The following is a 1,130,467-nucleotide window of genomic DNA, read 5'->3' as shown; positions in this document are numbered from 1 at the left end:
GGGACTCAGGTGTATGGGGCAGGTAGGGAGAATAACAGGAATATTAAAATGTCTCTCTGGGGGCTTCCCTGGTGACGCAGTGGTTGAGAGTCCGCCTGCTGATGCAGGGGACGCGGGTTTGTGCCCCGGTCCGGGAGGATCCCACATGCCGCGGAGCGGCTGGGCCCGTGAGCCATGGCTGCTGAGCCTGCGTGTCCGGAGCCCGTGCTCCACAACGGGAGAGGCCACGGCAGTGAGAGGCTCGTGTACCGCTAAAAAAAAAAAGAAAAAAAAAAAGAAAAAAAATGTCTCTCTGGACCACCCAGTAGCCCCAGGGGAAGCTTGTTGACCTGGCTGGGGAACTGCACTCCACTCTCCGTCTATGGGGGAACTCTGTGGGGTCGTCTCTGGAAAAAACTGGGCATAATACCCATATCACAGCTCTCAAAGCAGAAAAGGACATGGGGATCCACCTAGTTCCACTCCATGTCCACTGTCACTGGTACCCGATGCCCCAAACTCCTCTACAGCTTCCCCAGCAAGTGTTCTCACAGTGTCTGCTTGCACGTCCCCAGCCACAGGGCACTCACTACTCCTGAAGAGGGAAAAACCTGGACCCTCTGCTATTTCATGCAGGTATCTCTCCCCACTGGACCATGCGGTCAAAGCTCAGATCCCATCTTGGGGATGGTCTTGGTCCAGGGTACTGGTCTGTCCCTCAGTCAGGGGATATGGAGGTGTGGAGGGCCAGAATCTTTTGCCAGGTCCTTGCTTAGGAATCTAGTATACAGGTACAGCCAGAGGCCAGGCAGAGCGGACTGTACAACCTGCCAACCTGATGGGCAAGGTGCTTATAGATGCAAGAGCTTTTTGAGGGTGGTGACAACATCTCTCTTGTTCACCATTCCTATCATGTGGCTGTTGCCCAGTAAAGGATAGGAATCAAGCTGTATTCATCTTTGTGACCAGCACAGTGCCTGAGCTTGTCTGTCAAATGAATGGAGGGATGAGTTCTCCTCCTTGGGTAAGTTACTTCACTTCTCTGAGATTCATTTTCCTTATGCTTCAAATAAACATCATAATCCTTGTCTCACCTAGCTCCTGAGGACTGTCGTTGGGAGGGGGAATGCAAAGTCAGTTGGCATACTTTGGAAAGGATCTGAGAAATCATTGGTATTATCTGTCCTTTTATCCACCTTTTATTTCCTTCTATTTGCAGAGGAATGTCGACCTCTCCTAACTGGTCCTCCTTTCTCTGGCTCCACACCTCTCCTCAGCAGGACCTCCCTCCCGCAACTTTCTTGCACCTGAAGCTTACAGGGATCCCCCAGCCATGAACAAAAGACTCCCGTCTCAAGGGCCCTCTTCAACCATTCTTGACCCCATAGTCTGGCTTCAGCTGCCCTTGCCCCACCTCATTTCTGGAAGTATCTAGTTTCCCACTGGGCCCTGGAAGGTATCCCTAAAGCTATTCTTGTGAGCCTCAACAAAGATCACTTCTTGGCAGCTACCACAGTGGTTGATAGGACAGGAATTGGGATTTGTCACCAAGAAGGCTAAAGCTATAAGCAGCCTGGAACTGGAAAGAAGAGTGTGTCAGCTCAGAGAGCAGACAAAAATAATCCTAGCTATCGCTGAAATAAACTTCTCAAGGAGAACAAAAGCGACCCCCTTGGAGAGAGAATTTAGCACAAGATGAACTTTAAGAGTGCATCTCAACAGTCTCCCTGCCTCTGTGCTGGGCTACCTTGTAACCATCTCAGACTAAGGAGACTCTCTGCACCGTTTAAAACTTGGCAGTTTAAAATAAATTGGAAACAACCTAAACAGCCAACAATGGGAGTTGTTTAAATTAATACAGCTCACCCACAGGATGGAACACTGGATGTTATTTTTTTGGAAGCTCCTTAATGGCATAGTATATATAATATATAATATAATATCATAATATATGAAAGCCTGAAAAGAAATACACTAAAATATGTACACTGATTTCCCAGGATGGTGGAGTTAAATATGATTTTTATTTTCTTCCCTGTACTGTCAGTACTTAATAAATTTTATCCATTAAATATATGTAATATTGAAGTACTGATCCAGGCTACAACATGAATGTACCTTGAAGACAACATTTGGGGGAGTGGCTTCCCACAAACTACAAAGTAAATACTCAGCAAATCTCTATTGGGTACCTAGGACCGAAATAAATGATGAGTCCAGTGCCCCTGATGGATCTTGGGAGGGGAGGTGGAAAGCTTATTTGGTAGAGGAATGAGACTAGTCCCAGCTCTGCCTTGATCTCCCTGAGTTACCTCAGGGGCATAGTACTTGAAAACCCCAAATTCTCAGAACTGAAATGGGCTCCTAAATACCCTCTAGTCCAAAGAGCGTGGATAGGTGGCACATGTGCTATGCCTCCTCTCTCCCTCATCCATGGCAGATATCACTGGTCCAATCATGGAACTCTTTCTCCCTTAGTACAGATGTCCTTAAAATCTGCCTCCAGACAGTGTTTCAGGTAGCCAGTGCCTATTGTGCAAATTTTTATCCCTAATCTATAAAGAAGATGTGAGATATATATATATATATATATATATATATATATATATATGCAGTGGAATACTATTCAGCCATAAAAAAGAATGAAATCTTGCCATCTGCAACAACATGGATGGACTTGGAGGGTATTATGCTAAGTGAAATAAGTCAGACAGAGAAAGACAAATACTGTATGATATCACGTACATGTGGAATCTAAAAAATACAACAAACTCTTGAATATAACAAAAAAGAAGCAGGCTCACAGACATAAAGAACGAACTAGTGGTTACCAGTGCGTGGGGAGGGGCAATGTACGGGTAGGGGATTAAGAGGTACAAACTATTAGGTACAAAACAAGCTATAAGGATATATTGTACAACATGGGGAATATAGCCAATATTTTATAACTATAAAGGGTATATTATTAATTATTAATATTAATTAATTATTCATATATTTTATAACTTTAAAATTGTGAATCACTACATTGTACACCTATAAATTATATAATATTGTACTGCAAGTCTACTTCAATAAAAAACCTTTTATCTCCAATCTGATCTAATCCCCTCATTTTATAGTTAAGGAGAAAAGTTTCTCAAAGCCACAGAATGAGTAAGTAGCCACACCAGGACTTGCACCTGGGACCCCTGCATCCCTGACCAGTGTGTGTTCTACTTACCATCTCCCTCTCATAGTACTTCTCTATACAACTGGGGTTGGGAGGCAAATAAAATAATTTATCTGAAAGTACTTTCTAAACTGTTAAATGTAATACATATATGTGGGAGAAGGATGACTGTTATTATAGAAATTTGGTGACTTATCAGTCCATATATATGGACTGTATATATATCAGTGTATGTATGTATATATATCAGTGCCCAGGCTGTGTAAAGCTTTCTGGAGGATGAGAAATACACAGAAGAACACATGATTCTAGGAGAGAAGCTAGTGAGCAGAGGTGGCCAGTGAGAACAGATTCCAGACATACAAATAAGCACCAGGCACAGGTCCAGTATCTGAAATAAATCAGGTGGTATGTGAGGATTTGCTGTTTCTCTGCTTTGTTTCTTCTTTGCTTTCTGTCTCAGCTTTCCATGGTCATGACTGCCGTAGGCTGGGGCCATTCTGGAGTTCTGGAAGTATCTGCTACAGGAAATATACACATAAATTATTACAATTTGAAAGTTGGAGTAATTTGTATATACTTGCAGAAAGATGAATACACAGCCACCAGACTTGTGGCTCCCACTCTGGACCAGCCCCATTTCTTCTGGGCAGGATGCACCACTCCTTTATAAATTGTTTTGAAACGTCTTTATGGTTTGTGAATATTTGTCTGCATAGGGAGCTTTGGTAATATCGTGGTGGTGTCCTCTCAGAAGTGTTTGGTAAGTGGCTGAATCCCAGGGTGTGCTTCGAAGGCACGTGCACCCTTTAGGGCAAGGCTCACCAGACACAGTGGGCACCACCACCCATGGTGAGCAGAGGGTGTCTCTTCTAGACCAAGACTCTGAAAGGTGGGAGGGCCTGGACCCTTCTGCCATAATAGAACAATTTCTCCCACAATGCACTGGGACCTGATCCCCTGGGTGGGAGCTTGAGCCTCAAGCTGTTTCCTGTTTTCTACCTTCCCTTCCTTTTCAAAGGCCTTGGCATTCTCGTCTGCAACATGGGGATACTGACACTGCCCCATAGGGTAGCTGTCAAGGTCCAAAGGAGAAGGTATCTAGAGCACAGTGTACAGGGCTGCCTGTGGAGGGGCCGCAGTAATTGACCACTTCCTTTCCTTTCTCCAGGGACAGAGCCACTCAAGGGCCTTTGCTTCCCTAAACTGCAGCCTCACTCTCTGAGAGAGCCAGCCAATGGACGTGAGGAAACCAGCAAGTTACGGTCAGGTCTTAGTCAAGAGATTTTACTTCCACTGCCAGAGGCTTTTTTTTTTTCTCTTCAGAGTTTTTATTAAGAATGAATGTTGAATTTTTTCAAAGGCTTTTTCAGAACTATTAATGTATTAATATAGTAGTTTATATTAATAGATTTTCTACTATTGAATCATCCTTACATTTCTTCATAAACCCTCCTTGGTCATGATGTTTTCTTTTCTTTTTTTTTTTTTTTTGTGGTACGCGGGCCTCTCACTGTTGTGGCCTCTCTCTTTGCGGAGCACAGGCTCCGGACGTGCAGGCTCAGCGGCCATGGCTCACGGGCCCAACCACTCCGCGGCATGTGGGATTCTCCCGGACCGGGGCACGAACTCGTGTCCCCTGCATCGACAGGCGGACTCTCAACTACTGTGCCACCAGGGAAGCCCCGGTCATGATGTTTTCTTAATGTGCTGTTGAAGTCTGTTCACTTAAGTTTTAGTTCAGAATTTTTTGCATCAATATTCATAAGTGATATTCATCTGAAATTTCCTCCTTTTAAAACGATCTTTATCATATTATAGTATATATCATATCATATTTAGATGTTAGTGTTACACTCACTTTGTAAAAAGAATGTGGAAGTTTTCCTTCATTTTCTCTGAAGCAATTTACATAGCACTAAGGCTATCTGGTCTCTTTTGCAGGATTTCCCTATGATATCATCTGGGTCTACTGACTTTTGTGGGATCTAATAATTTCCTTTAATTCTATTACAACTGCTCTGCTTATGCTTTCTATCAACACTTGGGCCCATTTTGGTAAATTGTATTTTCCTATGAAATGATGCATTTCATCTAGGTTTTCTAATTTATGTACATATAGTTATACAAAGTAGTCTTTTATTACTTTTTAAAATTTGCTGTGTATTAATAGTTATTTCTTTCCTGTCATTTCATTTGTGCTTTTTCCCTTTTTAAAATTAAATTTGTTAGTGGTTCATCTCTTTTGTTGATTGTTTTCAAAAAACAAAGATTTTGATTAAATTATTTAATCTCCTGTTTTTCTATTTTCTGCAGAGGCTTTGCTTTTATCCACTGCCCCACTCAATCTCTCCAGCTGCCTTTGAGGCAGATGTTATCATTAGCTCCATATTAGGAATGAGGAAGCTGAGGTAGCTCAGCAAGGTGAAGTGACTTGCCCAAGGTCACAGCTTTCACAGACAACTCTGTCTGTCTTGGAAGGCCAAGCTTGCTTGGTTCATGATGCCACATGAGAGTCACAAGAGAGTTCCTGCTCACTGAACTGCTATGTTCACAGTAGCATGAATGGGGGTGATCAGGAAAGCCTCCCAGTGAGGCCCTGGGTCCCATAGAATTCCCATAGAGTTAAGTAAAACAAGGGAAAGGAAGCAAAAAGGCAGTCCAAATATACGTGGCATGATGGGTTGAACACTGAGTAAAGCATCAGTCATGGACGGAGGCTACAACTTTTGTCCCTACAGCTGTGTAATCGTAGGTGGTTTACCTTACTTCTCTTCATCTCAGTTTCCTCATCTACTAAATGGGTCTGTTATAAAACCTTTGTATAGGGCTGTTATGAGAATTTGATGAGCTAATACATGTAGAGCTCTTAAAATAATATCCGGGTGATAGTAGACATCTCAATAAATAGCAATTAGCACTATTACTTAATAGAAGAGGGAAGATCAAGTGAGGGAGGTAGACTGGGGCCAGGTTATAGACCATCATGGAGGCCCACAGTCTAAATTTGGACTTTCTCTATTAAATAATGGGGAACGATTGATGGTTCTTGAGTCAAGGAGTGTCATGAACCAGAGCTGTGTTCTAGGATGACCAGAATAGCAGAGTCACTGTACAGACTCTCCTAGAGAGGACTGAAAATTACGACATTTTCCTGATGTCCAGAAGAGATGGGAGAAATTAGTACTTTGGGGATTTGGTGGGGAGGAAGCAGGAGTAGCTTGAGTACCTGAAACCTTTGCTCTGGGATTTGGTCTCATGGGAATGAGACAGCCTGTGGGTGGAGGTGTCTCTGCTCTCTGTGCCCTAACCCTACCACTCCCTCCCTGACTATCAGACACTCAGGTAGCCTCATCCCTAGGAGACTGGCTGTTGGAAATGTCATGATGTTTGGGTGCAGGGAGTAGTGAGCAAAGACTTAGTCCCCCTAGCTTAGGCCACCAGCATTCCTTACCTGGTTAGTGATACTGGACTCTGTGTGTCTATCATTTGCCAGTTTACACTCAGATATTGCCTCTGCTCCTCCCCCCACTCTGTTCTGTGTTGGGTTTGGCCAATGGGAGGCACTGGTGGGAGACTAGGGGACAAGACTATTTGGGTCTTTCTCCGCCTCTGTTTCTGCCTGGGGTGGTGGCTCTGGCAGTAGCTGTGTCTCTCCTCTGTGCTCCATCTCTCACCAGACAACTCTCTGTGCTTCTAGCTTCCATTGGATTGGCCCAGTTTCCAGGTTCAAGTAACCCCCCTTTTCCCATTGTTCCCCCAGCCTAGGGGTGATAGCTGTCTCCTGCTGCTGCTAAACTGTGGGCTGCCTCACTCTCTCTTGTTTGGCTTCTCAGCTTTTCTGTCCTCTATGTAACCCAGGGTCCATGTTAAATTCCCTCTGTTTGGAAGACACAGAGTGGGTTCTGTTTTCTTAACTGGACTCTGCCCAATATACCTTCCCTATTGGTCTCTCTGAGTTGGCTCTTGCCTTCTTCCAAACCATCCTTTCCACAGAAGCCAGAATGATCTTTCTAAAATGCAAATCAAACCATGCACTCCCATGTACAGAACCTTCCAGTGGCTTCCTGTTGCCCTTAGATTCAACTCCATTCTCTGCCACGGCTTTCATCAGCTCTACCTGTCACATGTCCTCTGCTAGCCGTCTCTTCTGCTTTCACTATGCTCTAACCACATCGGGCTTCTAAAACACTCCAAATGTTTCCAGCCTCAGGGCCTTTGCCCATGCTGTTTCCACTGCCGGAAACAGCCTTCTCCTCCAAACCCACCCACCCCACTTTTACCTAATTAATTCCTGTTCATTCTTCAGATCTCAGTTTGTAACATTTTTCCGGTAAGCCTCCCTGGCCCTCCAAGATAGGTTTGTTCTCCCTATGCATGCTTTCATTATGCCCCATCATTTCCCATTATAGAGCTCACCACAGATAACTGTAATTAACCATTTGACAGATTTACAGCCTGTCTCATCCTCTACTGTAAACTTCATAAGGGGGAGGGGCCACATTTCTTTTGTTCATCACTATATCCCCTGTGCCTAGCGCATAAGAGACACTCAAAAATATTTGTTTGGATGAAAAAAATGACCGTCCATCTCCGACTTTCCTAATGAGGTCAGGATGGCAGCGCCAGCTAGGCCTTTTTCAGCTTTTTGATTTTGCCCTGCCTGCTGAGGCCTGGGGCAGACAGGGTGGATGCCTGGCACCTGACAGCAGGAAAGTCCTCTGATCCTTCTTTCTCCCTCTCAGCAGTAACTGTTTAATGACTCTCTGGGAGAGAAAGAAGCTGGCAGGGTCCCGAGGCTCAGCTGACACTGTGGGACCCTAGACAGGCCTGGCTTCTTAAGTTCCTCTCCCAGTCTGGAGAGGCAGCTGAGAGCACCTGACAAAGGAAGGAAGCTTTTTTTTTTTTTTTTTTTTTTTTTGCGGTACACGGGCCTCTCACCGCTGCGGCGTCTCCCGTTGCAGAGCACAGGCTCCGGACGCGCAGGCTCAGCAGCCCTGGCTCACGGGCCCAGCCGCTCTGCAGCATGTGGGATCTTCCCGGACCGGGGCACGAACCCACGTCCCCTGCAGCGGCAGGAGGACTCTCAACCACTGCGCCACCAGGGAAGCCCAGGAAGAAAGCTTTAAGAGCAATTCAGACAGGGCTTCTGAGTGTATGTGTGTGTGTGATTGTGAGTATGTGTGTACAAGCTCCTGTATGTCTCTGTGTGAGTCCTTGTGTCTCTGAGAGGGGCTGAGGTGTGTTGGCAGCTGTATGTGAAGGTCAGTGCATGGGGGGAGCAAGACCTCATGTGTACGTGTGTGTATGTGTGTGACAGTATGTGAGTGAGGGCATGTGTGACTGTGTGAGAGCAAGGAGGATGGGAGGGAGGGAGGGAGGCGGGAAGATGGGTGAGAGGCTGGTCTGTTTGCTATCCCAGAGAGTTTGAGTTATGGAAGGTTGTTCACCAACAAGAGGGGTGCTTCTGCCAGAAGAAGGTGTGCTGCAGGGGGGAAGGAGAGGAGAAGAAATATGTTGACTTCTCTCTACTCCCCTGGTTGCGGCAAAAATAGAAATGAGACTTTTCTGATAAACAAGGAAAATAAGGAAATAATAAACAGCCTGGGGAAAACGCATAAACAGGCCTTAAAGAGTTAAGCAATCTTGGTTATTCTTTAGCTGTTTCTACTAACAAACACTTGTAGCTAGACTTGTCCTACACAAAGCTAATTACTCTCTGACTCCATATGAGTTACACTCTGCACCTGGCATTCTTCTCCCGCTACCTCCCTTGTAGCACTCTTCATTTCAGAAAGGTCACAGGCCAAAAACTTCAGGGACACCAGACCTGGTTGCTGAGCCGCCTGACAGCAGCTTTGGCCGTGAATTTACAGAAGAAAAGGAAAAAAATGCAAGACCTTCATTACTCTGAGCCTTATTACCTACCTCAGACCATGAGCCCTGGCTGTATAAACCTTTCCCTATTCCTCAGGGAAGGTGGGCACAGTCCTTGAGGTGCTAGCCTGCTGTGTTCCCTCTTTGCCTGGCAAAGAATAAAGCTACTCTCTCTTTCCTCCAAACTCTGTCTCTGTGCTTCTTTTCGACATCAGTGCACAGAGAGCCAAGATTTTGGCATCACCCTCCCATCCCCTGCAGGTGCCTCCCATTGACTGAACCCAACAAGAGCCCAGAGGGCCAGGCAGATAGGCAATGTAGTCCCTAAGGGTCACCTACCCCCTGCTTCCAGGGGGAAATACCAGGGGAAAGAATATAGCTGGGGGAGGGGGTGAGGAGCCAAATGGAGTTAATCAAAAAAGGCTTGCTGGAGGAAGTGAATTTTGAGGGAGAGGATAGGGAGCCAGCCCCTGAGAGCCTAGCAGTTGAGTTCAGATTGAGTGGAGTGAACAGGAAGTGTCAGGTTTGGGCCACTAGCCTAGTTCTGGGCAGGGTTGCGTAGAGGTCAATAAATGACACCATGCAGTCATATATTTTGGGGGAAGTTCTGGTCACTGTGCAGAGTGGGAGATGTCAGGGAATGCAGGCAGAGCTGTGCAATGGGGTGGGGCAGCTCCCTCCAAGAGGGAGTCATCAGAGCAGGCCATCTGGGTGGGCACTGCTGGGCTGCACAGGGATTGCTCTCTCTCTGAATAAGAGCATCCTCCAGAGGTCTTAGAAAACCCTGGAATGCCAGCCAGAGAGAGCAGTACACGGTGGGAGATGTGTATGGAGATGTGGATGGAGCAAGTACATTCAGTTTCTCTTTGCTGCCCCGACACTGAAGTCACTTTAGGAATAAGACAGACTGGGACCTGGGACCCTTTACTGGAGTGCTTGCATCTGGGTAAATATCTCCTTGAGCAACAGAATATAAAGAAACTATAAGGGACTAAAGATAACCGCATGCAAGCACAGTTGGGGGAAATTATGAACAACAAGATACAAAAAGGCCAAAACCCAACTGCCACTTCTGAGGTGCTGGGAGCCAAGCAGGCTACTGAGTGTGATCCCTGCACAAAGCACCACCAAGGGGGTGAGCAGACCACCTAAGCCACCCCTCCACCCTGGCCCACTGATTCGCCCCACCTTCATGCCATTTAAGTAACCAGCTCGCCCCGCACCCCCCAGGGAGCAAGCAAGGGCACCTGTTACTTGTTCTTGCTCCTTCGTGCTGTAGCACAAGTCCCAATAAAGCCTTGCCTGAATTTCTTGTCTGGCCTCTTATCAACTTCAAACACTGAAACAGTCACCCATGAGAGGGTGTGGGAGCTTGTGCCTGGAGGAGATGGCCTGCTGCTAGTGAGTCCACACAGAATCGGGAGTCAGGGAGCCTGCCTTCTGGGACTGGTTTCGCCACTGACTCTGATCTTGAAATAAGTACATCTGGCCTTTGAACCTCAGTTTCTCCACGTATAACAGTGAAAGCTGCTCACTGTTATACCTTAACGGGTTTTATAAGGAGGAAAGGGTGAATGGATGAGGAAGTATTTTTAAAACAATGAATCACCAGGTAAACCGGAAGTATGGTGAGAAACAGTAATCATGCTGACAGGAGGCCCTGGGGTCTCTCTGAGCAGGGGAACATACATATTTGTTCACTGGATGAATGAATGTCTCTGTATAGACACACATTTCTGTGTGTACCGAAACCTGAAGTATTCATAAGCTTGAACGCTCTATGGGGTTGGGGGGGACATTTTGATCTAGAACGTATATACACTCTTGGGTGGAAATCTCTGTGAGAGCTGCAGTGTCTGGGGAGGGAGCAGCCTGGAGGAAAGAGACTCAGCCTGCTCAGAGCCAGCCCCGGATGCACACACTGTATTCAGTCTTATTGAAAACCTCACTGGAAAAAGCCAAGTGGCAGGCAGGGTGCCACAGCCAATTCCATCCTGCCTTAGCAGCTCTTCTTCCAGTTTGCCTTTGAGCTTCTCTGGGAAATGCATTGCCTTACTACGATTTGAGGCCCTGCCTGGGTTTGAGGAAGAGGGCTCAGATGTGAAAGTGAGTGAGATATCATGTTATAATCAAAAGACCACTGGACTGGGAGGCAGAAATTCCTTTCCACTCCTGTTGTGCCATGTGACCTGGGCTAAGTTCCTTGCCCTACGTGGGCCCCTGTCTGAGAAGGTAGGAGAGTTTCTAAAGACCAAGTGAGCTGAGAGCAGCTGAGACTATCGCACAGAGAGGCCGAAGAAACCAGAATGTCGGAGTTTGGAGCAGAGAAAGGTTTATTGCAGTGTCATGCAAGGAGACGGGTGGCCCATGCCCCCAAACCCCCGAACTCTCCGAAGGGTTTCAGCAAAGCATTTTTAAGGCAAGGTGAGGGAGGGGTGTGGTTGGTTGCTGCAAACTTCTTGGTATAGGAATCCTTTGTTTTTGCAGCTGTCCATGTAGGTTACGTCAGGTCAGGATGTTCCTGCAAACCTCCAACAAGACAAATGTTATTCTCTGCTCTGCAACTTTTAATCTCTATATGAATGGAAAAGTGTTATACCCTTAAAGGTCAGAGCCTTGAGAATGGGCTATCCTGTACATTTCAGGCTATAGGAAACATTCGTAACTGGAGGCAAAAGCAATAGAATACAAAGGTTAAAGTAAAATAAGCAGATCTAATATGGAGTCAGATTTATTCTTCCCTATTACAAGACCAGATAGGGAAGGGCCTGGAATTCCTGCCTGAGAAGTGAGGCAGGTGAAGGTGAAGGGGAGCCCTAGATGCATTTGTCGAGGCGGGGGGGTGGGTAGTACCTGCTGCACTTAGGAAGATGTGAGCTTCCACATGGCCCCTACTTCTGCCTGAGTCTTTGTCTGCTGGAGATGTGGAAAGGGAGTTACTGTCAGACTGTGGGCTCTGTGAGAGCCCGAGAGCTCCAGGGGAAGGCGCCCAGAGCAAATCCCCATCAGACTCCCACACTAGCCTTTAATTCACTTCGGGATGCCATCCGAGTCACTGACTGCTCCAAAAATTGGGCTTTCCAGCTGGATGTTCAGACTATGGCTGTACACAGGCAGGCTTCCCTGCTGCCCTCCTCTTCCACCATCTAAGCAAGTAGCCAGAGATGCTCCAGTGCTCTCTCCACTTCAACACACTGCCTCCCCAGAGAGGCCTGCTCCTCTCACCCCTCAGTGTCCTCTCCCCCTCCACTAGGGGCCTTATCAGCCACATGTGGTCTCTAGGCCATACAATTTGAGGCTGAAAAGTGGTTCACAGATCATCTAGGATAGTGGTCCTCAGTCCTGCTTGCACATTGGAATCATCTGCAAAACTTAAAAGGAATAACGATGCCTGGGTTCCACATCCAGAGGCTCTGATGTCATTGGTTTGGGGTGTGACCTGGGCATCCAGTGAGGCTGATGTGTAGCCAGGGCTGAGAACCACTGATCCAGGGTTTCCTAAACAGCCCTGATGATAAGAATCACCTGGGGTACTTGTTAAACATCCACATTCTCTCACTTTGTCACTGCTTACCCTTCCCCCTCCCCATATCCTCAAGTCCATTCTCTAGTAGGTCTGTGTCTTTATTCCCGTCTGACAAAGTGAGAGAGTGGCATGGACATATATACACTACCAAACGTAAGGTAGATAGCTAGTGGAAAGCAGCCGCATAGCACAGGGAGATCAGCTAGGTGCTTTGTGACCACCTAGAGGGGTGGGATAGGGAGGGTGGGACGGAGGGAGACACAAGAGGGAAGAGATATGGGAACATATGTATATGTATAGCTGATTCACTTTGTTATAAAGCAGAAACTAACACACCAGTGTAAAGCAATTATACTCCAATAAAGATGTTAAAAAACAAAAACAAAAACAAAAAAAATCCACATTTATGGGCTCTACCTCAGAATCTAGATGGGCCTCTTTCTGACTGGATGTAGGATTAGGGTTCACAGCATCCAGGTAACTCCCTCTTGCTCCTTCTCTTCTCCCCCTCCCCCAGAGATGAGCCTCACAGAAAGCTCTGTGTGCAGGTTGTGGGTGAAGAGTTGGTGCGGGGGCATCTCACAGAACCATTTGCCTTGGACTGTTTTATGGTAGAATGCTTATTGAGCAAGAAGCAGATCCTCAAAGCCTTAACAACCATTAAGTATAGATGAGTCCTCAGTCCTGGGGGATGCCCCCTTCCACTTTTTTAACAGCTGCAAATCCCAGGATGACCTGGGCAAAAAAAAAAAAAAAAAAAAAGGAGAAGGGAGTTGGAATGGAGCTCCCAATAAATCTAGCTTTCCCCTCCTACCTTGGAAGAGACAGTGCTGGGCAGATAAGCAGGAGATTGGGTGTACGGGGTGGGGGGGGAGAGAAGCTAGGAAGAGGGAGCTGGAAAAGAAGGGGTAGGCACAAGGTGCAGGGTGGGCACTGGAGTGCGTCCCCATGGGGCAGGCATTGGAGACACAGAGCCAGAGGCACAAATGCCAGTGCCTGAACCTGTAACGTATCCCTTTAATATCCAATGCCACAGAGAAATGCAGAGTAGCAATTTTAGGGCTAGCCATAGTACATTATCAAAAAATATTTGTTCAGTAAATGAATATGCCAAGCTTTAGGGTGCTGAGGACACATCTCAGGGGCAGCTGTTGAAAGGCAGGCTGGCTGAGCTGGGCAGACACTCCTGCTTCACCAGAGCCTATCTGCTTTGATGTGTTTCATTTTTTTTTCTGAGTTAGATTGCATTGAACCATAGGATATTTTCTGAGTGTAGAAACCACAGATGTGTTCTGATGTTTTCATATTACAGATAAGAGGAAATTGAAACTTAGGAGACAGAAGGGACTTGACTTGGTCACACACAGTCAGTGAGAGAACAGGTGCTGGGGCCATGGCTGTGTGAGGTCTAGATTTCAGGCTCCCTAAAGCTGTCTGAGGGTGATCTTCACCAGCTCAAGCCTCCCTCACCCAAACCTCTGTTCCTCCATCTTCAGTCTACTTAGATAGCCTGGGGACTGGGAAGAAAACATAAGGGAAGGAAAAGAAGGAGGGAAGGAAAGGAAGGAGGGAAGGAGGAGGAAGAGAAGGAAGAAAGGAAGGGTTCCCTGCACTGTGTTTTCTGAAAGAAGGGGAATTTGGGACCAGAGAGTATTAGAAATCAGGGTTGCCTTGAAGAACAGCATAGCTCTTGGAGGAACTTCCAGAGAAATGCTGTTCTTCAAGGCTGGACTAGAGAGTGAAACAAGGTGAGACTGAGAAAAAAAGAATCAAACTTAATCCTGAAGGGTCCCAGGCTGAACTCCATAATGGCTCAGGGCACTTGGCAGTGCCTCTGCTGTGATGTGCGAGAGTCAGGAGGTTTGGGCATCTGTGGACAAATAAGTCCATGTGTAGACAGATAAATTGGACTTCATCAAAATTAAACACCTCTGCGCATCAAAGAACATTAACAGGTAAATGAACAGATATCTTACAGAGTGAGAGAAATAGTTGCAAATTATATATCTGATAAGGATTTAGTATTCAGAATAGAACACTTACAACTCAATGACAAAAAGTCAAATAACCCAATTCAAAAATGGGCAAAGGGGCTTACCTGGTGGCCCAGTGGTTGAGAGTCCGCCTGCCGATGCAGGGGACAAGGGTTCGTGCCCCGGTCCGGGAAGATCCCACATGCCGCGGAGCGGCTAGGCCCGTGAGCCATGGCCGCTGAGCCTGCGTGTCCGGAGCCTGTGCTCCACAACGGTAGAGGCCACAACAGTGAGAGGCCTGCGTACTGCAAAAAAAAAAAAAAAAAAAGGGCAAAGGACTGGAACAGACAAACGGCAAATAAGCACAGGAAAAGATGTTCAACACCACTGATCACTAAGGAAATGTAAATCAAAACCACAGTGAGATACAACTTCACACCCACTAGGATGGCTATATTTTTTTTTTAAAGAGGAAAACAACATGTGTTGACAAGCATGTGGAGAAATAGTAATCCTTGTACACCATTGGTGGGAATGTAAAATGGTGCAGCCTCTATGGAAAACACTTTTTTGCTTCCTCAAAAAGTTAAACATAGCATTAACATATGACTCAACAATTCCACTCCTAGATATATACCCTGAAGAATTAAAACTGGTAAACACTTATTCACAAATGTTCATGGCAGCACTATTTACAACAGTCAAAAGGTGGAAACAACCCAAATGTCTATTAACAAATAAAAGAATAAACAAATTGTGGTTTATCCATACAATTAATTAGTATTCAGCCATAAAAAGGGAATGAAGTGCTGAGCTATCTATCTATCTATCTATCTATCTATCTATCTATTTATCTATCTAGGAAACTTGGATGAACCTTGAAAACATAAGCTGAGTGAAAGAAGCCAGACGAAAATTCACATAATTTATGATTCCTTTTATATGAAACATCCAGAATAGGCAAATCCATAGAGACAGAAAAGAGATTAGCAGTCACCAGGGGATGGAGGGAGGGGTGACTCAGTAGTGACTGTTTAATTGATATGGGATGTTCTTCTGGGGTGATAAAATTTTGAAATGCAAGAGAGGTAGTGGTTGCACAACACTGTGAATGCACAAAATGACAAAGTTGTACATTTCAAATGGTTAATTGTATATTATGTGAATTTCACCTCAATTAAAAAATCATGAGAGATCACAGCTGCCCCCTGTGAATAGGTGACATGCCATCTAAGCAGTCAATTCCTCAGATCTAGTATTGTGTGGCCTTCTGAAGCCTGAGCAGCACGTTTTCTTTTTTTTTAACATCTTTATTGGAATATAATTGCTTTACAATGGTGTGTTAGTTTCTGCTTTATAACATAGTGAATCAGCTATACATTTACATATATCCCCATATCTCCTGCCTCTTGCATATCCCTCCCACCCTCCCTATCCCATGCCTCTAGGTGGTCACAAAGCACCCAGCTGAGTATGGAGTTGAGGACATAGGGAGGGGGAAGGGTAATCTGGGATGAAGTGAGAGAGTAGCATGGACATATATACTACCAAACATAAAATAGATAACTAGCCGAAGCAGCCGCATAGCACAGGGAGATCAGCTCGGTGCATTTAGCAACACATTTTCTACACACTCCAAGCTTAGCTTGATAAGCAATAGCAGCTATAAGAGGCAAATAGTGTTCCATAGTTAACCAATCTGTTTATATCCAATTCGAAGTATGAAAACTAGGGTCACCCATGCCTTTCTCTTTGTTGTTGGAACCCCAATTTTGTTCACGACACTCAACCTCCTCTGCATGGTCATGTGCTTCAAGAGTTGGGTTCTGATTGGTCTAAACCTATCATAGAGGCTTCAACCCCTGGTCTATGATTGACTTAGCCATGGGCATGTGACACAGTTCAGACTAATGAGGTACTTGGGGAAGCCTAGTGGGGGCCCTTCTGGGGTTTTCTTGCTTTATAACAGAGCTACCTGGGAAGAGATGATGTCTCCTGTCTTCTGTGGGTTGCGGTTCTACTGGAAAGGATATCCAGAGCAGTGGCAGCCATCTTACAACAAGACTCAGGATGAAGCTACCATACGGATCAGAGAGGGGCCAAAGAGAACCACAGGGAGGTGAATCCTGAAATCATCTTGATACACAACCTCATCCTCTGTAGTAGACTGAATAATGGCCACCCACAGCTATCAAGTCCTAATCCCTAGACAAAGGATCTTTGCAGATGTAATTAAGTAAAGGATCTTGAGATGAGGAGATTACCCTGGATTATCCAGGTAGGCTCTAAATGCAATCATATGTATTCTCATAAGAGAAAGGCATAGGGAGTTTTGAGAGATACACAGAGGAGAAGGCAATGTGGAGACAGAGGCAGAGATTGGACTGATGAGGTTATAGGCCAAGGAATGGCAACATTTGCCTGGAAGTCGCTAGAAGCTAGGAGAGAGGCATGGAACAATTCACCCCTGGAGCCTCAGGAGGGAATGTGGCACTGCCAACACTTTGATTCCAGACTTCTGTCTTCCAGAGAATAAATTTCTGTTGGTTTAAGCAACCCAGTTTGTGGTAATTTATTATGGCAGCCCTAAGAAACTAATATCCACCCCCACCCACCCACCCCGTACACTCTTTACTTCCCTTGGGCTGATTCTCTACTGACTCATCCCAGCCTCAGTAGAGGTGGCCTCCCAGTCAGCCCTGTCCCCTGGGCCAATTTCCCTGTGGTTGCCTCCCCCAGCTCCTGTACTTCATGGTAAGCTGGACTGTGCCAACCAGGACTGGTGCAGAGGATAGTGGTGAATCCTTCCTGCCCATTCCCCCACCCTTAGCCAACCCACCCAACCTAGGAGCCCCTGGTGACTCCACCATTTTATGTATGTACACACACTTAAGCTCCTGGCCTTCCATGGCCTCCCATTAGCTTCCTGGCACCTGACCCATGGACTATCTCCTTATTTGTTCAAAAAGTTCTGCTCCTCCATTTTCTCCCTCTCCCCACCTTTTGCCTCCCCAGAAACACACCTCACCAAATCCCAAGAACTGATTCTGTCCACCGATTAGAAAGGACTAGACACAAGAAGTGGGTTCTGGGGGTGGGTGGAGGGAATAGGAGTAGTATGCCTTCACCAACCAAATCTACCACCTCCCTTCTCTGGATCCCTGACTCTTCATCAGTCACATGACAACTTTGGAATCAGGCAGATGTGGGGTTTAAATCCCACTTCCCCCATTTAACAGCTGTGTAATCTTTGGCCAGTTCCCTTATCCCTCAGTGTCTCAGTTTCTTCATCTAAAAATGCGGATAGCAATATTGTTAAAAGATCTTTTATCTGGAGTGGCTGATCCTTCCTTTGCTGCATTAACAATATTTCTAGAGTTGAGAATGTTTACTCCAGAACAGAACAATGTTTTTTTAAAGAGACATGAAAAAATGTATTTATATATGCATAATTTTTGTTAACTGTGAAAACACATAAAGAACTTTTCACTGTCACTACTAAATATGCATTACCCGTGAGACTGCCATTGTGGTATCACTGAGCTTGGGTGCCATCCACACTATTCTGCCTGCATTACTTGAACTGGGCCACCGTGATTTTAACCAACATTACACACCATCATCGTGTAATGAATTACAGTGCTCAATAAATCATCATTGGATTATTGTGATGGTGTTGTTTCTTAAGAAAAATCGATATCCATTAAAAACATCCCCTTATAACAAGTCTTTTGCTATTGGGTTTAGGTTCCAAATTGGTGACCTTCTACTGGGCTCCCTTCCTTCTAGGATGGTATCAAGGTAGAACATTCAAGTTCTTGTCCATAAAGTCCCCAGTCAAGCACCAGGTCCACGGAGCCCCTTGGCACATGTGAACCTTACACTGAGGAAGAAGGGAAGACCTGCCTGGGGCTGCCCATTCCCCTCACCCTCAGCTCTCCTCTTTCCTGTCTCCTCCCCAGTGAACAGCAGTGGCTGGTTCCACCCTTCAGGCTCAATCCAGAAAGTGAAGTAAGTATGAAAGTGGGTTATAGAGGGCCAGCCATGCAATGAGGAACTCCCAACAGGAAGGGGGCCATAGGCTCACCTTCACCCTTTCCCTGAACGTGATAGTTAATCTTATGTGTCAACTTGACTGGGCCACAGGGTGCCCAGATATTTGGTGAAACATTATTGTGGGTCTGTCTGTAAGGGTGTCTTTGGACGAGATTAACTTCTGAATCTGTAGACTGAGTAAAGCAGATTGCCCTCCCTAATGTGGATGGGCCTCATCCAATCACCTGAAGGCCTGAATAGACCAAAAAGGCTGCCACACCCCCTCCCCTGCCCTGGGAGTAAGAGGGAACTCCTGCTCAAAAGCTTGAGCTGGGACATCAGTCTGTTTTGGCCTTCAGACTTGAACTGGAACATTGGCTCTTCTTGAGTTTCAAGCCTGCCAGCTTTCAGAGTGGCACTTATATCATCAGCTCTCCTGGTTCTCAGGCCTTTGGACTCAGACTAGAACTACCCATTGGCTCTCCTGGGTCCCCATCTTGCTGATGGCAGATCTTGGGACTTCTCAGCCTTCGAAATTGTGTGAGCTAATTCTTTATGATAAATCTATCTATCTATCCATCTATCTATCTATCTATCTACCTATCTATCTATCTATCTACCTATTCTATTGGTTCTGTTTCTCCAGAGAACCCTTACTAATATACCAAGTCCCCCATTTCCTCTAAGACATAGACTTCCTTCCACCTTGCCAGTCCTAGGATTTAGGATCGGGAGATCTGGGTTCAGATTCTGACTGTACCACTATTCTGCTGTAGTTACTGGGACAATTCATTTGCTGTCCATTGCTGGCCTCAGTAGATTGGTCTGTAAAAATGGGAATAATAATACCTGCCCTGCCACCTTGGTGGGCTATTGATTCAGCCAGCCATAAGACAATGGCGGATCCACAATAATTGGTCTCATGGAGCCATCTTCCAGGGACTTGGGCCCAGATCTTTCCAAGCTCCAGCTACTAGGACATGATTCTGCACTGGGTTTGCCTAACAGGCAGCTCTGACCCTGTTCTCCAAATCAATTCATCATCATATCTCTCTCTCTCTCTCTCTCTCTCTCTCTCTCTCTCTCTCTCTCCCCCTCCTTCCCTTCCCTACCCCCACCTCTTCAGAGATTTGCTCAGCCCTGTCACTCTGAGTGGGCCAGGTGGTCCAGCCTTTTGACTCACAAACCTGTGAATGAAGAGTATTTCCAGGCAGCCTATTTGCATTAGCCCTCTCTGTAAGATTGTTCTTTGCTTCTAATTGCCAAGAATCCTTCCTGGCTGTTTCTTATTAAAGAGACATTATTTGTTTAACACCCAGAAGGATCTGGGTCCGGGGAGCCCTGAAGGTGTTTCTAACACTTTGTGCTTCTCCTCTTTCTCTCCATCTCTCTCCCCTTTTCTCCTTTTCCTGGGTCCTCTCTTCTGTTCCTTGTAAAAACCATCCTTGGCATCTGTAAAAAAAAATGGCCCAGTGTTGGCAGTGGAGGGAGACTCATCTTGGGGACCTCACACTAATTACTGCTACCTCTACTCTCTCTGGACTCCATACACACACTGGTGAGACCCAGTTAATGCTTTGGCCTGTGGGGGGACCTACAGGCCAAAGCATCAACTAGCATTTTTTAAAAATTAATTAATTAATTTATTATTTATTTTTGGCTGTGTTGGGTCTTCGTTGCTGCGTGCGTGCTTTCTCTAGTTACGGTGAGCGGGCTTCAGTAGTTGTGGTACACAGGCTTAGTTGCTCTGTGGCATGTGGGATCTTCCTGGACCAGGGATCAAACCCATGTCTCCTGCATTGGCAGGCAGATTTTTTTAATTTATTTATTTTTGGTTGCGTTAGGTCTTTGTGGCTGTGCACGGGCTTTCTCTAGCTGTGGCGAGCGGGGGCTACTCTTTGTTTTGGTGCGTGGACTTCCCATTGCCGTGGCTTCTCTTGTTGGGAGCATGGTCTCTAGGCACATGGACCTCAGTAGTTGTGGCTTGCAGACTCAGTAGTTGTGGCACACGGGCTCTAGAGAACAGGCTCAGTAGTTGTGGTGCATGGGCTTAGTTGATCCGCGGCATGTGGGATCTTCCCGGACCAGGGCTCGAACCCATGTCCCCTGCATTGGCAGGCAGATTCTTAACCACTGCGCCACCAGGGAAGCCCCTGTATTTCCCTTCATTCTCTGCTCTCAGTGTAGAATGTATAGCTAAGGCTTTCCTACAAGTGCATGGATAATAGCAGAGAAATGACATAAAACTGCATTATCTGGCTTACAAAAGAAGCTATCCCTGAGGCCCATGCCAGTCCCATTTCAGCTCCTAGCCTGCCTCCACAACATAGGTGCCGCCCAAATGCCCATGGATCTGATAGAGCTAAAGAGAACACATTCTAGGAGAGAACACATCCACATATGGAGTACCTGAATGCAACACAGTAACCCACGATTCATACATTTAGCACACATTTGGCAGACAGAGGAGCTGTCCTTACATTTCTATCCTTTTTCTCTCTCCTTTATCCCTCTCCTCACTGCCACCTTTTCCCCCAGTATTTACCTTGTTTCTCGCATCTCACCCACAAGAGCAAGATCATTTCTGCTTCTGCCTTCTGATGGCCTTCCCAGTATTGGGGTGGGAAAGCCTTCCCAAATGTCTTCTCCTGCCCTCAATGGGTGGCCCAGTTCAGGTGGTTGGCTTGCACCCCTTTCTCCAGGGTCACAGATCTGCCCTGTTCAGCTGATATTCCCAGTCATTTGCTCAAAAGCATGTGCTGAGCCCCCATCAGCCCAGGTCTATGCTAAGTGCTGGGGACTTGAGGAACTGAGTCCCAGTCCCTGCCTTTCAACAATCCATAGTTGAGAAGACAGGCACACAAACAGTCAATGAAAATGCAGTGTCGTCAGTGTCATGTGAAGGAAGCACAGGGGCATCTACCCCAGAATGGGATTGGGAGGAAGACAAAAGAAGGCTTACAGGAGGAAATGAATTCTGACTTGAGGTATGAATAAGGAATAAGAGTTAATCAGGAAAAAAGGAAGAAGAAGGGCTTTCCAGGCAGAAGGACCTGCATGTTCAGAGCCAAGGTAGAGAATGAAAGCATGACATATTCCAGGAACTGCAAGAGGTCTAATGTGGCCGGAGCAAAGAACATAAAGGAGGGTAGTGATGGAGGAATACTCACGTGTGCAGGAGGCAGTTCTGAAATCTGAGATTTTATCCTGAAGGCTTGAGGGATCCACTGAAGGGCCAACTTCATGGACCCTTGACTTTGGTCCCAAGGCAGAGAGGGTGAGTGACCCGACTGGCCCTGTGCCCTTGAGAGTTACACACCCAGCTCACATGGCAGAATGGCCATGAGATGAAACACCAGGGCTCTGGAACCAGACTGCCTGGATTGGAAAACCTGCTCTGCCACTTAATACATAAGTGACTTTGGAAAAGTTCTTAAATCTCTGTAGACCTCAGTTCGTTCATCTATAACATGGGGATAATTATAGTACCAACCTCAGAGGACAGTTGTGAGGATGAAATGAAATAATACATGTAAAGCACCTATGAAGTACTTGATACATAGTAGCTATGATTTTTGATTTATTACACACATATATATATATATACTCTCACTATATGCCAGGCACTGTTTTAATTATTAACTAAATATTAACTCTGTTAACCCTCAAAACAACTCTATGATGGCTGGCTAAAATGAACTACAAAAGCCTCTGGGAAAATAAGAGGGACAAGGCCAGCAGTTGGCCTGAAACTGAACAGATTTCCCATGAGGATGGGAAGTCAGGAGCAGTGCGACGGTCCCCTGAGGACAGAAGGTTCTGGCTAGACTGGTGTGACACGTGTGTGTGTGTGTGTGTGTGTGTGTGTGTGTGTGTGTGTTTGGGGAATGGGGCTGTCGTGAGAGACAGTGTTCTGTACCAGGCCAATCCCCTTCAGCCCCAGAGACAGCTTGGCCCGCAAGTAAGAGAACAGCTGTGGAGCTGTGGAAGGGTCTCACGTGAAGAATTTTAAGCTCTGGAAAGAAGAGGTCCCTTCCCTATATAACCTGGCTGGACTTGGCCCAAGTGATGTGTGAAAGCTTACCACTAGCCCTGTCCCCTGTCAAATGTGGTCTGTTTAGAAGGCCTAACCTGGGAGCTGTCTGGACCAACACCTCGTTTCATCCTGGAGAGCAGTGCCCCCCTGTCTCCTTCTCCACAGCCCTCGGCTGGCCCCCTCCCTTCCCTCTCGCAAATAGGCTGCCTCCTTCCCTTACAGGGCAAGTGGCTGAAGACAAGGACATTGCCAGGGCCCTGCAGAGCAGCATCCAACTTAAGCCCAGTCACCTCTGTTAGGGGGGCCGACCACGTGTGTGATTTACCCGCGGGTTAGGGCTACAGGGTGGTCTGTGTCTGCACCCAGGTCTCCTGCCCTCCTTCAGCCCCACAAGCTCCCAGACAAGCAGTTCAGCCAGTACCCACGTTCTGAAGGGCTGTAAGTGCCTGCCTGCCTCTGCCCTTGCCCTGTGACTGGTGGACTGGTGTGCCCACCATACAATCTGATGCCAGCAGAGGCACACCAGGACACACCACAAACCAGAGTTGCATAACCCAGTAAATGAGGAAGGGAAAGGATGTATGTTAGAGACTCCTGTGTGTTTGTGCAGGGATGTGTGTCTGAGTGTGTGCACCTGTGTATTTGTGTCTGGAGCTGTTTTTCTGAGCCACTGTGTGGACACATGCTTGTGTTGCCCTGTGCTTCCATGCATAACCATAATCAGCACATATTTTATTTATTTTTTCTTAAGTATAGTTGAATCACACTGTTGTGCTAGTTTCAGTGTACAGCAAAGTGATTCATATATATATATATATTCCTTTTCAGATTCTTTTCCATTATAGGTTGTTACAAGGTATTGAGTATAGTTCTCTGTGCTATACAGTAGGACCTTGTTGTTTATCTATTTTATATATAGTCGTGTGTATCTGTTAATTCCAAACTCCTAGTTTATCTCTCCCCCCTTTCCACTTTGGTAACCATAAGATTATTTTCTATGTGTGTGAATCTGTTTCTGTACTGCAAATAAGTTCATTTGTATCATTTTTTAATTTTTATTTATTTATTTATTTATTTTTACATCTTTATTGGAGTATAATTGCTTCACAATGGTGTGTTAGCTTCTGCTTTATAACAAAGTGAATCAGCTATACATATACATATATCTCCATATCCCCTCCCTTTTGTGTCTCCCTCCCACCCTCCCTATCCCACCACTCTAGGTGGTCACAGAGCACCAAGCTGATCTCTCTGTGCTATGTGCTTGCTTCCCACTAGCTATCTATTTTACATGTGGTAGTATACATAAGTCCGTGCCACTCTCTCACTTTGTCCCAGCTTACACTTCCCCCTCCCCATGTCCTCAAGTCCATTCCCTATATCTGTGTCTTTATTCTTGTCCTGCCCCTAGGTTCTTCATAACCATTTTTTTTTTAGATTCCAAATATATGTGTTAGCATACGGTAGTTGGTTTACTCTTTCTGACTTACTTCACTCTGTATGACAGACGCTAGGTCCATCACCTCACTACAAATAACTCAATTTCATTTCTTTTTAAGGCTGATTAATATCCCATTGTATATATGTGCCACATCTTATTTATCCATTCATCTGTCAATGGACATTTAGGTTGCTTCCGTGTCCTGACTATTGTAAATAGAGCTGCAATGAACATTGCGGTACATGACTCTTTTTTTTTAATTTTTAAATTTAATTTTATTTATGTTTTTATACAGCAGGCTCTTATTAGTCATCAATTTTTTTTTTATCACCTCACATACTTAACGTGTTTGTGTGTGTGTGTGTGTGTGTGTGTGTGTGTGCATGCTAAGAACACTTAAGATCTACTCTCAGGGACTTTCAAGTATACAATACTTGAAATAATACATTTTTCTTAAACATTTTTCAGAGTAACTAAATATTTAAATTAATATTAAATTGGACTGTATTCTTTCTGCAAGGAGTATAATTTATTAATAGAACTTGTAAATGTTTGAATCACTTATTTTATTATCTTTGCTATTTTCTTTGGTGACAAATGAAGTTTGTATTATTGTTTAGAGCCTCAGAGTGATTCAATCCAAGGATAAAGTATATAAATTAAAATGTTTCTTATTCTGTGACATGGAGTTATTAGGTGTTATGCTTCAGTGTGTTGACCTTTTGTTTATAAGCTAATTTTTGAAGCATTATTCTTTTTTTTTTTTTGCGGTACGCGGGCCTCTCACTGGCAGGCAGACTCTCAACCACTGCGTCACCAGGGAAGCCCTGAAGCATTATTCTTTTTTTTTTTTATTAGTTTCTGCTTTATAACAAAGTGAATCAGTCATACATATACATCTGTTCCCACATCCCTTCCCTCATGCATCTCCCTGCCTCCCACCCTCCCCATCCCACCCCTCCAGGCGGTCACAAAGCACCGAGCTGATCTCCCTGTGCTCTGCGGTTGCTTCCCGCTATCTATCTACCTTTGAAGACTTTTAGACTGTGCCTCCTCCAGGAAGCCTACCCTGGCTTTCCCCACCCACTCCACATCCTCACTCTCCAGGCTGTGCTTATCTCTGGCTTGTGAATTACTGCCATGTATTGAAACAATTTCCATATTTGCCTCCTTCATGGGATTTTGAGTTCCTTGTAGGCAGAGTCTGGGCTTTATTCAACTCTGGGCCCAGAGCCCAGCACAGGGCCTGCCAGTTCTCAGTGAATGCTGGATGGAGAGATGGGACAGAAAGAGTGAGAGAGAAAGAAGGAAAAAGAGAGCTTAAGAAGAGTAGAAAGAGGGAATGAGAGAGCAAAAGCAAGTATATGAAAGCTTTTGTCAGGAAGCACTCAGAATGCCCCAGGTTCTATGTGCCAAGCTAATGGACTTGAAACAAAAGAACAGTACATTATATAAGATGCTCTATGCAGCTTTACTAGAAATGGCTGATTGCTCTTGGCTTATTGGTATCCAATGAGGCTGCAGCCCACACAAACCTTTCCACTCAAGCCAGCCCTCACAGGCCCTTCAGCACACCCACTGCCCAGGTAAGCCTCAAGCTCAGCCCTGCCCTTGTCCCTGAGTCTGCTCTGGCCTTTGGGGCCTCTTTGGCTCTCCCTCCCTGGTTCTTTCAGGACCTTTCCCTGGAGTGGTTGTGAGTGGTTTCTTTCCTTCTGGATGTGGGAGCAAGATGGAGGGGAGATAAGAAAAGGCTCAGCGAGTGTTGGGAAAGGCAGTATCCTGCAGCGGTCCACCTCCCACCCCTGCTGGGCCTTGGACCTGGAATACTGTGCTGGGCTTACGGCCTTGTGAGGGACTCTCTCTCTGTTCTGGGCTTGATGTAGATTCCTTTGTTCTGCTTAAGCTCCCACGTCAGTGGTCCTCAGGCACGCCCTCAGCTTTCTGTATTTCAGACCCTGGAGAGGGAGAGGGAAAGGATGTTGTCCTTCTGCTACAGCACGAAGTGGGGCGCCTGCAGTCACACGGCATGAGTTGGCTGCAGAACAGAACTTCCGGCCCTGGGGGACCCACACTCTGCAAGTGCCTGGATCTTGTGCAGTGTCTTTCTCCTCTGTTGCTGTAAGTAAAACCTGGTGTGCCTGTCCTCTGTTCTCAGCAACCTGGAATCACGCACTGGTCTCTTCCCCAAGTGGCACTTATTTGCCTTTTAACCTTGGCCACTCAGCCTGAGCACCCTGCGAACAATGACACAGTGAGACTCTTTCACACATTAGTTGGTGGTTTTCGCCATTTGTATGTGGACGAACCAGGACAACGCAAGGCTGAAGGCCTGGGAAGCCCCCACTCAGAAGGAGATGTCACCTCAGCTGTCCACAAAATTCTTGGCTACGTTGACAGGGCAAATCTGTGACACTTTCCTGGAGGCTGTCTAGGATGAGGGCTGCAGTCTGGGGGAAAGCTGGCAGGTGACGATGCCTCCGACTGCACCCCACCTGAGAGCTGGGTCTCCTGCCTGGGCAGCGCCGGCCTGCTGCACCCCCTTGCTGAGGCTTACCTCCTCGCAGGAGGCTGGTTGGCAGTAAGCTCACGCAGCTGCTCCTGGACACTGTCTTGGGGCTGAGATCCTTGTACGTTCTGTAAGTTCTTGATCCTATCCACCCTTCTCCCCACAATTGCTCCAGCCAGGGAACAAAGAATCTGGTGTGTGTGTGTGTGTGTGTGTGTGTGTGTGCGTGCGTGACTTTGTGTGTGCCCACATGAGTATGTGTGTGCAACGCACATGTCCTTGGACATGTGTGTGTATGCACAGGCCTACCTGCACCCAGGAGAGGGCCAGGGGCTTCTTCCCAGGGAACAGCAGCCCAGAAGCCCCCAAGTCTACCCCTTGGGACTGGTGGAGGGTGTGGAACACGTACCCTGGTTCAGCTTCCTAGACCCTGTGGGCTTGGAGGAAGAGCCGGGTGTGGGGGTCTTGCTCAGGGTCACATAGTTCAGAGCAACAGAGCTAAGACCCCCCTATGGCTCCTGTTTCATGGAACAGTGGTTTTTTCTAATACCCCAGAGCAGAGAGAAGCATCTTCATCCTGCCTCTCCCTGGAGCACTGATGAAGCCCACAGGAGCCAGTGGACAGTGAGGCTTGGTTGGATGTAAAGGGCCATGTGGCTGTGAGCGGTGACTCTGAGGCACTGTGTCTCCCTGGGTGTCTGGCAGAGTGTTGAGCCCCAGGAGGGCACTCAGTCCTGACTACTTGCTTGCCACCTTCTAGGCACCTGCTCGACAGGTCTCTCCCTACATACTGTCCCTTCTCTCTTCACCCAGCTGTCCAAGCTTCACTGTCTGGGAGGGCGGCTCCTTCAGAGCTCTGAGAGCAGGGCTGCATGGTACACAGTCGGTTCCCTATAGCCCTTCTTTTCTTCTCCCTTCACCTTCTCACTCTTGATCTCCTGGCTTTACAGACTTTGGTCACACTGGCCTTGGCCAGTTAACCCCAATCACAGCTGGAAGGCTTTGGGTTAGACCAGGGGTTTTCAACCCTGGCACCACTGATGTTTCGGGTGGGGAAATTCTTTGTTGTGGAGCCCGTCCCGTGTCCTAAGCAGCAGCACCCATGGCCTCTCTGTGCCATTCTGTGTGCCACTAGCACACGCCTCCCTTCTGCCCCCTAGTTGTGACCACCGAAAACACTTCCAGATATTGTCAAATGTCCCCTGAGAGGCAAGATTGCCTTCTGTTGAGAAGCACTGGGTTAGACTGAAGGCAGCTACTGTGGTTCTGCCTCCCTTTCCTGGGAAGGCCACCATGTGGGTGGTGGGCTAGTCCAGCTGCACAGCTCCCAGTACCTCTCTGAGGCCCTTTCCCTGCCACGTTCCTTGCCTGGTTGGCACTAAATCCCATAACTCCAGGGCCAACATTTGGTGGCTAGGCCTGGGCACTCCCATCCATACAAGTCCTGAGGACTCAGAGGTGGCCTGGGGTGAGAGCTGGTAGGGAGGGAAGGGGGCAGAGGCTGGCGGAGGACACTGAGATTCGCCAGTATATCAGTAGCAAAATTGTATGTGTTTGTAATGCCAAGCCCTAGGCCAATGCACCACTTACTTTTTGTACCCCAGCTGGGTCTTTTTAAGACTTTGCCTATCCTGCTAGGTGCTCACACCACTGCCGAGCCCGACAGCTCCTGGCTTTCTCCTCTCGAGGCTCTTTGCCATCACTGTGGGCAAGACCAGCGCCTCTGGGTGTGTCCCTGGGCTCCACCCTCCAACTCCTCTGCTGTCAGGGACCTGGAATGTGACAACATCAGTGGCCCGAGCAACTCCATTCTCAGCCTCCCTGCCCTTACCGCCCACCCTGCTTTACTATCCCTTGGGCACGTTTGTCCTTCCAGGGAATCTTGGAGGGACCTTGGCAAGTCAGAGCTCTGGGATGTTTTGGCCGAAGGGCCCTTGGAGAACTGAAGCCCAAATCCCTTACTGTGCAGATCGAAACACTGAGGCCAAGAGAAGGGGAGGGACCGTGACTCAGTGGTTGTGCTTTGTCGAGAACTGATGTCTCTTGGCTCCCTGGCCATGACTTTAACCTTCTCTTTCCAGGAGTCTTAGAAACAGCTTTCTCCCTGGGTTTTCTGCCTCCAGACCCTCCCCCTTCTCCCCTCCCCACCACCACGCTGCCAGGTTTATCTTCCTTAGGCACAGCTTTCGTCAGACTCCTCTCCTACTCAAAAACCTTCAGTGGCTCCTAGGGAGTTCAAAGCAAATCTGCCTTTGGGCATGTAGGGGCAAGTCTCTGCTCCAGACCCATCCCCTCCTCTCTCCCTGCCCCCACTGTGTTCTCCTGCGAACCCAGTTCCTCAAGTTCCTCAGGTTCAACCCAGTTCCTCAAGTTCACCTCACGTGCTTTCCTGACTCCAACCCTAGCTCACACTCTTCCCTCCTCCATGGTACCTCCTCCCATCCTGCTGATATTGTCCCCACCTTTGCAGCTGTATCCACTCTTCTAGCTTCTTCCAAATGCTACCTTGAAATGAGGCCCCCTCTGCACTATCCCATTAGGATGAAGCCTTGCCCTCCTCTAAACACTGCCACTTGGCGCATCTCCTGTGTTTCCTTTCATGTTCTAGTCCTGTCTGAGTCTGTTTTCCTGGCCTGTATCATGGGTCTCTAAGCTCTCAGCACATGGGCCTGCTGTGAGATTCAGACCAAAGCAGCCTGGGTAGCATGAAACTGTTTGACCACGGTCTCCATCATCCTTCCTCATCTCACAGTCCCCAGCGGCCCAAGGCCTCAGCTGATGAGGTGCCTAACTCAGTGATGCTGCAGCTCTGTACACTGCACCACAGCCCCCATCTCGTGGGGGGACAAGAGCATGCACATATTTCCAAGGGGCTGGGCCTCTCAGACCTGGACAGAGTACGATGTATGTAAACGGTGAAATACACAGCTGGGGACAGACCTGGCCTGAGACGGGGAAGACGGTGAGAGGAATCTGGTGCTTGGGACTCAGGCCCATTTCTTCTCCTTCCACCTGTAACTGGGAGCTGGTCTCCGAAGGAGGAACAGGGGGAATGCTGTGTGTACCCTGCTGTTTGAGACAATTTAAGTCCTTGCATGTCCTCCCCAAAGTCTGATTCAATCTCCAAGCCTCAGGGGAATCATTTTAGACAGCCCCTCCTTCCAGGCAAGATGCTGCCAGGTAAGTGGTGCTTTAGTGATCCACAGAATGAGGAAGTGCTTCCCAACATCCAACCCCAATCTCTCCAGCCACTCTCTAGACCTACTTCCTCTCTTTCCTTCTGGACATGGAAACTTCTAACCATCCCTCTGGGTGAAGAACAGTCTCTGGCATTTGAGGTTCCTTCTTTGACTGGGCTCCGTCTTCAGCCCTCTCGCTCTGCCGGGATTATCCCACTGCGTCAACGCCCACTGCCCTGCCCAACCCCAGTTCCTCTTTGGTCTTTAGAGTCTGAAAAAACAAGGTTCAAATCCAGGGTCCCTCATTGGCTAGCCCTGTGACCTCACGGAGGTCCCTTCACCTCTCTGGGTTTCAGTTGTCCTCATCTGTAAAATGGGGCTATTCATCACAGGAGTGTTGTGAAAAGTGAATGAGCAAATACACTTAAAGTACTCAACCCAGTGCCTGTCATAATCAAAGCACACTAAGCACTAGAGGAGGAGAGACATGTAAAGTATGTAAGCGGTGCTTGGCGTATAGTAAACATCAGCTACTAGTATGCGGATACCCACCCCAGAGTATCTTGGAAGCAAATCAAGTGTACTTTATGGGAAACAGTGCAGATAAAAGGCTCTCCTGCCTCACTCACCCCCACCTCTCTGCCACCACCTAACTGACTGAGCTCTTCTCACCCACCCAACAATGAATCACACAGGCCCAATTTGTTCAAATCTAACTCCACCACTAACAGAGAATCCCTAGTTGGGTATAATGTTGGGCAAGTGCCCTCCTTCACCTCTCTAAGCCTCAGTTTCTGCACCTCAAAAGTGGGGATAAAAGTGTACCTACCTTCAGGGTTTTGTGAACATGTAATGAGAAAACAGGTAGGCGAGCTGTATCGACCACACTGAAGAGGGAGGGGTTGGGTTTCAATTCTGTAGTTCCCCCTCCTCGCCCTGGGCCCTGCCTCCCTTCTCAGCACCTTGCCCCTCCCCCACCCCCCATCTTCCTCTCCCCTCATCTCTGCTTCCCTTCCTCATAAAGCTGTCACAGGCCAAGACATGGCCATTTCCTCTGCCTACATAAGCAGTGCTTGTTTATGCTGGTGTTTTTCTGTGACCTCTACAACATGTCCCACTCCAGGGACAAGCTGGAGCCACTGGTTCAGCTGACCCCCCCCGGGGGGCTGGTTGGAAGGAGGCCAGCCTCAGGGTGGGCCCAGCCCTTCCCCGGCCCCTCAGAGGAGAGGAAGCTGGGAACCACGGGCTTTGCCTCCCAGTCAGGAGCCTGGGGCGATAAATCGCTCTCATTTGCCAGCAAGAAGTTGGTCCAAGGCCATAGGAGCCAGTTAGAGGCCCTGACAGGAATGTGATTGCCTCTCTGGACTAGGAAGCATAGCTGGGGTGGAGCTGGGAAATGAGAAGGGGTGTCCACAGTCACTCGTGTTCAATGCGCCCAAGGTGAATTGTAGAGACGGACACCCAGCTGCCCAGGCCTCAGGACCTCTCTCCCCCTGAGCAGAGTTGTTTTTACTCATTTATAGCTTCTGTGCTGCCCTCTGCCAGGGCCAGCTTATTGTTAGTTGTGTAGGTCCAGCATCTAGGGCCCAAGACAATGTTTTAATTTTAAGTTATTTTAACATCGGAAGAAATAAATGAATATAATAACAGTGAATATATAATGATTAGTTCAGCCCAGAGAATATTTGAGTTTATACCAATGTAGTTGTAAAATATATATTAAAATATTGTTCAGGAAGGAAGTGCCCACGAAGGCCAAAGTAGGCAGGGCCATGAAAGCTCACATGCGGCCCTGGTCTCTGCTCAATCACAGACCTACCCCGTTGGCTTGAGACACCATCTGCCTGTCTAGAGGCCGTGGCAGCCCAAGGCCACCCTAGGGCCCTTCCCGGGCAGGGCAGGAATCCTAGGGACAGGGCAGACCAACCCCCAGCAGGCTGCGGGGGTGGCCTGGGGCAGAGAAAGGCAGCGGCCATGACCAGTGTGCATCCCTGAAGCCCCGCCCCTCTGCCCTGCGTCCTGGCCTCAGCTTTCCCCAAGTGCTTTTCCTCCCTTGTTCAACAGCTCACACGTTCCACTCCCGGTTCCCTCCCTACTGTTCTGACAGACACACTGACGCTACCAGCAAGAGGTGGGAGCATCCTCTCCCTTCACTCTGGATGGCTGGAGGAAGAAGACAAGCTTGGGAATCTGGGCGGAAGTTCTAGCTCCACTGCTTGCTTGCTGTGGACCCCAGGGCAAGTTTCCTTGCCTCTCAGACTCTCAGATCTCCATCCAGGGAAAGGGGATGCTAACACCGCACAGGGGACTTTTGAGGTTAAAGGATATCCTGCGTGGGAAATACATGGCACAGGGCCTGGTATAGAGTCAGCGCTCAGTATCCACGTGCTCACTCCTCAGTGGCAGAAGTTTGATGCCATCCTCACTCACTCTTTCCCAGGTTTCTTTAAGCTCCAGGGACCCTTTCCATCCTCACAGCCCCCATCTCATGCTCTCTCATGTCTTCCTGCTTCTACACACAGATACTTAACTGCATTCAGCACACACTCCCTGAGCTCCCTGACACTGGCTCTTCTAGACCAGATCCGGTGCTGGCCACTGGGGCTACAGAGATGCCTCTCACCTAGTCCCTGTCCTGGATGTCGTGACCTAGATGAGGAGATGAGCTTGCACATTTGATGTTAGTTTTATGTGACAAAATTCCACTCAAAAAGTACTTCATGAGCTCAGGGGCAGGTTGGTTGGGAGAGGCTGGCTGAGCCTGGAAGGGGGCAAACCTAGTTGGTGGGGGAGATTGTAGCGCAAGGGCTTGGAGAAAAGGAGGTTACACAATAAACAGTGGTAACATGCTCCCTTTCTGCCTGGGACTGTACTGGGCACTGTGCTTGGTATGTGGGTTCCTCGCAACACCCTAGAGAGGTAGGCATTCCTGTACCCATTTTATAGATGAGAAAACTGAGGCTCAGAAAGTCAAGTTCACACTGCCAAGAAGTGGCAGAACCAGGACTTGAACCCACTTCTGTGTCTCCAGATGCCTTCCCTGGGCCTCCCTTCCTCCTCGAGCTGGGCACTATGAAGGACTCAGTGGTGAGCCCCACCAGGATCCTGATCCCAGGTGCTCCCAAACTACTGGGGATACTGGCAATGTGACTGGTGCCCAAAACACCCTAAGAGGAGGCATCAGCAAGATGGAGGTCTTTTAGATGCAAAGGGCAATGACAACTCAGAGGAGGGATAGAACAAACCTTGCTGGAAGTTTTGGGAATGACTTCATGGTGGAGACATATTGGAATTGAGTATTATTGCCAGACTGGTGAGGTTGGACGGTGATAGCACTTTGCAATAATCAACCTACCTTGCTAAGTAATTCACACGCCTCTCCGAACCTCATTTTAGTTATGTATGGGGAAACTGGGGCCCTGAAAGTTTAAATAACTTGCCCACAGCCCCACAGCTAACAACTGCCAGAGCTGAGACTTGAACCTGGGTCCTCTGAGTCCAAGACAGTCCTACTTCCACTCCTGGCAAAGGGAACTAAGGGAGCATGCCTGGAACACAGCTGGAGAACAGAGGGTAAGGGGGAAGAAACTTGGTGGACAGGTCAAGGCTGCATTGTGGGGGGAGGGGAAGTGGAGGCATTGACAGTTTTTGAGTCAGAAAGACAGGGTGACACTTGACTTTAGAAAGATTGACCTGGTACTGGGTATAGGTGGAAGAGGGTGGGAGAGGAGAGACAAGAGATGAGGGCCTCTCCCGAATATCCAGGTGGAAAGGAATGCAATGTGAACTGGGCTCCTGCAGACATTGGGGCAGGGGCTGGAAGGGGGGACACCGTGCAAGGAGACTCAAGAAGACGTGGCTACTTCCTCATTAGGCCCACGTAATCTGGCCCTACCACTCTGACCCCATCTTCTCCCACGCTCCCCTGCTACCTGCACCCTAGCCACTCTGACCTGGGAATGCCAACTTTGTCTCCACCTTAAGGTCATTATACTTGCTCAGTATTTCTTCTGCCCAGAACTCTTTACCTTAGATCTTTGCATAGCCCATTCATTTTCCCCAGGTCTTGGCTTCCAGGTAACCTGCTTAGAAAGGCTGTCTGTGACCACCCTATTGGAGTAAGTGCTCAGTCACTACTACCTCAGCCTGCTTTATTGCCTTCATCATCACCCTTATAATAGCTGAAGTTAGCTTGTGTGTTTATCATCCACCTCCCTCCACTCACCCATCTACTAGAATGTGCACTAAAGGCAGGTGAGAATCTTATCAGTCTTGTTCACTGATGTATTCTCTGTGCCTCAGCAGAGTCTGGCATAAAACAGACATTCCACAACTACTGGTTGAGTAGCAGAATGGGTGAGAATTTGAATGGATGGATGGATGGATGGATGCATTGGTTGAGAAAGAAGGAGGGATCATGGCTGATTTGGGGATCTGAGCTGTGCAGCCAGGAAGATAACATGTACCACGAACTGAGACAGAGCAGGCAGCAGGGAGAAGACTGTGTGTGGGAAGATGGTGAGTTTGGCTTGGGCCTGTTAAGTTGGATATTCAGGTGGGGCCTCCAGGTGCAAAGGTCCATTCATGCAGTGATAAATACTGGCCAGAGCCAAAGGAAGTGATGGGGATCTTGGTAGTGATGGGGCGGGGGACGGCATCTGCACAGAGGTATAAACTGAAACAATGGATGTCAGCGAGGTCCCTAATGAGCAAGGTGAGGCAGAGAGGACGGGATAAGAAAGGAAGGCTTCAAGACTAAAGATAAGGCCATGGGGCCAAATTCTCAAGGAGGAAGTACATTGAAAACCAATCAGTAGTTAGGATGTAAAGAGGCCACTAGGATATTTAGAGGCTGGTGAAGAGGTAGGTGTGTCCAGAATGGCGAAAGCCGAAGTTGTGGCGGTCTGGGAGCCAAAAGGGTAGGTAGGACCTTGGTGCAAATCAGCAAATGATATGCATATGCACCCCACTCCCACCCACCTAAGTCCAAGCCTTCCACGGAGTCTGGCAGGGAGGCGGCAGGGCAGGGGAGACAACCATTTATTCATGTCCGCCATGTCCTAGGCACTGTGTAGCCATATTCACAAGCACTGGCTCATTTAACCCTGATGACACCCTTGCAAGGTACAAACAATCACTAGCTTTATCTTCTGTGAGGCAAACCAAATCAGAAATGTTACATGTGCCACTTAAGGTCACAGAGCCAGATGATGATATAGCTAGTTCTGAGCCTGGGTTTGTCTACCATCTACCCTCAGCCACTCTGGCAACAGGGCTCTGGAGACTAGAAAATAACAGATTGATGCTCTCGTGGACAGATTGTTCAGTTCCCATGTGGGATTCACCCACAGCCTGGTTTCACTGGGTCAGGGGAAGCATAAGAGTAGAACGTACAGGCAATGGGGTTGGGAATTTGAGGGTGAGAATTCTCTGGCACCAGGGAAAGGCCAACTCAAGGTGGATCAAGGTGTAAGACTGAGGGTTAGAAATGGCCATGGGTGGTGCCTGCCATGTGTGGGAGTGAGCTGCCTGGGCGGCCTCATCACCATGATACCCACTCCGATGTCTATAAGCCATGGCAGTCCATTCACAGACTGCATGGTGGGCCAGGCAGAGATGCCAGGATGGAGGAATGGAAGCCTCTGCTTTATGCAGGGAGGTAACACTGCATAAAGGCCCAGAGAAGCTCCCCTGCTTGGTACGACCTCTCCTAAAATGCCAAACATAGAGGAGCCACACTGGGCAACTGGTCCAGGGCCTCAGAGTCCAGAGCTGAAACACGGGGAATTCTCTGGCCCTTCCAAGAACCTCCTCCATAACTCTTTTCTGTCTCCTGGCATTTTCATGCCACCCATGAACAGCATGCTCAACCGTATCTTCTGTACCATCACCACGGCCTCCTTCCATGGCCAGGTGGGGCAGTACCTGTGCCAGAAGCTCCCCTGGCTGCCTGCCTTGAAAAGTACTGGCTCGAGCTTCACGCCGGTGTCCCCTAACACTAGAGCTGCTTGAGTGATCTCCCATCCTACATCACACGCGGGGTGCCTTCATTGTTTTCCCAAACTCAAGGGGCTGACAGGTTCTCTGCTCCACCTCACTCCCTTCCAGGTTTAGCCAAGACCCCCAGGCAGCAGCAGTGAGGAAAGGCCAAAGGCATGTAGGTACAGCTGAACCCAGAAGAAGAGATTGGAAGAAGGTGACAGAGAAATGGGACTTGACAGACACCGAGTGTAAGTGCTGAACACTTACTGAGCCAGACTTGTGATGAGGTGATCACTGGACTGCTTGGCCCAAGAGGAAGCTGAGGTTCAGAGAAAGAGAAGGAACAGGACTTGTTTACCCCAGGCTACTCAACAGCACTCAAAGGATGCAAACAGATTGATTGCAAAGCCTGTACTCTCTCTCTAGCTGCCCCTCGGAGCTTGGGGATTTTATGGCTACAGCAATGTGGCAAAGCAAGCAGGAAGTCTGTATGAGGGGCCTCTCTTTGCCGGCCACTGGAGCCAGACCAGGGGCTGCCTTGAGGCACTGAGACCTGTAACAGGCTGGCTTATGGGTAGAACAGGGTCCCCAAGCCTCTTGAGACTGGGTCTCCACTCTTCATCCTTCAGCTTGAGCCATGTGCAGCAGGGGAAGAAAGGACAGCATAGCAAAGGCATCCCTCCATAGGGCTATCGTCAGGACGCATGAGGTCATGTTGGGGGCTGCTCAGATAAGGGGACCTGGTCAGGTCAGGGAATAGGGTTTGCGGCTTCTGCCCAAGCCCTGGCTTCTCAGAATCCTGCCTCTCCCAGCCCCAATCATCTCCCGCAGAGAAAGGCTGAGGCCCTTCCCCATTTCTCCTGCGGCCTCCCTCAAGTCCTACGTTGGTAACACTCACAACCTCTGACCCTAACACCGAAACTGCATTGTAATTTGCCCCTTGTCCCTGGCCCATCGTCTCAGCAAAGACAACCACACAGACACAGCGCATCTGTAGGAATGCTTTATTGTTCCACTGGGGGGGTCACATGGACCATGCTCTCCACCTCCCCTGTCTCATCTTAAGGGCCCTTCCCGCCAAGGCTTTCCAGACCCCTGCCCCCACCCAACAGATTATGGTACACTCATAGAATACGTGTGTGTGTGTGTGTGTGTGTGTGTGTGCGTGTGTGTATATATAGATGTGTGTGTGTGTGTGTATATGTATCTATATATACACAAATACATTTTTTATATTCTGACTGTACAGTATTTACAGGTACAAATAAAATAGATAGATAGGTTTAAACATTACAACTGACTGGCTGGAACCCATCCCACTCCAGTTTATTCAGCCAAAAATGATAATAAAGCACCAGCTGGCGTTTGGCATTTGACTCTGCACGTGAGCCAAGATGGTTGGTGGGTGGGAGAGGTCAGGTGCGGATCAAGCCCCAGCAGGCTGAGATGACATTATGCACTTCCATCTGCCTGGCTGGCTGCTTGAACCAGGGGCCAGGTCTCTGCTGGAGGAAGGGACTGTCATATCAGCCTGCTACCGCAGGCAGGAAGAGCAGGAAAAGCGACGCGGACACAGATAGTGTCTCCTCACCACCATCTGCTTTTGCTCCGCCCGTGTGGTGGGAGCGAGGCTGTTTACCCTCTAGACATGGCAGCGCGTGGCCAATGGCTACACAGGACCCCAGGGAGTGGCAGATCAAGTATGGGGCCCGAGTCAGGGGAGATTGGTTCATTGGTCTCTTGAGATCTGAGAAAGGAAGGTTCCCCCCACTCTCACATCCCAAGCTATCCCAAATCGTCATGTCACCTACTGGGACCCATCAGTGCCCCCTCTTTAAATCAGCCTCATAAAAATCAGCATCATATTTACACAGATCAACCAGCTCATGGGGGCTGGGGCTGCCCTGTGCTCTGCCCTGTGCCTATCCACTCCAGTCCGAATTCTCTGCAAAAACCAGTTTAGGAACAATGTTGGGCCCAAAGGCACTACCAGAACCTCCTGTCCAAACTCAAAGGGACCCTAGCACCAAACAGGATGGCTTGGCCTCTCAGAATGGCAGAGAGTTAGGAGCACACACTACTCTCTGCCTTCTCACCCCGCAGGCGGAGGAGCTGGGAAGGCTTCAGACTGACTGGTGGCTCCTTGGACTTGAAGGACAGTAGCCGTCTTCCTGCTCCAAAAATGACTCCTCTCTCTCGGGAGGGCAGAGCACAGGTTTGGGGGTGGAGGTGGAGTGGAGACAGGACACTGAAATTCTCTTTTCCTTCCCTGTACACATGGAGGAGCTTCAGGAAGTAAGGGCGACCGCGTGGCCTTGCCTCTACCCTTGGAAGCAGCATCCATCCGGGGGCGGCTCTGCTCTCATTCCCCCTCACTGCGTTGGTGCCAGGGGGCCTGAGTGGTGCCACTCTGGGACAAGGCCAAGGCTCACAACTTTGTCTCAGGGCCAGCTGCCTGCAGGGTCGGGAAGGAGTCCCGGATCTTTGCCACCTCCATGGCACACAGGTGCCCGAAGACTTTGTTGTACCAGTCAGGAGAACGGCCCCTGGGAAAGTAGAAGCAGGAAGCCATGAGCCATGGGTTCTTCCCTGGAGCCCTTGCCAGGGACAAGGAAGACAGGACTTGCTCCCCAGGATCAGGGGCATGGGGTAGAGGTGGGGGGTGGGGCGCAGGGCTGAGGTGGCCTGGTACCTGAGGTCAGCGCGGCAGACGTGAGTGAGCCGGGAGCGGCCCAGGCCGCAAGGTTCCATGAGGTACTGGGAAGTGAGCATCAGGGCCCGCACCCCCGACTCCGGCACGGGTTGCTCAGGATCCAGGGACTGAGAGACGAGGAGGCAACCCCCACGGGGCAGGTCAGAGCGCCACATCCTGTGGGGAAGTGACACACACATTCAGCTTCCTGGCGCCGGTTCCCACCCCACCTCCCCAGTCCCCCAAGTACAGCAGGGTGACAGCTCAAGCCCCTCACCGGAGCACCACAAAGTCGCGGCAGGGATGGGGTGCCATGCTGTCGGTGACGTAGTGGTACAGCTCCACACCCGGCGTCAGGGCTTCCAACACCTGGGCCCGCAGAAGGTCCTCGTCCCAGAGGGCCCTCTCCCGCAGGACACGGTGTAGCACCACGGCCGGAGGGGCAGCCACTTCTGTGGATGCCTTCCACACACACAGCGGGTGCCCGTCCGGTGCCTGCGAGCCACAGGAGTGGGGATGGGGGAAGCTGTCAGGGCTGGAGAACTCCCAATCCACCCCTGGGCCCCGGCCTGCCCTCACTCCAGCCCCCAACAAGGGAAGGCGGCAGGACTACTCCGTTAACTCCGGCCAGATCCAGACAGGCCAGCCCTGTGCTCCCTGTCCTCTTTCTCCTTTCCAGATTTCTGCTCCTCCGCCTGCTCAAGAGCACAAAGAGATGACAGGACACACATTCTCTGAGGCCTACTAGGCTCTACCAAGCAATGGGCACAGCGCTTGGGATTTCTGGAACTGAATATGGGGGTCATCCTCAAGGAACTCCCCATCTAGTGTGGGAAGCGGAACACGTGCGTGGCAACAAAAGCTGCCACTTCCTGAGCCTTTTGCATGTGCCAGGCCCTGTGCAAGCTTCTCACCCTGACCCTGTAAGGAAGCTTTTACTATGACCGGTTTATCCGTGGCAAACCTTGGGCTTGTAGTGTTACTTGTAATCAGAATCCGAGAAAGAACATGGCTAGTGCCAAGAGAAGGACACAGAGAAGTCACCTCCAGCCTGGGCTATGACCGGAGGCTCTGAATGGAAGAGGGGCATATCAAGCTGGGGCTGAAAATGGCTGCGGAAACATAATGCCTGGGGCAGGTCCAGGCAGGAGGACAGCAGAGGCAGAAGCACAAAGGTGGAAACGTGAGGGGCTCAGCGTGACTGCAGTGCAGGTAGGGATGGCAGGTGAGGCTCTAAAAGTAGTGACATGTCTGGAGTGGGCTTTTGGGAGGATAATTCCGGCAGGTGTTCCCTGAGAGAGGGCCCTGCTCTCATTTGCTTCTCACTTCCTTAAGGTCCTCGCTCTGCTGGCTGACATTCTCCAAGTATCAGGCGGAAGCACAGCGAGACAGGCGGGGGCAGCTCCTTCCTTGAGGATCCCTGCACACAGCCTGCACTCTGCCCTCTCCCGGCCCCATGGTCACCCTGGGCAGTGTGGTCCTCACCTTCTTGCAAGCCAGCTCCGTGTGCTGGGGCCCTGGCACACTCATCCAGCCCTTGAAGCGCTCAGCGGCATCGCGCAGCAGCTCCTGGATGCTCTCTTCCATGTAGAGGCTCAGGCTCATGCCAGAAGCTCGGGCCTGCCGCAGCTCAGCCAGGGCTGGGCCCGGAGGGCTGAGCTCAGCTGCACTGTAGGAGCCACACAGTTGTAGCACCATGTCCTGGGGCACCTGGGAGAGCACACACACACCAGGCTGGGGGCCATGGGAAGCAGCAGAGTCAGGGACGCCCAGTCCCAGAGCCTACGAGGTCTGCCAGGTTCATTTTAAGGGAGCGGAGAGACCTGGCTACTGCAGTGTGGTAGATGAAAAACTTTGTAGGGAAGAGCTGAAAGTAGGACATTGAAGCATTATGTGTCAAGATGCGCCCTATCCCTGACTTAGGGCACAAAGGTCCGGCATGTTGGTTCTGCCGGGTCTGGGAAGTAGGCACCATGGCCTAGAGTGACTCACCTGGAAAAGTTTCTTGCAGTCACTGATCATGTGTGATAGGCCCTGGGTGGCAGCCATGTTCTCACTCAAGTCCTTAGGGCCTGGCCGGCCAACCAGGCTGCGTTTGCTCTTGATCCTGGAGGGGAGGGCCAGGAAGAGAGGATGGCACGAGGGCACAAGGCAAGCTCCCCAGAAGCCTGTTTGCCAGTCCTGAACACAAAACAACCTGCTGCCCTTTTGAAGACCCTGCTTCACAGCATCCAACCAGCCCAGGGCCCCTGAGGAGTCAGGCTGGCCCCTTGTGGTGATGCCTGGGAACTGCAGTGCCAATCGTCCAGGACCAAAAAGCCAATGGGGTCCAAACCCTTCCTGCTTGGCCCTGCCATGCCTTGCCCTGTTTCACCTGGGGGAGGGGTTATCCTTCTTGGAGACGTTGAGGTGGAAGATGGAAGGTGCCAGGCACACAGCCAGGTTACCAGCTGTCATCTGGTTTTCCTCAGCAGAGGCAATGTCGCTTAGGAAATAGAGCAGGGTCTGTAGCACCTCTCGGTTCTCATCGGGGAGCAGCAAGGTGGCGGCTTGCGCGGCTGCCAACCATTGATCCTTGGGGAGGACTGTGAGGAAGGCAGACAGAAGGGCTTCCTTATTCCCCAAGAGCCTCTGGCAGCAAGCTTCCTGCTTCCAGGAATGCAGAAGGCACAGTGGTCCCAAGGGGAAGTTGGTGAGGGGGAAGGTGGACTCTGGGAGGTCTCTGGGTGCTAGATCAAGCCTGGCTGTAATGTGAAGCATGAGCTTGGGGAAGTCCCTGCCATTCCTCAGGGCCTCAGTCCATATAATGGGTTTGGGGAATGGAATGTGGTCTCTCCAACTCGGCATAGTAAATCTTCCACTGAGCTCATGGGTGCAGCTACACTTGCCTGCACAAGGTTTATCCTCCACAAGCCCTAGGATTCAGGGAGGCCAAGAACCTGGCAGGTTACTGAGGACAGGTGCAGGCGACTCACGCTGGTAGATCTGTAGGAAAGTGGTAGTGAGCTTGCTGGTGAAGATTGGCTCAGGCAGGTCCCGGAAATACTGCTTCAGCAGGTCAGCCACATCATAGGCAGACTGGCCCTCGTAGCAGACGTTGTCGGGGGAGGTCTCATTCATTTGACGCAGGTTCTGGATCCTGGACTTCACCCCGGATTTGCGGAAGATGCCCACCTGGCCCATGCAGGGGAGGGAGAGAGGGAGACATGCAGGGGTGGGAGGGAGACTGTGAGGCCAGCCCTAGACCGTGTGTTAGGAGTGTAGGCCACCCCAGAGACATCCAAGCCTGGCAAGCTTCCTGCTGGGCAGGGTAGGAGAGAAATGGCAAAACCAAAGAGAAGGGTTTTTATAGCCTTGGGGCCAAGGAGAAAGATGGCTTTAGTGGAGATGAGTAGGAAAACGAGGACCTAGGCTAACGCAGGCTCCTGGAAGGTGGGGGCTAATGCGCCTGGGCCAGAAAAAAGCTGGCACAGAGCCGGGCAGAAGGGAGCTTTGGGTCCATCCTTGTCGGGGCTTCCTGAGGATAGGAAAAGTTTCTGGTGGGCTAGCCCAACCCAGGGGGAAGGCCAGAGAAGCTCCCCTCTCTAATCCCTCAGCCTTGGACTTCCTTCCCATCACCATCTCTCTTTGTGCTCCCCAGAAGGCCTCACCTGGTCCAGGCACTGGCTACGCAGGTAGCGCATGGCTTGCTGAATGCTCTGGGGTAATGGCTGGCCTGTGCGCTGCACATGGATGAGGGGCGGCACCCCAAACACATGCTGACCCCGGTAGTCCGGTGTCTTGTTCCTCTTCATGAACTTGGGCACTGACCTGTTTGGGGGAGGGACAAAAGATCAGGAACAAGGATGGGGTAGGCCCAGACACAGCTTGGAGACTCTGTCTGCAGTCTTGGGGGACTCAGGTGTGGGTGAGCAGGGTAAGAAACATGCCATCTCCCCAGAGGCAACATTCATTGAGCACCTGCTCTGGGCCCAGTCCTAGGGAGTCCCAGAGGAACACAGGGAGCTCTCAGTCTGGTCAAGGAGATGACTGCATGGACAGGCAGTGACAATACATGTGGCCAGGAGTGGGCCAAGAACTTAGGGGAAGACCCATGAGGGAGGGGAACTGTGTGTACCTAGGGGGTCAGGGAAGGCTTCAGAGAGAAGGTGGAAATTCAGCTGGCTCTTAAGGAATGGGTAGGCCTTGTCCAAGAGGATAAATGCGAAAAAGACATTCCAGGCAGAGAGAACAGCATGGGCAAAGGCAAAGAGGCAGGAACAAGAGCATGGTGCATTCAGAGAAGGGCGAGTAGTCTGCTGGCCTGTCTGGTGGTGTTGCTTGGGTACGGCAGACCAAAGAGCCTGACAGAGGGGGCGGGGTTGGAACGTGAAAGGATCATGATGGGAAGGAAACTGGACCATATTCTCTGGCAATGGGAGGCCACAGGAAGGTATCTGTCAGGAGAGTGACCACCAAAGATGCATATTAGGACAATCTCCCTGGTGGCAGCATGGAAATTGGGATGGAGGAGGTATAGCTGGGGGGCCTGGGGTCCCAACCCCCACCCCACCCCTCCTCATTCATGGCACACACTGAGGTGAATCCCATGTGCATCTCCCAGAGACATACATTTGTCACCCAGAGCCACGCTGACCTCTCCAGCCTCCTGGCGCATCCCACCACTCCATTGGCCTAGGGGCTCCACCTGCCTGCACCCACCTACTGAGGGTGACCCTCCCAGGGCCCTGGAGTGGGGGCAGAGAGGGATCCAGGACTTGGATGAGCAGCTTGGCGCCCACCATGGCCCAGGACTCACCAGACCCAGCCCTGTTTGTGGGGGACAGTGTACTTCTCCATGAAGGAGGTGAGCCGCAGCAGTGAGCCCTTGTGCAAGAGGTGGATCTGGCTGGCAAACTGCCGGTTGATCTCCAGCGACTCCGAGTTGAGGCTGGGCCGGTGGGAGTTCTGGAAGCTGTGCCAACGGAGCTTCCTGGTGAGGGGTGAGGGGGTAGAGAAGGCCAGAGGAGCAGGTTTCAGTAAACCTTAGTAAAATTGTGTTCTTCTGGTCTTCTTATTTTCCCCCAAAAGAAAAAATATACAAGGAGAAGGGACCACGGTCAGCATTGATGCTGGGCCCCAGGGTGGAGAAAGCTTAGTCTTGGTTTCCAGGGCTGCACAGCAGCCAGATGCTGTCAGGAAGGGTGGCACAGAGCTCAGGCCCATCTAGTGCCAGCAAACAGTATCAGTCCCCCTTCCTTTCAAGACTGCAGTGGAGGGGCTGCTCTGAGAAGCCCAGAATAGTGAAGCTGGGGATCAGAGACCATCTCCCGTGATGCCCTGGCTTTACACATGGGGCAACTGAGACCCAAAAGGAGCCACAGTTTGCGCAAGGCCATAGCAGAGGCAGGTCCTGAACCTCACATTCCAGATTCCTGATCCCATTACTCTTTCTATTTCTCTTCTGGGACTGGATGCCAGCTGGCAATCACTCAGCCCCTAAGAACTTGCCCCTGCGCCTTGTGATGAAGAAACTGGCTTGGGGGAGTGAGGAGGGAAAGAGGAAGGGAAGAGAGAAACGGGGTAGGGGAAGAGATGAAGGGAGGGAGAGGAACAGGGAGATGGGGGAAAGAGACAGAGGGGGACAACAGAAGCCCTGCCCCACCCCTACCCTGAACTCCCACCTGCAGGGTCTGGTAAGTGAGGCCCCAACACCTGAATCTCGTCGTTCACGGGGTGCTGATGCCTGGAGTCCAGCCGGGGACCCTGTGGCCTCAGTCTCGTTTGTGGAGTTCCCGCTGCTGTCCAGCTCACTGGAGGAGGCCACAGTGTCAGAAATGGAGTGTCCTTCTTCCACAGACAGACTGGAGGCAGAGGTGGGTTCCCCGCCTGAATTTGCCTCCTGCTCATGATCCTGGGCCAAGCCGGGGGCCCCAGCCTCTGCCAGTGCCAGGAGCTCAGCCTCAGCTGGGGCCTGAGCCTGAGCCGGGACTCCTGGCTGGACATCCGCCTGGCCCAGGGCTGAGGACTCCCTGAGGGCTGGAGCCTCTCCCTGGGCCCGAGCCTCATCGGTCTGGCCTTCCACTCCACTGGTGGCTATTTCTACTGATGAAGCGGCTTCCTCCTCTTCTTCCTCTTCCTTATCTCCAGGCCCCAGGTCTGGGTATATGGCCTGAGACCAGAGCTCCACCCGCTGCTGCAGCCCCCACACGTGCTGGAGGATGTCATCCAGGTGAGTGTAGCTGTCCCCACCCTCCTCCTCCTCTTCAGCCTTGGCACCAGCCAGGACAGGCTCAGCTGGGTACAGCTCAGGCATGTTGTCATAGGTGCTGGCGTGGCTGCCCGTGGAGCCACAGGAGCCCCGGCGCCCTTCATAGCCCCAGCAGCTACCTGGCTGTCGATCGGCCAGGTGGTGTCCATCCTCAGGGCACAGGCTCTCAATGGACAGGGAGCGAGGGAATGTGCCTGGTTTGTGGTCCCTGGGCACGTGCACCAGGCAGTCACCCCAGTGTGCCCGCTGAGGATGCTGGAATGTGGCCACAGGCCAGGCCTCCCAGGCCCTCTGGGTCTCAGTGCCACTGCCACTGGCTGAGGTGGCTGCCCGGTTCTTGGCCCTGTAGAGGAAGCCACGGCGACTTCGGAAAGAGGCGGCTTTGGTGGCCTTCTCCAAGGTGGCTGAGCTACGCTCTGGCTCTACTTGCCGGCTGCCACCCTTTTCCTTCCGCCTCAGAGACTCAAGGTGCTTGAGGAAGCTCCGGGAACGGTGCTTCTTGGCTTTGTCCTGTGGAGTCTTCTGGTCCTGAGTGGGGCTGAGGAAGGGCCGGCCACTTGGGCTGGGAGCACAGCCTAGCAAGGGCAGGTCCACTGGCTCAGGTGGTAGGCTCACAGTGATGGCTGGCAGGGAGGTGGCACTAAGCTCAGTGAGGACGCTCTCACAGCTGGAGGTCACTGGCAGGCCAGGGCTCGGTGGGGCCAGCAGGTCAGAGGAGCCCACATGAGACCAGCGCTTACTCTCTCGCTGGAAGGCCCAGTGGTTGCTGATGGTACAATGCTCTTCCTCCTCTGAGTCTTCATTCTGGGAAGGGTGCCACAGGGTGGGGTCAGAGGTGTCCAGCCCATGAGCCCTTGCTTGGGCTCCACTCTCTGCCTCCAAACTCTTGGGGGACTTTGGGGCAAAGGGCCCTGCTCTCTGGCTGAGAACACATCCTAGGAGGGGAGAACTGGCTCTGGGATTGCCAGAAGAAGCTAGGAGTCATGGAGGAAGCCCAGATGGAGGGTAGTGGTCATCTGATCAATCAAATTCCTCCCCATTTTACAGATAGGGAAACCCAAACAAATGAGAAGCCACTTGCCCAAGGTCATACAATGTCTGCAGTAAGTTGGTGACAGAGCCAGGGTTATAATATAATTATTATATTATATTATATTATAATATTATTATTATAAATTATATTATTATATTATAATATAATCCAAGCATCTAGACCTCCTGTTCTCAGCAGCCTCCCAGTGAATCTGTAGCCTATACTCTTAGATTAGAATCCCAGAATGGCAGAGCTAGAAAGGATATTTTAGATTTTCTAATTTGCAAAGTGGGGAAACTGAGGACCAGAGAGGGGAAGAGGCTTGTCCAAGGTCACTGAAAAGTCAGTGCAAAGCTGGGACCAGCCGCCAGGTGTCTCCTGCTTCCCGGGCCAGTGCTCTGGCAACTTGGAGATGGCAGGACTCTGGTAGAAAAAGCTCCAGAGAAAAGCCACAAAGCCTGACCCCAGGGAAAGATGGGTTCATCCGGCCCACATTCCAGGGCTACATGCAGACCGAGAGCCCTCTCCATTTCTACAATCCCAGATTGGCGGAGCCAGAAAGGCCTTTGGAGGCTATTAATGCCACCCCCAATTCACTGCAGAGATGGAGAAAATGAGGCTCAGTGGGGTAAGACCCTGTGGGGTGAGGTTGGGATCCTGACTTCTAAGACCAATACAGGCCATGATTTTCCATCACATTACTCTGTCTCTGCTCCCTAGTCAAGGAATTTTTGCCATCACAGAGCAGTGTAGGCAGATGGATTTCCCTGAGGGACGGCCATCACTAGGTCAGGTTATTAGTAAGTCCAGGAGGGAGGGGTGGGCTGAGGGGGGTGGGTAAGGCTGCGGGCCAAGGTGCTTGTTCTCATACCCCAACTTTGAGACCAGGCTCACCAAAACCCAACAGCCTCATACAGCCCCCTACACCCCACTCTCAGGCTGGAGCAAGGCACCGCTCCAGACAGCCCAGACTCACAGGACACTGGAGCTAGTTTCATAAGTGGTTTTTGTTTGACCTGGATTCCCCATGGTACCTCAAGACCACAGAGCCTACTCCTGTCCTGACTCACCTGCTTGCATTGAAAATGAACCTCCAGTTTCATCGAGGCACAACTGTTCAAGGTCATCAGCCTCCTGCAAGGAAACAAAGCAGGGTTCACTCAAGGGTCCCAAGCCCCAGAGCCTGCAGGGCATAGCCTGCCAAGACACTCCCAAGATGCCACCCACTGCTTTGCGTGCCCAAGACATCAAAACTTCTCCCAAGTCCCCGTGTTCATGAAGGTTTCAGTGCCAGACATGATGCTGTGGAGATTATGGGCTCTGCCCTCTTGGAACATACAGATGTGGAAAAACCCACTACAGAGATGGGACATGTTCAGAAACAGAGTAGAAAGAAGGCACAGCAGGCACACAGGGGGTGGGACAAGGAACTTCCATGAAGGCAGGGGAATGCAGTCAGGGAAGACTTGCTGGAGAACAGAAATAGGATTCAGAGGGAGAGAGAAACAGGGACTCATACACCAGGCTTCGATAAGAGCCTGTGACAATGTAGAGAGGGAAGCGGTCAATAAACAGACCAGTGTGTATGTGAGGGGAGGGCTGAGGCTGATAAGGTCAGTCAAAGCCAGGTTGCACAAGGCCTCAGGTGTCATGCTAAGAAAGCTCTGGACTCCTCCCTGCGGACAGCGAGACATTTGAAGCAGAGGAGCACCCACTGGGAAGCTGACTCTGGTGTCTATAGGGACGTTGGATCAGAGCAAGGAGGGGAATGCAGAGCTGGAAGGCAGGAAGGCCAGTTAGGAGGATGAATCCAAGAAGTCGTGGTTTGGCCTCAAACAAGTAGACAGGGGACAAATCAGAGGAACGTTTGGAGGCTCTAACTGAAGGGAAAAAAGAATCAAGGCTAGACCCTGGCTTTCTAGTGCCTGGGTGGGTGAGGATGTCACAGACACAGCAGACAGAGTGAACAGCGCTGACTGCAGCAGATGAGCTTTGTTAATAGTCCTTTTTCCCATGAGGAAGCCCCAAGCCAGGCCCTTGACCTCCCAGGTGTGGCCCTCAGCACCCCTACCTGCACAAGGCCCCCAAAGAGTCCTCGTCCAGAAAACCGTGGTCCTTCTTCACAGAGCCAATATCCACAGGAAACGAACCTTCTGTATGCCAGAGAAAAGCCAAGATGAGTCGAGGGTGGCAGGTTAGAAACTCAGTGCCAGCGACCCTTGAGCGAGAAGAAGGGGGCCCAGGAAGTGGGGAGGCAGGCAGGCGAGAGCTGAGCAGGAGAAAGGCTGCAGCAAAGGAGGGGCCCAGGGAGCTCATGGTTGGCCGTTGGGGGAAGGTCAAGGAAAGGATAGGAGGGTCAACCTGGACAAGAGGACCCATCAGTCAGTTTTGGCAGGTCCATGGGGGAAGGCAGGCTCGAGGCCCTGAGTGGCTGCCAAGAGCCCATGTGAGCTCCTCCAGTCCCCTCTGCATCTTGGGCTGCTCAGACAGGGAACCTCTTCCCTGACCCAAGGTGAACCGGGGAGACCAGGGAGAGAGAAAGGACAGTGTGCATGTGCAGCCAAACAACAACTCGCTTCGCCTACTTCTCAGAGCAAGGGCACCCACTCCCTGGGGTCTGGGAAGAGGAAGGGAAAGAGGAAGGAGTGGGGGAAGAGGAAGGAGCATCCCCGAATCCCACACCTCTCTGCCTTACTGGTAAAACAAGCCCATGGACTCATTTACTATTATTAATTGAGCATCGACTTTGTGCCAGGCACTGGGGACACAACAGTGAATGAGACTAAAATGATCCAAGCCTACATGGAGTTTACGTTGTCACAGGGGCAACAGACAGTGAACAATATGTGAGGGAAACAAACTATGCAGTTATAAATGCTAGCAAAGACATGAGCCAGGGTGACGGGGTAAAGAGAGGCCTTGCTAAGGTGGTGACTTCTGAGCTGAGACCTGAAGAGCGAGAAGGGGCCAGCCGTGCAAAGAGCCTGGGAGAAAGTCCCAGGCAGGACCCAAGCTAAGCCTCCAAGGAGGGCTAGAGCCTGGTGTGAGCAAGTGGTAGAAAGGAGCCCAGAGAGCAGAGAGCAAAGCAGAGAGAAGTATGTGGAAGCTGGGTGATGCAGTCTCGTCGGCGGGAACAAAGTGCTGATGCTCACTTCATTCTGGGTGTGCTATGAAGCCAGCAGAGGAGTAACACAGAGCAGAGTAACGGAGTAATGTGGTCAGGCCTGCACTCCCAGGGTCCCTCCAGCTGCTGTGCATTCAGAGTTGAGGACGGAGCTCAGAAAGGAGGCTGCAGCACTAGGCCAGGCGAGCGGGTCACACCGATGTGGCAATGAAGGTGGTAGGAAGTGGATGGATTCAAGATATATTCTGGAGGGAGAAGGGACTTGCTGGAGGGTTAGATATGCGGACAAAGGAAAAGAGGAATGGGGGATGATGCCTGGATGTGGGGCTTAAGTGGTGGTGGTGCCATCAGGTGGTGCCATCTGAGACGTCTGTCAGACAGCTAAGCAGAGATACTGAATTCGGAGTTGAAGAGATGAATCTGGAGCTTGGGACTGAGGTCTGGACAGAGAGGCACTGGGGAGTCATCAGAATATACATGGTACTTGGACAAGGTTCTCCTGGGAGAGAAACGTCGAGCGAGAAGAGGGGCCAGGATGGAGCCCTGGGACACCCTAACAACTAGGAGCAGCTAGAGGAAGCCGAGTCAGCTAAGGAGACTGAGAGAGGCAGCCAGAGAGACAGCCAGGAGAAGAGGACATTCTAGGAGCTGAAGTGAGTGGCCAACTGTGTTGAATGCTATTGAGAGACTAAGTCAGGGCTGAGAAGTGACCGCTGAATTTGACCACATGGAGATCTCTGGTGAGCTTGACAAGGGCTGTTTTGTTGGCGAGGTAGGGATGAAGCCAGCGTACAGTGGGGGTGTGGGAAGAAGAGGGGAACTGAAAACAGCAAGTATGAACAACTCTAGAGAAAAACAGAAAAATGAAGGAAAGCAAAGAAATAAGGCCATGGGGAGGGAAGGTGAAAGCAGGGCTGCCAGGGTGCACCCTCCATGTTGCATCTATGTAAATAGGGTTCTCAGAAAGAGTACAAAGCAGATGTGGTGGTACAAAGCAGTGGCCCGGCTTGAGACAGATACTTTAACACATGGGTGACTGCAGAGCTTGTGAGAGCTGATGAGCATGCAGGAGAGAGGACAGGATGGTGTAGGAGAGAGGACAGGATGGTGTAGGAGAGAGGACAGGATGGTGCAGGAGAGAGGACAGGATGGTGCAGGAGGGAGGACAGGATGGTGCAGGAGGGAGGACAGGATGGTGCAGGAGAGGGGACAGGATGGTGCAGGAGGGAGGACAGGATGGCGCAGGAGGGAGGACAGGATGGTGTAGGAGAGGGGACAGGATGGTGCAGGAGGGAGGACAGGATGGTGCAGGAGGGAGGACAGGATGGCGCAGGAGAGAGGACGGGATGGCGCAGGAGGGAGGACAGGATGGCGCAGGAGAGGGGACAGGATGATGCAGGAGAGAGGACAGGATGGTGCAGGAGAGGGGACAGGATGGTGCAGGAGAGGGGACAGGATGGTGCAGGAGGGAGGACAGGATGGTGCAGGAGGGAGGACAGGATGGCGCAGGAGGGAGGACAGGATGGTGCAGGAGAGGGGACAGGATGATGCAGGAGAGAGGACAGGATGGCGCAGGAGGGAGGACAGGATGGCGCAGGAGGGAGGACAGGATGGTGCAGGAGAGGGGACAGGATGGTGTAGGAGAGAGGACAGGATGGCGCAGGAGGGAGGACAGGATGGCGCAGGAGGGAGGACAGGATGGCGCAGGAGGGAGGACAGGATGGTGCAGGAGGGAGGACAGGATGGTGTAGGAGAGAGGACAGGATGGCGCAGGAGGGAGGACAGGATGGCGCAGGAGGGAGGACAGGATGGTGCAGGAGGGAGGACAGGATGGCGCAGGAGGGAGGACAGGATGGTGCAGGAGGGAGGACAGGATGGCGCAGGAGAGAGGACAGGATGGCGCAGGAGGGAGGACAGGATGGCGCAGGAGAGAGGACAGGATGGTGCAGGAGGGAGGACAGGATGGCGCAGGAGAGGGGACAGGATGGTGTAGGAGAGAGGACAGGATGGCGCAGGAGGGAGGACAGGATGGCGCAGGAGGGAGGACAGGATGGCGCAGGAGGGAGGACAGGATGGTGCAGGAGGGAGGACAGGATGGTGTAGGAGAGAGGACAGGATGGTGCAGGAGGGAGGACAGGATGGCGCAGGAGGGAGGACAGGATGGTGCAGGAGGGAGGACAGGATGGCGCAGGAGAGAGGACAGGATGGTGCAGGAGGGAGGACAGGATGGCGCAGGAGAGAGGACAGGATGGTGCAGGAGGGAGGACAGGATGGCGCAGGAGAGAGGACAGGATGGTGCAGGAGGGAGGACAGGATGGCGCAGGAGAGAGGTTGTAACTACGGGAGCAGGGCCAGGGTACGCAGCTTTTTGTGTGGTTGAAGAAAAGATCTGAGGGACCCCATTTTCCAGCTGAAAAATGGAGGGATAAGGCAAGTTTGGGGGTGGGGGAGGGGGAGCCCCTGAGTGGCCTTACCTTCAAAAAGCTGAGCATACTGAGGGAATCCTGTCGCTCGGAGCCACCTGCATGCGTTTTTGGCCTCAGCTTCTAAAACAGGTGAGGGGGAGAGAGACAGAGAAAGGAGATCAGGGGGCGCTGGCGCCAAGCCACCCTGGTGTGCGCCCCTGCACCTCCAGTAGGGAGGTACCTATAGCTCTGGTGACCTAGAAATGACAACAAAGGCACAGCCGGGCTGGCACATTCACTCCATGTCACAGCTAGGACTTCCCCTCTGCTCCCCAAACCCTACTCCCGGGATGTGCTGGGACACCTCTCTTATGCTTCATTACCTGCCTGTCCCAATCCCTGTCCCACTCTCCCACCCCTGCCCAAGAACAGGACCACCAGCAGCAGCAACTCCCAGGAACATCTGGGGTCAAGGAATACTGCCAGGGGAAGAAACCACTGCTGTGTCTTCACCTCCCACCACCCCCGGGGAGCTACCCACTTCCATGACCCAGGTAGACCATCCTAGTACAGCTAGCGATACACAGTGTTCAACAGCTATTATTCTCTTTCCTATCATCATACCTAACATTCCCCAGCATTCTGATAAGCAAATCTCATTTAACACACACCATAAGCTGTGCAGATTTTAATATGCCCATTTTACATATCTCCAAACAGGCTCAGAAAGGAAGGGCTCGTCTACAAGTCTCGCACTTGACAAAGCAGAGTGCAGGGGCTGGAGTCCAAGCTCAGCCTGACTCCTGCTCAGGGTTCTCACCCCTTCTAACATGGCAGCTTCCCCAGTGCGTTCCCTCCCCCACCATTCACCAAGTCCCAGCCCTCCCTCCCCACGGGGCCTCCCAGGACTGTTCCGGCACTCTCCCGTGGCTTGGCCTCTTTGTGGCACAACTCAATGCTGCTTGCCAAGCTGACAGTGCTGGCCTATGGGAGTCTTGGAGGGCAATGGCTGGGTTAGCTCTCCACCTCTGCTCTGACAGTGCCTGGCACAGAGTTGGGCACCCCTGCCAGCCTCAGTGGAGACTTGCAGCTGGACTGAAGCCACAAAGGAGGTCCTCCTGGCCATGGTAGGCTGAGTACCTGCAGCAGAGCCCTGGGACTGCCCAGTTCCCTATGCAGGTGGTGCCAGGAAGCAGTGGGGCTGGGAACATGGGACCTGGCATTGTGGTTGGGGGCACAGAGAGGCTGCTGGCTCAGCTGAGCTTCTCTGCCCACGGAGTCCTGCCCCCAACATTTCTTCTCCTTCCTTAGTGCCTGTGAACAGGAGACTCCAAGGAGACTGGGCGGGGGGCGGTTCTCCAAGACAGGAAGAGATCTCTCCCCAGTGTTCTCCCACAAGGAAACCCAAGATGAGATTCTGGTAGCCAGGAATCATAAGTTAAAGGAGAAAAATGTATTTCAGAGATGCTAGGTGGGTAGACAAGGGAGGGAACAGTGTGGGAAGGTGGAAGTCGGTCAGAAGAAATAACAGGCTCCTCAAGGGTCGCACACTAATGAGGATTCGATGGGGAGAAGAGAAGGCTCTGAAGCTTCTGGAGCCCCTGAGGGCTTTGGGGGCAAACGGGTGGGGCGGGGATGAACACCTGTGCATTTCTGAAAGCATGTGCGTTGGTCGCTGCTGTCCCAGCATCTGTCTCTGCATGTAACTGTAGCCAAGTTTGCTCATGTCCATGATCCACATAGATCAGCATGGGACCATGAACCTGTGCACACTCCCCCACAGGCCCCTCGGTCTGTGCATGCACCTGCACCTGCATCTGTGTGCACATGTGTGTGTTTTATGTCACTACAACCTTCTAACCTACGATAGAAGTCTAGGAATCACCAGGACCTCTGAGAGGTACTGCAAAGTGTTTGTTCCCGCAGAGCCCAGCTAGCAATACCTCAGCCCCTCTGGCAGGGGGCAACGCAAGCCCAGGAAATGATCCAGGTCTCTAGGCCAGTGATGATCTCGGGATGTGGTCAAAGTAGCCCAAAGGGACTTCACACCAGCCCAGGCAGCATTTGAGGGACATGGTTTTGCTGCTAGGACAGTTGAGCCGGCTGCCACAGCCACTTCCCCGTCTCCTGCTCCTACCATGCCCCCGGGAAAAGGCCCATCCCTGTCCTCAGAGCCCCTCCAGGCAACCAGCTCTGCTTTCCTGTCATTAGGACAAAGGGGAGGTGCCAAAGGAAGGACCAGGTCCGAGTTTCCAGGAAGGCAGGCACAGAAGGAGACAGTGACCTCTAAAGGGCCACAGGTCTAGAATGGCCACCCAAGGCAGAGGAGCCAGTCCCCAGGAACAGGTCTGCATGTCAAGAACACACCCTTGAAGACCACTGCAGCCCTCGGTCACTCGTGGCTAGAGGCAGAACAAGGAGGAGGAGGGGGAGGAGAGAGGAATCTGACAGCCCTTCCTGAGCCTGGAGGCGGCGGAAGAGTGCAGTGATGAAGTCCTGATCTTACACATCTGTGCCTCCTGCCTGAGTCACAAGTCCCATGGGAGAGGGGCAGGCTGCCCGCTCCCCTAATGCTCGGCAGCGGCCCTGGCCAGGGTTGGCGGGAAGGGGACCAGCTCACTCAGGTGGGCGCCCAGTTTTTTCATTCCTATGTAGAGGCCCCTAGCCCCTGCTATTCAAAGCGTGATCCCTAGACCAGCAGCAGTGGTATCACCTGGGAGCTTGTTAGAAAGGCAGAATCCCAGGCCTACTGAATCAGAATCTACATTTAACTAGGTCCTCGGATGATCTGCATGCACGTTAAAGTTTGAGAAGCGCTGGCATACATCACCTAGCTCAGGGCTTTTCACCCTTGGATGCACGTTAGAGTCAGCTAGGAAGCTTTGTAAAAATACCAATCCCCTGGGGCCCCATCCCCGGAGGCCCTTTAATTGATCTGTGGCGAGACTCTCCAAATCAGTATTTTGTAAAAGATACAGTATGGACTGGAAAGGGCCCAAGGGACTTTACCAAGTCACAGAGTTAAGTGTCACAACTGAGACTGTGACCCTGATCTTTTAATTCCATGTCCAGTGCTCTTTCCACTGGATTATGGCACCTTCCTTCAGATGCCAGATAAACAAAGGGCTTAGACTCAAAGGAAGCAACTCCAGGCCCCCAAGCTTTTTTCTGTCCCTTCTGGTCTAGTGGAGTTACAAGTCTGAGTTCCAATCCTGGTTAGTCACTAGCTCTCTGACTAGCCAGTCACTAGCTCTCTGATTTTGGGCAAGTTGTTTAACCTCTCTATGACTCAGTATTCTCCTCTGTAAAATGAGAATAATAGAATCCACTTCTAATAGCTACTGAGAACATTAAATAAAATACCAGAGTAAAAGCACCTGGCACATTGTACCAAGCATTCATCAGAGAGTTCCTTCCCCACACTGACTGAAGGGTCCCAAGGAAAAAGAGAAAATGGGAGAAAGAGACTCAGCTAGTGTTCTCTTCTGGGTCTGGAAAGTGGCTGCATCTATATCTCTGTCAGAATTGGAGCCAGATGGCTCAAGGAAGTGAGATTAAGAGGCAGAAGTTTCAAAGAGGCCACAATAGCTCCAAAAGACAAAGGAGCCAAGGAGTTAGAAGCAGGGCTCCGAATGAATCCCCAGCAGCCCTCCGTGGCAGGAATCTGGAGAATGTAATGGGTTATTACCCAACAGGATGTCAGGGACATTGGTTCCTGACAATACACCACCTCGTGGAAGGCTGAGAGGCCCTGAGGCTCCCTCCCAGATGGAGCAGTCAAGGACATAGGTCTTGGTGATTAAGGGCTGAGCTAAGGTGCTTTGCTTTGTCCCTCCCGCCCATCCCAGCCTGCCCAGGCTGGGGCCAGGAGTGACCACCTACGCCCAGGAGAGTCAATCCACCTGGGGCTGGGGCCCAGGCAGCCCAGACTGAGGATTGCCTTATGTGCCTGGCGGGAAGAGTGACACTGGGCAGGCTGAGGCGAGTGATGGAGGAATGTCTGTGGCCCCTGGTCCTGCCTCTGTGTCCGGATGTGCAGATTCCAGCCGTTTCAACCACTATGTCCTGCAGGCCATGTGCTGGCCAAGGCTAGGGTGATATGCCAGGACAGGTCAGGGACAGCACTCAGCTGGATTCCACAGAGATTTAACCCCAGACTCTCTCCCTGCGGAGGAGCCCAACTGATCCCCTTAAGGGTTGGGGGAGACAACATACTAGAAAGCTCCAGAGTCAAATCAGGCCTCAGGGCCACACCCACAGGTCTCCCAGAGGGAGTGACAAAGAAGGAATAGCCAAGCAGCAGCGGATTGTCTCGGGGGTCAATGACAATATCTACACCTACACTTCCACAGGCCACGTCCAGGGATCCTCTTAGCATGGCACATTTTTCTATGCAAAGATGGATAGAATGAGGAGAAATGCAGGGCTTCTGGTTTTGAGAAATGCTACATGAATGAGGGAAGAGTTTATGCACCCAGGAAAAGGGCAGCAATGTTTTCCACTGAGGAAATACAATAAGGCCCAAAGATGATAACTGAGTTGGAGAAAAAGCTTTTTCCAATCATGCTGACTCCCCCACTTGCTGCCTAAGTCATCTTAGGCAACTTGCTTTACTCTCTAAGCTTTGGTTTCCAAATCTATAAAATGGGGACTAACAGCTTTCCTGCCTACCTCTGAGGTTACTGTGTGCATCTGGTTGGCTTCTGTCTGGTTTTGAAAGCAGCTCTATGAAAGTTATCATCAGAGAGGGCTGTTTTGTTAAGAAGACTTGAAATTTGTATTCACAGTCTTTAAAGTTCAGTTCAGATTGTGTCCTAGGTGTAAAGTGAGAAAGTAAGTGAGCTAGAAGGAGAATAAAAGGTGAGCTAGAAGGAGAATAAAAGGCAATCGGCAACAAAGCTGCCAGAGCTCAGGCCTCAGCCAGCCACTCTCTTCCCTCACCAATCCCCCCCACTTCTCTTCACACCACTATTGGGGAACTCAAGCCCTTTACACCTTTTGGTCACTCAGTGGGCTGTGAGACAGCTGCTGCCCAAGGCCCGGTTCAGCCTGCTCCCTCTCAACTCAAAGTCCAGCCCAGGCCTAGGGACCAGGCAAGATCCAGGGCCCAGGACAAGCAATGGGCAGATGTCACAGAGGCCCAGATCAAAGTGTCCTTGTTACGGCTGGAGCAGTCACCTGTCGACTCAGGCTACACATTATAATCTGGGGAGCTTTAAAATGCCAGTGCCTGGGCCCCAATTAAATCATGACCAATTAAATTAGACTCTCTAGGGATAGAGTTAGTTTTTATGTTTTTGAGAGCTCTCCAGGTGATTCGAAAGCACAGCCAGGATCAAGAACCGCTGCCCTAAACAGACATGACCAGCTAAAAAGCCACAGCGTAGGTCTTTAAGAAGATTCTAGCTGGAGGCTATACTCAGGCCCGTTCTCATCACTGGCCTGTGTTCTCTCTGGGCCCAATGAACAGTGATCTGAATGCATGTGGTAGGACAGGAGAGGGCACATCTGTGGGTGTTTGTGAAGGTAATTTATTCAAAGCTGACTTACTCCATGAGGCAGCTTTCAACAAACGTGGTTTCCTTTCCCTTACTTAGTTGCCTATTTGGAAAGGTGTCTCCCCTGTGGCCCTCACTGCAGGATGGGTGTCTCCAGCGTGATCTCTCTCACCTTCAGTGAACCCAGAAGGTAGAGCCAGTGTTCAGAGGGGTAAAGAAAGACCTGGGAGGCAGCTGTCTATGTGACAACCCAAGTTCCGAAGGTGGGCTCTGTGAAGCCAAGCTGGTAGCCAAAGTAGGCAGAGGGGCCGCCTACCACTCCACGTCCTGCTGCTGCACCTGGGAAATGCCAGGTTCTGGCAAACAGCTTCTCAGATCATTTCTCTTGGTTGATGCGAGTCTCAGTTACTCTGCCCACCCCCATTCTTAGAGAGGGACCCTGCTTGAGAAGGAGATGTTGGCCTTCCAGCAGAGGGCTCATATCTCAGTTGGCCCCAAGTGCTCACGACCAGCTCCTTCCACCCTCCCGTAAGGTTACACTAAGGGGCCTTGGCCACGAGAAGAGTGCCCACCCAGCCCCGAGGTGGTGCTTCATTTGAATTTGCACAAAGGGGTCCTCGAGTTTGGTAGTGACCCTGGCATAGGTGCTGCAACAGGTGACCACCTGGCTATGCCACCTCTCTCTGGGGGACTGAAGGAGAGGGGTCTTCACAAGGGCCGGTATGAAGAGCTGTCATGCCACGACTGCCAAGCCTTCCCCTCCTGACCTTGAAGCGGACATTCAGGGGGGTCTACCATGCACTGTCCGCTGGGAGGTCAGGTGCACCCATCATCTCTCCTGCTCCTGCTGCTCTTAGCTGGAATCACAACTTTAACTAGATTGTTCCAGGGGAGGGAGGGAGAGGGAGGAAGGGAGACTGAGACCAAAATAGCTCTCATCCCACATTCCAACCCTCGCAGGAGGGGAGCCGCAGCAAGGGCTGCCGAAGTCAAGCGGCCGAGCTTGACAGTGCTGGACACTGACCAGCCTCTGGCTTGTTAGGTCAGAACTCGGGTCCCCTGCTGCACCTGTTCGGATGCAATCCTTGGTCTCTCATCTGGAGCTACGGCGGGATGCCAAGGCCCTGGGCCCATGTGAGCAGCACTTTTGGAGCCTCCCCATCACAAGTGGGGCACCACCGAGGCAAATGGCCCAGGATAATACAGTACTGTGGGACTGGGTGGCAACAAAATGAAGACATCGAATCATCTTGCTAGCCAGTAGCAGGTTCACACATGCGGCCCTCCCTCCTTAACACTCCATATCCATGTCATGGCCACAGGGCCACGGGGATTCTCAACCAGAGACAATTTTACCCTCCCCCCGGCCCCAGGAGACCTTTGGCAATGTCAGGAGACATTTTTGGGCATCACAACTGGGGGAGGATGCTGCTAGTATCTGCCAAGGAGAAGCCAGGGATGCTGCTAAACATCCTACAGTGCAAAGGACACCTCCCACAATAAAAGAAAGGCTGACTCCAGATCTGAAGTGCGAGACCAGGAGGGGCACTTTCCTTCCACCTTACCTGGGGACCTCAGGTACCTCCAGGCATCCCCAGCCCACCTTGGGGATGTCCTGAGGAGTGAGGTGAAGAATGGATACAGTGTTCACTGGAGGTCCCTTGTCTTTGGACACTGTGGACCCCTTGCAGGGTCAGCTAAGGGGAGGTGACAGTTCTCGTTTTTGGAGTTTTTATAAATATGGAAGTGATACAACGAACCCTCCACTGTGTTCCCACACACAAACACAAACTGTGGCCTGAGCTCTAGTATGCAGCTGTAAATGGAGGAGGGTCATAAGGGCCCTGTGGCTAACCTAGACCTCTGGCTTGCTGGGGCTGCTTGACAATTTGGGTCCAGGGTTGGCCCAGCCTGTGGTCTCCTAGGCAAGCACTTGATGTAGCAGAGCCAAAGCAGGCAGCTGACATTCCTGCTTGGCCCAGGGCTTCCTTGTGAAAGCGAAGGTCAAAGCTGTCACGTGCTCTGCCGCAGCGGCTCCATTAGCTTTCTTGCCCTCAGGGGATCCTGTCCCAGGTGCTCTGACAAGGTCATGGTGACAAGGAAAGACAGGTGTTTTAATAATCCACGTGCTACTCCATCACTTCCAGTCTGGAGCCTGGAGGCAAGAGATGCCAGCCTAACCGGTCTGGGGCAGATGGAACCGCTCTCCACTGTGGTATGGGTGGAAAGAATATTGGATTGAAGGTCAGGAGAACAACATTCTGGCCTTAGTTAGCTCCACTAGGAACTTGTCGGGTGACCTTGGGCAAGCCAGTACCTCTGTCTAAGTTGCAGTTTCCCCATCTTCTAATGGCCACTCACCAAAATCTAGAACCAGAACAGAAGTATGTGTAATTGGCAGTGGCTGGTTCAGTAGAGAGGGGAGCCTCTCCTGCACGTTCTCTTCTGGGAGACTCAAGAGAGGACCCTCTGTAGGGACCAAGAACAAACCCATCTTTCCCTCCCAATCCAGCTCTCCTGATTTCCTGCCTCCAAAGGCACCAAACATTGAGGCTTAAACCTCCAGTCAGCCTGGTCTGTCCTCTCTCCGCTCGTGTATTTAGCCACCAACTCCTATCAATTTTTCCATCCAATGGTCACAGTTTCCCATGCCCAACCATGCCCTAAGTTCCCAGCCTCCAGGCTTTCCTTTCAACAGGTCGTCCTGCCAGCTTCTTCTCCCAAGAGCCCAGCTCTGACCTGGCAACTCTCCTACTCTGCAACCTAATGGGCTCCCCACTGCCCACTGCCCACTGCCCAGGGCAGACGTCAGACTGTTTTCCACCTCCACACTTGAGACCCAGCCTGGCTCGAAGCTGCAAATTCCTATTACTCATCAAGACGGAGGTCAAACACCACCTCCCATGAAGCCTTCGTTCCCTGACCTCTCACCAACCCCCTAGCACCCAATGGCTTAGTTAAATTAAGTGGCCCCCAGAGCATTTCCCGTACCTTATTGGCAGCACATAACTCTGTCTCCCCCATTCAACTGGAGCTCCACCGCACTGGGGTCCTTTGGGTCTCATTATCCCCACTGCTGTGTGGTATGGGCTACTGAATATTCTTGCAACACCTAGATAAGAAGTTCTGCTTCCCAACTCAACAGGGTGCAGACCTCTGACTGCACCCCCTCCTCTGGTATCCCCATAGTGAGGACACAGAACTGAACACACACCTGCGACCCAGCAGACTGGCTGACTGGCAACCCACCTTGCCCCAGGGCAGAAGCCACATAGCCAGGAACCAAGACCCAGAGATATGAGAAGGGAAAATGAACTCTGCCTGAGGGTGGAGGCATTCTGGCCTCAAGGAGCACTTAGTTCTCCCATCCCAAGCTCCCGTGAGGGCATCCAAGCTCACTTGAGAGAAGGGCTATGTGCTTCCCTCTCCTGGCCTGCAAAGTCTTGGCACTCGCCCGTTTTGACCCTGGGACACCACATCGACATCCCACCCCCACTTCCTAGTCCTACTTCCCTTTCCTTTTGCTGAGGCCAAATATAAACTCCTGTGCAGGAAATGCCTTGGAGGAGCCTGGCCCCACCCTGAGATCCAGAGAAAATTGTCTCTGACAGAAAGGAAATGGGCTTGAGAGAAGTAGCCTCCTCAGGTGGGGCCTGCTCTCCCTCTGGAAGCCAGCAGACACAAGCCCGCCCCAGAGCCCCGCAGCAGCCAAAGGGAGGGCCAGGATGAGGGGCCCAAAGGAGAGGGTCGGGGCAGGGGTGATGACAGGCATGCTCAGGCCATGGTGGGGTGAAGGGAAGGAGAACCCAAAACAGTGGTCTAATGGCTGTGTTAAGACCTCAGAGCATAGAGGTTCTGGGGTACAGTGAGTGGGAAGAATAACAGGCTAACGATCTGAAGACTTGGCTTTTAGTCCTGGCTCTGCTACTTCTCAGCTGTGGCTGTGATCATTATTGATAACAATATTTATGATACTAAATGTAATTATTAAGAATAATTCATAATAGACACTAATATTTACTGAGTACTTACTATGTGCCAGACCCTGGGCTAAGGACCTTACACAGATCGTACTGTATCAGACAACTTCTCTATGCCTCAGTCTCCTCATCTGTCAAATAGCGTTACGATCATAGTACCGACAACATTTGCAAGTATAAAATGAGATAATAATAATAACAGCCAAAGGGTACAAGCCATGATTATGTCCCAGGCATTACTTTAGGTACTTTTTAGATGATTTATGTTGCTGAATCTTCACAACAACCCTGTGAGGTAAATGCTCTGACAATATCTCTATTTGACTAATGAGAAAACTGAGGCCCATAGCTAGCTATCAGGTAATTTGCCCAAGATCAGCAGTGAAGAAGTGGTGGGCCAAGATGCACATCTAGGCAGCCTGGCTCCAGAGTCAGAGCCACTAAGTTAGAATCCTCCTCATTAAATAGGAGAAATCGCCTAGGCTATAGACACAAAAAACATATACCAGGGTTTTTGCAGTATGAACCCTTAACCTGAAGTAAGTTCAGAGTAGTGGAGAAAGCACCTAATCATCCCATATCTCTTTGGTCTCCACAACAGCCCTGTCCAAAGCAGGCCTGCCGCACAAATGGAGAAACTAAGGCTATGGAAAGGCCAAGTGGCTGCTACTGGACTACAGATGGAGCCAGGAGCCTGCCTCAATACCCACCGCCCTCCTGTTGATCTGTTCCCATGTCAGCCTCCCCAGGCTCTCCCCTCCAAATCCACTCCCCCTTGGTTGTGTACTTATTCAACCACCATTACCTGAGCACCTACTCCACACCAGGCCCTATGGTAGGCACCAAGGTCTGAAAACTGAACAAATGTTGAACTCTCCTGGAATATTTGGCCAGAGCTGCTACCACGCCCATCCTTCTCAGGGAGGCAGAGGCTAAGATGGAATGTCCTTGAAGCACCCCCTGGAGCTTGTTTGGAGGCAAGTAACAGAGAATGAGCTCGAAAGCAATGGAGCTGGCAACTGGTACAGCCTGAGGGAAGGACGCCTGCAGCACCCAAGATCCCTGAGGTGGGAACATTGTGGAGGAGGACTAGAGTTTCCAGACAAAAGCCCACCACATACATACCCAATTTTAGCATGGGCCACACCAGCTGGAGGGCTCACAAAAGTGAATCCAGACAGCCTCCCACCTGCCCCTAACCTTCTAAATAATGCGACCTGGTTGTGGAGATAGCTCATTCAAATGTCTCTTCTCCCCTGATGCCACCCAGCAGCCTGCTCTCCACCCTCAGTGCTGGAAAGTGCTAACCAGGCAGGCCTGCTGCTGACATCAGAACAACCGCCAAATCCCTCCTGCACACACTCCCCCACCCCAGTGCAGCTCTGCTTTAGAGCAGGGATACCCAGCCCTCAGTGCTTTCTCTGCTCTCCATCTGTCCATCTCGGGGGTCTGGGAGCAGGCAAGGACCTGGGGACTGTCACTGCACAGCAGTGACTGATTGCTGGTGGGTGCGGGGAGCAGTCAGGGGTAGAAGGGAGACCCAAGCTTCAGGTCTTGCCTCCCAGCCAGGCATCAGGGAAAGGGAAGGGGGAAGCATGACACAGTCACTAAGGGGGTGGGTGGTGGCCTCAGACTGCCTGTGTCCCGATCCCAGCTCCATCATTCCCGAGCTGCTGGAGTGACCTTGAGGAAGTTCTTCTTTTAACCTCTCCTCGCCTCGGTTTCTTCATACATAAAATGGGGATGACGACAGCAGTACCTACTTTGCTGAATTGTCATGGGAGCTAAGTAAATTCAAATGTGTGAAAAATTGAGAAGAGTTCACTATTATTCCTGGTGTTATCAGCATTACTACAGCCTCTTGCAGTGTCATAAATGCCACTAAGGAGGCCAGAGGAAGGGAACCCTGTAGGCGGGCATGGCCAGGAAGAGCTTTTCGGGAGGAGGTGGAATCTGAAGTGACAGAAAAGTCCAGACCTATGCGCAGGAGGTGGCAGATTTGTGCACAGCATGTCCCCAGGTCAGTGAGAAACAGCAAAGTGACAAGGTGGCAGAAAGTACTACTAAACAACAATAACAGTGAGAGTACTGTTTATATTATTGGATTTAATATTCAGCAACCCGTGAGGTAAGTACATATCTCCATTTTATAGCTGACAAAATGGAGGCTCACAGAGATTACGTAATTTGCCCAAAGTCACCCAGTGCTGCATTATACCAGAGTCCCCACTCTTCACCATGACACTCTCCCGCCCCAGGCTCCGTGTGTACACTTCGGGGGGTGTTTTGCTTCGGCTCCACGCTGGCCGCTTTCCCACATGCCCCTCTTTGTTGTTCCCATTTAGAAGGCCCTACTCAGGTGAGGGCGGCTCAGACCAGATGTTTGGGGCTTCCCAAGCTCGCTGCCCCTGTCCCTCCTGACTTGACTTCAGCCTGGAGCAGAAAGGCTGGCTGCAAGTGCCTATCATCTCACACCTCAGACAGGCCTGCCTTTGGCCAGCCCAGATAAAGGACAGGAAATCCTCGGGCACCTCCCCTGGAGGTCACTCCCTCTACCATGGGAACAGAGTTGCAGCTTGGGCAGAGGTTCCTCTGTGGTGGGGAAGCTGCCAAGTCAGCCCCAGCTGCCCTAGCTGCCGAGTGTGGTTTGGGGGAAACAGGGAGGGCTGAGCGTCAGAGACCTGGGTTCCAAATCCTCCCTCCCTGGAGACTGTGCCCTTCCTCTCTCTGGGCCTCAGGTGGGGATCAGCCAGGATCACACTGGGGGGATCACACTGTCTATCTGACTGGGCTCCTCTGAGAACAGAATGGGATCGTGGAAGTGAAAGTGCCTTGGAAACTTTAAAGAAATGGGAGGACACGTCAATGTCATCATCATCAACTGCTAGAGGCGTGGCTGAGTTGGTGTTTCTCCCCGTCTGATTCACCCTTCTAGGCCCCACTGTGGGCATGGCTCGGACTCATTTCCAGCTTCGACGCTCCTTAAAATATCCCCTTCCTCCACCCCCCGACCAGCTCAAGAGGCAAAAGCAAGTCACAGGAAAGCGGGCTATAGGGGCACCCCCCACACAGTACAATGCAGTCAGCCCATCCCAGTGAGCACCTCCTCCCCTCAGGCCTGCCCTCCGCTGTGGGAGCACTGAGAAGAAGGCCCTACCCTCCCAGGGCACCACAGTCATGGGAGCTGGCTGGACCGGAATGACCAACAAATCAGAGAGAACCGTATAAGGTGTTTGGACCCAGGACTCCTGGGGTTCAGAATCTACCTGAGATTCTGGAGTCAACCAGGAAAAGTTAATGGAGAAGTCTTCTGGAAAAGTTCAGGCTACAGAAAAGCAGAGGAGAGTGAGGGACTTCCAGAGCCCCATTTCGTGCCCCAGAGCCACAAAGGGTAGCATGTGCAAAGGACAGTAATGGGGCTGGGAAGGGGACTGGTCCCAGGTCCCCTGAGGGGCACTTGGAGGAGCTGAGGCTGTTTGGCCTGGGGAAAACACAGGGGGACTTGGGCTCTGTCCTCAGACATCTACAGATCAGAGAGAACAGATAGGGTCTAAGTGGTCCCAGGGGGCAGAGCTGGGACTCAGGGGTAAAAGCCATAGGGAGACAGAGATCAGCTCAACATCAGAAAAACCTTTTGGAGATGACATGGATGTAAGCAACCACCTTGAAACATTGCACTCCCAGTTATTGAAGATGGGTGACAGGAGCTGCACAAGTACTTGGAGGGGGAAGACCCGAGCTTCAGAAAGAGAGTCAGACCCACTGCCCTCTGAAGGTTCTTCTTCCCCAAGCTCTGTCTGCTTCCTACCTCTGGGGTATTGTGGGAGAAGCATAAAGGTGACTGGAGCTGGCTAGGCCCTCGGCTGATTCCCACAGAGACCTGGGATCTCAGGAGCACCTTGGGCTGGTACTACCCAGGGGGAGCAGGTCACTCATTAACTTGTGGCTGAATGGGTCAGAGGGTGGCCACCTGAGACAGATGGAAACATGAGGAGGGGTGAGAGAGCAAACTGCACAAAAGCCCACGCTCAAGGAAAACCCAAGCTCTGGCAGTTCAAGGCCCGGCCAGCCCTAATTGACCAGTGACTGGCCCTGGCAGAATTTGAAGCCGGCTCACCTTTGCCTTGTGGATAAGAAAATGCTCTTGACTGGAAACGCATACGCTCATGGCCAAAAGGAAGCCTGGGAGACCACTGAGTCCATGCCATGGGCCCTGCATTTTAAAGACCTAGGTCCAGAGAAAGCAAATGTCTTCTCTGAAGTCACTCATGGAGAGGTGCTGTAGAGAGACACAACCAGAAGCCAGGTTTCCTGACCCTATCGTAGGCCCACAGGGTTCACTAAATGTTGGTTCCTTCTCGTCTCCCTGAAACTGCAGAAAGCTTCTTGTGGTCTAGAGCTTTCTAAATTGGACCTGGGTCCTAGCTTGACCATTCCCAACTCCCACTGCTTGTCAAGATACAGGTTCTCTGAGGAAGGTCTCCTCCTCCACTATGGAGGTCTCAGGCCTCATGTCCCAACCTGGTGTGAAGGGACCTACAGCGGACTGAAAACAAACACACACAGCTCCACCCCACCCCCAGTAATGGCAAACCCTTTGGGTGGGCATTTCTTGCTCGTTTAGACTTTCAGATTGAGATCAGGGAGTCAGCTGCTCCTGGAAACACCCCAACCCCCTTATGACTCTGATGCCTAAAAAAACCCAAAAAAACTCCTACCCCACTGTCCATCTGAATCCCTATTAACTCAACTCCCTGCCCCTCTCTATAATACCACCCAAGTTGCATATGTGTCCTTCAAGCAATGTGAATGACTACTTCTGTTTGCCCAAGTGAAAACAGAGGAGCAGAAGTTTAATTGGCCCCAGAAGTTCCCATGACTGAATGTTCATTAATGTCCCCTTGGGGGAAGGTAAGGGCTCAGAAATGGGGTTCCTTTAAGGCCTGGGGTGGACAAAGAGTTAGTTAATGGCCATCCCTAGAGGTGACTTTCCAAAGAGGTTATTATGTGGCTCAATCATTAACCAAGCAGTGGCAGGACCCCAGGCTTGTTGGAAAGGAGCCACTCCTTTCCCAAGGACAGCCCAAGAGCAGGAGGCTCTGGGGCAGCGAGGCCTGGATGAGGGAAGCGCTCTCTCAGCTCCACACAGGGGTGGAGGAAGGCTGGCCCGGATATGGAGGAAGTCAGCACACCCTTACTGGAGTGGGAGGGAAAAGCGAGACAGTGAGGGTTTTTATCATGAATGAGAGAGGAAGCTCCAAGCTGGGTCATGGTGATTAGATGACAAGCTGGGAAAGACGCTCATCCTGAATGCATCCTGTTTTGCTCTGAAATGGAACTGGCCTCAGGGGCCAGGGGCAGGGGAGGGGCCAGGAGGCAAGCAGCCTCCCAGGAATTCTCCCAGGCCTGCCGACCTCAAGATCCTGGGTGGCCCTGGAACTGGGGAGGCCAGAAAGAGAGTCAGAACTCTCATTTACCACTAGAGAACCAAAGCATGCATGTACTTTCCACAAGAAGCCTCCACAAGTCGGCCTTGGGAGCCCGAGCCCCAGAACCAGAGCTTCAGAGATGGCAGCAGGCACTGTAAAACAAGGGGATAGGGCTCCATAATCCCTCCAGCTCAGACCTTTCCTGGGCCTCTCTTTCAAGGTTCAGCTCAAATGTCACTGCCTCTGTCAGTCACCTTCCCCTCAGTCAAAAGCCACTGCTCCCTGGTCAGGCCTCCCAGGGCAAAATATCCTCCTCAACAACTGGAAATATGAACACTGTTAGGATATTTGATGATATTAAGGGACTGTTTTAAAGTGTCATAGTGGTGCAGTGTCTATCATTTAAGTCCCTATCACTCATATATATATATATATATATATATATATATATATATATATATATGATTATTTATAGATAAATCAAAAGGTGTCTCGGATTCATGTCAAAATAACAAGAAAGAGAATGAAGTAGATGGAGGCATATACAGGGAAGGATTGGCCATGGGCTAACGGCTGTTGAAGTTGGGTGACGAGCACATGGGACCTTATTACATTAATCACCTCTACTTTTATGTATGTTCGAAATTCTTCATAATTATTTTTTAAAGCCCTCACCAAGGTAAAGACTTAGTGTGTCGTGTACCATTCAGGCCACTAACCCCCATCTACTAGATGGTAGGTTCCCTGAAGTTGGGGGTTACACTTTGTGTCCTCCACAAGACCTAGTACCAAGAACTTAATGACCAATAATTTATATAGCACTTGGTAGTTCACCAAGCACTTAGCCATGGATCCTCTTGTTTAATCCAGTAAAGTGGAAAAAACGGGGAAAAACTAAGAGTCTGAGAGACTCAGTGGAGCAGCAGAGCCTGGATTTAAACCTCCATGAGTCCTGCTCCCAGTCCCCAGTTCTTGGCCTCGCACCATGCTGGACTCCTGAGGAACTTAACCTCCAGTTCTGCAGTCCCTGAGAGGTTGCAGGTAAATAGGAACAGCAACAGTGGGCATGCAAGTTCCCAAGGTGGCAGTCTGGGCAAGAGGAGACTCAACACACAAACACAGCACTTCAGACTGGTGACAAGGGCCCAGACTGGTGCCTCTTGTCCACTGATTCAAATTTACTAGCACCCACTCCCCCTTAATATACACACATAAACCAAGGCCCCGGGCCACAGATGAATAAAGCTGTAATAAACCCTTAACACCAATAACTGTGTTTCCAGCCCTGTGCTCAACTCCTCTGTTTAGGGTTGCAGGGTGGGGGAGTTCACACATCCCATCCTAGAGCCCTTGCATCTTTCAGATCCCCTATATTTACTTTATCTGATAACAGCCTCCCAAAGGCCCAGGGCCATGACACTCGATCTTACCAAACTGGGAGTCCAAGAAAAACATTCTCCTTATCCTATTCAAGCCAGAGGCAACTCCTCCTTCCAGTGAGAGACCCCATGCCCCACCTTCCCCAAGAAGGTGGAGGCACAGCCTGCCTTTGTTAAACCTGTCATCTGTTGAACCTGAACTTTCCAAGGCTGGAACAGGGAGCTCCAGAAGTCTCCGGGCAGAAAAGCACTGACCGCTGCCACAGCAGCCACATTAGAGACTCGATCCTCTCCTCCCTTCGGGACTTTCTTGCTTTTGTGTTGCTGCTGTTACCCCTATACCCGGCTCAAGGGGTCCTCTGCTGCCTCTCCAATCTATAGCCCTAAGAATGGAATTTTTAAACCTCAAGAAGACACAGAGAGTGTCAAAGTTTGGACTTCTCTGTTCCACTTCCTTCACTCCTCTGTTCAAACTCAGGAAGTGTTGTCTTCTGTCTTCCCCACAAGACTCATGCCACCTGCCCCCCCCACCAGGACTCACACAGGGTACACAGCCCTTTAGTGCAACTTCAGCCTCTTCTTGCCCTAAACACCTTCGGATATCATCTCCCTCTCCTCTCCAGATCAGGGAGAGGAGCTGCAGATGCACAGAGAGGTTTAGCATACTTCTCCAAGAACTGCTTACGGAGTGGAGAAAAGGCAAGCAAATAGGGGCAACCAGACTCTATCCATGTGGTGTTTTCTAACTACAGAGGTCCAGGGAGTAGAAATTCCAAATCCCAAATGCAGAACATAGTTGGACAAAGGCCAAATCCTGGAAATGAGGACCAGCCCAGAATGTCCAGCGATATGGTAGCTGTAGCTTTAGGGTGAAAGAATCCCCCACCCCTAAAACCATCATTCCCATCACATTCTTTCGGTTCACTCCATCAACCACTCAGAAACCACCTGCAGTCACCACCTTCTCTACGCCCTTGGGCTGCCTGCCCTCTCATTCCCCCGACAAGAACTGTCTCTCTTCTACTCCAGGAGGATGAAAGTGAAGGGAAAATTCAGAGAGCAGTAAGACAGACGGTGGGTGGGGACATCAACCCCTAGAGTGGGGGCGGGAACAGGTCCACAGTAGGAGTCAGGCTTTGAAAATAGCCCTGGGTGTGATTCATCACCGTCTCCTTCGGGGTCGGCAGACGTGGGTGCTCTGAGTGAGATGGAGACAAGCCAAGGCCCTCCAGCCCAACCTCTGGGGCCCAGGGCTCTGTATTGGCCCCACCACTCCCCACCAGTCCGGCTGCTGTCCTGCTTGCCCTCCCCAACACCACTAGTTTTCCAGCTGGCTTAGCTGCATAATCACCACAAGGCTCTCCATCTGCAAAGCTCCTGTCGCCCCAGGCATCTCAGAAACAACCCTTTACCTGCCAGTTTAAGAGCCTGGACAAGTCACCAGATGTCAGGGTGGAAGAGACTGGCCCTTTAGACACCGAAATCCAGCCCACCACCCAAGGTGCAGTTGAAAACACTGTGGCCCACAGAAGTAGCATGACTCGCCTAAGGTCACATGAATTAGTGGCTGAGCCTTGGTTCCCTGAGTCGTAACTCAGTACTTTAAAGAGTTTGGGAGAAGAGAAATGGAGGAGAGAACCTCAGACTATCTAATTGGGAAATCCCAAAAACTTCCACTAAAAGGCCTTTGCTCAGAGGTTCTCTAATCGAAACCCATTTTGGACTTCATGGGGAAACTGAGCCCTGGAAGAAGCGACTTATCCAAAGGTTTTCGCTTGATCCCCGCTGTCACCTCAATACCAGGAAAGTGCGGGCGTTTCTCAGAAGGAAGGCAGTGGCCGAGGGGAAAGCCCATGCCGCTCAACCAGGGGCTTCCTGGAAGTGCGCTCAAAGCAGAGGAAGGAGGAGAGGAGAGGAAAAGCGGCGTGACCCGACCGCAAAGCCCAAGCCCCGCCACGCCGCCCAGTTCCAGCCTGTCTCCGAAGCCCCTGAACTACGGCTCCGGGCTCCAGTCAGGCCCGGGGGTAATGGGCGGACAGCCGCCTTCCACCACCCCACTCCCGAGGCTTCCTAGGGAGAAGCGCGGCTGGCGGGCTCTGGGGGTCTCCCAATTTCGGCGACACCGGCCTCAAATCCTGGGGACGCAAATGGCTCGGCTCGCTCCCTCCGCGTCTCCCGTGGACGCCGCGCAGCCGAACCGCTAAGAGCGGGGGCCGGAGCGCGCCGGAGAGGCGAGGCGAGGAGAGGCGAGGGAGCCCCGGCCCCCCGCTGGCCCCGACCTCCCCCGGCCGTCGCCCCAACTCCCACCTGGAGGCCGCGTCCGTCGCTTTGGGTTCGAGACCCCGACGCAGCTGCCAGCGGGCGGGAGGCACGCGCGGAGCCTGGGGTTGGGCGGGGGTAACGGTGCCAGCCAGAGGAGCAGCTGCCGGCTGCTTAGCTGTTGTCAACCCGCGGCCACTCTCTGCGCAGGTGGGGAGGGACCAGCGGCGAGTCGGGTGGTGGGGACGGGGACGCCCCGCCCACCTACAGGACCTTCGACCAATGAGGGCGCAGTCCGGCCCACCGAACTCCCCAGAAAGCGGCCCAAATTGTGGTGGGAGGGGCTCTGCCTTCGAGTTCTTCCAATCCCCGCGCTGCTGCCACTTCCTCCGGTCACACCAATGCTGGGGGGGGGGGGGGGGAGCTGGGACAAGGCACAAGCCCAGGGCCAGCAACTAAGGGTGAAGGAACCGGGTGGCCGGGCACGCAGACTAATATCTATTGAGCTCTGTAAGTGACTGGCACCGTGGAGGGGAATTTAAATACTTACGCCGTGTGCACAGGAAGGTTCAGTGGCTTGCTGAGGATAATTTACAGGGAGTTCAGAAGACACAACTTTGGTGAGATCTCCGATTAGTTGGGGCAACCAAGAGAACATTAGATATTTGAGAAGGAAGTTGCCATTCCCACCTTGTTCAGGCCTCAGCATTCTGCAACTCCCCCACTCTCTGCCCCGTGTCCAGACTCTACCTCTGCAGAGAAATGCACGGAAAACTTGGGTCATTTGCATTAATCATAGTAGGAGAGGGCTCCCAAGAGTTGTGACAGCAAGTACCACCAGAAAGCCTGTTTAAATTCAGTAAGAAACCGAGTGTTAAGATTTGATTTCTCTCTTGCCTTTCCTCACAAGGGTCCAACACAAGTTCACACTTTGATTTCATTGTTGACTTGGGGACTCCTATTAGCCAGGGATGGAAATACCCAAGACCCCATGCCATCCAATCACCATCCTCCACATTTACAAATGCAGAAACTAAGAAGAGATGACTCACTCAACTTTTCCCAGCAAATCCATGGCAGTAACAATACATGCACACCAGTTTTCTAACAGATGGGAGAAATGAAGCTGAGATTCCTAGAAAGCAGGGACTGCATCCAACTTGTTGCCTAGAATACCCAACACTGAGGAGAGCAAAAATTAATGTTTCTTAGGACTGCAACTTTCTTAAGGTCGTCCGAGGCAATGGCAGAGCCAGACCTAGCCCCAGGTGACACCTCTTGTCTGGCCTTCAGTACATTAGGCCAAATTGGAATTCTTCCACCTTCCTTCCCTGCCATCCCTGATGAGAATCAGAGGAGAAATGGTGAAGCAAGGCTACCTCCTGTGTATACACCTCTTTTCCTCTCAATGGCATGACCGCACACAGCTGGCACTTTGCTCCAGATGAGCCATGTCCCCTTGGGTCTTGGATGTGGATGAGGCCTGTATGCCAGAACTCACTCCTGGAAACAAAATCCTACCCAGAGTCAGAAACTTTTATGATGGGTGAGAAGAAACCTTTATGATGGGTCACTCAAGATGACCTTCCTGAGACTGGGTTGCTATATTTGTAAGTATCCCTAAGGCTCTGAGTTGGAGCCAAACTTATCTTGCTTCTGGAAAAGGCTAGAAGAATATAAGAGTGTGGGTCCTGCAATGATCCTAGAGCTTCCCTAAGGGCAGGAAACCATGTCAGAGCAGATTCCATCCACCGCATGACACCACGCAGAGTGCCTACAGTAGCTTCCCAATAATGTTTGCTAATGGGTGAATGAATGTTAAAAGATACTCAAGGGACAGCCACAAATAAATACAATCAAACGAATGATGAGCAAAAAACCCAATTTATCTTTTGGTATATACATTTAACTGAATCAGATATGATGGGTTCTGAGATACCCAATTCTTTTAAAAAAAAAAGGCAATCAAACCTGAAAACTGCAAAAGGGAAAACTACAGGAAGTACAAAAACTACAAAGAGTACAAAAACTACAAAAGGAGCAATTGCTATAAATAATGAGAACAAGAGCTTCACAGTGCCTGGCATAGACTAGGCACTCAATAAAAACATCTGGGGCTTCCCTGGTGGCGCAGTGGTTGAGAGTCCACCTGCCGATGCAGGGGACACGGGTTCGTGCCCCGGTCCGGGAAGATCCCACATGCCGCAGAGCGGCTGGGCCTGTGAGCCATGGCCACTGGCCTGCGCATCCGGAGCCTATGCTCCGCAACGGGAGAGGCTACAACAGTGAGAGGCCCGCGTACGGCAAAAAAAAAAAAAAAAAAATCTGGTAATGAGTGAACACAGTAGTCAGCGAAAGCTACAATCCTAATATTTGCCACGCACATTGTGACATTCTGAAATGGCCCAAGCAATGTCTAGGCTATTTCTCTGGGTGTTTTTTGATCTTTCCCATATCCCATGAGCTTCAGAAAAGCAAGGAGAGCTCAGCCTAGTCAGAAAAACAAAGATAGTTGATCTCCTTCAACCACCAGCAGCCCTTGTTCCCCAAGCCCCCCACCCCCAACCTAAGCCAGAGTCTTGCATAGAACAGATATTCGGTAATGGTGCCTGGAAGATGAGAACATGGTACCTTTTCACAGGTTCCTTTCTGGGCTGCATCTTGAATGACTCTAGAGATAACTGGAGCCTCCAGGTCTTTGCCATCCCTTTTTCCATAAACCCCCCTATTTCCTGTGTGTCCTATAGTGCTGCTGCTGCCCTGGATGTCAGCTCAACCATCAGGCAGAGAAATGTAGTCTTCATGGGGGTAGGCTGAGGGCAGGTGAAAAAGCCTCAGGGTGAGTGCGTGTGTTTCGATGCCTGAGGCACGGGCGCTTCCCTCATTCTACCACTACCACAGCCCAACTGTGTCATACAAAAGGCAGTACAATGGATTCTGGAGCCAGACAACCTGGGTGCAAAGTGCAACTCTGCTATTTACTAGCTGTGTGACCTTGGGCAAATTACTTTCCAACTTTCTGTGCCTCAGTCTCCTCATCTGTAAAGTGTGGACGATCATAATAGTCCTGACCTTATTCTGCTGCTAAGCAGATCCACTGGACTAAGTGACACTTAGAACGGTGGCTGGCACCTAGACAGTGCTTCTAAGTGTTAGATATGCTGACAGAGGCACTGAGCAATGGTAGAGTGAGCCCTGGATCAGGAAGTAGGAGAGTTTGGTGCTAGTCCCAGTTCCACAGCTTTCTGGCTGTGTCACCAAGGGAAAGTCATTGTGCCACTCCAACCATCAGTTTCTTCATCTGTAAAATGAGGGGAGAGTACAATCCCTAGTGGGCAAAGTTGAGACAATGGATGTGAGGCTGTACTGTAAAGGGTGACAGGTGACAGGATGGCACTGAAGGTGTTGCAGAGCTAAGCTTTTTGCCAGGGCAACTCAGCTCCTTCCTTCTAGGCAGTGGCAGAGCGAAACTCTATATGTCCTTACCCTGAGCCTCACTCTGAGACACTTGCATCCCAATAGGCACCTATCTGAGGACTTAAAACAGTCCCTACACCCCTCCCTGCCCAGGATGGGGGTTCCTCAGGCTGTTGCAGGTAGACCCATAGCCCCACTCCAGAATGGCCCAGGGTAACATCAGGTAGGAACCCAACAGACTCTTCCACTACTCTTTTCCATGCAGCTAAGGGAGCAGCAGCAAATAATTCCAGGGAACTCAACTGGGAAGAAAAAAAGAGGAGTAGGAGCTGCGAGGGGAAAATCAATTACACTCTGACGAGCCCTGCCCAGCACAAGACCATGGGTGCCCTGACACACGCACTCACACTTGCACACATATTCCTGCAGACCTCATGGAAAGCCCACCCATCAGGCCTGGGAGGGTAAAGGACCGCTCCCTGGTGGTTTAGGGCCCCCACCCAGCCTCATGAAAAGGGGCTATTGATCAGGCTGCCCCAACGTGGGATTGTGACAGGTTGTAAAAAAAAAATTCCTGAGGAGCTGTGGCCATGTCAGGGGGGTGTGCACTAAGGGGGCAGCTGGAGTAGGGCCAGATGTGGGGAGGGGAAAATGTAGTGGTGGGAGGGGCTTGCAAAGGTAAGGGGCACACAGACACCTCACTGAGCACTGCCAAGTGGGGGTGGGGGACAGAGAGCTATGTCCTGGGAGGAGCACAAAGACCCCCTGTCAGCTCACAACCCAGGGGACTGCCATGGCTGTGCTCACCCCACACCCCAGAGCGCTCTGCAGCGGGGAGCTCTGTGTTGGGCTGGGAGCCCTGGGCTGGTTGTGAGGGGAGCTGGAGCACTGGCCAAGCCAGGCACAGGCCAGGGGAGTTTCAAGGGTCACTTTTGCCCTTTCTGGGCTCTCCCTCCTTGAGCTAGGACATAGAGGCACTCATTCCCTCCCACCTGCCTTCTGCAGTCATCAAGAGGAGAGTGTTGGGGCAGCTCATGACTGCCTCCAGACATTTGGACTAGGCAGCTGGAGGCAGAAAACCCAGGCCTACACAGTCCCTGTCCGGGGCTCTTCCTCAGACATCCAAGAGCCTGTCTTCCTGTTCCTAACAAACACCAGATACAGTGTCAGCTTGATGGCATCCTGCAGCATCCACACAACACACCCAGCGATGGGCCCCTTTCACACCCAGGATAAGACCCCTGCCTGGCTTGACTGGCCTATCTCAAAGGAGCTAGAGGTTTTCTGCTGCAAGCAGATGGTGCACCACCCCACAGTACTCTCCCCACCCCCCACCCCATTCCCTTGGGGAAGTCGGCCTGCCTTGGGCCAAATGAAATAGGTGGGGTCACACTGGGCACGGACACCCGGAGCAGGATATCCACCCCCAGCCCCCACACCCCACGCCATTCCTGTCCTTCAGAGGAAGGTCACAGTGTGCTGAAGGGAAATGAGCAAAGGCAAGCCCACTTCCAGCTCGAGCCCCTCACCTTGCCTCGCACCCTCCCCATGCACACATACAAGCAGCTGAGGTCAGAGGAAAGTCCCTCTAACCTCCCCAACAGCTCCCTCTGCGTGATCTAGTTTCAGCCCTCAACTCGCTCCTTCCTGTCTAGGCTCAGTTTCCTCATCTGGAAAAACAGGGCTGGGTCCGGGTTTCTACGGTCCCTTCTTTCCAGATTATTCTCTGCTCCTGTGAGCTTCTCTGTGTGTCCCCAAGGGGTGGGGCTCCCAGAAACCCTACATGCATGGGGCTTCTGCAAAGGAAGGGGTGGTGGGGTGTGAGGGTCCTCTGAGGATGGGGGTTAGCAGACAGCCAGGTGAGAAAGAGCAGAAGAAAGTGCAGTAAAGGAAGGGGTAGGGCTGAGGTGAGATGCAGAGAAAGCGAGGGGGCTGGGGCCAAGCTGGTCCAGATGGCTGGAGACCCGACCTCTGCCTCCAGTGCTGTCCTCAGCTCACCCTGCAGCAGTAGACTCCCAGAGCCCCTGAACAGAGCTCAGGATCCTGCCCCCTTGCCTGGGACCCTTCCACATGTCCCTCCCAGGAAGCAGCTCCCAAGACAAGCTCTGGGAAGGTGAGGAGGAGATGAAGGAGGAGGAAAGAGGGGGCTCTTCCTTCCCACCCACAGGCTCCACCACCAGCCCACCACAGCCTGACCTCATGCTGCAGCCCACAAAGTTGGAGGGCTGCTGGGGGGAGGGGGAGGATGGGGGCGGAGAGTAGCTTTTACAGGTTCTGCCCACAGCCTGGCCCAGACCAACCCTGTGATTGTGGGTCTCTGGGGTTTGGCAATCTCAGTTCAGACAGACAGTGCCTGTCCCCTGGCCACCCATCCACCCTGCCTCCCTCCCCTGAAGGATAGCCCTTAGAGGCCCCAGGATGACATCAGAGAGGGCATGGGATGTGTGATGTGGCTCCAGGGCCACTCAGCAAAGGGTGTGGGTTCTCCTTGGCCTTGGAGTCCCTGTCTCATCTCAGTGGGCCCTTTGGCAAGCACAGCTCTCCCCCTCCTCAATATCCCTACACACACACACACACACACACACACACACACACACACACACACACAAATAAAAGTTCTGATCTGACCCTGAGCCAGCACCAGGGCTCCCCTACGCATACACATCAACCTGTCAGTCAACAAGGACATCCAGGCACTGACAGGGGCTTGCGTGGGGAACAGGGTAGATAGGCCCAACAAGGGTCCTTACCTTCCTGGAACTCCCATGCCAGTGCAGGAGGCAATAGCAGCCCCGGATGGAGAATGCGCAACCCAGGCAGGTGGGCAGCCAGGTTAGGTCCCAGAGGACAAGGAGACAGGAGAGGACAGTAAGGCTCCCAGGTTGCATATCTGATGTCTCTGGATCAACTGATCCCCGAGAAACACCAGGAAAGCAGCTTCTGGTTCCCACTCTCACGAAGGCTCCTGGATCAGGGGCCAGGACACTGCAACTCTGGCTTCTACCCTGCTTCTACCACAGAGACGCTGTGTGACTGGACTGAGAGTCTTGCCCTCTCTGGGCTTCAGTGTCCACATATATACAGTCAGAGGGTATGATCTGAGATCTCCACAGCCCCCATCCTTCAATGCATTCAAGTTCCATGACAAATCTAAACCTGGTTTGCTATTCCCTATATGCCTTTTGAGTGGGAGCAAGGGGGAAATTACCAGGGAAAAGGAACAGGCAGAGCCTGGGAGGTTTTCTTTTCCGTGCTCAAAGAAACATATATTTTTTCCATTTTAAAAAAAGACAAAGTGCCAGGCACTCTTGGAGGCCTGTTGGAGTGTTAACAGGACCTGGGATGGAGCTCTTAGGCTTTACCAGCTGACTAAAAATGTGCTGCCAGGGTGGTTGGGCTGTGTCACACAACTAGGGGACAAAGTGGGGCAGGAAGGGGCCCTTGGGATGACGGGGAGTGTAGGGAGCTACCGGCTAGGTAGTAAGACACGGAGACAAAACGTGGGATAGAAGGATGGACAGATATTCGAACGAAGAGGTAAAAATACAGACCGAGGGTCAGACATATAGTGGAACAGGAAAACATAGAGGAGGGTGCAAGCGCCACGCCAGAGGCAGCGACAAAGAAAGTGCTGGAGGAATAAGGGGCCAGGAACATACTGTTTATTAAAACTGCCTACTATGTGTTAATAATCACAGTAGCCTGTTCTTTCTGAGAGGAGGATGCCCACACAGGGAGAGAGGTGGGTAGGGACGAAGCCGGTCAGACCATAGGGATCAAAGGATGGTGCACCCAGGGACTGAGAGAGCTGGCTAAGAATTAGAAGCAAGCAGGCTGCGGGGGTGGAACGTCTGAAAAAGGGGGCTGCCAGCCAGGGGCGGGGTTTAAACAAACGGACAGATGAAATCCATGAAAACGGGACTGGAACAACAGACGAGGCGGCGAGGGGCCCGGGAGTGTGGAGCCGGCGGGTGGCAGCGCGGGGACGCCGGGCTCAGTGCAGCCGAGCCCCGACCTCCCGCAGGGTCCGCCCGGCTCTGATCACCTGGTTTCCAGCTCGGCGGGTCCCAGCGGGTGTCCCTCACACCCCGCGGCATCCACGTCCGGAGCTTCGGGAGCCGCAAGGCCTGTCCCCAGCCCTGCGCCTGGGCCATGAGTCCGCGGCGGCTCCGGCGCGCCTCGGGTGGAGGCCCCAGGACTGAGCCCTCGGCCGGGCAGCGCCGAGGAAGGGAGGGAGGGGCCGAGCTAGCCCCGCCCCCCAGGGGCGACTAGAAAGTTCCCCGCCCCCACCTTGAGCAGAAACTCCCCCTTCTCTGTCCTACACCAGCCTCAAGTCATTTAGCTCCACTAGTCGGCCTCCCCATCGCCATCGGGCCTCCTCTCTGGGGTTGGGGTGCCCCTCCGGCCTTCTCCACCCGGGCCCCCTATTTGAGAGGTGTCTCACGACCCATACCACTTCTCCCGCTCCAGTTCGAGATAGTGAGGGTCTTTTTAGTCACCAGGTCAGCCTCTCCACCTCCTTTCTACTCGACATCTCACCAACCACGTGACATGACGGAAGACCTTGTGCAACATCCAGATGGAGAAGGCAACAATGGCTCCTGCCTTCTTGGCTGGCTGACTCACTCCTGGGCCTCCTCCACCCCATAGTTCTCATTACCCCCCAACCCTGTTTTTTGTCTGTCTGACAACAGCAACGGACCCTGGGTTCCAACAAGGACCCCTTGAAACCGTTCTAGTGCCAAGAATATCCTGGACCTTATGAGCAGAAGCATTCCTTAAAGACTTTCTTGTGTTACAAACCCCAAACTGAGGCCCAAGAATACAAATGACTTGGCCATCATCTAAGCAGGGGACAATTATCTCTCTGTTGCAGGACAGTTATGAGGATGTAAAGGGGCTGATCATGGTACCTGGCACAGAGTACAGTCTCCATAAAGAAAGGTTTGCTTTTATTCTCAAAGAGATCAGCACTGGGCATCCACCACCAAAAAAAGCCTGGACCCAGGACCCTAAATTGCATAACCCATTTCCTTACCCCTAACCTCCATCTATGCAAGCAAACTTACATTACCTAACTTGGGAATGGTGGGGAGTCCTATCCCGCTTTGCTGACAATGGAGGGAAGGCAGTAAGATGCCAGCTCTCAGAACTGGCCATTTCCATTCCACCTGTGGTGGTGGCTAGTAAGGGGGTGGAGAGTCTAACAGTGGCTCTACACTAACCGCAGCATAACCTGGGCCATTTTCCTCTCTGAGCCTCAATTTCCTCATCTGCAACATGAGGATAATAATCCCGTGACATATGAGAATAAGGATAAGGGGTTACACAGGTGAAGTTCACAGCCCCTCCCTCTACTGTCTCCTTCTCTTGTGCCACAAGACAAGGGCTTAGCAAACCCATATGTGAGGGACAGGCTGGGAAAAGGAAGAGAGGTTTGTGAATTGATTTGTTCTTATTTGTCTGAAATTTGCACCCATTTTTTATAGACTCAGTGGCAGAGCTGGAAGGGAATGCGAGATTAACATGTTGATGATCTCCATGTCATTTGCCCTTTCCCAAGGCAGTGCTGGCACACAGTAGGTGTTTACAAAATATTTATTGAATGAATGTATTCTTTACATGGGGAAGAGAACTTGCCCAAGGTCCCACAGTGAATTCATTTCAGAATCGAGACAGATCTCCTGTCTACTCCTTCCACTAGGCCATTCTGTCTCATGGAGTTCTTTTTGTTTTTCTCTCATATGATCACAAATCAGTGGGGAGCCCATTCCTCTCTCCTAGCACCCTCTGGCCTATCAGGAGTCCCCATTCTGGATTAGCTCAGCCAGGATAAACAGCCATCAGGAGGCCCCTCTCGGTGCCCAACTTAGTGCTGCCAAGCCTTTGACTTTTGAGTTTCCAGCAGCCACTACACAGCGCCTGCCATGGGGCCAAGTTCCCTTCTGAGGAAACGGAGGCCCTGGTCGGCTCCTTCCAAGCACAGGAGTTTCCCTTTTGCTTTCTGGTGGGGCGGGAGTGCAGGATACAGCCCCTTGCAGCAGCAGCCTAGAAGGAAGGGTGGCAGCAGCCATTTCCTACCCTGCTGAGGCATCTTCCTCCCTGGCCAGTCCCTCCCCTATTTCCTGAATTCCGCTTCTTGGGCTCCAGCCAGAACAGTAATATGAAAAGGCTCCAAAGTTTAACTTGAATGATAGGACCTGGGAACTGGGAAGGACCCCAGAGGTCATTTATTCCCACCTCCTCCCCACTGCAGTAATGCCCTCTGTTAGTAAAGAGGAGGGGGCATCTGACTTAATCTCTTACAGCTTCAACTTCATGCCTCATCACATGGACAGGATGGCACCCACCTGGCAATGTTGTTGTGGGAGGAAATGTGAGAATGGATTTAATAAAAGCTAATGTGTATTGAGCACTGACTATATGCCTGCCGTTGTTCTAAGTGCTTTTTGCATACTAATCTATTTAATTCTTACTACAACCAGATAAAGCAGGTAATCATCATTATCACCATCACACCCATTTTACAGATGAAGAAACTGAGGACGACAAAGATAATGTAACTTGCTAAGTTCGCACAGCTAATAAGTGGCGATGGCAGAATCTGAACCCCAAACCTCAGTTTTCACCCATATGATGCAGTGATCCTCCTTACCCCAGAGAATGATGCATCATAAAGGTCCCGTGAGCTCACATGTGTTTGTGTGGCTGGAACTTTTGTACCCCAGGACCCTTAAGGCTTAGGGGGAAGAATGTGTAGAAACCCTGGGGGCTGAAGATGTAACCTGAAGCTTTATCTCCAAGCAGGGAATGTCTTTAAAATCCCAGCTCTTAAACATCTACTTGAATTTTCCAGTTAACTCCAGTGTACATCCATATTGTTTTCATGTAAAAATGGGTGTTTTTCTCCTTTAAGCCTTTAAGGAAAGTTGACACTCCAGGAAGATGAGCCCCATTGGTCCTGTGCATCCATATGCCTCTAGGGCACTGCCTTTGACCCCAGGGGTGCCAGACACCTGACACATGGTAGGCCCTCAGTCACTGAGAATAGCTAACAACATTTATGAGGCACTTGTTATGTGAGTCAAAGTTCTAAGCACTTTCCACGTACGACTGTGCTTTAATCATCGTGACAACTCTGTGAGGAGGTCAAGTTATTATCGTTGCCCTCATTTTTGGCGGGAAAACTGCAGCACAGAGAGATTAAGTAATTTGCCCGAGGCAGCACAGTTGGGAAGTGACCACTGGGCTTGAAACCCAGACAAGCCTGTCACCTTTGGCTAGTAATCACTATACATACTGCCTCTCCAGCCACAACAGAGCTTCTCACCCACACATCTCCACAGCTTCAAACCAGGAAAATTCAGTTGATTCTTAGCAGAAGCAGACCTTATTCCAATGAGGTGAGCAGCTCCTTGAGGGCAAAGATGTAGGGTCTCTCCCCCCAACTCAGCCTTCCTTAGATCGATGCTAAGCCAGGAGCTGGGCTGTGCAAAGGGCTGGCTCTCTATTCATGTGTGGCAGCTGACTTCTTCTTGGCTGGTGGCAGTCTCTTGGACCCAGCACCTGTTGGGCTGGTGAAAGAGCACTAGCATTTCACACAGGAGTCCTCTGCCACCCTCCATAGCAAAAATCCAACTTCAGAAAGGGCTGCCCGTCATCCACAGGGACAAGTTCACACTTCTAAGGTTGACATTCATAGTTCCACACAAGCTCACCCAGCCAAAGCAGCTGGCCTTCCCAGAACACACTAAACATCATTAGCCCTCCCAATGTGTTACATGTGCTCTTCTCTCTCACACACACAAAGAAAGCTTATCCTTATTTCCTTGACTCATTTCACAAACGCTTACGTGGTGCTTTCAATGTACCTGGCACTATTCTAAGCTCTATGCACATTTTAACTCATGGACTCATCACAGAAACCATCTAGGTACTATTATTATCCCATTTTACAGATGAGGAAACTGAGGTACAAAGAGATTAAGGTATTTGCCCTATCTCCTGCACCTGGCAAAGTCCCACAGATCCTTGTAGCCACTCCTATGAATAGCATAAGCCGTTCCCTTTCCAATTGCTCCCTCAGCTCAGTTTCATCAGCAATAATTCTATATTGAGTTGAGTTATCTGTATGTCTTCCTGTCCAATAAGAGTTTGGAAAAAAAAAAAGAGTTTGGATCCTCTGAGACTAGGGACTGTGTTTTATTATTTATGGCATACCCATTGATCAGGAAGGAGCTTGGCACAGAGTTGGCACTTAGGGAATATTTGTTCAAGGACTGAATGAATGACCCAGAAGCAGCCTTGCCCAAACTCAATGGTGGCAGAAAGATTTGGGGTCTTCTTTCCCCAACATCACTGGGGTAGAGGAACGTCAGGATGGCTCAGTGACCAAGCATGAAATGCAACCACACTTGGTGAGAGGGGAAGAGAGAGAAGGCCCGTCCACCCTTTCGTGCCCTTTGTGTGGTTGACTCAAACCTGGCACCCTGACCACAAAGCCATTTGGGCTGATGGGGCATCTACATCTAGCAAGCCACGGAAGCTGGCAGCTCTGGGGTCTGCTCCAGAGAACTGACCTCACTGGCTTCTGTGTTTCCCTCCCAAGGGCCCCATGACTCTGTGCAATTCAGAGGTTCATATGGAAAAGAGCAAAGCATTTAAATGTCACCCCAGGGAGTTGGGGTTTTCTGCTTTGGGTCTCAAACATTATGCTTCACCCAATTGGCTCTATCCTTCCCATGCTGGTCAAATGCACTCTGTGGACAACTAGAGGGCAGTTTGGGCACAACTCTGGCCTCAAGTCCTGGTTCTACCATTCAGTAGCTGTGTAACCTTTGGCAAGTTATTGAACCTCAGTTTCTTCACCTAGAAAATGGAAATATATATTTTTTCTGCCCCACAAACCTCGAGATAATGTATCTGAGAGCACTTTTTAAGTGGAAAGTGATCAGATGTAGAGAGAATAGCGGTGGAGTGCTGCTTGGAGCAGTGTTCTGCAGCTTTCCAACTGAAGGCAGAAAGGTGAAGGATGGAGCCTCAGTCTTTCCCGTCTCCACCTGGCTGTGTCTGACTACGGCCCAATCATTAGCCTTTTCTGGGCCTTAGTAAAATGGGAAGGATCATTCCTAGGTCCTTGCAGCCAAGTCTTAGAAGAGTTACTGGATAGGCAGCAACAGTGTATATGTTCTACAGATTTTATCAGCTCCAGAGAAGGGGCCCTTAAGAACTGCAACTCTCAAAGCAGCCTGGGGTTTGAACTCCAGCTTCGACACTTACTAGAAGACACATATCACTTTTCTGGGCCTCAGTTTCCTCACTATTAAAGGGAGAAGGTAACACCTACTTCCCGAAACTGTCATGTGACCCAAATGAGAAATCACTGATAAGATGCACTTGTCAGTGGCAAACTCACCCCTTAGCCTTTCGCCCGCCTGGCTACTTCCTTCCTGTCCTTGTGTCATGCAGGCTGCTCAATTTAATGTCTACTAATTCTTTTTGCCTTTATCTGGGAAGTAGTTACAGCACCCACCCACAGCTGCCCCTACTCCCACTCCTGGGCCTTAGCACACACCCTTCACCCTGATGGAACTTGCAGAAAGGCTTCCTCCTCTCCCCATCACCTGGCAAGGTGCAGCACCACCCAACAGGAACATGGACTCTGCAGCCCGGCTCAGGGATCCAGGGCTCGGTCCATTTGAGCAGCTGGCCTGGCCATGAACAAAAGCAGCTTTTGTGTCAGAGAAGGAGTTTGCAATCTGGCAGCGGTGGTGGGCTGGGTCAGTCATCTGCCTCCTGCATCATCACCCTTGTGTGACTTGCCACAAGGGCTGGCAAGCCATGGCAGTGAACAGGCTTTGTCTGCATCTGTCACTTGGTGTGTTCCTTTGGGATTCCAGGCCACTGTGTGACAGAGTGCCCAAGTGGCTGGGGCCTCCACAGAAGCCCAGCCTGGAGTTGATGGGCCCTCAGAGAGCATCTGTTCCACCCCCTCATTATACAGATGGAGATCCTGAGGCCTGTGCAGGGAGGGGCAAGCAACTCAGGGCCCTGCACCCAGGTTTTGCCCTTCAGTATTTGCCCCTGCCTTGCCCTGCCCTGCAGATTCAGTCATCTTCCAGAGGTCTTACGGGTCTAACTGGCTCAAACTATCAGGTCAGAAGGGATTCCAGAGAAGTCCCACCGTTCTCTAGGAGGAACATTTCTCCTCTGTGTGGTATCCTCAGGTAACCCATGCCAAAGTCTGAAAACAAAAGCTGGCCATGCACAGGTTCTTAGATAAACAGTGGTGAGTCTTGAACAGAGGGGGGCGTCCACACACAGAGCAGTGAAAGGGATGGTGAGCCAGGCTGTCCCTCTGTACTTCCTTGACAACAATGCATTGGAAGCCAGGCTGCTGTCCTGGAACCCTGAAGGAGAAGGAGCCTTGTGAACATGTTCTCTCCCACCAAGTGTTCAGTCAGAAGGCCTGAATGGCAGGATTTAGCCCCACATCAGCTGCATCCCCCAGACTGGAGAGCTCAGGGACAGGGACCATGTCCCTTGTCAAAACAGAATCCCAAACCCTGTGTAGTGAGAGGCTCCATGAGGACAGGGCCTTGTCTTGTTGTCTTGAAGTCTGGGGTGGCCCCAGCCTGATAGGAGGGTCCAGAGGGGCTCTTCACACCCAGGGCCCAGGGGCAGGGCCTCTGGGTCAGGGTCCCCTCCCCTCCTGCTCACCCCTCCTTTCCTGGCTCTTCTCCGCCCAAGCCTGGATGTTCTATGTTCTAGTTTAACCAAGGAGGCTGTTCTCTTTGACCAAGTTATTGTCCTCCATGCCTGGTGGTGCCACCCATGCTCCCTTCTGCCTTTGACTTGCTGTATAACATTTGGGTATGTTACTTGCCCTTTCAAGTCTAATGATATCTTCATCTGAGCATAAAAAGTTAGATGGACTAGGTGAGCAGGCTTGCAAGTTGTGCCTCACAGTGGAGCACAATTTGGAGGAGCCTCAAGGCCTACCATGGGGATGTTGGGGGAGCGGAGAACAAGGGAAGGCTGAACCTGGAGGCTCAGGTTCCCATCCCTACCCGACCTTGCTTCAATCAGCGCCATACTGCTCTTTATCTGTTTTATACATTGAGCTTCCACACAGGATTCGGTCTGGGGGGGACAAGTCTGCGTCTAAGAAAAAGCAAATGGACTAGACATGTCCTTACACCTGGGCCTCAGTTCCCTTCTGAGTGATCATTACAGGCATAATACAAGTCAAACCTTTATAGCAGTGCCCAGCACGTAATGATGATGACAATAATAGCTACCATTTATTGAGCACTGTATGCTGGACATCGCTTAAAGGCTGTACCAGGGTCAACTCATTTGCTCCTTCCAAATCTTCTCAAGAAGGCACAATTGATATCTTCATTTTACACATAGGACACTGAGGCACAGAGAAGTTAAGCAACTTGTCCAAGATCACACAGCTAATGGGGGGGTACAACTGGGATTCAAATACAGGCATTTTGGCTCTAGTGCCCTCCTTCTTGATCGGTCCAACTATTGGTTCTCCATACATATTTAGTTATTTTTGTTATTCTTATGGTTATTTCCATTGGTATGTTCTCTTACCCTTCATCTGAAAGTTGCGCTGAGTTCACCTCTCAATGTGACTGTGCACCTAAAACCAGACCGTGGCTGTAGAGTGGGTGCATTCCTGTTCTGGCAGCCAGCCAGGCCAGGCTTCAGGGTGCTCTTGCCTCAAATCTGCAGAGATAAAGCCTATGGTCTGGGGCCACTTCCCCAAACAGTGGGCAGTGGGAAAAGACTGAGTTTGCTAAGAAAATAATGGACTTGAGGATATGGGGAGGGGGAAGGGTAAGCTGTGACAAAGTGAGAGAGTGGCACGGACATATATACACTACCAAACGTAAAATAGATAGCTAGTGGGAAGCAGCCGCATAGCACAGGGAGATCAACTTGGTGCTTTGCGACCACCTAGAGGGGTGGGATAGGGAGGGTGGGAGGGAGGGAGACGCAAGAGGGAAGAGATATGGGAACATATGTATACGTATAACTGATTCACTTTGTTATAAAGCAGAAACTAACACGCCATTGTAAAGCAATTATACTCCAATAAAGATGTTAAAAAAAAAAAGAAAAGAAGAACTGGCTCACATGCTCAGAGCCTAGAAGAAGCCAGGGAGCAGACGGGTGGGAACCTGTAAGGTGGCTGGATGTCCCACAGGTGACAAGGCTCTGCTGACTTGCTCAGTTCAGCCCTTACTGACCCATCACTCTAAATGTCCTCCATTCACCCAGGTCAGCCTTCCTTCTTATATTTCTTCTCCTTTTCTGGCCCCCTCTGTTTTTCTCTTCCTCTCCCCTCCCTCTCCTTGCTCAGCAAGGCTCATAATAACTTGCTAAACCACAACCCTCATATTTCTTATGTTTCCACTTCCCAGGGAAATTTCTCAGCTGGTCCTGACTGATTCTCCTAATTGATCCTCCCACACTGGCCACATTCATCTCTTCTCGGGCCCCACCCATCTTCCCCAGGCTGGATCCCCTAACTTGAACCCTTCAGCCCAAAGCCTTGCTCCTTCTCCCTACCTTTACTTGGCTGTCAGAGCCACTAACTCCCTGGGTGAGTCCCTTCCCTTTCCTGGGTCTCAGTTTGTCCATCTGTTAAAGGTTGAAGGGGAGCAGTGATTGGACTAAATGATATCCGAGGAGTTTTCTAGCTTTAATTTCCAACCATTTTATATCTGGTCCATTTAGAAAATTGAATCTTCTTGGCCACTTTCCTCTCTCTCTCTCCGTCTCTCTCTCTCTCTCTCTCTCTCTCTCTCTCTCTCTCTCTCTCTCTCTCATTTATATCTATGTATATGCACACACACACACACACACAGAAATGTGTGTGTGTGTGTGTGTTCTGAGAACTCTGAAAACACTACTTAGGGCCAGAATCTGAGGAACTGGGAGCTGAGGGAGGTAGTGGGTGGGAACAGGAGTTGCTGAATTTTCAAAGTAGAGCAGCATTTTAAAAGCCAAATGACTTTAGAAAAATGGTCCTCTCGGTTGAGGTTGAGTTTGGCTCCAGAGGAAGCTCAGGGAACTATGTGCCCAGAACCAGGGCAGGAGCAAAGCACTGACTCCGCTGGGTGTGGTACACCCCCTGGGCTTGAGCTCCATGCCTGCCCCCCACCCCGCCTGACAGTCACCTCTTGCCTGTTCCAGAAAAATTGTCAGAACTAGGGGCAATGGGGACTCAGCCCCAGATGGGCCAAGGTTTCTGTTCTCAAGGTGCTTACAGTCCAATTGCAAAGACAAGCATGGAGATAAATAGAGCATCCCTTAGAGCTTCCAAAATGCTTTCATTTCTTTTGTCTCATTTGGTCCTTACAACAGCCCTGTGAGATAGCAAGAGAGGAACTGTTATCCCATTTTACAGAGCAGAGGACTGAGAGTCAAAGAGAAGACAGAATTCACCCTAGCTGATCTGACCGGCAAGTGGAGAGCTGAGACACAAACCCAGGTGTTTAATTTCTAGAGCCAGTCCTCCCTCCAAAGCATCATGCTCTCGCGCATTGTCAATAGCTTTGACAACAGAAGCTTTCTGGAAACTACCGGAAAAACTTCCTAAAGATGGCTAATTCTTAAAAGTGGGAGTGAGGAGTTATAGGACTTTGGCTCTCCATTTTATATCCAGCTATTCAGGTTAAAGTCTTTCTTCAGAGAATGTAGTTTATTTCTAATCCTTATGTGAGGGAAATAGCTCCAACACAGGCAGAACAGGACCCGTGCTCTAAGACAGATAAACAGTATGCAGAGGATTTGAAGGGGGGAGGGGACACTATTTGAACTGACTGTCAAAGAATGGCAAAGGTCTGAACAGATTGAGATGGGGGTGAGGAGTCTCAGAATCCCAGGGACCACAGCAGCTCTCCAGCCCAGCAGCTGTTGCTGACTTCTGCGACAGCAGCCCTGCCTAGAAGGAAATTTTCCCTGAACAATTAGGTGTATAGAGTGGGCAGGATTTCCTGTTTTCTTTCCTTTCTTCATTTTATATTGTGAGGTACCTGGCCCTGAGTCCCAGCCTTGGGAAACACCTGCTTCACCCACCCGCCCCTCACCTGGAACATGATCACAAATTGCCCTGGAGATGGGCCAGTCCAGCCAGACCCAGGCAGAAGGAGCCATAGGGACCAGGAGGCTTACAAACAGAAGGGGTCCCAGCCAGGCCTCCCCACACTGCCCTTCACTAAATTCCAGGATTCAGTATCAAACTATCAGATGATAAGATAGATCACATTTTTGGAAAAACAAGGTCAAACAGCTTTCCGATTAAGGGCCATACAGCCATAGCGTGTAGGGGATGGAAGGGCCTTAGAGGTCACTCTATCCAATCCCCTCATTTTAATGATGGGGAAGTTGGGACCAGAAGGAGAAGACCCTTGCCCAAGGTCACAGAGCTGCTAGCCACCAAACCATCGTGCCTGATTGTAACTTTGGCCCAGCTGACGTGTGACCCTTGCAGTGAGCCAGGCCTCCACAGGGCTCATTGGCAGATATGAGAAAGCAAGCACATCTGGTCTTTGGAGACTGGAGGTATACAGAGGCACATCTGATACGTCCATCACTCTGCCCGAAGCTGCCTATACACACTGTCTCCCTGGAGTGGGGGTGGGACTCCAGTGCCATTCAACCTGGGCCCTCTCCATCAGAGAGGCCTAGGGGTTCATTCTTGAGGCCTCAGCTCCTGCCTTCTTAATCTCAAGTCATACTTCTGGACTGGAGAAAACATCTCTCCCTTCCCCCACTCTCCTGTTTGGTCTGGTCATGATGGTCACTTTTATAATCATTTAATAACTATTATTTGTGTATTGCCGGAGAGCTTATAGAGCTATCTCACTCCCACTATCACAGTTAGTTCCCACAACAAGCCAGGAATTGGGTGTTTGGATCTTTATTTTCAAACTGAGAAAACTGAGGCTCAGAGAGGTGATCACACAGCTGATAAGTGACAGAGTCAGAATTCAGACCCAGAGCTGTCTGAGTTCTTCAGAAACTGAGCCCTTTTCATCAGCCTAAGGCCACCTTTTTCACTGGTTTCTTGGGGAGGATGGATAGGCTGATTGAAGGATGGAGCAAACAGTTCTTGAGCAGTCTCTCTGTTGCTGACCATGTATTAGGCAGGCGGATACAGAGAGGAATGAGACAAAGTTTCTGCCCTCAAGGAGCCTACAAGTTCAGTGAGTGCTTCTCAAACTTTTGCACCAGAGTACCCCCAGATGACTGAACAGAATGAACTCATTCCCCACACAGCCCCAAGGAGCCAGGGAGCCCATGTAGCCAGCCATAAGTGAGAAATTTCTTGGAAGTCTCCACTTTTATCTTACAAATTCATGTGAATTTTGCATGCTATTCCGTTACATATATTTATGTTTGTTTTAATTTAAAAATGATGTTTTTCCCCCAGATCTTTTAGGGAGAATGAGCTATTCCATACGGATGCTCTTGGAAACATCTGGGAAGAGGTTCTGCTTACCTCTGGCCCAAAGGGACACAGAGACCCCTTTGAGAAGCAAGAGACAGTAGCACGTTTTCGTGTGGTGAAGGTTAAGATTTTGGTGAAGAGGCTATATGTGTGTGTGTGCATGCATTCACACATGTGATACATATAGAAGCTCTGTAGAAGCTTCAGAGGTGGCCAGAACTGTTTCTTTTTCAGGACCATGTTTCTTTGGCACCCAGATGATCCACACTTCTACCCTGTCAACTAGCCATGTTTCTCAGCCCAGAAACCAGAACTGGAAAGGACACTAGGTGTTCTGGAAGGTTTTTTTTTTTTTTCAAAAGACCTTTTGCTTTGGCCATTTTGGTAACTGTGGTTGGGAAACAAGATGGCACCCACCTCCCAGCAACAGAGAGCCGAGAGGGGAGAAAGTCAGGCAAATTTACAGCAGTTCATGTGGGACAATGAAGTAATTATCCTGTGAAAGATATTTAGGGACTGGCAAAGTGCTTCCCTGCTTTTGCTGGTTTTCTCAAGACAAAAAGCATGTGCTTTGCAAAGTCTGAATGCTGTTCTGCCATTTGCATGTTCTGTTAATGAATTAATGAATTCATTACTCATTCTGGGGTTTTTTTGCTTGGTTTTAAAGGAAGGTTCTAAGTGCCAGCCTACTTTGATGATCCTCAGGGAAACAAGAAAAGGTGCTTGGACCTTCTCTTGGGCCATAGGTTAAAGGGAACAGGGCATCTCTGGGGGCCAAATGTGCTGATAACAGCAGTGAGATCAAAGTATGATCAAAGCACCAAGTGGTGGATGCGGGGGGGTGGGGGGGGTGGCGGGGAGCATTGGAGATTCTGAAACAACTGCCCCGCCCCTCCTTAAGGGTCTCCTTTGGCCGTTTTCTTTTTCCAAACCTTAAAAGGTTTTGTGTTTTGTTTTTAATAAAGAGGCCATTCCCTTCCCCTGTGGAATGTATTCCCTGAAATATCCTGCTCTAGGGGCACATGGACACAGAGTTGGAAGCCTCTGTTCTCAGGAGCCCTACTTCCTATGTTTTCATTTTTCTTCTTGAAACGTAAACCAAATCAACTCTTCCTGTTTCTGGTTTGGGGATGTGGAGGGTCACACAGCAGGGACCCTCTAGCAAACAGGTCAGAAGGGACCTCTGAAAGCTGCCCCTTGGCTGCCCTGCCATGGGAGGAGGGCTATAGGAATGGAATTTAGTCCCATGGAAAGAAGAGGAGAACAGCATCCAGGCTGTGATGAGGAAACAGCTCTGCTTCGGATGCCAGTTTGCTCTCCTTTCCCTTTGTCCTTACCCCAGGCTGATGAAAGCCTGGACACCACAGAGCTTTCACCAGCTGAGATGCTGATCTTCAGCACTTGGGTACTGTCAATTGGGAGTAAGTTTAGGGAAGAGTCATCAGGACTGTGAGAAATTAGGAGTGGGAGCTGTTCATTCTGTGGAAAGACAGATTCTGGGAGGACATTATACATGAGTGGGGACTTGGGTTCTGGTCTCAGTTTTACTGCTCAGTGCTGTCTGCTGTTTTGCAGGTCACCTACCTTCTCTGAGCTTCAGGTTCACCAGCTGCAATGGGAGCATTGGACTGTATGAGCTACAAGGTTCCTTCCATCTCAGACTTTGGGTAATTCTAAATGCCATCAGATTGGTCATCGGGGAAGAAGGAACAGAACAACTTCATGAGACTCCAATGGGTGAAAACAAGACCACTGGGTGGAAGTTGTGAGGCAGATTCTGGCTGCATATAAAGAAGAACTTTCAACTGAGTACAGGATGAAAAGGGATGCTTGGTGATACCTGGAGAGTTTGGTCTGAGCCTGACTGGGCACATAGCAGGAATGGTATAAAGGGAGCCTGTTAGCAGGTGAGCACTGGACTAGAGCACTGGTCTCCAATATCCACTTTTATGTGGCCAACTTCAGTCTCCAAATGAAACCTTTATGGAACTTCCAAGAGGTGAAATAGATTTGGTTGAGTGAAGCAACCCCCCCCCCAAACCTGTCCTCTCCTCACATCTCCCAGTGAATCTCTGGGGACTCTAGAGTTCCTCGGGACTCAGTTTGTAAGCCATTGATTAATATGAATATGGTCCTTAAGTGTCCTTCTTGCCTTGAGATGTAGGCAACCTCCAAGTTTCAAGGGTTTGGTGGAAACGTGTTTTACATGGATCTGTACCATTGGCTGCAACTGTTAAGCCCCTCAAAGCCCTGTCTCAAGACAATTTGTCATCTGGAGCCAGTGGGGGCTCTGTGTTCATCTGTAATAGCTAGTTCAGAGCTGAAATGATAGGGAAGAAAGTCTGCTGAGAAAGAAGTCACTAGTCTAATTACCAGAAGTTCCTTTGCTATGCCATCAAGAATAAAAGACAGTCCTTAGCAGATTCGTTGTTTATGTGAGGCCCTGTACTTAGTTCTGGAAACACAGAGGTCAGTCAGATATAGTTATTGTACACGAAGAGCTCATGGTCCATGGGAGATACAGGAAAGAAAAGAAGCAAATGCAGAACTGCATGATGTGTTATAATAGAAATATGGACAAGATGGGTTTGTCCAGAGGACCAGAAGATGGCTTGACAAGCCAAGTGGGGGGACTGGCAAAGACACATACAGTGGAGAGTGCAATATGAGAGTTCATTGTACGCATAGGAAATTCTGAGTTGTCCCATGGGGCTCAGAAATGTGGGGATGTTGTGTGAGATGAAGTAAGAAAGATAGCTTATTAACTTGTGAAGAACCTTGATTGCCAACGCAAAAAATCTGGACTTTGACAAAAGGTAGGGAACAAGCAAAGGTTTTTGAGCATGACCAAATTTTTCTTTTAAAGAGAGAACTCTGGCAGCAGTATGGGAGGTGGACTGGAAGGGAAAGCATGCTGTCAGGGAGACCAGTTAGGAACTGTAGCAACCATCCATGTCCGAGATACTAAGGGCCGAGATGCAGGGCTATGGCAGTGTGGGTGGAAAAGAAGGGGCAGATTTGAGAAACATTACAGAGAAGTTTCATGGGCATGATTTGGTGACTGCATGGTAGCGAATGAGATAGGGAGGAGCCCAAGCAATTTCCATGATTCTTGCTTGAGTGACGGGGTGGATGATGGTACATTAAGCAAGCAAGAGAATCCTAGAGAAGGAGAAGGTTTCCAGGAGAATGATGAAGAACTGTGCTCTTTAGTGGTGAGTTTGAAGGATTCATGTGACCTTCTGGTGGAAGCATCCAATAACACTTTCCAGACCTGTCATTCCATCTGCAACTCCCATTCCCTGCCCAGCCCCTGGGTAGCTATCCCGTGCCACGCAGCCCTTGCTCTGATCTTCTGGATTGACCCAGGCTGTGAAAATGGCCAACTAAGCTGTGCCTCAGGACATTTTCTTGGCTCGTATCAGTAAGCCTCGGCTTGGCTTTCTGTTTTGTACTCCTGACAGCAAGCATCGGGGACCTGGACTTCCCAGCCCATTTTGACCCCAAAGGAAGCTGTTACTCTCCTCCATGGGTCTGGAAATCCTTCCCCTATCCCAAAGAACATCTTGAAACTGCCCTTTTCACTGACCCTATCCCTGCCTCTCCCTCCTTTCAGCCTGACTCTGGCAGGGACAGGGGGTGGAGGATGACACAGAGTAGAGTGCAAAGGACCTTGGGACCATCTAGTTCAACCTTCTCATTTTTCATACAAGGAAACTGAGGTCCAGGCAGGGGAGGCAACTAACTCAAGGTCACAGAAGGAGTTAATGTCAGACTTGGGATTAGATCTTAGAATTTTCAACTCACAGTCCAGTGTTTTCTACCTTGGCTGAATTCACTGCAGACCATGGTTGAAAGATTTCCTGTCTCAAATGATAATCAATTCCAGATACCCCCTAAGTCAGTTTTTATACTATTCCAAGTTGCTGGGTAAAATATCTGTCAAATGCTAGATAAGCTATGCCCTGCAAATGTTCTTCATAAAATGGCAAATGTTAAATGGCCAGATCTGTCAAGAATTAGTTACAGTAATGATTTGGTCATTTTCAAAAGAGAGGAAGTTAATTGAATTATTAATATTCTGATGATTTTCATAGACCCAGTGTTTTGGCCTGTTCTCCTCTTGGGCCTTAGAAGTGATGTCTAAGAGCAACTTAAATAAATGCATTTAAATAAATGTATTCATTTCTATTTTTTCCCTTTTAAATTAGCCTCTCTGCCCTCTCAGAACTGGAGGGAGGGGTCTGGGCAGCTGATGGACAAAGTCTGGTGCTGAGTCCAAGCCTGCAGCCAGGCTGGAGCCAGTTGGGTTGGGGAGCCAGGGCTCTTGTTACAGGCCAACTATTACCCCACAGGTCGCCTCAGCCACTTCAACAAAAGAGCTTGAAGAGAAGCCCTGAATGGCTCCAGGCAACAAGAGGAGCCTTGTGCACTGGGAGCAAGGGGCCTCAGGGAGGATTTGGTGCAAGGGCAACGGGAGGGAAGGTCAGCAGGCTTCTCACCTCTGTGGACTGCTGGGAAGGGGAGCTAATGAGTTAAACAGAAGTGTAGGGTCTGCAAGTCAAGAAGTCGTTGAATTTCAGAGCAGCAAGATACCTTAGAGGTCATTTAGACCAAACTCTTCATACTATAGTTGGGAACACGAAGGCCCAGAGAGGGGAAGGGGCAGGCCCAAAGTCACACAGCTGGTCAGGGGCAGAGCCAAAACTGGAACCTAGAACTTCTAGTGTTCTACTCAGGTGTTCTCACTTCAGTACCTGTGAGGCAGTTCAGAATTGTGGATTTTGTTTGGAGGGAAGGGGCTCCTTTTAGGTTCCAGAACCTGTTTCCATCTCAGGAGCAATTCATCCCTAAGCAACACAACATAAGGAGTATGGAGTGTTGCAGGGAGCCCGGGAGCACCTAGTGAGTCTTGGAGTGAGCTCCAAAGGTCTAAAGGCCTTCTTGACCTGCCGGTTTGTGTTACCACTACCTCCGTGGTTTCCAATGCTGGGTATATATGCATGGGATGGTTTGGAGTGATACATTGATGTTTTGAATTGTGATAGATATATGTTGAATTCAATATGCATTAGGAAAGCTGTAACTAGTACCTCAACCCCTCATTTCATAGATATTTACGGCTTAAAGTGAGGTTATTGTTTAAAATCGGGTTGAGTTAAAGAAACATAATAAGTACATAATGGCACAGGACGAAATAAGGACAAAAATTGTGAAGCTGGTCCACCAATAAGTGAAATTTGGGAAACATTGTGCTAGTGGATTCTTGGGCCATGATAGCAGGACCACCAAAGTTTATTCAGGCTATCCTCCTGGGCCCGGGCAGCATTACATATGTTGAAGCCAGTTGGACGTTCCTAATGTTCTCCTGTGCAGATGGTGCCAAAGGTTTGCTCTGTCAGTGAAACCACTAGGATAAAAGCAGTAGCGTGGCAGAGAACCCTTTGATTGATTCATCTTAATAGGAAGAAGATTACATATGCAAAGCATAGTCAATTATCAGCTTTGAGTCAGTGTATTGGCTTTTCTCCTTCTCTAAAATGTCCCTGGTCTGTCCTCCCCTCCACCACTTCTGCTCTACTCTGGTGGAACTTGTAAGAATGGCATATGAGAACACAACAGGCTCAATGGACAGATAGAACACTGAGAGTTAGAAAGGGGAAGGTTCTTAAGATCATTCAACCATGAGTCATACAGTCAAGACTGGATCCCAGATCTCTTGATCCCCAAACAAATGCTTATCCCACCACTGTTCCACATTTCCTGCCCCGCAATTCCTTCTCCATTGCCCTTTCTACACACTCCCTCAACCCTACTCCCAGCCCAAATCAGGCATCTACAGCCTCCACTGAAGTCTTGGCTAGTGCAGCTCACTTCCTTTAGACCTTCAAAATTCATCAAGGGCCCAAGAAGCTGGTAACATTGGTCACATCCAAGAGGATTGCTGGCTGGTGGAGAGACAGAAGTGGGGAGATTTTTATTTTCATACCTCTTGAATTTTAAAACAGGTGAAGTCATTACCTAGTCCAAAAAATCAATAACTAAACAAACCAAGAGTTCTCTCCCTCCTTGAGCTGTATCTCAAAAATAATCACATTTGCTCAGCACTTTGATGTGTTTTTTTGTTTGTTTTTTTTTTTTTTGCGGTACGCTGGCCTCTCACTGCCGCGGCCCCTCCCGTTGTGGAGCACAGGCTCTGGACGCGCAGGCTCAGCGGCCATGGCTCACTGACCCAGCCGCTCAGCAGCATGTGGGATCCTCCCGAACCGGGACACGAACCCGTGTCCCCTGCATCGGCAGGCAGACTCTCAACCACTGCGCCACCAGAGAAACCCGCACTTTGATGTTTTAATGCACTACCTCTTGAGATCCATGCAAGACCCCCATGCAATAAGCTCCATTTTACAGATGTGGACACTGGTCCAGAGAGAGGAAGTTTCATGCCTGGGTCCACGCAGTGAACTGGTTATGAAATTTGGTATACAATCCAGGTCCTTTGATTTTCAGTGCTTCACTGCTTCCACTGCCATATCCACATAAACTCTTAATTTGTGCCAGATTGTCTTTGGATCAGCCTGAGACAATGTGTTCACACTTGCCCTTAAGTAGACATTTTCAAACTTTAACCTAAAGAAGTAGCACAAAAATTAGTCCCAGCTCAGTTCTGCAGGTGGCAATCTCTTCTGCCTGACCCTGCCCTCTAAAAGACACTCCTCTTTCCTCTAGAAGCCACAGACCACTCAGCCACCTGGTGCCCACCCTCCCGAGATTCAGCACTGGCAACTCAGCCTGGCACAGACATTCTAATGAGGCAACTTGGCAGCTGCTGAGAGTGCTTTTTTCTGGGGGGGGGGTCACTATTTCAGGGCCTGAGGGTTTCTTTTTAGCCTTTGCAGCTGGTGTCTCTGAAATGGAGAAGTTCGTCCTTCCCCCAGTATGGGCAGCCCAGAGATCTTGTGCCCCCAGAAGTCTCTATTGCAAAGCAGGAACTGTGCTCAGCAAGAAGCCCTGGAATGGTGATAGGGGAGGCTTGGGAGGGGGTGCGGCACAGAGAAACAGCTGTATGCTGTATGCTGATCAAAGCAGTGTTCCTGCTCCAAAATAGGTCCCCTCTCATCTGCTGTCATGGCAATGTAAATAAACACCTCGCCCTGCTGGCTCTTCTTCTTTTTGAGCAGCCACCACCCAAGAACTCAGGGTCCTAGGTGGAAAAGTCCTTGAGAGGTAACCAGATACCCTCTCTGCCTCCTGGTAAGACTGTGTCCAAACCAGCTCCAACAACTTGGGGAGGTGATCAGGAGCGAGGGCTCGGGTTGTCTCTTCCAACATCTTCCCAAGATGCCTCGCACAGGCGCTTAGCATACCGCTTCTTAATTGGTGTCTTTCTGTTTCCATGACCCCCCAGCCCTAATTGCTGTCTAGCAGCCATGCTCATTCGGGCTGGAGCCAGGAGGATGACCTAGATGACCTCAGCAGAGCCTGGTTGATGCCAGGAGTCCAGGCTCTGGCAGCAAATTCATTCCTGGCCAATATCCTTCTTTCTCTTCCTCCCCAAAGAAGTCATCCCCCTCTAGACAACTGTGCCCTCTTCAATGGAAGTGAGTTGCTCCAGAATGCCACCCGCTTGTCCACACCCAAGTAGGACACCAGAGGCAGAAGGCAGATAAGCAGTCAGCCCCAAAGAAACTTGTTAGAGAGGAAAGGGAAGGATTTTTCTCCCTCAAGCCTATATATATATATATATATATATATATATATATATATATATATATATATATATATCCCTTCAGTCCTAACTAACCCTCTTGGTAGACTTCCACACAAGGTAAGCATTGGAAATATCACACACTGAACTCCAAATGCCAAGTCTCTTTCCTTCACCCTCATCTTACCTGTTCCCTTTCCCAACATATCTCCCACCCTCATATACTTCCCAGTAGAAAGAAGGCATCTGAGAACAAGGGAAGCATATGGGTGGCTGCCACTTGATGGTAGCTCTGTAGGGAGATCCTCCCCTGGCTCCCTGACTGGAAAAAACCTGAGAAATACAGAAGTTCTGCACACCCACTCACTTCCAAAAGACCAGGCTGAGGAGCCCAGGAAATGACCACTGGAGGGAGACAGAGAACATCTCCAGCTTCAGCATCTAGGATATCGGCTCCACGGCCCAGGGACCCGATCAGCTAGTCTGTGAGGACCACTGAGAAGCTCAGTGCCATTGCATGCCACTTCTGAGCCCTACCTCATGCACTTACCGGCATTCTTCTTCCCCTGCAGCAATGGGAAGCACTGTAAAGGAAACAGAGAAGAAATTAAGGCATTGCAGAGCCCCACACAATATCAGAACTGGAAGGAATCTTTGAAGTCAGCAAGTTCAATCTACCCATTTTACAGGAAGACACACGGAGGCCCACAGAAAAGGAAGATGAAGTACAAGTAGGGAGCAAAGTGGAGCTTAGAAGCCCAGACTCCTGACTGCCCACTCCATACTACTTTCTCCCACTCCACTGGCTGACACCTCTGGTTCATGTCACTTTCATGGAATAAGGGCACCCACAAGTCAGGAGATCAGAGGCGGTCTGTGCAGGTCACAGTACTGTTCCACGGCCTGAACAATAAAAATTATCAAAGAATCAGTCAGCATTTGCTTGGAACATGCCATCCCTGGTATAGCATCAACCAGGTTAGAAGCAATGTATGTTGGTGGGAAAAGCAGTAAGTGGAACTGGAAAGCTGAAGTTCAGGGCCACCTTCCCCTATTTATTGGTTATATAACATTGGACATCACCCATAACCTCTTGAAACTCAGTTTCTGCATCCATAAGCCTAAGATAGTAATAATCCCAACGTCACAGATTTTGTGAGGAATTGATATACACAAAAGCATTTTTAAATGATAAAGAATATTATAAATTAATTCATTCAACAAATATTTATAGAGCACCGATGCCCTACAAGGCACTATGATAGGATGCTAAGGATATAGCATAGATTTAGACAGATAAGGTCCCTGTCCTCATGGAGCAGGGACAAACAATAAATAGGTAAACAAATAAATCAATAAGGAAATCACAGACATCACTAAGAACCAAGAAGGAGAACCTTTAAAAAACATGATGAAGTAGAGAATGATAAGGTAGACAGAATAGGTGGGGATTGCTTTAGAAAAGGTGACCAGAGAGCATCTCTCAGGGGAGCTGAACTTTGAGCAAGGCCTGGATGACAAGAAGGAGCCAGCGATGTGACAATCTGGGTGCAGAACATTCCAAACAGAGGTTGAGAGAGTCAAGGGCCAAATTATGCAGGATTTTGAAGGCCAGGGTGAGGATTTTGGCTTCGATTCAAACGATGGTAGGTAGCCATTGGAAGGCATAAAACAGGAGAATGGTAAGATCTGACTTCCATCATAGAGAGATCACTCTGGCTGCTGTGTGGAGAATGGATTTTGGAGCTACAGAGGAAGCAGGGAGGTCTCTTAGAAGGCTTTTGCAGTAGTGCAGGTAAGCAATGTTGGTGGCTTGGGCTAAAATGATAGTGGTATAGATGTGAATTCAATAGTTAAGGAAAGAAAGAAGGGTTCCTCTTAGAGGTAGAAGGTTTTCTTGCCTATTCTCCTGGCTTCATGCAGCTAGTCTCTAAGCCAACCAAAATATTATAAGGAAAGGAGTTGCCATAGTACTTTTTTTTTTTTTTTTTTGCAGTACGCGGGCCTCTCACTGTTGTGGCCTCTCCCGCTGCAGAGCACAGGCTCAGGACACACAGGCTCAGCGGCCATGGCCCACAGGCCCAGCCGCTCTACGGCATGTGGGATTCTCCCAGACCGGGGCACGAACCCGTGTCCGCTTCATCGGCAGGCGGACTCTCAACCACTGCGCCACCAGGGAAGCTTGCCATAGTACTTTTTATCTGTCTTATCCCTGCACAATGATAGCCACACCAGGTGCAGACACTTGACTACAATGATTTCTAGTCCCAGGGGATTAATATCAGCTCTAGATCACGTGAAATGACCAAAAGTCAGATCCACCCTTGTAGACCACAAGACAAAATCTGGTGAATCTCCAACCCACAATTGGCCACAAGAGAGTGTAGGGGTAGGAGGTGTCCCCCCTGACTGTTCATTGGAAAAGTCCTCAAGGGATGTTAGTGTGAGGGAGATGGACAGTTCTAGAACGAGATAGGTGTGAAGAGAGGAGAAAGACCAATCAAGAAAGAAAGATATCAAATTCTCCTACAAAGCTCCAAAGTGGACCCATGATTAAGCAAGTCAATATAATTCTCAGTGGTGGACAAAAGGGGAGTTAAAAAAAAAAGGCTGAGGGGGTGGGAGGGAAGGTGGAAGCAGGGCCTTGTGAGGTCCTAAATGTGACCCTTCTGGAAAATTAGGAGATGAACTGATGGGTAGGGCACACAGTTACTCTGTAATCCTGTTCTATTCTTATTAAATTCCCTCGTCTCCCACCCTACCCCCTAAGGCACCATAGGTTTAAGAGAATTAAAGATGTTCAGGAGCTAATTAAGCTTTAAATTTACACAGGGATTTACAGGTTACAAATAAGTAAATGTGTTTGACTATCACAAACATGGTAGGTTTTCTTATACTCATGTGACACATAAAGAACATGAGGCCCAGAGAAGAGAAATGACTTTCCCAAGGCCACACAGCTAGTAAATGACAGAACCAAGTTTACAGTTTAGGCTTATGGGGCTCCCAGTTTTATTGCATCCTATTCTTTTTTACTCTGGGTCCAGGATAACCTGGCCTAGACCAGGACCATGAAACCCACTCGGCTTTGGGCCCCGATCCTGGCGCTATTTTGGTAGCTGAGAGGCTTACAGGGGAAACTGAGGTATGAACTTTTACATCAGATAACTTTGCTACAGGGCGAAGGTTCTTTTTGTTTCTGGGTTGTAGAACATATTCTTTTCACGTGGAGATTCTGGACAGAGGAGCCAGGAGTCCAGCAGTTGCAGAAATAGGCACGCTGGAACAAGGCCGGGATTGGTGGTGACAGTCTTCCCATCCAGTGGGTCATGCATTCATTCATCCTTTCATTTACTATGAGCCTCTAAGGGCCAGGCCCTTTGATAGGTACCCAGGGGTTCAGATAAATTAAACATGTTCCCAGCCCTTGAGGAATTCACAGCCAGGTGGGGACAAGGGGGTAGGCCACAAGTACAAATCATCACGATTCCATGTAAGTACTGGAAAAAAGCATGGCCGGAAGAGCAGAGAAAAAGTCAAAGAGGTGTGGAAGCGTGAGGTTTAAGGAACTGTGTATAGTCTGGCTGGAGAGCAGAGTGCCAGACAGAGAGTAAGAACTATGTGTGGAGCAGCGGTTGGGGCCAGATCATGAAGAACCTTGTAGGTCAATGTGATAGAACTTGAACTTTATCCAGAGCCCAGTGGGGAGCTCTTGAAGGGGCCTAATCAGGGGAGTAACAGAGTCAGGTTTATGTTTCAGAATGTTACTCTATCTGCTGAGTGAGGAATTCATTGGGAATGGGGGTGGGGAAGGTTGGGCAAAACTTGACACGGGGAGGCTGGAGCAGATAGGGTCCGTGGCCTTTGGGATAGAAAGGAGGGGACCAGTATATGAACTGTCTATATAATAAAACCACAGTAAATGACAGGATGTGGGAGGTGAAGAGAGGAGTCAAGGATGAGTCCAAGCAAGGTTTCTGGCCTGGGCAACCAGGTGGAGGGAGGTGCTATTAACTGAGGTCAGGAACAGAGGAAAAGGCCTGGTTGGGGGTAAGTGGGAGGGGAATCTTCCTTTTGTAATAAATCTCGCTCTGAATCTCTTGGATTTGAAGCCTGTGTGCAGCATCTGCTCAGAACTATGCAGTAGGCCCTGCGGTGGACCTGCAGATACAAACTTGCACAGAAGCAGATATGGACCTTACGCTTGAGGTGCTTGCCATCTAGTGGGAGACAGAGTGGCTAGACAGAAAGAGACAGATCCAGAGTTTTTGACAGAAAAAGGGAATCCTGTTGAAAGAGTGAGAAAGAGAGAGCCAGAGCCCAAAGGGGGATGGAAACAGGAAGTTGGTTGCTGGGTGAGAAGTTGCGGGATCTGAGAGGGGTGGTTGGAGTAGCAAAGGCTACTGACAGGCTTTGTCCAGACCTGAGGAGTCCTCAGCATCATTGGCAGGTTTGGAGCTTGCTCTCCCAGCATCCTCTATGCCCAGCCCTTAGCCTGCTATCTGAGCACAGGCTGGTGGCGACTTTTCGTCCTTTCCTTACCTGGCTTCCCTGTTCCCCCCCACCCCCTGGCCAGCCCTGTGCCACAGGCCCCAGCCTGGGGCTGGTCATGAGAGCACGTTCTTGACATTCCAGCCTCCCCCGGTCCTCTCAGCTGGGCCACACAGAGCCCTATTCACAGCCTGACCCCTCCCTCCCTCCTGAGTGGGCTCTCACTGCCCTCAGGCCCAGCCTGTGTGTTGCCAACACAGACTATGGCCACTGTGAGAAGCAGACTCCTCTGATCCCTTGGGAGCTGATTCCTCTGTCTCTTGGGGTCTCTCCAACGGGAGAAGGTGCAGTGGCTTTGGCTACTTGTATGTGCATGAGAGTACATGTATATTCTATGCACTCAGCCAACTTCCTCTAGGCTGGGCCTAAAATAGAGGCTGTATTGGACTGGACACAGGGGTGGATAAGACACAGGCTGGGTCCTTAAAGGAGCTCACAGTCCAGCTTGAAGGTAGCTGGGTACATGGACTGCAGTGTGCGTGCTGGGGCTGGATTGAGCCTCAATTGGAGCATTAGTGTCATGCTGTCACTTTTAAACCCCATTCCAGTGGCCTGGGAACATGTGCTCATGTTCAGGGTGTGACATCTGCTGCGAGTGAGGTGCTGCAGCCCTGAGGGATGCCAATCTCTCCCCTGGGAAGGACAGGGGAGACATGGTTTAAAGTGGGACTGAGTGACAGCAGGCATTCTGGGCCTGACCACATGCCTTTGACCAGTTCTTTGCTGGGCCTCAGACTTGTTGCCTATAATAAGTGGGCCCCTGACCATTCTTATCCTTTCATTACAAGGAAGAGGGTGAGGGACAATCCCAGCTGGGAAAAGACACTGGAAGAAATGACTTCGAGAAGGCCTTTGTAGAACTCAATCTGGGACAGCACTTTGAGGAATCCCCAGAGGGGATTTTTTTCCCTTCTCTGAGGGTGCGAGCTGTCCCAGACTAGCTTGGAATGTGTGAGCCTCTCAGAAGTCCTGACTCTCCTTTCCCACCCACCAGAACTACCATGGTCTAAGACCCAACTCACCTCACCCTCAAGAGGGGATCCAACCTGTAGCCTTAGGAATGCTGATCTGTATATCATTTTATAACTCACCCTGTGACAGATAGCCTGCTGCCTTGGGCTCTTTTTGCCTTGATTCCTTCCTGCCAGTCCTGGTGGGGTGTCCTTTGCTCCTTCCCCACTCCCCACTCCTCACCTGGCCTGCAGGGCCACTCCAGGCCTGGCTCCTTGCCTTTGGGCCTCTTTCCCCCCAGCCTTCTCCAGCCTCGTGCCCTACTGCCCTCCCCTCCTCCACAGCAGGCGGAGAGCTGGGCCAGAGAAGAGAGAGAGTGCAGCTGCAACCCCCAGGGGTTCTCTGGATAATCTCAGGAATGTCACATCCCAAAGACTTAACTTTCCCACCAGCCAACAGGGACCCTCCTTCCTGCCCAGAGCTTGGGAGTTCTTCTAGGAGAGGGGCCTTAGATGGGGTGAGTTCAGGAAGGGACTGGAGGGAGGAGACGCAACGGTTCCAGGGTGGAATGGGGCCTCTCTTCCAGACTCTGAACTAGTTTGGCCCAGGGTGGGAGTAGGGGTGGGGATAGGAGGAGTGAGGGGAATGGCTTAAACAACTCACTTTCAAAGCCTCAGGGTAGTAACATCAGTGTTTCCTACTGTCTTTATCTCCACAGGATGCCCCCAAATCTAGGCTCTCCTCAGGCAGGTAGAATTTCTCCCTATTCTATGGATGAGGAAACTGAGGGCCCAAGCTATGAGTCCAGAATCACCTAGAGCAACCTATAGACTATCTTCAAATTTAACTCACATTTTCTGAGTACCTACTATGCGGCAGGCACTTTCACATATGGCATCCTTGCAATCCATTTTGAAGTGGAGACTATTATCCCCATGTTGTAGATGAGGAAACTTGAGATTCAGAGAGGGAAAGAAGAGGCCGAAGCTGGGCTTGTGGGTCAGCATTCCATTTCCGGCAGCTACTACATTGTATCATTATACCGCATTCTTCTCTCAACTCTCAGGGGGACCCAAGCCAGAGTAGCTGGAAAGGCCAGGGAATGTCCTCAACCCATGCTCATTTACAGGGCCTCAAGCCCTCTTCCCCAAATGCAGAACTTCCTTTCCTCTGTCCCTTGGCAGCTGAAGCCTTGGAGCTGCTGGTCTAGCTGGACTCCAAGGTCCCCAGCGGCAGCAGCAGCTCAGGGGTGGGCCAAAGGGATGCAGTCAAGGAGCTCCACTCCCCAACCCCACTGTGAAACCTCTGACCCCACATCCCAGCACAGGCTGCCTGAGCTGCTGCTCCCTGTTATTGTTACTAGTGATTTGGAAATGCAGGCCAGGCCCTGGCTCCCAGAGCTTCCCAGGCCTCCAGCTCTTCTCCAGGCCTAGGAGCTGCTGGGAGGACCAGCCTCCAGGGCAGGTTCATTTCTCTGAACCTGGTCTCAGCTCCACTCCCCAGGGACCTTGAGTAGAAATCACTGACATTTGGGAGCAGTTCTTTTTTCCACTTGGCTTAAAGGTTCAGAGAAGAAACGCACAACTTAAAAGTTGAGAATTACGTTTTATTTGGCAGTCTTTCTGAGGACTTCAAGCCCGGAAGACAGCCTCTCAGACAGTTTTGAAGGACTGTTCTGAAGAGGTAAGGGAGGACCCTGGATATATGGGGGTTTTGCAACAAAGACCAGGTAGTTGGAACATCAAAGAATTACCGTTAATTAAAGAAAACCAGACATCTCAAGTTAATACATTTAGCACTTTTCTATGTATGGGAAGAGGCAAGAGTCTTGCTTTTTTTTTTTTCAGTCAACACTATCAAATATAATTAGAGTACCGGAGCTGGAAGGACTTTCAGAGATAAATCAATCTAACCCCCTCATTTTATAGGTGGAAAAAACTGAGGCAGAGATTACATAAACATAGTGGATAGAACATGGGTTTTGGACTGCAATTACCTGCATTTAAAAGCCCAAGTTTATCACATAATAGCCGTGTGACCTTGGATAACTTTCCTAAAATTTCTGTGCTTCAGTAAAATGAGGATGATGAGAATAATAGTACTCACCTTGCAGAGTGATTGTGATGGTGAAATGAGTTAATATATGTCAAGGGCTTGGAACAGTGTCTACCACATACTATGTGCTGTATAAATGTAGCTAATATCAGTTCTAACTTTCCATAAGGCTTTGGGCAGGGAATAAAAACCCTGGCACTGCCAATCTGCAGGCTTTTCCGCTTCTTCTGCCTCCACCAGCCATATCATCAGGCCTGTCCTCTACCCCCAGCAGCCCCCACTCATACTCCTTTTGGTACCAAAGGAGCTGAAGGCAAAGTAAGAATTTGTGTCCAACACATGTGTCAGAGTCAAAGCCTTGCTTCCTACTCCCCATTTTACCTTGCCAGTGCCCATTGCCACCTCTCCCACTCCCCAGAACAAATGTTGTCCAATCTCAGATGGCTCTTGAGCAAACCTCACCAATTGTGCTGAGATGAGGCAACTGGAGGAGAGGGGGCAAGGATTAGGAGCCAAGATCAGGCAAATTCTGGAGGTCCTCACCCCCATCCCCAGGCTGGGCCCACTTTCAAGATTGTTCCAGCTGTGCTGTTGCAGGAAGTACCCTGCACTCCAGTTTAGCCATCCTTTTGTCTTGAGGACTAGGTGTTTTTGCGCACACAGGACGGGGTGCTTGAGAGTGTGTCCTTGGGTGAACTCAGGAGAGCCCTTGTGCACATCTGCAATCATATGCCTGGCTGTGTGAGCACATGACTGGGGAAAAGCATGGTGTTGCTTGTTGGACCATAACTGGCTGGCCAACCTTGACAAAGCTTCCTAGTTTACAACGGAATTTTCTATCTGTGATTTGCTTTGTCTCCCATAGAAGCAGTTGGGTGAGACAGGGTTATTACCACATGCCTTTATGTGCATGTGTGTGGCATGTCCCGCTGGTATTGCTGTTATATTCTACCAGAGACGAGCTGTGTTTGGAATTTGCCACAGAGCACTAGGGAGACTACAGTCTACTACACAGACCGTGTGTGGATCCAGCTGTGTCCTGACACCGTGTGTGACCTTGGGCACATCTCTTCCCCTCTTTGAGCCTCAGTTTCCTCATCGGTAGTTTGGAGGGAGGAAAAGGGATGGAGGAACAGATGACCTCTATGGACCTTGCCATGTCTGATATTGTGTGACTATCTACCTCTGTTATAAGGGGAAAGAACTGAGGGCCAGCAGGGAATATTGTCCCTCTCAAAGTCACCTAGAGGTCATGGCTGAGATGGAGCTCCAGCTGGATTCTCTACCTGCCAAGCCAGTACCCTCCAGGACTTGATATGCCCACCTGATACAAAAAGAATAACATGAGAGAGTATCCATGTTCTAGGCACTCGTTATGTGCATCACACCGTGCTAGTTGCTGGAATGGGGCAAAAGGACACATCAGAGAAATGGTCCCGTGTGTACGCGTGTGAGTGTGAGTCTGGGGGGACTCGCATGCATACGTGGTGCTCTGCTGAGAAGTCATGGATACCTTCTCAACCCTCATTGGTATCCAGGGAAGATACATCAGACACGGATGGAACTATTTACACTGGGTTCATCTCACATCCAAACGCCTTGCCCCTTGGCTACCCCTAACCCCAGTGCAGCTCAAAGCAGTTCCGGGCCTTGGCCTGAACTCTTGCCACCTTCCCAGTATCACTGAGGTGTCACCCTTCAGCTCCCAAACAAGTTGTTTCTGGGCCTAGAGTCAGACAGGGCCAGAGGAGAGGGCTGAGGGGAGTTGTGGCAAAGGAGAAGACAAAACCTGAGACCTTAACCCTGGAGTTGCCAAGCATGGAATAATCTTGTTCTTTGCTTTGACGCCCCCGGTGTACAGTTCTGAAATCTCTTTCCAACAAGTCATGTGTGTTGACCACCTACTCCATGCCAGGCACTTTAAAGACACAACCTCCCTGAATCCTCATAGCATCTCTGTGAGGCAGGCCCGAATAGTGTCATTTTGCAGGCAAGGAAGCTAAGGCTCAGAGAGAACTTGCTCAAAAGCACACAGCTAGTACGTGTGCTTGTGTGTATGGGGTGGGGGGCTGGGATTCTAAGTTTCTCTGCTTCCTCCCTCCTCAAACCTCCTCAGCTGATGGAGAGCTCCATGTGGTGCAGGATGCTGGGGGCTCGGTTCCCCTATTAGGACCACAAGGAGGTCGAATGAGACGTCTGAGATGGCTCTTTCAGCTATAGCAGGCTTGGCCACAGCCTTGTCCCTCTCTGCAGGCAGCTCTTGCATTTGACACAGCTCCCCTCCCGCACAGCCATGCAATTGCTCAGGAGGGGAGCTGGCTCAGAGAGGGAGGGTGGCTCAGAGCAGCCCATGACCGTGAGGCCTCAAAGCAGCAGCGTTGGAAAAAGAGACCCAAAACTCAAGGTGTGCGTTGGTCTGGCAGGCTGCCTCTTACCCCTGAGATCTAACCATGTGTTGATTAGCATCTGCCACAACACTGTGTGTGCACATGTGCCTTTCCACCGTGTGCATGATTCTGTATGCCTCCATAATTGTGTGTGTGCCTGCAAGCTCGTGCATGGAGGGGTATGTATTTGTGTGCATGCGTGCCTACCTCTGTATGTGCATGTGGGCACGTATGTGAGTCTACATGCTTGTGGATATGTAATATCTGTGTGTGCATATGTGATTGTGTGTGTGTTTGTCTCTATGTGCATGTGTGTGTGCACACGCTTGAATGGCGTGTCTATGTGTGTGTAGCTGAGAGTGTGCAGAAATGCATGTGTAGGCTCCATCTTTGTGGACATGCACATGAGTGAATGTGTGCATGTGTGCTAGTGTCTGGGACCTGAGATAGAGGGCCCTGACTTTCTCTTGGGGCTGCTTGGCCCCAACAATTTCTAAGAGGCTGACATGGGTTGGGAACATTTTCTGGGAGTCTGACAGATAGGAGTAATGAGAGCAAAGGGATTTAAATCCATGCCAAGCACCCAGAATGGTTCTCCAGAGAGTGGACAATGGTGCCAGTCTTGCATCCAACCTCACGGGTACTTTCACTTCCCACTTGTCCTGTTCTTATCACTAGACCCATCTCTCATCATCCCCCCCACCCATCCCCCATCATCCCCTCCCCACCCATCCCCACTGCCATCACAGCCACCTTCCTGGCCTTCGCATCACTATTGGGGCCCCTCCACACCATTTCCGTCCAAGGCTGCTGGAGTGCTTTTCTTAAAACTGTCCACTTAATTATATCCTTACTTTACTGAAATCCCCCCATCCCCTAAAACAGCAGTCCCCAGACTTTGGAATTTCATGAACGAGGAAGAGAATTTTTAAATAAATGAGGAGGGGAACAGTCAGAGTGTTGCAAACTTTTTTATTTTGCTGAGGACAGGTATTCTAAAAATCTCACACTCCTGTTTCATAAAAGAAAGATCATTTGAACCCCACCCCTGTAAGAAGGTCATAATAATTTCTAAATAAAAAATAGTCCTTTGAGTTGAATTAATTTAGATTTCTGAAAACTGCACTGCATCAGCCCCATTCTTCTCCCGTTTTACCACAGATGAGTGAAAAGCTCATTTGGAACCCTCACTAGGAGAGGACCATGAACCCACAGATCAATTCCAAACTGTATGGGAGGCAGCCCCTGGTTCCCTCTCTCTAGCGCCTCTCCCCTCGAACCCGGCACTTAAGGCACATGATGAAACCAGCCCCTCCCCCAACCCAGAACTTGACTGCCTCCAGACTCTTGCTTATGAAGTTCCCTCTGCCAGGCATGCCTGGAATGCCCTTCCCCCCTTTTTGGACTGACAAACTTTTCTCTTCCTTCAAGCTTCAAGCTCAGCCCAAATGTGACCTCCTGTGAAACCTTTCCAAGTCCCTCCAAGGATCCCAGCTTGACTTTCATCGTGTCTTCTATACAGTCAGGCTAGTTGTTTAAAAGTCTCCCTACTGAGTTCAGCTGTGGGAAGCCATATACTGTCAAGAAGAGTACGGACTTACTTAGGAGTTCAGATCCCAACTCTGCCAATCATATCTGAGTGACCTTGTAAATATTTCTTAATCATTCACAGTGTCCATTCCCCATCTACAAAAGCAGAAAAACAATGGCTTGTGGTGAAAATCACCACCACAGTTTACGAACTGAAAGTGCCTATGCCTGATACGTACCAGATACTAAATAAATATCAGCTCCCTGTTTTTTTAGAGCAGAAATCATGCCCTCCACCTCCTCATGGGTGCTGCTGTGCTCATATATTCCCCGTGTCCAGGATATAGCAGGCACTCAACAAACATTTATTGGCCGACTAACTGTCTACCACAGTGTCTGTCATATGGTAGGTGCCTGATAAAGATTTGTCATTTTCTTACCTCCTTTCTGAGGACAGAAGCCATGTCCCTTTTGTTTTTTTGTGTAACTCCTATGGTGCCTAGCACAGAGTAGGTACTTAATATATGTTGAAGGAAATTAGTAACAATAATCATAATAATAGTTACCATTACTCATATGGTATGGATGCCACATGCCAGGCATTACGCTAGGAACTTTACACATATTACCTCTTATATTTGAATACATTTAATATGTAAACAATAACACCAACCTCACCGCCCTATAAGGTTGGTGTCTCTATTGTCTTTATTTTAAAGCTGAGGAAACAGAGGCTCAGAGAGGTTAAGAATCTTGCCTTTGTGACAAGGCCAGGGAAGCAACAGAGGTAGGTGTTAGAAGAAGAGCCAGCTAGCTGACTTATTTTCGTGTGAAAGCAGCAGAAGATCACAGAGCTGGTGACAAAGGCAAGACTTGAACCCAAGCCTTTCTAGCTCCAAGGTAGTCTCAGAAGCCCATCTGCCTTCCAGCCAGCACACAGTGGTCCCCAGCTGCCTCCTTCAAACCAGAGCAGCGGGCTGGGCTGGGGCTGGGTAGCCTCTTACCTTCACTTTCCTGAAGCAAGCCCAAAACACGTCCAACAGAGGCATGGTGGGGTGAGGGGGAGCTGGCAGGGCCCAGCAGAGCTCTGCTGGGCACAGGCCTCTCCCTCTCTGGGGACCAGGCTACCCGGGACCAGGGGCTCGGCAAGAGCCAGCCCTAGCCCTGAGCTCCATCAGCCAGCTCAGCTCTGAGCCGGAGGAGGCGGAGAACAGCGGCCTGAGCTCAGATCGCCTGCACTCCAGGCGCCTCCTGGAGGGCCCGAGGGAGGGAGGAAGAGAGGCTGAGGAGGAGGGACCAGGAGGCGGGTCACTGATTCAAACTCGGCACCGTTAACCAGTTGGCTGGGACTGGACAGCAATGCCAGTTGAAATTCCCCGAACGTTACAGTTCCCAAGCTTGGAGCGTCCAGCCCACTGTGGCTCACCCGCCGGTCCTGCCACCTGCACGCTGCCTCCTGCGAATGACACACCAGCCCTTCCTGGGGGCCTCTGGGTAGAACCCAGACTGCACAGTGGCATCGGAAAGAGTGCCAAGGAAAAGGACCCAGGGAGGAGAGCCCTCACCCTGGGCAGGACCCAGGCTGGTGTGGAGACAATCATAGAAGGGGAAAGTCTGTGGCCTTAGGAAACCTTCTCTGACAGGAGGCTCTGGGCCCTGGGTCCCAGGGTCATTCTCCCACCCTGCTCTAATGTCATGAATCATGAGTCACTCTGGCACTTTGGGGAGGCCCCCTCCTTTCTGGGCCTCAGTTTTCCCAGCTGTACAATGAGAGGCAGGCTCACAGGTTGCTAAGTGTCAAGTTTGTTGTATGGCTCCTGTTTGGAGTTAGGTACAGGGCAAGTCTGGAAGCAAATCCCTTCTGGACAGTTACTGCTCCTCTCAGAACTACTGTGCTGCCCCTGGGCATCCACAGGAAGTCAGGGAATGCCCCAAAGAGAATCCCAGACCTCAAAGGTCATTTCCTCCATCCCCCTGCCTCAGGGCAACACAGCTCTCTCCCAGATCAGATAGCCTGGCTATATGTCCTTTTCTGAACGTCTTCTAAGGCGATGATGTCTTCCCTTCTTTATCTACTCCCATGCTCAGAACTCTCCATATCCAGTTTAGCCTGGACTCTGATCTTAAACCCTCTGGATGCACTGAAGTCAGCTCTTTGAGTGGAAACAGAGTTAGCACCAGGCACTTCTAGAGGCTTTCTGGGCAGGAAGCCATTAAGAAGCAGTGGTCCCCCCTGCCCCCAAGCCTCAGCAGGCAAGGTGCCATGGCTGGTGGCCAGAAGGCTCTCAGGGACCCCATGGCAAAGGGCCGGGCTTGGGTCTCTTGGGGCACATGTCATCACAGTCCCAGAATAACTTACTCCCTCTGGCCTCACTTCCCTTTCTAAGACTCTAGCTGGTCAGGCAAAGGGCCAAATCCTGGGGCCCTAGAAGATCTTAAGCCTACTTTAAGCAAGCCTCTGCCTATGTTTGAGGACTTTCCTCATCTGTGGTTTGGTCCAAAGGTTTGTCTTGAGGGTCTGTAAGGATCCCTCCACCTCTGCTTACAACTTACTCTGTGGCCCTGCCTCATTTGTACCCTGGGGAGGTTGTGATAACGAATCTCTCACCTTCTCTCTAGCCTCTGGGCTGTCTCAGATGTTTGTTCTTTTGGGCCCTGTCAGAATGATAGTCAGTCAGAGGCAAGTCAAGTGGGTCCTTCCCACCTACCTCCAACTGCACACACGCTTATGAGGGGAAGCACCCTGCCTGGGGCAGGCGAGTAACACAAGGACCAAGAGTGGAGCGGTGTTCCCTCTTTGGAAGCGTATCTCCTCTTCCCCCACAGCCAGATGTGTGAGGATGGAGAGCCATGGAGGCTGCATGGCAGGAGCCCAGGCCTCCTAGAATGACCCCCTTCTTTAGATTCAGGCCCCTGGGGGGGCGGTGCACCAGCTGTGCCTTTGGACATTCATTCAGGAGGCAATAATGCACAGCATACTGACCCGAGAGACCAGGAGACTTCGGTTTCAGTTCTGGGCCTCTCACACCAGTTTAGCCTTGAGGATATTAGCATGCATTGGTTAAGCCCACAAACTGTGGGGGTGGAGTGCCTGGATTCAAATCCAAGTTCTGTTACTGGGTGACCTTGGGCTGCCTTAGTTTCCCGACCTGTAAAATGGGGGATAATAATAGTACCTACCTGGTTGAGAGGTTTAAATTAAATGAGTTAGAGCATCTAGTATAGTGCCTGGCATACAGTAAGTTCTCAAGAAATGTTATTTTGTATTATTGAAGAAACTGAGGCTTTGGAACCAGACAGACTTCGATTTGAATGCTGGTTCTGCTACCTTCTAGCAGTGTGCCCTCAGGAAAGCCACCTCATTTCTGTTTCCTCTGTTTCCTCATCTGTAAATTGTGGGTCCCCCTTTTCCTCACCACAGAGGCCAGACACAAAAGACTGGGAATTCCCTATCCATTCCTCTCCCAGAGACAGAATACTACCATTTTAAATGAGGAGTTCTGGCAGATGAAAGGCAGCTAATCATCTCTTTGCTACAAAATGCCCCTTGCCTTGGCAGGAATTTCCTCCTGCCCAAGGGAGAGGCCCAGAGATGGTTGGGAAATGGGATGGAGACTAGGGCTCTGTGTGTCACAGGACCATTAACGGAAGCAGCCAGAGACTGAGGCAGGCCTGAATATGATCTCCAGAAAAGACATTAAATGCCCCTTGGAGAAGTGAAATTCCTGCTGTTAGAAAGTCTGGTCTCCCAGTCACCACCAGGGCTTCGAGTGGGAAATACACACTTCCCAGCTCAGGAACACAGTGTCCCTGCCCACTGCCACGGTGGCTCTGCCCATAAGTAGGTCAGCTCGGCACCTCCTAGCTCCTGTGGCCCCTACCCCAGCCAGCTTGATAGGCTGAGAGTCAGAGGCAGGGCAGGGGACACGAAATTCCCCAAGGACCAAGCTCTGCTACATTTCCTAGCCAGGCCCAGCAGACCTCACCTTGGGCCAACCCACTCCACCTCTCTGGAGAGGTCTTGGGTTTCATTTCTAAGTGTGATGGCCGCTCAAGGCCACCACTGGCTTGGCAGGGCCTCACAGGAAGCAGTAGCAACCCAGGGCTGAATCCCATGAGCATCTGATTATCAGCAGGGTTGTTGGTCATTATCAGCCCAGCACATGAGCAATTTCCTACATGAAGTAGTAGCTCCAAATGCTCTGACAAAAGGGCTGCTGTCTTGGCCCTCACAGGTCAGAGAGAACCTGGCAGGGCTAAGCACAGGGTGGGAAAGTTGGCCAGCAAGGGAGGGGAGGGAAAGGGAGAAGGAGTCACAAATGGGGGTAAGGGGACTGAGAAACAGGGCAGGAGAAAGAAGAAAACTGGCTTGGAACGAGTTGTGGGCCAATGACACAGTGGAGACCTCCTAGGGCCCCAGGATGGCCCATAGACATGACTCAGGGAGACCCTGTGTTAGTGGCAGTGAATGCTTTAGAACTTCTTTGCCAGGCTTGGTGGGTGAATGAAATTCTTTGTCATGGGATAATGGCTTCAGCAAACCTGGATTCCCTGAGAGATGGCAGGACCTGGGCAGGCACTACAGGGTAAGCCTTGCTACACTTGAAGGGAGGCAGGCAGAACGGGCTCTCTGGGGAGCTGAGGCAACAACCAGGAGTGGGGACTCTCAGGGAGGCAGTGGAGGTCTTCAGTCTCATACACTGTCTTGGGGGAGAGCATGGCAACTGACAAGGAGTCCACGGGCAGGTAATGCGAAGTACTCTAGGGGGCGACTGAAGATGTGGCAGCTGGAGTGGGGGGGTCTGTCTGCAGTGGCAGGATTCCAGCAGGGGAAAAAGGGCCAGACTCTAGTCTGTGAGGGGACCAGTAAAGGCAAAGCAGGGCTCAGCTCTCACGTCACCAAGGATGGAACCAGGGATCAAAGTGGGGACTTGGTCACTGTTACTAGTCAGAGCCCTGTGACTTGAACCAGGATGCAGGGCCAGGGCCAGGCCACAGCAAGGCTCTGATGTTGACTCCAGCAGGTGCGCCTGGGGCTGCCCAGTGCCTGGATGAATGCCAGAGATGGGGCTCGGCCTACAGCTGGGATCAAAAGGTCTCAGCTATGCAGGAAGGAGATCAGTAGTGGCCGGGTCCTGGGCAACATTAGATAATAGACCCCACAGCACCAAGTCTAGCCCAGAAGTAACTGTCTCCTTGAGCTTGACACCACTCAGCTTGTGCAGCTTGACCCAGAGTCTGCCACAGTGGCCAAAAGGTCTCCCAAGAGTCCCAGGCTCAGGGAAAGCAAGAAGCTGTGGTCTTCTTGGTAATTTGGTGAACTCTGAGACCTCGGACAAGCCAATGCTGGGCTTCTGGGCCTTCATTTCCCCATCTACCATGCATCCTTAGGGCTGGAGGAAGAAAAATACATGGAAGGAGAAGAAACCAAAATAAGAGTAATAATAATGATGATGAGGATGATGAAATAAAATAAATAAAAATAGAACAATAAGAAGAAAATATAATGACGAGTTCTAACAAAATAACCACAATCGTAGCTAACAATGCATTAAGCACTTACTTTGTGCCAGACACCCCTCCAAAAAAGCTGGCCCCACCTTTCATGGATTGCTTCATTAATCCTCACAGAACTCCTGAGTGGTAGGTAGAAATGAGGAAACAGAGGCAGTTCAGTGACGTTTGCCTGAGGCCGTATGGTTGGCAAGTGGTGGAGCCAGCTTTTTAATCCTGGCAGGTTGGCACCTGAACCTGCATAAGTAACTCTTATGCTCAGCGGTCTCCCACAGGGAGGCTCATGGGGAGAATAATAATAATTAAAAAAACCCAGCTCCTCCCTCTAGCCCAGCAGCAGTTAGTAGGTGTGTCTCCACCAGTGGGCATGGCTTGGTTGTCATCCATGTTTATTTGTCAACAATAAACAAGTAAACATGTAATAAAAATAAAATAAAATGCCAGGTAGTGAGAGGGGCTATAAAAATACAACAGGGGAAGAAGATGAAAAATGATAGGGCTGGGAGGGTGGAGAGGTGGTTGTTTTCACTAGGGTGGTCAGGAAAGCAGAGGAGATGTGGGGATAATGGCCCCTTTAAGGGCTGTTGTTGAGGCTCAAAATATAAAGTGGTTAATGACTGTGGAAGCACTTTGGAAATTGTAAAACTGCCCAAAGGGGAGGAGTGGTTCCTACTTATCCTTATGCCAGGAGGGTCTGTTCTTTGCCTTTTACTTTTTGTCTTAACAGAGACTCCTTTCTTTCTCCCAGCTCCTGTCTCAGGAATGTTTCCCTTCCCCTTGCCAGTCCTTTGATGGTTCCTTCCCAGATGCCTCAGAAGGTCTCTTTTATAAGAAGGATGCTTCCCAAGGAAGGAGGCAGAGCAGATGGCAGGGACCTGGGGTGTGCTGCCCGTGCACAGGGGAAGTGGCACTCCAGAGCTTCCATCCGGCAGGGTCAGAGAGTCAGGGTGGGAGCAGGGAGGACAGCAGGGGAAGGACCCTCCCTAGATAGCCAGTGTGACTCCCGGGAGTAGAGTAGAAGAGCTTGAAGGCAGGTATGCGGTGGGCTTGTCCTTCCCATGGGCAATGGGAGTCCCCTCGCTAGCCATTAGGAACAGAAGCTCAAGTTTGCCTGTCTTTCCTCTCCCTGCTCCCATCACCCTGGGCTCTGGACTCATGAACAGTAGTGCTGACCCCTGGTGGCAAGGCCAAGCAATGGGTAGAGAGACTAGTTTTCTCCTAAGTTCCTGGAACTCACTAGCAGTGAGCTCCTCAGCTTACAGATGGGGGTGAATCCGTACCCCATTCAGAACGTCAGGCAGTCAGCAATTTTTTGCGCATCAGCCACCGTGGGTGTACCCAAGATGAATTAGACACAATCCTGCACTCAAAGAGCTTGCAATCTAGTCTCGGGAACAGAACAGACATTTCTATTGGAGGGGAAGGATCCCTAGGCTGAGAGGCGATGCAGGTACCTTGTAGTCCTAGTGCAGTCCCCAAAGCTGAGTAATCCTGGGCAAACCTCTGCATCACTCCATGCCTTGGTTTCCGCTTCTGAAAATCTGGATGACAATCTGTCTTGCTAGGATTATTTTTAAGATTAAATGATAGGATGGATGTCAAGGTACTGGGGATCTCTAAAGTGCCATGCAAATTGAAGGGGGTATTTATCCTGGTCTGAACAGCTAAGCTGGCTGTAGCTGAGGTTAACTGAGACAAGGAGAGTGTTGTGCTTTTCAACTCATTTACACTTTTTGAAAAAATTAAAATGGAACTCTTTATGAAAGCAGCTTGGCTTTCACAGCAACCTCTACTAAGTTAAACATTTAAATCAAATGCACAACTCACACATGGTTTTTAAATACACAAACAGATACAATTCTGTACTTTTCTCACTGGTCTTCAGCTGTTCTTAATCATGAGAATTAAAGTTAATGCATGTGAAATGTTCTTTGTAAATTGGAAAATGTGATGGAAATGTGCTATTACTATCAAGTGTAGGCTCTGTTACATCTCCTAGACTCCTCTAATTTGAAATTAGGCATTCCAGTAGGGCTTAATTGTCTGGCAGCTCAGGTCATTTTGGCATCAAAGGTGAGCGCATCTTGTCATAGTGTTAGGATGGGATGGGTTCCTTGGACCCCAAGCTGCTACCAAGCTGCAGTTGATTGGGTCGTAGTGGGGAGGGGGAGTGACTGCTTCCCCACAGACAGAGAGGCCCTCAGGAGGAGAAGGATTTTGATCTGGTAGCGTAAAGAATATAAGACATTCAATTCCCTCCTTGGCATTTGGAGTATAAAGACCAGAGAGTACATGACCAGCAGGCTTTAGAGACAACACACAGCTTCCTGTGTCTATGTCTGTGCACAGACTTGTCTCTGTTGGGAAAGGACTGGGGAGAAGTGGAAGGAGACAGGTGAAATCTCAGGAGCTCCAAGGCTTCAGGAACTCCTCACTAATCTCTCCTGCTCAATTGTTCTCTCTGCTTGCAACTTCCCCACTTCTTCTGAGAAATTCTTCACCCTCCATTTTTTTAATGAAATCTGCCTAATTCCAAATTAGAGGATTCTAGAGGGAAATGTAACGGAGCCTACATTTGATAGTAATAACACATTTCTGTCATGTTTTCCAATTTACAAAGAACATTTCACACTCATTAACTTGTTTAATCTTCATGATTAAGAATAGCTGAAGGCCAGTGAGAAAAGAATAGAATTGTATCTGTTCATTTAAAAAGTGTGTGTGAGTTTTGCGTTCTTAGATACCTGGTACTACCACTGCCTCTCAAAACATACTTTCTGACCATAGCTTATCAATCCAGAGACAGGTCTAGGGATGGTTAGCTGACCTAAGCCTGGACCATCTAATTCTACCCTTTAACTTTTGTAACTGGAGCTTGGGAAAGGGATTCAATCACTCTCAGGTTATGTGAGGCACAGAGGCCATGTTATCACGTGAAGAGGGCCAGTCTTGTCTTGTGTAGGAGAGACTGAAGATGGCATGCAGATAGAAGCTGATAAGTGAGATACAGCTAGATTCAGGTCCTGGCAGTGTTCAAGGGCTCGGATCCAGTGGTTTCTGAGGCCCAGCTCTATCCCTGTCTCTCGAGTTTGGTTGTTCAGCCCTACATTACACTTTTTTGGCCTAAAGTTACTTTGAATTGAATTGGTCAATTTCTAACAAAATTCTCTGTCCTTGGTTTTTCATCCTCAAATCTTTTATAGGCAGCACTGTCAAAGAGCCCTGAGAGAGAAGCCAAGGCAACTCACTTTTTGGTCATTTTCTTATTTGACATGTTTGCTACATTTGACTATTGATTACTTCCTCTCTCTTGAAACACTTCTTATGTTGAAGACTCTTCATTTACCTTAATCTCTTCTTCTGTCTCTGGTTCAGCCCTTCCCCATCTCCTTCAGGGAGACATCTTGCTCTGCCTATTCCACAACCACTGCTTTTCTCTAAAGTTCTATCCTAAGTTCACTCTACTCTCCCTAGATGACCTCACTCATTTTCAAGACATCAACCACAATTTATGTGCTGATGACTCCCAACCTTTGTTTTCAGGCCCGATCTCTCCTTCAGCTTCAGACCCATGTATACAGTTGTCTACTCAACACTTCTTCCTGAATGTGTCACAGGCACCTCAAATGCAACACATCCAACATTGAACTCCTCATTTTGTATTTTCATTTATTCCTCACCTTAATGAATAGCACCCACACACAAAAACCTGGGAATCCTCCAAGCTTCCTCTAATATCCAATCACCATGTTCCATTGTTCCATCAGTTCCACCTGCTCTCTCAGTTTTTCAGTTGTCTTCCTTTACTTAGTGTTAAAGGTGAGGGAGTTATCTGTAGCAAATTAGAATTAGAAATGGTCCCCAAAATGCCTCTTCTTACTGACAAAATTGTAACACTTTGTAATTAGCTATCTGAGTTATTATCATGATTGTTCTACCAAACATACCACACATAACTAATTCTAGAATCTTCTCAGCCTCTCAATCCCTACCATCCTTGGGCTGGATCAGGCCTCAGCCTCTACCTGGGGTGGGCGGAAGGGTTCAAAGTGCTCTGATACGGCAGCATATCAGGCCACCATGAGGGGGAGGGAAAGTGTCAGAAGATAGGGCTCTAGACCCCACTCCTGCATCAACAGTGATGATCAATTAGTTGATTCCTTGATTTATATACTGGGATCCAGGAAAATTTCATGGAATAAAGGGTTCCTACTGCCCAAGAAAAGAGAGAGAGAGAAAGAAGAAAGGAAGGAAGGGAGGGAGAAGAAAGAAAAATGAAAACCATTGAACTAAATATTGTAACAGCTTCCTAACTGGTCTCTCCACCTCCAGTCTCTACCTTTCCAATCTGCTTTCCAATGTTGCTTATAAATTTTTGTTTATGCAATAATGTTTTTAAACATTTTAAAAAGATAAATACTACAGAATATGGCTCAGCACCATTGACATTTTGGACTGGATTCTTCTTTGCTGTGGAAGCTGTCCCATGCCTTGTAAGTTGTTTAGCAACATCTCTGTCTCTGTCTGTTAATTGCCAGTAGCACTCTCCCAGTTGCGACAACTAAAAAAAAAAATCTGGAAACATTAGCAAATATCCCCTGGGGTGCACAATCTCCACCTGTTGAGGACCACTGCTAAAGAGTAAAAAGTGCATGTCCCCCTTCACCTCCTCCAATCCTACTCTCCTCCTCAGAGATGATTCTTAGTATCAGTTGACATCTGTCATTCTAGAACTTTTATATATGCAGTTGACCCTTGAACAACAGGGTTTGAACTGCACAGGTCCACTTATTCACAGATATTTTTCAATAGTAAATATTACAGTACTACATGATCCACAGTTGGTTGAACCATTGGAACAGCATATATGGAGGAACTGTGTATACTGAAGAATCACAAATATGGAGGACCAACTATAAATTATACTCAGAGTTTCAACTGCATGAGGGTCGGTGCCCCTGACCCCAGCTCCCACGTTGTTCAAACTGTTACCGAACAAATCTTGGGTCTGCTCGCCTGCACCCAGTAAAGCCAATCTACTGATACCAGGTTGTGGTGAAGGAAAGTGCAGCATTTATTGCAAGGCACCAAGCAAGGAGTCCAGGCAGCTAGTGCTCAAAAGACCTGAACTCTCCGATGGCCTTCAGGGAAAGGTTTTTCAAGACAGGGTGAGAGAGGGAGATTGGGGGGTGCATGGTCAGCTCATGGACCTTCTTCTGATTGGTTGGTGGTGAGGTAATTGGGAGTCAACATCATCAACCTTCTGGTTCCATTCGGTCTGGGGTCTACATGTTGGTGGGCAGCATACAGTTAACTTCTTCTACTTGTTGGGGTTTTCAGTATCTATAAAATAGTTCATAGGATATGGCTAAGAATATTATCTATCGTCTTTGAGGAGTAACTAAAGGTCCTTGACTTTGTTTAATGGCTAAACTATTATTATTTTGTCTTGCTTGACTGTTTTCCTTTCTGCATTTTTTCACTTCTCTGATTAAATTTATTCTTTGGAACTTGGGGAAGGCCTAGGTGGCTAAACTTTTTCTACAAACAAGAGGCAGGCAGAGGGTATTTGGGGGGTGGTTTGTTGTCCTGGGAAGGCCCCATAAGGTCCTGCTCAGTTACAAAAGGTCAACTGTACTTGCATACATATATATAAACATAGCAATGTGATCTTTCAAAAATGCAGATTTGATTATATTAGTTCTCTGATCCAGTTTCTCCCAAATAGTTTGTAGAAGAAAATGTAAAATTCTTAGCCAGACATATAAGAATTTCAGAACCTGGTTTCTTCAGGTTCTTTTCCTGTCACCTCTCCCTGTGGAAGAGCCTCCCACTATAAATTCTGAAAACTCCATATACTCACCTTCCCCGCCTCCCTTGCATTTAGGGCATGGGCAGGGGACTGGAAGGGGTGTCTGATGGGTAGCTTCAGGGAAAAGTTTTCCTGCCTACTAAAAGGACACAAATGGAATGAAGTGGTCCTCCTGTTCTTCACTGGATGTAGCTATGCCTGCATGTGACAGAATAACCATCTTGCAATCCAGAAGAGAGATATTGTTGACAAAGCAAGGATGATAGAGAAGAAGGATAAGAAAGCCTCTGGGTCCTTGATGACAACATTGAACCACTGAACTTACCTGGGAACCACCTTTGGACTTTTTGTCATGTGAGATAATAAACCAACTATTGTTCATGTGTTCATGATACTTTTAGTTGGATATTCACTTACAATGGAAAGCATCCTAACTAATACACACCATACTCAACAATTTATAGTTGCCAGGACACACTAGTATGTGCCTTTGTGCTTGCTGGTTCCTCTGCCTGGAATGCATTCTCCTGTATGTGCATGACAAATACTCACATACCAAATCCCATCTTAAGTGTCACCTTCTTCACTATGAAGCCTTTCTAACCAGCCAACTATACCCTGAAGTGGTGAACATCCTTCCTTCATGAATCTATTTAACCTTGCTCATATTTTATTATAAAATGTATCACACTGAATTGCAATTTATTTATGTCTCTCTCCCATTAGACTGAGATCCTTGAGGGATGAGATTATATCTGATTCCTTTCTAAATAAATGTGCTCATCACAAGACTAGGCATAGAGCAAGGGACTTAGTAAATGTTTACTTAGTAGATACATGGTTAGATGAATTAGTGAATGAATGAAGAAACAAATGAACTAACCAGGGAGGGGGGAATGGGGGATGGTAAGTAGTCCATTTCTCTGAATTCCTTGCATCAGCCCATGCTGGTTGGGACCCTCAAAAATCAGGAGAGTGGAGGGGTCTATGGATAGGAGAGGTTCTCACAGGACCTCTGTCCATTCATTCTGCAGCTCTGCCACCACTTCCCTGACCAGAGTAGGTCCCTATCCCTTTTATCCTCACTACCAGGCTCTGACTTTGAATTGAAGTAGAGGGGCATAGCAGTCAGACCCTTGTTCCAGAAGAAGTAATCATCTCAAGGCACATGATTCCAACGAGGTCATCTAGCCACTTGTTCCTCAAAGTGCCCAGGAGTGTGTCAGAAATGCAGAGTCTCAGTCTCCACCCTTGACATTTGAATCAGAATCTGCATTTTAACAAGGTCCCCAAGTGATTCTTATGCACACTTAAGTTTGAGGAACATGGCAGTCCATCTCTCCACGGAAGGAACATGGCATTTGCTCAAATGCAAGCAAGTAGAACTTCTCGTATTCACCAAGAGCTCTGTGGAAAGCCATTCCATAACTTGTCTTCATCACAATCTTAAGATGTGTTTTCAACTTCTCTGTTCAAGGTGTTCTTCATAGCCCATCTACCGCCATGGTTTGCCATGCTCCAACCTGGCACTGTTAGGAACCGCCTGATAACTGCAGAGCCCAAAGGAGCACACATGCCTAGCAATCGCTCTTTACATGTATCTGAACAAGCTGCCCTGGAAAGGAGTGAGCACTGGCTGAGGCATGACTCTCCAGGTCCAGGGAAGGAGAGTCTTCTAGGTTTTTCTAAGACGACTGGCCTTCTAGAAATCCTGGGTAATAATACTAATAACCATCAGATAGTGATACTCTAAATATTCCACAACTGCTGGGGCACAAGCTCTGACCAATCAGAATGGACCCCGTACCAGTGTGAACCCACTGAATATCAGACTTGACCATGAGTGATATTTGTGGAGTAGTGAACACTGTCCTAACCCCTTTCACATATCTTCTGTTGCTTGATCTTTACAACATCCCACAAGGCAGAAGATATCCATGTTTTCTGACAAGTAAAGTAAGGCTCAGAAAGGTTATGCGACTTGCTTAAAATCACAACAGCTGAAAAATGGTGGAGCCAGAATTTGAATCCTTCTGTCTGCCCCTCAATTCTTTCTTTCCCCCACCATGCCATAATTCTTCCTCCCTTCCTTGCCTGCACACATATACCTCATTCTCCTAAGGTACTTGCTCAGTTTCAAGGACAGGGCATTCACATGGTGCCTAATTGGGGGAGCTGGAGAAGGGGACAGGTGGGGCAGAAATATCTCCTCATATCACATACCAAATGGAAGAATTGGAAGAGGCCACCTATTCTGTAACAAAGAGACTATACTCTCGAGAGGGAAGAGGCTGAGCATGGTCCGTAGAACCAGAAAGGACTTAAATTGCTTCTAGTGAGTCTCACCAGTGGTTTTACATCTGCGGAGCATTGAAGACTGGGCTGACTTTTGAGAGAATTGAAATTGCTTCATTCTGTGATCCTAAATTTTATATTCACTGTATTCCCTAAAGTATACCTTAATAAATATTTTATGACCAGAAATTTTTAAAAAATCATTTAGTTTAACATCTTTTCCTGTCACTCCTATTTTATAAATAAGAAAACAGTGACCCAGAGAGAGCTGTCCTGGCTGACAGCGCAGGTTAATGGCAGAGCTAGGGCTTAAATCCAGGTCTCCTTATGGATTCGAGTCACGGCTCGTTCTATAATTCCATTCTGATCTCCTAGACATTCACTTCGCATAACAAAACAGGAGACTCCATTTATGCCATAAGAAGCACTTTTAAAAGGAGTCTTGTTCATTGCTCAGCGTTAATTGGAAAGGAATATTGCTGAAAAGGTCCCGGTAGGAGAATAAAAAGAAAGAGAAACACACTTCACAAAGCCTTCCACTTTCTAACCTTTTGGAATTTTAAATCCATTTGTGCCTGCCTCATTTTTATTCCTCATCTGGAATTTTCCAAAAGGGCATTTCACATTGCAGTCAATTATGTTACTTTTAATGCCACCTTGTATAACAATCAGACCATTCCATTTTCCTTACCCGTGGAGAAATGCTGACTTTTGGACAGTTTGCAGCTTTCTTCCTTGAATTGGTTTCCATTCCACCTTTTCTACCCTCCTTTCCTCCCTAGCATGTAAGAGCCAAGACCCAGGGCTGATCAAGGGAAGAGAGAGGAAAGGAGGAGAGATACAGACCCACAGCCCCAGCCTGGAGCCTTTTCATAGACCCAAGCCCCCTAAAATATGCCATAGGATAAGAATTCTCATATGGAGAGAGCAGCAGGGGCTCACAGGCATCTCCAGAAAACCGTACAGTATCAATCTCCCTCTGGCTCTGGAGCCTGGAATCAGGTTCGTATGGCCTTGGACATAATACCTGAGCTCTTCCACTCACATTCAACTCTCTAAACTTCCATTTCATCATGTATAAAATAAGAGTAAAAATGTGCATGGGGTTGCCATGTTGAGACATGGAAATGGCACATGTGAAAAGTATGTGGTGAATAGTATAAAGGAGTCACACTTCTATGAGATGTGTCACATCTCTTGGTGTATATGTGTGTCTGCTGGCAGGGAAGGGGTATGGAACTGGGTCAAGTTTAAGTGAATCTCTTAGCCCTGTTCCAGGCTGACATACAAAATGAGCAGTACCCTGAAACCTCACCTTACTGGGCTCGCTGCTGCCCCTAGGGGACCACTCCTAGTCCTCTGAACCAGCCCTCCTGGGGGGTACATTTATATTTGGAGGGATGGAGGAGGGAGGGGAAGTCTGGCTAAGAATCCCAGGACCCATTCTGAAACAAACACATACTGGAGAAATGGAGAGAGGCTTTCCCTTCGCTAGGTTGAGGGCAAATGACTTGTGTGAACTTTATTAGATCTCTCTGCAGGCTTCTTGTTCCAGGAATTCCCTACCACCATTCTCCTTTACCCCAGTTAGGCAGGAAGGAAACAGTACACCAGACAACTATATAGAACAAAGGAGAAATGATCTAAATATTATCAACATGTCCATGTAAAAGTTAAACTACAGATGGCAAAGTTGGGAAGAAATCTGAAGGAAAAGGTAAGGGAGGATCTTTTTTTTAAAACATCTTTATTGGAGTATAATTGCTTTACAGTGGTGTGTTAGTTTCTGCTTTATAACAAAGTGAATCAGTTATACATATGCATATGTCCCCATATCTCTTCCCTCTTGCATCTCCCTCCCTCCCACCCTCCTGATCCCACCCTTCTAGATGGTCACAAAGCACCGAGCTGATCTCCCTGTGCTATGCGGCTGCTTCCCACTATCTATCTATTTTACGTTTAGTAGTGTGTATATGTCCATGCCACTCTCTCACTTTGTCCCAGCTTACCCTTCCCCCTCCCCGTGTCCTCAAGTCCATTCTCTAGTAGGTCTGCATCTTTATTCCCGTCTTGCCCTTAGGTTCTTCTGACAATTTTCTTTTCTTTTCTTTTCTTTTTTTTTTAGATTCCATATATATGTGTTAGCATACAGTGTTTATTTTTCTCTTTCCGACTTACTTCACTCTGTATGACAGTCTCTAGGTCCATCCACCTCGCTACAAATAACTAAGTTTCGTTCCTTTTTATGTCTGAGTAACATTCCATGGTATATATATACCACATCTTCTTTATCCATTCATCTGTGAATGGACACTTAGGTTGCTTCCGTGTCCTGGCTATTGTCAATAGAGCTGCAATGAACATTTTGGTACATGACCCTTTTCGAATTATGATTTTCTCAGAGTATATGCCCAGTAGTGGGATTGCTGGGTCGTATGGTAGTTCTATTTTTAGTTTTTTAAGGAACCTCCATCCACACTGTTCTGCATAGTGGCTGTATCAATTTACACTCACACCAACAGTGCAAGAGGGTACCCTTTTCTCCACACCCTCTCCAGCATTTATTGTTTGTAGATTTTTTTGATGATGGACATTCTGAGTGGTGTGAGATGATATCTCATTGTAGTTTTGAGTTGAATTTCTCTAATGATTAATGATGTTGAGCATTCCTTCATGGGTATATTGGCCAATCTGTATATCTTCTTTGGAGAAATGTCTAATCAGGTCTTCTGCCCATATTTGGATTGGCTTCTATGTTTTTTTGAAATTGAGCTGCATGTGTTGCTTGTATGTTTTGGAGATTAATCCTTTGTCAGTTTCTTCCTTGGCAAATATTTTCTCCCATTCTGAGCGTTATCTTCTCGTCTTCTTTATGGTTTCCTTTGCTGTGCAAAAGCTTTTAAGTTTCCTTAAGTCCCATTCATTTATTTTTGTTTTTATTTCCATTTCTCTAGGAGGTGGGTCAAAAAGGATCTTGCTGTGATTTATGTCATAGAGTGTTCTGCCTATGTTTTCCTCTAAGAGTTTGATGGTGTCTGGCCTTACATTTAGGTCTTTAATCCATTTTGAGTTTATTTTTGTGTATGGTGTTAGGGAGTGTGCTAATTTCATTCTTTCACATGTAGCTATCCAGTTTTTCCAGCACCACTTATTGAAGAGGCTGTCTTTTCTCCACTGCATATTCTTGACTCCTTTATCAAAGATAAGGTGACCATATGTGTGTGGGTTTATCTCTGGGCTTTCTATCCTCTTTCATTGATCTATATTTCTGTTTTTGTGCCAGTACCATATTGTCTTGATTACTGCAGCTTTGTAGTATAGTCTGAAGTCAGGGAGCCTGATTCCTCCAGCTCTGTTTTTCCTTCTCAGCATTGCTTTGGCTATTCGGGGTCTTTTGGGTTTCGATACAAATTGTAAAATTTTTTGTTCTAGTTCTGTGAAAAATGCCAGTGGTAGTTTGATAGGGGTTGCACTGAATCTGTAGATAGCTTTGGGTAGTAGAGTCATTTTCACAATGTTGATTCTTCCACTCCAAGAACATGGTATATCTCTCCATCTATTTGTATCATCTTTAATTTCTTTCATCTTTGTCATAATTTTCTGCATACAGGTCTTTTGTCTCCTCATGTAGGTTTATTCCTAGATATATTATTCTTTTTGTTACAATGGTAAGTGGGAGTGTTTTCTTCATTTCACTTTCAGATTTTACATCATTAGTGTTTAGGAATGCAAGAGATTTCTGTGCATTAATTTTGTATCCTTCTACTTTACCAAATTCATTGATTAGCTCTAGTAGATTTCTGGTAGCATCTTTAGGATTCTCTATGTATAGTATCATGTCATCTGCAAACAGTGACAGGTTTATTTCTCCTTTTCCAATTTGGATTCCTTTTATTTCCTTTTCTTCTCTGATTGCTGTGGCTAAGACTTCCAAATCTATGTTGAGTAATAGTGGTGAATGTGGGCAACCTTGTCTTGTTCCTGATCTTAGTGGAAATGGTTTCAGTTTTTCACCATTGAGGAGGATGTTGGCTGTGGGTTTGTCATATGTGGCCTCTACTATGTTGAGGAAAGTTCCCTCTATGCCTAATTTCTGGAGGGATTTTATCATAAATGGGTGACAAATTTTGTGTAAAAGTTTCTCTACATCTATTGAGATGATCAAATGGTTTTTCACCTTCTATTTGTTAATATGGTGTATCACGTTGATTGGTTTGAATATATTGATGAATCCTTGCATTCCTGGGATAAACCACACTTGATCATAGTGTATGATCATTTTAATGTTTCTGTTTGCTAGAATTTTGTTGATGATTTTTGCATCTAAGTTAATCAGTGATATTGGCCTGTAGTTTTCTTTCTTTGTGACATCTTTGTCTGGTGTTGGTATCAGAATGATGGTGGCCTTGTAGAATGAGATTGGGAGTGTTCCTCCGTCTTCTATATTTTGGAAGAGTTTGAGAAGGGTAGGTGTTAGCTCTTCTCTAAATGTTTGATAGAATTTGTCTGTGAAGCCATGTGGTCCTGGGCTTTTGTTTGTTGGAAGATTTCTAATCACAGTTTCAATTTCAGTGCTTGTGATTGTCTGTTCATATTTTCTATTTCTTCCTGGTTCAGTCACAGAAGGTTGTGAATTTCTAAGAATTTGTCCATTTCTTCTAGGTTGTCCATTTTATTGGCATAGCGTTGCTTGTAATAATCTCTCAAGATCCTTTGTACTTCTGCAGTGTCAGTTTTTACTTCTCCTTTTTCATTCTGAATTCTATTGATATGTCTTCTCCCTTTTTTTCTTGATAAGTCTGGCTAACGGTTTTTCAATTTTGTTTATCTTCTCAAAGAACCAGATTTTAGTTTTATTGATCTCTGCTATAATTTCCTTTGTTACTTTTTCATTTATTTCTGACCTGATCTTTGTGATTTCTTTCCTTCTGCTAACTATGGGGTTTTTTTTCTTGTTGCTCTATTTGATTTAGGTGAAAGGTAAGGTTGTTTATTTGAGGTGTTTCTTGTTTCTTAAGGTAGGATTTTATTGCTATAAACTTCCCTCTTAGAACTGCTTTTGCTGCATCCCATAGGTTTTGAGTTGTTGTGTTTTCATTGTCATTTGCTTCTAGGTATTTTTTGATTTCCTCTTTGATTTCTTCAGTGATCTTTTTGTTATTAAGTAATTTGTTGTTTTGCCTCCATGTGTTTGTATATCTTACAGATTTTTTTTCCTGTAATTGATACCTAGTCTCATGGTGTTGTGGTCGGAAAAGGTACTTGATACAATTTCAATTTTCTTAAATTTACCAAGGTTTGATTTGTGACCCAAGATATGATTTATCCTGGTGAATATTCCATGAGCACTTGAGAAGACTGTGTATTCTGTTGTTTTGGGGTGGAATGTCCCATAAATATCAATTAAGTCCATCATGTTTAATGTATCATTTAAAGCTTGTGTTTCCTTTTTTATTTTCATTTTGGAGGATTTGTCCTTTGGTGAAAGTGGGGTGTCAAAGTCTCCTGCTATGATTGTGTTACTGTCGATTTCCCCTTTTATGGTTGTTGGTATTTGCCTTATGTATTGAGGTACTCCTATGTTGGGTGCATAAATATTTACAATTGTTATATCTTCTGCTTGGATTGATCCCTTGATCATCATGTAGTGTCCTTCTATGTCTCTTGTAATACTCTTTGTTTTAAGGTCTATTTTGTCTGATATGAGAATTGTTACCCCAGCTTTCTTTGACTTCCATTTGCATGGAATATCTTTTTCCATCCCCTCACTTTCAGTCTGTATATGTTCCTAGGTCTGAAGTGGGTCTCTTGTAGACAGCATATATACGGGTCTTGTTTTAGTATCCATTCAGCCAGTCTATGTCTTCTGGTGGGAGCAATTAATCAATTTACATTTAAGGTAATTATCGATATGTATGTTCCTGTTCCCATTTTCTTAATTGTTTTGGGTTTGTTATACTACGTCTTTTCCTTCTCTTGTGTTTCCTGCCTAGAGAAGTTCCTTTAGCATTTGTTGTAAAGCTGGTTTGGTGGTGCTGCATTCTCTTAATTTTTGCTTGTCTGTAAAGCTTTTAATTTCTCCATCAAATCTGAACGAGATCCCTGCTGGGTAGAGTAATCTTGGTTGTAGGCTTTTCTCTTTCCTCACTTTTAATATGTCCTGCCAATCCCTTCTGGCTGGCAGAGTTTCTGCTGATAGATCAGCTGTTAATCTTATGGGGATTCCCTTATGTGTTACTTGTTGTTTTTCCCTTGCTCCTTTTAATATTTGCTCTTTGTATTTAATTTTTGATAGTTTAATATGTGTCCTGGCATCTTTCTCCTTAGATTTATCCTGTATGGGGCTCTCTGTGCTCCCTGGACTTGATTAACTATTTCCTTTACCATATTATGGAAGTTTTCAACTATAATCCCTTCAAATATTTTCTCATTCCCTTTCTTTATGTCTTCTTCTTCTGGGACCCCTAAAAGTTGAAACTTGCTGTGTTATTGTTGTCCCTGATGTCTCTCAGACTGTCCTCAATTCTTTTCATTCTTTTTTCTTTAATCTACTCTGCAATCGTTTTTTCACTATTTTATCTTCCAGGTCACTTATCCGTTCCTCTGCCTCATTCTGCTATTGATCCTTTCTAGAGAATTTTTAATTTCATTTATTGTGTTATCCGTCTCTGTTTGTTTGCTCTTTACTTCTTCTAGGTCCTTGTTAAATGTTTCTTGTATTTTCTCCATTCTATTTCCAAGATTTTGGATCATCTTTACTATCATTATTCTGAATTCTTTTTCAGGAAGACTGCCTATTTCCTCTTCATTTGTTATGTCTGGAGGGTTTTTTCCTTGCTTCTTCATCTGCTGTGTGTTTCTCTGTCTTCTCATTTTGCTTAACTTACTGTGTTTGGGGTCTCCTTTTTGTAGGCTGCAGGTTCATTGTTTCCATTGTTTTTGGTGTCTGTCCCCAGTGGCTAAGGTTGGTTCAGTGGATTGTGTAGGCTTCCTGGTGGAGGGGACTGGTGCCTGTGTTCTTGTGGATGAGGCTGTATCTTGTCTTTCTAGTGGGCAGGTCCATGCCTGGTGGTGTGTTTTGGGGTGTCTGTGGCCTTATTATGATTTTAGGCAGCCTCTCTGCTAATGGATGGGGTTGTGTTCCTGTCTTGCTAGTTGTTTGGCATAGTGTTTCCTGCTGTCCTGCACTATAGCTTGCTGGTCATTGAGTGGAGCTGGGTCTTGGCATTGAGATCGAGATCTCTGGGAGATTTTCACCGTTTCATATTACGTGGAGCTTGGAGGTCTCTTGTGGATCAGTGTTCTGAACTTGCCTCTCCCACCTCAGTGGCACAGCCCTGATGCGTGGCTGGAGCATCAAGAGCCTGTCCTCCACACGGCTCAGAATAAAAGGGAGAAAAGAAACAGGGGACTTCCGGGGAAGATGGCCGAAGAGTAAGATGCAGAGATCACCTTCCTCCCCACAGATACACCGGAAAATCATCTACACGTGTAACAACTCCTACAGAACACCTACTGAATGCTGGCAGAAGACCTCAGATCCCCCAAAAGGCAAGAAACTCCCCACGTACCTGGGCAGGGCAAAAGGAAAATGAATAAACAGAGACAAAAGGATAGGGATGGGACCTGCACCAGTGGGAGGGGGCCATGAAGGAGGAAAGGTTTCCACACACTAGGAGCCCATTCGCGGGTGGAGACTTCAGGTGGTGGAGGGAAAAAGCTTCGGAGTAGCGGAGGAGAGCACAGCAATAGGGGTGCAGAGGGCAAAGCAGAGAGATTCCTGCACAGAGAATCGGTGCCAACCGGCACTCACCAGCCCGAGAGGCTTGTCTGCTCGCCCGCCAGGGTGGGCGGGGCTGGAGGTGAGGCTTGGGCTTCGGTTGGAGTGCAGGGAGAGGACTGGGGTTGGCAGCGTGAAAACAGCCTGAAGGGGTCAGTGCACCACGGCTAGCCAGGAGGGAGTCTGGGAAAAAGTCTGGACCTGCTGAAGAGGCAAGAGACTTTTTCTTCCCTCTTTATTTCCTAGTGCGCAAGGAGAGGGGATTAAGAGCACTGATTAAAGGAGCACCAGAGACAGGAGCGAGCCTCGGCTAAAAGCGCAGACCCCAGAGACGGGCGTGGGATGCTAGGGATGCTGCTGCCGCCAACAAAAGGCCAGTGTGCCAGCGCAGGTCACTGTCCACACCCTCCTTCCAGGGAACCTGTGCAGCCCGCCACTGCCGGGGTCCCGGGATCCAGGGACGGCTTCCCCAGGAGAGCGCATGGCACGCCTCGGGCTGGTGCAACGCCACGCTGGCCTCTGCCGCCACAGGCTTGCCCCGCACTCCGTACTCCTCCCTCCCCCCAGCCTGAGTGAGCCAGCGTCCCCTAAGCAGCTGCTCCTTTAACCCTGTCTTGTCTGAGCGAAGAACAGACGCCCTCCGGCGACCTACATGGAGAGGCGGGGCCAAATCCAAAGCTGAGACTCGGAAGCTGTGAGAACAAAGAAGAGAAAGAGAAATCTCTCCCAGCAGCCTCAGAAGCAGTGAATTAAAGCTCCACAATCAACTTGATGTACCCTGCATCTGTGGAATACATGAATAGACAATGAATCGTCCCAAGTTGAGGAGCCGTGTGGATGAAAGTTTCTTGGTACTGCAGCCAGGAGTCAGTGTTGTGGCTCTGAGGTGGGAGAGCCAACTTCAGGACACTGGTCCACAAGACACCCCCCAGTTCCACATAATATCAAATGGCGAAAATCTCCCAGAGATCTCCATCTCAACACCAGCACCCAGGTTCACTCAACGACCAGCAAGCTACAGTGCTGGATACCCTATGCCAAACAACTAGCAAGACAGGAAGACAATGCCACCCATTAGCAGAGAGGCTGCCTAAAATCATAAAAAGTCCACAGATACCCCAAAACACACCACCAGATGTGGACCCGCCCACCAGAAAGACAAGATCCAGCCACATCCACCAGAACACAGGCACTAGTCCCTTCCACCAGGAAGCCTACACAACGCACTGAACCAATCTTAGCCACTGGGGATAGACACCAAAAACACTGGGAGCTACGAACCTGCAGCCTGCAAAAAGGAAACCCCAAACACACTAAGATAAGCAAAATGAAAAGACAGAAAAACACACAGCAGGTGAAGGAGCAAGATAAAAACCTACCAGACCTAACAAATGAAGAGGAAATAGGCAGTCTACCTGAAAAAGAATTCAGAATAATGATAGTAAAGATGATCCAAAATCTTGGAACTAGAATAGACAAAATGCAAGAAACAGTTAACAAGGAACTAGAAGAACTAAATATGAAACAAGCAACAATGAATAACACAATAAATGGAATTAAAAATACTCTAGATGGGATCAATAGCAGAATAACTGAGGTAGAAGAACAGATAAGTGACGTGGAAGATAAAATAGTGGAAATAACTACAGCAGAGCAGAAGAAAGAAAAAAGAATGAAAAGAACTGAAGGCAGTCTTAGAGACATCTGGGACAATATTAAATGCACCAACATTCGAATTATAGGGGTTCCAGAAGAAGAAGAGAAAAAGAAAGGGACTGAGAAAATATTTGAAGAGATTATAGTTGCAAACTTCCCTAATATGGGAAAGGAAATAGTCAACTCCAGGAGGCACAGAGTCCCATACAGGATAAATTCAAGGAGAAATACCCCAAGACACATATTAATCAAACTGTCAAAAATTAAATACAAAGAAAACGTATTAAAAGCAGCAAGGGTAAAACAACAAATAACACACAAGGGAATCCCCATAAGGTTAACAGCTGAACTTTCAGCAGAAACTCTGCAAGCCAGAAGGGAGTGGCAGAACATATTTAAAGTGATGAAGGAGAAAAACCTGCAACCAAGATTACTCTACCCAGCAAGGAACTCATTCAGATTTGATGGAGAAATTAAAACGTTTACAGACAAGCAAAAGCGGAGAGAGTTCAGCACCACCAAACCAGCTTTACAACAAATGCTAAAGGAAATTCTCTAGGCAAGAAACACAACAGAAGGAAAAGACCTACAATAACGAACCCAAAACAATTAAGAAAATGGGAATAGGACCATACACATCGATAATTACCTTAAATGTAAATGGACTAAATGCTCCCACCAAAAGACACAGATTGTCTGAATGTATACAAAAACAAGACCCATATATATGCTGTCTACAAGAGACCCACTTCACACCTAGAGACACATACAGACTGAAAGTAAGGGGATGGAGAAAGATATTCCATGCAGATGGAAACCAAAAGAAAGGTGGAGTAGCAATTCTCATATCAGAAAAAATAGACTTTAAAATAAACACTACTAGAAGAGACAAAGAAGGACACGACATAATGGTCAAGGGATCAAACCTAGAAGAAGATATGACAATTCTAAATATTTATGCACCCAACATAGGAGCACATCAATACATAAGGCAAATACTAACAGCCATAAAAGGGGAAATCAACAGTAACACATTCATAGTAGGGGACTTTAACACCCCACTTTCACCAATGGACAGATCATCCAAAATGAAAATAAATAAGGAAACACAAGCTTTAAAGGATACATTAAACAAGATGGACTTAATTGATATCCATAGGACATTCCATCCAAAAACAACAAAATAAACAGTTTTCTCAAGTGCTCATGGAACATTCTCCAGGGTAGATCATATCTTGGGTCACAAATCATGCCTTGGTAAATTTAAGAAAATTGAAATCGTGTAAAGTGTCTTTTCCGACCACAACGCTATGAGACTAGATATCAATTACAGGAAAAGATCTGTAAAAAATACAAACACATGGAGGCTATGCAATACACTAATTAATAACGAAGTGATCACTGAAGAAATCAAAGAGGAAATTAAAAAAATACCTAGAAACAAATGATAATGGAGACATGATGACCCAAAATCTATGGGATGCAGCAAAAGCAGTTGTAAGAGGGAAGTTTAAAGCAATGCAATCCCACCTTAAGAAAGAGGAAACATCGCGAATAAACAAACTAATCTTGCACCTAAATCAATTAGAGAAAGAAGAACAAAACACCCCAAAGTTAGCAGAAGGAAAGAAATCATAAAAATCAGATCAGAAATAAATGAAAAAGAAATGAAGGAAACGATAGCAAAGATCAATAAAACTAAAACCTGGTTCTTTGAGAAGATAAACAAAATTGATAAACCATTAGCCAGACTCATCAAGAAAAAAAGGGAGAAGACTCAAATCAATAGAATTAGAAATGAAAAAGGAGAAGTAACAACAGACACTGCAGAAATACAAAGGATCATGAGAGATTACTACAAGCAAATCTATGCCAATAAAATGGACAACCTGGAAGAAATGGACAAATTCTTAGAAATGCACAACCTGCCAAGACTGAATTAGGAAGAAATAGAAAATATGAACAGACCAATCACAAGCACTGAAATTGAAACTGTGATTAAAAATCTTCCAACAAACAAAAGCCCAGGACCAGATGGCTTCACAGGCAAATTCTATCAAACATTTAGAGAAGAGCTAACACCTATCTTTCTCAAAATCGTCCAAAATATAGCAGAGGGAGGAACACTCCCAAACTCAATCTGTGAGGCCACCATCACCTTGATACCAAAACCAGAGAAGGATGTCACAAAGAAAGAGAACTACAGACTAATATCACTAATGAACATAGATGCAAAAATCCTCAACAAAATACTAGCAAACAGAATGCAACAGCACATGAAAAGGATCATACACCATGATCAAGTGGGGTTTATTTCAGGAATGCAAGGATTCTTCAATACATGCAAATCAATCAACATGATACACCATGTTAACAAATTGAAGTAGAAAAATCATATGATCATCTCAATAGATGCAGAGAAAGCTTTCGACAAAATTCAATACCCATTTATGATAAAAACCCTGCAGAAAGTAGGTGTAGAGGGAACTTTCCTCAACCCAATAAAGGCCATATATGAGAAACCCACAGGCAACATCATCCTCAGTGGTGAAAAACTGAAACCATTTCCACTAAGATCAGGAACAAGACAAGGTTGCCCACTCTCACCACTCTTATATGACATAGTTTTGGAAGTTTTATCCACAGCAATCAGAGAACAAAAGGAAATAAAAGGAATGCAAATTGGAAAAGAAGAAATAAAGCTGTCACTGTTTGCAGATGACATGATACTATACATAGGGAATCCCAAAAATGCTACCAGAAAACTCCTAGAGCTAATCAATGAATTTGGTAAAGTAGAAGGATACAAAATTAATGCACAGAAATCTCTGGCATTCCTATATACTAATGATGAAAAATCTGAAAGTGAAATCAAGAAAACACTCCCATTTACCATTGCAACAAAAAGAATAAAATATCTAGGAATAAACCTACCTAAGGAGACAAAAGACCTTTATGCAGAAAATTATAAGACACTGATGAAAGAAATTAAAGATGATACAAATAGATGTTCTTGGATTGGAAGAATCAACATTGTGAAAATGACTCTACTACCCAAAGCAATCTACAGATTCAATGCAATCCCTATCAAACTACCACTGGCATTTTTCACAAAACTAGAACAAAAAATTTCACAATTTGTATGGAAACACAGAAGACCCCGAATAGCCAATGGAATCTTGAGAACAAAAAATGGAATCATGGGAAAACTGGGAAAACTGGACAGCTACATGGAAAAGAATGAAATTAGAACACTTCCTAACACCATAAACAAAAATAAACTCAAAATGGATTAAAGACCTAAATATAAGACCAAATACTATAAAACTCTTAGAGGAAAACATAGGAAAAACACTCTTTCACGTAAATCACAGCAAGATATTTTTTGACCCACCTCCTAGAGTAATGGGAATGAAAACAAAAATAAACAAATGGGACCTGATGAAACTTTTACTCGGCAAAGGAAACTATAAACAAAATGATAAGACAACCCTCAGAATGGGAGAAAATATTTGCAAAGTAATCAATGGACAAAGAATTAATCTGCAAAATATATAAACAGCTCATGCAGCTCAATATTAACAAGAGAAACAACAGAATCAAAAAATGGGCAAAAGACCTAAATAGACATTTCTCCAAAGAAGACATACAGATGGCCAAGAGGAACATGAAAAGCTGCTCAATATCACTAATTATTAGAGGAATGCAAATCAAAACTACAATGAGGTATCACCCCACATTGGTTAGAATGAGCATCATCAGAAAATCTACGAACAGCAAATGCTGGAAAGGGTGTGGAGAAAAGGGAACCCTCTTGCACATTGGTGAGAACATAAATTGATACAGCCACTATGGAGAACAGCACGGAGGTTCCTTAAAAAACTACAAATAGAACTACCATACGACCCAGCACTCCCACTACTGGGCATATACCCTGAGAAAACCATAATTCAAAAAGAGTCATGTACGAATATGTTCATTGCAGCTGTATTTACAATAGCCAGGACATGGAAGCAACCTAAGTGTCCATCAACAGATGAATGGATAAAGAAGATGTGGCACATATATACAATGGAATATTACTCAGCCATAAAAAGAAATGAAATTGAGTTATTTGTAGTGAGGTGGATGGACCTAGAGTCTGTCATACAGAGTGAAGTAAGTCTGAAAGAGAAAAACAAATACTGTATGCTAACACATATATATGGAATCTGAGGGAAAAAAAGGTAATGAAGAACCTAGGGGTAAGACGGGAATAAAGACACATACCTACTGGAGAATGGACTTGAGGATACGGGGAGGGGGAAGTGTAAGCTGTGACAAAGTGAGAGAGTGGCATGGACATATATACACTACCAAACGTAAAATAGATAGCTAGTGGGAAGCAGCCACATAGCACAGGGAGATCAGCTCGGTGCTTTGTGACCACCTAGAGGGTTGTGATAGGGAGGGTGGGAGGGAGGGAGATGCAAGAGGGAAGAGATATGGGAGCATATGTATATGTATAACTGATTCACTTTGTTATAAAGCAGAAACTAACACACCACTGTAAAGCAATTATACTCCAATAAAGATGTTTAAAAAAAAACATTAATCTTTGAAAAAAAAAAAGATGTGGTCCATATATACAATGGAATATTACTCAGCCATAAAAAGGAATTAAATTGGGTCATTTGTAGAGGCTTGGATGGACCTAGAGAGTGTCATACAAAGTGAAGGAAGTCAGAAAGAGAAAAACAAATATCATATATTAATGCATACATGTGGAATCTAGAAAAACAGTACAGATGAACCAGTTTGCTAGGCAGCAACAGAGACATAGATGTAGAGAAAAAACGTATGGACACTGAGGGGGGAAAGGGGGAGAGGGATGAATTGGGAGATTGGGATTGACATATATACATTAATGTGTATAAAATAAATAACTAATGAGATCCTGCTGTATAGCACACAGAGAACTCAACTTCACTGTACAGTAGAAACTAGAACAACATTGTAAAACAACTATACCCCAATTTAAAAAAATAAAAATAAAAAAATAAATAAGTAATATAAAAAATAATACTAAGCCCTAACATATCACTAATTACATTGAATATAACTGCTGTAAACACCCCAAGTAAAAGACAGAGATTAGCAGAGTGAATTATACATGATTCAACATTATGGTGCGGGCTTCCCTTGTGGCACAGTGGTTGAGAATCTGCCTGCTAATGAAAGGGATACGGGTTCGAGCCCTGGTCTGGGAGGATCCCACATGCCGTGGCGCAGCTAGGCCCGTGAGCCACAACTGCTGAGCCTGCGCATCTGGAGACTGTGCTGCGCAACAGGAGAGGCCGTGATAGTGAGAGGCCCGCGCACCGCGATGAAGAGTGGCCCCCGCTTGTGTGAGGGAAAACCCTCACACAGAAACGAAGACCCAACACAGCAAAGATAAATAAATAAATAAATAAATAAATAAATAAATAAATAAATAAATAAAAAGCCAAGCATTTGAAGCCCTTTAAAAAAAATTAAAAAAAAAACATTATGGTGCCTACAATTAACTCACTTCAGGTACAATCCATAGGTATGTTGAATGTGAATTGATGGGAAAAGATATACTATGGAAACAATTGAAAGGAAACAGGAGTGACTATATTAATTAAAGATAAATTAAGGACCTACTATATAGCACAAGGAGCTATACTCAATATTTTGTCATAACCTGTAAGGGAAAAGAATCTGTAAAAGAATATATATATGTATATGTATAACTGAATCACTGTTCTGTACACCTGAAATGAATACAGCATTGTAAATCAACTCTACTTCAATAAAAAAAAAGATAAAGTAGACTTGAGCACAATAAAATTACTCGAGATAGAGAGCAACATTACATATGATGAAAGGGTTGATTCACTAAGAAGATATAACAATCCTAAATGTGTATGCACCAAACCACAGAGCTGAAAAACATTTAAAACATTCAAAGTAAAAAAGTCATTAACAGACTGATGAAAGGAAAATCTCCACTCACTTGGAAACTGAAAAGCACACTTCTAAATAGTCAATAGGTTAAAGAGTACATCTCAAAGGAAATAAATATACTTTGAACCGAATAAAAATGAAAATACAACACTAAAGTTTGTGGGACCCAACTAAGTCAGTCTTGGAAAATTCATAACACTTAATATTTATATTAGAAAAGAGGAAATGTCTCAAATAAATCTACACTAATTTACACTACTCCCTCAAGAAATTAGAAGTTTTAATTCCAAAGCAGAGCAAAGTAAGGAAATAATAAAGAGTATAAATCAATGAAAGTGAAAACAGAAAAACAATAGAGAAAATTAATAAAACCAAGAGCTGATTTTTTAAAATGTCCAATAAAATTACCAATCTTTTGGCAAGACTGACAAAGAAAAAAGAAAGAGAAAACGAATTACCAGTATCAGGAATGAAACAGAGGGTATTACTACAAACCCTGTGGACATCAAAAGGATTATAAAAGAATACTACAAACAACTCTACACATATCAATTTGACAACTTAGGTGAAATTGACCACATCCTTGGAAAAGAAATTACTCCAACTCACCTAATATGAAACAGATAATTTGAATCACTCTATAACTATTAAAGTAACTGAATTCATAATTTTAAAATTCCCCCAAATAAAATATTCAAGCCCAGATTGTTTAACTTGACAAGTATACCAAGCATTTAAAGAATTAACAATTCTACACAACATCTTCCAGTAAATAGAAAACAGTTCTTAACTCATTTTATGAGGGCAGTATTACCCTGAATACAAAACCAGACAAAGTACAAAAAAGGAAAACTATTGACCAATATTTCTCATAAATACAGACACAAAAATCCTTAATAACATATTAGCAAATAGAATTCAGCGATATATAAAAGAGATTATGCACCATGACTATGTGAGGTTTAATTAAGGACCACAGGGATACAAGACTGGTTCAATATTTGAAAATCAAATAATTTAATTCACCTCTTGAACAGGCTAAAGAAGAAAAATCACAGGATCACAACAGTTGATGCATAAAAATCATTTAACAAAATTCAACATCTATTCATGATTTTTTTTAAAAAAAGCTCTCAGAAAAATAGGAATAGAGGGCAACTTCCTCAATTTGATACAGATCATCTACAAAAAACCTATAGCTAACATTATACTCAATGATGAGAGCCTAAATGTTATCCCTCTGAGACCAGGAAAACTCTTACCACTTATTCAACATAGTTTTAGAAGTCCTAGCTAAGGCAAGAAAGAAATAAAAGGCATATGGATTACAAAGGAGAAATTAAACTGCCCCTATTTTCAGATGGCATGATTGTCTACACAGAAAATCCCAAGGTATCTAAAAAATATTCCTAGAACTAATAAGTGAGTTCAGCATGGTCATAGGACATAAGATAAACATAAAAATCAGTTATGCATATATATACTAGCAATGAACATGTGGAATCCAAAACTGAAAAATACAACACCATTTACAATTACTCAAATATGAAATACATAAGTGTAAATCCAACAATGCATGCCTTTTGTATAAGGCTTTTTTTCCCATTCATCATATTTTACAGATTTATCCATGCTGTTACATGTATAATTTTATTCCGTTTTGTTGCTGAGTAGTGTGTTATTGTATATCACAGTTTGTTAATCAGTTCTCATGTTACGGACATCTGGATTATTTCAAGATTGGAGCTATATGAATAAAGCTGATGTGAGTATTCATGTTCATGTCATTGTGTGGATATATGTTTAAATTCTTCTTGAGTACATACTTAGGCATGAAATTGCTGTGTCATAAGGAATGCATCTGTTTAACTCTAAAAGAACTGCCAAACTGTGTTTAAAGTGGTTGTATCATTTTCACTACCCATTTATGAGATTTAAAGTTGCTCTGCATCCTTCAAAAGATTTGGTATTGCAGTGTTTTTAATATTAACTATTCTGGAGGGTATGTAAAGGTATCTCATTGGGGTTTTTTAACTGAGATATAATTGACATAATATAAAATTCACAATTTTAAAGTTTGTACTTCAGTAATTTTTAGTATATTCATTATGTGCAACTACCATCACCACCATATATACACGGAACATTTCTTTTACCCCATACGTATTAGCAACTAGTCCCAATTCCCCCTCCCTACATCCCTTGGAAACCATTAATCTATGCTCTGTCTCTATGGATTTGCCTATTCTGAAAACTTCATATGAATGGATCACATAATATGTGGCCTTTTTATCTGGCTTCATTTACTTGGCAAAATGTTTTCAAGGTTCATCCATGTTGTAGCATGTAACAATACTTCATTTCTTTTTATGGATGAATAACATTCCATTATATGGATTTACCACATTTTGTTTATTCATTCATCAGTTCATGGACTTTACAATTGTTTCCACTTTTTGGCAGTTATGAATATTGCTGTTATGAACATTTGAGTAAGTTTTTTGTTTGAACATATGTTTTAAATTCTCTTCATATATATCTAGGCATGGAATTGTTGGGTCATGATGTAATTCTGTGTTTAATTTTTGAGGAATTGTCAAACTGTTTTACACAGTGACTACACTATTTTACATTCTTTCCAGCAATGTATGAGGGCTCCAGTTTCTCAACATCTTTTCCAATGCTTGTTATTGTCTTTATTTTTGATAATAGCTATCCTAATAGATGTGAAGTGATATCTCATTGTGGTTTTTATTTGCTTTTCCCTAATGGCTAATGATGTCAAGCATTTTTTTAATGTGCTTACTGGTCACTTACATATCTTCTTTGGAGAAATATCTATTCAAATCCTTTACTCATTTTTATATTGGGTTATTTGTCTTCTTGTTTATTGTTGAGTTGTAAGTTTTCTTTATATTTTTTGGTCACTTGATACTGATATATAATTTGCAAGTATTTTCTCCCATTCTGTGGGTTGTCTTTTCACTTCCTTGATAGTTTGCTTTGGCACACAAGTTTTTAATATTGATGAAGTCTAATTTATCTATTTTTTCTTTGATTGCTTTTACTTTTGGAGGCATATCTAAGAAACAGTTGCCTAACTCAAATTCACTCAGATTTGTACCTATGTTTTTTTTTCTAAGAGTTTTATAAGCTTTAAATATTACATTTAGGTCTTTGATACATCATGGGTTAAATTTTGTATAGGGCATGAAGTAGGGATCCAAATTCATTCTTTTAAATCTGGATATCCATTTGTGTCAGCATCATTTGTTGAAAATACTATTCTTTCCCATTGATTGATCTTGGCACTCATAAAACATCAAAATTTATATATTAAAGACCTAAGCCCCAGTACCTCAGAATGTGACTGCATTTGGGTTTTTAAAGAAGTAATTATGTTAAAATGAGGTCTTAGTGTGGGCCTTAATCCAATATGACTGGTGTCCTTATAAGAAGAGATTTGGATACAGACATACACAGAGAGAAGACCATGTGATGACATAAGTTGGAGGTGGCCATCTACAAGCCAAGGAGAACAGCCTCAGAAGAAGTCAATCCTGACAACACCTTTATTTCAGACTCCAAGCATCCAGAATCATGAGAAAATAAACTTTAGTTGTTCAATCCATGCTTTCTCTGGTACTTTATTATGACAAACTAATACAAGTATAAATATATAGATTTATTTATGGACTTTCAACTCTATTCCATCAGTCTATATATTTTTCCTTATTCCCATACCACACTGTCTTTGCTTACTACAACTGTGTAATAAGTTTTGAATTTGGCAAGTCAGAGTCCCCCAACTTTGTCCTTCGTTTTCAAGATTGTTTGTCGATTTGGAATCCTTTGCTATTCCATAAAAATTTTAGTTTTTACAATATTCTATTATATGTATATACAACATTTTCTCTATCTATTCATTTGTCAATGGAGACTTAGGTTGGTTCCACCCTTTAGCTATTGTGAATAATGCTTCAATGAACATGGAAGAACATATATATCTACAAGATCTTGTTTTCATGTCTTTTGGACAAATACCCAGAAGTAGGATTGCTGGATCATATGCTAGTTCTATTTTTATTTTCTTGAGAAACCTCCAGACTGTTTTTCATAGCAGCTGCACCATTCTACATCCTCACCAACCAATTTCTCCATGTCCTCACCAACACTCATTGTTTTCTGTTTCTGTTTTTTTTTTAATATAATGGCCATCCTAACAAGTGTGAGGTGATATCTTGTGGTTTTAATTTGCATTTCCCTGAGGATTATTGATATTGAACATTTTTTCGTATAACTGTTGGCCATTTGTATATTTTCTTTGGAGAAATGTTTATTTAAGACCTTTGGCCACTTTTTAATTGGGTTATTTGTTTCTCTACTATTGAGTTGTAGGAGTTCTTTATGTATTTCAGATACTAACCCCCCGTCAGATATATAATTTGCAAATATTTTCTCTCATTTCATGGATTGCCACTCTGTTGATTATTTTCTTTGCTGTGCAGAAGCTTTTTAGTTTCATGCAATTCACCTGTCTTATTTTTGCTTTTGTTGCCTGTGCTTTTGATGTCATATCCAATAAAGAATTGCTAAGACCAATGCTATAGAGCTTTTCCCCTTTGTTTCAGAATTTTACAGTTTCAGGACTTATGTTTAAGTCTTTAACCCATTTTGAGATGTGTCTTAGTGCATTTGGGCTGCTATACCAAAATACTACAGGCTGGGTGGCTTATAAGCAACAGAAATTTATTTCTCACAGTTTTAGAGACTAGAAGTCCAAGATCATGGTGCCAGCATGGTGGGATGAGGGCTTCTTCTGGGTTGCAGACTTCTTGTTGTATCCTTACATGGTGGAAGAGGGCAAGGAAGCCCTCTCAGGCCTCTTCTGTAAGGACATTAATCTTATTCCTGAGGACTCCACACTCATGACCTGAGCACTTCCCAAGGTCCAGCTTCCTAATACCATCACACTGGCTATTAGAATTTCAACATATGAATTTTGAGGGGAAACATTCAGTCCATAACATTCTGTCCCTGTTCCCCATCCCCAAAATTCATGTCCTTATCACATGCCATCAATTCAAAAGTCTAAATCCAAAGTCTCATCTAAAGCATCTAAATGAGATATGGGTGAGATTCAAGGTAAAATTCATTCTGGGGGAAATTCCTATTCAGCTGTGAACCTATGAAATCAAACAAGTTATGTGTTTCCAAAATACAATGATGAGACAAGCATATGATAAACATTTCCATTCTAAAAGGGAGACACAGGAAAGAAGAAAAGGGAAACAGGTTCAAAGCAAGTCCAAAACCGTAAGGACCACTCAGGCAAATGTACCTTTTAGATACACTTGAGCAGTGGTCCTCCACAGTTTTTAGCAGCCCTGCCCCTACAACTTTGCTGGGCACAGTTCGCTCTGCAGCTCTAATGGGTTGGAATCACATGCCTGCCACTCTCCCATGCTAGAATCACACACACACACAGGTCACCTACCAGTCTGCAGTTGCAGGGATAGCCTAGCCCTAGAGTTCCATTAGGAATTGCCTTAGCAGAGTATGTTTGCAGTAGCCCTCTGACTGGGTCATGCACCTGTGGCTCCAGATGGCTCCATCCTTCAAAATCTAGGTGGAGGTAGCCACGATCCAATAGCTTATGCACTCTGTGCACTGGCAGAGATAGCACCGCATCTATGCAGCCAAGTTATACCATCTACCTCCAAAGGGGCAGATGATTTTAGGACAGGAATGGGAGGAGCAGAGTCATGAAATCATTCTTCCCTGCAGGCCCTTTCACTATAGGCCTATGATGGGAGAGGCAGCACCAGTGGCCTCTGAAATGCCTTTGGGGTTATTTTTCTCCTGTCTTAGACAACAGTAGATCCTAATTTCTGTTTAGATGTCTGACTAATCTCCCCATTTTCTTGATGAATAGCACCTTGCTTGCATTGATATGCTGATGCGTACTAATCTTATCAAATTTGGCCACAACCTTTGTGTTCTCTCTTGACAAGCTTTCTAATTCCTTTCAACATGAATAGGGAGATCAGTTTGGGAAGAACCATCATCTTAATAATATTGAGTCTTCCAATCTGAAAATGTGTTATATATCTCCATTTATTCAGGTCTTCTTTAAGTTTTCTTAGCCATGCCTTGTAGTTTTCAGTGTAGAGATCTTGTATGTCTCTCGTTAAATTTATTCCTAAGGATTTTATGTTTTTGATACTATTGTATACAAAATGGTTTTGTATTTAATTTTCAAATTTTATACAAGTAGTATCTAAAAACACATTTGATGTTCTTACATTAACCTTGTATCCTCCAAACTTGCTAAATTCGCTTAATAAGTCTAGTAGTTCTTCTGTGGATTCCTTAGGATTTTCCATGGAAACAATTATGTAATCTGCAGATTAAAACAGCTTAATTTCTTTCTTTATAATCTTTGTTCCCTTTATTTTTCCTGCACTATTGCACTATCTAGGATCTCTAGTGAAATTTTTAAAGGTAGTGGTAGAGTGGCATTGTTGCTTTGTTCCCAGTACTAGAGGGAAGCATTGACTAGTTTTGTTTTCCCTATTAAGCTTTTTGTTTTCACTACTGTCATGTTCATTGTAGATTTTTCATAAATGCCCTTTACCAGCTTGAGGAAGTTCCTTCTATTGGTAGTTTGCAAGAGATTTTTATCATTGGTGGATAGTGAATTCTGTAAAACGTTTTATCTACATTTATTGAAATGCTCATGTGCTTTTTCTCCTCTATTCTGTTAATATGGTGAATAAGATTGGTTGATTTTCTAATGTTCAGCCAATTTTGTATTACTGTGATAAACTCTACTTTGTCACAATGCAAATCCTTCTAATTTATTGCTGAATTTGATTTGCTAGTACCGTTTTTTTCAAATGACCAAAACTTTTATGTTAACAGTACACTGAAAAGTTTACATTTACTTCCATATGTTTTGTGAGGAAAATCTCTACTTCTATTTCTATATAGGTGATCCAAAGAAAACTTACAATTTTGTTAGGTAAAGATGTTTCTAACTTCAAGCTGTATAACAGTTCTAGGAATCTAGAGAGAAAAAGAAATTTAAGTAACCTGAGAAACGATCTTTGTGAAAGTGCTGGACCCATTGCTTCAACTTTAAACCATCTTTCACCATTATTCACACACTGCCTACAAAGATGAGTCAAATATCAAATGACCTAATTCCTCCCCCCACTACTCCCCAGTCACAACTTTAGAAATCACTGTGGAAATTTAATCTTTAAAATGTAATAAATAAGCCTCAACAGTGTTTTTCTTTCTCCTCTTCCCTTTGAAAGTATCGAGAAACCTCGTGTTATTATAGACCAAACTCTACTGCCAGCAGTGGATGCCAAGGAGTCACAGAAGCAATGCAGAGGTTTAAGATATTCTTGGGCAAAGTGGTTACTTCTTTCCTTTCAGTTCGTCTTTTACCTTCCATAGGACAAGTTCCATGCAGGCAGTTGCATTTTCACTTGAATTGTGACCATCATCCTGAATGATTCTCTGCAGGTAGTCAGCCACTAGACTCTTAAGGGATATTTTGTGAGGTAAACCTAGCCAATGAGAAAACAACTGTTTTGTCCACAACTGAAGTATGAATTAACTTAAGTGCATAGAGACTATGTTCAAAGCTATGTCCAATTAGTACAGTGTCAGCACTGAACAGGTTCAACAAGATGGCTTGCACATCATGGATTGAGGGTTTTGTGTTCTTCAAGTCATCTTCAACCACACCAGAAAACCTAGTGTTACAGTCAATGACTTCATCTGGTTTCACAAATGTATCATAGACCACCTGGAGGCTGGGATCAACCACTGTCACTCGAGTAAGTTCCAAACCTTTGAATGCATAGCACATCTCATAATTCACAGCAAATACACTGTGATACCTGTTGGGGTGTGGGAACTTAACAAAAGTGTTCACAAAGTCCTCTAGGTTTTCTTTTTGATTATGAACGTGAAGCTTGGCAACCTTACACCTGGGGGATCCAAGGACACCTTCAAAACAGCTGTACTGCCTTTCTAATCCACCAAGAACTTTATGACTCAACACTTGGCCAAAGTGGTAATGACATTCTTCTACCCTGCTGTGTTTGCCTGCGGAAGTCATGACATAGATCTTCCCACATCGACAGCACGTTCATACTAATCTTAGAAGGATCATTTACAAGAATTTTTTGTCATGCCTGTGTTTAAAAGAACATTTCCTGGTTTGTCAGGGTTGGGCTGGGGGTAGTTATTTTCATGTAACTGTTCTTCAGTTACAAGGTAGTCTTTAAGATGTCTGTAGAGAATAATTCCTGTGAGCACATTTTTCTTTTCATTCTTTTTCAATCCAGTTGTCTTTTTGTCGTTACTGCTTCCAGACACATCTTGGCCTCTCAGCTTCTTAAGAATATTTATTGCTATGTTCACATATATATTTTGACTGCCACAGTGTTCGTAAGTGGCCTTCTCTTCTATTTTAGCCTTGTTAAAAGCCTCATCCTCCGTTTTATAAAGTCTCAAATACTTCTCAAAAAAGGAGGTGGACAGAGCATTATCTTACTTTGTCAGGTACTTTGGACAAGGATTCTGATGTTCCTGAAGCCTGCTTTGGATGAGCCACCTTATATTTCAACATCTTTACAGGAAAAGAAGCAATACTTTTCACAGGAAAGTGTGATCTATTTGGCTTTGCAGTTGGATTTTCCTTTGAAGAACTATATCCACATGAAGGCTGTTTGATGTACATGAATTTTCTCCTGAGGCTTTCCTTTGGGTCTGTGAGGCTGGACATGCAAATGTACATTTTTTCTGTCCTGAAGTGGCAGCAACAAAATCCTGCTCACCTTTAATGGCAGCCATTATCTGCACTGACTGTTGCTGGGCTTGAAGGATTCCAGTGTGACTAATTAGTAGTGGGACTGGTCCCCTGAATGGGCTAGTGATATCTTTACTGATTGGAACATTAAACTTGGCAGTGTGTGCCATTCTCCTTTTTGGTTCAGAAATTTTCTGGTAATAGAGCATATCTAATTCTATTTCCTTTCCTGAAACCTACTTAGCAGTCTCTCCCTTATGAGCTTTGCTTCGTATGAACTCACTGAAAATTCGAAGACATTCCTTCATAGTGTCATCAGAATCAGAGGGAGTGTCATTTTCAGTACATTCTATTTCAAAATCAAATTAAACTAATATGCTGCCTTCAAAAGTAGTGAAGCCCTTACTATCGTCTTGTATTCTCAAAACTTTGCCTTTCACATGGTTAGCTTGGTGAATATCACCATTCAGTTTCTTTCTGAGTATCAATTGCTTTTACACATCTTGTGCTCTTTGGATAACTTTCATTATGACTTTCCTTCTGTATTTCTTTGTCATTAAGAGGTGCATAAGATAGACTTTCTTCTGAAATACAGACATACTTTTTCTCACTACTGAAGCTTCCCATCTTAGAAATATGGTTTTTAACAGCACACAAGTTTTTGTTACTTTTAATACCCACCTTTAATACCTTAATCATTCTTTGGGGAGCAGGCTATTTTCAGGAAAACCTTGTCTCACATTTGTGTCACCCAAGGAGGACACAGGGCTTTGCAATAACTCTTCAAGTGCTAAAGTAAACCTGGAGAGCCTCTTCTGCTTTTCTTCAACTTCAGTCTTGACTGACTCCATTACTTTGTTGAGACTTTCCAATTCTTCCATAGTTCTGCCCATGAATTCAACATGGCTCCTCTGCACCCCAAGCACCTCCAAGCTGCTGCAGCTACCTGCCTCACTCAGTTCCCACCACATTTCCCAGTGTCTGAACTGGCAGTACAAATGCTAGCACCAATGCCCGGGACTGTCAAAAGGACATGGAAAATGGCAAAACTAACACTTGGAGGGTAACATGGGCCATTGCTCAAGGCCACCTCCTCTGGCTCCGAAACTGTGCACACTGCTGGCAAAACCAGGTGAAGGTGAACACCTGCCCTGCTGATTTGCTAGTACTTTAAGTATTTTTGCATCTATGATCATGAGTGAGATTCGCATCTAATTTTCTTGCAATACTTTTACCTGATTTTCGTATTAGGGTTATGCAATCTCATAAAACAATTAAATAGTTGTTCCTCCCTCCCTTATTCTCTGAAAGAGTTTGTGTAATATTGGTGTTATTTCTTTCTGAAATGTTTGATAAAATTCAAAATCACCTAGACTTGTAGTTTGCTTTCTGATATAAATGTTGATCTTTTTTTCATTCAATTTATTCTGAATTGGCAATAACTTTCAACTTAAATATTCATGTCTTTCTTCATTTCTGAGAAATTCTCTTCTTTTTAAAGTTATTGCATCACATCCATTTTATCTGTCTTCATTTTTAGGAATCACTATTTTAAAAAGTTTGAACCCATAGGAGCACCTCAATACATAAGGCAACTGCTAACAGCTATAAAAGAGGAAATTGACAGTAATACAATAATAGTGGGGGACTTTAACAACTCATTTACACCAATGGACAGATCATCCAAACAGAAAATTAATAAGGAAACACGAGCTTTAAATGATACAATAGACCAGATAGATTTAATTGATATTTATAGGACATTCCATCCAAAAACAGCAGATTACAATTTCTTCTCAAGTGTGCATGGAACATTCTCCAAGATAGATAACACCTTGGGTCACAAATCAAGCCTCAGTAAATTTAAGAAAATTGAAAACATCAAGAATCTTTTCTGACCACAACGCTATGAGATTAGAAATCAATTACAGGGGGAAAAAAACACACACACACACAAACACATAGATGCTAAATAATACTTTACTAAATAACCAAGAGATCACTGAAGAAACCAAAGAGAAAATCAAAAACTACCTGGAGACAAATGACAATGAAAACACGATGATCCAAAACCTGTGAGATGGAGGAAAAGCAGTTCTAAGAGGGAAGTATACAGCAATAAAAGCCTACCTCGGGCTTCCCTGGTGGCGTAGTGGTTGAGAGTCCGCCTGCCAATGCAGGGGACACGAGTTCGTGCCCCAGTCTGGGAAGATCCCACATGCCGCGGAGTCATGGCCGCTTAGCCTGAGCGTCTGAAGCCTGTGCTCCACAACGGGAGAGGCCACAACAGTGAGAGGCCCGCTTACCGCAAAAAAAAAAAAAAAAAAAAAAAAAGCCTACCTCAAGAAACAAGAAAAAACTCAAATAAACAATCTAACCTAACACCTAAAGGAACTAGAGGAAGAAGAACAAACAAAACCCAAAGTTAGTAGAAGGAAAGAAATCATAAAGATCAGAGTAGAAATAAATGAAATAGAAACAAAGAAAATAATAGCAAAGATCAATAAAATTAAAAGCTGTTTCTTTGAGAAGATAAACAAAATTGATAAACCATTAGCCAGACTCGTCAAGAAAAAGAGAGAGAGGACCCAAATCAATAAAATTAGAAATGAAAAAGGAGAAGTTACAACAGACACTGCAGAGATACAAAGCATCCTAAGAGACTACTACAAGCAACTCTATGCCAATAAAATGGACAACCTGGAAGAAATGGAAAAGTTCTTAGAAAGGTATGACCTCCCAAGTTTGAACCAGGAAGAAATAGAAAATATGAACAGACCAATAACAAGTACTGAAATTGAAACTGTGATTAAAAATCTTCCAACAGGGCTTCCCTGGTAGCACAGTGGTTGAGAGTCCGCCTGCCGATGCAGGGGACCTGGGTTCATGCCCCGGTCTGGGAAGATCCCACATGCTGTGGAGTGGCTGGGCCCATGAGCCATGGCCGCTGAACCTGCACATCCAGAGCCTGTGCTACGCAACGGGAGAGGCCACAACAGTGAGAGGCCCGAGTACCGCAAAAAAAATAAAAACAAAAATAAAAAATCTTCCAACAAACAAAAGTCCAGGACCACATGGCTTCACCAGTCAATTCAATCAAACATTTAGAGAAGAGCTAACACCAATCCTTCTCAAACTCTTCAAAAAAAATTGCAAGGGAAGGAAAACTCTCAAATTCATTCTATCAGGTCACAATCACCCTGATACCAAAACCAGACAAAGATACTACAAAAAAAGAAAATTACAGGCAGATATCACTGATGAATATAGATGCAAAAATATACAACAAAATACTAGCAAACAGAATCCAACAACACATTAAAAGGATCATACACCATGATCAAGTGGGATTTATCCCAGGGATGCAAGGATTCTTCAATATACGCAAATCAATCAATGTGATACACCGCATTAACAAACTGAAGAATAAAACCCATATGACCATCTCAATAGATGAAGAAAAAGCTTTTGAAAAATTCAACACCGATTTATAATAAAAAATTCTCCAGAAAGTGGGGATAGAGGGAACCTACCTCAACATAATAAAGGCCATATATGACAAACCCACACCAAACATCATTCTCAGTGATGAAAAACTGAAAGCATTTCCTCTAAGACCAAAAAGAAGACAAGGATGTCCACTCTCACCACTCTTATTCAACATACATTTGGAAGTCCTAGCCATGACAATCAGAGAAGAAAAAGAAAGAAAAGGGGGGAGGAGCTTCAAGATGGCACAAGAATAAGACGCGGAGATCAGCTTCCTCTCCACAAATACATCAGAAATACATCTACATGTGGAACAGCTCCTACAGAACACCTACTGAACACTGGCAGAAGACCTCAGACCTCCCAAAAGGCAAGAAATTCCACAGGTACTCCCCACGTCGGACAAAACAAAAAAAGAAAGACCAGAGACAAAAGAATAGGGATGGGGCCTTCCCCTCTGGGAGGGAGCTGTGAAGGAGGGAAGGTTTCCACACACTAGGAACCCCTTCGTGGGCGGAGACTGTCGGGGGCAGAGGGGGGGGAGCTTCAGGGCCACAGAGGACAGCGCAGCAACAGGGGTGCAGAGGGCAAAGCAGAGAGACTGCCGCACAGATGATCAGAGTCAACCAGCACTCACTAGCCCGAGAGGCTTCTCTGCTCACCCGCTGGGGCGGGCAGGGGATGGGAGCTGAGGCTCCAGCTTCGGAGGTCGGATCCCAAGGACAGGACTGGCATTGCCTGCGTGAACACAGCCTGAAGTGGGCTAGTGCGTCACAAATAGCAAGGAGAGAGTCCGGGCAAAAGTCTGCAGGTGCCAAAGAGGCAAGAGACTTTTTCTTTCCTCTTTGTTTCCTGGTGCCTGAGGAGAGATTAACAGAGCCATTTTAAGGAGTTCCAGAGACAGGCGCTAGCCGCGGATATTAGTGTGGGCCCCAGAGATGGGCATGAGATGCTAAGGCTGCTGCTGCAGCCACCAAGAAGCCTGCGTGCAAGCACAGGTCATTATCCACACCTCCTTTCCCGGAAGCCTGTGAATCCCGCCACTGCCAGTGTCCCGTGATCCAGGGACAACTTCCCTGGGAAAACACACAGTGTGCCTCAGGCTGGTGTAATGTTATGGTGGCCTCTGCGGCCGCAGTCTCGCCCCGCACTCTGCACCCCTCCCTCCCCCCGGCCTGAGAGAGCAAGAGCCCCCAAATCAGCTGCTCCTTTAACCTTGTCCTGTCTGAGCGAAGAACAGACGCCCTCAGGCGACCTACACACAGAGGTGGGTCCAAATCCAAAGCTAAAACCCAAAGAAGACAAAGGGAAATTTCTCCCAGCAGCCTCAGGAGCGGTGGATTAAATCTCCACTATCAACTTGATGTACCCTGCATCTGTGGAATACCTGAATAGACAACAAATCATCCCAAATTCAGGAGGTGGATTTTGGGAGCAGACATATATATATATATTTTTTTCCCCTTTTCTCTTTTTGTGAATGTGTATGTGTATGCTTCTGTGTTTGATATTGTCTGTATAGCTTTGCTTTTACCATTTGTCCTAGGGTTCTGTCTGTCCGTTTTCTTTTGTTGTTGTTTTTTTACTTTTTAAAAATCTTTTCTTAATTATTTTTTATTTTAATAAATTTATTTTATTTTACTTTATTTTATTTTATTTTTTCTTCATTCTTTCTTTCGTTTTTTTCTCCCTTTTATTCAGAGCCGTGAGGATGAAGGTCTCTTAGTCCTCCAGCCAGGCTTCAGGGCTGTGCCTCTGAGGTGGGAGAGCCAACTTCAGGACACTGGTCCACAAGGGAACTCCCAGCTCCACATAATATCAAATGGCAAAAATCTCCCAGAGATCTCCATCTCAACACCAACACCCAGCTACACTCAACGAGCAGCAAGCTACAGTGCTGGACACCCTATGCCAAACAACTAGCAAGACTGGAACACAACCCCATCCATTAGCAGGGAGGCTGCCTAAATCATAATAGGGCCACAGCCACCCCAAAACACACCACCAGACATGGATCTACCCATCAGCAAGACAAGATCCAGCCTCATCCAACAGAACACAGGCACTAGACCCTTCCACCAGGAAGGCTACACAACCCACTGAACCAAACGTAGCCAGTGGGGACAGACACCAAAAACAACAGCAACTAAGAACCTGAAGCCTGCGAAAAGGAGACCCCAAACACAGTAAGATAAGCAAAATGAAAAGACAGAAAAACACACAGAAGGTGAAGGAGCAAGGCAAAGACCAACCAGACCTAACAGATGAAAAGGAAATAGTCAGTGTACCTGGAAAAGAACTCAGAATAATGATAGTAAAGCTGATCCAAAATCTTGGAAATAGAATAGAGAAAATACAAGAAACGATCAACAAGGATCTGGAACAGCTAAAGACCAAACAAACAGTGATGAACAACACAATAAATGAAATAAAAAATTCTCTAGGAGGGATCAATAGCAGAATAACTGAGGCAGAAGAATGGATAAGTGACATGGAAGATAAAATAGTGGAAATAACTACTGCAAAGCAGAATAAAGAAAAAAGAATGAAAAGAATTGAGGACAGTCTCAAAGATCCCTGGGACAACATTAAATACAACAACATTCGAATTATAAGGGTCCCAGAAGAAGAAGAGAAAAAGAAAGGGACTGAAAAAATATTTGAAGAGTTTATAGTTGAAAACTTCCCTAATATGGGAAAGGAAATAATTAATCAAGTCCAGGAACCACAGAGAGTCCCATACAGGATAAATCCAAGGAGAAATATGCCAAGACACATATTAATCAAACTATCTATCAAAAATTAAATACAAAGAAAAAATATTAAAAACAGCAAGGGAAAAACAACAAAAAACACACAAGGGACTCCCCATGAGGTTAACAGCTGATCTTTCAGCAGAAACTCTGCAAGCCAGAAGGGAGTGGAAGGACATATTGAAGGTGATGAAGGAGAAAAACCTAAAACCAAGATTACTCTACTGAGCAAGAATATCATTCAGCTTTGAAAGAGAAATTAAAACCTTTACAGACAAGCAAAAGCTAAGAGAATTCAGCACCAAAAAAGCAACTTTACAACAAATGCTAAAGAAACTTCTTGAGGCAGGAAACACAAGAGAAAGAAAAGACCTACAATAACAACCCAAAACAATTAAGAAAATGGTAATAGGGACATACATATCGATAATTACATCAAATGTAAATGCATTAAATGCTCCAACCAAAAGACATAGACTGGCTGAATGGATACAAAAACAAGACCCATATATATGCTGTCTACAAGAGACCCATTTCAGACCTAGGGACACATATAGACTGAAAGTGAGGGGATGGAAAAAGATATTCCATGCAAATGGAAATCAAAAGAAAGCTGGAGTAGGAATTCTCATATAAGACAAAATTGACTTTAAATTAAGACTATTAGAAGAGACAAGGACACTACATAATGATAAAGGGATCAATCCAAGAAGATATAAAAATCGTAAATATTTATGCACCCAACATAGGATTACCTCAATACACAAGGCAATTACTAACAGCCATAAAAGGGGAAATTGACAGTAACACAATAATACTAGGGGACTATAAAACCCTACTTGCACCAATGGACAGATCATGAAAAATGAAAATAAATAAGGAAACACAAGCTTTAAATTATACATTAGACAAGATGGACTTAATTGATATTTATAGGAAATTCCATCCAAAAACAACAGAATACAGATTCTTCTCAAGTGCTCATGGAACATTCTCCAGGATAGATCACATCTTGGGTCACAAATCGTGCCTTGGTAAATTTAAGAATTTGAAATAGTATCAAGTAGGATTTCTGACCAAAACGCATGTAGAATAGATATCAATTACAGGAAAAAAAAACCTTAAAACATACAAACACATGGAGGCTAAACAATACATTACTTAATAACCAAGAGATTACTGATGAAAACAAAGACAAAATCAAAAAATACCTAGAAACAAATGACAAAGAAAACACGATGCTTCACAACATACAGCATGCAGCAAAAGCAGTTCTAAGATGGAAGTTTATAGCAATACAAGCCTACATTAAGAAACAAGAAACATCTCAAATAAACAACCTAACTTTGCACCTAAGGCAAGTAGAGAAAGAAGAATAAGAACAACAACAAAAAAAACCCCCAAAGTTAGCAGAAGGAAAGAAATCAAAAAGATCAGATCAGGAATAAATGAAAAAGAAGTGAAGGAAATGATAGCAAAGATCAATAAAACTTAAAGCTGGTTCTTTGAGAAGATAAACAAAATTGATAAACCCTTAGCCAGACTCATCAAGAAAAAAGGGAGAAGACTCAAATCAATAGAGTTAGAAATGAAAAATGAGAAGTAACTGACACTGCAGAAATACAAAGGATCATGAGAGATTACCACAAAAAAATCTACACCAAAAAAATGGATAACCTGGAAGAAATGGACAAATCTTACAAAAGCACAACCTTCTGAGACTGAACCAGGAAGAAATAGAAAATATGAACAGACAAATCACGAGCACTGAAATTGAAACTGTGATTAAAAATCTTTCAACAAACAAAAGCCCAGGACCAAATGGCTTCACAGGCTAATTCTATCAAACATTTAGAGAAGAGCTAACACCCATCCTTCTCAAACTCTTCCAAAATATAGCAGAGGGAGGAACACTGTCAAATTCATTCTATGAGGCCACAATCACCCTGATACCAAAACCAGACAAAGATGTCACAAAGAAAGAAAACTACAGGTCAATATCACTGATGAACATAGGTGCAAAAATCCTCAACAAAACACTAGCAAACAGAATCTAACAGCACATTAAAAGGATCATACAAGGGCTTCCCTGGTGGCGCAGTGGTTGAGAGTCTGCCTGCAAATGCAGGGGACACGGGTTCGTGCCCTGGTCCGGGAAGATCCCACATGCCGTGGAGTGGCTGGGCCGGTGAGCCATGACCGCTGGGACTGCGCGTCTGGAGCCTGTGCTCCACAACGGGAGAGGCCACAACAGTGAGAGGCCCACGTACCGCAAAAAAAAAAAAAAAAAAAAAAAAAAAAGGATCATACAACATGATCAAGTGGCGTTTATCCCTAGAATGCAAGGATTCTTTAATATATGCAAATCAATCAATGTAATACACCATATTAAAAATTAAAGGAGAAAAAGCATATGATCATCTCAATAAATGCAGAGAAAGCTTTTGACAAAATTCAACACCAACTTATGAAAAAAAGCATCCAGAAAGTAGGCATAGAGGTAATTTTCCTCAATGTAATAAAGGCCATATATGACAAACCTACAGACAACATCGTCCTCAATGGTGAAAAACTGAAACCATTCCCACTAAGATCAGGAAAAAGACAAGGTTGCCCACTCTCACCACTCTTATTCAACATAGTTTTTGAAGATTTAGCCACAGCAATCAGAGAAGAAAATGAAATAAAAGGAATACAGACTGGAAAAAGAGAAGTACAGCTGTCACTGTTTGCAGATGACATGATTCGATACATAGAGAATCCTAAATATGCTACAAAAAAACGACTAGAGCTAATCAAGGAATTTGGTAAAGTAGCAGGATACAAAATTAATGCACAGAAATCTTTAGCATTCCTACACACTAATGATGAAAAACCTGAAAGAGAAATTAAGAAAACACTCCCATTTATCATTGCAACAAAAAGAATAAAATATCTAGGAATAAACCTACCTAAGAGGACAAAAGACCAGTATGCGGAAAATTATAACACTAATGAAAGAAATTAAAGATGATACAAACAAATGGAGAGATATACCCTATTCTTGGATTGGAAGAATCAATTTTGTGAAAGTGACTCTACTACCCAAAGCAATCTACAGATTCAACGGAATCCCTATCAAACTACCACTGGAATTTTTAATAGAATTAGAACAAAATATTTCACAATTTGTATGGAAACAAAAAAGACCCCGAATAGACAAAGCAATCTTGAGAAAGAAAAATGGAGCTGGAGTAATCAGGCCCCCTGACCTCAGATTATACTACAAAGCTACAGTAGTCAAGACAGTATGGCAATGGCACAAAAACAAAAATATAGATCAATGGAACAGGATTGAAAGCTCAGAGATAAACCCACACACATATGGTCCCCTTATCTTTGATAAAGGAGCCAAGAATATACAGTGGTGATAAAGCAGCCTCTCCAATAAGTGGTGCTGGGAAAACTGGACAGGTACATGTAAAAGTACTGGACAGGTACATGTAAAAGTATGAAATTAGAACACTCCCTAACACCATGCTCAAAAATAAACTCAAAATGGATTAAAGACACAAATGTAAGGCCAGACACTATCAACCTCTTAGAGCAAAACACAGGCAGAACACTCTATGACATAAATCACAGCAAGATCCTCTTTGACCCACCTCCTAGAGAAATGGAAAAAAACAAAAATAAACAAATAGGACGTAATGAAACTTAAAAGCTTTTGACAGCAAGGGAAACCATAAACAAGACCAAAAGACAACCCTCAGAATGGGAAAAAATATTTGCAAATGAAGCAACTGACAATGTAATAATCTCCAAAATTTACAAGCAGCTCATGCAGCTCAATATGAAACAAAAAGAAACAACCCAATCCAAATATGGGCAGAAGACCTACATAGACATTTCTCCAAAGAAGATATACAGATTCCCAAGAAACACATGAAAGAATACTCAACATCATTAATCATTAGAGAAATGCAAATCAAAGCTACAATTAGATTGCATCTCACACCGCTCAGAATGGACATCATCCAAAATTCTACAAACAATCAATGCTGGAGAGGGTACGGAGAAGATGGAACCCTCTTGCACTGTTGGTGGTAATGTAAATTGATACAGCCACTATGGAGAACAGTATGGAGGTTCCTTAAAAAACTACAAAGAGAACTACAATACAACCCAGGAATCCCACTACTGGGCATATACCCTGAGAAAACCATAATTCAAAAAGAGTCATGTACCAAAATATTCACTGCAGCTCTATTTTCAATAGCCAGGACATGGAAGCAACCTAAGTGTCCATCAACAGATGAATGGATAAAGAAGATGTGGCTCATATACACAATGAATATTACTCAGCCGTAAAATGAAACAAAACTGAGTTATATGTAGTGAGGTGGATCGATCTAGAGTGTCATACCGTGTGAAGTAAGTCAGAAAGAGAAAAACAAATACCATATGCTAACACATATATATGGAATCTAAACCAAAAAAAAATGGTCATGAATAACCTAGAGGCAAGATGGGAATAAAGGCACAGACCTACTGGAGAATGGACTTGAGGATATGGGGAGGGGGAAGGGTAAGCTGTGACAAAGTGAGAGAGTGGCATGGACATATATACACTACCAAATGTAAAATAGATAGCTAGTGGGAAGCAGCCACATAGCACAGGGAGATCAGCTCCGTGCTTTGTGACCATCTACAGGGGTGGGATAGGGAGAGTGGGAGGGAGGGAGACACAAGAGGGAAGAGATATGGGAACATATGTATATGTATAAGTGAATCACTTTGTTATAAAGCAGAAACTAACACACCATTGTAAAGCCATTATATTCCAATAAATATGTTTTTTAAAAAAGGAAAAGAAACAAAAGGAACCCAAATTGCAAAATAAGAAGTTAAACTGTCACTGTTTGTAGATGATATATATTGATATATGTTGATATATGTTGATAATCCTAAAGATGCCACGAGAAAGCTAGTAGAGCTAATCAGTGAATTTGGTAAAGTTGCAGGATACAAAATTAATGCACAGAAATCTCTTGCATTCCTATACACTAATGATGAAAAATCTGAAAGAGAAATTAAGGAAACACTCCCATTTACCATTGCAACACAAAGAATAAAATAGCTAGGAATAAACCTACCTAGGGAGACAAAAAACCTGTATGCAGAAAACTATGAGACACAGATGAAAGAAATTAAAGATGATAAAAACAGTTGGAGCGATATACCATGTTCTTGGATTGGAAGAATCAATTTTGTGAAAATGACTATACTACCCAAAGCAATCTACAGATTCAATGCAATACTTATCAAATTACCAATGGCATTTTTTACATTAGTAGAACAAAAAATCTTAAAATTTGTATGGAGACACAAAAGACCCCGAATAGCCAAAGCAGTCTTGAGGGAAAAAAATGGAGCTGGAGGAATCAGGCTCCCTGACCTCAGACTATACTACAAAGCTACAGTAATCAAGACAGTATGGTACTGGCCCAGAAACAGAAATATAAATCAATGGAACAAGATAGAAAGCCCAGAGATAAACCCACGCACTTATGGTCAAATAATCTATGACAAAGGAGGCAAGGATATACAATGGAGAAAAGACACTCTCTTCAATAACTGGTGCTGGGAAATCTGGACAGCTCCCTGGAAAAGAATGAAATTAGAACACCATACACAAAAATAACTAAAAATTTATTTGAGACCTAAATGTAAGACTGGACACTATAATACTCTTAGAGGAAAACATAGGAAGAACACTCTTTGACATAAAGCACAGGAAGATCTTTTTTGATCCACCTCCTAGAGTAATGCAAATAGAAACAAAAATAAACAAATGGGACCTAATGAAACTTAAAACCTTTTGCAAAGCAAAGGAAGCTACAAAGAACACAAAACGGCAGCCCTCAGAATGGGAGAAAATATTTGCAAACAAATGAACGGACACAGGATTAATCTCCAAAATATATATACAGCTCATGCAGCTCAATATTAAGAAAACAAACAACCCAATCAAAAATTGGCAGAAGGGCTTCCCTGGTGGCGCAGTGGTTGAGAGTCCGCCTGCCGATGCAGGGGACACGGGTTCGTGCCCCAGTCTGGGAAGATCCCACATGCCACGGAGCTGCTGGGCCCGTGAGCCATGGCCGCTGAGCCTGAGCGTCCGGAGCCTGTGCTCCGCAACGGGAGAGGCCACAACAGTGAGAGGCCCACATACTGCAAAAAAAAAAAAAAAAAAAAAAATTGGCAGAAGACCTATGTAGACATTTCTCCAAAGAAGACATACAGATGGCCAAGAAGCACATGAAAAGCTGCTCAACATCACTAATTATTACAGAAATGCAAATCAAAACTACGATGAGGTATCACTTCACACCTGTTAGAATGGGCATCATCAGAAATATCTACAAAGAGCAAATGCTAGAGAGGGTGTGGAGAAAAGGGAATCCTCTTGCACTGTTGATGTGAATGTAAATTGATACAGCCACTATGAAGAACAGTATGGAGGGTCCTTAAAAACTAAAAATAGAACTACCCTATGACTCAGCAATCCCACTACTGGGCATATACCCAGAGAAAACCATAATTCAAAAAGACACATGCACCGCAATGTTCATTGCAGCACTATTTACAATAGCCAGTTCATGGAAGCAACCTAAATGCCTATTGACAGACCAATGGATAAAGAAGATGTGGTACATATATACAATGGAATACTACTCAGACATAAAATGGAATGAAATTGGGTCATTTGTAGAGACGTGGATGGATCTAGAGACTGTCATACAGAGTGAAGTAAGTCAGAAACAGGTAAACAAATATTGTATATATATATATATATATATATATATATATATATATATATTTGGCGGTACACGGGCTTCTCACTGTTGTGGCCTCTCCCGTTGTGGAGCACAGGCTCTGGACGCACAGGCTCAGCAGCCATGGCTCACGGGCCCAGCCACTCCACGGCATGTGTGATCTTCCCAGACCGGGCCACGAACCCGTGTCCCCTGCATCGGCAGGCGGGCTCTCAACCACTGCACCACCAGGGAAGCCCCAAATATTGTATATTAATGCATATATGTGGAACCTAGAAAAATGGTACAGATGAACCGCTTTTCAGGGCAGAAATAGAGACATAGATGTAGAGAACAAACATATGGACACGAAGGTGGGAAAGTGGTGGGGCAGGCGGTGTGATAAACTGGGAGATTGGGATTGACATATATACACTAATATGTATAAAATGGTTAGCTAATAAGAACCTGCTGCATAAGAAAATGAATAAAATAAAATTTAAAAATTAAAAAAAATTAAAAAGTTTGAATCTACTGGATTGATTCTCCATGTCCTAATTTTTTCTCCTATTTTTTAGCTTTTTGTGGTTTTGCTCTGTGTTCCTTATGCTTTAAATTTATAATATAAATAATAAATATTTATATAATTATTTTTTAATGTCCAAGAAGTCTGTCTCATCCATATTTGCTCTTTTGTTGTGTCAGCTTGTTCTCGCTTTATCAAGTTAATATACTCCTGAATCTATGAGTGTACAAATTAGAAGGTTATAAATGTTATGTTCCCTGAATGCTCATTCCCCCCCCCTCACTCCCCCCCCATTTGTTCTTTTTTCTCATTTGAGAACTTCTATTTTGTGTTGATTTTTTTCCTTAACTATCAGGTAATCCTTGGTTGTCCATTCATATTTCTGACTGAAGATCTAAGGTGATTAAAATAGAGAGCAGAGGTCTTCCCTGGTGGCGCAGTGGTTGGGAGTCCACCTGCTGATGCAGGGGACACGGGTTCGTGCCCCGGTCTGGGAGGATCCCACATGCCGTGGAGCAGCTGGGCCCGTGGGCTATGGCCGCTGGGCCTGTGCGTCTGGATCCTGTGCTCCACAGCAGGAGAGCCACAACAGTGAGAGGCCCGTGTACCGCAAAAAAAAAAAAAAAAGAAAACACACACACACACACACACACACACAAAGAAAAAGCGAGCAGAGTTAACTAGGTTACAATCCTCCAAACACCTCTCTTGAATGGGAGAGAAATCTAAGTTCTATGTATATGTGTGAGGTTTCACCTTTTGCAGGTAAAGAGCAAGCAGACACATTGGAGTCTTTCTAGGTGCCAACATAAGGAAGTCTTTATTCCGGTGCTCTAGTTTCCACAGTAGAATCCCTAGCTCCATTTAAAGGGTAAATTTCTTTTTTTTTTTTTTTGGCTCTAATTATTTAGCCACCCATTCCAATGAACATGTATTCACTTTCTTAGATCCTTTTTTAAAAATTAAAGTATAGATGATTTATATATTTTATTAGTTTCAGATATATAATACAACAGATTCAATATTTTTAAAGATTATACTCCATTTAAAGTTATTATAAAATATTGGCTATACAATATATTCTTGTAGTTTATTTATTTTATACATAGTAGTTTGTACCTCTCAATCCCCTACTCATATCTGGTCTTTCCCCTCAACCTCTTCCCACTGATACCCGCTAGTTTGTTCTCTATAACTGTGAGTCAATTTCTGCTTTGTTACATTTATTCATTTACTATAATTTTTAGATTTCACATATAATTGATACCAAACATTATTTGTCTTTCTCTGTCTGAATTATTTCACTAAGCATAATACCCTCCAGATTCATCCATGTTGCTGCAAGTGGTTAAATGTCATTCATTTTTATGGCTGAGTAATATTCCATTGTATATATATTTCTTCTTTATGCATTCATCTGTTTGATGGACACTTAGGTTATTTCCATATCTTGACTATCGTAAGTAATATTGTTATGAACTTTGGGGTACAGGTAGCTTTTCAAATTAGTGTTTTCATTTTCTCTGGATATATACCCAGGAGCGGAATTGCTGGATCATATGGTAGTTCTATTACTAATTTTTGAGGAACCCACATACTGCTTACCTTAATGGCTGCTTATTAAGTATATCATGCCAGTCCTTTTTGGCCAGCAAAGTTTCTGCAGAAAAATCACCTGATTGCTTTATGGGGATTCCTTTGTTTGTGACTCTTTGTTTTTCTCTTACTGCCTTTAAAATTCTCTTTAACTTTTGCCATTTTAATTATGATATATCTTGGTATGGATCTCTTTTGGTTTATCTTGTTTGGCATTCTGTACCTGGAAATCTGTTTCCTTCTTTAGCTTCAGGAAGTTTTCAGTCACAATTTAATCAAATATTCTTTGGTCTCTTTCTCTCTCTTCTTCTTCTTCTTCCAGGACCCTTATAGTATGAATGTTGGTATGCCTGATGTTGTCCTAGAAGTTCCTTAAAGTATCCTTATTTTTTAAAATTTGTTTTTCTTTTTCCTGTTCTGATAGGGTGATTCCCATTATTCTATCTTTCAGATCACTTCTTCATTCCTCTCTTTCACCTAGTCTGCTGTTAATTCCTTCCAAGTGTATTTCTCATTTTTTGTATTCTTCAGTTCAGAGCAGTTCTTTTTTAAACATTCTAGTTCCTTGTTAAAACTCTTATTGTGTCTTTTTTAACATCTTTATTGGAGTATAATTGCTTTACAATGGTGTGTTAGTTTCTGCTTTATAATAAAGTGAATCAGATATACATATACATATGTTCCCATATCTCTTCCCTCTTGCATCTCCCTCACTCCCACCCTCCCTATCACAACCCTCTAGATGGTCACAAAGCACCAAGCTGATCTCTGTGAGCTATGTGGCTGCTTCCCACTAGCTACCTATTTTATATATGGTAGTGTATATATGTCCATGCCACTCTCTCACTTTGTCACAGCTTACCCTACACCATGCCCATATCCTCAAGTCCATTCTCTAGTAGGTCTGTGTCTTTATTCCCGTCTTGACCCTAGGTTCTTCATGAACTTTTTTTTCTTAGACTCCATATATATGTGCTAGCATACGGAATTTCTTTTTCTCTTCCTGACTTACTTCACTCTGTATGACAGACCCTAGGTCGATCCACCTCACTACAAATAACTCAATGTCATTTCTTTTTATGGCTGAGTAATATTCCATTGTATATATGTGCCATATCTTCTTTATCTATTCATCTGTTGCTGGACACTTAGGTTGCTTCCATGTTCTGGCTATTGTAAATAGAGCTGCAATGAACATTTTTGTCCATGACTCTTTTTGAATTATGGTTTTCTCAGGGTATATGCCAAGTACTGGGATTGCTGGGTCATATGGTAGTTCTATTTTTAGTCTTTTAAGGAACTTCCATACTGTTCTCTATAGTGGCTGTATCAATTTACATTCCCACCAACAGTGCAAGAGTGTTCCCTTTTCTGCACACCCTCTCCAACATTTATGGTTTGTAGATTTTTTGATGATGGCCATTCTGACTGTTGTGAGATATCTCATTGTAGGTTTTTTTTGTTTTTAACTTAACATCTTTATTGGAGTATAATTGCTTTACAATGGTGTCTTAGTTCCTGCTTTATAACAAAGTGAATCAGTTATACATATACATATGTTCCCATATAACTTCTCTCTTACACTTCCCTCCCTACCACCCTCCCAGTCCCACCCCTCTAGGTGGTCAAAAACCACATAGCTGATCTCCCTGTGCTATGCGGCTGCTTCCCACTAGCTATCTATTTTACGTTTGGGAGTGTATATATGTCCATAACACTCTCTCACTTTGTCACAGCTTACCCTTCCCCCTCCCCATATCCTCAAGTACATTCTCCAGTAGGTCTGCGTCTTTTTTCCCGTCTTACCCTTAGGTTCTTCAAGACCTTTTTTTTTTTTCTTAGATTCCATATATATGTGTTAGCATACGGTATTTGTTTTTCTCTTTCTGACTTACTTCACTCTGTATGACAGACTCTAGGTCCATCCCCCTCATTACAAATAATTCAATTTCATTTCTTTTTATGGCTGAGTAATATTCCATTGTATATATGTGCCACATCTTCTTTATCCATTCATCTGTTGATGGACACTTAGGTTGCTTCCATGTCCTGGCTATTGTAAATAGAGCTGCAATGAACATTTTGGTACATGACACTTTTTGAATTATGGTTTTCTCAGGGTATATGCCCAGTAGTGGGATTGCTGGGTCATATGGTAGTTCTATTTTTAGTTTTTTAAGGAAACTCCAGACTGTTCTCCATAGTGGCTGTATCAATTTACATTCCCACCAACAGTGAAAGAGTGTTCCCTTTTCTCCACACCCTCTCCAGTATTTATTGTTTCTAGATTTTTTGATGATGGACATTCTGACCGGTGTGAGATGATATCTCATAGTAGATTTGATTTGCATTTCTCTAATGATTAATGATATTGAGCATTCTTTCATGTGTTTGTCGGCAACCTGTATGTCTTCTTTGGATAAATGTCTGTGTAGGTCTTCTTCACATTTTTGGATTGGCTTGTTTGTTTTATTGATATTGAGCTGCATGTGCTGCTTGTACATTTTGGAGATTAATCCTTTGTCAGTTGCTCCATTTCCAAATATTTTCTCCCATTCTGAGCATTGACTTTGGTCTTCTTTATGGTTTCCTTTGCTGTACAAAAGCTTTTAAATTTCATTAGGTCCAATTGTGTATCGTTGTTTTATTTACAGTTCTCTAGGAGGTGGGTCAAAAAGGATCTTGCTGTCATTTATGTCATAGAGTGTTCTGCCTATGTTTTCCTCTAAGAGTTTGATAGTGTCTGGTCTTACATTTAGGTCTTTAATCGATTTTGAGTTTATTTTTTTGTATGGTGTGTTCTAATTTCATACTTTTACATGTACCTGTCCAGTTTTCCCAACACCACTTATTGAAGAGGCTGTTTTTACTCCACTGTATATTCTTGCCTCCTCTATCAAAGATAAGGTGACCATATGTGCATGGGTTTATCTCTGGGCTTTCTATCCTGTTCCACTGATCTACATTTTTGTTTTTGTGCCAGTACCACACTCTCTTGATTACTGTAGCTTTGTAGTATAGTCTGAAGGCAGGGAGCCTGAATCCTCAAGCTCCGTTTTCTTTCTCAAGATTGCTTTGGCTATTCAGGGTCTTTTTCGTTTCCACACAAATTGTGAAATTTTTTGTTCTAGTTCTGTGAAAAATGCCAGTGGTAGTTTGATAGGGATTGCATTGAATCTGTAGATTGCTTTGGGTAGTAGAGTCATTTTCACAATGTTGATTCTTCCAATCCAGGAACATGGTATATCTCTCCATCTATTTGTATCATCTTTAATTTATTTCATCAGTGTCTTATAATTTTCTGCATGCAGGTCTTTTGTCTCCCTAGGTAGGTTTATTCCTAGACATTTCATTCTTTACATTGCAATGGTAAATGAGAGTGTTTTCTTAATTTCACTTTTAGATTTTTCATCATTAGTGTATAGTAATGCTAAAGATTTCTGTGCGTTAAATTTGTGTCCTGCTACTATACAAAATATATTGATTAGCTCCAGGAGTTTTCTGGTACCATCTTTAGGATTCTCTATGTATAGTATCATGTCATCTGCAAACAGTGACAGCTTTACTTCTTCATTTCCCATTTGGATTCTTTTTATTTCTTTTTCTTCTCTGACTGCTGTAGCTGAAACTTCGAAAATATATTGAATAATATGGGTGAGAGTGGGCAACCTTGTCTTATTCCTGATCTTAGTGGAAATGGTTTCAGTTTGTCACCATTGAGGAAGATGTTTGCTGTGGGTTTGTCATATATGGCCTTTATTGTGTTGAGCAATGTTCCCTCTATGCCTACTTTCTGCAGGGTTTTTATCATAAATGGGTGTTGAATTTTGTCAAAAGCTTTCTCTGCATCTATTGAGATGATCATATGGTTTTTCCCCTTCAATTTTTTAATATGGGTATCACACTGATTGATGTGTGTATACTGAAGAATCCTTGCATTCCTGGAATAAACCCCACTTGATCATGGTGTATGATCCTTTTAATGTGCTGTTGGATTCTGTTTGCTAGTATTTTGTTGAGGATTATTGCACCTATGTTCATCAGTGATATTGTTCAGTAGGTTTCTTTCTTTGTGACATATTTCTCCAGTTTTGGTATCAGGGTGATGGTGGCCTCATAGAATTAGTTTGGGAGTGTTCTGCCCTCTGCTATATTTTGGAAGTGTTTGAGGAGGATAGGTGTTAGCTCTTCTCTAAATGTTTGATAGAATTCACCTGTGAAGCCATCTGTCCCTGGGCTTTTGTTTGTTGGAAGATTTTTAATCACAGTTTCAATTTCAGTGCTTGTGATTGTTCTGTTCATATTTTCTATTTCTTCATGGTTCAGTCTTGGAAGGTTGTGCATTTCTAAGAATTTGTCCATTTCTTCCAGGTTGTCCATTTATTGGCATAGAGTTGCTTGTAGTAATCTCTCATGATCTTTTGTATTTCTGCAGTGTCAGTTGTTACTTCTCTTTTTTCATTTCTAATTCTATTGATTTCAGTCTTCTCCCTATTTTTCTTGATGAGTCTAGCTAATGGTTTATCAACTTTGTCTATCTTCTCAAAGAACCAGCTTTTAGTTTTATTGATCTTTGCTATTGTTTCCTTCATTTCTTTTTCATTTATTTCTGATCTGATCTTTATGATTACTTTCCTTCTGCTTATTTTGGGGTTTTTTTGTTCTTCTTTCTCTAATTGCTTTAGGTGCAAGATTAGGTTGTTTATTTGAAATGTTTCCTGTTTCTTAAGGTAAGATTCTATTGCTATAATCTTCCCTCTTGGAACTACTTCTGCTGTCTCCCATAGGTTTGGGGTCATTGTGCCTCCATTGTCATTTGTGTCTAGGTATTTTGTGATTTCCTCTTTGACTTGTTCAGTGATCACTTCGTTATTAAGTAGTGTATTGTTTAGCCTCCATGTGTTTGTATTTTTTACAGATTTTTTCCTGTAATTGATATCTAGTCTCATAGTGTTGTGGTCGGAAAAGATAACTGATACGATTTCAATTTTCTTAAATTTATTAAGGCTTGATTTGTGACACAAGCTATAACCTATCCTGGAGAATGTTCCATGAGCACTTGAGAAAAATGTGTATTCTGTTGTTTTTTGATGGCATGTCCTATAAATATCAATTAAGTCCATTTGGTTTAATGTATCATTTAAAGCTTGTGTTTCTTTATTTATTTTCATTTTGGATGATCTGTCCATTGGTGAAAGTGTGGTGTTAAAGTCCCCTACTATGATTGTGTTACTGTCAATTTCCCCTTTTATGGCTGTTAGTATTTGCCTTATGTATTGAGGTGCTCCTATGTTGGGTGCATAAATATTTACAATTGTTATATCTTCTGCTTGGATTGATCCCTTGATCATTATGTAGTGTCCTTCTTTGTCTCTTCCTATAGTCTTTATTTTAAAATCCATTTTGTCTGATATGAGAATTTTTACTCCAGGTTCTTCTGATTTCCATTTGCATGGAATATCTTTTTCCTACCCCTCACTTTCAGTGTGTGTGTGTCCCTAGGTCTGAAGTGGGTCTCTCGTAGACAGCATATATATGGGTCTTGTTTTTTTATCCATTCAGCAAGCCTGTGTCTTTTGGTGGGAGCATTTAATCCATTTACATTTAAGGTAATTATTGATATGTATGTTCCTATTTCCATTTTCTTAATTGCTTTGGATTTGTTATTGTACGTCTTTTTCTTGTCTTGTGTTTCTTTCCTACTGAAGTTCCTTTAGCATTTGTTGTAAAGCTGGTTTGGTGGTGCTGAACCCTCTCAGCTTTTGCTTGTCCGTAAATGTTTTAATTTCTCCATCAAATCTGAATGAAATCCCTGCTGGGTAATCTTGGTTGTAGGTTTTTCTCCTTCATCACTTTAAATATGTCCTGCCAGTCCCTTCTGGCTTGCAGAGTTTCTGCAGAAAGATCACCTGTTAACCTTATGGGGATTCCCCTGTGTGTTATTTGTTGTTTTTCCCTTGCTGCTTTTAATATGTTTTCTTTGTATTTAATTTTTCATAGTTTGATTAATATCCATCTTGGCGTGTTTATCCATGGATTTATCCTGTATGGGACTCTCTGTGCTTCCTGTATTTGATTAACTATTTCATTTCCCATATTAGGGAAGTTTTCAACTATAATCTCTTCAAATATTTTCTCAGTCCCTTTCTTTTTCTCTTTTTCTTCTGGAACCCCTATAATTCGAATGTTGGTGCCTTTACTGTTGTCCCAGAGGTCTCTGTGACTGCCTTCAGCTCTTTCCATTCTTTTTTCTTTATTCTGCTCTGCTGTAGTTATTTCCACTATTTTATCTTCCATGTCACTTATCCATTCTTCTGCCTCAGTTATTCTACTATTGATCCCTTCTAGAGTATTTTTAATTTCACTTATTGTGTTCTTCATCATTGCTTGTTTCCTCTTTAGTTCTTCTAGATCCTTGTTAAATGTTTCTTGCATTTTCTCAATTTTATTTCCAAGATTTTGTATCATCTTTACTATCATTATTCTGAATTCTCTTTCAGGTAGACTGCCTAGTTCCTCCTCATTTGTTTGGTCTGGTGGGTTTTTACCTTGCTCCTTCATCTGCTGTGTGTTTTTCTGTCTTTTCATTTTGCTTATCTTACTGTGTTTGGGGTCTCCTTTTCGCAGGCTGCAGGTTCATAGTTCCCATTGTTTTTGGTGTCTTTCCCCAGTGGCTAAGGTTGGTTCAGTGGGTTGTGTAGGTTTCCTGGTCGAGGGAACTAGTTCCTGTGTTCTGTTGGATGAGGTTGGAACTTGTTTTTCTGGTGGGCAGGTCCACGTCTTGTGATGTGGTTTGGGGTGTCTGTGGCCTTATTATGATTTTAGGCAGCCTCTCTGCTAATGGATGTGGCTGTGTTCGTGTCTTGCTAGTTTTTTGGCATAGGGTGTCCAGCACTGTAGCTTGCTTGTCGTTGAGTGAAGCTGGGCGTTGGTGTTGAGATGGTGATCTCTGTGAGGTTTTCGCCATTTGATATTATGTGGAGCTGGGAGGTCCCTTGTGGATCAGTGTCCTGAAGTTGGCTCTTCCATCTTAGTGGCACAGACCTGAAGCCTGGCTGGAGCACCGAGAGCCTGTCCTCCACATGGCTCACAATAAAAGGGAGAAAAAATAGAAAGACATAAGGAAAGAAAGAAAGGGGATAACATAAAATAAAGTATGATAAAATAAAATAAAGTTATTAAAATGAAAAATAATTATTTAGAAAACAATTTTTAATGTAAAAAAAAAAAACGGGGGGGGGGGCTTCCCTGGTGGCGCAGTGGTTGAGAGTCCGCCTGCCGATGAGGGGGATATGAGTTCATGCCCCGGTCTGGGAAGATCCCACATGCCGCGGAGCAGCTATGCCCGTGAGCCATGGCTGCTGAGCCTGCGCGTCCGGAGCCTGTACTCCACAACGGGAGAGGCCACAACAGTGAGAGGCCCGTGTACCGAAAAAAAAACCAAAAAAACAAACAAACAAAAAAAACAACAACAAAAAAAACGGGTGGACAGAACCCTAGGACAAATGGTGAAAGCAAAGCTATACAGACAAAATCTCCCACAAAAGCATACACATACACACTCACAAAAAGAGGAAAAAATAATCTATCTTTCTCCCAATGTCCACCTCCTCAATTTGGTATGATTTGTTGTCTATACAGGTATTCCACATATGCAGGATACATCAAGTTGATTATCGAGCTTTAATCGCTTCTTCTGAGACTGCTGGGAGTAATTTCCCCTTCTCTTCTTTGCTCGCACTGTTCCTGGGGTTCAGATTTGTACTTGGCCCTGCTTCTGCCTGTATGTCACCTGTTCTTTGCTCAGACAGGACGGGGTTAAAGGGGCCGCTGATTCGGGGGCTCTGACTCACTCAGGCCGTGGGGAGGGAGGGGTACGGATGCGGGGTGAGCCTGCGGCGGCAAAGCCTGGCATGAGGTCGCACCAGCCTGATGCGCGCCGTGTGTTCTCCCGGGGAAGTTGTCCCTGGATCATGTGACCCTGGCAGTGGCAGGCTGCACAGGCTCCTGGGAGGTGAGGTGGGAATAGTGACCTGTTCTCGCACACAGGCTTCTTGGTGGCTGCAACAGCAGCCTTAGGGTCTTATGCCCGTCTCTGGGATCCACACCGATCGCCGTGGCTCGCGCCTGCCTCTGGAGTTCCTTTAAGCAGCGCTCTTAATCCCTTCTCCTCATGCACCAGGAAACAAAGAGGCAAGAAAAAGTCTCTTGGGCTTCCCTGGTGCACAGTGGTTGAGAGTCCACCTGCCGATGCAGGGGACACGGGTTCGTGCCCCGGTCTGGGAGGATTCCACATGCCGTGGAGCAGCTGGGCCCGTGAGCCATGGCTGCTGAGCCTGCATGTCCAGAGCCTGTGCTCCACAAACGGGAGAGGCCACAACAGTGAGAGGCCCATGTACCACAAAAAAAAAAAAAAGAAAGAAAAAGTCTCTTGTCTCTTCGGCAGCTGCAGACTGTTCCGGGACTCCCTCCCGGCTAGCTGTGGTGCACTAACCCCTTCAGGCTGTGATCACGCCACCAACCCCAGTCCTCTCCCTGGGATCTAAGCTCCGAAGCCTGAGCCTCAGCTCTCAGTCCCCGCCCGTCACCGCGGGTGAGCAGAAAAGCCTCTCGGGCTGGTGAGTGGTGGTCGGCGCCGATCTTCTGTGTGGGAATCTCTCCGCTTTGCCCTCAACACCCCTGTTGCTGCACTGTCCTCTGTGGCTCTGAAGCTTCCCCCCTCTGCCACCTGCAGTCTCCACCTGCAAAGGAGCTTCTAGTGTGTGGAAACCTTCCCTACTTCACAGCTCCCTCCCACTGGTGCAGGTCCCGTCCCTATTCTTTTGGTTCTGTTTATTCTTTTTTCTTTTGCCCTACCCAGGTACATGGGGAGTTTCTTGCCTGTTGGGAGGTCTGAGGGCTTCTGCCAGCATTCAGTGGGTGTTCTATAGGAGCAGCTCCACATATAGATGTATTTCTGATGTATCTGTGGGGAAGAAGGTGATCTCCACGTCCTACTCTTCCGCCATCTTCTCCTGTCTCTTTGCCACATTTTATTAGGCAAAATGAACCATGAGGCCCACCTAGAAACAGAGTTTCTGCCTTCTACTAAGAGGAACTCCAGAGATGTAATGAGAGACCAGGGGAAGATGGCGGAAGAGTAAGACGCGGAGATCACCTTCCTCCCCACAGATACACCAGAAATACATCTACACATGTAACAACGCCTACAGAACGCCTACTGAACGCTGGCAGAAGACCTCAGACCTCCCAAAAGGCAAGAAATTCCTCACGTACCTGGGTAGGGCAAAAGAAAAAAGAATAAACAGAGGGCTTCCCCGGTGGTGCAGTGGTTGAGAATCTGCCTGCTAATAAAGGGGACATGGGTTCAAACCCTGTCTGGGAGGACCCCAAATGCCGTGGAGCAACTAGGCCTGTGAGCCACAACTACTGAGCCTGCACATCTGAAACCTGTGCTCCACAACAACAGAGGCCGTGATAGTGAGAAGCCCGTGCACCGCGATGAAGAGAAAAGAGAAAAGAGAAAGCCGTCAAACAGAAACGAAGACCCAAGACAGCAAAAATAAATAAATTAATTAATAAACTCCTACCCCCAACATCTTAAAAAAAAAAAAGAATAAACAGAGACAAAAGGATAGGGATGGGACCTGCACCAGTGGGAGGGAGCTGTGAAGGAGGAAAGGTTTCCATGTACTAGGAAGCCCCTTCACAGGCGGAGACTGTGGGTGGCAGAGCGGGAAAGATTTGGAGCCACGGAGGAGAGCACAGCCACAGGGGTGCAGAGGGCAAGGTGGAGATATTACCACACAGAGGATTGGTGCCGACCAGCACTCACCAGCGCGAGAGGCTTGTCTGCTCAACCACCGGGGCGGGCGGGGCTGGGAGCTGAGGCTCGGGCTTTGGTTGGAGCACAGGGAGAGGGCTGGGGTTGGCGGCGTGAACACAGACTGAAGGGGGTTAGTTCGTCACAGCTAGCCGGGAGGGAATCCGGGAAAAGTCTGGACCTGCCGAAGAGGCAAGAGACTTTTTCTTCCCTCTGTTTCCTGGTGCACGAGGAGAGGGGATTAAGAGAGCAGCTTAAAGGAGCTCCAGAGACGGGCGCGAGCCATGGCTAACAGCACAGACCCCAGAGACGGGCATAAGATGCTAAGGCTGCTGCTGCTGCTACCAAGAAGCCTACGTGCGAGCGCAGGTCACTATCCACATCCCCCTTCCAGGGAGCCTGTGCAGCCCACCACTGCCAGGGTCCCGGGATCCAGGGACAACTTCTGTGGAAGAACACACGGTGCACCTCAGGCTGGTACGTCATGTTGGCCTCTGCCGCCGCAGGCTCGCACCGCACTCTGTACACCTCCCTCCCCCCGGCCTGAGTGAGCCAGAGTCCCTGAAGAGGCTGCTCCTTTAACCCCGTCCTGTCTGAGTGAAAAACAGATGCCCTCTGGCGATCTACACGCAGAGGCGGGGCCAAATCCAAAGCTGAGCCCCGGGAGCTGTGGGAACAAAGAAGAGAAAGGGAAGCCTCTCCCAGCAGCCTCAGAAGCAGTGGATTAAAGCTCCACAATCAACTTGATGTACCCTGCATCTGTGGAATACATGAATAGACAACAAATCATCCCAAATTGAGGAGGTGGACTTTGAGAGCAAGATTTATGATTTTTTTCCCCTTTTCCTCTTTTTGGGAGTGTGTATGTGTATGCTTCTGTGTGAGATTTTCAGTGTATAGCTTTGCTTCCACCATTTGTCCTAGGGTTCTATCCATCTGTTTTTTTATCATTATTTTTTATCTTAATAACTTTATTATATTTTATCTTACTTTATTTTATTTTACTTTAACTTCTTTGTTTCTTTTTTCCTTCCTTCCTTCCTTCCATCCATCGTTCCTTCCTCCCTCCCTCCCTCCTTCCTTTCTTTCTTTCTATTTTTCTGTCTTTCTACTTCTACTAATTCTTTCTTTCTACTTTTTCTCCCTTTTATTCTGAGCCACGTGGATGAAAGGCTCTTGCTGCTGCAGCCAGGAGTCAGTGCTGTGCCTCTGAGGTGGGAGAGCCAACTTCAGGACACTGGTCCACAAGAGACCTCCCAGCCCCATGTAATATCAAACGGTGAAAATCTCACAGAGATCTCCATCTCAACACCAACACCCAGGTTCACTCAACCACCAGTAAGCTACAGTGCTGGACACCCTATGCTTAACAACTACCAAGACAGGAACACAACCTCACCCATTAGGAGAGAGGCTGCCTAAAATCTTAATAAGTCCACAGACACCCCAAAACACACCACGAGACGTGAACCTGCCAACCAGAAAGAAAAGATCCAGCCTCATCCACCAGAACACAGGTACTAGTCCCCTCCACAAGGAAGCCTACACAAACCACTGAACCAACCTTAGCCACTGGGGACAGACACCAAAAACAACGGGAACTACAGACCTGCAGCCTGAAAAAATGAAACACCAAACACAGTAAGATAAGCAAAATGAGAAGACATAAAAACACACAGCAGATGAAGGAGCAAGATAAAAAACCCATCAGACCTAACAAATGAAGAGGAAATAGGCAGTCTACCTGAAAGAGAATTCAGAATAATGATAGTAAAGATGATCGAAAATCTTGGAAATAGAACAGAGAAAATGCAAAAAACATTTAAGAAGGACCTAGAAGAACTAAAGATGAAACAAGTAACGATGAATGACACAATAAATGAAATTAAAAATACTCTAAAAGGGATCAATAGCAGAATAACTGAGGCAGAAGAAGGGATAAGTGACCTGGAAGATAAAATAGTGGAAATAACTACAGCAGAGCAGAATAAATAAAAAAGAATGAAAAGAGCTGAGGACAGTCTCAGAGACCTCCAGGACAATATTAAGTGCACCAACATTCGAATTATAGGGGTTCCAGAAGAAAAAGAGGAAAACAAAGGGACTGAGAAAATATTTGAAGAGATTATAGTTGAAAACTTCCCTAATATGGGAAAGGAAATAGTTAATCAAGCCCAGGAAGCACACAGAGTGCCATACAGGATAAATCCAAGGAGAAACATGCAAAAACACATATTAATCAAACTATCAAAAACTAAATACAAAGAAAACATATTAAAAGCAGCAAGGGAAAAACAACAAATAACACACAAGGGAATCCCCATTAGTTTAATAGCTGATCTTTCAGCAGAAACTCTGTAAGCCAGAAGGGACTGGCAGGACATATTTAAAGTGATGAGGAGAAAAACTACAACCAAGATTACTCTACCCAGCAAGGATCTCATTCAATTTTGATGGTGAAATTAAAATCTTTATAGAAAAGCAAAAGCTGAGAGAGTTCAGCACCACCAAACCAGCTTTGCAACAAATGCTAAAGGAACTTCTCTAGGCAAGAAACACAAGAGAAGGAAAAGACCTATAATAACAAACCTAAAACAATTAGGAAAAAGGGAAGAGGAACATACATATCGATAATTACCTTAAACGTCATGCAATAAATGCTCCCACCAAAAGACACAGACTGGCTGAATGGATACAAAAACAAGACCCATATATATGCTGTCTACAAGAGACCCACTTCAGACCTAGAGACACATACAGACTGAAAGTGAGGGGATGCAAAAAGATATTCCATGCAAATAGCAAACAAAAGAAAGCTGGAGTAGCAATTCTCATATCACAAGAAATAGCCTTTAAAATAAAGACTATTAGAACAGACAAAGAAGGACCCTACAAAATGATCAAGGGATCGATCCAAGAAGATATAACAATTGTAAATATTTATGCACCCAACATAGGAGCACCTCAACACATAAGGCAAATGCTAACAGCCATAAAAGGGGAAATCGACGGTAACACATACATACTAGGGGACTTTAACAGCCCACTTTCACAAATGGACAGATCATCCAAAAGGAAAATAGATAAGGAAACACAAGCTTTAAATGATGCATTAAACCAGATGGACTAAATTGATATTTATAGGACATTCCAACCAAAAAAAACAGAATACACATTTTACTCAAGTGCTCAGGGAACATTCTCCATGACAGATCATATCTTGGGTCACAAATAAAGCCTTGGTAAATTTAAGAGAATTGAAATTATATTAAGTATCTTTTCCAACAACAACACTATGAGACTAGATATCAATTACAGGAAAATATCTGTAAAAAATACAAACACATGGAGGCTAAACTATACACTACTTAATAACGAACTGATCACTGAAGAAATCAAAGAGGAAATCAAAAACAACCTAGAAACAAATGACAAGGGAGACACAAAGACCCAAAACCTATGAGATGCAGCAAAAGCAGTTCTAAGAGGGAAGTTTATAGCAATAGAATCCTACCTTAAGAAACAGGAAGCATCTCGAATAAACAACCTAAACTTGCACCTAAGGCAATTAGAGAAAGAAGAACATAAAAAAACCCCAAAATTAGCAGAAGGAACGAAATCATAAAGATCAGATTAGAAATAAATGAAAAAGAAATGAAGGAAATGATAGCAAAGATTAATAAAACTAAAACCTGGTTCTTTGAGAAGATAAACAAAATTGACAAACCATTAGCCAGACTCATCAAGAAAAAAAGGGACAAGACTCAAATCAATAGAATTAGAAATGAAAAAGGAGAAGTAGCAACTGACACTGCAGAAATACAAAAGATCATGAGAGATTACTACAAGCAACTCTATGCCAATAAAATGGACAACCTGGCGGAGATCACCTTCCTCCCCACGGATACACCAGAAATACAGCTACACGTGGAACAACTCCTACAGAACACCTACTGAACGCTGGCAGAAGACCCCAGACCTCCCAAAAGGCAAGAAACTCCCCACATACCTGGGTAGGGCAAAGAGGAGAGATTCCCGCACAGAGGATCGGTGCCGAGCAGCACTCACCAGCCCGAGAGGCTTGTCTGCTTGCCCGCCGGGGCGGGCGGCGCTGGAAGCTGAGGCTCGGGCTTCGCTCAGAGCGCAGGGAGAGGACTGGGGCTGGCGGCGAGAACTCAGCCTGAAGGGGGCTAGTGTGCCACAGCTGGCCGGGAGGGAGTCCAGGGGGGCTCTGGAGCTGCCGAAGAGGCAAGAGACTTTTTCTTCCCTCTTGGTTTCCTGGTGTGCGGGGAGAGGGGATTGAGAGCGCTGCTTGGGGGAGCTCCACAGACGGGCGCGAGTCGTGGCTGAAAGCGCGGAGCCCAGTGACGGGCGTGGGACGCTGGGGCTGCTGCTGCCGCCACCAGGGGGCCTGTGTGCGAGCGCAGGTCACTGTCCACACCGCCCTTCCGGGAGCCTGTGCAGCCCGCCACTGCCGGGGTCCCGGGATCCAGGGGCGGCTTCCCTGGGAGAATGCACGGCGCGCCTCGGGCTGGTGCAACATCACGCCGGACTCTGCCGCTGCAGGCTCGCCCCGCACTCCATGCCCCTCCCTCCCGCCCGGCGTGAGTGAGCCAGAGTCCCCTGAGAGGCTGCTCCTTTAACCCTGTCCTGTCTGAGCGAAGAACAGATGCCCTCCGGCGACCTACACGCAGAGGCGGGGCCAAATCCAAAGCTGAGACCCAGGAGCTGTGAGAACAAAGAAGAGAAAGGGAAACCTCTCCCAGCAGCCTCAGAAGCAGCGGATTAAAGCTCCACAATCAACTTGATGTACCCTGCATCTGTGGAATACATGAATAGACAACAAATCATCCCAAATTGAGGAGCCAGGAGTCAGTGCTGTGCCTCTGAGGTGGGAGAGCCAACTTCCGGACACTGGTCCACAAGAGACCTCCCAGTTCCACATAATATCAAACGGCGAAAATCTTCCAGAGATCTCCATCTCAACACCAGCACCCAGCTTCACTCAACGACCAGCAAGCTACAGTGCTGAACACCGTATGCCAAACAAATAGCAAGACAGGAACACAACGCCACCCATTAGCAGAGAGGTGGCCTAAAATCATAAAAAGTCTGCAGACACCCCAAAACACACCAACAGACGTGGACCTGCCCACCAGAAAGACAAGATCCAGCCTCATCCACCAGAACACAGGCACTAGTCCCCTCCACCAGGAAGCCTACACAACCCACTAAACCAACCTTAGCCACTGGGGACAGACACCAAAAACAACGGGAACTACGAACCTGCAGCCTGCAAAAAGGAGACCCCAAACACAGTAACATAAGCAAAATGAGAAGGCAGAAAAACACACAGCAGGAGAAGGAGCAAGATAAAAACCCACCAGACCTAACAAATGAAGAGGTAATAGGCAGTCTACGTGAAAAAGAATTCAGAATAATGATGGTAAAGATGATCCAAGATTCTATTTCCAAGATCCAAAATCTTGGAAATAGAATAGACAAAATGCAAGAAACAGTTAACAAGGACCTAGAAGAAATAAAGATGAATCAAGCATTGATTAAAAACACAATAAGTGAAATAAATAATACTCTAGATGGGATCAATAGCAGAATAACTGAGGCAGAAGAACGGATAAGTGAGGTGGAAGATAAAATAGTGGAAATAACTGCTGCAGAGCAAACTAAAGAAAAAAGAATGAAAAGAACAGAGGACAGTCTCAGAGACCTCTGGGACAACATTAAACGCACCAACATTCGAATTATAGGGGTTCCAGAAGAAGAAGAGAAAAAGAAAGGGACTGAGAAAATATTTGAAGAGATTATAGTTGAAAACTTCCCTAATATGGGAAAGCAAATAGTTAATCAAGTCCAGGAGGCACAGAGAGTCCCATACGGAATAAATCCAAGGAGAAATACCCCAAGACACATATTAATCAAACTGTCAAAAATTAAACACAAAGAAATCATATTAAAAGCAGCAAGGCAAAAACAACAAATAACACACAAGGGAATCCCCATCAGGATAACAGCTGATCTCTCAGCAGAAACTCTACAAGCCAGAAGGGAGTGGCAGGACATAATTAAAGTGATGAAGGAGAAAAACCCGCAACCAAGATTACTCTACCCAGAAAGGATCTCATTCAGATTTGATGGAGAAATTAAAACGTTTACAGACAAGCAAAAGCGGAGAGAGTTCAGCACCACCAAACCAGTTTTACAACAAATGCTAAAGGAACTTCTCTAGGCAAGAAACACAACAGAAGGACTATACCTACAATAACGAACCCAAAACAATTAAGAAAATGGGAATAGGAACATACATATCGATAATTACCTTAAATGTAAATGGAATAATTGCTCCCACCAAAAGACACAGATTGGCTGAATGGATACAAAAACAAGACCCATATATATACTGTCTACAAGAGACCCACTTCAGACCTAGAGACACATACAGACTGAAAGTAAGGGGATGGAAAAAGATATTCCATGCAAATGGAAACCAAAAGAAAGCTGGAGTAGCAATTCTCATATCAGACAAAATAAACTTTAAAATAAAGACTACTAGAAGAGACAAAGAAGGACACTACATAATGATCAAGGGATCGATCCAAGCAGAAGATATAACAACTGTAAATATTTATGCACCTAACATAGGAGCACATCAATACATAAGGCAAATACTAACAGCCATAAAAGGAGAAATCGACAGTAACACAATCATAGTAGGGGACTTTAACACTCCACTTTCACCAATGGACAGATCATCCAAAATGAATATAAATAAGGAAACACAAGCTTTAAATGATACATTAAACAAGATGGACTTAATTGATATTTATAGGACATTCCATCCAAAAACAACAGAATACACATTTTTTTCAAGTGCTCATGGAACATTCTCCAGGATAGATCATATCTTGGGTCACAAATCAAGCCTTGGTAAATTTAAGAAAATTGAAATTGTATCAAGTATCTTTTCCGACCACAATGCTATGAGACTAGATATCAATTACAGGAAAAGAGCTGTAAAAAATACAAACACATGGAGGCTAAACAATACACTACTTAATAACGAAGTGATCACTGAAGAAATCAAAGAGGAAATTAAAAAATACCTAGAAACAAATGACAATGGAGACATGATGACCCAAAACCTATGGGATGCAGCAAAAGCAGTTCTAAGAGGGAAGTTTATAGCAATACAATCCCACCTTAAGAAACAGGAAACATCTCGAATAAACAACCTAACCTTGCACCTAAAGCAATTAGAGAAAGAAGAACAAAAACATCCCAAAGTTAGCAGAAGGAAAGAAATCATAAAAATCAGATCAGAAATAAATGAAAAAGAAATGAAGGAAATGATAGCAAAGATCAATAAAACTAAAAGCTGGTTCTTTGAGAAGATAAACAAAATTGATAAACCATTAGCCAGACTCATCAAGAAAAAAAGGGAGAAGACTCAAATCAATAGAATTAGAAATGAAAAAGAAGTAACAACTGACACTGCAGAAATACAAAAGATCATGAGAGATTACTACAAGCAACTCTATGCCAATAAAATGGACAACCTGGAAGAAATGGACAAATTCTTAGAAGTGCACAACCTGCCAAGACTGAATTAGGAAGAAATAGAAAATATGAACCGACCAATCACAAGCACTGAAATTGAAACTGTGATAAAAAATCTTCCAACAAACAAAAGCCCAGGACCAGATGGCTTCACAGGCGAATTCTATCAAGCATTTAGAGAAGAGATAACACCTATCCTTCTCAAACTCTTCCAAAATATAGCAGAGGGAGGAACACTCCCAAACTCATTCTACGAGGACACCATCACCTTGATACCAAAACCAGACAAGGATGTCACAAAGAAAGAAAACTACAGGCCAATATCACTGATGAACATAGATGCAAAAATCCTCAACAAGATATTAGCAAACAGAATCCAACAGCACATTAAAAGGATCATACACCATGATCAAGTGGGGTTTATTCCAGGAATGCAAGGATTCTTCAATATACGCAAATCAATCAACGTGATACACCATATTAACAAATTGAAGGAGAAAAACCATATGATCATCTCAATAGATGCAGAGAAAGCTTTCGACAAAATTCAACACCCATTTATGATAAAAACCCTGCAGAAAGTAGGCATAGAGGGAACTTTCCTCAACATAATAAAGGCCATATATGACAAACCCACAGCCAGCATCGTCCTCAATGGTGAAAAACTGAAACCGTTTCCACTAAGATCAGGAACAAGACAAGGTTGCCCACTCTCACCACTCTTATTCAACCTAGTTTTGGAAGTTTTAGCCACAGCAGTCAGAGAAGAAAAGGAAATAAAAGGAATCCAAATTGGAAAAGAAGAAGTAAAGCTGTCACTGTTTGCAGATGACATGATACTATACATAGAGAATCCTAAAGATGCCACCAGAAAACTACTAGAGCTAATCAATGAATTTGGTAAAGTTGCAGGATACAAAATTAATGCACAGAAATCTGGCATTCCTATATACTAATGATGACAACGCTGAAAGTGAAATCAAGAAAACACTGCCATTTACCATTGCAACAAATAGAATAAAATATCTAGGAATAAACCTACCTAAGGAGACAAAAGACCTGTATGCAGAAAATTATAAGACACTGATGAAAGAAATTAAAGATGATACAAATAGATGGAGAGATGTACCATGTTCTTGGATTGGAAGAATCAACATTGTGAAAATGACTCTACTACCCAAAGCAATCTACAGATTCAATGCAATCCCTATCAAACTACCACTGGCATTTTTCACAGAACTAGAACAAAAAATTTCACAATTTGTATGGAAACACAAAAGACCCCGAATAGCCAAAGCAATCTTGAGAAAGAAAAACGGAGCTGGAGGAATCAGGCTCCCTGACTTCAGACCATATTACAAAGCTACAGTAATCAAGACAGTATGGTACTGGCACAAAAACAGAAAGATAGATCAATGGAACAGGATAGAAAGCCCAGAGATAAACCCACGCACATATGGTCACCTTATCTTTGATAAAGGAGGCAGGAATGTACAGTGGAGAAAGGACAGTCTCTTCAATAAGTGGTGCTGGGAAAACTGGATAGGGACATGTAAAAGTATGAGATTAGATGACTCCCTAACACCATACACAAAAATAAGCTCAAAATGGATTAAAAACCTAAATGTAAGGCCAGACACTATCAAACTCTTAGAGGAAAACATAGGCAGAACACTCTATGACATAAATCACAGCAAGATCCTTTTTGACCCACCTCCTAGAGAAATGGAAATAAAGACAAAAATAAACACATGGGACCTAATGAAACTTAAAAGCTTTTGCACAGCAAAGGAAACCAAAAACAAGACCAAAAGACAACCCTCAGAATGGGATAAACTCTTTGCAAATGAAGCAACAGACAAAGGATTAATCTCCAAAATTTATAAGCAGCTCATGCAGCTCAATAACAAAAAAACAAACAACCCAATCTAAAAATGGGCAGAAGACCTAAATAGACATTTCTCCACAGAAGATATACAGACTGCCAACAAACACATGAAAGGATGCTCAATATCTTTACTCATTAGAGAAATGCAAATCAAAACTACAATGAGATATCATCTCACACCAGTCAGAATGGCCATCATCAAAAAATCTAGAAACAATAAATGCTGGAGAGGGTGTGGAGAAAAGGGAACACTCTTGCACTGCTGGTGGGAATGTGAATTGGTACAGCCACTATGGAGAACAGTATGGAGGTTCCTTAAAAAACTACAAATAGAACTACCATATGACCCAGCAATCCCACTACTGGGCATATACCCTGAGAAAACCATAATTCAAAAAGAGACATGTACCAAAATGTTCATAGCAGCCCTATTTACAATAGCCCGGAGATGGAAACAACCTAAGTGTCCATCATCAGATGAATGGGTAAAGAAGATGTGGCACATATATACAATGGAATATTACTCAGCCATAAATAGAAACGAAATTGAGCTATTTGTAATGAGGTGGATGGACCTAGAGCCTGTCATACAGAGTGAAGTAAGTCAGAAAGAGAAAGACAAATACCGTATGCTGACACATATATATGGAATTTAAGAAAAAAAATGTCATGAAGAACATAGGGGTAAGACAGGAATAAAGACACAGACCTACTAGAGAATGGACTTGAGGATATGGGGAGGGGGAAGGGTAAGCTGTGAGAAAGCAAGAGAGAGACATGGACATATATACACTACCAAACGTAAGGTAGATAGCTAGTGGGAAGCAGCCGCATAGCACAGGGAGATGAGCTCGGTGCTTTGTGACCGCCTGGAGGGGTGGGATAGGGAGGGTGGGAGGGAGACGCAAAAGGGAGGGGATATGGGAACATATGTATATGTATAACTGATTAAATTTGTTGTAAAGCAAATAAATAAATAAATAAATAAAAATCTAAAATAAAATAATAATAAAAAAAACATAAAATGGACCACCTGGAAGAAATGGACAAACTATTAGAACTGCACAATCTGCCAATATTGAACGAGGAAGAAATAGAAAATATGGACAGAACAATCACAATCACTGAAATTGAAACTGTAATTAAAAATCTTCCAACAAACAAAAGCCCAGGACCAGATGGCTTCACAGGCGAATTCTATCAAACATTTAGAGGAGAGCTAATACCTATGCTTCTCAAAATCTTCCAAAATATAGCAGAGAGAGGAACACTCCCAAACTCATTCTACCAGGCCACCATCACCCTGATACCAAAACCAGTCAAGGATGTCACAACGGAAGAAAACTAGAGGACAATATCACTGATGAACATACATGCAAAAATCCTCAACAAAATACCAGCAAACAGAATCCAACAGCACATTAAAAGGATCGTACACCATGATCAAGTGGGGTTTACCTCAGGAATGGAAGTATTCTTCAATATACACAAATCAAACAATGTGATACACCATATTAACAAATTGAAGGAGAAAAAACATATGGTCATCTCAGTAGATGCAGAGAAAGCTTTTGACAAAATTCAACACCCATTTATGATAAAAACCCTCCAGAAAGTAGGCACAGAGGGAACTTTCCTCAACATAATAAAGGCCATATATGACAAACCTACAGCCAACTTCGTTCTCAAGGGTGAAACATTGAAAGCATTTCCACTAAGATCAGAAACAAGACAAGTTTGCCCACTCTCACCACTCTTACTCAACATAATTTTGGAAGTTTTAGCCACAGCAATCAGAGAAGAAAAGGAAATAAAAGGAATCCAAATTGGAAAAGGAGAAATAAACCTGTCACTGTTTGCAGATGACATGATACTATACATAGATTATCCTAAAGATGCTACCAGAAAACTACTAGAGATAATCAATGAATTTGGTAAAGTAGCAGGTTATGAAATTAATGCATAGAAATCTCTGGCATTCCTGTACACTAATGATGACAACTCTGAAAGTGAAATCAAGAAAACACTGCCATTTACCATTGCAACAAAAAGAATAATATATCTAGGAATAAACCTACCTAAGGAGACAAAAGACCTCTAAGCAGAAAATTATAAGACACGGATGAAAGAAATTAAAAATGATAAAAATTGATGGAGAGATATACCATGTTCTTGGATTGGAAGAATCAACATTGTGAAAATGACTCTACTACCCAAAGCAATCTACAGATTCAATGCAATCCCTATCAAACTACCACTGGCATTTTTCACAGAACTAGAACAAAAAAGTTCAAAATTTCTATGGAAACACAAAAGACCCCGAATAGCCAAAGCAATCTTGAGAAAGAAATACGGAGCTGGAGGAATCAAGCTCCCTGACTTCAGACTATACTACAAAGCTACAGTAATCAAGACAGTATGGTACTGGCACAAAAACAGAAAGATAGAACAATGGAACAGGATAGAAATTCCAGAGATAAACCCACGAACATATGGTCATGTTATCTTTGATAAAGGAGGCAGGAATGTACAGTGGAGAAAGGCTTATCTGTGATAAAGGAGGCAGGAATGTACAGTGGAGAAAGGACAGCCTCTTCAATAAGTGGTGCTGGAATAACTGGACAGATACATGTAAACGTATGAGTTTAGATCATCCCTAACACCATACACAAAAATAAGCTCAAAATGGATTAAAGACCTACATGTAAGGCCAGAAATTATCAAACTCTTAGAGGAAAACATAGGCAGAACACTCTATGACATAAATCACAGCAAGATCCTTTTTGACCCACCTCCTAGAGAAATGGAAATAAAAACAAAGATAAACAAATGGGACCTAATGAAACTTCAAAGCTTTTGCACAGCTAAGAAAACCATAAAGAAGACCAAAGGACAACCCTCAGAATGGGAGAAAATATTTGCAAATGAAGCAACAGACAAAGGATTAATCTCCAAAATTTATAAGCAGCTCATGCAGCTCAATAGCAAAAAAACAAACAACCCAATCCAAAAATGGGCAGAAGACTTAAATAGGCATTTCTCCAAAGAAGATATACAGACTGCCAACAAACACATGAAAGAATGCTCAACATCATTAATCATTAGAGAAATGCAAATCAAAACTCCAATGAGATATCATCTCACACCAGTCAGAATGGCCATCATCAAGAAATCTAGAAACAATAAATGCTGGAGAGGGTGTGGAGAAAAGGGAACACTCTTGCACTGCTGGTGGGAATGTGAATTGGTACAGCCACTATGGAGAACAGTATGGAGGTTCCTTATAAAGCTACAAATAGAAGTGTCATATGACCCAGCAATCCCACTACTGTGCATATACCCTGATAAAACTATAATTCAAAAAGAGTCATGTACCAAAATGTTCATTGCAGTTCTATTTACAATAGCCAGGAGATGGAAACAACCTAAGTGTCCATCATCGGATGAATGGATAATGAAGATATGGCAAATATATACAATGGAATATTACTCAGCCATAAAAAGAAATGAAATCGAGCTATTTGTAATGACGTGGTTGGACCTAGAGTCTGTCATACATAGTGAAGTAAGTCAGAAAGAGTAAGACAAATACCGTATACTCACACATATATATGGCATTTAAGAAAAAAAAATGTCATGGAGATCCTAGGGGTAAGATAGGAATAAAGACGTAGACCTACTAGAGAATGGACTTGAGGATATGGGGAGGGGAAGGGTAAGCTGTGACAAAGTAAGAGAATGGCATGGGCATATATACACTACCAAACATAAAATAGTTAGCTAGGTTGAAGCAGCCGCATAGCACAGGGAGATCAGGACGGTGCTTTGTGACCACCTGGAGGGGTGGGATAGGGAGAGTGGGAGGGAGGGAGATGCAAGGGAGAAGAGATATGGGAACATATGTATATGTATACCTGATTCACTTTGTTATAAAGCAGAAACTAACACTCTATTTTAAAGCAATTATACTCCAATAAAGATGTAAAAAAAATTGTTTTTAATAAAAGATAAAAAAAGAACCACAATGTATTTCAACTCTTCTGTGTGTCAGGGGAGTAGGGAATATGGTATCTCCATGTAGATTGTAAACTGAGAGTGGAAATAGGTAGTCTCCAGCACAAAGCTGAAAACGCAGTTTCCCACCATACTCTTAAGCTGCCTGATTCACCTGGCTTAATTCCATCTGTGTGGGTAGACATATTTTTAATTGGACAAAAAACTGATATAGGAGACTATGGAGTCATAGAACCTGAGTTTCAATCCTGGTTGAACTACTATGTCACTTTGAGCAATTTTTTTAACCTCCCTGAGTCTCAGGTTACTTGACTGTGAGATAAGGATAATACCACCAACCTTAAAAAGCTGCTCTGATTAGGGATACTGTTACCGCAGGCAGGTAGCTAGATATGAGCAGAGAAATGGGGGCAGTGGCCAGGTGGCAGGAAGTCACACATCTTTTTAACAGCGAGCGTCCATGGGCAGACAAAGAAAAGCAGGAACCTCCAGACTGACAGGAAACCACACCTTTTAGGTGATAAGTGTCCTGGAAGCAGACAAAGAAAGTTGGGGAAAGACAGGAATCTCCTGTGTCTGAATGTGGCCTGTTGCTCTTTATGCTCTCATTACAATAAAATAAGCCTTACAGGGCTTCCCTGGTGGCGCAGTGGTTGAGAGTCCGCCTGCCGATGCAGGGGAAACGGGTTCGTGCCCCGGTCTGGGAAGATCCCACATGCCGCGGAGCGGCTGGGCCCGTGAGCCATGGCCGCTGGGCCTGTGCGTCCGGAGCCTGTGCTCCGCAATGGGAGAGGCCACAACAGTGAGAGGCCCACATACCACAAAAAAAAAAAAAAAAAAAAAAAAAAAAAAAAAAAAAAATAAGCCTTACAGGTAAGAAGTACCCATCATACATTGACACCATGATACTTCTGACCTAAGCTAAATAAGGACAAAAATCCCTCCTACCCTCGGGAAGATGAAGCTGGGACGAAAATCAGGGAATACGACCCCCAAACCCCTCCTTCCCCCGTGAATATTCTGCCCCTTCATTTGTATGCCCCTCATAACCAGCTCACCAGAGAAACCCAGGACAGCAGCTTCTCACCTGTGTGCCCTCTCTCCCTCTGAGAGCATATTCTTGCTTAAATAAATTCTCACTTTACTTTCTTAACCTTCCTGCTTCATCTCCAAATTCTTTCACAACGAGGCAAGAACCTTAAATTCACCAGGAATATATTAGCGAGCCAGCCAGGAGAATTTGGTAAGCCTTGGCCTCTTTCCTCCCTTGTGCTTGAGAGGCATTAACTTACTTCCCACCATTACTCTCCCACTCTCTCCTACTCGCTCCCTTACTCTCTTTCCCTTTTGCTTTCTTACTCTCTGTTGCCTTTTCAGACTTAGCCTCTTGTCTCCCTTGGGCTTGAAAGACACTGCCTTACTTCCCCTGTTACTCTCAAGAGGGAGAGGCATGGCCTTACCTCCAGGCATCTCCATCTCTCTTCCCCTCTCTGTCTCTCTCCGTCTCTTTCTTATAGTTTGTCTCATTTTCAGACCTATTGCTGCAAAAATGTGGGTGCAAGACGAGTAGTTAAAAGCCATCAGGGTGCTCGCTATGAAAAAGAAATCTCCTGTGAGAGGAAAAGTGGGTCGTGGAACAGACTAGAGAGATGCTACGTCTGCCTGCGCACCTCAAGGCAATTTCCACGCAATGATTTCAGGCACACAGTTAAAAGCATAACACCACCTCCTCTTCGCTGCTACCCTCATAGGCTTGGTCCACCTATGCCTATCCATCCTTGTCTCAACTCTGCATCCGTACTTCACTCTTACTTTCCACTCTTATCTCATGCCTTATTCGGCTGGAAATGGGGAAAAAGAAATCTGCCAGGCATTTTCCAACCTTGCTGCTAGGTCTTCCACTTCTTACTGTTACATATGCGCAGGGCATGTCAGGGAAAGTTTCCAGCCATCCTCACAGGCAGCTAGGGACCTGAACCATAGGATCTTTGCCCTCTGGGTTTGCCTTATCCACCATTTAATTAACTGCCAACAGACCCAATTGTGTAAAAATATGAAATACAGCCTTACTTAGAGTTTGTACCATGGTTATGGTGGCTGCACTCTCTTTGGGAGCTCCCTCACATTGTAGGTGGTCTGTGCACATACCCCCGGGTGTTAGGAGGGGCATGGTCCTGTGTCATGTGGTTGGGACTCATGGTGGTGGGACCATTGTTCACCATCCGCCTCCTGGTGTTTGACCAGCCCCCTCCAGGGTCTGCCCTGACCCCACTCCCATCCTGCCCTGTTAGGGAAGGGCAGGCAACTCAAACTGGGTGGGTCATGCATGTGGCCGTGCCCTGGGGACACATGCCCGAGCAATGACCTCCATTTGCTGTGCATGCCTCCGCCAGGGTCACGCAATTGGGAGTGTCCTTCCAGAGTCGCGGGGCCCTCCATCCCCCTAACTACAGTCATGGTGCCTCCACCTCAGCTGCCATATCCACCCCTGCACCCAGCCCCACTGCCCACTGGCCGGAGCATGTGTGGGAAGGGGTGAGGGTGAGAATGGCACCAAGGCCCCAGGGGTGCCACCCACAAAAAGGAAGGGTAAAGAGAGGTTTTTATTTTTTTTCTTTTTCACAAACCATCTCCCTTAATGGCCAGTGCCTGTTTTCTGAAACTTACCACCTTTTTAGAGAAAAAGGCTGGGACTTAGATAGGTCCTAGAACCATGAGGATGTCCGTTCCAGGGGAACATATCCAGGAACACAGGGGTTAATCTATAGAGAAACCTTCAGGAAGGTCACTCATCCTGGATACCACGGATGCCAGGATAGGACACAGGCCCCACAACGCTGGAGCCAACAGGACTGCCACATGGGGGAGTAGCTAACCCCCATTGTGGATAAAGTCGACAGGGCTAGGTGGACAGGGATGCCTGGAACCAGTCCTGTCTTCGAGAGCCCCCACAGGGCCTCCTAATGCTAGTGCTCCTCTCTGTTACAGGAGCATCCTCTCCCTGAAGGAATGATGGGAAACACCTCCTCCATCCCCAAGGACTCACCCATTGGGTACCTTTTGAGTCACTGGGACAAGTTTTCTCTAGATTCTTTAAAACGAAAAATGCTCATTTTCTTTTGTAACGAAGCCTGGCCCCAGGATAAACTTGAGGACAATGAGGCCTGGACAGAAAATGGGAGCCTCAACTATAGTTAGACATCTTTTGCAAAAGGCAGGGGAAATGGACAGAAGTTCCTTATGTACAGGCTTTTATGGTCCTAAGAGAAAACTTGGAGCTACGCAAGTCCTATGTTAGGGAAACTTGCTGGCTGGGACCCATTCGGGCTGCACAGAAGCCCCTCTCTAGTGCCACCCCTGAAAGAACAGGAGCCCCAGACAGAAGACACAAGCCCCAACACTCTTCCACCATCTTCAGCCTCTCCCCCGCCCTATAAGCCTCTTTACCCTTCCTTACCAGAAATGCAGCCAGAGCCTCTTTGCCCCCTTCAGGAAGTAGTAGGTGGGCCTTAGGGAATTACCAGAGTCCACACCCCTTTTTCCTTGTCTGACAATGCTGCACCTGCTTAGGCAGATTCTCGGAGGACCCTAGCCAGTTCACCAAAGAATTCTAGGTACCGACTCTTTCCTTTGACCTTACCTGGAAGGATGTAAATATTGTCATTTCTCACTGCTGCGCCAGTGAGGAAAAGCCCCATATTTGAGCACAGGCTCAAACATATGCTGATGGATTACATGTTGCCCAAACACATTGATACCTTGTGGGCCTGACAGAAGTGCCTCTAATGGATCCCAATTAGGACTATCAACCAGGCCAGCCTGGTATCACTAGTAAGGATCACATTATCCTTTGCCTCATTGAATGGATAAAACGATGCATGATTAAACCTGTTAAATATGATAAGGTTAAAGAGATCACCCAAGGCCTAGATGAGAAGCCAGCCCTATTTCAGGCCTGATTGGTAGATGCCCTCAGAAAATATATGAAAATAGACCCAAATACTTTCAAGGGACATATTGTATTTGCAACCCACTGTATTAGCCAATCAGCCCCTGACATTCATTGGAAGCTTCAAAAGCATGCCAAGGGGCCCCAAACCCCTCTCAACCTTCTCACTGACACAGCCTTCAGTGTTTTTAACAATAGATACCAGGCTGAGGAGGAAAAGAAGGAACAGCATGACTTAAGGAAGGAACGAGGGTAAGCCAGGCTCTTGGCAGCTGTCATGACAAGACCTAACCCACCTCCTCGTCACTCCAAAAGTACTCCCACACCTCCACCAGGGAAGGGAGCCTGTTTCAGCTGTGGGAGTCCCAACCACTGGAGCAAGGAATACTCAGGAAACAGGTCCCAGCCTACACCCAAAACACCATGCCCACTCTGCAAGAAGATGGGCCACTGGAAGAAGTAATGCCCCCAGCTCTGAAGGGAGCAAGGAAATTCCCCTATGCCAGTCATGGCAGTGGCTGACTGAAAGGACCCCGGGCGTCCCAAGGCTCCTGAGAAGACAGTTATCATCACACGGGAGGAACCGCAGGTGACCACTGACATGGCAGGTAAGCTTGTCTAATTTCTAGTGGACACGGGAGCCACTTACTCTGTCCTGACTTCTCATGCTGGGCCCCTTGCCCCTGAAACCTGCTCTATTGTCGGGGTCAAAGGAAAGCCGAAATACAAACATTTCACCACCTCTCTAACTTGCACCTGGGGAAAGACTCGTATGACTCACAAGTTTCTTGTCATGCCTGAATGCCCCAGCCCATTATTCGAAAGGGATTTTCTCTCAGTCTTGGGGGCAACTCTTACTCTCCCTGAAGACCAAAGCCAAGGAGTGTTTTTGGCTGAACTATGTATTATATAAGACATGGACAGTCCAACCCAAAATATTCCCCCAGAAATTGAAAAACTTATAGATCCGCAGGTCTGGGGTCAAGGAATCCCAGGGAAGGCAAAGTTTGTCACTCTTATAAAATCACCTTAAAGGAAACTAACAACTTCCCTTCCAGGTGCCAATATCCCATAAAACCAGAGGCTCGATAAAGTCTCCAACCCCTAATCTCAAAATTCATTTAAATAAGCGCTTTTGGTGCCATGACAATCTCCCTGTAATACTCCAATCCTACCTGTCCTCAAACCAAGTGTGGAATATTGAATGGTCCAAGATCTTCAAATCATAAATAAAGCTGTAATTCTCCTTCATCCAATTGTTCCCAATCCTTACAATCTTTACACAAACCTTACTCAGATTCCTGAGGACACAGCCTGGTTTACAGTCCTTGATCTTAAAGATGATTTCTTCTGTATAAGTGTTCACTTTGATTCTCAATTTTTTTTTGCTTTTGAATGGACTGACCCAGACACTAATGAAACCAAATAATATACCTGGGCTGTCCTTCCTCAGGCATTCCGGGACAGCCCACACCTGTTTGGCAATGCCCTAGCTAAGGAACTAAGGGAACTAAAATTAGAGATGGGCATTATTACAATATGTAGATGACTTCCTTATCTGAAGCCCCTCAAAGGAAGCCTCAGACCAAAACACTGTACAGATCCTTAACTTCCTGGGCTCAAGGGGATAGAAAGTATCCCCATGGAAAGCCCAAATTTCCTCCCAGCGAGTCACTTATGTGGGACACGTTCTAAGCCCAGGGAAGTGCAACCTTGCAACTCAGCATAAGCAAGCAATCCTCCATTTACAACCAACACGTACAAAGAAACAGCTCAGAACCTTCTTAGGAATGGCTGGGTTTTGCAGGATTTGGATCACCGCATTTGGTCTCATGGCAAAACCATTGTATGAGGCTTTGAAGGGACCAGACATGGAACCTCTAGGTTGGACAGGAAATTTACAAAGAGCATGTGATCAGATTAAGACTGCTCTGACTAGCACCCCAGCCGTAGGGATCCCAGGTCTTAACAAGCCCTTTACTCTATTCACCTCAGGAAAACAGGGAATAGCCCTGGGAGTTCTCATCCAAAAAGTAGGGCCAATTCCATGGCCACTGGCATGTCTCTCAAAGCAACTGGACTCAGTGGCCTCAGGATGGCCAGACTGTCTGAGAGCTGTGGCAGCCACAGCCCTGCTAGTTGAAGAGGCCACAAAACTCATCATGGGTCAACGCCTGGAAATATTAACCCCACACCAGGTACAGGTGTTATTAGAAATTAAGGGACATCAATGGCTGACTGGAGGCCACCTCACAAAATATCAGGCCCTCCTTCTCAACTCTCCTGAAGTAACCGTTAAAGTATGTCAAACCTTAAATCCAGCCACCCTTATGCCAATAGAAAACCCAGAGGTATTAGCTCATTCTTGTACTGAGACTATCGAACAGGTATACTCTTAGCAGACCTGACCTTAGGGACCAGCCCCTCGAGGAAGCTGATGCTGTCCGGTTTACAGACAGAAGTAGTTACATCCATGACGGCAACCGGAAAGCAGGGTATGCCATAGTAGATTTACATGGGATCATAGAGGCTGGTGCCCTGCCTCCCCAGACCTTGGCACTAAAAGCTGAGCTTATAGCCCTAGCTCGAGTTTTAAGGCTAGGAAAAGACAAGAGGATCAATATCTATATGTATTCTAAGTATGCATTTTTGGTGTTACATGCACATGCTGCCATTTGGAAACATAGGGGACTCATGACAGCACAGGGCTCCCCAATCCAGCACTGCCAGGAGATCTTAGAACTCCTAGAGACAGTACAAGACCCTAAGGACGTGGCAGTTATCCACTGTAAGGAACATCAGAAGGGGAATGTGGACATAGTAAAAGGAAATAACCTGGCCAACAAAACAGCAAAGAGTGCAGCTCTTAAAACCCCTTCAACTCAGGCTGCCTTTCTTCCCCAGGTACCAACCCCCAGCCTGCTTTCGCCACCCCAGTATACAAACAAAGAAGTAAAGTGGGCTAAAACTAAGGGATACCGAAAGGGCCCCACTGGATGGTGGATTAAAGAACAAACAGTAACACTGCCCAGAGCATTACAATGGAAAAGTTTAAAATCACTCCATGACTCTTCTCATCTGGGGAGAGATGCTTTGACTAGCCTGGTGGAAAAAGTTTTTTCTGGCATAGGCCTTTCTCAAACTATCTTAGAAGTCACAAATGCTTGTAATATATGCTACCATAACAACCCAAGGGAAAAACTTAGGCCCCCACCCCTCCTTCAGCCCATCCAAAAAAGAGGAACTTGTCCGGGAGAAGACTGGCAAAAAGGCTTTACCCAGATACCATCCTCCCAGGGACATAAATACCTCCTGGTTTTTATAGACACTTTCACCAGGTGGGGAGAAACCTTTCCAACAAGGACTGAGAGAGCTCAGGAAGTAATAAAGGCATTATTAAAAGAAATAAACCCTCAGTTTGGGCTTCCATGGTCTTACAAAGTGATAATGGCCCCTCTTTTGTGGCTAAGATAACACGACAAATCTCTACTGCCCTAGGCATTTGTTACCATCTCCACGCTGCCCAGAGGCCTCAATCATCAGGAAAAGTAGAAAGGGCAAAGCAAACTTTAAAAAGAATTCTGGCTAAGCTTTGTCAAGAGACATCAGAACCTTGGACAAAGCTTTTACCCATAGCCCTCCTGAGAATCAGGGTGGCACCTAAAACAGGAATAAAGCTCAGCCCCTTTGAAATGACTTATGGCAGGCCCTTTTTATCCTTTGATATTCTGGTGGACACCGAAAACAGTGAGCTTATTAAGTACCTAATTAATCTGGGACTAGTCCAAAAGGCAATTGCAGAATATGGAAATCAGGTTTTGCTGGCCTCCAGCCAGAAAACGGGCCCCATTCAGGTTCGGCCAGGAGATGTGTCCTCTGAAAACACGGAGGGAAGGGTCCCCCTCTGATCAATTACTGCCTAAGTGGAAGGGGCCTTACCAGGTCCTTCTCAGCACTACTACTTCAGTAAAACTACAGGGGATCACTAGTTGGGTAAACCTTTCTAGAATTAAACCTACCCCATCCCCCTGAGTCTTCACAGGGCACAGAGGACCTTGGACAGCCAGAAGAGTCTTACCACTCAGGGTGCTTGGGGGCCAGCTCACCTGCCAGTAGACCAGACCTCAGCGGCTGCAACCAAGACCCTTTTGTCCCTGGTCTCCTCCTGATGCGGACGACTGGCCAGAGTGCCCCGACTGGGTAAGGAACAAGAGACTTCATTGACCTCTTTCCCATTCCCTCTCTCTTTCCTCTTTTCAACCCCTCCTGTCTTACCTTTTTTTCTTCTGTCCTAGTCCTGGACACAGGAGTCTGGTTGAAGGGCCTCAGCCTGATCTGAGGGTCAGAGCCTGATCACCTCCAGTGAGCAGAGAATTCTAATTCTGCTCTGGTATCTGGTATCTGGTTTCTGGTTTCTGGTAGGGCCGAGTTCCCATCCTCCCTTCCTGGAAGCCCAGGAAAATGTCCCCGTAGTGCCTGGGCATCTGCAGGTGGCAGGAGACGTCCGTAAGGCCACCCCTTTTGTTCCTCTCCTCCTTCCCCTCTTCTTTCAACCTGGCCTCGTTTCCTCCCTTTGAAAGCTTTGAAGACCTGAGATATTTCTGTTTACTCTGTTAGTACTCAGATCTGAAGTTTTGTGTCTCTGTAGGAGGTTTTCTGAGAAACTGCAATCTGGTATTTAAGGGAGTGCCTGATTAGGACAGCCAGGGCTGTGTGTGTTTTATACTTTGTGTTCTGTGTTGTGATTTGTGGTGGCCATTCTGCCTTGTGAAATGGGAAATTCTGGTTCTGTTAAGCTATGAGATCTCTGGTTGTGTTTGTATGTCTGTGTGCATTATATATATGTCCTTACCTTATGGTAAGGTATTATCAAATACCTTTGATAATACCTTTAGGATGGTATTATCAAAATTTGTCAGTGAGCTCTACTTAATTGGCTTAGAGGAAGTTAAGTGCTTATATAAATTCTGAAAAAAATAGAATATAACTGGCCAGAATTAATTTCAGGTTCACGTGAACTGGAAAATATTCAGCAATAAATTAATACCTGGTATTAATGTTTAAGTTTGTTGATCTAATTAATATAGACATGTCTTTATAGAGTCATCAACATTAACTGTAATACCTTTATTGTGCCTAGGTTTAATATAAGCTAAATAAAATCTTGTTATATCTGTTATAAACTTGTCAGCAAGGAAAGTAACTCAATGTGAAGAAACGTCTAAGGAAAGAAAATGCAAATGAGAGAAGAGCTTTGGGTGAACTTTTTAGGAATAATTATGTTTTAGGAATTGTCTATCTAAAATTAATCTCTCCAGATATTTGACAATTTGAAAGTTAGAATTGTGCTAAAAGAAGTTAAGTGATGGAAGGTTTGTGGAAAGTGGACCCCAAGAAAAGAGTTTTGTGCATGGTCAGAACTGGATAAGTTTAGAATAAATTTAATTGAGTAAATGAATTTTAAAAGTAAACTGGTACAAAACTTGAATTTGGGGCTTCCCTGGTGGCGCAGTGGTTGAGAATCTGAGAATCTGCCTGCCAATGCAGGGGACACGGGTTCGAGCCCTGGTCTGGGAAGATCCCACATGCCACGGAGCAACTGGGCCCGTGAGCCACAATTACTGAGCCTGCGTGTCTGGAGCCTGTGCTCGGCAACTAGAGAGGCCGCGATAGTGAGAGGCCCACGCACCGCGATGAAGAGTGGCCCCCGCTTGCCACAACTAGAGAAAGCCCTCGCACAGAAACGAAGACCCAACACAGCCATAAATAAATAAATAAATAAATTTAAATCATACGGGCTTCTAAAAAGACCTCTGCTTAAAAAAAAAAACAAACCTGAATTTGGCTTTTCTTTCTATTAAGAGGACAAGTTTTCTTAAAATGTTGAACTGCCTTTGATAACAGATTTTAAGTTTCTTTAAAGTAATCTGTTCTGCATTTGCCTTTGAAATCTCTTATTGTTACTTTGGCTAAGTAGAATAAATATTGTTTCACAGTGACCTATGATCCTATCAGACTGAGTGTTCTAAACCCTTTTGATATTTTTCTGACAAATTTCCCAAATATCAAATTTTAATTACAGTTCCTTTGACCTCCAGCTAACTTTGAGATGCTTTAGAAGGCCCATGAGGCATCTCAGAGAGAAATATTTAATTAGTATGTTAAATTACATGCAGAGCATTATTACATGAGTGATAATAAACCTTTTAAAAATATTATATGGTAAATGTTACTAATATAGTCTAGAAATTATACGGAGTTCCTAAAAATCTGATATGTCCTGGTAAAATGTTATTAGTCATAATTCTAGTTATTATCTGAAAGTGTTGTATGTCACAGCAGTAACCAAGTTACTTTGTCAATTGCATTGTAATCAGATTTAAACGTGCCTTCTTAAGTGTTTTGTCATTGTAGACAGTTATGGTTTCACTCTGATGCCTTTGTAAAAATGCTTCCTCTTCAAGAAGATTTATAGAAAGGACTTTTGGATAAATACAAGTTTCTGACTTTCAGACCATAATGCTGAATTGGGTAAGAAATTAAAGAATCTTAATGAAAAACCTGATGGCTTCATAAAAAGTTAACAAGAGGATTAGTTACTGAGTGAACTGGTGAATATGGTTATAACTTTTATGGTTTCTATCTGAAACATTACTAGCTTTATAACCTGTGTTTTCCAGATATAAAGAATCCCTTCCCCTCAAACTAGTTATGACTTACAGCAATTTGGTAAATTACACCTTTATAAGCAGAACTGAAATATTTCTCTTTTCTCTCTACCTGACCCCTCCAGAGATTGGAAACTCTTAGATTCCCAGCTGCTTTACCAGATAAATTAGGAAGGCCCCCTCCTAACAGGTGCAGGAATCTGAAGGTATTTTGTGGACCTCAAAAAAGGGAGGAAATCACTTAAATCTGTAAGGCAGAATCTGTGACAAGCCCTTGGCATGGCTTTCCTGGTCCAGGGAAGCCTTTTATGAATTAATCAGACTTACTTTGCAGACAAATTAATCTTGATTTGACTATATTTAATATAATGAGGGTAATTTTATTTTATTTTTTATTTTTAAATTTAACTTTATTTATTTTTTATACAGCAGATTCTTATTAGTCATCAATTTTACACACATCAGTGTATACATGTCAATCCCAATCGCCCAGTTCAGCACACCACCATCCCCACCCCCCCGTGGCTTTCCCCCCTTGGTGTCCATACATTTGTTCTCTACATTTGTGTCAATGACGGTAATTTTAGAAAGAAAGAGATGTTTCAGTGGACATCAAAATCTAATTTTGTCTGTATTCACTAAGATTCACTTCTCAGATAGTTCCTTGCTGTTATATTATATCGTTGTAAAGTTTAATTGAACTATTAAAAGGACACTCTAAGTTTGTTTCTGAAGCTTATCTCAGTAACCTATCTTTCAATAAAAATCAAATGTCCCATGACCTGCAACCAGGAGAATGTGCATACTGGAAAAGACATAAGTTAAAGGACTATCTCCAACCTGGACGGAAGGACCCTTATCAGGTACTCTTAACTAGCTCATGCACAGTGAAACTGAAGGGAATTGACTCTTGCATTAATTTCCACTCACAAAGGGCCCCTGCACTGGACTAGCCTACGGAGAGTGCGGCTGACCTCAAAATCACCTTAAAACAATGCTCAAACAAAGGAGAAACTACACTCATACCAGGATGAGAAGAAGACAACAGCAGAAGTAGACAGGTTGCCCAAGATCTTGGACCTGACTCATATGATCATTTATAATGTTTTCTTGACTTCTTGGACCCTTGCATATGAATCAAATGTTTTCCCATCATGGGCAGGATCCTTTGCTTGCTTTAAAAAATCAATCCAATTGTTGGGTTTGTGGCCAATTACCTGTGCCTAGTACTTCTGTGTTACCTTGGATTTCTCCACTTGAAGGCTCTAATTGGTTGGTTCTTAGAAAATTTATTCTAGAAGAAAGAAATTATAGTCCTGTTTAGGCCACTAGTGATATTACTAGGTGGGATCCCCTCACCTAGCCAATTAATAATACCTGCTCCAACTCTGGCCATAAATATGAATTTTCCTCATTACTCAGGCTCAATCAGAGCAACAACCAAAATTTCAGCCAAGGAATAATACCTCCCACAATTATAGCATGGATTTATGTAGTTAACACCAGGTTATCGTAATTTAAGTTTAAAGGCTCCTCTATATTGGGGACAATTAAATCCATACTAGGGATAACCAGCCTAGTAACACTAGGAAACTGGGCTGGGTGCCTTATGGACAATGCCAATACATAATTTCCCCTAAAGATAAGGATCGGTACAGAACAGAGTAAGTCAGACGACCTGGGATATACTGGGTTGCACCTAATGTAAGTTCTCGACTTATATTGTTACTTATGACCTTACTAATCTGCTAGCTATATTGTGTTTTATATTGCCTGTTTTACAAAATTGTTGCTTCTTACATTACCAAATGTGTGACTGAGCCTCTGATAAAATGATGATATATAGTTTCATGTAAGATCAATGATGGTAATGATGTAAATCTAGATATGGGAAGAAGCAACAACAGCGAATATTTTCCTGGACCATAAGAGACTAGTAAGACAGGTGGTCCAGAGACTTTTGGCTACTGTGAATAAGGCTTAGTCTAGTAATAGCGCATTGAGTGACCCAGCAGTGAAGTCTTCGCCAGACCTGGGAATGAGCATTCCTGGCACCATGGGATGAAATGGTCATGAAATGCCCCCCAAACCATGGTCATATTTATGACCCTGAAGGGGCTCTGCCAACTGAAAATTGACACTTGCCATCTGCTTCTGCAAGGATTAGGTCAATGGGCACAGCAGCCACTGACCTTCAACACCCCCTGAAAGGAGCTCAGGGTGGAGATCAGGAATGAGGCACTCTGTGCTCTGGGAAAAACTGGCAGAACAGGTCTTCAGATAGTTAGATATTTTCAGGAGAAGCTTTTATGACCCCAAGTTATTGCATCTTCTCATATCTAAAAAAGCACTAAAATCATTAACGGTGACATCTGCTTTGGCCATTAAGGAGAGAAATGCAACTGAAAGTCAAAATGGAGTAGCTGTGGTTCAGACATCCAAGGAAATAACTAGGTGACACTATGGGTGTGATTTCAGACAAGTCAAGTCCTTGTATTGCTAAGAACTTGAGTTTTCTGAGCTGTGTCAGACTTGGATGCCACCAGCCAATCTCAAAACAATGTCTGCTGGCAGTTGGTAACTGCAACCTTACTTTAAAGGTGTCCTCTTGTAACTATTACATTTTTAGACAATGAAATTGCTTTAGATCATATATTAACAAAAAGAAGAAACATGTATGATGACCAATAGCACCTGTTATCTATGTGTAAATACCACATTAAAAGTTAAAACCTACTTAGATAAAACTAGGCAACTGGTCACCTGGCTACAAGGCTCCCCAAAGCACCAGGTCCAGACTGGGTTTCAGGCTTATTCTCCTGAAAAGAAATGAGATTTATTTTGTCTATTAAAATTCCAGTTGTCACTCCTCCAACTACTTTTAATTTGGTCTGTTAACCAAAAGGGCAGACCAAGTGACCGAGATTTTAATCATACGAGACTAAGATCCAGGACTTGGAACTCAGAAATATTTCCAATTCAGTGTCTATTCTCCAAACTGAGGCAGCACTATGCCCCATTTTAACAGGAAGATGCCAGAGCCGTCGTTGCCCAGTTCCCTGAATTAAAACCGAGCAGGACTTTGTGGGGCTCCAGAGTACAAACCCTTTCTGTGTCCCCTGTTTCCTGTTTGTAGGATATAGACTTCATTCAGCCTCCTAGACCTTCCCTGAGTTCCAAAAGGCAGATTCAAACAGTTTCTAATCAGGGAAGGGAAGGGATGCAGAAACGGGAGGAGCAGTCAAATGGTGGTACAGCCTTGGGGCAGGGTCCTGGTTCCTCCTCAAGGAATATGCATAACAATACCTTTGAGTTCTTCTGCAGAACTGGGGCCCCCACTCAAGTGGAGGATGGTAACTTCAGGCTGAGGACAAGATTCCTGGAGCACCACCCTGTTACCATGACACAAACCAATCAGAAGAAAGTCACACACCCTGCAGTCCACATCCCAAATTTTGCCTTCCTTTTCTGGGCCTGGTGATGACCATCCTGTTAGGCCTCTTGTTTGGCCCCTGTCTCTTTCAACTGCTTACAAGATTCATCTCCAACAGGGTCCAACAGTTTCAAGCTAAATTGTTACTACAAGGGTGAATGCCGGTTTCCCTGGTTTTGGGCACAGAATACCTCGATTTAGATCAGGTGGAGAGAGACTTCTACTCTACTAGGCAGGACTATGCCCACTCTCAGCAGGAAGTAGTTACAGAAGAAACAGACCTCCACCCCGATTCCCAAGAAGTATCTTGAGTATGAAGTCTCAGGCGGGAATTGTTAGAGGAAACACTGACTGAAACTGCCCACCCTGACCAGCACTACAATAACCATTTGCATGAGTTATTTTATGACAGGAGGTCCTGGTAAGGAACATGGAACTAACAAGCCACCACCAATAGGAAGAATTCGGGAAACGTCAAAAGGAGACACCAGTCCATATGTCCTACCAACCTCCCAGAATCCTCCTCACTGGAATTCAGCTTGGCTGACTGATGTGTGTGCCACCAGGAAGGACCCTGAGTCAGAAAGATTGGCCAGAGACAACCTGAAAACTAACCCCACCATCATAAAACCTGAGACTGTGAACCACATGGAAGAGCAGTCCTCCTGGGTTCCCTTGCCTTCCTGGTCTCCACCCAAGTGCCCTTTCCCAATAAAGTCTCCTGCTTTTTCAGCACAGTGTCTCCTTGGACAATTCACTTCGGAGTGTTAGACGAGCCCACTCTCAGGCCCTGGAAGGGGTCCCCCTTCCTGCAACAAGTCCAGATGGATGATCAAGCCTCTTTAGGACCTGAAGCTTTTATTCAAAAAGGACAAAGAAACATCACAGATCCAAGAATGCAACAACTCCAGCTTCAGATGATGCTACACCAGGGATTTCAACCCATCCCACCTGACAAAGGGGACCATCAACACCTGCTGGACAAGGTTGTTGCTTCCTTCTACTCCCCACTCTCCACCTCTGTCAACAACCCCAAGACCCCTATGTCTGACAGAGAGTAAGGAGATCTGGACCCACAGGTAGGGACAACACCCAAGCTCAGCTTGAAGCAGTTACATAAGATGGACCGTTGGTTCCTCTGCCTCTTAAAAGATTTTAAGGTTCCCAGACTCCTTGAGAGGGGAATGTTACAGCAGGCAGTAGCTAGATATGAGCAGAGAAATGGAGACAGGGGCCTGATGGCAGGAAATCACACATCTTGTAAACAGTGAGGGTCCATGGGCAGACATCACAAGAATATACAATGGCAAAAAGACAGCCTCTTCAATAACTGGTGCTGGGAAAACTGGACAGCTACATGGACAAGAATGAAATTAGAATACTCCCTAACATCATACACAAAAATAAACTCAAAATGGATTAAAGACCTAAATGTAAGGCCAGACACTATCAAACTCTTAGAGGAAAACATAGGCAGAACACTCTATGACATAAATCACAGCAAGATCCTTTTTGACCCATCTCCTAGAGAAATGGAAATAAAAATAAAATTAAACAAATGGGACCTAATGAAACTTAAAAGCTTTTGCACAGCAAAGGAAACCATAAACAAGACGAAAAGACAACCCTCAGAATGGAAGAAAATATTTGCAAATGAAGCAACTGACAAAGGATTAAACTCCAACATCTACAAGCAGCTCATGCAGCTCAATATGAAGAAAACAAACAACCCAATCCAAAAATGGGCAAAGACCTACATAGACATTTCTCCAAAGAAGATATACAGATTGCCAACAAACACATGAAAGAATGCTCAACATCACTAATCATTAGATAAATGCAAATCAAAACTACAATGAGGTATCACCTCACACCACTCAGAATGGCTACCATCAAAATATCTACAAACAAATGCTGGAGGGGGTGTGGAGAAAAGGGAACCCTCTTGCACTGTTGGTGGGAATGTGAATTGATACAGCCACTATGGAGAACAGTATGGAGTTTCCTTAAAAAACTAAAAATAGAACTAGAACTACCATACGACCCAGCAATCCCACTACTGGGCATATACCCTGAGAAAACCATAATTCAAAAAGAGTCATGTACCACAATGTTCATTGCAGCTCTATTTACAATAGCCAGGACATGGAAGCAACCTAAGTGTTCATCCACAGATGAATGGATAAAGAAGATGTGGCACATATATACAATGGAATATTACTCAGCCATAAAAAGAAACGAAATTGAGTTATTTGTAGTGAGGTGGATGGACCTAGAGTCTGTCATAGAGTGAAGTACGTCAGAAAGAGAAAAACAAATACCGTATGCTAACACATATATATGGAATAAAAAAAAATAGTTCCAAAGAATCTAGGGGCAGGACAGGAATAAAGATGCAGACGTAGAGAATGGACTTGAGGACACGGGGAGGGGGAAGGGTAAGCTGGGACGAAGTGAGAGAGTGGCATGGACTTATAAATACTACCAAATGTAAAATAGCTAGCTAGTGGGAAGCAGCCACATAGCAGAGGGAGATCAGCTCGGTGCTTTGTGACCACCTAGAGGGGTGGGATAGGAAGGGTGGGAGGGAGGGAGACGCAAGAGGGAAGAGATATGGGGATATATGTATATGTATAGCTGATTCACTTTGTTGTACAGCAGAAACACACCAATGTGGAGCAATTATACTCCAATAAAGATGTTAAAAAAAAAAAAAAAAGCAGGAACCTCCAGACTGACAGGAAACCACACGTTTTGGGTGATAAGTGTCCTGGAAGCAGACAAAGAAAGTTGGGGAAAGACAGGAATCTCCTATGTCCGAATGTGACCTGTTGCTCATTATGCTCTCATTACAATAAAATTAGCCTTACAGATGAGAAGTACCCATCATGCACTGACACCATGATACTTCTGGTCTAAGCCAAATAAGAACAGAAATCCCTCCTACCCTCGGGAAGATGGAGCTGGGATGAAAATCAGGGAATACGACCCCCAAACCCCTCCTTCCCCCGTGAATATTCTGCCCCTTCATTTGTATGCCCCTCATAACCGGCTCGCCAGAGAAACCCAGGGCAGCAGCTCCTCACCTGTCTGTCTGCTCTCCCTCTGAGAGCGTATTCTTGCTTAAATAAATACTCACTTTACTTTCTTAACTCCCTGCTTGTCTCCGAATTCTTTCACGAGAAGGCAAGAACCTTAAATTCACAGGGAACAGTACTGTTTATAAAACGGCTATTATAGCATCTGGTAAATATTATTTGCTCAGTAAATGTGACTTCCTAACTTGCTACCTGTGCAATCCTACACAGCATTCAATATTTTCTGATGACAATATATCTGAAAACAGTATGCAGGAAATATCCCCATGCCTTTCAGCACAAGAACAGGCACATGCAAATTCTCCTTTTCCAGTGTTTTTTATTTGCACATTTAATATTCACAAATCATTTTACAGATTTATTCTTTTCACAGGTTCTTTATTTATAGGAAAGATCAGGATTAAAACAGAGCATCGAAGAGGACCAAGAAATTACCAGCAGAGATGGTGCAGAATACAAAGGCTCTAAAAGAGAACAGAGTGAACAAGAGCAGCATGTAGCCACTTCCTACCAGGCTGGAACACTGACTTCATTAAGGCAAAGCCTTTAGTTACTGTGTTATTTCTTCACCCCACCTAGTTTAACCCAAATAGAAAGGCATTCTATTTTCACACTACTGCTCTCTGAGGTCTTAGGAATACAGCTGGTACTACATGTGACCAGAGGCATCCCTTGACTATAAACACCTGAATAGGCGCGTTAAGTCTTGATGTGTTAACCATCCCTCTGGGAGAATTAAAACGAAAGAGGCAGAAGCTGCTTGATTCTTAAGACTGAGAAAAAGGGGAGGGGTGTATGTGTCTGGTAGTGGGAGGAGGGGAAAGAAAAGGGGCTCAAGGAGGAGTGAGGGCAGCAAACTTAACTTTTCCCAATGTATAACCGCTCTGTGTCTTTCTCAGATGCTACTAATATAGTATTCTAGTACTCAGAAAAAAACGAGTTATTGACCTCCAGTGAGCTGTACGTTGTAATGGCTAGTAACAGGGAACATAGCCTGGGGAGGAGGTGTATTCATTTCATGCATATAACAATGCAATTCAAAACTGTGTCCTACTATGATCTCAGCTAATGTGTTTTCCTATTTTAAATCAATTCACTGTGTAACCTTGGACAATTTACTTAACCTTTCTGTGCCTCAATTTTCTACCAGTGAAATGAGGATTGTACCACTTTATGTTGAAGATTGGAGGAGATGCATGAAAAGCACTTAAGAATAGTGCCTGGACAAATCCATAGAGACAGAAAGCAGACTGATGGTTGCCAGGGGCTGGGGAAAAGGGAAAAGGGGGATGACTGCTAATGGCTTTGGGGTTTCTTTGTGGAGTGATGGGAATGTTCTAAAATGAGACAGTGGTGATAGTTGCACAATTATGTGAATATACTGAAAAATCACTGAATTGTATATTACTTTAAAAGGGTGAATTTTATGGTAAAGTGTATCCCAATAAAGCTGTTACAAAAAATTCTTAAAAAAATAGAGTAGTGTCTGGCACACAGTAAGTGCCCAATAAATGTTAGCTATTATTTGTAGTAATATTATTGTCACATTATTATTTAGCCATCTTATGACTAAGTAAATCCCTAGAAATTCTTTATTTTTAATAAAAGCCCACGGAATCTAAAAAAGTATTTCTAATTTACATATATGCATTAACATCCACACATTTATTTCTATCCAAATTGTCTCAGAAATGAACAGTTCAATTAAGAAGCACAATTTCAGTATTTTACTCTGGAATAAAACAACTGCATGCAATGGATGTCTGATCATATCATGATAGGCTTTAGATAAATTCCAATGACTTGATGTTATACAAGAATTGGAAATGATGGGAGATTTTCATTTTCATCTCCAGGAATAAACAGGAAGTTCAAATACAGTACGTACTTAGATTATATAACGTACACAATTAAACCTTCAAATATAGGCTTGTTAGCCTTCTAATCATATTTTAGGGGACACTTTATAAAAAGACAAATACAGTAAACAGTAAAATGCTTACTACCCCCATGCCCTTTGACCCCCCCTCACCTTGCCCACAAGAAAATCCCCACAATGAAAAGATACAACTCAACTCATGTAATAAACCACTTAAGAGGCAAAAGACTTGACGATTAATGATTGACTTTTAAGACTACACTGCAAAAAGATGTCCACATCAATTGAGTATTTATAATCTGAACAATTAAATCCAGTCTTCACCTTTCCTATTGCTAAAGAATATGACAACGGAGTCTCAATCTCAGAAGCAGGAGCAGCAAGTGATAAGCCACGATGGCAGTAATGCACATCACATGCTTGAATTTCATCTAAAGCGTGAAACCTTCCAATTCCCGGAACAGGGTTTCCTTTGTTGGAGTCCCCTTCCCTTCTAGTCTTCCTTTCTAGAATTAGCCACGTGCCTCTGCAGCAAATCAGGGAAAGCTGTGTAGAGGGTTACAACTTCCAGATACTCAGGTCTTCTGTGACAGAAAGCTATGTACTTTTTTGCATATATTAAGAAAATATTTATGTATACCCTCAAATTGACCCCTCATTTTCAGAAAGATAATTAAATCTCCATTTTACCCACCTTCATTTAAATAAAATAAAACCATTCCCTAAGTAACCCAAAAGCAACAGATTAAAACACAGAACAAGTTGCCTTAACACCCAATATGTATAATACCCCCCTCACACACACATAAACCCCACCAAAGTTGTGGCCTTAGGAATTTCTGACCAAATATTTAGCCTGAGTAAAATTCAGTGAAGATTTAATTCCCTTTTGAGAAGCATGATGATTTCTTTAATTTTACATTATAATCATTGGGATAGATTACAAAACAACTTTGGAAGAGAGATGTTTTTAGTGGGAAGTTAGAAAATTTCAGACAATGGAAATGGATGATCATTTAGGACCAATTTTAAACTCAAAACCAGTTTCAAAGTATTTTCTTTATCAAGACTGAAACACTGGGGCCTCCCTGGTGGCGCAGTGGTTGAGAGTCCGCCTGCCGATGCAGGGGATACGGGTTCGTGCCCCGGTCCGGGAGGATCCCATATGCCGCGGAGCGGCTGGGCCCGTGAGCCATGGCCGCTGAGCCTGCGCGTCCGGAGCCTGTGCTCCGCAGTGGGAAAGGCCACAACAGTGAGAGGCCCGCATGCCACAAAAAAAAAAAAAAAAAAAAAAAGACTGAAACACTGGCTTTGTCCTAATAGGGTTTATTTTGAAATTTAAAAAGGAAATTGAAACAAATACAAATACATAACCAAAATATCTAGACAATGCTGGGACATAGGGGACCAATTTTGTAATGCTCTGTAATTGAATATCATTCCAAGTACTCATTTGTCCTAGTATTGTTCGTTTGGTTAATCTGGGGATAGAGAAAGTATATTTTAAAAATTATATATCTATGTGTAGGTCATCTTTAAATACCAGGGAATAAATATTTAAACTCCATGATAAAGAAAAAATGTGGAATAAGAAATTCCTATCTTTATAAGTAACTATATTTACAATGAATGTTTTCTGCCTGACTCCTAATCTTTGTCTATTAAGAGTTTTTCACCGTGCAACTTATAGAAGGCAGCACTTCATATCACCTTAAAAGAACCCTGATTAGCTCAGAATCAGCCTGTCCCAGACACTCTGCTCCCTGAAAATCCTTCATACTTGTGTGCATAAATAGATGAGAATACAAGTAGGTGCACATGTGCAAAAAAGTACTTCTCTAAAGGAGAGCTAATTGGCTTTACAAATAAAGTCTAAAACCAAGAAAATAAATTGCTATCCCCAACCCGAAAAACACACCTAATGAAAAAACTGCTAAGCCCACTATGAAAAGGCGGCAGCTGTAAACTCAACTCATCCTACCTCATGCTCTTAAGCATCTAGTTGTTCTGTGAAATCAGCCATTAGAACACTAAATCCCTCCATGTTTACATGGTTAAATGCAGCCTTTGATTTAGCTTTACTTTTTAGTTAGAGGCCAGACTACACAGAATAGCAAGAAATTCCTTACAGCTATGCTGTATCCAAACTGCCTCATTCTACCCTTAAGGGAAGGTGCCCACATGATAATATGCATTAGGGACCTACCAATCTAAATTTCTGAGGTCTTCTACTTGGGTAAGTTCAAGCATTGGTCCACTGAGAGCTTCAGTCAAAGGAAGATTACAAGTTGACTGCTAACACCTTAGCTTGCATATGCATAACTGGGGAGTAAGATTAAAAATTAAGAGTGTTCAGCCATAAAAAGAAACGAAATTGAGTTATTTGTAGTGAGGTGGATGGACCTAGAGTCTGTCATACAGAGTGAAGTAAGTCAGAAAGAGAAAAACAAATACTGTATGCTAACACATATATATGGAATCCAAGAAAAAAAAAAGGTCATGAAGAAACTAGGGGTAAGATGGGAATAAAGACACAGATCTACTATAGAATGGACTTGAGGATATGGGGAGGGGGAAGGGTAAGCTGTGACAAAGTGAGAGAGTGGCATGGACATATATACACTACCAAATGTAAAATAGATAGCTAGTGGGAAGCAGCCGCATAGCACAGGGAGATCAGCTCGGTGGTTTGTGACCACCTAGAGGGGTGGGATAGGGAGGGTGGGAGGGAGGGAGACGCAAGAGGGAAGAGATATGGGAACATATGTATATGTATAACTGATTCACTTTGTCATAAAGCAGAAACTAACACACCATTGTAAAGCAATTATACTCCAATAAAGATGTTTAAAAAATTAAGAGTCTCACTGAGCTGCTATTAAGCATGGCAGAAAGGTGACTATACAGAAAGACTAAAAAAGCCTATGTTTTAGATGTCCTTTGCTTTTTTTTAAGCAACAAGTGCAGAATTTGCTCTAATCAAAATCTGAATTTTGCTTAGATGTTTTCTCCTCCCACCTCTATGTACCCCTTTCCCAACCACTGTCATTGTCTTTTTAAGCTTAAGAGAAGTAAAATAGACTATCCCTTACTATTTATGAAAAGAGAGGCATATTCTAATAGTCATAAGGCAATATGTTTAAGAGCTGCACCTGAACTGGTATTCTCAAAACTGAAAATATAGTTGCCAACTCCATTCAACTTGCAGGATGTATCCATGTGCTTCCCGAGTCATTGGTTGTCACCCAAATGGACCACAGTGACCCCATCATGCCTTAAGGAGGCATTATACTGTGTGTACTATGCACACATATTTTAAAGAAATAACATTAAGAAGGAAAGGACGGCCTTTCAAACATCAGTTCCTTACATAAATGGTGACGGTGCTTTATGGTTCCCTTTTAATCTCCTCATATACCCAGTTACCAAATACCTCCAAAATTAGACAAAAGAGGGCCAAAGGCAAAACTCCACGGTGAATTGCATCTTTGAAATGAGCTTTGAATTCCCTGGTTTTCAATTTCCATTTCCTGATTTACTGAGGAGTGAAGGTGAGAATCATCCAACTGATGACAAAGTAAAACAAGAAAACAGGATAAACAGCAAGGGCTTTGCGGTTTGGAGGCTGGCTATCAGCAAGGAAAGCTGTAGAGGCTAAACAAAGCAAAACAAGACAACAAAAAGGAGTATTTAATACAATAAGACTGTCACAACTACTAACATTTACTAAACTTGAAGGGGCCTGGCATAGTCTGGGACACAGAATTATACACTATAAGTTCAGTTACATTTGTGATCCTCAGAGAAAAAGGCATTTGGCAGCATAGTTTTCCAGACAGCTGAGGGCTACCTGTTTCAAGTATGAAAGCTTTGAAAGGTTTCAACCATTTAAGATGGAAACCTTTCTAAAAGGGGTTTCTTACCCTTTTCTGAGAAGTTACTGAACTGTGCTAAATAGGCTTACAAAACTCCTATTGCAAATGGCCTCACACTGCTGTGCTTTTTGAGTACTTGTTCTTAATAAGTTATCAGCTCTTTTAGATGCCAATTCTCTTGTCCATCCAGGAAACATATACTCATCTTTTTACTCATCAATAATCACCCTTCAAGGAAATCTTTCCTGAACAACCATCTGGTATCCTGCCACCCCAGGTAGAACTGCCCACTTACCTCTTCTGTGTCCCCACTATACCCTGCATAGACTTCCATTGCCCACCTGGAAAATTTTATTGCCCTTAAGTGTTTACATGCCTAGGTTGTGAACTCAGAGGATAGAGACCATGCCTAGCACCATGCCTGACACACAGTATGTGCTTAATACCTATTTGCTGCATTACAGGAACTTCTCTCTCATCTAAGATTCTACTTGCTGAACCACTGTTGGCCTGGACACTTGATGACTAAGCTATTCAGAACTACATGTACGGTAAATTATCAGACTCTAAGTGAGGGAATGAGGGGCTCTTCCATGGGTAGTTAAAGCACCCAAGCTTAATACAATCCTTGGAATATCAATTCTGGCATTCTCAGACCTTACTTTTGGATTATTTCTTGGCTTTTAACCATGTTCCAGAGCAAAGAGATGTTATTGCACATAAAAATATTAGGCAGTCTGTCTATCCCATTAAAAAGAAGCTAGTGAACACTTCCAGTTTAAGGTGGAATTTTAAGAGAATTTTAGGAAAGTAAAAACAATGAGCAAATAGCATTCATTGCCACTGCTACAGGCGCTCACTAATCTTTAGCAGAATTTTCTGCTGAAGCAGACAAGTACTATGATACTTAACAACCTATACTGGGAGGTAGTATAGTACATTTCTAAACAGGTGTGTGATCTGGTTGGGTTTGAAACTTGATTCCCCTATTCACTAGTTATGTGTCCCAGGGCAAGTTGCTTAACCTCTCTGGGTCTGTTCCTCATCTATAAAAATGGGACCAATAATAACTGTTTTTATTTATTAGGGTTGTTGTGAGGGTTAAATGAGATAATATATGTGAAGTACTTAGGACAGTGCCTGGCCTACAGTAAGCAATTGGTAAATGCTGGCTATTATTATGATTCATTTGTCAGGAAAAGGCTCAAGTCATTTCTCAAGTCACCTATGCCTCCTATATGCCAGGACTAAGCTAGGTCTAGTGTAATCTCCTTTTTCAACCCTATCCATTATTTAAGGATTGAAAAAAAAAAAAAAAAAAAAGACGTGACTCTCCACATCTCGGAAGTCCAGATAGCCAACTCAGATAAGATGAACATTATCCCTACTGAGAGAAGACGGTTCTATGGATGACACTGGCAACCATATCACTCATATGTAACTTATAAGTTACACTGCTCCTCATCTGATCTTCATCTCTGACTCATGTTTTGGTCTGCTCTGTTACTGTAGAGATAAGTACGTTCTTACCTACTATAGACCAGGCAAACATCACGATCACCACAAAAAGCCGGACCATGAAGTTTATTGGTCCTGGCTCAGTCAAAAGTACCAGCCGGCAAACCAGCATTGCCACCGTCAGGGGAAGTATACAGTAACCCAGCACACAGAGGCTCTGAAAAAAAGATCTAAAAAACAACATACATCCATAAAGGTCATAAATATAGCTGATCTGTATCATGATACAGCTTATTACACAGATTTCTATGTATCATGGATCGTTACCTTCCTTCAGATACATAATACCTATACCCTAATGTTGATTTTATGAGGATAGGCCTCTGTATTAAACATGTGCTTTAGTTTTGCTCTACCCATACTCTCCTCCTCTCTGCTTAAACTCCTTAAGAGTCAGCCATCTAGGATCTAGGTGATCTGCTCTAATTCCTAGAGACCTCCTTCTCCCACTGAACCTCTAAGAATGGTGTTTCTTAATCTTTTCTGGTTTACAGACCTATTTCAGAATTTGTTGAAAACTATGGGCCATCTGTTCCCAAAGACAGACATAATCTTCTAACACAAAAAATTCTGCCTATGATTTCAGGGGCTGGAGCGAGAGCACTGAAGCTTATCAAAGGATCCCAGATAATTTAAGGTAATTTAATTCAACTAGGTTATCTCTGTTCAGTGGTTTTAAGAGAACTTTCTTTTTGGCTCTCATTTATTTTGATTTTTCTTTTTGAAAAATATATAACTAGCCAGACTTCCTTAAAAATCTAAGATACATAACCTGGCAAGGGAAAAAGGATGCATTTTAATAATACTCACATGTTTCCTCCAAGAAGTTTTGAGTTGAGGGTGATGGTAACTGCACCAAACCAGACAATGACAAACACTTCTGCAAACTGGGGCCCTCCATCTTTTTCGCTATCTACAGAGCCTCTCTGAAGCATTCTGTGACAAGGAAATGGCATGAGAATTGCTTAATCTTTTATTTAGAGCAACAAAGTTACGGCATGGGTTCTCAAACTTTGAATCAGGGAGCTGCCCTAAACCTCACCTGAAGATCTATACTATGTAGGCTGTACAAAAGGAAAATGCCTGAAGTATATGGCAAGGCTCCCTTATTTCAAATTCCAAATGCCTCAGGACTACAAGACGTGCTCCATTTGACCTCATGGGAATGCTTAAATGGATTACCGAAGACCTTTTTTGGTTAAGCAGAGGGTATAAACTGAAGGGCTAAATGTGGCTCACAGACATGAGGTTGTTGGTCCATACAATACTTAAAATGGTCTTAAATTCAAGTTGATGTTATTTTAAAATTGGGAGGTATTTCTGGATTTTCTTGAAAAATCATAAGAGTTTGTAACACTGGACCTGCATTCGTACATGGCAACAATCAGGTGCAGTTCACACAGCAGCAGATCCCTTCGCAAGGGCTTCTGGTAATCAATTCGCAATGCATGCATGTACACATTTGAATTTGTAATCCTTGGGTTAAGGTTCTAGTTCTGGCATTTAAAAATGGAAACAGTCTATAAACCTATTTAGTTGTTGATTTTTTAAAATCAAAACATACAGATTATCACGAAAAGGCTTTGCTTCGAAACTGAGTAACTGAACAGTCACTTATATCCTCTCTGAAAATTTTACAGATGTAAACTGTTTTGAATTTTGGACTCAGAACACTTGTACTCTGTGTCATTTTTTCCAGTAACAGAATAAGTAACATCAAACTCACAACCTCTTCTTATTACAAAGTATAGAGAAGTCACACAGTAAGTCTTGTCCTGCTATGCTATGTGCCAGTACAGGCTTTTGTATTCTATGGTTCTGCATACTCCATTCCAAGTCCTGACAATCCAGTGCAAAGAATGCTGGCCCTCATCACTTGTTGTCTGGAACTCCTATTGCTTCAGCATGGTATGACGGAAAGAACATTAACTGGCCTGGAAGGCAGGAGACTCAGATATTGATCCTAATTCTGTCACTAGATATGGAAACTGGAGCAGATCACTTGATGTCCTGGGACTCCAATTTTCTTCTCTGAAATAAGTGGGATTAAACTCTATAATCTCTAAGGTTAATCTTTCAAAACTAAAAAAGTATATGCTCAGAGCTTCTAATATAAACCCTTTCATCAAGGCACTGAATTGTTTCCCTTGATATGGTTATTAAAGGCATAAGATAGAGCACTCCACGGTTTTACCTAAATTACCATGTGCTTGACTTACATTTAAAAATGGGTAAAGAAGCCAGTAAGAAACTTGAATTTAAAATCATAAAAGGTTCGGCCTGGAAAGGACCCTCAACCATCTCCTTTTATAGATATGGAAAAGGAGACCCAGAGAGGTTAGGTGGGAAGAGATGCGTAATAATTGCAGAGGTAGAGGATGGGCAGTCAAGGAAACCTGAGGTTGAATTCCAGGTCTACCACTGAATATGTGACCTTGGTTCAGTCCTCAATCTCTTTGAACGTGAGCTTGTTTGTCAAGAGAGGAAAAATATTCATTTCTTGTTATGAGGATAAGAGAAGGTATTTAAAAGTTTTCTGTAAGCTGAGAAAAATCATTATACAAATTTCGGTTATTAGTGGCCGAAAGTCACTCTGCTGATAGCACAGTTAGGATGAGAACTCAGAACTGAATCCTAGTGCAGTATTTTTTCCACTCCACCTGTGGTTATATTCCCCTCTCCAGCAGAACTTTGCTTTCTTTCTGTCCTTTCCCTTTACATACAATGCATATGGAAAACGTAACACTTTGAAACATGATCTTGCTTTGAACTCTACCACTTCTACTCTAATGTATTCTCACTTATACTTTTAGTAAATTTTAAAAGAATTATGTTTGCAAATAAACAGTGCTTAAACCTACAGATACTTAATTAATTCGCTTAGCTTAATGAGGTACATGAGTGTGAATAAATGTTGAACAGAAATGGCTAAAACAGGATAAGAAGTCATTGGTAAATGAAGGTGGGCATAATTTTCACATCTTTAAAGTCCATCACTCTTTGAATTGATCTAGAAAACTACTTGACTTTTTAGATTTAAATACATAAGGAGTACAATATGTCACAGAAGTCCTAAACGAAATATTCAGTCAAAATCCCCTTCAATTTTGAAACTCCATGAAAAAAATCTAATCTATCTCAAATGACAAAGAAAGGAAATATAAGTACTTACAATGCAAGTGTCACACAAAGGATCAAAGGGCCCCATAAATCCCCTACAAGAAAAGACAGAAGACTGTTAACACACAACCATGTAGTGTTTTCTGTCTTTATTCCAATATGTACCTCTCCCACTCTTAGAATTCAGACATCAAGGCTCTCCCTGTCTGCCCAAGCCTTCCCACCTCTGCTATCCCTCTGCTGACCCTCCCTGCTCCCCAATTCTGAATGCCTTTCTTCATATATCCTTTAAATTTTGTTCACTTCACATCCCACAAATCAACCCTCTCCCCACCTACTAAGCCACATTCCAGCATGCTACAGTTAAAGACCAATGAGCAAGGAGTCAAAAGACTTAAGTGCCCTACCCTGCACCATCAAAAAGAAGACTAAAGCCAAGTCACTTTACCTATCTGAGACTACATTAGACAAGGAAAGTATAATCAGGTTCACCTCACAAATATGAAAAACAAAGCTGGGAAGAAGTGATGTTCCCAAGTTTCCAAAAATAATTAAGTGTGGGGGTGGGACCAGAACCTAGAACCAAAACCAGAATCTTCTGATTCCTACTACAAAGTCCTTTCCACTCTGCAATACTGTTTCCCTTTCATAATTACTACACTGAACTAGCAGAGAATTTCTGTTCTTATAGGTGAAAAAACAGCCCAACACTGGTAATTTCATAGGGTTAAATGTTAACAAACAACATGAAAACTTTTTGAAAACTATAAAGGCTCTGTCAACATTAGGTCTAATAACTGTGGTTCTCAATCAATAGCTGTTGGGTGATTAATAAACCAACAGTTCGGTAACATACAGCTTAAAGCACAATTATCTTCCTCAAGTAATATGAAAAAAGGTACATATACCACTTCTAACTTTAACCTCACTTGTACATAACTTTACTTGAAAGAAGTGTGCATATGGACATACTTACATCTTTTTCTTTAAATAAGTAATTTTGACACCACTGTGGAAAGTTTGTTAAAGATGTAAAAAAAGAAAAACCATAATCCTAACACTCTAATAAACTATTGTTTATTAAATAAGCAATAAATTGTTAAAATTTATCAACTGAAAAGCTGAATTCAAGTACAATTGACATTAATACGCTTTTTTTAATGCAGTGAAGACTGTTTTTAATTTGTAAAAGATTCATAACAGTATTTTATAACTATTCTTATTCTTGTGAAATACATAAAACACAAAATTTACCATTTTAGTCACTTTTAACTGTACAGGCACGGAGTATATTCATTGTTGTGCAAGCACCACACTATCCATCTCCAAAACTTTTTCATCTCCCAAACTGAAACTCCAACCCATTAAACAATAACTCCTCAATACTCCCTCAGTCCCTGACAACCATCATTTAACTTTCTGTCTCTATAAATCTGACTACTCTAGGTACCTAACATAAGTAGAATCATATATGTCCTTTTGTGTCTGGCTTATTTTACTTAGCATAATGTCTTCAAGGTTCATCCATGTTGTAGCATGTATCAAGAATTTCACTCCTTTTTAAGGATGAATAATAACCCATTAATATATGGCATATACCATGGTGTATATAACACACTTCGTTTACCCATCCATCCACTGATAGAGGTAAGAGTTGTTTTCACCTGCTGCTATGAACACGGGTGTGCAAATACCTGTTTGAGTCTGTGCTTTCAATTCTTTTGGGTATATACCCAGAAGGAGATGTGCTGAATCATGTGGTAGTTCTATACTATAAATTTTATATACTATAAAATTATGTGGTAATTTTTTGAGGAACCACCATGTTGTTTTCCACAGTGGCTGTACCATTTTACATTCCCACCAGCGATGCACAAGGGTTCCAATTTCTCCGCATCCTCACCAACACTTGTTATTTTCTCTTTCTTTGACAATAGCCATCCTAATGGATCTAAATTGGTATCTCATTGGATAAGACAGATTTTCTGAGGAAGAAACCTCAACCTCAGAAAAGTTAACTGTCTTATCCAAGATCACACACTATTCAAACACTGATTTGCCCATGCTCTTTCCACTATATACGAGCTGTAGCAACCATGTGTCAGCTTCAACCCACAATGTACTATGTTGAAAAAGATTCTGACACTGCATCCAATTGCCACACAGTGATGGCACATTTGCCACATATTTGACATCCTTATATTACAGCTGAAATGCTGCCAAAATAGAAGGTACACTCATGTACATCATTGTTACTACTCTCAAACAACAGATTCAATTTTTTTCTGACAAAGGGTACTAAGAAAAACCAAGAATGCTTGAAAAGAAAAGGTCTAACAATTTTAAGAATAAATTCTAAATAACAGCATAATTTTCTGCAAACACTGTTTCGGAGCTCCTAAAGAAAGCAGTCAACAGACTAAATGATCATTCTGAAAATAGAAATGTCAATAAAGTACTATTAATTTGTTAAACCTTTAATGGGTATTAGCTATTATTCTAATTTAACATTTACACATTTTGCCTTTCCCTTGGAAATCATTAGCTCTTTGGTTGAACAAAGTCCCTATGTCTTTGCCACTTCCAGAAATATTCTTTGCAGTGTCTATTATAGCAGGTGAGAATATACAGTCTATATTTATTGATGAGGACAATATATTCAGCAAAATCTTCCAATCTCTGAAATTCCATCCTAACTTTTTAACTTTTTTCGAAAACTTCATTTATATACTTTTCCATCCTGCAAAATGACATCAGTTTTATTACCACAGAGCCTTTGCCTTATAAAATACTTATGATAAGGTATGATGAGAAACAGCAAAGCCTCAAAATCCTTATATACTTACAATCTCTCAAAAGAGTATTGCTTTTCCTTGGGTACAAAACATGCATGAATTTTTTCCCAACAGCTTTTAGATCACGCATCTGAAAGACATAAACAACTTGTACTGTGAAGACCAAGGTTGCCAAGCAGCCCCCTCACTTAATTTGCTAAAATTTCTTTTATTTCATTCTCCTGGGAGCCCTTCATTGAATTTTGGAGCTATAACTCCACTTTAATTCCTTCACTATACAAACAAACCAGAGAGGTGGGGTTTTTCTATTAACTCCTTTTTCTATTAACTTTTCCTATTAACTCCTTAAGCCAACATCTAACTCTTTACCACATTCATCAGTTCTGTTCTGATTTTTTAAACTCCACAAAAGAGAAACATAGCCCTCCTGTTACTTAAAGAAACGAAAATAATAGCACTAATAAAATCTGCTCTGCAAAACACAGTACCTAACTTTCAGTTCATACATGATGAGGTCACAAGGGGTAATCAGCCTGCTCCCAAACTAACACATTCTTCACAATATGTAAAGTCAGTTAATTTTCAACATTCCCATACATTCTGGTAAATGAATCCTAGAAGCCAGATTTAAAAAAATCAAGACATTTAAAGAAGGGTACAGTCATATAAATATAACCTCTCAAAATATAGTTGAGGTAATTCTGTCCTAATTTTTTCAACCTAGAAATTTCTTCATGTCATTAATAGTTCTTTGTAAACATGACTTTTAATGATTGTTTACCATTCTACCACAAAGATGTAACATAATTTACTTAACCGATTACTCTTCTTTGCAACTTCCCCCATTATAAATATTGCTGTAACAAACATCTTTGTATAAACATTTTTCTGTATTTTTAAAAATACTTTTGTATTAAAAATTTTTTTTTCCTTATACTATACCTAGAGAAGCAGAATTATCACCTCAAAAAGATTGGACATTTTAAGTTCCTTAATATCCATTACAGCCAAAATGCTTTCCAAAAAGGCTGTACCAAAGTATTCTCTAGGGGAGAACCTTAAATTTCAATAAATAAAATACACTGAAAACCAGTGAACCAAACAAAAATATTACAAAGCGCTATTAGCTATTTAGCCCCATGACACTGAATAGAAGTTCTCTCAACTTGTCTAACTTACAATGGTATTCTGAACAGATTCATTCAATGTGGAGCTGTCAAATTCCCGAATGCGAGATCTCATGGGAATGGTGATTTCTCCTTCCACAGGGATGTCTTGTGAGATAGATATATCTGAAAGGCCTGCAAACTGAGAAGAGTTAGGGACAAAAATTTAAAGCCTGTAATAAACTGTAGGATTCCCCCAAAGACATCATCATTTCCCAGAGAGCAGGACCATGTCTTTTTGTAGGGTTTTATACAGTTTTTAAAATAAGGTGTTAGCTCACCAGACATCGAACAATGCAGTTAGCTAAAATTCTCAAATGCTTATTTCTTTTAACTTAAAGAAGGAGATGGCAAACAATGGAAAAAATTATAAAGTAAATGGCAGAGACTTTCTTGCCCTCAAATATTTGGTTTCTTTCAAGCAAGAAATCTTTTTTTATGTCTTTATCGGAGTATAACTGCTTTACAATGTTGTGTTAGTTTCTGCTGTACAGCAAAGTGAATCAGCTATATGTATACATATATCCTCATATCCCCTCCCTCTTAAGCCTCTCTCCCACCCTCCTATCCCACCCCTCTAGGTCATCACAAAGCATCAAGCTGATCTCCCTGTGCTATACAGCAGCATCCCACTAGCTATCTATTTTATATTTGGTAGTGTATATACGTCGATGTTACTCTTTCACTTTGTCCCAGATTCCCCATCCCCCACACCCGTGTCCTCAAGTCCATTCTCTATGTCTGTGTCTTTATTCCCACCCTGCCACTAGGTTCATCAGTACCATTTTTTTATATTCCATATATATGTTAGCATATGGTATTTGTTTTTCTCTTTCTTACTTCACTCTGTATGACAGACTCTAGGTCCATCCACCTCATTACAAATAACTCAATTTCACTCCTTTTTATGGCTGAGTAATATTCCATTGTATATATGTGTCACATCTCCTTTATCCATTCATCTGTCGATGGACATTTTGGTTCCTTCCATGTCCTGGCTACTGTAAGTAGTGCTGCAATGAACATTGGGGTGCATGTCTCTTTTTGAATTATGGTTTTCTCAGGGTATATGCCCAGTAGTGGGATTGCTGGGTCATATGGTAATTCTATTTTTAGTTTTTTAAGGAACCTCTATACTGTTTTCCACAGTGGCTGTATCAATTTACATTCCCACCAACAGTGCAGGAGGGTTCCCTTTTCTGCACACCCTCTCCAGCATTTATTGTTTCTAGATTTGTTGATAATGGTCATTCTGACCAGTATGAGGTGATACCTCACTGTGGTTTTGATTTGCATTTTTCTAATGATTAGTGATGTTGAGCATCTTTTCATGTGTTTGTTGGCAATCTATATGTCTTCTTTGGAAAAATGTCTATTTAGGTCTTCTGCCCATTTTTGGATTGGGTTATTTGTTTTTTTGATATTGAGCTACATGAGCTGTCAAGCATGAAATCTTAACAGGATATAAGCTAGTAAGATTGCAGAACTTTTAGTGACCTTTCAGTGATCACATCTTAGCACAGCCACAATTCTGTTGCACTTCTGCTCCTTAGTGGGCTCCAGTGGCCTCTGCTGGCTAAAAAGGAGCATTATGTGAAATCTAAAGGGAAACTGGGAAGAACATGGAAATAGCAAAACACATCATTATTTATACTCTTTTTACCAGATTACTGGCAACCACAGATCAAATAACATTTCCAAAGTGAACTGCAAGATTGCAAACTTTTAAACTCTTACGTTCATATGCCAAATTTGATTACTGTGACTGAAACTCTAGAATCTTCAAGTTCCTAAGAAAACAGAAGCAATCCCTTCTCATATGGTTTTTGGCCCAATGTTTAGTGGGCAATAGTTACAGGTAAATGAAATACAAGACAGTATACTAAAATTTTAGGAAGAATAAGGTTGTTCAAAGAAATTATGAAAAGCAGCTTGTCAATCACACTCTTAATAAGGAAATGCAAATTAAAGCTACTTGAAAATTCTTCACCTGTTAGACCGGCAAAAATCCAAGTCTGACAACACATTCTGCAAGTGAAGCTGAGGGGTAAAAGCACTCACACACTGCTGCTGGGGAGACAAAATGGTACTAGGCCCTATTGAAGAAGAATCTGGCAATATCTAGTAAATTTATATATGGATTGCTCACCACTTTTAGGAGTCTAAACTGGTAAAAATACAAAAAGACATATATACACACACACACACACACACAAAGGCTCTTCATTACAACACTACCTGTAAAAGCAAAAAACCTGAGAGTAGCCCAAATGCCCATCAGCAGAGAACCAGTTGAATAAAGCATGGTATGTCCACATAATGGAGTGCTATGCAGCTGTAAGAAGGAATGTGGATATCTCTAAAGAACTATTATGGAGTGTTAAATTAAAAAATAATGTGGAGCAAAGTGTGTATACATGCTACTATTTATCTGAGAAAAGAGGGGATACAAATATATATACATATCTGAATATCTTTTAAATGTAAGAAATAAGTCATGTAATGTGACCTGTCACATGTAATGTAAGAAATGTCATAGATTTTTTTTTAAAAGAGGCTTCCTAATTAGGAAAGGAGGGAATAAGGTGGAGGAAACAAGTAGAGAAGTTAGTCTTCTTGGAACACACATTGTTCTGTATATATAACTTGAAATCATATAAATACTTCACAGAATTATGAGACAAAATTAAAATTTAAAAGCAGTCCCAAAAACTGAAAGAAAAATGAAACAAATGAACCTACTGAATTAAATACACAACCACACAGAGAGCAACTATTTCAAGTGACTTTACAACACTGTAATTTGACTTCCAATTAGGATGTAGAAAGCTGGAATGAGCATCCCATCCACTAGAACAATGAGAAAAAGCTAGATTAACTACAAAATCATAACTTTCCTTGAACCCATCAGAGAGCTGAGGTTGTGGGGCAACCAAGTAGCATGAATGAAATCTAAGGAAAGACAGGCACTTACTTCCAAGAAGAGATGGGACATGAGCACTGGCTCATCTGTAGCGAAGCAAGAGAAGACAACAACACTGGGCATCACACAGATGGTTAAGAATTCAGCTAAAATTTAAAATGAATTGCTAAAGACCAAGTGTTGACTGGTGTGAGAGTACAGCGTCCCTGGAAGCATTAGACACAGGAGGCATTCACACCCACTTTCAGGCTCTTCTCCACAGACTTCCATTGGTCCAGGTGTGAGGGGAGTAGCTGCCTCTTCTGAGAAAAGCACAGAGACTGGCTCAGACCCTTCTCCCCTACAGAAAAAAGAGCCTTAAAGCTGCTGGGGGAAGATCAGCAAACTCTGTTGTCTCCAGAGCACAGGAGAAAACCCACTGTGGCTGGGGAAAGGGAAAAGACAAACCTCACTACTCCTGGAGGAGGGGTGGGAAATCATCCTGAGGCCAGACTATTAGAGTCTCCCTTCAGCTGGGGAAGACAGGATCACTGAGAAAGTCTCACCCAGGAAGACTCAGGGACACATGACCTACCTAAGGCAGAGGCTGGACCAAAACAACAAAGAATCTCCACCTCCCAGGTACCCACCACAAGGCTAGCAAGTATGCAGTAACAAGAAATAGCAGTCTAGTGCTAAGGAAGGGACTAGAGCTTGGAGAGAAACTCACTATTTTATGCAGGGGCAAAGGGAATGCAGAAAACTAAGCATAGAGGAGGAACATTAAGAAAAACATTGGGGCTTCCCTGGTGGCGCAGTGGTTGAGAGTCCGCCTGCCGATGCAGGGGACACGGGTTCGTGCCCCGGTCTGGGAAGATCCCACATGCTGCAGAGCGGCTAGGCCCGTGAGCCATGGCCGCTGAGCCTGCGCGTCTGGAGCCTGTGCTCTGCAATGGGAGAGGCCACAACAGTGAGAGGCCCGCGTACCGCAAAAAAAAAAAAAAAAAAGAAAAGAAAAACACCGGGAAAACCTAGTGCCCACCCTAAGCACAAGGTAATAGGAGAGGAATTTGAAGCTGATGATGCATTGAAGGTTCCCATATCAAGTACAAAACCCAAATACAGTTCAACTTCTTACTATATTGACTTAACCTCCATAGTAACAACTTAGCAGAAAAGATGTGCCATTTCCAGGCAGTCTCTACTGTTATATATGATGGCCAGCGATCAATAAAAAAATTACCCCTTCCCCATAAACACACACATGCACACACACACACACACACACACATACACGGGGAAACAACCTTCTGTGAGAAGACAAAGCAATTAAACCAGACTCTGAGGTGACCCAGATGTTAGAATTTCAGAAGAAAAATTTACCATGAATACAATTAATACGTTAAAAAGGCTCTAGTAGAAAAGATATATGCATGAATGATGGTGAATTTCTGCCAAGAGATAGAAACTGTAAGAGTCAAATGGTAATGCTAGAAGTAAGTGAATATAGTAACAGATGAAGAATGCCTTTGACAGCCTTATCAGCAGACTCAACAGAGCCAAATAAAGAAATCAGTGATAGGTCAGTGAAAATTATCTAAACAAAAACAAAAAAAGAAGAGTTAGAAAACAAAAAAATTACACACATCAAATCATTGTATTGGGGCTTCCCTGGTGGCGCAGTGGTTGAGAGTCTGCCTGCCGATGCAGGGGACACGGGTTCGAGCCCTGGTCTGGGAAGATCCCACATGCTGCGGAGCAACTGGGCCCGTGAGCCACAACTACTGAGCCTGCGCATCTGGAGCCTGTGCCCCACAACAAGAGAGGCCACGACAGTGAGAGGCCCGCGCACCATGATGAAGAGTGGCCCCCGCTTGCCACAACTAGAGAAAGCCCTCGCACAGAAACGAAGACCCAACACAGCCAAATAAATAAATAAATAAAATTTTTAAGAATAAAAAATTTTTAAAAAGAGATAAATACCTAAAGACAAAAGCAAAAATCCACAAACCTAGACACATTCATACTACTGGAAACCAAAGATAAAGAGGAAAACCTTAAAGGCAGCCAGAGAAAAAAGACATTGCAATCAGAGGAAACAGGTAACAGACATCTCACCCAAAACTACACAAGGCAGAAGAAAATGGACACACCTTTAGAGTGCTGAACAAACAAAACTGTCAACCCAGAATTCTAAACCCAGCAAAAATAGCTACTAAAAATGAAGGCAAAACAATGACTTTTTTCAGATGAGCAAAAGCTGAAACATGCACTACAAGAAATGTTAAAGGATGATCTTCAGAAAGGAATATGATATCAGAAGGAGATTTGGATTTACACAAGGAAATGAAGATAACCAGAAGTGGTTTAAATGAAGGTAAATATAAAAAAATTTTTATTTTAAATTATTCTAAAAGGTGATTGCCTAAAGCAGAGGTCACCAAACTTCTTCTGTGAAGGACCCAAATAGTAAATATTTTAGGTTTTGAGAGACAAATGGTTTCTGTTGCAATTGCTCAACTCTGCCACTCTAGCATGAAAGCAATCAAAGACAATACATAAAAAATTATGTTTGGGGGGCTTCCCTGGTGGCACAGTGGTTGGGGTCCACCTGCCGATGCGGGCGGCACAGGTTCGTGCCCCAGTCCGGGAGGATCCCACGTGACGCGGAGTGGCTGGGCCTGCGCGTCCGGAGCCTGTGCTCCGTGGCAGGAGGGGCCACGGCAGTGGGAGGCCCGCATACCACAAAAAAAAATTATGTTTGGCTGTGTTCCAATGAAACCTTATTTTCAAAAATAGGTAGTGGGCCAGACTTTAAATTAAAAATATATAACATTTAGGAGATAACTGGAAATTTGAACACTGATAAGATATTTGATATTAGGGAATATTGATTTTTTAGATGTACTAATGATATTGTGGTTATGTTCTTTAAAAACAGAATCCTTATCTTTTAGAGATACATATCAAATATTTACTAATGTAATGATGCTGGGGATTTGCTTCAAAATAGTATAGAGGGGGCTTCCCAGGTGGCGCAGTGGTTGAGAGTCCTCCTGCCGATGCAGGGGACATGGGTTCGTGCCCCGGTCCGGGAAGATCCCACATGCCGCGGAGCGGCTGGGCCCGTGAGCCATGGCCACTGAGCCTGCGCGTCCGGAGCCTGTGCTCCGCAAAGGGAGAGGCCACAACAGTGAGAGGCCCGCGTACCACACACACACAAAAAAAATAGTATAGAGGAAAGTGGGTAGGGCTATAGAAGAAAGAAGATTGGCCATAAACTGGTAATTATTATTGAAGGTTGGGTACCTGAGGGTCCACTTTACCATTCTACTTTTGTGTATTTGAAATTTTTCTTAATAAAAAGTTAAAAAATGAACAAAAAATTCCTAATTTTAGGGACCATCTAAGTTCTTTTCCCTTTTTGCCTCCCCTCCCCAAGCCAAAATGAATCTAAATATAATCAAGCCTCTAGATCTTAAAGTTTACAGGAAATATGTGGACAGAGGCACATACTAAAAATACCACAAGGATACAATCAGCCAAATACAGAAAGTGGAGAATTCTACAAGAGAAATGACTGAATTTAAACAAATAAATTACATTAAAAAGAGGAGAACACATATATTAAAAGAGACTTATTGGGACTTTCCTGGGGGCTCAGTGGTTAAGAATCTGCCTGCCAACACAAGGGACACGGGTTTGAGCCCTGGTCTGGGAAGATCCCACATGCCACAGATCAACTAAGCCCATGCACCACAACTACTGAAGCCCACGTGCCTAGAGCCCATGCTCCACAACAAAAGAAGCCACCACAATAAGAAGCCTGCGTACTGCAACAAAGAGTAGCCCCTGCTCGCCGCAACTAAAGCCTGCACGCAGCAACAAAAACCCAACACAGCCAAAAATAAAATAAATTAAAACAAACAAACAAAGGAAAAGAAATGTTCCTTTACAAAAAAGAGAGACTTACTAACCAAATGCAATTTGTTGACCTTGTTTGGATCCTGATTTGGACAAATTGTAAAAACACATTTTTCTTTTAGAAAATTGGGAGGTGAACAGAGATTAGATGATATTAAGGAGTGATTATTATTATGTTATGTGTGATAACAACAAAAAAAGTCCTTACCTATTAGGGAAACATACTGAAGTATTATGGGTAAAGTGATACGTCTGGGATTTGCTTTAAAACACTCACAAAAGATCATGAAAGACAAGGAAAGACTGAAGAACGATTACAAACTGAAGGAAACTACGGAAAAATAACAGCTATATGCAATGTGAGATCCTGGATAAGATCCTGGAACAAAAAAGGACATCCGTGGAAATCCTGATAAAATTCAAATAAGATCTGTAGTTTAATAGTGTTGTACCAACGTTAACTTCCTGGTTCTGATCACTGTACTATGGTTATATACAATGTTAACACTAGAGGAAGCTGGGTGAGGGGTTTACAGGAACTCTCTGTACCATTTTTGCAACTTTTCTGTATGTCTAAAATTAGTTCAAAATAAAAAGGTTAAAATAATACTCCAGAAAAAAATATGGTGGGGAAATAAATGAAATAAGAAGAGCAGAATGTTGATAGGTATATGGGATTTGTTATACTACTCTTTATTTTATTTACATATTTGAAAGCTTCCGTAGTAAAATGGTAAAATATATCACTTCCTTGCTTCTGCCATTCCCTCAAACTACTCTCCTTCCTCTCCTTTTCTCTGATCAAACTGCTCTTCACTCTCCCACTCTCTTAATCCTTTGTAGTCTACACTAGTCTTCCCACAACTTTACTGACAGTGCTAATAGTGACCTCATAATCAAGAAATACAAGAATCTGGGGACTTCCCTGGCAGTCCAGTGGTTAAGACTCCGTGCTTCCAATGCAGGGGGTGCAGGTTCGATCCCTGGTGGGGGAACTAAGATCCCACATGCCACGGGGCATGGCCAAAAAACTAAAAATTAAATAAATGAAAGAAAACCTGCAAGCAAACAAAAGAAAAACAAAAGAAATACAAGAATCCTTCCTCAGTTTCACCCTTTGAATATCCATCGGCACTTAATGTGTAAACCAACCTGTTTTGAAGTCATTATTCTCCCTTTACTACTACAACACTGCCCTTTCAAGCTCCAGGATTGCTTGTTTTGAGCTTTCTTGCTGCCTGCTACTGCTAGGGTAGACAGGGCAGTGCAGAAGGAATGGGCTTTGAAGCCAAACAGGCCTTTGCCCTCCCTTGGAAACAACACTGCTACAAGAATTAGATAACACCTGCATGTCACCTAGCACATAGTCAATGCTCAACATGTGGTATCTGGAGAGCCTTGGTTAAGAGTGCAAGCTCCTGGAGGCAGGCAGCCTGAGTTCAAATCCTAGCTCCATCATTTACTACCTGTGTGACAATGAGCAGGTTCCTTTTCCTCTCTGTGCCCCAGTTTCCTCATCTGTAAAACTGAGATAATGGTACTATCATCACAGGGTTGTCCTGAGGAAGAAATATATTAATACAAGTAAACCACTTAGTAGCAGGCTCACAGAAGGGGAAAGATACATGTCAAGAGTTCAGGTTCAAGATTCCCAGGGAGTCAATTCAGGTTCTGTCAGTGCTGTAGAAAGTAGAACGTATTTGGCTAGCCTTTGTCATCTGTTCCTGGGAGGTAGCCTCTAAACTCCTGGGATTTCCTAAATGATAGTAATATTTTTGTTATTCATAGTGGGCCCTAATAGTTTAGCTAACAGGTGAGCCCTGGTAGACAGCTAGTTTATGTTAACGAGATGACAGCATGGTGGCTAACCACTGCTAAAATACCAAACACAAGATTAGAGGATTGGGCGGTTTGAGTCCTGTGATATAAACCTGGCCTCTTGGAAGCGGAGGAGGCAATGATCCAGTCAACCACACCTACATAATGAAACCTCAATAAAAACTCTAAATATGTGGGTGAGCTTCCCTGGTTGGCAATATTCTGCATATTGTCAACATCAATGTATCAGGAGGGTAACAGGGTCCTGTCCTGACTCCACAGAGAGAAGACAAGGACGCTTTGTGTTAGGGACCATCTCAGACCTCAACCTACACATCTCCCCCTTTTGTTGGTTTCTGTTGTATCTTTTTGCTATAATAAAAGTGTAATTTTAAGTACAGCATTGTCCTGAGTTCTGTGAGTCATTCTAGGGAATTACAGAGCCTGAGGGGATCACGGGAACTCCTGAATTTATAGCCAGTAGGTCAGAAGTGAGGGTGGTCCTGGTCCTGCAGCTGGTATCTGAAGTGAGGACATTCTTATGGAAGACTGTGCCCTTAACTGGGGAAGTCTGGCCTAACTCCAGCTACTTGGTTTCAGAAGTCACTGCAGTCACTAAAGTGCCATGTGATTCCCACTCATCCCCCATCCCAACCCTTCCTCAGTATCTCTTCTCCAGAGAATTAGTGACATTGCTCAGCGAACTGAGCCAGGATCTGTGGCTCTCTAGCCCCAGATATGAGACAATACCACCAGGACCTCAGCTAGTGGACCCTGCTCTCTGACTATCCCCTCAGTGGGGATGAAAGGTGACTTGGACCCCATGTCCCACCCCTTCCTCTGTGCAGGCAGCCTTGTGCACATACATACACATGTGTGCACATAAACACATGTGCACACTTTGCTGCCTGGCTTGGGCCAATGAGGGGAGGAGGTAGAGGCAGGGCCAAAAACACGCAGTAAAAGCAGGGACTGCAGCCTTAAGAAAGTGGCTGGGAGCAGATGGCTCATACTATTGACCAAAATCCTAAAGAGAGAAAGGAGTCAACAAGGTGGAGGGAGGGGTGGGGTGGATCAAGCAGGAAACAGTTCAGTCCAAGATGTGGGGGTGGGGGCTTAGTGGCATGGTCTCTAGCCAGCACCTTCCTCTGGGACCAGCTTCCTTCCAGACCCCAGGCTACAGTGATTATTATGGCTCTTTTTCCTGCTCCTTAAACAGGCAGGCAATAGACAGGCATTACCCAAGATTCTGTATTTTCAACTCTATGCAGATGACTCCTAAATCAACCTTCCTAGTCCTGACCTCTTGTGAGCCCTGAAGTCCATATTTCAGTGTCCAACTACCTGTTGGATATCTATTGGATGGCCTGCCAATATCTCAAACTAAACATTTCTAAAAGTGAATTAATCAACTTTTAGGGCCCTCATTCTCCTCTTCTGTATTTCTATTCAGGGTATCACTTCCTCCCATTTGTCTATAGCCTTGTTTTTCAAAATGTGATACTGGGAGGAGCAGCAGCAGCACCACCTGACAGCTTATTAGAAATGCAGAATCTTAGGCCTCATCCCAGACCTACTAAATCAGAATCTGCAATTTAACAAAATACCCCAGATGACTGCTATGCACGTTAAAGTTTGAAAAGCACTATGTAAGACACATTCTCCCTAGCACTGCAAACCCTCGAGGACTCCGCCTTACTCAAATCTTCACATCTGCCACTGCTGTAGTCCAGACAGTCATCAATTCTTCCTGGAACTACCGCAACAGTTGCACTGGTATCCTAGATTCCAGATACTCCCCATGATAACTCCTCTGTTATGTTGTCAAATTCATGATTTAAAACCCTTCCCTCCTCAAAAATTTCCAGTGGCTCCTTGTTGCCTATTAAACCTCCCGGCATAGTAGTCAATAAGAAGAAAGAACACTACATGATAATTATGTGCCAGGCACTCTACCAAGTGTTTTATGTGTTTTAACTCATTTAATCCACCAAACAACCCTGTAAGTATTACTTTATCTCCACTTTACAGACAGGGAAACTGAGGCATGGAGGCGTTTGGTAATTTCCCCAATATCCCGCAGTTATTAAATGACAGAGCATAGAACCAAACCTAGACAACTTGACCCCAAAGCACACATCCATAACCACTGTTCCATACTGCCTCCCTAATTTAGTAGCCTTATCTTTTAAGGTTTACCTCCTAATACTTCCCTGTGCTTCAGCCAAAGTAATCTCTCTGTTGTTCTGCAAATGCATTAGCACCTCCTAAACTCTGTACCTTCACCAATGAGAGGCTGTGTAGCGTTACTGGAAATAGTCTTGGTTTCAGAAGCAGACCTAAGTTCAATTTTCAGCCTAGCCACCCTAGGGAAATCATCAAATCTCTCTGAGTCTCATCTCCTCACCTGCAAGTAAAACATAGTTCAAAAATCACCTAACTGAAATAGTTGCTGTGAAGTTTAGAAAATATGCAGACGATGTTTAGTATAATCCTGGCACATAGCAGGTGGTCAATCACTGATAGCTCTTATGCTCACCTGCAATTCAAATCCTACCCATCCTCTGAAGCCCCCTCAAATATAACTTCTACCATGTAGCTTGCTTCATCACCCCAACTAGACATGACAGCATCTTCTTTTAAGTTTTGTTAATATTTTATGTGTAACTTTCTTATATGGTGTCTTATTTTAGCGTTATACATTTGTCTTATCCCTACAAATTAGACTGTAAGCACCATAAGGACAGGCCATTTGTATTTCCTAAAGCAACTAGCATAGTGTATTTACACACTGTGGGAGTTCAATAAACATTGTTGAATAGAAGTGGACTGGATACTGAGTAATGAGTAACCAGAACCACTAAAATTAATTGGAGGAAAGCTTCATAAAAGAGGAGTGGGTCAGTTTAGATGAAAGACAGGAACTAAAAACACCTAAGCACCTGTAACTACGTCATACCAGGCACTATGAATATATTAGTTCATTTAGTACTCTAATTCTGTGGTGACTTACTATCCTCATTTTCCAAATGAGGAAACGGGTTCAGAGTGACTTCCTCAAGGTCAGAAGTCTTCCATGAGAACTTGGACCTACTCACTCTCTTTCACCGTTGTATCTTCAGTGCCTAAGAGTGCCTGGAACACAGTGGATACTCAATAAATATCTGTCAAATGAATGAATTGATGAACAAACAGAGCTAGTAAGCAGAACCAAAACTAGAATCAGTTTCACCTGACTCCCAGGTCAGTCCTCTACTATGTTAAGTTGCCAATTTAAAACAGAGAAAAGGGATGTACCATTTATTGAGCAACTACTATATAACTAAACACTATTTGGTATATAACTAAACGTTGTTTGGGAGGAGGGATTGGGGGGCAGAATGTTGAGCTGACTACACTCAGTTATGGCACTGACTGTATTAGACACTTCACATTGTATTAGACACTTAACATAATTTGTCATTTCAACTTTGTAAAAACTCTTTGAGGCAGGTATTTTTATCTCCATTTTACAGATGACAAAACACTCTCCATGAAATGACTTGCCCAAATTCACACAAGCGGCAGAGTGGGTGATAACTTTACCTCCAAGTTAACTTTAACTCCAAAGCCTGTGTTCTTAAATACTTGTCCAGGCTTTGGAATTGTAGTATTTGCAGTAGAAATCCTATCCTCTGCAGAGACAGGAGCAAGAGAGCATCATGAAGAGGACTGCAAGGAGCTGCGACAGGGAGGGCAGGGATAAAACCAAGACTACTGGGGGTCACTGAGCAAATCAACAGTCAAGTTATAACGTCCCATGGGAAGTAATCTCTCATTAAATCCCAGAATGCTGCTACTCCAACAAGGGCTAGCGACAAGTCTCCATAAAATGAGGGGACAGCAGATGCAAAGATACTTAAATCGCCTAAAGCTCAGCATTTAACAAAATGCAGGGGACGAGGATGAAAAGGAAAGTGAATGAAAGTTTCACAAGAAGGCGTGGAAACAACGCGGGTGGGGGGAAGCGGTTAGCCCAAAGAACAGGTGCAGTGTTGGGACCTGTTCCGGCATCGGGTACAGAAAGGACCTGCCGTGAGGAAGGGATTCCGGCTCTTTCACGCCACGAGCCCGTCGCCCGACTTCCTTAAGGGGCATCTGCCTCACCCTCGGTCCCTTCTGTCACAGAACCCAAGCTCACCAGGGGCCTGGGCGTTGCTGTCCCTGGGTCTCCGGGAGACTCCGCCGCTTCCGCCATCCTGGCCCTCCTTCTCCCGGGTCGCTCCCACAGTCCTTTGCGGAACCTGAGACGTGGAGGCCGCGGCCCGTCAGCGCGTGTGCGCGTGGCGGCCGCGTCAGCGAAAAGCGCCTAGCAGCTGCTAGCGGCCCCGGCCCTCGGCCCTCCTCCCTCGTCCTCTGGGTGGTGGGCAGGGGTTAGCGTCGCCTCGCTTCCCTTCTTCCGGGCCACGGGTCTCGCTAGACACGCTCCCTTTTTAACACTCCACCCCGATTCTCAGCGCACTCCCGTCCGCCGCGGGGCCGCCGCTTCCTTCTCTCCCCCTCCCACCTCTTCGCGCCCCCCCCCCGCCCCCGCCCGCGTCTGCTTCCGGCTCTCTGGAGGAGGCTCGGTGTGCCGCCTCCCACACCAGCACTGCACCTTAGGGAAAAAGCCTGCCCCTCCCCCAGCGGCCGAGAGACTTTCTTTCCCAGTTGCTGAATAAAGGGATGAAGCCCACCTTAACAACTGTTCCCTCCACTGTCGCTCTCGCCTGGATGATTACCTGCGCTTCTCATTCCACTACTTAGCAGCTTCCCACTTACTGGACTGTTACAAGCTTTCATACTGTCTCCACACCGACCTCCAAAATTGCTTTTCTCCCTCACCCCCTTGGGGTCGGGGTGGGGGGGAACTTCTCTGTATACGTTGGCCAACATTTTAATCCCACCACAATTTACCACAGTTTACAAAGTTGCTAAGCGATTTAGGGCAAGTACTGAAGATGTTCAAGGCTGAAAGAGGGAGATTATTGTAAGAATAACTTTTTAAAGAAAACTCCTGCATGTCCCTATCTCGTTTTCCTGTCCTATCTCGGGACTTTCTCTGTGTTTCAGACTCCAGTTCACCTCACCTCAGGCTAAAATGAGCTCAGGCAATACATCCATTATTGATGCAAGCAATATGCAGGGTACTGAGTGCCCACTGGGGCAAGTAATTACCAGTTTTCCACTTTTAACAAACAGGGTAGGGGATGATGTGAACTAGCCTTATTTTTTTGGATGGGCAATCTAGGAAAGCACACAAGTAGTAAACTTAAGAAGAAAGAATGTGGCTGTAGTGTGAAAAAATTCCCAAACTAATGAGATGTGTGTGTGTGTGTGTTTGTTGTTCTGTTTTGTTTAAATATTCTTATAATTCTCCTTCTCAGACCAAGCACAGTTTCAGTACTTGTGCAAATACTGATGGGAATAATATTAACATTTAGGCCAGTAGATATGAAACATTTTTTAATGTTACAAGAGATTATTATGTATTGAATACAATTCCCCAGGCCCAGCCTCAGCTTCACACACCTGCTCCACCTCTCCCACTACCATTCCCACCCTCAGTGCCCCCCCTACCCCTGTCCTGACCTCAGCACTCATTATCAGATTACCAAATCCGTTCCGGCTTCCCTGAGGCCATTAATAACCTCTTCTATTTCCTTGTCAACCTCCAAAATTAGTTATCTCTCCCCAACTGAAAACCACAACTTATACCACCCAGCGTCATCTCTTGGCCTCTTTACCACTCATTTCAAGATGGCCTTGATGCTGGTTTCAGAGGAGGACAGGCCATAAAACAATTGTTGAGGCAGGCAGTATTTGGCCTACCTAGGCATTATTTCAGTCTAAAAATGCCAGTTTTCCTTATTTAACTAATAGGGTACAGGTTGAGTGTGAGTTAATATGTTATGAAGAGAAACTCAGGAAGGAAGGTTATAGAGGAAGGGATGGCATAGGGCTAAGCTCCTAAGATAGTAATTATTTTATGTTTTTAGTTGCAAGTATATCTCAGAAAATTGCCAAACTCACTCGTCATTCTTTAATACACTACAATCATTACCCTCTGTTAGACTATGAACATTTACCACACAGCATGACTCACGGGACTTGCCCAAAATTGCTTAGAAAGTTTGTAAGTGTTAGAAGAGGGATTAACATTTAGACCAATAGGTATGAAGAACTTTGTTAGTTGTTCTAAATTACAAGACAATATAACGTACAACTCTGAAAACAACTGGAAAATATTGAGGAAACAGGCAGTTTCCTGGAGAAATGGTCAAAATTAACTCAAAAAGAAGCAGGGTATTTCGTTAGGACAAAATTTTGGAAGAAAACAATATATAAAAAGCAAGGTGCAGAGCAGTTTATATCGTATGCTACCATCTATGTAAAAGATGCTCAACATCACTAATTATTAGAGAAATGCAAATCAGAACTACAATGAGGTATCACCTCACACCAGTCAGAATAGTCATCATCAAAAAATCTACAAACAATAAATGCTGGAGAATTCTTTAATTTCTTAACCAGTTCACTGGTATGAGCTGAAAGTTACCAGAAACCTGTATGTGTCAAAAGGTCCTTTCTATGAATCTTCTGGAAGATGAAGCATTTTTACAGAAGCACCAGAGTACAAAAATAACTGTTTATAAAAGACAAAAGACTTAAAAAGCAAGGTTAAAGACCTGTTTACAAAGCGATTGTCAAAGAAATTTGTTGTTTTAGTGGCATACAATATTAAAACAATAATTAGAATTATAACTGATGATATTACACGAGGACACATTTAAATTTTAGAAATTTCACGTAATTTCTAGAACATTTCTATTAATGACATTTATCTATACTATACAACCTAAGAAGGTTTATCACCACTCATTTAACAATGCTTCCCATGTAATTTAACATACCAAATAAGCCTAATTAGTTTAATGTCTTTCTTTGATAAGGAGAGAAAACAAATCTTGAGGTGCTCCGGAGGCATTCTGGAAAACCTCAATGTTATCTACAGGTCAAAAGAATTTCATTTAGAATTTGATTTGGGGGAAGTTTGTCAAATATATTAAAAAGGGTTTGAAACACTTGGTCAAATAGGATCATAGGTCACTATATGTAAGAGTACTTAGTTATCCACCCAAGCAAAGTGACAAAAGATTTCAAAGGCAAAATACAAAAAGTTACAACAGTTTACTTAAAAGGTAAAAAATCTTTACTATCTGTTATCAAGAGCATATCAATATCCCATTAAAACTTCATGCTCTTAACAGAGAGAAAACCAAATTCAGGTTTTGCACCATCTTACAATTTATTCTAATCTTAGCCAGTCTTGATCACATACAAAACTCTATTCTCAAGGTTTCTCTTCCACAAAACTTCTATAACTTACTTTTTTTTAACCTTTAGATTTTTGTCCTATGTTTTCCTTTTCTCTCTCTCTCTCTTTTATAAGATTTCATTTTACTTTAATTTTTTTATTTTAAAAAATTTATTGTATTCAAGTATAGTTGATTTACAGTGTTGTGTTAATTTCTGCTAAACAACAAAGTGATTCAGCTTTATGTATAGTCTTTTTCATATTCTTTTCCATTATGGTTTATCAGAGGATATTGCATATAGTTCCCTGCACTAGATAGTAGGACCTTGTTGTTTATCCATTCTATATATAATAGTTTGCATCTGCTAATAAAAATATAGAACACTTCACAAATTTGTGTGTCATTCTTGCACAGGAGTCATGCTAATCTTCTCTGTGTCGTTCCAATTTTAGTATATGTGTTGCAGAAGCCATCATTCTCTCTCTCTTTTAAAGCTATCTTTAGGAAAAAATTACTTTCTCTTCCCTGAACTAAGTGTGTATTTCCATTCGTTATACCTTCTTTCTCCTTGCATACAAAGATGTTTTCCTTATTAATTTTTAGTGGTTTTAATTACATATTTTAATTAGTTCTCAACTCTTAAAAGCCTTCAAAGCCAGCTCTTAAAAGCCTTCTTCTTCCTGAAATTTGCATTTTAAAAAGATGGCCTAGATAAGAGTTCCTCAAGAAGACTAGGTAGAACATTTACATGTCAAAGGCTCAGGGAGAGAAATGCAACTGCCTTCTAGGAGGACTTTTGTTCCCATAAGGCCAGAATTTTTTTTCAATACTTACAAGCCTCTTAAGATAAATAGGGGGAGGTTTCGGGGAGTGGAAAAAAAGATTGATGGGCTTTGAGTTGTTTCTGGAGCTACATCTCTGGTCCTGGAAAGAGTAGACTGCTGTTTTTAATTCCTCAAGGAATTGGGTAGCCACATAAATGATATCAAAGGATGGACATACTGATCCACCTATGTTGGAATGTTTTTCTTCCCTCTGGGTATATTTAGATTGGGGGAGAAAGCCAAAAAAATTCCTACCAGGTTCTGAATATCAGTTATGGTCACTTGTTTAGTCAGACCAATGGCCTCCCATCTTGGTAATCCATTTACAAAAACTTTTGAGGATCCTCTCTGGGTTCAAGAAATTCTTTAACTATGGCCCTCAGTTCAGCCTTTGACCTGAAGAGGATTGCCTACAGCCTCAAGTGGTCCCATTTCTAAAGGTAACTGTTTAATAGTCTCTTCAGAGTGGAAAAGCAATTCATACAGAGGATTACAAGAATGAGTACTCAAATAAAGCAAGATAGAGGGGAGCAGTAGGATCTATGTCAATCTTATAGTCTTTTGTTTTAGGTACCTTTTATATCTTTAATCTTTCATTAGCCTTCTACAACAAATCCGTCAATTAAGCTATTTTGGAAATTAGAAGACTTTGGTTGTTTTGCATACCAATTAAAATAGGTACAAGTGTTTAAGATGAATGCTTTCTAAAATTTTAACAATTTTGAAGTCTTTCCAATTCAGAGGGCTCATCATTTGTCTATTGATGAGTAGGATCTTAATAGTGACTCAAACCAATAAACCTTTTTATGGTTAAACCAAGTATGTAAAAGGCATCCTTCAAGAGAATGCAAAGGGTGCAGCCCTCACAAGATGCAGAAATTTCACTCCCAAGGACATTCTAAAGAAGTAGAGACCTTCATTGTACACATGGAAGCAACAAAGTTTGAGATGACCAAGGCCCCTTATGGACTGAGATCCCTTATGACAAACTCCCCTGAGAGCTGACACTCTCAGACAAAGAACACTCAGTTTATCTGACTGACTGCCAAATGTACGCCAGTATATGCACCTTCTGTATGGTGGAGACCAGAAAGAATATTCCCATTGATCAACAAGTCAAGTTCTCAGGATACCTAACAAGACTAAAGGAAACCCTAACCAGACCAAGGAAGACTGGTTTTCCTCCTTATGACCAAAGACACAAAAAACAGAAACAACAACAACAAAAATCAGTGACCATTTCTGGGTGGAAAAGGATTAACAAATCTAGAATACTCTTCCAAATTTCAAACCAAAAGTCACTGAGTCCAAGGAGCTAGCCCTACAGAAATTTATTCCCACTAATCTAATTTTAGAAAAGAGAAAAACTCTTACCACTCTAATTTCCAGCAGACCCTGCAGGCAGAGATCAAGGAAACTGACTGACATGGTAAGTATTCTTACCTTCTGAGAAGTTTCTCCAACTGCATGCACAGAAACCACTTTTGGAATGTCAAAAGAGGCCCATCTTGGCCATTTCAGGGCAAGAGTTCCTTTAATTCACAATTTAAAAAGACTTGCAAGTATAAGTTCCAAATATACATAAACTCAGCTGGGGTGCTAAGTCAGAAGTTTTCTGACTCCCCTCATTTCTCTGTTTGGGAAACTCTTCCCCAGTTTAAAGTTGGTTTGTTGGAATGAAATTGCTAGTGAAATTATGTGGTGGACCCATGTGCTGTTTGTGAGCTTAAGTCCTCTAGGTGTCACCCTAGAGTCATTTCAGCTCTTTTATGTGTCTCAGCTTCTCCCTCTGTCAATCTAAACTCACATGGGTGCTCAGAGTACTGCTTGGCCAACACTTATATTGTGTGTCCCTGGGCGAGCAAGTTTTTAATTAATGAGTGGATGTCCCTATTGGACCACTGCATGGTATGAGGACTTGCCTTCACCACTCCCATAAATTTCTCAGTTGTCTGAGAAAGCCATAACTGGCCAGGAGAAGTTGTGTCCTTTTTCTTTGGAGCAGAGAACTCTCATATGGTATCTTCACTGTTATTCTGACAAATTCTGTTAAGGTAGCCAAATTGAGAAAAGACATCAGGCCAGTCTCCTACCTAATCACCCAGTCCAAACCACTCAGTGTCTTTCAACTGAGCAAATCTTCCCAGTGTCTCTCACCTGGGAAAATCCTCCTCAGTGTCTCTCAACTGAGGAGTCAGGTACCTTTTTATCCACAGCCAAATAAAACTCAGGATTGTCAACCAATAATTGGAAGATCTGAGACCAAGAGACACTTACTCAAATTCATCTGGACTTGCTAATGAGGAAGATGGACACAGGACCAAGGCTCCAAGTCCTCACAGAGTTCAGGTGAAGGAGAGAAATCTGCTCTGGATCCCTTCATGTTTGCCAAAACTGTCAACAACAAAAAACCCCTGAACAATGTGAGAACGGTAAGTTTCAGTTTTATTTTGGGACTTACTGAGGACTATAGCCTGGGAGACAGCCTTCCAGATAGCTGTAAGGAACTGCTCCAAAGAGGTAGGGGAGGAACCAATATATATATGATGGGGGGGGGGGCACTGAGAAATACATGTAGTCAAGCATACATCTTGGTAAAGTGTTACTGCTAGTCAGGAGCATCAGACATCTCAGTTAATGATTTTAGTGCTTCTCTAACTATGGGAAGATGCAAGAATCTGGGGTCATTGAAATTCTTCCTTAGATATGCATTTAACTGTCTAGGGGCCCATTCAAAACAAGGAATGCTTCATCCTTAATTCCTTTCAGTGTGTGCTGTAGGTCAGCCACTGCAACAGCTAATGACTTGATCCTTGTAGAACTCGAATGGTGGGCAATATTTTTTTGTTTACAAAATAAGTATATTAATAAAGTGTGAATATAAGTGTACTTACTTAACATGATAAAGAAATCTGTATCAAACCAGAAGCCAACCTCACGCTATACCTGGCATTCCCATTAAACCCAAGAACAGGAGAAGAATGCTTATTATCACCATTATTCGACATTCTTTTGGAAGTGCTAGACAATGCAATTAAGCATTTCCTCCCTTTGGGGCTAAGGCCAGCCTTGCTCATTCTCTCTGAGGCCATTGGTCCCCCTGGATATCCTCACCCATTAACCCCATCTTAACCCTCTCTCTCTAATATACAAGCAACCTTCCAGCTGTATAAAATTCAGGCATGTTTCCCACTTTCAATATTTCCCTTTCTTGGCACTTGCCTCTCCCAAAGTATAGCATTTCTCTGTATAAACATTCCATCCTTCCTGATGTAAACATAGTTTCTCTCTTCTCATGTTGTAAAGAATTAGTGATAAACCCCTCCTTAACCTCTCTATTTACCTCTACCTCTTTACCTGTTGTTGCCCTGGCCCAGCCCATCCCTTATTCCATTCTCTAATCCTCTCCCACTTCCCTGAGGTTTTTATAACTTTTATCACTACACCAGTCTCCAAAATAAGTTATCTCTCTAACTCCTCCACCATGTACTTTATCCCTGGGTTTTCTCAGAGCTTCTGACAATGGGCTAGGGAGAGGTCAGGTTATAATGCAATTGTAGATTCAGTCAGTATTCAGCTTACCTGGAGGCCCTTTCAGGCTACACACACCTGTTCCCTGTTTAACAAACAGGGTAGAAGATTGGTATAAGACGAACTAGAGTGCTTTATATTTTTGGATAGGTGATCCTTAAAATCTCCAAACTTACTCTTAAGATAAAAAATGTGAAGACATGAGCAAACTTACAGAATAGTAATTGCCATGATATCTTTCTTCAGTTAGAAATATATCCAGCAACATTTATAAACGTGTATACCTACATTAATTATTCTGTTTGAAACCATGATATTTTCAGTAGAGCAGTTGATATTTGCTTCTTTAATCCATAAAATTACATTCAGACACTTAGTATGTGTCCTAATTGTAATTTTATAGCAAAAGATGTTATTTTCAATTTATTTTTTCATACTTGCACATTTGTACATATTATTCAATTTGACTAATACTTTCGCCAGCATTTTACTATGAATATGTTCAAATATATAAAAATGTTCAAAGCATAGTAGACTAAAGTGTGAGAAAATAGGGCAGTGAGCAACCATATACACACAACCTGGATTCTACAATTCACATTTTGCTGTTTCTGCTTTATCACATCTCTATCCATATGTCCATTCATGCATCATTTGTTTTGTTTTTTATATGTTTCAAAGTAAGTTTCAGATATTAGTATACTTCATGCCTAAACATTTCAGCTTACAGTTTTGAAAGGATAAGATAGATATTTCTGTACTGACATATAAAGATGTCCATGTTATAGTAAATGAAAAAAAGCAGATTATAAAAAACACCATTTATGTTAAATGTAAGTATTATGTAGACATAAGAATTTAATTGCCTAAACAATATACATTTACACCTTATTCCTTCTTATCAGGACCCCAGTTTTGTTCAGTGCGGCAATGTGCCCAGGCCCAAGTATTGCATTATAACTGATTCAAGTCAATCACGGCAATCTTATTTTCTAATTTTCCAGCTTCTTTCCTTACAGGGATGGCCATATGGCTAATGAGAACAAAAACGAAGTCATCCAGGGAGGCTTCTTGGAAAGTGTTTGCTTGATTAGATAAAAGAGACAAATTCAGCTTGCATGGCTTGCCCCTTCCCACCAATCTTCTTGCCTTGAATGTAGACATCATATGTGGAGGTGCAACAAACATCTTGCAACCATGAGAAGAGAAAGATGAGGACAAAAGCCCATGAACTAAGGATGGTCTTCTCATATTCTTTGTAATATTTTTAAAGCAATCATTCACATGTTTTATTGTAATATATGAACAAGAATATCTTCTTTAAAATGGGGATACAATATCAGCACTTACTTAATTCAAAGCAAATTTTGGAGGCTTAAATGAGGAAGTGTGTGAGAAAGTAGCAAAGTGTGAAAAATAAAGTTAAATACATCTTATTGGATTAGTAGTCTGTCTTATCCTGAGAAAGCAGAGCCTGAGACAAGGACTTTCATATACATGTTGATGATGGAAAGTGATCCCAGGCAACAGGAGTAGGATACTGGGAAGAATGAAGCAGAAATGGAAGGAAAGTTATTAGAAGGGTATGTTTTCAAGCTGCAAAACTGGGGGTAGATCCCACCGAGGAGCCACATAGAATGTACATGCAGAATCGTCCTTTGGAGGGACATGAGAGTGGAAAGTTTCTCTACCACTCCCATATCCCATTGGTCAAGGGTCACTACATGGAGTGCTCACCCCCTTGCACTTCCAAATTTATGCATGCTTCAAAATGGCAGAACAGATTCCTACAGGCCTATGACAGAAAGTGAGATATATCACAGTGTAGACAAGTGATGCCAGGTTCAACCTGCTTGAAGAATGTTAGGGTTGAGAGGATGTGAGGTGGGGCATGAAAGGTGTTTGATGCCCAGTTCACACACAAGATGATAGATATCTGGAAAATAGTGGTGGCAGTAACAGTGCCAAGGAAGAAATTTTGCTTTCATTTTTCTTTAGTTTTAATATTTTCATTTATACAAAGAGAGGCAACTTTGTGAAGTAAATAGGCACACAAACTCTGGAACCAGCATACCTGGGTATGAAATTCAGCTCCAACATTTACTTTTCACTTGACTTTTATCAAGTTACAAAACTTCTCTGTGCCTCTGTTTCATCATCTGTAAAGTGGATACAATAACACTAGTTACCTTATAGAGTTGTGAGGACTAAACAAGTTAAATGTTAGCTACTAATATTTATAATAGAAATACAGTTTTGTTATAAAGAATCAGAATATATAGATATATAGAACACAAAGTTCTCTCCTTTATCTGTTAGAACGCTTTTGTTTTCAAATAAAAGAAAATAAACCCACACTGCCAGTGAGGGGTTGGAGAGAAAGACCCATGAAAGGGATATTGAGATGGGAAGCTTTGGGCTCACACAGTTGGAAGGGGACATAAAGCTATTCTGTCAGCAAAGTAAGGTCAAGAGGTTAAGGGAAGCTGAGGAGTGAAATGGAACTCAGACAAATCAAGTGGTGAATGTTAGTATCTAGCTACCCAAGGGGAGATGTTCCTTACCTTACCTCCTTCTGTTATTACTTCTGCCTCTTTTTCTGGTGCTTCACTATCTTGCTTCTTAGCAGCAATACCTCCTCTTTTGTAACTAGGACAATAGAGAACGTAGGGCTACTGTGGAAGAATTTTTGGCTCAGTTGACAAAAAGAACTAAAAAAAGTAGGATGTCTAGTCAATGTTTGCTCTGAATAAGTTCATCTGAAAAATGCACTTTTGAAAAGAAAACAAAACCTAAGCAATTAGATTGCCCATTAAATTACAACAGAACAAAAAGAAATATGCATGTAGGACTATGCATTTCTTCCCACATTTCCCCAACATCTCTTTCTCAGAAAGGAAGATTGTGAATAAGGAAAGAAGGAGGAAGAAAAGAAAAGGATACACTGAGGAGTATGAAGCAGAACCTCTTCTCTTACTTTAAGTAAACCACAATATGAAAAACACCATATAGGAATCATTTTAAAGTAGTTTTCCTCTATAACAAGGTTGGGAAAAGAGAGTGGTGTTAGTGCACATAACAAAGGGGGACAGTGGCCACTGTTTTTCATAGACTTTGTTGTCCCTTAAGATGAATACATGATTCACTAATATCTGACCTATTGTATGTAAATTTAAAATATAGTTAATTCTTCACTTCTGCCCTCCAAATTATTTCCTACCTCTGTTTTTGTGTGAATTATTATAAAAGGTCACTTCCCCAATGTATATGAAATGAGCAAGAAATTAAAGCTAAGGGAGAAACAAGACCAGCTCATTTCTCCTATCCTTTGACCGTGTTGGGAACTACAAATCATTGATATATCAATATTTTACTGTCCTTCATCCAACTGATGTCCTCTCTTCCCTCCTTATTCAGTTTAAGTTCCATTGATAATTGCTACAGTCACTCCTTCGCAACACTCTCAAGTCCTTTGCCTCACTTCTGCTTTATGACACTTACTTGGCAAAAGTCCAATCCTGGTTAAACCCAACGCCTGCACAGTCAGCTAAATGTGACTGACACAAGCGTAACTATGTGGCCTGGTCTCACTTTAAATGGCTACAAAGCTTCAGGGACCCTTAAGGCTACCTGGTGATCACACATATTTCTTATGTCCATTCACCAACCCACTCGCCTAGATCATACTTTCTTTCTCCTTAAAACTTCAACAATTCGAGAAACAAGAAGAACTACAATCCTGCAGCCTGTGGAACAAAAACCACATTCACAGAAAGATAGACAACATGAAAAGGCAGAGGGCTATGTACTAGATGAAGGAACAAGATAAAACCCCAGAAAAACAACTAAATGAAGTGGAGATAGGAAACCTTCCAAAAAAAGAATTCAGAATAATGATAGTGAAGATGATCCAGGACCTCAGAAAAAGAATGTAGGCAAAGATCCGGAAGATGTAAGAAATGTTTAACAAAGACCTAGAAGAATTAAAGAACAAACACCTAGAAGAATTAAAGAACAAACAAACACAGATGAACAATAAAATTACTGAAATTAAAAACACACTAGATGGAATCAATATCAGAATAACGGAGGCAGAAGGATGGATAAGTGACCTGGAAGACAGACTGGTGGAATTCACTGCCATGGAACAGAATAAAGAAAAAAGAATGAAAAGAAATGAAGACAGCCTAAGAGACCTCTGGGACAACATCAAATGCAACAATATTTGTGTTATGAGGTCCCAGAAGGAGAAGAGAGAGAGAAAGCACCCGAGAAAATATTTGAAGAGATTATAGTTGAAAAAATCCCTAACATGGGAAAGGAACTAACCACCCAAGTCCAGGAAGCACAGAGAGTCCCAGGCAAGATAAAACCAAGGAGAAACACACTGAGACACATAGTAATCAAACTGACAAAAATTGAAGACAAAGAAAAATTATTAAAAGCAACAACGAAAAAACAACAAATAACATACAAGGGAACTCCTATAAGGCTAACAGCAGATTTCTCAGCAGAAATTCTACAGGCCAGAAGGGAGTGGCATGATATATTTAAAGTGATGCAAGGGAAGACCCTACAGCCAAGATTACTGTACCTGGCAAGGATATCATTCGGATTCCAGGGAGAAATCAAAAGCTTTACAGACAAGCAAAAGCTAAGAGAATTCAACAACACCAAATGAGCTCTACAACAAATGCTAAAGGAACTTCTCTAAGTGGAAAACATAAGAGGAGAAAAGGGCCTACAAAAACAAACACATAACAATTAAGAAAATGGTAATAGGAACATACATATTGATAACTACCTTAAACGTGAATGGATTAAATGCTACAATGAAAGACTCAGGCTCACTGAATGGATACAAAAACAAGACCCACAAATATGCTGTCTACAAGAGACTGACTTCAGACCTATGGACAAATACAGACTGAAAGTGAGGGGATGGAAAAAAATATTCCATGCAAACAGAAATCAAAAGAAAGCTGGAGTAGCAAATTCTCATATCAGATAACATAGACTTTAAAATAAAGAATGTTACAAGAGACAAGGACGGAACTACATAAATATCAAGGGATCAATCCAAGAAGAAGCTACAACAATTAGAAACATATAAGCACCTAACATACAAGCGCCTCAATATATAAGGCAACTGCTAACAGCTATAAAAGAGAAAACCAACAGTAACACAATATAAGCAGGGGACTGTAACACCTCACTTACACCAATGGACGGATCATCCATATAGAAAGTTAATAAGGAAACACAAGCTTTAAATGACACAATGGACCAGATAGATTTAATTGATATTTATAGGACATTCCATCCAAAAACAGCAGATTACATTTTCTTCTCAAGTGCACACGGAACATTCTCCAGGATAGATGATATCTTGGGTCACAAATCAAGCCACAGTAAATTTAAGAAAATTGAAATCATATCAAGCATCTTATCTGACCACAATGGTATGAGATTAGAAATCAATTATAGGGAAAAAACATAAAAAACACAAACACATGGAAGCTCAACAATACATTACTAAATAACCAAGAGATCACTGAAGAAATCAAAGAGGAAATAAAAAACTGCCTAGAAATAAATGACAATGAAAGCAAAATGACCCAAAACCTATGGGATGCAGCAAAGCCAGTTTTAAGAGGGAAGTTTAGAGCAACACAATCCTACCTTAAGAAACAAGAAACATCTCAAATAAACAACCTAACCTTACACCTAAAGCAATTAGAGAAAGAACAAAAAACCCCAAAGTTAGCAGAAGGAAAGAAATCATAAAGATCAGATCAGAAATAAATGAAAAAGAAATGAAGGAAACAATAGCAAAGATCAGTAAAACTAAAATCTGGTTCTTAGAGAAGATAAACAAAGTTGATAAACCATTAGCCAGACTCGTCAAGAAAACGAAGGAGAGGACTCAAATCAATAAAATTAGAAATGAAAAAGGAGAAGTTACAACAAACACTGCAGAAATACAAAGCATCCTAAGAGACTACTACAGGCAACTCTATGCCAATAAATTGGACAACCAGGAAGATATGCACAAATTCCTAGAAAGTTATAACCTTCCAAGACTGAACCGGGAAGAAAGAGAAAATATGAACAGGCCCATCACAAGTAATGAAATTGAAACTGTGATTAAAAATTTTCCAGCAGAGGGGGGAGCTTCAAGATGTTGGAAGAGTAAGACGTGGACATCACCTTCCTCCCCACAAATACATCAGAAATACATCTACACGTGGAACAACCCCTACAGAACACCTACTGAATGCTGGCAGAAGACTTCAGACCTCACAAAAGACAAGAAACTCCCCATGTACCTCGGTAGGGCAAAAGAAAAAAGAAAAAACAGAGACAAAAGAATAGGGACAGGACCTGCACCTCTGGGAGGGAGCTGTGAAGGAGGAAAAGTTTTCACACACTAGGATGCCCTTTGCAGGAAGAGACTGTGGGTGGCAGAGAGGAGAAGCTTCATAGCCACGGAGCAGAGTGCAGCAGCAGGGGTGCAGAGGGCAAAGGGGAGAGATTCCAGCACAGAGGATCAGAGCTGACCAGCACTCACCAGCCTGAGAGGCTTGTCTGCTCACCCACCAGGACGGGTGGTAGCTGGGAGCTGAGGCTCAGGCTTCAGAGGTCAGATCCCAGGGAAAGGACTGGGGTTGTCTGAGTGAACACAGCCTGAAGGGGCCTAGTACGCCACAGGTAACCAGGAGGGAGTCCAGGAAAATGTCTGGACCTGTCAAAGAGGCAAGAGACTTTTTCTTGCCTACTCATTTCATGGTACTCAAGGAGAGGGGATTAACAGTGCCACTTAAAGGAGCTTCAGAGATGGGCGTGAGTCACGGCTATCAGCGAGGACCCCAGAGACGGACGTGAGACACTAAGGCTGCTGCTGCAGCCACCAAGAAGCCGGTGAGCAAGCACAGGTCACTATCCACACCTCCCCTCCCAGGAGCCTGTGTGGCCCGCTGCTGCCAGGGTCCCGTGATCCAGGGACAACTTCCCGAGGAGAAAACGTGGCGCTCCTCAGGCTAGTGAAATGACACGCTGGCCTCTGCCTCTGCAGGCTCTCCCAGCACTCTGTACCCCTCCCTCCCCCCGGCTTGAGTGAGCCAGAGCCCTTGAATGAGCTGCTCCTTTAACCCTGTCCTGCCTGAGCGAAGAACAGACACCCTCAGGTGACCTACACACAGAGGTGGGGCCAAATCCAAAGCTGAACCACAGGAGCTGGGCAAACAAGGTAGAGAAAGGGAAATCTCTCCCAGGAGCCTCAGGAGCAGCAGATGAAATCTCCACAATCAACTTGATGTACCCTGCATCTCTGGAATACCTGAATAGACAATAAATCATCACAAATTGGGGAGGTGGACTTTGGGAGCAATGATATATATATTTTTTTCCCTTTTTCTCTTTTTGTGAGTGTGTATGTGTATGCTTCTGTGTGTGATTTTGTCTATATAGCTTTGCTTTTACCATTTGTCCTAGGTTTCTGTCTTTCCCTTTTTTTTTTTTGTAGTACAGTTTTTAGTGCTTGTTATCATTGGTGGATTTCTTTTTTGATTTGGTTGCTCTCTTCTTTCTTTTTTTATTACTTTTTAATTTTTTAAATAATTATTTTTACTTTAATAACCTTATTTAATTTTATTAAATTTTATTTTTTTAACTTTTTCTTTCATTCTTTATTTTTTCTCCCTTTTATTCAGAGCCGTGTGAATAACAGGCTCTTCATGCTTCACCCAGGGGTCAGGGCTGTGCCTCTGTGGTGGGAAAGCCAAGTTCAGGACATTGGTCCACCAGAGATCTCCCAGCTCTACATAATATCAAACAGCGAAAATCTCCCAGAGATCTCCATCTCAACCCCAAGACCCAGGTCCACTCAACAACCACCAGTGTACACTGCTGCACACCCTATGCCAAACAATGAGCAAGACAGGAATGCAACGCCACCAATTAGTACAGAGGCTGCCTAAAATCATAATAAGGCAACAGACACCAAAAACACACTACGAGACATGGACATGCCCAACAGAAAAAGATTCAGCCTCATCCACCAGAACACAGGCACTAGTCCCCTCCACCAGGAAGCCTACAGAACCCACTGAACCAACCAAAGCCAATTCAGGTACACACCAAAAATAACAGGAACTACGAACCTGCAGCCTGCGAAAAGGAGACCACCAAACACAGTAATTTAAGCAAAATGAGAAAAAAAAAAGTACACAGAAGATGAAGGAGCAAGGAAAAAACCTAGAAGACCAAAAAAATGAAGAGGAAATAGGCAGTCTACCTGAAAAAGAATTCAGAATAATGATAGTAAAGATGATCCAAAATCTTGGAAATAGAATGGAGAAAATACAAGAAACGTTTAACAAGGACCTAGAAGAACTAAAGAGCAAACAAACAATTATGAACAACACAATAAATGAAATTATAAATTCTCTAGAAGGGATCAATAGCAGAATACTGAGGCAAAAGAATGGATAAGTGACCTGGAAGATAAAATAGTGGAAATAACTACTGCAGAGCAGAATAAAGAAAAAGGAATGAAAAGAATTGAGCACAGTCTGAGAGACCTCTAGGACAATATTAAATGCACCAACATTCGAATTATAGTGGTCCCAGAAGAAGAAGAGAAAAAGAAATGGTCTGAGAAAATATTTGAAGAGATTATAGTTGAAAACTTCCCTAATATGGGAAAGGAAATAGTTAATCAACTCCAGGAAGCACAGAGATTCCCATACAGCATAAATCCAAGGAGAAACACACCAGGACACATATTAATCAAACTATCAAAAATTAAATACAAAGAAAAAATATTACAAGCAACAAGAGAAAAACAACAAATAACATGCAAGGGAATCCCCATAAGGTTAACAGCTGATCTTTCAGCAGAAACTCTACAAGCCAGAAAGGAGTGGCAGGACATATTTAAAGTGATGAGGGAGAAAAATCTACAACCAAGATTACTCTACCCAGCAAGGATCTCATTCAGATTTGACGGAGAAAGTAAAACATTAACAGACAAGCAAAAGTTAAGAGAATTCAGCACCACCAAACCAGCTTTACAACAAATGCTAAAGGAACTTCTCTAGGCAGGAAACACAAGAGAAGGAAAAGACCTACAATAACAAACCAAAAACAATTAAGAAAATGGTAATAGGAACATACATATCAATAATAACCTCAAATTTAAATGAATTAAATGCTCCAACCAAAAGACATAGACTGGCTGAACGGCTGCAAAAGCAAGATCCATATATATGCTGTCTACAAGAGACCTACTTCAGACCTAGGGATACATACAGACTGAAATTGAGGGGATGGAAAAAGATAGTCCATGCAAATGGAAATCAAAAGAAAGCTGGGGTAGCAATTCTCATATCAGACAAAATAGACTTCAAAACAAACACTATTACAAGAGAAAAAGAAGGACACTACATAATGATCAAGGGATAAATCCAAAAAGAAGATATAACAATTGCAAATATTTATGCACCCAACAAAGGAAGACCTCAATACATAAGGCAAATACTAAGAGCCATAAAGGGGGAAATCAACAGTAACACAATCGTATTAGGGGACTTTAACACCCCACTTTCACCAATGGACAGATCATCCAAAAGGAAAATAAATAAGGAAACACAAGCTTTAAATGATACATTAAACAATATAGACTTAATTGATATTTAAAAGACATTCCATCCAAAAACAACAAAATACACTTTATTCTCAACTGCTCATGAAACATTCTCCAGGATAGACCATACCTTGGGTCACAAATCAAGCCTTGGTAAATTTAAGAAAATTGAAATTGTGTCAAGTAACTTTTCTGACCACAACGCTCAGAGACTAGATATCAATTACAGGAAAAAATCTGTAAAAAATAAAAACACATGCAGGCTAAACAATACACTACTTAATAACTAAGAGATCACTGAAGAAATCAAAGAGGAAATAAAAAAATACCTAGAAACAAATGACAATGAAAACACAATGAACCGAAACCTATGGCATGCAGCAAAAGCAGTTCTAAGAGGGAAGTCTATAGCAATACAATTCTACCTTAAGAAACAAGAAACATCCCAAATAAACAACCTTATCTTACACCTAAAAGAATTAGAGAAAGAAGAACAAAATCTCCCCAAAGTTAGCAGAAGGAAAGAAATCATAAAGCTCAGATCAGAAATAAATGAAAAAGAAATCAAGAAAACGACAGCAAAGATCAATAAAACTACAAGCTGGTTCTTTGAGAAGATAAACAAAATTGATAAACCATTAGGCAGATTCATCAAGGATAAAAGGGAGAAGACTCAAATCAATACAATTAGAAATGCAAAAGAAGAAGTAATAACTGATATTACAGAAATAGAAAGTATCATGAGAGATTAGTACAAGCAGCTATATGCCAATAAAATGAACAACCTGGAAGAAAGGGACAAATTCTTAGAAAAGTATAACCTTCCATGACTGAACCAGGAAGAAATTGAAAATATAAACAGACCAATCACAAGTAATGAAATTTAAACTGTGATTAAAAATCTTCAAATAAACAGAAGCACAGGACCAGATGGCTTCACAGGAGAATTCTATCAAACATTTAGAGAAGAGTTAACACCTATCATTTTCAAAATCTTCCAAAATATAGCAGAGGGAGGAATGCTCCCATACTCATTCTACGAGGCCACCATTACCCTGATACCAACACCAGGCAAAGATGTCACAAAGAAAGAAAACTACAGTCCAATATCACTGATGAAGATAGATGCAAAAATCCTCAACAAAATACTAACAAACAGAATCCAGCAGCACATTAAAAGGATCATACACCATGATCAAGTGGGGTTTATCCCAGGAATGCAAGCATTCTTCAATATATGCAAATCAATCAATGTGACACACCATATTAACAGATTGAAGTAGAAAAAACATATGATCATTTCAATTGATGCCGAGAAAGCATTTTACAAAATTCAACACCCATTTATGATAAAAACCCTGCAGAAAGTAGGCATAGAGTTAACTTACCTCAGCATACTAAAGGCCATATATGACAATCCCAGCCAACATCGTCCTCAATGGTGAAAAACTGAAACCATTTCCACTAAGATCAGGAACAAGACAAGGTTGCCCACTCTCACCACTATTATTCAACATAGTTTTGGAAGTCTTAACCACAGCAATCAGAGAAGAAAAAGACATAAAAGGAATCCAAATCAGAAAACAAGAAGTAAAGCTGTCACTGTTTGCAGTTGACGTGATACTATACATAGAGAATCCTAAAGATGCTACCAGAAAACTTCTACAGCTAATCAATGAATTTGGTAAAGTAGCCAGATACAAAATTAATGCACAGAAATCTCTTGCATTCCTATACATTAATGATGAAAGTGAATTTAAGAAAACACTCCCATTTACCATTGCAACAAAAAGAATAAAATATCTGGAATAAACCTACCTAAGGAGACAAAAGACCTGTATGCAGAATATTATGACACCAATGAAAGAAATTCAAGATGATACAAATAGATGGAGAGATATACCATGTTCTTGGATTGGAAGAATCAAATTGTGAAAATGATTCTACTACCCAAAGCAATCTACAGATTCAATGCAGTCCGTATCAAATTACCAGTGGCATTTTAACAGAAGTAGAAGAAAAATCTTAAGATTTGTATGGAGAGACAAATGACCCTGAATAGCCAAAGCAGTCTTGAGGGAAGAAAAGAGATCTGAGGAATCAGAGTCCCTGACTTCAGACTATACTACAAAGCTACAGTAATCGAGACAGTATGGTACTGGCACAAAAACAGAAATATAGATCAATGGAAGAGGATAGAAAGCCCAGAGATAAACCCATGCACCTATGGTCAACTAATCTATGAAAAAGTAGGCAAGGATACACAATGGAGAAAAGACAGTGTCTTCAATAAGTGGTGCTGGGACAACTGGACAGCTACATGGAAAAGAATGAAATTAGAACACTCCCTAACACCTTACCCAGAAATAAGCTCAAAATGGACATGAGACCTAAATGTAAGACCGGACAGTTTAAAACTCTTAGAGGATAACATAGGAAGAACATTCTTTGTCATAAATCACAGCAAGATATTTTTTGAATCACCTCCTAGAGTAATGGAAATAAAAACAAAAATAAACAAATGGGACCTAATGGAACTTAAAAGCTTTTGCAAATGAAAGGAAACCTTAAACAAGACGAAAAGACAACCCTCAGAATGGGAGAAAATATTTGCAAATGAATCAATGGACAAAGGATGAATCTCCAAAATATTTAAACAGCTCATGCAGCTCAATATTAAAAAAACAAACAACCCAATCAAAAAATGGGCAGAGGACCTAAATAGGCTTTTATCCAAAGAAGACATATAGATGGCCAAGAAGCACATTAAAAGCTGCTCAACATCACTAATTACTAGAGAAATGCAAATCAAACCTCCAATGAGGTATCGCTTCACACCTGTTAGAATGGGCATCATCAGAAAATCTACAAACAACAAATGCTGGAGAGGGTGTGGAGAAAAGGAAACCCTCTTGCAATGTTGTTGGGAATATAAATTGATACAGCCACTATGGAGAACAGTATGGAGGTTCCTTAAAAAACTAAAAATACAATTACCATATGATCCAGTGATCCCACTACTGGCCATATACCCAGAGAAAACCATAATTCAAAAAGACACATGCACCCCAGTGTTCATTGCTGCACTATTTACAATATCCAGGTCATGGAAGCAATCTAAATGCCCATCTACAGACCAATGGATAAAGAAGTTTTGGTACATATATACAATGGAATATTACTCAGCCATAAAAAGAATGAAATTGGTTCGTTTGTAGAGGCGTGGATGGATCTAGAGACTGTCATACAGAGTGAAGTAAGTCAGAAAGAGAAAAATAAATGTCGTATATTAACGCATATATTTGGAAACAGAAAAATGTTACATATGAACCGGTTTGCAGGGCAGACATAGAGACACAGATGTAGAGAAAAAAAACATATGGACACAAAGGGGGGAAACCCCCAAAGGGGGTTGGTGTGGTGTGATGAACTGGGAGATTGGGATTGACATATATACACTAATGCGTATAAATTGCATAACTAATAAGAACTTGCTGTATAAAAAATAAATAAAATTTAAAAAAAGAAATTGGTATATACTGAGCTACTTAAATACGTTAAAGAAAAAAAGAAAAAGACATCAACATTTCTTCTTTCATCCTGAATTTCAGATGACATCTTTGCCTTCTATGTGACTGAGTACATAAAAGAAATCAAAACAGGGCTTCCGGCTTTCACTGCCATATCTACCCTCTTGTGAGCATCTGTAACCTCATTCTCTGCCTATGCTCCTCACAACTGTCTTTACTATCTAAGGAGAACCCCATCACCTGTGTACTAGATCCCGACCCCTATCTCAAGAAACGTCAGATTAAAAGGAAAAGTCTGGGCTTCCCTGGTGGTGCAGTGGTTGAGAGTCCGCCTGCCGATGCAGGGGACGCGGGTTCATGCCCTGGTCCAGGAAGATCCCACAGGCCGTGGAGTGGCGAGGCTCATGAGCCATGGCCGCTGAGTCTGCGTGTCCGGAGCCTGTGCTCCTCAATAGGAGAGGCCACAACAGTCAGAGGCCTGCGTACCACACACACACACACACACACACACACACACACACACACACACACACACAAAAAGGAAAAGTCCACCTAAATAAAATGACTTGATATTAAAATGGCTTAGCAGGTTAAAAATAACTAGCATCTGCATGAGTTCTACTATTTTACAAACCCATTTCACATACATTATTGCATTGGATCCTCACAAAAATTTTGTGAAGTAGGTTTTATTATTATCCCCATTTTATAAGAAAATGAGCCTCAAATGAGCTAAGTGACTTGCTCCAAATTGCCCAGAAATTTTGTTACTGGTAAAGCTGGGATTAAAATTTAGGCTAAGAGTAATAATGGAGAAAAAAGTTTTATTTTACATGATGGTACTATGTACGAATCTATGCAAACACGTTTGAAAACATCAAGGAGATGGACAAATTCTTAGGTAAATATAAATTATCAAAACTGATGCAGGAGTATTTAGAAAACCTCATTAGAACAGCTATATAAAAACACATTTTAAACTATCAGAGAAATTAGAGGTTAAGAAATGTTTTCTGTTAGAGAACAGATAGAAATATTTTAGACTTTGTGGGCCACATATTTTCTCTCTTGCATATTCTTTTTTGTTTTGTTGTGTTTTGGTTTGTTTTCCTTTTTGTACAGTCCTGTAAAAATGTAACTCAATTTCGTTTCTTTTTATGGCTGAGTAATATTCCATTGTATATATGTGCCACATCTTCTTTATCCATTCATCTGTTGATGGACACTTAGGCTGCTTCCATGTCCTGGCTATTGTAAATAGAGCTGCAATGAACATATTGGTACATGACTCTTTTTGAATTACAATTTTCTCAGGGTATATGCCCAGTAGTGGGATTTCTGGGTCGTATGGTAGTTCTATTTGTAGTTTTTTAAGGAACCTCCATACTGTTCTCCATAGTGGCTGTACCAATTCACATTCCCACCAGCAGTGCAAGATTGTTCCCTTTTCTCCACACCCTCTCCAGCATTTATTGTCTCTAGATTTTTTGATGATGGCCATTATGACCAGTGTGAGATGATATCTCATTGTAGTAGTGAGGTGGATGGACCTAGAGTCTGTCATACAGAGTGAAGTAAGTCAGAAAGAGAAAAACAAATATCGTATTCTAACACATATATATGGAATCTAAGAAAAAAAAGTCATGAAGAACCTAGGTGTAAGTCGGGAATAAAGACACAGACCTACTAGAGAATGAACTTGAGGATATGGGGAGGGGGAAGGGTAAGCTGTGACAAAGTGAGAGAGTGGCATGGACATATATACACTACCAAATGTAAAATAGATAGCTAGTGCGAAGCAGCCACATAGCACAGGGAGATCAGTTAGGTGGTTTGTGACCACCTAGAGGGATGGGATAGGGATGGTGGGAGGGAGGGAGATGCAAGAGGGAAGAGATGTGGGAACATATGTATATGTATAACTGATTCACTTTGTTATAAAGCAGAAACTAACACACCATTGTAAAGCAATTATACTCCAATAACGATGTTAAAAAAAGAAAAATGTAGTGTCTTAGTCCATTTGGACTGGTTTAACAAAATACAATAGACTGGGTATCTTATAAACAATAGAAATTTATTTCTCACAGTTCTGAAGTCTAGAAGTCCAAGATCTAGGCATCAACATGGTTGCATTCTCTGGTAAGAGCTTCTCTCTGGTTCAAAGCTTGTGCCTTCTCACTGTGTACTTCCATGTTGGAAGGGGCTGGAGAGCTCAGTGGAATCTCTTTTCTAAGAGCACTGATCCATACATGAGGGCTCTATCCTCATGAACTAATCACCTCCTAAAGGCTCCACCAACTAATACCATCACCTTTGGGATTAGGATTTCAACGTGTGAATTTGGGGGTGACACAAACATTCAGAACATAGCATGTATCAATAGAAAACTTTCTTAACTCAGGGTCAATACAGGGACAGGCTGCATTTCGCTTGCAGGATGTAGTTTGTCAGTCCCTGCTCTACATCTAGCTACCAGTTTACAAGAAATACAGAAGACAGAGGAACATGTTCAATGACACCATGGAGATGCAATCAGCAAAATCCACGCTGAGAGAAACTAAACTACAAACAACCATGTTTCTGGCATACCCTCTAAACGTCAACATTTCCTCTCCAGTCCTGACTTTGCAAATAAATTACAAGGGAGAAGTTTTCACAGTAAATTTCAAGGGCAAAAAATCAATTGCAGTGTATGAATTTTATTTGGATCCTCATCAAAAAAGGCAAACAGTTGAAAAAAATTTGAGACAATCTGGATAATTTGAATGATATTAAAGAAATGTTTAATGATATTAAAGATATTTAATGATATTAAATGATATTAAAGAATTGCTTTGCTTCATTTTGTTTTTGTTATGATAGTAACTTGTCTACATATATAAAAAATCCTGCTGGGATTTTGACTGGAATTGCAATTACTATAGATCAATTTGGGAAGGACTGACACTTTAATGATACTGCAGCTTCCAACACATGAATATAGAGTATATCTCTCTAGTTATTTACATCTTTGATTTCTTTCATCAGTGTTTCACAGTTTTCAGCAAAATGTATATAGTTTTTTTTAGATTTATACTTAAGCATTTTATTTTATTTCCAGTGCTATTGTACATAGTATTTTTAAAATTTCAAATTCCACCTGCTTGCTTTCAGTATATATATTGACCTTTTATCCTGCAATCTTGCTAAACTCATTTAATAGTTCTAGGAGCTTTTTTGTGGATTCATTGGGATTTCTGGGTGCACAAACATAGTATCTGTGAATGAAGACAATTTTATTTCTTCCTTTCCTGTCTAGATGCCTCATTTCTTTTTCTTGTCTTTTTGCACGTGATAGGACTTCCACTATGATGTTGAATAGGTGTGTGAGAGAGCACACCCTTGCTTTGTTCTTAACCTAGGTAAGTATGATGTTAGTTGTAGATTTTTCACTGATGCTCTTTATTAGGTTATGGAAGTTCCTGTCTATTTCTAGTTTGCTGAGAGTTTTTATCAGGAACAAATGTTGAATTTTGTTGAATATTTTTCTGCATCAATTGACATGATCATGTGGATTTTCTTATTTTTTATGTTAAAATGGTGAAATACACTGATTGATTTTCAAATGCTGAACCTATCTTGCTATCATAGGATGAACCCAATTGGTGGTATTGTACTACCCTTTTTATATATTGATGGATTTGGTTAGTTAATATTTTGCTGAGGATTTTCATATGTATGTTCAGAAGGATTTTGCTCTGTAGTTTTCTTTTAATATCTTTGTTTTCTTTTGGTATTAGAAGAATGCTGACCTCACAGAGTGAGGTAGGAAGTGTGCAGCCTCCTATTTTCTGAAAGGAAGTGCACAGAATTGGTATTATTTCTTCTTAAACATTTGGTAAAATTCACCAGTAATGCAATCTGAGGCTGGATTTTTCTTTTTTGGAAGGTTTTTTTTTAATACTGCAAATTCATTTTTTTACTATTTCTTCTAGAGTTATTTTTGACAATTTGTGTCTTCTAAGGAATTGGTCCATTTCATCTAAGTTGTTTAATTATGGACATAGAGTTGTTTGTAGTAATTCTTTACTATTCTCTTAATATCTGTGAAATCAGTACAGACCTCTTTAATTTCTGGTGTTGGTAATTTGTCTTCCTTTTTTTTTTCTTGGTCAGACTTGCTCAAGGTTTCTCAATTGTATTAATCTTTTTCAAAGAACCATTTATTTTCCTTTTTTTCTGTTTTCAATTTCATTCATTTCTTCTTTAATCTATATTATTTTCTTCCTTCTGTTTATTTTAGGTTCAGTTCTCTTCTGCTCTCTTTTTCTCTAATTTCTTAATTTGGAGACTTAATTTACCAATTTAAGATCTTCTTTTCTAACTTAAGAATTTAATGCTATAATGTTCTCTCAAAGCACTTTTATAGCTGTATCCTAAAAAATGTGGTATGTTTTATTTTCATTTTCATTTACTTCAAAATATTTAAAAATTTCCCTTGAGACTGTCTTTGATGCACCAGTGATTTAGAAGTACGTTTTTTTTTACCTCCTCCATGGATTTATTTATTTTTTTAAATTTTATAAATATATATAAATTTTTATTTTATTTATTTATTTATTTTACATCTTTATTGGAGTATAATTGCTTAAGAAGTATATTGTTTAATTTCCAAATATTTGGACACTTTTCAAGATGTAATTTTGTTATCAATTTTTAATTTAATACCATTGTGGCTTAAGAACTCATTTTGTATATTTGTATTATTTTAATTTATTAAGATTTGTTTTATGACTTAGAACATGGTATATGTTGGTGAATATTTCAAGTGGAAAGAATGTCTCTTCTGCTGTTATTGAGTAGAGAGTTCTATAAATATCAGTTAGGTCAAGTTGATTGATCATGTTGCATATGCCATCTATCTTCTTTACAGATATCATGTTTACTTGTTCTATCAATTACTAAGAAAGGAGTGTTGAAATATCCAACTATACTCATGAGTTTATCTATTGCTTCTTTCAGATCTGTTTTTGCCTAATATATTTTGAAGGTGCATACACATGTAGAATTTTATGTCTTCTTGGAGAACTGACCCTTTTATCATTATGTAATATCTCTCTTTATTTTTGATAATATTCCTTGGTCTGGAGTCTACTTTTTCTCAAGTTAATATAGGCACTCCAGCCTTCTTTTGCTTAGTGTTTGCATGGTATTTCATTTTCTATCTTTTTTACTTCTAACATAATAGATTTTTATATTTAAGGTAACTTTCTTAGAGACAGCATATAGTTGGATATTTTTATTTATGCTTTATTATCCATTTATGTTTAAAGTGATTATTGATATGGTTGAAGTTACATATACATCATCTTGCAATTTGTTTTATATTGGTTCCATATGATTTTTGTTTCCCTTTTCCTCTTTTCTCCAACTTCTTTCTGATTGAATTTTGTATTATTCCATGTTTTATCCTTTTTTGACTTACTAGCTATAACTCTTTGCTATGTTAGTTTAGTGGTTGCTACTGGGTTTGTATTAAACATCTGTAATATATCACAGTCTACCTACAAGTGATTTATACTGCTTTATTTACAGTATGAGAACCTTATAACAGCATTCTCCATTTTCTCACTCCCATTTGTCACCTTGTTTTCATATATTTTACATGTACATATGTAATAAACTCTGTCATACATTGTTGTTATATTTTCTTTAAACAGCTATCTTTAAAGATATGTAAATAATAGGAAAGAAAAGTTTTCATATTCACACATGTAGTTACTTTTTCTGGTGTTCTTCATTCCTTGGTGCAGATCAAAGTTTTCAACTGGTAAAATTTGTCTACCATTTTAAGGAATTTCTTTAATATTTCTTGTAATGTGGGTCTACCGATGATAAATTATTTCAGCTGTTTTTTGCCTGAATATATCATTATTAAAACTTCAAGAGGGTTTGAAACAGTCTACTGAGATATAAATCACATATCCTATAATTCACCCATTAAAAATATATAATTTATTGACTTTTAGTATATTCACAGAGTTATGCATTTATCACCACAATCAATTTTATAACACTTTGATGACCCCAAACATAAATTCTGCACCCTTTAGTTCATGGACATTGGGGTTGTTTTCTTTTTTTAGCTATTATGGATAATGCTGTTATGAACGTTTGCATACAAGTCGGAATGTAGACATGAGTTTTCATTTCTCTTGGATATATACATAAGAGTGGAATTGCTGGATCATATGAAAACTCTATGTATTAACTTTTGAGGAACTACCAGGCTATTTGCCAAAATGGCTGCACCATTTTGGCAAAAATTACCACCAAAAACTTATGAAGGTTTGAAATTTTCCACATCCTTGCAGACACTTCTTCAATTGTTCCTGTGTCTGTGGGTATATATGTATAGTTTTTATATTATATATAATAGCCATCCTAGTGGGTATGATCTGACACCTAATTTTGGATTTGATTTGTATTTCCTTAACAATTATTGATGTTGAAAATCTTTTCATTTCTCTCATTGGCCATTTACATATCTCCTTTGGAGAAATGTCTATTCAAATCCTTCATCCAGGAGGAGCTTCAAGATGGTGGAAGAGTAAGACACGGAGATCAGCTTCCTCCCAATAAATAGATCAGAAATACATCTACATGTGGAACAACTCCTACAAAACACCTACTGAACGCTGGCAGAAGACCTCAGACCTCCCAAAAGGCAAGAAACTACCCACGTACTTGGGTAGGGCAAAAAAGAAAAAGAAAAAACAGAGACAAAAGAATAGGGATGGAACCTCCACCAGTTGGAGGTAGTTGTGAAGGAGGAAAGGATTCCACACACTAGGAAGACCCTTCCTGGGCGGAGAGTGCAGGTGGCGGAGGAGGGAAGCTTCGTAGGCACGGATGAGAGCACAGCAACAGGGGTGCGGAGGGCAAAGCAGAGAGATTCCCACACAGAGGATTGGTGCCGACCAGCACTCACCAGCCCGAGAGGCTTGTGTGCTCATCTGCCGGGATGGGTCAGGGCTGGGAGCTGAGCCTTGAGCTTTGGTCAGATCCCAGGGAGAGGACTGGCGTTGGCTGCATGAACACAAACTGAAAGGGACTAGTGCACCACAGGTAGTGGAGAGGGAGTCCGGGAAAAAGTCTGGAGCTGCCGAAGAGACAAGAGACATTTTCTTGCCTCTTTGTTCGCTGGTGCGTGAGGAGAGGGGATTAAGACCATTGCTTAAAGGAGCTCCAGAGATGGGCGGGAGATGCGGCTATCAGTGTGGACACTAGAGACGGGCATGAGATGCTAAGGCTGCTGCTGCAGCAACCAAGAAGCCAGTGAGCAAGCACAGGTCACTATCCACACCTCCCCTCCTGGGAGCCTGTGCAGCCCGCCAATGCCAGGGTCCCCTGATCCAGGGAAACTTCCCCAGGAGAACGCACGGTGTGCCTCAGGCTGGTGCAGCATCACACTGGCCTCTACCGCTGTAGGCTCGCCCGGCATCCGTACCCATCTCTCCCCCCGACTTGAGTGAGCCAGAGTCCCCGAATCAGCTGCTCCTTTAACCCCGTCCTGTCTGAGAGAAGAACAGTTGCCCTCAGGCGACCTACACACAGAGGAGGGCAAAAATGCAAAGCTGAACCCCAGGAGCTGTGCAAACAAAGAAGAGAAAGGGAAATTTCTCCCAGCAGCCTCAGGAGCAGTGGATTAAATCTCCACAATCAACTTGGTGTACCCTTCATCTGTGGAATACCTGAATATACAAAGAATCATCCCAAATTGAGGAGGTAGACTTTGGGAGCAATAATATATATATATATTTTTTTTTTTTTTTTCCCTTTTTCTCATTTCGTGAGTGTGTATGTGTATGCTTCTGTGTGTGATTTTGTCTGTATAGCTTTGCTTTTACCATTTGTCCTTGGGTTCTGTCTGTCCATTTTTGTTTTGTTTGTTTTGTTTTCATTATTTAGACAAACATTTTTTCTTAATAATTATTATAATAATTAATTTTATTTTATTTTACATTATTTTATTTTATTTTATCTTCTTTCTTTCTTTCTTTCTTTCTTTCTTTATATTCACCCTTTTATTCTGAGCTGTGTGGAGGACAGGGTCTTGGTGCTCCAGCTAGGCATCAGGGCTGTGTCACTGAGGTGGGAGAGCCAAGTTCAGGACACTGGTCCACAAGAGACGTACCAGATACACGTAATATCAAACAGCGAAAATCCCCCATAGATCTCCATCTCAACGCCAAGACCCAGTTCCACTCAATGACCAGCAAGCTACAGTGCAGGACATCCTATGCCAAGCAATTAACAAGACAGGACCACAACCCCATCCATTAGGACAGAGGCTACCTAAAATCATAATAAGGGCACTGACACCCCAAAACACACCACCAGACGTGGATCTGCCCACCAGAAAGACAAGATCCAGCCTCATCCACCAGAACACAGGCACCAGTCCCCTCCACCAGGAAGCCAACACAACCCACTGAACCATCCTCAGCCACTGGGGACAGACACCAAAAACAAAGGTAACTAAGAACCTGAAGCCTGCGAAAAGGAGACCCCAAACACAGTAAGTTAAGCAAAATGAGAAGATGGGGAAACACACAGCAGATGAAGGAGCAAGGCAAACCCCAACAGACTTAACAAATGAAGAGGAAATAGACAGTCTATCTGAGAAAGAATTCAGAGTAATGATAATAAATATGATCCAAAATCTTGGAAATAGAGTGGAGAAAATTCAAGAAATGTTTAACAAGGACCTAGAAGAATGAAAGAGCAAACAAACAATGATGAACAACACAATAAATGAAATTAAAACATCTCTAGAAGGGATCAATAGCAGAATAACTGAGACAAAAGAACGGATAAGTGACCTGGAAGATAAAAAAGTGGAAATAACTACTGCAGAGCAGAATAAAGGAAAAAGAATGAGAAGACTTGAGGACAGTTTCAGAGACATCTCGGACAATATTAAATGCACCAACATTCAAATTATAGTGGTCCCAGAAGAAGAAGAGAAAAAGAAAGGGATTGAGAAATTATTTGAAGAGATTATAGTTGTAAAGTTCCCTAATATGGGAAAGGAAATAGTTAATCAAGTCCAGGAAGCACAGAAAGTCCCATACAGGATAAATCCAAGGAGAAACATGCCAAGAAACATATTTATCAAATTATCAAAAATTAAATAAATAGAACAATTAAAAGCAGCAAGGGAAAAACAACAAATAACACATAAGGGAATCCCCATAAGGTTAATACCTGATCTTTCAGCAGAAACTCTGCAAGCCAGAAAGGAGTGGCAGGACATATTTAAAGTGATGAAGGAGAAAAACCTACAACAAAGATTACTCTACCCAGCAAGGATCTCATTCAGATTTGACGGAGAAAGTAAAAGTTAAGAGAGTTCAGCACCACCAAACCAGCTTTACAACAAATGCTAAAGGAACTTCTCTAGACAGGAAACACAAGAGAAGGAAAAGACCTACAATAATAAACCCAACACAAGTAGGAAAATGGTAATAGGAACATACATATCGATAATTACCTTAACTGTAATTGGATTAAATGCTCCAACCAAAACACATAGACTGGCTGATTGGATACAAAAAGAAGACCCATATATATGCTGTCTACAAGAGACCCACGTCAGACCTAGGGACACATACAGACTGAAAGTAAGGGGATGGAAAAAGATATTCTACGCAAATGGAAATCAAAGAAAACTGGAGTAGCAATTCTCATCTCAGACAAAATAGACTTAAAAATAAAGACTATTACAAGAAACAAAGAAGGACACTACATAATGAACAAGGGATCGATCCAAGAAGAAGATATAACAATTGTAAATATTTATGCACCCAACATAGGAGCACCTCAATACATAAGGCAAATACTAACAGCCATAAAAGGGGAAATCGACAGTAACACAATCATAGTAGAGGATTTTAACACCCCAATTTCACCAAAGGACAGATCATTCAAAATGAAAATAAATAAGGAAACACAAGCTTTAAATGATACATAAAACAAGATGGACTTAATTGATATTTAAAGGACATTCCATCCAAAAAAAGCAGAATACACATTATTCGCAGATGTTCATGGAACATTCTCCAAGATCACTCATGCCTTGTGTCAAAAAACGAGCCTTGGTAAATTTAACAAAATTGAAATCATATCAAGTATCTTTTGCGACCACAACGCTATGAGACTAGATAGCAATTACAGGAAACAATCTGTAAGAAATACAAACACATGGAGGTTAAACAACACACTACTGGATAACCAATACATTGCTGAAGAAATCAAAGAGGAAATAATAAAATACCTAGAAACAAATGATAATGAAAACATAACAACTCAAAACGTATGGGATGCAGCAAGAGCAGTTCTAAGTGGGAAGTTTATAGCAATACAATACTACCTTAAGAAACAAGAAACATCTCAAATAAACAACTTAACCTTACACCTAAAGCAATTAAATACAGAAGAACAAAAAAAAAACCCCAAAGTTAGCAGAAGGAAAGAAATCATAAAGATCAGATCAGAAGCTCATGCAGCTCAATAACAAAAAAACAAACAACCCAATCCAAAAATGGGCAAAAGACCTAAATAGATATTTCTCCAAAGAAGATATACAGATTTCCAACAAACACATGAAAGAATGCTCAACATCATTAATCATTAGAGAAATGCAAATCAAAACTACAATGAGATACCATCCCACACCAGTCTGAATGGCCATAATTAAAAAATCTAGAAACAATAAATGCTAGAGAGGGTGTGGAGAAAAGGGAACACTCTTAAATTGCTGGTGGGAATGTGAATTGGTACAGGCACTACAGAGAACAGTATAGAGGTTCCTTAAAAAAACTACAAATAGAATTAGCATATGACCCAGCAATCCCACTACTGAGCATATACCCTGAGAAAACCATAATTCAAAAAGTGTCATGTACCACAATGTTCACTGCAGCTCTATTACAGTACCCAGGACATGGAAGCAACCTAGGTCTCCATCAACAGATAAACGGATAAAGAAGATGTGGCACATATATACAATGGAATATTACTCAGCCATAAAAAGAAACGAAACTGAGTTATTTGTACTGAGGTGGATGGACTTAGAGTCTGTCATACAGAATGAAGTAAGTGAGAAAGAGAAAGACAAATACCATATACTAACACATATATATGGAATATAAGAAAAAAAATGTCATGAAGAACATAGGGGTAAGACGGGAATAAAGACACAGACCTACCAGAGAATGGACTTGAGGATATAGGGAGGGGGAAGGGTAAGCTGTGACAAAGTGAGAGAGTGGCATGGACATATATACACTACGAAACGTAAAATAGATAGTGTGAAGCAGCTGCATAGCATAGGGATATCAGCTCGGTGCTTTGTGACCAACTGGATGGGTGGGATAGGGAGGGTGGGAGGGAGGGAGATGCAAGAGGGAGGAGATATGGGAACATATGTATATGTATAACTGATTCACTTTGTTATAAAGCAGAAACTAACACGCCATTGTGGAGCAATTATACTCCAATAAAGATGTAAAAAAATCTTCTTCTGAGTACTTTTATATGGCATATGTAAAATTGGAAAAAACATGTCTTAAGTGACGTGCTAAAGTGTTTTCTAATTATTATATTATTACTATTTAATTTTTCTATTCTTAATTTGAAGTATAATCTGAAATTAATGTCAATGACTGTTTAGGCTATAATATTATATAGTAATTTTTAAAGTTAAATTAGCACTGCCATTTAAATGTGACACAAATAGTTCTGCTACTTTCCTGGCCTGTTACCATAATTAAATGTATTGTGACACATAGAAGTGAGTTTAGGAGCTTATAAACAGTTGTCACTTACCACTGATAAATATTATACAGGATATAAGAATACTGACTGAATAAATTCTTTAGAGCATACACACACACAAAAAAAGAACAGATCAGAAATAAATGAAAGAGAACTGAAGGAAACGATACAAAAGGTCTGTAAAACTTAAAGCTGGTTCTTTGAGAAGATAAACAAAGTTGATAAACCATAAGCCAGACTTATCAAGAAAAAAGCGAGAAGATTCAAATCAATAGAACTAGAAATGAAAAAGGAGAAATAACAACTGCCACAGCAGAAATACAAAGGATCATGAGAGATTACTATAAGAAACTCTATGCCAATAAAATGGACAACCTGGAAGAAGTGGACAAATTCTTAGAAATGCACAACCTTCTGAGCCTGAACCAGGAAGAAATAGAAAATATGAACAGACCAATCACAAGCACTGAAATAAAACTGTGATTGTAAATCTTCCAACAAACAAACGCACCAGACCAGATGGCTTCAGAGGTGAATTCTGTCAAACATTTAGAGAAGAGCTAACACCTATCCTTCTCAAACTCTTCCAAGATATAGCAGAGGGAGGAATACTCCCAAACTCACTCTACGAGGCCACCATCACCCTAATACCAAAACCAGGCGAAAATGTCACAAGGAAAGAAAACTACAGGCCAATATCACTGATGAACATAGATGCAAAAATCCTCAACAAACAACTAGCAAACAGAATCCAACAGCACATTAAAAGGATCATACACTATGATCAAGTGGGGTTTATCCCAGGAATTCAAGGGTTCTTCAATATACACAAATCAATCAACGTGATACACCATATTAACAAATTGAAGGAGAAAAACCTTATGATCATCTCAATAGACACAGAGAAAGCTTTTGACAAAATTCATCACCCATTTATGATAAAAACCCTCCAGAAAGTAGGCATAGAGGGAACTTTCCTCAACATAATAAAGGCCATATATGCCAAACCCACAGCCAACATCGTCCTCAATGGTGAAAAATTGAAACCATTTCCACTAAGATCAGGAAAAATACAAGGTTGCCCATTCTCACCACTTTTATTTAACATAGTTTTGGAAGTTTTAGCCACAGCAATCAGAGAAGAAAAAGAAATAAAAGGAATGCAAATCAGAAAAGAAGTAAAGCTGTCACTGTTTGCAGATGACATGATACACTACATAGAGAATCCTAACGATGCTACCAGAAAACTATTAGAGCTAATCAATGAATTTGGTAAAGTAGCAGGACACAAAATTAATGCACAGAAATCTCTGGCATTCTTATACACTAATGATGAAAAATCTGAAAGTGAAATAAAGAAAACACTCTCATTTACCACTGCAACACAAAGAATAGAATATCTAGGAATAAACCTACCTAAGGAGAAAAAAGAACTGTTTGAAGAAAATTATAAGACACTGATGAAAGAAATTGAAGATGATACAAATAGATGGAGAGATATACCATGTTCTTGCATTGGAAGAATCAAATTGTGAAAATGACTCTACTACCCAAAGCAATCTACAGATTCAATGCAATCCCTATCAAATTACCACTGGCATTTTTCACAGAACTAAAACAAAATATTTCACAATTTGTACAGAGACACAAAAGACCATGAATAACTAAAGCAATCTTGAGAAAGAAAAACAGAGCTGGAGTTATCCGGCTCCCTGACTTCAGACTATATTACAAAGCTACCATAATCAAGAGAGTATGGTACTGGCACAAAAACAGAAATATAGATAAATGAAACAGGATAGAATACTATGAGGTAAACACATGCACATATGGTCACCTTACCTTTGATAAAGGAGGCAAGAATATACAGTGGAGAAAAGATAGTCTCTTCAGTAGGTGATGATGGGAAAACTGGACAGGTACATGTAAAAGAATGAAATTATTACAATCCTTAAAACTGTACACAAAGATAAACTCAAAATGGATTAAAGACCTCAATGTAAGGCCAGAAACTATCAAACTCTTAGAGGAAAACATAGGCAGAACACTCTATGGCATAAATCCCAGCAAGGTCCTTTTTGACCCACCTCCTAGAGAAATGGAAATAAAAACAAAAATAAACAAATGGGACCTGATGAAACTTCAAAGCCTTTGCACAGCAAAGGAAACCATAAACAAGACCAAAAGACAACCCTCAGAATGGGAGAAAATATTTGCAAATGAAGCAACTGACAAAGGATTAATCTCCAAAATTTATAAGCAGCCCATGCAGCTCATGCAGCTCAATATCAAAAAAACAAACAACCAATCCAAAAATGGGCAGAAGACCTAATTATACATTTCTCCAAAGAAGATATACAGATTGCCAAGAAACACATGAAAGAATGCTTGACGTCAATTATCATTAGAGAAATTCAAATCAAAACTATAATGAGATATCTTCTGACAATGGTCAGGATGGGCATCATCAAAAAATCTACAAACAGGGCTTCCCTGGTGGCACAGTGGTTGAGAGTCTGTCTGCCAGTGCAGGGGACATGGGTTCGTGCCCCAGTCTGGGAAGATCCCACATGCCGCGGAGCGGCTGGTCCTGTGAGCCATGGCCGCTGAACCTGCTCATCTGGAGGCTGTGCTCCACAATGGGAGAGGCCACAAGAGTGAGAGGCCAGTGTACTGCAAAAAAAATAAAAAATAAATAAAAATCTACAAACAATAAATGCTGGAGAGTGTGTGGAGAAAAGGGAACCTTCTTGCGCTGTTGGTGGGAATGTAAATTGATACAGCCACTATGGAGAACAGTCTGGAGGTTCCTTAAAAAACTAAAAATAGAACTACAATTGACCCAGCAATCCCACTAGTGGGCATATACCCTGAGAAAACCATAATTCAAAAATTCATGTACCTGGGCTTCCCTGGTGGTGCAGTGGTTGAGAGTCCGCCTGCCGATGCAGGGGACGCAGGTTCGTGCCCCAGTCCGGGAAGATCCCACATGCCGTGGAGCGGCTGGGCCCATGAGCCATGGCCGCTGAGCATGCGTGTCCGGAGCCTGTGCTCCGCAGCGGGAGAGGCCACAACAGTGAGAGGCCCGCGTACCGAAAAAAAAAATTGATGTACCAAAATGTTCATTGCAGCTCTATTTACAATAACCAGGATATGGAAGCAACCTAAGTGTCCATCAACAGATGAATGGATAAAGAAGATGTGTCACATATATACAATTGAATATTACTCAGCCATAAAAAGGGATGAAACTGAGTTATTTGTAGTGAGGTGGATGGACCTAAAGACTGTCATACTGCGTGAAGTAAGTCAGAAGGAGAAAAACAAATACCGTATGCTAACACATATATATGGAATCTAAAAAAATAATAAAAATGTGGTCAGGAGAACCTTGGGGCAAGATGGAAATAAAGTTGCAGACATACTAGAGAATGGACCTGAGGATACGGGGAGGGGGAAGTGTAAGCTGGGACAACGTGAGAGTGTGGCATGGGCATATATACACTACCAAACATAAAATAGCTAGCTAATGGGAAGCAGCTGCATAGCACAGGGAGATCAGCTTGGTGCTTTGTGACCACCTAGGTGGGTGGGATAGGGAGGGTGGGAGGGAGGGAGTTGTTTGCAAGAAGAGATATGGAGACGTATGTATATGTATAACTGATTCACTTTGTTATAAAGCAGAAACTAACACACCACTGTAAAGCAATTATACTCCAATAAAAATTTAAAAAAACCCCAAAACCAAATCCTTGGCCCATTTAAAAATAAGTTATTTGTAATTTTTATTGTTGAGTTGTGTTTTTTATATATATATATATTTTGTTGTTGTTGTTGTTTGTTTGTTTGTTTGTTTTTGGCTGCACTGCGTGGCATGCAGGATCTTAGTTCCCTGACCTGGGATCAAACCCATGCCCCCTGCATTGGCAGTGTGGAATCTTAACCACTGGACCACCAGTGAAATCCCCATATATTATTGATACATGTTCCCTATCAAAGGTATGATTTGCAAATATTTTCTCCTATTCTGTGGGTTGTCCTTTCACTTTCTTGATAATACTATTTGATGTACAAAATGTTTATATTTTGATAACATCTGATTTATATTTTATCTTTTTTTTGTTTGTGAATTTTGTGTCATAGCTAACCCAAAGTCAGGAAGATATGCTTTTATATTTACCTTTAACAATTTTATAGTTTTAGCTCTTACTTTTAGTACTATGATCTATTTTAAGTTAAATTCTCTGCATGATGTAGATATTTATTTTTCCACATTTAAATCTCATTTATCTAAACGATTTGTTAAGTTCTGCCTTTTCCCATTGAATCACCATGCACCTTAGTAAAAGACCATTGACCAAAGATGTATGGATCTATTTCTGTGCTCTCTATTTTGTTCTATTTATGTGTCTATTTTTTAATCAGTAGCAACTGTTTTTAGTACTGTATGTTTATATTTAATCTTGAAAACATTACAGGTAAGTCCACCAACTTTGTCCTTTTTAAAAATGTGTTTGGTTATTCTAAGTGTTTTGCATTTCCATATAAATTTTAGAATTGTGGTATGAATTTGTAAAAAATAAAAAGCCTGTGAAATTTTTGATTGGGATCTCACAAAATTTATAGATTAATTTGGGAAGACTTACCACCTTAACAATATTGAATCTTCTAATCCATGAATATCATATTTAGATCTTCTTTAATTTATCTTATCAATATTTTAAAGTTTCTACTGTACATATATTAGAAGTCTTTTATTAGATTTGTTCCTAGCCATTAAATATTTAATATATTTGCATTTTGATAAAAACTTTCACTTTCAATTTGTTATTATATAGAATACAATTAATTTTTTCTATTATTCTTGTATTCTATGACCTTACTAAATTCATTCATGTGAATTATTATTCTAATAGCTTTTAAATTTTTATTAGACTTTTTCCACTCTTGTGGGTATGTAGCAGTATCTCACTGAAGTTTTGATTTGCATTTTTGATAATTAATAATGCTGTGTACTTTTTAAATTTTACTTTCTTTTTATTTGGATATATTATGATTCATATTTATAATAAGCTTTTTTCTTCAGTTTTCTTTTCCAGTTTTATTGACATAAAATTGAGATACATCACTGTATAAGTGTAAGGTGTACAGCATAATAATTTGACTTACATATGCAGTGAAATAATTACCTCAATAAGTTTATTTAGCATCCATATTCCCATATAGATGCCAAAAAGAGGAAAAGAAAAAAAGTTCCCTTGTGATGAGAACTCAAAATTTACAGTTTAAACAACTTTCATATATATCATACAAAGCATTAGATATAATCATGGTTTTATACATTACATCCCATTCATAGATTTTTAAAAATTGAAGTATAATTGATATACAATGTTATATTAGTGTCATTTGTGTGACATAGTGATTGGACATTTATATGCATTATGAAATGATCACCAGGATAAGCCTAATTACCATCTGTCACCATTTAAAGTTATTATGATATTGTTGGCAATATTCCATATTCTGTATAGTATATTCCCATGACATTTATTTTATAACTGGAAGATTGTGCCTTTTAATCCCCTTCACCTACTTCTCCAATCCCCCAACTCCCCTCCTCTCTGGCACCCACCAGTTTGTTCCCTGTATCTATTAATCTGTTTCTTTTTACTTCTGTTTGTTCATTTGATTTCCTCCTCAGATTCCACATATAAGTGAAATCATATGGTATTTGTGTTTCTCTGTCTGACTTATTTCACTTAGCACATACCCTTAGGTCCATCCATGTTATTTCAAGTGGCAAGATTTCATTCATTTTTATGGCTGAGTAATATCCCATGAGTAATATATGTATATACATATCTTTATCCATTCTTGTATCAATGGACACTTTGGTTGTTTCCATATCTTGACTATTGTAAATAATGCTGCAGTGAACAAAGGGGCACATATATCTTTTTGAATTAGTGTTTTCATTTTCATTGGGTAAACACCAAGAAGTGGAACTGCTGGATCATACACTATTTCTATTTTTAATCATTTGAGGAACCTCCATAACGTTTTCCATAGTAACTGCACCAATTTACATTCCACCAAGAGTGAACATGAGTTCCTTTTTCCCCACAACCTTGCAAACATTTGCTATTTTTGTCTTATTGACGATAGTCATTCTGACAGGCTTGAGGAGATATCTCCTTGTGGTTTTGATTTGCATTTGTTTATTTTTGTATTAAAGTATAACTGATTTAAATATATTAATTTCAGGTGTACTGCATAGTGATTAAATATTTTTATAGATTATACTCCATTTAAAGCTATTACAAAATAATGGCTATATTTCCCTGTATTATACAATATATCCTTGTTGCTTATCTATTTTATACACCAGTTTCTACTTCTTAATCCCATACCCCTATCTTGCCCCTCTCTCCTTCCCTCTCCCCACTTGTATCCACTAGTTGTTTTTCTATATCCATGAGTCTGTTTCTGTTTTATTATGCACTTGTTCGTTTTATTTTTTAGATACCACATATAAGTGATAAAATACAGTATTTGTCTTCTTGTCTGATTGATTTCATTAAGTGTAATACTCTCTAGCTCCATCCACATTGTTGCAAATGGCAGAATTTTATTCTTTTTATGGCTGAATAATATTCCATTTTATATATAAAATATGCATATACATACACATATATATATAATACACATATATAGCAGCATTATTTACAATATCTCATTGTGTTTTGATTTGCATTTCTGTATTACTTAGCAATGTTGAGCATCTTTTCACGTGCCTGTTAGCCATCTGTCTTCTTTGGAAAATGTCTATTCAGGTATTCTGCTCATTTTTTAATCAGGTTGGTTTTTTTTCCCTGATATTTATTTATAAGAGCTTTTTATATATTTTTGATATTAACCCCTTATCAGTCATATCATTTGCAAATATTTTCTCTTATTCAATAGGTTGTCTTCTGATTTTGTCATTGGTTTCCTTTGTTGTGCAAAAGCTTCTAAGTTTAATTAGATCTCATTTGTTTATTTTTGCTTTTATTCCTTTTGCTTTAGGAGACAGATCCAAAAAATACATTGCTACAATTTATGTCAAAGAATGTTCTGCCTATGTTCTCTTCTAGGAGTTTTATGATTTCAGGCCTTACATTTAGGTCTTTAATTCGTTTTGGGGTTTTTTGTTTTTTTTTTTTTTTTTTTTTCGATACACGGGCCTCTCACTGTTGAGGCCTCTCCCGTTGCGGAGCACAGGCTCCGGATGCGCAGGCTCAGCGGCCATGGCTCACGGGCCCAGCCGCTCCGCGGCATGTGGGATCCTCCCAGACCGGAGCACGAACCCGCGTCCCCTGCATCGGCAGGCGGACTCTCAACCACTGCGCCACCAGGGAAGCCCATGGGGTTGTTTTTTTATATGGTGTGAGGAAATGTTCTAATCTCGTTCTTTTACATGTAGCTGTCCAGTTTTCACAGCACCACTTACAGAAGAGACAGTCTTTTTCCCATTGTATATTCTTGCCTCCTTTGTCATAGACTATTTGGAAGTGTTGGCTTATTTCTGGGCTCTCTATTCTATTCCCCTGATTTATTTGTCTGTTTTTGTGCCAGTACCATGCTGTTTTGATTACTGTAGCTTTATGTTACAGTCTGAAGTCAGGGAGGGTGATAATTTCAGCTATGCTCTTTTTGCTCAAGATTGCTTTGGCTATTTGGAGCCTTTTGAGATTTCATAAAAAGTTTAGAATTATTTGTTTTTGTTCTGTGAGGAATTTCATAGGTATTTTGATATGGAGTGCATTAAATCTGTAGATTGTTTTGGGTAGTATAGACATTTTAAAAATATTAGTTCTTCCACTCCAAGAACATGGGATATCTTTCCATTTCATCAATGTTTTATAGTTTTCGGAGTATAGATCTTTCACCTCCTTGGTTAAGTTTATTCTTAGGTATTTAATTCTTTATGATGTGTTTTCTTGCTTTTTCTTTCTGATATCTCATTGCTAATGTATAATAAAGCAACAGATTTCTGTATATAAATCTTGTATCCTGAAACTTTACTGAATTCATTTATTAGTTCTAACAGTTTTTGGTGGAGACTTTAGGGTTTTCTATATATGGTATCATGCCATCTGTGAATAGTGTTAGTTTTACTAATTCCCTTTCAATTTGGATGCTTTTTGTTTCTTTTTCTTCTCTGACACCTGTGGTTAGTACTTCCAATACTATGTTAGATAGAAGGGGTGAGAGTGGGCATCTGTGTCTTGTTTCTGATTCTAAAGGGAAAGTTTTCAGATTTTCACCATTAAGTATGATGTAAGCTGTGGGTGTGTCATAAATTACCTTTATTTAGGTTGAGATATGTTCCCCCTATACCATCTTTGTTGAGAGTTTTTCATGAATGGATGTGGAATTTCTCAGATGCTTTTTCTGCATCTGTTGAGATGATCATGTGATTTTTATCCTTCTTATTTTTAGTGTGCTGTATAACATTGATTGATTTGCAAATACTGAGTGATCCTAAAGTCCCTGGAATAAATCCCATTTGATCATGATGTATGATTCCTTTTACATATGGCTGGATTTTGTTTGCTAATATTTTGTTGAAGATATTTGCATCCATATTATCAAAGATACCGGTCTGTATTTTTTATTTTTGTAGTATCTTATTCTAGCTTTAATATCAGGGTAATTACAGACTCATAGAATGAATTGGAGAGTGTCCCATTTTCAGTTTTTTGGAATAGTTTGAGATTGCTGGGTATTATATTTTCTTTATATGTATGGTAGAATTTACCTGTGAGGACTTCTGGTCCTGGACTTTTGTTTACTTAGAGTTTTTTTTAATTAAAATTAAATTTCACTACTAGTGATCAGTCTGTTCAGATTGCCTGTTTTTTCATAATTCTGCCTTGGCAGGTTTTATGCTTCTAGAAATTTGTCTATTTCATATAAGTTGTCTAATTTGTTGGCATATAACTGTTCATAGTATTCTCTTATGACTTTCTTATCTGTGGTATCAGTTGTTATTTATCTCTTCTTTCATTTCTTATTTTGTTTATTTGGGTCCCATTTCACTTCTTCTTGATAAGCCTGGATAAAGTTTTATCAACTTTGTTTATTGTTTCAAAAAGCTGCTCTTGGTTTCATTAATTTTTGTATTGGGGTTATTTTTTTGGTCCCTATTTATTTCCTCTCTGATTATTTTTTACATCTTTTTTTTTTTTTTTTTTTGTGGTACGCGGGCCTCTCACTGTTGTGGCCTCTCCTGTTGCGGAGCACAGGCTCCGGACGCGCAGGCTCAGCGGCCATGGCTCACGGGCCCAGCCGCTCCGCGGCATATGGGATCCTCCCAGACCGGGGCACGAACCCATGTCCCCTGCATCGGCAGGCGGACTCTCAACCACTGCGCCACCAGGGAGGCCCTATTTTTTACATCTTTATTGGAGTATATTTGCTTTACAATGGTGTGTTAGTTTCTGCTTTGTAACTAACTGAATCAGTTATACATATACATATGTTCCCATATCTCTGCCCTCTGGCCTCTCCCTCCCTCCCACTATCCCTATCCCACCATTCTATGTGGTCACAAAACACCAAGCTGATCTGATCTCCCTGGGCTATGCAGCTGCTACCCACTAGCAATCTATTTTACGTTTGGTAGTGTATATATGTCCATACCACTTTCTCACTTTGTCAGAGCTTACGCTTCCCCCTCTCCATATCCTCAAGTCCATGCTCTAGTAGGTCTGTGTCTTTATTCCTGTTTTACGCCTAGGATCTTCATGATATTTTTTCCCTTAAATTCCATATATATGTGTTAGCATACAGTATTGGTCTTTCTGTTTCTGACTTACTTCAATCTGTATGACAGAATCTAGGTCTATCCACCTCATTACAAACATCACACTTTCGTTTCTTTTTATGGCTGAGTAATATTCCATTGTATATATGTGCCACATCTTCTTTACCCATTCATCAGATGATGGACACTTAGGTTGTTTCCATCTCTGGGCTATTGTAAATAGAGCTGCAATGAAAATGGTGGTACATGACTCTTTTTGAATTATGGTTTTCTCAGGGTATATGCCCAGTAGTGGGATTGCTGGGTCATATGGTAGTTCTATTTGTAGTTTTTTTTAAGGAACCTCCATACTGTTCTCCATAGTGGCTGTACCAATTCACATTGCCAACAGCAGTGCAAGAGTTTTCCCTTTTCTCCACACCATCTCGAGCATTTATTGTTTCTAGATTTTTTGAAGATGGCCATACTGACTGGTGTGAGATGATATCTCATTATAGTTTTGATTTGAATTTCTCTAAAGATTAATGATGTTGAGCATTCTTTCATGTGTTTGTTGGCAGTCTGTATATCTTCTTTGGAGAAATGTCTATTTAAGTCTTCTGCTAATTTTTGGATTGGGATGTTTGTTTTTTTTATTATAGAGCTGCAGGAGCTGCTTATAAATTTTGGAGATTAATCCTTTGTCAGTTGCTTCATTTGCAAATATTTTCTCCCATTCTGAGGGTTGTCTTTTGGTCTTGTTTATGGTTTCCTTTGCTGTGCAAAAGCTTTGAAGTTTCATCAGGTCCCATTTGTTTATTTTTGTTTTCATTTCCATTTCTCTAGGAGGTGGGTCCAAAAGGATCTTGCTGTGATTTATGTCATAGAGTGTTCTGCCTATGTTTTCCTCTAAGAGTTTGATAGTTTCTGGCCTTACATTGAGGTCTTTAATCCATTTTGAGCTTGTTTTTGTGTATGGTGTTAGGGAGTGATCTAATATTATACATTTACATGTACCTGTCCAGTTTTCCCAGCACCACTTATTGAAGAGGCTGTCCTTTCTTCACTGTACATTCCTGCCTCCTTTATCAAAGATAAGGTGAGCATATGTGCGTGGGTTTATCTCTGGGCTTTCTATCCTGTTCCATTGATCAATCTTTCTCTTTTTGTGCCAGTACCATACTGTCTTGATGACTGTAGCTTTGTAATATAGTCTGAAGTCAGGGAGCCTGATTCATCCTGATCCGTTTTTCGTTCTCAAGTTTGCTTTGGCTATTCTGGGTCTTTTGTGTTTCCATAGAAATTTTGAACTTTTTTGTTCTAGTTCTGTGAAAAATGCCAGTGGTAGTTTGATAGGGATTGCGTTGAATCTGTAGATTGCTTTGGGTAGTAGAGTCATTTTCACAATATTGATTCTTCCAATCCACGAACATGGTATATCTCTCCATCTGTTTGTATCATCTTTAATTTCTTTCATCAGTGTCTTATAATTTTCTGCATACAGGTCTTTTTTCTCCTTTGGTAGGTGTATTCCTAAATCTTTTATTCTTTTTGTTGCAATGGTAAATGGCAGTGTTTTCTTGAATTCACTTTCAGATTTTTAATCATTAGTTTACAGGCATGCCAGAGATTCCTGTGCATTAATTTTGTATCCTGCTACTTTACCAAATTCATTGATTAGCTCTAGTAGTTTTCTGGTAGCATCTTTAGGATTCTCTATGTATAGTATCATGTCATCTGCAAACAGTGACAGCTTTACTTCTTCTTTTCCAATTTGGATTCCTTTTATTTCCTTTTCTTCTGTGATTGCTGTGGCTAAAACTTCCAAAATTATGTTGAATAAGAGTGGTGGGAGTGGGCAGCTTTGTTTTCTTCCTGATATTAGTGGAAATGGTTTCAATTTTTCACGCTTGAGGACGATGTTGGCTGTGGTTTGTCATATATGGCCTTAATTATGTTGAGGAAAGTTCCCTCTATGCCTACTTTCTGCAGGGTTTTTATCATAAATTGGTGTTGAATTTTGTCAAAAGCTTTCTCTGCATCTATTGAGATAATCATATGGTTTTTCTCTTTCAATTTCTGAATACTGTGTATCACGTTGATTGATTTGTGTATATTGAAGAATCCTTGCATATCTGGAAATAACCTCACTTGGTCATGGTGTATGATCCTTTTAATGTGCTGTTGGATTCTGCTTGCTAGTATTTTGTTGAGGATTTTTGCATCTATGTTCATCAGTGATATTGGCCTGTAGTTTCCTTTCTTTGTGACATCCTTGTCTGGTGTTGGTATCAAGGTGATGGTGGACTTGTAGAATGAGTTTGGGAGTGTTCCTCCCTCTGCTATATTTTGGAAGATTTTAAGAAGGATAGGTGTTAGCTCTTCTCTAAATGTTTGATAGAATTTGCCTGTGAAGCCATCTGGTCCTGGGCTTTTGTTTGTTGGAAGATTTTTAATCACAGTTTCAATTTCAGTGCTTGTGATTGGTCTATTCATATTTTCTATTTCTTCCTGATTCAGTCTTGGCAGGTTGTGCATTTCTAAGAATTTGTCCATTTCTTCCAGGTTGTCCATTTTATTGGCATAGAGTTGCTGTAGTAATCTCTCATGATCTTTTGTATTTCTGCAGTGTCATTTGTTACTTCTACTTTTTCATTTCTAATTCTATCGATTTAAGTCTTCTCCCTTTTTTCTTGATAAGTGTGGCTAATGGTTTATCAATTTTGTTTATCTTCTCAAAAAGCAGCTTTTAGTTTTATTGATCTTTGTTATTGTTTCCTTCATTTCTTTTTCATTTTTTTCTCATCTGAGTTTTATGATTTCTTTCCTCCTTCCTACTTTGGGTTTTTTTTGTTCTTCTTTCTCTAATTGCTTTAGGTGCAAGGTCACGTTGTTTACTCAAGATGTTTCCTGTTCCTTAAGGTGGGATTGTATTGTTATAAACTTCCCTCTTAGAATTGCTTGTGCTGCATCCCATAAGTTTTGGATTGTCGTGTCTCCATTGTCATTTGTTTCTAGGTATTTTTTTGATTTCCTCTTTGATTTCTTCAGTGATCACTTCGTTATTAAGTAGTGTATTGTTTAGCCTTCATGTGTTTGTATTTTTTACAGATCTTTTCACGTAATTGATTTCTAGTGTAATAGCATTTTTGTTGCAAAAGATACTTGATACAACTTCAATTTTCTTAAATTTACCAAGGCTTGATTTCTGACCCAAGATATGATCTATCCTGGAGAATGTTCCATGAGCACTTGAGAAAAATGTGTATTCTGTTGTTTTTGGATGGAGTGTCCTATAAATACCAATTAAGTCCATCCTGTTTAATGTATCATGTAAAGCTGTGCTTCCTTCTTTATTTTCATTTTGGGTGATCTGTCCATTGGTAAATGTGGGGTGTTGAAGTCCCCTACTATGAGTGTGTTACTGTCGATTTCCCCTTTTATGGCTGTTAGCATTTGCCTTATGTATTGAGGTGCTCTTATGTTGGGTTCATAAATATTTAAAATTGTTATATCTTCTCCTTGGATAGATCCCTTGATCATTATGTAGTGTCCTTTGTCACTTCTAATAGTCTTTATTTTAAAGTCATTTTGTCTGATATGAGAATTGCTATTCCAAATTTCTTTTGATTTTCATTTGCATGGAGTATCTTTTTCCATCCCTTTAACTTTCAGTCTGTATGTGTCTCTAGGTCTGAAGTGGGTCTCTTGTAGACAGAATATATATGTGTCTTGTTTTTGTATCCGTTCAGCCAATCTGTGTCTTTTGGTGGGAGCATTAATCCATTTACATTTAAGGTAATTATCAATATGTATCTTCCTCTTCCCATTTTCTTAATTGTTTTGGGTTCGTTATTTTAGGTATTTTCCTTCTGTTGTGTTTCTTGCCTAGAGAAGTTTCTTTAGCATTTGTTGTAAAGCTGGTTTCGTGGTGCAGAACTCTCTCAGTTTTTGCTGCTCAGTAAAGATTTTCATTTCTCCATCAAATCTGAATGATATCCTTGCTGGGTAGAGTAATCTTGGTTGCAGTTTTTTCTCCTTCATCACTTGAAATATGTCCTGCCAGTCCCTTCTGGCTTACAGAGTTTCTGCTGAAAGATCAGCTGTTAACCTTATGGAGATTCCATTTTGTGTTATTTGTTGTTTTTCCCTTGCTGCTTTTAATATGTTTTCTTTGTGTTTAATTTTTGACAGTTTGATTAATATGTGTCTTGGCGTGTTTCTCCTTGGATTTATTCTGTATGGGACTCTCTGTGCCTCCTGGACTTGATTAACTATTTCCTTTCCCATATTAGGGAAGTTTTCAACTATAATCTCTTCAAATAATTTCTCAATCCCTTTCTTTTTCTCTTCTTCTTCTGGAACCCCTATAATTCAAATGTTGGTGCGTTTAATGTTGCCCCAGAGGTCTCTGAGAATGTCCTCAGTTCTTTTCATTCTTTTTTCTTTACTCTGCTCTGCAGCAGTTATTTCCACTATTTTATCTTCCAGGTCACTTATCCGTTCTTCTGCCTCAGTTATTCTGCTATTGATCCCATCTAGAGTATTTTTAATTTCATTTATTGTGTTGTTCATCTTTGCTTGATTCATCTTTTGTTCTTCTATGTCCTTGTTAACTGTTTCTTTCATTTTGTCTATTCTATTTCCAAGATTTTGGATCATCTTTATTATCATTTTTCTGAATTCTTTTTCAGGTAGACTGCCTATCTCGTCTTCATTTGTTAGGTCTGGTAGGTTTTTATCTTGCTCCTTCACCTGTTGTGTGCTCTTCTGTCTTCTCATTTTGCTTATCTTACTGTGTTTGGGGTCTTCTTTTTGCAGGCTGCAGGTTCGTAGTTCCCATTGTTTTTTGTGTCTGTCCCCAGTGGCTAAGGTTGGTTCAGTGGGTTGTGTAGGCTTCCTGGTGGAGAGGACTCTTGCCTGTGTTCTGGTGGATGAGACTCGATCTTTTCTTTCTGGTGGACAGGTCCACGTCTGGTGATGTGTTTTGGGGTGTCTTTGGCCTTATCATGATTTTAGGCAGCCTCTCTGCTAATGTGTGGGTTTGTTTTCCTGTCTTGCTAGTTGTTTGGCATAGGGTGTCCAGCAGTGTAGCTTGCTGGTCGTTGATTGTAGCTGGGTGCTGGTGTTGAGATGGAGATCTCTGGGAACTTTTCGCCATTTGGTATTATGGGGGGGTGGGAGGTCTCTTGTAGACCAGTGCCCTGAAGTTGGCTCTCCCACCTCAGAGGCACAGCACTGACTCCTGGCTACAGCACCAAAAGCCTTTCATCCACATGGCTCTGAATAAAAGGGAGAAAAAATAGAATGAAATAATTAGTAGAAGTAGAAAGAAAGAAAGCAAGAAAGAAGGAAAGAAAGAAAGGATGGAGGGAGGGAGGGAGGAAGGATGGAAGGTAGGAAAAAAAGAAAGAGATAAGATAAAGTAAAATAGAGTAAAGTATGATAAAATATAATAAAGTTATTAAAATAAAATATAATTATTAGAAAAAAGCAGACGGATAGAACTCTGGGACAGATGGTGGAAGCAAAGGTATACAGACAAAATCTCACACAGAAGCATACACATACACATTCACAAAAAGAGGAAAAGGGGAAAAAATCATAAATCTTGCTCTCAAAGTCCACCTCCTCAATTTGGGATGTTTCATTGTCTGTTCATGTATTCCACAGATGCAGCGTACATCAAATTGATTTTGGAGCTTTAAACCGCTGCTTCTGAGACTGCTGGGAGAGATCCCTTTCTCTTCTTTATTCTCACAGCTCCCGGGTCTCAGCTTTTGATTTGGCCCTGCCTCTGCATGTAGGTCGCCAGAGGGCGTCTGTTTTCGCTCAGACAGGACGGGGTTAAAGGAGCAGCTGCTTCGGGGAATCTGGCTCACTCAGGCCGGGGGGAGGGAGGGGTACGGAGTGAGGGGCGAGCCTGCGGCGGCAGAGGCCAGCATGACATTGCCCCAGCCCGAGGCGCACTGTGTGCTCTCTCGGGGAAGCTGTCCCTGGATCCCGGGACCCCGGCAGTGGCAGGCTGCACAGGCTCCCCGGAAAGGGGGCGTGGTCAGTGACCTGCGCTCGCACACAGTCCTCTTGGCGATGGCAGCAGCAGCCCCAGCGTCCCACGTCTGTCTCTGGGGTCCGTGCTTTAAGCCGCGGCTCGCGCCCGTCTCTGGAGCTCCTTTAAGCAGTGCTCTTAATCACTCTCCTTGTGCACCAGGAAACAAAGAGGGAAGAAAAAGTCTCTTGCCTCTTTGGCAGGTCTAGACTTTTTCCGGGACTCCCGCCTGGCCAGCCGTGGTGCACCAGCCCCCTTCAGGCTGTGTTCACGCCGCCAACCCCAGTCCTCTCCCTGTGATCCGACTGAAGCCATACCCTCAGCTCCCAGCCCCGCCCACCCCCACGGGTGAGCAGACAAGCCTCTCGGGCTGGTGAGTGCTGGTCGGCACCAATCCTCTCTGTTTGGGAATCTCTCCGCTTTGCCCCCCGCACCCCTGTTGCTGTGCTCTCCTCCGCTATTCTGAAGCTTTTCCCCTCCGCCACCCGCAGTCTCCGACCGCCAAGGGGCTTCCTAGTGTGTGGAAACCTTTCCTTCTTCACGGCTCCCTTCCACTGGTGCAGGTCACGTCCCTATCCTTTTGTCTCTGTTTATTCTTTTTTCTTTTGCCCTACCCAGGTATGTGGGGATTTCTTGCCTTTTGGGGGGTCTGAGGTCTTCTGCCAGTGTTCAGTAGGTGTTCTGTGGGAGTTGTTCCACGTGTAGATGAATTTCTGGTGTATCTGTGGGGAGGAAGGTGATCTCTGCGTCTTACTCTTCCGCCATCTTCCAGTCCCCCCCCCACCGCTGTGTGCTTTTTGATGTGCTTATCTCCCATTTCTATATCTGCATTTATAAGTTATCTGTTAAAATATTTTGTACATTTTAAGTTAAGTTTTTCCTTTATTATTGAGGTTATTACTCCTCATATATTCCAGGCATCATTACTTTGGAAGATATAGGTTTTGTATATATTTTTTCCCACTCTGTGGCTTGTTTTTTAATTTTCTAATATATTTTGATGACACTTCTGTATTCTCACTATGATGGCTCTTGTTAGGTATTTATTTACTTTCCCTATTTGGCATTTGTGAGGTCTCTTGAATCTGTTCATTGACATACTCATCAATTCTGGAAGATCTCAACTATTATGTCTTTATAGTCCCAGTCTCTCCGTGTCATCCCCATTTGTCGTCAAATTAAGCATAAGCTAATTTGACAACACTGAGTTCTCCATGTCTCTCACTTTCCCTTCTGCCTGATCTTTATGTACCACTTTCTTTTATTTTTATTTATTTATTTATTTATTTTATTTTTGGCTGTGTTGGGTCTTCATTGCTGTGCATAGGCTTTCTCTAGTTGCCGCAAGCGGGGGCTACTCTTCATTGCAGTGTGCAGGCTTCTCATTGTGGTGGCTTCTGTCATTGTGAAGCACGGCCTCTAGGTGCGCGGGCTTCAGTAGTTGCAGCACACGGGCTCAGTAGTTGTGGTTCACGGGCTCTAGAGCACAGGCTTAGTAGTTGTGGTGCATGGGCTTAGTTGGTCCACGGCATATGGGATCTTCCCGGACCAGGGATCGAACCTCTGTCCCCTGCAATGGCAGGCAGATTCTCAACGACTGTGCCACCAGGGAAGCCCTATGTGCCACTTTCTGTATAGTTTCTTCTAATTTGCTTCCAGATTACTGACTTTTTTTCTTAACTCCTTAATCCGTTATTAAACCTGTTCACTGAGTTATTTTTTCCCTTTCCCTTTTATTTTGTAACAATCTCAATCTTATATAAAAGTTGAAATTACTGTACAAAGCTGTTTTTTCTGACCTATTTGAGGTCAAGTTGCCAATAAGATGCTCAACCAGCTCTCAGTGTTTTAGTGTGTTTTCATAAAAACAAGGACATTCTCTTACACAACCATAGTATAACTATTAAAATGCAGAAATCATCATTGATACGTTACTACCATCTAATCCCCAGACACATTTCAAGTTTCTCCAGTTTCCTAATATTGTTCCTTAGGGCTAAATGATTCAGTGCAGAATCATGTGCTGCACTATTTGTTTCTCTTTTTTTTTTTTCAGTCTGGAACAGTTTCCCAGTCTCTCCTTGACTTTCATAAGCTTGATAAGTTTGAAGATTAATGAATGGTTATGGTATAGAATGTTCCCTGATTTGGGGTTTTCTATTTTTTTCATGATTAGATGTTTATTATGCATCTTTGGCAGTAATATCACAGAGATAATGTTATATTCTTATTCAGTCCTATCAGGGGTCACTTGATTTTGATTTGTTCCACTACTAATGATTAAAAAACTGAAAATAGAGTTACCATATGATCCAACAATCCCATTCCTGGGCATATATCCAGAAAAGATGAAAAATCTAATTCAAAAAGATTCATGCATCCCAATGTTTAGAGCAGCACTATTTACAGTAGCCAAGACATGGAAGCCACTTAAATGTCCATTGACAGATGAATGGATAAAGAAGATGTGGTATATATACACGGTGTAATACTACTCAGCCATAAAAAAGAATGAAATAATGCCATTTTCAGCAACATGGATGGACCTAGAGATTATCATACTAAGTGAAGTAAGCCAGACAAAGACAACTATCATATGATATCACTTATATGTGGAATCTAAAAAATGATACAAATGAACTTATTTACAAAACAGAAATAGACTCCCAGGTATAGAAAACAAATTTATGGTTACCAAAGGGGATAGCAGAAACGGGGGAGAGATAAATTAGGAGTTTGGGATTAGCATATACACACTACCATATATAAAATAGGTAAACAGTAAGAACCCACTGTATAGCACAGGGAGCTATGCTCAATATCTTGTAACAGCCTATAATGGAAAAGAATCTGAAAAATAATTTATATATATATGTATATATATATGTATAACTGAATCTCTGTTGTACACTTGAAAGTAAGACAACATTGTAAATTAACTATAATTTTAAAAAAAGATACCTTACAAAACTCTCCTGTATTTCTAATAACTGGTCAGTAGATACTTCTAAGTTTTTTTATAGAGACAAATCATCTGCAAATAATAACAGTTTTATGTATTCTTTTGTAATCCTTAGCAATTCATTGATTTTTCTTATCTTCTTTTGCTGGTTCGAACTATAAATAGGAAGTGGTGATTGTGGGCCTCATTGGCATTTTTCTAATTTTAGAGGCAATACTCCCAACATTTCTCCTTTTAAGACACTGTTTGTTGCATGATTTTTGTTGATTCCCTTTTTTCAAATTAGGAAAGTTCCCTTCTATTCCTGGTTTGCTAGAAGTTTTCAAGTAAAAATAATGTGCTGAATTTTTATCAAATACTCTTGTATTTATAATCTTATGACTTTTCTCATTTATTCTAACATGTAGTAAATGCCATTGAGAGATTTCTTATTATGAGTTTATCTTTGCATTGCTGGAATAAGCCCTGCTTGCCAATGGCATATTGTACTTTTAGACACTGTAAGATTTAGTTTTCTAAAATTTCGTTTAGACTTGATGTATCTATATTAATAAGTTAAATAGGCTTTTGCTTTTCCTTTCTTGTACTGTTCCATTGTGGTTGTGATATCAAAACTATTCTAGTCTCATAAAATGAGAAACTGGAAGATTTTGCATAAAATTGGAATGATATTTTCCTTAAATGTTAGGAAGAACTGTCCTATAAAACTACCTGGTTTTGTGTTTTCTTTGTGGGATGATTTTAAATTCCTGCTTCAAATTTTAAATAGTTTTATAGATCTAGTTGGAATTTCTGTTTTTTTCTAGAGTGAGTTCCATTAATTTCTAAAAAGTGTTCCATTTCATGTGAGTTTTCAAATTTATCTGTAGCTAATCCCCTTTCTCATTCATGTTATTATTTCTTCATGTCTCCTTTTTAATCTTTATTTTTTCAAAAAGTTTATATTCTTGGTTAGTTTGTTTAAAAAACAAAATTTGGATTTGTGTTTTTCTCTTTTATTACTTGTTTGCTGGCAGTTATTTAAAACATAAATTAGTCTAAAACTTTATTAAATGTATTATTAGAGTCATATGAGTTAACTCATTTAAACTATTAATATGTTAAATTATATAGACAGATTTCATGATATTGAATCATCCTTCTATTCCTGGGAAAACTCATAGTTGATCATAGTGAATGATTTTTAAAATATATACTCTGGTTGGTTAATTAATAATTTATTTAAAAATTTTGCATCTATACTCAGTGAATTGGGCTAACACTTTTTCTTACTTTGGCTATAGTTTTGGAATCTATAATATTAGTGTCTTATAAAATGAACTGGGCAGATTTTGCTCCTTTTTAGTGGAACAACTTGTATATAATAGGAATTTAGAGATCTACAAAGCTTGGTGGAACTTGCTTGTAAAACAATATGGACCTGGAGATTTATGAGAGGGAAAATTTTTACTACCACTTCAGTTTTGTATGTGTTAGTTATCTTTCTTTTTGTGCCTATTTTGGCATTTTATAGATTTCTATGCACTTATCTATTTCATTTGTGTTTTCAAATCTATTAGCATGTAATTGTTCACAGTACATTTTTATTGTTTTTAGTCTCTGTTGTATCTTATTTAATCTTCATTTTATTTACTTGAGCCTAATTCTTTAAAAAATTAGTTTTGCCAATTTCTGTCTTCTTTTTTAAGAACCAATTTTCATTTTGTAAATCTTATATGTTGTTTTTTTCTCTATTTCATTATTTTTATTCTTATTATTCTTTCTTTATATTTTCTTTCTGCACTTTTTTCCAGTTTGTGAGTTGAATGTTCAACTTTTTTTGTTTTTAACATTTCTTGTTTCCTGATCAAATAATTTAATACCATAAATTTTGACCTATATACCTATATAACATTTTCAGGTGTGGCCCCCAAATTTTGGCATGTACAGTTTTATTATCATTCTATTCTAGCATTTCTTAATTTTATTTGTTTCCTTTTTAAACAAAGGGGTTTTTTATTAATATGTAATTTTATTCCCAAATATATATGAAGCTATTTGCTATCTTTTAAAATTAATTTCTAATTTTAGTGCATGAATTTTCATAGCAGCATTACTCATAATAACCCCAAAGAGGAAACAATCCAAATGACCATTAACTGATGAATGGATAAACAAAATATGATATGTCTATACAATGGATTTTATTTGGCAGTAAAAAGGAATGAAGTACTGATTCATACTATAAAATAGATGAACCTTGAAAACACTATGCTATGTGAAAGAGGCCAGACAGAAAAGGTCACATATTATATGATTTTACTTATAGGCAATGTCCAGTATAGGCAAATCTATAGAGGCACAGTAGATTTATGGTTGACAGAAGCTGGGAGGTGGTAGGTTTAGAGGAAAATGGAGAATGACTGCTAATGAGTACAGGGTAATTTTTTTGAGGTGATGAAAATATTCTAAAAATTATTGTGGTGATAGTTGCTCAATTATGTGAATATACTAAAAAACATTGAATTTTACATTGTAAATGTATGGTATGTGAGCTATACATCAATAAAGTTGTTACATAAAAAAAAGCCTAGGGTTGTTGCAGCAAAGTATTGGTTAGACATGAGAATGACAGAAGTTTTCAGTTATCTCAAAATGGTTATTTAAAGATCCGAAGAATGCACTGTTTCATATTTGTTTAAAGTTAAATTGTTCCAATTTACTGCTTATTGATAAAAGCAGGATAAAAACATTAAATGTCAATGTTTTATATTTTTCTTAACGTTTTATTGATTTATTTTTGTTTTGCTAATATAGTTTAACAAGGCAGTTTTACATAAGCTCACATCAACGACAAAATGTAGTAAGAATTTTCTTAAACACATGGTGTAAAAATTTTTTTTTTTTAATTTTTAATTTTTTTTATTAGTTTCTGCTTTATAACAAAGTGAATCAGTCATACATATACATCTGTTCCCACATCCCTTCCCTCATGCATCTCCCTCCCTCCCACCCTCCCCATCCCACCCCTCCAGGTGTAAAATTTTATATTTGGTTCAACTTAAATAGTCTAATGCCTCTTCCTAAATTTCCTGATCAGCCAAACTCTCCCCACATCTTTGGGTTCAGTGAGTTTATTTTTAATGTTATTGCAGGCTACAGGAAAGCTTGGTTTTGCTTTACACACTCAAAATAAATAAATCAGGAATATGAAAATTATTGTTTGAGTAGGGCAAATAAGGTAGTTCATTGGGAATAAAACAGAAAAATTGTATTAAAACGAATGAGCAAGAGACCCAACTTTTTAATTTTTTTAGTTCCCTAGTGAATTAGATTAGTTTTTGTCAAACTACAGGTCATAAATAATTACTGGTTTGTTAAATTAAAAAATAAAGAGCAAAAATTGAGTGAAAAAGTTTTACTGCCAAGCAGGGAACCCAATTCAGTGTAGTCTAGGTAGGTTCTGGGATATGAGGCTGGGAATAGGAAGAATGGTATAAATCTTTTAAAGTCAAAAAATCATAGGTTGTATCTGTCCTATTTTAGGAAAGCAAAATCTCTGAGTGGTGTTGATTGGCTGGGAGTATCTGAGTTTGTGGGTTAGGTAAATACTGGGCTGGCTGGAGATGGTCTGTTTGTATAAGTAGGCCCCCATCTGGATTATGGTGCTTAATGGGGTCTGTGCCCATGTCCGCAGGACAAGTCGAGGTTTACTTTGGGATATGAAATCATTTTAGTGGGTAGTGATGAAAGATTTTTTAAAAAATGAAATAAAGTAGAATAGAAAATAGTAGAGCACAGTGTATGCAGTATTTTGTGAAACTTTTTAGTTATTTATAGGTATGTTCTGGTCTATGATGTACTGTATTTCTTACTATGTTCATGGTCTAAGAAGTTCTAATGGTACTGAATTAAATGATGCTTCTTGAGTTTTTGCTTTTGTTTTTTATCTTAATTTCGTTCTTAATAAGATATGCTCATAGTAACAATTCAAACTGTTCAGAAGGGTGTAAAATGAAAAGTCCCACCCCCCCAATCCCATTTCCACTTCCCCAAATCAAGACCATTAAAATTATTTGTGAATAAATACATATACAAATGTACCCATTGCCATTTTTATTGATACAATTTTTATATATTACAAATTATAATATATAATATAAAACACACAAAATGATCATACTCTAGATACTAATGTGAAACTAGTTTTCAATCAGTTTTATTCACTTACATACCTTGGACCATACTAATTCATTCTCTTTATGTGTGCATAATCTCCCACTGCATGGGTGTACATTATTTGTATATCCAGTTCCATAATGGTCATTTCAGGGATTTCCAGATTGTCTACTACAAAATAATGCTATAGTGAATATGCTTGTCCATATCTTTTCATGCTTCTGTGGTGAAATCTATAGCACAAATTCCTAAAAGTAGAACAGTTGGGTCAAGGGGAATATGCATTTAAAATTCTTGTAGATCTTTCCAAATTGCCTTCCAAAACGTTCATACCAGTTTCCATTCCCACAATCTGTCTACAAGAACGCCTGTTTCTCCTTGTCAACATGAGTGTTTAGCAAGATTTTAAAGTTTGTCCAATGTAATGAAAATGATATATCAGCACAGAGGCAGGCTAACATTAAGAGTGAGATGCTGGGGTCCCAGCAGCTAGGTTTGATTCCCAGCTCAACCACTTCCAAGCTGTGTGACTTTGGACAAATTACTTCATCTTTCTAAGCTTCAGTTTCCTCATCTGAAGAATGAGGAATGGCATTCCTGCCTCAAGGGATGATTGTAGTTAGAATGGTTAAGTAGGTGTCTTGGACACAGTATATGTTAATGTTTTCTCTACCTTTCAGTATTTAACATTAACTTAAAATTCAAAGTTGTTCTTCTTAAGACTAAGAAATAGAGTAACGTAGTAGCCTAATCAAGACTTTTGAAGGTTGAAATATGAATTCACCCACAATTCATTTTTAGTAATTTTCTGAAACCACTTTCCTTCCTGTGGTAATGTTGGTTTAACAGAGAGAAAATGAATGATTGGCATGTACTGGGTCCTTGCTGAGTATTGTCACCATACTGTTGCCTTCTTTAGACAACAACCTTGGTGTCCATTGTGTGCTGTGTCCATTTATAAAATTACTAACGCTAAATTACTCCTAATTTTGGAAAAAGAACAAATTTACATTGTTCTAGAGTACTTTATTAAAATATTTTATATCTTAATATTTTACTTTAAGTATGAATGCATATTCATTTGCAGTCAGTGACATGTTATTCTGAACATTTGTCTACTGCTTCTTTTATTGATGAAAAAAAGGAAGACATTTAAAGATTCAAAAGAATTGTGTGTTTTATCTCATGTTGTTTACTTAGAGAGAAACTAAAAGAACTTTGCTAGGCTCAATTGTCTGAAGGCTTCTTCATGGTTTATCACCCTCGAGACCTGAAACCTGTTGGAAAATATTTTGATTGTTTCATTTTTCTCAACTTATCATTCTAGCAATTCTGTTAAAAAGTATGTAACGTAATATGTGCTATGAGTAAAAATGACCACATATAAAATGTTACACACACAGAAAAAGTTACACAAATGCCACAATTATTTAATCACGTTAATTTAAGTATTAGCTTAGAATCAGATGTAAGATGAACTAGTATGGAAACCAAAAAGCCTAACTGTTGCCAAAATGAGGAGTGGAAACTTCTACTCATGTTATTAATCAAAATCATTGTTGCATGAGGACTCTCATTTCTCAACCAGTGTTTAATAGATAAAACCCTATATCAACGCATAAGACTGGATGACTGGGTTGTGGACTCCCTTCATCAGAATCATGTGTGATACTTGTTTAAAATTAAGATTTCCCAAGGACTCACCTAAGTTCCCCTTACCCACATTTTCTTATTCCTTATTATTTCTAGGCCTCAGTCCATATTACCTGGCCTCAGCCCATACCTGAATCCATATCATATCATCAGACTCACTGTGAGAGACGGGTGTAGGAGAATCTACATTTTCAACAAGCACCTTAGGTGATTCTTAGGCAAACCAAAATTCAAGGATCATTAGTAGAACATTATGATTTAGGTTCTACTATTCAGTAGGAGCTTCCAGGAATGGTTGGTAAGTTTCTGGCCCCTCAGAAGATCATACTACCTTCTAAGATGCTGGAAAATGGGATGTACAGCAGGCTGTACTGGGATGGCAGTATAAAAGTAAAAGTATAGAAGTTTCCGGGAGTATAAAATTATTCAGCCATGCTTTCACCATCCTTATAATGTAGCTAATTGGGAATCAAAATGGACACAGAAAATGGCCACAAGGAGAAAATCCCCAGGTTCTTACCAACAGACAGCTTTGACATGGACTTGCTAATATGAAAGTGTGATGAAAACAGTGAATCCTATGAATAAAACGTTTTGGTGGATAATCACATAGATTAAAATAGATTACATTATTAAAGCTAAAACTGATGAATTTTTTCCACCAAAAACATCATAAAGGGAGACCTGAATGGGGAGGATAAGTGGAGAGTTGCATGTACAGAAACTATGAAAAAGAATTTTCCCTTCCTTCAACCATTTGTCACTTATAGCTCCTAAAATCTTGGCTTAGGCTAAGGAAAGAAACTAGGCCAAGTCTAGTCAAAGCAGAGAAAGGGCCAGAGTCAAGACTGGGGCTGGGAATGGGGCCAATAATAGTACAGGATTTAGGCGAGGCTAGAACTAGGGGCAAGGCTAGCCATGTGGTGGGGTTGGGGGGAGCTGATTTGCACATTGTCTTATGTTCTATGCATTGCAAATCTGGAAATCCTAGAGGGTTGGACATATATAGCATGAGAGCCAGAAGTGACAGCTAGCTCTTCAGAGACGTTAAACATAATGCCCTTGTTAACATTAAACCTGGGATAACTTAAAATAATTTGCTGCAATTATCAATGACCCTGAACTACTTTTTCCGTATTGTGGTACTAAGTACATCCAGTCACATAAGCAGGAGGGAATAGACATTAGATATTGATGTATTAGACTGGAAGGCATTATAATGCAATGGCAAAAATGGCTTCAGATTCAGACCTGGATTTAAATCTCTGGGATATCATATATTTTCTGGGTGACCTTAGCCAAGCAGCTTACCTTCTCTGAGTTTCAGTTGCCTCGTCTGTAAAATGAAGGTGACAGTAGAACCTTCCTCACTGAGTTGTTATACAAAGTAAGCAAGATCATGTATGTAACATGCCTGATTTAAGAGAAATCATCCATCAATGCTGCCCCCTCTCCCTCCACTTCTCATCCTTATTTCCCCTCAGTCTCTCTTCTTGTTACTGACATAGGCCAATTAACTTCTGTATCTTCTCTAGTTTTTTGTAAAAGAAGGATTGTAACATCTTAGAACAAAAACCTTCAGGATTTGTTATAAGAAACACAGGGGTTATAATATATTACTTTGTGTCTTTAGGATAAAACTCTTTTTAAACACATCTCGTAAATTACTAAAGCCTAAAAAAACGCGATTTGGAAAATTACCTTTCTTTACAGGCTCCCAGACCCTTTTAAAAAGAACTCATTTTACTTTTTCATGTGTGGAGAAGAGCAAATGATTAATGAGCACTGTAAAGAAATGTTTTAATGAAGCTAGCTGTGGTCTCAGATGGGAGAGATGAAACAGAAACCAGCATATTAAGTTAATATTGGATAGTTATTTGGTTTTCTTGGGCAAGTACATTGCCTTTCCTAAAAATCTATAACATCTGGTTTCTTTACTTTCCCTCACTTCTGATTCCCTCTGGTCCTGATTCTAGCATGAAGGATGGACAGACAGACACATGAAGCTGATAAGCTCCTATCCTGGATGACCTGAGCTGAACACTGTTGAGACTTTCAGCTATCCTGCAACTCCACCTTGGAGTAACCCACTAAAATGATTAACTCCGGAATTTCAGGGTCTAGTTCTTAAACCCTGAGAGTCTTGGCCATGTTGCAAAGCTGCAGACCCCATGAGTGGCCTGAAAGTTGAGATAGCATGTTAACTATACAACAAACTAGACTAGAGTTTCTATGTGAGTTGAAATGTAAATTACTCTTGGGACTTTCCTGGTGGTGCAGTGGTTAAGAATCTGCCTGCCAATGCAGGGGACACGGGTTCGACCCCAGGTCGGGGAAGATCCCACATGTCACAGAGCCCATGCGCCACTACTCAGCCTGCGTTCTAGAGCCTGCAAGCCACAACTACTGAGCCCTCGTGCCACACCTACTGAAGCCCACGTGTCTAGAGTCCATGCTCCGCAACAAGAGAAGCCACCGCAATGAGAAGCCTGCACAGCGCAACAAAGCGTAGCCCCCGCTCGCCGCAAGTGGAGAAAGCCCACGTGCAGCAACAAAGACCCAACACAGCCAAAAATAAATAAATAAAAGCAATAAATTTATTTTAAAAAAAGTAAATTACTCTGAACATGGCTTTTTAGTTTCCTATGATGATAATGAACAGGGATCAAGTTCTGCTATCATATACATAGTAATGCTTTTCTAGGAATATCATTGCGAGTAATCTGACTCCTCCGTGCGTCTGGTGCTGTCCATCAGAACAAGCACAATGAAAAAGCATTAGATTCAACCAACATTTATTGAGGAGTTATTATGTGCCAGACACTTCCACATACATCATCTATGGTTAATCTTTAGAAAAAATTGTGAAGAAGACACTATCCAAGGAGAGTTTACATGACTTGCTCCAGGTCACAGAGCTTCTAAAGGGTGGAGTCAGACTCAACTTCAGGTCTGTATTACCTGTATTTCTTCAAACTCAGTATTCTTTCCACAGCATCACAGCTTAAATAGAATGATTCTTTACGGAAGAGATATTTGTCCTGAATTAAGACTGTGGAGGTGGTGTTACCTTGACATACAAGAAGCAAGGCAAATAGAATTTCTTCCCCCCACAAAATTTTAAAGTCCTTATTTTTAGAGTAGTTTTAGGGTTACAAAAATTGAGAGGGAGGTACAGAGATTTCCCATATACCTCTGCCTCCAACACATGCATAACTTCATCTCATTATCAAGATCCCCCACCAGAGTGGCACATTTGATGACCTACACTGAAACTACATCATAATCACTCAAAGTCCATAGTTTACATTAGGGTTCACTATTGGTGTTGTACATTCTATGGGTTGGACAAATGTATAATGAAATATATCCACCATTATAATATCATACAGAGCATTTTCACTGCCGTAAAAATCCTCTGGGACTCCACTTATTCATTTCTCTCTCCCCTCCCCACAACCCTGGCAACCACTGATCTTTTTTTTTTAAACGTCTTTATTGGAGTATAATTGCTTTACAATGGTATGTTAGTTTCTGCTTTATAACAAAGTGAATCAGCTATACATATACATATATCCCCATATCCCCTCCCTCTTGCATCTCCCTCCCTCCCACCCTCCCTATCCCACCCCTCTAGGTGGTCACAAAACACCAAGCTGATCTCCCTGTGCTATGCGGCTGCTTCCCACTAGCAATCTATTTTACATTTGGTAGTGTATATATGTCAGTGTTACTCTCTCACTTCGTCCCAACTTACACTTCCCCCTCCCCATGTCCTCAAGTCCATCCTCTACGTCTGCATCTTTATTCCTGTCCTGCCTGTAGGTTCTTCATAACCATTTTTTTTTTAGATTCCATATATATGTGTTAGCATCCAGTGTATGTTTTTCTCTTTCTGACTTACTTCACTCTGTATGACGGACTCTAGGTCCATCCACCTCACTACAAATAACTCAATTTCATTTCCTTTTATGGCTGAGTAATATTCCATTGTATATATATGCCACATCTTCTTTATCCATTTATCTGCTGATGGACACTTAAGTTGCTTCCATGTCCTGGCTATTGTACATAGAGCTGCAATGAACATTGGCAACCACTGATCATTTTACTGTGTCTGTAGTTTTGCCTTTTTCAGACTATCACATTGTTGGCATCACACAGTATGTAGTCTTTTCAGATTGGCTTCTTTCACTTAGTAATATGTGCATTTAAGTTTCCTCCATGTTTTTTCATGTCTTGATAGCTCATTTCTTTTTTAAAAAAATTTTATGGGAGTATAGTTGATTTACAGTGTTGTGTTAGTTTCTGCTGTACAGCAAAGTGAATCAGTTATACATATACATATATCCACTCGTTTTTAGATTCTTTTCCCATATAGGTCATTACAGAGTATTAAGTAGAGTTCCCTGTGCTATACAGTAGGTCCTTATTAGTTATCTATTTTATATAGAGTAGTGTGTATATGTCAATCCCAATATCCCAATTTAACCTTCCCCGCATTTCCCCCGTGGTAAGCATAAGTTTGTTTTCTACATCTGTGACTCTATTTCTGTTTTGGAAATAAGTTCATTTGTACCATTTTTTTTTTTTTAGATTCCACATATAAGCGGTATCATGATAGCTTATTTCTTTTTAGTGCTGAATGATATTCCATTCCATGGATGTACCACAGTTTATTTATCCATTCACCTACTGAAGGATATCTTGGTTCCTTCCAAGTTTTGGTAATTATGAATAAAGCTGAAAGAGAACCAGTTTCCAAATCATCAAATTCCTTTAGTACTATTTGCTAAAAATGATTTGCCTTTCCCACCTCTTTTTCCCAGTCTCTAAAAAGAAAAACATACTTTTCAAAGGTCAGGAATCCTACTGTGATGCTTTGACCCAGCCTGTAAAAATCCTTGGGTCTAAATAAAGCAACAATTTCAAATATTCATGTCCAGAAATATTCTTTAACTAAAGGCCCTCTAACCTACTTCTTCTTCATCCATTTCGCTAACAGATGTATTTCAAATAAAATTTTATGTTTTATGTTTAATAATAATCACAATGTATAATATCTTCATGCTATTTTTACCGATTATGTATGCATAATAATTGCAACTATAACTCAATCCAGAGGACTTTTTATACTTGGAGACTTATGGTCACGCGGAAATAAAAATAATTCAATTTCTATTTATGGACATATTTTGTTGCAGAGAAATTCAATATGGAGATCAATAGAGGACTTTCAAGTATAAAAATATTATAGACTATGATTCTGTAGGGAGAATGTAATGGATATTTGATTTAGAGATGAAGAAAGAAACAATGCATATTTTCTGAAGGTTAAAGAAAAGTTTACACTTTTGTGTTTAATGTTTGATGGTGGGCATCAAATTGCCTTGGTTTCTAGAATCCAATGAATATCTTTAAACATGTAATATAAGTTTTATTTTAAGTTGTCAATATGTATAGTATGCTAGAAATTATACCTCTTGCAACTGTTTAAACAAGATGAAAAAAATCTAGATGTCAACTTAACATGTGAGGGAGTACATAGCTTCTCAAAAAATTTTAGGAGTTATGTGAATAAAAATTTGAAGACCCCAGTCCTATCATGTTGTCAGGTGTTGGGTATAACGTGTGCAAATTATCTAGAATAACACTCAATTAATGCTGCTATTATCTGAAGGACTGAGTTCTAATTTTAATCCTCTTTCTTCCTTGGTATTTGGTCCAGGGCACATGTATTCTTCTGCATTTTAGTTTCATTGTCTAGATAAAGGATAACACGGATGACTGTAAAACACTTTGAGTATAGGGAGGTAGATGATACCTAACACCAATAATGTCAGTGATAATGTTCATGATGATGAAAATATAGGCATAGGCTGTATAAGTCAAGGCATATAGCAGGTGTTCAACAAATGTTTGTTGAATTAGTTAATGAATGCTATAGGGAACTTTCCTAGAACGAAAGACCATGTACCCATTCATTGGGCATCTTCCCTTAGTACCTGCATTGGTGTTTATAAAGAAAATGGACTTTTTCTCTTAAAGATAAAAGAGTAGGAAATAAAATCCTTTCCTGGTATGTGGCTACCTATTAATGCTCAGAGAGTGTTTCCTCATTGGACTCTTGACCATTACTGCGATATAGTGTAGTCTTTAAGAGCAGGGTTGGCTCAAGTTCAAACTAGCTGTGTATCCTCGGGCAAGTCACTTAACCTCTCTTCAACTCAGCTATCTCATCTTTAAATGGATATAATAATAATAATACTAACCTGATAAGATTGTTTTGAGGAATAGTGAGGTGGGTTATGGGATTATAGATTGTGTGGAAGGTAAAGAATGTTACTCCCATAGTTGTCCATGTCCTAATCCATAGAACCTGTGACTCTGTTATCTTACATGACAGAAGGACTTTGAAGATATAAGTTAAGGATCTTGAGATGGGGAAGAATATCCTGGGTTATTCGGTGGGTCCTTATGAGAGAAAGAGGGAGGCGGGAGAGTCAGTGTCAAAGTGATGCAGTGGGAGAGAGACTTGATAGGCCATTGCTGGCTTTGAAGATGGAGGAAGGGGGCTATGTGCCAGGGGATTTGGACAACTTCCTGAAGCTGGAAAAGGCAGGGAAATCGGTTTTCCCCTAGAGCTTCCAGAAAGGAACACAGCCCTTTTGACACCTTGATTTTGGCCTACAGAGGTCTATTTTTAATTTCTGACTTCCAGCACTGTAAGATAATACATTTGTGCTATTTCAAGTCATCAAGGTTATGGTAATTTGTTACAGCAGCAGTAGGATACTAACACAGGTGGGGTAGCCATTATTACTCTGTTTACATTCCCCTTCAGTTCTGGCTTTTCTTGGCTTTCTTCACAGGGCAATGTAATCTAAACACTTCTCCAAAATTAAAATGAATCTTTTTGCCCGTGTACACACTATTTTCCAGCCCCTAGCTACTCTTAATCTCAAGGCAGGCACCTGTAAAAGTAGCCCCAGTTCTACAATAGACAATGGAGAAGAGGTCTCTCAGGGAAGCTGCAAGACAATTTATAACATCCTTTTCATAGCTTTTTCACTTACATATGGAAAATCATGTGCTTTAATCAACAGCCGATGCGATGAGTTGGGTCACAAAACCACGCTTTGAGGTCCTATTCAGGGAAAAATGAACTCCTAGTTATGGCCTCCTTTTCTCTGGCAGGAGGTTCTGAGCTTAACATGGAGATCCAAGGGCAGGAGTCAACCAACCCTTCAGGTAGAAGGCCCATGGGAATTAGAGCTCTAGGACCCGTAGACATGGGAAAGGGAAGAGGAAAAGAAGTGGGTTGGTAAGAGGGAGTCTGGAAAGAGAGGAAGGAAAAACCACAAACAATCCAGCCAAACAATAAGAAGTGAGAGAGAGCCTCCCACAATCGATCCCTCCCGGGTTCTTGCTCGTTCCAGTTTTGGAAGTTTTCCAGGTAGACTCTAGTGCGGTGCACCTGCCCCTTGAGGCTGGGCCGGGACAGCTATTAGCTGGGGAGGGCTGGGATTGCCTTTCGGCGAGAGCCACCGCCCTGGCGGAGTGGTGGGGAGATCGCAGGGAGGAGTCACCGGGCGTGAAACGGAAAGACTACATCTCCCAGGCCGCCACGCTTTCCAGCTGGAGTCTAAGGCGCTGACTGCTCCCCAGTTTCCGTAGGGAAGCGTCGGGCTACTGCAGCTATTGTGCGTCGCGCTGTTGCCCTCCTCTTCCCGCTTGGGCGTCTTTGGAGGAAGGCTACGTTTCATTGCCGCCCCGGCTTAACCCTTCCGGAGCTTAACAGGACAGCAGGCCGGCTCCCTTGGACCAGGAAGAATTTTGGGAGACGGAGGACTCTGGTAACGAGACGCTAGGGTGCAAGTAAGATACAGCTGAAGGAACCCGAGTCCCCAGGCTCGGTACGAGGGCTTCACCGGGGCAGGGTGGAGGCGCTGGCTTTAAGAAGGGGGAGGGGACAGTGCAATTAGGGTTGCCCGCGGAGTTCGGCAAAGGAAATCTTCAGCAGGCTCCGCAGCTGGGAGCAAGGAGAGGCACCTCCCACCCCCGGCGCTCACCCCCGCCCACACCCTGGGCGGGCTAAAGTGTCACGTTTGCAATTGCTCAGGAAGGATCCGGCCAGTCTCCGGAGGAGAGCTGAGCTGCAGTTTCTGTCGCCTGTCAGGGGGACGATGACTAGGGGGCCAGCTGCTTGCTAGGCAGCACCCCGCCGGGATCCGACTGCGTTAGTTAGCTCTCCCAGTCACCTGAAGCAATCACCAGGCCCCTCGTTTCCGGTACAGACCAGCCAGCTGTCCCCAGGAATCTCATCTGAACAGGTACCTGTCCTCCAAAGGGAGGGAGGCTACAGCTTCCTGAGGGAGTCCTGCAGTCTGCGCACCTCATCTTCTCCCTGTACTGTGCCACTGATGCTCTTGGTCTTTGTGTCTTTCCTCTCTCCTTCCAATCCCCGCCATCAGAACCATGGGGCACCCCCCGCTGGAGTTCAGCGACTGCTACCTGGACAGCCCTGATTTCCGCGAGAGGCTCAAGTGTTATGAGCAGGAACTGGAGAGGACCAATAAATTCATCAAAGACGTGATCAAAGACGGCAACGCGCTTATCAGCGCAATGAGAAGTAAGTGGAAGGCTTCGATGAGCAGTTTCCTCGAGCCGGTGGCTCTGGCCTTTGAGCTCTTCCACACCACGGGGAAAGTGGGGATTTAGGGTGATTCCCAGCCCAGGTGTCTGAGGCGAATGGGTTTCCGGACACTTTGGAGTGGGGTCAGTAGAAGTGGAAGGTGGTGGCTGCAACTAGAATTGGGGCTTTTCCCTTTAGTGTCCTTGGCTTTATAAGACAGGATCTGTAGCTGTCCCAGGGACCGTCTTATTCTGCAACTATCCTTTCTTGTCAGACTGTTGTTCCGAAGGGACAGTCTGCTTGTACTGTCGGACATGTTTCTACCCATGTATGAGGCAAAGGGACATCCAAGCTGACTGAGGAACTGCCCTAGTACCTCCTAAAGAATTGGGAATTCAGGCCAGCAGCTTGAGTCAGGGTTTTGTTCCTTCCTGGCCTCTGGTTGCTATAGGTAAGTATGGGGGCAGTAAAAAAATTTCAGATGGCAAGTTATTTTCTAAGGAAAGCGCCTTTGCCCCAGTGATTTTTTCTTTAAGTTACTGAGTTATGGTTCTGGTCAAGGTCGGTGTAAGTTCAGAATTATTGAATGACCTCACATGCCACTGAATTCTCCTCAAGGGTGGAACAAAGACCTGCCTAGTCCCTGGCAGGAGGAACCCAGCCCCCTGGGAGCATAGTAGAGAGCTCAGGTTGGGAGTCATCTGGCTGAAGGAACCTCACCTAGCTTGGCTTTCCCAGTGGTCACGGTTAACAGCTGTGGGACCCTCCCCTGCTTCCCCACTGTGTATGGAGTTTTTATTTCTGCTAGTTGGCAGAAGGCTTGGAGTAGGAGAAAGAATAATAAACATCCCCAACAAGAGTGCAGGCAAACCAATCCATTGTGCCAAAGTATATACCCAGAAGAATGGAGGTTAGTGAATGGGTGGATATAATTCATTTTTTCTCTTCTTGGTTGAAAGATGATTATGAGAAATAAAGTCAAAGTCACTGGCAAATATATTCTGTATGCCTATAACTTTTTTCTGAGTGGATCTATCCCACAAATACTGTGTCTGGTGCAGCATGGGGACCTTAAGGCAAATGCAGCCAACCAAGAATAGGGAGAAAGGCTTGGGAGCCGCAGCGCAGGGGTATTTGTTGTGCAGCTCTCCTGATTTGCCCCTTGGAGTCTGTGCTTTCCCTGCATATGTTGTCTGCCCACTTTGGTCAGAATAGAAGTTTTCCAAGTTCCTGCTGGTTGTTTGGTTGAATTCGATCATATAATGGTTTGTCCTATTGCAGTCTGAACAAGAGTAAACTCTTGGCAGCACCTTAAAGATGGGGTATTTGAAATGCTGATCCTTAGAAACTTTAGGCCAGGCTTTGGGGTGTGTTGCCACTTAATAGAGTTCATTGAGAGGTTAAAGATATGCAGGTTGTGCCACAAAAGTAGTTAGAAAGGTGGGGGTTCCTGAAAGGAAAAGGGGGAATGTTTGGATTTTCTTTTTATTTACTTGTTTCAGTAAACTGCTTGGTGCAGTATTCATAGTCAAATGAAGCTCATCTAAGCCCCTGGAAGGGACTGGCTTTGTGAAGTGTAGGGTAAGCTGAAAGTGTTTGTGCTAAAAAATGAGCAGCTGAGGAGTATCAGAGAGATTAAGATTCTTAGGAGAAAATAAACAGTTCAATAAAATGTTTGAGGATGGGCAAAAGTTTTCTAAGCGAGGGGCAAGTTGCGGTTTTTATTCTTTCCTTTTCTGAGATTAAACGTGGTAAGAGTCAACAGTTATGCAGGCTTAAACCTTTGCATATGGGCAAAAGATCCAAGAGTTATTTTGGTTCAGGGGGCTTCTTGATATTTATGGTGGTTTTCCCTTTCTGAGTATACATAGAAAGCCAAAAATAGGACAGTTAGGAAATAAAACCCAGCAGCTAACCCACACTCCATTTCTTTCCTTTAAGTTGCATGATTCTAAAAATGTGATTAGCTAGAGGCAAAGGTGGGATGTTTCCCACTGTCTTGACCACAGTAATGTTTATACTCCCACTCTGTTTCCTCACACTGTGCTAGCTGGGCAACTTTTTGAGAGTAAGTGAGGTTGACGCAAAACAAAGGTATACTCTTGCTTTGTGTGGAGGAAAAAGGAAGACAGAACACTGGAAGTGGATTTAGAAGACCTGGGCTACAATCTTGGCTTCACTATTTTGGGATAAGAAGGCATAAATCATTTACTTCATATATAAAATGGGGGTAATTATACGCACCTCACAGAGTTGCTTTGAGGCTCAAAAGAGTTAATGGATTATGAAAGTATTTTGTAAATGGAAACAGCTAAATATTGTAAGTTGTTGATAATACATCTTCAGGTTAATAATATATCTGCTGGTGAATGTGTACTTTTTGGTAGATTTCTAAAGGAAAATACATAAGCAGAAGTAATTGGAAACATATTTTTTGCTGTCATCCTGTTGGAAAATGTCATTCCCGACATTGGTGTGTCTCAGCAATTAATTTTGTGTACATGTGTGTGGATTCATTTTGTCATTTGGAGTCTGGTATTAAAAGTAAAGAAGAATTATTGGCACCTTTTTATTTAACTTATTAAATTGACCATCAAATCAACTGGCTAGTGTTTCTAGGAACCAGTGAAACCTAGTGCATCATGCCACAAAAACCAGCTGCAGTTTTTGTTAAAGTTGTTAAGCTAGTTGGAACTTGATTTCGTGCTTGTGTCTGATTTTGTACAGAGCTCTAGATAAGGTTTTAGTCACAACTGTGTATGATGATTAATTTATAAATATAGGTCCTGTTTGGATATTTAGATTTTCTTAGATAGATCTGTGCTCAGAGGTAATTGATGTTATGAATGATATTCAATATGTCTTCCTTGGGAAAGTGATTCATTCCCTCCCCCCCTTAAATGTGATCTATTCATAATTGTTGGAGTACAAAATGGTGATTATAACTTAAGCCAGTGAAAAATAAAAACACTGGCACTCTGAAAGGCGAATATACTGCACACTTTTCTGTTTGTTCTTTGTTTTTATATAGGCAGCTTTGGTCCCTGGTGTTGTTTGAATATTTTCTACGCACTTAGGCTAGGTATTATTTAGAACAAGTGATATAGCCTCTGCTTATATCCCAATACAACATGATACACCTAATAAATGTTATCTAGTTCAGTGAACACATATCATTCATTCCATAAATACTTGTGCACATACTAAATTCAAGCCATTGTTCTCAGGGCTGTCACAGATGTGACAGAGTAAGTCACAGATGGGATCCTGCCCTCAAGGAGGTCCCAGACTAGTAGGGGAGGTAAGATATAAGTAGAGCTCACCATCATATAAGGGAGTAGGTATGGATCAGAGCCATAGAGTGAGACAGGTGGACACCGTGGTATGCGACATTAGAGGGAGAGGTCATTTCCCTATGGAAGGACAAGGAAAAGCAAAGGAGGAAGTAGCATTGTAACTGGACAGAATTAATAACACTTATCACTTGTTTAGTTGTTCCTATATGCCAGGAATTAAAATCTTGTAAGAGCCTTATGAGGCAAGGATTATTATTCCCACTTTATATATGAAAAAAACTGAAGTTCAGAGGCGTTAAGTAACTTTCTCAACTGATAAGGGCAAGAGTGAATTAGAGCCGAGACCTGACTCTAAAAGCCCTGCTTATTTTACTGCATTGCACTGTATTCAGGACAGGGCATTTCATGTAGTAGGAATGACATAGAGCATGTAAAAGGATAGCAAATAATTCAAGTCATCTGGGATATATGGTGCAGGAAGAGAAGTTTGGGAGATAAGGTTGGAATGGAAGGTTGAGATCTTGACTGTGCAGGACCTGTTAAGTACTTCAGACTTTTCTTTATAGGCAGGGAGTATTAAAAACATTTTTGATAGGAGAGAGACATGGTCTGAGCTGTGTTTTAGGAAGATTCATCTGAGAGTGATGTGTAAGATGTTCCAATTCTAAACAAATATTTGTGACTTTTTCGCAGTTTATTAGAAACTTTAAATTTTCTTTGATATAGCTCAGGGGTCAGCAGACCTCTTCTGTAAAGGGCAATATTTTAGGCTTTGAGGGCCATTCAGTCTCTGTGGCGATTACTTAACTGCCATTGTTGTGAGAAAGCAGCCACAGGTAATACGTACGTGAAATGAGAGTGGCTGTGTTCTAATAAAACTTTATTTATTGACATTGAAAAGTGAATTTCACATAATTTTCACGTCACAAAAATATTGTTCTTCCTTTGAATTTTTCAACTTTTTATAAATATAAAAACCATTCTCAGCTCATATGGGGCGGGGGCATACAGAAATGGCTGTGGGCTGGGTTTGATTCATTGGTTGTAGTTTGCAGACCTCTGATATGAGTAGTTAACCTAAATGGATTTTTTTATTGGTAAGGCAGTGAATATAGTTATTGCTAAAACATAATGCCGTATTTCACATTTTCCATCAACTAATTTTACTTTGGTGTGCTGCTACTTATGCCTGTTCTGGATTCAGTGTTTGCAGGCCCAAATGCAGTCAGTGGCCAAGGAGAAAACAGAAAAGCATGAAGCTATTGGAAGTGGGTTAATAGGACTGGAGTGATTGGGGTAAAATACAGCAGCCTCATCCCATGTAAAAAAAGCCTTTGCTTTCTTTAAAAATGTGATAGCTAAATGAAATATATTTACAGCCTGGATTCAATCAGGTTGCAACTCCTGAGCTAGATGATCTACTTCTAACAGTCTAGGAGTCTTGGATTCTAATGGGCTAGGAAAATGGAAGGTGATAGTCTCCAGACAGAGAGTTCTCTGGGGAAGCACACTAGACGCTGCAAATGAACAGAGGCAGAATGATGGTATAGTGGGAAAAAACCCTAGACATGATGGGTATGGTGATGGTTCTGCTACTAATGGGGTCTGTGACCTTGGTAAGTCATTTGCTGGGGCCCTTGGTGAGGGGCCCAAAGGTGAGGGTGGGTAGGGGATCTATAAGCCCACTTTCAGGTCTAACATTCCATGATTCTTTTTCATGCATATTGTAGTTTAACCATTTGGGAAAGGAATGAGTAACCTCATTATAGGATCTTAATTTATACCTACATAAATTTTTATATTATATTAGTATATTGACAGTATTAATTAATATAAAAATTTAAACAAAATTTTAAAATAGACTTTCAAAAACCAAGGATAACATACTTTATATGTATGTATGTTTATATGTATAAAACAGATGTCAGAAAAAAGGAATTTTATCATTAAGCCCACACATACACATGCACAACCACAAATACACAAGCTGTCTTGGACTAATGAAAACTTATGTCTTAAAAGAATGCAAAAATGTCACTTTCTTACATTCTATACTTTTAAAGACAAGAGTTTTAGATGTTTACATTAAGGTTACTTTTTAGGGTACCTTTTCATCTCTTGCTTTGGCAACCGGGGCACCTGTTTGGTAAGTAATTGCTTTCCTGAAAGGATGGGTCAATTCCATCTTTGAGGCAAATTTGATATTGAATATACTTAGTGGAGCCATCTCTAGCTTTGCACACAGGGAACCTGTGTACTAGTTCCAACTGCGCCACTTCCTAGCTGTATGACTCTGAGTAAGTCTTTAGTTTTGCAAACCTAAGTTTTCCCATTTCTAAAATTAGAAGTTTGGTCAGTGAGCTTTAGGGTTCCTCCTGGCTTTCTCATTCTGTTTTCTGGGCTGCCACTGTCTTGCACAAATAGTCAAGCAACCTAAATTGATTCCATCGTAAAGTTTGGAGTCAGTTCATCTTTACTCTGGGAGAGCAGGCAAAGGGAAAATCCAACTGATATGTCCAGTGTGAGTAGATGAGTTGAATCATGCTAGCCTATTTGATTATCTGCTTGGTGAATGCTTCTTGAGAGGTGCCAACCTAGTGCCCTTCAGTTCTGTCCTGAATAGCTCTATAGTGAGGGAGACCAAAGTTTTTAATCCCTTTGGACTGAATGTAGTGCTGTGGTGTGCAGGGAGGAGTTGGTGATGTAATATACATTCTCAGTCAGCAGATATCCTGTCATTATCCTGGTGATAGTTAATCAGTGACTTGGAGGACATGGAGTTGCAATCGGCTCTCTGTATCTGCAGGTTCTGCACCTCTGGATTTAACCAATGGGGGATCGAAAATTCCAGAAAGTTCCCAAAGCAAAACTTGATTTACCACATGCTAGCAACTGTTTACATAGCATTTACATTATATTAGGTATTATAAGTAATAGGAGGATGTGGGTAGGTTATATGCAAATACTACACCATTTTATATAAAGGACTTGAATATTTGTGGATTTTGGTATCCGCAGGGGTCTTGGAACTAATTCCCCACACATAATGAGGGAAGACTGTATTTTAGATATTCTGTAGAGTCGCTCAGATCAATGTAATGAGTATGTCATATGGTACTGCTGTTAGTAGATATGAAGCAGTGTCAAGTGGAATTTGGTGGAGGCAATATTACCATATTCATAGAAGGTCCTCAGAAGACCAGATTCCAGAGTAGCAGGACTGGAGTGCTGTGGGGACTAGGGTGGAAAATTGAACCAAGCCAGCCTTTCAGTGTGACCATTTACAAGAAGCTGGTAGGTTTTTTCTTTCTTTCTTTCTTTCTTTTTTTTTTTTTTATGGATGGTGAATGGTATAGGGGTAGGGTAGGGAAGATTATGGCTTGATCTTCTTATTAAGAAACGTTTTTCAGAGTTAAGAGTTATGAAGGAAAATTACTTTGCAGCTTCATTTTTTATAGCATCATTTTTTAAAAGCATAACCCAAAACTTCTGTTTAATCTGGCACCTGCTTCTCTAATCAGTAACTATAGAAATTTCCTAAAAGCCCACGATGATCTGGAAAGATACATGCTTTTCCAGGAGAGTATCTTGGAAATCTTGAGCTGATTTTTTTTCTAGTGAGGTGGAGGGCCCTCATGATACATTATTGGGCTTGTATCAAGTGCTAAAGCCTTACATGATATAAAAATAATTAATTTTAATTCAACAAGGATTTACGAAGCACCCACTATGTGTCAGACAACTGGGCAACTGGAGATATAATGGTGAATAAGGGTTATATGGGCTCTTCCCTCTTGGAGTGTACGTTAAACATCTGATTACCCACTTAAATAATTGAATTACAGTTGTGAGAAGAGCTATGAAGAAGTTCAGGATATGATATATATTCTATCACATGTTATAAAGTGGGTCTTTGTGGGGGAAAACTGAGCTAGACTGTGGGGATGCAACTGTCCATAGGAAAACAAAACAAAACAAAACTGAGAAGGAAGAGTTCCTAAGTCAAAGCTATCTGTTTTACTACTGTGGTAGTTAATGGCCCTGATAATGAGCAAGATTCTTTAAGTGAACGGAGAGTTTGTCAGAAATAGGGTGTAGTATATCTCCTGGGGTCTTTGGCTGTGCTGTGCAGCTTGCGGGATCTCAGTTCCCCAATCAGGGACTGAATCCAGGCCACAGCAGTGAAAGCCCAGAATCTAACCACTAGGCCACCAGGGAACTCCCCTCCTTCTTCTTTTATAAGTATATTAAAAATGTTTTTTGAGTAAGTAACACATGAACATGGTACAAAATTCAAAAGGTCCTCCTCCTGTGTCCCAGTTCCCCAGTTCTTCACACTAGAGGCAACAACTGGCAACTTTTTGCTTATCTTTTAAAAAGACTTTTCCTGGTGCTTTTTTCAGCTTCTGCTTCCACAGGAATGTGTTCATTGTGGGCAAATTCTCAGCCACACAGGGGAAATATTTCTTTAGGATAGTACTTGGAGCGAATGGTAAATTAAAGACCTCATAAAATCAGCTCCTCCATAAAAGCAAAAAGGACACTGGCAAAAATTGTCAAAATCAACTTTTTCAGAACTCTGTAAATTAACCAAAAGGCTTGCAACAATCTGAAGAATGTTTATTGATGGAAACATGTTGAACCTTTGTAACAGCAGGTTTTGTGGCATTTTAACTTACCCTGCCTCCCATTCCCTTCTCCAGAGCTTTGTGGTAACCTTGAAAACCCACAGCCCCATAACCATAGTAGCTGTGGAAACCAGTAGCCTTTAGCATCTAAGGGAGAAGAATGGGTTTGTAGCTCCTCAAACACTCAGACCTATAGTCTTGTCACTATCTAACCTGTCTCAAAGCTACCTAGAAAAGCCCCATTCACACAGCTTCTCATTACTTCATCTGATTTAGAGTTAGCCCAGTGGGAAAAGTTCTAGCCCCGAGGTGTTTAACATCACAGGTGGCTTAGACTAACTGGGACCAGTCAGGGCAAGCAAAAGCCTGGCCAAAAACATAAAAGGGGAATGAGATGTCTACTTGGGGCTTTGAAAAGCTCTGACATATTCCAGCAGATCTAGAAGGCCATGTGCACGCCCAGGGCTGTGCATGTGCCTAGAAAATACCTGAGAGGGCCCCAATTTCTCTCCGAAGGCTGAACTTGAGGCAGAGTTATAAACTGCTTAGCTGAGTGTTGAAGAAATGACCCAACATGCACACAGAACCCCTCAGAAAAAAGTGGAAGACTTAATGGTTCAAGACATTTAAGGAGATCTCTGAACGGTTACCAGCTGGCTACTAAACTAACCAAGCAGAGACTTTTGGGGCCACACACTACAAGGAATACAGACATTACAGAATTTGTCCAAGAAATATGATAAACAAACAAACAGCAACAGAACCAATGACAAAAACAACAATAACAATAGAATCTGGGAGAGTCTGATTTCCAGAAGTACAGTAGATATACTACATTACATTGTCTAAAATGTCCCATTTTCTACAAAAAATGATCAGATATGCAAAGAGACAGAAAAGTATGGTTCATACACAAGAAAAAAAGCTGTCAGTAGAAACTGTCCCTGATGGAGCCTAAATGTTGGAATTTAGACAAAAAATTAAATCAGCTAATATAAATATATTCAAAGAACTAAAGGAAACCATGTCTAAAGATTTAAAGGAAAGCCTGAGAACAATATTTCACCTAAAAGACAAGGAAAACCTGAGAACAATGTTTCACCAAAGAGACAATATAAAGAGATAAAAATTATAAAGAAGAGCCAGATAGAAATTCTAGAGTTGAAAAATAAAATAACTAAAATGAAAAATCCATTAGAGAGGTTCAACAGCAGATTTGAGCTAGCAGAAGAGTCATAGAACTTTAAGATAATCCAGTCTGGGATTATCCAATATAAGCAAAAGGAAGAAAAAAATGAAGAAAAATGAACAGAATCCCAGAAATTGTGTGAAACCATCAAGTGTATCAACATATGCGTAATGAGAGTCCCAGAAGGAGAAGAAAGATAGAAAAAAGCAGATAGAATATTTGAAGAAATAATGGCCAAAACTCCCCCAATTTGATGTGCAATACTAATCTCCAGATCCAAGAAGCTCAAAAAACTCCAAGTAGGATAAACTGAAGAAGATTCATACCTAGATACATTATAGTCAAACTGATGAAAACCAAAGACAAAGAGAGAATCTTGAAAGAAGGAAGAGAAAAACAACTCATCAGGTGAACAGAACCCTCAATAGGATTAAGAGCTGATTTCCCATAAGAAACCATGGAGACTGGGAGGCAGTGGACTGACATATTCAAAGTGCTGAAAGAAAAATAATGTCAATCAAGAATTCTTTATTCATCAAAACTATTCTTTTAAAACAAGGGAGGGACTTCCCTGGTGGTTCAGCGGTTAAGACTCCATGCTCCCAATGCAGGGGGACCGGGTTCAATCCCTGGTCAGGGAACTAGATCCTGCATGCCCACAGCTAAGAGCCTGCATGCTGCAACTAAAAGATCCTGCATGCTGCAACTAAAGATTCTGCATGCTGCAACTGAAGATCCCTCATGCTACAACTAAAAGTTCCTGCATACCACAACTGAAAAGATCCCACATGCTGCAACTAGAGATCCCACATGTCACAACTACAAAAGATCCCACATGCCACAATGAATATCCCGCATGCTGCAACTAAGACCTGGCACAGCCAAATAAGTAAATAAATAAATATTTTTAAAAAAGGGAGAATTAAGACATTCTCAGAATTAAAACAAAACAAAACTGAGAATTGGGGCTTCCCTGGTGGCGCAGTGGTTGAGAATCTGCCTACTAATGCACGGACACGGGTTCAAACCCTGGTCTGGGAGAATCCCACATGCTGCGGAGCAACTAGGCCCGTGAGCCACAACTACTGAGCCTGTGCTTCTGGAGACTGTGCTCCGCAACAAGAGAGGCCACAATAGTGAGAGGCCCACGCACCGTGATGAAGAGTGGCCCCTGCTTGCCACAACTAGAGAAAGCCCTCGCACAGAAACGAACACCCAACACAGCAAAAATAAATTAATTAATTAATAAACAAACAAACAAAAAACCCCAAAAAACCCCCTGAGAATTGGTCACTAGCAGAACTGCCTTACAGGAACTACTAATGAGAGTCCTTCAGGATGAAATGAAAGAACGATGTATGGTAATTTAAATCTGCACCAGTAAATGTAACTACATAGGTATATATGAAAGACACTGTAACTGTCTGTTTTTTAGTAACTCATTTCTTCTCTATTTGGTTTAAATGACAGCTGTGTTGTGTAATAGTTATAGAACTGTTGATCTTATGATATATAAAAATGCAATATGCATGCAATACAGTACAAAGGATGTGGAGGAAGCAATTATATTGTAACAATGTTTCTGTATGCTTTCTAAGTTAAGTTAAAATTAATCTGAACCATATTGTAATTTTAATCTTGAAGTCAGCCACTAAGAAAATAACTAAAAAATATATAGTGAAAGAAATAACATGAGAATCAAAATAGTACATTAGACAATATCTATTTAACACAAAAGGTAGTAATGGAAAAATAGAGGGAAATATGACAGCTAGAAAACAAAGTAAATGGCAGACATAAATCCTATCTTATCAGTAATAGTAAATGTAAATGGAATACACACTTCAGTAGAAAGGCAGAGATTGACAAAGTGTATAAATTGATCAAAAATGGATTAATTGATTGAAATATATGCTGTCTTTTAAGAGCCACATTTTGTGTTCAAACACACAAATAGGTTGAAAGTAAAAGGATGGAAAAATATACCAGGCAAATAGTAACCAAAGAGACTTAGGATGGCTATATAAACATCAGACAAAATATATTTTAAGATAAATTTTTTATGACATTCAAACAAAAACATTTTATAATGGTAAAACTGTCAATATATCAGCAAGATATCAAGTTATAAACATATGCACCTAACAACAGTGCCCCAAAATACATGAAGCAAAAGTGGACAGAATTGAAGGGAGATATAACAGATTGAAGGTAATATAACAGTAATAGTTGGAGACTTCAATACTGTACTTTCAATAATGGGTAGAACTACTAGACAGAGCTCAGTAAGTAAATAGAGGAATTGAACAACACTATAAACCAAGTAGATCTTCTACAGACATCTGTAGAACACTCTACACAACAGCAGAATACACATTCTTAAGTGCACATGGAACATTTTCCAAGACAGACCCTCTGATAGGCCACACAACTTGCCTGAATATATTTATTTATGCAAATTATATTCTGTAGCCACAGTGGGATGAAATTACAAATCAATAGCAGAAGGATATTTAGGCAGTTCATAAATATGTGGAAATTAAATATCACACTCCTAAGTAACCAGTGGGTCAAAGAAGAAATCACAAGGGAAATTAGAAAATACTTTGAAATGAATAAAAATGAAAACACAATGTGCCAAAACTGATGGGATGCAGCAAAAGCAGTGCTTAGGGGAAAATTTATAGCTTTAAACACCTACGTTAGAAAAGAAGATCATAATTCAATACGCTGACTATCCACATTAAGAAACTAGAAAAAGAACAAACGAATCCCAAAGCAAATAGAAGGAAAGAAATGATAAAGTTAGAGTAGAACTAAATGAAATAAAGAATAGGAAAATCTATTTTCTCTATTTAAAATAGAGAAAATTAAAAAAAAATCAAGATTTGGTTTTTAAAAATAACAACATTGAAAAACCATTAGCTAGACTGACAAAGACAAGAGAGAAAAGACTCAAAATATTAAATGTATGAATGAAGGAGGAGACACTACTACCAAACTTACAAAAATGAAAAATGAATAAATGGGAATACTGTGAAAACTGTATGCTGATAAATTATATAATTTAGATGAAATGGACAAATATCTAGGAAGACACAAACTACCAAAATTGACTCCACAATAAATGGAAAGTCTGTGTAGACCTATAACAAATAAAGGCATTGAATTAGTAATCAAAATACTACCTACAAAGAAAAGCCCAGGCCTAGATGGCTTCACTGGTGAATTCTTCCAACCTTTAAAGAAAAATTAATACCCATCCTTCTCAAACTTCCAAAAGTTAGAAGAGAACACTTCTTAACACATTTTCGGAGGCCAGTAGTATCCTGATACCAAAACCAAAGATATCACAAGTAAACTCTTGACTAAATTCCCTTAAGAATGTAGATGTAAAAATCCTCAACAAAATACTAGCAAAACCAAATCCAGCAACATATAAAAAGAGTTATACACCATAACCAAGTGGAATTTATTCCAGGAATGCAAAGTTAGTTTAACATCTAAAAATCTGTCAGTGTAATAGTATAATATACCAAATAACTAGAATAAGGGAAAAAATTATTATATCAATAGATGCAGATATTTTAAAAAGTCCACTACTTTATTGTGCTAAAAACACTAAAGGAACTAGGTATGTCAGGTTAGTGATTGTCTAAGGCTGGGGGAGAGGATCAGGGCATGTTGTGACTACTAATGGGCAAAGGATTTCTTTTTGGGGTTGTAAAATTTTTCTAAAATTAGATTGTGATGTTAGTTGCACAACTCTGTGAGTATACTAAAAACAACTTAATTGTACACTTTAATAAGTGAATTTTATGGTATGATTGTGCTTGGAGAAACAGAGGTGCTTGGTTTATGTACTGATACCTTCCTTTGGCTCTTCCTTATAGAACAACAGAACTGGGAAGTTGTTTAGAAAGCTTCACATCCACTCTGTTGGGTTTATATCCAGGGAAAGGAAGCCAAGAGAGAGAACTGACTCTTCCAGGGATCTAGAGCTAGAGCCTGAATTGGGACCAGAATCAGATTTTCTGTTTTCCCATTCCAAAGCTCTTTCTGCACTGTACTCTAAAGCAGGTACCTTGCATTAAAACCGTGTGGATGTTTTTTACTGGGGCTGGGGGTTCTTTTGTTTGAAGTGACCCAGTTGGCAGTGAAGAACTGTGCTAGTAGAAAGTTTCCTTTCATTCTCTTTCCTCCATTATCATGGCTGGGATCAGGTGGTTTCCATGTTGAGCAATCTAGCCCCATTTTAATTAGGGCCTGGTTATATTTTATTTTTGTCACAGAAGAATGACAGTATATTACATCTTGGTGGTGTGCCACCTGTCCTCTTTGTTTCCTGCTCCAAGAACCTACACCAGCTGGTTGGGCAGTTCCAGAGGCCTCCCCTCTTCTCTGCTCACCTGTTGACTTCTTACGGCAAATGCAGCTGCTTTTCACATAGCGGATAGTGTATATTGGGAAATATGTGGCGTTACTAAAGGGTGACAAAGTCCTCCCCCCATATTATTTTTATCCCTAGGCACCATGAAATTTCTCACTAGTGGCAAGCAGTAGGCCCAGCACTATAGTACCATATTAGGGACTTCAAGGCAGTTATTTGCAAGAGGTTTTCATTAAGGACTTCCCAGAAGCAGGAGGGCCACATTTCAGCTTCCAACTCTCCAGCGCCAGGCTCTTGTGGAAAAGCCTTTCCCTGTGATTGGAAAAGTATGTATTATGCATGTGGCAGTTGACAGATGGAGACTAATCCTGAATTCATCCATCCTGAATTCATTAGGTGGGGGGAGGAGGGTGGGTAACAAGCCAGCGAGGTGTTTTATAGCTGCCCCTTACAACTTTTGCTTAAAGCAGGAAAAAAAAAAACTGGAAAGAGAGTTCTGAAGAGACTGTCTCTGTCACCATTATCACCATGCTGAATTTCTCTTGTTCTTAACATGGGGAATATTGATATCTTTCCATATTTGGTTTATCTGGACTGATTTGTCTTCTAGAATCCAAGCCCAGTGTTTCAGGGTTTTTGGAAGGGGTACCAGTGTGCTAATTGGGTAACAGCTCAGCCAGGGAGTATATGGCTGCACCAGCAGAATGAAAGGGGAGGGAAAGCTGGGGTTTCTTGGCATTTTGTTTGTGTTTCCTTTGTGAAAAGCAGATGCAGTTTAACTGTTCCCTTTTCTTTTTGATTAATGGGCAGTATCTTGCTGGGAATGGACTCATAGAGTTCTAAGGGACTTAAGAGAACATTTTGTTTAACTCTTCCATATTTCAGATGAGGAAACAAACCTAAGAGGGGGTGTTCCTTGTCCAAGGTCACTGAGACAGTTAATCACAGAGTCAGTACGGGAACCCAGTAATCAGTCCCACTCTTGGGCTCTGTGCAATGTCACCGTGCCTTACGAAAACAGTCTCTACCCTTCACCAATCTCTTTTTGCTGACCCAGTGATTTTTTTCAGAATCACTTACAGCTTGTGAAAGAAAAGAATTGTTTTCTCTTCACTGCCTCTGGCCAAGAATGCACCTCCAGTGTTGGTCTGAAGGCAGCCAAGCGTTTCACAGACCTGCAGGAATGGAGTAGGGGAAGGTCAGGAAATCTAAGTCACTGCTGTACTTTTTCTGGTTGGCCTAGTAGGAACTTGATGAAATAGAACATCAAGAGACAGACCTTCTATAATAGAACACTTACCCCTAGATATGTGGAATTTAGAGAATGAAATTATGAATGAGGAAGAAACAACTCTAATACAAATTGAGTTGAGATTTAGGTTTGGTAATGTTTGTGCTGGGCAACAGCGAGGGTGGGATTTGTGAACGTGATCTCACTCAGGTTGACCAATTACCTGGATGTGGGCATAGATATAGATATGGGCATAAGCTAATATTTACAGAGCACTTTATAATATACAAGGCACTTTCACATACATTATATAACTTAATCTGGGAAGAAAACTGTTATCTCTATTTTATAGATGAGGAAACTAAGGCTTACAGAGTTTAAGAACTTTCATGCTACTAGTCAATAGTAGAGCTAGGACTTAGATTTTCTGAATATTTCCACTGTTCCCCTTTGATTTTATTTCCTTTAATGATGAAAGAGAATATAAGTGCTGTTCAGAGGAACAGGTAGTTCAGAAAGTAGAGTTAATGAAGAAGAGATATGGGGCCTTCTGTAGAGAAATGGGAACAGCCATTAGTATGCATCTCCACAGGAAGTGGACATTAGGAAAGGTGTGAAAGCTGGAGAACAGCAGTAGAGGAGTGGGTAGCTAACAGGACCGATACACCAGAGCTTGTGGTAGAGTTTCTGGCGTCATCAATCTTGGGCTATTCTGTGAGCTCCTGTGGAGAAGACTCTCTAGACCAAGGTAGAAGCCTTAAAAGCAGAATTTTCTGAAGCCAACGGAGGTGGTTAAAAGGAATTAGGGAAGCTTCATATTGTGATGAGGGAGAGGGTGACCCTAGGCCTTTTTAACTACATCTTTAGGATGGAAAATAAACCTAAAAATTGTAAATTAGTTAACAAGGAAGAAAAATAGGGGCATATTTTAATAGGCTGCTTGGTTTTTGATTCTGAAAGTTTCATAGGTGGTACAGACATTATTTAGCCCAAGTTATCCGTGAATGTTGAATTTTGGGGCTAATACACATCTTGTTTAAAACCAGTTTCATTCTTAGATGGAGTTATGTGTGTGAACTGATGCCATACATAATACTGCTTCATAAAAATAATGAAAGTATAACATCTTTCTTAGTATTTTTCAGTTCACCAAACAGTTTGACCTACGATCTCAATTTGTTCTTTAACAACAACCCTATGAGCCAATCAGGCAGGGTACTATTAGTGTTCCTCTTATGTAGGTGAAGTAACAAAGGGCAGATAATGGTTTCACAGTTTTACAGGTGAGGAAATTGAAAATCAGAAGTTAAGTGATTTGCTCAGAGTTACTCAGCAGTGTGTGGCAAATAGGGGTCAAAACCCAGATCTTCTGGCTCCTAAGGGCAGCAAATTTTCTACTGTATTCTGATGTATGCTCTGTTGAAGGGGGTCAGTGCTTATGCCTTGCAGGGTGAGTATGGGAAGTCTGGGCCTCTGGGCTTTCCTGTATGGTCCCTTCCTGTGGTAGTTACCTGATTCTTCCCAATGTCTGTCTCAGCTCTGACCTGGCTTTGCACTTAGCCCTCTTCTGCTCCTTGTGCCTTTCCTCCTAACACCATCTCCTATGCAGCTCACTCTCTGTAAAACCCTCAGTGTTGCCTGTTGCCATCTCCTTCTCCCTCCCTCTCAGAGACCTTGCCTTAATGTGCCTTGTTTTTTTGCGTGGTCACCTGTCCTTGCTCTGATGACTCACCTGCCATTCTCCAAATTGTGATTTAAATTCTTTTGGACTCCCTCATGCCGTGTGTTAGGCAGCCCCCATTCAAAAGAGCTCATAAATATTGGTGTGCCATGGCGATATTTAGGACCAATCCGTTTGCCTTTCTCTTACCCCTGTGCCTTTAATCAGCTTCTGCTCCCCTGCCAGTATGGAGATAATTGTCATGTTTCTTAGGCAGAGCCCATTATATAGATTTCCTTTACAGCAGGCAATTTTGCCCTAGTCCCTATCTGGCATTATTACCAAAGCTATTGCTGTTGTTTTGTCCGGTCTAACAAGTCCAGCAGGATCTGGCTGATTGAAGCCTTGAACCAACCACTGGGTAAGGAGGCACTTGCTTGGCAAGTCTCTCCAGAGAGAATTCTTTTCTTTTGGTAGTGGTCTCACCCTCAAGGAGTTAGTAGCCCCCTTCAGCACTGACTTTCCCAAAGTGTGGCCCTCCAGGAGCTTCTAGGTGTTCTGAAGGCTGCTGGCCAATTGTGGCTTTGATGTTTTTTATGGGATGCTGCCTGAGTTTCTGCACCAGGCAGGGATTAATAGCATGATGTTTAATAAAAACCATGTGTCATCCCACTGGCACACCAGAGAAGGTATCTCTGATCTCTCCACTGGATGAGTGAAGATTTTTATTTTCTAATGGTGACAAGTACAAGTAAGTAGAATGGATATTCACAGGTCTTGTTTACTTTGAAGTGTTTTGTAGCCTCTAATTTTGAGAATAACTGATTGAAGGAAACTTTCTAGCCTTGCACCTTTGCTCTTTGCTCCTTCTCAGGGGTCCTGGGCAGAAGGGCGAGGGCAAAAGGAATAGTAACTTGATTTCTCAAAGGGGTGTCCTTGCTTTATATGAACTAAAGCAGGGGTCAGCATACTAGGGCTCATGGGCCAAATCCTGCCCACCACCTGTTTCTGTAAGTAATGTCTGTTTTTGTAAATAACATTTTATTGGAACCTACCCACACCTACTTGTTTATATATTGTCTACAGCTGCTTTTGCCCTAAAATGGAGGAGTTGAGGGCGAGTATAGCCCTTAAATACTAAACTAGGCTGTTCATTAATTGGCTATTGTTGAGTACAGCAGGACATTGAGTTCCCTGAGTGTTCCTTGGACCTTCTTGTTGTCCAGCTTCAGCTGAGTGTGTGTAGAGAGGTATGCAAGGAAGTGGTTTTGGAAATAGCCTACTTCCTCATACATAATGAAGATTTTAGAATCCATATGGTGCTACTAGGTGTTTTCCTGTTTGAATGGGCAAAGTCTCCATTACCAGTGTTGCATCCCTAGTACGTACCCCAGGGCCTGACACAATCTCAGCTCTGGTATCAAGAAGCTATCATCCAGGGGTTGTGCTTTCCCCAGTGTCCAGTCAGAAACACACTGCTTTTCCAGTGTAGAAACAGTTTGCCCTTTTTGATTATCTTTTTATATTTGGTCATGAACCCCTGTTTCTTTCCCTATAATTATAGACAGTCATTGGGATTTTTTACAAAGCCCCTGAATAGTTTATAAGCATTTGTTGATTTTGAATTTTGAACTGGTATATTAAGCCCTAAGGTATATGGTACAACTAAGTAATACATGAGTAATGTATGGCTCTGTTGGAAGGGAAACCCATGATTTCTGATGTATTATTTATCATAAGAGATAAATAAGATAACAGGAATCTCTTTCTCTCTGCCAGATTTGGGAACTTCTGGTTCATTAAAGGGGCCAGACCAGCATTTCCCTTTATAGTTAACAATGATGTAATATACCAAGTGGTGAAGGCCACAGGACAGGAACCACAAAAGTCACAACAGGCCATGTTGTCTAGTCAGGCTTTCTCCAACTGGTCAGATATTTCACTGAGGTCTAAAGAAATGAAATGTTATGAACAGGAGTACCTCTCAGCTTTCCTGGTTCTTATTTATTCCTTGTGATTGATTGGTATGATTCTGGTATTTTACTATGATTATTTTGGTGTGACTTAAAAGGAATTTTTAAAACGTGGCAGTTGTTAGATGCAATTTCATGTTATTGGTGGTACTTTTACTAAAATGGATGAATTTGGCATCTAAAACCTAGTTTTATAGTTTTACAGGTTCTCCTATATAAGTAGGGCAAAGAGAATAAGAACTATAGTGTTAGAGGGGGTCTGGGAGTTCATGGAGTCAACTGCTTTGTTTTCCAGCCATCTAAACCAGCCAAGATAGGTAAGAACTAGAGGAAGAATGGTATTAGGTTGTTGCCTTGGGGATGTTTTTCATCATTAACGTCTGTCGTTTGGGAGCACTAGTAACTAGTTAGGGAAAATATAACATTTGGACCCCAGGGCTTTAATTAAGTCTCCTATTTTTTTTGTTTTCAGTCTAACCTACATGACACTTGGGACTAAGAGGTTAAAGATACAGTCTTGGTTGAAGCTATGTTACTGAGTTTAGGTTTCAGCATATTCTCTATCTAGGAAGGAGAGCTCATCAGCAAGGCAATATGGTGAGGTAGCACAGTGGTTGCTGCTGTGGGAATAAGTGTTGTCATTGGAGGAATACAGACCTGGTTTTGAATTCCATATCTGCCATTGCCTAGTTGGGTGACATTTGGCAAGCTACCAGCCTCTTAAAGTCTCAGTTTCCTCAACTATAATTGGAGACAATAATACCAACATTGGTCATTGAGTGTATTAATAAAATAACATATTTAAAAGTAACATGCCTTTAATAAGTCTCTGTTATCTAAGAGTTTTCTTAAAAAAACATATTTTTATTAAAGTATAGTTGATTTACAATATCATGTTAGTTTCAGGGGTAAAGCACAGCAATTTGGTTTTTTAAATATATATATATATATATATATATATACACACACACATACATACACACATGTACACACACGCACACATATATACATATATATATTCCTTTTCAGATTCTTTTCCCTTATAGGTTACTGCAAAATACTAAGTATCGTTCTCTGTGCTACACAGTTAAAAAAACATATTTATGGCAATACTTGTGCCATAAATAAATTTTATCAGTAGTAATCAGCAACTTGTTTGGAGTTTCAATGTGGGTGATTTCTTGAGAATTCAAGAATACGTTTTACAAAGAGAAGAGCAAAGAATGCATCAAAATTGCTTTCTGTTATACAGCTCTGCAGATACTCTAATGAGAGTAAAGTAGGGACTGATCAGAAAGCCTTCTAAGCTGGCTTATGAAAGCAATTTCACTCACAAAGAAAATATCGGTGTGCCTGGTCTTGGTCTCTTTTTCTATAATAACCTTTTGAGAAAGATTAGCATTGTTATTTGTTGTGTCCTTGAGTGTGATGTTGTATCTTTGCTTTGATTCTACTAGCACTGAGAAAGGGAATACTAGTTAGGTCTGGTCAAAGTGCCTAACACAGTGTCTGGCCCTCAGTATTCTCTAAGTATTTTATTTGAATTGAATAATGAGATCTTATTTTATAGCATATAAATAGAGACACAGAACAGTTAAGTGGCTTATCCAGGGATTAACCTTGTGGCCTTGTCCATATGGGACCTGGTCTCCTGCCTTGGGTTCTTAACACAAATCCTTCCCTTTCCCGCCTTTCTCTTGCTCCAAGCATATTGTGCAGTGTAATGTAAAGACTTCCTTCCCTCTTACCAGCTGGTGATATGCTTCTACCTAAATTAGGAGAGTGGGTTAAAAATGCAGTGAGAGTGCCATATGGCAATTCAAATATTTTATCTAGGATTTCAATAGTTGTTGAAATTACAACAAATAGGGAGGACTCTTTTTTTTGTCTGTTTCATCAGAGCTGAAGCTGAACAAAGGGGCTTGGGTTGGGGTGTGGGGAAGGATGGGTGGCCATGGCATAAATTTTATAGGCAGATGGTGTTGGCTTGGAAGAAAATCAAACTAACAGTGATGTGTGGGTGTGGGTATAGAGAGTATATCTCCTTCTACAGCCTGAATCTTTGAATCTGATTACATTCCCCAGGGACTTCACATTGATTAATAAAGTTCATTATTCTGATAGAGAAAGTCACGGGGCAAGGCTAATGTACATTAATGGAGCTGTGTGTAGAAATCTCTCCCTGAATATACAGACATCCTCTGTCTCTAGAAAGCTGGCCTCTGTTTGAACTTCTCACTATGCCCCAGTTGTTGCAGAAGTAATTTAGAAACCCCAGAAGAAATACGTAAACAAGGTCTATTACACACTGGGCTTAAACAAGTTGGAGAGGAATAATTTCACATTTAATGACAGGCTGTTTGGCTTGTTTGTCTTTCCTCTCCTTTTGCTTCCTGCCTGGCGTTGAGTCACTGCAACAGCTCTTTATGATTGTAGGGAGCCTTGGCCAAGGAGGGAATAGAGCCCAGGTATTTTGATTCCTGATCTGACATATGGACTACCTTTAGAATGCTTCTGGAACTTGTATAAATGAAGAAATGCTTTTAAGATTAATACTAGACAAAAAATAAACACTTCCACATGAAAAGCCAGCTTTAGTTGCGTAGTTGTTTTCTCCCCTTTTCAGGTCCCAAGTGCACAGCTGAGATGGGCTTATTATCTTTCTTTCTATGTACTGTTTTAGACAAGTTCTTCTCTGTTTATAAAATTTCCTTCTGATTATCAATATCCTTATGAGGTCAGGAAAGAGGTATGTTCAACAGAGTCTGAAAAATAATTTGAAAATTATTTTTAATTGTGGTAAAATATATATAACATAAAATTTACCATTGTAACCATTTTAAGGATACAGTTCAGTGGTATTAAATAAATTCACATTGTTGTGCAGCCATCACCACCATCCATCTCCAGAATTCTTTTCATCTTCCAAAACTGAAGGTCTATACCTATTAAATAGTAACTCCCATTCCTCATTGCCTCAGCCCCTGGCAACCACCATTCTACTTTCTGTCTCTATGAATTTGACTATTCCAGGTACTTCATATTATGGACTTACACAGTATTTGTCTTTTTGTGACTGGCTTATTTCACTTAGCACAATGTCTTTAAGGTTTTTCCATGTTGTAACATGGATAAGAATTCCCTTTCTTTTTTAATTGAAGTATAATTGAATTATAATATTATATTTGTTTCAGGTATATAGCACGGTGGTTCGATATTTTTACACATTACAAAATCATCACCACAGTAAGTCTAGTTGCCATCTGTGACCATAGAAAGTTATCACAATGTTATTGACTATATTCCCTATGCCATACATTAATTACATCTCTGTGACTTATTTATTTTATAAGTGGAAGTTCTGCTTCTTAATTTCCCTCACCTATTTCATTCATCCCCCCACCCCACTCTCCTCTGTCAACTACCAGTTTGTTCCATGTATCTATTAGCCTTTTGTTTTATTATATTTGTTCATTAGTTGTTTTATTTTATTTAGATTCCACATATAGGTGAAATCATATGGCATTTGTCTATCTCTGTCTAACTTATTCCACTTAGTATACTACCCTCTAGGTCCATCCATGTTTTTGCAGATGGCGAGATTTCATTCATTTTTATGAGTGAGTAATACTCCACTGTATATATATTACACATCTTTTTTATCCATTTGTCTGTTGATAGGCACTTGGTTGCTTCCACATCTTGGCTATTGTACATAATGCTGCGATAAACATAGGGGTGCATATAGCTTTTGAAATCAGTGTTCTGTTTTTTTTTTGGAAAAATACTGAGAAGTGGAATTTATGTATAGTATGGTAGTGCATTTTTAATTTTTCGAGGACCCTTCATATTATTTTCCACAGTGGCTGCACCAATTTACATTCCCACCAAAAGTGCATGGGGATTCCTTTTTCTCCACATCCTCTCCAACACTTATTTGTTGTCTTTTTGACAGTAGCCATTCTGACAGGTGTGAGGTGATATCTCATTGTGGTGTTGAATTGCATTTCTCTGATGATTAGTGATGTTGAGCATCTTTACATGCGTCTGTTGGCAATCTGTATGTCTTCTTTGGAAAAATGTCTTTTCAGATCCTCTGCCCACTTTTTAATTGTGTTGTTTGTAGTTTTGATGTTGAGTTGTATGACTTATTTATTTATTTTGGATATTAACCCCTATCAGGTATATTATTTTCAGATATCTTCTCTCATTCACTAGATGGCCTTTTCATTTTGTTGTTTCCTTCACTGTGCAAAAGCCTTTTAGTTCGATGTAGCCCCATGTGTTTATTTTTGTTTTTGTTGCCCTTGCTTGAGGAAACAGATCTAAAAAAATACTGCTAAGAATGATGTAACGAAGCTGCCCATGCTTTCTTCTAGTTTTATGGTCTCAGGTCTTAAGTTTTTAATCCATTTTGCGTTTATTTTTGTAAAGTTTTATTTTGTGTATGCTGTAAGACAGTGGTCCAGATTCATTCTTTTGCATGTAGCTGTCCATTTTTCCCAACACCATTTATTGAAGAGACTGCCTTTCACCATTGTATATTCTTGTCTCCTTTGTCATAGATTGACCATATGTGTGTGGGTGTAATTTTGGGCTCTCCATTCTGTCCCACTGGTCTATGTGTCTGTTTTTGTGCCAGTACCATAGTGTTTTCATTATTACAACTTTGTAGTACAGTTTGAAGTGATTCCTCCAGTTTGTTCTTCTTTCTCAAGATAACTTTGGCTATTCAAGTTTTCTTTTGTGGTTCCATACAAATTTTAGGATTATTTGTTCCAGTTCTTTGAAAAATGCGATTAGTATTTTGATAGGGATCACATTGAATCTGTAGATTGCTTTGGGTAGTATGGACATATTAACAATATTAATCCTTCCAGTCCATGTGCATGGGATATATTTCCATTTCTTTGTATCTTCTTTAATTTCTTTCATCAATGTCTTATAGTTTTCAGAGTACAGGACTTTTGCCTCCTTGGTTAAATTTTTTTTTCTTGAAGTATAGTTGATTTACAATGTTTCTTCAGGTGTACAGCAAGGTGATTCAGTTATACATTTAAGTATGTATTCGTTTTCAGATTCTTTTCCATTATAGGTTATTACAAGATATTTAATATAGTTCCCTCTTCTATACAGTAGGTCCTTGTTGTTTATACAAACTTATTCTTTTTATGTAAAGAATTAGAAACAGTAAAAAAGAATTGTGACATAATCTAATTTATATATTTCTGCTTTTTACTATTATTTAAATGTTTCCAAACATCACCTCCTTGGTTAAATTTATTCCTCGGTATTTTATTCTTTTTGATGCAATTGTAAATGGGATTGATTTCTTAATTTCTCTTTCTGATAATTTGTTATTAGTATATAGAAATTCAATAGATTTCTGTATATTAATTTTGTATGCTGCAGCTTTACCAAGTTCGTTGATGAGTTCTAGTAGTTTTTTTTGTGATATATTTAGGATTTTCTGTGTAAGGTATGGTGTCATCTGCAAACGGAGACAGTTTTACTTCTTCCTTTCCAGTTTGGATTCCTTTTCTTTTTCTTGTCTGACTGCTGTGTCTGATTGATAGGACTTCCAATACTACATTGAATAAAAGTGACAAGGGTGATCATCCTTGTCTTATTTTTGATTTTAGATGAAATACTTTCTTCAGCTTTTCACCACTGAGTATGATGTTTCCTGTAGGTTTGTCATATATGGCCTTTATTGTGTTGAGATATGTTTCTTCTATGCCAAATTTGTTAAGAGCATTTATCATGAAAGGGTATTAAATTTTGTCAAATGCTTTATTATGCATCTATCAATAGGATCATATGATTTTTATCCCTTATTCTATTAATGTGTTATATCAGGTTCATTGATTTGCAGGTGTTGCACCATCCTTACATCCCTGGAATAAATCCCACTTGATCATGGTGTGTGATCCTTTCAATATATTGTTGAATTCATTTTGCTAATATTTTGTTGAGGATTTTTGCATCTATGTTCATCAGGGATATTGGCCTGTAATTTTCTTGTAGTAATTGGCTTGTGGTGTCCTAGTCTGGTTTTGGTATCAGGGTAATGCTGGCCTCATAAAATGAGTTTGGAAGTGTTCCCTTCTCTTCAATATTTTGGAAGAGTTTGAGAAGGACTGGTATTGTCTCTTCTTTAGATGTTCGGTAGAATTTACCAGTGAAGCCATTTAGTCCTGCACTTTTGTTTCCTGGGAGGTTTTTGATTGCTGATTCAATCTCCTTACTAGTAATCAATCTATTTAGATTTTCTGCTTCTTCAAGATTCAGTCCTGGAAGGTCCTCTGTGTCTAGGAACTTAAGACACTTCTTTTGGGTTGTCCAATTTTTTGGCATATAATTGTTTATAGTAGCCTCTTATGATCTGTGTATGTCTGTGGTGTCAGTTTTAATGTCTCCGTTTTCATTTCTGATTTTATTTATTTGAGCCCTCTCATTTTTCTTGCTGAGTCTAGACAAAGTTTTGTCAATTTTGTTTATCTTTTCGGGTCTCAGTATCATAGATATTTCCTGTTGTCTTTTTAGTATGTATTTCATTTATTTCCACTCTGTTCTTTGTTATTTCCTTTCTTCTACTGACTTTGGGTTTTGCTTATTATTCTTTTCCTAATTCCCTGAGGTGTAAAGTTAGGCTGTTTAATTGAGATTTTTTCTTACTTCTTGAGGTAGGCATGTATCTCTATGAACTTCCTTCTTAGAACTGCTTTTGTTGTATCCCATAAAATTTCATATACTGTATTTCCATTTTCACTATTCTCAAGGTATTTTTTGATTTCCTTGTTGACACATTGGTTGTTTATTAGCATTTTGTTTAGCTCTGCATGTTTGTATTTTTTCCATTTCTCTTCTTTTAATTAATTTCTAGCTTCATACTGTTGTGGTTGGAAAGGATGCTTGGTAAGATTTTACTCTTCTAAAATTTTATTGAGACTTGTTTTGTGGCTTAGCATGTGATCTGTCTTGGAGGTGCATTTGAAAAGAATTTGTATTCTGCTGTTTTTGGATGGAATGTACTGTACACATCTCTTAAATCCATATGGTTAATGTGGTGTTTAAGGCCAATGTTTCCTTATAGATTTTCTTTTTTTCTTTTCTTTTTTTTTTTGTGGCTGGCTTTTGTCTCTCATTATTTTTACATCTTTATTGGAGTATAATTGCTTTACAATGGTGTGTTAGTTTCTGCTTTATAACAAAGTGAATAAGTTATACATATACATATGTTCCCATATCTCTTCCTTCTTGTGTCTCCCTCCCTCCCACCCTCCCTATCCCACCCCTCTAGGTGGTCACAAAGCACCGAGCTGATCTCCCTGTGCTATGCGCCTGCTTCCCACTAGCTATCTATTTTACATTTGGTAGTGTATATATGTCCATGCCACTCTCGCACTTTGTCATAGCTTACCCTGACCCCTCCCCATATCCTCAGGTCCATTCTCTAGTAGGTCTGTGTCTGTATTCCCATCTTACCCCTATGTTCTTCATGACATTTTTTTCTTAGACACCATATATATGTGATAGGATATGGTATTTGTCTTTCTATTTCTGACTTACTTCACTCGTATAACAGACTCTAGGTCCATCCACCTCATTACAAATAACTCAATTTCATTTCTTTTTATGGCTGAGTAATATTCCATTGTATATATGTGCCACATGTTCTTTATCCATTCATCCGATGATGGACACTTAGGTTGTTTCCATCTCCTGGCTATTGCAAATAGAGATGCAATGAACAATTTGGTACATGACTCTTTTTGAATTATGGTTTTCTCAGTGTATATGCCCAGTAGTGGAATTGCTGGGTCATATGGTTGTTCTATTTATAGTTTTTTAAGGAACCTACATATTGTTCTCCACAGTGGCTGTACCAATTCACATTCCCACCAGCAGTGCAAGAGTGTTCCCTTTTCTCCACACCCTCTCCAGCATTTATTGTTTCTAGATTTTTTGATAATGTCCATTCTGACTGGTGTGAGATGATATCTCATTGTAGTTTTGATTTGCATTTCTCTAATGATTAATGATGTTGAGCATTCTTTCATGTGTTTGTTGGCAATCTGCATATCTTCCTTGGAGAAATGTCTATTTAGGTCTTCTGCCCATTTTTGGATTGGGTTGTTTGCTTTTCTGTTATTGAGCTGCATGAGCTGCTTATAAATTTTGGAGATTAATCCTTTGTCAGTTGCTTCATTAGCAAAAATTTTCTCCCATTCTGAGGGTTGTCTTTTGTACTTGTTTATGGTTTCCTTTGCTGTGCAAAAGCTTTGAAGTTTCATTAGGTCACATTTGTTATTTTTGTTTTTATTTCCATTTATCTAGGAGGTGGGTCAAAAAGGATCTTTCTGTGATTTATGTCATAGAGTATTCTGCCTAAGTTTTCCTCTAAGAGTTTGATAGTTTCTGACCTTACATTTAGGTCTTTAATAAATTTTGAGCTTATTTTTGTGTATAGTGTTAAGGAGTGATATAATCTCATACTTTTACACATACCTGTCCAGCTTTCCCAGCACCACTTATTGAAGATGCTGTCCTTTCTCCACTGTACATTCCTGCCTCCTTTGTCAAAGATAAGGAGATGTGCGTGGGTTTATCTCTGGGCTTTCTATCCTGTTCCATTCATCTATATTCCTGTTTTTGTGCCAGTACCATACTCTCTTGATTACTGTAGCTTTCTAGTATAGTTTGAAGTCAGGGAGCCTTATTCCTCCAGCTCCGCTTTTCCTTCTCAAGATTGCTTTGGCTATTCGGGGTCTTTTGTGTTTCCGTACAAATTGTGAAATTTTTTGTTCTAGTTTTGTCAAAAATGCCAGTGGTAGTTTGATAGGGATTGCATTGAATCTGTAGATTGCTTTGAGTAGTAGAGTCATTTTCACCATGTGGATTCTTCCAATCCAAGAACATGGTATATCCCTCCATCTATTTGTATCATCTTTAATTTCTTTCATCAGTATCTTATAATTTTCTGCCTACAGGTCTTTTTTCTCCTCACGTAGGTTTATTCCTAGATATTTTATTCTTTTTGTTGCAATGGTAAATGGGAGTGTTTTCTTGATTTCACTTTCAGATTTTTCATCATTAGTGTATAGGAATGCCAGAGATTTCTGTGCATTAATTTTTTATCCTGCTACTTTACCAAATTCATTGATTAGCTCTAGTAGTTTTCTGGTAGCATCTTTAGGATTCTCTATGTATAGTATCATGTCATCTGCAAACAGTGACAGCTTTACTTCTTCTTTTCCTATTTGGATTCTTTTATTTCCTTTTCTTCTCTGATTGCTGGGGCTAAAACTTCCAAAACTATGTTGAATAAGAGAGGTGAGAGTGGGCAACCTTGTCTTGTTCCTGATCTTAGTGGAAATGCTTTCAGTTTTTCACCATTGAAGATGATGTTGGCTGTGGGTTTGTCATATATGGCCTTTATTATGTTGAGGAAAGTTCCCTCTATGCCTAATTTCTGCAGGGTTTTAATCATAAATGGTGTTGAATTTTGTCTAAAGCTTTCTCTGCATCTATTGATATTATCATATGGTTTTTCTCCTTCAGTTTGTTAATGTGGTGTATTACGTTGATTGATTTGCATATACTGAAGTATCCTTGCATTCCTGGAATAAACCCCACTTGAGCATGGTGTATTATCATTTTAATGTGCTGTTGGATTCTGTTTGCTAGTATTTTGTTGAGGATTTTTGCATGTATGTTCATCAGTGATATTGGCCTGTAGTTTTCTTTTTTTGTGACATCCTTGTCTGGTTTTGGTATCAAGGTGATGGCGGCCTCGTAGAATGAGTTTGGGAGTGTTCCTCCCTCTACTATATTTTGGAAGAGTTTGAGAAGGATAGGTGTTAACTCTTCTCTAAATGTTTGACAGAATTCACCTGTGAAGCCATCTGGTCCTGGGCTTTTGTTTGTTGGAAGATTTTTAATCACAGTTTCAATTTCAGTGCTTGTGATTGGTCTGTTCATATTTTCTATTTCTTCCTGATTCAGTGTTGGAAGTTTATGCATTTCTAAGAATTTGTCCATTTCTTCCACATTGTCCATTTTATTGGCATAGAGTTGCTTGTAGTAATCTCTCATGATCTTTTGTATTTCTGCAGTGTCAGTTGTTTCTTCTCCTCCTTCATTTATAATTCTATTGATTTGGGTCTTCTCCCTTTTTTTCTTGATGAGTCTGGCTAATGGTTTATCAATTTTGTTTATCTTCTCAGAGAACTGGCTTTTAGTTTTATTGATCTTTGCTGTTGTTTCCTTCATTTCTTTTTCATTTATTTCTGATCTGATCTTTATAATTTCTTTCCTTCTGCTATCTTTCGGGGGTTTCGTTCTTCTTTCTCTAATTGCTTTAGGTGCAAGTTTAGGTTGTTTAATCGAGATGTTTCCTGTTTCTTAAGGTAGGACTGTATTGCGATAAACTTCCCTCTTAGAACTGCTTTTGCTGCATCCTATAGGTTTGGGGTCATCGTGTCTCCCTTGTCCTTTGTTTGTATTTTTTTAAATTTCCTCTTTGATTTCTTCAGTGATCACTTCGGTATTAAGTAGTGTATTGTTTAGCCTCCAGGTGTTTGTATTTTTTTACAAATCTTTTCCTGTAATTGATATCTAGTCTCATAGCATTGTGGTCAGAGAAGATACTTGATACAAATTCAATTTTCTTAAATTTACCAAGGTTTGACTTGTGACCCAAGATATGATCTATCCTGGAGAATGTTCCATGAGCACTTGAGAAAAATGTGTATTCTGTTGTTTTTGGATGGAATGTACTATAAATATCAATGAAGTCCATCTTGTTTAATGTATCATTTAAAGCTTGTGTTTCCTTATTTATTTTCATTCTGGATGATCTGTCTATTGGTGAAAGTGGCGTGTTGAAGTTCCCTACTATGAATGTGTTACTGTCGATTTCCCCTTTTATGGCTGTTCGTATTTGCCTTATGTATTGAGGTGCTCCTATGTTTGGTGCATAAATATTTACTTTTGTTACATCTTCTTCTTAGATCAATCCCTTGATCATTATGTAGTGTTCTTCTTTGTCTCTTCTAATAATGTTTATTTTAAAGTCTATTTTGTCTGATATGAGAATTGCTACTCCAGCTTTCTTTTGGTTTGCACTTGCATGGAGTATCTTTTTGCATCCCCTTACTTTCAGTCTATATGTGCCTCTAGGTCTGAAGTGGGTTTCTTGTAGACAGCATATACATGGGTCTTGTTTTTGTATCTATTCAGCCAGTCTGTGTCTTTTGGTGGGAGCATTTGATCCATTTAAATTTAAGTTAGTTATTGATATGTATGTTCCTATTCCCATTTTCTTAATTGTTTTGGGTTTGTTATTGTAGGTCTTTTCCTTCTTTTGTGTTTCTTGCCTAGAGAAGTTCCTTTAGCATTTGTTGTAAAGCTGGTTTGCTGTTGCTGAACTCTCTCAGCTTTTGCTTGTCTGTAAAGGTTTTAATTTCTCCATCAAATCTGAATGAGATCCTTGCTGTGTAGAATAACCTTGTTTGTAGGTTTTTCTCCTTCATTACTTTAAATATGTCCTGCCACTCCCTCCTGGCTTGCAGAGTTTTTGCTGAATGATCAGCTGTGAACCTTATGGGGATTCCCTTGTGTGTTATTTGTTGTTTTTCCCTTGCTGCTTTTAATATGTTTTCTTTGTATTTAATTTTTGACAGTTTGATTAATATGTGTCTTGGCGTGTTTCTCCTTGGATTTGTCCTGTATGGGACTCTCTGTTCTTCCTGGACTCGATTAACTATTTCCTTTTCCATATTATGGAAGTTTTCAACTATAATCTCTTCAAATATTTTCTCAGTCCCTTTCTTTTTCTCTTCTTCTTCTGGAACCCCTATAATTCAAATGTTAGTGCATTTAATATTGTCCCAGTGGTCTCTGAGACTGTCCTCAGTTCTTTTCATTCTTTTCTCTTTATTCTGCTCTGCAGTAGTTATTTCCACTATTTTATCTTCCAGGTCACTTATCCGTTCTTCTGCCTCAGTTATTCTGCTATTGATCCCATCTAGAGTATTTTTAATTTCATTTATTGTGTTGTTCATCATTGCTTGTTTCATCTTTAGTTGTTCTAGGTCCTTGTTAAATGATTCTTGAATTTTCTCTATTATATTTCCAAGATTTTGGATCGTCTCTACTAACATTATTCTGAATTCTTTTCAGGTAGACTGCCTATTTCCTCTTCATTTGTTAGGTCTGGAGGGTTTTTATCTTGCTCCTTCATCTGCTGTGTGTTTTTCTGTCTTCTCATTTTGCTTATCGTCCTGTGTATGGTGTCTCCTTTTTGCAGGCTGCAGGTTTGTAGTTCCCATTGTTTTTGGTGTGTGTCCCCAGTGGCTAACTTTGGTTCAGAGGGTTGTGTAGGCTTCCTGATGGAGGTGACTAGTGCCCGTGTTCTGGTGGTTGAGCCTGTATCTTGACTTTCTAGTGGGCAGGTCCATGTCTGGTGTTGTGTTTTGGGGTGTCTGTGGCCTTATTATGATTTTAGGCAGCCTTTCTGCTAATGGGTGGTGTTGTGTTCCTGTCTTACTAGTTGTTTGGCATAGGGTGTCCAGCACTGTAGCTTGCTGGTCGTTGAGTGACGCTGGGTGCTGGTGTTGAGATGGAGGTCTTTGGGAGATTTTCGCTGTTTGATATTACATGGAGCTTGGAGGTCTCTTGTGGACAAGTGTCCTGAAGTTGGCTCTCCCAACCTCACAGGCACAGCACTGACTCCTGGCTGCAGCACCAGGAGCCTTTTATTCACACGGCTCAGAATAAAAGGAAGAAAATGTAGAAAGAAAGTAAGAAAGAGGATAAAATAAAATAAAATAAAGTAAGATAAAATAAAATAAAGTTCTTAAAGTAAAAAATAATTTTTAAGAAAAAAATTTTTTTAAGTAAAAAAAAGTAAAACAAAAAGAGAAAGAAACAAAGAGAAACTGGACAGATAGAACCCTAGGACCAATGATGAAAGGAAAGCTATACAGACAAAATCTCACACAGCAGCATACACATACACAGTAATAAAAAGAGTAAGAGGGGAAAAAATAATAAATCTTGCTCTCAACGTCCACCTCCTCTATTTGGGTGATTCGTTGTCTATTCATGTATTCCACCATTGCTGGTTACATCAAGTTGATTGTGGAGATTTAATCTGCTGCTTCTGAGGCTGCTGGGAGAGATTTCCCTTTCTCTTCTTTGTTCTCACAGCTCCCGGGGCTCAGCTTGGGATTTGGCCCCGCCTCTGCATGTAGGTCGCCGGAGGTCATCTGTTCTTCGCTCAGACAGGACGGGGTTAAAGGAGCAGGTGACTCGGGGGCTCTGGCTCACTGAAGCCGGGGCGCGGGTGGGGTGCGAATGCAGGGCGATTCTGAGGCGGTAGAGGCTGGCAGGATGTTGCACCAGCCTGAGGCGCGCTGTGCGTTCTCCCGGGGAAGTTGTCCCTGGATCCCCGGACCCTGACAGGGGCGGGCTGCACAGGCTCCCTGGAAGGGAGGTGTGGATAGTGATCTGTGCTCACACACAGGCCTCTTGGTGGTGGCAGTAGTAGCCCTAGCCTCTCATGTCCGTCCCTGGGGTCTGTGCTGTCAGCTGCGGCTCACGCCCGTCTCTGGAGCTCCTTCAAGCAGCGCTCTCAATCCCCTCTCCTCGCGCACCAGGAAACAAAGAGGGAAGAAAAAGTCTCTTGCCTCTTCGGCAGGTCCAGACGTTTCCCCGGACTTCCTCCCGGCTAGTCGTGGTGCACTAACCCCCTGCAGGCTGTGTTCACGCCGCCAAACCCAGTCCTCTCGCTGTCCTCTGCCCAAACCCCGAACCTCAGCTCCTAGCCCTGCCTGCCCCAGCGGGTGAGCAGACAATCCTCTCGGGCTGGTAAGTGTTGGTCGGCATCAATCCTCTGTGTGGGAATCTCTCCGCTTTGCCCTCCACACCCCTGTTGCTGTGCTCTCCTCTGCAGCACAGAAGCTTCACACCTCCGCCATCTGCAGGCTACGCCCGGAAAGGGGCTTCCTAGTGTGTGGATACTTTTCCTCCTTCACAGCTCCCTCCCACTGGTGCAGGTCCCGTCCCTATTCTTTTGTCTCTGTTTATTCTTTTTTCTTTTTCCCTACCCAGGTACATGAGAAGTTTCTTGCCTTTTGGGAGGTCTGAGGTCTTCTGCCAGCGTTCAGTAGGTGTTCTGTAGGAGTTGTTCCACGTGTAATGTATTTCTAGTGTTTCTCCAGTTTGCAGAAACTGGAACCTGGTGCACAGCTGATCGCGGTGCAAATGGTGCAGCTGCTGTAGAAAACAGTCTGGCAGTTTCTGCAACAATTATCACCTCACCATCCCATGGCCAATCTTGTTGCAACTATAGCCCCACCCACCATTATCTCCCTTATAGATTTTCTGACTGGATGATCTACCCATTGACGTTAGTGGGGTATTAAAGTCCCCTACTGTTATTGTGTTATTGTCTCTTTCTCCCTTTAGGTGTGTTAATATTTGTTTTATATATTTAGGTGCTCCTGTGTTGGGTGCATATATAATTACAATTGTTATATTTTCTTCTTGGATTGATGCTTTTATCATTATCTAATGTCCCTCCTTGTCTCTTTTATTTTTAAATTAATTAATTAATTAATTAATTTTTGGCTGTGTTGGGTCTTCGTTTCTTTGCGAGGGCTTTGTCTAGTTGCGGGAGCGGGGGCCAGTCTTCATTGCGGTGCTCGGGCCTCTCACTGTCGTGGCCTCTCTTGTTGCGGAGCACAGGCTCCAGATGCGCAGGCTCAGTAGTTGTTGCTCACGGGCCCAGTTTCTCCGTGGCATATGGGATCTTCCCAGACCAGGGCTCGAACCCATGTCCCCTGCATTGGCAGGCAGATTCTCAACCACTGTGCTACCAGGAAAGCCCTGCTCCTTGTCTCTTGTTACAGTCTTTGTTCTGAAGTCTATTTTGTCTGATATATGTATCGTGACCCCACCTTTCTTTTGGTTTCCATTTGCATGGAATATCTTTTTTCCATCCCTTTACTTCAGTCTGTGTGTGTCCTTACATCTGAAGTGAGTCTTTTGTAAGCAGCATATAGATGGGTCTTGTTTTTTGTATCTATTCAGCCACTCTGTCTCTTGATTAAAGGGTTTAGTTCATTTACACTTAAATTAATTATTGATCTGTATGTACTTATTACCATTTTGTGTAGTGTTTCCTGGCTATTTTGTAGTTCCTTTCTTTTATTTTGTTCTTTTCTTGCTCCCTTCCTTTGTGGTTTGATGACTTTCTTTAGTGGTATGCTTAGATTCCTTTCTCATTTTTTTTATATATATATACTATAGGTTTTTGCTTTGTGGTTATCAGGAAGCTTACATAGAACAATCTATTTTTATAACAGTCTGTCTTAAGTTTATAACATTAAGTTTGAACACATTCTAAAACTATGTGTTTACTCCTCTAACATTTTGTGATGTCAGAGTTTACATCTTTTTATCTTGTGTATCCTTTAACTATTTATTGTACTTATAGTTATTGATATTTTTACTACTTTTGCCCTTTAAGCTTCATACTGGCTTTATAAATGATTAATCCACTACCATGACCATGCTTATCTTTACCAGAGAGATTTATATTTTCATATATTTTCTTGTTAGTAATTAGCACCCTTTTTTTCCTCCTAAAGAAGTTCCTTTAAAATTTCCTGTAAGGCCAGTTTAGTGGTGATGAACTCCTTTAGCTTGCTACCAACATTTGACTATTGTGAATAACACTGCTATGAATATAGATATGCAGATATCTCTTAGAGACCCCACTTTCAGTTCTTTTGGTTATATACCCAAAAGTGGGATTTCAGTATTATATGGTAATTCTATTTTTATTTTTTTTGAGGAACCTGATAAATAACTTAAATTTTTTCTTCAGGATCCATAATATTTTCATGAACTGAGTCATAAAAGCATTAGTAACACTACTTTGATTCAGACCCATGATCTGTTCAGCCAGAGGTTTCTGGACATTGGACATTTGTTTTGGGCATTAAGAGATGGTTTATGGGAGGAATGACATCACCTCACAGTTGTTACATACTAAAAAAATCTAATTTCTCTATGTCTTTATCCCACATTAATTTTTTCTTATAATTGCATTCCACATAACTTGGAGTAAACAGTTCCCTAAGTCTACCACATGAATATATTGATATGACATTCTTTAATTAGTCCATAAATTGATTATTTGAAACTTCAAGAGGATACCTCCTTAACTTTTGGGTTTTTAGACCTGCTAAGACACAGGTATTAACATTTCCTTACCTTGTGTGACTCTAAAGATTTCAATTTTCAGCCATCAGCCCATATCTTTTCAGACAAAAGAATTGTAAGTTTTCTATTAGCACCTCATTTTAAAACATAATTAGTTGCTTGGCCAGTTTTGTCCTCTTTCTGGATCCTCTCCAGCTCTCATATGACATTCTGAACATTGTCCTTAGCATTCCAGCTCATTGCCAAAGCCTAGGGAGGAGATTTTGGTCTGTAAAGTTTATAATCCTCTGCCTGGTGATGATCACCATTTTGTTTGGCTTGTACTTTGGGGTAAAGTGTCCATACCTCCTCCCCTCCATGATTGTAGCTGACAAAATGTTCTTCAGAGATACTGCACTTACAGAGATGCTCCAGTGCATTTATAAGAATCAGCAGCATGAACACTGGCCTGGGATTCCTAGAACTGGGATTCAAGTCCCAAATCTTTGCTAACCAGATTTTAGGTACAGCTAATCTTTTAGAGCCTCAGTTTCCTTATATGTGGGACGGGATTTAGAACACTTGCACTGTTCACCCCTCAAGATTATTCTGAGAATCAAGTGAGATCATAGAAGATAAAGTATTTTCTTATTAAGTGCTGTATGCTTGTAGGAAATGTTGATTAATTGAGACTTAAATACTGTAGGGTGTATCAAATAATTTTGCTTTCCTGGCTTAATTTATTCTTATTTATAAGCCCATGGACCAGTTGCTAATTAGAATAACAAATTTATTATGCATAACACTGCTCATTGCCTCATTACAGTAATAGTACTATGCACCTGAAGGTCATTTTTCTAACCTCAACATCCAGAATATAACTGGGACTCTACAGAGGTTAGCCCAAAAAGGTCTCAAATAGCTAAAGTGGTTTTCAATTGGCACTCTACTCCATGGTAGAGGATGTGGTTTCCTACCCCTGAGAAATCTAGAAGCAGAAACCAGGGATGTGAAGGCAAACTGGGAGGAAGTCTAGAAATAGAACTTTGATATGAAAAATGATTGGCAATTGAAGTGAAGTTAGGGAGGAGACTGGAAATACCTGAAAAACAGATATAAAGTCTATGAAGCATTGTGCTTTGGGCCCATTTTGTTTAGGAGTCAGTAGTTCTACATACCTGAACATTCAACAAGTATATGACAACCTCAGATTAATTGATGGTGTCATTTGATGAAATTGAGTTATCCAAAAGTCATTTAAGAAAGTAGGAGAGTATTAAATGTTAGCTTTCCATTAAAGTGGTTAAACTAAAAAAAATTCTCAGTGCTTAAAAGGATAAGCTTTATTCAATTTGAAAATTAATTTTCTTTAATGGTTTATTATCTCATAATGCTGAATAAATAGGATATCACTGTACTAATATTTTATTAACCATTATATTATAAAAGTATTTTTATTTCTCACAGTTGGATAGTTTTGTATCATTTTACCTAATGTATAGGTAGAGGACATTGACAAGGTATTGTTATGCCAAATTTATAGCATCATTTATAGAGGAACACATGGTTCTTATCTCTAATGGTATGTTACCAAACTCTATAAATTGTATAGGGCTTTCCTACAGTCATAGTCTCATTTTACCTCCACAGCAATCCACTGAGGTACGTATTGTTACTCCCATTTTACAAATGGGAATACTGAGCCTTATAAGATCAAAGCAATCTGATCGTATAAGTGGTAAAGCACTGGATTTAAATCTTGTCTTTTGACTCTGTAGCATTTGTTTTCACCAGGTGTTCCCCATGTGTACCATCTTTATGCTTTGTATTTTAGAACACTTCTGGAAAGGAAGTAGGGCTTATAGGCATCATTACTCTCATTACTCTCAATCTGAGGAGATTGAATGGAAAGATGCCATGTGAATTGCCCAAGGGTCACATGATGGCTAGAATCCAGGTCTACTGATTTCTGGGCCATTAAGTAGTTAAAAAAATAGTTTATTTTGAATTATTTTCAAACTTACAGGGAAGTTTCAAAATAGGACAAGAACTTCAGTATATCATTCACTCAGATTCACTGATTGTTAACATGTTGCTAATTCTGTCTCTGTATATTTTCATATTATTATTTTTTCTGAACTATTTGAGAGTAAGTTGCATGCATCATGACCCTTTCCCTTGAACCCTTCAGCATGTATTTCCTAATAACAAGGACATTTATTACATACCCACAGTATACTTATTAAAATCAGGATATTTAACACTGATATAATACTGTTATCTAATCTAAAGTCCATACTCAAATTTCTCTTAATTGTCCTAATAATGTCCTTTATGGCTATTTGGTTTCTGGTCCAGGACCCAGTCCAGGATTATGAATTGCATTTATTTATCACTGGATTGTTATTCTTTATATAATATCTTGTTGCTTCCCTTAGCCCATCATGTCCTAAAAGTTTAGGAAAAATTTCTTGGGTGAAAGACGTACATAAAATGAATTAAAGGACAAAGATGGGAATGTGGACACTCTTTCCTTTGCACTCATGCACTCACCTCAGGTTGCTTGCATCCTCTGTGAAACCTCACCTACCATCTAGATCTGATGAAGATAGAGATCAGTTATTCTACAGCAGCCTCTGCTTTCAACAAGGTCGGGATTTGGGCCCCTCCCAGCTCTTCTGATGACATCTAGGAAATCCCAGGCATGTACAGTTGTGATCTCAGCTATAATATAGGAGTATGGCTGTGCCAAGATAGAGAAGAAAGAAAAGAATCTCAGAGACTGTAATGAGTGCGATAGGGGGATAGATGGTGGATAAGCAAATACTATTCATTTATGTACAACTTTATTATTTCAAAGTAAATAATATGTATTACTTTTATGATCATGTTTGCATCTCATACCAATTCTCTGAAATAGGTAGGGTTGTTATCATTAACCCTGTTGTACAGATAAAGAATCGAAATGACTTAAATATACACAGTTACTCAGTGGTGGAGCTGAAACTTAAATCCAGGTCTTCTGACTCTGCATTCAGTATCTCATTTCCTCATTATTAGTCCCCTGCTTGTGCCATCCCTCCAGTGCTCTTGAGATGTGATTATGGCACTCCCCTTTCAGAATTTTCCTTGATCCTACGTGGCACAGCTGTACCCTTTGCTCAAGAAGTGCCCCACCCGTCAGGCATTGTGGCTGGTACAGTTCCTGACTTTGTAGAGGTCAGAATGCTGCCTCAGTTGAGATTCATCACTGCTCCTTTGCCTTGCGCTCTTGAGCCTGGGATTGCGTACAGGGCATATATAAGGAAGCAGCCAATTGGCATAGCTTTTTCAGCAATAGGGAGTTTTCCTTTTTGAGAGTTGAAAGGCACAATTGGTCTTTGATTTAGATGCTGAGCACTGAGTCTCCCCTTAGATTTCTGCAGATTTAAAGCAGATATCATTTCAACATCAGTTCCTCCAAAAATATCTTATGTCTACATTCATGCAAAATGATTGCTGATCTGTAGGGAAGAGTGACAGTTTGAAAAAAAAAAGCAAATTATTTTTATATTTCAACTGTAATAATAACCACTATCCTTCTCTCTGAGAATGCTTCCTATGAGGAGTTGTGTCTCCCTGATTTGAGTATTTTAGATTTGGTTTTCATTTTATTTGGTGCCTTTTTCTCCTTCTATAAGGATCATCTCAGTAACCTATTGTGCTAAGGTTAAAGGCACTTGACACTGGTTCTGTATCTGGGCTCTGAGGCAGTGGTGTGAAAGCTTCTGAGATAAGACCTCTGAGTCATAGATTCCTGAATAAACTGTCCTACTGGAGTCCGCAAACTTGAAACATTTGGTGCTGTGCTCCTTTTCCTATTCAGCACACAGGAACAGTTGGCAGCTTGGATTGTATCTTAATTCTCTGTCCTAGACTTTGTTTTCTTCATCATCTTTCCACCTCGCCCACTTCATGCTGGCCTGTTCAAGTTCCATCTTCTAGGAAACAGTCATTTTTCTAGGCAGGCTATCAAAATGTTGAATCTTTAGAATTTTGTGGAAATCCTCCAATTTTATATTTTAATGAGTGAGTATGTGCTAGTGTATGTTTTTCTCAGGGAGCAAGTCTATAGTGTTCAATCAATTTCCAAAGTTTAAAAACTACTGGCCATATTCAGAAGGGAGTGGTATGATATATGTAAAGTGATGAGAGGAAAAAAACCTACAACCAAGAATATGTACCTGGCAAGGCTTACATTCACATTTGAAGGAGAGATCAAGAGTTTTACAGGCAAGCAAAAATTTTAAAAGGTCAGTACCACAAAACCAGCTTTATAAGAAATGTTAAAGAAATTTCTCTAAGCAGAAATGAACAGGCCACAATGAGAAATATGAAAATTATGAAAGGAAAAATCTTCTTGGTAAAGGCAAATATACAGTAAAGGTAGGACATCAACCACTTGTAAAGCTAGAAGGAAGGTTAAAAGACAAAAGTGGTAAAGTCATCTATATCCACAATAAGTAGTTAAGGGATTCATAAAACAAAAAGATGTGAAATATGATGTCAAAAACATTAAACATGGTTGGGGGGGGCAGTAAGAATGCAAGAATTGAATGGACATTATCCCATAGAAGACATACATATCGTCAACAAATACATGAAAATATGCTTAACATCACTAATTATCAGGGAAATGGAAATCAAAAGCACAATGAGATATCACCTCACACCTGTTAGAATGGCTATCATCAAAAAGAAAACAAAAATCAAATGTTGGCAAGGATGTGATTAAAAGAGAACCCTCATGATCATTTGGTGGGAATGTAAATTGTTACAGCAATTATAGAAAAGAATATGGAGATTCATCAGAAAATTGAAAATGAACTACCATACTATCCAGCAATTACACTTCTGAGTATTTTTCCCAAAGAAAACAAAAAACACTAATTGGAAAAGATATATGCACTCCTATTTTCCTTGCAGCATTATTTACAGTAGCCAAGATATGGAAGCAACATAAGTGCTCAGTGATAGACAGATGGATAGAAAAGATGTGATAGGGAATTCCCTGGTGGTCCAGTGGCTAGGAGTCCATGCTTTCACTGCTCAGGGCCTGGGTTCAATCCCTGGTTGGGGAACTAAGATCCCGCAAGATGCACGGTGTGGCCAAAAGCAAAGAAAAAAAAAAGGATTAAGAAAAAGAAGATGTGATAAATGTATACAATGGAGTGTTACTTAGCTATAAAAAACAATGAAATCTTGCTATTTTTGACAACATGGATGGACCTAGAGGGAATTATGCTTAATGAAATAAGTCAGACAGAGAAAGGCAAATACCATGTGATTTCACTTACATGTGAAATTTAAAAAAACAAAAGAGCTGAACAAGCATAACAAAACAGAAACAGAAAACAAACTGATGGTAGCCAGAGGGGAGCAGGATGGTAGAGGAGGTAAGTAGGCGAGGGAGGTTAAGAGGTACAAACTTTCTGTTACAAAATAAATGAGTCACAGGCGTGAAATGTACAACATAGGGACTATAGTCAATCATAATTGGAATATCTTTGTATGGTGACAGATGGTAACTAGACTTATCATGGTGATTATTTTGAAATGTATAGAAATATCAAATCACTATGTTGTGTAACAGGAACTAACATATTGTTGTAGGTCAATTATAGTTCAAAAACAAACAAACAAACTCATAGAAAAGAGATCAGATTTTTGACTACCAGGGGTGGGATGAGGGGGAGGGGGAATTAGATGAAGGTAGTCAAAAGGTACAAACTTCCAGTTAAAAGATTAGTAAGTACTAGGGATGTAATATACTGAATGAGAAATATAGTTAACATGGCTGTTTGTTATATATGAAAGTTAAGAGAGTAAATCCTAATAGTTATCGCAAGGAAAAATACTTTTTTCCATTTCTTTAATTTTCTATCTGTATGAGATGATCGATATTCATTAAACTTATTATGGTTATCATTTCATGATGTATATGTCAAATCATTACACTGTACCCCTTAAAATTATCCAGGGCTGAATATCAATTATACCTCAATAAAACTGGAAGAAAGAACCATAATACTAACCCCCACCCCCACACCACTGGCTATATGTGGAGCCTATCTTGGCCCTTTTCATTATGAAAATGTGTGGAATTATTTGCAAACTTGATCTTATAAGAACTCATCTGAATATCTTATCAGGGCTTATTTCTTTGGTCTCTAGTTCTTGATGTAGCACTATCTATAACTCTTATTGGGCTGTTTGAAGAGAACAGATCATGATGCCTGTCGACGTGAGGTATGCAACAGGATTTATTTATACCTGGGGTTTAACGTTCTGATTTATGCTGACATTTACTCATCATTTACTTTGAGTCAAAACCCAGCTATGCATTTTCCCCACATCCTGCTGACTTCCTTATTTTGGTTCATGGAATCCCCAATCCTGCGAGTTGGCCAGATTTGAAACTTTAGACAGCTGCTGTTTCTTTCTCCCATGAACCTCACATCCAATAAATGGCAAAGCCTGGGAGGTTTATTTTCAGCAGTGTCTTTTGCATTTATCTCCACCTTTCTCTTGCCTTCCCCCTCACACCACATTTCGAACCCCTTTTTCTTTTTGCCTGAGCAAAAACTGGTCCCCAGCTGTTTACCTCTTTTTCATTTAGTTCATCCTATAGCAGTTCCAGATGAATAATTTCAAACCAAAGCACACATCATGACATTTCCTGTGCAGATATGTTAAATGTCTTCTCATTCTGTGAACTTCTTTTTATTTTTTTATTTTTTTAGAAAAAAAGAATGTTCAGGGTTTTCCAGATTATGCACTCAACTGTCTTTTTCAGCCTCATCTGCTACTTCCATTTCTATCCTTTGCTTTCAAGCTAAATTGGACTCCTCCGTGTTCTACAAACCTGTGCTCAGCTGTGTTCCACTTCAGTCCTTTTTGCTCAGGCCATTTATTTTTCCTGGAATGCTGTTACCTCCATCCATCTCTGTTGTAATCCTTCTATCTTGCAAGGTCCATCTCAAATCTCACCTTTTTGTATTCCTCCCAGGTACTCCCAACTGGATGTGATTTTTTTCCTCATTTGAATTGACTATCTGTGTCACATGATGCTTGTGTGAGCCTTGATGTTAGGTATTTATATACTCATCTTCATTGCTACATTGGTTACTATCCTTGGAAGACAAGAGTCGTTTCTTAATAATCTTTGTATTACGGAACAATATGAGGCCTAGACCTTGCATATGTCCAGCTTTCAGAAATTATTTGTGCAACTGAGTAGAGTTTTCTTTATTGTTTCAATAGTCTATCTCGAGTCTTTGTAGACCAGTCCCCAATACCATCTTCCCAGTTAGAATTACTACTCCCCCCTTGATGGTCACTTATATGTTGTTTATACAGTCATCTATCTTGTTAGCCATATTTGTGAATATCTTCCCTACCTTCCTGGGGGTGGGTGGTTCTGACTAATTTTTGTATATCTCATGCCACTTAGCACAGTACCTGGCTCACAGAAAACATTCAGTGACTTAGTTGAATTGAGTAACTCAATACAATTTTCTTAAAGTTTCTATTTTGTTCTCATGTTTCTTTTCAACATAGGTATTCTTGTGACCAATGAATTTAGGTGAAACAGTTACCTATTGTAGTCTTGATGGTTTGTCCTTAGGTGGGAGCATCCCTGTGCAGACTGCATGTGCCCAGTGCCTTTGGTGGGAGAGCTGGATTTGATGTGGACATAAGTCATGTCTTTCTTCAGGGTGTGCTCGCAGCTATCACCTTTGTAGGGGATGGGGCTGAAGATGGAGGGGCTGTAGCTGGATCTAGGTGTGAGGTGGGACTTCCCCTCTTCTCAGTGGCCATCACCACCCTGTCAGGGTGTAATCTGATCCCAAGTTGCTGGAGCAGCAGTCCTGAGGGCCAGGGCCGAGCTGGCTTAGTTTCCTTTAAGTGTGTACTTTCCCCTCTCCCAGCACTGTGACCCTTGCCCCAGAGTGAGTAGTGCTGAAGCAAAGGTGGCCCATGTGGGCTCTCCACTCATATTGGCTGTAGACAGAGTTCCGAGCTGTCTCTGATGTGCTGCCTGTACAGGTGCCAGCAGTTGTTTCCCTCACTCTGTTCAGGTGCAGCCTTGTGTCCAAGTCACCTTTGTCCCTCACAGCCAATCAATCCCCCCAGCCTCTGCCATCCCTGCCATGTTTTGGAGCCGAACCACAAGGTAGGTGGGCCCCACGTGGACTCTCGGCATATAATGGGTCATGAACTGTGGTGACCGGCCACCATCAGTGTTCTGGGCTGTTGTTAGCTCTGCTTGAGTGTGTGCCAACAACGGCGGCTGCCTCCTCACCCAGATGCTGCCCCAGTACTGAGTCACTTCTGTGTTCCACAACTGAGATTTTTCCTTGGTCATTGCAGTCCTAGATCCAGTGCTGTGCTGTGTTGTTAAGTAAGCAGGACTGGGGTGTTTGCTGGGGTGTGCTCCGAGGCAGTCACAGGTACCCTGGCAGCCACTAGAGCAGTCTTCAATCTGCCCTTTCTTCCCTGCTTTCCCAGGGGGAAAGCTAGCACGTTTATGCTCCTCACAAGTGCAGTCCTGCCTTCCACAGCCCTTCTGGTAGTCCCGGTGGCCCTCCAACCAGCCAAGGGAGCTCATCTCCCCTGTGTGGGACCACAGGACCGGGGCACCCAATTTGTGGCTCGAACCAGTCACACTCCAGGGCATGTCTCTGCCCGTGTAATCTCCCTTTTCCTCTGAGTCCCTTTCAGACAGAGCACAGGTGTCAACTTGATCGCTTTTCTTCTCTTCCTACCCAATTATGTGTGGATTTTTCTTGCAGCCTTGGTTGTACAGGAGTCCTTCTGCCAATTTCCAGTTAGTTTTCAGTGAGAATTGTTCCACATGCAGATGTATTTTTTGATGTGTTTGTGGAAGGAGGTGAGTTCCATGTCTTCCTACTCTGCCATCTTGATCAATTTTCCCAAACGTTTATTTATTTATTTATTTTATCATGATGCATGTCCTTGGAGGTTTGGCTGGGCACTCTGCTTATCAGGGACTGAGACTGATGGAGCTCCATTTTTATACATGTTTTCATGATTACTGGGGCAGGGGAAAAAGAACATGAGGGTTTGCTTTGTGGCTCTTAAAGCTTCTACTAGAAATGACACATATCACTTCTCATATTTCATTGGCCAAAGTAAGTCACATGGCCATAGCTACCTTCATAGGAGGTGGGGAAGTGCAACCCTAGCAGATGCCTTGATGGAGGAATCAGCAATATTTGGTGACTAGCAGTAATATCTACCACATATGGTAATAACTTCATGAAAGGAATATCACGAAAACCTAATTCAGGATGCTTGGGAAAGGCAGGGGAGACAGATAAGAATTGTTTAGCCCAGTCAGAACTAAGTCCTTAAGAAGTACTTATCGAGCACCTTTTATATACTAGGCGCTGGATAGTGTGGTGAACAAGACTAACATGGTCTCTGCCTTCAGGGAATGTATATTCCAGAGGCAGGTAAACAACAAGTAAGCAAACAAATAAAATAATGGTAAGTTGTGGTAAAATTGTGAGGGGAATAAACAAAGCCTGAGAGAATAACAGAGGGAGGCTTTCTTTTCATAGTGTGGTCAGGGAAGGCATCTTAGAAGAGGTGATGTATTTTTTTAAAAATATATTTATTTATTTTAAAATTTTGTCTATTTTAACCTTTGTTTTTCTCTCTTTTTTAAACATCTTTATTGGAGTATAATTGCTTTACAATGTTGTGTTAGCTTCTGCTGTATAACAAAGTGAATCAGTTATACATATACATATATCCCCATATCTCCTCCCTCTTGCGTCTCCCTCCCTCCCACCCTCTCTATCCCACCCCTCTAGGTGGTCACAAAGCACCGAGCTGATCTCCCTGTGCTATGCGGCTGCTTCCCACTAGCTATCTATTTTACATTTGGTAGTGTATATATGTCCATGCCACTCTCTCACTTTGTCCCAGCTTATCCTTCCCCCTCCCTGCATCCTCAAGTCCATTCAGAAGAGGTGATGCTTACGTTGAGAAATGAATGATAAGAAGGCACCAACCACACAAAGATCTGGGCAGGGTATTAGGAAGAACATTCCAAACAGAGGGAACAGTGTATGCAGAGACTCTGAGGCTGCAAAGAGCTTGGGTTTTTTCCTCTTCAAGATACTAAAAGAAAAACAGTATGGTTGGAAGGGTAGGCCAGGTAGGGAGATACAGTATGATCCCATCAGAGGGTTTAAAGCAGGAATATTCAAGTGATGTGATATATATATATATGTGTGTGTGTGTATATATATATATATATATATATTTTTTTTTTTGCGGTACGCGGGCCTCTCACTGTTGTGGCCTCTCCCATTGTGGAGCACAGGCTCTGGACACACAGGCTCAGCGGCCATGGCTCACGGGCCCAGCCACTCCGCGGCATGTGGGTTCTTCCTGGACCGGGGCACGAACCCGTGTCCCTTGCCTCGGCAGGCAGACTCTCAACCACTGCACCACCAGGGAAGCCCGTGATTTATATTTTGAGCTTACTCTGGTTGTACTGTGGAGAGTAACTTCAGGATGGGCAAGAATGGATGAGGGGAGACTGATTATCAGGTGGTAGTTGCAGTAGTACGTATGAGAGATGATGATGTCTTAGATTAGGGTGGAAATGAAAAGTGTATTAGAGGTATATTTATGAGTTTAAATCAATGGGATTTGGTGATGGATTGGATATGGAAGGTGAGGGAGAGGGAGATATCATGGATGACTACCTGGTTTCTAGATGGATGGTGGGGCCATACTATGAGATGAGGGATTCCTGGAGAGGACCAGTTTTGTGGGGAAGATTGGACATTTGATTTTATATATATTGAGGAGTCTTCCCAAATCACAGTCTGAGGCAGCACACTGTCTCTTGGTTAGCACTGTAGCTCTCTGGTACTGCATAAACGTTACCCTCATTCAAGGCAGGGGTACCAGAGCAAGTTATGTCTTTACAAGCCTGGCAGCCCTATGTTCCTATGTGGTTTCTTCTCTACCATTAAATGCATCGTCACCACAGGAATGGAACACATAGGAAGAGTTGGAGAACATTTTTGTGGGTTTGAAAATTTCAAGTGAAAAATGTTTTGGCTTGAAGTATTTGGAAACCATTCCATAAGGTTATTATAGCTGCAGCTGACATCAATTAATGGAGCAGCAGATGAAAATCCAAAACATCTAAAGATTGTTCAAGCCCTGGGGCCCTGTTGAAGAGGGTGATCTTTAGGTGGACCTTTCTCCCATTGGATAGAGCATAAGTTGAGGAAAATGTATACACATGCAATCATGAGCAACTATAAAATTATCTCCTAAAAATAATAGCAAATAAAAGCTAATAAATGGAGATGGAGAGAAAAGGCAGGAGACAACATAAGATCAAAGTCAGCTCCAGTTTCTTTGCAGTACCTTGTGCCCCAATCTGGTAATTTTCGTGCACATGCTATAGTCTGGAAACAGCTGGCTTCTCAGTCTTTTTTCAGATGCCGCCCTCCCCCTGCAACCCCAAGCAAAATCATTGAATTATATTTTTGTTAATGTTACAGGATAGAAGGAGCCTGATCTGAGAAGAAGAAAAAAAAAAGTAGCAAGGAAGAACAATGTTGGATATACCAGTGCTAAAAGAAAGATGGTGGTGATAAAAAAAAAAGCCCTGGGAATTATGAAAGGGTTAACTAGTTAACCTAACATAGAAAAATAAAAAGCCAAAAGAAACAGGCTCTCAGGCTGTGTCGAGGCCACAGTGTGGAAATTCGTCAGGTTACCTGAAAATCTGCAGATTTGCAGTGAAATGTAATTGGCTTCACTGATAAAAAGGCCTGGGGCACTGGGGGAAGCCTATTTTGTAAACTTGTTGGGAATCCTTTAGCAAAAACCTGTGGTCCCTAGTTTACAGCCAATTAGAAGTTAGAAGAAAAAAACCCAAAAATGAAGGTTGTTAACCTTGCTATGATTTTGTCTAAATAGAACTTGCATTACAGGTAGAGAGAAGATTAAAGAAATCTGGGTGAACTGTGCTGGAGGCTGTTCCAACACAGCTTTTGCTAAGCAGTCTTGGTATTGTGCCCAAGGTGAGAGCTACTCACAATGGGAAGATAGTTTTCACTAGCCACACAGAGAAGATTAACCACAGGATCGAGTTATTTGCAATTTCCATGAGCCCTTCGGTCTAGAGACAGTTACTTGCTTCTGGGGGAAAGTTCCCCTGAGAAGGTGGTGAGTGATGGGTAACCTTCTAGTCAGTTACTATTGACCGGATGCTCAACCTGCAAGACAAGGGTGTTCATTAGTATTCAGAGTCAGGAACTCCCTAGCAGTCCCTCACACAAAGTCTCAAGCCCTAGATATGAGGAGAAGGCATGTGGATTTACCTAGCCTCCCCAGCCTTGATGCTTATTGGCTGTACAGGGAAGTCCTGCCTTATTCTGTCTCAGGGAGGAATGGCAGAGGGTCCTACCAGCCAACCTCCACCCTCAGTAATCTTTTGGTTTGAATCCTTGAAATGCCTTCAAAGAAGGACCCTAGACTCCTCAGGTATCCTGAAATCATCCTGAAATTGCCTTCATATAAAATAGTAACAATCAGAACATATAATGGAAGGAAAGACCCCATTTAATTAGCAACAGACAGGAGAAAATACCTAAGAATAAACTTAACAAACAATATACAAGTTCTACATGAAGGAAAAAAATATTAGTGAGGAACACCAAAGAAGACTTAGACTAATAGAAAGACACATCATATTCTTAAATGGAAAGATAATATAAAAATATCAATTCACTTAAGTAAATAGGATAAATTAAACTCAGTTAAAATAAAGATACATATTTCTGTTAATATGGTTGTAAAATTCATACGTAAAAACAAGCAAGCATGAAAACCTAGAGAAATTAGGAACAGGGGAGTAGTTAGGGGAAATTAGTTTTATCAGAGATTAAGAATAAAATGTCATTAACTGCAATAGTTAAAACAGTGTGGTACTGGTACATCTGATAAAGATGGCATTTCAGATTAGTGGGGAAAAAAATGAATTATTTAACAAAGGTTGTTGGGACACCTTGGTAGACATTTGGGAAGAAGAGTTATTTCCATACCTCATACTTAACACGCAAGTAAGTTACAGATAAATCAAATAATTAAATGTGAAATATAGTGCCATAAAACTATAAGGCTTCCCTGGTGGCGCAGTGGTTGAGAGTCCGCCTGCCGATGCAGGGGACACAGGTTCGTGCCCCGGTCTGGGAGAATCCCACATGCCGCGGAGCGGCTAGGCCCGTGAGCCATGGCCGCTGAGCCTGCGTGTCCGGAGCCTGTGCCCCACAACGGGAGAGGCTGCAAAAAAAAAAAAAAAAGGGGCTTCCCTGGTGGCGCAGTGGTTGAGAGTCCGCCTGCCGATGCAGGGGACACGGGTTCGTGCCCCAGTCTGGGAGGATCCCACATGCCGCGGAGCGGCTTGGCCCATGAGCCATGGCCATTGAGCCTGCGTGTCCGGAGCCTGTGCTCCGCAACGGGAGAGGCCACAACAGTGAGAGGCCCACATACCGCAAAAAAAAAAAAAAAAACAAAACTATAAAACATGGGAATGGTTAAAATTAATTTTAGAGTGGGGAAGGATTTTAAAAATATGTTATAAAATTAAGAAGCAATAAAAGGAAAAGATATCTCTGAGTGCATGAAACTCAAACTTCTGTATGGAAAAAGAGCATTATGAGTAAAGTCAAAATTGAAATGTCATTCATACGTTGCTGCAGTAGAAATTGGCACAACCTCTGGGCAGAGAGTTTGGCAGTTTAAGTCAAAATTTAAAATGCACATACCTTAACCCAGGAATTCTACTTATTTGATTTTATTCTATAGCTATACCCAATATATCCATACATGTGCAAAAAAATATATATGCAAAGATCATCTCCATTGCCACTGTAACAAATTACCACAAATTTAGTGGCCTAAAACAACACAGATTTATTCTCTCATAGTTCTGGAGGTCATACATCCAAAATTAGTTTCACTGGGCTAAAGTCAAGGCATGAGCAGGGCTGGAACTTTTTGGAGACTCTAAGGGGAGAGTCTGTTTCCTTGCCTTTTTCAGCTTCTAATGGATGCCTGTATTCCTTGGCTTGTGGGCCCTACCTCCATCTTTAAAGAGCATCACTCCATTCTCTACTTCTGTTGTCACATCGCTGCCTTCTCTCCCATTAACCCTCCTGCCTCCCTCTTAAAAAGATCCTTCTGATTATATCTGGGCTCATCAATCAGTGACAATCAGTGATAAATGCCCCGTCCCCAGATCATTGAATTAATCACATCTGCAAAGTCCCTTTTGGCATGTAAGTTAAGATATTAATAGGTTCTGGGGATTAGGACATGAACATCTTTGAGGGAACGTTATTCAACCTACCATAGACATGTTCTTGCATACCCTATCTCTAGAAGAAGAAGAAATTGCTAATGATAAATGCCTTTTGGAGAGAGAAACCTGGGGGCTGAGGGACAAGAGTGAGACAAAGACACTTTACTGCATACCCCTTGTACTTTTTGTGTTTATGTATTTGTATTCTCTATTTTTAAAAAAGTGACATATGCTCATTGTAGAAATTGCAAAAAAGAGAAAAGCATAAAATATTAATCATAATCCAACCATACAGGCTGAACAACTGTTAATATTTTTGGTATATTTGCTTCTATCATTTTTTTCTATTCATAATTATGTCTGTGGTAAACAGAATAAATGGCTTCCCAAAGATGTCCAAGCCTTAATCTCCAGAATCTGTGAATATGCTGCTACACATGGCAAAAAGGACTTTTGTGGTCGTAAGTAGGGATTGTGAGGTAGGGAGACACTCCTGGATTATCTGGGTGGGCTTAATGTAATCACAAGGATCCTTATAAGGGTGGGGGCAGGAGGGTAAGAGAGGGAGAGAAGGTGATGTGTAAAGGGAACCAGTGATCCAGTTATGCATCCAGGAGCCAAGGAATGTGCACAGCCTTTAGTAGATGAAAAATGGAAGGACTGGATTCTTGGACTTCTGACCTCTTGAAATGATAAGCATTTCCCCACATGCTTTAAAGTTTTTTGTGCACACTATAATGACTCCTTTAATGTTATTACTTATTTATTTATTAGCCTTCTTTTCTAGACTATAAGTTATACAAGGGCAAGGACCATTTATGTCTTTTCCCCCAGCTTTATTGAGATATTATTGACATATATGTATGTTTAAGGTGTACAACATGATGATTTGATACATGTATATATTGTGAAATGATTACCACAATAAGGTTAGTTAACACCTCCATCTTCTCAAATATTTTTTGTGTGTGTGGTGATAACATTTAAGATCTACTCTGCTCACAGCTTTCAAGTATATAATATAGTACTGTTAATTACAGTCACCAGGCTGTCCATTAGATCCCCAGTGTTTATTCATCTTATATCTGGAAGTTTGTAGTCTTTGACCAACATGTCCTCACTGCCCCCAACTCCTAACCCCTAGTGACCACCAATCTACTCTCTCATCCTTTTTTAAAGTGACACATCCAGCTGTATTAAGTCAGTAACAGGTGAATTCATATTCTGACACTTTTTTTATACCTAGTAGTTTGTACCTCTTAAACCCTTTCCCCTATTTTGTCCCTCCCCTCACACCTAAACCCACTGGTAACCATTAGTTTGTTCTCTATATTTGTGAGTCTGTTTCTGTTCTGTTGTATTCATTCGTTTTATTTTTTTATGTTCCACCTATAAGTGAAAACAAAGTGTTTGTCTTTCTCTGTCTGACTTACTTTGTTAAGCATAATACCGTGCAGGTCCATCAATGTTGTTGAAGATGGCAAAATTTTATTTTTTATGGCTGAGTACTATTCCACTGTGTGTGTGTGTGTGCATCACATCTTCCTTATTCATTCGACTGTTGATGGACACTTAGTTTGCTTCCATATCTTGGCTATTGTAAATAATGCTGCTATGAACACTGGGGTGCATATATCTTTTTAAATTTGTGTTTTCATTTTCTTTGGATATATACCCAGGAGTAGAATTGCTGGATCATATGGTACTTTTAGATTTTTGAGGAACCTCCATACTGTTTTCCACAGTTGCTGTACTAATTTACATTCCCACCAACAGTGTACTAGGGTTCCCTTTTCTCCACATCCTTGCCAACATTTATTGTTTGTTGTCTTTTTGATAATAGCCATTCTGACAGATGTGAGGTGATATCTCATTGTGGTATTGATTTGCATTTTCCTGATGATCAGTGATGTTGAGCATCTTTTCATGTGCTTGTTAGCCATCTGTATTTATTCTTCACAGAAATATCTATTCAGGTCCTCTGCCCATGTTTTAATTGTGTTGTTTGTTTTTTGATATTGAGTTGTACGAGTTCTTTATATATTTTGGATATTGACCACTTATTAGACATATCATTTGTAAATATTTTCTCCCATTCAGTAGGTTGTCTTTTCATTTGTTGATGGTTCCTTCACTATGCAAATGCTTTTAAGTTCATTAGGTTCTATTTACTTATGTTTGAATTGACTGAGGAGACAGATCCAAAAAAAATATTGCTAAGACTTAATGTCAAAGAGTGTGCTGCCTATGTTTTCTTCTATGAGTTTTATGGTTTCTGGTCTTACATTTAGGTCTTTAATCCATTTTCAATTTATTTTGTATATGGTGTGAGAAAATATTCTAATTTGATTCTTTTACATATAACTGTCCAGTTTTCTGAACAACATTTATTGAAGAAAATGCCTTTTCCCTATTGTATATTTTTGCCTCCTTTGTCATAGATTAATTGATCATATATATGTGGGTATATTTATGGGCTGCCTATTCTGTTCCATTGATCTTTTGTAGGTATTTTATTCTTTTGTTGTGATTTTAAATGGGATTGTTTTCTTGCTTTCTCTTTCTTATAGTTCATTATTAGTGTATAGGAAAACAACAGATTTATGTATATTAATCTTGTATCCCACAACTCTACTGAATTGGTTTATTAGTTCTAATAGTTTTTTTTGGTGGACACTTTAGGGTTATATATATATATATATATATATATATATAGTATCATGTCCTTTGCAAGTAGTGACAGTTTTACTTCTTCCTTTCCAATGTAGATGCCTTTTATTTCTTTTACTTGTCTGATTGCTGTGGCTAGGGCTTCCAATACTATATTGAATAGAAGTGGTGAAAGTGGGCATCCTTATCTTGTTCGTGATTTTAGAGGAAAAGCTTTCACCTTGTCACCATTGAATATGATGCTAGCTGTGGGTTTGTCATAAATGGTCTTCAGTATGTTGAGATATGTTCCCTCTTTTACCACTTTTGTTGAGAGTTTTTATCATGAATGGATGTTGAATTTTGTCATGTGCTTTTTCTGCATTTATTGAGATTATCATGTGATTTTTATCCTTCCTTTTGTTAATGTGGTGTATCACATTGATTGATTTGAGAATATTGAAATATCCTTGTGTCCCTGGAATAAATCCCACATGATCATGGTGTATGATCCTTTTTGTATATTGTTGAATTTGGTTTGCTAATATTTTGTGAAGATTTTTACTGCTATATTTATCAGAGATATTGGCCTTTAATTTTCTTTTCTGGTAATGTCTTTGTTTGGTTTTGGTGTCACGGTAATAGTGGCCTCATAAAATGAATTTAGGAGTGTTTCCTCTTCAATTTTTTTGCAATACTTTAAGAAGGAGAGGTATTATGTTTTCTTTATATGCTTGGTAGAATTCCCCTATGAAGACTTCTGGTCCTGGACTTTTGTTTTTGGGAATTTTTTTTCATTACTGATTCAATTTCAATCCTAGAAATTGGCCTGTTCAGTTATGTCTTTCTTTTTGATTCAGTTTTGGAGGATGGTATGTTTCTAGGAATTTATCCATATCTTGTAGGTTGTCCCATTTGTTGGCATATAACTTCATAGTATTCTCTTATGATTGTTTGTATTTCTGTGATATCTGTTGTAATTTCTCCTCTTCCATTTATTATTTTGTTTATTTGGTTTCTCTCTCTTTTTTTCTCAATGAGGCTAGTGAAAAGCTTATCAGTTTTTTTTTTAAAACCAGCTTTTAAAAAATATATATATTGAGGGACCAGCTTAGTAATATAACTGCTGACTCGAGAAAAATTGAACCTTCTTTAAAATATTTGATTAAATTGTACAAATGAGATTCCAACTTAATCAAATCCAATAAATACGTTCTTTTTTTATTTTTACAACTTTATTGGAGTTTAATTGCTTCACAATGGTATATTAGTTTCTGCTTTATAACAAAGTGAATATATATATACATATATATATACATATGTTCCCATATCCCTTCCCTCTTGCATCTCCCTCCCTCCCACCCTCCCTATCCCACCCCTCTATGTGGTCACAAAGCACCGAGCTGATCTCTCTGTGCTATACGGCTGCTTCCAACTAGCTATCTATTTGACGTTTGGTAGTGTATATATGTCCATGCCACTCTCTCACTTTGTCACAGCTTACCCTTCCCCCTCCCCATATCCTCAAGTCCATTCTCTAGTAGCTCTGCATCTTTTTTTTTTTTTTTTTTCCTGCGGTACGCGGGCCTCTCACTGTTGTGGCCTCTCCCGTTGCGGAGCACAGGCTCCGGATGCGCAGGCTCAGTGGCCATGGCTCACGGGCCCAGCTGCTCCGCGGCATATAGGATGCTCCCGGACCAGGGCACGAACCCGTATCCCCTGCATCGGCAGGCGGACTCTCAACCACTGCGCCACCAGGGAGGCCCAGCTCTGCGTCTTTATTCCTGTTTTACCCCTAGGTTCTTCATGACATTTTTTTTCCCTTAAATTCCTTATATATGTGATAGCATGTGGTATTTGTCTTTCTCTTTCTGACTTACTTCACTCTGTATGACAGACTCTAGGTCTATCCACCTCATTACAAATAGCTCAATTTCGTTTCTTTTTATGGCTGAGTAATATTCCATTGTATATATGTGCCACATCTTCTTTATCCATTCATCCAATGATGGACACTTAGGTTGTTTCCGTCTCCGGGCGATTGTAAATAGAGCTACAATGAACATTTTCATACATGACTATTTTTCAATTATGGTTTTCTCAGGGTATATGACCAGTAGTGGGATTGCTGGGTCATATGGTAGTTCTATTTATAGATTTTTAAGGAACCTCCATACTGTTCTCCATAGAGGCTATACCAATTCACATTCCCACCAGCAGTGCAAGAGTGTTCCCTTTTCTCCACACCCTCTCCAGCATTTATTGTTTCTAGATTTTTTGATGATGGCCATTCTGACTGGTGTGAGATGATATCTCATTATAGTTTTGATTTGCATTTCTCTAATGATTAATGATGTTGAGCAATTCTTTCATGTGTTTGTTGGCAGTCTGTATATCTTCTTTGGAGAAATGTCTATTTAGGTCTTCTGCCCATTTTTGGATTGGGTTGTTTGTTTTTTTGTTATTGAGCTGCATGAGCTGCTTATAAATTTTGGAGATTAATCCTTTGTCTGTTGCTTCATTTGCAAAGAGTTTATCCCATTCTGAGGGTTGTCTGTTGGTCTTCTTTATGGTTTCCTTTGCTGTGCAAAAGCTTTGAAGTTTCATTAGGTCCCATTTGTTTATTTTTGTTTTTATTTCCATTTCTCTAGGAGGTGGGTCCAAAAGGATCTTGCTGTGATTTATGTCATAGAGTGTTCTGCCTATGTTTCCCTCTAAGAGTTTGATAGTTTCTGGCCTTACATGTAGGTCTTTAATCCATTTTGAGCTTATTTTTGTGTATGGTGTTAGGGGGTGACCTAATCTCATACTTTTACACGTACCTGTCCAGTTTTCCCAGCACCACTTACTGAAGAGGCTGTCCTTTCTCCACTGTACATTCCTGCCTCCTTTATCAAAGATAAGGTGAGCATATGTGCGTGGGTTTATCTCTGGGCTTTCTATCCTGTTCCATTGATCTATCTTTCGCTTTTTGTGCCAGTAACATACTGTCTTGATTACTGTAGCTTTGTAGTATAGTCTGAAGTCAGGGAGCCTGATTCCTCCAGCTTCGTTTTCCGTTCTCAAGATTTCTTTAGCTATTTGGGGTCCTTTGTGTTTCCATACAAATTGTGAAATTTTTTGTTCTAGTTCTGTGAAAAATGCCAGTGGTAGTTTGATAGGGATTGCATTGAATCTGTAGATTGCCTTGGGTAGTAGAGTCATGTTCATAATATTGATTCTTCCAATCCAGGAACATGGTATATCTCTTCATCTATTTGTATCATCTTTAATTTCTTTCATCAGTGTCTTATAATTTTCTGCATGTAGGTCTTCTGTCTCCTTAGGTACGTTTATTCCTAGATATTTTATTCTTTTTGTTGTAGTGGTAAATGGGAGTGTTTTCTTGATTTCACTTTCAGATTTTTCATCATTAGTATACAGGAATGCCAGAGATTTCTGTGCATTAATTTTGTACCCTGCTACTTTACTAAATTCATTGATTAGCTCTAGTAGTTTTCTGGTAGCATCTTTAGGATTCTCTATGTATAGTATCATGTCATCTGCAAACAGTGACAGCTTTACTTCTTCTTTTCTGATGGATTCCTTTTATTTCCTTTTCTTCTCTGAATGCTGTGGCTAAAACTTCCAAAACTATGTTGAATAAGAGTGGTGAGAGTGGGCAGCCTAGTTTTGTTCCTGATCTTAGTGAAAATGGTTTCAGTTTTTTACCATTGAGGACAATATTTGCTGTGGGTTTGTCATATATGGCCTTTATTATGTTGAGGAAAGTTCCCTTTATGCCTACTTTCTGCATGGTTTTAATCATAAATGGGTCTTGAGTTTTGTTGAAAGCTTTCTCTGCATTTATTGAGATGATCATATGGTTTTTCTCCTTCAATTTGTTAACATGGTGTATCACGTTGATTGATTTGTGTATATTGAAGAATCCTTGCATTCCTGGAATAAACCCCACTTGATCATGGTGTATGATCCTTTTAATGTGCTGTTGGATTCTGTTTGCTAGTATTTTGTTGAGGATTTTTGCATGTATGTTCATCAGTGATACTGGCCTGTAGTTTTCTTTCTTTGTGACATCCTTGTCTGGTTTTGGTATCAAGGTGATGGTGATCTCGTAGAATGAGTTTGGGAGTGCTCCTCCCTCTGCTATATTTTGGAAGAGTTTGAGAAGGATAGGTGTTAGCTCTTCTCTAAGTGTTTGATAGAATTCACCTGTGAAGCCATCTGGTCCTGGGCTTTTGTTTGTTGGAAGATTTTTAATCACAGTTTCAATTTCAGTGCTTGTGATTGGTCTGTTCATATTTTCTATTTCTTCCTGATTCAGTCTTTGAAGGTTGTGCATTTCTAAGAATTTGTCCATTTCTTCCAAGTTGTCCATTTTATTGGCATAGAGTCGCCTGTAGTAATCTCTCATGATCCTTTGTATTTCTGCAGTGTCAGTTGTTACTTCTCCTTTTTCATTTCCGATTCTATTGATTCGAGTCTTCTCTCTTTTTTTCTCCATTACTCTGGCTAGGTGTTTTTCAATTTTGTTTATCTTCTGAAAGAACCAGCTTTTAATTTTATTGATTTTCCTATCATTGCCTTCATTTCTTTTTCATTTATTTCTGATCTGATTTTTATGATTTCTTTCCTTCTGCTAACTTTGGGGTTTTTTGTTCTTCTTTCTCTAATTGCTTTAGGTGCAAGGTCAGGTTGTTTACTCGAGATGTTTCCTGTTTCTTAAGGTGGGATTTTATTGCTATAAACTTCCCTTTTAGACCTGCTTTTGCTGCATCCCATAGGTTTTGGGTCGTCATGTCTCCATTGTCATTTGTTTCTAGGTATTTTTTTTTTTTATTTATGGCTGTGTTGGATCTTCATTTCTGTGCGAGGGCTTTCTCCAGTTGCGGCGAGTGGGGGCCACTCTTCACTGCGGTGCACGGGCCTCTCACCGTCGCGGCCTCTCCCGTTGCGGAGCACAGGCTCCAGGCATGCAGGCTCAGTAGTGTAGCTCACGGGTCTAGCCACTCCGCAGCATGTGGGATCTTCCCAGACCAGGGCTCGAACCCATGTGCCCTGCACTGGCAGGCAGACTGTCAACCACTGCGCCACCAGGGAAGCCCTCTAGGTATTTTTTTTAAATTTCCTCTTTGATTTCTTCAGTGATCACTTCGTTATTAAATAGTGTATTGTTTAGCCTCCATGTGTTTGTATTTTTTACAGATCTTTTCCTGTAATTGATATCTAGTCTCATAGCGTTGTTGTCGAAAAAGATACTTGATACAATTTCAATTCTCTTAAATTTACCAAGGCTTGATTTGTGACCCAAGATATGATCTATCCTGGAGAATGTTCCATGAGCACTTGAGAAAAGTGTGTATTCTGTTGTTTTTGGATGGAATGTACTATAAATATCAATGAAGTCCATCTTGTTTAATGTATCATTTAAAGCTTGTGTTTCCTTATTTATTTTCATTCTGGATGATCTGTCCTTTGGTGAAAGTGGGGTGTTGAAGTCCCCTACTATGAATGTGTTACTGTCGATTTCCCCTTTTATGGCTGTTAGTATTTGCCTTATGTATTGAGGTGCTCCTATGTTGGGTGCATAAATATTTATAATTGTTATATCTTCTTCTTGGATCAATCCCTTGATCATTATGTAGTGTCCTTCGTTGCCTCTTCTAATAGTCTTCATTTTAAAGTCTATTTTGTCTGATATGAGAATTGCTACTCTAGCTTTCTTCTGATTTCCATTTGCATGGAATATCTTTTTCCATCTCCTTACTTTCAGTCTATATGTGCCTCTAGGTCTGAAGTGGGTTTCTTGTAGACAGCATATATATGGGTCTTGTTTTTGTATCCATTCAGCCAATCTGTGTCTTTTGGTGGGAGTATTTAGTCCATTTACATTTAAGGTAATTATCGATATGTATGTTCCTATTCCCATTTTCTTAATTGCTTTGTGTTTGTTATTGTAGGTATTTTCCTTTTGTTGTGTTTCTTGACTAGAAAATTTCCTTTAGCATTTGTTGTAAAGCTGGTTTGATGTTGCTGAACTCTTTCAACTTTTGCTTGTCTGTAAAGGTTTTAATTTCTCCATCAAATCTGAATGAGATCCTTGCTGGGTAGAGTAATCTTGGTTGCAGGTTTTTCTCCTTCATCACTTTAGATATGTCCTTCCAATCCCTTCTGGCTTGAAGAGTTTCTGCTGAAAGATCACTTTTTAACCTTATGGGGATTCACTTTTGTGTTATTTGTTGTTTTTCCCTTGCTGCTTTTAATATGCTTTCTTTTTCTTTAATTTTTGACAGTTTGACTAATATGTGTCTTGGTGTATTTCTCCTTTGATTTCTTCTGTATTGGACTCTCTGTGCCTCCTGGACTTGATTCACTATTTCCTTTCCCATATTAGGGAAGTTTTCAACTATAATCTCTCCAAATATTTTCTCAGTCCCTTTCTTTTTCTCTTCTTCCTCTGGTACCCCTATAATTCGAATGTTGGAGCGTTTAATGTTGTCCCAGAAGTCTCTGAGACTGTCCTCAGTTCTTTTCATTCTTTTTTGTTTATTCTGCTCTGCAGCAGTTATTTCCACTATTTTACCTTCCACGTTACTTATCCGTTCTTCTGCCTCAGTTATTCTGCTATTGCTCCCATTTAGAGTATTTTTAATTTCATTTATTGTGTTGCTCATTGTTGCTTGATTCATCTTTAGTTCTTCTAGGTCCTTGTTTATTGTTTCTTGCATTTTGTCTATTCTATTTCCAAGATTTTGGATCATCTTTACTATCATTATTATGAATTCTTTTTCTGGTAGACTGCCTATTTCCTCTTCATTTGTTAGGTCTGGTGCATTTTTATCTTGCTCCTTCTCCTGCTTTGTGTTTTTCTGTCTTCTCATTTTGCTTATCTTACTGTGTTTGGGGTCTTCTTTTGGCAGGCTGCAGGTTCGTAGTTCCCGTTGTTTTTGGTGTGTGTCCCCAGTGGCTAAAGTTGGTTCAGTGGGTTGTGTAGGCTTCCTGGTGGAGGGGACTAGTACCTGTGTTCTGGTGGATGAGCCTGGATCTTGTGTCTCTGGTGTTCAGGTCCACGTCTGTTGTTGTGTTTTGGGGTGTCTGTGGCCTTATCATGATTTTAGGCAGCCTCTCTGCTAATTGGTGGAGTTGTGTCCCTGTCTTGCTTGTTATTTGGCATAGGGTGTCCAGCTCTGTCACTTGCTGGTCGTTGATTGAAGCTGGGTGCTGGTGTTGAGATGGAGATCTCTGGGAGATTTTTGCCATTTGATATTATGTGGAACTGGGAGGTCTCTTGTGAACCAGTGTCCTGAAGTTGGCTCTCCCACCTCAGAGGCACAGCACTGACTCCTGGCTGCAGCAGCAAAGCGTTTCATGCACATGGCTCAGAATAAAAGGGAGAAGAAGTAGAAAGAAATAATTAGTAGAAGTAGAATGCAAGAAAAAAAGAAAGAAAGAAAGAAAGAAAGAAAGAAAGAAAGAAAGCAGGAAAGAAAGCTTTATTTATTTATTTATTTTCTTTTTTTGTTCTTTTGGTCTCTTTTATTTATTTCCACTCTGTTGTTATTGCCTTTCTTCTGCTGACTTTGAGCTTTGTTCTTCTTTGTTAATTATTTTGGATGGTAGGTTAGGTTGTTTCATTGAGATAGGCATGTACTTATTGCTATTTTGTTACTTATTTTCTTGTTGTTTTTGTAGTTCTTCTTTGTTTTGTTCTTCTTCTTTTAGTGTCTATCCCTTGTGGCTTGATGATTTTCTTCTGTGTTATGTTTGTGTTCCTTCCTCTCTAGTTTTTGTGTATCTATTGTACATTTTTGATTTGTGGTTACCATGGGGTTTTAAACTGAAAATCCTTTAAGTTCAAGCACTTTCCAAAAGATCTACATTTTTTAGTCCTGCCCCACATTTTGTGTTTTTAATGCCATATTTTACATCCTCATGTCTATCCCTTAACTGTTTATTGTAGTTATAGTTGATTTTACAATTTTTGTGTTTTAACTTTGTACTAGCTTGTTTAAGTGATCGATCCACAGTTTTTACTATGTATTTGCCTTTACCTGTGGGTTTTTTCCTTTCTTATAATTTGTTTCTTGTAACCTTTTGTTTTTCACTTAAAGAAGACCCTTTAACACTTCTTGTGAGGTGATTTAGTGTTGATGAACTCTTTTGATTTTTGCTTGTCTGAGAAGCTCTTTATCTCTTTTTCAATTCTAAATCATAATCTTGCTGGGTAGATTATCCTAGGTTGTATGGTTTTTTTTTTTTCCATTTAGCACTTTAAATATATCATGCACTCCCTTATGGTCTGCAAAGTTTCTGCTGAAAATTCAGCTGATAGCCTTATGTGGGTTCCCTTGTATGTGACTTTCTGTTTTTTTCTTGCTGCCTTTAAAATTCTCTCTGTATCTTTATCTTTTGCCATTTAAATTATGATATGTCTTGGTGTGGGTCTCTTTGGGTTCATCTTGTTTTGGACTGTCTGTGCTTCCTGTACCTGGATATCTGTTTCCTTCTTCATGTTTGGGAAGTATCCAGCCTTAATTTCATTAAATACATTTTCTATCCCTTTCTCTCATCTTCTTTTGGGACTTCTATAATACGAATGTTTGTGTGCTTGATGTTGTCCCAGAGGTCCCTTAAACTATTCTTCTTCAAAAATTTATTTTTGTTTTGCTGTTTTGATTGGGTCATTTCAAATATTCTATCTTCCAGTTCACTTATGCATTCTTCACTATTACCTAATCTGCTGTTAATTCCTTCTTGTGAATTTTTTAATTCAGTTGTTGTATTCTTCAGCTCTGACTGGTTGTTTTTATATTTTCTAATGCTTTGTTAAAATTCTCACTGTGTTCATCTATTCTTTTCCTCAGTTCAGTTAGCATTCTTATTACTATTGCTTTGGACTCTTTATCAGGTAAATTATGTATCTGTTTCATTAGTTTTTTTTCAGGTATTTTCTTGTTCTTATGTCTGAAATTATTCCTCTGTCTTTTCATTTTGTTTAACTTTCTCTGTCTCCATGATGTTAGATGAAACAGTTACTTATCCTAGTCTTGAAAGGTGTTCTTTTGTGGGAGCATCCCTATGTAGTCTACATGTGCCCAGTGGCTTTGGTGGGAGAGCTGGATCTTAAGTGGGCACAGCTGCCTCTTTTCCTGGGGTGTGCTGGCAGCAGCTATGGCTGGAGTTGGAGCAGCCAGAGCCAGAGGCAGAGCCAGGTGTGAGTCAGAGCTTCTCTTATTCTCAATGGCCATTATTGCCATATTGGGGAAAGTGGCCGGACCTGAGAGGCTGGAACAGGAGCCCTGAGGGAGTTGGGTTTCTCCTGGGTGTGCTGGTAGTCTCTGCCTTGGTTGAGGTCCTGGTTGGGGCTTGAGGGCTTGGGGCTGCACTTTTGTGCTGGTTTCACTTTTTCTCTGGTGTGTGTGCCTTGGTTAGAGACTGAGTTGGTGCCAGAGGAGTTGGTGCCATACTAATGAGCTGGTTTCCCTCCTGCTGAAGATGGCGGTCTCTACCCTGGAGCTAGGTTTGTTTCTCTGTAATCTTGGTAGGGACACGTGCACTGGCAGTGGCTGCCTCTGCCTTGGTTAGAGGCAAGGCTGGGGTCTAAGCTGGCTGCATTCCCTTTAAGTGTGTGCACACTCATTCGCAAAGGCAGCCTCTGCCTTAGTTGGTAGCAACATCGGAGAAAGAGGGCTGGGACAGGATCCTAGTGTGGGCTGGGTGTGTGTAGTGGGACAGTCCTGACAAGCTGCCAGAGCCCCAGGCAGTTTTCAATCTGCTGCCTGTGTGTGCACGTTCTTCAAGAGTAGAGTCTTAGTTTCTTCCAGCCTTTTAGTAAGCCTCGCTGGTTTTCAAACCAGCTAAGGGGGCTCACCTTCCCAATGTTGTATCCCAGGGCTGCGGTGGCTAATATGTGGCCCAAACCCCTCACTTCCCAGGGAGGATCACAGAGCCTGTGATATCCCCTTCCTCTTCTGTGTCTTCCACCATGGGTGCATGTCCTGACCAGATCACTTTTCTTCCCTTTCTACCTGTATGGATCTTCCTTTACAGTCTTGGTTGTAGAAAAGTTGTTCTGCCAGTACCCAGGTCAATTTCACATGTAGTTGTATTTTGGATGTGTTTGTGAGGGGAGGTGAGCTCAGCCTCCTCCTGCTCAGCCATCTTGATCTCTCTCCCTTACTCTCTATTTCTGAGTTTGCCTTTTTTAGATTCAGCATATAAGTGAGAGTATATAGTATTTGTCTTACTCTTTCTGACTTATTTCACTTAGCATAATGCCTTCAAGGTCCATCAATATTGCTGTAAAATGCAGGATTTCATTCTTTTTAAATGGCTGATTAGTATTACATTATATTTATCCAGGCAACATTAGGTTGTTTCCATGTCTTGGCTATTGTGAATGAAATGAACATGGGGGTGCAGATATCTCTTGGAGATAGTGATTTCATTTCCTTTGGAAAAATACCCAGGAGTCGAATTGTATGGTAGTTCTATTTCTAATATTTTGAGGAATTAAATAATGTTTTCCTAGGTTGCAGCACTAATTTACATTCCCACAAACAGTGCACAGGGGTTCCCTTTTCTCTACATCCTCTCCAACACTTGTTGTATTTTGTCTTTTTTATAATGGCCATTCTAATAAGCATGAGGTAATATTTTATTGTGGTTTTGATTACATTCCATGATTAGAGATATTAAGCAGGTTTTTCATGAACATGTTGGGTATTTGTATGTCTTCTTTGGAAAAATATCTGTTCAGGTCCTTTGCTAATTTTTTTAATCAGGTAACATTTTTTGCCAATTGAGTTGTTTGAATTCATTATACATTTTGGATATTAACTTACCAGATGTATAGTTTGCAGATATTTTCTCCCATGCTATAGGTTGTCTCTTCACTCTTTTGATTGTTTCCCTTGCTTTTGCTTTGCAAAACTTTTTTAGTTTGATTCAAGTCACATTTGTCTAGTTTGCTTTTTTTGCTTTCAGTTTTATTGTCATATCAAAAAATGTTTTTAAGACCAATGTCAAGGAGGTTTTCCCCTCTGTTTACTTCTAGTAGTTTTACAGTTTCAAGTTTACATTCAAGTCTTTAAGCCATTTTGAGTTAATTTTTGTGAGTGGTATCAGATAGGGGCCTAATTTCATTCCTTTGCATGTATATGTTGTTTTCCCAACACCATTTATTGAAGAGACTATCCTTTCCCCATTGAGTATTCTTGGCTCCTTTGTCAAATATTAGTTGTCAAATATTAGTTGACCACATATATGCATGGGTTGTCAAATATTAGTTGACCACATATATGCATGGGTTTATTTCTGGGCTCTCAATTCTGTTCCATTGGTCTATGTGTCTGTTTTTATGCCAGTACCATTCTGTTCTGATTACTATATCTTTGTAATAAAGTTTGAAATCAGGTATTGTGATGTCTCTAGCTTTTTTCTTTTATCTCAGGTTGCTTTGGTTATGGGGGTCTTCTGTTGTTCCATATCCTAAAAAACAATTTTAGGATTGTTTTTTTCTATGACTCTGTTTATGACTTTATGTAGTATGGACATTTTAATAATACTAATTCTTCCAATCCATCAACAGGAGATATATTTCCATTTATTTGTGTTTGTCAGTTTTTTCATCAGTGTCTATAATTTTAGTGTAGAGGTCTTTCATCTTCTTGGGTAAATTTATTCCCAATTATTTCATTCCTTTTGATGCTATTGTAAATGGGATTGTTTTCTTTATTTCTTTTTCAGTAGTTCATTGTTAGTGTATAGAGATGTAACCTGACTTTTATGTAGTGGCGCACACAGCTGCCTTCTGTTTATGTCTTGATCAGCATTATAGTTCCACTGTCTTTTCCACAGTGGGCCCTTAATAGCTGTTCATTTAATAAGTCAATGAATTTGTCATATCTTAACATTATTTTAGATATTAAGATATTAGATATTTTTCCAATGTTTTGCTTTTTTTAAGTAGCTCTTGCCAAATACAGCTGATACTACTACTACTACTACTACTACTACTACTATTACTATTAATCTCTTAAGTGCTTTAATTATTTTATTTCAACTTAATCTTTACAGAACTTCATGGGGGTAGACGCTATTATTCTCTCCCTTGTCATGGGTCACATAGTTAGTAAGTGGCAGAAACCTAGTTCTGTCAGATTCCAGATCTAGCGCTATTGATTGCTCCATCCTACAGCCTGTACAAAAAATTGGATCATACTGTATATGCTCATTTTCATAACTTGCTTTTTTACTAAATTACACATCATAAATATCTCCCCATATCATTACAAAATTTTTACCATCATGTAAAAATGTTACTTAATATTCCATTGTATGTATCTACTATAGTTTATAGGTCCAAGATCTTATTACTAAATATTTTAGATTTTTCCATTGCAAATGTAATTACATTTGTTTCCAGTTTTAACACGGAAAATTTTTTTTTTTTTTTTTTTTTTTTTTTTTTTTTTTTGTTAAGAGTGTTATACGGATTGTTTTTTTTTTTTTTTTTTTTGCTTTATCACAAATTTAATCAGTTATATGTATACATATGTTCCCATATCCCCTCCCTTTTGCGTCTCCCTCCCACCCTCCCTATCCCACCCCTCCAGGCGGTCACAAAGCACCGAGCTGATCTCCCTGTGCTATGCGGCTGCTTCCCACTAGCTATCTACCTTACATTTGGTAGTGTATATATGTCCATGCCGCTCTTTCACTTTGTCACAGCTTACCCTTCCCCCTCCCCATATCCTCAAGTCCATTCTCTAGTAGGTCTGTGTCTTTATTCCTGTCTTACCCCTATGTTCTTCATGACCTTTTTTTTTCTTAAATTCCATATATATGTGTCAGCATACAGTATTTGTCTTTCTCTTTCTGACTTACTTCACTCTGTATGACAGACTCTAGGTCCATCCACCTCATTACAAATAGTTCAATTTCATTTCTTTTTATGGCTGAGTAATATTCCATTGTATGTATGTGCCACATCTTCTTTACCCATTCATCCGATGATGGACACTTAGGTTGTTTCCATCTCCGGGCTATTGTAAATAGGGCTGCTATGAACATTTTGGTACATGTCTCTTTTTGAATTATGGTTTTCTCAGGGTATATGCCCAGTAGTGGGATTGCAGGGTCATATGGTAGTTCTATTTGTAGTTTTTTAAGGAACCTCCATACCGTTCTCCATAGTGGCTGTACCAATTCACATTCCCACCAGCAGTGCAAGAGTGTTCCCTTTTTTCCACACCCTCTCCAGCATTTATTGTTTCTAGATTTTTTGATGATGGCCATTCTGACTGGTGTGAGATGATATCTCATTGTAGTTTTGATTTGCATTTCTCTAATTAGTAAAGATGTTGAGCATCCTTTCATGTGTTTGTTGGCAGTCTGTATATCTTCTGTGGAGAAATGTCTATTTAGGTCTTCTGCCCATTTTTGGATTGGGTTGTTTGTTTTTTTGTTATTGAGCTGCATGAGCTGCTTATAAATTTTGGAGATTAATCCTTTGTCAGTTGCTTCATTTGCAAATATTTTCTCCCATTCTGAGGGTTGTCTTTTGGTCTTGTTTATGGTTTCCTTTGCTGTGCAAAAGCTTTTAAGTTTCATTAGGTCCCATGTGTTTATTTTTGTCTTTATTTCCATTTCTCTAGGAGGTGGGTCAAAAAGGATCTTGCTGTGATTTATGTCATAGAGTGTTCTGCCTATGTTGTCCTCTAAGAGTTTGATAGTGTCTGGCCTTACATTTAGGTCTTTAATCCATTTTGAGCTTATTTTTGTGTATGGTGTTAGGGAGTGATCGAATCTCATACTTTTACATGTCCCTCTCCAGTTTTCCCAACACCACTTATTGAAGAGACTGTCCTTTCTCCACTGTACATTCCTGCCTCCTTTATCAAAGATAAGGTGACCATATGTCCGTGGGTTTATCTCTGGGCTTTCTATCCTGTTCCATTGATCTATCTTTCTGTTTCTGTGCCAGTACCATACTGTCTTGATTACTGCAGCTTTGTAGTATAGTCTGAAGTCAGGGAGCCTGATTCCTCCAGCTCCATTTTTCGTTCTCAAGATTGCTTTGGCTATTCGGGGTCTTTTGTGTTTCCATACAAATTGTGAAATTTTTTGTTCTAGTTCTGTGAAAAATGCCAGTGGTATTTTGATAGGGATTGCATTGAATCTGTAGATTGCTTTGGGTAGTAGAGTCATTTTCACAATGTTGATTCTTCCAATCCAAGAACATGGTACATCTCTCCATCTATTTGTATCATCTTTAATTTCTTTCATCAGTGTCTTATAATTTTCTGCATACAGGTCTTTTGTCTCCTTAGGTAGGTTTATTCCTAGATATTTTATTCTTTTTGTTGCAATGGTAAATGGGAGTGTTTCCTTGATTTCACTTTCAGATTTTTCATCATTAGTATATAGGAATGCCAGAGATTTCTGTGCATTAATTTTGTATCCTGCAACTTTACCAAATTCATTGATTAGCTCTAGTAGTTTTCTGGTAGCATCTTTAGGATTCTCTATGTATAGTATCATGTCATCTGCAAACAGTGACAGCTTTACTTCTTCTTTTCCAATTTGGATTCCTTTTATTTGCTTTTCTTCTCTGATTGCTGTGGCTAAAACTTCCAAAACTATGTTGAATAAGAGTGGTGAGAGTGGGCAACCTTGTCTTGTTCCTGATCTTAGTGGAAATGGTTTCAGTTTTTCACCATTGAGGACGATGCTGGCTGTGGGTTTGTCATATATGGCCTTTATTATGTTGAGGAAAGTTCCCTCTATGCCTACTTTCTGCAGGGTTTTTATCATGAATGGGTGTTGAATTTTGTCGAAAGCTTTCTCTGCATCTATTGAGATGATCATATGGTTTTTCTCCTTCAATTTGTTAATATGGTGTATCACGTTGATTGATTTGCGTATATTGAAGAATCCTTGCATTCCTGGGATAAACCCCACTTGATCATGGTGTATGATCCTTTTAATGTGCTGTTGGATTCTGTTTGCTAGTATTTTGTTGAGAATTTTTGCATCTATGTTCATCAGTGATATTGGCCTGTAGTTTTCTTTCTTTGTGACATCCTTGTCTGGTTTTGGTATCAAGGTGATGGTGGCCTCGTAGAATGAGTTTGGGAGTGTTCCTCCCTCTGCTATATTTTGGAAGAGTTTGAGAAGGATAGGCGTTAGCTCTTCTCTAAATGCTTGATAGAATTCGCCTGTGAAGCCATCTGGTCCTGGGCTTTTGTTTGTTGGAAGATTTTTTATCACAGTTTCAATTTCAGTGCTTGTGATTGGTCTGTTCATATGTTCTATTTCTTCCTGATTCAGTCTTGGCAGGTTGTGCATTTCTAAGAATTTGTCCATTTCTTCCAGGTTGTCCATTTTATTGGCATAGAGTTGCTTATAGTAATCTCTCACGATCTTTTGTATTTCTGCAGTGTCAGTTGTTACTTCTCCTTTTTCATTTCTAATTCTATTGATTTGAGTCTTCTCCCTTTTTTTCTTGATGAGTCTGGCTAATGGTTTATCAATTTTGTTTATCTTCTCAAAGAACCAGCTTTTAGTTTTATTGATCTTTGCTATTGTTTCCTTCATTTCTTTTTCATTTATTTCTGATCTGATTTTTATGATTTCTTTCCTTCTGCTAACTTTGGGATGTTTTTGTTCTTCTTTCTGTAATTGCTTTAGGTGCAAGGTTAGGTTGTTTAGTCGAGATATTTCCTGTTTCTTAAGGTGGGATTGTATTGCTATAAACTTCCCTCTTAGAACTGCTTTTGCTGCATCCCATAGGTTTTGGGTCGTCGTGTCTCCATTGTCATTTGTTTCTAGGTATTTTTTTATTTCCTCTTTGATTTCTTCAGTGATCACTTCGTTATTAAGTAATGTATTGTTTAGCCTCCATGTGTTTGTATTTTTTATAGCTCTTTTCCTGTAATTGATATCTAGTCTCATAGCATTGTGGTCGGAAAAGATACTTGATACAATTTCAATTTTCTTAAATTTACCAAGGCTTGATTTGTGACCCAAGATATGATCTATCCTGGAGAATGTTCCATGAGCACTTGAGAAAAATGTGTATTCTGTTGTTTTTGGATGGAATGTCCTATAAATATCAATTAAGTCCATCTTGTTTAATGTATCATTTAAAGCTTGTGTTTCCTTATTTATTTTCATTTTGGATGATCTGTCCATTGGTGAAAGTGGGGTGTTAAAGTCCCCTACTATGATTGTGTTACTGTCGATTTCTCCTTTTATGGCTGTTAGTGTTTGCCTTATGTATTGAGGTGCTCCTATGTTGGGTGCATAAATATTTACAATTGTTATATCTTCTTCTTGGATCGATCCCTTGATCATTATGTAGTGTCCTTCTTTGTCTCTTCTAGTAGTCTTTATTTTAAAGTCTATTTTGTCTGATATGAGAATTGCTACTCCAGCTTTCTTTTGGTTTCCATTTGCATGGAATATCTTTTTCCATCCCCTTACTTTCAGTCTGTATGTGTCTCTAGGTCTGAAGTGGGTCTCTTGTAGACAGCATATATATGGGTCTTGTTTTTGTATCCATTCAGCCAATCTGTGTCTTTTGGTGGGAGCGTTTAGTCCATTTACATTTAAGGTAATTATCGATATGTATGTTCCTATTCCCATTTTCTTAATTGTTTTGGGTTCGTTATTGTAGGTCTTTTCCTTCTGTTGTGTTTCTTGCCTAGAGAAGTTCCTTTAGCATTTGTTGTAAAGCTGGTTTGGTGGTGCTGAACTCTCTCAGCTTTTGCTTGTCTGTAAACGTTTTAATTTCTCCATCAAATCTGAATGAGATCCTTGCTGGGTAGAGTAATCTTGGTTGCAGGTTTCTCTCCTTCATCACTTTAATTATGTCCTGCCACTCCCTTCTGGCTTGTAGAGTTTCTGCTGAGAGATCAGCTGTTATCCTGATGGGGATTCCCTTGTGTGTTATTTGTTGTTTTTGCCTTGCTGCTTTTAATATGATTTCTTTGTGTTTAATTTTTGACAGTTTGATTAATATGTGTCTTGGCGTATTTCTCCTTGGATTTATTCTGTATGGGACTCTCTGTGCTTCTTGGACTTGATTAACTATTTCCTTTCCCATATTAGGGAAGTTTTCAACTATAATCTCTTCAAATATTTTCTCAGTCCCTTTCTTTTTCTCTTCTTCTTCTGGAACCCCTATAATTCGAATGTTGGTGCGTTTAATGTTGTCCCAGAGGTCTCTGATATTGTCCTCTGTTCTTTTCATTCTTTTCTCTTTATTTTGCTCTGCATTAGTTATTTCCACTATTTTATCTTCCACCTCACTTATCCGTTCTTCTGCCTCAGTTATTCTGCTATTGATCCCATCTAGAGTATTTTTCATTTCATTTATTGTGTTTTTAATCGATGCTTGATTCATCTTTAGTTCTACTAGGTCCTTGTTAACTGTTTCTTGCATTTTGTCTATTCTATTTCCAAGATTTTGGATCATCTTTACTATCATTATTCTGAATTCTTTTTCAGATAGACTGCCTATTACCTCTTCATTTGTTAGGTCTGGTGGGTTTTTATCTTGCTCCTTCTCCTGCTGTGTGTTTTTCTGTCTTCTCATTTTGCTTATGTTACTGTGTTTGGGGTCTCCTTTTTGCCGGCTGCAGGTTCGTAGTTCCTGTTGTTTTTGGTGTCTGTCCCCAGTGGCTAAGGTTGGTTTAGTGGGTTGTGTAGGTTTCCTGGTCGAGGGGACTAGTGCCTGTGTTCTGGTGGATGAGGCTGGATCTTGTCTTTCTGGTGGGCAGGTCCACGTCTGGTGGTGTGTTTTGGGGTGTCTGCAGACTTTTTATGATTTTAGGCCACCTCTCTGCTAATGGGTGGCGTTGTGTTCCTGTCTTGCTAGTTGTTTGGCATAGGGTGTCCAGCACTGTAGCTTGCTGGTCGTTGAGTGAAGCTGGGTGCTGGTGTTGAGATGGAGATCTCTGGAAGATTTTCGCCGTTTGATATTATGTGGAGCTGGGAGGTCTCTTGTGGACCAGTGTCCTGAAGTTGGCTCTCCCACCTCAGAGGCACAGTACTGACTCCTGGCTCCTCAATTTGGGATGATTTGTTGTCTATTCATGTATTCCACAGATGCAGGGTACATCAAGTTGATTGTGGAGCTTTAATCCGCTGCTTCTGAGGCTGCTGGGAGAGGTTTCCCTTTCTCTTCTTTGTTCTCACAGCTCCCGGGTCTCAGCTTTGGATTTGGCCCCGCCTCTGCGTGTAGGTCGCCGGAGGGCGTCTGTTCTTCGCTCAGACAGGAAAGGGTTAAAGGAGCAGCCTCTTCGGGAACTCTGGCTCACTCAGGCCGGGCGGGAGGGAGGGGCACGGAGTGCGGGGCGAGCCTGCAGCGGCAGAGGTCGGCGTGACGTTGCACCAGCCCGAGGCGCGCCGTGCGTTCTCCCAGGGAAGCCGCCCCTGGATCCCGGGACCCCGGCAGTGGCGGGCTGCTCAGGCTCCCGGAAGGGCGGTGTGGACAGTGACCTGCGCTCGCACACGGGCTTCTTGGCGGCGGCAGCAGCAGCCCCAGCGTCCCACGCCCGTCACTGGGCTCCGCGCTTTCAGTCGCGACTCGCGCCCGTCTGTGGAGCCCCTTTAAGCAGCGCTCTTAATCCCCTCTCCTCGCGCAGCAGGAAACCAAGAGGGAAGAACAAGTCTCTTGCCTCTTCGGCAGCTCCAGAGTTTTCCCGGACTCCCTCCCGGCTAGCTGTGGCACATTAGCCCCCTTCAGGCTGAGTTCTCGCCGCCAGCCCCAGTCCTCTCCCTGCGCTCTGACCGAAGCCCGAGCCTCAGCTTCCAGCGCCGCCCGCCCCGGCGGGCGAGCAGACAAGCCTCTCGGGCTGGTGAGTGCCGCTCGGCACCGATCCTCTGTGCGGGAATCTCTCCGCTTTGCCCTACCCAGGTATGTGGGGAGTTTCTTGCCTTTTGGGAGGTCTGGGGTCTTCTGCCAGCGTTCAGTATGTGTTCTGTAGGAGTTGTTCCACGTGTAGCTGTATTTCTGGTGTATCCGTGAGCGGAAAATTTTTAATATACACAAAAGTAGAGAAGATAACATAAAGAACACCTATGTACCCATCAATCAGCTTCAATGATTACTAACATATGGCCTATCCATTTTTTTTTTTTTTTTTTTTTTTGCGGTATGCGAGCCTCTCACTGTTGTGGCCTCTCCCATTGCAGAGCACAGGCTCCGGACGCGCAGGCCCAGCGGCCATGGCCCATGGGTCCAGCCGCTCTGCAGCATGTGGAATCCTCCAGGACCGGGGCACGAACCCGTGTCCCCTGCATCGGCAGGTGGACTCTCAACAGCTGCGCCCACCAGGGAAGCCCTGGCCTATCTATTTTATCTATAATCCTCACCCCGTACTTTCCCCCAGGCCTGGATTACTTTGAATCAGATTTGGAGACTGTCATTTCATCTGTAAATACTTTAGCATTAAACAGTTTTTTTTTTTTACTATACAATTATAGTGATAGTATCCTAGTAGCTTACTAATTTAAGTTACCCTAGAAATGAGTATTCAGAGACAACCTGGAAAATGAGTAGAGCTAATGATCTCACTTGGGTTGGGAAAAGCACAGCTGGATGTCCATCATCAGTGATCTGCAAATGAAAATTCTGTGTATTACAAGAGGGGAAAAAGTCCAGATCTACAGTTCTTAAACTTGGCTGAACATTGGAAATACCTGAGGTACTTTCAAGGTACTGATGACTGAGCCACTCCCAGAGATTCTGATGGAATTGGTCTAGGATGGGGACCTGGCACTGAGAATTTTTTCTAATTTTGGTAGAATATACATAACATAAAATGTATCATTTTAACCATATTTAAGTGTGCAATTCAGTGGCATTTAGTATATTCACAATGTCATGCAACCATCACCAACCCACATTTCCAGAACTTTTCATTATCTCAAACAGAAACTCTGTACCCATCAAATAATAACTCCTTGTTTCCCTGTCGCCTCAGCCCCTTGCAATCACCATTATTCTTTTTGTCTCTATGAATTTGCCTATTTTAGGTATCTAATATAAACTGGAATCATACAGTATTTGTCTGTTCGTGTTAGGCTTGTTTCACTTAGCATAATATTTTCAAGGTTCATTCACATTGTAGCATGCATCAGAATTTCATTCCTTTTTGAGGATGAGTAATATTTCATTTATGTATCACCACATTTTGTATATCTGTTCGTCTGTTGATGGACATTTAAATGTTTTCTGCATTTTAGTTATTGTGAATAATGCTTCTTTGAATATTGGTGTACAGTTATCTGCTTGAATTCCTGCTTTCAGTTCTTTTGAGTATGAACCCAGAGTGGAATTGCTGGATCATATGGTAATTCAATGTTTAGTTTTTTGAGGAACTGTCATCCTGTTTTCTATAATGACTGCACCATTTAATTTTCCCACCAGTAATACACAGAGTTCCAATTTCTCCACATCCCTGGCAATGCTTGTTCTTTTCTTTTCTTTTTTTGATAGTAGCCATCTTAATGGGTATGAGGTGGTATATCTGGTTTTGATTTGTATTTCCATAAATGGCTAGTGATGTTCAGAGTCTTTTCATTTAGTTATTAGCTATTTCCTATATCATTTTGAAGAAATATCTGTTCAAGTCCTGGACCCATTTATGAATTGGACTGTTATGTTTTTAAAAAAATTTATTGGAATATAGTTGGTTTACAATGTGTTAGTTTCAGGTGTACAACAAAGTGAATCAGTTATACATATACATATATCCACTCTTTTTTAAGATTATTTTCCCATATACACCATTACATAGTATTCAGTGGAGTTCCCTGTACTATACAGTAGGTTTTTATTAGTTATCTATTTTATATATAGCACTGTGTATATGTCAATCCCAGTCTCCCAATTTATCCCTTCCCTCCTTATCTCCTCATAACCATAAGTTTGTTTTCTACATCTGTGATGCTACTTCTGTTTTATAAAAAATGTTCATTTGTACCCTTTTTTTAGATTCCACATATAAGTGATAACACATGATATTTGTTGTTCTGTATCTGACTTACTTCACTCAGTATGACAATCTCTAGGTCCATCCATGTTGCTGCAAATGGCATTATTTTTTTCTTTTCCATGACTGAATAATATTCCATTGCATACATGTACCACATCTTCTTTATCCATTCCCCTGTTGATAGAGATTAAGGTTGCTTCCATGTCCTGGTTATTGTAAATAGTGCTGCAATGAACATTGGGGTGCATGTGTCTTTTTATGGTTTTCTCCAGGTATATGGCTAGAAGTGGGATTGCTAGGTCATATGATAGTTCTATTTTTAGTTTTTGAAGGAACCTCCATACTGTTTTCCATAGTGGCTGTATCAATTTACATTCCCACCAACAGTGTAAGAGAGTTCCGTTTTCTCTACACCCTCTCCAGCATTTATTGTTTGTTGACTTTTTGATGATGGCCATTCTGACTGGTGTGAGGTGATACCTCACTGTAGGTTTGATTTGCATTTCTCTAATAATTAGTGATGTTGAGCATCTTTTCTTGTGTTTGTTGGCCTTCTGTATGTCTTCTTTGGAGAAATGTCTATTTAGGTCTTCTGCCCATTTTTTGATTGGGTTGTTTGTTTTTCCGATATTGAGCTGCATAAGCTGCTTGTATATTTTGGAGATTAATCCTTTGTCAGTTGCTTCATTTGCAAATATTTTCCCCCATTCTGAGGGCTGTCTTTTCGTCTTGTTTATGGTTTCCTTTACTGTTCAGAAGCTTTTAAGTTTCAATAGGTCCCATTTATTTATTTTTGTTTTTATTTTCATTACTCTGGGAGTTGGGTAATAAAAGATCTTGCTGCAATTTATGTCAAAGAATGTTCTGCCTATGTTTTCCTCTAAGAGTTATACAGTGTCTGGCTTTACATTTAGGTCTTTAATCCATTTTGAGTTTATTTTTGTGTATGGTGTTAGGGAGTGTTGTAGTTTCATTCTGTTACATGTAGATATCCAGTTTTCCCAGCACCACTTATTGAAGAGGATGTCTTTTCTCCATTTTATATTCTTGCCTCCTTTGTCATAGATTAGGTGGCCATAGATGTGTGGGTTTATCTCTGGGCTTTCTATCCTGTTCCATTGACCTATAGTTCTGTTTTTGTGACAGTACCATACTGTCTTGATTACTGTAGCTTTGTAGTGTAGTCTTAAGTCAGGAGCCTGATTCCTCCAGCTCTGTTTTTCTTTCTCATGATTGCTTTGGCTCTCCTGGGTCTTTCATGTTTCCATAAAGTTGTAAACATTTTTTGTTCTAATTCTGTGAAAAACGTCATTGGTAATTTGATTTCACTGAATCTGTAGATTGCTTTGGGTAGTATAGTCATTTTCCAAGTATTGATTCTTCTAATCCAGGAACATGGTATGTTTCTCCATGTGTTTGGTCACCTTTGATTTCTTTCATCAGTGTTGTATAGTTTTCTGATTACAGGTCTTTTTCCTCCTTAGGTAGGTTTATTCCTAGGTATTTTATTCTTTTTGATGAGATGGTAAATGGGATCGTTTCCTTAATTTCTCATCTTTCGTTTTTAGTGTATAGTATGCAAGAGATTTCTGTGTATTAATTTTGTATCCTGCAACTTTACCAAATTCATTGATGAGCTCTAGTAGTTTTCTGGTAGCATCTTTATGATTTTGTATGTGTAGTATCATGTCATCTGCAAACAGTGACAATTTTTACTTCTTCTTTTCCAATTTGGATTTTTTTAAAATTTCTTTTTCTTCTCTGACTGCCATGGCTAGGACTTCCAAAACCATGTTGAATAATAGTGGTGAGAATGGACATCCTTGTCTTGTTCCTGATCTTAGAAGAAATGCTTTCAGATTTTCACCATTGAGAATGATGTTTGCTGTGGGTTTGTCATATATGACCTTTATTATGTTGAGGTAGGTTCCCTGTATGCCCACTTTCTGGAGAGTTTTTTTTATCATAAATCGGTGTTGAATTTTGTCAAAACCTTTTTCTCCATCTATTGAGATGATCATATGGTTTTTATTCTTCAATTTGTTAATATGGTTTATCACGTTGATTGATTTGCATAGTTGAAGAATCCTTGCATCCCTGGGATAAATTCCACTTGTGTTTTTGTTGTTGTTGTTGTTGTTTTTCTTCTTGTCATTAAATTGTAGGAGCTTTTAATATATTCTGGATATTAATCACTTATCACATAAATGATTTGCAAAAAGTTTCTTTCATTTTATGGGTTGCCTTTTCAATAACTTGATAGTGTCTTTTAATATACAAAAGTTTTAAAGTTTGATGAACTCCATTTTATCTATTTTTTCTTTTGTTGCCTGTACTTTCTGTGTCATATGCAGGAAATTGTTGCCAAATCTAGTGTCATAAAGATTTCCCCCTGTGTTTTCTTCTAAGAATTTTATGATTTAAGTTCTTACCTTTAGGTCTTTGATCCATTTTGATATAATTTTTGTATATAGTGTAAGGTAAGGATCTATCTTCATTCTTTTGTATGTGGATATCCAGTTTACCCAGCACCATATGTTGAAAAGACTGTTCTTTCCCCATTTAATGCTCTTGGCATTTATATCGAAAATCAGTTGACCATATATGCAAAGGTTTCTTTCTGGGATCTGTATTCTGTTCCATTGGCCTGTCCATATCTTTGTCCTTATGCATGTACCAGATGGTTTTGATTACTATACCTTTGTAGTACGTTTTGGAAACAGTAATTATGAGTCCTCCACATTTATTCTTCTCTTTCAAGGATTATTTGGCCATTTTGGGTTCCAAATTGAGGCCATTCAGATCTGTTATGGGGTTTTTATGTTTCCGCAAAAAAATACTATTGGGATTTTGATAGGGCTTGCCTTGAATCTGTAGATTGCTTTGGCTAGTATTGCTATCTTAGCAACACTACATCTTTCACCATAAGACTTATTGGTCTTCTTTAATCTCTTTCAACAAGGTTTTATAGTTTTCATTGTAGAAGTATTTTACCTCCTTGGTTAGGTTTATTCCTAAGTATTTGATTTTTTTGATGTTATTGTAAGTGGAATTGTTTTCTTAATTTCCTTTTCATGTTGTTCATCACTAGTATTTAGAAATGCAACTGATTTTTGCATGTAGATTTTGTATCCTGCAACTTTGATGAATTTGTTTATTAGGTCTAACATTTTCTTGCGTGGAATCTTAGGATTCTCTAGATATAAGATCATGCCATCTGTGAACAAAGATAATTTTAATTCTTCATTTTCCAATTTGGATGCTTTTAATTTCTTTTTATTCTCTAAATGCTCTGGCTAGAGCTTCCAGCATTACTTTGAATGGAAGTGGTGAAAGGAGACATCCTGGTCTTGTTCCTGATCTTAGAGGAAAAGCTTTCAGTGTTTCATGACTGAGTGTGACATTAGCTGTGGGCTTTTCATATATGCCCTTTATTGTGATGAGGAAGTTTTTATCTACTCCTAGTTCTTTGAGTATTTTTATTATGAAAGGGTGTTGAATTTTGTCAAACTTTTTGCATCAATTGAGATGATCATGTGTTTATTTCTTCATTCTGTTAATGTGGTGCATTGCACTGATTGATTTTTGTGTGTGTTTAGATATCCTTGCATTCCAGGAATAAAACTTATTTGATCATGGTGTATAATCCTTCTAATATGCTGTTGAATTTGGTTTGCTTGTGTTTTGTTGAGGAGTTTTGCATCAATATTCATAAAGGATATTGGCCTGTAGTTTTCTTGTAGTGCTTTTATCTGAGTTTGGTATCAGGTTAATGTTGGCCTCATAAAATCAGTTAGGAAGTGCTGTCTCCTTTTCTGTTTTTTGAAGAGCTTAAAACGGATTGGTCAATGAGCATTTTAAAAGCTCCCCATGTGATTCTAATAGGCAGCCAGGGTTGATAACCAGTGCTCAGCAGAGTGTGATCTCTGTTCCAGTTGCGTTGACATAACATGGGAGCTTATTAGAAATGTAGAATATTGGGCCCCACCCCACACCTACTGAGTCAGAATCAGCAATTTAAACAAAATCCCCAGGTGACTTCTATGCATATTAAAGTTTGGGATGCTGGTGTTTATTAGGATTGTGACAGGTGTCTCAGATTACCCGATAAGACTCATCGGGGGTAATTGTTTCCCAGGCCAAGATAAGATTCACTGAATCAGATTCTGGAGGGGAGGAGCCTGCAAAACTCTCTTTTAAAACATTTTAAAAAGCACTGCAGGCAATTCCTATTTTCTGTGAAATTTTGGAAAAACTGCCTAGGTGATGGAGCTTAGCAGTGCAGTGATTCTCAACCTTGGGCATTCTGGAGCAAAGGGACATAGTTGAGGGCAGGGTGGTGGGAGGTAGTTGGGGAGTGGTTGTAGTTCTTGATGGAGGAGATGGGAAGAGAGACATGCTTTTAACTCATACCCTTCTGTACAGGTTGAATATTTTTTCCCCCATGAACATGTATTGCTTTCAAAGTAAAAAAACAAAACAAAACTAAAAGATAGTTTTTTTGACCTATATTCTGAGAGGTTTAGATTCAATAGTTCTGGGGTGGAGCTAGAATTCTATGGTGTTTAAAAAAATCTCGCAACTGAATTGGTAGCAGTTTTCAATTGTTCTGCCTACCTCTAGTTTCTTCCCTACTTTAGTGCACTCTTGCCCCTGTTGCCTGGGTTATCTTCCTAAAAAACAAATCTGATCAGACCCTCAATAGATATTTCTTGAATGGATGAATCCCTTTTACTCTTTGCTTGTAATTGACTCCCCATTGTCTATAAGAATTAATACCAAACTTTTTAATAAGACATGTAAGACCCTTTATAATCTGACTGCAGCCCACATCTTCAAACTTCTTTTCCTATCATTTTCTCATCTCTTTCTATATATTTTCTATTCCACCTACCAAACTATTTACTGTTTCCTGAACATAGCTAGAATACTTGTGCCCCATATCCTTGCTTAAGACTCCATTCTTTGCCTGTGCTGTTCTCTTTTCCTGTCATGCCACATCACACATTTTCTCAGTCTGGAAAATGCACTCACTCTTCAAGTTACAGCTCAAGTTTATTCTCACCTGTGTAGCTTTCTGCATCTCACCCAAACACAGTCAGGAGACTACTCTATATTCTTCCAGTGCCTTCCAGTGATCTATCCTTTTTTTATTGCATTCACAGCATTGTATTGTAATTATTTAATGTCTATGTCCCTCCTATGAGCTCCTCCAGGTCATGGACCATGTCTTCTTTGTCTCCATCACACATAGCACGTAGAAGTTTTGTTTTTTTTTTTAACTGATTATCCAAAAAATTTTAAATGTACATATTTCAAATGACACAGTAGAGAAATATCTAAACAAGTATGACTAACAATGGTTCATTTTCCATAATACATAAAAAGCCTCTATAAATAAATAAGAAAAATAGTAACATCACAGTATATAAATAAATGAGCATATGATATGAGACAATTTTAAGAAGACTTATCCATGGCTTATAAACATGTAAACAAACTAACTTATTACTAATCAAAGAAAGATGAGTTAAAGTGAGATAACTTTTTACTTTATTAAATTAGCAAAGACTTTTTTTTTCTTGTGGAAAATATATTTTATTAAAGAAGTGTTTTTCCATTAAGTCTCAATATTTTTGGAAGGTAATATGTATTTATTAGGGACTATGAACTATAAGAATTCTGTGATATACTTGCTTTAAGAAAATCTTACTTTTTCTTATTTCAAAGTGAATACATGATTACTATAGGAAATTTACCAAATGCAGATAAATTAAAATTAAAAATTACCTGTAATCTTACTATTCTAAAATAATCACTGCTGATAATTTGTTTTTTAATAATAGTAAGTTATCATTTTACATTTTACTTTAGGAATAAGAAATAAAGTTTTCGTATATGCCTTACATCACGAAAGTGTTTTTTTTTTTTTTTTTTGACAGTGTGATAGTATAACATAAGATTTAAGAGAATGAGTTTAGAAGCAGTCCTTGGCTGAAATTCCAATCTGTCACTGTTTAAATGTATGGCTTTAGTTAATTCACTTAGCATCTCAGTGCTTCATTTTTCTCATATGTAGAAGGAAGATGATAATACTTCATTGGATTATTGTAAAGATCAAATGTGATCATATGTAGTAGAGTCACATATAATAGGAATTGAAGCACGTTAAAAGAGCATTATAAGAGCTAACTATTATCATATCATTTTTCGATCATGAAACCCTTCTTTTCACTATTTTCTTCTCTGTCCTGCTGCTTCTTTCTCCTACTTTTTTTTTTTTTACAACTTTATTGGAGTATAATTGCTTCACAATGGTGTGTTAGTTTCTGCTCTATAACAAAGTGAATCAGCTATACATATACATCTGTTCCCATATCCCTTCCCTCTTGTGTCTCCCTCCCTCCCTTCAACCCTCCCTCTCCCACCCCTCCAGGCCATCAAAGCACCGATCTGATCTCCCTGTGCTCTGCGGCTGCTTCCCACTAGCTATCTACCTTACGTTTCGTAGTGTATATATGTCCATGCCTCTCTCTCACTTTGTCACAGCTTACCCTTCCCCCTCCCCATATCCTCAAGTCCATTCTCTAGTAGGTCTGTGTCTCTATTCCTGTCTTACCCCTAGGTTCTTCATGACTTTTTTTTTCTTAAATTCCATATATATGTGCTAGCATATGGTATCTGTCCTCCTCTTTCTGACTCACTTCACTCTGCATGACAGACTCCAGGTCTATCCACCTCATTACAAATAGCTCAATTTCGCTTCCTTCCATGGCTGAGCAATATTCCACTGCACACATGCACCACATCCTCTCCATCCATTCATCCGACGATGGTTGTCTCCATCTCCGGGCCACCGTAAATAGAGCTGCAATGAACATCTTGGTACATGACTCTTCTTGAATTACGGTTCTCCCAGGGTACATGCCCAGTAGTGGGACCGCTGGGCCGCATGGCAGTTCCATTTGTAGTTCCGTAAGGAACCTCCATACTGTTCTCCACAGCAGCTGCACCAACTCGCATTCCCACTAGCAGTGCAAGAGTGTCCCCCCCTCTCCACTCCCTCTCCAGCATCCACTGTTCCCAGACCCTTTGATGATGTAGCACAGTTTTGTCAGATAACTGTTCACTGACAGTTTATAGAATAATCATTTATTCATTCATACTGAAAATATTTATTGAACATCTCCTGTATGCCAGGCACTGTTGTAGGTGTTGTAGATACAGTGGTGAAAGAGACAGACGAAGTCCTTTCTCTATGGAGCTTGAATTTTAAAGGGGAGAGACATAAAACACACTTGTAAAAAATTAAGATATTTTCTGATAGTTATTAGTTCTATGAAGAAAATACAACAGGATAATGGGATAGAGAATATGATATATTTTATATTTTTTAATGTTTTTTTTATTTTTACCAGTTTTTTTTTTTTCTTGCGGTATGCAGGCCTCTCACTGTTGTGGCCTCTCCCGTTGCGGAGCACAGGCTCCAGACGCGCAGGCTCAGCGGCCATGGCTCACGGGCCTAGCTGCTCTGCGGCATGTGGGATCTTTCCAGACCGGGGCACGAACCCGTGTCCCCTGTATCGGTAGGCGGACTCTCAACCACTGCGCCACCAGGGAAGCCCCTATATTTTATATTTTTAAAAGATAATTCTGGCTTCTGAGAGTTTAATGGATTATAGGAGTAAGAATGGAAGCAGGGAAATCAGTTCCAAGGCTATTGAAATAATCTGGACAGGAGGTGATGACGGCCTGGACTAAAATGCTGGTAGAGGTGGTGAGAAGCGCCTCGGGATTCAGGATGTACTTAGAAAGTGGAGCCATCATTGCTTATTACTTGCCAATGTATTAGGTCGGACGGTGGGGGGAAGGGGAGGGGGAGGGGAGGGGGAGGGGGAGGGGAGGGGGAGGGGGAGGGGAGGGGGAGGGGGAGGGGAGGGGGTGGGGAGGGGGTGGGGGAGGGGGAGGGGAATCAAGGATGTCATAAGTTTATTTGGCTTGAGCACCTGTATTGTGTGTGTGTGTGTGTGTGTGTGTGTGTGTGTGTGTTTGAGAGAGAAAGGGAGAGAGAGAAGAGATATTGAGAGTTCTGTTTCAAAATTTGAGATGGCTATTTGAAATGAATAAAACAATGTTACCTTTTGTCAGTCTAAAATTTCTGTCAGCTGTGTAGCATGAGCAAAACTTCATTCCCCTTTGCTTATTGTTCTCTGATTTGTGGGAGCAGAGGTGAGCGAAGTAAGCATATTGACAGTTAAAAATCAGTTTGCTGAGGCATGAAAGTTGCTAGAGTTTACCTAGGTTTTTCTTATATTGTACCCTTTGCAAATATTAAATGGAGACAAGATGTTGTTTGCCCCTCCCCTTCCTTATTCGGTTTACAAAATAACCTGACCCTCACAACTAGCCTTTAACAAAGGCTATGTATCAATAGGTCTGTGAAGGTTAATAACATGTGGATAGAATTAACTAGGATAGGTTAACTGGTGTGTGGCAAGGAAAATAGCTGAATTGTCAGAGTCAAATATGGGTATTATATAGTTCCCCCAGTATAGATGAGAATTTACTGGTAGCAAAATATTCTTAGAAGTTAGACACTGCTAACAGTAATGATGATTGTCCAGTATTGAGTTTGGCCTTATTTGAAACATTAGACCCTAGAGTTTGGATACCAGCCCAGTGAGGCCACTGGCAAAAACTACTAGCACAGACTCAGGAGTTTTAAATTTCTGGGACTCGAGGCTATATTCTAGGAGACTGCTGCCAAGGTGGGGCTGGCCACAGAGGTCTGATTTTTCTACCACAGAAAATAACTGCTTTTTGAAATACATCCTTAAAAGGAAAGGATGGATTTTTTCACTATAACCTCTTGGCTAGTTTCAGGAAGGGGTTAAATTTGGCTTAGATAAGTAATGGGTTTGGATGGAGTTATTACAATTTGTGTCCAGAAAAATCAGAAGACCTATTTTTTCTCAAAGCATCTTCTCAAAAGATTCTATTTAGCAGTTGGCCCTTCTTTTGGGGTGTGAGAGGCTTTGATGTTCTCTCTCTGGCTGCTGGTATTGTATCAGTGAGTTAATTGCCAGTTTACAACAGTTTGTAGTTAAGATCCTGGGATTAGAATTTTTATTCCAACTGATTTACTTTCAGATTGATAAGAATGAGACACAAAGAGTTCATTGTTTCTAATCCATAAGGCAGAGTACACTATGCAGATCTGTGGGAAGAATTTCAGAGCAGTCATTAAAAATAGTAAATTATATTAATAAGCAAAGCCTCTTCAACTCCACCCTCTTGACTCTTGGGATGAAGCTGATAAACAACCACTCACACTTTTTTTTTTGAAATTGGACTGAAACACATGGATCCAGCAGGATGAACATTTTGCTGTTCTATGAATACTTTTCCAAACTTCTCTTACTTGCCCCTAACTCAGACTCACTTGGATTTCAAATGTGAACAACAGTCTAATGGAATTCACTGTTTGTGTTTTTTTAAACAAATGGTTGTTAAGGAACATCTGGTTACAGTTAATAAAGTTCCTTGTGTATGTGTGTGTGTGTAATATGTCTCCAGTTGTAAGGTTCATTTCATTGCCAGACTCAGATCTTCTCATTGCACTGGGTTCTAGAAAAGGTTTTGTTAGTTACACATTTTAGAGCATGATGAAATGCAGAGTAAAATTTTCTTTTTCTTTTCTTCTTCTTTACCAAGCAAAAGATGACTGATGTTTCCCCATTCTTCAGACTTAATAGGACAATCAAAATGTAGTGGTATTCTTTGTTACCTTGGCCAATGGGACAAAGGATTTTAGGGGTTGATGAGATCTTAATTATTTTATCCAGTTATTTCTGGGAGGGGTGAGTAATATACTCTTGATATTTTGGACAGCATAGTTCTTCATTGTGTTTGTCTGTATTCTGTACATTGCCAGCTGTCTAGTATCCTAGCTTCCCCTCCCTCCCCTGCAAAAAATGCCAGTAGTGTTCTCTGAGTCATGATGCCAAACCAAATCACCTCCACACCTTTCCAGATACCCCCTGGGAGTAATGCTACCTTGAGATTGAGAACTACTGCTCTACTTTAAACCCCTCATATTTCAGAGGAGGAGACTGAGGACCAGAGAGACCTGCTTAAGGTATACAGCTATTGACAAAACTGGACTGAAACCCAGCTCCCCTGAATCCTCGCCTAGTGTCCTTTCTTGCAATATATTTTGAAGGGCTCATTTGAATACTTTCATGCTGATGCCTTTAGTGGTTTTAGGGAATTTTTGACTGGTGGTAAGGTATTCCTAGGCCTACATATTGTCAAAGGACAGTAGAATCTGGAGTTTAATTAAATAATAATATAGTCTAATTTTATTCATAAGAGAAATTTTGTACATGTCTGTTGTGTGACAGTTTGGAAAAATGGTACCTCTCATAAGTCTCTACTCTTGAAATAATATAAATGGGAAGGGATGGTGATATGAAGAAAATTCCTGAAGCATCTAGATGGTGATCTATTTTAAGTTAATATGCAATGAAATGCTTACAATCCATTTTCTCCTTTCCTCTCCATAGGCCCTTCCCAGTATTCACTAGGAATCACTAGCATTTTTTCTTCAGTTATTCCTCCCCCATAAGTTGTAGATGATGTACAGATTTCTCCTCATTTACTAGTTATTTAGTCCAGGTCAGAGTGTGGACTGATCAGGTGCCTGGCAAAGACTGTGGCTTCTGGGTCCTGGCTTTTTCACCAGTAAAACTGAGGCAAAAGGACGTCCCTGGTGGCTCAGTGGTTAAGAATCTGCCTGCCAATGCAAGGGACACAGGTTTGATCCCTGGCCTGGGAAGATCCCACATGCTGTGGAGCAACTAAGCCCAGCACCACAACTACTGAAGCCTGCATGCCCTAGAGCCTGCACTTTGCAACTACTGAGCCCGCATGCTGCAACTACTGAAGCCTGCACTCCTAGAGCCCATGCTCTGCAACAAGAAAGAAGCCACCACAGTGAGAGAGCCCATGCACCACAACGAAAATTAGCCCCCACTCGCCACAACTAGAGAAAGCCCACATGCAGCAACGAAAACCCAACACAGCCAAAAAACAAAACAAAGAAACAAAGGAAAAAAAACTGAGGCACAGAAGTAAACACAGAACAATCTTCTGTATCATGAGGTTTCTGCCTGAGATTATTAAATGTGTTTAGATCTCTCATGGAGGAGAGAAAGAATTGAAAGTACAAGTTGGAGCTTTCTGAGGATCCCTGGGGACTTATCCTCTTCTGGACAGCCTGCTGTTTTTCTGTTTCTTTTTTCCTTGTTTTCCATGTTGAGCTTCCCTTTGGAGGATTTTTCTCTAACACTTCCTGTTTAATTCATTTCTGATCATGCTGAAACTTTTCCTGAGTGGACTTAGGCAGTCTGTATTTGGTCTGAGATGAAAGGTGATCTGTGTTTCTCCCCCTTCATCTCTGATCCCATTCAGGAGCATTTTCAATGTAAGTTCCATACTTAGTATGATAACTCTCCCTCTTCCTAGGTGGGCCAAACACTACAACGATCTTGCCTGCCACGAGAAAGGAAAGTAAACCTCATGGATTCTATAGGCTTTGAGCAAATAGTGTTAATAACTTGATTTTGAGGAGAGACCTTTTTATGTTCTACCTTCTGTTCCATCCCATCAATAGCTCCAAGGCCTATTCTTTTTGGGGGGTTAATTTTGAAATAGCTTTATTTAGATATAATTCACATATCATATAATTCACCTACTTATCATGTACCATTCAGTGGCTTTTAGTATATTCATAGAGTTGTGCAACCATCACTAATCTTAAAATATTTTCACCTGTCCAAAAAGAAACTTTGTACGCATTACAAAGGCCTGCTTTTTAACCTAGGTGAGTGTCAATAGTAATAGCTAATATTTGGTGAGAGCTTATTCTGTGCACTGGGCTGAGTACGTGCATGTGTTATTTCATTTAATACTTGACACACAAAAGACCCTGAATAGCCAAAGCAATCTTGAGAACGAAAAACGGAGCTGGAGGAATCAGGCTCCCTGACTTCAGACTATACTACAAAGCTACAGTAATCAAGATAGTATGGTACTGGCACAAAAAGAGAAAGATAGATCAATGGAACAGGATAGAAAGCCCAGAGATAAACCCACACACATATGGTCAACTTATCTTTGATAAAGGAGGCAGGAATATGCAGTGGAGAAAGGACAGCCTCTTCAATAAGTGGTGCTGGGAAAACTGGACAGGGACATGTAAAAGTATGAGATTAGATCACTCCCTAACACCATACACAAAAATAAGCTCAAAATGGATTAAAGACCTAAATGTAAGGCCAGAAACTATCAAACTCTTAGAGGAAAACATAGGCAGAACACTCTGTGACATAAATCACAGCAAGATCCTTTTGAACCCACCTCCTAGAGAAATGGAAATAAAAACAAAAATAAACAAATGGGACCAAATGAAACTTCAAAGCTTTTGCATAGCAAAGGAAACCATAAACAAGACCAAAAGACAACCCTCAGAATGGGAGAAAATATTTGCTAATGAAGCAACTGACAAAGGATTAATCTCCAAAATTTATAAGGAGCTCATGCAGCTCAGTAGCAAAAAAAACCAAACAACCCAATCCAAAAATGGGCAGAACACCTAAATAGACATTTCTCCAAAGAAGATATACAGACTGCCAACAAACACATGAAAGAATGCTCAACATCATTAATCATTAGAGAAATGCAAATCAAAACTACAATGAGATATCATCTTACACCAGTCAGAGTGGCCATCATCAAAAAATCTAGAAACAATAAATGCTGGAGAGGGTGTGGAGAAAAGGGAACACTCTTGCACAGCTGGTAGGAATATGAATTGGTACAGCCACTATGGAGAACAGTATGGAGGTTCCTTAAAAAACTACAAATAGAACTACCATATGACCCAGCAATCCCACTACTGAGCATATACCCTGAGAAAACCATAATTCAAAAAGAGACATGTACCAAAATGTTCCTTGCAGCTCTATTCACAATAGCCCGGAGATGGAAACAACCTAAGTGTCCATCATCGGATGAATGGATAAAGAAGATGTGGCACATATATACAATGGAATATTACTCAGCCATAAAAAGAAATGAAATTGAGCTATTTGTAATGAGGTGGATAGACCTAGAGTCTGTCATACAGAGTGAAGTAAGTCAGAAAGAGAAAGACAAATACCGTATGCTAACATATATATATGGAATTTAAGAAAAAAAAATGTCATGAAGAACCTAGGGGTAAAACAGGAATAAAGACACAGACCTACTTGAGAATGGACTTGAGGATATGGGGAGGGGCAAGGGTAAGCTGTGAGAAAGCAAGAGAGAGACATGGACATATATACACTACCAAACGTAAGGTAGATAGATAGTGGGAAGCAGCCGCATAACACAGGGAGATCAGCTCGGTGCTTTGTGACCGTCTGGAGGGGTGGGATAGGGAGGGTGGGAGGGAGTGAGATGCAAGAGGGAAGGGATATGGGAACAGATGTATATGTATAACTGATTCACTTTGTTATAAAGCATAAACTAATAAAAAAATTAAAAAATAAAAGTTTATAAGGATTCAAACCCAGGCTATCTGACTCCATAGCTTTTTAAAAACATTAATTAATTAATTAATTAATTAATTAATGTCTGTGTTGTGTCTTCATTGCTGTGCGTGGGCTTTCTGGCGAGCAGGGGCTACTCCTTGTTGTGCTGCACGGGCTTCTCATTGTGGTGGGGGTCTAGGTGCGCAAGCTGCAGTAGTTGTGGCACATGAGCTTAGTTGCTCCACAGCATGTGGGATCATCGTGGACCAGGGCTCGAACCCATGTTCCTTGCATTGGTAGGCAGATTTTTAACCACTGCACCACCAGGGAAGTCCTGACTGCACAGCTTTTAACAGCTCATCACACTGTAACGTTTTGGTCATGTGATAGGACCAAGCACAGTTCTCCCTCCTTTTCATCAATATGAGCTATGATTTGAGATGTTCTGTCATAAACAGGTGAGTGATTCATTATTTATTTAGTAGGCACTGTGACAGAAGCAATGTGGCATGCAGAGAGGACTAAGAGATTGTGTCCTCTAGAAGCTTGACTGTTTTTATAACGTAGGGCCACACTTGAGAGATGCCATATATGCACCACAGATGGTCGATATTGTTAAGCTCAGTGGAAGGAGATATTAATGTGGACTGGAATGATTAAAGAAGACTTCCAGAAAGAAGTAGGTTCTAGCTGAATCTGGATGGGAATAAGATCAAAGGCATAGGGTTGGGAATGCCATGAAGCATGTTGGGAGGACCTTGAGATAGGTTGGAGATGGGGGAGGATGGGGAGACCATTGTAGAAGTCAGATTATGAAGGGCCTTGTATGTCAGGCAAAGAGTTAATCATTTATTTAACAGAGGTTTCTGAGCACTTATTACTTACCAAGCACTCATATAGACACTGAGGGTAGAGCAGTGAGCAAAAGACAAAAATCCCTGTCCTCAAAGAACTTGAACTCTATTTGGGGAAGTAGATGAAAAACGAGTCAGTTTTATGACCAGATGGTGTGATCAATCAAAGAAAGGGGGATAGGGAGTGTCAGGTATAGTGGACAGTGGCTTCAGATTTAAAGAGTTTGAACTTTTTCCTTTAGGTAGCAAGCAACCATTGACAAACTTCACACCTCATATTTTGGCATGGCGTTTATCCTTGGGATTGCCTAAGAGAAGAGTGCTTTAGAAGTGAGATGTGAGAGGCCTGGAGGCAGGTAGGAATGTCAAAGGCAAGTGGGAGCTAGGCCTGACTTCTCTGAGTCCAGCAGCTGTGGAATAGTGGAAAAAGCACTGGATTTAGATCCATATGGTTTATTTATTTATTCATTCATTCATTCATTTATTTATTTAACATCTTTATTAGGGTATAATTGCTTTACAATGGCGTGTTAGTTTCTGCTTTATAACAAAGTGAATCAGTTATAAATATGCATATATTCCCATATCTCTTCCCTCTTGCATCTCCCTCCCTCCCACCCTCCCTATCCCACCCATCCAGGTGGTCACAAAGCACCGAGCTGATCACCCTGTGCTATGTGGCTGCTTCCCACTAGCTATCTATTTTACGTTTGGTAGTGTATATATGTCCATGCCACTCTCTCACTTTGTCACAGCTTACCCTTCCCCCTCCCCATATCCTCAAGTCCATTCTCTAGTAGGTCTGTGTCTTTATTCCCTTCTTACCCCTGGGTTCTTCATGACTTTTTTTTTTCTTCTTAGATTCCTTATATATGTGTTAGCATACAGTGTTTATTTTTCTCTTTCTGACTTACTTCACTCTGTATGACAGACTCTAGGTCCATCCACCTCACCACAAATAACTCAATTTCATTTATTTTTATGGCTGAGTAATATTCCATTGTATATATGTGCCACATCTTCTTTATCCATTCATCCGATGATGGACACTTAGGTTGCTTCCATGTCCTGGCTATTGTAAATAGAGCTTCAATGATCATATTGGTACATGACTCTTCTTGAATTATAGTTTTCTCAGGGTATATGCCCAGTAGTGGGATTTCTGGGTTGTAGTTTTTTAAGGAACCTCCATACTGTTCTCCATAGTGGCTGTATCAATTTACATTCCCACCAGCAGTGCAAGAGTGTTCCCTTTTCTCCACACCCTCTCCAGCATTTATTGTTTCTAGATTTTTTGATGATGGCCATTCTGACCGGTGTGAGATGATACCTCATTGTAGTTTTGATTTGCATTTCTCTAATGCTCAATGATGTTGAGCATCCTTTCATGTATTTGTTGGCAGTCTGTATATCTTCTTTGTAGAAATGTCTATTTAGGTATTCTGCGCATTTTTGGATTGGGTTTTTTTTTTTTGTTATTGAGCTGCATGTGCTGCTTGTAAATTTTGGAGATTAATCCTTTGTCAGTTGCTTCATTAGCAAATATTTTCTCCCATTCTGAGGGTTGTCTTTTGGTCTTGTTTATGGTTTCCTTTGCTATGCAAAAGCTTTGAAGTTTCATTAAGTTCCATTTGTTTATTTTTGTTTTTATTTCCATTTCTCTAGGAGGTGGGTCAAAAAGGATCTTGCTGTGATTTATATCATAGAGTGTTCTGCCTATGTTTTCCTCTAAGAGTTCGATAGTTTCTGGCCTTATATTCCATATGGTTTAGACTCTGCTGGTAACCTTAGGTCACTTCACTTTTCTAAGCTTTTTTCCTCTTCGGTATTTTAGGGACAGAAATATCTAACTAACAAGAGTGTTATTAGGATTACTTGAGGTAATATGAATGAAAACTTTGTTAGTTGTATAATACTTTACATATGTGAAGAGTTACTATTATGGATAGTGCCTGTGAAAACTGCATTTCTGTTCTTTTCAGCCATTCCAGGATTCTGATAGCAATTTAATTTTTTGTGTCAACTAAATCATAAATTAGAATTTAAAATAACAAAGTACAGTTTGTGCCAGGCATTCTATAAGAGGTACTGTGCTAGACACTGGGAGTGCAGTGGTAATCACAACTGCGTTTACCCCAGAAAGTTTTCTTTCTGCTTTGTTCAAGACTGCCAGCATGAAAGAAGGGAAACTTGCTTGTGGAGGAGGTACTACATGTAGAACTGGCCACATTTCTCCTGCAACCTTGCCCTGTATAGCAACCAGCCCTCCCACCACACACTAAACTGTGTATCACTGAACCCTAATATCCCTTTCAGTCTCTGTCTCTCAGTATTTGTCTCTCTCTGTCTGTCTCACTCATTCATTTGCACATATATTTCCTTCTGCTTGAAGTGCCCTTCCATATTTTCCTGACAGACTCTAATTCCACATCCTCAACTCTTGTCTCTCCTCCTCTAGAAAGACTTCACTGATGTCTTTCTCACTGTCAGTTACTGCACTGAATTGTAGTTGTTCCATGTGAGTGTCCATTACCAGAATGATATCTTTGAAGCCAGGATTATGCTTTGTCTCTCTCTGGGTCGCTGGTGCTTAGTACTGGGAGTAACATTAAGGAAATGCTTACTGACTGAATCATAACTATATAGATACTTAAACCTGACCTAGGAAATCCTTCAAGAGGTCTGTGTTTTAAAAAACGTTTCCAAAGTGGTTGTATTATTTTATATTTCCACGAAAAATATATGGGAATTAGAGTTGCTCCACATCTTCAAATTTACACTTGTTATTATCAGTCTTTTTTATTTTAATTGAATACAATATTATATTAGTTTCAGATGTTCAACATAGAGATTTGATATTTATATAAATTACAAATTGATAACTACAAAAAGTCAACTAGCCATACACCATACAAATTATTCTAATATTAGTGACTGTATTCCCTATCCTGTACATTATGTTCCTGCAACTTATTTATTTTATAACTGGAAGTTTGTACCTGTTAATCCCCTTCACACACCCTCTTGCCCCCTTCCCCTCTGATGACCACCAATTTTTTCGCTGTATCAGTGTGTCTGCTTCTGTTTTTGTTTTGTTTTGCTTTTTAGATTGCACATGTAAGTGAAATCAAATGGTATTTGTGTATCTCTGCCTGACTTATTTTATTCACTTAGCATAATACCCTCTAGGTCGATCCATGTTGTTGCAAATGGCAATATTTCATTCTTTTTTCATGGCCGAGTAATATTCCATTGTATACATATACCGTATCTTCTTTATCCATGCATCTGTTGATGGACAGTTAGGTTGCTTCCATATCTTGGCAATTGTATTGGGTTGGCGAAAATGTTCGTTTGGGTTTCCTGTAAGATGGTATGAAAAACCCGAATGAACTTTTTGGCCAACCCAACAAATAATGCTACTATGAACATTGGGGTGCATATATCTTTTCCACATTTTTTTTACAACTTTATTGGAGAATAATTGCTTCACAATGCTCTATTAGTTTCTGCTTTATAACAAAGTGAATCAGTTATACATATACATCTGTTCCCATATCGCTTCCCTCTTTCGTCTCCCTCCCTCCCACCCTCCCTATCCCACCCCTCCAGTCGTTCACAAAGCACCGAGCTGATCTCCCACATTTTTCTTGATATGTACCTAGACGTGGAATTTCTGGGTCATATGGTAGTTCTATTTTTAGTTCTTTGGAGAACCTCCATACTGTTTTCTGTAGTGGCTGCACTAATTTACGTTCCTACCAACAGTGTACAAGGGTTCCCTTTTCTTTACATCCTTGCAAACATTTGTTTTTTGTAGACTGTTTGTCAGAATAGCCATTCTGACAGGGGTGAGGTGGTATCTCATTGTTGTTCTGATTTGCATTTCTCTAATAATTAGTGATGTTCAGCATCAATTAGTGATGAGCACCTTTTCATGTGCCTGTTAGCCATCTGTATGTCTTATTTGGAAAAATGTCTATTCAGGTCTTTTGTCCATTTTTTGATTGGGTTTTTTGTTTTGTTGATATTAAGTTGTATGAGCTGTTTATATATTTTAGATATTAACCCCTTTCTGGTTACATTATTTGTAAATATTTTCTCCCATTTAGTAGGTTGTCTTTTGAGGTTTATATATAGCAGTGTTTATACTTGTATATATGTATATATAATCATATGTACATACATGATTATTTTAAGTTGATGATCTCTTAAGTTCAAATGCATTTTAACAACCCTACATTTTTACTCTCCTCCCCTCAACAATTACTGACATCATATTTTATATCTTATTTTTTTTATCCCTTAACTCATATTGTAGATATAGATCATTTCACTACATTTGTCTTTTAACCTTCCTAGAACTTTATATGTGGCTGATGGAGATAGAGGGTATATTGCCAGTGCCAGTGCCAGGTGTGAGCCAGGGCTTCCCCTCTTCTCAGGGGCCATTGCTACCCTATAGGGGCAGAGTAAGGTCCTAAGTTGCTAGAGCAGAAGCCCTAAATGGTCTGGCCTGAGCTGGCTCAGCTCCCTTCAAGTGTATGCCCTTCCCCTTTCCAGCATTGGCACCCTTGCCCCAGATGGGAGCAGCAGTGGAGCAAGAGGGGCTGGTGTGGGTATTCACCATGGGTCAGGGCACATGCTGTGGCACTCTGGCCATCGTCAGAAATCTGTTCTGCCTCTGATGTCCTACGTGTGCAATAGCCAGTATTGCCCTCCTCCTCCCTGCTCAGATGTCACTTAGGGTTTAGCTTGGGTGATTTGCACTACTTTCTCTTCTAGATGGCTTATTTGCTTTCTGTATTATCTAATCTACCTTTGGTTCCCCTAGTTTATTTTTCTTTTTCAGTTATTGTATTCTTCAACTATGATTCTTTTTGACGTATTATAACTCATTTTTGAAGTTTTCACTGTGTTCATGCCTTCTCCTGAATTTGGTGAACATCTTTATGATCATTATGTTAAACTTTTTATCAGGTAGATTTATCTTCTTCAATTTGTTTAGGTCTTTTTCTGAGATTTTGTCTAGTTCTTTCGCTTGAAACATATTCCTCTGTCTCCTCATTTTCCTAATTCTCTGTGTTTATTTTTATGTACCTGGTAGGTCTGTTATATCTCTCGATCTTGTAGACGTGGCCTTATATAGGAGACGTCATGTGGGGCCCAGCAGCATACTTCCTTCTGGCCACCAGAGCCATAGCCCCTGTGTTGGCTGTGTGTGCCCTTCTGTTGTGGTGAGGCTGACTGCTGCAGGTATGCTGATAGGTGGGGCTGGCCTCTGGCCGAGGGTTGTGAGGCCTTCCTTTGCACAGTTGCTGCAGGCATGTTGGTGGGTGTTGCAGGCCCCTGGCATGACTGAATATGATGCGTGGTGGCACACAACTCTCATGGGTGTGCTGGTGGGTAAGGAAGGCCCCTAGTGCAGCTGGTTGCATGACCTGGTGGTGCATGAGTGACACAGGCATGCCATTTGGTGGGCTACACTTCTAGCGTATCTAGTTATGCAGCCTGGTGGTGCGTGCATGTTGTGGGTGTGCTCGGTAGGTGGAGCAAGCCCCCAGTACAGCTGATTGTGTGGCCTGTTTGCAACTACTTTTTGTGCACTGGTGGGCAGGGTAGACCCTTGGTGCTCCTGGTTGTGAGTCCCAGCAGTGTGTGATTGTTGCAGGCATGCTGGTGGGTGAGGCAGGCCCCCAGTTCTAATAGATTAGAGAGGATTCCTAAATAGTGCCCACCAGTGCCACTATGGTAGAATGAGATCAAAAAATGGCTGCTGCCAGCATCTTAGTCCCCAAGGATAGTAGCAGCTGCCTCTTGCCTCTTTGGGAGGCTCCCCCAAATCAGCAAGTTGTTCTGACCCAGGTGCCTTTCAAACTGCTGCCTCTGTGTTGGGAGTTGGAGCATGTGAGATTTTGGGTGGCCCTTTAAGAGTGGAGTCTCAGTTTTCCTACAGCTTTCCAGCTTTCCCAGACATAAGCACCACTGGTTTTCAAAGTGAGATGTTCTGGGAACTCATCTTCCCTGTACAGAACCTCTGGGCTAGGGAGCCCAATATGGGGCTCAGATCCCTCCCTCCTCAGAGAGGTCCTCCACAGTTTGTGATATCCCTCTCTCTCTTGGGTTGCTGCACCGAGATTGTGGATCCAGAGTAGACCACGTCTCCACCCCTCCTATTCATATTGTGTTTCCTTCTTTATAACTTTAGTTGGGGAAAATAGTTTCTCCTTGTGTTCAGGTCATTCTCACAGATAGTTTTTCTGTAAGTAGTTGTAATTTTGGTTCCCATGGGAGGGGGTGAGCTCAGCGTCTTCCTACTCTGCCATCTTGATCTCTTTCTCTATATTTATACGTCTTTAATGAATTTATACATAAATCAAAGGCTTAATAACTGAAACGCATATCAGAGAAATGCTGTAGAATATAGTATTAAGGCTATATAACAGTGATCAGAACATAATTCTAGAGCCAGACTACACTGTATCTCCTTCACCTGCTAGAGGTGGGACCTGGAAGCAAGTTCTTTCATCTCTCTCTGTCTCAATTTTCTCGTCTATAAAATGAAGATCATAATAGTCCCTACCTCACAGAGTTGTTCTGAGAATTACATGAATCATATATATATATATAAAATGCTTAAGACAGATCCTGGAACATAATAAGCACTCTGTAAACATTAGCTCTTTTTACCTGAATCAGATAATCAGGCATATCATGGATAAGGCAGTTTGGGATAAGGCCGATGATCTCTTTAATTTCAATATTACTGAAAGCAAACAATTCCTGAGTGCCTGCCATGTTCTAGGTACTAACGCAGAGTTGGATAAAACTTGCTGTGTGATGCCTTCAGGGGCCTTTCCTTCATGTTTTAAAAGATTTTCCTGGAGAAAGTCCTTGACATTTTAAGATTGTAGTCACACATCATATTAGCATCTCTACTAAGAGTTTCTTGTAAAAGTCTCAGTAGTTCACTCAGAAAAGAATTCCTGTTATCTTTGTGCATATAGCTACAAGCATATTTCTAGGTTTTCCTTAGACAGGTCTCAATTTCAAAACCTTTCACCCCAGACAGCCACTGATCTATTCTCTATCTCTAAATTAGAGAATATTATATAGATGGAATCATGCAGTATGTGACTTTTTGAGATTGGCTTTTTTTTCCACTTTTTTTTTAAATGCCCTTTCGATTGATCCAAGTGTAGCAATAGTTTATTCCTTTTTATTGCTGATTAGTGTTACCTTGTAAGGATGTACCAGTTCGTTTATTCATTCTCCAACTGAGGGATGTTTGGATTGTTTCTAATTTTTAGTGATTACAAATACAGCTGCTTTAATCGTTATAATACAAGTTTTCTTATGAACAGAAGTTTTCTTTTCTAGAGGATAAATGCCCAGGTAGGGACTGTGGGCTCATATATATACGTGTTCAATTTTGTAAGAAAATGCCTAGCCATTTTCCAGTGTGGCTGTTCCAATTTATATTCCCACTAGCAATGTATGATAATTCCAGTTTCTCTATATCCTTGCCAGAACTGGGTACTGTTAACTATATTTTATTGTAACCATGCTAATAAGTGTGTAGTGGTATCTCATCTGGACCTTAATTTGCTTTTCCTTAATGGCTAATGAGGTTGAACAACTTTTCATGTGTTTATTTTACATCTGTATATTTTCTTTGGTCAAGTATCTGATCAAATATTTTGCCCATTATCTATTGGGTTGTTTGTTTTCTTACTTTTTGGCTTAGTGAATCCTTTATGTATTCTGGATATGAGTCCTTTGTTGGATAGGTAATTTGCAAATATTTTCTTCCAGTCTGTAGCTTATCTTTTTAAAAATCCTCTTATTAGGGTCTTTGACAGAGCAAAAGTTTTTACTTTTATGTAGTCCAATTTATTTACTTTTTCTTTATGGATCATGCTTATGGAGTCATGTGTAAGAAGATGTCACATAACCCTATGTCACTAAGATGTTATCTTATGTTTTCTTGTAGAAGTTTTATAATTTTTTGGTTTTACATTTAGATCTATGATCTATTTTGAGTTTATTTTTGTATAAGGTGCAAGGTTTAACTTGAGCTTTTATTTTTATTTTTTTGGGTTTTTTTGACCTATGGGTGTCCAATTGCTCCACACCATTTTTTGAAAACCTCTGCAACTTCTTAACTGTGACATCTTGGGAAATGTCTTAACCTCTCATGGCCTCAATTTTCTTTTCTCAGAAATGGGGGTAATAATAGGTCCTACCTCCTAAGGTTGAAGTGAGGATTTTAGACTATATGTTTAACTGCCTAGTACACAGTAGATAGTAGTAGCCATTATTATTATTTATTTTATAGAGTTTCAAATTTTGAGATTTTACTTTATGATTTATAAAATTTGAGAACATATAATACATTATTACTTTTAATCCCTTCAAAGGATGTTAGGGTGCATGGGTCAATGCTGAGGTAGTGTTCTGGCAGATGAGTTCTATTGAGGTAATGACTGAAATCATTTATAGTCAGGAAGTGTTAGCAATTTCCAGTTGGGAGGGGAGCTGAGCCCAAGGCCAGTTCAATACTGTATAAGGCAAGAGTGTGTAGCAAAAAACAGGAAATGAAAAGTGAATTCAGATGTTGTGGAAGTCAGAGGAATTCAAGGAGTTCTTCCTGATTAAATAGGTAAGGGCAAAGGAGTTTTGGACCCCGAGTATGAACAAAGCAGGATATTGAGGTACCCTCTTGTGAAGTGCTTGCCTCCTAGCTTAGTTTAAATGTGTTGGCCTTGGTTTTTCATTTTAGGATGGTTTTCACTAGCTATGTAGGAAGCATTTTGCCCTCTGTTCTCAAAACGAATCTAGTCCAAGACTGCATTTTGCTGTGAGCACAGTTGTTTTGGTGCCAATAGCCTGGTGATGTGCCAGGTTCCCTTTGGGTAGCATTTCTAAAACATACTGCTCAGGAGAGCTGAAAAGGCTGAAGAACCCTCTCAGGAAGCTGATTGTGCCTGTGGTAGGTCTTGGTCTGGGAACCATTTCAAAAGCTGCATACCACTGCTACTTTCTTGATCCTTACTATGGTCTCTGGCACTCCATGCCATGTTGGCTCCCCAGGAGGTCTCCTTAGTCTCCCTGAGAAAGAGCTGGCAGCTTCAATGTTTGTTTGTGTGTGTATGTGTGTGTGTGTGTGTATTTTACTTCCTCTTTGATCAGTGTTATGAGATCCTTAGGTGAATTAATCTTTTGTGACAAGCATGTGCAAGATACCTTGAAAGAAAGTATGCTCTTAAATGGAAAAGTTGTAGTCACAACCAGTCTGACCAGAGATCCTTATCAGTCTGGTCAAGTGTAAAGTTTTACCGCTTTGAGTGGTGTCATTGGAAACTGACAGTGCTATTGAAATTACCTCTGAGCTGCAGGATATGACAAAACACATATGTTTTATTGCACAGTGCTGAAGACCAGCTTAATGTAATGGTTTATGTATGAATCTCCAAGATAATAATAGCACTTGACTTTAGCCCTTTGCAGTTTAGAAAGCCCTGTACTGTTCTTTATTTAATTTGATCCTTAAAACAAGTATGAGAGAGGGAGGACAGGGATTATTATTTATATTTTACAGGTACAGTGCTGTCAGTGTGTTCCAACTAGAGGGGCCTGGGATATCATCTATAGTTGTCAAGAGCATAGGCTCTCAGGCAGATTGCTTATTTAAAACATTTTAAAAATTTTGGTAAAATATATATATATAACATAAAATTTACAATTTTGAACATAAGTGTACAATTCAGTGACATTAATTACATTTGACATGTTGCATAACTATTACCACTATCTGTTTCCAAATTTTTTTCATCACCTCAGACAGAAACTCTGTAACCATTAAACAACTTCCCATTGCCCTGTCCCCTCAGCTCATAGTAACTTCTGATCCACTAACTATCTGTATGAATTTGCCTCTTCTATATATTTCATATAAGAGGAATCGTATACTATTTGTTTTTTTAATATATGGCTTATTTCACTTAGCATAATGTCTTCAGGGTTCATCCATTTTGTAGCACACTTCTTCTTATTGCCAAATAATGGATATTTTATACACACATACCCATGCACCACATATTGTTTATCTATTCATCCATTGATAGGCATTTAGGTTGTTCTACATATTGGCTTTTGTGAATAGTGCTGCTATAAACATTCCTGTACAAGTTTTTGTTTGAATATGTTTTCAGTCCTTTTGGGTATATACCTAGCAGTATATTTGCTGGGTCATATGGTAATTCTATGTTTATGGTTCCTTAGCAGCTGCAACATTTTACATTCCCACCAGCAATGTACAAGGTTTCCGACTTCTCAATATCCTCACCAACATTTATTATTCATTTATTTGATAATTACTGTAGTAGTTATGAAGGGGGTATATTATTATAGTTTTAATTCTCATTTCCCTAATGATTAAGGATGAGCAGCTTTTCATATGTTTATTGGTCATTTATATATCTTTTTTGGAGAAATGTCTATTCAAATCCTTTGCCCATTTTAAAATTGAGTTACCTAACTATTTGTTGTTGGGTTGTAGGAGTTCTTTACGTATTCTGGATATTGACCCTTACCAGAATCATGATTTCCAAATATTTTCTCACATTCTGTAGGTTTCCTTTGTACTTTTTTTCCACAAGAAAATCACATATTGTTTATTAATTTCCATTATTGATATAAAAGAAATGATTCATTGGCTTTTTTTGGCACTTTCTTGATGACGTTGTTTTGTTACTGAGTCCAAACACATTCTGCTCACTGCACAACAGGCCAATAAATTGGGAGATGAGGTGTTGTGGCAAGGAATAACAACTTTATTCAGAAAGCCAGCAGACTGAGAAGATGGCGGACTAATCTCCTAGGGAATCATCTTACCCAAGTCAGAATTTAGGCTTCTTTTATATACTAAAAGGGGAGGGGGTGTGGTTGGTTGTTGCAAACTCCTTGGTGTCAGAATCCGTTGTTCTTGCAGCTGTCCATATAGGTCAGCTCACGATGTTCCTGCAAACCTCCAACAAGACAAATGTTATTCTCTGTTCTGCAACTTTTTATCTCTATATTAATGGAAAAGTGTTACACCTCTAAAGGTCAGAGCCTTGAGAATGGACTATCCTGTATATTTCAGGCTATAGGCAACATTCTTAACTGGAAGCAAAAGCCATAGAATACAAAGGTTAAAGTAAAAGAAACAGATCCAATATGGAGTTCTTCCCTATTATACTTTGATGCATGAAAGTTTTAAATTTTGATGGAGTACAGTATATATATTTTTCTTTTTTGCTCATAATTTTGTTACCATATTATTCGTTTTTATGGATGAATAGATAGATCCATTGTAGATATATACCACATCTTCTTTATGCATTCATCCATCAAAGGACACTTAGATTTTTTCCACATATTGGCTATCATAAACAGTTTTGCAATGAACATGTGGTGCAGATATCTTTTGAATTAGTGTTTTCATTTTCTTCAGGTAAATACACAGAAGTGGAATTTGCTGGATCATATGGTAGTTCTATTCTTAATTTTTTAAGGAACCTCCATACTGTTTTCCCTAATGGCTGCACCAATGTACATTCCCAGCAACAGCATATAAGGGTTCCCTTTTTTTCACATTCTCACCAACACTTGTTATTTCTTATCTTTTTGATAATAGCCATTGTAACAGTGTGAGGTGATATCTCATTGTGGTTTTGATTTGTGTTTTTCTGATCATTAGTGTTGTTGAGTATCTTTCCATTTGCCTGTTAACCATCTGTATGTCTTTAGAAAAATGTTTACTCAGATCTTCTGACCACTTTTTAATCCGATTGTTTGTTTTGTTTTTTTGCTGTTGAGTTATATGAATTCTTTAGGTATTTTGGATATTAACCCCTTATCAGATATATGATTTGCAAATATTTTCTCTCAATCAGTAGGGTGCCTTTTCATTTTGTTGATGATTTTGTTTGCTGTGCAGAAGTTTTTAGTTTGATATAGTCCCACTTGTTTATTTTTCCTTTTGTTGTCTTTACTTTTAGTGTCAGATCCCAAAAATCATTTCCAAATCAAAGTCAAGGAACTTACTTCTAGGAATTTTATGGTTTCAGAGCTTACATTCAAATCTTTAATTCATTTTGAGTTAATTTTTGTGAATGGTGTAAGGTAGTGGTTCATTTTCCTTCCATCGCATGTGGTGGCACAGTTTTCCCAGCACCATTTATTGAAGAGACTGTCCTTTCCCCATTGTATATTCTGGGCTCCTTTGTCATAAATTAATTGGCCATAGATGTATGGGTGTATTTCTGGGTTCTCTATTCTGCTCCATTGATCTATGTGTCTGTTTTCATGCCAATATCATACTCTTTTGATTACCATTTACATGAATAACTTTTTTCCATTCTTTATTTCAATGGATCTATTTCTGTCTTTGGATTTAAAGGGAGTCTGTTATGGTTAGGATATAGCTGGATCCTGTTTTTCAATCCTTTCTATGAAGCTCTGCCTTTCTATTGGGGTGTTTAATCCATTTATACTTCAAAATTTTTTTTTTAATTTTTAAAAATTAAAAAAAGTTGTATTGGAGTATAGTTGATTTATGTTATGTTAGTTTCAGACGTACAGCAAAGTGAATCAGTTATACATATACATATATCCACTCTTTTTTAGATTATTTTCCCATATAGGCCACTACAGAGTATTGAGTAGATTTCCCTGGGCTATACATTAGGTCCTTATTAGTTATCTATTTTATATATAGTAGTGTGTATGTCAATCCCAATCTTCCAGTTTATTCCTCTCGCTTAATCCATTTACACTTGAGTAATTATTGATAGGTAAGGACTTACTTCTGCCATTTTGATATTTATTTTCTGTACGTCTTACACGTTTTTGTCCCTCATTGTCTCCATTACTGCCTTCTTTTGTGTTTAGTTGATTTTTTGTAGTGAACCATTTTTATTACTGTCTCATTTCCTTTTATGTATATTTTTTACATATTTTATTTGTGGATACCATGGGAATTACATTTAACATCCTTAATTTATAACAAACAAGCTTGAATTGATACCACCTTAGCTCCAGTAGCATACAAATTTCTGCTTTAAAGTTCTGTTCCTCCTCTGTGTATTGCTGTTGTTACAAATTACATCTGTATACACTGTGTATCCAATAACATAAATTTATAATTATTTTTATGCATTTGTCTTTTAAATTACATAGGTCATAAAAAGGTGGAGTTACAAATAAAAAATACCATAATTGTAGCTTTTACATTTTCATATAGTTACCTTTACAGGAGATCTTTATATCTTCAAATGATTTTGAGTTACTGTCTAGTGTCCTTTTATTTCATCCTAAAGCAGGTGTCCCTAACCCGTGGGCCATGGACCGGTACTGGTCTGTGGCCTCTTAGGAACTGGGCTGTGCAGCAAAAGGTGAGCAGCAGGCAAGCAAGCCGCTCCCCATCACTCCCCATCGCTCGCATTACTGCCTGAACCATCCCCCTGTCTCCCCCCTTCCTTGTCGGTGGAAAAATTGTCTTCCACGAAACCAGTCCCTGGTGCCAAAAAGGTTGGGGACTGCTGTCCTACAGAACTTCCTTTAACATTTCTTATAGAGGAGGTATAGTGGTGATGAACTCCCTCACCTTTTGTTTATCTGGGAATGTTTTATCTTCTCCATTAGTTTTGAAAGATAGCTTTGATGAATGTAGAATTCTTGGTTGACAGTTTTCTTTTTGTTTTAATACTTTGTGTCATCCCACTGTCTTCTGACCTCCCTGGTTTCTGATAGGAAATTGGTTGTTAATCATAACGAGGATCCCTTCTACATGACCAGTCAATTCTCTCTTGCTGCTATCAAGATTCTCTCTATATTTTTGGCTTTTGGAAGTTTGATTACAATGTACCTCACTGTGAATCTCTTTGAGTTTATCCTTCTTGGAGTTTGTTGAGCTTCTTGTCTGTACAAATTTATGTCTTTGATCAAATTTGCTGTGTTTTTGGCTATTATTTATTCAAATATTCTTTCTGTACTTTTCTCTCTTTACCTTCTGACAGTCCCATAATGTATATTCTCCTCTGCTTGAGCATGTCCCACACATCTCTTAGACTCTGTTCATGCTTTAATTTCTATATCTTTAATGTATTCTCATTTTGTTCATACATCATACTCCTGATTTTCCTTAGTTCTGTATGTTTTCCTTTAGCATATTTAAGACAGTTGTTGTTTTGAAGTCTCTGTCTGGTAAATCTAATATGTGGCTATCCTCAGGGACAATTTCTGTTGGTTAATTTTGTTCCTTTGAATGGGCAATACTTTTATGTTTCTTTGTGTTCCCTGAGATGTTTTTGTTATTGTTGTTGTTGTAAACTGAATGTTTGAATATTATAAGGCAGTATCTCTGGAAATAAGTTTCTCTCCCTTCCACAAAATTTTCTCTTTCCATTTTTATTACTACTTTGGCAAAGACTATATCCTTTGAACTTCTCCTGAGTGGTCACCAAAGTCTCTGTTTCTTAGCTTATGTTCAGCTAGCATTTTGATACAGATTTTCTTGTCTGCCAGGAGCTAAAAACAAATAAACAAACACCTCTCCAAGTTTTTCCAGATTGGTTCTGTGCCCGGACCATCCTTCAATGGTTAGGGAGGCTTCCCCTGAGACTAGGGATTGGTCCAAGGTGAAAGCTTAGGGTCTTCTCAGTTTTTTTCTGAGTATGCATCTTACCCTGGGCACGCATGTGGTTTCTTAAATTCCTCATATACACAATCACTTTTTTTTTTTTTTTTTTTTTTTGCGGTACGCGGGCCTCTCACTGTTGTGGCCTCTCCCGTTGCAGAGCACAGGCTCCGGACGCGCAGGCTCAGCGGCCATGGCTCACGGGCACAGCAGCTCCGCGGCATGTGGGATCTTCCCAGACCGGAGCACGAACCCACGTCCCCTGCATCGGCAGGCGGACTCTCAACGACTGCGCCACCAGGGAAGCCCACACAATCACTTTTAAATATCCTAATTTTCTTCTTTTTATACAGCAGGTTCTTATTAGTTATCTATTTTATACATATTAGTGTATATATGTCAATCCCAATCTCCCATTTCATCCCAACCCCCCCGCCCCCCCCCCCAGTTTTCCCCTTTGGTGTCCATAAGTTTGTCCTCTACATCTGTGTCTCTATTTCTCCCTTGCAAACTGGTTTATCTGTACCATTTTTCTAGATTCCACATATATGGAATCTCTCTTTCTGATCTTTCATTGTTAGCATGTAAGAATACAAGAGAGTTCTGTGTATTAATTTTGTATCCTGCAACTCTACCAAATTCACTGATGAGCTCTAGTAGTTTTCTGGTGGCATCTTTAGGATTTTCTATGTATAGTATCATGTCATCTGCAATCAATGACAGTTTCACTTCTTCTCTTCCAATTTGGATTCCTTTTATTTCTTTTTCTTTTCTGATAGCCATGGCTAGGACTTCTAAAACTATGTTGAATAAAAGTGGCAAGAGTGTACATCCTTGTCTTGTTTATGATCTTAGAGGAAATGCTTTCAGCTTTTCACCATTGACACCAGTGAGTATGATGTTAGCTGTACGTTTAGCCATATATGGCCTTTATTATGTTGAGGTAGCTTTCCTCTAAGCCCACTTTCTGGAGAGTTTTTATCATAAATGGGTGTTGACCTTTTTGTTTTACTGGAATATAGTTGCTTTACAATGATTTGTTAGTTTCTGCTGTACAGCAAAGTGAATCAGCCTCACATATACAGATATCCCCTCTTCCTTGGATTTCCTTCCCATTAAGGTCACCATAGAGGATTGAGTAGAGTTCCCTGTGCTATACAATCTGTTCTCATTAGTTACCTATTTTATACATAGTATCAATAGTGTATATATAACAATCCCAATCTACCAATCCATCTCACCCCTGGTAGCCTTCCCCCCTTGGTAGCCATATGTTTGTTCTCTATGTCTGTTTCTCTATTTCTGCTTTACAAATAAGTTCATCTATAGCATTTTTCTAGATTTCACAGATGTGCGTTAATATACGATATTTGTTTTTCTCTTTTGACTTCACTCTGTATGGCAGACTCTAGGTCCATCCATGACTCTACAAGTTAACCAATTTTGTTCCTTTTATTTTTATGTATTTATTTATTTTTATTGCAGTATGCAGGCCTCTCACTGCTGTGGCCTCTCCTGTTGTGGAGCACAGGCTCCGGACACGCAGGCTCAGCAGCCATGGCTCATGGGCCCAGCCGCTCCGCGGCATGTGGGCTCTTCCCGGACCGGGGCACGAACCCATGTCCCCTGCATTGGCAGGCGGACTCTCAAACACTGCGCCACCAGGGAAGCCCCCAATTTTGTTCCTTTTTATGACCAAGTAATATTCCATTGTATATATGTACCACATCTTCTTTATCCATTCTTCTTTTGATGGACAATTAGGTTGCTTCCATGTCCTAGCTATTGTAAATAGTGCTGCAATGAACATTGGGGTGCATCTATCTTTTTGAATTATGGTTTTCTCTGGGTACATGCCCAGAAGTGGCATTGCTGGGTCATATGGTAGGTCTATTTTAGTTTTTTAAGGAACTTCGATACTGTTCACCATAGTGGCTGTATCAGTTTACATACCCACCCACAGTGTAAGAGGTTTCCCTTTACTACACATCCTCTCCAGCATTTATTGTTTGTATATTTTTTGATGGTGGTCATTGTGACCAGTGTGAGGTGATACCTCATTGTAGTTTTGATTTGCATTTCTCTTATAATTAGTGATGTTGAGCATCTTTTCATGTGTTTGTTGGCCATCTGAATGTCTTTTCGGAGAAATGTTTATTTAGGTCTTCTGCCCATTGTTTGTTTTTCTAGTATTGAGCTGCATGAGCTGTTTGTATATATTGGAGATTAATCCCTTGTCAGTTGCTTCATTTGCAAATATTTTTTGCCATTCTGAGGGTTGTCTTTTCGTTTTGTTTATGGTTTCGTTTGCTGTGCAAACGCTTTTAAGTTTCATTAGGTCCCATTTGTTTATTTTTGTTTTTATTTTCATTACCCTAGGAGGTGGGTCAAAAAAGATCTTGCTGCGTGATTTATGTCAGAGTGTTCTGCCTATACTTTCCTCCAAGAGTTTTATAGTGTCTGACCTTACATTTAGGTCTTTAATGCATTTTGAGTTTATTTTTTGTGTATGGTGTTGTAGTTTCGTTTTTTTTACATGTAGCTTTTCAGTTTTTCCAGCACCACTTATTGAAGAGGCAGTCTTTTCTCCATTGTATATTCTTGCCTCCTTTGTCAAAGATTAAGAGAACCATAGGTGTGTGGGTTTATCTCTGGGCGTTCTATCATGTTCCATTGATCTATATTTCTGTTTTTGTGCCGGTACCATGCTGTCTTGATTACTGTAGCTTTGTAGTATAATGTGAAATGAGGGAGCCTGTTTTTCACAGCCTCATTTTTCTTTCTCAAGATAGCTTTGGCTCTTTGGGGTCTTTTACGTTTCCATGAAAATTGTAAAGTTTTTTGTTCTCATTTGATAGGGATTGCACTGAATCTGTAGATTGCTTTGGTAGTATAGCCATTTTTGCAATATTGATTCTCCCAATACAAGAACATGCTATGTCTCTCCAACTGTTGGTGTCATCTTTGATTTCTTTCATCAGTGTCCTATAGTTTTCTGAGTACAGGTCTTTTGTCTCCTTAGGTAGGTTTATTCCTAGGTATTTTATTCTTTTCGTTGCAATGGTGAATGGGATTGTTTCCTTAATTTCACTTTCTGATCTTTCGTTGTTAGTGTATAGGAATGCAAGAGATTTCTTTACATTAATTTTGTATCCTGCAACTTTATAAACTCATTGATTAGCTCTAGTATTTTTCTGTAGCATCTTTAGGATTTTCTATGTATAGTATAATGTCACCTACAAACAGTGACAGTTTTATTTTTTCTTTTCCAATTTGCATTCCTTTTATTTCTTTTCCTTCTCTCATTGCCGTGCCTAGGACTTCTTATACTATGTTGAATAATAGTGGCGAGAGTGGACAAGCTTGTCTTGTTCCTGATCTTAGAGGAAATGCTTTCAGTTTTTCACCATTAAGAGTGATGTTTGCTGTGGGTTTATCATATACGGCCTTTATAAATTTGAGGTAGGTTCCCTTCTATACCCACTTTCTGTACAGTTTTTATCTTACATAAGTGTTGAATTTTGTCCAAAGCTTTTTTTGCACCTATTGAGATGATTATATGGTTTTTATTCTTCTATTTGATGTATCACGTTGATTGATTTGTGTATACTGAAGAATCCTTGCATCCCTGGAATAAATCCTACTTGATCATGGTGTATGATCCTTTTAATGTGTTGTTGGATTCTGTTTCCTAGTATTTTGTCTAGGAGTTTTGCATCTATGTTCATCTGTGATACTGGTCTGTAATTTTGTTTTTTTATGATATCTTTGTCTGGTTTTTATATTAGGGTGATTTTGGCCTCGTAGAATGAGCTTGGGAGTGCTCCTTCCTTTGCAATTTTTTGGAAGAGTTTGTGAAGGGGGGGTGTTAGCTCTTCTGTAAATGTTTGATAGAATTCACCTGTGAAGCCATCTTGTCCTGGGCTTTTGTTTGTTAGAAGATTTTTAATCACAGTTTCTATTTTATTACTTTACTGGTCTGTTTATATTTTCTATTTCTTCCTGGTTCAATCTTGGAAGATTGTACCTTTCTAAGAATTTGTCCATTTCTTCCAGGTTGTCCATTTTATTGGCATATAGTTGCTTGTAGTAGTCTCTCATGATCCTTTGTTTTTCTGCTCTGTCAGTTTTTACTTCTCCTTTTTCATTTCGAATTTTATTGATTTGCATCTTTTCCCTTTTTTTTCTTGATGCATCTGGCTAAAGGCTTACCAATTTTGCTTATCTTCTTAAAGAATCAGATTTTAGTTTTATTGATCTTTGCTATTGTTTTCTTCATTTCTATTTCACTGATTTCTGCTCTGATCTTTATGATTTATTTCCTTCTACTAACATTGTGTTTTGTTTGTTCTTCTTTCTTTAGTTGCTTTAGGTGTAAGGTTAGTTTTTTTTATTTAAGATTTTTCTTGTTTCTTGACGTAGCATTGTATTGCTATAAAATTCCCTCTTAGAACTCTGCTTGCTGCTTCCCATAGGTTTTTGTCATCATGGTTTTGTTTCTAGGTATTTTTTTATTTGCTCTTTGATTTCTTCAGTGACCCATTGGTCATTTAATAACATATTGTTTAGCCTGCTTGTGTTTTTGTTTTTTACAGGTTTTTTTGTGTAATTGATTTCTAATCTCAAACCATCATGGTCAGAAAAGATGCTTGATATGATTTCAATTTTCTTAAGTTTATCGATGCTTAATTTGTGACCAAAGAGTCTTGTATCCTGGAGAATGTTCTCTGTGCACTTGAGAAGAAAGTTTTTTCTGCTCCTTTCAGATGGAATGCCCTATAAAGATCAATTAAGTCTATTTGGTCTAATGTGTCCTTTAAGGCTTGTTTTTCCTTATTGATTTTCTGTCTGGATGATCCATCCATTGGTGTACATGGAGTGTGTTAAAGTCCACCACTATTTTTGTGGTACTGTTGATTTCTGCTTTTGTGGCTGTTAGAATTTGCCTTATGTATTGAGGTGTTCCTGTATTGGGTGCATATATATTTACAACTGTAATATCATCTTCTTGGATTGATCCCTTGATCACTATGTAGTGACCTTCCTTGTTTCTTGTAACAGTCTATAGTCTATTTATCTGATATGAGTATTGCTACTCCAGCTTTCTTTTGATTTCCATTTGCATGGAATATCTTTTTCCATGGATTAATCTTTGGAGTGTTTAATCCATTTACATTTAATGTAATTATCAATATGTATGTGCGTATTGGCATTTTCTTAATTGTTTTGGGTTTGTTTTTGTAGGTCTTTTTTGTTCCCTTCCTCTTTTGTTCTCTTTTCTTGTGTTTTCCCCCTAGAGAAGTTCATTTAGCCTTTGTTTTAAAGATGGTTTGGTGGTGCCAAATTCTCTTAGCTTTATTGTCTGTAAAACTTTTGATTACTCTGTCAAATCTGAATAAAAGCCCTGCTGGATAGAGTATCCTTGGTTGTAGTTTTTTTCCCATTGATTACTTTAAATATATTCTGCCACTCCCTTTTGGCCTGCAGAGTTTCTGCTGAAAAACCAGCTGATAACCTTATGGGAATTCCCTTGTATGCTATCTTTTGCTCTTCCCATGCTGCTTTTAAATTCTTTTCTGTGTGTTTAATTTTTGTTACTTTGATTAATATGTGTTTTGGCATGTTCCTCCTTGGGTTTATACTGTATGGGATTCTCTGTACTTCCTGGACTTGCGTGACCATTTCCTTTCCCATGTTGGAGAAATTTTCCACTATAATCTCTTCAAATATTTTCTCAAACCCTTTCTTTTTCTGTTCTTCTTCTGTGACCCCTATAATTCGAATGTTGGTATGTTTAGTGTTGTCCCACAGGTTTCTGAGATTGTCTTCAATTCTATTCATTCTTTTATTCTTTATTCTGCTCCTCAGCAGTTATTTCCACCCTTTTGTCCTCCAGCTCACTTATTCGTTCTTCTGCTTCCATTATTCTGTTATTGATTCCTTGTACTGTATTTTTCATTTCAGTTACTGTCTTCTTCATCTTTGTTTGTTTGTTCTTTATTTCTTCTAGATCTTTGTTAAACATTTCTTGTATTTTTTCAATCCATGCTTCCAGTGTATTTCTGAGATTCTGGATTATCTTTACTGTCATTACTCTCAATTCCTTTTCATGTAGGTTGTCTATTTCCTCTTCATTTATTTGGTCTTGTAGGTTTTTACATTGTTTCTTCATCTGTGACATATTTTTTTGCCTTTTTTTTAATGAGTGGGATTGTGTTCCTGTTTTACTGGTTGTTTGTCCTGAGGCTGCCAACACTGGAGTTTGTAGGCTATTGGGCAGAGCTGGGTCTTGGTGCTGAGTTGAGGAACTCTGTGAGACCTCACTCTGATAATATTCCCTGGGGTCTGAGGTTCTCTGTTAGTCCAGTGGGTCAGACTCGGAGCTCCCACTGCAGGAGCTTCCCCCGACCCCAAGCTCACGAATCAGTATCCCACAAGCCGTGTGGGGCAGCAAGAAAAAAGAAAAGGGGAACAATAACAAAGTAAAAAAATAAAATTAGACTAGGAAACTAATGTATATGTTAGAATGAATGTAAAAATAAAAGTAAAGATCAATCAACAACCAGAAGGTACATCAGTACCACAATAGTAAAAAAGTGGAGGAGGGAAAAGAAGAAAAACAAAGACAGGGAGTGTAAGGCCTTGGCTGTGGAGAGCGGGGCCTAAGCAAGGGTGATGTTTGGGCAGAGGTGTAAGACGTGGAGATCACCTTCTACCAACAAATACATCAAAAATACATCTACGTGTGGAACAACTCCTACAAAACACCTACTGAACGCTAGAAGAAGACCTCAGACTTCCCAAAAGGCAAGAAAATACCCTCGTACCTGGGTAGGGCAAATGAAAAAAGAAAAAAACAGAGGCAAAAAATAGGGATGGGACCTGCACCTCTGGGAGGGAGCTGTGAAGGAGGAAAAGTTTCCACACATTAGGAAGCCCCTTCACTGGTGGAGACGGAGTGTGGGCAGGGGGAAGCTTTAGAGCCATGGGGGAGAGTGCAGCAAGAGGGGTTCAGAGGGCAAAGGGGAGAGAGATTCCCATATGGAAGATTGCCTCTGACCAGCACTCACCAGCCTGAGAGCCTTGTCTGCTCACCCACTGGGGCTGGTGGGGGCTGGGAGCTGAGGCTCGGGTGTCAGACGTCGGATCCCAGGAGAGGACTGGGGTTGGTTGCGTGAACACAGCCTGAAGGGGGCTAGTGCACCACAGCTAGCCGGGAGGGAGTCCGGGAAAATGTCTGGACCTGTGGAAGAGTAAGAGACCATTGTTTCAGGGTGCATGAGGAGATGGGATTCCTTCCCTGTCTGCCCACAAAAGGCAGAGCACTGCCTAAACGAGCTCCAGAGATGGGTGCAAGCCATGGCTATCAGCTTGGGCCCCAGAGATGGGCATGAAATGCTAACACTGCTGCTGCAGCCACCAAGAATCCTGTGTGCAAGCACAGGTCAGTATCCACACCCCCCTGGGAGCCTGTGCAACATGCCACTGCCAGGGTCTTGTGATCCAGGGACAAATTGCCCGGGAGGACACACGGTGCGACTCAGGCTGTTGCAACGTCATGCTGACCTCTGCCACTGCAGGTTCACCCTGCATGCCAATTATAACTATCGTTCCCCTCCCTCCGCCTGGCATGAGTGAGCCAGAACCCCCTAATCAGCTGCTCCTTTAACCCCATCCTGTCTGGGTGGGAACAGACGCCTGAGGGCAACCTACATGCAGAGGTGGGGCCAAAACCAAAGTTGAACCCCAGGAACTGTGTGAACAAAAAAGAGAAAAGGAAATTTCTCCATGCAGCCTCAGGAGCAGTGGATTACATCCCCACAGTCAACTTGATTTACCCTCCATTTGTGGAATACTTGAATGGACAATGAATCATCCCAAAATTGAGATGGGGGACTTGGGAGCAACTGTAGACATGGGATCTACTGTCTGCTACTGATTTGTTTCTGATTTTTATGTTTATCTTAGTATAGTTTTTAGCACTTGTTATAATTGGTGGACTTGTTTATTGGTTTGGTTGCTCTCTTCTTTTTTATTATTTAAAAAATCTTTTTTTCTTTATGTTTTCTCCCTTTTCTTCTGAGCCGTGTAGCGGACAGGGTCTTGGGGCTCCGGCCTGGTGTCAGGCCTGATCCTCTGAGGTGGGAGAACCAAGTTCAGACACTGGACCACCAGAGACCTTCTGGCCACACGTAATATTAATCAGCGAGAGCTCTCCCATAGATCTCTATCTCAGTGCTAAGACCCAGCGCCACCCAACGGCCAGCAAGCTCCAGTGATGGATGGCCCATGCAAATCAACTAGCAAGACAGGAGCACAACCCCACCAATTAGCAAAGAGGCTGCCTAAAATCATACTAAGTTCACAGACACCCCAAAACACGTTATCAGACGCATCCCAGACCACCAGAAAGACAAGTTCCATCCTACCAACCAGAACACAGGCAACAGTCCCCTCCACCAGGAAGCCTATGCAAGCCACTGAACTAACCCCACCCACTGGGGGCAGACACCAAAAACAACGGGAACTATGAACCTGCAGGTTGCAAAAAGGAGACCCCAAACACAGTAAGTTAAACCAAGTGAGAAAACAGAAATATGCAGCAGATAATGGAGCAAGGTAAAAACCCACCAGACCAAACAAATGAAGAGGAAATAGGTAGTCTACCTGAAAAAGAATTCTGAGTAATGATAGTAAAGAAGATCCCAAATCTTGGAAATAGAATGGAGAAAATTCAAGAAATGTTTAACAGGGAGTGAGAAGAATTAAAGAGCAAGCAAACAATGATGAACAACACAATAAAAGAAATTAAAAATTCTCTAGAAGGAATCGATAGCAGAATAACTGAGGCAGAAGAATGGGTAGGTGACCTGGAAGATAAAATAGTGGAAATAACTACAGCAGAGCAGAATAAAGAATAAAGAATGCAAAGAATTGAGTACAGTCTCAGAGACCTCTGGGACAACATTAAACACACGAACATTCGAATTATAGGGGTCCCAGAAGAAGAGGAGAAAAAGAAAGGGTCTGAGAAAATATTTGAAGAGATTATAGTTGAAAACTTGCTAACATGGGAAAGGAAATAATCAAGTCCAGGAAGTGCAGAGTGTCCCATACAGGATAAATCCAAGGAAAAACACGCCAAGACACATATTAATCAAACTATCAAAAATTAAATTAAAAAAATATTAAAAGCAGCAAGGGAAAAGCAACAAATAAAATACAAGGGGATCCCCATAAGGTTAACAGCTTATCTTTCAGCAGAAACTCAGCAAGGCAGAAGGAAGCGGCAGGATATATTTAAGGTGTTGAAAGGGAAAAACTTACAACCAAGATTACTCTACCCAGCAAGGATCTCATTCAGATTCCACAGAGAATTTAAAACCTTTACAGACAAGCAAAACTTGAGAATTCAGCAGCATGAAACCAGCTTTACAAGAAATGCTAAAGGAACTTCTCTAAGGAGGAAACACAAGAGAAGGAAAAGTCCTATAAAAACAAACCCAAAACAATTAAGAAAATGGTAATAGGAACATACATATTGATAATTAGCTTAAATGTAAATGGATTAATGCTCCAATCAAAAGACATAGACTGGCTGAATGGATACAAAAAGAAGACCCATATATATGCTGTCTAAAAGAGACCCACTTCAGACCTAGGGACACAAACAGACAAAGTGAGGGGACTGAAAAATATATTCCATGCAAATGGAATTCAAAATAAAGCTGGAGTAGCAATTCTCATATCAGACAAAATAGACTTTAAAATAAAAACTATTACAAGAGACAAAGAAGTACACTACATAATGATCAATGGATCAATCCCAGAAGATGTAACAATTGTAAATATTGATGCACCCAACATAGGAACGCCTCTATACATAAGGCAAATGATAAGAACCATAAAAGGAGAAATCGACAGTAACACAATAATAGTAGGGGACTTTAACACCGCATTTACACCAATTGACAGACCATCCAAAATGAAAATAAATAAGGAAACACAAGCTTTAAATGACACATTAAACAAGATGAACTTAATTGATACTTATAGGACATTGCATCCAAAAACAACAGAGTACACTTTCTTCTCAAGTGCTAATGGAACATTCTCCAGGATAGATCATATCTTGGGTCAGAAATCAAGCCTTGGTAAATGTAAGAAAATTGAAATGATAACAAGCATCTTTTCTTACCACAACACTATAAGACTAAATATCAATTACAGGAAAAAAACTGTAATAAATACAAACACGTGGAGGCTAAACAATACGCTACTAAATAACCAAGAGATCACGTTCACCACTATTATTCAACAGAGTTTTGGAAGTTTTAGCCACAGCAATCACAGATGAAACAGAAATAAAGGGAATCCAAATCAGAAAAGAAGTAAAGCTGTCCCTGTTTGCAGATGACATGATACTATACATAGAGAATCCTAAAGCTGCTACCAGAAAACTACTAGAGCTCATCAATGAATTTGGTAAAGTAGCAGGATACAAAATTAATGCACAGAAATCTCTTTCATTCCTATACACTAATGATGAAAAATATGAAAGAGAAATTAAGTAAACACCCCCATTTACCACTGCAACAAAAAGAATAAAATACCTAGGAATAAACCTACCTAAGGAGACAAAAACCTGTATGCCAAAAATTAAAAGACACTAATGAAAGAAATTAAAGATGATACAAACAGATGGAGAGATATATCATGTTCTTGGATTGGAAGAATCAGCATTGTGAGATTGACTATACTACCCAAAGCAATCTACAGGTTCAGTGCAATCCCTATCAAACTACCAATGGCGTTTTTCATAGAACTAGAACAAAAATTTTCACAGTTTGTATGGAAACACAAAAGACCCCGAATAGCCAAAGCAATCTTGAGAAAGAAAAACAGAGCTGGAGGAATCAGGCTCCCTGACTTCAGACAACACTTGGAAGCTACAGTAATCAAGACAGTATGGTACTGGCACAAAATCAGAAATATAGATCAATGGAACAGGATAAATAGCCCAGAGATAAACCCACACACATATGGTCACCTTATCTTTGATAAAGGAGGCAAGAATATGCAATGGAGAAAAGACAGCCTCTTCAATAAATGCTTCTGGGAAAACTCGACAGCTACATGCAAAAGAATGAAATTAGAACTCACTAACAGTGTATACAAAACGAAACTCAAAATGGATTAAAGACCTAAAAGTAAGTCCAGACACTATAAAACTCTTAGAGGAAAACATAGGCAGAACACTTTATGACATAAATCACAGCAAGATCCTTTTCTCTTCGAGAAATGGAAATAAAAACAAATGCGAGTTAATGAAACTTAAAAGCTTTTGCACAGCAAAGGAAATTATAAACAAGATGAAAACACAACCCTCAGAATGGGAGTAAATATTTGTAAATGAAACAACTGACAAAGGATTAATCTCCAAAATATATAAGCAGCTCATGCAGCTCAATATGAAAAAAACAAACAACCCAATCCAAAAATGGAAAGAAGACCTAAATAGACATTTCTCCAAAGAAGTTATACAGATGACCAACAAACACATGAAAGGATGCTCAGCATCACTAATCATTAGAGACATGCAAATCAAAAGTACAATGAGATATCATCCCACACCGGGCAGAATGGCCATCATTAAAAATCTAGAAACAATAAATGCTGGAGAGGGTGTGGAGAAAAGGGAACCCTCTTGCACTGTTGGTGGGAGTGTAAATTGATACATCCACTATGGAAAACAGTATGGCGGTTCCTTGAAAAACTAAAAATAAAACTACCATATGACCCAGAGATCCCACTACTGGGCATATACCCTGAGAAAACCATAATTCAAAAAGAGTCAAGTACCACGGTGTTCAATGCAGCACTATTTACAATATGCAGGACATTGAGGCAATGTAAGTGCCCATTGACAGATGAATGGATAAAAAAGATGTGGCACATATATACAATGGAATATTACTCAGCCATAAAAAGAAACAAAATTGAACTATTTGTAGTGAGGTGAATGGACCTAGAGTCTGTCATACAGAGTGAAGTAAGTCAGAAAGAGAAAAACAAATACCATATACTAACACATATATATGGAATCTAAAAAAAAATGGTTCTGAAGAATCTAAGGGCAGGGCAACAATAAAGACGCAGACATAGAGAATGGACTTGAGGACACGGGGAGGGGGGAGGGCAAGCTGGGATGTAGTGAGAGAGTAGCACTGACATATATACACTACCAGATGTAAAATAGATAGCTAGTGGGAAGCAGCTGCATCATAGAGGGAGATCAGCTCAGTGCTTTGTGACCACCTAGAGTGGTGGGATAGGGAGGGTGGGAGGGATACCCATGAGGGAGGGGATATGGATATATGTATACATATAGCTGATTCACTTTGTTATACAGCAGAAATTAACACAACATTGTTAAGCAATTATACTTCAATAAAGATGTTAGAAAAAAAGGGAAAAAAAGAAAAGGGAAAAAAAAGGGAAGAAAAAGTAGTTTCTTGTGTCCCATTTCTTCACCAGCATGTGGGTTTGTCAGTGTTTTTGGAGTTTAGATTTTTTAATGTGTGTGTAGTGGTGTCACATTATTGCTTTGATTTGTAATTCCCCAATGATACATATTGTCAAGCATCTTTTCATAAACTTTTTGCCATTTGTAGACCTTTTTTTATTTTAAAAAAATTATTTATTTATTTATGGGTGTGTTGGGTCTTCGTTGTTGCACTTGGGCTTGCTCTAGTTGCGGCGAGTGGGGGCTACTCTTTATTGCTGTGTGTAGGCTTCTCATTGCATTGGTTTCTCTTGTTTCAGAACATGGGCTCTAGGCACGCTGCTTCAGTAGTTGTGGCACGTGGGCTCAGTCACTGTTGCTCGCGGGGTCTAGAGCGCAGGCTTAGTAGTTGTGGCGCATGTCTTTAGTTACTTCATGGCATGTGGGATCTCTCCAGACCTGGGCTTGAACCCGTGTCATGTATTGGCAGGCGGATTCTTAACCAGTGCATCACCAGGGAAGTCCCTGTAGACCATTTTTGTGTAGTGTCTGTTCAGATCTTTTGTCCAGTTATATTTATTTATTTTTAAAATTTTAACTATTTTTAGAAGTTTTATTGGAGTATAGATGATTTACAATATTGTGTTAGTTTCAGGTGTAGTGCAAAGTGAATCAGTTATACACATACATATATCCACTCTATTTTAGATTCTTTTCCCATATAGGCCATTACAGAGTATTGAGTAGGGTTCCCTGTGCTATATAGTAGGTCCTTATTAGTTATTTATTTTATAAATAGCAGTGTGTATACGTCAATCCCCATCTCCCAATTTATTCCTCCCCTCCCCCTTTCCCCCTTGATAAACATAAGTTTGTTTTCTGCATGAGTGACTCATTTCTGTTTTGTAAATACGTTTATTTGTACCATTCTTTTTAAGATTCTACATGTAAGTGATATCATATGATGTTTGTCTTTCTGTGTCTGACTTACTTCACTCAGAATGACAATCTCTATGTCCATCCATGTTGCTGGAATGGCTTTATTTTGTTCTTTTTTTATGCCTGAGTAGTAATGTTCCATTGTATGTATGTACCACATCTTCTTTATCCATTTCTCTGTCGATGGACATTTAGATTGCCTCCACGTCCTGGCTGTTGTAAATAGTGCTGCAGTGAACATTAGGGGTGCACTCATCCTTTCAGTTTATGTTTTTTTGCCAAATATATGCCCATGAGTGGGATTGCTGGGTCCTATGGTAGGTCTTTACTTAGTTTTTTTAAGGAACTCCCATACTGTTCTCTGTAATGGTTGTACCAGTTTACATTCCCACCAACAGTGTAGGACTGTTCCCTTTTCTCCACACCCTCTCCAGCATTTAATGTTTGTTTTTGCCCATTTTAAAATTGGGTTGGTTGTTTTCTTATTATTGAGTTTTAAGGATCCTCTGTATATTTTGGGTGGCCCTCTGTTTTCAGATACGTGTTTTGTAAAGATTTTCTCCCAGTTTGTGGATTGTCTTTTCATATTCCTAATAATGTCCCTCACAGAGCAGATATTTTTGATTTTATTGAAGTCCAGTTATCAGTTGTTTCTTTCATAAATTATGTTTTTGCTGTTACATCTAAAAAGTCTTTGCCAAATCTTGGCTACTTAGATTTTCTTCTATGTTATCTTCTAGATTTTTCATAGTTTTGTGTTTTATATTTGTGTCTGTAATCCATTTTGAGTTAATTTTTGTGAAAGGTGTAAGGTCTGTTTCTAGATTCCTTTTTTTTTTTTTTTTGCATCTAGTTGTTTTTTTGCATCTAGTTGTTACAGCACCATTTTTTGAAAAGAGTGTCATTTCTTTACTGAATTTTACCTTGATCCTCTGTCAAAGATCAGTTGACTATGTTTATGTGGGTTTATTTCTGGGTTCTGTGTTCTGTGCCATTGATCTATTTGTCTGTTCTTTTGCCACTGCCACACTGTCTTGATACTGTAGTTTGTAGTCAGTAAGTTGGGTACTGTCAGTCCTTTCGCTTTGTTCCCCTTCCATATTGCATTGGCTATTCTGGGCCTTTTGCCTTTTCATATGAACTTTAGAATCACTTTTCATTAAATCTATAGATCAAGTTGGAAGAAGTGGAAAATGATAATATTGTCTTCTTATGCACATAGTGTCTCTTCATTTATTTAGGTCTTTGATTTCTTTCATTAGAATTTTATAATTTTACTGGTAAATCTTGTACATATTTTGTATATTTATGCCTAAATATTTCAGTTTTGGGATGCTAATGTAATGTTTTAAATTTCAAATTCAAATTATAAACTGCTGGCATATATAAAAATGGTTGACTTTTATTAACTTTGTATTCTTCAATCTTGCTATTATTGCTTATTAGTTCTAGGAGATTTTTCTTCATTCTTTGGGTTTTTCTACATAGATAATAATGTTATCTGCATACAAACATAGTTTTATTTCTTCCTTGCCAAACTGTATACCTTTTCTTTTCTTTTTTTTTTTTTTTTTTGTCTTATTCAACTAGGACTTCCAGTTGAAAAGTAGTGTTGAGAAGGGACATGCTTGCCTTGTTCTTGATCTTAGTGGAAAATGTTCTAGTTTCTCACCTTTAAGTATTATGTTAACTGTAGGTTTTTGTAGATGTTCTTTATCAACTTGACATTCTCAACTTGCTGAGAGTTTTTATTATGAATAGGTGTTGGATTTTGTCAAATGCTTCTTCTGCATTGATATGATCATATCCATTTTCTTTATTGATTTGGTAGATTATATTAATTTTCAAATGTTGAATCAGTCTTGCATACTATAATAAATCCCACTTGGTAGTGTATATAATTGTGTTTATACATTTTTGGACTCAATTTGATAATATTTTGTATCTACATTCATGAGAGATATTGTTTTATAGTTCTCCTTTCTTGTAATGCCTTTGTCTGGTTTTGGTATGAGAGTACGCTGGTCTCATAGAATGAATTAGGAAGTATTCCCTTTCCTTCTATTTTCTGGGAGAGATTATAGAGAATTTGTATCATTTCTTCCTTAAATGATTGGTAGAATTCTCCAATGTGTCTATCTCAGCCTGGTACTTTCCTTTCTGGAAGTTTATTATTTATTAATTAAATTGCTTTAATAGATATAGACCTATTTATATTATCTATTTCTTTCTGTGTGAGTTTTGACAGATTGTGTCTTTTGAGGAATTGGTACATTTCATCTAGGTTATCAGATTTGTGGTCATAGAGTTGTTTATAATATTCTTTTATTATCTTTTTAATATTCATGGGGTCAATAGTGATGGCCCCTCTTTCATTTCTGACATTAGTAATTTGTGTCTTATTACCTTTTTGCTTAGTTAATTGGCTAGAAGTTTATCAATTTCCTTGACCTTTTCAAAGAAACAGCTTTTGGCTTTTTAAAAATTTTTTTTTATTGACTTCTTTTTAAAAATTTCATTGATTTTTGCTCTAGTGGTATTTGTCCTTTTTCTAGTATTCTAAGGGGAAAGCTTATAGTGTTGATTTTAAATCATTTTTCTTTTCTAATATATTATGCATTCAGTTTTATAAATTTCCTTTTAAGTATTGCTTTGCTGCATCTCACACATTTTGAGAAATTCTATTTTCATTTTCATTTAGTTCAAAATATTTAAAGATTTCTCCTGAGACTTCTTTGACTTGTGTGTTATTTAGAAGTTTTTGTTTAATCTCCACATATTTTTAGGTCTTTTAGGTATGTCTACTTTTTAATTCTAGTTCAATTCCATTGTGGGTTGAGAGCATATTTTGTATAATTTCCATTATTTAAAATTTTTTAGTATATCTTATATGGCCCAGAATGTGGTCTATTTAGGTGAATGTTTCATGTGAGGTTTGAGAATAATGTGTGTCATGCTCTTATTGGATAAAGTAATTTATAGATGTCAATTCGATCCAGTTGGTTGATACTGCTGTTCATTTCAACTATATCCTTACAGATTTTCTTTTTGCTGGATATGTCAATTACTGATAGAGAGGTATTGAAGTCTCCAGTAGTAATAGAGGATTTGTCTATTTCTCCTTGCAGGTCTATTCATTTTTGCCTCCTGTATTTTGATGCTTTTTTGGTACATACACATTAAGGATTGTCATGTCTTCTTGGATAATTGACCACTCTGTCATTATGTAGTGCCCCTCTTTATCCCAGATAATTTTCCTTGCTTTCAAAGTCAGCTTTGTCTGAAATTAATATAGCCATTCTGCTTTCTATTGATTAGTGTTAGCATAGCATATCTTTCTCCAAACCTTTACTTTTAATCTATCTGTGTTTTTACATTTAAAGTGGCCTTCTTATAGACATGCACTGCGGTCTCGTTTTTTGTTTTTCTTTTTTTAATCCACTCTTACACTCTCTGTCTCACTCTCTCTCTCTCTCCTGTGCAGCCTTCTCTGTCTTTTAATTGGTGAATTTAGACCATTGATGTTCAATGTGATTATTTAGCTGGACTAATATCTACCATATTTGTTACTCCTTTCTGTTCTTTGCCCCTTATTCTTTATTTCATTTTTGTCTTATATTTTTTCTGCCTTCTCTGGTTATAATTGAGCATTTTGTATGATTCCATTTTCTCTTCTCTCTTACCATATAAATTATACTTACTTTAAAACTTTATTTCAGTGGTTTCCTTGGAGTTTGCAATATATATTTATAAATAATCCAAGTCTACTTTAAAATAACACTATAGTTTCATATACAGTGCAAGTATATTATAGCAGAGTATTCCTAATTAATCCCTCTGGTCACTTATGACATTGCTGTGATTAATTTCACTTATCCAATACAGTATAACCCCTTATACATTGTTCCAATTATTATTTTGAACAAACTGTTATGTTATATTAAGTAAGAATAAGAAAAATAAGTTTTTATTTTATCATCATTTATTTGTTCTCTAATGTTTTTCCTTTCTCTTTTTAGACCCATGTTTTTAACCTATATCATTTTTTTTCTCTCATTAGCTTCTTTTAACATTTCTTACAAAGCAGGTGTACTGGCAACAAATTCCCTCAATTTTTGTTTTTCTGAGTAAGTCTTTATTCCTCCTTTACTTTTGAAGTATAATTTCACAGGGTACAGAATTTTAGGTTGGTGGGGTCTTTTCCCCCTCAACACGGTAAATATTTCACTCTAGTCTCTTCCTGCTTGCATGATTTCTAAGGAGAATTTGGATGTAATATTTTTTCTTAAATTTTTATTGGTGTATAATTGATTTACAATATTGTGTTAGTTTCAGGTGTACAGCAAGGTGAATCAGTTATACATACACATATATCCATTGTTTTTTTAGATACTTTTCCCATATTGGCCATTACAGAGTACTGAGTAGAGTTCCCTGTGCTATACAGTAGGTTCTTATTAGTTATCTATTTTATACATAGTAGTATATATATATATCAATCCCAATCTCCCAGTTTATCCCCTCCCCATCCCCCAGTAACCGTAAGTTTGTTTTCTACAGCTGTAACTCTACTTCTGTTTTGTAAATAAGTTCTTTTGTACCATTTTTTTTAGATTCCACGTATAAGTGATATCATATGATATTCGTCTTTCTGTGTCTGACTTACTTCACTCAGTATGACAATCTCTAGGTCCATCCATATTGCTGTAAATGGCATTATTTTGTTCCTTTTTATGGCTGAAGTAATATACCATTGTATATATGTACCACATCTTCTTTATCCATTCCTCTGTTAATGGACATTTAGGTTGTTTCCATGTCCTGGTTATTGGAAATAGTGCTGCAGTGAACATTGGGGTGCATGAGTCTTTTTGAATTATGGTTTTCTCTGGCTATATGCCTAGGAGTGGGATTGCTGGGCTTGAATGTAATTCTTATCTTTGCTCTTCCATAAGTAAGATATTTTTATCCTCTGGCCCCTTCCTTCCTTCCTTCCTTCCTTCCTTCCTTCCTTCCTTCCTTCCTTTCTTCCTCCCTTCCTTCCTTTCCTTATTCCCTCCCTCCCTCCCTTCCTCTTTCTTTCTTTCCCTTTATTTTGACTTTCTGTAGTTAATATGATTTGTCTAGGTATGAAGTTTTTCTGTTTTTTTTTTTCATTCATCCTGCTTGGTATTCATTAAGCTTCCTGCTGGATCTGTGGTTTGATGTCTGACAGTAATTCTGGGAAATTATCAATTATTGCTTCAGATATTTTGTATGTTCCTTTCTCTCTTTATTCTCCTTATGATATTCTCATTATGCGTATGTCACACCATTTGTAATTGTCCTCAAATTCTTGGATTTTCTGTTTCATTTTTTTAAAATAAATTTTTATCTTTTCATTTCAGTTTTGGAAATTTCTGTTGACATATCTTCAGACTCACTGAAGATCTTTCCTTGGCCTATTCCAGTCTATTGAAGAGTCCATCAAAGGCATTCTTCATTTTTGTTTTTGATTTCTAGCATTCCCTTTTGATTCTTTCTGTGGTTTATATCTTTCTGTTTACATTATTCCTCCATTCTTGCATACTGTCCACTTTTTCCATTAGAACTCTTGTCATATAAATCATACTTGTTTTAAATTCCTGGTCTAATAATTCCAACATTTCTGCAATTTCTGAATCTGGTTCTGATGCTTGCTGTGTCTCTCAAAACTGTTTTTTGTTTGTTTGTTTGTTTTGTTTTTGTTTTCTTTTAGTATGGCTTGTAATTTTTTGTCGAAAGCCAGACATGATGTACTGTATAAAAAGAACTGAAGTAAATATACTTTTAGTGTGAGGCTTTATGTTTATTTGGCTAGGAGTTAGTTTGTATTACTGTTTGCTGTTGCTGTAGGTGTAAGAGGCTAAATTTCCTCTTGTGTCCTTGTTTTAGTCTCCTCTTTTGTCTTTGAGTTTCATTAGAGGCTTCTTCTTAAATAAAATTTTAAAGGTACAGTAATTTCAGTTGTATTTTCCTGGTATTATACATGAGCCCTATTGATGTGGTGGTAAGTGTTAGGGGGAGGGACAGCTGAGAAGCATTCAGTAGTCATATGATTAGGTCTTAGTGTTTTAGTGAGCCTGTGTCCCTGGGCTGTGACCTTTGCAAGTCCTTCTCAGTTCCCCTACCTTAGGTTAGACAGGAAAAGTAGTAGAGTCTGGAATTGAGTATTTCCATTCCCCCATGTGGAAGACTAAAGGCAGCTGGAGTGGGGAATTTTCTCCACATTGCTTGCTTAAGCTTCAGTAAATCCCTAGTCAATTAGGCTCTGATAAAATAGGTTTCTTTGAGTGCTGGTCTTGTGAAGAACACAGAATGCTCTGGATGTATTTCAAAATGGCTATTTTTCCCCTTCCCCCACCGGAATCATGAGGGGGTTTTTCTTTGGTGTTCATTGTGAGGACCTGACAGGGCCCCTGGTGGTAAAACTCACAAAACTGTTGGGGGGCTCTCTATGACTGCCCCTCAGGCCTTTTAAATCTCAAACTTGTCCACACTGATCTTCCAGAAACTCATCAATTATAATTTTAAGTTTTCTTACTCTTATACTGGCTCCAATGGGGGTTTGTGCTCCTGAGCTTCTGCACCAATAAGATGTGATTCTCTGTATTCACCTGTCTACCTCTCCAAATTTGGGGCAACAGTTTGCCCTGTAACCTCAATTTTCTAGTGAATCTAATAACTGTTGATTTCTGTTTGTTCAGCTTTTTTCTTGTTGTGAGAATTGTAGTGACGACTTCCAAGCTCCTCACATGTCTGACTGGAAACTAGGAAGTCCTCTCACATTGTCTTTTTTATAGCTTGAGACACTCATTTTAAGAGAGTTGAAATGATTTACTCGTGTCCCCCAAATAGTTTGTAAGTTACAAACACTTATTATATGCCAGGCACTGTTCTAAGCACTTTACACATATTAACTCATTTAATCCTCACCAAAAAACCTATAAGATTAGTGCTAACATGATGCTCATTTTGCAGAAGAGGAGGCTGAAGAATGGAGAAGTTAAGTAACTTGCCTAAGGCCACACAGCTATTACCTTTCAGAGAGGAGATTTGAATTTAGGCAGTCTGGCTCTTCTCCTCTTTTAGATGATTCCTAGAGGATGAGGTTAGATATGCCATTTCTTGAGCCTGTCTGTAAATTATTCCAGGAGGCTTATGCCTCAAGGGCATTTCCTTTCCAGTCATCTCTTATATTTCCCTTCTATTATCTCTTGTGCTTCCTCACAAAAGTAGAAAGCCACCCTGTTCCAAAAAAGCCATAAGACCTATGAGTGTGAGCGCCCTGGAGGCTTGCTTTTGTTGTAAAGCATCTACAAATCCATATGTACTCCAGACTGTATCTGCAGAACAATAGTGTGAGCACTATTTTAAAAGTTTATATAAATAATAAAATGACAATGTACTTGCATTTTCTTACTTGGCGGATATTATAAATTACAACTACAATCACATGAGAAGGTCCAAAATTTGGGGGGCATCAAATATGGTTTCTCATACTTAAAGGGGGAGTAACCGTTGCTGAGGAGAGGGTGAGTATGAGTGAAATAATAAAGCAGAGATAAGTAGAAAACAAAACCTTAGGTTAAAAAGGGAAACCCAAGCCCCACTGGCTCTTCCAGATGAGAAAATGGCTTCCAAATTGCAGACCAGGGCTGCCATTTGGGGGGAATAGGTGGTAATCAGAGCACTAACCCTGGGGTTTTTTTGCATCAGTATTCTTGGATTTGAATCACATTTCCACTACATAATAGTCGTATGATTTGGGACAGATTACTCAATCTGAGTCTCAGCTTCCTTGTCTGAAAAATTTAATTCTTAACCTACAAGTTAAATCACAAAATAGATAAGGCAGCAAATAAAGTGGCTTAGAACTCAGGTTTTGATAGCATGAAATTGGATGGACTGGGATTCAAATCCTGGCTCTGCCACTTACCATCTCTTTGACCTTGAGGAAGTTACCTCACCTCTCTGAGCCTCAGTTTCTTCAAATGGAAGTAACAGTGGCTCGTATCACAAGGTGGTTGTGAGGAGTAATGTAGGGAATCCCTGTAAGCCACTTAGCTTAGTGCTTGATGCATAATAAGTGCTCAGGAAAATGATGGCTCTAGTCTTGATGATTATTATATTATTAACATGGATAAAGCCTGCCTAACATGTATTTGTAATTCAGCAAATATTTGTTTAAAGTTGAGAAAAGATGGTTGTTTGTGGTTTTGTTGTAGGCCATTTATTTCGAAACTTATGTAACTCTATCATGACCTCCTTTGACTTTGGGCTACCTCTAGCATGGGTATTGGACTCCTTTTTGCTTTTACCTCTGGCCTGGGGTTTGATGGTGGAGACTATCACTTGTCTCCACTAAACCCCCTATAGCAAACCCTTTGTTTAGGGCCATACCCTGGAAGACATATCTTTTTCCCTTCAACTGATCTACCTGTCAAGGGAGACAGCTGTTTGAGTAAGCCTCCTAGAAGCAATAGTTCTTAATATTGGCTGTACATTGGAATCAGCAAGGGAATTAACAAATATTGATGCCTGGGCTCCACAACTAGAATTTCTGACTTAATTGGTCAGGGGTACAGCCCAGGCACTGGATATTTTAAAGCTCCCCAAGTGATTCTAATGTGCAGCCAGGGTTGAGAACCATTGCTCTAATGCATCCTTCTCCTCTGTTAAAACCTTCAGTGACTCCATTACTTACTCAATAAATGTGGACACCTGAGGCTGGTGTTCAAGCACCTCCATGAACTTGGCCTGTCCTGGTCAGCTTTTCTGAGCATTATTTTCCATTACTCCCCAACATTAGCCTGCTCTTGTTAATCTTGAAGACTCATTACTCCTTGAAAATTGTATTTTTCCACATCTATTCTTTGGCTAATATATTTCCTTCTGCTGAGGACACCCTCCCCATTATTCAGCTGTTTAAATTTTACGGATCTTTAAAGCCCAACTCAAAAGGCACCTCCTCCGTTAAGCCTCTTGTGATTACCCCAGTAGAAACAGTCCCCCCTTTCTCTGCCCGCATTTTGGCAGCATGCATGTTGCACTTACCCTATACTGCCTTGTATTTTAGAATAAATTTAATAGAAATTTGCAGTATAATGTACAATAAAATACAATACAATCTAGTTTATTTTATAAGACTTAGAGAGTATAGAATAATGGTAATATTAACAATAAGTCAATAAATATTAGTTGCTATTATTGCATTCTAGGTACTATATTAAGTATTTTCTATAATATTAATTTACTTAATCCTCAGAACAATTGTATGAGATAGGTATAATTATTCCCATTTTACAGATGAGGAAACTGAGGCAAAGAGAACTTAAAGAGCTTGCTTTGAAGTCAAAGTGCCGGTAGTGGGTAGAGCTGAAACCTAGACAAGCTATTTCTAGAGTCTATGCTATTAAGCTCTACACTATACTATCTGTTTAAAGAGAGCCTAAAGATGGTTTAATGGCAGTCCCCTAAGTGGTGAGTCTGTCTTTAGCATAAGGGGTAGAGTGGGATTTGCATCCAGGCAGTCTTACATACTATTGTATGTCTAGATCTACCCTGTGTATTATGGTAGCCACTGGCCACATGTGGTTGTTGGGCAGTTGAAATGAGGCTAGACTGAAATGATATGTGTTACAAGCATGAAATATACACTGGCTTTCAAACAATTAGTATGATAAAATTAAAATAGAATATCTCATTTTTATACCTATAGGTATAGAATATCACCTTCTTATATTGACTACATGTTGAAATAATATTTTGGATATATTGGGTTAAAGTAGAATGTATGAAAATTAATTTATCTGTTTACTTCACTTTTTTAGTGTGGTTACTAGAAAATTTAAAATTACGTATGTGGCTTGCATTTGTAGCACACATTATATTTATATTGGGCAGCATTGATCTAGAACGTGTGTTCATGAATGAGGTCATTTTAATCTTTAAGAAAGAATCATAAAGCAATAAGTCAGATGCTTTTATCCCCATTTAAAATTTTTTGTAGATTAGAAAACAGGCTTATAATGATTAAATGATTTGCCTAAGGTCATACATATGGAAGGTTCTGGTGATGGGACTTGAATGAAGGTCATCTTTCCAATCATGGGTACACTAAATGATGTTTGAATTTCATTTTATGTCATATTTCTTCATTTATGTAACTCTTTAGTGTATTATGGTATATATACATTTGGGTCTTGTGAACTTGATTCCTGATCACAATTTTAAATGGCTTTAAACCGTCTAACAAATTGCAGTTGTATGTGGTAGGCAGAGATGTTTTAACTTGCAGTGTTACTCATTCTTGTATCTCTACCATGTTATCAAACCAGATTTTGACTGAGAATGAGTTTTCCAGATCAATTTTTTGTTGTGTCCAAGAAAGCAATAAGGTATAGTATAAAATTGAATCCAGACCTTTGCTGTGTGTGAAATTTATTCCAGTGATGAGAACTCATGTCTGAGCCTCAGTTTCCTCATTTGTAAACAAGATAATATCAACTTTCACATAGATTGTTAGGATGATATGAGATGATGATATGAAGTACCCAGGACAGGACCTAATACATAATAGGAAATTAGTTAACAATAGTTCCTTTCCTCCCTTCAGACGGACCACTTCCAAACAGGAAGTTTTTTATGAGCTACCCAGGCCAAGTTCATTATTCCTTTCTAGGTACTACCATAAAACTTCTATCTTATAACCTTGATTTCATTCAGGATTGTGGTGGTCTCTGCTTTACTCCACTCTCTTTATTGTAAACTTCCCAGTGGCCAGAATCACATTTTATTCATCTTGTATCACTGCATCCCCTGGCCCAGGGTAGGTGCTCATGACCAGCCTAGAAGTTAGGAATGGAGCTTATGACCTGGTGGTTAGAATGGGGTTCTGGGGTTACTCTTAGTCTGCGTTGTTTATATCAATAATAGGTACCTGTTTGAAAATGAAAATGTTAAAATATTTATCATAAATAAAGTCTCAAAAAGATTATGAAACACTGAAAATGCAAGTATTATACATATATATGTAGGACTTTTCCTTCTGGAAAGATGGAGGTACATTTTTCCTTATTCTTCCTGCTAAGTATAACTAAGAACCCTTGGCATTATATATAAAACAAATCTAAGAAGACTGTGAAAAGTGGAGACAAGTAGACAGACTGACTAGGAGCCTTGACCTGAGGGACAACATGGTTGTGAGTTTCCTGGATATTCTCTGGGCACCATATATCCCAGTCTAGGAGCTGTAGAAACTGGCAACCTGATAATGCCAATGGGCACAAATAAAAAGAGCCCCAAGAAAATTCTGCTCTTTCTAGGGGAAGCCTATCCAGAGAGAAAACTTTTAGACAGTAACCATTCTACTCAGGTCAGACACCTCAGAAAAAAGCTAAGGCTCTACTTCCATCACTACCAACAAAGACCAAGTAGGGAATCTAGATCACCCTTGCCAGAATATAATGAACAAAGTACCCTACCTGCTTCTTCCAGCTACAGTGGTGTCAGTGGAGGCCTAGTGAAGCTCTGAGAAACCTGAACTCCCACCTGTATGTAGCAGTAAGAAAGAACCCTTCCTCTACGAGGTGTCAATGAAGGCTGACTAGGGATCCTTTATTTGCCCCCACACCTGGCAGTAATGGCACTTCCCTTCACCCATCAGACAAATGTCAGAAGAGTCCTGCTAAAACACAAAATTTAAATGAGATCAAGTGTCTCATAACAGAATACCCAAAATGTCCAGGATATAATAGATAATCATCTGTTATATGAAGAATCATTAAAATCTTGTTTTAGTTTGCTAGGATTGTCATAACAAAATACCACAGAATGGGTGGCTGAAACCATTAATTGATTTTCCCATCATTCTGGAGGCCAGAAGTCTAAGAGCAAGGTGTCAACAGGTTTAGTTTCTCCTGGAGCCTCTCTCCTTGGTTTGTAGGTAGCCACCTTCTTGCTGTGTCTTCATATGGCCTTTCCTCTGTGTACAGACATCTCTGGTGTCCTAATCTCCTGTTCTTATAAGGACACAAATCAAATTGGAATAGGTAACCTAATGGCCTCATTTTAACTTAATTACCTCTTTAAAGGCCTAACTCCAAATACATTCTGAGGTACTAGGGGTTAGGGCTTTAACATATGAATTTTGGGAGAACACAATTCAAAACAAATTACAACTTCCTAAATAAGAAAAGACAATAGATGACACCACTAAGATAAGATGTTAGAATTATCTGAGAAAGACTTTAAAGCATCCATCATAAAAATGCTTTAATAAGAGATTATGGGGTGGGATAGGGAGGGTGGGTGGGAGGGAGGGAGACGCAAGAGGGAAGGGATGTGGGAACAGATGTATATGTATGACTGATTCACTTTGTTATAAAGCAGAAACTAATTAAAAAAAATTAAAAAAAGAGATTATGAATATTCTTGAAACAAAGGAAAAATAGAAATTCTCAGTAAAAAATAGACAATATAATGAAAAATCAATGGAAATTTTAAAATTGAAAAATCAAATAGCTGATATTAAATACTCAATAGATAGAGCCAAAAACAGAATGAAGAAGACAGGGGAAAGAATCAGTGAATTTGAAAATAGGACAATAGAAATTAGCCAATGTGAATAACAGAGAGAAAAAAATAGACAAAAAAAAAAAAAGAACTGAGCTTAAGGGCCCTTTGTGATTATAACAAAATGTTTAATATTTGTGTCATTAGAGTGGAGGCGAAAAAGGACAGTGAGAGTGGGGCTGAAAAGTGGAATGTAAAACAGTAAAACCTGAACATAATCCTGACATTTGAATATTTGAGTTTCCAGCTGATAAATGTAGCTAAATCCCTCCCTCCCTCCCTTCCTTTCTTCCTTCCATTTAGCATAATGTTTTCAAGGTTCATCCATGTTATAGTGCCTATTCTTAGAAACTGTGTTTGGAAGCGAGACCTTGGTGTATTAGTCAGCGTTCTTCAGAGAAGTAGAACCAATAAGATGTGTATATGTATAGAAAGATATTTATTTTAAGGAATTGGCTCACACAATTGTGGAGGCTTGGCAAGTCCAAAATCTGGTGGGTGAGGCCAGCAGGCTGAAGACTTCAGGGAAGAGTCACATTTTCAAGTGCAAAGGCAATCTGCTGTAGAACCAGTATCATAGTCTGTTAAGGCTGCTATAACAAAAATACCATAAGCTTGGTAGCTTATAAACAACAGATATTTATTTCTCCCAGTTTTGGAAGCTGGGAAGACAAATATCATGGTGCTGGCAGATTCAGTGTCTGTTGAGGGCCTGATTTCTGGTTCTTAGATGTCACATGGCAGCAGGGGTTATGGGAGACCTCTAAGGCCTCTTTTATAAGGGCACTCAATAATCTCATTCATGAGGGTTCTGCCCTGATGATCTAAGCACCTCCCAAAGGCCCCACCTCCTAACATCATTACACTGGGCACTAGGTTTCAACATATGAATTTTGGAGGGACATAAACATTTGATCTATAGTAACCAGGAAGAGACAATGTTGAAAATAAAGTCTGAAGGCAGTCTACTGGAGAATTCCTTCTTGCTTAAGGTGGGATGGGAGGGTCAGCCTTTTGTTCTATTCAGGCCTTCAACCTATTGGATGACTCCCACCCTCATTATGGAGGGCAGTTTGCTTTACTTAGAGTCTACCAATTTAAATGTAAATCTCATCCAAAAACACTCTCACCAAAATATCTAGAAAAATATTTGACCAAATATCTGGGAACCATGGCCCAGCGAAGCTGACTTGTAAAATTATCCCTTACATTTTGTCAGTCTATTTTGATCTGGGAAATAAGGTAAACAAACCTAATATTGAGGGTTGTCTTCATTTGAAGCATATACAATTCAAAATTAGCACCATAAATTGCTGTCTTTTGAATCTTTTTCTGTAACCAACTACCCTGAGATAAGACACGACTTTTGAAATGACCCAGAAAGAAGAATATTGATCTTCACAGCAGCCTCAAAGCTCAGCTAAGAAAGGACTTCTTCCCCCATCTCTTTGAAATAGGAAAATATTTCATCTTGAAAACATCTGGGCCTTTCTTCCTGCCATTGATAGCCTACTTCCAAATAAAGCTGGAGAGGCAGAGATTAAGCCACAGTTACTAGCTGGAAACTCAAATTGTCAAGTGTCAGGACCATGTTCAGGTTTTATTGGTCTATGTTCCACAGCAGATATTAATCTTCCCCACTGGACAGATATAATATATTACGTACTTCTGTATTTTTATCCCTGCCTCTGTCTTATGCAGTTCCCTTTATTGGTTTCTTAAAAGGAATCAATTTTCTTGCAGGTTCTAGATGCAGTTACTAGGTTTTCTGACACAGCTAGAAAGATTTTCCTTTGTCTCTGCATTTCAAAAGGAAGCTCTTGCAGTTACACTCATGTAAAACGTGAAACTCTTCAGGGTCTAGAAATAAGGAGTTCTGTGGAGGTTGAATAAATATAGGCTGAATAATATGTAAGGAAACTAGTCTACTCCCTCAATTCTCCAGGCTGATGCTGCTGACTTATGAGTACACTCCTGGGCCCAACAGTGTGTGTGTGGAGAAAAGTTTTGGTTGTCCATGACATCCCCCAGTGATGTGCCTAGAATATGTGTGCCCGTGACATTTGAGAGAGTGCTTGGCTGAGAGGTAGGAAATATTAGGGATGAGGACAGCCTCAAGGTCACACATATGGTAAGAGGTATGGCCAGAATTTGAACCACGGAATCAGGGTTCTTTTTACCTCATCATGGCTTTTCTAACACTGCTCAACAATGCCTTGTCCAGAGACATTATTAATGGCTAAGATGGTTGCAGTGTTGTTTTGTCAAAATAGATATACTGAGTTTGCATAAATTATTGTGGATTCAAAATGTATATCTGTGAATCAGAAGCCTCATTCTTTGAAATAATGTACTTTCTCTTACTTTTTGAATTTGAACATCCATTTTGCTGATTCTTCATCACTGTAGTCTGGGATGTTGCCTTGATAGCATTGAAAGATCTGGCTGCCTATTTTGCTTCAGGGCTAACTTTTTACAAGATTATATTTTATGAAGAAAAAGAGACTTACTGCATACCTTGTGGTATAGCTGTTGAGTGCATTTTAAAACAATTATGGACCTTGCCTTGAAGATAATGTACAATGAAAATTATTAGAGTAGAATAGAATCTTACAAAGAATTTAGAGGGGGAATTATGAGTAATTATCATTTTGACCTCATTTTATGATGTTATGCTTTAATGTTCCCACAAAAGAGTGTAATTTGTTTTTAAGTAGGAAACAAAAACAACACACATTTACTTTTTACACTTTAAATGGGTAAATTTTATTGTATGTGAAGTATATCTCAATAAAGGTGTTTTAAAAAGGCTACACTTAATCTTCCTTTTATTCTGGTTTTTCTTTATGTGCCTTTCTAATGCCGAAACTTTTCTTTCCCCCTATCAACAATCTTCTCTGTCCTTATCTCAAAGCACTGAGAAGCTCCTCCTGCCCTTGGATGCTGCTCTTTCCTGTAACTAGTTTTAAAACATACTCTCTCTGTCTAATTTGTATTAAAACCCTAAGTCTGACGTTGAAAGGACTTCATGAAATATTTTATACTTCAGTTTCATTAAAACCCCCAGTGAACCCTAAGTTGCTTTCCATTTTAGGCCTTGTGTTTATTTTAATGACTGTTTTCACATAACTGGGGAAAGTGTCTAGGCCTCGTCCTCATCTTTCTGCTAGTAAATACTCATTATAATTGCAGCCCTGGTGATATTATTTCTTTACATAGAGGTTAAAGCTTATGAGAAATGCATGAATAGCAATTGAGTGGGCTCTACTGATAATCTAGTTTCTATCAAATGGTGATGTGGTTTGGAGAGGCCTTTTTTAAAATTTCATTTCTTTGATCATCTTCATTCAGTTTCCTTTATCAATGTTTTATAGTTTTCAGTGTATAGACCTTTCACTTCCTTGGTTAAATTTATTCCGAGGTATTTCTTTTTGACATGATTTTAAATGGGATTGTTTTTTTTTTTTTTTTTTTTTTTTTTTTTTTTTTTTTTTTGTGGTATGCGGGCCTCTCACTGCTGTGGCCTCTCCCGTTGCGGAGCACAGGCTCCGGATGCGCAGGCTCAGCAGCCATGGCTCACGGGCCCAGCCGCTCCGCGGCATATGGGATCCTCCCAGACCGGGGCACGAACCCGTATCCCCTGCATCGGCAGGCGGACTCTCAACCACTGCGCCACCAGGGAGGCCCGGGATTGTTTTTTGTTTCTGCCTTTTACTTTCTGATATTTCATTGCTACTGTAAAAAAATGCATGTTATTTCTGTATATTAATCTTGTATCCTGCTACCTTGCTGAATTCATTTATTAGTTCTAATAGTTTTTGTGTGGAGTCTATAGGATTCTCTATATAGAGTATTGTGCCATCTGCAAATAATGACAATTTTACCTCTTCCCTTCCAATTTGGATGCCTTTTATTTCTTCTTGTCTGATTGCTGTGGCTAGGACTTCCAATACTGTGTTGAAGGGAAGTGGTGAGAGTGGGTATCCTTCCTTTTCTTGTTCCTGAATTTAGTGGGAAGGCTTTCAGCTTTTCACCATTGAGTATTATGTTGGCTGTGGGTTTGTCATAAATGGTTTTTATTATGTTGAGATATATTCCCTCTATACCCACTTTAGTAAGAGTTTTTATCAGTAATGGATGTTGAATTTTGTCAAATGCTTTTTCTGTGCCTGTTGAGATGATCAAATGTTTTTTGTCTTTTCTTTTGTTAATGTGATGTATCACAATGATTGATTTGTGTATGTTGAACTGTCCTTACAACCCTGCAAGAAATCCAGCTTGATCATGGTGTATGATATTGTTGGATTTGGTTTGCTAATATTCTGTTGAGGATTTTTGCATCTATATTCATCAAAGACGTTGGCTTGTAATTTTCTTTTTTGTAGTGTCTTTGTCTGGTTTTGGTATCTGGATGATGGTGGCTTCATAGAATGAATTTGGGAGTGTTCCCTCCTCTTACATCTTTTGGAATAGCTTGAGAAAGATTGGTATAAGTTCTTTGTATGTTTGGTAGAATTCCCCCATGAAGCTGTCTGGTCCTGGATGTTTGTTTCCAGGGAGTGTTTTAAAAAAAATATTATTACAGATTCTATTTCACTTCTAATGATCAGTCTGTTCAAAATGTCTGTTTTTCTTGACTCCATTTGGGCAGACTGAATGTTTCTAGAAACTTGTCCATTTCTTCTAAGTTGTCCAATTTGTTGGCATATAACTACTCATATTATTTCTTATGATATTTTGTATTTCTGTAGGGATGGAATATTTTAAATTGGTGCTTTTTCATATTTTCTGGGACTATATACAGATAAATTGGAATTTTGCAATTCTATTTTGAGAGCATCCCTGAATGTACAGTCAGTGGTGAGAAAAGAGAAAATAATGCTACTTACTTCCTAGCCTCTATCTTCCCCCTCCTGTGACATATTCATGTGGTTGAAATCTGGTTGAGGGAACACGGAAAGAATCTCTGATAAATAAAGAAGTCAGAAAAATATAATATGTGGGCTAAGGAATATGAAAATATGGCAGAGGCAATCTTACACCTAGGTAACACTTGGCATGTTAATGGCTCTTCTACCATGAAAATATGATTTGGTTATTCTTTGGTTCATAAAAGCTTTTGTAGGTTGAAATTTAAATTTCTTTGTGTGGCATTCAAGGCTGTTCACAATTTTTCTTCTACTTATAACACTTCTGCAGTTTTATTACCAGTTACTCCTCCCCATACCCCCTACTTGTCAACTGTGTTAAGTTCTCAGAATATTTCTAATTTTTCCCCAGATTCATTGTCTCTTTATTTGCTATTTTCTCTGCCTGTAATTTTGTCCTCCCTTCTCACCTGGGTGAATATCTCTTTATCCTTGAAGTCACAGCCAAATATAAATCACTCTTTTGTGAAGTCTCTCCTGTGCCAAAACAGTTGCCCTCTTGTTTATCTTTGTAGCCCTATTACCTGTCACATTTCCTGACACAAAATAGATGCTGAGTAAATAAACATTTTGCATGAGGTATATTCTTTTTCCCACTATAATAATAATATTAATATATGCTCACTAAGAAAATTTGAAAAATACACAGGAGTATAAATAAAAAAGCAACAATCATGGACAGTCTTAGTAAAAACTACTTTTTTGACATTTTTTTCCAGTCTTTTTCTCTATGCAGATCATATATTTTGTAGACAGTTGGTGGTGATTATTTTGGTAAATGTTTAATAAACTGCTCCTTCTATTATTTCTTTTCAGTTTCATTATTCCCCTAATAGGTTTCTTGCTCTGGTCATGTTCATATAGCTACTTTTTCTTTCCTCTCTGTCTTCCACTTTCACATTTCCTAGTTCCCTCCTCAAGACTTAATTAGATGCTCTTCTTTCTGCCAGCTATGCCCTCTACCTTCACTAGCCTTATTTTTCTTTAAAACCAGTTATAAAACCAACACTCAGAATAAGTTCTGCATGATTGAATCCATCTGCTTCTCTACCTTGTTCTGATAGAGATTAAATTTGGATGTTTTAGCTGGAAAAAGTTTTGTGGAAAATAGTTCTCCCCTGACATTTTAGATAACTCATGTGCCTGGCACATAGTGATGCTCAGTGAATGTTAGTGCCCTCCCTAATCCTAGCCTTTTGTTCCTATTAAGGTCACACAGCTGGTAATTGGCAGCCTCAGGCCTAGATTCCAGGTCTACTGATTCCCAGGCCAACATGTATTTCTTGACAGGTTACTCTGTTAAAGTGTTGTTTGGTTGTTTAAGATCTCTTTTATCTCCAAAATTCACGTGCCTTTTCCCTCACCAACATTCCTTGCAAAATTAGTGTTCCCACATCTTAGCTTGACTGATCAACTGACTCAGTGTAGAATGGCTCCTTCTTTGGAACTTCCTCAGGCACATCCAGAGAACTTTTTAGCAGCGCTAGTAATAGAGTTCATAACTTTGGACTCCTAGATTTTGAATTTAGGCCATGAGGGCCAGCTGGTTGCTCTGAGGAACGTCCCTAATTTTCTCATAAGGAAATACACATTTGAATATGGAGGTGTTGAAGGTTTGATTATGACAGTGTTAATTTAGTGTTCACAGAATCTGCAGCCCCCTCGTTTACTGATAAAGGAAATGAGGTGCAAAGTTACTTAGCTATGAATGACAGAGACAGTACTAGGAGCTCAGGCCTCTTGCCATTTGTACTAAAAGACACTAGAGAGTATGTCTAGGTAGGAGCCAGGGGGTAGGTAAAAAAGATGGGCTTTGGATATGTGTCCTTCCTCTGACATATTATAGCAGCTATCATATTGACAAATGTGAAGTGGTCCACAATTCTATATTTGCTTCTTATACTCTGGTCCTATCTTGTGTATACATATGAGAAATTATTACAAGGTAAAGAAATTAGATTGTTTTCCCAGAAGAATTCTCTGGAGTGAAATTGAGATTACACTGCCAGATTTTTATAATGAACACAATTTGGAGTATAATGGTTTGAGGGCTTTATATTCCCCTTGTGAAATTAGTAACATTCTCAGCATACAGCACTTTGGGGAAAGCAGCTGGTGTTTGTGGAAAGAGATCTGGCCTGGTATTAGGTTTTAGAACTCATTAAGCCAGAACTCACTGTGGACTTTTCATAAGGTCCTTCCTCTTTTCTGGGCCTTGGTTTCCAATTGTGTACAATCAGAGATTACATTAGTTACTCTCATGGGTCTTCCTGTGCTGATATTCTAGGTTCTAAGGGCATTTTTAGCATTCTGCTGAAGCAGCCACTTCTCCCAGCCACCTGCTGCATTCCAGGAAAGGCCCCCAATTCTCTCCTTATTGCCTAACTTGATTGTTTCATGTTACAGACTATTGGATATGTTGTGCTTGTCATTTCTACAGATCTCTTTGTTTTCTCTTGAATTTCACAGTTGTTTCTTTGCTTGTTCATTTCTCTTAGGACTCTATTGTTCTCCTATTAATAGTGGTTTGTCTTCTTGGTCATCTCTCTCTTCAGCTCATCAGTTCTGAGAACTATGCCTTTCATTCAGTGCTCAGGGTACTCCATTCCTTTTTCGTTTCAGCTGGGATGGCTCCAGATATAACAATATGTGTGTTTCAAGGTCATGCAGTTTGCACCTCTGCTGATAATAGTCTCTGTGGTTTCTTTAAAAGGGTATTTATTTATTTACTATTAAAATACTAGTAATAACAGTGAAAACTATTTTTACCCATAAAATTAGCTTTTTAAATTTTTTATGTTCTTATCTAATTTTACTCATATGTGTTTTATTATTTGTTTTTGAATGCTTTTTTCCCCCAAATAAGGTAATGTAGCTACATAAAAATTCTTGGAATTAAGAAGAGGAAAAGAAATCACCTCAGAATGCCGCCACTCTAATTTAAACACTCTTAATACTATGGTATACCAAAAAAAAAAAAAAAGAAAAAAACCAATTAGATTAAAAAATGGGCAGAGGATCTGAAATAGACATTTTTCCAAAGAAGACATACAAATGGCCAACAGGTACATGAAAAGATGCACAACATCATTAATATTCAGAGAAATGCAATGCAAAACCACAATGAGATATCACCTCATGCCTCATAGAATAATCTTCATAGAAAAGACAAGAGATAAATGCTGCTGAGGGTGTGGAAAAAAGGGAACCCTTGTGTGCTGTTGGTGGGAATGTAAGTTGGTGCAGCCACTATGCAAAACATTATGGAGGCTTCTAAAAAATGAAAAGTAGAACTACCATAGGATCTGGAAATCCCACGTCTGAGTATTTATCCAAAGAAAACTAAATCATTATCTCAAAGAGATAGCTGCACCCTCCTGTTCATAACAGCATCATTTACAATAGCAAAGACATGGAAACAACCTAAGTATTCATTGGTGGAAGAATGGATAAAGAAGTTGGGGTGTGTGTGTGTGTGTGTGTGTGTATACACACACACACACACAAAACACATGCACACACACACACATATACACACAATAGAATATTATTCAGCCATAAAAAGAAGAAAATTCTGATAGAAATTGGCCAAAATGGTAGAGTAGAAAGACACTGAGCTCACCTCCTCTCATGGGCACACCAAAATCAGAACTATCTGCAGGACAATCATTGATGGAAAAGACCAAAAGCTACCAAAAAAGATCTTCTACAACTAAAGACATAAAGAAGGAAACACAGTGAGACAGGTAGGAGGGGCAGACTCATGAAATAGTCAAGTGCCATACACCCAGGCAGGTGACCCACAAACTGTAGAATAATTACATTGCAGAGGTTCTTCCAAAGAAGTGAAAGTTCTGAGCACCATGTTAGGCTCTCTAGCCCAGGGGTCCAGCACTGAAAATATGCGCCTCCAAAGCAACTGGATTTGAAGGCCAGCAGGACTTACTTTTGGGAGTCCCAGAAGGTTGAGGGAAATAGAGATTTCACTCTTAAAGGATGCACACAAAATTTCATACACTCTGTGACCCAGGGCAGAAACAGTAATTTTAGAGGAGACTGGTCCAGACCTACCTGCTGATCTTGGAGAATCTCCTGGAGAGGGAGGAGGCAAGCTCACCTTGGAAACAGACACTGGTGGCAGCCATTACTGGGAGCTCCTTCTACCATGTCGACACTGGTGCTACAAGCACAATTGTGGAATCCTCCCTCTAACTCATTAGTGCCAAGACCTGGCCCCATGCGACAGCATGTAGGCACGAGTGCTGGGATGCCTCAGGCCAAGAAAGTAAATGGCCAGGGACACAGCTCCACCCATCAGCAGACAGGCTGTCTTAAGACCTTCTGAGCCCACAGCCACCTATGGACTCAGTCCTGCCCATCAGAGGGTGCAGGATCCAGCTCCATCCACCAGTGAGCAGGCACGAGTCCCAGAATCCCCTGGGCCCTGACCCTGCCCTCCAGGGAGCCTGCTCAAGCCTCTGGACCAGCATCACCCACAAGGGAGCAGACACAAGACTGAAGAAAACCACAATCCTGCAGCCTGCCTGTCAGCAGGGCAGACCCTGCCCTGGGGCCAGCTGGGTCCTGGCCCTGCCCATTAGCAGGCCAATGCAAACTTCAGGACACACTGGACCCTGTACCACACTGTGTTGGCAGTCAGCCCCCCACAGCAACGATCCAGCTCTTGGACCCCTGGATTCTGCAACCAGACTCCAGGACGCAGCTCTGCTGCCAGTAGACTAGTACTAAACCCAAGACGTGGCTTCACCCACCAGTGGGCAGGCAACAGCCTTCGAGTCTTTGGGATCTTGACTCTGCTCACCCGTGAGCCAGCATAAGCCCTGGGGCCCCCTGGGGTTTGGCAATCACCTGCTTCATGGCCTGGTCCCATCAACCAGTGGCTGGCAGCCTCTGCACAAGGCAGGGCCTGGCAAACAACTGGACTGGGGGGCAAACAATGACCGGGGTCCAAACAAGCCTACCAGACTGCCCACATAGCCTGCCACAAGAGAAGGATACATGCAGCCCTCATAGGGGCAACCCCTACAGCATATAGCTCAGATGACGAGTGGAGAATGTGCTTCTGGGACGTATAGGATGTCTCCTACAAAAGGCCACTTCTCCAATGTGGATAATGTAATCAAACTACCAGATACATAAAAATAAAAACAGCACATTCGGCAAAATGAGGTGACAGAGGAATATGTTAAAAGGAAGGAACAAGATAAAACCCCAGAAGAAGAACTAAGTGACGTGGAGCTGGGCAATCTAACTGAGAAGGAGTTCAGGATAGTGATCATAAAGATGATCAAAGAACTTGGGAGAAGAATGTATGCACAGAGAAAGAAGTTAGAAGTTTTTAACAGTTAGAAAATATTAAAGAACGATGAAACACAGATGAAGAATACAATAACTGAAATGAAAAATACACTTGAAGTAATCACCAGTAGACTAAATGGTACAGAGGAATGGATCAGCGAACTAGAAGACAGAGTAATGGAAATCACTGATGCTGAACAGAAAAAAGAAAAAAAGAATGAAAAGAATTGAGGACAGTTTGTGACCTCTGTGACAGTATCAGGACTTATTTATATAAATAAAAGTAATCCAATAGAAATATTTTATAATAACTATAAATGGAGTAGAACCTTTAATATTGTGAATCACGATGTTATACACCTGTAAATTATACTGTACATCAACTATATCTCAATAAAATTTAAAAAAGAAGGAATTACTGCCATTTGCAACAACATGCATGGATCTTGAGGCCATTGTGCTTAATGAAATAAGTCAGACAGAGAAAGACAAATGCTGTATGATCTTGCTTACATATAGAATCTAAAAATCTGAACTCATTGGAATAGAGAATAGATTCGTGGTTGCCAGAGGTGAGGGTGAGGAGTGGGGAAATTGATGAAGATGGTCAAAAGGTACAAACAAATATATGGTGTGTTTCATTCTAGTTTTTTTAAAAAAATTATGTAGTCATTGTAGAAATAAAATTTTGAGATTTTTCATGAATTTCACATTTAAAAAATATATTTATTTTATTTATTTATTTTTGGCTGTGTTGGGTCTTTGTTGCTGTGCACGGACTTTCTCTAGTTGCTGCAAGCAGGGGCTATTCTCTGTTGCGGTGCACGGGCTTCTCATTGAGGTGGCTTCTCATTGCTGAGCATGGTCTCTAGGTGCACAGGCTCAGTAGTTGTGGCTTACGGGTTCTAGAGCGCAGGCTCAGTAGTTGTGGCACACGGACTTACTTGCTCCACGGCATGTGGGATCTTCCTGGACCAGGGCTCGAACCCATGTCCCCTGCATTGGCAGGTGGATTCTTAACCACTGTGCCACCAGGGAAGCCCCACGAATTTCACATTTCACATTTCACATTTTTAAGTAGATTTATAGAGTATTTGCAAAAATCGTACAAAGAATTCCTGTATAAACTTCTTACCCTTTACCTAAGTTCTTCAAGTGGTGACATTTCCCACACTTGTTAAAAATCATTCTCTCTCTCTTTTCTGAAACATTTGAGAGAAATTGCAGACATATTATGCCTCTTTACCTCTAAATACTTCAGTGTGCGTGTCCTAAAAACAATGACATTTTCCTATGTAACCACAGTATAATTATCAAAATCAGGAAATTATCATTGATACTATTATCTAATATACAGATTTTATTCGAGTTCCCCAATTTTGAGTTATTTAAAACAAATTATTCTCATTTTGAAAACACATTTCTACTGAGATTATTTCTGAATTAATCTGTGTTTTTGGACATTTAGATTGCTTTTCATTTTCTTTAGATGTTCAATAAACACTTTATTGAATAAAAAACATAAAATATGGGTATCATCTTTTCCGGAAACTTTGGGGATCCCAGCTCCACCAAAACATTAAGCCCCTAATAAATGACTCTCTAATGGACGGATTTCAGACACCATGATGGGAAAAGAGTTGTATTTCAGTGCCAGGAGGATTCCTGGCAGCTGCTATTTTTATTCCACTTAAGCCACCCTTGGTCACTGCCCAGCTGCCGGCAAAGAAGAGCTACCTCAGTCCATTCTGTCCAGAACCCTTCAATTCTATACACGTTTATTGAGTGCCACCTCCACGTAGACAATTCAGGGAAGGGTAAATTTTACATGGTTCTCTATGTTTGTAGGGTTAAATTCTTAGCCTGGCATTCAGGACCATTTATAATTTGGGCACAGTCTAAGCTCCTCCCCTGCCAGCTCTCCTTTTATTCCACATCCAGACACCGCCCACCACATCAAGCAATGGAACCCATTTTACAGAGATGCTGTGCAGTTTCACACCTCCATGTTACCCCTTGCCACCTGTGGGCAGCTTACTTAATCTTTAGCACCTACTGCAAATGCCTATTCATCAATTCATCCATTTATTTGCTCATTTAATAAACATTTCCTGAGCAAGTCATGGGTTGAGTGCTAGGGTCACTGAGAGGATCCAGAAAGGAACACTGTTCTGAAGATATTAGCAGTCTGGGAGGGGAGGAGGATGTGTCCACATAGATTGCATTGTACGGTACCAAGTGCTCAAAAGTCCTGGGGTGGGACCATAGATCCAGCCCATAGGGTCAGGGATGGCGTGCTGGACAAACTTGGAGTTATTTTGGATGAAAGGACCTGCCAGAAGGCTTTCTCTGGCCACCCTGGCTGAAACAGGTGCCCACCTCACTTTCTCTTGCTTGCCAGCCTCTATCGTTAGTTTTATTTTTTTACATCTTTATTGGAGTATAAATGCTTTACAATGGTGTGGTAGTTTCTGCTTTATAACAAAGTGAATCAGTTATACATATACATATGTTCCCATTTTTCTTCCCTCTTGCGTCTCCCTCCCTCCCACCCTCCCTATCACAACCCTCTAGATGGTCACATAGCACCAAGCTGATCTCCCTGTGCTATGTGGATGCTTCCCACTAGCTATCTATTTGACATTTGCTAGTGTATATATGTCCATGCCACTCTCTCACTTTGTCACAGCTTACAATTCCCCCTCCCCATATGCTCAAGTCCCTTCTCTAGAAGGTCGTTGTCTTTATTCCTGTCTTACACCTAGGTTCTTCATGACATTTTTTGTTTTTTTTTTTCTTAGATTCCATATATATGTGTTAGCATACGGTATTTGTCTCTCTCTTTCTGACTTACTTAACTCCGTATGACAGATTCTAGGTCCATCCACCTCACTACAAATAACTCAATTTCGTTTCTTTTTATGGCTGACTAATATTCCATTGTCTATATGTGCCACATCTTCTTTATCCATTCATCCAATGATGGACACTTAGGTTGCTTCCATCTCCTGGCTATGGTAAATACAGCTGCACTGAACATTTTGGTTCATGACTCTTTTTGAATTATGGTTTTCTCAGGGTATATGCCCAGTAGTGGGATTGCTGGGTCGTATGGCAGTTCTGTTTTTAGTTTTTTAAGGAACTTCCATACTGTTCTCCATAGTGGGTGTACCAATTCACATTCCCACCAGCAGTGCAAGAGTGTTCCCTTTTCTCCACACCCTCTCCAGCATTTATTGTTTCTAGATGTTTTGATGATGGCCATTCTGACCAGTGTGAAATGATATCTCATTGTAGTTTTGATTTCATTTTTCTAATGATTAATGATGTTGAGCATTCTTTCATGTGTTTGTTTCCAATCTTTATATCTTCTTTGGAGAAATGTCTATTGAGGTCTTCTGCCCATTTTTAGATTGAGTTGTTTGTTTTTTTGTTATTGAGCTGCATGAGCTGCTTGTAAATGTTGGGGATTAATCCTTTGTCAGTTGCTTCATTTGCAAACATTTTCTCCCATTCTGAGGGTTGTCTTTTTGTCTTGTTTATGGTTTCCTTTGCTGTGCAAAAGCTTTGAAGTTTCATTAGGTCCCATTTGTTTATTTTTGTTTTTATTTCCATTTCTCTAGGAGGTGGGTCAAAAAGGATCTTGCTGTGATTTATGTCACAGAGTGTTCTGCCTATGTTTTCCTCGAAGAGTCTGATAGTTTCTGGCCTTACATTTAGGTCTTTCATCCATTTTGAGCTTATTTTTGTGTATGGTGTTAGGCAGTGTTCTAATCTCATACTTTTACATGTCCCTGTCCAGTTTTCCCAGCACCACTTATTGAAGAGGCTGTCCTTTCTCCACTGTACATTCCTGCCTCCTTTATCAAAGATAAGGTGAGCATATGTGCGTGGGTTTATCTCTGAGCTTTCTATCCTGTTCCATTGATCTATATTTCTGCTTTTGTGCCAGTACCATACTGCCTTGATGACTGTAGCTTTGTAGTATAGTCTGCAGTCAGGGAGCCTGAATCCTCCAATTCCGTTTTTCGTTCTTAAGAGTGTTTTGGCTATTCGGGAACTTTGGTGTTTCCATACGAATTGTGAAATTTTGTGTTCTAGTTCTGTGAAAAATGCCAGTGGTAGTTTGATAGCGATTGCATTGAATCTGTAGATTGCTTTGGGCAGTAGAGTCATGTTCACAATGTTGATTCTTCCAATTCAAGAACATGGTATATCTCTGCATCTATTTGTATCATCTTTAATTTCTTTCATCAGTGTCTTATAATGTTCTGCATAGAGGTCTTTTGTCTCCTTAGGTAGGTTTATTCCTAGATATTTTATTCTTTTTGTTGCAGTGGTAAATGGGAGTGTATTCTTGATTTCACTTTCAGATTTTTCATCATTAGTGTATCGGAACGCCAGAGATTTCTGTGCATTAATTTTGTACCCTGCTACTTTACTAAATTCATTGATTAGCTCCAGTAGTTTTCTGGTAGCATCTTTAGGATTCCCTATGTATAGTATCATGTCATCTGCAAACAGTGACAGCTTTACTTCTTCTTTTCCAATTTGGATTCCTTTTATTTCCTTTTCTTCTGTGATAGCTGTGACTAAAGCTTCCAAAACTATGTTGAATAAGAGTGGTGAGAGTGGGCAACCTTGTCTTGTTCCTGATCTTAGTGGAAATGGTTTCAGTTTTTCACCATTGAGGACGATGTTGGCTGTGGGTTTGTCATATATGGCCTTTATTATGTTGAGGAAAGTTCCCTGTATGCCTACTTTCTGCAGGGTTTTTATCATAAATGGGTCTTGAGTTTTGTCGAAAGCTTTCTCTGCATCTATTGAGATTATCATGTGGTTTTTCTCCTTCAATTTGTTAATATGGTGTATCACATTGATTGCGTATATTGAAGAATCCTTGTCTTCCTGGAATAAACCCCACTTGATCATGGTGTATGATCGTTTTAATGTGCTGTTGGATTCTGTTTGCTAGTATTTTGTTGAGGATTTTTGCATCTATGTTCATCAGTGATATTGGCCTGTAGTTTTCTTTCTTTGCGACATCCTTGCCTGGTTTTGGTATCAAGGTGATGGTGGCCTCATAGAATGAGTTTGGGAGTGTTCCTTCCTCTGAAATTGTTTGGAAGAGTTTGAGAAGGATGGGTGTTAGCTCTTCTCTAAATGTTTGATCGAATTCGCCTGTGAAGCCATCTGGTCCTGGGCTTTTGTTTGTTGGAAGATTTTTAATCACAGTTTCAATTTCAGTGCTTGTGATTGGTCTATTCATATTTTCTATTTCTTCCTGATTCAGTCTTGGCAGGTTGTGCATTTCTAAGAATTTGTCCATTTCTTCCAGGTTGTCCATTTTATTGGCATAGAGTTGCTTGTAGTAATCTCTCATGATCTTTTGTATTTCTGCAGTGTCAGTTGTTACTTCTCCTTTTTCATTTCTAATTGTATTGATATGTCTTCTCCCTTTTTTTCTTGATGAGTCTGTCTAATGGTTTATCAACATTGTTTATCTTCTCAAAGAGCCAGCGTTTAGTTTTATTGATCTTTGCTCTCATTTCCGTCATTTTTTTTCATTTTTTTCTGATCTGATTTTTATGATTTCTTTCCTTCTGGTAACTACGGGGTTTTTTTTTGTTCTTCTTTCTCTAATTGCTTTAGCTGCAAGGTTAGGTTGTTTATTCGAGATGTTTCCTGTTTCTTAAGGTAGGATTGTATTGCTATAAACTTCCCTCTTAGAACTGCTTTTGCTGCATCCCATAGGTTTTGGGGTGTCATGTTTCCACTGTCATTTGTTTCTAGGTATTTTTTAATTTCCTCTTTGATTTCTTCAGTGATCACTTCGTTATTAAGTAGTTTACTGTTTAGCCTCCATGTGTTTTTATTTTTTACAGATCTTTTCCTGTAATTGATATCTAGTCTCACAGCATTGTGGTTGGAAAAGATACCTGATACAATTTCAATTTTCTTAAATTTCTCAAGGCTTGATTTGTGAGCCAAGATATGATGTATCCTGGAGAATGTTCCATGAGCACTTGAGAAAAATGTGTATTCTGTTGTTTTTGGACAGAATGTCCTATAAATATCAATTAAGTCCATCTTATTTAATGTATCATTTAAAGCTTGTGTTTCCTTATTTATTTTCATTTTGGTTGATCTGTCTATTGGTGAAAGTGGCGTGTTAAAGTCCCCTACTATGAATGTGTTACTGTCGGTTTCCCCTTTTATGGCTGTTCGTATTTGCCTTATGTATTGAGGTGCTCCTATGTTGGGTGCATAAATATTTACAATTGTTATATCTTCTTCTTGGATCGATCCCTTGATCATTATGTAGTGTCCTTCTTTGTCTCTTGTAATAGTCTTTATTTTAAAGTCTATTTTGTCTGGTATGAGAATTGCTACTCCACCTTTCTTTTGGTTTTCATTTGCATGGAATATCTTTTTCCATCCCCTCACTTTCAATCTGTATGTTTCCCTAGGTTTGAAGTGGGTCTCTTGTAGATAGCATATATATGGGTTTTATTTTTGTATCCATTCATCCAGTCTGTGTCTTTTGGTTGGAGCATTTAAACCATTTACATTTAATTATCAGTATGTATGTTCCTATTCCCATTTTCTTAATTATTTTGGGTTTGTTGTTGTAGGTGTTTCCCTTCTGTTGTTTTTCGTGTGTAGAGAAGTTCCTTTAGCATTTGTTGTAAAGCTGGTTTGGTAGTGCTGTACTCTCAGCTTTTTCTTGTCTGTAAAGGTTTTAATTTCTCCGTCAAATCTGAATGAGATCCTTGCTGGGTAGAGTAATCTTGGTTGTAGGTTTTTCTCCTTCATCACTTTAAATATGTCCTTCCAGTCCCTTCTGGCTTGAAGAGTTTCTGCTGAAAGATCAGCTGTAACCTTATGGGGATTCCCTTGTGTGTTATTTGTTGTTTTTCCCTTGCTGCTCTTAATATGTTTTCTTTGCATTTAATTTTTGACAGTTTGAGTAATATGTGTCTTGGCATGTTTCTCCTTGCATTTATCCTGTAAGGGACTCTCTGTGCTTCCTGGATTTGATTAACTATTTCCTTTCCCGTATTAGGGAATTTTTCAACTATAATTCCTTCAAATAATTTTTCAGTCCCTTCCTTTTTCTCTTCTTCTTCTGGGACTCCTATAATTCAAATGTTGGTGCATTTTATGTTGTCCCAGAAGTCTCTGTGACTGTACTCAGCTCTTTTCATTCTTTTTTCTTTATTCTGCTCTGCAGTAGTTATTTCCACTATTTTATCTTCCAGGTCCCTTATCTGTTCTTCTGCCTCAGTTATTCTCCTATTGATCCCTTGTAGGGTATTTTTAATTTCATTTATTGTGTTGTTCATCATTGCTTGTTTCATCTTTAGTTCTTCTAGGTCATTGTTAAATGTTTCTTGCATTTTCTCTATTTCCAAGATTTTGAATCATCTTTACTATCATTATTCTGAATTCTTTTTCAGGTAGACTGCCTAGTTCCTCTTCATTTGATAGATCTGGTGGGTTTTTTTTCTTGCTCCTTCATCTGCTGTGTATTTTTCTGTCTTCTCATTGTGCCTGTCTTACTGTGCTTGGGGTCTCCTTTTTGCAGGCTGCAGGTTTGTTGTTCCTGTTGTTTTTGGTGTCTGTCCCCAGTCGCTAAAGTTGGTTCAGTGGGTCGTGTAGGCTTCCTGGTGGAGGGGAGTAGTGCCTGTGTTCTGTTGGATGAGGCTGGATCTTGTCTTTCTGGTGGGCAGGTCCACATCTCGTGGTGTTTTTTTGGTGTGTCTGTGGCCTTATTATGATTTTAGGCAGCCTCTCTGCTAATGGGTGGGGTTGTGTTCCTGTCTTGCTAGTTGTTTGGCATAGGGTGTCCAGCACTTTAGCTTGCTGGTTGTTGAGTGGAGCTGAGTGTTGGTGTTGAGATGGAGATCTCTATGAGATTTTCGACATTTGATATTACGTGGAGCTGGGAGGTCTCTTGTGTACCAGTGCCCTGAAGTTGTCTCTCCCACCTCAGAGGCACAGCACTGACTCCTGGCTGCAGCACGAAGCGCCTTTAATACACACAGCTCAGAATAAGCAGGAGAAAAAGTAGAAAGAAAGAAAGAGGAGAAAAGAAAATAAAATTAAGTAAGGTAAAATAAAATAAAGTTATTATAATAAAAAGTAATTATTAAGAAAAAAATTTTAGGTAAAAAAAAAAATCGCATGGACAGAACCCTAGGACAAATGGTGGAAGCAAAGCTATACAGACAAAGTCTCACACAGAAGCATACACATACACACTCACAAAAGAAGAAAAGTGGAAAAAAATAATAAATCTTGCTCTCAATGTCTGCTTCCTCAGTTTGGGATGATTAGTTGTATATTCAGGTATTCCACAGAAGCAGGGTACATCAAGTTGATTTGGAGAATTAATCCGCTGGTTCTGAGGCTACTGGGAGAGATTTCCCTTTCTCTTCTTTGTTTGCACAGCTCCCGGGGCTCAGCTTTGGATTTGGCCTCGCCTCTGCGTGTAGGTCACTGGAGGGCGTCTGTTCTTCCCTTAGACAGGACAGGTTTAAAGGAGCAGCTGATTCAGGGGCTGTGGCTCACTCAGGCCGGGTGGAGGGAAGGGTACGGATGTGGGGCGAGACTTTGGCGGCAGCGGCCGGCGTGATGTTGCACCAGCCTGAGGCGCACCGTGCGTTCTCCTGGGGAAGTTGTCCCTGGATCCCGGGACCCTGGCAGTGGCAGGCTGCACAGGCTCCCAGGAGGGGCGTTGTGGATAGTGACCTGTGCTCGCACACAGGCTTCTTGGTGACAGCAGCAGCAGCCTTAGAGTCTCATGCCCGTCTCTGGGTCTGCGCTGTTAGCCGCGGCTCACGCCCGTCTCTGGCCTCCTTTAAGCAGCGCTCTTAATCCCTTTCCTCGCGCACCAGGAAACAAAGAGGGAAGAAAAAGTCTCTTGCCTCTTTGGCAGGTGCAGACTTTTCCCCGGGCTCCCTCCCGGCTTGCCGTGGTGCAGTAACCCCTTCAGGCTGTGTTCCCACCTCCAGTCCTCTTCCTGGGATCTGACCTCGGAAGCCGGAGCCTCAGCTCCCAGTCCTGCCTGCCCTGGCGGGTGAGCAGACAAGCCTCTCGGGCTGGTGAGTGCCGGTCGCACCGATCCTCTGTGCGGGAATCTCTCCGCTTTGCTCTCCGCACCCCTGTGGCTGTGCTCTCCTCCACGGCTCCAAAGCTTCCCCTTTCCCCACTCGCAGTCTCCGCCCGCGAAGAGGTTCCTACTGTGTGGAAACCTTTCCTCCTTCACAGCTCCCTCCCACTGGTGCAGGTCCCGTCCCTATTCTTTTGTGTCTGTTTATTCTTTTTTCTTTTGCCCTACCCAGGTATGTGGGGAGTTTCTTCCCTTTTGGGAGGTCTGAGGTCTTCTGCCAGCGTTCAGTGGGTGTTCTGTAGGAGCTGTTCCACGTGTATATGTGTTTCTGTTGTATCTGTGGGGAGGAAGGTGATCTCCGCGTCTTACTCTTCCGCCATCTTCCCCGTTACCTGCTTTTCATTTTTCATTTTGCTATTATGAGTAATGCTATGATCAATTTTGAATATATAGATTTATAATCTCCCTTCAAATTATTTCCTGAAGATGAAAATTGCCACTGAGTTTTATTGGGCCATAGGATATAGACATTTTGGAGGTATTTGCTAAGCAGAACTTCACTGTCTTGAGAGGAAATTTGCGTAGTGGTTGGATGCAGGAGTGTTGTAGTGTAATATACCAGGGTTAGAGTCCTGGCTGTACCACTTATTAGCTCTGGGGCCCATGTCAAATGTTTCCCTTTTCTGAGCCCTACTTTCTAAATATTGATATTTCATGAATGAATGTCATAGGTTATGATAATTCATAGTACCAGTGTTGATTTGAGTGTATATGCATTTTCCTGCAGTCTTGTAAGCAATGTATTTCCTTATTAAAAGACAAACTGCTATTTCAGTGTGTTCTTAACTAATCTATATTTTTTGTGCTTATTTATTATTTCTTATGTAAATTGTTCATACACTTTGCAGCTTTTTTAAAGTGTGCAGCTGAGGAAACAGCCATTGTTTGGTCAGCAAAAGGGGCTGGCTTTTCATAGAAGTTCTGTCCTTCCATTCTTAGACTGATTTTTAAACAGGTGCAGTGTCACATAAATTAGACTGCACATTTTACCTTTCTATAATTAAGGTTAACCTGGCCACAACTTTGGAGAGTCGTCACATTCCTATGCTCTTGCCTCGAGTTTCTCCACAATGATGAGCTGGCTATATCAGTGCTTTTTAAGCTTGAAGGCGTATACTAAACACCTGAGAGCTGTTAAAATGAAGACTGATTCAGTAGGTCTGGGGACCACATGTTGAGTGAGGATATAGATCACTCTTAAAGGTGAAAACGTGAGAAAGATCAACAGCTATAATAGGTTAAGGGTTAAGGGTTCTTTTTTTTGAGGATGAGAAATACTTAAGTATATTTATTGGTCTGAAGAGTTGATAACTATGCTGTTGGTCCTCGAGTTACAAGAGCTAAATGATGTGGCAAATAGTGCTTCCCTATATACAAAGCACTTTCATAGCCATTGTCTGAGTCAGTGTTTCATAACCTTTTCTTCATTATCATCCCCCTAAGGAGCCATGAATTTGTTTTAATATTACAGATTTATTGAGATAAATTCACATACCTTACAATTCACCTGTTTAAAGTGCACAATTCAGTGGGTCATAGTATATCTAGATTTGTGCAACTATCACCACAATCAATTTTAGAATAGTTTTATCTCCCTGAACAGAAACTTCATACTCATTAGCAGTCCCTCTCTTTCTCTTCAGCCCCCACAACCGTAGACCACCACTAATTTATTTTCTATCTCTGTAGATTTGCATATTCTGGATATTTCATATAAATGTAATCAAACGTTATGTAATCTTTGTAACTACCTTAATTTTTTTACTCCAACATTTAAAAATGTTTATATATTTACATTCATTTATTTCAAAAAGTTTTATTGTGGAAAAATTCAGACATATTCAAGTAGAGTTCACATATAGTGAACCCAATGTGCCCATCATCCATGTTCCATAAGTATCAACTCGTGGCCACTTTCGTTTGTTGTACACTCAATTTTCTCTTCCCAACTGGATTATTTTGAAGCAAGTTTCAAGACAACATATTATATTTTAGTATTTACCTCACAAAGTAAGGTTTTTTTAAAAAAATAACCAAAATCCCTTATCACACCTAAAATAATTAAAAATATTTCTTTAATATCATCAAATAAAGAGTAAATATCCACATTTCCTGATTGTCTTCTAAATTGTTTTTTTATAGTTAGCTTATCAAGACTCAAACAAGGCCCATACATTGCACTGAGTTGTTATGTCTCTTAATTATGTTTAAAAAATTTCCCCTTTTTTTCACTTACAGTTTACTTGTTGAAGAAATTGGTTGTTTGACCTCTAGCCTTTCTCATATTCTGATTCCATGGACTTTACTGATTCCATCACCATGCTGTTATTTAACATATTCCTCTAGGAATTCCTGTAGGCTTGCAGTTAGATCTAGATGTTTGATCAGATTTAGGTTCATATTTTTGGATGTATTCTGTTTTCTATTGCCTTACATCAGGAGGTACATAATATCTGGTTGCCCTTTTGTGTGTGTGTAATTTTAAGGTTGTATGTACAGGGGTTTTTCAGCTTGATACTTCCATTGTAAAATTTATTATCAGCTTGTCCCTCACCTAATGGTTTTAGCAGCCATTGCCTAGATCTGTTCTTTAATAATGGTTTGAAAAATGGTGATATTTTAATTGTCAGTCCCTCAATTTTTTTAGTTGGAATTTGTCTATAAAGAATAACTTGTTCTCATCACTATTTGGTTATCCTGAAATATATTTGTATTGAAAAGGCAGAAAAAGTGTTTCATTTTTTTCCCCTTTATTTACCAGTTTTCAGATAATGACTTGATTCTCTAGCATCCTGCAAAGGTGACCAATTAGGAGCATGGACATTATAGATCTCATTATAGAACTCACGGATTTTCGTATTTGATGAGTTTCAATTCATTGAGATTATTATACTTTAAAATGTTCAAATTGCCCTGCCTTTGGTTAGTGGGAACCCATTCAAGTTATTTCAACTTTGTTTTATAGAAGAACCAAATCTCAAAAAGTTGTAATTTAGTTAAAGAACTCTTTGGTGTACTTTGCCCTATCCTCCATTTTTAAATCTGAAAGTCTTTTTCACTTTTCCACCTTTAGGCCTTTGTTCACACTATTTTACCTATTAAAATCCAAGGCCTAATGAATGAGGTAATTACTGAATTTGGGGAAGTGAGGGCACATGGGGGTTTGTCATTCTATTCTATTCACCGTTTAATAGCTTTACTGATATATGTCACATACTATAAAACTCACCCATTGTGTATAATTCATTGTTTTTTAGTGTACTCCTGAGTGTATAACCAACTTTACAACATTTTCATCACCCCAAAATGAAGCCCCATACCATTTAGCATTCATCCCATGGCCCTAACCCTAGGTAACCACTAAGCTTAATTTCTGTCTCTAGATATTGGCCTATTCTGGATATTTCATATAAGTAGAATTATAAAATAAGTGACCTTTTGCCACTGAGTTCTTTCCTTTAGCCTAATGTTTTCAAGGTTCATCCATGCTTTAGCATGTATCAGTACTTCATTTCTTTATATTGGTGAATAATATTCCATAGTATGGATATACCACATTTTATTTATTCATTTGTTGATAGACATTTGGGGTGTTTCCATGTTTTACCTGTTATGGACAATGCTCCTATGAACATTCATGTACAAGTTTTTGAGTGACATACATTTTCATTTCTCATAGATACATATTTATATATACCTTACAGTAGAATTGTTGAGTCATATGGTAACACTATGTTTAACATTTTAAGGAACCGCTAGGCTGTTTTCCAAAGTGGCTGCATCATGTTATGCTCCTACCAACAGCATATGAAGGTTCCAGTTTCTCCACCAATGCATGTTATTATCTGTCTTTTCACTATAACCATACTAGTGGGTGTGAAGTGGTATCTCATTATGGTTTTGATTTACATTTCCCCATTGGTGTTTGATGTGAAGCATGTTTTCATTTTGTTATTGGTCATTTTAATATACTCTTTGGAGAAACGTTTATTTGGATCCTTTGTTCATTTGTAAATTATTTTCCTTTTTATTACAGAGTTAGATAAAAGTTCCCTATCAGATATAGGATTTGCAAATAAATATTCTTTTCCATTATGTAGGTTGTGTTTTTACCTGTTTTGATGGTGAGCTTTGAAGCACAAAGGTTTTTAATTTTGATGATTTCAGCTTATCTATTTTTTCTTTTTTTGCTTGTGCACTGAGTGTCATATCTAAGAATTCATTGCCTAATCCAAGGCCATGAAGATTTATGCATATGTTTTCTTCTAAGAGATTTGTAGTTTTACATCTTGCATTTGGGTCTGTGATCCATTTTGACTTAACTTTTGTGTATGCTGTGAAGTGGGGGTCCAACTTCATATTTTTGCAGGTGATATCCATTTGTGCCAGTAGTATTTGTTGAAGAGACTATTTTTTTCTGCATTGTGTTGTCTTGAGACCTTTGTTGAAAATCAGTTGACCACAAATGTGAGGGTTTACTTCTGGACTCTCAATTCTATTTTATTCATGTTTATGTCTGTCTTTATGGCAAGACCACACAGTCTTGATTACTGTAGCTTTGTATTAAGGTTTTAAACATAGTATGTGAATCCCCAAACTTTGTTTTTCAGTTTCAAGATTGTTTTGAATATTCTTGGTTTCTTGAATTTCCATATGAATTTTTGGATCAGCTTGTCAATTTCTGTAGGAAAGGAAATTTTGGTAGAGATTGCAATGAATGTGTAGAACAATGTAAATATTTCCATCTTAACAATATTAAGTTTTCTGAACATAAACATGGACTGTCTTTCTACTTATTTGGTTCCTCTTTAATTTCTTTCAACAATGTTTTGTAGTTTCCAGCGTATAAATTGCATGTTAATTTGTTAAATTTAGTTCTAAGTATTGTTTTTGAGGTTATTTGTGATATTGTGATTTATAAGGAATATATAATTAGTTGGTCATTCAGATAACCAAAATATATTTATCACATATATACTTGGTCTTCATGTGTGGTTCCTGGTTCACAGCTCCCCAAATCCTTCAAATTTCCTGAGTAATAAGAGCATTGGGAGCATCTTTTCTTATAGTTTGTCTCTTATTCACAGTTCCTGAAATGCATGTCTTGTTATTCATAACAAAACCCTTTCCACCCAGTTGTGGAACATAAACATAACTGGGTTTTGTTAATGAGGTGACTTTTGGAAAGCACCTGAGAATAAGGTCTGGTCTGGTTGCCAGGGGGACCTTCCATGATTAAAGCATTAGCACTTTCAATTTGATTTCTGGAGAGGGAAGAAGGGCTGGAGGTTGAATCAATCATAAATGGCCAATGATCTAATCTATTGTGCCTATGTAATGAAGCCTCCATAAAAACACAAAATGAGAGATTTTGAGAGCTTCCAGGTTAATGAACCAGAACACTTCCACATGGGGCACTTGTTGGGTCCCAACTTCCACCATGATAGAGGCTCCTTTGTTCAGGACCCCCCCCACCATGTATCTCTTCATCTGGCTATTGATTCATGTCCTTTAATATCCTCTGTAATAAACCAGTAGTCTAGTGAGTAAATGGGTTTCCTGATTTCTGTGAGCTCCTCTCGCAAATTAATCAAACTCAAGAAGGGGGTCATGGGAACATTTGATTTATAGCCAGTTGATCCAGAAGTACAGGTAACAACCTGGGCTTTGTGATTGGCATCCGAAGTGGAGAGTAGTCTTCTGGACTGAGCCCTTAGCCTGTGGAATATGATGCTATCTCCGTGTAGATAGTGTCATAATTAAATTCTTGTTGATGTGGGAAACCCCTCCAACACACACACACACACACACACACACACACTGAAGTTGGGTCCAGATTCCTTTACTATTGTAAATTAAACTGTTTTCTTAATTTCATTTTCGGATTGTCCATTGCTAGTGTATAGAAATACAATTTGTTTTTATATATTGATTTGAATATTGCAGCCTTGCTGAACTTGTTTATTCTATTTTTTTAAACTGGATTTCATTGAATTTTTTGTATACAAGATCATGTTGTCTGCAAATACAGATCATTTTAATCCTTCTTTTGCAATCTGGATGCCTTTTATTTCTTTTCTTTGCCAAAAATGCCCTGGCTAGAATCTACAGTTCAGTGTTGAATAGAACTGGTGAGAGTGGATATCCTTGTCTCATTCTTGAAATTAGGGGAAAGTATTTAGTCTTTCACTATTAGGTATGAAGTTAACTGTATGTTTTTCATAGATGCCCTTTATCAGGTTGAGGAAATTCCCTTTATTTGTAGTTTGTTGAATGGTTTAATAATGAAAGTTGTTGGAATTTGTTACTTACTTTATCTATATCTACTGAGATGATCATGTGATTTTTTCCCCCTTTATTCTATTGACATAATGTATTACAGTGATTTTCATATGTTGAACCAACCTTGCATTTCTGGGGTAAATCCCAATTAGTTATGATGTATAATATATTTTATACATTGCTGGAATCAGTTTGCTGTTTGTTGTTGTTACTGAGGGGTTTGGTTTTATATTTATAAAGGTTTTTTTGGTGGTTTTATATTTATAGAGGTTTCTATTCTGGTGATGACTTTGTTTTGTTTTTATGCCATGGTAATATTGGTATTAGAGAAAGAGTTGGAAAGTGTTCTCTTTTCTTCAATTTTTGGGAACAGTTTAGTTAAGAATTTTTATGAATTATTCTTTAAGTGTTTGGTAGAATTTACCAGTAAAGCCATCTGGATCTGGACTTTTCTCTATGGGAAATTTTAAAACTATAAATTTAATTTCTGAATATATCTGTTGTAGGTATATTCAGATTTTTAAATTTATTCTTGAGTTAGCTTTAACAGTATGTGATTTTCAATGAATTTGTGTATTTCATGTAAGTTATCTAATTTTTGGCATACAGTTGTTCATAGTACTCATTAATAATTATTTTTTATTTCCATAAGATTGTAGTAATGTTCTTTCTTTTGTTCTTATTTTGGTTATTTGAACTTCCTTTTTCCTTGGTTAGTCTAGTAAAAGTTTTGTCAATTTTGTTGATTTCTTCAGAAAACTAACTTTTGGTTTTGTTGTTTTTCTCTATTGTTTTCTAATTATTTCATTAATTTCTGCTCTATTATTTAATACTTATGTGCTTCTACTTGCTTTAGGTTTGTTTTGTTCTTCTTTTCCAGTATCTTAGGAGGGAAGGTTAGTTTAAAAATTTGAGATCTTTCTTCTTTTTTAATATAAGCATTTGTAGCTACACATTTTACTGTAAGCACTGCTTTAACTACATGTCCTAAGTTTTTGTATGTTGTGTCTTCATTCACAAAGTATTTTCATTTATCTCAAAGTACTTTCTAATTTCCGTTGTGATTTCTTATTTTACCCATTCACAGCTTAGTAGTGTGTTGTTTATTTTCCACATATTTTGTTAATTTCTCAACTTTATTTACATTATTAATTTCTAATATCATTCCATGTTGTCAAAGACATGTTGCCTATTATTTCAGTTCTTTCAAATTTACTAAGGATAGTTTTATTGACTGGCATATAGTTTATCTAGGGGAATATTGTATGTGCACTTGAGAAGAATGTGTATTCTATTGTCGTTGAATGGAGTATTCTATAGATGTTTGTTAGGTATAATTAGTTTGTGATATTGTCCAAGGCTTATATTTCCTAATTGATTTTCATTCTATTTCTAATCATTATTGAGAGTGAGTTATTGAATTCTCCAACTACTATTGTTGAATTGTTTACTTCTCCCTTCAATTTTGTCATTATTTGCTCCATGTATTTTGATGGCTCTATTGGTAGGTACATATAGGTTTATAATATTTATACCTTCATGATGGATTCCACCTTTTGTCATTTTATTTACTGATTTATTTATTTGGCTGTGCTGGGTCTTAGTTGTGGCACTCAGGAACTTCGTTGCGGCATGTGGGGTCTTTAGTTGCGGCATGTGGGATCTTTAGTTGCAGTATGCAGGATCTTTTATTTGTGGCATGGGACCTCTTAGTTGCAGCATGTGAACTGTTAGTTGTGTCATGCGGGATCTTTAGTTGCAGCATGCAAACTCTTAGTTGTGGCATGTGGGATCTAGTTCCCAGACCAGGGATCAAACCCAGGCCCCTGGAACTGGGAGCGTGGAGTCTTAGCCACTGGACCACCAGGGAGGTCCCAGACCTTTTATCATTATAAAATGTCCCTCTTTATTTCCAGTATCATTTTTTTTTGCTTTGAAATCTATTTTATCTGATGCTTATATAGCCACTAAGGTTTTCTCATATCTATTACATCTTTTTACTTTTAACTTACTTATACCTTTAATGTAATATGTGTCTCCTGTAAACAGCATACAGTTGGATTTTGAAAATAATATCCAGTTTGTCACTCACTATCTTTTTTTATTTTTTTAATTTTATATTTTTATTGACGTGTAGTTGATTTACAATGTTGTGCCAATATCTGCTGTACAGCACAGTGACTCAGTTACACACATATATTCTTTTTTTTTTTTTTACATCTTTATTGGAGTATAATTGCTTTACAATGGTGTGGTAGTTTCTGCTTTATAACAAAGTGCATCAGTTATACATATACATATATTATATATTCCCATATCTCCTCCCTCTTGCGTCTCCCTCCCTATCCCACCCATCCAGGTGGTCACAAAGCACCGAGCTGATCTCCCTGTGCTATGCGGCTGCTTCCCACTAGGTATCTATTTTACGTTTGGTAGTGTATATATGTCCATGTCACACTCTCACTTTGTCACAGCTTACACTTCCCCCTCCCCATATCCTCAAGTCCATTCTCTAGTAGCTCTGTGTCTTTATTTCAATCTTACCCCTAGGTTCTACATGACGTTTTAGTTTTTTTCTTAAATTCCATATATATGTGTTAGCATACGGTATTTATCTTTCTCTTTCTGACTGACTTCACTCTGTATGACAGACTCTAGGTCCATCCACCTCACTAAAATTAACTCAATTTCGTTTCTTTTTATGGCTGAGTAATATTCCATTGTATATATGTGCCACATCTTCTTTACCCATTCATCCGATGATGGACACTTAGGTTGTTTCCATCTCCTGGCTATTGTAAATAGAGCTGCAATGAACATTTTGGTACATGACTCTTTGAATTATGGTTTTCTCAGGGTATATGTCCAGTAGTGGGATTGCTGGGTCATATGGTAGTTCTATTTGTAGTTTATTAAGGAAGCTCCATACTGTTCTCCATAGTGGCTGTACCAATTCACATTCCCACCAACAGTGCAAGAGGGTTCCCTTTTCCCCACACCTTCTCCAGCATTTATTGTTTGTAGATTTTTGGATGATGGCGATTCTGACTGGAGTGAGATGATATCTCATTGTAGTTTTGATTTGCATTTCTCTAATGATTAATGATGTGGAGCATTCTTTCATGTGTTTGTTGGCAATCTGTATATCTTCTTTGGATAAAAGCCTAGTTAGGTCCTCTGCCCATTTTTGGATTGGGTTGTTTGTTTTTTGTTATTGAGCTGCAAGTGCTCCTTGTAAATTTTGGAGATTAATCCTTTGGCAGTTGCTTCATTTGCAAATATTTTCTCCCATTCTGAGGGTTTTCTTTTGGTCTTGCTTATGGTTTCCTTTGCTGTGCAAAATCTTTGAAGTTTCATTAGGTCCCATTTGTTTATTTTTGTTTTTATTTCCATTTCTCTAGGAGGTGGGTCAAAAAAGATCTTGCTGTGATTTATGTCATAGAATGTTCTGCTTACATTTTCCTCTAAGAGTTTGATAGTTTCTGGCCTTATATTTAGGTCTTTAATCCATTTTGAGCTTATTTTTGTGTATGGTGTTAGGGAGTGCTCTAATCTCATACTTTTACATGTACCTGTCCAGTTTTCCCCGCACCACTTATTGAAGAGGCGGTCCTTTCTCCATTGTACATTCCTGGCTCCTTTATCAAAGATAAGGTGACCATATGTGCGTGGGTTTATCTCTGGCCTTTCTATCCTGTTCCATTGATCTATCTTTCTCTTTTTGTGCCACTACCATACTGTCTTGATTACTGTAGCTTTGTAGTATAGTCTGAAGTCAGGGAGCCTGATTCCTCCAGCTCCGTTTTTCGTTTTCAAGATAGCTTTGGCTATTCGGGGTCTTTTGTGTTTCCATACAAATTGTGAAATTTTTTGTTCTAGTTCTGTGAAAAATGCCAGTGGTAGTTTGATAGGGATTGCATTGAATCTGTAGATTGCTCTGGCTAGTAGAGTCATTTTCACAACATTGATTCTTCCAATCCACGAACATGGTATATCTCCCCATCTTTTTGTATCATCTTTAATTTGTTTCATCAGTGTCTTATATTTTTCTGCATACAGGTCTTTTGGTGCAGGGACTTTCTAGTGTGTGGAAACCTTTCCTCCTTCACAGCTCCCTCCCACTGGTGCAGGTCCCATCCCTATCCTTATGTCTCTGTTTATTCTTTTTTCTTTTGCCCTACCCAGGTACGTGGGGAGTTTCTTGCCTTTTGGGAGGTCTGAGGTTTTCTGCCAGCGTTCAGTAGGTGTTCTGTAGGAGTTGTTGCATGTGTAGATGTATTTCTGGTGTATCTGTGGGGAGGAAGGTGATCTCTGCATCTTACTCTTTAGCCATCTTCCTGCTCTCTCCCACATATATTCTTTATTATATATCATTCACTATCATTTGATTCAGTTATTTCTTCATTTCATATTTTATGTTATTATTGATATAGTTGGATTTATATCTGCCATTTTACTTTTTTATATATCTCATGTGTTTTTTGTTCATATATTCCTCACTTACTGCTTTTTCTGTATTAAATGCTAGTATTGATATTATAGTTATTCATGTTATATTTGTATATTTAGAAAACTTAAAATACATTGTTATAATTACTTTTTTTGTTTGTTTTATACATCTTTATTGGAGTATAATTGCTTTACAATGGTGTGCTAGTTTCTGCTTTATATAATTGCTTCTAAGATTTAATTAATTTCTTTTAAAGAAGTTGAGAGAAGAAAGGAGAATAGGCATAAATTTATGGAGTTTGTTATATTAATCAATCACCTTGGGTGCAATTTCTGATTCTCTTCGTTTGTTTTTTTGGATTTAAGTTACCATTTTGTGTCACTTACTCTATTAAGGCTTTGCTTTCACCCTCCTTCTTTGTGATTTTATTCTAAAAGAGATGTTTCCTTATGTTATGTGTCCCAAAATGCAATTATATACATATAGTTTTATACTGTTTTGTTTTTATATCAGTCAAGAGAAGAAAGTAAAATAAATTATAAATGCATAATCATTTAAAATTACAGAATTACTATTGCAAGAGATCTCAGTTTTTCAAGTGAATTTGAATGACCTTTGATGGCCCATTGCCTTTTTTTAACTTTAATTTAAAAAATTCATCTAAAGATAAATATATATATATATATATATTTCTTCCAGTTTTATGAAGTGTAATGGACATACAGCACTCTATGTTTGTGGTGTACAGCATAATGATTTCACTTGCATACATCATGAAGTGATTATCACATATGTTTAGTGAATATTCATCATATCATATAGATGCAAAACTAAAGAAATAGAAAGAAAACTATTTTCTTTGTGATGAAAACTCTTAGGATTTCCTCTTTTAACAACTTTCATATATAACATACAGCAGTGTTAAATATATTTATCATGTTGTACATTACATCCCTAATGCTTATTTGTGTGTGTGTGTGTTTGTAATTAAAACTTTATTTGTAGAACAATCATGGTTTTATTTCAGTGACAGATCATGCAGCAAATAATATTGATTATAGACTAATACATAAAGTATCACTTTATGTATTAGGTATAAAGCATCTCCTTGGCATATTGTAGAAACTGGCCATGAATCACTTCCCATGAACATCAGAGATTAAGTCCACATTTATTTATTTTTTAATTAGTTGTTTAATTAGAGTATAGTTGATTTACAATGTTGTGTTACTTTCTGCTGTACAGCAAAGTGAATCAGTTATATATATACATATATACTCTTTTTCTGGATTCTTTTCCCATATAGGTCATTACAGAGTACTGAGTACAGTTCCCTGTGCTATACAGTAGGTCCTTATTAGTTATCTATTTTATATATAGTAGTGTGTGTACGTCAATCCCAATCTCCCACTTAACCCTCCCCCCCTTCCCCCGGTAACCATAAAATTGTTTTCTACAGCTTTAACTCTATTTCTGTTTTGTAAATAAGTTCATTTGTACCACTTTTTTTTTTAGATTCCACATATAAGTGATATTATGTGATATTTGTCCTTCTCTATCTGACTTACTTCACTTATTGTGACAATCTCTAGGTCCATCCATGTTGCTGCAAATGGCATTATTTCATTCTTTTTTATGGCTGAGTAATATTCCATTTGTGTGTGTGTATGCATATATGTATATATGTATATATATATATATATATATATATATATATATATATATATATATACACACACACACACACACCACATCTTCTTTATCTATTTCTCTGTTGATGGACATCTAGGTTGCTTCCAGGTCCTGGCTATTGTAAATAGTGCTGCAAGGGACACTGGGGTGCATGTATCTTTTCAAATTATGGTTTTCTTCAGGTATATGCCCAGGAGTGGGATTGCTGGATCATATGGTAGCCTTATTTTTAGCTTTTTAGGAACCTCCATGAAGTTCTCCATAGTAACTCTACCAATTTACATTTCTACCAGTGGTGTAGGAGTGGCAACCACCATTTTGTTCTCTGAGTCTATGACTGTTTCTGGTTTTTTTTATTTCATTTGTTTTGTTTTATAGATTCCACATATAAGTGAAATCATGCAGTATTTGTCTTTCTCTGACTTATTTCATTTAGCATAATACCTTCTAGGTGCATCCATGTTATTGCAAATTGCAAGATTTCATTATTTTTGTGGCTGAGCAATATTCCATTGGATATATATACCACATCTTCTTTATCCATTTATTTATTGATGGGCACTTAGGTTGCTTCTATGTCTGGGCTATATTAATACTGCAGTGAACATAGGGGTACATATATCTTTTTGAATTCGTGTTTTGTTTTCTCCAGATAAATACCCAGGAGTGGAAGTGGATCATATGGTAGTTTCATTTTTAATTTTTTGAGGAATGCCCATACTGTTTTCCATAATCACTGCACCAATTTACATTTCCACTGACAGTGCACAAGGGTTCCATTTTCTCCACATCATTGCCAGCATTTGTTGTCTTTTTGAAAATAGCCATTCTGACAGGTGTGAGGTGATATCTCAGTTTGGTTTTGAATTGAATTTCCCTGATGATAAGTTATGTTGAGCATCTTTTCATGTGCTTGTTGGCTATCTATATGTCTTCTTTGGAAAAAGAATGTCTACTCTTCTTCCCCTTTTTAAATTGTTTTTTTTTTTTTGATGTTGAGTTGTATGAGTTCTTTGTATATTTTGGATGTTAACCACCAAATTGGTGAGAATGGGCATCTCTGTCTTGTTCTCGATCTTAGAGGAAATCCTTTCAGCTTTTCACCATTCTCTGTGATGTTAACTGTGGGCATATCATATATGGCCTTTCTCATGTTGAGTTATGTTCCTTCTATACCCACTTTGTTGAGAGTTTTTATCATAAATCGATGTTGAACTTTGTCAAAATCTCTTTCTTTATCCTTTGAGATGACTATATGATTTTTATTCTTCAATTTGTTAACATAGTTATAAATCAAATCATAAGGGAAGAGAGTGAAAGAAGAAAGGAGCAAAAAAGTTCAAAAACAACTCAGAAACAATCCACAAAATGGCAATAAGAACATACTTATCAACAATAACTTTAAATGTAAATGGACTAAATACTCAAAAGATATAGAGTACCTGAATGGATATAAATAACAAGGCCCATATATATGGATACAGAAACGAGACCTGTATATATGCTGCCTAAAAGAGACTCGCTTCAGATCCAGCAACACACAGACCAAAAGTGAGGAGATAGAAAAAGAAATTCCATGCAACTAGAAAAGAAAAATAAAGCCGGAGTAGCAGTACTGCTATCAGAAAAAAAAATAGACTTTTAAAGAAAGAATGTAACAATAGCCAAATAAGGACATTACATAATAATCAAGGGATCAATCCACAAAAACGATTCAACAATTATAAATATATATGCACCCATCATAGGAGCACTTCAATACATAAACCAAATATTAACAGACATTAAGGGAGAAATTGATAGTAACACAATAATAATAGGAGATTTAAACACCCCACACATATAGATGTAGATATAGATATAGATATGCGTACAGATTGATATACCCCACTTACATCAATGGACAGGAAATCGAGACAGAAAATGAGCAGGGTGCTGATCTTTTAAATTCAAGTGCATATTAATAACCCTATATTTTTGTTCCACCACCCCATTTACTGTTTTTGACCTCATATTTTACATCTTCTTCTTTTTTTGCATATCCCTTATCCACTTATTGTGGATGTAGATTATTTTAATACTTTTGTCTTGGAACCCTCCTACTAAGCTTTATACATCCTTGATTTCCAACCTTTACTGTGTATTTGCCTTTACCAATGAGATTTTCCTTTCATAATTTTCATATTTCAAGTTGTAGCTTTTTGGTATTGCTTGTAGAAGTCCCTTTAACATTTGTTGTAAAGATGGTTTGGTGGTGCTGAAGTATTTTAGCTTTTGCTTGTCTGTAAAATTTTTTTATGTCTCCATCAAATCTGAATGAAAGCCTTGCTGGGTAGAGTGTTCTTTGTTGTAGATTTTCCTTTCATCCCTTTAAATGTATTGTGTTTCTTCCTTCTGGCCTGCGATATTCTGCTTAAAAGTCGGCTGATACCCTTATGGGAGTTCCCTTGTATGTAATGTGTTGCTTTTCCTTTGCTAATTTTAATATTTTCTCTTTAATTTTTGCAATTTTATTTAGAATGTGTTTTGATTAGGTCACCTTTGGGTTGATCCTGTTTTGGACTCTCTGTGATTCCTGGAACTTGATGTCTGTTTCCTTTCCCAGGTTTAGGAATTTTTCAGCTACTATGTCTTCAAATATGTTCTCTGCCCCCCTTCTCTTTCTGGGACCCATATAATGCAGACATTAGTAAACTTGATGTTGTCACAGAAGTCTCTAAAGTTGTCCTCATTTCTTTGCATTCTTTTTTCTTTTTCCTCTTCAGCTTCAGTGATTTCCACTACTTTGTCTTCCAGGTCACTGGTCAGTTCCTCTGTATCATTCAGTCTACTGTTTATTCTTTCTAGTGTATATTTTTAAAATTTCCATTGTTATATTCTTCATCTCTGTTTGGTTCCTCTTTATATTTTCTAGCTCTTTTTTAAAACTTCTAACTTTCCCTCTGTTCCTCCCATCTTCTCCTGAACTCTTTGGATATCTTTATGTTCATTACCTTAAACTCTTTATCAGGTAGTTTGCCTATCTCCACTTCACTTAGTTCTTCATCTGGGGTTTTATCTTGTTCCTTCCTTTTAACATATTCCTGCATCACCTCATTTTGCCAAACTTGCTGTTTTTATTTTTATGTATCTGATAGTTTGGTTATGTTTCTCAACCTTGGAGAAGTGGCCTTTTGTAGGACATGTCCTATGCATTCCAGCAGTGCATTTCCCACTTGTCACCTGAGCTGTATGCTGTAGCAGTGTCTCCTATGTAGGCTGTGTGGGTCCTTCTATTGTGGTGGACTGACTACTGTGGGTTGTCTATTAGATGTGGCTGGCCTCTGGTATAGTTGATGCCAGGCCCTGCCTTGTGCAGAGGCTGCTGGCCACTGGTTGGTGGGACAGGTCACAAGGTGGCTGGCTTTGGGGTCTTTGGTGGTCCCAGGGCTAGTCCTGGCACATTTTTGGGTGGAGTTGGGTTCTGGGATGGGTGGTTGTGGGTTTGGGGGCCCTGGAACTAGTGCCAGCCTGCTGGTGGGCAGGCTGATTTTTGATACTGCTGGTTGTGGAATTCAGTGTATCCCAAAACTCGTGGGTGATGTTGGATCCAGGGGCAGATGACTGAGGTTTGCAAGGTGTTTCACAGCTGGTGTTGGCCTGCTGGTGGGCAGTGCTGGTTTCTGGGACCACTGGCTGAGGGTCCCATGGTGTCCCAGAGCTGGTGTTTGCCTGCTGGTGAGTGGGGCCCGGGCTTGGTGAGTCCCTGGGCTGATGCCTGACTGGCGGTAGGTGAGACCACAGCTCAGTGGATCCTGGTGCTGATGCCCATCCAATGGTATGTGAAGCTAGTCCTGGGGCTAGTGCCAACCCACTCATGGGTGGAGTTGGGTCCTGGTGTCTCTGGTTGTAGGACCCTTGGTTTCCCGGAGTTGGTGTCAGTCTACTTGTGGGTGGGTCCATGTCCCAGTACCTGACTTCAGATCCTAGGTGGTTCCAGGGCTGTTGCTTGTGCACTGCTGTGTGGGGCTGGGTCCTGGACCCTCTGGTCAACAGGGCTGGCTCCTGGTATGACTGTGGGCTAAAAGGATCTTCAGGTTGGTGGACTGCTGGAGAGTTGTGCTGTGTCCCTGTCTGGATAGCTGCTTGGCCTCAGGTGGCCCACTACTCATGTTGACACACTAGTAGGCAGAGCCTTTTTCTTTTGCCAATAAGCTAGAGAAAGGATTTCAAAATAGTGATTGCCAGCACCAGTGTTCTCATGGTAGAATGAGCTCCCCAAAATGGCTGTCATCAGTGTCTCTGTTCCCAAGGTTAGCTCCAGTTTCCACCTGCTTATCCAGGAGGCTCTCCAAGATCAGCAGTTGGGTTTGACCCAGGCTTCTTTCACATTACTACTTTTACCCTGGGTCCCAGAGCATGTGAGATTTTGTGTGCACCCTTTAAGAGGGGAATCTCTATTTACTACAGTCCTCAGAATCTCCCAAAAATATGTCCTGCTGGCCTTCAAAGCAAAACATTCTGGACGTTTTAATCTCCCCTGCAGGACACCTGTGTTGGGGAACCTGACACGGGGTTTGGACCCCTAGCTCCTTGGGGAGAACATCTGTAATTTAGTTATCTCCCAATTGTTGGTAGCCTACCCAGGGATGTGGTTCTTGATCATACCCTGTCTCTGCCCCTCCTACCCATCTCCTTGTGGTTCTTTCTTTATATCTTTAGTTGCAGAAGATATTTTCTGCTAGTCTTCGGGTCGTTCTCATGGTTAGTTGCTCTGTAAATAATTGTAATTTTGGTGTGCCCATGGGAGGAGGCAACCTTAGGGTCTTCCTACTTCACCATCTTGGCCACACCTCTCCTATGGTCAATTGCTTTTAGCCTGAAGAAACCCTTTAGTATTTCTTGTAAGCTGTGTCTGCCAGCAAAGGATTCTCTCAGTAGAACTTAAGTGTCCTCCTATGCAATTGAAATCACAATCTCTGAGGGTAGAGCCAGGCAAAGGTGATTTTTAGAAAATTGTATCATGTTTTTCTAATAATAAACCAGGGGCCATAACAACTGGGCTAGATGATTTCTAGTTTTCCTTGTAGCTCTGACATTCTGTGATACTGTGGGCAAGAGAGATGTTTCCCATGAGATTCTTTACCCATGTTAGATCACATCTTCTTAACTTGTCAGTGCAGCATAGAACTGTAGTTTTCCAAGTGTGGTCCCTAGACCAGCACCGTTAGCATCACTTGGCAGTATGTTAGAAATGTGAATTCTCAGGTACCACCCCACATATACTGTATCAGAAACTGTTGGGGTGGGGCACAGTAGACTGTGTTTTAACAAGCTCCATCTTTCCAGTTGATTCTGATGCACTTTGAAGTTTGAGAACCACTGGCATAGGGAAAGAACACTGTGGGCTTTGAGGTCTGAGGACTTCCTGTGAGTCTTGTAGCTGTCACTGGGCAGCTCTGGGTGATGCTTGGCAGCTTACTTATCTCCTCTGAGCCTCCTTTACATTTTTTTTTAAGGAGAATAAGAATATTTCTATCTAATTCACACAGTTGTCATGATACTAATCAGAGAATTTATGTCAATGCTGAAGCCGAATCCGACCTCTGTTCCCCGAAACCAAATTAAATCTTGGAGGCAGAGTTTAGGGTGAAGTAGAAAAGAATAGCTTTATTGCTTTGCCAGGCAAATGGGGCCACAAGAGGCTAGTGCCCTCAAAACTGTGTGTCCCAACCTGGAGGAGGTAGTGAGAAGTTTTATAGTAAGGTTCAAAGAGGGTGTAATCAGCTTGTGGACATTCTTCAGACTGGTTGGTGGTGAGGTAAGTGGGAGCCAGCATCATCAACCTTCTGGTTCCAACCGGCCTGGAGTCTATATGCTTGTGGGCAGCATATAACCGTTAACTTCTTCCACCTGGTGGGAGTTTCAGTATCTGCAAAACAGCTCGTGTATCCTTTGATGGGGAACAAGGACCTTGCCCCAAGGCTGCACTATTGTTTCTCTTGACTGTTCCTCCCTTGTCTCCCCTCCCTTCCCTAATTAACAACTGTTGGTACTTGCTCTTTGGAACTCAGGGAAGGTTATGGAGGCTGAATGCAGCCTATTTCCTTAATCAAACAATGGGGGACACAGGAAGACTTTTGTACCCAGGAGCCCCGCAGAGTCCTGCTTGGTATCAATGCCCCTTTGTAAACTATTAAGCCTCTATGCATATGTAAGACATCGTTATGAACAAGAGAAAGTACAATTTATTGAGCATTTATTCTGAGCCAGGAACCCTGTACATGTTATCTCATTTAGTCCTTAACTGCTTTATAAGTAGTGATATAATTATTTAGCAATCCAATTTATTTATCAACTGCATTGGAATCCAAACATTGAAATCCAATATTCAAATCCAATTATATCAAAATCCAACTACACTGAAATCCATCTATATCAAAATCTAACTACATAAAAATTCAATTATATTAAAATCCAATAGGAGAGGTAGATGAGGAATGGTGTTTATTAAAATACTAAGAGTGTTTTGTTGTGTTCTCCCACCTCCTCACCAAGAAAAGCACAAAATCCTTTGTTTTAGCCTGTTCAAATTTAGCTCTGATAGTACAATAATTATTTTTGTGATTTGGGGGAAATCGTGCTTCCTTCCTGGACTTCAGTCTTTTCATTTTAAAACAAGTAGTTTTACCAAAAAATCTTTAAAATATCCTTTATAATTTCATCTGTTAGTTTAAGATGTGCTGTTAGGTGTGAAATTTAGTGATTATTAAAAGCTATAAGAACTGCTTTCCTAGTGAACTTTAAGAATTAGAGAAGCAAGTATCTTTCTGGAATGGATTAACTATCAGCATCAATGTCAGATTAAGACTTATTGGACTGGAGTAGAAAATGACAGTTGAATTAGAGAAAATTTCCCTGTTGATATTGGTCCTTAGGAGTATGATTGGAGGCTCTTAAAAGTCAGAGGAGGTGGTTAGTCTCAAATTAATGATACTTGTTTTCTTATACAGAGTTACTCACTGGGAATTTACTGTCAATGTGAAGGTGATCATTTTATATGTTTTGTCACAGCCCTTTCATATATAGGGTTGTGAGTGTGTGTACACGTGTGTGGTCGACTTAAAAATTTATTCACAACCTAAACGTTGGGAGTTATGTTTTATTTGGCAGGAATTTTTAGGACTTCAAGCCCGGGAGGTAGCATCTCAAGTAGCCCTGAGAGAACTGCTCCAAGGAGGTGAGGTGGGGAGCCAAGGTTATACAGAAGTTTTGCAACAAAGGGAAGGTAGTCTAAACATCAAAATATTACTTTTAAAGGAAAACCAGATATCTCACGTTAAGGAATTTACTACTTTATTATGTATAGGAAGATGCAGCAGTCTGGGCTCACTGAAATCATTCTTTTGATATGCGCCTCAGCTATCTGGGGCCAGTATCCCCTGTTTTCACATCCTGAGTTTCCTCAGGGCCTACTGTATGGAGTGGCTGCACTCTGCTGGCTGCTAGATGGCAGGTATTCTTTCCTTCCTTAGTTTCCTCAGGGATCACTGGCTCATGTTGCAGGGCTGCAGTCGCTGATGACTGTGACATCCTCTGTTTACTGATATGGCAGGAAATATTCCATTTCTCTGTGTGTACCCATGCATATATGCTTTGAGGTACCAGTCTTATTGGCTATATATTACTACAGTATATGTAGTACTTTATGCATTTCTTGGCTACCATTATATATATGTAATATAATTGTGATTTAACAGGAGTTAGAATGTGAACTTGAAGTTTTAGCATTTTGGTTCCTTTCTCTGTAAGTTTGAATGGACTAGCTGATGATGGAGTGGTCAGTCACTGAAGAATATTGTCTTCCTGTGTTAAAGAAACAAATTTGGCCCTAAGGGACATTTTCTATTGTTTCTGCATCCAGGCAGCAGAATCTGTTCACTTTACCGCCTATAGATCTGTATATAGGCATAGCAGCAGCCTATGTACTTATAATTTGAAGGGTTTAATCTATCTGCTTTTAAAAAAATTTTCTACAAGTGACCAATTAGAGTAGGAAAAATGATAGAGTGTTTATAAAGATTCCCTCTCTGTCCTTTTTGGCCCAGAGGTCTACTGCTTTGTTTTCTTAAAGGCCGAGTCTTTTGCAGAGGCTCTGCTGAGGAGAATTGGAGTTTTCCCTTGGGAATCAGAAAAGGGACCAGTACTCAATAAATCTGAAAAAAGGAAAGCTTTTCAAATGTTAATAAGTCTAAGCAGGATCGAGGAAGCTCTGCATTCTGGGGGCGGGGTGCAGATTAAATACACAGGCAATATAACCTTTCCCTGGCCTGTAGCCAGGTTCTTACTACTGTTGGTGATTACTGTAAGAAAGGATCACAAAGGTAGAATTCCCCCCGAGGCCATCAGTCTGAACTTGGAATTCAATGCAACTCCCTCAAGGTCCCAGTGAGTGAAAAAGCACGGACAACAACGGGCAATTATTTGGGTGCCAGGTTTTCACATTTTCTTTGGTTTTCTCTGTGTCCCTAACCTTGGCTGTTAGTGAGTGCTGAACGGCCAATTGCTGCCACAAATATTATGTAGGAAACTTGGGGGAAAAAAAATCTGCTTTGGAAAGAGCACAGGAGCCACAGGGAAATCCAAATTACTTATTTTTATTATTATTATCACTACTTCTATTAATGCAATTTTTTTTTTACTTTCACAGACTTTTATTTATTTATTTTTAACATCTTTATTGGAATATAATTGTTTATAATGGTGTGTTAGTTTCTGCTGTATAACAAAGTGAATCAGCTATACATATACATATATCCCCATATCTCCTCCCTCTTGCGTCTCCCTCCCACGTTCACTATTGCACCCCTCTGGGTAGTTACAAAGCACTGAGCTGATCTCCCTGTGCTAGGCAGCTGCTTCCCACTAGCTATCTATTTTACATTTGGTAGTATATATCAGTCCATGCCACTATGTCACTTCATCCCAGCTTACCCCTCCCACTCCCCGTGTCCTCAAGTCCATTTTCTACGTCTGAATCTTTATTCCTATCCTGCCTCTAGGTTCTTCAGAACCATTTTTTTTTGATTCCATATATATGTGTTAGCATACAGTATTTGTTTTTCTCTTTCTGACTTACTTCACTCTGTAAGAAAGACTCTAGGTCCATCCACCTCACTGCAAATGACTCAATTTCATTTCGTTTTATGGCTGAGTAATATTCTGTTGTATATATGTGCCACATCTTCTTTGTACATTCATCTGTCGACGGACACTTAGGTTGCTTCCATGTCCTGGCTAATGTAAATAGAGCTGCAGTGAACATTTTGGTACATGGCTCTTTTTGAATTCTGGTTTTCTCAGGGTATATGCCCAGTAGTGGGATTGCTGAGTTGTATGGTAGTTCTATTTTTAGGTATTTAAGGAACCTCTGTACTGTTCTCCATAGTGGCTCTATCAGTTTACATTCCCACCAACAGTGCAAGAGGATTCCCTTTTCTCCACACACTCTCCAGCATTTATTGTTTCTAGATTTTTTGATGATGGCCATTCTGACTGGTGTGAGGTAATACCTCATTGTAGTTTTGATTTGCATTTCTCTAATGATTAGTGATGTTGAGCAATTCTTTCATGTGTCAATCTGTATATCTTCTTTGGAGAAATGTCTATTTAGGTCTTCTGCCCATTTTTGTATAGGGTTGTTTGTTTTTTAGATATTGAGCTCTATCAGCTGCTTGTAAATTTTGGAGCTTAATCCTTTGTCAGTTGCTTTATTTGCAAATATTTTCTCCCATTCTGAGGGTTGTCTTTTCGTCTCGTTTATGGTATTCTTTGCTGTGCAAAAGCTTTTAAGTTTCATTAGGTCCCATTTGTTTATTTTTGTTTTTATTTCCATTTCTCTAGGAGGTGGGTCAAAAAGGATCTTGCTGTGATTTATGTTATAGAGGGTTCTGCCTATGTTTTTCACTAAGAGTTTGATAGTGTCTCACCTTACATTTAGGTCTTTAATCCATTTTGAGTTTATTTTTGTGTATGGTGTTAGGGAATGTTCTAATTTCATTCTTTTCCATGTAGCTGTCCAGTTTTCTCAGCACCACTTATTGAAGAGCCTGTCTTTTCTCCACTGTATATTCTTGCCTCCTTTATCAAAGAGAAGGTGACCATATGTGCATGGGTTTATCTCTGGGCTTTATATCCTGTTCCATTGATTTATATTTCTGTTTGTGTGCCAGTACCATAGTGTCTTGATTACTGTAGCTTTGTAGTATAGTCTTAAGGCAGGGAGGCTGATTCCTCCAGCTCCATTTTTCTTTCTGAACATTTCTTTGGCTATTCGGGATCTTTTGTGTTTCCATACAAATTGTGAAATTTTTGTTCTAGTTCTGTGAAAAATGCCAGTGGTAGTTTGATAGAGATTACATTGAATCTGTAGATTTCTTTGGGTAGTATATTCATTTTCACAATGTTGATTCTTCCAATCGAAGAACGTGGTATATCTCTCCATCTATTTGTATTATCTTTAATTTCTTTCATCAATGTCTTATGATTTTCTGCATACACGTCTTTTGTCTCCTTAGGTAGGTTTATTCCTAGATATTTTATTCTTTTTGTTGCAGTTGTAAATGGGAGTGTTTTCTTAATTTCACTTCCAGATTTTTCATCATTAGTGTATAGGAATGCAAGAGATTTCTGTGCATTAATTTTATTTTCTGCTAATTTAGCATATTCATTGATTATCTCTAGTAGTTTTCTAGTAGCATGTTTAGGATTCTTTATGTATACTGTCATGTCATCTGCAAAGAGTGACAGCTTTACTTCTTCTTTTCTGATTTGGATTCCTTTTGTTTCTTTTTCTTCTCTGATTGCTGTGGCTAAAATGTCCAAAACTATGTTGAATAATAGTGGTGAGAGTTGGCAGCCTTGTCTTGTTCCTGATCTTAGTGGGAATGTTTTCAGTTTTTCAACATTGAAGACAATGTTGGCTGTGGGTTTGTCATATATGGCCTTTATTATGTTGAGGAAAGTTCCCTTTATGCCTACATTCTGGATGCTTTTTATCATAAATCAGTGTTGAATTTTGTTGAAAGCTTTCTCTGCATCGATTGAGATGATCATATAGTTTATCTCCTTCAGTTTGTTAATATGGTGTATCACATTGATTGATTTGTGTATATTGAAGAATCCTTACATTCCTGGGATAAACCCCACTTGATCAGGGTGTATGATTCTTTTAATGTGCTGTTGGATTCTATTTGCTAGTGGATTTTTTTTTTTTTTTGCTGAGGATTTTTGCATCTATATTCATCTGTGATATTGGCCTGTAGTTTTCTTTCTTTGTTACATTTTCCTCTGGTTTTGGTATCAGCATGATGGTCGCCTCGTGCAATGAATTTGGGAGTGTTTCTCCCTCTGCTATATTTTGGAAGAGTTTGAGAAGGATAGGTGTTAGCTCTTCTCTAAATGTTTGATAAAATTCACCTGTGAAGACATCTGGTCCTGGGCTTTTGTTTGTTGAAAGATTTTTTTTTTTTTTTTTTTTTTTTTTTTGCGGTACGCGGGCCTATCACTCTTGTGGCTTCTCCCGTTGCAGAGCACAGGCTCCGGATGCACAGGCTCAGCGGCCATGGCTCACGGGCACAGCCGCTCTGTGGCATTTGGGATCTTCCTGGACCGGGGCATGAACCAGCGTCCCCTGCATCAGCAGGCGGACTCTCATCTACTGCACCACCAGGGAAGCCCTGTTGGAAGATTTTTTTAATCACAGTTTCAATTTCAGTGGTTGTGATTGGTCTGCTCATATTTTCTATTTCTTCCTGGTTCAGTCTCGTAGGGTTATGCATTTCTAAGAATTTGTCCATTTCTTTCAGATTGTCCATTTTATTGTCATAGTGGTGCTTGTAGTAATCTCTCATAATCCTTTGTATGTCTGCAGTGTCAGTTGTTACTTATCCTTTTTCATTTCTAATTCTATTGCTTTGAGTCTTCGCCCTTTTTTTCTTGATTAGTCTGGCTAATGGTTTATCTATTTTGTTTATCTTCTCAAACAGCCAGCTTTTAGTTCTATTGATAATGGCTACTGTTTCCTTCATTTCTTTTTCATTTATTTCTGATCTGATCTTTATGATATCTTTCCTTCTTCTAAAGTTGGGTTGTTTTTGTTTTTCTTTCTCTAATTGCTTTAGGTGTAAGTCTAGGTGGTTTATTTGAGGTGTTATTTGTTTCTTTACATAGGATTGTATTGCTATAAACTTCCCTCTTTGAACTGCTTTTGCTGCATCCCATAGGTTTTGGGTCATTGTGTTTTCATTGTCATTTCTTTCTAGGTATTTTTTGCTTTCCTCTTTGATTTCTTCAGTGATCTCTTCGTTATTAAGTAATGCATTTTTTAGCCTCCATGTGTTTGTATCATTTACAGTTTTTTTTTTTCCTGTAACTGATATCTAGTCCCATAGCATTGTGGTTGGAAAAGATACTTGATATAATTTCAATTTTCTTAAATTTACCAAGGCTTGATTTGTGACCCAAGATATGATCTATGCTGGAGAACGTTTCATGAGTACTTGAGAAGAAAGTGTATTCTGTTGTCTTTGGATGGAATATCCTATAAATATCAATTAAGTCCATGTTGTTTAATGTATCATGTAAAGCTTGTGTTTCCTTATTTATTTTCATTTTGGATGATCTGTCCATTGGTGAAAGTGGGGTGTTAAAGTCCCCTTCTATGATTTTGTTACTGTTGATTTCCCCTTTTATGCTGTTAGCGTTTGCCTTATGCATTGAGGTGCTCCTATGGTGGGTATATAAATATTTACAATTGTTATATCTTCTTCCTGGATTGATCCCTTGATCATTATGTAGTGTCCTTCTTTGTCTCTTGTAATAGTCTTTATTTTAAAGTCTATTTTGTCTGATATGAGAATTGCTACTCCAGCTTTCTTTTGGTTTCCATTTGCATGGAATATCTTTTTGTATCCCCTTACTTTCAGTCTATATGTGTCCCTTGGTCTGAAGTGGGTCTCTTGTAGACAGCATATATACAAGTGTTTTTTTTTTTTTTGTATCCATTCAGCCAGTCTATGACTTTTGGTTGGAATATTGAATCCATTTACATTTACAGTAATTATCAATATGTATGTTCCTATTCCCATTTTCTTAATTGTTTTGGATTTGTTATTGTAGGTCTTTTCCTTCCCTTGTGTTTTCTGCCTAGAGAAGTTCCTTTAGCATTTGTTGTAAGGCTGGTTTGGTGGTGCTGAATTCTCTTAGCTTTAGGTTGTCTGTAAAGGTTTTAACTTCTCTGTCGAATCTGAATGAGATCCTTGATGGGTAGAGTAATCTTGATTGTAGGTTTTCCCCTTTCATCACTTTAAGTATGTCCTACCACTCCCTTCTGGCTTGCAGAGTTTCTGCTGAAAGAACAGCTGTTAACCTTATGGGGATTCCCTTGTATGTTATTTGTTGTTTTTCCCTTGCTGCTTTTAATATTTTTTCTTTGTATTTATTTTTTGATAGTTTGATTAATATGTGTTTTGTTATTTTTCTCCTTGGATTTATCCTGTATGGGACTCTGCACTTCCTGGACTTGATTTAGTGTTTCCTTTCCGATATTAGGGAAGTTTTAAAGTATAATCTCTTCAAATATTTTCTCAGTCCCTTTCTTTTTCTCTTTTTCTTCTGGGACCCCTATAATTCCAATGTTGGTGTGTTTAATATTGTCACAGATGTCTCTGAGACTGTACTCAATTCTTTTCATTCTGTTTTCTTTATTCTGCTCTGCAGTAGTTATTTCCATTATTTTATCTTCCAGGTCACTTGTCCCTTCTTCTGCTTCAGTTATTCTGCTATTGATTCCTTCTAGAGAATTTTAAATTTCATTTATTGTGTTATTTATCATTGTTTGTTTTGTCTTGTTTTTTTCTATGTCCTTGTTAATCATTTCTTGTATTTTCTCCATTCTATTTACAGGATTTTGGAGCATCTTTACTATCATTTCTCTGAATTCTTTTTCAAGTAGACTGCGTATTTCCTCTTCATTTGTTTCGTCTTGTGGGTTTTTACCTTGCTTCTTCATCTGCTGTGTGTTTGTCTGTCTTCTCATTTGTTTTAGTTTACTGTGTTTTCATCTCCTTTTCGTAGGCTGCAGGTTCGTAGTTTCTGTTGTTTTTGGGGTCTGCCCCCAGTGGGTGAGTTTGTGTCAGTGGCTTGTGTAGGCTTCCTGGTGGAGGGGACTATTGTTTGTGTTCTGGTGGAAGAGGCTGGATCTTTCTGGTGCACAGGACCATGTATGGTGTTCTGTTTTGGGCTCTCTGTGACCTTGTTATGATTTTAGGCAGCCTCTCTGCTAGTGGGTGGGATTGTGTTCCTTTCTTGCTACTTGTTTGGCATACGGTGTCCAGCACTGCAGCTTGCTGGTCGTTGAGTGGAGGTGCTTCTTAGCATTGAGATGGAGATCTGTGGGAGAGCTTTCGCCATTTGATAGTACGTGGAGCTGGGAAGTCTCTGGTGGACCAATGTCCTGAACTCGGCTCTCCCACCTCAGAGGCACAGGCATGACCTGCGGCTGGGACACCAAACTCTGTCATCCATATGGCTGAGAAATAAAGGGAGAAAAAAAGAAAGAAAACACAATAAAATAAAGTTATTAAAGTAAAAAATAAAAAATATTTCTTAAAAATTAAAAAGTAAAAAAAAGGAAAAAAAAAGAAGAGAACAACCAAAGCAAAAAAAAAAAAAAAATCCACCAATGATAGCAAGCGCTAAAAACTACTTAAAAGAAAAAAAAAGCAAAATCAGACAGAACCATAGGACAAATGGTGAAAGCTAAGCTATACAGACAAAATCACACAAAGAAGCGTACCCGTATACACTCACAAAAAGAGAAGAAGGAAAAAAATATATATTTATCATTGCTCCCAACGTCCACTGCCTCTCTTTTGGGATGATTTTTTGTCTATTCAGGTATTCCATAGATGCAGCGTACATCAAGTTGGTTGTGGAGATTTAATCTGCTGTTCCTGAGGTTGCTGGGGAAAATTTCCCTTTCTCTTCTTTGTTCATACAGCTCCGGAGGTTTAGCTTTGGATTTGGACCCACCTGTACGTTTAGGTCGCCTGAGGGCATATATTCCCTGCCCAGACAGAACTGGGTTAAAGTAGCAAATGATTAAGGGACTCTGGCTCACTCAGGCACGGGTTGGGGTGGGGTACAGAATGTGGGGTGAGCCTGTGGTGGCAGAGGTTGGCGTGATGTTGCAACAGCCTGAGGCATGCCATGTGTTCTACCTGAGAAGTTGTCCCTGGATCATGGGACCCTGGCAGTGTTGGGCTGCACAGGCTTCCAGAAAGGGAGGTGTGGATAGTGACCTGTGATTGCACACAGGTTTCTTGGTGGCTGCAGCAGCAGCCTTAGCATTTCATGCCCGTCTCTGGTGTCTGCACTTGTACCCCCAGCTTGCACCCATATTTGGAGCTTGTTTAGGCTGTGCTCTGAATCCCCTCTCCCCCTGCACCCTGAAACAATGGTCTCTTGCCTCTCAGGCAGGTCCAGTCTTTTTCCCGAACTCCCTCCCGGCTATCTGTAGCGCACTTGCTCCCTTCAGGCTGTGTTCACACATGCAACCCCAGTCCTCTCCCTGGGATCTGACCTCCGAAGCCCGAGCCTGAACTCACATCCGCCATCACCCCTGGCAGGTCAGCAGACAATCCTCTGGGGCTGATGAGTTCTGGTCGGCCCCGATCCTTTGTGCAGGAATATCTCCGCTTTGCCCGCTGCACCCCTGTTGCTGCACTCTCCTTTGTGGCTCCGAAGCTTCCCCCCTGCCACCCCCATCTCCTCCAGTGAAGGGGCTTCCTAGTGTGTGGAAACTTTTCCTCCTTCACAGCTCCCTCCCAGTGGTGCAGGTCCCGTCCCTATCATTTTGTGTCTCTTTATTCTTTTTTCTTTTGCCCTCCCTGGGTACGTGGGGAGTTTCTTGTCTTTTCAGAAGCCTGAGGACTTCTGCCAGCGTTCAGTAAGTGTTCTGTAGGAGTTGGTCCACGTTTAGATGTATTTCTGATGTATTTGTGAGGAGGAAGTTGATTGCCACATCTTACTCTTCCGCCGTCTTGAACGTCTCTTATTAATGCAAATTTTAAAGTATGGTGGGTCATATAAAAATCATTGTTGGACCTACCTCTGAAGATGAACATTTTGTCATATTTGCTTCATTGCTCTTGTTCACTTAAAAAAAAAAAAGCACAACGTGAGAGTTACAAGTTAAGTTTTATTTGGGACAAAGTGAGGACTGCAGCCCAGCAGACAGCATTTCAGATAGCTCGGAGAAACTGCTCCAAGGAGGTGAGCGGCAGGTAGCCTGGTTATATAGAAGTTTTGTAACAAAGGGCAAGTAGTCTAAACATCAAAAGATTATTGTTAATTAAAGAAAACCAGGTATCTTAAGTTAAGGAATTTAGTGCTTTTTCTATGTATGGGAAGATGCAAGTGTCTGGGCTCACTGAAATCCTTCCTTTGATATGCACCTCAGCTATCTGGGTCCAGTATCCTGTGTTTTCACATCCTGAGTTTCCTCAAGGCTCACTGTAGGGAGTGGCTGCAGTCTGATGGCTGCCAAATGGCAGGTATTATTTTTGGCCGTGTGTTTTCTCAGGGCTTACCAGCTCACGTTGGAGGGGTGCAATCATTGATGACTGTGACATCCTTTGTTTAAATATTCCATTTATCAGTCCCTTCTCTTGGTTAGAATTTCAACCAATGTTTGGGAGATATTTCATGACCAAATTTTGTTCCATGGTACTGGGAGGCTCATCCTAGATCAGGTGAAAGTTCTTGTTGCTATCCCACACCAGGTGTTAATTTCTGGATTAGGCCCTGTTGACAATTAAAGATTCTCTGGATCCTCTGTCTTACTAGTCTACTATGATGCAGGAAATATTTTCCTTTGTTGCTTCTTCTCATATATAGAATCACAGTATTAAAATAATTTTATGAGTCACAAATGTGATCTATTTTCTCAAGATGTTTAGCCATCATCAAATTTGTTGGAGGCCTGGTTACACATTGAGTACTATAAGAGACAACCATCTTATAAAATAGACAGGATATAAGTAATGCAGTTAGTAATATTGACAAAGTCATAGTGCAGGAAGGAGACACAAATCATAACAATTTGGAAACAAAGAGCCAATTAAAACAATGATTAGGGGACTTCCCTGGTTGCACAGTGGTTAAGAATCCACCTGCCAATTCAGGGGACAGGGGTTCAATCCCTGGTCTGGTAAGATCCCAAATGCTGCAGAGCAACTAAGCCTGTGTGCCACAATTACTGAGCCTGTGCTCTAGAGCCCGTGAGACACAACTACTGAGCCCACATGCCACAACTAATGAAGCCCATGCATCTAGGGCTCACCTCCCACAGCTACTGAGCCCACATGCTGCAACTACTGAAGCCTGCACGCCTAGAGCCCATGCTCCACAACAAGAGAAGCCACCAGAATGAGAAGCGTGAACACCTCAATGAAGAGTAGCCCCCCACTTGCCGCACCCGTAGAAAGCCTGCATGCAGCAACGAAGACCCAACGCAGCCAAAAAAAAAAAAAAGAAAAAAAAACCCCGATTAGTTGTAATTCAGTTGCAATAAACCATCAAGTTCATGGGAGAGCCAGGTGGAGAAGCCAAATTCTGGCAGGGTCAGGTAGAGAGAAAAAGATAAATGTTTTATCTTTGTTTTACAAAGGTATACTTTATCAACTTGTAGGTTATAGCGTAAGATAAAAGGTTTTTCTGAAAAACAAAGATTAAAGCTAGTATATTTCCCAAAGTCATAAAGTTATAAATCATATTCATCAGTGCATTCAGTTCCATGTAATTGATTCCTATCGATCTGGATGAAGTATTCAGGTTTTCTGTCATTTGTTATACAGATCAGTGGTATTATCTAAATGCCATCAGAAACTTATGTTTGTTACAAAAAAGTTCTGTTTATGAGTCTTCTTGAAAATCTTCATTTTGTAAAAGCATCAGGACAAAACTTAAAATAGCAAGGTTTAAAGATTAGAATACAATGCAATTAGTAGGAAACTTGGATATTTCTGTGACATATAACATTTTAGAATAAATAGAATTATGACTGATAACATTATATCAGGGCATATCAGATGTTAGGAATTCCATATCAATTTTGGAATATCTATATTAATGACATTTATCCATACACTACAATCTAAGTTTCATCTCCAATCACTTGACACATTTTCTGAAGTAATTAAACATACCAAATAAACTTAATTTAACATTCCTCTTTAAGATGTCTCAGAGATATTCCTTCAGAGCAGCCCAGAGTCAGCTGGAGGCTAAGAGAGCTTTAGTTGGATTTTAATATTTGGTAAGTTTGTTAAAAAATATCAAGACGGTTTTAAAACACAACAGGTCACTCTGAAACAATACTTATTCATTTAACCGAAGTCTCAGGAACATTACTTAAGGGCATAGAAACTCACAAAATCTGTTATCAAAAAGGAGCACTCTAAGAAACTTTGTTCAAATCCCAGTCTTGTACCAGCTTACTTAACAACAAAATCTATTTACTTAGTTAACTTCAATCTAAATTTAGTTAATCCTGACCATGCATAAAACGTTTTTCCCCCTCATGGTTTCTTTCCACAATCTTTCATCACCTTCTGTATTCATATAAGCCTATCCCTTATTTTTCTATCCAAATAAACCAAGACATTCTTTCTTTTCCCTCAATAAAATGTAATTCTATTCCTCATACCTTCTTTACTAAAAACACACATTCTCTTTTCCTACGGTACACTGAATTGTTTCCATATTATTCCTATTAACTTTAATTACATGTTTAAATTAGAATCATCAACTCTTAAAAACCTTAATTTCTATTGAAAGTTAAGAAGTAAGCAACTGTGAACTGTCTTTTACATTAGTATTCTGTACATTGATGAACATAAATATCAGTGATAATTTCTAAAAACATTTGTTTCCTTATAGAGGCCATCTCAGCGTGGCACCAAACATTGTCATTAATAGTCCTAAATACCTTTAGTTTCTCTACTTAGTAATTGATGCCTCAGTATCTCATTTTTTGTGGAAATTATCTAGCTATTCAATAAACTTTCAGCACTTAAATTAGCACAACTCTAGAAGTTATCAGATATCTGAAGAGATAACTTTAAGTAGACATTTCTAAAATCTATTTTTAAAGAGTTTACGCAAAAGCTCTTATCTCACTTATATTCAGTCTCATCATATCAAGTTATTTTTCTTGCAACAGACATAAGATCTTATTTGACTTCTATTAAACCTAGGTACAATAAAGTATTATACTTAATATTTATGACTCTAACGGCATGTCTATATTAATTAGATCAACAAACAAACCTTAATACGGGATGTCAACTTAATATTGAATATGTCCCAGTTCACGTGAACCTGAAAGTCATTTCGGCTGGTTTCTTTATTTGTAAGTGCTTTGAAAAAAATATTAAATAGAGCTCTTATAAATTCAATTTTCATAATACTTTGCAGAAGTAGAGATATCTCATATGTATAACGTGTACACAGACATAAACAGGCAAAACTAGAGATCTCATGGTTTCATTAAAAAAAAACTTAGTTATGAATCAGGTATTACAATATAAACTTACTAGTTTACAAAGGACAGTTGGAACATATTAAAGTTGCTTGCTTAGATGACTAAGGCTTTACTATTTGTAAAGATTAGCTGAGGGAGCATTCCCAGTGGTTTGAATTTTAAAAGTGCCACTTTGCCATTGTTTTCCCCTTGGTTTCAGGGCTTGCCAGATTGACCTAATTAGGCTCAGTCTCAGGTCCTTGTGGCCTGTATTTACATTTCTGGTTTGTAGAGATTTGCAAGAGAAAGATGGTTGCTTTTAGTTTCCCAAAGTACACGTCTGTCACCCATAAGATACTAAAAGATTTTATCAGTGACAAGATTTCTAACTTATTTTATGAGTTCTATGTTGTAGAACTTTAGAGTTTAGTTTATCATGCCTTCAAAGGTTTGTATAAGGCATTCAGCAAAGACCTTCTTTCTGAGTTTACAAGTTAAACCCAGAGCAAAATCACTATTTTTATTTTTATTAGCTCTTTATTGTTAGTTCCCAGTTTTCCTTATTTGTATGGCTCAAGTAACCCTATTGATGTCTTTTAGTACGTTCCATTAATATTTCCTGAGGGGAAGATTTATATGCCTTGTCTTATAATTCCATGCAGGGGAAGTATTTCCCAGTGAAACATGCCTATCCCCCAATATAATTAACCAAAAAAGATGTATCCATCTTATATAAAGCTCATTTATGTGTAACAATTTTATATACTTTCATCTCATTTCCATCAACTTTATACCTTTAACTTTACTTTTCATTAGGGCCCAATCAACAAGCTTACAGGAGGAGTTCTAGAAGTTTTTCTTCTTTTTGTTCCCTGTTCATTTTATCTATTTTTATATAAAAGTCTTGTTACTGAGTCCTAGCTCACTTTGCTTGTTGGCCTGGCACAACAGGCCAATAAATCAGGAGATGAGGTGTTGAGGCAAGGAATAGTGACTTTATTTGGAAAGCTGGCAGACTGAGAATATGGCAGACTAGTGTACCCAAAAAACCATCTTATCAGGGTCTGGATGCCAGTTTCTTTTATAGAACAGAGAGGGAATGGAGGTGAGGGAGTAAAGTAAAAGGCCATTTATCTTGCAAGGTATCTCCTTGCTTGGTCTACACTGGTGAGGGGATATGGTAATTTCTTCTTTTCTGCAGCCATTCACAGGTGGGCAGGGTCAGAATGTCTCTCTGAGAGCTGAACAAAGGCCTTTTAGTTTAACAGGCAGAGGGGCAAGGTTCCCTGTGGCAGGCCATTATGTATGCTTATAGCTATAGACAGTGATTATAATACTAACAAAAGGAACAAAAAGCAAAGGTTAAAGTAAAAGAAACAGAACCAACATGGAGTCAGAATTTACTCTTCCCTGTTACAGGCTCTGGGATCCCCAGAGTGGGCTTGAGCCAATGAACTCAGACCCTTTGGCCTAATTGTTGTCCCAAATAATCGTTGGTCAGGTATCTTGGTGTAGAGAAAAATTTTTTTCTAGCCCCTTAAATATATTTTAAAACTGGGATAAATAGAGCAGACGTGTTTGGCTTTTAATGTTGGGGGCTAGTATGGGGTTCCTTTTGGCCCATTTAAGCTTAGGTAATGTAGTAATATCAAAACCTTGTGTTTTAATCACATAAATGTCCATTTTATTTATCCCATTTTAAATAACCATCTAAATATTTCTTTATTCATTTGAGATAATTCCTTTAAAATTTCTATCTTGTTGGAAATAGTATCTAGATTTTCCTTACAGGATTTTTCCTGTTAACATTAATTATTGTAATGCTTTTATTAGCATCTGTAAGACCCATTGAGGGAAAGCACAGACCACAAATGAAGCTTCCCAAACCAGTTTTTCTTACTTGTTTTAAACTAAAGAATTTCTTAGGTTAATCATTAGATATATTTCTTTTTTCCACCTTTAATTTGTTTTTTTTTTGTTTGTTTTCATAGGTACCAGTAAAACAGCTGTTTATAATGAGAGTGCTCTAGATTCACAAATTTGTTAGTTTCTCCAATTTTAAAAGGATCCATCATTTGGCCATTAATAAATTATATATATTTATACTGATTCAAACTATTAAGATGCAAGAGGCTTCCCCATAAGAGAGTGGGGGAGGATGTAACCTAAGTAAAATCTGCAGAGTTTACTCTCAAACAGTATGGCAGAGGTCAAGTTTTCAAAGCACATACATACACACACACACACACACACACAGGGAGGAAGATCAGGTAGAACATTTACATCTGAAATACACTAGGTCAAGATTTCCTTTAATTTTCAATTAAGTAAAAAGCAATTGATATAAAATTGAAAACCCAGGCTTATAGGTCTGGATGATTAACTCACATTTCTTAGCAAATTCCTGTGGATCCTGACTCAGATCGGGAAATTCTTTAGCCAAGGCTCTAGGTTCTGCTCGGGTCCATGGTGTGTACATAAGCACCGAGGATGGCTCACCTCTCCCTGTAATAGGTTTCTCCTTAAAGGGAGCTATAATCACTTCTGACTTTTTTATTTTCCTTTGTTGGGGAAGAGGGAGCAGCAGGAGGTGGAAGAGTTGGAAGAGAAAAAGAGATAGCATCTGGGCCAGGCAATTCTGATAGAAGAGGATACATGGGAGGAGCAGAGGGAGAGACAGAGTCAGAGACAGGGTGCTAGCAGCCTTTTTTAGTTCTGATATAGTTGCAAAAAGTTACTCTATCATTTCCTCTATTAGAAGCTTCTAGGTACCAATCAAAATAAGCATTCCATTCAGTCTGTTTGATCTTGTGGCAGGCTTTTTTAACTGTGTGCGTAAAAATAGCAATTTTGGAATATCAGAAGAACCCCAATTTGGCCATTTTAGGTTCAGACCTCCTTTAGTATAATCGCCCCCAATTAACTAGGTACTTGCAAGTATGAGCTCCGTACAGTGTTATACATGAATCTGTCTGGGGTGTTAGTCGGAGGTTGGTTTTCTGACGTCCCTCGTTTCTGTGTTTGAGAGATTCTATTTCCCATTTTAAGTTGAATTTGTCAGGGATAAAATTTACTAATGAAGTTGTGTGGTGGGCCAGTGTGCTGCTTTTGAGCTTGAGCCCTCTAGGTATCACCCTAGAGTCGTTTCAGTGCTCTTACGTGTCTCAGTATCTCCCTTCAGTGGTCTAAGACCACTGTGGGTACTCGGATTTCTGAATGGCCACTTCTTATCTGCAGCCCCTGGATGAGCAAGTGTTTTAATTAATGAGAGGGTTTCCCTATGGGACCACTGCATGGTATGAGGCCTCTGCCTCCACCACTCCCGTAAATTTCTCAGTCACCAGAGAAAGCCGTAACCGGCTGGGAGGAGTCTTGTCCCTTTTCTTTGGAGCATTGCTTTCGTGTTATATCTTCATTTTTATCTTGACAAATTCTATTAAGGCAGCTGAACTGAGGAAAAGTGTCAGATCAGCCTCTTACCTAACCACTCAGCCAAGACCACTCAGTCTCTTACAACTAAGCAAACCCTGGTATCTTTCAACCAGCACCCCCCTCCCCAGTATCTTTCACTTGGTGGGTATTCCCTGGTATCTTTCAGCTGCTTCCCACCCCAGCCCAGTATCTTTCAACTGGGCAGGGGTAGGTACCTGCTATATACCACCAAATAAAACTCAGGATCATCAACCAACATTGGAGATCTGAACACCAGGAGAGACGTACCCAAATTCGTCTGGACTCTCCGAGGAGCCCGACGGGTGCAAGGGGCCTCTGCTGGTACCAAGGCTTTGGTTCCTCATAGAGTTCAGGCAAAGGAGAGAAGTCCACTCTGGGTCCCTTCATGGTTGCCATAATTGTTGACAAAAAAATGCACGACGTGAGGGTTGAGAGTTAAGTTTTATTCGGGGCAAAATGAGGACTGCAGCCTGGGAGACAGCATTTCAGATAGCTCTGAGAAACTGCTCTGAGGAGGCTAGAGGGGGGAGCCAGATTATATAGAAGTTGTGCAACAAAGGGCGGGTAGACTAAACATCAAAATATTATTGTTAATTAAAGAAAACCAGATGTCTCAAGTTAAGGAATTTAGTGTTTTTTTCTATGTATGGGAAGGTGCAAGAGTCTGGGCTCACTGAAATCATTCCTTTGTTATGCACCTCAGCTGTCTGGGGCCAGTATCCTGTGTTTTCAGATCCTGAGTTTCCTCAAGGGTCACTTTAGAGAGTGGCTGCAGTCTTATGGCTGCTAGATGGCAGGTATTCTTTTTAGCTGTGAGTTTCCTCAGGGCTCACTGGCTCACGTTGGAGGGCTGCAATCGTTGATGACTGTGACATTCTTTGTTTACTGATATGGCAGGAAATATTCCATTTATCACTTTCTTTCTCTCAATAAAACATTACAGAGATAGTGAAATCTGCTTTTACTCCTCTCTCCGGTATTCAGTATTCAATAGAGGCAACCACAATCCTGAATTTGGTGTTTGTCCTTCTTGGTCATATTCTAGGATGGATATATATATATATATATATATATATATATATATATATATATATATTTCTAGGATACACATGCATACACATATATCTCCTAGAATTATTTTATATATATATAGATCTTTTTCACAAGAGGAATCATCAACATGTACCATTGAACTTACTTTTTTTTACTCAGCATTATTCCTCTTAGATATTTAGACATTTCCACATTGGTGTGTGTGTGTGTGTGTGTGTAGATATGTAATTCCTTCACTTTTAATACTGATTAGTACTTCTGTTATGAATATTGTTGGGGAAAATTAAAAATATAAAATTTCCTGCTAACCCAGGAAATCTTTTTCATATATGTAGAAAAGAAAGGAAACCATTTTATGATTAAATAAGCTTAAACCAAACTGGGATGTAAGTGAAAGGCAATCCACTGAGATTGCCAAGACAGAAAGAAATCTTACCCTATTATATAGCTAACCAGATATAATCCATTATGTAGATTTTCCAAGATAAACCATAAGTTGTCCTCAAGTAAAATGACTTGACAGCACTATTTGCTATACATAGTTCATCCAAAATGCACCTGGCAATTGAGGTGGCCATGAATTAGTTAATTGCCTTTGTCCAAAGGAAAAAATGATACTTTTGTTATCTCTATGACAAGCAGGCAATTAAGGCTTAGCTAGGGGCCTAGGTTAAACTTCCAGGGTAACAGGGAAATAGGACCTATTTTCCTGGATGTTAATATTTCAAAAAGATGGCTCCTGGGTTCTTAAGAGTAATATTCCTGGGTTGTAACATTGGCAAGAGGCTTATCTAGCTTTTACAAAGATTTGCATACATATCAAAGGGGTAGAAAGCAGCTTTACAATTACAAATTTTCTTAAGGAAATAACTAAGAAAAGGGAGAGAGGAAAAGGTCTTTCCCTTGTGGCAACCAGGAACCTTCAATCCTACAATATACCACATATTTATTAATTTTCTTATTAATGGGAATGTAGACTGTTTCTTATTTTTCATCATTGCCAATCAAGTGCCAATGAACATTCTCATATATGACTTCCTGGGAAATGTGTAAGAGTTTCTCAGGTAATGAGCATTTTTAAAATTGCCAGATAATTTCCAAGTTGTACTCCTAAATGGTTATGCTCCTTTGTACTTCCACCAACAAATATGAAATTCTCTGTTTATCCACATCATCATTAACACTTGATATTGTCGTACCTTAAAAATTTTGCCAATCTGATGAGTATGAAATGGAGTCTCATTATTGTTTAATTTTTATTTTCTTAAGAATTTTACAATATGTTTATTGGTTTTTCATATTTCCTCTTTTGTGAATTGCCTATTTTTGTATCATTTTCCCATTTTTCTTTTGGGTTGTTGGCCTTTATTATTGATTTATAAGTGTTATTTGTGTACTCCAGAAGTTAATCCTTTATTCATGAAACATGTTACAATTCATTTCTCCTTATTCCTAGCCTCCTTTGTTGCCAAAGATGACCACTTTGTTGACCTTCTTTTTCATTTTGTTTATGGTGTCTTTTGTCATACAGAAGTCTTAAACTGTTAAATATATGGTATTTTCTTTATTATTTGTTCTTTTTGTATATTACTTAAGAAATTTTTTCCTACACTGAAGTTAGAAAGATACTTTCTTGTTTTTTATATAAGTTTTAAAGTTTTGCTTTTCACGTTTAGGTCAGAATCCATCTAGTTTTATTTTTGTGCATGGTGTGAATAGGTATCTAAATTTTTATATGTATAGACAATTGTCCCAATATCTTTTATGTAATAATATATCCTTTTTGCACTGATTTGTAGTGTCTCCTCTGTAATATACTGTTTTTCCATATATATGTGGATCATTTTCTGGAATTTCTATTTCTATTCCATCTAGTTATTTTCCTCTCCTTGCACTTATATTATCTTAATTATTATAGCTTGTAATGAGTCAAGCCTCTTGATAGGGAGAGTGTGACAAACTTGTTCATAAATACTCTCCTAACTATTCTTGGATTGGGACTGCTCTTTTGAATGACTGAGTTTATCAAGTTCCATAAAAAATCTACTGATTAGAATTGCATCGAACTTATAGACTGACCTCTTATGATATCATGTTTTCCCATGTATGGAAATGGATAATTATTTCCTTAATCAGGGGCTATTTGTGTCTTTCAATATTGTTAAAAAATTTAACATAAAATTTATGCACATCTTTTCTTAGATGTATTTCAAGGTAGCTTATTCTTTTAGTTGCTACAATCAATCCCTTTAAACTATATTTTCTAATTGTTTATTTTTTACATATAGGAATTCTATTGATTTTTTGTGTTTATTTTTTAAATTTCTATTGAAGTATAGTTGATTTACAATATTATATTAGTTTCAGATATACAGCATTGTGATGCAGTATTTTTAGTTTATATGCCATTAAAAGTTATTATAAGTTAGTAGCTGTAATTCCCTGTGCTATACAATATACAGTATCCTGTTGTTTATTTTCTACATAGTAGTTTGTATCTCTTCATCACATACCTCTAACCAGCCCCTCCCCCTTCCCTCTTCCCACTGGTAACCACTAGTATGTTTTCTATAACTGAGTCTGTTTCTGTTTTACTATATATTCATTTGTATTATTATTTTTACATTACACATATAGTGATATCACAGAGTATTTGTCTTTTCTATCTGATTTATTTCACTAAGCATAATATTCCCTAGGTTCATCCACACTGCTGCAAATGGCAGAATTTCTTTTTTTTATGGTCGAGTAATATTCCATTGTACGTATGTATGTTCATATGTACCATGTCTTCTTGATCCATTTGTCTGTTGACGGACACTTGGGTGCTTCCGTGTCTTGGCTGTTGGTGCTATGAACATTGGGGTGCATGTATCTTTTTGAATTGGTGTTTTCATTTATTTCAGATATATACCCAGAAGTGGAATTGCTGAGTCTTATGGTACTTCTATTTTTAGTGTTTTGAGGAACCTCCATACTGTTTTCTATAGTGGTTACACCAAATTACATTCCCACCAACAGTATACAAGGGTTCCCTTTTCTCCACATCCTCTCCAACATTTGTTATTTGTATATGTTTTGATGATAGCCATTCTGATAGGCATGAGGTGATATCTCATTGTGGTTTTGATTTGCATTTCTCTAATAATTAGCGACGTTGAGCACCTTTTCATGTGCCTGTTAGCCATCTGTATTCCTTCTTTGAAAAAATGTCTATTCAGGTCTTCTGCCTGTTTTTAATTTGGTTGTTTGGGTTTTTTGGCTATTGAATTGTATGAAATGTTTATATATTTTAGATATTAACCCCTTGCCAGTCACATCATTTGCAAATATTTTCTTCGGTTCAGTAAGCAGTCTTTATTTTGTCAGTCATTTCCTTTGCTGTGCAAAAGCTTTGAATTTTAATTAGGTGCCATTTGTTTATTTTTGCTTTTATTTCTTTTGCCTTAGGAGACAGATCCAAAAAACATATCGCTACAATTTATGTCAAAGACTGTTCTGCTTATCTTCTCTTCAAGTAGTTTTATGGTTTCAGGTATTATATTTAGGCCTTTAATCCTTTTTGAGTGTATTTGTGTATATAGTGTGAGGAATGTTCTAATATTATTCCTTTATGTGGAGCTGTCCAGCACCACTTACTGAAGAGACTGTCTTTTCTCCATTGTATATTCTTGCCTACTTTGTTATAGATTAATTGACCATAGGTGCATGAGTTTATTTCTAGGCTCACTATTCTGTTCCATTGATCTATGTGTCTGTTTTTGTGCCAGCACCATGCTGCTTTGATTACTGTAGCTTTGTAATATAGTTTGAAGTCTGGGAGGTTTATATATGTAGCTTTGTTCTTTTTTTATGAAGATTGCTCTGTCAGTTGGGGTCTTTTGTGGTTCCATATGAATTTTAGGATTATTTGTTCTAGTTCTGTGAAAAATGTCATGGGTATTTTGAAAATGATTGCATTGACTCTGTAGATTGCATTGGGTAATATGGCCATTTTAACAATATCCTTCCAATCTAAGGGTACAAGACATCTTTCCATTCCTTTGTATGATCTTCAATTTCCTTTATCAATGTTTTATAGTTTTCAGATTATAAGTCTTTGTCTTCCCTGGTTAAGTTTATTTCTAAGTATTTTATTAGTTTTGATTCAATTTGTTTTTTCAGGTTTTCTTTCTGATAGTTCTTTATTAGGGTATAGAAAAGCAACACATTTCTGTATATTAAAATTGTATCTTGCAACTTTACTGAATTCATTTATTAGTTCTAGTAGTTTTTGGTAGAAGACTTTAGGATTTTCTGTATATAGTATCATGTCATCTGCAAATAGTGACAGTTGTACATCTTCCCTCCCAATCTGGATGACTTTTGTTTCTTTTAATTGTCTGATTGCTGTGGTTAAGATTTCCAATATTATGTTAAATAGAAGTGGCAAGAGTCAGCATCCTTCTTTTTTCCTGAATTTAGAGGAGCGGCTTTTCACTTTTCACCATTGAGTAAGATTTCAGCTGTGGGTTTGTCATGGCCTTTATTATGTTGAGATATTTTTTCCCCTATACTCACTGTGATAAGAGTTTTTTTAATCAGGAATGGATGTTGAATTTTGTCCAGTGCTTTTTCTGCTTCTGTTGAGATGATCAGGCAATTTTTATTCTTTCTTTTGTTTTTGCTTTTACTGATAATCATTTAAAAAATTTTATTCTCTCTGCCTGAAAGCCTTCCCTCTTACCTGTCAGTTATTCCAATGACTGTTTGCTAACCTCCTTCACAGCTTCTTTTCAAATGTCATTTTATCATTGATGTGTTTGCAGAACTCTCAGCTTAAAATAACAAACTGACTTATATGATGAAGTGTTCTCACAAGATGTCCGTTTTCCGTGGTTTTTTTTCTTTTTTTCTTTGTTTATTTTCTATATGGCAGGTTTTTGTTATCTATTTTATACAAATTAGTGTATATATGTCAGTCCCAATCTCCCAATTCATCCCACCACCACCACCCCCGCCACTTCCCCCCTTGGTGTCCATATGTTTGTTCTCTACATCTGGGTCTCTATGTCAACCTTGCAAACCAGTTCATCAGTACTATTTCTAGATTCCACATATATGTGTTAATGTACTATATTTGTTTTTCACTTTCTGACTTACTTCACTCTGTATGGCCGTCTCTAGATACATCCACGTCTCTTCAAATGATGCCATTTTGTTCCTTTCCATGGCTGAGTAATATTCCACTGTATATATGTACCACATCTTCTTGATCCATTCATCTGTCAGTGGGCATTTAGGTGTCTTCCATGAGCTGGCTATTGTAAATAGTGCTGCAATGAACATTGGGGTGCATATGTCTTTTTGAATTATGGTTTCTTCTGGGTATATGCCCAGTAGTGGGACTGCTGGCTCACATGGTAATACTATTTTTGTTTTATAAGGAACCTCCATACTGTTCTCCATAGTGGCTGTATCAATTTATATTCCCATGAATAGTGCAAGAGGGTTCCCTTTTCTCCACACCCTCTCCAGCATTTGTTGTTTGTAGATTTTCTGATGATGCCCATTCTAACTGGTGTGACATGATACTTCATTGTAGTTTTGATTTGCATTTCTCTAATAATTAGTGATGTTGAGCAGTTTTTCATGTGCCTCCTGGCCGTCTGTACGTCTTCTTTGGAGAAATGTCTATGTAGGTCTTCTGCCCATTTTTGAATTGGGTTGTTAGTTTTTTTTTTTTAATATTGAGCTGCATGTGCTGTTTATATATATTGGAGATTAATCCTTTGTCCATTCATTCGTTTGCAAATATTTTCTCCGATTCTGAGGGTTGTCTTTTCGTCTTGTTTATAGTTTCCTTTGCTGTGCAAAAGGTTTTAAGTTTCATTAGGTCTCATTTGTTTATTTTTGTTTTTATTTCCATTACTCTAGGAGGTGGGTCAAAAAAGATTTTGCTGTGATTTATGTCAAAGAGTTTGCTTCCTATGTTTTCCTCTAAGAGTTTTATAGTGTCCGGTCTTACATTTAGGTCTTTAATGCATTTTGAGTTTATTTCTGTGTATGGTGTTAGGGAGTTTTCTAATTTCATTCTTTTCCATATAGCTGTCCAGTTTTCCCAGCATCACTTATTGAAGAGACTGTCTTTTCTCCATTGTACATCCTTGCCTCCTTTGGCATAGATTAGTTGATCATAGGTGTGTGGGTTATCTCTGGGCTTTCTATCCTTTTCCATTGTTCTGTATTTCTGTTTTTTTGCCAGTACCATATTGTCTTGAATACTGTAGGTTTGTAGTATAGTCTGAAGTCAGGGAGCCTGATTTCTCCAGCTCTGTTGTTTTCCCTCAAGACTGCTTTGGCTCTTTGGGGTCTTTTGTGTCTCCATACAAATTTTAAGATTTTTGTTCTAGTTTTGTAAAAAGTGCCATTGGTAATTTGATAGGGATTGCATTCAATCTGTAGATTGCTTTAGGTAGTAAAATCATTTTCACAATATTGATTCTTCCAATCCAAGAACATGGTATATCTCTCCATCTGTTTGTATCATCTTTAGTTTCTTTCATCAGTGGCTTATAGTTTTCTTCATACAGGTCTTTTATCTCCCTAGGTAGGTTTATTCCTAGGTATTTTATTCTTTTTGTTGCAGTGGTAAATGGGAGTGTTTCCTTAATTTCTCTTTCAGATTTTTCATCATCAGTGTATAGGAATGCCAGAGATTTCTGTGCATTAATTTTGTATCCTGCAACTTTACCAAATTCATTGATTATCTCTAGTAGTTTACTGGTGGCATCTTTAGGATTCTCTATATATAGTATGTCATCTGCAACCACTGACAGTTTTACTTCTTTTCCAGTTTGTATTACATTTATTCCTTTTTCTTCTCTGGTTGCCATGTCTAGGACTTCCAAAACTGTGTTGAATAATAGAGGTGAGAGTGAGCATCATTGTCTTCTTCCTGATCTTAGAGGAAATGCTTTCAGTTTTTCACTGTTGAGAAAGATGTTTGCAATGGGTTTGTCATATAAGGCCTTTATTATGTTGAGGCTGTTTCCCTCTGTGCCCACGTTCTGGAAAGTTCTTGTCGTAAATTGATGTTGATTTTTGTCTAAAGATTTTTCTACATCTATTGTGATGATATTATGGATTTTATCCTTCAATTTGTTAATATTGTCTATCACATTGCTTGATTTGCATGTATTGAAGAATCCTTGCATACCTGAGTTAAATCCCACTTGATCATGGTGGATGATCCTTGTAACGTGTTGTTGGATTCTTTTTGCTAATATTTTGTTTAAGATTTTTGCATCTATATTCATCAGTGATACTGGTCTGAAATTTTCTTTTTTTGTAGTGTCTCTGTCTCGGTTTGCTATCAGGGTGATGGTGGGCTTATAGAATGAGTTTGGGAGTATTCCTTCCTCGACAATTGTTTGGACTTGTTTGAGGTGGTTGGGTGTTAGCTCTTCTGTATATGTTTGATAGAATTCACCTAAGAAGCCATCTGGTCCTGGACTTTTGTTTGTTGGAAGACTTTTAATCACAGTTTCAATTTCATTAATTGTGATTGGCCTGTTCATATTTTCTATTTTTTCCTGGTTCTGTCTTGGAAGGTTATACCTTTCTAAGAATTTGTCTGTTTCTTCCTGGTTGTCCATTTTATTGGCATAGAGTTGCTTGTAGTAGTGTCTTAACGATGGTTTGTATTTCTGTGGTGTCCATTGTAAATTCTCCTTTTTTATTTGTAATTATATTGATTTCACTCCTCTCCCTCTTTTTCTTGATTAGTATGGCTAAAGGTTTATCAATTTTGTTTATCTTCTGAAATTACCAGCTTTTAATTTTACTGATCTTTGCTAATGTTTTCTTTGTGTCTATTTCATTGATTTCTGCTCTGATCTTTATGATTTCTTTCCTTCTAATAACTTTGGGTTTTGTTTGTTCTTCTTTCTCTAGTTCCTTTAGGTGTAAGGTTAGATTGTTTATTTGACATTTTTCTTGTTTCTTGAGGTATGATTGTATTCCTATAAACTTCCCTTTTAGAACTGCTTTTGCTCCTGCCCTTGCATATTGGATCGTCTTGTTTTCATTGTAATTTGTCTCTAGGTATTTTTTGTTTCCCTCTTTGTTTTCTTGTTATCTCTTGGTTATTTATTGGTATTGTTTAGCCTCCATGTGTTTGTGTTTTTTTACGTTTTTTTCCCTGTAATTGATTTCTAATCTCACAGCATTGTGGTTGCAAAGGATGCTTGATATGATTTCAATTCTCTTAAATTTACCAAGGCTTGATTTGTGACCCAAGATGTGATCTATCTTCAGAATGTTCCTTGTGCACTTGAGAAGAACATGTAATCTGCTGTTTTTGGATGGAATGTCTTGTAAATATCAGTTACATCTATCTAGTCTATTGTTTTATTTAAAGCTTGTGTGTCCTTATTAATTTTTTGTCTGGATGATCTGTCCATTGGTGTAAGTGAGGTGTTAAAGTCCCCCACTATTATTGTGTTAGTATCAGTTTCCCTTTTTATAGCTGTTAGCAGTTGCCTTATGTATTGACGTGCTCCTATGTTGGGTTCATATGTTTATAATTGTGATATCTTCTTCTCTTCTTATATGCTGTCCACCCTTGTCTATTGTAACATTCTTTATAGTCTATTTTATCTGATGTGAGTATTGCTACTCCAGGTTTCTTTTGATTTACATTTGCATGGAATATCTTTTACTATCCCTTCACTTTCAGTCTGTATGTGTCCCTAGGGCTGAAGTGGGTCTCTTGTAGACAGCATATATATGGGTCTTGCTTTTGTATCCATTTAGCGAGCCTGTGTCCTTTGGTTGGAGCATTTAATACATTCAAATTTAAAGTAGTTATCCATACGTATGTTCCTATTGCCATTTTCTTAATTGTTATCCATTTGTTTTTGTAAGTGCTTTTCTTTTCTTGTGTTTCCCACTTAGAAAAGTTCCTTTAGCATTTGCTGTAGAGCTGGCTTGGTGGTGCTGAATTCTCTTGGCTTTTGCTTGTTTGTAAATCTTTTGATTTCTCCATCGAATCTGAATGAGATCCTTGCTGGGTAGAGTAATCTTGGTTGTAGGTTCTTCCCTTTCATCCCTTTAAATATGTCATGTCACTCCCTTCTGGCTTGTAGAGTTTCTTCTGATAAATCAACTGTTAACCTTATGAGAGTTCCCTTGTATGTTATTTGTCATTTTTCCCTTTTTGCTTCCAATAAGTTTTCTTTGTCTTTAATTTTTATCAAGTTGATTACTATGTGTCTTGCTGTGCTTCTCCTTGGGTTTATTCTGCCTGGGACTCTACACTTCCTGGACTTGGGTGGCTATTTCCTTTCCCATGTTAGGGAAGTTTTTGACTATAATCTCTTAAAATATTTTCTCAGGTCCTTTCTCCCTCTCTTCTCCTTCTGGGACCCCTATAGTGCGAATGTTGGTGTGTTTAATGTTGTCCCAGTGGTGTCTTAGGCTGTCTTCACTTCTTTTCGTTCTTTTTTTTTTTTTTTTTTAATTCTGTTCCACAGCAGTGAATTACATCATTCTGTCTTCCAGGTCACTTCTCCATCCTTCTACCTCAGTTATTCTGCTATGGATTCTTTCTAGTGTATTTTTCATTTCATTTATTTTATTGTTCACTCTGTTTATTTGTTCTTTATTTCTCCTAGGTGTCTGTTCTTTAATTCTTCTAGGTCTTTGTTAAACATTTCTTGCATGTTCTCGATCTTTGCCTCCATTCTTTTTCCGAGGTTCTGGATCATCTTCACTATCATTCTGAATTCTGTTTCTGGAACATTGCCTGTCTCCACTTCATTTAGTTGTTTTTCTGTGGTTTTACCATGTTCCTTTACCTGGTACATCACCCTCTGTGTTTTCACTTTGTCTGTCTCTCTGTGAATTTGGCTTTCGTTCCACAGGCTGCAGGATTGTAGTTCTTCTTGCTTCTGCTGTTTGCCTTCCGGTGGATGAGGCTCTCTTAGAGTCTTGTGCAAGCTTCCTGGTTGGAGGTACTGGTGGTGCGTAGAGCTGGGTGTTGCTCTTGTGGGCAGAGCTCAGTAAAACTTTAATCCACTTGTCTTCTGATGCATGGGGCTGGTTTTCCTCCCTGTTAGTTGTTTGGACTGAGTCGACCCAGCACTGGTATCTACAGGCTCTTTGGTGGGGCTGATGGTGCACTCCATGAGGCCTCACAGCAAGGAGTACTTCCCAGAACTTCTGCTGCCAGTGTCCTTGTCCCCTTGGTGAGCCACATCCGCCCCTGCCTCTGCAGGAGAGCATCCAACACCAGCAGGTAGGTGTAATTCTGTCTCCTATTGGGTCAGTGTTCCTTCACCCGGGTCGTAATGCACAGACAACTTTGTGTGTGCCCTCCAAGAGTGGAATCTCTGTTTCTCACTCCTGTTGAATTCCTGGAATCAAATTCCAGTAGCCTTCAAAGTCTGATTCTCTAGGAATTCCTCCTTCCATTGCTGGACCCCCAATTTTGGAATCCTGGTGTGGGGATCAGGACCTTCAGTCCAGTGGGTGGACATCTATGGTGTAAGTATTCTCCAGTTTGTAAGTCACCCGCCCATAATTTATGGGATTTGATTCTATTGTGATTTCACCCCTCCTACCAACTTATTATGGCATATCCTTTGTCTTTGATGTGGGGTATTTTTTTGGTGAGTTCCAGTGTCTTACTGTCAATGATTGTTCAGCAGTTATTTGTGATTCCAGTTCTTTAGCAAGAGAGAGTGGGCACACGTCCTTCTACTCCGCCATCTTGAACCAATCTCTTTATTCTTTCTTCTGTTAATGTGGCGTATCATGTGGATTGATTTGCAAATGTTGGACCATTCTTTCATTCTTTGAATAAATCCGACTTGATCATGGTGTATGATCCTTTTGATATATTGGTATCAGTTTTGTAATATTTTGTGCGGATTGTTATATCTATATTCATCAGAGATGTCGGCCTGTAATTTTCCTTTTTTGTACTGTCTTTGTCTGGTTTTGGTATCAAGGTGAAGGTGACCTCTTAGAATGAATTTGGGAGTGTTCCCTTCTCTTCAGTTTTTTGGGAATAATTTGAGAAGGGTAGGTATTTGTTTTTCTGTATATGTTTCATAGAATCCAACAGTGAAGCTGTCTGATCCTGGACCATTGTTTGATGGAAGTTTTTTATTACAAATTCAATTTCACTACTTATGATTGGTTTGTTCCAATTAGCTATTCCTCTTGACTCAGTCTTGGCAGGCTGTGTGTTTCTGGAAGTTTTTCCAGTTTTTCTAGATTTTCCAAATTGTTGATGTATAACTGTTTATAGTATTCTTTCATGATTTTTTGTATTTCTGTGATATCAGTTCTTACCTCTCCTCTTTCATTTCTCATTTTGTTTAACTGGGTCCTCTCTTTTCTTGTTTGTCAGTCTGGATAAAATTTTATCAGTTTTATTTTTCACAAAACCAGGTCTTGGTTTCATTGATCTTTTCTATTTTGTAATCTTTATTTTCTTTATTTACTCACTGATCTTTATTACTTCCTTTCTGCTAACTTTGGGCTTTGTATTTCTTCTTTTTCTGATTCCTTTAGGTGGTAGGTTATGTTGTTTATTGAAGATTCTCCTTGTTTCTTGAGGAAGGCCTCTTTCACTATGAACTTTCTTCTTAAAACTGCTTTTGCTACATCCTGTAGATTTTGGGTGTTGTGTTTCCATTTTCATTTGTCTTGAGATATGTTTTTCATTTCCTCTTTGATGTCTTCATTGACCCAGTCATCTTTTAGCATGTTTTTAGTCTCAACGTGTTTTTGCTTTTCCATTTTTCTTTCTGTAATTGATTTCTAGGTTTATACTGTTGTGGTTGGGAAAGATCTTTATATAATTCCTGTCCTCTTAAATTTGTTGGGAATTGCTTTGTGGCCTAGCATGTGATCTATCTTGTATGATGTTTCATGTGCAGTTGAAAACGATGTGTATTCTGCTGTGTTTGGATGTAATGGCCTGTAGAAATATTTTAAGTCCAACTGGTTGTTTGTGTCATTTAAAACCACAGACAGAGACCTGATGAACTGCCTGTGCAGGCTCCTGCATGTCCCTTCAGAAGAAGCCTCTGGTGCAACTCACTCCAGCCTAGGCAGTTGCTGCCTTGTTATGGAATTGCTCTGCAGTACAGACAGGACCCATGTCACCTCTCTGTGCTTGTTGGTGGGTGAGCTGTTGTGTAACCTCTGTCATAGATATTGGTTGCTTCTGAGGCACCGCTTGAATGAGCAATGACAATGGCTTTTGCTGACCTGTCCATGCTCCACCCTGGTTCCTAGCCACGTGTTTATCCCATGGTTGAGTCTTTTTCACAGTCATGGTCATCCCATCTCCAGTGTCATGCTGCGATGTGGAGTGACTGGGGCTTGTGCATTTGCTTGGATTGGGCTAGGGGGTGGCAAGGTTGTTGAAGGGAATCCAGGAGCCACCAGTGCAGAACTCTCTTTCCCCTGCCTCAGGGGTAGGCATTCATGTGCATACTCCTCATGAGCAGAGTCTGGGCTTCCAACAGCCCTTCTATTAATTTCAGCCGTTCTCCAGCCAACCAAGAGGGCTCATCACCCCCTGTGTAGGACCCCAGAATGAAGACATCCAATCTATGGCTCATACTGCTCATTCCCCAAGGTAGGTCTCTGCCTGTGTAAACTCGCTTTTCCTCTGAGTACCCTCCCAGGGGCACAGGACCCAACCTGATCTCTTCCTACCTGATGACATGTGTATCTTTCTTATAGTGTTTTTTGTACAGGAGTCCTTCTGCCAGTTTGCAGTTAGTTTTCAGTGAGAGTTGTTCTGCATGTAGATGTATTATTGATGTGTTCATTGGGGGGAGGTGAGCTCCATGTTCTCTTACTCCACCATCTTGATCATAACCCTGAATTCTATTGATTATCATATGTTGATCTTGTATGTCATAACCTTGATGAACTCTTATTAGTTCTATTTTATCTTTCTTTTTTTTTTTTTTTGGCCATACCACACAGCATGTTGGATCTTAGTTCCCTGACCAGGGATTGAACCCACACCCCCTGCATTGGAAGTGTGGAGTCGTAACCGCTGGACCACCAGGGAAGTCCCCATTATTAGTTCTAATGGTTTGCCTGTAGGTTTGCTTGAATTTTCTATGTAGGAAACCATGTCACCTACAAACATTCACAATTTTAAGACTTCCCTTCCAACCTTTATACTTCATTTTCCTTTTTCTTGTCTAACTGCAATGGCTAGGGTCACCATACAGTGTTTATTAGTAAGAGCTATGTGGCACCCTGTACTTGATCCACACTTATATGGTAATGCTTTTAAAATTTAACTGTTAGGTCTGGTGTTTAATGTATTTTGTAAATAGTGGTTTTAAGATTAAGGAAGTTCCTTTCTAGTCTGAGGCTGTGTTTTATTCCTTTTTGGTAATAATGATCATGAATGAGTGTTGCATGTTTATCAAATGCTTTTTTGTATCCTTGGTCTTTAAATGTGGTAAATTACACTAATAGATTTTATGTTTAATTATTCTTGAAATCTTAGAATAAACCCTACTTGAACATAATATATAGTGACTTTCTTTTTTTCTTTTTCTTTTACTTTTATTGAGATGTAATTGATATACAATACTGTATAAATTTAAGGTATACAGCGTAATTACTTGACATACATATATTGTGAAATGAATACAGCAATAAGTTTAGTTAATATCCATCACCTTCTATATGTATACCACAAGATGAGAAACATACTTTTTTGTGATGAGAGCTTTTATGATCTATTCTTTTAACAGTTCTCAGTTATACCATACAGCAGTGTTAGCTATAGTCATCATGTTGTACATTATATCCCCAGTACCTATTTATCTTATAACTGGAGGTTTGTATCTTTTGACCATGTTAATTCAGTTCTCCACCCCTTACCTTTGCCTTTGGTAACCACAATTTTAATCTCTTTTTCTACGAGTTTTTTTTTTATTCCACATATAAGTGAGACCATAAAGTATTTGTGTTTCTCTGTCTGACTTATTTCACTTTGTATAATGCCTGCAAGTTCCATCCATATTATCACAAATGGCGAGTTTTCCTTCTTGTAGTGACTTTCTTATACATTGCTTATTCACCCATATTTTGTTTTGTTTAGGATTTTTGCATCTATATCCATGAGTGAGATTATTCTATAGTTTTTCTTTCCCTGTACATTTTATCATTCACTCATTTGACAAGTATTTATTGAGTATATACTGTGTTCCATGTACTTTTCTAATAAATTGGTTATAGTTGTAAATAAAATATGTAAAAATCCTTGCTCTTTTGAAACTTGTAGTCTACTGGGAGGAGACAGACCATAAACAAAATAATTAATTAAATATATATTATGTTGCATGTTGGAAATAAGAAATAAGTAGGAAGGAGATAGGATGTGTATATGTGTGGGTATAGGAGATATGCAATCTTAGATAAGGATTTACAGAGAAGGCTTTCTGAGAAGGTGACATTTCAGTAAAGACATCTGGGGGAAAGAGAAGTTACAAGGGCCCTGAAGTGAGCATGTTTCTGGTGGATTCAAGTAACAGAAAGGAAGCCATTGTAACGAATTGGTTTTGCTATCAGGACAATAAATAATTGGATAGCTTTCCCTCTTTTAAAAAATGTGTTATTTTGAAATAATTATGGATTCACAGGAAATTGCAAAGATAGTACAGAAATATCTTTTGTACCTTTCATTGAGTTTATCCCAATGGTTACATCTTATATAATTATAGTACAGTAGCAAAATCTGAAAAATTATACTTGTACAATGTATATGTATAATTCTATGCATTTTATTACATGTAGATTTGTGTGACTATAACCTCAATCAAGATTTATAATTAGTCCATTACCACAAAGCTCTCTTTCATGCTACCCCTTTATATTCACACCCAATCACCTCCCTGCCAACATCTTTATCTCCTGGCACCCAAGAATAAATTCTTCATCTCTATATTTTTGTCATTTTGCAAATGCTACATGAGTGGAATCATACAGTATAAAATCTTTTGAGATTGGCTTTTTTTTTATACTCAGCACAGTTTTCTGAAAATGCTTCCTAGTTGTTGCATGTGTCAATACTTCATCTCTCTTTATTGCTGAGAAGTATTCCATGTTATGAATGTCCCACCTTTTGTTTAACCATTCATCTGATGAAAGATATTTGGGTTGTTTTCAGTTTTGGCTATAATAATGCTGCTATGAACATTGATGTAGAGAATTTTGGGCAGGTATGTGTTTTCATTTCTCTGGGGTAAATGTCCAGTAATGTAATTGCTGGGTTGTATGGTAAGTGTTTTTAAGAAACCATCAAAATATTTTCCAGAGTGGTATTAAAATTTTACATTTGAAAGAACAATGTATGTGACATTCAGTTTTTCTGCATCCTCACCAGCATTTGGTCTTGCCACTATTTTTTATTTTAGCCTTTCTGATAGGTACAGTGTTATCTCATTGTAGTCTTATTTTGCATTTCCCCAATAGCTAATGATGTTGAGAATCCTACCTTGTGCTGATTTGCCATCCGTATAGTCTTTTCAGTGAAACATCTCTTTATTTCTATTGGCCATTTTCTGATTGGACTGTTATATTTATATTTAATTTTCAATTTTGGCTATTCTTTATATATTCTAGATATGAGTCCTTTGTGAGATATGTGGTTTGTAAATATTTTCTCCCAGTCTATAGCTTATCTTTGCATCCTCTTAACAAGGACTTTTGCACAGCAAAATTTTAAAGTTTTGATGAAGTTAATTTTAAACATATTTTTCTTTTATAGATTGTGCTTTTGTTATCAAGCCTAAGAACTCATAAGCAAGGACTAGGACCTAAAAATTTTCTCCAAGCTTTTTTCTAAAAATTTTACTGTTTTAGGTCTAAGTCTGTGATCCATTTTGAGTTACTTTTTGTGTAAGGTATGAGGTCTGTGTTGAGGTTCATTTTTATGCATCATTTTCAATAGCTCCCGCACTATTTGTCCAGAAAGCTATCCTTCTTTCATTCAATTGCTTTTACACTTTGATAAAAATTAGGTGGACAATAACTTATATAGATACCTTACCCTCAAGCAGGTGAAGCAGAACTCACCTCTACTTAAATGTGGGCTGCACGTAGTGATTTTTTTCTAAAGATACAGTATGGAATGGAGGAAAGAAAGAGGAATTTTACAGTGAAGAATTCTGACAAACACTGCCTCATCCAGGTTATTGATGTCAACGTGAATGTTAACATCAGTGATAAGCATGTTGATAGTGTGTACCCATGATATGATGTGATGAGGGTGGCACTTTACTTCTATGTCTTCCTCCCAGAAGCCTAAAACCCTAGGCTAATCATTAGAAAAAACATCAGAAAATTCCAACTGGAGGATATGCTACAAAATAGCTGACTAGTACTTCTTAAAACTCTCAAGGTCATCAAAAAAAAAAAAATGGAAAGACTGAGAAACTGTCAGAGGACCCTAAGGAGATTTGACTACAAATGTTATGTGATAGCCTCTCTGGGATCTTGGAAAATAAAAAAGGACATTAGGTAAAAACTAAGGAAATCCGAATAAAATATGAACTTTAGTTAATAATCCTGTATGATTGTTGGCTCATTAATTGTAATACATGTACCATATAGTATACAATGTTAGTGATGGAGAATTGGGTGTAAATTATATGGGAACTCTGTAGTATCTTTGCAATTTTCTTTAAATCTAAAATTGTTCTAAAGAAATTTATTTTTAATAGTTAGACATATTTATTTGGGTATTTTTCTGGGTTATCTTTTATATGTCATTGATCTATGAATAATAACATACATTCTTTTTTTTTTTTTTTTTTTTTTTTTTTTTGCGGTACACGGGCCTCTCACTGTTATGGCCTCTCCTGTTGTGGAGCACAGGCTCTGGACGCGCAGGCTCAGCGGCCATGGCTCATGGGCCTAGCCGCTCCGCGGCATTTGAGATCTTCCCGGACCAGGCCACGAACCCATGTCCCCTGCGTCGGCAGGCGGACTCTTAACCACTGCACCACCAGGGAAGCCCAATAACATACATTCTTGATTACTGTTGCTATATAATAAATTCTAAAATCAGGCAAAGTGATTCCTTCCAGTTTATTGTTTTCCAAAATTATTTTAGCTATTTTATTCTCTTTGTCCTTCCATGTAAATTTTAGAATTATTTTATATATCTATTGAAAAATGTCTTGGTGGGAATTTTAATAGGAATTGCCTTAAACTTATATATCAACTTGGGGATAATTGACATCTTTACTATGTTGAGTCTTCCAATCCATAAACATGGTAAGTTCCTTCATTTATCAGATATTTGATTTCTTTCATCACCCTTTTGTTTTCAGCATACAAATCATGTATATGTTTTGTTAAACTTATACCTAAGTGTTTTCTTTTTGAGCAATTGTAAATAAAAATTATATTTTTAATTTCAGTATCTGCATATTCATTGCTAGTATATGGAAATACAATTGATTTCTGTATATTGATCTTGTATCGTGGAACCTTGCTGAATTCACTTAATAGTTCTAAGGGGGTTATTTTAGAGTACTTGCTGTTTTCTACATAGGCCTTCAGTTATCTGTCAATAGGAACAGTTTTGGTATGTTGTAATTTCATTTTCATTTGGTTAAATGCATTTTTTATTTCTTTTGAGATTTCCTCTTTGACCCATAAATTATGTCAGAGTGTGTTGTTTAGTTTCTAAGTGTTTAGAAAATTTTCTGATATCTTTCTACTATTAATTTCTAGTTTGAGTCTGTTGTGACTAGACAACATTCTGTATAGAATTACAAATCATTTAAATTTTCTGAAGTTGGTTTTATGGCCCAGAATATGGTTGTGATAGGCAGAATAATAACCCTCCAAACATGTCCATATCCTAATCCCTGAAATTTGTGAATATGTTATATTACATTGCCAAGGGGAGTTAGGTTGCAAATGGAGGTAAGATTGCTAATGGGATGACCTTGAGATGGGGGAGTATCCTGTATTATCCAGGTGCACCCAGTGTTTATATAAGCGTCTTTATAACTTGAAGAAGAAGCAGGAAAGAAAGAATTAGAGATATGGCAGTATCCAAAAGACCTGATGACTTGATGTGACATTGCTGACTTTGAAGGTGGAGAAATTGGGCCACAAGCTAAGGAATGTGGGTAGATGAAAAAGACAAGGAAAGAGATTCCCTCCTATAGTGTCCAGAAAGAATGCAGCCCTGCCAACACTTTGATTCTACCCTGGTGAGACCTGTTTTAATCTTTTGACCACCCATACTGTAAGATGATATATTTGTGTTGTTTTAGGCACCTAAATTTGTGGTAATTTTTTATGGCATCAAATAGAAAATGAATACAATGTTATAATATCAGTATATGTTTTATGGCTGTTTGAAAAGGATATGTGCTCTGCTGTTGGGAGAAGTGTTTAATACTGTTGATTAGATCCTGTAGGTTGATGGTATTGTTGAGTTCTTTTATATCTTTGCTGATTTTCTGTACAGTTCTATCAATTGTTGAGATAGGGGTGATTTATCTTTTTCTTCTTAAGGTTCTATCAGTTTTTGCTTCATGTATGTTGAACATCTTGTGCGTTCACATTTAGGAATTCTGTATCTTCTTGGTGGATTTCTTTATCATTATGTAATGTCCTTCTCTGTCCCTGGTTTTTGAAAGTTAATGTTTGCATAGTATATCTTTTTACATCCCTTTACTTTCAACCTACTTACATATTTCAAATGAACTTCTTATAGATATCATATTCTTGCATTGTTTTATTTTCTTATTATATTCTACCAGTTTCTGTCTTTTCATTGGAATATTTAGATCATTTACATTAAATACAATTGTTTATATGTTAGGGTGTAAATCTGTCATTTTATTCTTTGTTTTCTATTTGTTCTTTCTGTTTCTGTTTCTATATATTTTCTTTTTCCTGCAATTCTCTGGGTTACTTGAACTTACTTTAAAATTCCATTTTGATTTATTTGCAGTGTTTTTCAGTGTATCTCTTTTTAAAAATTTAATTGTGATATACTTCACATAACATAAAATTTACCACCTTATTTTAAGTTCAGTAGTGTTAAGTATATGCATATTGTTGTGTAACCAATCTTGATAACTATCATCTTGCAAAACCAAACTTTATACCCATTACCCAGCGACTCATTTCCCCCTCTCCCAGCCCCTGGCAGCTACTCTTCTACTTCTTGTTTCTGTGAGTTTGACTACTCTTGATACCTCATGTGAGTGAAATCAAATATTGTCTTTTTTGTGACTTATTTATTTTACTTAGCATAACGTCCTCAAAGTTCTTCCATGTTGTAGCATGTCAGAATTTCCTTCATATTTAAGGCTGACCACTATTCCATTGTACATATATGTACTACATTTTCTTTATCCATTAATCTGTTTATGGACACTTTGGTTGCTTCTACCTTTTTGCTATTATGAGTAATACTGCTATGAGCATGGATATATAGATATCTCTTTGAGACTCTGCTTGAGTGTATCTCTGTATAGATTTCCTAGTGGTTGCTCTTGGAATTATATTTGTAAATATATATTTCCATATATCCATATGTTTGTAAAATATTATGTATATATAACATATTTGTATATATACACTCATACTTTCTCACAATCTATAGGTGTCCACATTTTACCATTTCTAGTGAAGTGTAGAAACCTTACCACTTTTAGGTTCCTTTCCCTATCCCCATTTACAATATGATAATATGTACTAAATATACATTGAGATCTATACCAGGCAGTGTTATAATTTTTGCTTCAACTGTCAAAAATAATTTAGAAAACTTAAGAGGAGAGGTAAATTTACTGTATTTAACCATATTTTTGCCATTACCACTATTCTTTCCTTTTTCATGTTCAAAGATCTCTTCTTTTTGCATTTCCTTTCTGTTTAAAGAACTTCCTCTACCCATTCTTTTAGTATAGATCTGGTGACAAAATCTCTTAGTTTTATTTCATCTGCAAATGTCTTGATTTTGCAATGGATATAGACTTCTGGGTTTACAGTTCTTTTCTTTTGTGCTTGCAAAATGTTGTGCCACTTTCTTCTTGCCTTCAATTTTTGAATGAGAAAACTGCTGTCATTAGAGTTTTTTCCCTTCGTGCTTTTGAGATTTTTTCTTAGTCTTTTATTTTCAGTGGTTTGATTATGATGCGTCTTGACGTGTATTTGGGGGGGTTTATCTGGTTTGAGGTTCACTTCTTGAATCTGTAGGTTTTTGTTGCCAGATTTAAAAAAAATTCAGCTATTGTTTCTTTGAGTACTGTTTCATTGTTCTCCTCTTTCTCCTCTATTTTTAGGACTATAATGTCATGAATATGTGGTCTTTTGTTATAGTTTCACAGGTCTCTAAGTACCCACCCTTCCCAATTTTTCAGATTGAGTAAATTTTATTGTTCTATTTTCAAGTTCACTGATTCTTCCTTTGTCCTCTCTAGTTTGCTGTTGAGCCTATCCACTGAGTTTTTAAAATCTTAGTTATTGTATTTTCCACTTAATTATTTTAAAAATATCTTCTATTTCTTTTTTGGCACTTTCTATTTCTTTGCTGAGACTTTCTATTTTTTTTTTAATTTGTTTCAAACATGTTTGTGATTGTTTATTTTTATGATTGATGGTTTATAATCATTGTCGGATAATCCTAGCATCTGTATCATCTCTATGTCTATTGATTGTCTTTTCTCATATAGCTTGAAATCTTCTCAGTTTCTGATATTACAAGTTATTTTCAATTGAATTCTGGACATTTTGGATATTATGAGAATTTGAATCTTATTTAAATCTTGTGTTTTAGCACACCATCATGACACCACTCTTCTGGGTGACACACACTACCTCATTAATGCCAGATGGGGGCAGAAGTCCAGTTTTCCTACTCTTCAACTCTTGTGGCCCAGAGATACTATACTCCTTTCTGCTGGGGTGGGGGGATAGATATTCAGCTTCCCACTAGGCCTCCACTAGTACCATCTTTTCTGGGATGGGCAGGAGTGGCTCAGTACTGCTTCCCATGAGGTCAATTTACATTATGGGGACGGGATGGCCTTGTTATTCCTGGGTGAGTGTGGAAGTCCAGTCTTGGCTCTCCATTAGGTCTCCTCTCACACTACCCTAATGGGGAGGGTGATGGGTACAGTACTGCTGGGTGAGAGTGGATGTCCGAGCATATTTGTAGTCTACAGTGATAACATGTGGAGTAGGTGGCTTGTTACATCCCTGCAGGGATGAGAGTCCCACTTGGCCTTCTCTGACATTGCCATGATGATGTGATTGGGGTTGGAGTACTATGTTACAGGCTCTCAATTCAGCCTTTGTTGCTGTGGGGAGGGGGGCATGATGGTTTTCTGTGGTGTTTCCTGGTATAGACTGGTTATTGTCTAAAGGTTTTCTGTCTTGCTAGGCTGCTTCTTTTCTGTTCCTTGGTCTAGAGAGAGCAGATTTTTCATGGCCTGTATTTTGCTTGAGTCCCTTGACATTTCCAGATTGCTGGCTTCTTCAGCACCTAGGCTGGGATATATGAAGCCAAAATGTAACCCAGGGAACTCAACCCAGTGTCCTTTGTTGTAGTTGATAGAGTTTTCTTTTTTCTTTAAATTTAATTTATTTTTTTATACAGCAGGTTCTTATTAGTTTTCCATTTTATACATCTTAGTGTATATATGTCAATTCTAATATCCCAATTTATCACACCACCACCACCACCCCTGCCACTTTCCCCCCTTGGTGCCCATACATTTTTACTCTACATCTGTGTCTCTATTTCTGCCTTGCAAACCGGTTCATCTGTACCGTTTTTCTAGGTTCCACATATATGCGTTAATACGCGATATTTGTTTTTCTCTTTCTGACTCTCTTCACTCTTTATAACAGTCTCAGTTTTCTAATAGAGTTTCTATCAGGGTTTCTTGTTCTATCTTTTTTTTCCCTCTCTCTCTTTTAATATGTATTTTCCAGCTGTTTTTCTCTCTGTGTTATACTCTGGGTAATTTCCTCAGATCTGTTTTCTAATTTACTACTAGTAGGTTGCTAGCTTGTCTCTTTCAGTACTTTAAACCTAGTACTATTACTTTCTTCTCTTCTTTTCAGAGTCTTATGTTTGTTTCACATATAATATCCATGGTTTTTAACGTTACTTAGCAGGAGGAATAGGGAAAATTATGTCTTCTTTGTCATTCTAGAGACAAAAATCCTTTCCTCTTTTATTTTTTTAATTCTCTGAAACAACTTGTAAAACATTTAGATTATTTGATTCTTTTTGTGTGTGTGTCTGTGTGTGTGTGTGTGTGTGTGTGGTACGCGGGTCTCTCACTGTTGTGGCCTCTCCCGTTGTGGAGCACAGGCTCCGGACGTGCAGGCTCAGCAGCCATGGTGCACGGGCGCAGCCGCTCCACAGCATGTGGGATCTTCCCAGACCGGGGCACGAACCCGTGTCCCCTGCATCAGCAGGCGGACTCTCAACCACTGTGCCACCAGGGAAGCCCGATTATTTGATTTTTGAAGTCTTGTTAACATTCACCTGTAAAACTGCCTGAATTTTCTGTCTTTGTTACAGGAAAATGGTAAAGGTGCCAGTGGGTTGACTGTAGTTTATACTGAATATTTAACTATTTTAGTGTTTATTTGTCCTATTCAGATTTCCTGGTTTTTGTTGTTGTTGTTAGTTTACATAATGATGATGTTGAATTTTCCTGTCTGTGAAAATGATTTACCTCAATGTTTATTAAAGTGAAGCTTTTTTTGAAAATTATTTTAGAATTTGTAAATGTATTTACCCCACTTTTGTCTGACTTATTCCTAGTTACTTTACATTTTTACTGCAAATTGTCCTGGTGTAAATAATTCTGTAAACAATGTTTAAGTGATTGCCCATTTTACTATTTTGGAAAGTATTTTCATAACTTTTTATATAATTCTCTTATGCTTTTAAAAGCTCCCCTACATCTGTAGTTATATCCCCCTTTTATTCCTAATCTTGCTTATTTGTATTTTCTTGATCATTCTTGCTAGATGTTTGTATTTTTAGTCTTTTCAAAAACTAGTTTGTAATTTTGTTGGTCCTTCATATCTCTTTTCTTTTTCATTATTTTCTGCTTCTATACGTATTATTCCATTCCTTTTGCATTCTTTTGAAGACTAGTTTATTTTCCTAGTTTTTAAAATGGGATGCCAGTCTTTTCACTTATTTCTAATACATCCATTTAAGGTATAAATCTCTCATAAAAATCACTTCAGCTGCATACTGAAACTTTTGGTATGTAGTGTTTTCGTCCTTCATTGTATTTTGCAATTTTCATTATTTTATTTTATTTTTTAAAGATTTATTTATTATGTACTTATTTATTTTATTTATTTTTGGCTGTGTCAGGTCTTAGTTGCAGCATGCGGGATCTTTGTTGAGGCATGTGGGATCTTTTGTTGCCGCATGTGGGCTCTTCGTTGTGGTGCATGGGCTTCTCTCCAGTTGTGGAGTGTGGGTTTTCTCTTCTCTAATTGTGGCATGAAGGCTCCAGGGCACGTGGGCTCTGTATTTGTGGTGCAGGTTCCAGGGTGCATGAGCTCTGTAGTGTGTGGCATGCAGGCTCTAGTTGAGGCACGTGAGCTCAGTAATTGCGGTGTGTTGGCTTAGTTGCCCCATGGCATGTGGGATCTTAGTTCCCTGACCAGGGATCGAACCCACGTCCTCTGCATTGTAAGGTGGATTCTTTACCACTGGACCACCAGGGAAGTCCCTGTACTTTGCAGTTTTTAAAATGATTTCTTCTTTAATGTATACATTATTTAGAAGTTTATCTTTGTTATATTGTATCTTTTTGCTATCTTTATTATTGCTTTCTGAATTTGTTACTTTGTGGTCCCAAATTTGCATGGTAGTTTTGGGATCCTGCTGAGACTTTTCTGTGGTCTCTTATGTGGTCAGTTTTGGTTAATGTTACAAATTTATTTAAAAAATTAGAATGTTGGGCACAGATATATATATGTATATCACACCAAAACAATATATGTATTTACTATTTAGATTTTGCTTGTCATCGTGTTCAAATCTTTAAATATTCATACAAATAGTTTTTCTTTTTGATCTATCAGCACAGTTAAATTCTCACATTATGGTTAGGAATTTTTCAATTCTTTTCATTCTGTCAAATATCTATATGTATATGTATACATGAGGACATTTTATTAGGTATATATAGATTTTAGACATATATTCTTGGTTCACTATTCCTTTTACTGAGTAAAATCTAATTTTAGTCTTTTTAATATGTTTATTTGCTTTATTTTTGTCTGATTCTATATTGCTATTTAAGCTTTCTTTCGGTTGGTATTTTCCTGGTATATTTATTTTCTATTATACTATTTTCAACCATTTTTAGTGTTTATGTTTAGTTGTACTTCCTATAAACAGGATCTAGCCAGACTGTAACAAAAAATATTTCTATCTGTTTCATTACATGAGTGTACATTTATTGCACTTTTTATATAGTTAGATTTACTTTTGCCATTTTATTTTGTTTTTATCCTAATGACCATACTTTTTATTTCCTTTTCTGTGACTCCTGCTTCAATCTTGTTGTATCTTATTTTTTCCCACCAATTCCACTTGTTTCCTTTTAACAGATACACTTAAATATTTTATGACTAGACAAGGACCTTAGAACACCTTAAATTGAGCTACCATTTCCCGTCTTCTATTTCACTGATGACTGGTATTTTAGTTTCACTTTATCATTTACTCCCCCATTAGATACTATTAATAATTATTAGAGTTAATTTTGTTTACAGTTAGCATAACATCCTTGACTATTTTCTTGCCCTATTCTCTTTTTTATTGTGATAAAATATGTAAAATAAATTTTACCATTTTCATAATTTTTAGTGTACAATTCAGTGACATTGTGTACATTCATAATGTGGTGTAATGTTTACCACTATTCATTTACAGAACGTTTTCATCATACCAGTTGAAACTTTGTACCCATTATACAGTAACTCCTCATTGCCTTCTTCCTTCAATGACTGGTAGCCTATATTCTATGTTCTGTCTTTATGAATTTATCTATTCTAGATACCTCATATAAGTAGAATCATACAATATTTGTCCTTTGGTTTATTTCACTTAACATTGCATTTTCAAGATTTATCTATTTTGTAGCATGTATCAGTAGTTCATTGTGTGTTGTCAGGAATAATTATGTTACTAAAAATGCTTTTTTTCCCTTACATCAGTCAGGTGCAAACTTGGAATAAAACCAGGGAGAGTTGTATGAAAGTTAAAGAGATTTATTATCCTCACAGGACCTGGAATAGGGAGTACTGCCCTTCATGAAGGGGCCATGTGGGAGTAGCTTCAAGTGAATGGGGTCAACCAAGCAGATGGGGAGCTGAGAGAGAGAAGGGAGGAGAGGAGAAGCGAAGAAAAACTAAGAGAAAAGTGGCAAGTGACTTTATTGGGTTTAAGGTACAGTACACAGACAAAAGGCATGATGGGATTTCATTGATGTGACTGAACATTGCTAAGTCAAAATCAGGGGAGGGCAAAAAGGGAAACGTGTGGTGGGAACCAGCTTTATAACACTGGGCCACCTTGTTGCATGGTCAGAGGGCTCACAGTAGGTTTGTGGGGATGTTGAGGCAGCAGGAAAATATGAAGTTTTAAAAATTTATAATATGCATTCCTTTTTTTCCCAGTTTTATTGACATATAAGTGACATAACACAATATAAATTTAAGATGTACATCATAATGATTTGATATATGTATATATTACAAAGTGATTACCACAATAAGCTTTGTCAGCATCCATCACCTCACGTATTTAAAACTTTTTTTTCTTGTGATGAGAAATTTTAGCATCTACTCTCTTAGCAACTTTTGAATACACAGTATGGTATTGTTAACCATATTATGTTGTACATTACATCTTCAGAACTTAATTATCTTGTAACTGAAAGTTTGTCCTTTTTGACCACCTTCACCCAAATGATAGTTTCTAAATAACTTTTCCAACTAAAAAAATGTTTAAGACCAATTTAAGTATTTTTCCATCTCAGTTAGAATTATTGGCCAATCCTGTATCTTTTTTTTTTTAACATCTTTATTGGAGTATAATTGCTTTACAATGTTGTGTTAGTTTCTGCTGTATAACAAAGTGGATCAGCTATATGTATACATATATCCCCATATCCCCTCCCTCTTGCATCTCCCTCCCACCCTCCCTATCCTACCCCTCTAGGTGGTCACAAAGTAAATATTTTCTCCCATTCAGTAGGTTGTATTTTCGTTTTGCCAAAGGTTTCCTTTTCTGTGCAAAAGCTTTGAAGTTTAATTAGGTCCCATTTGTTTATTATTTCTTTTGTTTCTTTTGCCTTAGGAGACGGATCCAAGAAAATATTGTGGTGATTTATGTCAAAGAGTGTTCTGCCTATGTTCTCTTCTAGGAGTTTTATGGTTTCCATTCTTACACTTAGGTCTTTAAACCATTTTCAATTTATTTTTGTATATGGTGTGAGGGAATGTTCTAATCTCATTGTTTTACATGTGGCTGGCCAGTTTTCCCAGCACCACTTTTTGAAGAGACTGTCTTTTCTCCATTGTATATTCTTGCCTCTTTTGTTGTAGATTACTTGATCATACGTGTGTGGGTTTATTTCTGGGCTCTCTATTCTGTTCGATTGATCTATGTGTTTGTGTTTGTGCTAGCACCATGCTGTTTTGATTACTATAGCTTTTCAATATAGTCTGAACTCTTGGAGGTTTATATATCCAGTTTTGTTCTTTTTTTCTCAATATTGCTGTGTCACTTGGGGTCTTTTATGGTTCTCTATGAATTTTATGATTATTTGTTTTAGTTCTGTGAAAAATGTCATGAGTATTTTGATGAAGATTGCATTGAATCTGTAGATTGCTTTGGGTAATATGGCCATTTTAACAATATTCTTCCAATCCAAAGGTACAGAATATCTTTCCATTTCTTTGTATCATCTTCAATTTCCTTCATCAGTGTTTTATAGTTTTCAGAGAATTTGTCTCTCACCTCCTTGGTTAAGTTTATTCCTAGGTATTTTATTCTTTTTGATGAAATTTTAAGTGATATTTTCTTAACTCTCCCTTTCTGATACTGCATTATTAGTATATAAAAATAACAGTATTCTGTGTATTAATCTTGTATCCTGTAACTTTCCTGAATTTATTAGTTCTAATTTTTTGGAGTGGGCACTTTAGGGTTCTCTATATAAAGTATCATGTCCTCCTCAAATAGTGAGAATTGTAGCTCTTCCCTTCCAATTTGTATACCTTTTATTTCTTTTTCTTCTTTGATTGCTGTGGTTAGGACTTCCAGTTAAGAGAATTTTTCTTGATTTGGCCTTTGCTTGGTTGCAGTAAACATTTGTTTTCCAGAGCTCCTTCAAAGTTGGTTTAGACAGATTCTGGTTGTTTTTTGTTTGTTTGTTTTGATGTTTCTGTGGGGAACTAAGAGCTTGGAGCTTCCTAGGTTGCCATTTTACTGACCTCTACCCCCATGCCTTTTACTCCCTTCTTTTGTTATTCCTATTAGGGCCTCTTGTCCTTCTGTCTCTTTTATTTTCTTTTATATTTTCTCATTGTTTATTTCTCTACGCTCTTCTGGGTTGATATCCTCAGATCTGTTTTCCAATTCAGTACCAGTAGGTTGATTGCTCTTTTATCTCAGCATGTTAAAATTAATACTTCATTTTATTAACATTGGTTATTGCTGATGAGAAAATGTATGTCTGTTTATTGTCCCTTCTGAGATGATTGGATTTATTTCTTACTTCATCTCTGAATATCGTAAATATAACTATTAAAATACCTTTTCAGTTGCACTGTAATTCTCATTCTCAAAGAAAGGAATCCACTCATTTATTTTGGCTCTCATGTTACTTTCCTAGTATTATTTTTAATTTCTGACTATTAAGTTCTCCTGGGTAGGAGTTGTTTCTTTGAGAATTCCTCATGTACCCTGGGTTGTGGAGGCATCCTTAGGGGGCAGTTTTTCTTATACTTCCTCTTGGAGCTTGCTGCTGCTGGTTCAGGATCAGTTTTGAAGTTAATTTCTTTTAACCTATGTGTGCAGTACAATTTTGAACTTGAATCAACAAAAGCTTGTGGTTCTGGGTCACTGTTGATTTTAGCTCAGTGTGAGACTGAGACTGACTGTCTTCTATATTCCCTGCAGCATCCTAGGTCAGTGGGTTTCATGCAGGAACCTCATTCTAGCTCCCAACTCCAACAGAATGTTCCCCCTGCTTGTTGATAAAATCCCAACTCCTACATACAGTCACTTCATTTTATTCATGGTAATTACATTTTTAAAGTCATTAGAAACACTGAATTTGTGAATACTGAACCATTGCTCCTTGAGGGAATACAGAGGTTTCTTTAAGCTTCTTGTCACAACATATTCATCAACTGATCAATACATAACCTTGTTTTTTGTGTTTCTTTTTAAAGACATTGAACTCATGACCAATAGCACTATAATGCATGCCTACTCTAAGCTTATCTAATGTATGAAATTCCTCTGTAAGGCACAGGACAACCTTCTTATTTTTACAAACATGAGACAGCACTTAAGCAGTATGCTTAGGGGCAATATTAAACAGCTCAATCACCAACAAAAAGCACAAAAAATATGGAAATCATGACAATAAACAGACCACAAAAAGGACACTTGTTTACAGTATGAGAGTTGAAACAAGAAAGCAGTGTTGATTTTCATGACCTCTGCTGGGAAAATATATGTCAGTGAGTAGGCAAATTCGCAGATACAGAATCTGCAAATGATGAGAATCAACTGTATCTAGTTCTCATACCCTTCCGCTGGCTACTTGGTCTCAGCTACTGCTCTCTCCTCTGGTTTTGAATTTCCTCTTCTCCTCATTTCTGATACTTGAGAGTTCCCCCCCCCCAAATATTTATTTATATATATATTTATTTATTTTTGGCTGCATTGGGTCTTAGTTGCAGCACACGGGATCTTTCATTGCTTTGTGTGGGCTTCTCTCTAGTTGTGGTGCATGGGCTCCCTAGTTGTGGTGCACGGGCTCCAGAGCACGTGGGCTCTGTAGTTGTTGCATGAGGGCTTAGTTGCCCCGCGGCATGTGGGATCTTAGTTCCCTGACCGGGGATCGAATGCACGTCCCCTGCATTGGAAGGTGGATTCTTAACGACTGGACCACCAGGGAAGTCCAGAGAGTTTTGCTTCCTTTCTATGTCTGTTGGATATTTTAAAAGGCACACACACACACACACACACACACACACACACACGCACTTGTTGCATTTTACTTAACATTTCTATGTGTTTGGATTAGGAGGAGGGTTTATTGGTTGAATCAATCTGACTTATTGAGTGGGTGCTTTATTTAAAAGAGTCAAAGTCATACACTCAAGGCTGAGAGAGCTAGAAGAGACCTTAAAGATTTTCTTGCTGGAGAGTTCTTAAGTTGGACATCACAGCTTCTGGGAACTTGAGATTTTACAGATGTGTATATATATATACATTTTTCTGGGAAGAAAATCTGTATATTTTATCATACTCTCAACAAGTCTTTAAAATGCAAGAGCCACTGTTTGTCTAATTCTATTTTAATTTTTATAGGACATTTTCATTAGATGTTCATAGCAGTCTTATTAATAGGAACAATAGCCCAATTTTAAAATAAAAATAGTTGGCATTTATAAAGTGATCTCTAGTTTTTAAAGTATGACATCTTAATCTCCCCAATAACCCTCTGAGGTAGACGATATTATAATTTTACATATAAACTGAAGGCAATCATAGTAGCTGGTAAGTAGTAAGGATTCTTTTAAATCAAGGCCCAGAGAGGCGAAGTAACTTGCCCATACCCACAAAGCTGATAAGTTCCAGAGCCAAGACTTAAAACTGCAGCCCTACCAGGTGTTAATATGAGGATTCATTTAAGCTAATAAATTGTTAAGTGTAAAGGGATGCATATATTAAGGGAACAACTTTTTTTAAACTGAAAGCAGCAAAAACCATCAAGCCTGGCAATCCCTTGGGCATTCCACTGTTTAATATGCTTAAGAAGTAGAAATGCATCCATCAGATTTTGAGTCATAATGAAATTTGGCTACTTGAGTTTCATCCCAATTAAAATATGGGTGCAGTCTCTATTTCATTTATTTCTGCTCTGATTTTTTTCCTTGTACTAACTTTGTAATTTGTTCTTTTTTTCTAATTCCTTTAGGTGTAAGTTTAGGTTGTTTATTTGAGATTTTTCTTGTTTCCTGAGGTAAGCTTGTATTGCTATAAACTTCCCTCTAAGACCTGTTTTCTGCTACATCCCATAGATTTTGGATCGTTGTATTTTTTTGTTTTAATTTATAAATCTATTTTACCACTCCTTGGCTTTGATTGGAATTTTTAGTACATTCATGTTTAATTTAATATTAACAAGGTGGGATTTACATCTACCATTTTGCTATTTATTTTTGGTGTGCCTTGTATCTCTCTTATTCTTCTATTCTTCTACTATTGTCTTCTTTTGTGTAAAAAAGATTTTCTAGTAGACAATTTTAGTTTGCTATTTATTTTACTATATATTTTCAGCTGTTTACTTATTGGTTGTTCTGGGAAATACAATTGATATCTAACCTTAATAATGTAGGACAGATTAATACGAATTCTGTAATACATAAAAACTTTTCTCCAATATAGCTATGTTACCTCCCCTTTCTTTTGTGCTAGTATTTTCATACAAATTACACTTAATACATTATAATTTCATCAACATAGTTTTATAACTATTGCTATGCACAGTTTTCTCTTGACTCATACATAAAGAGAAAAGACTAACAAACAAAATACATTTACTCTATCTTCTATATTTGCATGTATTTCTTTTGCTGGTGGCATTCACTTCCTCATGTGGATCAAGTTACTGTTTACTGTCCTTCGATTTTCACCTGGAAGACTCCCTTTAGTATTTATCGTAATGCACTTTTGCTAACAACAGAGTCTTTCAGTTTCTGTTTATATGGGAATATCTTAATTTTTTCTTCATTTTTGAAGATTAATTTTGACAGATATAGAGTATTTTTGATACTTTTTATTCCCCCAGAACTTTGAATATGTCACTTCACTGTTTTTGGGCCTTTGTGCTTTCTGATGAAAAGTCAGCTGTTAATCTTATTGAGGCTCTCTCTTGTACATAATGAGTCAATTTTTCTTCTCTTTAAGCTTCTCTTTCTTTTTCTTTCAGTAGTTTGTGATGTTTGTAGGTGTGTGTGTGTTTCAGTTTGTCTTCCTTAAAGTGTGTTGAGCTTGTTGGGAGTACAGATTAATGTTTTTCATCAAATGTGGCAAATGTTATTTCTTTCCCTTTCTTTCTCTCCTCTTCTGGGATTCCCACTATGTGTGTAGTGTCACTCTTGTTGGTGTTCCACAGGTCTCTGAGGTTCTGTTTATGTTTCTCCATTCTCTTTTCTTTCTGTTTCATAGACTGGATTATCTCAATTGACCTGTCTTCAAGTTCACTGACTCTTCTGCATGCTGAAATTTAATCTTAAGCCATTGTAGTAAAATTTTTATTTACTTATTATTGTACTTTTTATATCTTTATTGGAGTATAATTGCTTTACAAAAATGTTGTGTTAGCTTCTGCTGTACAAAAAAGTGAATCAGCTATATGTATACATTTATTCCCATATGCCCTACCTCTTGCGTCTCCCTCCCACCCTCCCTATCCCACCACTCGAGGTTGTCAGAAAGCATCGAGCTGATCTCCCTGTGCTAAGCAGCAGCTTCCCACTAGCCATCCACTTTACGTTTGGTAGCGTATATATTATCAGTGCTACTCTCTCACTTTGTCCCAGCTTCCCCTTCCCCTGCGTGTCCGGAAGTCCGTTCTCTACATCTGCATCTTTCTTCCTGCCCCACCACTAGGTTCATCAGTACCAGTTTTTTAGATTCCATATATGTGCGTTAGTATACAGTATTTGTTTTTTCTTTCTGACTTACTTCACTCTGTATGACAGAGGCTAGGTCCATTCACCTCACTACAAATAACTCAATTACTTTGCTTTCTATGGCAGCATAATATTCCATTGTATATATATATACCACATCTTCTTTATCCATTCATCTGTCGATGGACATTTAGGTTGCTTCCATGTACTGGCTATTGTAAATAGTGCTGCAATGAACATTGTGGTATGTGACTCTTTTTGAATTATGGTTTTCTCAGGGTGTATGCCCAGTAGTGGGATTGCTGGGTCATATGGTAGTTCTATTTTTAGTTTTTTAAGGAACCTCCATAATGTTTTCCATGGTGGCTGTATCAATTTACATTCCTGCCAACAGTTCAAGGGGGTTCCCTTTTCTGCATACCCTCTCCAGCATTTATTGTTTGTAGATTTTTTGATGATGGCCATTCTGACTGGTGTGAGGTGATACCTCACTGTGGTTTTGATTTGCATTTCTTTAATGATTAGTGATGTTACGCATCTGTTCATGTGTTTTTTGGCAATCTGTATGTCTTCTTTGGAGAAATGTCTATTTAGGTCTTCCACCCATTTCTGGATTGGGTTGCTTATTTTTTCGATACTGAGCTGCATGAGCTGCTTGTATATTTTGGAGATTAATCCTTTGTCAGTTGCTTCATTTGCAAATATTTTCTCCCATTCTGAGGGTTGTCTTTTCATCTTGTTTATGGTTTTCTTTGCTGTGCAAAAATTTTAAGTTTCATTAGGTCCCATTTGTTTATTTTTGTTTTTACCTCCATTACTCTAGGAGGTTGGTCAAAAAGGGTCTTGCTGTGATTTATGTCATAGAGTGTTCTGCCTATGTTTTCCTCTAAGAGTTTTATAGTGTCTGGCCTTACATTTAAGTCTTTAATCCATTTTGAGTTTATTTTTGTGTATGGTGCTAGCAAGTGTTCTAATTTCATTCTTTTACATGGAGATGTCCAGTTTTCCCAGCAGCACTTATTGAAGAGGCTGTCTTTGCTCCATTGTATATTCTTGCCTCTTTGATCAAAACTAAGGAGACCATATGTGCGTGGGTTTCTCTCTGGGCTTTCTATCCTGTTCCATGCATCTATCTTTCTCTTTTTGTGCCAGTACCATACTGTCTTAATTACTGTAGCTTTGTAGTATAGTCTGAAGTCAGGGAGCCTGATTCTCCAGCTCCGTTTTCGTTTTCAAGATTGCTTTGGCTATTCGGGGTCTTTTGTGTTTCCATACAAATTGTGGATTTTTTTTGTTCTAGTTCTGTGAAAAAAGCCAGTGGTAGTTTGACAGGGATTGCATTGAATCTGTAGATTGCCTTGGGTTGTAGAGTCATTTTCACAATGTTGATTCTTCCAATCCAAGTACATGGTATATCTCTCCATCTATTTGTATCCTCTTTAATTTCTTTCATCAGTGTCTTATAATTTTCTGCATACAGGTCTTTTGTCTTCTTAGGTAGGTTTATTCCTAGATATTTTATTCTTTTTGTTGCAGTGGTAAATGGGAGTGTTTTCTCGATTTCACTTTCAGATATTTCATCATTAGTATATAGGAATGCCAGAGATTTCTGTGCATTATTTTTTTATCCTGCTACTTTACCAAATTCATTGATTAGCTCTAGTAGTTTTCTGGTGGCATCTTTAGGATTTTCTATATATAGTATCGTGTCATCTGCAAAGAGTGACAGTTTTACTTCTTTTCCAATTTGGATTCTTTTATTTCTTTTTCTTCTCTGATTGCTGTGGCTAAGACTTCCAAAATTGTGTTGAATAATATTGGTGAGAGTGTGCACCCTTGTCTTGTTCCTGATCTTAGAGGAAATGGTTTCAGTTTTTCAACATTGATAATAACGTTGGCTGTGGGTTTGTCATATATGGCCTTTATTATGTTGAGTTTGGTTCCCTCTATGCCCAGTTTCCTGAGAGTTTTTATCACAAATTGGTATTGAATTTTGTTGAAAGCTTTTTCTGCATCTATTGAGATTGTCATATGGTTTTTATGCTTTAGTTTGTTAATATGGTGTTTCACATTGATTGATTTGCATATATTGAAGAATCCTTGCATTCCGGGGGGAATCCCGTCTTGCTCATTTTATATGATCCTTTTAATGTGCTGTTGGATTCTGTTTGTTAGTATTTCGTTTGTGTGTTTATCAGTGATATTGGCCTGTAATTTTCTTTTTTCATGACGTGTTTGTCTGGTTTTGGTATCGGCATGATGGTGGCTTCATAGAATGAGTTTGGGAGTGGTCCTCCCTCTCCTGTATTTTGGAAGAGTTTAAGAAGGATGGGTATTAACTCTTCTTTAAATTTTTAATAGAATTTGTCTGTGCAGTCATCGGGTCCTGTGCTTTTGTTTGTTGGAAGATTTTTAATCACAGTTTCCATTTCAGTGCTTGTGAGTGGTCTGTTTATATTTTCTCTTTCTTCCTGATTCAGTCTGAGAAGGTTTTGCTTTTCTAAGAATTTGTCCATTTCTTCCAGGTTGTCCATTTTATTGGCACATAGTTGCTTGTAGTAATCTCTCATGATCCTTTGTATTTCTGTGGTGTCAGTTGTTACTTCTCCTTTTTAATTTCTAATTCTTTTGATTTGAGTCTTCTCCCGTTTTTCCCTGATGAGTGCAGCTAATGGTTTATCAATTTTGTTTATCTTCTCAAAGAACCAGCTTTTAGTTTTATTGGTCTTTGCTATTGATTCCTTGTACTTTTTAACTACAGAAGTTTTAATTGGCTCTTTTAAAAATATCTCCAGCCCTCTACTGTTATTGTTTATTTGGTGACACATCATTCTCATTCTCTTCTTTAGTTATTAGGCATGGTATAGTTTAATTCTTTGAACACATTTAAAATAGTTAATTCAAAAAATTTTTTTGAAGTCCTATGTCTGCGCTTCCTCCTTAATAGTTTCTATTGATAACCTTTTTTTTTTTTTTTCTTGAGTATGGGGCAGTATTCTCTGTGTGTCTTGTAATTTCTTGTTGGAAAGGGTACATTGTGACAACTCTGAAAACTAGATCCTGTCTCCCTCCCAGGGTGTTTTATAAGTAAGTCTTATTGTTCTTTCTTTTTTGACTTCCTGGACTATATCTGTCTTAAAGTCTGTGCTTTGTGTTGTGTGAAGCCACTGAAGTCTTTGATAGGTTAGCTTAGTATTCTGCTAATGATTGGACAGTGATTTTATTAAACAATTTTAACCAGTAAGTCTTCCAGCTTTTGCTGCAAGGCTTTGTGTGTGTTTTAAGGCCTGCCTTCAACATTTGGGCAATAAATTTACAACGTTGCCTTACCATTCTCTCCCTGCTTGTACAGGGCCTCAAATTCAGGCAGAAGAGAGAGATTAAGGCCTTTTAAAGTCTTCTGTGGGCAGACACACAACCCAGAGTGTGCATACATTTCTTTGCATTTAAGTGTCTTTCTAGATTTCTTGGAATAGTTTTCACCTTTGCAAAGACCCCTATGGGTATGTTTTTCTCTAATTTGTCATTCTTTTTTTTTTCTTAGCAGGTGTTTTGTTCAGCCAGTTTATAAGTCCAATTTGGACATCACTTCAGGTCACCACAGTCTTAAACAATTTCAGATGATTGTTTTTATAAATGCTCCAATGGCAGCATAGTTTACACAGAATGAACTTTGCATTAAGAGAAGCAAAGACAAACTCTAAGAATGGAGCTTTCTCCTGTCAGACTGGACAAATAGTAATCATTCTCTGAGAGTGGGGCCTTGTGAACCTCCAACCCGCTTCTGCCCTCTCCAGTGGCTGCTAAAGTGTTGGTTTTCATAGATACTCTAGTTGTGAGGCTGTTGGTTTTTAGTGTTCTTGCAGAGATTGCAGAGCTGGAGAGAAGGTGATTTGATTAGGATAACTTAATATATCACAAAATTCACTGTTTTTATAAAAAATTCACTCTTTTGTTTTGAATATACAGCCCTTAGATTGTTAAGCTTTAGTTAATTTAGATAGTACTTGTGATATATATATATATATATATATATATATATATATATATATGACAAAAAACTTGGATCCAGAATATATAAAGAAATTTTATAGCTCAATAATAAGAAAATAAACAACTCAATCATAAAACAAGCAAAAATTTGAACAGATCCTTTATAAGAAAAAATATTACAAATATCCAATAAGTACATGATAAGATACTCAGCAGCATTAGTCATCAGGAAATACCACTACACACCCATTAGAATGGCTAAAATTAAAATTAGGAAGTAAATAACCAGAGGCTGGAAAGTATGTGGATCAACTGAAATTCTCATACATTGTTGATAAGAATACAAAATGGTACAAGGGCTTTGGAAGACAGTTTAACCTTTTCATATATAGTTTAATATACATTTACCAACTAACCATAAAACACATTCATTGAGCTCCTAGGGTGCACTCCTTGGGAGAAGTGAAAACATATGTCTCAGAAATAATTTTACATGAGTGTTTATAGCAGTTTTTATTCATTATAGTGAAAAGCTAGAAACATCGCAAAAGTCCCTGAATAGGTGAATGAATGAATTATTGTATATTTACACAATAGGATACTGCTTAGCAACAAAAAGGATGAATTACTGATTCATGAATTACCAAGACATCCTTCAGACTTAAATAAGTTGGAAATAAAAGAGGATATTCCATATGATTCTGTAGAAAGCTATAGTGATAAAAAACCATATTGGGATCTATATAATATGAATTAGTTAACTAATCAATCCCGTTTATATTCTGCCTCATTCCCCGGAAGCTTCAATTGCCTAAAAGGCACTATCCAACTACATTCTAAAATGAGTTAGGAAACGATGAGGGAAAAACATCATAGAAGGCACACGAATAAATAAGAAGGTGATTGAGGGAGAACTGACAAAACAGCTTGAAAAATTATGAGATAGTGGCTTTGTGGGCAGGGGTGGGGCAGTATCAGGGAGGATATAAGGATGAATTTACATGGTTTGGAGTGGTGCAGTGAATTTTAGGATGATAAGGAAATAAATGTCCCATCCATGGTAAGCATTTCTAGGTTATCTGTTGATTCTTTGTAGTCAAGAAGTCACCCAACACATTTATCTAAAATATATGTCTTTCCTGGCATTTCCCTCAGTACAGAGGCCAAATAAATGAGACCTTCTTTCCATGAAGAGCTGTTAATTTGTGTTTGTATTTTCGTGCATGTAATTTGCTTCATGGTCTCATTTTTTGGGTTTGTTTATAAGGTGAGGATAGTAATACCTACCTTTAGATACTTTGGAAGAGTAAATGAAAAGTGTGCAAAGTCCTTCATAAACATTTTCAAGCTCTGTGCAGGTGTAAGGTAGTGTTTTGAAGTCCAAGAAATCTGGAGAAGAGTGTTGGTGCAAATAATGAGAAAGGGAATGAATATAACTCCTTTCTCACTCCATGCCTTTACTTACAAAATACTGTAAATGTTGAAAATCATAATATTTGTGGTTTCTAAAATGTTCATATAATTCTAACTGAGGAGTGATTTATAACTGTACCTTGCTCAGCTCAATTTACGAAATCCTGGTATTTGTGAAAGGACAGTACAGTGAATATTATATTTAATTTCCCTGAGTAAAATGGAGCACATGGGAAACTCTGGCCTTGCTTTTGTTTTTTGCTGCTGGCCAAAGAGGCCAGAGAAAAGTTTACCAGATATGGAACCAGTTCTGTGTTCTCTTTGCTGATGAAATGTGGAAGGCAGGGTGTGCATGCTCCTCTCACATTTATGTGGCCTGATTTGAAGTGGAAAATGTGATTCTAAAATGTGGAAATTTGAAAAGGAATGATAACCTGGTCTGCAGTCTCCAATCTCTGTAAAGTATTATTATTATTGTTATTGTTGTTATTATTATTGCCAATTATGTGTTCAGAGGGTCAAGGATCTAAATAGTAAAAATAAGTACTTCTGAAAATGGGACATAGACAAGAAGGTAATAAAATTCTTGGCATGTTTATCTGCTCCAGACAAATGCCTAAGCATGTTTTATTGTGTTTAACCATGATAGCCTAACCATGATAACTTTTCATTGAAAGTACTGTTGTTTGCATTGTATCCCTTTCTGTTAGGGTGAGAGCAGAAACTTTCAGTAGCTTGTATATCTGATATGAAGGTGGAGGATGATGAAACTAAGGAGTGAAAGAAGAAATAGGAAAAGGGGACCAAAAATTACCAAGAAGCTTGATCTTTCCTAGAATATGGTCTTAATGTGTTACTTTAGTTGGTGAGAGCAGTGCTCCTCAACCTCTAAAGAGCATATGAATCCCCTAGGGATTGTATAAAAATGCAGTTTCTGATTTTGTAGGTCTGGGGTGTGACCTGGGAATGTGTATTTCTATCAAGCTCCCAGGTGATGATGATACTGCTGGCCTGAGAACCACTCTTGGCGTAGCAAGATTGGAAGTTTGGCTGGATATACTGGTGAAAGTCATATTTTAAAAATTTCAATAAGGATAATTTGTCAAAAGGGTAGCTATTTGTGATTTAATTTTACATCATCATTAAACTTCTTTGTAATAAAATTCAAAATCATTGACCAAAAATAAAAACATCTGTCTGGCCATACCACCCTCAATTTTTCATCAATTATCTCCTTATTTTAGGTCCCTTAGTGAATACTCTGTGAGCAAGTTAAATTTGTCCCTCTGCCAGGTAGTATCTTAACCCAGGCTGCCATCTGGTTAATGTGTAAAATGTCCAGCTGTTACTACCTATGTTGTCATGGGAAATGCCCTAGAGACGCAGACAGACCACCGGGCTTCTAGTTCCAGCTCTTCCAGATAGCTCTGGAACCTGGAGCTATTTTTTTTAATTTGTACAATGATTGTGGATATTTGTTTGGTAGAGGTAAGAACGCATCTAGTCCAGTGTCCATAATAGGCACTCAATAAAGCTTAAGGAGACTCTCTTAGGAGTACAACTAAGTAGCTTTAGGTCTTACAGGCTTTGGGTAGAACAGGTCATATAGGACAGGGATTGAAGATAAAACATGTACCATGACTTAAACGAAGGACTTCACTAAGCTGCCCTACTTCATCTTTAATGTGTGGTTTTCGTTGCTCAAATTTTCTACTGAAGGTCTGGTTTTTGGTTTAATGGCTTGCAATGCAATTTGCTACCTGCTAGGAGCACTTCCCTTTGTTTTTCTCCTGTCTGCTCTAACAGAGATGAGGAAATCAGACAAAAGCCAGCAGTATTGACCATTTCTCCTGTTTCCCTTCCTTTACAGATTACTCCTCTGCTGTTCAGAAATTTTCCCAAACGTTGCAGTCCTTTCAGTTTGATTTCATTGGAGACACTCTGACTGATGACGAGATTAACATTGGTAAGTCTTCAGCTACATAGGGCCATGTGCCTTTCATATCAGGTCTGAGAAAAAGCAGCCTCCTTGTTCTGTGGGTATAGAAAACTTGGGCATCTTTATTCCCTGCTGTCCCCTGTTGTGCCAAGCTCCTGGGAGACTGCTTAAGAAACATAAAGAAACATTCCCTTATAGTCCCATTTCCTCCTCACACAAAAGCAATCAAAAGATATCCCTTAAACCTCCATTGAGGTCTTTGACTCAGTCTGCAGGGGAATTTTTCTTTAAAGAAGCTAACACACGAAAATAGATGTTTTTGTGAAGGATAAAGAGTGATTTTTGTTTGTTTGTTTGTTTTTTCACAAAATAATTTAGAGTAAGGTTCTTCTAAGGAACAAAATCCCCGAGAAAGTTTAAAATTAGCATTTATATATGTACAGCTTTTAAGGCAACAGGAGATTTGGCATCTCTCTTGGGAGCTGAACTTAACTCGCTCTGTGAGCTGCATGATGTTGGACAAGATATTTCCTCTCTCTGAGCCTTAGTCTTCTCCTCTGTAAAATGTGGTTAATATTTATCTCTCAAGGATGTTACAATTAGGAGATTGAACAGTGGAAGTAAGAACTTTGTGTTTGTTATGAAGTTAATTATGGCCCTGGGGCCAATCTTCTCTGCCACATTTTTTTGTAAATAAAGTTTTGTTGGAACACAGGCTTAACTGGAATACAGTTAAATATTGTCTGTGGGTGATTTTATAGTACAACGGCAGCATTGAGTAGTAGTGGCAGAGACTGCGTGACTTTCAAAGCCTCAAATATTTGCCCTCTGGCCACTGAAAAAAAAGTTTGGTAACCACTGAGTTAATTGTCGTGGTCCGAATGCGGGTTAGAAAAGAATTTCCAGACACAAGGCAGAATGTAAAGAAGGTAGAATTTATTAGAGGGAAAGGTCGCTCCCAGAACCGCAGGCCGACTTCCTAGTAGTCTGGGAGAGTCGAGCCTGAACATGTGCTATTGATCAGTTTTTATAGCCAGAAAACAAAGGAATAGTCCGAGGTGAAAATTTAGTTTACTTATTGGTCGAGGCACATATACCTTCCTTCTGTAGGGTGGGAGTGGGGCAGGGCATATGCCTTTCCTTATTTGGGACAGGTCCAGTTGCCCAGGTGGGCGTCGCCCAGGTGGGCTCAGGAATTTTGTAACCATCGTGACATGGTGGGGAGGGAGACTAAGAGTCGGGTAGGGGTTGTAATGCTGAAACTTTTTCAGGCAGTGTTGTCCTTTGTCCTTGAAGCACCATTGTCCTTGGAGTACCACATTCAAGAGTTAGTGTAAAGCATTTGCTAGATGAGAGCACAGAAATAGTGTGAACGATCTAATGTCACCAAAACAATTATATTTATGAGCCCAAGAACTAAAGTATAAAATGTATTATTATTATATTAAATGCTCTTTGCAGTAAATATGAATAATATATATAAGTATAAAGTTACCTTTAATCATAAGATATTTCAGCACAGAAGCAATGTATTGGATGTATTGGCATATTGTCTTTTAACTCTCTTTTGTACATGTATCTGTTTTGTGTATGTGTAATTTAGTTCATACTAAATACATAATTTTATCTAATTTTAACCTGACATTTCATCAAGTATTTTCTCATGTCATTTAAAAATTTTCATAAGCTTCATTGGATGGGGCAAGAACATTGTTTTGTTCATTACTATTTCCCTAGCATGTAGAGGAGTACCTAGCATATAGTAGATGCTCAATACATGTTTGTTGAATGAATGAGTAATGGATGCATTTGAGTTTCATTATTATAGGAGCTATACTTTATATACTCTTCAACTGTTGTTAGAAATTTAGCTTATTTCCAATTTTTCATGATCATAAATAATACTGCAATAAGTATTTTTATGAGGTTGATGACTAATGTTTTGGATAAATGTGGCAGTGTAACTAGTGAGGCAGACATTTGCATTTGGATTATTTCTTTATTCACTCCACTTCATTCTACTTCTGCAAATCTATCTTGGTCTAAGGACATGGCTTATTTAAAAGTTAATATTGTGAGAGTCAGATAGTCCAAGTTTGAACTCTAGCTTTGCAACTTATTAGCTGTGTAACCTTGGCAAGTGACTTCACCTCTCTGAGTGTTACATTTCTCATCTGTAATATGGGGATGAGGTGATCAATGCCACATGTGCACAGTGCTTAAATAAATGTTAGTTATTTAATCATTATTATTAATATAAGGTTTGGTTACTTTGTACCTTGCAATGGACTGAATGTTTTTGTGTCTTCCACAAATTCATATGTTGAAATTCTAACCTCCAATGTGACAGTATTAGGAGGTGGGGCCTTTGGGAGGTAATTAGGTCATGAAGGTGGAGCCCTCATGGATGGGATTAGTACCCTTATAAAAGAGACTCCAGAAAGCTCTCTCACCCTCTTTCCATCCTGTGAGGATACAGTGAGAAGTTGGCAGTCTGCAACCTGGGAGAGAGCTCTCAGGAGAACCTGACCTTGATCTCAGACTTCTAGCCTCCAGAACTGTGCAAAATAAATTTCTGTTATTTATAAGCCACACAGTCTATGGTATTTTGCTATAGCGTCCTGAACTCAGTTAAACACGAATTGGTACTGAGAAGTCTGGGGTGCTGCTATAACAGATACCTAAAAATGTGGAAGTGGCTTTGGAACTGGGTAATGGGCAGAAGCTGAAAGAATTTTGAGGTGCATGACAGAGAAAGCCTAGATTGCTGTGAATGGAATTTTAAAGGTGATTCTGGCGAGAGCTCTGAAAGAAGAAAGAGTGGTAGAGAAAGCTTCAGTCTTCTTGGACAATACCTAAGTAATCATGGACAGAATATTGGTAGAAATATAGATGGTAGAGTCCATTTTGAGGAGGTCTCAGACAGAGAGGAGGAACATGTTATGGGACAATGGAGAAAGGTGATCCTTGTTATAGAGAGGCAAATAATTAGGCTGCACTGTTTGTGTTCTAGTGTTTTTTGGAAGGTGAAACTTGCAAGCAATGAAATTGGATATTTGGCTAATGTGGTTTCTAAGCAAGTGTTAAAGGAGTGGCTTGGTTTACCCTGACTGCTTATACTAAAATGTCAGAGGAGAGAAATGAAGAGAAGGTGAAAGTTTTAAGCAAAAAGGAACCAGAACTTAAAGATTTATCCATATTACAAAAAATGAGAACGTGTATTTGGAAGAAAGCACTAAAGGTATGGTAGACGTACAATTTGATAAGGAGATTAATGTGGGTGTGAACCATGGATTTAATCAACCATCTCAACAAAACCTAGGAATAGAGATGGGATTATACCAGCAGAAACACTGCCAGCTAGGACTAAAGGAAACAGAAAACAAGACAAAATGAAGGAAAACTTATTAGATCCTATAGGACCAGACCATAGAGCAATGTGAACCTGCACTATTCTTCTTCAAAACAAGGGAAGAAGGACCCTGAAGGTGATTCAGAGGTCATCAGGGCTGCCACTCCCACCCCAGGCGTAGGGGTAGGGCCACTCTGCAGAATCCTAAGGATACACACAAACCTCTCTCCCCACGCCTCCTCCAGACAGAGAACCAAAATGTGTGGGGCCATTGCAGAGAGCCACAGTGTGGGCAGCCCTCCACCAAACTGTGGGGGTGATGTTGCTACTCCAGTGGGTCCAGAAGTCTAGACTGCTGCGCCAGTGGGTCTAGAAAGCAGAGCATCAGGCCAAAGAGCATTATTCTCAAGACTTAAGATCATATGGAACTTGCCTTGCTAGATTTTGGGCTTGCTTGGGACCTATCACTCCTTCCTTCTTTCTTTCTGGAGTGGGAATGTCTATCTTATGCATGTCCCATCATTGTATTTTGGAAGCACATAAGTTGTTTGTTTTCACAGGTTCACAGCTAGAGAGGAATTTTGCCTCAGTATAATCTGTACCTTGAGTCTCACCCATATTTGATTTAGATATTTAGATGAAATTTTGGACTCTAGACCTAAGAGTTGATACTGGAATGAGTTGACTTGTAGGGCTGTTGGGATGGAATTAATATATTTTACATGTGAGAAGGACATGAATTTTATGGAGCAGGGGATGGAATGCAACAGACTGAATGTTTGTATCTCCCCCAAATTCATGTTAAAAGCCTGTCCCCAAAGTGATGGTACCGGGAGGTGGAGCCTTTGGGAAGCGATTAGGTCATGAGGGTAGAACCCTCATGAATGGTTTTAGTGCCCTCATGAAAGGGACCCCAGAGAGCTCTCTAGCCCTCTTTCCATCATGTTAGGATACAGCAAGAAATCAGCAGTCTATAAGATGGAAGAGGGCACACTCCAGAACCCAACCATGCTGGCACTCTGATATTGGACTTCCAGCCTCCAGAACTGTGAGAAATTTCTATTGTTTATACACCATCCAATCTATGGTATTTTGTTATAGCATCCCAAACTAAACATATTTCTTTCTTAAAAATAACTACTACTTGCCTATCAATTGGTAACCTTGAAGATTGCAGATGCATGGTATGTGGAATTTCGTAAATATGTCTTTTTTCTACTAAAAAATGTCAGACTAGTCTTCCCTGGTGGTGCAGTTGTTGAGAGTCCTCCTGCCAATGCAGGGGACGCGGGTTCATGCCCCAGTCTGGGAAGATCCCACATGCCGCGGAGTGGCTAGGCCCGTGAGCCATGGCCGCTGAGCCTGCGTGTCCGGAGCCTGTGCTCCACAACGGGAGAGGCCACAACAGTGAGAGGCCCGCGTACTGCCAAAAAAAAAAAAAAAGAATGTCAGACTTTGAACAGGTGCCCATTTTCCCTAACGCCAACCAACAGATCTGAGATGTGTCCCATATCTTCTTTTATGTTGAACTTTGTGTTTCAACTCTCTCACCCCTCTGAAACCCACCATAATTGTCAACTACTACCAGCAGCATAAAAGAGTGTGTGAGCTTGAGCATAATGGCTTATAAACAAAAATAAAAATGACCCACCCGGGCTTCCCTGGTGGTGCAGTGGTTGAGAGTCCGCCTGCCGATGCAGGGGACACGGGTTCGTGCCCCGGTCTGGGAGGATCCCACATGCTGTGGAGCGGCTAGGCCCGTGAGCCATGGCCGCTGAGCCTGCGTGTCCGGAGCCTGTGCTCCACAACGGGAGAGGCCACAACAGTGAGAGGCCCGCATACCGCAAAAAAAAAAAAAAGACCCCCTGGTGCTGCCAGGTTCTTGTGGATGTCTGCTGGCTGTGACATATTTGCTTCTTAATGTATGCTTTACAGTAACCCTTTGACTCAGTTATCATTTGCCTGCCAATTCCAGAAACTCCTAGTTATCATCTGACCATTGCTTTTAGTGATGCTGACTCATGAACTGACGTTTATTGATGGGGACTGAAAAGAGATTTTGAGAATTTCAATGGCCTGTCATAGTCATTGGCTTTGTTGATTTTGTCATTTTGAAAGCTGAGACGTGTGGTATTAGTGAGGTGAACAACCGATGCTCCACCGGCTGAGACTGAAGCTCCTTAGAGGCTCTGAGAAGCAATCTTCGAGATCCTACTGGGAGGCTATTGTTGGGAAAGAACAGTTGCTTTGGAAGTGGAAAGAACAGAGTGTGCCATGCCCTCCAATTGCCAGCACTACTGGCCCTTCTGTTTCAGTGGAAAAACTGGTAAAGGTACAGTTAGGATGGAACTTTGGGCTGAACTTTTAGATTTCACATTACATGTGAAGAGGGCCTTGCAGTTCTCACCGTAATAGATTTTTCATGGTTGCTGCAAGAGGTAATCAGTAGCATTAACCCCATTGTAGATTCCAGTTGTGTAACAGAGATGGTAGTGACTCCTAGAGGATGTAAGGGAAAGCCTGAAGCTTCTTTGAAGTGTTCCTTCCCTTGATGGTCAGCTCTTGGACCTCACAGTCTGTGTACAACAGAGACAAGTGGGAGGAAGTATCTCACTGCCCTGACCATGACATTTGTCACTGCTTTAGAGTGTGACATCTATGCTTTCAATTAGCATTCCCTGGCCTTTTCTCTACCTCTATGGCCCAGTAACAAAATGAAATGCCAAGTATTTAGGTAGTGTTGTATCTCCTTCAGATTTGAGTTTTATTTATTGGCTATGAGATCTTGGCAAAATTACTTGAGCTTGTTGGGTCTCTGTTTTCCTCATTTGTAAAGTAGGCAGTATAACTTACTTCCCAGAATTGTGAGGAGTAAATCAGATAAATACATGTATCAGAGGGTGTATATAAATCATTTGTCTCAGTGCCTGGTGATCCTACTAGGAAGGTGGTAGAACCTAATTTTTGGAGAAAGCTGTTAGTTTGAAACTATATTTCCCACGTTAACTACAAGAGGAAAATGTAAAATGAGATGTCAGTGTTTACAGGGATCTAGTTCAGTTATTCCTAATATAGCTTTGTATCAGAATTACCTGGAGAGCTTGTTGATCCAGAGTCTCAGGACCCGTGTTAGGTGAAATGAATCAGTTTTCTTGTTTATGCCTGGAGAAAGAAAATGCAGTGTTTTTAAATCTCAGACTGCAAATCAAATTTCTAGTCTAGTCATCATAACATATTTGAAAAAACTCCTTTGTGGAACAAGCAGATTGATTTAAGGTCAAACTTGCAGGTAGAAAGTTCCATCAGCCAACCATTACTGCTTTATAGGAGCAGAGGACTCAGGTAAAATTCTACATTATCTATTCGCCCCAACCCCCAAACTTTTATTCAACATGAATATTATTCACTGCTGATAGCTCACAGGCAATCATAAACCTGATTGGGATGTAGCAGGGCTTAAGAAATAGTCGCTTGGGGACTTGTGTTGGTGTTTTTCTGACCACCTTTTGAGGTTGCAAAGGTCAGTTGTTTTAGGGTCCTGAAAATCAGACATCCTAAAAGAAGAGGTATACCCTAAATGAAAAAGAAAAATATTAATATAAAAGTTAAATTTTTTTAAAAAAATTATTTTTTATTGAAGTATAGTTGATTTACAATGTTGTGTTAGTTTCTGGTGTACAGCAAAGTGATTCAGTTATACACACACACACACACACACACACACACACATATTCTTTTACATATTATTCCATTACGGTTTGTTACAAGAAATTGAATATGGTTCCCTGTGCTATACAGTAGGACCTTGTTGTTTAACACAAAAGTTTGTATTAAAGAAAAGAGCCAGGATTTGAACCCTGAGGATCCAGTGATTTCTAAGGGGTTAGTGGTGGAAAATTTTTTTGATTACGTAGTGCCGCTCATTGGAGTTTCTTGAAGCTCTCAAGGTGGGATGTCAGTCCTCTTTGTGACATTGTCCACAGTCCTGGCAATCTTTCATATAAGGGCATATATGAATTGAGCATTTCACCCAACTTCCTTAGTCCAGACAGTGGTTTTCCAGGGAAAATTCTAGCCCAGTTCATGGTCTGCTGTGGTGGTGAGCACTTAGAGGTTTATATCAAGTCACCGGGTTTCAGTTCACAGGTCTTCTTCATGTCATGGGGAAAGGTTCAGTTACAAGGTGACCTGGAATCCTTATAGGGATCTGGATCATCAGGTCTTAGTTCTCCATGACTCCAGATCATATGGGAAGGGGAAAATTGGAATTGCTAGTTTGGAGGATTATAACTAAATATTGCAAAAAATAGAAGGGATTGAAAATTTACTAAATATTTACAAATTGGGAAAGGTGGCTGGATCCAGTTCAACTTACAGATAGATACCAAAACTTTTTTTGACAGAAGGGGAGGAATTCATTTAAATCTCAACCAGACAAGACAGGGTGTGCATGTTTATAAGTTACCCTCAATTAACAAGAGATGCAGAAGTTCAACTAGCTCAAAGACAAAGAACAGGGCAAAACTGATAATCCAAAAGGGTGTGCTATAGGCAATGCATCATTTTCCATTGAATCACAAAAATTCTCCCTTTTGATGAAAGTTAATCTCAAAGAAAAAATATTCTTGATTAAAAAAATAAGGCTGGTCTCATGAGATTTGGCCTAATTATTTGTACTCATAACAAGGATAATTATTTGCCATATGGGTCTATTTAAGTTTGCTTTGCTGGAAGTTTTCAAAAAGAATCTAAGATTGGACTTTTTTTTTTTTTTTTTTTTTTTTTTTTTTGCAGTACGCGGGCCTCTCACTGTTGTGGCCTCTCCCGTTGCGGAGCACAGGCTCCGGACGTGCAGGCTCAGCGGCCATGGCTCACGGGCCTAGCCGCTCCACAGCATGTGGGATCCTCCTGGACCGGGGCACGAACCCGTGTCCCCTGCATCGGCAGGCGGACTCTCAACCACTGTGCCACCAGGGAGGCCCTAAGATTGAACTTTTAAAAGCCTTTTGAGGCTAAGAAGCCAAGCCAAGAATTATCCACTGGATTTCACCTGAAGTACCTAAAAATTTGGGTGAATTCTTCTCTAGATGCCCAGCATATCCTAAAGTTTTTGGGTCTGCCAGGAAGAGACTTTCCTTACTCACCTATAAGGCCAAGAACTCTGTAAGCCAGGTGTCAGCCTGGTTTCTCCATGAGGGCTTTGTAAGCATTGTTGGCTCCATAAAGTCAACCTTGCTCCTTAAAAGTATCTGGTCATATCTGACTCAATGAGCATCATTTTCATATATGTCATTCCAGGTAAGGCCTTGGTTGCAAAAACCAGTGTTCCAACCCTTTCCTGATAATAAAGAGGACAGACTCTAATTAAACCTATGTAAATAATTATATTATTATGGAAATAAGAATAATATGAGTTTCTGAATCCTAGATGGGATTAGGCAGAGATAATGTCACTTACAAATGTCATTTACAAATGAATGTCATTTCATTTCAACTTACAAAAGCATAATCTTCTAAATTATGAGTTATAGATAACTTACAACGTAAGAGAAATGGGTTCCTTATATATTCAAAAAATAGAACACTATAACATCAGTAATATTCCAAACAAAACCCTTAATCATCCTTCATTAGTTCATTCAGTCCTAAGTAGTTCTTGTTTTACTAGACCTTGCATTAGCAAACTCATGAATTCATCTGATTCTCAGAGTTCTCAGAATCCTGACTTAATTCACTGGTATGATTTCAAAGGTCTTTAAAGGGTGCCATCAGAAACCTGTACACAAAAGGATCGGTACAGTCCTCTTCTCTGGGGTTCTGAGAAAGTCCTTCTTTGTTAACAATGAAGTACTCTGACCTATAGACAATTACAAGTGCTTTCAGGGATGCATTAGAATAAAACATTAAGTATCTATAGATGAGGAAGAAATTTACATAGCTGTGACTAACTTACTACTGGTCATTTTCAAAAGTGAAAGATATGATGAGAGTTCATTATAAGAATAATAATGCAACTGACAAGGGCATGTGGCTATTTCTGTGGTATGCAGGACAAGATAAAAATTAATGCAAAAAAAGGTATTGGACAAAATATTTGTAAATATAATGATGTCTATGTCCAAAGAAGAGTGGATATTACATCTAATTTATAAAAATGGTTGAATACAATCTTTTCAAAAAATCTTCAGATATACGGTAATTATACTGGCATAATATGCCAACCATATAGTTAGAATATACCAAGAATAAATTAAGAATATCATGAAATTAGAAACAATAATCTGGAGTAGTCCTAAACATCTCTATATTAATAAGATTCCAAAGGTAAGAGAAATGAGTGCCCAATTAAAACCACTGATTTGAAGATGCTGATTTCAAGTTAAAGAATTAATGTTATAATTAAGTTACCATTTAAAATAAATTGCAACTGATGACACTATACTGTTTTGTAATATCAGGCAAGGTAGCACCAGGACTCTGATAAATAGAAACATATCATGGACAATGAGGGCATTGACAATTTTCTAGGAGCTTCCTGTACAGCATATAATATCTGAAATATATGTATTAAAACATTTTACCTATACAGATTTAACCCAGGGAAGGCTAAGTATTTCTTTTGATTTGACAATGCTTTCTGTGCAACTCAAATGATAAAATCCAAAGTACCAAAACTGTGCACTAGCTAGTTTAAGGAGGTCATTCAGATTGTTACCATAGGGAAAACCTTCATTAATGAGGAATATTTTAAAGAAAAGGGAGGAAACTTGGGGGTATTATAGAGGCAGATAAACAAGGAAGTCATCTGTGAGTCTTATGGGAGTCATGAGGGAGGATGGAGATGGTCCTTTGTGGTTTAGTTGTTTTTTAGAACATGAAAGGGTGTTTCTTAATAGTCTCTGCTGTCCTGGAGCCCAGGGTTCAAAGTAAGTTCAACATTGCCAGTGATCTAGGATTCACAATGCAGGGCATAACCCAGAGTGCTTTCAAAGGGAAGTGCCAGCTCCCAGGGCCCTCTGAGTTCTTCCCATGGAGGTGTTGATTGAAAAGATGACACCCATGCAGAATGAGGAGACTGCAAGGCATGAGTGTCACCCTCTCAAATTCTCATGGACTTTTCATACCCTCCTGCCATGCTTCCCATCTAACTTATCTGTAGACTGCTGCTTAGGTGCCAGCTAGCATTGAGTAAGTGGTCTAAAACAATCCCAACACATTCCTGATTGTGGACTGCGAGATTAGATGAAGTGAATGTCAGTTTCCCAGGAACATCCTTCAAGAGGCTCAGGCTTCAGGCCTGCCTGCCATTCACTCCTGCCCCATCATAAAGGTCACATAGACTCTTGTAATTTCACACTCTGAGCTTTCCTCTCTACCTTGTCTTTGCCACTATCTTATATCCCTGGTAATGACCCTTCTAACGCCTTGGCTCACTGGTTCTCTATGGAGAGTTGATAGGAGTTAGGCACATGGTCTTTTAGGTGGCTGGATCTGGGTACAGATTTTGACCTATCCATTTGTTAGCTATGTGATCTTAGTTTTCATTTTAAAAAATAAATATCAAGTTTATTGGCATTTCTGCATTATAATAAAAATGTGGAAAAAGAGAAAACAGAATATTAAAAGTTTCATTTGCTGAGTACCTACTATGTTCAAAATGGTTTGCATGCATTATCTAATATTCAGAGCAATTCTTAAGAGGTTGACTGAGGCTAAGAAAGGTTAAGGGACTGTTTGCAGATGACATGATGCTATACATAGAAAGTTCTAAAGATGCCACCAGAAAACTAGTACAGCTCATCAGTGAATTCAGCAAAGTTGCAGGATACAAAATTAATATACAGAAATCTGTTACATATCAATACACTAACAATAAATTATCAGAAAGAGAAATGAAGGAAGCAATCCCATTTACCATTGCATCAGAAAGAATAAAATACCTAGGAATAAACCTGTCTAAGGAGATAAAAGACCTGTACTTGGAAGACTATAACACACTGATGAAAGAAATTGAAGATGGCACAAACAGTTGGAAGTATATGGACTAGAAGAATTAATACTGTCAAAATTCCTATACTACCTGAGACAATATACAGATTCAATGCCATTGCTATCAAAATACCAGGGACATTTTTCACAGAACTAGAACAAATAATTTTAAAATTTCTATGGAAACACAAATAGCCAAAGCAGTCTTGAGAAAGAACAGATCTGGAGGAATCATGCCTCCTGACTTAAGACTATACTACAAAAGTAAAGTCATTGGCACAGTATGGTACTGGCATAAAAACAGACAAAGAGATCAATGGAACAGTATAGAAAGCCCTGAAATAAAACCACGTACTTATGGTCAATGAATATATGACAAAGGAGACAAGAATATACAATGGAGAAAAGACAATCTCTTTAATAAGTTGTGCTGGGAAAACTGGACAGCTACATGTAAAAGAATGAAATTAGAACATTCTCATAAAACCATATACAAAAATAAACTGAAAATGGGTTAAAGGCCTAAACGTAGGACCGAAACCATAAAACTCCTAGAGGAAACCATAGGCAGACCACTCTTTGACATAAATCATAGCAATATTTTTCAGATCTATCAACTCCAGCAAAGGAAATAAAAGAAAAAAAAATGGTCCTTAATTAAACTTAAAAGCTTTTGCATAATAAAGGGAACCATTGACAACATGGAAAGTCAACCTACTGAATGGGATAATATATTTACAAATGATATGCCTGATTAGGGATTAATATCTAACATATATAAACGGCTCATACAACTCAACATAAAAAAATAAAATGGGCGGAAGAACTGAATAGATATTTTTCTGAAGAGGAAATGCAGATGGCCAAGAGGCACATGAAGCAATCTCAGCATCACTTACCTTCAGGGTAATGGAAATCAAAACCACAAAAAGATATCACCTCACACCTCTCAGAATGACTGTCATCCAAAAGAACACACATAACAAATGTTGGCAAGGATGTGGAGAAAAGAGAACCCTTGTACACTGTTGGTGGGAATGTAAATTGATGCACCACTCTGGAAAACATTATGGAGCTTTCTTTAAAAAAATGAAAAGTAGAACTGCCATATGACTCAGCAATTCCATTCATGGGTATATATCTGAATAAAAAGAAAACACTAATTTGAAAAAATACATGCACCGCAAAGTTCATAGCAGCATAATTTACAATTGCCAAGTTGTGGAAGCAACCTAAGTATCCATCAACAGATAAATGGGTAAAGAAGATGTGGGGTTTGTGTGTACACACACAGAAACACACACACACAAAATGGAATACTACTCAGACATAAAAAGAATGAAATTTTGCCATATGCAGCAACATGGATGGACCTGAGGATATTATGCTAAGTGAAATGAGTCAGAGAGAGAGAAACACTATGTGATATTACTTATATGTGGAATCTAAAAAATACAACAAATTAGTGAATATAACAAAAAAGAAGCAGACTCACAGATATTGAGAACAAATTAGTGGTTACCAGTGGGGAAATGGAAGGGGGGCAATATAAGTGTAGGAGATTAAGAGGTACATGTTATTAGGTATAAAATAAGCTACAAAGGTGTATTGTACAACACAGGGCATATTGCCAATATTTTATAATAACTATAAATGGTATATAACCATTAAAAACTGAATCACTGTATCCTACACCTGTAACTTATGTATTGTACATCAACTATACTTTAATTAAAAAAAAAAAGAAAAAGAAACTTGCACAGGATAATATAGCTAGTAATTAGCTTAAGTGGAATTTTAAATCAGTTTTTCTTGTATCTAAAGTTTATATGGAGAGGACTGGGGCTGGCGGCAGGAAGAGAGCCTGGAAGGGTTAGTGCACCACGGCTAGCCCGGAGGGAGTCCGTGGAAAGGGTCTGGAGCTGCCGAAGAGGCAAGAGGCTTTTTCTTACCTTTTGTTTCCTGGTGCGCGAGGAGAGGGCGTTAAGAGGGCTGCTTTGGGAAGCGCCGGAGACGGGCGCGAGCCGCGGCTAAAGGCGCGGACCCCGGAGACGGGCGTGGGACGCTGGGGCTGCTGCTGCTGCCGCCGCCGCAGGGCCTGTGTGCGAGCGCGGGTCACTGTCCGCCCCGCCTTCCAGGGGGCCTGTGCACCCCGCCACTGCCGGGGTCCCGGAACCCGGGGACGGCTTTCCCGGGAAAGCGCACAGAGCGCCTCGGCCTGGTGCAACGTCACGCCGGCCTCTGCCGCCGCAGGCCCGCCCCACACTGGGCGCCACTCCCTCCCCTCTGCCTGAGTGAGCCAGAGCCCCCGAATCAGCGGCTCCTTTAAACCCGTCCTGTCTGAGCGAAGAACGGACGCCCTCCGGCGACCTACGCGCAGAGGCGGGGCCAGGTCCAAGGCTGAGACCCGGGAGCTGTGAGAGCAGAGAAGAGACAGGGCAATCTCTCTGCGCAGCCTCGGAGGCAGCGGATTAAAGCTCCACGGTCCACTTGATGTGCCCTGCCTCTGTGGAGTGCATGAATGGACAGCGAATCATCCCAAATTGAGGAGGTGGACTTAGAGAGCAAGATTTCAGACTTCTCGCCCTTTTCCTCTTTTTACAATGAAGTATCCCAAACTGAGGAGGTGGACTTGGAGAGCAAGATTTTTGATTTTTCCCCCTGCTGTCTTTTTGTGAATGTGTATGTGTATTCTTCTGTGTAAGATTCTCTCTGTATAGCTTTGCTTCCACCATATGTCCCAGGGATCTATCTGTCCGTTTTTTTTTCAATAATTACTTTTTAATTTTAATAACGCTGCTATATTTCATAATTTATTCTATTTTACTTTACCTGCTCTTTCTTTTTTCCTACCTTCCCTTCCTCCCTCCGCCCCTCCTTTCCTTCTTTCCCTTTCTTTCCTTCCTCCCTCCCTCCCTCCCTTCTTCCTTTCACTCTTTCTTTTTCTTTCCTTCCTCCCTCCCTCCCTCCTGTGTTTCTTTCTTTCTTTCTTTCTTTCCTTCCATCCTCCCTCCCTCCCTTCTTCCATTCACTCTTCCTTTTTCTTTCATTCCTCCCTCTCTCCCTCCTTTCTTTCTTTCTTTCATTCTTTCCATCCTTCCTCCCTCCCTCCCTCCTTTCTCTCTTTCTTCCTTCCTTCCTTCATTCCTCCCTTTCTTTCCTTCTTCCTTTCTTTCACTCTCTCTTTCTTCTACTAATTCTTTCTTTCTACTTTTTCTCCCTTTTATTCTGAGCCGGGTAGATGAAAGGCTCTTGGTGCTGCAGCCAGGAGTCAGTGCTGTGCCTCTGAAGTGGGAGAGCCAACTTCAGTACACGGGTCCACAAGAGACCTCCCAGCTCCACATAATATCAAGCAGCGAAAATCTCCCAGAGATCTCCATCTCAACACCAGCACCCAGCTTCAGTCAACGACCAGCAAACTACAGTGGTGGTCACCCTATGCCAAGCAACTAGCAAGGCAGGAACACAACCCATCCCATTAACAGAGAGGCTGCCTAAAAACATAATAAGGCCACAGGCACCCCAAAACACACCACCAGACGTGGACCTGTCCACCAGAAAGACAAGATCGAGCCTCAACCACCAGAACACAGGCACTAGTCCTCCCCACCAGGAAGCCTACACAACCTACTGAAACAACCTTAGCAACTGGGGACAGACACCAAAAACAACAGGAACTACGAATCTGCAGCCTGCAAAAAGGAGACCCCAAACACAGTAACATAAGCAAAATGAGAAGACAGAAAAACACACAGCAGGTGAAGGAGCAAGATAAAAACCTACCAGACCTAACAAATGAAGAGGTAATAGGCAGTCTACCTGAAAAAGAATTCAGAATACTGATAGTAAAGCTGATCCAAGATTCTATTTCCAAGATCCAAAATCTTGGAAATAGAATAGACAAAATGCAAGAAACAGTTAACAAGGACCTAGAAGAACTAAAGATAAATCAAGCATCGATTAAAAACACAATAAATGAAATGAAAAATACTCTAGATGGGATCAATAGCAGAATAACTGAGGCAGAAGAACGGATAAGTGAGGTGGAAGATAAAATAGTGGAAATAACTGCTGCAGAGCAAAATAAAGAAAAAAGAATGAAAAGAACAGAGGACAGTCTCAGAGACCTCTGGGACAACATTAAACGCACCAACATTCGAATTATAGGGGTTCCAGAAGAAGAAGAGAAAAAGAAAGGCACTGAGAAAATATTTGAAGAGATTATAGTTGAAAACTTCCCTAATATGGGAAAGGAAATAGTTAATCAAGTCCAGGAGGCACAGAGAGTCCCATACAGAATAAATCCAAGGAGAGATACGCCAAGACACATATTAATCAAACTGTCAAAAATTAAACACAAAGAAATCATATTAAAAGCAGCAAGGCAAAAACAACAAATAACACACAAGGGAATCCCCATCAGGTTAACAGCTGATCTCTCAGCAGAAACTCTACAAGCCAGAAGGGAGTGGCAGGACATAATTAAAGTGATGAAGGAGAGAAACCTGCAACCAAGATTACTCTACCCAGCAAGGATCTCATTCAGATTTGATGGAGAAATTAAAACGTTTACAGACAAGCAAAAGCTGAGAGAGTTCAGCACCACCAAACCAGCTTTACAACAAATGCTAAAGGAACTTCTCTAGGCAAGAAACACAAGAGAAGGAATATACTTACAATAACGAACCCAAAGCAATTAAGGAAATGGGAATAGGAACATACATATCAATAATTACCTTAAATGTAAATGGACTAAATGCTCCCACCAAAAGACACAGATTGGCTGAATGGATACCAAAACAAGACCCATATATATGCTGTCTACAAGAGACCCACTTCAGACCTAGAGACACATACAGATTGAAAGTAAGGGGTTGGAAAAAGATATTCCATGCAAATGGAAATCAAAAGAAAGCTGGAGTAGCAATTCTTATATCAGACAAAATAGACTTTAAAATAAAGACTATTAGAAGAGACAAAGAAGGGCACTATATAATGATCAAGGGATCGATCCAGGAAGAAGATATAACAATTGTAAATATTTATGCACCCAACATAGGAGCACTTCAATACATAAGGCAAATACTAACAGCCATAAAAGGGGAAATCGACAGTAACACAATCATAGTAGGGGACTTTAACACCCCACTTTCACCAATGGACAGATCATCCAAAATGAAAATAAAAAAGGAAACACAAGCATTAAACGATACATTAAAGACGATGGACTTAATTGATATTTATAGGACATTCTATCCAAAAACAACAGAATACACATTTTTCTCAAGTGCTCATGGAACATTCCCCAGGATAGATCATATCTTGGGTCACAAATCAAGCCTTGGTAAATTTAAGAAAATTGAAAATGTATCAAGTATGTTTTCGGACAAAAGTGCTATGAGACTAGACATCAATTACAGGAAAAGATCTGTAAAAAATACAAACACACGGAGGCTAAACAATACACTACTCAATAACGAAGTGATCACTGAAGAAATCAAAGAGGAAATTAAAAAATACCTAGAAACAAATGACAATGGAGACACGACTACCCAAAACCTATGGGACGCAGCAAAAGCAGTTCTAAGGGGGAAGTTTCTAGCAATACAATCCCACCTTAAGAAACAGGAAACATCTCGAGCAAACAACCTGACCCTGCACCTAAAGCAATTAGAGAAAGAAGAACAAAAAACCCCCAAAGCTAGCAGAAGGAAAGAAATCATAAAGATCAGATCAGAAATAAATGAAAAAGAAATGAAGGAAACGATAGCAAAGATCAATAAAACTAAAAGCTGGTTCTTTGAGAAGATAAACAAAATAGACAAACTATTAGCCAGACTCATCAAGAAAAAAAGGGAGAAGACTCAAATCAATAGAATTAGAAATGAAAAAGGAGAAGTAACAACTGACACTGCAGAAATACAAAAGATCATGAGAGATTACCACAAGCAACTCTATGCCAATAAAATGGACAACCTGGAAGAAATGGACAAATTCTTAGAAATGCACAACCTGCCAAGACTGACTCAGGAAGAAATAGAAAATATGAATAGACCAATCACAAGCACTGAAATTGAAACTGTGATAAAAAATCTTCCAACTAACAAAAGCCCATGACCAGATGGCTTCACAGGCGAATTCTATCAAACATTTAGAGAAGAGCTAACACCCATCCTTCTGAAACTCTTCCAAACAATTTCAGAGGAAGGAACACTCCCAAACTCATTCTATTAGGCCACCATCACCTTGATACCAAAACCAGGCAAGGATGTCACAAAGAAAGAAAACTACAGGCCAATATCACTGATGAACATAGATGCAAAAATCCTCAACAAAATACTAGCAAACAGAATCCAACAGCACATTAAAAGGATCATACACCATGATCAAGTGGGGTTTATTCCAGGAATGCAAGGATTCTTCAATATACGCAAATCAATCAATGTGATACACCATATTAACAAGTTGAAGGAGAAAAACCATATGATCATCTCAATAGATGCAGAGAAAGCTTTCGACAAAATTCAACACCCATTTATGATAAAAACCCTGCAGAAAGTAGGCATAGAGGGAACTTTCTTCAACATAATAAAGGCCATATATGACAAACCCACAACGAACATTGTCCTCAATGGTGAAAAACTGAAACCATTTCCACTAAGATTAGGAACAAGACAAGGCTGCTCACTCTCACCACTCTTGTTCAACCTAGTTTTGGAAGTTTTAGCCACAACAATCAGAGAAGAAAAGGAAATAAAAGGAATCTAAATTGGAAAAGAAGAAGTAAAGCTGTCACTCTTTGCAGATGACATGATACTATACATAGAGAATCCTAAAGATGCTACCAGAAAACTACTAGAGCTAATCAATGAATTTGGTAAAGTAGCAGGATACAAAATTAATGCACAGAAATCTCTGGCATTCCTGTACACTAATGATGAAAAATCTGAAAATGAAATCAAGAAAACACTCCCATGTACCATTGCAACAAAAAGAATAAAATATCTAGGAATAAACCTACCTAAGGAGACAAAAGACCTGTATGCAGAAAATTATAAGACACTGATGAAAGAAATTAAAGATGATACAAATAGATGGAGAGATATAACATGCTCCTGGATTGGAAGAATCAATATTATGAAAATGACTCTACTACCCGAAGCAATCTACAGATTCAATGCAATCCCTATCAAACTACCACTGGCATTTTTCACAGAACTAGAACAAAAAATTTCAAAATTTGTTTGGAAAAACAAAAGACCCCGAATAGCCAAAGCAATCTTGAGAACGAAAAACGGAGCTGGAGGAATCAGGCTCCCTGACTTCAGACTATACTACAAAGCTACAGTAATCAAGACAGTGTTGTACTGACACAAAAACAGAAAGGTAGATCAATGGAACAGGACAGAAAACCCAGAGATAAACCCACGCACATATGGCCAACTTATCTTTGATAAAGGAGGCAGGAATGTACAGTGGAGAAAGGACAGTCTCTTCAATAAGTGGTGCTGGGAAACCTGGACAGGGACATGTAAAAGTATGAGATTAGATCATTCCCTAACACCATACACAAAAATAAGGTCAAAATGGATTAAAGACCTAAATGTAAGGCCAGAAACTATCAAACTCTTAGAGGAAAACATAGGCAGAACACTCTATGGCATAAATCACAGCAAGATCCTTTTGGACCCACCTCCTAGAAAAATGGAAATAAAAAGAAAGATAAACAAATGGGACCTAATGAAACTTCAAAGCTTTTGCACAACAACAGAAACCATAAAGAAGACCAAAAGACAACCCTCAGAATGGGAGAAAATATTTGCAAATGAAGCAACTGACAAAGAATTAATCTCCAAAATTTATAAACAGCTCATGCCGCTCAATAGCAAAAAAACAAGAACCCAATCCAAAAATGGGCAGAAGACTTAAATAGGCATTTCTCCACAGAAGATATACAGACTGCCAACAAACACATGAAAGAATGCTCAACATCATTAATCATTAGAGAAATGCAAATCAAAACTACAATGAGATATCATCTCACACCAGTCAGAATGGCCATCATCAAGAAATCTAGAAACAATAAATGCTGGAGAGGGTGTGGAGAAAAGGGAACACTCTTGCACTGCTGGTGGGAATGTGAATTTGTGCAGCCACTGTGGAGAACAGTATGGGGGTTCCTTAAAAAACTAAAAATAGAACTACCATATGACCCAGCAATCCCACTACTAGGCATATACCCTGAGAAAACCATAATTCAAAAAGGGACATGTACCAAAATGTTCATTGCAGCTCTATTCACAATAGCCTGGAGCTGGAAACAACCTAAGTGTCCATCGTTCGATGAATGGATAAAGAAGATGTGGCACATATATACAATGGAATATTACTCAGCCATAAAAAGAAAAGAAACTGAGCTATTTGTAATGAGGTGGATAGACCTAGAATCTGTCATACAGAGTGAAGTAAGTCAGAAAGAGAAAGACAAATACCGTATGCTAACACATATATATGGAATTAAAAAAAAAATGTCATGAAAGCCTAGGGGTAAAACGGGAATAAAGACACAGACCTACTTGAGAATGGACTTGAAGATATGGGGAGGGGGAAGGGTAAGCTGTGACAAAGCGAAAGAGAGGCATGGACATATATACACTACCAAACTTAAGGTAGATAGATAGTGGGAAGCAGCCGCAGAGCACAGGGAGATCAGCTCGGTGCTTTGTGACCGCCTGGAGGTGTGGGATGGGGAGGGTGGGAGGGAGGGAGATGCATGAGGCAAGGGATGTGGGAACAGATGTATATGTATGACTGATTTACTTTGTTATAAAGCAGAAACTAATAATAAATAAATAAATAACTAAATCACAAAGGAAATTAGAAAAAAAATAAAGTTTATTTGTATGTGTGTGTGTGTATATATATGTGTGTGTATATATATATATGTGTATATATATATGTGTATATATATATATGTATATATATATAAGCTTATGCTTTCCACTCAAAGAACCCCAATTGTGGTCTGAAGGAACAGCTGCGAGGCCTCTTCATATGGCTCCCTATGAGCAAGTGAAACTAGACTAAGACCAAAGGAATAAAAGGACATCAGAGTGTCCAGGCATCTGTGTGACCTGGTAGGACCCCTTGCCCAGGAGCTCCCTTGCCTTACTTATGCCTGAGAGGGGCTGGGTGCAGCACTTCTCCACACGTCTGCCCACAGAGCTGAGGTGTCAGCACAGCCATTTCACCGTGCTAGGAACTCTGGTCTAAAATGACAGGGGCAAGGCTTCTGCACACAGCACCCTATTGGCAAGTGAAACTAGACGAAACACAAAGAAGAGAGGCCTTGGAACTAATTGTCCTCACTCCTGTTTCCTGTGAAGAATCCCAGGATTTAACCAGCCCTCTGGTCAATTAAGCCTCTCCATGCAGAACAACTGAACAACTGCAGGAGAAACAGTTTATTTGGGCCATCTGGATGTTTCACCTGAAGAGCAGCCAGATCAAGTTGGCCAAGGTCCATCTGAGTATAACAAGGCAGCGGACTGGGCCAAGCAAATCCTTCAGTTCAATTTTGCCTTCTGCATTTGATTTGTTTCTGGTTTTATGTATTTGTAGTTTCGTTTTTAGTGTTTGTTTTCGTTTTTGGGTTTCTTTATTGGCTTGGTTGCTCTCTTCTTTGTTTCCTCTTTCGTTTCCTGCTGTAAGTGTGTGTATGTTTGTCTTGGGGTTTTGTCTCTCCGTTTATTTATATTTTTTCCTTTTATTCCACGCCGTGCAGCTTGCAGGGTCTTGGTGCCCTGGCCAGGGAAAAGGCTTGAGGCTCCGAGGTGGAAGAGCTGAGTCCAAGATGTTGGGCCACCAGAGAACTCCTGTCCCCATAGATATTAATCATTGAGAACTCTCCTAGAGATCTCTGTCTCAACAATAAGACCTGGCTCCACCAAAGGGCTGGAAAGGTCCAGTGCTGGACGCCTCATGCCAAACAAGTAGCAAGATAGGAACACAACGCCACCATTAGCAAACAGGCTACCTAAAGTCATACTAAGCTCACAGACATACCAAAATACACAAATGGATGTGGCCCTGCCCATCAGAAAGACAAGATCCAGCCTCATCCACCAGAACACAGGCACTAGTCCCCTCCACCAGGAAGCCTACACAAGCTTCTGGACCAACTTCACCCACTGGGGACAGTCAACAGAAGTAAGAGGAACTATGACCCTGCAGTCTGCGGAAAGGAGACACCAAACACAGTAAGCTAAACAAGATGAGAAGACAAAGAAATATGCAGCAGATGAAGGAGCAAGGTAAAAACCCACAAGACCAAACAAATGAATAGGAGATAGGCAGTCTACCTGAAAAAGAATTCAGAGTAATGACAGTAAAGATGATCCAAAATCTTGGAAATAGAATGGAGAAAATGCAAGAAACATTTAACAATTCCTAGAAGAAGTAAAGAGCAAACAAACAATGATGAACAACACAAGAAATGAAATTTAAAATTCTCTAGAAGGAATCAATAGCAGAATAATGGAGGCAGACGAATGGATAAATGAGCTGGAAGATAGAATGGTGAAAATAACTGCCACGGAGCAGAATAAAGGAAAAAGAATGGAAGGAATTGAGGACAGTCTCAACTGAGGACAACATTAAATGCAAGAACAATCGAATTATAGGGGTTTCAGAAGAAGAAAAGAAAAATAAAGGATCTGAGAAAATATTTGAAGAGCTTATACTAGAAAACATCACTAACATAGGAAAGGAAATAGTCAAGTCCAGGAAGTGCAGAGAGTCCCATACAGGACAAACCCAAGGAGAAATACACCGAGACACATATTAGTCAAACTATCAAAAATAAAATACAAAGAAAAAATATTAAAAGCAACAAAGGAAAAGCAAGAAATAACATACAAGAGAATCCCGATAAGGTTATCAGCTGATTTTTCAGCAGAAACTCTGCAGGTCAGAAGGGAGTGGTAGGACATATTTAACGTGATGAAAGGGAAAAACGTACAATCAAGATTACTCTACCCAGCAAGGATCTCATTCAGATTAGACAGAGAAATCAAACGCTTTTCAGACAAGGAAAGCTAAGAGAATTCAGCACCACCAAAACAGCTTTACAAGAAATGATAAAGGAACTTCTCTAGGCAGGAAACAAAAGAGAAGAAAAAGAGCCATAGAAACAAACCCACAACAATTAAGAAAATGGCAATAAGAACATACATATTGATAATTACCTTAAATGTGAATAGATTAAATGTTCCAACCAAAAGACACAGACTGGCTGAATACATGTAAAAACAAGACCTGTATATATGCTGTCTACAAGAGACCCACTTCAGGCCTAGGTACACATACAGACTGAAGGTGAGAGCATGGAAAAAGATATTCCATGCAAGTAGAAATCAAAAGAAAGCTGGAGTAGCAATACTCATATCAGACAAAATAGACTTTAAAATAAACACTATTACAAGAGACAAGGAAGGACACTACATAATGCTCAGGGGATCAATCCAAGAAGATATAACGGTTGTAAATATTTATGGAAGCAACACAGGAGCACCTCAATACATAAGGCAAATGCTAACAGCCATAAAAGAGGAAATCGACAGTAACACAATAATAGTAGGAGATTTAACACCCCACTTACCCCAGTGGACAGATCTTCCAAACAAAAAATAAATAAGGAAACACAAACCTTAAATGACACATTAGAACAAATAAACTTGATTGATATTAATAGGACATTCCATCCAAAAACAACAGAATACATTTTCTTCTCAAGTGCTCACGGAAATTCTCCAGGATAGATCACATCTTGGGTCCCAAATCAAGCCTCGGTAAATGTAAGAAAATTGAAATCGCATCAAGCAGCTTTTCCTACCACAATGCTATGAGACTAGATATCAATTACAGGACAAAAAATTGTAAAAAATACAAACCCATGGAGGCTAAACAAAATGCTACTAAATAACCAAGAGATCCCTGAAGAAATCCGAGAGGAAATCAAAAAATACCTAGAAACAAAAGACAATGAAAACACGCTGATCCAAAACCTCTGGGATGCAATCGTACCTCAAGAAACAAGAACAATCTCAAATAAACAACCTAAACTTACACCTAAAGCAATTAGAGAAAGAAGCACAAAAAACCCCCACAATGCTAGCTGAAGGAAAGTAATCATAAAGATTGGATAAGAAATATAATGAAAAACAAATGAAGGAAGCAAGAGCAAAGATCAATAAAACTAAAAGCTGGTTCTTTGAGAAGATAAACGAAATTGCAAAAGCATTATCCAGACTCATCAGGAAAAAAGGGAGAATGCTCAATTCAACAGAATTAGAAATGAACAAGGAGAAGTAACAACTGATGCCTCGAAATACAAAGAATCATGAGAGACTACTACAAGCAACTATGTGCCAATGAAATTGACAACATGGAAAAATTCTTAGAAAAGTACAACTTTCCTGTACTGAACCAGGAAGAAGTTGAAAATATGAACAGACAAATCACAAGCAGAAAAATTGAAACTGTGATTAAAAATCTTCCAGGAAACAAAAGCCCAGGGCCAGATGACTTCACAGGCAAATTCTATGAAGCATTTAGAGAAGAGTTAACACCTGTCCTTCTCAAACTCTTCCAAAATGTAGCTGAGGATGGAACACTTCCAAACTCATTCAACGAGGCCACCATCAGCCTGATATGAAAACTAGAGAAAGATGTCCCAAAAAAAGAAAATTAGAGGCCAAATATCACTGATGAATACAGATGCAAAAATCCTCAACAAAATACTAGCAAACAGAATCCAACAGCACATTAAAAGGATCTTACACCATGATCCAGTGGGATTTATCCTAAAGAATGCAAAGATTCTTCAGTATACACAAATCAATCAATGTGATACACCATATTAAAAAACTGAAGGATAGAAACCCTATGATAATCTCAATAGATGCAAAGAAAAGCTTTTGACATAATTCAACACCCATTTATGGTAAAAACCCTGCAGGAAGTAGGTATAGAGGGAACTTAACTCAACATAATAAAGGCCATATATGACAAACCCACAGCCAACATCATGCTCAATGGTGAAAAACTAAAACTATTTTCTCTAAGATCAGGAACAACAGTGGGTGCCCACACTCACCAATATTATTCAACATAGTTTTGGAACTTTTAGCCACAGCAACCAGAGAACAAAAAGAAATAAAAGGAATCCAAATTAGCAAAGAGGAAGTAAAACTGTCACTGTTTGTGGATGACATGATACTATACATAGAAAATCCTAAAGATGCCATCAGAAAACTATTAGAGCTAATCAATGAATTTGGTAGAGTAACAGGATATAAAATTAATGCACATAAATCTCTTGTATTCCTATACACTAATGATGAAAAATCTGAAAGAGAAATAAAGGAAATACTACCACTTACCACTGCAACAAAAATGATAAAATACCTAGTAATAAAACTACCTAAGGAGACCAAAGACCTGTATGCAGAAAACTATAAGACACCGATGAAAGAAATCAAAGACAATACAAATAGTTGGAGAGATATACCATGTTCTTGGATTGGAAGAATCAACATTGTGAAAATGTTTATACTACCCAAAACAATCTACAGATTCAGTGCAATCCCTATCAAAGTACTAATGGAAGTTGTCACAGAACTAGAACACAAAATTTTGCAATTTGTATGGTGACACAAAAGACCCCGAATAGCCAAAGCAAAGTTGAGGGAAAAAAACGGAGTTGGATGAGTCAGGCTCCATGACTTCAGACTATACTACAAAGCTACACTCAACAAGACAGTATGGTACTGGCACAAAAAAAGAAATATTGATCAGTTGAACAGGAGAGAAAGCCCACAGATAAACCCGTGCATATATGGTCACCTAATCTCTGACAAAGATGGCAAGAATACACAGTTGAGAAAAGACGACCTCTTCAATAAGTGGTGCTAGGAAAACTGGACAGCTACATGGAAAAGAATGAAATTAGAACACTTCCTAACACCATACACAAAAATAAACTCAAAACGGATTAAAGACTTACATGTAAGGCCAGACCCTATAAAACTCTCAGAGGAAGACAGAGGCTGAACATGCTGTGACATCCATGACACCAAGATTCTTTTTCACCCAGCTCCTAGATTAATGGAAATAGAAAGAAAAATAAACAAATGGGGCCTAATGAATCTTAAAAGTTTTTGCACAGCAAAGAAAACCATAAACAAGATGAAAAGACAATCCTCAGGGCTTCCCTGGTGGCGCAGTGGTTGAGAGTCCGCCTGCCGATGCAGGGGACGCGGGTTCGTGCCCCGATCCCGGAAGATCCCACATGCCACGGAGCGGCTGGGCCCGCGAGCCATGGCCGCGGAGCCTGTATGTCCGGAGCCTGTGCTCCGCAACGGGAGAGGCCACGGCAGTGAGAGGCCCGTGAACAGCAAAAAAAAAAAAAAAAAAAAAAGAAAAGACAATCCTCAGAATGGGAGAAAATATGTGCAAATGAAGCAACTGACAATGGATTAATATCCAAAATATACAAGCAGCTTATGCACCTCAATATCAAAAAAACAAACAACCCAATCCAAAAATGGGTGGAAGACCTCAATAAACATTTCTCCAAAGAAGATATACAGATTGCCAACGAACACATGAAAGGATGCTCAACGTCACTAATCATTAGATAAATGCAAAACAATACTAAAATGAGGTATCACCTCACCCTGGTCAGAATGGCCATCATCAAACAATCTGCAAACAGTAAATGCTGGATAGGGTATGGAGAATAGGGAACCCTCTTACACTGTTGGTGGGAATGTAAATTGATACAGCCCCTATGGAGAACAGTATGGAGGTTCCTCAAAAAACTAAAAATCGAGCTACCATATGACCCAACAATCCCACTAATGGGCATATACCCTGAGAAAACCATAATTCAAAAAGAGTCATGTACCAAAATGTTCATCGCAGCTCTGTTTATAATAGTCAGGACATGGAAGCAACCTAAGTGTCCATCAACTGATGAATGGGTAAAGAACATGTGGCACATATATACAATGTAATATTACTCATCCACAAAAAGAATTGAAATTGAGTTATTTGTAGTGAGGTGGATGGACCTAGAGACTATCACACAGAGTGAAGTAATTCATGAAGAGAAAAACAAATACCATATGCTAACACATATATATGGAATCTAAAAAAATAAAATGGTTCTGAAGAACCTAGGGGCAGGACAGGAATAAAGATGGAGACGTAGAGAATGGACTTGAGGATACAGTGAGGGGGAAGGGAAGCTGGGTCGAAGTATAGAGTGGCATGGACTAATATATACTACCAAATGTAAAATAGATAGCAGTGGGAAGCAGCTGCATAGCACAGGGAGATCAGTTCAGTGCTTCGTGACCACCTAGAGGGGTTGGAAAGGGAGGGTGGGAGGGAGTTGCAAGAAGAAGGGGACATGGGGATATATGTATACATATAGCTGATTCACTTTGTTGTAGAGCAGAAATTATGACAACATTGTAAAGCAATTACACTCCAATAAAGTTGTATTTAAAAAAAAGAAATAAAACAATAGGAGGTACCATACACACAGAAAAAATAACCTGAACTATTTTGATATATTTCCTTCCAGTGCTTTTTGGGGGGGCCTGAACATAGTTTTCTATACATATTTGTAGTTATGTATACTTTTTGTGTACATTTTTTATTCTACTTTTTCGTATAATTTTTCACCTTAGGCATTCTGCTTTGTTCATAAAAGTTTGTGTACTGCTCCTTTATTTTTACTTTTATTTTTTGCGGTACACGGGCCTCTCACTGTTGTGGCCTCTCCCGTTGCAGAGCACAGGCTCCGGACGCGCAGGCTCAGCAGCCATGGCTCACGGGCCCAGCCACTCCGCGGCATGTGGGATCCTCCCGGATCGGGGCACGAACCCATGTCCCCTGCATCGGCAGGCGGACTCTCAACCACTGCGCCACCAGGGAAGCCCTACTGCTCCTTTTTGACGGCTGTAATGAAATCCACTAAATTGGTGTACTTAAGCTTTCCCCAGTCATTGGACATTTTATTTTTTTTCAGTTATTCATTATCATTAATACTGTTGTATGCTTATTTTTGGGCATAAAGTTTTTCCCCTGTATCCAGGATTATTGTTCAGACATGGATTCCCAGAAGTGAATTTCCTGGCTAAAAGGAGATAAACAATAGTAAGTGTTTTGGTCAATATTGTTAGCCTTCATTGGAAATTTACAGCTCCTTTGGAAGACACTGTATTATTTGACCTTGCTGAACCTCAGTTTTCTCTTTAATAAAGTGGTAATGATAAACAATAGAAGACTTGAGGAGCATCTAGTGTAGTGCCTTTCCCTTCCTCTCCCCTTTCTTAAGTTTTTGCTCTTTTCTTCCTTGAAATTTTCTGAAGTTAGTTCATTCTTGCTGGGCTAACTTTTTAATGCTATAGGACTGCTAAACATTATTGAAGAGTATTGCATTCAGTTTTGTAAGCCATGCTTTTTAGTGCTGGTAGTGCAGGCAATGTTCTTGTTGATGGTCATGGTGATGACAGTGGTGGTTTTGCAGGCCTTCCTTCTCTAGCCAGGTTTCTTAGTTACCTTTCCTCTCATCTGAAGAGAGGGCAAGCGTTCAACTCCCCCTCCCTGCTCTTTATTCTCTCCCACAGCACTCTAATGGATAGTATGATCTTACTAAAGCTTTTGTTTTTATTCCATTGAATCTAGAGAGCCATTTGCAGGGCTGTCTCTCAGAAGGGGATGTAATAATCCATGAGTTCAGTTAAAAATATACCAGTAAGAGGTCTTACAGGACTCCATGACTCTAAGCTATAAGTAACTATGGTCCAAACTTCTTGATGTAGCCCTTGAAGCATTTCTCACCTCACTATATACATGAGCAAAGAAGAATGAATATGAGACCTTTCGGGTAAGGAAAACACTATTTGTGGTGCAATTAGATAGAGAAAAGTATATCACAGAGGTACTTTGGTTGTGATTGGAGACACATTGTTATCTTAAGGCAGTTAGAGCAAGTATTCATTTAAGGTTCCATTATGACTGTACAGCTAGTTGTGTGACCTTGGGCAAGTCAGTTCCCATCTCTCGACCCCAGTCTCCTTTCAAATAAAATGAGGTAGGTAGAAAAAGGTAGAGGATCTGTAAAAGTCTGAGCCATGTAGATAGTAGGGGACCAGAAGGCAGAAACTACCTTGACTTTGCAAATCCTTCTTGCCTGTTGTCATATACCTCAATGAGCTTTTAAAGTCTTCTGATCATCAATATTTGGCCTTATATTAAGGCCTTTTAGAAACCAGATATTGAACAGTGATATTTTCCTTGACTCAGTAACTTAATTGATTTAACAATTATTGAAGTTCTTGTTAATTGAAAGTAAGGATCAAAAAGCTCTGACCTCAGTGGAATTGGTTAAGACATGACCTCAGAAAAGCTGTTCCTACATAAAAGCGCTCAAAACACTGGCAAAAATTGCCCAAAACAACTTTTTAAGACCTCTAGAAATTAACAGAAATTTGCAACAATATAAGGTGTGTTTATTCAGGAAAAATGCTAGATAATTGAAAGAACAGTGAACTCTGTGATGTTTTTATTTCCTTTATTCCCACCCCCTCTCTCCAGCTCCACAGCACCCTTAAAACTAACAGCTGCATAGTCATGGAAGCTGTAAAACCCATCACTCTAGCAGCCATCGGAGAGCGCAGAATGGGTCTGAAGTTCCTCTAAAGCTGAAAAGTATGATTTTAGGTCTTCTCTTATTTGAATTAACTAAGAGATGACTAACTGCAAATAGATTTTTTTCAGGGCATTTTCAAAAACAATTAGTGATAATTGTTTAGCACCACAGTTGCCTCAGGCAGTAAAAAGAATAGTAGCAAACATGAAGCTGAAAAATAAACCTGTCCGGAAAAACTGGAGAATGAGATGTCCACAGAGAGCTTGGAAAGTTGCAACATATTTCTAGAAATATAGAAAGTCATGCACATGTGTAGGGCTTTGCTCATGTCCAAAGAGACTTGAGAAGGCTCTAATCTTTGACCTCTGGCTGACCTTGAAGCTCTGTACAAGCTGCAAGTTAAAACTAATGCAGAGGTATAAACCAACTGGGTAACTATTGAAGGTGTACAGCAACACACACACAGAGCCCTTCAACAAAGGCTAGGATCCTTATAGGTTTAAACCATTTAACTGAATCTCTGTCCAATCATTAGCTGACCACTAAGCCATCTGACTAGAGATTTCAGTGGCTTTACATGACAAAGAATACAGATTTTATAGAATAGTGCACAATGTCAGTAAATGAACAGCAACAACAAGAAAGGAGGGGGGTTTTGATTTCTAAAGTTGTCACATTGTATTATTTAAAATGCTAACTTTGAAAGAACAAAAACATGAGACATGCAAAGAAATAAATCATGACCTATCAACACAGAAAAAAATTAAATAGAGACTGTCCATGAGGAAACACATTCATTGGACTTCATAGAAAAATATTTTCTTTCTTTTTTATTTTCAATTTTTGAATTTTATTTTATTTATTTTTTTATACAGAAGGTTCTTATTAGTTATCCATTTTATACATTTTAGTGTATATATGGCAATCCCAATCTCCCACTTCATCACCACCCACCACTTTCCCCCCTTGGTGTCCATACGTTTGTTCTCTACATCTTTGTCTCTATTTCTGCCCTGCAAACTGGTTCATCTATACCATTTTTCTAGATTACACATATATGCGTTAATATATGATATTTGTTTTTCTCTTTCTGACTTACTTCACTCTGTATTACAGTCTCTAGATTCATCCACGTCTCTACAAATGACCAAATTTCGTTCTTTTTTATGGATGAGTAATATTCCATTGTATATATGTACCACAACTTCTTTATCCATTCATCTCTAGATGGACATTAAGGTTGCTTCCATGATCTGGCTATTGTAAATAGTGCTGCAATGAACATTGGTGTGCATGTCTCTTTTTGAATTATGGTTTTCTTAGGGTACATGCCCAGCAGTGGGATTGCTTAGTCATATGGTAATTCTATTTTTAGTTTTTTAAGGAACCTTCATACTGTTCTCCATAGTGGCTGTATCAATTTACATTCCCAGCAACAGTGCAAGAGGGTTCCCTTTTATCCACACCCTCTCCAGCATTTGATTTTTGTAGATTTTCTGATGATGCCCACTCTAACTGGTGTGAGGTGATACCTCATTGTAGTTCTGATTTGCATTTTTCTAATAATTAGTGATGTAGAGCAGCTTTTCATGTGCTTCTTGGCCATCTGTATGTCTTCCTTGGAGAAATGTCTATTTAGATCTTCTGCCCTTCTTTGGACTGGGTTGTTTGTTTTTTTAATATTGAGCTGCATGAGCTGTTTATATATTTTGGAGATTAATCCTCCGTCCGTTGATTCATTGGCAAGTATTTTCTCCCATTCTGACGATTGTCTTTTCTTCTTGTATGTAGTTTCCGCTGCTTTGCAAAAGATTTTAAGTTTCATTAGGTCCCATTTGTTTATTTTTGTTTTTATTTCCATTACTCTAGGAGGTGGATCAAAAAAGACCTTGTTGTGATTTATGTCAAAGAGTGTTCTTCCTATGTTTTCCTCGAAGAGCTTTATCCTGTCCAGTCTTACATTTAAGTCTCTAATCCATTTATTTTTGTGTATGGTTTTAGGGAGTGTTCTAATTTCATTCTTTTACACGTAGCTGTCCGGTTTTCCCAGTGCCACATATTGAAGAGACCCTCTTTTCTCCATTGTATATCCCTGCCTCCTTTGGTATAGATTAGTTTACTATAGGTGCATGGGTTTATCTTGGGACTTTCTATCCTGTTCCATTAATCTATATTTCTGCCAGTGCCATATTGCCTTGATTACTGTAGCTTTGAAGTATAGTCTGAATTCAGGGAGTCTGCTTCCTTCAGCTCCATTTTTTTTTCCCTCAAGACTGCTTTGGCTATTTGGGGTCTTTTGTGTCTCCATACAAATTTTAAGATATTTTGTTCTAGTTCAGCAAAAAATGCTGTTGGTAATTTGATAGGGATTGCATTGAATCTGTAGATTGCTTTGAGTAGTATATAATTTTCACAATATTGATACTTCCAAACCAAGAACATGGTATATCTCTCCAACTGTTTGTATCATCTGTAATTTCTTTCATCAGTGTCTTATCATTTTCTGCATACAGGTCTTTTGTCTCCCTGGGTAGGTTTATTCCTAGGTATTTTATTCTTTTTGTTGCAGTGGTAAATGGGAGTGTTTCTTTAATTTCTCTTTCAGATTTCTCATCATTGGTATGTAGGAATGCAAGGGATTTCTGTGCATTAATTTTGTATCCTTCAACTTTACCAAATTAATTGATTAGCTCTAGTAGTTTTCTGGTGGCATCTTTAGGATTCTCTATGTGTAGTATCATGTTATCTGCAAACAGTGACAGTTTTATTTCTTCTTTTCCAATTTATATTCCTTTTACTTCTTTTTCTTCTGATTGCCATGGCTAGGACTTCCAAAACTATGTTGAATAATGGTGCTGAGAGTGGACATCCTTGTGTTCTTCCTGATCATAGAGGAAATGCTTTCAGTTTTTCAGCACTGAGAATGATGTCTGCTGTGGGTTTGTCATATATGGCCTTTATTATGTTGAGGTAAGTTCCTTCTATGTGCACTTTCTGTGGAGTTTTTATCATAAATCGGTTTGAATATTGTCAGAAGCTTTTTCTGAAACTATTGAGATGATCATATGGTTTTTATTCTTCAGTTTGTTAATATGGTGTATCACACTGATTGATTTGCATATATTGAAGAATCCATGTATCGCTGGGATAAATCCCATTGGATCTTGGCAGATGATTCTTTTAATGTGTTGTTGGATTCTGTCTGCTAGTATTTTGTTGAGAATTTTTGCATCTATATTCATCAGTGATATTTGTCTGTAATTTTGTTTTTTTGTAATATCGTTGTCTGGTTTTGGTATCAGGGTGATGGTGGCCCCATAGAATGAGTTTGGGAGTGTCCCTTCCTCTGAAATTTTTTGGAAGCGTTTGAGAAGGATGGGTCTTAGCTCTTCTCTAAACATTTAGTAGAATTCACCTGAAAAGCCATCTGGTCCTGGACTTTTGTTTGTTGGAAGATTTTTAATCATAGTTTCAATTTCATTACTTTTGATTGGTCTGTTCATATTTTCTCTTTCTTCCTGGTTCAGTCTTGGAAGGTTATACCTTTCTAAGAATTTGTCTATTTCTTCCAGCTTGTCCATTTCTTTGACAGCTGCTTGTAGTATTCTCTTAGGATGCTCTGTATTCCTGTGCTGTCTGTTGCAACATCTCTTTTTTCATTTCTAATTTTATTATTTTGATCCTCTCCCTCATTTTCTTGATGAGTTTGGCCTATCATTTATCAATTTTGTTTATCTTCTCAAAGAAACAGCTTTTAGTTTTATTGATCTTTGCTATTGTTTTCTTTGTTTCTATTTCATTTATTTCTGCTCTGATCTTTAAGATTTCTTTCCTTCTGCTAACTTTGGGTTTTGTTCTTTCTTCTTTCTCTAGTTCCTTTAGGTGTATGGTTAGATTGTTTATTTGAGATTTTTTGTTTGTTTGTTTCTTGTGGTAGGCTTGTATTGCTATAAACTTCCCTCTTAGAATTGCTTTTGCTGCATTCCATAGGTTTTGGATCATCTTGTTTCATTGTCATTGGTCTCTAGGTATTTTTTGACTTTCCCTTTGATTTCCTCAGTGATCTCTTGTTTATTTAGTAACGTATTGTTTAGCCTCCTTGTGTCTGTGTTTTTTTCTGTTTTTTCCCCTGTAATTGATTTCTAACCTCATAGCATTGTGACCAGAAAAGACGCTTGATATGATTTCAGTTTTCTTAGATTTTCTGTGGCTTGATTTGTGACACAAGATGTGATCTATCCTGGAGAATGTTCCATGCACACTTGAGAAGAAACTGTAATCTGCTGTTTTCGGATGGAATGTCCTATAAATATCAAGTAAATCATCTCGTCTATTTTGTAATTTAAAGCTTGTGTTTCCTTATTAATTTTCTTTCTGGATGGTCTTTCCATTGGTGTACGTGAGGTGTTAAAGTCCCCTAGTATTCTTGTGTTACTCTAGATTTCCTCTCTCATAGCTGTTCGCATTTGCCTTATATATTGAGATGCTCCTATAGTGGGCCCATATATATTTATAATTGTTGTATCTTCTTCTTGGATTGATCCTTTGATCATTAAGTAGTGTCCTTGTCTCTTGTAACGTTCTTTATTTTAAAGTCTCTTTTATCTGGTATGGGTATTGCTACTCCAGCTTTCTTGTGACATTTATTTGCACAGAATATCTTTTTCCGTCCCCTCACTTTCAATCTGTATGTGTACCTAGGTCTGAACTGGGTGTCTTGTAGACAGGATATATATGGGTCTTGTTTTTGTATCCATTCAGTGAGCCTGTGTCTTTTGGTTGGAGCATTTAATCCATTCACGTTCAAGGCAGTTATTGACATGTATGTTCCTATTACCATTTTCTTAATTTTTTTTTGTAGGTCCTTTTCTTCTCTTGTGTTTCCCACTTAATGATGTTCCTTTAGCATTTGCTGTAGAGCTGTTTTGGTGGTGCTGTATTCTCTTAGCTTTTGCTTGTCTGTAAAGCTTTTGATTTCTCCATTGAACCTGAATGAGACCCTTGCCGGGTAGAGTAATCTTGGTTGTAGGTTCTTCCCTTTCATCACTTTAAATATGTCATGCCACTCCCTTCTGGCTTGTAGAGTTTCTGCTGAGAAATCAGCTCTTAACCTCATGGGAGTTCTGTTGTATGTTATTTGTCATTTTTCCCTTGCTGCTTTCAATAATTTTTCTTTGTCTTTATTTTTTTCCAATTTGATTCCTATGTGTCTCTGCGTGTTTCTCTTTGGGTTTTTCCTGTGTGGGACTCTCTGGCTTCTTGGACTTGGGTGGATATTTCCTTTCCCATATTAGGGAAGTTTTTGACTATAATCTCCTCAAATATTTTCTCTGGCACTTTCTCTCTCTCTTCTCCTTCTGGGACCGCTATAATGCGAATGTTGTTCCATTTAATGTTGTCCCAGAGGTCTCTTAGGCTGTCTTCATTTATTTTCATTCTTTTTTTCTTTTTTCTGTTCTGCAGCATTGAAATCTATCATTCTTTCTTCTAGGTCACTTATACATTCTTCTGCCTCAGTTATTCTCCTGTTGATTCCATCTAGTGTATTTTTCATTTCAGTTGTTGTATTTTTCATCTCTGTTTGTTTTTTCTTTAATTCTTCTAGGTGTTTGTTAAACATTTCTTGCATATTCTCGATCTTTTTCTGAGGTCCTGGATCACCTTCACTATCATTATTGTGAATTCTTTTTCTGGAAGGTTTCCTCTCTCCACTTCATTTAGTTGTTTTTCTGGGGTTTTATCTTGTTCCTTCATCTGGTACATAGCCCTCTGCCTTTCATCTTGTCTGTGTTTCTGTGAATGTGTTTTTTGTTCCATAGGCTGCAGGATTGTAGTTCTTCTTGTTTCTGCTGTCTGCCCTTTGTTGGTTGAGGCTATCTAAGAGGCTTATGCAAGTTTCCTGATGGGAGGGACTGGTGATGGGTATAACTGGCTGTTGCTTTGGTGGGCAGAGCTCAGTAAAACTTTAGTCCGCTTGTCTGCTGATGCATGGGGCTGTGTTCCCTCCCTGTTGGTTGTTTGGCTTGAGGCAACCCAACACTGGAGCCTACCTGGGCTCTTTGGTGGGTCTAATGGTGGACTCTGGGTGGGCTCACGCTAGTGAGTACTTCCCGGAACTTTTGCTGCCAGTGTCCTTGTCCTCATGGTGGGCCAAAGCCAGCCCCCACCTCTGTAGGAGACCCTCCAGCACACGTAGGTAGGTCTGGTTCAGTCTCCTATGGAGTCACTGCTCTTTCCCCTGCGTCCCGATGTGCACACTAGTTTGTGTTTGCCCTCCAAGAGTGGAGTCTTTCCCCCAGTCCTGTTTTAGTCCTGCCATCAAATCCTGCTAGCCTTCAGAGTCTCATTCTCTATGAATTCCTCTTCCCATTGCCGGACCCCCAGGTTGGGAAGCCTGACTTGGGGCTCAGAAACTTCACTCCATTGGGTGGACTTCTGTGTGATAAGTGTTCTCCAGTTTGTGAATCACCCACCCAGAAGTTATGGGATTTGATTTTATTGTGATTGCGCCCCTCGTAGCATCTCGTTGTGGCTTCTCCTTTGTCTTTGAATGTGGGCTATCTTTTTTGGTGAGTTCCAGTGTCTTCCTGTCAATGATTGTTCATCAGTTAGTTGTGATTCCGGTGCTGTCACAAGAGGGAGTGAGAGCACATCCTTCTACTCCGCCATGTTGATCCAATCTTGAAAAAGATTTTCAATTAGCTATTTCAAATATATAAATATATTTATATAAAATTTAAATTGTAATTTATTTAATTAGTAAAGAAGAACCACCACTGAAATATTATGTGGTTGAAAAGTACAGTAACTGAAATGAAAAATTCACTACAAGGTACAGGTAGAAAAGATAATTGGTGCACTTAAACACAGATGAATTGAGAATATTCATTCTGAGGTAAAGAAAAAAAATAATTAAGAAAATGAACAGAATTTCAGAGGTTATGGAATACCATTAAACATAACAGCACATATATAATTGGAGTACCAGAAGAAGCAGAGAGTGTGCAAGGGCACCAATGATTATTTGAAGAAGCAATGACCAAAAGCTTGCAAAATATAGTTCTAAAACATTAATATTCTCATCCAACAAGTTCACCAAACTCAAAGGTAGACAAACTCTAAGAGATACATGCTTAAAGCCGCCACAACCAAAATGTCAACAGACAGCAACAAAGAGAGAATCTTTTTAAAAAATTATTTATTTAAAGAAATTTTATTTTATATTGGATTATAATTGATTTACAATGTTGTGTTAGTTGCAGGTGTACAGCAAAGTGTGTCAGTTTTACATATACATATATCTATTCTTTTTCAAATTCTTTTCCCATATAGGTTATTATATAGTATTGGGTAGAGTTCCCTGTGCTATACAGTAGGTCCTTGTTGATTACCTATTTCATATAGAGTAGTGTGTATATGTTAATCCCAACCTCATAATTTATCCCTCCCCCCACCTTTCCCCTATGGTAAGCATAAGTTTGTATTCTACGTCTGTGACTCTGTTTGTGTTTTGTAAATAAGTTTATTTGTATCATTCTTTTAGATTCCATATTTAAGTGATATCATATGATATTTGTCTTTCTGTATCTGACTTACTTCACTTAGTATGATAATCCCTAGGTCCATCCATTTTGCTGCAAATGGCATTATTTCATTTTTATGGCTGAGTAATATTCCATTGTATATATGTACCACATCTTCTTTATCCATTCTTCTGTTTATGGACATTTAGGTTGCTTCCATGTCTTGGCTATTGTAAATAGTGCTGCAATGAATACTAGGGTGCATATACCTTACTGAAGTATGTTTTTCTCCAGATACATGCCCAGGAGTGGGATTGCTGGATTGTATAATAGTTCTATATTTAGTTTCTTTAAGGAACCACCGTACTGTCCTCCATAGTGCCTGTACATTACCATGAAGAGTGTAGGAGGGTTTCCTTTTCTCCACACTTTCTCCAGCATTTATTGTTTGGAGACTTTTTGACCAGTGTGAGGTGATACCTCATTACAGTTTTGATTTGCATTTCTCTAATAATTAGAGATGTTCAGCGTCTTTTCATGTTCTCTTTGGCCATATATATGTCTTCTTTGTAGAAATGTTTATTTAGACCTTCTGCCCATTTTTTGATTGGTTTGCTTGTTTTTTTGATATTGAGCTGCATGAGCTTTTTGTACATTTTGGACATCAATCCCTTGTCAGTTACATCATTTGGAAAACTTTTCTCCCATTCTGTGGGTTGTCTTTTCATTTTCTTTATTGTTTCTTTTTCTGTGCAACAGCTTTTGAGTTTAATTAGGTCCCATTTGTTTATTTTTTTGTATTGTGTTAGAGTGTTGTGATTTCATTCTTTTACATGTGGCTTTCAAGTTTTCCCAACACCTCTTATTGATGAGACTGTCATTTCTCCATTCTGTATTCTTGCCTCCTTTGTCATAGAGTAATCACCTCTAGGTGTGTGGTTTTATTTCTGGGCTTTCTATCTTGTTCCATTGATCTAGAAGTCTTTCTTTGTGCCAGTACCATCCTCTTTTGATTCTTTTAGCTGTATAGTGTAGTATGAAGTCAGGGAGCCTGGTTCCTCCAGCCTGGTTTTTGTTTCTCAAGATTGCTTTGGCTATTCAGGGTCTTTTGTGTTTCCATACAACCTTTAAGATTTTTTTTTTCTAGATCTTCAAAAAATGCCATTGGTAATTTGGTAGGGATTGCATTGAACCTGTAGATTACCTTGGGTAGTATAGTCATTTTGACCAAATAGATTCTTCCAGTCCAAGAACATGGTATATCTGTTCATCTGTTTGTGTCATGTTCAGTTTCTTTCATCACTGTCTTATAGTTTGTGGAGTGCAGGTCTTTTGCCTCCTTAGGTAGTTTTTTTCCTATGTCTTTCATTCTTTTTGATGCGATGGTAAATGGGCTTGTTTCCTTAATTTCTCTTTCTGATATTTTGTTGTTAGTGTATAGATATTCAACAGATTTCTGTGTATTAATTTTGTGTCCTGCCACTTTATTGAATTCATTATGAGCTCTAGTAGATTTCCGGTGGCATCTTTAGGATTTCCTGTGTATAGTATCATGTCATCTACAAACAGTGAGAGTTTAATTCTTCTTTTCCAATTTGGATCACATTTATTTCTTTTTCTTCTCTAATTGTTGTTCCTAGGACTTCCAAAACTATGTTGAATAAAATTGGAGAGAGTGGACATCCTTGTCTTGTTTTTGATCTTAGAGGAAATGCTTTCAGGTTTTCACCATTGAGTATGATGTTAGCTGTAGGTTTGTCATATATGGCCTTTATTATGTTGAGGTAAGTTCCCTCTATGCCCACTTTCTGGAGAGTTTTTATCATAAATGTGTGTTGAATTTTGTCAAAAAATTTTTTTGCATCTATGGAGAATATTATATGGTTGTTATTCTTTAATTGGTTAATGTGATGTATGACACTGATTGAATTTTGGGTTTTGAAAAATTTGTTTATCCCTGGGATAAACTCAAATTTATCATGTTGTATGATCCTTTCAATGTATTGTTGGATTTGGTTTGCTGGTAGTATGTTGGAGATTATTGCGTCTATATTTATCAGTGATATTGGCTTTTCATTTTCGTTTATCTGGTATATTTGTGTAGTTTTGGTATCAAGGTGATGGTGACCTCATAGAATGAATTTGGGAGTGTTCATTCCTCTGCAACTTTTTGGAATAGTTTCAGAAGGATAGGTATTAACTCTTCTCTAAATCTTTGATAGAATTCACCTGTGAAGCCATGTGTTCCTGGACTTCTGTTTGTTGGGAGTTTTTAAATCACAATTTACATTTCAGTATTTGTGATTGCTCTGTTCACATTTTCTACTTCTTCTTGGTTCAGTCTTGGAATGTTGTACCTTTCTAAAAACTTGTCCATTTCTTTTTGGTTGTCCATTTTAATGGCATATATTTGCTTGTAGTTGTCTCTTATGTTACTTTGCATTTATGTGGTTTCAGTTGTAACTATTTTTTCAATTCTACTTTTATTGATTTGAGTCCTCTCCCTGTTTTTCTTGATGAGTCTGGCTAAAGGTTTATCAATTTTGTTTATTTTTTCAAAGAATCAGCTTTTAGTTTCATTGATTGTTTCTGTTATTTTCTTCATCTCTAGTCTTCTCTGGTGTTTATGATTTCTTTCCTTCTAGTAACTTTGGCTATTTTTTTTTTCTTCTTTGGTTGCTTTAGGTGTAAATTTACCTTGTTTATTTGTGATGTTTTTTGTTTCTGTACGTAAGACACTATTGCTGTAAACTTCCCTCTTAGAACTGCTTTTACTGGTCCCATAGGTTTTGGATTGTTGTATTTTCATTGTCATTTGTTTCTAAGTATATTTTGATTTCCTCTTTGATTTCTTCAGTGATCCATTGGTTGTTAAGTAACATATATTTTAGCCTCCATATGTTTGTGTTTTTTACAGTTTTTTTGTTGTAGTTGATTTCTGATCTCATAACATTGTGATCTGAAAAGATGGTTGATATGATGTCAATTTTCTTAAATTTACTGAGGCTTGCTTTATGGCCCATCATGTGATGTATCCTGTAGAATGTTTCATGTGCACTTGTAGAGAATGTGCATTCTGCTGCTTTCAGATGGAATGCTCTATAAATATCAATTATGGTCTAATGTGGTTTAATGTGTTATTTAAGGCCTGTCTTTCCTTATTGATTTTTTGTCTGGATGATCTGTCCATTGGTGTAAGTGGGGTGTTAAGTTCCCACACAATTATTGTTTTACTGTCTATTTCTCCTTTTATGGCTGTTAGCACTTGCCTTATATACTGAGGTGCTCCTATGTTGACTGCATATATATTTATAATCTTTATATCTTCTTCTTCTTGGATCGATCCCTTGATCATTATGTAGTGCCCTTCTTTGTCTCTTTTAACAGTCTATATTTTAAAGCCTATAGAGATGAGTATTGCTCCTCCAGCTTTCTTTTGATTTATTTTTGCATGGAATACCTTTTTCCATCTGCTCACTTTCAGTATGTGCCCCTAGATCTTAAATGGGTGTCTTATAGACAGCATATATATGGGTATTGTTTTTGTATCCATTCAGTCAGTCTATGTCTTATGGTTAGAGCATTTAATCCATTTACATTTAAGTTAATTACTGTTATGTATGTTCTTATTGCCATTTTGTTAATTGTTTTGGATTTGTTTTTGTACGTTTTTTTCTTTCCTTCCTCTTTTTCTCTTCTCTTGTGATTTGATGACTATCTTTATTGTTGTGTTTGGATTGCTTTTTCTTTTTTGTGTGTATATCTATTATAGAATTTTGTTTTGTGGTTACCATTAGGTTTTGGTATTGCAGTCTATATATATATACTGGATTTTTTTATGTTGCTGGTCTCTTAATTTCAAATTCATTTCCAGTGTCCTGCATTTGTACTCTCCTCACGATCGCTGGTTTTGATATCTTATTTGTGTGTGGATGATTTCCTACCTTTACTGTATGTTTGCCTTTACCTGTAAGCTTTCCCATTAACAATTTTCTTCTTTCTAGTTTGGCCTTTTCTTTTCTGCCTCGAGAAGTTCCTTTAGCAATTGTTTTAAAGATGGTTTAATGGTGCTCAATTCTGTTAGCTTTTGCTTCTCTGTAAAGTTTTTGATTTCTCTGTCAAATCTGAATGAGAGCCTTCCATCCCTCCTGGCCTGCAAATTTCCTGCTAAAAATCAGCTCATAACCTTATGGGGAAATCCCTTGTATGTTATTTGTTGCCGTTCCCTTGTTTCTTTTAATATTTTCACATTTTCATTAAGTTTTATCAGTTTGATTCCTATGTGTCTCAGTATGTTCCTCCTTGGGTTTATCCTGCCTGGGACTCTCTGTGCTACCTGAACTTGGGTGACTATTCCCTTTCCCATGTTACTGACATTTTCAGCTATTACCTCTTCAATTATTTTCTCAGGCCTTTTCTCTCTCTCTTCTCCTTCTGGGACCCCTATAATGGTGGGGGAACTTGTGCCTGTCCACTGGTTGGTAGAGCTGGGTCTTGTCCCTTTGGTGAACAGGGCTATGTCATGGGGTGTGTTTAGATGTTGCTGTGGGCTCAGGAAGACCTAAAGCAGCCTGTCTACTGATGGGTGGGGCTGTGTTCCTACTCTGCTGGTTCTTTGGCCTGATGCGTCTCAGCACTGGAGCCTACAGCGTGTTTAGTAGGATCAGGTCTTGCTGACAAAATTCTGGCCTCCCCAGGAGAGCTCACTCCAATGATTACTCCCTGATACTTCTACCACCAGTGTCCTTTTCCCCCACAGTGATCCACAGCCACCCCCAAGCTCCCGAGGAAACCCACCAAGACCAGCTGGTAGATCTGCCCAAGCTCCTATGAAGTCACTGCTTTTTTCCTGGGTCCCTGTGCACACAAGACCTTGTGTGTGCCTTCCAAGGGTGGAGTTTCTGTTTCGCCCAGTCCTGTGGTGTTCCTGTGATTCAGCTCTACTGTCCTTCAAATAAATGCTCTGGTGGCTCTCTTCCTGATGCTTGACCCCCATAATGGGGAGACTGATGTGGGGCTCCAAACTCTCACTCCTGTGGGAGAAACTCTGCTATATAATTATTTTCCAGTTTGTCAGTTGTCCACCCAGTTGGTTTGGGATTTGATTGTATAGTGAGTGTGCCTCTTCTACCATCTCATGGTTCCTTCTTTGTCTTTATATGTAGAAGATCTTTTTTGGTAAGTTCCAGTCTTTTTCTCTTGTTGTTCAGCAGTTAGTTGTGATTTTGGTGTTTTCATCAGAGGAAATAAGCTCAAGTCCTTCCGCTCTGCCATCTTGTCTCCAACCTTTATATCTTTTATCATTTTAATGCTAGTCATTTTAAGAAGCATGAGTTGATATCTCATCATGGTTTTGATTTGCTTTTTCCTAATGATTAGTGATTCCAAGTATCTTTTCATATACCTGTTGGCTGTTTCAATATCTTCTTTGGGAAAATGTCTATTCAGTTCCTTTATCCATTGTTAATTGAATTATTTGTTTGTTTTTGCTATTGAGTTGATGAATTCTTTATATATCCTGGATGTTACTCCCTTATTAGATATAGGATTTGCAGATGTTACCTCCCATTCCACAGGTTGCCTTTTCATTTCATTAGTCATTTATTTTGTTGTGCAGAAGCTTTTTAGTTTGATGTAGTCTCACTTGTGAATTTTTTAATTTTGTTTTTTGTGTTTTAGGTGTCACATCCAAAAACTCATTGCCAAGACCAATGTTGAGAAGTTTTTCCCCTATATTTTCTTCTAGGAGATTTGTGGCTTCAGTCTCACATTTAGATCTTTAATCCATTACAGATTAATTTTTTTGAGTGGTGTAAGATAAGGTCTAGTTTCATTCTTTTACATGTGAATATCCAATTTTCCCATCGCCATTTATTGGAGAAACTGTCTTTTCTCCATTGAGTATTCTTGGGTCTCTTGTCCAGTATTGGCATGGGTTTATTTATGGGCTCTCAAATTTGTCCCATAGGTGTCTGTTTTTAATGCCGCTTTGTTTTTATTACTATAGATTTAAAATATAGTTTGAAATCAGGAAATGTGATGTCTTCAGCTTTGTTCCTCTTTCTCAGGATTACTTTGGCCATATGCAGTCTTTTGTGGTGCCACACAAATTTTAGAACTGATTTTTCTACTGCTGTTAAAAAAAATGCCAGTGGGATCTTGATAGGGATTACATTGAGTCTATAGATGTCTCTAGGTAGTATTGTAATTTTAACAATATTAATTTTTCCAATCCATGAACACAGGATGTCCTTCCATTTATTTGTGTCTTCTTTTTCTTTTGCAGTTTCTTTTAGTTTTCAGTGTAGAGATTTTTCACTTTCTTGGTTGAATTTATTCCTACCTATTTTATTGTTTTATATTAGTGTAAATGGGATCATTTTCTTTATTTATTTTTCAGATAACTCATTGTTAGTGTATAGAAATTCTTCTGAATTTTGTGTGTTGGTTTCTATCCAGTAACTTTACTGGATTTGTTGATTATATCTAACAGTTTTTTGGTGGAATCTTTAGGATTTTCTATATATAAAATCATGTCATCTGCAAATAAAGACAGTTTATCTTCCTCCTTTCCAATTCTGATGCCATTTATTTTTTTTTCCTTGCCTGATTGCTCTGGATAGGAATTTTAGTACTGTGTTTAATAGGAGTGGTGAGAGTGGGCACCCTTGTCTTCTTCCTCATCCTAGAAGAAAAGTTTCAGACTTTCACCATGGAGTATGATGTTAGCTGTGAGCATGCCATACATGGCCTTTATTATATTGAGGTATGTTCCTTCTGTACCTAATTTGTTGAGAATTTTTAATGACAAACAGATGTTGTACTTTGTCAAATGCTTTTTCTGTACCTATTGAGGTGAACATAATTTTTGTCTTTCATTCTATTAATGTGATGTATCAGTTTTATTGATATTCATATGTAAAACTACCCTGGCATCCCAGAGGTGAATCCCACTTGATCGTGGTGTATTGTCCATTTAATTTACTGCTGAATTCTGCTTACTAGTATTTTATTTTTTGAGAATTTTTGCATCTATATACATCAGGGATATTGGCCTGTAGTTTTCTGAGAGTTCTTTCATATCTGATATTTCATTTAATCCTTACAGCCACCCTTAGGAGTAGCTAGGATTTCTCTCATTTCATAGACAAGCAAAGGTTGGGGGAGAAGTAATGGATGCGCTTTGTAAAGAAAAATGGTGCAAGAATCCTGAGAACTGAGTTTGATTCCCTACTCCACACTACTCACCAACCTAGACAAATAACTCTCAATTTAGCCATTTAATGCCTCAATTTCCTCACCCATAAAATGAGGATATTACTAATTGTTACTTCAGAGTGGTTATGGATATAGAATGAAATAATTAGTTTCGAGCAGATTTTATAAAGTGTTAAGTTTCATTTTCCTTGTGTTAGAAGCACTGTGTTTGAATAAAATGCACATATGACTTACTAGCTCTGTGACCTTTGGCAAATTACTCAAATTCTCTGAGTCCCACTTTTCTTACCTAGAAATAATAATGCCTCTTTCACAGGGTTGTTTCATGATTAAATAAGATAATACATGCACAGCTCCAAGCACACAGAAAAGCCTTTTAAAAAATGTTAGTTTTGTTCCTTCTTGAATGTAAGGCAGACATACTCAACCCTGGCTATACGTTAGAATAATCTAGGGAACTTAAATAACAAGACTTCATCCCTCCTCATAACAATTAAACCCAGATTCACCTGCTAAGTGTCAAAAAGCCTAGTTGTTGTGACACAATACAATTGTTGAAGTGCACACCCAGAGGTTGAATTAGGAAATAAAGCTTAATTACCTGAGAGTGTGTTCTTATATTGAACAAAAAAAATGGTTGAACAAAGAAAATGACAATAACAAAACTATGTTTTTATAGTACAGAGAGCAGTAAACCCCAGCTAGTCTCTTGTTATTACTTTTTTAAATTTTAAATTTTTTAACTTTAAATATTTAAAAAATTATTGACTTTTGTCTTCTTCTTATTATGTTTCACTACCAGTTCCTTGACCCAGTTTTATCAGGATTTGGACAATAGGTCCAGAAACAAAAACAACAATCTAAATATATTTGTCCATAGTAACAGAGGGGACTCAGCTGGTCGTAAACAACTCTTCATGCAACAGCCACCGTTAGCAACCACCCTGCTCACACACCTCTAGTGACAATAGTGTTAACCAACTTGTCTAGGTGTGCCCAAGACTATCACAGTTATAAAACTGAACAACCCACATTCCAGAAAAACCTCCAGTACCTGTTTGCCCAGGACTGTTAGTCACGCTAAATGACAGGGGCACACTCTCTCCTGAGGCAGGCCATTTCTCACTTTCAGTATCCATTAAAACCTCTTCCTTTATATTAATCCTAGAATCATCTCCCTGCATTCTGGTTTTGTTTCTCCTTGGGTTCCTGAAGAGCTTTTGTGGGACTGTAGATACGAAAGGCATGTGGTATGTTAGAAAGAACAATAGATGGGCTAAGAGGTGAGGAGAATTCTCGTTTAGGGAAAAAGATAGAGAAATATAAGGAGTATGACTTTTAGAGAGAGAAAGACCCGGATTTTTAGCCTTATTCTATCATCTTCCTGCTATGTGATATTTGATGAGTGACTTGACCCCTTTGAACTTCAGTTGCCTAACTTGTCAGGTAGGCATGATGATAAACCTGAGAGTGTTGTTGTAAGGACTAAATCTTTAAGAAGGTAAATGTAGAGTGCCAACACATAGTAGATAATAAACGTTACTGCTTCTCCCCCATCGCAAATTTCTGCTTATCTAGTGTCAGTTCTGCCACTTATTGGAAAGGTGAGTGGACAAGTCACTTCTTCCTCCTTGGACTTCAATTTATACATATATAGATAAGCTAAATATTCTTTTGTATTCCTTCAAACTCTAATAACTACTATTTTGAAGTCCCAAACATTTTACCTCAAATAGGAACTATATTCTCAAATGGTATATGAATTAAAGAGAAGATATTGAAAGCCTAGAAAAACAAATGCATTCATATTAATATTGTAAATCAAAAATAGGTTTTTCTTCCTAAGAGAGCTAGACAACTAATCCAGCATTCCTAGTACCAAGGAAGCTAAGTTCACGATCAATGCAGGTCATCAGACAATGGCATTTCTTACTTCTGAGGATTAAGTTGCTGCACACACTCAGGAAAGTCACTGTTGCAAACATGGCAAATTAAAAGCTCAAACTCAGCATAAAGAAGAAAAATACCCAATCAGAAAGAGTAAATAGGAAAAGATGAAAATATTCACTGATCTCCTGTCTCCAAATACTTTATGGCTACAAAAGGAGTCAGAGATATATTTTTGTTATTCTGGCACTTTTCCGGGGAATATCAGTTTGCCTCTAAAGGAAATGTCACAAGTGCATATAATACTGGAACATTTAAAGGAAAAGTTTGACTCTGTGAAATGTAATTGTGTCAAGCCCTTGACTCAGGGTTTAATCCTCACAATAAATTTGTTAGGAACATGTAATTATCCCTAATTTGAATAGGAGAAAACTAAGGTTTAGAAGAGGCTAAGCAACGTGTTCAAGGTCACACAGAAAATAAATGGCAGAACTAGGTTTCAAATTCAGATCCATCTTGCTGCCAGAGCTAAGGTCTTGCCACTCTCACACTGCCCACACCTCCAGGTAGAGGTAACCAAAGAATAGGTTACTAAATAGCATCTGAATAGATGATCAAACAGAGATGGGAGGAGCTGCTACTACTGGAATCTAGGCTTTAAAAATGAATCAGGCTTCATTATTCATGAGGAAAAAAAATGAAAATTCAACAATACTAAGGATGCCTCTCAGTGAGCTTTGGCTAAATGATTACATTATTTTATAAATTGAGATATTATTTTCACTTAAAATGCACCATTTAAAAGTGTGCAACTCAGTGGCTTTTAGTATATTCACAGAGTTGTGTAAGCATTGCTGCAATACAATTCCAGATCATTTTCACACCCCCAAAAGAAACCACAAACCCATTAGCATCAATCCCCATTCCCATCATTCCCCTACATTCATTGAACCACTGATTTACTTCTTGTCTCTCTAGATTTGCCTAGTCTAGACATTTCATTTAAACAAAATCATACAATATGTGGCTTTTTGTGACTGGCTACTTTCACTGAGCATAAAGTTTTCAAAGTTATTCTATGTTGTATTGAGTATCAATCCTTTGTTTCTTTTCATTGCCTCACATTGTTCCATTGTATAGCTGTATCACAACTGTTTAACCATTCAGCAATTGAAGAACACTTTCATTTTTTCCATTTACTGGCTATTACGAATAACGCAGTCAACAACATTTGTATATAATTGTTTGTGTGGATATGTTTTCAGTTCTTTTAGCAATATACCTAGGCATGGAATTGCTGAATCATGTGGTAACTCTATGTTTAACATTTTTTTAATCTTATGCTAATTTATTGGGGTTTTTTTTAGCATTTGCCAAAGTCATCTTAAACTTATACAGTGTTATATGTTGATTATATCTCAGTACAACTGGAGGGAAAAAAATTGGGGTAGGAGCATTAGCAAAACAAAAACAAAAACAAAAGAAGAAAAAGGAAATAAATATTCAGCAGGTACTGAACTCCTTCTTCTGTTGTCCTTAGATTTGACACCTTCTTCTAGTGGCCATATCATCTTAGGGCACTAGTCTCTACCTCTTGTCCCATAGATTTCTGCCCACTTGCCTATCAAGTATCATGATTAATTTGGTTTATCTTTTATTGTGTCATTTCAGCCGAATCCTTCAAGGAATTTGCCGAATTGCTCAACGAAGTAGAAAACGAGAGGATGATGATGGTAGGTCATTAACACTGGGCCTAGAACCAAGATCATCTCTGATCTTGGGAAGTTTTCTTGTCCTCATTGGTTGGAGTGACACTATGTTGTTTCAGTTTCTGTCTCATCATTACCTGGGTACTATAAAGACAGGGAATCGATCTGGTTATTCTATCTCAAGTTCCCATCCTGAGAGTTTAGCATTAGGTAGAGGGAAATTAGTCTATTCATTTCAGTGAGATAAGATTTCAGAGGACATTAAATTCGACTGTTGAACATGTTGACAAAAATTGTGGTCTTTAGTGTTCTTAAGCAAATTATCTATTTATTTATGTGTTTATGTGCTTTTAGGAGTAATAATGTAGGCTTTATTTATATTTGACATATGATTGTTTTATTTAAATCTATGTGAAAAAATTTTTTCCTTACATTTAAAGTCTAATTTATTAATATTAATAGACTTTAATATTTAGAGCAGTTTTCGTTTTACAGAAAAGTTGAGTGGAATGTGCAGAGAGATTTCATATACAGTTGCCCTTTGAACGACACAGGTTTGATCTGTGTGTGTCCACTTATATGTGGGTGCTTTTCAATGAATACTACAGTACTACATGATCCGAGTTCAGTTGAATCTATTGTTGTGGAACCTCAGATACTGGAAGACTGACTGTAAAGTTATATGCAGACTTTTGACTGCACAGTGTGGGTGGGGGGTCAGTGCCCTTGGCCCTTGCACTGTTCAAGGGTAAACTGTACTCCCTTTCTTCCCCCCACCCCTCCCCATACAGTTTCCTCTATTATTATCTTGCATGTGTGGTACATTTGTTTCAGTTAATGAACCAACATCAACACAATATTATTAAGTCCATAGTTACATTAGGGTTCACTCTTTATTGAATATTTTATGGGTTTTGACAAATACTTAATGACATATATTCACCATCAAAGTTTCATCATAAAGAATATTTTCATTGCCCTAAAAATCCCCTGTGATTCCCCCTTCCTTCTCTGATATCCAAACCCCTGGCAAACACTGATCTTTTTACTGTGTTTTGCCTCTTCTAGAATATCATACAGTTGGAGTCATACAGTATATAGCCTTTTCAGATTGGCTCCTTTGACTTAGCAATATGCATTTAAAGTTCCTCTATATCTTTTCATGGCTTGATAGCTCATTTCTTTTTGTCATTGAATAACATATATGCATATATTATAATATATATTCCATCATATGGATGTGCCATGGTTTGTTCATCCCTCCACCCATTGAAGGATATCTTGGTTACTCCCAAGTTTTGGCAATTATGAAAAACCTACCATACACATTTGTGTGTAGATTTTTGTGTGGATGTAAATTTTCAACTCTTTTGATTAATTTCCAAGGAATCCAATTGCTAGATTGTGTGATATGTCTAGATTTGTAAGAAAATGCCAAACTGTCTTCCAAAGTGACTACCATTTTGCATTCTCACCAGCCTTGAATGAGAGTTATTGTTGCTCCACATGCTCACCAGCATTTGATGTTGGCTGTGTTTTGGATTTTACCCATTTTAATATGTGTGTGTAATGGTATATCTTTGCTGTTGTAATTTGTGTTTACCTGATGACATTTGATTTGGAACATCTTTCCATATGCTTATTTGCCACCTGTAGATCATCTTTGGTGAGGTGTCTGTTCAGGTCTTTTGCCTATTTTTTAATTGGTTTGTTTGTTTTCTTATTGTTCAGTTTTAAGATTTCTTTGTATATTTTGTATGCCAGTCCTTTATCAGAAACGTGCATTGCAAACAAATTTCCAGTCTGTGGCTTATCTTTTCATTTTCTTAACAATGTCTTTTGTGGAGCAGAAGTTTTAAATTTTAATGAAGTCCAGCTTATAAGTTCTTTCATAGATCATGCTTTTGGGGTTGTATCTAAAAAATCAGCACCAAACCAAAGGTCATTTAGATTTTCTCATATGTTATCTTCTAGGAGTTTTATAATTCTATGTTATACCTTTAGGTCTATGACCCCTTTTGAGCTAATTCTTGAGAAAGTGTAAGGATTGTCTCTAGATTCTTTATTTTTTTTTTCTTTTCTTTTCATGGGGATGTCTGGTTGTTTCATCACCATTTCTGAAAAGACTGTCCTTTTTCCATTGAATTACCTTTGCTTCTTTGGCAAAGACCAATGGACTATATTTGTGTGGATCTATATCTGGGCTCTCTATTCTGTTCCATTGATCTGTTTGTCTACTTGTTCAGCAATATCACAGAATTATTTTTTACAAAATTTAAAAAATTATTGAAGTATAGTTGATTTAAATATTGTGTTAGTTTCAGGTGTAACAGGAAAGTGATTCATATATATATATATATATATATATATTCAAATTATTTTCCATTATCAGGTATTACAAGATGTTGAATATAGTTCCCTGTGCTATACAGTAAATCCTTTCTGCTTATCTATTTTATGTATAGTAGCTTGTATCTGTTAATCCTATATTCCTAATTTATCCCTCCTCCCCTCCCATTCCCCTTTGGTAACTGTAAGTTTATTTTCTATGTCTGTGAGTCTGTTTCTGTTTTGTATATAGATTCATTTGTCTCATTTTTTAGCTTCCACATGTGAGTGATATCATAAGATATTTGTCTTTCTCTGTCTGACTTACTTCACTTAGTATGATAATCTGTAGGTCCATCCCTGTTGCTGCTAATGGCAATATTCCATTCTTTTTTATGGCTGAGTAATATTCCATTATGTGTATGTTTATATATAAATATATATGTGTGTGTGTATATATATTGATATATGTGTGTGTGTGTATATATATATCACACCTTCTTAAGCCAGTCATCTGTTGATGGGCACTTGGGTTGTTTCCATGTCTTGGCTATTGTAAATAGTGCTGCTCTGAACCTTGGGGTACATGTATCTTTTCAAATTAAAGTTTTAATTTTTTTCTGGATATATGTGCAGGAGTGTGATTGCTGGATCATATGGTAGCTCTATTTTTAGGTTTTTAAGGAGCCTCCATACTGTTTTCCATGGTGACTACACCAATTTACATTCCCACCAACAGTGTGTGAGGGTTCCCTTTTCTCCACATCCTCTCCAGCATTTATTATTTGTAGACTTTTTAATGATGGCCATTCTGACCAGTGTGAGGTGATACCCCATTGTGGTTTTGATTTGCATTTCTCTAATAATTTGTGATGTTGAGCATCTCTTCTTGTGACTGTTGGCCATCTGTATGTCTTTGGAGAAATGTCTATTTAGGTCTTTTGTTCAGTTTTTAATTTTTTTTTGGTATCAAGTTGTATGAGCTGTTTGTATGTTTTGGATGTTAACTCCTTGTCAGTCACATTGTTTGCAAATATTTTCTCCTATTCTGTAGGTTGTCTTTTCATTTTGCCAATGGTTTCCTTTGCTGTGCAAACACTTTTAAGTTTCATTAAATCCCATTTGTTTATTTTTGATTTTATTTCTTTTGCTTTGGGAGATTGATCTAAGAAAATATCACTATGATTCATGTCCGAGAATGTTTTGCCTATGTTCTCATCTGGAAATTTTATGTTGCCATGTCTTATATTTAGGTCTTTAAACCACTTTGTGTTTATTTTTGTATATGGTGTGAGGGAGTGCTCTAATTTAATTGACTTACATAGTTGTCCAGCTTTCCCAATACCACTTGTTGAAGAGAATGTATTTTCTCCATTGTATATTCTTGCATCCTTTGTCATAGATTAATTGACCATATATCTGTGGATTTATTTCTGGGCTCTCTGTTCTTTTCCATTGATCTATATATCTGCTTTTGTGCCAATACCATGCTGCTTTGATTACTGTAGGTTTGTAATGTTGTCTGAAGTCTGGATAGTTTATACCTCCAGCTTTGTTCTTTTTCCTCAGGATTGCTTCAGCAATTCTGGGTCTTTTGTGGGTCCATATAAATTTTAGGATTATTTGTTCTAGTTCTGTGAAAAATGTTATGGACCAATACCACACTATTTGATTACTGTAACTTTGTAGTAAGTCTTGAAGTAGGGTATGAACTTCAGAACCTGTCTATCAATATCCACAAAACAAATTGCTGGAATTTTGATTGGAATTGCATTGAATCTATAGATGGGACAAACTGACATCTTAAAAATATTAAGTCTTACTATTCATGAACATGGGTTATCTCCATTTATTTAGACCTTCTTTGATTTTTCTCATCAGAGTTTTATAGCTTCCTCATAATGATCTTATACATATTTTGTTAGATTTATTCCTAAGTATTTATATTTTTTTGTGAACTCTATTTTAACAGTTGAATAAATAATCTTTTTGTGTGGTCCCTAGACTTGTACCACAAGTGTCCCCTGGGAAATTGTTAAAAATGAAGGTCCTTGGCCACACACCAGAGCTAGCTGAGACTTAAATGTGGAAGTACCTATGTTGGTCAATATTTATTTTTATTAGGAGCATGTGGGTCAAGTGAAACAATGTTAAGGACAAGAAAATGGTCTATCTTCCCTTTCTCTCACTGGATGACTTTGTATTGGCAGCTCAGTTTTGTTAAACCCATTTATTCCAGTAGCAAGAGTTCTTTAATCTGTAATCACTCTTCCTTTTCAACAGGGTGGTACTGGCTTCTCAGAATACTGCTACCGTTTCATCTCAGCTCCTAGAGAGTTAGGATTGAAGGCAGGGCCCTTAAATCTGGGAAATTAGATCTTTAGGTGCTAATAGTGGCTGTGCCACTAACTTATTTGTGACTTCACACTAATCACTTTATTTCTTCTAGTCTCTCTTTCTTTCTATGTAGAATGAGAAAAAATTCCCACCTTCCAAGTTTGTTGTAAGTACTCCAAATGATAAAATGAATATGGTAGTGTTTTATAATAGCAAAAAGCACTGATTATATAAATGTTTCTAGTTATCTTTTGTCGCCCCCAACATTTGGCTTGTGGAAATTTGACTTGGGAATTTTCTTCTTTTAAGAGATTTGCTTATAATGATAAGTAAGAGAGGCCAATATGGGTAGTTTTCCCAGAGCCTGTTAGATGCCCCACTAGCTAATCCACACTCTAGTAAATATTTTCTTCTGTCATAAGAGTTTGTGGACTGCTACCAATGTTGATCTCAAAGGCATTCACCCCTATTTCATTCAGATACCACTAGAAATGTCAGCTGTACAACTCTTCAGCCTTAGTTGTTTCTTGATCTCTTTTATTTACCTGATTACAAAGCTCTAAAGTATTGAAGAAGGATTCACCTTTTGAGATGTTTTTCTCACCATAATTGCTGGCTGTTTTCCACAGGACTGACTCATTTTCTTTTGTCTTTAATTATGTTCTGCCCCTTTGTTCCCTCAGTTCTTCAGCCATGTCTTGAGTATTGGCTCCCCATTTCCCATTTAATTACAGGAATGCTGTGTAGGTTAGGCTCAATGAGCCTTTTACAACATGCCAGGAATCATTGCTTGACTGCACCTCTCTCATTTCCTGGAACTGTGGTAGAAGGACTCCTGTACCTCAATATGGTAGATGTTAAACAGCTTTTTATCATTTCTATAAAAAGAGGCCCAAAGAAGCTTTAGTAGAACATGAAGGAATTTCATAGCCCTAGCATGTGGCAACTGCAGATGTCTAGTCATTCTCGTAAATGAATTTTAAATTGTTGAAGAAACTATGGAGGGAATAAATGAAGAGGAGCATCCCCGCTTTTATTTCTTAAAAAATACAGTGGGGGAGATTGTAGTACCTCTGAAAGTGGCCTTTAAAAGTCTGGATAACAGACTTTCTGTATGATTAACGATAGGAGGCTTGCCTAGATGCCTTTCTAACTCTGAAGGGGACTCTGTTGGCAGTGGTAAGGTCTTTCTTTGAGGACTTCCAAGAATGACCTAAAACAGTGTATGCTCAATGCCTTCTTTTGGTAATTGGTTAACCATCAAAGATTCCTGAGCAATTCTTCACTACTAGATTGAATGCCATCTCTATTTTAGTAAGTGGCCTATCTAGTTTGGTTTTATTCAATCAGAACTAGATTTTAGATAAACTCACTAATGTGTTTAGAATGTCACTTATGCTGGGGCTTCTACGGTGATATAGTAGGCAGGAGCTTTTTTCCTAGAGAGCTCACAAAATGAATGCAGTGATCAGAAAGGGAATAAAGGCCAAGTTTACTTAAAAGGGCTTTTCTGAATAATTGTTAGATTTCTAAGGAGTTTAAAGGTAAAGCTGAATGGGAAAGAAAAAAGAACCAATCCTCAGTGCGACATTTTCCTACATTTCTAGCTCTATGTTCTGGCAGAAATTAGTATAATAACCAATGAATGTTAAAGAGAGGAAAATGTTCAGAGAATCTATTTGTGTTGTAGGAGACAGGGAGCAGTATTGCCAATGTGATTAAGGAAAACTGTCGACTCCAATTTAAGTGAACCATGTACTACTTTTCTAGACTGGGACAGGGCCAAACGTAAAAATAGTAGCCTTATGAACTCTGTGAGAAGTTAATGGCACACTTACTTATGCAAGAAAATCCCCCGTGGAACATGAAAAACTGGCACCTGTACCATTCTTGGGGTGTCTGCCTATGCAAGGGCTCAGCTGAATATCCATACAGAGGCTTGACACATATTACTCTCTTTAGAAGTGGCATGTTCACTTCTTATTCAAAGACAAACTTCCTCAATGTTTCCCAATTGGCTACTTTTGTGTTATCTTAGTGAAACTGGAAATAGTTTTTCTAATTATCTATTGCTACGTAACACCCTATTCCAAAACGTGGTGACTTAAACTATTTAATTTTATCTCATGATTTTGAGGGTCAGGAATTCATGCAGGGGTCAGCTCACAGATTCTTCTGCTGTATGTGGTGGTATTCACCTTGGAGGTGGGGTGATATGGAGGGTCCAAAATAGCTTCACTCACATATCTGGCACCTTAGTGAGATGACTGGAAGGCTGGGCTCAGTGGGTCTTTTGACAAGAATGTCTACATTTGGTCTCTCTAGCTTGGTAGTCCCAGGGTAGTCCAACTTTTTATATTGTGGCTCAGGGCTCATGGGGAGTGTTCCAAGGGAACCAGGTGGAAGTTACTGGCCTTTTATGACCTAGCCTGGGATGTCATGTAGTATCCCTTCTGCTCTACTGTGTTTGTTCAAAGCAGTAACAAGCCCACTCATATTCAAGGTAGAGGGGATGGAGACCTTCCTTCTCAATGTGAGGAGTATCATAGAATTTGTGGCCATGTTTTAAAACTTCCACAATAGTAATGAAGAAAAATTATTCCCTGTATGTAATCTATGACACCAATAACTTAGTTTATTGCCAGGTGGGTACACAAAGTTGATAGCACATAATTCACAATCCGTAGAAATGTAGAGTGTATTGGGCAAAGGAGACAGGCTGGTACTTTTAGTAAGAGAATTATTGTTTTCAATCAAGGATAGTCACAGGTGTCTATTTTTGATATCATGGATCTTTGATTGGATGAGAGTTTGCCCATTTAGTTGAACGTTGAATCATACCTGGATACAAAATAAGAGGCCCAAAGTGCCTGTAGGACTTGGATACAATATGTATTAATGCCTCAATTCGTGTTGCTTTTTGTTGGTAGTTTAAAAATTGCTTCTTACTCTGGAGAATACAGAACTGGTCAAAACCGGCTTTCTACTCTCTATTCTACTTTTTTTATAAAGACATATCTTGTCTTGCTGACACTTTGTCTCATGTGATAACGAAGCCAGTCCCTCATTTTCTTGTCTTGTAATGGATCAAAATTAAAGTACAGCTAATTTGCACCTCTGAAGAAACAAACCCCACTTGTTGCATTGGATAGATGAAATCTCCCAAGAGGTTTACGTGAAGACAAAGCTTTGTATGTCTCTACCTGCCCACTGTGCAAGGGATTCAATTTGGATCTGATGTTTTTATATTTATAACACCATATTAATGCCAATATTTTTAGTACCTGGACGGGCTGTTCCTGTCAGGTTCTGAACTTACAGTTAGGTTGTGAGAAGGCCTGGTCCGGTATTCTCTGTGATGCTGTAATACACTCCTAGTTCTGAGGGAAGTGTTCTGGTTTTATGACACACCAGAGCAGGGCTGGAAACAATTTATACTGGGAATTTTCCTGATGCTATTCCTGCTAACTCATTTGCCTCCCATGAAATGATTTGCACTTGGTGCAATTGGCCTTTTCATGTATTTTCCATTCCCTTTCTCTTCTCTTTTCCACATATACTTCAGGCTTCCTGTGTCTGTTTCTGGGCATGACCCTGGATATTTGTCGATTAAAAACTCAGATCAGACTACCAGTAAAGTTACAGAGAAATGCCCCTAATGTTCCTTCTTTCATTTCCTCTCACAGAATTTGATTTTTTTTAGGAGGAAAAGTTTATTTTTTCAAATTAAAACTTGATTCCACACCTCTCCAACTTTGGTATTAACATTATCTCTGATTTTCACAGATTTTGATTTCCAAGCACAGTTATATTAATTCCCAGATACATCATAAATATCGAAAGATTTGAAAGCATCAACTTAATCCCAATTTGCCATTCTATTTTTAATGAAAGAATAAAGTTTTGGTGAGTAGTTAAGGAAATGAATCCAAATGTCTAATTATACCAATAGCTCCAACTTAAAACAAATTAAACAAAAAGCTAGAACAGTGCTTTTAAAACTTGAGTGTACACACAAATTACCTAGGGCCCTTGTTAAAATAAGGATTCTTATTTAATAGATCTGGGGTGGAGGCTGAGATTCTGCATTTCTAACAAGATCCCAGGTGATGCTGCTGCTGCTGGGTAGTGGGCCATATTTTGAGTAGCAAGGACCCAGAAGATTTTTTGAAACCCTTGTTAATTTAAGCGAAATGTTCACTTTAACATTTCTTCATAAACCAGTTTGCCTAAAGCTAGGTCAGTTACTCAACTACTCCAGGGTTAGGGAGTAATTCCCTCATTAAATCCAAGATGTCATTGATTGTTAGATGAGTCATTATTTTATGTGCTGCTAAGAAGGGAAAACACCATGATGCATGGTGATTTCAGAAATGTTAAAATATGAATCTTAGAATTCAAGAAATCGGGTGGTTTCTGTGCCTTCTTCCCAGTTTCCACAATGAGTGATTACTCTGTGCTAGGTACTTTGTCTACAAGATAGGTGCTGTGATGATCCTATTTGACAAAGATTTGGAGTGGCAAATTACTTTAAGTGGCACAGCTGGAATTTGCACCCTGGTCTCTATGACAGGAGAACCCACACTCTCATCTTCTCCCCCACAGGAAGGGCTCTTGTCCTTGAGAAAAATGCTCCCCTGTGCTGTCTCCCATGGTATTCTCTTAAGGTAATCGTCAAAGCATTTGATTTTAAAAGACCAATATGGGAACAACAGTAAAAAAACCCAACAAACCAGCAAACTAGTGAACGTTTTGCAGGTTGGTGTATTACAAGGAAATACCCTAGTAACAATGAATGTTGAATCTGAACCTTACTAATCTCCAAGTTATTTTGCATGTTCTTTCTTTTTCTCTAGGTACACAATGCTAGTGATTTGCTGATCAAACCCCTGGAAAATTTCCGGAAGGAACAAATAGGCTTCACAAAGGTACATTTTCTCTACATGTATAAGATCTTTTTTAAGCAGTTGAGTAGTTGTTTGGGATACCACCCTTCACTCTTCAGGGGTGAGGAGGATTTGTCTCTATAGGAAAAGTCATTATCAAAAAAAGTGAGACAATCTGGATTTGGCTCCTGACTGTGCTTCCAAGTAGCTCTGTAACTGTGGACAAGACACTTCTTTTGGAGCTTCAGTTTCTCCATATGGAAAATGGGGAGCTTGATAAATAGCTATTATTTAAAGGTGACTTACCATGTGATAAGCCCCGGGCTAGGTCTTTTACATTCATTCTCTAATCACAGCAACCCTGTAAGGTTCTGGTATTATCCGCATTTTACAAATCACGCAACTGAGGTTTGAACAAGATAAATAACATGATCAAAGTTATAGCTATAGAGTTAGTAATTAACAGTTGACAAGATTTAAACCTGAGAATCTATTTAGCTTCAAATCCCACACTCTTTCCATTAAACTATACTGTCTAGATCTATGCTGTCCAATATGGTAGCCACAAGCTATATAAAGAAAATAAAATTAACAACTCAGTTTCTCCGTCATGCTAGTCGCATTTCAAGTGCTCAGTGAGTCACATGTGGCTAGTGGCTACTGTATTGGACAGGGCAGCATTGTACCAGATAATGTCAGATTCCCATGGATCTCTCTGATTCCCCAGTGTCTCATGAAGGGGTATGAATAATGGTCAAGTTTATTCTTTACAACTAGGTGTAGGCCTATCTTGTGAGCTCCAATATGTATGTAACATGTGACCAAGACAGCCTACCAGAACTAAATGTAGATTCTTGACCAAGCATCTGGCCCTTTTAGGACTAAGAGCACACTGCACAGTGGTTATCATATGGTATACTTTGACAAGCATTTTGGATGAGGCTATGAAAGTAGCAAGTTATGAGAAGAAAGAGCAGACTAGTGGATGTGCTTTCCATTGCCTGGTATCATCAGTCAGGTTGACATGGCATTATGTGAGTAACTGGCATTCAAGCAAAGTGAGTTCTTTGGATAGGCCAGCAATTCTGGATTCCACTCAGTTCATCATTGAATACGTAATTGGGAAAATGTATAATTGAAGGAAAAAAGAGCCTTTAAAATCACAAGTGTGGTATGAAAATAATTAGCTACTTGTTAAGTGACATGATAGTTGTTAACATAACACTGATTAAGGGGATGAAGGACAGATGATGGGAAAACCCACATCTGGTTTTCTTTCATTCCCAGTGAGAATAGGAAAAATGAAAGTAAGAATATGCTGCAGTGGTTGACTTCATGTCATCTAAGGGAAAGGAAAAAAAACTTATGTTATGTAATTCCTATGTCCCATGCCTGGGCTGGGGATTTTATGTATTCCGTCTTCCTTAATTCTTACAGTAAACCTGTGAGGTAGGATGACTATTATTCACTATCGCAATGAAGAAACTGAGCCTCAGAAAGGTGAAATTCCTATTAGTTTTTTTTTAAGTGGCTACATACAATATAATATTCCATTAAATAGCTGTGCCATAACCCATTTATGCATTTCTCAATTGTTGGTCATTTAGGTTTTTTCTATTTTTTTTTACTATCATAAAAAAAACATTGTAATGAACATCCTTTTACATACAGATTTCGAAACTTGTCTAATCATCTCCTTAAGATACATTCCTGAAGTGATATTGATAGATCATATGCATGTTTCTTTTTTTTTGTCGAAATGCACAGTTTAAAATTTTTTTTTATACAGCAGGTTCTTATTAGCTATTTCATACATGTTAGTATATGTATGTCAATCCCAATCTCCCAATTAATCCCTCTACATTCCCCCTTTGGTTTCCATACGTTTGTTCTCTACATCTGTGTCTCTATTTCTGCCTTGCAATGCGGTTAATCTGTACCATTTTTCTAGATTCCATATATATGTGTTAATGTACGATATTTTTTTCTCTTTCTGAATTACTTCACTCTGTATGACTCTAGCTCCATCCACGTTTCTACAAATGACCCAATTTCGTTCCTATTTGTGGCTAAGTAATATTCCATTGTATATATTTACCAAAACTTCTTTATACCTTCGTCTGTCAATGGGCATTTAGGTTGCTTCCATGACCTGTCTATTGTAAATAGTGCTGCAATGAACATTGGGGTGCATGTGTCTTTTTGAATTATGGTTTTCTTGGGGTATATGCCCAGTAGTGGAATTGCTGGGTCATATGGTAATTATATATTTAGTTTTATAAGGAACCTCCATACTGTTCTCCATAGGGGCTGTATCAATTTACTTTCCCACCAACAATGCAAGAGGGTTCCCTTTTCTTCACACCCTCTCCAGCATTCGTTGTTTATAGATTTTCTGATGATGCCCATTCTAAATGGTGTGAGGTGATACCTCATTGTACTTTTGATTTGCATTTCTCTAATAATTAGTGATGTTGAGCAGCTTTTCATGTGCCTCTTGGCCATCTGTATGTTTTCTTTGGACAAATGTCTATTTAGATCTTATATCCATTTTTTGATTGGGTTGTATGTTTCTTTAATATTGAGCTGCATGAGCTGCTTATATATTTTGGAGATTAATCATTTGTCTGTTGATTCGTTTGCAAATATTATCTCCCATTCTGAAGGTTATCTTTTTGCCTTGTTTATAGTTTCCTTTGCTGTGCAAAAGCTTTTAAGTTTCATTAGGTCCCATTTGTTTATATATGTTTTTATTTCCATTACTCCAGAAGGTGGGTCAAAAAAGATCTTGCTGTGATTTATGTCCAAGAGTGTTCTTCCTGTGTTTTCCTCTATGAGTTTTAAAGTGTCTGGTCTTATATTTAGGTCTTTAATTCATTTTGAGTTTATTTTTGTGTATGGTGTTAGGGGGTGTTCTAACTTAATCATTTTCCATGTAGCTGTCCATTTCCCCAGCACCACTTAGTGAAGACACTGTCTTTTCTCCATTGTATATACTTGCCTCCTTTGTCATAGATTAATTGACCGTAGGTTTGTGGGTTTATCTCTGGGCTTTCTATCTTGTTCCATTGATCTATATTTCTATGTTTGTGCCAGTACCATATTGTCTTGATTACTGTAGGTTTGTAGTATAGTCTGAAGTCAGGGAGCCTGATTCCTCCAGCTCCGTTTTTTTTTTCCCTAAAGATTGCTTTGGCTATTCATGGTCTTTTGTTTCTCCATATACATTGCAAGATTTTGTGTTCTAGTTCTGTAAAAAATGCCATTGGTAATTTGATAGGGATTGCATTGAATCTGGAGATTTCTTTGGGTAGTATAGTCATTTATCAATATTGATTCTTCCAATCCAAGAACATGGTATTTCTCTCCATCTGTTTGTGTCATCTTTGATTTCTTTCATCAGTATCATATAGTTTTCTGAGTACAGGTCTTTTACCTCTTTAGGTAGGTTTATTCCTAGGTATTTTACTCTTTTTGTTGCAGTGGTTAATGGGATTGTTTCCTTAATTTCTCTTTCTGACCTTTTGTTGTTAGTGTATAGGAATGCAAGATATTTCTGTGTATTAATTTTGTATCCTGCAACTTTACCAAATTCACTGATTAGCTCTAGTAGTTTTCTGGTGGCATCTTTAGGATTCTCTATGTATAGTGTCATGTCATCTGCAGTGACAGTTTTACTTCTTTTCCAATTTGGATTCCTTTTATTTATCTTTTTTCTCTAACTGCTGTGGCTAAGACTTCCAAAACTATGTTGAATAATAGTGGCAAGAGTGGATATCATTGTCTTGTTCCTGATCTTAGTGGAAACACCTTCAGTTTTTTACCGTTGAGAATGATACTTGCTGTGGGTTTGTCATATATGGCCTTTATTATGTTGAGGTAGGTTTCCTTTATGCCCACTTTCTGGAGAGCTTTTTCATAAATTGGTGTTGAATTTTTCAAAAGCTTTTTCTGCATCTATTGAGATTATCATATGGTTTTTATACTTCAATTGGTTATTATGGTGTATCACATTGATTAATTAGCATATACCAAAGAATCCTTGCATCCCTGGGATAAATCCCAATTAAAATTGATGTATGACTCTTTTGAAGTGTTGTTGGATTCTGTTTGCTAGTGTTTTGTTGAGGATTTTTGCATCTATATTCATCAGTAGTAATTTTCTTTTTTTGCTGTATCTCTGTCTGGTTTTGGTATTAGGTGGATGGTGGCCTCGTAGAATCAGTTTGGGAGTGTTCCTTCCTCTGAAATTTTTGGAAGACTTTGAGAAGGATGGGTGTTAGCTCTTCTCTAAATGTTTGATAGAATTCACCTGTGAAGCCATCTGGTTCTGAACTTTTGTTTGTTGGAAGAGTTTCAGTTTCATTACTTGTGATTGGTCTGTTCATAATTTCTATTTCTTCCTGATTCAGTCTCGGAAGGTTACATCTTTCTAAGAAATTTTACATTTCTTCCAGGTTGCCCATTTTATTGGAGTAGACTTGCTTGTAGTAGTCTCTTATGATGCTTTGTATTTCTATGATGTCTGTTGTAACTCCTACTTATTCATTTCTAATTTTATTGATTTGAGTCCTCTCCTTGTTTTTCTTGATGAGTCTGGCTAAAGGTTTATCAATTTTGTCTACCTTCTGAAATAACCAGCTTTTAGTTATATTGGTCTTTGCTATTGTTTTCTTTGTTTCTATTTCATTTGTTTCTGCTGTGATCTTTATGATTTCTTTCTTTCTATTAACTTTGGGTTTTGTTTGTTCTTCTTTCTCTAGTTCCTTTAGGTGTAAGCTTAGATTGTTTAAGATTTTTTTTGTTTGTTTCTTGAGGTAGGATTTTTTTGCTATCAACTTCCCTCTTAGAACTGCTTTTGCTACATCCCGTAGGTATTGGATCATTGTGTTTTCATTGTCCTTTGTCTCTAGGTATTTCTTCTTTGATTTCTTCAGTGATCTCTTGGTTATTTAGTAACATATTGTTTAGCCTCTATGTGTTTGTGTTTTTTACGTTTTTTTCCCTTGTGATTGATTTCTAACCTCATTGAGTTGTGGTCGGAAAAGATGCTTGATACAATTTCAATTTTCTTAAATTTACCAAGGCTTGATTAATGACCCAAGATGTGATCAATCCTGGATAATTTTCTGTGTGCACCTGAGAAGAAAGTGTAATCTGCTGTTTTCAGATGGAATGTCCTATAAGTGTCAATTAAATCATCTGGTCTATTTTGTAATTTAAAGCTTGTGTTTCCTTATTAATTTTCTTTCTGGATGATCTGTCCATTGGTGTAAGTGAGGTGTTAAAGTCCCCTAGTATTCTTGTGTTACTGTCGATTTCCTCTTTCATAGCTGTTAACATTTGCCTTACGTATTGAGGTGCTCCTACGTTGGGTGCATATATATTTATAATTGTTATATCTTCTTCTTGTATTGATCCCTTGATCATTATGTAGTGTCCTTCCTTGTCTCTTGTAACATTCTTTATTTTAAAGTCTCTTTTATCTGGTATGAGTGTTGCTATTCCAGCTTTCTTGTGATATCCATTTGCACAGAATATTTTTCCATCCCCTCACTTTTAGTCTGTATGTGTCCCTAGGTCTGAAATGGGTCTCTTGTAGACAGCATATATATGGGTCTTGTTTTTGTGTCCATTCAGCCTGTCTATGTTGGCACATTTGGTTGGCACATTTAATCCTCTTACATTTAAGGTAATTATCAATATGTATGTTCCTATTGCCATTTTGATAATTGTTCTGGGTTTGTTTTTGTAGGTCCTTTTCTTCTCTTGTGTTTCACTCTCAGAGAAGTTCCTGTAGCATTTGTTGTAGAGCTGGTTTGGTGGTTCTGAATTCTCTTAGCTTTTGTTTGTCTGTAAAGCTTTTGATTTCTCTGTCGAATCTGAATGAGATCCTTGCCAGGTAGAATAGTCTTAGCTGTAGGTTCTTCCCTTTCATCACTGTAAGTATATCATGCCATTCCCTTCTGGCTTTTAGAGTTTCTGCTGAGAAATGAACTCTTAACCTTATGGGAATTCCCTTGTATATTATTTGTCATTTTCTCCTTGTTGCTTTCAATAATTTTTCTTTGTCAAGTTTTGTCAATTTGATTAGTATGTTTCTTGGTGTGTTTCTCTTTGGGTTTTTCCTGCCTGGGGCTCTCTACATTTCCTGAACTTGGGTGGCTATTTCCTTTCCCATGTTAGGGAAGTTTTTGATTATAATGTCTTCAAATATTTTCTCAGGTCCTTTCTCCCTCTCTTCTCCTTCTGGGACCCCTATAATGTGAATGTTGGTGCACTTAATGTTGTCCCAGTGGTCTCTTAGGCTGTCTTCACTTATTTTCATTCTTTTTTCTTTATTCTGTTCCACGGCATGAATTCCACCATTCTGTCTTCCAGGTCACTTATCCATTCTTCTGCTTCCGTTATTCTGCTATGGATTCCTTCTAGTCTATTTTTCTTTTCAGTTATTATATTGTTCGTCTCTGTTTGTTTGTTCTTTACTTCTTCTAGGTCTTTTTTTAAACATTTCTTGCATCTTCTCGATCTTTGCCTCTATTCTATTTTCGAGGTCCTGGATCATGTTCACTATCATTATTCTGCATTCTTTTTCTGGAAGGTTGCCTATCTCCACTTCATTAAGCTGTTTTTCTGGGATTTTATCACGTTCCTTCATCTGGTACATAGCCCTCTGCCTTTTCATTTTGGCTATCTTTCTTTGAATGTGGTTTTCATTCCACAGGCTGCAGGATTGTAGTTCTTCTTGCCTCTGCTGTCTGCCCTCTGGTAGATGAGGCTATCTAAGAGGCTTGTGCGAGCTTCCTGATGGGAGAGACTGGTGGTGGGTAGAGCTGGGTGTTACTCTGGTGGGCAGAGCTCAGTAAAACTTTAATCTAGTTGTCTGCTGATGGGTGGGACCGGGTTCCCTCCCTGTTGGTTGTTTGGCCTGAGACAGCCCAGCACTGGAGGCTACAGGCTCCCTGTTGTGGCCATTGGCCAACTAGGTGAGGGCTCACACTAAGGAGCACCCCCAGAACCCCTGTTGCCAGTGTCCCATACCTGTGCTGAACCACAGCCATCCCCCACCTCTGCAGGAGAACCAACAACACTAGCAGGTTGTTCTGGTTCAGTCTCCCGCTTCTTCCCTCTGGGTCCTGATGCACACACTGCTTTGTGTGTGCCCTCCAAGAGTTGAGTCTCTGTTTCCCCCAGTCCTGTTGAAATCCTGCAATCAAATCCCAGTAGCCTTCAAAGTCTGATTCTCTGCTAATTCCTCCTCCCGTTGCCTGACCCCCAGGTTTGCAAGGCTGATGTGGGGCTCAGAACCTTCACTCCAGTGGGTGGACTTCTGTGGTTTAATTGTTTTCCGGTTTGTGAGTCACCCACCCAGTGGTTATGGGATTAGATTTTCTTGTGACTGTGCCCCTCCTACCATCTCATTGCAGCTTCTCCTTTGTCTTTGCATGTGGGGAATCTTTTTTGGTGGGTTCCAGTGTCTTCCTGTCAATGATTGTTCAGCAGTTAGTTGTGATTCCGGTGCTCTTCCAAGAGGGAGTGAGCGCTTGTCCTTTTACTCTGCCATCTTGAACAAATCCCATCTTCTTATCAGTCTTTTTTCCTACTTCTCTAACAGTGGGACGATCCTGCACACCTATAAGGAAGGTAAACAGCTCAGTGTGAGAGTAGTTTTCAAGAAACTGTCTAGAATTCTCCCAGTAGTTAAGTTTAAGGTGGTAGAAACAGCACTGAGCTAAGTACTAGAAACTGTAGCTTCCAGTCCACCCCTGTAGTTTATCAATTTATGGCCTCTTAGCTCCAACCCTCTTCAATACCTGTTCTGTCAAAATGGACAGAAATCCTTTAAGCATCTCTCCTTTACCGTAAGCAAGATATTAAGCATTCTCAGTAGAGGGTGCTGGGGGGATATTGAAGGAGGAGGGATTGTCCTGTAGTTTCTAGCTGCTGTGTAGGTGAGTTGGTAGAGAGGGAGTGAGATATCCAGTGGGGCTCTGATCCAGCCATACACCCACAATATAGGGTCCCTCAATGACCTTGAAACCTCCACCTGGCCTGCTGATAACCTTTCTGTAGGCCTTTCAATATATGTCTTTCCCTGAAGGCCTTTCCACTCATGCTATCCTCGAGCTTCCTTCTGTAGGACCCCCACATATCCTACCTGCTGACTGAAGGTTTATAACACAGGTGCTGCTCTCCACTTCCTCTGCCAGCCCGCATTACCACCTGCTTGTGCTCTGGAAGGTTCCTACTGGCCCTATGAAACTTTCCTGAAACCTAGAGTGTTCCCATCCTCTCTATCTGCTTCACTGGTTGCTGATTCTCTGCTGCCCACCTGCCCTCTGGACTTGCCTCCTGCTTACTTAGTGGCTGTGGACTACCAGACCAAAATAGCAAACTTCTCTGCTGTTCAGTGGCTTCAATTATACCTTTTCCAATGAGATCTGAACCCCTTCCAAATTTGTCCTTCTTTGAGTACCTTCCTTCAGCCTTAGGGTACCATATATAGTTTCCTTATATCTTATGGTTAGTTTATTTTAGTTTAATAAGTTTGTAGTTCAGTAATTCTTTATACTGGTTTCTACCTCTTGACTAGGCCTAGACTGATGCCCCAGACTGATACACTGCTGCTAGCTGGCTCTGTGATTTTATTGGTATGTGCTTTGTTAGGCCCTTACAAATATAATTATATGTTCTCATATGAAGCCCCGGACAACCCTGTAAAGTACAGGTTATTATCCCTTGTTTAGAGATGAGGAAACTAAGGTTCAGTGACCTGTGGCGTCTAAGGTCACTCGACAAGGAAGTGGCAGAGCTTGGATGTGAATTCAGTTCTCCTGGTTGTAAGTCTATGTCTCCTTTCAGTGTATGAGAGATAGCACTTCTCCCTGGGCCTCAGTTTTCTCATAGGTACAATAAGAACAATGGACAAATAACTCATAATCTAATATTCTGTTTGAGATTCTAAAGGTAATTAACTAAATGTGCATCTATTGAGATGTACAAATTAGTTAGTCAGAATTTGGTGTGCCATAAGCGTAAAATACGCAATTTTTAAAAATAAAATTTTATTGGAGTATAGTTAATTTACAATGCTGTGTTACTTTCTGCTATATAGTGAAATGAATCAGTTATACATATACATATATCCACTCTTCTTTAGATTCTTTTCCCATATAGCTCATTAGAGAGTACTGAGTAGAGTTTCCTGTGCTATACAGTACGTCCTTATTAGTTATCTATTTTATGTACACTAGTGTGCACATGTCAATCTCAATCTCCTAATTTGTTCCTCTCCCTCTTTCACTGGTGATAACCCTGTGACTGTTTTCTACATCTGTAACTCTAGTTCTGTTTTGTAAAAAAGTTCATTTGTACCATTTTTTTAATTCCACATATAAGAAATATCATGTATTTGTCCTTCTCTGTCTGACTTACTTCACTCAGTATGACAGTCTCTGGGTCCATCCATGTTGCTGCAAATGACTTTATTTATTTATTTGTTTGTTTGTTTGTTTGTTTGTTTCGGCTGAGTTATATTCCATACTATAAATGTACCACGTCTTCTTTATCCATTTCTCTGTCAATGGACATTTAGGTTGCTTCCGTGTCCTGGCTATTGTATATAGTGCTGCAGTGAACATCGGAGTGCATGCATCTTTTCGAATTATGGTTTTCTCCATGGATTTGCCTCGGAGTGGGATTGCTGGGTCATATGGTAGTTCTTATTTTCATTTTTTAAGGAACCTCCATAATGTTCACCATAGTGGCTGTACCAATTTACATCCCCGCCAACAGTGCAAGAGGGTTCCCTTTTCTCCACACCCTCTCCAGCATTTATTGTTAGTAGATGTTTTTGATGATGACCATTCTGACCATTGTGTGGTGATACCTCATTGTAGTTTTTATTTGCATTTCTCTAATGATTAGTGATGTTGAGCATTTTTCATATGCCTCTTGGCCATCTGTATGTCTTCTTTGGAGAAATGTCTAATTAGTTATCTGGCCCATTTTTTGATTTGTGTTATTGTTTTTTTTGATTTTGAGCTGCATGAGCTGTTTGTATAGTTTGGAGATTAATCCCTTCTCAGACGCTTCATTTGCAAATATTTTCTCCAATTCTGTGGGTTGTCTTTTCGTTTCATTCATGTTTTCCTATTCTGTGCAGAATCTTTTGATTTTAATTAGGTCCCATTTGTTTATTTTTGTTTTTAATTTCATTATTCTATGAGGTGGGTCAAAAGGTCTTGATGATTTATGTCATAGAGCAGGGGTCCCCAACCCCCAGGCCATGGACCAGAAACTAGGTCGAGTCCTAGGTATTTTATTCTTTTGGTTGCAATGGTAAATGGGATTGTTTCCTTAATTTATTTTTCTGATCTTTCCTTGTTAGTGTATAGGATTGCAAGAGATTTCTGTGTATTAATTTTGTATCCTGCAACTTTACTAAATTCATTGATGAGCTTTAGTAGTTTTCTGTTGGAATCTTTAGGATTTTCTATATATAGTATAATGTTATCTGCAAACAGTGACAGTTTTACTTCTTCTTTGTCAATTTGGATTCCTTTTATTTCCTTTTCTTCTCTGATTGCCATGGCTAGGGCTTCCAAAACTATGTTGAATAATAGTGGCGAAAGTGGGGACCCTTGTCTTGATCCTGATTTTAGAGGAAATACTTAGTTTTCACCACTGAGAATAATGTTTGCTGTGGGTTTGTCATATATAGCTTTTATTATGTTGGGGTTGGTTCCTTCTATGCGCACTTTCTGGAGAGTTTTTATCATAAATCGGTGTTGAATTCTGTCAACATCTTTTTCTGTATCTATTAACATGGTCATATGGTTTTTATTCTTTAATTTGTTAATATAGTATATCACATTGATTGATTTGCATATATTGAAGAATTCTTGCATCCCTGGGATAAGTCCCACTTGGTCATGATATATGATCCTTTCAATGTGTTGTTGATTCGATTTGCTAGTATTTTGGTGAGGATTTTTGGATCTATGTTCATCGGTGATACTGGCCCATAATATTCTTTTTGTGTGATATCTCTGTCTGGTTTTGGGATCAGGGTGATGGTGTCCTCGTAGCATGAGCTTGGGAGCCTTCCTTGCTCTGTTATTTTTTTGGAATAGTTTCAGAAGTATAGGTGTTAACTCTTCTCTAAATGTTTGATAGAATTCTCCTAGAGTCCATTTGGTCCTGGACTTCTGTTTGTTGGAAGTTTTAAAATCACAGTTTCAATTTCTGTACTTGTGACTTATCTGTTCATATTTTCTATTTCTTCCTGGTTCAGTCTCAGAAGGTTGTGTCTCTATAAGAGTGTGTTCATTTCTTCTAAGTTGTCCATTTTACTGGCATATATTTGCTTGTAGTTGTCTTTTAACATCCTTTGAATTTTTGTGGTGTCAGTTGTAACTTCTCCTTTTTCATTTCTATTTTTATTGATGTTAGTCCTCTCCCTTTTTTTCTTGATGAGTCTGGCTAAAGGTTTACCAATTTTTTTTTTTTATCTTCTCAGCGAACCAGATTTTAGTTTCATTGATCCTTGATATTGTTGTCTTTGTCTCTATTTTATTTATTTCTGCTCTGAGCTTTATGATTTATTTCCTTCTAATAACTTTTGGTTTTGTTTGTTCTTCTTTCTCCAGTTGCTTTAACTGTAAGGTCAGGATGTTTATTTGAGATTTTTCTTTTTTCCTGAGGTAAGATTTTATTGCTGTAAACTTCCCTCTAAGAACTGCTTTTGCTGTGTCTTATAGGTTTTGGATCATCATATTTTCATTGTCATTTGCCTCTAGGTATTTTTTGAGTTCCTCTTTCAGTTCTTCAGTGATCCATTGGTTGTTTAGTATCATATTTTTTAGACTCCATATGTTTTTTTATAGTTATTTTTTTCCTGTAATTGATTTCTAATCTCATAGTATTGTGTTTGGAATGCACTCGATTTTGAACATAGTATGAAAAATGTAAAATATCTCAATATTTTATATTGTTTACATGTTGAAATGAGACTATTTTCAAAATGGTGGGTTAAATAAAATATATTAATAAGTTTGCCACGGAGTGCAGTGTTGGGGCTGGCAATGCAGTTGGTAAAAGTATTTTCTGAGTTAGAAGCAATTGTAGAAAGTGACATTTTTTGAGTACACTGCAAGGGAACACCATATGAGACCAAGAGGGGGTCTGCCCCAGGGGAGAGAAACTGAGCTTCTTTTATGTTCCATTCTGGTCACCCTTAGGTTAATGTTTCCCCCATATGGTTGTTTGGGCTGCATGTGTTGTATCTCAATCTTCCTGGAATGCCAACTGCTTTTGACTGCTGGTAATTTCACTTTGGGGGAGGGTGCTATTTTCTTATCTTGAAAGGACCTCCCCAGCCTAAGATGGGTGTTCTATTCTTAAGCTCCACAAGTTAATTTCACCTGTTTTTCCTTTTTTAATGTGACTACTAGAAATCTTAAAATTTATAGATGTGGTTTACATTTTATTTCTATTTGATAGCACTGAACTAATCAAAGTAGCTACCTTTGGTAGAGAGCTCTTGCTGTTGCAGAGGCTCTCTGTGTCTAACAGGAACCAGAGGCAGCATTTGAAGAAAATTATATATACATAGATATAGAATTAATTAAATTATTTAACATATATAAAGTTCTTAGAACAGCAGCTGGCAATAATAAGTGTTTCCTGTGGTCGTCACTGTCCTCTTCCTCCTCCTCATCATCATTGTAATTACTGCCCGCAAAACAGGGAGAATAGAATAGTCCCCACGAAATTATCCCATTGATGATGGATTTACTCTGATTTCAAAAATTCAGAAAAGAAATTTATGAATGAGGCAGAAAAAGAGAGGTAGGGGCAATGACTGTTGCCCAGGTGACTACTGGTATATGGAGAGATTTCATGTCACTAAGTGTTTAGATCTCTGTCTGGCTCCACAGGATGTGGTAGTTGTCTTTTTGTCATAGAAACAAACAAACAAAAAAGATGTAGAAAAGAGTTCTGGGAAGTAAGAAGGGACACATTCTGAGTATCCTGTTGTTCAAATGGGATTATCCTCTTCAAATTACACTGATGCTACAAACTCTTGAAATAATAAATGTCTTATGTGTAATTTGTGGAAAAGTGATGGGGCAAGCATGACGGGGAGTGACTTTTGATACTCAATAATCTCCTGTTGCTCCTGTATGGACAGATGTTGAGCTGCTGTTCAGGGATGGTTTTGGTGGCTTATGCAAGTTGCCCCGTTTGCAGAGTTCATTTACAGGCCAGTCACATCTGTTGTTAGTTCAACTTGGGTGATTAGGCCCCAGTTGACAGGCTCTTTCAATAATATGAATCTTAGAAGTCTATTTTGTAGCTGAGTCATTTCGTAAAGACAACAGTTCCCATCAGATTAGCCAATCTGTGATAACTTGGGCTCTAGCTTCTGTTATACAATAGCTTATAAGTGGCTGTCAGATGGTTCACTTTCCTAGCATAGAATCATGGGCCAGGTGACGTCACAGGTATCATCTGTATTGGAGGGTTTTTCCCAGGGGGAAACTTTTGATTGGGGCTCCTAATTCTCTACTTCAGGCACATCAGTTTTCTTTGGATCTATTTTATATAGGGGATTTTTGGGGATAATATTTCTTTTTAAACAGGACAGTATTAGTTAAAAAGTTAGTAAACCATTTCTTTATGCTAAATCTGGATAGATCTCACTTTTCCAGTTAAATACGATTTGTCTTTCAACTTCTGTGTGGTAGTTTGGGTACTTATGCAGTTAGGTGGGCATTTATTTTCTTCTAATTTTAATGTGTAATCTACAGTTTATCAGGCTACTATTTTACAGTGCTTAGCTTTTGAAAACGTAGTGTTTGTTTTTTGTGTTCTGAAGATTGAAATTATATACAGCGTGTACACACATATATAATTTAAAGTGAATAGTATTGTCGACTGAAAAAATGCACTACCTAAAAGTTGAGAATTATGGTTTTTTTTGATGAACTTTCTAAGGACTCAAGCCCGGGAGGCAACCTCTCAGACAGTTCCGAGGGACTGCTGTGAAGAGGTGAGGGATGAGCCAAGATATACAGGGGTTTTTGCAAGAAAAATCAGGTAGTTGGAACCTCAACAGATTACTGTTAATTAAAGAAAACTAGACATCTCAAGTTAATGAATTTAGTACATGAATTTTCTGTGTATGGGAAGATGCAAGAGCCTGGGCTCATTGAAATCATTCCTTTGACATGCATCTTAACTATCCAGGGCCAGTATCCTGTTTTTCTCCATCCTGAAACCCCTCAAGGTACACTGTTGCGGGTGGATGCAGTGGCTGATGGCTGATGGCTTAATGGCAGGCATCCTGCCTGTTTCCATCCTGAGTTCCTTCAGGGCTCAACTTTGGGGTTGGCTGTAGTGGCTGATGGCTTGACAGCTGCAAAGTCCATTTTTATCTTATTTTAAGATTCCACATATACAGTGATATCATATGGTATTTGTCTTTGTCTCACTTACTTCAATTAGTATAATAATCTCTGGGTACATCCATGTTGTTGCAAATGGCATTATTTCATTCTTTTTAATGGCCAAATAATACTACAGTGTGTGTGTGTGTGTGTGTGTGTGTGTGTGTGTGTGTATGTGTACTGCATCTTCTTTATCTCTTCATCTGTTGGTGGACAATTAGGTTGTTTCCATGTCTTGGCTATTATAAATAGTGCTGCTATGAACTTAGGAGTGCATGTATCTTTTCAAATTATAGTTTTGTCCAGATATATGCCCAGGAGTGGTATTGCTGGCTAAAATGGCAACTATATTTTAAGTTTTCTGAGTACCCTCCATACCGTTCACCATAGTGGCTACACGAATTTACATTCCCACCAACAGTGTAGGAGGGTTCCCTTTTCTCTACAGTCTCTCCAGCAGTTGTTATTTGTAGACTTTTTAATTATGGCCATTCTAACCAGGGTGAGGTGGTACCAAATTGTAGTTTTGTCTTGCATTTCTCAGAGGCATCTATTTTTAACCAGTTTTATTTGTATTCTTTAGTGGTTATTTTCCTATTTAAAAATATACTTGTATTGCTATTTCTTGATTTATCCAATTTAGAAATTACTTCTTCATGCTATGAATACAAGACAGCATTGTTCACACCTCTCTTTCCCTCCCTTTATAATTGTTGGAATAATTAAATCCTTTTACTTCTTCTATTGCTTAACTCTGTTACTTTATTATTTTTCTAGCATATTTATTGGAGTATAATTGCTTTACAATGTTGTGTTAGTATCTGTTGTATAACAAAGTGAATCAGCTATATGTATACATATATCCCCATATCCCCACCCTCTTGCATCTCCATCCCACCCTCCCTATCCCTCCCCTCTACGTGGTCAAAAAGCACTGACTGATCTCCCCTGTGATGCAGCTGTTTCCAACTAGCTATCTATTTTACATTTGGTAGCGTATGTATGTCAGTGCTACTCTCTCACTTCCTCCCAGCTTATCCTTCCCACTCCCTGTGTTCTCAAGTCCAATCTCTATGGCTACATCTTTCTTCCTGCCCCTAGGTTCATCAGAAATTTTTTTTTTAGATTCCATATATATGTGATATCATATGGTATTTGTTTTTCCCTTTCTCACTTCTCTATGTATGTCAGACTCTAGGTCCATGCACCTCATGAAAAATACCTCAATTTTGTTTCTTTTTATGGCTAATATCCAATTGTATATATGTGCCACATCTTTATCCATTCATATGTGGATATTCCCTTAGGTTGCTTCCATGTCCTGGCCATTGTAAATAGTGCTGCAATGAACATTCTGGTACATGACTCTTTTTGAATTATGGTTTTCTCAGGGTATATGCCCAGTAGTGGAATTGCTGTCATATGATAGTTTGATTTTTAGTTTTTTAAGGAATTTCCATACTATTCTCCATAGTGTCTGTATCCATTTACATTCCCACCAACAGTGCAAGAGGCTTCCCTTTTCTCCACACCCTCTCCAGCATTTATTGTTTGTAGATTTTTTGATGATGGCCATTCTGACTGGTGTGAGGTGATACCTCATTGTAGTTTGTGTGTGTGTGTGTGTGTGTGTGTGTTACACGGGCCTCTCACTATTGTGGGCTCTCCCATTGTGGAGCAACAGGCTCCAGATGCACAGGCTCAGCGGCCATGGCTCACGGGCACAGCCACTCCGTGGCATGTGGGATCTTCCTGGATCGGGGCACGAATCCATATCCCCTGCATCGGCAGGTGGACTCTCAACCACTGCGCCACCAGGGAAGCCCCCTCATTGTAGTTTTGATTTGAATTTCTCTAATGATTAGTGATGTTGAGCATCCTTTTATTTGTTTGTTGGCAATCTGTTTATCTTCTTTGGAGAAATGTCAATTTAGATCCTCTACCCATTTTTGGATTGGATTGTTTGTTTTTATGATATTGAGCTGAATGAGCTGCTTGTATATTTTGGAGATTAATACTCTGTCAGTTGCTTCGTTTGCAAATATTTTCTCCCATTCTGAAGGTTGTCTTTTCGTCTTGTTTATGGTTTCCTTTGCTGTGCAAAAGCTTTTAAGTTTCATTTGGTCCCATTTGTTTATTTTTGTTTTTATTTCCATTTCTCTAGGAGGTGATTCAAAAAGGATCTTGCTGTGATTTATGTCAAAGTGTGTTCTTATGTTTTCCTCTAAGAGTTTGGTAGTGTCTGGACTTACATTTAGGTCTTTAATCCATTTTGAGTTTGTTTTTGTATATGGTGTTAGAAAGTGTTCTAATTTCATTCTTTTCCATGTAACTGTCCAGTTTTGCCAGCACCACTAATTGAAGAGACTATCTTTTCTCTACTGTATATTCTTGCCCCCTTTATCAAAGATAAGGTGAATATATGTGTGTGGGTTTATCTCTGGGCTTTCTATACTGTTCCATTTATCTATACTTCTGTTTTTGTGCCAGTACCGTACTGCCTTGATGACTGTAGCTTTGTAGTATAGTCTGAAGTCTGGAAGCCTGATTCCTCTAGCTCCATTTTTTTCCCTCAAGATTGCTTTCGCTATTCGGGGATTTGTGTTTCCATACAAACTGTGAAAATTTTTGTTCTATTTCTGTGAAAAATGCCCTTGGTAGTTTGATAAGGTTTTCATTGAATCTGTAGATTGCTTTGGGTTATATAGTCATCATTACAGGGTTGATTCTTCCAATCCATTTACACTGTATGTCTCTCCATCACTTTGTATTATCTTTCATTTCTTTCATCAGTGTCTTATAGTTTTCTGCATACAGGTCTTTTGTCTCCTTGGGTAGGTTTATTCCTAGGTTTTTTATTGTTTTTGTTGCAGTGGTAAATGGGAGTGTTTCCATAATTTCTCTTAAAGATTTTTCATCATTAGTTTATAGGAATGCAAAAGATTTTTGTGCATTAATTTTGTTTCCTGCTACTTTACCAAATGCATTGATTAGCTCTAGTAGTTTTCTGGTAGCATCTTTAGGATTCTGTATGTATTGTATCATGTCATCTGCAAACAGTGAGCACTTTACTTCTTTTCCAATTTGGATTCCTTTTATTTGTTTTCCTACTCTGACCGCTGTGGCTAAAACTTCCAAAACTACATTGAATAATAGTGGTGATATTGGGCATCCTTGTCTTGTTTCTGATTTTAGAGGAAATGGTTTCAGTTTTTCACCATTGAGAATGATGTTGCCTGCGGGTATGTCATATATGGAGTTTATTATATTGAAGTAAGTTCCCTCTATGCTGACTTCCTGGAGAGTTTTTTATCATAAATTGGTGTTGAATTTTGTCGAAAGCTTTTTCTGCATCTGTTGAGATGATCATATGGATTGTATCCTTCAGGTTGTTAATATGGTGTATCACATTGATTGATTTGCGTATATTGAAGAATCCTTGCATTGCTGGGGCAAACCCCATTTGATCATGGTGTACGATCCTTTTAATGAGCTGTTGGCTTCTGTTTGCTAGTATGTTGTTGAGGAATTTTGCATTTATGTTCCTCAGTGATATTGGTCTGTCGTTTTTTGTTTTTTTGTGTGACATCTTTGTCTGGTTTTAGTATTAGGGTGATAGTGACCTTGTAGAATGAATTTGTGAGTGTTCTTCCCTCTTTTATATTTTGGAAGAGTTTGAGAAGGTTAGGTATTATCTCTTCTCTGAATGTTTGATGGAATTCGCCTGTGAAGCCATCTGGTCCTGGGCTGTTGTTTGTTGGAAGATTTTTAATCATACTTTCGATTTCAGTGCTTGTAATTGATCTGTTTATGTTTTCTATGTCTTCCTGGTTCAGTTTCGGATGATTGTTCTTTTCTAAGAATTTGTCCATTTCTTCCAGATTGTCCATTTTATTTTCATATTGTTGCTTGTAGTAATCTTTTATGATTTTTTGTATTTTTGCAGTGTCAGTTGTTAATTCCCCTTTTTCATTTTAATTGTATCAATTTGAGTCTCGTGTCTTTTTTTCTTGATGAGTCTGGCTAATGTTTTATCTATTTTGTTTATCTTCTCAAAGAACCAGCTTTTAGTTTTATTGATCTTTGCTACTGTTTCCTTCACTTCTGTTTCATTTATTTTTGAGCTGATCTTTATGATTTCTTTATGTCTGATGACTTTGGGTATTTTTTGTTCTTCTTTCTCTAATTGCTTTAGGTGTAAGATTAGGTTGTTTATTTGCTATTTTTCTTGTTTCTTCTCGTAGGTTGCATTGCTGTAAACGTCCCTCTTAGAATTGCTTTTGGTGCATCCCATAGGTTTAAGGTCATCCTGTTTTCATTGTCACTTATTTCTATGTATTTTTTGATTTCCTCTTTGATTTCTTCAGTGATCTCTTGGTTATTTAGTAGCGTATTGTCTAGCCTCCATGTGTTTGTATTGTTTACAGTTTTTCCTGTAATTGATATCTAGTCTCATAGTTTTATGGTCAGAAAAGATACTTGATATGATTTCAATTTTCTTAAATTTACCAGGGCTTGATTTGTGACCCAGGATATGATCTATCCTGGAGAATGTTCCATGAGCACTTGAGAATAAAGTGTATTCTGTTGTTTTTGGATGGAATGTCATATAAATATCAATTCAGTCCATCTTGTTTAATGTATCATTTAAAGATTGAGTTTCCTTGTTTATTTTCATTTTGGATGATCTGTCTATTGGTGTAAGTGAGGCATTAACGTCCCCTACTGGTATTGTGTTACTGTCTGTTTCCCCTTTTATGGCTGTTAGCATTTGCGTTATGTATGGAGGTGCTCATATGTTGGGTGCATAAATATTTACAATTGTTTTATCTTCTTCTTGGATTGATCCCTTGATCATTATGTAGTGTCCTTCCTTGTCTTTGGTCATAGTCTTTATTTTAAAGTCTATTTTGTTTCATATGAGAATTGCTACTCCAGCTTTATTTTGATTTCCATTAACATGGAATATCTTTTTCCATCCCCTCACTTTCAGACAGTATATGTCCCTAGGTCTGAAGTGGGTCTCTTGTAGACAGCATATATATGGGTCTTGTTTTTGTATCCATTCATCCAGTGTATGTCTTTTGGTTGCATCATTTAATCCATTTACATTCAAGGTAATTATCAATATGTATATTCCTATTACCATTTTCTTAATTGTTTTGGGTTTCTTTTTGTAGGTCTTTTCCTTCTCTTATTTTTCCTGCCTAGAGAATTTCTTTAGCCTTTGTTGTATAGCTGCTTTGGTGATGCTGAATTTTCTTAACTTTTTCTTGTCTGTAAAGGTTTTAATTTCTCCATCAAATCTGCATGAGATCCTTGCTGCATAGATTAATCTTGGTTGTATGCTTTTCCCTATCACCAGTTTAAATATGTCCTGCCTCCCCCTTCTGGCTTTCAGAGTTTTTGCTGAAGGATCAGCTGTTAACCTTACGGGGATTACCTTGTATGTTATTTGTAACATTTTCCTTGCTGCTTTTAATATTTGTTCATTGTATTTAAATTTTGACAGTTTGATTAATGTGTCGTGATGTGTTTCTCTTTTGATTTATCCTGTACGGGGCTCTCTGTGCTTCCTGGACTTTATTGACTATTTCCTTTCCCATATTACGGAAGTTTTCAATGATAATCTCTTTAAATATTTTCTCAGACCCTCTCTTTTTCTCTTCTTTTTCTTGGACCCCTATAATTCAAATTTTGGTGCATTTTATGTTGTCCCAGAGGTCACTGAGACTGTCCTCAATTCCTTTCATTCTTAATTTTTTATTCTGCTCTGTGGTCGTTAGTTCCACTATTTAATCTTCCAGGTCACTTATCCATTCTCCTGCCTCAGTTATTCTATTGATTTCTTCTAGAGCATTTTAAATTTTATTTGTTGTGTTGTTCATCATGGTTTATTTGCTCTTTAGTTCTTCTCTTTCCTTGTTAAGCATTTCTTGTATTTTCTCCATTCTATTTCCAAGATTTTGGATCATGTTTACTATCGTTACTCTGAATTTTTTTAAAGTAGACTGCCATTTCCTTTATGTTTGTTTGTTCTAGTGGGTTTTTATGTAGCTCCTTCATCTGCTGAATATTTTCCTGTCATCTCATTTTGCTTAACCTACTGTGTTTGGGATCTCGTTTTTTCAGGCTGCACGTTCATAATTCCCATTGTTTCTGGTGTCTGCCCCTAATGGGTGAAGTTGTTTCAGTGGCTTGTGTCAGCTTCCTGGTGGAGGGGCATGGTGCCAGTATTCTGGTTGGTGCGTCGGGATCTTGATTTTCTGGTGGGCATTGCCGTGTCTGGTGTTGTGTTTTGGTGTGTCTGTGAACTTAGTATGATTTTAGACAGCCTCTCTGCTAATGAATGGGGTTGTGTTCCTTTCTTGCTAGTTGTTTGGCATGGGGCGTCCAGCACTGGAGCTTTCTGGCCGTTGGGTGGAGCTGGCTCTTACTGTTGAGATGGAGATCTCTGGGAGAACTCTTGCCAATTGATATTACATGGGGCTTGGAGGTCTCTGGTGGTCCAACACCCTTAACTCGGCTCTCCCACCTCAGGGGCTCAGGCCTGATACCAGACCAGAGCCCCAAGACCCAGTCAGCCAGATGGCCCAGAATAAAAGGGAGAAAAAAAGAAAGAAAAAGGATAATAATAAAATAAAATAAAATGAAATTATTTAAAAAATTAAAAATTTTTAAAATAAAAAATTGAAAAAGTAATGAAAACAAAAGAGCAACCAAACCAATAAACAAATCCACCATTTATAACAAGCACTGAAAAGTATACTATGATAAACATAAAAATCAGAAACAAGTCAGTCGCAGCTAGCACACCCCAAGTCTACAGTTGCTCCCAAAATCCACTGCCTCAATCTTGGGTTGATTCATTCTCTATTCAGGTATTCCGCAGATGCAGGGTACCTCAAGTTGATTGTAGGGATTTAATCTGCTGCTTCTGAGGCTGCACAGAGAAATTTTCCATTCTCTTCCTTGTATAGCTCCTGGGGTTCAGCTTTTGTTTTGGCTCCACCTCTGCATGTACGTTGCCCTCAGGCTTCTGTTCCTACCCAGACAGGTTGGGGTTAAAGCAGTGGCTGATTAGGGGGCGCTAGCTTACTCATGCCATGGGGAAGGAGGGGTTCGGTACTTATAATTGGAACACAGGGCAAGCCTTCAGTTGCAGAGGCCGGCATGACATTGCAACAGCCTGAGACACACCATGTGTTCTTCCAGGGAAGTTTTACCTGGATCATGAGACCCTGGTAGTGGCAGGCTGCACAGGTTCCCAGGGGGCTCGGGTGTTTGGATAGTGACCTGTGCTTGCACACAGGATTCTTGGTGGCTGCAGCAGCAACGTTAGTGTTTCATGCCCATCTCTGCCATCCGAGCTGTTAGCCTGGCTCGTGCCTTTCTCTCGAGCTCATTTTGGTGGTGCTCTGCCTTCTGTGGGCAGACATGGAAGGAATCACCTCTCCTCAAGCACCCTGAAACAATGGTCTCTTGCCTCTTAGGCAGGTCCAGATTTTTTCCCAGACTCTGTCCCAGTTACTTGTGATATACTAGCCCCCTTCAGGCTGTGTTCACACAGCTAACCCCTGTCCTCTCCCTGGGATCTGACCTCTGAAGCCCAAGCCTCAGCTCCCAGCCCCCACCCAACCCGGTGGGTGAGCAGACAAGTGTCTCAGGCTGGTGAGTGCTGGTTGGCACTGATCCTTTGTGCGGGAATCTCTCCACTTTGCCCTTTGCACCCCTGTTGCTGTGCTCTCCTCGGTGGCTCCAAAGCTTACCCCATCCTGTCCCCGCCAGTGAAGGGGCTTCCTAATGTGTGGAAACTTTTTCTCCTTCACAGCTCCATTCCAGAAGTGCAGGTCCCATCCCTCTTCTTTTGTCTCTTTTTTTTTTTCTTTTTTTCTTTTGCCCTACCCAGGTATGTCAGGATTCTCTTGCCTTTTGGGAAGTCTGAGGTCTTCTGCTAGTGTTCAGTAGGTGTTCTGTAGGAGTTGTTCCCCATGTAGATGTTTTTTTGATGTATTTATGGGGAGGAAGTTGATTTCCACGTCTTACTCCTCCACCATCTTGAAGGTCCCCTGTTACTTTAAAAAACGTACTTAAACCCCTATTTCCTACTCATTAACTTCTCTTTTGTGTGTGTATCAATATTTATTATTTAAAAAATTATTTATTTTTTAAATTTATTTTTGGCTCTGTTGGGTCTTCGTTGCTGTGCTTGAGCTTTCTCTAGTTCTGGTGAGTGGGGGCTACTCCTCATTGCCGTGCATGGGCTTCTCACGGCAATGGCTTCTCTTGTTGCAGAGCACAGGTTCTAGGCATGCAGGCTTCGGTAGCTGTGACATGTGGGCTCAGTAGTTGTGGCTCACAGGCTGTAGAGCACAAACTCAGGAGTTGTGGAGCACGGGCTTCATTGCGCCTCAGCATGTGGGGTCTTTCGAGACCAGGGCTAGAACCCATGTCCCCTGCATTGGCAGGTGGATTCCTAACCAGTGTGCCATCAGGGAAGCCCAAGATTTATTACTTTTTAGTACCTTTTTTCTTCCAGTTTTACTGAGATATAATTGACATACAGCACTGTATAAGGTGTACAGCATGATTTGACTTAAATCATGAAATGTGTTTCACAAGTTTAGTGAATATCAATCATTTCATATAGATACAAAATTTAAAAAAATAGAAAAATTTGTTTTCCTTGTGAGGAGAACTCTTAGGATTTACTCTCAACAATTTTCATGTATAACATACAGTAGTGTTAATTATATTTATCATGTAGTACATTACATCCCTACTACTTATTTATCTTATAACTGGAAGCTTGTAAATTTTGACTGCCTTCATCCTCCCGACCCCCCACCCACAGACTCTGGTAGCCACAAACCTGATATATTTTTCCATGAGTTTGTTTGTTTATTGGTTAGTTTGTTTTTGAAATATAATTGACCTACACCATTGTCTTAGTTTGTGCTGGGTATTGCTTTGATTTTTCTGTATGTTTCAAAATAATCACCATGTTAAGTCTAGTTGTCATCTGTCACCATACAATGATATTATGTAGTTACTGGCTATATTCCCCATACTGTACATTTCATGCCCATGACTCATTCATTTTGTAACTGGAAGTTTGTATCTGTTAATCTACCTCACCTATTTCTTTCCTCCTCCCACTTCCCTTCCCTCTAGCAACCATCTGTTATGTTCTCCAGATCTATAACTCTTAATTTCTGTTTTCTTATGTTTGTTCACTTGTTTTGATTTTTTAGATTCCACATATAAGTAAAATCATACAGAATTTGTCTTTCTTGGTCTGACTTATTTCACTTATCATAATACCTTCTAGGTCCAACCATGTTGTCATAAATAGCAAGAATTCATGCCTTTTTTTAACTAAGTAATATTTCATTGTGTGTATATACCACATCTTGTTTATCTATTTATCTGTTGATGGACACTTAGGTTGCTTTCATATCTAGGCTATTGTAAATAATACTGCAAGGAAAATAGTGGTGCATATATCTTTTCTAATTAGTGTTTTCACATCCTTCAGATGGATACCCAGGAATGGAATTGCTGGATCATATTGGAAACTCTATTTTTAAATATTTGAGTTATGTCCACTCTGTTTTCCATGGTTGCTGGACCAATTTACATTCCTACCAACAGTGCATGAAGGTTTCCTTTTTTCCATGTCCTCACCAACACTTGTTATTTATTGCCTAGAACTCGTCAATTAATTTGGTAAAGTTGCAGGATACAAAAAATAATGTACAGAAATCTGTTGCATTTCTATACATTAACAATGAACTATCAGAAAGAGAAATAAAGGAAATAATCTTATTTATAATCACATCAGAAAGAATAAAATACCTAGGAATAAATCTAACTGAGGAGGTAAAAGACCTGTCCCATGAAAACTATAAGAAGCTGATGAAAGAAATCGAAGATGATGGCAACAGAGGGAAAGATGTACTATGTTCTTGGGTGGGAAGAATTAATATTGTTAAAATGTCCATACTATCCAAACCAATCTACAGATTCAGTGCAACCCCTATCAAAATACCAATGGTATTTTTCACAGAACTAGCACAAATAATTCTAAAATTTGTTTGGAACCACATAAGACCTCTATAGCCAAAGTAATACTTAGAAAGAAGAATAAAGCTGGAGACATCAGACTTCATGTTTTCACACTATACTACAAAGCTATGGAAGTCAAAACAGTATGGTACAGGCACTAAAACAGACACAGATCAATGGAACAGAATAGAGAGCTCAGAAATGAGCTCACACTTATATGGTCAATTAATCTATGACAAAGGAGGCAAGAATATAAAATGGGAATAGACAGCATCTTTAGTAAATGGTGTTGGGAAAACTGGGCAGCTACATGCAAAAGAATCAAACTGGAGTACTCTCTCACACCATGCAGAGAAATAAATTCAAAATGGATTAAAGACTTAAATGTCACACCTGCAACTATAAAAGTTCTAGAAGAAAACATAGGCTGTAAGCTCTTTGACATCAGTCTTAGTAATATTTTTTTGCATATGTCTCCTTAGGCAAGGGAAACAAAAGCAAAAAATAAACAAATGGGACTACATCAATTTTAAAAAAAACACTATCCATCAGGGAAATGCAAATCAAACGACAATGAGATATCACCTCACACCTGTCAGAATGGCTATCATCAAAAAGACTACAATTAACAAGTCTTGCCAAGGATGTTCCATCAACTTTTGACTTGTGGCTTTGTAAGATGAAGATATTAGCACTTCTGTCTTCCTTTAATACCTTTTAACCCTCAACTTCTGTCAGCCACACCTTCGCTTTTCACTTGGGGTTGATAACATTATTATTTTAGTCTGAACTTTAATTAAATCTTGTTGGTGGTTATTATTAGGCTCATTTTATAGTGGCAAAAGCAAGTAGTAAATCCAAGATTTGAACGCAAGTTTCTTGCCTCTGAGTCCGTGAAGTTTGAAATTTCTTGTATTGGGTTAATGTCAGTATTAATTTCTCGTGGCTGAGACAGATCAAGGATGATCCCCTTCTTTACCTTTTTCTCCTAATTTCTTGTCTACTAGGCTCAGAGTTCTTTGTCCACCTTCTCTAGTCTCCTGTTTCATTAACTCCTTCTATCCTTCTCACCTCTCAAAAGTTCCAGCACATGCAAAGTTTGTGAGTCCTCACCCATGACTATATTTTAGCTCTTACTTGATTGGCAGAATTCTTCCCACCACTATTCCCCTTCTCACCACCATGCAACTTACCCCTGCCCCTCTGCCCCAAGGTCAAGAGAGGACAAACAAGGCTCAGTCCAGCTCTTTTCATAATGGGTCTTTCATCCCACACTGTAGAATGCTGGGCTGTTGATTGGAGAGGACAAAATAAAGACTCAGTCATCATCCATAGTCACGTGACAGGGAGAGTATTTTTACCCTTTGATTCATATCTTTTTGGGTCATGTTAGAGTTCCCCACAGTATGATATTTTCAGTTCTCTTTCAAGGATGCCTTTGCCAGAGAAGAACCACCACTGAATGGAGCCTTTGTGTACACTGTGGTGGGACCAGAGCCAAACTGTCTAAGATATCTGAGTCTGCATTTAACCCATTTTGGGGGGAGTTGGAGCTGGTGTCGAAGCTATGATATAGTGTATTCTCACCCAACAGACAGTAGGCAAGAAAGCATCGACAGCAAGACATCGGGTTTTCAGTCTTGTTGCTGTTTCTTCTCCACGAACAGAGATCAAAGAAAGAACTTTAGGAAAAGGGCCTGGGGCTTCCCTGGTGGTGCAGTGGTTGTGAGTCCACCTGCCAATGCAGGGGACACGGGTTCATGCCCCGGTCCGGGAAGATCCCACATGCTGTGGAGTGGCTGGGCCCGTGAGCCATGGCCGCTGAGCCTGTGTGTCTGGAGCCTGTGCTCTGCAGCGCGAGAGGTCACAACAGTGAGAGGCCTGCGTACTGAAAAAAAGAAAAAAAAAAAAAGGAAAAGGGCCTATTCTGGAGGTAGATGGGGTTGAACAAATGCAGAAGATGGAGGAAGGCACAAAGCTGATATTCTGGGTGTATGAAGACAAGGATATTAGTGTGTCCTGAATTCCAAAGGTCAGTCTCCTGGAAGAGAGGGGAAGAAAGCAGCAGCAAATCACCATCAACAGCTGCAAATAAATTGAATTTTAGATGGCCCCTAGTCCAGTTTGGGTCTCAATGGCCACAAGAATTCATTATCTGGAAGAATCTAGTAGTCACGGTGCCTAAGAGCTAAGCTTTCTAAGAGTAATCCATACGTGATTTTTGAGCCATAATTGAATATTTTACAAGGCTTATCATAATAATTACCACCTACTTGCTACTTGCTATATGTTATCTCAGTTAAGCATTATTATCCACATCCTATAGATGAGAAAGTAAAAACATAATAGTCAAATAGCTTTTCCGAGGACACACAGATATTAACAGAAGCAAGCTTCAACCAGATTTGTGTTGCTCCAGAAACTATATTCTTTCCACTATACTGCACTCTGAACCCAGCTTTGTGGGACTGCTATGGATGGATTAAAAACATGATCAATAAAGTCTTTCAATAATTGAATGGGTGATGAAATTCATATTACTTTAGCCATGAGAATGAATGAACTAGAGTTGTTGTACACCACAATGGAAGAACCAACAAATACAAGGTTGCGAGGGAGAAAAGTCAGTCACAAAAGATTACTTGCTGCATGAGCCCATTTCTGTACAGTTCAAAAACAGAGAAAACTAATTGATAGTGTTGGAAGCCAGGATAAGTGTTCCCTCAGAGTGGGATATTAGTGGCAAAAATAGGCACAAGGGGGCCTTTACCAGTGTTGGTAATGTTTTCTTGATCTGACTGCTGATTACACAGCTGTGTTCAGTTGGTGAACATTTTTATTGAGATTTGTGCAGAGTATTTTTTCAGAGTCTATGTTATATTTTTTTAATTCAAAAACATTTAAAATATCAATATTTCCTGTAGCACGTTTTCCACTGAAATTCTGCTGTGTATGTATTGGGCTGGCCAAAAGGTTCCTTCAGTTTTTAACGTAAAAATTAAACACATAGTTTTCATTTTCACCAAGAACTTTATTGAACAACGTATTCACCCTTTTGTTCCACTACCTTCTGCCATTGTTCAGGCAGCTTCATAGTTTCATCTTCCCAAAACTTTTAATCTTTTTGAGCAAAGAACTCTTCTAGGTGCCTTTTACAGTCTTCAAGGGAACTGAAATTTTTTCCATTAAGAGAAGTTTGTAAAGACTGAAATAAATGGAAATCCAAAGGTGCAATATTTGTTGAGTACAGCAGATGAATCAGAACTTCCCAGCCAAGCTGTAACAGTTTTTGCCTGGTCATCAGAGAAACATGGGGTCTTGCATTATCCTGATGGGAGATTATGCATATTCTGTTGACTAATACCGGATGCTTTTCGTCGAGTGCTGCTTTCAGTTGGTCTAACTGGGAGCAGTACTTGTTGGAATGAAGTGTTTGGTTTTCCGGATAAAGCTCATATAATAGAGGACTCCCTTCCAATCCCACCATATACACAACATCACCTTCTTTGGATGAAGACCAGCCTTTGGTGTGGTTGGTGGTGGTTCATTTCGCTTGCCCCATGATCTCTTCTGTTCCACATTATTGTACAGTATCATTTTTCATTGCCCATCACAATTTGTTTTAAAAAAGGAACATTTTCTTTACGTTTAAGTGGAGAATCGCATGAGGAAATAGGGTCAAGAAGGTTTTTTTCACTTAACTTTTGTGGAACCCAAACACCAAAGCGACTCACATAACCAAGCTGGTGCAAATGATTTTCAGCGCTTGATTTGGATATTTTAAATATGTCAGCTATCTCCTGTGTGGTATAACATTGATTGTTCTCAATTAATGTCTTGATTTGATCGCTATCAAGTTCAAGTGGTCTACCCGACTGTGGAGCATCATCCAGCGAGAAGTCTCCAGCATGAACCTTCACAAACCACTTTTGACATGTTCGATCAGTCACAGCACCTTCCTGTTACACTGAACAAATATTTCTTTACGTTTCAGTTGTGTTTTTACCTTTCTTGAAATAATAAAGCATAATATGCCAAAAATGTTGCTTTATTCTTCCATTTTCAGTATTAAAATGGCTACACAAAAATTCACCAATTTTGATAAGTTTTATTTTAAAATGCATGCTAATATGACAGCTGTCACAGTACAGTTTAACAAAATTGTTTTGAATGAAGTCAAAGACAACTAAGCATTGCTAGAGCCAGCTTTCGGTAAAATCCAAATGAACTTTTTGGCCCACCTAATATATACACGGAGGCAGTAGTTGAGATAAGCTGTGTGGGTTTATCTTCCTAATTATCTTTACATATGGACCTTTCTACCCTATTATGACTTTCCCTCCCTTTTCTCACATATGTGAATTTCCCTAAGCAACACATAGTATTATTTTATATAGTATAGCGGTTTAACTGTGGACTGTGGAGCTAAACTATCTGGGTTTGCATCCCAGCTCTTCAAATTACTAGCTCTTGAGCTTATGGAAGTCAGTTAACTTCTCTGGGCCTTAATTTCCTTAACCATATGGGATAAGTAATAGTACCTACCTTATAGAATTTCCCTCTGGGCAGAGATTGAAAGCCAGTGACCCCATGTGTCTTGGTTGTCTGGGAAGTTGCTGAACTGTGCCATCTCCTTTTTCCTAATTTTTCCTTAACTTAAAGATGGTACTGAATCTGAATTTTGTATGTACTGTTGAAGGTTAATCTTACAGTATAGTTTTGAGTTTTCTAATTTGTTATGTTTATTATTTCTTCTCTGAAGCCACAGAAAGAAATTATTAAATCTTGCTGTTGCCCTTGTGGAGAAGGGCCTGAGTATATTGCTAAATGCCAGAGTCACATGTCCTGTGGACAGAGTACTCCAGTTCAATTCTGTTGAACTTAGCTGTCCAGTTTTCTCAGTACTATTTATTGAAGAGGCTGTCTTATCCCCGTTGTATATTCTTCTTCCTTTGTTGTAGATTAATTGCCCATATTATTGTGGTGTCATTTCTGGACTCTCTGTTGCATTCCGTTGATCCAACGTATCTGGTGTTTTTTTTTTTTTTTCTTCCAAGTGGGTGGAGGAGGTTATATAACGTAACATCCACTTCCAAGTGGGAGGAGGAGAAGGTCAACAACTGCCAGCTCCACAGCTGGTCTTGCCAGCCCAACTAGTCCCAGCCTTATTTGGCCAGAAGAGCCTCCTCAGCATGGAGAGGGGAGATTGGCTGAACCAGAATCAATGTCTTAAACCTGGCAATTTATGTTAACATCCTCTAGCTAGGAAAGAAGATTATTTTGTGTTGATTATGTACCCTGCAACTTTGCTGAATACAGTTACTAGCTGTTGTAGCTTTCCAGTGGATTCCTTAGGATTTTGTATATATAGGATCATGTTATCTATGAATAGAGATGGTTTTATTTCTTCCTTTCCAATATGGATGCATTTTACTTCCTTTCCAATATGGATGCATTTTATTTCCTTTCCTTGCCTAATTGCCCTGGCTAGAACTTCCAGTACAATGTTGAATAACAGTGGTGAAACCAGGCATCCTTGTCTTGTTCCTGACCTTAGGGGGAAAGCTTTCTGCCTGTTGCCATTTAGTATAATGCAATATAAATGCCCTTTATTAGGTTAAGGAATTTCCCTTCTATTCCTAGGTTTCAGTTTTTTTTTTTTTTTTTTTTTTTTGGCGGTATGCGGGCCTCTCACTGTTGTGGCCTCTCCCGTTGTGGAGCACAGGCTCCAGATGCACAGACTCAGCAGCCATGGCTCACGGGCCTAGCCACTCCATGGCATGTGGGATCTTCCCAGACCGGGGCACAAACCCATGTCCTGTGCATCGGCTGGCAGACTCTCAACCACTGCGCCACCAGGGATGCCCCAGAGTGTTTTTATCTTGAAAGGATTTTGAATTTTGTCAGATGACTTTTCCACATCAATTGAAATGATCATGTGTTTTGTTTTTCCCTTTCATTCTCTTAATGTGGTGTATTACATTGATTTTCTTATGTTGAACCACCCTTGCAGTCCTGGGGAGAAACCCACTTGGTCATGGTGTATAATCCTTTAAGTATTCTCTTAGCTTCAGTTTGTTAGTATATCGTTGAGGGGTTTTACATCTATATTCATAACTGATATTGGTGTATAATTTTATTTTCTTGGGATGTCTTTATCTGACTTTGGTATCAGGGTAATGTTGGCCTCAGAGAATGAAGTAGAATTCACCAGTGAAGGCGTGGACACTTTTTTTGTTCAGCGCTTTGTGATTGCTGATTCAATCTTTCTACTTCTTATAGGTGTGTTACAATTTTCTATTGCTTCTTGAGGCAGTTTAGGTAATTTGAGTGTTTCCTGCAATTTGTTCATTTCATGTAGGTTGTCTAATTTGTTGGCATATAATTTTTCAACATATTCTCATAATCCTTTTTATTTCTGTAAGGTTGGTAGTAATGTCCCCAGTTTCATTTGTAAATTTAATTTGTCTCTTCTCTATTTCTTTTTCAGTTTGTTTAAAGGTTTGTCAATTTTTTTTCCAAGGCACCGACATTTTGTTTTTTTGGTTCTCTCTATTGTTCTTCTTATTATTTCATTCTCTTTGCTCTAAGTGTTATTCCTACATTCTGCTAGCTTTAGGCTTAATTTGCTCTTCTTCTTCTAATTCTTTGAGGTGTATATGAAAGTTTTTTTTTTTTGGAGTAGGAAGATGTGTTAAATATATATATTAGGACTTCAAGGTATTTTAAATATACAACATGTTTTAACATTTATGTGGTTATGGGGTTTTTTTCCTATAGTTTTATAGTATTATTGAGATATAATTGACACATAGACTATAAGTTGAGGTATAGAACATAATGATTTGACTTACATACATCAGGAGATGATTATCACAATAAGTTTAGTGAACACCTATCATCTCATGCATATCCAAAATTATAGAAATAGAAAAAAAAATTTTTGATGAAAACTCGTAGGATTTTCTCTCAACAAATTTCAGGTAAACCATAGAGTAGTGTTAATTATATTTAATGTGTTGTACATTATGTTTCTCATATATATTTATCTTATAACTGCAACTTTCTATCATTTGACTACCTGCATTCAGTTCCCCCTCCCCTCACCCCATGTCTCCAGTAACCACAAATCAGATATCTTTTCCTATCACTTTGCTTGTGATGTATAATTGACCTACAACACTATGTTAGTTCCTAGTGAACAACATAGTGATTCCACATTTCTATAAAGTTCAAAATTATCACCACTATAAGTCTAGTTATGATATATCACCATACAAATACATTACATACAGAGAAAGCTTTTGACAAAATTCAGCATCCATTTATGATAAAAACTCTGCAGAAAGTAAGCATGGAGGGCCATTCCTCAACATATTAAAGGCCATATATGACAAACCCACAGCCAACATCGTCCTCAATGGTGAAAAACTGAAACCATTTCCACTAAGATCAGGAACAAGACAAGGTTGCCCAAACTCACCACTATTATTCAACATAGTTTTGGAAGTTTTAGCCAAAGCAATCAGAGAAGAAAAAGAAGTAGAAGAAATCCAAATCGGAAAAGAAGAAGTAAAGCTGTCACTGTTTGCAGATGACATGATACTATACATAGAGAATCCTAAAGATGCTACCAAAAAACTACTAGAGCTAATTAATGAATTTGGTAAAGTAGCAGGATATAAAATTAATGCACAGAAATCTCTAGATTCCTATACACTAATGATGAAAAATATGAAACTGAAATTAAGAAAACACTCCCATTTACCATTGCAACATAAAGAATAAAATATCTAGGAATAAACCTACCTAAGGAGACAAAAGACCTGTATGCAGAAAATTATAAGACACTGATGAAATAAATTAAAGATGTTATAAATAGATGGAGAGATATACCATGTTCATTGATTGGAAGAATCAACATTGTGAAAATGACTCTACTACCGAAAGCAATTTATAGATTCAATGAAATCTCTATCAAACTGCCACTGTCATATTTCACAGAACTAGAACAAAAAGTTTCACAATTTGTATGGAAACACAAAATACCCTGAATAGACAAAGCAATCTTGAGAGAGAAAAAATGGAGCTGGAGGAATCAGGCTCCCTAACTTCAGAATACACTACAAAGCTACAGTAAACAAGACAGTATGCTACTGGCACAATAACAGATATATAGATCAATGGAACAGGATAGAAAGCCCAGAGGTAAACCCATGCACATATAGTCACTTTATTTTTCATAAAGGAGGCAAGAATATACAGTGGAGAAAACACAGCCTCTTCAATAAGTGGTGCTGGGAAAACTGGACAGGTACATGTAAAAGTATGAAATAAGAACACTCCCTAACACCATACACAAAAATAAACTCAAAATGGATTAAAGACCTAAATGTAAGGCCAGACACTATCAAACTCTTAGTGGAAAACATAGGCAGAACCCTCTATGACATAAATCACAACAAGATCCTTTTTGACCACCTCCTAGAGAAATGGAAATAAAAACAAAAATAAACAAATGGGACCTAATGAAACTTAAAAGCTTTTGCACAGCAAAGGAAACCATAAACAAGAGCAAAAGACAACCCTCAGAATGGGAGAAAATATTTGCAAATGAAGTAACTGACAAAGGATTAATCTCCAAAATATACAAGCAGCTCATGCAGCTCAAAATCAAAAAGACAAACAACCCAATCCAAAAACAGGCAGAAGACCTAAATAGACATTTCTCCAAAGAAGATATACAGACTGCCAACAAACACATGAAAGAATGTTCACCATCACTAATCATTAGAGAAATGCAAATCAAAACTACAATGAGATATCTCATACCGGTTAGAATGGCCATCATCAAAAAATCTACAAACGATAAATGCTGGAGAGGGTGTGGAAAAAAGGGAACACTCTTGCACTGTTGGTGGGATTGTAAATTGATACAGCCACTATGGAGAACAGTATGGAGGTTCCTTAAAAAACTAAAAATAGAACTACCATATGGCCCAGCAATTCCACTACTGGGCATATACCCTGAGAAAACCGTAATTCAGAAAGAGTCATGTACCAAAATATTTATTGCTGCTCTATTTACAATAGCCAGGATGTGGAAGCAACCTAAATGTCCATCAACAGATGAATGGATAAAGAAGATGTGGCACATATATACAATGGAATATTTCTCAGCCCTAAAAAGAAACGAAATTGAGTTATTTGTAGTGAGGTTGATCGACCTAGAGTCTCTCATACAGAGTGAAGTAAGTCAGAAAGAGAAAAACAATTACCGTATGCTAACACATATATATGGAATCTAAGAAAAAAAATGTCATGAAGAACCTAGGGGCAAGACGGGAATAAAGACACAGACCTACTAGGTAATGGACTTGAGAATATGGGGAGGGGGATGGGTACGCTGTGAGAAAGTGCGAGAGTGGCATGGACATATATACACTACCAGACGTAAAATAGATAGCTAGTGGGAAACAGCCGCAGAGCACAGGGAGATCAGCTCGGTGTTTTGTGACCACATAGAGGGGTGGGATAGGGAGGGTTAGAGGGAGGGAGACGTAACAGGGAAGAGATATGGAAACATATGTATATGTATAACTGATTCACTTTGTTATAAAGCAGAAACGAACACACCATTGTAATGCAACTATACTCCAATAAAGATGTTAAGAAATTAGAAAAAATAAATAAATAAAAAAAGACATTACATTGTTACTGACTGTACTCCTCACATTGTTTTTTTTATGCCTGTGACTCATTTATTTTGCAAGGACGTTTGTGCCTGTTAATTTCATCATGTATTACTTTCCACACTCCACTCCCCTACTCTCTGGCAACCACCTGTTTGTTCTCTGAATCAATGACTCTCTTTCTGTTTAGTTATGTTTGTTCATTTGTTTTGTTATATAGATTCCACATGTAAGCCTAATCATAGAGTGTTTGCCTTTGTAGTATTTCACTTAGCATAATACCCTCTAGGTCCATCCATGTTTTCACAAATGGCAAAATTTCATTTTGTTTTATGGCTGAGGAATAGTCTATCGTGTGTGTATATATATACAACATCTTCTTTATCCATTCATCTATTTCTAGGCACTTATGTTGTTTTCATATATCGGGTTTTGTAAATAGTGCTGCTGTGAACATAGGGGTGCATATATATCTTTTCTAACCAGTGTTTTTGTTTTCTTCTGACAAATACCCAGGAGTGGAATTGCTGGATCTATGGAAGCTCTATGCTTAAATTTTTGAGGAATGTCCATACTGTTTTCCATAGTTGCTGCACCAATGTACATTCCCACCAAAAGTGTACAAGGGTTCACTTTCCTCCACATCCTTACAAACACTTGTTATTTGTTGTCTTTTTGATAATAGCCATTCTGACATGTGTGAGGCAATATTTCGTTACAGTTTTGATTCGAATTTTCCTGATGTTTAGTGATGTTGAGCATCTTTTTTGTGCCTGTAGGCCATCTGTATGTCTTCTTTTTTTTTTAAGTCTTTATTAAAGCTTTTACGATATTGCTTCTGTTTTATATTTTGATTTTTTTGTCTGCAAGGCGTGTGGGATCGTAACTCCCTGACCAGGGATCAAACCCTCACCTCCTGCATTGGAAGGCGAAATCGTAACTACTGGACTGCCAGGGAAGTCCCTGTATGTCTTCTTTGGAAGAATGTCTTTTCAGACCCCCAGGCCATTTTTCAATTGTATTGTTTGGTTTTTTGATGTTCAGTTGTATGAGCTCTTTGTATATTTAGGATATTAACCATTTATTGGATATATTGTTTGCAAATATCTTTTCCCATGGAAGCAGGTAGCTTTTCATTTTGTTGATAGTTTCCTTTGCTGTGCAAAACCTGTTTAGTTTGATGTAGTTCCGTTTGGCTATTTTTGTTTTTGTCTCCCTTACCTGAGGAAACATCCAAAAAATATTACTAAGACCAATGTCAAAGAACTTACTGTCTATGTCTTCTAGAAGTTGTATGGTTGCAGGTCCGACATTTAAGTTTTTAATCCATTTTGAATTTACTTTTGTGCATATTGTGAGAGAGCACTCCAGTTCGATTCTGTTGAACTTAGCTGTCCAGTTTTACCAGCACCATTTATTGAAGAGGCTGTCTTATCCCCGTTGTATATTCTTGCCTCCTTTGTTGTAGGTTAATTGCCCATATAATTGTGGTTTCATTTCTGGACTGTCTGTTCAATTCCATTGATCTTACATTACTGCTGTTTTTTTCTTTTGTTTGTTTGTTTGTTTGTTTCCATTACCATACTGTTTTCATCACTGTAGCTTGGTACAGGATAGTTTGAAATCAGGGAGCATTAAACCTTCAGTTTTTTCCTTCTTTCTTAAGATTGGCTTGGCTTTTTGGGGTAATTTTTGTTTCCATAGAAATTTGCAAATAATTTGTTCTAATTCTGTGAAAAATGCCATTGATATGTTAATAGTGATTGCATTGACTCTATAGATTGTCTTAGGTAGTATGTTCATTTTAACAGTATTAATTCTTCCACTCCATGAACACAGTATATCTTTCCATCTTTTAGCTCCTTAGATTTATTCCTATGTATTTTTTTCTCTTTGATGCAATTTTAAATGGGATTGTTTTCTTAATTTCTCTTTCTGATAGTTTTTAGTGTATAGAAATGCAACAGGTTTCTGTGTATGAATTTTGTATCCTAAAACTTCACCAAATTCATTGATGAGTTCTAATAGTTTTTTGGTGACATTTTTATGATTTCTGTGTATAGTATCATGTCATTTGCAAACAATGACAGTTTTACTAATTTATTTCTTTCCACTTTGGAGTCCTTTTATTTCTTTTTCTGGTCTGATTGTGGTGGCTAGGACTTCCAATATTGTGTTGAATAAAAGTGGCGAGTGTGGGCATTCTTGTCTTATTCCTGATATAGTGTTGTCCTCTTGGTAGATGGGGCCAGTTCCCAGGGCAGCTGGCTGAGGGGCCCAAAGAATCTCAGAGCTGGTGTTGCCCTAATGCTGTGTGGGCCTGGGTCCCAAGGCGACCTGGGGCTGGTGATGCCTATTGGTGGGTTATCTGGGTCCTGACGTCACAGGCTCTGTATCTGGGATGGTCCTGGTGCTGGTGTCTGCCTCCTGTTGTATGGGGCTGGTTACCCACTTAGTGGTGGGCAGTGCTCAGTGTTGGGGACTTTGTCTGTATGGCATGGGTATCCTGGAGTTGGTATTTCTGCTCGCTCATTGGTGGGGGCAGCTCTCAGGGGGTTCTGTCAATGGTGCCTGCCCACTGGTGGGTGAAACTGGCCCAGGTGCTAGTGCCAGCACACTGGTATGTGGGGCCATGTCCTGGGCCGTCTGGTGGGCAGGGCTGGGTTCTAGAGTGTCTGTGAGCTCAGGGATTCTGTGGCAGCCAGCCTGCTGGTGGGTCAGTGCTGTTTTCCCACACTGCTAGTTGCTTGGCCCGAGCCATCTCAGTACTGGAGCCTAAAGGCTGATGGGCAGGTTTGTTTCCTGGTGCTAATAAGCTAGATGGAGGATTCCAAAGTGGTGCTTGCCAATACCATTTTCCTTATGGTACAACAAGCTCCCTAAAATGGTTGCCACCAGTGTATGTGTCCTCAGGATAAAGTCCAATTGCCTCCTACCTTTCTGGGAGGCATTCTCAGATTAGAATGTGGGGCTGACCCAGGCTCCTTTCAAATTGTTGCTTCTGCCTGGGTCTCCGAGCATGTGAGATACTGTTTGCCCTTTAAGAGTGGAGTCTTTATTTCCCCTAGCCCTCTGGCTCTCCCAAAAGTAAACCCCACTGGCCTTCAAAGCCAAACATTTTGAGGACTTGTCCTTCCAGTACAGGACCCCCAGGCTGGGGAACCCAGTCTGGGGCTTGGACTCCTCACTCCTTGGGGATAACCTTTGCAATTTTAATTATCTTCCTGTCTGTGGGTCACCAGGAGTATGGGTCTTGACTACTGCATCTCTTCCCTCCACCCCTCCTACCTGTCTCATTGTGGTTGCTTCTTTATATCTTTAGTTGTAGAAAATTTAAATGCTAGTCTTCAAGTCTTTCTCATCAATAGTTGCTCTGTGAATGGTTGTAATTTTGCTGTGCCCATGCGAACAGGTGAGCTCAGGGTCTCTTACTTCACATTCTTGGCCATATCTTTGACAGCTACTGATTTTACATCTTTCTTCTTTTTTAATATATGCATTTACAGCTTAAGTTTCACTCTGAACATGGCCTTTGTTGCATCCCATAAGTTTCTGTATGTTGCATTTTCATTTTTATTTATCTCTAAGTATTTTCTAATTCCCCTTGTGATTCCTTTTTTGTCCCATTGATTGTTTAAGAGAGTGTTAATTTCCACATATTTTTGAATTTTACAGTTTTCCCTTCTGTTACTGATTTTGAGCTTCATTCCATTGTGGTTCTTTATTTAGACTTATTTTGTGTCCTAACATATTGTCTATCCTGGAAAATGTTCTGTGTATACTTGAGAAGAATGTGTTTTCTGCTGTTGCTATGTAGGGTGTTTTATATATGTCTGTTAGATGTAGATGGTTTATAATGTTGTTCAAGTCTTTTGCTTCCTTATTGATCTTCTGTCTAGATGATTTATCCATTATTGAAAGTGGGTATTCAAATCTTCAGCTACTATTGTAGAATTGTGTATTTCTTCCTTCATTTCTGTCAATATTTGCTTTATACACTTGAGGGGTCTTTTCTTTGGTGCATATTTCTTAGTAATTTTTATATCTTTATGAATGCCCATTTTATTAATATATAATGTCCTTATTTGTCTTATAACACTTTTTGACTTAAAGTTTATTTTACCTGGCATTTTACCCAGTAAAGTCACCTCAGCTCTTTTTTGGTTTCTATTTGCATGGAGTATCTTTTTCCATTTGTTCACTTCCAACCTATTTGTGTCTTTGTAGCTGAAGTAGAGTCTCTCGTAGACAGCATATAGTGGATCATGTTTTTCAAGGTAATTCAGCCAATCCATACCTTTTGATTGGATATTTTAGTCAGTTTACATTTAAAGTAATTAATGACATGTAAGGACTTACTTCTGTCATTTTGCTATTTTTTTGTGTCTTATGTCTTTTGTTCCTTATTGCCTCATTACTATATTATTTTGTCTTTATTTGAATTTTGCAGTGAACCATTTTGATTATCTTGTCATTCCCTTTTGTGTTTATACAGGCATATCTCAGAGATATTGCAGGTTCAATTCCAGACCACCACAATAAAGTGAATATCACAATAAAATGAGTCATACAAATTTTTGGTTTTCCAGTTCGTATTAAAGTTATGTTTACATTATACTGTAGTCTATTATGTGTACAATAGCATTATGTCTAAAAATCAATGTACACACTTTAAATTAAAAATACTTTATTACTAAAAAATGCTAATCATCATCTTGAGCCTTCTGCAAGCCATAATTTTTTTTGCAATAATAGCATCAATGATCACTGACCACAGATCACTATAACAAATATAATATAGTGAAAAAGTTTGAAATACAGTGAGAATTACCAGTGTGACACAGAGACACTTAAGAGAGCAAATGCTGCTGGAAAAATGGCACTGATAGACTTCTTCAATGCAGGGTTGCCACAAGCCTTCAATTTGTAAAAAAAAAAAAAAAAAAAAAGCAATATCTGTGAAGAGCAATAAAGCAAAGTGCCATAAAATGAGGTATACTTGTATTTTAGATATTTTATTGTTGTTACCATGGGGATTACTTTTAACATAGTAAATTTATAACAGTTGAGCTTGAATTTTTACCCACTTAACTTCAGTAGCATACAAATACTTTGCCCCTTCTATTTGTATTGTCATTTTTAAAAATTACATTTTTTACATTGTGTGTCCAGTAACATAGATTTATAATTACTTTATGCATTTGTCTTTTAAGTGATATAGTAAATGAATAATTGGAGTTACAAAATGAAAACGCAATAATCCTTGCTTTTATATGCATACATAGTTACTTTTACTGGATAATTTTGTATTTTCATATGGCTTAAAATTATTGTCTAGTGCCCTTCCATTTCAACTTGAATGGCTCCCATTATTATTTCTTGTAAAGTAGTTCTACTGATAATGAATTTTCTCAGCTTTTGTTTGATTGGGAATGTTTTAATTTTCCATAGTTTTCAAAGGGGATTTTTGCCCTATATCGAATTCTTGGTTGACAGCTTTTTGTTTTGTTTTGTTGTCAGCACTTTAGTATGTCATTCCTCTGCTTTCTGGCCTCCATAGTTTCTGATGAGAAATTGGCTGTTAATCTTATTGAGGATTTTTTTAACATGACCAATTGCTTCCTTCTTGCTGCTTTCAAGAATGTCTCTCTGTTTTTGACTTTTGAAAAAATTTTTAAAGTGTGTCTCAGTGTATATATCTTTGAATTTATCCTATTGGAGTTTGTTGAGATTCCTGGATGCATAGATTCGTGTATTTCATCAAATTTGGGAAGTTTTTTTGCCCTGAATTCTACATTAAGTGAAACAGAAATGGGTGCTTTCATTAGTCCTTCAGGTAGTCCCCAAAGAGTTTAGAATAGACATACATAATTATTTGTGAATGAGGTCTGCTCTGCTCCTTCCCTAACCAAGGACCAGGGTCCACCATTGGCAATGTGGTCTGCCATCTTCAAGATGGCCATCAAGCTAACTAGCTGCTGTGTGGACAATGTATAGTAGGAGGGCTAAAGTGCTATCAGCTATCCCATTTAGGAAGCTACTGCAGTAATATAGGTGAAAGATGATGGCAGTCTTGGCTTGAGTGGTAGCAGTAGAGATGGTGATAGTCGTGCCTTTCTATCACTGTAGATGGGAAGTGAATCTATAATGCCTACAATAACTTAGTGATTTAGAAGTCTACCTGCTCAATTCCACCCGCTTTCCTTCAAAACTTTTAGTATGAAGCAACTATTCCTTGCTATACTGAAAAAAGTAACTATTGCTAGAATTTTTATATCATATAATCAAATTCCAATGTTGAGAGGTATAGGCACAAAATATTTTAAAAATTATTTCTCTATTTCCTTTTAAAGAAATTTCTGGTTTTTAATGAAATTATATGTACTCACTATTTTTTTTAAAAAAGCATATAATATACTAGAAAATATAAATCAGGGAAAAACCTTTTACCTGAAATCCTATTACCAAGAGCTAAACAGGTTGACATTTTGCTGAACCTCCGTTTAGGCCTGCTGCCCCAACCCCCTTTCTTTCAGTGGCCACTCCTCAGTTGCCTTTGCTTGTTTCTACTGTCTACCTGATAAATAAATGTCAACATAAAGTATATATGAATGCCCATACATACAAATGCTGGCATATTTGCATAATTATGTATAATTTTACATAAATAAGATCATAAGCCATGCTGCTTTGTAACTTTTTATTCTACTTACCAATCTCATGGACATCAGTGTATGTTAATAAATATAGATAACTTATAATTTTTAATTGCTCATGTTATTCTATTATATAAATAAAATATAATTTAGAAACAAGCTGTTTTCAGGTTTTGTTTTATTTTTCTTATTAATAATGCAATAACAGACATCCTCATGATAAATTAAATTAATGAAATAGATAAGACAGCAACTGCATTGGAAAATTTTACATGTGCCTCTCAGAAATCATTTGTAATAGAGAAAAATAAACAACAATACCAATGTCTTAATAATACAGTAATGTTGAGATATTGGATATACATAGAGGATAAACAGAAGATACATATTCTTCTTGAGTATACAGGGAACATTTACAAAAATAGAGTACAAATTAGGCTATAAAGGAATCCTCTAAAATTCCAAAGGATCAATATTATATAAACTGTGTTCTCCGACCATGACAATAAAACTGAAAAATAATAATAAATATTAAAACATTCCATGTTTTCGAACTATAACATCATGTTAAAATTCTTTGAGTTTAAAAAAAAATACATTCGAGGATGGAATAATGAAGTCACTATACATCAACATTTGTGGAACACACTTTATTTATTGCTTCAAATCTATTGGCCATCAAAGACAGAAAACAAACGTGATGAGGATTTAATTCAAGAAATTGGAAAGAGCAGAGCATACCCAATGTAACAAGACAGGCTCTTAACATATAAGAATTAAGGGTGGAAAATAAATAAATTAAAGGATAACTGTAACAACAATAAAAATGGTAGAGAATATTAACAAAACCAAAACATGAAAGACTGAAAAGGTTAACAAGATAAACCACTGGTAGGACTGATGCAGGAAAGAGAAGATGCAAAGAAGCAAAATACAGAATATAGAATAAAATAAATGTAATGTTACAGACACAACAGAGATTTTTTTTAAAGACAAAAGAATTATAAACAGCTATATGCTAATACATTTGAAGAACTAAATTCCTAGAAAAAACAAAAGACCAAAAATGGCATAAGAAAAAAAGATACTCAGTAGACTAATACATTTTATTTTACTTTATATTTATTTTATTATTTTTTTATTTTACTTTTATTGGAGTGTAGTTGCTTTACCTGGTTGTATCCGTTTCTGCCGTACAGCAAAGTGAGTCAGCAATATGTATACACAGATCCCTGTTTTTTGGATTTCCTTCCGATTTGGTCCACACCGAGTAGAGTTCCCTGTGCTATACAGTAGGTTCACAATAGTTATCTATTTTATACATAGTACTGTATATATGTCAATCCCAATTTCCCAATTCATCACACCTATCTTTTCCACCTTGGTATCGATACCTTTGTTCTCTACATCGGTGTCTCTATTTCTGCTTTGAAAATAAGATCATCTTTATTATTTATCTAGATTCCAGATATATGCATTAATATATGATGTTTGTTTTTCTATTTCTGAATTACCTCACTCTGTATGGTAGTCTCTAGGTCCATGCACATCTCCCACAATTTGGTTCCTTTTTATGGCTGAGTAATAGTCCATTGTATATATGTACCACATCTTCTTTATCCATTCTTCTGTTGATGGATATTTAGGTTTCTTCCATGTCCTGGCTATTGTAAATAGTGCTGCAATGAACATTGGGGTGTATGTGTCTTTTAGAATTATGTTTTTCTCAGGGTTTATGCCCAGTAGTAGGATTGCTTCATCATATGGTAGCTATATTTTTAGTTTTTTGAGGAACATCCATACTGTTCTCCATACGGGCTGTATAAATTTACATTCCCACCAGCAGTGTAAGAGGGTTCCATTTTCTGCACACCCTCTCCAGCATTTAATGTTTGTAGATTTTTTGATGATGGCCATTCTGACTAGTGTGAGGTGATGCTTCATTATAGTTTTGATTTGCATTTCTCTAATGATGAATGCTGTTGAGCATTCTTTCATGTGTTTGTTGGCAGTCTGTATATCTTCTTTGGAGAAATGTCTATTTACGTCTTCTGCCCATTTTTTGATTGTGTTATTTGCTTTTTTGATATTGTGCTGCATAAGCTGCTTGCATATTTTGGAGATTAATCCCTTGTCAGACGCTTCATTTAGAAATATTTGCTCCCATTCTGTGGTTTGTCTTTTTGTCTTGTTTGTGGTTTCCTTTGCTGTGCAAAAGCTTTTAAGTTTCAGTAGGTCCCAGTTGTTTATTTTTGTTTTTATTTTCATTACTCTAGGAGGTGTGTCAAAATAAAGGTTGATGTGATCTACATCAAAGGGTATTTTTCCTATGTTTTCCTCTAAGAGTTTTATAGTGTCTGATCTTACATTATGGTCTTTAATCCATTTTGAGTTTATATTTATGTATGGTGTTAGGGAGTGTTCTAATTTCATTCTTTTATATGTAGCTGTCTAGTTTTCCTAGCACCACTTATTGAAGTGACTGTCTTTTCTCCATTGTATATCCTTGCCTCATTTGTCATAGATTAGGTGACCATAGGTGTGTGAGTTTACATGTGGGCTTTCTCTCCTCTACCATTGATCTATATTTCTGTTTTTGTGCCAGTACCATACTTTCTTGATTACTGTAACTTTATCCTATAGTCTGAAGTCAGGGAGCCTGATTCCTCCAACTCTGTTTTTCTTTCTCAAGATTGCTTTGGCTATTTAGGGTCTTTTGTGTTTCCATGCAAATCGTAAATATTTTTTTTTTCTAATTCTATGAAAAATGCCGTTGGTAATTTGATAGGTATTGCATTGAATCTGTAGATTACTTTGGGTAGTATAGTCATTTTCACAATACTGATTCTTCCAACGAAGAACATGGTATATCTCTCCATCTTTCTGTGTTATTGTTAATTCCTTTCATCAGTATTTTATAGTTTTCTGAGTACCGGTCTTTTCCTACTTAGGTAGGTTTACTCGTAGGTATTTTATTCCTTTAGTTGCTCTGGTAAATGAGATTGTCTCCTTAATTTCTCTTTCTGATCTTTTGTTGTTAGTATATAGGAATGCAAGAGATTTCTGTGCATTAAATTTGTATCCTTCAACTTTACCAAACTCATTGATTAGCTTGAGTAGTTTCTGGTGGCATCTTTTGGATTTTCTATGTATAGTATCATGTCATCTACAAACAGTGACAGTTTTACTTTCTTTCCGATTTGGATTCCTTTTATTTCTTTTTCTTCTCTGATTGCCATGGCCAGGACTTCCAAAACTATGTTGAGTTACTAGTGGTGAGATTGGACATCCTTGTCTTGTTCATGATCTTAATGGAAATGGTTTCAGTTTTTCACCACTGAGAATGATGTTTGCTGTGGGTTTGTCATATATGGCCTTTATGTTGAGGTAGGTTCCCTCTATGACCACTTTCTGGATAGTCTTTATCATAAATGGATGTTGAATTTTGTCAAAAGCTTTTTCTGTATCTAGTGAGATGTTAATATGGTTTTTATTCTTCAATTTGTTAATATGGTGTATCACATTGGTTGATTTGCATATATTGAAGAAACCTTGCATCCGTCTGGTAAGTCCCACTTAATCATGGTGTATGATCCTTTTAATGTGTTGTGGGATTCTGTTTGCTAGTATCTAGTTGAGGATTTTTGTGTCTATGATCATGAGTGATATTGGTGTGTAATTTTTTGAGTGTGTGACATCTTTGGTTTTGGTATCAGGGTGACGGTGCCCTCATAGAATGTGTTTGGGAGTGTTCCTCCCTCTGCAACTGTTTGGAACAGTTTGAGAAGTATAGGTGTTAACTCTTCTCTTAATGGTTGATAAAATTTGCCCGTGAAGCCATCTGGTCCTGGACTTTTATTTGTTGGAAGATTTATTTTTTTGTTTTGGTTTGTCATGTGTGCCATTTATTTGAACATTCAGAGCAGCTCCTGCTTGTCTGTGAGTTGATGGAGGGGACATGGAAACACTGGGGTGTCAGTATTTTCTGGCTCATTCATGGCTTCATTTGACAATGCTGGTTGCATGCCCACCACCTCACAAGGCAGGCATGACACTGGGTGATAGTTGTGCCATCAGACTTGCTCACCGTTTGGTCCATGCATGTAGCCATGCCTGCCACTGTGGCAAGTGTTACCTGTTTTTGAGGACCTTCTCTCCTTCCAGAATATTTTGGGCGATTAATGCCCTGTAATCTTCTTCAGAACATTCAGCCTTGCAGGTCTGTCTTCCTGGCTGTATGATCCCCATTGTGGGCCTGGAGCATGGCAGAGAGCAAGAGCAGCATGAGGAGCATGCTGCAATGCATGGTCATCTTCCCCGCTGGGCCACGCCCTGGAGGCCACTCCCCACTGCTGCTCCCATCATGCTGGTCTGATCACCGCTGCTGCTGCCACTCGAGCAGGGCCTGCACCTCCAGCCAGGCTGTGCCACCGTGAATGCCACGTATCTCCGGAAGTGAGGCCAAGTCCGGCCAGGAGCATGCTCCCTCAGGCTGGTGAGTCCACCAGTCTCGAAGCTGCCCACGCCTCTCTGTTGGAAGATTTTTAATTAGAGTTTCAATTTCAATTCTCATGATTGGTCTGTATATTTTCTATTTCTTCATGGTTCAGTCTTGGAAGGTTGTACATTTTAAAGAATTTGTCTGTTTCTTCCAGGTTGTCCATTTTATTGGCATATAGTTACGTGTGGTAGTCTTTTATGATCCTTTGAATTTTTGTGGTGTCAGTTGTAACTTCTCCTTTTTCATTTCTAACTTTATTGATTTCAGTCCTCTCCCTTTTTTTCTTGATGTGTCGGGCTGAAGTTTTATCATTTTTTTTGTCTTCTCAAAAACAGCTTTTAGTTTCATTGGTCTTTGCTGTTGTTTTCTTCATTTCTATTTCATTTATTTCTACTCTGATTTTTATGATTTCCTTCCTTCTACTTACTTTGGTTTTCTGGGTTTTTTTGTCCTTCTTCTTTCTCTGTTTGCTTTAGGTGTAAGGTTAGGTTGTTTGTTTGAGTTCTTTCTTGTTTCTTGAAGTAGGATTGTATTGCTATAAACTTTCCTCTTAGAATACATTTTGCTGCATCCCATAGGTTTTGGGTCCTCGTGTTTTCATGCTGATTTCCACTTTATGGCTGTTAGCACTTGCCTCATGTATTGAGGTGCTCCTATATTGCGTGCATAGAAATTTATAATTATTATATCTTCTTCTTTGATTGATCCCTTAATCATTATTCAGTGTCCTTCCTTGTCTCTTGTAACATTCTTTATTTAAAAGTCTGTTTTATCTGATATGAGTATTGCTCCTCCAGCTTTCTTTTGATTTCCATTTGCTTGGAACATCTTTTTTCTTCCCCTCACTTTCAGTCTGTATGTGTCCCTAGGTCTGAAGTGGGTATCTCGTAGACAGCATATATACAGATCTTGTTTTTGTATTCATTTAGCCATTCTGTGTCTTTTGGTTGGAGCATTTGATCCATTTACATTCAAGGTAATTATCAATATGTGTGTTCGTATTGCCATTTTCTTAATTGTTTTGGGTTTGTTTTCATGGGTCTTTTTCTTCTCTTGTGTTTCTCACCAAGAGAAGTTCCTTTAGCATTAGTTGTAAAGCTGTTTTTGTGGTGCTGAATTCTCTTAGCTTTTGCTTGTCTGTAAAGCTTTTGATTTCGCCTTCAAATCTGAATGACACCCTTGCTGGGTAGAGAAATCTTAATTATAGTTTTTTTCCCTTTCATCACGTTAAATATATCCTGCCACTGCCTTATGGGCTGAAGAGTTTCTGCTGAAAAATCAGCTGATAACTTTATGGGGATTCCCTTGTATGTTATTTGTTGCTTTTCCCTTCCTGCTTTTAATTTTTTTTGTATTTAATTTTTGATAGTTTGATTAATATGTGCCTTCCTGTGTTTCTCTTTGGGTTTATCTATGAGGGGCACTCTGCACTTCCTGGAGTTGTGTGGCTATTTTCTTTCCAATGTTAGGGACGTTTTCAACTATAATCTCTTCAAATATTTGTTGGTGCCGATAGATTTGCTTAAAACAGGGTTGCAACAAAACTTCAATTTGTAAAAAACATAATATCTGTGAAGCACAATAAAGCAAAGCACAGTAAAACAAGGTATGCCCATAGCGGAGAATCCTAAATACTGAAAAATTGGCAGCAATGGAAACCTCTGGAAATGTGAGTAGGGGTAGGACTAAGGAAAAAAAAAGTGTAAATATTCCACTTTTCCTTAAAAATGCATCAGTGAAATGAAGCCCACAGGTAACAATCCCCATATATGCAACTTGAACTTACATTTAACTGTCTAGCTCCACACTCTTCAGTCATCATGGGAAGTCCCTCACAGTCAAGCAAATTCCTGAACATGAAAGAAAGAGGCTAAAAGAAATCCAAGGCAAGTAGAAGGCAACAGCGGGAGAGAAATACTTAAAATCTATATCTTTGCTCAAAATATATAACCTTATAAGTCACACAGAGAAAGACAAATATCATGATACTGCTTATATGCAGAATCTTAAAAAAAAATGAACTTAACGTAAACAGCAGAAACAGACTGACAGAGTTAGAAGACGAACTTAGGTTACCAAAGTCGAAAGGTGGAGTAGGATAAATTAGGAGTTTGGGATTGACATATACACAGTACTGTATTTAAAATAGGTAATCAATAAGAACCTACTGGGTAGTGCAGGGAACTCTGCTCAATAATCTACAACAATCTAAATAGGAAAATAATGTGGAAGAGAATAGATACATATATATGTATAACGAATCAATTCACTGTGCACTTGAAGCTAACTCAATGGGGAGCTTCAAGATGGCGGAAGAGTAAGACATGGAGATCACCTTCCTCCCCACAGATACATCAGAAATACATCTATATGTGGAACAACTGCTACAAAACACCTACTGAACTCTGGCAGAAGAACTCAGACCTCCCAAAACGCAAGAAACTCCCCAAGTACCTGGGTAGGGCAAAAGAAAAAAGAGAAAACAGAGACAAAAGAACAGGGATGGGACATGCACCAGTGGGAGAGAGCTGTGAAGGAGGAAATGTTTCCACACACTAGGAAGCCCCTTCACTGGCAGAGACTGTGTGTGGCGGAGGGGGGAAGCTTTGGAGCCGCGGAGGAGAGCACAGCAACAGGGGTGCAGTGGGCAAAGTGGAGAGTTCCCTCACAGAGGATCAGTGCTGGCCAGGATTCATCAGCCCGAGAAGCTTGTCTGCTCACCTGTGAGGTGTGTGGGGCTGGGAGGTGAAGCTCTGGCTTCGGAGCTTGGATCCCAGGGAGAGGACTGGGGTTGGCTGCGTGAGCACAGCCTGAAGGGGGCTAGTGCACCACAGCTAGCTGGGAGTGTGTCTGGGAGAAGGTCTGGAGCTGCCAAAGAGGCAAGAGACTTTTTCTTACCTCTTTGTTTCACAGTGCGCAAGGAGAGGGGATTAAGATTGCCCCCTAAACAAGCTCCAGAGATGGGAGTGAGCTGTGGCTATCAGGGCGGACACCAGAGGTGGGGGCATGAGATGCTAAGGCTGCTGCTGCAGCCACCAAGAAGCCTGTGTGCAAGCACAGGTCACTATCCACCCCTACTCAACTGGGAGACTCTGCAGCCCACCACTACCAGGGTTCTGTGATCCAGGGACAACTTTCCAGGGAGAGCACACGGTGTGCCTCAGACTGGTAGAACATCACATCGGCCTCTGCTGCTGCAGGCTCACCCCACATTCCGTGCACATCCCTCCCCCTTCCTGAGTGAGCAAGAGCCCCCTAATCAGCTGCTACTTTAACCCCCTCCTGTCTGAGCGAAGGACAGACGCCCTCAGATGACCTACTTGCAGAGGCGGCGTCAAATCCAAAGCTGAACCCCAGGAGCTCTGTGAACAAAGAAGAGAAAGAGAGATCTTTCCCAACAGCCTCAGGAGCAGCGGATTAAATCTCCACAGTCAACTTGATGTACCTTCATCTGTGGAATATGTGAATAGACAAGGAATCATCCCAAATTGAGGCAGTGGACTTCGGGAGCAATGAAATATATATATATATATATTTCTTTTCCCCTTTTGCTTTTTTTGTGAGTGTGTGTGTATACTTCTGTGTGAGATTTTGTCTGTATAATTTTGCGTTTACCATTTGTCCTAGGGTTCTGCCTGTTCATTTTTGTTTGTTTTTTAGTATAGTTTTTAGGGTTTCTTATCATTGGTGGATTTGTTGTTGGTTTTGTTGCTCTCTTTCTTTCTTTTCTTATTGCATAATTTTTTTTGGTTTTAATAATTATTTTTTTATTTTAATAAGTTTATTTTCTTTTCCTTCCTCCCTTCCTCCCTTCCATCCTTCCTTCCTTCCTTTCTTTCTTTTCTTTCTTTTCTCCCTTTTCTTCCTTTTATTCTGAGCCATGTAGATGATAGGGCCTTGGTGCTCTGGCCAGGCATCAGACCTGTGCCTCTGAGGTGGGAGAGATGAGCTCAGGACTTTGGTCCACCAGGGAGCTCCCAGCTCCACATAATATCAAATGGGAAAAATCTCCTGGAGCTCTCCATCTCAACACCAAGGCCCAGCTCTACTCAATGACCAGCAAGCTACAGTGAAGGACACACTATGCCAAACAACTAGCAAGAGAGGAACACAATGCCAGCCATTAGCAGAGAGACTGCCTTAAATCATAGTAAGGACAGAGACACCCAAAAACACACCACCAGACACAGACCTGCCCACTAGAAAGACAAGATCTAGCCTCATCCACCATATCACAAGCATTAGTCCCCTCCACCAGGACGCCTAGGCAACACACTGAAGCAACCTTAGCCACTGGGGACAGACAATGAAAACAATGGAAAGTACGATCCTGAATCCAGTGAAAAGGAGACCCCAAACACAGTGAGTTAAGCAAAATGAGAAGAAAGAGAAACACACCAGAAGAAGGAGCAAGGTAAAAATCCCATCAGACCATACAGATCAAGAGGATATAGGCAGTCTACCTGAAAAAGAATTCAGAGTAATGATAGTAAAGGAGATACACAATCTTGGAAATAGCATGAAGAAAATTCAAGAAACATTTAACAACGGCCTAGAAGAATTAAGAACAAACAAACAATGATGAGCAACACAAGAAATGACAATAAACATTCTCTGGAGGGAATCAATAGCAGAATTACTGAGGCAGAAGAATGGATAAGTGACCTGGAAGATTAAATAGTGAAAATGACTACTGCAGAGCAGAATAAAGAAAAAAGAATGAAAAGAACAGAGGACAGTGTCAGAGATATCTGGGACAACATTAAATGCACCAGCATTTGAATTATAGGGGTCCCAGAAGAAGAAGTGAAAAAGAAAGGGTCTGAGACAATATTTGAAGAGATTATACTTCAAAACTTGCCCAATATGGGAATGGAAATATTCAATCAAGTCCAGGAAGTGCAGAGAGTCCCATACAGGATAAATCCAAGGGGAAACACACCAAGACACACATTACTCAAATTATCAAAAATTAAATATAAAGAAGATAAACAAAATTGATAAAGCATTAGCCAAACTCTTCAAGAAAAAAAGGGAGAAGACACAAATCAATAGAATTAGAAATAAAAAAGGAGAAATAACAACTTACACTGCAGAAATACAAAAGATCATGAGAGATTACTACAAGCAACTCTATGCCAATAAAATGGACAACCTGGAAGAAATGGACAAATTCTTAGAAATACACAACCTGCCAAGACTGAATCAGGAAGAAATAGAAAATATGAACAGACCAATCACAAGCACTGAAATTGAAACTGTGATTAAAATTTTTCTAAGAAACAAAAGCCTGGGACCAGATGGCTTCACGGGCGAATTCTATCAAACATTTAGAGAAGAGCTAACACCTATCCTTCTCAAACTCTTCCGAAATATAGCAGGGGGAGGAACACTCCCAAACTCATTCCACGAGACCACCATCACATTGATACCAAAACCAGACAGGGATGTCACAAAGAAAGAAAACTACAGGCCCATATCACTAATGAACATAGATGCAAAAATCCTCAACAAAATACTAAGAAACAGAGTCCAACAGCACATTAAAAGGATCATACACTATAATCAAGTGGGGTTTATCTCAGGAATGCAAGGATTGTTCACTATATGCAAATCAATCAACGTGATACACCATATTAACAAATTGAAGGGGAAAATCCATATGATCATCCCAGTAGATGCAGAGAAAGCTTTTGACAAAACTCAACACCCATTTATGATAAACACCCTACAGAAAGTAGGCATAGATGGAAGTTTACTGAACATAATAAAGGCCATATATGATAAACCCACAGCCAACATCGTTGTCAGTGGTGAAAAATTGAAATCATTTCCATTATGATCAGGAAGAAGACAAGGCTGCCTACTCTCACCACTATTATTCAACGAAGTTTTAGCCAAAACAATCAGAGAAGAAAAAGAAATAAAAGGAATCCAAATCAGAAAAGAAGAAGTAAAGCCGTCACTGGTTGCAGATGACATGATTCTATGCATAGAGAACGCTAAAACTTCCAGAAAACTACTAGAATTAATCAATGAATTTGGTAAAGTAGCAGGATATGAAATTAATGCACAGAAATCTCTTGCATTCCTATACACCAATGATGAAAAATATGAAAGTGAAATTAAGAAAACACTCCCATTTACCATTGCAACAAAAAGAATAAATTATCGAGGAATAAACCTACCTAAGGAGATCAAAGACCTGTATGCAGAAAATTATAAGACACTGATGAAAGAAATTAAAGATGATACAAATAGATGGAGAGATATACCATGTTCTTTGATTGGAAGAACCAACATTGTGAAAATGACTCTACTACCGAAAGCAATTTATAGATTCGATGAAATCTCTATCAAACTGCCGGTGTCATATTTCACAGAACTAGAACAAAGAATTTCACAACTTGTATGGAAACACAAAATACCCCAAATAGCCTAACCAATCTTGAGAAAGAAAAACGGAGCTGGAAGAATCAGGCTCCCTGACTTCAGACTATATTATAAAGCTTAAGTAATTAAGACAGTATGGTACTGGCACAAGAACAGAAATATAGATCAATGGAACAGGAAAGAAAGCCCATAGATAAACCCATGCACCTATGGTCACCTTATCTTTGCTAAAGGAGCCAAGAATATAGAGTGAAGAAAAGACAGCCTCTTCAATAAGTCGTGCTGGGAAAACTGGACAGCTACATGTAAAAGAATGAAATTAGAACACTCCCTAACACCATACAGAAAAATATACTCAAAATGGATTAAAGCCCTAAATATAAGGCCAGACACTGTCAAACTCTTAGAGGAAAACATAGACAGAACCCTCTGTGACATACAGCACAGCAAGATCCTTTTTGCACCACCTCCTAGAGAAATCGAAGTAAAAACAAAAATAAAGAAATGGGACCTAATGAAAGTTAAAAGCTTTTGCACAGCAAAGGAAACCATAAAGAAGGCAAAAAGACAACCCTCAGAATGGGAGAAAATATTTGCAAATGAATCAACAGAAAAGGATTAGTATACAGAATACACAAACCGCTCATGCAGCTCAATTAAAAAAAAAAACCCACCAAATCCAAAAATTGGCAGAAGTCCTAAATAGACATTTCTTCAAAGAAGATATACAGATTGCCAATACACAGATGAAAGAATGCTCAACATCACTAATCATTAGAGAAATGTAAATCAAAACTACAATGAGGTATCACCTCACAACTGTGAGAATGGTCATTATCAAAAAATATACAAGCAATAAATCCTGGAGAGGGTGTGGAGAAAAGGGAACCGTCTTGCACTGTTGGTTGGAATGTAAATTGATACAGCCAGTATGGAGAACAGTATGGATGTTCCTTAAAAAACTAAAAGTAGAACTACCATACGAGCCAGTATTCCCACTACTGGGCATATACCCTAAGAAAACCATAATACAAGAAGAGTCATGTACCACAATGTTCATTTTAGCTCTATTTACAATATCCCGGACATGGAAGCAACCAAGTGTCCATTGACAGATGAGTGGATAAAGAAGTGGCACATATATACAATGGAATATTACTCAGCCATAAAAAAAACTGAATTATTTGTATTGAGGTGGATGGAACTAGAGTCTGTCATACAGAGTGAAGTAAGTTAGAAAGAGAAAAACAAATACTGTATGCTAATATATATATGGAGTCTAAAAAAAATAAAAAGAGAAAATCGTCATGAAGAACCAGGGGCAGCACAGGAATAAAGATGCAGACCTACTAGAGAACTGACTTGAGGACACGGGGAGGGGAAGGGTAAGCTGGGACAATGTGAGAGAGTGGCATGGACATATATAGACTACCAAATATAAAACTGACAACTAGTGGGAAGCGGCCACATAGCAGAGGGAGATGAGCTCGGTGCTTTGTGACCACCTAGTGAGGTGGGATAGGCAGTGTGGGAGGGAGGGAGATGGAAGAAGGAAGATTTATGTGGATATATTTATATGTATAGCTGTGTTACCCTCTTATAATGCAGAAACTAACACACCATTGTAGAGCAATTATACTCCAATAAACGTGTTTAGAAAAGAAAGAAAAAAGAAACTAACACAACATTGTTAATCAACTATATTTCAATGTAAAATAAATAAAATATATAAATTCAATATTTAATATTTTAATATGTCCAAGTAGATGACTGCATCTTAATCAAGAACTTCATGTGTGCAACAGAATGAGTAAGAAAGTTTAGAAATTAAAAAAAAATGATAGCAAAAGTGAATAACTGAGTAGAAAGTTTGGAAGGTAAGGTTAATAAAAAAATTTTAAAGTAGGACAAAAAGTGGAAGATATTGAGGATTAAGAAGAAAATAGAAAAGTAAAAGTCCTGTCTTAGGAGTTCAAAATAAAAGGAAGTGTTTAAAGATAAAATAGTGGGGAGGAAGTTATACATGAAACGACTGAACTGTTTCAGTTCTAAGAACTGAAAGAGCTGAATCCGAGGATTGAAAGGGTCCTGCAAGTACCCTCCAAGATGGATGGAGATAGACTTTACTTAAGGACATCTTCAGGAAATCTGACATCATCAAAATGTCTGGAACCAAGACTCAATCCTGCCAATCTATCATTCTATATTTGCCAAAATACCAATCAAATAGGAGGATAAAGAAATTTTTGGATATTGAATGTCTCAAAAACTGACATATATACCCTTTTCTAGAAAGCTACAGGTGAATGGGTTCATCATAAAAAGTGAGCAATGAAAGAAAAATGAAAACAGGAAATACTGGGGGAAAAGTATACCAACATATTAGAGTTTCAAATGGAATACCCCAGGATGAATGTGGAAGGATGTCCCAAGCTCAAAACCAGGAACTATGAATAAAAGTCAAAAATTTCAGGTTAGAGCTACCAGAAGGTTCCAGGTGGTATTGAAATGAAATGATATGAATGGACATTTTGAGAGGAGATATAGAGAACTGGAGTAGAGTTAGAGATTTAGTTCTAAGTGCATTGAAAATTACCAACCAAATAAAGCAAAACAGAAAGGGTAATAGGCACCTTTATGTTTTATAAAAATTGTACAAGAAAGTAAGATTACTCGTATTCCGTTATATGTATCGTTATAAATAGTATTTAGATAGTCATAATAATGAATATGAATACTTAATATGAATCAAACCAAGATTATAATAAGAGTATATTGGAAGTATGAGGAAGTATTTTTGGGTAGGGGAGCAAAGGTGGTGGTGGTGATAATGAGATGGTGAGAGGTAAGGGAACTAAATTCTCATCTCCTTTACTGATAAATATGCTAATAGATAATGCATAAAACTTAAAAATTAGTAACAGCAATATAAACATTTATTTTGAGATATTAGAAATTTGGATGGAACTTCTAGAATAATTGGCTTAAAGAGATGAAAGTTGTTGCTTTTGGGAAAGAGGAAATAGGAGAAAGAGGACCGGGGATCTCTACTTGTCTTAACTTACTACATTGGACTAGATGATTATTTGAATAACAAAAGAGTTTTAAAAAATGTCTTAACCTTGAATGCTACTTATGTGGTCATGTGAGCATTATGCATGTAATGATGCAATCAAATTCCCAGGCTCTGTTTCCTCTCTTCTGTCTGTGATTCTGTATACATTTCTATTCAATATTAGAATTTAAGAAATTACACCTAGCATTCAGAGTTGATATGAATATTTCAATTAAATAACATATATTGAAGAGCATCACATGCTGTTTGGCAAATATGTCTTTTCAACATAGTAGTTCTTTCCCTTATTCATAAGTCCAGAACTGTCTTAATGCAGCATTTTTACCTGAGTATAGAAGTGATTCTTGATTAGAGCCTTTGTTACATTTGGCACTTGCAGTCAAATTGACCCTGAAATGCAACTTCTTTATTTAATTGAAGTATATTTGAATTACAATATTATATGTTACAGGTGTACAATATAGTTATTCACAGTTTTTAATGGTTATGCCTCATTTATAGTTATTATAAAAATTGGTTATATTTCCAGTGTTGTACAATATATCTGAGTAACTTATATATAATAGTTTGTACTTCTTAACCTCATACCCCTATATTACCCCTTCCCCTCCCCTCTCACCACTGCTAATCACTAGTTTGTTCTCTGTATCTGTGAGTCTATTTCCTATTTGTTATATTCACTACTTTGTTTTATTTTTTACATTCCATGTATAAGGAGTATCATACAGTATTTGTCGTTCTCTGGCTGAAGAGGTAATACTATCTCTATTTGCAGATTACTTTATCTTGTATATAGGAAATCCTAAGGAATACAAAGACATACATGCACATGTGCACACACACATAGTTAGAACTAAAAAAGGAGTACAACAAGGTTGCATGATACACGATCAATATACAAAAGTACATTGTATTTCTATACACTATTAATTAAAAAATTGAAAACTAAGAAAACAAACCCATTTACAGTAGTATCAAAAAGAGTAAAGTACTGAGGCATAAATTGAACAAAATAAGTTCAAGACTTGTATACTAAAAAGTACAAAATATCATTGGAAGAAATTAAGGAGGACCTCAATAAATAGAAAGAAGCTCCATGTTCATGAATCGGAAGGCAATATTGTTAAGATGGTAATACAAAATATATATACATTCAGTGCAAATGTCTAGTAAAATATCAGCTGACCATTTTGTACAAACTGATATGGTGACCTTAAAATCCGAATAGAAAGAAGCAAATGGAAAAAGAAATTTTGAAAAAGATTCACAATTTTTAATTTTAAAACTTACCACAAACCTATAGTAATCAACACAGTGTGGTGCTGACATAATGGTAGGCTTATAGATCAATAGAATAGAACTGAGAGTCCAGAAATAACTGTATATTTTTATGGCTAATTGATATTTTACGAGGATGCCAAAACAATTGAATGGGAAAGAATGTTTTTTTAAACAAATGATGCTAAGTCTACTGGATATTGACATGCAAAAGAATGAAGATGGGGCCCTAGATCATACTATGTTAAAAAAAATTAGAACTGAAAATTGGATTAGCTCTTCAAGATGGCGGAAGAGTAAGACGTGGAGATCACCTTCCTCCCCACAGATACATCAGAAATACATCTACATGTGGAACTGCTCCTACAGAATACCTACTGAATGCTGGCAGAAGACCTCAGATCTCCCAAAAGGCAAGAAACTCCCCACGTACCTGGGTAGGGCAAAATAAAAAATTAAAAACAGTGAGAAAGAATAGGGATGGGACCTGCACCAGTGGGAGGGAGCTGTGAAGGAGGAAAGGTTTCTACACACTAGGAAGCCCCTTCGTGGGTGGAGACTGCAGGTGGCGAAGGGGGGAAGTTTTGGAGCCACAGAGAAGAGCCAGCAATAGGGGTGCAGAGGGCAAAGCAGAGAGATTCCCACACAGAGGATCGGTGCTGACCAGCACTCACCAGCCCGAGAGGCTTGTCTGCTCCCCTGCCGGGGTGGGTGGGGGCTGGGAGCTGAGGCTCGGGCTTCGGTCAGATCCCAGGGAGAGGACTGGGGTTGGCTGCGTGAACACAGCCTGAAGGGGGCTAGTGCACCACGGCTAGATGAGAGGGAGTCCGGGAAAAAGTCCAGAGCTGCCGAAGAGGCAAGACACTTTTTGTTGCCTCTTTGTTTCCTGGTGTGTGAGGAGAGGGGATTAAGAGAGCTGCTTAAAGGATCTCGAGAAATGGGCGCGAGTCGTGGCTATCAGCGCAGACCCCAGAGATGGGCATGAGACGCTAAGGCTGCTGCTGCAGCCACCAAGAAACCTGTGAGCAAACACAGGTCACAATCCACACTGCCCCATCTGGGAGCCTGTGCAGCCCACCACTGCCAGGGTCCCGTGATCCACGGACAACTTCCCCAGGAGAATGCATGGCACACCTTAGGTTGGGGCAACGTCACGCTGCCCTTTGCCGCTGCAGGCTTTCCCTGCATCAGTACCCCTCCCTCCCCCCTGCCAGAGTGAGCCAGAGCCCCCGAATCAGCTGCTCCTTTAACCTTGTCCTGTCTGAGCGAAGAACAGACGCCCTCAGGCGACCTACACACAGAGGCGTGTCCAAATCCAAAGCTGAAACCTGGGAGCTGTGAGAACAAAGAAGAGAATGGGAAATTTCTCCCAGCAGCCTCAGGAGCAGTGGATTAAATCTCCACAATCAACTTGATGCACTCAGCATCTGTGGAATAACTGAATAGACAATGAATCATCCCAAATAGAGGAGGTGGACATTGGGAGCAAAGATATATTCTTTTTTCCACTTTTTCTCTTTTTGTGAGTGCGTATGTGTATGCTTCTGTGTGTGATTTTGTCTGCATGGCTTTGCTTTCACCATTTGTCCTAGGGTTCTGTCAATCCGTTTTTTTTTTTTTTTTTTTACTTTAAAAAATTTTCTTATTTTTTTATTTTAATAACTTTATTTTACTTTATTATATTTTATCATCTTCCTTCCTTCCTCCCTTCCTTCCTTCCTTCCTTTCTTTCTTTCTTTCTTTCTTTCTTTCTTTCTTTCTTTCTTTCTTTCTTTCTTTCTTTCTTCTCCCTTTTATTCTCAGCTGTGTGGATGAAAGGCTGTTGGTGCTCCAGCCAGGAGTCAGTGCTGTGCCTCTGAGGTGGGAGAACCAACTTCAGGACACTGGTCCACAAGAGACCTCCCAGCTCCACATAACATCAAATGGCAAAAATCTCCCAGAGATCTCCATCTCAACACCAAGACCCAGCTTCACTCAATGACCAGCAAGCTACAGGGCTGGACAGGCTATGCCAAACAACTACCAAGACAGGAACACAACCCTACCCATTAGCAGAGAGGCGGCCTAAAATCTTAATAAGTCCCCAGACACCCCAAAACACACAACCAGACGTGGACCTGCCCACCAGAAAGACAAGATCCAGCCTCATCCACCAGAACACAGGCACTAGTCCCCTCTACAATGAAGCCTACACAACCCACTGAGCCAACCTTAACCACTGGGGACAGACACCAAAAACAACGGGAACTACAGACCTGCAGCCTGAAAAAAGGAGACCCCAAACACAGTAAGATAAGCACAATGAAAAGACAGAAAAACACACAGCAGGTGAAGGAGCAAGATAAAAACGCACCAGACCTAACAAACGAAGAGCAAATAGGCAGTCTACCTGAAAAAGAATTCAGAATAATGATAGTAAAGATGATCCAAAATCTTGGAAATAGAATATAGAAAATACAAGAAATGTTTACCAAGGACCTAGAAGAACTAAAGAGAAAACAATGATGAACAACACAAGAAATGACATTAAAAATTCTCTAGAGGGAATCAACAGCAGAATAACTGAGGCAAAAGAACAGATAAGTGACCTGGAAGATAAAATAGTGGAAATAATTACTTCAGAGCAGAATAAAGAAAAAAAATAATAAAAAGAACTGAGGACAGTCTAAGATATGACTGGGACAACATTAAACGCTCCAACATTCGAATTATACGGATCCCAGAAGAACAAGAGAAAAAGAAAGGGACTGAGGAAATATTAGAAGAGATTATAGTTGAAAACTTTCCTAGTATGGGAAAGGAAATAGTTAATCAAGTCCAGGAAACACAGAGAGTCCCATACAGGATAAATCCAAGGAGAAACGTACCAAGACACATATTAATCAAACTATCAAAGATTAAATACAAAGAAAATATTTTAAAAGCAGCAAGGAAAAAACAACAAATAAAACACAAGGGAATCCCCATACGGTTAACAGCTGAACTTTCAGCAGAAACTATGCAAGTGAGAAGGGAGTGGCAGGACATATTTAAAGTGATGAAGGAGAAAAACCTACAACCTACATTACTCTACGCAGCAAGTATCTCATTCAGATTTGATGGAGAAATGAAAAGCTTTACAGACAAGCAAAAGCTGAGAGAGTTCAGCACCACCAAACCAGCTTTACAACAAATGCTAAAGGAACTTCTCTCGGCAGGAAACAGAAGAGAAGTAAAAGACCTACGATAATAAAACCCAAGGAATTAAGAAAATGGGAAAAGGAACATACATATCGATAATTACCTTAAATGTAAATGGATTAAATGCTCCCACCAAAAGTCACAGACTCGCTGAATGCATACAAATACAAGACCCGAATATATGCTGTCTACAGGAGACCCACTTCATACCTAGAGAAACATACAGACTGAAAGTGAGGGGATAGAAAATGATACTCCATGGAAATGGAAATCAAATGAAAGCTGAAGTAGCAATTCACATATCAGACAATATAGACTTTAAAGACTATTACAAGAGACAAAGAATGACTATGCATAATGATCAAGGGATCGATTCAAGAAGAAGATATAACAATTGTAAATATTTATGAAGCCAACATAGGAACCCCTCAATACATAAGGAAAATACTAACAGCCATAAAAGGGGAGATGGAGAGTAACACAATCATAGTAGGGGACTTTAACACCCCACTTTCCCCAATGGACAGATCATCCAAAATGAAAACAAATAAGTAAACACAAGCTTTAAATGATATATTAAACAAGATGGACTTAATTGATATTTATAGGACATTCCATCCAAAACAACAGAATACACATTGTTCTCAAGTGCTCATGGAACTCTCTCCAGGATAGATCATATCTTGGGTCACAAATCAAGCCTTGGTAAATTTAAGAAAATTGAAATTGTATCAAGTATCTTTTCCGACCACAACAATATGACACTAGATATCAATTACAGGAAAAGACCTGGAAAAAATACAAACACATGGAGACTAAACAATACACTACTTAATGACCAAGTGATCACTGAAGAAATCCAAGAGGAAATCAAAAATTTCCTAGGAACAAATGACAATGGAGACACGGCGACCGAAAACCTATTGGATGCTGCATAAGCAGTTCTAAGAGGGAAGTTTACAGCAATACAATCCTACCTTAAGAAACAAGGAACATCTCAAATAAACAACCTAAACTTGCACCTAAAGTAATTAGAGAAAGAAGAACAAAGAAACCCGAAAGTTAGCAAAAGGAAAGAAATCATAAATATCAGATTAGAAGTAAATGAAAAAGAAATGAAGGAAATGATAGCAAAGATCAATAAAACTAAATGCTGGTTCTTAGAGAAGATAAACAAAATTGATAAACCATTTGCCAGACTCATGAAGAAAAAAAAGGGAGAAGACTTAGATCAATAGAATTAGAAATGAAAAAGGAGAAGTAATAACTGACACTTCAGAAATACAAATGTCTTGAGAGATTACTACAAGCAACTCTATGCCAATAAAATGGACAACCTGGAAGAAATGGAGAAATTCTTAGAAAGGCACAACCTGCCGAGGCTGAACCAGGAAGAAATAGAAAACACAAACAGACCAATCTCAAGCACTGATATTGAAAGTGTGATTAAAAGTCTTCCAACAAACAAAAACCCAGGACCAGATGGCTTCACAGGTGTATTCTATCAAACATTTAGAGAAAAGCTAACACCCATCCTTCTCAAACTCTTCCAAAATATAGGAGAGGGAGGAACACTCCCAAGCACATTCCACGAGGCCACCATCAGCCTGATACCAAAACCAGAAAAATATGTCACAAAGAAAGAAAACTACAGGCCAATATCACTGACGAACATAGTTGCAAAAAATCCTCAACAAAATACTAGCAAACAGAATCCAACAGCACATTAAAAGGATCATACACCATGATCAAGTGGGGTTTATTCCAGGAATGCAAGGATTCTTCAATATACACAAATCAATCAACGTGAGAGAGCATATTAACAAATTGACTGGGAAAAACCATGTGATCATCTCAATCGATGCAGAGAAAGCTTTCGACGAAATTCAACACCCATGTATGATAAAAACCCTGCAGAAAGTAGGCATAGAGTTAACTTTCCTCAACATAATAAAGGCCATATATATCAAAACCACCGCCAACATCGTCCTCAGTGGTGAAAAACTGAAACCATTTCCACTAAGATCAGGAACAAGACAAGGTGCCCCACTCTCACCCCTATTATTCAACATAGTTTTGGAAGTTTCAGCCACAGCAATCAGAGAAGAAAAAAGAAATAAATGGAATCCAAATAGGAAAAGAAGAAGTAAAGCTGTCACTGTTTGCAGATGACATGATACTGTACATAGTGAATCCTAAAGATGCCACCAGAAAACTACTAGAGCTAATCAATGAATTTGGTAAAGTAGCAGGATGCAAAATTAATGCACAGAAATCTCTGGCATTCCTATACACTAGTGATGAAAAATCTGGAAATGAATTTAAGAAAACACTCCCATTTACCTTTGCAACAAATAGAATAAAATATCTAGGAATAAACCTACCTAAGGAGAAAAAAGACCTCTTTGCAGAATATAATAAGACACTGATGAAAGGAGTTAAAGATGATACAAATAGATGGAGAGATATACCATGTTCTTGGATTGGAAAGATCAACATTGTGAAAATGACTCTACTACCCAGAGCAATCTACAGATTCAATGCAATCCCTATCAAACTACCAGGGGCATTTTTCACAGAACTACAACAACAAATTTCACAATTTGTATGCAAACAGAAAAGTCCCCTAGTAGCCACAGCAATCTTGAGAACGAAAAATGGAGCCCGTGGAATCAGGCTCCCTGACTTCAGACTATACTACAAAGCTACAGTAATCAACAGAGTATGGTACTGGCACAAAAACAGAAATATAGATCAATGGAGCAGGATAGAAAGCCCAGAGATAAACCCACACACATATGGTCACCTTATCTTTGATAACGGTGGCCAGAATATGCAGTGGAGAAAAGACAGCCTCTTCAATAAGTGGTGCTGGGAAAACAGGACAGGTACATGAAAAAGTATGAAATTCAAAAACTCACTAACACCATACACAAAAATAAACTCTAAGTGGATTAAAGAACTAAATATAAGGCCAGACACTGTCAAACTCTTAGAGGAATACATAGGCAGAACACTGTATGACATAAATCACACTAAGATCCTTCCTGACCCATCTCCTAGAGAAATGGAAATAAAAACAAAAATAATCAAGTGGGGCCTAATGAAACTTAAAAAGCTTTTACACAACAAAGGAAACCATAAAGAAGACCAAAAGACAACCCCCAGAATGGAAGAAAATATTTGCACATGAAGCAACTGACAAAGGATCAATCTCCAACATTTGCAAGCAGCTCATGTAGCTCAATATCAAAATAAGAAACAGCCCAATCCAAAATTGGGCAGAAGACCTAAATAGACATTTCTCCACAGAAGATATACAGATTGCCAACAAACACATGAAAGAATGCTCCACATCATTAATCATTAGAGAAATGCAGATCAAAACTACAATGAGATATCATCTCACAGCGGTCAGAATGGCCATCATCAAAAAATGTACAAGCAATAAATGCTGGAGAGGGTGTGGATAAAAGGGAACCTTCTTGCACTGTTGGTGGGAATGTAAATTGATACAGCCACTATGGGGAATAGTATGGATGTTCCTAAAATACTAAAAATAGAACTACCTTATGACCCAGCATTCCCACTACTGGGCAAATACCCTGAGAAAACCATAATTCAAAAAGAGTCATGTACCAAAATGTTCATTGCAGCTGTATTTACAATAGCCAGGATATGGAAGCAACCTAAGTGTCCATCACCAGATGAATGGATAAAGATGATGTGGCACACATATACAATGGAATATTACTCAGCCATAGAAAGAAACAAAATTGAGTTATTTGTAGTGAGGTGGATTGACCTAGAGTCTATCATACCAAGTGGAGTAAGTCAGAAAGAGAAGAACAAATACACTATGCTAACACATATATATGGAATTAGAGAAAAAAAAATGTCATGAAGAACCTAGGGGTAAGATGGGAATAAAGACACAGATCTACTAGAGAATGGGCTTGTGGATATGGAGAGGGGGAAGGGTAAGCTTTGACAAAGTGAGAGAGTGACATGGACATGTATACACTACCAAACGTAAAATAGATAGCTAGTGGGAAGCAGCTTCATAGCACAGGGAGATCAGCTCGGTGCTTTTTGACCACATAGAGGGGTTGGATATGGAGGGTGGGAAGGAGGGATATGCAAGAGGGAAGAGATATGGGAACATATGTATATGCATAACTGATTCACTGTGTTACAAACCAGAAACTAACCCACCATTGTAAAGCAATTATACTCCAATGAAGTTGTTAACTAAAAAAAATAACTGACGATTATAAAGCTCTTAGAAGAAAATATAAGTGTAAAGCTTCATGACTTTAGATCAGCCAAGTTTCTGAGATATGACACCAAAGCACAAGTAACCAAAGAAAAAAATAGGCCAGTTAGATAGACTTCACAAATTTAAAAATATTTATGCTTCAAAGGGCACTACCAAGAAAGTGCCAGCAACCCAAACATCTTTTCATGTGCTTTTTTCCATTTGTATTTCTTCTTTGGTGAAATACAGAGATAAAACCAAATTTAATAATGGGCAAAATAATTCAATAAACATTTCTCCATAGAATATACATTTGACCCTTCAACATCATTGGTTTGAACGGCATGGGTCCAGTTATACGTGTATTTTGTCAGTAGTTAATATTACAGTAGTATACAATCTGTGGTTGGTTGAATCTGCAGATGCAGAACTGTGGATATAGTGGATCCATGTGTATGGACAGTGGACTATAAGTTATATGCAGATTTTCAACTATACAGAGATTTGGGGTCCCTAACCCACATGTTGTTCAAGGGTAAACTGTATATGCAAAGGGACAATCAACAGGGATAAACGTTGAAAACATTATTTTAAGTGTAAAAAGAGAGTCATGAAAGGCCACATATTATACGATTCCAGTTATATTAAATGTCTAGAGTAGGCAAATTCACAGAGACAGAAAGTAAACTGTGGTTACTGAGGCGAAGGAGGGAGGAATAGGGAATGATTACTAATAGGTATGTTTTTTTTTTTTGAGGTGATGGAAATATTTTGGAATTAGATAGCAGTGATGGTTATGCAACTTAATTAATATACTAAAAACTGAATTATCTACTTTACAATGGTGAATTTTAGGATACATGAATTCTATCTCATAGTTTTTATTTTAAAAATGGAAGTGGAGGAAAATGTGACCCACAGAACTTTATTCCTAGAGAAGTCCCTGACATTTTCTGGCTCCCATGCTTTCTTCAAACAGTTGCTACTTTAAATAAATTCAGTACCTGAAGGAACAGTTTCCCCTACTATCTTTTGTGTGAAATTTTCTATCTCAAGTGTTTTGGTATCTGAGTTGGGGCTAAGGCTATAGACAAGGTTCCCTGAGTATTCATAAGCCTCCTGAGTGTAAATCCTTTCATGATCATCTGGGTCCTATATGACTATGTAGAATAAATCAGACGTGTATGCTATATGGCCTACAGCAAGTTAGTTCACCATTTCTGAACCTTAATTTCCTTTACAGTATGTATTTCTCAGAGTTGTGAATACTAAATGAGATATAGATTTTAAGTACCAAACATGGGAGATCGGTTCAAGATGGCGGAGTAGAAGGGCGTGTGCTCACTCCTTCTTGAGAAAGCACCAGAATCACAGCTAACTGCTGAACAGTCATTGACAGGAAGACACTGGAACTCACCAAAAACGATACCCCACATCCAAAGACAAAGGAAAAGCCACAATAAGTAGGAGGGGTGCAACCACAATACAATCAAATCCCATAACTCCTGGCTGGGTGACTCACAAAATGCAGAACTCTTATACCACAGAAGTACACCCACTGGAGTGAAGGTTCTGAGCCCCACATCAGACTTCCCAACCTGGGGGTCCAGCAACAGGAGGAGGAATTCCTAGAGGATCAAACTTTGAAGGCTAGCAGGATTTCATTGCAGGACTTTAACAGGACTGGGGTAAACAGAGACTCCACTCTTGGAGGGCACATACAAAATAGTGTGTGCATCGGGACCCAGGGTAAGGAGCAGTGACGCCATAGGAGACTGAAACAGACCTACCTGTTGGTGTTTGAGGATTCCCTGCAGAGGTGAGGGGTGGCTGTGTCTCACCTTTAGGACAAGGACACTGGCAACAGAGATTTGGGAAGTACTCCTTGGTGTCAGCTCCCCTAGACTCTGCCACTAGCCCCACCAAAGAGCTGGGTAGGTTACCGTGTTGGGTTGCCTCAGGCCAAACAATCAACTGGGAGGGGACTGAGCACCACCCATCAGCAGACAAGCGGATTAAAGTTTTACTGAGCCTTGCCTACCAGAGCAACACCCATCTTTACTCACCACCAGTCGCGCCCATCAGGAAACTTGCACAAGCCTCTTAGATAGCCTCATCCACCACAGAGTAGACAGCAGAAGCAAGAAGAAATACAATCCTGCAGCCTGTGGAACAAAAAACACATTCACAGAAAGATAGACAGGATGAAAAGGCAGAGGGCTATGTACCAGATGAGGGAACAATATAAAACCCCAGAAAAACAACTAACTGAAGTGGAGATAGGAGACCTTCCAGAAGAAGAATTCAGAAAAATGATAGTGAGGATGATCCAGGACCTCGGAAAAAGAATGGAGGCAAAGATCGGAAAGATGAAAGAGATGTTTAACAAAGACCTAGAAAAATAAAAGAACAAAGAAACAGACATGAGCAATACAATAGCTGAAATGAAAAATACACTAGAAGGAATCAGTAGCAGAGTAACTGAGGCAGAAGAACGGATAAGTGATCTGGAAGACACAATGGTGGAATTCACTGCTGCAGAACAGAATAAAGAAAAAAGAATGAAAAGAAATGAAGAAAGCCTAAGAGACCTCTGGGACAAGATTAAATGCAACAACATTCACATAATAGGGGTTCCAGAAGGAGAAGAGAGAGAGAAAGGACCCGAGAAAATATTTGAAGAGATTATAGTCAAAAACTTCCCTACCATGGGATCCAAAATAGTAATCAAGTCCAGGAAGCACAGAGAGTCCCAGGCAGGATAAACCCAAGGGGAAACACACTGAGGTGCATAGTAATCAAGGTGACAAAAATTAAAGGCAAAGAAAAATTACTGAAAGTATCAAGGGAAAAATGACAAATAATATACAATGGAACTCTCATAGTGTTAACAGCTCATTTATCAGCAGAAACTCTACAAACGAGAAGGGAGTGGCATGATATATTTAAAGTGATGAAAGGAAAGAACCTACAACCAAGATTAATCTCCCCTGCAAAGATCTCATTCAGATTTGATGGAGAAATCAACAGTTTTTCAGACAAGTAAAAGCTAAGAGAGTTCAAACCAGCTCTACATGAAACACTAAAGGAACTTCTCTAAGTGGGAAACACAAGAGAAGTAAATGACCTACAAAAACAAACCCATAACAATTAAGAAAATGGTAATAGGAACATACATGTCAATAATTGCCTTAAATGTGAATGGATTAAATGCTCCAATCAAAAGACACTGGCATGCTGAATGGATACACAGCAAGACCCATATATATGCTGTCTACAAGAGACCCGCTTCAGACCTAGGGACACATACAGACTGAAAGTGGGAGGATGGAAAAAGATATTCTGTGCAAATGGAAATCCAAAGAAAGCTGGAGTAGAAATACTCATATCAGATAAAATGGACTTTAAAGTAAAGAATGTTACAAGAGGCAAGGAAGGACACTACATAATGATCAAGGGATGAATCCAAGAAGTAGATATAACAATTATAAACATATGCACCCAACATAGGAGCACCTCAATACATAAGGCAACTGCTAACAGCTATAAAAGAGGAAATCGACAGTAACACAGTAATAGTGGGGAACTTTAACACCTCACACCAATGGGCAGATCATCCAAACAGAAAATTAATAAGGAATCACAAGCTTTAAATGACGCTACAGATCACATAGATTTAATTGATATTTATAAGACATTCCATCCAAAAACAGCAGACTACACATTCTTCTCAAGTGCCCATGGAACATTCTCTAGGATAGATCACGTCTTGGGTCACAAATCAAGCCTCAGTAAATTTAAGAAAATTGTAATCATATCAAGCATCTTTTCTGATCACAACGTTATGAGATTAGAAATGAATTGCAGGGAAAAAATGTAAACACAAATATATGGAGGCTAAACAATACGTTAATCAATAACCAAGAGATCATTGAGAAATCAAAGAGAAAACCAAAAAAATACCTAGAAACAAATTACAACAAAAACACGATAATCCAAAACCTATCAGGTGCAGCAAAAGCAGTTCTAAGAGGGAAGTTTATAGCAGTACAAGCCTACCTCAAGAAACAAGAAACATCTCAAGTAAACAGTCTAACCTTACACCTAAAGTAACTCGAGAAAAAAGAAAAAAAAACAAAACCCAAATATAGTAGGAGGAAAGAAACCATGATGATCAGAGGAGAAATAAATGCAATAGAAGCAAAGAGAACAATAGCAAAGATCAATAGAACTAGTAGCTGGTTCATTGAGAAGATAAACTATTAGCCAGACTCATCAAGAAAAAGAGGGAGAGGACTCAAATCAACAGAATTAGAAATGAAAAAAGATAACTTACAACAGACAACACAGAAATACAAAGCATCCTAAGAGACTACTAAAAGCAACTCTATGCCAATTAAATGGACAACCTGGAAGAAATGGGCCAGTTCTTAGAAAGGTATAGCCTTCCATGACTGAACCAGGAAAAAATAGAAAATATGAACAGACTAATCACAAGTAATGAAATTGAAACTGTGATTAAAAATCTTCCAACAAACAGACATCCAGGACCAGACAGCTTTACAGGTGATTTCTGTGAAACATTAGGGAAGAGCTAGCCCCCGTCCTTCACAAATTCTTCAAAAAAATTGCACAGGAAGGAACACTCCCAAACTCATTCTATGAGGCCACCATCACCCTGATAACAAAACCAGACAAATATACTACAAAAAAAGAAAATTACAGACCAATATCACTGATGAATATAAATGCAAAAATCCTCAACAAAATACTAGCAATCAGAATCCAACAACATATTTAAAGGATCATACACCATTATCAAGTCGGATTTATCCCAGGGATGCAGGAATTCTTCAATATACGCAAATAAACCAATGTGATACACCATATTAACAAACTGAAGAATAAAAACCATATGATCATCTCAATAGATGCAGAAAAAGCTTTTGACAAAATTCAACACCTATTTATGATAAAAAGTCTCCAGAATGTTGGCATAGAGGGAACCTACCTCAACATAATAAAGGCCATATATGAAAAACCCACAGCAAACATCATTCTCAGTGGTGAGAAACTGAAAGCATTTCCTCTAAGATGAGGAACAATACAAGGATGTCCACTCTTGCCACTATCATTCAAATAGTGTTGGAAGTCCTAGCCATGGCAATTAGAGGAGAAAAAGAAATAAAGGAATTCAAATTGTAAAAGAAGAAGTAAAACTGATACTATTTGCAGATGACATGATACTATACATAGAGATTCCTAAAGATGCCACCAGAAAACTACTAGAGCTAATCAATGAATTTTGTAATGTTGCAGGATACAAAATTAATGCATAGAAATCTCTTGCATTCCTATACACTAATGATGAAAAACCTGAAAGAGAAATTAAGGAAATGCTCCCCTTTACCATTGCAACAAAAAGAGTAGAATACCTAGGAGTAAGCCTACCTAGGGAGACAAAAGACCTGTATGCAGAAAACTATAAGACAGTGCTGAAAGAACTTAAAGATGATACAATCAGATGGAGAGATATACCATGTTCTTGGATTGGAAGAATCAATATTGTGAAAATGACTATACTACCCAAAGCAATCTACAGATTCAATTTAATTCCTGTCAAATAACCAATGGCATTTTCCACAGAACTATTTCAAAAATATTAAAATTTGTATGGAGACACAGAAAAGACCCCAAATAGCCATAGTAGTCTTGACGGAAGGAAACGGAGCTGGAGGAATCATACTCTGTGACTTAAGACTATATGACAGAGCTACAGTAATCAAGACAATATGGTACTGGCACAAACACAGAAATATAGATCAATGGAACAGGATAGAAAGCCCAGAGATAAACCCACACACCTATGGTCGACTAATCTATGACAAAGGAGGCAAGGCTATACGATGGAGAAAAGACAGTGTCTTCACTAAGTGGTGCTGGGAAAATTGACAGCTACATAGAAAATAATTAAGTTAGAACACTCCCTAACACCATACACAATAATAAACTCAAAATGGATTAGAGGCCTAAATGTAAGATCGGACACTATAAAACTCTTAGAGGAAAACATAGGAAGAACACTATTTGACATAAATAACAGCAAGATCTTTTTTGATCCACAACCTGGAGTAATGAAATAAAAATGGAAATAAATAAATGAGACCTAATGAAACTTCAAAGCTTTTGTAGAACAAAGGAAACCATAAACAAGGCGAAAAAACAATCCTCAGAATGGGAGAAAATATTTGCAAATGAATCAACGGACAAAGGATTAATCTCCAAAATATATAAACAGCTCATGCAGCTCAATATTAAAAAAACAAACAACCCAATCCAAAAATGGGCAGCAGACCTAAATAGACATTTCTCCAAAGAAGACATACAGATTGCCAAGAAGCACATGAAAAGCTTCTCAACATCACTAATTATTTAGAGAAATGCAAATCAAAACTACAATGAGATATCACCTCACACCAGTGAGAATGGGAATCATCAGAATATCTACAAACAACAAATGCTGGAGAGGGTGTGGAGAAATGGGAACCCTCTTGCACTGTTGGTGGGAATGTAAATTGATACAGCCACTATGGAGAACAGTATGGAGGTTCCTTAAAAAACTAAAAACAGAATTACCATATGACCCAGGAATCCCACTACTGGGCATATACCCAGAGAAAACCATAATTCAAAAAGACACATGCACCCCAGTATTCATTGCAGTACTATTTACAATAGCCAGGTCATGAAAGCAACCTAAATGCCCATCGACAGACGAATGCATAAAGAAGGTATGGTACATATATACAATGGAATATTATGCAACCATAAAAAGAAAAATATTGTGTCATTTGTAGAGACGTGGATGGATCTAGAGACTGTCATACAGTGTTAAGTCATAGAGAGAAAAATAAATATCGTGTATTAACGCATATTTGTGGAACCTAGAAAAATGGTACAGATGAACTGGTTTGCAGGGGGCAGAAATAGAGGCACAGATGTAGAGAACAAACTTATGGACACCAAGGGGGGAAAGTGATGGGAGGGTGTTGATGTGGTGAATTGGGAAATTGGGATTGACATATATACAATAATACGTATAAAATGGATAATTAATAAGAACCTGCTGTAGAAAAATTAAATATATAAGATTCAAAAATTCAAAAAAAAATAGTAAGTACCTAAGGTCCTTCCTGGCCTGATGTATGCCTCAGTTAATATTAGCTTCCTCTTTTATTTTTTTCCCTCTGGTGAAAAGCACATTCCTTACAGATCAGAGGTCCCTCAGTTCTGTGCTGGCTTCTTGCCCAGCAACAGATTGCCTGTGGAAATAAACCATGGGTGAGGTACTTTTTTTCTTTTTGTCTGTGTGTTCCCCATACTGCTTCTTCGAATACCTGACACACTGTAGGGGCTCAGTGAGTTTAGATTTCCTATGTGACAACACAAGCCTTTTACGTGAATTTCCCAACGTGGTGCTGAGAGGATTGCAGAATGTCAGCCTTAATCTGTGACAAACTAGTATTCTTAGTGCTCCTTTGGAGACTGTGTGATTTCTCCTTGTATTGAGAGGCAGAGAGCTTAATTAAATTTCATACTTGAAGAGAGTGACGACTGAGTACTCCATCCTTCATAAGGCTTTTCAACTCTTTATTTTCAGTTAAACCTTCTGGGATTTTTTCCTCATCTTTAACACAGTGTTTTAATATGCAGTACTCAAATGCTTGAATAATATCAAAGAACTCATCATTCACAGAGGCAGTCTTAGGTTCCAATTGCCTTGGAGATATTTTACTTATTATTTGGCTGTCTAAATGCATTGCAGATTAATATTTAAAAGGTGTATTCACTGTTCACTATTTTGTTCCTTCTTTCTCCTTTAAATAATTAATGTAGTTAATGCATGTGAAAAATATTGAGAAGAAAAGGTAACCTGCACACAGGTGCATTTTAAGTGCCATTCTCTGAGCAGCAGCTCCCAGAGCCTTTAGCTATACCAATAGGAACTACCCCTTGTGTAGGTGGAATTTTTCAAGGTTATGTTTGAGGAAGCCGAAATTACTGAGACCAATGCAGAAATTAATTCTCTCTTGCTTTTTTTTTTTTTCCTTCCTGGGAACTAGAGAGATTGACCACATGAAACCTGACACTGTGTTATGCATTCTCATTTCTGAGCAGACAATTAAAATCGTAGACATGCTAATCTGTGCCTTCTGTCCCACCTCTAGGAGCGGAAAAAGAAATTTGAAAAGGATGGAGAGAGGTTTTATTCCTTGCTGGATCGGCATTTACATTTGTCTTCCAAAAAGAAAGAATCTCAGTTACAAGAGGTATGTTCAAACAGCCTGCCCTGCCTTCTATTGCCAGCTATGCCTTGGTACGTCGCAGCTTCCTATTTCAAGGCTTTCCTCATACCCTGCCTCAGCAGAGAACCATGTATAATAGTTGTGCTTGTAGATAAAACCATGGCCAATGACTCAGGAGCCCTGAGTTCTCAAGCCACCTCCTCCACAAACTCACAGTGTGACTTTGGATAAGATATTTCTTTCTTGTCCTCAGTTTCTCTATCTATCAAAGGAAGAGTGGTACTCAAAGATCTCTAGAATCCTTTTCAGTTCTAAGTTTCTGATTCTAGATTACATATTAGGATAGAGTTAAACTAGCGCTATATTTGATAGACCAGGAGTAGATCTACTTTTTTCCCATGAGGTGTTCCAAAGGTAGGTTTTTTTTTTTTTTTTTTGGTCCTACACTGGGACTACAACTTATATGGCACTTCCACTGACTTCAGTTCAAAGAAGTCACTACTCAGTGAGCGCCTACCACATTCCAGGCACTATGATGGTTGCAATAGGACTACAAAGACAGTAAGACGTACTTCCTGCTCTTCTGCAGCTTACAGTTAGGATGCTAAAATGAGAACACATGACTCTTATACAAGTAGTTTTTTTTTACATAATGTAATGTGTATGTGGTGTCCTTGTAGGGATAGGAAGGTATTTGGAGAATAAAAAACTTACATTTGGACGTGGAGAATTGCCTTTGTGGAAGAATGTTGCCCTTCTAAATTTGAGGTGGTAATATGATTATATGTAAAGTGTTTGACAGATAAAAATATAGAAATGGACCTTTCAAGTGGAGGGCAGTGGCCCCAGGGATGGAAAACAATGTTTGGCTAAAGGTTTGACCAGAATTTGCATTACTATTGGAGGATAGTGAAAGACAGGAAAGGATCAGACAAGTTGTAGAGATATTGTGGTGTAATAGGCTCAGGAGTTTGCTTTAATTCTGTTGACCCTGGAAGAATTATTGAAGGCCTTTGGTTGTGCAAGCAATATGATTAGAATTCTATTTTAGGAATCTTAAACTGGCTGAAGTTGTAGGATGAATTAAATGCGGGAGAGACGGGAAGCAAGTAAACCAGTTTAGGAAACTATTGCGATGATCTAGGGGAAAAGTTCTGAGTCACAAAAAGTGTCACTTGGAAAGGGAAAAACAGGAATTAACTGATTAAGGCTTATTTACTGGTAGAATGGATCTATGTTTTGGATAAAAGATCCAGTAAGATATAGAGATATTGAAGGTTCAAGTATAAAAAGAGATACCCAACTGAATGAAGTCATAGACACGAGCTTAGAAATCATCTTGTCCATGGTCACACAGACTGTGGCAAAGCTGAAACTCATCTCCTGACACCTGATTTAGTGAGTATCCATCACAGAATGTGAGGTACATGAAGGTGATGAGTCAAGATACTCAGTGGTAGATGGAGTTAGTGTTGAAAGGTGAAGGACTACTTCTCTTCCATAAACTGGAATGAAGTACTAGTCTGGGGTCATCTGCCATTTTCCTCTTGCACAATTTTGCTTTCTTCCTTTTTCTTCTATTCTGTGCCAGGGTTCCTATGCAGAAAAAAGTTAACATAACTGGCCTAAGACTTCTGTGCTTAGAAAAGTCTGCTTACAAGATGAGCTCCTTTTTTTTTTAACATCTTTATTGGAGTATAATTGCTTTATGATGGTGTGTTAGTTTCTGCTTTATAACAAAGTGAATCAGTTATACATATACATATGTTCCCATTTTGGCTGGTCTCTGAGAACTTGGCTGGTAAACAGTACCCTACACTGATATAAAAGTTTCCCTAAGTGTTAAGAGTGACTCATTGTGCATAGACTGCCTGTACAAACAATGTGGTTTATGCTAAACAACTTATTTTCTTTTGGGAGTCGAGAAGTTTGGTACATGCTCAGCAGAGGGAGCCTGGGTACAGCAACCAATATAAAACCTAGGGCACTTAGTATCTAATGAGCTTCCCTGGTACACAACATTTCATATGTGTTGTCATAACTTGTTGCTGGAGGAATTAAGTATTTCCTGTGTGAGTGCACTAAGAGAGAACTCTTGGAAGCTTGCACCTAGCTTTCGATGGACTTCATCCCATGCATCTTTTCCCTTTGCTGATTTTGCTTTTTATCCTTTCACAGAAATAAATCTTAACCATGTGTATGACTATATGCAGAGTCCTTTGAGTCCTCCTAGAGAATTACTGAACCTGTGGGTTTTAGAAGCCCAGACACAGTCCAAACTCGATTCTTTTAGAGGCTTTTGCAATGAAAGCTTCTAGAGTGTCCTAGCAGATTGGTGCTGTATCTAGATGTCCCTGGTGGCTTTCCTAATGAGCAAGAATGCAGCCTTTGTGTTTGTCTAATTAACACAAAGCTGGGGGACCTTGGATCACTCACTTCTTTTTTAATATTGAGACTATTTTTAGAGCAGTTTTAGATTTAAAGAAAAATTGAATGATAAGTACAGAGAGTTCTCATATATTCTTAACCCCCTGCATACAGTTACCCCTATTATTAACATTTGCATTTATGAGATACATTTGATACAGTTGATGAGCCAATGCGTTGCACATTCTATAGATTTTGATAAACGTATAATGACATGAATCCATCATTACACTGTCATACAACATAGTTTCACTGCCCTAAAGATCCCTAGGCACCACCTATTCATCACTTCCTCGTTCCATACCCCCGCTGACCCCTGGCAGCCAGTGATCTCTTTATGGTTTCCATAATATTGCTTATTCCAGAATGTCATATAGTTGGAATTATATAGCATGTAGCCTTTTCAGATTGGCTCCTTTCACTTAGAAATGTGCATTTAAGGTTCTTCTGTGTCTTTTCATGGCTTGATAGCTCATTTCTTTTTAGCACTGAATAATATTTCATTGTGTGGATGTATTACAATTTGTTTACCTATTCACCTATCAAAGGACATCTTGGAATCCTCCAAATTTTGTCAACTACTATTAAAGCTGCTATAAACATTTGTGTCTAGGTTTTGTGTATATAACTTTTCAAATAATTCAGTTAAATACCAAAGACCACAATTACTGAACTGCATGGTAAAAGTATATTTAGTTTTTTTTAAGAAACTGCCAAATTATCTTCCAAGGTGGCTGTACTATTTTTTTTTTTTAAATTTCTGCCATCAGTGAATGAGAGTTCTTCTTGTGCCACACCTTAGCCAGCACTTGATATTGTCTATGTTTTGGATTTTAGCTATTCTAGTAGGTGTGTAGTGATACCTCATTACTTTTATAATTTGCATTTTCTTAATGCCATGTGTTGCAGAACATCTTTTTATATGCCATCTGTAGATCTTATTTGGTGAGGTGTCTGTTCAAATCTTTTGCCCATTTTCAATTGTGTTGTTTGTTTTCATATTATTGCATCTTAAAAGCTGTTTGTATATTTTAGATACCTGTCCTTTATCAGATATATGTTTTATAAAGATTTCTTTTCCAGTCTGTGGCTTGTCTTTTCACTCAACAGAATTTTTCACAGAGCAGAAGTTTGTAATTTTAATGAAATTAAACTTATCAATATTTTCTTTCATGAATCATGCTTTTGGTGTTATATCTAAAAAGTCATCACCAAATCCAAGATCACCTAAGATTTCTCTTATGTTATTTTCTAGGAGTTTTATAGTTTTGTGTTTTATATTTACTTCTATAATCCATTTTGAGTTAATTATTATGAAAGGTGTAAGGTCTGTCTCTAGATTATTATTATTATTTTTTTGGCATGGGGATATACAGTTGTTCCAGCACCATTTTTTGAAAAGACTATCATTTCTCTATTGAATTTTCCTAGATCCTTTGTCAAAGATCAGTTGAATATGTTTATGTGGATTTATTTTAGGATCTCAATTCCATTCCATTGATCTATTTTTTCTTTCACCAATACCGTACTGTTCTGATTACTATAACTTACCAGTAATTTTGAAGTCAGATAGTGTCAATATTTTGATTTGTTTTTCTCCCCCAGTATTGTGTTGGCTATTCTGGATATTTTTGCCTCTCCATATAAATTTTATAATCACTTTGTTGATATCTAGAAAATAGCTTGCAGGGATTTTGAATTGGACTACATTGAATCTATAGATCAAGTTGTGAAGAACAGAAATGTTGATAATATTGTCTTCCTATCTGTATACATGGAATATCTCTCCATTTATTTAGATCTTTGATTTATTTCATTAGAGTTTTGTAGTATTCATCAATATATCTTATACATATTTTTTGATTTATACCTAAATACTTCTTTTTTCTTCTAATGTAAATGATATTATGTTTTAAATTTCAAATTCTGAATGTTCACTGTGAGCATATAAGAAAACAATTGACTTTTGTATATTAACCTTGTATCCTGAAATTGTGCTATAGTTCATTAATAGCTCCAGGAGATTTTTGTATATTCTTTAGGGTTTTCTACATACATAATTGTGTTGTATGCAAAAAAAGACAGTTTTATTTCTTCCTTCCCAATGTATATACCTTTTATTTCATTTTCTTGTCTTATTGCAATAGCTTGGAATTCCAATATGATTTTAATAGTTATTCCTGATCTTAGAGGCAAAGCATCTGGTGTCTCACCATTAGGTATGATGTTAGCTGCAGGATTTTTGCAGATGTTCTTTGTCAAGTTGAGGAAATTCCCATATATTCCTAGTTTGCTGAGAGTTTTTATCATGAATGAATGTGTGTTGGACTTTGTCAGACGCTTTTTCTACATCTCTTCGATCATATGATTTTTCTTCTTTAACCTCTTGGTGTGATTAATTACATCAATTGATTTTTGAATGTTGAACCAGCCTTGCATTCCTGGAATAAATCCCACGTGGTCCTCCTCTATAATTATTTTACACCTTGTTGCATTTGATTTGCTAATATTTTGTTGAGAATATTTGCCTCGATGTTCATGAGAGAGATTAGTTGTACTTCTCCTGTATTGTAATATCTTTGTCTCGTTTTGATAACAGTGTCATGTTGGCCTCAGAGAATGAGTTAGGAAATATTCTCTCTGCTTCTATTTTCTGAAAGAGAGTGTAGAATTTAGTATCATTTCTTCCTTAAAATGTCAGGTAGAATTCACCAGTGAACCCAGCTGGGCCTAGTGCTTTGTTTTTTGGAAGGCTATTAATTATTGATTCAGTTCCTATGTGCTGCTTTCACTGCATCCCACAAATATTAAATTGTATTTTCATTTTCATTTGAAAATACTTTTTAATTTTTCTTAAGGACTCGTCCTTGACCCATGTGTCATTTAGAAATGTGCTGATTAATCTCCAAGTATTTTGGTGTGTTCCATCTATTTCTGGTTCTTGATTTCAGTGTAATTTAACTGTGGTCTGAGAGCATACTTTGTATGATTCCTATTCTTTTAAATTTGTTTAGATGTATGTCCCAGAATGTGATTGATCTTGGCGATTGTTTTGGGTTAGCTTGAAAATAAGCTGTTGTTGGATGAAGTGTTCTATTGATGTTGATTACATCTACTTGCTGATGGGGTGTTCAGTTCAATTATGTCTTCACAAGCATACCTCAGAAATATTGTGGGTTTAGCTACAGACCACTGCAATAAAGTGAATATTGCAATATAGTGAGTCACATGATTTTTTGGTTTTCCCAATGCATGTAAAAGTTATCTTTACATTATCCTGTAGTCTGTTGAGTGAGCAATAGCATTATATTTTTTCAAATGTACATACCTTAATTTAAAAATATTTTATTGCTAAAAATTGCTAACTATCATCAGGCAATGCAGGGTTGCCATAAACCTTCAATTTGTAAAAAACACAATATTTGCAAAGCACAGTAAAATGAAGCACAATAAAATGAGGTATACCTGTACAGATTTTCTGCTTCTTGGATCTGTCAATTATTGGTAAAGGAATGGTGAAGTCTCCAACTCTTAATAGTAGACTCATCTATTTCTCCTTGCAGTTCTATCAGTTTTTGCCTCACATGTTTTGATGTTCTGTTATACATAATAAGGGTTGATATATATTCTTTCAGAATTGACCTATTTATTATTATGTTATGCCCCTCTTTTTTCCTGATAGCTTTCAATTCTCTGAAGGCTCCTTTTTGGAAATTAATATAGCTACTACAGCTTTCTTTTGATTTTTGTTGGCATGGGATATTTCTTCATACCTTTACTCTGAAAAATGTTTAAATTTTTAAAATTATTTTTTAATTGAAGTATGGTTGATTTACAATATTATATTAGTTTCTGGTGTACAACATAATGATTCAGAATTTTTAAAGTTCTATTCCATTTAAAGTCATGACAAAATAATGGCTATATTTCCCTGTGATGTACAGTATATACTTGTTGCTTATTTATTTTATACATAGCAGTTTGTGTCTCTTAATTCCATACCCCTATATTTCCCCTCCCCCTTTCCTGCTCCCCACTGGTAACCACAAGTTTGTTCTCTATATTAGTGAGTTTGTTTCTGTATTGTTATATACATCTGTTTATTTTATATTTTAGATTCCACATATAAGTGATAACATAGAGTATTTGTCTTTCTCTGACTTATTTCACTAAGCATAAAACTGTCTAGGTCCATCCATGTTGTTGCAAATGGCAAAATTTTATTCTTTTTTTATGGCTGAGTAATATTCCATTGGGTGTGTGTGTGTGTGTGTGTGTGTGTGTGTATCACATCTTCTTTATTCTTTCTTTTTCTGTTGATGGACACTCAGTTTGCTTCCATATCTTGATGGTTGTAAATAATGTTGTTATGAACATTGCAGTAGATGTATCTTTTCAAATTAGTGTTTTTGTTTTCGTTAGGTATATACCCTGCAATGGAATTGCTGGATCATATGGTAGTGGCAGGCTTCTGTCCAGTGTGGAGTTGTGACTTGAGGCAAATGATGCTGGAGTCTTCTCTTGGTTCAGGCTGGTGTGTGCACCTAGGTAGTCACAGGAAACTAGTCAGTGAGACACACAGTTTCAGTCGGCCCTTTCTGCCTTGCTTTAGGAGCAAGCAAGAATTCATGTGTTCCTCAGGAGCAGAATCCAGGCTTGCTGCAGCCTTTCTGATAGTCCCACTGGTCCTCTGACCAGCTAAGGGAGCTTGTCTTCCCTTTGTTGAGCCCCAGGGCTGTGGGGCCCAATATGTGGCTTGAACCACTCACTCCCCAAAGAGAATCCCCACCAGTGTAATCTCCCTTTTCCTCTGAGTCCCCTCCCAGGGGCATGAGTCCTGACCTGATTGCTTCTTTTCCCTATCTACCAAGTTCTGTGTGTGTCTTTCTTATAGCCTTAGTTGTACAGGAGTTTTTATGCTAGTCTCCAGTTAGTTTTCAATGAGAATTATAGATGTATTTTTGATGTGTTTATGGTGGGATGAACATACTCCTACTGTGCCATCTTGATTCAAGTCTCCTCATAACTTTACTTTTAATCTATCTTTGTCTTTTATATTTAAAGTGATGTCTTATACATACCATATAATTAACTTATTTTTTATGTGCCCTCACAGTCTCAGCCTTTTAATTGGTGTGTTTAAAGTGATTATTATTATTTTTTTTTTTTTTTTGCGGTACACGGGCCTCTCATTGTTGTGGCCTCTCCCGTTGCGGAGCACAGGCTCCAGACACGCAGGCTCAGCGGCCATGGCTCACGGGCCCAGCCACTCCACGGCATGTGGGATCTTCCCGGACCGGGCCATGAACCCGTATCCCCTGCATCGGCAGGCGGACTCTCAACCACTGCGCCACCAGGGAAGCCCTAAAGTGATTATTGATATAGTTGGATAGATGTCTACCATGCCTGTTACTGTTTTCTATTCATTGCCTCTGTTCTTTGTTCCTTTTTTTGTCTTCCATTCTTGTTCTGCATTCTCTTTTTTTAAATTGGAAATTGTAATATGATTCCATTTTTTGTCCTTTCTTAGCATAGCAATGATACTTAAAAAAAAAACTTTCTTTGAGGTTATCCTAGTGTTTTCAATATGCATTTACAGTTAAGCCAAGTCTACTTTCAAATAACATTATTCTACTTCATTGGTAATACAGGAACTTTATAACAGAGTATTTCCAATTTCTCCCTTGAGTCCCTGATAATATTGCTGTCATTCATTTCACTTTTTCATAATCTCTAATCACCAAATACATTGTTTCAATTATTATTTTGGACAAACTCTTATTTGTAAGATCAGTTAAGAATAAGAAAAATATAAGATTTTATTTTACCTTAATTCATTGCTTCTCTAGTGCTCTTCTTTATGTTGGTACACATTTCTGACCTATATCATCTTCTTTCTTAAGAACTGTAACACTTCTTGGACTCAGAGTCTACTGGAAACCGAATCCTTCAGTTTTTGTGGGTTTTGTTTTGAAATTGTTTAATTTTCCTTCACTTTTGAAGGATAATGTCACTGGATACAGAATTCTAAGTTTGTGATTTTTAAAAATTTTAACCCCTTAAACATTTTACTCTACTCTCCTCTTTTTGCATTTTTTTTTTAAAAAAAAGAAGCCTTATCCTTACTCCTCTTCGAGTAAGGTGTTTTTTTCTCTTCTTTCAAGATTTACTCTGTGCCTTTTACTTTCTACACTTTCAATATGACATGCCTGCATGTAGTTTTTTTGGTATTTACCCTGTTATTATTCTCTGAGCTTCCTCAATCTGTTGTTTGTATCTGTGTTTAACTTTAGAAGGTTTTCAGTCATCATTACTTTAAATATTTCTTCTGTTTCTCTCCTTCATTTCCTTCTGGCATTCCTAGTATGCATATCTTACACCTTTTATAATTGTCCAACATTTCTTGAATAATCTACTCTGTCTTCTTTATTCCGTTTTATCTGCATTTCAGTTTTTTAAATTTCTATTGGCATATATTCAGTTCACTGATTCTTTCCTTAGCCTTGCCCAGTCTGTTGGTGAGCCCATTAAAGGCATTCTTTATTTCTGCTAGTGTTTTTGATTGCTATCATTTCCCTTTGATTATTGCTTTAAATTTTCATGTCTGCTTATATTATCCATCTGTTCTTGTGTATTGTCCTCTTTTCCATAACAGCCTTTAGCTGTAATCCCTGGTTCTATGATTTCACCATCCACCATCTCTGCCTTCTTTGAGTCTGATTCTGATGCTGGTTCTTCAGACTGTGTTTGTTGGTTTGTTTTGCCTTTTTTCATGCCTTGTAATATTTTGTTGAAAACTGAACATGATGCCCTGGGTAAAAGGAACTGAGGTAAAAAGGCCATTATTATGAGGTTTTATGCTCCTCTGACTAGGATTTAGTCTGTGCTTAGTTTGCTATAGCTATTCTTGTCAGAGGCCAAAATTTCCTCTGGTATCTTGTTTTTTGTCTTCCCTATTGTCTTTGGATTTCTTTAGAGAGATATTCTTAAATAAGGTTTGATTCTGGTTGCAGCAACAGGCTTCTGCTTGTGGACTTCTGCTCTGGCAAGCTTGGATTCTCCATATTCAACTATCTATCCAATTTTTGAGGCAGTGATTTTTCCTCTGACTTCAATGCTCTGTTGATTCTAAGAAGAGTTGTTGATTCTCAGCTTAGCTTTTCCTTGTATGAGGATAGGTACAATAACTTCTAAGCTTCTTACTTGTTAGGCCAGAAACTGGAAATCTTGCATCAGTCACTTTTTCTATCTTGGCTTTATGTTCCCTATCTGTAAAATAAAGGGATAAGATCACTGCTTGGTGGCATAATTCTCCTCCAGCCCTAACATTCTGTTGGATCCATAAGCACTGACTTGCATGAATGACTATGCTGTTATGTGACGTTTGTTACCCTTCTTCTACAGGCAGACCTCCAGGTGGACAAGGAGAGACACAATTTCTTCGAGTCGTCCCTTGATTATGTTTATCAAATCCAGGAAGTTCAGGAGTCTAAGAAGTTCAATATTGTGGAGCCCGTAAGTTCTATCTGTTGATGAATGGTCTAAAAATATTTACCAAATCTCGGGTAAATGTGGAGAACTTTGATTATAAAGTTGGAGTCTCCAAGAATATGAAGGATAGTCAGTGCTTAGTAATGAATGTCAAAGAAGTAGACACACTGGCTTATGTTATCCTTGCTTTCTCACTAATATTCTCTCTCTCACTCTTCCTTTCCCTCCCCCACACTCCTTTCTCCCCCATTTCTCTCTATAGCTATGATTTTTTCTTTATCTTTCTTTTCCTCCTTTCCTTCCTTCCATTCCTTGATTTCTCTGTCACCTTTCATTTTACCTTGTTCTCCTCCCTTCCTTCCTTTCATACTTTCATAAGGTTTCTGAATGTACTCATTATATCCCAGACACTGTTCTAGGAACTCATGTTCCTTGTATTCAGTGACTTCCCATTCTACTATTTTTACTTCCATCTTTTGAAAAATTTTCTAATTAAATAGCCTTAATTTATTATAAAAGATGACGGACTGTGGTTTGACAACTATGTTGAATTTTAACAACTTTCTTTTTTATTATAAAATAATGTAGAAAACAATGTAAAAAACAATTTCAGAAAAGCTATAAAAACTTATATGTAGAACAAAACAAATACAACAAATCTCCCATACAGAGATGATCACTGTTAATATTGTGGCATTTTTCCTCCTAAATTCCCTGTGTATCTGTTATATTCCTTTCTCTATCTATTGTGCATGTGTACTTGTAGATGTGTGTACACATGTGCATGTGTGTGTACACATATTACACATGAACATGTATATATCTATGTACATGTGTATCTGTGCTCACAGTTGTATATATCTGCATGTGTATATGTGCAAACAAGTATTTATTAATTTATCCAATAAGCATTTATTGAACTTCTGTTATTTGCCAGGCACAGTGCTAAACACTGGGTATCCTACAGTGAAAAAGACAGACTCAGTTTCTGTCTTTATGAAGACTATACTTTCATGGGGTAGACAGAGGGGAAAGAAGGATACACATAAATAAAATAACTATAAGTTGTGATAAGGACTAAACCAAAGAACAAGAACAGACAGCTACTTTAGATCAAGTGGTCAAGGGGCACCTCTGAAAGTGTCATTTAAGAGGAGATCTAAAGAAAGAGAAGATAAGGCAATGTGAATAATGGGGAAAGAACATTCCAGGCACAGAAAAACACATGTGCACAGTCCTTAAGTTAGAAAAGAATGATGTGCTCAAGGAATGAAAAAGTAGTGCCTTTAGATACTGGTGAGAGAAAAAGGAGAGTGGCAGGAAACAATATCTGACAGGAAGGCATAGGATCTGTAAGCATGGTGAAGGGGTTAGATTTTAGTCTAAATATAGTAGAAAAATCACTGACGGGTATTAAATAGGATATGACATGCTGATTTTGTTGTGGAGGCTACTGCAGTGGTCTAGGAAAGCAAAAAATGTTGCTTTGGGTTCGGGTGGTGGTAGTAGAAACAGAAAACAATGATTGGATTAGACATATATTTTAGAAGCAAAACTGACAGGAATTACTAATTGATTAGATAGAGATGTGAGTGAAAGAAATCAGAATTCTTTACTTTCTGGCTTGATTGACTGAGTGGGTGGTAGTGTCATTTCCTGAGATGTGAAACCTTGGAGAGAAGCAGGAAGAATGCCTATATAACTGTGTGTGTGGTACCCACACTCATATGCATTTATATATATGTGTACATATATATGTACATATATATAACTATATGTATATATACATACACACGTGTATAGTACATACGTGTGTACATAGTTTTTATATGTTTATGTATGTATACATATATATATAGTTTGTGTTTATGTACATATATACGCACATATTTATGTGTTTGTATGTATATATGTGTGTGCATATTTATATGTACTCACCTGTTTACTTTCTAAAAAGAACAGAACAGTTTTTACTACTTCCTATTACACTTTACTATTGCCAGCATTGAGCATTGCTTTTTTTTTTCTTTTTTTTTTTGTGGTATGCGGGCCTCTCACTGTTGTGGCCTCTCCCGTTGCGGAGCACAGGCTCCGGACACGCAGTCTCAGTGGCCGTGGCTCACGGGCCCAGCCGCTCCGCAGCATGTGGGATCTTCCCAGACCGGGGCATGAACCCGTGTCCCCTGCATCGGCAGGCGGACTCTCAACCACTGTGCCACCAGGGAAGCCCTGAGCATTGCTTTTAAAATGTTTGTATTTGATAGATGAAAATTTTATTTTCTTTTGTTTTTATTTGTGTATATTTGATTTTTATTGGGGTTGAACATTTTAAACATTAAAAATATATTTTATTGATCATTTCTACGTCTTCTTCTGCAATGTCCCAACTCCTCCCTGAAACATTTCTAACTTGAAAATTCGTTTTCAAAAAAAAAAAGATCCATGGACGTTTTATCATTATGACAGTCTTCATTATGGTCATTTAGCCATTTTAATATATTGAGTACCTATTCTGTGCCATTCCTGAGGATATAAAGACACAGTCTATTCCCACATTATGTCCATACTGTCCACATTATGAATGGTTTTATATGCTATCTGAAAAGGGTATTGATGAATAAATTTGGTAATAGTTCTTATTTTGTAGATCTGAGTCCAGTGTTAATGTTTAACCTAATAAAATAATAGCTATGTGTAGACCTGTTTGTGTTTGTGTTACTGCTTTTAACACTATACTCCACTGTGTGGAGTTTCTTTTTGTACATCTATTTCCTTTATTTGATTAATGAGAAGGTGCTGGTGATAAAGTTATTTTTATACATTTTCCCTAGGTCTTGGCCTTTCTTCATAGCCTCTTCATTTCCAACAGCTTGACTGTGGAGCTCACACAGGATTTCCTCCCATATAAACAGCAACTCCAGCTCAGTTTACAGAATGTGAGTTTACATGTGGATTTCTTCACCTGTCTCTACATTCCAATTGGATTTTAGCTCCAATATCTTGACCTTGGAGTTCTAGGTTATTACATTCCAGATAATTTGTCAGCACAGACTGGTATGGATCACAAATGTTTTAGTGTACTAGATTGTTCTTACTCTTCCAGTTTCAGCTCTTCCATGTGTTTGAGGCTGACTGTTGTTCAGACCCACCCTTCTACCCACTGACGTGTCTATCTATCCAATATTTATTAAATGTTGCTAGTTTGCTATATCTCTCCCAGATCAGAACCCACCTATGGGCTTTTTTAAGCACAGATCTTATGCTACTTCCCTGCTAGTTAGTCAGGGCACTCTCTTTGTAGGTTTTATTACCACAAATGCCCATTTTCCCCTCTTTTCCTTTTATCACTACTTTTCTCATTACATTTCTAGAGTTGAATAAATTATTTTTAAAGGTTGTCTCCACATTCTTTCCCATGCTGGTTTTTTTTTGTTTGTTTTTTTTGTTTTTTTGCAGTATGCATTTGTCTCACTGTTGTGGCATCTCCTGTTGCGGAGCACAGGCTCCGGACGCGCAGGCTCAGTGGCCATGGCTCACGGGCCTAGCTGCTCCACGGCACGTGGGATCTTCCCAGTCCGGGGCATGAGCCCGTGTCCCCTGCATCTGCAGGCAGACTCTCAACCACTGCGCCACCAGGGAAGCCCATCCCATGCTGTTTCTTATAGATGGGCAAAGGCACACCCTTCCCTTCCTTGTCACATATATTATTTTTCTCATTTACTTATTTAACCCATATTTAACAAATACTTACGTATATAATGAACATACACTCTGTGCCAGGCATTGTAAAGTGCACTGGACATACCATAATGAGGCATGTTAGTTTTTGCCTTCAAGGAGTATATAGTCTCTTGGAGCCGAGAGATATAAACAGAGATATATCATGATTACTTATGAAAAGTGCTAAAATACAATTAAGACCAAAAAAGTTAAAGAAGCACAGAGAGTGGAATAATTGACTGTCTGGTACAGTAAAAGAAGGCATCACTGAGGTAGTGACTTTACCTTGCATAAAATTTACAGTTGTATTTTTAGATGAAAACAGTTGGTAAATTGCAGTGGAAATAAACTTTACTTGGTTGTTTAGGAGAATCCTGATTTACAGGTATTGTTTTTATTGTTGTTTTTCTTTCTGGGTACTGTCTTTCACCAGAATGTGAGAGCCCCTCTCTTCTGCTGATTTAAAAATATTCCTATAACCAGGAATGTTTAGTTGTGTACTTTTAAATATATTACTTCTTAACATTAGCTTTTGCTATTCATGGGCATGAAAACATAGGTTTTCTGTTAACCTATGTTCAAAGAGAGCACCCTGTCATATCCTTTATTCTAATGGCCTGGATTTGATTCAGAGTCAAGTAGGCAGTAGCTTTACTTGAGGCAGAATGTAGAAGTTGCCGTGATAATATTATCTTTGGGACCCTTCTTTATAGCCTCCCTTTTTTTAAGGCAGGGGTCAGTCTGATGCTCAGAATTCTTAGAGCCTTTATTTATTGGAGGCTTTTGTCATTTCCATTAGAAAATGTCTCCCAGATGTGGTTTTATGGGTACATTGGTATTTATGTTTCCCTCTCCCTATTAGACTTTAGTACTGTTAAACTCCACTAAACTGTTTTCTAATTACTATGCCATTCAACTTTTTTTTTTTTTTTGCTATGTTGTAGCACATGGTGAAAGCCAAGAAAACTCTGCACTGGGTCTCTGACCAGTGAATGCTTATTCATGATGATGGTGATGATGATAATGATTATGATGATAATATCTTGACAGACAAGAAATCATTTCTCCAGTACCCGAGAAGAGATGGAAGAACTTAAGAAAAGGATGAAAGAAGCTCCACAGACATGCAAACTTCCAGGACAGCCAACCATCGAAGGCTATCTCTATACACAAGAGAAATGTGTGTGGGAATACAGGGATAGCTACTGGGTTTCAGTAGGCTGACACCAGCTGCCACTTGGCTTCTCCAAACTCCAGGCACCCATATAGTTCATAGACCCCTGCCAGCTATACCTATTTGGAGAGTAGTGTGGGAGTAGAGAAAATAAAAAAGAGGGAGAAATTGGAGGAGGAGGTTAAGGATTTGTCTCACAAAGGCTGTGGGATGATAAGACCTAAGGTTTTCTCTGAGATTCAAAATGGGGATTGTTAATTGCTTAATCCTTTCAATGACTCTTTGGGGCTAAAAGGGAGGTAGGAGAAAGGAGACATAAAATAATAATTATTATACCTACTATGTTCCAGGCATGGTGTTAAGTGCTTTAAATATACTACCTCATGTAATCTTTGAAGCCACTTTATCATACCCATTTTACACACGAAGCCACCGAGGCTTAGAGAGATCACTAGTTGAAAGTCACCCAACTATCATGTAGCAGGGCTAAGTGTAAAATCAGGTTTGTGAAATGCCAAAACCTATGCTCCTACAGCTATACCCTATACCTTCCACTGCCTTAGGATCATAAACTTGCCCTTAAAGCACTACACAACCATTGCGATTTCAGTGAGCAACACAGTTGTTCATTGCTAACCAAGGAAAATGGGTTAACTCATCTGGTCACTGAATATTGCAGAGGGTTCAAGCTTTTCTACCTCCTAAATAACGTTATGTAAACCTGTATGTGTTATTTGATTTTCCTTTTGAACTATGACCCAATGTCCCCAAAGCCTGTGATTTCATTCCCTGACCAGAATTATTCTACATGGTGAGTAGGCAGATGAGACTACCCAGAGGTTACCAGTGGCAAAACCCACTGAAATCCACAAAACATGGTATTTCAGCAGTCATATTTTCATGCTTTTCATCCCTTAGAGCAACTCACTTTGATGGTTTTCAAAGATGTGTTCTTCTATTTGTCAGGTTCATCTCTTCAACTCTCCATTGCAGGATCTCTCAGTCTCAGTGATATTGACATTTCAGGCTGGCTAATTCTTTGTTTTTAGCAGTTATCCTATGCATTATAAGGTGTTTAGAAGCATCTATAGCCTCTCCCCACTTTATTCTAATAGCACTTCCCAGGTGTGATAACCTAAAATGTCTCTGCCTAATGTCCCCTAGGAGGCAAAATTGCCCCTACTTGAGAATCACTGCTATATTATAAGAGAGGCACAGAGTAATGAGTATGTAATCTTGGCTCTAATATCAACTAACTATGTGATCCTTCTATGCCCCAATTTTCTGATTTGTTAAATGGATATGACATGCCTACTCAGTTGAATGTACGCTTACTAAGAATCCTTTTTGCCAGACAATATGCAATGCATTGGGGGTGCAAAAAATAGATCAAACTTGTTTTTTGCCCTCAAGAAGTTCACAGTCTGATTAAGACACAAGTATATCAAGAACTATAATGAAATGTGTTGAGCACTGCATTTGGGGCATATATCTAAGGGCTTCACTGAGGAAGTGATATATGAACTGAAACTTGAATTATGACTGGGAGTTTGACAGGTAAAGAAAATGGCAAAGAAAATTCCAAGTGTATACTACTGCATGAATAAAGGCACAGAGGTGTGTGAGGTTATAGTTTGTAGGATCTTGGTTTTCCAAGAACAGTCCTGGATTATTCTTGTTGTCCTGATATAATTAGTGATAGTGCCCTATTCACTCTTAAATATGTCTTGAACTTGGTCTATATATTATATTACAACCTATTTTTTTGGTAACTGAATATAATTCCATGAGACCAGAGCATACATGTGAGGGTGGCAAAAGACAAAGTTGGAAAGGTAAATACAATCACATTATAAAAGGCTTTGTGAGCCAACCTAAGGAGTTCGGAGAGAATGGGAAAGCCATGGGTGGTTTATAATAAAAAGAATGATATAAATAAACCTATAATTTAAAAAAACTATTTATCTAGCAAAAGAGTAGAGAATGGGCTAGAAAGGAGTGATCACAGATGGGGGAAACCAAAGAGAAGGTCACTGAAAGAATTAATTGGAGAAATAGGGAATTTTTGTTTTGTTTGAAATAGCTCATAAAACATTTTTTTAAAAAGTCAGAAATACGGTCCTGAATGAATTCAGTTTTGAAAGGGGTGAAAGGAGAGACATGTAGGGGATAGAAGGGCAGGTTACAGGGAAGGAGGAGCAGAAGATTACAGATGTTTCCAGATCATACAATAGGATATATAATGGGAGCATTCACAGGGAACATGGCAAGGAGAGTGCTTTGGAGCCAGCCAGAGCAGATATGGAAAGCAGTTGATGATGATTAGGTTATCCATCTGTGTAGTGGGCAGGTGGTACTGCAGGGCTGGAGCTCAGGGGAAAAGTAGCACTAGATCTGGATCATGACCATGAAGAATAATCTGTACACAGCTTCTGTCTTAGGGGTGGACTGACCATGCAGCCAAAATACTTATTCTATCAGCTCACTGTTGCCTATCTTTGTAGGGGCTTTGGGAATATCCTGGGTGAAATACTACTGCCAATATGAGAAAGAGACCAAAACGCTCACCATGACACCTATGGAGCAGAAGCCAGGTGCTAAGCAGCAGGTCAGTTCTTTTATGGGCCACATTTTTTTGAAATTCATCTGTGACTGCATCTCAGAAAAGAGTATATGTTGACTTCGTGTCAAAGAATCAAGTCCACCACTGTCGTGTGAAGCCATGACTTCATGTGTTCTCCGTGGCCTAAGTTTGCATTGGGCCAGATACTACTCAGTTGAGTGAAATATCTCTGTTAATGATTCCAGGCCTTCTGAAAGTGCCTGTACTCTTTTAGATCATTATTACAAGAGTCTATCACATTGTACAAGGAAAATTTGCAAAAACTATGGATAAATTGGAGGAGAGTATTATTTGCTTTTAAGAAGGCTCTGCTATAGGATTCCTTTAAATAGTTAAGAGTTTAAAATACAAAACATTTTCCAAAATTCCTTTTTTAAAGGAGTATTCTGTTGCCTAAAGTTGGAATAATCTATACCCCACACTGTATGTAATGCTCAAATATCTTTAAGCAGTTAATGCCTCTTCTTCTGCCCTCCACACTTTCCCCTACTCCCCAAAATGGCAAGATGAGTTTAACACACTGAGAAGATAGTTCACTTACCTGGAGGAACCTGATCTTGTATATATATGTTATATTATGTTATACATTATATATTATTTTTTATGTATGACCACCCAGCTAAAAAAATTATTCTGTTATCTCACTTTTGCTATCTTGGTAGGGGCTTTGGGAACACAGGCACACACACATACACACACACGCACACACCTGAAGGTTTCTTAAGATAAAAGCTGATAGACTGACTATTCATATTCTAAAAGTAGTTCAGTGTGTCCCTTTAACTGTTTCTCAGACAGGGTCTTAGGGCATAATTTTTAAGGATTTTCCTTATTTACAAATTGTTTATAAAGTGAAAAAAAAAGGTTTACTTGTTAGCATTGAAAGTTGTGGTGCATGAAGACCCAATTTCGATAGGCAGAAATTTGGAGGCTTTGGGGGCCATTTTTTCCTCCATTGCTGGTGCTCTCCATGGAAGATCTCTCTTATGTGGCTTGTTCATAGGAAATTAGTGATGATTGAGATTTGGTGGCAGACTGTTGAAAAACTGCTTTTCTTTTTTGTCATTAACCACAAGTTTTGCCACTCTGCTTTGAATGTGGATTAGACATGGGATGCACCTCTAACAGAGCATACCAAATTGGGTCTCCACAACCCTCATCCATGTTTCTTTTTTTTTTTAATTTTTTATTTTTTCTTAGTTTCTGCTTTATAACAAAGTGAATCAGTCATACATATACATCTGTTCCCACATCCCTTCCCTCATGCATCTCCCTCCCTCCCACCCTCCCCATTCCACCCCTCCAGGCGGTCACAAAGCACCGAGCTGATCTCCCTGGGCTCTGCGGCTGCTTCCCGCTATCTATCTACCTTACGTTTCATAGTGTATATATGTCCATGCCTCTTTTGCTTTGTCACAGCTTACCCTTCCCCCTCCCCATATCCTCAAGTCCATTCTCAAGTAGGTCTGTGTCTTTATTCCCGTTTTAGCTCTAGGTTCTTCATGACATTTTTTTTTTAATTCCATATATATGTGTTAGCATACGGTATTTGTCTTTCTCTTTCTGACTTACTTCACTCTGTATGACAGACTCTAGGTCTATCCACCTCATTACAAATAGCTCAGTTTCGTTTCTTTTTATGGCTGAGTAATATTCCATTGTATATATGTGCCACATCTTCTTTATCCATTCATCCGATGATGGACACTTAGGTTGTTTCCAGCTCCGGGCTATTGTGAATAGAGCTGCAATGAACATTTTGGTACATGTCTCTTTTTGAATTATGGTTTTCTCAGGGTATATGCCTAGTAGTGGAAATGCTGGGTCATATGGTAGTTCTATTTTTAGTTTTTTAAGGAACCTCCATACTGTTCTCCATAGTGGCTGTACCAATTCACATTCCCACCAGCAGTGCAAGAGTGTTCCCTTTTCTCCACACCCTCTCCAGCATTTATTGTTTCTAGATTTCTTGATGATGGCCATCCTGACTGGTGTGAGATGATATCTCATTGTAGTTTTGATTTGCATTTCTCTAATGATTAATGATGTTGAGCATTCTTTCATGTGTTTGTTGGCAGTCTGTGTATCTTCTTTGGAGAAATGCCTATTTAAGTCTTCTGCCCATTTTTGGATTGGGTTGTTTGTTTTTTTGCTATTGAGCTGCATGAGCTGCTTATAAATTTTGGAGATTAATCCTTTGTCAGTTGCTTCATTTGCAAATATTTTTTGCCATTCTGAGGGTGGTCTTTTGGTCTTGTTTATGGTTTCCTTTGCTGTGCAAAAGCTTTGAAGTTTCATTAGGTCCCATTTGTTTATCTTTGTTTTTATTTCCATTTCTCTAGGAGGTGGGTCCAAAAGGATCTTGCTGTGATTTATGTCATAGAGTGTTCTGCCTATGTTTTCCTCTAAGAGTTTGATAGTTTCTGGCCTTACATTTAGGTCTTTAATCCATTTTGAGCTTATTTTTGTGTATGGTGTTAGGGAATGATCTAATCTCATACTTTTACATGTCCCTGTCCAGTTTTCCCAGCACCACTTATTGAAGAGGCTGTCCTTTCTCCACTGTACATTCCTGCCTCCTTTATCAAAGATAAGTTGGCCATATGTGCGTGGGTTTATCTCTGGGCTTTCTATCCTGTTCCATTGATCTACCTTTCTGTTTTTGTGCCAGTACCACACTGTGTTGATTACTGTAGCTTTGTAGTATAGTCTGAAGTCAGGGAGCCTGATTCCTCCAGCTCCGTTTTTCGTTCTCAAGATTGCTTTGGCTATTCGGGGTCTTTTGTTTTTCCAAACAAATTTTGAAATTTTTTGTTCTAGTTCTGTGAAAAATGCCAGTGGTAGTTTGATAGGGATTGCATTGAATCTGTAGATTGCTTTGGGTAGTAGGGTCATTTTCACAATATTGATTCTTCCAATCCAGGAGCATGGTATATCTCTCCATCTATTTGTATCACCTTTAATTTCTTTCATCAGTGTCTTATAATTTTCTGCATACAGGTCTTTTGTCTCCTTAGGTAGGTTTATTCCTAGATATTTTATTATTTTTGTTGTAATGGTAAATGGGAGTGTTTTCTTGATTTCATTTTCAGATTTTTCATCATTAGTGTACAGGAATGCCAGAGATTTCTGTGCATTAATTTTGTATCCTGCTACTTTACCAAATTCATTGATTAGCTCTAGTAGTTTTCTGGTAGCATCTTTAGAATTCTCTATGTATAGTATCATGTCATCTGCAAACAGTGACAGCTTTACTTCTTCTTTTCCAATTTGGATTCCTTTTATTTCCTTTTCTTCTGTGATTGCTGTGGCTAAAACTTCCAAAACTAGGTTGAACAAGAGTGGTGAGAGTGAGCAGCCTTGTCTTGTTCCTGATCTTAGTGGAAATGGTTTCAGTTTTTCACCATTGAGGACAATGTTGGCTGTGGGTTTGCCATATATGGCCTTTATTATGTTGGGGAAAGTTCCCTCTATGCCTACTTTCTGCAGGGTTTTTATCATAAGTGGGTGTTGAATTTTGTCGAAAGCTTTCTCTGCATCTATTGATATTATCATATGGTTTTTCTCCTTCAACTTGTTAATATGGTGTATCACATTGATTGATTTGCGTATATTGAAGAATCCTTGCATTCCTGGAATAAACCCCACTTGATCATGGTGTATGATCCTTTTAATGTGCTGTTGGATTCTGTTTGCTTGTATTTTGTTGAGGATTTTTGCATCTATGTTCATCAGTGATATTGGCCTGTAGTTTTCTTTGTGACATCCTTGCCTGGTTTTGGTATCAAGGTGATAGTGGCCTCGTGGAATGAGTTTGGGAGTGTTCCTTCCTCTGAAATTGTTTGGAAGAGTTTGAGAAGGATGGGTGTTAGCTCTTCTCTAAATCTCATCCATGTTTCTATGCGGCCCAGTTATTCATCCATGAATCCAAAACTCTCCTTACTTTCCAGTCTGCCAATTGCCAAAGAACCTTTCAACGTGGTTCCAGTAAATTGTGCTGTAGCACAGAATTTGTCCCATTTCTGTCAGAACTTAGCTTATGTATCTGACTGGCAAGTGCTTTTAAGTAACACTGTCCTGTATTCTCTTTCTTTTCTTTTTCTACACACATTACTTTCCAAATTTTGGACTTCAAAGTTCCTTTCTTAGGCAGGTCCTACTGCGAAGCTGAGGCCAGAGGCAGCAGATACCACTTTCATAGCTTCTTAGCAGATGAGAGCAAGCCCTTCTTTTAGTTATTCTTTCACCCTGCCCTTTTAATTGAGTGGCTACTTGCAAAACTGCAGTAAGTGTCAGCCTAAGTAATTTAAATATGGGACTCTTTATGGAATGGAAAGAGGAACTTGGTTGTCCATTTACAGCAAAGGGAGGTGGAAGTAGTTACTTTAATTTCCATAAACTGAATTGGAAATGTTTTTTTCTTATCATTTCTCTCAGTTCCTTTTACTAGTTTGTGTTTTAGAAAGGTAAATAATACAAATAAGTGAGACTATAATAATGATAACACCATAAAAGCCACTATTTATTCAATGTTTGCTGTGCACTAGGCTCTGAGCTAGACATTTGCTGCCATGTGCCTCATTTACTTTCTCAGCAGCACTGTGAAGTATCATTAGCCCAATTTGGAGTTGGAAGAATCAGCTCTCTTTCTGAGTGTGGTACTTACCAGTGTACACTAGTAGTTCAGCCTATCAACTTCCATTTGGGTTGTACTGCTTACTTTATAGAGCACAATCCCAAATACTATTTTATAAGATTCTCATCCCTCCCCATTCAGGTAATTGTAAGAGGCAAGAGAGCTACATTTTTAATCACAATAACTAGTTTTACCTATTTATTCATTTACTTATTCATTCATTCATTCCTCATATCAAATATTTTTCCCATCCAGTTATACTGAGATATAACTGACATAAAGTACTGTATAAGTTTAAGGTGTACAGCATAATGATCTGACTTACATACAGTATGAAAGTATTATCACAATAAGTTTAGTGAACACCCATTGTCTTATACAGGTACAAAATTAAATAAATTTTTTTTTCTTGTGATGAGTACTCTTAGGATTTACTCTCTTAACAATTTTCATATATAACATACAGAAGTGTTAATTATATTAATCATGTTATACATAACATCCCTAGTATTTATTTATCTTATAATGGGAAATTAGTACCTTTAGATGCCTTCGTCCAATTCCCTATTCCCCCAGCTTCCACCTCTGGTAAGCGCAAATCCGATCTCTGTTTTCTATGAGTTACCTTGTTTATTTGTTTGTTTTTCAAGTATAATTGACCTGTAACACTATGTTAGTTCCTGATGAACAACATAGTGATTCGGGATTTCTATGTATTATAAAAGGATCACCATGATAAGTCTAGTTATGATCTGTCACCAGATAAAGATAGTACATAATTATTGATTATATTCTCCACAGTGTACATTTCATACCTGTGATTCATTTATTTTGTAACTGGAAATTTATACCTCTTAATCTTTCTCACTTATTTTTCACATCCCGCCCCCCACTTCCCCTCTGACAACCACCTGTTCATTCTCTGTACCTATGACTCTATTTCTGTTTCATTATGTTGGTTCATTTGTTTTGTTTTTTTAGATTTAACATATAAGTGAAATTATATGGTATTTGTCTTTGTCTGACTTGTTTCACTTAGCATAATACTCTCGATGTCCATCCATGTTGACACAAATGGCAAGATTTCATTCCCTTGTATGGCTGGGTAATATTCCATGGTTTTTATATATCACATGTTTTTTAATCCATTTATCTACTGATGTGCACTTAGATTTCTTCCATATCTTGGCTACTGTAAGTAATGCGGAACATAGGGGTGCATATATCTTTTCTAATTAGTGTGTTTGTTTTCTTCTGACAAATACCCAGGAGTGGAATTGCTGGATCATATGGAAGCTCTATGTTTACATTTTTGAGGAATCTCCATACTGTTTCCCACAGTCGCTGCACCAGTTCAAATTCCCACCAAGAGTGTACTAGGGTTTCCTTTCCTCTACACCCTCACCAATATTTGTTATTTGTGGTCTTTTTGATGATAGCCATTCAGTCAGATGTGAGGTGACATCTCATTGTGGTTTTGATTTGTATTTCCCCAATGATTAGTGATGTTAAGCATCTTTTAATGTTCCTGTTGGCCATTTGTTTGTCTGCTTTCAAAAAATTCAGGCCCTCTGTCTATTCTTTAAATTGTTCTTTTTTTTTAATTTTGAGTTTTATGAGTTCTCTGTATATTTTGGATATTAACCCTTTATCAGATATATCATTTACAAATATTGTCTCCCATTCAGTAGGTGGCCTTTTCATTTTGTTTATAGTTTCCTTGCTGTGCAAAAGCTTTTTAGGTTGCGGGAGTCCCATTTGTTTATTTTTGCTGTTGTTGCCCTTGTCTGAGAAGACAGATCCAATAAAATATTGCTAAGCCTGATGTCACAGAGAGAACTGCCTGTTTTCTTCTAGGAGATTTACGCTTTCAAATCCTACACTTAAGTCTTTAATTAATTTTGAGTTTATTTTTGTATATGATGTGAGAAAGTAGTCCAATTTGATTATTTTGCATGTAGCTGTCTAGTTTCCCAGCATCATTTATTGAAGAGACTATCTTTTCCCCATTGTATATTCTTGCATCCTTTGTCATAGATTAATGGACTACATAAGTGTGGGTTCATTATTGGTCTCTCTGTTTTGTTGCATTGATTTATGTGTCTGTTTTTTTGCCAGAACAATGTTTTGATTACTGTATCTTTGTAGTATAGTTTGAAATCAGGGAGCATGTTAACTTCATCTGTGTTCATCCTTCTCAAGATTGTTTTGTCTGCTCAGGGTTTATGCGTTTACATACAGATATTAGAATTACTTGTTCTAGTTCTGTGAAAAATGCCATTGCTAGTTTTATAGTGATTACATAGAATCTGTAGATTACCTTGGGTGGTACGGTCATTTTAACAATATTAATTCTTCTAATCCACAAGCATGGAGTATCTTTCCATTTGTTTGTATCATCTTCAGTTTCTTTCATTAGCATCTTATAGTTTTCTGAGTACAGGCATTTTACCTCCTTAGATTATTCCTAGGTATTTTATTTTTTATGTGATTATAAATGGGATTATTTTATTAATTTCTCTTTCTGATAGTTTGTTGTCAGTGTGTACAAATGCCACAGATTTCTGTATATTAATTTTGTATCCTGAAACTTTACTGAATTCTTCAATGAGTTCTAATAGTTTTTTGGTAGGATCTTTAGGATTTTGTATATGTGGTATCATGTCATCTGCAAACATTGACACTTTTACTTCTTCCTTTCCAATTAGGATTTGGTTTATTTATTTTTTACTTGTCTGATTGCTGTGGCCTGCAATGCCAATACTATGTTCATTAAAACTGGTAAGAGTGGGTATCCTTGTTTTGTTTCTGGTCATAGGGGAAATGCTTTCAGCTTTGCACCATTGACTATGATGTTAGCTGTGGGCTCATCATATTTGGCCTTTATTACGTTGAGGCATGTTCCCTGTATATTTTGTTAAGAATTTTTTTATCATAATGGATGTTGCATTTTGTCTTTCTGCATCTCTTGAGATGATCATATGATTTTTTAGTCTTCAGTTTATTAAGTGGTATATCACATTGATTTGTGGATATTGAACCATCCTTGCATCCCTGGGATAAATCCCAGTTGATTATGGTGTATGATCCTTTTAATGTACTGTTGAATTGGCTTTCCTAAAGTTTTGTTGAGGATTTTTTTTCATGTATGTTCATCAGTGATATTGGCCTGTAATGTTCTGTTTTTGTGGTGTCTTTGTCTGACTTTGATATCAACGTGATGCAGGCCTTACAGAATGAATTCAGAAGTGTATTGCCACTATAATTTTTTGAAATAGTTTGAGAGGAATAGGTGTTAGTCTTCTTTAAATGTTTGGTAGAATTCACCTGTGAAGCCATCTGGTTCTGTACTTTTGTGTGTTGGGAGTATTTCTTTTAATTACTCATTCAGTTTCATTACAGGTAATTGGTCTGTTTGTATTTTCTATTTCTTCTTGATTCAGTTTTGGAAGTTTGTACATTTATTTCTAGGAATTTCTCTTAGGTTGTCCTTTTTATTGATGTTTGATCATAGTAATCACTTATGATCCTTGGTATTTCTGTGTCGTTGGTTGTAACTTCTTTTTTATTTCTGATTTTATTGATTTGGGCCCTCTCTCTTTTTTCTCGATGACTCTGGGTAAAGATTTATCAATTTTGTTTATGTTTTCAACCAGCTCTTAATTTATTCTATCTTTTCTGTTTTTTGTTTTTTAGTCTCTATTTCATTTATTTCTGCTCTGATCTTATGATTTCTTTTCTTGTAGTGACACTGGCTTTTGTTTGTTCTTCTAGTTACTTTATGTGTAAGGTTATGTTGTTTATTTGAGATTTTTCTTGTTTCCTGAGGTAGGCTTGTATTGGTGTAACATTCACTTTTAGAATTGCTTTTGTTGTATTCCACAAATTTTGGATTGTTTTGTTTTCATTTTCATTTGTCTCCAGGTATTTTTGATTTCCTCTTTGATTTCTTCAGTGATCCTTTGGTTGTTTGGTAACACAGTGTTTATCCTCTACATGTTTATGGGTTTTTTTGCAGTTTTTTTCTTGTAGTTGATTTCTAGTCATAGTGTTGTGGTTAGAAAAGATACTTGATATGATTTCTATCTCCTTAAATTTTCTGACACTTGTTTTGCGTCCTAGCTTGTGATCTATCCTGGAGAGTGTTATGTGCACTTGAAAAGAATGTATATTCTGCAGCTAGCTTTTGAATAGAATGTCTTATATATAAAAAGAGGCCCTTCTTTTGGTGGGGCCTACTATTATGGGCACACTGGTGGGCAAACCCCCATAGTTAGTTGCCAGGCCCTGCCTACTGCTGAAGCTACCATCTGTTGGTGGGCTGGTCTGAGTTCCATTGCAGTTGGCTGTGGGGCCCAGGGAGTCCTGGAACTGTTTACTGCCCCATGGTAGTTTAGGCTGTGCCCTGGTCCTTACCCACTGGTGGGCTTGGCCAGGTCACTGGTTGGCTTCTTGTGAAGCCCAAAGGAAGGGTCCCAGAGCAGGTGTCAAGCTGCTGCTGGGTCAAGCTGGGGTCTGGGTGCTGGTGTCATCCTGCTGTTTGGTGGGGCTGGATCCTGGGTAAGCTGGTTGTGGGGCACAGTATGTCTCAAAGCTGGTTTCAGCACACTGCTGGGCAGTGTTGGAGCCCAGTGTATCCTGGGGCTGTTGCCTGCCTGCTACAGAGTAAGGCCAGTTCCTGGAGTTTTTGCCCACTTACTGGTGAGCAGGGCTGAGCCCTGTGCTCTCTGTTAGATCACACTGGGTCCTGGAGTGACTGGGTAGTCCAGGGGGACCTATTGCTGCTGCTAACCTGCTGGTGGATGGGGTTGTATCCCTCTGTGGCTGGCTGCTTGGCCTAGCATGTCCTAGGACTTTTGCCAACTAGCTGGTGGGTGGGGCCAGGTCTGACATTAATAAGCTACAAGGGGAACTCCAAAATGGTGCTTTCCAGCACTTGTTTCCTCATGGTAGAATTATCTCCTCAAAATGGCTGCCACCAGTGTCTGTGTCCCCAGGGTGAGTTCCAGTTGTCTCCTGTCTCTCTGGGTGGGTCTGTAATACCAGCAGGTTGATTTGTCCCAGGCCCCTTTCAAATTACTGCTTTTGTCCTGGTTCTCAGAGCAGGTGAGATTTTGTGTGCACCCTTTAAGAATAGAGTGTCTATTTCCTACAGCCCTCTGGCCCTCCTGAAAGGAAGCCCTGGCTTTCAAAGCCAGATGTTCTGAGGCCTTGTCTTCCCGGGTCAGGACCCCTTGACTAGGAATCCCATATGGGGGTCAGTTTATCCCTTGCCCCTTAGGGATAAACTCTGCAATTTTAATTATCTCCCTGTTTGTGGATCATGTACTCAGGGGTGTGCACCTTGACTATACCATGCCTGTGCCCCTCCTACCTGTCTAGTTGTGATTCCTTCCTTATACCTTTAGCTGTAGAAGATCTTTTCTGCTAGTCTTCAGGTGATTCTCATCATTGATCATCGCTCCATAAATAGTTGTAATATTGGTGTGCCCATGGGAGGAAGTGAGCTAACGGTCGTCCTACTCCACCTCTTGGACACTCTTGTCTCAAGAACTAGTCTTAAGGGCTTCCCTGGTGGCGCAGTGGTTGAGAGTCCACCTGCCGATGCGGGGAACACGGGTTCGTGCCCCGGTCTGGGAAGATCCCACATGCCGCGGAGCGGCTGGGCCCGTGAGCCATGGCCGCTGAGCCTGCGCGTCCGGAGCCTGTGCTCCGCAACGGGAGAGGCTGCAACAGTGAGAGGCCCGCGTACCAAAAAAAAAAAAAAAGAACTAGTCTTAAATCCTAGTTCTGTGGCCTAGTAAATTGTGATCTTGAGTAAATTACTTAATGTTGCTCAGTATCATTTTTCTCAGAAAAAATGGTAAGGATGATAATTTAGTTTATATTTATTGAGCACTAACTCTTTACTAGGTACTAGAGATATAAAGATAAATAAGACACTTCCCATATCCTTGAGGAGATCTCAGTCAAGTAGGGAAATCAGACATGAAAAAAAGAAGCTCTAATACAATGCAGAAAACACATACCAGACAGTATATGATATTGGGGAAGGATTTTTGAGGAAATGAAAGCTGAACTACAAGTTGCAGAACAAGTTAAGAGTTTAGCTTGTCAAAGAATATAGATAAAGTCACTTTGGGTGGAGGAAACAGTATATGCAAAGTTGGAGTCATGAAAGAGCATGATACATGTGTGAAATAAGAGCCCTTTTGCACTGATTGGACATAAACTAGATGACGGTGGCTGGAGGTGAACCTGGAGTGGTGGGCAGGGTGTTGTCCCCCAAGCTTTGACATCACCTCACCAAATCTGAAGGAGTTGAGAGTTTAAAGAAGGAGGGTGAGTACAGGATACTGTTAATTACTCTCATCTTGCAAGGCTAACAATGCTTAATATCCTAAGTGTTGGGGTTGGGAAGGCAGATTGAAAGGTGAACATAGAGTTTTGTTTCTATAGTGCAAGAACAGGTAAAAGGATAGACCTGCAAAAGGCTTGAGTGTGACAATGAGTGGGAAGTCCTGGATGATCAGCTGTATGGACCAGTTTGGATGGTATAGTGCTTAGACACAAACCTGGCACTTGGGCAGTATTTCTGAATTCGAGACAGCAAGGTGGGTAGTATTATTCCTATTTAATAGGTTGTGAAGTTTATATTCAGAGAGGAAGAATATTTACCCTGGGCCACATAGCTAGTAAATGGCATAACTGAGAAAAGACCCAAGGTTTTAAACTCCTTAGTTTATGGCTATTTCTGCTATAGCGACTTGGGTGACTGGGTAAGCCATTTTACCTCTCTGAGGTTCACTTCCCTCTGAGTGTTGTTATGAAGAAAAGTGGTTTAAAAATACCTAGCATAATATGTGGTACATAGTAGGTGATCCATAAACATTACTTCTCTTTCCTATACCCCACTGTCTCTGTTGAGATAATAGAGGGGAACTGAACTATGTTGGGATTTGGGGAATTTTAGTCTGTGTACACAGTGGATTTCTATGGCCTTGTTACATGACCACAAGACAGGTGGACCACACTATCCTGCACATATGAAATACCAAATGCCACCTTGACTATTACACAAACATGCCTATTGTCCCTACTTCTGCCCTATCTTTGGAGATATTGCTTTTGTAATTCCCATCATCTTAAAGACTATGGAAGTGGGGAACCAAAAATGTTTTTCTTCCCCTCTTCTATCTGCCACTTTAATGGAAGGAAGATACAGAAAGCCACTTACCCATTACAAACTCCCTACCTAGAAGCCTGACGAAATTTTATTTTGTACACTTAATGGCATTTGGGCAGCCCATTTCTCCTGAATTCCCCTTTACATGTTGTATAATGAGTTTCCTATTTAATACATCATGCTTGGAAAAGAGCAAGGGCTTATCCTGAGCATTTTCTCCTAAACTCAGCCATTGATTTTTGGAGCAGAGAGAAACCATCTGCCACCTTGCTGCAACTACCATTTGAGGGGACAAGGTTCTCAGTGAGGCTAAACATTGTTCCCGCTGCCTGAGAGATGCCTTCCAAGTGACACTGAGGACGCTGCAGTAGGCAGAAGAAGCTTCTATGTATTTTTTTTCAAGCTGGCTATTAATCCTTTTCTTATATCAGGGACCCTTGGACTTAACCCTGAAGTACTGCGTGAGAAGGAAGACGGAGTCTATCGACAAGAGATTCTGTTTTGATATAGAAACTAATGAAAGGTAAGCTGTGCTGATATGAATTGACAATGTCCCCATGTGCCAGATGCTGGCCCTGGGTAGGTATTTTATTTTCCTCTGTCATCTCTTGTTGATAAAAATGAGCAAAATTATTCATGACATCATTGTCTTGGCACTTCTGACTGCCCTTTCAGGGATCCCTGTTAGAGCTGGGCCAGAGCTAGTTCTCTCTATTCAAGGTTCACTCAGCTTTGCCTCACTTGCTTTAGGCAGAAGAAGTTACTCTTAGGATTTAATTTGTTATTATATATGCAAAAGGTCAACATTTGGTGATGCTACAAAAGGACAGGATAACAAAACTCATTCTTTTTTTTATTTCCTAATATACAAGAACAAATGAATTAGAACACATATTTAAGGGGAGGTAGATTGGATGGAGGATGGTAGTGATATTGGGGAGTCTTTTTTCCCCATTTGGTACAAATATGATACAGATTTTCCTACTTTGCAGATATTTATGTAAAGTGGAAATAGTTTGATTATCAAATTTCTGATTTCAGCAAAAGCTTGCAAACATTGGACTTCATTGCATTTGTTTCTCTCCAGTGCCCTCTTTTTGTTTTTTCAGCCTGGGCAATTTTATCAGAGGGGAATTTAACTGTTAAATTTTAAAATGAGAGCATTTGGAGTTACTTTGGAAAAAGGCATGCTATATAGTTGGGAGGTTGATCCAAAATTCAGTGACTAAATGTGTTTATTTTATTTCAGTCCATTATTTCCGTGTATTAGGCACTAAGTAATACAGTAGAATTTAACAAAATGATCAGATTGCTAGAAAGGAACTTGAAGGTTCAATTACAATATCATATGAGCAAAACTATTAGTGACTGGAATCATATAGATCAGACTAAGAAAATAAAGCATTTTTTTTGTCTGGGAAAAAGTAACTATTAGTCCATTTCCCCATTTTAAATTTCTGTTTGTGGAAGGGTAAGCTGGGACGAAGTTGAGAGAGTGGCATGGACATATATACAATACCAAATCTAAAATAGATAGCTAGTGGGAAGCAGCTGCATAGCACAGGGAGATCAGCTCGGTGCTTTGTGACCACCTAGAGGGGTGGGATAGGGAAGGTGGGAGGGAGACACAAGAGGGAGGGGATATGGGGATATATGTATATGTATAGCTGATTCACTTTGTTACACAGCAGAAAGTAAAGCAACATTGTAAAGCAATTATACTCCAATAAAGATATTAAAAAATGCTGTTTGTGAATCTATATGCTTTCTTTCTTAAGCATGGATGATCTTGGGCTTCCCTGGTGGCACAGTGGTTAAGAATCCACCTGTCAATGCAGGAGACACGGGTTCAAGCCCTGGTCCAGGAAGAGCCCACATGCCGCGGAGCAACTAAGCCCGTGTGCTACAACTACTGAGCCTGCGTACCACAGCTACTGAAGCCCGTGTTCCTAGAGCCCCTGCTCCGCAATAAGAGAATCCACCACAATGAGAAGCCCACGCACTGCAGCAAAGTGTAGCCCCCACTCGCCGCAACTAGAGAAAGCCGGTGCGCAGCAACAAAGACCCAACACAGCCAAAAAAAAAAAAAAAAAAAAGAATGGATGGTCTCAATCAAAGATGGTTGTAATTGTAAACATTGTTACTGATAAGCATAAGGCTGTCACTCATTTCCCCCACAGCTTCAGGCCCAGTAGGAAGGAGAAAGTGACTGTTGGCTGTCTTTCTTTTCATGAACCTTTAGTGTCATTGGCTATGCAGCATCAATGTACATAAACGAAATAAAAATTTTCTGTGTCTAGTTCCATTCTGATTCACTTTTCACCTTAAATTTGCCACCCACTTGCAAGTAATATTCCCATAGACTCAAAGCATTTGCAAACAGTTTGGCACTAAGGTTAGGGGCTAAGACCAACTCATCTTTATATATATTGCATCTAGTGATATGTATAGCTCATGGTAGATACTGAATTTGGTATTCATTTTTAAATGTGTTTTTCCCTAACCAAGAATGCTGAGGCATTCTGAGAATAGAACCCAGGAATTAAAGATTCAATGTATCTATGATTTTACTTGCCACATCATGGGCACTTTATTTTATTTTATTATTTTTTTCTTAACATATTTATTGGAGTATAATTGCTTTACAATGGTGTGTTAGTTTCTGCTTTATAACACAGTGAATCAGTTATACATATACATATGTTCCCATATCTTTTCCCTCTTGCATCTCCCTCCCTCCCATCCTCCCTATCCCACCCCTCTAGGTGGTCACAAACCACAGACCTGATCACCCTGTGCTATGTGGCTGCTTCCCACTAGCTATCCATTTTACATTTGGTAGTGGATATATGTCCATTCCACTCTCTCACTTTGTCACAGCTTATCCTGCCACCTCCCCATATCCTCAAGTCCATTCTCTAGTAGGTCTGTGTCTTTATTCCCATCTTACCCCTAGGTTCTTCATGACCTTTTTGTTTATATTTTTTCTTAGATTCCATATATATGAGTTAGCATAAAGCATTTGTTTTTCTCCTTCTGACTTACTTGACTGTATGACAGACTATAGGTCAATCAAACTCACTACAAATATCTCAATTTCGTTTCTTTTTATGGCTGAGTAATATTCCATTGTATATATGAGCCACTTCTTCATACATTCATCTGGTGATGGACACTTAGGTTGCTTCCATGTCCTGGCTATTGTAAATAGAACTGCAATGAACATTTTGGTACATGAAGTTTTGAATTATGGTTTTCTCAGTGTATATGCCCAGTAGTGGGATTGCTGGGTCATATGTGAGTTTTATTTTTAGTTTTTTAAGGAGCCTCCATACTGTTCTCCATAGTGGCTGTACCAATTCACATTCCCAACAACAGTGCAAGAGTGTTCCCTTTTCTCCACACCCTCTCCAGCATTTATTGTTACTAGATTTCTTAATGATGGCCATTCTGACCAGTGTGAGATGATATCTCATTGTAGTTTTGACCTGCATTTCTCTAATGATTAATAATGTTGAGCATTCTTTCATGTGTTCATTGGCAATCTGTATATCTTCTCTGGAGAAATGTCTATTTAGGTCTTCTGCCCATTTTTGGATTTTTTTTTTTGAGCTGCTTGTAAATGTTGGAGAATAATCCTTTGTCAGTTGCTTCATTTGCAAATATTTTTTGCCATTCTGAGGGTGGTCTTTTGGTCTTGTTTATGGTTTCCTTTGCTGTGCAAATGCTTTTAACTTTCATTAGGTCCCATTTGTTTATTTTTGTTTTTATTTCTATTTCTATAGGACGTGGGTCAAAAAGCATCTTGCTGTGATTTATGTCATAGAGTGTTCTGCCTATGTTTTCCTCTAAAAGTTTGATAGTGTCTGGTGTTACATTTAGGTCTTTAATCCATTTTGAGTTTATTTCTGTGTATGGTGTTAGAGAGTGTTCTAATTTCATACTTTTACATGTACCTGTCCAGTTTGCCAACAACACTTATTGAAGAGGCTGTCTTTTCTCCACTGTATATTCTTGCCTCCTTTATCAAAGATAAGGTGACCATATGTGCGGGGGTTTATTTCTGGGCTTTCTGTCCTGTTCCATTGATCTATATTTCTGTTTTTGTGCCAGTACCATGCTGTCTTGATTACTGTAGCTTTGTAGTATTGTCTGAATTCAGGGAGCCTCATTCCTCCAGCTCCGTTTTTCGTTCTCAAGATTGCTTTGGCTATTCAGGGTCTTTTGTGTTTCCATAGAAATTGTGAAATTCTTTGTTCCAGTTCTGTGGAAAATTCCACTGGTAGTTCGATAGGGATTGCATTGAATCTGTAGAAGATTGCTTTGGGTAGTAGAATCATTTTCACAATGTTGATTCTTCCAATCCAAAAACATGGTATATCTCTCCATCTATTTGTATCATCTTTAATTTCTTTCATCAGTGTCTTATAATTTTCTGCATACAGGTCTTTTGTCTCCTTAGGAAAGTTTATTCCTAGATATTTTATTATTTTTGTTGCAATGGTAAATGGGAGTGTTTTCTTAATTTCAGTTTCATATTTTTCATCATTAGTGTATAGGAATGCCAGAGATTTCTGTGCATTAATTTTGTATCCTGCTACTTTACCAGATTCATTGATTAGTTTTAGTAGTTTTCTGGTAGCATCTTTAGGATTCTTTATGTATAGTATCATGTCATCTGCAAACAGTAACAGCTTTACTTCCTCTTTTCCCATTTGGATTCCTTTTATTTCTTTTTCTTCTCTGATTGCTGTGGCTAAAACTTTGAAAACTAAGTTGAATAATAGTGCTGAGAGTGGGCAACCTTGTCTTGTTCCTGATCTTAGTGGAAATGGTTTCAGTTTTTCACCATTGAGGACGATGTTGGCTGTGGGTTTGTCATATATGGCCTTTATTTTGTTGAGGAAAGTTCCCTCTATGCCTACTTTCTGAAGGGTTTTTTGTCATAAATAGGTGTAGAATTTTGTTAAAAGCTTTCTCTGCATCTATTGAGATGATCATATGGTTTTTCTCCTTCAATATTTTAATATGGTGTATCACGTTGATTGATTTGCATATATTGAAGAATCCTTGCATTCCTGTAATAAACCACACTTGATCGTGGTGTATGATCCTTTTAATGGATCAATCCAAGAAGAAGATATAACAATTGTAAATATTTATGCACCGAACATAGGAGCACCTCAATACATAAGGCAATTACTAACAGCCATAAAAGGGGAAATTGATAGAAACACAATCATAGTAGGAGACTTTAACACCCCACTTTCACTAATAGACAGATCATCCAAAATGAAAATAATTATGAAAACACACACTTTAAATGATACATTAAACAAGATGGACTTCATTGGTATTTATAGGACATTCCATCCAAAAACAACAGAATATGCATTTTTCTCAAGTTCTCATGGAACATTCTCCAGACTAGATCATATCTTGGGTCACAAATCAAGCCTTGGTTAATTTAAGAAAATTGAATTTGTATCAGGTATCTTTTCCAACCACAGCGCTATGAGAGTAGATATCAATTACAGGAAAAGATCTGTAAAAAATACAAACACATGGAAGCTAAACAATAAACTACTTAATAACCAAGTGATCTCTGAAGAAATCGAAGAAGAGATTAAAAAATACCTAGAAACAAATGACAATGGAGACACGGTGACCCAAAACCTATGGATGCAGAAAAAGGAGTTCTAAGAGGGAAGTTTATAGCAATACAATCCTACCTTAGGAAACAGGAAACATCTCAAATAAACAACCTAACCTTGCACCTAAAGCAATTAGAGAAAGAAGAACAAAAAATCCCCCAAAGTTAGCAGAAGGAAAGAAATCATAAAGATCAGATCAGAAATAAATGAAAAAGAAATGAAGGAGACAGTAGCAAAGATCAATAAAACTAAAAGCTGGTTGTTTGAGAAGATAAGCAAAATTGATAAAGCATTAGCCAGACTCATCAAGAAAAAAAAGGAGACTGAAATCAATAGAATTAGAAATGAAAAAGGAGAAGTAACAACTGACACTGCAGAAATACAAAGGATCATGAGAGATTACTACAAGCAACTCTATGCCAATAAAATGGACCACCTGGAAGAAATGGACAAATTCTTAGAAATGCACAACCTGCCGAGACTGAACCAGGAAGAAAGAGAAAATATGAACAGACCAATCACTAGCACTGAAATTGAAACTGTGATTAAAAATTTTCCAACAAACAAAAGCCTAGGACCAGATGCCTTCACAGGCGAATTCTATCAAACATTTAGAGAAGAGCTAACTCCTATCCTTCTCAGACTCTTACAAAATATAGCAGAGGGAGGAACACTCCCAAACTCATTTTACGAGGCCACCAACACACCGATACCAAAACCAGACAAAGATGTCCAAACGAAAGAAAACTACAAGCCAATATCCCTGATGAACATAGATGCAAAATATTGGGCACTTTAAAAAAACATTCCCTTTTTAACAGTGAGGAGACTAAGACTTGTATATATTTAACTGCCTTGCCTAATCAAAGTCACATAGTTGCAAGGCTGTGCTCAAAGCCTGTTCTGTAGGTCTCCACACCCCATGTTCTTTTTAATTTTTTTCCATTGTCTATTTTAAGGAGAATATATATGTTCTGAAATAGAGGGTCAAATATAATAATGAACAGATGCTGAGGTACCTCTGTGCATGTGTAGCTTTCTGAGTGATGTGACCTCTGCATATGCTTTCCTTGCTGGTCAATCAGATATAAGGGGCAGAGGCAGGCCTCCCAGTAGACATCAGGCACCTTTACTCATGTTTCCTGTGGGATAGAACAAAGGACTCTTTGAGTCCCTTTTTCTATCTCCAGAATAGAGGATAACTTCTTTATTAGTGTTCCTACCAATATTTGAAGCCACAGGCTCATAGGCCATCAGAACTTGAAGGGCAATAATAATAGTAATAATGACAGCAGTGAGGATGATTATGACAACAGCAACTGCTAATATTCTCTGAGTACCTCTATGTGTCAGGCACCATTCTCAGCCTTTTAAGTGTATAATTTCCTTTAGTCTTCATCAGTCACATGAAGTAGGGTGTGTTACTATCCCAATTTCACAAAGACAAGGAGACAGAAAAAAGTTAAACCCTTAGGTTATACAGTTATTAAATATTAGAGCTAGGATCAAAATCCAGGAATACTGGTTTCCAAGTCATACTCCTAACCACTGGACTCTACTGCAAATATGCTGTATATGCCTTTTTGTTTTTGATGAGTGACTCAGACCTCAGGGTGGGCAAAGGATTTGTCTAAAGTCATAATGGAAAAGCCTGGACTAGAAGTCAGTACTCTCTACTTTGTCATCTTTTTGTTAGCAATATTTTTCTTTGAATTTGACTTTTGGTAGCACCCAAGAATCTCCAAATGCTTATTGAATAGTCATTTATTCTTTCAGCTTCTCCGTATAGTCAAGAGAGGACACATACCAGCTTACTGGTTTCCCAAGTAAGGAAACTGAGTCTAGAATGGCCTTAACATCCTATCTAGTCTACAGCATCTGCTTTTATGTTTGTTGCCCATTTGCTTGCTCTCCTTCCTTCTGGCTTCAGGATTCAGCTGCGTAGCTGTTTACACAAAGATTTCTAGACTTTCTAGCCCCATAAAATATATCCAAAAGATTGGATGTTTCTTAGAAGAAGGTAAACTTGAAAGAATCCAGTGACCAAAGCCAAGTCCTGGTTTTCTATTGATTCTGGCTTAAAGATCATTTGGGGGCTTTCGTTTTTTTTTTGTTTGTTTTTTTTCTTTTTTTCTTTTTTTACTTAAGGGTTTAGTCTTATTTGAATATTATAATTTGAGTCTGTGAAGAAAAAAAATTGGCATGAGTCGATAGGTGGTCACAGTGCTCATAAGCTCCCGAGGACACGTAGAATTCAGAATTCCTTTTCATTAACTGATGACTATGTTAGCTAATATCCCTAGTTCAGTAGCAAATCCTGTAAAGTGTAATTGTGTCCAAACAGCTAAAGAGCAGGAAAAAGAACGATTCATTCTAGTTAATGAATTGCTTTTTTTTTCTTTCCTTTTTTAAGGAGTACTTTAATGGAATAAGAAACAGAAGGACAGGTAGAACAGGAATCTCATGATATTAGAACTGGGATGGACCTCCCAGCTTGTCTGCTCCAACATTTTTATGGATAAAGAAACTGAGGAACAGTGACTTTTCCACTGAACTCTCTTGTAATTGCTCTTATCATTTCATTACTCTGAGAGAGGTCTCAACATAGAAGGAGTGAGAGTAACAAGCATCTCATAATGGCACAACTACACAGAGAATGGAAGAGACCTTATACCTGCAGTAATATGGTCAATCCCCAAATTCCAGTTTGGTTTTGAAGGTCTAATTGGGGTATCTCTGGGTATGTAGTTATAGTTACTGCAAGTAAATAAAATAAAATTGGATTTGAAGTCATCTGCCATGCAGAAGAGGCCTTATAGTGAATTAGTTAAGAAAGAAAATGGCTGCTGGACCAAAATTCCTAAATTGAAATCCTGGCTCTATATTTACCCACTGTGTGAACTTAGGTAACCTCTCTAGGTGCCTCAGTTTCCCCTTCTATAAAATAGGGATTACTATATTTCCTGCTTTATAGCCTTCCTGTGTAGATTAAATGAATTAATACCTATAAAGTACTTAGAAAAGAACCTGGCATCTGGTGAGCATTCAATAACTATTAGTTGTCATTGTTATTCATAAGATTGCTTAAATCAGCCAAAAGTCCTCCTCCCTGTGGCTGAGCCATTGTGCAAGTTGTTGACTTATTTCCAACTGAAATGCTCCTTGGACATCCTATGTGGTAGAAGTAGCAAGCCATCTTCCTGATAGATGAACGTGCCCATAATGAACATGCTCAGAACCCCTAGAGCCCAGACCAAATGGCTGGCTTCCAAGAGAGAGAGGCAGGGCGAGCCTCAGTTTGGCTCAAGCACAGTGGGGCCAGTTTAAGTGTGTATTATCGTGAGGTGTCAGTATCTGCCTTCCTATTTCCTTGTCTAACTCTGGCATGAGGCCACCAAGATACCACCTCCACCAGTGTCTCCAAAGTTACTGTTCTCTAAGTTCCATTGTTTTTCTGAGTAAAAAAGATTATGAGAAGTTGGAAATCTATATGCCTGTGCCTGCTCAGTCTGATATCTCCCAGGGCTGAGAGGGACCATAGATCACAAGACTCCATTCTCTCAGGTGACTTTTCTGCTCTCAAGTTGTCATTTTTTCCTTAGGCCAGGAACCATCACTCTGCAAGCCCTTTCAGAAGCTAACAGAAGACTATGGATGGAGGCCATGGATGGGAAAGAACCTGTAAGTTATCCTGGGGAAACCTCAGCAACATAATCCAGTATATTTGTCGCTCTAGTGGTAGCAGTGGATCCAGGATAAGTAAATGGTGATAGATTTTTTTTTTTTTTTTTTTTTTTTGCGGTACGCGGGCCTCTCTCTGTTGTGGCCTCTCCCGTTGCGGAGCACAGGCTCTGGACGCGCAGGCTCAGCGGCCATGGCTCACGGGCCCAGCCGCTCCGCGGCATGTGGGATCTTCCTGGACCGGGGCACGAACCCGCGTCCCCTGCATCGGCAGGCGGACTCTCAACCACTGCGCCACCAGGGAAGCCCGGTGATAGATCTTTGATACTCAAAATTTTAGAGGTAGAAGGAATTGTTGAGTTGACATTTCTTGTTTAACAAGTTAGGCAACTTGAGTTCCAGAGAGGGTGAAAGACTTCTCTAGGATCACTCTCAGAAAGGCTTCACAATGGGCCTAGAATCCAGGTCTCTCAGCTTCTTGCTCTGGTCTTAGATTATGCAGCCATGCCCCCAAAATCTTCTTAAAAAAGAAAATTAAGCCTTTTTGCAGTTTATAACATTAATATGTATTCATATATAAGGATGGAAAATAATTTCCATGGTTGTGAACAAGCATTTATTAAGATTTTATTCAAAATGGTTTTGCTGCCCCCCCCTTACATCCCCAAGTCAACTTGTTCTCTTTAAGGGCAGGAGATGGCATTGTCATCCTATATCTCAGGATGCACCACTCCATTTAGAACACTGTTACATATGATGACAAGTAATACTTTTAAAAGGCTAGTGATTATCATAGAAAGATCAATATGAACAGTCAGAGGTCACTGAAAAGCATTTTCTCTCTTCAGTATCTTCTGTGTAGGTTTCTTCTCGAGGCGTATGAAATAATATCAGCTTCCTAGTGTTGGAATCCCAGAAGGTTAGATTTGGATCTGGTTCTGCCATTCAATGATTGTGTGACCTTGAGATAGTTATTTAATCTCTGAGACTGTTCTCTTAAGTAAAATGGCTTTAATAATTTCTGTTCTACCTACCTCACAGAGTTGATTTGAAAAATCAATTGAAAGCCAGTTTGTCAACCATAATGTACTATATTAGGTTGAGGTGCTTCTGACTGGTCTGAAGTTTGGGTACAAACCTACTGAAATTCAACAGTGTTTGGATACAGTCCAATCTTCTTGCTTTACACAAGGCAAAAACTTGCTAAGAGAGGAAATATATTACAGGGCTTTCTTTCTGTGTGTTTTCAGTGCCTTGGAGACTAAAGAGGAGTGCCCAGATGCCAGATTGCATTAATAGCAACCAAGATGGTAGCAGGAGAGAAGTGGTGCTGTGAGGACTGTCATCCAGAAAATAGGCCAGGGCCTTTCTCCCCTTCCTCCCCTCCCAGAAACCTGGAGCTTAACTATTACATGCCTGTGATAATTTCTTTGGGAGGATAGTAGGAAGCTCCGCGAGGCATTTTATTCTTTTTTGTTGTTGTTCATATTTCTTTCTTTTTACTTTTTAAAATTGAAGTATAGTTAATTTACAATATTGTAAGGCATTTTACTTTTAATTCCCTCTCCTGAAATTGCTCTCCCTTTAGGGTTTTAAAAATCAAAGGATACAGATGGCTTTTTGTGGAGGATGATGTTAGAACATGGGCCCACTGCATGTGGATCCTTACCAACTTGATTATGAGAGACGTTTCACAAATATCTTGTTTATAGCAGTGGTGAAAAGGGGCTGGCCAAGCACAGAAACCTCTTTCACTGAAATATCCATTGGCATACACACATAGGGAGAAAATTTTCTTTTAAAAGGAGAGCTTGTTAAAGCAAACTATACAGATGGCATATAGAGGACTTATTTCCTGCAGCCTCACATTATTAATGTTGTCACTGCTTTATTAACCCCCCCAGTCACTGATCTCATACATAGTATGCTTGCCTTTGCTTAAAGTGTCAAAGAAGATCAGGACTTGAAGGAACATCTACTCTAACCCTGATCATTTTAGAGATATGAATTTTGAAGTCTAGAGAATGAAAAGGACACGCCTAAGTTTCATAATGAGGTAGAGGTAGAGGTAGAGCCAAGATTAGACTTCAAGAGTCAAGGATCTCCTCTTTGGTCTCTCACAGCTATCACAATGCATACTTCAAGATGGCTCAGAGAAATCTTGGTGAATGCATGGATCTCTTTCAGATGGGCACTTGCCTTTCTACAAGGAAACACCCATTAATGTCTCTGGGTGGGGAGGTTGGTATTAGGAATATTTAAATTTTACCATCAATGCCAATTACCCAGGTATCCATGAGAAAATCACTTTCTTTCTCTCATGCTCTCTTGCTCCATCAGAAAAATTCTCTAAGCTTTACATAAGTAAATGTCTAAGATGAGTAGGCTACAACTGCAGTGAAACTGTATGAAATCCAGTGTAATCTTTAGTGATTGTTAATCCAACTGTTCCTAGGGCCCTAGGCAAAGATGATTCTGTTTAGCCCACTTTCTTTCTTGTTAAAGCCTTGAAGTTGCTAATACTTTTGATGGCTTATTTGGGGAAAGATATTTAGTATTTGCTGTACTTACCTATAGTGATTCACAATAACCATGGCTCTTTCTGTCTCTTTTTTTGTAGATCTATCACAGCCCTATAACGAAACAGGAAGAAAGTGAGTTAAATTTCTGATCTACTGATATTATGAACTGTTAGCTGTCCTAATCACAGTAAATGCTATCATCAATGATATGTAATATTGATGCAAGTGTATTTGTGGATACCTCTGTATGGAATGAAATTCAGGCCTATTTTTTTTTTAACTTTTTTTTTATTAGTTTCTGCTTTATAACAAAGTGAATCAGTCATACATATACATCTGTTCCCACATCCCTTCCCTCATGCATCTCCCTCCCTCCCACCCTCCCCATCCCACCCCTCCAGGCGGTCACAAAGCACCGAGCTGATCTCCCTGTGCTCTGCGGCTGCTTCCCACTATCTATCTACCTTATGTTTGGTAGTGTATATATGTCCATGCCTCTCTTTCACTTGGTCACAGCTTACCCTTCCCCCTCCCCATATCCTCAAGTCCATTCTCAAGTACGTCTGTGTCTTTATTCCCGTTTTAGCCCTAGGTTCTTCATGACATTTTATTTTAAATTCCATATATATGTGTTAGCATACGGTATTTGTCTTTCTCTTTCTGACTTACTTCACTCTGTATGACAGACTCTAGGTCTATCCACCTCATTACAAATAGCTCAGTTTTGTTTCTTTTTATGGCTGAGTAATATTCCATTGTATATATGTGCCACATCTTCTTTATCCATTCATCCGATGGCATTTCTCCAAAGAAGATATACAGACTGCCAACAAACACATGAAAGAATGCTCAACATCATTAATCATTAGAGAAATGCAAATGAAAACTACAATGAGATATCATCTCACACCAGTCAGAATGGCCATCATCAAGAAATCTAGAAACAATAAATGCTGGAGAGGGTGTGGAGAAAAGGGAACACTCTTGCACTGCTGGTGGGAATGTGAATTGGTGCAGCCACTGTGGAGAACAGTATGGAGGTTCCTTAAAAAACTAAAAATAGAACTACCATATGACCCAGCAATCCCACTACTAGGCATATACCCTGAGAAAACCATAATTCAAAAAGAGACATGTACCAAAATGTTCATTGCAGCTCTATTCACAATAGCCCGGAGCTGGAAACAGGCCTATTTTTTTTAAAAGGTGTTTATTGATTGAATTAAGGAAGTCACTTTATCTTAGCTTATAGGTGGGATAGTAGTAGTAATATAAAGTAACACATTATATCCTTCTTTTTCTAGACACATGATAGAAATTTTGTGCATTACCAGCCTCACATTTCACATTTGATGTAGCTCATGCCTAAAGCAGACATAATGCAAAGGGTCAAGTAAAAGCATTTTGTGTTATAAGAGTAAAAACTCTAACCACCCTCTCCCCTGAATGAGGAATCTTTCCACCTAAGGCTGATTGAAGAAGAGCAACCAAACCCCTAGTTCTCTCACTGAAGTCTCTTAGCAAGATTATTGAATGCTTGGTAGGTGAGGGTTATTACAGCAGAATCTAACTCTGCTTTCTTTTGCTTTAAACAGTGGAGCTGAACGAAGTGGGGTTCAAGTTCGTTAGGAAGTGCATCAATGTCATTGAAACCAAAGGTAAGATATGAACCATAGCCTTAGCAGTGTTTGAATCTGGTAATTCATTTTTTTAAACATGGTTTTATTATTTATTTATTTATTTTTATTGACGTACAGTTGATGTACAATATTATATGTTACAGGTATACAACATAGTGATTCACAGTTTTTAAATATTATACTCCATTTATAGTTATTATAAAATATTGTCTATATTCCCTGTATTGTACAATATATTCTTGTAGCTTATTTATTTTATACATAATAGTTTGTACCTCTTAATTCCCACCCCTATTTCACCCCTCTCCTCCCCCCAACCCCACTGGTAACCACTAGTTTGTTCTCTATATCTGCGAGTCTGTTTCTTTTTTGTTATGTTCACCAGTTTTATTTTATCTTTTAGATTCTACCTGTAAGTGATATCATACAGTATTTGTCTTTGTCTGATTTATTTCACTTAGCATAATACACTCCAGGTCCATCCACGTTGCTGCAAATGACAAAATCTGGTCATTCTGAATTTTTCCTGGGCAATTTCTCTAAAGGAACAATGATATCATCTGTTAGTCAGGACCCGTTTTAGGAAAGGAGACTGTTTATAAACCTTGAGTACTAGACACAATTTTTTAAATTCCCTCAGATTGTAAATCAGTGGCATTTGACCATGTTGGATAATTTGTGGTTTACTGCTTTTAAAGATAAAGAACTTCAAATGGCTTATAAAATATTCTCAAATACTATCTGGCACTCTTCAAGTAGTGTTATGATAGTTCCATCCTAAATAAACAAGAGGTCAGTTTCTGCCACAATACATATTGATTTAAAAATTTTGGGGGGCAAAGTTAAATTCAGGCAAATGTGGCATCAGCATTCTTCCAGGTTGACGATAATCTCTTGTTTCTCTCTGAGAATATTTTGAATGTAGGCAAGTGTAGTGTATGAGCCAGGCCTCTTTTTTTTTTTTTTTTTTAAAGTTTCTTCAGTCTTTCTCCATGCAAAAAATGGCTGTTTGCTTCACATCTGCCACACTCTAGGCCTCTCTTACTTTATACCACTGCTCAGGGGCAATTTGAAGGTTCATATTTCCTCCTTTATCAAATAAACCCTAGTTCCTTGACAAGATGGTAACACCATTCTCAGCCATCCGCTGCTACTCACCTGAGCATTTTCTTCTATTTACTATAGAGTGTGTTCTTTTCTGCTCAGGTTAATGAGGCCTTGGTACAATCCAAATGAAAGTATGAAAAGAATAATTTGCAGAGATGTTTCAGGACTGTTCCCCTATTGCAGGGGAGGGCTGAAGAGATTGGAGAGAGTAGGGAGACCCTTTCCTGTTTGAACTGACTCCACTGTGTAAGTACCTACTTTCTCTACCCTGAGGGAGATGAAAGCTCTAGTTATATAAATAAAACTGACTTGGTTTTCTTTCCCTAGGGATCAAGACAGAGGGATTGTACCGTACCGTGGGCAGCAATATTCAGGTTCAGAAGTTGCTGAATGCCTTTTTTGGTAACAATTTTTATTTCATAATTCTTTTTGGGAGTTGTCTGTGTATTAGGAAGAAATGTGGCTATAAGAGAAAGGAGACATTGCTAAAGAAGGTTGTAGAATATATTTTTAAAAATGTTTTCAAACATACAAAAATGTACACATATTTGCCTATCCTGAGTCAGAGACAATCTTGCCTTGAAACATCTTATTCACTCCTCAAATCCTTTGCAATCTGGATTCCAACCCAACCTCTCCATTGGAACTACTCTGGCCATGCTTAGAAGGCACCTTCTTGTGAAATCCAGTGGACTCTTTTCAGTCTCTATTTTGCTTGATATCCTTGTTCACCACTCTCTCCTTTTCGAAACTTTCTCCCTACATGACTTCTGTGACTCAATGGTCTCTTGATTCTTCTAACATCTTGTATTATTCCTTTCAAGTGACTCTTGTCAGGTCCTTTTTCTTTTTCTTACCTTTTAAATCTTGTCTGGGTATTTCCCAGCATGCTATCTTTGCCCCCCTTCATTTCTTCTTCTACATGTTTTCTTAATGATTGATTTTTATCCTGGCTATGGATCATATTTTTCTTTTATACATATGTCTAGTAATTTTTGTTGGACACTGGACATCGTGACTTGAGTGTTTCAATTTCGTTGACTTCTTTTTAAGAGTGTTGAATTTTGTATTGCAGGCAGTTATTTGTGGAGCAGCTTGATCCATTTGAAGATTATTTTTAAGCTTGTTAGGATAGATATAAAGTATCCTTTCCTGGCTAGTTTAGCCTTACATCTAAGGTCTGACTTCTTTTGTCTCTTTATTCTATTGGAACTTAAACGTTTGCCAGCTTTGTGTGAGTTCTGGGTATTCTTCAGCTTAAAACTTCTTGGTATTTCTTTGCCTAGACTAATGGATTTTCATCCTAGGCACTAGGATTTATATCCAATAACAGACTCAAGGGGACTCATAGCTAGGGTTTTTTCAGTTCTTTTTTTACACAGCTCCCTGTTCTCTGGTACTCTGCCCTGCAAATTCTAGTTTCCTCAGCCTCTCTGAACTTTGAGCCTCTCTGAACTCTGATCTTTGTCTCTTCAACTGAGCAAGACTTGCATGCTCAGCTTGAGCTCTCACTCCCCATGCTACCATCCAGAAAGTGTTTTCAGGTAGCAAGCTATGGCGATGGTAGGGCTTATTCTTGTTTTTTTCCCCTTTCAGAGTCATAGTCTTATACTGTATGTTGTTCAATGACTACAAACAGCTATTTCATATATTTTGTCCTGTGTTCTAATTGTTATAACAGGAGGGAAGTCTGGTCCCAGTTACTCCAACATGGCCAGGAGTGGAAATTCCTCTTTGTGGTTTTTACTAGCACTTCTTTGCTTTCAGCACTCAAAATTCACTAGTCCAGACATCATCTCATGAGTTCTAAAATCATGGATTCAGTTTCCCACTGGACCTGTGCTTCTCAAACATACTCAGGTCATGGCACACATTGGAATGATCATATCTGTGTAGCACACTCTGATAAGTGGACAAAACTGATCATGGCTGAGGCAGTAAGCTCCAGAGGCTGAGGAAGTCAGTATTGGAATTTTTGCACAAGGTCTCTGTACATAGATGTTCCACAGGTACCTATGTTTTACATGTCCAAAACTAAACTCATTGTTTATCTCTTCCTGAAAACCTGCTCTTCTTCCTTTTGTGAATTATGGTGAACTATCTGGTAAGCTCAGTTCTCATAAAGTGTCAGAGAACAAATTGAGTGTGGAAAGCTGCAGTTTGGATAAAGCATATATTTTTGGTCTTTTCTCTGATGCATACCTTACCTTCCACAAACCTGCAGGCCTGACATCCTAATCTATTAACACTTGAGGGTGCTGCAGCATCCATTAAGAACAGTTATGGAGATTTTGCATTGTGGATTACATCATTGGTACCTCAATATCTGTTTCTATTTATCATTTTACACTGTTGACTTTTAAAAATTTAAGCTGTGTTATTCCTGGCCAATATACATTGCATTTTGTAAGCTAAAGGACACTTTTCATATATAAAACAGTTGACAGCATGGGCCAGGATATTTAGTCTCTAAAAAATTATTGAACTATTTAGAAATCTGTTTCCAGTATCACTACATTCTTCTACCTGATGTATAATAAGCTAAAAGAACCGCCATGCTGGGCATCCTACTGATTCTGTTACAGGCTTCAATAGGACTGAAATGGTTTATTCAAATCACACATGACAGTACAATTCAGTTAAAGTATCATGGAAAGTAGCTGGGCTGGTGCAGTGCATGTGTTCAACATCAACCCCCAAATATCAATACTCATAAGAATATCTGAAAAATAGACAATAGTCTATTATATTCAGAATATTTATATTCTGAATAAAAATATTTATAAGTATTTTATAAAACAGTGTTAATTTACTTATGTATTCATAAAACTGGTAAACCCTGATCCCTGCCCCAGATCTAAGAATTTCTAGATCTGTTGATGATCCTCATTCATTTATTTATTCATCTAGCAAATATTTGAGTATCTACAAAGGGCCAGGCATTACACTCAGGGCTATAGATTAAACACTGAACACACCACTTGTATTTCCTACCTTTGTGGGACTTACATGCTATGGAGAAGACTGTCTGTCATCTAGCGTATAATCTATAAATATGTAAAGAGACCTCCCTTCTAAGCTTCTTTCGTGTTATGTCTTCTGGAGATTCTCACTGGGATACTCCAAATTGCCCTGCTTCTTTTGACCTATCCTGATCTTTTCCCATACCACTACGAATTGGCTGCCTTGGCTTCATGTAGGCTCACCATGATTTATCCAGAAGAAAGAGCATTCATTTCCTTTTGCCAGCATGATATCTCTTCCTTACTTCTTTCCTTAGGTCTCATGCTCTTTGCTAGTCAAAAAGACACTTGCAGCCACTTTTTTAACCCAAACAATCTGCGGACTGCAGACTACTTTCTCTATGGTGTCTCCTATAACACTTGACTGTGGGCTTTCTTCTGTTGTTTACTAGAGCCTTCCATACTTCCCCTACCTGAAAATCTGTCTTTTTGGCAAATATAACACTAAGTCGAAGGGGATATATCCACAATTAATAATTATTTTTCAATCAGTCTGTTGGTTGGTTAGTCACAGTTCTCCCCTACCCTAGATTGTTGCATGATGCCCTATGTTAATAGATCCTACAAACTGTGAGGAATAGTCTTCACTTGTGCTGGATCCATCAAAAACTATGTTGGTCACAGAGGAACTAATTTGATTACCTCAGAGGCAGTTTGGCACCACATCTAAGAGTTCTGCTTCTTCACCCTTTACCAAGTCATAGGCATTTCATTAATGATAATGCCTACTGTTATCATTATAATCTTGATAATCATAATTAATGCTCATGATAGTGCCAATGTACCTAGCACACTGTGGTAACTCAGTAACTGTTCCTTCAATGGAACTCTGAGATCATGTTGTGCTTCAGAGACTAAGTGTTTTACGATGACTGGAGCAAAGGGGTGAGATGGGGCATGGAGAGCAAAGAGACTGGATATATTAACAGAAGTCCTTGATGAAGTTGAACCTGGCTAGGAAACCATACACAGAAAAGCATTGCTCCTACAATACTATTACCATGACAGAGGCCTACTGAGCTAAACAGAGGGGAAGTTGGCATGGTGAGTGAAGTAACTAATCACTAAGATGTTAGTTAGGTATTTAAATTGCTCCTTTCACATTCATGCTATTAGAAGAAAATATATTTTATTTTCAGAAACCAAGTGGAATATCACCTAATATAATCATATGTAGAGAGTTAAATAGAGTAGAAACGTGCACACATGGATGATAGTAGACATTTTTTATTTCCATACTTAATGCAAAGTATTCAGCACCTGAAAACTTAACTTTAGTATTAAACTCACGTATATTTAGACAAATAGATAATAAGTATATATTAAACAGAAGCAACTTCAAATTATATGAGCTCTTTGGCTCAAGGAGAAAGAAGTCCATTAGAAAATAAAACAAAACCATGTTACACTCCACTTCAGTAGTCCCAGAACTTGAACTCTATGCATTAACCTTTAAAGCAATTCTATAGGTTAATAATTTTTATTATACTCTAGAATAGTGGAGATCTTTAACTTTCAATACATATCAAAATGCTTTTATTCCTAAGTCCAGATCTGTGTGTGTACATATATTTTAAAAATTCATGTAGCTTCTATACATTAATCATGACTATACTTACTAACCTAGATACTTTGATTATTCTCAGATTATGCTTGCTTTGAACCAGTACTGTTGGAGGCCAAAAGAATTTACCACCTATATGTAATGTTGTCCTTTAAAAAATATTTCTTATTTTTCTTTAGTTTTGAAGCTGACTTCAAAAACTTTTAGAAATAAAGTTTATAGACTGAATATTTTTTCTACTGTTTTCTCAAGATCTGAATATCTGAGGTCAAATTCATCTTTAGTTCCCAACGAACATATTGCCCTTTCTTAGCATTTCTGTCAATATATGAAAGGTGGGGTAAGAATTTTTGTTTCAGGGGTATTTTAATGTACAGAAAATAAATTAAAGCTGACATATGAATCTGGCAACCCCCTCACCCAACTTGCTCCATGCTGCTGGGTTTCTGATATATGGACAGTTTTTCAGTTATCTCACCATGAGTAAGGAACCAGGGAATTGTTCACATTAGTGTCCTATTGCTGCTGTAACAAATTGCCACAAACATAGTGGCTTAAAACAACACAAATTTGTTCTCTTACAGTTTAAGAGGTCAGAGGTCTAAAATCAGTCTTATGGAGCTAAAACAAGATATTGGCAGGGTTAGATTCCTTCTGGAGGCTCTGGAAGATAATCTGTTTCCTTGCCTTTTCCAGCTTCTAGAGGATGTCCATTTTCCTTGTCTCCTATGTGCTAAGCACTGTATTAGGTGGTCAGTACACAGCAGAGAACAAGGCAGACAAAAATTCCTTTCCTCGCAGAGCTTAGAGTCTCGCAGAAGCTTTAGTTCATGGACATAGTCATACATTTTCCTCTCAGAGTAACCTCTGGAATATCCCAGATACAGGGTCCTGTTGATCTCTACTGGCAGCAGAAGGACATAAAACAGTACAAAAGAGAAATCACAGTATTCCCCTTGGAATAAAATAGCCTGTTTCTTGAACCAAGATCTTTCATATATTTCTATGATGCATGTAAGGAAAATATATTAACTTAGGGATAATGTAAAAGTATTCCTTTTCCTGATGTGGAGTATATACCTCATTTCTTCTGTCTAAACTCCATTTGTTTTCATTTTCTTACAGGTCTTATTGTCTTCTGCCTCCTTCTGTCTTGAATTATCAACACTTTTCTCCTTTTCTTTAGACCAGTCTTACAATTCTCTCCATCACATTCATTGATTCACCCAGTGTTTATTGAATGCCTACTATGTGATAGACACTGGTATTTATGGCTACTGTTTATCTCTCTTTATTTGTTCTTTTATCCCATTCTTCACATATCCCTTGCTTTCTATTCTTTTTTTTAAGCAATGCTTTTATTTTATTTATTTTTAATTTTTGAATTTTATTTTATATTTTTATACAGCACATTCTTATTAGTTATCTATTTTATACATATTAGTGTATATATGTCTATCCCAATCTCCCAATTCATCCCACCACCACCACCACCCCCTGCTTTTTTCCTCCTTTGGTGTCCATATGTTTGTTCTCTACATCTGTCTCTCTATTTCTGCCCTGCAGACTGGTTCATCTGTACCATGTTTCTAGGTTCCACATATATGTGTTAATATACGATATTTGTTTTTCTCTTTCTGACTTACTTCACTCTGTATGACACTCTCTAGATCCATCCACGTCTCTGCAAATGACCCAATTTCATTCCTTTTTATGGCTGAGTAATATTCCATTGTATATATGGGCCACATCTTCTTTATCCATTCATCTGTTGATGGGCATTTAGGTTGCTTCCATGACCTGGCTATTGCAAATAGTGCTGCAGTGAACATTGGGGTGCATGTGTCTTTTTGAATTATGGTTTTCTCTGGGTATATGCCCAGTAGTGGGATTGCTGGGTCATATGGTAATTCTATTTTTAGATTTTTAAGGAAGCTGCATACTGTTCTACATAGTGGCTGTATCAATTTACATTCCCACCAACAGTGCAAGAGGGTTCACTTTTCTCCCTTGCTTTCTATTCTAATTTACTATGACTATTGATTCTTTTCCATAAAATCTCTCCCATTAGCTCATATTAGAAACACTTCCAGATACAAGTAGCAAAATAATCAGAAATGAAAGATTAGTCTTCCCTAGATCAAACCTAGCTATCATCTGGGAAAATTGCATTTACTGAATGCTCAGGTAGACAGTACATGCTCTAGCATTTTTCTATCTATGTTCCTTCACCAGATGCCTGAATCTCTAGGAATCTAGTATGCAGCACAGTGGCTGACACAGGAAATATTTGTGGAATGAACGAGTGCTGTAGTGAATTAACTAATGATATCTCCAAACTAATGACATAATGTAGACCACAGCAAAAGCCAGCTATAATTCCATATTTGTATATTCCCCTTGTATCCCTAATAATGGTACAAGAAATTAATTGCCAGTTACATTAAGCAAAGTTCCACATACTTTTTCAATTAAAAACAAAGCAAAAATTAGAAACCAACACATTTGTAGAATAAGAATTCTCAGCGAGTCCCACTATCATGTGAATACATGTTCTAAATTGATTTCATGAGCTGATCAGTCTATACTTGCACTCAAAATTTTGCATTCCATGGTGGGCATATCTACTGTTAAAAGATAAACTGAGGCATATTAAGGTTTCTAAAAGTTTATTTGAGCAAAAATTGATTTGAATCAGGCAGCACCCATCTAACAGATAGAAAGGAGCCCCAAGGAGCTGTACAAAATGAAGACTTTTATAGGGAATGGGGAGCAGGAATAAGGAAATATTACTGGTAAAAAAGTGGGTTGGTTATTGCAAGGTTACTTTCCTTTAGGGGATAACAGGGATCTATCAAGTAGATTACTTAACTAGTGTTGATCATGTGATTCCTGATTGACCAGATTAAGACTGTATTTCTGGGAGAGCAGAAATTGTAATTATGTCTTAGTTTGGTGACATGAGGCTTAGCATAAAAGACTCCATTTTGGGCCTCTTGTTTTTTAATAGTACAAAGTGTTGTAAAATATTGAGAACAGAACAAAAAAGTCATGAGTGAAAGCATAAAACCCATCAATAATGGACAAATTTAGCAATAAGGATTTTTTATACCTCAGAATTAAAGTAAAACAATAAATGTTTCACTCTTTTATACTAATTCCCTATGTTGAACACATTTATTGTACCTATTGCCTATCACGTTCTATTGAAATTATTTCTTCATGCATGTCTCTCCCATGATAATTCCTTTTTCTCAGAAACAGGAACCATTCCATATATGGCTGTACTAAATACTATTGCACAAAGTTCCTACCTTATATAGTTTCAAAAAATATAGCTGCTGTGAATCTCTACAAAGAGCATTAGTACCATTAAGTTATTTGAACTGACATGTAATTAATATTTGGGCATAACAGATAGTAATTAGCAAGTCATTATTATTATTATTATTTTGTGTATGGAGGCCAGAATTCTCAAAGATGCCCAAATCCCAGTCAGAGGCAATTCTTCATTTAAACCACGTAGATGATAATGGGCAAAGGAGAACTGCAGGTCCTTTTCTCTATTTGAGGGCATCTTTTATTTGTTCTTCCTATTGCCCTCATCATTCCCTCATTGCTGTTCCTTTGCTGTCCAGATAATCACATCCAGCTTTCCTGAAGGCTCTTCTTACCTGGGTAGTTAGTTCAGTTTTGATTCTTCTCCCCATCCCATTCATGTAGTTTTCTTTTTTCTTTTTTTGCATCTTTATTGGAGTATAAATGCTTTACAATGTTGTGTTATTTTCTGCTGTATAACAAAGTGAATCAACTATATGTATACATGTATCAACGTATACCCTCCCTCTTGTGTCCCCCTACCAAACTCCCTATCCCACCCCTCTAGGTGGTCACAAAGCATCAAGCTGATCTCCCTGTGCTATGTAGCTGCTTCCCACTAGATATCTGTTTTACATATGGTAGTGTATATATGTCCATGCTACTCTCTCACTTCTTCCCAGCTTATCCTTCCCTCTCCCCATCTCCTCAAGTCCATTATCTACGTCTGTGTCTTTATTCCTGTCCTGAACCTAGGTTCACCAGAACTGTTTTAATTTTTTTTGCTTCCATATATAAGTGTTAGCATACGGTATTTGTTCTTCTCTTTCTGACTTACTTCACTCTGTATGACAGACGCCAAGTCCACCCACCTTACTACAAATAGCTCAATTTTGTTCCTTTTTATGGCTTAGTAATATTCCACTGCATATGTGTGCCACATCTTCTTTATCCATTCATCTGTCGATGGACACTTAGGTTGCTTTCATGTCCTGGCTATTGTAAATAGTGCTGCAATGAACATTGTGGTATATGTCTCTTTTGGAATTATGGTTTTCTCAAAGTATATGCCCAGTAGTGGGATTGTTTGGTCATATGGTAGTTCTATTTTTAGTTTTTTAAGGAACCTCCATACTGTTCTCCATAGGGGCTCTATCAATTTACATTCCCACCAGCAGTGCAAGAGGATTCCCTTTTCTCCACACCCTCTCCAGCATTTACTGTTTGTAGAATTTTTGATGATGGCCATTCTGACTGGTGTGAGGTGATACCTCATTGTAGTTTTGATTTTCATTTCTCAAATGATTAGTGATGTTGAGCATCCTTTCATGTGTTTGTTGGCAATTTGTATATCTTCTTTGGACAAATGTCTATTTAGGTCTTCTGCCCATTTTTGGATAGGGTTGTTTGCTTTTTTGATATTGAGCTGCTTGTATATTTTGGAGATTAATCCTTTGTCAGTTGCTTCATTTGCAAATATTTTCTCCCATTCTGAGGGCTGTCTTTTCGTCTTGTTTATGGTTTCCACTACTGTACAAAAGTATTTAAGTTTCATTCGGTCCCATTTATTGATTTTTGGTTTTATTTCCATTTCTCTAGGATGTGGGTCAAAAATGACCTTGCTGTGATTTATGTCATAGAGTGTTCTGCCTATGTTTTCCTCTAAGAGTTTGACAGTGTCTGGCCTTACATTTAGGTCTTTAATCCATTTTGAGTTCATTGCTCTCTATGATGTTAGCAAGTGTTATAATTTCATTCTTTTACATGTAGGTGTCCAGTTTTTCCAGCACCACTTATTGAAGAGGCTGTCTTTTCTTCATTGTGTATTCTTGCCTCCATTGTGAAAGATAAGGTGACCATATGTGCGTCGGTTTATCTCTGGGTTTTCTATCCCGTTCCATTGATCTATATTTCTGTTTTTCTGCCAGTACCATACTGTCTTGATTACTGGAGCTTTGTAGCATACTCTGAAATCAGGGAGCCTGATTTCCCCAGCTCCGTTTTTGTTTTTTAAGCTTGCTTTGGCTCTTCGGGGTCTTTTTTGTTTCCATACATATTGTAGATTTTTTTTTATAGTTCTGTGAAAAATGCCATTTGTAGTTTGATATGGATTGCACTGAATCTGTAGATTGCTTTGGGTAGTATAGTCATTTTCACAATGTTGATCTTCCAATCCAAGAACATGGTATATCTCTCCATCTGTTTGTATCATCTTTAATTTCTTTCATGAGTGTCTTATAGTTTTCTGTATACAGGTCTTTTGTCTCCTTAGGTAGGTTTATTAATAGGTATTTTATTCTTTTTGTTGCAGTGGAAATGGGAGTGTTTCCTTAATTTCTCTTTCAGATTTTTCATCGTTAGTGTAAAGTAATGCAAGAGCTTTCTGTGCATTAATTTTGTATCCTGCTACTTTACCAAATTCTTTGATGAGCTCTAGTAGTTTTCTGGTAGGATCTTTAGGATTCTCTATGTATAGTATCATGTCATCTGCAGACAGTGACAATATTACTTCTTCTTTTACTATTTGGATTCCTTTTATTTCTTTTTCATCTCCGATTGTTTTGGTTAAAACTTCCAAAACGACGTTGAATAATAGTGGTGAGAGTGGGCAACCTTGTCTTGTTCCTGATCTTAGAGGAAATGATTTCAGTTTTTCACCGTTGAGAACAATGTTGGCTGTGGGTTTGTCATATATGGCCTTTATTATGTTGAGGGGAGTTCCCTCTATGCCTACTTTCTGCAGAGTTTTTATCCTAAATGCATGTTGAATTTTGTTGAAAGGATTTTCTGCATCTATTGAGATGATCATATGGTTTTTATTCTTCAATTTGTTAATATGGTGTATCACATTGTTTGATTTGTGTATATTGAAGAATACTTCCATTCCTGGGATAAACCTCACTTGATCATGGTGTATGATCCTTTTGATGTGCTGTTGGATTCTGTTTGCTAGTATTTTGTTGAGGATTTTTGCATCTATGTTCATCAGTGATATTGGCTTGTAGTTTTCTTTCTTTGTGACCTCTTTGTCTGGTTTTGGTATCAGGGTGATGGTGGCCTTATAGAATGAGTTTGGGAGTGTTCCTCCCTCTGCTATATTTTGAAAGAGTTTGAGAAGGATAGGTGTTAGTTCTTCTCAAAATGTTTGATAGAATTCACCTGTGAAGCCATCTGGTCCTGGGCTTTTGGTTGTTGGAATATTTTTAATTACAGTCTCAATTTCAGTGCTTGTTATTGGTCTGTTTCTATTTTCTATTTCTTTCTGGTTCAGTTTTGGAAGGTTGTGCTTTTCTAAGAATTTGTCCATTTCTTCCAGGTTGTCCATTTTATTGGCATAAAGTTGCTTGTAGTGATCTCTCATGCTCCTTTGTATATCTGCAGTGTCATTTGTTAATTCTCCTTTTTCATTTCTAATTCTGTTGATTTGAGTCTACTCTTTTTTTTTTCTTGATGTGTCTGGCTAATGGTTTATCAATTTTGTTTATCTTCTCAAAGAACCAGCTTTTAGTTTTATTGATCTTTTCTATTGTTTCCTTCATTTCTTTTTCATTTATTTCTGAGCTGATCTGTATGATTTCTTTCCTTCTGCTAACTTTTGGGGGGTTTTTTGTTATTCTTTCTTTTTATTTATTTCTTTTTTCTTGTTTTTATCTAGATTTTTTTGGTAGATCATTATTGGAGTATAATTACTTCACAATATTGTATTAGTTTCTGTTGCACAATGCAATGAATCAGCCATATGCATACACATGTCCCCATATCCCCTCCACATTGACCCTCCCTCCCATCCTCCCTATCCCACTCCTCTACGTCATCGCAAAACAACGAGCCGATCTCCCTGTGCTATGCTGCTGCTTCCCAGCAGCCAACTATTTTACATTCAGTAGTGTATGTATGTTGATGCTTCTCTCACTTTGCCCCAGCTTTGCCCTCCCACCCCATGTCCTCAAGTCCATTTTCTATGTCTATCTCGTTATACCTGCCCTGCTACTAATTCGTTATTACGTTTGTTTTTACATTCCATATATATGTGTTAGCATATGGTATTTGCTTTTGTCTTCCTGACTTATTTCACTCTGTATGACAGACTCTATGTCCATCCACCTCACTACAAATAACTCAGTTTCGTTTCTTTTTATGCCTGAGTAATATCCCATTGTATATATATGTCACGTCTTCTTTATCCAGTCATCTATCAATGGCCATTTAGGTTGCTTCCATGTCCTGGCTATTGTAAATTGTGTTGCAATGAACATTGGTGAACATTTTCAGGTATTAAGGGTGGGAGGATTCTCTCTAAGCATACTTAATGGGATTCTTGTTAAAACTGAATTCTGCAAAGACAGACCCTGAAGCCCAAAGCTGAAGCTTAGTTGAGAAGAGGTCTCAGAAGATGCTGACTAAAGTTTTGTCAAAGAGAGAGTCCACGGACTTCCCTGGTGGTCCAGTGGTTAAGACTCCATGCTTCCACTGCAGGAGTCACGAGTTCATTCCCCGGTTGGAGTACTAAGATCTCACATGCCACACAGCACAGCCAAAAAAAAAAAAAGGTTTTAAGAAAGAGTCTTTGTCAGTCCCTTCTGTTGATCAAGGAAATAATAGACATTCTGTTGTTATATTTTAAAAATTAGTTTTATTGAAGTGTTGGTTTACAATGTTGTGTTAACTTCTGCTACATAGCAAAGTGATTCAGATATATATATATATATATATATATATATATATATATGTATATATATATATACACACACACACATTCTTTTTCATATTTTTTTCCATTATGGTTTATCACAGTACTTTGAATATAGTTCCCTGTGTGGAATAGACATTCTTTTCTCCTTTGAAAAATACAAGTCCATTTCCCATTTGGTCACCTTTTGTTAATTAAGGAGCAGCTGAACCATCTGTTGTGATTTAGCAGTAGGCCAGCTAGTTTAGAAGATTCCTAGGTGTTGAACTCAAAGTATTCTGTATGGGATACACAGCAGCAACTCAATATGTGAAGATTGCCTATACATGATCTGTTGTGGTGATTTCTTTGAGGGTTTTATTAAGCCACCCACCTTCAGGTTGCAGGACTTTGGGAAGAGAGCAGTTTTAGTCCTAAGTGAGGCCAAGTCAGCAGGGTGGGAAAAATTGGAAATATTAATTTACAGAGTTGTTAGCCAGATATTGAAGGAAGCTAGAAGAATTGAGAATTTGGTATGTACTGACAAAATGTGCATGATGGCAGAATCCAGTCCAAGTTATAGGCTGATGAAATAGAAAGTAAAATGTAGTTTACCAAGAGGTGAAAAAATAGCTCAAAGATAATGAACAGGACTAGAATCTAATGACTCATATGGGTGTGCAATAATTTTCCATTGAAACATAAAATGTCTCTGTGGAGTCATCCCCCTTTTTGATTCTTGTTTAGAAAATAAGTGTAGTCTCATTAGATTTTGCTTGGTTATTTACATAAGTGCAGCAAGAATGATAATTGACTACATAGGCCTTTTTAAGTTTGCTTTGCTGGAACTTTCCATGAAGAATCTCATATTATGTGGATATCCAGTTTTCCTAGCACCATTTTTTGAAAAGACTGTCCTTTCCCCATTGAATGGTCTTGATACGCTTGTCAAAAATCATTTCACCACATATAGGAGGATTTATTTCTGCGTTCTCTATTTTTTTTCCATTAATCTATGTCTGTCTTTTTTCAGGTACCACACTGTTTTTTTTTTTCCCCAGAGTTATTGTTTTTTTCTTGTGATGAGAACTTCTAAAATAGACTCTCTTAGTACCACACTGTTTTGATTACTGTGGCTTTGTCCAAGACAAGATGCACCAAACAATTAAGGGGATGGTTTTATTCAGGCTTTTGCAACAGCCAGAACCTTTATTAATGAGGGGTATCTCAAATACATATCATAGAAAAGGAAAGAAATTTGGGTTTTTGTAGAAGTAGGTAAGCAATGGAGTCAGCATGAGTTTTGTGTGAATTCTGCAGAAGGACAGGGATGTGTCTTATATGCAAGGGTAGGGTGGTCCTTTGAAGTTAGTTGTTCTTCTGGACACAAAATTGATGAGGGTGATTTCTTAATCATCCCTATTTCCTTGGATCACAGGGTTCAGGTAAAGTTCAACATTGTCACTGTACTTAACTCCTTTTTCTATGCCAGAATTTGGGTTAAGATACTATCCTGGATTTTGAACAGAAAATGTTTCAGTGTTCAAAGATATTTATTTAGATATTTAAATAGGAAAAACCCTGCTTTGGCTTAAATAGTTTCATTTCTTTCTTAATCATGATATAATTTATTTTATCCAACCAAATACATTAAACATATAACCAATTATGTACTGAAATAACTGTCTTGCAAAATAATAGTTTGTGTGTGACTCAGAAGACAGTTTGGGTTTTTTTATGTACTTAGGTGACATAATTAGTAGGCTTACAGTATGAAGTTTGTTTTAAAACTCTCCATTTTAATTGTTGAACCAATCTCACACATAGTGATTGTTATATCTACATTATGCAGGGCAGAATTTCTAATTTTTTCACATGATTCTGAATAGTTTAGTTTCTTGGGGTTTTAGATGAATCATTCCTAGCAAGACAGAGCTTAATTTTTTCTCATCCTAAATATTAAAGTTCTATTTTTAGAATAAGTCCAAAGGTAATCTTCATAACACATAAGGCAAAGTCCAATAACAATTTAAATGATGGGGCTATAACAAAAAAATATAACTGCATAGTTAGAAAGTGTGTCTTTAATAGGAAAAAAAGAGTCAGCTACTTCTGATAGTAAGAATGCGGTTTCAGTGATTCAAGGATAGGCTTTGGGCTCTTATTCACCCATTTTTAAATTGAGATACAATTAATGGACAGAGATATACACAGATCTTAAAGGTACGTTTTAATGGACACTTTAAAAAATGTCCATTCATGTACTAAAGTGCAGAAATCTCAATAAATTTTCACAAAGTGAACAAACCTGTGTCACTAGTACTGAGATCAAGACAATAGAACATTACCTGCATACAGAAGCCCCTTCTGACCTTTCGTAGTCACAACCCCATAACAGCGGTTAACCATTATTATGACTTCCAACATTATAGACTAATATTCTTTATTATTGTTTTGATAGAAATAGAATAATACAGTATATACTCTTTTGTGCCTGGCTTCTTTCATTCAACATTGTTTGAGTGATTCATCTCTATCATTATTTGTGGTTGTAGTTTGCTCTTTCTGAATGTTGCATAGTGTTACAAGGTATTAACATATTATAATATATTTATCCATTCTATGTTGATAGACATTAGGGTTGTTTCCAGTTTGTGGGTAGCACTACTCTGATTATTCTTGCACATGCCTTTAGGTGAATATACACATGCATATTGTTACAGATATATCTGGGAATGAAATTGCTGGTTCACAGGGTGTGTATATGTTCAGTTTTTTAAACTCATTGAGGACTTTTTTTTCATATCATAAAATCACTTATTTCAAGCGTACAATTCAATGTTTTTTACTAACTTTAGCCAGTGGTGCAGCCATACCATAAATCAGTTATAGAACATTTTTATCCCTCCAATAAGATCCCACAGATGGATTTATAGTTGATTCCTGTTCCTAACCTCAGCCCCAGGCAACCAATAAACTTCTTTCTGTCTCTATAAATTGGTCTTTTCTGGGCATTTCATAAAAATGAAATTGTATGATATGTTTTCTGTCGTGTCTGTTTTCTTTCACTTAAGATAGTGTTTTCGAAATTCATCTGTGATGTACCTATGCATCAGTAGTTCATTCGTTTTTATTGCTGAACAGTATTCTATTGTATGAATATACTACATCTTTCCATTCTTCTTCTTTTTTTTTTTTTTGCTGTACGCGGGCCTCTCACTGTTGTGGCCTCTCCCGTTGCGGAGCACAGGCTCTGGATGCGCAGGCTCAGCGGCCATGGCTCACAGGCCCAGCCACTCTGCAGCATGTGGGATCTTCCCCTACCGGGGCACGAACCCGTGTCCCCTGCATCAGCAGGCAGACTCTCAACCACTGCGCCACCAGGGAAGCCCCGTCTTTCCATTCTTAAGTTGATGAACATTTGAATTGTTTCTAGTTTTTGAATATTATAAATAATGCTGCTATGGATATTTGTGTCCAAGTATTTGTGTGGACATACATTTTCATTTCGCTTCAGTAGGTAACTAGGAGAGGAATTGCTACATCATACAGTAAATTAGTAAATTTCTATTTAACTTTTTGAGAAACTCTTCCAGCCTCTGTCCATTACCTAGTTCCATAGCCACTTCCATATTTTTTGATATTTGTTACAGCAGCACCCCATTCTTCTTACCAATTCCTGTCATAGTTAGTTTGGGCTCCTATAATGAAAATATCATATACTGGGTGACTAAAACAGCAAACATTTACTTCTAACAGTTCTGGAGGCTAGGAAGTCCAAGATTAAGGTGCTGGTAGATGGGATGTCTGGTGAGGACCCACTTCCTGGCTCATAGATAGCTGTCTTCTAACTGTATCTTCACATGGTGAAATGAAAGCGTTCTCTAGGCTTTCTTTAATAAGGACACCAATCCCATTCATGAGAGCTCCACCTTCATGACTTAAATGCATCCCAAAGGCCCCACCTCCCAATACTATCACATTGAGGTTTAGGAGTTAAACATGTAAATTTTCGGAGGAACACAAACCTTTAGTCCATAACAGTCTTCCAGTCCATGAAAATGGAATGTTTCTCCATTTATTTAGATCTTCTTAATGTTTTTAACAAAGTTTTGTAATTTTCAGTGTGTTAGTCTTGCACTCCTTTTGTTAAATTTGTTTCTAAATATTTCATTCTTTTTGATACTGTTGTAAATGCAGTTGCATTATTCATTTTATTTTCATATTGCTCATTATTCATATATAGAAATACAGCTGGTTTCTGGATATTGATCTTGTTTCCTGTGACTTTGTACTGAACTCATGTGTTAGCTCTAATAGTTTGGGATTTTCTTCTTTGTATACAGGACCATGCAATTGGTGGAAAAAAATGGTTTACTTCTTCCTTTCCAATGTAGATGACTTTTATTTGTATTTCTTGCTGCATAACACTGGCTAGACCCTTCTATCCTAGGGTAAATAGAAGAGGCAAGAGTAGATATCCTCATCTTGTTCCCAGTCTGAGGAGGAAAGCATTTAGTCTTTCACCATTATGTCCTTTATTAGGTTGAGAAAGTTTCCTTCTAATCTAAGTTTGTTAATAGCTTTTATTATAAATGGGTGTTGCTTTGTGTCAAATGCAAGTGGTCATATATTTTTTGTCTTTTATCCTATGAATGTGGTTTGTTACATTAATCAATTTTCAAATGTTAAACAAATCTTGCATTCCTTGAATAAATCCCACTTGGTCACAATGTATAATCATTTAAAAAGTTTTAGATTTCTTTTCCTAATATTTTGATGAAGATATTTGCATCCATATTTATAAGATATATTGGTATATAATTTTGTTCTTTCTTCTGATATCCTTTTTCTGGCTTTGCTATGATACTGTCCTTATAGAAAGAGTTGGGAAGTGTTCCATTTTCTGGAAGAACTTTTGTAGTATTGGCATTAATTCTTCTTTTTATGTTTGATAAAATTCACCAGTGAAACCATCTGGGCCTGGGCTTTTCTTTATAGCAAAATTTTGAATTACTAATTAAATTTTATAATCTTTTTAACTTCTTAGGGGTCAGTGGTATTGTTTCCTCTTTCATCTCTTATTTTTGTGATATGTGTCTTCTCTGTTTCTTACATAATCTAGCTAAGGATTTGTTGATATTTTCAAGAATAAACTTTCAGTTTTATGAATTTTCTCTATGATTGTTCTGCTTTTTCTAGTTCTTTAATTTATGCTCTAATTTTTATTGTTTTATTGCCTTGGCTTGATTCAGTTTGATTTTGTATTTTTTTTCTAGATTTCTAGGATAAATGCTTAGATTAATAATTTGAGATTTTTATTATTTTCTAATATAAGCATTCAAGATTATAAATATCCCTCTAAGCATCAGTTTAACAATGTTCAATAAATGTTGATATGTTTTATTTTTATTTTCATTCAGATATAAGTACTTTCTATTTTCTTTTAATTATTTTTGGACCTACAAGTTACTTAGGTTTATAGTATATAATTTCCAAATATTTGTGGATTTCCTAAATTTCTATATTTTTTTGATAATGTAACTCCATTGTAGTCATATAATATACCTTTATGATTTAAATTTTATTAAATTTATTAATACTGGTTTTATGGTCTAGTATATGGTCTGTCTTGGAAAATAGTCCATGTGCTCTTAAAAAGAAAAAGTAATATACTGTGATTGGGTTTTTATATAAATGTCTGGTAGGTCAAGTTGCTTGATAGTTTTGTTCAAGTCTTCTATATACTCATTGATTTTCTGTCTAATTAATTTATCAATTATGGAAGTGCAGTATTAAAGTGTCTAATTATTAATATTATGCTGTCTATTTCACCCTGTACATCAATCATGAATGTCAAAAATGTTTCTTGTATTTTGAGGCTCTGTGCTTAGAGGCACCTATGTTTACAATTATTCTGTCTTCCTGTTAAATTGATCTAATTATCATTGTAAAATGTCCCTTTTTGCCTCTAATGACAATTTTTGTTTTAAATCTATTTTGTCTGACATTATTATAACCATTATGGGTCTATATGTTTGCTATTTATATAGTATTATTCCCATCCTTTTCCTTTTAACCTGTTTGAACATTTGCATCTAAAGTTTGTCTCCTGTAGACAGCATATCGTTGGATGATATACTTTTGTACTTCATTCTGCCAGTTTTTGTCGTTGGTATTTAATTTATTTACATTTAATGTAATTACTGGTAAGGTACAATTTATGTCTATAATTCTCTTTCAATTAAAGGTATCACCAGTCCTTAATGTATATCAGACATTGAACATAGTTCCTCAATTCTATTATACTGTGAGTGCTTTTGGCTGGATTCTCTTACTGTTTGACCTTGAGCACATTATCTAACATCTCTGAGCATGATCTCCATCCATAAACTGGGAATAAAAGTAATACCAACCTCATAGGTCTGTTGTGAGGATTAAATGACATTTTATATGGAAAACATATGCAGTAAATACTAAGGTAAATCGAAGGAAGGTATATTTTATCTTTTTATAAATTCTATAAGTTTCAGATATACAGCATTATAGTTCAACATCTGTATACATTACAGAGTGATGACTACCATACGTCTAGTTACCATCTATCACTGTAGTTTCACTTTTCAACCATTTAGCCCACCCCACCCCACTTCTCCTCTGGTAACCACCAATCTGTTCTTTGCATCTATGAATTTGTTTAAGTTTTATTTTGTTTATTGGTTGATTTTTATTTTGGGTTCCACATATTAGTGAAATTATATGCTATTTGTCTTTCTCTGTCTGAATTATTTCACATAGTATAATACCCTCAAGGGTTATCCATGTCATCACAAATGGCAGGACTTTATTCTTCTTTATGGCTGAGTAGTATTTCATTGTGTGTGTGTGTGTATATATATATATATATATATTTTTTTTTTTTCGGTATGCAGGCCTCTCACTGTTGTGGCCTCTCCCATTGCAGAGCACAGGCTCTGGACGCGCAGGCTCAGCGGCCATGGCTCACGGGCCTAGCCACTCCGTGGCATGTGGGATCTTCCTGGACTGGGGCACGAACCCATGTCCCCTGCATCGGAGGCGGACTCTCAACCACTGTGCCACCAGGGAAGCCCTTCCCCCTCATATTTTATACTTGTGATGGCACATTTTACATCTTTTTTATTTTATGTGTCTCAACTAATTATTATAGTTTTAATTTCATTACTGTTTTCTTTTAACCTTCATGCTTGCTTTGTAAGTAATTGATCTACTACCTTTATTACAGGTATATCTCAGATATATTGCGGGTTCAGTCCCAGACCACCACAATACACAAATATTGCAAAAAAGCATGTCACACAAACTTTTTCATTTCCTAGTGCATATAAACATCATTTTTACACTAGAGTCTATTAAATATGCAGTAGCATTATGTCTAAAAAACCCCAATTTTTGTACATTCCTTAATTAAAAATACTTTATTGCTAAAAATTACTAGTCATCATCTGAGCTTTCAGGAAGTCAGAGTAGCAACATCAAAGGTCACTGATCACAGGTATATATATATAACAAATATAATAATAATATATAACATATATAATAATAATGAAAAACTTTGAAATATTGCGAGAATTACCAAAATTTGACACAGGGACATGAAGTGAGCAAATGCTGCTGTAAAAATGGCACTGAAATATTTGCTGACACAAATATTGAAGGTTGTCACACACCTTCAATTTTTAAAAAATGTAATATCTGCAAAGCACAATAAAATAGGTATGCCTGTGTATACCCTTTCCAGTGAGATTTTTACTTTCATATCTTTTCCTATTTTTTATTAATGTCATTTCTTTCCTGATTGAAGAAGTCCCTTTAATGTTTCTTGTAGTGCCAGTTTAGTAGTGGTGAATTTCTTTAGCTTTTATGTGTGAAACTCTTAATCTCATCAAACTCTGAATAATAACCTTGTTGGGTAGTGAATTGTTGGTTGGAAGTAATTTTCTTTCAGCATTTTGAATATGTCATGCCACACCTTTCTGGACTGTAAGTGTTGTGCTGAGAAATGTGCTATTAGCTTTGTGGCTTTTCCCTGGTATGTCACATGTTGTTTTTCTCGTGCTACTTTTAGGACTCTCTATTTATACTTAACTTTAACCATTTTAATTATAATACGTTTTGATTTTTTTCTCTTTGGGTTCATCTCATTTGTAACTCTCTGGGATTCCTTGACCTGAATGTATGTCTCCTTCCCCAGATTAGGGACGTTTTCAGGCACTATTTCTTAAAATATTTTTTCAGACATTTTCATTTTCTCTTCTCCTCTGGTACTCCTATAATGTGAATGTTATTCTGCTAGATGTTGTTCCAAAGGTCCCTTAAGGTATATTCACTTTGTATTAATTTTTCAGTTTGCTTCTCTGTCTGAGTGAATTCCATTGCTTTGTCTTCCACCTCACTGATTTGTTGAAATCAAATCAACATCTACATCATCCAATCTCCTGTTGAATCCTTCTAGTGTATTTTTCATTTCAGTTATTATCTTCCTCAGCTGTGATTGGTTCTCTGTAATATTGTGTATCAATTTGTTGAAGTTCTCCCTGTGTTCCTCCATTCTTCTGCATTTGGTGAGCATGTTTATGACCATTACTTTGAAATATTTTCTGGAAGATTGCTTATCTCCCTTCCATTTAGTTCTTTTTCTGGTGTTTTGTCTTATTCTTTCAATTGGAACATATTTCTCCCTCTCCTCACTTTGCTTAATTCTCTGTGTTTCTATTTATTAGATAAATATGCTACCTCTCTCCATCTAGAAGTAGTGGCCTTATGTAGGAGATTTCTTGTGGGGCTCATAAGCACAATCCTGCCTGGGCTGCAGAGCCAGGCACTCAAGAGGTATTCCCTATATGGGCTGCACCCATCCTTCTGTTGTGGCAGGGCCGTGGCTGCTGCTGCAGCATGCCGATGGAAACGGCTGGTCCCAAAGGTGGATGTTGTTTCTGACCGCAGTGGCTGTGTAGTGCTGGGCCACAGTGGCTGCTGTTTGCCAGTGGGTGGGGTTATTGCTCCACCAGATGTGAGGCACAGCCAGGGCACAGGGGTGAGTAGGACTCTCAGTGGGGCTTACCCAATGGTGCTAACAAGTTAGATGAATATTTCCAAAGTGGCACATGCCAGTGCTAGTTTTAACAAGGTAATCTGAGATCACAAAAATGGGTCCTGCTAGTGTGTCAGTTATTTGGGAGTATCCAAACTCTTCCTGCCTTTATGGCAGGACGTTTAAAATAGTAATTGGGTCCCCTTCATGTATGGTCCATACGCTTTTCAATATGGTATTTTCACTGGTTTTGGTGTCAAGTGAGTCGGTGCATGAGCTCTTTAAGAGCAGGTTTTCTGTTCCCTGTAGTTCTATAGCTTTCCTGGACATATTTTTCATTGGGTTTCAAAGCCAGGTATTTTGGGGGCTCAACTCTCCTGTGCAGGCTCCAAGGGTTGGGGTGCCTTACGTGAACTTGAATCCCCTGATGCTCAGGGAAATTAACTATACTTTTATGATCATTTTGAATTGTGGATCATGATGGCTGAAATGTGTTTTTTTTTCCCTTGATGTGCCTGTATCTCTGTTTCTCCTACTCACTTCAGTTCTGTCCTTCTACGCTTTGTTGTGAAGATTCCGTTCCTCCAGTTTCAGGTTCCTTTCAGAAGTGTTACTTCATATATAGTGGTAGATTTGTTGGGACTATGGGAGGAGCGGTGTTCAGCATCTTCCTACACCAATATCTTGGAACCTCCTGCTACTTTCTAAATTGTGTTGATAAAACCATCATCATTATCTTTATTATTCATGTATTATCTCATTTTCCAATTTTATTTTGTGATTTTACATCAAAACTACAGAAATAAATGCTAGATTTAATCACATTTTTAGAACATAGCTCCATTTTTCTCAATTCCTATGTCATTGACTTTTTTTTGTTTGAATTTTTGAATTTTATTTTATTTATTTTTTTATACAGAGGGTTCTTATTAGTCATCCATTTTATACACATCAGTGTATACATGTCAATCCAAATCTCCCAATTCATCACACCACCAGCCCCAGCCACTGCCGCTTCCCCCCTTGGTGTCCATACATGTGTTCTCTACATCTATGTCTCAATTTCTGCCCTGCAAACTGGTGTAGCTGTACCATTTTTCTAGATTCCACCTATATGCGTTAATATATGATATTTGTTTTTCTCTTTCTGACTTCACTCTGTATGACAGTCTCTAGATTCATCCACGTCTCTACAAATGACCCAATTTTGTTCCCTTTGATGGCTGAATAATATTCCATTGTACATATGTACCACATCTTCTTTATCCATTGGTCTGTCTATGGGCATTTAGGTTGCTTCCATGACCTGGCTATTGTAAATAGTGCTGCAGTGAACACTGGGGTGCATGTATCTTTTTGAATTATGGTTTTCTCTGGGTATAGGGCCAGTAGTGGGATTGCTGAGTCATATGGTAACTCTATTTTTAGATTTTAAGGAAGCTCCATACTGTTCTTCATAATGGCTTTATTTTATTTATTTTTTTAAGATGCTGGGGGTAGGAGTTTTATTAATTAATTTATTTATTTTTGCTGTGTTGGATCTTCATTTCTGTGTGAGGGCTTTCTCTAATTGTGGCAAGTGGGGGCCACTCTTCATCACGGTGTGCAGGTCTCTCACTATCGTGGCCTCTCTTGTTTCAGAGCACAGGATCCAGATGCACAGGCTCAGTAGTTGTGGCTCACGGGCCCAGTTGCTCCGTGGCATGTGGGATCCTCCCAGACCAGGGCTCGAACCCGTGTCCCCTGCATTAGCAGGTGGATTCTCAACCACTGCGCCACCAGGGAAGCCCCATAATGGCTTTATTAATTTACATTCCTACCAACAGTGCAAGAGGGTTCCCTTTTCACCACACCCTCTCCAGGATTTATTGTTTGTAGATTTTCTGTTGATGCCCATTCTAACAGATGTGAGGTGATACCTCATTGTAGTTTTTTTTTTTTAATTTTTTTTAATTAGTTTCTGCTTTATAACAAAGTGAATCAGTCATACATATACATCCGTTCCCACATCCCTTCCCTCATGCATCTCCCTCCCTCCCACCCTCCCCATCCCACCCCTCCAGGTGGTCACAAAGCACCGAGCTGATCTCCCCGTGCTCTGCGGCTGCTTCCCACTATCTATCTACCTCACGTTTGGTAGTGTATACATGTCCATGCCTCTCTTTCGCTTTGTCACAGCTTACACTTCCCCCTCCCCTTATCCTCAAGTCCATTCTCAAGTAGGTCTGTGTCTTTATTCCCGTTTTACCCCTAGGTTCTTCATGACTTTTTTTTTTAATTCCATATATATGTGTTAACATACGGTATTTGTCTTTCTCTTTCTGACTTACTTCACTCTGTATGACAGACTCTAGGTCTATCCACCTCATTACAAATAGCTCAGTTTCATTTCTTTTTATGGCTGAGTAATATTCCATTGTATATATGTGCCACATCTTCTTTATCCATTCATCCGATGGCATTTCTCCAAAGAAGATATACAGACTGCCAACAAACACATGAAAGAATGCTCAACATCATTAATCATTAGAGAAATGCAAATGAAAACTGCAATGAGATATCATCTCACACCAGTCAGAATGGCCATCATCAAGAAATCTAGAAACAATAAATGCTGGAGAGGGTGTGGAGAAAAGGGAACACTCTTGCACTGCTGGTGGGAATGTGAATTGGTACAGCCACTATGGAGAACAGTATGGAGGTTCCTTAAAAAACTAAAAATAGAACTACCATATGACCCAGCAATCCCACTACTAGGCATATACCCTGAGAAAACCATAATTCAAAAAGAGACATGTACCAAAATGTTCATTGCAGCTCTATTCACAATAGCCCGGAGCTGGAAACAACCTAAATGTCATTGTAGTTTTGATTTGCATTTCTCTAATAATTAGCGATGTTGAGCAGCTTTAACTGTGCTTCATGGCCATGTGTATGTCTTCTTTGGAGAAATGTCTATTAAGGTCTTCTGTCCATTTTTGGATTGGCTTGTTTTTTTTATTAATATTGAGTTGCATGAGCTGTTTATATATTTTGGAGATTAATCCTTTGTCCATTGATTCGTTTGAAAATATTTTCTCCCATTCTGAGGGTTCTCTTTTCATCTCATTTGTAGTTTTCTTTGCTGTGCAAAAGCTTTTACGTTTCATTAGATCCCATTTTTTTATTTTTGTATTTATTTCCATTACTCTAGGAGGTGGTTTAAAAAAGACCTTGCTGTGATTTATGTCAAAGAGTGTTCTTCCTATGTTTTCCTCTAAGAGTTTTGTAGTGTCCGGTCTTACATTTAGGACTCTAATCCATTTCAAGTTTATTTTTGTGTATGGTGTTAGGGAGTATTCTAAATTCATTCTTTTACATGTAGCTGTCCAGTTTTCCCAGGACCACTAATTGAAGAGACTGTCTTTTCTCCATTGTATATCATTGCCTCCTTTGTCATAGATTAGTTGACCATAGGTGCGTGGGTTTACCTCTGGGTTTTCTATCCTGTTCCATTGATCTATGTTTCTGTTTTTTTGCCAGTACCATATTCTCTTGATTACTATAGCTTTGTAGTACAGTCTGAAGTCAGGGAGTCTGATTCCTCCAGGTCCATTTTTCCCCTCAAGATTGCTTTGGCTATTTGGGGCTTTTGTGTCTCCATACAAATTTTAACATTCTTTTTCCTAGTTCTATAAAATTTGACATTGGTAATTTGATAGGGATTGCATTGAATCTCTAGATTGCTTTGGGTAGTATTGTCATTTTCCCAATATTGATTCTTCCAATCCAAGAACATGGTATATCACTCCATCTGTTGGTATCATCTTTAATTTCTTTCAACTGTGTCTTATAGTTTTCTACAGAGAGGTCTTTTGTCTCCATAGGTTGGTTTATTCCTAGATATTTTATTCTTTTCCTGGCAGTGGTAGATGTGAGTGTTTCCTTAATTTCTATTTGAGACTTTTCATCATTGGTATATAGGAATGCAAGAGATCTGTGCATTAATTTTGTATCCTGCCACTTTACCAAATTCATTGATTAGCTCTAGTAGTTTTCTGGTGGCATCTTTAGGATTCTATATATATATATATAGTATCATGTAATCTGCAAACCATGACAGTTTTACTTCTTCTTTTCCAAGTTGTAGTCCTTTTATTTCTTTTTTTGTCCTCTGATTGCCATGGCTAGGACTTCCAAAACTATGTTGAATAATAATAGTGAGAGTGGACATCCTTGTCTTGTTCCTGATCTTAGAGGAAATCCTTCAGTTTTCCACCATTAAGAATGAAGTTTGCTGTGGGTTTGTCATAAGTGGAGTTTATTATGTTGAGGTAGGTTCCCTCTGTTCCCACATTCGGGAGAGTTTTTATCATAAATAGGTATTGAACATTGTCAAAACTTTTTTCTGCATCTATTGAGATGATCATATGGTTTTTATTCTTCAGTTTGTTAATATGGTGTATCACATTGATTGATTTGTGTATATTGAAGAATCCTTGCATCCCTGGGATAAATCCCACTTGATCAAGGTTTATGTCCTTTTAATGTGTTGTTGGATTCTATTTGCTAGTATTTTGTTGAGGATTTTTGCATCTATGTTCGTCAGTGATATTGGTCTGTAATTTTCTTTTTTTGTAGTATCTTCATCTGGTTTGGGTATCAGGGTGATATTCACCTCATAGAATGAGTTGGGAGTGTTCCTTCCTCTGAAATTTTTAGGAAGATTTTGAGAAGGATTGCTGTTAGCTCTTCCCTACATGTTTGATAAAATTCACCTCTGAAGCCATCTGGTCCTGAACTTTTGTTTGTTGGAAGATTTTTAATCACCATTTCAATTTCATTACTTGTGATTGTTCTGTTCATATTTTCTATTTCTCCCTGCTTCAGCCTTGGAAGGTTATACCTTGCTAAGAATTTGTCCATTTCTTCAAGGTTGTCCATTTTATTGGCATAGAGTTGCTTGTAGTAGTCTCTTAGGATGCTGTGTATTTCTGAAGTGTCTGTTGTAACTTATCATTTTTCATTTCTAATTTTATTGATTTGAGTCCTCTCCTTTTTCTTGATGAGTCTGGCTAATGGTTTATCAGTTTTTTTTATCTTCTCAAAGAAACAGCTTTTAGTTTTATTGATCTTTGCTACTGTTTTCTTTTTTTCTATTTCATTTATTTCTGCTCTGATCTTTATGATTTCTTTCCTTCTGCTAACTTTGGGTTTTGTTTGTTCTTTCTCTAGTTCGTTTAAGTGCAAGGTTAGATTGTTTATTTGAGATTTTTCTTGTTTCTTGAGGTAGGCTAGTATAGCTATAAACTTACCTCTTAAAACTGCTTTTGCTGCATCCCATAGGTTTTGGATCGTCGTGTTTTCATTGTCATTTGACTTTACAAATTTTTTATTTCCTCTTTGAGTTTTTCAGTGATCTCTTGGTTATTTAGTAACGTATTGTTTAGCCTCCATGTGTTTGTGTTTTTTACCTTTCTTTCCCTGTAATTGATTTCTAATCTCATAGCGTTATGGTCAGAAATGATGCTTGATATAATTTCAATTTTCTTACATTTACTGAGGCTTGATTTGTGACCCCAGATGTGATCTGTCCTGGAGACTGTTCCATATGCACTTGAGAAGAAAATGTAATCTGCTGTTTTTGGATGGAATGTCCCTATAAATATCAATGAAATCTATCTCATTTATTGTATCATTTAAAGCTTGTGTTTCCTTATTAATTTTCTGTTTGAATGATCTGTCCATTGGTGTAAATGAGCTGTTAAAGTCCCCCATTATTACTCTGTTACTGTCAATTTCCTCTTTTATAGCTGTTAGCAGTTGCCTAATATATTAAGGTGCTCCTATGTTCGGTGCATATATATTTATAATTGTGATATCTTCTTCTTGGGTTGATACCTTGATCATTATGTACTGTCCTTCCTTGTCTCTTGTAACATTCTTTATTTTAAAGTGTATATTATCTGATATGAGTATTGCTACTCTAGCTTTCTTTTGATTTCTATTTGCATGGATTATCTTTTTCTATCCCCTCACTTTCAGTCTTTATGTGTCCCTAGATCTGAAGTGGGTCTCTTGTAGACAGCATATAATGTGTCTTGTTTTTCTATCCACTTAGCAAGACTGTGTCTTTTGGTTGTAGCATTTAATCCATTCACATTTCAGGTAATTTTCGATATGTATGTTCCTATGACAGTTTTCTTATTTGTTTTGCGTTTGTTTTTGTAGGTCCTTTTCGTCTCTTGTGTTTCACACTTAGAGACGTTCCTTTAGCATTTGTTGTAGAGCTGGTATGCTGGTGCTAAATTCTCTTAGCCTTACCTTGTCTGTTAAGCTTTTGATTTCTCCATTGAATCTGAATGATATCCTTTCCGGTTATAGTATTCTTGTTTGTAGTTTTTTCCATGTCATCACTTTCAGTATATCATGCCACTCCCTTCTGCCTTGTAGAGTTTCTGCCGAGACATCAGCTGTTAACCTTATGGGAGTTCCCTTGTATGTTAATTGTCTTATTTCCCTTGTTGCTTTCAATAATTTTTCTTTGTCTTTAATTTTTGCCAATTTGGTTACTGTGAGTCTTGGCATGTTTCTACTTGTGTTTATCCTTTATGGAACTCTCTGCACTTCCTGGACTTGGGTGCCTTTTTCTTTTCCCATGTTAGGGAATTTTTTGACTATAATATTTTCAAATATTTTCTCAGGTCCTTTCTCTCTCTCTTCTCCTTCTGGGCTCTGTATAATGTGAATGTTGTTGCATTTAATGTTATCCCTGAGGCCTCTTAGGCCGTCTTCATTTCTTTTTATTCTTTTTTCTTTATTCTGTTCCATAGCAGTGAATTCCACCATTCTGTCTTCCAGGTCACTTATATATTCTTCTGCCTCAGTTTCTCTGCTATTGATTTTTTCTAGTGTATTTTTCCTTTAAGTTATTGTATTGTTTATCTCTATTTGTTTGTTCTTTAATTCTTCTAGGTCTTTGTTAAACGTTTCTTGCATCTTCTCGATCTTTGCCTCCATTCTTTTTCTGAGGTCCTTGATCATCTTCACTATCATTATTCTGCATTCTTTTTCTGGAAGGTTGCCTATCGCCACTTCATTTAGTTGTTTTTCTCAGGTTTCATCGTGTTCCTTCATCTGGTACATAGCCCTCTGCCTTTTCATCTTGTCTGTATTTCTGTGAATCTGGTTTTGTTCCACAGGCTGCAGGACTGTAGTTCTTCTTGCTTCTTCTGTCTGCCCTCTGGTAGATGAGGCTGTCTAAGAGGCTTGTGCAAGTTTCCTTGTGGGAGGGACTGGTGGTGAGTAGAGCTGGCTGTTACTTTGGTGGACAGAGCTCAGTGAAACTTTAATCTGATTGTCTGCTGATGTGTGAGGCTGTGTTCCCTACCTGTTGGTTGTTTGGCCTGAGGTGACCCAACACTGTAGCCTGCCCGGGCTCTTTGGTGGGGCTAATGGCAGACTTTGGGAGGGCTCACGCCAAGAAGTACTTCCCAGATCTTCTGCTGCCAGTATCTTTGTCCTCACATTGAGACACAGCCACCCCCCACCTCTGCAGGAGACCCTCCAACTCTAGCAGGTAGGTCTGGTTCAGTCTCCTATGTGGTCACTGCTCCTTCCCCTGGGTCCCGATGCACACACTACTTTGTTTGTGCCCTCTAGGCCTGGAGTCTCTGTTTCCCCCAGTCCTGTTGAAGTCCTGCAATCAAATCCCACTAGCCTTCAATGTCTGATCCTCTGGAATTCCTCCTCCTGTTTTCAGACCGCAGGTTGGGAAGCCTGACGTGGCTCAGAATCTTCACTCCAGTGGGTGGACTTCTGTGTTATAAGTGTTCTCCAGTTTGTGAGTCACCCATCAGCAGTTATGGGATTTGATTTTATTGTGATTGCACCCCTCCTACCATCTCACTGTGGCTTCTCCTTTGTCTTTCGATGTGGGGTATCTTTTCTGGTGAGTTCCAATATTTTCCTGTCAATGATTTTTCAGCAGTTAGTTGTGATTCCAGTGTTCTCACAAGAGGGAGTCCATATGCCATTGATTTTTAATAATTTCTAAATATACCATATTTATTTATTGTCTTTTATCTTATGAATGTAGTACTGATTTTTAATCACTTTCATCTAGTGCCAACATAAGATGGATAATTGAGAATTTATAACTGAAAGTACACAATAATGACCACATTTAGAGGAATAATAAGTTACCATTTGAATTTGTATCTGTTTCTAATATAGGTCAGTGCTCTTAGGTTTCTTCTATGCTTTAAAACGTGGTGCAAAAATGGCTTCTTCTAAATAAGTGTTCAGAAACATTGAGTTAAATACATTAACATCCAGTTTGCCAATATAATTTTAGGAATCAGTACCTTGAGCCCATCAAACCTTACTCCATCCTAGGAATTCTGGAACTCCATTTATATGTACTGCTCAGAGCTTAATTCATGGATTAACAGCTGTAAGTGCACTTCTGTATTCCAGTCCTTAAAGTCATTGTGTACAATAGAAGAACCCATGAATAGAAGTTTAAATTCTCAACATATTCCTAGCTATCCATTTTATGAAACAATTGTACTATTTTTTGTCAGAGACGAGTTTCTCTTAGATTCAGGTACTTATTATCAGATATATCTGTGGTTCACCGAAGTCTATTTTTTAGACAAATTCCTCTCTTGCAAAGATTTACATAAAAATACTAGCAGGTTTTAAACAATACATGATTTATTGTCTTTTCTACTTATATGTTTTTTTATTGGAGTATCATCAATTCACAATGTTGTGTTAGTTTCAGGTGTACAGCAAAGGGAATCAGTTACACATATATATATACATTCTTTTTCAGATTATTTTCCTGTATTGGTTACTACAGTATATTCAGTAGATTTCCCTGTGCTTTAAAGTAGGTCCTTATTAGTTGGCTATTTTATATACAGTAGTGTAGATATGTTCATCTCAATCTCCCAATTTTGCCCTCTCCCGCTCTTTCACCTTTGGTAACCATAAGTTTATTTTCTACATCTGTGACTCAAATTTCTGTTTTGTAAATAAGTTCATTTGTACCCTTTTTTTGATTCCACATATAAGCAATATCATATGTTATTTGTCTTTGCCTGACTTACTTCACTCGGTATGACAATATCTAGGATAATATCTAGGTCCTATTGCTGGAAATCGCATTATTTCGTTCTATTATATATACATATATATATATATATATATATATATATATATATATATACCATATCTTCTTTATCCACTCCTCTGTCAATGGACGTTGAGGTTGCTTCCATGTCTTGGCTATTGTAAGTAGTGCTGCAATTAACATTGGGGTGCATGTATATTTTCGAATTATAGTTTTCTCTGTATATATGCCCAGGAGTGGTATTGGTGGATCATATGATAATTCTATTTTTAGTTTTTTAAGGACCTCCATATTGTTTTCTTTAGTTGCTGTACCAATTTACATTGCCACCAACAGTGTAGGAGGGTTCCCTTTTCCCCACACCCTCTCCAGTATTTATTGTTTGTAGAATTTTTGATGGTGGCCATTCTGAATGGTGTGAGGTGATATACCTCATTATAGTTTTGATTTGCAGTTCTCTGATAATTAGTGATATTGAGCATCTTTTCATGTGCATCTTGCCCTTCTGTATGTCTTCTTTGGAGAAATGTCTAGTTAAATATTTTGCCCTTTTCCTTCACATTTTTTAATTAATTAATTAATTAATTATTTCTGTTTCAATTAAAAAATATTGGAGTATAGTTGGTTTACAATGTTGTGTTAGCTTCAGGTGTATAGAGTGAAATACGTCAGACAGAGAAAGACAAATATCATATGATACTGCTTACAGGTGGAGTTGTTTAAAAAAGGGTACAAGTGAACTTATCTACGAAACAGAAATAGAGTTACAGATGTAGAAAACAAACTAATGGCTACCAGGGAGGAATGGGGAGATAAATTGTACTATTAAGATTGACATATGCATACTATTATATAAAAACTAGATAACAAATAAGGACCCAATATATTGCCCACGGAACTCTACTCAGTACTCTGTAATGGCCTGTGTGGGAAAAAAATAATTTTAAATAGAGTGGATATATGTTTATGTATATATGCCCATTTTTTGATTGGGTTATTTGGTTTTTTTTTTTTGATATTGAGATGAATGAGCTCTTTGTATATTTTGAAGGTTAGTGCCTTTTTGGTTGCTTCAGTACCAAATATATTCTCCCATTCTGAGGGTTGTCTTTTCATTTGTTTGTTTTAATTTTTATTAGAGTATCATTGATTTACAATGTTGTGTTAGTTTCAGGTGTACAGCAAAGTGAATCAGTTATACATGTACATATATCCAACCATTTTTAAACTTATTTTCCCATGTAAGCCATTACTGAGTATTGAGTAGAATTCCCTGTGCTCTACAGTAGGTTCTTATTATCTCTTTTCGTTTGGTTTATGGTTTCCTTTGCTGTGCAAAAGCTTTAAAGTTTAATGAGATCCCATTTTTTTATTTTTATTTTCATGACTCTAGGAGGTTGTTCAAAAAAGATTTTGCTGTGATTTATGTGAGTTGGTGTACTGCCTGTGTTTTCCTCTCAAAGTTTTATAATATCCAGCTTTACATTTAGGTCTTTATTCCATTTTGAGTTTTTGTGTGTATGGTGTTGGGGAGTGTTCTAATTTCATTCTTTTACATTTAGCTGTTGAGTTTTCCCAGAACCACTTATTGAGAAGACTATCTTTTCTTCATTGTGTATTCTGGCATCCTTTCTCACAAATTAGATGTGCGGGTTTATGTCTGAACTTTCTATTATGTTCCATTGATCTATATTTCTTTTTATGTGTGTGTGTGTGTGTTTTTTTTCTTTGCCAGTACCATACTGGTTTGATTACTGTAGCTTTGTAATAGCGTCTGAAATCAGGGAGCCTGATTCCTCCAGCTCCGTTTTTCTTTCTCAAGTTTGCTTTGGCTATTCATGGTCTTTTGTGTTACCATGCAAATTGTAAAACTTTTTTTCCTAAATCTGTGAAAAATGCCATTGGTAATTTGATATGGATTGCATTGAAACTGTAGATTCCTTTGGGTGGTATCATCATTTTGACAATATTTATTCTTCCATTCCAAGAACATGGTATATCTCTCCATCTGTTTTTGTCCTCTTTGATTTCTTTCATCCGTCCCTTATAATTTTTGGAGTGCAGGTCTTTTGCCTCCTTAGGTAGGTTTATTCCTAGTTATTTTATTCTTTTTGATGCGATGGTCAATGGGATTGTTTCCTTAATTTCCCTCTTTCATCTTTCGTTGTTAGTGTATAGATATGGAAGAGATTTCTGTGTATTAATTTTGTATTCTGCAACTTTACTGAATTTATTGATGAGCTGTTCTTTTATGGTAGCATCTTTAGGATTCTCTATGTATAGTATCATGTCATCTGAAATAATGACAGTTTTACTTCTTCTTTTCCAATTTGTACTTCTTTTATTCCTTTTTCTTCTCTGATTACTGTGGCTAAGACTTCAAAACTATGTTGAATAAAAACAGAAAAAATGGACATCCTTGTCTTGTTCCTGATCTTAGAGGAAATGCTTTCAGTTTTTCACCATTGACTTTGATGTTACCTGTGGGTTTGTCATATATGGCCTTTATTATGTTGAGGTATGTTCCTACTATTCCCACTTTCTGTAGAGTTTTTGTGCTAAATGGGTGTTGAAATTTGTAAAAAAGCTTCTTCTGCACTATTGAGATAATCGTATGATTTTTATTTTTCAGTTTGTTAATGTAGTGTATCACATTGATTGATTTGCTTATATCCAAGAATTATTGCATCCCTGGGATAAATCCCATTTGATCATGGTTTATGATTCTTTTAATGTATTGTTGCATTCAGTTTGCTAGTATTTTCCTGAGGATTTTTGTGTCTATGTTCATCACTGTTATTGGTCTGTAATTTTCTTTTTTTGTGGTATCTTTTTCTCATTTTGGTATCAGGGTGATGGTGGCGTTGTGGAAAGAGCTTGGGAGTGTTCCTTCCTCTGCAATTTTTTTGAAGAGTTTCAGAAGGGTAGGTGTTAACTCTTCTCTAAATATTTGATAGAATTCGCCTGTGAAGCCATCTGGTCCTGGACTTTTCTTTGCTGGAAGTTTTTAAATCACAGTTTCAATTTCAGTACTTTGTGATTGATCTGTTCGTATTTTCTATTTCTTCCTGCTTCAGGCTTGGGAGATTGTACCTTTCTAAGCATTTGCCCATTTCTTCTTCATTGTCCAATTCAATGGCATATAGTTGCTTGTGGTAGTCTGTTATAATTCTTTGTATTTCTGTGGTGTCAGTTGTAACTTCTTTTTCATTCCTAATTTTAAGATTTGCATCGTCTTCCTCTTTTTCTTGATGAGTCTCCCTAAAGGTTTATCAATTTTGTTTAATTTTTCAAAGAAACAGCTTTTAGTTTCATTGATCTTTTCTGTTGTTTTCTTCTTCCCTATTTCATTTATTTCTGATTTGATCTTTATGAATTTTTTCCTTCTAGTAACTTTGGGTTTTGTTTGTTCTTGTTTCTCTAGTTGCTTTAGGTGTAAGGTTAGGTTGTTTATTTGAGATTTTTCTTTTTTCCTGAGTTAAGATTGTATTGCTATAAACTTCCCTCTTCGAATATTTTTGCTTTGTTCCATAGGTTTTGGATTGTCATGTTGTCATTTTCATTTGTCTTTAGGTATTTTTTAATTTCCTCTTTGATTTATTCAGGGACCCATTTGTTGTTTAGTAACGTATTGTTTAGCCTTCATGTGTTTGTGATTTTTACAGTTTTTTTCTGTAATTTCTAATCTCATAGTGTTGTGGTTAGAAAAGATGCTTGATATGATTTCGATTTTCTTAAATTTACCAAGCCTTGATTTTTAGCCTAAGATGTGATCTACCCTCGAGAATATTCCACTTGCACTTGAGAACACTGAGTATTCTGCTGCCTGTGGGTGGAATGTTTTGTAAGTATCAATTAAGTCCATCTGACCTAATGTGTCAATTAAGGTGTGTGTTTCCTTATTGATTTTCTTTTTGGATGTTTTGTCCATTGGTGTAAGTGGGCTGTTAAAGTCCCCAACTATTATTGTCTTACTGTTGATGTACCCCCTTTATGGCTGTTATTATTTGCCTTATATATTAAGCTGTTCCTGTGTTGGGTGCATATATATTTACAATGTTATATCGTCTTCTTGGATTGATTCCTCAGTCATTAAGTACTGTCCTTCCTTGTCTCTCATGACAGTCTCTATTTTATAGTCTACTTTCTCTATATGAGTATTGCTACTCCAGATTTCTTTTGATTTCCATTTGCAGGGAATATCTTTTTCCATGCTCTCACTTTCAGTCTGTATGTGTCCCTAGATCTGAAGTGGGTGTCTTGTAGACAGCATATATATGGGTCTTCTTTTTGTATCCATTCAGACATTCTTTGTATTTTGGTTGGATCATTTAATACATTTTTATGTAAGGTAGTTATCATTAAATATGTTCCTGTTGCCATTTTCTTAATTGTTTTGGATTTTTTTTTAGGTTTTTTTTCTTCCCTTTGTCTTTTCTTCTTTTCTCGTGATTTGATGACTATCTTTAGTGTTGTGATTGGGTTGCTTTTTTTTCTTTTTTTGTATCTGTATCTATTTTAGTGTTTTGGTTTGCATAGCCAATGAGGTTTTGATAAAGTAGTCCATATATATACACAAGTTTATTTTAAGTTGCTGAGGTCTCTTAATTTCCAATGCAATTCTAATATCCTGTATTTGTACTCTCATCTTCTCATGATCGCTGGCTTTGATGTACTAATTGCATGTGGATGATTTCCTACCTTTATTTATGTTTGCCTTTACTGGTGAGCTTTCCCATTAATAATTTTCTGGATGTTGATTCTAGTTGTGGCCTTTTCTTTTTTGCGTAGAAAAGTTTCTCTAGTATTTATTGTAAAGCTGGCTTGGTAGTGCTGAATTCTCTTAGCCTTTGCTTGTCTGTAAAGCTTTTGATGTCTTCACTGATTCTGAATGAGTGTCTTGCTGGGAAGAGTATTCTTGGTTGTAGGTTCTTTACCACTGCACCACCAGGGAAGTCCCTGTTGTAGGTTCTTCCCTTTCATCACTTTAAATACTTTGTGCCACTGCCTTCTGACCTGCAGAGTTTCTCATGAAAAGTCAGCTGAAAACCTGATGGGGATCCCCTTGTATATTGTTTGTTGCTTTTCCCTTGTTGCTTTTAATGTTTTTTTATTTGTATTTAATTTTCATCAGCTTGATTAATATGTGTATCAGCATGTTCCTCCTTGGATTTATCCTGTATCCTCTCTGCACTTATTTGACTTTGGTGACTGTTTCAGTTCCCATGTTAGTGAAGTTTTTGTTATAATGTCTTCAAATATTTTCTCAGGCTGTCTTTCTCTTCTTCTTTTGGGACCCCTATAATGCAAATGTCAGTGTGTTTAATGTTGTCCCAGATGTCTTTGGGATTGTCCTCATTAATTTTCATTCTTTTTTCTTTACTCTATTCCATGGCAGTGATTTCTCCCAGTTTGTATTCCAGCTCACTTGTCCATTCTTCTGCCTCTGTTATTGATTCCTTCTTGTGTATTTTTTATTTCAGTTTTTGTGTTGTTCATCTCTGTTTTTTTCTTTAAATCTTCTATCTCTTTGTTAAACATTTTTTGTATCTTCTTTGTCTGTACCTCAATTCTTTTTCAAAGATTTTGGATCTTCTTTACTATCATTACTCTGAATTCTTTTTCAGGTAGATTGCCTATCTCCTCTTCATTTAATTGTTCTCATGGGTTTTTATCTTGTTCCTTCATCTGTAGCATATTTCTCTGTCATCTCATTGTGTCTAACTTTATGCATTTGTGGTAACCTTTCCACAGGCTTCAGGGTCATAATTCATCTTCCTTCTGGTGTCTGCCTCCTGCTGGGTGAGGTTGGCCAGGGTCTTATGTAGGCTTCCTGGCAGGAGGGACTGGTAGCTGCCCTTTGGTGGCTGGAGCTGTGTCTGGTCCCTCTCATGGCCATGGCCATGTCAGGGGGTGTGTTTTGAGGTGGCTGTGAACCCAGTACAACTTTAGGCAGCCTGTTTGCCAATGGGTGGGGCTGTTTTTCTATTTTGCTGCTTGTTTGTCTTGAGGCATTCCAGCACTGGAGACTGCAGGCTGTTGTGTGGGGCTGGGTCTTGTTGCTGAAATGGGGACCTCCAGGAGAGCTCATGTCAATCAGTATTTCCTGGTTCCTATGCTATCAATGTCCTTTCCCCCACAGTGAGCTACTGCCGACCCCCGTCTGGCCTGGAGACCCTTCAAGCCCCCTAGGTGGGTTTTCCCTAGTTTCCTATGGAGATACTTCTTTGTGCTGGGTCCCAGTGCATGTGAGATCTTGTATGTGCTTTCTAAGGTTTGAGTCTCTGTTTCCCCTAGCCTTGTGGAGCTCCTGCATTCAAACCCCACTAGCCTTCAAGGATAAATGCTATGTGCGTTTTTCTTCTCGATTCCAGACCTTCATACTGTCTTGGAGTGCTATTTTTACATGGGAACATCCCTATATAGTATGCATGGTTTTAATATTTTTTACTGAGAGTGCTGTTTTTAGTATGGATGTCTACCACTTCCTTCCTCAGTGTATGCTGGCCATTATCTCCTATATAGGAGGTATGACTGAGGTTGTCGTGACCAGATCCTGCACTGGATATTGAACAGGGTTTTCCCTTTGCTCTGTGGTTGTCACTGCCCTGTTAGGCACGGGGTCTGCTCCCTAGTTGTTGGAATATAGGCCCTGGGATCTGTTTATGAGCTGTGTTTCTGATCTGTGGTATGAGGTAGGCAGGATTGGATCACTCCCACTGGGAAATAAGCCAATGAGTATTCTTCCTCTGGAGCTGTTCACCTATGAGTGTACTCTGCTGTATCATCTTTTACAAGTTGTGTGGGTTCACAAATTCCACTTTTGTTGTCACTTCTCTCGGCCTCACCTTAACTGTGGGTATGCTGGCAATTGGTCCTGTTGCCTCTCAGGAATTGTTTTCATCAGGCCACCAGCGTAGACCCACTGAAGTCAGGTCCCTGGACTGCAGTAATCATGCACTTGGACATGCTGTGGGCAATATGGGGCAGCTCAGACTCTCACCTTTTCCAACCCCCACATGTAGGTATCCATAAAGCCCACAGCTGCTAATGCTAGACTCACCTCAGCTGCAGGCGAACTCATCCATTCAGATGTTCCATAGATGATGAGTTTACGAAGCTGGCTGTGGGTGTGTAAATCCAGGGTATTCACAGCTGCAAGGAGAGATTTTCAGCTCTTCTTCCTTAGTCGCACAGCACCAGGGGCTCAGCTGTGGTTTCAGCCCCATCTCTGCGTGTGGGCCACCCACCAACATCTGGTCCAAAGGCTACCCCACAGCGCACAATCCTGCTCTCTTGGGACTGGGGTGGTGGTGGAGCTTGACTGGGGTACATGAGCCTACCCTGGGAGGAGGACTATTTATATGTATGTGGGGTATTTTTTTTGCATTTTTGAACATTATTTTATTTATTTTTTATACTGCAGTTTCTTATTAGGTATCCATTTTATACATGTTAGTGTGTATATGTCAATCCCAATCTCCCAATTCATCACAGCACCCCAATGCCCCTGCAGCTTTCCCGCTTGTTGTCCATACATTTGTTCTCTACGACTGTGTCTCAATTTCTGCCCTGCCAACTGGTTCATCTGTACCATTTTTCTAGGCTCCACGTATATGTTTTAATATATTTGTTTTTCTCTTTCTGACTTACTTCACTCTGTATGACAGTCTCTAGATTCATCCACGATTCTACAAATGACCCAATTTCATTCCTTTTTATGGCTAAGTTATATTCCATTGTATATATGTACCACATCTTCTTTATCCATTGGCCTGTCGATGGGAATTTAGGTTTCTTTCATGACCTGGCTATTGTAAATAGTGCTGCAATGAACATTGGGGTGCATATGTCTTTTTGAATTATGGTTTTCTCATGGTATATGCCCAGTAGTGGGATTGCTGGGTCATGTGGTAATTCTATTTTTAGTTTTTTAAGGAACCTCCATACTGTTCTCCATAGTGGCTGTATCAATTTACATTCCCACCAACAGTTCAAGAATGATCCCTTTTCTCCACACCCTCTTCAGCATTTGTGGTTTGTACATTTTCTGAGGATGCCCATTCTAACTGGTGTTAGGTGATACCTCATTGTAGTTTTCATTTGCATTTCTCTAATAATTAGTGATGTTGAGTAGCTTTTCATATGCTTCTTGGCCATCTATATGTCTTCTTTGGAGAAATGTCCATTTAGGTCTTCTGCCCATTTTTGGATTGGGTTGTTTTTTGTAATATTGAGCTGAATGAGCTGTTTATATATTTTGGACATTAATCCTTTGTCCGTTGATTCGTTTGCAAATATTTTCTCTCATTCTGAGGGTTGTCTTTTTATCTTGTTTGGAGTTTCCTTTGCTGTGCAAAAGCTTTTAAGCTTCAGTAGGTCCCATTTTTTTTTTATTTCCATTACTCTAGGAATTGGATCTAAAAAGATCTTGCTGTGATTTTTGTCCAAGAGTATTCTTCCTGTGTCTTCCTCTAACAGTTTTATAGTGTCTGGTCTTACAGTTAGGTCTCTAATCCATTTTCAGTTTATTTTTCTGTATGCTGTTATGGAGTGTTCTAATTTCATTCTTTTACATGTAGCTTTCCAGTTTTCCGAGCACCACTTATTGAAGAGACTATCTTTTCTCCATTGTATATACTTGCGTCCTTTGTCAGAGATTAGTTGACAGTAGTTGTTTGGGTTTATCTCTGGGCTTTATATCCAGTTCCTTTGATCTATATTTCTGTTTTTGAGCCAGTACAATATTGTCTTGATTACTGTAGCATTTTAGTATAGTCTGAAGTCAGGGAGTCTGATTCCTGCAGCTCCGTTTTTTTCCCTCAAGACTGCTTTGGCTATTCAGGGCCTTTTGTGTCTCCATACAAATTTTAAGATTTTTTGTTCTGGTTTTGTAAAAAATGCCATTGGTAAATAGATAGGGATTGCATTGAATCTGTAGGTTGCTTTTGGTAGTATAGTCATTTTCACAATATTGATTCTTCCAATCCAAGAACATGGTATATCTCTCCATCTGTTTGTGTCATCTTTAATTTCTTTCATCAGTGTCTTACAGTTTTCTGCATACAGGTCTTTTCTTTTCCTAGGTGGGTTTATTCCTAGGTGTTTTATTTTCTTTGTTGCAGTGGTAAATGGGAGTGTTTCCTTAATTTATCTTTCAGATATTTCATCATTAATGCATAGGAATGCAAGAGATTTCTGTGCATTAATTTTGTATCGTGAAACTTTACCAAATTCATTCAATAGCTCTAGTAATTACCTGGTAGCACCTTTAGGATTCTCTATGTATATTATCATATCATCTGCAAACAGTGACAGTTTTACCTCTTTTCCAATTTGTATTCCTTTTATTTCTTTTTCTTCTCAGATTGCTGTGGCTAGGACTTCCAAAGCAATGTTGAAAAATAGTGGTGAGAGTAGACATCCTTGTCTTGTTCCTGATCTTGAGGAAATGCTTTCAGTTTTTCACCATTGAAAATGATGTTTCCTGTGAGTTTGTCATATATGGCTTTTATTATGTTGAGTTAACTTCGCTCTATGCCCACTTTCTGGAGAATTTTTATCAGAAATGGGTGTTGAATTTTGTCAAAAGCTTCTTCTGCATTTATTGAGAAGATCATATGCTTTTTCTTCTTCAGTTTGTTAATATGGTGTGTCACATTGATTGATTCGCATGTATTGAAGAATCCTTGCATTCGTGGGACAAATCCCACTCGATCATGTTGTATTATACTTTTAATTTGTTGTTGGATTCTGTATTTTGTTGAGGATTTTTGCATCTATATTCATGAGTGATATTGGTCTGTAATTTTCCTTTTTTGTAGTATCTTTGTCTGGTTTGGGTATCAGGGTGATGGTGGCCTCATAGAATGAGTTTGGGAGTGTTCCTTCCTCTGCTAGTTTTGAAAGAGTTTGAGAAGAATTGGTGTAAGCTCTTCTCTAAATGTTTGTTAGAATTCACCTGTGAAACCATCTGGTCCTGGGCTTTTGTTTGCTGGAAGAGTTGTAATCACAGTTTCAATTTCACTGCTTGTGATTGGTCTGTTCATATTTTCTATTTCTTCCTGATACAGTCTTGGCAGGTTGTGCCTTTCTAAGAATTTGTCCATTTCTTCCAGGTTGTCCATTTTATTGGCATAGAGTTGCTTGTAGTAATCTCTCATGATCTTCTGTATTTCTGCGGTGTCAGTTGTTAGTTCTCCTTTTTCATTTCTAATTCTATTGACGAGTCTTCTCCCTTTTTTTCTTGATGAGTTTGGATAATGGTTTATCAATTTTGTTTATCTTCTCAGAGAACCACCTTTTAGTTTTATTGATCTTTGCTATAATTTCCTTCATTTCTTTTTCATTTATTTCTGATCTAATCTGTATGATTTCTTTCCTTCTGATAACTTTGGGGTTTTTTTTGTTGTTGTTCTTCTTCTTATTTCTCTAATTGCCTTATGTGCAAGGTTAGGTTGTTTATTCGAGATATTTCCTGTTTCTTAAGGGAGGATTGTACTGCTATAAACTTCCCCCTTAGAACTGCTTTTGCTATATCCCATGGGTTTTGGGTCGGCCTGTCTCCATTGTCATTTGTTTCTAGGTATTTTTTGATTTCCTCTTTGATTTCTTCAGTGAACACTTGATTATTAAGTAGTGTATTGTTTAGCCTCCATGTGTTTGTATTTTTTACAGACCATTTTCTGGAATTGATATCTAGTCTCATAGTGTTGTGGTTGGAAAAGATGCTTGATATGATGTCAATTTTCTTAAATTTATGAAGGCTTGATTTGTGACCCAAGATATGATCTATCCTGGAGAATGTTCCATGAGCACGTGAGAAAAATGTGTATTCTATTGTTTTTCCATGGAATGTCCTATAAATATAAATTAAGTCCATCTTGTTTAATGTATCATTTAAAGTTTGTGTTTCCTTATTTTCATTTTGGATGATCTCTCCATTGGTGAAAGCGGGGTGTTAAAGTCCCCTACTATGAATGTGTTACTGTTTATTTCCCCTTTTGTGGCTGTTAGTATTTGCCTTATGTATTGAGGTGCTTCTATGTTGGGTGCATAAATATTTACAATTGTTATATCTTCTTCTTGGATCGATTCCTTGATCATTATGTAGTGTCCTTCTTTGTCTCTTCTAATAGTCTTTATTTTAAAGTCTATTTTGTGTGATATGAGAATTGCTACTCCAGCTTTCTTTTGATTTCCATTTGCATGGAATATCTTCTTCCATCCCCTCACTTTCAGTCTGTATGTGTCCCTAGGTCTGAAGTGGGTTTCTTGTAGAAAGCATATATATGGGTCTTGTTTTTCTATCTATTCACCCAGTCTGTGCCTTTTGGTGGAAGCATTCAATCCATTTACATTTAACGTAATTATTGATATGTATGTTCCTATTCCCTTTTTCTTAATTGTTTTTGGTTTGTTATTGTAGGTCTTTTCTTCTCCTGTGTTTCTTGCCTAGGGAACTTACTTTAGCTTTTGTTGTAAAGCTGGTTTGGTGGTGCTGAACTCTCTCAGCTTTTCCTTGTCTGTAAAGGTTTTAATTTCTCCATCAAATCTGAATAATATCCTTGCTGGATAGAGTAATGTTGGTTGTACGTGTTTCTCCTTCATCACTTTAAGTATGTCCTGCCACTCCGTCTCGCTTGCAGAGTTTCTGCTGAAAGAACAGCTGTTAACCTTATGGGGATTCCCTTGTGTGTTATTTGTTGTTTTTCCCTTGTTGCTTTTAATATGTTTTCTTTGTATTTAATTTTGATAGTTTGATTAATATGTGTCTTGGCGTGTTTCTCCTTGGATTTATCCTGTATGGGACTCTCTGTGCTTCCTGGACTTGATTAACTATTTCCTTTCCCATATTAGGGAAGTTTGCAACCATAATCTCTTCAAATATTTTCTCAGTCCATTTCTTTTTCTCTTCTTCTTCTGGAACCCCTATAATTCGAATGTTGGTGCATTTAATGTTGTCCCAGAGGTCCCTAAGACTGTCCTCGGTTCTTTTCATTCTTTTTTCTTTATTCTGCTCCACAGTAGTTATTTCCACTATTTTATCTTCCAGGTCACTTATCCTTTCTTCTTCCTCAGTTATTCTGCTACTGATTCCTTCTAGTGTAGTGTTCATTTCAGTTATTGTATCATTCGTCTCTGTTTGTTTGTTCATTAATTCTTCTAGATCTTTGTTAAACATTTCTTGCATCTTCTTGATTTTACCTCCCTTCTTTTTCCGAGGTCCTGGATCATCTTCACTATCAATATTCTGAATTCTTTATGTGGAAGGTTGCCTATCTCCACTTCATTTAGTTGTTTCTCTGGGGTTTTATCTTTTTCTTTCATCTGGTATGTAACCCTCTTCCTTTTCATCTTGTCCATCTTTCTGTGAATGTGGTTTTTGTTCCACTGGCTGCAGGATTGTAGTTCTTCTTGCTTCTGCTGTATTTATATGTTACTTAATAAAAAAATAACATATTCTTTAGCTTAAAAAATAAATTTTATGTTTTAATGACCTCATGTGTTTTCTTTTCAAGGGAAATGACTGGTAAATACAATCAACTATGTGATCAACTCCTTTGTATTCTAAAGTAATTGTGACCTAGGTGTTCATTTGGTTATGAAACTTAATTATCAGGTTCACAGTATAAAACACATTTCTAAAACCATTTCCTATGAAAAGTTGAAAAGCCACCATTTTCCATATAAGGACCATTGAATTTATACTTTGGAAGGCATAATTTTAAGTCATATGGCTATATTTTAAAGATTCTCGGCAATTAAAGTGTAATTCTTTCACGAGAAAGATAATTCTTCCATTCTGCTTATCTTATGTTCTAAAATTGTGTTAGTTTCTTTTTTCTCTTTTAGCAGTCCTATCTATATCTTTTGTACCATCCAGAGGCTTTGACTGTTTGGCTTTTAAACATATGTATATTGAATGCCTAATCATATTCTTGAATAAAATGTAATTTTATTTTGTTATTTTATTATTAATACTTATTATGAAATTTGTTTTTTATAAAGTACTTTAGAAACATATACAAAGTATAATAAATAAAATAGTGAGCATTCAAGTACTCAGATTAAAAAAATAACATTACAAGTAGAGTGAAATCTCCCCATATATCCCTCAGAGATCACATTCATTTCCTACTCCTTAGTAGATAACCAGTATCTGGAATTTCATATATAGCATTTTGTTCCTTGTTTTATAATTTTTATTGGAGTATAGTGGATTTACAATATTGTGTTAGTTTCAGGTGAACAGCAAAGTGAATCAATTATACATATTCATATATTCACTCTTTCTTAGATTCTTTTCCTATATAGGTCATTACAGAGTTTTGAGTAGAGTTCTCTTTGCTATACAGTAAGTTCTTATTAGTTATCTATTTTATATATAGTAGTGTGTATATGTCAATCCCAATCTCCCAATATATCTTCCCTCCTTTCCCCCATGGTAAGCATAAGTTTGTTTCCTACATCTGTGACTCTGTTTCTGTTTTGTAAATAAGTTCATTTGTACCATTTTTTTAGATTCCACATATAAGCGATATCATATGATATTTTTCTTTTTTTGTCTGAATTACTTTACTTAGTATGATAATCTGTAGTTTCATCCATGTTGCTGCAAGTGGCATTTTTTCATTCCGTGTTATGACTGAGTAATATTCCTTTGTACCACATCTGCTTTATCCGTTCATCTGTTGATGGTCATTTAGGTTGCTTCCATGTCTTGGATGTTGTAAATAGTTCTTCAATGAACATTGGGGAACATTTTCTTACTTTTTCTTCTTTTCATACGTGTATTAATTGTTTCAGGTGGTAACTAAATGAAATGGCCACTACTCAACTCTTTTGACCTACAAGTACAGCCATTTCATGTTGTTCAACTGAATACACACACACACACACACACATACACACACACATGGAGGCTTCTTTTTTTAACATTATATAATGGTTATTGTGTAGTATTCTCCCTCCACTTGATTTTTTTCCTCAATTTTATATAATATTTAGATACACCCGTGTTGCTGTAAAAAGTCCTTTTTAATTCATTTTTGCTGATATATAGTATTCCATTACATGAGTGTTCCACCATACTTTATTCATTCTCTTGTTAATGTACATTTCTTGTCGCTTCTAAGAGTTTTAATTTTTGACTTTTTTTACTTTCATTAATAATGCTACTATACTCATTCTTGCGCATGTCCCCAGAAGATTCTCTAGTTAAGTATATATAGAAGTTGCAGAGAATTAGAGTATACATACAGTTAATTTTTCTAGACAGTAGTAATTTTTTCCAAAGTAATAGACCACTAATATACTCTTACCAGAGTGTAAAGTGTTCCTTTAAACTCTATCCTTACCAGCACTATTTGTCATTTTCAGATTTTTAATTTTCCCCCATTTAGTGGATATAACATGTTTTCTATTTGAGGTTTTAATTTGTATGTCCCTAATTATTAACAAAGTAATGAATTGAAACTTTATAGTGCATTTATTTTCCATTCACTTTTCCTCCATTACGATGTACCTGCTCATTGTCTGCATATGGTGTTAGGGTAATACTGGCTTCATAAAGTTAATTGGGAAGTTTTTCCTGTTTTTCAGTTTTTTGCAAGAGTTTGTGGAAGATTTGTATTCATTCTTCATGAAGTATATGGTAAAATTCACCAAATGATTAATTTTAATTAATAATTCAGTCTCTTTACTCATTATGTGATTTTTCAGATTTTTCTGTTTAGTTTTTAATCAGTTTCAGTAGTTTGTGTATTCTCTAGGAATTGTCCATTTCATCCAGTTTATTTAATTTGGTGTCATGATTGTTCATAGTATCCCTTTATAATCCTTTTCACTTCTCTAAGGTCAGTAATAATGACCCCTCTTTCATTTCTCATTTTACTAAATTGTCTCTTTTTTCATGATCAGTGCAGCTGGAGGTTTGTCAATTTTGTTGAAATTTTTAAAGAACAAACTTTTGATTTCATTGATTATCTCTATTTTTCTATTCTCTATTTCATTAACTTCCTCTAAAATCTTTATTATTTCTTTCCATATCTTTGCACCTGGGTTTAATTTTTTCTCTCTCCAGTGTCTTAAGGTAGAAGGTTAGGCTATTGAGTTGACATCTTTCTTCTTTTGTAAGATTGGCATGTACATCTATAAACGTAGCTCTAAACAGTGCTTTAGCGGTACCCAAGATGTTTTTGTATGTTGTGTTTTCATTTTCATTCATCTTCAGGTATTTTCCAATATTTTGTGTGACTTATTCTTTGATTCATTGGTTGTTTAGGAGTGTGTTGTTTAATTTACACATATTTGTGAAGTTTCAAAATTTCTTGGGTATTGATTTCTAATTTTATTCCATTGAAGTCATAGAACATACTTTGTATGATCCCAATCCTTTAAAGTTTATTGAGGTTTGTTTCATGGCCTGGCATATGGTCTACTCTGGTGAATGTTCCTGGTGTGTTTGAGAAGAATGTATATTTTGCTGTTTTTGACTGGAATGTCCTATGGATGTCTTTTATGTCTGATTGGTTTATAATGTTGTTCAAGTCTTCTGTTTCCTTGTTGATCTTCTGCTTAGCTGTTTTATCTAATATTTAAAGTGGGGTATTGAAGTATGCAACTATTATTGTTAAATCATCTATTTCTCCTTTCAGTTCTGTCAGTTTTGCTTTATGTATTTTGGCACTCTGACATTAGGTGCATATATGTTTATAATTTTTGTATGTTCCTGATGGATTGATGTTTTATTGTTATAAAATGTCCCTGTTAATCTTTAGAAGTATTTTTTTCTTTTAAAATATATTTTGTCTGATATTGGCATAGCATGCAACTTTCTTTTGGTTGCTATTTGCATTATATAGCTGTTTCCATCATTTCATATATATATATTTCTAATTGAGTTTTTATTTGCATATAACATTATATGTTTCCATCTTTTTACATTTAATCTAATTATATCTTAGAATTTAAAGTGTGTTTTGTAAAAAGCATATCATTGTATCCTTTTTAAATGCAGTCTGAAAATCTTTGCCATTTGATAAATTTGTTTAATCAATTCTCATTGACTGTTACTACTAATGTGGTTGTGTTTATATCTATTATTTTTATTTTTGTTTTCTATATACCTGATTTCTTTGCTTTTCAGTTACTGTTACTGCTTTCTTTTGCCTTAAGTGAATATTTTCTAATGTAACATTTTAATCTTTTAATGAATTTTTTCTCAATATATTTTATTTTTTATTAGTTGTTGCTCCAGGGCTTACAATATACATCTGAATTTTCCAGACTGTATTTGATATTTATACTAACTTAATTCCAGTGCAATATAAAAATGGCCACTCCTATTCCTTCTATTTGTATTTCCTCTTCCTTTTTTGTTCTATTATTATAATACCTTTTAAGTCTAAATCCAATACAGCTTTGTACCAAGTGCCTCCTTGTGCTGTTGTTGTGAAATATACTGCATTTCTATTTGTTATAGATCTAAAAATATAATATTTTATACAATTGGTTTTTAAATCAGCTATGAGAAAAACAAAGAAATGCAGTTATACTGCTTTTTATAACTGTCTAATTACCTTTATTGGTGCTGTTTGTGTGTGTGTGTGTGTATTCAAATTATTGTCTTATGTCACTTGTATCAGTCTCAAGAGCTTTCTTTACCATTTCTTGCAATTTGAGTCTTCTGGTAAAGAATTCTTTCAGTTTTTAAAAAAATCCTGGAATGTCATTATTCCATCTTCATTTTCATAAGACAGATTTGCTCAGTATAAAATTTGTGATTGAAGTTTTTTAAAACATTTCTTTCTGCACTTAAAATATATCATCTCATTGCTTTCTGTCCTCCATTGTTCCTAAGGTGATATGAGCTGTTGATCTTTTTAGAGTCCCTTTGTCCATGATAAGTCACTTTTCTCTTGCGGCTTTCAAGATTCTCTTTGCCTTTGTCTTGTGACATTTTCTGTGTGATGTGTCTGGGTGTAGATCTCTTTCAAATTATCCTACTTCAAATTCACTGGGCTTCTTGGATATGTAGATCAATAGCTTTCATCAAATATGGGATATTTTCAGGGATTATTTTTTAATATATTTTTCCTACTCCTCTCTTTCTCTTATTTTTCTGATACTGCCATTTCATATATGTTAATGTGCTTAATGGTGTCTCACATTTCTTTGAATTTGTTTATTTTTCTTTATTATATTTTATATGTTTTTTCATTATATTTTTCTCTCTTCTTCAGATTGCATAACTTCTATTAGTCTATCTTCAAGTGTGCTAATTTTTCCTTCTGCCAACTTAAATCTACTGTTGAAGCCCTGTAGTGAATTTTTTGGTACTTTTCACCTCCCAAGTTTGAATTTAATTATTTTAAAAATAATTTATTTTGCTTTATTGACATTCTCTATTTGAGGAGGCATTGCTGTCATAACTTCCTTTACTTTTTTTAAAGCAGGCTTTTCTTTAGTTCTTTGAAAATATTAAAAATATTTTTCTGCAAATTCAATATCCAGGCCTTTTCAAAGGCTATTTTCCCTGTGAATCAACCACACTTTCTTTTTCCTTTGCATCTTATAATTTTTTGGTCTATAACTTGACATTTAGATAATATATTATAGCAACTCTGAATTCTGATTTACTATCCCCTCCCTACATACACAGCTTGCTGGCTTTATTTTTCTGTTTATTCGTTTGTTTAGTGACTTGTCTGTACTGTTTCAGTGAAGGTCATTTCCCCTTTAGTGTACAGCCTCTGATGTTGCTCCTCAAGGGCACTGCCTTGGGCATGCGCTCATTCAACCTGACAGTAATAATAGTTGTACCAAGGCTATCTTTAGCTATCTCTTTCCCTGATCTCTCTGTTAAATCATCTGCCTCTTTTGATATCAAACTAAGCTGTTAGCCCTGAGTAATTGTTAGCTGATTGCTATATTGACTTTAACAATACCCAGGGACATAACTTGTTTCACAGTGATTCAATTTAATTTGGGTCCCTTTCAGTGGTAGTCTTTGACGCCAGTGTTTCAGCCTTGTTCCATCCTTCTGTGGTCTCTTCTTAGACACCTCTTCCCTTGTTTTTTTCTGTTAAACTGGCTGTCCTATGGTTTAGAGAGCTTACGAAGATACCACCTTCCTCTTAATTGGTTACCGTCAAAAGCTCAATTATATTTGAGAATATCCTTAGGCTTGAAGTTTCTCATACTCTCTTTTAAATAAAGTCAGTTCCTTTGGGGATAGATTTGGAGCTCTGCTCTTATGGCCTGCTCCTGCCCTTCGGTAGAACCTCTGCACAAATGACCTGGGAGCTGGGGATGGGGTCAGTGACATTCTTCTCTCAGAATCACACCCATGCTCTATGAACAGGGCATTCAGTGGACTCAGAATCCCCTGGTCTTCTCAGCTTTTCTGTCCCTGCATGGAACGATTGCACTATGTGTGAGCAGGCACAGAGATATTTTGCGACCATTATTCTAGTCCTGCTGTTTCTAGAGTCGAGATTCTGCTGTATGAGTAGGGACTGTGTTGAGAGAGAGAGAGCTCCAGAACTCTTTGACATGCTTTCCTGGATAGAGCTTCTGCAACCTGGTGCTGAGTGTGGGATAAGAAATGCTGAAGACCTTCTTGGGGAGAGAGAGACCTATCTTCTTGGCTGAATCTGGCAGTAGCAGGGCTTCTATCTTGCTGAATTGGCAAGAAAAGATGCAAAGTGGCAGATTATGGCTCAAATGCCCTAGACTTTCACTGTTCTCACTGACATTTATTAGATTTTACTAAATGTGTTTATCCATTTATGATATAAGTGGATCTGTTTTGGTTTCAATGATTTTCTCTATTTATGGTTGTTTGCTAGGGAGAGGATCCATGGAGTGCCTCTTGCTCTGATTTCACATCTCTCTCCTAACTCAGAGAATCACTTGACATATAAAAAATATACTGTATTAATAACAATCTAACCAAACTTTCTAAACACCATTAAGCCCTTTTCCCCTAAATCTATATTTCCTATGCTATATTTTGGTCTTGCTCTTTTATATGTCACTGTCCTTTAGTCACAAGCGCTGCCATGAAGTAAGAACCAGATGTGTGATAAAGTTCATCAGTAGAAATCCCCACAAGTTTTGGGCCTGGAGTGAGAAGAGGGGTACCTGCTGAGCAGGTTGATGGTTTCACATGGCCTGGTGATTAAGTTCGTGGTCTAATGGACAGGATATGCATGTTGACTAGGACTGATTTGACTTAATGTACTATGTACAATTAATAATCTATATGTACTATGCAATATTTATAATAAGATTTACATGCTTATAAGCATTGGGTAGATAATGTAATGCATGATTATACATATAATATAATGTGTACGTATAAGATGTATGTACTTATTAATGTGGTAATACAAATATGCATGATGTACATAGTAGTTTGTGATAAAATGGGTTGTTTTGATACTGACATAATACTTAATAATTCTGTAAATGTCTTATAATATAATTTCAGGGAATAGTTTAAGTAGAATTTCAGCTTTGGGTGCTGGTGGTGAAGCTTGGGGCTTCTTCCTTGATTCTTAGGGAAGTGTATTGTTCTCCTCTTCTGGTTTACAAGACCAGGATAATGTGAAACACTACTAAGACTCTTCATTTCAGGATATTGTTTTCAATGATGCTAGTTACTGGTATTAGCACTAGAATCAAAAGAAAGTATAAAATAGATGCTAGTTGTCTGATAATGATGACGGAAAATTCTACAGGTTGTCCTCCAGTCCACGTTAGTGTTAGTAGGTCTGCCACTAACACTCAAAATAAGAACTGGCTAAGGAGTCGGAATGTTATGCTTTGTTGTTTGGATGTGTGGAGTACTGGGATAAATGCTAGATTTAGGATTGAGAGTAATAGGGCTAAGTATCCTCCTATTTTGTTGGGGATTGATCGCAGAATTGCATATGCGTATAGAAAATATCACTCTGGTTTAATATATGGTGGTGTGTTGAGTGAGTTTGCTGAGGTGTAGTTGTCAGGGTCTCCTAGCAAGTCAGGTAAAAATAGGACTAGTATTATTGAGGCTAGGATTAGTAGTAAAGCACCTAGAATGTCTTTGATTGTGTAATAGAGGTGGAGTGAAATTTTGTCCGTGTCAGATGGGTTTCCTGTGGGGCTGTTGGATCCTGTTTTGTGGAGAAATAATAGGTAGACAGCTGCTAGTGCTGTAATGATGAAGGGGAGAATAAAGTGAAAAGCTAATAATCATGTGAGTGTTGCTTTGTCTATGGAAAAGCCACCTCAGATCCATTCAACAAGAGTGGTGCCAATGTATGGGATTGCTGAGAGCAGGTTTGTAATGACTGTTGCCCTCAGAATGACATTTGTCCTCATGGTAGTACATAGCTGAAGCATGCTTAGCCTATACTTGCATTAAGCCTTTGCTCTAGCTATTTTCTATTTCTGCAATGCTTTTATATTCATAAGGCTCACTCCGCATTTTCTTCAGATCTCTATACAAGCATCACTTAATCATTGAGATCTTCCCAGACCATTGTATCTAAAATACCATTTCCTCTTCTTGTTCCCTCACAATTTTCCATTTTATCACCATTTAATATATCCTGTGTAATATATTTTATTTATTTGTTTATCCTCTCTGTCCAATAATTGCACATTGTACACTATTCATTATTATTGTTTGAAGGAATGAATGGGTCATACTATGACAGTTTTATCTATCTCTAGAGCAGCATTGTCTAATAGAATTTTCTGCAATGATGGAAATGTTCTCTGTTTTCACTGTCCAATATGATAACTGCTAGCTACATTTGGCCATTTACGATTTGAAATGTGGCCAGTGCAACTGTAGAACTATGTTTTAAATTTTAGTTAATTTAAAATTAGATTAAAATAGCCAAATGTGGGTATGGCTGCTTGCCAGCCCAGGTCCAGAGAGTTATATGCCTTGCTATGGGGTCTTTGCAAGTCTTATTCTTAATCTTCTGTTTTCATTCATAGTGTTAATTCCACCATTCCTGATACTGTTATCATTTATCCTACATACTGTTATAATAGCTGTTAATAAACAAGGGTGGGAATTCTGTAAAATTGTCTACAAATGAAATCAAGGCCTCAGTTCTGCTTGATTTTGGAAATGAGCATCTAATTTTCTCCTCATTGCTTTTTTCATATGAAATAATTATTTAAGATGCACAGTTTTGTATACACATTCAATGTCATATTTTCTGCAATTAAATGGGATAAATTACTGATACATGTTACTACATGGATAAACCTCAAAAACATACTAATTGACTGGGAACGCACTTCCTGGGAGGCAGAGAGGGAGATGCTCTAAGAGGTTCCTCAGTGTGGGGGAGTAAAATGCCCTGGATGTGACAAACAGGTCCAGATAATCTGTGCTGTGTGCTCAGATGTGCATATACTTCTTCTAAGTTGATTAAAGCTGTTTTAGAACTATCAAGTACCTCAAAGAAAATCAACTCTAAATTGATGGAAGACCACATACAATTTACATTCCTTGTAGGACTGCTCCTGTGTATAATGAATATATAACTAAAAAGCTAGATCTTCCAAGAGAGAAGAAGGAAGTTCTTCAGTGCTGTGTGTCTGACAGGGTCTTGGTAATCCAGCCGGGTATCAGGCCTGTGCCTCTGAGGTGTGAGAGCCGAGTTCAGGACATTGGTCCACCAGAGACCTCCCAGCTCCACATAATATCAAATGGTGAAAGTTCTCCCAGAGATCTCCATCTCCATGCTAAGACCCAGCTCCACACAACGACCAGCAAGCTGCAGTGCTGGACACCCTATGCCAAACAACTAGTAAGACAGGAACACAACCCCACCCATTAGTAGAGAGGATGCCAAAAATCATAATACGGTCACAGACACCCCAAAACACACCAACAGACATGGTCCTGCCCAACAAAAGAAAAGATACAGCCTAATCCACCAGAACACAGGCACCAGTCCCTTCCACAAGGAAGCCTACACAACCCACTGAACTAACCTCAGCCATTGGGGGCAGACACCAAAAACAATGGGAACTAAGAACGTGCAGCCTGCGTAAAGGAGACCCCAAACACAATAAGTTAAGCAAAATGAGAAGACAGAGAAACACAGCAGATGAAGGAGCAATGTAAAAACCCACCAGACCAAACAAATGAAGAGGAAATAGGCAGTCTACCCGAAAAAGAATTCACAATAATGATAGCAAAGATGATCCAAAATCTTGGAAATATAATGGAGAAAATACAAGAAATGTTTAACAAGGACAGAGAAGAACTAAAGAGCAAACAAACAATAATGAACAACACAATAAATGAAATTTAAAATTCTCTAGGAGGAATCAATAGCAGAAGAACTGAGGCAGAAGAACGGATAAGTGACCTGGAAGATAAAAGAGTGGAAGTAACTACTGCAGAGCAGAATAAAGAAAAAAGAATGAAAATAATTGAGCACAGTTTCAGAGACATCTGGGACAACATTAAGCGCACCAACATTCAAATTATAGGGGTCCCAGAAGTAGAAGAGAAAAAGAAAGGGACTGAGGAAATATTTGAAGAGATTATATTTGAAAACTTCATTAATATGGGAAAGGAAATAGTCAACCATTTCCAGGAGGTTCAGAGAGTCCCATACAAGATAAATCCAAGGAGAAACACACCACAACACATATTAATCAAACTACCAAGACTAAACACAATGAAAAAATATTAAAAGCAGCAAGGGAAAAACAACAAATAACATACAAGAGAATGCCCATAAGGTTAACAGCTGATGTTTCAGCAGAAACTCTGCAAGCCAGAAGGGAGTGGCAGGACATATTTAAAGTGATGAAAGGGAAAAACGTACAATCAAAATCACTCATTCAGGATCTCATTCAGATATGATGGAGAAATTAAAACCTTTACAGACAAGCAAAAGCTAAGAGAATTCAGCAGCACCAAACCAGATTGACAACAAATGCTAAAGGAACTTCTCTAGGCAGGAGACACAAGAGAAGGAAAAGGCCTACAATAACAAACCCAAAACAATTAAGAAAATGGAAATAGGAACATACATATTGATAATTACCTTAAATGTAAATGGATTAAATGCTCCCATGAAAAGACATATACTGGCTGAATGGATACTAAAACAAGACCCGTATATATGCTGTCTACAAGAGACCCACTTCAGACCTAGGGACACATACAGACTGAAAGTGAGGGGATGGAAAAAGATATTCCATGCAAATGGAAATCCAAAGAAAGCTGGAGTAGCAATTCTCATATCAGACAAAATAGACTTTAAAATAAAAACTACCACAAGAGACAAAGAAGGACACGACATAATGATCAAGGGATCAATCCAACAAAATGATATAACAATTGTAATTATTTATGCACCCAACAAAAGAGCACCTCAATGCATAAGGCAAATGCTAACTGCCATAAAAGGGGAAATCGACAGTAACACAATCATAGTAGGGGACTTTAACACCTCACTTTCAACTACGGACAGATCATCCAAAATGAAAATAAATAAGGAAACACAAGCTTTAAATGATGCATTAAACAAGATGGACTTAATTGATATATTTAGGACATTCCATCCAAAACCAACAGAATACACTTTCTTCTCAAGTGCTCATGGAACATTCTGCAGGATAAATCATATCTTGGGTCACAAATGAAGCCTTGGTAAGTTTAAGAAAATTGAAGTAACGTCAAGTATCTTTTCCGACCGCAGCTCTATGAGAATAGATATGAGTTACGAGAAAAAATTTTGTAAAAAATAAAATCACATGGAGGTTAAACAATACACTACTTAATAAGCAAGAGATCACTGAAGAAATCAAAGAGGAAATCAGAAAATACCTAGAAACAAATGACAATGAAAACATGACGACCCAAAACCTATAGGATGCAGCAAAAGCAGTTCTCAGAGGGAAGTTTATAGCAATACAATCCTCACTCAAGAAACAAGAAACATCTCAAGTAAACAAGCTCACCTTACACCTAAAGCAATTAGAGAAGAACAAAACCCCCCCAAAGATAGCAGAAGAAAAGTAATCAAAATGATCAGATCAGTAATAAATAAAAAAGAAATGAAGGAAACAATAGCAAAGATCAGTAAAACTAAAACTGGTTCTTTGAGAAGATAAGAAGAAATGATAAAGCATTAGCCAGACTCATCAAGAAAAAATGTAAGAAGACGCAAATCAATAGAACTAAAAATGAAAAAGAAGTGACAACTGACACTGCAGAAATACAAAGGATTATGAGAGATTTGGACAAGCAGGTATATGCCAGTAAAATGCACAACCTGGAAGTAAAGGACAAGTTCTTAGAAAAGCACAACCTTCCTAATCTGAACCAGGAAGAAATAGAAAATATAAACAAACCAACCACAAGCACTGAAATTGAGACTGTGATTAAGAATTTTCCAACAAATAACAGCCCAGGACCAGATGGCTTCAGAGGCGAATTCTATCAAACATTTAGAGAAGAGGTAACACCTATCCTTCTCAAAATCTTCTAAAATATAGTAGAGGGAGGAACACTCCCAAACTCATTCTACATGGCCACCATCACCCTGATATCAAAACCAGACAAAGATGTCATAAAGAAAGAAAACTACAGGCTAATATCACTGATGAACATACATGCAAAAATCCTCAACAAAATACTAGCAAACACAATGCAACAGCACATTAAAAGGATCATACAGCATGATGAAGTGGGATTTATTCCAGGAATGCAAGTATTCTTCATTATATGCAAATCAATCAACATTATACACCATAATAACAAATTGAAGGATAAAAACCTTATGATCATCTCAAAAGATGCAGAAAAAACTTTTGACAAAATTCAACACCCATTTATGATAAAAAACCCTCCAGAAAGTAGGCATAAAGGGAACTTACCTCAACATATTAAAGGCCATATATAAAAAACCCACAGCCAACATCTTTCTCAATGGTGAAAAATTGAAACCATTCCCACTAAGATCAGGAACAACACACGGTTCTCTCACCACTATTATTCAACATAGTTTTGAACGTTTTAACCTCAGCAATCAGAGAAGAAAAAGAAATAAAAGGAATCCAAATCAGAAAGAAGAAATAAACTGTCACTCTTGGCAGATGACATGATTCTATACATAGAGAATCCTCAAGATGCTACCAGAAAACTACTAGAGCTTCTTAATGAATTAGGTAAAGTAGCAGGACACAAAATTAATGCATAGAAATCTCTTGCATTCCTATACACTAATGATGAAAAATCTGAAAGAGAAATTAAGGAAACTCTTCCATTTACCAGTGCAACAAAATGAAAAAAAAAAAACCTTGGAATAAACCTGCCTAAGGAGACCAAAGACCTGTATGCAGAAAACTATAAGACATTAATGAAAGAAATTAAAGGTGATACAAACAGATGGAGAGATATACCATGTTCTTGGATTGGAAGAATCAACATTGTGAAAATAACTATACTACCCAAAGTAATCTACAGATTCAGTGCAATCCCTATCGAACTACCAATGGCATTTTTCACAGAACTAGAACCCAAAATTTCACAATTTGTATGGAAACACAAAAGACCCCAAATAGCCAAGGCAATCTTGAGAAAGAAAAACTGGGCTGGAGCAATAAGGCTCCCAGAGTTCAGACTATACTACAAAGCTACAGTAATCAATACAGTATGGTACTGACACAAAACCAGAAATGTACATCACTGGAACAGGATAGAAAGCCCAGAGATAATCACACACACATATTGTCACTTTATCTTTGATAAAGGAGGCAAGAATATACAATGGAGAAAAGACAGCCTCTTCAATAAGTGGTTGTGGGAAAAGTGGACAGCTACGTGTAAAAGAATGAAATTAGAACACTCCCTAACACCATACACAAAACTAAACTCAAAATGGGTTAAAGACATACATGTAGGGCCCGACACTAAAACTCTTAGCAGAAAACATAGGCAGAATATCTATGAGATAAATCACAGCAAGATCCTTTTTGACCCACCTCCTAGAGAAATGGAAATAAAAGCAAAAACAAAGAAATGAGACCTAATGAAACTTAATTTTTTTTTGCACAGCAAAGCAAACCATAAACAAGACGAAAAGACAGCCTTCAGAATGGGAGAAAATATTTGCAAATGAAGCATCTGACAAGGGATTAATCTCCAAAATTTATAAGCAGCTAATGTAACTCAATATCAAAAAAACAAACAACCCAATTCATAAATGAGCAGAAGACCTAAATAGACATTTCTGCAATGAAGATACACAGTTTTCCAACAAACACATGAAGGAATGCTCAACATCACTAATCATTAGAGAGATGCAAATCAACACTATAATGAAGTATCACCTCACATCTGTCAGAATGGCCATCATCGAAAAATCTACAAACAATAAATGCTGTAGACAGTGTGGAGAAAATGGAACCATCTTGCACTGTTGGTAGGAATGTAAATTGATACCGCCACTATGGAGAACAGTATGGAACTTCCTTAAAATCTAAAACTAGAACTACCATATGACCCAGCAATCCCATTACTGGACATATACCCTGGGAAAACCATAATTCAAAAAGAGTCATGTACCACAATGTTCATTGCAGCTCTATTTACAGTATCCAGGATATGGAAGCAACCTGTTTCCATGGAGAGATGAATGGATAAAGAAGATGTGGCACATATATACAATGGAATATTACTCAGCCATAAAAGGAAACAAAATTGAGTTATTTGTAGTGAGGTGGATGGACCTAGAGACTGTCATACAGAGTGAAGTAAGTCAGAAAGAGAAAAAGAAATACCATTGCTAACACATATATATGGAATCTAAAAATAATAATAATAATAATAGAGTTCTGAAGAACCTAGGGACAGGACAGGAATAAAGTCATAGACGTGGAGAGTGGACTTGAGGACATGGGGAGGTGGAGGGGTGGGCTGGGATGAGGTGAGAGCATGGCATGGACATATATACACTACCAAGTGTAGAATGGATGGCTGGTTGGAAGCAACCACATAGAGCAGGGAGATCAGCTTGGTGCTTTGTGACCATCTAAATGGGGGGGTAGGGTGGGTGGGAGGCAGACGCGAGAGGGAAGAGTTATGGGGATATTTGTATATGTATAACTGATTCACTTTGTTGTAAAGCAGAAACTAACACACCAATGTAAAGCAATTATACTCCAATAAAGATGTTAAAAATAAAATACTAATTTAAAGAAGATAGTAATAAAATACTATATGTATATGTTTGATTTTATATAGAATTTCTGTAATAACCCAATCCATAGAGAAAGAAAGTAGATTAGCATTTGCCTATGGTGGTGGGAGGAAGGGGAAAGAAGGAATTGGGGTGTGACTACTAAAGGGTATGGGGTTTCTTCTACGAATAATAAAAATATTGCATAATTAATTGTGGTGATGGTTGTACAAATTTGTGAATCAACTAAAAGCCACTGAATTGTACAGTTAAATATTTATATATGTGTGTGCATGCAAGTACTTCTGGATGTTTTTTTCTTGGCTTCTTCCCTCAGATATTCTGATTTAGTAGGACTTAAGATGGGAGTCTGCATTTTAAACAAGGAACCAATTCGATTCTAATGCAGGTGGCCACAAATTATTATTTGAGTGACACTGTCTTAGGCAAGATTGTATTCCTTATTTTACTTTCTTCAAGAAATTTGTGATGAAGTATGGAGGATGCGTATCTTTATCCTAGGTATATGCTAATACCTTGGCCTCCTTTATACCATGGTTATATTTTGAGCTAAAACTTTCAGATCTGGGTAATGTTGACGCATTTTCTTTGTATGACAGGCCATTGCTACTTTAGGCAGATTATGACAGTTGCAGTGGGGTACTCAGATGGCTTTATCTTCTCAGTTAATTTTTTTTTTGCATTTTTTTTCAAAAATAGAATTGGTATTTTCCATAGTGTTCTCTCTGCCATAGGTTTCAAAGTAATTGTAAAACCTTTCTCTACATTATCCTACTCTTCCTCTTTCATGATATATATCTCAGATGGTTGGTTGGCTTATCTAATGAAATATTTGAATTATAGCCTACATAGGCCAGTGTATGTCTACATGTGGTGGTAGGTAACCTGTGTCTGAATCATCTGGAATGTTTGTTAAACTTCCTGGGTCCCAAGCTTCAAAGTCTCTGAATGTGGAGCCTAAGAATCTGGATGAATATTATGCATACTAAAGTTTGAGAACCACTGACTTAGGTAGTGATCTTTGTCTTTGAATTTTCTAATATACAACTTGAGAAGAGTTTTAAATTTCTTCTAATTTTTCTTATATTATTTATTATATTTGTTATTCCTGGGAAGGTTAGAATTTTGCTTCCACACTTGAAACTCCTGTTTTTTTTTTTTTTCGACTTGATCTTTCTGTTTTAATAAAAACTGTACTTTGCACTGTCTAGCTATGCTTTTGGTCCTTCCCACTCCCTTGCCCTGATTTCCACCCTGATTAACTTGGTCAGTATGTAATTCATCTTGTTCTATGGACAAAAAGTCTATAGTGTGTGTGTGTGTTTGTGTGCACTATTGTTGCTGCTAAATTTTTACTCATCTTTGGTTGTTCCTGAAAAGCCCTAAAACTATAGGGTTAGCAATATTAGAATTTTAAGAATCTGTAATATCTGGTCTTTCATAGACTATGTGCAAGTTATAGTAATACTGACCTGAGCATATCTATATTGCTATGAATTCTGACAATTCCCAAGAATCTGAAAAGGTATGGGACTTTTTATTGTATTAGTAAAGCAGTGACTAAGAGCTGTGATTTCAAAATAAGAATTGTAATAGACTGATTACAAAATGTACACTCTGAAAAGCTAGGCTTCATAATTATGGGCACACTATGTGCATTCTCTATCAAATGTTAAGTATGAGAAAATTGCCCTAAAAGAGATGAAAAAGAATTGATATAATTTTAACCTGTAGAGTATGCTAATATAACTGTTTATTGCTCCTAACAATGGTGTACTCTCCTTTAGTTGTTATATTTATTTGGATGCTATTTTTATTTATTGTTATTAAAATAATAATAATCATTCATGAAGTGATTCTATGAGTGAAGGGATTTTATAAGCACTTAACATAGCATCTCATTTAATCATCAGAAATTCATTAATCATATCAATTTTATAGACAAGGACACCAAGCTTCAGAATGATTACATAACTTGACAAAGATTAATAGGTAGTAAGTGGCAATGCAGACATCAAGCACCTGGTTTGCCTTAAAATCCTGTGCTGTTTTCTTTTTCCGGTTTTATTGAGATATAATTGACATACAGCACTGTATAAGTTTAAGGTGTATAATGTAATGATTTGACTTAAGTACATCATGAAGTGATTATCACAATAAGTTTGTTGAACATCCATCATCTCATACAGATACAAAATTTAAGAAATAGAAAAAATATTTTCCTCTGATGAGAACTTTTAGGGTTTATTCTCTTCATATCTTTCATCTATAAAATACCACCATGTTAATTACATTTATCATGTTGTACATTACATCCCTAGTACTTATTTATTCCATAACTGGAAGTTTGTACCTTTTGACTGCCTTCATCCAATTCCCCTTCCCCCAACCTCCCACCTCTGGTAACCGAAAATGTAATCACTTTTACTATGAGTTTATTTGTTTGTTTATATGTTTTTGAAGTATAATGACCTATAACACTATGTTAGTTACTGGTACAACATAGTGATTTGATATTTCTTTACATTTTAAAATGATCACCATGGTAAGTCAGTTAACATACGTCACCATACAAAGATAATACATAAATACTGACTATATTCTTCACACTGTATTTTTCATACCCATGAAGTATTTATTTTGTAACTTGAAGCTTACACCTCTTAAACTCCCTCACCTATTTCTCTTCCACCCCCATCCTTCCCCTCAGGCCGTCAACTGTTATCTGTATCTATGACTCTTTCTATTTTGTTATGTTTGTTTATTTGTTTTTTGGATTCCACATATAAGTGAAATAATGTAGTATTGTTTTTCTCTGTCTGACTTACTTCACTTATCATAATACACTCTAGGTCCATTCATGTTGTTGCATATGTGAAGATTTCATCTTTTATGGCTCAGTAATATTCCATTGTGTGTGTGTGTCTGTGTGTGTGTGTGTATATATATATATATATATATATCCCATCTTCTTTATTCATTCAGTTATTGATAGGAACTTAGGTTGCTTCCATATCTTGGCTATTGTATCAATACGTACAGCTGCAATGAACATAAGATTGCATATACCTGTTCTACTTAGTATTTCTGATTTCTTAGGATAGTAACCAGGAGTGGAATTGCTGGATCATATGATAGGTCTATTTTTAGTTCTTTTGAGGAATTCTCATTGTTTTACACAGTGGCTGAACCAATTTACATTCACGCCAACAGTGTACAAGGGTTCTCTTTTCTTGGCATCCTTGCCAACATTTGTTATTTGTAGACTTTTTGATGATAGCCATTCTGACAGGTGTGAGGTGATATCCCATTGTGGTTTTGACTTGCATTTCTCTAATAATTAACAATGTTGAGCATCTTTTCATATGCCTCTTAGCCATCTGTGTGTGTTCTTGGAAAAACGTCTATTCAGATCCTCTGTCCATTTTAAAATCAGGTTGTTTTTTCTTTTGATGTTGAGTTGTATGAGTCCTTTGTATCTTTTGGACATTAACACCTTATCAGATATACTGTTTGCAAATATTTTCTCCCATTCAATAGGTGCCCCTTTCATTTTGTTGATAGTTTCCTTCACTGTGTAAAAGGTTTTTAGTTTGATGTATTCCAATTTGTTTATGTTTGCTTTTCTTTGTTTCTTTTGCTTGAGGAGACATATTAAAACACATATATTACTAAGACTGATGTGAAAGAATATACTGACTCAGTTTTCTGCTAGAAGTTTTGTGGTTTCAGATCTTAAATTTAAGCATTTAATTCATTTTGAATTTATTTTTCTGCATGATGTTAGAGAGTGGTCCAGTTTGATTCTATTGCATGTAACTGTCCAGTCTTTCCAACACCAGTTATGAAAAAAAGGCTGATTTTTCCCCACTGTATATTCTCACCTCCTTTGTCATAGATTAATTTCCCATTGGTTCTGGCACTAGTGCCTGCTCACTGGTGGGCAGATCCATGTCCTGGGGTCTCTGGCTGCAGGGCCCTGGGGCTCATGGAGTTGGTGTCAGCCCACTGGTGGGCAGGGCTGGATAACAATGTCTGGCTGCAGTATCCCAGGGTGTCCTGGGGCTGGTGTTAGTGCACTGGTTTTCAAAGCCACGTTCTGGGCCCTCTGGTAGACAGGCTGGTCCCAGGGCAGCTGTGGACTCAGGGCATCTTAAGCCTACCTGCTTGGCCTGAGACATCCCAGTACTAGTGACAGCAGTCTGTTGGGTGGGGCTGGGTTGCAGCGCTAATAAGCTAGAGGAAGGATACCAAAATGAAGCTTGTCAGCACCCGTCTTCTCCTGGTATGAGGTCTCCAAAACGGCTGCTGTCATTGTCCATGTCCCTAGCATGAGGTCCAGTTGCCTCTTGCCTCTCCAGAAGGCTCTTCAATATCAGCAGGTGAGTCTGACCCAGGTTCCTATCAAATTACTGCTTCTGCCCTATGTTCTGGAGCATGTGGGATTTTGTGTGCACCCTTTAAGAGTGGAGTCTCTATTTCCCAGAGCCCTCTGGTTCCCCTGAAAGTAAGCCCCATTGACCTACAGAGCCAAATGTTCTGGGGGTTTATCTTTCCAGTACAGGATATCCAAGCTGTGGAGCCAAGTGTGGGCTTGAGATTCCTTGCTTTGGGGGAAGAACATCTTCAACTGTAATTATCCTCCTGTTAGTGGGTTGCCCACCCAGGGGTATAGATCTTGACTCTGCCACATCTCTATCCTGCCTACCCATCTTGTTGTGGCTCCTTCTTTATATCTTTAGTTGTAGAAAAATATTTTCTGCTATTCCTATCTTTCTCATCCATAGTTGCTCTGTAAATAGCTGTAATTTTGATGTGCCTGTGGGACAAAGTGAGCTCAGCGTCTTCCTACTTTGCCATCTTGGCAACTCCTCGAAAATCCTGTGCTTTTAAACATTATTATAGCTTGACACCAGGTTTAATGAATAAACCTGTGGTGTGTGAATAAACACTCACTTCATAACACATTTTAGTTATAACATTAGATATTAGCTAGTAAGGATATAAACCCTATTATCTCCAATTATCTGTATGAAGTTAGAGATGACAAAGCACATTAGGTAATGGAGGATTGTGTCCTGGAAAGAACAGTGAGCTTGACTACTAGCTAGCACAATGAAATAATAAAATTAAATAAAAAGTAAAACTGGGAATAGTGAAACATTTTGTCATAATTTACAATACTATCCTGAGATCAAATCATTTTTTAATTAATTTTTTATTGTGGTATGAACACTTTGCATGTGATCCATCGACTTAAATTTTTAGGTGTACGGTGCAGTACTGTTAATTATAAATACTTTGCTGTACAAGCAGATTTTAAACACATATTCATCATGTAAAGTTGAAACTCTATAGCCATTGAACAATAACTCCTCATTTCCACTTCTTCCTAGCCCCGGGCAACCACCATTCTACTTTCTGCTTCTATGAGTTTGATTATTTTAGATACCTTATATAAGAAGGATCATGCAGTGTTTGTTTTTCTGTGTATAGCTTATTTCATTTTGCAAAATGTGCTCTAGGTTCATCCATGTTGTCACTTATGGTGGGATTGCCTTCTTTTTTTTTAAAGGCTAAATAATATCCCACTGTGAGTATATACCACATTTTCTTAACTCATTCATCTGTTAATGTACATTTAGGCTGTTTCCATATCTTGGATACTGTGAATAATACAGCAACGAAAATGGAAATAAAAATATCTCTTTGAGAGTTCCCTGGTGGCCGTGTGGTTAGGATTCCGGGCTTTCACTGCCATGGCCCAGGTTCAATCCCTCGTTGGGGAACTGAGATCCCACAAGCCATGCAGTGCAGCCACACACACACACAAAATCTCTTTGAGCTCCTGATTCAAATCTTTGGGATATATATCTATAAGTTGGATTGCTGGATCCTATGGAAGTTCTATTTTTAATTTTTTGTGGAACCTCCGTATTGTCTTCCATAGTGGCTTAATCATTTTATATTCTCACCAATACTATATAAGGGTTACAATTTCTCCACATCCTTACCAACATTTGTAATCTTTTTTTTTTTTGGTAATAGTCATCTCAACATGTGTGAAGTGATATCTCATTGTGGTTTTGATTTGCATTTTCCTGAGAATTAATCATGTTGAGCACCTTTTATATACTTCTTGGCCGTTTATATATATTCTTTGGGAAAATGTCCAGTCAAGCCTGTTGCCCATTTTTTAATTAGGTTATATGGTTTTTGCTATGGACTCAGAGGACTTCCTTATTACTTTGGATATTAACCCCTTATCAGGTATAGGGTTTGCAAATATGTTCTCCCATTTCATAGGTTCCCTTTTCATTTTGTTGATTTTTTTTTCCTTTGCTGTGCAAAAGCATTTTAGTTTGATGTAGTCCCACTTATCTATTTCTGTTTTCATTACTTGTGCTTCTGGTGTTATATTCATACAATCATTGCCAATACTAATGTCAAGAAGCTTTTCCCTTATGTCTTCTTCTAGAAGTTTTAAAATTTCAGGTCTTTGGTTTAAGTCTCTATTGCAATTTTTTTTTGCAAATTTGAAATAATCTGTGTATTTTATTTTATTTTTTTTAACATCTTCATTGGAGTATAATTGCTTTACAATGATGTGTTAGTTTCTGCTTTATAACAAAGTGAATCAGCCGTACATATACATATATCCCCATATCTCCTTCCTCTTGCATCTCCTTCCCACCCTCCCTATCCCACCCCTCTAGGTGGTCACAAAGCACCGAGCTGATCTCCCTGTGCTATGTGGAGACAGTTCCTTGCCTGTTGTGTATTCTTGGCTCATTCGTTGAAGATCAGTTGACTATATATATATATGTGGGTTTATTTCTGAGCTCTCTATTTTGTTCCATTAGTCTGTATGTCTATCTTTATGTCAGCACCATACTGTTTTAATTACTGTAGATTTGTAATATATTTTGAAATCAGGAAGTATAATGCCTCCAGCTTTGTTCTTTCTCAAGATTTCTTTGGCTATTTGGGGCTTTTATGGTTCCATTTGAATTTTAAGGTTTTTTTTCTGTTTCTTTAAAAACTGCCACTGGGTCTTTAATGAGGATAACATTGAATCTGTAGATCACTTTGGGTATTATGGACATTTTAACAATATTAAGTCTTCAAATCCATGAAAAAAATGTCTTTCCACATATTTGTGGCTTTATTTTTTTTCATTACTGTTTCGTAATTTTCCGTGTTCAAGTCTTTTACCTCTTTTGTTAAGTTTACTCCTAAGTACTTTAAATACTTTATTCTTTTTGGTAGTATAGTAAAGGAGATTGTTTTCTTTATTTTTTGAAGTATAGAAACTGTACAATATTATATAAGTTAGAGATGCACAATATAGTGACTCAGTTTTTAAAGGTTATGCTCCATTTATAGTTATTATAAAATATTGGCTATATTCCCCATGTTGTACAATATCTCCTTGTAGCTTATTTATTTTATACCTAATAGTTTGTACCTCTTACTCCCCTACCACTATATTGCCCCTCCCACTTCCCTCTCCCCACTGGTAACCACTAGTTTGTTCTCTATATCTGTGATTCAGCTTCATTTTGTTATATTCACTAGTATTTTGTAGATTCTACATATAAGTGATATCATACAGTATTTATCTTTCTCTGCCTGACTTATTGCACTTAGCATAATGCCCTCCAATTCCATCCATTTTGCTGCAAATGGCAAAATTTCATTTTTTATGGGTGTGTAGCATTTTATTGTGTGTGTGTGTGTCTGTGTGTGTATCTCACATCTTCTTTATCTATTCATCTGTTGATGGACACTTAGGTTGCTTCCATATCCTGGCAATTGTAAACAATGCTGCTATGAACATTAGGGTACATGTAAGTTTTCAAATTAGTGGGTTTTGTTTTTTTGGAATATACTGAGGAGTAGAATTGCTGGGCAATATGGTAGTTCTATTTTTAGCTTTATGAGAAACCTCCATCCTGTTTTCCACAGTGGCTGCAGACCAATTTACATTTCCACCAACAGTGTACAATGATTCCCTGTTCACCACATTCTCGCCAACATTTATTATTTGTGTTCTTTTTGGTGACAGCCTTTCTGACAGGTGGGAGGTGATACCTCATTGTGGTTTTGATTTACATTTTCCTGATGATTAGTGATGTTGAGCATCTTTTCATGTGCCTGTCAGCCATCTGCATTTCCTCTTTGGACAAATGTCTATTTAGTTATTCTGTCCATTTTTAAATTGGGTTGTGTGGGGTTTTTTGATGTTGAGTTCTATGAGCTGTTTATATATATTGGATATTAATCCCTTATCAGTCATATCATTTGCAAATATTTTCTCCCATTCAGTAGGTTGTCTTTTCATTTTTTCAGTGGATTATTTTGTTGTGCAAAAGCTTTTAAGTTTATTTTGGTCCCATTTGTTTATTTTTGCTTTAATTTCCTTTACTTTAGGAGATAGATCCAAAAAAAATAGTGTTGTGATTTATGTCATAGAGTGTTCTGCCTGTTTTCCTCTTGGAGTTTTATAGTATCCAGTCTTATATTTAGGTACTTAATCCATTTTGAGTTTATTTTTGTATATAGTGTTAGAGAATGTTCTAATTTCATCCTTTTACATGTAGCTGTCCAATTTTCCCAGCACCACTTATTGAAGAGACTGTGTTTTCTGCATTGTGTATTCTTGCCTCCTTCATCTTAGATTAATTGACCAGAATTGCATGGGTTTATCTCTGGACTTTCTATCTTGTTCCATTGATCTATATTTCTGTTTTTGTGTCAGTACCGTACTGTTTTGATTACTGTAGTGTTGTAGTATAGTCTGAAGTCAGGGAGCATGATTCCTCCAGCTCTGTTCTTCTTTCTCAAGTGTTTTTTTTTTTTTTGGCTATTCAGGTTCTTTTGTGTTTCCATACAAATTTAAAATTATTTGTTCTAGTTCTGTGAAAAATGCCATTTGTATTCTGATAGGGACTGCATTGAATCTATAGATTTCCTTGGGCAGTATAGTCATTTTAACATTATTCACTCTTCCAATCCAAGAACATGGTATATCTTTCCATCTTTTTGGGTTTTTTGCCTCCTTAGATAGGTTTATTCCTAGGTATTTTATTCATTTTGATGTGATGGTAAATGAGATTGTTTCCTTAATTTCTCTTTCTGATCTTTCATTGATAGCGTATAGGAATACAACAGATTTCTGTACATAATTTTGCATCTTGCAACCTTACAGAATTCATTGATGAGCTCTAGTAGTTTTCTGGCAGCATCTTTAGGATTTTCTATGTATAGTATCATGTCACTGTAAACAGTGACAGTTTTACTTCTTGCTTTCCAATTTGGATTAAAGGAGATCATTTTATTAATTTCCTTATCAGATAGTTCCTTGTTAGTGTAGAGAAATTCAGCTGATATATTTATTTGTATGTTGATTTTGTATCCGGCAACTTCGCTGAATTAGTTTATCAGTTCTAACAGTTTTTTGGTGGAGTCTTTAGGTTTTCTGCACATAAGAAGATGTCATCTGCAGAGACAGTTTTTCTACTTCCTATCTGTTTTGGATGCTATGAATTTCTTTTTCTTGCCTAATTGCTCTTCTAGGACTTAGAGTACTATTTTGAATAGAAGTGGTAAGAGTTGGCATCCTTGTGATTTTCCAGATCTTAGAGAAAAAACTTTCAGATTTTCAGCATTGAGTATGATGTTAGCTGTGGGATTTTCCTTTATGGACTTTATTATGTTGAGTTACTTTCTATACCTAGTTTGTTGAGAGTTTTTAATCATGAAAGTGTGTTGAATTTTGTCCAGTGCTTTTTCTCTGCATGTATTGAAATGATCATATGATTTTCATCTTTTATTTTGTTAACATGGTGTATCACATTTATTGATTTGTGTATATTGAACCATCCTTGCATCCCAAGGATAAGTTCCATGTCCATCACAACTGAAGGGAGCAAGGTACATTCACATAAAGAGATTAGAAGAAAAATTATACTGGTCGAAATTTCTGAGCCTTCAGTTCACTGGCTTCATACCTGCCATGAACAATATGCCTGGAGGTTAATTTCATGCATGTTGGCTACAATTTTCGTATAGCTTCTCATAAGTTGGTTTCTTCTACATTCATTAGAGCCTACCACTCAAGGATATAATAATAATTATTTTGACTATTTGCAAGGGATTTGGAAAGCTAAGCATATGTGGTGATTTTTCATTTGGCTGAATCAGTTATTTCAATTGTATGGGTTCCGAGGCTGAAGCTGTAGGAGCAAGGAATTATTTAGTGGTGTGAGTCTGGCAGTGTCTTAATCATCAATCTCAAATGTGGTTTTGTTAGTCTTCATAATAATATTCCTAAATTTGGGAATTTTCACAAAGTATCTGCAGGGCCAAATTATGGCTTCCAATGGCCGTATGTACTTTTGCTTTAATAAGCCACTTCTTCCATACAAATATTAAAAGTTCTATTTTATGACTGTTTTAGTATCAAGACAAATATTATACAGACTGGATTATATTAATGTTTTATTTTCATTTTAAAAGAAATTAAAACATTTCATGAGCCTCCAATAGTATCATGAGCCCTAGACATAATGCTTACTGTGAGTAGTTGATGTCAGCCCTGGGTATTTGGACACATTCCTTAGGATATTTTATAGCCCTTTCGGATTTTTATTGTCATTTACTTATGAAATCTTAACAGTTACAGTGATTACTTCCTCGTAATAATATTCTTTACAACTACTTTGAATTGTCTACCTTATATAGGTCATATTAAACTTGCCTTTTTTCATCAGTTTCATCATGGACTCAAAACTATTTTACAGTCTCAGCTTGTTCCATTTCATTTTCATTTTCTATTTAATACCCTGCTTGTCACCATTTGAGCTCTCAGATGTTGGGAAGACCTTCTCAGATCAGGCCTTTGGGTTAGCATATTACTTTTTGGTTAAATATATTTCAAAGGATTAAGTTCAGTGTTCATTTGATGTCCACTGTCAGCACTGAGGAGACATGACAACACAGGCTGGTAAAGAAAAATTCACACAAGGTTTTTTAGAATAGTGAAAAAATGGAAGAAATAAACATGTCTATCAGCATGTTATAAATTCACATAATGAAATACTATGCAGTGATTACAGTGAATGAACTGTTATAAGAGTTGACAAACTCTATAAAGGGCCAGAGAGTAATAGTTTAGTTACAGCCATATCATCTCTGTCTCAACTACTCAGCTGTGCTGATGTAGTTAGAAAGTAGCCGTAAACAATATGTCAGCTAATGAGAGTGGCTGTGTTCCAATAAAACATTATTTACAAAAACAAGCAGCAGGCTGGTTTTGGCCAAAGGATAATAATTTGCTGACCCTTAAATTAAAGCAGGATATATCAACATGTACAAATATCAGAACTGTAATTTGAGTAAACAAAGTAAGTTGTAGAAGGATTCATATATTTTATTGCCATTTGGATAAAGTTTAAAGACCTGCAAAATATTATGTTTATGGATGTGTGTGTGTGACTGCTTGTATGCATGCACTTGTGTGTGCACGCATGTGCATGTGCATGGGGATGATGACCATTGTATTCATGATAGCTGTTATTTAGTAAATAGAGTGAGTCAGTTTAAATAATTTCTTTATAAAAGCTATCTGATGGAAATATAGTATAATATTAAAATATGATTAGTACATGGGTGTTTGCTTTATTTTTTCTTTGTGTCTTCACGTTTGAAATATTTTACAATTATAAAACAACACTGGCAAAGCCAATCAAAACATGTTTTCAGGCTGAATTTGACTGAGATTCCATCACTTTACCACCTCTGCTATTTATGCATCCAAGCGTTCTAAAGAATATCAACATGGTAGAGAATGATGAGTCTTTATGTTAACAACTTGGAATCTATTCCATATATATCTGGAGGCTTTTAATGCAATAGCATTTCATGATAGGTGATCTGGATATTAACCAGCATGTAAGCTGCTTTTCCTCAACGTCAATATAACCTTTCTCTTTCTTTGCAAAATCGTTGCATAACTTCTTGACCATATATATACAATAATTCCTTTTTTTATGATCTTGTTCTCTAGGATAATTATTATTAGCTTTCCATTTCCTGTGTCATTTTGTGGACTCTTAGATTCAGCTTGTTCCAATCAGAACTAATTATTTCATAATCCAATTGACCAACTCTCCTCATCATGGAAGCCTTTCTTCAGGCTTGCCTCTAGACATCCCAGCACTATCCTAGAAAACTTGGAAAGCACTGTGCCTTTTTAACAATATGATACTCTATAAACTTTCTTTTTCTTGTTCCAAGATCAAGGCTGACATGCTTTTTTGTTGACCTTGAACTCATTAAGTAAATAGTCATGAAATGATCCATATTTTGAGCTCTATGAGGGCAGAGATTTTTCTTTATTTCCTGCTATCTTCTTAGCACTTTGAAACAGTATTTGGCACAGAATAGGTATTCAATAAACATGTGTTGAATGAAAAAAATTAATGATGTTATTCCTTTCAGAGGATATAGTTCTACATGGGTTCTGGTGGGATGTGGGGCTATTCCAAAGTCAGCTTTAGATACCACAGTGGAAGAGGGAACCTTTCAAAGTCCTGAATTTGTGATTGATTAACTTCAGTTTCACCCCAGTTCCCTAGCTTTTTACTTCTTATTTTAGTATAGTTTTATTTCTAATACCCCAATGTTTCCTTTTTACTTTTCTTCATATACAACATGCATATATTGGATTATATATAGTATGCTATGTGTTACTTCACCCAACTTCATGTATTGAACATGTTTTATAAACCTTAACATGTAAATGCCAACTTGTGGTTTCTTTACTTAACTGAAACTTGCTTGTGTGACTACGTGAACTTTCTTTATACTTAATGCTTATATCTGTGATATTGTCATTTCAGTATCATTTTAGTACATTACTTTCTACAGTTGCCACCCATTATGGTACAGTGCACCTAGTCAGTGTCAGTTGAGTTACCTAAAGACTAAAAAGGAAATTCTATCTCTCCCTGAACAGGTCCTGAAAATGTACCACCTATATGCATTGGGGGTCTCAAAAACTACCCCCGGTTTGGTCATTTGCTAGAAGAATTCAGCATACAGTCATACTCATAGATATGATTTATTATAGTCAAAGGATATAAAGCAAAATTAGCAAAGGGAAAAGGCACATGGGTTAACGTCTGGAGGAAACTTGGCCCAAGGTTCCAAGAGTTCTCTCCCAGTATAGTCACACAGTGTGCACTTAATTCCTCCAGTGTTGAATTGTGACAATACATGTAAAGTGTTGTCTACCACAGTAGTTCATTAGAGACTGAGTGCCTAAGGTTTTTATTGGTGGCTGATCATGAAGGCAACCTCTGCCCAGCATGTACCAGAATTCTAGATTCCCAGAGGAAAGCAGGTGTTCAGCGTAAAGCACAGTCATTGTACCGGCGGTCTAGGCACAATGAGCCACTTTTATCTGTTCTGGAAATGATGGGAACACTTCCAAAATTCCAAGTTCCCAGACACCAGCCAAGGACATACCTTGCGAGCAGGCCTTTCTAAGGATAGCAGTCTCAGGCCTGCTATGTTAACTTCTTTCTGGACACCATATGAATACAATTCTATATGGGTTTCCCTAGGTGACTAGCATAATAGAATAAAGCTATTTTGGCATACTACCTACCCCAGCATTCTTGGGACAATAAGTGAAAGGGAGAAGATAGAAATTCATAACACACAAAAATGTTTGTAAGGTAAATGAATATTAAATAGCATTGATTGGTTTGTTGGATTATGAATCTATCCAGGCCCTTTTTCCCATGTTTTAAAATTTCAAGGACTTCCCTGGTGGTCCAGTGTTTAAGACTTCACCTTCCAATGCAGGGGGTGTAAGATCCCACATCCCTCATGTCCAAATAACCAAAACATGAAACAGAAGCAGTATTGTAACAAATTCAATAAAGACTTTGAAGATACAGAGTTGAGGTGTACTCCAGGAACTTTCATTTTAAAAATAAATAAAATTTCAGAAGTGGTGATTATCTGTCAGCTTCCAGTGGCTGAAGATGTAGGTACACTTTAATTTAGACTACACTGATTCTCCCATTTAGGTGTTGTCAGTATGATCCCAGGAATGGTACATTTCCTGACCTTTCTCAGCTGCATATGGGCCCTTGTCATCACCAAGCACCAGTTTCACAAAGATGAAGAAATCCAATTTCATTTTGTTGTCACTTAGTGTCTTTTCCTCCCCCCCCCCACACCCGGATAGCTTCAGCTCTATGCCTTTACCCTGAAGCATAACTTCAAACTTCCTCTAATGAGTTTCTCTCTTTAACTAATATGAAGATTCTTTTTCCTACCTCCTGTCCCAGAATGCAGCTTGTTGGTTTTATATTTAGTACATCATTACATATACAATATGTTATTTAGAAAGTTTCCACTGAGGCCCAGCATTGAGCAGTTTCTCTCTGCACTCTGGTTATGTACCAGAGATAGGGTACGATTCCAAAAAATATTAACATATCTTGTTTTCTGTAGGTACTCTTGGGGCTTCCAGAATCTTCATTGATAGCCCAGATTTCCTGAGCAAAAGAGGAGGTTTTTCAAGTTTGAATCCAAGATAAAGGAACTTACAGAGAAGGCTTGTTCTATAGGGGTCTTAATATAGAGGATAACAGGCCTCAAACCATGTCCATTAAATAATATGGGGAAACTAAGCAATTGAAATCTGGCAAGACAGAAAGATCCTTACAGGAGAATGTGTACCAAGAACAGGGCCTAACTCTTCATCCAAGTTTTTGAATGAAGTTTTGAATAATCCTTTCTCATTTTCATTTGTGTAACACCTAAACACCTGTGCAAAAGTCAGCATGTTTTTACAAGAATTTCCCAGGGTATTCGTGACCTGGAAGATGGCTGTTTGTGTCTTAAATCCTGTGTTAGCACCATCTAAAACATGGACTAGGCACACTTAGACTTCAGTCAGCTGAATAGATGTTTAATCAACATTTGAAAAACCATGGAAGAGAACTAGGGGCAGCGGACAATGTCAGGACTTGAGGTCCTGTTTGCCAGGGGCCGAGTTGTGGGCATCGTCTCCAGGACTATCCACACTCACAGGCAACTCTCTGCCATTTTTAACTCTTCCGAGCTTGCCTCTCTAATTCCTTTTTTTCTGAGCAGCACCATGTTTTCTGCTATTAAATTGTCATCAACTTCATCTTCTCTCCCTCTTTTGGCTTTTCCTTTCCGGGCCAGTATGTTCTTCTGGTTTCTTCTATGGACTCTCTTGTCCATAACTCTCAGCCTCTGACCCTCTTTATGAGATACTATATCCCCAGTGGGAAAGAATCAGTCAAAACAAACATAAACATCATATTTCATTGAGTGTAAAAATCACACTTTTTTCACATTTTAAATTTGGATTCATCTCATAATTTGATGTATGTCGCAGTATAATTGGCAGTTTTTTTTTTCTTAATAGTATAAAAATGATGGTGGAAATTACAATTAGAAGCATCTTAGATTTGAAGTAGCAGTGATTTAAGAAAGTATACAAAGTCACACTGGTAACCTATACACACAAATTTTGTTTGCATGTAGTTTCTGTTTTCTTCCCTGACCTCACCACATTGCTTCATGCTGGCCTGTTAAATCAGAATGACAAATAGCCTTCATTCTGGTCTCTGAGTGTTCCCTGTTATATAGGTCTCTCTTGAGTCCTCCAGTTTAATGTTTATTGCATATCTACTACGTGCCAAGCATGGTGGTAAGTGCTAGGGCGAGAAAGATGAGAAAAATCAGACATAGTTTTTGCTTTTTTGATTATAGGGTCTTTTAAGATAGTGTTATCCATTAGCATTATAAATTGGTCTGATCATAGGCCAGATCATTCAGTTGTTCCTGTGGTGTCTAGATTCATCAATTTTTCCATCTTTCATAAGGAAGGAACTATTCTGGGTGATCATTTTGGACTTGTGTCCAATGAACCTGTAAAGATACAGCAACAGTTTGGGTTGACCACTTCAAGCTGATTTATCTCTTCCGTGGCATCATCAGTTACCTCTCTAAAGTTTTCTTCCTAGTGTGCAGATACAATCTGTTTCATGTGTCTTTGTTAAACTTCCAAAGGAAATATAACGTGTTCAAATGGAATTTGCTCAGGGTTTAATTTTTTCTGTTTATGCAAAATAATTATTTTAAATAGTCCCAAGGAAGATTGCACTGAGAATATGTCAGCTGGTACTTGCTCTGCCCTACAGGGAACCTGTTACTTCCTCCTTTGTAGTTAAGTTGTCCTCAAGAGGTTGGTGCCTGTATAGATATACCTCAGTGCCCTACCTGTTTTCTTAGATTGCTATGCTTGAATGTATTTATATAACCACCTCCTCTTGAGACAACAAGTAGCCAATATGCACTATCTTGCTATGGCCTTACCCTCGATGAGGTTTTGTCTTTTCTTTTTCATCTTTTTAATTGAGATATAATTAACATATAACATTGTGTTAAGTTTAAGGTGTACATTCATTGTTTTCATACATTTATGTATCACAATATGATTACTACAGTAACATTAGGTAACAACTTTATTGTGTCACATTTATCATTTCTTTTTGTTGTTGTTGAGAACAGTTAAGATTTAGTCTCTCAGCAACACTGAAGTTTATAATACTGTATTGTTGATTATAATCACTATGTTGTGCATTAGAGCTCCAAAACTTATTTATCTACTAGTTGTAAATTTGTACCCTTAAACATCTCCCCAGTTCCTCCACCCTCCAGCCCCTGGTAACTGTCATTCTACTCTCTGTTTTTATAGGTTCCATTTTTTTAGATTCCTGTGAGGATGGCTTTTATCAAAAAGGCAAGAGATAAATGCTAGTGAGGATATGGAGAAAGTGGAAACTTTATACACTGTCGATGGGAGTGTAAATTGGTATAGGTATTATGGAAAAACAGTATGGCAGTTCCTCAAAAAATTAAAAATTGAACGACTATATGATCCAGCTCTCCCACTCCTGTGTATATATCAAAGAAATTGAAATCAGTATCCTGAAGGGATATCTGCACACCCATGTTCATTGCAGCATTATTCAGTATAGCTGAGACATAGAAACAACCTAAGTGTCGTCAACAGGTGACTGGATAAAGAAGATGTGAGATATGTATAATTCAGTCATGAGAAAGAAGGAAATCCTGTCATTTATGACAACATGGATGGAACTTGAAAGCACTATGCTAAGTGAGATAAGTCAGACAGAGAAGGACAAATACTGTATATCACTTATATGCAGAATCTAAAAACACTGAATATGTTTTTCTTTTAAAAACTACAAAAGATAAACTGTGTAAAGGAAGTTTCACCCCAGTCTCCAGCCACCTAATTTCCATCCCAGGAAGCAAGTACAGTTACTGATTCCTCTACCTCTCAGTTCTTTTTAAACAATATGGAAAATTTCAAACATATATGGAAGTAAAAAGTACGGTATATTGAACCTCCCTGTATCCAGCACCTTTCTTCAACAAGTATCACCAAGTGGCCAGCCTTGTTTCATCTATATCCTCACCCATTTTCTCTTCCACCCACTGGATTATTTTGAAACAGATTTTAGATGTCCTATTATTTGATCCATAAATATGTCTCTATCACTAAAAGATAAGGAATTTTAACATAGCCACAATACCAATTTCACACTTAAAAAGCAACAATAATTTCTTAATATCATCACATTCAAAAATGTCCCTGTTGTCCCATTTTCTTTTTTACAGTTTGATTGTTTGAATCAAGATCCAAATCAGGTCCACATATTGCATCATTGCATTTGGTTAAAACTCGTCTCTTTTAACCCATAGCTCCCCCACCCCCAGCTCTTTTTTCTTTCTTTCCATTTATTGTGGAAATAACTGGGCCATTTATCCTGTAGAATATTCCATATTCTTCAAATTTCATCACCAAATACAGTGTGTCTATAACCAAATACAACCTGTGTTCTATAAACTGGTATTTTGATTTAGAGGTTTGATCAGTGTGGTAGGTTCAATTTATGACATATTCTTTATAGGTGTCTGTATTCAGTTTTAATATTATAGATAAACCAGGCAAATTCCCTGTTTTTGTTTTATTTTTATTTATTTATTTATTTATTTTTTATAACATATTGGTTAAATACATGGGCTCTGTGACCAAACTGCCTGGGTTTGTATCCCAGTTCCACAGCTTAGTGACTGTATAATCTTGGGCAAGTAATTCCACCTCTCATTGCACTTTTCCTCATTTGTAGATTGGGGATAGTAATAGTACCTAATTCATAGTGTTATTGTGAGGAATAATGAAGTTAAATATGTGTACTGCATTTAAAATAGTGCCTTGCCACAGGATAGGTATTTAATGCATATTAACTATTACGTTATTATATCTTTATTTCAGTATCATCTGATATGGTATAGCCAGGACTTCCATATTGCCACACTCCAGTGATCACCATTTATGTCTTGGGCATTGTGAATGATGGTCATCCTGGTGGAGTACATTGCACAGTCTGTGTGGCCATATGTGGCAGCCCTAGGTGTAGCCTCACATCTTTCAGCTATTTTATGTTTTTTGGTAGCAAGATTTTGTAAACAGGATTTAGTCTCCATCTGGATTTCCTGTTAGTAAGCATGTATATCAACTACCTTTTTGTTTCTCTCCTCCTCTTCCCTGAAATGTGCATGTGTATGCACCCACAGATACATATCACATACACCTTTAAGGTCAGAGCTAAACAGTAGTCCTCATACAACCTCTCTCCAAGTCTAGTGATATTAAGATCAAATGTCTTTTGGTGTATGCCACTTAGCACTCCATAGTACACATCCATGGGGAGTTGAGGATCTCAGTCAGATACCCACAAACCAGAAGTCAATCAAGTAGCTTTATTCCTGGGGGCCATGTAGGCATGTTCAGCAATCTCATGATTTTTTTCTGTATCTGTCCTTGGAATCTGGCCAAGGGTGTTTATATTTTAAACAATACAAGATAGATGCCTTCAGAATGAACACCCTGTGGAGTGGCCTATAAAAATCTGGACTTCTTAATTGTTGCCAATCTTAATAGTTTCTCTGGGAACAATTTCCTTTTTTGTTTTTCCTCAGATCTGGCATGGAAGCCATGAATGGAAACGTATATCCTTATAGATTGCTCTCAAGAGGGCAGGTGATAGGGGAGAAGGAATTATTCACTAATAAAATGTTAGTCATATCCTTTCTAATTTAATAAAAAGGCAATATAATTTCCATAGATGTGACACCAAAGAATTAAGGAATACAGAATCCTGATTTTTGAAGTTTTCTAATTCACAACTAATTCCTCATGTACACACACATACATACATACATGCCCAACTACCCAAATAATACATAGTTACAATAATCCTTTCATAAATAGTACAGATGAACCAATATTCAGGGCAGGAATAGAGACGCAGATGTAGAAAACGGACGTATGGACACAGTGGGGGAAAGGGGGATGAATTGGGAGATTGGGATTGACATATATACACTACCATCTGTAAAATAGATAGCTAGTGGGAATATGCTGTATAGCACAGGGAGGTCAGCTCGGTGCTCTGTGATGACCTAGGTGGGTGGGATGGGGGGTGGTTGGGAGGGAGGTCCAAGACGGAGGGGGTACATGTATACATATAGCTGATTTGCTTCATTGTACAGCAGAAACTGACACAGCATTGTAAAGCAACTATACCCCAATTAAAAAAAAAAAGTCAGCTGTGGTCTTAGTTGAGCTAATAGAAGATTTAGCTTATAGGGTGGTTTAGATGGAATGTGCCTAGAAAGGTCCGATTACACAGAGCCTTTAGGAAGAGCCCAAGAAACCTCTCTGGTAATTTAATTATCCTATTCTGTCTAATTAACATTAACCATCAATCAATGTCAGATTGGACCAGAATATGCTTGATCTTGAAGTAGGCGTTGTATTTGTTAATCTGTATTCTCTAAGGTCACCATACTGTTGACTGAGGTCTGCTCGTGGGTCATGAACCAATCAACTCTTTACCCAAGCTTATCCAGGTAAACAAATGCAAATTCAAATTCTAAGATACTCTTTATAAATCAGCCCCTCTTGTCTTCCTTTCCCATGATTTAATTCATTTTTTAGTGGTATAGGCTTAGTTAGTATTGAATATTACCTATAACCATTCAATCTACCAAACATTTGCTGTTGTGCTTTGTCAATACAATGGAAATTGACAGACTTAGCCCTGGCAAATATAGAAATCACTGTAATGTCTTGACCCATCCCGCCTCATATTTTATCAACCTCCTCCGAATAACATACCTGATATTCATAGTAGATATATTATTATTCAAGAAGTTTTCTACAGCATAAAATTTTTATACATATTTACTCATCCATCATAGCAGTGGCACTGGTACACACATAGACAATATACTGAAAAATTCGGAGCCTTCTTCAAGACACTGGCTTGAAATCTTCCAAGCACATGGTTCTCAGAAACTTTTTGTAAAACATTTATTTCTTTTTATTTATTCATACTCTTTTCCCTGAGTCAGGTTCAGTTGTTGGCATCTAGTGACATATTCAAAATATAATCAACCAATTTGCCACTGTGGTTTAACAACACAAAGAAATAACACCGCTTTAGCACTTACTATATGCAATGATCTGTGCTAAGCATTTTGTAAATGTAAACTCATTTAAACCTCACATCATGTCAACGAATCAGATTTTATTATTATCCCATTTTGTAGATGAAGTAACTAAGGCACAAAGTTTAAGTAGGTTCCAGAAGTTAGAACCAGGATTTGAACCCAGTCTTTCTGAGTCTAGTGTACATGCATTCAACACTACCTTATATAATATACTGCCGCTTTTACTTCTAAAATTGTGACTTGTTAGGCTTGCCTTTATTTATTTCTATTACATCTTGGCCAATAGGACCTAGTGCAGCATGGTCCAAAAGAACGTTCTGTGCAGATGGAAATGTTTTTTATCTGTTCTGTCCAATATGGAAGCCACTAGGCACATGACGCTATTGAGCATTTGATATATGGCTGGTGAGAATAAACAACTGAACATTTAACATGCCATATGTGGCTAGTGGTGACCATATTGGACAGCACAGGTTTTAGCACAATACCTGGCATACAGATGACATGCAATAAGCATTTGTTGAATGAAGGAATGACTCCAAGATCTATTTCTCCAGCCCAGATCTCTCCCCTGAAGTTCATACTCATGTATCAAATTTCCTATTTGGCATCTTCCCTGAGTTTCTATTAAACACTTCCAAGCTTATCATGTCTCAAGTTAACTACAGATTTACCCCTCCAAATCTGTTCTTTCCACAGTTTTCTCTATTTCAATTTATTTACTCGCTCAAGCTAAAATCTTTAGAGTTGTCTTTGACTTCTCTTTTTCTTCTTCTCACGTCTAATCCATGAACAAATTCTGCAGCTCTTACTTCAAAATTTCTCTATAATCTTACCACTTCTAAGCACCTCCACTTTTGTATGGCTGAATAATATTCCATCATATACCCACATTTTATCTACTCATCAGTTGAGGGACATCCGATTTGTTTCCACATTTTAGCTATTGTGAACAGTGCTGCTATGAAGCCTGCTGTGAGTTTGAAAGAGATCACATTGAATCTGTAGATCAATTTGTGAAGTGATGTCATATTAACAATATTAAGTTTTCCAATTGATGAACATGGCCTGTCTTTCCATTCGTTTGGGTATTCTCTTCTGACAATGCTTTGCAGTTTTCAGAAATAAGTTTGGTACTTTTTTATATTAAATTCATTCCTAAGGATTATATTCTTTTTGATGTTATTGTAAATTGAATTGATTTCTTAATTTTTTTTCAGTTTAATAGTCACTTTTTACTTAAAAATATATTTAATTTTTTTTAAACTTGAAAAAGTATAGATTTCAAAAACAATCTACATTTTTTCCTGAAAATTGATACATGATTCTTTTATGTGTTTTAAAGGAATCCTTAATTTAATAACCTTAATTGATTAAGTAATTTCTACCTGATATATAGATGGTTAAAATATTGGGCTTAATTTTGAATAATAAGCATAGTATTCTTCACTAGGTGAATTTATTCCATTCACATGTATTGTGATTACTGAAAAGTTCTTCCATTTTATTTTTTCAGTAAATTGCTTTCTTGTATTCTTTTCCTTTTTCTCACCTTTGATGGTTTCATTATCTTCTGTGTTCCATTATTTTTTCCACTAAAGGTTTGAAAAATTTACATAATATTCTATTTTGTTAGTGGGAACCCTTATATTTTCCCCAATTTTTATTATATTGGTTGATATTTTGCCACATTTGCAAGTGCTGTCTCTATTTCTGTCATGCTATCTATCTATATTATTTATATATTTATACATCTATATCTTATTTTATATTAGAGGGAGATATAACATATATGCATACACACACACACACTTCACTCTCAAATACTTCAGCATGGAACTCCTAAGAATAATTTGCTTACATAACCATAATATCATTAACTGAAAAAATTATTTCCAGAAGATAATCCGATATCAAGTTTGTAATCAGATTTACCCAGTTGCACAAAAATTTTTGTTACATCTGTATCTCTTTTAATCTAGAACAGTCCCTTTACCTTTTTTTCTATGACTGACTTTTGGCAGAGTCCTAGCCAGTTTTCTTGGAGAATGTCCCATGTTCTAGATTTTTCTGATTACTTCATCATTTTATATAACTTGTTCTTGTATCACCCATGTTTCCTGCAAATTGGAAGTCAGGTCTAAAAGACTGAATATATCAGCATAAACGTTTTTGGCAGGAATGCTTAATGGGTGAGACTGTATACTTCTCATTGTATCATATCAAGAGAAACCTTCTTTTACCCGTATTAGTGATGCAGTTTGATCTCCTGCATGAGGTAGTGATTGCCAGATATCTCCATTGTAAAAGTGCATTTCTCTTTTGTAGTTGGTAATTAATTTATCAGGTGATACTCTGGCATCATATGAATAGTCTGCTTCCCAAAAACCTTATTCCCAATAGCCTTACTATCACTCATGATCCTGGCTTGCCTTAATCAATTACTATATTGGGGGTGGTACTCATATTCTTAACCCACTTACTTAAACTTATATTTTTGATAGGTTTCAAAGAATACTAAGTCTTTTTATCTAAATTACTCAATTGCTCATATTTAAAAATTAACTTCTTCCTAAGGAGTCAGTAAACTTCACCTGTGAGCTGTTGGCTCCTTGGTTACATGGAGATATGTTTTTTCTTTTACTTTTCTAATAGGTATCCCTTAAATCAGCAGTATACCATAATGATTGAGGGTGCAGATATTTTCAAATCATAGTTCCTCTACTTACTAGTTGTGTGTTCATAACAAGTAACATAATTTCTCAGAGCCCTGGTTTCTTTATGTGTAAAATGGGACATTTAAGATTACTTGTTTCATAGAGTTTCAATGATTTAATAAGGTAACATGTAAAATACTCAGCCAATTTTCTATCTTATAGTTAAACTCTCAATACCTGTCAGCTATTAAAAATAATTAGTTATTAGCATTATGATTTGGATTATAATGAACATTGTAACTCCCTCCTGATCTTCCCTGGCTTGTTTATAACCTTTCCTTTCCGAGAACAGGTATATATATATATATATTTTTTTTTTTTCTTTTCTTAGAGACTCATTTACTTTTTCTTTCTGTTTTAGGTCATAGACATGTCTCTTAAATATTTTGAGCTTCTTTATCCTCTGATTCATTCTAGTGATCCAGAATATAATATAAATATTGAAGTGTTAAGATTCTGTTGCTAACTCCAGTACTAACCCTTATAGCCTCCCTAGGGTCCTGGGTGATATAGACAAGACTAGTCTGCTTTTTAGTTTCTTAGACAAAATTACTGACTTCCTGCATGTCTTACAGAAAGGTTTATAGAGCTTATACCTCTGTGTTTATTACAATAACTTTTTCAATTCTCTCCCAATTCAACCCCATCTGGCATCATAAGAGTAGCAAAATAAATGGTGATGGAGAGAGGTCGACATCTTTCTCGAGATTCCTCTCATCTTATAGACTTCTTCTATCTTGTGATGTAAGTCATCTGCAGTTAACACTAACAGATAGAACTGAATGCTTCTCAATCTAAGTTCCTAAGGATGTTACTTAGATTCATATCTGTCCTGCATGCAGATATCAGAATGAGGAGTGCCAAGTGACACGAATTCTTCTGAGAAATTAGTGAAAGATCTAACTAGGTTAACTATCTAAGTAGAATCAAATGAGGAGCCTGAAAAGATATGCTAAGGCAAGATAGAATATAAGGTCAAGATGGCAGAATAGGAGGACATGGAGTTTGCCTCTCCACACGAATACATCAAGAATACATCTACAAATGGAACAATTCTCACAGAGCACCTGCTGAACACTAGCAGAGGACCTTGGACAGCTAAAAGGACAAGAAAAATTCCCTTGAACCAAGTAGGATGAAAGAAAGAAAAAAAGAAAAGAGGAAACGGGACAGGACCTGTACCCCTGGTGGGGGGAGCTGAAGAGAGAGGAGAGGTTCCTGCACACAAGGAAACCCCCTCACCAATTGGAAGATTGGCTGGGATAGAGAGGGATCTTCAGGGCATTGGAGGAGAGTGCAGCAACTGCTCTGTGCCAGGCAGGACACAGTAAGACCTACGTGGATGGTCTGTGCCACACCCCTGTGCACCCCAGCCTGAGTCATGTGTCTCCTGTTGCAGAGGGAGGTTGGGTGCTGGAACGTGGAGTTTGGAACATGGACCCAGGGAGGGGACAGCTGTTGACTGCAAAGAGACAGCCTGAAGGGACGAGACTAAGGAGCTCCACAAATGGGAAAGATTGTGGAAGAAGCCCAGGCCACAATAGAAGCAGGGTGCCATTGTGGAGTGGCACAAAAGTTGCAGGGCCACCATTGCAGCCCCCTTCCCTATGTGCCAGCCCTTGCCTCCGTGGGCACTAAGAGGAGCACCCACCTGAGCAGGCTCACCTGCCCCTCCAAAGCCTCCTCCACCCAGGCTGGCTGAGGTGCCCATGCAGCACTCCCTGCCAAAGCCTCCTCTAGCCACGCTGGCCCTGGGGGTGCCCATGCACCACACCCATCACCACCTTTACCCCCACCAGCCTGGGTGGTCACCTGTGCTCCGGAGCAGACATGAGTGGGAGGAATACATGGAAAGGTGGGGCTGAAACCACAGCAGAGGGCCATGCAAATAAGGAAGAAGAGCTGAAATCTCTCCTCATGACTGGGGGAACCACGGATTCACACCCCAAATGCTGGCTTTGTAAAATCAGCACCTGCAGAACATCTGAATTGATGAGTACTCCCACAGCTGAGATGGGTCTAGCTTTAACAGCTGTGGACTTTATGGGCACGCACAGGTGGGGATTGAACTAGGTCAGAATTGAGCTGCCTCCATAGCTCACACAGGGAGTTCAGGTACACGATTACTGCAGTCCTGAGACCTGACTTTTGTAGAGACACCATGGGCAATTACCAGCATACCCACAGCTAAGGTGGAGCTGAGAGCAGTTCCAACAACAGTGTAATTTGTGAGCCAGCACAACGGGTGCAAGAGAGCACAATCACAGGTGAACAGCTCCAGAGGAGGAAAACTCAGTGGCTTCTCTCAGTGGGAGTGCTGCAGTACCACCTACCTCACACCACAGAGCAGAAACACAGCTCTGAAACATTTCTGGGGGCCTCTACACCAGGGAACAGACCCTGCCCTGACAGGGCTGTAGTGACCACATAACAAAGGGGAGGTCCTGTTCAATATCCAGAGCAGGCTTAGGTCACCACATGATCAGTCGCACCTCCAATCAAGGGTATAATGCCCAGCATACACTGAAGAAAGAGGGTCAGACATCCATACTAAAAAGAGCCCTTGTACCAAAAATATAAAACACACAAGGACTACACAGTGATGTTCTCACATAAAAATATCCCTCTAAGACAATCTGAGGGTCAGGCATGGGGAGAAAGAGCCCCAGAGCATGTGCTTTGAAGGTCAGCGGGGCCTGAGTGCAGGAGCTCTGAAGGGCTGGGATAAACAGAGACTCCACTCTTGGAAGGGGCACATAAAACCTCACATGCATTAGGACCCAGCACAAAGAATTACCTCTGTAGGATCCGGGAACAGACCTAACTGGGGGCCTAGGAGGGTCCTTGGGGAAGTGGGGGTAGACTGTAGCTCACTGTGGAGGCAAGGACACTGGTGGCAGAAGCCCCAGAGAATACTGATCAGCATAAGCTCTCCCACAGGCCCCTATTTTGACACCAAGACCAAGCCATACCTAATAGCCTGCAGGCTTCAGAGTTGGAACGCCTCAGGCCAAACAACCAGCATGATAGAAACACATCCCCACCCAACAGCAGGAAGGCTGCCTAAAGTGATACTGAGCTAACAATTTCTGCAAACCATACATCTTGATACAGCCCTGCCCACGAGAGGGACAAGAACCAGGTCCACCCACCAGAGGGAAGGCACCAGTCCCTCCCATCAGGAAGCCTGGAAAACCCCATGACAAACCTCACCCAACAGGGGGCAGACACCAGAAGCAAGAGGAACTACAATCCTGTGGCCTGTGGAAAGGAGACCACAAACACAGAAAGTGACACAAAATGAGATGACAGATAAATATGTTGGAAATGAAGGAACAAGATAAAAACTCACAAGAACAACTAAATGAGGAGGAGATAGGCAATCTACCTGAAAAGAATTCAGAGTAATGAGAGTAAAGATGACCCAAAATCTCAGAAAAACAATAGAGGCATGAATGGAGAAGATACAAGAAATTTTTAACAAGCAGCTAGAAGATTTAAAGAACAAGCAAACAGAAATGAACAATACAGTAACTGAAATGAAAAATACACTAAAAGAAATCAGTAGCAGAATAACTGAGGTAGAGGAATGAATAAGCGAGCTAGAAGACAGAGTTGTGGAAATCACCGCCACAGAACAGAATAAAGAGAACAAGAATGAAAAGAAATGAGGACACGCTAAGAGACCTCTGATACAACATTACACACACCAACATTCACATTATACGCGTCCCAGAAGAAGATGAGAAAAAAAGAAAAAAAAAGAGGCTGAGAAAATATTTGAAGATATTATAGCCAAAAAATTCCCTAACATGAGAAAGGAAACACTCAAGTCCAGGAAGCACAGAGAATCCTATACAGAATAAACCCAAGCAGGAACATGCCAAGACACATTAGTCAAACCAACAAAAGTTAAAGACAAAAAATATTAAAAGCAACAAGGGAAAAGAAACAAATAATATACAAGATAATCCCCATAAAGTTATCAGCAGATTTTTTTAGCAGAAACTCTGCAAGCAAAAAGGTAGTGACATGATATATTTAAAGTCATGAAAGGGAAAAACCTACAACCCAGAATACTCTACCCAGCAAGGCTCTCATACTGATTTGATGGAGAAATCAAAAGCTTTACAGACAAGCAAAATCTAAGAGAATTCAGCACCAGCAAACCAGTTTTACAAAAAACGCTAACAGAACTTCTCTAGGTGGGAAAGAGAGCAGCAATTGAAAACAACCTTGTACATTTACAAACTGCTATATCAAAACCTCATGGGGAAAGCAAACCAAAGAACTCAATGGATACACATACAAAAAAGAAAAAGCAACCCAGGCACAACATCAAAGATAGTTATGAAATCACTAAAGAAGAGAACAAAAGGGGAAAAGAAGAAAAAAGACCTGCAAAGACAAATGCAAAACAATTAAGGAAATGTCGGTAGGATCATACATATTGATAACTACCTTAAATGTAAATAGATTAAATGCTCCAACCAAAAGACATGGACTGGCTGAATGGATACAAAAACAAGATCCATATATATGCTGTATACAAGAGACACACTTCATATCTAGGGACAGATACAGACTGAAAATATGGGGATGGAAAATGTTATGCCATGCAAATGGAAACCAAATGAAAGCTTGAGTAACAATACTCACGTCAGACAAAATAGATGTCAAAATAAAGACTGTTACAAGAGATAAGAAAGGACACCACATAATGATCAAGGAATCAAACCAAGAAGAAAATATAACAAGTATAAATATATATGAACCCAACATGGAGCACCTCAGTATATAAGGCAAATGCTAAGAGTCATAAAACAGGAAATTGACAGTAACACAATAATATTGGGGTGGACTTTAACACCCCAGTTACACCAATTGACAGATCATCCAGAAAGAAAATCAATAAAGAAACACAAGCCTTAAAATGACACATTAGAAAAGAGAGAGTTAATTGATATTTATAGGACATTCCACCTGAAAGCAATAGAAAACACTTCTCAAGTGCACATGGAACATTCTCCATCATAGATCACATTTTGGTCCAAAAATCAAGCATTGGTAAACTTAAGAAAATTGAAATCATATCAAGCATCTTTTCTGATCACAACACTATGACATTAAAAATCAATTACAAGAAAAAAACTGTAAAAAACACAAGTGCATGGAGTCTAAATATGTTACTAAACAATCAGTGGATCACTGCAGAAATCAAAGCAGAAATGAAAAAAATACCTAGAGGAAAATGACAATGAAAACACAATAATCCAAAACCTATGGGACACAGCAAAAGCAGTGCTAAAAGGGAAGTTTATAATAATACAGTCTTAACTCAGGAAACAATAAAAATATCAATTAAACAACCTAACCTTGCACCTAAAGCAACTAGAGGAACAAGAAGAAACAAAATCCAAAGTTAGTTGAAGGAAAGAAATCACAGAGATCAGAGCAGAAATAAATGAAATATAGATGGAAAAACAATAGCAAAGATCAATGAAACTGAAAGCTGGTTCTTTGAGAAGATAAACAACATTGATAAAGTTTTAGCCAAACTCATCAAGAAAAAAAGTGAGAGGACTCAAATTAATAAAAATAGAAATGGAAAAGGAGAAGTTACAACTGACACCACAGAAATTTAAAGGATCATAAAAGAATACTACAAGCAACTGTATGCCAGAGAAATGGACAACCGAGAAGAAATGGACAAATTCTTAGAAAGGTACAACCTTACAAGACTGAACCATGAATAAACAGAAGATATGAACAGACCAATCACATGTACTGAAATTGAAACTGTGATTAAAAACCTGACATACAAAAGTCCAGGACCAGATGGCTTCACAGGCGAATTCTATCAAACATTTAGAGAAGAGTTAACAAATACCCTTCTGAAACTCTTCCAAAAAAATGCGAGGGAGGATCACTCCCAAGCTCATTCAACGAGGCCACCATCACCCCGATAACAAAACCAGACAAAGATATCACAAAAAAAGAAAATTACAGGCCAATATCAATGATGAACATATTGAGATAATCAACCATCTATTTGATTATCTCAATAGATGAAGAAAAAGCTTCTGACAAAATTCAACATGCATTAATGATAAAAATTCTCCAGAAAGTGGACATAGAGGGAGCCTACGTCAACATAATAAGGGCCATACCTATACAACAAACCCACAGCAAACATCATTCTCAATAATGAAAAACTGAAAGCATTTCTTCTAAGATCAGGAAAAAAAGGATGTCCACTTTTATTCAACATAGTTTTGGAAGTCCTAGCCACAGCAATTAGAGAAGAGAAACCCAAATTGGAAAAGAAGTGAAGCTGTCACTGTTTGCAGATGACATGACATTATACATAGAAAATCCTAAAGATGGCTACCTAAAGGAAACTACTAGAGATTATAAATGAATTTGATAAATTTGCAGGATACAAAATTAATAAACAGAAATCTCTTGCATTCCCATACACTAGCAATGAAGGATTAGAAAATTAAGGGAACAGTCCCATTTACGATTGAATCAAAAAGAATAAAATAGGAAGGAAGCAAGATGGCAGGCCTTTAGGATTTGTTAGAAAGAAGACCTGACTGCAACTGCTGGATTGCTGCAAGGCTGAGGGATGAGAATGAGGCTGGCCACCATTCAGCACCAGACCATTTCAAGATTGTATACTTGCCCTTGCTCCTGTTGAGTAACCATGGGTGGAAGAAGGAGATGGGCTAAGCAGCAGCCAACAGGTCATGATCTAGGAGGTGCAGTGAGGGATAGAGCTGCTGCTGTGTTGCTGACAGGGTGTTGGTGTTCTGGCTGGGTGTCAGGCCTGAGCCTCTGAGGTGGGAGATCCGAGTTCAGGACGCTGGACCATGAGAGAGCCCCTGGCCCCATGTAATATCAATTGGTGAGAGCTCTCCCAGAGATCTGCATCTCAATGCTAAGACCCAGCTCCACTCAACGACCAGCAAGCTCCAGTGCTGGACATTCCATGCCAAACAATTAGCAAGACAGGAACACAACCCCACCCACAAGCAAAAAGCTGCCTAAAACCATAATAAGCTCACAGACATCCCAAGACACATCACCAGACACAGTCCTGCCCACAAGAAAGTCAAGATCCAGCCACATTGACCAGAAAAAAGGCACCAGTCCCTTCCACGAGGAAGCCTACACAAGCAACTGAAACAACTTTACCCACTGGGGGAAGACACCAAAAACAAAGGGAACTATGAACCTACACCTGTGAAAAGGAGACCCCAAACAGAGTAACTTAAGCAAAATGAGAAGACAGAGAAATACACAGCAGAAGAAGGAGCAATGTAAAAATCCAGCAGACCAAACAAATGAAGAAGAAATAGGCAGTCTACCTGAAAAATAATTCAGAGTAATGATAGTAAAGTTGATCCAAGATCGTGGGAACAGAATGGAGAAAATACAAGAAACGTTTAACAAGGAACTAGAAGAACTAAAGAACAAACAAACAATGATGAACAACACAATAAATGAAGTTAAAAATTCACTAGAAGGAATCAATAGCAGAATAACTGAGGCAGAAGAACGGATACGTGACCTGGAAGATAAAATAGTGGAAATAGCTAGCACAGAGCAGAATAAAGAAAAAAGAATGAAAAGAATTGAGGACAGTCTCAGAGACCTCTGGGACAATATTAAACACACCAACATTCGAATTATATGGGTCCTAGAAGAAAAAATGAAAGAGAAAGGGAGTGAGAAAATATTTGAAGAGATTATAGTTGAAAACTTCCCTAATATGGGAAAGGAAATAGTCAACTCCAGGAAGTGCAGAGAGTCCCATACAGGATAAATCCAAGGAGAAACATGCCAAGACACATATTAATCAAACTATCAAAAATTAAATACAAAGAAAAAATAGTAAAAGCAGCAAGGGAAATACAACAAATAACATACAAGGGAATCCCCATAAGGTTAACAGCTGATGTTTCAGCAGAAACTCTGCAAGCCAGAATGGAGAGGCAGGACATATTTAAACTGATGATAGGGAACAGCGTACAACCAAGATTACTCTATGCAGCAAGGATCTCATTCAGATTAGACAGAAAAATTAAAATATTTACAGAGAAGCAAAAGCTAAGACAATTCAGCACCACCAAACCAACTTTACAACAAAGGTTAAAGGAACTTCTCTAGGCAGGAAACACAAGAGAAGGAAAGGATCTACAATACCAAATGCAAAACAATTAAGAAAATGGTAATAGGAACATACATAACCATAACTACCTTAAATGTAAATGGATTAAGTGCTCCAACCAAAAAACATAGACTGGCTAAATGGATACAAAAACAAGGCCCGTATATATGGTGTCTATAAGAGACCTGCTTCAGACCTAGGGACACATACAGACTGAAAGTGAGGGGATGGAAAAAGATATTCAATGCAAATGGAAATCAAAAGAAAGCTGGAGTAGGAATTCTAATATCAAAAAAAATAGACCTTAAAATAAAAACTATTACAACAGACAAAGAAGGACACTACATAATGATCAAGGGATCAGTCCAAGAAGAAGATATAACAATTGTAAATATTGATGCACCCAACATAGGAGCACCTCAATACATAATGCAAATGCTAACAGCCATAAAAGGGAAAATCAACAGTAACACAATAATAGTCGGGCACTTTACACCTCACTTTCACCAATGGACAGATCATCCAAACTGAAAATAAATAAGGAAACACAAGCTTTAAATATTGCATTAAAAAAAGATGGAATCAATTAATATTTATAGGATATTCCATCCTAAAATACAGAATGCATTTTCTTCTCAAGTGCTCATGGAATGTTCTCCAGGATAGATCATTTCTTAGTTCACAAATCAAGCCTTGGTAAATTTAAGAAAATTGAAATCATTTCAAGGATCTTTTCCAACCACAACGCTATGAGCCTATATTTCAATTACAGGGAAATAACTGTAAAAAATACAAACACATGGAGTCTAAAAAATACACTACTAAATAACCAAGAGACCCCTGAAGAAATCAAAGAGGAAATCAAAAAATACCTAGAAACAAATGACAATGAATACATGATGACCCAAAACCTATGAGATTCAGCAAAAGCAGTTCTAAAATGGAACCATATAGCAATAGAATCCTACCTCAAGAAATAAGAACTGCAAATAAACAATGTAAATTTACACCTAAAGCAATTAGAGAAAGAAGAACAAAGAAAACCCAAGGTTAGCAGAAAGAAAGAAATCATAAAATTCAGATCATAAAAAAATGAAAAAGCAATGATGGAAATGATAGCAAAGATCAATAAAACTAAAAGCTGGTTCTCTGATAAGATAAACAAAATTAATAAACCAAAAGCCAGACTCATCAAGAAAAAAAAAGGAAGAAGACTCAAATCATTAGAACTAGAAATGAAAAAGAAGTAACAATGGACACTGCAGAATTACAAAGGATCATGAACGATTACTAAAAGCAAGTATATGCCAATAAAATGGACAACCTGGAAGAAATGGACAAATTCTTAGAAAAGAATAACCTTCCGAGACTGAGCCAGGAAGAAACAGAAAATATAAACAGACCAATCACAAGCCCTGAAATTGAAACTGTAATTAAAAATCTTCGAACAAACAAAAGCCATGGACCAAGGGCTTCACAGTTGAATTCTACAAAACATAAAGAGAAGAGCTAACACCTATACTTCTCCAACTCTTCCAAAATGTAGCAGACAGTGAAACGCTCCCAAACTCATTGTACGAGGCCACCATGACCCTGATGCCAAACCCAGACAAGGATGTCACATGAAAGCTACAGGCCAATATCACTGATGAACATAGATGCAAAAATCCTCACAAAATACTAGCCAACAGAATCCAACAGCACATTAAAAGGATCATACACCATGATCAAGTGGGGTTTATCCCAGGAATGCAAGGATTCTTCAATATATGCAAATTAAACAATGTGATACACGATATTAACCAATTGAAGGAGAAAAAACATATGATCATCTCAATAGATGCAGAAAAATATTTTGACAAAATTCAACACCCATTTATGGTAAAAACTCTCCAGAAAGTAGGCATAGAGGGAACATACCTCAACATAATAAAGGCCATATATGACAAACCCACAGCGAACATCATTCTCAGTGGTGAAAAATGAAACCATTTCCACTAAGATCAGGAGAAAGACAAGGTTGCCCACTCTCACCACAAATTTAACTTTATTTTGGAAGTTTTAGCCACAGCAATCAGAAAAGAAAAAGCAATAAAAAGAATCCAGTTCAGAAAAGAAGGAATAAAATTGTCACTGTTCGCACATGACATGGTACTATACATAGAGAATCCTAAAGATTCTACCAGAAAACTACTAGAGCTCAGCAATGAATCTGGTAAAGTAGCAGGACACAAAATTAATGCACAGAAATCTCTTGCATTCTTATACCCTAATGATGGAAAATCTTAAAGGGAAATTAAGGAAACTCTCCCATTTACCACTGCAACAAAAAGAATAAGATACCTAGTAATAAACTTTCCTAAGGAGACAAAAGAGCTGTATGCAGAAAACTATAAGACACTGATGAAAGAAATTAAAGATGATACAAATAGATGGAGAAATATACCATGTTCTTGGATTGGAAGAAACAACATTGAGAAAATGACTATATTACCCAAAGCAATCGACAGATTCAGTGCAATCCCTATCAAACTACCAATGGCGTTTTTCACAGATCTGCAACCGAAAATTGCACAAGTTTTATGTAATGACAGAAGACCCCAAAAGCCAAAGAAATCTTGAAAAAGAAAAGAGGAGCTGGAGGAATCGGGCTCCCTGACTTCAGACTATACTACAAAGCTACAGTAATCAACACAGTATGGTACTGGCACAAAAACAAAAATAGAGATCCATATAATGGGATATAAAGCCCAGAGATAAGTGCACGCACATATGGTCACCTTATCTTTGGTAAAAGAGGCAAGAATATACAATGGAGAAAAGACAGCCTCTTCATTAAGTGGTGCTTGGAAAACTAGACAGCTATATGTAAAAGAATGAAATCAGAATACTCCATAACACTGTATACAAAGGTAAACTCAGAATGGATTAAAGATATAAATGTAAGGCCAGCCACTATAAAACTCTTAGAGGAAAACGTAGGCAGACCACTCTATGACATAAATCACAGCAAGATCCTTTTTGACCCACCTCCTAGAGAAATGGAAATAAAAACAAAAATAAACAACTTGGATCTAATGAAACTTAAAGGCATTTGCACAGCAAAGGGAACCATACTCAATATGAAAAGACAATCCTCAGAATGGGAGAAACTATTTGCAAACAAAACAATTGGCAAAGGATTAATCTCCAAATATACAAGCAGCTCATGCAGGTCAATATAATAATAATAATAATAATAATAATAATAATAATAATAATAATAATAATCGAATCCAAAAAAGGGCAGAAGACCTAAATAGTCATTTCTCCAAAGAAAATATACATATCAACAACAAACACATGAAAGGATGCTCAATATCTCTAATCATTAGAGAAATGCAAATCAAAACCACAATGAGGTATCACCTCACACTGGTCAGAATGGCCATCATCAAACAAACTACAAACAATAAATTCTGGAGAGGGTGTGGAGAAAAGGGAACCCTCTTGCACTGTTGGTGGGAATGTAAATTGATACAGCCACTATGGAGAACAGAATGGAGGTACCTTAAAAAACTAAAAATAAAACTACCATATGTCCCAGCAATCCCACTACTGGGCGTATATCTTGAGTAAACCATAATTCAAAAAGAGTCATGTACCACAATATACACTGCAGCAGTATTTACAATAGCCAGGACATGGAAGCAACCTAAGTATCCACTACTAGATTAATGGATAAAGAAGATGTGGCACATATATGCAATTGAATATTACTCAGTCATAAAAAGAAGTGAAAATGAGTTATTTGTAGTGAGGTGGATGAGCCTAGAGTCTGTCATACAGAGTGAAGTAACTTAGAGTAAAACAAATACCGTATGCTAACACATATATATGGAATCTAAAATATATATATATATATATATATATATATATATAATATGGAAAGATGGAAAGATATACCATGTGCTTGTATTAGAAAAATCAATATTATGAAAATAAACATATATATATTGTTCTGAAGAACCCAGGGGTAGGACAGGAATAAAGACACCGGCGTTGAGAATGGACTTGAGGACACGGGGAGGGGAAGGGTAAGCTGCGATGAAGTTTGAGCATGGCATTGACATATATACACTACCAAATGTAAAATAAACAGGTAGTGTGAAGCAGCCACATAGCACAGGGAGATCAGCTCTGTGCTTTGTGACCACCTCGAGGGGTGGTATAGGGAGGGTGGGAGGGAAACTCACGAGGGAGGGGATATTGGGATATATGTATATGTATAGCTGATTCACTTTGTTATGCAGCAGAAACTAACACAGCATTGTGAAGCAATTATACTCCAATAAATATGTTTATAAAAAAAGAATAAAATACCCAGGATAACTCTGCCTAAGGACGGAAAATACCTTACTTAGAAGACTATAAGATACTGATTAAAGAAATCAAAGATGACACAAACAGATGGAAAGATATATCATGTGCTTGGATTAGAAGAATCAATATTATGAAAATAAACATACCACCCAAAGCTGTCTACAGATTCAATGCAATCCCTATCAAATTACCAAAGGTATTTTTCACAGGATTAGAGCAAAAACATTTACAATTTCTATGGAAACACAAAAGACCCTGAATAGCTGAAGCAATCTTGCAAAAGAAAGATGGATCTGGAGGAATCAGCCTTCCTGGCTTCAGAATATGCTCCAAAGCTATAGTAATCAGAACAGTATGGTCTTGGCCCTAAAACAGAAATATGGATCAATGGAATAGGAGAGAATGTCCAGGGATAAACCCATGCACCTATGCTCAACTAATCTATGACAAAGAATGCAAGAATATACAATAGGTAAAAGACTGTCTCTTCAGTAACTGGTGCTGGGGAAATTGGACAGCTACATGTTAAAAATGAAATTAGAATATTCCCTAGCACATACAGGAAAGTAAACTCGAAGTGGTTTAAAAACCTAAATATGAGGCTGGACACTATCAAACTGATAGAGGAAAATACAGGCAGAACACTTTCTGACATAAATCACTGCAAGATCTTCTTTGACCCACCTCATAGAGTAATGGAAATAAAAACAAAAAGAAAAAAACGGGACCTAATTAAACTCAAAAGCTTTTGCACTGCAAAGAAAACCATAGAGAAAACAAAAAGTGAGCCATCAGAATGGGAAGAAATATTTTCAAATGAAGCATCTGGCAAGGGATTTATCTCCAATATATACAAACAGCTAATTCAACTCAATAACAAAAGAACCAACAACCCAATCAAAAAATGGCTGGAGGACCTAAATAAACATTTTTCCAAAGAAGACATATAGGTGGCCAACAAACATATGAAAAGATGCTCAACATCACTGATTATTAGAGAAGTGCAAATCAAAACTACAATGAGGTATCACCTCCTACCAGTTAGAATGGCCATCATCAAAAAATCTACAAATAATAAATGCTGGAGTGGGTGTGGAGAAAAGGGAACCCTCATACACTGTCCGTGGGAATGTAAATTGAAACAGCCACTATGGAAAACAGTATGGAGGTTTCTTAAAATACTAAAAATAAAATTACTGTATGACACAACAATCCCACTACTGGGCATATACCCCAAGAAAACCGTAATTCAAAAAACACATGTACCCTTGTGTTCAAAGCAGCACTATTTACAATAGCCAGGACATGGAAGCAACTTAAATGTCCATCAACAGCGGAATGGATAAAGAAGATATGGTACATATATACAATGCAATATTAGTCAGCCATAGAAAGGAACGAAATTAGGTCATTTGTAGAGATGTGCATGGACCTAGAGAGTGTCATACTGAGTGAAGTATGTCAGAAAGAGAAAAGCAAATATTGTATAATAACGCATATATGTGGAATCCAGAAAAATGGTATAGATGATCTTATTTGCAAAGCAGAAATAGAGAGATACATGTAGAGAACAAATGTTTGGATACCAAGGGGGAAGAGGGTGTGGAGGGAGGAATTGGGGGACTGGAATTGACACATATACATTATTGATACTATATATAAAAGTGACAACTGATGGGAACGTACTGTAAAACCAGGGAACTCTGCCTAATGCAGTGTGATAACCTAAATGGGAGGGAAGTCCAAAAATCAAGGGATTAATTTTGTTGTGCAGTGGAGGCTAATGCATTGTAAAGCAATCATACTCCAATAAATTTTTTTTAAAAAATAGAAGAATTTACTACTTTCCCTTCACCAGTTTGGAAGATATACATTTTATTCCTTTTGTTTTATTTATCATTCTTAAATTTTATAATGCATTTTTTGTTTCAAAATTATTTAATGTATTAATTGGGTATAATTAACATACAATAAACTGCACATATTCAAAGTACAAGAAAATGCTTAGCATCACTATCAGAGAAATGCAAATCAAAACTACAATGAGATATCACCTGACACATGTCAGAAAGGCCATCATCAAAAAAATCAAACAATAAATGCTGGAGAGGGTGTGGTGAAAAGGGAACACTCCTACAGTGTTGGTGGGAGTGAAATTGGTACAGCCACTATGGGGAACAGTATGGAGACAACTGAAAATAGAGCTAACATATGACCCAGGAATCCTACTCCTGGTTATATACACAGTGAAAACCGTAGTTCAAAAGATGCATGCACGCCTATATTCATTGCAGCACTATTTACACTAGCCAGGACAGGGAAACAACCTAAATGTCCACTGACAGATGAATGGATAAAAAACAGTTGATACATATATACAATGTAATATTATTCATCCATAAAAAAGAATGAAATAATGCCATTTGCAGCAACATGGATGGACCTAGAGATTTTCATACTAAGTCAGTCATACAGAGAAGGACAAATATCATATGGTATCACTCATATGTGGAATCTAAAAAATATTATAAATGAGCTTATTTATAACACAGTAATAGATTTATAGATGTAGAAAACAATCTTATGGTTACCAGGGGTGAATAAGGGGAGGGAAAATTGGAGATTGGGATTGACATATACACACTACTATATATAAAATAGATAACTAATAAGGACCTATTGTATAGCACAGGGGACTCTACTCAATACTCTGTAATGACCTATATGGGAAAAGAATCTAAAAAATAGTGGATATATGTATATGTATAACTGACTCCCTTCGCTGTAAAGCACAAAGTAACACAACATTGTATATCAACTATACTCCAATAAATATTAAAATAGGGCTTCCCTGGTGGCACGGTGGTTGAGAGTCTGCCTGCTAGTGCAGGGGACACGGGTTCGAGCCCTGGTCTGGGAGGATCCCACATGCCGTGGAGCGACTGGACCCGTGAGCCACAACTACTGAGCCTGCGCGTCTGGAGCCTGTGCTCCGCAACAGGAGAGGCCGCGATAGTGAGAGGCCAGCGCACCGCGATGAGGAGTGGCCCCCGCTTGCTGCAACTACAGAAAGCCCTCGAACAGAAATGAAGACCCAACACAGCCAAAAGTAAATAAATAAATTTTTTAAAAAGTAACAAATGTTCAAGTACAATTGGTGTCTTTAAAAAATAATAATAAAATAAAAGTTAGAATGTAAAATGCCACCGACTAACCTCATCTTGATGGAAGGGACTATCCATCAAAAGACATTAATCAGAAAAAGGAAAAGAAAGATTATTACAGGCAATGTTTTCTCTTCATTAGACAGCACAGCTTATTCCAGTTCACTTCTTTTATTTTCCAGGCTCCCCTCTCAGATATCTTTTTTTTTTTTTTTGAATGAGGCAGAATATGGAGTAGAGTGTTCACATTCTGGTGACATACTGCTTGTCTTTAAATCCTGACCCCATTACTAATTAGTGGTGCCTCTTTGGGCATTTTCCTTAACCTCTCTGGGCCTTTGTTTTCCCATTTGCAAAATGAGGAAGGTAATAAATAGGAAATCATAGGACCGTGGTGAAGATTAAATGCAATAATGCAAGTAAAATATTTTGGTCAGTCTGGCATATAGTAACTGGCAAATTTCACTAAAATAATAATGCAAACCTTTATTGACCCCTTTTAACTATGAATGCTTTTTTGAATGTTACCCACATTCCCTCAGATATTATCATCTAGAGGCAGTGTGTATGGATTGATGGACAACTCTATGCATGGGGAAATGAAGCCTCTTAGTTGCTTCATCTTCTCTTGGAGTTACCATTTCTTTTGCCTTCCTTAAGGAAGTTCTCCCTTCCTTGACATTTTATGTAATCTGGTTTTGCAATGTTTCCAGCATATCTGTCTTCTTGGAATTAATGTAGAGAGCCGCATACTCTAGAATTGAGTTCTGGTTTTAATTCCTATCTTTCAGCTGACTGAATGTCCACCATTTCCCCCCTCTTATCTCTCAGTAAAATTATTCCCACCTAAGGAATGACAAGCAAGTGGAAGGTGTTGAAAATCAGTGTTTGCTGACTGTGTGTTAGAATAACTTAGAGAGTCCTGTAAAAATACAGATTCCCTGGTCCCATCCCTAGAGATTCTGATTCAGTCTCTCTGAGGCAGAGTCTGAGAATCTTTATTTTTTTAACATTCTCCAGATAATTTCAATGCCATTATATATAGTCATTCTTTTAGAAACTGTTGTTTAAAATGATGATTAGATTATTGGTCAGAAAATCCTGGGAGATTCCAATCACTACTTCAGCCAGTTTCAACCACTTTGGCAGTCACATACACATACCTATATACCCAAATTCCCATATATACATATATCCATACATACTCATATATGTGAGTATTCATGATTATGATTCCAAAGGGTGCCAAGATATTCAGAACAGGCTAGGTTTCTTTGCCTGGGATTTCCCATGCCTCAGCATTTGCTATCTTGAATCAGAGGAACTGTAACAAAAATTAAAATTCACACAAATAAATATTAAAGGAATTTATATAAGCTTTCAAATAATGCTTTTTGTAAATTTGTAACACTTAAACTTCTGATGATACTGAAGCTTAAAATTATACTAAGACTTTTGGGACATACAATATATGCACTTTTTTTCTGAAGCATTTGAGAGTTTTCTAAAAACAAGGAAATGATCTTGCATAGCCACAGTATCATTCTTAAAACAATGAAATTAACATTGATGTGATACTATTATCTAATATACAGATCTTATTATTCAGCTAACTGAAAGGGAATCTTAGATCATCTGTTACCTTTGATTGTCACATTACTTTTCTGTAGTAAACTTTTTTAATTTTTTTAACTTTTTAAATTAAACTTTTTATTGCAATATAACATACGTACAGAAAAGTGTACAAATCTTATGTGTAACATGCAATGAATTTTTAAAATTGATCATACCTGTATAACCACCACCCAGGTGAAGAAATAGAACAATTCTTGGAAAAACACTCTTTGGGGCCTCCCCCAATCATTATTCCCATTCATTCTCTCCAAAGGTAATCACTAACCTGACTTCTAGACTAGTTTAGACTCTTTTAGAATTTTAAATAAACGGAATTACAGTATGTATTGTTTTATGTCTGGCTTCTTTTTCTCAGTATTATGTTTCTGAGATTTAGCCATGTTGTGTGAATTGCAATAGTTTGTTCATATTCATTGTTGTATAGGTTTGCATTTAATTATTTTTAGATTAGTAATTGTAATCTTATTTATGGAGTTAATAGACTCAAACCTACATTAGATTAAAATCACTGCTCACATTGATATTAAAAGAACATCAGCAGATTGCCTTCAATCATGCATTAAACTAAATAATTTAATCTTTCTTGCTTATCTCCCTTAATATCCACAGTTAAATGGTACAATATCTTAAATCCTTTTTGTAACAAGGAAGGGAATGAATAAAAGTTGGGATGCTAGATGTGTGATCCGAAGCCTTCACTCTTCAGGAGAAGGTTCACGCCAGAGTTCAGGGTTCCCTCCTGACTATACGGTATTATGCTGGGTGGGGTGACTAGTTTACAGTGAGAGTATGTCTCCATCTTTCCTACCATATTCCATGTGGATATTTTCTCATTTGCCCAATATGTAGGAGTCACTCAGCTAGTTTCTGGATTTCTCTCAGAGGGAATTGCTTTGTGTGTCTGTGGGAGGAGGGACATTTAGTAGACTCCTATGTCACCATCTTGGTCTCCTCTAAATCTGTATGTTTTTTTTTTATATTGGAGCACAGTTGATTAACAATGCTGTGATAGTTTCAGGTGTACAGCAAAGTGATTTAGTCATATATATATATATATATATATATATATATATATACTTATTTTTTTTCAAATTCTTTTCCCATTTAGATTATTATAGAATATTGAGCAGAATTCCCTATGCTATACAGTAGGTCCTTGTTGGTTATCTATTTTAAATATAGCAATGTGTACCTGTCAATCCCAAATTCCCAATCTATCCCTGCCCCTTTTTTTTCCCTAGTAACCATAAGTTCATCTTATAAGTCTGAGTCTGTTTCTCTTTTTTGTAAATAAGTTCATTTATATCATTTTTTTAGACTCTGCATATAAGCAATATATGGTATTTGTCTTTGTCTGACTTACTTCAGACAGTATGATAGTTTATGATAGTAAATGCAAATTATGATAGTATGATAATTTCCAGGTCCATCCATGTTGCTGCAAATGGCATTATTTCATTCTTTTTTTAAGGCTGAATGATATTCCATTGTAAAATTGTACCACATCTTTTTCCATTCATCTGTCAATGGACATTTAGGTTGCTTCCATGTCCTGACTATTGTAAATACTGCTGCAATGAACATTGGGCTATATGTATCTATTTGAATTATGGTTTCCTCAGGGTATATGCCCAGTAGTGGGATTGCTGGGTCATATGGTAGCTCTATTTTTAGTTTTTTAAAGAACCTCCATACTGTTTGTTCTCCATAGTGGCTGTATCAATTTACATTCCCACCAATAATGCAAGAGAGTTCCCTTTTCTCCACACCCTCTCCAGCATTTATTTTTTGTAGATTATTTGCTGATGGCCATTCTGACTGGTGTGAGGTAATATCTTGTATTTTTGATTTGCATTTCTCTGATAATTAGTGATTTTGAGCATCTTTTCTTGGGCCTCTTGGCCATCTGTATGGCTTCTTTGGAGAAATGGCTATTAAGTCTTCTGCCCATTTTTTGATTGGGTTGTTTGTTTTTTGATATCAAGCCACATGAGCTCTTTGTAAATTTTGGAGATGAATCCCTTGTCGGTCGCATCATTTGCAAGTATTTTCTCCCATTCTGTTGGTTTTCTTTTCATTTTGTTTGTGCTTTCATTTGCTGTGCAAAAGCTTTTCAATTTAATTAGGTCCCATTTGTTTATTTTTGTTTTTATTTCAATTACTCTGGGAGACAGATTGAAAAAGATATTGCTGCAATTTGTGTCAAAGAATGCTATGTCTATGTTTTCCTCTAAGTTTTATAGTATCTGGTCTTACATTTAGGTCTTGCAGGGTTTTTTGTTTTGTTTTGTTTTTTAAAATTTATTTATTTATTTATTTGCTTATTTATTTATTTATTTTTGGCTATGTTGGGTCTTCGTTTCTGTGCGAAGGCTTTCTCTAGTTGTGGCGAGCGGGGACCACTCTTCATCATGGTGCGCGGGCCTCTCACTGTCATGGCCTCTCTTGTTGTGGAGCACAGGCTCCAGATGCGCAGGCTCAGTAGTTGTGGCTCACAGGCCCAGTTGGTCCGCGGCATGTGGGATCTTCCCAGACCAGGGCTCGAGCCCGTGTCCCCTGCATTGGCAGGCAGATTCTCAATCACTGCACCATCAGGGAAGCCCAGTCTTGCAGTTTTAAATTGCATTTTCCTGCTATGAGAGAGATTGGTGTTCTTTTCGTATGCTTAATGGTACACACACATATACACAGATGTATACATACTATGTATGAGAATTGTCTGTTCATGTCTTTTGACAGAAGTTTTTATTTTTATTTTTTAAACATCCTTATTGGAGTATAATTGCTTCACAATGGTGGGTTAGTTTCTGCTTTATAACAAACTAAATCAGCTATACATATACATATATCCCCATATCCCCTCCCTCTTGTGTCTCCCTCCCCCCCTCCCTATCCCACCCCTCTAGGTGGTCACAAAACACTGAGATGATCTCCCTGTGCTATGGGGCTGCTTCCCACCAGCTATCTATTTTAGATTTGGTAGTATATATTAGTCGATGCCACTCTTTCACTTCGTCCCAGCTTACCGTTCCTCCCACCCCGTGTCCTCAATTCCATTCACTACATCTGCGTCTTTATTCCTGTCTTGTCCTTAGGTTCTTCATTACCGTTTTTTTTTTTTTTTTTAGATTCCATATATATGTGTGAGGACATAGTATTTGGGTTTTTCCGTTGACTTATTTCACGCTGAATGACAGAGTCTAGGCCCATCTAACTCACTACAAATAACTCAATTTCATTTCTTTTTATGGCTGAGTAATATTCCAATGTATATATGTGCCACATCGTCTTTATCCATTCATCTGTCGATGGACACTTAGGTTGCTTCCATGTCCTGTCTGTTGTAAATAGAGCTTCAGTGAACATTGTGGTACATGGCTCTTTTTGAATTATGGTTTTCTCAGGGTATATGCCCAGTAGTGGGATTGCTGGGTCGTATGATAGTACTATTTTTAGTTTTTTAAAGAAAACTCCATACTGTTCTCCATAGTGGTGATACATTCTTTTCGTATCTCCATAGTGGTGATACATACATTCATACATACACTTACATTCCCACCAAGAGTGCAAGAGGGTTCCCTTTCCCCACACCCTCTCCAGCATTTATTCTTTGTAGATTTTTTGATGACGGCCATTCTGACTGGTGTGAGTTGATACCTCATTGTAGTTTTGATTTGCATTTCTCTAATGATCAGTGATGTTGAGCATCCTTTCATGTGTTTGTTGGCAATCTGTATGTCTTCTTTGGAGAAATGTCTATTTAGGTCTTCTGCCCATTTTTGGATTGGGCTGTTTGGTTTTTTGTATATTGACCTGCATGAGATGCTTGTAAATTTTGCAGATTAGTTCCTTGTCAGTTGCTTCATTTGCAAATATTTTTCCCCATTGTGAGAGTTGTCTTTTTGTCTCGTTTATGGTTTACTTTGCTGTGCAAAAGCTTTTAAGTTTCATTAGGTCCCCATTGTTTATTTTCATCTTTATTTCCATTTCTCTAGGAGGAGGGTCAAAAAGAATCTTGCTGTGATTTATGTCATACAGTGTTCTGCCTATATTTTCCACTAAGAGTTTTATAGTGTCTGGCCTTACATTTAGGTCTTTAATCCATTTTGAGTATAATTTTGTGTATATTGTTAGGGAGTGTTCTAATTTCATTCTTTTCCATGTACCTGTCCACTTTTCCCAGCACCATTCATTGAAGAGGCTCTCTTTTCTTCATTGTATATTATTGCCTTCTTTATGAAAAATCAGGTGACAATATGTGTGTGGGTTTATCTCTGGGCTTTTTATCCTGTTCCATTGATCGATATTTCTGTTTTTGTGCCATTACCATACTGTCTTGATTACTGTAGCTTTGTAGTATAGGCTGAAGTCCGGTAGCCTTATTCCATCAGCTCCATTTTTATTTCTCAAGATTGCTTTGGCTATTTGGGGTTATTTGTGTTTTCATACAAATTGTGATTTTTTTTGTTATTTTTCTGTGAAAAATGCCATTGATAGTTTCATAAGAATTGCATTGAATCTGTAGATTGCTTTGAGTAGTATAGTCATTTTCACAATGTTGATTCTTACAATCCAAGTACATAGTATATCTCTCCATCTGTTTGTATCATCTTTAATTTCTTTCATCAGTGTCTTATAGTTTTCTGCATACAGGTCTTTTGTCTCCTTCGGTAGGTTTATTCCTGGTATTTTATTCTTTTTGTTGTGATATTAAATGGGAGTCTTTCCTTAATTTCTCTTTCATATTTTTCATCATTAGTGTGTAGGAAAGCAAGAGATTTATGTGTATTAATTTTGTGTCCTGCTACTTTACCAAATTCATTGATGAGTAATAGTTTCCTTGTGGCATCTTTAGGATTCTCTATGTATAGTATCATGTCCTCTGCAAACAGTGACAGCTTTACTTCTTCTTTACCAATTTCAATTCCTTTTATTTATTTTTCTTCTCTGATTGCTGGGGCTAAAACTTCCAAATCTGTGGTGAATAATAATGGTGAGAGTGGACAAGCTTGTCTTGTTCCTGATCTTAGTGGAAATGCTTTCATTTTTCACCACTGAGAATGATGTTGGCTGTGCATTTTTCATACATGGCCTTTATTATGTTCAGGTATGTTCCCTCTATGCCTACTTTCTGGAGGGTTTTTATCATAAATGGGTTTTCAATTCTGTAGAAAGCTTTTTGTGCATCTATTATGATAATCATATGGTTTTTCTCCCTCAATTTGTTAGTATGGTGTATCACATTGATTGATATGCGTATATTGAAGAATCCTTGCATTCCTGGCATAAACCACACTTGATCATGGTGTATGAACTTTTTAATATGCTGTTGGATTTTGTTTGCTAGTATTTTGTTGTGGATTTTTGCGTCTATGTTCATCAATGATATTGACCTATAGTTTTCTTTCTTTGTGACATCTTTGCCTGGTTTTTGTATCAGGGTAATGGTGGCCTATTAGAATGAGTTTGGGAGTGTTCCTCCCTCTGCTATATATTGGAAGAGTTTGAGAAGGATAGGTGTTAGCTCTTCTCTAAATGTTTGATAGAATTCTCCTGGGAAGCCATCTGGTCCTGGGCTTTTGTTTGTTCAAAGATTTTTAATCACAGTCTCAATTTCACTGCTTGTGATTGGTCTGTATATATTTTCTATTTCTTCCTGGTTCAGTCTCAGAAGGTTGTGCTTTTCTAAGAATTTCTTCCAGCTTGTCCATTTTATTGGCATAGAGTTGCTTGTAGTAATCTCTTATTTTCCTTTGTATTTCTGCAGTGTTCATTGTTACTGCTCCTTTTCCATTTCTAATTCTATTGATTTGAGTCTTCTCCCTTTTTTTCTCGATGAGTCTGGGTAATGTTTTATCAATTTTGTTTATCTTCTAAAAGAACCAGCTTTTAGTTTTATTGGTCTTTGCTATCGTTTCCTTCATTTCTTTTTCATTTATTTCTGATCTGATTTTTATGATTTCTTTCCTTCTGCTCACTTTGGGGGTTTTCTGTTCTTCTTTCTCTAGTTGCTTTAGGTGTAAAGTTAGGTTGTTTATTTGAGATGTTTCTTGTTTTTTGAGGTAGTATGGTATTTCTATAAACTTCCCTCTTAGAACTGCTTTTGTTGCATCCCATAGGTTTTGGGTCATCATGTTTTCAAAGTCATTTGTTTCTATGATTTTTTTTTAAATTTTCTCTTTGAATTCTTCAGTGATCTCTTGGTTATTTAGTAATGTATTGTTTAGCTTCCATGCGTTTGTAGTTTTTACAGAGTTTTTCCTTTAATTGTTATCTAGTCTCCTAGCGTTCTGTTGCAAAAAGATACTTGATATGATTTCAGTTTTCTGAAATTTACCAAGGCTTGATTTGTGACCCAAGATATGATCTATCCTGGAGAATGTTCCATGAGCACTTGAGAAGAAAGTATACTCTGTTGTTTTTGGATGATATGTCCTATAAGTATTAATTAAGTCCCTCTTGTTTAATGTATCATTTAAAGCTTCTGTTTCCTGATTTCTTTTCATTTTTGATCAGCTGTCAATTGGTGAAAGTGGGTTGTTAAAGTGCCCTACTATGATTGTGTTACTGCCGATTTCCCCTTTGCTGTTAGCATTTGCCTTATGTATTGAGGTTTCCCTATGTTGGGTTCATCAATATTTCAATTGTTATATCTTCTTCTTGGATTGATCCCTTGATCATTATGTAGTGTCCTTCTTTGTCTCTCATAATAGTCTTTATTTTTAAGTCTATTTTGTCTGATATGAGAATTGCTACTCCAGCTTTCTTTTGATTTCCTTTTGCATGGAATATCTTTTTCCATCCCTTCACTTACAGTCTGTATGTGTCCCTAGGTCTGAAATGGGTCTCTTGTAGACAGCATGTATACTGGTCTTGTTGTGATGTCCATTTAGCCAGTCTATGTCTTTTGGTTGGAGCATTTATTCCATTTACATTTAAGGTAGTTATGGATATGTGTATTCCTATTACCATTTTCTTAATTGTTTTGAGTTTTTTATTGTAGGGTTTTTCCTTCTCTTGTGTTTCCTCCCTAGAGAAGTTCCTTTAGCATTTGTTATAAAGATGGTTTGCTAGTGCTGGATTCTCTTAGCTTTTGTTTGTCTGTAAAGTATTAAGTTCTCCCTCGAATGTGAGTGAGATCCTTGCTGGGTAGAGTAATCTTGGTTGTAGGTTTTTCCCTTTCATCACTTTAAAAATGTTCTGCCACTCCCTTCTGACTTGCAGTGTTTCTGCTGAAAGATCAGTGGTTAACCTTATGGAGATTCCCTTGTAAGGTATTTGTTGTTTTTCCCTTGCTGCTTTTACTATTTTTTCTTTGTATCTAGTCTTTGATAGTTTGATTACTATGTGTCTTGGTGTGTTTCTCCTTGGACTTATCCTGTATGGGACTCTCTGCACTTCCTGGATTTGATTGACTATTTCCTTTCCTATGTTAGGGAAGTTTTCAACTATAATCTCTTCAAATATTTTCTCAGTCCCTTTGTTTTTCTCTTTTTCTTCTGGGAACCTATAGTTCGAATATTGGTGCATTTATTGTTCCCAGAGATCTCTGAGACTGTCCTCAATTCTTTTCATTGTTTTTTCTTTATTCTGCTCTGTGGTAGTTATTTCCACTATTTTATCTTCGAGGTCATTTATCCGTTCTTCTGCCTCAGTTATTCTGCTATTGATTCCTTCTAGAGAATTTTTAATATCATTTCTTGTGTTGTTCATCATTGTTTGTTTTCTCTTTAGTTCTTCTAAGTTCTTGTTAAACGTTCCTTTTATTTTCTCTGTTCGATTTCCGAGATTTAGGATCATCTTTACTATCATTACTCTGAATTATTTTTAAGGTAGACTGCCTATTTCCTCTTAATTTGTTTGGTCTGGTGGGTTTTTACCTTGCTCCTTCATCTACTGTTTGCTTCTCTTTCTTCTCATTTTGCTTCACTTACTGTATTTGCGATCTCGTTTTTGCAGGCTGCACATTTGTAGTTCCCATTGTTTTTGGTCTCTGTCCCTAGTGGCTAAAGTTGGTTCAGTGGGTTTTGTAGGCTTCCTTGTTGAGGGGACTGGTGCCTGTGTTCTGGTGAATGAGGCTCGGTCTTGTCTTTCTGGTGGCAGGACTTCATCTGGTGGTGTGTTTTGGGGTGTCTGTGACCTTATTATGATATTAGGCAGCCTTTTTGCTAGTGGGTGGGGTTTTGTTCCTGTCTTGCTTGTTGTTTGGCATAGTTTGTCCAGCACTGTATCTTGCTGGTCATTGAGTGGAACTGGGTCTTAGTGTTGAGATGGAGATCTCTGGGAGATCTTTTTCCAGTTGATATTATGTGGAGGTGGGAGGTCTCTGGTGGACCAGGGTCCTGAGCTCGGGTCTCCCACCTAAGAGGTACAGGCCTGACAGCTGGCCACAGCACCAACACCCTGACAGCCACACGGCTCAAAAGAAAAGGGAAGAAGAGAGAAAGGAAAAATAAAATAAAGTTATTAAAATAATTTTTTTAATTATTAAAAGTAAAAAAAATTAAATACTAGTAAGGAAAGAAAAGAAAGAAAGAAGAAAGCAACCAAACGGAAAAACAAATCCACTAATGATAACAAGCACTAAAAACTATACAAATAAAACCCAATCAAACAACATCAAAAAAAAATATGGAAAGACATAACCCTAGGACAATTGGTTAAAGCAAAGCTATACAGACAAAATTACACAAAGAAGCGTACACATACACACTCAGAAAAAGAGAAAAAGGATAAAAATATCTATATCAGGCTTCCCTGGTGGTGCAGTGGTTGAGAGTCTGCCTGCCGATGCAGGGGACACAGGTTTGTGCCCCGGTCTGGGAGGATCGCACATGCCGCAGAGCGTCTAGGCCTGTGAGCCACGGCCACTGAGCCTGCACGTCTGGAGCCTGTGCTCTGCAACGGGAGAGGCCACAACAGTGAGAGGCCCATGTACCAAAAAAAAAAAAAGTATATATCTATATCTCTATGTATATATATATATAATGGAAGAGAGTAACCATATCAATAAACGAATCATCCAATGATAATAAACTCTAAATTCTAAACTAAGATAAACATAAGACCAGACACAAATTAGATGGAGAAAGGAAACCCAAAGTCTACAGTTGCTCCTAAAGTCCACTGCCTCAATTTTGGGATGATTCATTGTCTATTCAGGTGTTCCAGAGATGCAGGTAAATGAAGTTGATTGTGGCGGTTTAATCCGCTGCTCCTGAGGCTGCTGAGAAAGATTTCCCTTTCTCTTCTTTGTTCACAGAGCTCCTGGGGTTCCGCTTTGGATCTGGCCCCACCTCTGCCTGTAGGTCGCCTGAGGGCATCTGTTCCCCGCCCACGCCCACGCAGGACAGGGTTAAAGTAGCAGCTGATTAGGGGGCTCTGCCTCACTCAGACCGGGGGAAGGGAGGGGTACAGAATACGGGGTGAGCCAGCAGTGGCAGAGGCTGGTGTGATGTTGCAACAGCCTGAAGCATTCCGTGTGTTCTCTCAGGGAAGTTGTCCGTGGATCACGGAACCCTGGCAGTGGCGGGCTGCACAGGCTCCTGGGGAGGTGTGGTTAGTGACCTGTGCTTGCACACAGGCTTCTTGGTGGCTGCAGCAGCAGCCTTAGCATATCATGCCCGTCTCTGGTGTCCGCACTGATAGCCACAGATAGCGCCTGCCTCTGGATGCTCATTTAGGCGGTGCTCTGAATGCCCTCTCCTTGCGCACCCTGAAACTGGTCTCTTGCCCCTTAGGCAGTTGCAGACCCTTTCCTGGACTCCCTCCCAGCTAGCTGTGGCACACTAGCCCCATTCAGGCTGTGTTCACACAGGCAACCCCAGTCCTCTCCCTGGGATCTGACCTCTGAAGCCCAAGCCTCAGCTCCCAGCCTCCACCTGCCCTGTCGGGTGAGCAGACAAGCCTCTCAAGCTGGTGAATGCTGGTCAGCACTGATCCTCTGTGCAGGAATCTGTCTGCTTTGCCCTCTGAACGCCTTTCTGTGCTCTCCTCCGTGGCTCCAAAACTTCCCCACCACCACCCCTCTGTCACTGCCAGTGAAGGGGCTTCCTAGTGTGTGGAAACTTTTCCTCCTTCACAGCTCCCTCCAACAGGTGCAGGTCCTGTCCCTATTCTTTTGTCTCTGTTTTTTCTTTCTTTTTTTTTTTTTTTTTTTGCCCTACCCAGGTACGTGGGGAGTTTCTTGCCTTTTGGGAAGTCTGAGATCTTCTGCCAGCGTTCAGTAGGTGTTCTGTAGGAGTTGTTCCACAAATAGATGTATTTCTGATGTATTTGTGGGGAGGAAGGTGATCTCTACGTCTTACTCCTCCATCCATCTTGAAGGTCTCTCTAAAGACTGCCCTTTGAAGACTACTTAGAACACCTTTTCTTAAGTGCTCTGATCTACCCTGTCTTTCAGTATTTTTACACTTTGTGTAGACTTTGTCTTTCTGATGCTAGCTTTAGATTAACCTTAGACCTCTAGTCCTCTTTGTTTCTCATGAATGAACTTTTCCCAGCATTGCCCTTGCTTCCTGCGAAGGTTTGTGGAGGGGGACTATGAGTGATGCGTCACTGGGATTTGGTGTTTATTTTCCTACTTACAATTAATTTGGAATTTGGGTGTTCTCTGTGTTTTCATGTGGACAGCATGGCTTTGTGTACTTTTATGTGTTTCTAGTGGTTCTGTGTTGTTTTATGGAGGATGTGTAGGAAGATTTAGATTTTACATGGCCACAATTACCTCAACATAAGCATTTCCCATATGATTAAAAATGCTTTGCAAATATTTTAATGGCTACATAATATTATGATAGACAAAAGAACCAAAATTTATCAGATAATTTCCTTCTTATTGAGCATTTTATTTGTCTCCTTTTTTGTGATTACATAATTTGTGGATGAATTCATTCTAATGTTTACTTTGCATAGATTTGCTGAAGTAGAATTATTGTCTCAAGGTTATAAATATTATTAATAATCTTGATATAATTTGAATCCAGGGAGAACCAGTAGATCACATATGGATTTATTTTAATCAGCTAACTAAGGTTGCTTCCACCTTTTTTTCAGGTAGCACCCCTGTCTTCTACATATATAGCAGGAACCAGGCCTGAAATAGCTGGGAGGCATCAGTGTGGCTATTTCTGGTGCTTACAACCAGTATCTCAGCTTATTGATGGAACCATGTGCCATTATTGGTTATTAAATATTTGAAGATCTCCTGCAGCCGTAGTTTATAGTATTTGTTTTCCTATGAGTGTATTGTCTTTTGTCACTCTACTTGGGACACATACATATACAGCAACAACAAAAGGACAAGTGACCTTTATTTCAGCTCTCCTTTAGTCTGCCATACCTGGGTTTTATAAGTGAAGAAGGGAGATAAGCAAGAGACTGAGCTGGCAAGGCTGTAACGTGGTGAAACTGATCAATCCTCACATTAATCATTACTGCCTTCACGACTTGTGTCAGAGACTGATAGTCTCATTTTTCCTCCACTTTCTGTTAGTGACTTCTCTTTCTTCCTCTCAGTCGATCAGTTTTATCAACTGCAAGTAATCAAAGCTCATCTTACTATTAATGCAACCAGAATTTTCACAGTAATATCATATTACTCATGTTTTCTTCATTAGTTGGTACACTCTGACATGACTCGTGTGTTTTAGAGGAGCCACTATGACCTTCTTGCTATTGTGGGGTATTTTTGTTGTTGTGTTTTGTTTTTGTTTTTCTGCCTCTAAATGTGAGGGAAATAAACATTGTGCCCTCATTAGGAGTGGTGGTTAGAACTTTGACCAAGATATTCCTATGATTATTTTTATGCCCAATCTTATTATCTATCACATAACAAAACACAACAGGAAAACAGCCTCACCCTAGAATCACATTTGAGAAGTTGTTATTCAGAAACAAAACAAAACAAAACAAAACTTCCCAGGCCCAACCCTGGACCCAATGAAACAGTATCTTGTCTTGGGATCCAGGAATCTGTATTTCACAAAGCTTCCCTAATGTCTCTCGTGCCGTTTGTCACCTGACTATAGGCTCATTTTGGGGATGCATAGCTTCAGTTCATATTCTACATCAAACGATGACCCCAATATAGCTGTCAAATGGTCATCTCTGTTCCATTTTCTAGAACTTGTTAACCTTGCTATATATTCATAACGTGCTCCAGGGTGCATACAGAACTTCATTTTCTAATATGCTCAGAATGTCATTCCCAGACCAAGAGCCTATAAAAATTCATTTGGTTTTCTGTGAATTGAGTGGTTATTTTTTTACATTTTAATTCTTCTGTTAATTTGAAATTGAATATGTTTGGTTGTGAAATAGGGATCTAACTGAATTTTTTCCAAATTGTTAATTTTCTATGCTCCATTTATTGAATGTCTTCTTTTTTCACTAATTTATAATGCTGCTTTTATTGTATATTAAGTTCTTATATTTACATGATGATCTTTTCATGAGCTCTTCACTTTTTCCATTTGTTATTCTTGTACTAGTATGACCTTGTTACTGTTGTAGCCTCTTTAATCACTTTTCCTATCAAGTAGCACAAATTCTCCCCAATTATTCTTCTTTAAAAATATGTTTAAACCATTTTTGCCAACTCATTGTCCCATGTAAACTTTTTATCATGTTCCAGAAAACATAAGCTTTCTGACATTTTAATTTGAATCCTATTAAATCTAAAACTTAATTGGAGTCAAGTTGATAACTTTTCAGTATTTAGTCTTTCTGTACAGAATCACAGTATATGTTTTCATTTATGCAGTTTTCTTTTTGTACCTTATATTTTTTCTAGATAAGTCCTAAATGTTTACACATATTTATTCCTAGGTTTGATTATAAAAGTAACATATACACACACATGCACAGAGTGCCATTTTTTCCTATTATCAATAAATTTTTGAACTGATTATTGCTAGTGTATAAGATGCTTATGATTTTTGTATCTTTATTTTCTGACCAAGAATTTTAACAAGGCTTCCTGTGAGTTTTAACAATTTTTAAATTGTTTATCTTGGGTTTTTTGGATGGACAGTTACGTCATTGATAAATAATTCTTACTCTATATCCTTTCCAACAGCTCTAAGTTTCCTATTCCTTGTTTAATTACATTAAATGTCCTAGCTGTTCAATGCCTTTGCCATTCATTAAAATCATCTGGAGAATTTAAAAAACAACCAAGACTCACCTCCAGAGGTTCTGATTTACTTTACATAGAGAGGAGCCTGGGCATTGTTATTTTCAAAGTTTCTCAGAGATTTCTAGAAGTTAGGTTTGAGAATCATTGTTCAAAACACTCTGATCCAATGATAAATAGTAGTGGTGAAAGGAGGATTCCTTACTGGCTTCTGATCTTAAGCTTTAACTATGATATCAACTGATCATTTGAGACAGATTCGGTGGTGTACTGGATGCTCTCATATTGGCTCATGAGACCTGACTTTGCACATCTTTTCCCAACTTCAAGTTTATAGACATCATGTGGTAGCTTGGAATTGGCCCCACTCCACAGAATTTGGCAAATGCTGCAAATCAAGGCTCCCCTCCTCTCCCAGCATACCATTGTAAATATTTCCTTCTATTCCTAGTCTAAGGATAACTTTTATCTTCATTAATATTTGAGTTTTATTGAAGCCACCTTTCATCATATTGACAACTTATCACCAAAGTTTTAAAACTTTTATTTCTTGCAGTAATTTTTTTTCAGAGGGATGCCTGTATTCTGATTTTTCAGAGTGTTTCCCTTTTTTTGAGCTACATTGACTTTTCCTGGCCCTAATAACTTTTCAGTTTGTTGTTTCTATTACATTATAGACAAGGAGGAGTCGAATTTGGGTTTGTAAGATATTGGTTTGAGTTCTTGCTCAAAACTTTTAGGTCCAACTGAGTAGAAAAGTGAAACATTACTCCAACAATCAGTGCTGTGGTAAACCTCAGATTCAGAGGGTAGTTCGTTTGGGTGGAAAAGAAAATCTCAGTCACTAACTTAGAGGAATATCTTGACTGCATGTTTCTCCAATAATTCTCTATAAATACTATCTTGTCATAAAGATGTGCATAAGAATTAGGCAATATAAAGCTGAAATTGGCATTCTCTGAAAAGTATTTGGAATTCAGAAATCATAGTCCTGTCAGTTACATGCAGACCCATATGTTTTACAATCAAATGAGCTGAAATTTGGGTTAGATAGATTCTTTTGAAGATTAAAAAGCCTAAATGCAACACATGGCTAAATTGATTGCCACTTTACTTTCACTGAGAATGGATAGGCCTTGGGCAGGGCCAAGATTTTACACAAATAAGGCTGCAGTAAGCTTCAGAATATACCAATTACCAATTTATATAGGATGATATTATTCTCATTCAAGCAATTAAAGTGTTGATTCTATAGCTGGGAATCTTTTGCCTTTACTTAGTGCAAAAGGATGAAGCTTGCCTACTATATGCCAGACACTCTTCTGAGAGAAAAGGATAATATAAGGGGAAGCACAGGCACAGGCTTAAAGTGGTTGCCCCTGTGGAGGGCATAGGCACTAAACCTTGTTGGCATCACTGCAGCACCTTCTATGCCAGCATGCAGAATGCAAGAGCTATGGAGGTGTGACTACTTCCACGTGTATTTTGATGGGTGGAGGCAAAGGGCTGTTGTAAGCCATGGCCACCACAGAGAATCCCCACTGGTGCAATGCCCAATGGAGCTGTGGGAATGGGGCTGCCTCCATTACCCCAGACTAGTAGAACCACATGCATGCAGTTCCAGCCTGGGAGAGTCACCCCCAGTGAACTCTGACCCAGGTGAGCTGCAGAATGTGCTGTGCCGACCAAGTCATGGGAGCAGGGCCACCTAAAGCCTTGGGGACAGGACCACTACCCCAGTGTATCTAGAAGGCAGGATCCCCACCCAAACTGGCCTTAAGATTTGGGACTTTCTCAGTACCAGTGCCCCTTTCTATTTTCCTATTTATTCCTTTTGGAATGGGAGTGTTTGTTCTATGCCTGTCCCATATTTGCATTTTGGAAGCACCTAACATGCTTGATTTCACAGGTTGCCAGCTGGAGAGCAGTTTGCTTCAGGATGAATTATCTCACCAGTATCTGATTTAGATGACATTTAGATAAGACATTGAAATTAGACAATTTTTTAAACCATAAACTTTATTTAACCCTATATATTAAGAATATTACCAATTAATATGTAATATAACAAATTATTAATGAGATATTTTACATTCCTTTTTGTACTAATTCTTCAAAATGTAGTGTCTATTTCTTTTTTTTTTTTTTTTTTTTTTTTGGTATGCGGGCCTCTCACTATTGTGGCCTCTCCCATTGTGGAGCACAGGCTCCGGACACGCAGGCTCAGCGGCCATGGCCCACGGGCCAAGCCACTCTGCGGCATGTGGGATATTCCTGGACCGGGGCATGAACCCGTGTCCCCTGCATCGGCAGGCTGACTCTCAACCACTGCACCACCAGGGAAGCCCTGTGGTGTCTATTTTATATTTACAGAATATCTCAACTCCAACTAACCACTATTTTTCCTTCCATTTTTATTGAGATATTATTGACATATATATGTTTAAGGTGTACAAAATAATGATTTGACTTACATACATCATGAAATGATTACCACAATAAGCTTAGTAAAAATCCATAGTCTCATATAAGTATAGCATAAAAGAAATAGAAAATAAGATTTACTCTCTTAACAACTTTCATATATAACATAGAGCAGTGTTAATTATCTTTGTCATGTTGTAAATTACATATCTAGTACTTACTGATCTTATAACTAGAAGCTTGTACCTTTTGACTACCTTCCCCCATGCCCTGTCTCTGACAACCACAAAGCTGATCTCTTTTTCTCTGAACTTGTTTGTTGGTTTTTGAAGTATAATTGAAGTATAATTGAAGTATAATTGACCTACAACACTGTGTTAGTTCCTGGTACACAGGATAGTGATTCAATATTTCTGTACATTTAAAAATGATCACCATGATAAGTATAGTTGTCATCTATCACCTTACAAAGATATTACATAATTATTGACTATATTCCCCGCACTGTACATTTCATAATGTAATTAGAAGTTTAATCTCCCTAACCTATTTCTCTCCTCCCCTCAACCACTACTCCACTGACAACCACCTGTTTATTCTCTTTATCTATGACTCTGTTTGGTTATGTTTTCATGTTTGTTTTGTTTTTTTAGATTCCACATGTAATTGAAATCCTACAGTATTTGTCTTTCTCTGTCTGACTTATTTCACTTATCATAATACCCCCTAGGTCCACCCATGCTGTGACAAGTAGCAATATTTCATTCTTTTTTATGGCTGAGTAATATTCCACTGTGTATATATACCATATATTCCTTATCCATTCATTTGTCGATGGACACTTAGGTTAAACCTCATTACCTTGGCTATTGTAAATAGTGCTTCAATGAACATATGGGTGCATATATCTTTTCAAATTAGTGTTTTCATTTTCTTCACATAAATACCCAGAGTAGAGTTTCTGGATTTTATGGTAGTTTTATTTTCAATTTTTTTAAGGAATCTTCATATTGTTTTCCATAGGGGCTGCACCAGTGTACATTCCTACCAACAGTGAATGAGGGTTCTTTTCTCCACATCTTCACCAACACTTATTATTTATTGTCTTTCTGATAATAGTCATTCTGACAGATGTGAGGTGTTAGCTCATTGTAGTTTTGATTTGCATTTCCGAAATGATTTTGAACATCTTTTCATGTGCCTGTGGCTATCTGTTTATCTTCTTTGGAAAACTCTCTATTCATGTCCTCTGTCATTTTTTAAATTGTGTTGTTGGTTTTCTTGAAGTGGAATTCTAGGATTTCTTTTTTATATTTTGAATATTAAAATATATATAGGGGCTTCCTTGGTGGCACAGTGGTTGAGAGTCTGCCTGCCAATGCAGGGGACACGGGTTTGAGCCCTGGTCTGGGAAGATCCCGCATGCCGCGGAGCAGCTGGGCCCGTGAGCCACAACTGCTGAGCCTGCACGTCTGGAACCTGTGCTCTGCAACAAGAGAGGCCACAATAGTGAGAGGCCCACACACCGCAATGAAGAGTGGCTCCCACTTGCCTCAACTAGAGAAAGCCCTCGCACAGAAACGAAGACCCAACACAGCCAGAAATAAAAAAATAAATAAATTTAAATTATAAAATATATATATATATAATCCTTGTATATATCCTTGTGTGTGTGTGTGTGTGCTGTATATGTGTGTGTGTGTGTGTGTGTGTGTGTACATTCTTGTCGAATATATCATTTGCAAATATCTTACATTCAGTAAGGTGGCTTTTCATTTTGTTGATAGTTTCCTTTGCTGTGCAAAAGCTTTGTGAGTTGATGTAGTCTCACTTTTTTTTTTTGCTTTTATTTTCCTTGCCTGAGGAGACATATTCCAAAAAATATTACTAAGACTGATATCAAAGAGCCTACTGCTTATGTTTTCTTCTAGATGTTTTATGGTTTCAAGTCTTATATTTAAGCCTTTAATTAATTTTGAGTTTATTTTTGTAAATGGCATGAGAAAGTAGTCCAGTTTGATTCTTCTGCATGTAGCTAGCTGTCCAGTTTTCCCAAACCATTTACTGGAAAGAGGGTCTTCTCCGCATGGTATATTCTTACCTCCTTTGTTATAGGTTAATTGACTATATAAGCATGGGTTTATTTCTGGACTCTCTATGCTGTTCCATTGATATATGGGACTGTTTTTGTGCCAGTACCATACTATTTTTATTACTGTAGCTTTGTAGTATAGTTTGAAATCAGGACATGTGATATGTCTACTTCTGTACTTCTTTCTCAAGATTGTTTTGGCTATCTGGGGTCTTGTGTTTCCATACAAATTTTAGAATTATTTGTTCTACTTTTGTGGAAAATGTCATTTGTATTTTGATAGGGATTTCATTGAATATTACTTATATTACTGTTATTTCTTTCTAGTTTAATTTCATATTGATGTAAGGTTTTATTCTTTTGAATTTATTAAGGTCTGTTTTATGGCCCAGAATGTGGTCTATCTTAATGAATGTTCTATATGAACTTTAGAAGAATGTGTATCCACTTTTGTTGGATGAAGTAGTCTATAAATGTCAGTTAAATCCAGCTGGTTGATGATGCTGTTCAGTTCAATTACTTACTGATTTTTTACCCGTTGTATTTGTCAATTACCAATAAACGGGTGTTGAAAAGCATGTTTCAGTGCTTTCTTGTTGGATGCATATCTTTTAAGGATATGTATGTATTCTTGGAGAATTAATCCTTCTATTTAATGGCCCTCTTTGTCCCTGATAATTTCCTTGATCTGAAGTCTTCTTTGTTTGAAATGAATAGAGCTACCTCAGCTTTGTTTTTGATTAATGTTAGCATGGTATATCGTTCTCCATCCCTTTTTTAATCTATATGTCTCTATATATTTGAAGTTGGTTTCTTGTAGATAATATATAATTAAGTTTTGTTTTATAATACACTCTGACAGTCTGTGTATTTTCATTGGTGTATTTATACCATTGACATTTAAAGTGATTATTGATATAGTTGTATTAATGCCTACCATAGTTGCTACATTTTTCTGGTCATGGTCCTTGTTCTTCGTTTCTCTTTTCATTTTCCACTCTTTTTCTGTCTTCTCTGGGTTTAACTATTTTTTAGGATTCTATTTTTTCTCTTCTGTTAACATATAAATTATACTTTTTTAAAACTCTTTTTTAGTGGTTGCCCTTGCATTTGCAACATACATTTACTATTTATCCAAGTCCTCTTTCAAATAATACCATACCACTACACTGTTAGTGCCAGTATTTTATAACAGAATGTTTCTAATTCCTCTCTTTAATCCCTTATAACATTTTTGTCATTCATTTCACTATCCATAAGCTATAATCACTGAATACATTGTTGCTATTATTTTAAACTTTTACCTCTTAGACCAGTTAAGAATAAGAGTAATAGTGTTTTGTTTACCGTCATTTATTCCTCCTCTAATACTCTTCATTTCTTTATGTAAATATGAATTATTGACCTATAGGTTTCTCTGTGAAGAACTTCTTTTAACGTCTCTTGCAAGGGAGATCTACTGGTGACAAATTTTCTTAAATTGTAGATTTGTAGATCAGACAATTGTCCTTGTTTTTATTTCCTCTATTGTCTTTTGTTTATTTGAGAAAGTATTTATTTCTCATTCACCTTTGAAAGGTAATTTCTTTCTTTCAGGCTGGTCTTTTTTTTTTCCTTTAACACTTTAAATATTTCATTCCACTCTCTTCTTGTTTACATGGTTTCTTGAGAAAAGTTGGAATAATTCTTATTTTGCTCTTCCTTCAGTAAGGTGCTTTTTTCTTCTGGCTTCTATCAAGATTTTTTCTTTGTCTTTGGTTTTATTCAGTTTGACTGTGGTATGCCTAGGTGTAGATTCTTTTGATGTGTATCCTGATTGGTGTTTTCCAAGATTCCTGCATTTGTGGTTTTGTGTTTATTATTAGTGTTCAGAAATTCTCAGTCATCATTGCTTAAGATATTTCTTCTGTTCCTTTTTATCTTTCTTCTCCTTCTAATATTCCCATTGCATGTATGTTGCACCTTTTGTTATTGTCCCACAGTTTTTGGATATTCTCTTCTGTCTTTTTCTTTCTTTTTCTTCTCCTCGTTGCATTTTATTTTTGGAAGTTTATACCGACCTTTCTTCAAGTTCACTGATTATTTTCTCACCTGTGTCCATCAAAGGAATTCTTCATTTCTGTTATGGTGTTTCTGATTTCTAAAATTTCCTTTTGATTCTTTCTTAAAGCTTCTATCTCTCTGCTTACATTAATCAAACTCCTTTTTTAAATGTTGTCCAGTTTACCCATTACAGTCCTTGGTATATTAATCATAGTTGTTTTAAATTCCTAGTTTGATAATTATAAAGTATCTGCCATATCTGAGTCTTATTCTGATGTTTTCTCTGTTTCTTGAAACTTTTTTTTTGTCTTTTAGTGTTTTTTTTGTAATTTTTGTTGCAAGCTAGACATTATGGGTAAAAGAAACTGAGGTAAGTGGGTCTTTAGTGTGAGGTTTGATTTATCTGACTAGAGTTTAGCCAGTGTTTTTTGGTTGCTGTAACTGTAGGTCTCAGGGGCTAAACTTACCTCTGGTGTCCTTGTTTTAATTTCCTCTATTGTCTTTTGTTTTCCCTAGAGACTTCTTAAATATTGTCTGAGAAGAATAATTCTTTTAGTCATATTCCCTTGTTATTATCCAGGAAGCCTGTTGATGTGGTGGTAAGGTGTGAGGGCAGGGGTAGTGTTCTACAATTCTACAATTATGTCTCAGTATTTTAGTGAACCTGTGCTCCTGGCCTGTGACTTTCACAAGCATTTCTCAGTTTTGTTTCAGTTTTCCCCCTTAGAAGAGCCAGGAAGGGATTTCATTTCTGGAATTGGGAATTTCCCCCTTACCAGGTCAGTTAAGCTCCAGTAAAGTAGTTTCTCTTGAGGGTAGGCCTTATTAAGAAGAATGAAATGCTCTGTGCATATTTTTAAATGGCTAATTTTCTTATCCCCTTCTCAGAATTACAGTAACATGAGGGAATTTTTCTCAGATCTTCACTGTAAGAACCTGATAGGGCTCCTGGAGGTAAAACTCACAAAAGCTTGGGAGTCCCCTAGGACTGGGCCTGCTTAAAATTTTTAACTCTCAATCTTGTCCACACTGAGCCACTAGCAATTTGCCAATTACAGATTGGGTTTTCCTAGTGCTGTACTGTTTCCCAAGGAGTTTTCTACCCTTGGGCTTCTGCTCTATACGTTTTGATTCTCTGTATCTGCCTGTCTGTTTCTTCAGTTTGTCCTATGACCTCAGTTCTCTGATGGAACTAAGAGGAGTTGACTTTCAGTTTGTTCCATTTTTTTTTTTTCTTATTGTGTGAATGAAAGAGGTGGCTTCCAAGCTCCTTACATCCTTAGCTGGAATATAAGGGAATTTTTGAGACCTCAAAGACATGTTTGTTGTAAAGTTTTCATCTTTTGAAAACTGGTTAGAGTAACCATCTTTTAATTAATGCACTTTATTTTTCTTTTAAAGGGATAAAATGTAAGATCTTGTGGAATGTTAACTTTTTTCTCATTTTTTTCTTCTCAAATAGATCCTAAATGTCCAGGAGATGTTGATTTTCATAATAGTGACTGGGACATTAAGACAATCACCAGCTCCTTGAAATTCTACCTCAGGTATATATATATGTGTGATATGATTTGGAACATTCCTTTTCAGAGTTGATGAAATATTTCTGGATAGAGATTGGAGTTAATGTGGTCCCAATTTTGGGAGGTTGGATAGGATTGCTAAAGAAAAAAATAGTGATAAAAATTTCTGTCAAAGAAGAATGTGCATTAGGAGACTTTTTAAATTTTGGGAATTTAAGTGAAGGAAGCATCAAAATAATAGAATAGTTATTGAAATATGACTTTTTTAAAAAAAATTGGCTTTAAAAAAGATTCTTTAAAAATCACACCCTTAAAATAATTGAAGTTTTGCCACTGTGCACAGATAGGGTGATGTCACAAATGGGCTCACTAGTAAAATCAGGAGTTGTGACATTTCAAGGTTGTTAACATGTTTTGGTGGATAATAACCATTTTGAAACATTAAATTGCATTTACACAAACATAATTTGTATATTTGTATGTCTTTTGTTATAATGGAAATAAAACCCAAAACACTACAACCATAAAAATGTTAGAACTGAATGAAGTGATGGCAGTCGGGAAAAAAAAATAACTTACAAGAAAAATTTGAGAATGCACAATGATGATGAATATATCATTCAATTTATTGGCATAGATTTATATTACGTAAAAATATTTCTGACATATACACTTTTTAAAGTCATTCATTTCTTATCATTTTCTATGTCCCATGTATGCACCATACTTTATGTGGTAAAATGTCTTCTTTTCAATTATTGTACTCTTTAGACGTTAAGATAGGTAATTTAGCTATGGGAAATGTCATTAATCCAAAATAGATTGGGTCCCAGATATTGCTATTAAATGACCTTCTGCTGTAGCATCATCTTAGAACTTTAAGTAAACATGAATGCTCTTTCCAGGAGTATTTCTCCTTTCTATGCTGAAGAAGAAAAGCACTGGTGTTGGAGGGTTTATTCTGTGCTAGGCTGTGTTCTAGTTGCTTACGTTGACAATATCATTTTTTTTTCTCACAATAACCTTATAAGGTAGGTGTTACCATACTCATTTTACAGATGAAGAAATTAAATCATACCCCTCCCCCATTAAGTAATATTCATGATCATGGCTCATATTATTTGAACCTAAGTATCTCTGACTTATAAGGCCACTGGTATTGCAGCACCTTATTCCCCTATTCCCCACTGCCCAGGGGCTGTGGCCTTCTTGGAGTTGCTTGGGTAATTTAAGAAAGACAGAGCAATCTGCTATGCATACTTTCAGGAGACTCGTGATGATGAGAATAATGCAAGTAAATAACTCTGTGTCTCTAGCCTCCTTAAAAGGAGTTAGTTTTTTCAGAGATTTATATAGAGTATGTCCCTCCCACATTACATCTTTCCCAGCTTATCCCATATCAAGCAGTGTAGCTCTTTTGAAAGATGAGAAGATCAAGCCTGAAAGTTTGAGTGGCCTGTACCCCCAATAAGATATATTTGTTCTTAACTGTCTTATCCATGAACATTTAATATGTACTAGCCAGTCAACACCCTTTAGATTTCTTAAATGTGTCAGTATTTTCATAGTGGACTCCCTCCATCTGTGTTCTAGGCACCTAACTCACCCCTTGTCTCCAACATTTCTAGAAAATTACTGTAAAAACCATCCCTTCTCTCTTCTGTATCTTTACCCTCTCTCATTCAACAGGCTTTTTCCTCTCAGCATGTAAATATGCTCCAACATTACACATCTCTTTGTATTCATTTATTCTACCATTCACTAAACCATTCAGTAAACATTTCCTGACCTACTCTATGCCTAGCATGGTATCTGGCAGTAGGCATACAGTTGTGAATAGATATGACCTTAAAAAGGTTATAGTCCAGTGAAGTAGACAGACAAAAGACAAATAATTATACAAATATAACGTGCTATGATAAGTGCTCTGAAGGAAAAGTGCAAGGTGTTATGCAGTCATATAATAGGAAGGCCTAACTTATTCTGGTTTTTAGTTTGGAATGAGGTTTGAATTATAACTTGGAGTCAACTGGGGGTGGGGGAGGCAGTTCCAGACAGAAATAACTTCATATGCAAAGACCTTGAAGCAAGAGGAAGACCCTTTTAAGAAACTACACGTACCAGTTTACGTGGAGTATTGAGTGTAGACAGGGAGGGAGAGATATGTAGGGGCCAGATCATGCAAGGCCTTTTAGGACATTTTAAGAATTGGGGTATGAATTTATATTAAAAGGAATGAGAATATATTGAAAGCTTTTTAAGCAGGAGGTTATATGATGAGATTTGCATTTTGAGAAAAACAGAGAGATGAGATTAGAAAGAGGCAAAATAAGTAGAGGTGGAAACCAATTAGCAAGCTATTGCTGTGGTCCCAGAAAGAGATGATACTTCTGTGTGGACTAGGAAGTAGCGGTGGGGATAGATAGAAATAAGCATATTCAAGAGATTTAGGGAGTAAACTTGTATATGAAGGTGGAGGAGAGGGAGATAAAAGAATGGCTTCCACATTTCCGGCCCATACAACCAAATGATGGTCATACATTTACTGATTTGGGAAACATAAGAAAATGACTAAATTTGAGGGATATGACAAGTTAGGTTTTGGATATGTCAAATTTGGGTGTCTGAAGAAATCAGGACAATAATTTTAAGTAGGCAATTTGATATATAGGAATGAAACTCAAGAATTCTGGGCTCGAGCTAAAAAATTGAGAATCATCATCAACAGTGTAGATGATAATTGGAGTCAGGAGCTTAGGTGAGATTGCCTAGTGAGATATTTCACCCCTTCCCAATCTAGCTTCAGTGTATGAAGTAATATACACTCCCTGTCTCTGCTTCTTAATGTCCCAGTTTACTCCTTAACCCACTGCATTCTGACTCCTGCCCCCTCTGCTCTATTGAAGCTGCTCTTGCCAAGGTCACCAGTGATTCCCTCAATTCTAAACACAATGGACAATTGTCAGCCTTTACCTTATTTGACCTCTTTGTAGCATTTGAAGCTGTTAACGAGCCCTCCTTGAAATTTTTTCTTCTTTTGGATTCTGCTAATCCATTGCTTTTGGATTTTCTCTCACCTCTTTGACCATTTTTAGAAGTCCCTTTTATGGACTTTCTACCTGGTATTTCCTAGGGCTTTCCTCCCTTTTTACTACATTGAGGGGATGGAAAATTCAAATATCCACAAGAGCCAGGACATGAAAATGACTGAAGTAGACTGCTTTCATGTTAAACATGTTGCATATAAAACCTTTACTTGCATAGCAATCCCTTTGTTTATATATAAACAGCAATATTCTTTACTTCCACAAATAACCATATGGACCCAATATAGACAGATCTTTCAGTTTTTCAATAGAGGCAGACAATATTGATTTTTATGTGAAATACACAATTTTTTCGTATTCTGATGACTCATTCAATTCCATTTCTTTTTTACACACTACTCTGGACAGGGAAGAAATGTTGAAAGGTCTCATGTAGCTGTTGGCTGCCAGTTTGTCATCTTTTCTTGAGCAGTGGTATCTGTTCTCATGGTTCTAATCACCCTCCTAGGTTCATGATTTCCACATCTACTTCTCAGATCTAGAAAGGCACTGCATCCATCTTCCTAATAAACATCTGCCTTTGGCTATCCCAGAAACCCTTCTGACATAGCATCTCCACTTCCCTCTGAATCAATTTCTAATCTATTCAGTCACCCAAACCAGATTACTCTCTCTGTCACCAACATATGCAATTGTTGATGAAACTCTGTCTTTAATGTCTTTCAAATGACTCTCCTCACATTTTCTTTCTATCCCTAATGGCACTATTTTCATTTAGGCCTTTATTATTTCTCACCTAGATTACTACAATAATAGCAGTGGCAAGCAGTATAACGTAGTGATTAAGAACATGGACTTGAGACAGACTGCTAAATTCTGCCACTTACTAATTGTGTGGTCTAGGATGAATTATTTAACTTTTCTGAAGCTCAGTTTCCTTATCTATGAAATGGAGATTATAACAATATCTACCTTACAGGGTTGTCATGAGAATTAAGTGAGTAAATATATATAAACCACTTAGAACAGTGGATAGTTTGTTATTATTATTATTATTAGTGTATTACTTCCTTCCTCTGAGCCATGCATCACCTACATTTTGTATATGGAACTTTCCTCAACTAGACTATCAGCTCCTTGGAGGTTTAGGCTATGTCTAATTCATCTGGATCCACAATACCTGGCACAATGCCAGTCACAAGTAGGTGCTCAGCCAACATTTTTTTTTTTGGCTGCACCACACAGCAAGCGGGATCTTAGTTCCCCAACCAGGGGTCGAACGCGTTCCCCCTGCAGTGGAAGTACGGAGTGTTAACCACTGGACCGCCAGGGAAGTCCCCCAGCCAATATTTTTTGACTAAATAAAGAAACCTATTTGAGGCTCAATTTCCTTCTCCATTAAATGGGTATTTGAATTACTGCTTCACCTCACAGGATCTTTGGAAGGATCAAATGGGAGGACAGATATAAAAGCACTTTGGAAACTGAGGAACTATCCAACTGTAAGGACTTCATAGTAGCATTCATAGTGGGTCCACTTTGGAATTTTGCAGGACTGATTTGTGCCTCTTTTCACTTTGGGGAACTAATTGGAGACCCTGCACAAGGTCTCAGCTCATACTTTTATAGGTCTTCTGTCGAATTACTGGCAACTAGGATTCCTCTGACAAAGTTTCAGATGAACAGAGAAATGTATGTAGTCATTAATCTGTGGAGCTCAGAAACTTCAGCCTTGCTGCTCACAGAACTGCTCATCTAAGGCCTTGCTACTCCCTCCCCAAAGGAACTTACAGTCTTCATTAATTTCAGGAATCTTTCTGAACCTGTCATGACCTATAGACTTCACAAAGAGCTGGTCTCTGCTGCCAGTAAGTATTTATGTTACTTAGTTAATTGTGTTGTCCTCGCTTCTAAGTAATGTTTACAGCAATAAGCCTAGAAGACTGCTTGAGGGAAAGTGAGGGAAAAAACAAACATATACACAGATTTTGTCCACTGTCAAATGAGAGTATTCTTACTTGCTAACTCAAGTGTTGTATTACTTTTCATAAATCAATGTTAGTTGAGTGAATTGGAGAAAACTGGCTAACGAGGGATATGACAGGTCTGAGGATTTTATTGATTGATTTTGCCTCTTACATCAGAACAAGATGGCTCACATTGCCAGGGGACAGCAAAATGTTTCCATTACAGTTACTATTTCAGCATTTTTTCAGCACTTTGCCTTTTCAAGTGCTTTTCAATTGTGTTGTGAATTATTACTCCTAAACTTTTAGTGCTAGCATCACATTTTTTTAGATGATAAGACCGATGGTGAGGGTGGAAGGGTACATAGGAAATAAGGCATATAGAATCACTCAAAAAGTTGGCAGCTGAAGAAGCATTAAAAGTTTTGGCTGAGGCCACTGTATGAGTATCCCTCCCTACCTTGATGTGACTCTTCTGCATTATGCCTTGTATGGTATTCAGGAAAAAGATTCAGGGGATTTGTCTTCATAATGAATCTTTGTTGAGGCAAGAGAGCTTTGATCTTTACTCTGAGGTCTCTCAGTGATTTTCATAGGAACCCAGAGGCAGAAGCATACCTCCTAGTTCCACAAGGAGAGTGAGTGGGCAAGGGATTCCAGCTGGAAGTTTACATGTGGAACTTTAGGAGCAACCTGCTGTATCCAGAATTCTGACTTGCTCTGAGACAGTCTTGTCTTCACTACTCATATTTCTTTGCTCTTCTCTCTTCTATTTCTTCATCTTTCTAGGCCTATTTCTTTGTTTTCAATCTATGTTTTTATCGTTTAGTCAGTCTCTCTCCCTCCCTCTCTTTCTTTCAGTGTCTGTTTCTTGGTCTCTCTTTGTCATTGTGTCCCTGTGTCTATATATCTCTCTCTTTTCATCTCTTTGACTCTGTGTGTCTCTGATTGTGTCTGTGTGCACATGTGCATGTGTATGTGTGTACCTGTGTGTATATGTATGAGAGTTTGCTTGATCCAATTGCCCAGAAGGCAAAACTATCTCTCTGTTCTCTCTCAGAGTCTGACAACCTGGATTATCGGCTGGGAGCTATTCATTCCTTGGTATATAAGCTACCAGAAAAGAACCGAGAGATGCTGGAACTTCTTATAAGACACTTGGTCAAGTAAGTAACTTCTAGGTTTTCAGGAAGAGTTCCTATTAGAGGGCTGGCCCACATGGTAGCACTGCAGATAAACTGTCTGTCAGCTTATTAAGTCCCAGCCCCCAACTGCTTCATCCTGGGCAGTCTGAGTGTTCTGTGAGAAAGGCAGTTTTCCCTTTACCCTTATATATATCCTCTCAGGATTATCATGCGTCTTAGTTGAGGGGTTATCTCAGTTGAATGGTAACACCAGGTAGAATGGTGGCTGAACACAGGCTTTGCTGTCAGATAAACGTGGGTTCAAATCCCAGCTGTGTAATCTTAGGAAAACCTCTCTTAACCTGTTTGGTCATCTATAAAATGAGAGTAGTATTCCCTACCACATAAGACTGTTGTGTGGATTTGAATGAACACAGGTGAAGTACATGGCACATAGGAAGTTCTCAAGACATGGGAGTTATGATTATGGTCACCTTCTTTGCTTGGGTGTGACATGTAGGAACAGATAGCAGCATTCCAGAGAGTAGGTCTGGTGATGGGCTCTAAGATGGGGTGGTGGTGTAAGGGCATGTGTGCCCCACTGTGGTGCTTCCTGGCATGAAGGCTCAATGTTGTGAATAAAGAAGAATTTACTTGACTCATAAAAGGCTAGCTGCTCTAAGGAAACAGTATGGTGCAGCAGAAAATACTCTGTCCAGGAGTCAGCAAACCTGGGTTCTAGTGTCAGTTCTGCTACTAGCTTTCTTGATGACCATGGGCAGGTCACTCTTAAGACAATTCCTGGTGTATTAAAAAGTAAGTAAGTGAGACAACAAGCTTAGAAAAATTGTGATGCATTTTAAGTGTTTGTGTTTAACAAAATAAAGCTATCAGCACACTCATAAATGCATTGATGAGATATTTTAACCTCATTTGGAGAATATCTCAAAACACCTAAAATTGAGGCCTTTAGTGAAGGTTAAATGGCCCTCTTTGCCTCCTGCTATAATAAATCCTGATCACTCTGCACCTCTGGACCTCAGGTTCCCCTGTGATATGATAATATCTCTCCAAGATCTGACCAACTCTGACATTCTAAGTTTTTTGTTTTTTGGGTTTTTTTAATACATCTGTAGCCAATATTGCAGACAAATAGGCAGAATTAACAAGACAATGGCTTTTATATTTATTGCCAATGTCTGTAATTTGGGCTAATAGCAAACGTTGAAAAGCATTTTCTTTCCAAAAAATTGTCTATGATACTCTCCGTAAAGTACAAAAATCAGCACATGTTGTTAATTTGAAGTTGCCCAGGGAAAAGGGACTTTGGGTTCAAATTTCAGCTTTATTGCTAATTTGCTATGAACCTAAAGAAAGTCCATCCTACTCTCTGGGCCTCAGTTTGGTCATCTATAATATGAGGGGACTGGAATAGCTAATCTCAAAGGGTTCTTCTGGCTCTTACTTTCTAAGAGTCTTAATATGTGACATGAGCCAAGGATTCAGTTGAAGATTCTCCTACTAGCAGTTAGTGAGAGACACCTACCTCCCTCCACCCAAAGGCTGGCCATCTACCATACTTGAAGAATCTTGCTCCTCAAAATCCTTAGAACAAAACGAACAATAGACACAAGCACAAAAAACACAGAACTAGAAAGACAAATAACCTTAAATATGTGAAAAACTGTGCAAGTTAACTTGTAATAAGAAAAATGCAAATTCAACCTACATTAAGATACCATTTATTGGCAAACCCTAAAGCTTGACCACATTCTGTTTATGAGACTTTGGGGCACAGGGAGTCCAACACATTGCTGGTGTTAATGCAATACAAATACAGACCTACAGCAGGGAAATTTGGCAATATCTAACAAATCTGCATTTTCAGTTATCCTTTGACCCAGCAACTCCACTTTTAGGCATCTACTCTGAAGACATACCTCCACAAATACAAAACAACATATGCACAAATTTGTGTCAGTGCAGTGTAATTTTTAGTAACACAATATTGGAAACAACATAAATGTCCAATAATAAGTGGCTAGTTATGTAAATCATGATATATTCAAGCAATGTGGTATTATATAGTCATTAAAAAGAATGAGGAAAATATGAATTTTGTTTTTGAAGTGATTTCCAGATGCATTACAAATTTCCGCACAAAAACTTGTACACAAATATTTATAGCAGCATTATTCATCATTGTCCAAAGGTGGAAACAGCCCATATGACCATCAAATGCTGAATGGAAAAAGTAAAATGTGATATCAACATACAATGGAAAATTATTCAGCCATAAAAGGAATCAAGTACATGGATGAACCTTGAAAACATTATGCTAAGTGAAAGAAGCCAGACACAAAAGGCTACATATTACATTAGTCCATTTTTATGAAATGTCCAGAAAAGACAAATCTCTAGAGGCAGAATGTAGGTTAATAGTTGCCTAGGACTGAGACATGGGAAGTAACAGCTAATGGTTACAGGGTTTCTTTTTGGAGTGGTGAAAGTGTTCTGGAATTAGATAGTGATGATTGTTGGACAACTCTGAATATATTAAAAACCAATGAATCGTACCTTTTAGAAGGGTAAATTTTATGGTATATGAAACATATCTCAATAAAGCTGTTATAAAAACAAACTAATGAAAATGGTTACTACGGGGGTGTTGACCTGAAATAGACTACCAGATATTTCTTCAGCAAAGATGGGTTTATTTGGGATGAGCAGAGATTTGTAATTTGGAATCTGCAACCATGCCAAACAATGGGCAAGTCCCCACATGACAATGGAAGGACAACACTTTTATAGAGGGGAAAAGAAAGTTGGGAGGGCTATAGTAAACAAAGAGTCCATAGCTTTTCATTGGCTTGAGTCCTTGGCAGGAAAGAAAAATCTGTTTTCTTCCTGTTGGGCTCTGCTATCATGGCAGTGTATGAGGGCTCCCCCTTCTGGTCTCCTGACTATATTTAATTGAGGCTTCTCTCTTTTTTTTTTTTTTTTTTTTTTACAGGGGATAGGTGGTGACTAGGGTGGAAGGGACAAAGATGAGAGCTAGATTCCTCTGAGTCCACCTCCTTCTATGGTTTTGATTTTTGAGCCATATTAATATTTTAGGTATCTAAAAAGTAATATTAAATCAAAAGGAAAACATTAAAAACCCTAAAATGGAATGTAAAAAAGCAAATGAATCTAAATGTTTATCAAATTCATAGCATAGTCATACAGAGAAAACAGTTATTTCAGCTAACTTGTCAACACAGCCTCTGATTCATGCTAATGAAATATATTCTAAAAACAGGAAAAAACTGCAAAAAAAGTTGTAAGCGTCACCCAGTAGGTTTATTAGTACTAGTAATATTATAATTATAACTTGAAATTATTTTATGTATATGTATCTCATAAGGATAAAGTAAAAAATAGTAAATATATTAATATTATCAGAAGCCAAGGTTTATGGTGTAAGAAAAAGAGATATGGATATAAAATTCAAGATATAAAGGAAAAAAATCTATAATGGTAAAGTTGAATTGAGAATGCCAGTATGAACGCATGATTTAAAAACAAAACAACAAAATCTTCTATTCACTTAACCAGTCTTGAAATGATTCTACCCAAGAAAGCAATAAACACATGTAATGCCCAGATCTTTTGTGTCTAAATAACATTCCCTTCTCAAAAGTGCCAAGTCTTCTTAGAGAACTGGCTGATTCCAGGTCTGGGGCAAGGAAAATACAAGGTGAGCCTTGGATCAAGTATACCTTTGTAAGCAAAGAAGAGCTCATGAACTAATAGGGTCATGTCACAAAGATTCAGGAATTTGCTTGAAAAGGCTGACACTGATTACATCTGGAGCAACTGAAACATCAAAAACAATGAGTGCTGTATTTGATAATAACATTTTGAATAAATAAAAAATCCATGGGAGGTAGTTAGAGTAAAGAAATCCCTTTATTACTGAAGAATACCAGCTAATAAATGTGGGAGGAATGATAGAATTAGAAAAACTAGTTTTCAAAAAGCTACAGTAATCAAAACAGTGTGTTATTGGCTCAAAAACAGACACATGGATCAATGGAACAGAATAGAGAGCCCAGAGATAAACCCACGCACCTATGGTCAGTTAATCTATGACAAAGGAGGCAAGAATATACAATGGAGAAAAGACAGTCTCTTCAGTAAACAGTGCTGGGAAAACTGGACAGCAACATGTAAAAGAATGAAATTAGAACATTCTCTAACACCATACACAAAAATAAACTCAAAATGGATCAAAGACCTAAATGTAAGAGCAGATACTGTAAAATTCCTAGAGTGAAACATAAGCAAGACACTCTTTGACATAAATTGTAGCAATATTTTTGATGTTTCCTAAGGCAAAGTAAACAAAAGCAAGAAAAAAAAAAGAACAACAACAAAAAATGGGACCTGAGTAAACATAAAACCTTTCACACAGCAAAGGAAACCATTGACAAATAAAAAGACATTCTACCAAATTGGAGAAAATATTTGTAAAAGATATGACCAATAAGGGGTTAATATCTAAAATATATGATCAGCTCATGCAACTCAATATTGAAAAAACAACCCGATTAAAAAATGGGAAGACTTGAATAGATATTTTTCCAACAAAGGCATACGGATCACCAGACACATGAAAAGATGCTCAACATTGCTAATAATCAGAGAAAGCAAACAAAACCGCATTGAGATATCACCTCACACCTGTCAGAATGACTGTCATCGGGGGGTGGGGGATGAATTGGGAAATTGGGACTGACATATATACACTACTATGTATAAAATAGATAACTAATGAGAACCTACTATATAGCACAGGGAACTCTACTCACTGCTCTGTGGTGACCAAATGGGAAGGAAATCCAAAAAAGAGGGGATCTATGTATACGTAGCTGATTCAGTTTGATGCACAGCAGAAACTAACACAACACTGTAAATCAACTATACTACAATTAAAATTGTTTAGAAAAACATGGACAGCACCAGATGATTTTGATGTTGTAAACGGTAAGGACAAAGTGTCATGCAGTGTTGATTAAGTGAAAGGAACTCATTGCAAAAGCAGGGGTGTAAGGGTGAGTAAGAGGAAAATAATTTTTAATTGATAGCTCAGAAAAGTATTAATTTTATAATCTCATGTTTTGAATCAATCAAATGTGACACATTATAACCTGCTACCACTTTTCATACAGAGAAGGTAGCATTTGACAGAGTTTAAAAATCAGAATTCAGCTTTTATAGAAAAATAAATAAGGCTTTAGATATGAGTATAAGCTTGACATAACTAAATATTTTTGAGAAAAATTAATAAAAAGGAATTTTAAATGGATGCTCCAGATCCTACATCATTTGCACCTTTTTTTCCCCTAAGTTCAACAGTATATCATAAGAATAAGTGGAAACATCCTGGAGCTAAGGGATGATTTTGACTATGCTCTGCAAGTAAACACTACTGATCTGCTACCAAATGAGGCCAACTCCAAGGAAACCTTTGCATTCAAACCAGGAAATATCTCAGAAGAAAATGCAACCCACATATTCATTGCCATTCAAAGTGTGGATAAAAGCAATTTGACATCAAAAGTATCCAACTTTACACAATCGCTTTGTTTATTTCTCAAGCAGATCACAGTCCTGGTGAAAGTCATCCAAATCCCAGAGTTAACATTTCTATCTTGGTATTGTCAGTGGTTGGATCTGTTGCAATTGTTAGTGTTATTTTAAGTGCCACTATTTATATTTTAAAGAAGAAAAGAAATGCAATTAGATAGAGGACTGGATTTTAATAAAATAAATAGAATTGAAGGATACTGTGAATTTTTAAATTCTGTGTGGATCATTAGCTTATGAAAATAATTTTAAGAAGTCTGAATGGATACATAGATTAAATATAAACACCCAGAGATATTTGAAATACTGTAAATCAATATTAAAAGTATAATTTTATTTACTCATTGTTTCATTTATCATCCATAGTGATAAAAAAACTCTTTTCTTCTTGCTAAACAAACAAACAAACAAAAGAATGACTGTCATCAAAAAGGAACCCTAGTATGCTGCTGGTGAGAATGTAAATTGGTGCAGCCACTATGGAAAATACTTGGAGGTTCCTCAAAAAACTAAAACTAGAATTACCATATAATCCAGCAATTCCACTCCTGGGTATATATACAAAGAAAACAAAACACTAATTCAAAAAATATACATGCACCCCAGTGTTCATATCAGCATTATTTACAAAAGCCAAGATGTGGAAGCCTAAGTGTCCATCAACAGATGAATTGATAAAGCAGCTGGTATACATACATAAAATGGAATATTACTCAGCCATAAAAGGAATGAAATTTTGCCATTTGCAACAACATGGATAGACTTGGAGGGTATTTATGCTAAGGAAATGAGTCAGACAGAGAAAGACAAATACTGTATGTTGTCACTTATATGTGGAATCTAAAAAATAAAACAAACGAATGTACATAACAAAACAGAAACAGACTCACAGATGTAGAGAACAAACTAGTGGTTACCAGTGGGGAGAGGGAAGTGGAGAGGGGTAAGATAGTGGTAGAGGACTAAGGTACAAAGTACTATGTATAAAATAAATAAGCTACAAGGATATATTGTACAGCACAGGGAATATAGCCAATATTTTATAACTTTGAAAGGAGTATAATCTATAAAGATATTGAATCACTATGTTGTACACCTAAAACTAATATTGTAAATCAACTACACTTAAGAAAGAAAACAAAAAGAAAAACTACGAGTTTGCAACCTCAGCACCCTGTTTCAGGCATGGATCAAAACCACTGAGTAAAAGAGTTTTCAGGAACAAGATATTCATATAGCTTCAAAGTATTACCCACAGATTACTTACTAATTACAAATGGAAACTGTATCTTTACAATAAAGTTATCTGGCAAATACCACCTTAGTTAATTGATCAAATTTAGCATCACTAATAATGATACAAACTGACCTTATCTACCTCCTGATGGGATATAGTAAGAAGTATACAACATAAACAAATATTTTTGCCAAGAATGTTTAACCCCAATCAAATTTAGCCTTTTAAGTTTACAGGAAATACAGGGTATAGAAAAATGCAGAATGTTTGACATTCTTTGAGACAACTGGCTTGGAATTTTTATAAAAGTCAATGTCCTGGGGAAAAAAGGTAGTGGTACTGTTTTGTATTAAGAGGCTAAAAAACCAGAAACAAATGCAGTGTATGAACTTTGGATCTAGATTTGAAACACCCACCTGTAAAATAATTTTTTCATGACATTTGAGAAAATTTGAATATGGACCAGATATCAGGTGATATGGAATTATTATAAATTTTCCTTGGTATAAAAATGTTATTGTGGTTTTGTAGGACAGCATGCTTATTATTTGGAGATGAATACTAAAGTATTTAGGGTTGAAACAATTTACTTTTAAAGGGCTCATAAAAAAATATACAGAGAGAACAAGCAAATGTAGGAAAATGTTAATTCCTGAATTTAGGTATAGACAGTATTAATGTTCATAGTACCATTCTTTCAACTTTTTTGTATCTTTATAACCAAGAGTTATAGGGAAAATGCAAATAAAAATAGGCTTAGTTCCAACAGGGAAATTTACACAGGAGAAGAAAATCTATGTGCTTTCAGAATTCACATAATTTTCCTGCCTGCCTACCACTGCTTTCATAGGCTATATGATAATTATAACTTATGCCTTCGTAGTGTGTTCCCACTGCTGGCCCATTTTCTAGGCTAATAACAGGCAAACACAAACTGATATCAGCCAATTTGAGATTCCCAATTCTATTCTTTTTGCTTTTTACCTATTGTTTCCATTAATCTGAAGTAGGAGAATGGTACAGGTTACCTCCCCCACAATCTCATGACCAGTGGCATATACAATGCAAGCAAGCCTCAGACCTAATTCTGCCACTCATGCAGGTATTTATCTCGAAGCAGATTCAAAACAGTTGTACAACCTGTTCTGTAAACTCAGTGAAGTCTCAGCTCTCTTTCCTTTCAGTTGCTCTGACTGCATCATGCATTAAAGTTTAAATTGAAACAGATTAGATAATATTACAGCAACGCAATTGTAGTCAGGCAATAAAATCCCATGATCTAATGCCCAAATGCAAGACCCCTTTGCAATCCTAGGCTTGGACTACCATTCTATAGGGTGTGAGCTTTTAGGCTTATTAGAATCTTCTTGTTTTTGTAATAATAGCACTTCTGTTATTTCTGAAGCAATACCATTGCATTGTAGAGATTGGAAAATATAGAAGAGCAAAACAAGTCAATAAACCAAAATAAAAGCTTTCTATTCTCAGCATCCAAAAATCACTACTATTAATGTATTCATGTTTTTTCTTCTGGATCTTTCTGTGAGTGTGTGTGTGTGTGTTTATGTATACACACACCCCACACACAAACACATTTACATTTTTTACCAAATTGAGGTTATGCTGTTCAGTAACACCAAACTATTTTCAGTTCAACAATTTCCACCTTTTTTCAGTTCAACAAGTTCTACCTCTCCAGACCATATTAACATTTCCTTAGTTGACCCAAAAATTAGTTGTTCTGTAGAGTCTTTTTTTTTAACATCTTTATTGGAGTATAATTGCTTTACAATGGTGTGTTAGTTTCTGCTTTATAACAAAGTGAATCACTTATACATATGCATATGTTCCCATATCTCTTCCCTCTTGCGTCTCCCTCCCTCCCATCCTCCCTATCCCACCCCTCTAGGTGGTCACAAACCACCGAGCTGATCTCCCTGTGCTATGCGGCTGCTTCCCACTAGCTATCTATTTTACGTTTGGTAGTGTATATATGTCCACGCCACTCTCTCACTAGTTTTGTCTACTTTTGTCATTGTATTTTTCAGCTTGTTCCCCTATTTTCTTTATTTCTTATAAAGTAGAGGTTGTATTTTAAGGCTAGATGGATTCAAGTTAACTATTTTGGGGGTAGAACACATCATAGGTGATTTTGTGTACCTTATGCTGCATCACATCTGAAGATGCATAATATGAGTTGACCCACCTTACTGATGTTAAGATTGATTGTTCCTCTATTCTAACCTGTCAATGAAAGCTTGAGAATGTCTATACAATATTTCTAGCCAATCCACAATCCATGTATCTTGACACATCTAAGCAATGAGAAGTCAGTTTGCCACCAACCATGCTAATTAACAGAGCCATTGGTGTTGATTGGAGATGAGGTTAGCTGAAGCTTATAGTAGCCCCTCTGGCTTCTGATTAGAGTCTTTTAAATACTAATTAATCAGCCCTAGAGTATGTAAATATGCATTTAAAATTAGAATACTACAACCATAACTGACCTGTCCTAGGGTGTGCATGAAAACTAACAAACACATATATCAAATTTCATCCATTCTAAGGGGCACTTGTCTTTTTCAAATTGTAACCTGAATTCTGAATGCATCTTAGAATCAATTGTTTCTTAAAATCACTGTTGTCAGGTAGCGGTTTTTATGTAATTATCATAACCTCTACATGCATGAACATGATCATAGCTGCTCATGTTGTAGTCATTTTATTTAAATTATGTTCATTGTTGAGTTTATTTTCGATTTAAAATGTCTTCAAAAATATTACATAATGATTTGACAGTGAAAGTTTCTTCTTTCTCAGTGGTACATTATAAAATAATGGTGTGATTGCAATTGATGACATTGATGAAATTTAGGACATTGTACTGGCTATGTTGCAGTATTTGAAGTAAATTATGGATAATATAACACCAATGGATGAAACCAAAGCTGTCTGCCCTTAAGGGCATCATCTTCAGGGACTGGGATGTTACCAAAAGCTCAGCTTCTCTGTACACCAGTGACAAATCAAACCTTGGAGACAGAGTTTTGGGTGAATAGAAAAGGATAGCTTTATTATTTTGCTAGGCAAAGGGGGACACAGCTGGCGCCTGCCTGAAAAACTATGTGTCCCAACCCCAGAGGATTTGATGAAGGGTTTTATAACAGTGGTTCAAGGATGGGGTCTCTGACAAGATTAGGTTATGTGTAGGGCCTTCACTCCTCTAATCTGGTCTCAGGTAATCTTCTTGATGAGCTTCTCTGGTTCCTTTAGTCTCCTCAGGTGGTTTCCTGGCTGCTTCTCCCTTGATTAGCAGCTCTTCGAATCCGCCCTTTGGAACACAGGGAAAGTCATGCAGGCTGGAGTCTTGCCTACAAGAAACGTGGAGGCCTGGGAGTCCCACAGGGCCCTGCTTGGTCTCACTTCCCCCTTTTTCTTTGATCCTCCTCAATCTTGAGGAGAACAGATATTAGATGAGAAAGGGAACAATCATTTTGGATAGAGATGTTAATCATAAACTCAGCAGAGGAAACTGGTTTTAGGGGAACTCGGTTTTAATCCCCAATTTGGTTTTATCTTTCCCCAAGTCTTTCAGGGAACTGGGTGATGACCATTCTACTTCCTGCTGAGATAGGGTGTCTAAATTTTGGGGAGTAGATACCAAATTTACAATATTTGAGCTCCAAATCCTGGATCCGAGCCTTATGTGATTAAGATCTCAATCCCTTGGTTTGCCATTTTGGTGCAACAGGCCCAGTTAGAGGTAAGAGGAATGACAGCTGGAACTTTAGTAGACAGAAAAGATCTCATTTCCTTAGGAATTCAGGGGAATAAGTCTGAAGCCTAGTGTGGAACTGGTACTTCGGAGAGACTTGTTGTAGCCAGTTGTTTCCAAACCATTTCCTGTATGGGGAAAACCCATCAAGGCAGTCCTGAAGACCCAGAAATAGGAAGCTGACCACATATCTGGCAGTTAGAATTATCAAAAGGATCAGCATATGGATCTATAGCTTTGTACATAAGGGGTATGAGAAAGGATAAGAAAACAGAACTTTCATTCTGCTTGTCGGAACAAATACTTAAAGTTTCTGAGTAGTAAGAAGAATGTCATAGAATCCCTTCTGTTTTTCTTCAAGCTGCTGCTCAGATCCTTGCTCTTTTTTTTTGATTTATTTATTATTTTTGGCTGTGTTGGGTCTTCGTTGCTGCATGCAGGCTTTCTCTATTTGCGGTGAGCAGGGGCTACTCTTTGTTGCAGTGTGCAGGCTTCTCTTATTGTGGAGCACAGGTTCTAGAGCACGTGGGCTTCAGTAGATGTGGCACATGGGCTCAATAGTTGTGGCTCTTGGGCTCTAGAGTGCAGGCTCAGTAGTTGTGGTGCACGGGCTTAGTTGCTCCGCGGTATATGGGATCTTCCCAGAGAAGGGCTCGAACCCATGTCCACTGCATTGGCAGGGAGATTCTTAACCACTGTGCCACCAGGGAAGCCCCCTTGCTCTTTTTCCCACTTTCAGCAGCACTGGGTCTCCTGCTTTAAAGGGATACAAGGGAGCCTCCAGATGAGGGGGAGACCTCTGGAACACAAACTCATGCAGTGGTTAACAACTGACCAATCTGTTGTACATACTGTTTAATTTTTGCCTCCTGTGTTAGAAATGTTTCTCTTTCTTTACTCTTAGTGGGTAAGAGTGGTATCCTGTATACCTAGCCCACTTCTAGGGGCCACCAGTATACAAAGGAGAGCAACCAGCCAGACCTTGTTCCATTTTGGATGAATTTCCTGGCATCGCTTGGCGAGCATTTTCTTCAGAGTGTGGTTCATCTTCTTAGCCTTTCTGTAGATTGGGGTGTCCATGCTGAGTGAAGTTTCCATTTTATACCTAAACCTTTATTTGCTGTTTGCATTATTTCTGTGATGAAAGCAGATCCATTGTTGCTCTGAATAGTAGAGGGAAAGCCGTACCTAGGTATAATGTCCTTAAGAAGGGTTTTTGTCACTTCAGATGCTTTTGTTCTGTTCTGGCTGGAAAGGCCTCTACTCAACCTTGATCCAGGTATAATCCTCTTAAATCTTTAGCCAAAATCTTGTTTAGGAGGGTGGCGGACTTTTTAAATCCTGTGGCATCCTGAGTCTGAAGGAATAGTATAAGGAACTCTCATGTGCCTATAAGGAACTCTCATGTGCCTATCACCCAGCTTCAACAATTTTCAACACGTAGCAAACATTGTTTCATCTATATCCCTATTCATTTCTCTTCCTCCTATATTACTGTGAAGCAAATCTAAGACATTATTTTATCCATAAATATTTCAGTATGTATATTGAAAAATGAAAATTCTTTGTACATATAAACACAATATAATTATCACATCTGAAAACAAACTATTAATAATTACTTAATATCATTAAATATTCTGTGTTCAATTTTCCAGTAGTCTCAAATATGTCATATATATATATATATATTTTAATAAGGATCCAAATAACGTCCACACATAGGAATCTTTTCAGATGTTTTTTAAGTCTCTTTTAATCTCTAGCAGAGGTCAGCAAATGTGTTCCAGAAAGGATTAGATAATACATATTGAAGGCTTTGTGAGCTATATGGACTCTGTTGCAACTACTTAGTTCTACCTTTATAATACAAAAACAGCCATTCATAATATGTGAATGAATAAGCATAACAATACTCCAATAAAACTTTAATTACAAAAACAGGTTGGATTTGGCCCAAGGGCCATAGTTTGGTGATCCCTTATCTATAGCAGTAATTCTCAATCTTTTGTGTGTATCAGAATCACTTGGAGGCCTAATAAAGAACACAGAGGCCAAAGTTTGATAGGATAGGGCCTCTGTGTTTTTACCATGTTCCCAATCTGTAAGTTTCTTCTTCATCTCTTTCTTGTTTCTTATGATTTATTTGTTAAAGAAAACAGGTTGGGGCTTCTCTGGTGGCACAGTTTTAGAGAGTCCGCCTGCCAATGCAGGGGCCACAGGTTCGTGCCCCGGTCTGGGAAGATCCCACATGCCGTGGAGCAGCTGGGCTCATGAGCCATGGCCCCTGAGCCTGTGCGTCCGGAGCCTGTGCTCTGCAATGAGAGAGGCCACAGAAGTGAGATGCCCATGTAACACAGAAAAGAAAAAAGAAAACAGGTCATTTGTCCTTTAAATTTTCCCATATTTTGAATCAAGAGGCTTGCTCTGATTCAAGTTCTTTTTTTGATTTGTTTTTTGGGGATTTGGGGTGGGTTTTTTTTGGTTATTTTGGGTTTTGGGGGGGTAGTCTTTACAGTGGGGAGGGCATACATACTTAATAAATGGTTCTATGTTCTTCCAACAGTAGACATGTAATGTGTGACTGTTTCTTTTTTCCATTATTTTCAAGGGAAGGACTTTCTGAGAGTCACTGAATGGCAGAGCTGAAAGGCTCTTTAGATTACCCAATAACCACCTCATTTTATAGGTGAGGGAACAGATACCTAGGGATGGAAAAAGATAGGCCCAAAGTCATACAATGCATTAGTGATGGAACCAGTTTAATGAACTTATTCAGTTTTTATTTTTATTTTTTCATATCTGTTGAGGTATAATTGACAAATAAAAATTGTATATATTTATGGTATATTACTTATATACCATAATGATGTTTGGTATATGTATATGTTGTGAAATAATTGCCATAATATAGCTAATTACTATATGTATCACCTCATATAGTTACCTTTTTCTCCCTTCCTTTCTTCCTTCCTCCCCTCCCTCCCTCCTTCCCTTCTTTCTTTTTCTTTCTTTCTTTCTTTCTTTCTTTCTTTCTTTCTTTTTTCTTTCTTTCTTTCTTCTTTCCTTCCTTCCTTTCTTTCTTTCTATGAAGAATACTTAAGTTCTACCCTCTTAGCAAATTTCAAGCACAAAACTACAGTATTGTTAACTATATTCGTATTGCTATATATTAGATCTCTAAAACTTACTCATCTTATGTAACTGAAAATTTGTACCTCTTGACCAACATCTCCCCCATTTTCCCCTCCCCCAGCCCCTGGCAACTACCATTCTACTCTGTGTCTGGCTTATTTCACTTAACATAATGTCCTCTAAGTTCATCTATGTTGTTGCAAAAGGCAGGATTTCCTTCTTTTTTAAGGCTTATTGATATTCCATTGTGTGTATATGTTTATCTGTTTGTCCATCTAAGGACACTTAGGCTATTGTGACTAATGCTGCAATGAATATGGGAGTACAGATATTCTCTTTGAGATACTGATTTCATTTCCTTTGAATATATACCTAGAACTGGGATTGCTGGATCATAAGGTAGTGCTGTTTTTATAGGCATTTTAATTTATGACCTCTGATCTAAACCATCTAATCAAAATTATTTTTTCCTAAACTGGAGGCTTTTTATAACCTCTCTCTAATACCTGTTTTCTTTGGTTTAAATTTTGATGTTCAAGAAGTTGTATCCATTGAGGACATGGGGAGGGGGAAGGGTAAGCTGGGATGAACTGAGAGAGTGGCATGGACTTATATATACTACCAAATATAAAATAGATAGCTAGTGGGGAGCAGACACATAGCACAGGGAGATCAGCTCAGTGCTTTGTGACCACCTAGAGGGGTGGGATAGGGAGGGTGGGAGGGAGATGCAAGAGGGAGGGGATATGGGGATATATGTATATGTATCGCTGATTTACTTTGTTATAAGGCAGAAACTAACACACCATTGTAAAGCAATTATATTCCAATAAAGATGTTAAAAAAAGAAGTTGTATCTATTTTCTTTAGTCTAAGTGGACTAGAGAATTTAAGATTTCTTTGCTTCCGAATCATATTACAAACTCCCACCTAATTAACTACTCATGATGCCCTTATTTTTGGTTTCATTCATCTTATTAACCCACAATTATGCCTCTTAATGATTTTTTAAAATGTATAACAAAAGGAGAGATGTCAAATAGAAAGAAACCTCCCCAAAGAATAGATTACCTTTCAAATCTCATAAGAAGATTAAGAATGAAAAGAGTGTCCTAAATAGAATACCTCGAACCTCCATCAGAGAAATAGAAGGTGGCTTTAGCTTAAAGGGGCCCCCATAGGGGCTGATTTCTTGACAGGAACTAGACAAGCAGGCAGTGGGATGCAATGGGATGACTGTAAGACTTAGAGCCCAACAGATATGGGTTTGAATCCCTGTATTGCCATGTATTCACAAACTGTTTGACATTAACTAAGTTCTTTACCCTCTGTGAAACTAGACTTCAGAGATAATATACTCTGCCTTTTGGAGTTATGCAGATTAAGTGAGCTCTGGCATATTTAACCAAAGTCACTTTCTTTCAAAGCTTAAAAAACGAGATAAGCATTTACACATGCTGGAGGCTGTTGTCTCACAAGTGTCCTTGCCTTGTTACTAGTGGTTTAGCCATTCTGGATCTTGGTGGCAGCATGGAGTTGCTTTTCCATTTTAACATCTGAAATATTCTGTCACTAAAAAATAAGGGTTAATTGCAGAAGTATTTAAACTGTTAAAAGGGATCCATTACCAGTCCAGCAATACCAAAGGCCTGTGAATAGTTGCTGTTCATTATCATCTGAATGGCACCCAGCCTTTGTCATGGGCTTAACAGACTTCATTAGGATTTGTCTAAGGATTCTGTCCCTGTCAATTACCTTGTTAGTGACTGGAGCCTGTCTCTTAATGGGGTCAGTCTCTCAAGGCGCTTGACCTGGGCAAGTTTTGAAAATTAGTGTTTGTGGTGGGCTCTTCCATTCCCTTATCTCCCCACTCCCACAGCCAAACTGACCAAAGGGCTGTACACCTTTTACTTATCTGTCTCCAGTACTACATGAAAGAGTGCTAGAGGCTCTCAATTCTATTAAAAATAATTAATTAGTATCTGCTCTGTGTGAGGCACACACACTTGGAAGTTGTTTACCCCCTAGTAGGAAAGGCAGATAAGAAACAGAAAATTGCAATATATTCAACTTGCCAATAGTGTCAATCAAGATGAGGACAGTGGGCTGTGAGAGCCCTGAAGGAGATGTCACCTAAAGTGAATCTCAAAGGATAGACATTCTTTGGATCTAGGAGGATGGAGACATTCTAAACAGGGAATGGCATGAGCAAAGATACGGAGATCTGAAACAGCATGATATAGCCAGAAAACTTCATCTAAGCAGTGTAGTATTTAAGAGTGTCAGACATCAGCAGTGCCTAGATGGAGGCTCCTGGAGAGGTCTTTATAACAGCAGATACTTCCAATGGAATATTTCCAGGATACCATGCTAAAGCAATTTAGCTCTATTTATTTCACAACTGTCTGAGGTGGATACTATTTTTGCAAGTGAGAAAACTGAAGCCCAGAGAAGTTAGGTCAGCAACATTCACTGTTCCATGGCTAATGGGTGGCAGAGTTGGGATTCAAATCCAGGTCAGCTTCAGAGCCCAAGCTGTGCATTGGGATTGGAAATATGTGTCAAGTTACTGAAGACTTTAATTGCTACTTTGAAGAGTCCTATAAGTGTCCTATAAGTGATAGGAAGCCACTTAAGGTAATTTAAATAAGGGAAGTGACTAGGGACCAGAAAATTTGGGATTAGAGGCCCTTCTCTAATCAGGCTAACTGACTGTGGCTTCAGCCAAATCTCTTTCCTTCTTTGGACCTCTGTTTTCTCATCTGCAATGTGAGGACAATGATAAAGTGCTAATCTTAAGGATCTCTTTTGACTTTTTGAGTTTTTTGCCTCTCTAGCTAGGGCTGGGGAAGAGACTAGATTATTGACTGGTGAGACTGGTAGGCACTTTCTCTATACGCTTTGTTCTTCTTTATATATGCTTTATACATGCTGTACCTCTTGCCCTGGAATACCTTCTTGCTTCCCTCCTGTCTTTCCAAATACTATAGCCATCCACCCCTCTTCTCGTGACTTTTACAGTGATACAAACTAAGTTATCTATGGCTCAGTTTGGCCCCTAATTATATGCTATCTTGTATTCTTTGCTAGTTGCTTCCTTTGTAATCTTTTCTTCCCATATATATTTTGGGCCTCTCCTTTTCTTTTACTTTTTAGTTTCTCTTACCCCCTAAAGCATCTAACGCAGTCTTGGTTACAATGGGGTCTTGGAGAAAATCTTGTTAATCATTTCCTTTCTCTTCTGGCAGTGTGTGTGAGCACAGCAAAGAGAATCTTATGACCCCCTCTAACATGGGGGTGATCTTTGGGCCCACTCTCATGAGAGCTCAGGAGGACACTGTGGCTGCCATGATGAACATCAAATTCCAGAACATTGTGGTGGAAATCCTAATTGAGCACTTTGTCAAGGTATGTATTTCCTATCCTCACCATCACTCCTCCAACCATGTGACACTTTCCCCTAGCCAATTTTTAGAGTTGTGTCTTCTCTCTGGCTCAAGTTATAATGGAAGGAAATTCCATATGACACAATGACATTTAATAGCATTTCTGACCCTGTGAAATTCATTCGTTCAGCAAACATTGCTTGAGCATGCAACTATTTTATTATCAGACCCCATGCAAGATGGTCTAGAAGAAGAAAAATATCATTGTACATGCCTTTAAAGAGTTAATAGTATAATATGGAGACAACCATGTAAACAAAGGAAAATGACAGGTATAAAAGTGGTATATGTACAATTAAACCATAAAGAAAGCAATACTTATTAAAACCCCATAACATTCTAAAGAATTTAAGGTGTTATATTTATATGGTATGTAAAATATGAGGTAGTGTACATTGTAATTAGGTCAAATAAAAAATCATGATACAGATAGAAAATGAACCCAGGAATGAGGCTAGACAAGAAATATTTAATGACAAGTCCTATACACTTGCTACGGATGGCCCTACATTTGACTCTAGGATTTCTAGCAGCCAATGCTATCCTAGAAGAGCATAATTCAATAAAAACTTTTCTTCAGGGGGAGGGGACTGGTGATATAGTCCAGGTGGTATGCACAGTTCAAATCCAAGCTCTTCCACTTACTAGTTGTATTAGGTAAGATACAGGTAAGGCTACTAAGATACCACAGTGGCTCCAACACAAGAGACATTTATTTCTTGGTTTGGAACAGTTCAGCAAGGTGGTCCAGGCCTGATACCATGACTTGACAAAGGCTAGAACCCAGCTTACTTCTTTGTTGTTGTTCTGTCATCCCTAAGGTGCTGCTTCATCTGCATGACCAAATATCTTCTACATTAATATCAATTGGGAAGTATGAAAGAAAGAAACCTGAGGATATAACCCTTTCCTTTAAGGCAATGACCTGGAAGTCACACATATCACTTTTATTTACATACCATTTATCAGAATTTAATCTCATGGTCAGATCTAGCTATAAGAAAAGCAGGGAAATTTAGTTTTTGTTTGGGGCAGCCATGTGCCTAGCTAAGACTTTAGTTCTTCTACTAAAATAAGGAGAGAATGGATATTGGAGAACAATTGACATTCTCTGCCATATTATCTGTGTTACATTGAGCAATGTAACTTCTCTGATAGTCATTTTGTTTCAGCTGAAATGTGAAGATGATAATAAACACATGATATGTGACAGTTACATGCCCAAGGCCATTTAGCTAGTGAGAGAGCTAGAATTTAAATCCATGTACCTGGCTCAGAGTTGAAGTACTTAATCACTATACAGTGCTGCCTTACCAATCATTTTGGTACAGTGATATTATTGAGTATATACAGGACACTTTGGGATAATCAAGGATGGGTACTTGCAGAGAAGTACAACCTATGCCAATACTTAAAGTGGGAAAGAAAGGGGAATAAGGAAAAGAAATTTCAAGGAGATGGTTCAGCATGAACAAAGGTCCAAGGACCTAAAACCCCAAACCATTTTATATTGTTGGAACATGAAATGGAAATAGGAGTGGCAAGAGATGTGACTGGAGGCAGATGGTGGCCATGTCCTAAAAGGACTAGGCTTTGTCTAATTAAGGAGTTTAGAATGTTTGAAATTGTTCTTGCAGGCTTGGGAAAGCCTTGCTTCAAATTAGAGTAGTATGATGAATAGAGTTACATTTGGGAGACTGTGTGGATGGGGCTCTACTTCGTACATATAAGAAATACAGAATGGGAACATTTTAGAAAGAGGGAGAAAAATCTCAGTTTGGGGCAGATTGGATTTGAGATTTCTGGAATATATCCAGACAGCAATATCAAGGAAGTAGTTGACTATGAATCCTAAGCAGGGATTGGCAAACTTTTTATTGAAGAACCATATAATAAGTATTATAGGCTTTGCAGGTCATAGATGTGTGTCACAACTACTCAACTCCACTTTGTATTGGGAAAGCAGTCATAGATAACATAAAAAAATGAGTGTTCCAATAAAACTTTATTGACAAAACTGGCAGCAGACCTGTGGGCTGTAATTTTCTGACTCTTGGTCTGGAGCCCAGATATAATTTATTGATTAACTGATTGGTTCATTCATTCAGGAAATATGTTTTGAGTATCCACATTTGCCAGGTACTGTTTTAGGCATGGGGATACAGCCCTCAGGTAATTTAGAAAAACAGTATCAATATAACTAAAATATATAATATGTTAAATGGTAATGAGCATTAAGATGAACAGTAAAGCAGAAAAGGGGAATAGGAAGGGTTGAGAAGTGGTTTTCACATTTTAAATACAGTAGCCAGGAAGACCTCATCGAGAAGGACTTTTGAGCAGAGACCCATAGGAAATAAAGGAATTGTTCATTCAGATATCTGGGGGGAAATCATTCTAGGCTAAAGAAATGGTAAGTGGAAAATCCCTGAGGCAGAAATGTGTATATCATGTTCATGGTACAAAAAGGAGGCCAGAGGATTAATCAAAAGAGGAAACATAAGAAGATGGTTCAGAGAGGAAATGGAGAGGGAAAGCTAAATAGATCCTATAGGGCCTTAGAACCCATTGGAAGGATATTGACTTTACTATCTGAGTAGAATGAGGTTTTTGACTAGAGAAATGACATGATTTGACTTATATTTAATAGGACTATTCTGGATGCTTTGTGGATAATAGCTGTAGGGGAACAAGGGTAGAAGCAAAGAGTCTAATTAAGAGCCTGTTTCAATAATGCAATCAAGAAATGGTTTGTACCTTGGATGCCGGTGTTAACAGTGGAGATTGTGAGAAAGTGGTCAGCTTCTAAATAATTTTGAAGGCAGAGCTGACAGGACTTGCTAACAAATCATGTGGAATGCGGGAGAGAGAGAGGAGTCATGGACAACTTCAAGGTTTTATATCAGAGCAACTAGAAGGATGAAGTTTCCATTTACTGTGATGGATAGGCTGAGGGAGAAGAAGATTTGAAAAAAAGAGCAGGAGTTCAGTTTGGGACAAGTTAAGATAAATATGCCTATGAGACATCTGAGGTCAGAGAATAAAACAGGATTAGGGAAATAAAGTTGGCCTTCTATAGCATAGAGGCAGTGGTTAAAACCATGCAAATCTTGCCTAGGGATACTTGTAGCAAGACAATAAATGTTAGACCAAAGATTGAAATCTAGGGAGTTCCAATGTTTTAACGGCCATTAGAAAAGACCACAAAACAGATCAAGATAGAATGTTCAGTAACATGAGAATGAGGAGATAGGGGAGCAATAGACTCCTGGAGAGGAGATAGTTTTTGGAAGAAAGAGTGGACAGTGGTTTCCGTTTCCCAAGACAAGTCATCTAGGACAGGAATTGAAAAGTATTTACGGCTTTAAGTGTTTTTTTAAAACTTTTAAATGTAAGCAATACATATACGTGGTAAAAATTTCCAACAATGAAGAAAGTATAGAATGAAAAATAATTCCACCCTTTACTTATTCTCAACTCCTAGTTCCAAACGTCATTTCAATAATTTCTTCTTTGTCATTCTGGCAAAAAGAAACAATACCTATATATACATACATATGCATTAATATATTTGATAGATTTTAATATGCATATTTTATTTCTCTACTGAGAAAGCCTAAAAACCCTAGACATTATATATAAAAGCAACACAAAACAGAAAAAGACTCACAGACTTAGAGAACGAACTTATGGTTACCAGGGGGGAAGGGTGGGGGGCAGGGATAGATTGGGAGCTTCTTTTTTTTTTTTGCGGTACGCAGGCCTCTCACTGTTGTGGCCTCTCCCGTTGTGGAGCACAGGCTCTGGACACGCAGGCTCAGCGGCCATGGCTTACAGTCCCAGTCACTCCACGGCATGTGGGATCTTCCCGGAGGGGCACGAACCCGTGTCCCCTCCATCGGCAGGCGGACTCTCAACCACTGCGCCACCAGGGAAGCCCACAGATTGGGAGTTTAAGATTGACATGTACACACTGCAAAATTTAAAATAGATAACCAACAAGGGCCTACTGTATAGCACAGGGAATGCTGCTCAATATTCTGTAATAACCTAAATAGAAGAATTTGGAAAATAATAGATTACGTGTATATGTATAACTGAATCACTTTGCTATACACCTGAAACTAATGCAACATTATTAATCAAGTATGCTCTGATATATGATAAAAATATTTTAAAAAACTTAAAAAAAAATGAAGACTCTGAAACATGAAGGGAACAAGACACGCCAGACCATGTACAGACCTTGGGACCTGAGGAATGACATGGCCACAAGTCACCAGGGTTTTTTGTTTGTTTGTTTGTTTGCTTTCTTTTTTTCTTTATTTTGTCATCAGGGTTTTGATTTTGCCTCATGTCTCCCAGATTGGGTAGTGTAGAAGCTGACAACCTAAGAACACCAATGGGTACAGTCAAAAGAGGTCCCAGCAAAAGCCTGATTGCTCTGTCCAAAGGAACTGGAAAGGAACAGCCTAATGACAAAAAATTTAGATAATAACCCCTTCACCACAAAATGCCACCAAAAACTTGAGGCCTCACCCCCACCCTCAGCAAATGCTGAGTGGAAAGCCTAGACTTCTATCTTTGCCAGTCTGTAACAAGACACCTCAACCAACCTCTTCCTGCCCCATGTGGTTGTGTCAAGGAGGCCAAGTGGGGAACCAGACTTTCATACTCACCTGTGGTAATGAGATACCTTCCCCCACTCCCTATGGTGTCAGTGGAGACCACATAAAGCACCTGGACTCCCATGACCATTTAGCACTGGAGTAGTGTCAGAGGAGGCCTGGCAGAAATACAGGACTTTACCATTACTCTGTGGTAGTAAGTCTACTACACTGTGGTATCAGCTGAGAGGAGACCATGTGGGGAACCATAATGAGACACCCTTCTTCTGCAGCCAGAGTGGTATCAGCAGGGCCTAGTGAGGAGCCTAAACTACATTTGCCTAGCAGTAACAAGGTAGTGTTGCCTTCCTTCCATACCTATTCCTAACAAGGAGTCTTTCCTTCCCTTTGCGATGTCAATGGAGGCCAAGGGGAAAATCTGGACTTCCACTCCATCCTCGCAGTAATAAGGTAGTGCACCTCTTCCCCTGAAGTGGCACTGTCAGAAGAGGTCTGCTCTAACAGAAGGTATAAGTAAGAACAAGATTCTCATAATACCCAAAATGTGCAGGCTTCAGTTGAAAATTATTTGTCATACCAAGAACAAGGAATATCTCAACATGAATGAGAAAAGACCGTCAAAAGACATCAACGTCCAGATGACACAGATGTTAATTATCTGACAAGAATTTTAAAGCAACCATCATAAAAATGCTATAATGCACGATTAGGAATACATTGGAAACAGATGGAAAAATTTCAGCAAAGTTATAGAAAATTTCTGCAGGGAAATACAAAGACTCAGCAAAGAAATAGAAGATAGAAAGAAGAAACAAGTGAAAAATATAGAACTGAAAAATGCCATAAGTGAAATTTTAAAATTCAGTGGATGTACTCAACAATACAATAGAGAGGATAGGAGAAAGAAACAGTGAACTTATAGAATAACACAAATTATGCAATCCAAGCAACAGACTACTAAGAGAATTTGTTACAGCAGACCTATCCTAAAATAATGGCTAAAGGAAGTTCTTTAAACAAAAAAGGCACAATTAAAGAAGGGATCTTGGAATAGCAGGACAGAAGAAAGAACAACAGAAAGAGCAAAATTATGAATAAACTTCATAGACATTTATTCTCCCATTTCAATTTCTCAATAACATTTCTTTTTAAAACATCTTTATTGGACTATAATTGCTTTACAATGTTGTGTGAATTGCTGCTCTATAACAAAGTGGATCAGCTATATGTATGCATATATTCCCATATCTCCTCCCTCTTCCATCTCCCTCCAACACTCCATATCCCTTCCCTCTAGGTGGACACAAAGCACTGAGCTGATCTCCCTGTGCTATGCGGCTGCTTCCCACTACTAGCTGTTTTACATTTGGTAGTGTATATATATCCACGCCACTCTCTCACTTCATCCCAGCTTACCCTTCCCCCTCCCCGTGTCCTCAAGTCCATTTTCTACCTCTGCATCTTTATTCCTGTCCTGCCCCTAGGTTCATCAGAACCATATATATATTTTTAGGATTCCATATATATGTGTTAGCATATGGTATTTATATTTCTCTTTCTGACTTCACTCCGTATGACAGTCTGTAGGTATATCCAACTCACCACAAATAACTCAATTTCGTTTCTTTTTATGGCAGAGTAATATTCCATTGTATATATGTGCCACATCTTCTTTATCCATTCATCTGTCGATGGACCCTTAGGTTGCTTCCATGTCCTGACTATTGTAAATAGAGCTGCAGTGAATATTGTGGTACATGGCTCTATCTGAATTATGGTTTTCTCAGGGTATATGCCCAGTAATGATATTGCTGGGTCGTATGGAAGTTCTATTTTTAGATATTTTTTTACATCTTTATTGGAGTATAATTGCTTTACAATGGTGTGTTACTTTCTGCTTTATAACAAAGTGAATCAGTTATACATATATATATATGTCCCCATATCTCTTCCCTCTTGCATCTCCCTCCCTCCCACCCTCCCTATCCCACCCCTCTAGGAGGTCACAAAGCACCGAGCTGATCTCCCTGTGCTATGCGGCTGCTTCCCACTGGCTATCTACCTTACATTGGGTAGTGTATATATGTCCATGCCTCTCTCTGGCTTTGTCACAGCTTACCCTTCCCCCTCCCCATATCCTAAAGTCCATTCTCTAGTAGGTCTGTGTCTTTATTCTTGTCTTACCACTAGGTTCTTCATGACTTTTTTCCCTTAAATTCCATATATACGTGTTAGCATACGGTATTTGTCTTTCTCTTTCTGGCTTACTTCATGCTGTATGACAGACTCTAGGTCCATCCAAGTCATTACAATTAACTCAATTTCGTTTCTTTTTATGGCTAAGTAATATTCCATTGTATATATGTGCCACATCTTCTTTATCCATTCATCCGATGATGGACACTTAGGTTGTTTCCATCTCTGGGCTATTGTAAATAGAGCTGCAATGAACATTTTGGTACATGACTCTTTCTGAATTATGGTTTTCTCAGGGTATATGCCCAGTAGTGTGATTGCTGGGTCATATAGTAGTTCTATTTGTAGATTTTTAAGGAACCTCCATACTGCTCTCCATAGTGGCTGTACCAATTCACATTCCCACCTGCAGTACAAGAGTGTTCCCTTTTCTCCACACCCTCTCCAGCATTTATTGTTTCTAGATTTCTTGATGATGGCCATTCTGACTGGTGTGAGATGATATCTCATTGTAGTTTTGATTTGCATTTCTCTAATCATTAATGATGTTGAGCATTCCTTCATGTGTTTGTTGGCAGTCTGTATATCTTCTTTGGAGAAATGTCTATTTAGGTAATCGGACCATTTTTGGATTGGGTTGTTTGTTTGTTTTTTTTGTTATTGAGTTGCATGAGCTGCTTATAAATTTTGGAGATTAATCCTTTGTCAGTTGCTTCATTTGCAAATATTTTCTCCCATTCTGAGGGTTGTCTTTCAGTCTTGTTTATGGTTTCCTTTGCTGTGCAAAAGCTTTTAAGTTTCATTAGGACCCATTTGTTTATTTCTGTTTTATATCCATTTCTCTAGAAGGTGGGTCAAAAAGGATCTTGCTGTGATTTATATTATAGAGTGTTCTGCCTATGTTTTCCTCTAAGAGTTTGATGGTGTCTGACCTTACATTTAGGTCCTTAATCCATTTTGAGTTTATTTTCGTGTATGGTGTTAGGGAGTGTTCTAATTTTATTCTTTTCCTTGTAGTTGTCCAGTTTTCCCAGCACCATTTATTGAAGAGACTGTCTTTTCTCCACTGTATATTCTTGCCTCCTTTAAAAAAGATAAGGTGACCATATGGGCGTGGTTTTATCTCTGGGCTTTCTATCCTGTTCCATTGATCTATATTTCTGTTTTTTGTGTCAGTACCATACTGTCTTGATTACTGTAGCTTTGTAGCATATAGTCTGAACTCAGGGAGCCTGATTCCTCCAGCTCTGTTTTTCTTTCTCAAGATTCCTTTGGCTATTCACAGCCTTTTTTGTTTCCATACAAGTTGTAAACATTTTTTGTTCTACTTCTGTGAAACATGCCATTGGTATTTTGATAGAGATTGCATTGAATCTGTAGATTGCTGTGGGTAGTATAGTCATTTTCACAACGTTGATTCTTGCAATCCGAGAAAATGGTATATCTCTCCATCTGTTTGTATCATCTTTAATTTCTTTAATCAGTGTCTTGTACTTTTCTACATACAGGTCATTGGACACTTTAGATAGGTTTATTCCTAGGTATCTTGTTCCTTTTGTTGCAATGGTAAATGGGAGTGTTTCCTTAACTTCTCTTTCAGATTTTTCATCATTACTGTATAGGAATTCAAGAGATATTTGTGCCTTAATTGTGTATCCTGCTACTTTACCAAATTAATTGGTGAGCTCCAGTAGTTTTCTGGTAGCGTCTTTAGGATTCTCTATGTATAGTATCATGTCATCTGCAAACAGTGACAGCTTTACTTCTTCTTTTCCAATTTGGATTCCTTTTATTTCTTTTTCTTCTCTGATTGCTGTGGCTTAAACTTCCAAAACTATGTTGAATAAGAGTGGTGAGAGTGGGCAACCTTGTCTTCTTCCTGATCAAAATGGAAATGTTTTCAGTTTTTCACCATTGACAATGATGTTGGCTGTGGGTTTGTCATATATAGCCTTTATTAAGTTGAGGTAAGTTCCCTCTGTGCCTATTTTCTGGAGGGTTTTTATCATAAATGGATGTTGAATTTTTCAAAAGCTTTTTCTGCATCTATTGATATGATCATATGTTTTTTCTCCTTCAGTTGGTTAATATGGTGTATCACATTGATTAATTTGCATATATTGAAGAATCCTTGCATTCATGGGATAAACCCTACTTGTTTTTGTGGTATGATCCTTTTAATGTGCTTTTGGATTCTGTTTGCTAGTATTTTGTTGAGGTTTTTTGCATCTATGTTCATCAGTGATATTGGCCTGTAGTTTTCTTTCTTTGTGACATCGTTGTCTGGTTTTGGTATCAGCATGATGGTGGCCTTGTAGAATGAGTTTGGGAGTGTTACTCCCTCTGCTATGTTTTGGAAGAGTTTGAGAAGGGTAGGTGTTAGCCCTTCTCAAAATGTTTGATAGAATTCGCCTGTGAAGCCATCCGGTCCTGAGGTTTTGTTTGTTGGAAGATTTTTAATCACAGTCTCAATTTCAGTGCTTGTGATTGTTCTTTTTATATTTTCTAATTCTTTCTGCTTCAGTCTCAGAAGGCTGTGCTTTTCGAAGAATTTGTCCATTTCTTCTGGGTTGTCCATTTTATTGGCATACAGTTGCTTGTAATTATCCATCATGATCATTTGTATTTCTGCAATGTCAGTTGTTATGTCACCTTTTTCATTTCTAATTCTATTGGTTTGAGTCTTCTCCCTTTTTTTCTTGATGACCCTGGCTAATGGTTTATCAATTTTGTTTATCTCCTCAAAGAACCAGCTTTTAGTTTTATTGACCTTTGCTATCGTTTCCTTCAGTTCTTTTTCATTTATTTCTCATCTGATATTTTTGGTATCTTTCCTTCTGCTAAATTTGGGCGTTTTTTTGTTCTTCTTTCTCTAATTGCTTTAATAGTAAGGTTAGGTTTTTTATTTGATATGTTTCTTGTTTCTTGAGGTAGGCTTGTATTGCCATAATCTTCCCTATTAGAACTGCTTTTGCCGCATCCCATAGGTTTTGGGTCATCGTGTTTTCACTGTCATTTGTTTCTAGGTATTTTTTGATTTCCTCTTTGATTTCTTCCCTGCTCTCTTGGTTACCTAGTAGTGTATTTTTTAGCCTCCATATGTTTGTATTTTTTACAGATATTTTCCTGTAATTGATATCTAGTCTCATAGAGTTGTGGTCGGAAAAGATACTTGATATGATTTCAATTTTCTTAAATTTACCAGGTCTTGATTTGTGACCCAAGATATGATCTATCATGGAGAATGTTCCACAAGCACTTGGGAAGAATATGTATTCTATTGTTTTTGGATGGAATGTCCTATAAATATCAATTAAGTCCATCTAGTTTAATGTATCTTTTAAATCTTGTCTTTCCTTATTCATTTTCATTTTGGATGATTTGTCCATTGGTGAAACTGGGGCATTAAAGTTCCCTACTATTATTGTGTTTCTGTTGATTTCCCCTTTTATGGCTGTTAGCATTTGCCTTATGTCTGGAGGTGTTCCTATGTTGTGTGCATAATTAATTACAATTGTTATATCTTCTTCTTGGATTGATCCCTTAATCATTATGTAGTGTCCTTCTTTGTCTCTTGTAATAGTCTTTAGTTTAAAGTCTATTTTTTCTGATATGAGAATTGCTACTCCAACTTTCTTTTGATTTCCCTTTGCATGGAATATCTTTTTCCATCCCCTCACTTTCAGTCTGTATATGTCCCCGGGTCTGAAGTGGGTCTCTCTTAGACAGTATATATATGGGTCTTGTTTTTGTATCCATTCAGCCAGTCTGTGTCTTTTGGTTGGATAATTTAATCCATTTACATTTAAGATAGTTATTCATATGTATGTTCCTATTACCGTTTTCTTAATAGTTTTGGGTTTGTTAATGTAGGTTTTTTGCTTCTCTTTTGTTTTATGCCTAGAGAAGTTCCCTTATCATTTGTTGTAAAGCTGGTTTGGTGGTGCTGAATTCTCTTACTTTTGCCTGTCTGTAAAGCTTTTAATTTTTCCATGAAATCGGAATGAAATACTTGCTGGGTAAAGTAATCTTGGTTGTAGCTTTTTCTCCTTCATCACTTTCAGTATGTCCTGCCACTCACTTCTGGCTTTCAGAGTTTCTGCTGAAGATCAGCTGTTAACATTATGGGGATTCCCCTCTGTGTTATTTGTTAATTTTCCCTTGTCTCAATTACATTTGTTGCTTAGAGCAAAAAATAATTTTTTCCAACTTTATTGAGATGAAGCAAAAATTATGGTATGATCTGATGTGGTTCTCAGTGTATTTGAAGAAAATGCTTAAGACAGTGGTATTAACAGAGCATAAAAAACATCAAATGAAGAGAGATTTAAATACATTTCACCAATGACACTAAATGTTGACACTAGTAGCCTATGAAAAGTTATTTGTATGCAGTGTATTACCTAAAACAGCCACTAAAAACCTATAAAAAGAGATGCACTCAGAAGTGATAAATCAAATTGGAATTCTAAGAAATGTTCAAGAAATCATAGCTATCCTAAATGTTTATTCACTAAACCAAAAATATATATATACTTCAAATTAGATGATGCAAAAACTTGTGGAACTGATATGAGAAATACAAAATTCATGATTATACCTGGAGACTTTAACAACCTTCTCTCTCAAGAACTGAAAATGCAACTAGCCAGAAAGTCAGAAATAGAAGAAATCAAGAGCACCATCAACCAACAGGATCTGATCAACATTGATACAATACTACACCCAACAGCAGCACAATATATATGATTTTAAATGGCCATGGGGCACATACCAAATAGTCAATGTTCTATTCTATAAAATAAACTTCAAAAGTTTTTACAAATTGAAATCATGCAGGTGTTTTCTCTGACTGCAATGGAATCAAACTAGAAATCAATAACAGAAAGGCAACATGAAGCTTGGCAGAAAAAATGGTGATGTTAGAGAGTCCAGCTTCCCTGTCCCCCCACAAGAACAATGATTGGATAGCTATCCATGAACAAAAACACTTCTAGGAGGCTTCTATAGTCTCCTTTGGAAGTTTTAGAAACACACTGGAGCAACAAAACAAAAAGACGATAATTGCACAATGAGAAAAGGAAGAAATTGCATTTTGTTTGCATCATCCCCATCCTTTAAGTCAACATTGTTTAGTGCCAAGAAGGAACTCCCCAGCTAGGAAAAGTTCCTCTTTCCTGGAAGGGAAGAAGGGAGTGAATGACCAACTTCTCCAGCCTCTCAGGGCACTATGTAAATGTCCCACTTCAGTTTCACACCATCCAGACCAGCAAAGCTGAGATGTATACAGCTGGCAAGGAACAAAGAAGAAAAGCAGAGGCTATTATTAGCAGACATGCAGTACGACTAATTAAAGTCCACAGAGACCTGCTCTGCAGGCAAACTCAGCAGATTTCACCACTGATGAAGCCAGTGGCCAGCACAGCTGCTATGAACCCACTATAGATCTTAACCACCTTTTTCCCCACAGGTATTCATGTTCCCTAATGGCAGCCAACTGAGTCCATCTCCACTCTCTCCACCCAGTCACCCCTGATGGTGCCCATGACCCACCCTGGCAGCCATCCAAAATCTCTTCAGCTGCACAAATGTAAAAGACAAGCTGCCCGAGACCCTCACCCTCCCACTGGAGCCTGAGAGCCATGCCTGCAGGCAGTGTGGGCCTCTGCAGCTGTGTGAGTAAGGCTGGTTTAGGACACCAACCTACAGACACTAGGCTCACCACCACTACTCTGCTAGTAGTGGGCTAGCCTACCCAGCTGTGCACCTGCACGCCACTGGCCTGACAACCATATTTGGCCTCTACCACAGCACACACATCCTGGGGGGAGAGAGTGCAGCCATGGATGACAGCCACTTGTGCACCTGGCTCAGGCTCTGCCTTCTGTCACTGGTCAGCACCACTGCCCACCCATAACTAGCCCCTCCAGCTGTGTGCCTGCATGCTCCCAGGCCAACTCCCATCACCAGCCACCACTGTGGTGTGAATGCCCAGGAGGAGTGTATGCAGCTGCAGGAGTGTACACCAACAGCCAGGGACCCCACAGCTGCATATGGGCTCAGATCAGGCCATGCATTCTGTCACTGGTCAACACAACAGCACTCACGCTTCCATCTGTGTGCCTGCACACCTCTAACAACTCTGTAACCAGGCTCCTTTGAAGTCTGCATACCTGGGGAGAGAGTGTGCAGCCATAGAAGATCATTCTGACATCCAGGGCCTCTGCAGCTGCCAGTGTTCTCATAGTTGGCTCTGACCTTTGCTACCTGCCCTGGTTCCCATTACTATATGTCTGTCTGCAACTAGCCCTTACTTACAAACAGGCACCTGCAGTTGACCCCTATAGCTGAGTGTGTGTACACCACCAGCTCCAGCCACCACAGCTGCCTTCCCTGGTCCCTAGCTTTTGGACATGGAGGTGCCACTTAGGACCCCAACAGCCCTTGCAACTACATTGACGCCCCACAGTACCCACCAAGGACCATGCAGTTGATGATACTGTGGACCCCAGTAGCCTGAGCCAAAGAGACATCATGGCCCCATGGTGCCTGACACATGCTTCCAAACTTAGCACCCTGTACTACCAGAGTGAGGGTTGTAGCACAACTCAGCATACCCCCACTCACAGGAGAAAGGCTACCCTTACCAAAGTCAATCCATAAAGTCTGGAAGTTGTGACTGTTTCTTCAAATGAGCAGACATGTATGAAAGACTACACAGGATTATGAAGAATCTGAGAAACATGTTTCCACCAAAAGAATATGGTAAACCTCCAAGAGTTCGCCCCAAGGAAATGGCGATCAGGAATTGCCTGAGAAAGAATTCAAAATAATTGTTCTATAGTGCCCAGAGAGCTACAAGAGAAAACAGAAAAATAATTTAACAACTCAGGGAAACAATATGAGAACAAAATGAGAAATTCAATTAAGAGATAGAAACATAAAAAAGAAACAAATTTTGGAGCTGAAGAATATAATGACTGAATTGAAGAATTCAATCAAGAGCTTCAACAGCAGACTTGAACATGCAGAAGAGAGAATTAATGAGCTAGAAGACAGACCAATTGAAATTATCCAGTCAGAGGAGCACATTTTTTTTTAAATATGAAAAGTAATGAAGAAAGCCTGCAGGACTTATGAAACAATATCAACAAAAATAATGTACTAATGATTGGCATCCCAGAAGGAGAAGAGCGGGAGAAATGGATTTAGAGTTTATTTAAAGAAATAATGGCTGAGAACTTCTTACACCTGGGGAGAGATTTGGACATCCACGTTCATGAAGGTAATAGATCACCTCGAAATTTCAATCCACAAGAATATTCTTCAAGACACATAATAAAAAAACTGTCTAAAACCTAAGATAAAGAATTTTAAAAGCAGCAAAAGAAAAGAAATTCTCTCATACAAGGAAATGCCCATAAGGCTGTCAGTGGATTTCTCAGCAGAGGCCAAAAGATAATGGGATGATATACTCACAGTGCTAACAGAAAGAAACTGCCAACCAAAAATACTTCACAGAAGAAAGTTGTCCTTCAGAATTGAAGGCAAAGTAAAGATTTTTCCTAATAAACAAAAGCTGAGAGAATTCATAATCACTAAGCATGCCTTAAATGCTGAAAAGAGTTATTCAAGCTGAAACAAAGGATGCTAATTTGTAACATAAAGACATTTATATGAAAATATACAATACACTGGTAAAGATGAGCATATAGTCAGATTCATAATACCCTAACACTGTAATATGGTGATGTGTGAACTACTTAATTCTAGTACAAATGTTAAAGGACAAAAGTACTAAAAATAGCTATAGCTTCAACCATTTGGTACTGGATACACACTATGAAGAGGTGCAAATGGTGACATCAAAAACATAAAAGGGGAGGGGAGTAAAAAGTATTTGCATGAGATCAAACAAACTGATAGTGTAAAATAAACTTATATAAGATGATTTATGTAAAATTCATGGGTAACCTTACAAAACAAAAACTTGCAGTAAATTCACAAAAGATAAAGAGAGGGGAATCGGGGGGACGAGGGGGAAGATGGCAGAAGAATAAGATGCGGAGATCACCTTCCTCCCCACAGATACATCATAAATATATCTACACATGGAACAACTCCTACAGAACACCCAACAAATGCTGGCAGAAGACCTCAGACCTCCCAAAAGGCAAGAAACTGCCCACGTACCTGGGTAGGGCGAAAGAAAAAAAGATAAACAGAGATAAAAGAATAGGTACGGGACCTGCACCAGTGGGAAGGAGCTGTGAAGGAGGAAAGGTTTCCACACATTAGGAAGCCCCTTCATGGGCTGAGACTGTGGGTGGCAGAGGTGGGGAGCTTTGGAGCCATGGAGGAGAACCCAGCAACAGGGTGCAGAGGGCAAAGCAGAGAGATTCCCTCACAGAGGATTGGTGCCGACTGGCACTCACCAGCCCAAGAGGCTTGTCTACTCACCTGCTGCAGTGGGCGGGGGCAGGGAGCTGAGGCTTGGGCTTCGGTCAGATCGCACGGAGAGGACTGGCGGCGTGAACATAGCCTGAAGGGGTTAGTGCACAACGGCTAGCTGGGAGGGAGTGCAGGGAAAAGCCTGGACCAGCCATAGAGGCAAGAGACTTTTTCTTTCCTCTTTGTTTCCTGGTGTGCGAGGAGAGGGGATTAAGAGCGCTGCTTAAAGGAGCTCCAGAGGCGTGCGCGAGCCACGGCTAACAGCGCAGACCCCAGAGATGGGCATGAGACACTAAGGCTGCTGCTGCCTCCATCAAGAAGCCTGTGTGCAAGCACAGGTCAGTATCCACACCTCCCCTCCCGGGAGCCTGTGCAGCCTGCCACAGCCAGGGTCCCATGATCCAGGGACAACTTCCCCAGGAGAACACACGGCGTGCCTCAGGCTGGTGCAACATCACACCAGCCTCTGCCACCGCAGGCTCGCCCCACACTCTGTGCCCCTCACTCCAGTGGCCGGAGTGAGCCAGAGCCCCAGAAGCAGCTGCTCCTTTAACCCCGTCCTGTCTGAGTGAACAGACGCCATCAGGCGACCTACATGCACAGGCGGGGCCAAATCCAAGGCTGATCTCCGGGAGCTGTGCGAAAAAAGAAGAGAAAGGGAAATTTTTCCATGCAGCCTAAGGAGCAGCGGATTAAAGCTCCAGAATCAACTTGATATACACTGCATAGGCGGAATACCTGAATAGACAACAAATCATCCCAAATTGAGGAGGTGGACTTTGAGAGAAAGATATATTATTTTTTCCCCTTCTCCTCTTTCTGTGAGTGTGTATGTGTAGGCTTCTGTGTGAGATTTTGTCTCTACAGCTTTGTTTTCACCATTTGTCCTAGGGTTCTGTCCGTCCGTTTTTTTTTTAAGTTAAAATTTTTTTTCGTAATAACTATTTTTTTATTTTTTATTTTAATAACTTTATTTTATTTTAGATTACTTTATTTTATTTCATCCTCTTTCTTTCTTTCTACTTTTTCTCCCTTTTATTCTGAGCCATGTGGATGAAAGGCTTTTATTGCTGCAGCCAGGAGTCAATGCTGTGCCTCTGAGGTGGGAGAGAGAACTTCAGGACACTGGTCCACAAGAGACCTCCCAGCTCCATGTAGTATCAAATGGTGAAAATTTCCCAGAGATCTCCATCTCAACACCAACACCCAGCTTCACTCAACAACAAGCAAGCTACAGTGCTGGACACCCTATGCCAAACAACTAGCAAGACAAGAACACAACCCCACCCATTAGCAGAGAGGCCACCTAAAATCATAATAAGGCCACAAACACCACAAAACACACCACCAGTCGTGGACCTGTCCACCAGAAAGACAAGATCCAGCCTCATCCACCAGAACACAGGCACTAGTCCCCTCCACCAGGAAGCCTACACAACACACTGAAACAAACTTAGCCACTGGGGACAAACACCAAAAACAACGGGAACTACGAACCTGCAGCCTGCAAAAAGGAGACACCAAACACAGTAAGATACACAAAATGAGAAGACAGAAAAACACACAGCAGGTGAAGGAGCAAGCTAAAAACCCACCAGACCTAACAAATGAAGAGGAAATAGGCAGTCTACCTGAAAATGAATTCAGAATAATGAGAGTAAAGATGATCCAAAATCTTGGAAATAGAATAGACAAAATGCAAGAAACAGTTAACAAGGACCTAGAAGAAGTAAAGATGAAACAAGCAATGATGAACAACACAATAAATGAAATTAAAAATACTCTAGATGGGATCAATAGCAGAATAACTGAGGCAGAAGAACAGATAAGTTACCTGGAAGATAAAATATTGGAAATAACTACTGCAGAGCAGAGTAAATAAAACAGAATGAAAAGAACTGAGAGCAGTCTCAGAGAATTCTGGGACAACATTAAACAAACCAACATTGGAATTATAGGGGCCCCAGAAGAAGAGGAGAAAAAGAAAGGGACTGAGAAAATATGTGAAGAGATTATAGGTAAAAACATCCCTAATATGGGAAGGAAATAGTTAATCAAGTCCAGGAAGCAGAGAGAGTCCCATACAGTATAAATCCAAGGAGAAACACAACAAAAAGCATATTAATCAAACTGTCAAAAATTAAATACAAAGAAAACATTAAACACAGCAAGAGAAAAAAAACAAATAACACAAAAAGGAATGCCCATAATGTTAACACCTGATCTTTCAGCAGAAATTCTGCAAGCCAGAAGGGACGGGAAGGACATATTTATAGTGATGAAGGAGAAAGACCTATAACCAAGATTACTCTACCCAGCAAGAATCTCATTCAGATTTGATGGAGAAATTAAAACCTTTACAGACAAGCAAAAGCTGAGAGAGTTCAGCACCATCAAACCAGATTTAAAACAAATGCTAAAGGAAATACTCTCGGCAAGAAACACAATAGAAGGAAAAGAACTAAAATAACAAACCCAAAACAATTTAAAAAATGGGAAAAGGAACATACACATTGATAACTACCTTAAATGTAAATGGATTAAATGATCCCATCAAAAGAAACAGACTGGCTGAATGGATAAAAAACGAGACCCATATATATGCTGTCTACAAGAGACCTACTTCAGACCTAGGGACACATACAGACTGAAAGTAACGGGATGGAAAAAAGATACTCCATGCAAATGGAAACCAAAAGAAAGCTGGAGTAGCAATTCTCATATCAGAGAAAATAAACTTTAAAACAAAGACTATTAGAAGAGACAAAGAAGGACATTACATAGCGATCAAGGGATCAATCCAAGAATAAGGTATAACAATTGTAAATATTTATGCACCCAACATAGGAGCACCTCAATACTTAAGGCAAATACTAACGGCCATAAAAGGGGAAATTGACAGTAATGCATTCATAGTAGGGGACTTTAACACCCCACGTTCACCAATGCACAGATCATCCAAAATGAAAATAAATAAAAAAACACAAGCTTTAAATGATACATTAAAGAGGATGGACTTAATTGATATTTATAGGATATTCCATCCCAAAACAACAGAATACACATTTTTCTCAAGTGCTCATGGAATATTCTCCAGGATAGATCATACCTGGGTCACAATTCAAGCCTTGGTAAATTTAAGAAAATTGAAATTGTATCAAGTGTCTTTTCTGACCACAACGCTATGAGACTAGATATCAATTACAGGAAAACATCTGTAAAAAATACAAATACATGGAGACTAAACAATACACTACTTAATAAGGAAGTGGTCACTGAAGAAATCAAAGAGGAAATAAAAGAATACCTAGAAACAAATGACAATGGAGAGATGACAATCCAAATCTTATGGGATGCAGCAAAAGCAGTTCTAACAGGGAAGATTATGACAATACAATCCCACCTAAAGAAACAGGAAATATCTCGAATAAACAACCTGAACTTGCACCTAAAGCAATTAGAGAAAGAAGAACAAAATAACCCCAAAGTTCGCAGAAGGAAAGAAATCCTAAACATCTTATCAGAAATAAAGGAAAAAGAAAAGAAGGAAATGATAGCAAGGATCAATAAAACTAAAAGCTGGTTCTTTGAGAAGAGAAACAAAATTGATAAACCATTAGCCAGACTCATCAAGAAAAAAAGGGAGAAGACTCAAATCAATAGAATTAGAAATGAAGAAGAAGACATAACAACTGACACTGCAGAAATACAACAGATCATGAGAGATTACTATAAGGAACTCTATGGCAATAAAATGGACAACCTGGAAGAAATGGACAAATTCTTAGAAATGCACAATCTGCCAAGATTGAATCAGGAAGAAATAGAAAATATGAGCAGACCAATCTCAAGCACTGAAATTGAAACTGTGATTAAAAATCTTCCAACAAACAAAAGCCCAGGACTAGATGGCTTCAATGGCGAATTTTGTCAAGCATTTAGTGAAGAGCTAACACCTATCCTTCTCAAACTCTTACAAAATATAGCAGAGGGAAGAACACTCCAAAACTCATTCTATGAGGCCACCATCACCCTGATACCAAAACCAGACAAGGATGGCACAAAGAAAGAAAACTACAGGCCAATATCACTGACGAACATAGATGCAAAAATCCTCAACAAAATACTAGCAAACAGAATCCAAAAGCACATTAAAAGGATCATACATCATGATGAAGTGGGGTTTATTCCAGGAATGCAAGGATTGTTCAATATACACAAATCAATCAACGTGATACACCATATTAACAAATTGAAGGAGAAAAAAATATATGATCATCTCAATAGATGCAGAGAAAGCTTTTGACAAAATTCAAAACCCATTTATGAGAAAATCCCTGCAGAAAGTAGGCATAGAAGGAATTTTCCTCAACAAAATAAAGGCCATATATGACAAACCCACAGCCAACATCCTCCTCAATGGTGAAAAACTGAAAGCAGTTCCACTAAGATCAGGAACAAGACCAGGTTGCCCACTGTTACCACTTTCATTCACCATAGTTTTGGAAGTTTTAGCCACAGCAATCAGAGAAGAAAAGGAAATAAAAGGAATCCAAATCAGAAAAGAAGAAATAAAGCTGTCACTGTTTGAAGATGACATGATACTATACATCGAGAATCCTAAAGATGCTACCAGAAAAGTACTAGAGCTAATCAATGAATTTGGTAAAGTAGCAGGATACAAAATTAATGCATAGAAATCTTTGGCATTCCTATATACTAATGATGAAAAATCTGAAAGTGAAATTAAGAAAACACTCCCATTTACCATTGCAACAAAATGAATAAAATATCTAGGATTAAACCTACCTAAGGAGACAGAAGAACTGTATTCAGAAAATTATAAGACACTGATGAAAGAAATTAAAAATGATACAAATAGATGGAGAGATATACCATGTTCTTGGACTGGAAGATTCAACATTGTGAAAATTACTCTACTACCCAAAGCAATCTACAGATTCATTGCCATCCCTATCAAACTACCAGTGGCATTTTTCACAGAACTAGAACAAAAAATTTCGCCATTTGTATGGAAACACAAGTAACCCCAAATAGCCAAAGCACTCTTGAGAACGAAAAATGGAGCTGGAAGAATCAGGCTCTCTGACTTCAGACTATACTACAAAGGTACAGTAATCAATCAAGTGTGGTATTGGCACAAAAACAGAAAGATAGATCAATGGAACAGGATAGAAAGCCCAGAGATATACCCACGCACATATGGTCACCTTATCTTTGATAAAGGAGGCAGGAATGTACAGTGGAGAAAGGACAGCCTCTTCAATAAGTGGTGGTGGGAGAACTGGACAGGTACATGTAAAAGTTTGAGAGTAGAACACTCCCTAACACCATACAGAAAAAATAAGCTCAAAATGGATTAAAGACCTATATGTAAGGCCAGAAACTATCAAACTCAGAGGAAAACATAGGCAGAACACTCTATGAAATAAATCACAGCAAGATCCTTTTTGACCCACCTCCTAGAGAAATGGAAATAAAAACAAAAATAAACACATGGGACCTAATGAAAGTTAAAAGCTTTTACACAGCAAAGGAAACCATAAATAAGAGCAAAAGACAACCCTCAGAATGGGAAAGAATATTTGCAAATGGAGCAACTGACAAAGGATTAATCTCCAAAATTTACAAGCAGCACATGCAGCTCAATAAGAAAAAATCAAACACCCCAATCCAAAAATGGGCAGAAGACCTATATAGACATTTCTCCAAAGAGGATATACAGATTGCCAACAAACACATGAAAGAATGCTCAACATCACTTATCATTAGAGAAATGCAAATCAAAACTACAATGAGATATCATCTCACACTGGTTAGAATGGCCATCATCAAAAAATCAAGAAACCATAAATGCTGGAGAGGGTGTGGAGAAAAGGGAAAACTCTTGCATTTCTGGTGGGAATGCAAATTGATACAGCCACTATGGAGAGCAGTATGGAGGTTCCTTAAAACACTACAAATAGAACTACCATATGACCCAGCAATCCCACTACTGGGCATATACCCTGAGAAAACCATAATTCAGAAAGAGTCATGTACCAAAATGTTCATCGCAGCTTTATTTACAATAGCCAGGAGATGGAAGCAACCTATGTGTCCATCATCGGATGAATGGATAAAGAAGATGTGGCACATATATACAATGGAATATTACTCAGCCATAAAAAGAAACGGAATTGAGTTATTTGTAGTGAGGTGGATGGACCTAGAGTGTGTCATACAGAGTGAAGTAAGTGAGAAAGAGAAAGACCAATACTGTATGCTAACGCATATATATGTAATCTAAGAAAAAAAATGTCATGAAAAATCTAGGGGTAAGACCGGAAGAAAGACACAGACATAATAGCAAATGGACTTGACGATATGAGGAGGGGGAAGGGTAAGCTGTGACAAAGTGAGAGAGTGTTATGGACATATATACACTACCAAAAGTAAAATAGATAGCTAGTGGGAAGCAGCCACATAGCACAGGGATATCAGCTCTGTGCTTTGTGACCACCTAGAGGGGTGGGATAGTGAGGGTGGGAGTGAGGGAGATGCAAGAAGGAAGAGATGTGGGAATATATGTATATGTATAACTGATTCACTTTGTTATATAGCAGAAACTAACACACCATTGTTAAGCAATTGTACTCCAATAAAGATGCAAAAAAAAAAAAAAAAAAGAGAAGGGAATCAAAATATACCACTGTGGAAAATCATCAGTTTACAAAGGAAGGCAGCAAAGAAAAGAAGAAAGAAAAATAGAACTAGAAAACAGCTAAAAAACAATAAGATGGCATTAGTTAAGTCCTTACCTGTCAGTAATTACTCTAAATGATAATAGAATTCTTCAATCAAAAGACATAGAGTGGCTGGATGGCTTAAAAATATATAAGACCCAACTATATGCTGACGAAGAGAGACTGACTTCAGCTTTAAGGACACACACAAGCTCAAAGTGAAAGAAGGATAAAAGGTATTCCACGCAAATAAAAACCAAAAGAGAGCATGAGTATCTTATACTTATATCAGACAAAATAGACTTGAAAGCAATAATGGTAAAAAAAAAGAGACAAAGATGGTCATTATATAATGATAAGAGGGTCAATTCATCAAGAATATATAACAATTATGAATAAATTTTCACCCAAGAGTGGAGCACCTAAATATATTAAGCAAACACTAACAAATCTGAAGAGAGAAGCAGACAAAAATACAACAATAGTAGAGGAGTTTACCTCACTTTCAACAATGGATATGTCATCCAGGCAGAATATAAACAAGGAAATGTTGAGCTTGAACAATACTTTAGGCCAAATGGAACTAACAGATATATATAGGCATTCCTTGGAGGTATTGTGGGTTCCGTTACAGACCACTGCAATAAAGTGAATATTGCAATAGAGTGAGTCACACAAACTTTTTTTTTCCCAGTGCATGTACGTTATGTTTACACTACTGTAGTCCATTAAGTGTGCGATAAATTTATGTCTAAAAAATGTACATACCTTAATTTAAAAATTATTTATTGCTAAAAAATACTAACCATCATCTGAGACTTCAGCAAGTTGTAATCTTTTGGCTAGTGGAAGATCTTGCCTCGATGTTGATGGCTGATGACTGATCAGGGTGTTGGTTGCTGAAGGTTGGGGTGGCTATGGCAATTCCTTAACATTATGACAACAGTGGAGTTTGCCACATCAATTGACTCTTCCTTTCACAAACAATTTCTCTGTAGCATGAAGTGCTGTTTTATAGCACTTTACCCACCTTAGAATTTCTTTCAAAATTGGAGTCAATCCTCTCAAAACCAGCCACTGCTTCATTAGCTAAGCTTATTTATGATATTCTAAATCCTTTGTGGTCATTTCAACAATATTCACAGCTTCTTCAGCAGGAGTAGATTCCATCTTCAGAAATTACTTTCTTTGTTCTTCCATAAGAAGCAACTCCCATCCATTAAAGGTTTATCATGAGAATGCAGCTATTCACATCTTCAGGCTCCACTTCTAATTTTAATTTTCTTGCTATTTCTATCACATCTGTAGTTCCTCCTCTACTGAAGTGTTGAACCCCTCAACGTCATCCATGACGGTTGGAATGAACTTCTTTCAAACTCCTGTTAATGTTGATATTTTGACCTCTTCTCTTGAATCACAAATGTTCTTAATGGCATCTAGAGTGGTGAATTCTTTCCAGAAGGTTTTCATTTACTTTGCCTGGATCCATCAAAGGAATCCCTATCTATGTCAGCTATAGCCTCATGAAATCTATTTCTTAAATCATGAGACTTGAAAGTTGAAATTACTCTTTAATCCATGGGCTGCAGAATGAAGGTTGTGTTAGCAGGCATGAAAACATTAATGTCATTATACATCTCCATCAGAGCTCTTGGGTAACCAGGTGCATTGTTAATGAGCAGTAATATTTTGAAAGGAATCTTTTATTCTGAGCAGTAGGTCTCAACAGTAGGCTTAAAATATTCAGTAAACTATGTTGTAAACAGAGAGTAGATTTAGCATAATTCTTAAGAGCCCCAGGATTTTCAGAATGATAAATGAACATTGGCTTCAACTTAAAGTCACCAGCTGCATTCACCCCTAACAAGAGACTCGGCCTGTCCTTTGAAGCTTCAAAGCCAGGCATTGACTTCTCCTCTCTAGCTGTGAAAGTCCTAGATGGCATCTTCTTCCAACATGACTGTTTTCTGTATATTGAAAATCTGTTGTTTAGTGAAACCACTCATCCTCTCAGCTATATCTTCTGGATAACTCGCTGCAGCTTCTACATCAGCCCTTGAAACTTGATGTTTCACCTTGCCCTTTTATGTTATGGAAACAGTTCCTTTCCTTAAACCTCACAAACCAACCTCTGATAACTTCAAACTTTTCTTCTATAGCTTCCTCACCTCTCTTAGCCTTCTCAGAACTGAAGAGTTTGGACTTTGCTTTGGATTAGGCTTTGGCTAAAGGGAATTTTGTGGCTGGTTTGATCTTTTACTTAAGCCACTAAAACTTTCTATATATCAGCAATAAGGCTGTTTCACTTTCTTTTTTTAATTATTATTATTTTTTATATTTAATTTGTATTGAAGTATAGTCGATGTACAATATTATATTAGCTACAGATGTACAATATAGTGGTTCATAATTTTTAAAAGCTATACTCCATTTAGAGTTATGATGAAATATTGGTTATATTCCATGTTGTACAATATGTCTTTGTAACTTATACATAATAGTTTGTACATCTTAATCACCTCCCCCTCCCCCTTCCCTCTCCCACTGGTTACCACTAGTTTGTTCTCTATATCTGTGAGTCTGCCTCTTTTCTGTTATATTCACTAGTTTGTTGTATTTTTTGGATTCCACATATAAGTGATAGCATACAGTATTTATCTTTCTTTGTCTGACTTATTTCACTCAGCATACTAACCTCCAAGCCCATTTGTGTTGCTGCAAATGGCAAAATTTCATTCTTTTTATGGCTGAGTAGTATTCCATTGTGTGTGTGTGTGTGTGTCTGTGTGTGTGTCTGTGTGTGTGTATGTGTATATATATCACACCTTTATCCTTTCCTCTGTTGATGGACACTTATTTTGCTTCCATATCTTGGCTCTTGTAAATAATTCTGCTTATGAACCTTGGGATGTGTATATCTTTTCAAATTAGTGTTTTTGGTTTTGCTTGGATATATACCCAGGATTGAAATTACTGGATCCACTTTCAATCCTAAGAAGAGCAAAGCTGATGGCATCATACTATTTGATTTCAAACTATACTATTTTAAAGCTATAGTAATCAAAACTCTATGATACTGGCATAAGAATAGACACATAGACAAATGGAACTGAATCAAGAGCCCAGAAATACCCATATGCACATATAGTCAACTAGTATTTGACAAGAATACTCATTGAGGATAGGATAGTTTCTTCCATAAATGGTGTTGAAAAACTGGATTACCACATGCAGAAGAGTGAAATTGGAACCCTATCTTACACTTAACTCAAAATGGAATAAAGACTTAAACATGAGATCTGAAACTGTAAAACTCCTAGAAGAAAACATAGGGAAAATGCTCTTTAACATTGATCTTTGTGGTGATTTTCTGTATATGACACCAAAAGCATAAGCAACAAAAGAAAAAAATAAGCGGAACTACATCAAACTAAAAAGCTTCTGCACAGCAAAAGAAATAGACAATGAAATGAAAAGGCAACATATGGAATAGGAGCGATTGTTTGCAAACCATATATTGGCTAATGGGTTAATAACCAAAATATATAAGTGTACAGTTCAGTGGGTTTTTTTTCTTTTTTGTATTGTTTTGTTTGATAAATTTATTTATTCATTTAGTTTTGGCTGCATTGGCTCTTTGTTGCTGTGCACGGGCTTTCTAGTTGTGGCAAGGGGGACTACACTTCATTACAGTGTGTGGGCTTCTCATTGCGGTGGCTTCTCTTGTTGTGGAGCACGGGCTCTAGAGTGCAGGCTCCGTAGTTGTGGCTCACAGGCTTAGTTGCTCCATGGCATGTGGGATCTTCTCGGACGAGGGATTGAACCGCTGTGCCCTGCATTGGCAGACGGATTCTTAACTACTACACCACCAGGGGAGTCCCTAACCAAAATATATAAAGAACTCATACAACTCATTAGTAAAAAAACAAACAACCCTATTGAAAAATGGGCAGAGGAACTGAATAGACAGTTTTCCAAAGATGATATACAATTGGCCAACAGGTACATGAAAAGATATTCAACATCACTAATCATCAGTGAAATGCAGATCAAAACTACAACAAGATATCACCTCACAACAGTTAGAATGACTATTATCAAAAAGACAAAAGATAACAAGTGTTAGCAAAGGTGTGGAGAAAAGGAAACCCTTGTGCACTGTTAGTGGGAGTGTAAATTGGTACAGCCACTATGGAAAATAGTATGATGATTCCTCAAAAAATTAAAAATAAAACTACCATATGATCTATCAGTCTCACTCCTGGGTATATATCCAAAGTAAATAAAAACTGATTTTGAAGGGATAGCCACACCCACATGTTCATTGCAGCATAATTCACAATAGCCAAGATATAAAAACAACCTAAGTGTCCATCACAGATGAATGAATAAAGAAGTTGTGAGATTTTACATAATATAAGTGAATGAAGAAGTTGTGAGATTAAATATAACATATATTCAGCCATGAGAAAGAAGAACATTCTGCTACTATGCAATAACTTGGTGAACCTTCAGGGCATTATGCTAAGTGAAATAAATAAGACAAAGTAAAACAAATACCATATGATATCACTTATTTGTGGAATCTAAAAAAGCCAAACTCAGAGAAATAGAGAGTAGAGTGGTGATTACCAGGAACTGGGAGGTAAGGGAAATGGGGAAATACTGTCAAGGGGTACAAACTTCCTGTTATAAGATTAATACGTTCTGGGGATCTAGTGTACAGTATGGTGATTATAACTAATAATACTTTATTATATACTGGAAAGTTGTTAAGAGAGTGGATCTTATAGGTTCTAACCACAAAAAAGAAATGGTAATTATGTGATGGGTTGGAAGTGTTAGCTAATGCTATGGGGGTAATCATTTGCAGTATACAAATGTATCAAATCAGCACACAGTACACCTTAAACTTACACAATGTTATATGTCAATCATAACTTATAAAGCTGGAAAAAAAAGGGCAATGTGAAAAATCTCCAAAGACTTAAATACTAAACACACTTCTCAATAATCTGTGAGTAGGTAAGGAGTCTCAAGAGGAATAAGAAATTACATTGAACTGAATGACAGTATAAATATATCAAAATTTATGGAAAGCAGCTACATCAGTTTGTTTGAGAGGGAAACTTGTAGGATTGAATGCTTGCCTTAGAAAAGAGGAAAGGTCTGAAGTCGATAAACCAAAATGTCACTTCAGGAACTTAGAAAAATAAGAGCAATATAAATCCAAAGCAAGTAGAAAGAAGGAAATAATAAATATAAATAATGAAGATAACATAAAAATCTCTGGAATTGGAACCATAAAGACAAAAGAGAAAATCAATGAAAGAGTTGGTTACAGAGAACCAATATCCAAAAATCAATAAAATTAACAATCTTTTAGAAGGCTAATGAAGCAAAGGAAGATAGTAGACAAAAATTACCAATATCAGGAACAAAATGGAGGATATCATACTAATCCTGTGGATCTGGAAAGGATAATAAGGGAATAATATGAACAATTCTATGTGCATAAATTTGATAACTTAGATGAAATGGACGAGTTCCTTAAAAAGTACAAACTACTAAAACTCACCCAATGTGAAATTGATCATTTGAATAGCCCTGAAACTATTAAGGGTATTTAATTCATATTTGAACACTCTCTGTAAAAGTAATGTTTAGGCCCAAATAGTTTTACTGGAGAATTATACCAAGTGTTTAAAGAAAAATTAACATCAATTAAAAAAATATCTCCTAGAAAACAGAATAGGAGAAAACACTTCCCAACACATTGTATGAAGGCAGTATTTGCCTGACACAAAATCCAGGCAAAGAAGATAATACAGAAAAAGAAAATTATAGACCACTATCCCTCATAAATATAAGTGCAAATATCACTAACAAAAAGTTTGAGGATAGAATTCAGAAAAACTAAAAAAAAACACACACACACAAAAAAAACACTATACACCATGATCAGATGGGATTTATTCCTGGAATGCAAGGTGGTTCAGTTGATTTTAAAATCAGTGAGAGAGTGGCATGGACATGTATACACTACCAAATGTAAAATAGATAGCTAGTGGGAAGTAGCCGCATAGCACAGGGAGATCAGCGTTGCTTTGTGACCAGCTAGAGGGGTGGGATAGGGAGGGTGGGAGGGAGGGAGACACAAGAGGCAAGAGATATGGGGATATATGTATATGTATAGCTGATTCACTTTGTTATAAAGCAGAAACTAACACACCATTGTAAAGAAATTTTACTCCAATAAAGATGTTAAAAAAAAACATTTCCCATATTAACAGGCTGAAGAAGCAAAATTACATAAACACAATTGTATCAATTTATGCAGAATAAGTATTTGAAAAAATCAACACACATTTATAAAAACAAACAAACCTCAACAAACTAGTAATAGGGAATAATCCCTTAGCTTGGTAAAGAACATGTTTAAAAAAAAAACCCTGTAGCTAACATCATAGTTAATGGCGAAATGCTGAAAGCTTTTCCTTTAAGTTTGAGAATAACACAAGAATGCTCGCTCTTGCCACTGCTATTCAACATAGTAATGGAATTTAGGGGAAAGGGTGGGGGAGGGATAAATTAGGAGTTTGGGATTAACATATACACACTACTATATATAAAAAGATAAATAACAAGGACATACTGTATAGCACAGAAAACTATACTCAATATTTTGTAGTAACCTATAAGGGAAAAGAATCTGAAGAGTATATATATATATTTCATATATAGTACTTCATATATATTGAATCACTTTGATATATACCTGAAACTAACACAACATAAATAAATCAACTATATACTTCAATCAAAAAATAAAGTAACTTTAGAAAGTTAAAAAAAGGAAATAAAACACATATATTTCAGATACGAGGAAATATAACTTTCCCTATTTGCCGATGACATGTTCGTCTGCATAGAAAATCCTACGGAGGATATAAAAAAAAATTTCCAGAAATAATAAGGGAGTTTATCAAGATTACAGAATACAAGGCCAACATTCAAAAATCAGTTGCATTTTTATACTAGCAATGAAGGTGTGGAAAATAAAATTAAAAGTACAATACCATCTACAATCTCTCAAAACAACTGAAATGCTTAGGTATATGTCTAATAAAACATTTAGAGGATTTATATGCTGAAAATTACAGAATGCTGATTTAAAAACTCAAAGAAAATATAAACTAAGAGACATATTGTACTCATGGAGTAGAAAACTCAACATAGTAAAGATTGCAATTTCTTTCCAAATATATATATATATATAAGCTTAAGGTAATTAATATCAAAACCCCAGCAAGATTTTTTGTAGATAGGGACAAGATTATATTGACGTAGGTGTATATATACATATATACACATACATATGTGTATATATATATATGTGTGTGTGTGTGTGTGTATAATACACACACATACATACACATACACAAAAGAGCTAGAAGAGCTAACACAATTTTTAAAATGAAGAATAAATGGGGAGATATTGTTAATGCTTACTATATTGCTTCAGTAGTCAAACAGTGTGTTACTGGCAGATGGATAGACACATAGATCAATGGAAGGGAATAGTCTATAAATAGCCTTGCAAAGTATGGCCAAATTGCTTCTGATAAAAGCACAAAAACATTTCAAGAGAGGAAGGATAATCTTTTCAACAAATGATGGTGGAGAAATTGCATGTCTATAGGCAACAAAAGTGAACATTGACCTAAACCTCACATCTTATACAAAAATAACTTAAAATCATCGTACATATAAATGTAAACTATAAAACTTTTAGAAGATAACATAAGATAAAATATGTGGACCTACTGAAGAATCTTACCGAGCAGTTTTTAGACATTACACCCAAAGCACAAACCATTAAAGAAGTAAATTAATAAATTGAACTTCATCAAAATTAAAAACATTTGCTCTGTAAATGACCCTATTAAAAAGATGAAGAAACAAGCTACCAACTTGGGGAAAATATTTGCAAACTATGTATCTGATACAGGACTCATATCTAGAATATACAAAGAACTCTCAAAACTGAATGGTAAAAAAATCAGACAATCCAATTATAAAATGAACAAAAGACATGAAAAGGATGTATGTATGACAAATAAACACATGAAAAGATGTCCAAGATCACTGGCCATTAGGGAAATGCAAATTAAGGCCTCAATGAGGTATTACTGCATATCCATTAAAACAATTAAAATAAAAAATAGTGATAACACCAAATGCTGACCAGGGTAAACAGAAATTGGAGCTCTCCTACACTTCTGGTAAGAACATAAAGTGATACAGTTACTCTTGAAAAGTTTGGCAGTTTCTTAAAAAAAAATGTAACTATGTACTTATTATACAACCTATCATTTACACTCCTGGGCATTTATCCCTGAGATATGAGAACATGTTCACACAAAACCTCTACAGGTATATACATAGCATTTTTATTTGTAATAGCCAAAAACTGGATACAACCCAGATGTCCTTCAATGGGTGAATGGTTAACAAATTACAATAATTCATATTGTGGAATACTATTCAGTAGTAAAAAAAGAGTGAATTATTGATGCACACAACAACTTGGATGGGTCTCAAGGGTGTCATACTGAGTGAAAAAACCTATCTCAAAAAGTTATATACTGTTTATTCCACTCATATAACATTCTCAAAATGAAAAAATATAGAGATTTTTAAATAGTAATTTTAAACACTAATCTGTTTTTTTAAAACAGATTAATGGTTGCAAGTGTTTAGGTGATGATAAGGGTGGAGGGTCGTGGGTATGACTATAAAGGGGTAGCATGAGAGATAATTTGAATGGTGGAATAGTATCTTGACTGTACTGGTGGTTACATGAACCTACACGTGTGATAAAATGGCGTAGCACTATTTATATACATTGTACTAATGTTATTTTCCTAGTTTAGATATTGTACTATAGTTACATAAGATGTCCCCTTTTGGGAGAAACTGGGTGAGAGGTATGTGCAACCTCTCTGTGCTATCTCTGCAATTTCCTGTGAATCTATTTTATTTCAAACTAAAAATTTGGAAAGTGTAAGCCAACTCAAAATTTACATATTTATTACATGTGGGAATGATAATGTTTTGGATATATTGGGTTAAATAAAGTATATTATATATATTTTTTATTTTATTTTTTATTAGTTTCTGCTTTATAACAAAGTGAATCAGTCATACATATACATCTGTTCCCACATCCCTTCCCTCATGCATCTCCCTCCCTCCCACTCTCCCCATCCCACCCCTCCAGGCGGTCACAAAGCACCGAGCTGATCTCCCTGTGCTCTGCGGCTGCTTCCCACTATCTATCTACCTTACGTTTGGTAGTGTATATATGTCCATGCCTCTCTTTCACTTTGTCACAGCTTACCCTTCCCCCTCCCCATATCCTCAGGTCCATTCTCAAGTAGGTCTGTGTCTTTATTCCCGTTTTACCCCTAGGTTCTTCATGACATTTTTTTTAATTCCATATATATGTGTTAGCATACGGTATTTGTCTTTCCCTTTCTGACTTACTTCACTCCGTATGACAGACTCTAGGTCTATCCACCGCATTACAAATAGCTCAGTTTCGTTTCTTTTTATGGCTGAGTAATATTCCATTGTATATATGTGCCACATCTTCTTTATCCATTCATCCAATGATGGACACTTAGGTTGTTTCCAGCTCCGGGCTATTGTGAATAGAGCTGCAATGAACATTTTGGTACATGTCTCTTTTTGAATTATGGTTTTCTCAGGGTATATGCCTAGTAGTGGGATTACTGGGTCATATGGTAGTTCTATTTTTAGTTTTTTAAGGAACCTCCATACTGTTCTCCATAGTGGCTGTACCAATTCACATTCCCACCAGCAGTGCAAGAGTGTTCCCTTTTCTCCACACCCTCTCCAGCATTTATTGTTTCTAGATTTCTTGATGATGGCCATTCTGACTGGTGTGAGATGATATCTCATTGTAGTTTTGATTTGCATTTCTCTAATGATTAATGATGTTGAGCATTCTTTCATGTGTTTGTTGGCAGTCTGTATATCTTCTTTGGAGAAATGCCTATTTAAGTCTTCTGCCCATTTTTGGCTTGGGTTGTTTGTTTTTCTGTTATTGAGCTGTTTATAAATTTTGGAGATTAATCCTTTGTCAGTTGCTTCATTTGCAAATATTTTTTCCCATTCTGAGGGTTGTCTTTTGGTCTTGTTTATGGTTTCCTTTGCTGTGCAAAAGCTTTGAAGTTTCATTAGGTCCCATTTGTTTATCTTTGTTTTTATTTCCATTTCTCTAGGAGGTGGGTCCAAAAGGATCTTGCTGTGATTTATGTCATAGAGTGTTCTGCCTATGTTTTCCTCTAAGAGTTTGATAGTTTCTGGCCTTACATTTAGGTCTTTAGTCCATTTTGAGCTTATTTTTGTGTATGGTGTTAGGGAATGATCTAATCTCATACTTTTACATGTCCCTGTCCAGTTTGCCCAACACCACTTATTGAAGAGGCTGTCCTTTCTCCACTGTACATTCCTGCCTCCTTTATCAAAGATAAGTTGACCATATGTGCATGGGTTTATCTCTGGGCTTTCTATCCTGTTCCATTGATCTATCTTTCTGTTTTTGTGCCAGTACCACACTGTCTTGATTACTGTAGCTTTGTAGTATAGTCTGAAGTCAGGGAGCCTGATTCCTCCAGCTCCGTTTTTCGTTCTCAAGATTGCTTTGGATATTCGGGGACTTTTGTTTCTCCAAACAAATTTTGAAATTTTTTGTTCTAGTTCTGTGAAAAATGCCAGTGGTAGTTTGATAGGGATTGCATTGAATCTGTAGATTGCTTTGGGTAGTAGAGTCATTTTTACAATATTGATTCTTCCAATCCAGGAGGATGGTATATCTCTCCATCTATTTGTATCATGTTTAATTTCTTTCATCAGTGTCTTATAATTTTCTGCATACAGGTCTTTTGTCTCCTTAGGTAGGTTTATTCCTAGATATTTTATTCTTTTTGTTGCAATGGTAAATGGGAGTGTTTTCTTGATTTCATTTTCAGATTTTTCATCATTAGTGTACAGGAATGCCAGAGATTTCTGTGCATTAATTTTGTATCCTGATACTTTACCAAATTCATTGATTAGCTCTAGTTGTTTTCTGGTAGCATCTTTAGGATTCTCTATGTATAGTATCATGTCATCTGCAAACAGTGACAGCTTTACTTCTTCTTTTCCAATTTGGATTCCTTTTATTTCCTTTTCTTCTCTGATTGCTGTGGCTAAAACTTCCAAAACTAAGTTGAATAAGAGTGGTGAGAGTGGGCAGCCTTGTCTTCTTCCTGATCTTAGTGGAAATGGTTTCAGTTTTTCACCACTGAGGACAATGTTGGCTGTGGTTTTGTCATATATGGCCTTTATTATGTGGAGGAAAATTCCCTCTATGCCTACTTTCTGCAGGGTTTTTATCATAAATGGGTGTTGAATTTTGTCGAACGCTTTCTCTGCATCGATTGAGATGATCATATGGTTTTTCTCCTTCAACTTGTTAATATGGTGTATCACATTGATTGATTTGCGTATATTGAAGAATCCTTGCATTCCTGGAATAAACCCCACTTGATCATGGTGTATGATCCTTTTAATGTGCTGTTGGATTGTGTTTGCTAGTATCTTGTTGAGGATTTTTGCATCTATGTTCATCAGTGATATTGGCCTGTAGTTTTCTTTCTTTGTGACATCCTTGCCTGGTTTTGGTATCAAGGTGATGGTGGCCTCATAGAATGAGTTTGGGAGTGTTCCTTCCTCTGAAATTGTTTGGAAGAGTTTGAGAAGGATGGGTGTTAGCTCTTCTCTAAATGTTTGATAGAATTCCCCTGTGAAGCCATCTGGTCCTGGGCTTTTGTTTGTTGGAAGATTTTTAATCACAGTTTCAATTTCAGTGCTTGTGATTGGTCTATTCATATTTTCTATTTCTTCCTGAGTCAGTCTTGGCAGGTTGTGCATTTCTAAGAATTTATCCATTTCTTTCAGGTTGTCCATTTTATTGTCATAGAATTGCTTGTAGTAATCTCTCATGATCTTTTGTATTTCTGCAGTGTCAGTTGTTACTTCTCCTTTTTCATTTCTAATTCTATTGATTTGAGTGTTCTCCCTTTTCTCTTGATGAGTCTGGCTAATGGTTTGTCTATTTTGTTTATCTTCTCACAGAACCAGCTTTTAGTTTTATTGATCTTTGCTATCATTTCCTTCATTTCTTTTTCATTTATTTCTGATCTGATCTTTATGATTTCTTTCCTTCTGCTAGCTTTAGGGGCTTTTTGTTCTTCTTTCTCTAATTGCTTTAGGTGCAGGGTCAGGTTGTTTGCTCGAGATGTTTCCTGTTTCTTAAGGTGTGATTGTATTGCTATAAACTTCCCCCTTAGAACTGCTTTTGCTGCGTCCCATAGGTTTTGGGTCGTCGTGTCTCCATTGTCATTTGTTTCTAGGTATTTTTTAATTTCCTCTTTGATTTCTTCAGTGACCACTTCGTTATTGAGTAGTGTATTGTTTAGCCTCCAAGTGTTTGTATTTTTTACAGCTCTTTTCCTGTAATTCATATCTAGTCTCATAGCACTGTGGTCAGAAAAGATATTTGATACAATTTCAATTTTCTTAAATTTACCAAGGCTTGATTTGTGACCCAAGATATGATCTATCCTGGAGAATGTTCCATGAGCACTTGAGAAAAATGTGTATTCTGTTGTTTTTGGATAGAATGTCCTATAAATATCAATTAAGTCCATCTTGTTTAATGTATCATTTAAAGCTTGTGTTTCCTTATTTATTTTCATTTTGGATGATCTGTGCATTGGTGAAAGTGGGGTGTTAAAGTCCCCTACTATGATTGTGTTACTGTCGATTTCCCCTTTTATGGCTGTTAGTATTTGCCTTATGTATTGAGGTGCTCCTATGTTGGGTGCATAAATATTTACAATTGTTATATCTTCTTCTTGGATCGATCTCTTGATCATTATGTAGTGTCCTTCTTTGTCTCTTCTAATAGTCTTTATTTTAAAGTCTATTTTGTCTGATATAAGAATTGCTACTCCAGCTTTCTTTTGATTTCCATTTGCATGGAATATCTTTTTCCATCCCCTTAGTTTCCATCTGTATGTGTCTCTAGGTCTGAAGTGGGTCTCTTGTAGACAGCATATATATGGGTCTTGTTTTTCTATCCATTCAGCCAATCAGTGTCTTTTGGTGGGAGCATTTAGTCCATTTACATTTAAGGTAATTATTGGTATGTATGTTCCTATTCCCATTTCCTTAATTGCTTTGGGTTCGTTATTGTAGGTATATTCCTTCTGTTGTGTTTCTTTCCTAGAGAAGTTCCTTTAGCATTTGTTGTAAAGCTGGTTTGGTGGTGCTGAACTCTCTCAGCTTTTGCTTGTCTGTAAAGATTTTAATTTCTCCATCAAATCTGAATGAGATCCTTGCTGGGTAGAGTAATCTTGGTTGCAGGTTTCTCTCCTTCATCACTTTAATTATGTCCTGCCACTCCCTTCTGGCTTGTAGAGTTTCTGCTGAGAGATCAGCTCTTAACCTGATGGGGATTCCCTTGTGTGTTATTTGTTTTTTTTTCCCTTGCTGCTTTTAATATGATTTCTTTGTGTTTAATTTTTGACAGTTTGATTAATATGTGTCTTGGCGTATTTCTCCTTGGATTTATTCTGTATGGGACTCTCTGTGCCTCCTGGACTTGATTAACTATTTCCTTTCCCATATTAGGGAAGTTTTCAACTATAATCTCTTCAAATATTTTCTCAGTCCCTTTCTTTTTCTCTTCTTCTTCTGGAACCCCTATAATTCGAATGTTGGTGCGTTTAATGTTGTCCCAGAGGTCTCTGAGACTGTCCTCTGTTCTTTTCATTCTTTTTTCTTTATTTTGCTCTGCATCAGTTATTTCCACTATTTTATCTTCCACCTCACTTATCCGTTCTTCTGCCTCAGTTATTCTGCTATTGATCCCATCTAGAGTATTTTTCATTTCATTTATTGTGTTTTTAATTGATGCTTGATTCATCTTTAGTTCTTCTAGGTCCTTGTTAACTGTTTCTTGCATTTTGTCTATTCTATTTCCAAGATTTTGGATCTTGGAAATAGAATCTTGGATCATCTTTACTATCATTATTCTGAATTCTTTTTCAGGCAGACTGCCTATTACCTCTTCATTTGTTCGCTCTGGTAGGTTTTTATCTTGCTCCTTCACCTGCTGTGTGTTTTTCTGTCTTCTCATTTTGCTTATGTTACTGTGTTTGGGGTCTCCTTTTGCTGGCTGCAGATTCGTTTTTCCTGTTGTTTTTGGTGTCTGTCCCCAGTGGCCAAGGTTGTTTCAGTAGGTTCTGTAGGCTTCCTGGTGGGGGGGACTAATGCCTGTGTTTTGGTGGTTGAGGCTCGATCTTGTCTTTCTGGTGGACATGTCCACGTCTGGTGGTGTGTTTTGGGGTGCCTGTGGCCTTATTATGTTTTTAGGCAGCCTCTCTGTTAATGGGTGGGATTGTGTTCCTGCCTTGCTAGTTGCTTGGCATAGGGTGACCAGCACTGTAGTTTGCTGGTCGTTGACTGAAGCTGGGTGCTGGTGTTGAGATGGAGATCTCTGGGAGATTTTCTCTGCTTGATATTATGTGGAGCTGGGAGGTCTCTTGTGGACCCATGTCCTGAAGTTGGCTCTCCCACTTCAGAGGCACAGCACTGACTCCTGGCTGCAGCACCAAGAGCCTTTCATCTACCCGGCTCAGAATAAAAGGGAGAAAAAGTAGAAAGAAAGAGTTAGTAGAAGAAAGAAAGAGAGCAAGAAAGGAAGAAGGAAAGGAAGGAAGGAAGGAAGGAAGAAAGAAAGGAAGAAAGGAGGGAGGAAGGGAGGAAGGATGGAAAGAAAGAAAGAAAGAAAGGAGGGAGAGAGGGAGGAATGAAAGAAAAAGGAAGAGTGAATGGAAGAATGGAGGGAGGGAGGGAGGAAGGAAAGAAAGAAAGAAAGACAGGGGGAGGGAGGGAGGGAGGAAAAAAGAAAGTGAAAGGATGAGGAGTGGGAGGCAGGGAGGAAGGAAAGAAAGGAGGGAGGGTGGGAGGAAGGAAAGAAAAAGAAAGAGTGAAAGGAAGAGGGGTGGGAGGGAGGGAGGAAGGAAAGAAAGACAGGAGGGAAGGAGGGAGGGAGGAAGGAAAGAAAGAGAAAGAAGGAAAGGAGGGGCAGAGGGAGGGAGGGAGGGCGGAAGGGAAGGTAGGAAAAAAAGAAAGAGCAGGTAAAGTAAAATAGAATAAAGTATGAAATATAGTAGCGTTATTAAAATTTAAAAGTAATTATTGAAAAGAAAACGGACCGATAGAACCCTGGGACATATGGTGGAAGCAAAGCTATACAGAGAGAATCTTACACAGAAGAATACACATACACATTCACAAAAAGACAGCAGGGGGAAAAATAAAAAATCTTGCTCTCCAAGTCCACCTCCTCAATTTGGGTTACTTCGTTGTAAAAAGAGGAAAAGGGCGAGAAGTCTGAAATCTTGCTAAGTCCACCTCCTTAATTTGGGATAATTCGTTGTAAAAAGAGGAAAAGGGGGGAAAGTCTTAAATCTTGTCCTCAAAGTCCACTTCCTCAATTTGGGATGATTCGCTGTCTATTCATGCACTCCACAGACGCAGGGCACATCAAGTGGACCGTGCTGCTTTAATCTGCTGCCTCCGAGGCTGCACAGAGAGATTTCCCTGTCTCTTCTCTGCTCTCACAGCTCCCGGGTCTCAGCCTTGGACTGGCCCCGCCTCTGCGCGTAGGTCGCCGGAGGGCGTCCGTTCTTCGCTCAGACAGGACGGGTTTAAAGGAGCGGCTGATGTGGGGGCTCTGGCTCACTCAGGCAGAGGGGAGGGAGGGGCGCGCAGAGTGGGGCGGGCCTGCGGCGGCAGAGGCCGGCGTGACGTTGCACCAGACCGAGGCGCTCCGTGCGCTTTCCCGGGAAAGCTGTCCCCGGGTTCCGGGACCCTGGCAGTGGCGGGGTGCACAGGCCCCCCGGAAGGCAGGGCGGACAGTGACCCACGCTCGCACACAGGCCCCGCGGCGGGGGCAGCAGCAGCAGCCCCAGCGTCCCACGCCCATCTCCGGGGTCCGCGCCTTTAGCCGCGGCTCACGCCCGCCTCCGGCGCTTCCCAAAGCAGCCCTCTTAATGCCCTTTCCTAGCGCACCAGGAAACAAAAGGGAAGAAAAAGCCTCTTGCCTCTTCGGCAGCTCCAGACCCTTTCCCGGGACTCCCTCCGGGCTAGCCGTGGTGCACTAACCCCCTCAGGCTCTCTTCCTGCCGCCAGCCCCAGTCCTCTCCCTGTGCTCTGACTGAAAGCCGTTACCCGAGCCTCAGCTCCCAGCCCCGCCCGCCCCGGCGGCTGAGCAGACAAGCCTCAGGCTGGTGTGTGCCTGAGGGCAGCGATCCTCTGTGCCGGAATCTCTCCGCTTTGCCCTCCACACCCCTGTTGCTGTGCTCTCCTCCGCTACTCCGAAGCTTTCCCCCTCCGCCACCTGCAGTCTCCGCCCGTGAAGGGGCTTGTAGTGTGTGGAAACCTTTCCTCCTTCACGGCTCCCTCCCACTGGTGCAGGTCCCGTCCCTATCCTTTTGTCTCTGTTTATTCTTTTTTCTTTTGCCCTATCCAAGTATGTGGGGAGTTTCTTGCCTTTTGGGGGGTCTGAGGTCTTCTGTCAGCGTTCAGTAGGTGTTCTGTAGGAGTTGTTCCACGTGTAGATGAATTTCTGATGTATCTGTGGGGAGGATGGTGATCTCCGCGTCTTACTCTTCCGCCATCTTCCCAGGGTCCCTCTATAAATTTTTTTAATGAAGATCTCATATGGAATGCTTTCTATTGTATACTCTCAAGCTAAAACAGCATAGAGCAGAAGTGTATCTATACTATGCTACCCTTATGTAAGGAAGAAGGGGATATAAGGAAATAGAAATGGATATGCTTATTGTGAAAAAGATATACAGGACAGGTAATCTAGAACCTAATGAATTGGTTACCTATAGGTGTTTGGCAGGTATGGATTGGTAAGGATGGGATAATGACAATGGTGTAGCAGGGATGAGAGAGGAGCAACTCTTTGAATATACTTTTTTTTTGGCATAAGTCTGACTTATAGAATCATAGTATTGTTTCATGTACTCAAAACTAAATAAATATATAAGTAAAATCAACCTGACAGAAGAACCCAAAGAGCAATACAAAGAGTAACAAATGAACCTAATTGTATTACTAATTAGGAACATAGCCGTATAGAAGAGGATAGGAAGAAAAGAACTAACAAAAGTAATTTTGGAAAACAGTATTTCTACTGTATATTTTAGGACTAAAGATGAAAAAGAACTTTTACAAACACTACTCTCTTTGGTAAATGTATTGCTCACAGGGGTATGGGTTAGCAACTCTGAAATTAATATACTTATATTGTAGGATTTAATAAATAAGTAAATATATTTTGAATAATGAAAACTAGATTTCTTGTTATTGAAAAGAACATTACAAATAAGCAAAGGAGGAAGGCTAAAATGATCACTGTGGTATTGGATTGGAATGGAAACAGTCATATTTTTAAAACTCATATTTTAAAAATATACAGATAGATACAGAAGTAAATATAGATAAGTGTTTGTGTATCCATAGAATACCTAGAAGCAGTGCCACTCTAGTAACAATGAGCACACTTAGCACCCACGCCTTGGTTTCTAAATACCATTCTCCTATAAAATAACCAGGGCTTCTTGGAGAAATAGCTGATTCCAGGGCTGGGACATGGAAAATACAAGATGAAACTGGAATATCTTATGGTGCCAAAAAGTAAGGAAGGGCTAAAAAAAATTATAGGAATGTGATGAAAGAACGTGGGAGCCAACATGAAACTTATCCCAGTGGTCAAAATGGGAACATTTGAGCAACAAATTAAATAATGATATTATTGGATTATAACCCATAGAATAAAACAAATATCTATGATTCCAGACTGATATAAACCAACAAGTGTACACACACAATGGAGAAGGAATAGCTCCTTCTTACAGTAGAATTTTAATTAACAAATGTAAAAGAAATGAGCAAAATAGAAAATTACCACAGTAATTTGCAGGCAGGAATCATTAACAAATACTAAAATTAGTGGGTGAAAAAATATGGCGAGAATCAGGATGTCTGCATAGCCTCAAATATCTTACCACAAGATATTTATTAATGATAAGGGGAAAATAATATCTTTACGGTGGAAAAGTCTGGCATCACCAATAATAAGATATAGCAACATCTTGTATCACTAGTATGATGCACTGACAGGGGTACAGCATCACTTCTTCCTAAAAATGTTTAATCTAAATATAATCATGAGAATACATCAGAGAAACCCAAGCTGACTGAATCCTACAAAATAACTGACAAGTTGTATGTACCTTTGCCGTGTAGTTTAACATGTTTACAGGTTTGGGAGATTAGGACATGGACATCTTCAGGGTCATTATTCTGTCTACCACAGTTCACTCTCTGGCCCCAAAAGATTTACATCTATCCTACCTACAAAATACATCCATCCTATTTCAAGCTCCCCAAAAGTCTCAACCGATTATAGCATCAATTCATGTCCAAAATCTCATCTAATTATCATCTGCTCAAAAGTCCCAAATCTCATCATCTAAATCATCTAAGTTAGGTATGGATGAGTCTCTTGCTATAATTCATTGTAGGGTAAAATTCCTTACTACCTATTCGCCTGTGAATCTAGAGAACAATCCTTTCGGCTTGCAGCTCCACCTTCTGAGTCATTCTTCCTTTTTTGTGAAAAGTAGCATGTGTTTGAAGCTGAGTAGTCTTATCAGCCTGTTTCCTGCTTGTAGAATTGTGGGGGTCTGACAGCCTTCTTTTATTTCCTCTTCTCTCTGTTCCTTTTAGGCCAAGCTGGCAGTGTTTATATTGGTATAACATCCTCAAAATTTTGTGTGTTTCCCAGGTTTGTCACTAAGATTCATTCCATTAGGCAAGAGGATCCTCCACAAGTCATTCCTAAATAATTGCCTTAACCATCCCCTCTCTAATTCTGGCTTCTACTGAGACAGCTAAGGGAATCCATGAGTCACATACCTAATCTCTTTAAAGATCCCCCTGTATAACTGAATACTGTGATCTCTTGATCGTTCTGAACCACTAGCAAAAGGCTGTCCAGCCACACCCTTGGATTTCTCTTCAGAGCATGCCTTCCTGACAGTGAATCTCCTAATTTTAGCAATTTTTGCAATCCGCATAGGCTGAGAATTTCCTAAATTATATAGTCCTAGAAGTCCTAGTTCCTTTTTGCTTAACTGTTCTTTCCTCAATTTATCTCCTTCCTCTCACATTTTATTATAAGCAGCAAGAAGAAACAACTCAATACCTTTAATACTTTGCTTGGAAATCTCAGCTAAATAACCAAGTTAATTGGTTACAAGTTCTGCTTCCCACCTAAATGTATAACACAATTCAGATACAGTTTCTGCCACTATGTAACAAGGATCCCCTTTCCTCCAGTTTCTAATAACATGTTCATTATTTCCTTCTGAGTCTTCATCAGCAGCACCTTTAACATCCATATTTCTACCAACAGTCTGTTATAATGATTTAAGTGTTCCCTAAGACACTATACATTTTCTCTGCTGTGCTCCTCACTTCCTTCTGAGCCCTCACTAGCGGAATTGTTAATACGCACATTTTTACTAACAGTTTGTTCAAAGCAGTCAAGGCTGTTTCTATCATGTTCCTCTAAATTCTTCCAGCATCTTCTCACTGCCCATTACAAAGGAACTTCCACAATTGTTTTTAAGTTTTGACTTCCATTATTTTTAAGTATTTCTTACAGCAGCACACTATTTCCAGGCATCACAATTTATATTAATTTCCTATTGTTGTTATAACAAATTAGCACAAACTCTGTGTCTTAAAACGAATGCATTATCTTAATAGTTCTGGAGGTCAGAAGTATAAAATTTGTTGGTGGTGCTGCATTTCTCTTTCCTAGTCCTTTCCACCTTCTAGAAGCCTCCTGCATTCCTTGGTTTGTGGACCCTTCCTCCATCTTCAAAGCATATAATCTGCCCCCCTTATTCTTATTCGCACTATTACTCTCACTGTCTTACTCACTTACTCGCCTTTGCCTCTGTCATCACATTGCCTTTTCTCTCTGAACCTCCTGCCTCCCTCTTATAAGGACCCTTGTTATTACGTTGAGCATACCCAGATAATCCAAGATAATCTTCCAATCTCAAAATCCTTACCTTAATCATATCTACAAAGTCTCTTTTTCCATGTAAAGTAACATAATAAGAGGTTCTGGGGATTAGCACATGGACATCTTGAGTATCATTAGTCTGTGTACCACACTAGTATTCTTTGAAAGTCTTATAGTCATGAAAGATAGAGAGATTGAGGAACTGTCACACACTGGAAAAGACAAAGGTAACATGACAATTTAATGACATATGGAATCCTGGATTATATACTAGACAAGAAAAGAAGGACATTAATGTGAAAACTGATAAAATTCAAATAAAACCTATGGATTAGTTAATATTATTGTGCTAATGTTAATTTCTTGGTTTTGATAATTGCACTCTGGTTATATAAGATATTAACATTAAGGGAATTTGGATGAAGGTTATACAGAAAGTCGTTGTATTATATTTGCAATTTTTCTGTAAGTCTAAATCATTTAAAAATAAAGCATTAAAAAAAGTTTTATTGATGTATACTGGCACCATCAATATTTGGCATGTTTCCTCACATAGTCAATAAGTTCCATATTCCCAGATATTTTAATGTCATTCAGCTCGTAAGTGAATAATTATATTTCACATTTTTCAAATAATTTTTTAATTATGAATGAGATTGGGTATATTTTCATACATTTATTGGTTGTTGTATTAGTTTGCTAGGGCTGCAGTAACAAAATGCCATGTATTAGATAGCTTAAACAACAGAAATCTAGTTTTTCAGAGTTCTAGATGCTGGAAGTCAAAAGTCAAAATACTGGGAAGGTTGGTTTCTCTTCAGGCCTCTCTCTTTGATTGATTTCTCACTGTGTCCTCATGCAGACTTTCCCCTGTGTGTGTGCCACCCTACTCTCTCTCCCTTAGCTTATAAGGACACCAGTCATATTGGACTAGGGCTCCACCTTTGTGACTTCATTGAACACTGATTACCTTTTAAAGGTAATTTGGAACCCCTGTCTCCAAATACAGTCACATTAAGGGTAAAGTCTTTAAAATATGAATTTTGAAGGGATACATTTCAGTCCTTAACAGCTCTCCATTTCAGTTGAGAGATGGGGTGGCACACTGTTTTTATTGGGTTGACATTTGAATGTATGCCTATCCCTATGATGTACCCATTTAACCTTCAATCACTGAAAACTCCACTTTAGGATAGTGGATACATCTGTGACAGGAAAGGGAGTACAATTGGTGAACATTGTTGATCTTAAAGTGAGTGGTAGTTGCACAGAATATTTTAATCTTATCTATATGGAATATTTCATAATATATCATTTAAAATATTTAGTGGGAGGTGAGGAAATGAACATCAAGTAGTTTGGTTGTAAAGGAAAGAAATATTGGAGGTGATGGCTTTAGAGGCATTGATTCAAGAGAGAATCATTTTTGGGCTGGGAAACATGTGCATTTTCATAAACCAGGGACAGTGGAGCTCATATGGAGGAAGAGATTGAAGATCCAAATGAGAGAGAAAGTAATTGATGGAGGAAGATCCCTGAGGAGCTTTGAGCAGATGGCCTTCAGATTATTTTATGACCTTTTAGGGAAAAAGGAAAATAAGAATAGATGCATATAAGATTGCAATCTGTGGGCATGAGGAAACCATGTCTGTGAAAATTGAGGAAGATAATGATTGCTGCACTCCATTATCTCAAATACAATGTAAGTTTACCTCATCTGATGAGAATAAAGGAAAATGGGTGTAAGGCTGGAAGCTTGAGGACAGTAAGAGAAGGTTTAGAACAGTCTATGAAGGGAATGGAGAGGGAGGTGACCAAGGCCATGCTTAAGGGCTGTTATTAAAGAACAATGCACACCATATATCTAGAGTGGTACCATCCCTGGTGGGGCTTCACGCCTCCCCCCAAACACTGCTCAGAACCCAGTGTGTAAATATTTTCTCCCATTCTCCGGGTTGTATTTTCATTTTGTTTATGGTTTCCTTTGCTGTTCAAAAGCATTTAAGTTTAATTAGGTCCCATTGTTTATTTTTGTTTTCATTTTTATTGCTACAGGAAGTGGATCAGAAAAGATTTTGCTGCAACTTCTGTCAGAGAGTGGTCTCTCTATGTTTTCCTCTAATGGTTTTATACACTCCAGGCTTACATTTAGTTCTTTAATCCATTTTGAGTTTACTTTTGTGTACGGTGTTAGGGTGTGTTCTAATTTCATTCTTTTACGTGTAGCTGTCCAGTTTTCACAGCACCACTTATTGAAGAGGTTGTCTTTTCTCCTTTGAATATTCTTGCCTCCTTTGTCATAGATTAGGTGACAATAGGTGCGTGGGTTTATCTCTGATCTTTCTATCCTGTTCCATTGATCTATATTTCTGTTTTTGTGCCAGGACCATACTGTTTTGATGACCATAGCTTTGTTGTATAGTCTGAAGTCAGGGATCCTGATTGGTCCAACTCCGTTTTTCTTTCTCAGGATTGCTTTGGCTATTTGGGGTCTTTTTTATTTCCATACAAATTGTAAAATTTTTTGTTCTAGTTCTGTGAAAAATTCCATTGGTAATTTGATAGGGATTGCATTGAATCTGTAGATTGCTTTGGGTAGTATAGTAAATTTTTCTTTTATTATTGTTTGGCAATAAGCTATTTTATTTTATTTTATTTTAAAAATTTATTTGTTTAAACATCTTTATTGGAGTATAATTGTTTACAATGTTGTGTTAGTTTCTGCTTTGTAGCAAAGTGAATCAGCTATATGCATACATATATCCCCATATCCCTTCGCTCCTGCATCTCCCTCCCACCCTCCATATCCCACCCCTCTAGGTGGTCACAAAGCACTGAGCTGATCTCCCTGTGTGATGCAGCTGCTTCCCACTTGCTATTTATTTTACATTTGGTAGTGTATGTATGTCAACACTACTCTCTCACTTCATCCCAGCTTCCCCTTCCCACTCCCTGTGTCTGCAAGTCCATTCTCTACATCTGCATCTTTATTCCTTTCCTGCTCCAGGGTTTATCAGAACCATATATACATATATATATATATATATATATATATATATATATATATATATATATATATATTACATTCCATATATATGTGTTAACATATGGTATTTATTTTTCTCTTTCTGAATTACTTCACTCTGTATGACAGACTCTAGGTCCATCCACCTCACTACAAATAACTCAATTTCATTTCTTTTTATGGCTGAGTAATCGTCCATTGTATATATGTGCCACATCTTCTTTATCCATTCATCTGTCGATGGACACTTAGGTTGCTTCCATGTCTGGGCTACTGTAAATAGTGCTGCAATGAACATTGTGGTACATGACTCGTTATGAATTATGGTTTTCTCAGGGTATATGCCCAGTAGTGGGATTACTGAGTCATATGGAAGTTCTAGTTTCAGTTTTTTAACAAACCTTCATACTCTTCTCCATAGTGGCTGTATCAATTTACATTCCCACCAACAGTGCAAGAGGGTTCCCCTTTTCTCCACACCCTCTCCAGCATTTACTGTTTGTAGATATTTTGATGATGGCTATTCTGACTTGTGTGAGGTGATACCTCATTGTAGTTTTGGTTTGCATTTCTCTAATAATTAGTGATGTTGAGCATCATTTCATGTGTTTGTTGGCAATTTGTATATCTTCTTTGGAGAGATGTCTATTTAGGTCTTCTGCCCATTTTTGGATTGGGTTGTTTGTCTTTTTTGATACTGAGCTGTATGAGCTTCTTGTATATTTTGGAGATTAATCCTCTGTCAGTTCCTTCACTTACAGATATTTTCTCCCATTCTGAGTATTGCCTTTTTTTTTTTTTGTGGTACGTGGGCCTCTCACTGTTGTGGCCTCTCCTGCTGTGGAGCACAGGCTCCAGACACGCAGGCTCAGTGGCCACGGCTCACGGGTCCAGCCATTCTGCAGCATGTTGGGATCCTCCCGGACCGGGGCACAAACCCATGTCCCCTGTATCAGCGACAGACTATCTACCACTGTGCCACCAGGGAAGCCTGAGGGATGCCTTTTCATCTTGTTTATGGTTTCCTTTGCTGTGCAAAAGCTTTTAAGTTTCTTTAGGTCCCATTTGTTTATTTTTGTTTTTATTTCCATTTCTCTAGGAGGTGGGTCAAAAAGGATCTGGCTGTGATTTATGTCAAAGAGTGTTGTTCCTATGTTTTCCTCTAAGAGTTTTATAGTGTCTGGCCTTACATTTAGGTCTTTAATCCATTTTGAGCTTATTTTTGTGTATGGTGTTACGGAGTGTTCTAATTTCATTCTTTACATGTAGCCGTCCAGTTTTCCCAGCACCACTTATTGAAGACACTGTCTTTTCTCCATTGTATATTCTTGCCTCCTTTATCAACGGCAAGGTGACCATCCGTGCATGGGTTTACCTCTGGGCTTTCTATCCTGTTCCATTGATCTATATTTCTGTTTTTGTTCCAGTACCATATTGTCTTGATTACTGTAGCTTTGTAGTATAGTCTAAAGTCAGGGAAACTGATTCCTCCAGCTCCATTTGTCTTTCTCAAGATTGCTTTTTCTATTTGGGTTCTTTTGTGTTTCCATACAAATTATAAAATTTCTTGTTTTAGTTCTGTGAAAAATGCCATTCCCAGTTTCGTAGGGATTGCATTGAATCTCTATATTGCTTTGGGCAGTATAGTCTTTTTCACAGTATTGTTTCTTCCAATCCAAGAACATTGTATATCTCTCCATCTGTTGGTATCATATTTAATTTCTTTCATCAGTGTCTTATAGTTTTCTGCATACAGATCTTTTGTCTCCTTAGGTAGGTTTATTCCTTGGTATTTTATTCTTTTTGTTGCAATGGTAAGTTGAAATGTTTCCTTAATTTCTCTTTGAGATTTTTCATCATTAGTGTATAAGAATGCATGATATTTCTGTGGATTAATTTTGTATCCTGCTACTTTACCAAATTCATTGATTAGCTCTAGTAGTTTTCTGGTAGCATCTTTAGGATTCTCTATGTATAGTGTCATGCCATCTGCAAACAGTGACAGCTTTACTTCTTCTTTTCTGATTTGGATTCCTTTTATTTCTTTTTCTTCTCTGATTGCTGTGGCTAAAACTTCCAAAATTATGTTCAATAATAGTGGTGAGATTTTACACCACTATAGTACACCACTATTGTACAACTGTGTTTACAGTTGTATTGCTGTAAACTTCCCTCTTAGAACTGCCTTTGCTGCATCCCATAGGTTATGGATCATCATGCTTTCAGTGTAAACTGTCTCTAGGTATTTTTTGATTTCCTCTTTGACTTCTTCAGTGATCCATTGATTGTTTACTACCATATTGTTTAGCTTCCATGTGTTTGTGTTTTTTACAGCTTTTTTTCCTCTTATTGATTTATAATCTCATAGCGTTGTGGTCCAGAAAGATGGTCTGTATGATTTCAATTTTCTTCAATTTACTGAGGCTTGATTTGTGACCCAAGATGTGATGTATCCTGGAGAAAGTTCCATGTGCCCTTGAGAAGAAAGTAGATTCTGCTTCTTTCAGATGGAATGTCCTATAAATATCAGTTAAGTCTGTCTGTCCTAATGTGTCATTTAAGCCTTGTGTTTCCTTATTAATTTTCTGTCTGGATGATTATAAATTGGTGTATGTGGATGTCAAAATCCCCCACTATTGTTGTGTTACTTTTGATTTACTCTTTTATGGCTGTTAGCATTTGCCTTATATGTTGAGGTGGTCCTATGTTGGGTGCATATATATTTACAATTGTTATGTCTTTTTCTTGGATTGATCCCTTGATTGTTTTGTAGTGTCCTTCCTTGTCTCTTGTAATAGTCTTTATTTTGAAGTCTATTTTGTCTGATATGAGTATTGCTACTCCAGCTTTCTTTTGATTTCCATTTTCGTGGAACATATTTTTCCATCCCCTCACTTTCAGTCTGTATGTGTCCCTAGGTCTGAAGTGGGTCTTTTGTAGACAGTATATATACAGGTCTTGGTTTTGTATCCATTCATCCAGTCTGGGTCTTTTGGTTTGAGCATTTAATCCATTTACATTTAAGGTAATTATCAATATGTATGCTACTATTGCCATTTTCTTGTTTCTTTTGGGTTTGTTGTTGAAGTTCTTTTTCTTCTCTTGTGTTTCCTGCCTAGAGAAATTCCTTTAGCATTTGCTGTAAAGCTGCTTTGGTGGTGCTGAATTCTCTTAGCTTTTGCTTGTCTGTAAAGCTTTTGATTTCTCCGTTGTATCTGAATGAGATCCTTGCTGGGTAGAGTATTCTTTGTTTTAGGTTTTCCTCTTTCATCCCTTTAAATATATCCTGCCACGCTCTTCTGGCCTTCAGAGTTTCTGCTGCACAATCAGCTGATAATCTTATTGGAGTTCCCTTGTATTTTATTTGTTGCTTTTCCCCTGCTGCTTTTAATATTTTTCTTTGTATTTAATTTTTGATAGTTTGATTAATATGTGTCTTGTCATGTTTCTCCTTGTGTTTTTCCTATATGGGTCTCTCTGTGCTTCTTGGACTTGGGTGAATATTTCCTTTCCCATATTAGGGAAGTTTTCCACTATAATCTCTTCAAATATTTTCTCAGACCCTTTCTCTTTCTCTTCTTCTATGCCTCCTATAATTCAAATATTGGTGCATTTCATGTTGTCCCAGAGGTCTCTGAGACTGTCCTCATTTCTTTTCAGTTTTTTTTTTCAGTATTCTGTTCCATGACAGTGATTTCCACCATTCTATCTTCCAGCTCACTTTTTTGTCCTTCTGCCTCAGTTATTCTGCTATTGATTCCTTGTAGTGCATTTTTCTTTGGAGTTATTGTGTTGTTTATCACTGACTGTTTGTTCTTTAGTTCTTCTACGTCCTTCTTAAACATTTCTTGTATCTTCTCGATCTGTACCTCCATTCTGTTTCCAAGATCTTGAATCGTCTTTACTATCATTGCTCTGAATTCTTTTTCAGGTAGATTGCCTATGTCCTCTTCATTTAGTTCGTCTGGTAGGTTTTTACCTTGCTCCTTCATCTGCAACATATTTCTCTGTCGTCTCATTTTGTCTAACTTACTGTGCTTGTGGTCTCCTTTCTGCAGGCTGAAAATTCATAATTCTTCTTGCTTCTGGTGTCTGCCTCCTGGTGGGTGAAATTGGTCCAGGGGCTTGTGTAGTCTTTCTGGTGAGAGGGACTAGTGTCTGCGCTCTGGTTAATGGAGCTGAGTCTTGTCCCTCTTGTTTGCAGGGCTTTGTCAAGTGGTGTGTTTTAGGGTACCTGTGAGCTTAGTAGGGCTTTAGACAGCCTGTCGGCTGATGGGTGGGGCTGTTTTCCTGTCTTGCTGGTTATTTGCCATGAGGCGTCCAGCACTGGAGCTTGCAGGCAGTTGGATGGACCTGAGTCCTGGTGCTGAGATGGGGACCTCTGGGAGAACTCTTATCAGTTAATATTCCCTTGGGCGGGGAATTTTCTGGTCGTCGAGCTGCCAGGACTCAGCACTTCCACTACAAGGGTTCAGGTTTGACCCCCGGCTGGGGAGCCAAGACTCTGCAAGCTGTGCTGTGCAGCCAATGGGAAGAAAAAGGAAAAGAAAGCAAACAGAGAAAGAGAAACCAAGACAAACAATAAACACAAAAACATAAACAGAAAAACACAGAAAACATAAAAATGAAGAAAACAACCAAACAACAAAACCTTAAAATCAAAACATACAATAAAAGCAAAACTAACAAAAAAACAAAAAACAAAAGTAAAACAACAAAAAAGCAAAGCAAAAAATAAACACACAAAAATGACAACAAAACAAAAACAATAAAAGGAAAAGAAAACAGGTAGACAAACAAAAACCAAGACAAATGATAAAAACAAAACTGGACAAGCAAAAACAAACAAAAATACAAATAAAACAAAAAGGAAGAAATCATCCAACCAAACAAAAATACCCCCAAACCAAAACAAAAAATAAAAACAAAACTGGTTATGTGGGGATCATTTCTTGTCATTTTAGGTGTTCAGGGTCCTCTACTAGTGTTCAGTAGGTGCTCTGTGCAAATTGTTCCACTTGCAGATGTATTCTTTTTTTTTTTTTTTTTGTGGTACACGGGCCTCTCACTGTTGTGGCCTCTCCCATTGTGGAGCACAGGCTCTGGACATGCAGGCCCAGCGACCATGGCTCACGGGCCCAGCCACTCCATGTCATGTGGGATCTTCCTGGACCGGGGCATGAACCCATGTCCCCTGCATCGGCAGGCGGACTCTCAACGACTGCGCCACCAGGGAAGCCCACAGATGTATTCTTTATGTACTTGTGGGGAGAAGTGAATGTCAGGTCTTCCTATTCTGCCATCTTGACTGCTTCCTCTTAAAACTGGCAGGCAGCCCCAGGGGCCAATTGGGTTTCAGCTGGTGAGGTCCCTCCCAAGTATGGCAGAGGTGTGGTTGTGGGCAAGGTCGGGAGTTGCACTGCTCTTCCCTCAGGCTCTGATGTATCTCAGTGATGGTGGAGGGAAAAGACGCTGAGCCAGGAGTTCCAGCTCTCCAGGGACCCAGACTCCAAGCCCGGCAGCAGGGCTGGGCTGCTTGGCCCTTGATCACTTGGGAAGGGAAGTGGTGGTGCCATGGAGGGAGCTGCCAGGAGTGCAGTGTGCCACCTTGCCCCAAGGAGGGTCCTGGAAGGGTGTCCTGGATGGGGTGGGGGCACACAATGTGACCACAGCGCCAGCCAAACAATACTTAAACATCTGAGTTTGGAGCAGAGAAAGGCTTATTGCAGAGCCATGTAAGTAGAAGTTTGGCTCATGCCCCCCAAAACCCCCAAAAAGTATTTGTTGTTATTCTTTACAGCTTTTAGGGGAACTGCCAACTTCAATTTTATCAAAAATTCCATTTCTCAATGCATGACCTCAATCCCTACAAAGTGATTTTGACCAGGATATCAAAAGTGTATTCTGCTGGGTAATTTGAAGAGCAATTAAAGTGCTAGTTATATGTTATTCCTCTGATCCAATAGGAGGTTACTTCTAACCTGTGGTCAGCTTTTGAGTGAAGTTGTTATACCCTTGTAACCTATAAATATGTGTTAAGTGATTGAAGTCCTGACCTTTGTATGATACTAGAGATGTACTCTGATCATGTTTTCCAAACAAAGACATGGTAACCAAGGATCTTTTCTGATTTATGAATTTATTCATATGAAACAACTTAGATGGAGATATAAAAAGAAGTACCAATTTATTATACATTTATCAAATTGTGTGTTTTGAAAAAGAGCAAAATGAAATGTGGATGAGATTGTTCCAGAAATTCTGGACCTTATGTAGGTGTAACCTCATAGGATGGTTTTGGGGATTAAAAGAGATAATATATATGAGAGCTGATGCTGCTTTACAAATATCAGGGATTATATGTTCCTGCCAAGTTGTTCAGTTAATGGGATATGATTTTTCAGTTGACATATATTATAATTTCAGTAATGTGAGTTATTTTTTTTTCCTTTTACACTTTCTCTTTAATAGAAAAGAGCTTAAACAGATTGATTTTGAGTTTCTGTCATTCTCTTCCTTTGGCCTCTCTTTGTAAGAACATCCAGGGTCTGTAAATAAAATTTAAGTGCATCAGAAGTATTGATACTTAAAGTAGTCCATTTCTAAGTCTTTCAAAAAGAGTATTCCAAAAAATTTGAATCATCATCTCTAAATTATTTATTTTCTAAGTTGGTACGTAGGTAAATTATGGAACAAGAAGATCTACCTCTACACTGATCTCTAGACAGTGTCAATGATTCTTAAGTTCTCTCTCTTCCCATCTCACTGAGCAGTATCTATCCAGGGTGCCTGAACCTAAGCTGCTGCCTTGAGACACAGAGGCCATTTGGACTGACAGAGTAAAGTTGACTTCTGTTTTCTGAACATTTTGTTTTGGAGAACTGTGGTGAATTACAGGGGAGGAAAGAGAACAGTTCTGAAGGCAGTTCCTAGCAATTTTGTTTTAAGGACAGTGCTTTATTTTAAAGTTAAGGGGACAAAATGTGAGATAGATCCATTTGAATATTAGGACTATAAAGGGACCCTGAAGACATTCTGGTCGAGACTCTTCATTTTACATAAAGTCCTTTTGTGCATGCTGCAGTAGTGGTAACAAATTTGCATTTCTCTAACTCCATTCCCACTCATCTGCTCTTTGGAACTTCCGTCCGCCACCACCAACCTATCCCCACAGTTCTTCTTGTCTCACTTGTGCTTTGCAAACTCATCTTCTTAGTTATACAATCTGGCATTGGCCATTTCCCTCCTTTATTACTGCTGAGATCATTGTATTGGGGCTAGAAACAAGCAGATCTGCCTCTTAAATTTAGATCTGTATTCAGGGAACATGGAATCAGGCTATGTGCCAGTATGGGGCAATGTACTTTTATCTCATTCAGTCATTATTCTAACTCTGTGAATGATGGATATTATTATTTCCTTTTTTTTTGGATTAGGAAACAGGCACAGAATGTGGTAAGTGACCAAGCTGACACTTAAATCTAGGCCTGTTGGGTTAAGTCTGCACCTCAGGGAATGGGGACCTGTTTTATGTGAGATGTTAAAGACAACAGCAAGTTGCACTTGTCTTTACATCACTGATGTTGACTTAGCTCTTCTAACCTCTCCTGAGTTCCATCGTTATTGACAATCTTTCCCTTCTACCAGGTGGTAAGCTGCTTTTTAATCCTACAAGATCTTGTTTTACTGCCTTAAGTACAGTTTTCTGGGTGAATAATTATTTTCAAAATAATTGGAAAATCTATTATCAATGTATGTGGTGAAAAGGGATTTTATTCTTATCTTTAAAGATGTATGGCTGGAAACCATGGTTGAGGGAACTGAATGGTGCAGTCTTTGATGAAGATGTAGATGGTTAAGGAAAGTTATTCCTATAAATTGGCCAGAGAAAGCTGGTTGTTCTCAATGCAGAGTTTGTGGGAACTCAAATGCTGCCTATGTTCCCAAATGTCCAAATGGGATCTTGTCCAGGAAAAAACAATGTAATGGATCTTGTCCATTACATTGTAGCCATGTAATGGATTTGGGGAGGCAAACAAGAGTCCCTTTTAAGGAACAACTCTGATTTATGTATTTTTCAGACACCCAGTTTAGCAACCCAGAGGAAACAGAAGCTTCTAGTCCTGGTCTATGCCTCTTGTTTTCTCTGAAATGTGACTTCTGTGAATTTTGGGCTGCCACCAGAGGGCAGCAAAGTAATAGATAAATGTTTCCCTCTACCTCTGCTTTCTGGAATGATAGGTAGGTAGATAGATAGATAGATAGATAGATAGATAGAGAATAGGTAGATGATAGATATTTTAAAATATAAGTAAATATAATATAGATTTATACTTAACAGATTTATATTTTATATATTTAAAAATATATATCTATGTATCTATCTACTATGTATCTATCTACATATATACATATAGGTACACACACATGCACGCACACACATGGAGAGAGAGAATCTAATTAAGCCAGGTTTATACGTCAATGCCTTTAAATTCTGAAATGATAGAGTTAAGCTAAAAGTTATTAAAAATAACATTTGTATTAGCCTGTACATGTGAGGATACTTTTAGAGTATATACTATGCAGTTAACTGGGGATTTGACAAGCATTTTGAATGAATCTTCAGAAAATAAATATCTTTAAGTAGTGAATATTAAAAGCAAAGTGTAACCTGAAGAAAAATGTCTTTGTGCAAAGAATTATCAGATTGAGAAATTTCAGATATGTTCATTAGTCATAGTGAATCTTTGAAAACATAGATTTAAGCTTTAAGTTTTCAATTGTAGCTAAATCAAGAAGATCTTCACACACTTCCCAAAAGACTAGTTCTCTTCATTTTGAAGTGAGGTCAGGACCTGTTTGAAGTGAATAAGCATGTCCAAGCCTGATGAGATAGTGTGATAAGTGTAGGATACAGCTGTGAGCTGGGGTTTACCCCTCAATGTTCAGAGAGCTGAAACATTCCCCATGAGTCATCCTTTTGATTCTTGTCAACTTAAGAATTATTCTCAAGACTCAGCAAAAGGCAAGAATACCCTCTCCCATCCTTTTCCTCTTTCTAGCTGGCACTGAAACAAAAATTACAATACAATGAACAATAGTTTATCTAAAAATAGTTAGATAAATGAACAATTTATCTAGAGCTTGCTATGTGCCACAGACTGTGCTAAATGTTTGATGTTCAACATCTTCAACATCTCATTGAATCCTCATAACTTTTATGAGGTATTTCCTCATTTTACTTAGAGGTAACTGAGGTCTAGAGAGATTAGATTTGTTATGGATATCGAAGTCAAGTACACTTTTTTATTGTATTTTTGGAGGCTTCTGATTTGCTTGAGAGAGAGAGAGAATGAGAATGAGAGAATGAATATAGAATCAGAGTTTTTTGAGAATTTTAAAAGCTCTCCAAAATCATATAGCCTGTTCCCCTCAATGGCCAGTGATTTTCTCATACCATATACTTTTGCCTTTGCTATTCTCCTTTGGGTGTTCTGAGTCTCAGCTTTGAACATCAGAGTCTGGATAATACAGTTAAGACTGGGGCCACTGTGCTAGCAGGTCAGGTATGTGTACTTTGAAGTAGACTGAGTTCCTCAGTCTGGTGATACTGCCTATAGGGATTTTGGGAACCAGGAATCAGTGGAGGAGCATTGAGATTGGGTGAACTTTTTCTTTGCTCTGAGATTTTGGGACTGATGGCTGAGTCACTGCTACTTTTTTGGATTAAGACTTTAAAAAATAACCCTGAAAATGTCTAGGCCACCTCTGTAGGTTTTCCAAATATCCCTACAGGTGAGAATATTATAGAAAGAATGGAAAAATAGCTTTGGAAGCAGATGACCCTGAGGTTGAATCCCAGCTCCGTCCTTTGCTAGCCGAGTAGTCTTCAACAAGCCAGTCTACCTCCCTGAGCCTTGTTTCCTTCATTTTAAAAATGGGGCTAATAATTAGGCTTACCTCAGTTGTTGGGAGCATTCAACGAGATAAATATAACAAGTACTTTATACATAGTATTGCCCACCAAATTCTAATGCCTTCCCACCCCTTTATTATATTGACAGGAGATTAACTTTATCTTAGTGGTGACATTCTTCCATAATCCCTGGTATATATTAAGTCTTTGTAGTCAAAGTGATGTTTTCTAGAAGTCCTTAGATCATTGTTAATTCATGGTTCTTAGATGATACAGAACTCTTCACTTCTCCAGCCTGAAATTGTCCTAAATAGGTCTAAAAGGAAAACTCCACTTGAAACCTGTCATTCCACTCTTAGTAGAAAGCATAAATCCATGCCAAGCAGATGGAGGTGTCCTTAGCAGGATCTGACTTCATTCTTTCCTCAGTATCCTCTTCCCAAGGCAACTGGCCAGAGGAATGGACTGACAGAGCATGGATTATAGACATATTAGATATAATCAGTGGGAGTATAAAAGTTTCATAGAGGAGGTACTGTGTTTTAAGGGGATAGGGCACCAGATTGGGGATTAGAATTATTGGGTTCTAGTCTAAGTTCTACCACCTACTAGCTTTGGAGCCTTGGGCAAATCACTTCCTCTCTTTGGACATCAGTTTTCCTTTAAGTATACTGTATGTGTAGGACTAGATGGGATTCTAGAATGTGTCATGTAGAAGAACCTTAAAGTCTACGTGTTGCAGAGACCAAAGATAGGCCTGGTGACAGCGCTCTTTTAAAAATGTTGGCTCTTAGTAACAACAGACATGACATTTTCAAAGTTCTGTGCATACTCTAAGATAACTTGGTGACACACTTGATGTTTAAAGTGGTCTCTGCCAAATGCTAAGAGCTCATTATTTTTGACCCCATCACCACCTTTATTTCTAATGAAGTTCAGAGTATAGTTTTTCTGATATAACCAGACCTCAGAAAGTGCAACACAGCCTCAGCCAGAGTGTAAATGGAGACTCAGTGGAAAGCTGAGATTCATTGGGGCCAAGTCTTATATCTTTGATTTATAGAAAGGCGAGATGCTTTTTGTACAATCTGATATTTGCAGCCCTGAAGATGCATCTGGGGAGAATCTGGATGGTTCCTCAGTTCTGCCAAAATTTCCAAGAGTTTGGATGACTGTGGATCTCATGGCTTTTGGCAATTGAAAAGTGATTGTGTTGTGTTAAATTTCTTCTCTTTTTCACACCTAAAGACTTGACAGAGAAGAAACCGGGAGGAGGTTAATATGTGATCAAACTCAGGCAAGAGTTTCATGAACCGCCTTCCCAGTGAAGGTGATACTTCTCCTGTCTGTGCCTCAAAGCACAACAAATGTTATCATCCAGCTTTAGTCCTCAGGAACCTTCAGAAGAAGGATTTCCAAGAGTTGGATTCCTGACCACCCCAGACAATAGCCAAGGCCCAGCGAGTGAAATAATATCCCTTGGATATTGAGTTCTCTTAGCCCAGGCCTTTAGAATTCAACTCAGCTAATATCGACTCAGGGCTAACCATGTTCCCAGAAAAAAATATCATTGGTTTGCCCCCAGACTCTGCACTGGCTACCCTCTGTGATTTTTCCTGAAGTCACTATCAAAGACCACAAAATTCTACGTGTTCTTAACCAGTCTACAGAAAGCCAAATCAGTCTGCCCTCTTTCTGGAGTTTTGGAAGGTGGGAAAATAAGTTTGGCTTGATACTGTTTCCACCCAAGGAATTACTTTTTAAACTTAAAATATTTCCTTCTATGTTATATAGTGGAAAGAGTGTTAATTTTGAAATCAGACAAATCTGAGTTCATACCATAGCCCTGCCACTTATGCCTTCTCCTGCTACTGCTATCACTTCCCCTTTACAATGATCACATGAGATACAGAGGAGCTAGTTTTGTATCCTGTGCCACCTGGTATTTGGCTCCATCCACCCCTATAAGAAAGCCCCACACATTATGACTGTCCTATTCCTTTAGGATTTGTTTCTTCTATCTTCAGAGGGTATATACTTATTCATTTCTCGGAACATACTTTTCATGGATACTCAAGAAGTCAAAAGAGAATTAAGTAAAACAGACAGAGTTTCTTTTCTTGGGCCTCTCTTAACACCTTTTCATCTCTAAAAGTTTCCCCCTCATTAAAATTGGGTTGTCAAAATTAACTCCAAAGACCTTGGGCCCATGACCTATTCTTCCTCTCTTAAGAGAAACTATAGATATTTTGCCAGGTTTTCATTCCCAAGCCACTAGTTATATCTTAGTTTGTAGTCCTCTTTTCAAAGAATTGATGATACAAATTAAGTTTCATAAATACTAAATTCTTATCACATACCAGGCAAAGTTCTAGGCACTGGGGATACAATTGTAAATAAAACAAAGGCCTTATTTCATGGATCTTATATTCTATCAGGTAGGGACAAATGATAAACAAGTCAATATATTTGTCAGGTGGTGATAAGTGCTCTTCAGAAAAAAACAAGGTAAGGGATGGATATCTTATAGAAGGTGGTGTTAATATGACACTTAGGCAGAAAACTGAATAAAGTAAGGGTATTAGCCATGGTGGATATCTTGGGGAAGAGCAATTCCAAGAATAGTAAACAATGAGTGCAAAGATCATGAGGCAGAAGTGTGCTTGACATGTTGAACAGCAAAGAGGCCAAAGTGGCTAAGGTTGAATGAGCAAGGAGGACATGTTTACTTCATTTCTTTTCCCGAAGGGAATAGCAGTAACACATAGGTTAAAAAGAGATCTGATGTGGGGCATTTGGAGGGCCCACAGAACAGAGAGGGAGGTAAGTGTATTCTTCCTACTATAGTAATGGCCAGTATTTCCACATTAAATCTTGGCTCCAAGGTTTACATCTGTAGGCCAGCTTTGGGGAGGATGTTGGAACCCATTTTGACTGTAGGGTTATCCAGGCCATGTTTTAATTTTAGAAGGACACACAACAGGAAGTATCCCCTCTGTTTTTCTAGTCTTTTCTCATTTAGAGAGACTGTGGTTTTAAGCCTACTGAGCATCTTCTCTGAACACTGCCTATGGGCACATTTGCAGAACTGGTCTCAAAATGTTCTCAACCGATGTCTCAGTCTACCTGGAGGAGACAGAGCCTGTAGAGATGGTACCCTGTTCAGGTGGATTTGGTAGCTCTCATTACAAACCCCCAAAGTTAGTGACCCCTTATCCTTCTTGGGGCCTGGGTAGCTTCTTGAAGATGAGCAGGCTGCAAGGAAGGAGTTTGTCGATGAGAAGCAAATAATTGGTGTAACTAGAGGAGAGAAATAAAATAATTTAATTTGTCAGAGACCTTGAAAAGCTATCACGTCCACAACTTTTGATTTGCATAACACATAACCACTTCATCCCTTATTGCTTTAATCTCAACCTCCCTCTGTCCCCCAATTCCTTCCCCTTCCATCTCTCCTCTCCCTCCCTCTCTCCCTGCTTCTCTCCAAGGAAATGTGAGTTTAAGTCCTTTTTAGGGTTGCACTAGTTACCATTTATAGAATGCTTAATATGTTCCAGACTAAGCTCTTTACATACATCATCTCATTCAATCATCACAACAACCCTATGAGGTAGATGGTATTATTATCACTATTTTGCAACTGAGGTTTTCAAAATGCACACTGAGTCTGAAATTTGAGGCTCATATAGTTTAAGTACTTTGCCCAAGGTTGCATAGGTAGTAAGTGGCAAAGCCTCTACACAGCTGATTCTGACTCAAAGCTAGCTCTTTAATCTCTATTTTATACTCTATTTCCCCAATTCCAGTTGGAGAAGAAGCAAGTGAGAAAAGTCTCTATTGTTTAATAGGCCTTGAGGGGCCTGGCAGCCAAGATCCATCCATTCATTGTAAAAAATATCATTGAGCTGCTTCCTCTTGCCTGGTGTCCTAGTAAGGGCCTAGCTTGTAGAGATGAATGAGACAAAAATCTCTAGTGGCAGGAAGCTCATGATACTGGCAGGGAATTTGGAGCAACTAACACTCAGGGTACAGTGTAATAACTACTGTGATGAAGATGTACATCAGATGCTATGGGAGCAAATGGAAGTGGAACATATCTCTGTCGTGGGAGTCAGCTAAGGCTGCACACAGTGTTAAGGAATGAGTTGAGACCCCAAAGTTAAAAGGGAATGAATTAATTAAGGTACAGGCTAACTTCCTGTAACAAAGAACACAGCAAATTCAGTGGCTTAAATAAGAGAGAAGTTCATTTTGCTTTCATGTAAAAGTCCAGAGGTGAACAGTCGAAAATCGGTGGAGTAGCTCTGCTGTCCTTACCACTTGGCCTTAATGTTTGGGCCCTACATACCTGTTCCATTGGTCTTCATCAAAGAGAAGGGGAAAAGAGACAATGGAATGCAGACAATTTCTTTATAAAAACATGATCCAGAAGTTTGCATACATCACTTCCACTTATATTTTATTGTTTAAAACTAAAGCGCATGGCCTTACCTAGCTACAAGGGAAGCTGGGAAATGTAGATTTGGGCATTCAGCTAAAACTCAGTGAGTTCTATTATTAAAAAGAAGAAGGGCAAATGGATACCATAGTATAGGGTGAAGGTAGGAATAAATGGAAGATGAGACTGGAGACTGTAGGCAGTGGCCAGATTATAGAGCACCTTGTGTACTAACTACAGAGTTTGGACATTGTCTGAACAATATTGTGGAGTCACTAAAATATTATAAGCAGGTGAGTAAGACAATTATATTTTGAGTTTAGTTATTGATACTTTGGTAGACAGGTTAAAGAAAAGAGTGACATGAGGCACAGAGAACAGTTAGAAGACCACTGTAGTAATATTAGAGAGACATAATGAGACTCTGAACTGAGGCAGTGGCAGGGAACAGAGAGGACAAATTAGAGAGATATTAAGGAAGTATAATTGATGGAACTTATTGATTTAATGGATATGGGATGTGAGAGAGAGGGAGGATGCTAGGGTAATAATGCCCAGATTTCTGGCTTGGACATTAGCATTATTTTAAGAAATAAACAGTTACAAGAAAAGAGTTAAATATGTTTAATTTTAGAAATGTTGAGGTTGAGATACGTCTGGGATATCCAGATGGCAGTATTGAGTAGGCAATTATATATGTATAGAAACTATTAGAGAAAACTGATAGTGTAAGCCATGAGAGTACATGAAATTGTTGAGAGAGAGAATGAGTCTAGATTAGTGAGATCATTAGAGGACTGAGAATACAATACTGGAGAAGATCAACATTTAGGAAGAGCCAGTAAAAGAGTCTGGGCAGTGTTCAGAGATGTAGAAATATAGTTATTCAGAAAGGTAAACAAGGATAAAGAAGATGTGGTACATATATACAATGGAATATTACTCAGCCATAAAAAGAAATGAAATTGAGTTATTTGTAGCGAGGTGGATGGAACTAGAGACTGTCATACAGAGTGAAGTAAGTCAGAAAGAGAAAAACAAATACCATATGCTAACACATATATATGGAATCTAAAAAAAAAAAGGTTCTAAAGAACCTAGGGGCAGGACAGGAATAAAGACACAGACATGAAGAATGGACTTGAGGACACAGGGAGGGGGAAGGGTAAGCTGGGACGAAGTGAGAGAGTGGCATGGACATATATACACTACCAAATGTAAAATAGATAGCTAGTGGGAAGCAGCCACATAGTACAGGGAGATCAACTTGTTGCTTTGTGTCCACCTAGAGGGGTGGGATAGGGAGGGTGGGAGGGAGATGCAAGAGGGAGGAGATATGGGGATGTATGTATATGTATAGCTGATTCACTTTGTTATACAGCAGAAATTAACACACCCTTGTAAAGCAATTATACTCCAATAAAGATGTTTTAAAAATAAATAAATAAAAAGAAAATCACCCAGTTAGTTCTCCCTTCTCACCTGGAAGAAGGGAGAACTGACTAACACAATTTAACACATCATTTTATTCAGATATGATTTAGACACAGCATGAACATTAGCTCAAAAATTTTATTATTCCTGTATTTTTTCCAAATGACAAGTATTTAAAAATAAAATCACTCAGTTCTCCCTTAAAAAAAAAGAAAGGTAAACAATAAAGCATTCTTAGATCAGGAATGTCAGCTTGTATCAAGTGCTGCAGCAAAGTAAAAATAAGGATTGAAAAATGCCCATAGATTTGGGAATTAGGAGGTTAGTGGTGATTGTTACAAAAGCAGTTACAGAAGAACAATGTGGACAGAGACCAGGTTGAACAGCAAATGAGATACAAAGAAGTGAAGGCTGGGGGATTGTGGAATAACATCAACAACATGGCAGTGTAGGAATTTCTAGCACAGCTCCCCTTCGCAAAATAACAATTTGAACAACTATCTTCACACAAAAATATCTTCACAATAGCTAAGGAATCCAGGTGAGGGATTACAATACCTGGTGAAGCACAGAAATAAGAAAAACAATGAGGAAGAAAGATAGAGTCACCTGTCTTTCACCCTTCTCCCAAGCTCCAGCAGCCCATTGTGGAGAGACACACTCCTCATGGGAGAGGAGAGTGAAGTGAGCATCTGATTTCACTGTTAACCCCAGTGCTGGCTGGCCCCAGCATCAGACCTACTACTGCAGACTTAGGTGTCTCCCATGGCCCCAGGCTTCCAGTGGGCTCCTGAAAACCCAGGACCCTAGCCCACCCAGTTATCCACCAGCTTCTGTGGCCCCAGGCAGTTCCCACAGTCTCAGACAGCTCTTGTAGCACCAGGCTCCCAGCAGGTTCCTGCAAACCCAAGCTCCCCAAACACCCAACATTACCCAGCACCTATATCCCCAGGCAGCTCCCGAGGCATGAGGCAACAAGTGGGCTCCCACAAACCCAGGCTCCTGGACCACCCCATTGTCAGCCAGCTCTGATGTCACCAGGCTACTGGTGAGTTCCTATGAATGCGGTTTCCTGGTCCATTCCAGAATGGGTCAGCCCCCATAGACCTAGCCTCTAGACCAGCTCACATAGACCAAGGCTCCCAACCTATCTCAATGCCAGGATTGCCCCTATGGCTCAGGGTCAGGCAGGCTCCTGTCGACACAGGCTTCTGTCCCACCTCAGTGCCAGGCAAGCACCTGTGGCCTCAGCTTATAGCCTGGCTCCCAGAGAACCAGACTCCTGGCCTGAACTAGCAACAGGCTGACCTCCATAGACTTAATCTCCAGGCTGGCCCTTGAGACCCCAGATTACAGGCCACCTTCTATGGCGCTAGGCTCCAGGTTTGCCCAAAGGGCAGGCCAGCCCCCATCGCCCTAGGTTTTAGCCCAGTCCCTATGAAATCAGCCTCCTGGCCCATCTGGCACCAGAATAGTCCCCATGGACCCAGATGGTAGCCCCCCCCCCAGTGATCCCATGAGCCTGGTCAGCCCCCATGGACCCAGATCCAGATTCATCCACATGAACCCAGATCACAGGCCCATCACTGCAGACTCAAGTGTCAGACCTACCTCAGTAAATCCAAGCCCCACATCCATACCCTTGGATCCAAACACCAGGCCTGCCTGCCTGCTGATCAAGGTGCCAGACCTGCCTGCCCAAGAACTCAAGCAGTAAGTCTCCTGCTGGACACCACCATATGGCCCACCCGGAATCTCAGGATGAGAATGTGGAGAAAAGAGAACCCTTGTACATTGTTGGTGGGAATGTAAACTGGTGCAGCCAATATAGAAGGCAGTATGGATGTTTCTTATAAAACTAAAAATAGGACTACCATATGATCCAGCAATTCCACTCCTGGGTATATATCTGAAGAAAATGAAAACATTAATTTGAAAAGATACGTGCACCCCAATGTTCTTCACAGCATTATTTACAATAACCAAGATATGGAAGCAAACTAAGTGTCCATCAATAGGTGAATGAATAAAGTGGCTGTATATATATATATACACACAATGGACTATTAGCCATAAAAACGACTGAAAATTTGCCATTTGCAACAACATGGATAGATTTAGAGGGTATTATGCTAAGTGAAATAAGTCAGACAAAGACAAATGGTGTATGTTATCACTTATATGTGGAATCTAAAAAATAAAACAATTGAATAAAATATAACAAAACAGAAACACTCACAGATATAGAGAACAAACTAATGGTTATCAGTGGGGTGAGGGAAACGGGGAGGAGCAATATAGGGGTAGGTGATTAAGAGGCAAAATGGGGCAAAATTTTTCTGTGTACTGTACTCAGTGCCCTATGTATGTATACTATATATAAAATAAATAAGCTACAAGGATATATTGTATAGCACATGGAATATAGCCAATATTTTATAATAACTTTAAATGGAATATAATATGTAAAAATACTGAATCACTATGTTGTATACCTGAAAATAATATAATATTGTAAATCAATTATACTTTCATTAAAAAAAAAAGAAATTCAATGGACTATACGAAAACAAGATAAACAAGTAAACAAAATTAGGAAAGCAATGCATGAACAAAATGAGAAGTTCAACAAATGAACAGAAACCATTTAAAAAAAAAAAACAGAAATCCTAGAGTTCAAAATCTGTGATTGGACTGAAGAATTCAATAGAGAGCTTCAGTATCACACTCTACCAAATAGAAGAAAGAATTAGTGAATTAGAAGAGTCATTTGAGATCATCCATTCAGAGGAGCAAAAAGAAAAGAGAATGAAAAAGAGTGGAGAGAGTCTATGTGAATTATGGGGTCCATTAAAAGAAAGAATCTATGCATTATTGGAGTCCCAGAAGTCCGAGAAGGAGAAGAATGGGAGAAAGCTTATTTAAAGGAATAATGGCTGAGAACTTCTTAAATCTAGGGATACACTTATGAAGCTAACTATCTCATAATGTCAACCCAAAACAGTCTTCTCCAAGACACATTATGATGAAACAGTCTAAAATCAAAGACAGAAAATTTTAAAAGCAGCCAGAGGGGAAAAAAACCCCTCACATATGAAGGAACCATTATAAGGCTATCAGTAGATTCCTCAGCAGACAACTTGCAGGTCAGGAGAGAGTTGGATGATATATGCAAAATGCTGAAAAAAAAACCAAACCTTCCAACCATGAATATTTTACATGGCAAAGTCATCTTTCAGGAATGAAGGAGAGATAAAGACTTTACCAAACAAACAAAAGCTGAGGGAGTTTATCAACACTAGACCTGCCTTTCAAGAATACTGAAAGGAGTTCTTCAAGCTGAATTGAAAGGACACTAATTAGTAAAGCAAAAATATATAAAAAATATAAAACCTACTGGCAGAGGTAAGTATATAGTGAAATACAGAATACTCTAATACTGCGATATAATGGTGTGTTAATTATGTAACTCTAATATAAACTCATTCTTCTCAAGTGCACATGGAACTTTCTCTAGGATAGATAATAAGTTAGGTCATAAAATAAATGTAAGCAAATGTAAGAAGATTGAAATTGTACCTAGTATTTTTCTGATCACAATGACATGAAACTAGAAATCAATTACAGGAAGAAAACTGGAAAATTTACAAATATGTGGGAAACAACACACTTCTGAACAACCAATGGGTCAAGCAAGAAACCAAAAGGGAGGTCAAAAACTATCTTGAAAGACAAGACAATAGAAAAACAACCAATCAAAACTTATGGGATGCAGAAAAGGCAGTTCTAAGAGGGGAATTTTACAGTGATAAACATTTACATTAGACAAAGATCACAAATAAACGTTCTAATTTAATACCTCAAGAAACTGCAAAAAGAACAAACTCAGCCCAAGGTTTGCAGAAGGAAGGATTTAAAAAAATCAGAGCAGAAATAAGTGAAATAAAGACCAGATAAACAATAGAAAGATAAATGAAACTAAGTTGAGTTTTTAAAAAGATAAATAAAACTGAAAACCTTTAGCTGGACTAATAAATAGAGAAGATGCAAATGTATAAAATCAGAAATGAAAAGGGATACACGGCAGAAATACAAAGGATAATAGACTACTATGAATAATCATATGTCAACAAATTGGAAAACCTAGAAAAATGGATAAATTCCTAGAAATATACAAGCTACCAAGACTGAACATGAAGAAATAGAAAATCTGAACAGACTAATAGTGAGTGAGGAGATTGAATCAGTATTCAGGAGTCTGCCAAAAAAGAAAAGCTCAGGTCCAGATTGTTTCATTGGTGAATTCTACCAAACATTAAAATAAGAATTAATGCCAATTATTCTCAATTCAAAAAATTTGAAAGGAAAGGAACACTCCCAAACTCATTTTATGAGGCCAACATTACCCTGATGCCAAAGCCAGATAAGGACTCAAAAAAAAAAAAAAAAAGGAAGAGGAGGAGGAAAGAAAGAAAACTATAAGCCATAGGCCAATATACCTGATGAATATAGAAGCATAAATTCTCCACAAAATACTAGCATACTTAATTGAACAGCACTTTAAAAGAGTCATAGACTATAATCAAGTGGAATTTACCCCTGGGATGCAAGGATGTTTCAACATATGCAAATCCAAAAATGTGATACATTAATAGAATGGAAAATAAAAATCTCAATATATGCAGAAAATGCATTTGTCAAAATTCAGCATCCTTTCATGACAAACACTCTCAGCAAATTGGTTATGGAAAGAACAAACTTCAACATTACCAAGACCATATAGGAAAACCCCACAGCTAACATCATACTCGATGGCCAAAGGTGGACAGCTGTCCTTCTAAGATCAGGAACAAGATAAGGATGCTCATTGTGACCACTCCTATTCAACACAGTACTGGAATCCTAGCCAGAGCAATTGAGCAAGAAACAGAAATAAAACACATCAAAATTAGAAAGGGCTATGAATTTCTGATAATTCTTTATTGGATGCAAGACATTGTTAATTTTACCTTCTTGTATGATGGCCATTTTTTATTGCTATAAATAATGTTCTTGAGCTTGTTTCTGGGGTGCAGGTAAGTTACCCAAGAACAGCTTGATGCTTTCAAGTATTTCCCTTAGGCTTTTTTAGGCAGAAAATGAGTAGGATTTAGTGTAGGGTTAATTTTTCTTCATTAATGGGGCAAAATTTTTCTGTGTACTGTACTCAGTGCCCTATGAATAATTTAATAATCCACTGTGGCTGGTGAGAACAGGAATTCTTCCAGCCACTGTGTGATCTTAGGTAATTGCTTCCTCTAATTCTTTCATGTGATTCTTGCCTCACACATAGGTATTGATTAGTAGGCAGCTAAATTCGTTTTTTTTTAACATCTTTATTGGAGGATAATTGCTTTACAATGGTGTGTTAGTTTCTGCTTTAGAACAAAGTGAATCAGCTATACATATACATACATCACCATATCTCCTCCCTCTTGTGTCATCCTCCCACCCTCCCTATCCCACCCCTCTAAGTGGTCACAAAGCACCGAGCTGATCTCCCTGTCCTGTGCAGCTGCTTCCCACTAACAATCTATTTTACATTTGGTAGTGTATATAAGTCCATGCCACTCTCTAACTTCGTCCCAGGTTACGCTTCCCCCTCCCCATGTCCTCAAATCCATTCTCTACATCTGAATCTTTATTCCTGTCCTGCCCCTAGGTTCTTCAGAATTTTATTTTTTTAGATTCCATATATATGTGTTAGCATATGGTATTTGTTTTTCTCTTTCTGACTTACTTCACTCTGTATGACAGACTCTAGGTGCATCCACCTCACTACAAATAACTCAATTTCATTTCTTTTTAAGACTGAGGAATATTCCATTGTATATATGTGCCACTTCTTCTTTATCCATTCACCTGTTGATGGACACTTAGGTTGCTTCCATGTCCTGGCTATTGTAAATAGAGCTGCAATGAACATTGTGGTACATGACTCTTTTTTTTTTTCTTTTTGCGGTACGTGGGCCTCTCACTGCCGTGACCTCTCCCATTGCGGAGCACAGGCTCTGGAGGTGAAGGCCCAGCAGCCACGGCCCACGGGCCCAGCCGCTTCATGGCACGAGGGATCCTCCCAGACCGGGCACGAACCCACGCCCCATGCATCGGCAGGCGGACTCCCAACCACTGCGCCACCAGGGAAGCCCGATGACTCTTTTTGAATTATGGTTTTCTCAGGGTATAATATGCCCAGTAGTGTGTTTGCTGGGTCATAAGGTAGTTCTATTTTAAGTTTTTTAAGGAACCTCCATACTGTTCTCCATAGTGGCTGTATCAATTTACATTCCCACCAACAGTGCAGAGGGTTCCATTTTCTCCACACCCTCTCCAGCATTTATTGTTTATAGATTGTTTGATGATGGCCATTCTGACTGGTGTGAGGTGATACCTCATTGTAGTTTTGATTTGCATTTCACTAATGATTAACGATGTTGAGCATCCTTTCATGTGTTTCTTGGCAATCTGTATATCTTCTTTGGAGAAATGTCTATTTAGGTCTTCTGCCCATTTTTAGATTGGGTTGTTTGTTTTTTTGATATTGAGCTGCATGAGCTGCTTGTATATTTTGGAGATTAATACTCTGTCAGTTGCTTTGTTTGCAAATATTTTCTCCCATTCTGAGGGTTGTCTTTTCATCATTTTTATGGTTTCCTTTGCTGTGCAAAAGCTTTTAAGTTTCATTAGGTCCCATTTGTTTATTTTTGTTTTTATTTCCATTTCTCTAGGCGGTGGGTCAAAAAAGATCTTGCTGTGATTTATGTCAAAGAGTGTTCTGCCTATATTTTCCTCTAAGAGTTTTAGAGTGTCTGGCCTTACGTTTAGGTGTTTAGTCCATTTTGAGTTTATTTTTGTGTATGGTGTTCTAATTTCATTCTTCTGCATGTAGCTGTCCAGTTTTCCCAGCACCACTTACTGAAGAGGGTGTCTTTTCTCCATTGTATATTCTTGCCTCCTTTATCAAAAATAAGGTGACCATAGGTACGTGGGTTTATCTCTGGGCTTTCTATCCTGTTCCATTGATCTATATTTCTGTTTTTGTGCCAGTACTCTATTGTCTTGATTACTGTAGCTTTGTATTGTAGTCTGAAGTCCGGGAGCCTGATTCCTCCAGCTCCGTTTTTCTTTCTCAAGATTGCTTTGGCTATTGTGTTTCCATACAAATTGTTAATTTTTTTGTTCTAGTTCTGTAAAAAATGCCATTGGTATTTTGATAGGGATTGCATTGAATCTCTAGATTGCTTTGGATAGTGTAGTCATTTTCACAATGTTGATTCTTCCAGTCCAAGAACATGGAATATCTCTCCATCTGTTTTATCATCTTTAATTTCTTTCATCAATGTCTTATAGTTTTCTGGATACAGGTCTTTTGTCTCCATAGGTAGGTTTATTCCTACCTAGGTATTTTATTCTTTTTGTTGCAGTGGTTAATGGGAGTGTTTCCTTAATTTCTATTTCAGATTTTTCATCATTAGTATATAGGAATGCAAGAGATTTCTGTGCATTAATTTTGTATGCTGCTACTTTACCAAATTCATTGATTAGCTCTAGTAGTTTCTGGTGGCATCTTTAGGATTCTCTATGTATAGTGTCATGTCATCTGCAAACTGTGACGGCTTTACATCTTCTTTTCTGATTTGGATTCCTTTTATTTCTTTTTCTTCTCTGATTGCTGTGGCTAAAACTTCCAAAACTATTTTGAATAATAGTGGTGAGAGTGGGCAACGTTGTCTTGTTCTTGATCTTAGCGGAAGTGTTTTCAGTTTTTCACCATTGAGGGCGATGTTGGCTGTGGTTTTGTCATATATGGCCTTTATTATGTTGAGGTAAGTTCTCTCTATGCCTACTTTTTGGAGGGTTTTTATCATAAATGGGTGTTGCATTTTGTTGAAAGCTTTTTCTGCATCTTTTGAGATGATCATATTGTTTTTCTCCTTCAATTTGCTAGTATGGTTTATCACATTGATTGATTTTATGCAGCTAAATTCTTAAAGCGTAGCCCTGTAAGTCTTCAGAGCTCTCTGTGCAGGTATCTACTTTCTGGTACCCCGCTCTGAAAACTCTCTCTTCCTTGTCCTCCTCATACTTGCAACACAGTGTCTTCAGCTAATGGAGACTGCTGGGCTGCTCTGGGTTCTTCTTCCTGTATTATTGCCCAAAGAATCTTTCCAGGCTCTAACATGGAACAATCATGGGGCTCACCTCACCTCATTTGCTTTTCCTGTTCCTCATGGATCACTGTCCTTAATTGCCAGATTTCAAATGCCTTCAGAATCATTGTTACATTTTTTCTAGTTTTTTAATTGTTTCATGCTGAAGATGTAAATCTAATTTCTTTTGCCGTATTTTGGCTTGAAGAGAAAGTAGCTGTTATGGTCTTTTCAGAGGATAATTTGGCCTTTTATACCAGAATTTTAAATGTGTTTGTTTTCTGGCCCAGCAATTCTAGTCACTCTTCTAGTTGCTGGAGTTACAGCAGTGAACACGATGATATATTTCAGTATAGTATACAATCGAGTGGAGAGACAGACAACAAAAAACTAAATAAATATAGAATACAATATACTATGTTAGAAAGCGATAAGAAAACATGTTAAATATGGACGGGGGTTAGGAAGCACTTGGTAGAGGGAAGCATGTCAAAATGCTGATACATTTGCCTGGAAAGACTCACTGAGAGGGGTATATTTGATCGTTAATCCTACTGGAATCAAGAGTGCAAGCTATATGGATATCTGGAGGAAGAGCACTCCAGGTAGAAAAAACACTCAGTGCAAAGTCCCTGGTGTGTTTGATAAATAGCAAGGAATATTTGTAATAGCTACTATAGTGCCTAAGCAGGTGCTCACAAAATGGTAGCTATTTAGCATATTATTACTAATGGTGTTGGAACCAGAAATATGACCTAAATATATATGACCCCAAAGCTCATCTGCTTGCTACTATGTCATATTCTCTTTTCCATATACCGTGAGACATTGAGACATATACTGCCTTATGATTCTTCTTACCTTGTTCTCTATCATTGTGCAGCTTTTACACAGGCTTGCCTTGTGTTCCCATTCATGTAAGTTTGGTGACTGTGCAATCTATGTTGACTCTTGCCTGATAGAATATTGGGCTGTGACATTTCTCTTTGCACTAATCATTGGGGTTGATTTCATTATTGCAATGGACACTGGTACCCTTCCTCCATCACCACATATGTGTGTCTTCCCCAAATATTTTCACTCTGCCCAAAAGGTCATTGTCCCCAGGGACAGGAAGATCTTAAGTACATATGAGACATTATATACAAATTCTAATCACAGCTCCTCCCTCACTTATCCAGCACTTTTTATATCTTCCAAGGCACTTTATTTTTGCCCTGTCTTTTTTGAATAAGTAATGCATACATGGTATGAAATTTTTAAATATCAAAGTGATATAGGGGTGAAAAATAAGTTTCCTCCATCCTTCCCTTAGCCACTCATTAGTCCTGTCTTGGGACAAACAATGCAACCAGGTGTTTTTTGTTTTTGTTTTTGGTGGGGGGTATCTTTTCAGAAATATTGAATGCATGTGGGTGTTTTTTATCATTCTTCACACCCCACCCCTACCCATACAATGTACCTTGACTATCCTTTTCACTTGATTCTCACTCACCACACCCTGTGATAGGTGGTGTTCCCCCCAATTTACAGATGAGAAAGCTAAGGCTCAGAGATGTGAGATGACCTTTATATGGGTTTTGTTGGCGGAAATAGTGACTTTTTTACAGTTTCCCAAGCAGTAAGTGGGAAATCCAGGACTGATGTTGCAGGTTTTTTAAAGTAATGGTCTAATTTGTTTTATTCAATGATCCATGTATTGGGCAGCATCCCATCTAATAAATAGAAGGGTGCTCTCCTGATGTTGCAGTTTTTGTCTGCATTCTTTCCTCCACACTGAGAAGTACCAGGTCCTGCACCTCAAATGTGATAGGAGATCTCTAAACACTTGCTGGTAGCTAGAGTGATTAAGAAAATCCCCACAATTCCTTTAACCATATTAGAATTGCTATGGCAGAATTTAGGTGTAATGCTGATGGGCATCAACTGGTAGTTAGCATTAGGGATATAAAAAGTTGATCTTTCTAATTATTTTCTGGAAATATTCCCCCTCTACAGATTTATTCAGGTCCACCTGAGGAAAGTACTGCACCTCCAGTTCCTCCACCTCGAGTGACAGCAAGAAGGCACAAACCAATCACAATTTCGAAGCGCTTGCTGAGGGAAAGGACAGTTTTCTATACTTCTTCCCTGGATGAAAGTGAAGGTCAGTACTGAAGTTTACCCTTAGCTTCTTAATAGTGATTGGAGACAAAGAGGCTATTGAAAGGAAGACATGGAGGCATAACCATCTTTTCTGAAAAGTTAGACGTTTTCTGGGCCCTGGGCCAGGCAAGCCAAGGTTTGTAAAATTTGTACTCAGAGAGTGAATTATTCTTTTGGCAGTGGATAGGACAGAGATGAACCTGTAAAATCAGCTACCATTTTCCCTTAGCAGACCAGTGAAGGATACAAGGTGTTCTTAGATCTGTACCTCAGTACATTGAGATGGGTGAGCAATGTGTTTTCTGAATGTTCTGAGATTTTAAATACAAATAGAGAACTGATGGCTGAATAGGAGTTTCTAGTGCTTGTCCCTTCACAGTAATATGAATTCAAACAACCATCCATGCATGAAAACACCTTCATGAAAGCTATGGAATCCAGATGAGAGGTCAGAGCACCTGGGTTGAGTACAGAAATAAGAAAAGGTACAATGCAGATGCTAGAAAGGAGATTTTCATATTACCCATGTCACCTTTTCCCCAAGCTCACACAGTGTAGTTCAGGGAGAAATCCCCTCCACATGGAGGAAGGAGAGTGAGATGAGCACCCAACTTTACCTTGGACCCCAGCAACAGACCCACCCCAGTAAACCCCAGCACCAACCCATCTCCCATTTTTCCAGACTCCAGGCCAGCCTCCACCAACCCATGCTCCAGACCTGCCCCAGCACTAGGCCATTCTCTGCAGCCCCAGGCTCCAGGCCTGCCCCTGAAGACCCAGAATCCAGGCCCATTACATGCCAAGCTGGCCCCTGTGGCTCTAGTCTCCAGGATGTAACCACAGCTCAGCGTCCAGTCCAGCCTCCTGTGGATCCAGCCTCCAGGTCTGCCTCAGTGCCAGGCTACCCCGTGGACCCAGGCTTCAAGCTCTCCCCTGTAGATCCAGGATGAAATCTTGCCCATCTACTGACCGATGTACCAGACCAACCTACCCAAGGATTCCAGCAGCAAGCCCACTTCTGGAGCCTGCCAGGTGGCCTAACCAGAATCTCTGGTTGTGCTGCCTGATCAAAGGCTTTCCTTGCCAAAGCCAGGAAGATGTGCCTGCTTCTTCAAATAGGTAAACACCCACTCAAGGCCACAAGGATCAGGAATAATCATGGAAACTTAACACCACCAAAGGAACAAAATAAAGCACGATGAACTGATCCTAATGAAATGGAGATCTATGAACTGTCTGAAAAGGAATTCCAAATAATCATCTTAAAGAAGCTCAGTGAGCTACAAGAGAACTCAGACAACTAAACAAAATCAGGAAAATAATACATGAGAAGTTCAAGAAAGTTATAGAAATCATAAAAAAAGAGAACCAAAAAGAAATTCTGGAGCTTAACACAATGAGTGCATTGAAAAATTCAGTAGAGAGCTTCAACATCAAACTCAAACAAGCAGAAGAAAGAATCAGTGCAGTCAGACAGGTCACTTAAAATTATCCAGTCAGAGGAACAGAAAGAAAAAAGATTGTAAAAGTGAAGAAAACCTAAGAGACATATGGGACACCGTATACAAACCAATATACACATATGGGAGTCTCAGAAGGAGCACAGAAAGAGAAAGGGGCACAAAGCTTATTTAAAGAAATAATGACAGAAAAATTCCTAAATCTGGAGAAGGAAATGAACATCTGGAAACATGAAGCCCAAAGAAACCCAAATAAGTTAAACATAAAGAGACTTTAACCAAGACACATTGTTATAAAATTCTCAAAATTCCAAGACAAAGAGAATTTTGAATGCAGCAAGAAAAAAGCAAATTGTCAAATAAAAGGAAACCCCCATAATACTGTGAGCAGATTTCCCAGCAGAAACCTTGCAGGCCAGGAGAGAATGGGTTGATATATTCAAAATACTGAAAGGAAAAAAACTGCCAACCAGGAATACTATACTGGGCAAAGCAGTCCTTCAGAAATGAAGGAGAGATAAAACGAAGGAGTTGACTACCACTAGACTTGGTTTAAAATAAATGTTAAAAGATATCATACTAAGTGATGTAAGCCAGAGAGTGAAAGACAAATATCATATGAAATCACTTATATGTGGCATCTAACAAAAAACGATACAAATGAATCTATATACAAAACTGAAATAGACCCACAGACATAGAAAACAAACTTATGGTTACCAAAGGGGAAAGTGGGTGAGGGATAAATTGGGAGGTCGGAATTAACACATATACACTACTATATATAAAATACATAGCCAATAAGGACCTACTGTATAACACAGGGAAATATACTCAATATTTTTAATAATAACCTATAAGGGAAAAGGATCTGAAAAAGAGTATATATATATATATATATATATATATATATATATATATATATATATATATAACTGAATCACTGTACTGTATATATAACTGAATCACTGTGCTGTACTCTTGAAAATAACAGGACATTGTAAATCAACTGTACTTCAATTAAATAAATAAATAAGACATGCTAAAAGAGGGTATTCAAGTTGAAATAAATGGACAGTAACAACATGAAAACATATGAAAGTATAAAACAAATTGGTAAACATATTATAGCCCAATTCAGAATATTCTAATACTGTAATAGTGATGTGTAAACCACTTGTAATTCTAGTATGAAAGTGAAAATACAAAAGTATTAAAAATAACTATAGCTACAATAATTTGTTAATGGATACACAATCTAAACAGTTATAAATGATGACATCAATAACATAAAATGTAGGGGTAGGAGTCGTTAAAATGTAGAGTTATTATATGTAGTCAATGTTACTTTGTTAGCTTTAAACAGACTGCTATAACTATGTTTTATGTAAACTTCATGATAAAAGACCCCAAGGCAATCTTGAGAAAGAAGAGCAAAGTTGAAGGCTTTATGATTTCAAAATATACTACAAAGCAATAGTAACCGAAAGAGTATAGCACTGGCATAAAAACAGACATATAGACAAATGAAACAGAATAATGAGCCAAGAAAAAGTACACACATTTATAATCAATTGACCTTTGATAAAGGTGTCAAGATTACACAATGGGAAAGTATAGTCTTTTCAGTACCTGGTGTTGGGAAAAATGGATATCCACATGCAGAGAAATTGGATCCTTATCTCACACAATGTACAAAGATCAACTCAAAATGGATTAAAGACATAAATGTAAGACCTATAGCTGTAAAACTACAAGAAGAAAATGTGGGGGGAAAGCTACTTGGCATTGTCTGGTCTGGGAAGTGATTTTTTTGGATATGACCCCAAAAGTATAGGCAACAAAAGCAGAATGGACAAATGTGATTGCATCATGCTAAACAGCTTCTGCACAGCAAAGGAAACAATCAAGAAAGTGAGGAGACAACCTACAGAATAGGAGAAGATATTTGCAAATCATATGTCTGATAAGGGGTTAATATTCCAAAATACATAAGGAACTCGTACTACTCAATAATAAGAAAAGAAATAACCCAATTTTTAAAGGTCAAAGGACCTAAATAGACATTTCTCAGAACAAGACAAATAAATGTCCAACAGGTACATGGAAAGTTACTCAACATCATTGATCATCAGGGAAATGCAAATCAAAACCACAAGATATCCTCTCACACCTATTATATTTATTACAAAAAACTGACAAAAGATAACAAGTGTTGACAACAATGTGGAGAAAAGGGAACTCTTGTACACTGTTGGTGGTAATGTAAATTAGTACAGTCATTATGGAAAGCTGTGAGTAGGTTTCTCAAAAAATTAAAAATAAACTACTGGGCTTCCCTGGTGGTGCAGTGGTTGAGAGTTCACCTGCCAATGCAGGGGACACGGGTTCCGGGGAGGATCCCACATGCCACGGAGCGGCTGGGCCCGTGGGCCATGGCCACTGAGCCTGCACGTCTGGAGCCTGTGCTCCGCAACGGGAGAGGCCACAACAGTGAGAGGCCTGTGTACCACAAAAAATAAAATAAATAAAAATAAAATAAACTACCATATAGAGTTGTCAACTGCCTGGCTGACTGTTCAAGGCATACTCAAACACTGATACAGAGCCCCTTTGCAAACCCTGGGAGTCATATTGGTTCTTAGGCAATCTCTGTCTAATCATTAGCTGACCACAAGGTTAACTAAGCAGTGTCTTTAGTGGCCACACTCAACAAAGAATACAGATTTAACATAAATGGATGAAAAAGTCAGTAAACAAACTAACAATAATAACTAAATAAACAGCAACAACAACAAACCTTGGGGAGAAGAGAGAATCTGAATTTCAGAGTTGCTATATTACTTAAACTGTCCAGTTTTCAATAAAAGAATTATGAGATATCTAAAGAAACAAGAAAGAAACAAGAAAGAAACAAGCATATCTAAAGAAACAAACATATCTAAAGAAACAAGAAAGCATGACCCATACACAGGAAAAAAAACAAAAAGCAATCAAGTAATTGCTATCACATAACCCAGCAACTCCACTCTTAAGTATGTACCCAAGAGAAATGACAACACAGCTTCACAAAGACTTACATTTGAGTATTTATAGCAGCTTTTTTTCATATCAGCCAAAAACTGTGAGCAACCTAAATGCTCATCAACTGATGAATGAATAAAAAAATTGTGGTATATGCATACAATGGAGTACTACTCAACAACACATAGGAATGAACTACTGATACATGCATCATCCCCATCCTCCAGGTATATCAGGTTCTTTCAGGACCTCAAGCATGCCCTCATAATCCAGGCCTTTGGACCTGCTATCCCCTTTGCTGGACACTCCCTCGGCACCTTCACATGGCTGGGTCATTCTTATGCTTCAGGTCTCAGATAAATGCCACCTCCTCCAGAAGGCCCTCCTTAACCACACCCAAAGTGGCTCTCCTTGGATGTTTGCCTCTGCCCCTAGTTTGTTTCACTCATACCACTTATTAACAGTTCTTCATATTTTGTGATCTTGTTACTTCTTTTTGGTTGCCCACAGAATAAAAGTTACCAACAGTGTCAATGAAAAAATATAAACTACCATATGATCCAGTAATTTCACTTCTGGGAATATATCCAAAGGAAATGAAATTAGTATCTCGAAAAGATATCTGCACTCTCATGTTCATTGCAGCATTATTTACAATAGCTAAGATATGGAAGTACCAAAGTGTTCATCAACAGATGAATGGATAAAGAAAATGTGAGAGATACATAGACACACACCCAGAAACACACACAGGCACGTGTGCACACACAACAAAAAATGGAATATTATTCAGCCTTAGGTACAAAAGAAGGAAAACTTGTAATTTGTGACAACATGGATGAACCTGAAGGACCTTATGCTAAGTGAGATGAGATAAGGGCAGAGAGATAAATGCTGCATGATTTCACTTATATGTGGAATCTAAAAAAGTCAAACTCATAGAAGCATAAAGTAGGAGGGTGGCTGCCAGGGACTTAGGGGAGAGCGAAATGGGGAGGTGTTTGATCAAAGGGTACAAAGGTTCAGTTATTCAGGATGAATATGTTCTGGAGATATGATACAACATTGTGACTGTAGTTAATAATGCTATATTGTATACTTGAAATTTGTGAAAAGAGTAGATCTTAAATATTCTTACCACAAAAAATTGAAAACTATGTGAGGTGATGGATATGTTAATTAGATTGATTGTGGTACTCATTTTACAATGTATTCATATATCAAAACATCACATTGTATACCTTAAATATATACAATTTTTATTTGTCAATTATATCCCAGTAAAGCTGGTGAGAAAATCAGCTCACATGGATTAAGTACCATGCTAGGTGGAATTAAGACAGTCCCTGGCCTCAAGGAGTTTATAGGCTAAATGGAGATAGATAGATAGATAGATAGATAGATAGATAGATAGATAGATGATAGATAGATAGAGATAGATAAACAAATAAATGCCATTTAGTTGAATAATTGCTTAGTATGGATCCTGCACTCATTCTAAATGGGCCTCTCTCCTCACTACTCTGTTGAGACCTTTTTTGTCAAGATTACCAACAATCTCCATGTGCCACTCCACTATTCTTATCATACTCTGCCTGTGAGAAGCATTTCGTTTTAGTGACTCTTCCTTCTTGGAACACTTATTCACTTGGCTTTCAGGACACCAAACTCTCCTACCTCACTAGACATTCCATTTCAGTCTCCTCTTGGTTTTCCTTCTCTTCTCAATTTCTACATGTTGGAAGGTCCCAGAGTTTTGTTTTGTTTTGTTCTGTTTTGTTTTTCTCATTCCACATCTCTGTCTATATTTGTTTCCTGCGTGATCTCATTCAGTCTCATGGTTTTAAATATCTTTTAAATATGAGGATGATTTGCAAATTTATATATCTAGGAGGACTATCTCCCCTCTTCCCATCTCATACTCCCTGTTCAACAGCTCTCTTTAGATGACTCATGGACATTTCCAATTCAAAGTGTACAAATACTCTTGATTCCCTATTCCTCCTCAATCTACTCTTACTCTGGTCTCCCTCATCTAAGTAATTGGCAGTACCAGTCACCCAATTGCTAAGGTCAAGAACTTTGGGATGATCCTTGATTACTCTCTTTTCCTTTTACCTTACATCTAATCTATCAGCAATTCCTCTTAGCTCTCTGTGCACATTGTATGTTGAACCTACTAATTCCTACTGCTACCTTCCTGGTAGAGCCACCATCATCTCTTACTTGGGTGGCTACAGGAGCTTCCAAACTATTATCCTTGCTTTTCTTCTTGCCTGACTATAATTTGTTCTCCACAGCAGCCAGTAAGATGTATATTCTTTTAAAAATGTAAATCAGATCATATCATTCCCTCTGGTCCAAATTTCCAGTGACTTCTCTTCATTTTTAGAAGAAAATTTACATTTTATTCTGCATTATATGGTCCTCACTTACCTTTCTGATCTCATTTCTGAACTTCACTGTCTCTCTGTACCCTTTGTTCTCTCTGCTCTAATTTCATTGGTTTTGCTGTTCATTATACATGTCAAACTTACCCAAGGGCCTTTATATTTGCTGTTCTCTTGGTCCTAAACATTCTTCCTCCAGAACTTTGCAAACTTTACTCCTTCATTCAAATCTCAGCTAAATGACATCTCTTCATAGAGACCTTCTCTGAGTACTCTATTTAAATAGATCTTTCTCCTCCATTACTCTCTATCCTTTTACACTGCTTTATTTTATTCCTATCACTTGCTATTATTTGTTCACATGTTTATTATCTATCTTTCCCATTAGAATGTCAGATCCACTTTTATCACCAGCCTATAGAACAATTCCTATATATCCCATGTGTTCAGTAAATACTTGTAGAATAAATGGCTGGGTGTATAGGGAATAATGAAGGGAAAGAGATCACCCAGTTTAAGGGATCACCTCCTTAGGAGGTGATCTGGCATTTAGAAGAAAGTACAAGGGAACACTGAATGCCTACTCTGTTGTTCCATACTCTCATTTTAATTGGATAAACTCATTTATTTGTCTATTTACAATCTCCCCAAATACACACCAGAAAATATAATCTCTATGCCAGCAGAAATTTTTCGCTCTGTATCCCTAGTACCAGCATAGTATCTAGCATATCATAAATCCTCAATAAATGTGTGTAATAAATGAATGAACTGGGTGTTAGTAGACCTGAGATATAATTTCATCTTGGCCACTAGCTTACTGAATAACTTGGGCTAGTCACTTCCCTATTCTCGGTCTTAATTTGCCCCTCTGTGTGAGGAGTTCTTTGCGCTAGAAGATCACCAATGGGATCACCCACTCTAGACGATTTTCTAACTTTCTTTTAAACTGAGATATAATTCATATGACATAAAATTCACCCTTTTCAAGTGTAGGTCAGTGGTTTTTAGTATGTTCACAAGCTTGTGCAAGCATCTAATTCCAGAACATCTTCTTCATGATTTTTCTGCATCTATTGAGATGATCATATGGTTTTTCTCCCTCCGTTTGTTAATATGGTGTATCACATTGATTGATTTGTGTTTTTTGAAGAATCCTTGCCACATGCCCAATCTTGTTTCATCTATACCTCTACCGATTGCCCCAACTCAGACATCATGTCATTTCATCCATAAATGTTTCAATATGTACCTGTAAAAGATAAGAACACTATTTTAACCAAAATCTCAATACCATCATCGTACATAAAAGAAAAGAACACTAAACAAAGTAGTAATTCCTTAAGATCACTATCTAGTCAGTATTCAAATTCTCCTATTTTTACATTTTTTTTGAAAAAAATCAGGATCCAAATAAGACCCATATATTACAACTGTTTGACATATCTCTCAGGTCTCATTTAGCTGACCAGAACCTCTGTTCTTTTTATTTTATTTTTTTTTTTTTTTTTTTTTTTTTTAATTTTTATTTATTTATTCATGGCTATGTTGGGTCTTCGTTTCTGTGCGAGGGCTTTCTCTAGTTGCGGCCAGTGGGGGCCACTCCTCATCGCGGTGCGCGGGCCTCTCACTATCGCGGCCTCTCTTGTTGCGGAGCACAGGCTCCAGATGCACAGGCTCAGTAACTGTGGCTCACGGGGCTAGTTGCTCCGTGGCATGTGGGATCTTCCCAGACCAGGGCTCGAACCCGTGTCCCCTGCATTGGCAGGCAGATTCTCAACCACTGCGCCACCAGGGAAGCCCCAGAACCTCTGTTCTTAACCACTACACTCTGATCTAGGTTTTCTATTACCAAGGAAGGTGATAATTTCCTTAGAGCAGGAGTTCTCAATTGGGGGTACATTAACAGCTTCAGGGGCTTCCATGAATCTCTTAAAATTAGTTTTCAAAATTTTACATGTATTTGTGTAGGTTAATTTTTCTAGGGAGAATATCCTTGGCTCTCATTAGAGACTCAAAGCTTTACTTAAGAAACAAGACAACTGAAAAGCATATACTATTGTCACAGGAAATTGTAGACCACAAAAGCTAAGGGAAAGCCATAAAGTGGTGAGTTGAGGATGTCTTTATGAGGATGGAGAGAGAAGTTAAATTCTGTTAAGTGTATTACCTTGAAATTTGAGAGATCTTTATAAATTACTTTTGAGAGAAATAGAAATAGTTAGGGATTAAATGGTGCCTTATTTAAAAGTAATATAATGTACAATTGGTTGGGGTCTCTTAAGTCCCTTTTTAACATATCCCTTTAAATAAAGTATCTTGGCATATTGTGCTTTTGCTGAATTGTGGTCATGAAAATAATACTCAGATCATAAATTGAATTCCCTGTTTTATGAGACTTGTGACTCCACGTAAACTGGAATGGGTAGAGACTGATTTTGTGGGATATCATTGATTTGTTCCATGACAATAGCTCCTTTGAATATGTGTATAACTTTGCAATATTATGTATGCAAAGGTTATCATTAATCTTTCCTCTTTGCACCATCTTTTCCTAGATGAAATCCAACACAGAACACCAAATGGTACTATCATCAGCAGTATAGAACCCTCTAAGATGACACAACACCCCAAAACGCCTATACAGAGAAGTGGGGAAGCAGATCATGGGAGGAAATCCCCAAGCTGGCCTGTTTCAGATGGCAAGTTGGAATCCTGCCTCGAGGTGGATGTGGGGAAGTTGGTATCCAGGCTGCAGGATGGAGGCACCAAGGCCATACCAAAGGCCACCAATGGACCTGTGCCAGGCTATGGGCCCACTAAAGCCTCCTCTTTCCATGTAAAGAGACCAGCTCCTCGGCCCCTGGCTCACCACAGGGAGGGTAAGTGCTTGGGAATCCCATGGGGAAGAGAAATTACCTCAACTATTTTTTTTAATATTTCCCTAGAAATTGTTCACTTTAATAATTTCATTAAAATAACATAGAATCATGCATAGGATCTTACCAATTAAAAATATTCTCCATTGAATGGATTTTATAATCTCTTACTTAGGTTTTTTTTTTTTTTTTTTTTTTTTTTTTTTTTTTTTTTTTTTTTATCCCACCACCACCCTGCCACTCACTTTCCCCCCTTGGTGTCCATACGTTTGTTCTCTACATCTGTGTCTCTATTTCTGCCTTGCAAACCGGATCATCTGTACCATTTTTCTAGATGCCACATATATGCATTAATGTACACTATTTGTTTCTCACTTTCTGACTTACTTCACTCTGTATGATACTCTCTAGGTCCATCCACGTCTCTACAAATGACCCAATTTCGTCCCTATTTATGCCTGACTGATATTCCATTGTATATATGGACCACATCTTCTTTATCTATTCATCTGTCAGTGGGAATTTAGGTTGCTGCCATGACCTGGCTATTGTAAATATTGATGCAATGAACATTGGGGTGCATGTGTCTTTCTGAATTTTTTTCTGGGTATATGCCCAATAGTGGGATTGCTGGGTCACATGGTAGTTCTATTTTTAGTTTTTTAACGAACCTCCATACTGTTCTCCATAGTGGCTGTACCAATTTACTTTCCCACCTACAGTGGAAGAGGGTTCCCTTTCCTCCACACCCTCTCCAGCATTTGTTGTTTGTAGATTTTTTGATGATGCCCATTCTAACCAGTGAGAGGTGATACCTCATTGTAGTCTTGATTTGCATTTCTCTAATAATTAGTGATGTTGAGCAGCTTTTCATGTGCCTCTTGGTCATCTGTATGTCTTTGGAGAAATGTCTGTTTAGGTCTTCCACCTGTTTTTTGATTGGGTTGTTTGTTTTTTTAATACTGAGCTGCAGGAGCTGTTTACATGTTTTGGAGATTAATCCTTTGTTCGTGGATTCATTTGCAAATATTTTCTTCCATACTGAGGATTGTCTTCTCATCTTGTTTATGGTTTCATTTGCTGTGCAAAAGCTTTTAAGTTTCATTAGGACCCATTTCTTTATTTTTCCTTTTATGTCCATTACTCTAGGAGGTGGGGCAAAAAAGAAATTGCTGTGATGTATGTCAAAGAGTTCTTTACATAGTTCTTCCTATGTTTTCCTCTAAGGGTTTTATAGTGTCCAGTTTTATATTTAGGTATTTAATCCATTTTATTTTTCTGTATGGTGTTAGGGAGTTTTCTAATTCATTCTTTTACATGTAGCTGTCCAGTTTTCCAAGAAGCATTTTATTGAACAGACTAACTTTTCTCCATTGTATATCCTTGCCTGTTTTGTCATAGATCAGTTGACCATAAGTGCATGAGTTCTTTTTTTATTACTAGTTTCTGCTTTATAACAAAGTGAATCAGTCATACATATACATCTGTTCCCACATCCCTTCCCTCTTGCATCTTCCTCCCTCCCACCCTCCCTATCCCACCCCTCCAGGCAGTCACAAAGCACCGAGCTGATCTCCCTGTGCTATGCGGCTGCTTCCCACTATATATCTACCTTATGTTTGGTACTGTATATATATCTATGCCTCTCTCTCGCTTTGTCACAGCTTACCCTTGCCCCTCCCCATATCCTCAAGTCCATTCTCAAGTAGGTCTGTGTCTTTATTCCTGTTTTACCCCTAGGTTCTTCATGACATTTTTTTTCCTTAAATTCCATATATATGTGTTAGCATACGGTATTTGTCTTTCTCTTTCTGACTTACTTCACTCTGTATGACAGACTCTAGGTCTATCCACCTCATTACAAATAGCTCAGTTTTGTTTCTTTTTATGGCTGAGTAATATTCCATTGTATATATGTGCCACATCTTCTTTATCCGTTCATCCAATGATGGACACTTAGGTTGTTTCCATCTTTGGCTATTGTGAATAGAGCTGCAATGAACATTTTGGTGCATGTCTCTTTTTGAATTATAGTTTTTTCAGGGTATATGCCCAGTAGTGGGATTGCTGGGACATATGGTAGTTCTATTTGTAGTTTTTTAAGGAACCTCCGTACTGTTCTCCATAGTGGCTGTACCAATTCACATTCCCACCAGCAGTGCAAGAGTGTTCCCTTTTCTGCACACCCTCTCCAGCATTTATTGTTTCTAGATTTCTTGATGATGGCCATTCTGACTGGTGTGAGATGATATCTCATTGTAGTTTTGATTTGCATTTCTCTAATGATTAATGATGTTGAGCATTCTTTCATGTGTTTTTTGGCAGTCTGTATCTCTTCTTTGGAGAAATGTCTATTTAAGTCTTCTGCCCATTTTTGGATTGGGTTGTTTCTTTTTTTGCTATTGAGCTGCATGAGCTGCTTATAAATTTTGGAGATTAATCCTTTGTCAGTTGCTTCATTTGCAAATATTTTCTCCCATTCTGAGGGTTGTCTTTTGGTCTTGTTTATGGTTTCCTTTGCTGTGCAAAAGCTTTGAAGTTTCATTAGGTCCCATTTGTTTATTTTTGTTTTTATTTCCATTTCTCTAGGAGTTGGGTCCAAAAGGATCTTGCTGTGATTTATGTCATAGAGTGTTCTGCCTATGTTTTCCTCTAAGAGTTTGATAGTTTCTGGCCTTACATTTAGGTCTTTAATCCATTTTGAGCTTATTTTTGTGTATGGTGTTAGGGAATGATCTAATCTCAGAATTTTACATGTCCCTGTCCAGTTTACACAGCACCGCTTATTGAGGAGGCTGTCCTTTCTCCACCGTACATTCCTGCCTCCTTTATCAAAGATAAGTTGACCATATGTGCGTGGGTTTATCTCTGGGCTTTCTATCCTGTTCCATTGATCTATCTTTCTGTTTTTGTGCCAGTACCACACTGTCTTGATTACTGTAGCTTTGTAGTATAGTCTGAAGTCAGGGAGCCTGATTCCTCCAGCTCCGTTTTTCGTTCTCAAGATTGCTTTGGCTATTCGGGGTCTTTTGTTTTTCCAACCAAATTTGAAATTTTTTGTTCTAGTTCTGTGAAAAATGCCAGTGGTAGTTTGATAGGGATTGCATTGAATCTGTAGGTTGCTTTGGGTAGTAGAGTCATTTTCACAATATTGATCCTTCCAATCCAGGAGCATGATATATCTCTCCATCTATTTGTATCATCTTTAATTTCTTTCATCAGTGTCTTATAATTTTTTTGCATACAGGTCTTTTGTCTCCTTAGGTAGGTTTATTCCTAGATATTTTATTCTTTTTGTTGCAATGGTAAGTGGGAGTGTTTTCTTAATTTCACTTTCAGATTTTTCATCATTAGTATTTACGAATGCAAAAGATTTCTGTGCATTAATTTTGTATCCTGCTACTTTACCAAATTCATTGATTAGCTCTAGTAATTTTCTGGTAGCTGTTTCTAAGGTAGGATTGTATTGCTATAATCTTCCCTCTTAGAACTGCCTCTGTTGCATCCCAAAGGTTTTGCGTCATCCTGTCTCCATTTTCATTTGTTTCTAGGTATTTTTTTAATTTCCTCTTTGATTTCTTCAGTGATCACTTCATTATTAAGTAGTGGATTGTTTAGCCTCCGTATGTTTATATTTTTTACAGATCTTTTCCTTTAATTGATATGTAGTCTCATAGCATTGTGGTCAGAAGAGATACTTGATACAATTTCAATTTTCTTAAATTTACCAAGGCTTGAATTGTGACCCAAGACATGATGTATCCTGGAGAATGTTCCATGAGCACTTGAGAAAAATGTGTGTTCTGTTGTTTTTGGATGGAATGTCCTATAAATATCAATTAAGTCCATCTTGTTTAATGTATCATTTTAAGCTTGTGCTTCCTTATTTATTTTCATTTTGGATGATCTGTCCATTGGTGAAAGTGGGGTGTTGAAGTCCCCTACTATGAGTGTGTTACTGTCGATTTCCCCTTTTATGGCTGTTAGTATGTGCCTTATGTATTGAGGTGCTCCTGTGTTGTGTGCATACATATTTACAATTGTTATATCTTCTTCTTGGATCGATCCCTTGATCATTATGTAGTGTCCTTCTTTGTCTCTTCTAATAGTCTTTATTTTAAAGTCTATTTTGTCTGATATAAGGATTGCTACTCCAGGTTTCTTTTAATTTCCATTTGTATGAAATATCATTTTCCATCCCCTTACTTTCAATCCGTATGTGTCTCTAGGTCTGAAGTGGGTCTTTGTAGACAGCATATATATGGGTCTTGTTTTTGTATCCATTCAGCCAATCTGTGTCTTTTGGTGGGAGCATTTAGTCCATTTACATTTAAGGTAATTATTGATATGTATGTTCCTATTCCCATTTCCTTAATTGCTTTGGGTTCATTATTGTAGGTATTTTCCTTCTGTTGTGTTTCTTGCCTAGAGAAGTTCCTTTAGCATTTGTTGTAAAGCTGGTTTGGTGGTGCTGAACTCTCTCAGCTTTTGCTTGTCTGTAAAGGTTTTAATTTCTCCATCAAATCTGAATGAGATCCTTGCTGGGTAGAGTAATCTTGGTTGCAGGTTTCTCTCCTTCATCACTTTAATTATGTCCTTCCACTCCCTTCTGGCTTGTAGAGTTTCTGCTGGGAGATCAGCTGTTAACCTGTTGGGGATTCCCTTGTGTGTTATTTGTTGTTTTTCCCTTGCTGCTTTTAATACATTTTCTTTGTGTTTAATTTTTGACAGTTTGATTAATATGTGTCTTGGCATATTTCTCCTTGGATTAATTCTGTATGGGGCTCTCTGTGCCTCCTGGACTTGATTAACTCTTTCCATTCCCATATTAGGGATGTTTTCAACTATCATCTCTTCAAATATTTTCTCAGTCCCTTTCTTTTTCTCTTCTTCTTCTGGAACCCCTATAATTCGAATGTTGGTGCGTTTACTGTTGTCCCAGAGGTCTCTGATGCTGTCCTCAATTATTTTCATTCTTTTTTCTTTATTCTGCTCTGCAGCAATTATTTCAACTATTTTATCTTCCATGTCACTTATCCGTTCTTCTGGCACAGTTATTCTGCTATTGATCCCATCTAGAGTATTTTTCATTTCATTTATTGTGTTTTTAATCGTTGCTTGATTCATCTTTAGTTCTTCTAGGTCCTTCTTAACTGTTTCTTTCATTTTGTCTCTTCTATTTCCAATATTTTGGACCATCTTTACTATCATTATTCTGAATTCTTTTTCAGGTAGACTGCCTATTTCCTCTCATTTGTTAGGTCTGGTCGGTTTTTATCTTGCTCTTTCACCTGCTCTGTATTTTTCTGTCTTCTCATTTTGCTTATCTTACTGTGTTTGGGATCTCCTTTTTTGAGGCTGCAGGTTCATAGTTCCCATTGTTTTTGGTGTCTGTCCCCAGTATCTAAGGTTGGTTCAGTGGGTTGTGTAGGCTTCCTGGTGGAGGGGACTAGTGCCTTTGTTCTGGTGGATGAGGCTCGAGCTTTTCTTTCTGGTGGACAGGTCCACGTCTGGTGGTGTGTTTTGGGGTGCCTGTGACCTTATTATGTTTTTAGGTAGCCTCTCTGCTAATGGGTGGTGTTGTGTTCCTCTCCTGCTAGTTGCTTGGCATAGGGTGACCAGCACTGTAGCTTGCTGGTCATTGAGTGAAGCTGGGTGCTGGTGTTGAGATGGAGATCTCTGGGAGATTTTCGCCACTTGATATTATGTGGAGTTGTGGGGACTCTTTTGGACCAGTGTCCTGAAGTTGGCTCTCCCACTTCAGAGGCACAGCACTGACTTCTGGCTGCAGCACCAAGAGCCTTTCACATACCCGGCTCAGAATAAAAGGGAGAAAAAGTAGAAAGAAAGAATTAGTAGAAGAAAGAGAAAGAAAGAAAGAAAGAAAGAAAGAAAGAAAGAAAGAAAGAAAGAAAGGAGGGAGAGAGGGAGGGAGGGAGGAAGGGCAGAAAGTAAGGAGGGAGGCAGGAAAGAAAGAAGAAAGAAAGAAAGAAAGAAAGAAAGAAAGAAAGAAAGAAAGAAAGAAAGAAAGGAAGGAAGGAAGAAAGAAGGAAAGAAAGGAGGGAGGGAGGGAGGGAGGAAGGTAAGAAAGAAAGAAAGAAACAAAGAAAGGAGGTAGGGGGAGGGAGGGAGGGAAGGTAGGAAAAAGAGAAAGAGAGACGATAAAGTAAAATAGAATAAAACATGATAAAATATAATAGCGTTATTAAAATAAAAAGTAATTATTAAAAAAAATTAAAAAAATAAAACGGACAGATAGAACCCTGGGACAAATGTTTGAAGCAAAGCTATACAGAGAAAATCTCACACAGAAGAATACACATACACATTCACAAAAAGAGAAAAAGGGGAAAAAAATCATAAATCTTGCTCTCAAAGTCCACCTCCTCAATTTGGTATAATTGGTTGTAAAAAGAAGAAAAAGGGAAAAAATCTTAAATCTTGTTCTCAAAGTCCACTTCCTCAATTTGGGATGATTTGTTGCCTATTCATGTATTCCACAGATGTAGGGCACATCAAGTTGATTGTGGAGCTTTAATCCGGTGCTTCTGAGGCTGCACAGAGAGATTTCCCTGTCTCTTCTTTGTTCTCACAGCTCCCAGGTCTCAGCTTTGGATTTGGCCCCACCTCTGCGTGTAGGTTGCCGGAGGGCATCTGTTTTTCCCTCAGACAGGACGGGCTTAAAGGAGCCGCTGATTTGGGGGGCTCTGGCTCACTCAGGCCGCGGGGAGTGAGGGGCACGGAGTGCGGGGCCAGCCTGCGGCAGCAGTGGGTGGCGTGACATTGCACCAGACCGAGGCATGCCGTGAAGTGCATGGGTTTATCTCTGGGCTTTCTATCCTGTTCCATTTATCTATATTTCTGCTTTTGTGCCAGTACCATATTGTCTTGATTACCATAGCTTTGTAATACAGTCTGAAGTCAGTCTCATTCCTCCAGCTCCATTTTTTTCCCCTAAAGACTGCTTTGGATATTTGGGGTTTTTTGTGTCTCCATACAAATTTTAAATTTTTTTGTTCTAGTTCTGTAAAAAATGCCATTGGTAATTTGATAGGGATTGCATTGAATCTGTAGATTGCCTTGTGTAGTATAGTCACTTTCATAAGATTGATTCTTCCAATCCAAGAACATGGTATATCTCTCCTGTTTGTGTCATCTTTGATTCCTTTCATCAGTGTCTTATAGTTTTCTGAGTACAGGTCTTTTACCTCCTTGGGCAAGTTTATTCCTAAGTATTTTATTATTTTTGTTGCAATAGTGAATGTGAGTGTTTCCTTATTTTATCTTTCTGATTTTTCATTATTAGTGTATAGGAATGCAAGAGATTTCTGTGCATTAATTTTGTATCCTGCAACTTTAACAAATTTACTGATTAGCTCTAATAGTTTCCTGGTGGCATCTTTAGGATTATCTATGTATATCACCATGTCATCTGCAAACAGTGACAGTTTTACTTCTTCTTTTCCAATTTGTATTCCTTTTATTTCTTTTTCTTCTCTGATTTCCATGGCTACAACTTCAGAACTATGTTGAATAATAGTGACAAGAGTGGACATCCTTGTTTTGTTCCTGACCTTAGCGGAAATGCTTTCAGTTTTTCACCATTGAGAATGATGTTTCCTGTGGGTTTGTTGTACATGGCTTTATTATGCTGAGGTAGGTTCCCTCTATGCCCACTTTCTGGCTAGTATTTTATCATAAATAGGTGTTGTCTTTTGTCAAAAGTTCTTTCAGTATCTATTGAAATGATCATATGGTTTTTACTCTTCAATTTGTTAATGTGGTGTTTCACATTGATTTATTTGCATATATTGAAGAATCCTTGCATCCCTGGGGTAAATCCCAGTTGATCATGGTGTATGATCCTTTTAATGTGTTATTGGATTCTGTTTGCTAGTATTTTGTGGAGGATTTTTACATCTATCTTCATCAGTGATATTGGTCTGTAATTTTTTTTTTGTAGTATCTTTGGTTTTGGTATCGGGGTGATGGTGGCCTTGTAGAATGAGTTCGGGCGTGTTCCTTCCTCTGAAAATTTTTGGAAGAGTTTGAAAAGGATGGGTATTAGCTCTTCTCTACATGTTTGATAGAATTCACCTGTGAAGCATTCTGGTCCTTAAGTTTTTTGTGTTGGAAGATTTTTAATCACAGTTTCAATTTCATTACGTGTGATTTATCTGTTCATAGTTTCTATTTATTCTTGGTTCGGATTGGAAGGTTATACTTTCTAAGAATTGGTCCATTTCTTCCAGGTTGTCCATTTTATTGGCATACAGTTGCTTGTAGTAGTCTCTCTTATGATGCTTTGTATTTCTATGGTGTCCATTCTAACTTCTCCTTTTTCATTTCTAATTTTATTGATTTGAGTCCTCTCCCTCTTTTTCTTGATGAGTCTGGCTAAAGGTTAATCAATTCTGTTTATCTTCTGAATGAAGCAGCTTTTAGTTTTATTGATCTTTGCTATTGTTTTCTTTGTTTCTATTTCATTTATTTCTGCTCTGATCTTTATCATTTCTTTCATTCTACTATCTTTGGGTTTTGTTTATTCTTCCTTCTCTAGTTACTTTAGGTGTGAGGTTAGATTGTTTATTTCAGATTTTTCTTGTTTCTTGAGGTAGGATTGTATTGCTATAAACTTCCCTCTTAGAACTGCTTTTGCTGCATCTATAGGTTTTGGATCGTCGTGTTTTTATTGTCATTTGTCTCTAGGTATTTTTTGATTTCAGCAGTGATGTCTTGGATATTTAGTAATTTAGTAATTGTTTAGATTCCATGTGTGTGTGTTTCTTTTTTTTTTCATCTTTTTCCCCTGTAATTTTTTCTAATCTCATAGCCTTGTGGTCAGAAAAGATGCTTGATAAGATTTCAATTTTCTTAAATGTACCAAGGCTTGATTTGTGACCAAAGATGTTATCTATCCTGGAGAATGTTCCATGTGCACTTGAGAAGAAAGGGTAATCTGCTGTTTTCAGATGGAATGTCCCATAAATATCAGTTATATCTATCTGGTCTATTTTGTCATTTAAAGCTTGTGTTTCCTTATTAATTTTCTGTCTGGTTGATCTGTCCATTGGTGTAAGTGGGGTGTTAAATTCCCCCACTAGTATTGTGTTACTGTTGATTTCCTCTTTCATAGCTGTTAGCATTTGCCTTATGTATTGATGTGCTCCTATATCAGGTGTGTATATATTTATAATTGTTATCTCTTCTTCTTGGACGGATCCCCTGACCATTATGTAGTGTCCTTCCATGTCTCTTGTAGCATTCTTTATTTTAAAGTCTATTTTTTGTGATATGAGTATTGGTACTCCAGCTTTCTCTTGATTTCCATTTGCATGGAATATCTTTTTCCATCCCCTCACTTTCAATCTGTATGTGTCCCTAGGTCTGATGTGTGTCTCTTGTTGGCAGCATATATATGTGTCTTGTTTTTGTATCCATTCAGTGAGCCTGTGTCTTTTGGTTGGAGCATTTAATGCATTCATATTTAAGGTAATTATTGATATGTATGTTCCTATTACCATTTTCTTAATTGTTTTTTGTTTGTTTTTGTAGGTTCTTTTCTTCTCTTGTGTTTCCCACTTAAAGAAGTTCCTTTATTATAAAGCAGAAACTAATAAAAAAAATAATATAAAAAAAAGAAGTTCCTTTAGCATTTGTTGTACAGCTGGTTTGGTGGTGCTAAATTCTCTTAGCTTTTGCTTTTCTGTAAAGTTTTTGATTTCTCTGTCGAATCTGAATGGGATCCTTGCCAGGTAGAGTATTCTTGGTTGTAGGTTCTTCCCTTTCATCACTTTAAGTATATCATGCCACTCACTTCTGGCTTGTAGAGTTTCTGTTAAGAAATCAGCTGTTAACCTTATGCAAGTTCCCTTCTATGTTATTTGTCATTTTTCCCTGTTGCTTTTAGTAATTTTTCTTTGTTTTTAGTTTTTGTAAGTTTGATTACTGTGTGTCTTGGGGAGTTTCTCCTTGGGTTTATCCTGTATGGGACTCTCTGCACTTCCTGGACTTGGGTAGCTATTTCTTCTCCCATGTTAGGGAAGTTTTCAACTATAATCTCTTCAAATATTTTCTTGGTTCCTTTCACTCCCTCTTCTCCTTCTGGCACCCCTGTAATGCAAATGTTTTTGTGTTTAAGGTTGTCCCAGAGGTCTCTTATGTTGTCTTCATTTCTTTTCATTCTTTTCTCTTTATTCTGTTCTGCGGCAGTGAATTCCACCATTCTGTCTTCCAGGTCACTTATCGTTTCTTCTGCCTCCATTATTCTCCTATTGATTTCATCTAGTGTATTTTTCATGTCAGTTATTGTATTGTTCGTCTCTCTTTGTTTGTTCTTTTTTGTGTGTATGTGGTACGTGGGCCTCTCACTGCTGTGGCCTCTCCCGCTGTGGAGTACAGGCTCCGGACGCGCTGGCTAAGCGGCCATGGCTCACAGGCCCAGCCGCTCCACGGCATGTGGGATCCTCCTGGACTGGGGCACAAACCCGTGTCCCCTGCATCGGCAGGTGAACCCTCAACAACTGCACCACCAGGGAAGCCCTTTGTTTGTTCTTTAATTCTTCTAGGTGTTTGATCTTTAATTCTTCTAGATCTTTGTTAAACCTTTCTTGCATCTTCTCGATCTTTGCCTCCATTCTTTTTCCAACGTCCTGGATCATCTTCACTGTCATTATTCTGAATTCTTTTTCTGCATGGTTGCCTATCTCCACTTCATTTAGTTGTTTTTCTGGGGTTTTATTTTGTTCCTTCATCTGGTACATCATCCTCTGCCTTTTCATTTTCTCTGTCGTCTTTCTGTGAATGTTGTTTTTGTTTCATAGGCTGCAGGATTGTAGTTCTTCTTGCTTCTGTTGTCTGACCTCTGGTGGATGATGCTATCTAAGAGGCTTGTGCAAACTGCCTGATGGGAGGGACTGGTGGTGGGTAGAGCTGGGTGTTGCTCTGGTGGGCAGAGCTCAGTAAAACTTTAATCTGCTTGTCTGCTGATGGGTGAGGCTGGGTTCCCTCCCTGTTGGCTGTTTGGCCTGAGGAGACCCAACACTGGAGCATACCCGGCTCTTTGCTGAGGCTAATGGCAGACGCTGGGTGGGGTCATGCCAAGGAGTACCTCCCAGAATTTCTGCTGCCAGTGTCCTTGTCCCCATGGTGAGCCACAGCTGGCCCCGCCTCTGCAGGAGACCCTCCAACACTAGCAGGTAGGTCTGGTTCAGTCTCCTATGGGGTCACTGCTCGTTCCCTCTGGGTCCTGATGTGCACATTACTTTGTGTGTGCCCTCCAAGAGTGGAGTCTCTGTTTCCTGCAGTCCTGTTGAAGTCCTGCAGTCAAATCCCACTAGCCTTCAAAGTCTGATTCTCTGGGAATTCCTCCTCCCATTGCCGTACCCTCAGGTTGGAAAGCTTTAAGTGGGGCTCAGAACCTTCCCTCCAGTGGATGGACTTCTGTGGTATAATTGTTCTCCAGTTTGTGAGTTACCCACCCAGCGGTTATGGGATTTTATTTTATTATGATTGCGCTCCTCCTACCATCTCATTGCAGTTTCTCCTTTGTCTTTGGATGTGAGGTATCTTTTTTGGTGAGTTCCACTGTCTTCCTGTCAATGATTGTTCAGCAGTTAGTTGTGATTCCAGTGTTCTTGTAAGAGGGAGTTAGCGCACATCCTTCTACTCTGCCATCTTGAACCCATCTCTACCTCAACTACTTTGTACCTTGAGATCTTTCTGAGGTTGTACATATTTAAGTAGAAATCTGTTCCAGTTTGTTACCACTAATATTGGAATGGTGGGCAAGAACATAAAAACCATTCATAATAATCATGGCTCTTCTCTTACTTATGTGTTTGTTTTGATTTGTTCATTTTGGTTTTTTCTTCTTTGATATTTTTTGTCTCTTTGTTTATTTCCACGAGTTAAGTCACTTGCTATTTGTTTTTCTCCATCTGACTTCTTTCACTTAGCGTAATACACTCAAGGTTCATCCATGTTTTTGAGAATGGCAGTATTTCATCTTTTTATGGCAGAATAGTATTCCTTTGCATATATCACATCTTTATTCATCCATTGCTGAGCATTTAGGTTTTTCCATATCTTAACTATTGTAAATAATGCTGTGATGAACATAGGGGTGCATATATTTATTTGAATTAGTGTTTTCATGTTATTTATATAAATGCCCTGTAGTAGAATACATGGATCGTATGGTAGTTCTATTCTTAATTTTTTGAGGAATCTCCATACTGTTTTCCAAGGTGCTGTACCAAGTTACATTCCCACCAACAGTGTATGAGGATTCCCTTTTCTCCACACCCTCTCTAACATCTGTTATTTCTTGTCTTTTAAAAAATAGCCCTTCTAATGGGCATGATGTGCTATCTCATTGGGACTTTGATTTACATTTCCTAATAATTAATGATGTTGAACACTTTTTAATGTTCCTGTTGGCCATCAGTATATCTTCTTTGGAAAAATGTCCATACAGCTACTCTGTCCATTTTTAAATTAGGTTGTTTGGGGTTTTTTGTTGTTGAGTTTTATGAGTTCTTTAAATATTTTGAACATTAACCCCTTATCAGTTATATGATTTGAAAAATATCTTCTCCTATTCAGTAGGTTGTCTTTTCAATTTTTGAGGAAGTTTTACTTTGCTGTGCAGAAGCTTTTTAGTTTGATATAGTCCTATTTGCTTATTTTTGCTTTTGTTTCTCTTGTGCGAGGAGAATATTAAAAAATATATTACTAAGATCAATGCCAAAGAATGCACTCCCTATGTTTTCTTTTAGGAGTGTTATTATTTCAGGCTTTACACTTGTCTTTATTTTGAGTTAATTTTTTTTGTATGTTGTGAGATAGTGGTCTAGTTTCTTTCTTTCTTTTCTTTGTGGCTGTCCAGTTTTCCTAGCACCATTTATTGAAGAAAATATCTTTCTGCATTCTGTGATCTTTGCTCCTTTGTCATTAATTAATTTTCCATGTGGGCATGGGTTTATTTCAGGGCTTCAATTCTCTTTTATTGATATATGTGTCTGTTCTTCTACCAATACCATGCTGTTTCATTACAGTAGCTTTGTAATATAGTTTAAAATCAGGGAATGTAATACCTCCAGCTTTGTTCTTTTTTTACTCAGAATTGCTTTGACTTTTCAGCTTGTTTTTTGGTTCCATATAAAGTTTAGAATTTTTTGTTCTATTTATGTGAAAGCTGTCCTTGGGATTTTGATAGGGATTGCACAAAAACTTTAGATTGCTTTTGGTAATATGAGCATTTTAACAATGGCAATTCTTCCAACCCATGGGCATGGAATAACTTTCCATTTATTTGTGTCTTCTTCAATTTCTTTCAACAATGCCTTATACCTTTCAGTGTACAGGTCTTTCACCTCCTTAGTTAAATTTATTCCTAGGTATTTTGTTATTTTTGCTGCAATTGTAAATGGGATTATTTTCTTAATTTTTCTTTCTGATAGTTCATTGTTAGCATATAGAAACACATCATATTTTTGTGTGTTGATTTTGTACCCTTTAAGTTTACTGTATTTGTTTATTATTTCTAATACTTCTTTGATGGAGTCTTTAGGGTTTTCTATGTATAAAATAATATCATCTGCAAATAGTGACAGTTTTACTTATTCCTTTCCAATTTAGATGCATTTTATTTATTTTTATGGCCTAATTGCTCTGGCTAGGACTTCCAATTCTATGTTTAATAAGAGTGGTGAGAATGGGCATCCTTCTCTTGTTCCTGATCTTAGAGGGATAGCTTTCAGTTTTTCACCATTGAGTATGATGTTGCCTGTGAGTTTGTAATATATGGCCTTTATTATGTTGAGGTACTTCCTTCTATACCCATTTTATTGAGAATTTTTATCATATGTGGTTATTGAATCTTGTCAAATGCTTTTTCTACAACTATTGAGATGATGCATTTTTTAGTTTTCATTTTGTTAATGTGTGGTGTATACACTGATTGATTTGTACATATTGAACCATCCTTGCATCCCTGGAGTAAATCTCACTTGATCACAATGTATGATCCTTTTAATGTATTTTATTGGATTTGCTAATATCTTGTTGAGGATTTTTGCATCCATGTTCATCAGAGATATTAGCCTGTAACTGTGTGTGTGTGTGTGTGTGTGTGGGTATGTGTTGTCCTTGTCTGGTTTTGGTATCAGGGTAGTGTTGGCCTTGTGAAATCAGTTAGGAAGTTTTTCCTCCTCTTTAAGTTTTTAGAAAAGTTTGAGAAGGATAGGTATTAAATCTTCTTTGAATGTTTGGTAGAATTCACCTGCAAAGCCGTATCATCCTGGACTTTTGTTTGGTAGAGGTTTTTGTTTACTGTTTTAACTTCTTTATTAGTGATCGGTCTATTCAGATTTTCTTTCTTCATGACTTAGTCTTGGAAGGTTGGGATTCAAGAATTTGTCCATTTCTTCTAGGTTGGCTGATTTGTTGGCATATAGCTGTTCATAACATTTTTTATAATTATTTGTATTTCTGTGGTATCTGTTATTATGTCTGTTCTTTCATTTCTGATTTTACTTATCAGAGACTTTTCTCTTTTTTCTTAGTGTCTAACTAAAGGTTTGTTAATTTTGTTTATCTTTTCAAAGAAACAGCTCTTAGCTTCATTGATCTTTTCTATTGTCTTTTTGGTCTCTATTTCATTTATTTCCACTGTGATCTTTATTATTTCCTTTCTTGTACTGACTTTGAGCTTCGTTTTTTTTCCCTTTGTTTTTCTAGTTCATTTAGTGTAAGGTTAGATTGTTTCTTTGAGATTTGTTTCTTGTTTCTTGAGGTAGGCCTGTGCTGCTATAAACTTCCCTGTTAGTACCACTTTCGTTGCATTCCATAAATTTATGTATGTCGTATTTTCATTTTCATTTGTCTTCAGGTAATTTTCTATTTCTCCTTTGATTTCTTTGTTTTCCCAATATTTTTTCAGTAGTATGTTGTTCATTCCCCATGTATTTGTAATTCTTGTAGATTCTTGTAGTTGATTACTAGTTTCATTCCATTGTGATTGGAAAAGTTGCCTGATATGATTTCAATCTTCTTAAATTTATTGAGACTTGTTTTGTGTCCCAACATATGGTCTATCCTTGAGAATGTTCCATGTGCACTTGAGAATATTTATTTTGCTACTTTTGGATGGAATGCCCTGTACAAATCTATCAAATCCATCTGGTCTAATGTTTCATTTAGGACTGCTATTTCCTTGTTGACTTTCTGTATGGATGATCTATCCATTGATGTAAGTTGGGTGTTAAAAGCCCCCTACTATTATTGTGTTGCTATCAATTTCTTCCTTTAAGTCTGTTAATAATTGCCTTATATATTTGGTGCTTCTATGTTAGGTGCATTATATTTACCATTTATTAAGTATCTGCTATGTTCCTGGCACTGTACTAGGTACTAGCATAATATTTCTGATCCTCACAAACTTATTGTGAAGTATATTATTATTATTATTATTATTTTATTTCTACTAGAAAACTGAGGCTCCCAAAGGTGTTAATTGCCAAAAGTTCATAGTGAGTAACTGGCAGATCTGGGATCTAAGTCTTAGCAAGTCTGGCAGGCATCAAAGTCTGTTTTCTTCCCAGTAAGGCAGAACTATCACTTTACCTTCCTATAAGAAGCTTTGAACCTGTGAACTATTGTTTCCTCATTCTTACTTTCCAGTATAGTAGAAATAGGGACAAGAGGGCACAACTTCAGCAAAACTATGGGTTTTCTAAGTTACAAATTACAAATTTTCGTCACTCTTTAGCTGCAATTCTGTTTACCCGACCTGGTGCTAAGGGGAATGGCATGTCCAGAAATGTAAGATACAGCCTAGATTGGGAGCCAGAATTTCTATGTGTGTAAATTAATAGTACTTGGTTCGTACCTCCATTAGAACACCAATCACACTGTATTATCATTCTCTTTTTTCATATCTGTCTCACTCACCAGAAAGACTAACTGGAGGAATTTTAAAAAGCCATGGAGCAATATATAAGTACTTCATGAGTGCTTACATGGATGGAAATTACCAATGCCAGCTCAAGTGTTCAGAGGATTGAGATTTGAGCTGACTGTTTAGGGGTAGTTACAATACAGATAAGACATGAGAACAGGGACATATATCGGGTAAGAAGCAGAACAGAGTCTAACACTTACTTATCCACACTACATGCTAGGTATTCTCTAACAGCCATCTAATTTAGTCCTTACAACCACCTTGTGAGGACAGGTTATTATATCCATTTCCCAGGTGAATACCTTGATAGTCAAAGAGTTGAAATAACTGCACAGGGTCCCACAGTTTGGAAGTAGCAGAACAAGGCCTGAAAGCAGGGTCTGCCCAACTCCAGACTCTTACTTTCCACACTGTACCATACTGTCTCATCTAGAAGAGTCAAGGGCTTGCTGCTTTGATAGGGCCAGTGAGGAGACCAGTTTAACAAAAGTAGAGCTGGTATTTAAAGTCTAGCACTAGTACCTGGTTTAATAATTTGGGACTAGCTCATAGAGGGCCTTGAATTTATGTTAAGGAGTTTGAACTTATCCTGTACATTTTATAGCCGCTGAGAAAATCTTTAAGGAGAAGAAATACAGTGTGGAAATACTTAAGGTAAACCTTACAACAGTATTATATGTATTAAAGTTAATATTTTTTACATTTACCTTTAAAAATTTTGTAGAAGAAAGCAATGAATATCAAGGTTTACTGACAAAAAATGAATGAATATCAAGATCTACTAACACCCTTGCATAGTTGCAAACTTGTCTATTTCCAGATGGTGTTCATCAGGCCATGAACATTTTTCATGGACATTTTTTCAATTAATATTATTTTATATGAATACATTTTTTGACCTAGCCTAAATCCTTGTCATTTCATGCATAATATGTATTGGTTAAATGCTTGTAAGAATTGAATTGTTTGCTTATCAGCCTTTGTGTTTGGGTCTGAACTTTTGCTGTTAAGAATCATGTTTTTGTGCTACTTGTTTTCCATATTTTTTTTTCTTTTGGGTTAATTCCTTTGGACCTGTTCCCCAAAGTGGATCAACTGGATCAATGAGCATGAACTGTATCACATATATTATTTTGCATTTCATTCACATTGTTCCAGAATTATTTTTGTTTTGTTTTGTTTTGTTTTTGTTGTTTTTTTTATACTGGAGGTTCTTCTTAGTCATCAATTTTATACACATCAGTGTATACATGTCAATCACCATTGCCCAATTCAGCACACCACCATCCCCACCCCACCACAGTTTTCCCCCCTTGGTGTCCCTATGTCTGTTCTCTACATCTGTGTCTCAACTTCTGCCCTGCAAACTGGCTCATCTGTACAATTTTTCGAGGTTCCACATACATGCGTTAATATACAATATTTGTTTTTCTCTTTCTGACTTACTTCACTCTGTATGACACTTTCTAGATCCGTCCACGTCTCAACAAATGACTCAATTTCTTTCCTTTTTATGGCTGAGTAATATTCCATTGTATATATGTACCACATCTTCTTTATCCATTCGTCTGTTGATGGGCATTTAGGTTGCTTCCATGACCTGGCTATTGTAAATAGTGCTGCAATGAAGAGTGGGTGCATGTGTCTTTTTCAATTATGGTTTTCTCTGGGTATATGCTCAGTAGTGGGACTGCTGGATCATATGGTAAATCTATTTTTAGTTTTTTAAGGAACCTCCATACTGTTCTCCATAGTGGCTGTATCAATTTACATTCCCGCCAACATTGCAAGAGGGTTCCCTTTTCTCCACACCCTCTCCAGCATTTGTTGTTTGTAGATTTTCTGAGGATGCCCATTCTAACTGGTGTGAGGTGATAGCTCATTGTAGTTTTGATTTGCATTTCTCTAATAATTAGTAATGTTGAGCAGATTCTCATGAGCTTCTTGGCCATCTGTATGCCTTCTTTGGAGAAATGTCTATTTAGGTCTTCTCTCCATTTTTGGATTGGGTTGTTTGTTTCTTTAATATTAAGCTGCATGAGCTGTTTATATATTTTGGAGATTAATCCTTTGTCTGTTAATTCGTTTGCAAATTTTTTCTCCCATTCTGAGGATTGTCTTTTCATCTTGTTTATGGTTTCCTTTGCTGTGCAAAAGCTTTTAAGTTTCATTAGGTACCATTTGTTTATTTTTGTTTTTATTTCCATTACTCTAGGAGGTAGATCAAAAAAGATCTTGCTGTGATTTATGTCAAGGAGTGTTCTTCCTATGTTTTCCTCTAAGAGTTTTAAAGTGTCCAGTCTTACATTTAGGTCTCGAATCCATTTTGAGTTTATTTTTGTGTATGGTGTTAGGGAGTGTTCTAATCTCATTCTTTTACATGTAGCTGTCCAGTTTTCCCAACACTGCTTACTGAAGAGACTTTCTTTTCTCCATTGTATATCTTTGCCTCCTTTGTCATAGATTAGTTGACCATAGGTGCATGGGTTTATCTCTGGGCTTTCTATCTTGTTCCATTAATCTATGTTTCTGTTTTTGTGCCAGTACCATATTGTCTTGATTACTGTAGCTTTGTAGTATAGCCTGAAGTCAGGGAGTCTGATTCCTCCAGCTGCATTTTTTCCCTCAAGAATGCTTTGGCTATTCGGGGTCTTTTTTGTCTCCATACAAATTTTAAGATGATTTGTTCTAGTTCCATAATAAATGCCATTGGTAACTTGATAGGGATTGCATTGAATCTCTAGCTTGCTTTGGGCAGTGTAGTCATTTTCACAATATTGTTTCTTCCAATCCAAGAACATGGTATATCTCTCCATCTGTTGGTATCATCTTTCATTTCTTTCATCAGTGTCTTATACTTTTCTGCATACAGGTCTTTTGCCTGTATGGTAGGTAGGTTTATTCCGAGGTATTTTATTCTTTTTGTTGCAGTGGTAAATGGGAGTGTTTCCTTAATTTCTCTTTCAGATTTTTCATCATTAGTGTATAGGAATGCCAGAGATTTCTGAGCATTAATTTTGTATCCTGAAACGTTACCAAATTCATTGATTAGCTCTAGTAGTTTTCCGATATCATCTTTAGGATTCTCTATGTATAGTATCATGTCATCTGCAAACAGTGACAGTTTTACTTCTTTTTTTTTTTTTACTTCTTCTTTTCCAATTTGTATTCCTTTTATTTCTTTTTCTTCTCTGGTTGCCGTGGCTAGGACTTCCAAAACTATGTTGAATAATAGTGGTGAGAGTGGACATCCTTGTCTCATTCCTGATCTTAGAGGAAATGCTTTCAGTTTTTCACCATTGAGAATGATGTTTCCTGTGGGTTTGTCATATATGACCTTTATTATGCTGAGGTAGGTTCCCTCTATGCCCACTTTCTGGAGAGGTTTTATCATAAATCTGTGTTGAATTTTGTCAAAAGCTTTTTCTGCATCTATTGGGATGATCATATGGTTTTTATTCTTCAATTTGTTAATATGGTTTATCACATTGATTGATTTGCGTATATTGAAGAATCCTTGCATCCCTGGGATAAATCCCACTTGATCATGCTGTATGATCCTTTTAATGTCTTGTTGGATTCTGTTTGGTAGTATTTTGTTGAGGATTTTTGCATCTATATTCATCAGTGATATTGGTCTGTAATTTTCTTTTTTTGTAGTATCTTTGTCTGGTTTTGGTTTCAGAGTGATGGTGGCCTCATAGAATGAGTATGGGAGTATTCCTTCCTCTGCAATTTTTGGAAGAGTTTGAGAAGGATGGGTATTATCTCTTCCCTAAATGTTTGATAGAATTCACCTTTGAAGCCATCTGGTCCTGGACTTTTGTTTGTCGGAAGAATCATTATTATTATTATTTTTTTCTGTAAACGGGCCTCTCACTGCTGTGGCCCCTTCCACTGCAGAGCTCAGGCTCCGGACGTGCAGGCCCAGCAGCCATGGCCCATGGGCCCAGTTGCTTCATGGCATGTGGGATCCTTCTGGACCGGGGCACGAACACACGTCCCCTGCATCGGTAGGCGGACTCTCAACCACTGTGCCACCAGGGAAGCCCTGTTGGAAGATTTTTAATCACAGTTTCAATTTCATTACTTGTGATTGGTCTGTTCATATTTTCTATTTCTTCCTGGTTAAGTCTTGGAAGGTTATACCTTTCTAAGAATTTGTCCATTTCTTCCAGGTTGTCCATTTTATTGGCATAGAGTTGCTTGTAATAGTCTCTTAGGATGCTCTGTATTTCTGCGGTGTCTGCTGTAACTTCTCCTTTTTCATTTCTAATTTTATTGATTTGAGTCCTCTCCCTCTTTTTCTTGATGAGTCTGGCTAATGTTTTATCAATTTTGTTTATCTTCTCAAAGAAGCAGCTTTTAGTTTTATTGATCTTTGCTATTGTTTTCTTTGTTCCTATTTCATTTATTTCTGTTCTGATCTTTATGATTTCTTTCCTTCTGCTAACTTTGGGTTTTGTTTGTTTTTCTTCTTCTAGTTGCTTTAGGTGTAATGTTAGATTGTTTACTTGAGATTTTTCTTGTGTCTTGAGGTAGGCTTGTATAGCTATAAACGTCCACCTTAGAACTGCTTTTGCTGCATCCCATAGGTTTTGGATCATTGTGTTTGCATTGTCATTTGTCTCTAGGTATTTTTTGATTTCCTCATTGATTTCTTCAGTGATCTCTTGGTGATTTAGTAAGGTATTGTTTAGCCTCCATGTGTTTGTGTTTTTTACGTTTTTTTCCCTGTAATTCATTTCTAATCTCATAGCGTTGTGGTTCAGAAAAGATGCTTGATATGATTTCAATTTTCTTAATTTTACTGAGGCTTGATTTGTGACCCAAGATGTGATTTATCCTGGAGAATGTTCTGTGCGCACTTGAGAAGAAAGTGTAATCTGCTGTTTTTGGATGGAATGTCCTATAAATATCAATTAAATCTATCTGGTCTATTGTGTAATTTAAAGCTTCTGTTTTCTTATTTATTTTCATTTTGGATGATCTGTCCATAGGTGTAAGTGAGGTGTTAAAATCCCTCACTATTATTGTGTTACTGTCGATTTCCTGTTTTATAGTTGTTAGCCATTGCCTTATGTATTGAGCTGCTCCTATGTTGGGTGCATATACATTTATAATTGTTATATCTTCTTCTTGGGTTGATCCCTTGATCATTATGTAGTGTCCTTCCTTGTCTCTTGTAACATTCTTTATTTTAAAGTCTTTTATCTGATATGAGTATAGCTACTCCAGCTTTATTTTGATTTCCCTTTGCATGGAATATATTTTTCCATCCCCTCACTTTCAGTCTGTATGTGTCCCTAGGTCTGAAGTGGGTCTCTTGTAGACAGCATATATATGGGTCATTTTTTGTATCCATTCAGCAAGCATGTGTCTTTCAGTTGGAGCATTTTATCCACTCACGTTTAAGGTAATTATCAATACGTATGTTCCTATGACCATTTTCTGAATTGTTTTGGGTTTGGTTTTTTAGGTTCTTTTCTTCTCTTGTGTTTCCCACTTAGAGAAATTCCTTTGTCATTTATTGTAGAGCTGGTTTGGTGGTGCTGAATTCTCTTAGCTTTTGCTTGTCTGTAAAGCTTTTGCTTTCTCCGTCAAATCTGAATGAGATCCTTGCCTGGTAGAGTAATCTTGGTTTTAGGTTCTTCCCTTTCATCACTTTAAGTATATCATGCCACTCCCTTAAGGCTTGTAGAGTTTCTGCTGAGAAATCAGCTGTTAACCTTATGGGAGTTTCTTGTATGTCATTTGTCATTTTTCCCTTGCTGCTTTCAATAATTTTTCTTTGTTGTTAATTTTTGCCAATTTGATTACTATGAGTCTCGGTGTGTTTCTCATTGGGTTTAACCTGTATGGGACTCACTGCACTTCCTGGACTTGGGTGGCTATTTCCTTTCCCATGTTAGGGAAGTTTTCAACTATAATCTCTTGAAATATTTTCTCTGGTCCTTTCTCTCTCTCTTCTGCTTCTGGAACCCCTATAATGCTAATGTTGTTGCATTTAATGTTTTCCCTGAGGTATCTTAGGCTGTCTTAATTTATTTTCATTCTTTTTTCTTTATTCTGGTCCACAGCAGTGAATTCCTCCATTCTGTCTTCCAAGTCACTTACCCGTTCTTCTGCCTCTGTTATTCTGCTATTGATTCCTTCTAGTGTAGTTTTCATTTCAGTTATTATATTGTTCATCTCTGTTTGTTTGTTCTTTAATTCTTCTAGGTCTTTGTTAAACATTTCTTGCATCTTCTTGATCTTTGCCTCCATTCCTTTTTCGAGTCCTGGATCATCTTCACTATCATTATTCTGAATTCTTTTTCTGGAAGGTTGCCTATCTCCACTTCATTTAGTTGTTTTTCTGGGGTTTTATCTTGTTCCTTCATCTGGTATATAGCCCTCTGCCTTTTCATCTTTTCTATCTTTCTGTGAATGTGGTTGTTCTTCCACAGGCTGCAGGACTGTAGTTCTTCTTGCTTCTCCTGTCTGCCCTTTGGTGGATGAGACTCTGTTCCAGAATTCTTGATGGCTCTCTAGTTAGAATAAGCCCAGGGTACAGTGCCACCAGCAATGTGTGCATGCATATGTTTCACAATATTCCTGCCAGAATCATTTTATTAAAAAAATTATATGTATTTATTTTGTACTGAGTGACCTGGAAACTAGAGACAGAGGCAGAAAGGAGAGTTAGGAGACTGCCACAATAGTCAAGGCTTAAGTGAAAAGAGACTCATTTTTGGTGATGATGAATGTAACAAATTTATCATCAAACATTGACTAAGCACCTGTTATGTGCCAGTGACAGTACTAAACATTACTACCCAAGTAAATCACCTCAATGTCTTTGTAAGATAATATATTATTAGTCTTGATTATATGGTTGCGGAAACTGAGACTGAGCAAATTGATGTGACATACCCTAGGTCACACAAATATGAAGCTCCAGAGCTGAGGTTCTAACATAGACTTTCTGAAGGGACAGCTGCTGGAAGAATATATATTTTTAATCCAGAGTTGTTAGTTACCAAAAAGAAATGGGGACCAAGGGAGGTGGCCACAATAGCTGCAATATTGGGTACCTGCTGAGTAGTGTTCCATTCGGCTCACTGTCCAAGTTCTTGTTGTTCTCTTTTCCAGGAGACTCTGACAGTTTCAGCATAGTGCGGCCTCCAGGAGAAAAGCCAACCATCATCCGACCCCCAGTGAGGCCTCCAGATCCTCCCTGCCGGGCAACAACTACCCAGAAACCTGAACCAAAGCCAGATACAGTGACTGGCAATGCAGGGGAAATCCCATCGTCTGTGTAAGTAGGGTTGTTTTTCAACCTTTACCTAAAGCCCACCTTAGACCACTAAGAATGCTTTCAGGATCACCATTATGGTTGTGAAGGGTGTACAATGCACAATTCCAGGGTATCATTCACTTCATAGTGTAGGGGACTGTCGCAGACCAGCTCTGTTCAGAGTGTTCTACTCAACACTTAAAGCTGGGAGATTTTTCCTAAAGCTGGGGTGTTTAAATCTTAGTACCCGATAGGAGACCCATTTTTCTTAGTCGTCCTGATCTCTCTAGGGTGATAAGATTACTGGCTGCTTTCATGCTTCTTTGCCTCTGTAATTTTTTTTTCTTATTATTACTACTGGTTTTAAAAGTAATTTAATGAACAGATTTGGTCATTTTATGTGTGCTTTGAGGCTTTTTTTTTTTAAGAGAAGGTATGATTTTTTAAAGTTTTCCAAAATCACTCAGATTCTCCAGAGAGCCTCTTGCAGGGTAGTAGCAGAGCTAATATCCAACAGGCCTTCCTGAGTCTGGCCTGTAAGCCAAGGAATCAGGGATAGAGGAGCTAAGGTGGGGCCACAGCAACCCTCAGGGACCAGGTTTTCTTGGCCACAAAACTAGCCTGGCCAGCCCCTCCTCAGCCAGTTCCTGGGACCCCTCTCAGTATCCTGCCTCCTAGTGTTCTTTTCTCTTGTGTCTCTTGTTTTCCATAATTATAAAATTTAGGAAATAAGAAAAACAGAGCCTCTACTGTTTGGACTAATTAGCTAAGTGTATTTACAAAATGCCAAAAATTATACTCTGAAACCAAGAACTTATTTCACTTATTTCTCCCAAGGGTTGTCTGAACGGGCAACATACTTAGACCATTCTGAACCAAGGGGGAGCAAAGGGTATCAGCCATAGCCTTGGGGGTGCCTATTGTCTCTGAGCCATTTCACATTCTGATACTTGGGTTTTTCCTCAGACCAAGATCCTTTGCAAGCTAAGGCAGAGCCTGGCATTGGTGCCCTATCTGGTTCATATTTTCTTTTCCTTGCTATTGGTTCCCACACATATTCCAGAGCAACTCATGGGACTTGGTTGGCTTCTCTTTGCAGGGTGGCTTCCAGGACCAGGTTCTTTGAAATAGCTTCCCGGAAAACAGGAAGGTAAGAGATACAGATGACAGAAATGAAACCAAATCACTTTTTAATAAATATATCATGAGCATGTCATTTGCTCTCTTAACATTCCATTTTTCTCTTTCTCTGTAGCTCTGTCTCTTTCTCACTGTCTGTGTTTGTTCCTTTCTCTCACCCAACACTGTCTGTCTCCCTGTCTCTTACCCTGTGTCCCTGTCTTTGTCTCTATAACTGTGTGTCTCTCTGCCTTTGTCACTCTTGTCCATTTGTCTCTCGCACACTGTTTCTTTCTCTGTCTCTGTAATTCTCAATCTCTTTATGTCTCTCCTTGTGTTTTTCTACTTATGTCTCTGTTTCCCTATCTCTTTGACTCTTTTTCTGTCTCTCTCCATGTCTCTCTTTGTCTATCTCTGTATCTGTTGTCTCTGCCTCTCTGACTCTGTCTTTCCATCTCTTTCTCTCTTTCTCCTCTCTCTCTCTCTCTCACACATACACATAGAGTACTCACATGCCAAGTGGTATTGCAAAAACTTTATGTTCGATGTAGGTCTAATTTTTTTGTTAGTTTACTTATTTAGACCCTATTATATTCTAAAAGGGCAGCAGATAGGAATATATATAAAGCAATATTCTAACATAAACAGCCTTAGAATAAGCATAGCCCTCATTTCAGAGGTAAACATTAGACTTAGGTGGTTGTTTTTGAACTGGCTGAACATATAAATCACCTGGAAAATTTTGAGGGAAAATAAAATGAACACAGGTTCCTGCCTTCTGCTCTAGACCCACTAAAACAAAATCTCCAGGAGTAGGCCTGGGAGCCTGGGTTTTTAAAATTTCCTTCCTTTATTTCTTTCTTCCAGTTAATTTGTTTTTAAAATTCCTTAAGTACTGGTACAGGCTTTCCAAGGCCTATCATTTGGGACCCTTTAGACTAAAACACCTGGAGAAATGACTGCTTAGCCTTCAGGTACTCTTCTGTGAGTTTATTCAATGTTGCTTATCAGAGAGTTCAAAATTGTGCTTCCTGATGGGTGACAGGAGTGTAACTCTTCCAGGTATTCAGTTAAAAACAGAACAATGTGCCTTTACCAACACTGGAGCTGGGATAGGTTTGACACCATCTAGTTAAAACTGTGGGACCCGACTCACCAGGACATGATTCTGAACAGCAGGTCACCCTAGTTCTGCTTGGCAGTCAGCCACAGGGAACTCCAGACTAGGCCAAATTCTCCTTAGAGAATAATTTACCATTTATTCTACCATAACAAATGAAAGTGAGGTCAAAGCCCCAGATTTCTCTTATGATAGAATGAAGGTAATGTTTTCACCTAGGACATTTTTAAAGCAGGCTTAATCAGATAGTCTTGAGGGAAAAAAAGAAAAACAGAAAGAGAGAGAATACTTTATATTCTTAATAAATTATCTGCCTATGAGCAGGACTACGTTCTACTTCCTGGTGGTCCTTCCAACCTCCCTAGGATAAGCCATATGAGAAATAAATACCAGGGAAATAGAATGAAGCAAACTAGAATTAACAGAATGAACTGGGCATATCTAAAGAAAAGCTTTTTAGAGGAAGTGATATCTGAGATGGGGCTTTAAAGATGGGTAGAATACACTGAAAATGTGAGGGATTGATCTGTAGCTTTGGACAGGGAACCAAGGCATTGAGAGGGATACATACTAGGCATGAACAAAGTCCAACAGAATCTTTAAGGCAGCCTGACTTTTAATAGGGAAACTATAGCCAACCTGGTGTTGAAAGTATGGAAAGATTGGTAACCACTGCCTGGGCTTTGTCATTTAGTGCTCAGGGAAGTCTTGGACCAACTGCAACATAGGGCACTGTGGTCAAAGCAGGCACTTCAGGCTGGAGGACAACCTGACCAATCTATGTCCAGGCCTCTGGAACCTAAATTTAATCCTGTTCCTTATCCCCAGATTCCATCTTGGCAGGACTGTGGGTAAGACCAAGGTGGGTACACCAGTCCTCCAATATGTAATAAGACACCTTCCTAGGTAGCCACAGGTCCCTCCCACTCAGCATCCACATAAGGAAAACACCCCTTCTGTCTAGGCCCAGATTTTGTAACCACCACTTGCATCAGTGTACCTACATGATGGCTACTGGTCAAGATTCTTAGATTAGCCACAGTCAATCCCATCTCATCTCTAATGAAAATGATCTATTTAACCTTTTCTCTGCCCCTTTTTGCTTCCAGTTTGTACACCTGACTCTATGTAACCTGACATTTGAATGACCTCACTTCTCATTCATCTCCCTTCTACAATACAACAGTTTAAAAAATTAAAAACTCAAAAGAAAATGAGAAGTGGCTCATAAAGAAGAGAAGGGAGGGGGCTTCCCTGGTGGCGCAGTGGTTGAGAGTCTGCCTGCCGATGCAGGGGACATGGGTTCGTGCCCCAGTCCAGGAAGATCCCACATGCCACGGAGCGGCTAGGCCCGTGAGCCATGGCCACTGAGCCTGCACATCCAGAGCCTGTGCTCCGCAACAGGAGAGGCCACAACAGTGAGAGGCCCGCATACCACAAAAAAAAAAAAAAAGAAGAGAAGGGAGGGGAAGACATTTCAGTGAGGCAGAATAGCTTATGCAAGGCAGGTTCAAAAAGTGATTAGTGTTCCACTTTGGCTACAATGTGGGGGTGAGAAGAAGGAAGCATAGCTAGAGTTGAGGCCAAGAAGATGGATTAGGGCCAGATTTTAAATGCCTTATATGACATACTAAGGAGTTTGATCTTTATTCTGTAGTCCATGGGGTGTCATGGAAAACTTTTCAGCATGACAATGCATATTCTAAGCTGCCTGAGTTATTTTTAAAAACACACACACATTCTGCTATTAATGAGGAAGATAGTTGGGAGAGTAAAACCTGGAGACAGGGAGACCAGTTAGGAGGCTATTCATCCTGGCAAGAGTTGATGAGGTCCTGATATATGGCATTGTCAATAGGAATGGAATGAAAGGACAGATTTGAGGTAGACTCAGTAAGACCTTGCTGACTTTTCAAACATGGAGCATTGGAGAAAGATTAAGAGAGAAAAAAGTCTAACTTGGGCAGTTAGGTAGATGGTAGCAATAATTAATCATGGAGGAACAGGTTTTGTGGGAAAGTTTCTCTGCTCAGTTTTGGACACAGTGTATATGAAGACTCTGTGGGACATCCAGATAGAGATGTCCAGTGGATAACTGCAACTTAGACTAGTAATTGGGGCTGGATCTACATAGGTTTAGAGGTAGAACTGTTAAGTACAGCCACTGTACAAATGTATAGGGGCATTCACATATACTACAATGTGAATAGTAACCTTTGGGGGGGTCTCAGTATTTGATGGGGATTGAAATTATGGATGAGAATAAGATCACTCAGGGAGTAGGTATAAATAGACTTAAGAGAGAGGAGAAAAACAATGTTCAGTATATAGCCCTGGGACAAGCTGTTGTCTTGGATTTTCTGGCCAAATTATATGGAGCTTGATTCTCCAGGATTGTCTCTTGCCTCCAACCATCCCCAGACAAGGCTACTTTAGGACCAATCTAAGCACATCAAGAGGCTGGTTTGGTCTTCAAGGCAAAGAAAGATTCATGTTTCACAAGGCACTTGCCTTCCCTCTTTGCTCTTTTCCCATTGGAGATAATCACAGAATGTACTCTTTGGTCTTGGGCCAATTTCTCTGGTCTTCCTTTGCCTCCCATAGTATGACACTCAAAGGATTGTGCTGGCACCTGAAAGATGTCTTTGTGTCTGGGATACTGGGCTCTCTAAATCTGGCAGAGAGGTAGCCCAACCTATAAGCATGGAGTGAGATGTTTTGAAACATCTGGATGGAATCACTTCCTCGTTTTACAAATGGCCTAACTGCCACCGTCCTGGAAGGGTCACCCATCCACTTGCTTTCCTTTCCAGTTCTGATTTCTAGAGTCTTAGTGAAATGTCTTTCCTCCTTTACCCACAGTTCTCAAGGCAGACTTCCTGGAGATGAGAGTTGAGGCCTCAGGTATGTAATATCCATCCCTGATTACAAAACCTTGTTACACATATACCTTCTTTATGAGATCTGAGTTTTTGAGGACTGAAGTGCCATGTAGGTCCAGAGGGTGGGAATTTACCTCCATGCCTCCGTTCACTACCCTGTAATTACATGACCCTTAAACTTACTGCCTTTTAATTCTGAGGTTCTCTGTGTTTTTAAGTTTCCTTTCTTTCTTGCTCAGCCAAGCTACAGTATAGTTTTACAAATTGCCTTTGAATCAAGGTCATTAAGAATCATAAATTGTGACATTTTGGGCAATTACATTTCCTACTCTGGGCCTCAGTTTCCCAATATGTAAGATGAAATGATTGGAACCTTTTAACTCCAACATCCTTTGGGTCTATAAGAATATCAGTAACCTCTCATTTGATATTATAGCAGGTCTCAAGAGTCTACCTTAGTATTTGTAGGGGAACTTCATTCCTTCAGATCAAATCACAATTTCAGTCTTACCCCTTGAAACTTCATCCTTAGTTCTTTATATTTGTCTAATGCAAAGCATTTTCACATCCATTATATCATTTAGTCCATATCAAATGCCAGAAATAGGGAAGTTAATATGTATTTTCACTCAAGAAATAAAGGAACTGAGGTTCAGAGGGGATAAGTAACTTACTAAGATCACCAGAACCATGGAGATCATGGATATTTCTTTCTCTACTAGTTCTGATTGACAGATTGCTGGCATGACATGAACCAATACACACATAAATCAGATCCAAGTATCTGAAGCAGAGCTTTCCATATACTCCTCAGCCTTCCTTTACTTCATATCACTGCCAGTCCTCAGAGGTCTATGGGTAGATAAGCGTTTTCTTATTAGCTCTCATGAAGGTGAAGTCTCAGTAAAAGGAAGTTTGGAGTTATTGTAGGGCCATAAAGGCAGTGGCCATTCAGCAAGGTGGGTAATCTCAGGGGTATCAGGCATCTGTATCTCCTGTAGACTTTTTGGGGATTAGAGTTCAGGCTTAAGGCACACAGTTCCCAGCCCTGATTTTAGCACTGTATTAGGACAGTTTCATGGGATCTGAGCTATAAGGGCCTTTTTCTACCCAGCCGCTATTGCTTAGATTAGCTACCTACCAAGGGAGGGCCTACTGCTCAGTGGCTGTTAAGTGTTTAGCCAGTCTTAGCTAATTCCTTACTCTCTTCTTTCCCTTTCAGGTTTCAAAAGGCTTGGCCTCAGGGGACCCTTCCCAGGTTCTAGAAGAGTCTTCTTCAAACCCTTGTGTGCTGAAGAACAGATCTTTCCTGGCCCTGCACCTTCAGGCTCTGGGATGCTATAAAATAAGGGACACATGTCCTAGACACAAGTTTATTTCTCCTTTGTATTCTGTCTTCATTCCCTCAGAAGGTCTGTCTTGAGCTCCTATAAGACTGTGAATAGCTGAACTCCCTCAAGCCAGACTGCAGAAACTAAGCTATCCACCAACCTGAGTCAAAGAGAGGAGCTCAGTTTTCAACTCTTCTCTGAACTTCCTGCCTCCTCAAAAGGCCATCTAGCTCTGAAAGATTTGGGGCTAAAGATTGATCTCAGAAGTCTTACCCTGAACCAGAAGTTACTTGAGTTGGGGCCATTGCTTACCTTGGAAGTAGGGGAGTAGGAATGTTTGCTGAACTTTCGAGAATCTTAATACGTCTCTTACTGAGGATATGGACCCTGGTGCCAGTTTGGAGCTTTGGCGCTGTAATATATTGCCAAGAATGTGTCTGCTTTTATGAGACCAGACAGAACGAGTGATGCCCCCACAGTCCCTCCAAGTGGACTCAGGAAGGTGGCCTTCCTGCTTTTGCATACAGCTGCTTAAGACAAATCTGCAAAGCATGTTTTACATGTCAAAGCCTAGGTCTGTTTGAATTATTCTTCCTCCTGTTTTCTCCTGACAGCTTCCTTTCCAAGCAATCAAGAAAGAAACAAAAGCTGAAGACAGTTCTTTTAAAAAAGGCAGAATGTGTTTGTTCTGCAGGAGTTCCATTTTTGGGTCAAATGCTGGGGAGAATTGTTAAGATGGATTGAGGCCAGGCAGTAGTCACTGTTGCTTCATGTCTGCCTTCTGCAGATAAGCTGTTTTATCACTTGAAAGAAACAGTTCTTAACCCAATATCTATGGATTCAGGAACTTCATAAAGCCTCTGAAATGGTATGCCTTTTCAATGTGCCTTTTCTGAGGAGATGGTCCATAACATTCTAGTGAATTTCAAATTGGGCCTGTGACACAATAAAGGTTAAGAACCACAGCCTTTGCGATAAAAGACTCTTTTTATGACCTATAAAATATTTGATTAGAAAGGCCTTTCAGAATTATTTAGTCTAACTCCTTAGTTTACCGTTGGGGAAACTGAGGCAGAGCAAGTTAGCAGCCATGTGTAAACAAAATACCACATCTCTGGACACCTACACAAGGTTATTTCCATTACACCATGCTTATCTAGCAAGGGGTCTTATGATTGGTCGCTTTAATGGCCATCATTTTGAGGATCTGGCTTTTACCCTCTTTCTTGAGCCACACATATTTGCCACCAAATGGGACTTCCAGACATAAGCTCCTGGTCTTCCTCATTTGCTATTTCAATCATTGGAAAGGAATTAAAACACAGTTAGTGTAGTGAGTCAGAAATCTGACGAGTAGACATTTCTGATTCCTGTTTGTTGAAGAGAAGCTGCTGGAGAAAGTGTCATCGCTTGTTTCCACACAGGTGCCTTGGCTTTAGGGTGGGCTTTAAGATAGCCTGTCTTTAGGGTCTGTGTAATTATAATGTGTTCCAGTGTGAGAGAAAGGACTTTCCTAATGGACTCTTCTAGCCAGGCCCCACTAGTGCACTGACTATAGTACTGAGAAAGAAGCATAGACATGGGGAGAGGGGAGGCGAGAGAGAGGGTAAGGGAAAGGGAGATGAGAAAGAGAATGCACCCATGCCCAAACCAACTCTGAGATGCCTTTGGAACAGTGTTACTGAAAGGCAATAGCTACTTTCAAGATTGAACTCTAAATATGGCTTATTGATGAGTTAGTAACATGTAAGCTAAACACAATGAGAGCCTTTGTGGAAGTAATTGAGTAGCAATTTGATGACATTCTTTTTTTTTTTTTTGCGGTACGCGAGCCTCTCACCGCTGTGGCCTCTCCTGTTGCGGAGCACAGGCTCCGGACGTGAAGGCCCAGCGGCCACGGCTCACGGGCCCAGCCGCTCCGCGGCATGTGGGATCCTCCCAGACTGGGGAATGAACCCGCGTCCCCTGCATCAGCAGGCGGACTCCCAACCACTGCACCACCAGGGAAGCCCCATGATGACATTCTTAATGACGATGTACCAGGTGGCCATATTGAACTCTCAGCTCTACCCAGTCTCAAAGGCCAAGTTGCTAAGAAACCAGGATAAAGTAAGCCAAGTGAGCACCATTCTACCTCCTGCTCACCCTCAAAGAGAATCTCTGTGAGGCCTACTGGCCTCACTCAGGAAGTACTCATTGAGCTGCAGTCTCAGAGCTGTGGCCTCTCTGCTCTGTCCCATTAGATGACTAACTAAACAAAGCAGGTGTGCAGATTTTAGCCACAGGAGCAGTGGCCAATGGGACCTGAGTACCTTTGAAGATATTAGAGATATGATTTCACTCTGGTTTCCTTGGGGGGAAGTTCCACAGTCACCACTACAAATATTGAGAGATTATTGAGAACCAGAGAAAGCCACCACAATTCCAGTAGAATATGTGTCCCAGAAATGTGGCTGTGAGATTTCTATGTGTTTCCTGGGACACAGATCAAGAGCCTGGCCTGAAGTGTTGGGATCACCAGTCTGACTGGAAGCCAAGGAGCAGTGCCTGGCTGGCTCTACCCCTGCCCTGGGTTATACCCAAAGAATGAACCTCAGCACCTACCCTTTTGTTCTCTGATTTAAAGAGCAAAAGCTTCTGTGGAATGAGACTGGCTTGGCCTAGGCTTGCTCGATGGATAGTCATTCAGAAGAGGCTATGGGAAGGGGGTGATAATTGAAGCGTGTCAGTTGTAGGAAACTATCTGCATACCTCGGCCAGCAGGTAGGAGAAGCTGGCAATGGGTGAACTGTAAATGTTGAGCTGACAGTGGTAACATTTATTAAGCACCTACTAAGTGCTAGATGCCTCATATACATTATATCATTTAGTCCCTACAATAATCATGCAAGTGGATGCTATCCTCATCATTTTACAGATAAAGGATTTATGACCCAGCAGGCTAAAATTAACTGGCTTAAGGTCACACAGAATGTAAATAACAGAATTGATATTCTAATCCAGCTCTCTCTGACTCTGCACCCCATGTTTTTTTCCCTTTGCCATATAAAGGCCATATTACTGGAGCTGGCCTACTTAACAGAATGTTAAAAGGCAAGTATTTGAGGGGAAGGAGGGGATGAAGGTCCAGTTTACAGGGGAATAAAAACTGGGCTGAAAGAGATTTCTGAGTTATGTTTTCTCCTCACCTTCAGAATGGCCATTTGATAATGTCTTAAAACGGATCATTTACTTTTACCTTGTGACATGAAGGATTTATTTTCTAGTTGGTAGTTTTCAAGTCCTTGGCCTAGCTGTTTTTCAAAGAAAAAAAGGTCCTTGTATATGTCTGTTACTTCACCAAGGTTCTAGCATGTGCAGTTTCACCCCAAGAGACTGGCGACATCCACACATGGTTTGAGGAATAGAAATGGTCTTGGTGCTTCTGCAGGACTTGATGCCTTGGGATCAAATCCCTATTGAGGGTTTTCTGTGGTGATAGCAAAAGTTAAGAGATGATTTAGAATAATAAATATTATTGAAGTTTTTGTTTAAAAAAAGATGGAGTGTGTTGCCCAGCCACTGAGGGGCAAAACTCAGCATCCAAATTGAGTAATAAAGTGGTGTCATATAGAGTATTTCTAAAATAAGTTGCAATTGTGGGAAAGAATCCTTCCCTTTTCAAGAAGTTCCTTAATTCTGTAATAGTTAGAACAAATAAAGTAATAGAAGTATTTCTGTGACTAGAAAACATTGCTTTTGAGAGAATGTAGATCAATGATACTATTTTTAATGTGGCTACAGACAAATGGCCTTGACACATTACAAGCCCAGAAAAAGCTTCAGAAGCATTTAAAAATTTCAGAGAAAAGCAATACCTTAAAGAGATGTTTTTGATGAAGAAAAACATTCATTTTCATAGGGAAAACAATCACTTGATACCAAGGACATTAATAGATGCTAGAAAGACACATTTGTGAAATACATATGTAACATCAGAGGAAAAAGAATTAGATCCTGGGGTCCATTCATGTGACTTTTAATAAAGTATGCAGACTGTCTAGTATTAATGGCCTCCATCTACAGTTTTGTCATGCAAATAATCTTTGAGCATATTTTGCATGATCCACTGCTCATGTTGTCTTCTGCAATTCTAAGGAAATGTAGGCCCAGAATCTTTTTGTACCTAGGCATCTCCATCTACAGTCTATTTTGCACCAAGCCCAGTTATTCCCTCAGGCCTCACGTCATTGTGTGACAGGTGACAGCCGCATTCTATAGATAAGGAAACTTGAGGCTCAGGAAGATGAGAAATGATTTGCCCAATGTCACACAGTTAGGGATTGATAGAAACCCAGGACTAGAAGCTACAGGGCCATTCCTGTTTCTAATACACCATACTACCTCCAGTGGTAAAGGAATGTTGACAGTAAATGGAGAAGATGTTTAGAAATGAGACTAACAACGTCTGCAATTCTTGCTACTCCAAATGTGGTCTATAAACAGCCTTAGCATCATCATTACCAGGGAGCTTATGAGAAATGAAGATTCCTGGGCCCCATCCCAGACATCTGGAATCAGAATTTGTATTTTAGTAAAGTCTCCAGGAGATAGCTATGCACATTAAAGTCTGATAAGCACTGATTGTAAGGCATTTAAGACAACAAAGCAGATTGAGGAAGGAGACCTCTATGTGAGGCAAAGACCAAAAATGGCAGATAAGGCCAATCTGGTATGTTGGAAGTGTTTACGAAGATTGTGTCCATAGCTGCCTGCTTCTTACATTGCTTTGTACATGGCATTATACTTTGATGACATATAAATTAAGTTTTTCTACTTCAAAGAATAGTGAAACCAGCCTAGGAAATAAGACTGAAAGTTACTTGACTTTCAAACCTCTGAGCATCAAAGGCAATAGAAAGGCAACATGGAGCATTGGAAAGAGCTCCCTTCAGGAGCGTTTGGAGTCCACACTCACCTCTGTCACTGCCTCTCTGTAATGCTGAGCAAGTCCCTCCCAAATTGTCTGTCTTTAAACCAAAGGACCTTTTCAGCTTTGACATTCAGTTATTCTCAGCTATGGCTTTTACTACAGTCAACATTGTAATGAAAACATGGACAATTCTACCGGGTTTTGTCTGGCCAGAGATTAGTATCTTTAGTTCACACAAGAAGGAGTATTCTGGGAGGAAATATCAGTCATAACAAAGCAACATTAATGGGAATTGCAAGGAACTGGGAGGAGCATGACTAGTTAACTGGTTTGAAATTGGCCGGTATTTTAATTAAAGTATAACAAGGCATCCAGACTCTTTTAAGAACTAGCTGCTTCAAACCACATACTTGGGAATCAACTCGTATATCCTGAATAGGGCATACTTTACATGAAACTCCTACATATATATATTTTTAATAGTTTCTGCTTTATAACAAAGTGAATCAGTTATACATATACATCTGTTCCCATATCCCTTCCCCCTTGCGTCTCCCTCCCTCCCACCCTCCCTATCCCACCCCTCCAGGCAGTCACAAAGCACCGAGCTGATCTCACTGTGCTCTGCGGCTGCTTCCCACTATCTATCTACCTTACGTTTGGTAGTGTATATATATCCATGCCTCTCTCTCGCTTTGTCACAGTTTACCCTTCCCCCTCCCCATATCCTCAAGTCCATTCTCAAGTAGGTCTGTGTCTTTATTCCTGTTTTACCCCTAGGTTCTTCATGACATTTTTTTCCCTTAAATTCCATATATATGTGTTAGCATACGGTATTTGTCTTTCTCTCTCTGACTTACTTCACTCTGTATGACAGACTCTAGGTCTATCTACCTCATTACAAATAGCTCAATTTCTCCTACATATTTTAATAAAACTCCTCTGATTTGGGCTTTGGGGGGATAGTTTATTGGGGGTAGAAGAGACTTGTAAAAAAGAGAAAATTTTGCTCATCCTCCATCTGCCATCTCTCCAGGTGATTCTGATGCCCATTAGCTGAAGAAAACTGGCTATAATCTAAACTTTTAAAATGAAGAAACAGACTCAGAGAGGAGAAGGGACTTGGCTAAAGTCACACACCAGAGCCAATGGCAGAAAACAGGTGCTCAGAGTACCACCCCAAGGGTCTTTCAACTCTACTTTCTTTGGGTGACTAGTTTACCAGAATCAAGATATCTGCTTCCAGCAGTAAGGCACACACTAGGGAGGATGAATAGGCCCTCCATCTGAGTACTTTGTTTCCATCACATGTTCACACTCATTTCTTCAGTTGAGCATCATATAGCCATATCACCTAGGCAGAGCAGGGATGATTACCCACATTTTATTGAAGCTCAGAGAGATGACATAACTTGCCCAAGGTCACACAGATAAGAAATAGACTTGTACATAGGTTTTCTGATTTCAACTATGCTGCACTACTTCTCCAGGAGAGGAGAATCAGCCCTCCGACCCTCAGCATTTCTCCTGGGAAATGTCAGGAGCTCTAACCTCTTAATTTCTTCAATCCAATTGCTTTAAAACAGATCGATTTTTTCCCTATTGGAGAATATCCTAACAGTTTTGTAACTTGAAACTCTGTAGAGCACACTTACATCCATCATTTTGTTCTCATAGCAGACCCATAAGGTAGGTAAGACAAGGTATTTTGCCCTCATTTGACATGTACAAAGTGAGGTCTACAAACATTGTATTAGTTTTATATTGCTGCTGTAACAAATGACTACAAATTTAGCAGCTTAAAACAACCTCCATTTATTCTCTCACAGTTTCTACAGGTCAGAAGTTTGGCATAGTGTGGCTGGATTCTCTTCTTAGGGTCTCACTTAACTAAAATCAAGATATCAGTCAGGGACGTAGTTGTCATCTGGGACTCAGGATCATCTTCCAAGCTCACTGGTTGTTGGCAGAAATCAGTTCCTTGTTGTAGGACTGAGGTCCCCATTTTCTCAACATATGGCCCCTTCTATCTTCAGGCTAAATACTTTTGTTTCCTTTTCTGTATCTTTCTCTTCTGCCTCTGCTCTTCAAGTCTCGCCCTTTCATTGGGGTGATTTCATTGGGCCTGCACAGATAATCCAGGATAGTCTCCCTATTTTAAAGTCAGTAGTAACCTCAATCACATCTTCAACATCTCTTTTGCCATGTAATCACAGTCCTGGAGATTAGGATATGGGATCTTCTTGGGGGACCATAATGCTGCATACAACAGGCACGGAGCAGCTCCCTAAAGAAGCACCCCTTTTCAGCATAAAAACACATGGTCGTCTCCCACTTAATCCTGAGGAAGAAAAATATTACCATTTACATGCCACCTACATAGGAAGTTAAAAATTCGTGTTGTTCAACTTCACCCATTTCTCAAACACACACAGACACAATCAGGCAGCACACCAAAAAAGTGGTAGCTGGAGTGCAAGGGGGACTCTTTGGAAGCTGATGGTATTCCTAGATGGCACATTAATGCTGGTGACCAGTCCCTTAACTAGTAACATTCTACCTAAGATGAGGAGGGGGCAGAAGTAGTTTTCACAAAGGCCCAAGATAAGACATGTGTTCCCCATATCACCTGACCAGAAGAGGTGACACTTACAGCATCTAGTACACGCCAAATGTTTGCTTAAGTGCTTTGCATGGTTCTACTGAATTTGTCCAGATAATATTTCTATGAGGTAAGTACTGGTATTAGCCTCATTTTACAGATGAGAAAATTCAGGCACAGAATAGTTACATCATTTGCTCACATTCCCACAGCCAGGAAATAGTGAATTCAGGATTCATACCCAGACAAATTCCTAAACTAATCCCCTGTGGCTTTTATCAGATGGGGAAAATTCTCCTAGAGGGGAGATAGAGGCCATATTCTCCATATCTCCTTTGCTAGCCCTGGCCTCTAACCCCCCAGAAAAGAACTCAAACACCGTTATCCATATTCATGCCTCAATCACCATAGGCAAGTTACTTCACCCAAATAACCATGGTTGACCCTTAATAAGTGCTCAATTGATATTAACCAGTGGTGGTGGTAGTAGTAGTAGTAGTAGTAGTAGTAGTAGTAGTGGCTGCCTCAGTTACTATCCAGGAATGGAATCTTCTCTATCCATTCAGGGCTAGTGGATCATGCTGTGCCATTCAAAATCTTCCCAGGTGTTATCTATCTACCATCTGATTCTTGGATTCCTCAATACAGTGACCTGATTATCTGGAAACTGTCATGTTCCTTGGTCCTGTAACTAGCCACCCTGAGCCCCAACACCCTATGGAAGCTGTCCTCATGCATGGCTCAGTCCCCCCCCATACTTAGTCTCTCATGCAGGAGTTTCATGCCAATAACCCAGACCCAGCTACTCTGCCTTGTGCAGTTTCCAACATTTCTATGACTTGAGGAATAGGGGCTCCTTCCTCCTATGACAGTTAAGCTCCTGGTGATGTCGCTTAGGTACCTTCACCATTATGGGAACCCTTTATACTATTCTGGGAAACAGCTGTCTTTCCCACACTCCCTTACTCTCCCTTCCTCCTACATTTTTCACTCCTACTGTCATTACAATAGTGCTTATTGTGTTTCCTCAAAGGTATTCGGTGAGGGGGTACGTAGGTCCTGAAGGGGATATAGGAGAGAAGCACTATTCTGCTGCTGGCTGATTTCACACTTAACTAGAAATTAACCTTGGCTCTTGGCTGTCCAGGGTATATTTATATCCAGTAAGAAATCACATTACTTTCCCTGAAGTGAATAAGACATCACAAAATACCTTTGGAAATGGGTCTAAATATACTTTAAATGAATTTGAAGAGCTCTGGGAAAGGAACATAAGCAGCTAAGTAGCCAAACTGGTCCCACTGTGACAAAGGGGGAAAGGGACTCAGCCCTGACCAAAAGTGAACAATTTATAAGAATCATATCCAGAGCCTTTGCATAATTTGTGCTTGTAGAATTCAGGGCCTTGGAAGTTGAAACAAGCCCCACAATGGAATTGGGGTTCCCCTGGGACCAAGGGAAGGAAATAAACATTGTTGAGCATCTATTGTGTGTCAAGCATAAAGTGGGAGAGACCTGAATCCTTGAGCTTTCCCAGCAGATCTGGCATAAGAGTTAGGGTGGTAACTGGGTAAAAAAAAAAAAAAAAAAATACTACTACCTGGCAGGCACATTGCATACGTTTTATATACATTGTCTCATCTGAGCCTCTTAACCACCTCATTTTAGTCCCATTTTACAGATCAAGACTTGAAATTCAGAAAGATTGTTACTTGTGCAAAGTTACGTAGAGAGTAAATGGTGAAAACCTAAATAGGAATGGACTCTCGAGAATGTACAAGCATAGCATATTTTCATTACTGAAACATTCTCTAACACAAAAGACCCGAATACCCAGTGCTGAACCAGTTTTCTTGTTGTTTTTTTTTCTTGATAAATTTGTTTATTTTATTTTTGGCTGCGTTGGGTCTTTGTTGCTGCACGTGGGTTTTGCTCTAGTTGCCGCGAGCGGGGGCTACTCCTCATTGCGGTGCACGGGTTTCTCATTGTGGTGGCTTCTCTTGTTGTAGAGCACAGGCTCTAGGCATGCGGGCTTCAGTAGTTGTGGCTCATGGGCTCTAGAGAGCAGGCTAAGTAGTTGTGGCACATGGGCTTAGTTGCCCCATGGCATGTGGGATCTTCCTGGACCAGGGCTCGAACCTGTGTCCCCTGCATTGGCAGGTGGATTCTTAACCACTGCGCCACCAGGGAAGCCCTGAACCAGCTTTTGGGAAAGAAACTTCTCATTGTTTTTGCTGTGATGCTTGAGGTGGAGCAAGGGGAGAGTAAATAAGGGTGTGGCCAGTGCCTGAAGCAAGTTGGGATAGGAAAGTTGAAGGACTACTTCTAGCTTATATGGAGCCTTTGTGTGAATCAGAGAAAGCACCCCTTGGTCAAGATGCTTTATGACCATCTGCCAGAAAATTGTAATAAATACATAAATCTCTGATTAAAATGTGAAAGGCATCTCTAAATGTGGCCATCTCAACTGCATTCGATGGTCCTGGGGAGGTGCCCAGAAGTGCAAAGGAGGTGAAATAACCATGGGACTAACTGAAACATTAATGGGTGTGCCTCAGATCCATGTAAAGACTAGACGGTCATTCTACAGATCATGGCCTAAGCTATTCTAAGTGAGAAGGAATTATGGAGCTTAGTTAGTGGGAAGGAAGAGTTTTGAATTTATAGTATTAACTTACATTTTCAAAGCCCTGAAAGTTTTAAGATGCTGACTGGTAGCTGAGAGAAAGAATTGGGCAATGGAGGAGGGAAAGGCCCTCTGCAAGGCATTTTTACACTGAATTTCTCATATATTCCTCACAACAGCCATGGGAGAGATAGTGTTGTCCTAATTTTAGATATGAGAAAACTGAAGCTCTAAGGTTAAATAACTTACCTTAGATCACACAGATATTAATTGGTGGTATTAGGATTTGCCCCTGGGTGTGTCTAACACAAGAAATAGTACACTTCTTCCTTCACAATGTAACCATTGGGCATTTGGTTGTGTGTTCAGTCAGCGAGAAGCATTAGCCTGGTGGCAGCCTTAGAGAACAAAGAAGTTTCAGAAATCATGTTAAAGGCCCATGATCCCTGGCTGAGCAAAGGGTAATAACCAATACCCAGACCATGATGATGAAGTGCATACCTATACAGGACAGCTAGGGTCTCCATGGTTATCATCAACTTTACCCCACTCACACAAGCGTCTTCAGTGGTAAGTGGCGATCATATTTTCCCCCTTCCCACCCCACACTTCCAGGAAACCCTAAGGCATCCATCGACATATATACATCTATACCTGATATATATCTTTATCAGTTCTGGGTCAGGAAGGTATGGTCATGGAACCACCTCCTTGCCCTTGCTAACTTGACAGGAGTGTGAAGGAATCTGAAACATATGTAGTTTTTTTTTTTTTTTTTTAGCCAGACAGTGTTATGATCCTCAAGCCCAGCTTCCATAACCTACAGTCAAGGTTCCAGTCATCCAGATGACTATCTGTCCATTCTTGCTATCATCTCAGCAGGCATTTCCAGATCTAAAGGTAAAAGGGAGGTCAGAGAGAGCTGGCCAAGCAACATCCAGCTGCAGTGAGGGAACAAGGGAGGGTGGGCACAGAAATTCACCACAAGACATGGACACCGTATACTTTCTCTCAAGGTTTGCAGATTGGGTCTCTCCAGTTCAGTCAATAGCCTTAGCCTTTCTCCAGCTTTAGGAGAAAATCTGATTTCCTTCTAGGAGAGCCTGTCTCCTGATCTAGTTCCTTTCTTTTCTTCTCCAGTCCTAAGAATGGAAGAATTAAGAGATTTTAAGGGGATAGAAATGGCTCTATATTTATTTAAAAAATATATGACATTGACTCTGTATCAGACACTCTTCTCAGTGCTTTACAAATATGAATGCATTTAATCCTCACAACAACACTATGAGGTAGATATTATTACTCCTATTTTAAAGATGAAGAAGCTGAGACACAGAAAGATTAAGTGACTTACCCATGATCATACAGCTAAGAAGTGGTGGAGCTAGGATTCAAAACCAAGTTCTCAATTCTGAGGTTTTTTTCTATTTATTTATTTATTTTGGCTGCATCAGGTCTTAGTTGTGGCACGTGGGATCTTTTGTTGCGGCTGGCGGGCTTCTCTCTAGTTGTGGCACACAGGCTCTAGAGCACGTGGGCTCTGTAGTTGAGGTGTGCGAGCTTAGTTGCCCTGCAGCATGTGGGATATTAGTTCCCTGATGAGGGATTGAACCCATATCCTCTGCATTGGAAGGTGGATTCTTAACCATTGGACCACCAGGGAAGTCCCTCAATTCTGAGGTTTTAACCAGTATATTGTGCTGGTCCCATGAAACAGTAGCAAAGAATATTGGCTTTAGACGTCAAGTACAGTCTGGATTCTGATGCCTATTCTGACACTTGTCAGCTACCTTACACCCTGGCAAGTTACTCCCCTCTTTAAGCCTTGGTTTCCTCACTTGTAACATGTGGGCCATGACACATGCCTCTCAGGGTTGTAGTGAGGAATCAATGGAAAGTGCCCAGCTTGGAGTAGGTATTCAAAGTTGTTTCCTCTTTTCATTTTCCTAAAGCTTGATACCAAACTATGATTTGATATCCAAACTCAATAGCCACATCAACTTAGACTGTGCCAGCGCTAAATTAAGCAAGCACTGGTTGGCACTACGGGTAGCATTCATTCCTGCTGGAGTGCCAGATTTCCACCAGAGGAGCTGATATAACTAGCATTTCTAAAAATGGAATTCTGTCAGAATTAATTAGCTATATGGTTCTGCTTCTGCCCAGACATGGGGAAGACATGGCCAGCAGGAGGGACATTTGCAGGAAATGAAGGCACTGTGCCCAATCAAGAAGTCTCACTCACACTGCTGCATGTACCCCACAAGGTGTCACCAGCACTTTTAGTCAATGGATGGGCCAATGAGCTTAGTAGGAGATGCCTGCTTACCCCATAGAGTATGAATTCCTAGGGCTGAAAGACACCCTAAAAGTTATATAGACCAATTCACCATCCAACTTGGTCTAGTGAAGGACCGAAACTCTAGACTCAGGCAGGCATAGGTTCAAATCCTTCCTCTTCTACTCATTAGCAATCCAGTAGGCAAGTTACTTCTCTTCTCTGAGACTTAGTTTTTTCACTTGTAAAATTGAGGTCAATAAGTGCTCACATTTAGGGGTTGTGAGGATTCAATGAGATAATGAAGATAAAAGTGTCTGACAGAAAATATTCAATAAAAGGTAACTTTTAATTCTGGCATCATCTGTGTAACAGATCAACAAACCTCAGGAGTTCCCAACTGAGAACAAAATTGGTTTGTAAAGGCTCTTAATGACTTATTCACACAAGGTCTTTCATAAAAGAGGGTCATACAAGAGTCTGCCATGTAGACTCTGTTTCATCTTCTTCCCGTCCTGTGCTCCGTCACCTCACCCACAACTTTACATTCTGTGAAAACTAGACCTGTGGATGTTCTCAGCTGTATTTGCAAGGGTCCCATAGGAAATGAAACTGACAACTTTCAAAAATGTGGGCAGGGTTAGTGGTATCAACAAGAGATGGTGAAGCATACAGGGTCTCAGAATAACAGGAAGCCATTACACCCTTGGATTGGAGGGGTAAATCAATGGAAAATTGTTACCAGCACCTAGTGAGAGCTGGAGCTGTGAAGAAGTCCCTAGTAGGAACTGTAATCAGGGAAAATTCCAGTCAGTGTCAGAAATGAGACCTAAAGCAGAGAAAGAGTGAGGAATAAATAACAAGACCTTCTTCTTCTCCCACTCTTGATCTGTCAGTGCCAAACCCAGCCAGAAGCCAGCAGACAAGTTGATGCAATTCATGAGGTCAGCCTCTTGGGACACAAGAGGAGGAAAGAGAAGGGCAGAGAATGGATCTGGAGGTGGCAGATGATAGCCAAAAAATAACTAAGTTCAGCCTTCCTACCTCCATGTCTTTCACATTTGGTTCCCTAAAACTGTAATGATCTTTTGTGAACAAATGGATACCTGTTCATCTTAAGGCCCTGCTCACATATCACCTCCCTAAGAAAACCTTCTCCATTTCATTATAGTCACTCCTTCTCCAGTCATACTGATTCCAGTACTGATAATACTATGCTGTAACTATGTGTATTTTTGCCTGGCTTCCTGAAGAGAATATGAACTTTTCAGGGGCAGGGGCTTAGTTTTATTCAACTCTGTATTCCAAGCTCTTAGCACAGCACCTGGCTCAAATGTAGCCCAATAATGTGGGTTAAACTGAACGGATCAACTCCACCCTAAAAACTTTACCATAGGACAAGTGTTTTCAAGACATTAGACACCAAGTTAATTTTCATTAACCTTCTCTAGACCCCTGTCCCTGAGGGTAGCCTTTCCTAACCAGCCAGATGCTGTAGAACAAGCAGTATCCCTTAGGGTTAGCTTCATTTGGAGGCCTCACAGAAGCTATCTCTTGACAGTTACCAAAAGCTTTTAAAACTAATTTTTTCCAAAGAGAATATTCCCAATACCTGCCATTTGACAAATTATAGGAAAAGCAAAGTTCTCTGAAACAGGCAATTACATTTTCCACCAAATCCTGAATGTTGCATTAGGCCTCACCTAGAGTTTTTATCCAAGCCTAGGGAGCCAAATAAGGGCAGTTGGTGTAGCAGGCAGTGGTGACAGAACAACATCAACTCAAATACTCTTCTTCAGATGGGAGCAGTACTCTTCAGGTGGCCTCTAGAGTGCCTGCAAGCCCCTCAGACATTCCACTTAAGGAAAATGACTGACGTGATGGTTTGGATAGAACTGAAGAAGGTAAAAAGGACAAGGATATTTCCCATGAGTTGCTTTTCATCTGCTGTCAACATGGGTAAAGACTGATTGACTGCTCTTAGACCAGGCCTGAGTCAAGGGTTACTTCCTTTAAGAATGTTCCAACCCAGAACTTTTTTAAAGCTCAGCTAAACTAATTCCCCTTCCTTCCAGAGCCTTCAATACTTTCTGTTCTCTGTAGCAGCTTCCATGAAGAGAAATGTGAAAAGAATGCTGGGAATTTAGGCTGTAGCTCCGCCACTCACTTGCTGTGGAACTTAGTCAAGTCCCCTTCTTTTTCTGGATTTCAGTTTCTTTATTTGCAAAAATGAGGAAAATGGCAGTTCCGAAATCAACCTCATAAAGTACACTGGAGAAAGTAAGAAGAGATCAATAAATCTTCCAAGCAGGAAAGGAGGATCCACAGAAAATGTGATCTTTGAATTGGGCTATATGTGCTAGTCATGGAGGTGAGAATGAGCATGGCACGTTGAAGGACTAGCAAGCTACCTGATGTGGATGCAGCTGCTGTGTGGAGGGGAGTGCATGGAGGGGAGTGACATAAAATGAGACTTAAAAGGAAGCTTTAGGCCTATCTATGAAGGACTTTGAACCTTAAGAACCAGGGGATGACATGGGTAGTATAGAGGAATTGTTCTCAAATGTTTTGGTCTCAGGACCACTTTATACTCTTAAAAATTACTGAAGACTTCAAAGAGGCTTTGATATTGTGGTTGATATCTATTGATGTTTACCATATTTCAAATTAAAAATGGGGAATGTTTAAATTTTTGATTATTTCATTTAAAAATAATAATAGTAAACCAATATTCATTAATATATTTTATTAAAAATGTATTTTCTTTTTCTTGATTTTTAAAAAATTTTATTGGAGTATAATTGATTTACAATGTTGTATTAGTTTCAGCTGTACAGCAAACTGAATCAGTTTTACATATACATATATCCAGTCATTTTTTTAAGATTATTTTCCCATATAGGCCATTACAGAGTATTAAGTAGAGTTCCCTGTGCTATACAGCAGGTTCTTATTAGTTATCTATTTTATATACAGTAATGTGTATATGTCAGGCTCAATCTCCCAATTTATTCCTCCTACCCCTTACCCCCTGGTAACCACAAGTTTGCTTTCTACATCAGTAACTCTAATTCTGTTTTGTAAATAAGTTCATTTGTACCCTATTTTTTTAATTCCACATATAAGTGATATCATATGATATTTGTGTTTCTGTGTCTGACTTACTTCACTCAGTATGACAATCTCTAGGTCCATCAATATTGCTGCAAATGGCATTATTTCATGCTTTTTTATGGCTGAGTAATATTCCAGTGTATACATGTACCATATCTTCTTTATCCATTCCTCTGTTGATGGACATTTGGTTGCTTCCATGTCCTTTTATTGTAAGTAGTGCTGCAATGAGCATTAGAGTGCATGTATCTTTTCAAATTATGGTTTTCTCTGTGTATATGCCCAGGAATGGGGTTGCTGGATCATACAGTAGTCCTATTTTTAGTTTTTTAAGGAAATTCCATACTGTTCTCCATAGTGGTTGTACCAGTTTACATTTTCACCAACAGTGAAGGAGGGTTCGTTTTTCTCCACACCCTCCCCAGAATGTATTGTTTATAGATTTCTTGATGATGGCCACTCTGACCAGTGTGAGGTGATACCTCACTGTAGTTTTTTTGTTTTTTTCTTAAACATCTTTATTGGAGTATAATTTCTTTACAATGGTGTGTTATTTTCTGCTTTAGAACAAAATCAATCAGTTATACATATACATGTGTCCCCATATCTCTTCCCTCTTGCATCTCCCTCCCTCCCACACTCCCTATTCCACCTCTCTATGTGGTCACAAAGAACAGAGCTGATCTCCCTGTGCTATGCGGCTGCTTCCCACTAGCTATCTATTTTGTGTTTGGTAGTGTATATATGTCCATGCCACTCTCTCACTTTTTCCCAGCTTACACTTCCCGCACCCCATATCCTCAAGTCCATTCTCTAGTAGATCTGTGTCTTTACTCCTGTCTCACCCATAGGTTCTTCATGACCATTTTTTTTTTTTTTTGTGGTACACGGGCCTCTCACTATTGTGGCCTCTCCTGTTGTGGAGCACAGGCTCTGGATGCGCTGGATCAGCAGCCATGGCTCACGGGCCCAGCCACTCCGTGGCATGAGGGATCTTCCCAGACCGGGGCACGAACCCATGTCCCCTGCATCAGCAGGTGGACTCTCGACCACTGCGTCACCAGGGAAGCCCTGATCATTTTTTTTAATTCCATATATGTGTCTTAGTATACGGTATTTGCTTTTCACTTTCTGACTTACTTCACTCTGTATGACAGACTCTAGGTCCATCCACCTCACTACAAAAAACTCAATTTCGTTTCTTTTAATGGCTGAGTAATATTCCATTGTATATATGTGCCACATCTTCTATATCTATTCATCTGTTGATGGACATTTAGGTTGCTTCCATGTCCTGGCCATGGTAAATATAGCTGCAATGAACATTATGGTACATGACTCTTTTTGAATTATGGTTTTCTCAGGGTGTATGCCCAGTAATGGGATTGCTGTGTTGTATGGTAGTTTTATTTTTAGTTTTTTAAGGAACCTCCATACTGTTCTCCATAGGGGCTGTATCAATTTACATTCCCACTAACAGTGCAAGAGGGTACCCTTTTCTCCACACCGTCTCCAGCAGTTATTATTTGTAGCTCTTTTGATTATGGCCATTCTGACAGGTATGAGATGATATCTAATAGTAGTTTTGATTTCCATTTCTCTAATGATTAATGATGTTGAGCAACTTTCATGTGTTTGTTCGCAATCTGTATACATTCTTTGGAGAAATGTCTATTTATGTCTTCTGCCCATTTCTGGATTGGGTTCTTTGTTTTTTTGATATTGAGCTGCATGAGCTGCTTGGAAATTTTGGAGATTAATCCTTTGTCAGTTGCTTCATTTGAAAATATTTTCTCCCATTCTGAGGGTTGTCTTTTCATCTTGATTATTGTTTCCTTTGCTGTCCAAAAGATTTTCAGTTTCATTAGGTCCCATTTGTTTATTTATGTTTTTATTTCCATTTCTCTAGGAGGTGGGTCAAAAAGGATCTTGCTGTGATTGATGTCATGGAGTGTTCTGCCTATGTTTTCCTCTCCCAGTTTGGTAGTGTCTGGCCTTATACTTAGGTCTTTAATCCATTTTGAGTTAATTTTTGTATATGGTGTTTGGGAATGTTCTAATTTCATTCTTTTGCATGTAGCTGTCCAATTCTCCCAGCACCACTTATTGAAGAGGCTGTCTTTTCTCCACTGTATATTCTTGCCTCCTTTATCACAGATAAGTTGACCATATGTGCAAGAGTTTATCTCTGGGATTTCTATACTGTTGCATTAATCTATATTTCTGTTTTTGTGCCAGTATCATACTGTCTTGATTACTGTAGCTTTGTATTGTAGTCTGAAGTCAGGGAGCCTGCTTCCTCCATCTCCGTTTTTCTTTCTCAAGATTGCTTTGGCTATTCGGGGTCTTTTTTGTTTCCTTACAAATTGTGAAATTTTTTGTTCTAGTTCTGTGAAAAATACCAGTCATAGTTTGATAGGAATTGCATTGCATCTGTAGATTGCTTTGGGTAGTATAGTTATTTTCACAATATTGATTCTTCCAATCCAAGAACATGGTGTATCTCCCCATCTATTTCTATCATCTTTAATTTTTTTTATCAGTGTCTTTTAATTTTCTACATACAGGTCTTTTGTCTCCTTAGGTAGGTTTATTCCTAGATATTATATTCTTTTTGTTGCAGTGGTAAATGGGAATGTTTTCTTAATTTCTCTTGCAGGATTTTCATCATTAGTGTATAGGAATGCCAGAGATTTCTTTGCATGAATTTTGTATCCTTCTACTTTACCAAATTCATTGATAACCTCTAGTAGCTTTCTGGTGGCATCTTTAGGATTCTCTATGCATAGTAACATGTTATCTGCCAACAGTGACAGCTTTACTTCTTCTTTTCTGATTTATATTCCTTTTATTTCTTTTTCTTCTCTCATTGCTGTCGCTAACCCTTCCAAAACTATGTTGAACAATATTGGTGAGAGTGGGCAACCTTTAGTTTTTTCTGAAATTAGTGGAAATGGTTTCAGTTGTTCACCATTGAGGGCAATGTTGGCTGCAGGTTTGTCATATATGGCTTTTATTATGTTGAGGAAATTTCTCTCTATGCCTACTTTCTGGAGGGTTTTTTTTTTTCATAAATGAGTGTTGAATTTTGTTGAAAATTTTTATGCATTTATTGAGATTATCATAAGGTTTTTCTCATTCAATTTTTTAATATGGTGTATCACACTGATTGATTTACATATATTGAAGAATCCTTGCATTCCTGGGATAAACCCCACTTGATCTTGGTGTATGATCCTTTTAATGTGCTGTTGGATTCTTTTTCCTAGTATTTTGTTGAGGATTATTGCATCTATGCTTGTCAGTATTATTGGCCTGTAGTTTTCTTTCCATGTGACATCTTTGTCTGGTTTTGATATCAGGGTGATTTTGGCCTCGTAGAATGAGTTTGGGAATGTTCCTCCCTCTGCCATATCTTGGAAGAGTTTGTGAAGTATAGGTATTTACTATTCTCTAAATGTTCGATATAATGCACCAGTGAAGCCATCTGGTCCTGGGCTTTTGTTTGTTAGAAGATGTTTAATCACAGTTTCAATTTCAGTGCTTGTGATTGGTCTGTTCATACTTCTATTTTTTCCTGGTTTAGTATCAGAAGGCTGAGCATTTCTAAGGTTTTGTCCATTTCTTCCAGGTTGTCCATTTTATTGGCATATAATTTCTTGTAGCAATGTCTCATGATCCTTTGTATTTCTGCAGTGTCAGTTTTTCCTTCTCCTTTTCATTTCTAATTCTATTGATTTGAGTCTTCTCCATTTTTTTCTTGATGAGTCTGCCTAATGATTTATCAATTTTGTTTATCTTCTCAAAAAACCAGGTTTTAGTTTTATTGATCTTTGCTATTATTTCCTTCATTTATTTTTTATCTGATGCTTATGATTTCTTTCTATCTGGTAACTTTGAGTTTTTTTCTTCATCTTTCTCTGATTGCTTTAGTTGTAAGCTTATGTTGTTTATTTGTGATGTTTCTTGTTTCATAAGATGGGATTGTACTGCTATATACTTCATTCTTAGAACTGCTTTTGCTGCATCCCATAGGATTTGGTTGTCGTCTTTTCAGTTTCATTTCTTCATAGGAATTTTTTGATTTCCTCTTTGATTTCTTCAGTGATCTCTTGGTTATTAAGTAGTGTATTGTTTAGCCTCCATGTGTGTATATATTTTACAGATATTTTCCTGTAATTGATATCTAGTCTCATAGCATTGTGGTTGGAAAAGATTCTTGATATAATTTCAATTTTCTTAAATTTACCAAGGCTTGTTTTGTGACTCAAGATATGATCTATCCTGGAGAAAGTTCCATGAGCACTTGAGACAAATGTGTTTTCTGTTGTTTTTGGATGGAATGTCCTATAAATATCAGTTAAGTCCGTCTTGTTTAATGTATCATTTAAAGCTTGTGTTTCCTTACTTATTTTCATTTTGGATGATCTGTGCATTGGTGAAAGTGGGGTGTTAAAGTCCCCTACTATGAATGTGTTACTGTCAATTTCCCCTTTATGGCTGTTAGGATTTGCCTTATGTATTGCAGTGCTCCTATGTTGGGTGCATAAATATTTACAATTGTTATATCTTCTTCTTGGATTGATCCCTTGATCATTATGTAGTGTCCCTCTTTTTCTCTTCTAATAGTCTTTACTTTAAAGTCTATTTATCTGATATGAGAATTGGTATCCCAGGTTTCTTTTGGTTTCCACTTGCATGGAATATCTTTTTCCATTCCCTTACTTTCAGTCTCTATGTGTCTCTAGGTCTGAAGTGAGTCTCTTGTAGACAGCATATATATGGGTCTTCTTTTTGTATCCATTCAGCCACTCTGTGTCATTTGGTGGGATCATTTAGTCCATTTACATTTAAGGTAATTATCGAAATGTATATTCCTATTCCCATTTTCTTAATTGCTTTGGGTTCATTATTGTAGTTCTTTTCCTTCTGTTGTGTTTCTTGCCTAGAGAAGTTCCTTTAGCATTTGATGTAAAGCTAGTTTGGTGGTGCTGAACTCTCTCAGCTTTTGCTGGTCTGTAAGGGTTTTAATTTCTCCATTAAATCTGAATGAGATCCTTGCTGTGTAGCATAAACTTGGTTGCATTTTTTGTCTCCTTCAACACTTTAAATATGTCCTGCCAGTCCCTTCTGGCCTGCAGAGTTTCTGCTGAAAGATTAGCTGTTAACCTTATGGGGATTCCCTTGTGTTTTATTTGTTGTTTTTCGCTTGCTGCTTTTAATATGTTTTCTTTGTATTTAATTTTTGACAGTTTGATTAATATGTGTCTTGACGTATTTCTCCTTGGATTTATCCTGTATGGGACTCTCTGTGCTTCCTGGACTTGATTAACTATGTTCTTTCCCATATTAGGGAAGTTTTCAAATATAATCTCTTCTAATATTTTCTCAGTCCCTTTCTTTTACTCTTCTTTTTCTTGAACCCCTAATTCGAATGTTGTTGTGTTTAATGTTGTCCCAGAGGTCTCTGATGCTGTCCTCAATTATTTTCATTCTTTTTTCTTTATTCTGCTCTGCAGTAGTTTTTTCCACTATTATATCTTCCAGGTCACTTATCCATTCTTCTGCCTCAGTCATTCTGCTATTGATCTCATCTAGAGTATTTTTAATTTCATTTATTGTATTGTTCATCATTGCATGTTTCATCTTTAGTTCTTCTAGGTCCTTGTTAAATGTTTCTTGCATTTTGTCTATTCTATTTCCAAGATGTTGGATCATGTTTCCTATCATTATTCTGAATTCTTTTTCAGGTAGACTGCCTATTTCCTCTTCATTTGTTAGGTCTAGTGTGTTTTTATCTTGCTCCTTCAACTGCTGTGTGTTTTTCTGTCTTCTCATTTTGCTTATCTTACTGTGTTTGGGGTCTCCTTTTTGCAGACTGCAGGTTCGTAGTTCCCATTGTTCTTGGTGTCTGTCCCCAGTGTCTACAGTTGGTTCAGTGGGTTGTGTAGGCTTCCTGGTGGAGGGGACTAGTGCCTGTGTTCTGGTGGATGAGGCTGGATCTTGTCTTTGTGGTGGAGAGGTGCACGTCTGGTGGTGTGATTTGGGGTGTCTGTAGACTTATTATGATTTTAGGCAGCGTCTCTGATAATGGGTGGGGTTGTGTTCCTGTCTTGCTAGTTGTTTGGCATGGGGTGTCCAGCACTGTAGCTTGCTGGTCGTTGAGTGAAGCTGGGTGCCAGTGTTGAGGTGGAGCTCTCTGGGAGATTTCTGCCATTTGATATTATGTGGAGCTGGAAGGTCTCTTGTGGACCAGTGTCCTCACGTTGGCTCTCCCACCTCAGAGGCACAGCATTGACTCCTTGCTTCAGCACCAAGAGCCTTTCATCCACACGGCTCAGAACAAAAGGGAGAAAAAGTAGAAAGAAAGAATTAGTAGAAGTAGAAAGAAAGAAAGAAAGAAAGAAATAAAAGAGGGAGGGCAGGAGGGAGGGTGGGAGGGAGTTAGGAAGGAAGGAGGGAAGGAAGGATAAAAGGAAAGAAAGAAGATAAAGTAAAATAAAATAAAGTAAGATAAAATAAAATAAAGTTATTACAATATAAAATAATTATTAAGAAAATAATTTTAAAAAATACGGATGGATAGAACCCTAGGACAAATGGTTTAAGCAATGCTTTACAGACAAAATCTCACACAGAACTATGCACATACACACTCACAAAAAAAGGAAAAGAGAAAAAAATCATAAATCTTTCTCTCAAAGTCCACCTCCTCAATTTGGGATGCTTCGTTGTCTAAAGAAGGGAAGGAAGGAAAGAAAGAAAGAAAGAAAGAAAGAGAGAGAGAGAAAGAAGATAAAGTAAATTAAAATAAAGTAAGATAAAATAAAAGTATTAACATAAAAATAATTATTAAGAAAAAAAAGGGACAGATAGAACCCTAACACAAATGGTGGAAGCAAAGCTATACAGACAAAATCTCACACAGAAGCATACACATAAACACTCACAAAAAGAGAAAAAGGGGAAAAATAATAAATCTTGCTCTCAAAGTCCACCTCCTCAATTTGGGATGATTCGTTGTCTATTCATGTATTTCATAGATGCAGGTACATCAAGTTGATTGTGGAGCTTTAATCCACTGCTTCTGAGGCTGCTGGGAGAGATTTCTCTTTCTCTTCTTTGTTCTCACAGATCCTGGGGCTCAGCTTTGGCTTTGGCCCCGACTCTGCTTGTAGGTCGCCGGAGGGTGTCTGTTCTTCACTCAGACTGGATGGGGTTACAGGATCAGCCGCTTCGGGGACTCGCTCACTCAGGCCAGGGGGAGGGAGGGGTACGGAGTGCGGGGTGAGCCTGCAGCAGCAGAGGCCTGTGTGACTTTGCACCTGCCTGAGGCACGCCGTGCATTCTGCCTGGGAAGTTGACCCTGGATCCCAGGACACTGGCTGTGGCTGTTTGCACATGGTCCCCGGAAGAGGGGTGTGGATAGTGACCTCTGCTCACACACAGGCTTCTTGGTGGAAGCAGCAGCAGACTTAGCATCTTATGCCCATCTCTGGGGTCTGCACTTTTAGCCACAGCTCGTGCCTGTATCTGGAGCTCCTTTAAGCAGCGCTCTTAATCCCCTCTCCTCGCGCACCAGGAAACAAAGAGGGAAGAAAAAGTCTCTTGCCTCTTCGGCAGGTCCAGACTTTTCCCCGGACTCCCTCCCGGCTAGCCGTGGTGCACTAACCCCCTGCAGGCTGTATTCACGCCGCCAACCCCAGTCCTCTCCCTGCAATCCAACTGAAGTCTGAGCCTCAGCTCCCAGCCCCGTCCGCCCCGGCGGGTGAGCAGACAAGCCTCTCTAGCTGGTGAGTGCAGCTCGGCACCGATCCTCTTTGTGGAAATCTCTCTGCTATGCCCCTGCACCCCTGTTGCTGTGCTCTCTTCTGCAGCTCTGAAGCTCCCCACCTCTGCTACCCGCAGTCTTCGCCTGTGAAGGGGCTTCCTAGTGTGGGGAAACCTTTCCTCCTTCATGACTCCCTTCCACTGGTGCAGGTCCCGTCCCTATCCTTTTGTCTCTGTTTATTCTTTTTTCTTTTGCCCTACCCAGGTACATGGGGAGTTTCTTGCCTTTTGGGAGGTCTGAGGTCTTCTGACAATGTTCAGTAGGTGTTCTGTAGGAGTTGTTCCACGTGTAGATGTATTTCTGGTGTATCTGAAAATTAGGGAGTAAACCACCAGGGGAGCATCCAGAAAAACAAGACTCTGTGCTATTTAAGAAAAAACTGCCCTGGATGAGTGCCCCTCCTCAGACGCTGGGGTGCAGACCGGGAACACCTGTCTCCGGCAGACATGACCACACGCAGGCACTTGTGGTGCTTCTTCCATTGGTCCAGAAGAAAAAAATAAATTTCTTGACCTCAGGGAAGAATGGCCACCAAGCATCTATTTCCACTATTTTATCTTCCACGTCATAACTGTACTTTTGATTTTCTTTTCTCTAATAATTAGTGATGTTGAACAGCTTTTCATGTGCTTTTTGGCCATCTGTGTGTCTTCTTTGGAGAAGTGTTTATTTAGATCTTCCACCCATTTTTTGATTGGGTACTTTGTTTTTTTTTATATTGAGCTGCATGACCTGTTTTTATATTTTGGAAATTAATCCCTTGTTGGTTGCTTCAATTTCAAATATTTTCTCCCATTCTGAGGGTTGTCTTTGTGTTTGTTTATGGTTTCCTTTGCTGTGCAAAAGCTTTATATATTTTCCAAACTAAAACATAGTGAGGGGAACGGTATCATTTTAGATTTTTTTCTGAAACTCTTACTCTCTGGTTTAATAGAAGACAACCATATTCTTGTGGCTTTTTATGCATTCAGTCTGTTATGATGTGTGTTTTTATTTGAAGGAAATAAAGAAAATCTGTTCTCATTCAGCTGTGTGGATAATCTTCTTTAAGACTACACCAAAGTTCCACAAGTATAGTTTTTTAAAGGTTACTTACAGTGAGGAACCAAAAACCATCTCAGTGAACTTTCCATGTTTTATTATATTAAAATCCATTCGTCTATCTTGCACTTTGAATGGATCATTTACCCAGGCATGATTTTGTAGCACCACACCTTGGTCATTTGGAAATTTTTTAGTGCACTTAGTCATGCAATTCCTGCATGTACATTTCATTATACAGTAATTTTTAAAACATCTTTATTGGAGTATAATTGCTTTACAATGGTGTGTTAGTTACTGCTTTATAAAAAAGTGAATCAGTTATGCATATACATATGTTCCCATATCTCTTCCCTCTTGCATCTCACTCCCTCCCACCCTCTATATTACTCCCCTTTAGGTGGTCACAAACCACCGAGATGATCTCCCTGTGCTATGCGGCTCCTTCCCACTAGCTATCTATTTTATGTTTGGTAGTGTATATATGTCCATGCCACTCTCTCACTTTGTCCGAGCTTACCCTTCCTCCTCCCCATATCTGCCAGTCCATACTCTAGTAGGTATGTGTCTTTATTCTCGTCTTGGCCCTAGGTTCTTCATGACCACTTTGTTTTAAAAAAACATCTTTATTGGAGTATAATTGCTTTACAATGGTGTGTTAGTTTCTGTTTATAACAAAGTGAATCAGTTATACATATACATATGTTCCCATATCTCTTCACTCTTCCGGATCCCTCCCTCCCCCCCCATCCCACCCCTCTAGGTGGTCACAAAGCACTGAGCTAATCTCCCTGTGCTATGTGGCTGCTTCCCACTAGCTATTTTAATTTTGGTAGTGTATATATGTCCATGCCACTCTCTCACTTTGTCACAGCTTACCTTTCCCACTCCCCATAACCTCAAGTCCATTCTCTAGTAGGTCTGTGTCTTTCATCCTATCTTACCCCTAGGTTCTTCATGACCACTTTTTTTCCCTTAGATTCCATATATATGTGTTAGCATATGGTATTTGTTTTTCTCTTTCTGACTTACTTCACTCTCTATGACAGACTCTAGGTCCATCCACCTCACTACAAATGACTCAATTTCATTTCCTTTTATGGCTGAGTAATATTCCATTGTATATATGTGCCACATCTCCTTTATCCATTCATCTGTTGATGGACATTTAGGTTGCTTCCATGTCCTGGCTATAGTAAATTGAGCTGCCATGAATATATTGGAACATGACTCTTTTTGATTTATGGTTTGCTCAGGGTATATGCCCAGTAGTGGGATTGCTGGGTCATATAGTAGTTCTATTTGTAGTTTTTTTAAGGAACATCAATACTGTTCTCCATAGTGGCTGTATCAACTTACATTCACACTAACAGTGCAAGAGTGTTCCCTTTTCTCCACACCCTCTCCAGCATTTACTGTTCACAGATTTTTTTTATTAGTTTCTGCTTTATAACAAAGTGAATCAGTCATGCATATACATCTGTTCCCACATCCCTTCCCTCTTGTGTCTCGTTCCCTCCCACCCTCCCTATCCCACCCCTCCAGGTGGTCGCAAAGCACCGAGCTGATCTCCCTGTGCTATGCGGCTATTTGCAGATTTTTTGATGATGCCCATTCTGACCAGTGTGAGATGATATCTCATTGTAGTTTTGATTTGGATTTCTCTAATGATTAATGAAGTTGAGCATTCTTTCATGTGTTTCTTGGCAATCTGTATATCTTCTTTGGAGAAGTGTCTATTTAGGACTTCTGCCATTTTTGGATTGGGTTGTTTGTTTTTTTGCTATTGAGCTGCATGGGCTGCTTGTAAATTTTGGAGATTAATCCTTTGTCAGTTGCATCATGTACAAATATTTTCTCCCATTCTGAGGGTTGTCCTTTGGTCTTGTTTATGGTTTCCTTTGCTGTGCAAAAGCTTTGAAGTTTCATTAGGTCCCATTTGTTTATTTTTGTTTTTATTTCCATTTCTCTAGGAAGTGGGTCAAAAAGGATCTTGCTGTGATTTATGTCATAGAGTGTTCTGCCTATGTTTTGCTCTAAGAGTTTGGTAATTTCTGGCCTTACATTTAGGTCTTTAATCCATTTTGAGATTATTTTTATGTATGGTATTAGGGAGTGTTCTAATCTCATACTTTTCCATGTACCTCTCCAGTTAGCCCAGCACCACTTATTGAAGAGGCTGTCCTTCCTCCACTGTACATTCCTGCATCCTATATCAAATCTAAGGTGACCATATGTGCGTGAGTTTATCTCTGGAATTTCTATCCTGTTACTTTGATCTATATTTCTGTTTTTGTGCCAGTACCACACTGTCTTCACTACAGTAGGCTTGTAGTATAATCTGAAGTCAGGGAGCCTGATTCCTCCAGCTCCATTTTTCGTTCTCAAAATTGCTTTGGCTATTCGGGGTCTTTTGTGTATCCATACAAACTGTGCATTTTTTTTTGTTCTAGTCCTGTGAAAAATGCCAGTGGTAGTTTGATAAGGATGGCACTGAATCTGTAGATTACTTTGGGTAGTAGAGTCATTTTCACAATGTTGATTCTTCCAACCTAAGAACATGGTATATCTCTCCATCTATTTGTATCATCTTTAATTTCTTTCATCACTGTCATAATTTTCTGCACACAGGTCTTTTGTCTCCTTAGGTAAGCTTATTCCTAGATATTTTATTCTTTTTGTTGCAATGGTAAATGGGAGTGTTTTCTTGATTTCACTTTCAGATATTTCATCATTAGTGTATAGGAATGTCAGATATTTCTGTGCATTAATTTTGTATCCTGATACTTTACCAAATTCATTCATTAGCTCTAGTAGTTTTCCGGTAGCATCTTTAGGATTCTCTATGTATAGTATCATGTCATCTGCAAACAGTGACAGCTTTACTTCTTCTTTTCCAATTTGGATTCCTTTTATTTCCTTTTCTTCTCTGATTGCTGTGCCTAAAACTTCCAAAACTAGGTTGAATAAGAGTGGTGAGAGTGGGCAACCTTGTCTTGTTCCTGATCTTAGTGGAAATGGTTTCAGTTTTTCACCATTGAGGACGATGTTAGCTGTGGGGTTGTCATATATGGTCTTTATTATGTTGAGGAAAATTCCCTCTATTCCTACTTTCTGGAGGGTTTTTATCATAAATAGGTGTTGAAATTTGCCAAAAGCTTTCTCTGCATGTATAGACATGATCATATGGTTTTCTCATTCAATTTGTTTATATGGTGTATCATGTTGATTGATTTGCATATATTGAAGAATCCTTGCATTCCTGGAATAAACCCACTTGATCATGGTGTATGATCCTTTTAATGTGCTGTTGGATTATGTTTGCTAGTATTTTGTTGAGGATTTTTGGATCTATGTTCATCAGTAATATTGGCCTGTAGTTTTCTTTCTTTGTGACATCTTTGTCTGGTTTTGGTATCAGGGAGATAGTGGCCTCATAGAATGAGTTTGGGAGTGCTCCTCCCTCTGCTATATTTTGGAAGAGTTTGAGAAGGATAGGTGTTAGCTCTTCTCTAAATGTTTGACAGAATTTGCCTGTGAAACCATCTGGTCCTGGGCTTTTGTTTTTTGGAAGATTTTTTATCACAGTTTCTATTTCAGTGCTTGTGATTGGTCTATTCATATTTTCTATTTCTTCCTGATTCAGTCTTGGCAGGTTGTGCATTTCTAAGAATTTGTCCATTTCTTTCAGGTTTTCCATTTTATTGGCATAGTGTTGCTTGTAGTAATCTCTCAGGATCTTTTGTATTTCTGCAGTGTCAATTGTTACTTCTGCTTATTCATTTCTAATTTTTTGATCTGAGTCTTCTCCATTTTTTTTTGATGAGTCTGGCTAATGGTTTATCAATTTTTTTTTATCTTCTCAAAGAACCAGCTTTTAGTTTTATTGATCTTTGTTATCATTTCCTTCATTTCTTTTTCATTTATTTCTGATCAGATGATTATGATTTCTTTCCTTCTGCTAACTTTGGAATTTTTTTGTTCTTCTTTCTCTAAATGCTTTATGTGCAAGGTTAGGTTGTTTATTCAAGATGTTTCCTGTTTCTTGAGGTAGGATTGTATTGCTATAATATTCACTCTTAGAACTGCTTTTGCTGCCTCCCAGAAGTTTTGGGTCGTCGTGTCTCCATTGTCATTTGTTTCTAGATAATTTTTGAGTTCCTATTTGATTTCTTCAGTGATCACTTCGTTATTAAGTAGTGTATTGTTTAGCCTCCATGTGTTTGTATTTTTTACAGATATTTTCCTGTAATTTATATGTAGTCTCATAGCGTTGTGTTCAGAAAAGATACTTGATAAAATTTCAATGTTATTAAATATACCAAGGCTTGATTTGTGACCCAAGATATGATCTATCCTGGGGAATGTTCCATGAGCACTTGAGAAAAATATTTATTCTGTTGTTTTTGGGTGGAATGTCCTATAAATATCGATTAAGTCCATCTTGTTTAATGTATCATTAAAGCTTTTGTTTCCTTATTTATTTTCATTTTGGATGATCTGCCCTTTGGTGAAAGTAGGGTGTTAAAGTTCCCTACTTTGAATGTGTTACTGTTGATTTCCCCTTTTATGGCTGTTAGTATTGGCCTTATGTATTGAGGTACTCCTATGTTGGGTGCATAAATATTCACAATTTTTATATCTTCTTCTTGGACTGATCCCTTGATCATTATGTAGTGTCTCTTTTGTCTCTTCTAATAGTCTTTATTTTAAAGTCTATTTTCTCTGATATGAGAATTGCTACTCCAGCTTTCTTTTGGGTTCAATTTGCATGGAATATCTTTTTCCCTCCCCTTACTTTCAGTCTCTATGTGTCTCTAGGTCTGAAGTGGGTCTCTTGTAGACAGTATATATATGGGTCTTGTTTTTGTATCCATTCAGCCAGTCTGTGTCTTTCGGTGGGAGCATTTAATCCATTTACATTTAAGGTTATTATCGATATGTATGTTCCTATTCCCATTTTCTTAATTGTTTTGGGTTTGTTATTGTATGTCGTTTCCTTCTCTTGTGTTTCTTGCCTTGAATAGTTCCTTTAGCATTTGTTGTAAAGGTGGTTTGGTGGTGCTGAGCTCTCTCAGCTTTTGCTTGTCTGTAAAGATTTTAATTTCTCCATCAAATCTGAATGAGATCCTTGCTGGGTAGAGTAATGTTTGTTGTAGTTTTTTTTTTTCCATCATCACTTTAAATATGTCCTGCCAGTCTTTTCTGGCTTGCAGAGCTTCTGCTGAAAGATCAACTGTTAACCTTATGGGGATTAAGTTGTGTGTTATTTGTTGTTTTTCCCTTGCTGCTTTTAATATGTTTTCTTTGTATTTAATTTTTGACAGTTTGATTAATATGTGTCTTGATGTATTTCTCCTTGGATTTTTCCTGTATGGGACTCTCTGTGCCTCCTGGAGTTGATTAACTATTTCCTTTCCCATATTAGGGAAGTTTTCAACTATAATCTCTTCAAATCTTTTCTCAGACACTTTCTTTTTATCATCTTCTTATGGAACCCCTACAATTCGTATGTTGGTGAATTTATTATTGTCCCAGAGGTCTTTGAGACTGTCCTCAGTTCCTTTCATTCTTTTTTCTTTATTCTTCTCTGCAATAGTTATTTCCATTATTTTATCTTCCAGGTCACTTATCCGTTCTTCTGCCTCAGTTATTCTGCTATTGATCCCTTCTAGAGTATTTTTAATTTCATTTGTTGTGTTGTTCATTGTTGCTTGTTTCATCTTTAGTTCTTCTAGTTTCTTGTTAAATGTTTCTTGCATTTTCTCTATTTTATTTCCAAGATTTTGGATCATCTTTACTATCATCATTCTGAATTCTTTTTCAGGTAGACTGCCTATTTCCTCTTCATTTGTTAGGTCTGGTGGGTTTTTATCTTGCTTCTTCATCTGCTGTGTGTTTTTCTGTCTTCTCATTTTGCTTACCTTACTGTGTTTGGGGTCTCCTTTTTACGTGCTACAGGTTCTTAGTTCCCGTTGTTTCTGGTGTCTGTCCCCAGTGGCTAAAGTTGGTTCAGTGTGTTGTGTAGGCTTCCTTGTGGAAGGGACTAGTGCCTGTGTTCTGTTGGATGAGGCTGGATCTTTGCTCTCTGGTGGGCATTTCCACGTCTGGTGGTGTGTTTTTCTGTGTCTGTTTGCTTATTATGATTTTAGGCAGCGTCTCTGATAATGGGTGGTTTTGTGTTCCTGTCTTGCTAGTTGTTTGGCATAGGGTGTCCAGCACTGTAACTTGCTGGTCGTTGAGTGAAGCTGGGTGTTGGTGTTGAGATAGAGGAGATCTCTGGGAGATTTTCGCCATTTGATATTACATGGAGCTGGGAGATCTCTTGTGGACCAGTGTCCTGAAGTTGGTTCTCCCACCTCAGAGGCACAGCACTGACTCATGGCTGCAGCACCAAGAGCCTTTCATCCACTCAGCTCAGAATAAAACAGAGAAAAAGTAGAAAGAAAGGAAGAAAAAAGAAAGACAATGAAATGAAATAAAATAAAGAGAAAATAAAATAAAGTTATTAAAATAAAAAAATAATTATTAAGAAAAAAATTTTAAGGAAAAATAAAACGGACCGATAGAACCCTAGGACAAATAGTGAAAGCAAAGCTATACAGACAAAATGGCACACAGAACCATACACATACACACTCACAAAAGGAGGAATAGGGGAAAAAATAATAAATCTTGCTCTCAAAGTCCATCTCCTCAATTTGGGATGATTGGTTGTCTATTCAGGTATTCATCAGATGCAGGTACAGCTAGTTGATTGTGGAGCTTTAATCCATTGCTTCTGTGGCTGCTGGGAGAGATTTCCCTTTCTCTTCTTTGTTCCCAGTGCTCCCGGGGCCCAGCTTTGGATTTGGCCCCGCCACTGCATGTAGGTCACCGGAGGGCATCTGTTCTTCGCTCAGACATGACGGGGTTAAAGGAGCAGCTGACTCGGGGGCTCTGGCTCACTCAGGCTGGCGGGAGGTAAGGGTGCTGATGTGGGGTGAGTCTGCGGTGGCAGAGGCTGGAGTGGATGTTGCACCAGCCTGAGGGGGGCCTTGCGTTCTCCCGGGGAAGTTGTCCGTGGATCACGGGACCCTGGCAATGGCAGGCTGCACAGGCTCCCCAGAAGGTAGGTGTATATAGTGACCTGTGCTGGCACACAGGCTTCTTGGTATCGGCATCCAGCAGGGCTTTTTACATTGCTGAACCATTGTCTATATTTGAGGCAACATAAAGTATAATGCTCATTATAAAGGTAATACTTGAATTCAGGACCCTGGGTAGTCTGCTGGTGAGATTTCTACTGCCCAGGCTGTTTATATAATTACTCCAGAATCTTTGAACGACCCCAAGTTGGCCCCATGACTGTATCCTTTTTCTCTGAGCATATTCACTTCATTCGATTATTCCTTAGAATCAGTTGGCCTTTAATAAGCTGCATTTGTCACTTTGCCATTATGCAATTCAGTGGTTGTAGTGGAAATGATAACATTTATGTTCTATCACTGAATATTCTTTGAAATGGTTGGGGACTGAATTAGAGTTTCGGGATAGAGGTAGAGAAAGAAGAAAGGTGTTAGAAAGGATTGTGACCTGGTCTTGACTCTGCCATTGAATCTCTGAGGAACTTTGGCTGGTGAAGATCTTCCCCTCCTAGAGTCCCAGTAACCTTATCAATAAATGGGAGTGCTGGCCTGGACCAGTAGACTTGAAAATATACTCCTAAGATCCTATAGTTCTGTGAAGTACTTCAGGGAACACCTGGAATAAATATGTTTATGTATGTCTCTGTGTTTATATTCTTTGTGAGACTTCATTAAAAAAAACTTCTTCTTTAAAAGTTAGAAAATCAGTAAGCCTGATAAGAACTTTGGCTGCTTTGACATTCTAGAATTATCATGTTTTAGCACTGAGCCGCACCTCTCTCCCTCAACATCCACCTAGCCTCAGAAAATTATCATTAATGGAGGCGGTGGTAGTGGTGAAAGAAAGAGAGTTTATACAATACAGTGGGTTATGTTGTAATTAGGGAGAAAACATTTCTAAATTCAAGACAGAAGAAAATTAAAAGGAAGAAGGAGACGCTGGAGACAAGGGTAGATTTCCATAACTGTGCATAATATGTTGTTAGATCATCTATTAAGCTATCACAATGAACTAGGAAGCCTATTTCTTTCTACCACCAGTGTCCTCCCTACCTTTCTTCTTTCTGATAGAGCTTGACTACTCGAGAAAAATTCCTTTAGTGATACTCTATAAGGCTATCCCATTTTTAAAATTTTCTTTTTGTTCTAACTGGAAAGAAAAGATTTTCTTATGAAAAACTAATTCGGAGAAGTGATGTCAGCAAAAACGACAAGAGCTGAGAAATTCAGAGCTTGTCCTTCCACAGAAACACTGGAAAAACTTTCATAATCAGCTTATTGGCTGACACCTAGTAGGAATTCTTTGTGCTAACCTTACACTTTCTATATCACTCCCTCCCTGGTTTGGTGGCAGCTTAAATATGGAATCCTGCATTTCTGATGTTACTTTGTGGTACCAGAGGGAGCAAAGCCAAGCTTATTCTCAAAGAACTGTAGTTCCTTGTTTAGATGTGTTTGGTGGCTCCCTGAAAGACTAATGCAAAGGGCTTATCTTTATTTCACCTGACCTGAAGTCTCTTGGGGTGATAAACACAAAATGTGTTTGTCAAAAATATTTAGACAAATGAATCAGCCATTGCTGCTTCAGACAAAAGATATAAACTGGGGCAAAGAGTAGACACACCAGAAGAAATATGAGAGGAAATATGGGGAGTGAGATGCTATGGGGAATAAGGGCTTTGGAAGCTTCCACATATCCCTGAGCATCTAGAAGTCCACAGGCATGTCCAGGCCAGGGCATACACTCAAAAAATACCTAAGAAAGCCCTAAGTATTTTGTTTTGTTTTTGTTTTTTTACCTCTGAATGACCTCCAAAGTCTGCACAAATGGGAAATGAAGGTGAAAGCAGTGTTGTAAACAACCAGCTGAATGTTGAGGCAACCCATGCCTTAAAACACATGTAGAGCCCAGCCACAAAACCCGGGAGGTTTTATTTTACTTCAGTCCTTTAAGAAAATCTTTGTCAATTCTGTTGCTGACTACTAAGCTAATATAACAGTAACCTAGTGATCACAGAAGATAATGAATATAGTAGACAAAAAGGAGAAAAGTCACTAAACAAACAACTACAATCTATAACAAACAACAACAACAAACCCTGGGAAGGGGGAGGACACCATGTTTTTCCACATCATGATATTCAAAATGTGCAGTTTCAAACAAAAACTTAGGAGGCCTGCAAAGAAATAAGAAAGTGCAGTTCATGAACAACAAAAAAAGAAATTAATAGAAATTATCCCTGAGGAGGCCCAAACATAACACTTTATAGATAGACTTTAAATCCATTATCTTAAATAGGCCCAAAGAGCTACAGAAAACTATGTACAAAGAAAATAAAGGAAACCAGGAGAATGATGTCTCATATCTCACCAAATAGATAATATAAAAAAGACATATAAATTGTAAAAAGGGAGCAAATAGATATTCTGGAGCTAAAAGTAAAATAACTGAAATAAAAGTTTTACTAGAATGGTTAAACAGCAAACAGAAGATAGAATAAATAAACTTGAATTTAACTCATTTGAAATTATCTAGTATGAGGAGCAGAAAGAAAAACTAATTAAGAAAAATGAACAGAGACTGAGGGACCTGTGAGACACCATCAAGTGTACCAACATATACAGGATGGGAATTCCAAAAGATATATAGAGAGGGGAAGAAACAATATTTGGAGAAATAGTGATGCCCAAACTGAACCTCCCTAATTTGATCAAAAACATTCATCTACACTTCCAAGAAGATCAATCATCTCCATGCAGGATAAATTCAAAGAAATTCACTCTGAGACACATTATAATCAAATTGTTGAAGGCCAATGACTAAGACAAAATCTTGAAAGGAGCAAGAAATAGTTGACTCATCATGTACAAATGGTCCTCAGTAAGATTAACAGCAGGTTTTTTTTTTTATTATAAACAATGGAGGCTAGAATGGAGGCTAGAATCTAAAGAAATGAAGACAGCCTAAGAGACTTCTGGGACAACATTAAATGCAGCAACATTAACATTTTAGGGGTCCCAGGAAGAGAAGAGAGAGAGAAAGGACCTGAGAAAGTATTTGAAAAGGTAATAGCTGAAAACTTCCCTAAAATGGGAAAGGAAACAGTCAACAAGCCCAGGAAGTGCATAGAGTCCCAGGCAGGAGAAACCCAAGGAGGAACATACCAAGACACATAGTAATCAAACTAACAAAAATTAAATACAAAGAAAAAATATTAAAAGCAACAAGAGAAAAATGACAAATAACATAAAAGGGAACTTCCATCAGGTTATCAGCTGTTTTCTCAGCAGAAATTCTGCAAGTCACAAGGCACAATATATTGAGAGTGAAGATAGGGAATAACCTACAACCAAGAATAATCTACCCAGCTAGGCTCTCATACATATTTGATGGAGAAATCAAAAGCTTTACAGGCAAACAAAAGCTAAAAGAATTCAGCACCACCAGATCAGATTTGCAACAAATGATAAAGGAACTCCTTTAGGAGGGAAAGAGACTAGAAACTTAAAAAACTTGTACGTATATAGGTTGTTATCTCAAAACCTCATGGGAACAGCAAACCCCAAAACTACAATAGATACACACATAAAAGAAAAAGATGGTCATCAGACCACAAGAGAAGAGAACAAAAGAGAAGGGGGAAGAAAAAGACCTACAAAAACAAACCAAAAACAATTAAGAAAATGGCAATAGGAATATACATGTAGATAATTAACTTAAATGTAAATGGGTTAAATGTGCCAACCAAAAGACATAGACTGGCTGAGTGGATACAAAAAAAAGAGAGAGAGAGAGGGAGAGAAAAGTGTATATATTCTGTCTACAAGAGACCCACATCAGACCCAGGGAAACATACTAACTGAAAGTGAGGGGATGGAAGAAGGTATTCCACACAAATGGAAATCAGAGTAGCAGTACACATAACAGAAAAAATATACTTTAAAATACATTCTTTTACCAGAGACAAGGAAGGACACTATATAATGATCAAGGGATCAATCCAAGAAAAAAGATATAAAAAATTGTAACATAGGAGCACCTGAATATATAAGGCAAGTACTAAAAGCTATAAAGGGAGAAATTGGCAGTAACAAAATAATAGTGGGGGACTTTAACACTCCACTCTTTTCAATGAACATGTCATCCAGACAGAAAATCAATAAGGAAACAGAGGAATTAAATGACATGTTAGACCATATGGACATAAATGATATTTACAGAGCATTCCGTCCAAAAGCAGCAGAATACACATTCTTCTCAAATCAACACGGAACATTCTCCAGGACTGACCATATGCTGGGCTACAAGGCAAACCTCAGTACATTTAAGGAAATTGAAATCACATGAAGCATCTTTTCTGATCACAACACTATGAGATTAGAAATAAACTATAAGAAAAAAACTATAAAAAAACACGTGGAGGCTAAAAAATATGCTGCTAAGCAACCAATAAAATCACTGAAGAAACAAAAGAGGAAATAAAAAAAATACCTAGAGACAAATGAAGATGAAAGCAAAATGATCCAAAAGCTATGGGATACAGCAAAAGCAGTTCTAAGAGGGAAGTTTGCAGCAATACAGTCTTACCTCAGGAAACAAGAAAAATCTCAAATAAAAAACCTAACATTAAACCTAAATCAACTAGAGAAAGAAGAACAAGCAAAACCTAAAGTTAGTAGAAGGAAAGAAATCATAAAGATCAGAGCAAATCAGTCTCTATAAATGAAATAGAGACAACGAAAACAATAGCAAATATCAATGAAACTAAAAGCTGGCTCACTGATAAGATAAACACAATTGATAAACATATAGCCAGACTTATCAAGAAAGAAAGGGAGAGGACTCAAATCAATAAAATGAGAAAGGAAAAAGAAGTTACAACTGACACCACAGAAGTACAAATGATTATGACACTACTACAAGCAAACATATGCCAAAAAATGAAAAACCTGGAAGAAACAGACAAATTCTTAGAAAAGTACAGCCTTCCAAGACTGAACCAGGAAGAAATAGAAAATATGAACAGACCAATCACAAGCATTGAAAATGAAACTGTGATTAAAAATCTCCCAACAATAAAAGTCCAAGACCAGATGGCTTCATAGGCAAATACTATCAGACATTTAGAGAGGAGCTAACACTTACATTCTGAAACTTTTCCCAAAAATTACAAAGGAAGGAAAACTCCCAAACTCATTCTATGAGACCACCAGCACCCTGATACCAAAACTAGATAAAGATATCACAAAAAAGAAAATTACATGCCAATATCACTGATGAAAAAAGACACAAAGATCCTCAACAAAATACTAGCAAACCTAATCCATCAACACATTAAAAGGATCATACACCATGAACAAGGGGGATTTATCCTAGGGGTGTAAAGATTTTTGAATATCTGCAAATCAATCAGTGTAATACACCACATCAACAAACTGAAGAATAAAACCCATATGATCATCTCAATACATGCAGAAAAAGCTTTTGACAAAATTCAGCAACCATTTATGATAAAAAAAAAAACTCTCCAGAAAGTAGGCATAGAGGGAACATATCTCAACATAAGAAAAGGCATATATGACAAACCTACAGCTAACATCACACTCACTGGTGAAAAGCTGAAAGAATTTCCTCTAACATCAGGAACAAGACAAGGATGTCCACTTTAGCCAATTTTATATAACATAGTTTTGGAAGTCCTAGCTATGGCAATCAGAGAAGAAAAAGAAATAAAAGGAATAAAAATTGGAAAATAAGTAAAACTGTCATGATTTTCAGATGACATGATACTATACATAGAAGATCCCAAAGATACTCCCTGAAAATGACTAGAGCTTATCAGTGAATTTCGTAAAGCTGCAGGTTACAAAACTGTTACACAGAAATCTGTTACATTGTTATACACTAACAACCAAAGATAAGAAAGAGAAATTCGAAAAACAATCCCATTTACCATCACATCATAAAGAATGAAATACTTAAAAATAGACTCACCTAAGGAGACAAAAGACTTGTAATCCCAAAAGGGTAAGACACTGATGAAAGAAATCAACAAAGACACAAACATAGGGAAAGATATACCATGTTCGTGTATAGGAAGAATCAATAATGTCAAAATGACTATACTACCCAGGCAATTTACAGATTCAATATAATCCCTATCACATTACCAATGGAATTTTTTCACAGAACTAGAATAAAAAATCTTAAGATTTGTATGGAGACACAAAGGACCATGAATAGTGAAAACAATCTTGAGAAAGAAAAACGGAGCTGGAGGAATCAGGCTCCCTGGGTTCAGACTATATTATAAAGCTACAGTCATCAAAACAGTATAGTAAAGGCAAAAAAAAAAAAAAGAAATATAGATCAATGGAACAAGATAGTAAGCCCAGAAATAAACCTATGCACTTATGGTCACTTAGGCAAGACTACAAAAATCGTGGAAAGACAGTCTTTTCAATAAATGGTGCTGGGAAAAAATGGAAAGATACATGTAAAAAAAATGAAAATATATAATTCATTAACCCCATACACAAAAAAAAGCTCAAAAGGGATTAAAGACCTAAATGTGAGACTGGACACTATAAAACACTTAGAGGAAAATGTAGGCAGAAAACTCTCTGACATAAATCACAGCAATATCCGTTTTGATCCATCTCCCAGAATAATGGAAATAAAAAGAAAAATAAACAAATGGGACAATTAAACTCAAAAGCTTTTGCACAGCAGATGAAACAAAACAAAACAAAACAAAAACTGAAAAGACAAACAACAGATTGGGAGAAAATATTTGCAAATGATATGACTGACAAAGGATTAGTCTCCAAAATTTACAAACAGCTCATGAGGTTTAGTATCATCAAAACAAAAACCTGAGTAAAAAATGGGAAGAAGAATTAAATAAACATTTCTCAAAAGAAGACATACAAATTGTAAAGAGGCATATGAAAAGATGTTCAACATAGCTAACTATTAGAGAAGTGCAAATTAAAACTACAATGAGATATCACCTCACACCAGTCAAATGGCAATCATCAAAAAATCTACAAAAAGGCAAGCTTCTGGGATATATGGGGAGCAGGTGTTTCAGTGATAACTATTCTATGGACTGAATCCTGAATTTGTCTTGTTGGTCAAATGATTAGGCAGTGTGGATGAAAGGCTCTTGGTGCTGCAGCCATGAGTCAGTGCTGTGCCTCTGAGGTGGGCGAGCCAACTTCAGGACGTTGGTCCACAAGAGACCTCCCAGCCCCATGTAATATCAAATGGAGAAAATCTCCCAGAGATCTCCTCTATCTCAACACCAACACCCAGCTTCACTCAACGACCAGCAAGCTACAGTGCTGGACACCCTATGCCAAACAACTAGCAAGACAGGAACACAATCACACCCATTAGAAGAGAGGCTGCCTAAAATCACAATAAATCCAAGATACCACAAAACACACCACCACACGTGGATATGCCCACCAGAAAGACAAGATCCAGCCTCATCCACCAGAACACAGGCACTAGTCCCCTCCACAAGGAAGTCTACACAACACACTGAACCAACTTTAGCCACTGGGGACAGACACCAGAAACAACGGGAACTAAGAACCTGTAGCACGTAAAAAGGAGACCCTAAACACAGTAAGATAAGCAAAATGAGAAGACAGAAAAGCACACAGCAGATGAAGGAGCAAGATAAAAACCCACCAGACCTAACAAATGAAGAGGGAATAGGCAGTATATCTGAAAAAGAATTCAGAATAATGATAGTAAATATGATCCAAAATCTTGGAAATAGAATGGACAAAATGCAAGAACATTTACCAAGGACCTAGAGGAATTAAACATGAAACAAGAAATGATGAACAACAAAATAAATTATATTAAAAATGCTCGAGAAGGGATCAATAGCAGAATAACTAAGGCAGAAGAAACTGGAAGATAAAATAGTGGACATAATTACTGCAGAGCAGAATAAAGAAAAAATAATGAAAAGAACTGAGGACAGTCTCAGAGAATTCTGAGACAACATTAAACGCACCAACATATGAATTATAGAGGTTCCAGAAGAAGTAGAGAAAAAGAAAGGGACTGAGAAAATATTTAAAGAGATTATAGTGAAAACTTCCCTGGGAAAGTTTTATGGGAACTTGGGAATATGGGAAAGGAAATAGTTAATCAAGTCCAGGAAGCAGAGAGAGTCCCATATAGGATAAATCCAAGGAGAAACATGCCAAGACACATATTAATCAAACTGTCAAAAATTAAATACAAAGAAAACATATTAAAAGCAGCAAGGGAAAAACAACAAATAACACACAAGGGAATTCCCAAAAGGTTAAAAGCTGATCTTTCAACAGAAACTCTGCAAGCCAGAAGGGATGGGCAGGACATATTTAAAGTGATGAAGGAGAAAAACCTACAACAATGATTACTCTACTCAACAAGGATCTCATTCAGATTTGATGGAGAATTTAAAATCTTTACAGACAAGCAAAAGCTGAGAGAGTTCAGCACCACCAAACCACCTTTACAACAAATGCTAAAGGATCTTCTCTAGGTAAGAAACACAAGAGTAGGAAAAGACCTACAATAACAAACCCAAAACAATTAAGAAAATGGGAATAGGAATATACATATTGATAATGACCTTAAATGTAAATGGATTAAATGCTCCCAACAAAAGACACAGACTGGCCAAATGAATAAAAAACAAGACCCATATATATGCTGTCTACAAGAGACCCACTTCAGACCTAGAGACACATACAGACTGAAAGTGAAGGGATGGAAAAAGATATTCCATGCAAGTGGAAAGCAAAAGAAAGCTGGAGCCGCAATTCTCATATAAGAGAAAAGTGACTCTAAAATATAGACTATTAGAAGGGACAAAGGAGGACACAACATAATGATCAAGGGATCAATCAAAGAAGAAGATATAACAATTGTAAATATTTATGCACCCAACATAGGAGCACCTCAATACATAAGGCAAATACTAACAGCCATAAAAGGGGAAATCGGCAGTAAAATATTCACAGTAGGGGATTTTAACACCCCACTTTCAGCAATGGACAGATCATCCAAAATGAAAAGAAATAAGGAAACACAAGCTTGATATGATACATTAAATGAGATTGCCTTAATTGATATTTATAGGACATTCCATCCAAAAATGACAGAGTAACCATTTTTCTCAAGTGCTCATGGAACATTCTACAGGAGAGGTCATGTCTTGGGTCAAAAATGAAGACTTAATAAACTTATGAAAATTAAAATTGTATCAAGTAACTTTTCCAACCACAACGCTATGAGACTAGATATCAATTACAGGAAAATATCTGTAAGAAATACACACATGGAGGCTAAACTGTACACTACTTAATAACGAAGTGATCCATGAAAAAATCAAAGAGGAAATTAAAAAATACCTAGAAAGAAATGACAGTGGAGACACGATGAACCAGAACCTATGGGATGGAGCAAAAGCAGTTCTAAGAGGGATGTGTATAGCAATAAAATCCTACCTTAAGAAACAGGAAACATCTTGACTAAACAATCTAATCTTGCACCTAATGCAAATAGAGAAAGAAGAACAAAAAACCCCAAAGTTAGCAGAAGGAAAGATATCATAAAGATCAGATCAGAAATAAATGAAAAAGAAAAGAAGGAAATGATAGCAAAGATCAATAAAACTAAAAGCTGGTTCTTTGAGAAAATAAACAAAATTGATAAACCATTAGCCAGACTCATCAAGAAAAAAGGGAGAAGACTCAAATCAATAGAATTAGAAATGAAAAAGGAGAGGTAACAATTGACATTGCAGAAATACAAAGGATCATGACGGATGACTACAAGCAACTCTATGCCAAAAAAATGGACAACCTGGAAGAAATGGACAAATTCTTAGAAATGCACAATGTGCCGAGACTGAATCAGGAAGAAATAGAAAATATGAACAGACCAATCACAAGCACTGAAATTGAAACTGTGATTAAAACTCTTCCAGCAAACAAAAGCCCAGGACCAGATGGCTTCACAGGCAAATTCTATCAAACTTTTAAGAAGAACTAACACCTATCCTTCTCAAACTTTTGCAAAATATAGCAAGGTGAGGTACACTCCCAAACTCTTTCTATGATGCCACCATCACCCTGATACCAAAACCAGACAAGGATGTCACAAAAAAGAAAACAACAGGCCAATGTCACTGATGAACATAGGAACAAAAATCCTCAACAAAATACTAGAAAGCAGAATGCAACAGCACATTAAAAGTATCATACAACAAGATCAAGTGGGGTTTATTCCAGGAATGCAAGGATTCTTCAATATGCGCAAATCAATGTGATACACCATATTAACAAATTGAAGGAGAAAAAAACATATGGTCATCTCAATAGATGCAGAGAAAGCTTTCGACAAAATTCAACACCCATTTATTATAAAAACCCTCCAGAAAGTAGTCATAGAGGGAACTTTCCTAAACATAATAAAGGCCATATATGACAAACCCACAGCCAACCTCGTCCTCAGTGGTGAAATACTGAAAGCGTTTCCACTAAGATATGGAACAAGACAAGGCTGCCCAATCTTACCACTCTTATTTAACATAATTTTGGAAGTTTTACCACAGCGTTCAATGAAGAAAAGGAAATAAAAGGAATCCAATATGGAAAAGAAGAAGTAAAACTGTCAGTGTTTGCAGATGACATGATACTATGCATAGAGAATCCTAAAGATGCTACCAGAAAGCTACTAGAGGTTATCGATGAATTTGGTAAAGTAGCAGGATACAAAATTAATGCACAGAAATTTCTGACATTCCTATACACTAATGATGAAAAATCTGAAAGTGAAATCAAGAAAACTCTCCCATTTACCATTGCAACAAAAATAAAATTATTAGGAATAAACCTACCTAAGGAGACAAAATACCTGTATGCAGAAAATTAAAAGACACCAATGAAAAAAATTAAAGATGATAAAAATAGATGAAGAGATATACCATGTTCTTAGATTGGAAGAATCAACATTGTGAAAATGACTCTATTATGCAAAGCAATCTACAGATTCAGTGCAATCCCTATCAAACTACCACTGACATTTTTCACAGAACTAGAACAAAAATTTCACAGTTTGTTTGAAAACACAGAAGACCCCGAAGAGCCAAAGCAATCTGTAGAACGAAAAATGGAGCTTGAGGAATCAGGCTCCCTGACTTCAGACTATAGTACAAAGCTACAATAATCAAGACAGTATGGTACTGGCACAAAAACAGAAATATAGATCAATGGAACAGGATAGAAAGCCCAGAGATAAACCCACACACATGTGGTCAACTTATCTTTGATAAAGGAGGCAGGAATGTACAGTGGAGGAAGGACAGCCTCTTCAATAAGTGGTGCTGCGAAAACTGGACAGGTACATGTAAAAGTATGAGATTAGATCACTCCCTAACACCATACACAAAATAAGCTCAAAATGGATTAAAGACCTAAATGTAAAGCCAGAAACTATCAAACTCTTAGAGGAAAACATAGGCAGAACACTCTATGACATAAATCACAGCAAGATCCTTTCTGGCCCACCTCCTAGAGAAATGGAAGTAAAAACAAAAATAAACAAATGGGACCTAATGAAACTTAAAAGCTTTTGTACAGCAAAGGAAACCATAAACAAGAGCAAAAGACAACTCTCAGAATGGGAGAAAATATTTGCACATGAAGCAACTGACAAAGGATTAATCTCCAAAATTTACAAGCAGCTCATGCAGCTCAATAACAAAAAAACAACCCAATCCATAAATGGGCAGAAGACCTATATAGACATTTCTCCAAAGAAGATATACAGACTGCCAACAAACACAGGAAACAATGTTCAACGTCATTAATCATTAGAGAAATGCAAATCAAAACTACAAGGAGATATCTTCTCACACAAGTCAGAATAGCCATCATCAAAAAATCTAGAAACAGTAAATGCTTGAGAGGGTGTGGAGAAAAGGGAACACTCTTGCACTGCTGGTGGGAATGTGATTTGGTACAGCCACTATGGAGAACAGTATGGAGGTTCCTTAAAAAACTACAAAGAGAACTACCATAAGACCCAGCAATCCAACTACTGGGCATATACCCTGAAAAAACCATAATTCAAAAAGAGTCATGCACCAAAATATTCATTGCAGCTCTATTTACAATAACCAGGAGATGGAAACAACCTAAGTGTCCATCATCGGATGAATGGATAAAGAAGATATGGCACATATATACATTGGAATATTACTCAGCCATAAAAAGAAATGAAATTGAGCTATTTGTAATGAGGTGGATGGACCCAGAGTCTGTCATTACAGAGTGAAGTAAGTCAGAAAGAGAAAGACAAATAACATATGCTAACACATATATATGGAATTTAAGAGAAACAAATGTCAAGAAGAACCTAGGGATAAGACAGGAATAAAGATACAGACCTACTATAGAATGGATTTGAGGATATGGGGAGGGGGAAGTGTAAGCTGCGACAAAGTGAGAGAGTGGCATGGACATATATACACTACCAAATGTAAAATAGATAGCTAGTGGGAAGCAGCCTCATAGCACAGGTAGATCAGCTCGGTGCTTTGTGACCACCTAGAGGGGTATGATAGGGAGCGTGGGAGGGAGGGAGAGGCAAGAGGGAAGAGATATGGGAACATATGTATATGTATAACTGATTCACTTTGTTATAAAGCAGGAACTATCACACCATTATAAAGCAATTATACTCCAATAAAGATGTAAAAAAAACCCACAAACAATAAATACTGGAGAGGGTGTGGAGTCAAGGGAACTCTACTGCATTTTTTGTGGGAATGTAAATTGGTATACCTACTATGGGGAACCATGTGGAGTTTCCTTAAAAACCTAAAAATAGCGCTAACATATGATCCTTCAATCCCACTCCTGGGCGTATATCCAGAGGAAACCATAATTCAAAAATATCCACACACCCCAATATTCATTGTAGCACTATTTACCATAACCAAGACATGGAAGTAAACTAAATGTCCATCAACAGAAGAATGTATAAAGATATGGTACATATATACACTGGAATATTACTCAGCCATTAAAAAGAATTAAATAATGTCATTTGCAGCAACATGGAAGGACATAGAGAGTCTCATACTGAATGAAGTAAGTCAGACAAAGAAAGAGAAATATATGATATCCCTTATATGCAGAATCTAAAAAGAAATGATACAAATGAACTTATTTACAAAGCAGAAACAGATTCACAGACATAGAGAATGAACTTATGTTTACCAGGGTGGAGCATGGGGGGAAGGGATACTTAGGGAGTTTGGGATCAACATGTACACACTGCTTTATTTAAAATAGATAACCAACAAGGACTGTATAGCACAGGGAAGACTTCTCAATGTTATGTGGAAGCCTTGATGGGAGAAGAGTTTGGGGAAGAATTGATACATGTATATGTATGCCTGAGTTCCTTTGCTGTGCAACTGAAACTTTCATATCTTTGTTAATTGGCTATACTCCAATATAAAATAAAAAGTTAAAAAAAATAAAGCCAGTCAATGTTGAAAAATATTTTTTCCAGAGAAGTACTTTATCTAAATTTTAAAATTTATTAGCTTCAATTATTAGTAAAATACTACATTTGTTTTAAAAAAATTGGTAAACCCATAGCCAGACTCATTAAGAACAAAATGGAGAGGACACAAGTCAATAAAATTCGAAATGAAAAAGGAGAAGTTACAACAGACATCATGGAAATACAAAGGATCATGAGACTACTACAAGCAACTATGCGCCAATAAAATGGAAAACCTAGAAGAAAAGACAAATTCTTAGAAAGGTACAGCATTCCAAGACTGAACCAGGAAGAAATAGAAAATATGAACAGACCAATCACAAGTACTGAAATTGAAACTGTGATGAAAAATCTGACAACAACCAAAAGTCAAGGACCAGATGGCTACACAGGAGAATTCTATCAAACATTTAGAGAAGAGTTAACACCTACACTTCTGAAACTCTCCCAAAAATTTGCAGAGGAAGGAACACTCCCAGTCTCATTTGATGAGGACAATATCACCCTGATACCAAAACCAGACAATGATATCACAAAATGAGAAAACTACAGGCCAATATCACTGATGAACATAGACGGGAAAATCCTCAACAAAATATTAGCAAACCTAAGCAAACAACACATTAAAAGGATCATACACCAAGACCAAGTAGGATTTATCCTAGTGGTGCAAGGATTTTTCAATATCTGCAAATCAGTTAGTTTGATACTCCACATCAATAAATTGAAAAATAAATATCATATGATCATCTCCATAGATGTCGAAAGAGCTTTTGACAAAATTCAAGACCAACTTATGATAAAAAACTCTCCAGAAAGTGGGCTTAGAGAGAACCTACTTCAACATAATAAAGGCCATATATGAGAGACACACAGCAAACATCATTCTTAATGGTGAAATACTGAAAACATTTCCTCTAAGATCAGGAACATGACAAGATGCTACCAGGTAACAACTGGAGCTCATCAATGAATTTGGTAAAGTTGCAGGATATGAAATTAATACACAGAAATCTCTTGCATTCCTATACATTAACAATGAAAGATCAGAAATAGAAATCAATGAAATAATCTGATTTACCAGCACAACAAAAATAATAAAATACCTAGGAATAATACGACCTAAGGAGGCAAATGTCCTGTTCTCAGAAAAATATAAGATCCTGATTTTAAAAATGAAAGATGCCACAAAGAGATGGAGAGATATACCACGTTCTTGGATTGGAAGAATCAATATTGTGAAAATGACTATAATATTCAAAGCAATCTACAAATTCAATGCAATCCCTATCGAATTACCAATGGCATTTTTCAAAGAATTAGAACAAAAATTTTACAATTTGTATGGAAACACAGAATACCAGGAATAGCCAAAGCAATCCTGAAAAAGAAAAACAGAGCTGGAAGAGTCAGGCTCTCTGACTTCAGACTATACTACAAGCTACAGTCATCAAAACAGTATGGTGCTTGCACAAAAGCAGAAATATAGATCAATGGAACAGGATAGAAAGCCCAGAGATAAACCCATGCACCTATGGTCACCTAATCTATGACAAAGAGGGCAAGCATATACAATGGAGAAAAGACAACCTCTTCAATTAGTGGTGCTGGTAAAACTGGACAGCTACATGTGAAAGAATGAAATTAGAACACTACCTAACACCATACACAAAAATAAACTCAAAATAGATTAAGGACCTAAATGTAAGGCCGAATACTCTCAAACTCTTAGAGGAAAATATAGGCAGAATACATGATGACATAAATCACAGCAAGATCTTTTTCGATCCACCTTTTAGGGTAATGAAAATAAAAAGAAAAATAAACAAATGGAACCTAGTTAAACTTAAAAGTTTTTGCAATGTAAAGGACACCATAAAGAAAACAAAAGGACAACCCTCAAAATGGTAGAAAATATTTGCTAATGAACTGACGAAAAAGGGATTAATCTCCAAAATATACAAACTGCTCATGCAGCTCAATATCAAAAAAAAACCCAATCCATTCAAAAAATGGGTGTAAGATCTCAACAGACATTTCTCCAAAGAAAACATTCAGATGGTTAAAAAGGACATAAAAAGATGCTTAATATAACTAATTATTAGAGAAATGCAAAACAAACCTCACCCCAGTCAGATTGGCCATCATCAAAAAATCTACAAGCAATAAATGCTGGTGAGGGTGTGGAGAAATGGAAACCCTCCTACACTGTTGGTGGGAATGTAAATTAGTATAGCCAATATGGAGAACAGTACATAGCTTCCTTAGAAATTAAAAATAGAGCTACCATATGATACAGCAATCACACTCCTGGGCATATACCCAGAGAAAACCATAATTCGAAAAGCAACATGCACCCAAAACGTTCATTGCAGCACTATTTATAATAGCCAGGAAATGGAAGCCGCCTAAATGTTTATTGAAAGAGGAATGGGTAAAGAAGTTGTGGTACATATATAGAATGGAATGTTAGCCATAAAAAGAACTAAAAAATGCCATTTGCAGCAACAAGGCTGGACTTAGATATTGTCATACTGAGTGAAGTGAGTCAGACAGAGAAAGACAGATATCATAAGATTTTGCTTATATATGGAATCTAAAAAATATTGTACAAATGAACTTATCTACAAAACAGAAATGGAGTTACAGATGTTGAAAATAAACTGTGGTTACCAGGATGTAAGGGAGGGGACGGATAAATCAGAAGATTGGGGTTGAAATATACACACTACTATATATAAAACAGATAACTAATAAGGACATACTGTATTGCACAGGGAACTCTACTCAGTACTCTGTAGTGGCCTGTATGGGTAAAGAATCTTAAAAATGTGGATTTTATATATTTGTATTTGTATAACAGATTCACTTTGCTGTACACTTGATACTAACACAACATTGTAAATCAACTACACTCCAATAAAATTTTTAAAAGTTGGTATATTCAAACACAAATATCACAGTCATTACATTAAACATAAATGAGTTAAATATTCCACTTAAAAGACAAAAATTGTCAGACTATCTTAAAAATTAAGTGAATAATGCTTGTAAGAAATGCACCTTAAGTATAAAGTACAGAAATGTTGTGATAAAAAGCTAATATTGTTAGCACTACAAAAGGGAAAGGAAAAATCTACCATCATAATAGAAAATGTTAAGATAATTCTTTATTTGTGTGTATGTGTGTCCATTTCCTCTAGGTTGTCCAATTTGTTGGCCCATAACTGCTCATAATATTCTCTTATGGTTTTTTGTGTCTCTGTTGTATCAGTTGGTATTTCTGCTCTTTCATTTCTTATTTTGTTTATTTAGGTGCAAAAGATTTTAAGTTTAATTAGTTCTCTCTCTTTTTTTCTTTTCTTTCTTTCTTTTTTTGCTTTGAGATAGAGTCAAAACCATATTGCTATGGTTTACGTCAATGAGTGTTCTGCCTATGTTGTCTTCTAGCATTTTTATAATTTCCATTATTACATTGAGGTTTTTAAACCATTTTGAGTTTATTTTTGTATATGAGGTAAGGGAATGCTCTAATCTCATGTTTTACATCTGGCTGTCCAGTTTTCCCAGCACCACTTGTTGAAGAGACTGTCTTTTCTCCATCCTGTATTCTTCCCTACTCTGTTGTAGATGAATTGAAAACGGATAGGTACATGAGTTTATTTCTAGGCTCTCTATTCTTTTCCATTGATCTATGTGTCTGTTTTTGTGCCAGTATCATGCTGTTTTGATTAATATAGCTTTGTTGCCCACTCAGACATCTGGGAGGGTTATACCTCCAGCTTTGTTTTTTTTGTTTGTTTTTTTTCAAGATTGCTTTGAAAATTTGGGGCCTTTTGGGGTTCCCTATGAATTTTAGGACTATTTGCTTTGGTTCTTTGAAAAATGTCATGGGTATTTTGATAAAGAATTGCATTAAATATATGGAGAATGCTTTGGGTAGTATGGCCATTTTAACAATATTAACTCTTCCAATCAAAGAGCTTAAGTTATCTTTCCATTTCTCTGAATTATCTTCAATTTCCTTCATCACTGTTCTGTAGTTTTCAGAGTAGAGGTTTTTTATATCTTTGGTTAAGTTTATTCCTAGATATTTTATTCTTTTTGATGTGATTTTCAATAAGATTTTTAAAAAATTCTCTTTCTGATATTTCATTATTCATATGTAGAAATGACAGATTTCTGTATATTAATCTTGCATACTAGAACCTTGCTGAATTCATTAATTAATTCAAATAGTTTTGGGGTGGATATTTAAGGTTCTCTATACAAGTATCATGACATCTGCAAATAGTGACAGTTTTACCTCTTCCTTTCCAATCTGAAGAATTTTCTTTCTCTTGTCTGTTTGTTGTGGCTAATACTTCCAATACTATGTTAAATTGAAGTGGCAAGAGTGTATATCCTTGTCTTGTTTCTGAATTTAGAAGGAAGGCTTTCAGTTTTTCACAACTGAGTATGAGGTTGGCTGTGGGTTTGTCATAAATGGCCTTTTTATATTGAGGAAATTTCCCTATATACCAACTTTGATGAGAGTTTTCTTCATGAATAGATGTTGAATTTTGTCAAAGGCATTTTCTGTATCTACTGAGATTATCATGTGATCTTAATCATTCTTTTTGTTAATGTGGTGTATCACAATGATTGATTTGCAAATGTTGAACCATTCTTGTAATGCTGGAATAAATCCAACTTGTTCATGGTGTATGATCATTTTTATATGTTGTTGGATTCTGTTTGCTAATATTTTGTTGAGTATTTTTGCATCTATATTATAAAAGTTAGTCAACTGTGATTATTTTTTGTAGTGTCTTTGTCAGGTTTTGGTATCAGGGTAATGGTGGTCTCATAGATTTAAGTTGGGATTGTTCCCTCCTCTTCAATTTTTTGGAATAGCCTGAGAAACATCAGCATTATTCCTTCTTTATGTGTTTGGTAAAATTCTGTTCAGTCCTGGACTTTTGTTTGCTGAGATTCTTTTTTATTACCAATCAAATTCACTTCACTGTTGGTCTGTTTGAATTGTCTATTTCTTCTTAACTCAGACTTGGCAGGCTACATGTTTCTAGAAATGTATCCATTTCCTCTAGGTTGTTCAATTTTCGCCAATTAACTGCTCACAATATTCTCTCAGAATTTTTTGTATCTCTACTGTATCAGTTGTTATTTCTCCTCTTTAATTTCTTCTTTTGATATTTAGGTCCTCTCTTTTCTTCTTGGTAAGCCTGGCTAAAGTTTTTTCAATTTTGCTTATCTTTTTATTTTATTTTATTATTTTATTTTTTAAACACCTTTATTGGAGTATAAGTGCTTTACTATGGTGTATTCATTTCTGCTTTATAACAAAGGGAATAAGCTACACATATACATATATCCCCATATCTCCTCTCTCTTGCATTTCCCCCTCACCCTCCCTATCCCACCCTTCTAGGTGGTCACAAAACACTGAGCTGATCTCCCTGTGCTAGGCCGCTGCTTTCCACTAGCTATCTATTATAAATCTGATAGTATATATAAGTCCATGCTACTCTCTCAATTTGTCCCAGCTTACACTTTCCCCTCCACATATCCTCAAGTCCATTCTCTATGTCTGCATCTTTATTCCTGTCCTGCTGTTAGGTTCCTCAGAACCTTTTTCTTTTAGATTCCATATATATGTGTTAGCATACGGTATTTGTTTTTCTCTTTCTGACTTACTTCACTCTGTTTGACAGACTCAAGGTCCATCCACCTCACTACAAATAACTCCAATTTCTTTGTTTTCAGGGCTGAGTAATATTCCATTCTATATATGTGCCACATCTTCTTTATCCATTCATCTGTCGAAGAACACTTAGGTTGCTTCCATATCCTGGCTATTGTAAACAGAGCTGCAATGAAAATTGTGGTACATTACTCTTTTTGAATTATGGTTTTCTCAGGGTATATGCCCAGTAGTGGAATTGCTGGGTCATATGGTAGCTCTATGATTAGCTTTTTAAGGATCCTCCATATTGTTCTCCATATTTGTTGTATCAGTTTACATTCCCCCCAACAGTGCAGGAGGGTTCACTTTTCGCCACACCCTCTCCAGCAATTACTGTTTGTAGATTTTTTGATGATGGCCATTCTGACTGGTGTGAGTTGATACATCATTGTAGTTTTGATTTGCATTTCTCTCATGATTAGTGATGTTGAGCACCCTTTCATGTGTGTGTTGGCAATGTGTATATCTTCTTTGGAAAAATGTCTATTTAGGTCTTCTGCCCATTTTTGGATTGGGTTCTTTGTTATTTTGATATTGAGCTGCATTAGCTGCTTGTAAATTTTGGAGATTAATCCTTTGTCAGTTGCTTCATTTGCAAATATTTTCTCCCATTCTGAGGGTTGTCTTTTGGTCTTGTTTATAGTTTCCTTTGCTATGGAAAAGCTTTTAAGTTTCATAAGGTCCCATTTTTAAATTTTTGTTTTTATTTCCATTTCTCTAAGAGGTGGGTCAAAAAAGATCTTATTGTGATTTATGTCATAGAGTGACCTGCCTATGTTTTCCTCTAAGAGTTTTATAGTGTCTGGCCTTACATTTACTTCTTTAATCCATTTTGAGTTTATATTTGTGTATGGTGTTAGGGAGTGTTCTAATTCCATTCTTTTACATGTAGTGGTCCAGTTTTCCCAGCACCACTTATTGAAGACACTGTCTTTTCTCCATTGTATATACTTGCACCATTTATTAAAAATAAGGTGACCATATGTGTGGGGGTTTATCTCTGGGCTTTCTATCCTGTTCTATTGATCTATATTTCTGTTTTTGTGTCAGTACCATATTTTCTTGATTACTGTAGCATTGTAGTATAGTCTGAAGACTGGGAGCCTGAATCTTCCATCTCCATTTCACTTTCTCAAGATTGCTTTTTCTATTTGGGGTCTTTTGTTTTTCCATACAAATTGTGAAATTTTTTGTTCTAGTTCAGTGAAAAATGCCATTGGTAGTTTTATAGGGATTGTACTGAATATGTAGATTGCTTTGGGTAATATGGTCATTTCCACAATGTTGATTCTCCCAATCCAAGTACATGGTCTATCTCTTGATCTGTTTGTACTATCCTTAATTTCTTTCATCAGTGTCTTATAGTTTTCTGCATACAGGTCTTTTTTCTCTTTAAGTAGGTTTATTCCTAGGTATTTTAGTATTTTTGTTGCAATGGTAAATGTGAGTGTTTCCTGAATTTCTCTTTGAGATTTTTCATCATTAGTGTATAGGAATGCAAGAGATTTCTGTGCATTAACTTTGTATCCTGCTACTTTACCAAATTCATTGATTAGCTTTAGTAGTTGTGTGGTAGCATCTTTAGGATTCTCTATGTATAGTATCATGTCATCTGCAAACAGTGACAGCTTTACTTCTTCTTTTCTGATTTGGATTCATTTTATTTCTTTTTCTTCTCTGATTGCTGTGGCTAAATATTCCAAAAGTATGTTGAATTATACTCGTGAGAGTGGGTAACATTGTCTCGTTGCTGATCTTAGAGGAAATAGTTTCAGTTTTTCACCACTGAGAACAATGTTGACTGTGGGTTTGTAATATATGGCCTTTATTATGTTGAGGTAAGTTCCCTGTATGCCTACTTTCTGGAGGGTTTTTATCATAAACCAGTGTTGAATTTTGTCAAAAGCCTTTTCTGCATCTATTGAGATGATCATGTAGTTTTTATCCTTCAATTTGTTAATATGGTTTATCACATTGATTGACTTGCATATATTAAAGAATCCTTGCATTCTTGGGATAAACCCCTCTTGATCATGGTGTATGATCCTCTTAATGTGTTTTTGGATTCTGTTTGCTAATATTTTTTGAAGATTTTTGCATCTGTGTTCATCAGTGATATTGACCTGTGGTTTTCTTTCCTTGTGACATCATTGTCTGGTTTTGGTTTCAGGGTGATGGCGGCCTTGTAGAATATGTCTGGGAGTGTTCCTCCTTCTGCTATATTTTGGAATAGTTTTAGAAAGATAGGTGATAACTCTTCTCTACATATTTGATAGAATTCTCCTGGGAAGCCATCTGGTCCTGTGCTTTTGTTTGCTGGAAGATTTTTAATCACAATCTCAATTTTAGTGCTTGTGATTGGTCTGTTTATATTTTCCATTTCTTCCTGGTTCATTCTCGGAACGTTGTTCTTTTCTAAGAATTTGTCCACTTCTTCAAGTTTGTCCATTTTATTGGCATATAGCTGCTTGTAGTAATCTCTCATGTTCATTTGTATTTCTGCAGTATCAGCTGGTACTTCTCCTTTTTCATTTCTAATTATATTTAGTAGAGTCTTCTCCTTTCTTCTGCTTGATTAGTCTGGTTTATCAATTTTCTTTATCTTCTCAAAGAAACAGCTTTTAGTTTTATTGATCTTTGCTATTGTTTCCTTCATTTCTTTTTCATTTATTTCTGATCTGATCTTTATGATTACTTTCCTTCTGCTAACATTGGGGTTTTTTTGTTCTTCTTTCTCTAATTGCTTTAGGTGTAAGGTTAGGTTGTTTATTTGAGATGTTCCTTGTTTCTTGAGGTAGGATTGTATTGCTATAAACTTCCACCTTAGATCTGCTTTTTTTGTATCCCATAGGTTTTGGTTCATCGTGTGTTCATTGTCATTTGTTTCTAGGTATTTTTTGATTTCCACTTTGATTTCTTCAGTGATCTCTTGGCATTTAGTAGTGTATTGTTTATCCTCCATATGTTTGTATGTTTTAAAGTTTTTTTTCCTGTAATTGACATCTAGTCTCCTAGCTTTGTGTTCAGAAAAGATACTTGATACGATTTCAATTTTCTTAAATTTACCAAAGGTTGAGTTGTGCCCAAAGATATGATCTAGCCTGGAGGATGTTTCAAGAGCACTTGAGAAGAAAGTGTAATCTGTTGTTTTTGGATGGAATGTCCCATCAATATCAATTAAGTACCTCTTGTTTAATATATCATTTAAAACCTGTTATTCCTTATTCTTTTTTTATTTTTGATGGTCTGTCCATTGGTGAAAGTGGGGTGTTACAGTCCCCTAGTATGGTTGTGTTACTGTCGATTTCCTCTTTTATGGCTGTTAGCATTTGTGTTATGTATTGACGTGCTCCTATGTTGTGTGCATAATTATTCAAAATGGTTATATCTTCTCCTTGGATTGATCCCTTGATCATTATGTAGTGTCCTTCTTTGTCTATAGTAATAACCTTTATTTTAAAGTCTATTTTTCCTGATATGAGAGTTGCTACTCCTCCTTTCTTTTGATTTACATTTGCATGGAATATCTTTTTCCATCCCCTCACTTTCAGTCTGCATGTGTACCTAGGTCTGAAATGGGTCTCTTGTAGACAACATATATATGGGTCTTGTTTTTGTATCCATTCAGCCAGTCTATGTCTTTTGGTTGGATCATGTAATCTTTTTACATTTAAGGTAGTTATCAATGTGTATGTTCCTATTACCATTTTCTTAATTGTTTTGTGTTTGTTATTGTAGGTCTTTTCCTTTTCTTGTGTTTCCTGCCTAGAGAAGCTCCTTTAGCACATTTTGTAAAGCTGATTTGGTGGTGCTGATTTCTTTTAACTTTGCTTGTCTGTAAAGGTTTTAAGTTCTCTATCCAATCTGAATGTGATCCTTGCTGTGTAGAGTAATTTTGATTGTAGATTTTCCCCTTTCATCACTTTAAATATGTCCTGTCCCTCTCTTCTAGCTTGAAGAGTTTTTTCTTAAAGATCGGCTGTTACCCTTATGGGGATTCCCTTGTATATTATTTGTTGTTTTTCCCTTGCTGCTTTTAATATTTTTACCTTGTATATAATTTTTGACAGTTTGATTAATATGTGTCTTGGCGTGTTTCTCCTTGAATTTATCCTGTATGGGACTCTCTGTGCTTCCTGGAATTGACTGAGTATTTCCTTTCCCATATATAGGGAAATTTTCTTCTATAATCTCTTCTATTAATTTCTCCATCCCTTTCTTTTTCTCTTTTTCTACTGGGACCTCTATCATTCGAATGTTGGTGCTTCTAATGTCCCAGAGGTCTCTGAGACTGTCATCAATTCTTTTCATTCTTTTTTTCTTCATTCTGCTCTGCATTAGTTATTTCCATTATTTTATCTTCCAGGTCACTTATCTGTTCTTCTGCCTCAGTTACTCTGCTATTGTTTCCTTGTAGATAATTTTTAATTTCATTTATTTGTTATTTATCATGGTTTGTTTGCTCTTTTGTTCCTCTGGGTCCTTGTTAAACATTTCTTGTATTTTCTCCACTCTATTTCCAAGATTTTGTATTATCTTTTCTATCATTATTCTGAATTCTTTTTCATGTAGACTGCCTATTTCTTCTTCACTTGTTTGGTCTTGTACGTTTTTACCATGCTCCTTCATATGCTATATGTTTCTCTGTCTTCTCATTTTGCTTAACTTACTGTGTTTTGGCGTATCCTTTTAACAGGCTTCAGGTTTTGTAGTTCCCTTTGTTTTTCTATCTGCCCCCAGTGGCTAAGTTTGGTTCAGTGAGTTGTGTAGGCTTCCTGGTGGAGGGGACTGGTGCCTGTGTTCTGGTGGATGAGGCTCGATCTTGTCTTTCTGATGAGCAGGACCACATCTGGTGGTGTGTTTTGGGGTGTATGTGACCTTATTATGATTTTAGGCAGCCTCTCTGCTAATCGGTGTGGTTGTGTTCTTGTCTTGCTAATTGTTTGGCATAGGGTGTCCAGAACTGTAGCTTGCTGTTTGCTGAGTGGAGCTGAGTGTTAACATTGAGATGGAGATATCTGGGAGAGCTTTCACTATTTGATATTATGTGGAGCTGGGAGGTGTCTGGTGGACCAATGTCCTGAACTTGGCTCTCCCACCTCAGAGGCACAGACCTGATACCCGGCCAGAACACCAAGACTCTGTCAGCCACACAGCTCAGAAGAAAAGTGGGAAAAAATGACCAAAAGAAAGAAAGAAACGTCATTAAATTCCAAAATTAAAAAAATGTACATTAAAAATTAAAATAAATAAATAGTAATTTAAAAAAAGGAAGAAAAAAGAAAAGAAAGCAAAAACGAAAGCCCAAAAAGCAAATCCACCAATGATAACAAGTTCTAAAAACTATGCTAAAAACAAGCAAAGAAACAAACAAACAAAAACTGACAGACAGGATCATCAAGACCTTGTCACCCACAAGGCTGAGGTCACACAGAAGGTAATTATCAGAGCTCAGATCCCAGCCCTGTTAGCTTACTTCACTGGAATTCTACCTCCTGACCAAGGGCAGCCCTGGGAGCTGGAGACTGAAAGCAGGTATCATCAGGAGCACTGTGCATGACTAGTCTGATTATCTTTCAAAATAACTAGCTCTTGATTTCATTGATCTTTACTATTTTTTAATCTCTATTTTATTCATGTCCTCCCTGATCTTTTTTATTTCCTTCCTTCTGCTGACATTTTTCTTCTTTTTCTAATTCTTTTAGGCAGTAGATTTGTTTGTTCATTTGAGATTTTTGTTATTTCTTGAGTAGGCTTTATCACTATGAAATTCCCTGTTAGAACTGCTTTTGCTGCATCTCATACATTTTGGAAAATTGTGTTTCCATTTTCATTTTTCTCGAAGTTTTTTTCTTTTGATTTCCTCATTCATTTAATCATTTGCCCATTGACTTAAAAAAATAGCATGTCGGTTAATCTCTATGTGTTTGTTCTTTTCTAGCTTTTCTTTCTCTATTTGATTTCTAGTTTCATACTCTTTTGGTCAGAAAAAAATGCTTGATATAATTTCTATTCTCTTAAATTTTTTGAAGCTTGTTGTGTGACATATTATGTGATCTATCTTGGAATACACTCCATGTGCACTTGGAAAGGATGCATATTCTGCTGTATTTAGATGTAATGTCCTGTAGATACCAGTTCAGTCCAATCAGTCTATTGTTTCATTTAAGACAACTATTGCCTTATTGATTTTCTGTCTCAATGTCCTTATTGATTTTATGTTCATTGATGTCAGTGGAGTGTAAATTTTCCCAACCATTATTGTGTTATTTGCAGCTTCTCCCTTTATGTCTATTAGTATTTGCTTTATACATTTAGATGCTCCTGTATTGGGTGTGTATATATTAATAAGTGTAATATCCTCTTTTATACTGATCCTGCCACTATGATATAATACTCCATTTGTCTTTTGTGATAGCCTTTGTTTTAAAGTCTATTTTGACTTTTATGAGTATTGCTACCCCTGCTTTATTGTCATTTCTGTTTGCATGGAATATCTTTTTCTATCCCCTCACTTCCAGTCTGTGTGTTTCTTTAGCTCTGAACTGAGTCTCTTGTAAGCAGCATTTTGAAGGGTCTTATTATTTTTATCCAATGAACCACCCTGTGTCTTTTGATTGAATCATTTAGTCCATTGACATTTAAAGTAATTATTGATAGGTATGTACTTATTGTCATTTTATTTCTTGTTTGCCAGTTGTTTTTGTACTTCTTCTCTGTTCATTATTTCTTCTCCTTTTTTTTCCCATTATGGTTTGATTGTTTTCCTTAGTAGTATGATTGGGTACCTTTCATTTTAGCTTTTTGTGCATCTATTTTCGGTTTTTTACTTGTGGTTACCATGGGGTTCAAATATGTTGAACCATAATTATATGCACTTGATTTAAACTGGTAGTCATTTAAATTCAAACACATTCTAAAAGATCTACAATGTTTACCCCCTCCCCCACATTTTGTGGTTTTGATGTCATATTTTACATCTTCATGCTTATCCCTTGACAGCTTATTGCAGTTATATTTGCTTTTAATCTATGTATTGGTTTATTTAAGTGACCTCCAATCCTTACTATATATTTGCCTTTCCTACTGGAATTTTCCTTTTCCTATATATTTTTACCTATTTTCCAATTAGAGACTATCCTTTAATATTTCCTTTAGGGTAGATGTAGCATTGATTCATTCTTTTACATTTTTTCTTTTCTAAGACGTTCCTATCTCTCTTCTATTCTGAATAATAATCTTGCTTGTTGGAGTATCCTAGGTTGCAGTGTTTTCCCTTTCAGCATGTTGAATATAACACACCACTCCCTTATGGCCTGAAAAGTTTCTTCAGAGAAATCAGCTGATAGACTCATGGGGATTCCCTTGTATTTGAGTGTTTTTCTCTTGCTGATTTTAGAATTCTCTCTTTAACTTTTGCCATTTAAATTATGACATGTCTTGGATAACATTTTCCTTCTTTAGGTTTGAGAAGTTTTCAGCCATAATTACTTCAAATACATTTTCAACACTCTTTTCTCTCTCTTTCCTTCTGGAACCCTTAAAATGTGAATGTTAACAAGTTTGTTGTTATCTGAAAGATCTCTTGTATTGCACTCATTTTTAAAATTTGTTTTTATGTCTGCTGTTCTGATGTGTTCTTCTGTGTCATGTAGTCAGCTATTCATTGCTTTTAGAGTACTTTTGATCTCAGATATTGAATTATCTATTTTTGATTGGAGCTTCTTTATATTTGCTAGTTCCTTGTTAAAATGATCTGTGCTTAGATCAATTCTCTTTCCTAATTCAGCTAGTATTTTTATTACCAACTTTTTGAATTCTTTGGTAAATTATTTATTTCTGTTTCATTATTATTTTTTAGGGTTTTTCTCTTGCTCTCTCAATTGAGAGCCTTTTAATTTTACTTAACTTTCTCCATCTCTGAATTTAAGTGAAACACTTACCTATTGTGGTCTTGAAAGGATATTCTTATGTGGGAGCTTCCCTACATAGACTGCATACACCCATTGCCTTTGGTGAGAGGGCTGGATTTGATGTAGTCACCAGTCACATCTTTCCTCAAGGTGTGCTGGCTTCTTTCAGCTGGTAGAGAGTGTGGCTAGTGATGGGAGAGCTAGAGCCTTCACAGGGTGTGGTGGGGCTTCCTCTCTGCACAGTGTCTGTGACCACAATGTCAGTGGCAAGATCTACTCCCAAGTTGCTGGAGCATAAGCTCTGAGTGTGAGGTTCAAGCTGCCTCTGTTCCTTTTAAGTGTGTTTCCTTCTTCCCACACTGGGGCCTTTGCCATAAAGGAAGGGAGTGTTGAAGCAAGTGGGGCTCATTCACTTACTCAGGTCTAATGTTCTACCTATGTAGGCATCTGTGGCTCTACTCAAAAGCAGCCCATTGTTGCATCTTTCCCCCTTTTGTGGCCTTCCCAGACATAGTGTTAGGCTGTGGCATGGATTGAGTGGGGTTGAATCATTTGCTCTACTTGGGCTGGGGCACACAGCTAGGTGGTGACAGGAAATTCAGCAGTAGTGTTGCTGTCAGATTTCTGGACTGTTCCTGGGAAACAACTTGAATAAGTACCAAAAAAGGCCATGACTGCCTTACTTGGGCTAAGCCTCAGGGCCTCCAGGTCACCTGTGCATCCCTAGGTCAAGTCTTTTCCCAGGTTCCAGCCTCTCTGAATCCAGTGCCAAGCTCAAACTAGGGAGCACAGTGAGGTGGTCATGGGAAAATATGAAAGGCAAAACATAATGTTTGTAGAAGAAAACGTAAGAAAATATCATCATGATTTCTTTATAGGACACAAATCCTAGGCATAAAAATTAGTATATTGGACCATATTGCAATTATAAATGCAATTACTACATTAAGAAGAGGGTAAAAATCAAGATACACAGTGGGAGAAGATATTAGCAACAAATATATTGTTGACAATGATATATTTAGAATATATAAATATCGTAATTCAATAAGGAAAAAAAAAACCAAAAAAACAGCCCAATAGAAAAATAGGCAAAAGGCTTAAAGAACTTCAGAAAAGAGAATATTTCAGTGGCCAATAAACACACAACAACTGTTCAATTTCCTTAGTCATTAAGGAACTTCCTTCATTAAGGAAGTTCAAATTGAAACTACAAAGAGTTCTCTGACCATAATAAAATCAAGCTAGATATCATAACAGAAAGACAATAGTAAAATCACCAAACACTTGTAAATTCACAACACACTTATAAATAAATGATCCATAAGTCAATCAGGAAGTCTTAAAGGAAATTTAAATGAATACTTAAAACTGAGTGAAAATGAAAAAAAAAAAAACTGAGTGAAAATGAAAATAAAACATATCAAAAATTGTGGCAGGCAGCTAATGCAGTGCTGAGAGGTAAATGTATGATACCAAATGTTTACACTGGAAAAGAAGAAAAGCATAAAATCAATAACTTAAATCCCTACCTAAAGGAACTTGAAAAGAAAGACCAAAATAAAAGCAAAGCTAGCAGAAGAAAAGAAATAAAAATGAGAACAAAAATCAATAAAATAAAGGTGATATCACCATCATGGCAGCATAAGACATCTCTCCTTTCATTCTCCTTCCCTTTTAACAACTAAAATTCTCCATGTTCCGTGAACAGTTGTGCCTCTGTAGGAGTTATAATATCACTCCCACATGTGCATCAGATAATATGCAGACAGATATCAGTATGGGTTGTGGAACCAACAGGGGATTGTGAATCAGTTCCACCCCTCTCACTGCAGTCTGGGAAAACCTGTAGAGTGTTAACTTGGGCTAATACCCACCTACAAGTGAGCCTTTGTAGAAGTCCAGGTTTCCTGAGAAATTTGAACAGTCCACTGGAGAAAAAAAAAATGAGTTTGGATGCATTGGGGAGGGTAAGAGGAACTTTGCTCCAAAGTGGCACAGTGTGAGGCTGGCCAAGCCAGTAACTACCATACTTTGGAGGAAAGATAGAATGGAGAGTGAGTGCCTGGCTGTCCCAACAGTGTAGGACATTGTGAGAGACCCATTTCTCTGCCACAGCACCCAGACTATTGAGGTGAGACCTCCATTACTGGCAGGATGGAGGATATCCAGAAAGAGGAAGACAAGTATATGGGGGCATTAATGAGATGCCACTCCTGCTGACTGAGTTTAGGACTTGAGGAGGTAGCCCACCCATGAGTCACTGGTTAAACCTCACCTGGAGATTCCTGCACCTGGCCAGTGGTCACCCTAACTCTCAGAGAGTTAAATCCACAACTTCCCCCACTCTGCAACGAGATTTTTGTGCAAGCGCAGCCTCTGGTAGACAAAGAGTGCATGCAGAAAATAGTCCAGGGTCTGTGGGTAAGGGAGAAACCACAAACTTGAGCGGTAGTGCCACCTTCTGAAAACATAAAAGAGGTTTCCAACAGCCACTCTGGTGAACTGTAAGGTTGAGAGAAGTTATGCAATATTAAGAATTCTGCTGAAAGAATGAACAAGAAGTGTGAAACGGATATATCCACAGTCAGAGAAATCCCCAGAAATAAGCAGGACCAAAGAAAAGTATCTCCCACCTGAAGGCAACTAGTAAAGAGTGGAGGATGTGGCTGCAATGTTAATTGCAAAAACAGAAATGTAAAATACCAAGGAGCAAGTAGAATCAAGGAAACATAAAAAAAACCCCAATAATCCTCCAGTAACTGAACTCAAAGACACAGAATCCTGTAATTTACCCAATAAAGAATTCAAAATAGCTGTTTTGAGGAAACTCAGTAAGATACAAGAAAATACATAAAGACAGCTCAACAAACTCAAGAAAAAATACATGAACAAAATGTGATATTGAACAAAGAGATAGAATTCATAAAAAAAGAGTAAAACAGAAATTCTGGAGCTGAAGAATTCAATTAATGAAAAAAAACCCTGCAATAGAGAGCATCAGAAGCAGAATAGACCAAGCAGAAGATAGAATCTATGATCTAGAGGACAGGAACTTTGAGATAACCCAGTCAGGAGAGAACAAAGAAAAAAAGAATGAGATTTATGGGACATCATCAAATGAAAAAATATCACAATCACTGGAGCACCAGAAAGAAAATAGAGGGAAAGGCGGGCAGAATTTTTATTGAAAAAACAGTAGTGAGAACCTCCCAAACCTGGGGAGAGGCTTGGACATCCCAGTTTATGAAGCAAATAGATCACCCCATTATCAGAATTTAAAATAACCTCTCCAAGTAGAGTCACAGATGTAGAAAAAAAAAACTTATGGTTACCAGGGAATAAGGGGGGGAGGGATAAATTGGGAGATTGGGATTGACATGTACATACTACTATGTATAAAATAGCTAACTAATAAGGACGTACTATATAGCACAGGGAACACTACTCAATACTCTGTAATGGCCTATACAGGAAAAGAAACTAACACAACATTGTAAATCAACTATACTTCAGTAAATTTGTTTTAAATTGTATAAAAACCCAAAAAACAAAATAACCTCTCCAAGACACATTATAATGAAACTGTCAAAATGCAAAGATGAAAAGAGTATCCTAAAAGCAGCAATAAAAAATATTGTAACCTACAAAGGACACAACAAGAAAACTTTAGACCAATGTCCCTGGTGAATATAGATGCAAAAATTCTCATAAAAATATTGTCAAAATGAATTCAACAACACATTACAACCCAGAAACAGATTCACAGATATAGAAAACAAATTTGTGGTTACAAAAACAGTGAGGGAAGGGGAGAGAAGCAAATCAGGGGTTTGGGATTAACAGATATAACTATTATGTATAAAGTAGATAAGCAACAAGGATATACTGTATAGCACAGGGAATTAGAGTCATTACTTTGTAATAACCTATAATGGAGTATAATCTGCAAAAATACTGGATCACTATGCAGTACATCTGAAACTAATATAATATTGTAAATCAACTATACTTCAATTAAGAAACCACATTAAAAGAATCATACAGTATGATCAGTGGGATTTAACCCTGGGTTGCAATTATGTTCCAAAATAAGCAAATCAATAATGTGGTACATCACATTAATGGAATAAGTAATAAAAATTATATGATCACCTCAACAGATAAAGAAAAGTTATTTGACAAAATGCAGCAACTTTTTGTGATAAAAACCTTCAACAATTTGTTACTTCTAGGAATACACTGCAACATAATAAAGGTACGTGTGCCAAACTCACAGCCAACATTATATCCATGATGAAAATTTGAAAGCTGTTCCTCTGATATTAGGAACAAGACAAGGAAGCCTACTATTACAATCCTTATTCAACATAGTACTGGAAGTCTTAGCTAGAGCAATGAGGCAAGATAAAGAAATAAAATACATCCAAATCGTAAAGGAAGAGGTAAAATTTTTGTTATTTTCAGATGATATAGTTTTATATACAGAAAATCCTGAAGACTCAACAACAACAACAAAAAGCTGTTAGAACTAATTAACAAATTCAGTAAAGTTGCAGGATATAAAATTAACATGCAGAAATCAGTTGCATTTCTATGCACTAACAACAAAATATCTGGAAAGAAACAAAGAAAACTATATCATTCACAATAGCATCAAAAACAATAGTATACTTAGGAATAAATTTAGCCAAGGAAGTGAAAGATCTGTACAATAAAATCTACTGATGAAAGAAATTGAAAAAAATACAAACATGTTGAAAGATACCCTTGTTCATGGCTCAAAATAATTAATATTAATATCACATTCCTGATTTCAAACTATACTACAAAGCCTTAGTAATTAAAACAGTATGGTACTGGCATAAAAATAGACATGTTGTAGATTGGAGTGGAATACAGAGCCCAGAAATAACTTCCACACACAAATATAAGGTCAACTAATATTTGAAAAGGGAGCCAATAATACTCAACTGGAAAGGAGAGTTTCCTCAATATATGGTGTTGGGAAAACTGGATAATCACATGCAAAAATGTGAAATTGATTGCTTATCTTATACCATTCACAACAAGTAACTTGAAATGGATTACAGACTTAACCATAAGCTGTGTTACCAAAAACTTAGGAAAACATTGGGAAGAAGCTCCTTGACATTGGTCTTGGCAATGAGTTTTTGGACATGACACCAAAAGCAGTATCAAAAAAAAAATCAACAAGTGGGATTACATCAAAAACTTCTGCCAATAAAAGAAACAATCACCAAAATGAAAAGGCAACCTGCAGAATGGGAGAGAGAGAATATTTGCAAACCATATATTAGTTGAGGGGTCAGTATAAAAGTACATGCAAAATACTCATACAACTCCATAGCTACAACAACAAAACAAGCAATCCAATTTAAAAATTGACAGAGAAACTGATTAGACATTTTTCCAAAGAATATATTCAAATGGTCAACAGGTACACCAAAAGATGCTCAACATCACTAATTATCAAGGAAGTGCAAATCAAAACCAGAATGAGATATCACCTCACACCTGTCAGAATGGTTATAATAAAGGAAAAAGAGATAACAGGTGTTGGCAAGGATGTGCAGAGAAGGGAACAATTGTGCACTGTTGGTGGGAATGTAAATTGGTTCAGCCACTACAGAAAACAGTATGAAGGTTCTTCAAATAAAAATTCAACTACCATATCACGCAGCAATCCCAATTCTTAGTATATATCCAAAGGAACAAAAACCAGACATTAAAAGTATATCTGCACTCGAATGTTTATTGCACCGTTAGTCACAATAGCCAAGATATGGAAGAAACCTGTTTCCATCAATGGATGAATGGATAAAGAAAATGTGGTATTTATTTATACAATGAAATATTATTCATCTATGAGAAAGAAGGGATTCCTGCTGTTGTGATGACATTTATGGAACTAGAGGGGATTATGTAAGTGAGATAAGTCAGAGAAAGACAAATACTGTGTAATATCACTTATATGTGGAATCTAAAAAAAGAAAAAAACTTGTAAAGACAGAGAGTAAAATAATGCTAACCAATGTCTGGAGAGTGATCCAATTGGGTGGGAAATGTTACAAACTTACATTTAGAAGATGAATAAATTCTAAAGATCTGATGCACAGCATAGTGTTTATAATCAACAATACTGTATTATATACTTCAAAGTTGCTAAGAAACTACATCTTAAATGTTGTGACCACAAAAAAGAAGATAATTATGTGATGTAATAGAGGTGTTAACTAATGCTACAGTGGTAATCATACTGCAATATATGAATGTATCAAATCAAAATATTGTATACTTAAACTTACACAATTATCAAATAAATAAATAAATAAACCTCTCAAACTCTAGCCTAGACCTACTGCCACTTGTATTTTTAAAACAGTTTTATTGAGCTATTATTAATATTCTAAAAACTGGATATTTTTAATATATACAACATGATAAATTTGGAGATATGTATACTCCATGAAACCATCATCACAAGGCAATAAATATATCCTTAACCTCCAAAAATGTAAGAAATAAATTCAGTAAGAAAGGGGAAAACTATGGGGAAAATCAACGAAACAAAAAGGTGCTTCTCTGAAAAGATCAATAAAATTGACACAAGTTATGAATATCAAGAATGAAACAGGGCATATAACTACATATTGCTCTCATTAAAGTGAAAAAAAGGGAATATGAGAAAAACTATGCATATAAATTCAACAACTTAGATGAATGGGCCAATTTCTCATAATCCACAAGTTACCAATACTCATCCAATATGAAAGAGATAAGCTGAATAGTCCCCCTGAATTTGAGTCCAAAATTTAAAAGAATGTAAAAAATGTAGTCTTCAGGTTCAAATGGTTTCATTATACCAAGCATTTAGAGAGGAATTTGTACCAATTCTACATGGAATATGGAAGGCATTGTTTTTTCCCTCTTGGATTTTAGAGCAAATCATGGAATATAAATAATAAACAAATAATTATAAGTGTAATGAGTATTAGGAATTATCTATACACTCCCATAATATCTTGTACTTCTAAATACTCATCCATAAGAAGGATCAAACCTTTTCTGGGTAGGAATGGAAGCATCATGGGACTAGGGAGTAAGTATAGGGAAGGTGTTCCTAAGGAATGACATGTAAATTTGTTTCTTAAGGATGAGTAGGAGTTAATCAGGTAAAGAACAATGAGAGAACATTCAGATGATAAATAATGTCACATTCACAGCTGTGAGACAGAAGAAGGCATGGTATGTTCAGGGAATTGAGAGAGGTTTAATGTGGCTGGAATTGAAACAGGGAAAATGCAAGTAGATATAGATAAAGCTGGGAAGCTAAATTTGACCTTGTGGTCCAGTTAAGGATTTGGGAACGTTAGCCAAGGTACAATTGGAAGCCATTGAAGCAGCGAAGAGAAACAATCAAATGTTCATTTTCAAAAGATCACTTTACTAATGTGTGGAGAAGGATTACAGGGGCATGAAAATGCTTATAAGGAGATTGGCTAAAAGATTATTTCATTAGGCCAGACTAGAGGTGATAATGGACTGGCCTAGATTCATAACTGAATGTATGGAGGGAGGAAGATGGAATAAAAATATCTTGGAGATAGAATAAGAGGATTTACTGATAGATTGTCTGTGGAGGGTGATGGAGAAGGAGGAAGACAGGAAGACTCCTACATTCCTCTCTTTGCCTGGGAGGGTGGTGTTGCTATCAACTAGAACATTCCCAGTATATGTAAAATGCCTGACACAGCACCTGGTATGTAGGAGGTGCTCTGAAAATGTGAGTTCCCTTATCCTTTAGTAATAACATAAACAAAACAAAACCTAAACCCTAGCTCTCTCATTCATTGGACAGCAATTGCTTCACTGAAGTGTACCTTGGGAGACAATCAGCCTCTGAGGCTTTCTCTTCATCCTACTTAATTTCCACTGGTCTTATGAGAACTTCCCCTGAGTATACTGAATACTTGATCTGGGATGAGATCTGGGAGAGCCTTTCCACAGGAGGAGGGTTGTCCTGAAGCAGGTGGTAAGTTAACAACCATGCTATGATGAGACATTTATGGACTTATGGAATACTCTGACATTTGCATAACTTTAGACTTATGTCAAAGGAATAGGCCCCAGGACACAGTCTTGATTGTCCCTATGATCTCATCAGCAAGAAGGTCCCTATGCTTGGTGAGACATATTTTGCCAGAGGCTTACTCTAAACCAGAGTAAATCAACACCCCTTTCCTCTTGGACTGCTGCCCCCATGCAGAGAGAGAAATGACTTGGAAGGGATCCAGAGCAGAGAAAGCTGAGGGAGGAATGCATGAAGAACGGCTGCCTGGAAAGAAAGATGAAATCAGGGAACGCAGTGGGCTGCCCGAGAGGCAGAGAAGGAAGCTGGGTAACAGAATAAACAGACTTCAAGGAGAACAAGGGCGAGAGTAAACACAGATGGGGAAGAAAAATAACTTATCTCTAGAGATCATTATTGCCTGGTCTAAGTTGGAACCCTGAGAAGCAAAGCCAAAAGGGAGTTATGAATCCTATGGTCAAGCATTTTCCTCTGTGTGAGAGATATATTCGTTATCTGCGTGACCTTGGAAACATTCCTTCCCCTCTCTAGATTTCAGGTTGCCCAACAATAACATGACAGATTGGAACTAGAATACTTCTGAACTCTGGAAGCATATGATTTTAGATAAAGAATCAAGTGGGCCATATAGGATAAATGAAGTGACTTAGTTATTAGAGAGTTGTCTTTGGCAGTGGAGAGAGTGAAGGGTAAAGGGGTGCGGAAGACTGAGAGTCCTTTCAAAGATACCATGCATAAAGCACATGCCAAATTCTGGCAAGTAAATGTAAGGCTTACTTGGGCACCCACCAGCAGATGCCTTGATTTCCTGAGTACATCCCAAACCTGGAGTTTGACTCTGGCCATAGAGAGCCTGTCCTGATGCCTTGTAACACATTTATCATCTCTGTCTGGTTTGGAAGCTTTGTTTACTTAAATGATGGCTAATGTCCTCATTAGAAAGATACACAAAAAAAGATAATTTTGAAATTCTATGTATAAATTCTAGACAAACAAAATGGAAAACGTAAGTCTACTACATCGCTTTAATGACTTTAATAACATCACTTAATTAGGAGAGGTACAGGATCTGTGGGTGGGAGCTTGATAAAATAGATTTGAGTTTAATATAAGAGAGAACAGTGTAGCTTCCTCTAGGTGAGGATGGGGACCATCACCACAGGTGACCACAGAATATTTTGGAAGGTAAGCTTATACCTTTCATAGTACTTATTCTCTGTTCATGTTATATATATTAGGCAGTTTTAAGTTGTAATAAAAATGAGTACCTGGATTGGCTTAGGTCAGATCTTGCTATCTAGAGATGCCTTGGGGGGATATGGATGTCATGGTGAGATAGAAATATGTGACCTCAGGTAGAATGAGAACACTGACACCATCATTCAAAATATAACCACAGTTCCAATGACTCAGATAACTGATCCTGCAAAAGAATATCACCATTTCTCTTTAGGGTCTTCTCTTTGTTAGACTTCCATCTTTACACTTCCAAAGTGAGGAAGAGGCTCCGATTGGCTTGATTTGTCATCGGGAATCACATAGGATTTATCATATAGGTTTCTGAGTTCGTCAAACTGCATTTTTTGTTTGTTTTTTATTTTTATTGGAATATAGTTGATTTACAATGTTGTGCTAGTTTCAGGTGTACAGCAAAGTGAATCTGTTATATATATACATATACCCACTCTTTTTAAGATTATTTTCCCATATAGGCCATTACAGAGCATTGAGTTGAGTTCCCTGTGCTATACAGTGGGTCCTTATTAGTTATCTATTTTATATATAGTAGTGTGTATATATCAATCCCAATCTTCCAATTTATCCCTCCCTTTCCCCTTACCCACTGGTAACCAAAGTTTGTTTTCTACATCCGTGACTCTATTTCTGTTTTGTAAATAAGTTCATCTGTACCTTTTTTTAATTTAAAGATTCCACATATAAGCGATATCATATGGTATTTGTCTTTCTCTGTCTGACTTACTTCATACTCAGTATGACAATCTGTAGGTCCATCCATATTGCTGCAAATGGCATTATTTCATTCCTTTTTATGGCTGAGTAATATTACATTGTATACGTGTACCAGTTCTTTATCCATTCCTCTGTTGATGGACATTTAGGTTGCTTCCATGTCCTGGCATTGTAAATAGTGCTGCAATGAATATTGGGGTGCATGTATCTTTTCAAATTATGGTTTTCTCTGGTTATATGTCCAGGAGTGGGATTGATGGATCATATAGTAGCTCTATTTTTAGTTTTTTAAGGAATCTCCATACTGTTCTCCATGGTAGCTGTACCAAGTTACATTCCCACCAAGAGTGTAACAGGGTTCCCTTTTCTCCACACCCTCTCCAGCATTTATTGTTTGTAGATTTTTTGATGATGGCCACTCTGACCTGTATGAGGTGATACCTTCTTGTAGTTTTCGTTTGCATTTGTCTAATAATTAGTGATGTTGAGAATCTTTTCATGCACTTTTTAACCATCTGTATGTCGTTTTTGGAGAAATGCCTATTTAAGTCTTCCACCTATTTTTTGATTGTTTTTTTGTTGTTTTGATATTGACCTTCATGAGCTGTTTGTATATTTTGGAGATTAATCCCCTGTCAGTTGTTTCATTTGCAAATATTTTCTCCAATTCTGAGGATTGTCTTTTCATTTTGTTTATGGTTTACTTTACTGTACAAAAGCTTTTAAGTTATTAGGTCCCATTTGCTTAGTTTTGTTTTTATTTTCACTATTCTAGGAGGTGGATCAAAAAAGATCTTGCTGCGATTTACATCAAAGAGCATTTTGCCTATGTTTTTCTCTAAGAGTTTTATAGTATCTGTTCTTACATTTAGATCTTTAACACATTTTGAGTTTATTTTTGTGTATGGTGTTAGGGATTGTTCTAATTTCAATCTTTTACATGTAGCTGTCCAGTTTTCCCAGCACCACTTACGAAGAGACTGTCTTTTCTCCATTATGTATTCTTGCCTACTTTGTCATAGATTAGGTGACCGTAGGTGTGTGGGTTTATATCTGGACTTTCTACCCTGTTCCATTGATCTATATTTTTGTTTTTGTATCAGTGCACGTCCTACAGCATTTGGATCAGAGGGATATTGATGCTCAAGTGTATCTTCAGGTGGTCCACAGTCTCCCTAAAATATTTGGTAAATTATAATCAATGTGCAGTTTTCTCGGGTAGAAAGAATTACATTACCCCCAATTGGTCAAGAAACCCTCTTTAAGATTTTTTTTTTGGATTTTGCATAGATCCCTGATTCAATTACTTGTGGCCATGATATCAGCATCCCATATCACATGGCATGACAATTTTATACAGAAACAACTGCCTAAGGCTGCTTGTCCAGAAGGGGTCAGTGTAAGAAGCAAGCATGTAGAGCTTCCTATATTATACATCTGCTAAACAGGTTACAGTCGAATCTTCAAATTCTAAACTTATAAATCTTGATCATTATCATCATCATCAACAATAACAACAATATAACATATTTATTGCTATTTATTGAGTATTTACTGTGGAACAAAAACACTGACATCTTCTGAAACAAGCATTATTGATTTTCATTGTATGTGTAAGGAAACAGGCTTGAAGAAGTTAAATAAATTACTCAGGGTCACATAGCTAAGGTATTAGTAGAGCTAAGATTTGAATGTATACAGTTTCTGACTTCAGAGCTAGGCCTCTTAACTGCTAAATTGTAAATGCCTACAATACATGATCATTTATAGACATAACAGCTTCTGTTGAAAACAACACTATCAATCAAAATAACAGCTCATTAAATTGAAACGAGGTCTGCCCAAGAACCTGAGGTGAGATACTGGCCACCTTCTAACCCCCAGGACAGCTCCCTGATGAAAGATAATCCAGTGGGTTCATTGTCTGGGAAAATACACCATTTTTATGAAGATCTTAAAACGTGTGCAACATTTGTTCAGCAAATATATTTCTAGGAATATTTTTAGGCAAGTATTAAGGATTGCCACAAGACTTGGCTGTGGTGGCCCTTCCTAAATTTATATTTTAAATTATTATTTTTAAAAAATTTGATACATTAAAATTTACTTTTTTGGTGTGTAGATCTATGGAACTTTGCAATCACTTGCACAATCGGGATGTAAAAGTTCTTTGAAAAAAATATTTTGTGTTGCAACTTTGTAGTCCAGCTTTCTGCTCACCTCCAACCCAAGAAAACCATATCTACAGTTTTACCTCTTCCAGAATGTTATATAAATGGAATTATACAATATGTAGTCTTCTGTGTATGACTCCTTTTGTTTAGCATAATTAATTTGAGATTAATCTACATTTTGCATGTTTTATTGTTGAGTAGTGCCACATTTTATGAAATTACCAGTTTGTTTATCCATCATCACCAGGTAAATTGCATTTGGATTTTGTCAAGTTTTGGTGATTACAAATAAAACTACTATAAATATCCACTGTACAGTTATTTTGCAAATATAAGTTTTCATTTCTCTTAGGTACATGCATAAGAGTAGAATTACTGAGTTATATGGTGAGAATATGTTTAATATTATAAGAAACAACAGTTTCCCTAACAGTTGGCTCTAGCAATTTGCATTCCAACCAGCAATGTATGGAAGTTCCAATTGCACCTACTTCTCAGCACATAGTAATGTTGCTTTTTAAAAACTCTTTCACAATTCTCGTAGTTGTATAGTGGTGCCTCACTCTGATTTTAGTTGAATTTCTCTAATGAACAATGATGTTAACATCTCGTTTCTACCAGTAAAGAAATTCAGGTGTGAAACTGTAAACTTTAATGTTGGCAGGTCTTTTGAACAGTTTTATTGACATATAATTCACATACAAAATACTGCACATATTTGAAGTATACAATTTAATGTGTGTGAACCTGTGAATATATAGATCTTTATCTTTCACCAACTTTAGGCAGATTTTGGACATAATTTCTTCAAAAATTTTTCCTGCACCAGTACCTTTTTCTCCTCTTCCGGAACTCAAGCAACCTGAATGCTATATCTTCAGATTTTATTCCATACATTTCTGAACCCCAGTGTACTTTTAAATGTTTTTTGCTCTGTTCTGCAGATTGGATAATTATTATTGGCTGTTTCCTCTGCCATCTCTATAATGATACTGATCCCATCCAATGAATCATTTCATAAAGTTTGATACATTCATATATTGCAATATGATTGCCATTGTAAAGATAATTAGCATCTCTATCATAGTACATAATTATCTTTTCTTTGCATTTATTTTTTATTAGAATATAGTTGCTTTACACTGCTGTTGACACAGTCAGTTTCTGCTGTACAGCAAAGGGAATCAGCTATATGTATACATATATCCCATCATTTTTGGGTTTCCTTCCCATGTAGGTCACCACAGAGCACTGAGTAGAGTTTCTACTAATGAGTAGGTTCTCATTAGGTATCTATTTTATACATAGTAACGTATATATGTCAATCCCAATCTCCCAATTCATCCCACCTCTGCTTTCCCCCTTAGTATCCATACATTTGTTGTCTACGTCTGTCTCTATTAATGCTTTTCAAGTAAAATCATCTATACCATTTTTCTAGATTCCACATTTATGTGTTAATATATGATATTTGTTTTTCTGACTTGCCTCACTATGTATGACAGTCTCTAGGTCCATCCACGTCTCTGTAAATGACACAATTTCGTTCCATTTTATGGCTAAGTAATAATCCATTGTATATATGTACCACATCTTCTGTATCCGTTCTTCTGCTGATGGACATTTAGGTTGCTTCCATGTCATGGCTATTACAAATAGTGCTGCAATGAACATTGGGGGGCATGTGTCTTTTTGAATTATGGAATTCTTTGGTTATATGACCAGTAGTGGGATTGCTAGGTCATATTGTAGTTCTCTTTTTAGTTTTTTAAGGAACCTCCATACTGTTCTCCATAGTTGCTGTATCAATTTACATTCCCACCAACAGTACAAGAGGAATCCCTTTTCTCCACACCCTCTCCAGCATTTATTGCTTGTAGACTTTTTAATGATGACCATTCTAACTGGTGTGAGGTGATACCTCCTTATAGTTTCAATTTGCATTACTCTAATGATTAGTGATGCTGAGCATCTTTTAATGTGCATTGTGGCCATCTGTATGTCTTCCTTGGAGAAATGTCTATTTAGGTCTTCCACCCATTTTTTGATTGGGTTATTTGGGTTTTTCTTTTATATTGAGCTGCATTAGTTGTTTGTGTACTTTGAAGATTAATCCCTTGTCTGGGGCAAATATTTTCTCCCATTCTGAGGATTGCCTTTTAATTTTGTTTATGGTTTCCTTTGCATTGCAAAAGCTTTAAGTTTAATTAGGTCCCATTTGTTTATTTTTGTTTTTATATTCATTACTTTAACAGGTGGATCAAAAAAGATCTTGCTGCAATTTATGTCATAACGTGTTCTGCCTATGTTTTCCTCTAAGGGTTTTATAGTGTCTGTCCTTACATTTAGGTCTTTAATCCATTTTGAGCTTATTTTTGTGTATGGTGTTAGGGAGTGTTCTAATTTCATTCGTTAATTGTAGCAGTCCAATTTTTTCAGCACCACTTATTTAAGAGGCTGTCTTTTCTCCATCATATATTCTTGCCTCTTTGTCATAGATTAGGTGACCATAGGAGCATGAGTTTATCTCTGGGCTTTCTATCCTCTTACATTGATCTATATTTCTCTTTTTGTGACTACTGTAGCTTTGTAGTATAGCCATGATTACTGTAGCTTTGTAGTATAGTCTGAAATCTATATTTATATAGATTTATATAAATTTATATAGATCTATATAGAGCCTCATTTCTCTAACTCTATTTTTCGTTCTCAAGATTGCTTTGGCTATTCAGGGTCTTTTGTGTTTCCATACAAATTGTATGATTTTTTATTCTAGTTCTGTGAAAAATACCATTGGTAACTTTATAGGGATTGCATTTAATCTGTAGATTACTTTTGGTAGTATAGTCATTTTCACAATATTGATTCTTCTAGTCCAAGAACATGGTATATCTCTCCATCTGCTTGTGTTGTCTTTGATTTCTTTCAACAGTATCTTATAGTTTTCTGCATACAGGTCTTTCACCTCCTTAGGTAGGTTTATTCCTAGATATTTTACTCTTTTAGCTGCAATGGTAAATGCAATTGTTTTCTTAATTTCTCTTTCTGATATTTTGTTGTTAGTGTATAGGAATGCAAGAGATTTCTGTGTATTTTGTTTCCTGCAACTTTACTAAATTCATTGATTAACTCTAGTAGTTTTCTGGTGGCATCTTTAATTTTCTATGTATAGTATCATGTCATCTGAAAACAGTGACAGTTTTACTTCTTCTTTTCCAAATCGGATTCTTTTATTTCTTTTTCTTCTCTGATTGTGGTGGCTGGTAGTTTCAAAACTATATTGAATAATAGTGGTGAGAGTGGGCACCCTTGTCTTGTTCCTGATCTTAGAGAAAATGCTTTCAGTTTTTCACCATTGAGAATGATGTTTGCTGTGGGTTTGTCATATATGGACTTTAGTATGTTGAGGTAGGTTCTCTGTATGCCCACTTTATGGAGAGTTTTTATCATAAATGGGTGTTGAATTTTGTCAAAAGCTTTTTCTGCATCTATTGAGATGATCATATGGTTTTCATTCCTCAGTTTGTTAATATGGTGTATCACATTGATTGATTTGTATATCTTGAAGAATCCTTGCATCCCTGGGACAAATCCCACTTGATCATTGTGTATGATCATTTTAATATGTTGTTGTATTCAGTTTGCTATTATTTTGTTGAGGATTTTGTGTCTATGTTCATCAGTGATAAGGGCCTGTAATTTTCTTGTTTTGTGATATCAAGGGAGATGGTGGCCTCATAGAATGAGCTTGAGGGTGTTTCTTCCTCTGCAATTTTTTGGGAGACTTTGAGAAGAGTCTGTGTTAGCTCTTTTCTACATATTTGATAGAATTTTCCTGTGAAGCCATCTGGTCCTGGACTTTTGTTTGTTGGCAGATTTGTTGTTGTTGTTGTTGTTACTACTGATGAGCACTTTTTTTTTAATGTTGAGGCTTCTTTTAATTAATTAATTAATTTTTTATTTTTGGCTGTGTTGGGTCTTTGCTTCTGTGCGAGGGCTTTCTCTAGTCGTGGCAAGCGGGGGCCACTCTTTATTGTGGTGTGCGGGCCTCTCACTGTCGTGGCCTCTCTTGTTGCGGAGCACAGGCTCCAAACACGCAGGCTCAGGAGTTGTGGCTCACGGGCCTAGTTGCTCCGTGGCTCATGGGATCTTCCCAGACCAGGGCTCGAACACATGTCCCCTGCATTAGCAGGCAGATTCTCAACCACTGTGCCACCAGGGAAGCCCTGTTGGCATATTTTTAATCACAGCTTCAATTTTATTACTTGAGATTGGTCTGTTCATATTTTCTATTTCTTCCTGGTTCAGTCTTGGAAGATTCTGCTTTTCTAAGAATTTGTCCATGTCCTCCAGGTTGCCCATTTTATTGGCATATAGTTCCTTGTAGTAGTCTCTTATGATCCTTTGTTTTCTGTGGTGTCAGTTGTAGCTTCTCCTTTTTCATTTCTAATTTTATTGATTTAAATCCTTTCCATTTATTTTCTTGATAAATCTGGCTAAATGTTTATTAATTCTGTTTATCTTCTCAATGAACCAGCTTTTGGTTTCATTGATCTTTGCTATTTCATTTATTTCTGCTCTGATCTGGATAATTTCTTTCCTTCTACTAACTTTGGGTTTTGCTTGTTCTTCTTTCTCTAGTAGCTTTAGGTATAAGATTAGGTTGTTTATTTGAGGGTTTTCTTCCTTCCTGAGGTAAGTTTTTATTACTATAAACTTCCCTCTTAGAACTGTTTTTGCTGCATCCCATAGGTTTTCCGTCATTATGTTTTCATGGGCACTTGTTTCTAGGTAGTTTTTGGTTTCCTCTTTGACTTCTTCAGTGATCCCTTGGATATTTAGCAGCATACTGTTTAGCCTCCATGTGTTTGTGTTTTTTTAGTTTTTCTTTTTCCTGTAACTGCTTTCTTATCTCATAGCATTGTGGTCAAAAAAGATGCCTGGTATGATTTAAGTTTTTTTTTTTTAATTAACCAAGGCTTGTTTTGTGATCTAAGGTGTCATCTATCCTTGGAATGTTCTGTGTGCACTGGATAAGTGTATTCTTCTGTTTTCAGAAGAAATGTCCTATAAATATGCATTAAGTCTATGTTGTTTAATGTGTTATTTAAGTCTTGTGTTTCCTTATTAATGTTCTGTCTGGATGATCTATCCATTGGTGTAAGTGGAGTGTTAAAGTCCCTCACTGTTATTGTGTTAGTGTCAATTTCCCCTATTATGGATGTTAACATTTGCCTTATGTATTGAGTTGCTCCTATGTTGGGTGCATAAATATTTCTAAATGATTTATCTTCTTCTTGGATTGACCCCTTGATCATTATGTAGTGTCCTTCCTTTTCTTTTGTAACAGTTTTTATTTTAAAGTCTATATTGACTTATATGAGTATTGCTACTCCAGCTTTCTTTTGATTTCCATTTGCATAGAATATCTTTTTCCATCCCCTCACTTTCAGTCTGTATGTGTCTCTAGGTCTGAAGTGGGTCTCTTGTTAACAACATATATATGGGTCTTGTTTCTGTATCAATTCAGCCAGCCTATGTCTTTTGGTTGGAGCATTTAATCTATTTACATTTAAGGTAATTAGCAGCATGTATGTTCCTATTGCCATTTTCTTAATTCTGATCAGCTTTTTTTTTATAGTGAAGCAGACATTTATTAATCACCTTACATATGCAGTCCCAGAAGTGATCTCACCTTTTAAGTATACTATTGACTTAATACTGGCAACAGCCTTATGAAGAAGTTATCACTAGTATCCTATTTACCACAGAGGAAACTGAAGTCAAGAAACGTAAGTATCATTCTGGTATTGGAGCTAGGATTCCGATTCAGCCCATCTGGCTCCAGAGGAACTAGCTCTTCATACCAAAAGTTAGTGTCAATCTGCTTTTCAGGGGTCCCAAATGCATGTCTCCATTTAAAAAACTTTGATGTACCAAGATTTTTTTGAAAATTATTTTAGAAGATAGGTATTATTGCTACAAGCACCATCTACATTACAAAGGGACTCCTTTAATGAATGAAGGCACAACTAAGATTAAGATGAGATAATCTGATCAATTCTTATTTACCTAAAGCTATTTGGGGAAAGCACTACTGTAAACAGTGAGGCACACTTCCTTCTCCTCCTCCTTTTTTCTGCTTGGTTCATTCGGTCCTTATCTGTGAAACTAGAGAACAATCTAGAATATGCGTAGGGACAGCAATGCAGTGCACTTGGCGATTTCACACCTGATGCAAAAAACAAAACAAAAACAAAAAATACTTTATCTTAACAAGATAATACGTGGTCCCTCTATGTAAGATTTATTTATTTTTATTTTTTAACATCTTTATTAGAGTATAATTGCTTTATAATGGTGTGTTAGTTTCTGCTTTATAACAAAGTGAATCAGTTACACATATACATATGTTCCCATATCTCTTCCCTCTTGCATCTCCCTCCCTCCCACCCTCTTATCCCACCCCTCTAGGTGGTCACAAAGCACCGAGCTGATCTCCCTGTGCTATGTGGTTGCTTCCCACTAGCTATCTATTTTATGTTTGGTAGTGTATATATGTCCATGCCACTCTCTCACTTTGTCACAGCTTACCCTTCTCCCTCCCCATATCCTCAAGTCCATTCTCAAGTAAGTCTGTCTCTTTATTCCCATCTTACCCCTAGGTTCTTCATGACCTTTTTTTCCCCTTAGATTCCATATATATGTGTTAGCATACAGTATTTGTTTTTCTCTTTCTGACATACTTCACTCTGTATGACAGACTCTAGGTCCATCCACCTCACTACAAATGTCTCAATTTCATTTCATTTTATGGCTGAGTAATATTCCATTGTATATTTGTGCTATATCTTCTTTATCCATTCATCTGATGATGGACACTTAGGTTGCTTCCATGTTCTGGCTACTGTAAACAGAGCTGCAATGAACATTTTGGTACATGACTCATTTTGAATTATGGTTTTCTCAGGGTATATGCCCAGTAGTGGGATTGCTGGGTCATATGGTAGTTCTATTTGTAGTTTTTTTAACGAACCTCCATACTGTTCTCCATAGTGGCTGTATCAATTTACATTCCCACCAACAGTGCAAGAGTGTTCCCTTTTCTCCACACCTTCTCCAGCATTTATTATTTCTAGATTTTTTGATGATGGCCATTCTGACTGGTGTGAGGTGATATCTCATTGTAGTTTTGATTTTTATTTCTCTAATAATTAGTGATGTTGAGCAGCTTCTCATGTGCTTCTTGGCCATCTGTATGTCTTCTTTGGAGAAATGTCTATTTAGGTCTTCTCCCATTTTTGGATTGGGTTCTTTGTTTTTTTGATATTGAGCTGCATGAGCTGTTTGTAAATTTTGGATATTAATCCTTTGTCGCTTGTTTCATTTGCAAATAGTTTCTCCCATTCTGACGGTTGTCTTTTGGTCTTGTTTATGGTTTCCTTTTCTGTGCAAAAGCTTTGAAGTTTCATTAGGTCCCATTCGTTTATTTTTGTTTTTATTTCCATTTCTCTAGGAGGTGGGCCCAATGGTATCTTGCTGTGATTTATGTCATAGAGTGTTCTGCCTATGTATTCCTCTAAGAGTTTGATAGTGTCTGGCCTTACATTTAGGTCTTTAATTGATTTAGAGTTTATTTTTGTTGATTGGCTTGTTATTGTAGGTCTTTTTCTTCCCTTCCTCCTTTTTTCCTCTTCTCTATTGTTTCCTGCCCTTAGCATTTGTTGTGGAGCTGGTTTGGTGGTACCTAATTCTCTTAGCTTTTGCTTGTGTGTAAAGCTTTTGATTTCTCCATGAAATCTGAATGAGATCCTGCTGGGTTGAGTAATCTTTGATTTAGCTTTTTCCCTTCCATCCCTTTAAACGTATCTTGCCACTCCCTTCTGACATGCAGAATTTCTGTTGAAAAATCACCTTATAACATTATGGGATTCCCTTGTATGCTATTTGTTGCTTTTCCCTTGCTGCTTTTAATATTTTTTCTCTGCATTTAATTCTGTTAGTTTGATTAATATGTGTCTCTGCATGTTTCTCCTTGGGTTTATCCTGTAACGGTTTCTCTGTTCTTCCTGGAATTGGGTGGCTTTTTCCTTTCTCTTTTTCTGGAAGTTTTCAACTATAATCTCTTCAAATATTTTCTCAAATGTTTTCTCTTTCTCTTCTTCTTCTTGTACCCTATAATTCGAAATCTGGTGTGTTTACTGTTGTCCCAGAGGTCTCTGAGACTTTCCTCATTTCTTTTCAACCTTTTTTCTTTATTCTGCTCCATGGCACTTATTTCCACCATTCTATCTTCCATCTTACTTATCCGTTCTTCTGCCTCAGTTATTCTGCTCTTGATTACTTCTAGTGTATTTTTCATTGGAGTCATTTTGTTCATCACTGATTGTTTGTTCTTTAGTTCTTCTAGGTCCTTGTTAAGCATTTCTTGTATCTTCTCAGTCTGTGCCTCCATTCTATTTCTGAGACATTGGATCATCTTTACTCTCATTACTCTGCATTCTTTTTCAGGTAGATTGCCTATTTCCTCTCCATTTATTTGGTCTTGTGGGTTTTTACCTTGCTGCTTTATCTCCAGCATATTTCTCTGTCATATCATTTTGTCTAACTTACTGTGTTTATGGTCTCCTTTCTGCAGGCTGCAGGGTCATAGTTCCTCTTGTCTCTGATGTCTGCCCCCTGGTGGGTGAGATTGGTCCAGGGGCTTGTGTAGGCTTCCTGGAGGGAGTGACTGGTACCTGTGCTCTGGTGGATGGAGCTGAGTCTTTTTTCTCTGAAGGGCAGGGAAATGTCAAGTGGTTTGTTTGTCTGAGAGCTTAGTATGAGTTTAGGTAGCCTTTCTGCTGATGGGTGGGTCTGTGTTCCTGCCTTGCTGTTTGTTTGATGTGAGGTGTCCAGTACTGGAATCTGCAGACAGTTGGGTGGAGATGGGTATGGGGGTCAATATGGATACCTGTGCAAGAGCAAACGCCGATTAATATTCCCTGGGCCCAGGAATACTCTGGTGGTCCAGCATTCTGGACTTGGTGCTCCCACCCTTGATGCCAAGGCCCAACCTCTGGCCAGGGGACCAAGAGCCTGCAAGCTGTGCAGCATGGCCAGAGAAAAATAAGATAAGAAAAAAAAAGGGGAAAAAATAAGTAAAAGAAAAAAAAGGAAAAAAGAAAAAATAGAAGAAAGCAGACAAACAAAACCCAAGACTAATAGCAGAAACAAAAATAAACAGCAAGAACAAGCACAACAAACACATTAAAAAATTAAAAAGAGAAAACAAACAGACAAACCGAACCCAAGACAAATGGTAAAAACAAAACCAAACAAACAGAAACAAAGAAAGAGACAAAAAAAAAATAAATGATTAAACAAAAGAATTCAAAAATGAAAACAATCAATAAAAACTAAATAAAAATAAACAAACAAAAAAATAAGCAGAAAGTTCTTCCCTGGTGGCACAGTGGTTAAGAATCTGCCTGCTAATGCAGGGGATAAGGTTTTCAGCCCTGGTCTGGGAAGATCCCACATGCCATGGAGCAACTAAACCCATACGTCACAACTACTGAACCTGTGCTCTAGAGCCTGCAAGCCACAACTACTGAGCCCACGTGCCACAACTATTGAAGCCCACATGCCTAGAGCCCATGCTACGAACAACAGAAGCCACCACAGTGAGAAGCCTGTGCACCACAACAAAGAGTAGCCTTCACTCGCCACAAATAGAGAAAGCCCATGTGCAGCAAAGAAAGCCCAACACGCAAAAAATAAATAAATAAAATAAATAAATTTATAAGATAAATAAATAAATAAATAAAAAGATAGATAAAAAATAAAGAGAAAGCAAAGTAAGCAAAGAAATCATAAAAAAACTCACAAAGATGATCAAAGAAAATCCAAGAAAAAATTACAAAACAACACAAAAGTAAAGTAAAAGTAGAAAAATTAAGAAATATATAAAAAACAAAAAAATAATAAAACAACAACAGCAACAACTGAACAAAGTGTAACAAACTAATAGAGAATAATAGTAATAAGAGTATTTACCTGAGGCCTCTGCTCTCAGAGTCTTGCTCCCACAGTGAGCCACAGCCAACCCCCGCCTCCCCACAAGGTCCTCCGATACTTGTAGGTAGGTCTGAAGACTCGCTTTTGGCACTGTGGGGCAGCTCAGACTCTCACCTGGCCCAATTTCCACGTGTACTTACCCGTAAAGTCTACTGATGCTAAAGCTAGACTGGTCTCAGTTGTAGGAACACTTGTTGTCTATTCAGATATTCCACAGACGCAGGATTTACCAAGTGGATGGTGGGGATTTAATCCATGGTTTGTTCAGATGCATGGAGAGATTTCTGTTCCTCTTCCTTAGTTGCACTGCCCCTGGGGCTTAGCTTTGGTTTTGGCCCCACCTCTGAGTGTGTGCCACCATCATGTGTCAGCTCCCCACCCAAGAAATAGGGAGCAAATGCAGCAGCTGATTGGAGCACAGGTTCTCACTCAGGCTGTTTGTATATTTTGGAGATTAATCCCTTTGTTGTTTCATGTGCAAATATTTTCTCCCATTCTGATGGTTCTCTTTTTGTCTTGTTTATAGTTTCCTTTGATGTGCAAAAGCCTTTAAGTTTCATTAGGTCCCATTTGTTTATTTTTTGTTTTTATTTCTATATCTCTAGGAGGTGGGTCAAAAAAGGATTTTGCTGTGATTTATGCAATAGAGTGTCCTGTCTATGTTTTCCTCTAAGAGTTTTATATGTTTGGATGTACATTTAGTTTTTTAATCTATTTTGAGTTTATTTTTGTGTATGGTGTTAGGGAGTGTTCTAATTTCTTTCTTTTACATGTAACTGTCCAGTTTTCCCAGCACCACTTATTGAAGAGGCTGTCTTTCCTCCATTGTATATTCTTGCCTCCTTTATCATAAAGGTACGGTGACCACATGTGCGTGGGTTAATCTCTGGGCTTTCTATCCTGTTCCATTGATCTATATTTATGTTTTTGTGCCAGTACCATAGTGCCTTGATTACTGTAGCTTTGTAGTATAGTCTGAAGTCAGGGAGCCTGATTCCTCCAGCTCCATTTTTCGTTCTCAAGATTGCTTTGGCTATTCGGGGTCTTTTGTGTTGCCATACAAATTGTGAAATTTTTTGTTCTAGTTCTGTGAAAAATGCCCTTGGTAGTTTGATAGGGATTGCATTGAATCTGTAGATTGCTTTGGGCAGTAGAGAAATTTTAACAATGTTGATTCTTCCAATCCAAGAACATGGTATATCTCTCCATCTGTCTGTATCATCTTTAATTTCTTTCGGCAGTGTCTTATAGTTTTCTGCATACAGGACATTTGTCTCCTTAGGTAGGTTTATTCCTAGGTATTTTATTATTTTTGTTGCAATGGTAAATGGGAGTGTTTTCTTAATTTCTCTTTCAAATTTTTCATCATTAATCTATAGGAATGCAAGAGATTTCTGTGCATTAACTTTGTACCCTGCTACATTACCAAATTCATTGATTAGCTCTAGCAGTTTTCTGGTAGCATCTTTAGGATTCTTGATGTATTGTATCATGTCATCTGCAAAGAGTGACAGCTTTCCTTCTTCTTTTCCAATTTGGATTCCTTTTATTTCTTTTTCTTCTCTGATTGCTGTGGCTAAACCTTCCAGAACTATGTTGAATATTAGTGGTGAGAGTTGGCAACCTTGTCCTGTTCTTGATCTTAGAGGAAATGGTTTCAGTTTGTCACCATTTACAACAAAGTTGGCTGTGAGTTTGTCATATATGGCCTTTATTAAGTTGAGGTAAGTTCCCTCTATGCTTACTTTCTGGACGGTTTTTATCATAAATGGGTGTTGAACTTTGTTGAACACTTTTTCTGCATCTATTGAGATGATCATATGGATTTTGTCCTTCAGTTTGTGAATATGGTTTATCACATTGATTGATTTGCATATATTGAGGAATCTTTGCATTCTTCAGATAAACTCCACTTGATCATGGTGTATAATCCTTTTTTTTTTTTTTTTTTTTGGTACACAGGCCTCTCACTGTTATGGCCTCTCCCTTTGCAGAGCACAGGCTCCGGACGCACAGGCTCAGCAGCCATGTCTCACAGGCCTAGGCACTCTGTGGCATGTGGGATCTTCCCGGACCGGGGCACGGACCCGTGTCCCCTGCATTGGCAGGCAGACTCTCAATGACTGCACCACCAGGGAAGCCCCATGGTGCATGATCCTTTTAATGTGCTGTTGAATTCTGTTTACTAGTATTTTGTTGATGATTTTTGCATCTATGTTCATCAGTTGTATTGGCCTGTAGTTTTCTTTCTTTGTGACATCTTTTTCTCTTTTGGGTATCAGTGTGATGGTGGCCTCATAGAATTGAGTTTGGGTGTGTTCCTCCATCTGCTATATTTTGGAAGAGTTTGAGAAGGTTAGGTGTAGGCTTTTTTCTAAATGTTTGATAGAATTCGCCTGTGAAGCCATCTGGTCCTGGGCTTTTGTTTGTTGGAAGATTTCTAATCGCACTTTCAATTTCAGTGCTTGTGATTCATCTGTTTATATTTTCTATTTCTTCCTGGTTCAGTCTCAGAAGGTTGTGCTTTTCTAAGAATTTGTCCATATCTTCCAGGTTTTCCATTTTATTGGCATATAGTTGCTTGTAGTAATGAGTCATGAACCATTGTATTTCTGCAGTGTCAGTTGTCACTTCTCCTTTTTCATTTCTAATTCTATTGATCTGAGTCTTCTCCCTTTTTTCTTGATGAGACTGTCTAATGGTTTATCTATTTTGTTTATCTTCTCAAAGTACCAGCTTTTAGTTTTATTGATCTTGGCTATTGTTTCCTTCATTTCTTTGTCATTTATTTCTGATCTGATCTTTATGATTTCTTTCCTTCCCAAAAAACTTTTTTTGTTGTTGTTGTTCTTCTTCTTCTTTCTCTAATTGCTTTAGGTATAAGGTTAGGTTGTTTATTTGAGATGTTTCTTGTTTCTTGAAGTAGGATTGTATTGCTATAATCTTCCCTGTTAGAGGTGCTTTGGCTGCACCCCATAGGTTTTGGGTCATTGTGTTTTCATTATCATTTGTTTCTAGGTACTTTTTGATTTCCACTTTGATTCCTTCAGTGATCTCTTGGTTATTAAGCAGTGTATTGTTTAGCCTCCATGTGTTTGTATTTTCACAGATTTTTCCTGTAATTGATATGTAGTCTCATAGCATTGTGGTCAGAAAAGATAGGTGATACAATTTCAATTTTCTTATATTTCCCAAGGCTTGATTTGTGACCCAAGATATGTTGTATCCTGGAGAGTGTTCCATGAACACTTGATAGGAAAGTGTATTCTGTTGTTTTTGGTTGGAATGTCCTTTAAATATTAATTAAGTCCATCTTGTTTAATGTATCCTTTAAAGCTTGTGTTTCCTTATTTATTTTCATTTTGATTGATCTGTCCATTGGTGAAAGTGCGGTGTTAAAGTCCTCTACTATGATTGTGTTACTGTCGATTTCCCCTTTTATGGCTGTTAGTATTTGCCTTATGTATTGAGGTGCTCCTATGTTGGGTGCATAAATATTTACAATTTTATATCTCCTTCTTGGATTGACCCCTTGACCATTATGTAGTGTCCTTCTTTGTCTATAGTTATAGTCTTTATCTTAAAGTCTATTTTATCTGATATGAGAATTGCTACTCCAGCTTTCTTTTGATTTCCATTTGCATGGAATATCTTTTTCATCTCCTCACTTTCAGTCTCTATGTGGCCCTAGGTCTGAAGTGGGCTGCTTATAGACAGCATATATATGGCTCTTGTTTTTGTATCCATGAAGTCATTCTATGTCTTTTGTTTGGAGCATTTAAACCATTTACATTTAAGCTACTTATTGTTATGTATGTTCCTATTACCATTTTCTTAATTGGTTTGTGCTTGTTATTGTTGTTCTTTTCCTTCTCTAGTGTTTCTTGCCTAGAGAAGTTCCTTTAGCATTTGTTGTGAAGCTAGTTTGGTGGTGCTGAATTCTCATAGCTTTTGCTTGTCTGTATAGGATGTAATTTCTCTGCCGAATCTGAGTGAAATCCTTGCTGGTTAGAGTAACCTTGGTTGTAGGTTTTTCTCCTTCATCACTTTAAATACGTCCTGCCACTCCCTTCTGGTTTGCAGAGTTTCCACTGAAAGATCAGCTGTTTACCTTATGGGGATTTCGTTTTATGTTATTTGTTGTTTTTCCCTTGCTGCTTTTAATATTTTTTCTTTGTATTTAATTATTTTTAGTTTGATTAATATGTGTCTTAGCATGTTTCTCCTTGGATTTATCCTGTATGGGACTCTCTGTGCTTCCTGGACTTGATTGAATATTTCATTTCCCGTATTAGGGAATTTTTCCACTATAATCTCTTCTAATTTTTTCTCAGTCCCTTTATTTTTCCCTTCTTCTTCTGGGACCCCTAAAAGTTTAATGTTGGTGCATTTAAAGTTGTCCCAGAGGTCTGTGAGACTGTCCTCAATTATTTTCATTCTGTTCCTTTATTCTGCTCTGTGTAGTTATTTCCTCTGTTTTATCTTCCAGGCCACTTACCTGTTCTTCTGCCTCAGTTTTTCTGCTATTGATTCCTTCTAGATAATTTTTAATATCATTTATTGTGTTGTTCATCATGGTTTGTTTGCTCTTTCATTCTTCTGTGTCCTTGTTAAATGTTTATTTTCTCCTTTCTATTTCCAAGATTTTGGATCATATTTACTCTCATTATTCTGAAATATTTTTCCTGGTAGAGTGCTTATTTCCTCCTCATTTGTTTGGTCTGGTGGATTTTTACCTTGCTCCTTCATTTGCTGTGTGTTTCTATGTCTTCTCATTTTGCTTAACTTACTGCGTTTTGGGGTATCCTTTTAGCAGGTTGCAGGTTCGTAGCCCCCGTTTTTTTTTGGTTTCTGCCTGCAGTGGCTAAGGTTTGTTCAGTGGGTTGTGTAGGCTTCCTGTTGGAAGGGAGCTGGGTCTTAGCGTTGAGATGAAGATCTCTGGGAGAACTTTTGCCTTTTGATAGTACGTGGAGGTGGGAAGTCTGTGGTGGACCAATGTCCTGAACTCGGCTCTCCCACCTCAGAGGCACAAGCCTGATGCTGACTGGAGCGCCAAGACCCTGTCAGCCACATGGCTCAGAAGAAAAAGTGAGAAAAAAAGGATGAAAAATAAAATAAAGTTATTAAAATAAAAAAATTTAAAAAATATTAAAAATAAAAGAAAATTAAAAAGAAGGGAAAAAAAGGACAGACAGAACCCTGGGACAAATGGTAAAAGCAAAGTTATACAGACCATATAACACAAAGAAGCATACACATATACACTCACAAAAAGGGAAAAAGGAAAAAAAATATATATATAAAGAAGAAAGCAACCTAATCAATAAACAAATCTACCAATGATATTAAATCCTTAGTACTAAACTAAGATAAAAATACAACCAGAGGGCTTCCCTGGTGGCACAGTTGTTGAGAGTTCACCTGCCGATGCAGAGGACACAGGTTCATGCCCCGGTCCAGGAAGATCCCACATGCCATGGAGCGGCTGGGCCCATGAGCCATGGCCACTGAGTCTGTGCGTCCGGAGCCTGTGCTCCACAAAGGGAGAGGCCACAACATTGAGAGGCCTGTATACCACAAAAAAATAAATAATAAATAAAAAAATAAAACCAGAAACAAATTTTATGCAAAAAGCAAACACCAAGTCTACAGTTGCTCCCAAAATCCACTGCCTCAATTTTGGGATGATTCGTTTTCTATTCAGGTATTCCAGTGATGCAGGATACATCAAGTTAATTGTGGAGATTTACTCCGCTGCTTGTGAGGCTGCTAGGAGAGATTTCCTTTTCTCTTCTTTGTTCGCACACCTCCTGGAGTCAGCTTTGGATTTGGTCCTGCCTCTGCCTGTAGGTCGCATGAGGGCTTCTGGTCTTTGCTCAGACAGGACGGAGTTAAAGTAGTAGCTGATTAGGGGGCTCTGGCTCACCCAGGCCAGTGTTAGGAAGGGGTACAGAAAGCAGGGTGAGCTTGCAATGGCAGAGGCCAGCAGCATGTTGCAACAGCCTGAGGTGCACCGTGTGCTCTCCTGGGGAAGTTATCCATGGATCACAGGACCCTGCCACTGGCGGGCTGCACAGGCTCCCCAGAGCAGATGTGTGGATAGTGACCTGTGCTTGCTCACAGGCTTCTTGATGTCTGCAGCAGCAGCCTTAGTGTTTCATGCCCATCGCTGGTGTCCATTCCGCGACTTGCCCCCATCTTTGGAGCTTGTTTAGGTGATGTTCTGAATCCCCTCTCCTCACGCACCCCAAAACAATGATTTCTTGTCTCTTAGGCAGGTCCAGAGTTTTTCACGGATTCCCTCCTGGTTAGCTGTGATGCACTAGCCCCCTTCAGCCTGTCTTCACCCAGCCCACCCCAGTCCTCTCCCTGGGATCTGACCTTTGAAGCCAGAGCCTCAGCTCTCAGACCCCACATGCACCAGTGGGTGAGCAGACAAGCCTCTCAGGCTGGTGAGTACTGGTCGGCACTGATCCTCTGTGCAGGAATCTCTCTGTTTTGCCCTCTGCACCCCTGTTGCTGTGCTCTCCTCCGTGGCTCTGAAGCATACCCCCCCCACGCCAGCCCCTGGCTCCACCAGTGAAGGGGTTTCCTAGTGTGTGGAAACTTTTCCTTCTTCACAGCTCCCTCCCAGAGGTGCAGATCCCGTCCCTATTCTTTTGTCTCTGTTTTTTTCTTTTGCCCTACCCAGGTACGTGGGATGTTTCTTGCCTTTGGGGAAGTTTGAGGTCTTCTGCCAGCATTCAGTAGGTGTTCTGTAGTAATTGTTCTACATGTAGATGTATTTCTGATGTATTTGTGGGGAGGAAGGTGATCTCCACATCTTATTCCTCTGCCATCTTGAAGGTTTCTCGGGTTTCTTCACTTTTAAAAGATCCTACTTCTTTCTCCTCTTCTCACTGAATTATTTTTATATTCCTATCCTCCATTGCAGGCTCGTAGCTCCCATTTTTTTTTTGGTTTCTACCTGCAGTGGCTAAGGTTTGTTCAGTGGGTTGTGTAGGCTTCCTGTTGGAGGGTGAGTCACTAATTCTTTCTTCCATCTGGTTTCTCCTATTACTGAATTTCTCTGTTACATTCTTCTCATTCATCAAATCCTTCAGTTCCAGAATTTCTGTTTTTTTTAATAATTTCAATCTTTTTCATAAGGAATTCCGTCTCTTCATCAATTTTATTCCTGAGTTCATTGAATTGTCTTCTGAGGTTTCTTGTACTTCACTGAATTTCTTCATAATAGCTATTTTGAATTCTTTATAATGCTAGATCCAATATTCTGTGCCTTTGAGCTCAGTTGTTGGATAATTATCATTTTTCTCTTTGGTACCATATTTTCTTTATGTTTTTAATATTTGTGGTTATGTGCTTTGGATTTAGCATTTGAAATAACAGATAACTCCTTAATTACATTTTTGATACCTTCTTTTGTTCTTACAATTCAACAGCCTGCCTATTAGAAATCTTTCTTTTGTATTCCAGAAGGTGGCATTATAGTTCATGTTTGTGATTTCTCTCTTGCCCATGGATCTTGCCTATTACCTGAGTTCTTCTGTGTCTACTAGAGCTTACACTCATGAGTGCACTCAGGAGCATTATAAGGGCCTGCACAGTGGGGAGAGGTGTGGATTTAGCTCTTGAGATTTTCATGGTGCCCATAGGCCTGCTGGAGGCATCCTTGAGTGGGGTACTCCCAGAGTTTTCTGAGCAGAGTTCCTGCTGAAGTCCTGAAGCAAACATCAAGAAACATATTCCTTTAATGCCCTTTGATAGTCTTATCTGCTGCCTTCCTTTTCTCTTCACTCGCCCCAGTCATGGAGACCCCTCCTCAGCATCTCAACCAGCTTCTGGAGAGAAATGGGTTACTTCAGTTACAACCTGCACAACTGGGAGAGCTGGGCAGTCACTTACCACTTTCACTTTCCACCTCTTCCGTGGGAGAGTTCACCACTTTCCACATCCTCTGCTGAAGAGGTTGATGCTGCTGTTGCCAAAATCCCAGCCTCTTAAAGTGTCATCCTGGGGAGGGGTGCTGCCTTGGTGTGTTCCTCTCTCTCCCCTGCATCCAAACTTGTCTCTAACCCATTATGGTAGTGTGCTGGAAACTCTCTTCAGGCAGGCTGGACTTCCACAAATTCTCTCTTGCCCATGGATAGCTGCTCAGCTTTGCACCCTCTAGCTTCTTTTATCCCCCCCATACCCAATTGCCTTAAGTGAGAATGAGGCAGATATACAGACTCCCTTGGATCTACAGTCTAGTTATACTCTAGTTATAAAGATGGTCTTTCTCTCAGAGTTTTATCCACTCATGGCACCATACAGTTATATACATCTGAGGCCATCCTCAGAGGAAAACATTAAGAGAAAAAGACGTGAAAAATAAAAGAAATTTGTATAGACATTCTTTGGACCACAGGGTACCCTTTTCTTTTTTCTTCAACAAGAAAGATGAATTTTCTCTTGTGGTTTTAGGTAGCTGTACCACTGCTGCTGCAGTACAACTCCATGACTGAAGCTACTCTTGATTCAGGGCCCAGAGAGAAACAGAGAAAAAAAATGAATAAAAACGAGGCTTACAGGAACACTCTCTGGCTCAGGATGGTCTTCTTTCCCAATTCTATTGCCAGCAAGACATGTTTGTTTCAGAGTTCTTGCTTTCCCTGCCTGCTGTGCAGCTCTGCACTAGAATTGCCCTAAGGACAAAGTGAAGAAATGAAAAAGGGGAAAAAACCCAGTAAACTCACTCCCATAGGGATCATTTTTTCTGGGTTTGATTCCCTCATGAATCTGCCCACTATTGTTAACTTTTCAAAGTCTTCAGATAGTCGCTTTTTGTATTTTTGTCCAGATATTTTAGTTGAAATCGTAGGTGAGAGAGACTGTTTTGGACCCACCAGAAATTTTCTTACAACGATTTTTAATTGAAATTTTCAATTAATTGTAGATTTACATGCAATTGTAAGAAACGATACAGAAAGATCCCTTGTGCACTTTGCCTAGCTTCCCCCAATGGTGACATTTTGCAAAACTAGATATATTGTTCTATAATATTAGAACAAGGATACTGGCATTGATACAATCTATAGATCTTATTCAGATTTCCCCAGATTTTTACTCATTTGTGTGTGTGTGTCTGAGTGTGTACATTAAGTTCTATAATATTATGTCAGCTGTATAGATTCCTGTATCCATAGCACAGCCAAGTTACTGATCCAGTTCCAAGTATTCATCACCTTGCCCTTTTATAACCAGACTTACCATCCTCCTGGCTCCCTCCTCCATTCCAAACCCCTGAAAACTACTAATCTGTCCTACATTTCTAAAATTTTATTTCAAAAACATTATTTAAATTGAATCATACAGTATGTAACCTTTTCTGATTGGCCTTTTTTCACTCAGCATAATTCCTTGGAGATTCATCCAAGTGATTGCATGTATAAATAATTTGTTCCAACTTATTGCTGAGTAGTACTGCACAATGCATATTTACCATGGATTCTTTAATCATTCACCAGTTGAGGCACATCTGGGCTGATTCCAGTTTTAGGTTATTACAAATAAATCTATGCTATGGTCATTAGTGTATAGGCTTCTGTGGGAAGATAAGTTTACTTTTTATTTTATGGAATAAATGCTTAGGCGTCCAATTGCTGGGTCAAGAGATGGTTGAATTTTAGTTTTTAAGAAACTGTCAAACTATTTTCCAGAGTGGCTGTAACACTTTACAGTCCAATCAAAATTGTATGAGTGATTGACACATCTGTGTCCGCATTTGGTGTTGTAAATTTTTTTTTTTTTTTTTTAGCCATTCTGGTACATATATGGTGATATGGCATTGTGGTTTTAATTTGCATTTCCCTGACTGAAAATTATATTGAACATCTTTTCATCTGCTTATTTGCCATCTGTATATCTTTGGTAAAATTTATCTTCATATCTTTTCCCCATTTTCTAATTGGATATCGTTTTTTACTGTTCAGCTTTTTAAAAGAGTTTCTTTGAGATAATTCACATATCATACAATTTACCCACATGAAGTATGTAATTCAACGTGTTTTCTTATATTCACAGACATGTACAACCATCACCACATTCAAATTGAGAATATTTTCATCAATTAAGAAAAAAATCCTATATTCTTTAACTATTCCCTCCTATTCATCTTCCTATTCACCTGCCTTACCCCACTTAGCTCTAAGCAGACACTAATTGACATTCTGAGATACCTACATTTCTTGCTTTATCACAGCTTTAAAAAAAAAGCTGTTGTTGTTTTTCTGGCTGGCCTCGCTGCATGGTGAGGTGGAATGAGTGATCATAGTTCTATTGAACTAAGTGCCTCTTGCAATGGAAGCATGGAGTCTTAACCGCCAGGGAAGTCCAATACTAATCTATTTTCTGTCTCTATATATTTCTCTATTGTGGAATTCCTATGAATGGAATCATGTCATATGTGGTCTTTTGTGATTGACTTTCTTCTTTAAGGAAAATATCCAGCAAAACTTTGTTTTAATGCCCGTTTGTCTGATATTAGTATATCCACTTCAGTTTTCCTGTCATTGTGGTTTTCATGATATATATTTTTCAATCCTTTTAGTTTCCATCTATCTGTGTTTTTGAATCAAAGTATGTCTTCTATAGAAAGCATATAGTTGGATCATGTTTTTTATCTACCTTTTGGTTAAGAAAGAGTGAATACTCATCCTTCTCAAGCTATTCCAAAAAGTTGAAGTGGAGGGAACACTCCCAAATTTTTATTATGAGGCCACCATTACCCTGATACTAAAACCAGAGAGACACTACCAAAAAAATTTACAGACCAATATCCCTGATGAACATAGATGCAAAAATCTTCAACAAAATACTAGCAAACTAAATTTAACAATATATATTAAAAGGATCATGATCAAGTGGGATGTGTTCCAAGGATCAAGGATGATTCAATATCTGGAAATCAATCAGTGTGATACACCACATCAACAAAAGGAAGAATAAATATCACATGATCACCTCAATAGAGGCAGAAAAGGCATTTGACAAAATTCAACATCCATTAATGATAATAACACTCAATGAAGTTTATATAGAGGGAACATACCTCATAATAATAAAGTCCATATATGACAAACCCATAGCTAACATCATACTCAATGGTGACAAGCTGAAAGCTTTTCCTCTAAAATCAGGAACAAGACAAAGATGTCCACTCTCACCACTTCTATTTAACATAGTACTTGAAGTTTTTAGCCACAGCAATTAGACAAAAAAAAAAAAAAAAAAAAAAAAGAAATGAAAAGTATCCAAGTTGGAAGGGAAGAAGTAAAACTGTGTCACTATTGGCAGATGATATGATACTATATATAGAAAACCCTAAAATCTCCACTAAAAAACTATTCGAACTAATAAATGAATTCACTAAAGTTGCAGGATACAAAATTAATATATAGAAAGTTGTTTTTCTATACACTAATAATGAACTATCAGAAGGAGAATATGAAAAAACAAATCCATTTAAAATCCTACCCAAAGGAATAAAATACCTAGGAATAAATTTAACAAAGGAGGTGAAAGATCTGTATTCTGAAAATAAGACATTGATGAAGAAAACTGAAAATGATACAAAGAAATGGAATAATGCCCCATGTTCATGGATTGCAAGAATGAAAATTGTTAAAATTTCCGTACTAAACAAGCAATCTACATATGTAATGAAATCCTTATCAAAATACCCATGACATTTTTCACTGAACTAGAATAAATAATCCTAAAATTTATATGGAACCACAAAATACCCTGAATTTCAAAAGCAACTTGAGAAAAAGAACAAAGCTGGAGGTATCATACTCCCTGATTTCAGACTATATTACAAAGCTATAGTAATCAAGCCAGTATGGTACTGGCACAAAAACAGACTTATAAGTCAATGGAACAGAATACAAAGCCCAGAAATAAACCTACCCATTTATGGTCAATTAGTCTATGACAAAAGAGGCAGGAATATACATTGGGGAAAAGACAGTCTGTTTAATAAGTGGTTCTGGGAAAACTGGACTGCTACATGTAAAAGAATGAAATTAGAACGTTTCCTCACACCATATACAAAAATAAATTCAAAATGGATTAAAGACCCAATTATAAGACTGAAAGTCATAAAACTCCTAGAGGAAAACATAGAACACTCTTTGACTTAAATTGTTACAATATTTTTTTACATCTCTTTCTTAAGGCAAAGGAAACCAAAGCAAAAATAAACAAATGGGACTTAATTTAAATTAAAAGCTTTTGCACAGTAAAGGAAACCTTAGACAAAACAATAAGACAATCTACTGACTGGGAGAAAATATCTGAAAATTATATAACCTATAGGGGTTTATATATAAACAGCTCATAAAGCTCAATATCAAAAAACAGACAACAGAATCAAAAAGTGGACAAAAGATCTGAATAGACGTTTTTCCAAAGAAGACATACTGATGACCACCAGGCACCTGAAAAGATGCTCAACGTTGCTAAGCATCAGGGAAATACAAGTCAAAACCACAATGACATATCACCTCACAACAGTCAGAATGTTATCATCAAAATGTTCACAAATATCAAATGCTGGTGAGGACATAGAAAAAAGGAAACCTTAGTACACTGTTGGTGGGAATGTAAATTGGTTGAGCCACTATGGAAAACAGTATGGTTGTTCTTCAAAAAATTAAAAATAGAACTACCATATCATCCAATTCTACTCCTAGGTACATAATCTAAAGAAAATGAAAACATTAATTTGAAAAGATACATGCACCCCAATGTTCATAGCAGCATTATTTACAATAACCAAGATATGGAAGCAACTAAAATGTCCATCAACACATGAATGGATAAAGAAGATGTGGCATGTATATATATATATATATATATATATATATATATATATATATATATATCACTCAGCAGTAAAAAAAAAGAATGCAATTTTGTCATTTGCAACCTTGTGATGGAACTGGAAGGCATTATACCTAGTAAAATATGTCAGACAGAAAAAGACAAATACTGTTTTATCACTTATAAGTGTACTCTAAAAAATGGAACAAATTAATAAATAAAACAAAAACAGTCTCACAGATATAGAGAACAAGCTAATGTTTATCAGTAGGGTGAGGGGAAAGTGGAGAGGCAAGATAAGGGTAGAGGATCAAGAGGTACAAAGTACTCTATACAAAATAAATAAGATACAGGGACTTCCCTGGTGATGCAGTGGTTAAGAATCCACCTGCCAGTGCAGGGGACATGCGTTCAAGTTCTGGTGTGAGAAGATCCCACATGCAATGGAGCAACTAAGCCCATGTACCACAACTACTGTCCCTGTGCTTTAGAGCCTGCGAACCACAACTACTGAGCCTACTTGGCAGAACTACTGAAGCACACTTGCCTAGAGCCCATGTTCCACAGGAAGAGAAGCCACAACAATGAGAAGCACGTGCACCACAACAACGAGTAGTCCACACTCACCACAACTAGAGAAAGCCCACACACAGCAATGAAGACCCAATGCAGCCAAAAATAAATAAATAAATAAATAAATAAATAAATAAATAAATAAATAAATAAATTTATTAAATAAATAAATAAGCCACAAAGATATATTGTATAGCACAGGGAATATAGCCAATATTTTATATTAATTTTAAATGGAGTATAATCTATAAAAGTATTGAATTACCTTCTTGTACACCTAAACTAATATAATATTGTAAATCAAGTATACTTCAATAAAAATGTATTTAATTTATATAGAATTTTGTATAATACAATGTATAATATACAGCATATAAATTTAGACAGCTATATATGTAACACCAACTACATATGATATATATATATATATAATTTTAAACAATTGCTGTTTAAATGAATTAAGAGAAAAAATGAATAAAATATGCATTAATAGTGTCTACTACAATTACATAAGTACACCTACAGCCATCTTCTTTTGGTTCATTTAAATTTAAATCACCAAATTATCATCTGAGGTAATTTCTTTTCAGCCTGAAAAGTTTTTTATTGTTTCTTGTAAGGCAAATCTAGCAATGAGTTTTCTCAATTTTTATTTATCTGTAAAGTCTTTCTTTTGCCTTAATTTTTTAATATTAATTTTGCTCTATGTAGGATTCTTGCTTGACAGTGCTTTTCCTTGAGCAGTTTGAATATGTTATCCTACTGCCCTTTGTCCTCCACTGTTTATGATGGGACAACAGCTCTTTTTGTTTTTTACAACTTTATTGGAGTATAATTGCTTCACAATCGTGTGTTAGTTTCTGCTCTACAACAAAGTGAATCAGTTATACATATACATCTGTTCCCATATCCCTTCCCTCTTGCATCTCCCTCCCTCCAACCCTCCCTATCCCACCCCTCCAGGCGGTCACAAAGCACCGAGCTGATCTCCCTGTGCTATGTGGCTGCTTCCCACTAGCTATCTACCTTACGTTTGGGAGTGTATATATGTCCATGCCTCTCTCTCGCTTTGTCACAGCTTACCCTTCCCCCTCCCCATATCCTCAAGTCCATTCTCAAGTAGGTCTGTGTCTTTATTCCTGTTTTACCCCTAGGTTCTTCATGACGTTTTGTTTTTTTTTCCTTAAGTTCCATATATATGTGTTAGCATATGGTATTTGGTACAACAGCTCTTAATCTTATTGGTGTTCCTTTATAAGAGACATATTTTTCTCTTTCAGTTTTCAAGATTTCCTTATTGTTGATTTTCAGCATTTTATTATCATGTGTCTGTTTATGAGTCTCTTTGAATTTATCCTACTTGGACTTAATTGAGCTTCCTGGATATGTATGTTATCATTTAAAAAATAAATTTGATGGATTGAGATATTGAGATTGACATATATACACTATTGATACTATGCATAAAATAGATAACTAATGAGAACCTACTGTGTAGCACAGGGAACTCTACTCAATGCTTTATGGTGACCTAAAAGGGAAGGAAATCCAAAAAAGGGGAGATATATGTATACGTATAGCTGATTCACTTTGCTGTACAGTAGAAACTAACACAACATTGTAAAGCGAGTATACTCCAATATTTTTTTTAATTTGAGAAGTTTTCAGCTAGTATTCCTTTGAATAATTTTCCTCAACTTATTTCTCACTCCTCCTTCTGGTATCCCCATTATGTACATGTTAACATTCTCAATGTTGTCTTACATTTCTTTGGAGCTCTGTTAGTTTCTTCATTATTTTTTTCTCTGTTCTTTAGCTTACATAATCTCTGTCAGTTTGTGTTCAATTTGCTAATTCTTTTTTTCTGCCAGTCAAATTTGTTGTTGAGCCCCTCTAGTAAGAATTTTACTTCAGTTATTGTACTTTTCAAGTCCAAAATTTACCTTTGGTTCTTTCTATTTTTTCCCTTTTTCTTTAAAAGAAAAAAAAATTTTTAATTGGAGTATAGTTGCTTTACAATGTTGTGTTAGTCTCTGCTGTACAGCAAAGTGAATCAGCTATACATATGCATATATCCCCTCCTTTGTGGATTTCCTTCCCATTTAGGTCACCACAGAACACTGAGTCGAGTTCCCTGTGCTATACAGTAGGTTCTCATTAGTTACCTATTTTATACATAGTAGCGTATATATGTCAATCCCAAATTACCAATTCATCCTACCCCCCTTTCCCCCTCTATGTCCATATATTTGTTGCCTACATCTGTGTCTCTATTTCTGCTTTGCAAATAGGTTCATCTCTACCATTTTTCTAGATTCCACATATATGATATTGTTTTCCTCTTTCTGACTTACTTCACTCTGTATGACCTTCTGTAGGTCCATCCATGTCTCTGAAAATGGCAAAATTTCATTCCTTCTTATGGCTGAGTAATAATTCCACTGTATATATGTAACATTTGGTTCTTTGTAGAAATTTGGTTCTTTTTAAAACTTTAAAAAAATTCTTCTATTTATGATCTTTTTATTGAAGGATAGTCGATTTACAATGTTGTGTTAATTTCTGCTGTACAGAAAATTGACTAGTTTTACACATATACACATTATTTTTAAAATATTCTTTTCCATTATGGTTTATCCCAGGAGATTTGATATAGTTTCCTGTGCTATACAGTAGGACCTTGTTGTTTACCCATTCTAATTGTAATACTTTGCATCTAACAACCTCAAATTCCCAGTCCAGCACTCTCCCTCCCTCACTCCCCTTTGGCAACCACAAGTCTGATCTCTATGTCTGTGAGTCTGTTTCTGTTTTGTAGATAGGTTCATTTGTGCCATATTTTAGATTCCACATATAAGTGGTATCATATGGTATTTATCTTTTCCTGACTTAATTCACTTAGCATGAAAATCTCTAGTAGCATCCATGTTGATGCAAATGGCATTATTTTGTTCTTTTTTATGGCTGAGTAGTATTCCATTCTATATATGTACCACACCTCTTTATTCATTCATCTGTTGATGGACATTTAGGTTGTTTCCATGTTTTGCCTATTGTGAATAGTGCTGCTATGAACATAGAGGTGCATGTATCTTTTTGAATTATAGTTTTGTCCAGGTATATGTCCAGGAGGGGGGTTGCTGGATCATATGATAATTCTATTTTTAATTTTCTGAGGAAAACCCATACTCTTTTCTACAGTGGCTGCACCAATTTACATTCCCACCAACTGTGTAGGAGTGTTCCCTTTTTCCACACCCTCTGCAGCATTTTTTATTTGTAGACTTTATAATGATGGCCATTCTGACTGGTGTGAGGTTGTACCTCATTGTAGTTTTGATTTGCATTTCTCTAATAATTAGTGATGTTGAGCATCTTTTCATGTGCTTACTGGCCATCTCTATGACTTCTTTGGGTAAATGTCCATTAAGGTCTTCTGCCCATTTTTTGATTGGATTGTTTGTTTTTTTGTTGTTGTTGTTGAGTTGTATGAGCTGTTTGTATACTTTAGAGATTAAGCCTTAGTCAGTGGCATCATTGGCAAACATTTTCTCCCATTCTGTAGGTTGTCTTTTTATTTTGTTTATAGTTTCCTTTGCTGTGCAAAAGCTTGTAAGTTTGATTAGGTCCCATTTGTTTATTTTTGTTTTTATTTCTATTGCCTTGGGAGACTGAACTAAGAAAACATTGGTACAATTTATGTCAGAGAATATTTTTTCCTCTGCTCTCTTCTAGGAGTTTTATGGTGTCATGTCCTATGTTTAATTCTTTAAGCCATTTTGAGTTTATTTTTGTGCATGTTGTGAGGGTGTGTTCTAACTTCATTGATTTACATGCAGCTGTCCAATTTCCCACAAACACTTTCTGAAAAAGACTGTCTTTTCCCCATTTTATATTCTTGCATCCTTTGTTGGAGATTAATTGACTGTAGATGTATGGATTTATTTCTGGGCTCTCTATTGTGTTCCCTTGATCTATATGTCTTTTTTTTTGACAAATACTACATTGTTTTGATTACTGTAGCTTTGTATAATTGTCTGAAGTCTGGGAGAGTTATGCTTCCTACTTTATTTTTGTTCCTCAGAATTGCTTTGGCAATTCTGGGTCTTTATGGTTCCATATAAATATTTGGATTATTTATTCTAGTTCTGCAAAAAAATGTCTTGGATAATTTGACAGGAATTGCATTAGATCTGTAGATTGCTTTGGGTATTATTGCCATTTTACCAACATTAATTATTCCAATCTAAGAGCATGGGATATCTTTCCATTTCTTTGAATCCTCTTTAATTTCCTTTATTAATGTTTTATAGTTCTCAGCATATAAGTCTTTCACCTCAGTCAGGTTTATTCCTAGGGTTTTTTTTGGGGGGGATACAATTTTAAAAGGTATTTTTGGTTTGTTTGTTTATTTGTTTTGTTTTTGTTTTTTTATATTCCCTTTCTGATATTTCATTGTTAGTGTAAAGAAATGTAAAGAGGGCTTCCCTGGTGGCGCAGTGGTTGAGAGTCCGCCTGCCGATGCAGGGGACACGGGTTCGTGCCCCGGTCCGGGAGGATCCCACATGCCGCGGAGCGGCTGGGCCCGTGAGCCATGGCCGCTGAGCCTGCGCATCCGGAGCCTGTGCTCCGCAACGGGAGAGGCCACAACAGTGAGAGGCCCGCGTACTGCAAAAAAAAAAAAAAAAAAAAGAAATGTAAAGAAATCAATTTCTGAATTTTAATCTTGTATCCTGCTACTTTGCTGAATTCATTTATTAGATCTAGTAGTTTTTGTGTGTTTTCCTTAAGGTTTTCTCTATATAGTATCATGTCATCTGCATATAGTGACAATTTTACGTCTTCCCTTCCAATTTGGACACTTTTATTTCTTTTTCTTGTCTGATTGCTGTGGCTAGAAATTCCAATACTATGTTGAATAGAAGTGGTGAGAGTGGGCACCAGTTTCTTGTTTCAGATTTTAGTGGGAAGGCTTTCAGCTTTTCACCATTGAGTATTATATTGGCTGTGGGTTTGTCATAAATAGCTTTTATTATCTTGAGATATGTTCCCTCTATACCCACTTTGGTAAGAGATTTTATCATGAATGGATGTTGCATTTTGTCAAATGCTTTTCCTGCATCTACTGAGATGATCATGTGTTTTTTTACTTTTCTTTTATTAATGTAGTGCATTACATTGATTGATTTCCATATGTTGAACCATCCTTGTGAGCTTAACATGAATCCCACTTGGTCATGGTGTATGATCCTTTTTATGTGTCATTGGATTTGGCTCGCTAATATTTTGTTGAGAATTTTTGAATCTATTTTCATCAAAGATATTGGCCTGTAATTTTCTTTTTTGGTGGTATCTTTGTCTGATTTTAGTATCACGTTAATGATGACTTCATTGAATGTCCTTGGGAGTGTTTCCTCCTCTTCAATCTTTTGGAAGAGTTTGAGGAGAATTTGTATAAATTCTTCTTTTTATGAACTTAAAAAAAAACCTGTAAAACCATCTGATTCTGGACTTTTGTCTGTAGGGAGTTTTTTAAACTACAGATTCTATTTCACTTCTAGTGATTGGTTTGCTCAAATTATCTGTTTCTTCTTGATTCAATTTTGGTGGGCTGTATGTTTCTAGGAAGTTGTCCATTTCTTCTAGGTTGCCCAACTTGTTGGCATATAATAATTCATAGTATTATCTTATGATTTGTTTTTATTTCTGCAGTATTGGTTGAGATTTCTCCTCTTTCAATTTTTATTTTGTTTATTTGGGTTCTCTCTCTTTTCTTCTTGGTGGGCCTGGCCAGAGTTTTGTCACCTTTGTTTACCCTTTCAAAGAACCAGCTCTGGGTTTCATTGATTTTTAACTATGTTTTTTAAAATGTCTATTTTAGTTATTTCCTCCCTCATCTTTATTATTTCCTTCCTTCTGCTCACTTTAGGTTTTGTTTTTTCTTTTTTTTTCTAATTTATTTTTTATCATTTTTATCAATATTTTCTCCATACCTTCCTCTACTTCTTTAATCAAGCTTTTCTTTTTTTCTGTGAACACATTTATAATGGCTACTTTAAAAATATTTTTTTCTTGGGCTTCCCTGGTGGCACAGTGGTTGAGAGTCCGCCTGCTGATGCAGGGGACACGGGTTCATGCCCCGGTCCAGGAGGATCCCACATGCCATGGAGCGGCTGGGCCCGTGAGCCATGGCCGCTGAGCCTGCACATCTGGAACCTGTGTTCCACAATGGGAGAGGCCACAACAGTGAGAGGCCTGCGTACCACAAAATATATATATATATATATATATATATTTTTTTTTTCTTAAATCTGACATCTGGGCACTCTAACAGGTAGTTTCTGTTGTTTTCTTTTTCTTTGGTCACACTTTTTCATTTCTTTGTAATATTGTTTTTTTTTGAAACTAGAAATTTTATATAATATATTGTAGCAATTCTGTGTACTGGTCCTCCTACCCCTGGGGCTTGTTATTATTATTAACTTGTTTAGTGAGTGGCTGGGTTATTTTAGTGAAGTATACTACACTCCAACTTTTCACAGTTTTAAACCTCTGATATTCCTCTGTGAGATGAAACTTGAGTATGTCTACATTCACCAGGGGATGATAGTGGAAATGGTAGAGCTCTCTACCACTCTTTCTCTGATAACATCCAGCAGTTAAGCTCCACTAATTGGTCCTTTATTGCTCTATTGTTTACATAATGTGGTGGAGCATAAAATTCATCCAGAAACTAATATAATAAAATTGTGCTCCTTTTATGGAAAGGTTTCAGTGGTCATTATTTGATATTTGTTCTGACATCAGCAGAGCTCCTCCCAGCTCTCTTATTTCCTAGTTCTCTCCTCCAAGTTAGCCAGTCTACATTTTATGTTGTATCTTCATTAGATATATGAATTTCCTCTCAATTCCCTTTACCACAACTTCACTGGGTTTGAGAGTACTCTTAGTTTAAACTTTTCCATACTCTCATGAATGAAGTCAGTTACTTTAGGAAAGGATTAGGAGCTGTCAGTTTTATGTCCTGCTTCTCCACCCAGGCAAAAACTCTGAGCTAGGACTCTAGAGCTCCCACAATGGCAAGCACCTCTATGAGTGACAATCCTATTTTAGGAGCTGAGTGCTCAGTGGTGGTGAGGAGGTTGGGCACCAGCCTGAAGCCCTCTCATCTTGTTCCTCTTAGTATTGAACCACCATCTCACATGCTGCAATGAAAGCTATTGGTGCCTCAGTATACTCAACATGTCACACTCAAGGTATAGACTCCATTTCACATGTAGAGGTTTGGCATAAGAAGGAACCCCCACCTCTAGACTGAACACCGCTGGTATTTAGCCTCAATGACAATCATCTGGGGGCAATGTGAGAAATGCTGTTTCCTGAAGTCCTGTTCCTCCAGGGAAGAATGCCTTCCTACTGGTAGCTGGGGGAAGAGAGATCCCTGTGTTCTTAGCTGCAGCTGTTTGGGTTGAAGTCTTCACCTTATTAATCTGGTAGCAGGATGGGAATGGTAATGTGTGATCTTGGTTCAAACAGACTCTTGACTTTTGTACTTAATTTTTATATATCTTCTTGAATAGATATTGCTTCATTTGCTGTTTGCCCTTGAGACCATTTCCAGAGTCTTTAAATGATTGTTTTTAAATAATGCTCACAAGTTTCTCTGGGCTTGGTTAGTTCTGTCATGGCAAAAGTAATTCTACTGTTGAATATATATATATAATCATCAGTTGGTTATGTGGTTTGCAAATATTTTCTCCTAGTCTTCAGTTTATCTTTTCCTTCTTCTCACATGGTCTTTCACAGAGCAAAGTTTTATAATTTTAATGAATTCCAACTTATCAAATTTTCTTTTGATGGATTTTGTTTTGATGTCAAATTTAGGCCAAAGTTCCTTCTTTTTTGTCCATGAATATCCAACTTCTCCAGCACCATTTGTTGAAAAATCTCTTCTTCTTCCATTGAATTGTTTTACACCTTTTAAAAAACTCAGTTGAACATATTTGTGTGGGTTTATTTCTGGTCTCTTTATTATGTTCCACTGATCTTGTGTCTATCCCACATACAGTATCACAGTCTTGATTACTGTAGCTATATAGGAAGACTTCATATTTGATTAAATTATTACTCTCACTTTTTAACTCTTTTTCAAAATTGTTTTAGCTATTCTAGTTTCTTTGCCTTTTTATCCACATTTTATAAAAACCTTTTCTGTATATACAGAAAATCTTGCTGGGATTTTTACAGGAATTGTATTAAACCTGTATATCAATTTGGGGAGAACTGACATCTTTACTATGCTGTTTTTTCCAACCCATGAACATGTTTTTTCTTTCCATTTATTTAGGTTTTCTTTTATCAGCATTTTTTAATTTTCAGAATATGGATCCTATAACCTGGAGAAGAAAGGAAACAGTTTAAATATCCAATAATAGGGAATTGTTTAAATAAATATGGGACATATTTACAATGAGATATCCTGTAGCCAGTTCAACTGACAATGTAGAAATGTAGTTGACATAGATATTCATTGTTAAATATCAGAATGCCATTCATCTTTTTTTGTTTCTCCAGATTTATGACAAATGGGAAACACACACAAAGATCACTAGCCAAATGGGAAGTAAGTGCTAATTTTACTCATTTGGGCAAGATTATTATAACCCTCAATGTAGAGCTATGATTTAGGGAAAGTAGTGCAGGTTTGAATCTGAACTGTGACATTTTCCCTCTCTTGAATCTGCAAAAATTGGCTTAGGTACATTTACTCAGCCAGTTCTATGGATGAGGATGAAAGTCTGCCACATACTTCAATTGCAGGCAGAAAAGAGTTAGGAGAACAGCTAAACGTCAGGTTCTGGACTCTTACCTAGTGCACTTATCTTATAGAGACAGGATGTGGAGGAAGGTCAGAAGTACCTAGACACAGGAAATGAAAGGAAAGAGGGATACTGTTTTTAAGTATGGTAACATTGCTGATCTATCATCTATCTATCTATCTATCCCAATTTTTAAAATTAACAACTACTCTAATGGGAAGGAACAAACAGGGAATTAGTGAGATTTTGAAGAAATGGGTAATAAGTCCCTCTCTAGCATGAACCTGTATGGTGAGAAAGAACAGAGGTCTCCTGCGTTTTAAATCCACAACATGGAAAGAGTGGCATACATTTTCCACCTCTGCACAACATTCACGATGCAATGTGAAGTGAAAGAAGTAGATTTCAAAATAGTCTGTGTGGCATGATTGTATTTTTTAAAAATTCAAACACAATAAACATAGATAAATGTGCATAGAAAAATGTTCAGAAAGGTAGATAGCTCCTGATGTTAACAATAGTTATCTCTAAGCAGTGAAATTCTAATTGATTTTTTCTTTTATTTTTATGTTGTTGTTTATATTTTCCTATCGTTGTATAGTGAACTTGTATAATTTTTAAAAATTAAATTGTTTCAAAATTCTTAAATCTGTATGATGGTACAATGGAGGCCCAAAGGAATCTTTCAGAAATAGAAAGGCCCCTGGATACTAATTAATCCACATTTTTATGGTCTACTGTGGAAGCTAAGGCCCAAAGAGGTGAAGAGACATTTGAACCAATCCTGATCCTTCATGGCCCTGCACTGGAAGAATAGACAGCCTCTCCTCCTCCTCAGAGGCAACAGAGACTTAAATTACTACCCAAAATTCACAAAGCTAGTGGGAGGCACATTCAGGATCTGAAACCAGCAAGAACACCCTCCTCCAGACATTTAGCTCTGAACAATCATGAGGCTTTCTAGCTTATGTATCAGGTAATGAGCTTGCCAAGACTAGGTTGTTCTTTATTTCACTTACAGAGTCACCTTATTAGAAATCTCTTCCTTTGGGTATCTGCATGAGGCACATTATCAATCACTTGTTATGAATTATTAAATAATATAAAAGTGATATAAAATAAGGCAGCCTGAAAACCAGCAGGAGCTGCTTCCCTTCTGAGCATACTGGAAGCAGGAGCATTCATCTTCTCTCATCATACATGCAGAGCAAACCAAAGTCATTTTCCCACTGCTCTCTACTTCCTCCTCACCAAGTTTCTCTTGGGAACTTGAAAGTTGAGCACCTTAGGCCTTGACTCAAGGGAAGGAAGAAAGCGAACGAGAACAGGAAGATTTCCTTTGAGGGCACATAGCATGACAACGTGGTACAGTGGTGAAAGTACCAGTTTTGGGGCACACAAACCGCGTTCAAATCCCACCACTGTCAGGTATTAGAGTAGAACCTCAACTAGGTCCTTCCATCTTTTAAGTCTCAGTGTTCCCTCATCTGGGAAAATGGTATATAGTGGGTTTCATTGATACACTTTCTCACTTACTTCCATCTCGTTAGTTTCTGTTTTGAATACTTCTTCCCTGTCTTCTTCTAAGAATCTGGCACTGGAAATGTTGCCCTTTTCTTGGAGTGTGGGCCTACTCAAGCATTCTCATGCCTCTTGAGCCCCAATCCAGGGCTTTGGGGTTTGCAAACAGCAAATTCAAAACAGATTTTTGCTGCATACTCACATACTGCAGAGCTTTGCGTGACTCCAGCAGTTCAGACAGAATGCTCCTAATGGAGTGGACTGGAGGGTGGGGTTTGTCACCAATCACTGAAAGCTTCATCCACTGGAGACCAGATGGGCTCTAAGGCCGCCAGCTCCTTGGCCCTGGATATAGGGGCTTCTCAGGGGAAAGCTGATCTCACTGTGGGTGTAAGTTACCCTGATCCAGAGGCCCATGACAGAGCAGAAAGAACATTAGAGTGGGAATTACATAGTTGTACAATGTGGCCTTGCACAAGTCATAACCCCTCTCTGGACCATAGTTTTTTCATTTTGAAAATGGGGATAATAGCCTCTGATCCGTTTATTTCATGGGGAAGGATTAAAATAAATCATAAGCATGCATGCCTTAAAAACTTTACTGCTCTATTTACACATGTGTCATTATTATTATTGCTTAATCTACATACCCACCTCTGGAATTTCGAGTTAGTAGAGCCTAAGACCAGGAGAATCAGTTAAACCAGGGTCTAAGCCCTCCTAGGAAATATAGTGAAGGCAACTTTGTAACTGATAATAAACATTAGACACTGGCACAAAAAGAGAGGACAACAAATGAGCCAATTTAGGCATGGGGGCAACAATTGCTCCAGGAGGGTAGAATGCCCATCCTGAGGAAGTACAAAAAAATCAAACAAAGTACCTAATCTTAGAACCAAGGGTTACTCATTTTGTGAAAGATATTTGGGACATAACAAAGCATGCTGCCCTGTCTCTAAAGAGCTTATTTTGACAGGTTTCTGAAAAGAAAACTTGAATGCTTTTTGGGGTCCTCCAAATAACTGTGGTCTCATAAATAGGGACTTTCCCAAGGTTACCCTTGTGAACTGAAGTCCGTTCAGGGAAACATCCTTCTGAGGAGCAGTTGAGCAGATTCTGTTTTTCAGAATCAACCTCGGAGCTTGAAAACAGAATGAGAAAACAACATAAGTAGACTCCAAAGAATCTGAAGGAAGAAAACTTATAAAACAGCCTTATAGCAAGGACCCAAGAGTATATGACCCAGTTCAGAGAGATTTTGAGGAAATAAGAACATTTAGGTCATAGGCCAGAGTCCAGTAAAGGCAAGCCAGAGGCAGGGATGGGATGTTTAAACTCCTAGAAAACTGAACCAAATTTAGGCTAGAAACCTAAGAGTCCTCTTTTCTTGTTTCCTTTCTCTTCTCCAAAGTCCCAGTATCACAGTTCTCTGACTTAATCTTCAGCCTTGCATTCCCCACAGGCCTTGTCTCCTGAAGGTTCCTGTAAGACACCACTGTTCAAATGCTCCTATCTAGGCTGAGCAAGCAACACTAGCAGTTTTCTTCTTCCCTTGCCTAATCCTCAGCTACCTTCCACAAAGCTTCTGTATGTACCCTCTCAGGCTCGGTTGATTTCTGAAGGCTACATTCCTGTACTCTATTTTTAATAGTTCTGCTTTTGTCTTGATCCCCATTTACCACCTCACTGCTTCATGTTCAGATTCTCCCTTTCTATCCAGTCCCAGAGTGACACATAGATAACATTTCATGGAAATTCAATTAGTTTTGACTGCTTGGAACACCATGTTTGGAAGTATTATGTGGCTCTATCTGGGCTTGGTGGGAGAGTACTATGACTGATTAGTAGAGTATATCATAAGAGAGTGGATTGATGGGGAATTGTTAATGACAGTATATGGTCTGTATATTTGTTGGCTGGGATGAGCCACTTTGGATAAATGTTTTGAGAGCACATTTGGCTTTAATTTTGGTTTATTTGAGATTTGGTTTATTTGAGACTTTTAGATCAATTCCAAGCTTCACCCTCAGACTAACTTGTCTCACTCACTTTGGGACAGCCTGTAAGAAAGTATTCTTGAATACTGACTATGCTCTCAGGACTCCATGATGTAGTCAGTACTAGGACTTTGGGCTTCTGTCTAGGAGACAGAAGTTGGGAGAACAGGGAGGAAGTGCAGGATGCAGACAATAGGAAAGTTCAACCACTCTGTATTTTCTGGCTTGTGTGTGCCCAGTCCAGTGTCAGGACATGACTGATAGGATAAAGAGAACACAAAGATGCTGCCTTATGCAAACTCTTGGTCTACATGCCTGGGCTCAAATACCTGTTGGACCATTATCAGAGCTCATCATTCCAGCAATACGTTTTTTTTTTCTTTATCAGCATCTTAGAGGGAAGGAAACTCCTAAGAAATAATTTATTTTACATTTTTCGCCTGACAATCCCGCCCCAATTTTCAAATAAGCACTTCATATTCCTCAGGAAAATCCTTTTTTTCCCCAAGTGTCCAGAAAAAGATATGGATTTCTTCTTGCCCTGTCTATTATGGCCATCCCCAAGGAGCCCTGATAGTTATCTAAATTAAACATTGTATTTACCTGTGAATAACAGAAAACAGTAGTTTTTATTATGGGTTTTATTTTTCTCACATAGTGATAAGTCCATTGTAGGTGACTCCTTGATTTTCTGAGAAATCTAATATGCTTCTGGTCTTCCACTCAGCCTGGACTGCCACATTTGGTTGTGAAAATTTTCACTCTCCACTGATGCCCAGTGATGCCCAGTGAAGTGATAAGTGAAAGCTGAAATTGACCCTGACTTTGTGTGGAGGTAATACCTTTTTCTCTTTCTCACAAACATGCTATACGGTTTGGCTATGGTTAGCCATATCGTCTCAAGACAATAAAATGACTACTCTACTTCCTGTATCATATACATTTAAAGACAAGAAGAAATGAAAAGGCAGAGAGTGAAAGAAATATATAATATGAGTCATCCTGACTTAGCATTTCTAGAAGCCCGATCTGGAGCCTTGCATCTCAATGACCTGAACTCTGTTACAAGCCCACTCCTAATTGCATACCAGGCTGGGAAATCTATGTCATTTTTCAACTGGAATAACTGTCACACAAGAACTCAGAGTGTTCTTACTAAGAAAGAAATGTTGAATAATGCACAGGTGGAATGTATTATTCACAATAATCATGAGTCAATAATTTTTTAAAAATTGGGGGGAGTTACTATTACCAGATACTGTTCTACACAATGAGGATACAGCAGTGACTAGGACAAGAATGTTCTCTATTTTAGATAACCCACCTAAGCTCTATGAACCTAACTTTTCTTACTTAAGAGTGATGATAATACCTAACTTGCATGATTGTTGTAAATATTACAGATACAATAGACAAAAGGCCTAACACATAGCATATGCTCAACAAACTATAGTCATACATATGTATACATATATATATATAACGAATAAATGTCTTAGTACCATTTGTTCAGTAATCTATACATTCCCTATTGATATGGAAACTGCCTAATTCCACACTAAATCACAATATATTATCTTTTTTACCCAGTTTTATTGAGATGTAATTGACATAAAACATTGCATTAAGATTAAGGTATATAGCATAATGATTTGATAAATGAATATATAGCAAAATGATAACCACAATAACTTTGGTTAACATTTATTATCTCGCATAGATACATTTTTTTCTTGTGATGAGAACTTTTTATATTTACTCTTAGAAACTTCCAAATATACAATGCAGCATTGTTGACTATAGCCACTATGCTGCGTATATCCCTGTAACTTTATCTCATAACTGTAATGTGTGCATTTTCACTTCCTTCAGCCATTTTCCTCACCCCCATCCTCAACTCTGGCAACCATCAATCGGTTCTCTGTTTCTATGCGTTTAGATTTTTTAGTCCCATATATAAGTGAGATCATGCAAAATTTGTCTTTGACTTATTTCACTTAGCATAATGCCTTCAAGATCCTTCATGTTATCACAAGTGGCAAGATTTCCTTCTTTTTATGGCTGAATAATCTTTCATTCTCTATATGTACACCACATTTTCTTTATCCATTCATCTGTCAATGGACACTTAGGTTATTTCCATGTCTTGGCTACAGTAAATAATAAGGCAATAAACATGGGGGTGCAAATATCTCAAGATAGTGATTTTATTTCCTTCAAATATACACCCAGAAGTGGAATTGCTGTATCATATGATAGCTCTATTTTTAATTTTTGAGAAACCTCTATACTTTATTTCCACTGTGGATATACCAATTTATGGTCCTACAAACAGTGCCATATAGTTTTTTTTTTTGCATCCTCGCCAACACTTGTTATCTCTTGTTTTTTTTGATAATAGCCATTCTAACAGGTGTGAGGTGATATTTCATTGTAGTTTTGATTTTCATTTTCCTGATACTTAGTGAGGTTGAGTACCTTTTCATGTACCTCTTGGCAATTTGAATACCTTATTTGGAGAAATGACTATTCAGGCCCTAGGCCCATCATTGAATAGATGATGATGATGATGATGATGATGATGATGATGATGATGATTTTGCTATTATATGAATTCCATATGAATTTTGGATATTAACCCCTTATCACATATTTGGTTTGCAAATATTTCTCCCATTCCATAGGTTGCCTCTTCATTCTGTTGATTGTTTCTTTTGCTGTGCAAAAAAAAAAAAAAGAAAAATCTTTTCACTTTGATGTAGCCATGCTTATTTATTTTTGCTTTTATTGCTTGTACATGTATAATTGAATCATTTTTCTTTACATCTGAAATAACATAGTGTCATATGCAAAAAATCACTGCCAAGACCAATGTCAAGGATATTTTTCCCTATTTTTTTCTAGGAGTTCTATAATTTCAGGTTGTACGTATAAGCCCTTAATCCATTTTGGGATAATTTTTGAGTGGTGTAAACTAGTTTCATTCATTCATGTTTAAATATCCAATTTTCTCTAGACCATTTATTGAAGAAGCTATCTTCTGCATTAAATATTATTGGATTCCTTGTCAAATATTAGTTGAACATATATGCATGGGTTTATGTCTGGACTCTTGATTATTTTCCATTGTTATATGTGCTTATGCCAATACTATATTTTTAAAATTACTATGGCTTTGTAATATAGTTTAAAATTAGGAAGTGTGATGCTTCCTGCTTTGTTCTTCTTTTCAGGATTGATTTGACTGTTCAGGATCTTCTGTGGTTCCATACAAATTTTTGGATTATTTTTTCTATTTCTATAAACATTTCACTGGAATCTTGATAGGGATTCCATTGAATCTGTAGATGACTTTGGGTAACATAGATATTTTAACAATATTAATTCTCAAAGCCATGAATATGAGATATCTTTTGCTTCAGTTGTGTCTTATTCAATTTCTTTCATCAATGTCTTATAGTTTTCAGTGTAGAGATCTTTCACCTCCATGGTTAAATTTATTCCTAAATATGTTTATTGTTTTTGATGCTATTGTAAATGGGATTGTTTTCTTTATTCTTTTTCTGATATTTCCTGTTAATGTAAAGAAACACTGCTCATTTTTATGTTGATTTTATATCCTGCAACTTTACTGAAATTCATTGATTATATCTAAAAGTTTTTGGTGGAATCTTTAAATTTTCTGTATATAAAATAGTAAAATAGTGTCATCTTCAAACAAAGACAATATTACTTCTTCCTTTTTGATTCAGATGCCTCTTATTTCATTTTCTTGTCTAGTTGCTCTGGCTAGGACATCCAGTACTATGTGGAATAGGAGTGGTGAGAGTAGGCACCCGTGTCTTATTCCTGAATTTTTAAAAATAAAAGTTTTTAATCTTTCATCTTAAGTATGATGCTAACTTTGGGTTTGTCATATATGATCTTTATATGTTGAGGTAATTCCTTTTTTTAATAGAACTGTAGTTGACTTACAATATTATGTTATTTCAGATGTAAAGAAAATGATTCAATTATATATGTACATATATATTTTTCAGATTATTTTCCATTATAGGTTATTACAAGAAATTGAATGTAATTCCCTGTGCTATACAGTAAAACTTTGTTGCATATCTATTTCATGTATAGTAGTTTGTATCTCTTAATCCCATACTCCTCATTTGTCCCTCCCCCAATTCCCTTTCCCCTTGATAAACATAAGTTTTTTTCCTATGTTTGTGAGTATGTTTTTGTTTTGCATATACATTCATATGTATTATTTTTTAGAGACCATATATAAGTGATATCATATAATATTTCTCTTTCTCTGTCTGACTTACTTCATTAAGTATAATATCGTCTATGTCAATCCATGATGCTGAAAATGGCAATATTTCATTCTTTTTTATGGTTGAGTAATATTCCATTGTATATATATACCACAAGTTAAACCAGTCATCTCTTGATGGGCACTGAAGTTGTTTCCTTGTCTTGGCTGTTGTAAATTGTGTTGCTATGAATATTGGGGTGCATGTATCTTTTCATTTAGAGATTTTATTTTCTTTCCAAATATATACCCAGGAATGGGATTGCTCAATCATATAGTGGCTCTATTTTTAGTTTTAAGGAACCGCCATACCTTTTTCAAAAGTAGCTGCACCAACTTACATTTCCAGCAACAGTGGACAAGGGTTCCCTTTACAACATCTCCAGCATTTATTAGTTGCAGATTTTCTGATGATAGCCATTCTGACAGGTGTGAGGTGATACCTCATTGTGGTTTTGAGTCCCATTTCTCTAATAATTAGCAATTCTGAGCATGTTTTCATGTGCTTGTTGGCCATCTGTAAGTCTTCTTTGGAAAAATGTCTATGTAGGTCTTCTGCACATTTTTTGATTGGGTTGATCTCTTTTCTTTGATAATGAGTTGTATGAGCTGTTTATATATCTTAGATATTAAGTTCTTGTCAATAGCATAAATTGCAAATATTTTCTCCCATTCCATAGGTTGTCTTTTCATTTTGTTGATGGTCTTCTTTGCTGTGCAAAAGGTTGTAAGTTTAATTAGGTCCCATTTGTTTATTTTTGCTTTTATTTCTTTTGCCTTGGGAGATTGATCTAAGAAAACGTTGCTGTGATTTATGTCAGAAAATACTTTGCCTATGTTCTCTTTTGGACGTTTTATGGTGTCATGTCTTATATTTAGGTCTTTAAACCATTTTGAGGGTATTTTTGTATATGGTGTGAAGGAATGTTCTAATTTCATTGATATACATGTAGCTGTTCAGCTTTCCCAACACCACTTGTTGAAGAGAACTGACTTTTCTCCATTGTATATTCTTGCCTCCTTTGTCATAGATTAATTGACCATGAGTGTGTGGATTTGTTTCTGGGCTCTCTATTGTGTTTCATTGATCTATACATCTGTTTTTGTGCTAATACCATGCTGTTTTGATTACTGTAGCATTGTAGTATTGTCTGAAGTTTGGGAGATTTATGCCTCTGGCTTTGTTCTTTTCCCTCAGAAGAGCTTAGGCAATTCTGGGTCTTTTGTGGTTCCATATAAATTTTAGGATTATCTTTTCTAGTTTTGTAGAAAATGTCATGGGAAATTGATAGGGATTGCATTAAATCTGTAGGTTGCTTTGGATGGTATTGCCATTATAAAAATAATAACTCTTACAACACAAGAACATGGATATATTTTCATTTCTTTAAATCATCTTCACTTTCCTTGATCCATGTTTATAGCTTTCAGTGGATAGGTCTTTCACCTCCTTGGTTAAGTTCATTCCTAGGTATTTTATATTCTGTCATGATCTTAAACAGGATATTTTCTTTCCTTTCTGATATTTCATTTTAATATGAAGAAATGCAGCATATTTCTGTATATTAATCTTGTATCCTGTTACATTGTCAAATTCACATATGAGTTCTAATAATTTTGTGTGGATCCTTAGGGTCCTCTGTATAGCATATCATATCATCTGCAAATGGTGACAGTTTTAATTCTTCCTTTCCAATTTGGATACATTTTATTTCTTTTTCTTGTTTGCCTCCTGTGGCTAGGACTTCCAATACTATGTTGAATATACGTGGTGAGACTGGACATCCTTGTCTTGTTCCAGAATTTAGCAGAAAGCCTTTCATCTTTTCACCATTGAGTATTATGTTGGCTGTGGGTTTGTCATATGTGACTTTTATTATGTTGAGATATGTTCCCTCTATATCCACTTTGGTGAGAGTTTTTGTAATAAATGGATGCTGAATTGTGTCAAATGCATTTCCTGCATCTACTGAAATGATCATGTGATTTTCGTCTTTCCTCTTGTTAATGTGGTGTATCACATTGATTGATCTCATATGTTGAATCATCTTTATGACACTGGAGTGAATCCCACTTGATCATGGTGTATGATCCTTATTATGTATTGTTGAATTCAGCTTGCTAGTATTTTGAGGGTTTTTGCCTCTATATTCATCAAAGATATTGGCCTGCAATTTTCTTTTTTTCAGTGTCTTTGTCTGGTTTTGGTATCAGGTTGATGGTGGCTTCACAGAATGAACTTGAGAGTGTTCTCATCTCTTCAATTTTTGGAACAGTTTGAACAGGATGGGTGTAAGTTCTTTTTTGTGTGTTTGGTTGAATTCCCCAGTGAAGTTATCTTGCCCTGGATTTTTGTTTGGAGGGAGTTTTAAAATTACAGACTCTATTTTACTTCAAGTAACTGATCTGTTTCAATTATCTGTTTCTTCTTCACTCAGTCTTGACAGTTTGTATATTTCTAGAAACTTGTCCATTTCTTCTAGGTGGTCCAATTTGTTGGCATATAACCATTTATAGTATTCTTTTATGATTCTTTGTATTCTGTGGTATTGGTTGGTTGTTATTTCTCCTCTTTCATTTCTTATTTTATTTATTTGGGTCTTCTCACTTTTCTTCTTGGTGAACCTAGCTAGAGATTTACCAATTTTGTTTATCTTTTCAAAAACCCAGCTCTTCTTTATATTGATCTTTTCTATTTTATCTTTATTTTATTTATTTCCTCTCTGATCTTTATTATTTCCTTCCTTCTGATGACTTTGGGTTTTCTTTGTTCTACTTTTCCCTATTTCTTTAAGTAGTAGGTTAGGTTGGTTATTTGAGATTTTTCTTCTTTTTGAGGTAGGTCTGTATGGCTATAAACTTTTATCTTAGAACTGCTTATGCTGTATCCCATAGATTTTATAAGGTTGTGTTTTCATTTTCGTTTGTGTTGAGATATTTTCTGATTTCTTCTTTGATTTTGTCATTGACCCATTGCTTTCTAATAGTAGGCTGTTTTGTCTCCATGTGTTCATTCTTTTCCCATTTTCCTTTCTGTGGCTTATTTCTAGGTTCATACCATGTGTCCAGAAAAAATGCTTGAAATAATTTCTGTCCTCTTAAATTTGTTAAGGCTAATTTTTGTGTGTGACCTAGTTTGTGGTCTATCCTGGAGAACATCCCATGTGCTCTTGAAAGCATTGTGTATTCTGGGTTTTTTTTTTCAGATATAGTGTCTGGTAGGTATCAGTGAAGTCCAACTGCTCTATTGAGTCAGTTAGGATCTCTGTTGCCTTATTGATTTCCTGTTTGCATGATCTTTTCATTGATGTCAGTGGATTGTTAAAATCTCCAAATATTATTGTCCATTTCTCCCTTTAGATCTGTTAGTGTATGTTTTATACATTTAGGTGTTCCTATTTTGGGTGTATTATTTGGGTATTAATGAGTGTAATATCTTCTCCTTGTATTGATCTATTTACCATTATATAATGCCTGTCTTTTTCTTCCTTTATGGCATTTGTTTTAAAGTCTATTTTGTCTGATATGAGTATTGCTATCTCCACTTTTTTGTCCATTCTATTTGCATGAAATATCTTTTTCCATCCCCTCACTTTCAGTCTGTGTGTGTCTTTCTCCCTGAAGTGAGTCTCTTGTAGGCAGCATATTGTAGGTTCTTTTTTTTTTTAATCCAATCTGCCACTCTGTATCTTTTGATCAGAGCAGTTAGTTCATTGACATTTCAAGTAATCACTGATAAGTATGTACTTATTGCCATTTTAATCCTTGTTTTCTAGTTGTTTTTGTAGTTCTTCTTTGTTCATTTCTTCTTCTTTTTGTTTTTCCCTGTGTAGTTTGTTGATTTTCTTTTGTAGTATGCTTGAGTTCCTTTCTTTTTGATTTTTGTGAATCTATTTTATGTCTGTGACTCATGGTTACCATGGAGTTCAAGTATATTAACCCATAACTATATCTACTTGCTTTAAACTGATAGTCATACAAATTCAAACACATTCTAAATGACCTATATTTTTATACTCCACTCCCTCATATTTTGTGATTTTCATGTCATATTTTCGTGCTTATCTTTTGCAGTTAATTGTAATTATAATCACTTTTACAGTTTTATTATTTTTTTTAAGTCTATGTACTGGCTTTTAAAGTGATCGTCAATCTTTTTACGTATTTGCCTTTCCTATTGCGATTTTCCCTTTCCTATAGATTCCTGCTTCTTTTCTATTTAGAGAAGACCCATTAATATTTCTTGTAGAGTAGGTTTAGTATTGCCAAATTCTTTTAGTTTTTGCTTGTCTGAAAAATTCTTTATCTTTCCTTCTATTCTAAATTATAATCTTGCTGGATAGAGTATCCTAGGTTGCAGGTTTTTCCCTTTAATTGTTTCAATATATCATGCCACTCCCTTCTGGCCTGCAAATTTTTCACAGAGAAATCAGCTGATAGCCTATGGGGGTTCCCTCATAATTGATTCTTTTTGTTTTCTCTTGCTGCCTTTAGAATCATCTTTTTACCTTTTGCCATTTTAATTATGATATATCTTGGTGTAGGTCTCTTTTGCTTCATTGTGTTTGGGACCCTCCCTCTGTGCTTCCTGTACCTGGATATCTGTTTCCCACTTTAGGTTTCTGAAGTTTTCAGCCATAATGTTTTCAAATACATTTTGATCCCCTTCTCTCTCTCTTATCCTCCTGGAACCCCTATTATGCATAGGTTGGTATGCTTTATATTATCCCATAGATCTCATATGCTGCTTTCATTTTTTTTTTCATTTGTCTTTCTGTCTGCTATTCTGATTGAGTGATTTCCATTTTTCTATCTTTCAGACCACTTATTCATTCTGTGCCATTAATCTGCTATTCAGTGTTTCTAGATTGGTTTTTATCTCAACAATTGAATTGTCTATTTTTTATTGGTTCATCTTTATAATTTCTAATTCCTTGTTACAGTAATCTGTACTTCTATCAATAATCATTCTTAATTAAGTTAACAGTTTTAATACCTCATTTTTTAATTTTTTTAATTTTTTTGCAGTATGCGGGCCTCTCACTGTTGTGGCCTCTCACTGTTGTGGCCTCTCCCGTTGCGGAGCACAGGCTCTGGACGCGCAGGCCCAGCAGCCATGGCTCATGGGCCCAGCTGCTCTGCAGCATGTGGGATCTTCCCGGACCGGGGCATGAACCCGTGTCCCCTGCATCGGCAGGCGGACTCTCAACCACTGTGCCACCAGGGAAGCCCCAATACTTCATTTTTGGACTCAGAGTCTAGGAGAATGGTGAGGTCTGTTTCATTATTTTTTTCTTTCAGGGGATTTCTTTTGTCCTTGTAATTGGGAGTAGTTTCTCTGCCTTTTCCATTTTACTTAAATTTCTCTGTCTCTATGATGTTATGAATAACAGTTATCTACTGTGGTCTTAAAGGGGCGTTTTTGTGTTGGGGTGCCCCTGTGTATACTGTGTATGTCCAATGTTTTTGGTTTGAGATCCTGTTCTGATATGGATGTCAGCCACGTCTTTCCTCAGAGTGTGCTGGCAGTTATCCCATTGATAGGGAGTGTGGTTGGTGTTGTAGTATCTAGACCTGTGCTGGATATGAGGTGGGGCCGTTTCTTTGCTCCATGGCTGTTACCAACCTGTCAGGGGTGGGTCTGCTCCCAAGTTGTTGGAGTAGAAGTCTTGAAGGTCGTGTTTGATCAGGCTTCATTGCCGTTGAGTGTGTGCCCTGCCCCAAAGATGTGATTGCTGAAGCAAGTGAAGCCTGTGGGGTCACAACAAACCTACACAACACCTGTGTAGGGATTCACATTTCTGCTCAGAAGCAGCTCAAGGTTATATCCTTTTCTCTCTTTTATTCTTCCCAGATGTAGTGCAAGGCTGTGGTGTGGAGTAGGCTGGGGCTGGGAATCAGGGTATTGTACCTGCAGGAATTGAGGTGGCTGTGTTTCTGTCTGAGATCTGGGCTGCCTTTTGGAAGACTTCTCTCAGGACCTGTCTGTCCCAGATCTAGCACTATGCTGCAGTGTAGAGTGGGCAGAGTTGGGGCACTCTCGCTGGGAAATGAACCACTGCATACTCCTGGCTGAGGACTGTCTGCCCAAGATTTAGCATTTAAATGCCACGTGTTCTTGTAGTGCAGCCTGCTGTGAGTACTAACAACGTCTCCTGTGGCTAAACCCTCTGCCACCATGTGTGTGCTGGCAATCGGCACCGCAACTCCACCTGGATCACACCCAGGGCCTTCTGGACTGTCCTGCATAGATAGATCAAGTTCTCTCCTATGGCCTGTCTGCCTGATATTCAGCTCGTAGCCTCTGCATATTCTTGTGGCGCCACCCAGTGCACACGGTGACAATGGTTTATGCAGCTCCTTTTGGATCACACACCAGGTGACCCAGTCTGTCTCTGTGTAGCTAGACAGAACCTTTACCCTGATCTCATGCCAGGCTGTGGTGTGGAATGAGTGGGTCCAGGATGTTAGTCTCTTCATATTCAGAAGTGCAGCAAGGCAGAAGGTGTCAGTGCAAGGCTCTCTCTGTCCTGATTGTTAGCATGTCAACATGCGTGTACTCTTCAAGAGTAGATTCTAGGCTTCTTCAGCCCTTATCTCTGTCTCAGCAGATTTTCCAGCAGGCTAAGGGGCATGTCTCCTCCATGCAGGACCCCAGGACTGGAATTTCCAGATTATGAGTTGATCTGCTCATTCCCCAGGATGAGGCTCCACCTGTGTGGACCTTCTCTCCCTTACAGATCCCTCCCAGGGGCACATGTCCTGACTGATGCTTTTTTTTCCATCTTACCCTGTTATGTGGTGATCTTTTTTGTAGTGTTGGTTGTATAGGAGCTCTTCTGTCAGTTTCCACTCAGTTTTCTGTGAGAATTGTTCCATAAATAGATGTATTTTTGATGTGCTTCTGGGGGGAGGTGAGCTCCACATTCTCCTACTCTACCATCTTCATCCCCCCAAAGGTAATTATTTTTAAACCGAGTTTGTTGAGAGTTTTTTTTTAAATTATGAATGAATGTTGAATTTTGTCAAATGGTCTTTCTGCATCTATTGAAATGATAATTTGATTTTTATCTTTTATTCTATAAATGTGATATATCACATTTATTGCTTTGGTTATGTTGAACCATCTTTGCATCCTAGGTATGAATACCACTTGATCAAGCAGTATGACCCTTTTAATGTGCTGTTGAATTCAGTTTATTAGTATTTTGTTGGTGATTTTTTACATCTATATTATCAGGGATATTAACATACCTTTCTCATATTGTCTCTTCTGCTTTGGTGTAAGGGTAATGCTGGCCTTGTAAAATGAGTTTTGGAGAGTTTTCTCATTTTCAATATTTTGGAAGAGTTTAAGAAGAATTGGCACTAATTTTTATTTGAATGTCTATTAAAATTCACAAGTGAAGCCACCTATTCCTTAGGTTTTCTATGTTGGGAGGATTTTGTTTACTGATTCAATATTATTACTATTTGTTGGTCTGTTTAGAGTTTTAATCTCCTTACTCATTACTGTTCTGTTCAGAGATTTTATTTCTTCACTAATCAGTTTTGGAATCTTTCATGTTTCCAGGAATTTATCCATTTCTTCTAGGTTTTCCATTTTGCTGGTAAATGATATTCCAAAGTAATTTCTTATGATTCTTTGAATTTCTGTGTTTTCAGTTGTAATAACTTCTCTTTCATTTCTGCTTTTATTTATTAAATTGCTCTCTTTTTCTTAGTCTAGCTAAAGGTTTTCAAATATGTTTATTTTTTCAAAAAAAGCCTTTACTTTTGGTGATGTTTAGTATTGTTTTCCTTCTCTATTTTATTTACTTCTGCCCTAAGTTTGCTATTTTATTACTTCTGCTAGTTCTGGGCTAAGTTCCTTATTTTTCTAGTTCTTGAAGTGTAAAGTTAGATTGTTTATTTGAAATCTTTCTTTTCTCTTGATGTATGCAATTATTGCTATAAAATTTCCTCTTCCGGTATCTCCTGGAGGCGAGCTTGTACACACCACTTGTGCCTTGTTTTTTATACCTGGTGCTATGGTTTTTGTGTCTGCCACCCAATGGAACTCCCCTGTTTGCTGCTCTGGTGGCCAACAGGGCTAGTTTGTGGGTCCCATGGGAATACAGCAAATGGAGAGGCAGTTCTTGTCTGGCTACCACCCACAGGGCACAGCACAAACAGCAGAGTGAAACACAACACTGTTTTTCTGTGAAAGAGACATATTTGCTGGCCGTGGAGTTTTGACATGAAGGGAAGGCTACTGGTTTGGTATACATCTAGGGACCTACTAAGGTGCTTTCTGGGGACAGAGGCCAGTGGATGCCATATTTGCTTATCCCTCTTCCTTGCTTCAAGTCACTGGTATCTTCCAGAAAGGAACTTCTGAATTTATCTGCCACCCCAATTTTTGCAGCTCCTGCCCAGGGGACAACTCTATATCTTCTGGATCTAGTGGCCAGCAGGTATTATGCTCACAGTCCCACAACACTGTGCATATTTCCATACTTTAAAAGCAGCTGCCTGGGGGTCTGGATTCCAGTCTTCCTGAATCTCAGTGTTGACTCAGATCCTCCCTATTGGGACATTGACTGGTCTTGGCACACCCTAAACTACTGGCAGCCACTAAAAATAAAGCAGTCTGCTTGTATAATCATGAAGGTTTGAGAGACAATGCAAGGCTTGGGCAGGGTTGAACAATAACGTTCATCTCCAACATAAAGCCACTCCTTCAAGACTGGGAGCAGTGGCTGTTTTATTCAATTCATGGAAACCAAGACAGAAGGTCAAGGAAAAAGGAGAAACAGACGGATGAGTTCCAAACTAAAAATAAATATGAAAGCTCAGAAAAATAACTTGATGAAAGATAGGTAATTTACCTGACTAAGAGTTTAAAATAATGGTCATAAAGATGTTACTGAGCTCAGGAAGAAAAATGGATGAACAAAGTGAGAATTTCAACGGAGATAGAAGATATAAGAAAATACCAACTAGAAGTCACAGAGCTGAAGAATATAACTGAACTTAAAAATACAATAGAGGGGTTCAACAGCAGGCCAGATGAAGCAGAAGAAAGAATCAGTTAACTCCAAGACAGGGCAGTACTCACCCAATCAGAGTAGCAAAAAGAAGCAAAAAGAAGCAAGAATGAATAGAGCTTAAGGGGCTTGTGGGACAACATCCCCATTATATGGGTCCTAGAATGAGAAGAGAGAGAGAGAAAGAGGCAGAAAACATATTTGGAGAAATAATGGTTGAAAACTTTCTTAACATGAGGAAAGAAACAGATATACAGATCCAGGAAGCCCAGAGAATTCCAAATAAGATGAAACCAGAGACCTACACACAGACATATTATAATTAAAGTGTCAAAAGTTAAACACAAGGAGATAACCTTAAAAGCAGCAGGAGCAAAGAGAGGTAGTGACAGTGAGAGGCCGGTGCACTGCAATGAAGAGTGGCCCATGCTCGCCACAACTAGAGAAAGCCCTCACACAGAAACAAAACAAAACATCAAAATGTTGGATTCACTGGAGGAGGCTCTCGATCCTACTCTGTGATCCTAGGATGTCTGACAACTACTCTGGGTGTGGATGGAATGAGATTGGGAAGGGTGGGTCCTCAGAGTAGCTTATCTTAGAATCAGGGGACACATATATGAGACCACCCCACATGAGCTACCCAGGACAGGGGCAGGATGGGCACAGTGAGGATGGGAAGTAAGGAGTGACTGCACCTGGACAATGGGGAGCCCTTGGGTCCACCCTTCCCCCATATTCTCACCCTGACTCACTTCCAGAGTCTATGGCATGAGCTCAGGTGGACAGACCCCATGTGGAATGTGACAGTCACAGACCTCAGGGTCAGAAAAGAACATTCGTGGGACTTGATCCTTCCCCTCAAACCCCTCCCTGGAGAAAGTGGGCTTGATTGCTGCCCAGGCCTCTGACTGTATTCCTAGGATGTACCCAGTGCCCCACCCAGCATGTACCAGGCTTATGTTCTAGCTCCTCTTGCTCCGGCACTGCTCCCCACTGAGCTGAGGCTGTTACCAATGAGTGTGTGTGCACTTCGAGGAAACAGAGCTAGCTTAGTCCTTGGACCTGCCTCTGACCAGTAGAGACAGTCATTCCAGGTCATGGGTCCCTGCAGACACTCTTGAGAGAGTGAAGCTAACTACAAGCTGGAGATCGCCATCACAGGAACTCGCTTCCCAGTGCTCACTATGGAGGGTATGGGACCAGCTCAGTGGTATGGCACCAACCCCTCCGGCCTGAACCCCTCTGGCTCAGAACCCATTCCCTCCAGCCTCTAACCACAGTGTGCCCACTGGGGAAAAAGTGAAACCAGCACAGAAATACTGCCCCAAGCCCTCAGGACCCGGCTATATCCCAGACCAATGTGGAGACTGCCATCACACCGGGGAGAAACTCAACTTCCTCAGGGCTCTTACTCTAGCCCCTCAGGACCCAATCCCACACTTGAAAGGGCAGTGATGGCCATTGAGCATAGAAGAAGCCCCAGCTCACACCTTGTTCTGGCTCTAGCGCCTTCAACTCCAGACCTGTTTCCCACCCGGGCAGTGACTGCCACCACACCCTAGGGGAAGATGCAGCCCATGCTCACTTCATATCTAGCTCTCCCTCCAGAGCCACTGGGCACATGCAGACTGAACAGGGATGGTCCCACACAAGAACACACCCTCAAGACTGGGATAGATAACTGTCTCCCCCAATTTCATAGAGACAGAGAAAGTTTTTAAAAAAATGAGTAGACAGGGGAACATGTTTCAAATTAAAGACAAGAAAAAATGCTGAAAAAAACCCTAAGGAAACTGATAAATAATTTAACTGATGGAGAGTTCAAAGCAATTGTAATATGAATGCTAACTGAACTGGGGAAAAGAATAGATGAACACAGTGAGAATTTTTAACAAAGAACTAGAAAATATAAAAAGGACCAGTCAGAGCCGAATATAATAACTGAAATTATAAATACACTAGAGGGAATTAACAGCAGATTAGGTGACAGAGAAGAACACATAAGCAGTCTGGAAAGTAGAATAATGGAAGTCATTCAATCATAAGTGCAAAAAAATTTTTTTTTAAATGAGAATAGTTTAAGGGACCTGTGGGACAACATCAAGCATGCTCACACTTGCATTATAGGGGTCCCAAAGGAGAAGAGAGAGAGAAAGGGGTTGAAAATGTATTTAACGAAATTATGGCTAAAAACTTCCCTAATCTGAAGAAAGAAACACAGAGGAAGCACAGAGAGTCCCAAACAAAATGAACCCATGCACACCCACATCAAGACATATAATTAAAAGGGCAAAAGTTAAAGAGAGAATTCTAAAGGTAGCAAGAGAAAAACAAGAGTCACATACAAGGGAAGTCCCATATAAGCCTATCAGCTAATTTTTCTGCATAAACTTTGCATGTCAGAAGGGAGTGGCATGATAAGATTTAAAGTGCTGAGAGGGAAAACCCTACAACCTAGGATACTTTACCCAGCAAAGTTATCATTCAGAATTGAAGGAGACATAAAGGCTTCTCAGACAAGCAAAAATTAAAAGAGCTCATCAATACTAAACCAACCTTACAGGAAGGGTTAAAAGGTCTTCTTGAAGTAAAAAAAAAAAAAAAAAAAAAAAAACAAACACTGGCTACAACAGGAAATAAGAAATTAAAGGACGGGGAAAATATACTGGTGAAGCAATTATATCATAAAGGCTGTGTATTTACCAGTTAAATAAGCTAGTACAAAGGTTAAAAGACAAAAATTGTAAAATCAACTGTAACTACAATAAACAGTTAAATGATAGACATGAAGATGTGAAATATGACATCAAAAATACAAAATGCTGGGAGGTGAGTAAAAAATGTAGAGCTTTCAGAATGTGTTTGAACTTATATGACTATCGGTTTAAATCAAATAGTTATAGGTCAACATAAATGAACTCCATGGTAACCATAAATCAAAGACCTACTATAGATATACCAAAACTAGAGAGAAAGGAACACAAACATAACACTGAAGAAAATCATCAAACCACAAGAGAGACACTAAAAGAAGAAAGCATCCTCCTGACTTCAAACTGCAAGTTGCAGAACAATGGCCTCAGATGCACATTAGTAAATGTTTTTAAATCTCAAATGAATCCTACCTAATATTTGATAACCTTTGGGTGTATGTTTCAATGTCTGAAAGACAGTTTTCACTAGATGTTAAAGTTGTGGGATAGCTTCTAACAGGACCCAATAGGTTTATAGAACAAATTTATGACCTTGGATCTCCCCAGATTGGTTAGGAAGGTGTACAATTGGTTTCCTTTAGGCTCAATGTCACCTACAGGTAGCCTTGAAAACAGCCGCTGTCATCCTGCTTTCAATGTGGGCATGTTGGGTTCAATTAGTTTTCTAATGGTATGATTATTTGGCTGCAATATTTATTCCTTTACTTGGAATAGAAGATATCATTACTCGTATAGAGGCTTTAACAAAATTCACCCAGCAAGCCTTAAATGATAGTAACCAAGCCATGTGTTTGCTCAGTTCAGAAATTTCCACGATGAGAAAAGCAGTCCTACAGAATTGCATGGCCCTCAATATTCTAACAGCTTCCCAAGGGGGAGCTTATGCTGTAATACATAGTGAATGTTTTGCTTTTATACCTGATGAGTCTTCTAATGCAACCCCCGCTTATGATGCGTATGAAAAATTGGATTTCCACTCTGAATGATCCTCTTCCCAGTTTAAGGGAAATGCTAGGAAAATGGTATGGTTCAAGAGGATACTGGCTTAAATCTTTACTAATGATATTGTTGCTCCTATTTCCAACTTTGATTACAGTTTGTGTAACTTATAAAGTTTTAGTTTCTTGTTTTTTGCACTGTGTATCACCTGCTCCTACTAAGATAATGATATCTAAACAACTGGAAACTATTGATCACATCTATAGTTCTCTATAAAATAATGGACATGCACAATGCACATGCAAGGTAAAATTGGTGCAAGTCCTATTGGACAACTTGGAATTGGCCGTTAGTCCTTGCCAGACATCTTACTAGTACCACTCCCTAAAAGGAAAGAAAGAACCGGGCTATTAGGACCCAGCATCGAGGGACATGATGGACCCAAGGCACATAAAGAACCACCCTAGCATTTAGGGACCAAATACTTGATCACCTAATGCCTTCTATTGAAAGATTAATGATCAAAAGTGGAATTAATGAAATAAAATTATTTTCAGGCAGGACAAGAAACATTTTAAGCATAAAATTCTCTCTCTGCCCATTTGGGCCACTACCCCCTCCCCTTTAGTGTGATTTGTGCATCACATTATACATTAACTAGATCCCCTTAAAAGATACAGGAATGCCCACACACCAAAAAAAAAAAAAGAAAAAAAATGAAAGAAAGAAAGAAAGAAAGGAAGAAAGAAAGAAAGAAAGAAAGAAGGAAAGAAAGAAAAGAAATTTCCTCCTGGAATCAGCAAGGTAACTCCTTAAGACATAACTTTCCTTTCTCAATCCTGTAATGGCTCATTAATACCCACTACTCGCCTTGTTGGACTATGTAAACTATTAATATGCTACTTTGTCTCAAAAACTTATATAACGGTTCTACCTCCAATAGGTGGAACAGTCCTCAGAGTTTTCTGAAGATTGTCTCCCAGGTTATAGTCCTCAGGTTGGCTCAAATAAAAATTTCCACTTTTCTTCGATTGACTATTGATTAATTTTTTGGACAACACAATGAAACCAAAAGATGGTTTTTTAAAAAGATAACAAATCACAAACCTTAGGCAGACTGACCAAGAAAAAAAAAGATTCCTAAGGAATCACTAAAATCAGGGCTGAAAAGGGAGACATCATCATTGAGCCTATTGAATTTAAAAAAACATAAGAAAATAGTATGAAAAATTTTATACCAACAAATTAGACACATATATGCAATGAAAACATTTGTAGAGAGACACAAACTTCAAAACAGACTCAATAATAGACAATCAATTAAATTAATAATTAAAAATATTCCCACAATGATGCTCCTGTCCAGATGGCATCACTGCTGAATGCTATCAAACATTTCAGATGGAAATAATAGCAACACTCCAGAAATTCTTCCAGAAAATAGAAGAGGAATGAACACTTTCAAAATAGCTCTAGTAGGCCAATATTACTGTAGTGTGAGCCTCTGACAGTTTTTTTTTTCTTAATTGTAATGCAAGTGCCTGACATTAAGCTTTTGATTGCTGAGGCACCACTTCAAAGACAGCTATATCAAAAAGAACAAATTGCCAACTACACGACTAGGTAAAGAGCCAGGCCACCACACCCCTGAAGTTTCCTTTGTTTTAGAGATCTCTGATTGACTTAGATAACTGACCCTTTGGCTGCTTGTTTTTCCCTTCTTGTGCTTTAATTCCCATTCTGTGTTAAATTCACCAATAAAGAGTGAATCTGAGAAACCCTAGGCCCCTCACTCTTGACCCTGATAAAAACATAACCCCAGGTCCCAGCTCTCTTTCTCCACCCACAACCTTTCTGTGTGGTCCAAGCCATGCCATGTACCCTCCATGACCTGTGAGTAATAAACTTCGTCCTTTCAAAGTCTCCTAAAGGTTATTGCTGAGGTGCATCTTGCAATTATAATAAGAACCACAAGGGCTAGTTCAACCACAACATTGGTTCTGAAAGGGGAAATATCTGTGGGGGCTCGCCTTGGAGTACAGATAAGTGCCTCCAGGTATTTCTAGCTGACAGTATCACTATCAATTGGCTGAGATCTGCACAATTACCCTGATGCCCAAAACACACAAAGACATCCAAAATAAAGAAAATTGCATACCAATCTTTCTCATGAATATAGATGAAATAACCCTCAAGAAAATATTAACAAACTGAATTCAGAAACATATAAAAAAGATTATATACCATCACCAAGTGGGATTTATTCTAGAAATACAAGGTTGGTTTAACATGTAAAAATCAATTTATGTAATACACTATTTTAAAAGAAGAAAGCACTGGAACATTATCATATTAACTGACACAGAAAGAGCATGTGACAAAATTTCACCACCTTTCATGATAAAAACAATAAAAAAACTAGTAATAGAAAGAAATTTCTTCAGCATCATAAAGGATATCTATGAAAAACCTACAGCTAACATCATATTTAGTAGTGAAAAACTGCATACTTTCTCCCTAAAGTCAGCAACAAAGACATGCTCACTACTTTTATTCATTATTGCACTGGAAGTTTGAGCCAGTTCAAACAGGGAAGAAGAAGAGCTAAAAGTCATTCAGATAGGAAATAAAAAGGGGGTTTTTTTTATTCTCAGATGACATGATTTCATATGCAGACAATCCTAAGGAATCCACAAAAATGGATCTAACGGTAGAACGAATAAAGAAGTTCAACAGATCACAGAATAGAAGAGTAATATATAAAACAAGTTTTATTGCTAAATACATGTAGCAAATAATCCAAAAATGAAATTAAGGAACACTTAATTCTAGTTACAATAGCATCAAAAAGAATAAAATGCTTAGGCATATATTTAACAAACCAAATGTAATACTTATGCACTAAGAAACACAAATTGATGTTTGTTGAGAGAAATTAAAGATGATCTAAATAACTGGAAAGGCATTGCATGTTCATGGTTGTAAGACTCAATATTTATATGGTAATTCTCCCCAAATTGACATATAGATTCAATTCAATCTCTATCGAAATTTCAGCAGGCTTTCTTTGTAGAAATTCACAGGCTGATCCAGAAAATTCATATGGAAATGAAAGACAAAACAAAACAAAACAAAACAGAATATCCAAAACTACTTCAAAAAAGAACAAACTTGGAAGATTCCACTTTGTGATTTCAAAACTTACGATAAAAATACAGATAATCAAGTTAGTGTGATACTGACATAGAGATAGATCAATGGAACAGAATTGAGAGTTTAGAAATAACAAACTATCCTTATATTTATTGTCAATGATTTTCAATGCAATGGGGAAAGGATAGTCTTTTCAACATGTGGTGCTGGTACAACTGGATATCATGCAAAAATACAAACTTAGAACCTTACTTCACAGCACACACAAAACTTAATGCAAAATGGATCAGAGACTTAAAAGTAAAACCTACAACTATAAATCTGTTAAAAGAAACCCTAGGAGAAAAATATTTGTACGCATGAGCTAGGCGATGATTTCTTAGATACAACACCAAAAGCATGATCCATAAAAGAAAAACTTGATAAATTGGACTTCGTCAAAATTTAAAACATTTATGCTTCAGAATGCACTATTCAGAAAATGAAAAGACAAGGTACAGACTGGGAGAAAATATTTGAAAGTCACAGATCTACCAGAGAACTTGTATGCAGAATAAAGAATAAGAATAATAAATAAATAAGAAAATGACCCCATTAAAAAATTGGGTAAAAGATTTGTATAGACATTTAACCAAAGAAGGTATAGAAATGGTTAATAAGCATATGAAAGGATGTTCAGAACCACTAGTCAGTAGGGAAATATAAATCAAAACCATAATGAGATACCATGTTGCAAAAACAATAGGATGGCTATAATCCAAAATACAGATAATAACAAATATTTGGACTTGGAGAAATTTGAATCCTCATACACTTCTGGTGATAATGTAAAATAGTTGAATCTTTTTGGAAAATATTCTGGTGTTTTCTTAAAAAGTGAAACATAGAGTTACCATATGATCCTGAATGTCCATTCCTAGGGATCTACCGAAGAGAACTGCAAACATATGTTCACACAAAAACTCATGAACTCAAAATGTATATGAATATGCTTAACAGCATTGAGTTTGGGAATATTATCCACAACATTCCCAAACTAAACATAACCCAAATGCCCATAAACTGATGAATGTATAAATAGAATGTGGTATACCCATACCATGGAATATTATTTGGCAATAAAAATAAATGAAGTACTGATACATGCTACAACATGGGTGAACCTTGAAAACATTATATTAAGTGAAAGAAGCCAGACAAAATGTACTATATATTGTGTGATTCCATTTATACAAAATTTCCTAAATAGGCAAATCACAGAGACAGAAAGTAGTTTATTACTTGCCTATAGGACTGGGGGTGGGTTGGGGGGGTTCAGGGTGTTGGGTAGGGGATACAGGGCGTCTTCTTGGGCTAACAAAAATATCCTAAAATTGATTGTGATAGATGCACAACTGTGAATATACAAAAAGCCATTGAATAAGGCATTTTATTTTTTAATTCATTTTTATTGCAAAAACACATAATAGGAAACCTACCTTATTAACAATTTTTTTAGTGTACAGTGTTGTTAACTATATGAACATTGTTGTAATCAGATCTCCGGAATTCTTCATCTTGCATGACTGCAAATCTATACTCATTGAACAACAACTCCCCATTTCCCCCTCCCCCAAGCTCTTGGCAACCAGGATTCTACTTTCTGCTTCTAAGAGTTTGACTACTTTAGGTACCCCATATAAGTGGAAACATGCAGTATTTGTCCTTTGTGATTGGCTTACTTCACTTAGTATAATATCCTCAAAGTTCATCCATACTACAGCATATAGCAAGATTTCCTTCTTTTTAAAGGCTGAATAATATTCTCTTATATGTATACATTATATATACCACCTTTTATCCATTCACCTGTTGATAGATATTTAGGTTGTCTTCACCTCTTGGCTATTGTGAATAATGGTACAATGAACATGGGAGTGCAATAATCTATGCAAGATCCTGATTTCAATTATTTTGTAATGTAAATGTAAATATACAGAAGTGAGAATGCTGGATCATATGGGAGTTCTAGTTTTATTTTTTTAGGAACTTCCATACTGTTTTCCATGGCGGGTGCACAATTTTACACTCCCACCAGCAATGCACAAGGGATTCATTTTCTTCACTACCTTGCCAACACTTGCTATTTTAAGTTTTTTTTTTTTTAATACTGGCCATGTTAACAGTTGTGAGGTGATAACTCATTGTGGTTTTGAATTGCATTTCCCTGTTGACTAGTGATGTTGAGCATTTTTCTTATACCTGTAGGTCATTTATGTGTCTTCTTTGGAGAAATATCTAATCAATTCCTTGGTCCATTTTTAAATTGTGTTATTTGGGTTTTGTCTGTTTCTTTGTTTTTGAAAGCATAAGCCACAGACTGGGGAACAATATTTGCAAAGCACACATGATAAAAAAACTTGTATCCCAAAGAGATAAAGAACATTCGATATTCAGTAATGAGAAATCAAACAACACAATAAACAATGAGCAAAAAAAAAATCGAACTGACATTTTGCTTACTGGATGGTCAGTAAGCTATTGAGAAGATGTTTGACCTCATTAGTCATTAGGGAAATAACTAAAGCCAGAATGAAATACGACAACATAGCTATAAGCATGGCTGAAATAAAAACAAAATACAGACAATACCAAGTGCTAGACAGACTGAGGAACAGCTAGAACTCTCCTGCATTGTTGGTGAGAATGCAAAAAATGGTATAGACTCTCTGGAAACAGTTAAAAATACACTAATGATTCAATCCAGCAAGTTAACTCTTAGATATTTACCCAAGAGAAATGAAAACATATTCACAAAAAATCTGTATGCAAATGTTCATAGCACTTTTCTTAGATGCTTGGGTGACTGCACACTGGCACTGGACACAGACATATCTAGGACTACTGGACACAGTTTCTGAGCTGACATTGATCCCGGAAGCCCAAAGTGTCATGATGGGGCCCCATTAGAGTGGGGCTTATGAGGTTCTGGCAGTAAAAGGAGTTGGGGATAGAGATCAGTTCACGGTGAGCTGACTGGGTCCCTGGACAAACACAGTGGTCATTTCTCCAGTCCCCAAGCTGATAATTCTAAGTGATACACTTGGCAGTTGGAGCAATGACCTACACATTGGGTCATTGGTCTGTGGAGTAAGAGCTATCACGGTGGGGAAAGCCAAGAGGAACCTCTGCCACTGGCTCCCACCCCAGGCCAAGAATGTAAGTCAAAACCAGTATTGGATCCTGGTAAGTGTAGGGGGTTAAAGCAGAGATTAGTGACATCACTGGAGACGTATGGGATGTATGGGAAGAGGAGGTAGGAGAGCCACAGGGACGAAGAGAGTGGAGAAGGTGAGAAGTTCCGGGAGTCTCTTTATGGGGGAGGGAGGAAGGGAATGGAAATGGTGAGAGGGAAGACGGAGGCTTCCACTGGATCCACTAGTGATGTTTCATAGGATGCTGGTGGAAGCAGGAGATTTTGCTATATCCTTCCTTATCCATTTTAACATATTTGAAATAGCACACCATGACTTAAAAAGTCACTGGGAGAAGTGGAAGAGGGCGGTATCCACAAACAGGCAGGCACCATCGGGGGCAGGCTCGAGGAGGAGAATTGCAGATTTACAGTGCACCCAGTCTCCCCTGCTCTATAACTTCTCCAGCATGGCCAGCTTCTCAGGTGCAGAAACTCAGGACCAGAAAACTGGGCCTTTGAGTTCCATAGGCAAGAGGGGTTCAGACACGCCAGGACTCTCCAGGAGGTCAGCCAGAGCAGGATGCAGGAGAGAGAGGTGACTGAAGACAGAGGAGTATGAACGGGTAAGAGCAGAAGGAAGGTATGGGAGGAATGGAGGGGTGTCAGAGTAGGAGATGAGTGGCAGACAAGGGAAATTCTGACACCCAAGGGTCGTATAGAAACCAAGTGAGGGACCCCTACCCAGACATCAGTACTGCTCAGCTCAGGGAAGCTGAGAACTGACAGTTCCAAGAAAAATTGAGAGACACCTGGCTATCCACACCCACTGCCATCACAACTGGTAGGCCTTGGATGTGCATACATAAAAACTTTAAAACATACTTCTACATATACTAAAGTAAATTCTCATATATTACATAGGATTGACTGGTGTGTGTGTGTGTGCCCACGCACGCAAGTGATTTAACTTACAAATGTGAATCCAAAGTCATCGGTCTGCAACTTGCAGTTTGAAGTCAGGAGGATGCTTTCAAAAGCTGTGAGAATGGCCTGATGCATTCTGTTGGACTGCCACGCTTTATGCTACTGGATGCTAAGCCACTTTGCATTCATCCATTTCCTTACTGACGGGAATTTGGAGTGTTCCCAGTTTTTCCCAACACCAACACCCTTGTGCATGGGCTCCTGTACACTGCAGGTACCAGCGTGTCTAGGGAAGAAGTACCAGGCGGGGGACTTGCCAGAACATAGAGGAAATACCTATTTTTTTTCCTTTTTAAGATCTTGGGCTCAAAGCAAGGACTCTGGAGTCAGATTGATTGGTTTCAACCCTGCCGCTGATCCCCACGAGCCGAATGACCTTGGGCCAGTGGCTGAACCTCTCAGTGCCTGTTTTGTCACCGGTAAGAGGCCAGTAATAGCTGGTACTAGAGTTCTAGGCATGTCATGTGGATGCATTACTATTTATGCCCAGCACTTAGAAGAGTGCCAGGCGCATAGTCCGTGCTGGCACTAAGTTGCTTTCAATGGATTCTGCCAAATTACCTCCCAAATGGGTCTCTTGCACCACCGCCACAGGGGTTTGCTCCTCACCTCTCCCACCCTCGGAATGGTTAAGCTCTTTGAAGGTTGTCAACCTAGTGTGTGAAACCCGATTCGTGGTTTTAGTTCACATCTCCAGGATCAGCGGTGGCGAGCATCTTTTGGGGTGTAACTGGCCACTGCGATTTCCTCTTCTTTGAATTTGCCTCAGAGAGGGGGAAGGGCTGATGGAGCGAGACCAACCCCAATCTGTCCGCCAACCCCAGTCTGTCCGCTAAACCCGCCTGCCAATAACGTTTGCTGAGCCACATTTGATGCAGCAGTTGAGACAGAGACCATACAGAATGAAACTACAATCCCTTTGCTCTCTGGCTGACCCCTGATCACTGACTGCGGGACTCCTATGCCCATTCTCCTGTTGGGTCGTAAGGCTTGCGGTGGAAGGGAGACTGTCAAATGCTTTCGGCGCGTGCTAGGCGTCCAGTGCCTCCATCTTGACATTCCATCCTCACCACCCCTGGAGCCCGGCGCCCTCACTCCCCGATCCCCTGTATAGATGGGAAACGGAGGCTCAGAGCTGTGACTCTAACCGGAAAGGGGAGGCGGGACAGGAGGAGGCGGGCCGAGAGACTTGACAGAGGGAGGCACTCCCACCATCCCCTTCACCAGCCAACTGCTCGGACCGCCCACGGGCTTGAGGGCAAAGCAGAGGCCCTCGACCCCATTGGTTAGGCCTCGAGGGGACAGGAGAACAAGGCGCCCGCTGGTTGGCGGGGGCTGGACCAATGAGGAGGCCGCGGCGCGGGCGTGGGAGGCGCGCTGAAAGTCGCGCGTCGTGTCTTCTGAGGTGAGCTCGTGCGGCGCCTGAGGCGGTTGACGCTGCTCACTGAGCGCCCCCCGCCTCGTCCGCCGTGACGGCGACCGCGACTCGGGCCATCAACTGTCGCCCCGGTTCCGCGGCCGCCCGGGTCGCGACATGAGCTCCCCAGATGAGGTGTCTGTGTGGGGAACGGGTTTCGGCCCAGAGGGCGAGGAGCGGGCCGGCGTCCACCCGGCCGGCCGCGCAGTTCCGCGGGGACCCGACCCAGGCCCCGAGCCCAGGAAGCCGCCGAGCGGCGGGGGCGGGAGTGGCTGCCCGGATCCCAAGGGCTTCCAGTCAGAGCGGGAGATGCTAGAAGCGGGAGGGCCGGTGCTGTGTGGCCGCGAAGGCCGACCTGGCTCCCCGGCTGACGACACGAGGGACCTCCTGGACCTGGCCGAGGAGTCTGCGGCGGGCACCACGCAGCAGCTGTACGACTGGGACGTGCTGGGCTTCTGCACATACCCGTTAGCGGAGCCCTGCGCCTCCTTCGAAGTGTCCGCCGGCCTCGAGGCGGGTCCCGGCGGTCCAGGAGCGACCGCCCAGAGCTGTGGGGAAGCGCCGCCGGCTCTGGCCGGCCCTCTCCACCTCGGTGGGCCCGAAGCGGGCCGGGCCTGGGGGAATCCTAAGAGAGCCACTAAGCGTAGGTTGAACGTGGCTGCGGATCACCAGCGCTTCTCCGAGGAAGGCCTGGCCTGGCTGCTATCCGACTCCGAGTCCTCAGATGAGTTCAGTGAGACAGAGCTGATGACGGTGAGTACTTACCCCGGAGGAGGAGGCCAGGCCGAGCCCAGCAGACCCGAGGATCCCGGGGACACTCCCAGACACTCGAATTTCCAAGTCAGGGAGAATTTCCTTCACGTGACAGGCTCTTCCCTGTCCTCGGCTCTGCGAGGACTCTCTTCGGTTGTGGAAAGGCAGGGCGTGGGAGGGCAGGGCATCTCTTCCCCTAAGAAAATGCAGAGCGTGCTCTGGGGGAACGGGGGCAGCAAGCCCAGCTACCCGGGAGCTGCTGCTGCTGCTGCTACGGCAGGTGGCCTGCCGCAGGTCACTCCTAGGAAGAAGGGGACCCAGGAGAAGAAATCCCTCGGGGGAGCCTCCACACTTGCCCTGGGGAAAAACTTCCCTTCCTGGGGGCAGCGAATCTGGGCACCTCCGCTGGAACCGGCCACCTTCCCCCCAGTCTCTGGTATTCCGCTGCTTGGGAGATCCAAGAGGTATACCTTGGTCCCTTCCGGAACCAAACAGGCCAAGCACACCAGCGCTGAGAAGAAATCCGTGGTCACGTGGACAAGGGAGTCTGAGGCTGTGGCGGGAGAAGATCAGGACCCAAATAGAGACCCAGCCCCAAAGGGCCAAGTGAGTAGGCCAGGCTCCTCCTCTCTCCCCACTCTTCCCCGCCCCCACCGCACCCAGAGCACACGTCTTCACCCATGCTGCCTCTGTCCACCCCTCAGGGGTCGTCATTGGGTGCCCCTCGGTCACTGGGTCATTATGATGCCTGATCGGGCTCCTTTTACTAGGGACAAACAGTAAGGTAGCACTTCGGGTGTGCTGGGCCTGGTTCTCCACCCTTGGCCTGTTTCCAGCGTCCTCTGAGAGACTGGGGCTGGGATGGAAGGGAGGGCTGGTAGCTGAATTGGGTCGGGGGATCCCTTAAAAGCTTCCCCGAAAAGCCTCAGTATTTAGACTCACCAGCTTCCTGAATCCTATTTCCTAGGTGTTCCCCAGACCTTCCTTGCAGGGGCCCTGGGCTTACTCAGTGCCCCACTGTTGTCCCTAGATCACCTCTGCCTGCTGGCCTGGGGCTGACGGAGGGAGAAAGTGCTAATGAGATCAGCCTTTCAGTTCCCTTCCCAATTCCCTGCCTCACCCCGGCCTGAATCACACAACTCACTCTCTCTCTCTCTCACTCTCTCTCTCTCTCTCTCTCTCTCTCTCTCTCTCTCTCTCGCTCACACACACACACACACACACACACACACACACACACACACACACACACTTCCTTAGTCCAAATCGGTGAAAAATTTTTGTTTCAGCTGCCAGCTCACAGGCCAGGGACATCTTATCCGCACATGCATTGTGGAAAAGCCAGCAGTGGCGAGGTCGACCCCAGAGGCCCCCAAGATCCAGGAAACTCAGAGCCCTTGGCCCTGAACCAGGGAGAAGTCATGCCCAGTGGGCCTGGCCCCTCAGGTGAGTGTCGTGGGTTTGATATGAGGGGAGGGGAGAGGGGTGGAGGGCAGAAAGCTCTGGCTCTGTCTCTGTTGGGGGCACAGCCTTTCTCCCAGGCAGCTTCTCCCACAGGAGACGGGGTGCCGGCAGGGCTGGCCTTGAGCCACATCATCCTGTGTGTGGTGTTTGTGCGGCGGGGCTGATCGGTGGCAGTGCCACAAACAGCTCCTCCGGGTGCAGATTTACAGGGGAACAGCCTTTTCTGTTAAGTCCTTTTCGCCCACATTGCTCTCCCACGTGCTGGCTGTGGCTGCAGCTATGGGAGGGGCGAATCCAGAGGCACATAGCTTGGGGACCACAATGGCGAAATGGCTGCCCCCGGGTAACAGAGGAGGCAGGCCCAGAGAGAAGGTTCGGGCTTCTGGGCAGAGCAGGGGCGGCTGGTTGCCAGCAGAGGGTGGTGCTGCCTCACCTCACGGTAGACCGCACTTTACCCTTTCCACCTCACTGGGAGCCTGGGAAGCTGGATTGTGTGTCCTTTCCCTCTCAGGTGACTGGGAGCCACTTGACCATCCCCCAAGACCAGAAACGCCGCAGCAGCCACTGGGAATGCCGGGCTGTCCTCGGGTAATGCTTCGTCTGGCTCCTGGAAACGCAGGCCCAAACTCGAGGGTGGGATCTGGGTCCAAGTTCAGCTGACATGTGTGGGGCCACCCCTCCCCTGCCCCCATCACGTACCCCATGGAGGGAGCCCACCTGCTTTCCACTGAGGAGCCCTTGCCATTCTAGCCACCCGGCTTTGGGGTGGAGGGCCTGGTGGAGAGGAGAAGGTGGAGGAGAGAGGAGGCCAGATTATACTAATCATTTCTCTTCCTCCTGTGTCTGCTGGCCTAGTGTCTCGTGCTACAGAGAGAAGTAGACGACCTTAAGAAGAAACTTGGTATGAGGAACCAGGGACAGAGAGCGGTGTCTTAGTTCAGAACCCGGGTGGGCACCTGGGGTGGGGCTGGGCTGCAGGTGCAGTCGGCCTCGCAGGGACCAACATCACTGTGGGGAGGAGAACCTAGCAGGCCTGGCCCTGGAGCCGGCTGTGCATGTACAACTGGGCGTGTGTACAAGTAGCAAAGTACTGTCTGGACTGCATGCACACTTTGCCAACCAGACCAGTCCTAGGGAATCTCCTTCTGATAGGACTTTTAGAGATGCCTCGTTGATTTTCCCTTGAACTGCTGCTTGGTGTGGCTTCTAAGGTTCTTGTTGGATTGTTTGTGTGTGTGACGAGATCTGACTGGTTGTGGCACGGCCCACAGCATCAGAGCTGCTGGCACACTTTGTTTCCCTTTAGGAACCAGTTCCACATTCAATTTGGGTGGTGGGGAGTGATCTGGCCCAGAGCTCTTTGCATCGGGTCTGGAGGGGGTTTCAGGTTTCAGGGCTAGGCGGTTCCTCACAGGGATAGGGGGATGGGCTTCTATATCCCTCTCTCTGGAGTGCCTACTAATGCCTGTCCCTGTTGCAGACACCATGAAGGACATGGCTCTCATAATCCTGACACTTTGAAGTGAGTGTTACACACACCGTACCCCTTCCCACAGTCCTGGCTGTTGAGCAGGGCTGGGGGCTGGCCCTGGCTTGAGGCTCTTCCCTGACTCTGCTGTTTTACAGGTTGAGCCCTTCGTCTTCCTGCAAGAGGGGCAGCTGGTACCTTTGGAGCCCGGGAGCTGTGGCCAAGCTCGTTCCCTCCTGTTCTGCCTCAGCTAGGGCTTCCTCTACCCTTGTTTTGCCCCCTCCCCAGTTTCACAGCAGTTTCCAAATAAAGTACCTCTAATATTATGTGTTCTGCCTTCTCTCTGGAGGGGTAGGGGTAGGGTTAGGGGGCCGGGGCGGGGCACTGCTCCACGTCAGAGCCTTTTCCAGAACAGTATCTGTCGCATCCTGTGGTGGGGACTCTGGACCAGCCTCTGCTACCATCCCTGCAGTCAAGTCAGGGGACTGCCCCAGGTCTGGGTCCTGTGTGTGCTCTCCCTGGCCACATTGACACGTCCTCCCTTGCCCCCGAAGGCCCTCTTCTAATTCTCTCCAAACCACCCTCCTCCTTTGGGGTCTGGTGGTTCCCATTCATCTCTGCCATTCACCCTCCCCATCAGCAGGAACTCATGACCCCCTTCCAGAGCTCCAATCTGGAAGCATTCACATCCTCCCTGCCCTAGCCAGCTGACCACCCTCCTCCAGCCTGGTCGTCTCTATACCCTTGAGTGGATATTGGCCCGTCAGGTTCTATGGCAAGTGTGGTTAGTAGGTCTGTGTTCTTGCATGGTCCCTGTCAAATACTCTTCCATCAGCCCCATGACACAGATTTTCCTGGAAATTATATTTCTGTGTCCCAGCTCAATCTCCCAGACTGCCTCTTTACGACACACGAGATTGACTCTGAGCTCCATGTTCAATTTCCCCCTCACTGGAGGTTGGGGAGCACTTCCTTCCCTCAGCTGGGACCCAGGGCTGTACTAGCCTGAGACTCAGAGGGACAGATCTGTGTTTGAGTGCGGCGATTCTGCCTCGCGCCCTTCCCAAAAGACCGGTATTTTACTACACAAAAGGGGGTATGATGGTAAATAGGACATTCAAGGTTGGTGACTGTGTGTCCCTGTGTGTGAATAAAAGTAATCGGGGATAATCTCCCTTGAGGGAGAAAGATGTGATTCAGGGAGTAAAGGGAGTAGAGGCTGGTCCAGGTTCTGTAAGGCATCGAATGAGCAAAAGCAAGGGTCGGATCTGTTTTGTTCAAGGGTTGTCGTTAAATTCCCAAAGCATAGGCGGGGGAGGATGCAGAAGTCACCAAACCCCACGACAGGGTGTCGGGATGCTTGAAATGTTGGATTCGCTGGAGGAGGCTCTCGATCCTACTCTGTGATCCTATGATGTCTGACAGCTACTGTGGTTGTGGATGGAATGAGATTGGGAAGAGTGGCTCCTCAGAGTAGCTCATCTTAGAATCAGGGGACCCATATAAGAGACCACCCAACATGAGCTACCTGGGACAGGGGCAGGGTGGGCGCAGTGAGGATGGGAAGTAAGGAGTGACTGCGCCTGGACAATGGGGAGCACTTGAGTCCACCCTTCCCCCATATTCTCACAGTGACTCGCTTCCAGAGTCCATGGCATGAGCTCAGGTGGACAGACCACATGTGGGATGGGACAGTCACAGACCTCAGGGTCAGAAAAGAACGTTCGTGGGACTTAATCCTTCCACTCAAACCCCTCCCTAGGGAAGGTGGGCTTGACTGCTTAGTTTACAGCTTTGAGCCTGAACCTGATCCAGTGGTTTTTGCTTGGCGGTGTAGCACATCTCGCTGTTGTCTGAGTGAGTAAGTTTGGCAGAGACCTTCCAGCTGAAGTTTCTGCCCACCGAGACGTGCATGTAACTTGTGCCTGGGGAGAAGTCCAGCACCAGCATGAGCACTGCCTCTCGGCAGAGGGGGTCACGGGGCTGTTGTCTCCAGGGTGAGGAAATAGAGAAGCTTGTTGAAAGGGAGGTGACATGGGAGGGCGTGACCTCAACCCCTGGTGATGCATTTTCCCTGCCTCCCTTCCCTCCACTGAGCATACGATCTCTCTGTTCCGTGTTCTGACCAACCACCGCAGAAAAATGTTGCTGGAAACATGTATATCAGACGCTGTGGCTTGGCCCTGAGCTTTCCAGTTCCAGAGGGAAATAGTGGCAGGTCATACATCTGGGCCCCCGTGGGTAGGAGGAGGTCAGAACCCCACCCTCATTCAGTTCACCCCATTTGCCTTTCCCCTCAAGCCCCTTCTCCAGCCTGGGAGACAGTGGCGGCTGGCCTGGAGAGCCCTAGGCCCCATCCTGCCTGCTTCTGCTCCCTGCCCAATCACTGGGAAGTTACCCCCTCCCCACCCCACCCACTCCACACCAGCACCAGCCCAACCACAGGCCAACTGCTCTCTCTGGACTCTTTGGGAGAACTGACACAAACAAGGAAGGTAGGTGTAGGTGAGCCCTGGAGAGGGAGCTGTGTGTGGTGGGCAGAGTAGTCATGCCCAAAGTTGTCCAAATCCTAATTCCTGCTTATATGTTACCTTGCATGGCAACGGGGGGTTAAGCTTGCAGATGCAATAAAGGTTGCTACTCAGCTGAATTAAGGTGGGGAGACTCTCACCTGCATTGGCCGGGTCCAGCCAGGCACATTGGGGCTGCCTGGGTTGCCATGTGGACTGTGCCTGCATGATTCCAGTGCACGGCATTCAAATGACTGCAGTGTGCTTCGTGCCTCCTGTGCTTGTGTAGTGTTGAAGTCCTGATAAGTACCACTCAGACACAGGTGGAGGCCAGGCCGGTAGTTTTGGATCCTCCTTTGTCCAATCCCCTCTCTTGTCCTTTTGATGCACCCTCCAGCCTGACTTTTACAGTAATCATTCATTTTCTTTTAAAGGTTTTACAACTGCTCTCTAATAAACTAACCCTTCCAAAGATATAAAAGACAAATTACATTGAATTAAATATAAATCAAACACACCATACATATGTACATTGTAGAGACCATAAGCCCTCAATTAGACAAATAATTATTAACTGATCACTCCATGTAACTATACTCAGTTGATGGAGAGTTACATTGCCCATCCAGAAGTCCCCTATGTGTCCCTTTCAGTGAAGGAATCCAAATGGATAAATCTACATCCATTTATTTCACATTCTTGAGAAGGCCAAACTATAGGGATAGAAAACAGATTGGTGGTTGCCTGGGTCTGGGTGTTGAGACAAGGCTTTAAACTACCAAAGAGCATGAAGCAATTTTGGGGCTGATGAAGATGCTTTTTGTTTTGATTGTGGTGGTGGTTCTGTAACAGAATGTGTTTATAGAGGCTCATAGACCTTGTGTGTAACTTATATCTCAATAATCCCATATTATTAAAAAATATGAAAAGTAGACTTCAACTGCAGGAATAAAAAACTGTAGAAAAAAACAAACAGATGGAGACTAAGCAATATGTTATGAAACAACCAATGGATCACTGAGGAAATCAAAGAGGAAATCAAAAAATACCTAGAGACAAATGAAAAGGAAGACACAACGATCCAAAACCTATGGGATGCAGCAAAAGCAGTTCTAAGAGGGAATTTTATAGCAATACAATCTTACCTCAGGAAACAGAAAAAATCTCAAAGAAACAACCTAAGGTTACCTAAAGCAACTAGAGAAAGAACAAAGAAAACCCAAAGTTAATAGAAGGAAAGAAATCATAAAGATCAGAGGATAAATACATAGAGAGGAAGAAAGCAGTAGAAAAGATCAATGAAACTAAAAGCTGGTTCTTTGAAAAGATTAAAAAAAATTGATAAGCCTTTAGCCAGACTCATCAGGAAAAAAAGGGAGAGGACTCAATTCAATAAAATTAGAAATGAAAAAGGAGGAGTTACAACTGACACCACAGAAATACAAAGGATCATAAGAGACTACTACAAGCAACTATATGCCAATAAAATGGACAACCTAGAAGAAATGGCAAATTATTAGAAAGCTACAACCTTCCAAGACTGAAACAGGAAGAAATACAAAATAGGAACGGACCAATCACAAGTACTGAAATTGAAACTGTGATTTAAAACCTTCCAGCATACAAAAGTCCAGGACCAGATAGATGGCTTCATGGGCAAATTCTAGCAAACATTTAGAGAAGAGTGAACACCTATCCTTCTGAAACTATTCCAAAAACTTGCAGAGGAAGGAACACTCTCATACTCATTCTATGAGACGACCATCACCCTGATACCAAAAGCAGACAAAGATACCACAAAAAAGAAAAGAAAAGAAAAGAAAGAAAAGAAAAGAAAAGAAAAAAGGAAATTACAGGCCAATATCACTGATAACCATAGGCACAAAGATCCTCAACAAAATACTACCAAACCGTATCCAACACTACATTAAAAGGATCATACAACATGATCAAGTGGGATTTATACCAGGGATGCAAGAATTTTTCAATATACACAAATCAATCAGTGTGATACACCACATTAACAAATGGAAGAATAAAAACAATATGATCATCTCAACAGATGCAGAAAAAGCTTTTAACAAAATTCAACACCCATTTATGATTAAAAAACCCTCCAGAAAGTGGGCACTGAGGGCACCTATCTCAAAATAATAAAAGCCATATATGACAAACCCACAGCTAACATCATACTCAATTGTGAAAAGCTGAAAGCATTTCTTCTAAGATCAGGAACAAGACAAGGATGTCCACTCTCACCACTTTTATTCAACATAATTTTGGAAGTCCTAGCCACAGCAATCAGAGAAGAAAAAAAAAATAAGAGGAATCCAAAGAGGAAAAGAAGAAGTAAAACTGTCACTGTTTGCAGATGACATAATACTACACATAAAAAATCCTAAAGATGCTACCAGAAAATTACTACAGCTCATCACTGAATATGATAAAGTTACAGGATACAAAATTACTACACAGAAATCTCTTGCATCTCTATATGCTAACAATGAAAGATCAGAAAGATAAATTAAAAAAAACAATCCCATTTACCATCACATTAAAAAGAATAAAATACCAAGGAATAAACCTACCTAAGGAGACAAAAGACCTGTACTCTGAAATCTATAAGACACTAATGAAAGAAAGCGAACGTGACACAAACAGATGGAAAGATATACCATGTTATTGGATTGGAAGAATCAATATTGTCACAATGAATACACTACCCAAGGCAATCTACTAATTCAGTGCAATCCCTATCAAACTACCAATGGTATTTTCCACAGAACTAGAACAAAAAAAAAATTAACTTGTACGGAAACACAAAAGACCCAAATAGCCAAAGCTATCTTGAGAAAGAACAACAGAGCTGGAGGAATCAGGCTCCCTGACTTCAGACTATATTACAAAGCTACAGAAATCAAGACAGTATGGCACTGGCACACAAACAGAAATATAGATCAATGGAACAGGCTAGAAAGCCCTAAAATAAACCCATACACCTATGGTCAATTACTCTACAACAAAGAAGGCAAGAATATACAATGGAGAAAAGAAAATAAACTCAAAATGGATTAAAGACCTAAATATAACACCAGATACTATAAAACACTTAGAGGAAAACACAGGAAGAACACTCTTTGACATAAAGCACAGCAATATGTTTTTGGAACCACCTCCTAGAGTAATGAAAATAAAACCAAAAATAAACAAATGGGACCTAATTAAACTTAAAAGCTTTTGAGCAGCAAAGGAAACCATAAACAAAGGGAATAAAACCCACAGAATGGGAGAAAATATTTGCAAAGGAAGCAACCGACAAGGGATTCATCTCCAAAATATACAAATAGCTCATGCAGCTCATAAAAAAATAAAAAAAAACAAATGACCCAATGAAAAAGATGGACAGAAGATCTAAATAGAGATTTTTTTCAAAGAAGACATACAGATGGCCAAAAAGCCTATGAAAAGATCGCAGCATCACTAATTATTAGAGAAATGCAAATCAAAGCTACAATGAGGTATCACCTCATACCCATCAGAATGGCCATCATCAAAAAGTCTACACACAATAAATGCTGGATAAGGTGTGGAGAAAAGGGAACCATCCTACACTGCTGGTGGGAATGTAAATTTGTAAAACTACTGTGGAGAACAGTATGTAGGTTCCTTAAAAAACTAAAAATAGAACTACCATACGATCCAGCAGTCCCACTCCTGGGCATATATCCAGAGAAAACCATAATTCGAAAAGATACATGCACCCTAATGTTCACTGCAGCACTATTTACAATAGCCAAGACAAGGTAGCTACCTAAATGTCCATTGACGGAGGAATGGATAAAGAATATGTAGGGGGCTTCCCTGGTGGCGCAGTGGTTAAGAGTCTGCCTGCTGATGCAGGGGACGCAGGTTCGTGCCCCGGTCCGGGAAGATCCCACATGCCACGGAGCGGCTGGGCCCGTGAGCCATGGCCACTGAGCCTGTGCGTCCGGAGCCTGTGCTGCAAAACGAGAGAAGCCACAACAGTGAGAGGCCTGCGTATCGCAAAAAAAAAAAAAAGAAAAAGAATATGTGGCACATGACTTCCCTGGTGGCACAGTGGTTAAGAATCCGCTTGCCAATGCAGGGGACATGGGTTCAATCCCTGCTCTGGGAAGACCCTACATGCTATGGAGCAACTAAGCCCGTGCGCTACAACTACTGAGCCTGCGCTCTAGAGCCCACAGACAACGACTACTTAAGCCCATGCATCCTAGAGCCTGTGCTCCACAAGAGAAGCCACCACAATGATAAGATAAAGTTCTAACTCTCTTCTAGTGAATTAGAACATTCTCTAATGTTGCAATTCTAATGTGTCACACCACAACAAAGAGTAGCCCCTGCTCGCCACAACTAGAAAAAGCCCACGTGCCACAACGAAGACCCAACGCAGCCACAAAAATAAAGATCATGTGGTACATGTATACAATGGAATATTACTCAAGCAGAAAAAAGAATGAAATAATGCCATTTGCAGCAACATGGATGGACCTAGATATTATCATACTAAGTCAGACAAAGAAAGACAAATACCATATGACATCACTTATATGGGGAATCTAAAAAATGATACAAATGAACTTATTTACAAAACAGAAGCAGACTCACAGACTTCAAAAACCTGCTTATGATTACCAAATGGAAATGTTGTGGTGGGGGGGGATAAATTAGTAGTTTGAGATTAACAGATACACACTACTATATGTAAAATAGATACATATAGTAACAAGGACCTACTGTACAGCATAGGGAACACTACTCAGTATTCTGTAATAACCTATATGGAAAAATAATCTGAAAAAGAATGGATATATGAATATTTATGACTGAATCACTGTTCTGTACAACTGAAATTAACACAACCTTGTAAATTAACTATATTCCAATATAAAATAAAAGTTAAATTACAAAATAATTTTTTATATTTTTATTTTTGTAAAACATCTTTATTGTAGTATAATTGCTTTACAGTGCTGTGTTACTTTCTGCTTGATAACAAAGTGAATCAGTTATACATACACATATGTTCCCATATCTCTTCCCTCTTGCATCTCCCTTCCTCCCACACTCTCTATCCCACCCCTCTAGGTGGTCACAAGGCACCAAGCGGATCTCCCTGTGCTATGTGGCTCCTTCCCACTAGCTATCTATTTTACGGCTGGTACTGTATATATGTCCATGCCAATCACTCACTTTGTCTCAGCTTAACCTACCCCCTCCCCATATCCTCAAGACCATTCTCTAGTAGGTCTGTGTCTTTATTCCCGTCTTGCCCCTAGGTTCCTCATGACCAGTTTTTTTTGTTTATTTTTTTAGATTCCATATATTATATGTTAGAATACAGTATTTGTTTTTATCTTTCTGACTTACTTCACTCTCTATGACGGACTCTAAGTCCATCTACCTCACTACAAATAACTGAGTTTCGTTTCCTTTTATGGCTGAGTAATATTCCATTGTATATATGTGCCACATCTTCTTTATCCATTCATCTGTTGAGGGACATTTAGGTTGCTTCCATGTGCTGGCTATTGTAAATAGAGCTGCAGTGAACATTTTGGTACATGACTCTTCTTGAATTATGGTTTTCTCAGGGTATATGCCCAGTAGTGGGATTGCTGTGTAGTATGGTAGTTGTATTTTTCATTATTTAAGGAACCTCCGTACTGCTCTCCATGGTGGCGTATCAATTTATATTCCCACCAACAGTGCAGGGGGGTTCCCTTTTCTCCACACCCTCTCCAGCATTTATTGTTTCTAGATTTTTTGGATGATGGCCATTCTGACCGGTGTGAGATGATATCTCATTGTAGTTTTGATTTGCATTTCTCTAATGATTAATGATGTTGAGCATTCTTTCATGTGTTTGTTGGCAATCTGTATATCTTCTTTGGAGAAATGTCTATTTAGATCTTCTGCCCATTTTTGGATTGGGTTGTTTGTTTTTTTGATATAGAGCTGCATGAGCTGCTTGTAAATTTTGGAGATTAATCATTTGTCAGTTGGTTCATTTGCAAATATTTTTGCCCATAATGAGGTTGTCTTTCCGTCTTGTTTATGGCTTCCTTTGCTGTGAAAAACCTTTTAAGTTTCATTAGGTCCCATTTGTTTATTTTTGTTTTTATTCCAATTTGTTTATTTTTGTTTTTGTTTCAATTTCTCTAGGAGGTGGGTCAAAAAAGTTCTTGCTGTGACTTATGACATAGAGTGTTCTGCCTGGCTTTTCATCTAAGAGTTTTATAGTGTCTCTCCTTACATTTAGGTCTTTAATCCATTTTGACTTTATTTTTGTGTATGGTGTTAGGGAGTGTTCTAATTTCATTCTTTTATATGTAGCTGTCCAGTTTTCCTAGCCTCACTTATTGAACAGGCAGTCTGTTCTCCACTGTATATTCTTTCCTCCTTTATCCAAGATAAGGTGATTACATGTACGTGGGTTTATCTCTGGGCTTTCTATCCTGTTCCATTGATCTATATTTCTGTTTGTGTGCCAGTACCATAATGTCCTGATTAGTGTAGCTTTGTAGTATAGTCTGAAGTCAAGGAGCCTTGATTCCTCCAGCTCCATTTTTCATTCTCAAGATTGCTTTGGCTATTCGGGGTCTTTTCTGTTTCCATACAAATTGTGAAATTCTTTGTTCTAGTTCTGTGAAAAATGCCAGTGGTAGTTTGATAGGGATTGCATTGAATCTGTAGATTGCTTTGGGTAGTAGAGTCATTTTAACAATGTTGATTCTTCCAATCAAAGAACATGGTATATCTAGCCATCTATTTGTATCATCTTTAATTTCTTTCATCAGTGTCTTATAATTTTCTGCATACAGGTCTTTTGTCTCCTTAGGTAGGTTTATTCCTAAATATTTTTTCTCATTGTTGCAATGGTAAATGGGAGAGTTTTCTTGATTTCACTTTCATATTTTTCATCATTAGTGTATAGGAATGTCAGAGATTTCTGTGCATTAATTTTGTATCCTGTTACTTTACCAAATTCATTGATTAGCCCTAGTAGTTTTATGGTAGCATCTTTAGGATTCTCTATGTATAGTATCATTCCATCTGCAAACAGTGACATCTTTACTTCTTCTTTCCGGTTTGGATTCCTTTTATTTCCTTTTCTTCTCTGATTGCTGTGGCTAAAACTTCCAAAATTATATTGAATGAGAGTGGTGAGAGTGGGCAACCTTGTCTTGTTCCTGATCTTTGTGGAAATGCTTTCAGTTTTTCACCATTTAGGACGATGTTGGCTGCAGGTTTGTCATATATGGCCTGTATTGTGTTGAAGAAAGTTCCCACTATGCCAACTTTTTGCAGAGCTTTTATCATAAATGGACGTTGCATTTTGTCAAAAGCTTTCTCTGCATCTATTGAGATGATCATATGGTTTTCTCCTTCAATTTGTTAATATGGTGTATCACGTTGATTGATTTTCATGTTTTTAGGAATCCTTGGCTTCCTGGAATAAACCCCACTTGATATGGTGTATGATCCTTTTAATGTGCTGTTGGATTCTGTTTGCTAGTATTTTGTTGAGAATATTTGCATCTATGTTCATCAGTGATATTGGCCTATAGTTTTCTTTCTTTGTTAGATCCTTGTCTGGTTTTGGTTTCAGGGTGATGGTGAACTCGTAGAATAGATTTGGGAGTGTTCCTCTCTCTGCTATGTTTTGGAAGAGTTTGAGAAGGATAGGTGTTAGCTCTTCTCTAAATGTTTGATAGTATTCACCTGTGAAGCCTTCTGGTCCTGGGCTTTTGTTTGTTGGAAGATTTTTAATCATAGTTTCAATTTCGGTGCTTGTGTTTGCTCTGTTCATATTTTCTATTTCTTCCTGATTCAGTCTTGGCAGGTTGTTCATTTCTAAGAATTTGTCCATTTCCTTCAGGTTTTCCATTTTATTGGCATAGAGTTGCTTGTAGTAATCTCTCATGATCTTTTGTATTTCTGCAGTGTCATTTTTTACTTCTCCTTTTTCATTTCTAATTCTATTGATTTGAGTCTTCACCCTTTTCTTTCTTGATGAGTCTGGCTAATGGTTTGTCAATTTTGTTTATCTTCTCAAAGAACCAGCTTTTAGTTTTATTGATCTTTCCTATCGTTTCCTTCATTTCTTTTTCATTTATTTCTGATCTGATCTTTATGATTTCTTTTCTTCTGCTAACTTTTGGGTGTTTTTGTTTTTCTTTCTGTAATTGCTTTAGATGCAACATTAGGTTGCTTTTTCGAGATGTTTCCTGTTTCTTAAGGTAAGATTGCATTGCTATAGTCTTCCTTCTTAGAACTGCTTTTGCTGCATTCCATAGGTTTTGGGTCATCGTGTCTGCATTGTCAGTTGTTTCTAGGTATATTTTGATTTCCCCTCTGATTTCTTCAGTGATCACTTCGTTATTAAGTAGTGTATTGTTTAGCCTCCATATGTTTGTATTTTTACAGGTATTTTCCTGTAATTCATTTCTTTTTTTTAAAATCTTTATGACATTCTCTGCTCCTGTATCACCCTTTATTTTTTTTATTAGTTTCTGCTTTATAACAAAGTGAATCAGTCATACATATACATCTGTTCCCACATCCCTACCCTCATGCATCTCCCTCCCTCCCACCCTCCCCATCCCACCCCTCCAGGCGGTCACAAAGCACCGAGCTGATCTCCCTGTGCTCTGCGGCTGCTTCCCACTATCTATCTACCTTACGTTTGGTAGTGTATATATGTCCATGCCTCTCTTTCGCTTTGTCACAGCTTCCCCTTCCCCCTCCCCATATCCTCAAGTCCATTCTCAAGTAGGTCTGTGTCTTTATTCCCGTTTTATCCCTAGGTTCTTCATGACATTTTTTTTAATTCCATATATATGTGTTAGCATACGGTATTTGTCTTTCTCTTTCTGACTTACTTCACTCTGTATGACAGACTCTAGGTCTATCCACCTCATTACAAATAGCTCAGTTTCGTTTCTTTTTATGGCTGAGTAATATTCCATTGTATATATGTGCCACATCTTCTTTATCCATTCATCCGATGATGGACACTTAGGTTGTTTCCAGCTCCGGGCTATTGTGAATAGAGCTGCAATGAACATTTTGGTACATGTCTCTTTTTGAATTATGGTTTTCTCAGGGTATATGCCTAGTAGTGGGATTGCTGGGTCATATGGTAGTTCTATTTTTAGTTTTTTTAAGGAACCTCCATACTGTGTCATGGTCAGAAATGATACTTGATACAATTTCAATTTTCTTAAATTTACCAAGGCTTAATTTGTGACCCAAGATATGATCTATCCTGGAGAATGTTCCATGAGCACTTGAGAAAAAATTGTATTCTGTTGTTGTTGGATGGAATATCTTATAAATATCAATGAACTCCATCTTGTATAATGTATGATATAAAGCTTGTGTTTCCCTATTTATTTTCATTTTGGATGATCTGTCCATTAGTGAAAGTGGGGTGTTAAAGTCCCCTACTCTGAATGTTTTACTGTCGATTTCCCCTTTTATGGCTGTTAGTATTTGCCTTATGCTTTGAGGTGCTCCTATTTTGGGTGCATAAATATTTACAATTGTTATACCTTCTTCTTGGATCGATTCCTTGATCATTATGTAGTGTCCTTCTTTGTCTCTTCTAGTAGACTTTTTTCAAATTTTTTTAATTTTTTTGCATTACACGGGCCTCTCACTGTTGTGGCGTCTCCCGTTGCAGAGCACAGGCTCCAGGCGCACAGGCTCAGTGGCCATGGCTCACGGGCCCAGCTGCTCCATGGCATGTGGGATCTTCCCAGACCAGGGAACCAACCTGCATCCCCTGCACTGGCAGGTGGACTCTGAACCACTGTGCCACCAGGGAAGCCCTCTAGTAGTCTTTATTTTAAAGTCTATTTTGTTTGGTATGAGAAGTGTGACTTCAGCTTTCTTTTGGTTTCCATTTGCATGAAATATCTTTTTCCATCCCCTTATTTCAGTCTGTATGTGTCTCTAGGTCTGAAGTGGGTCTCTTATAGACAGCATATATATGGGTCTTGTTTTTGTATCCATTCAGCCAGTCTGTGCCTTTTGGTGGGAGCATTTAATCCATTTACATTTAAGGTAATTATCAATATGTATGCTCCTATTCCCATTTTCTTAATTCCTTTGTGTTTGTTATTGTAGTTCTTTCCCTTCTCTTGTGTTTATTCCCTAGAGAAGTTCCTTTAGCATTTGTTGTAAAGCTGGTTTGGTGGTGTTGAACTCTCTCAGCTTTTGCTTTTCTGTGAAGGTGTTAATTTCTCCATCAAACCTGAATGATATCCTTGCTGGGTGGAGTAATCTTGGTTGTAGGTTTTTCTCCTTCATCACTTTAAATATGTCCTGCCTGTCCCTTCTGGCTTGAAGAGTTTCTGCTGAAAGACCAGCTGTTAACCTTATGGGGATTCCCTTGTGTATCATTTGTTGTTTTTCCCTTGCTGCTTTTAATATGTTTTCTTTGTATTTAATTTTTGTCAGTTTGATTAATATGTGTCTTGGCATGTTTCTCCTTGGATTTATCCTGTATGGGACTCTCTGTGCTTCCTGGACTTGATTAACTACTCCCTTTCATATATTAAGGAAGTTTTCAACTATAATCTCTTCAAATATTTTCTCAGTCCCCTTCTTTTTCTCTTCGTGTTCTGGGACCCCTATAATTCGAATGTTGTTGCGTTTAATGTTGTCCCAGATGTCTCTGAGACTGCCCTCAGTTCTTTTAATTCTTTTTTTCTTTATTCTGCTCTGCAGTAGTTATTTCCACTATTTTATCTTCTAGGTCACTTATCTGTTCTGATGCCTCAGTTTTTCTGCTATTGATCCCTTCTAGCGTATTTTTAATTTCATTTATTGTTTTGTTCTTCATTGCTTGTTTCAGCTATAGTTCTTCTAGGTCCTTGTTAAATGTTTCTTGCATTTTCTCTATTCTATTTCCAAGATTTTGGATCATCTTTACTGTCATTATTCTGAATTCTTTTTCAGGTAGACTGCCTATTTCCTCTTCATTTTTTAGGTCTGGTGGGTTTTTATCTTGCTCCTTCATCTGCTGTGTGTTCTTCTGTCTTCTCATTTCGCTTATCTTACTGTGTTGGGGGTCTCCTTTTTCAGGCTGCAGGTTTGTAGTGTCCATTGTTTTTGGTGTCTGTCCCCAGTGGCTAAAGTTGTTTCAGTGGGTTGTGTAGGCTTCCTGGTGGAGGGGACTAGTGCCTGTGTTCTGGTGGATGAGCCTGGATCTTGTCTTTCTGGTGGGCAGGTCCATGTCTGGTGGTGTGTTTTGAGTTGTCTATGGCCTTATTATGATTTTTGGCAGCCTCTCTGCCAATGGGTGTGATTGTGTTTCTGTCTTGCTAGTTGTTTGGCCTAGGGTGTTCAGCACTGTAGCTTGCTGGTCGTTGAGTGAAGCTGGGTGCTTGTGTTGAGATGGAGATCTTTGTGAGATTTTCGCCATTTGATATTATGTGGAGCTGGGAAGTCTCTTGTGGACCAGTGTCCTGAAGTTGGCTCTCCCACCTCACAGGCACAGCAGTGACTCCTGGCTACAGCACCAAGAGCCTTTCATCCACACAGCTCAGAATAAGAGGGAGAAAAAGTATAAAGAAAGAAAGTAAGAGGGTAAAATAAAATAAAATAAGATAAAATAAAATAAAATAATTAAAATAAAAAATAATTATTAAGAAAAAAATTTTAACTAAAAAAACAAGGTGGATAGAACGCTAGGACAAATGGTGAAAGCAAAGCTATACAGACAAAATCTCTCACAGAAGAATACACATACACACAAAAAGAGGAAAAGGGGAAAAATAATAAACCTTGCTCTCAAAGTCCACCTCCTCAATTTGGGATGATCCGTTGTCTATTCATATATTCTGCAGATGCAGGGTACATCATGTTGATTGTGGAGATTTAATGTGCTGCTCCTGAGCCTGCTGGGAGAGATCTCCCTTTCTCTTCTTTGTTCTCACAGCTCTCGGGGATCAGCTTTGGATTTGGCCCCACCTCTGCGTGTAGGTTGCCTGAGGACCTCCATTCTTAGCTCAGACAGGACGGGGTTAAAGGAGCAGCTGATGTCGGGGCTTAGCTCAGTCAGGCCAGGGGGAGGGAGGGGTGTGGATGCAGGGCGAGCCTGCAGTTGCAGAGGCCAGCGGGACGTTGCACCAGCCTGAGGCGCACCGTGCCTTCTCCCTGGGAAGTTGTCCCTGGATCACAGGACCCTGGCAGTTTCAGGCTCTACAGTCTCCCGAGTGGGGAGGTGTGGATAGTCGCCTGTGCTCGCACACAGGCTTCTTGGTGGTGGCAGCAACAGCCTTAGCGACTCATGCCCATCTGTGTTGTCCGCCCTGTTAGCCGCAGCTCGCGCCAGTCTCTGGAGCTCCTTTAAGGAGTGCTATTAATCCCCTCTCCTCATCCACCAGGAAAGAAACAGGGAAGAAAAAGTCTCTTGCCTCTTCAGCAGGTCCAGAATTTCCCCTGGAATCCGTCCCGGCTAGCCGTTTTGCACTAACCCCCTGTAGGCTGTGTTCATTTCGCCAACCCCAGTCTTCTCCCTGCACTCCAACTGAAGCCCGATCCGCAGCTCCCAGCCCTGCCCACCCAGGCGGGTGAGCAGACAAGCGTCTCGGGCTGGTGAGTGCGGGTTGGCACCGTTCCTCTGTGCAGGAATCTCTCTGCTTTGCCCTCCGCACCCCTGTTGCTGTGCTCTCCTCTGTGGCTCCAAAGCTTCCCCTCTCTGCCACCCACAGTCTCCACCCACAAAGGGGCTTCCTGGTGTGTGGAAACCTTTCCTCCTTCACAGCTCCCTCCCACTGGTGCAGGTCCCGCCCCTATTCTTATGTCTCTGTTTATTCTTTTTTCTTTTGCCCTTCCCAGGTACGTGGGGTGTTTCTTGCCTTTTGGGAGGTCTGAGGTCTTCTGCCAGTGTTCAGTAGGTGTTCTGTAGGAGTTGTTCCACGTGTAGATGTATTTCTGGTGTATCTGTGGGGAGGAAAGTGATCTCCGTGTCTTACTCTTCTGCCATCTTCCCCCTCTCTCTATTTTAGTCTTTTTGATGTGATGGTAAATGGGATTGTTTCCTTCATCTCTCTTTCTGATCTTTCATTGTTATTTTATAGGAAAGGAAGAGATTTTGGTGTATTAATTTTGTATCCTCCAAGTTTACCAAATTCTTTGATGAGCTCTAGTAGTTTTCTCGTACCATCCTTAGGATTCTCTATGTATATAATCATGTCATCTGCAAACAATGACAGTTTTACTTATCTTTTCCAATTTGGTTTCCTTTTATTTATTTTTCTTCTCTGATTGACATGGCTAGGACTTCCAAAACTATTTTGAATAAAGTGGTGAGAATGGACATCCTTGTCTTGCTCCTGATCTTAGAATAAGTGCTTTCAGGTTTTCAACATTTAGTATGCTGTTACCTGTAGGTTTGTCATATATGGCCTTATTATTTTGAGGTAGTTTCCCTCTAAGCCCATTTTTCTGGAGAGGTTTTATCATAAATGTGTGAACTTTGTCAAATGCTTTTTCTGCATCTACTGAGATGATCATATGGTTTTTATTCTTCAATTTGTTAATGTGGTGTATCACATTGATTGATTTGCATATATTGAAGAATCCTTGTGTCCCTGGGATAAATCCCACATGATCATGTTGTATGATCCTTTTAAAGTTTGTTTTGGATTCGGGTTGCTGTGTTGAGGATTTTTGTATCTATGTTCATCTATTATATTGGCCTGTAATTTTCTTTTCTTTGATATCTTTGATTTTGATATCAGGCTGATGGTGGCTTCCTGGAATTAGCTGGGGAGTGTTTTTTCCTCGACAGTTTTTTTGGAAGGGTTTCAGAAATGTAAGTGTAAACACTTCTCTCTATGTTTGATAGAATTTGCCTGTGAAGCCATCTGGTCCTGGACTTTTGTTTGTTGGAAGATTTTTCATCACAGTTTCAATCTCATTACTTGTGATTGGTATGTTCATATTTTCTACTTCTTCCTGGTTCAGTCTTGGAAGGTTGTATCTTTCTAGGAATTTGTCCATTTCATCTAGGCTATATATTTTATTGGCATATAGTTGCTTGTAATTATCTCTTATGATCCTTTGCATTCCTGTGGTGTCCATTGTAAGTTCTATTTCACTTCTAATTTTATTGATTTGAATCTCTCCCCCTTTTATCTTGAAGAGGCTGGCTAAAAGTTTATCAGTTTTGTTTATCTTCTCAAAGAACCAGCTTTTAATTTTATTGATCTTTGATATTTTTTTCTTCATCTCTATTTCATTTATTTCTGCTCTGATCTTTATGATTTCTTTCCTTCTACTATCTTTGGGTTTTGACTTTTCTTCTTTCTCTAGTTGCTTTAGGTGCAAGGATAGGTTATTTATTTGATATTTATCTTGTTTCTTGAGGTAGGGTTGTATTGATAAAAACTTCCCTCTTAGAACTGCTTTTGCTGCATCCCATAGGTTTTTGATTATCTATTTTGTTGTCATTTTTCTATAGGTATTCTTTGATTTCCTCTTTGATTGCTTCAGGATCCACTGGTTGTTTAGTAGCATATTGTTTAGGCTACATGGGTCTGTGTTTTTTATAATTTTTTTCTTGTAATAATTGATTTCTAATCTCATAGCTTTGTGATTGGAAAAGATGCTTGATATAATTTCAATTTTATTCAATTTACTGAGGCTTGATTTGTGACCCAAGATGTGGTGTATCCTGGAGAATGTTCTGTGTGCACTTGACAAGAAAGTGTAATCTGCTGTTTTCGGATGGAATGTCCTATAAACATCAATGAAGTTCATCGTGTTTAATGTATCATTTAAAGCCTGTGTTTCCTGTTTTATTTTCATTTTGGATGATCTTTCCATTGGTGAAAGTGGGGTGTTAAAGTCCTCTACTATGACTGTCTTTTGATGTCAGCCCCCTAGTGGGTGTGTTGGGTCCAGGGGCTTGTGTAAACTTCCTGGTTGAAGAGACTGGTGCCTGCCCTCTGGTAGATGGAGCTGAGTCTTTTCCTTCTGATGGGCAGGGCCACAACATGCAATGAGTTTTCAGGTGTCTCTGAGCTTAGTATGAGTAGTCAGCCTGTTGGCTGATGGGTGCGGCTGTATTCCTGTGTTGCTGTTTGTTTGATCTGAGGCAATCAGCACTGAAGTTTGCAGGCAGTTGCATGGAGCCGAGACTTTGTGCTGAGATGGTGACCTCCAGGTGAACTCACACTGATTAATATTCCCTGGAGATTAGAGTCATCACTCCCACCCTGGTGGCTCACATTCAACCCCTTGCCAGGCAACCAAGACCCCACAAGCCATGCAGCATGGCCAAAAAAAGAAGATAGGAAAAGAAAATAAACAAACAAAACTCAAGACAAATAACAAAAAGTATCAAACAAAACAAGCAAACAATACCCAAGATAAATAATAAAAACAAAACCAAACAAAACTAAAAACAAACTAAAAACACACAAACAACAACAAAACAAACGAATAAAAATAAAATTAAGTAAGAAAACATCCAAACAAACAGAATAACCCCAAAACCAAAACAAACAATAAAAGCAAAACAAAAACACAAAGTAAAAGAAATACAGAAACAAGTTGAAAAATAAAAGCAAAGAAACAAAAAACAAACACAAAAAATTGACCAAAAAAGATGAAGACAGGGCTTCCCTGGTGGCTCAGTGGTTGAGAGTCTGCCTGCCAATGTAGGGGACACAGGTTCATGTGCCGGTCTGGGAAGATCCCACATGCCACGGAGCAGCTAGGCCCGTGAACCATGGCCACTGAGCCTGCACGTCTGGAGCCTGTGCTCTGCAGTGGGAGAGGCTGCAACAGTGAGAGGCCTGCATACCACAAAAAAAAAAAAAGATGAAGACAAAACAAAACAGAAGAAAACCAAAATGAGCAAAAGAATAAACAAACCAAAAAACAGAAGAAAAGAAAAATTATCAAAAACCAAAAACAGAAACCAAGCAAGCAAGCAAAAAAACCCCAAAACAATAAAAAAAAATAAAATAAAAAATAGAAAAATAAAACTTAAAAAAATAAACAATTAAATAAGAAATTAAAATAAAAAATTTCCTGGGTCCTCCTTTATCAGGTTCCTTGTCCCCGTGCTGAGCCACAGCCAATCCCTGCCTCCTCTGGAGGTTCTCCACTACCTCTAGGTATGTTTATGGACCCACTGTGGGCACCGTGGTGGAAGTTCAGACTCTGTTCTGGCCCAACTCCCACATATACTTGCCCCCAAAGCACACAGCTGGTAAAGCTAGACCAGTCTCAGTTGTGGGATCACTCATTGTCCTTTCAGATATTCTGCAGTTGCTAGGTTTCCAGGCGATAGGGGGTGAAGGCAGGGCTGACTGTGTCATACTTGCTCACTTAGGTGGGAGGGGCAAGCAGCAGCAACAGACTCAGGGGCACGTGCTCACTCACACAGGGCAGGGACAAGTCTTCCACGGCTGAGTTACACATGTTCACTCTGATGGGGTCCCCCTATAGTGCCCATGGTGTCAGAGGCTGTCAGGAGTTTGCAACAGACTGGGGCATGCTTGCTTTGGTAGGAGTCCCTCCCAGTGCCCACAGAGGCAGGGGCTGGCGTGTGGGGAGAGAGTCTGTGATGGTGGCCCTGCCCCCTGTGTGCCACTCCACAATGGCACCTCGTTTCTGAGGCAGACCATGCTTCTTCTAGGAGTATTCCGTCTGTGGAGCTTCTCACTCCCGTCCCCTCAGGCCATCTCCACATATCCAACAGCAGTCCTCTCCCTGGGTCTGCTCTTCTAGTGCCACACTTTATCACCCAGCTCCTGCCAGCATTGGCAGAACCTCAGGAGGCCCTATCAGAGGTGGTGCACAGGACTGCTGGGGTCTGTGCAGCCAAAGGAGGCCTTGGCTTGAGGGGGGTGGCAAGCCTGCTCAGATGGGCTCCCATCCCAGTGCCCATGGAAGCCGGGGCTAGTGTGTAGGGACGGGGGTTGCAATGGTGGTCCCACCCCTTATGCATCATTCAATAATTGCTCTGTGCTTCTATGGTGGCCCAGGTTTCCTCTACAATCTTTCCCAATTGTGGAGCTCCCATGTCCTTCTCTTCAGGCTGTCTCCTAACAGACAACAGCTGGCCCCTCCCTGGGTCCACTCTCCAAACTCCACTTTCCAGCACCCAGCCCCGCTACACACCAGGAGACACACAACTCAGGGTGGGGTGTATAGGGCTGTGGCACGGACCATGCACATAGGTCTTACTCTGTCTTGCCTTTCACAGACTTGTTACTGTGTTCCTTTCTGATCCCCTGAAGGTCCCTCTCAGTCCCAGCTGATCTCCCCTCTGTGAGGGGGCTTCTTTTAGTGTGGGAACCTCTTCTATCCTTCAACTCCAACCCCAGGGGTGATGGTCCCTTCCCGTTTCCTCTTTTCATTTTTTCTTTCATTCATCCTACCTGGTTGCATCGGGATTTTTCTTGTCCATTTAGGTGTCCAAGGTCCTCCACTAGTGTTAAGCAGGTGCTCTGTGAGAACTGTTCCATTTGTAGATGTATTCTTGATGTACTTGTGAGGTGAGGCAAACTCCACATCCTCCTATTCTGCCACCTTGACTCCTCTTCTTGTTTCTTCTTTGTTATTTGATGACAATTACTAACAGGATGCTTTGATTCCTTTATCATAATCTTTTGTATATCTTCTACACATTTTTCCATTTTGGTTACTATGAGGCTTACATAAAATATATTGATAACATCCTGGTAACTGATAACTTCAGTTGCACACATAAACTTTGTACTATAACTTCTCCCCCTTAACATTTTGTTATTAACATCTCTATTTATATATTTTCTATATTGTGTATCCACTATCAAATTACTGTCTTTAGAGTTATTTTTAATACATTTGTATTTTTAACTTTAAATCTAGAGTTGTAAGTGAATTATGCACTACCTTTGACTTATTAGACAATCTGAATTTGTATATTTACTATCATCAGTGAGTTTTATACATATGCTTATATGTTTTTATAGTATTAATTATAATCCTTTTATTTTCCTTTGAAGAATTTCTTTTAGTATTTCTTGATAAGTTAGATCTAGTGGTGATGAACTCCCTCAGCTTTTGGGTTATTTTTGGCTGGGGGACATCTTTATCTTTCCTTCATGTCTGAAGGACAGTTTTGCCAAGTATAGTAATCATCACTGACAGGTTTTTTCCCTTTAATATTTTGAATATATCATTCCCCACGCTCCTTGCCTACAAAGTTTCTGTTGATGAATTCCCTCATAGTTTTATCGGAGGTTCCTTATATGTGTTGAGTGAATTTTCTCTTGCTGCTTTCAATATTCTCTTTTTTTTCTTTTACTTTGGAAAATTTAATTATATTTATCAGTATATCCCTTTTCAGGTTTAACCTATTTGGGGTCCTCTGGGTCTCATGAATCTGATCCACTTCTCTGCCCATGTGTGGGAACTTTTTAGCCATTATTGCTTTAAATATAGTTTCTGTTCCTCTCTGTCTTTCTTCTCCTTCTAGGATTCTATAATGCTTATATTTTTTTCTCTTTTGATCATGCTTTATGAATACTGCAGGCTTTTTTCACTCTTTTTCATTTTTTAATTTCATTTTTCTCAATCTCTGGACAATTTCAAATGGCATATCTTCTGGTTCATTGAATCTTTCTTTTACTTGGTTGAGTCTGCTCTTGAAGCTCTCTAATTCTTCAGTTCAGTTATTATATTCTACACCTCTAGGATTTGTTTCTTTCTGATGGTTTCCAATTCTTTGTTCATTAATTTTTTCCTAATTTTGTTTAGTTGTCTATATGTTCTTGTAGTTCACTAAACTCTTTTAGAGTTTTTTTTCTGAATTCTTTGTCAGATATTACATGAATTTTATTTATTTAGAGTCAGTTATTGGTGCTTTATCAGTTTTCTTTGGTGGTGTCATGTTCACCTGATTTTTTGTGATACTTCATTTCTTGCATTGATATCTGTGCATTTGAGTAAGCAATCTCTTCTTCAAAACATTACTTTGGCAGTGACTCCTTCATCAGTCAGTTCACCTTAGGGTTCTGGATAATTCAGTTGGTAGCATTTTTGGGTAGTTGGGGCTTACCTTTGTCTCTATTTTGGCAAGACCATTGCCTGAGCTCTGAGGTCAGGGAGGTGCTAATGGCTGGGAACATTTGGATAGGACTACTGTCTTGGTTCCCTGCTCAAACATTGTTGTAAAATGGGCTCCATAGTTTCCTGGATTCTCTGGTCAAACTTCTTAGTTAGGAGGCACTGGATGCTATACTCAGCAGTTAAGCATGGATATAAATTTGCTTCATTTCCTGGCAGTGTGGTAGAACTGGTTCCATAGATATTATGGCTCAATGGCTGGATTCCATACTCCCTGTCCAGATGGACCTATCAGCTCAGCTCTGCAGATGGACAGTGCCACTAGTTGGGTTCTCTGCTCAGGTTCCATTTAACTGTAGGATGGGCTACACAGCTTCCTAGGTGTTCTGGTTTGACTTTCTGGTTAGGTGGGGCTATAAGCTATATTTACACATAGGTAGCACTTCAAATTTGCTTCCCAGCTTGGATATGGTCATAGGACAAGTTACACGGCTGGTATAATTTGTTGGATGGGGATATGAATCATGCACATCTTCTTGCTCAGTTCCCTGGACAGTAACAGGCCACTGATTTGGCTGTGCAGGTGAACAGAGCTGAAAGCTGGGCTCTCTACTTGGACACTGCCATAAGCAGGGCTGGAGCATGGGCCACACAACCTCTCTGGTGCTCTAACTAGGCCACCTGGCTATGCTGGATTGTAGGCTATATTCAGCTGTAGATGGGACTTTCAATTCACTTCCTTGCTGGGGCAAGGACACAGAACAGTCTCCCCAGCCAGTGTGATTCATTGGTTGGTGATCTGAATCAGGCAGAAGTGACAAGCTCCCTGGCCAAGCAGGGCCATTGGCTTGGCTCTGTCGATAGGCAGAACCACTGGCTAGGTTTCCTATTAAAGCATCTTGGTAAGTGGAGCTATAGGATAGGCTATGAAGGTTCCCATGTGGTCTGATTAAGCTTCTTGTTTGGGCAGGACTAAAGGTAGTATTCAGAAGCAGGCAGGGCTATGAATTTGCTACCCATGCCTGGCAGGGCAATAGAGCAAGCTCCAAGGCCTGTAGGGCTTATTGGATGGGGACCTGAATTAAGCAGAACTGTACACCGAACTCCTTAGCCAGATGGGTTCATTAGTGGGTCTCTGCAGATAGAAAGACTGATGGCTGGGATCTCCATTCTGGTCCCCCTCTGAGTAGGAATGTGGTCTGCCAAAATCCAAGCACTGGTTGATGTAAATCCTGAAGCCCTTCTCTATCCCAGTTGGACCTCCACTAGTCAAGTTCTACAGATGCCCCCTGATCCCTGTGAAGTGAGACCCAAGTGGGCCTCGTGAGAAGCATCCCACAATACTGTGGGAGCTAGATGTCAATTTGAGGCTCTTTTATCCTGATGGAGATATTGTAGGCCTGTGTGGTGCTGTCAGTGTGGTGTTGTCCTGGCTTAGGCAAGGAATATTGTGGTTAAAGTGTAGCTATTTGTCTTACTCTTTTAATGTGGTCTTTCTCAGTCTCTGTGGTCCAGGGAGAGTTCTTCATCCTCACCCTCATGCTCTGGGATTTTCACAATGATGTCTTGTCTATGAATGGTTGCTAGTTAGTCTTCTTGTGAAGAGGACAGAAGTTGGCAATGATCTATGTTGTCATGATGATGACATCACTCTGCTACAATATATTCTTTAACTTTACCTTGGGTTTTTATTCTACCCCTCTGAGATTGTACTAGTACCATACAATCTTAATACATCACATTACAATATATTTTAATATCTGAAACTACAGTAATCAAAATACTATGAGACTGGCACAGAAACCAGACACATAGATCAATGCAACAGAATAGAGACCACCGAAATAAACCAACACACATATGGTCAATTACTCTATGACAAAGAAGGCAAGAAAATACAATGGGGAAAAATAGTTTCTTCAATAAGTGGTGCTGGAAAACTGGACATCTACATGTAAAAGAATGAACTTAGAACATTCTCTAACACCATACACAAAAATAAACTCAAAATGGATCAAAGACATAAATGTAAGGCTGGCCACTATAAAACTCTTAAAGGAAAACATAGGCAGTATACTCTTTGTCATAGTTCTTAAAAATATCTTTTTGGATCTGTCTCCTCAGGCAAGGGACACAAAAGCAAAAATAAACAATTTGGAACTAATCAAACTTAAAAGCTTTTGCACAGCAAATGAAACCATCAATAAAATTAAAAGGCAATCTTTTGAAGGGAAGAAGATATTTGCAAATGATATTTCTCATATGGGGTTAATATCCAAAATATTCAAAGAACTCATACAACTCTATATTAAACAAACAACCTAATTTAAAAATAGGCTGAGGACCTGAATAGGTATTTTTCCAGAGAATACATACAGATGGCCAGCAGGCACAAGAACTGATGAGCAACATCACTAATCATCAGGGAGATGCAAATCAAGAGCACAATGAGATATCACCTCACACCTTTCAGAATCACTATTGATAAAAAGGCAAGAAATAACATGTGTTGTTGAGGATGTGGAGAAAGGGGACCCAGTACACTGTTGGTTGCAATGTAAATTGGTGTGTCCACTATGGGATATATTATGGGGGATTCTCAAAAAAATGAAAATAGAGCTACCATATGATCCAACAGTTTGACTTCTAGATATGTATACAAAGAAACTGAAAACTCTAATTCCAAAAGATATATGCACCCCAATGTTCATAGCAGCACTATTTACAATAGCCAAGATGTGGAAGCAATCTATTTGTCCATCAACAGACAAGTGGATATATATGCAATGGAATATTACTTAGCCATAAAAAATTAAATGTTTTCAGCAACAACATATATGGACCTGGAGAGTATTATCCTTAGTGAATTAAGTCAGACATAGAAAGGCAAATGCTGTATGTTTTCACTTATATGTGGAATCTAAAAAATAAAACAAATGAACCAATATAACAAAAAGGAAACTAACAGATACAGAGAACAAACTAGAGTTTACCTGTGGGGAGAAGGATGGGAGAAAGGGCAGGACAGGGAAGGGAATATAGAGATAAAAACTACTAGGTATAAAATAAGTAAGATACAAGGATGTATTCTACAGCACAAGGAATAAAAACAATTTTTATAATAACTATATAAAATATCTATAAAATACCGAGTCACTATGTTGTACAACTGAAACAAATATAACATTGTAAGTCAACTATACTTTATTAAAAATTAAAAATAAGTAAAGTGGTAAGTTGTAGGAACACTTTTTTTTTGTTTTCTTAAAAGCAGTTTTACTATTAAATATAATTTTACTATCATTTTTAGTTTAAGGTTTTGTTTTAGGTTTTGGTGTTTTTAGTATTTTTATACCCATTTATCAGATTATGTAAATTTGTTCCTAATCCTAGTCTACAAATACTTTTTCTTTTGTTTTATTATTTTATGAGTGAGGCTTGAACTTTATACAAAGCTTTTCCTACAGATAAATTGTTTCTAGACTTTATTGAGATGCTATTTAAATTTTTTCTCTAATCTGTTAATGTGGCAAATAAAATTAACTGATATCTAACAATAAATCAACACTCTTCTCCCAGATAAACCTAAACTGATTATGATGATCGTTTATTATACTTTGATGAACTTGATTTGCAAATATTTTGTTTAGTATTTTTGCATGTATACTCATCAGTAATATTGGCTTGCAATTTTATTTTGCATACCATCTTTTCAATGTTTTGGAATTGCGGCCATCCAAACTATAATATTATTAGAGAGATATGAAGTGCTATTTCTACTCACAACAGCACTTCTCACCCCAATGTATGGGTTTTCTGCATTAATCAATTATCCAGTTCTCAGCAGATACAAATTGAGTGTCCTACAAGTCAATTAAATTCTGATATTAACTTGTAGTTAGTGCAGATTCCACAGTTTAAAGGTTCAGTTCCACTAGACTGTGTCCATACCATGTGCTCCAAACTTCAGATGCCAATTGCAAGTAGTGAGTTTCTAGATTATTCACATATCTACAAATTGGTGTTCCCACAACTACCTCCTCAGGTTTGGTAATTTGTTAGACAAGGTTCTCAGAACTCAGGGAAAGCAGTTTACTGTTACTTGTTGCTTATGAAAGATACATCTCAGGACAGCCAAATGGAATATATGATTAGGGAAAGTTATGAGAATGAGCACAGAACTTCCATGCCCTTTCTGGGCATGTTATCTTCCCAGCACCTCAATGTGATAACCAACCCGATAGTTCATCAAACCTTGTTGTTCAAGAGTTTCTGTGGTGCTTATTCTCCAGCCCCTCTTCTACTTCCTGGAGGTTGGCAGGTTGGGTTAAAATTTCCAATCCCCTAATCACCTGGGCTTTCTTATGACCAGCCCAATTTTGAAGCCATCTAGGGGCTCCACACTAAGTCACCTTATTAACATCAGATGTGATTGAAAGGGAATCATTATGAAAAACAATAGATATTCCTATCACTCAGAAAATTCCAAGGGTTTAGGAGACATATGCCGGGAACTAGGATACACATCAAATGTATTTCTTATTATACCACAAGAACAGAGTTGTTTAAAATTATACTTATTTGTTCTCCAAATACGAACAAGTAGAGCACTTGTCTTCATTAGAACGCTCTAGGAAAATTATCTGGATCTAAGGATTATTTGTGGGAATAGTTTGAATGACAGATTCAAATTCCCTAATGGTTATAACATTATTTGGATATTCTGTTTCTAGTTGATTCAATTTCAGTAAGTTATAATTTTTTAACATCTTTATTGGAGTATAATTGCTTTACTATGTTGTCTTAGTTTCTGCTGTATAACAATGTGAATCAGCTATATGTATACATATATCCCCATATCTCCTCCCTCTTGCATCTCCTTCCCACCCTCCCTATCTCACCCCTCTGGGTGGTCACAAAGCACTGAGCTGATCTCCCCGTGTGATGCAGCTGCTTCCTACTAGCAATCTATCTTATATTTGGTAGTGTATATATGTCAATGCCACTCTCTCACTTCGTCACAGCTTACCCTCCTCCACCCCTTTGTCTTCCAGTCCATTCTCCACATCTGTGCCTTTATTCCTGTCCTGTCACTAGGTTCCTCAGAATATTTTTTCTTAGATTCCATATATGTGTGTTAGCATACAGTAACTGTTTTTCTCTTTCTGACTTACTTCACTCTGTATGACAGACTCTAGGTCCATCCACCTCACTACAAATAACTCAATTTCATTTCTTTTTATGGCTGAGTAATATTCCATTGTATACATGTGCCACATCTTCATTATCCATTCATCATTCGATGGACATTTAGGTTGATTCCATGTCCTGGCTATTGTAAATAGTGCTGTAATGATATTGTGGTACATGACTCTTTTTGAATTATAGTTTTCTCAGCGCATGTGCACAGTAGTGGGATTGCTGGGTCATATGGTAATTATATCTCATTTTATTTTTTTTAAAGAGAGAAAGAACACTTTATTGCAATTTTTTTCAGGATTGCTGATAAAGATGATAGTAGCAAAGTCTTACTCATGCAGAATACTTCAGGGTTTATGATATATATTTCATTTTCTTAACATCTTTATTGGAGTATAATTGCTTTAAAATTGTGTGTTAGTTTCTGCTTTATAGCATAGTGAATCAGCTATACATTTACATATATCCCGATATGTCCTCCCTCTTACGTCTCCCTCCCACACTCCCTATTCCACCTCTCTATGTGGTCAAAAAGCACCGAGCTGATCTCCCTGTGCTATGTGGCTGCTTCCCACTAGCTATCTATTTTACATTCTGTAGTATATACAAGTCCATGGACTCCCTCACTTCGTCCCACCATACACTTTCCCCTCCCCAAGTCCTAAAGTCCATTCTCTACATCACTGTCTTTATTCCTATCCTGTCCCTAGGTTCTTCATAATCACTTTTTGTCTTTTTTATATTCCATATATATGTGTTAACATATGGTATTTGCTTTTCTTTATCTGACTAACTTCACTCTGTATGACAGACTCTAGGTCCATCCACCTCACCACAAATAACTCAATTTCATTTCGTTTTATGGCTGAGTAATATTCCATTGGATATATGTCCCACATCTTCTTTATCCATTCATCTGTCAATGGACACTTACGTTGTTTAGATGTCCTGGCTATTGTAAATAGAGCTGCAATGAACATTGTGATACATGACTCTTTTTGAATTATAGTTTTCTCAGGGTATATGCCCAGTAGTGGGATTGCTGGGTCATATGGTAGTTCTATTCTTAGCTCTTTAAGGAACCTCCATACTGTTCTCCATAGTGGCCGTATCAATTAACATTCCCACCAACAGTGCAAGAGGGTTGCCTTTTCTCCACACCATCTCCAGCATTAATTGTTTGTAGTTTTTTGATGATGGCCATTCTGACTGCTGTGAAGTGATACCTCATTATAGTTTTGATTTGCAATTCTCTAATGATTACTGGTGTTGAGCTTCCTTTCATGTGTTTGTTGGCAATCTGTATATCTTCTTTGGAGAAATTTCAACTTAGGTCTTCTGAACATTTTTGGATTGTGTTGTTTGTTTTTTTGATATTGAGCTGCATGCTATGAGCTGCTTGTAAATTTTGGACATTAATCCTTTGTCAGTTGTTCCTTTTGCAAATATTTTCTCCCAATCTGAGGGTTGTCTTTTTGTCTTGTTTATGGTTTCATTTGCTGTGCAAAAGCTTTTATGTTTCATTAGGTCCCATTTGTTTATTTTTGTATTTATTCCCATTTCTCTAGGAGGTGGGTGAAAAAGGATCTTGCTGGGATTCATGTCATAGAGGGTTCTGCCTAAGTTTTCCTCTTAGAGTTTTATAGTGTCTGGCCTTACATTTAGGTCTTTAATCCATTTTGAGTTTATTTTCGTGTATGGCATTAGGTGGTGTTCTAATTTCTTTCTTTTACATGTAGCTGTCCAGTTTTCCCAGCACCATTTATTGAAGAGGCTGTCCTTTCTCCATTGTATATTCTTGCCTCCTTTATCAAAAATAAGATGACCATAGGTGCGTTGGTTTATCTCTGGAATTTCTATCCTGTTCCATTGATGTATATTTAGATTTTTGTGCCAGTACCATACTGTCTTGATTACTGCAGCTTTGGAGCATACTCTGAAGTCTGGGAGCCTGGGTCTTCCAGCTCCATTTTGCTTTCTCAAGATTGCTTTGGCTATTGGGGTCTTATGTGTTTCCATACAAATTGTGAAATTTTTTTGTTCTAGTTCTGTGAAAAATGCCAGTGGTAGTTTGATAGGGATTGCATTGAATCTGTAGATTGCTTTGTGTTGTATAGTCATTTTCACAATGTTGATTCTTCCAATCCAAGAACATGGTATATCTCTCCATCTGTTTGTATCATCTTTAATTTTTTTCATCAGTGTCTTATCGTTTTCTGCATACAGGTCTTTTGTCTCCTTCAGTAGGTTTCTTCCTAGGTATTTTATTCTTTTTGTTGCAATATTAAATGAGAGTGTTTTCTTAATTTCACTTTCATATTTTTCTTCATTAGTGTATAGGTATGCAAGACATTTCTGTGTTAATTTTGTATCCTGCTACCTTACCAAACTCATTGATTAGCTCTAGTAGTTTTCTGGTAATGTCTTCAAGATTCTCTAAGTATAGTATCATGTCATCTGCAAACAGTGACAGCTTTAATTCTTCTTTTCAAATTGGATTCCATTTATTTCCTTTTCTTCTCTGATTGCTGTGACTAAAACTTCCAAAAGAATGTTGAATAATATTGGTGATAGTGGGCAATCTTGTCTTGTTCCTGATCTTAGTGGAATGTTTTCACTTTTCACCATTGAGAATGATGTTGGCTGTGGGTTTGTCATATATGGCCTTTATTATGTTGAGGAATGTTCCCTCTATGCCTACTTTCTGGAGGGTTTTTTTTTTTATCATAAATGCATGTTGAATTTTGTCAAAAGCTTTTTCTGCTCTATTGAGATGATCATATTGTTTTTCTCCTTCAGTTTGTTAATAAGGTGTATCACATTGATTGATTTGCGAATATTAGAGAATTCTTGCATTCCTGGGATAAACCACACTTCTTCATGGTGTATGATCATTTTAATATGCTGTTTGATTCTGTTTGCTAGTGTTGTGCTGAGGATTTTTGCATCTATGTTCATCAGTGATATTGTCCTGTAGTTTTCCTAGTGACCTCTTTGTCTGGTTTTGGTATCAGAGTGATATTGGCCTCATAGAATGAATTTGGGAGTGTTCCTCCTTCTGCTATACTTTGGAAGAGTTTGAGAAGGATAGGTGTTAGCTCCTCTGTAAAAGTTTGATAGAATTCGCCTGTGAAGCCATCTGGTCCTGGGCTTTTGTTTGTTGGAATATTTTTAATCACAGTCTCAATTTCAGTGCTTGTCATTGGTCTGTTTATATTTTCTCTTTCTTCCTATTTTAGTCTCAGAAGGTTGTACTTTTCTAAAAATTTGTCCTTTTCTTCAGGTTTTCCATTTTATTGACATATATTTGCTTGTAGTCATCCATCATGATCCTTTGTATTTCTGCAATGTCAGTTGTTACTTCTCCTTTTTCATTTATAATTCTATTCATTTGGTTCTTCTCCCTTTTTCTCTTGATGAGTCAGGCTAATGGATTATCAATTTTGTTTATTTTCTCAAAGAGCAAGCTTTTAGTTTTATTGATCTTACTATTGTTTTCTTCATTTCTTTTCCATTTATTTCTTATCTGATCTTTATGATTTCTTTCCTTCTGCAAACTTTGGGAGTTTTTTTTGTTGTTGTTTTTCTTCTTGGTCTAATTGCTTTAGGCGTAACTTTAGGTTGTTTATTTGATAAGTTTCTATTTTCTTGAGGTAGGATTGTATTGCTATAAACTTTCCTCTGAGAACTGCTTTTGCTGTATCTCATAGGTTTTTGTGTCATTGAGTTTTCATTGTTATTTGTTTCTAGGTAATTTTTGATCCCTCTTTGATTTCTTCAGTGATCTTTTGGTTATTAAGTAGTGTATTGTTTAGCCTCCACGGGTTTGTATTTTTTACAGGTTTTTTTTTTTTTTTTCCTGTGGTCGATACCTAGTATCATAGCATTGTGGTCAGAAAAGATTCTTGATAAGATTTCAATTTTCTTAAATTTTCCAAGGCTTGATTTGTGATGCAAGATATGATCTATCCTGGAGAATGTTGCATGAGCACTTGAGAAGAAAGTGTATTCTGTTGGTTTTGGATGGAATGTCCTGTAAATATCAATTAAGTCCATCTTGTTTAATGTAAAGATTGTGTTTCCTTATTTATTTTCATATTGGATGATCTGTCCATTGTTGAAAGTGGGGTGTTAAATTCGCTTACTATGATTGTATTACTGTTGATTTCCCCTTTGATGGCTGTTATAATTTACCTTGTGTACTGACATGCTCCTATGTTGTGTGGATAAATAATTACAGTTGCTATATTTTCTTCTTGGATTGATCCCTCAAACAGTATGTAAGGTTGTTCTTTTTCTCTTGTAATAGTCTTTATTTTAAATCCTATTTTGTCTGATATGAGAATTGCTACACCAGCTTTCTTTTGATTTACATTTGCATAGAATATCCTTTTGCATCCCCTCACTTTCAGGCAGTATGTGTCCCTAGGTCTGAACTGGGTCTCTTGTAGACAACATGTATACAGGTTTTGTTTTTGTATCCATTCAACCAGTGTATGTGTTTTGGTTGCAGTGTTTAATCCATTTACATTTAAGGTAATTATCAGTATGTAAGTGTCTATTACCATTTTCTTAATTGTTTTGTGTTTGTTATTGTAGGTCTTTTCCTTCTCTTGTGTTTCCTGCCTAGAGAACTTCCTTTAGCATTTGTTGTAAAGCTGGTTTGGTGGTGCTGAATTCTGTTGGCTTTTGCTTGTCTGTAAAGGTTTTAATTTCTCTGTTGAATCTGAATGAGATCCCTGCTGGCTAGAGTAATCTTGGTTGTAGATTTCTCCTTTTCATCACTTTAAATATGTCCTGCCATTCCTTCTGGTTTGCAGAGTTTCTGCTGAAAGATCAGCTATTAACCTTATGGGGATTCCATTTTATGTGATTTGTTGTTTTTCCCTTGCTGCTTTTAATATGTTTTCTTTGTATTTAGTTTTTGATAGTTTGATTAATATGTGTCTTGGCATGTTTCTCCATCGATTTACCCTGTGTGGGACTCTATGCTCTTCCTGGACCTGATTGCGTGTTTCATTCCCCATATTAGAAAAGTTTTCAACTATAATCTCTTCAAATATTTTCTCAGACCATTTATTTTTCTCTTCTTCTTTGGAGACCCCCATCCTTTGATGTTTGTGCGTTTGATGTTGTCCCAGACATCTCTGAGACTGTCCTCAATGCTTTTCATTCTTTTTTCTTTTTTCTGCTCTGCTGTAGTTATTTTCACTATTTTATCTTCCAGGTTACGTATCTGTTTTTCTGCCTCATTTATTCTGCTATTGATCCCTTCTAGAGAATTTTTAATTTCATTTATTGTATTGTTCATCATGGTTTTGTTTGCTCTTTACTTCTTCTGGGTTCTTGTTAAAAGTTTTTTTTTTTTTTTTTTTGTATTTTCTTCATTCTATTTCCAAGATTTCGCATCTTCTTTACTATCATTACTCTGAATACTTTTCTCAGGTACACTGCCTATTTCCTCTTCATTTATTTGGTCTGGTGGATTTTTACCTTGCTCCTTCATCTGCTGTGAGTTTCTCTGTCTTCTCATTTTGCTTAACTTACTGTGTTTGGGGTCTCATTTTCACAGACTGCATGTTCATAGTTCCCGTTGCTTTTGTTGTCTGCCCCCAGCGGCTATGGTTGGTTCAGTGAGTTGTGTAGGCTTCCTGCTGGAAGGGACTGGTGCCTGTGTTCTGGTGGATGAGGCTGGACCTTTGCTTTCTGATGGACATATCCGAATCTAGTGGTGTGTTTTGGGGTGTCTGTGTCTTTATTATGATTTCAGGCAGCCTCTCTGCTAATGGGTGGGGTTGTGTTCCTGTCTTGCTAGTTGTTTGGCATAGTGTGTCCAGCACTGTAAGTTGCTGGTCGTTGATAGTTGCTGGGCTTTAGCATGAGATGGAGATCTCTGGGAGTGCTTTCACTGTTTGATATTACATGGAGCCGGGAGGTCTGTGTTGGACCAATGTCTTGAACTCGGCTCTCGTACATCAGAGGCACAGGCCTGACACCAGGCTGGAGCACCAAGAAGCTGTCAGCCACACGGCTCAGAAGAAAAGGGAGACACACATAAATAAATAAATAAATAAATAAATAAAATAAAGTTATTAAAATAAAAAATAGTTATTAAAAATTGAAAAACAATTCAAAGTAATAAATAAACCAAGAAAAAAAAAGGACAGACAGATCCCTAGGAACAATGGTAAATGCAAAGCTCTACAGACAAAATCACACAAAGAAGCATACACATACACACTCACAAAAGAGAAAAAGGAAAAAAAAATATATCATTGTTCCCAAGTCCACTGCCTCAATTTTGGGATGATTCATCATGTATTCAGGTATTCCACAGATGCAGGATACATCAAGCTGATTGTGGAGATTCAATTCACTGCTCCTGAAGCTGCTGGGAGAAATTTCTCTTTCTCTTCTTTCTTCGCAGAGCTCCTGGGTTTCAGCTTTGGATTTGTCCTTGCCTGTGCATGTAGGTCACCTGAGGGCCTCTGTTCATGGCTCAGGAATGACTGGGTTACAGTAGCAGCTGATTAGGGGGCTCTGGCTCACTCAGGCTTGGGGGAGGAATGGGTACGGATTATGGGGTAAGCCTTCAGTGGCAGAAGCCAGCATGACCTTGCAACATCCTGAGGCTCACCTTGTGTTCTCTTGGGGAAATTGTCCCTGTATCATGAGACCCTGGCAGTGGCTGGCTGCACAAGCTCCTGGGAGGGGAGGTATGGATTGTGACCTGTGCTTGCACACAGGCTTCTTGGTGGTTGCAACAGCAACCTTAGCATTTCATGCCTGTGTCTGGTGCCCGCACTGTTAACTGCAGCTTGCATCCAACTCTACAGCTCATTTAGGCGGTGCTCTGAATCCCCTCTCCTCACATACCCCAAAACAATGGTCTCTTGCCTCTTAGGCAGGTGCAGACGTTTTCCTGGACTCCCTCCATGCTAGCTGTGATGTACTAGCCCCCTTCAGGCTATGTTCACGTAGCCAACCCCAGTCCTCTCCCTGGGATCTGATCTCAGAATCCCGAGCATCAGCTCCCAGCCCCCACCCTCCCCAGTGGTTGAGCAGACAATTCTCTCGGGATGGTGAGTGCTGATTGGCACTGATTCTCTGTGTGGGAATCTGTCCGCTTTGCCCTGTTCACCCTGGTTGCTGTGCTCTCCTGCATGGCTCTGAAGCTTCCCCCCACCACCCCCGAATCAACCAGTTAAGGGGCTTACTATTGTGTGGAAATTCCCACTCCGTCACAGCTCCCTCCCAGTGGTGCAGATCCCATCCCTATTTTTTGTCTCTGTTTTTTCTTTTTTCTTTTTCCCTAGCCAGTTATGGGGAGTTTCCTGCCTTTTGGGAATTCTGAGGTCTTCTGCCAGCATTCAGTATGTGTTCTGTAGGAGTCATTCCACATGTAGATGTATTTCCGTTGTATTTGTGGGGAGGAACGTGATCTCCACATCTTACTCCTCTGCCATCCTGAAGGTCTCCAGTAGTTTTATTTTTAGTTTTTAAGGAACCTCCATACTGTTCTCCATAGTGGCTGTATCAATTTATATTGTCACCAGCATTGCAAGTGGGTTCCCTTTTCTCGACACCCTCTCCAGCTTTTATTGTTTATAGATTTTTTGATGATGGCCATTCTGACTGGCGTGAGGTGATACCTCATTATAGTTTTTATTTGCATTTCTATATTGATTAGTGATGTTGAGCATCCTTTCATGTGTTTGTTGGCAATCTGTATATCTTCTTTGGAGAAATGTCTATTTAGAACTTCTAGCCATTTTGGATTGGGTTTGCTTTTTTGATATTGAGCTGCATGAGTTTTGTATATTTTGGAGATTAATCCTTTGTCATTTGCTTCTTTTGAAACAATTTTCTCCCATTCTGACGGTTGTCTTTTGGTCTTGTTTATGGTTTCCTTTACTGTGCAAAAGCTTTTAAGTTTCATTAGGTCCCATTTATTTATTTTTGATTTTATTTCCATTACTCTAGGAGGCGAGTCAAAAAGGACCTTGCTGTTATTTATGTGAAAGTGTGTTCTTTCTATTTTTTCCTCTAAAGTTTTATAGTGTCTGGGCTTACATTTAGGCCTTTAATCCATTCGGAGTTTATTTTTGTGTATGGTGTTAGGAAGTGTTCTAATTTCATTCTTTTACATATAACTGTCCAGTTTTCCCAGCAACACTTATTGAACAGGATGCCTTTCCTCCATTGTATATTCTTGCCTCCTTTATCAAAGATAAGCAGAGCATATGTGCATGGGTTTATCCGTGGGATTTCTTTCCTGTTCCATTGATCGATATTTCTCTTTTTGTTGAAGTACCATCCTGTCTTGATGACTGTAGCTTTGTAGTATAGTCTGAAGTCAGGGAGCCTGATTCCTTCAGCTCTGTTTCTCACAAGATTGCTTTTCCTCTTTGGGGTCTTTTGTGTTTCCATACAAATTGTAAAAAATTTTGTTCTAGTTCTGGGAAAAATGCCATTGGTAGTTTGATAAGGATTGCATTGAATAGGTAGACTGCTTTGTGTTGTATAGTCATTTTCACAATGTTGAAATGTTCTCCCAATCCAAGAACATGGTATATTTCTCCATGTGTTTATATCATCTTTAATTTCTCTCATCAGTGTTTTATACTTTTCTGCATAGAGGTCTTTTGCCTCCTCAGGTAGGTTTATTCCTAGGTATTCTATTCTTTTCATTGCAATATGAAATGGGAGTGTTCCCTTAATTTCTCATTCAGATTTTTCATCATCAGTGTATAGGAATGAAAGAGATTTCTGTGCATTAATTTTGTTTTCTGCTACTTTACCAAATTCATTGACAAGTTCTAGTAGTTTTCTTGTGGCATCTTTAGGATTCTCTATGTATAGTGTCATGTTATCTGCAAAGAGTGACAGCTTTATTTCTTTTCTGATTTGGATTCTTTTATTTCTTTTTCTTCTCTTATTGCTGTACCTAAAAGTTCCAAAACTATGTTGAACAATGGTGGTGAGAGTGGGCATCGTTTTCTTGTTCCTGATTTTAGAGGAAATGTTTTCAGTGTTTCACCATTGAGAATTATGTTGACTGTGGGTTTGTCATATATGGCCTTTATTATGTTGAGGAAAGTTCCCTCTATGCCTCCTTTCTGAGAGTGTTTATCATAAATGGGTATTGAATTTTGTCAAAGCTTTTTCTGTATCTATTGAGATAATCATATGGTTTTTATCTCTCAATTTGTTATTATGGTGTATCACATTGGTTGATTTGCATATATTGAAGAATCCTTGCATTCCTGGGATAAACCCTACTTAATCATGATGTATGATCCTTTTAATGTGCTGTTGGATTCAGCTTGGTAGTGTTTTGTTGTGGATTTTTGCATCTATGTTCATCAGTGATATAGGCCTGTAATTTTCTTTCTTTGTGACATCTTTGCCTGGTTTTGTTATCAGAGTGATGGTGGCCTCGTAGAATGAGTTTGGGGAGTTTGTGGTCCTCCCTCTGCTATATTTGGAAGTGTTAGAGAAGGATAGGTGTTAGCTGTTCTCTAAATGTTTTATAGAATTCGCCTGTGAAGCCATCTGGTACTGGGTTTTTGTTTGTTGGAAGATTTTTAATCACAGTTTCAATTTCAGTGCTTGTGATTTTTCTGTTTATATTTTCTATTTCTTCCTTGTTCAGTCTCAGAAGGTTGTGCTTTTCTAAGAGTTTTTCCATTTTATTGGCACATAGTTACATGTAGTAATCCCTCATGATTCTTTGTATTTCTGCAGTGTCATTTGTTACTTCTCCTTTTTCATTTCTAGTTCTTTTGATTTGAGTCTTCTCCCTTGTTTTCTTGATGAATCTGGCTAGTGGTTTATCAATTTTGTTTATATTCTCAGTGTACCAGATTTTAGTTTTATTGACCTTTGCTATTGTTTTCTTCATTTCTTTTTCATTTATTTCTGATCTGAATTTTATGATTTCTTTCCTACTGCTAACTTTGGGGTTTTTTTGTTCTTCTTTCTTTAAATGCTTTAAGTGTAAGGTGAGGTGGTTTATTTGTGATTTTTCTTGTTTTTTGAGGTAAGATTGCATTGCTATAAGCTTCTCTCTTAGAACTGCTTTTGCTGCATCTCATAGATTTTAGGTTGTCGTGTTTTCTTTGGCACTTGTTTTAGGTATTTTTTGATTTCCTCTTGATTTCTTCAGTGATCTCTTTGTTATTTAGTAGTGTATTGTTTAGCCTCCATGTGTTTGTATTTTTTCCAGTTTTTTTCCTGTAATTGATACCTAGTCTCATAGTTTTGAGGTCATAAAATACACTTGATACATTTTCAATTTTCTTAAATGTACCAAGGCTTAATTTTTGACCCAAGATATGTTCTATCCTGGAAAATGTTCCATGAGCTCTTGAGAAGAAAGCGTATTCTGTGGTTTTTGGATGGAATCTCCTTTACATATCAATTAAGTCCATTTTGTTTCATATGTCATTTAAAGCTTGTGTGTCCTTATTTATTTTCATATTGGATGATCTGTCCATTGGTCAAAGTAGTGTGTTAAAGTCCCCTATTATTATTGTGTTACTGTTGATTTCCCCTTTTATGGCTCTTAGCATTTGCCTTTTGTATTGAAGTGCTCCTATGATTGGTGTATCAATATTCACAATTGTTATGTCTTCTTCTTGGATTAATCCCTTGAGCATTGTGTAGTGTCCTTCTTTGTCTTTTGTAATATACTTTATTTTAAAGTCTACTTTTCATATGAGTATTGTTCCTTCAGCTTTCTTTTCATTTCCATTTGCATGGAATATCTATTTCTATCCCCTCACTTTCAGTCTGTATGTGTCCCTAGGCCTGAAGTGGGTCTCTTGTAGACAGTATATATGTATGGGTCTTGTTTTTTAATCCATTCAGCCAGTCTATGTCTTTTGGTTGGAGCATTTAATCCATTCACATTTAAGGGAATTATCGATATGTATATTCCTATTACCATTTTCTTAATTGTTTTGTGTTCGTGTTTGTAGGTCTTTTGCTTTTGTTGTGTTTTCTGCCTAGAGAAGTTCCTTTAGCATTTGTTGTAAACCTGGTTTGGGAGTCCTGAATTCTCTTATCTGTAAAGAATTTTGCTTATCTGTAAATGTCTTAATTTCTCCATCAAATCTGAATGAGATCATTGATGGTTAGAGTAATCGTTGTTATAGATTTTTCCCTTTCATCACCTTAAATATGTCCTGCCACTCCCTTTTGGTTTGCAGAGTTTCTGATGATAGATCAGCTGTTAACCTTATGGGGATTCCCTTGTATTTTATTTGTTGCTTTTCCCTTGCTGCTTTTAATATATTTTCTTTGTACTTATTTTTTTATAGTTTGATTAATATGTGTCTTGGCGTGTTTCTCATTGGAATTATCCTGTGACTCTCTGTGCTTCCTGGACTTGATTGAATACTTCCATCCCATGCTAGGGAAGATTTCAACTATAATCTCTTCAAATATTTTCTCAGTCACTTTCTTTCTTCTGGGACCCCTATAATTTGAATGTTGGTGCATTTAGTGTTGTCCCAGAAGTCTCTGACTCTGTCCTCAATTCTTTTCATTCTTTTACTTTATTCTGCTCTGCTGTAGTTATTTCCACTATTTTATCTTCCAGGTCACTTATCCATTCTTCTGACTCTGTTATTCTGCTATTGATTCCTTCTAGACAAGTTTTAATTCCATTTATTGTGTTGTTCATCATTGTTTGTTTGCTCTTAACTTCTTCTTGGCCCTTGTTAAATGTTTCTTGTATTTTCTCCATTCCATTTCCAAGACTTTGGATCATCTTTACTATCATTATTCTGAATTCTTTTTAGGGTAGACTGCCTGTTTCCTCTTCATTTGTTTGGTCTGATGGGTTTTTACCTTGCTCCTTCATCTGCTGTATATTTCTCTGTCTTCCCATTTTGCTTATCTTACTGTGTTTGGGGTCTCCTTTTCGCAGGCTGTATGTTCGTAGTTTCTATGTTTTCTTGTGTCTGCCTGCAGTGTGTAAGTTTCGTTCAGTTGGTTGTGTAGTCTTCCTAGTGGAGAGGACTGATTCCTGTCTTTTGGTTTGTGGGGCTGGATCTTGTCTTTCTGCTGGGCAGGGCTGTGTCCAGTGGTGTGTTTTGATGTGTCTGTGACCTTATTATGATTTAAGCAGCCTCTCTGCTAATGTGTGGTGTTGTGTTCCTGTCTTGATACTTGTTTGGCATGGGACATCCAGCACTGGTGCTTGCTGGCTGTTGGGTGGAGTTTGGTCTTAACACTGAGACAGAGATCTCTGGGAGAGCTCTCCCCAATTGACATTACGTGGGGCCCTGAGCTACCTGCTGGTGCAATATCCTGAAATCAGTTCTCCCTCCTCAGAGACTCAGGCCTGGCACCCTGCTAGAGCACCAAGACCCTGTTAGCCACACAGCTCAGATGAAAAGGGACGAAAAAAGACATAAAATAAAATAAAGTTATTAAATACAAATTATTTTAATTATTAAAATAAAAAAATTAAAATTGTAATTAAAAAAAGAAAAGAGCAACCAAACCATTAAACAAATCCACCAATGATAACAAGTGCTAAAAACTATACTAAGATAAACATAAAAATCAGAAATACATCAGTTTATGACAGCAAACCCCATGCCTACATTTGCTCCAAAGTCCACCACTTCAATTTTGGGTTGATTTGTTATCTATTCAGGTATTCCACAGATGCAGGGTACCTCAAGTTGATTGTGGGGATTTAATCCACTGCTCCTGAGGTTGCACAGAGAAATTTCCCTTTCTCTTGTTTTTCACACAGCTCCTGGGGTTCTGCTTTGCTTTTGGCCTTCCCTATGCATGTAGGTTGCCCTCAGGCTTCTGTTCCCACCCAGGCAGGACGGGGTTAAAGCAGTGGTTGATTAAGGGGCTCTGGCTCACTCATGCTGGGTGGGAGACGGGATTACAGTAGTTATAATTGGAATGTGGGGCGAGCCTGTGGCGGCAGTGGCTGGTGTGAGTTTGCAACAGCCTCAGGTGCACAGTTTGTTCTTCCAGGAAACTTGTCTCTGGATCATGGGACCCTGGCAATTGCAGGCTGCACAGGCTCCCTGGGATCTGTGGATAGTAACCTGTGTTTGCACACAGGATTCTTGGTGGTTGCAGCAGCAGCCTTAGCGTTTCATGCCCGTCTCTGTTGTCCAAGCTGATAAACGTGGCTCGAGCCTGTCTCTGGAGCTCATTTAGGTGGTTCTTTATCTTCTGTGGGCAGACAAGGAAGGAACCCCCTCTCCTCACGCACCCGAAACAATGGTCTCTTGCTCTTCTGCAGGTCCAGACTTTTTCCCAGACTCCCTCCCGGTTAGCTGTGTCACACTAGCCGCCTTCAGGCTGTGTTCTCCCAGGCAACCCCAGTCCTCTCCCTGCAGTCTGACCTCTGAAGACCAAGACTGAGTTTCCAGACCCTACCTGCCCCAGTGGGTGAGCAGACAAGCCTCTCAGGCCAGTGAGTGCTGGTCGGCACTGATCCTGTGCAGGAATCTCTATTTTGCCCTCTGTACCCCTGTTGCTGTGCTCTCCTCCATGGCTCCAAAGCTTCCCCCCCATGCACCCCCCATCTCCGCCAATGAAGGGGCTTCCTAGTGTGTGGAAACTTTTCATCCTTCACAGCTGTCTCCCAGAGGTGCAGGTCCCATCCTTATTCTTTTGTCTCTGTTTTTTCTTTTTTCTTTTGCCCTACCCAGGTATGTGGGGATTTTCCTGCCTTCTGGGAAGTCTGAGAACTTCTGCCAGCATTCAGTAGGTGTTCTGTAGGAGTTGTTCTACATGTAGAAGTATTTCTGATGTATTTGTGGGGAAGAAGGTGATGTCCACGTCTTACTCCTCTGCCATCTTGAAGGTCCCTCCCTCAGTAAGTTATACTTTTTAAGAATTTATTCATGTCTAACAAATTTTCAGATTTTTAGCATAAACTTAATAATATTCTATCATCTTTTTCAGGTTTTTGCATCTGTAACTATTAAACATTTTCATTCTCAGAACTGTTTTTTTTTAATATATTTTCCCAGATGTTTGTCAATATTATTAGCCTTTCAACAATCTTTGATGCTGTTGACACTCTGTGTAGTTTGTTTTATTAATTTCAATTATTTTTATTATTCTCCTACTGTGTTTTTATTATGTTGCTCTTTTTCTAACTTCTTAAATTGACTGGCTAGTTTGTTAACTTTTAACCTGTCTTTTTTCCTATTATAAGCTCTTAAGGTTATAAAGTTTGCTCTGATTATCACTTTAAATGTGTCTCATAATTGTTCTTTTTTTTTTTTTTAATTGCGGTACGCAGGATTCCCACTGCTGTGGCCTCTCCTGTTGCAGAGCACAGGCTCCGGACCCACAGGCTCAGCGGCCATGGCTCACAGGCCCAGCCACTCCGCGGCATGTGGGATCCTCCCAGACCGGGGCACGAACCCACGTCCCCTGCATCAGCAGGCGGACTCTCAACCACTGCGCCACCAGGGAAGCCCAACGTCTCATAATTTTTAAGTGTAAATTTGCTATCATTGTTTATATCTAAATATTTTATATTTTATATATTTTATATATCTATCTTCTTTTACCTATGACCTATAATCCTTTATTCCTAAATTTATGGGTATTTTCTAGCATATGTTATGATTTTTAAAAATGTATTATGAATTGTAGCTAACTATTATTGGAGTTTAAGAATATGGCCTGTATGTTATCAGTGCTTTAAAATTGACCAATATGTAGTCATTTCTTTTTTTTTTTCAAAACTCATGAAGACATCATCTCTCCTGTGAAGTCTTTCCTGCCTGCTCTGCCCTAGGCTACTGATTATACCTTACATTGTATCCCCCCATTTTCCCAGGTATACTTCTAATACCATATAATGAAATTTTATCTGCAATTATTTATTTCAGTCTGCTTTTCCATGAGGCTATAAAGAATTTGAAGGCAAGGCCTATTGTTTATTCATTTGTATATCCCAAAGCATAGGACTCAGTCATTTTCAGGAATAGGGTCCTATAGGTTTCTATAGAAACTTTATAGAACTACCATAAATAATGAGAATCGATTGTATATCCATATGTGTACGGGTATATATGTGTATATGTATATGCATATACAATGTACAGTTGACCCTTGAACAGTGTTGGGGTTAAGGATGTCCACCATTCACACAGTTGAATATCCATGTATAACTTTACAGCCAGCCCTTTGTATATGTGGTTCTGCATCTGCAGATTTATCCAACGACAGATTAAGCAGTACTGTAGAACATATTTAGTAAAAAAAAAAAATCAAAATAAAATATTCTGTGTGGTCTTGAAAAATGCATATTTTGCATTTATATAATATATATAATTGTATGTGTGTAAATATATTTTATATGTATAATATATATAATATATATATAATATAATATAATATATTTAATATAATATATATTAATATATACATTCATGCACATAATATATAAGTTGACATATATGATTTTATATATAGATGTAAATAGATGTATACATAAATTTATATATATAATTTTGCACACACATGTGAATTGTGTTGCTCATTGTGTTGTCTGCTTGTTCTACAAGTTATTGTGAGGTAAGTTAAAATCACCCACAATGATTATGTATTTATTATTCCTTTGTTTGTCAGTGTTTACTGTACATGATTTTTAAAATTTAAAAAGTTTTATCCTTTCTTCTATTCTAAGATTTTCACATCTCTGAAATCAATATGTGTCTAATAATTGGTAGCATATTGAAGTAATAATTAGCAATATTCTTTAATTTTTTTATAATCTGGCACATATTGATTGATATATCCTACAATTTTTGTAATTCTTGATGTGATGAATTATGGTGTCATCATTGTGAACTGAAACGTCTATCAATATATAGTGATCTTTATGTGCCACAATGTTTTTATCTATTTCTTTCTGGTATGACTATAGTTATGCCATATTACTGTTGATTAATATTTGTCTGGAATATATTTCTTCTTATGTTTTACATGTGTATCTTATAAACAGCTTGTAATTAATCTTGAATTTTAGTCTGACATTCTTTGTCTTTTAAATTACATGAAGTATTAAGTCAGGTTATATTTTTTGTACTCACTGATATTTTTGGATTTTTATCCATTTTATTCTGTGTTAATTGTTTCACTTTTTCAATTTTTTTCTTTCTTTGTTTCTTTTAGATTATTATAGTTTTCTCTTGGCATTTTTCACTCTACTAGGAATTTAAATTCTCTATTTCTTTAGTTGTGGTCTTAGAAAATTTTAAAGCTAGTCTTAACTTTAGAAAAATGAGTCATTATTCTTTACCATCCACCTGAAAAATATAAGGGCCTCAGAACACTGTAATTTTATTCTCCACTATTGATATATTTGATTTTTTCATGTGTGTTAGGTGTATCTCTGCTTTAAACACATAAGATGCTGTTATTGTTTTATACAATTAGTATTTGTTTTAATTTATTGACATATTTACAACTTCTTTCTTCCTTATTGTTTTTCAGATGTTCTATCTGGGGTCATTTCACTTAGGCTTGAAGAACATTCTCTACACTTTTTTTGGTATGGGTCTATTGATGTCAAACTTTTTCAATTTTTGTTTGCTAAAAATGTATTTATTCTGACTTTCAAAGATTCCATTGCCAGATATAAAATCCTGAGTTGATGGATCTTGTTTGTTTTATTTTGTTGTTGTTGTTGTTATTCTCTCAGCAAAACAAAGATACCAATCCACTGTTACCTGGCTTCTATATTGGTATTGAAAAGTTAGTTATCAGTGAAATTATAGTTTTTCTTAGAGTAATAGATACATAACTTTTGTTGCTTTTAATATTTTTCTATTTCTCTTACTTGTTAACTGTTGACTTGAATATTTTATTATATTTATCCTCCTTTATGTTCCTTCAGTTTTAATATACAAATTTATGTATTTTATCACTTTTGAAATTTCTTAGCTATTATATCTTTATATATTGATTCTGTACATTTTTCCTCTTCTATTATGGTACTCCAACTGGATCTGTTAGTCCTTCTTAATTTGTCTCTTAACCTTTACAAATTTTTAAAACTCTTTTTGTCTCTCTGTGTTGCACTCTTGACAATTTCTTCTCTTCTATCATCCTTGTCACTAATTCTCTCTTCAACTCTGGCCAATTCTCCACTAAACCTATTAGAGGTTTTTAATTCAATTATTTATTTTTTTTTATTTCTAGAACTTACGCTTAAATTTTTTAAAACTTTGTTTATTTTAAAAATACTCTCTTTCAATTTAATATATCATTTTCAGTCTTTAAAATTGTTTTTAAACATTATTAATTCTTGTATTATGTGTCTTATAATTCCATTATCTGAAATCTTGATAAATCCAAGTCTGCTGTCTATTGTTTCTGCTGGTTGTCACATGGTATTCTTTTTCTTTATGTGTTTTAGGATTTTTGAGTATGGAACTTTATTTCTTAGAACCTTATCTATGAGAATTATTTGAGCTTGTGATTACATTTTGTTTTGACTTCCATTCCATTTATCAGAAGAGATACTTTATGCAATTTCAAACTTTTAAAATTAATAAGACTTGTTTTGTGGTCTAATATATTGTTGATCCTGGAGAATGCTCCATATGCACTTGAGAAAATTGTGTATTCTGCTTTTGTTGAGTGAAGTGTCCTGTATACCTTTTTGTTATTCAATTGATCTGTAGTGTTGTTCAAGTCCTCTATTGCTTTAGTACTTTTCTGTCTGGTTCTATCCATTATTGTAAGTAGGGACATTGAAGCCTCTTTTTACTATTGTAGAGTTGTCTATTTCTCCCTTCAATTCTATTTGAGAGCTCTGATGGTTGTGCAAATATATTTATAATTTTTGAATTTTCTTGATAAATTGACTCATCTATCATTACATAATATCTTTATTTTTTGTAATAGTTCTTTTTTTTTTTTTGCGGTACGCGGGCCTCTCACTGTTGTGGCCTCCCCCGTTGCGGAGCACAGGCTCTGGACGTGCAGGCCCAGTGGCCATGGCTCACGGGCCCAGCCACTCCGTGGCATGTGGGATCTTCCTGGACTGGGACACAAACCCGCGTCCCCTGCATCGGGAGGTGGACTCTCAACCACTGTGCCACCAGGAAAGCCCTGTAATAGTTTTTAACTTAAAGTCTATTTGCCTGATTTTAGTGTAGCTATCCCTGCTCTCTTCTGGTTACTATTTTCATGGAATATATTTTTCCATCCTTTCATTTCCAACATATATATGTCTTTAGATCTAAATTAATTGAATTATGTTTTTTTTTATTATTTTTTCCAAACAAAAAAAAGTAATTTAATGAGAAGAATAGCATTGTTTTACATATGTACAGATCTCTTTACTGTTGGGCTTAACAGAAGACAACCAGATTCTCATATCTGCTTACACATTCCATCTGATGTGATGTGCTATTTTAGTTGAAATACATGAAAAAAAACTTGTCTTAAACAGTATGTAGTTGGAAAAGAAAAAGTATATTAATAACTTTTTTCAGATAATTGTGGATATTCTTCTTTGATATTACACAAAAACCTTCACAAGTGATAATTGCTGGCAGGTTAGTTGCAACACGGAATATGAAACTCTGTCAATGAACTTTTCAAATGTTGTTCTATTAAATCTATTGGTTTATCTTTGGTTTTTGTTTTTGTTTTTTAATTTTTTATTAAAGTAGGGTTGATTTACAATATTATATTGGTTTCAGGTGTACAACATAGTGATTCAATATTTTTATAGATTATACTCCATTAAAAGTTATTACAAAATAATGGTGATATTTCCCTACACTGTACAATATATCCTTGGTGCTTATTTATTTTATGCATAATAGTTTATATCTCTTAATCCCATACCCCTATCTTGCCCCTCCCCACTTCACTCTCCCCACTGGTAACCACTAGTTTGTTCTCTATATCTGTGAGTCTGTTTTGCTTCTGCTTTATTACATACATTCATTTGTTTTATTTTTTAGGTCACACATACAAGTGATAACATAGAGTATATGTCTTTCTCTTTCTGACTTATTTCAGTAAGCATAACACCCTCTAGGTACATCCATGTTGTTGCAAATGGCATTATTTCATTCTTTTTTATGGTTGAGTAGTATTCCATTGGGTGTGCGTGTGTGTGTGTGTGTGTGTGTGTGTGTGTGTATATGCCACATCTTCTTTATCCATTCATCTGCTGATGGACACTTAGATTGCTTCCATATCTTTGCTATTATAAATAATGCTGCTATGAACATTGGAGTTTATGAATCTTTTCAAATTAAATGTTTTCATTTTCTTTGGATATATACACAGGAGTGGATTGATGAATCATATGGTAGTTCTATTTTTAGTTTTTTGAGGAAATTTCATACTGTTTTTCATAGTGGCTGCACCAATTTACATTCCCAAAAACAGTGTAGGAAGGTTCACTTTTCTCCACATCCTTGCCAGCATTTGTTATTTGCAGACTTTGTGATGATAGTCATTTTGACAGATGTGAGGTGATATCTAATCATGATTTTGATTTGCATTTCACTGATGAGTGATGTTGAGCATTTTTTCATGTGCCTGTTGAGCATCTGTATATCTTCTTGGGAAAAATCTCTATTCAGGTCTTCTGCCTATTTTTTTAATCAGGTTGTTTGTTTTTTATATATTGAGTTGTATGAGCTGTTTATATATTTTGGATATTAACCCATTATTGGTCATATTATTTACAAATATTTTCTCCCATTCAGTAGGTTGTCTTTTCATTTTGTCAGGGGTTTCCTTTAATGTGCAAAAGCTTTTAAATTTAATTAGGTCCAATTTGTTTATTTTTGCTTTTGTTTATTTTGCCATAGGACACAGAGCCAAAAAAATATTGCTGTGTCAAAGAGTGTTCTGCATATGTTCTCTTCTAGGAGTTCTATGTTTTCAGATCTTACATTTAGCTCTTTTATATATATATATATATATATATATATATATATATATATATATATATATATATATATATATATATTTAGTTTCTGCTTTATAACAAAGTGAATCAGTTATATGTATACATCTGTTCCCATATCCCTTCGCTCTTGTGTCTCCCTCCCTCTCACCCTCCCTATTCCAGCCGTCCAAGCAGTCACAAAGCACTGAGCTGATCTCCCTGTGCTATGCGACTGCTTCCCACTATCTATGTACCTTACGTTTGGTAGTGTATATATGTCCATGTCTCTCTCTCGCTTTGTCACAGCTTACCCTTCCCCCTCCCCATATCCTCAAGTCCATTCTCAAGTAGGTCTGTGTCTTTATTCCTGTTTTACCCCTAGGCTCTTCATGACATTCTTTTTCTTAAATTCCATATTTATGTGTTAGCATACGGTATTTGTCTTTCTCTTTCTGACTTACTTCACTCTGTATGACAGACTCTAGGTCTATCCACCTCATTACTAATAGCTCAGTTTCGTTACATTTTATGGCTGAGTAATATTCCATTGTATATATGTGACACATCTTCTTTATCCATTCATCCAATGATGGACACTTAGGTTGTTTCCATCTCTGGGCTATTGTGAATAGAGCTGCAATGAACATTTTGGTACATGTCTCTTTTTGAATTATGGTTTTCTCAGGGTATACGCCTAGTGGTGGGATTGCTGGGTCATATGGTAGTTCTATTTGTAGTTTTTTAAGGAACCTCCATACTGTTCTCCATAGAGGCTGCACCAATTCACATCCCCACCAGCAGTCCAAGAGTCTTCCCTTTTCTCCACACCCTCTCCAGCATTTATTGTTTCTAGATTTCTTGATGATGGCCATTCTGACTGGTGTGAGATGATATCTCATTGTAGTTTTGATTTGCATTACTCTAATGATTAATAATGTTGAGCATTTTTTCATGTGTTTGTTGGCAGTCTGTATATCTTCTTTGGAGAAATGTCTATTTAGGTCTTCTGCCCATTTTTGGATTGTGTTGTTTGTTTTTTTGATATTGAGCTGCATGAGATGCTTATAAATTTTGGAGATTAATCCTTTGTCAGTTGCTTCATTTGCAAATATTTTCTCCCATTCTGAGGGTTGTCTTTGGTCTTGTTTATGGTTTCCTTTGCTGTGCAAAAGCTTTTAAGTTTCATTAGGTCCCATTTGTTTAACTTTGTTTTTATGTCCATTTCTCTAGGAGGTGGGTCCACAAGGATCTTGCTGTGATATATGTCATAGAGTGCCCTGCCTATGTTGTCCTCTAAGAGTTTTATAGTTTCTGGCCTTACATTTAGGTCTTTAATCCATTTTGAGCTTATTTTTGTGTATGGTGTTAGGGAGTGATCTAATCTCACACTTTTACATGTCCCTGTCCACTTTTCCCAGCACCACTTATTGAAGAGGCTGTCCTTTCTCCACTGTACGTTCCTGCCTACTTTATCAAAAATAAGTTGACCATATGTGCGTGGGTATATCTCTGGGCTTTCTATCCTGTTCCATTGATCTATCTTTCTGTTTTTGTGCCAGTACCACACTGTCTTGATTACTGTAGCTTTGTAGTATAGTCTGAAGTCAGGGAACCTGATTCCTCCACCTCCGTTTTCCGTTCGCAAGATTGCTTTGGCTATTCGGGGTCTTTTGTTTTTCCAAACAAATTCTGAAACATTTTATTTTAATTCTGTGAAAAATGCCAGTGGTAGCTTGATAGGGATTGCATTGAATTTGTAGATTGCTTTGGGTAGCAGAGTTATTTTCACAATATTGATTCTCCCAGTCCAGGAACATGGTATATATCTCCATCTATTTGTATCATCTTTAATTTCTTTCATCAGTGTCTTATAAGTTTCTCATTACAGGTCTTTTGTCTCCTTAGGTAGGTTTATTCCTAGATATTTTATTCTTTTTGTTGCAATGGTAAATGGGAGTGTTTTTTTGATTTCACCTTCAGATATTTCATCATTAGTGTACAGGAATGCCAGAGATTTCTGTGCATTAATTTTGTATCCTGCTACTTTACCAAATTCATTGATTAGCTTTAGAAGTTTACTGGTAGAATCCTTAGGATTCTCTATGTATAGTATCATGTCATCTGCAAACAGTGACAGCTCTACTTCTTCTTTTCCAACTTGGATTCCTTTTATTTCCATTTCTTCTCTGATTGCTGTGGCTAAAACTTCCAAAACTATGTTGAATAAGAGCGGTGAGAGTGGGCAGCCTTATCTTGTTCCTGATCTTAGTGGAAATGGTTTCAGTTTTTCACCATTGAGGATGATGTTGGCTGTGGTTTTGTCATATATGGCCTTTATTATGTTGAGAAAAATTCCCTGTATGCCTACTTTCTACAGGGTTTTTATCATAAATGGGTGTTGAATTTTGTCGAAAGTTTTCTCTGCATTGATTGAGATGATCATATGGTTTTTCTCCTTCAGTTTGCTAATATGGTGTATCACGTTGATTGATTTGCATATATTGAAGAATCCTTGCATTCCTGGAATAAACTCCACTTGATCATGGTGTATGATCCTTTTAATGTGCTGTTGGATTTTGTTAGCTAGTATTTTGTTGAGGATTTTTGCATCTATGTTCATCAGTGATATCGGCCTGTAGTTTTCTTTTGTTGTGACATCCTTGCCTGGTTTTGGTATCAAGGTGATGGTGGCCTCATAGAATTTGTTTGGGAGTGTTCCTCCCTCTGCTATATTTTGGAAGAGTTTGCGAAGGATAGGTGTTAGCTCTTCTCTAAATGTTTGATAGAATTCGCCTGTGAAGCCATCTGGTCCTGGGCTTTTGTTTGTTGGAATATTTTTAATCACAGTTTCAATTTCAGTGCTTGTGATTGGTCTATTCATATTTTCGATTTCTTCCTGATTCAGTCTTGGCATGCTGTGCATTTCTAAGTATTTGTCCATTTCTTCCAGTTTGTCCATTTTATTGGCATAGAGTTACTTGTAGTAATCTCTCATGATCTTTTGTTTTTCTGCAGTGTCTGTTGTTCCTTCTCCTTTTTCATTTCTAATTCTATTGATTTGAGTCTTCTCCCTTTTTTTCTTGATGAGTCTGGCTAATGGTTTGTCAATTTTGTTTATCTTCTCAAAGAACCAGCTTTTAGTTTTATTGATCTTTGCTATCATTTCCTTCATTTCTTTTTCATTTATTTCTGATATGGTTTTTATTATTTCTTTCCTTCTGCTAACCTTGGGGGATTTTTGTTCTTCTTTCTCTAATTACTTTAGGTGCAGGGTCAGGTTGTTTACTCGAGATGT

General features: G+C 39.2%; 4 protein-coding genes across 7 annotated transcripts; 2 read left to right on the top strand and 2 right to left on the bottom strand.

Moving 5' to 3' along the window:
* Positions 1-38,134: 38,134 nt before the first annotated feature.
* On the bottom strand, positions 38,135-108,875 carry STARD8 (StAR related lipid transfer domain containing 8; the record flags this gene model as incomplete). Of its 2 annotated transcripts, XM_079727779.1 has the most annotated exons (15): positions 38,135-38,252; positions 38,399-38,575; positions 38,676-38,893; positions 39,884-40,108; positions 40,391-40,505; positions 40,773-40,983; positions 41,374-41,572; positions 42,049-42,208; positions 43,197-43,370; positions 44,062-45,452; positions 46,752-46,815; positions 47,753-47,834; positions 51,280-51,351; positions 96,903-96,936; positions 108,831-108,875. In XM_079727779.1, the coding sequence occupies 15 exons, from the start codon at positions 108,873-108,875 to the stop codon at positions 38,135-38,137; spliced, it is 3,285 nt and encodes a 1,094-aa protein (XP_079583905.1). The 2 variants fall into 2 exon arrangements, with proteins under 2 accessions (XP_079583905.1, XP_079583904.1); XM_079727778.1 differs by lacking the exons at positions 96,903-96,936; positions 108,831-108,875 and adding an exon at positions 77,218-77,326.
* Positions 108,876-206,706: 97,831 nt separating this feature from the next.
* Positions 206,707-228,565, bottom strand: YIPF6 (Yip1 domain family member 6; the record flags this gene model as incomplete). 2 transcript variants are annotated; one of them, XM_079727651.1, is made up of 7 exons in its annotated part: positions 206,707-206,825; positions 208,577-208,734; positions 209,375-209,500; positions 211,737-211,779; positions 214,531-214,609; positions 215,659-215,787; positions 228,470-228,565. In XM_079727651.1, the coding sequence occupies 7 exons, from the start codon at positions 228,524-228,526 to the stop codon at positions 206,707-206,709; spliced, it is 711 nt and encodes a 236-aa protein (XP_079583777.1). The 2 variants fall into 2 exon arrangements, with proteins under 2 accessions (XP_079583777.1, XP_079583776.1); XM_079727650.1 differs by lacking the exon at positions 215,659-215,787 and having other exon boundaries at positions 228,470-228,526.
* Positions 228,566-294,070: 65,505 nt separating this feature from the next.
* OPHN1 (oligophrenin 1) lies at positions 294,071-942,811 on the top strand (the record flags this gene model as incomplete). 2 transcript variants are annotated; one of them, XM_079727358.1, is made up of 23 exons in its annotated part: positions 294,071-294,224; positions 517,213-517,308; positions 564,647-564,708; positions 574,206-574,277; positions 646,019-646,120; positions 655,928-656,038; positions 658,846-658,950; positions 660,785-660,914; positions 663,413-663,516; positions 675,785-675,876; positions 684,610-684,688; positions 687,309-687,342; positions 688,806-688,868; positions 690,285-690,359; positions 809,833-809,917; positions 814,750-814,808; positions 815,968-816,073; positions 833,058-833,217; positions 904,534-904,681; positions 914,113-914,436; positions 937,532-937,697; positions 938,776-938,826; positions 942,778-942,811. In XM_079727358.1, 23 exons carry the CDS (start codon positions 294,071-294,073, stop codon positions 942,809-942,811), a joined length of 2,412 nt encoding a protein of 803 aa, XP_079583484.1. The 2 variants fall into 2 exon arrangements, with proteins under 2 accessions (XP_079583484.1, XP_079583485.1); XM_079727359.1 differs by lacking the exon at positions 574,206-574,277.
* Positions 942,812-1,076,846: 134,035 nt separating this feature from the next.
* On the top strand, positions 1,076,847-1,079,606 carry LOC307069661 (uncharacterized protein CXorf49 homolog; the record flags this gene model as incomplete). The annotated part of the gene is made up of 3 exons (XM_079728014.1): positions 1,076,847-1,078,088; positions 1,078,772-1,078,928; positions 1,079,224-1,079,606. The coding sequence occupies 3 exons, from the start codon at positions 1,076,847-1,076,849 to the stop codon at positions 1,079,604-1,079,606; spliced, it is 1,782 nt and encodes a 593-aa protein (XP_079584140.1).
* Positions 1,079,607-1,130,467: the final 50,861 nt, after the last annotated feature.

Source organism: Hyperoodon ampullatus (genome assembly GCF_949752795.1).
Source record: "Hyperoodon ampullatus genome assembly, chromosome: X".
NCBI classification, from domain to species: domain Eukaryota; kingdom Metazoa; phylum Chordata; class Mammalia; order Artiodactyla; family Ziphiidae; genus Hyperoodon; species Hyperoodon ampullatus.
The sequence above is the reverse complement of the archived record's forward strand: the minus strand, read 5'-3'. Positions and strand labels throughout refer to the sequence as shown.